The sequence below is a fragment of the Lissotriton vulgaris genome, chromosome 9 (genome assembly GCF_964263255.1).
Source record: "Lissotriton vulgaris chromosome 9, aLisVul1.2, whole genome shotgun sequence".
NCBI lineage: Eukaryota > Metazoa > Chordata > Amphibia > Caudata > Salamandridae > Lissotriton > Lissotriton vulgaris.
The window spans coordinates 731,735,803-732,889,235 of record NC_141697.1 but is presented as its reverse complement, the minus strand read 5'-3'; the positions used below and the strand labels follow the sequence as shown (position 1 = coordinate 732,889,235).

General features: G+C 45.3%; 1 protein-coding gene across 6 annotated transcripts; it reads left to right on the top strand.

The window, feature by feature from the left end:
* The first annotated feature begins 379,874 nt into the window (after positions 1–379,874).
* On the top strand, positions 379,875–895,341 carry CCDC9 (coiled-coil domain containing 9). 6 transcript variants are annotated; one of them, XM_086938474.1, is made up of 16 exons: positions 379,875–379,968; positions 444,227–444,275; positions 453,085–453,111; positions 453,619–453,723; positions 457,085–457,231; positions 476,061–477,035; positions 567,549–567,632; positions 568,670–568,840; positions 586,569–586,750; positions 590,188–590,240; positions 613,934–614,054; positions 638,302–638,386; positions 701,542–702,064; positions 750,593–750,760; positions 783,459–783,530; positions 894,278–895,341. In XM_086938474.1, the coding sequence occupies exons 3-16, from the start codon at positions 453,109–453,111 to the stop codon at positions 894,280–894,282; spliced, it is 2,694 nt and encodes an 897-aa protein (XP_086794600.1). In that variant the 5' UTR covers positions 379,875–379,968; positions 444,227–444,275; positions 453,085–453,108; the 3' UTR covers positions 894,283–895,341. The 6 variants fall into 6 exon arrangements, with proteins under 6 accessions (XP_086794600.1, XP_086794599.1, XP_086794604.1 ...); XM_086938473.1 differs by having other exon boundaries at positions 750,593–750,781; positions 894,278–894,413; XM_086938478.1 differs by lacking the exon at positions 783,459–783,530.
* The last annotated feature ends 258,092 nt before the right edge of the window (positions 895,342–1,153,433 follow it).

Below are 1,153,433 nucleotides of genomic sequence, written 5' to 3'. Positions count from 1 at the left end.
ATTGATTTTTGGCATAACTGACTAGGTGTGTGAGTAACTCCATGGATGAGTGACAGTCTGTGACTGTCTGTTTACACTGATTGTATCTAAGGTTATATTAGAGTCTGAAGAGGTTCATGGTATTATCACATGAATGATATCATCAGTGATGTTATCAGTCATGTCAAATGAGATGTTTTCAGTGATGTCATCAGTGATGTCATTTGAGATGTCATCAGTGATGTCATCAGTGATGTCACTGACCATGTCATGAATGATGTAATATGTGACATCATCAGCAGTGGATTGCGGGTGCGCGATATATAGTTAGTGCAACTAACTATATATGGAATTTCAATGGTTTTGTGCGAGTAAAATAAGGTTTTGTAAATGCGAATTCCTAACTATATATGGTCTATAACCTATGGTTTTTTCATTGAATTTCAATGGTTTTTTAAATGCAAATTTCTAACTATATATGGTCTATAACCTATGGTTTTTTCAGTGAATTTCATTGGTTTTTTAAAAGCTAACATCTGTAGCTGTAAAATGTATTATTCTTTAAATCCCAAAATATATTTAGATATTTATTGATAATTTTTTTTAAATATTTTTTTCTTCGCTTCTAGTTCGCGAACCGGGAAGCTTTCCGTTAGCTCATCTTGATGCCGCGATCTAGTCCGCGAACCGGTCAACGTTACGTTAGCGGAACAGTGACGCGTCGCGGAAGCGCGACGTATCACGTTATCGCGTAATGCGTCTAATGACGCGTCGCGTTAGCGCTCCCGGAAGTGTTCCGGACCGCGAACCGGAAGCGATCTGGGACGCGGCGCGCGCCGCGTAACGTAAGCGGAACAGGTCATGTGACTTGTTTATCAAACTTCTCATTGGTTCATTTCACTTTTGGTTTCCAAATGATGTATGACTAGGTCATGTGACCTAAAAATAACACTTTTCATTGGCTCAGAACTTTTGTTTTCCCCAAATCATGTAAACCCCTCCTTATTTCCTCACTCTGACTTTCATCTTGGTGAGAGAAAGACCATTTATCTGAAGTTCCACAATGGCTTCCATTCTTGCTGCAGCTGGTGCACCCCCACCACCACCTCCACCTCCTCATAAGAAGAGAGGACCACCTAGTCAAATTATGACTAACAGAGAGGAGGAAGAGGAGGAAGAAGAAGAAGAGGACAGAGAGGAACAACAATTTGTCGATGAGTTGCCCCGGGTTTCTAAACGAAAAACCAGCTTCATCTGGCAGTTTTTCACCATCCCTCCTGGATCAAAGAAAGTGAATGCAAAATATGCCACCTGCCTCATCTGTGATTACAGATTGTCGAGAGGCACAGAAAAGAAGTACAGTATGGGGAACTATACAATGCATCGTCACATGAGCAGGTGGCATCCCTTGAACTACAGCCGGGCTGAGTTAAGGGATCTTGAAGACAATCCGACGGCAACTCCTGTGGCAAGATCTACATCCACATTGTCTTTGACGGGAAGAGAGGCACAAGAGACTGTGCCAAACATCCAACCCAACTTCCAGCATATGAAGTTATCTTGTATTTACTGTGGTGCTATGCTGTCATATGGCAACATGAGTGTCAACCTGATGAACATTGCATATGAAAATCATAAATGCCCTAATGCACCCAAAAAGTAAATTTTTTTTTTTTGCTCCAGTTGAGCCGTTTTGAAAGCCTGTTTTTTGTTGTCTCCCCTCCATAAAAAACACAAAAAAAACATAAAACAGTTCTAAAAATACAAAAAAAACAAAAAATGTTCAAAAAATAAAAAAAAAATATAAAACAACAAAAACAAAAAAAAACAGTTCTTTTCAGAACTACCTCCCCTTTCAAACAAAATTGCTAGAATGTTTATCACTCTGGCAAGCTCTATTTCTTTTGGTTCGCTTCAAGTTCGCTGACCGGTTCGCGAACTTTAAGCGAACTAAAAAAATATTTTTTTTAAAAAAAGAAGAGTTAGTATAAGGGAAGTAAACAGAGAATAATGTAAAAAGAAAGACAGCTAGAGAGAGTAAATGAGAGATAGTGTCAATGACATCATCAGCAGTGCATTGCGGGTAAAAAGAGTGGAAAACATTTACCTTATAATTCTTGTTACCTTTTTTAAATATTTTTTCATACTTTCAATCTGTAAAACAAAGAACAAACATTTCAAAAAATATTAAAACTTGTATTTAAAAATTAGAAAAGACAAGGGAAAAGGTTCAAAAACAAACAGTTTTTCAACAACTTTGACATTTACAGAAGTCTCTGCTTCTCTACGTCCCCTACACAATCCTAAAGATATATATTCGAAAGAAACTGTATCTTGATATTGCTGAACTGAGGCCTATTTTGGAACATGATGTTTTTCTTGCACTGCTAATGTCTCACAATAGTGATGCAATAGCAGCGCAAAAAAGATGTAAAGCCATAATAAAATTGTGTCTAACATTGTAAATGATTGTTTTAGGATGCAAATAAGATGTGGAAATTAAGTGGTTGGGCCAAAGAGGATTAAAATGTCACCAATTGATACCATTGGTGAAAACCTTTATGCATTTGCCAAAACCTGACCTGTTAATAGTGCACTGTGGAGGTAATGATTTGGGCACTTTGACAGGGGTAGGTCTGGAAATGCTTTTAAAGGACACCTTGGAGCAATTAATGGCACTTTTTCCTCAAACTGCCTTGGTATATTCCAATATATGCCAAAGACAGAAATGGAGGTGGTCCAACCAATTTTGTCCACAAATTGAGAAAGCGAGGAAGCATGTAAACAAATCTGTTTCAGCTTACATGAGAGACCATGGAATGGGCTCTCTTTACAACAATAACTTGCGTTACTACATGCAAGATATCTACAGAGGAGATGGAGTTCACTTCTCAGATGAGGGCAACAGAATTTTCATTCTGAATTTAAGACTGTGCATTGGTACCTACTTATAAGTACCTAAATGTACCATAAACCCAAAAGCTCTTCTCAGAGCTACCCTACATCTGATCACTCACAATTATTATTTTTCTCTAACTTTTTTCACTAATTTTCCACAAAATTCGCTCCCCGGAGCGCTACCCGGTTCGCTAACCGAAAGCTAACCTCGCGGAATTTTTAAAAAAAAAGTTTTTTTTTCCGCACATATAAGCCTCCTCAGCCACGCTCAGAAAACCTAGGGGGTCAAGATAAGTCTACCATGACCCCTTCTACCCATTCTAAACATTATTTGCCCTCCATCTTGTATCTTAATGCGACCGATACACAAAATGGTGGACTCCCGTGACGCTTAAGGTTCGCTAACCGGGCCGCTTCCCGGAAAGCGGTCCAAAAAAAAGGTGGGAAAGTAATTTACAGAAAAACGACTAGAGACACTCTCACCAAATATACATTAGCTCATACTACATAACAATCCCTTCCATTCTCACAAATTTCATTGAAATTTCATTTAGCCATTTAGCCTGTAGACCTCTCCAAGTACCGTGAGGTAAATTACTTCACAAAACACATCTGAAGTGTTGGAATTGACAACCAATGAAAATGTTACTTTCATTTTCTACTTTTATTACCTGACATTTGATTGGTTATATACCTGTATATATATAAAGGGAGAGAAGGAAACACAGCCATTTTGACTACTACTTGTTGTTGTATATATCATTTAGAATATCAATAATAACATCAACTTGTTTCTAAAGGTAAGTTGTTATTTTTAAAACTGAAGTATATTGTGCACTATAAGTAAATATGATAAACATTTTCAGATAGTTATATACTATCCCTCTGTAAGAGTTAGACATTGAGAAAAGCTTCTTTATTATAATTATGGACTGATTTAGGTTTCTGTGGTATAATTATAAATTTACTTAGGCTTCTTCACAGGCACTTTTTAATAGTACTAATTCACGCCTGAAACCATACAGTGCCCATAGATTACTTCTCTGGTATAAACTCACAAGTGCCTGTCTGAACTTAAACCCAACAGTGCCCTATCTCTACTTATATATTTATTTTTTATGCAAATTACAGCAAAAAAATGGAAGGTGAGCAGAATGTTTCCTTCGAAATTGTTCTGGAGACCAACACACAAAAAGAAATTGAGGACAATGAAGACTCTGATTTCATGGATCAATCACGGGACCATGAATTAGTTCAATGTGTAGAATCAGTGGATCATTTACTTCATTATGATGACGGTCAAATGTTTGAACTTATGTTCACTGAACAAGAACACATATCAGACAGTGAAATGCTAGACGTTCTATTAAATTTCGAAAAACAATCCGAAAAATAAAATTATATGTAATATTAAAAAATTGTTTGAGTCTTTAATCATTTTTATATGTAATTCATAAAGTAGTTAAATGTAAGAAATGTTATTAAATTTTGAAACACAATCACAACAATAAAAAATTGCTGAAAAAATAATAATATTAAAAAAAAATCAACAAAACCAACAAATAATTAACATACAGTATTAGAAAAGTCTTTCATTCTTTTATCCATAAAGTTCGCTGCCCAGAACGCTTTCCGGTTCGCGAACTTGGCGCTTACCACGCAAAAAAAAAAATTTTAATTTTTTTTTTTTGGACCCTCCTAGGCCCTTTTAAAACCTCCACATAAAACCTAGGGGGTCAACGAGGATCTACTATGCCCCCTTATGGTAATTTCCCCCTTTGTTTTGGCCTCCTCTTGTCTCTCGATCCTACCGAGAGACAAGATGGCGGCCGCTCCGGACTGTTTAGAATGTTGACAGACACCGGAGGGCCAATCAGCTTCGCATCGCAAAGTTCCGATACGCGAAAGGTTCGCTAACCGGATCGCTGCCCGGAGCGCTGTTACAGATTTATATATCTTGATTTAAACGTTAATTTCTCAAAATCCACTGAAGCACATATATTGAGACCTAGCAAAGGCACATCGGGCTAACAGTCCCTACAATTTTGCCAAGTTTCGTGAAAATCCATTCAGCCGTTCGGGCTAAAAGTGAGTCCAACCGCCCTATGGAAATTAACATGGGAAAAAGGCGTTTTGGGACCCCCCTTTTATCTCGGCCCCCCCTCCACAAACCCCCCCCAAATTTTCAAGGGCTGCTCAGAAACAAAATGTGCCATTTTCCTGAAAATTTCAGCCAATTCCGTCCACAAACGCAAACGTTATTAGGCATAGAATTTTCAGAAATCCCATAGGGAAAAAATCCTATATATACCTACTGGCGACCGCCAGTAGGTAATATACGACCGCCAGTAGGTAACATATATATATATATATATATATATATATATATATATATTACCTACTGGCGGTCGCCAGTAGGTAGTTATAGTTAGGATAATTTTCAATGTTAAATCTCAACATTCTATTTTGAATAACTTTGGCGCCGGTTGACGAATCTGCCTGAAATTTTCAGGAAAATGGTCTCATGGCGGTCCGGTCCTTCCCTGAAAGTTTGGGGGGGATACGTCAAGCGGGGGCCGAGATAAAAGGGGGGTCCCAAAACGCGTTTTCCCCATGTTAATTTCCATAGGGCGGTCGATTTCACTTTTAGCCCGAACGGCTGAATGGATTTCCACCAAACTTGGCAAAATTGTAGGGACTGGTAGCCCGATGTGCCTTTGCTATGTCTCAAGATATGTGCTCCAGTGGATTTTGAGTAATTTAGGTTCAAAAAAATATATATATCTAGAGCAGCGCTCCTGTACGCGCACCGGTGAGCGCTCCAGGCGCGACACGCGACTTGCGCGCAGAAAGCTGATTGGCTCTCAGTTGTCTGTAAACATTCTAAACAGTCCGGAGCGGCCGCCATCTTGTCTATCGGTAAAATCTAGTCATAAGAGGTGGCAAAAACAAAGGGTGGAATTGACCATAAGGGGGCAGGGTAGACCCCCCCTGACCCCCTAGGTTTGATATGGGGGCCATTAAAGGGCCCCGCGGGGCCTCCAAAAAAAATTTTTTTTTTCGATTTTCGCGGGGGAAGCGCCTGGTGCGCGCACCGGGGAGCGTATCGGGGAGGGTACTATGGAAAAATAATCACTTCAAAAAAAAATAATCACTTCAAAAATTGTATGTTTATGAATTGTTTTTTTTTTAATTTTTTTATTTTATGTAAGTACCTACATGTAGGTACTAATGAAGAGACTTAAATTTAATGTTCACCATCTTCTTTGTAGACATCTTGCATGTTGTTATTGTATTTTTTGTGGTATATGGAATTCATAATATAGTCTGTCTGGAAAGGAGAAACAGATCTTTAAAGCACTCCCTGAGAATTTCTAGGGGATCATGAGTAGTCTGTCCTGTTCACTTATGAAAATGAGGTGTAAAATATTCATATGAGATAATATAGTGGGAGAAAGGTAGAAACTATGAGTAAACTTACTATGTAACAGAAAAATAGTTGAACAGTATACTATAAGTCTCACTTTATATTTTAAACATTTTTGGTAATACTTCATGAATTACATATAAAAAAGAATATTGTCTGAAACAATTGAAATTATTAAAGATAAATTTATTCCTCTGATTCTTTTTCATAATTTAATAAAATTTCTAACATAATATTGTCCGGAATTTCCTCATAATTAACTAAAAAACACATAGGTATGAGTCTGTATAAAAAGTTAGGAATTAGCATTAAAAAAACCTATGAAATTCACTGAAAAAACCAAAGGTTTCACACCAGTTATAGTTAGGAATTAGCATTTAAAAAACCTATGAAATTCACTGAAAAAACCATAGGTTTCACACCAGTTATAGTTAGGAATTAGCATTTAAAAAACCTATTAAATTCACTGAAAAAACCATAGGTTTCACACCAGTTATAGTTAGCTGGAAATTTTACTGATATAAAACCATTGAAATTCCCACGTTATAGTTAGTCGGACTCACTATAACTTGCGCGTGCAATGCACTGCTGATGACATCACATATTACATCACTCATGACATGGTCAGTGACATCACTCATGACACCATCCTTGTGACATAGTGACAGACCTCCTTTCACTATAATGTAACCCTTGAGACACATATTCAAAAATAGAAACTGAAATTTTTAAAAAAATGGAGATACCTATATCAGTTACAACAAGCAATTCAGTAATTCCACTATCTATATACACATCCACTCATTCACCAATAGTTTTATATAGTCACTCATACATATACTCACTCATCATATGAAGTGATACACCTATACATCCTGTTACACACCGACATTCATCCAAAAGTTACTCACACACATATTCACACGTGCAAATAAACTATTGGACATCCATTTATTTGAATATAGAGTTATACACACACTTCCACCTTACTTCTATTTAAAATTACACATATTTATTCTCTTAAACAATCACTTATAGAAACACATACTTATTTAAACAGGAACTCTTACAATCTCTTACTCTCACATATACTCACTTATATACATCAATATTCATATATACTAGATTAAAACATATGTAGTTACTGATAAAGACACTAGTGAGACAGTCATTCACTCACTAACAAACACATATAGACACTCATCCACCCATACAGTCCTGTACATATGCTGTCTTCAAAACATAGAAACAGAGAGTCAGTCACTCATGCATCTATGTGCTAAGTAATACCCCCACCAAACCATATAGACACTCATACTGATACTAAGAGAAACATCTAATAACCCATATACATACGCATGTAGCTACTTACCAACACATGTAGCCACTTATACACAAAGTAAAACACTAATATATATATTTAAATATTTAAACATTACTCACTAATATTTACTTTTTCAGAAAGGCACATATTCACTGGATGGTGTCATCAGTGATGTCATGAGTGATGTCACTGACCATGTCATGAGTGATGTAATATGTGATGTCATCAGCAGTGCATTGCACGCGCAAGTTATAGTGAGTCCGACTAACTATAACGTGGGAATTTCAATGGTTTTATATCAGTAAAATTTCCAGCTAACTATAACTGGTGTGAAACCTATGGTTTTTTCAGTGAATTTAATAGGTTTTTTAAATGCTAATTCCTAACTATAACTGGTGTGAAACCTATGGTTTTTTCAGTGAATATATATATATATATATATATATATATATATATATGTTGATGATATATATATATATATATATATATATATATATAATATATATATATACATATACGTTCCTGGCTGCCAGACACACAGGGCCTCCTCCCCCTCCTGCCTCCGCCCCCTCCTGTCTCTACTCCCCTTCTTGTATGGATTCCTCCCTCCGCTGCCCTCCCCTCTGGCTCATTCCCAACCTGCACTACCCCTCTTTTCTTCTGTCTCCATCTCTCACACCTACTCCTACTCATTCCTCTTCCTTGTCCCTGTCATCTTTCTGGCCTGTCTGCCTTTCCACCCTTACCCCCACCTTTCTTTCCTTCCATTTGGCTTCCATTCTTTCCCTCCACCCTCCACACCCCTGCCTTTTCTCCCTTCTTCTCCTACCTCTGACCTGCTGCACACCTTACCTCTCTCACCTCCTAGTACTATTCTTTCCCTCAGCCCTCCACCTCTCCTTATCTCTTGTCTGAACAAACCTTACATGCAGGCGGACCTGAGGCACTGGCTGACCTAGGACTGTTTTTTTATTTCATCCAATTCATTTACCCTCATGCATTTTTACGGTGTCCGGGCACCCATGGGTTCCCTGTGTAGTGACTATGGTCTAGTGTAGAAACGAGGCTGTGCAAGCATCTGTGGACCATTCTGTAAAGAAGGTTAAACTAAAGTGCAGAAATGGGCAAAGGAAAGTTTCTCTTCCACTTTCTTTACCCGGTCCGAGCCTCTAAAGCTGGGGACAAAGGGATTTCCACAATAACAAAGGGCGTAATGCAGAAAATGGTAATCACAAGGCTTTTGCTGTAGCAGGAATCAATTTAAATATAAACCATTTAGCATCTCTAACTAACACCAACGGGGTTGATCCCCACTCAGTTGTTTGTCTCTTACTTCTCTGTGACAGACCTTTGACGAAGTTTATGGAAAGATCAGTAGCTAAGCATCAAGAAAATCACAATACTATTTCTAAGTTCAGTCAATAATTAGAGTTAGGTGTAAGTTTTAAGGGTTTTATTTTCTATAAAAATTTAGTAAATTCTTCTTTATCACAGTTAGCTCGATTGTCAGTCCATTACAAGAACTGAACAATAGAATTATGGTTAGAACAAATCATATCAACAATGCATTAAGCATGTTCTGTAAAGGAAAGAATCCCTATTCTAAGAATGGGGCAAAAATTGTGTTATCAGTAACCCATAAAGAGTTCAAGATTTCACGAGGAAGAGTGAGATAGAGCATGAAGCTCAAATTCAATCAAACTATTTTTGTAGAACTTCCCAGAAAGTTCGGAAAGGGTGGCAAATCAGCCTATCAGCCTTCACCATCAACCCGCTGCCAAGCAGCATAAAGGAACTTGGAAGTGTATTGAGCAAGAGTCTGGAAAAAGGCATTGACCAACTCTAGCAACATGCATGAATATAAACAGTCTAAAAGAAATGTTGCAGTCCAACTTGTATCTTCTTCTCCTCTCGTTAAATCAGTGTTCAGTGTTCTTCTGAGAACAGACTCTTCTTTTGCTTTCTCACTATTCCACACAATGAACTTACAAAGAATCATCACGTAGTATGAAACATTATTATAACTATGTCTACATATGAGACCGTCTGATTGTTAGACTTCCTTTCCAATGGGTATGACCACATTTTTAAACTTCTAATCAAATAAACGACATGTTAGCTGAACTGTAGGATAAGCGAAATAGAAACATCTACTGCAACTAATATTATTCACCACCACATCTCTTCATTATAGAATGAGAAAAAATGTTGAAAGATCAACATTTTCTATTCATGTTTTGTATTTAGTGAGTGAAATAAGGATTCAATTTGTTAACAATTAAGTGTTTCTACCAAACAATTAATTATTATTAATCAGGAACAGTCTGAAATGTGTTGTGCTGCTTTTCTTAAGCATTTTGTGCATGTCTCATCACATTTGATGTATTTGCTTGTAAAAATGAAGCCTGCTTAGACATTTTAAGTCTAGCACTAATAGGTACAACTACATACTGCGTTTTGCACATTTTAATGTTGTGTCAGTTCAATATAATTTGCATGTTAGCGTTGCACATGTAAGTTTAACTCATTTTTTTTAATTGTTTTATATAGCGTGAACTCGAGCCGAAGACATTGGGTATCAGAGCGCCTTACATAGCACCAGTTTCGTTACCTGAGGACACATTCATGTTTGCTAGACACAGGAAGATTAAGTGATTTACCCAGAATCACAGTATGTTGAGCATAGTTGCCGAGACTCGAACCTGGTTCCCCAGGTTCAACGTCGGATTAATTAGCATTTTAATAAAAACTACCTTTCAATTCTCCCCTCTGATGGTTATCTTAACTATTACTCTTTTGCATGTTCCTTCTGTTGAAAGTGCAGTCTCATCATTAGTTGAGTCTTGTCTTTTTCTTTTCAAGCTTTTGAATTGTAATGATTTTCTATATTCATCTTTAAGACAATCATATAATGCTAATTATATTTTCTGTCTCATGCTCATTTCTCTACTTTTTCTTCTGTTGGTGCAATATTCACAACCTTTGAATAATTCACAAAGGAAAATTAAACAAAGCCCTGAATGTAATTCTTGGGTAAGAATAGCTTTCATCCTCCTCCCACAGTTGCAAACCTGTTTCCAATTATGTGTTTTTCCTTTCCAAAGTTTCTAAAATACAAGGTTTTTTATAATTCCTCTAACTCATGTTTTAGGTCTGAAATGTTCTTTGCAAATTCTTGAATTTTCTTGCTCTCTTCGGGTATGTAGGAGCAGCAATACTGAGTTTTCAGCATTCGGCAGACTCCTTCTTTCTCTGCAAATAAGATATCTAATGCTAAGCGATTTTTCACAATCATGGATCTAATTGCTACAAGCTCAGTGTTCACAGCTAATTATTCTCCAGCAGTACTAATTGTCAGCTTGTCGACAACTGTTAACAATTGTATAATCGTTTCATCATTCAATATGACTCCTACAGGTGGAAGGATTTAACCAAAAATGTCTCCCACTAACTGGGTTCCATCTTCTGTACTATGGGTGTGTCTGTGTGCTGGTGTCATTGTTAATGCATCCATACTACATATATGATACATCTTCGGAAACAATATAGTTAAATAACAAATACTCTCACAATCAGCATGTAACTGGAAGTAAGCATATTGTCCATAAACAACATAAGCTCCAGAAACTGTGGTTTATTGTAAAATTTGCCATGCACCTCCCATTAAATCAACGGCATCTTCACAACTACTAATTCCCACATGTTCTTCTTTCAAACATTTTTCAAAACATTATTTTCTCTATCCTTACTATGTGAAATGTATACTTGCACTAAGCTAGCATTTGTTGTGTAATCATCTCTCTTGTACCTCGCATGTATACTTGCACTAAGCTAGAATAACCATTAGTTGTGTAATCATCTCTCTAGTATCTTGCAAATAATGCTTTCAATTGCTCTTCATCTGTTGTGTATCCAAATGTAGTAGCTGTATTAGTTGACCGAATATCTCTATCAGGTGTTAAATAGAACCCTACTAACACTGTTAAAATCATTAGTACTGATATTACAACAATTTATCACACAATATTCTTGCATCTATTTCTAAGGCAACACTTTCGCCTAAAATCAGATAATTTCAAGCATTGTATATAGCTACAGCTCAAGAATTCAATGCATTGTTTTCTCCAAATATGCTCTTTGCAAAATTTTTCAAACAGTCACATTTTCACAAAAATCTCTATAAATTCAAAATGTTCATATGGGCAACCTTAGACCTAAAATTGTATCCCAACCAACTACAGCAATTTAGGTAAATCTTCTTAAAACAAAAATAATACCTATTTCATTTCAGTCTTTTAGCACATGTTAAGCAGTTTTAGTCTTCTGAATGTCTCTCAGTATTCTCCAGAAATTTTCGTCAGACAGCTTTATCCAAATGATATGAAGTGATGTCAAGGAGGTTTTAACTGTTCAGTTTTCACATCCCATGGTTCATCCAATGATACATTCAGTACCCTGTTAATGCAGTATGTCCATTCAGGTGCAGAATACCTTTGACAGGGCACTCTTGCTCTTTTTGATTGGCTCAGCCTTTGTTGATCTACCACTTTATCACTTCCACTGCTCAATTCTTCTCCTCAGTGATATTTGGTGGTATTTAATCAACTGCTACACTTAGGGGCTGATTACTAGTCTGGCGGACCACCGAACAACAGACTCGCGGGTCGCAGTGTTGGTGGTCTTCTGATTGCCCTATCATGACTCAGCCAGTGGTTGGACCATCGTGGGGGATTTGTAATCAGGGATCCCTGACAGTGAAGCCGTGGTTGTGAGGCCACAAAATGCTTGGTGGGACCACCGCGATCCCGCCAAGCATCTTATGAGTTTCCTTTGTGCTGCGGTTCCTCCTCTATGAAAACCACAGCAGAGAGGAAACAAAGGGAGCACTACAGGGTACCCTGTTACCTCAGAGCCATGGAGTACATGCAGAGGGGCACATGCTATGCCCCCCTGTGTGCTTGGACCCCAGTACCTGCACAGCATAGACTGTAGCAGTCCATGCAATGCAGGTACTGACTTTGACGTTCCCATTGCCGTACCTATTTTATATACACCGCCCTGTGAACGCCAGAGAACAACCCACCAGACATGAGAAAACTTGTCACCTTGTGGGCGGTTCACACACAGTTTGGTGGTGCAGCAGCGGGGCAGTCCGTAATCAGGCCCTTGTTCTTAATCTCTTTTGATTATAATTTCATGGCCATGCCTCATGTTCCTTCAACTGGATACTCTATTCATACTGATGCTGTCTCAGTGTTCTTCTCAAATGGAGGTTTAGTTCCTTCTTTTTGTCAGAGACCTCAATTCCACCCTGTGAAATGGCAGGCACTTGATTTGGTGTAACCGTTTGTAGTCCTTCACCCCTTTCCTTTCCTTGCTGTTGTTGTGATCTTGATATCATTGCTTTATGTTGAGGTTCAGCTTGAGGTGGTGCAATCACCAGTGCTCTTCGTTTACGCTCAAAGAACATAACTCCTCCATAAGGATTTCTCACTCTTCTGGTGTCTGATGCATGCACCCAGGATGGAACTCCGGCACACTTTAAGCAATGTTCGTGACGAAGATCATCTGGAAGTGGCCTATCCAGCTTGGTTCCAAAAAAGTCTTCTAAACGTGCTTTTGGATCACGACTCAAGCCCCCAGATTGAGGCAGCCGCACTGTTCTTGATGTGGATGTTGTGCAGCAGCTACGACCTGGTGAGAGACTGCACACACCACATCAGCTAATTCTTTGCAGTAATCAGGTTTCATATAATCTGTGATACTCACAAGTGCAGGTACAGCAGGAAATCTCATTGCATGTCCCAGACACCCTCATTTTATGAGCTGATAAATCAGTCTTTCTACCAAGGATGCTTTGAATACTAATAAGCACCAAAAGCAAAGCATCAGGCCATTTCAGTGATGTTGAGGCACAGACTTTGGCCAAACAAGACTTTATGGTTCTATTGAGCTGCTCGACAATATCAAAAGCTTCAGGTTTATAACTACAATGCAATCTCTGTTCAATTTCTAATGCTGCACAAATGATCCTCAGGACGTTGTTGATAATGTGTGTCCCTCCATCCATAGTGAGAAGAGGCACACTATGACCATGACATATCTCAATCTGTTGCAAACAGGCATCTCGATAAAGTCCATCTGCATTCTGCTGAAGGGACCACCTGATCTCTGTGTGTGACTCAGTATAACGGGAGTTCTCTTCCCTACATTCATTTGTTGGCATGTCACACAACAATGGCACAATTATTATGCAAGCATCCTAAATATGGGACAAAACCAGTTCTGCCTAACCTACATTGTCATTGCATCTCTCCCTAAATCTGTGTGTCCATAGTAAGTTATCTGTCATTGGAAATAACAAACTATCAGGTAACACTGGTAGTCCAGCAGACATCCAAAAGCTAATTGCATGTTTCTCACCTGCTGCTCTGATCAAACCTTGTGGTTCTGCACCTGAAACATTTTCTTGGACCTTTTTAATTCTTTCAATTGTCAGCTACTGGCATCAACATAGAAAAGACAGTGTGCTTCCCAGATTCACATGCAAAAGTTTAGTTAAATTTGAAGGCCACTGGAGCACAATACAGTGCAACTTTGTCTGCAAACCCGTTTCCAACTGTAATGTAACCAGTGCCACTCCAGTGTGCTGTACATTTTACCCGGCAACTTAATGGCGCAGGATTTGCCCAGACGTGCCCAGGCTCACCATGCCACTGGATTCAAGCTAGCCTGGCTGATGAGGGGTGATGCCCCGAAACTGGTCCCAGGATCCTTGTTTTCGGTCCAGGGAGGACCTAGCTTGGCAGTTCGGTCTGGACTGTTCCCATGAGGCACAGGGTCAAGACTGATTTGCATATGACTGGGTCTAAACTGGGGTAACATGGTGAGGAAAAGAATGATGGATTTAACCCAGATCTATTGACTGGGGAGAATGTTTGATTAGCTCTGCATTCCGTCCATCATCTGCGTGCTTTTTGCACATTTTGCCACAGCAATTTCAGAGGGTAACTGGAGTGCTTCAAGTAATTTGTTTACATATTACCCGTTTCTGATTGAAGTTCCAGAGGATGTCATGAAACTTCTTTGTGATCACAACTGTCCAAAGCACCAAAGCCATACTGACAGTCAGTGAATAGGGAATATAGTTACTTTTAATTGGGCTGTCAACATTCAAGGTCTTGTAAGGGCAATTTATTCCTCAACTTGTGGTAAGGTGATACCTTGAAGCCATAAAGCTTCAAAAATGTCATTAATTGTGCAGAAAGCATAAGCTGATCTCAGGAAACCTCCCCTGCTTCTAAGACATGAGCTGTCAACAAAGAATATATAATCATGCTCATTCATGGGTTCATCCTGTCGGGTCTTGGCTTTGTGCATAAATCTGTGACATCTAGGTTATCATGTTCAACTTCATCACAAAAAGTGTCAGTTAATGGCAACAAATTTGATGGTTTCAAAATCTGTCAATGCTTCAAAGTCATGCTGTGAGCAGCCAGGATCTGTTGTTTGTACTTTGTCATGCATTGGGTTTTTGTTGGGGTCAGCAACATCTCCAGAGAGTATGGGACCATTACAGTTAAAGGGTGTCCCATCACTATGCACTCACTCCTCTTGGTACTAACACCTAGTCCGGTGACCCCATTAAGGCAGCCGGGGAATCCTACGGCTACTGGGTCAAGGGTTGTTGAGAAGTAAGCCACAGGTTTTCAAGTATCTCCAGGCATCTGAGTAAGCACTGAGACAGCGCAGACCACCCTTTCACTACAAAATAAAGCAAACATATTACGTAATCAGGCATTCCTAGTGCCTGGGCATAACAGAGACTTTCTCTCAGCTCTAGGAACGTTTTCAAGCAATTGTCCCAAGCAATTGTCCCAAGTAAGCGGATCAGGCACAGCTTTGTATATCAGCTTCAGTAAAGGGGTAGCCACTAGGGAAAACTTTGGTATCCACTGTCTACAGTAGCCAAAAATTCCCTAAACATCTTTACTTCTTTCTGCATTTGTGGTGGATTCATCTGAAGAATTTATTCCACCCTCTCTGGTGACGCCTTTCTTGTGCCTTTCTCAAGGTTGTGTATTTTTGACAGTATTGTAACTTTCATGGAAATTACTTCTGTCCATTCTCAGCCAGGTGATTTAAGAGTGTAATCGTTTTCTGCCTATAGGCTTCACATGTCTCTGATGCCACAAATACCTTGTCTATATATTTTATGAATACTGATATGTAGGGCATTTGCAATAATTCCAGATTCTTTTTTGAGATCTAGTTTCTGATGGAAGGACTCTCTGTATACCCTAGTGGAACTTGACACCATGTCAAAACTGTCTGCTGAAACATGAAGGAAAAAAGGGACTGACTATCCTCCCGTAATGCCACTGAGAAGAATGCTTGAAAGAGATCAAGAACAATAAACCATTCTGTAGTGCATGGAACCTGAAAAAGTAAAGGGGCTGGATTCAGAACCACGGGACAACATGGGACAACACTGCTATTAATTTTGAGGAGATCCTGCACTATTCGATATTTAGGAGAGCTGCATGGACTCCCAACCAATTCCCTCAAAATCCATTTGCTAAGCATGCTTTCAATTCCAGCTGTTATTCCTGCAACTGTCTCTGGTGTCAAATTGTATGGCGGTGTTCTTGGATACACTGTGTTTGGTTTTAGTGTGTCATGGACTAGCTCTGGCCCTTTTATTAGTCCAATATCTTTTCCTATGAAGTTCCTTTCACAGTTTGTATTCTTGAAGACTTGTTAACCAATTTCACTGCAGTATCCACACAACAACTGACCTATCACAGCGCAGCACTCTGTGTCATCATCAACCAATCAAAGTGTGACAGTACACTAACCCAACCAATCCCAACGTGGTACACTATGACGTATGATTTCACTCCTTGCAGCAGTTCACCCTCCTTTACAATTTCTCTCATACACATAATTTGACACCTTTAGACACAAGGAAAATAAGCAATCGTTGTCTGCTCCTCTACGGAAATCAAAGGAAAACCACCCATTGGAAATGTAAGGTTTTTACATATTCCAACTTTTCACACAAAAGATTTTCACATTCGCAATTAAAATCTCGACCAGTGGGATATCACCCTAATCAATGTCGCTTCACCCTTTGCTCAATCAGATTCTACTAACATTAATCAGTATTAGTACAGTCATAACAATATATTTAATGTCTCTATCTTAATTTGTGTGGTCGACGGTACCTCCCACTCTACACCACAAACCTTTAGCAGACAGGTAAACCATAAAGTGGCTTCTATGCTTAACTCAATATCCCGGGATCTTAGGCTATGCCAACACTGATAACTCTTAAACTTCTTCACAATAAACAATGAACAGAAAAATTCATCAAATCATTCAACTTACGTACTCCAAATTAACTTTTCAATGAATACAACAAATAATCACAAATCACGACTCCCCACCCTATTAATTCTCACACCTCCAAAACAGCAATGCCCTTCGGAAATCGCACCTTGACAAGCTTCAAGGTCTGGGAATTGGACAGGGATTCGGGTATAACTCTAGCTTGGGCAAATGATTAATAGCTTTTCTTTTCAAGACATAACCTGTCTCTCTGCTACCAGATTCTGCAGGAGCGGGAATCAATTTAAATGTAATTAATTTAGCACCTCTATCTCACACAAACAGGGTTGATCCACAATCAATTGGTTGTCTCCTACTTCTCTGTGACAGATCTCTGCAGTCGTTTATGAGAAGATCAGGAGCTAAGCATCCCAAAAATCACAAGTACAGTCAATAATGAGAGTTAGGTGTAAGTTTTATGTTTTTTTAAAAAGTTAGTGAATTCTTTTTAATCCAGTTAGTTCAATTATCAGTCAATTTGCAGAATTGATAATAAAAATGATGTGGTTGGAACAAATCATAATCAATAAAGCATCAAGCATGTTCCTAGTCTAAGAAATGAGCAAAAAGGGTATTAGAGGGATCCCATTAAGAGTTCAAGATTTCGAGAGAAAATGTGAGGCAGAGCATGAATCTCAAATTCGATGAATCAATATTTACAGAACCTCGAATGAAGAGAGGATGTATGTCGTTACAATGCATACTTTTACAACGCATACCTTTACAACGCATTTTTTACACCGCAACATCCATTACAACGCATTCCATTACAACGCATGCATTACAACGAATTCTTTGAAACTACCTTTACAACGCATTCCACTACAACGCATACTACATTTACAATGCATACCATTACAACGCATACCATTACATTGCATGTATAGTAAGTATTGAATAGTGTAGGGGTAAAAATTACTATTCTAACTCCAGGGGGTGCAGCAGTAGGGTAAGTGTTGGATAGTGTAGGGGTAAAAATTACTATTCTAACTCCAGGGGGTGCAACAGTAGGGTAAGTATTGGATAGTGTAGGGGTAAAAATTACTATTCTAACTCCAGGGGGTGCAACAGTAGGGTAAGTGTTGGATAGTGTAGGTATGCGTTGTAATGGTATGCGTTGTAATGACTGCGTTGTAATGACATGCGTTGTAGTGGTATGCGTTGTAGTGACATGCGTTGTAATGGTTGCGTTGTAATGGTATGCGTTGTAATGGATGTTGCATTGTCAATGTTTCGTTGTAAAGTTAGTGCATTGTAAAAGTTGCGTTGTAAGTTTTGTTTCCCATGAAGAGAGGTTCATGAAACTCAGTAAAGTCTCGAACAACTAAAGCAAAATAATCATGCAGTAGCAGTATCAAACTGCATTGAACAACAAGTTTGGCCAGGGTGGTAAATCAGTGTTTCAGCCTTCAGCATTAAGCCTTTAGCATCTGGCATGGGAAGCATATGAAGCAAGAGTCTGGAAAAGGCAAAAACTTAGTCTCAGAACATGCACTTATGTAAACAGTTGAAAAGCAATGTTGCAATCCAAATTGTATCTTCTTTTCCTCTCATCCAATCAGCTTTCTGTGTTCTTCTAAGAACAGACTCTCCTCCTCCTTTCCCACGAATCTGCACAATGAACTTAGAAAGGATCATCAAGAAGTATGAAACATTATTGAAACAATGTCTACTTATGAGGCCTTTCAATTCTTAGACCTCTTTTCCCATGGGTATGACCACAATGTTTTTTATTTAACTCTTTTTAATGGAAAATCGCAAAGCAGGTACAGGAGTGACATGAAAGCTAGCACTCAGTGTACATTTTGGTTAAAGCAGCAAATTGTGAAAGTAAAGCATGATTATATATTTGAGATGAAACCTTTACAACCAATGATATTTTGGTATATACAGAGTTAGCGGCTTCCAAATGACAATGTCTAGCTTTCCCTCTATGACTCCACCCCCATACTCATACACCCTCCTAAGTTGCGCCAGTTATCCTACACTTTTCACACTTTTTTGGGCAGCCCCAGCTTTGATAGACCACTAGCTCAGCGCATTGGCACCAACTTAGTCAGATTTCCAGTCTTCTATCCGAGAGGGAGTTGCTGCACCCTAGGTCTGCGCAATATTGTGTTCAGCCACTTCCGCTGCAACCACCAGCCAGATCTTTTGGTATTTTGGCCAGGTCACCTCTCCTGTGAGCCATTTTGGGTCTAGGGGTACCTTCAAAGTTAATACCCGAGACATTCTCCACGTCACTGCTCCCCAGTAGAGCTGTTTGATCGGACACTCCATGACTACATTCTTAACATTCTAATGAAATAAATTGTATGTTAGCTAAACAGTAGGCTATGTGAAATAGCAACATCGTCTGCAACAAATATTATTCAGCACCATATCTCTTCATTATAAAATGAGAAAAGTATGTTAAAAGATCAACATTTTCTATTCCTGCATTGTATTCAGTGTGTGAAATAAGGGTTAATTTTATTTTACAATAAGGCGTTTCTAGCAAACATTTCAAAACGTTATTATTAATCAGGAAAATTCTGCAATGTAAATGTGGAGCTTTTATTAAAGGCATGTCAGGGTAAGTTCAACTTTTAAGCATTTTGTGCATGTCGCATGTCGCATCACATTTGGTTTAGTTGCTTAGAAAATGAAGCTTGCTTTGACATTTTGAGGCCTAGTACTAATATGTATAACTACATACTGTGTTTTGCACATTTTAATGTCATGTCCGATCAATATAAATTGCATGTTAACGTTGCACATGTGACTTTAACTAGATTATTTTGCGTTTTTAATACAAAACTTTTACTTTTATGCCCCATGTTATCATCGCATAACAACTGAAACATAAATAGAATTACTTGACTATATTATTACGATGTTTGCAGCACATATTTCGCTAGACAGCTCAGCAGTTAGCCAATCTTTTCAGACACAAGTGACACTCATTATTGATACTCAGGTCTCGCAATTACTACAAACAAGAACAACACGAATACAAAAATGATTTTTAGATTCTTCAACTGAGAGGTAATAACTTTTAAATGGTTTGAAATGAGGAAGCAGTGACAGCCAGTTCTATTTGTCAGAGAACCCTGTAGGAAGGGCACGTTAGCTATTTGTGTCAATGTTCAGATGTACTGGTAATGAAATGATAAGCTATTTACCAATCAATCAAGGGCACCATAAAATGAGCCTGAGTGGTTTGTTTTTTGCATGGTGGTAAGTTGGTGTGTGGGGCCTGCTTCAAAGACTAACATTAAAGGGGCGAGAAAAACATATAAATCCAGGGGCAGCTATTTTTGCTTTACAGAGTGGGCTAGGGCTATGCAAGGAGCAGGTGAAATGTCGTCTTAACCCCTTCAATGCGGATGACAGAGCCAGCTCGTCATGGGCGTTACCTGCGTTGCGCGCATGACGAGCTGGCTTTGTCACGTAACCCGCGATTTTTTAATTTCAGCGCGCAGCGGGAAAACCCGCTAGCGCGCATGCGGTTAAGACTTGTTGCTGCCCCAGGCAAGGCTTATTTAGTGGCCCATATACGGAACAACTTTGAATTTTATTACCTGTGTCTCATACATCAAATATGTATAATGTCAAACAATATTGAACTTAAACAATCACACAAAATAGTTGAAATATATGTCTTGTACAGGGATCCATAACCCTTAAAATGACACTGGATAGTAAGGGACAGATTCGGAGAGTATAGAAGAGAGAAGTTCTGATAGAGAAATAAATAAAATCTATAGAAACTGAGAATGATTACTTTACCTTGGGCCCCCTTAGAAGCTGGAGGTCCTGGGCCATTGACCACATTGCAAATGCCTTAGTACATCACTGTTCAAATGTAGCTTAAGGATTTAAGGACCCCAGGCCAAACATATTTTGGGATGGGTCCTCCTCGAACCAACTTTGAATGCAATAGCCACTCTCAGCTCCTGTACCACTCATGATACTAAGCAATATGAAATTATTTCTCACATTTTGGAAACTGTAACAAAACAGAAGACACATGACTGCAATAGCTCACATACATTTCTGCTGGGATTATACTTTTTTAATTCTGAGTCTGAGGCAAGAGAAGGTTAGAGGGTCCCTTCTGTAGACAGGTAGTGCCACGCCGCCATATCTGGTTTGGTATCTGAGTCAGGCGAGGTCATATTTAACATACATACATACATACATACATACATACATATTTACCAGGGCAGGGGTACTGCTACCCAATATTCTTGCATAGTTCTGCACTCTGCCTTGCTAGGCTTCAGTCAATGTGTTGTGGCAAGCTATTGTCTTTCATATATTCCTGAAGCTCTAAAAATCTGAAAGGGAGATTATATGGGTGGAGTCTGGCAACACCGGGACTCATGGTCAACGTAGTCCTGTGAAGTGAAACAATATAACGTGATGCCCGCAGCTTCCCTCCCATCCTACTTAAGGATTTTAATGACAGTAATGAAAGTGCAGACACGCCAACCTACTTAAGGTCATTATTTTCTTTCTCTTCACAGGACTACGTCAACCATGAGTCCCGGTGTTGCCAAACTCCACCCACTTAGGGAGGACGACGCCAGCTGTTCAAACAAAAACGCGTTTGACCAGCGTGAATAGAACATGGTGTTGAACTGCGCACAGTCCATGAGGAAAGGACGTTTGTGGCCCTGAAACGCGTCAGACCCAATTTTAATTCAGGGGAACCTGTGAACATTGCAGAGGAGCCAAATACAGACCGGACGGTCGGATGAAGCGGTGAGCCCTCCCGAGGCGCATGCGCAATTTGCTCTACTATATTTAGGCGGCCAGCCTCGGTCGCGGAAGGAGCTCCACTCTGATGGCGGAACATGTATCCTTTCCTAAGAGACTGAGGCGAGATCAAACACACTCGCCTGTCAGCGCAACATCCATTTGAATAAAACGTGATGCCCGCAGCTTCCCTCCCATTCTACTTAAGTATCTTAATGACAGTAATGAAAGTGCAGACACGCCAGCCTACTCAAGGTTACTATTTTGTTTCACTTCACAAGACTACGTTGACCATGAGTCCCAGTGTTGCCAGACTCCACCCACTCAAGGAGGACAACGCCAGCTGTTCAAACTAAAACGCGTTTGACCAGCGTGAAGAGAACATGGTGTTGAACTGCGCACAGTCCATGAGGAAGGGGTGTTTGAGGCCCCGAAACGTGTCGGACCCAATTTTAATTCAGGGGAACCAGTGAACATTGCAGAGGAGCCAAATACAGACCGGAGGGTCGGATGAAGCGGTGAGCCCTCCCGAAGCGCTTGCGCAATTTGCTCTACTATATTCAGGCAGCCAGCCACGGTCGCGGAAGGAGCTCTACTCTGATGGCGGAACATGTATCCTGTCCTAAGAGACTGGGGCGAGATCAAACACACTCGCCTGTCAGCGCAACATCCATTTGAATAAAACGTGATGCCCACAGCTTCCCTCCCATCCTACTTAAGGATATTAATGACAGTAATGAAAGTGCAGACACGACAGCCTACTCAAGGTTACTATTTTGTTTCACTTCACAGGACTACGTTGACCATGAGTCCCGGTGTTGCCAGACTCCACCCACTCAGGGAGGACGACGCCAGCTGTTCAAACTAAAACGCGTTTGACCAGCGTGAAGAGAACATGGTGTTGAACTGCGCACAGTCCATGAGGAAGGGGTGTTTAAGGCCCCGAAACACGTCGGACCCAATTTTAATTCAGGGGAACCTGTGAACATTGCAGAGGAGCCAAATACAGACCGGAGGGTCGGATGAAGCGGTGAGCCCTCCCGAAGCGCTTGCGCAATTTGCTCTACTATATTCAGGCGGCCAGCCTCGGTCGCCGAAGGAGCTCCACTCTGATGGCGGAACATGTATCCTGTCCTAAGAGACTGAGGCGAGATCAAACACACTCGCCTGTCAGCGCAACATCCATTTGAATAAAACGTGATGCCTGCAGCTTCCCTCCCATCCTACTTAAGGATCTTAATGACAGTAATGAAAGTGCAGACACGCCAGCCTACTCAAGGTTACTATTTTGTTTCACTTCACAGGACTACGTTGACCATGAGTCCCGGTGTTGCCACACTCCACCTACTCAGGGAGGACGACGCCAGCTGTTCAAACTAAAACGCGTTTGACCAGCCTGAAGAGAACATGGTGTTGAACTGCGCCAAGTCCATGAGGAAGGGGCGTTTGTGGCCCCCGAAACGCGTCGGACCGAATTTTAATTCAGGGGAACCTGTGAACATTGCAGAGGAGCCAAATACAGACCGGAGGGTCGGATGAAACGGTGAGCCCCCCCAAAGCGCTTGCGCAATTTGCTCTACTATATATATATATATATATATATATATATATATATATTCACTGAAAAAACCATAGGTTATAGACCATATATAGTTAGGAATTCGCATTTACAAAACCTTATTTTACTCACACAAAACCATTGAAATTCCATATATAGTTAGTTGCACTAACTATATATCGCGCACCCGCAATCCACTGCTGATGATGTCACATATTACATCATTCATGACATGGTCAGTGACATCACTGATGACATCACTGATGACATCTCAAATGACATCACTGATGACATCACTGATGACAACATCCAGTGACTGTATGTTTCTGTAAAGTTAAAATATGTCTTACATATTGAAGAATGAGTGGATGTATAAGTGTCTGGATGAAGGATTTAGTAGGTGCATGACTGACTGTATGAGTGAGTGATTAAATGTGTCTCACTGAGTGCATGGGTTAGTGACTAAACTGTCTTAATTTGTGCATCATTATGTCTGTTGTTCTGTAAACTGTTGCATGTGTTGATAAGTAGCTATATGAGTAACTATATGGGTTATTGATTGGTTGCCCAAGTATTTGTATGGGAGACTGAGTGTGTGTGTGGGTGGCTGGGAGGTGTATGACTCTGTGCATAGATGTGTGAGCAGTTGATTCACTAGATGTATGGTTTCAAAAGTGCATGTGGAAACAGCTGTATGGGCGGTTGACTGTGTGCATGAGTGTATTGGTGAGTGAATGGATATCTCAGTGCTACATGTCAAAGTAAGTACATATGTAAAACACAGTACATGTGAGAGTTGACATATATAAATAACTGTGCATAAGAGCCAGTGAATGTGTGAGTGGCTGTATGGATCATTGTGAACTTGTATCAGGGATTGTATAAGAGAGTAAATATGTGTTAGTATATGTTTGAATAAGTAAAGTTTGTATAACTGTATAGTTGAGGAAATGGAGGTGTGAACGATTCTTTGCATGACTGACTAGGTGTGTGAGTAACTCCATGGATGAGTGACAGTCTGTGAGTGTCTGTTTACACTGATTGTATCTAAGGTTATATTAGAGTCTGAAGAGGTTCATCGTATTATCACATGAATGATATCATCAGTGATGTGATCAGTAATGTCAAATGAGATGTCATCAGTGATGTCATCAGTGATGTCATTTGAGATGTCATCAGTGATGTCATTTGAGATGTCATCAGTGATGTCATCAGTGATGTCACTGACCATGTCATGAATGATGTAATATGTGACATCATCAGCAGTGGATTGCGGGTGCGCGATATATAGTTAGTGCAACTAACTATATATGGAATTTCAATGGTTTTGTGTGAGTAAAATAAGGTTTTGTAAATGCGAATTCCTAACTATATATGGTCTATAACCTATGGTTTTTTCAGTGAATTTTCAAGGTTTTGTAAATGCTAATTCCTAACTATATATGGTCTATAACCTATGGTTTTTTCAGTGAATTTTCAAGGTTTTGTAAATGCTAATTCCTAACTATATATGGTCTATAGCCTATGGTTTTTTCAGTGAATATATATATATACATACATATATAAACATATATCATCTGTATATCTATATAAATACAAACATAAATGCATGCATACATATACTTATATGCATACAGATGCATGTTATTTACATGATAGTTGAAAAAACACTAATAAAAGCAAAGCTAAAAAGCCACCTCATTACAAACAGAATGGCTTTAACTTAAACGAGGGCGAGATCTATTGCATTTTCAATGCTTGTTTACTTTGGTTCCATCAAGAAGGCATTCAGATGTGTCACACATTTGCCATAAATTCTGAATGTTAGCACTCTAGTTGCATATTAGATCACTGTAGTAAAGCTACTGCTCACCAGGGACGTCTGCTGCTGGTATTCAAAGTGCATGTTTCAGTCTGCATGTCAGAATTTTTTTAATGAAATAGAAGAGGATTTGAGAAGTCACTCAAAATGATCCCGAATTTTTCTTTCTGAAGCACTAATCATACTTTCTATGGCAAAATTAACCCCCTCATGTTGTTCCTTTTTAAATTGAGTGTTTTCAGACTTACCACTTCATTCCAATCAAGATGGCTTCTGGTGTGCCATACTTTTGTCATAAGTAAGACTGTTAGCGCTCTAGTTGTTCTTTAGAACACTCTGGGACATTCTGTCATTGGGCTATACTTGGGGTACATCTGGGTGATATTTGGGCTACATTTAGGCTCTTTTGTCTCTGGTGGCCATCTTGGGAGACTGTATGTCAGAATTTTTTAATGAAATTGAAGAGGGTTTGAGAAGTCACTCAAAATGTGCCCTAATTTTTCTTTCTGCAGCACTAATCATAATTCATATGGAAAAATATACCCCCTCATTTTGTTCCTTTTTAAATTAAATGTTTTAAGAGTTACCACTTTATTCCAATCAAGATGGCTTCAGGTGTGCCATACCTTTGTAATAAGTAGGACTGTTAGCGCTCTAGTTGTTCTTTAGAACACTCTGGGACATTCTGTCATTGGGCTATACTTGGGCTACATCTGGGTGATATTTGGGCTACATTTGGGCTCTTTTGTCTCTGGTGGCCATTTTGGGAGACTGCATGTCAGAATTTTTTAATGAAATAGAAGAGGATTTGAAAAGTCACTCAAAATGTGCCCTAATTTTTCTTTCTGCAGCACTAATAATACCTTCTATTGCATAATATACCCCCTCATTTTGTTCCTTTTTAAATTAAATGTTTTAAGAGTTACCACTTTATTCCCATCACGATGGCTCCAGGTGTGCTATACCTTTGTAATAAGTAGGACTGTTAGCGCTCTAGTTGTTCTTTAGAACACTCTGGGACATTCTGTCATTGGGCTATACTTGGGCTACATCTGGGTGATATTTGGGCTACATTTGGGCTCTTTTGTCTCTGGTGGCCATTTTGGGAGACTGCATGTCAGAATGTTTTAATGAAATAGAAAAGGATTTGAGAAGTCACTCAAAATGTGCCCTAATTTTTCATTCTGCAGCACTAATCATACTTTCTATGGCAAAATATACCCCCTCATGTTGTTTCTTTTTAAATTAAATGTTTTAAGAGTTACCACTTTATTCCAATCAAGATGGCTTCAGGTGTGCCATACCTTTGTAATAAGTAGGACTGTTAGCGCTCTAGTTGTTCTTTAGAACACTCTGGGACATTCTGTCATTGGGCTATACTTGGGCTACATCTGGGTGATATTTGGGCTACATTTGGGCTCTTTTGTATCTGGTGGCCATTTTGGGAGACTGCATGTCAGAATGTTTTAATGAAATAGAAAAGGATTTGAGAAGTCACTCAAAATGTGCCCTAATTTTTCATTCTGCAGCACTAATCATACTTTCTATGGCAAAATATACCCCCTCATGTTGTTTCTTTTTAAATTAAATGTTTTAAGAGTTACCACTTTATTCCAATCAAGATGGCTTCAGGTGTGCCATACCTTTGTAATAAGTAGGACTGTTAGCGCTCTAGTTGTTCTTTAGAACACTCTGGGACATTCTGTCATTGGGCTATACTTGGGCTACATCTGGGTGATATTTGGGCTATATTTGGGCTCTTTTGTCTCTGGTGGCCATTTTGGGAGACTGCATGTCAGAATGTTTTAATGAAATAGAAAAGGATTTGAGAAGTCACTCAAAATGTGCCCTAATTTTTCATTCTGCAGCACTAATCATACTTTCTATGGCAAAATATACCCCCTCATGTTGTTTCTTTTTAAATTAAATGTTTTAAGAGTTACCACTTTATTCCAATCAAGATGGCTTCAGGTGTGCCATACCTTTGTAATAAGTAGGACTGTTAGCGCTCTAGTTGTTCTTTAGAACACTCTGGGACATTCTGTCATTGGGCTATACTTGGGCTACATCTGGGTGATATTTGGGCTATATTTGGGCTCTTTTGTCTCTGGTGGCCATTTTGGGAGACTGCATGTCAGAATGTTTTAATGAAATAGAAAAGGATTTGAGAAGTCACTCAAAATGTGCCCTAATTTTTCATTCTGCAGCACTAATCATACTTTCTATGGCAAAATATACCCCCTCATGTTGTTTCTTTTTAAATTAAATGTTTTAAGAGTTACCACTTTATTCCAATCAAGATGGCTTCAGGTGTGCCATACCTTTGTAATAAGTAGGACTGTTAGCGCTCTAGTTGTTCTTTAGAACACTCTGGGACATTCTGTCATTGGGCTATACTTGGGCTACATCTGGGTGATATTTGGGCTATATTTGGGCTCTTTTGTCTCTGGTGGCCATTTTGGGAGACTGCATGTCAGAATGTTTTAATGAAATAGAAAAGGATTTGAGAAGTCACTCAAAATGTGCCCTAATTTTTCATTCTGCAGCACTAATCATACTTTCTATGGCAAAATATACCCCCTCATGTTGTTTCTTTTTAAATTAAATGTTTTAAGAGTTACCACTTTATTCCAATCAAGATGGCTTCAGGTGTGCCATACCTTTGTAATAAGTAGGACTGTTAGCGCTCTAGTTGTTCTTTAGAACACTCTGGGACATTCTGTCATTGGGCTATACTTGGGCTACATCTGGGTGATATTTGGGCTATATTTGGGCTCTTTTGTCTCTGGTGGCCATTTTGGGAGACTGCATGTCAGAATGTTTTAATGAAATAGAAAAGGATTTGAGAAGTCACTCAAAATGTGCCCTAATTTTTCATTCTGCAGCACTAATCATACTTTCTATGGCAAAATATACCCCCTCATGTTGTTTCTTTTTAAATTAAATGTTTTAAGAGTTACCACTTTATTCCAATCAAGATGGCTTCAGGTGTGCCATACCTTTGTAATAAGTAGGACTGTTAGCGCTCTAGTTGTTCTTTAAAAACACTCTAGGAGGCTGCAGTAGAACACAAAGGAATCAACTGACAGTCTCTGTCCTTGTTGGATGTACATGTTTTACTGAGAATGTCAGACTTCATTTTCACATGACTGAGAAAGATAATGTGAATTTACAGAAAATATGCTTTCAGTTTAGCTTATAGATCCCCTTCCAAACCACTGTGGGAAAATCATGAGATATTAGTTTTCTTTCAAACAATATTCATGATATCACAGCAGAAGGTTTTTTCACACGGTAAAATCACCTTAGAACCCACCACAATTCCTAAAACGAGTATGGTACCATCAACAAATGATTTATAATGTAACTAAAGTCCTAAAACCCTCTATTAACTACAATGCTTTTTAATGAGGTGCTATCATGTATATTGGTCCCAAGATGGCTGCCAACACTTCTTGGATGAAGTGCTGACAGCCAATCAGATCAGATGTGTAGTTAGGCTCCGCCCAGATATATATCTTTTTTTGAACCTAAATTACTCAAAATCCACTGGAGCACATATATTGAGACCTAGCAAAGGCACATCGGGCTAACAGTCCCTACAATTTTGCCAAGTTTCGTGCAAATCCATTCAGCCGTTCGAGCTAAAAGTGAGGCCAACCGCCCTATGGAAATTAACATGGGAAAAACGCGTTTTGGGACCCCCCTTTTTTCTCGGCCCCCCATTGATGAAACCCCCCCAAATTGTCAGGGGCTGCTCAGAAACAAAATGTGCCATTTTCCTGAAAATTTCAGCCAATTTCGTCCACAAACGCCAAAGTTATTAGACATAGAATTTTCAAAAATCCCATAGAGAAAAAATCCTAACTATATATACCTACTGGCGACCGCCAGTAGGTAATATATATATATATATATATATATATATATATATATATATATATATATATATATATATATATATATATATATATATTCACTGAAAAAACCATAGGTTATAGACCATATATAGTTAGGAATTCGCATTTACAAAACCATATTTTACTCACACAAAACCATTGAAATTCCATATATAGTTAGTTGCACTAACTATATATCGCGCACCCGCAATCCACTGCTGATGATGTCACATATTACATCATTCATGACATGGTCAGTGATATCACTGATGACATCACTGATGACATCTCAAATGACATCACTGATGACATCTCAAATGACATCACTGATGACATCACTGATGACATCTCATTTGACATTACTGATCACATCACTGATGATATCATTCATGTGATAATACGATGAACCTCTTCAGACTCTAATATAACCTTAGATACAATCAGTGTAAACAGAAACTCACAGACTGTCACTCATCCATGGAGTTACTCACACACCTAGTCAGTCATGCAAAGAATCAATCACACCTCCATTTCCTCAACTATACAGTTATACAAACTTTACTTATTCAAACATATACTAACACATATTTACTCTCTTATACAATCCCTGATACAAGTTCACAATGATCCATACAGCCACTCACACATTCACTGGCTCTTATGCACAGTTATTTATATATGTCAACTCTCACATGTACTGTGTTTTACATATGTACTTACTTTGACATGTAGCACTGAGATATCCATTCACTCACCAATACACTCATGCACACAGTCAACCACCCATACAGCTGTTTCCACATGCACTTTTGAAACCATACATCTAGTGAATCAACTGCTCACACATCTATGCACAGAGTCATACACCTCCCAGCCACCCACACACACACTCAGTCTCCCATACAAATACTTGGGCAACCAATCAATAACCCATATAGTTACTCATATAGCTACTTATCAACACATGCAACAGTTTACAGAACAACAGACATAATGATGCACAAATTAAGACAGTTTAGTCACTAACCCATGCACTCAGTGAGACACATTTAATCACTCACTCATACAGTCAGTCATGCACCTACTAAATCCTTCATCCAGACACTCATACATCCACTCATTCTTCAATATGTAAGACATATTTTAACTTTACAGAAACATACAGTCACTGGATGTTGTCATCAGTGATGTCATCAGTGATGTCATTTGAGATGTCATCAGTGATGTCATCAGTGATGTCATTTGAGATGTCATCAGTGATGTCATCAGTGATGTCACTGACCATGTCATGAATGATGTAATATGTGACATCATCAGCAGTGGATTGCGGGTGCGCGATATATAGTTAGTGCAACTAACTATATATGGAATTTCAATGGTTTTGTGTGAGTAAAATATGGTTTTGTAAATGCGAATTCCTAACTATATATGGTCTATAACCTATGGTTTTTTCAGTGAATTTTCAAGGTTTTGTAAATGCTAATTCCTAACTATATATGGTCTATAACCTATGGTTTTTTCAGTGAATTTTCAAGGTTTTGTTAATGCTAATTCCTAACTATATATGGTCTATAGCCTATGTTTTTTTCAGTGAATATATATATATATATATACATACATATATAAACATATATCATCTGTATATCTATATAAATACAGACATAAATGCATGCATACATATACTTATATGCATACAGATGCATGTTATTTACATGAAAGTTGAAAAAACACTAATAAAAGCAAAGCTAAAAAGCCACCTCATTACAAACAGAATGGCTTTAACTTAAACGAGGGCGAGATCTATTGCATTTTCAATGCTTGTTTACTTTGGTTCCATCAAGAAGGCATTCAGATGTGTCACACATTTGCCATAAATTCTGAATGTTAGCACTCTAGTTGCACATTAGATCACTGTAGTAAAGCTACTGCTCACCAGGGACGTCTGCTGCTGGTATTCAAAGTGCATGTTTCAGTCTGCATGTCAGAATTTTTATAATGAAATAGAAGAGGATTTGAGAAGTCACTCAAAATGATCCCTAATTTTTCTTTCTGAAGCACTAATCATACTTTCTATGGCAAAATTAACCCCCTCATGTTGTTCCTTTTTAAATTGAGTGTTTTCAGACTTACCACTTCATTCCAATCAAGATGGCTTCTGGTGTGCCATACTTTTGTCATAAGTAAGACTGTTAGCGCTCTAGTTGTTCTTTAGAACACTCTGGGACATTCTGTCATTGGGCTATACTTGGGGTACATCTGGGTGATATTTGGGCTACATTTAGGCTCTTTTGTCTCTGGTGGCCATCTTGGGAGACTGTATGTCAGAATGTTTTAATGAAATTGAAGAGGGTTTGAGAAGTCACTCAAAATGTGCCCTAATTTTTCTTTCTGCAGCACTAATCATAATTCATATGGCAAAATATACCCCCTCATTTTGTTCCTTTTTAAATTAAATGTTTTAAGAGTTACCACTTTATTCCAATCAAGATGGCTTCAGGTGTGCCATACCTTTGTAATAAGTAGGACTGTTAGCGCTCTAGTTGTTCTTTAGAACACTCTGGGACATTCTGTCATTGGGCTATACTTGGGCTACATCTGGGTGATATTTGGGCTACATTTGGGCTCTTTTGTCTCTGGTGGCCATTTTGGGAGACTGCATGTCAGAATTTTTTAATGAAATAGAAGAGGATTTGAAAAGTCACTCAAAATGTGCCCTAATTTTTCTTTCTGCAGCACTAATAATACCTTCTATTGCATAATATACCCCCTCATTTTGTTCCTTTTTAAATTAAATGTCTTAAGAGTTACCACTTTATTCCCATCACGATGGCTCCAGGTGTGCTATACCTTTGTAATAAGTAGGACTGTTAGCGCTCTAGTTGTTCTTTAGAACACTCTGGGACATTCTGTCATTGGGCTATACTTGGGCTACATCTGGGTGATATTTGGGCTACATTTGGGCTCTTTTGTCTCTGGTGGCCATTTTGGGAGACTGCATGTCAGAATGTTTTAATGAAATAGAAAAGGATTTGAGAAGTCACTCAAAATGTGCCCTAATTTTTCATTCTGCAGCACTAATCATACTTTCTATGGCAAAATATACCCCCTCATGTTGTTTCTTTTTAAATTAAATGTTTTAAGAGTTACCACTTTATTCCAATCAAGATGGCTTCAGGTGTGCCATACCTTTGTAATAAGTAGGACTGTTAGCGCTCTAGTTGTTCTTTAGAACACTCTGGGACATTCTGTCATTGGGCTGTACTTGGGCTACATCTGGGTGATATTTGAGCTACATTTGGGCTCTTTTGTCTCTGGTGGCCATTTTGGGAGACTGCATGTCAGAATGTTTTAATGAAATAGAAAAGGATTTGAGAAGTCACTCAAAATGTGCCCTAATTTTTCATTCTGCAGCACTAATCATACTTTCTATGGCAAAATATACCCCCTCATGTTGTTTCTTTTTAAATTAAATGTTTTAAGAGTTACCACTTTATTCCAATCAAGATGGCTTCAGGTGTGCCATACCTTTGTAATAAGTAGGACTGTTAGCGCTCTAGTTGTTCTTTAGAACACTCTAGGAGGCTGCTGTAGAACACAAAGGAATCAACTGACAGTCTCTGTCCTTGTTGGATGTACATGTTTTACTGAGAATGTCAGACTTCATTTTCACATGACTGAGAAAGATAATGTGAATTTACAGAAAATATGCTTTCAGTTTAGCTTATAGATCCCCTTCCAAACCACTGTGGGAAAATCATGAGATATTAGTTTTCTTTCAAACAATATTCATGATATCACAGCAGAAGGTTTTTTTACATGGTAAAATCACCTTAGAACCCACCACAATTCCTAAAACGAGTATGGTACCATCAACAAATGATTTATAATGTAACTAAAGTCCTAAAACCCTCTATTAACTACAATGCTTTTTAATGAGGTGCTATCATGTATATTGGTCCCAAGATGGCTGCCAACACTTCTTGGATGAAGTGCTGACAGCCAATCAGATCAGATGTGTGGTTAGGCTCCGCCCAGATATATATCTTTCTTTGAACCTAAATTACTCAAAATCCACTGGAGCACATATATTGAGACCTAGCAAAGGCACATCGGGCTAACAGTCCCTACAATTTTGCCAAGTTTCGTGCAAATCCATTCAGCCGTTCGAGCTAAAAGTGAGGCCAACCGCCCTATGGAAATTAACATGGGAAAAACGCGTTTTGGGACCCCCCTTTTTTCTCAGCCCCCCCTTGATGAAACCCCCCCAAATTGTCAGGGGCTGCTCAGAAACAAAATGTTCCATTTTCCTGAAAATTTCAGCCAATTCCGTCCACAAACGCCAAAGTTATTAGACATAGAATTTTCAAAAATCCCATAGAGAAAAAATCCTAACTATATATACCTACTGGCGACCGCCAGTAGGTAATATATATATATATATATATATATATATATATATATATATATATATATATATATATATATATATATATATATATATATATAACCAAGGTGTATTGGTGAATCAATGGGTGTATGAGTGCCTGTATGGATGATTCAGTTGGTACGTGACTGACTGTATAAGTGAGCAATTATGTGCCTCAGTGAATGTATGGGTGAGTGACTGATTGTGTGAATGCATGTATCAGTCTGTCAGTTGGTGTCTAAGTGGCTGTATGGGTGTGTGAGTGTATACGTGAGTGGATGTGTGCATGATTGAAAGTTTGAGTTCCTGTATGGGTGTCTATGTGGGTGTGTGAGGGTGTGCGTGAGTGTATGGATGAGTGAGTGGGAGAGTCAGTGGCTGTATGGGTTAGTGAGTGTGTGTGTGTGAGAGGTTCTATGGGTGAGTGAGTGTGTGTACGGCTGTGTGGGCGAGTGGATGTGTCAGTAGTTTATGGGTGAGCAACTGGGTATGTGAAAGAAGGCAGTATAGGTGAGTGATGGGCTATATGAATAACTGTATCGGTGAGTGAGTAAATGTGAAAGTGGCTCTATGGGTGAGTGCGTGCCTGTGTTAGCGACTGTATAGGTGAGTGAGTATGTGTTAGAATCTTTATGAGTAAGTGTCTGGTGATTGACTGTATGGGTGAGTGAGTATGTGTGTGAATAACTCTATGAATGGCCGTGTGGGTGTATGAGTGGATATGTCAGTGTCTGTATTAATGAGTGAGTGGGTGTATAAGAGGCTGAATGAGTCAATGAGTGGATGTGTGTGGAGATATATGAATCAGTGAGTGGGTGTGTAAATACTGGCATGGGTCTGTGAATGGTTGTGTGGGAGTGGGAATGGGTGTATGAAAGGTTATATGGGGGTGTGAGTGGATGACTTTGTAATTTTGTGGATAATGTCATCTGTGATGTCATGAGTGATGTCACTGCCCATCTCATGAGTGATGTAATATGTGAGGTTGTAAGCAGTGCAATGAGGGGGTGCGAGTTATAGTTAACTCAGCTAATTGAAACTACTGAATTTCACTAGTTTTGTACAAGTAAAACCTGAGCCTAACTTTAAAGTCCCTGTAAACTTTGTTTTTTTCAGTGAATTTCTATATTTTTGTAAGTAGTGATGGTGTTTGGAAAGTGGTGGAGAAAGGGGGCATGGCCTGCGAAAACCTCCTAGAAATCCCTCTGTGTGAGACTTACTAGAGGTAACAGGTGGGGTTGTTCGCCCCCAAGGAACCTCAGCAGCTAAGGGGACTTCATGCCCCCAACTAGTAGTGTGCCAGGAGGCATGTTTGCAGAGAGGTAGAGAAAGGGGGTGGGACAAAAAAACTCTCAGTAATCCAGCAGTGTGGGACTTACTGACAGTAACAGGAGGGGTAGTTGGCCCACAAGGACCAATATATATATATATAACCTTCTCTTCTGGTGGTGGCCAGTAGGTAGTTATAGTTAGTTTCCATGGGAAAAGCATTTTTTAACTTGCCTATAACTTTGGTGGCATTTGACCACCCTGCATGAAATATTCCCCAAAAAGTGTCAAAGTAGGCTCTGTATGTCATGGGAAGTTTGGGGGTGATCTGTGCAGTGGGGACAAAGAAATAAGGGCACAAAATATGGGTACGTTTGTAATGGTAATTCCCATAGGATCGTGTTGTCAAATCCGCAGCCCGGCCTGCTGGCCAGAATTACACCAAATTTGGCAGAAAGGTAGATGTTGTTACGCAGATTGGGCTTTTTGTTATTTATTGCAAATCTGTTCAGTATTTATTGAGAAATTTAAGCCAATATGTATACCTATATCTCTGGCCGTGGAAGTTTCACCACGATTTCGAAATTAATCACGACTGCATGCATTAAGAGGAATACTGTGATTGGCAGTACGCAACCTGAACAGAAAGTTGCGACCGCCATTTCATCTATCGGGAACGGTTCTCGGGTTCAAAAGTTTCTGTGAAAGCAAAAATACTGGGTCAGGGCGAGGTACTTTGACTCCATGTTTGAGAAATGTAAGTGTTAGTGACAGAAGTTGTGTGTTCAAAATTGTTTTTTTAATCACGCATGATATTCGTGATGATGCCGTGAAAACCAGCCAGCCCCCTGTGCACCATCGCGGGGACGTCGCAACCACCAATGTCGTCGCGAATATTGGGAAAAATATTTTTTAAATATACATATATTTATACACACTCGCTGGTCACTGTGACACACTCATGTATGCACTCACAAACTCACTCAGACACTTCTACACCCAATCACATACCCACTTGCACACTTATACATTCAGTCACATACCCACTCAGATACTCATGCACCCACTCACATACCCATTCAGGTACGTATGCACCCACTTACAGACTCACTTGGAGAGTGATGCACCCATTTACAAACCCATTCAGAGACTCATGGGCCACCTTAGAGACACACTCATAAACTCATGCGTGCAGTCTCATACCCACTTAGAGACTTTTACATCCACTCTGAGACCCATGTGTGCACTCATGCACTCATTCACAGACCCACTCAGATACTCATGCACCCACTTACAGACTCGCTCAGAGAGTCATGCACCAATATACAGACCGACTCAGAGACTCACGGACCTACGTACAGACCTATTCACACATTCATGTATGTATTCACAGACCCACTGAGACACTCATACACCCACTTACAGAACCACTCAGACACTCATACACCCACTCACACACCCATACAGTCACTCTCACACTCAGTCGCAGACCCTTGTGGACTTAGTCAGTACTCATATACTCAGAACCTCACACACCACTCACAAACTCACTCAGCTATGCATATACCTACTCAATCACCCACCCAAGGGCATGCAGCTACTCACAGACCCACCCACTCATTCTCCCAATCACAGAGTCACTCAGACACTCATGCATGCACCCATTAACTCAACCACTCAGAGTCTTATGCTCTCATTCACAGACCTATTGAGACACTCATACACTTGCTCACAGATCCACTCAGGCACTCGTACATCCACTCATGGACCTACTCAAATACTCATACAACCATATAGTCATTCACATACCCACCCATAGACCCACTGAGAGACGTATGCATGGAGTCAATTACACACTCAGAGACCCATGCACCCACTGAGAGAACCACTCAGACATTCATGCTGCCAGTGATAGACCCACTGAGAGACATATGCTCTCACTCACAGACCCACTCAGACACTCATGCAGCCACTCACTCACCCACTCAGACACCCACTTAAACACTCATTTATCCACTCACAGATCCAGTCAGACAGTAATATCCTTACTTACAAATGCACAAAGACCCTCATACAGCTACTCACAGATTGAGTGAGAGACGTATGCAACCAATCACAGACCCATTGTGACACTGATGCATCCACCCATAGATGTGCTGAGGCAGTCATGCAGTTTGCTACAGAAGCATTGATAGACTGATGCACTATCTTACAGATTCACTCAAATACTTATACAGTGATTGAGAGACTTCCTAATACAATGATGCATGCAGTTGTAGATTACACTAAAAAAGTTATGCACTATGTTATAAAGATATTATGGGAGTTGTAAATGCTATTATACAGTCGTTTAGATAATAATGTGTTTAGTCTGTTGGTTATAATGCATTTTGCAGTTATAATTTTTGAATGTGGTGGTAGCTCTTGAATGTTTGCATTTGTTTTGTAATTTCGCAACGTATTTGCAGCGATCGAGACTACCGATATCAGTGCGACGACTGGCGTCACCGCAAAAATGGAAAATTGGTTTAAATGATTGTTTCTATACAATAATAGGACTTTAAACATTGCAGTAATAAACCACTTGTGTCTAAAATATTGTAAAATGTGTGCATATGTGTGTTTTACACCTCTTAAAAAAGGCTTGATTATCGTGCTACCGATATCATCGCAACGCCTGGCATCACCGCAAAAAATTGAAAATCGGTTTATATGATTGTTTTTATACAAAATCACTACAAAAATATGACTTTAAACAGTGCAATAATATACCCCTAGTGTCTAAAATACAGTAAAATGACTGAATATATGTGTTTACACCTCTTAAAAAGGCACGATCATCGGGGCTACCGATATTATCACGACAACCGGCGTCACTGCGGAAATGGAAAATCAGTTTAGATGATCGATTTTATACAAACGTTCTGCAAAAACATGACCTAGTGTCTAAAATACCGCTATCGTTGCAGTTACAGAAGGCATTGTGACTCTGGGCATCATTATGAAAACAGGAAGTAGGGTTCAAACACAGTTTTTAAAAAAGTTACTAGAAATATATATGTACAAACATGTTCTTTAACTCCTTAAACGCGGCACGAATTCCGCAGCGGGATTTTTAATGAGTGGGCGGGGCAGAGTCGTCCAACTGACGTGCGCAGCACTAGCCAGGTAGTGCTCGTGACGGCCGTTGGCTGACGTGCGCACGGAAAGGGTTAAGTTAGTAATGTAAATATTGTAATAGATAGAATGACATTTTTAAGTTATAATTTTTGAATGTGTTGGTGGTCATTGCATTTGTTTTGCAGTTTCGCAAAGTGATCTCGATCATTGCATTGTTGCCGCATATATAAAAAAAATTTAAGAAAAAAATACTCTTATTAATCCAATGAAGAAAATACAAGCTTATAAAAATACACATTAGAGCCATTTTGGATAGAAAATACAATTTAAAAACCTTATAAATTTATTTAAAAAATCATAGGTTACATTGAGGTTATAGTTGGGAAATAGAATTTGAAAAACCTTGGAAATTCACAGAAAAAAACTGAAGGTTACAGGGGCATTATTATTTGGAAATAGAATTCTAAAAAACATAGACATTCACTGAAAGAAAACAATAGTTAGGAAATGGAATTAAAAAACCTTAGAAATTCACCGAAAAAATAAAGTTTACCGAGGCATTATAGTTAGGCTCAAGTTTCACTCATACAAAACCAGAGAAATTCAGCAGTTATAGTTAGCTGAGTTAACTATAACTAGTGCCCCTGCAATGCACTGCAATGCACTGCTTATGACCTCACATATTACATTACTCATGACATGGGCAGTGACATCACTGATGACATATCAAATGACATCACTGATGACATCATCCAGTGACTGTGACTGCTTTTAAAATGTTTATGAGTGTTAAATATATATACTAGGGTGTATTGATGAATCAGTGGGTGTGTGAGTGACTGTATGGATGATTCAGTGAGTGTGTGACTGCATGTATAATTGAGTGATTAGGTGTCTCAGTGAATATATGGGTGAGTGACTGGGGTTTGAAAATCTGTATCAGTCTATTGGATGGCGTCCAAGTGGCTGTATATTTTGGTGAGTGGGAACGTGAGTGGCTTGACAGGTGATTGGGTGTCTGAGTACCTGTATGGGTGTATGAGTGTCTTTGTGGCTGGGTGAGAGAGTTTGTGACTGCATGCACGGATGAGTGAGTGAGTGAGTCAGTTGCTGTATGGGTTAGTGAGTATGTAAGTGAGGAACTGTATAGGTGACTGAGTGTGTGTATGGCTGTGTCAGGGAGTAAACAGAAGTGTCAGTGGTATTTGGTTGAGTCTTTTTTATTAGTATACAAATGCATTTATATTTTTGGGGCACCTCCCTGAACCCTCCCTTTTTTTTAACCTTACCACCCTAAAACCCTAAAAACACTTTTACCACCCCATTCATTTATACACCCATAAACCCTAAAAGCACCCTTACAACCCAATTCCCTCGCCCATCTTTAACCCTAACAACACTCTTACCATCCTACTCCTTAACCCACGGTTAAACCCCAAAATTACCCTTACCACCCAATACCCCTACACTCTGAAAACAACGTTACCACCCAATTCCCCTACCCCCCCTTAAACCTTATTATCACCCTTTCTATATTAAGGGTAGGCGGATTCGCAGAGTTTCGCAAAAACTCTGTGGAATTCCGCGGAGGTCTGATCCACCCCTTCAAAATTTGCAACTACATTGGAAATGCTATTAGCCACCTGCCGGTATGTCAGTGTAGATAAACTAAACTGTGAAGCGATTGGATGCCGTGCTTCTGTACCCTCATGGCTGCTTGCAGCTGTTGTCACAGCAACCCACAACAGGCTCGGCAGAAGCACAAGCAATCCCTCCAACGCAAAGCTGCTTTGTAAACTTCCCTTTCGGAGCCAATGACAAACCCATTGCCCATACTAGAAACACAAAAAGTCTGTTGTGCAAACAGCGCAGTTACTTGGAAAATGATATCCAGGCAAGTGATTCATTTTAAACCATCGAATTGTGCCGGGGGCATCCATTCCAGACTTGTTAGAGGAAGAGCAGCTTTAATGGCTCTAGTCTACTGTTCCCCAGCATGAAAGCTAACGGGTTTCCTGCTAAGAACTTTGAGATTATTTACTTCCAGCTTCAGAGCATCAAAGCAGGGCGCTCAGCACCAAGAGCGGCTCATTCAGTCAGCAGCACAGAGCTCTCAGCGAACACAAAAGATGTAATGAAGATACGCAAGTGACATCACATCTGCTGACGGTGGGCTGCCAAAGTCAGTGGGGGCAAGAAATGCTGGTGCACGTTCAGGAGTATGGGGTAATCACAGCCCTTAAATGGCCCTAAATTGGGAGGGGGTTAACTGTCAAGCAGGTAGGTCCTGCCTTTCTAAATCTGAAGGACCCATGCAACCCTCCCACCGCTTTGCATGACATGTATCAACCCACCAAGTGCTGGCTGCAGCCTGTTTTCACAACCCAATTCTCAGGAGAAGGGCCCTGATGGTGCTAGGTGACTGCAGCTAAAGTTAGCGGGAGGGCCCGATGTGAGTACCTGCTGGGTCCACCTCCATCCCACTGACACCGTTAGCAGTCGCACCCGCAGCAGCATCCTCTTCACCCACCCAGCACAGCCGCCATCTTGCTGTATTATGTGACGCAAATGCGAGCAACAAAACTGCAGCAAGAGAGCGTCATAAGGTCACTACACAGACAGGCCTGGCATTCCTACTGCACATGGCAATAGGTGGAGGCCATTGGAGAGCCAGGCAGCAGTGGCATATTTGCACACAACTCCAGGGCCAGTGCTTTTATTTATTTTAGTTGATTACATGATGCAGAGTTGGGGTGGGCCAGCACCAGTAAACACCGCTACGCGGGACGGGGAGTTTTTTGCCGAACTCCGCGCTTCACAGAGCACGGAGTGAAACGTTTTTTTGCAAGACCACCAGCAGAGTTCCCTCAATCCATACCCACCACTAAACCCTAATATTTGAGGAATATTCCCCCAAAAAAATCAAAACTAGTTTACCACTCAGCCGCTGTTTGGAAAGTTTCGGGGTGATTCATCAAGGTGGTGGCCGAGAAAAAGGGTGTCTTTTCCCTTACAATTTTCCATGTAGATTTTGAACACGACTACAGCCCAAAACGCTGAATGGAATGACACCAATTTTGGCAGAAAGCTAGAAAAGAGTGCTTTTTGTAGGAAAAACAATTATGTATATCTATAGACACGGAGGGTCCCTAAATCCGACAGATCTGAAATTGAGATCTGATTGTCTGTAACCACTGGCAACCATCTTGAGACTCGGAAACAGCTAAGTCCCAAGAAAAAATATTTTTTAAAAATACAAGTGGACAGGGTAGGCACACCCTGACCCCCTAGGCCTGGTGGTAGGGCCCCACAGATTCCAGACCGTGGGGCAAAAACGGTTTATTTTTATTTTTCCACACATCCACTGAGGATTTACAAATCAGCAGGAAATGTTTTTTAAAAAGCAAGCGCGCTTGTTTTTATTAGCCCCATCCCAGGTTAGGCCTGGTCTCAGTGGCAATTACTAATTATATAATGAAGGTGCACACTGCCCCCCTCCTGGTCCACTTTCAGACCTGGGACCCTATTCCCCGTGGCCCAGCCATCAATCAGAAAGGAGGGGACAATGTGGCCAACCTCCTGGACCAATTTCAGCCCTGAGAACCCCATTCTAAAAAGGGGAAAGGGGGCAAAGTGGTCCCACTCCCTGGGCTACGTTAGACCCCAAGGACCCTTTTCCCTCGGGTCCTGGGTATGCATTTAATGGTGAAGGGAGCAGCACGGACCACCTCCTGAGCCACTATTGGCCTTGTGGACTCCATCCCCCAGGACTGGCTCCTGCTATGTCCTGCCGTGCCTACCCCAGGGACATAGTGGTTTCCCTGCCCACACTAGTGTGGGCAGGGAATCCTGTGTGGAGCAAATGTCTGATTCCTAAGGGCCCTAAAAAATCAACTGCAACTCTTTCCCAAGCCTGTGCAGGAAGGTCAGTCATTGTCAATCGAGGCTGCGTTGCTTTGGGGGAAAGGCAGTTGCACAGCTGACATTCAGCTCAGTTCAGTTTCAGTCTTTATTCGGTTTGAACCACATTATAAAAGCATAAATATAAAATACATTTAATTTTTTACAAAAAATCATATATAGTAAAATCACCATGCACAAAATTGCTCCAAATCCATGCATGAGTACAAAGAATTTTAAAATAAATCACATATTAAAATCAATAAAAATAAATTTCAGAGGTGGAACTTATCCTGGATCCTTGGCATACCTTGGTACACATAAAGTGACTAAGTGCGTAAAATGTTAAAAGCATACCATGGATAATGATTAAATATATAAGAAAATGGTCCCATAGCAATGATAAAGACTAGGCCAACAATCAACTCTCCTTCTAGTAACCAAGTACACATAGTGCTAAGGCCATAGTACCATTAATTTCCAGAGTAGTCTGTGCTGTTATCCTACAGAGGTAACAAATCATGTGATTTATAGACCATGTTGGTTTGAAGCAACTGAAGATATTCCAGTGCTGTCCTGCACTCTCTAATATTAAGATTATTTAAAAAGGGTCTTAAAATACATTCTCTTGAGTTTTTGTATATCTCACAGAAAAAGAACAGGCGTAGCTGGGATTGGGACGTTGTTGAGTTACATGGGCATGGTATCAAATCTCTATTGTTATAAACATCTGAGGGGTAAGATACCATAAAATGATCCGTACCGAGTCTGAGGGCCTAATTTAGATAGTGGCGGATGGAATACCCCTTCACAACGGTGACAGATATCCTGCTTGCCGAAATATAAATCCCATAGGATATAATGTGATTTAAATTTTGGCAGGCGGGATATCCATCACCGCTGTGACAGAGTAACCAGTCTGCCTAGATCTAAATTAGGCCCCAAATCTTGTCAAGTAAAACCCTTTGGTAACGTCGTACCTTAACTTGGGGAAACAACCTTTACAACGCAACTTTTACAACGCACTACTATTATAATGAAACTTTTACAACGCAACATCCATTACAATGCATACATGCCATTACAACGCAACCATTACAACGCATGACACTACAACACATACCACTACAACGCATGTCATTACAATGCAGTCATTACAACGCATAGCATTACGACGCATAGCATTACAACACATAGTACCCTTACACTATCCAACACTTACCCTACTGTTGCGCCCCCTGGAGTTAGAATAGTAATTTGTACCCCTACACTATCCAACACTTACCCTATTATTGCACCCCCTGGAGTTAGAATACAGATTTTTACCCCTACACTATCCAACACTTACCCTACTATTGCACCCCCCTGGAGTTAGAATAGTCATTTTTACCCCTACACTATCCAATACTTACCTTACAGGCAATATAATGTTATGCGTTGTAATGGTATGCGTTGTAAAGGTAGTATGCGATGTAATGGAATGCGTTGTAAAGTTAGTTTTTAAAAATTCGTTGTAATGGCATGCGTTGTAATGGAATGCGTTGTAATGGATGTTGCGTTGTAAAAAATGTGTTGTAAAGGTATGCGTTGTAAAAGTATGCGTTGTAACGTCATACATCCCTTAACTTGATATGGTTCTATACTGGGGGTTGTGCACAACTGGAGGTATGCTTAAACTGACTTCTTCTTCAGTTCCATTTTTAGTCTTTTCCCAACTATAAGGTTTACTATTTCGCTTTCCACTGACGTTTTGGTTGACAGGTTGGTTCTCTGCAGGTTTTTGCACAAATCCATCCTACCACTAGCCAGCAGATTGTCTTTGACGAACATCAACCATTTAATGTTGTGAGACTTTGACAATTTTAGGCAGTCAGCAATCGCCATTTGGCTAAGTAAGCTTTCAATATTGGACCAGAGCTAAAGCCACAACATAGTTGGCGCTAGTCTTATAATATTTCCTAGGTATTGAAGAGCTAGTTCCTTATTGCCTATTAGAACCAGCACACTATTGGGATGTGATAGCCCTGGGGGATGGAGTCCACAGGGCGAAAAACAGTTTTCGCTAATCTGAAGTCGTGCATAATCAGTATGCCCCCATACCCTTGCGCCACAGGAGGCAATCAATGTAGATCTAGCTTTATAGATTTTAATAAATTATCAAGAGGCTTAGACCCTAACTTGGCTGCGGATTTAAACAGCAAAGCTATGGTTTGTTCGAATTGCATTGTCCTCACACTCATCGAATAATTCCAAGAGATCATACTGTGAAAGGGGACCACCAGACAATTAAAAGTTGGTACACACTGGAGTGCAGAGCAGTGCCATCAATATGAAAGGGAGCAATCCTGCTCAAATGCGGCCACACACCATGGCAAAATATTTTGCTTTGTTGGTTGATAGACCCATATCAGACATAAAAACCACAAATCTGTCTAACAACCTCTGGAGTCCCTGCCCGGCTCTTTGCAAGAGAACGCAATCAACACATTCTATTAGTTCCTTCTCAACTTGCTTGTCTAGGCAAGGGAACCACACTTAGGGCTCTTTTGTTGGCTACAATACTAAAATGTGCTTCATGGCCTAGTTCAATGACTAGCTGTCTTGAGCTCTCAGGTATGACAATTCTCGAATCTCTCAATACAACACCTTCCCTAGTAATGGACAGTTCATCCTGTACATTTTTAGAATTTTTGAAATTTAACATCGTCAGCAAAAGGTTGAGTACTCTTCTTCCACGATTGAGTTGAAATACTTTCTTTGAGGATAAGCATGTTGTTGTCAGCATTAGTAGCAGCAAACATCTGTTCAATGGCTATTGCTGCGGGCATGCTGGACCTCACAATGAAGTTGATGCACTTCTAGGCTGTTTTGGATGTCGAACTGTGATATTGTAGGGGTACTTGTGAAAAGTAATCAGCAGGGTTCTGATCTTTACCAGCTTGTGTACAATTGCATAGTTATACTCTTGCAGTCTCAACTCCCACCTATCAATGCAAGGGGGCATCTTGGCTTTTGGATTTCCAAACATGGTGAGCAGTGCTTGGTGGTGTCTAATGAAAGTGAAACAAACGTTTCCCGTATAGAAACACATGAATATGCTTGTAGGCCCACACTACAGCCAGACTCTCCTTCTCTGTGTGAGAATAGTCATGTTCTGTGTCAGACAGGCTTCGACTGGCATAGGCCACAATGTGTCTCTGAGTATTCAGATGACAATTATGTTGAACAAGGATTGCCCTCAATCCCACCGGGCACGCATCTTGTGTGATCTCAGTATGAAACTCGGGGTCTAAATAGGCCGTCTCTGTTGCATTCTCAATTGAATGTTTAATCTTTTGATGCTTTGTTCACATTCAGCAGACCACTGGAAAGGAACATTTCATTTTGTCAAGTCTCTCAATGGGACAATCACAGTAGCAAAGTCACGAATGTATCTGGAGCAATAACTGGCCATGCGTAAGAAGGATTGCAGCATGGTGACATCTTATGGGCGGGAAGTAGCTGACAGTGCTTGCACTTTATCTGGGCCAGGAGTCATCCCCCCATCAGCGAATATGTGCCCAAAGAATTTAAGTTTGGCCTTATGAAACTCACTCTTAGCAGCATTCAACGTGAGATCCGCATCAGTAAGTAACTGGCACACTTGTGAAAGAACATTGTCATGCTCCTTTTGCATTGCTCAAAATACCAGTATGTTATCACTGTAATTAAAAGCATGCGTAACAGGTTGAATTATTTAACCTATAACATGCTGAAACATTTTTGCAGCTGACAATACTCCAAAACTCAACCTTTTGTATCTGAACAGACCAACATGAGTCAGAAAAAGTAGTGATGTACCTACAGTTTTCTACCAACTCTAGTTGATGGAATCCTTTGTTCAGGTCAAGACGGGAGAAGGCTTTGGCACCGTTCAGTTGCATGATCATGTATGCTATGTGGGGAACAGGATGTCTTTTCTCTCAATTGCTTTGTTCGCCTGGCGTATATCAACACAGATGTACACATCACCACCACCGTCCTTTTTTGGCACCACCGATATGGTCGAAACCCATGGAGTACAGCCAGTGGTGCGCTTGATTATGTCATTCTTCAACAGCATTCCTAATTCTTTCTCAGTGACGTGCACGGGAAAAGCAACTCTACAGTGCTGGTGGGCAACAGGGCAAATGTCCTCATTAATATGGAGTTGCACTTTCATTATCTTGAGCCTTCCTAGGGCAATGAAAGAATAATGGGAACTGAAATAATTTCAGGTTGAGTGCGGATGTTGTAGTTGACAGACATTAGTTCCATGCCAGCAGCAGTAGCAAAACTGAGTAGGCAGGCACTGGGTGAAGCTCCTTGATGAAATTGAATTGGTGCTTGCACTGATACTGCTTTATGACATATTGTCACTGTAAATGACCCTTGGCACTGCAGGGTTTTAACACCTTCCGAGCGTCGAACGTTCAGCGCCCAGTGCTGAACGTTCGAATAACGAATGCTGACCCGTCGGCCAACGGTCGTGCGCAGCACTGGTAAGGTAGTACTCGCGACGACCGTTGGCCGACGGCAGCACTCATGTGTATACCTTTGTGTTTGACAGGTTCAGGCGTGAAACAGAAGACAAGCTATTGAACATTTCTACTTGCATGATGTTAATCGATGCATCACTGTCTATGATAAAGGTTATGGGGCAACCATTGACCTTTATTGTAATCTTGAGGCAGTGTCCAAATGAATTCAGTTGTTTTGTTTGGTGGTTTGCCTTTGTCTTTTGTTATTTCTTGCAAGCAGCCAAACCTACATGTGCCTGTTGTTTCTCAGTTAATATCATCGTTGCACCTCAATCTTCTTCACTGGGGCTTGAGAATGACATTGAAGAGTCTTTATAGGCTGAATATGACGGCGATCGACTTTGTCTGGTTTCTATTTGTCGTAACTGATGCTGGTTTTTGACCTTGTGGATGTGGCGAGAATGATTCTAGAACTTTCTCTTCTGGCTCTCATTTTCACTTCTCGCTGTGACGCATTTGTTTTCTCTTTCGCTTTGCAGACTGTCACGAAGAGGTTTTCTTTCCAATAGCCTTTGCATGTCTGTCCCATGGCTAGACATTTACCTTCATGAGGAACTGAAAACCCACATTGGAAACTGTCACGGAAAAACAGAAGCTTCTTACGAGGACAGCAAGACTGAACTACAGGAAGAGGAATTCCCCCCTCACACTCTACCTTGTCTCTGTTTCCAGCCGTGCTGACAGATCGTGGCTTCTCCTTCTCATGGTGATTACTTCACCGATAACTTCCTGCTACGGAACGTGTTGAAACTTCACCCCGCCAATCAGAACACTGATGCTAGAAACATCAGACCAATTCAGGACCTAAAGGAGATCTCATCCGAAGTGAACCTGGAGGTAAGGATGGAATCGAGCCTCAAGGGCAACACGAAGGAAGAAGGCTGACTCCATAAGGGGATTTAAACCAGTGAGTGAGGGAGGGGAATCCTCTGTTACAGGCAAAGAGTCCAGGGAGTCAGCTGTTTCCGGAGAGCAGCCCAACTCAATGGAGTGGCCAACTTGGCCAAGAAGAGACCAAGCAGAGAACAAACAGTCCCACGCTGAAGCCAGCCACGTTCCAGGAGGAGCGTGGCTATTCCAGGTACGGCAGCGCATTAAGGGGCTAATTAGGAGAAGGGATCCTAAGATTCCTGAAGCGTTAAAGACGGGTAGGGGAGTGTATGAAAGAGGAATTGATGTGGTACTCTTCTTCTTGCACTTGGTGATGGTTACTTAAAGGTGAAATCTTCTCCCACAACCCCCCTCTTAAATGACTAAAGTAAAAGAATAAAGCACTTACTAAAGTATCTCTTCCCTCCAAGGCACTGCAAACACTGGGAATCCAGAGGACACATATGGCTACTATCCTGTTATGAAGAGAAAAAGACAGGCCCCAAAAGAAGCATTAAAACCTCAAGTGATGTTAAATGGTATGAAATAAAAATGCTGAGGAAGCAAATCAAAAGCAGTTGTCTGCTATTGTTTCACTAATTCCCTACATGTGGTGGAGAATGTGGGCAGACTTCCATTAGGCTACAATATGAAAAACCTAATCCAACAAGTAAAGGACAAGAAAAGCTGGAATGGGCGCTAGGAAGACACATGGCGTCCGCACAAGAGTAATAGAGACATAATTTAAGAACTCTATGGCGCAACAGGTTGAATGCATACACAAAGTAGCGGAAGGCCAAGTGCAACTGACGACCAGGCTACAAACACCTCACTTTGGGCCATATGTAGGTAGCTAAATACCGGTCAGTAACGGCCGAAATTCGGTAAATTTGCCGTTACCGACTTGTATTTAGGTATTTGAGATGTAGGAGGCCAAATTTAAGGATTCGGTAAATATGAATCGGTAAATACCGAATCTACATTACCGAATCGGTGGTTACCGGATCCTTATTTACCGAATCGGTAAATAAGAAACGGTAAAAATGAGAATAGAGATGTAGGTAACTTCTAAAATACCGAATTTCATGAAATTTGGTATTTAAGAGTCGGTAACTACCATGGATTAAAAGCAGGTGGTAACCAGGTGCAGGCCATAAAACAGGCCCCAAAATGCAACAGTGTGATCAGAATGGCGGCTTTCTATGTGATAGCAAGGCGGCTATGGCTACAGGCAGCAGGAGAGAGGCACTGGAGACGGGAGGAGCAAGTCTACAGACAATGGATCACACTCTTCCAACTTACTGAGACAGAGATCCATGAAAGATTCAGCCTACACCCCCACACCATCCTGGACTTGATAAGGGACCTGCACCCATTCCTGGAGCACCCAACACCAAGGGCGCACGCCATACCACCACATGTGCAGGTGCTCTGTAGCCTACACCTGCTTGCATCTGGCAGTTACCAGGGGGTGATAGCTGCAATAGGTGGTGTGTCCCAGAGCTGCCTGTCCCATTTCTTCAGGAAGTTCCTGGAAGCCATGATGCAGAGAATGCATCATTACATCAGCTTCCCTGACACACATGCAGAACTGCTGAAGACCAAGACTGACTTCCAAATGGCACAGTTCCCACATGTGATCGGCTGCATTGATGGCACACACATCCCTATCTGCCCACCTGCAGCCACTGAATACATCTACAGGAACAGAAAGTCCACACACTCAATAGATGTGCAAGTAATCTGTGATGCTGCCAACATAATCACAGACATCGTGGCCAAATTCCAAGGAAGTACCCACGAATCCTACATCTTCCAGAACAGTGGGATCTACACACGCCTGACAGCGGGGGAATTCAGAAAAGGATACCTGCTGGGTAAAATGCTGTGACACACCCTGATAAGTACTGCAGATGTAGGTGTTGTTGTGCATGTGATTAATGGCTCTCTCTTTTCCACATAGGCGATAGCGCATATGCCGTCCGTTCGTTCATCCTGACACCCTACCTGAGCCCATCAACCCCGAGTGAGAGACGGTACAACGTGGCACACAAATCTACTCGCAATGTTGTGGGGCGCACCTTTGGGCTGTTAAAAAGCAGGTTCCGCTGCCTCCACAAAAGCGGCGGGCACGTCAGTACTCACCCCATATCTGCTGTAAAATCATTGCAACTTGCGCAATGCTGCACAACCTTGCCACTAAGAAAGGAACAGCAGTAGAATTAAAAGACATTGAGGATGACGATGATCAATTTGAACACCCTGAGCCCAACACAGCAGGAGTGGTGCAAGCAACAGATGGGAGACAGAGACGGGCAGAGATCACACACAACTATTTCTAAGTAAGTAAGGAGACACAGCCAGTTGTAGTGTGTATACGACGTAGTTTTATGTTTTGGAACTACGCCAGTACGCAAAGGCCCTAATGTGCCAGTCCAATTGTAGCCATCCATTATGGAAGTCCTGGGTTACTTCACCTATTCCAGGTCAGGGAGTGTGGGCATCATCAGTGCTTGCGGGCACGCCTACCGGTGCTGGATGCCAATAGCTGGCTGTCCTCACTGGCTGTGTTTGTAGTGCCAGCCCCATGCAGCCTGCTGCTCCTCTGGGTGTCTTTAATAGGGGGGTTATGCTGCTCCTACTGGTGCTCCCCTCGCTCTCCCCCACATCCGGAGCAACAGTATTTGCCAACTGAGCAGTCAGCAGCACCTCCACTGCACTTATCACCCTCACAAGGCCCCTGGATACTTCACTGCTGCTGTGTGCCAGTCCCTCCTGCATGTTAACGCAGCGCCTGCAAAGCAGGGAAGTGGCAGTGGCTAGGCGGTTGACTGCCCTTGTGTGTTGTTCTGACCTCTACCTTTCCTTATGCCTTGTTGCCCTGTCCTCGTCCAGCTTACTGCACAAGAGCAGCACACTCTGGGACATGTCCCGCATGCATGCAGCAATCTCTCTCATTCCCTCCGCCATTGAGCTGATGCTCTTATTTATGCTTTCAACATTTACATTTAGGTGCCTCATCTGTCGTTGGACCGAGTGGATGGACTTCCCCTGCATGCGCTGCACCTTGACCATACTGGCCTCCTGTCCGCAGAAAACACCAGGACCCTCGCCATGTTGGTATTGACTGCTGTCTCTGGCCTTGCGGCGCCTGGCACCTGTGTTGGCCCCCTCGGCGGTGGACTGCTGATTGGCATTGCTGTCCTCAACTGCCACGGTTGACCTATCACTCCCCAACGTCTCTCCTGCAGAAGACTCCATTTCCCTGAGTGTTGCTGCAACATGCCTCTTGGTTTTTTGCACTGAAGGTGTTGTTGCAGCCTGTGACGCTACCAGTTCAGGTGAGGACAGGAGTAGTGGTGAGCCAAACCGCTCTTGGGAGGCCAGCAGCTGTGGTGACGCAGGAAGGTCTAGGGAGGCCTGCAGCTGTGGTGACGCTGGAAGGTCTTGGGAGGCTGGCTGTGCTGTTGATGCAGCAGTTTCCTGTGTGGTTTGCCCTGCACTGGTACTCACCTCCTGTGTGTCTTCCCTCCGTGGTGCACTCCCTTCCTTGTCCTTGGGACGCTTGCGAGATGTCTCGCCTGTGGACAGAAAATCGTGCATTAGCTTTGTGGTCATGCAGCCCTGCTTATACAATTAAATTCTCATCACTGAAACACTGTCGGTATTGCCTCAGCTTGCTTATCACTGATGTGTGTCGCATGGCTTGTTTTTTGGTGTGCTGTCTGACATGGTAGGTGTTTCAATGACTATATCTCCCATAATGCATTGCTGGTGTATACTAAAACCTGTACTGGAGTAGGGTTGACACTACCACATTGGAGAAGGGGAAAGGGAAGGGTAAGGGGTGGGGTGATTGCTGTGCATGCTTCTTACCTTTTTCTGGTGGCAGCTCGGGCTGAGCTGTCTGCATCCCCAATCCCACAGACGCTGTCTGGTTCAATGGTGGACTCCACCAGCTCCTCAAGCTAAGTCAGGGCAGGTGCCCTGTTCCTCCCTCCTCCTGTCAGGTTTACTTGTTTGTGGAGCTTAGCCATCTTTTGCTTTGTCATGCTCCGGACATCTTTCAGGTCGTCAATGTCCCGTGGGGTCACTCCAATTGCATTGACCGTTGTCTGTATTGCCAGCCAAATCTTTCTTTTGGCAGATTCTGCCACCTGTAGGGACTGCTTACCAAACAACTTGTGGTGTTCCTTGACTATGTCCTCCACAAGGACCTGCAGTTCCATGGTGCTGAATTTAACCTTCCTCTTTCTCTCTGCACCATCCCTGTCAGTGTCTTTGCTAGCCATTTTGCAGTTTTCCTGGAGTAAAAGTTTCTCAAGGGCTCAAGGACTCTGCTCTGCTCTCCCAGCCTCTCCAGCAGCCTCAGATTGAGTGCACCTGCATGGGTGTGGTCACTTCCTGGTTGGGAGGAGGGGTGGTTGCACCGGATTGGCTGATTCCTTAATTGTTTCTGTTTTTGAATTACCGATTTGGTATTTACCGATTCGGTATTTACCTATTTGGTATTGGGATTTCGGTATTTATTTACCGAAATATACAGATTCTGTCATTTTTACTGATTATTTTGCTACATCCCAAATACCGATTTCTAATTACCGATTCAGTAAAATTCGTTAAAAATCGGTATTTGGGATTTACCTACATATGGCCCTTTCTTCGCACTGGGTTCCCAAATATAAACTAACAGAAATACATTCCAGGGGAAGACCCCAAGAACTTCCTTTTAAATGTTGAAAGAGCCGCCAAGACTTGTGGTTGGCCCGTAGATAAATGACCTTTCTTTCTAGCAGCCCTCCGACAGGAGAAGCTCAAGTGGCCTATCAAGTGGCCAATGTATGGGGAAATACCCCGTACTCTGAGATCAAAACACTAATACTTGACCAGCTCAGAATGGACTCTGAAGCATATAAAGTAAAATTTAGGAAAGAGCGGGGAAAGCCCAGAATTAACTCCAAGACTCTTTTGTTTAAGTTAAAAACAGCAACCGACAAGTGCATTAGGCCACAGGAGAACACCAAGGAAGAGCAAATGGCCGTCATATACTTAGAACAGTATTTAGAGGCCTTACCTATCCCCACCCAATGCTGGCTCAGACAACACACTCATCTAACTGTTGAGCAGGCCGTCGAAATGGCCACCACTTTCGCCCGAGCTCAGTCCTGATCCTCTCCCTGGGAAAATGAAAAGAATCACTGAACAAATACCAGTATTTTGAAGCCCAAGAAGAAGACAGTCAAAACCGTTCAGGAGCCAATACGTCCACAAAGCCATTAGGCTGAATAACTACCCTCCCAGGAACTCAATGTTTTGACTGTGGGAATTGGGGACACATCGCCCAGTTTTGTCTACAAAACAAGAGTCCAGAAGACCCTATGTACATCAGCTATCTCCCTAAGTCAATTCTCTATTCACAAACACTGGGAACATCTTTTTACGGAAGTCTCTTGGCAAACAAAAAGAAAACCACATGCCTATTAGGTTCAGGCTGTCAACAGTCTGTCATTCAGTCCCATCTGGTAAAAATATCCCAACTCCTTCCTGGGACCAAAGTAGCTATAAAGTGTGTTCACAGGGACATAAAATCCTATCCCCTAACAGAAATCCCCATCAAGGATTATACTGGGTATACCTCCCTGGTTAAAGAGGGCATGAATGGAGTGGTGTGGCTCACCGGTTAGAGGCGGCAGACCCGGAAGCAGAGGACGGCCCGGGACCAGGGTTCAATTCCTGTTGCGGCAGGGTCATGGACCAGGGTCAGCGGACTCGATAATTCTCGCCTCGGTGCCTACTCTAGCCAGGGATCACACTCGGCAACTCTAGGCATTAGCTTGCCTCATTTCCACAACACGCCCCCACATACGCTGGGGATGCCTGGTTTCACCCTGGAGATACCCAGTAGGATCCATCTCACAGGGAAAGCCAGGACGGGTTCCCCAGCGGTCTACAGCGTGGAGATACCCCATGTGGGGTGATTCATGCGCTTTACAAGACATCATTACACTACATTACATTACATGATGCGTACTCTTCCCAAGAAGTCATTATAGGTTTTGACAACCCAAATTTTTATCAGGTTCGTTGGGGAAAATCTTAAAGGACTCTCATCGAATTGTCTTAAACAGACTCCCTGGTCTTCAAATTGGAGTTTTCGGTAAGCCCAAAACAATGATCCCTCCCTCCAGTTTGCCTGGCAACAAGCTAGAAGCATCCCATCCATATCAGATACCTACCCTTGTTTCAGATTTTATGACGATCTACTATACCGCCTAGAAAAAGCAAATGACTCTCCCAAGCTATTTGTTCCTTGCCGTTTTCACGACCAGGTCCATTTTTTGCCCATTCTCATATCCTTGCAGGCCATATTAGTACTGAGAAAACCAGACAGAATATTTTAAAACACTTCTACTGGCCAGTGATCTTCACCCATACCATCAAACATTATAGAGAATGTGAGATCTGTCAGAAACAGAACCCCTATAAACAGCCTGATGTGCCCCAGCAGCCTCTTCCTATAATGGGAAAGCCCTTTGAGAGGGCGGGGATGGATATCATAGGCCCCCTTACTAAATCAATAAAGGGAATCTGTATTCACTTGTTATCCTTGACAATGCAACTAGGCATTTTGATGCGTTTTCCCTAAGAGCTGTTACCACATCAAACATAACAGAGAAGCTTGTGGATTTCTTTTCTAGAGTGAGTTTTCCCAAATAAATCTTGACAGACCAAGGGCCTTCATTTGTTTCCGGTCTTATGAAACAGGTCTGTAAAATGCTAGATCTCTTGCACATAAAGACCTTCGTCTATCACCCACAAACCAACCGGTTGTGTGAGAGGTACAACGGAACCCTTGAACAAACGCTTAAAAATGCTAGCCAGTGTCGGCAAAGAATGGGACCTACTCCTATCCCTTGCTCTTTTTGTCATCAGGGACAAGTCCAGAGTCACTTAGGATGTTGGCCCTTCGAGTTCTTATATGGACGACAACCAAGGACCTTGTTGGGAATGACAAGGGAAGCATGGGAACCGGAGAAGGTTGAAGAAGCCCAAAACCAACTTGACTATACTCAGGGTGTTAGTCCTGCATAAGCTAACTACAAGACCTACCCTACTTCAATCTAGTCAGGGCCGAAAGAAAGTAAAATACTTTCGATGATAAGTGTACGAAATGGAGGCACTTTCAAACTGATGACTGGGTCTTGGTACTCCTCCCTTCTTCTCCAACGAAAATGAGGACAGAAGGGAAAGTTCCATATAAGATTGTAGGAAAAATAGGTCAAACCACCTATCAGGTCCAGATACATCCCAGGAGAATTCAGAGAATTTACATCAATCTCCTAAAAAATGGATCGGTCCCCTTCCTAAAACCATGAACCTAATCCAGACCACTGCCCAGAACAGCTCCTCTAACCTGAATCAATTTGTTATTAACAGAACCCTGACACCCGAACAAAAATCCAAAATTCCATGAATCCCTACTACCATTCTCTCATTCTTTTTATGATCTTCCTGGTAAAACCTGTTTGGTTGAAAATGCTATAATCACCCCTCCGGGTTAGATAGTGAAACAAAGACCCTACCGGATACCAGCCCTTAAAAGAGAAGCTATCGATGTTGAGGTGAACAATATGCTAAAGATGGGGGTTATCAAACCCTCTGAGAGCAGCTGGTCCTCTCCAATAGTACTGGTCCCAAAACCAGATGGTTCAATACATTTTGTGCATCAATTTCAGATCTGTCAAAGCCATTTCAAAATGTGATACTTACCCTCTTCCCCGAATAAACAAATTAATCAAGAAATATGGGGAAGTCCAATATATTTCAACCATACATCTCACAAAATGTATTGGCAGGTACCCCTTAGGGAGGAAGACCAAGAGAAAACTGCATTTCCACGTCTAGTAGTCTATATTAATTTACTGTAATCCTCTTTGGGTTACACGGAGCCCCCGCCACATTCCAGAGACTCATGAACAAAATCCTTCATAAACATCAAGCCTTTTCATCAGCTATCTAGATGACATTGTCATTTTCAGCCCCTCTAGGGAGAACCACCTCACACACTGTCAAACAGATCTTCAAGCTCTAGAAACTGCTGTTTTGCCCATCAACGCCATGAAGTCTTGAATGGGTTTCCAAAAGGTAAAATTCTTGGGATACTTCTTAGAGAACAGCCTTATAGAACTGCAAGAGGAAAAAGTCAAAGCCATCCTAAATGCTCTTTTTAATATCAATAAGAATGAAGTAAGAGCTTTACTAGGGTTACTCGGGTACTATCACAGGTTCATACCCAACTATTCTAATATCACAACACCGTTAACGAATCTCTTCTTATAAAAAATAAAAAAAATCTCCAGAAGCCATTTCCAGGACTAAAAAAGGCAATCACCTCTTGCCCTGTCCTGGTCTCCCCAAACTTTAATAAACCATTCATCTTATAAACAGATGCTTCTATTAAATAAAACAGAAAACAAAAACCAAACAGATGCTTCTGAGAACGGAGTGGGAGCTATTATTTCCCAGATCTCGGATGAAGGGGTTGATGACCTTGTTCTATTCATCAGACGTAAGCTCTGTCCCCGAGAACTGAAATATCCTATTATCGAAAAGGAATGCCTTGCGATCAAATGGGCTATTGAAAAGCTATGCTATTATCTGGAAGGTTCCTATTTTATCCTATACATGGACCATGCCCCCTTACAGTGTAAGTCCCGAAACAAGGCCAATAACCAGAAGGTTCTCTATTGGTTTGTCTCTCTCCAGCCATTTCACTTTGATGTCCGAAATCTTAACGGCTCTGCAAATGGAAATGCTGATTTCTCGTTTCCTGGGTGCCCCTTTTTACCGATCAGAAAAAGGCTGGTGGAGGGGTGTGTCACAGAATAACAGAACCTTTTTAAGGGAAAAGTGAGGTTGAACTACAGGAAGAGCAATTCCCCCCTCGCGCTCTACCTTTTCTCTTTTTCCAGTCGTATGGACAGATCACAGCTTTCCCTTCTCATGGTGATTGCTTCGCCGATAACTATCTGCTACGGCACGAGTCGGAACTTTACCTCACCCATCAGAACATTGACACTGGAAACATGAGACCAATCCAGGACTACGGTGTAGAGCGGGAATATCGACGGGAAAATATCGCCTTACCTTAATATCGCCGCAGAAATGTCTACAAGAAGAAATATCGATGTCAAAAATATAGTTTGACAAGAATATCGACAGACAGGTAAGAAATATCGATAACAATAATATAGTTGTAATAAATATCGTTTACAAAAACATAGTTTACAAAAATATCGTTAATTAAATATTTATAAGTAATTTAGTGTTTTTAATGAGTCGTGTTAGTTAAAACAGTATATTTTGTAGCATTTTATTAGTGAATAATGTATTTTATGTTGAATTTAGTGTTAAAAGTTCCGTAGCGGGTTGTGGGTTTATAGGGGAATAGGGTGGGAAGTAATTTAAATATAATAAAATAATTGATTAATTAAAGTTTTAAATTAATATAAATATTTTAATAATTATTAGTTATTTAATTTCAATTGGTTAATTGATAATTAATTATGTTAATTTTTTAATTATTTTTAGGTGTGTGTACTTGAATTTTAAATAGAAAATGTAGTGAAGTAATTACATTTTAATTGAATCATTAATTAATTAATGATCATTTAATTATAATTAAATATATTTTTATTTTTAAACCAGTAAATAATTTTTAGTTTGTGTAGTGGTGTTTATAAGTGTATAAGGGTGAAAGCTGAAAAATAATTATTTATGTAAATATTTTGAAAGTACAATACTAATCAATAATTAATTAGAAACTATTTAATGTAATTGATTAATTAATTTTAGGTGTGTAGGTGTTTGTTAATAATAATATATTTTAATGTATATATTAAATAAGTTTATAAACTACATTAAATGTAAAACTAAATTTGACAGATGGTGTATTTTATTTTTTGAGTTCTTGCGTTTTCCCTACTGTTGTACTCACTGGAGTGGGAATAGTAATTTTTACCCCTACGCTATCCAACGCTTTCCCTACTGTTGCACCCTTTGGAGTGGGAATAGTAATTTTTACCCCTACGCTATCCAACGCTTTCCCTACTGTTGCGCCCTTTGGAGTGGGAATAGTAATTATTACCCATACGCTATCCAACGCTTTCCCTACTGTTGCACCCTCTGGAGTGGGAATAGTAATTTTTACCCCTACGCTATCCAGCGCTTACCCTACTGTTGCACCCTCTGGAGTGGGAATAGTAATATTTACCCCTACGCTATCCAGCGCTTTCCCTACTGTTGCACCCTTTGGAGTGGGAATAGTAATTTTTACCCCTACGCTATCCAACGCTTTCCCTACTGTTGCACCCTTTGGAGTGAGAATAGTAATTTTTACCCCTACGCTATCACGCGCTTTCCCTACTGTAGCATCATTTGGAGTGGGAATAGTAATTTTTACCCCTTGGCTATCAAATGTTTTAACTAATAATATTTATATTATTTAAATTAAATGTATGTATTATTGTTGTTATATAATTTTATGTGTTAAATATATGTATATGTACACAATTATTAAGTTTATAATCAAAAAGTGTAGTTAATTTGTTAAAAATAGTTAACATATTAAAGTAATGTAATGTATTTTGTTAATAGTACTTATATTTATTAATTATTTAATTTAATTATAATTAATTTAAAAAGTCGATATTTTTAACATCTATATTTATTACATCGATATTTTTGAGTCGATATTTATGTACTTACCTGTTTAGGTATAGAGTGTCGATATTTATGTAAACGATATTTATACAACTATATTTTTTACAACGATATTTGTGTAATCGATATTTAAACACCCTACCCAGGACTACATCCGTAGTGAACCCAGAAGTAAGGACGGAATGGAGCCTAAAGGACGCAGACGAACGATGGAAGAAGACCGACTCCATAAGGGGATTTCTACCAGCTAGTAAGGGAGGTGAATCCTCCGTTCCAGGCAAGAAGTCCAGGGAGTCAGCCGACTCCGGAGGGTAGTCCGACTCGATGGAGTGGCCAGCTTTGCCAAGAAGAGACCAAGCAGAGAACCAACGTTCCCACGCTGGTGAAGGTTACTTAAAGGTGAAATTATCCCCCAACTCCCCGCCTCCCCTTAAACGGCTAAAGAAAAAGAATAAAGCACTTACAAAAGTCTCTTTTCCCTCCAAGGCAATGAAAACACTTGGAATGCAGAGGATGCAGATGGCTATTTTCCTGTTCAGAAGGGAAAAAGACAGGCCCCAAAAAAAGCATTAAAACCTCAAGTGATGTTAACTGGTATGAAATACAAATACTGAGGAAGCAATGCAAAAGCAGTTGTCAGCTATTGGTTTGCTAATTACCTACAGAAACACAACTCATTCTTCTCTGTAGATGTCAACTTGCATGTATCTACCTTTTGCTTGTGCTGCTTTTCATAATCAACCCTGATTCACCTTGTGCAATTCCATCTTCCGTAACAGTGACCAGTCGATCTGCATGTTCTTCTGCTCTTGCAGCCATTAGCACATTCTCTAATCTGAGTGTTTCTCTCAGCATGCGTCTTCTGAATGAGTCAGAAAGACAACCATCGCTGACTCTGAGGTACATGCTTTCTTCATCATTGAATTCACTGAACTTGCAGTCTTTGATAAGCACATCAAGACTCCCAACAAACGTATCCATCATTTCACTAGGTTACTGTCATGCTTGATTGAAAATGTACCTTTCACACAACACACGTATCCATCATTTCACCAGCTTACTGTCATGCTTGATTGAAAATGTACATTTCATAGATGTAACTTGGCTTCAAATGCTTCTTGGATCTGACAAATGATATTCCATCAATCTGCATGATTTTCTTCAGCACTTCGTGTACTCAGTCACCGGCAAGGTTCTTTAAATACTTATTATTTTCTTATTATCTATTTCTTCCAGGGAATCTATGAAGACATCAAATATCTAGATTCATGCAGTCCAGCTGGCGCCAAAATTCTGCTTTTTGGCGGTATCTAATGGCAGTGGTGATTTTATGAACACAGCTCTATTCTACTTCATGTTCCCTTCTGGAACCATTGAAACATTTTACTATTCTGATGGCTTTCGTTACCCTGGATGCCACTTTTCGCTGTACATGCATCAGCACCTCACCCTGGCCTGGGTCATCACATTTGAGTCAAGATCGTGTGGCACTTCCCTCACTCGTGCTGGCAGAGTGGGCTGACCCATTGCTCCATGCTGTACTAATATGTCAATTTCTCCTTGTTTTTCCTCTTTCCATGTGTGCTGCTTTATAGAGCAAACAGAGAAAAAGGAAAACATCTCTTAGGATTGTTTTTGTGCAGGAAGGTGCCCCTTCCTGCACAAATCCACTCCTGCTCACAACTGAAGAACCCTTGCACTATGGTTTAAGGGTGTCTATGCTAGCGCTAGGGTGCTAAAACGACGCCAGCAGAGGCAGAAAGGAGAGGAATGGACCGTGTTGCTTTAATATGGTACATTCCTGCCCTTTCACTTTTGTTTAGGACAGTGCAGCAAGGTGCTTTGCTGCGCTGCCCTATGCCAAAATGGCATAAATTAGGTCCTAAATCTGATGGATGCGTACAGCTTGCTTCGTTTTATAACACAGTTAACATTATTATTTTATTCGCAGAACACCATCCTCTTTGCAGACATTTTTAACATATTTATCAAAGTGTCCTTTCCTCCCATAGGAGTTAAACAACGCTTTAATGGGAGTACTTTTTTTTATAATTTGACATGTGTCAGGTACTACTACAGTGATAGCAAATCCCTTTAAATCATGAAGAATTAAAACTTTTCATTTGACCCTTGATTTTGGTACCAACTGTTTGAACAGTGGTAGAAAGCTTTTCATTTGTGCATAGCTCTTAAACAAAATCTAAGGTATGGTCTACTCTTTCGGTTACTTTAAGAAGCTCATTTACATTGGGATCGTCTTTAAACCATAATTCTTCTCTAATATTATGGCATTTGCATTTTAACATGAATTTATCTCATATTCTTTCTTCAGACTTCTTGACAAAATTGCTGCTAGAGCCCAATTTGCATAGAGCGGTTATATCGTCATTTACCAATTCCTCTTCCATTTGTTCTCTCATACCAAAATGGTATTGCATAACTATTGTGGCAATCTTGACTAAAAAGGAATATCAAATTTGCAATGTCAAAATAATTTAGACTTGACATAACATTGTCATCATCTGATAAATTTGGCACTTTTTCAGAAATCGTTTGCTCTTCAGTCCCTAACCAATTTAATAACATTGATATTTTCTTTTTAAGTGTTACATTGAAACCACATACTCTCAAATAATTAATAAAGCCCATTTTGAACAGGGTGTATTAGATTCTCCTGGAGAAAGAAGGACATGGGAGGCAGAGTAATGTTTTGTATTGTGGTACAGCTATGTAGATATAGGTATATATGTTATAGAAATCTGTCAACATAATTTTTGAAATAGAGACCAATGGCAAGAATAATAAAATAGGTTTAACCATTCATAGATCCGGTATTCGACATGATACCAGAAATACCACATGTTAAGGAAGAAAAAAACAGAAAGAAGAAAAAAGAAAGCAATATTGTTAGCAGTTGAATTCATCAATGTAAGGGATTAAGGGGCTGATTAGGATGTCGGCCGGTAAGCCTCGGACCGCTCGTCAGAGGTTTACCGACTGACATTCTTGATTTAAACTCCAACCCTCTTATTACAAATCAGGCAGTCTGAGTTTAAACCGGCTGGTCAATGTGACTGGCTTTTGATGGTCGTCTAGTCGGAAATTGATCATAATCCTTAAAAGACAATGTTTCCACTGTCGGGATTATGATGTCGGTTTACAACTGGATTCCCATGTAGGGCTTTCTGACATGGAAAGCCTGTTGGAAAAGCAACTTTGGGATCCCCTCGTTCTCTCTGCGGCCTATGGTTGGGGGCCGGGGAACACCTATTGTGCACCTCTCTAAATCCCTGAACTGTTTGGTGCCTGCCATACAGTGCAGAGATTTACAGCAACTCCCATTTCTCTATGGTAGCTTGTGCTGTGGCTGGTTTCTGACTGCTGCACAAGTTTCCATAGGGAAATGAGAATTGGCAACCACACCATGTGTGGTCGCATCCTAATTGCGGTTTTGAACCACCGACCGCGACCCGGGGTTGGATGGTTTTGAAACAACAGAGATGTTGGTCGAAGGCAACTCGGTCCCAATGTGATAATAATGGTGTTTTATGTGAAATTAGATCGAGGTGTTGAGAATGCTACTGGAAAGAATGCAGATGCTTTTTAATTGCATGTTGTTCTTTGCAGTCCGCTCTCCATTTTTGGGGAAGCAGTAATTTCCACCCCCAGGATGATGCATCGCTTTGCTTCCACTGGAGATGTGGAAAATACGCAGACTGCAGAGAAACAGGCAGCAGCCCATCGGGACAATGGTCCCCTAGACTTGCCATTGCTGGGTTTGCAGATAATCAGTTTGAGCGACAGGTGAAGGAAAGGGAAATTAAAACCTGCCAAACTGCATGAAGTGTCCCCTGACGTGCACAAGGGATGGCATGCACTAAGCAGAGAGAGAGCGTATGTATTGGGCGCGTATAGAGATGTCACGTGCAATAGAAGATTTCACGACATGCTTTTTTAGAGACAGAACATTGTTCTTTAAGTGGAATGTGTATAGTTTACATAGTATCTCTGCAAAAGCTTAAGCAAACAAGACTTCAAATGTAGATTATGTGATAAATCCTGACTTTAGTCATGGGCGACAAAGGTTAAATGCAATAAAGCAGGTTATGGTATTGAAGCAGGCAAGAACATAAAGATGTGAATAAATTAGGCATATTATTTAAATCTATGACAGTAGAATAGTTAATTGATCAATAAACAGTTGATAGATGAGGATAAGAAATCCACGTAAGAACATCAGACATGTAGAAGCTGAACGTCAAATGAATGAACATGCTCTGGTTTTTCTATGTGGGTAACGCCCTCGTCACCTTTGGAGAAGGTTTTCATAGGTAAGGATTGGGAATAAAGGTATTACTTAAGAATGATCAGAACACACAATTTACTACTGGTAAACATGTAATGGATACTAATTGAATCACAAGATACATGAACTTCATTCACTTATAATTCTTTTTTCAAATACACTTCTTTATTCAAATCTTCAGTTTTAAGAAGATTTGAATAAAGAAATTTGTTTGTAAGAAGAAATACATGTGAATGAAGTTTATGCATCCCATGATTCAACTGGTATACATTATATAATTACAAATGTTAAATTGTGTGTGCTAATCATCCTTAAGTAGTCTATAATATTGTATTATGAAGTAGTACTCCTGTGAGGAATATTAGAAGGCTGTTCTTCCAGATCTCAGGCAACACACAAGTGTGACCAAAATTCACTATATGTGGCAGGTGCGATTTCTTTTGCCTCAGACTCATTTTTTGCAAATCACTCATAGGAATAAAGGTATCCAAAAGTAAATTCCAGTTTATTTGATGTAGACAAACTCCTGCTACCACTCAATATATTGCCGGCTGTTCCTTCAACTGTCCTGCCCAACAGATTCAACCCACAATATTCTCTAGCAGGAGTTCAGACAATAAGAATAGAGGTAAACATTGTACAGATTGGACAGAACACAAGCTGCATCACAATGCCACAGAATTCTTAAGTCAACTTTTTTTCAAGAAAAACATTTTGTTAGTGCAAATGTCAATTCATAAAATTCTGTACTCGTCGCAAAAATACTGGTTGCAAATTGTGACCAGTTTTTTGCGACCTATAATTTGTACATATGGCCTAATATTTCATGTAACTGATATTTAGGCTAGATCAGTTCCCTCTAAAAGTAAAATCTGATAGAGCTTTAAAGTTTGTGTCCACGTTTTGGAAAGAATTGTTTAAATCCCTCCAAATTTAGATTTCTACCTAGCTTGGCACAAGATCAGAATGACTGTTTACAATTTTTAAGGCGAGCAGAATTTTGCAGTAATAACATTAAGTATTCCACTATCAAGAGTGTGCCATTCTTATTTGCTATGCAGTGCTTTCATCCATGTACGTCCTCTTATATTAACAAAGAAAGTGGTTTGGCACCAAATTCAGTTCCAAGCATTATGTAAACTACACTGACATGCATGTATCAAGTAAAGCTCCAATAGGAGAAACAGGATGATAAGAGATGAAGAACTTCTCCATCTTTTTCATCAGGACTGACATGTGGATAATATATCAAATACATCAGATTTCTAAAGAAAAACGAAGGCCATGATTTCTTGCGAATTTGTAAGTGATCACATAAACCCATTAGCTGTCAACTTGTGGAGAATTTAAAGACTCAGAATACATCCAGTATCCATACATCATTCTTCAACCCTGTTATCAAAGGGACTCAATTGCACTTAAGGTCAGTCCTCGTTCTTCATCATTCTGAATCAGAATATGCGCTTAAGGCCAGTTTGGACTCACAAGAAGTTTGACATTAATTGCACTATGTAATTGATTGGAAGTGTTATGACCTTGAGGGAAGAGCTTGGGAATCAGCTTCTCAGGTTCATGCACTACAGTTGGTAAGCCATTCTATAACAATGCAAAAGAGTGACTTGCAGATTTTATGCGCAATTGATTGAAATGAAAACGTTAAAGGTTTTTCGAGCAAGAAATATTACCTTTAAAGAGAGAATACAGCAATCATTACATATTAAATTAATGCAAGAGAAGACAGTGAGTATAGTTACAATTGTGAAAGGATGACAGATACCTACAGCCACTTCAGGCGTCTCGTGCGAAGCTGCCATGTTGGATTTAAATGCAAATGAAGACAAGCACTACCTTTTAGTGACATACTTGATATGAAGGGAGCCGAAGACACTTTCCAAATGCTTGCTGTGATTTCATAACTTATTTCAGTGCAGAATATGCCACCAGTCTTTTTTCTGAAGGAAGAAGTGAGGAGTATTTTTAAATGGGGAAGGTTTAATAAGCTACCAAAGTACTTAGGGTCCAGCGGCTCGCCTGAGCAGCCAGCAATGTTTTTTTGGAACTCTTATAGGTATCCTTTTCATGCCATCTGTTCTAACAACAATGGGACGCTCTGGCCTTAAATTTCCTGCTGTTGCTTGTTGCTTTGGTCCTTGTTTTTCTCTGGAGGGGGGTCCGCTGCTTGTTCGCGGATGTTGCTGCTCCTGTACTCGACACCGGGACCGCGCTAGAAGGGACTACATTACACAGCAGACGCTATCGGCGCACGAAGACCACGTCATCGCCCAGTGCCAGGAGGCGCATAAATTAACAGGAGGACCCAGGCAGCGCGGCACGCTCTGGCCTTAACTTTCCTGCTGTTGCCTGTTGCTTTGGTCCTTGTTTTTCTCTGGTGGGGGTCCGCTGCTTGTTCGCGGACTTTGCCGCTCCTGCACTCGACACCGGGACCGCGCTAGAAGGGACTACATTACACAGCAGACCCTATCGGTGCACGAAGACCGCGTCATCGCCCAGCGCCAGGAGGCGCATAAATTAACAGGAGGACCCATGCAGCGCGGCACGCTCTGGCCTTAACTTTTCTGCTGTTGCCGGTTGCTTTGGTCCTTGTTTTTCTCTGGTGGGGGTCCGCTGCCCAGGCGAAGCCCAGGCCAAGGGCGGGCCCATCCGCGCCCGTCAAAGCCAGGAGAAGACAGGGCTGGGCCATCCCCTTTTCAATCTCCAATTGGCAGCCTCAGTGAACTGGTTAGTGTCTGCACTGGACAACTTCATTGTTTCTTGTTTCTTGTTATATTTTAATGTGTGGACCCAAAGTAAATCATGTCTAAGTTCGTTCAAACGGGTGTTTTCGGGACTCTCGATGCGTTCCTTATACGAGCTGAATCTGTTCTTATGAAAGAAATTGAACTCACACAAAGAAGACTGTCCCTCGACCCAAGAAGAGCTTCAGCTGGGGGCACTGCATTGTGTATTATGGAGGAGGTCGGTGGTCCTGTTAATGCACCACAGCAATCGTCGCTGGGGTCCTCAATTCCAGTTTTAGCAGTTTCCCCAACTCCTGATAGCGTCCCTTCGCCTATCAATCCCTCCTCTGATATTGTACCAACACGCCAGCAGCGTCAAAATTTGACTAAGAAGGGAGAGGGTAGAGCTCCTGCCCTATCCAAGAAAAGAAAAGCGGGTGGGCTCCCCTGCATCAGGCCAGCAAAGTGTCCAAAACCGAAGGACCGGCCCACAGTAAGAAAGTCCAAGTACAAGTGGCTGTTACACCTAAGTCTCCCAGTCAATTACGTACTGCTTCGAACTCTCCTAGTCAGATTCAATGTGATATGGAGGACAGGTTATTAGCCAGGCGTGAGGAGAAATTCATGAAAATGTTGGAACCGATGGTGGTAAAATTGGATGCTATTAATCAAAGGTTATCAACAATAGAGGACCACCTACTAAGGCAAGAAGGAAACTCTGTGAGTTATTCGAATAAAACATTAGTTCCCGCTCCAACCATTCCACCTAGACCACACGCGACTAATAATGCCACGGTTAGCACCACTGCAGAGGTACCCCTGCCCCCAGTTTATGTCAACCCCCTGATAGTGGATGCGTCAGCATATAATCGAAGAGTAGTGTCTGGGAATAGTACACACAATAAGGCTCCACAGGGATGCACGATTAGGCATTACGCCAAAGAGTCCCTTAACCTTCCACCCGAGTCTACCCCCTACACTATTGTTCTGACCAATGTACCCCACTTGCAATTAGGTCCATCTAATTAATAGTAAAACTAGATTGGGGGCAAAGTTCCTACTGAATCACTTCAACTCAGAAGCTGCTGAATCCGCGGAAGCCTTAACGGAGCTCCAAAGGGACCAACAACAATCCAGATTTGAAGGACCGGTCCTTCCCATTGTCTTCACAACTAAGCAGCTCGGGGCAGAATCAAGAAAGGACGCAAAGACGGAGCCCCAGGCCTCAAGGGTCTTCCGCCAATCATATTTAAACAGGATTCGATCTACAGGGTTGAAGTACTCTTCCCTCTTTATAATAACATCCTAGAAAGTGAGAGAATTCCTGACTCCTGGAAAGGATCAATCATTTTTCCTATCCACAAAAAGGGCGCCACGTCAGACCCAAAAAACGATAGGCTCATCGCTTTAATCGACATTGAAGCCAAATTCTATGCAGGGCTCTTACTAAATGAACTTACAATTTGGGCTCAGGAAAAAAACCTAATTCCCATCAATCAAACTGGTTTTCAGGAAGGTCTGGGGACTTCAACAAATATTCTCGCCCTTTCTCTTCTGTCTGACGCCTCCAGAAAAATCAATAAACCGCTATTCGTCTGCTTTATCGATTACATGGCAGCTTTTGATAGCATCGACAGGGGGTAACTTTGGGCCAAACTAGCGAGGTGGGGAATTCCTACAAATCTTCTAAACCAGCTAATCCTGCTTCACTCTTAAACTTGGGTCCAGATTAAAATTGGAGCGGGAGACACCCTGTCTAGAAAAATTCCTACTACCAAAGGGTTGAAGCAGGGATGTGTCTTGGCCCAAACCATGTTCAACCTCTTTGTCTCTGACCTTTCCACCAAGCTTGACAACTGCAACCATCATGCCCCGAACCTGGGGGGCTTAACTCTATCGAACCTCTTGTACGCAGATGACCTCCTACTAATCAGCCGTACCCCAATCGGCCTCCAGCATCTGATAAACATCACAAGTACCTTCGCTTGAAAAAATGGGCTGACCATAAATCTGGAAAAATCTAAAGTAATGGTACTAAACCAAGGTCCCAACAAACCCTATCCACGATGGTCAATGAACAATCGGCAGCTGGTCCCTATAGAGGAGTACAAGTATTTGGGAATCATATTTGAGAGAAATGGCTCATTTTCCAAACAGAAAGCATCCATCAAAGGCAGAGGGACTGTATTGGCAGTTGCTTTAAAAAACATCCAGCAAAAAATAACCGGCTGTAGCCTTCTCCCATTGCTAGAAGTGCTTCGAGCGCAGCTCCTACCCCCCATCACTTACGGAAGTAAAGCAATGAGAGGAAGAGATGAGGTCACCCTGGACATAGTGGAGGCCCTAAGAATAATATTTAATCTTCCGCAATTTACCTCACCAGCGCAAATAAGATTAGAATTTGGACTGCTAAAGCAGGAAATCTCACGGAAAGGGGCCTATGCCAAATGCTGGTTCAAAATAAAGGGGGCCGAGCCGGGCACATTGAATTCATACCTGTGGTTGGAAATCTCAAAGAGAAATGATAGCTTAGCGATGAGTTACCTTCATTCAGCAATCAAGCTGCTAGCTTTACAGGACCTATAGGACTCTTATTTATCCCAGAAAAGCTTCAAGGTCCTGGTAAACAAATCAGTAAAGATGATATCTCTCGCAGAAGATAAAGCTGCCCTTAGCAGGAGTGTCCACGGCTGGTTCGTAATCCAGAGCTACATGTCAACAAAGCCCCAACTATACTTAGGAACAGGTTTTGCAAGAAAAACAAAAGAACGGTTCCTTCATCTGAGGCTGGGAATCTTACCAACAAAGCCCCACCTTCCTCTATGGAAACGTACAATCTCCTCTAATTGCTGCAGACTGTGTGGAGATTTAAACGAAGACATAATACATCTACTATGCATCTGCAATGGCTTGAGAGCGGAAAGGAGACAGTTTCTAAAACAGCTCCTGATTGCAAGTCAGGTTCGATCTTGTAGGGAGGCGGTAAAGGCCTGTTTCGAGGGCAGTAACATCCGCCTGTCTTGCAGCCTTGTTCGGTTTATGAGGGAAGCAAACGCAAAGTTAACTCTGGAAGACCCACAAGTTATCGGTCTTTATGCTATGCCAGCGGGCTTATGAGTCAAGTACAACAACCATCTCTATTAGGGATGTATGACGTTACGACGCATACTTTAACAACGCATACCATTACAACGCAATTTTTACAACGCAGGATCCTTTACAACGAATGCCTTTACAACGCATGACATTACATCGCAGATGCTATTACAAAGCATGCCATTACAACGTAAGTATAGGTAAGTATATAATTTTAAATAAAAATGTAATTAATAACTATTTAATTAATTTAATTTGTTTAATTAAAAAAAATGTTTTAAAAATTTGTAAATATATATATATATATTTTTTAAATAGTGTAGGTGTTTAAAAATAATATTCTGACTCCAGGGGGGTGTAATAGTAGGGTAAGTGCTGGATAATGTAGGGGTAAAAATTACTATTCTAACTCCAGGGGGGTGTAATAGTAGGGTAAGTGCTGGATAGTGTAGGGGTAACAATTACTATTCTAACTCCAGGGGGGTGTAATAGTAGGGTAAGTGCTGGATAGTGTAGGGGTAAAAATTACTATTCTAACTCCAGGGGGGTGTAATAGTAGGGTAAGTGCTGGATAGTGTAGGGGTAAAAATTACTATTCTAACTCCAGGGGGGTGTAATAGTATTACTTTTATTATTTTTTTTTATAATTTTTTTAAATTAATATTAAAATTACTTAAATTAATGTATTTAATTTATTTATAGTACATTTAAAAAAAATATTATTAATATTTAATAAATTATTAATATTTAATTAATGATTTTTTTTTTAATTAAATAAATGTTTCAATAAAATTATATACTTACCTATACTTACGTTGTAATGGCATGCGTTGTAATAGCATCTGCGATGTAATGTCTTGCGTTGTAAAGGCATTCGTTGTAAAGGATCCTGCGTTGTAGTAGTTGCGTTGTAAAAGTAGTCCGTTGTAATAGTTGCGTTGTAACGGTTGTTTCCCCTCTATTAGTGCTCTGATTAAGAACTATGAATACTTCCTTGGTTCCCAAGCTCCCAGCGGTCAGCACGGGCTTGCTCCGACCTCATCGACTTTGTATTCTCCACAAACATCATTTCATGGGGTGCATCCATCCATGAGAACAAGCCTTATGCTGATCTATCTTTTTAACCATGAAGAACTATCTTACCTACAAGTTTTTATTCCTTTGTAATTTTATTGAACTACAAAATATTTGTAATCTTTTAGCATCTTTTAAAGCTGAAGCTGTATCTTGTTAATTAGTGTTTTACTTGTTTGCGAAGGTTTTAATTAATCATGCAATAAAGTCATTACTTACTTAGATTGGGGGCTCTTTATTTGGGTGCTTTAAAATGGCACACAGAATAAGCTGGATAGGCCCAGCTAGTAAATCAAGCAGAGGTGATTGTGTGGTGGTCAATTTTGGGTCTCCCCATGTAGTTAAAACAATCCTTGACAGAACTGGCTCACGGTACTTCAGTGAAGATGGTATAAACATCGTCCCATTAGGATTTTTCTATCAAGATGCACGGCCACCTTTGACATCCAGAGGTGAACGCAACCTTGTTCCGCAAGTACAGGGACGTTATGAGTTCTCTGTCCAAACCTTCAATAGATTTGAATCCTTTACTAACTTGGAGGACATAGACTGACTGGGTGTGGAGACCCTGTTATGTCCACCTCATCGAGGTCAAACTAATGAAGGCAGGGGCAGAGGAAGTTCCTATCATAGTAGTGATAGGAACCAAGTGTTATACGAAAGAAGCTTGGGTCTTCCGGTCACACCAGGTCTTGGTGGCACTGCTGAGAATCCATCATTAACAACCATTGACCAACCACCAACTACCTCAACACTAAACTCAGACTGAGGTCCATCAATGATTGCACAAGAGGGGCCCCGTGCAGTACTTAAAAGTATCTTGTTGAACGTAGCGGTGCTTGCAACAAAACTTGCATCCACTGAACGGACCTCATTTATTGAGGAGCATGACATTCTAATTTTACAAGAAACTTGGGCAGTGGAGCAGGTATTCTATGAGGGCTTCATCCATTTTTCAAAAGCAGCGGTACAGGGAGATAGGGGCAGACCTAAGGGGGGCATATTGATCTGGGTTAGACAGCTTCTTTCCTACAAACTTCAGGAGATTGTCATTGATAGGCAGTATATCCTCATAGTGAAATTATCACATGGCAATCCAACAGATATCATACTTATCAATGTATATTCCAGGAGACTGCAAGTAGGAAGGGTATCAGCTACAATAGATCTTTTAGATAATTTTTTAACTCATCAAAGAGCCAATAGTACCATAATAATAGCAGGGGATTTTAACTGTACTTATGAACCGCTTGATTGTGAGGACATGAATGTTAGCTTAGAGGAAAATGGCCAGTGGTTGATTCCTCCACTGGCACTTCCTCCAATTAAAACGTGGACGAGAGCAGGCCTCCAATTAAAAGCTCTCTGCTTGGAACATAGGCTAAGAACGGCCAATGGGCGTACAAAGACGGACAAACAAGGGACACCAACATTTAGCAATGGTCTGTGATCTAGTCGTATAGACTATTTTATGTTAAATAAGGGAATGTGATCATAATCCTCTCTTAGTCTCAATGCGGGCATTTGGTCCCATTTGTGGCGAAAGTGTGGTAGATTGTCTGGACTTTGTAGAAGTCAACCTTACCAATGACATCAGACGCCTCAAATGGTGTAAGGTTGTAATTGATTCTGAGAAGCTGCTAGCTATGAAGATTTTAGTAACTAACGCTATTGACATTCTCCAGACAGAGGCCGAAAGGGGGGTTGCTTGGGAAAGGTTTACCCAGGTTCATGAGCATCTTTTAAACCAACTGAAAAGTTTTTTATTGTAAACAACAAAAAAGGGCCAGCGCCATCCACCTCTAAGGGGGCAGTGTGGTACAACTCTAATTGTCTCTCAGACTACAAATCTTTGGCAATGGCAATTCGGAGTAAGGATCAGACCACAATTATAGCCAAGAGGCAGGGTTACAAGGTGGCGAAATTGAAAGCCAAACGAGAATGGAACGAGGCTCATTGGGCGGGACTTCTTGAGGCTTGCTCAGGGAGGGACATGACCCGTTTCTGGCACCTGGTAAAATGGGGGACCGGTACTCCAAGTAATGTTCCAGTTAATTAGGTGGAAACGGATCAGTGGATTGGCCACTATAGTAGCCAATTTGCAAATACGTTGGGGGCCAAGAATGCCTTTGTCTTGCCAATACCTTCCGCTCCACTTAACATTACTAAAATGGAAGTAGAACAAGCTCTCAATCAAGTTCCTAAAGGGAGGGCCCCAGGCCTCGATTGTGTCCCTGCAGATCGTTTTATTCAAGATCTAACATCCTACGCAACATACATCCAAATAATGATGAATGCCATCGATGAGGGAGCAGCGATTCCTGGCTCGTGGGCTGGCGCGGTTATCCCCCAAATCACAAAAAGGGTGGATCCTTCCAAAACAGGAAACTACAGGTCCATAAGCCTGATTGACTGCATGCAGAAGGTGGTGGCAAGAGTGATTTTATCCAGAATGCAGGTATGGATGGACGGTTTTAACATCCTTTCAGACTTACAAGCTGGTTTTTGGCCATGGATTAGCACGGTGGACCAGTTTCTGAGGTTTATTCTCATCTACTGGTGCACTGTTACTTTGGGGAAAGGGTCAATATATGCAGCTTTTGTGGACCTTAGGTCTGCATTTGACCTAGTACAGTGCCCTAAACTGTGGCAAAATCTTATAAAGCTGGGTATGCCACTGGAAATCTTGGCATTTGTGGTTAAATTGTATACTGACAACTACGCCCAGGTCAGATGAAACAGTTTAGGACATACAACTGACACATTTTTTGTGGAAAAGGAGGTAAAGCAGGGCTGCGTTCTTGCTCCCACCCTTTTTTCTATCTATAATAATGGGGTACTTGAATACTTTGAAAATTGCCCTACGGGCACCCACACCTTAGGTGGCAAAAAGATTCCACTCCTAATGTTTGCCGACGATACTCTTATACTATCAAAGACACAGCAGGGGCTTCAACGTGCGCTCAATAGATTTGAAGAGTTCTGTGCAGACCATGACTTAGCAGTTAACGTAGATAAAACAAAATTAATGATCCTCCAGAACTCTAGTAAACCGACCGGTGAAGTTAGGATGCATGGTGGGGTCTTAGAGAGAACTGAGATTTTTTCCTACTTGGGCGTAACTTTAGATAAAAGGATGAGCTGGAAGCCGCAAATTGATTGCCTCCTGGTCAGACATGGCCAACCTTTGGGTGTGTTGCTCAGGCAGCATAGTCACTCACTCACCAAACCCGTAAGAACAGTATTGCATATTTACAACTCAAAAATGAGTGACTCTGTCCCATATGGCTTAGAGTTATGGGACCATGCGAACTATGAAGCTCTGGTGGTGGCACAAAAAACATTTTTTCGATCATTGTTGGGGTTGCCCCAATCCACCCCTTTGATTCCCCTGTAACTGGATTTGGGGTGCCACTCCATCAGAGATGTAGTCCGTTACAGGTTACTAATATACTGGAGAAGGCTTTGGGTGACTCCCGAAGTTGCCATCTATGTTTCTGCTGTTCTAGAACTCTGTGGCATGGACATGAGCAACAAAATTGGGTGGTTTAGGAGTATCAAAAATGTTCCCTGTGAACTGGGTAGGATCCAACTGTGGACGTCCCAGGCAGACAGCATATTCCCGAGCAAAATGGAGCTTAAGGGTGCTTATTGGCATTGGATATACTCCAGGCAATTTGCATCCTCTAGTAGTCTAACTCTGCATCTATCTTCAAACTAATCACGAACCCAAGTATGAACTTTATTGGGATCTCATTACATCGTCTCGTGATAGAAAACTTTTCCATCAATTCAGGGTAGGAACCCTACCTACAAAGACATTTACCCTCAAATGGTCTAATGTGTGTCCTAAGTTTAGTGATTGCCCCTTTTGCCCAGGTCAGCGCGACACTGTGAAACATATGTTATTTATTTGCCCAGCACTCTGCCATCCGAGAAGACGCTGGCTGAAACCAGTGTGTTTAAACACGGGTACAAGGGACCACAGTGATGCCTATAGATCATTGAAAACAGCAGTGAACAGCCCGCTTGTGGTTGCTCTAGCCAAGCTTTTGGGCTGGGCGTGGGTTATTCGTTGGTCCGCAGGGAGGCACAGTTAAACCTCCACTGTTTTTTAAATATTTTATAATGTAAAGATTGTGGATTTCTTTTATTTCTTTTATGATGATGCTCCTATGTAAAATATATAACGATCCTGGGTACCATTTGGTATGTTTTCATAGTTGTATCTAATTATTTATTGTTTTAACAATGTTATAATTGTTCGTGACACTCACATCATGGTTTCTGTGTCAGTTTAATGCTACCAATTAATTCAGTCCCTCAGTGGTTCCGCAACGACTTTTGTGATTTACTTTTAAAATCGAAATAAAGTTTATAAATTGACAAAAAAATGTGTTTATTTTTGGAAACCCCACTTCACAAAAAAGTAACTGAAAATTTGAAGAGGAACATTTATTTTCTCTCACGGGAACGTTCTTTTGGTGGAATTAAATTTTGATTTTTCACATTGGAAGAGACTATATTTTGATTGAAAGTAACATATTCTTGTATCTCACTTTGGCTACTAACCATAGTTTAAGTAATTAATTATTGGACAGAGCAGAGAGTCAAGAAGAGAATTTACCTTTGTGTGGGAACTCCAGTCTTCTCTGATCAGGAAAGGTCAGCCCCAGTTCTTCAGTAATCTGAATCAGATTAAGGCCATTGTTTTTAGATTTACTAGAAGTTTGAAATTAATTGTCGTATGTAATTGATTGGGACTTGTATGACCCGAGCTACCTAATGAAATGATACATTTTACTGGAGAGAATGGGAATGGGCAAAAAATACAAACACCGATGTATAACATCTAACAGAAACTGTGGAACCTGAGAAAAGTATCAAGATTAGAAATGACAAAATGGTGGGTGTGTACATTTCTCTGGAAATATCTTCATGTGTACCAATTAGTCTTCGGATTTTTACTGTACCTAGTTATGAGCAGTGCTTAATTTGTAAATAAATAAGTGGCAGGACCCTCTTCAGGAGGCCACAGCAGCTTGCAAAACCCATTGCACCTGCCAGAGCTGCAAATGACAGTACCAACACAACTACTAACCATCACAGTCCTCCAAACTGGACAAATCAGACTATTCCAGGCCCCTAAACCTGTAAAAATTCGTTTGGCCAGCAGGTATTAGCCATTTTAACATATATTAAATTAATAAATAACTGGTGTTGCACTTATTTATAAATTAGACAAACACCATAGCCTTCAATTCTGAAATTTCAGGTATTAAGTCATTCCCATTTAGGACTAGGTCAATGCTCCAACTTCAAGGGAAGAACTGGAATTAAAACTATGATATGTTTCTTTATAATTGGCACTCTACGTAGATCTTCATTTGCCAGCAGTTCAAACTTGTTTCTGCAGGTCACCATTATTTCTCGCATGAATGGCATGATAGCAATGGTGGCTCCTCCGCTAAGGCGGAGGAACGTCGCCCCAATGAGCAAAACAACAAGGAACAACTAAGATTATAAAAACTTTGTGGGGCCAATTCACAGAACTAACTTGAGACAAACTCCTAAATTTACTACTTTTGGTATTCACAGAAGGCATTTAGTAGTAGTAAAGTTAGGATTTTGTCTTAAGTCTGACTTAAGACAACCTTAAGATAGACTTAAGACAGTCTTAAGACAGACTTAAGACAAACTTAAACAAAATCCTAACTTTACTACAACTAAATGCCTTCTGTGAATACCAAAAGTAGTAAGTTTAGGATTTTGTCTTAAGTTAGTTCTGTGAATAGGGCCCATTGTTATTATCATTTTATTTACCGTCCTTGCTCTGATGGGTTGGGGCAGGACAGGGCTGCTCTGCTCACAGAACAGGGCAGGAGTGGTTTGCCCATTCCAAGTGCGCAAGACGCTTTGGCCAGTTGTCTTGGGCCGGCCAAACCGTCAGGATGATTCAGAAAAGGGGGTGGTGATGAACAGAGTGTCTGAATTAAGCAGACCACTCTTACCCAGTCCAAAGATCAGGGCTTGATCCATCACCGTTTTTTAGCTCACTGCACCATCCCAGCTCAGAACCTGGCTACATGCAAATTAGTCTGTTCCTGTCCCAGTGCATGATGGGAACAAACCGTCAGGAGCACTTTGCATGGGTGCAGAATATGCCCAGCCTCCCATTCCCTGGCTGAGCGTCCAACCACTGCACTCATTGCAGCGTTGTGACTGGCTCTGGGCAGCCTGGGAGCCGGGTGGTACCTGCCCTGGAAGTGGCCAAAGAGGAACAAGAGGCAGCGGCAACAGGTAAGTATTTAAAAAAAAAATTTCCTGTCTCTATAGTCCACTTACTGCTGGCGGATTGATGACATACCACTGCGGAAATGCAAGCTTGTTTTTGGAGCTTTACAGTGACTTTGCGTCACAGGTGGACCCGGCTCCAGAGATCTTCTGGACCATTCAGTCCACTGACTGCTGACTTCTCGATGGCAGGAATGTACGCTTGGTTTTGGCACTTTGCAACCCCACCTCCTCTTTATAGGTAGATCATGCTCCTGATATTTTCTATCCCTGCAGTACACTGACCGCTGGCCGACTGATGATGATAGTGACTGAAAGGATCTGTGATCGTGGCTATGGTCTTTTCAAAACCCATATTGGGCACTTGAGAGCATTTCGTTTTCTTTTGCCTGTTATATTTTATCGATTTTCGATGAATCTGGGCTTTTGAAACTATGAGCTTTTATTGGAGCATCTGGATTGTGATCACTTATACAGTTAGGGACTCATCTGCAAACCTTTGGTATAGGGCAGTGTCAAAGGTCTTCCTGCTGCACTGTCCTACATCAAAAGAAAAGGTCTGGAATACGCTGTATCTATGAGAAATAGTGCATTCCTGTCCTCTTATCCAGCGGTGGGGCACAATAGTCTGCCATGTGCCATTGCAGGCACTCTTGCACCATGGTTCAAGGGTGTCTGTACTGAGGAAATGATTGTTTTTGTGCAGGGAGGGACACCTTCCAGCACAAAAACAATCAACGGAGGCGATTTCCTCCAATGTTTGCTTCTGAATGCAGCGCACATAGAAAGAGATAAAAACAAGGAGAAATAAAGTTATTTTACTTGTTGCACACCCTATGCATAGGCTTAAGACACATTCTCAGGTTTACAGAACATTGTAAATCTGGGAATGTGTCAAATGCAATGGAGGTTACGTGGGAACACCCACCACGACATCCATGGCATGCCTCTCCATCGAAGTGTGAGGCAGCGCAGCGACTTTTATTGCTATTTGAGGTAAGAATGTAGTCGGTATTACTGCTGTAATCTAGCTCTATAAAAGTAGGTAAATGAGGGTAAGTACTATCACAGCAGTGTCTGACTAGTTTCAGGTTTAGTGTTATTTTCTAATTGTTAAGAGCTAAACCATAAGAACTTTTTAAAAAAGGTCCAAAGTATTTACACCAACATCATTATACCCATAAATTAGTTTGGACATATTAGGACATTCCGTGATATAGAAATCGCCAGCCCAGATTATATAGGAGTCCCGGTCAATAAATCAGTCCAGGTCTATTTCTAATGTTTTGACCACATCCACCTTTGTTGGATCAAAAACATTGTTATGAAGATTTATAACAGTTATGTCCAAATTGTTTCCTAGGGTAGTAAGGGGAAGTTGTGATGCTTTTCTTAATTCATGGAGCTATACTTGTAGATATAAAAGTTACCCCCCCCCCACTTTAGCCTCCTGCTGTTGGAGGGGATTACAGGAAAATAAAAAGCAGCTAAACCATCAAAGTTTATAGTGTTAGATGACCGTGTTTCTTGTATGTTTACAATGTTTGTTGTTTCAACATTTTTTACTCAAACCTCTGTGTCTGTTTTATTGGCAAAGCCATCAATGTTCCAGGTAGTAATGATTATCCCACTACTGTCTTTAACTGGTGCTTAACTGAAGGATTCCATGGCATTGCTACCTTCAACGTACAAGGATTGGCTGGAGGAGGCTAATCGGTCAGAAAGTTAGCCAGATAACCCAGGTACAAAAGTGCAGCAAAACTAGTAAAAGTTGGCACCTGTTAGGAGAAAGGTATGGGTGCAATTGGCTCTTGCCTTTGGGGTATATAAATGAAACCCAAAGGCCACCCAGAGAAGAGGATCCTGGACATAATATCCTTGGTAACTGCCGTAGCCTTGAAATTGATGACTATGCAGTAAGTCATTATTGTCTGGTGTCAGAGAGTGGCCGACCCATCCAAGCCTCCGAACAAGCTTTATCTGCTTGTGCAAAAGCTCTTGTCCCTCTATTTTGTCATTAATTCAATGTACTGCTTTATTTAGAAGCTGCTTGTGGTCTTCCCTCGCATCCTGCCTCAGGGGAGCGACACCTTTTAATATCATTACATATGGGGTGGCTTAGGGGGGATTTGCAGAATTGGTAGCTTTGGAGAGCTTAGGGAGTGGTTGACCATGGGAGTTCCTGTGTGTGGTCCTCAGGGCCATTAGAGTCATTTAATGGCAGTTGAGAATAGCTGTTATGAGCATTCTGACCTCTTGTTACGGGGTAAGTTGACCTCTATGCCCAGGGTGGGTGAGGTCCCCTTGGTAGAAGCTGATTTAATGCTTGTTTCCCCTTGGTGGGCTCTTTCGATAGTATGCACCCCTTGGAGGAGATGAGACCAGCGTATCCTTCTTGTCCATGTGCTGCTGGCAACACATATCTCCCCTTCCCGGGCAATGATTTCAGTGTTCAGAGGGCTTCATAAATTTTGGTTAGATGCGCTAATATAGGGCAATGAAAGCATGCCTTTAGAGATCTCATTGACAAAAAGGGCATATGGTTCCCTACCAGGCTACATGTTGTCCTTATCCCTAGTTTCTTCTTTGCTATACTTACCTATAGGTAAACCGGGCGAAGGTCTATTAGGTTTTGCCCCTCCCTCCACTCTTCCTATTCCCTCCTGGGGATTTTTTCTTGATCCTTTTGGCTGAGACTTGGCCTGGTATTGCATTCCTTTACCCGGTCTCCTAAAGCTGGTACCAAAGTGGTGCCTGGGTCTACTGGTATAGGCACAGAGCCTTGAAGCTCATTAGATGCACTAATAGTAAGCTTCACATCATCATTTGGTTTGGATTGCACGCAGGCAGTGGTAGGAAATGACAATGATTACCACCTTTCGGCCAGCTCAAGTTCTTTGTTGATCATCTTACTCCTGCTGTAAAAAACTGTCCATGGTTGTACTGGTTGTGGGATTTGGGGATTTGCTTTGTGCTATCGTATGTCAAAACTATTGATGTTGCATCGATAATCAATAAAGAAAACTGATTACCTTACAGCCAGGATGTTAGAGGGGTGGCTCAGCCCACAGCCTCTGCCAGCCGCTGATAGGCACAGACAGGCCTCTCGACGCAGACTGCAGCATCCATCGCTGCGGGATGGTCCGTGCAGCCTATAGGTGCTTTGGGAGTGGGCGGCCCCACCCCTTTGTTGATGTGTTGCATGCCCCTCCTGGTGCAAAGGATTGTGGTACTGGTGGTCCCTTGTGGCAACTACTAGGGTGATCTAATGTCCCTTGACACAGACTTCATCTTCCCAGCCAGTGTGTGCTATAAGTGCATTTGGAGTGGGCAGGTCAGCCCCCTTGTTTATGCATTGCAGGCATCTCTTGGTGCAAAGGATTGTGGCACTGGTGGCCCCTTGTGGCATCTACTGGGGTGATCTGATGCTCCTCGACACACACTACAGCGTTTTCATACCAAACTGTGTTAAATGTCTGCACAGTCTATCTAGACCTGTGTAAAGAGCACAGAGTGCTACTGCAGTGAATGGCAATAATTGTGGATGCAGTGTTTAGACAGTGCATCATTGACAATTATAAAAAGCACTCTTGTTCCTCCAGTGAAAAAGTCACTTCAGTTTAATCTTAAGATCCTTAGCCAACATGTGTTTTGCTATGGGTAAATGTTGTGCCAGCTACTTCTTCAGGGTTTTAATCTCTTTGTATGGATCCTGAGTTCCGGATGTATTTCCGACCCGGATGGGTTCTAGTACTCTAGTGATATTTGCACAGTAAAGGGCAACAGTGATTACTGTGTAAAGATTTAGTGTATTCAGAATTCTTTTCTTAAGTGTGGATGTTATGTTATGTTATGTTATGTTATGTTATGTTATTTTATTATATTTTTATAAAGCGCCTTATCACCCCGAGGTATCTAAGCGCTGACAGTGGACACACAACACCAGTAAGAACGCCACGCCACCCACTACAGTGACCCCCATGCGTCCAGAAAGAGCACCGTCTTCAGTTTCTATCTGAAGATAAGAAGATTAGTTTCTTTCCTCAGTGTGACTGGAAGAGAATTCCATGCTCAGGGGACCGTGCTTGAAATAGCTCTGCCACCCTTGGACACCAGGTTGAACCTAGGGCACATCAGATTGCATGCCTCAGTAGACCGAAGGGTCCTGTTTGGTGTATATTTGGTCAACCGATCCTTAATATAGGTAGGGGCTGAACCATGGACCGCTTTATGCGCAATACAAAGGCTCTTGAACTTAACTCTCTGAGCAATTGGCAGCCAGTGTAGGCCCTGAAGTAGAGGCGTTGCCCTAGTACGCCGAGGCTTATTAAAAATAAGCCTGGCCGCATCATTCATTCCTACCTGGAGTCTGACTAAAAGGTTGTTTGGTAAACCCAAATATAAGGAGTTACCGTAATCCAGCCGCGCCAAAATCAGAGCGGAGACAGCCAGCCTAAGAGTGGAGACGGACAGCAGTAGGGAAAGTTTTCGGAGCTGGCGTAGTAGAAAAACACAAGTGCCTACCACCGCCGACACCTGCTGTGTCATGGATAACAGGGCTTCAATTTTGATTCCCAGGTTTTTTACTGCTACCGCTGGTTCTGGACATGGCCCCAATTCGGCTGGCCAGAACAGGTAATTCCATGGGTTGGTTGCTGTGATAACTGCAAGGACTTCCATCTTGTCCGGGTTGATTTTCAAACAATTATCCAACATCCAGGTAATCGTAAATTTGAGAATGTCTTGCATTCTCAAATAGGCCGCCGATGAGTGTTCAATATGGATCAAGATCTGCGTGTCGTCTGCCTAATTATAGACCCTGCAGTCCAACTTGTTCAAGGCTGAAATCAAAGGCTGAAGATATATATTAAAAAGCAAGGGTGAAAGGGTTGAACCCTGCGGCACTCCACATGTCAATTTGGCTGGATTTGACATGAGGTCAGACAGTTGAACTCGCAGTGAGCTATCCTTCAGAAAGGAGGTCAACCAGGCCAGGGCTATACCCCAAATCCCTAAGTCCCCAACGCGCGACAGAAGTTGACAGTGGTTCACAGTATCAAATGCCGCAGATAGGTCCAGAAGGACCAGGGCACATGGATTTCTTTTGTCGGCCTTCAGTCTCAGGTCATCCAGCACGGAGAGCATCACTAATTCCGTGCTGTGATGAGCTCTGAAACCTGCCTGATTAGACTCAAGAAGATGGTTGTTTTCTACGAAACATGTAAGAGAGTGCAAAACATGTTGCTCCAAGATCTTAGAAAGAAAGGGTAGCTGGGAGATTGGCCTAAAGTTCTTTACGTTTTTAGGGTCGGCACCAGGTTTCTTTAGGAGGGGGATCACCCGTGCTTCCTTGAAGTTAGAGGGGACAAGTCCCTCTTCTAAGGAGAGGTACAACAGGGTGAGAACTTTGTCCTCCATACCAGACCAACCTAGCTTGAAGATCTTGGGCGGGCAGGGGTCTGCTGGGGATCCTGATTTCATCCGGTTCATTATAGCGAATAGTGACTCCATTGTGAGGGCTGGCAGCCCCGTCAGGGAGCCCAGTATTGGTCTCTGGGATATAAGAGGTGACTCAATAGAGCAGAGGAAATGCGGGGTCTGGCTGATCTCTACCATCAAATCCTTTATTTTATTTAAAAAGAAGGCCTGAAAGTCTTGACAGTCCTTCAAATTAAATGTCGGATTTGGTCCTTTCACTGTACGCAGATCATTTAGGACTTTGAATATTTCTTTCTGCCGGTTGACCGCCTCCGAAATAGCAGCTTCATAAAAAACACCTTTCCTCAGGCGGATGGCTTTTTTGTATACTGCAAATTGTGCAGTATAGGCATCCCGTGCAGTAGGCGTACAAGATTTACGCCAAGCTCTCTCGCATTTGCGAAGGACTTGATTTTTTTCTCTAAGAGCACTATTAAACCATAGTGCTCCTTTGCCCTTGTCCCTCAGTCAAATTTTATGGGCCGGAGCAACTACCTCAATAGCCTCCTTAAGTATAGACATCAAGGCAGTGCTTTCATTTTCCAAATTATCCACCCGCGACGGGGGATAGTCAGAGTGTGATAAAATGGGTGTCGCAGCTGTTTCCAGTCTGTTTTAACTTCTGGTCGTTTTATGGAAAGTGGGAAGTGACCTTCGATCAAATATTGATCTGACCAGGGACAGGGGGAGATCGCGAGCGGGGCTAAGAGTGGACAGGAGGACCAGATCCGATTCAGCGTGTGACCCCTCTCGTGTTTTGGTTTCTCCCACCAGCTGAGTAAGGCCCAGGGATACTAGGACCTCTTCCAATTGTTGAATCTGACTATCTTTCGGGGTCCTTTCCCAGTGAAAATTAAAATCACCAAGCACCACCAGTCCTTTATAGCGGGAGCGAAGGTCGTGCACCACCTTCAAGAAAGGCTCCATGAACTTAACTGATGTGCCAGGTGGGCGATATACTAACAGGAATACCACACAGTCTGTAGGGGAGCAGAACTTCACGCCTAGGACATCAGCACCTTCGATACACTCTGAGCAGTGGGTTTCAGTTTTCAGAGTTTCTCTAAACAGGAAGGCAACCCCCCCCCCCCTCTGATGTTCTCTGGGCGGTTAGCATAGATGGCGAAGAAATTGGGGGGCAGGGCTGCCACCAGCTCTGGCGTTGAGGAATCGTTACGCCAGGATTCTGTAACACAGAGAAGATCTATGTTATCCTCCTGTAGGAGGGAAAAGACCTCCAAACAGTGCTTCTGTAATGAGCGAGTGTTAAGTAATGAAAACCTACAACCCCTGCTTTGGCGGAAGCGCCAAGGAAGGTGCCCTGATTGCCAACTTAGAGCTTACAGGCGGTCTCAGGAGCCCTTCCCGCTTAAGTTTTGACAGTATTTTATCAGGCAGTGGTTGGGCCCTGGATTCCCAGCATAGTAGGGACTGTCTAGCATAGACTACCCGAGAAGCAGGGGTCCTGGCCCCTGGGCCCGGCCTGGCGCTGACGGGCGCAGACGGGCTCGCCTTTGGTAAGCCTTCGGCGCGCCCGCGGCGCGCCCGCTGGGCGCGTCCGCTGCGTGACGGCGCCACTATTCCTAAAGAAGTAGTCACCCAGGAAGGCCCGCCTCCAAGGGAAGCACAGCTATAGGTCGGTAAAGCCCTCCACTCAAGCAGTAGCAGCCGTGGTGGAACGGGGCGAGAGACCAGCGTTTTAAAACAGGGTGCAATATCAGACACAGCAACAGTGCATAAACGAATTAAAAAAAGGCTCTCCTGAGGTTCAAGCACTCTCAAGGTTTGTTAAAAGGTATCTCAAAATGTAATTAAAAGAATCAGCGATATGTGCAAATGGCAATGGCAAATCAGTGCAGTTTACAGTTTATCAAGATAAAAAATGAATAAATCAGAGGATGTGCAAATTAGCAAGCAGGGCGCTCCGTGAATAGCAGCTAGCGCCTTACCAAAGAAGCGTGTCCGCTGCACGATGGCGCCGCCATTCCTAAAGTAGTAGTCACCCAGGAAGGCCCGCCTCCAAGGGAAGCACAGCTATAGGTCGGTAAAGCCCTCCACTCAAGCGGCAGCAGCCGTGGTGGAACGGGGCGAGAGACCAGCGTTTTAAAACAGGATCTTGTGTGTATAAGTAATAAATCCATAAATCCATCCATAAAACAGGATCTTGTGTGTATAATTAATAAATCCATCATGAAGATTGATGCTGTGGTATGGTAAAACCACTCTTTGGGGGCTGGATCACTGAAATAATATCGAGGGACAAAATATCGACTTGCAAAAATATCGTGGACAAAATATCGACAGTCAAAATATCGAGTTTGTATCTACAAACAGGTAAGTACAAAAATATCGAGTACAAAATATCGTTTACAATAATATAGTTGTAAAAAATATCGACTTTATTAATAACAGGGTTAAATTAAATTAATATTAAAATTTAATTACTAAAATATACTTAAAAATACTTACATTAACTTATAATAATTAAATAATAAATGAAAATAATAAAAAAAATTACAATCCTATTTGTTAAAACATATATATATATAGTAACATACTATAATTAAATAAGATACTATTATATTACTGTACGATACCAGAAGTGTAAAAGATACTATTCCCACTCCAAAGAGTGCAAGCGTAGGGAAAGCGTTGGATAGCGTAGGGGTTAAAATTACTATTCCCACTCCAGTGGGTGCAACAGTAGGGAAAACTGACCCTGAACCCTAAAAATACCCCTTTACCCAAAAACCCAAAACTGACCCTGAACCCTAAAAATACCCCTTTACCCAAAAACTGAAAACTGACCCTGAACCCTAAAAATAACCCTTTACCCAAAAACTGAAAACTGACCCTGAACCCTAAAAATACCCCTTTACCCAAAAACTGAAAACTGACCCTGAACCCTAAAAATACCCCTTTACCCAAAAACTGAAAACTGATCCTGAACCCTAAAAATACCCCTTTACCCAAAAACTGAAAACTGACCCTGAACCCTAAAAATACTCCTTTACCCAAAAACTGAAAACTGACCCTGAACCCTAAAAATACCCCTTTACCCAAAAACCCAAAACTGACCCTGAACCCTAAAAATACCCCTTTACCCAAAAACTGAAAACTGACCCTGAACCCTAAAAATAACCCTTTACCCAAAAACTGAAAACTGACCCTGAACCCTAAAAATACCCCTTTACCCAAAAACTGAAAACTGACCCTGAACCCTAAAAATACCCCTTTACCCAAAAACTGAAAACTGACCCTGAACCCTAAAAATACCCCTTTACCCAAAAACTGAAAACTGACCCTGAACCCTAAAAATACTCCTTTACCCAAAAACTGAAAACTGACCCTGAACCCTAAAAATACCCCTTTACCCAAAAACTGAAAACTGACCCTGAACCCTAAAAATACCCCTTTACCCAAAAACTGAAAACTGACCCTGAACCCTAAAAATACCCCTTTACCCAAAAACTGAAAACTGACCCTGAACCCTAAAAATACTCCTTTACCCAAAATTAATTAATATTATTTAATTACCAATTAATTATTAATTAACAATAACAATAAAGTAAATATATTAGCACATTAGCTGTAATTAATTTAATTTAATAATTAATATTATTTTTTCCCAAATAATTAATTAACAATAACTAAAAATTATATATATAAATAAATTACTCTAATTAATGTAATTAACTAATTAATATTATTTAATTACCAATTAATTACTAATTAAAAATATGTCCAAATTATATTAATTAATTAACTAATTAATATTCATTAATTACCAATTAATTATTAATTAAAAATATTTACAAACATATATTAATTAATTAATTATTATTAAATTACTCCCCACCCTTATCCCCTATTAACCCAACATCCCGCTCCTAAACATTAACTACAATTTATATTACTATTAATACATTTTTTTTATTTTTTTAACCTTATTTCTACATATTATTGAAATTTTTTACTTTGACTATTTATATATATTTTGTCGATATTTTTGTACTCGATATTTTTTTATCATTATTTTAATCGATATTTTGACCAACAATATTTTTGTTATCGATATTTTATTATTATCGATATTTTTAACTCGATATTTTGTCCATTCGATATTTTGGAGTCGATATTTTGTCTGTGCACCTTGGGGGCTAAGTGAGTCCCTCTTGCCAGCAACCAAGTCAGGCAGGCCGCAGAAGTTTCTGCGGACACGCCGGAGGCAGCCCTGCTACTGAACAGAGGGTTTGCGTTTACACCAGAAAAAACTTGGTTGCTGGCAAGAGGGACTCACTTAGCCCCCAAAACAGCTAGGTAATTGAAGTGTGTCAACGGTGCAAGACAGCGTTTTAGTTAGACTGAAGCAGAAGAGTCATCTCTTTGTGGGCACAGAAAATGAAACAATGCCTCATTTTCTGATTGTGTGCAGTTTCATGAGAAATTGAGGCTAGTTTAACACGAGAACTAAAATGGAGGCTAAATGCAAGCCACATAGCAGCCCCTCATGCCCATCTGCAGCACCTGTGTGGCCTTGTGTGGTGGCCTACAGTATCCTGGTTGCCCTCTGTGTGCACCTCTGCCACCTAGCACCCATCCCTTTTCTCCCCTGCCTGCGCTGCGACCCCTCTGTGAGCCTACATGTTTCGACTCTATAGCCCTCTGTGTTCTCCATCCCCTGCTGGCCTTGTGGGCCTCTTCTCTCCCATCAATATCCCTCTTGCCCCGTCCTGCTTCTCTAAGCATCAGTAGCCCCCAACTCTTTATGCCTTTCTTCCCTGCTGCATGGGTATGCTCCCATATTACTTCTAAAGCTCCCTACCCCTTTCCGCTGAAGGGTTATATTAAACTCCCTCTTCCTCTATGTTTTTTTCAAACAATGTCTTAAACTTTGGGGAGTTTTATTTTCAAACAAAATATGACTAAGGATTAATGTGGTGTATTGTAAATATCTCTCAAACTCTGCTTATTTTTTTGATAAACAACTTTATTGTTTTTTTGGGAGTACAAGCACCAACAGCACAGCAGTGGAAAAGAACCAATATGTACATTGTACAGTAAAATAAACACAGGTATCACATGTCAACCCCGCCCTCCAGTTGTAGACATAAACCTCTTGTATATAGGACAGGCTATTCCATGGCTCCCAGCCACTTACCCCAAACCCTCTGATGTTTCTTAGGGTATCCTCGTGCCTCGTACATAGGTTTTTCTTGGACCGCACACCAATCCACCCCCCTTCGCCATGTCTCCAAACTCGGTGGTGTAGGACTTTTCCAGGAGGCAGGAATGTCCCTCTTGGCCACAACCATGGCTGTATTGTAAAATAACTTCTCATTCCTGGACCCGTCTAATCCATCAGTAATCCCAAGAAGGGAGTGACGTGGGTCATGGGGAACCTCCCACCCTAGGACCTTGGACAACTCGCTTTCGATCTCACCCCAGAACTGCGCCAATCAAGGGCATGCCCACACCATGTGATAGAAATCGGCCAGGTCCTCACCGTATCTTGTGCATGCAGCAGAAGAGGAAATGCCCGCTTGGTGTATGCGTTGCGGGGTCAAGTAGGCCGTGTGAATGTAGTATATTTGGATCAAGCGGAGTTTAGCTGATGTGTTAACTAGTTTGGGAGACATGAGGGCGTCACACAAGTCCTCCTTGTCCAGAGGGCCCACCCACTCCTCCCACTGGCCCCTGAGTCGGTCGAGTGAGGTTGTGGTGTTGTTGACCAGCGCCTTGTAGATGCAGGAGATGCCTCTCCCCAGGTCGCCCAGCATGATCTGCACCTTGGAGGGACTGTACTCGGGGACCCTGGTTATCCTCGTGTATATGTATGTGAAGGGCGTGTCGCAGTTGTAAATATTTTTAAAATTGTGACTGATGCAGGGAGCATCTGGACTGTAGATCCTTAAAGGAACGCATGTGGCCACTAGTCCACACATCGCCAAGCTGAGAGATCCCAATAAGATCCCATGTTCGGAATCCCTGTAGCCCACTGACCTCCCGGAGCCACATGCCCTGCCATAGAGGTGTGAGTTGAGTGAGATTCTGATTCCATTCGTTGTGTCGTAGGGCCACCATCCAGGCTAGAAGTGCGGAGCGTGTGACATCGGGCAGGGTAGAAGGGTTGGGTTACCCATATAGTAGAGATTGGATCTTGGGCAGGCCAAGCACAGTAAGTTCCAACCAGTATGCAGGGTCGGCCCAACCCCCGTTGAACCAGTCGTGTATATTCAATAGATGAGTCGCTAGGTAGTAGAGGTATAAATGTGTCATCACCATACCCCCCGTCGAATGATGGGATTTGACAGGTCCTTAATGTCAACCGGGTCCTCCCTCCCCCACAGAGGAACTTAGCAGCCATAGTGTCTAGCTCTTTAAACCATGCCAGTGGAAAACAGAAGAGGGTATTTTGGAGAACATACAAAAACCTGGGAAGGATCACTCTGCTTATTTTTTATCAGAATATTTCCAAATGTTTGTGAACGTAAGGAAATATTTTTTCGAAGCAATTGAAGGGAAGGGATTTAATATAAACTCCTAGGGAGGGGGTCTTTAAAATAACTCAGAAGAGCTAGTCAGCTTACACCAACTCCTCCACCCTTTTCCCAACAGTGAACGGGGTACAGGATTGTTTTTCTGACCTGCACTACGTGACACACAGCATTTTACAGGTCAGTGATATCTGCTATTCCCTTTCCTTAGGCCAAAGTTATGTTATGTTATGTTATGTTATGTTATGGTATGTTATGTTATGTTATGGTATGTTATGTTATGTTATGTTATGTTATGTTATGTTAATTTATGTTATGTTATGTTATGTTATGTTATGTTATGTTATGTTATGTTATGTTATGTGTTCTTTTGAAGCGCTAGAGTACTAAAAAAGATTTCTGGGTGCTAGTTGAAGTAGCAGAAACAGTGAGAAACATGTGAAGGGTATTTAGCAAGAAGAGAAAAGCCATGTCTTCAGTGTTTTCTAATGGCAAGAAGGTATTCTTTCTTCATGCCAGCAGAACCACAAGTAACAGGTGTGTGTAGAGGCAGGTTGCAAATGGTGCAAATTGCTCAATAACGTTTTGTGATCTGCCTCAAATTTTGCGATGCAACCCAAGAACTAATAGATATTACAAAATGGACATTCGTAGTGGGTTTTAGAACAACCTGACTATTGTTAATTAGGCCAGAAACTATTTGTTACCTCTTGTAACTGAGTGATGATGCTCTACAAGGCACTCATACCTCCACCCAAGCATTTGAATACCTCGGAGGAATTTTATTTTTTAAAACTACCCATGTTCCTTAAAGGAAGAAGTGCTGATTAAAAAAAATAATAATAGTTTGGAAAGACATGTAGGGGTGCTAGCAGTGGTCCACTTCTTGACTACTGCATGTCTCTGAGGCTGGCTGTCACAATTTCTAAAGGGATAGTGGACCAGTGGAGACAGCTTCCCTATTGGAAACGAGTTACCATCTCCTTTAAGGTGTTGGTAACTTTTCAACTATTTTCAACCAAAATTGAGGCCACAAACCATTGATACATATCACTGTGAATCGCAACTAGGAGGAGATGCCCATTTCATACACCTCCTCATTCTGATTCGGAATGAATCACCTCGCCTCACATTCTACACACCCACCCGCCAGCTCCGATCCACCAGCCTCGCCCTCGCCTCCGTCCCACGAATCCGCAAATCCACCGTCGGAGGAAGATCCTTCTCCTACCTGGCAGCCAAGACATGGAACTCCCTCCCCACGCACCTACGGCTGACCCTGGACCATCTCACCTTCAGGAAACAACTCAAGACCTGGCTGTTCGAGCAGTAGCAACCCCCCCCCCCCCCCCAGTGCCTTGAGACCCTTACGGGTGAGTGGCGCACTATACAAATTTTGATGACTGAATTTTTGATGGTTGAATGAGCTGCAAAACCCCTATTCTGAAAGGTTTTTCCGACTCGTAAAAGAGCTTAAGTAATTGTAAAAAGCTCACATTTTGCCCTTGCAAGCCCTGTAATTTGTGATTTTTAGGGATTGCAAATTCAACATGATTTCATACATCTGGCCTCATCTTTCCTAACTGAACAAATGGGGGAATGCAGAGGAAGAGACACTCAGGGAAGAGGAACTGAGGGGAATCTGTAAACACCACATCTCCTTAGAATGGGCGCAATTAATACATACATTTACACAGGAAACGAACCCGGTGGAGACGCCCACAGCTTCACAGTCTCAGACCCAGCTGGCCCCCACAACGCAGAGGTGCCACGAGAGATTCCACCACCCCGGACCCAATCTTGAGTAGACACCACACAGAAAACTCCCCCCTTGACAGCAAAGGGATCACCACAGAGGCTTGAGTCCCCGACCCCTCCTCCACGAGCACACTCCCACACCTACACATCCTACTGAAGAATAATACCAGGGATGCGAGAGATCCCATCAAATCTCAGTTGGAAAACTCCCCCCCCCCCCTCCCCCTTTCTCTCCCCATAGTTTATCTCAACAGTTGGTAAAGTTCGCAAGTTAGGACTGGCGGAGTTTCCCGCCAGCGAGTAATTGGGAACGCATATGGGTAAGATTGACAAGGCAATATTGAGGGGTACACACCACAGCGGCTCAGTCATGTATGCCCAGAGTGGCAGATTTCACCTCAATATGTCGTACTGTCGCTATTGAATGGAGAACGGTGTGTAGACTCCCCCGACAGTACTTTACCATAAGTTGTACAGTACTGACATTGCAGAAAAATATACTATATGTAGACTTAGACCAAACAGTTAGGAAGTGGTCTGACGGCACTATGTTCATGATTGAGTATGAGTACCTGTTTTTTTTTATTACTGTGTTTTACAACATTGCACTAATGTACTGAGTCAAAATGTCATAATTAATGCTAAAACCCAATAAACAAATTTAAACTAAAAAACTAAAAAAATCTTTCCTAACTGAACTGTATTTTAGTGAAATTGGTGCATTCTAGCATCTATTGCATTAAGTTGCTTCAGTTGAACCAATTTGGCTAGAGTACCATGTAACAATATTAAAATGGAAATTATAGTTTTGGAAAGATGGTTCCTTTAAACACGGAGCAATCTGGCAACCCTACTGGGCATAAGAGCGGCCATAAGCAGTGTGGAGTATGAAGCCGTTCCCTGGATCTGAAATGTGAGCTCTAGTCAGGAACGGACTGGGCGCTCCCACAACAAGCCTATGAAGGCCCTGGGGAGAGGGGGTGACCTTAGAACAAGGGCCAGGTGAGGTGAGGCATTTTGGACAAACCTAGTGTAATTCCATGATGGTTAGTTACCCAGTATGGACAAGTTCAAAGTCCTGCTGAACAAGACCAAGTCACCGGTGCACCTTGAACTTACTTTCCCACCACAAAGTTTGCACTGCTTTTAATATTAAGAGATGGGAAATTCCTCGAAATGATCAGGCGGTGGGAAAGTACAAGAGCGAAATAAGACACACTGTAACAACACAAATAATTCCAAGGAATTGGAACATGCACATTATTTTTTAACCAAATTTGTGCTAGAAAAAAAGTATCTATGTGTCTTAATCTTCCTGTCTAGGTATTCAAATCTGAAAAGAGTTTGGACTAGATGCACTACTCCAGGCTATATCGCATACATTTTAACTAGGAATGGGACTGTTAAACATTTGGAAACATTGACAATGCATATGTGTTGAGGCGTTGTACCACTGTCATTGTTATAGTTTTTGCAATGAAGCTTGAGGCAGTTTCCTGGTCATCCATTATCTTATATTGCTGATTGTACGTGTCTCCACCTCCATGAAGATCAAAATGACACATGCTCTCTTTACATAGAACTGTGTCTTGCATCTAGCATTGCATTTGGTGTGTGAGTTATGGTTTGCCTGACTTGTGTGCCGATTGTGGTGCATAGCTAAGGATAAATGGTGAATTTCAGTGGTTTTTCGGTTTTAATTTGTAACCAAAACGGTACTATTAGGCGGTGTGTGTATATATAAAGATCCTATGGAAACGTGCTGCTTGGAAGCAAAAACGTGAAATGTAAAAAGAAAACACATACTTCAGTCATTTATTAACATTTATTCATGCCTGCATATCAAACCATCAATCAAAAAGACACTGGACCTGATTACAAGGGCGGCGGTTTTCTAATCGTCGCACTCGCGGTGATGCAGCACTGGCGGTCCGCTATTAGCTGAATTATGACTTTCACCGCCGTACCGGTGGTAGACCGCTTCCTGCACCAGGGAACAACTGTTCCCTGTCAGTGGTGCAGTGGAGGGGCAATGCAATATGCTGAGCGGGACTGGCGCAGTCCTGTCGAGCATATTACGAGTTCCTCCACCACCAGCCTTTTCATGGCAATGAGCCTGCCACGAAAAGGCTGGCGGTGGTGGAACAAACAGGCCATAAAGGTCCCCCATGCCCCCTACCATGGGGATGCTTTCAGGGGGGCACAACATGTACCCCCTTGTCTGCTTGCAACCCCAGTTTCAGCACGGCATGGACTTCACAGTCCGTGCCGTGCTGAAACATTTTTGCTGTTCCGATTGCGGTGCCCTTTTTCAGGGCACTGCCTTGGAAAAGGGAACAAGTATTTACAATACAACGGTTTCGCTTTTATAAAAGTTAGAGCTTTTGTTATTGCTTATGACAAATTTTCTTGTATATGTTGTTGTAGAAATCTAGTGAGTAAAATGTCACACATTTCTGGCACTGTATTTACTTCCCACCGTCACCCAGCCCTTTATCAACACCCAACAAATAACACAGTTTCACAGCTCCCATACAACACCAACAAATAAGACAGTTTCACAGCTCCCATACAGCATTGTTCTGCTGGCCCACTCTGCCCATGCATAGGCATTTGACGTCACAACACCACACAAGAGCTACAGTACCATCACTGTCTCATGGCACACGTTCCAGGGGAATCAGATGGCACAGGTCACGGGGTAAAAGAGGCCACATCTCACACAGAAAATAAAGGAAGGAATGAACTTCCCAGGAACTAAAGAGGCCTGAATCTCAAACGAAATGTGAAGGCGAATAAACCTGGCCATGCAGGCGCGAACGGCCCAAGGAATACCGGGGTGCATAATTCTGGGGACGTGTGTCTCCGGAGAAAGGGAGGCACAGTTCTTGGGGGTACACTGAGGATCCCATGAAACGTGAGGGTCACCGGAGTTGAGGGACGCATCTGTCAGGAGACCAGAAGGGGGTGCACCTTACGAAACAGGAGGGAACCATGCAACAAAAGGGGTGCATACTAGAGAAGCCGGGGGGGGGCACAGTTCTCTGAAAACGGGCACGTTAAATCTGCGGGAAAACGAGGAACAAATATCTGGGTGTAAGGGAGGGGTGGGGGCCCTTCTTTGGACTGGAGGCCTCCAATATCGGAGAAGCAGGCAGTCAAATCTTAGGAACAAGGAAGGGTATACATCCCGAGGACGAATGGATAATCTATTTCAGGGTTAAATTAACATAAATGGACTAGAACACATCATCACAAGACGATCCGGACCTGCCACTGAAACCGAGGAATCGCAAGCTGAAGCCAGCACTACGAGCAGCACTATTTTACGACCGTGCTATACACATGCTGGCAACAGAACATAGCCTAGGGAGTAAGGACCCATCTGAGGAAGGAAGGGACTTATGAGTCTGACAGGGAAAAGTGGACACACCAAAAATCCTCAGGGAATAAGGGTGCAAATCACAGCAAGCGAATCTCACGGAATAGCGGGGCATTTCACAATGATTAGGCCACATCTCAAGTAAAAGGGGCTGCGCGTCTCATAGGATAAAGGGACACATTATCTCGCAAGACAGCGCGATCTCCAAACATAACGGGATACTTAGAGGAAAAAATGCGCACATCCAGTGAATGTCTCTCAGGCACTAAGGGAGCATCTTTCAAGGAGCAGTGGTATTTCAAGAAGTATGGGGCAACTCTCGAGCAACAGAGACGCACTCGCTATTAAGGGGCCACATTTTACAAAACTGGCACGGGTGCAGAGGACAAGCAGTCCAGGAAGAGGGTGCGCTGTGGTGGGAATGACTATTCAGCTGGCAGTGATTTAAAAAGAGAATAGGGGCTCACTCACCTTCAATAGCCGAGCCCAGAAGAACGACGCCGTGCAGGAGTCCCAGGCCCAGCAGCAGTACCAGGGCGGGAGGGACCATGTCTGGGTTGGGGGGCGAGGGGGTCGGCCCCCTCTTCTCGCTCACCCTCTCCCCTGCGGTCCTGCAATGGGTACACAAAATCCAATCCTTGTGAGCCCGTGAGGGTTGACGCAGCCAACTGAGGAGCCGAATACCTCAAGCCTCAGTGGGGGTTAACAAAAGCCCCCGAGAAATAAATATTTCCGAGGATAGATGCACGCGAAGAGCCTCCGTCTGTCCACAACGCCGATTGGGGAAGGTAGTCGATCCGCGCTGGAGGTGTTTCTCGGTAATGGAGTCCACTTTACTTCCACCACCAGTTCCAGCTGCAGCCTCAGGAGCGGGTGCTGGCGCCCGGCAGACTGAGGAGGGAGACTGCGTCTTCCGTGTGCTTCCAAGTGCGCACGAGGGACGAGAAGATGGAGGGGCCAATTCTCGCGTGAAGAGGTCACCGGCACTGAAGTCCGTGTACACAAATGAAAGCCTCCAGCATAGAGAGGCCGCAGCCAGTGAGGGAGGGATGCGTATCTTGGGGCAAAACAAAAAAAAAAACAACGGAAGACCTTGGAGAGGTTGTAAATAAACGCCTCTAAAACACGGGCTGCCTCTTGGACGGCTGACAATGCGGATGCGAGGCTCCGCTCGAGCCTGTGATGGCGACTGTTCATTTATCTGTGGAGCTTCGCAAGTAAGCTACTGCCCGGCCGCCATCTTCGGAGGAATAACAAAAACAAACCTTGGCAAAAAAAAAACAACGCCCACCGCCGCATGACGTTTTAAAAGGGACGGAGAGGGAAAAAATGGACGGAACGCCCACGAATCGCCTCGGACAATGACGGACATATCTCTCTTCCAATGGCTAGCCTCCATTTATGGAGCTAGCCAATGGAAGAGAGAGGCGGGATAAAGCCGCATGCTGTTCTCAAAAGATTTCACCTGCGCGAACGCTGCTGCGCAGCGGACGCCAGGCGAAAACTAAAAACGTCCGACTGCATGAGTTGAACTCCTAATCAGGCGAGCGGTCTTTGCGTGGCTTTAGTGCAGCCAAAGCAACTGCGCATAAGTCATAACCAGGCCCACTGTTCGTAGGTAAAAGCTCCTCTCCAATGTTTTTGCTGCTTTGAGCATCTTCTGTAAGAAATAGTTAGTAGTAAAATTAAAAAGCATCCATGGTGCATAAAAATCACACTGTACAGGCTTCAAGGAATATATTTATTTATATAATGACCTAGTATGTTGTCTTTCTTTTAGCATCTTTTCCAATTCATTATGATAGTTGTTGCCACCTTTCATTTTCCAAAGAAGAAAACGCCAGTTCACGTGTCAAGATTTTTTACACAATAAACCGGCTAATGTGGAGTTGCTTCAGAGACTTGAAGTAATGCTAGCACATTTCTTTCAGATTAGCCCAAAACAAACAAAAAATTCAAAAACTCTCAGACATGTTCTAGACTGCATAGTATTCGGTGCTTCCACTGGGATTGCCTGACACCGATGCCAAGGGTAAAATTAGATGAACGCTAAAGGGCCGCAAACTGTACTTTCAGGCATAGGTGGTAGGCTAGGTCATCGTGTTGCAGGGAAAAATACAAGCAGGCCAAAACTGTGGCAGGCTGTTTTTTTACAATAGCACTCCAAGTGCTAACTTTATGTGGTGCATAATTTTAACATCCATGCCTTTCTATAAAATGAAGATTTCCTATTATGGGAAAGATATTATGAGTTTATTAAAGACACATACTTTTCTCATTATTATTATTATTATTATTAATATTATTATTATTATTATTATTAATAATAATAATATTAATAATAATGTATTTGCTTAGTGACTCCGCTATTCGTGAGCTCATGTCTGCCATGCTACATTTGAGCTCAACAAAGTGGTACTTTTTAAATGTTTCTTATGTTGCGTGTTCCTATTTAAATTGTACTGAATCACTGAGCTCGAACAAGGCTACGATCTAGCTCCGAATACGGGCGGGCCATGCTTGTAACACCTCTAATGACCTAAGTTATTTAGTCAAGCAGGCTTTCCGTTTTAATCCAGTTAATCATGCTCCTCTCTCCTGTCTAATGTGGACACCTTTACATGAACACGGGCCCTGTTGCTGGGAGGTCCAGAAGGTTTAGGCATTTTTTAATCCTAATTGCGTCACTGCGTCAAAAGGTGGGGAACAGGGCACACATGGAAACAACCAGCGAGCAGCTTGATTGGATGGTTCCTGTCTAACCCGCCAATCATTTTGCTTTTTTAGTGTTCACCTCTGCCTAGCCTTCAAGTGACTCAGAGGGAAGTAAACGCATGTTTTTATTTATGTGTTAATTTTGTACTACTTAAATATGAGATGTTTATTTTTTCATCCTGGAATTTTATTCGGTGAGGGTGAACCAAGCAAGATTATTCTGCCCATAATTTTAGACAGACAAATCGCACGAGGTTGTGACTGTTAGTTAAGCTTCATTCCACAGTTTTTTCTTTTTGTCGTTTTATCTATGCTAGAGAAAAGCTTCCCCTTAACAACCACCAAGTCACACTCACTCCTTACCCCTCTCTCAGCTCCTGCCCTACACAGAGGCTCAGAGCGTGTGGCAAATACATCTGATAAAACTTTCAAGACTTGAAAAATCAGGCCCACACTATAACTAACTCCCCATTCCACTAGGACTTCACTCAATTTTAGTTGTACGGTACTGGGGCGATTTTACCAGGTGGTAAAGCAACCCCAATACTGTGCACTTGGAATGAGAGCCTAAGGTGCAGATTTGCTAACGTTTTCTGTCCTAGTTGCACCATTTTTGTGGTGCATCGATATCGCGAAATTCTAGTAGATATTTACAAAACCATGCAAGGTGCGATTTGCATGGCCTTGCATGGCTTTGAAATTTTTTTAATGCAATACAGCGGCATGGGCTGCATTTCGTTACATTTCATTCTGGGAGGCTTTCGAAGTTCCATTGCATCCACCCAATGATTTCACTCAGTCCTAGATTTACAAAGGCCTGTAAACCGAGGATTGTGTGAAAACGCCACGCCTCCCAGAGCGATGGTGTCACAAGGAGAAACATCTTTTTTTCTCCTAGTTATTTCCTCTTTCTTTCACACGTAGGAAGAGGAAAATGCTTTGAGAGACTGTTTTTGTGCAGGAAGGTATACCTTCCTGCACAAAAGCAATTTTCCTTGTAATAAAGGCACCCATGCACCAATGTGCAAGGATTTCTGCGTTGGCGCTAGGGTGCCTTAAGTGCACCAGCGCTATGAGAGAGAGCAGAAGTGCGCCAAAGATGGCATATTTCTGTTCTCTCCCTTTCACGCACTGCAGCACACCAAGTGGCTTTGCTAAGCTGCATTGCGTGAAAAGTTAGTAAATCTGGCCCTACATGTCCAAACTCTTCTCCTAACCTTTGTTGGCTATGAAAATTGAACTGCAAAGTAAATGCTAAAAGTACAGACCGATGTAATTTGCTTTTAATGGAACTTGTGAAAGTTTCCTGCTTTCAATGAAATCCCAAGACAAATTGCAAAAAAAATGTAATTACATATTTTTTTAAAGTTTTTTTGCAATTTACTTTTTTAATTCCCTGACATAAGTCTGAGGTGCCTTTATAGGGTAATATAGTGAGATTAACGCATTGTTGTTTCAGCATGAATATTACACAGAAATGTCTAATTTTCCATCATGTAGATGACCACCTCCAAAAAGTAGATCCCCAAAAACTATATCTAGGAAAAATTGCTTCTAAAGAATCCTCTTCTCTGCTGCAGCCATGGCCGCATTTCATTGTGAGTGAAACTTGTATGACGCAGCTATATAGAAACTCCACTCCGAGCTAATAAAGCCCTTTCAACGGCAACTTTATTAATCCCTCCAGATTTACGCCGGGGATTTAGCTAATACCATCTTCATCCCTTTTAAGCAAAGCTTTCCAGAGAAGGTGTGCTATTCTGGGACAGCATGACTAAAGTGATTATAGGAAACAGAGAATATTACTTTTAAAAATAACCCTATTTAGGCGGAAAATGGCGTCCAAAATATGTTTTGTATTATGAGACATTTTCCAGCATTGTAAATTCAAATTAAAAAGTTCTTTACTTTTTGGCAACAGGTGCTGGTCTTAGAGAGTTCACTGATAGCCTGCTGTGGGATGCATAGGGATTGTGGTACAGTATTAAAGGTGTATTTTTGTGGGGCTGTCTCAGAATGGCTGGGAGCACTCCTTATGACCTCGCCATGCTCTTCTCAGTGACTTGTAAGCGCATTTCCAACTGAGATGAAACAAAAATAACCCAGCATGCAATTGTATGTATTTATTTATTTGGGAGAGCAGCTTATTTGGCTGTCATGTCAAAATCAGAATTTCCAACAATGAATATTAAGGAAGTGGTTCACAAAGGTAAATTTACACTTTTGTGTAAGTTTGCGATTGTTTGCTATTCACAAAGGTATTTTACAAGTAGTATCTTTACCAGTGTGGAGTCTCCACACATAAATAGATAGGACAGTCCTATCTTTTTATGTGTGGAGACACAGTCGTGAAAATATTACTCATTTCATTCCAAGTTGCACAGTATTGGGGCTGTGTTACCGCACAGAACCCTGCAAAATTGTGCAATACATTGCTATTTGCATAAAGGTCATAAAACCACAAGGACTCTCTAGTTCCAGGGGGTTTTACCAAATATTTGTGCCACCTGCTCCGAGCCTCGGGTGTGGTGGGGTGGGGGTGGGAGTGAATGTGACGGGTGTGGTGGTTAAGGGATAGAGTTAAAAAGTGAACTGAAGTTTGGCAGCCAAAGCCTCATGTGATTTGTTTGTTTGGAATTATGGGCCAGAAAAACGTTTGTTTCTTCCACACCCTTTAAAATTCTGGGAGAAATCCAAACATCTCGTAACTATGTAGAACAAAATTAACATCTAAAAACATGGATTATTTTCCCTCCACATCACTTGCACACTAGGCAAAGGTGTACACTAGATAAGCAAAACGTTGGTGGATTAGACAGGAGCTATCCAATCAAACTGCTTACTGGTTGTTTACATGTGTGCACCGTTCCGCTCCTTTTTACGCAATTAGGATTAAAATGCCAATACCTTCTGGACATCCCAGCAACAGGGACCCAGTTCATCTAGAGATGTCCACATTAGACAGGAGAGAGGAGCATGATTAACTGGATTTAAATGGGAAAGCCTGCTTGACTAAATAACTTATTTCATTAGAGGTTTTACAAGCATGGCCCATATTCAGAGCTAGATCATAGCCTCGTCCAAGCACGAATCAGTACAATTTAAATTGAAACACCCAACATATAAAACACTTTAAAAGTATCATTAGTTTGTTGAGCTCAAAAGTAGCATGACATACACAAGCTCACAAATAGTGTTTTCCCTAAGCAAATACATTAAATATAATGATGATGATGATAATAATAATAATAATAATAATAATAATAATAATAGTAATAGTAATCGTAGTAATAATAATAAAAAACAAGCTAGCCATAGTGATATCCATTTCAGCAAGGAGAAACAGCGATTGCATTGTCATTAATGTAATTCAAACTACCAAACCCAACTAAGGTAGGTCCTCAACACTGATGATAGGAGGCATCTATCTACATCCTTCAAAAGTTATTAAAGAGTAAACACTAGCTCTATCACTCTCCACGACGAAAGCTAAAAATGTCTCCCATAGAGTCCATAAATCTATTTATGGGTGACTTTCATGCTAACTTAATGAGCACAGAGGCTACCAACATGTGGCAGCAACTTGATAGTGAAGCTAACCCTGAGCTCATTTCCCAATTCCAAAGATCAGATAAGCACAACAAGGAAATTAGCATGGCCCTTAATAACCATGCGCTACACCTCCCAAATGGTAGGTTCAAGGCAGATTCACCTGCGGCTTATATGCACTCATCCTCCAATAGGATGGCGACACTTGACCACATGTGAACATCAATTGCTCACTTTAAACCAAAAGCAAAGGTGCACCACACAACAACAAATAGATCAATAGGAACAATTATAAAGTCCATATCCAGTAGACAACGAGAGAGAGATTCCTCAGTTTTATCTCTTTATTCCATTTTCTTGTTACGTAGAAAAAAATACACAGTACAGCCGACTCATTTCGTCCTAAAGCAGGACTTCTTCAGGGCACTGGATAAAAGAATCAAATGCCTCCATAGGCTGAGGCGGATATAGAAAAATACTGCTCAAAGGCTGTGTTCCCGTCCGGCAAGATAATTAAGCACGGATTTTGAGGCCGTCCGTATACAGGCCACGGCTAGTCAAATGAATGCGAAACTCGACCCACAAATATGGAGTCCAGAACCACCACTGTCTAATTGCAGATGATGTTCAGATTCCAATCTTCAGAGTACCATATAATAGTCTAGAACTCGGAGGAGTCGTCAATTTAATAGGATGAACAATTGTTTGGTAAAAGATACTGCTGGACCTATAGTCTATTCAGGGGACGGGATCATCCAATCAACAAACGGTTTTTCACAAGAGGCCAAATAAGGCAGGGAAACCAGGGTCGCAATACGATGGTTGTGATTGGCGAAAAGCACCAGGAATCGTCGCAGCTATGAAACTCCCTCGAGCAGAAAGCCCGAGGGATGATCCCGTCCCCTGGATAGACTATAGGTCCAGCAGTATCTTTTACCAAACAATTGTTCGCCCCCCCCAGTGGTTCTTAGCACAGCATACTCTCCTGTAATTAATTCGCAGAGTAGAGTAGATGGCAGCCACACCTATGCCATTCACACAGGACAGCAGCGTGACTCACGCTGCCCTGTGTACTTACCTTAACAGCAGCATGCCTCACAGTATCAACGCATGCCGCAATCTGCATGAGTACATTTAAAAACAGTCACTCTAGTGGCCCCACTCAAGGACCACCACACAATTTAAATTTCTACCATTAAGATTGCATTTTATGTTGCGAACAGTCAAAAATGTTTTATGTTGTGTCTTGTCTTCTTGCTTCCCACATTAATTTTTTGCCTATTTAAAGTGTCAGTAAGTACGCCGACACTCTTTTCACAATTTTTTTACCACACACCTTAGCGAGTGTGTAGGTACAGCATTGTCTTTATCACGTGGCTCTAATCACTTTCGCCACTCACTAATCACCTTTCCGGTCCTGAAGAAAGCCCCATTTAACTACGCAGAAGGGCTGAACCATGTAGACCATCACACATAGCCAACTGATAGGTAATTAATCCTGAATAGTTGCATCACACAGATTTTAATTCATATCCTGAGCCGCTAATAATAAAGTTGAGGCAAGGACTCTAAGAGATATCTTTTAACAGTAGAACTTCACATCACATTAAGTCACCAACATCCACTCCGCTGTAATCAGGCGTCGCAGCACAACCGGGGGGGCATTCGGGCACCCAGTTGGGACCCCGATGATGAAGCATGACACCAACCAGGTTGGTGTGTGAGGGGTCTTTTCAACACCCAATGGGTCTCAACTCATGCCACAAACAGTGACAACAAGTATTCACACACACATAGAGGGCTCGTCGACATTGTTCATATATATAAAAAAAACCTTAACATATCATAAAGGTTAAGTATACATTTGATCTTTCCTTTACTCCAGAGTGATTGTACCGCAGAACAGTCCAGATTTGCTATAAATAACAAGTTGGGAAACCAGGGAAAGAAAACACCTCTAGACACCGGGACCATAAACAGAAGGCCGGGCAGAGGAAGTTTGATTAAATGGTGAGTGAAAAGGGTTAGCAGTATAAATGTAAGCAAAATGTCAATTTGGAACCATTGAGTGTTTAGACAAAATCTGACTGAGAAGTAAGTGATTCATATAAATGCCTGGGGTACCAAAAAGGAAAATCTGGAACTCTTGGTATCTTGATAAGAATGGGTGTTGAAGGTTGTAACTCCATTGTAGTAAGTGAGGGAACAGAATAGAACAGGGTGCTGTACAAATGTATTTGGACAGCTCCTCTGTGCGTGAGAACAGTGTGTAAGAATGATGCACAATGGGGTGATGTACAAGTGTGTATGGTGGCACTGAGCCAATAAGTATACCCCTTTCATAATGTATATGAAAGAAGGAAAAATTTATGAGTGTGATGTAAAGTATCATGTTGAGGTCTTTTGCGCTGAGATTTGATGTTTCGAAATAACAGTTTAGTAATTGCTATCTTACATTTCTCCACAAAGGTTTCCTAAAATTATTCTATGTTTTCTTGTGAAGTCGTGTGGGAGATTGTATTTTATGTTTTTGTCCTGAAGAAGGTGCAATATATCAAAAACTCCACCAAAACACATCACCGTATAATACCTTTTCATGCAAAATCTGTATGAGATTCTGATATAGTAGAGAAATACCTTTGTGAAAATACTAAGTACAATATGTATTACTTGATCAGAAGCTGACAAGTACCACTTGAATAGCTTCATGTGTTCATGTGTAGTGTATTGTGTTCTCCTTGTGTAATTTGTTTAATTTATTATACAATTTTATTTGTATTGAATTGCTATTAAACTGTTGCACTGTATTATGGGGACGGGATCAAGATCTGCATAGTGAGAATTCAATGCTTTGTGGCCCTTCCCTTTTGTAATTTTATCCTAGTTAGAATTATATGATGAATTGTGTAATTTGTATTGTATAACGATGTATATGAGTAGTCCTGAGCGGGATCTTATGAATAATTATATATCTGTGCAAACTTGAGATTGACTTTGTACATATTTATGTTTATAGATCTTTGTGGTGCGAGAGAAGCCTGTGGAGTGATTGTTTGAAGATTAATATGTGGATTTTCGAATTTGCTTCCCCAAGGGGAGAATTGAATTAACTTAGTTATTGATCCACGCAAGCCATAAAACTAGGAGGTTATGTAGGATTTGGCAGGTGAGATGCTCTGTCTCAACCATGGCTGATATCCCTTCCTCTGTCTTACAAGTGCATTATAGCCTATGTCACTTGTAATATGAAATACAAGACATACCCAAGTACCAAACTCTAAATAAGCCCCACAGTCAGGATTCATAAGAATAATCTTAGACTGCTTAAAACTGTATGACCCTGCAATCTACTATTCATTGAGCTCAATATTACGATAGCTGCATATGTCTTTGGATCAAATGTTTTTTCTTATTTAGGCTAGCCACACACACATTCAAGGCACCACAGAACTTAGGCCCTCCGACCTAAACAGTTGCACCTCCTTCCACCAAGCACCCAGACACCTCACTCCACAAGACTTCTACTCGCACACATCTCAACCACACACAGAACCAGATCAGGAGGACAGGCATACTATTACATCAGTCATCACGTGTGGAATGGCCCCCCACTCCACATCTGAACCAACCACCTCTCTTCTTGAAGCTGAAGATGAAGATCTAGCTTCTCAATTAAACAACCAACTATAGAAACGTCTAGGCACACGCACTCAGTGCCAGGATACACTTGCGGGCGATAGTGAGCTTTACAAATACACATAACATAATATAAAATAACAAAATGTTGATGACTGTGGAAGAGTCATAGGTTTGGAAGTTTCTTTCTGATTACTCATGGAGAAGACTTGGGTGGGAGTGTGTACAACACTCTCAATGTCCATGTCTCCTTAATAAAGGCTGTCAAACTCCAACTTTTCCAAATCTTGTTTCTACCACTAAGAGATACATCACTACCCAATTATTTTTCTCCTAGTTAGGGAAGATGGACTCGTTGGTGGCAACCTCAAAATGGGCACAAAACTTTTCTGGCTATTACTAACCCTTCATGGTTTTCGTAAGTCAGGTCCTAATTTTTGCTATCACAACTATGAAGACAGTAGGTTTGCTGAGAAAGGCACCCCAAAGGCTCATCGGTGCAATTATCCTTGAAAGAGTGTGAGACATATGAGGCACTAATTCCAGTTTAATTTCTTTTCTCTTCTTCTATCATTATATTATCAGTAAATAATCATTTAACGGAGGTGTGTACATTAAGTAGTAATCAATATTCAGTACTTTGAAGCATTGATTGCTTTGGAAACAGTACAATATGTTATTTGTTTGTTGGAATTGAATCATTGAATACTGAACTGTGAGTGCCAAATGGCTGACATAAAGCCTTCATACTTCCTGATGTTAAATGTTAAGGCGTATAATTCTCCAACAAATCTTTCTCTGGTGGTCAGAAGAATGTACTAGAATTTACTATGGGAATTCTTCAGGTTGAGTCCAAAGACTCCTCAAACAGACAATCAATAATTGTCGTAAGGTGTCATCATTAGTAAGTGCTTGGTTTTTTTTCAGGGAGAGTTCAGACCTCATTACTGGGCTGAGGTGGCTCTGGTTTCTGAGCTTAATGAAGATCATTGCTTGTTCAGGATCAGGGTGGCACGACAGCCCTGACTCTGCATCCATAGAATTTTTATCTGGTTTCCCATGCTGTACTTCTTGAGTGAATGGCATCAGTTTGGTGTTAAAGAAGAGGCCTCGGGGATGATAATATCTTTTTGGGGTAGAACGCCACCATACTGTGTCTCTTCCCCCTTTCTACTCCATTACTAGAACATTGAGATGTGGTATTCCACAGACTTCCTCTCTCAGCCTGAATATTTTTCACATCTATTTTTCTCTACTAGCTTGCCTAACTGGATACTTTGTCATTTCTATGATGCTGCATCATGTCAATCAAATTACGTTAGATGGCAATTTGGCATCCACTCCATCCAACTTTTGCAACTGCCTGAGTGAATCACTCAATATAAATTATAAATCACATTGAGATTATCCTGTTTTGGTACCTACGTAACCCTACCACCAATTACAACTATGGGAAAACTTACTATGCTACCACCAGTACACCCATTAACCACTAGTATTGACAGTGTGCTTGAGAGGCTGGTCAGTATTGTTCCAGGTGGAATAGAACTCACAGAGGGGCGCTTGTCCCTGGATATTGAGGGGCGTGCGGCAATTTCTAATCTTAGAGGTGCTCTAGCAGACTGCACTCCAGAATTATCTTTGTCCCAATTCCGCAGACCTGAAACTGGCAAATCCTCTACTGCAAGTGGGAGCACTAGCAGCTCATACACAATTGAGTCAGCCGAGTTGCACCCGGTCACTAACACTGCCACATCTGAAGGAATACCGGCGGTCAAAAGGAAGAGAAAGGCTGGGAAACCCACTAGCACTAAGAGGAAGCAGCTCATTCGCACCACCGCCGCACAAACCTGTCTCTCTGCTTGGATACAACCATCTTTAATTAATGACAATGATAACCCAGAAGTTTCTGACTCTCTTGTGATAACACTTATAACCAACTTTAGTTGTTCAATTAGCACTCAGACCGAGACAGCACCTTGTTTTGGGAGCTGCAGGGAAGCTGTTGCCGCACTAGTGTATAAACAAGTTAATGAACTTTTGGAGAAAAAACTTGCGCCACTTAAGGCCTGTATAGACACCTTGGCTTCAATCATAGGGGGAGCCTGTCACCCAGCAGGAAATTTACAAATGTCCACCACTGCCAAGGGAGGAGGTGGGGGCTCTAAGGGTGTAACACCGAGCATAATGAGCACATCGACTCACGTCCCACTTGGAACTCAACTCCCTACTGTTACAGCTATTGCTTCTGTAAGTAAGCCACGTGTGTCACTAGATCAAACTCTGCCCTGCCCCCAATCAAACTTAGGCAGGCATGGCATTGTACCTACCGGTAATCACCACGCCATCACATGCACCACATGGTCCCATCTTAGACAGGAGAATGCAAATGGCCTGAGTCGACCAAACGAAGCAGCTCAGAACCCTTTGACTGGCAGCCCTAGCAGCAATGTTTTATCGATTATAAATAGTAATCCTCAGGCAGCCAACCAAGATGTCCTGAGTCTGCCGCCTGCTGCATGTCCCTATGTGCTGGTCTTGGCAGAGGTACCAACGTTAAAAAAGGACCGTCAAGAGTCATGGGCTCAATTACGCAATTAATGTGTAGATTGGCTTTCAAGGAATAAGAGGTTTCAGGTATCTGATATAAAGGATATTAGCATGGTACGCAGAGTTGGGTGGGTTAGCGCATCTATAAAGAACATCAAAGGGCACTGCATTGTAACTATTTTTTGCACGCTAGCTCTGGTCAGATACCTATTAAGGCCATGCGAGTTTGAAACGTTTAAGAGGTCCAACATATGCTCACAACCTCTTGGTTATTTTTATAAGCCAAACCCCGGGCCCTGTCCCAACATGACCCTTTTGACTCATACTTCTAATAGGTTTCAGGCTCTATCTGGTTTGGACACGCAAGATTGACTACCCTCTCTTGCGGTAGCCTTTGTTCCCTGCAGACAGCCCTCCTCATTCTATGGCTGCGGATGCACCTGTATCTCACTTTAGTCCCTCCAATAGCATTGACTTTAGCCCCTCCAACTCCTCTGCACCCTGCCCCCAACACAATTGCGTGGGCTACCTTAGATAACTCCGGTCCACTCTGACTATTACTGGCAATGCTATGATGAAGGTCCTTTCTTGGAATATAGCTGGCCTAAGGTCGAAAAAGGGTGACATTTCCTGGGAACATTTCCTTGCCACACACCATATTATTGCTCTACAAGAAACATGGGAATCCACTGACCATTTCTATCTGGACAGATTTATATAATTCTCCAAACTTGGCACTTCATCAAACATGGGTAGAGCCAGGGAGGGTCTTCTTTTAATGTTTAGTCTTAAACTTTCCTTAAGTGCCAAGCTGATTGATTCTCGCTCGCCCCATGTTCTAGCTGTGGAACTGTCGGGGAAGAATTTACCAACCCTATTAGTAGTAAATCTTTATAATTCTTTCACTAGAACCCACGAGATTGAGCATATAAGGCACTAGATGGTTCTTGGCTAACTATGGGGAAGGAATAGAAGGCCACTATGATATACTAATACTGGGAGATTTTAACACCCACATCTGCCCCTAATTGTTTAGCAATGCTGGAGGAGGAAGACAGCCTGCAGGGGCAAAATCATTTTGAACATACTCCATCTGGCACCTTCCTAGAAGACCTCCTTTCAGCCCACAACCTGATTTGCTTACAACTGTCAGATAGGTCAGCATTGGTATCCAACTATGTGGGGCATGCCTGTGAAAGCATAATTGACCACATTCTGCTTTCCTCCCGGTTAACATTGGCCGTAGGCAGCCTAAGTGTCACTTGCAACTGCTTTAGTGACCATAATCCATTAATATTTATCTTCAAGCTGCCCTCAAGGAAATGGTCATGAGTCAAGTTAATAACAAAACATTAGCCTTAAAGACCATGCACGCAGAGTGAGGTGGGAAAGGATCTCCCCTGAAAGTTTTATTGATAACCTGTATACTACTTGTGCCTCGGAATTCAAAGTGTGTCTTGATCAGGAATCTCAAGCCAGATCCATTCTAGATGCCTTTGAATTAATCGTTAAACAGGTTGTTCTTAATCTATCCACTACGACTAGAGTAAGGTGTCCAAAACTAAAAAGGTGGTTTGATGATACCTGCGTGGCTACCCATAAGGAGCTGATGCAGGTCCTCAAGCAAAAACTGAGGGACACAATATTAGTCAAGAAGAGTAGGAAGGCCTACAAACTTGCAGTACAGAGTAGGAAAAAACAGTTAAGGGGGATGGCCTGGAAGGAGCTTAGCCAAGCCAGTGTGCTGGCTAATAGCTCTAAATTTTGGTCTGTTATTCCGACACACCAAATTCTAGTCGAGATTGCTTAGTTCCCACAGAGAAATGGGTCCAGCACTTTGGTAAAATTTACAGTGATGCCAACTTAGAGGACTCCGTGGGAAAAACTGTTCCTGAATTAGTAGGTTCCCCCCTTGTTTTTAATATGGACGAAGTCTATAAAGCCATCATTTCAACTTTGGATGGAGAGGCACCCGGCCCTGTTGGAGTACTGGCTGACCTTTGTAAGGCAGACCCAAAAGTCTGGGCTAAGATCTTAACACATGTCTTCAATGCAGCTTGTGTGTCCGGTTTTCCTTTATCATGGTCAAAGGCGGTCATCATCTCCATTTTTAAAAAGGGCGCCTGGGAGGACCCGGCATGTTATAGACCCATCTCGATTCTTGATTCTGTGGCAAAAATTATGGGAAAAGTAGTTTTGGAGTGCAGCTTGTTCATACTAACATCGTCTCTGGTCTCCAAAATGGCTTCAGACAGAGGAAAGGGACCCTGGATCAATGCCTTAACCTTCAGTTGGTGTTTGGGAAGTATACTGTTTCCAAGAGAGGGGACTTACACCTGGCTTTTATGGAATTAACCTCAGCCTTCGACCTTGTCAACAGGTCTAAGCTGTGGTTGATCTTTCGTGACATGGGGCTAGATGCTGATTTGATCTCCTTCCTGGCTACCGCCCATGATAACACAACGGCTGCGGTACGCTTTAATGAAGATGGGAGCCTGACTGACTCGTGGGCAGTAAGAAGAGGGGTTTGGCAGGGATGCATATTGGCTCCTTTGCTGTTCACCCTCTACATTATTAAACTGGGGGACTCCTTAACATCCTGTTGTAAAGATATACCAAGAGCTGGCACTAAAATGATTACTGCACTTCTGTACGTTGATGATGCGGTTTTAATGTCCAGAAACATCAAGGGGGCTGCAACTACTTTTAAACTGTTTTATAGATTTTATGGACTCTTTGGATATAATCACCAATTTTAAAGAAATGCACGCCATGACCATAGGCTCTCGGAAGGCGGCTAAGGCAAAATTCTACTGCAAGGGGGCTGAGCTAACTAAAGTGTCCACGTTCCCATACTTAGGGGTACTATTCGATGACCAATGCTCATGGTGCACTCAACGCGCACCAAAAAAGAATGTCTTAGCTAGAGCAGCGGGGCCACGTTAGATTTTGCAAAAAGAATATGGTTGAAGCTATTTCCTGCGCTTTTGAAGGTCTACAATGCAAAGTGTATCCCCATGGCCACCTGCAGCAGCAACATATTGGGCTATAAGGATCTGAAAGAAATCCAAGGGGGCGAGAATAATTTCATGCGCAAGCTCCTCTCAGTCTCTGTAGGAACCCCGATTTTTTATTTATATGAGGAACTGGGAGTGTGTTATATCTCAGACCAGATTGCGGCCACACCGCTCTTAGGTTAGTTGAGAATTTGGGCTCAGTCTACCTCAAATTCAAATCAACTCATCAACCCAGATTGTTTAGCCTTAGAGAAGGCATTACACATTCCCTGTTTTAAATATATTAAGGATCAGACTAAGAGTCTTGGCTGCGCCGGTCTGTTTTTGACCCCCACTCCTTCGGGCAAGACCACTGTCAGAGCTTTTAAACAGCAGTTTTTAGATAGCCGCCAAGATTTAATTGAGGAGAATGATTTAAACCCTCAGTGAGAAGGTTTGTTACACTGAGCCTGGGTCAGCAGATGCAACCATATCTATCATATGTAAACAAAGCTTACCATCTTTTCGTTCTGACAAGATTTCGATTGAATATGGTGCCCTGGTTACTGGCTTTTCCTAAAGGCTACTCCAAACCTTAAGCATCAAAACCCTGTGCTTGTGGCAATTTCTCTGAGCAAAATACTCTACATCTAATGTTTTTTTCTGTGCTTATTACGATTCTCTGCCCAGGAAGTTCATCCTTCCCTTACTCAGAGGCCGCAATTTAGTTCAAGTAAGGCCGGCTCAGATTTATTTACAAATGCTAGCGTCACCTATAGTCTGTGCTGGGGTGCCAAGTTTCTTAATTGGGGCTATTAGACACAGGAACAAGCTGCCATCGAGCTAGCTTTTTTTGTTTCGGATACTGTGGCAGCGTATATATGTTTTCTTGTTAAATAATGTAATATAATTTTGATGAGACAATATGTTTGCTTCCAAGATGCTGTTCTATTATTGTTATCATCTTATTTAACTCACGCCCCCCATGGAAAGTTAACGTAGGGCTACTTTACGATGGAATGTTGTAATCTTTCATTTTTATTACTAGGATGAACTGTTATAATGGGCTGTCTTTTTATCCACGTATATCCCTCTCATGATTTGTATGATGATGTCTGCAGTAAACTGAATGTTTCTATTCTTTTGTATGATGGTTGGTATCTTCATAGGTTGACATTGTAAAGAGGTGTGTCGTCTATGAAATCTGAGTTAACTTGAGTTTTAGATCGATTATCCCTTTGTGTCATGGAGAGACTCTTTATTCATATGCTTGCACATGACTGTCAAAAAGGCGGAAGACTGACTCCCTTGCTTAAACTTTTAAGGTTTCTAAGATTATTGAAATATGATCTTTATATAGGTTTTTATGCTGTTTTATAGAATGTTCTGCTGTGTACTTTTATGGCTTTAACCAGCCGAATTAAGTTGATTTTGACTTTGATATTCCATAATGGAAATGATTTCTGTCTTAAACTTCACAAACCTCTATGAGAGTACAACACCATCACAACAAAATCTACACATTCTTATCTGCCACCATGACACTTTCTGATGCACAGACATTTTTCTCCTCAAGATAGGATGGGAGTTTTCATGTAAGTTTGTGTAAGCAACCCATTAACTGATCATTTCTCCAGATGTTGTGCGATGACTTAGGGACATGATTCTCAATATATGACAATGCATTGATGGGAAACAGCCTTTACCACAAAGGCTGAAAACGATCAGCCTTAACAATGAAGGCTGAACTATGCAAGCCTTACCGCGCATATGCTGTAACCACGCATGTGCGTGGTTAAGGAATATGCCCGTTAGGGCTTGCAGACGGGCGAAAGGAGGAAGAGATTGAGGGGAGGTAAGTGTGGCTTGGGGTGTCAGGGTTATTTTAAGTGGGCTGAGGGTAAGTCGGGGTTGATTTAAGTGGGGCTGGGGGGTCAGTCTGGGTTAATTAAAGATGGCCATGGTCAGGGTAGTTTTGTGGACTGGGGTCAGGGGTTGTTTTGTGGGCTGGGGGTGGGTCAGGACTATTTTGTGGGTTGGGGTGGGGTGGGATAATTTTGTGGGCCGAGGGTGAGTTGGGGTAGACTTCTGGGCTGTGGGTGGGTCTGGAGTCGTTTTCTGCGCTGGGAGCAGGTCGAGGAAGTTTTCTGGGCTGGGGGAGTTTGGGGTAGTTTTCAGGGCTGGAGGTTCAGGATAGTTTTAAGGGCTGAGGGGGTTCGAGGTAGTATTCAGGGCTGGGGAGGGATTCAGGGTAGTTTTCAGAGCTTGGAGAGCAGTTTTAGGGCTCAGGGTGGGGGGACAGGAATGGTAATACTTCTTAGGAATTAGGGAGGCAGTGAAGATTTTAGGGCTTAGGAGTCGGTTTTAAGAGATATGCAGAGGGTGAGGGAGAAAAGGGGACTAGGGCTGGGGGGGTAGTGGTGTAGTTTAGGAACTCAAGCCGGACTGTTAAGACTTACCTGTAAAGTCTTAACCTCGGATATGTGTTTACCATATATGCCTTAACAACGTATGCTTCGTTGTTTAGGCATTTGTGGTAAAGGCATTTTGGGGGTAGGATTTTCGTTGTTCGGCAAGCGTTAAACCAGCAGGTGTGGTAAACGCATGTGTAGTTCCATCATACAACCTGCATTGATATCTCAATTCATGTCTCCATTAAGGCAAAAAGTATTGCAGAGCTTTTCATAGAAACTTTAAAATCAATTTATATTAAATTCACCCACTCCTGTCATACAAAGTCTTGAAATGCATTAAGGCGGTGGGTATGGGACTGCTCAATCTGGTAGAGCTGGTGTAAACATAAATTGTAAAGTAAGATACACTCTGTGATGCAGAAGCTGAAAAAAACAGATATCATTAGATGATTCATCAAACAAAGATACTGTGGTTAGTGAAGTTAGAGAAGAAGTTACCGACTCACTAATGGAAATTTCGAATTGTAGAACAATGCTTTAATGAGAAAGGGAGTAAAATTGATAAATTATTGACTCATAAACGGGGAAGGGTTTTTGATATATTTAATTATGGTGGTTTCAATTTGGAAGATTCGAGGAAACCCCATTACATTTCTGGGGATATTCACTTGTGTAATATGGTTAATGAGGACTAGATCTGGAGATAATTCAAGATATAGTTTCTAGTCAAAACAAGAGCATAAATATTCAGTGGAATCCCTTGAAGTAGCAAAGGCCATTGTGTTTTTGATGAGAAGTAAGACTCCGCTAGAGGACAGCTTTGTGATGCTTTATATTATGAAGAGGGTAAAGATACCAAAGTGTATTCATCCTATCAACCTAGAAATTGGAAGAATGTATGTTCTACAGCAGAGGATAAATCATATCCTCTCTAAATTAGTACACAGAGATTAATAGACAGGAAGACAGGGGTTTGACATAGGGGTTAGGAGGGAGGGATATAGCAATGTCAATACATGAGCAACCCTGAATTTGATGTATCAATCACAATAAAAGCAGGAGGCCATAGTCAGTCTATCCCATTAAAAAGTAATAGCCTTTTACAGGTCTTCCCATTAGCTTCCCTGCATAATTTTGTTTAAGATTGTCATATTCCATATAGGTACTACATATAGGCCTCGGTAAACTTGTTACCCTTCATCTATATTCTCTCCAAACATTACACTTGTCATGGTTTGCAGGGACTGACCTTTTAAGTAGATATTACACTGCATTCAGAATGCGGGTTTTCACTAGTTCGAAATCTCCTACATTATGCATGAGGTTTCTTAGAATTTGGAGGAAATCCACTCCAGACACTGCGATTGTGCAGCTGCTCCCCTCCTTCAGCCCGGCTATCACGCCGAAGGTAACCCGCCCTGAATCATTCCCGTCCTCATTGCCGGCCCCTGCCTCCCTTGATCTTATTAGGTCATCATCACCCCTTGACACATCGCTCTAGTTGTAGGGCTAACCAGACCTCAACTACGGGCCGCCCCCGGCACCTGAGGCCACAATTGTTAGGCATATTAATTATGTCCTGATGATGATCCTTGTATCAAGATAATGGATCGAAGCGCTGTTGACTTCTCATAACACCTTATACAAAGTTCAAAATCGTATATGTATTACTAATGTAAAGGTGTTGATCATGTTCTGATGTACCATGACATAGTGCAATTACTGGTACCTCAAACCTCTTCCCTTTTTGCCTGCACGCCCTTGTGTTCTTGTTTTGTCATTGAATGTTTGTTGCACATGTGTTAAGTAGGGTGCAGGCTTGTGCCCCACTTTGTGAATTGTTGTGTAACATTCCTCATATTCAGCTATAAGTAAATACTAGACCTCTGTCCGGCTGGACAAGTCCTAACCAATACGACTGTTTCTATATTCATTCACTGTATATATTTCTCCTTAAGGGAGAACTGCTGTTTGAATAGCAATTCTCCCAAGGTCCCTTTCGACTTAATTGGGTCCCCTTGTTGTTCTTAATATAATATATGAGGTTTCTTGGAAGCACAGCAGGACTACCATTTCCTGTATAAAATTTGTGTACAAAGTTCAGGCCCGACGTCATCCTTAGGCCGACACAGTAACATAGCAAGGTAGGACCCCTGGGTAGACCTATGGGTATATATACATCTCGGGGCGTGGCTTGGCACGCAATGGCGACGGAAGCAGCAGGGTAGAGCTCTGATCCGAGCTCCCCTACCCCGGGCCGGTTCTCCGTCCCTATTATCCTGAACGGGCCCAGACTGCAGGCGGAGTGGAAGTTAACCCTCCTCCGCCGCTTGGCCGAGTTTGAGGCTGATAGCTGCCTCGGAGCCGCTCCGGCGCGACCTTGCAAGCTACTGCCGGGTTGGACGCTGAAGATCCGGCAGAGGAGCCCACGTGAGGCCGTGGGCTGCACACAACCACTAGGCCCCAAAAAGCGGCATACACTGCGCAAAATGGGCCAGCCTGCTGATCGGCAACTGCAGCGGACCGATAGCCCCTGCACCTCCATGACCCTGGGACACAGCGACCCCGCAACTCAGAACGTCTGCCTGCGCCCGCCTCTGAGTGGGATCCGAGCGGAGGCTGGGAAATACCAGGACCCTGACTGCCTGTCGGCAAGAGTGGGAAGAGACGAAGAGACGCGCCCAGTTGGGAGACGTGAGTCACCAGGCCGCGCTGACGGCCGGAGACGGTGAGCAGACACGGGGCTTTCCCGACCGCGGACTGAGGTGGTGCGCCACGAGAGGCGCCATCGGCGGGGACCCGCTGCGGGGGGGCGCTGCCCACCGACACCGCACTACAACTGAGCACTAACACCCCAAACAGAGAAGCGGCGCCTAATTTACCTGGGGATCCTGCGCTGAATCTAGACCCAATGGCGGTCCACTGCGACACGAATAATTGGCACACCAGCCACTGGAAGACCGAGTCGCAAACTGGGCACGCCACTGTCCGACCGTCCCGGGAGCACCTCGCAGCGAGAGAGGGAGGGCCCCCAGAGCTGGCGGTCACGGAGACCCTACTGCGGCGGCGGCCGATTAGAAGATAACGAGAGAGATGGGAGAACACAGCCCCCCCCCCCTCGCCTGCACTGGTTTTGGATCCGCCACGACGGAGGAAGTGAGGGGGTGCCGGAGGGACGCGCCGAAGAACCACACCACCTCGTGGGAGCTCCACAACACCAGCCACACCCCCTAACTGGCTATCCCTACCTGCGAGCCCGTGGGACACTAGGGGAGAAGAGAGCGGACGACACCTGCAGCGGGCACACCGACTGTCCACACAGCAGTACACTGAACACAGATTCTGCATTCCCAACCACATAGCCTACCAGTTGAGGCATTCTCCGGTGGCTCAGACCGGTTAAGCTGCGACAACCGCCGCTGCCTGCCACCTTGCCGATGTCTGGGGGCGTGAAGACCCACACTGGCACTGGAGGTCCGCTGGCGAAAGGGAAATCGGCCAAAGCATCTGCTAAGATGAACACTGACCAAGTGACGACAAAACTGGACAATGTACTGGCTGTTATGGAACGCCTGGAAGAATCCCTCCAACAAACTCGCACCTCACTAGAGACCAAAATTGATAGTGTGGCAATTGATCTTACCCACCTCAGAGCCGACCACAAAAAATTGGCGGACCGCACCAAAACGTTGGAGGGAACAGTGGCAGACATGGGACCCCGGGTGCAACAGGCAGATAAGCACATCCAAGATCTCCTGAACAGAATTGAGTTTCTAGAGGATCGTGCTGAGGACGCGGAGAGACGGGCACGAAGGAACAACGTCAGACTTGTGGGTGTGCCGAGAAATGGGAAGGGACAGACCCCACGCAACGTGAGAAGAGTGGCTGAGGACTATTCTCCCGGAGGGTACGCTGTCAATGCATTTTGTAGTGGAACGAGCTCATCGAGTACCTACGAGACCACTTCCGTCGGGATCCAATCCCAGGCCACTGCTCCTCCGCGTCCTTAATTATAGAGACAGAGATGCAATATTACGGGAAACAAGGAAACTGGGAGAAATCCAAATTGAAAATGCCAAGATAATGTTTTTCCCTGACTACACAGTCCAAGTGCAACGTCAGAGACACTCCTTCCTTGATGTAAAAAGACGTCTGCGGCAGGCGGATCTCAAGTACTCCTTGCTCTTCCCCGCCAAATTGAGAGTGGTGGCGCAAGACAAGACACACTTCTTCACTGGCCCGGAGGAAGTCGAAGCTTGGCTGCATGGAGGAGTGAGTGAGAGGCCCAGGCGGACACAAGGAACAGTTACTATACCACGCTCCCGTGGATTGAGACAACGTCGCAGACGCAAATCACCTACACCCCATCAAAATCAGGAGGCGATGACTTATTCACCACCTACAGATATGGTCCTGCAGGAATAGCAGGATGCACTTCGCAAAGTCACGGGAATCAGTAGCTCCCCGACACCGTCCTTTGCCCTCAACGCCAGCCCACGAGCGTTTCCGAGCGATGATGAAGCCATATACGGAATACCAGACTCCCAGCTGTCCACGGACCCATCGGAAGTCACACCACAGACAGCGGATTTACTCAACTGAAGAAAACAACAAACTCCCCCCTATAGATGAGAGACGAATACTGTCTTCTCTACATCTTTGGAGCTTGCATCGGATTGTGGACGGGATAAACCGATAGAGGATGTGAGACTCCTTTGCTATGGGGAGGTGGCGACGAGAAGACGCAGTGAGTAGCATCCCCTGACATTGCACACTGTTGATGCATCTTACTCCAGCCACCCTCTCCCCATCCACACCTGCAGACTCTTGGCAGACGGAGGACTGGACCTGTCGGACGCGCGTGCCCCGACACGACCCTCCCTTTTGAGGTCCTACACTGGGTGGACACACTTTAATGAACCTAAATGGTGCTGCCCCAGGGACTGCCTCCAGACAGCGGCCTCTTCATTACAGCCCGGGGAGGACAACTGCCCTCTGAATACATGGTATCCTTGATTCGAAGACTTGCACTTAATGCCTAGCACCCCCTAGTATTTTGTGGTTTATTGTCTCTTTTGAGAATTTGGACGGCAGCATGTTCCGCAACCGACCTTTTGGTATTATTCACTGTTTAGGCCTATCTTGGTCAGTTGAGTTATTGTGTTTACACCCAAATTGCGTTGATGAGGACTACTTGCTAGTGACACAATATCTATGCTTGTGCGCGGGACGGGAAGAGGTGCGGGAGACCTGGGGGGGACTGCATGGGGGGGGACGAAGAGGGATGGGGAGAATAGGAATCGCTTAGACAACAGACATGGCAGAGATAACAATTTGTACCTGGAATATTAGAGGCATGCACACACCATCGCGTCGATATCAAATATATTCCTATCTAAAACAACACAAGATACATATTGCACTCTTACAAGAGACGAATCTGATTAAGGCCGAAGTACGCACACTACACCACAGGTGGCGTGGGCAGCTGTATGCCACGGAGTACTCATCATTTGCCCGAGGTACATTACTGTGGGTTCGACCTGGGACCCCTCTGATAGTAACGCAAACACAAATTGACCCTGATGGCAGGTTCGGGGTGATTCAGGGCAGACTGGATGGCCAACCAGTGGTGCTGGGCTCCTTATATCCTCCGAATACTGAACAAGGGGGTTTCCTAGCGCGACTCTCGCAGATATTAATGCCCTGGCATGGTATCCCATGGATTTTGGGGGGCGATTATAACTGCGTCCTAGATGCACAGCTGGACCGCTCTTACCCGCCTCAACACGGCACGCCAGCGCACGGGGCCATGAAAGAGCTAACTACCTGGGCCACACAATGGGAACTGCAAGACGCGTGGCGCACACACAATCCCACCACCAAGGTATATTCATACTACTCGGGAGCGCATAACCTGCACGTGAGGCTAGATAGATACATGGTGTCGACTGACTTGCTGCGCCTAGTCGTAGACACGCAATATATGGGACGCACTCACTCTGACCACGATGGCACTGATCAACGCTAATGAGGGTGGGATGGTCTATACACAGAAGAAAATACATGAAGCTTTCACAAGACACTACGAACTGCTCTATAGCTCCCGTCTGCGGGTCTCTCGTGAGGCTATAGTGGGCTACCTCTCTGACTTACAGCTACCACAGCTGACCGCTGCACAGCAGGACGACCTTGGAGCTCCGATCACAGCTGAGGAGCTTCGCACAACCATTTTCAACTTGTCCAATGGCAAATCCCCTGGCCCGGACGGGCTACCCGACGAGTATTATAAGGCCTGCGCAGATGTCCTTATTCCTGCGTTACTGAAAGTGTATGCAGCGGCCGTGGAGGACACCTCCCTCCCACCCACACAGAACGAAGCTAACCTTATCTCCATCCTCAAACCTGGCAAAGACGCTACACAAATGGGCTCCTGCCGCCCGTCGGCGCTCCTAAAAACGGACTACAAGGTATTCGTCTCGACCTTAGCCCAGAGACTGGCCCCGTTGGTTTCAGAGCTGGTACACCAAGACCAAAACGGTTTTGTGCCCACACGCAGCACCTCACACAATATTCGCAGACTGTTTCGTGTGCAGTAATATGCTACTCGCCTATGGCCGCGATCGGGGTGCCTAGTACTGGACCTCGAAAAGGCCTTTGACTCGGTGGAGTGGCCATATCTAGCAGCAATCATGGAAAAGTATGACTTTGGCGATGGTTACACAGATATGGTTAAATTGCTGTATCAAAGGCCGACTGTCTGTATCCGCACGGGCAGACTCCTCTCGAATGCCATAGGGGTGCAAAGAGGCACCAGGCAGGGTTGCCCACTGTCCCCATTGTTGTTTTCCATGGCTATGGAGCCTCTGGCTATGATGTTGAGAGCACAGGGGGAGGAGTGGGGAGTCCCGATGGCGAATGGTGTACATGCAGTCTCGCTCTATGCAGACGACCTGCTTCTATACGTCAAGGATCTGACCCGAATCCCGAGGTCTCTGGATACAATCTTCCAGGCCTTTGAGGAAATGTCGGGCTTACGAGTCAATTGGGCTAAGTCGGGCGCATATTCATTCAGTCAGGAGACACCAGAATGCAACGTCAGACTCGGGGGCGAACGACTAACTTGGTATCCCTCGACGTTCCGATATCTGGGAATCCGCATATATAGGAACCCAATGGACGTACTGGATGGGAACCTGATGAGAGCGATATCCTCATTACGCTCTCAGGTGACTTTCTGGAAAACCCTTCCCCTGACTGTGCCAAGCCGAGTAGCACTAACAAAAATGATAGTCCTACCACGACTATTGTATTACTACGCTAATATCCCGAACTTCGACCCTACCAGAGTGTTCCGAGACTTGGAAACATTGCTTTGCGACCTAATCTGGAACAAGGGCAGACCCTGTGTGGCGTTGACGAAGTTGTATATGACAATCGAGACAGGAGGCCTGGCGGTTCCTATCCTGGATTAGTATTATTTGGCAGCACAACTGCAATGGGTATCTGGATGGCTGAGTGGCAGAAATTTGGAAGATACAGCCACAGATACCACTCGCCGGACCCACACACAAATTTGCACGCTGTTCCACCCGCTGGCGAAAGCCCCACGCCCCACACAACTGCACACAGCGGTAGCACACAAATGCTTCCTACGCTGCTTGAAACTGACTCGAGTGGTGAAACCATACGCCCCAGTGCTCCCCTTACTGGGCACTCCCAGAGGAGATGGAGTAATGACGGAGGCTGTGCTAGAGAGATGGACGTAGGCAGGAGTTGAGACATTGGGGGACCTTTATGCTGACGGCGCCTTGCTCACCTTTGCTACACTTGCAGCGGACACAGGCTTACCAGCTGGTCAATTTCTAACCCATGCCTCCCTGGTGCGGACATTGGCGAACGCCTGGGGCGATATCTCTGAGGAACCGCCAATGCATCAATTCATGCAATATCTGCATGTAATGGGCAATGGCACTCACGTGGTACACTGGCTGGCACAAGCTCTCTTGGAGCACACACAACACTCTACCCGACAACTAAGAGACAAATGGGAAGTGGACAGAGGGCGGGCCTGGACGGACAAAGAGTGGGCAATGGTACTACTAAGCCCAGTCAATGTCCCACGCAACTCCCGTTTTAAAACCATACAGTTCTACATCTTGCACCGTGCATACCTGTCACCAGACAAGATTAACAGATTCTTCTCAGTCACCAACGCAGCATGCCAGCGATGTTCCTTGATTGGAGCAGACCTGTTACATATGCTCTGGCTGTGCCCCAGCATCCAGTCATACTGGAGCACGATCACAACATTGCTGACACAATTCACAGACGAAGAAATACCGCACACATGGGAGGCTTGCATCCTGGGCCTTTACTAAAGGACCAAATTGAATAAGGTGCCGGCACGATTTTGGGATCTGGGACTTGTCACAGCCAAGCATCTACTCACTAAGCATTGGAAACACAACAGACCCCCGCACACTGGTACACCTCTTTTACTAACTGGGCAGTGGTGGAGGGCACAGTGCTGCGCAGAGAGGAAACGATGGGACTGAGAAAACTCCCAATTGCGCACCTCTGGGATGCCATGCTGAAGTCCTTCCAACAAGCTAGCTTAGCACAAGGGATCACCTGAAATTAGACACACTTCCGGAACAGACGGAATATATGGGAATAGACAGATGCCTGGCGCCCCCTCCCAACCTGTGCCTACCTACACGACGCGACATGCATATCTAATTGACGGCAGAGCCGGAAGGGAATGCCGCACATAATGAACAGGAGCCCAGTGCGCATAGACGTGGACGCTTCCCAGAAGCATGAAACCGGCTACACTGTCTCTCCCCCCTCCCCTCCCCTCCCCCCTAGGTTGACATCCCGTCCCACGAGCCGGATGTGACCAACATCTCCGCCGCTGACCGCTGTCTTCCCCCACGCCCCCATACCAACACTCTCCACGCACAAATACAACCGAAACTAGCGCACGCACCTCATTTTAATGGTTTATGAACCCCTCCCTAGTTTGGACTTACCTCTTCCCCACTTACTATGCCTATAGGACGATAATTTTTCACCCTTCCCCCACCTTCTTCCCGGAATCCTCTCACCCCACTGTTTACATGATGGCTCTGTAATTAATAATAGGGTGCTATCGCTGTTGATAAGACTCCCTTTGCAAAACTTACATATGAGAAATTGGCATTTACACTTCAACTGGCACTCAGTACCTTATCACATGTCACAGTGGGGCATGATATAGCATACATAGACAACTAGATATACCCGGGGGAGCGTCACACTGAGCAACACAACCAGACCCACTCCTCAGCTCGCTATTATACCCCTCGCTCTGCGGACCCCGGACACAGATGTTGACACAGACATACAAAGACAGAAGACAGGCTGCATGCGGCCTTATTAGACTCTCTGCAACATCTATGTAAATGTAAATGTAAATGTATAGGCATTTATATAGCGCACTACTTACCCGGAGGGTCCCAAGGCGCTTCGACCGGTGCGAAACCCTTCCTGGCTTCCCTGAGAGATAGTCCCTTAATGGGTATCTCCAGGGTGAGACCAGGCATCCCCGGCGGTCTGGTGGGGCCGTTAGTGAAGATGAGGCAAGCTAATGCCCAGAGTTGCCGAGTGTGATCGCTGATCAGAGTGGGCCCTGGTCCAGAAACCTGCCGCGCCGGGAATCGAACCCTGGTCCCGGGCCGTCCTCTGCTCTCGGGTCTGCCGCCTCTAACCAGTGAGCCACACTACTTCACTGTGTGCGACACACACTTAAACTTCCGAAGGTTAAGAGCAACTCATTGCTAGATGGAGCACTCACAAACATGGTATGAAGTGGTAATGACTGATGCATAATTTACTTATTGATATTTCTCAACTGCTTTTTATCACTCTGTTACTAATTATAAATGTCATTGCTTAAGAAATGCTAATAAAAATATTAAACAAAAAAAAAATGGGTATATATACATCTCATCTTGCTAAGATAGCTAGAGGAATTCGAGATATCCCGGCCGACACACTGACCAGGGACGCTGAGGTACCTGCATGCAGACATTCCAGCTCGCAGTGGTCTAACATCCCTTGCAGGGTGACCAGCTGGAGACCATTACGGCGTCCCACAGTCTCACTTAAGGTAATGGGGTTGACTAGATCCTAGAGGGATTCTTGGCTTAACATCTACACCCATGCTAGGTACACCTAGGTACATCTAGTTAGGGAGGCATTGTAGGAGTACCCATCTTTTATCATGTGTTTACCTGAATGTATTCATGATTTTAGTAAGATGGCAGAACTCTACCATCTGTTTACTTTCGTAGTGCTGTTAATCATTTATATCCTATACTGTCTAACGATTGTTGCAGCACATCGTTTTAAACCAGAATAACAAATGTTCAATAAATGATTATTGAAAACGCCCAGCTTGTTTAATTCGGTGTATCTCTCTGAGAGACATTAAGTAAGCACCAGGGACTGAGCGAATTGTAGTACATTGTTTCCACGATCCGGAGGGATCAGGGTTGTCATGTTCTGAGGTTGCCAGAAGCTATTCTCTCCTCTGTAAGAGGAGATCATAGTGGCACTGTGAGCTAGCTGATACAGAAAGGCTAACATACCCGGTGGGGGTGAACAGAGTTCGTCTGACACCAATCCTACAGTATATGTTGTCTGAACGCGCAGATCCTGTATATTTCCTATAGGAACTAGAATGCAAAAACAGCAAATAGAACCCAATTTAATACACTGTAGAGCCTAAGGTGAGAAAAAATCTAAAGCAACGTCTGTCAGTTATGTTATTTGACAGAATACAATCACAAAATGTTGTACAGGCAGAGTGGAAATTAAATTCAAGGTGGTTTACGTACTTCATCCAGAACAGAGATATTAATCCCATTGGAAGAGGTACAAATAGATAAATATGTAGATAATGGGAGCCATAAAAGGTCCCTTTTAATTGCGAGGGAGATAGGAGTTATGTAATTTGTGTCTAATCTATGATGAAAAACAAATGGCATTCCACTAAGACCTAAAAGTGATATTATGGGCTTGTTTCCAACTTGATGTAATTAGGTGAAATGTGACAGCCAGTAATACATATATTAATTGAAAACCAGGACTTGAGTGAGGCCATTGAGGGGTTGGGCTGTTTTATCTGACCTTAAAGCTAATCTTCAAAAGCCAACAATCATGCCTATTGGATGATCAATCAAGTTGGAGCATGGTCTCCTTCTATTCTCGCTGAAGTAGACCAACGAACCCGTGAGTGCTTATTCCAGCAGAACATATGACAGGTTAGGATCTCAGTTACCCACAACTGTTCAACATAATCTAGGCAGATTTGGTGGGGCAGGTTCCGAGTTTCCTGATTTGTGAAGTTTCTAAAAATGAATGCACCCCAAGCATAGAGGGCCAGATGTACGATCCTAAATTGCATGCGCAAACGGGTTTGCGACCCGTTTGTGCAGGCAAAATACCACTGGGCCATGTACAAAATCTATTTAGCAAGTCACAATTTATTTGAGACTGAGACTCGCTTAATGGGAATTGCAACTCGCTATTCGGTTGGGGCATTCCAACGGCGTCCCTTCCTAATAGCGACTCGCTACCCTATGTATGAATGTTTTGCGACTGCAATTGCGGTCTCAAAACACTCGCAATTTACCGCCCTCTTCAAGGGGGTGGTAAAGCCCCAGGGGACCCCTTCCCCTTTGCAAATGCAGGGGGAATATTTTTTAAGGGCAGGGACCACTACCTGCCCTTAAAAACTGAAACGAAAACTTTTAAATGTTCTTTTTTTAAAGGCATCCCATTTTCCTTTAAGGAAAACGGGCTGCATTTTTTAAACTGCTTTATTTAAAAGCAGTCCCAGACATGGAGGTCTGCTGATCCCAGCAGGCCACCATACTTGGGATGTCCAGCCATTCCCAATGGGGTTACAAATTGCGAGGGCCTCATGAATATTGATGAGGTATGCAATTTGCGACCCCATTGGGAATCGCAAACACTGTCTCTGACACTGTTGTACATGGCATTTAGCGATTCGCAAATTGTGACTCGCAATGGAGCGCAATTTGCGAGTCGCTAAATGCACGGTCGTACATCTGGCCCAGAGTCTGATCTACTATGTTAACAGTTCTTTTATCAACTATGTTACAGGTTCTTATATTGGACCTTTTCACTGACCTAAATAGATCAATTGCAAAGAAACAAGAAAAGATGTAGGATTCTGTACATAACCTTGTGACATCGAAAAATTGGGGAAGCCGTGCATTACACGATTTTGCATTAAATCACATAATAACCGTAGGTCACTGCGTGTCAAGCAGAGAAACTGAGAATGCAGTAGTGAGCCTCTTTCAGATTGAATTAACATTTGTAACACTAATTCTAGCTGACAGAGTTCTGAGTTTTGCCAAATTCATGCAACTGTATGTTATGCAGTCCGAGATTTTTTCTTTGCATTCTAATACTTAAAGTTCTGTATATACTATCATAATAAGTGCAAAAATATAATATGTGCTAAACCTCGTTTCTTTGTTTTATTCTTAACACCTTAGCAGCTATGGAACGTCCAGCTCCAGTGCTGGAGGTTCCATTGCGCAGGTGTAGTTCGAACGTTCAATGGCCGACGGCAGCACTCCCGAGGTAGCGGTGCCGTCGGGCGCCAAACGTTCGAAGCACTTAAGGGGTTAAAGGTGCATTTTGATAACTGAACACGTTTCTAAAAAGAATATGACGTACCTAGTCGCTTGTAATAAGTCATAATAGATGAATAATAATGTCACCATGCTCCAACGTCCTGAACTCAGCTTGAGGGAATTCTGATGTTTACCTTTTCAACCCCTGTTGGTGCGCTGCCAGCAACCTGTAAATCAGTTACTTTACACAGAGTGCAGTCCTCGGAGATCCCCACTCCAGCTTCCCTCTTTGCATCTGCAATGCAGGCCATAGTGGTGCTGAAACAGTTTACCGAGTTGGGGGAGGGGGGGACCCATCAATGTTACATCAGTAATGTCATAGGCTGTGTTGAAAAATTCAATCGGCACACTACGAGCAAATGTGAGAAAAAAGCCACGCCCCATCACCCATTCAACAGGAGAGTGGGAAGGGTGTGATATATAGCTGTTCGTGTATTTTGCAGTACACTGTCACACAGACAGCACATTTCCCATTGAAATGGCCATGAAATGTGCACAGGCACGCAGTGGTACATTTACAATAATTGCCGCCAACTAGCGTTAGCGTTAGTTAGCAGCAGTTTTCTTAACGCGGCCTGTCGCCGAAAACGATTGCCCTGTTAGCAATGTATTTACAATGCTTCACTACATTGCAATAGTATCAGCTAGCCACTGTGAAAACTGCTGCTAACACTAGCGTCTAGACGATAAAAATGTTGGCGTTAGCGATAGTAAAGTGACGAATGGCCAATTTGCGGCTTAAAAACTCACGTTAGTCAACCCAACACCACTTTTGTTTGCCTCTAGAGGCAAAAATAGCCTATAAATCCACCTCCAATGAAAAAAAAAAAAACAATGGAATGCAGAATGGAGCAGCCAGGGCCAAGTGCAGTACAGCTCAACAGAGGAAGAGGAAAGGCAGATTCAGGACTACATTTATGAAAAGAGGCGCATCGCTGGGAAAAACGAATGATGAAGGATCGCTTTTCATAGTGCCCTCCCTGCAACACCATGGCAGCCAAAACCTTGAAAGCCTAGACAGTCCCCAGGCCCTAGAGGCCTCACTGGGCCTGCGTCTGTGACCCAGAGTGGGAGGCCGAGGTGCTATGGATTTGCGGGCCCGTGGGGGTGACATTGAGGCATCAGCGATCGCCCTTACCTGGTGGTGAAGTCTGGCAGGTCTGGCAGACCAGCTGGTGCCTCTTGGAGCTGCAAATGGTAGAGGTGCTCCTGCACACCAATGTAGGGAGATCTGCATCGCATACCACCCGCCACCACTACATCAGAGTGCATGGAGGAGATTACCAATGGTGGGCTACACCTCTCTGCATCACAGGCCGGAGGATGTTGTGCTAGCTGGATGCTGTGGAGGTTGAGGCCCTGAGCTGCACCAAAATTATGTGGCGGGAGCGCTGCAACTTCACGCCTAAGGGGGCCCTGTTGCATCACCTGCGTCTGGAAGTTACCCAGTGGACTTGGCGGGCAACTTCTGTACCCAGACTTGTGAACTCTCACCTGGCTGATGCTCCGGCTGGCTGAGTCACAGATTTGGAGAGAGTGCGGCGCATTGAGCCCCGGTGTCAATGTCCAGGCGAGGAGACAGTCAGACATGTAGCAGAGGACGTCCGGGGGTCAAGTTGGGCCGAGCCCTAGCACCTGTGAGTGACACATACCGTGCCCTGAGCAATCCCTTTGCTGTGGCTGACCTACATCATGAGGGCACAGCACAAGACTGGTGGGGGATTCCACTTAGGGCTCAAGTTACTGAGATCAGCCATTGGTGACACTGGATGCCAGGGGCTCTGGGGCCGGTTAAGGCCCAGGCACTTGGGTATGCAGCTTGAGCCGCTGTTACTCTCTGGAGAAGTGGGGAACACGGAATCTGGTCACCACTGTTAGATCAGAAGGGGCAACCAGGTGGTGCTGCCTTTCCTTGCCACCTGTTATTTTCGTTTTGGGTGAACGGTGGACTATCCCTTAATGGAATTCCGGAATTCCTCTTCCCACAGCGCTGCACCATCTGGGTGCTGCTGTTGCTGTCCCCCTCTGCGGCTGCTGGTTCCTCTGACCCGGAGGTCAGGTATTTGAGTCCCTCCTTTACCCTTGGGCTCCTGCATCTGCCTCATCCCTGGTGGTCCAGTGGTAGAACGTAACTGCTCTGCAGCTTGACAGCCTTCCTCTCCCTCTTTTCTGCTGTTCCTATCCATATTTCTTCTCTTCTCTGTTGCTTTTCTACCTTTGTGTTTTTTAAGTCTTTGCTTTGTTTGGCTTTGTTTTCCTGTGCTTGTTTTCAGTTCCTTTTTCCCTGTCCCCTCCCTGGTTGCTGCTGCGATCCCCTGTCCACACCCCCTCCAATGTCCTTTCCCACGTTTCGCACCTCCCACTGTCTGGACCCCCACAGCACTACTTAATGGCAGATGCTGTGCTGCCATGCGCAGGGGGTATGCCACTGGTGGGCCGAAGGCAAGCCTTCTGCCTCTATCAGCCCCTGTACCACGCCCAGCACCAGGGACCCTCCCTCTCAGACACTCCACTGCTACGATGCCAGCACCTTCCTCACCCTCAATCCTGAACGCCATGCCACCTGCCATCTAGCATCACTGAAGAATACCCTTGCACCCTGCACCTGCCGAAACTGAAAATGCACCTTCTGCCACATCAACACACCAGCGCACCTCTCTGCCCATCCGACCAACAGTGCACCTGACCATCTCAACTACATCATCCTCAACGTGTCGTCCCTCCACAAACACGCCACAGACATCTGGGACCTCCTTGATGTCCACTCTTCAGACATCACCTTCTTCACGTAAACCTGGACCAACCTCCGCCCGGACCGATCATCGCCATCTCCGACGGCTACAACATCTCCCAATAGGACCACCCAGGAGGAGGCATTGCCATCATCTACAAAAGCACACTCCGACTAACAATTCACTCAACAGAGACCATAGAACATCTTAACCTCCAGATCCTGACCAAGCCCAACACCACCCTCAGCACCACCACCACCCTTAGCAGGCACCCTCATCTACAGGGCCCCTGTCGCATGACAGCCCATTCATTGATGCATTCATAGACCTCATCGCTGAATCAAGGCCACAGAAGAACTTCTCATCAACTCCCTCAGCACCACCACTCCGCCAATGCTTACAGACATCAACACCGCAGCACACAACCTCCACCAATGGATCTGTAACTGCGCTGGCACCCTGGCACCCCTCAAGGATAAACCAGGCAAACCACTGCAAGAAGGCCAACTGGTTCACTCCCGCCCTCCACTAGCCCAGACGCACCAGCAGTCATCTTGAGTAGAGATGGAGCCAAAACATCAATCAACTCCGCAACATAGTCACTCTTGCACCATGACTCAAGGTTGCCTGCGTTGGTACATGTCAGCCTTTGTTCGCCATTGTAGGGGAAAAAGACAGGGTGCTTAATCCTGAGCCCCTTCCAGCAGAGAAACGCCGCAGGTGCATAATTTTCTTGACATACTTGCAGAGTGAATCTTGCACCACAATGAGCCGTATTTACAAAGTGACGCATCTCAGCACATGCGTGACGTTGTGAAGCCCTGTGCCACATTATACCTGGGTCAGGTATGTTGTATGCAGGGTGGGTGGCCCCACGCAACAAAGCCTCATTGGACTGGTGCAGTGAAGTCGCTCAGATTTCGAAGCTACAATTCTAGGATGGCACTGCGTCAAAACCTTATGCCTGCCTTATGGCAGGCGTAAGGGTGACACAGTGCCATAGGAATAGGCTGGCCCCAAGCATTGCTGGAGTCGCGTCATGCTTGTGACACAACTGTAGAAATGCGTGACTTTAGCGCTGCCAGATACGTCTGGATACCAGACGTATTTGTCATTGATTGCAACATGGAGCGCCGTACATTGAATATGACGTATCCATGGAGTTTCAAATAGGGCACAGTGAAATTTGTTGCAACACTCTTTTGTCGCAGCGATACAACACTTTTCATGAATGGGGCCCAGGGAATGCACCCTATCTTATTGATAGGGTGCATCCCTGACCTTTTGTTTTGGTACAGGTCAGTGCAGCAATGTGCCTTGCAGCACTGTCCAGCACCCAAACATCTTATATGTGGACCTAAATGTTTGCACCAATTTTAAGACCAGCTATTTTCTGGTGTTAAAAAACTGCATCAAACTGGACTTAACAGCAGTTTTGGGGAGTTATCGCCGTAAAGAAATGTCATTGTAAATATCGGGAAGTGGGGTTAGCAGCAGTTTTTGCACGGGAACGCCCACCTTGCATCTCGTTTTCATTAAGTCCAGCTAACAGAAGTGGCGATCTTAAAAATTCACATTTAAGCCGGAAAAGTGCCACTTACTGCAGTTAGCGGCACCGCAACTTCTAAATAAGGTGATAAGAAAAAACGTGTTGTAACGTCAAAGAATTGACACTTTGGCTGCGTTAAGTTCTTTTAAATATGCCTGCAGTTTTACAGATAAAACTATATTTCACACAAATAATAGTGTGAAAAACAGGTTTCGCAAATATTTATCATTTATGTGTGCATCCTAAACGAAAGTGCCTTGATCTGTTTTGATCATATTAAAATCTAAGTTTCAATCAAACTTCAAAGAGGGGAATCATTTGTGCTTTCATAACTGCTGATATATTTTCAATAATTTGTGCAATTTATTTACAGGTATTAATTAAAAATAGCATCCTAGGGCCTTTACTTTCACACTCCTTGTACCCCAGAAGGATAGTCACATAGTTCACTTTACAAAATGCTCACACTTTGCACTCAGAGAAAGAAAATACCATTCTCTTTCTTAAAAGAATAAGCAGCAATTTGACAGGAGACATAACCTAACATTTGACCTCTATCTGTGAACACACAAGATGAAAACAAAATGTTAAGGCGTCTTTTTTGATCATTTGCATTCTGAACTCCATCATGATTATTTTTGGGGTGCTACAGCACCCCGCAGCCCCTCTTCCAGCGCTTATGGTAGGTGGCCTACAAGAAGTAGCAGCAGTGCACTGGCATTCCGTAAAAAAAAGACTCACTTTTAGGTCTAGTTTGCAGGTGCAGCTGTCATCAGACCTTATGTGAACAAACCTCAAAAAAGGACTTTTGGGGTACCACAGAGAAGGGTTTGGGCTTCATCCAAGTGCTGATGGGCAGCAGTAAATGTTCTTATTGGACCGGAATTGTGTGCTTCTACCAAGAAAAGAAAAGTACTTTCCATCTATGCAGCTGTGATTATTTTGTTTGTTTATCCAGCTGCTTAAATCAACAGTGGTATGGCTGCCTTTAGAAGGCTCATGAACAAGCATTAAGTATCAAGCTGAAAATGGGATAGAACTTGACCTCTCTGGGGTACGTTCATGTCAATGTTCATCTATTAAGGTATCTTACGGCCTTATTACGAGTTCGGAGGTCTGTGGACTGCCGTACCCGCAGTCCGACCGCCGCAAGCTTTGGAGGTCCGACCACCGCATTACGAGAGGGTCAGAGTGCCTATGCAAAGACCAGAAGTAAACTGCATACACCGCCAGCCAACTCCAACCCTGGCAGCCGCAGAATAGGCCAATGAGGCTGTGGGAGGCTCTGAGTATTTATACTGGGATTCCCGGTTACTCAGAGCATGTCAGGGTGACCCAATGATGAAGCATGACACAACTAGGGTGTGTGCGGGTAACTAAAACAAAAGGGTTTTTTTCCTTCCCCACTCCCTGGTGGTTATAGGCTCAGGTCTTCACCTTTGTAACTTCCCTTTCTCATTCTTTGACCGTCCCATGGTCTCGTAGAGTATTTTTTGTGATTTGGCTTAACTGGGGCTCCACTGAGCACAGGGCTACTGAATGGGAAGCCATGAAGTTGGTGTTGTGAGAGAAGTGTTTGGGACTGATATGCAGAGTGAGGCACAAGCTCCCGGGGGACCTACTGGTGCCAGAGTCAGGCCTGGTTGTCCTTCAGGCTGGGGATCTGAATGATCCAGGCACAAGATAGACAAGTACTGATGCATAGCAGAAACGTGGGTTAAGCTGGACAAGTACACTCTGAAAAAGCACAGGCAGCAGTTACATATGGAGGGCAACAAGTCAGGCAGACTGCTGGGCTAGATTCTATGCAGGGGGACCTCTGTAGCCCCGTCGGCACAACTGACAACAGTGGAGGGCGGGATGGTGACCTCTTCAGCTGACTTTGTAACCACCTTTTCACGTCACCTAGAAGGGCTGTACAGGGCAGATCTGCGAGTCTCTGAAGACCGCACCGAGTGTTCCTGAAAGGCTTGTATGGCCTTAAGATTGGGGTGGAGGAGTTAGAGTCAGGCGACGTGAGTGAGCTGTGCCACGTAAATATAGAACAAAGTGGTACAGAAAGGGGTGGTGATGGACGGAGCATCTGAACCAATCAAACACTCACATCCAGTCAACAGATCTGGGTTTAATCCATCACCGTTTTTTAGCCCACTCTGCCACCCCAGTTCAGACATGGCCATATGCAAATCAGTCTGACCCTGTGCCTCATGGGAACAGTCCAGCCCGAACTGCCAAACCAGGCCTTCCTTGGACAGGAAACAAGTTTCCTAGGACCGGTTTCTGGCATTACAGCCGTCTTCAGCCAGGCTTGCTTGAATCTAGTGGCAAAGTGAGCAAGGGACTCACGTCTGAGCATACCCTGCCAACTTATGGCGAACAAAGCGGTACAAAAGGGGGTGGTGATGGGCGGAGCATCTGAACCAATCAAACACTCACACCTAGTCAACAGATTACGGTCCAGGTAAGACATGGCTTGGCAGTTCGGGCTGGACTGTTCCCATGAGGCACAGGGTCAAGGCTGATTTGCATATGGCCATGTCTGAACTGGAGTGGCTTGGTGAGCAAAATAACAATGGATTAAACCCAGATCTGTGACTAGGGGTGAATGTTTTGCTATTGTGCAACATTCCGTCCATCATCTTGTGTGTTTTGCTGTTCACCCTGTGTGGGAAGGGTATACCTAGACGTGGGTCCCGTGCTCATTACACCACTGGAGTCAAGCTATCCTGGCTGAAGGCGGCTGATAGCCAGAAACCGGTCCTAGGATGCTTGATTCCGGTCCAGGGAAGACATGGCTTGGCAGTTCGGGCTGGACTGTTCCCATGAGGCACAGGGTCAAGGCTGATTTTCATATGGCCATGTCTGAACTGGGGTGGCTTGGTGAGCAAAATAACAATGGATTAAACCCAGATCTGTGACTGGGGGTGAATGTTTTGCCATTGTGCAACATTCCGTCCATCATCTTGTGTGTTTTGCTGTTCACCCTGTGTGGGAAGGGTATACCTAGACGTGGGTCCCGTGCTCATTACACCACTGGAGTCAAGCTATCCTGGCTGAAGGCGGCTGATATCCAGAAACCGGTCCTAGGATGCTTGATTCCGGTCCAGGGAAGACATGGCTTGGCAGTTCGGGTTGGACTGTTCCCATGAGGCACAGGGTCAAGGCTGATTTGCATATGGCCATGTCTGAACTGGGGTGGCTTTGTGAGCAATATAATGTTGGATTAAACCCATATCTGTGACTGGGGGTGAATGTTTTGCCATTGTGCAACATTCAGTCCATCATCTTGTGTGTTTTGCTGTTCACCCTATGTGGGAAGGGTATACCTAGACGTGAGTCCTGTGCTCACTACGTCACTGGAGTCAAGTTATCCTGGCTGAAGACGGCTGATAGCCAGAAACCGGTCCTAGGATGCTTGATTCTGGTCCAGGGAATACATGGCTTGGCTGTTCGGGCTGGACTGTTCCCATGAGGCACAGGGTCAAGGCTGATTTGTATATGGCCATGTCCGAACTGGGGCGGCTTGGTGAGCAAAATAACGATGGATTAAACCCATATCTGTGACTGGGGGTGAATGTTTGCCATTGTGCAACATTCCGTCTATCATCTTGTGTGTTTTGATGTAAATGTTGAACAGCATTAGGCTGAGGGATGAGCCCTTGGGTACGCCGCAGATGATCTTGGTGCCTTCGGAGCGAAAGGGGGAGAGGTGGACGCTCTGTGTTCTGCCGAAGAGGAAGGAGGTGGTCCAATCCAGGGCCTTCTCTTGGATCCCGGCATCGTGGAGATGTGTGCTTAGTGAGCAGTTGCAGACCGTGTCGAAGGCAGCTGATAGGTCCAGGAGGATGATGGCAGCAGTTTCTCCATTGTCTAGCAGGGTCCTGATGTCATCGGTGGCAACGATGAGGGCAGTTTCGGTGCTGTGGTTGCTGTGGAACCCGGACTGGGACGGGTCCAGGATTTTGTTCTCCTCAAGGTAGTGGGTCAGTTGCTTGTTGACGGTCTTCTCGATGACCTTCGCCGGGAACGGGAGCAGGGAGATGGGCCGGAAGTTCTTGAGGTCTTTGGAATCTGCCTTGGGTTTCTTGAGTAAGGCGTTGATCTCGGCATGCTTCCAGCTCTCCGGAAAGGTAGCTGTCTTGATGGAAATGTTGATGGTTTTCCAGAGATGGGGTGAGATCGTGGTGCTGGCTTTGTTGAAGACGTGGTGAGGGCATGGGTCCGATGGAGATCCGGACTGGATGGTGTTCATGATCTTGATGGTGTCATCGTCGTTAATGTTGGTCCAGGAGAGCAGGCGGTTGGTGCGATGGTGGTCGTGGGGGCGGAGGTCTCAATGGTTGTCGGGGCGGTCGTGGTGTTGAAGCTGTCGTGGATGTCTACGATCTTGCAATGGAAGAAGGTGGCCAGTGAGTCGCACAGGTCCTGCGAAGGTGGGATGTCGTTGGTGTTGGAGCTGGGGTTGGAGAGTTCCTTCACAATGTTGAAGAGCTCTTTGCTGTTGTGTGCGTTGTTGTTTAGGCGGTCTTTGTAGGAGGCTCTTTTGGCGGCTCTGATGAGGTGATGGGATCTGTGGGTGGCGTTCTTGTCGGCTGGGTAGCTGTCCGGTGTTCGTTCCCGGAGCCATTTCTTCTCTAGGTTCCTGCAGGTTAGCTTGGAGGCCTGGAGGTCTTCGTGAACCCGCTGGATTTCTTGCTGGTGTGGCTGTTGTAGGGTTTCTTGACCGGGCGAGGGTGTTGGCGCAGTTGTCGATCCACTGTATGAGGATGCGGGAGGCAGTGTCGGGGTCGGTGGGGTCGTGGGTGGGCTTTCTGGGCGAGGGTGTTGGTGAGCTGGTCTTCGGTGACTTTGCTCCAGCAGCTCCAAGGCATCTGATGGGTGCTGTGGTGCGTGGTGGGTTTCTGGAAGGTGAAGTGGATGCAGCGATAGTTGGTCCAGTGAAGTTCAGTGGTGTGGTTGAAGGGACTTGCAGAAAAGATGGGGTCAAGTGTGTGGCCAGCGGAGTGGGTGGGTGCTGTGATGAGTTGTCTGAGTCCGAGGGTGGCTAGGTTGTTGATCAGGATGGTGGAGTTGGTGTCGTTGTTGTTCTCAGAGTAGGATTTAGTCTGTGGAGGCGAGGGCGTGTGTGCTGACAAAGTCAGCAATGGAGTTGCTGAACTGTGGTTGGGGTCCGGGGGGTCTGTAGATGAGGATTCCTCTGAGGATGGTGTTGGTGTCGGTGTGGATCTGGAAGTGCAGGTCTTCGGCAGGGCTGAGGGTGTCTTCGGTGTTGGTCGAGACTCTGAGGGTGTTCCTGTGGACGATGGTGATTCCTCCTCCTATTCCATTGGTGCGGTCTCTGCGGGTGATCTTGTAGCCTTCCGGGATGGCTGTGGCGATGTCGGGAGCCGAGGAGGGGTTCAGCCAGGTCTCCGTCAGGAAGGCGAAGTCTGGGGTCGTTGAGTCGAGTAGGTCCCAGATTTCAACTGCGTGTTTGCGGGCGGAGCGGGTGTTGAGAAGGATGCATCTGAGGTAGTTGAGTTCTTCTTTCCAGCTCTGTGGGTTGGTGGGCCGGATGCTGGTGAAGTTGCAGTTCCTGCAGGAGAAGGGTCCTTGGGTGCGCTTCGGGGCTGCCAGGAAGCAGGTGTGTGATCATCCGGCATTGAGAGCGTCGAGGGTGTTGGCTTCGTAGCAGGGTCGGGTGTTGCGGCGTTCGTGGTGGCCAGGGGGTCGGGCACGGTCCATGCATGGACGGGCGCAGACGGGTGCAGACAGGTGCAGACAGGCGCAGATGGGCGCTCATTAGGCTCGCCTTCGGCATGCCAGGGGCGCTGCTGCTGTGCGGCCTCCATATGAGGGTATGTGGGAGGAAGGAGCAGCAAAGAGACGGGAGTGGGGTGGCAAATGGGAGAGCAGGGACGCAGCAGCAGGAAAGAAGCAGGTGAGGGACGGCGGGGGGGGGGCTAAGGGAAACCGGGCACAAGAGATGCAGAGCTAATCCAGACAGTAGCCATGGGTGACTTAACCTCAGAATCATTTTTTCAGCTGTGTGGTGCACCACAGGCCTATTCGATTAGTCCAACTCTTTTTAATATCTATGTAACACCGCTGGCTGCCTTGGTGAAATCATTTGGGTTCTCTATGGTTTCATATGAAGACAACACTCAGATTGTCGTGACCCTTTCCAGAAATGGTCCGTACATGAGTGAGCCATTCCAGCTGTGTATGCAAGAGGTAAGTGCCTGGATGGATGTGAACTGCCTCAAGCTGAACTCTGCAAACATGAAGATTATGATCTTTGTTAATAATTCTTCCTTGTGGAATCCCTCCTGGTAGGTGGAGGAAGTTGATTATTTTCCGGTTCCTGCGAACAGGGTGAAAAATCAGAGTTTCTTGGTAGATGTCAAACTTACTTACAAAGAACAAGTTAATAAGGTCATTTCTACCTCCTTCCTCATGCTGCGCATGATTAGGAAAACAGCACCTTTTCCTCTGCCTAATTTACTGAATACAGTGGTCCTCTACCTTGTAATTTCTAGGATTGACTAGTGTAATAGTCTTTATGTCAACCTACCCAAGGACCATTTGAAAAAATTGCAGATTCTGCAAAACACAGCAGCAAGATTGCTGATGAAAATCCAGAGATTCCAGTTGATCTCAAAGGATTCTCTTTAAAGCACTTTTCAAAACCTATAAAGCAATCCAGGGATAAGGTCCCGCCTTCTTAAGAGAAAAACTTAGAAGGTATGTGCCGACAGGATCCTTAGGTCTAATTCAGCAATGAATTTACTGGTGGCTCCCTACAAGCTCTCTTCTTGGGGAGGTAGGAGCTTTCTGGTCTGTACAACTGGACAAGCTTCCTTTGGCAATTAAATCAACCCGTCTCTCTGGAGTTTCTGCAAGCTTTTAAAAACATGGCTTTTCACAAAAATCTAACTTTATTCTCTTTGTCCTTCCACCTTTAAGTGCCAAGACACCTCCAGGTAATTGCTTGCGCTATATAAACATCAAATCAAATCAAACAGACCACTCATATGTAGCAGAGGCTTGTGACAGTGTTTCTCCAGAGGGCTTTTTTTTCACCAGGAACTTCTGGTGTGGATTCTCAAGCTGATTCAACGCATAGCGGAAAATATATATTTTCAGGCATGAAAAGATGGGGGCTGTGAGTTGCTGGGAAACTTGTACCCTAATAAACACTTCATCACATTTGTGGGTGTCCAGGCTGCCTGTGCCTTGGCCCGGGACTTTTCTTACATTACGCTGGCCGAGCTGGCCTAGCAGGCCTGGACTACATTCCCTGCAGTGCCAGTAGCCTCTGGCACTCTGGTGACCTTGTAATCCTGTGGGTCAGGGTGCCATATGGCGTCTCTGCTAAATTGAGCTATGGCAAGGGATGCTGCGAGTCGCCCTTTACGTGTTTGGGCGACCTGGGAGACCCACCCGGCCGTTACCCTAGAGGATTCTGGCTGGACTCGTCTCTGCGCTCTTACCAAGAATGCATTTAGCAATGCCTGATTTAGGCTGATTCACTATAATTTTCTCCACCACACCTATATGACACCCCTGTTATTTCATCAGATGACTTGTACTCGGTCAGATGCATGCCTGTGCTGTGGGCTTTCTGGGGCTGACTTTCTGCACATGGCCTGGAGGTGTCCACAGGTGAAGGACTTCTGGGTTTGGGCAGTGGACAAACTCACACAAACCACGTCACTGCAGGGCACCCTCACCCCACAGTTCTCTCTAGGAGGCCTAAAGGTCGCAAGACAGAGTACAAATATCTGCAGCTGGCATTTGTGCTGGCCCACCACAGGGTGGCTATCACATGGATGGGTACCGCACCCCATCAGAAGAACACTGGCATAAAGATGTAGCAGAGAAAATTCCCATAAACAATAACAGAAGAGACGCTAAGTTAGGGGATGACTTAGCCACATGGAGTACTCTGGGAGAAAGATTTGTGGCTCCTGATGATGCATCCTCATGTGGGGTAGACAGTGATACCAAAAACCTAGTCTGTGTGTGTCCCCGGGGGGAAATTATAGCCATGGTCTGCATGGTGAGTATTGCTGTCTTCAGTCTCGATGACTGACCCCTGAATGCTTATGACTACTATATTAAATTTGGGATTGTACCCTTGGCTGCACACTGTTGTTACTTCATGCTGCACTGTTAATTCAAATGAAAATGATAACTAAAAGATTTTGAAAAATGAATAGCTGGACATCAAAAATATCAGTAATATTGTAGGTATAAACATCATTTTGGGTGCTGTTTTTAATATCGTCGTTAAAAATATTGATGTCAAAAAGATTGTTGTATGTAATATTGTTTGTAAGGGTTAATTAGTATGTCATTTATTGTAATGTGTTTTATTGTATTTTATTATATAGTTTTTGATGTGTGGTTTTATTTAGATAATGTTTTGTTAGGAAATTGTTATAATTTAAAGAATTAGTTGTATTAATCTATATAAATAAATGTTTGAAACTTTTTTTGTTATGTTAATAGCTTTGAAGATATGCAAATTAACAATCTAGAATTTCAAAATGTATTTTATTCTCTTTATATTGTTTTTAAATATATTTGAATCTTAATCAAAATATATATTTTGTAACATTTATTTTAAATTGTCTTTTTTAATTTGTCACTTTATTCTAAAAATATATTTTGAATTTATAAAAAATATAATAGTAATTTAATATTTTTTTATTTATGATTATTAATTTTAAAATAATAGTTTAGTTGACATTTAGTGGTTTATGGTTTAGGAACTGTATAAATGAAATTCACAAAAATGTTAACTATCAAAATTAATAAAAAATAAATCCTATGTTAATATTTTGCATATATAAGTTTGCCATTTAGGTTATTTTGCCTTTAAAATTAAAATTATTGAATGTTATAGTGAAAATAATCTGTATGAGTATGGAGTATAATTTTGATTGATATAATTGTATTATTTTGTTTGAAATGTTTTACACTGAGGTGGATGTTGTTAATTGTACCACTTTAGCATCCAACACCTTTTCCAAATCACCTTAGATTGAAGTGGGATTATTAAATGTCACTCTTTTAGGGCCCAATTATGAGTCCTCTGCTCCGAGGACCGCCAGACTTTTAGTGGCACGGCGGTGGCAGTCTAGCCACCAGCTGTCTGATTACCCTATTATGACTCAGGCAGTCAGACTGCCATGGGACCGCCTCCAGGGAACCACGTTGCCTGAATTTGGTGCAGCATTCCTGAGACCACAATATGCTTTCTGCGACTACCGTGGTACTGCCAAGCATATTACGAAATTCCTCTTCACCGCAGATTTTATGGCAGTGGAACCTACAGGATCCTCTGGTGCCTCACGCTATGTGTAGGCACTCAGGGGGGCACAACATGTGCCCCTTTGTGTGCATGCACACCAGTTCCTGCATGGCATGGATGTCACAGTCCATGCCATGCAAGAACCTTGTGTGACACTCCGACTGCAGTGACTTTTTCAAAGGCACCTACGCATTTGAAAGAGGCACTGCCAAGGGAACCGCCGCACTGCCCACTAGTCCACTTTTAAGTTGTAATCTGGCTGGCAGATGGCACTGACTCTTGATGATGCAGGGCGCTGCATTGGCGTGCCACCCACCCCCTCACTACCAAAAGTCGTAATCAGGTCCTTAGTGTCCAACACCTTGCCTAATATGGTTAGATAGGAGTGGGAATAGAAAATATCACCCTTTAGTGTCCAACAAGTTCCCCAAATTCGTTTAGATTGGAGTGGGAATGGCAAATGTCATTACTTAATGTTCAGCTCCTTCACCAATAAAGTTGGATTTGGAGTAGGAATAGTAAATGTCACCCTATTAGTCCCTTGCTCAATTTGCCACCAGATTCAAGCTAGCCTGGCAGATGAGGGCTGTTAGCCCGAAACCGGTCCCAGGATGCTTGTTTCCGTTTCATGGAAGACATGGATTGGCAGTTCGGGATGGACTGTTCCCATGAGGCACAGGGTCAGGACTGATTTGCATATAGCTGTGTCAGAACTGGGGTGGCGAAGTGAGCTAAAGAATGATGATAGATTCAACCCAGATCTGTGACCCAGGGTGAGTGTCCGAAAAATTTCAGCACTCCGTCCATCATCTCCTTGTGTTTGCTTTGTTCACCCTTTTAACCAAATTGGTTTAGATTGGAGTTGCGATAGTATATAGCACCGCTTTAGTGTCCAACACCTTCCCCAAATTGGTATGGATTAGAGTGGGAATAATAAATGTTACCCCTTTAGAATCCAATACTTTTCCCAATATTTTTGGATTGTAGTGGGGATAGTAAATCTCAGCCCTTTGATGTACAACACTTTCCCCAATATGCTTGGATAGGAGTGGGAACAGTAAATATCCTCCCTTTTAGTGTCCAACACCCTCCACAAATTGGTATAGTTTTGAGTGGAAATAGTAAATGCCATCCATTTAGTATCCAACTCTTTCCCCAGATTGGTATAGTTTGGAGTGGGAGTAGTAAATGATGTCACCCCTTTAGTGTCCAACACCTTCCCCCAATATGGTTAGATAGGAGTAGGTAAAGTAAATGTCACCCCTTTAGTGCCATTGCCTTCCCCAAATTATTTTAGATTGAAGTGGGAATAGTAAACATCACCCCTTTAGTGTCCAACACCTTCCCCAAATTGGTTTAGTTTGGAGTGGAAATAGTGAATCTTAGCCCTTTAGTGTCCAACGCTTTTCCCAATATGTTTGGATGGGAGTGGGAATAGAAAATGTCACCCCGTTAGTGTCCATCACCTTCCCCAAATTGGAATAGTTTGAAGTTGGAATAGTAAACATCACCTTTTAGTGTCTAATTTTTATTTTAATGTTTTATGTTGGAATGTGATTATTTAATTTTATATTGGTATTCTGAAATGTTTGACTTATTTTTAATTGTATGTAGTAAAAATACCTTTGTGTCAATTCTGATGTCATTCAGAAGGGCTCCAAATCGGATTTCAAGTCAAGTCAAGTCAAGATTAAATTTGTATAGCGCACTACTCACCCAGAGGGACTCAAGGCGCTTGAGGGAGGGGGGGAGCTTTACTTATCTTTACTTGATCCAGGGCCCTTGTTTCCGGATCGAATCTTACATACTTCCCAACGACGGAGTATGATGCCTGGAAACTGATAGGGCTGTCCGAATCAGTTCCAAAAGGCTTTCGGCCAGGTTGTGTCTTTCGGAGCCGAATCGTACTGCTCTATGTACTTGCTTTCCTAGCAAGCGAGTACACTGACCGATTCAGACAGCCGTCCCGATTTGGTTTCTCTGGAACTAATTGGCTGCTGGAATCTGTCTTTGGGGCCTGTAGCAGGCCCTCCCTTCACCCAGGACCCTCTGAATCGGGTCTTTGGGTGGTATCCAAGGCACCCCCTTTCCCAACCATACACAATGTGGCACACACCATAGGGTGCCCGCCACGGAGTGCACAATTTTCCCTAGCCACCCCTTTCTTCAAAGGAAGCCTGTGTTCTCATTCAGTCTAACTGAATCGTATCCGGAAGCATCCGGATGCATCCAAATCGCCTGATTTGAGTCGTCCGGAATGCATTCCAGAACCAATTTATTAGGAATGCTTTCCAAACGAGATTGGAATTGGGCCCTTTGTGTTATTTCATTAGAATTGTTGGTAATTTGAAATATAATACAAAGTAGTTTATGTCTGTAAACAATAATATTATTAATTACATTGTTTTGTATAATAAAGACATGGCACACACTTTTCACATTTTATTTATGTTTTCAAACTTTGTTTATTGTACAATTTAACATTTTTAATTTAATATATTTCATTTAAAAAAAAAACATTTCTATAAGGTTAAGCAAATAACACATGTATTATTATTTTTTAAGTTAAAAAATGTCATGTATATTTACATAGTATTGTATGTTGTACATTTTCAACATTTACTTTAAATTTTTTGACAATTTTTTAACATTTCTTACATTTTTATATACATGTTCTCAACATTATTTTAACATGTTTTTTCAGTATATATTAAATAATTGTATATATTTTATACTAATATTACATTTATACTTTATATATTTTTTACATTTTATTACAACATTTTTTGCTGTTTAATATTTGTTAACTTTTTTTATACATTTATTTTACATTTTGACAATATTTCCCATTCATTTTGAAGGGGAAATAGTCTTTTTTTTTAGTTTCGTTCAGCTGCCATTTTTGTTTCGAGCTACTTTCTATTTTGTAACCTATTTGTGTTTTTTGGTCTATTTTCCGGAACCTGGTCTCGGTAAGGTGCTGCTGTTCATTAGAACAGGTAAGTCCTTTTATAAAGATTCTTAAAGGTTTTTTAGGTGAGTCGGGTTTATGGAGAGGTCTAGAACAGTGTATCCCAAACTGTGGTCCGCGGACCCCCAGGGATCCGTGACACATTCCCAGGGGGTCCGTAGGCAAGAGTTTTAAAAGCACAGAAACGTTTCTTGTATAAGTAGCAGCTTTCCAGCAACAATACAAGTGTCAAGAGAATGCCAGTGATTAATGTACCTGATGGAGAGTGAAGAGAGTTTTGTTCGGTGGCAGCTTTGATTTAACTAATGTAGCACAAAGGGTTAATGTGCCTACTGCAAAGAACGTGTAACATGCATCTTAAAAAGCAGTATTTTATGTGCCTAGGTTCGTGGTTACTGCTTTTGTCACATAGATTCTTTTGTTACTGTGCACTTTATAAGTGACAATCGTAATCTAGCAGAGGGACCTATAAACTGTCATCAAAGTGCTGCTTGCAAACTGCATGGTACCAGTTAGTAACTTATATTTTGCCCCAGTTATTAATTATCCTGATGCTGCTAAAAAGATATATTTGGGTGGAAATACATTTTGTATGTTAAAGTCAATGCTAGAAATTGAGTTATGTTCTGAATCCTGAGTTTGTGCTTTTCCAGACCAAGCACTCTTTAAACATTTTATATACACACTGATTTACATGTATGATTCAATGTCTCTGTATGTGTGTTATGTAAAGTGCTCTGACATCCTACAATGGTATGAGAGATGCTATAAAACAAATACAATACATGTGACAGAGGGGCTATTACTTCAATATAAAATACTAAGGGCCAGATGTACGATCTGTTTTTATATGCGCTAACGGGTTCGCGACTCCGTTTGCGCATGCAAAAACCTATTGGGCCATGTACATAGCCCATTTCGCGAGTCGCAATTTGTTTGCAACTCTCTAAATAGGTTTTACAACTTGTCATTTGGAAGGGGCATTCCCTTCCAAATAGCGAGTCTCAAAGCCATGTACAAATGTTTGCGGTCGAAAACAGTCACAATTACCACCTACTTCAAGTAGATGGTAATGCATTCGCAAATGCATGTAAAATTATTTTTTAAGGGTAGGCAGTGGTCGCAGGGACCTCTGCCTGCCCTTAGAAATGAAAACAAAACGTTTCATTTTTTTTTTTAATGCATGGTAAACAGGCTGCATTTTTTTTTAAAACTGCTTTCTTTAAAAGCAGTCCGAGACATGGTGGCTTGCAGAGCCCAGCAGGCCACCATCCCTGGGAGGGCTGGCATTTCCCAATGGGCTTGCAAATTGCGAGAGGCTCATTAATATTAATGAACCTCGCAATTTGCGACCCCATTGGGAATCCCAAACGGTGTTAAACACACTGTTGTACATTTCTTTTAGCGACTCGCAATTTGCCACTCGCAATGTGTCGCCTATTGCGAGGCGCTAAATGAAATGGTCGTACATATGGCCCCAAAATCCTTACTACTTTGAGTACTTGTTTTGTGTGCACACGTGTGTATTTTTTTCAAATTACTGTTTTAATGTTTGAAATTTAACTCATACAAATTGCTTGGGGGTCCACGGCTTCCAGTGGTAACTCAATGGAGGTCCTCAGGAGTCAATAGTTTGGGAACCACTGGTCTAGAAGGTAGTTATAGGGTTGTTTGTGGGGTTTTTGCATATTTCGTTGTATTACTGTTATTGTTGTTCACTAGTTGTAGTTTAGTGTTTCTGTACATTATTTTAGTAATGTGTTGATATAGTATATTAAATTAGGTTTTCTTAATAATACCATGATGGTTAACTGTTATGTATATGTATTTTTGGGAGTGTCAGGTGTTTTGAGGGTGGGAATTTTAATTTAATTTACAGGTTTTTATCTACGAATGTATCTTATGGGCATTGGGAGTTTACATTTTTGGTTGATACAAATCAAAGGTTTTTACTGTTTTTTTGGTTTTCCAGGAGTGTTTATTTTTTTTAACACTTTTTCTGGGTTTTCATAGTTGTAACATTCTTTGGAAAGCTTTGAGGGGTTTCTATTCGATTTGTTTAATTTTTGCATTTTTGGGGGGTTATTTGGATACTTTTATTCCCATTTTTGGTGGATCCGTTTTTTTCTTTACATAGATACAGAAAAAGATCTGCAGCTACAGAGCAGTAAGTTTTATTTTTTCAATTTCCTTTTGGGTAGGAAATGTAATTTTATAATGTTTGTGTAAATATTATTTGATTGCTATGTAGAATTGTTTAGATTATGGGCCTGATTATGATGGCATTGGGACCGCCACCGTCAGCCTGTCGGTGGCGATCCCACCGCCATTCAGCCCATTGGATCAGACTGCTGCATTAGGATGCAGGTGGTCGGATCTCGGCTGGTGGGGGGAAACACCTCAGTGCCCAACAGGATCAATGATTCAGTTAATGGGGTGGTTGCGCTCCTATTGCCTACAATGGTGCGGTGCCTGCTCAGGCACCATCATACTGATTAGGATGTCTCTTTCCGACATCAGGTGGACAATGACTTTAGGGGCCCTCCGCTATAGGCCCTGGGGGCACCTCTATGCACCATGTGGCAGGCACTGCATGGTGCATGTCACATAGTGCAGAGATGTTTTAAATGTGTATATTTTGTTCTGGGGCATGTGTTGCAGCCCGCAGCACGCGCCACAATGCAAAGTATACACATTGCGATCCTCTTTCAGGACAGACTTGGATCCACTCACGGACGCATTTTATCAAGGATATTGGATGGTACACTCTCCACCCCTATTGTGGGGTTCTTCCCTAATGACAATGCATGCATAACAGATATTTTCTCATGCCTGTTAATTCAGGAATTTGTATGTGTTTTTATCAACTTCTATTGAGAGATCATTTACATTGAGCGCAGATATACTGCTCGTCTCATTACAATTTGAGCCCTGATAAAGTTCCTTCAGAGGAACGAAACACGTTGGCTGATTTCATACCTTTTACTATCTACAATAATAAAGAACATTTTGGACTAACTTGGAGAAAACTGACTCTACTCTTGGAGCACCTTCCCTTTCCTACAAACATTGTGATCGACGTGAATGCAGTTGCATTGTAATGCGGGCAGCAAGACCGCCAACTTCTTGTCGGGCGGTCCTGCTTCTGCCACGGTGCCGGTCGGACAGAAATCCGAGCGGCATCATAATCAGGTCCTATGTGTTGCAATTAATTTATAAGATAGATTGAGTTTGTTTTTACTTTCTTGGTTGGTAATGGTTTTATTCATCTTAAATAATTTATATATAGTTTTATTACATCAGTCTTCACTAACATTGAAATTGTAATTCCTTTTTGGACTGATATAATAAATTAATATATTTATTATTTAAAATGTAAATAATTTGTTGTGCTGGTTTAAAAATGTTCGTAGTTTTTGAGGAGTTTGTTAGGTTACTATTTATTTTATAATGTGCTTTCGGATATTATTTCTAAGTAATCTACTCCTTTGTTATTTATGAAGAGTTTGACTTTAAATTGTAGCATATCATACATTCTTTTGGTTTGTTTACTAAGTTTAGAGCCAATTTGGATCCTTCTAGACCTCTCCACAGCCTTCAACACCATTTCACACCGCAAGCACGCAGCCAGACTTCATGACGCGGGGATACAAGAGGCCGCCCTGGACTGGATCCTATCCTTTCTGTCCGGCAGAACCCAGAGGATCAGACTCCCTCCCTTACTCTCCGAACCCACTGATATCAACTGCGGAGTACTTCAAGGATCATCGCACATCTCCAAGCTGTTCATCAACACCTACATGGCCCCCCTCACCCCCATCGTCGACAGCATAGACTCAGCATTGTATCCTACCACGATGACACCCAGCTCATCCTCTCACTCACGAAGAATCCCGAAGACACCAGACTCTGTTTCCAGGAAGAAATGAGGAACATGGTAGCCTGAATGAAAGACAACTGTTTGAAGCTCAACTCAGAGAAGACAGATGTCCTCATCCTCGGACGCAGCACTTCCGCCTGGGACAACACCTGGTGGCCCTCCGCCCTCGGGAATCCACCCACCCCTACAGACCATGCACAAAATCTCTGCATCATCCTCGACTACTCCCTCTCCATGAAGGGCCAGATCAACGCCGTCGCTTCCACCAGCTTCAACAGCCTGCGCATCCTCCAGAAGACCTTCAAATGGATCCCCCCGACTGCAGACGTCATCCAAGCGCTCATAACCGGCAGACTGGACTACGGCAACGCCTTATATGCCGGAATCAACAGAACCCTTCTACACAAACTCCAAACCATCCAGAATGCCGCAGCCAGACTTTACCTCGGAACACCGCGTCACGAACACATGACCCAACACCAACAAGACCTCCACTGCCTCCCCGTCGAGAAGAGCGTCACCTTCAAACTCCTCACCCACGCCTACAAATCCCTCATCCACATTGCACCCAAATACCTCAACTAGAGAGTATCCTTCCACGCACCCAAAAGGAACCTCCGCTCCGCCGACCTCACAATGGCAGAGGTCCCCCGCATTCGCAGAAACAGAACAGGCGGGACAGCCTTCTCCTACATCTCAGCCAAGACCTGGAACGAGCTCCCGGTGAACATCAGACGCTCCCTGACCCTGTACACGTTCAGGAAGGACTTCAAGACCTGGCTTCTCAACTGATCTGGAGCTGCCCCACCGCCCAGGGCCTTGAGACCCTCACTGGTGAGTAGCGCGCTTTACAAACCACTGATTGATAGATTGATTGAACGTATTGTTCTATTTTTAGTTGTTGGTAGCTTTGATCTTTTAGTAATGCTTTATAAATTTGTATAGTGCAGATTGGTTTCTGCCTTATATGAATTGGAAGGCATTGTACCATTCTTCCACTGTGTTTTTTTTTAGCTTTCTGTGCAAAAGTGCTGTCATAGACATTCCACCAAGGTATTTGGAATTTGGGTTGGTGTTTGTGTGTTGAGCGACAAAGTTTGCCAACTCAAGTGTCTTTGAAATAGTCCATTAGGGGGCTAAGTTTGTTTTCATTTTGATGGTAGAAAGAGATTTCTATTAGTAAGTTGTAGTGGTTGGCTACCCCTGTGTCAGGGACATAGGCTAGTGCTATCATTTTCTTTCATTTCAAAAGCAAATTTGCTGTTTGTAAAATACTCTTCGCTCAGGCCCTGATTAACACCGTAGCAGTCGGACCAACAGGCTGCAGTGTCAGCGGTCAGGAGAATGCCGCCAAGCTGACAACACCTCGACCTCCACATTTGGAGTATAGCGCCAGGCTGGCAGTGGGTCAGTGGCAGTATTTAGGCGGTGGCGTACTTCGGCTCACAGATTGAGTCTAAAGGCAATGCTGCGGCACTACAGTGCCTGAACTGTTGTGTGTGCACTATTGCCATGTCCACGTTGAGCATGGCACACAGTGCACACACAATAGTGCAGGTATAGGGGGGCACCACATGTTCCTCCAGCCGCAATCCTCAATGGGCTAATCGCCTGTGAACCCTGTTTGGGGCACCTTGCCTGCCTTTTCGCCATGAAAAGGTTGGTGGAAAGGCAGGTCAGAATAGGCACTGAGATGCAGGCATGGGCACCACCTCCATTCCCTGCTGCTTTTCCCACCGCTGCCATGGCAGGATCCAGGATCCTGGGGGTAGCAGCGGTCTTCTGTCGGTCCGACCACCATTGTCAGAATCGAGTGGTCGGACTGCCCAACTACGCCAATGGAGGTCGGACCGGTGAGGAGTTAGTGGTTGGTCCGGTTGGTACGGTCTTTTGAATCAGACCCTTAATACAGATTTTTGATTGAAATGATAATAAAAATCTTGTATGGCTGTGTTAGGGTACATTTTAAGAATTGTTTGAATCATGGCTAGCTCAACTTCTACATTATTTTTGGTGGGTAGTGAATATTTGTTTTATGTTTGATGTGGTTTAAAAGGTTGTAGTAAGCACTGCTTTGTTTATATGGTAGCAGGACATATACAAAAGGGATATTTGTGTTTTCATACTCACCAAGTATGGTTTGGGACACATTTTGAACCTCCCATCCATCATCCATTCTTCACGTTTCACAGTGTCGGAGTTTTAGTAAGTTGTCTGCTGTAGAGAATATTAGGATTCATCTTTCGTTATTAAGGTTCCCATGTAAAAGGAAAGGTTCCTCATTATGTGTCATTGTTAAATTTTCAGGTATGTGTCTATGTCTTGGTATCTTCTAGGGGCAGGTGGGCAATCGCTGATAGCTTTTTTAGTGCATGCAATTAAATATTTCAAAGTGGGGAATAGGTGGTAGTGGTAAACATCCGTTACAACAAATGCATCAATTACAACGCATGCCATTACCCTGTATTTTTTCTCCGCAAAATCTTTTACAACGCAAGCCTTTACACTGCAAACCTTTACAATCGATTCCCCATTACTGTGCCCCGGTAGAGTTAGAATAGTAAATTGCGTTGTAATGGATAATGTGTTGTAATGGATTGCGTTGTAAAGCCCTGCGTTGTAAAAGATTTTGCAGAGTAAAAAATGCGGGGTAATGGCACGTGTTGTAAAAGTATGCGGAGTAAAGTGTCATATTCTGTGGTAGTTGGACTAGGATGTGTGTTCAGGGTCTTTAAGTAGTATATCTTGAAGGATATTGCTTGTGGGTTCCTGTGAGCTACTGTTTACCTTATATATCCTGCAATATCTCCCTTACTTTTATTTCTCTGATATTTGGGGGAAGGTTGTGCTCTCTCTTGCATGAATGACATCATCTTTTGCACTCCCATAGCATGCATTAGTATAATATTTAGTACATTTCCAGTTTATACTTTCTATCGATTTACATTCTTGGCTGTAGGTCTAGTCCATGTGACTTAGTAAGTGCTTTCCTTTCTGGCAAATGAAATTGTATCTGAAAGGGATGTAATCATATAAATATAGAGAATATTTTAACTCATTGGCCGCGGCGTGAATTCCGCTGCGGTGCTGTGGGGTGGGGGTGAGAGCTGTGCCGCTCTGCTTGTGACGGAACCATGCCATCCTGAGCCACGGGCGGCGTGTGCTGATGACGGCGTGGTTCTGTCACGGCCCCGCCCACTCATTAATTCGCCCGCACAGGCCGGAAATGACGGAACCACGCCATCATGGGCACACGCCTCCCGTGCCTCATGATGGCGTGGTTCCGTCATAAGCAGGCAAGGGGTTAAAGTTTGTATATTTATAATTGTACAAATATGCAACTATTTCTAATTTGTATATTTACATGTATGTTCTGTTTAGATGTTTCACATGGTTTTGCAGCTTTTCCGAAGGGGTTGTTGTGATGTGAAGCAGGTGCTTTTTTCTGTTGGATAAAAAAAAAAACATAGGTTTCTTTTTAATGGGCCTATTACGATTCTGTAGGAAACGGTTCCTCCTGCATCATTATCTCCTGAGCGGATTCATTTCCGACCTACCGATTTGGATGGAGTTGGTTGGAAAGGAATCCAATCTGGATTTCCGAATGGCTTCCGACGGGCTCGGAGAGCCCATCTGCCATTCCGATGGCAAATGTTTCCACCCAAGGGTTTACAAAGTCGGATTTCAACAGCCTTTCTATGCTGGCCTTTCTGACACAGAAAGACTGTCGGAAGTCAACTTTGGGGGCCCCCAGCCGGACCCCCATGGGTGCACGGCCTCCAAATGGTGGCCCTGTTGATCCCTGCACACCGTGACAGGCACCCGTGACAGGCACCTGAAGGTGCCTGCCACGGCGTGCAGAGATGAACTACAGCTCATCTATTTACACTGAGAGCATGCATTCTGGTCGGAATGCATGCTCCCATTGTAAAGAATAGGATTGCGATGGAACAGTGTTCTACTTGCTGGTTTCGGACCGCCGACAGGAGGTCGTTAGGTCCTACAACCGAATCGATGTCAGACTGACTCATGTCCATCGGACCCCAGGGGGCCGACACGTTTCGTGCTACCAAGCACTTCTTCCCAGGCCAAATGACTCACTGTGCGCCGAGCAAGAAACAAGCACCTGATTTCACTTTCGACCATCCCCAGTGGGCGTGGACAGAGCTGCTGCATGCCGGTCTATGTAGTGCTCTTCAGCCCCCTGAAGAGTGTAGTGAGGCCTCGAACTATTCTGCGGCAGCTTGCTCCAATAAGCCAGATATTTGTATTCACCTGTATTCACCTGTATTGCGGCTCTTTCGAGGGGACAGCCTGTGTTGTTGTGGATTGAAAAACGTCCCGTCCTGCCATGAAAGAGCCCCACCGCATGGAAGTGGATCAAGCTGACGCCAACCGGTATGCAGCAAGATTTGGACAGGGAGCCAAATTGTCCAGAGTACAAGAAGTGGAAAATAAATATGCAATAAGATGAGGAGCAGTAAGAAAGTATGAGAAATATTGGAGTGTGTTTGAAATATAAGATAACATCTTGTAGTGGAGATAAAAGGATAAAACAAATGTATACGTATCTGTTTGGATATAGCACTCTGCACTTTAGCTTAAGTTGATTTTTTTTCTATACACTTGTTACATTTGGTATAACAAGATGGGGCATATATGTAAGTATGTACCCTGATTTAGCACTTTGCACTTTAACTTACTAGGATCTTTTTCTGTATTATAGAAATATTGCGATTGCACTACTGAATATTTTGAAATGTACATTTACAATACTGTAATACTTTGTACTCTAGACTCAAATGACTCAAATCAATTCCTTCCTTTTTCAATATTTTGAAATATCTATACTACTATTATAAAGGAAGAACTTTGAACCTTTGAGGCGGGTAAACTCAGGAACCACAGCACCAATCCACACACCTGATACATCGTTGTAATTGTCAGGGTGTGCAGATGGACATAGGCTATATACATTTAAAAAATATAAGTTATTTAAAAAATGTACGAGAAAAAAAAAGTAGTCCCATGAAAGTAGCGCCGGCCGCGAAGTGTGTGCTGACATCAGGAGCGTGGGGAGGAGCGGCATCCAGGAGCACAAGGAGGAGCGGCAGACATGAGCGCGGGGGGAGCGGCGGACAGGCGGGGAGGAGCGGTGAGAAGCGGCGGACAGGCTGGGAGGAGCGGCGGACCGGTGAACTCAGGAGCGCGGGGAGGTGCGGCAGATGAGGTAAGGCTCCGGGGGACCCACGGACAATGTTGGGGGGGCGGGGGCCCTGAAGCCAAGGTCGGGACGGGCTGCTACTCCGGGGGACCCACGGTCAATGTAGGGGTGGGCGGGGGCCCTGAAGCCTGATTGCTCCCGGACAAGGTCGGGACGGGCTGCTAGTATATTTATATATGACTTTTTTATGTTGTTAAGTCTATGAACTCTCAATAAAAAAAAGACTAAAAAAAAGATTTGGACAGGTGAACGGGGTGAGGCAAGTCGTATAGTGCAGCAGTTTTGTCGAAGGACATTTCACTCACCCACTTGGGTTTTAAGACTGTCATTACACTGTGCAACAGCTACTTACTGGAGACAATTGCACAAGCACTAAATAGACCGGCATCTAGCAGCGCTGTCCACGCCCACTGGGGATGGTCTAAAGTGAAATCAGGTGCTCGATACTGACTGCCGGAGGCATATACACCATGTGGAATCATCAATCCAATACAGATCTTGTTTGGGACTGTTTTTAACTTGCACCCGTGGATTCGTCACGGACCGCATGTATGAGGATATTGAATACAGATTCTGTTCGGGACTGTTTTTAACTTTCATCCACGGATTTACTACGGACCGCGAGTATGAGGAAATTGAATTTTGAAAGATCGCACTCCACATTTAGGTTTGGAGGACTTTTCTGAAATATAGTGACGGCCTACTGTGTTCCTGTTACTGCAGGAGCTGATGTTGTGTACAAACATCTGCCTGAAGGTACTGATTGTCTAGAGTACCCATTGGCAATTCTTTTTTTTTTTTTTTTAAGTTCAGAATAAAGTTTATTGAACAAAAAGAGGTGTCAATACAATAAAACAGATGATATAAAAAAAGGAGCGAAATAAATTGGAGAATCGTTGCATAAATATACATACAAGAAGTACAATGAAACTGTCAATCAAGTGAAAATCAGGTGAGAGCATATGTTGAAAAAGAAAAAAGGAAAATAATATATCAGTTATATAGAAGGATAATTAGGAACGAGAAGGTCAGTCAAGGAGGTTTGGGAACTTCTTGCTGAGTTGGGAGCAAACGAAATGACTTTTTAGCCGAGGCATCAAGGTATATTGTTATAGGAAGCCATAGAATAGTACGTTTCGTTGCTAATTGAGGAGGAAAAACAAAAGCAGTATCCAATCTATGGTTATGACATACATTATACCACCATGCTTTAATCGATATCTTCGTAAAATCTTTCCAGTTAGCAGTGATTTGTTGGAATGCAACCGCTATTAACAAGTCAACAATTCGTATGTCTGAAGTAACTTGGTCCCAACATGGAGAGAGACTACCGAGAAAAATATGAATAAAGGCAAAAGGGATTTGGGTATGAAAGATATCATTAATTTGGGACCAGATTCGCTCCCAGAAGTCTTGAATGATAGTACAGGAGAAAAGCATGTGGAATAGAGTAGCAGTGGGAGCAGACCAAGACCAACAGAGGTCAGGAACAGAAGAAAATCTGTTGTGAAGCAGATGCGGTGTAAAGAGGAGTCTGTTATAGATGAAAAATAGAGTTTGAGTGAGAGTGGCAGACCTGGAGGACTTACAAAGTTTGACCCAGAGCTTGTCCCAAAGCGTAATAGGCCAGGAAGTTTTAAAGTCATTTTCCCATTGCTCCTCTACTTTAGATTTTGAGCGAGGAAGAGACTTGGAGCGCAGAAATGCATAGATAAGGGAAGCTTTGGAGTGAGTAGTAAGGAAAGAGTGTAGTAGTGAAGTGGGAGTGGGAGATGAAGAGTGATTGTGAGAATGTAGAATCTGGGTGAAAATAGGCAAGACTGCTTCTTTCAATAAAAGATAGTTACGAGCAAAGGATGCAGGTAAATCAAAAGAGAGGCGTAGCATGGGAAAGGATAAAAAGTTGGATTGAGAGAAAAGTTGAGATACCCAAATCAAACCTTTTTGTCGCCAGGATTTCCAATAAAAAGGCTTGCCCTTAATAAGGATATTGTTATTGTGCCAAATAGTAGAGGATAAAAAATCAGCAACAGAGGAGGGAATGGTTGGGGAGGAGGCTAGGAGTAGCTTGGTGGTGTGTTTATGTATGGGAATGGATGATATCTGTGGTTTGCGTGAGAAAGATAAAAATTCAGCAAAGTTAAATGGGGAAAGAGAAAGACGTTCTATAGTTACCCAAAGAGGACAGGAGTCTTCGGGATCGCGTAGCCAGAAAGAAGCTTGGCGTAAAAGAAAAGCTTTATGATAGGTCGGAAAGTCAGGGAAATTGACACCTCCTTCTGATTTAGGACGTGACAATCGGAAAAGAGACATCCGGGGTTTTTTGCCTGACCAGAGAAAGGAAGTGAGAGTGGAGTGAATCTTCCTAAAAATGGCATGGGAATAGAGACAGGGATATTGGAGATGGTATATAAAACAATAGGTGAAAGCATCATTTCAATAGTGTCAAGGCGTCCCCACCAGGAGAGATAGAGTGGGTGCCATTTGGTAGTAAGATCAGTTAATTTCTGGATACATTTATTAAGGCAAAGTGAGATCGTATCCGTGATGGAGGGAGTAACGTGTAATCCTAAATATTTGATATGAGAGGAGCTCCAGGTGAAATTGGATTCAGCAAAGTCTGGTTTGAAAGTTAAGTTAGTGAGGGGCAAAATTTCGTACTTGTCATTGTTTAGTTTATATCCAGAAATCAGTGAATATTCATGAACTTCAGAAAGAAAGGCAGGGATAGAAACAGTGGGATTAGAGATAAAGAGCAAGATGTCATCAGCATAAGCAGCAAGCTTAATATGAGATTGTGAGAAGTGAAAGCCGTGAATGTCAGGGTTTTGTCTAAGTTTGGAAAGGAAGGGTTCCAAAGCTAAGTTAAAGAGAAAGGGAGATAATGGGCAGCCTTGTCGAACACCCCTGCCCAGGTCAAAGAAGGGGGAAACCAGACCATTTGCACAAACCGCTGCTCTAGGATTGGAATAAAGAAAGGAAATTAAGGAAATGAATTTGGGACCAAAGCCAAACCACTTAAGGGCAGAAAAAAGATAGGTCCATTCTACTCTATCAAACGCTTTTTCTGCGTCCAAGGCAATAGCTGCTAAGGAGCCTGAAAAGCGAGAGGATTTGGACAAAACGTTAAACAAAAGCCTAGTATTATCTGTAATAAAACGGCCTTTAACAAAACCAGATTGCTCAGGCCCAAGTAAATCAGGTAAAAAGGAGTCTAATTGAGCTGCAAGAGATTTGGCATAAATCTTATAGTCAATGTTGACTAACGGTGGGCGGCCAGCTACGCTCCGTCTGCGGAGTGTGCGTAGTGCCGCCTACTCCGCATTTTGCGGAGCTGGCGGAGCCAGTCGGCACTACGCACGCTCCGCAGACGGAGCGTAGCTGGCCGCCACCCGCCTCCCTCCCGCCCTCCCTAAATACTTTGAAATCAAAGAATCAAATAATTTAAAAAGCACTTACCTTGCCGCCGCTGCCCGCCGCGTCCCCGGGGCTCACTATCTTCCGTCTTCCGTCATCTATACTAATGCGCATGCGCGGGCGGCCGCGCATGCGCATTTTCTCGTGAAAATGCGCATGCGCGGCCGCCCGCGCATGCGCATTAGTATAGATGACGGAAGATAGTGAGCCCCGGGGACGAGGCGGGCAGCGGCGGCAAGGTAAGTGCTTTATAAATTATTTGATTCTTTGATTTCAAAGTATTTAGGGAGGGCGGGAGGGAGGCGGGTGGCGGGGCTGGCGGCCAGTGGTGTTTGCGGAGTGGGGCTACGCGGAGTGCGGAGGTGGGCGTAGTTTCTCGCCCACTTCGCGTAGCTCCGCGAAGCCCCACTCCGCGAACTCCGCCCAGGGTTAATGTTGACGAGGGAAATTGGTCTATAATTTTTACAGTATCTAGAATCTTTACCCTCCTTAGGAATAATGCAAATGTGGGCATCAGCGAAGGTACCTGAAGAACCGCCTAAGGTAACAAAGGAGTCAATAAGAGAATGCAACTTGGGAATCAATAATGCGGAAAAATGAAGATAAAACTCGACAGTGAAACCATCAGATCCTGGAGCTTTATCCTTTTTAAGGGAATTGAGAGCAGAGAGTAACTCTTTCTGAGAAACATCTAAGTCCAGAGAGGTTAAGTCAATGGGAAAATGGTCTGGTTTGCGGATGGTAGAGAAAAAAGCAGAGAGAGATTGAGCAGTAGGATGAGTTTCAGAAGAGTAGAGGGTGGAGTAGAAATGAGAAAATTCATCGAGAATATCAGCATCTTTGTGTTTAGGGGTACCATTGTCATCAAATACAGATTCAATATTGAGCTTATTATGCTTAATGTTTAAGTAATTAGCTAGAATTTTCCCTGCCTTATTTTTCCCACCATAAAATTTAGAACTAGATTTCAACAAGTAAAGAGAAGCATCCTCTGTAGATTTCTTGTTAAATTTTAACTTAGCGTCAATAAGTGCTGTCAAGCTTTCCTTTGAGTGAGAGGTATAATAGGAGTGCTCCAAACTCTTAATCCTGCGGAGGAGGTCATTGGTATGTTTACGTGCAACCTTCCGCTTTGCGGACACAAAACGAATGATGAAGTCCCTAGCCGTGGCTTTGAAGGCATCCCAAATTGTATGGGTCGGAATAGAGGGAGTGTCATTGAAAGTAAACTATTCATTGAAAAAGTCAATGAAAGAGGTGGTAAATTTGGGATCTCTTTGGTCCAGTAACTTTGGGTAGGACATCAATGTTAATAAGAACAGGAGCATGATCAGATAAAAGAATAGGACCAATTTCAGCATGAGTAAGGGATTGTGCAAGGTGATGGGACATAAAAATATAATCAATACGCGATTGAGAATGATGGGAGGGAGAGTAGAAAGTGAATTCTCTAGTTGTTGGATTGCAAAGGCGCCAAGCATCAATGAGTTTATGCTGTGAAATAGCATGGGTGAAGAGTTTATGGGGCTTGTTTGGAATAAAAGAGGTCTTGGAGTTGAGGTCCAAGAAAGGATCGAGAGGTTGATTACAATCTCCCGCTAGGATAAAATGATCATCTATAAGATTAGTGATGCGAGTAGCCATCTCACGCCAAAAATTGGGATGACCACATGTAGGGGCATAGATGTTAAGGAGGGAGAGTGGAACACCCCTCAAGGAAAGCTTGACAAAAGACCATCTACCGTCAGAATCAAAATCAGTTTCTAAAACAGAATAAGTAAGAGATTTACGAATAAGGATAGCAACTCCATTCCGCTTACCATCTCCAGGCGCAAAGTGTACCTCTCCCACCCATCCTCTCTTAAGCTTAACAGATTCTATTTCAGTTAAATGAGTTTCTTGTACAAAAGCGAAATCTACATTCAGTTTAGCAAGGTGAGAAAGGATTCGTTGCCTCTTAATGGGAGAATTAAGACCTTTGACGTTCCATGAAACAATACGTACCGACATTAAAAAAGTAGAACAGATGGAAATTCACTACAATAAGAGCTGACAGTTAAAGTATGAAAGAGACATAAAAAGAAAAGGAGAAGAAGCAAAAAAGATGAAGAAGTAGAACATAACTGGATATGATGAGATCGAAGAAGGAAAAGAAAAAACGACATCTTGAAGAAAAAAAGAAGAAGAAAGGGTAAAAGGAATAAAGGAATAAGGGTATTTTCAAAGAGGGACATGTCCGTAAGGAAATATACTTACAGTTAGGGGAGGTGAGGGAACACGAACAGGAAGGGGAATCAAACGTGTAAGACGGGGAGGATAGAGCCAACTGGAGGAGACAGGACAATCCGGGCAAGCGAACCACCCGACTGGGAAAACATGAAGTTGTAGGGATTATCTGTAAAAACAGAAGAAAAGCTTTAAGGGAAGAAGCTAAACAGAACAATCAAATGAACAATGCGAAGGATGTATCAATAAAGGCAATATATATAAAAGCGGAGAAAAGAGAATGAACATGATGAACAACAAGAGTAACATGAAAAGAAGAAACAAGAACACAAAGCAGAAATAAGTATAATAAGAATAATACATCTATGCAAAAACCTATGCAGATAATACTGAATGGCGAGGGAGTAAATGTTACATTAGCCACATAAGTCAAGGAGGAAATGCCGAAGAGGGACCAGAAGTATCCATAGTCGGTGCTTGGCAGGAGTTTAGGAAGCTCTGGAGTCGAACAGGATCTTCGTAGGTCGTCGTCTTGTTGTTATATGTGACTCTAAAGAGACATGGATGGAAGAGCCCATAGCGAGCACCAATGGAGCGGAGTGTAGGTCTCATGTCCAAAAAGGCTTTGCGACGGTTGGCCGTAGCTTTAGCGTAATCCTGCGCAAAGAACAAGGAAGATCCAGACCAAGTGAGACGAGGAGCGGCTCTAGCTGCTGAGAGGACCTTCAGAAGGTCCGTGTATTGTAAGAAGTACATGATGACACCCCTGGGCTTTGCTGAAGGAGACGTAGATGAAGGGGCTCGACCAAGCCTGTGAGCCCTTTGTATGTTGAGAGCGGTGTCCTCTGGAAGATGCAGAACTTTGGGAAGGAAGGATTTAAAGAAAGCAATAGGATCACTCCCCTCGCAGCCCTCCACAAGGCCGTAGATTCGCAAATTGTTGCGTCTGTTCCTGTTTTCAAGGTCCTCAACCTGTTTTTGAAGAGAGGAGACCTGAGAGTGTATATGGGCGGTTTTAGCAGATGATTCCTTAAGCGTGGAAACACTGTGTTCCACGGATGTAACCCTTGCCTCCATTTGAGCCCAGTTATCGGTTAAGACCTGTAATTTGGCATTAGTTTCTTTCATGAAAGGGGGGAGTGCCCTTATCTCTTCTAACAATAAGTCAATAGAGGCAGATGGAGCTGAAGCGAAGGCTGATGGCGAGGGTGGGTCTTTTTTGAGTCTCTTAACTGTATTTTTCCCATTGGGTTGGGGAAGGGGTTCCATGGCCGACTTCGACATAGGAGCAGGAAGTTCTGGAGAAGATTCTAGTCGGGCCAACGCTGAGAAGACCTTGGAGTTTTTAATGATGTTGCGCTTTGAGGTTTTGGTGACGCAGTTTGTTGTAAGTTTGCCCATCAGGGTCGCAAAGTACAACCTAAACAGCAGCTAATAACAAAAAGTAGAGGAGATCACTGACCATCCGGTATAAAGAATCACTGATATGAGGAGAAGGTATATACCAAAAGCATTAGTGGCCAGAAAGTTGAATCGGCAAAATCATGGCATGCTTGGAAATCATAGGGAGCAGAAACAGGAGCCAAGCGCAAGGACTGCGAAAACCATGAAAAGAAGGAGTCGCCTGCACGAGGATGCACTCTTTCAGTCAAGAATAGCCAGTAAGTCCATGCATCTTATGCTGCTGATGTAAAGGGTGAAAGTTGCTTCCAATTGAAATGAGAAAGTTTTTAGTCACAAGAGAAAAAACTTTTATAATGCAATGGGTTTTGCTGCGCCGGCAGAATTGTGTCAGAAACCAATGAAGGCAGTGAATGGACAAAATGGCCGCTGGTGCGCAGAGGAGAAAAAACAAAGACAAATGCCTCTTAGAAATATCAGGGGCCGTTATAGGAGACGTAAGCAGTCATTTAGTAAACATATGGGGCCCACCATGAGGAACAGGAACGTTGCCAAACATAAAAAGAAGTGTTCCTGAAGCGCCGATATAGCAGCTGTGAAGAGCGCCGTGTAAAGTGATTACACAAAATGGCGGCCGCGGCCGTCAATAAAGCCGCGATGCAAACGGCGTCACCTGGTTCATGGTGAGTAGGAGCATAGAAGCTCAAGCGAGGGATCGCATTCTGCTCGGGATGGATTCCGACGTCTAAATCTTCTTTCGGCGATGGAAAATCCGACGCGGTTCAGTCAGAGAATCCCAGCCGTAGCAGAGCGCTCACGCCTGCACCGACCATTGGCAATTCTGATCTGGAGGCTTGTGTGTGCCAAGGATAACCAGATTTTTTCTGTGATTGGGACTTTATGTGACTTTCCTGAAGAAGGTGTTGGCCAAAAAAATAGGGCCCACTGAAACACGTTGATGCTGTTTGAAGAAAACTGCGTAAAATCTGTGGTGGCAATTGTATTGGATAAAAGCATTTGGATAAATATCTACATCTGCTACAATTGATCTATGCTTGATTTTGTGGTTTTCTCTGGTAATAGGAATCATTTTTTCCTTTTTTATGTACCCAATTTTGTGTACCATTATTAGTTTTGTGTACAAATGTTTTTTTTAAAGATTTTACTTTGCTCTTTTGCTGATGTTTTTAATATCATTGTATAGTCCTGGTTTGGGACTGTTATACATTTTACTGTGTATTGTGATATATATGGTACCTATTAACTATGAATACATTTGTATACATTTTTTGGGGGTCTGTATTTTTCAGATTTGTCTTCTTTAATTACATCCTTTATGTCCATCGTTATCCTACTGGTGTTAGGCTACCTGTGTATAAGTGGTGTGGTAAGTGTAAATAAATCCAAAGGTTTTTTTTATTTGACTAAGGGCTTGCTCCACTAAACCAGATATTTGTATTCACCTGTGTTGCGGATCTTTTGAGGGGACACCCTGTGTTGTGGATTGAAAAACGGCCCATCCTGCCCTGAAAGAACCCCGCCGCATGGAAGCGGACTAAGCTGATGCCAACTGGTATGCAGCAAGATTTGGACAGGTGAACGGGGTGAGGCAAGTCATATGGTGCATGTGAAATTGTCCCTCATGCAGTTCCATGCAAGCACTATACTTGAGTTGGAATACTACACCTACAGCCAAAGGCTTGACAGAAATACTCCTCTGGGCAGATCTGAGATTGGATTGACAATGTGGCAAACCAGTGGATGAAAGAGGCTGATCCAAATAAGCCAATAGTTGGAAGGGGTTGGCCCAAGGCTCACTCGATGTGGATTGTCAGCAGTAGGTCTTGTAGATAGTTGCACTTTTAGCTTAGACCTAAGATCGGAAGTTGAGATAGGTTGCTCCTAGTCCTCATTTTTCTGTGCTACATGGCTCAGTCTCCATCCCCAGCATAAAAATCTGGAAGCAAGCTTGGTGGTGGTACCTGTCTCACCTGAGGAGAAGCAGTTGAGAGCTAAAAGGAAGAGAATTAGGTTGGGAACAGCTGGATATCCGGGACCAAATGCAAAAATAACAGGAGGACTAGGACTAAGAGGACAAGCATGATGAAAAGCAGGACCAGAGGTCAGACTAAGAAGGGCCAAGAGGGTCAGGACAATGGAAGCAAAGCAGAAACAGAGCCTAGGAGAGCCAGGATCAAAATGATCAGGGTCAGGACGACCGAATGTAAGAAGACTAAAATAAAAAAAAAGGACTATTGGATGAAGACTGGGACAATGAAGACTAGGTGGACAAGGACCATGATGAACAGGATTAGAAGGACCAGGACACGGACCACAGGTACCAACATCAGGAGCAGCAGCATCGTGATGATTAGGACTTAGAAGACAAGGTGGAGTAAAAGGACAAGATCAGGGCCAGGATGTCTGTGAACAAGGTAAGGATCTGGAACAGGCCCATGACCAAGAAGATCAAAAGTAGGAGGACCAGGAACACAGGGAACAGGAGAATTAGGGACAGGGACAGGATCAGGAGAACCACGAGCCAAAAAGAGTAGCATGATCAGGACCAGGAGTACCATGAGGACAAATACCCAGGAAGATCTAAAACATCAGGTCTAAGATGGTCTTTATCAGTTAACTGGGGTAAGAAGGAGACGAAGACCATTAGGACCAGGACCATGATGACTGGGAAAAGGAATACTATGTGGATCCTGGCTTGGTGAACCTGGACCAGGAGGACCAGGTGAATAGGAGGAGTCGGACTGCTAGGGCCAGTATGACTAGGGGGACCAGGGTCAAGGAGGCCAGGATAAGAAGGACCATGAACTGGCCAAGACCTGAAGGAGGACCAAAAGCAGAAATGCCTAACTGTGAAGACCAGGTGGACAAGAACCAAGCAGAAGAGAAGGTTCAGAACTTGGAAAATCAGGGCTAGTTCAGGACCAGTAGGAAGAAAACCAGGTGGCTGAGGAGACGTACCAAGATAAGAAAGAGGAGGAGGAGGATCAGCGGCAAGTTAATGGGGATCTGGACCAGAATAGCGAGGATCAGAACCACGAGGAAGAGGACCAGAGCCAGGGGAGTACCAGTAGTATGAGGACAGCCAGAAGCACCAGGATCAGGGGGACCAGGAAGGAGCCAGAACCATGGGAAACCCAGGAAGAACACCAAAAGCTGGAGGATGAGAGCCTGAAGGTGGAGAAGAGCTCATAAGAGGGGGGCAAAGAGGAATCTGAAAAACAGCAGAAGGACCAGGATATGGAGGAGGACCAGGAGGAAGAGGTGTAGGACTGGGAGTATGAGGATGAGACCACTAGGTCTCGTTTATAAGGATGTGCTGTTAGTTACAGAGACCACATATCCTATTAACCACTCTTAGTTAATCGTCATAGACTAAAGACCCTTTAGCGATGGGCTTTAAATGCGATGAAAAAATTGAAGGTCTCTCAAAGGGGCGTGGTCGATGTAGTTAAGGGCATAGCTTATAAACACAAACAAAAAATCTGTGCTAGCATAATAGGCCGACTGGTATTTTGCTGTTTCTGTCATTGCTTCCAGATATTAAATACAACAAGTAATATTACACCTACTACAAGCAGGGTCGGCTTTAGCGCTGTTAGCATCCGGGTGCGACAATGACTTTTAGCGCCCCCTATATCCCATGACCGCCTCCTCGGATTCTCTCACTACCACAGGGCAAAAGTCCCCCTCATCTCTCCTAACATAATATATGGCTAAACACAGCGCCCTCCTCAGGTCAGCGCCCAGTGCGGTTGCACCGGTTGCACTGCCCTAAAACCGGCCCTGACTACAAGCCAGGACTATTGGCTTTGTCAATGGTGGCTTTTAGTTGCATAAGATAAATAAGCAATAACTATGGCGTCGTTGTATATAAAATTAAAAATGCTTCCGTTCTGAAATGATGAGGACGTGAAAGTAGTATAACCAGCCTCTTTGAAGTTACATCAAAGGCAGTGAAGGGTGGCACTGCTGCAGAGTTAAGATGTATTTTTCACCCTCAGGTTGAGGGTAAAAATGGAGAGCCCGAGAGAGACCCGTCTCAACACCTGCTTTTTAGAGCGGTCTGTCCTGAGCACCAGGCAGGACCCGGCCCACTTAAAGCTCTGCCTTTAGCAAACGCACTCGTTTTTCAGCCGACTGAAACCAGTGCATAAACGCCGTGAAATATCTTGAAATACGGCATGATCATGTGGTCAATTGAATAAACCAGAGCAGCTTTACTCTCACGTTTTGTCTTGTTGGCTATTTCTCTGCGGGGAGTTTATCAAATATAATGTGTAGGCCGCTCATCATGACATCACCCCTCGTATCATCACTCCTCGCGATTCCGCCCACCTTCAACCACACCCGAGTAAGGGATCCCAGTGTAAACTTTTTTCCATTTCTAGCTTAGCACTGCATTTTCCCCTGAATTTTTGACATTAATATTTTTCAAGTTATTTGCCACAGCATATTAAAGTGAAATTATGTCAGGGCTGCCAAATGAATGAGGGGGGTTGGTATTTTATGGCATGCTACGTACACGGTTTTCTTCTGGGCCGCCCAACGCTCCACAGCGAGATGCTTACTTTTGTCTAAGCGCAGATTTAGACTCAGATTGTACTGCAATGCACCACGGCTCTATAAAATAAAACGCAGAGGTGCCCTTGCGTGCTCCGCCGCATACACTGGCTACGCCCTATGGGTTCCTGCGGCACTTCTCAAAGGCGAGCAGCAGAAGCCGAGGGGGGGAGTGGGGGGGGGGGGGTTGGGCCCGGGGTGGGGGGCGCAGGTCTTCGTGGGCCCCTCTGCTGCAAAACTAAAATGCACTGAGTGCTCCTCAGCAACGGGTGTAAGAGTGTTGCCGATGCATCTGTTAATACGCGCTGATGCTTAGCAAAAGGGTACCTTTTTTTAGGTTGGTAAACAGGTGAACCGGAAATGGCAGCACCTATAATGAAGAGCACAGGCGGCATCGCATCAATCAAGATGCTCTTTGTGAAAGAGCACGGAGGTGCCAGGGGAGTAGCTGTGATTAGTGCAGCAGGTGCAGTGGCACCTGGTGGCATGGTAACAGGCGGTATGCCTGTATGTCAATGTACACTGGGGGGTTCGATAGAACCGTTTTTAGGTTTCGCTGGGGGGCGGAGCCGTTAGGCTCCTCCTCCAGAGAAATCTATTGAGTACAGTAAGCACTATGGAACACGACCCCCAGTCCCATTGGCTAGCTCCATAAATGGAGCCTAGCCATTGGACGAGGGGCCTGTCCATCAATGCCGGACCAGACACGGGGGCGTTCCCGAGATTCTTTGGCTTTTGCCGACGTCACGCGACGCCGGGAACGCCCCCGAGTCTGGTCCGGCCGGGCCGTGCTTGCTGCTGTCCTGGGCATCGTGAGTGTTTTTCCCCGGCACGTTTCCCGCCTCCCTCCCGCCGTTCGTGTTCTCTCCCGCCCCCCTCCCCCCTCACGCCCCCTGTGTCCTCTCACGCCCCCTCCCGCCGTCCGTTCCTCTCCCGCCCCCCCGTGTCCTCGTAGGTGCTGACCCGGGAGCCGCACTGCCATAGGCTGACTCCCGGGTGCTTTGGAGGCTCGCCCGTTCTGCCGAAATGTTGCAAATAGACATCAGAAACATTTTTTTTTAAACCCAATCTTTAATGGCGGGCGCGCAACCGCAATAACTACCTAAAACCCTTGGTGAGGGAGGAACAGAAAAGTGATCCCCTCCCAAGATGGTACCAGCATAGTGACTAAATAAATCGTAATTTCGATGGCCAAACCCTTCGTTCTGAAGTGCTGTTTGAGACCTTATAAGGGCCGAGGAGCTTGTCTGAGATCCCGCCTTCGCTAAAGGGTACGAATGGAAAAGGGACAAGCGTCGCTGTGATCTGGAAGCGGCCATCTTTGGTGGGAAGAACATGTTTTAGCATTTTGATAATAATTATTCAGTATTTTTCCAATATAGGCAGATTATTACAAAGCGCGAAATTCTAATCCTCTAATCAGACCCTGTCTCTCGGTCTACAATGCTAGATTCCGTAGTAACTTCAGGCAGTCCACACCACTCAGTTATTGATGCACAACACTTGCCCTCTTATTGAAAAAGTATCATATCCCGACCATAAAACCAACCAATGATATTTCAGTAACTCCTCCTCCTACACGCCCTCGCTTGTTCCACACCTCCTATTCCCCTCCGGCCCCACATTACCCTGCGCGCCTAGCCCACCCTCCTGTCACCCACCCCTCTTGCCCCACCCTCTAGTAAGCCACGCCGGGGATGCCGGGAGGGCGGTGGGTGCCGGAAGTGTTTGCAGTCTGAAGTAACAGCGACCGAGAAGGAGGTGAGGGGGAGAGCAGAGGAGGGAGTGGAGCCCCGTGGGTGCAGTCCAGGTGGAGGAGGGATACGTGGCCCGGGGGGGATTGTGGCCAGCACTGGCTGGAGGGGCAGCAGGGTGGGTGAACAACACTGGGGTCATAACTCTGTGCTGCACTTGGTTAGAGGGCTGCGGTGGAGGCATTTATGATCAGGATGAGGCGAAGGTGCAGGAGATGGCAGCGTCCAGGAAATGGGCATGTAAAGCGTTAGCACCGAGTTGATGACATAATGGGTGGGGGGACTCGTGAAGGCATTAGAATGAGGAGTGGAGAGGAAAGGCAAGAATGGAGCTGTAGTAGGAGAGGGCATGAGAAGTGAGCGGTATCTCGAGCAGTGTGGGTGGACTAGAAGGTAATGGGCGTTGTCACTGGAGCGGCGAGGTAGTGTTTAAAGAGAGGGGAAGTGAAATAGGTGTAGCGGTGTAGCACAGTGTGTAGACGAAAAGAGTACGGTGCCCCATAAAGTCTTCATGTTTCCTGCCTTCGCTTTATAAGTATACCATAAGTAGTTTACGACTTTATTCTTCCTTTCCTTGTTATGTTCCTCATCATCCTTCCTAGACCCTGTGACCATATCTTTATTGTCTGAATCGTGTTCGTGTCATAACTATGCAGACCTTTAGTGCTGTTACATCTGAACTTTGACTCTCATAGTGTCCTGTGTTATTCTCTGACGCCTTTGCCTGCCAGTTTTGTACCTTCCTGTCTTCTATATTTCCTTTTGGCGTATGAATGTCCCTTTTATGGCCTTATGGTTGTCTTGTTTTTGTTGTCTGTCTCCAGTCTCTCTTTATCGTCCTGGAGATGTATTTCACAGGACTGGTCATGATGCTCCATGTGTGCCATCTAGAACCGCACACAATTCTCCAGATGAGTACTATAAAATATGCTGTGACTCATGCCCAGATCTGGACCTGATGCTCAGGCTTGGTCTCTGTACTTGGATTGTGTAAGCCTGGAGCACTGCTTATATTGGTTTATAGAGGACTTGGGGCAGTGATCCATTTTGGTGAGGAAACATGTCTCCAGAGAAGCATATACTAGTGTGACTCACTGCATAGCACCAGTACAGTTGGGCGTGACTGTATAATGAGTTCTTGTGTATTTTGATTATAGGTATATCCCCAGAACGCCATGCTGCTTGCGCATATTCCACCTGTGCATGAAGGGGCAAGCCTGGGGAGTGCCAGCGCCACATTAATCTGATAGCCACACTAGATTACATGAAACGCTTTAAAGGGACATATGGAGCAGTTCCAAGGTACCAGCATGGTAAAAAACAAATAACTGCACGTCTGCCTCTTACGCTTCATCATCCAACACACTGCTACGCCTTGTGTCCCATACCATGATAACCGCACCTCAGTGGTCGTTACGCACAACATGGAAGCACTTCCCACATGGAATCAAAACCGAAAGAACAACCTTCTATCCACACTACCGACATGGTGTAGTATAGTGCTTATGAAGGCAAGCACTTCAGCGCCCCACATAAGGTGAAGTGTTTCAATTGGCAAAAGATTAGTTGGGGGATCAAGAGGCTTGGCATGAACTAAATCCACTGTTTCATTGTGCGAAAATCGAGTAATCCTAATTTCTGTTTGGCTTGGTATCTAACCCACAACGTGATGTAGGAAATATGAGCAATGGGGATAGGTTGTTGCCATTTAGACTGCGATGGGATAGGATAGTACTCGATATGGCAATACCAATAAGATTTCAAATCTGTAACTCTATTTAAATGTTTGATTTTTCGACACACTGCAAAAGCATGTTTGATACTGTTCTTGTAGTAGCTGTCAGCTGAGCAGAACACATTTTTGGTTTGTATTTTTATTTTTGTAGTTCATAGTATTTCTATTGGATTTTTTTTAGCATGGAGATAGTTTGTCGAGGTCTTGATGCTGTAACAGGAGCATGTATTATTTTACCATCATTTCTATTTATGTTGGGTGAAGTGCGTTGTTAAAGAGTGACAAGAGGGCTAAAGACGTGTTTGCCCGTGTTTGGTGAAAAAGGCTAGATGGATATCTCGACGGGATGCACCCATAATTCAAGGTATTCACGTATATTCTAGCCTGGCATTGTAAGTGTTTTTGGTGACTTAAGAAGACTACAGCGCTGCTTCGCAGTCTGAGGCGCTAACTCGACCTCACGGACTCCGCGGCCCCACCGCCCGCCCCTCCTTCGGGGAAGGCGCGAGTGGTTTTGCTGTGAGTCCCTAGAGCAGGAAGTCAGATTGTGGTTTTCTTGCAAGCTTGCAACACTTCCCTTTTTAGGTTTCGCTGGGGAACGGAGCAGTTAGGCTCCACCTCCAGAGAAATCTTATGTTTCTTAGTGTGTACTCTTAGTCCCTCCCTCTGTTTCATTGGCTAGCTCCATAAATGGAGGCTAGCCATTGGAACAGAGAGGCGTCCGTCATGGCCGGAGGATACACGGGGGCGTTCCCGAGATTCTTTGGCTTTTGCCGACGTCACGCGACGCCGGGAACGCCCCCGAATCCATCGACACGTGTTTGGTGCAGACTGAAGGTTTGTGAGCCTTCCCCGAGCAGAGCGCACTAAAATAACCTGTGTGCAGCTTCACCACCGCGAGCCGGGATCAGTAAACCCCCGACGAAGGGCCCCGTACCTTGCTGGTACCAACGCGACCGAAAACGAGCCCGCTGCTCTCCGATTGGACGGGAGAGCCGAGCCCCCTCACCAAACGCCGCCACATCTTTCCCTCTCAGCTTTCTTTCTTCCCTCTTACAGTTTCGGTTTCTCTCGTTCTCTCACTCTCTCTCCCCTCCTGCCGTCTCTTTTCCTCTCACCCCTCCTCTTTCCTCGCTCAATCTGTGCCCCTCGTGTCTGCTCTCTCTGGTCACCAGAAGAGACAGCGCCTCCCACCGCCGCAAAAGCGCCCGCCATAGAAAGAGCGCAAGGGACAGGAAACGAATAAACAAGGGAAGGAAAGACACACAACCAAGAGTGGAACACTTAAAGCTGCTCCAGAGAGGGGGAGCCGAGCAGGTCCGCCTGGAAATGTACATGTGTAGAGACACTTCCTCGGGAAGGTCCCCCCTCCCCCCGATCAGACCCTTTCAATTATTCAATAGCTAGAGCAGACCAAGTGACTGCCAGGTGCAATACATCAGGCTTAGGAAGGGCTTTCATTAGATTCGGAGAGATTCACGCTGCTCTCTCCCTCCCTCCCTCCGCCCTCACTCCTGTGTGGGTGGCTCTGTGTGTGTGTGGGTGGCTCTGTGTGTGTGTGCGTGTGGGTGCAAATGCAATAGGTCTCACATTTGCGAAAGATTAAGCTATTGGCATTGTAAATGACAATGCCATTTATTTATCTGTTTTCAAAACCAACACATAAATAAAAAAAATTGTCATTTACAATGACAATAGCTCTAACTTTTACAAAGGCGAAACCGTTGCATTGTAAATGCTTGTTTTTCTTGTCTGCATTAGGGCCAATAGAATCCTTGAACAACTAAGGGAGAGAGTTTGCTGATGCCCAGTCGCAGAACACACCAGGATAAGGTACCTGCCGCGGGCACCACCTGCTCTGCGCTTGGCACTGATGGATCAGAACAAAAAGATTTCATTCGTCTTTGCCCAGCGCGGGAGCCAATGGCGATTTGCTATTCACTCCTCCCTTTATTGCTAAGTGCAGCTGGGTACATTTTGCCGTTCTTGTGAGATCCGAAAATATTTCCGTGAAGTTCGGTCGCTTCGTTAAACAAAGTCCCCGAAATACATTTGTGGGACAAAGGCAACAAAAAAAAAAGTTCCTGAGTTCCACATTTAACAACAAACGGGTACAGGCTGACATTCCATTAAAAATACTCCACACTATAACTTCAAAGAAAGGCAGTAAAGTGGGAAGAATGTGAAGTATACGGGGATGAGGCTACAGAAGGGGGTGAGGCCGAAGGGAAGTTTAAGGGACAGAGGAAGCAACAGAGGATACTCGACACTGCAGCAAAATAGGACAGCGGGTTCATGTTCCTGCTGACAAGATTTAAAATAAATATTTTTATTGGCATTTAATTAGAATCATACAAACATGCATAGAAGAGCAGAGATCAATCCATGAGACACATATTGGAGTAAATCAGGCTACAGTTTCAACGTCTCTTCACTTCCACTGGCAGTAAGAAACGGGTAGTGACATATAGTAATGTCCAAGTAAACAAAGACCGTTTCATAATTCCAAAATCCCCAGGTCTCAGTGAATCCCGCGTTCTGCATAATGCCAACTATTAGTGTGGACAAGTAATAGTTACGACAGTTCTGTAAATTATGAACATTAAGTGCTCTTTGCATAAATTGACAATTGGGAGTTGTAGTTTTGGTCCCATCTGTGCCAAAGATGATAGGCACAAAATGAAAAGGAAATAACTAGGCAAAGGAAGGGAAAAAAAACAATGACAAAACTGTCCCGAGGGTCCGAGTATTGAAAGGGACCCATTGTAATTTGCATGTCTCTAAGGGTCCCAGATCATTAACATCCATACGCTAGAGGCGGGGAGGAAAGGCAGGCGCTACAACACCAGGCCCCCACAGTCAAATAGGTTTCAATTAGTCATCTAGACCATTTCAAGGGCATTCCTCAGTACCCTCACCCTGTTGAGGGTCCTCCTCAATGTCCCCATCTCCATTACCATCCTTCCGCCATCCCACGCTCCAAGCACCTGCGCCCAAAGGTCCGCCATAGGGTGAGGCCTGATCCCCGCACATCCTCTCTAACAAGTGCTCGCTCCTCTGCCCGGGTCCATATGTCAAAATCCCTCTCCCATGTCTCCATCACAGGACCCGTCTTGGCATTCCATCGCATTGCTCTGCGCCTTCTTGCCAAGACCAATGCTAGGCCCAGAAACCGAGTGCCAACTTAGCACGCCTTGGGTCTGGGAAACAATCCTAAGAGGCACCTGACAAGATTTTTGTAACCTGCAGATGACAGATACACTTTGACAAGAAACACCCCAGTTTCCCCCATTTGAATGTTGACAGAACGTGTACTATAGTGAGGGGATACATGTACAAATGGAAAACTTAATTAGAGGATAGTCTTTGTAAAAGGTCAATCTGATGTGGGCAAATTCAGTTGCATGTGGGGCGGTTCAGTGCATGACAACTGTCATCATTCTGAAACTACTACAATAAGTGACATCGAGGCGGACGACTTATTAATAAAACCTTGGAGACTACTTTACTTTGTAGTACCTCTGAAAAGGTGGACGTGGCCGGGGCAATACGTCAGTGACAAGCAAAGCAAGCCTGAGTCAGTCTTTCATATCTTCTAAAGAGTTAATTGACACATTTTGGCTTTGTGGTCTTTCATGAACAAATATAAATTGTACTATGATTAGTTAAAAATCTGAATATGGATATTCTTGTAAAAAGCTAAATCATGCACCCACAGCCCCATGAAAAAGATATAGCCACCTAGCCTGTGCTATGACCAGAACTCAATGGCGTTGCCCGACTACTTAACCCCTTGGGCGCGGCCGCGATTCTGCACCTGTGCGGCACATTCCAATCGCGGGTGCGGTCTTGACGGCCGGGAGCCGTCATCAGCACACGAGTACTGTGTGCCATGACGGCTCCTGGCCGTCATCAGCATGGAAAGGGTTAAGGCCTAGAAGCACCTCTTGCTGCGGCCAGAGTTCAGTTGACTTTGACCAGCTTGATCCAGTTAGCCCTTCCATAAAATTCAGCCTTATTAATAACCACTCTGCCTTGAAGCCCTCGCTGGACACCTATGTCCTTCCTTCTTATGAAGTACAACTTAGTTTGCCTCACTCAACCATAGGGCCTCATTTACAGCTTAACTGATGGTAGGTAATTCATCCGTCAAGGTGGTGGAGGACACTACAGCTGCCACCTTGACGGACCACCATCTGTTACATTTAAAGATGACTGCTGGCCCAGAGGCTCTCTCCAGAGATGTTGCTTAAGGGAGGTGTATGGAGCAGGACACCTCCTAATAAATTCTTAGTCTGTTCTTGGCCTAATAGGCAGATCAGCGAACTGCAGCAAAAGTGATATTAAGTCACTGCTGCTGCAGACTGGGTAGAGGTCGGTGAGACAACATATTGTAATTGTATTTAGATAGTGTTTACTATCTCTGAGGATTACGAGTTTGGCAGTGTGGGAGTCTGCCGCCATGCCACTGCCCCGCTTCCACACCGCCAAACAGGGCCACTGCCCGCCTGCCAGATTACGAATGAAAATGTGGTCTAGCGGGAGGGAGGCATGGCGGTACCATGGCGGTTCGGTAAAAAGGCGCAATGTGAGCCTTAATGCTGCATTACAGCGGGACCGCCACAGCACAATTGTGATCATTTTTGTGATTATTTACATGACTTGGCATAAAAATGCTGGCCAAAACAATGGTCAAAGTTTCAATCCTCCTAAAATAGCTTGGATGTTTAAAGTACCTGAAACCAGAGCATTGCATGTGTAATGTTAGACCTAAAATTTGTGATCAATTCAGATAGCTTAATGGGGGAAAGTTTTGTAATCTTTGGCCTCAGTTGCGCCTTCCTTTTGTGTCTACTTAAAGGCCAATCCTCATTTCTGCCCCGGAGTGGTATTAAGGGTGTTCATTTGGACTCATCGCCCATCCTCATGCTGCCTCCGCCTGGTGCATCTACTCTTTCGATAACAAGCTCCATTCAAGTCATTGCATTCTGGTGGCCTGTTAATGAGGAGATGGGTCAATGTATTGGGTACATGCCATTCAGATGGTTCAGTGTTTGCTAAATCAGAAATTAATCTAGCTCAAGCCCCAACTACATATCATCCCACAACAACAGTATACATCAGACACAATTCCTGTCATCATTTATACATAACAGCACAAAGTCATACATTTGGCCAGGTGTTTGATCCCTCAGTGATACATCATTTCAAGTTATACTGATACATTATATCCTACAATTATTATCCATTGTGACAAGGTTAGATTAAACCTACTACTTCCACAAACACTTACAATGCCAGAACTTAGCAACCCCTTGAAGCAGAGCAATGGACAATTGTACACCTGAACAGAAAAAACACAAACTACAGTGTTCTTCGGTGCACAAATGCACAACGCAATCTTCATATCTTTACATTTGTGATGTCATTTCTTAATTTCCCACAAAAAGGGGAAGAAAGAGGTATTATCGATTCCGTGATGTGTAGATCTCCACAGTGTACAAAAGTTTTAAAGTCCAGGCAGTTTCAAACTTTCTTCTCTTGAAGGATGAGGTGCCTAAGGTAATTACACACTGCTTGACATTCTGCAGCATCTTTAACTATTTGTTTAGCTTTCACCTAGACTGCATTCTATGACTCCTCTCTTCTTCCAAGCATGGTCTGCTGCTGGGCCTGGGCTGCTAACAGGCCTGCTACTAGATCTGGTATCCCCATGTTAGGTAAGGGCTTATGCTAGGCTGCTCTCCTGGGCCTTTCTGCCCTTCAGTGCTGTGAGGAGGAACTGGATAAGAGTGGGCAACTTAGCCGAGACCATCTCACAGAGGCACTACACTGACTGGTCTATCTTTTCCAAATAGTTAAAAATACATTTCCTTCACCTTGTCCTGCACCATCATCCAGTGGACCCAGCTCACCCCAATCCTTTTCAGTTGGGTACATCTTGTTGCTAGTTGGGAAATCTCAGTCTCATCCCTCCCCCCACCCCAGCATTATTGACCAAGTTACACTCCTGGTCATCTGTATATTGAAAAGAACCGCTGTCACAGCCATTCCTTTTAAATGTAAACAATGTTTAGGGTCAGCCACTGTAGGTTTAATAGCATTTTACCAAACTTAACAAACAATACTGTTTTTTTAAAACAAACTCCCAAAGTGTGAGCTTGTTTCATAAAAAACAAAAACTAATGACCACCATTCCTCGGAGCTTACTCCCGGAGTGTGGGTGCATTATTTCTTCTGTGCCTCACCACATGGTTTTTCTTGGCAGTGCCGGACAGGAAAAAAAAGATATTACACCATCCACCCTTATTAGGTCAGACAGTGTAGTGTCCTTCCTCCTTCAGCCTCCACTCCATTGAGCTGTCTGAGGGAGTTTTCTGTCAACTGAGCCAATTAGGGCTCCATCAACCGTAAAACTGAGGTCAACTCATCCCTAAGTGAGCAAGGCAAACCTAGGACTTTGCAGGCAGGATATTAATCACATTTGCGATGGAGTACCCTGTGCACCAAACTCTAAATCAGGGCCATAGTTTGGTGACAGCTCTAGGACTTCTCACAATGACCTCTTGCCCCAAGTCTCCAAATTATCATTGAGAACAGATATGGCAAGATATTGGGAAGTGTAGCTCTAATATACACTAACTACTTGACATGCGCTGGCTTTCTGTCAGTCCTTATAGGTCTCATTGCAGTGTAGTTTGCTAACCCTCACAACCCAAGCTTCCTGGAGGAGGTTTTTCACCAATAGGCTAAAACTAGCAAAACCCTCATGATGTTTGACTAGAGTGTATGGGACTATACACCAGAGTGCTTCACATAGGTGGTAGGTGGCTCGACACGTACTGTTGAAAATAAAAGATTATAGGGACGTTATAGTTAGGATCACATTTCACTCTTACAAAACCATAGAAATTCAGCAGTTATAGTTTCCTGAGCTAACTATAACCTTTGTCCCCCAATGCACTTTTTATGACCTCATATATTACATCACTCATGAATGACATAGTCAGTGACATCACTTATGACATCACTGATGGCATCTCAAATGACATCACTGATAACATCATCAGTGACTGTGTTTCCTAAAGGTTAATGAGACTTAAAGATACATACAAAGCTTCTGCATAAGTTAAAATACTAATCTTTATGTACTACTATTGAGTAATATTATGCTTTTTATATTCTAACATATATGATCTGAGTGGCTGTGTGACTGTGTGTATCAATGTGTGAGTGGGTCTCTAAGTAGCTGTATGGGACTGTCAGTAGCTGTGTGAGAGGCTGTATAGGTCTGTGAGTGGGTTTGTGGTTTTGTGGCTGTGTGGGTGGTTATATGGGTGTGTTTGCAACGAACAGTAGTTGCGATGTCCCCGCGATGGTACACGGGGGGTTGTGCTGGTGGTCGTGGTGTCATAGCGAATTTCGTGCACGGTTTAAAAAATCTATTTTGGACACATAACTTGTGTCACTAACACCCCCATTTCTCAACCATGAGGTCAGTGTATCTCCACCTTGACCTCCTATGAGGGGTTTCACAAACCTTTTCTGCCCCGGAAACCATTCCTGATAGATAAAATGGCAGCCACAACTTTCTGTTCAGGTTGCGTCCAGCCAATCAGAGCACTACTGTTGGCGTGTTTATTCGCGATTCATAGCGAAACCCCAGTGGCCAGAGATATTACTATAATTTTAAACTTACATTTCTCAACAACTACTGAACGGATTTACATCAGATAAAAAAGGGCTCTTCCTAGAACCTAAATCTACCTCCCTGCCAAATTTGGTGTAAGTCTGTTCAGCGGTTCAGGCTGTAGGTGTGGCTAAAGAGTCCTATGGGAATTAACAGTACAAACGCAACCTTATTTCGTGCCCCAAATTCTCGTTCCCCACTGCACGGATCCTACCCAAACTTTCCATAACAATAGAACGCACCTTGACACTTTTTGGGGAAAATTTTAGGAAGATTGGTATAACAATATTAAAATTATAGCCAAGATAAAAAAGGGGCGTTATCAAATTGCAGTGCTTTATTCAAATCACATTGATGTAGCAACCAGTCAGGGCTGGCCAGTGCCTCAGCATGGCGCGTTTCAACCGACACAAAACGGTCTTGTTCACATATATATATCCAAAATCTACTACCGTGTTTTTGACAGAAGAGCACGCACACGAAGACTGAAAGTGTTCATTATTCTTAAATGCATTGGGCCTTCCACGACCCGGCACGTTTAAAAGAACATTCAGAGACGCGTTTCAGTTGTCTTGCAGCCTTTGGCAATCTGAATACACATTGATAGGGAGGCGCCTTTTAAAATCTCACTGATTAGTAAACATAAAGGAAACACTAAACGTTAGCAGGAGCCAAAATGGAGTGCATCGATACAGTTAACATTGCAGCATGAAAATACATTGTGATTATCGAGACACATTACATGAAACATTTCATATTCATATAAGACAGCAAATTTATAACACTGCTTTGAGCATCAATACTTGATTTTGGTGAAATTTGGCGTTGCTGCTGCCAATCACAAAAAATCTTAAACATTGTACTAAATCCACATTGGAAATGTTTTTTCACAGACACTGACTTCGTTATACTGTAGCACTATTGTGCTATTAATGCGTACAACTTCACTCATAACTGACAATCAGAACTAAGGTGTAACATTTTCACTTTAAAATCAGCACAAATATAGATAACCAAACCATCTGTGCCACACATCAATCAAAGCTGATAGATATTGTTAACCAAAAAGCGGGATAACCAGGCAAATGCAATGTCTTTGATTGACGAACTCCAGCATAGTGCTGCTTATATTGAAAAAGTCACCGTGCAATTGGAGGCCTGATTTTGCTGCGATTAATGAGATGAAATCTCAAGGTCAGCACAGCGGTTGGAAACTAATGGGTCGGGGAAGGCCTTTCCATGAAAGCAATAGGAGCCCACAGTCCTCACCACGACGATATTTTGTCTGATGCCCCAAACTAGAAATACTTTATGACATCCTGAGTGCGGCCCCGTGCTTAACGTAGAGAACCCAGTCCCTGCGCTGATATATATATATATATATATATATATATATTTTGTCATGGCGGACTTGATGGCCGATTCTTAAATTTGCACAAATAATGCAATGAAATTGGCACCAGACATCAGACATCGGGTCTACTCTTCGTCATTACCTTGCAAGGTGGAGTACGTGTGGCGAGAAGTGTTTCATGTATATATATCCATACTAATATAATAAAGAGAGAGCCCAAACCTTTGAGGCGGGTAATCTCAGAAACCACAGCACCAATCACAACACCCAATACAGCGTTGGAAAGGGCAGTTGCAGCAGAGGGACATGGGCCATGCAGACGCTCACCATATAAATTTAAAAGGTAAAAGAACCGTGCCAGCAAAGTAGTCCCTTGTGGGCGTGTCTGCGTTGTGCTGTGGGCGTGCGCTGGGGGCGTGACAAATGCTGGGGGCGTGTGCTACGTTCCGCCCTTCATGCCATGTCTCATATTGTGTGCTAATCCCACCTTGCTCCCTTTAAATACCCCTGCACCCCATAATCATAACCCACCCTTACTCCTTAAAATACCCAACACCCTTAAACACTAACCCATCTTAAACCTATAAATATACCCTGTACCCCAAAACCCAAACCTATCCCTAAACCCTAAAAATACCCCTGTACCCCAAAACCCAAACATAGCCCTGAACCCTATAAATACCCCTGTACCTCAAAACCCAAACCTACCCCTGAACCCTAAAAATAGCCTTGTACCCCAAAACCCAAACCTAGCCCTGAACCCTAAAAATACCACTGTACCCCAAAACCCAAACCTACCCCTGAACCCTAAAAATACCACTGTACCCCAAACCCAAAACCTAGCCCTGAACCCTAAAAATACCACTGTACCCCAAAACCCAAACCTAGCCCTGAACCCTAAAAATACCACTGTACCCCAAAACCCAAACCTACCCCTGAACCCTAAAATACCCCTTGACCCCAAAACCCAAACCTACCCCTGAACCCTTAAAATACCCCAAAACCCAAACCTACCCCTGAACCCTAAAAATACCCCTGTATCCCAAAACCCAAACCTAGCCCTGAACCCTAAAAATAACCATGTACTCCAAAACCCAAACCTACCCCTTTACCCTAAATACCCCTGTACCCCAAAACCCAAACCTAGCATTGAACCTTAAAAAAAAACCTGCACCCCAAAACCCAAACCTAGCCCTGAACCCTGAAAATACCCCTGTACCCCAAAACCCTAACCTAGCCCTGAACCCTAAAAATACCCCTATACCCCAAACCCCAAACCTAGCCCTGAACCCTAAAATACCTCTGTACCCCACAACCTATACCTATCCCTAAACCCTAAAACTACCCCTGTACCCCATAACCCAAAACTATGTCTGAACCCTTAAAATACCCAAACACCCCAAAACATATACCTCAGTACCCCAAAACATAAACCCCTATACCCATACTTACCTTATCCAAACATTAAAAAAAACATGCTTTTACCGTTCATGCATTTATAACAAATTTTGTTGTAAATGTATGCGTGGTAAAAGCATATAAAATGTAATGCCATGCATTATAATGGCATTGCGGAGTCGTGGTACTTTCATAATGAAAGTATGCGGAGTGATGGTATGCAGAAAAAAAGTTGCGGAATAATAGTTGTTTACCCTCCCCCGGTAAGTACATTGGTGGCACGGCGGCCCACATCTCCAGCAACCTACTCATATTTTTTCACCACCCATTTGAAAAATGCAGAGGTCTCTCTCATTGATGGCCAGCACCGACATACACTTTAAGACACACCTCCCGCCACAAGTTCTAGAATTGCGAACTTTAGAGCTGGGGAGCTACGTTTGAATCTCGGCATCAGCTCAACATCCTGTCATTCCAGGCAAATCGCTTTGTCTCCCTGTGCCTACCACAAATGAATGTGTTCTTCTGTAATGTAAATTGTGCTCATGCCATGTTGTCGAGTTCGCGCTATATAATATTGCAAGGAAAAATAAAGTAGGGAAACTCAAGTTCACACACTACTGAACGCGCACTCTTAAGTGCATCAGCAGTGCACTGTGAATCGGAGCGTTTCACAGGCCTGTCTCAGATAAGAAATGCTATCTAAACGAAATCCTACAAAACATTATACTACTGGCTGGCAGCAATTCATACCCGGACAACGTCGGGACGGGCTGCTAGTATATATATATATCCATGCTAATATAATAAAGAGAGAGCCCAAACCTTTGAGGCGGGTAATCTCAGGAACCACAGCACCAATCACAACACCCAATACAGCGTTGGAAAGGGCAGTTGCAGCAGAAGGACATAGGCTATGCAGACGTCCACCATATACATTTAAAAGGTAAAAGAACTGTGCCAGCAAAGTAGTCCCTTGAGGGCGTGCCTGCGTTGTGCTGTGGGCGTGTGCTGGGGCGTGACAAACGCTGGGGGCGTGTGGTACGTTCCGCCCTTCATTTCATGTCTCATATCGTGTGCTAATCCCACCCTGCTCCCTTTAAATACCCCTGCACCTCATAATCATAACCCACCCTTACTCCTTAAAATACCCCAACACCCTTAAACATTAACCCATCTTAACCCTATAAATATACCCTGTTCCCCAAAACCCAAACCTATCCCTAAACCCTAAAAATACCCCTGTACCCCCAAACCCAAACCTAGCCCTGAACCCTAAAATACCCCTGTACCCCAAAACCGAAACCTAACCCTGAACCCTAAAAATACCCCTGTACCCCAAAACCCAAACCTAGCCCTGAACCCTTAAAATACCCCTGTACCCCAAAACACAAACCTACCCCTGAACCCTAAAAATAATCCTGTACCCAAAAATCCAAACCTACCCTGAACCCTAAAATACCCCTGTACCCCAAAACCCAAACCTAGCCCTGAACCCTAAAAATACCCCTGTACCCCAAAACCCAAACCTAGCCCTGAACCCTTAAAATACCCCTGTCCCCCAAAACACAAACCTAGACCTGAACCCTAAAAATACCCCTGTACCCCAAAACCCAAACCTAGCCCTGAATCCTTAAAATACCCCTGTACCCCAAAACCCAAACCTACCTCTGAACCCTAAAAAATTCCCTATACCCCAAAACCCAAACCTAGCCCTGAACCCTAAAAACACCCCTGTACCCCAAAACCCAAAACTATATCTGAACCCTTAAAATACCCAAACACCCCAAAACATATACCTCAGTACCCTAAAACATAAACCCCTATACCCATACTTACCTTATCCAAACATTTTAAAAAAACATGCTTTTACCATTCATGCATTTACAACAAATTTCGTTGTAAATGTATGCGTGGTAAAAGCATATAAAATGTAATGCCATGCGTTATAATGGCATTGCGGAGTCATGGTACTTTCGTAATGAAAGTATGCGGAATGATGGTATGCGGGAAGAAAGTTGCGGAATAATGGGTGTTTACCCTCCCCCAGTAAGTACATTGGTGGCACGGCGGCCCACATCTCCAGCAACATACTCATATTTTTTCACCACACATTTGAAAAAAGCACAGGTCTCTCTCATTGATGACCAGCACCGACATACACTTTTAGACACACCTTCCGCCACAAGTTCTAGAATTGCGAACTTTAGAGCTGGGGAGCTAGGTTCCAATCTCGGCATCAGCTCAACACCCTGTGATTCCAGCCAAATCGCTTTGTCTCCCCGTGCCTACCACAAATGAATGTGTTCTTCTGTAATGTAAATTGTGCTCATGCCATGTTGTCGAGTAAGCGCTATATAATATTGCAAGGAAAAATAAAGTAGGGAAACTCGAGTTCACACACTACTGAATGCGCACTCTTAAGTGCATCAGCAGTGCACTGTGAATCGGAGCGTTTCACAGGCCTGTCACAGATAAGAGATGCTATCAAAACGAAATCCTACAAAACAATATACTACTGGCCGGCAGCAATTCATACCCGGACAACGTCGGGACGGGCTGCTAGTACATATATATACACACCAACCTTCTACGTCCAAGCAAAAAGATTGCACCGAGCCCAGTCTTCTATTTAAGCGTGGTTTATTTTTCCAGTCTTTACAAATAAACGCCGATGCGTTTTGTAACAGCCTTTCCTTTATCACGGGTGAATATGACATTTACTTTTCACATTACATATAGTGCACCCAATTGTAAACATAAGTGTAGGACTACAAGATACCTCCTAACTTGATACAAAAACGGCATCCATTTTAAAGTGGTGTAATGTATAGCAAACCTTGTACATTTTAGTGTATTGACATTGCTCTTGACATTTAAATAAAACATCAAACAAATAAAGGCGAACATAATTCATTTTGCTTATAAATTAATGCATTGTCATCCAAACAGCATTATACCGAACACATATTACCATATACTGAAAATTTCAGCCAAGTATTTCGTCACAACTCATCCCTTACAGGCTTCAGTTCAAATCACCTAGGTCAAGATATTAACTGCATATTAACTTTGATTTTTACATACTGGGGTTTGAAACAATTCAGCTCCATTGGGCATATTTTTCACATACGTTTCATCTCCCGATTTTTCCAAGACAATTCAGACCAAGTGGGCATAATAGTTCACTAATATTGTATCTCCACAGTTAAAGCATTTTCAACAATTCCGCCCCAGTGGGCACACATTGTCTCCTTGACCTTACACACCATTATCCATTCAGCTTATATTTTCATAAGAATACAAGACTTGCATCACATTTATTTTCCTCCAAGAATGCTCTTACTACTTTTCTTCTACACATGAAGATATCATTGTCTCCTAAAAGATAAAATAAGGCACTGATCAATAATGATCCTACTATATATTTAAAAACAAATATCATAACTGAGATGCACATAATACAGATTTTGGGCAGCTACCAAATATATATACTCGAGCAAATTCCTTCAATTAAGAAGACGCCGCACACCACTTCAACGGTTCGCTTCAGTTATTTATTTCTTGTAGGTTTTCCCCACCTACGCGTTTCGGACATATACTGTCCCTGGTCACGGTTAACGAACATTTGTCTGTCCTTTATGTTCATTATTTATACTAGAGACTCCACATGGCATATTATGGTGCATTATGGGATCAGTAGTGAAATATGCATTGCTTGCTATCAAGCTTATCTTCGTATTAAGATGACCGGTGTCCGGCATCTCACGAGACTTAGGGGGAATTCTTCACCGCTTTTAGTTAGTCAGCATGTGAAAAGTGCATGATTGAGGCTGCCAAACATAATTAGTCTGCCTCGTAAATGACTTTTGCGTCTAGTTACATTCATGCATTTACAATTATCGACTGAGTGTCTGAATATTGATGATGGCTAAGTGCATGTATCTAACTTTGCCCTCATTGTTTCGTTAGTGCCGGTCTCACAGTCATCTCATACTAGGATAACAAAAAATAGGCATTAAAAACAGTGTCTCATTCACATGTCTCTCAATGTTACTTTTCTTTGAAATCAACTTTGTACTCTATAACGATTCATGTCCATGTTTTGAAAATGGGACTTTGTGAAAATATTCACTGAATTACTTATTGCAGGATCAAACACTACAAGTATCATAACAGTCATTTAGACAGTCTCATGTTTTCCCAGAGTTCAGAGGTGCACATGCATTTCCTCATCCCCGTTCAATCCCCACAGGCTTCTGGTTTTAAATGTAATTATTAATTTCGATTCAAGGCGTCTTAACTTGATCACACGGTCTCCACCTCTTTCATTTTCATTCACCATAGCAATTCCTGCATATCTTATATCTTACCATGTTTTTCCCGGATGAATATTTAAATGTTTCGCGATAGCATAGCTGTAATCACTGTTCTGGATTGACCTTATATGCTCCAGTATTCTCTTTTTGAGGGGGCAGATCGTTGAGCCAATGTATTTCATACCACAGAAGCATTGTAATTGATAAACAACAAACTGCAATTCACAGGTTATTTTCTCTCTAATTTCAAAGTTTCTTCCTTTTGAGTCTTTCAGGCTTTTCAAGTTTTGGCCAACTTTACAAGCTTTGCACAATTGACATTTGGTAAACCCATGCTGGCGTTTGTCTAACCATGTAGCTGTTTTGATTTTTTTGAAGTGACTGTTGACTAAAGTATCTTGAATTGACGGAGCTTTACGGAAATATATTAGTGGTCTGTCTCCTATCAGGGAGCCAATCTCTGTATCTTTTTTCAGTACACTCCAATACTTAGTCAGAATGTGCCGTATCTTGAAGCTCTCTTTTGAATATGTGAGAATTAGTCGCGGTTTGTCGTCATCTGGTTTGTTTTTTTGTTTTAGGGTATAAGCGTTTCTGCTCTTGTTTTTGTTCTTGCTCTCTGTTCTCCTCGTAGTATATCAGCATATTTGCATCCGCGGGTGATGAACCGATCTTTGGTTTCTTTGAATTTGTTTTTCATTTCTATATCTTCCGAGCAGTTCCGTTTCATACGCAAAAATTCGCCATATGGGATACTTTGCTTCAATGATGTAGGGTGAAAACTCGTGCCATATAATACGCTGTTTGTGGATGTCTTCTTTCTAAAGACTGTTGTCTCCAGTTTATTATTCTTTACATAGACCTTTGTATCTAAAAAGTCTATTTCTGTTTTCTGGATGTTATAAGTAAACTTTAGTCCCATTTGATTTTCATTTAAAATTTCAAGGTGCTTAATCAGTTTTTCTTTCGGACCTTTCCATAGGAGGAACAGGTCATCGATGAACCTGAGCCACAAAACCACATCCGTGGTATATTGTTCATTTTCTTCTCTCCAAGCTATGTTCTTCTCCCACCAACCCATGGTGACATTAGCATAGCTTGGAGAGAAGGACACACCCATGGCACAGCCGCATACCTGTGCATATATGTTTTTATTGAAGAGAAACAAATTGTTGGTTAGGCAAAAGGTTATGATGTCTAACAACATGTTTGTGTGTCTTAGATCAGATATGGGCCTTTGTTTCAGGAAGTCTTTAATTGCTGTTAGTCCCACGTCGTGTCGTATTGACGTGTACAGGGACACGACATCTATAGTGGCTAACCAATACTCAGGATGCCACTCCGTGTCCATGAGGTTTCTTAGAAAGTCCCCAGTATCTTTAATAAATGAGCTCAGTGTTGGGACAATGGGTGCTAGGAAGTGATCCACATATGATGCAATGGTTTCACACAAAGAGCCTCAGCTAGATATTATAGGCCGGGCAGGTGGATTATGAAGTGTCTTGTGAATTTTTGGCAGGGAATTGATTGTAGGGATTATAGGACGTAATACAGTGAGATAGTTCTTTTCTTCATTGCTGATCAATCCCTTTTCATGCCAAACACTGAATAATTTATGTACGCCATTTATCATTTCAACGGTTGGATTACGTTGTAACAGTTTATAATTTGTCATGTTGTTCAATTGACGATTGGCCTCTTCCACATAGTCTGTTTTCTTTTGAATAACTATGTTGCCCCCTTTGTCTGCTGGTTTTATTTCTATTAGAGGATTCGTCTGGAGGGCTTTTAGCGCTATTTGTTCCTTCTTGGTAACATTTTCTTTGCTATTTGTTGTGTTACTCATGACTTCTAGTTCTGCCACAACTAGGTCATGGTAGGTGTCTATGCGGTTGCCCGGGTGTAAGACAGGGCAGAATTTGGATTTTCTCTTAAGATTGGTTTTGGACTGTGAGCCAATTGGGATTCCCATTTCTGATATTATTTGTGTGTTCGTTTGTTCTGTATCTTCTAATTTGTGTGCCAATTCATAGGCAGTCTGTAGGCTTGTAGCATCCGCAACTGTAAACTGTTCTTGTTCTGTGCGTGGAGTGGACTGATTGGATGTTGTGTCCACCACTTCCTCACTTCTCTTTTTTGAAAAGAACTTTTTGAGCTTCAGTTTACGTATGTATTTATATACATCGATTTTTGTTTCTACCTCATCCTGGTGTTTATCCGGCCAAAATGTTAAACCTTTCCTTAACAGTGTGCCTTCAGGTTCTGTTACTTTGTAATCAGGTAAATTGAAAATCACATTGGGATCCGCTCTCACCGGTTTTGTAGTTGTTACTTCTTTAGTAATGCCTTGTTGCACAGGGGATATCTTTGATGTCCTCCTTCTCCTGGTTTTCCTCCTTGGTTTGAGTTCACTACTTGACCTCTTCCTCCTCCTGTCATTCTTGGGTTTCCCCTTCCTCTTCCCCTTGTTTTTGGAATTTGTTGGTCTTTGTATAGGATTTGCATTTCCTCTAAAAAAGAAAGCTTCTTTAATCCTGGTGTTATTTGTTCGCCATCACTTACTTCTAATTCCGTCTCACTTAGTGAGGTTTCATTTTGTGGAGCTTGTGGACGGATCTGTTGTTGTTGTTTCAGGATTTCGAAACGTTTGGCAAAAGTAAAAATTGTGCCATTTTTGAAATCAGACTCATCTCGTCCGAATTTCCGCTCTTTCCTTTCCTAGATTTCATTATCATGCTTATTTAAGTTCTTATCCATAATTTGGCGCATATTCTTAGTTGTATCTTCACTTTCTCCTAGAGCTTGTATTTGTTCTTCCAAATCCTTGATTTTGATATGTAGATCTTCAACATTTTTCTTGGCATACCTAATGATGATTAAAATAATTTTATGTGAGCAGTCCATATTGTTTTGTCCCCATATATATATATATATATACATACACACACACATATATATATTTAGATAGATAGATAGATAGATAGATAGATAGATAGATAGATAGATAGATAGATAGATAGATAGATAGATAGATAGATAGATAGATAGATAGATAGATAGATAGATAGATAGATAGATAGATAGATAGATAGATAGATAGATAGATAGATAGATAGATAGATATACTACCTACTGGCGGTCGCCAGTAGGTAGTTATAGTTATGACCTAGTTACCATAGGAAAATGGCAACATTCTATTCCCAATAACGTTGGCGCCGATTGACGGATCTTTGCGAAATTATCGAAACTAATTCTTCGTTGACATCAGCTCCTGTGTTGAAAGTGTGGGGGTGATTCGTTAATGGGGGCAGAGAAAAAAGGGGGGTCCCAAAACGTGTTTTCTCAAATTAATTTCCATAAGAAACTTTAGACAAATTTACAGGTCGAACGGGTGAACGGAATTAACCCCAAATTTGGTAGGGAGAAGGGTCTTGGTCTAGAAAGCACGCTTTTGTTTATTTGGTGTAAATTCATTCAGTAGTTTTTGAGAAATATCAAAATTTACAGATATCGATATTTGGGAATTCTGCCATCTGATTGGCTGAGGCGTTATGTGCACAAGCTTGCTGCTGATTGGCTGCAAGCGGTTGCAACTAGAAAGTGTTGCCCACCATTTTGTGATTCAGTTGAAGCAAGTAAGGGGAAAAAAGGGGGGAAAAGGGGGGGAGGGGGAAATAGGAGGGTAGGAACACTGTAACTTCTGTGGGGTGTTTAGGGTGTGCTATAGAGGGGGTGCGAAGCGAAGTATTTACCCCTACCAGTGTGTAAGTGGTGGGCTATGGAAATTAAGTGAGGTATTGCGTAGAGTCTGATGCAGGTAAGCTGAGCTGGTGCGGGACTCGGGGATTAAAGCGTGAGCCCAAATTGTGTGTCTTATGCTGTGAAGTCATGTGCCGTGGCGACTGCACTACAGTTGTGGAAGTAGTGTCCGCATGTGTTTATAACTACTAGGACGAACTTCTGACCCGTACTGGTATGAAAGTCCACGGGGTACGAAATATATGTGAGGTCTTGTCTAGAGTCTCAAGCTGCTAAGCTGAGCTGCTGCCTGAGTCAGGAATTAAAGTGTGAGCCCAGACAGTGTGTTATATGCTGTGAAGTCATGTGCTCTGGCCGCTGTGCCACATCTTTGCAAGTAGTGTCAGCTTGTAGTTATAGCTACTTGGATGAACTTTTGTTTAGAACATTGTAGCTGGTGTATGGTGCTTAGGTGGTGTTGTATAGGGAGTGCGAAGGTAAATCAATACAGTATTTGTACATCCCAAACTAGCCACCCCATATGGGTGAGTAGAGCTGGGGATGAAAGCTAGAGGTCTGTGCTGCAAAGTGAGATGGTCAGGCCGCTCCGCCACAGCTGTGTCAAGAATACATTTTGGCGAGGGTGCAGGAGTTGGCATTATATGGCCCCAAAATAGCGGGCCTATGTTGTAAGTATAGGGTGGCTCTAAAAAGAGCCCTTGTGTTCATTAGTTAAAGGTACATATAAGTGCGGATGGAGTTTCAAGTTGTTCAGGAAAACTCGGTTTCCCTGATCTGTGAAGTGTACTCCATTACTTCTGTATATATCTGCCATATCAAAATGTATATTGTTGTTGTAGATGGAGCCCATTTTGTGATCTCTGAGGTATGCTGATACAGCTTTGTTTACTTTTTTTCGAGATTTTTCAATTTGACGACAAAATTGTTTGGACCATTTCCATTTCTGTCTTTGGCATATATTGGAATATACAAAGACAGTTTGAGGCAAAAGTAACATCAATTGTCTAAAGGTGTCCATCATAAGAATTTCCAAACCTACCCCAGTCAATGTGCCTAGGTCGTTTCCCCCACAGTGCACAATCATGAGGTCAGGGTGTTTGAGATGCAAACAGGTTTTAACCAAAGGCAACAATTGGTGCCACTTCAATCCTCTCTGTCCAAACCATTTAATGTTCATATTTTGTAAACCTAGGTCTAAGTCAATATGTCTCTGTTCTGCATATGTCCTACGATCCACACTAGCATTTTGAAGGTATGGCTGGAAGGTATGGAAAGATGTCTGTAGCTCATGCAGTTCCTTCGTAGAATGAGAGATATGTTTAAAGATGGGGTAGTAGTTTCTTTTCGCATACAAAACGGTACCTGATTGGGAGATGAAAAGCATTGTTTTTTAAAAGTAGGGTGCCACTTCATTTTGTGGAAAAGTATCTTTGTGATTGGTTAAGAAAAAGCAATTTGCACGTGGAGTACATATTATAGGATAACATTTGCTCATCTCAACCACACCTGCTACTTGCACTTGGAAGGCACTGTTCAAACGTAAAACAATTGCAAACTTTTAACCTGCATGTGCTATTAAATGTTTGAGAAAATGTTGCAAAAAAATATGGTTAGGTTTAAAAATATTGATGAACTTTTAACCTCCACGTGTTGTAGAATGTTCTAGAAAGTGTGTGGATAGAATACATTTCTGACTTCGATGTGTACTTGAATATTAAAAAACTATTTATATGGAAAAGTAGAAAGACAGTAATAGAGAGAAGTTTTTTGAAAGCTAAAAGAATCAAGGAACTATTGTAATTTGTTCTTGATTACCTACTGGCGGTCGCCAGTAGGTAGTTATCAATGTTAACAGTCTGAAAGTGCAGTGTTGCTCAGAGTGGCATGGTGGTGATATAATATGGTGCTACACTCGGGTATGAAACCGAGAGTCTAAACTGTGAGGTCATTGCTGTAAAGTGATTTGGCCTGGTGTTTGTAGCATACGTGTGCAAGTAGTGTCAGTAGGCATTTATACCATACAGGGAGTGGGAAGCGAACTACTGACCACTAATGTGTATTGATAGTAACCAAGCTGATTGCTGTAAAGTGATGGGCTCTGGGCGCTGTAGGATACTAGCCGCTGCAGTATAAGTGTGTAAGTATTGTTAGTATGCGTTTATAGTATATAGTATATAGGGAGTGGGAAGCGAACTACTCACCCCTACTGATGTGAAGACTCAGGGATCTTCTGCTTCTTCACTACATTCTGGTCGCTGTACTACACGTTTGTAAGTAGTATTAGCATGCATTTATACTAACAAATGCATCATGGTCCGAGGGAGGGCAACCTCTCAGGTGCAGCTTATACAATGACCCTGGGTGTGCATTTGCGGTTCATTTGTGTTTGCTATTAGAGGGTGGTGCATGGCTTCCACCCTGTGATAGCAAATAATTGTTCGACTACTTGAAGCGAGAGGAGGAAAACCTCGTATCGCTGTAATAGAGGGGATGCGGATGGTAAAAATGGAGAGAAAAGAACAACAACAAAAAAGCGGGGTCTCACCCGTTCTTTTAAATGAGGCCCCTGGTGGGTAATGTTCCTTGGCCAATCAAATTATTATATTGCTGGGTCTCTGTAGGACTGGGAATCTTAATGTCACATGTAAATTAGGCGCGGAAGGGCACAGAGACGATTTGCAGCCTAGGGTAGCGCCACCTTCCCGGGTATTGTTTACTAATTGTTCGGGGGTTCGAGGCCAACTTAAGTCCGGGGTCGCCACACTTCGGGTCTTTATTTAAATATGCAGGGTGGGCCTCGGCAGTCCCTGAACCCTCGGTGGTCCTAGGCAGTGCCTTATTTGTTCTGTAATCACACAGGCAGTACTTATGGTGTTATAAAGTGATACACTCATACAACTCTTGCAGTTGTACAATTACCCAGGCTTCATTTGTCTAATAGTCGGTCAGATTATGTTTGGTAGGTGCACTCTAATATTAAATAATGTTGTCCTTAAAATCTCCTATAAACAGATGATTTTCACAATAAATAATAGACAAGTGTTGTCAGAAAAAGAAGACCTATACACTGCTATTTATTTGGAAAAAAGTAGCCTTTATTAAAACAGAAATAAATAGAAATGTAACTTTAATAGAACAGTATAATAAAAAAACTTGGGTTGGACTCCAGTGGACGCGGCTTAGGAAACCTGCAAGACAAAAATTAAACATAAGTATGTGTGCTGTGTGGAAGAGGTAAAGAAAGGTAGTCCGAATGAAAGGTCCATAGTGAGAATGGAAGGGAGGGGGAGTGGGTGGAAGGGAGAAGGGGAGGGAGAGTCAAAAGAAGAGAGGGAGGAGGAGACAGAGTGTCGGCCTATTGCACCCAGCCCTTACTGTCACCCGTTTATCTAGGACGCTGGGGTCCGCGAGAAAGAGTGTGGTTCAGCAAGTCCTTAAAATTAAATACATGAGGCCAGAGATTATGGGCCATATTATCAAGGAAGGGCAATACCATTATCGCTGTTTTAGCAGCAGGAAACTGCCGCTAAAGCAGTGATAAGGGGTTGATAATATGCCCTTGTGAATTCCATTAGAAGCCCAGGTTCTGGTGTGAACCTGGGCTTCTATGGGAATTCACAAGGGCATATTATCAACCCCTTATCGTCGCTTTAGAGGCAGTTTCCTACCGCTAAAGTGGTGATAATGTTATCGTCGTTCTTTGATTATATAGTCCTACATTATTAGCTACGGGAAAATCGCTTGCATGCACCTGTGCACCCAGGGTACTGCACCCCAACCCCTTCCCCTGCACTGTGCTCAATTGTAGGCCTTGCACACCAAGGCTTCACTGCTCACCTGCCACCACTGGTTTGTCCCACAACGTGTTGGTCAAAGTTCCTAGTCCGAGGTACGTTTGTACGGTAGACCAGGACTCCAGTCGGGGACGGTGTCTTGATACCACAATGGAAGGTGTCAGAATGCCAGGGCATCATTGCGGGGTCAGCTTCCGCTCCGCCCTTCTTGTGGCAATCAAAGGAATGTCTGAAAAGGGAGAAATAATTTACTGGTGGAAGCGTCTGGAGGTAAATGAAGGTTTATTTAAAGTTTGATAGAAAATAGGAGTTGAGTGCATCTTTTGTTTTTGAAGTACGATCTACCAACTGTTAGTGGTAATCGTGGTTCAAAGAGGAGTTGGAGTGCACAAGAATACACAAGGTTAAATATTAATATGCTATGCCAACGTTCACATACAAAGGAACAGAGCGCATGCTAGAAGCATAATGTGCGCATATAATGCAGTGGCGGGAGCCTGCTTGCATGTACACTTAGTAAGGAGCTCACTTCAGTGTCCTAAAAGCCAACACACGTGTCTGTAGGGCAGCACTGCTCGCTGGCTCAGGCCTACAGTACGGTCCAGCAGGTCCCTAAAATTAGACCGATGTGACTGAATGAGGTCAGAGATCACATCATTATGCATGGCAACATCGCTTTCTGGCACGTGCGCACTCAGGGTGATGCACCCCACTCATCCAGCAGCATTGCGCTCAACAGGTGTCTGTAGGGCAGCACTGCCCATAGGCTCAGGCCTACCTTATGGTACAGCAGGTCTTTAAATTGAGACAGAGATATGACTGAATGAGGTCAAAGATCACATTATAACACACAGCAATATCGCTTCTTCGCACGTGCGCAGTCTGGCTGATGCATCCCACCCCTCCCGCTGCACCGCGCTCAAGAGGTGTCTGTAGGGCAGCACTGCTCGCTGGCTCAGGCCTACAGTATGGTCCAGGAGAACTTTAAAACGAGACAGAGATGAGACTGAATGAGGTCAGAGGTCACATCATTACGCACGGCAACATCGCTTGTTCGCACCTGCGCACTCAGGCTAATGCATCCCAACCCTCCCACTGCATTGCGCACAATTGGAGCCCCTGTGCACCCAGGCCCCACTGCTTACCTGCTTTCTTTGTTGTGTGCGCAAACACTACGGACAGCAGTGCTCACAATTCAGATGGAGTGGTGATTGCAGGATAGTGTACACCTCATGGATCCCTTTCGTAGACGACAGTCAATATGGCTCACAATTTAGAGCCTGTGTTGATTGTCAGGATGTTGTACCCCTCATGGATCCATTTCTTTTTTTTATTCCGCATTGTGATTTTCGATGCGGATGCACCATATCACCTGAGGCAGTGTGGAAGAAGAGGGACGTGTGGCATCGTGGTTATCCTATTTATACATGCGCAAAGTGGGCTGGGCATGCGTATGCCAGGCCAGCGTAGGGGTGTGACTAATTATTCCGGGGACTAGGGCGTTGTTCAGTTCCTGTCTGGCCAGGAAGTGTACTTATGTGTGTTTCTTTTGTAGTTTTGACCTCGCAGAGTGTGCAATTTAGATTAGTGTAGCATGGGTCCGGAGGGCAGAAACTATTGTTAATGAGATGGCATGTGATCTAGAATATGCAGTCTGCTCGTGGCTGATGATACTCCTTAGAGCCACCAATATCCTGGCCAAAAGGCAGCACAATAATGTGCACACACACACCAAGGGCATTGTGTAACACATATTTGTTTTTTGATGGAACGTTTGAGATGCATGGCAATCACACGTGGAAGGCTAATATACAGAGCATGAATATTGATCAAGATGATCGTTGCATGTTGTGTGTAGTATAAGAAAAACACTTTCCAAAAAACATTTCTAAGCAGAAGAGGTGTCTCTCATCAAACGCTGTAGAGCAGTGGTTCCCAAACTTTTGACTCCTGTGGACCCCCATTGAGTCACCACAGGAAGCCGGGGACCCCCAAGCAATTTGTAGGATTTAAATTTCAAACATTAAAACAGTAATTCGAACAAAATAAACACAGGTGTACACAAAAGAAAATATATATTTACAAGCCCCTATCTCCATGGGAACGTCACTTTTTGCGATGTTCCCGTGGCGATAGGGGCTTCGCCTTATGTACAAGGCATCGTTGAGCCACTTACTGTGGCTTAATGCTGCTTTGCAAATAAGACCCCCTTTCATGCAATACTTAGCGTGAAAGAGGTGGGCAGTGGGTGTTGCGGTGGGCGTTCCACTGCAACACCCATTGATTTTTTAATGCTGCCTCCTATTTATAAGGGCAGTGTAAATAGGAGGCTGTGCCAAAATTAAAACCAGGAAGCACCTGAACTTAACTTGATGAAACGAGGAGAAATGCTTTATTTCTCCTCGATTTTGCTTTTTTCATGTGTGCTGCCTTATGCAGTACACATAGAAAAAGCAAAACGCCTTGGGTTTTTTATGTTCAGGAAGGAGGATCTTCCTGTACATATTCCCCTGCACGCAGTCACACTTGCACTATGGTGCAAGGGTGCCTGCATTGACTCTACACTTTTAAGTGTAGCGCCAGCACAGGGGGAAATGCAAGGCTGCAACATATTCCTGTAAATATGGTGCAGCCCTACGTTTCCGAAGTGTTGGAGCGTGTCATTAAGCCAAGGATGCTAACGACACGCTCCTCCACTTCTGTTGTAAATATCTCTCTTAAAATTTTACGTTGAAAGAATTTGAAAAAACTAAATAATGTAATGGGAAGATTGGTGCTGCATCCCAGTGACAATCTTTTACATGGCTGGTTTTATTTTGCAGCACAAGGCTCCTGCTCCTGCCAGGGCCAGACTGGAAACCAAAAGCAGCTCTAGAAAATGTTTTCAGACCAGTCCCCATACGGTGCATACCAAGTGCAATGGTGAGCCTGGCCCCTACAGAGGGGGCTTTGGAATGCTCTCCCCCCAAAAGATTTTGGGAAACAATGGTGCAGTCTACAACACTTATCATTACATATTGAATTTTATTAGCTTTTAAAGAATAGTAAATAAAGACCTTATTATGCACCAGGGTACAACAATCTGGGAAGAAAAATAAGTTACTGACAAAAGCAGTAAGTAACCGACTGACCTATGCATATAAAATTTTTAAAAAATTATCTGCATGGTACATGTTCTTTGCAGTAGGCATATTAACCCTCTGTGCTACATTAGATACGTTAAAGCTGCCACTGGACAAAACTCTTCTCTCTCTCTCTCTCTCTCCCCAGCAGGTACATTAATCACTGGTGTTATCTTGACACTTTTATTGTTGCCTGAAAACTGCTAATTCTAAAGGAACTTTGAAGTGCTTTTAAAACTGCTGCCTGCGGACCCCCTGTGAATGTGTCAAGGACCCCTGGGGGTCCGCGGACCACAGTTTGGGAAACACTGCTGTAGAGCAAATGAGTAAAATGGGTGGGGTCCTCCAACTGCTACAATGGGAAATGCTATGAACCAATCAAATGCTTTTTTTAAGGTCATATGGCAATCGCACACCGAGCGCGCAAGGAGGCCGCAGCAACGCGATTTTGACAAAATATATTTATCATAATTTAAGTTTATTACAGTTAGAAATATATAAATGTTTAAAATAATTTAGATTTTCGTGTGCTCGCATATACTGTTTAAAGTTATTTAGTTATACTTTTGAGACAAAAAAAGGGAATGGCGTACCCGGTGAGATACTATATGCCTGTGATGTAACACAGGGCCTGGCAGCGGGTACTCGTCGAATACTCAAGGTGCAGCGGGCGCAACCCCATACGTAAATGACGTAACATGTGGCTTGGTAATGCGTACCCGTCGGATACCACCTGGGGTGACTTTATGCGTATATGATGTTACGCGGGACACAGTGCCACAAACTCATCGGATACGAAATGCGCATCATTTACGAGTTTAGCAATATGGTGGATAGGATTCGTGTGGTGATGGTGCTTGGTATGCTACCGGTATGGGGGTGCAGTTTTCTCAGTAAACAATTGGAGGAGTACACCCTGGTGGCACCTCAGTGCCTCCAACAGAGAGATAGAGGTGCACAGAAGAAAGAAAAGGACAGATTCATCCTTTGTTAGAAGACCCCTCACTCACCAACCTAGTTGGTGACATGCTTCATCATCGGGGTCCCACTCGAATAGCTGAATGCCATCCGGGTGTGCTGCTGCACCTGACTACAGTGGAGCGGGTTGGTTTTAGGGCTTGCCAGACATCACAGGACATTACAAATGTGGCAATTGTAGTGTCTGTCACCTCACTGACAACACCAAAACACTAGCACTGGAGCCCGGCAAGGAGTGGACTTAACGAGCACACACCAATTGCAACAATATCAACGTGGTTTACAGGATTGTGTGCCCTTGTAATCTCCAGTATGTGGGAATGACCAGCAGAAGAGTGACACAGAGAATCTGTCAACACCGGAGCACCAGAGCCTCCAGGGTGTACTCCTCCAATTGTTTACTGATATTAATTAAGGGGACCAGGAGTATTCCCTTACAGAATACCCTTTCTCTCTCATTGTTTTTCCCAGTGTAGTTTTCTCCCCCTCAAAAAATAGACATTTTTTGGGGAAGATATAAAACATTACATAATTTTTAAAGTTAAACAAAAAAGTATAATAGAGTTCCAAAATATTAAAAAATATAATACACAAAAATATATGTTTTAGAAACATTAAAATATGAAATTAACATTTAAAAAACCTTTGAAATTCACTGAAAAAAACAGGTTTTACAGACGTTATAGTTAGGAATTAGCATTTAAAAATCCTTTGAAATTCACAAAAAAAACATAGGTTTTAGGGACGTTATAGCTAGTTGAACATTTGACTCATATAAAACCAGAGAAATTTGCCTGTTATAGTTAGATGAGTTAACTATAACTCGCTCGCCCGCAATGCACTGCTGATGATGTCACATATTACATCACTCATGACATAGTCAGTGACATCACTGATGACATCACTGATGACATCTCAAATGACATCACTCATGACATCACTCATGACATCATCCACGTGACAATCTGATGCACATACTGATGCTCTAATATAAACTTTGATACACCCATTCTAAAATGCTGACTACTATTTTTGAAACCATACACAGAAGAATGCCATATACTACAGAGCACTCACTATTTCCTAGGTCTACACACATCCAGTCAATTATACATGTAGTTATTCATCAATACATAACTATAATATGCACTCATACATCTATACATGCAGTCACACTCAGCCACTCATCCATAGAGTTACTCACACACCTAGTCAGTAATGCAAACAATCAATCACATACCCATTTAATCATGTATACAGTTATACACACCAACTTCGTTATTTTTAGACATACCACATCACTTATTTATACAGATACTAACACATATTTACTGTCTTATACAATCACTGATAGAAGCAGACACTTATTTATACACCCACTCTTGAAATAACTTAGACTCACGTATACTCATTTATATACTCCACCATAGTACAAGGGTGCCTGTGTTAAGGGGAAGAATGTTTATGTGCAGAAAGATGCCCCTTCCTGCACATAAACAATCTTTAAATGCTGTTTTGTAACTTCTATGTGTGCTGCTTAATGCGGCACACATAAAAGTTGCAAAAAAATGTTTTAAATGATTGCTTATGTGCAGGAAGGGGACTTTTCTGCACATAAACACTCATTGGCATTTTGCTGTTTCTATGTGTGCTCCCTAACGCAGAACACATGGAAACAGCAAAAACGAGGTGAAATAAAGCATTTCTCCTCATTTCACCTATTTAAGACCAGGTTTTCCCTTATTTTAATTTTAGAGCAGCCTCCTATTTACATTGCTCTTGTAAATAGGGGGCAGCGTCAAAACCAATAGGTGTTACCGTGGAACGTCCACCACAACACCCATTGCCCGCCCCCTTCACGCTAAAGGCGTCCTTATTTCCAAGACAGCGTTAAGCCACATTAAGTGGCTTAACCCTGCCTTGTAAATAAGGCAAAGGCTCCTATTGCCATCACAATGTCATTGAAAGTGACGCTGTGGTGGTGATAGGGGCTTGTAAATATGCCCCTAAGTATTTATTGAGTATTTCTTCCCTGGTCTTGAGCACTGTTAACTCTGTGTCCCTGATGGTATAAAACCTCTTTTAAAGTCACTGAAAAGGTAATTGGATTTCAGGTATGATGATAGTTGATCGACGACTACTGTTTCAAGTGCCTTTGTAACACAGGATGAGTCTGAGGTAGACTGGCAATTTGAAACAGCCTGCAGATTTCTTTACAAGGCAGATAATGATTGACTATTTGAAGTCACGAGGTATTGATTAGTCTGGTATTGAAATTAAAAAGTGCTGTGAGGCCTAGTCTAACTACGTTTGCAATGCTAGTGGCGGAATTAAGAACAGGTTTTTTTGCATACCTCGTCCTTTCATTGGAGACGTTATTTAAACTATGGTCTAAGCAGGATAACTAGTGGAAGCTGATAAGGAGGAGTTCAGGATCAGTAGAAAATTAGTTGAGCCAATATCCTTGTGAGCGAAGGGGGAGATTGGTGAATTGGAAGAAGCCAAGAGTGTCCATTTCTGCAAAGATGTTTTGACAGTACAATCCAGAAGGATCATTTAACCTGATTTTCAGCAATGGCCAGACTGTGACAGCTTACTGCTGTAAAGGCACACTGTACTGATAGTGAGATGCACAGTGGCACAGCAAGGGTGCCATTTGCTCTGGTGAAGGAAGCAATTAATCATTCCCAAGCTGATGATTGAGCACCATATTAGCTTGCAGCACTATATATGCAATGCAGCTGCCCAGTGCAAGACAGCCCTAGGTCACAGTATCACCCACTGCTGGTGCTTACCTTTATCTAGGGCCAATGACGTCTGAACATGCATCCTTCCCCCAATATGGAATCAAGTATTAGGAGGTGGGCGTCGTTCCACTAGTTCCAATCAAACCCTGCAGCTTGCACCATATGTGTTTTTTTGAAGATCATATCATCCCATCCATCCAGTCTGTAAATCAGACTGTTGCCTTGGACCCTCCACCAGAGATTAAGATTAAGCGTACAATTTATTAAGTGCCATCGCAATAGAGACAGCAATGACTTCTCCTGCTCTGCCTTGAATAGAGTGGTCAGCACCTGATCCATATGCAGTAAGTGCAAAGACATTTTTCACAAAACTACACCAGGTAAGAATGCTGCTGTTATTTCCCCACCCCCACTTGCTATAGTTGCATTTTTCTAATTAACTCAGGTAAGCAAAGGTTGCTGCTCCAATTCTAGGAGACATAGAAGAAGGCATGGCCTGTGCCATCCACCCATGTGCTCTTATTTTGGCACATGCATCATTGTCAATTGCATTCGCAAACGGTGTGAATCGCAATTTTCGGCCATTTGCGAATGCAATTGACAAAATTGGAATGCATCATGTTTTTCGCAATTTTAGAAATCGCAATCACGTTGCGATTTCTAAAATTGCGATTGCATTTAAGAAATCGCAATTTGAGATTTTTTAAATGCAATGCATGAACATTTTAAAATTGCGAATTCGCAAATAGGGAGAGGTAAATTACCATGAAGTTGACCTTCATGGTAATTTGCGAAAACTATCAAAAATGCACAAAAGTGCATTTTTGAAAGTTTCATTTTACACACACACATGCCCTTGGGGCATGTGTGTGTGAAAAATGCACCTAAAGTTATATTTCAGGGGTGCAGGGGGTGTCCTTTGGACCCCCCCTGCACCCTTGAAATTGCATTTTCAATTTGCGATTTGCAAATTGCTAATCGCAAATTAAAAATGACTTCCCATTCATTCCTATCGGCCTCTAGGCCCATAGGAATCAATGGGAAGGGATTACTTAATTATGATTCGCAAATTGTAAATCGCAATTAAGGAAATTTAAGAAATCGCAAAAAAATTGCGATTTCTTGGTGCATAGCCGTTTGCGATTTCTTAATTGCGATTCCTTAATTTTCGCAATTAAGAAATCGCAAACGGCAACAATGATGCATGTGGCCGATTGTGCTTTCTAGCTTCTAAAGACACCAGAGCCACTGTTACAGGAAATACAAACAAAGCACTTATCAGGACTGCAGGGTCATGTGGCAAACCTCTCAGTCATGGAAATATATTCAGGGTATTGTCTGGTTTCCCAGGAGCAGGTTTGTCAGTTTTGCTGCCATGCTGCCAGCGAATTCCAGAGTTTATGATCTGCCTACCTGAAAGTGAAATGCAGAATTCTTTATATTATTAAAGTGGGTGTGTATATAGGCGGACACATGCCTACCTTTACTTGTGTTTCTACTTATCACTTGTTATTACAGTTGTGCTGTTTAGTAGCGGTGGTCACAGGAGTTACAAATATCCTCAGTTGTGTTTATTTCCTTCAGCCTAGAAGAATGAAAAGCTGAGTTTGCAGAAACTGGATTCAAACAGGTCACCTCCTTATTGCCCTAAATTGACCACAATAGGATCATTTACCATTGAGGTAACTTACCAGCTATAGAATTTAAGTACGTGCATCTGCTGTTACGGTGATTTAGGGGGTTAAGCAGGGCCAAACTGGGAACCCAAAGCAGCCCTGTAAATTTTGAGCGACCAGTCCCCCTGCTTCTTCTGTTACTTGGGGCTGATATAGCAGCACCACTGCAAAAATGGCCCCTTCGCCCAGCAAAATCGGCCCCCGCCCTTCCAGCCTCCCCGGGAAATGCCCAATGGCCGCTACGGCCAGTCCGGCCCTGGCGTTAAGGTACCTGATGATATATGTGCACTCTGCATATCTTGGTATTAGGTGGCCAATATATCGCCCAGGTTGTTAATGGACTTCCTAATGGGACTTGTGTGCTACCTGGTGCTCTAAAGTTCGAATAATCTTAACCCCTTCGATGCTGATGACGAGCTCAGCTCGTCATCAGCCACGGGGGCGTGTGCGGATGACGAGCTGAACTCGTCATCTAACGCGGCTTTTGTAAAAAAGCTGCGCAGCGCAAAAATGACCGCAGCAGCGATGCAGTTAAAACATCTGCCGGAGCTGCCTGCTGCAAAGCGCTCTTTGTAAGAAGTCAATTTCATTTTCGAAACAAGAATAAGATGCATACTCGACTAATGCCCTGAGGGTAATATTAAGAAAGAAAGAAAGAAGGGAACAAGACCGAGGGAGAGTGAGGATAATTTACTGCTGATGCTACTATATCAAAAAAGGCTAAATTGATATACTAATGGCACTTTGTGGAAAAAGGAACAAGGGTGTATCAATGTTTTATCTCTTTGATCAGGAAAAACATAATGCATTTCACCGCTGTATTTCTTTAATATTACTATAAACAGCTAGCACAAATGCTTGCATTTCCCAATCCTACAGGGACCATCCACACAGCCTGCCATAAATACTTCAGAGCTGCTCGATTTACAAACACTTTCTTTACTACCCAATTTGTAAACTGGTGACACTTACATTTGGTGCAGTGGCCTATTTTCTGTCCCAGTTTAACCCCGGCTGTGGTGTATGCAGACCACGCTCCCACAGTCACCATCAGCTTCTGGATAGCTGCTATGGTGCATACAGGGACTGTACCCCTTCCAGTGGTAAGGACACTTCCTGTATCAGACTTGCACCTAAGGCTATGTCACCCTAGCGCCCTCCCCAATTCTGTGTCTTTTAGTCAAGGGTTCTAGTCAGTTGGTAGCATATCCTCACCCTTTGAGCAGTGGCGGCTGGCATGGATCGGGGTTGGGGAGCGTGGTGCAGTGGAGGTAAAGCAAAAAGAAAATTAAACTTACCTCCTCACCCCAACTCTCCTCCGTTGTCCCTCTGCTCCGGCAGGAACTGGAAGAACACCCAGGCTCCCCTAAGCCAATCACAATGCTGCAATGCACTTAAAAAAGGCACTTAAAAAGAAATCTATCTGTTACATGCAGATAGCAGGTTCTGAGCCCAGCTGATAGCTCAGTGAGGTAAGGCACTAGAACTAAAGAGGTGCAGCCAGCAGGCCATAGCTTCGAATGCCACTAAGATAGCTCAGCGTGTCAAGAGCATACTTCAGGGATGCATCCGTGGCCTGTGCGGCTAAGAGCGGTAGGGCCGTGTTGGGGGGATTCGACAGACGACCACGAGGGGAAATTAAATAAATAATGCATTTTCCCTCATGATCATCTGTCGAAACCCCCCCCACACCCGGCCCCATTGCCCTACCGCTCTTACCTACATGGGCTGCGGCTGCAGGGTTGTGTGTGCAACCAGCACACTACAAATAGCTAACCTAGTAAAACAGCACCTGGGTGTGACAGTGCTTGAAGTGTAAATGTGATTGCTTGTTCTCTTCGATCAAACGTATCACACCCCGGCTGAGAAGTGCTGGTACTCACTTTCAAACTAAAGAAGTACAAGTAATCTGTACCAGCCAGTTTAAAGCACAGGCGTGTGACTTACAGATCACGGAAGCGCATAGAGACATGGGTCAGGTCAGTGTTCAATTGTTCTGTTATCAATAACATGATGAACTATGGCTATCATTATCTTTTTTTCTATTTTTTCCTATTGTTGTATTTTATTTTTATTATCTATGAACTAATGCTATAATTTTATAAGCACCAAGAAGTAATTCAGTTGCTCATGTTCACTCTCCAAGTAATCACCATCCCTAAACTTGCCTACTTGTGAATGTCTTTTCAATATACAGCTCACTGGGTTATTGTGCCTAATAGGGAGAACCGTAATAACCTGCAGAGACTGTTCATTACCCCCTCATAATTCTTCCTCGCCACATGACTAACTTTGTGAGCTTTAGCCAGGATCCACAAGGGCTGAACCAGGCAACCCCCTGGTGATTGAGATAGCCCATCACAACCTGATTGTCCATCTGGACCAGAACATGATGCCCCCTGAGGGCTGTCGTAAATGCCAGACAAGTCAGCTGAACCGCCTTCAGTTCCAGGAAGTTGGAAGAACAATCAGCCTGCAGGCGATCCCAGAGACAGTGAACAGACCAGAATTCCAAAGTCGCCCTAACATGAAGTGGGGTGGTCGTTCTTCCTCGTGTACTAGATCAGGGGGGAAGGAGGCCGGCCATGTTAGGGAGGGATGGGAGGATTAGAGCGCTAATTTCCTTTGAGGGTTCTGTTGGGGAGCTGGAGCTCATTCAGGAATGAGATATGGCAGCTGGGCAAAAGAAACTAAGTCAAATAGTGAACCACTCGCACCATCTCAGAGCTCTGCTAGAACTGGTGTGCAAGGTACTTACTCTCACAGGCCTTAATTTCAAGTGGCCCATAATTATCCACAATAGTTTTTTGCCCTGCAGGGGTGGCTCCTCCACTAAGGTGGAGGAGCATTGCCCCACTCACTGCTCTCAGAGCAGGAGAAAGGAAAAATAAAATAATAATAACCTCATTATTATCGTTTTATTTTTCACTATGGGGCTGGGTTAGTATGTGGTGGGGCTGGTGGCACAGGTAAGGAGTGGTTTGCATACTACAAGTGGGCATGACTGCTTGGCCGGCCATCTTGGGCCAACCAAACAGTCATGCGCACTTTACATGTTCCCCATCAGGCTGCAATGCGCAGCCTTGTGAGGAACATGCACAGGCTCCCACTGCCTGTCTGAGCTCCTAACCATGGCTCTCAGACCAATCACAACGCTCAGCGTTGTGATTGGCTTAGGGCAGGGAGCCTGGGTGCTTCCTGTTTGCAACGGAAGCTGAGGAGAGATAGCGGCGTCAGAAGAGACCGGAGCTGCGGAGAGACAGCGGCTGGCAAAAGGTAAATGTCCCCCCCCAACCACCACCATTCCCTTCAAGCTGCCATTGCTCCCATGGAAATCACATTATAGGCAGCAGGTCTCAGTAATTCCAGGAGAGGGAAATAGCAGCAATTACAAGTTTTGGGGGAATAATATGGGAAATCGGATTTACCATATGTATTTCATGATATTTTCCCTGGCATTTACCCGGACATTTAGCCTGTTTGCAGCTGGTGAAATCTTCAGGTGAAACACCTAGGAGATGTGTGGTACATAAATGAGGATCCGTAGTCCAGGTGTAGTAGTAGATCCCTCTTTATTAGCAGGTAGATAGGTGGCAAGTTAGAAGGTAAGAAGATACAAAGGATAAACCCCACCAGGAGCGAGCTACCAGCTCCTCAGCCTGAGATGACCAACGGACAATCTAGACACTGTAAGGCACTCAAACATTCCATGATGCCACAGGACATTCTGATGAAGTGGTAGAGAGGGAAAAGATATAGAAATCATTTACCACACAACATTCTGATGAAGTGGTAGAGAGGGAAAAGATATAGAAATCATTTACCACACAACATTCTGATGAAGTGGTAGAGAGGGAAAAGATATAGAAATCATTTACCACAAGATGTGCTATTCACATAAAACGAATAAATCCGATGGGACCTACAACTGCTGTTACCAGTTCCCTGGAATTTTTCAGCCCACTCATAAAGAGGGTCTTTGTTTGGTGTCACGGTCCTGCGTAAATTAAATTTTTCACACTCCAAACCATGGGCCTCTTCTTTAAAGTTTTGCAGACGGGATGCTCTGTCAAAATGTGGCAGATGTCTCTTTTGCTACATTAAAAGTACATAGGCTATAATGCACTTGTATTATAGCAGACGTAGTAACTGCTACGTTTCAGCAGCGGTCGGCATGACTCAAGGGTAGGGGGACGGGAGCGGGGTTCACGGGGCGGGCTAGGTGAGTCGTGATTCCGGGAGGGAGGGAAAAAAATTAATTTAAAAAAATTACTTCGCTGCTCCTGCTCTCCTGCTTCCGATTTCAGGAACAGGAACCAGGCAGCCAGGCTCCCTCCCCTAAGTCAGTCACAACGCTGCAATTGCAGCATTGTAATTGGTCTGAGCGCCGTGACACAACGCTCAGTCAGGAGCTGGAGGGGTGGCCCTGCTCTCCATGCAGACTGTAATGCAGCCTGCAAGGAGAAGTGGAAAAGTGCGCATGACTGGTGTGGGCGGCCAGAGAGGGCCGACCAAACAGTTACGGCACACTTTTAGGAGTAGGCAAACCACTCTGCCCCTGCCCTGCTCGCAGAGCAGCCCCGCCCACTCACACGCCCTCAGAGCAGCCAAACATAAAATGATAATAACTTTCCGTTATTATCACTGTATGTCTTTGCTTCTGCACTGCTTGAAAGCAGTGGGGCGACGCTCCTCCACGCTGCCCCTGCTACATTTGTGACATAGTATCCTGTCCGCCAAACTCTAAACATACACAGATTTTCATCTGACTCTGAGTTTGCTTAGATTAAAAAAAAAATTACTTTTTTCCATTGATGCTTGGCAAGATTTCCTTGATCTTAGCTTTCAGCTCTCAAACAAATCTTTGAGTTCCATTAACTTTTCATTCCTTGAAAAATATGGATTAGAGTTAAGCCTCGCATCTGAGTTTTAGTACACAGCAAGGCAAAAGGTCCAAGCAGTTCCTATCTGGACTTACATGAACTAGCATTGTCTGTCACATATCTCAAAGTTCATTAAACTTGGTCTTTCAGATTATAAATAGACATAAAATGCAAAACATGAATACTTTATTAGCTTAGTTACCTAGGCACCTGCTGCAGAGATCTGTGAGCAATCTAATCTATAGGTTACCAGTATCAAATCTGGGACATTTAATGACACTTGTTGCTATAGTTGCACTCAACGGTGTTGATTTTATCGACTTGAAAAGGAGGAAAGGGTAAGCTTTCCCTGCCGCGTTTGAAACTTGAACTGTGTGCCCTGAGGAGTCCACAACGAGCAAGTTGCAGCCAGTGTATTTTTGGAGTACAGAAACCGGATGGTACAACATGGTATCGGGTGCCCTAGTTCTCAAAACCTGCCTGCTCCACTAGACTGCATTACGAGGGTGTGGCAGCAGAGCCTTTACACGTCGGTGGCATGGCCGGCCAGCACTCCGCACTTGTTTTCTACTCTCTCTAGACTACACCCCTTCATTCTCGAACGCCACTGGCTGCAGAAAATGTACAGAGCAAGCAGGAAATGCCTGGCTGGGAGAGCTGCCTAGATGCAGAGCCGTGTACAGTGCGGCTGTGATAGGATAAGCTCGTTACAGCATTAAGTGCCTTATCACTAAGGTTTCCTATGTGTGAGCAACATTCTGCAGCCAATCATCTCCCACTAGGATCTCAGAAGCGCGCGATTGGAAAGGAGAGCTTCAGTTGCTATGGCACCCAAGGCTGAATGAGCTCCCAAAGAAGACATGTAAATATTAGCTAGTGTCGTGATCCATTCGCCCCTTCCAGCCGGAGAGGAGGGAGGGGCCGGGTAATGAGGCTTTGAAGAGCATCGGTAATTAGGGTTTTGCAGGTTTCCTAAAATCAGCTGCATTGGCAATGTGCACGAGCAAACATTTGACAATACGCAATTAAAAAAAAAAAGTAATGAAAAAGTAGTGCGAGTGCTTTTAGTCCTGACAACACAGAAATAGACACCCCCGGGAGTTAACTAATGGCTATCAACGCCGGAAGCTTTTACATCTGAAGCTCTTACAAATCAGATCCTGCACAGTAACAGCATGTTTAGTTTGCTGAAAGTTTTTTTTTCTGGTGAGTCTCCGCAATTAAGTCGCGGTTTTAAGAGCTGAAGCAGCTTTCTGATGCCCTAAACGGCTGAGCAACACTGGTAGGGCACACATATATGTAACAGAAGTTGGAACCAAACAAGTAGTGCCCTGTGACGCAGATGTTATAACCTGTTCGCACAAAACAGACCAGAGCCACGTTATTATTTTGTGCTGTAACATTTCTGTAGCACGTCATACCTCATTGCAGGCTCAGAAGGGCATTGTCAATCCAGTAGACCTCAACCACGGGAGAGTAAGCATTTAGAACCTGTGAGGGAAACGTTTTTTTGTTCTCATCTATGATTGACTAGAGAGTTCATCTTGTCTTGTGACGCAGCGCCTAGCAGTATGATGGAGGAGGAAGTGTAGGGCACAGATGAGCTAAGCATCGGTCCTATTCACAAAAAAACTTAAGATTGACAACTCCACCTGACTACTTTTACACATTCTTTTGTCATCACAAAACATTCCTAGAAGTTACATAAGTGCAGGTTTCCATGTGTACTTCTGGGAATTTCTTATGCCATCTCCCAAGGGCGCCTTTTCCCTTGTGAAGTATTCACATAGCGTAAAATGTTGTGTAGGGTAATGGGACCCCTGTGCACATTCACATTCTTTACAGCCTAAAAAACTTTTGTGAATTGGACCTTGTAATTGTAGTTAGCTTGCAGATGTCATTTGCGCCACAGGTCCCTTTTAGGTTTATGACTTTCAGTTATATTTATCAATTCCTATACCATGCTGACTACAGCAGTTGGGTCAAAGAATCTGTAAAGCCTTGTGAACCTGGACAAGGGATAAATAAGAAGAGAGCTACCTGAATGGTCTGTGCTATAGTCATCATTTATTTAAGTATGGGATGTCCGAAATTGGTTGAGGCCCCTATGGTGGTAGAACCTAGGATACACTATTAGAGTTTTCCAATGTGACAGTGTGCCAATTTAAAAACTGGACCCCATCATCGTCACAACTCAACTTCCCATCAGGGCCGAAGAACAAACCCTGACCTTGTGGCCCTCTGTCACCGCCATTGAAATCGCTGGTCAGTGGCTTAGGAAGGGGAAGGGGGGAGGGGGGGCGGTGGGTGCGGGCCGCCCAGGGTGTCATCCCTGAGTGGGGTGACAAAATGTCACTGAGGGGGGTGACAAAAGGGCAAAATTCCGTTCCCCCAGCTCTCACCTGCCATCTTCAGTGTGGCACCGTCTCGGGAGGCAATCCGTGGATTCTCCAACCCCCCCCCCCCACGCAAACGCAGGTACCGCCCCAGGCTGTCTCAGGTCTAGCTACGCCACTGTCGCTGGTACCATAAAAACCATCCACCCTGTGCTGCATCTGAACGTTGTCCCAACCACGCTTTCACCAAAGAACTCCTACCGACCTATGAAGCACTAACACCCATTCTCAACACCTCCATTGGCTCAGCCACATTCCCAGAAACCTGGAAATATGCCACCGTAATGCCTCTGCTCAAGAAAGCATACACTCACCCAGCCACGCTTTTCATCTCCCTCCTACCATACCCATCAAAGATCTTATAGAACTAGTCAACAGGTGCCTCACTGACCACTTCATCAACCACCCAGCCGCTCAATGTCACGCAGTCTGGATTAAGGTCCAACCACAGCAGAGAAACAACGCTAATTGCAGCCACAGACGACATCCGCTTTATTCTTGACAGAGAAGACACAGCAGCCCTCATTCTCCTGGACCTGTCTGCAGCATTTGACATGATTTCATACCCCATATTCATCAGGAGCTTGCAAAAGATTGGTATCCTAGGACCCACGCTCCGCTGGATCTGGTGCTTCCTAATGGATGGAACACAAGTTATCACCCTGGCATCTTACTCCTCGGAAACCTGCAAACTCATCTTTGGAGTGCCTCAAGGTTCATCGCTCAGGCCCACCCTCTCCATTGCATACATGATCCCTCTAGCCAAAGTTGTCTGTGTACACAGCATCGACATCCTATCCTACACTGACAACATGCAATTCATACTCCCCCTCTCTGAAAAGACCCCTAACAGAAGAAATAAGTTCACCGCCTGCATGAACGAAGATGCTAACTAGATGTAAGCCAACTATCTCTAGCTCAACACCGACAAGACAGAAGTAGTGATCTTCGGTGAGAACACATTACCATTGGACTGAAACTGGTGGCTGGCTGAGCTTGAACCTACATCCATGCCAGGAACCTTTGAATAATCATTAACAGGCAAACTGGACATGATCGCAGAAATCAATGCTGTCACTGCAACCTGCTTCCACAACCTGAGGATTCTAAGCCAGATCTTTAAATGGCTCCCAAGCTACACTAGGAAAACTCAGTGGCAACTGGTATTTGAAGGTGGGGTGGGGCGGGTCGCGGGGAGGAGGAGGGAATGAAATTTAAAAAAATTACACACTTACCTGTCTGCCGCTGCCGCCTGACATTGCCACCACCTCCTCTCGGTCTTCTTCCCTGCTTCCAAGGTAAGAAGCAGGATACACCCAGCTCCTAGCCTCCCATAGTCAAGCACAACGTTGCAGTGCAGCATTGTGATTGGTCTGCGTGCTGTGGATCAGTGCTTTGCCAGAGAATGAGAGGCTGGGCATGTTCTCCGTGCAGGCTGTAAAGCAGCCTGCATGGAGAACATGCAAAGTGCGCTTGAATGTTTGGCCGGCCCCAGAGGGCTGACCAAACATTCATGCGCACTCCTCCCCTTCCCTTCCCTGCTCTGTCAGCAGAGCAGTCCGCCCCTCCCTCCCGCAAAGCTGCTGCAACAAGGAAAAAATAATAGGATGATAACTTAGAGTTATTATTATTTTCTTTTTCTTTTAGTGACTCTGCTTAAAAGCAGTGGGACGATGCTCCTCCGCCTTAGCGGAGGAGCCACACTGGAAAAACAGACACTCATACCTTAGTCACCACCAGATTGGACTATGGGAATACCCTCTAAGGTAGGATTACCAAGCAACTCACTAAAAGACTACAAACCATCTAGAACTCGGCAGCCAGACTCATTACCAACCTCCCACACAGAACTCTATCACACCACAGCTAAGGGAGCTCCACTGGCTCCCGATAGATAAAAATGCTCATTTCAAACTCCTCACACACATTCAAAGTATGACACTACTTAGGCCCCACCGACCTGAACAGTCACATCTCCATCACTCAACCGCTGAGAGACCTCTGCTCTACAGGGCTAGTACTTGCACACATCCCATGCATACACAGAACCAGAGCAGGAGAATGGGCATTCTATTAAATCATTCATTTAGAGTGGAACAGCCTCCCACTCTACATCAGAGCCTCCTCCTCTCTTCTTGAATTCCGCAAGAAGCTGAAGTCCTGGCTTTTTAATTAACCAACGTAGCATAGGTAGGGCTAGACCTGATCAGTGCCAGGATACATTCATGAGTGATACTACGCTGTACAAATTACCATAAGATAACTCTTTAAAAAAAAATCTTTTTATTGAGTCAAAGTTTACAAGCAGTAACAATTATACGCTCATATTGTAGTATCATTATACAACAATCACCTGTTATATAGCAATATTTTTGTTATATTGAACTCAAGCCACCCCCCCAACCCTTAACCCAACTCACACATGGCAAATAAGGAAAGAAGATGCAACACAATACATGAGCCATAGTTTACCGCAATACAGTGTTAGTTCAAATCATCACCTTTGAACTTAATAGACAATTTAAGTACATTCACTTATATCAGATCAGGTTGTTCTAACAAGTACATGGTGAGTGGTGCCCAAAAATCTAAGGCCTGGAGGCCTCAGGTAGCTCCTCGGCATAAGCATTTAGTTGTTCCTTACAGAGAACGAGATCTCTGATCCATTTAACCAGTGTTCCAATGCATAGCCACTGCTCGCTTTGCAAATAAAGTAGCTATAGCAACTATGCGCCGGTTACACAGCTTGAGTCCCTTTAGAGATCCCAATAGACATATCTCCGGCGTACATTTAATATTTTCTAATGTCATATCAGTCAGTGTCTTCACCACTCTCCGCCAGAAACTAGCTATAGCAGCACAGCCCGGTGCCAAGTGTATAAATTTGGCACCATCCTGCCAACATCTGGGACATCTAGCGTCCTCTCGCAACCCGAATATCATCAATTGTGTAATATATCTGATGTAGATATTTAAAATGGATAATATGAAGATTGCAATTAGCAGTCAGGCGTCCAGTCAACTTGAAACAGGCCCCCCAGTCTTCCCGGATCATAGGGAGCGCCAGTATCAAGTTCCATTTATCTAATGCAGAGGAATCCGACCACTCGTTCTCTCTTTAAGAGGCATTATATATTTTAGTGATGAGCCCCCTACTTTTACCGCCTATCAACACAGCCTGTAATGCTTTTAGTCCACTTGGTTCCTGTAGGAAGTCAATGTTTAGGGAACTCAACGCTGCACGAAGTCTGGCATATATAAAACACTACAAATATATGGCCCCATTGCAACAAGTCAAAAGCTTTTGTGGCATCTAACAAAACCGCCACTGCCGGGGTGTCAGGGTATAGTTGCTGCATCACTGCAAAAATTGAACGGAGATTATGAACTGTGGAGAGCTTTGGGGATGAACCCTGACTGGTCAGGAAGAACCAATTTGGGGATCACCGGTTGCAGCATGCATGCTACCATTTTTGCCAAGATTTTGGTATCTATATTTATAAGTTATAGTGCCTATTCGAATCGCATTTGTTAGCAGCTTTATCTGGTTTTAAAAGTGTAACCAGCAAAGCTTCTCTGAAGGAGGGTACAAATACGCCTGTCTCATAAGCCTCAGCAATTGCCTTTAAAAATTGTAGGGCAAGCTCCTCAATATAAGCCTTATAGAATTCACTGGGTAACTCGTGAATTCCCGCCGCCTTGCATGTGGGTGGGGATATTATAGACTCTTTAACAGCTTCTACATCAAATGGTTGGGTCATGTATTCTCTTTGCCGATTCGATAACCACCACAGTGCAATGTCTTCTAGATAGTTCTAAACCTCATCATCAGGAGCTGTCTGCCTAGTCCCATGCAGTTTAGAATATAAATCAATGAGAATGTTGCTGATCTCAGGGGTAGAGTGCTGGGCGACATAATTTTCATCCAGCAATTCTGTGATGTGCTCCTGTCCTTTGGGTAATGTTAGTTTATGTGCCAATGAGCGACTAGGCCTTCCTCCCTCACCATAATACCTTGCCCTGGATCTCCTGGATCCATGTAATATCTCCTGATCCACCATGTGATTGTGTTCTGAGACCAGCTCCCGTATTTGGGCCAAAGTGTCAGACGTGGGGTGCGACTCATATTCACGCTCTAGCTTACCAATCCTATCTGCTAGTACCCGTATCCTGTTCCTCAGATCTTTTAATACTCCAACCTGGGCACCCATGCACTCCCCCCTTATAGGGACCTTAAACGCTTCCCAAAGTGTGCTTATGTTGTCCACTGAGCCATCAATTTCTGAAAAATAGTTGCTGATTGCCTCCCTAATTTTGCCCCGAACACTGTATCTGTTAGGGAAGATGGCTACAGCCGGCACTGAAACAGAGGTCTATTATACACCGGCACCTTCAATACCAACAACACTGAGGAGGGATCCGAAAGCATCTTAGCCAGATGCTTAACTGAGATTGTCCAAGAAGCCGCCTCCTTACACACCAGCCAGTAATCCAGCCTGGACCACAAGTCATGGACCGTTGATACGAACGTGCCCTCTTTCACACCTGGGTCGTGAGCCCTCCGTATGCCCACTAGCCCCTCTGCTTCGATCAATTCCTCCAGTCCCGTTGCAGCCTGCTTGCCCTGCCGGTCCGCATTAATAAAGCGGTCCAATCGGGATCTAAGCACACATTCATGCCCCCGCCCCACATTACCACCGATGGTGAATAGGACGCAATACACTTCCATGCATCGTTAAAAAAGGCAGGGTCATCTATATTGGGCCCATTCGTATTAATGAACTGCATCAACATGTCCCCTAGCTTACCCAATGCTAAAGGAACCCTCCCCAGCTCATCCACCTCAGACTTGATGAAAGTATATGGAGTTCCTCTCTTAACCAGGAGAAGTATTCCCCTAGAGTATGAAGAAAATGATGATGCGATCCAAGCATAACATAACTCTAACATCTACATATGGCAGATCATTTCAGCAACTGCTTGCTTGTCTAGTTTAGTACTGGGTGGCTGGTTAAAGTCAATTTATATGCGGTAACATGTGATATAACTTGCTTAATCAGGAACCACAGTGGTGTTCTGTTTGTATGCCACTATTTTCTGGTCTGAATTGATTATATCTAGACAGGGGGGAATCATAATGTGGTTTTCCCAGTCTTTTGTTCACTCATGGGTACAGTGTGTTGTATCAATCATGACTAATTTCACTGTAAAGTACATTGGGCTTTCATTAGTCTTGGGCAAGATGAGGAGTGTTATCTGATATTGGCATGTAAGGATCCGGTTGTCTGAAATCTTACCTGAGGAATAGCAAGGTTTTCAGCTCCTTCCTGAATTTTAGATAATGTTGTGCATTTGCTTTTCATAGCTTGACTGACAAGGAGTTCCAGAATGTTGCTTCTTCGCTGAGAAAGAGCAACTTCCTATGTACTTTCTCCTGTAATCAGTGATGACCAGTCAAGATGGCAGTCTTGCGTTTAGTGGAGTGTTTTAGGACTGTTATACAGGAAAATTGCATTTAAGTGTTACTGTAACCATCAGCCATGTTTTCCTGCTCATGCTAATCGTGCCAAAGCATATGTGCCAGTCTATGGAACATCTTTCACATATTGATGCTCAAGATAAGTAAGCTGAAAATTAGCCTGCTCAGCCCCCAAAAAATCGGTCTTCATATGTTTGAAAATAGGTACGTGGGTGGCCAAGGTGGCGACCAGAATTGGTGCGAAGTGAAGAATCTCCGTGTTGCAGCTCCACTCGATATTATCCTGATGGCTGTCACCCTGCGCCGGGGGTGGCATCGACAGGAGCTGACTTTCCCAGACCTGCTCCGCCCACTTTGACACCTGCGGGGCATTTGCAGCAATGTGCAAGCAGATTGAGGACCATGGCCTGCACAGAGCTGCCGGGTTTGTGCTGAGGTGCCGCGGCAGCCTATTATTACTGAAACATTTCTGAGGACCAGTCATCTCCTGTCGCACCGCTTCTCTCCCCTTGTTCACAACAAAACGAAAGGAGGAAAGATGTACGTTTGGGGAGCAGGTGGGACACCTCTATGACCAGGGAGATGTGGCTTTCTCCTGCTGATGCAGTGGTCTGGTCTTCTGTGCTGCCTTGTCCCCCACCACAGTCGCCTCCTTCACTGCCGCACCTCAAAGGGTCGACACATAAGGACACTTAAGGGACAACTGCACGCACACAGACACACACACCACAAGAACCAAAGGGGGAGCACCAAAGTAACGGCGGGCCGCATAATAGGGTTCAACGCAGCCCTGCCCACCATCATTGGTTCTGCTCAGCCCATAAATGCTCCCCATTGGGGAGAGGAGTTGGCCTAATGGCAAGGGCGGTCGACCTCAAATCTGGGGAACTGGGTTCAAGTCTCGGCAATGACGCTGAACATCCTGTGATTCTGAGCAAATCACTTAATCTTCCCGTGCCAAACAAAAAAATGATGTGTGTCTGTAACTGGTGTTATGTAAAGCACTCTGATACCCGATTCGGGTCAAGTTCGCGCTATAGAAAACTCTGCCCCAAAAAATAAAAGGGTCTGCCCCTCAACACAGGTCTTACACCCTCACCACTGCAACTTGGAGCTCTGGATAAACCCACTAGGGTAGTGGGCCTTGTACCTCTCGCCCATTCCACAAACTGAGGATTGGAGCTCAGGGACTGAGCCAGGGCACAAGACCTATAAAAAGAAGCGAGGGGGCTGAGAATATGAAATTTACCTCATGACTTCACGTGCTGAACGTGCCCCAGTGTCTGAAAATGACACCAGGACAGGTTCAGCATATTTCAGTGGGGCCCAGCTTCTTGGCAGGGAAGGCGTCCACCCTCTGAAAAGAGTGGGGGGACGCCGTGTACCCCCGACTCGAGCCCTGGACTGAGCTACCCCCAGCACACATGGAGGCAGGGCTGCCCTAAGAATATAGCACAACTAGCCTTTATCATCACCACAGCATGTACCATGGACTCAACAATTAACTAGTGGGAGTTGATCACAGGGGAGTCCAGCTGGGGGTTCCCCCAGCCCCCTGACCTATAACACTGCACAGGTGAAAGCGCACACATGCGGCTGAGGTGGATGAGGACAACTCACTGGTGGAGACCTACTGTACTCTGAGCAGTAGGCCCTGCTCACTATAGTTGACATTGACTTTTCGGAGCTAATAGGTGCTGATTACCTTGCATGTGTTGACCTCACTAATGTCAGCTGTCCCAATCTGTTCGACAACCAGCAAAACTAAAATGAGTCCCCCCAAGCAGCAACAAAAAAGTCACCACCCATAAGCAAGGCCACTAGAATATGTTGTGTTTCCCCCATCCTTATGGGTTATACCACATTTGCCACATAATCTATTTCGTTTCAAGTTCAAACGAATCAAATGTATTAAAAACGCAGCAAAGTGTTGCACCACAGTGAAAGATCCTTTGCAAAGGTTGACTGTTCTCCTTTCAGTTGCTTCTTGCTGTATTTGGGAGTTAAATTGGTAATAATGAGGGGAAACCTTTGCCAGGGCAGTGTAAACGTGTGCAAGAAATTGAAAAATAATTAAGTAATACAATCACAAAATGTGCAGCATTATGCCCCAAAATGTACCTTTTGTTGCTGCATAATTTAGTACCCTGCAGCATAATTTGGTCCTCCCTTGCCGCATGATTCCAGAGGTCATGAGCATAAGCACCACTTTAGTCCCTGATATTAGGAAAATTATAAGGGACATATGAAGCCTTATGTTCTTCAGAACACCTCTCCACTGTCTAATGTCGCCTCTCCACACACGTGTTATAGCCCCTGCTCTTCAATTGGTGTAGCTCACCACCCTGCCCCAAATGCGCAGAGTGAGTCCTCCACTCTCCCACCATCTGCCAATACCATTAGCAAAATGGTAGTGGAGATTGCATTGAACAGATGAAAATGTGTAAAGCTACAAAGTAACAGTGTTGCAGACCATAATTCTGCATATTCCCCCAACGTCTCTAAAAGCAACAAAAATATTGCCCAGATTTGCTAACACTTTGTGATAGTTTACATCACTTTTGTGACACACACCTTACCCAAAGTGACGGGATGGGATTTACTATCTAATGAAAATCTGGATTTGTGTTGGAAAGTATCGCAAAGTAATGCAGTGTTGCTCTATGCGTTTCATTGCCCTACTTTGTGTCAAGAGACATTCCATGGGTGGTATATGGGCGTTTCCATGCACTCACTCATGGGTTTCTAGCATTTGTAGCCCGGAATTTGTGCTAAAACTAACACTTCCTTGAGCAAGCTTAATGTGGAAAAAAAATTCCAATTGTCCTTGTTTTTCCAACTGTGCTGTGTGCAAACCTGTACAATACATACACAAACTGGGAAACATTCTTGAGGCATATTTTTTGTATTGGAAAAGTCCCCTTCCAGTACAAAACCTGTGCTTTAGGGAGGAGTTTGGAGAGAAGGATAGATGAATAAAAAGAAGGATGCGAGATGACTGACGGGGAGATGTAGGTATAAAAGACAAACTTTGGTCCCATAGTTTTCAGAATTGCTTTACAGGAATGGCTGAACGAGTGCCGGGCTCACTCACTGCCTTTTGGAATATGGTTGAAAGTAGGGTGCAGTTTATTTTTTTGGCTATTTTTTTGGTTGGTAGTGTATATTCTTTATTATAAAGCAGGGGTTTAAGGAAAAAAAACAAGAAGTGTTGTTAAGTTATTAAGTGTTGTTAAGGCTGTCAACCCAGCCAATTTGTTTTTTCATACAGAGGGCCTAATGTGTTCATTTGTCAACTACTTAGCAGCCAAGGCCATTGATCTCATTTGCATAAGTGGCACCTAATTGCTTTCACCTTGATCTTAAGACACTGGAGCAGTGTAATTTTGATTTCATCCTAAAATACTGTAGGAATGTGTCATAATCGGGAGTCAAGATGGCGGATTGAGGACGCCACAGAGCAGTAGCTAGCCGGAGGCTCCCCACTTACCTTACCCGGTAGACTGCTGAGATGCTCCCTTTCTCCTACGCTTCGATGGATGGGTGATTTTGTGGTTCGTGGATCTGACAGTTGTACGGGAACTGTGAGAGATTCGATGGGGGAAAGCACTTGGAGTGGAATGGAGAAAGCGCTCTGGTTCGAACTTAGGGACCAGCAAACCTGGTACTGGTTGGTGGAAGCAGCAGCGGAGGGCTTCAGCCTGAGAGAGGGAGAGAGAGTAAACGTGGAGAGACGACGCGCTGGGCTTTGGATTTGGATACCTGGCTGAAACCTGGCGAAAAACCTGGTGAAAACTCACAGCTCACTGTTTGTTTGAAAGGTGCAGTCGCTGCAGTCTTCCGCCACACCGCATGTGTTTGAATTTTTTTTCTTTCTTCAAGACAACACCTAAAACTGCATCTTATCACCCATAGCCACAGTTGCTATTGATATTAACCTGATCTGCACAGTATATACCGCGGATGCAGCGGCTGCTTCGAGCTTCCTTTTTGACCACACGGCAAACTATACCGTGGCTGGTCAGTAGCTCGACTTTCGGTTGGTCCGGTCTGTGGTGTCGACCCACCTTGATTTTACCTTCAACAGCAGAGCGTACCGCACCGGTGCGGTGGGGGTTACAGGTATTAATGGCTCCTAAGAATCTGCCGAGATCCACCCGTGCCACTAATAAAAATGCCGCAGTGGAAGTGGTGACACAGACCACTACAATTTCAGCAACTACAATCTTAAAGAATACGGCCCCAATGAATGTAGCGAAACAAACCGTCGCTGCTCCCTCTCATCCAGCGGCTCCAGTGAACGCACCGGGAGGGTCCACCTTAACTCCATCAGGTAAGCAGATGCTTCGCCCACCCGTGCTTGTAGTGTCCGGGGTCTCCAGCATTCCAACAAGCGGGTCTACTAAGAATATCAAGAATAACAAGAGAGGGGTGGATATTGAGACTGGTGATAATATTGATGCAATGGCAGCGGCCGAGATAGATACTGGGATTTATACTACTGATCTGACATCGATCTCTGATGCGGATAGTTGTACCGTAACCTTTCGGTTAATTGAACCAGCGCCCTTTGTACCACATGTTTCTGAGACCCTTAAAAATAATAGTAGTCAGCCAGATGTAGCCCCTCAGTCGGAGGTCATCTCTGATGGGCTACTAAACCAGGAAACTGAGAACACTACGTGTTTGAATCTAGTTGTGGACGACGTAATCTCCGAGGTAGCAGAGGCAGCAGCGGCACCCGAATTTGTTGTCATACCTACTGACTGCCTATCAGCTATCGGGGAGGATGCCTCTAATGAGGAGTAGGAGGATTTGGTGGACACTGGATCTCCATCAGATACTGCTAAGTATCTGACCGACAGAAGAGATAAAGCCAAATTAAAATCCAAGACTAAAACTAAGAATAAAAGAGGGAACTCACTTGGCTTAGTAAATGCACCATCTTTAATTTCCGTTCCACCTCTTAGGAAATTACACCCTGTAGAGAAAAGTCCTCTTAGGAAATGGATACAGGCAAAGGGGTTGGTGAAAAATATGACTCTGAGACTGTCCGGTACGAGCCCATCAGACCACGACACCACCAAAGACTCTTCGGCTTCATTGGAGGATACTGCTCCTATATCTAGTATTTTATCGCTGCCTGTTTCCAACTCTCTACCTTCCACAGTATCTATTGAGACTGTTCCAGCCGCTTTACCCCCTACTAGCTTAACCATATCTACTTCTCCAACTTCATTTTCACCAACTCCTGTGATACCACACTGCTCCTGGATCAAGTATAGCAGGAGCACAAGAGGCTGTTAGCTCTTCTCTTGACATTATTCTGCAGACTTTAACCAACCACAGGCAGGAAGCACAAGAACATTTCCTACAGCTGCGAGATGATAATAATAAGCTGCAGAATTCATTGCAAGAGATTACACACAAGATGGGGGGGATATCACAGGAAATGGAAGATTTACAATGCAGAGTGGTTAATATTGAAGAAGGGTCTGCCGGTACTGAAGTTACGGTGGGTCAACATGAGGCCCAGATTACGTCTTTAAAATTAAAAATTGAAGATCTAGAAAATCGTCAAAGACGATCAAATCTGAGGCTTTTTGGTATTCCGGAGGGGGCAGAGGGAGCTGATCCCAGGGTTTATGTGGTTAATCTATTCCAGAAAGCATTCCCGCATTTAGCTGACTGGGACTGGGACTCCCAACTTCAGAGAGTTCATAGATTACCACTTGTTCTGCAGAACAAAGAGAGCAAATTTCCCCTCCCTTTTCTTATTTATTTCAGAATTTTTTTATTGAGACAGGCTGTTTCATTTAAGGCTAAGCCTAGTTTACCTCTTACTACTGAAAATGTCACTTTTTTTGTACGGTCTGACCTCAGCAAAGCCGCCATGGACAGGTGCTGGAAGCTGCGTTAGCTTATTGATCCGTTTAAGTCCCTCGGCGTGCAAGTGTTCCTGCAGGAGCCTGCACGCCTAAAAGTTATTAAGGGCGGTCGCACGTATTTTTTCACTGACGAAAGGGAGGCTGGGAGTGTATTATCCACATTTGCTTAAATCAGAGAGAGTGAGAATCTAGTTATTCAAACGTAATACTTAATTTTTCCCTATTTTGGGGGGATCCCCTTTTTTGGTCAGCTTTTTTTTGTGTTTACTTATCTCTCTGATGATATATTTCCGGGTAAGGTAGTGGGTTGAGCCCTTTGCTGCTCCCTAGGGTAGCTGTCAATACAGCTGCAGCAGTGTGTTGAGGGGTGTTCCCTCCTGAGGAAGGGGAGGGAGTCAGTGGAGGGGTGCGGGCCCTTTAGGGGGAGGGGGGGTGGGAAGGGTTTTTGTTTAAATAAGAAACCAACTCGGGTAGGAGTTTTGATGAAGGTACTAGGGAAGGTTCATTTGTTTTAATTTTGCAGCATGGAAAGATACGCGTGAATAAAATGTTGGAATGTTACGGCTATAATGTTTGGCATGGAATGTTGCAGGTTTAAATAATAAGAATAAAAGACTTTTGGTTCGTGAAGAGATAGCATTGTACGACCCACATTTTGTTTTTTATCTGAAACTCATATTGCTTATAAAGACAGGAAACCATTGGAACAGCTCGGCTATGAGGTTATCATTTGTTCTTCCTTTAATGCCTCAATCAGGGCGGTTGCCATTCTTAAAGAGCGGCGTCTCAGAGTTGAAATTCAAAAACTATATGTGATAAAATCGGACGATGGGCCATTGTGCAATTATCAATTGAAAAATATACATTTCTATTTTGTGTGGTTTATGGTTCTAATTGTGATGATTCTTATGTTTTTGACCAACTGAATATTGAACTTTTGGATTGGGAGGGAGAATTAATTATCATGGGTGATTTCAACTGTATTATGGATTACCAATTGGACACTACCAGACACGGTGCGTTCCAACGTATGCGCAGGTTCCGTGCTGCTATTTTAGAAATAGGACGAATTTATAACATTAAAGATGTCTGGCGTAGTATTCACCCCAACGATGCTGGCTACACCTATTATTCTGCCCCTCACAAACTTTGCTCTCGTATTGACATGGTCTGGGCATCTAATAATATATTGAATACCTGCTCTATTGCGTTATGCCCACAAATCACCTCTGATCATAATCCTATCTCTCTTTTATTTAATATCCCGCAAATCCAATCAAGCCCTAGGATGTTTTCTTTTCCCAGACATTTGCTCACAAACACAGTGTTTATTTCTCAACTTAAGGCTCATATCACAGATTTTATTCTAAATAATCTTAATTCTACTTCCAGTATTATCATGTGGGATGCTTGTAAAGCCAGCATCCGGGGGTTTACCCAGCAATTTCTCTTTAGACAAAACTCTGAGCGCCGCAAAACTAACAAAACTTTAATTAATGATATTCTCTCTGCAGAACTTTTATTGGCCGATGCGTTACTCACATCCTCCTCTCATGTGGTGGAATTGAGGCTTAAATTTGGACATTTAAAAGCTACTTTAAAATCACTACTTTGGGAAAAAAGCAGTATCAAATTACATAAATCTCAAATTGCCCAGTATGAAAGTGGAGACAAGGTAGGGAAACTTCTCGCTTATAAAGCAGCCGATGAGAGAGCTAACACTCTGATTAAAAACTTAAAAGGCCCCAATAACGTTATATTTGATCAACCCTTACAGATACTGGAACAGTTCGTGCAATTTTATAAGAAACTGTATACACCGGAAAGCTCTCCTACTCAGGCTAGTATCCAGGCTTACCTGGATTGTCATATTCCGGAACAACTTGACCATTCTGGATTTGATCAACTGTCCATACCTATCACTTTCTTAGAGATACTGCAGCTGGGGAAGATACTCTGCCCCTAGAGCTATGTAAGATCTGTATTGAAGAGCTATTGCCTCTCTTCCACCAAGTTATTAGTTATATCGGTGAAAATGGGAAAGCTCCGAACTCTTGGAGTACTGCTAAATTGATTTTTTTTTTTTAAAAGATGAGCCGGCTAATGAATGTGGCTCTTTTCGCCCCATCTCGCTTATAAACATGGATGCAAAGGTATTTGCAAAAGTGCTGGCCATGTGACTAGCCCCTTTGATACCTAAGATAGTTAATCCACAGCAACATGGCTTTGTAATTGGCAGAGATACCACAACTCATGTTAATACGGCCATTACTGCCTTCAACATAGCAGAGACAAATCTCTCCCCACTCGGTATGATTCTTTTGGATGCTGAGAAGGCGTTTGACTGAGTGGGGTGGGATTATCTCTGGTCGGTAATGATAACTATGGGCTTTAATGGTCAGTTTTTAATATGGATTCAGTCTTTATATGACAACCCTACTGCGAGAATCAGTTATGCAGGCTTGACCTCTGCCACTTTTCCCATATCTCGGGGCACCCGTCAAGGGTGTCCCTTGTCGCCTCTATTATTTGCTCTCTCAATAGAGCCATTTCTTCGTGCTCTGCAATTGCAATCTTGTATAATGCCTTTTTACTCTGGCCCTCATTTATTGAAAATTACGGCATACGCCGATGATATTGCTATTTATTCCACGGACATCGTAAAGGCTTTACATGGAATAACTATGGAGGCTAGCAGATTTGGCAATGTCTCCGGCTACAAATTAAACTTAAATAAAACCCAAATTATTGCTAACTATACACCAACAGCTACAGTACCGGGGCTATGTCATACGGCTACTTATCTAGGAGTTAAAATTTCAGCAAAAATTACAGAGATAGAATCAATTAATTACGATGCTTTAGTTAAAGCGACTATTGTACAATTAAAGAAATGGCATAAACTCCCCTTAAATATTATTGGTCGGATTAATTTAATTAAGATGAAAATACTTCCCAAATTTCTTTATTTATTTCGCTCCATTCCTCTTTCTCTTAGTAACTTTTTTTTCAAAAAATTAGATGGAATCTTTAGTAGCTTTATTTGGGGATACCATAAAGCCTGCCGCTCTATGTAGCTACTTAAAGGTTCCATAGATATTGGGGGACTTAATTTCCTGGATTTCAAACTTTATTTTTGGGCAACTTTCAATGGTCGTTTACAAGGCTTACTTAATACAGATAACCAACATTATTTTCAAATTTTTATGTTAAACTCGGATTCTAATATGTTCCTATTAAGAGTTAATGACCCCAACTATTTTAAAAGAGTTAAATTTAAGACTGCCAGGGAGATGGTTAAGATATGGTTTAACATATTGGCTTTTTGTAAAACCTCTTTCTTTCATCCCAGATTGGTATTGTGGGGTAATCCCGGACTTCCAGGGATATTTAGTGATAATTTGACAAACATTTGGTGCACCTTTGGCATAAAGAAATTGGGGGACCTATTCGGCACTCACGTTTTTTTGTGCTTTGAGACACTTAAAACTTGATATAAAGCTACAGAATCAATGAAGTTCAAATATACAAATCTATGATTTTCTCCTTCGTAAAATGAGAATACGAGAAATATTGGATTCTGACAGCTGGGACTGTTTTTATTCATTAAAGAGTGAATCTCTAATTAGCAGTGCCTATCAGTGCCTCACCTCTTACAAAACCAGTGATTGTTCAAAACTAGCAGGAAAATGGGGTGCTAAGCTCGGGTTTAATATCACCCCTACCATGATTACTTCATCTTTTCATAATATTAATTACTTAGTTCAGTCCTCAAGTTTAAGGCTACAGCAATTTAAAACCACCTGTATGCTCTATCATATACCCGAAAGGATATCCAAATGGACCACTAACGTCTCGTTTAGTGACAGGACTGAATGCCCAATGCGGACTAGTGGCCGCGGATCTAGAACACATGCTATTTTCCTGCCCAATTTTATCTGATTTCTAGTCTTCTTTGGATAAAATTTTGAAACTAAAATTATTTGTCCCCCCTCTCTCACCGCAGCTTCTGTACTACTCGACATTCATTTGCTACCCAACCCGCAGCAAGCCGTAGTTACTATTATATTATCATGTGCTAAATTAGCAATTGCACTTGCCTGGATTTCCCCTAAACCCCGCATATTATGGAATGGTGGTCATTGATAAATGACATTTACTTCATGGAAGTGGCCTTGGCCAAACTTAGAGGTACTCGTTCTTTAATGAAATGCGACAAAAGTTGGGGTTCTTTTATCAACTGAATGAATTCTGTGATTTACTTTGTCGAATTTACTTGCAACAATTATCTGCTTTTTATTTGCTTTTTAACTGTGCTCTGTAATTGTATTACTTGTCTTATTTTGCAAATTTTGTTATCCCTTTTCCTTGTTTGCTCTGTATTATTTAATTTGTATCTTTTTCTCTGAACCGAGTTGTGAAATAAAAAAACATATTTAAAAAAAAAAAAAAAAAGGAAAGTGTCATAATCATGAGTAATCAGAACTCGAAAAATGTTTGTGTGGTTAATATTACTAAAAGAAGATGGAGTGCTACACACCGCTGGTTCTCCTATTGAGGTTACGCTAATACAGCAAAAGGAAGCAGCAGCGCTGGAAGGGATTCGGTCAGGAGGACTTCCTGCACCGATCGTACCGGAGAAAGAACTTTGTCCAGAGATGTCAGAAGATCTTAGCATCATGCTGGTAAATAATATCTTCATGACTGGGCTCCATTTAGATGTTATTAACATGGTAGTGTATCAGAAAATGTGCAATGAGCAAAATAAGAACAATGCCATGTACATAAGAACTGTTCATAAAAATACCAGCACTTACTTGAGCCTTCTGATGCACTCTGGGAGATGTATGCCGCACCAGTCATGTGACCCAGGACGTTTTAAAAGAACACATAGATACATACAGAAAATTGATGAATTAGATCATTAAATTACATGAAGGCGAATAAGTACAATCACAAATGAACAGTCTGAAAGAAATTACATCGCACAATACAGTTGTCAATCAAAGGAGAAATAATAATATGAGAGAAGGAGGAAGGGAAGGGAAGGAAGGAAGGGAATGAGGGATGATACATTTCATAGCATAATAAACTAGATAAATAGAGTTACCAATAAGAAGCTAAAAAACATTATAAGAATCAGTGAATGAAATAGCAAAATTGAAAAAACAGGAATCATAACTGTACATATGAATCTATAGGGGACCAGAATGATTGAAAATGCATGGAATTATGATGAACACCTTTTAAAGATAGTTGTGCACCTCTTCTTGTGAAAATAATCCAAGACCACCAAGCATGAACTGACAGAGAAGTAGCATCTTTCCAACAAAAAGTAATGGACTTTAACTCAGCCGCAACCAAAACATTAAATAACTTAGCTTCAGCATCTTCTAGAGGATTAATAAGAACAACAGATTTACATATTAACAGTTGATAAGAAAGCGGATCAGAGATAGGCAAAATTTTCAATATCACATTCCAAACTTCAGACCAAAATTTCACAATAATAGGACAATCAAATAACATATGAGGTAAAGATCCAGGATGTAAATTACAGTGCCAACATAGATTGGATGGTAATAATTTAGCTTTAAATAAAAGTAATGGTGTCCATAAAGAATTAAATAAAATATAAGCGTTGGTTTGATAAAGTGAAACCGGTAACCATCCAGAAATACTATTGAGCCAAATTGATGACCATGAATCAATTGATAGAGAAATGCAGAGTTCATTGTTCCAAAAGGTGGAAATTATATCAACGTTAGAGCCTAATGAGCCTGTGAGTTTTTTGTAAAAAATAGAGACTACTTTAGAGGCTACAGAAACAGTATTTACATAAATTAAAAAATCAGCAGAGGATATAGATGGGATACCAGTAGGAAAGGAATCTAGAATGGAATTACACAAAAATGGATATTTTAACAAATCAGACATTGGTAAATTGAATCTTAATTGGAGTTGAGTAAATGGAATAAATGCACCATCTAAGAAAACATCTTTAAGATAAAAAATGCCCTTATCAATCCATGAAGACCAAAAAGAGACATTTCTATTTAATTTTATTAAAGCGCTATGCCATAAGGACAAATGCACCGTGGAAAGTAAAGGAGATGCAAAATTAGAGTCCAAATTATAACAAATTAATCTGGATGACTTGATTATGGACGAAGAATGGATAACCTTAGTGGTGGGAGACATAGTTAATAAGGATGGCAATGGAAAAGGTTTTGCAAGGGAATTTTCAATATGAAGCCAAATAGGAGGACTGACAATAGGTGAAATACTAAACCATAACAAGCTCTGTTTTAAAATGAATGCCTTATGATATAAATGAAAATCCGGTAGGGCAAAACCAACTTGGCATTTAGGAATCTTCCATTTTTTATAAGCAATACGAGGAGGTTTATTATTCCAAAGAAATTTAGATAATAGTGTATCAACATCCTTATAAAATTTGAGTGGGAATTAAGTTGGTATCATTGCAAGAGAGTAAAATATTTTCGGGGCAATATTCATTTTGATTGATTCCATTCTCCCCCACCATGAAAGATGAAGAGAGGACCATTTGGAAGTTTTTTGTTTGACATAATCAAGAATGAATTCACAATTCGATTTCAAGGTAGCACACAAAGATGATGAAAATAATATACCAAGATATTTCAACTTATTCTTTTGCCAAACAATATCAGGTGAAGGTAACATATCGGGAGTACAAAGCACATTTAAGGGAAAAAATTCAGTTTTAGTAACATTTAATTTGTATCCTGACACCACTGAATATTTGGAGATAATATCAAGCAACAACGGTACTGATGTAACAGGATTACTAATAAATAATAACACATCATCAGAATATGCTAAAGTTTTAACAGTTACATCTTTAATGGTGATACCCTGAATATCATCGCACTTACGGATGGAATTAAGAAAGGGTTCTATTCCTAGTAAAAATAGGAGAGGGGAGAGGGGACAACCTTGACGTGTGCCTCTGAAAAGGGATATATGAATAGAAATTTGGCCATTAATGAATAATCGGGCAGTGGGAGCATAATATAAAGCCGAAACCATACGAATAAAGGAGGGTCCAAAATTAAAGGATAATAAAGTTTTAAATAAAAACTGCCAATGGATTTTATCAAAGGCTTTCTCTGCATCTAAAGCCATAACACCAGCAGGTATAAGGAGTGAGGAACTTTGTTCAATGACATGTAATAATGTTCTAGTATTGTTAGCAGAATATCTGTTTTTCATAAAACCGGATTGGTCGGGGTGAATAATAGAGTGCAGGACAGGAGCTAATCTAGAGGCAAGGATTTTAGCATACAATTTACAATCTTGATTAATTAGGGAGATGGGACGGTAATTAGAGACAAGGGTATGGTCTTTATCAGGTTGGGAAGGACAACAATTAAAGCATCTGAAAAAGAACCTGAAATGGTACCGGAGGAACTAAAGTGAGAAAAAATTTGGTATAAATAAGGTAGTAAATGAGATTGAAATTCTTTATAAAATTCAGCAGGTATGCCGTCAGGACCAGGAGATTTATTTTTTGGGAGTGATTTGATAGCATTCAGGATCTCATCATTAGTGATAGGCGAATCCAACCCAATTCTGTCAGAGGGCGAAATATGAGGTAAATTGGAAGCATTTAAAAAAGCATCAATTATAGAATCATCACAAGGATCTGGTTTATTATACAAGGGGGAATAAAAGTGTAAAAATTCCTGAACAATATCATTATGAGAAAGTGCAATTTTACCTTGAGGGCCTTGAATGGAAGTAATCTGTGTTTTATCCCTTTTAATACGTAAGTAATTAGCGAGGAGTTTACCAGACCTATTGATATTAAAGCGGAATTTAGCATTGGATTTTGAGAGTTGAATCCCACCCCTAGTACTAAGGATAGCATTAAATTCATATCTAAGTTTTTGCAATTTAATTTTATATTGAGGGTCATTGGAAGTAATGAATAAGCGTTCAAAGTGGGCTATTTGCTTCTCGAGAGTCTTTATATTAGAATTAAATTTTTTGTTTTCATGTGCCATAATAGGAATTGTGGAACCTCTAACATAAGCTTTAAAGGCGTCCCAACGATTAATAACAGAAGTAGAGTCTTCCAGATTAAATATAAAATAGTCTTGGATCGCTTGCAACAATTTGGGTTTATGAGTATCGTTGAGAACAATGTCCGCATTCATACGCCATCTGGATTGTTTAACAAAAGAAGACGACACATTCAAAACAAAAGAAATCATAGCATGGTCTGAGATGTCAATGGTACCAATAGTAGGATTAGTGGCAGATGGGACAAGAAGGGGGGAAAGTAGAAAGTAATCAATTCTAGAGTGAGAATTATGAGGGTTGGAGAAAAAAGAAAAATCTTTATCAGTGGGATAGTGTAATCTCCAAATGTCAGCTAGCTTAGTGGTATGAAGAAAAGTCTTCAAAGCATGGAAAATCTTTGATGGACGAAATTTAGAGGTAGATAATCTATCTAATAAGGGCTCAACAATAATATTAAAATCCCCACCAACAATCAAAGGAACTTTTCCCAACTTCAAAACTTCGGTAGTAACTGTAGCCCAAAAACAGGATCATCTGCAGTAGGGCCATAAATATTAAGTAAAAAGAAAATAGAGTCATAAATTTTGATTTTAACTATAATATATCTCCCCTCAGTATCCGAAATCTTATGAAGGATTTGACAATGTAACCTTTTAGCAAAGAAAATAGCGACCCCATTTTTCTTACCTATAGCAGGTGAGGAAACAATAGAATCTACCCATTTTTTACTCATGTAATGCAAGACTTTATCATCAACATGCGTCTCTTGAACAAAACAAATATCAGCCTTGCAACTACCTAAATAATCTAGAATTTTCGTACGTTTAATTGGATTCCGTAAACCTTTTACATTGAGAGAGACAATTTTAATATTATGAATGTTAGCCATTGAGATATAGAAAAAAGGACAGAAAGGAATGAGAACAAGAAGAGGAAAGAAATAGCCAAGTTAAAGGAGTAACTCTATGTAGAAAATAGGAAGGGAGAAAACGAAAAAGAGAGAAGAAGGAACAAACAAGAAACATGCATAGAGAGAAGGAAACGCACACCCGTTCCTCAAGCATGGCCAATAACCGTTGGAGCCCATGAATAGAATTTATTGGAAGTTGTGACAACTAAAGTCAGACGAAACCATTTCAAGTGTTAGGATCTTGAGTATCCATGGATGGAGGAGCTTGTTGGTTGAGGAAAAGCCGAAGGTCTTCAGGACGTTGAAAAGACTTGGAGACATTGTCTTTCCAAACACGCATGGTAGACGGATCAAAAAGACCATACTTGAATCCAAGGCTCCTCAGCTGCGGACGAAGGGAAGAAAACTCTCTACGAATAGCCACAGTTTCCTTAGCAAAGTCCTGGTGAATAAAAATTTTGGTTCCATTCACTAATAATGATGGCATTTCTCTCAAAGCTTTACGAATGAGAACCAAATGATGATGACACAGTACTTTGAAAAACATTTGCCTGGGCTTTGTATGACGAGGATTTCGATGTGACGGGACTCGATGAGCTTTATCAATCTCACATTTTTCTGGAAATTTAATATTTAAAAGACCAGGTAGCAGAGATTCCAGATATAGTCGGCAATTTATCCCTTCAACATCTTCAGGCAAATTAAAAATACGAAGATTATATTGCCTGTTGCGATTTTCCAAGTCCAGCAGTTGGTTATGCATTGGAACAATTTTGGCTACCAATGGTGTGAAAGAGTCCAGCTTGTTTTTATTATATTGAATTTTGATGACACTGTCTGAAACTTTCATTGCAATAGAAGCCATATCTTTACGAACATTTTTGACTTCTGAGGCAATAGTGTCAGTATTCAGACGTAGTGCTTTAAGTTCCTCCAGAATTAATGCAAGAGAAGGTTCTGAGGATTCCACAACCTTTGATTTGGTAGGAGGAGGAGAAACCTGTTGCTTCCTCTTGTTAGTAGTTGGGTTTTTGGAATCCATTCTGAGGTGAAAAAATATTCCTTAATACGTATGAATAGGAAAGTGAAGAAAAACCACCTCAAGATGTGAGAAAAATGACAAAAAACACCAAAAATCTCTGTAAAAAGACAGGTGCAGCAGCTAAATTGGACTGTAGGTGTGGCTAGGCCCAAGCCAGGCTCTGTCATAAATATTACTCCGCCCCAAAGCAGTCAAAGCCGGCAGTACCTGCAAGGAGAGCTGGGAGCAGGAACCATGGAGCCAGAAGAAGCACTTCCACCGAAGGAATTCGCCCAAAATTCAGTCCACAGGTAAGAAATAGCATGTGGAGGCAAGCGCCGCTATTTTCGCCGACTTCTTGACACAAAAATCGTTGTCAAACAAAAATAGTATTCACGGAGCTCCGGTGGCAGCGGCCATCTTGGTTGACGCGCTCGCGCGTCTCGTGGTGCAGTGTTATTTCTGAATAAAGAAACTGACTCCGGTAACGGGCCTCTGTTTTGTGTACTCACTTGTTGTGAAATGACAGGCTTCTCCGTGCCTGTTGCTGAGAGGCCACACTGAAGGGTCGGGGCTCCCTGTATGGAGGCTTTTCTATGGACTTAATTTGGGAGCATGACCCACACACTGCTGGTTCTCCTATTGAGGTTACGCTAATATAGCAAAAGGAAGCAGCAGCGCTGGAAGGGATTTGGTCAGGAGGACTTCCTGTACCGATCGTACCGGAGAAAGAACTTTGTCCAGAGATGTCAGAAGATCTTAGCATCATGCCGGTAAATACTATCTTCATGACTGGGCTCCATTTGGATGTTATTAACATGGTAGTGCATCAGAAAATGTGCAATGAGCAAATTAAGAACAATGCCATGTAAATAGGAACTGTTCGTAAAAATACCAGCATTTACTTGAGCCATCCGATGCACTCTGGGAGATGTATGCCGCACCAGTCATGTGACCCAGGACCTTTTAAATGAACACACGCACGTAGGCACTTTGCTACTGCTTCCTCCCGTGACCAAGGCAGAAGCGCCGAAACATGTATGCTTTAAGGAAGCGCTTGGTGCAGTGTTATTTCTGAATAAAGAAACTGACACCGGTAAAGGACCTCTGTTTTGTGTACTCACTTGTTGTGAAATGACAGGCTTCTCCGTGCCTGTTGCTGAAAGGACACCCTGAAGGGTCGGGGCTCCCTGTATGGAGGATTTTCTGTAGCCTTAATTTGGGAGCATGACCCACACACTGCTGGTTCTCCTATTGAGGTTACGCTAATATAGCAAAAGGAAGCAGCAGCGCTGGAAGGGATTCAGTCAGGAGGACTTCCTGCACCGATCGTACCGGAGAAAGAACTTTGTCCAGATATGTCAGAAGATCTTAGCATCATGCCAGTAAATACTATCTTCATGACTGGGCTCCATTTGGATGTTCTTAACATGGTAGTGCATCAGAAAATGTGCAAAGAGCAAATTAAGAACAATGCCATGTAAATAAGAACTGTTCGTAAAAATACCAGCACTTACTTGAGCCATCTGATGCACTCTGGGAGATGTATGCCGCACCAGTCATGTGACCCAGGACGTTTTACATAAACACACGCACGTAGGCACTTTGCTACTGCTTCCTCCCGTGACCAAGGCAGAAGCGCCGAAACTTGTAGGGTTTAAGGAAGCGCTTGGTGTAGTGTTATTTCTGAATAAAGAAACTGACTCCGGTAATGGACCTGTTTTGTGTACTCACTTGTTGTGAAATGATAGGCATCTTCGTGCCTGTTCCTGAGAGGCCACCCTGAATAGTTGGGGCTCCCTGTACGGAGGATTTTCTGTGGATATATATATGCAGCGGTCATAACGCAGGGGACTTGAGGGGGCACTGGATTATTGATTTGCCCTACCTGCCATCTTACTTGGAGTCTGTGCCTGCCATCGATTCCCTCTCCGAGAGTGAAACCCCGCCGAGCATCTCCTTCCCTTTTTGGCACCATACCGTGGCTTTCGGGGATTTGCAGTCTTTGCCTACAGGACTGCACGTGAGAGCTTAATTCCATCAGGGGGCGGAGCAAGGTGGACTTATATAACATCGAGGCAGGTTTGCCTACGCTGCAGCAGAGCAAGCAGATGGGAAGGAGCGCAGACGAAGGCACACATGCTGAAATGTATTCGCTGAGGACATTTCTTTCAATAAAGTGCCCCTTTGAATCCTTTGCCTGGGTCAGTGTTTCTTTTCCTCGGAGGAGAATTTTGCTCATTAATAATGCGACTGCCAGTGCGCACTTCAGTGAATCCCCGCAGCACAAGAGGCCAGGGCCCTCTGGCTTGCTCGTCCGAGCATTTCTTCACACAGATTGTGTCTGCAATCTCGCCCAGAACCCACCACGATGCCAGGACCATGCAGCGGTTAGGAGGTATTCTACTTCCTTTTGGATGACCGGGATTCCTGTGCCTACCCCCGCGACGAACTCCCGGCCGAGAGGTTGCAGCGGTCATAACGCAGGGGACTTGAGGGGGCCCTGGATTATTGATTTGCCCTACCTGCCATCATACTTGGAGTCTGTACCTGCCATTGATTCCCTCTCCACGAGTGAAACCCCGCCGAGCATCTCCTTCTCTAGTTGGCACTATACCGTGGCATTCTGGGATTTGCAGTCTTTGCCTACAGGACTGCATTTGAGAGCTTAATTCCATCGGGGGCGGAGCAAGGTGGACTTATATAACATCGAGGCAGGTTTGCCTACGCCGCAGCAGAGTAAGCAGATGGGAAGGAGCGCAGACGAAGGCACACATGCCGAAATGAATTCGCTGAGGACATTTCTTTTAATAAAGTGCCCCTTTGAATCCTCTGCCTGGGTCACTGTTTCTTTTCCTCTGAGGAGAATTTTGCTCATATATATATATATATATATATATATATATATATATATATATATATTCACTGAAAAAACCATAGGTTATAGACCATATATAGTTAGGAATTAGCATTTACAAAACCTTGAAAATTCACTGAAAAAACCATAGGTTATAGACCATATATAGTTAGGAATTCGCATTTACAAAACCTTATTTTACTCACACAAAACCATTGAAATTCCATATATAGTTAGTTGCACTAACTATATATCGCGCACCCGCAATCCACTGCTGATGATGTCACATATTACATCATTCATGACATGGTCAGTGACATCACTGATGACATCACTGATGACATCTCAAATGACATCACTGATGACATCTCAAATGACATCACTGATGACATCACTGATGATATCATTCATGTGATAATACGATGAACCTCTTCAGACTCTAATATAACCTTAGATACAATCAGTGTAAACAGACACTCACAGACTGTCACTCATCCATGGAGTTACTCACACACCTAGTCAGTCATGCAAAGAATCAATCACACCTCCATTTCCTCAACTATACAGTTATACAAACTTTACTTATTCAAACATATACTAACACATATTTACTCTCTTATACAATCCCTGATACAAGTTCACAATGATCCATACAGCCACTCACACATTCACTGGCTCTTATGCACAGTTATTTATATATGTCAACTCTCACATGTACTGTGTTTTACATATGTACTTACTTTGACATGTAGCACTGAGATATCCATTCACTCACCAATACACTCATGCACACAGTCAACCGCCCATACAGCTGTTTCCACATGCACTTTTGAAACCATACATCTAGTGAATCAACTGCTCACACATCTATGCACAGAGTCATACACCTCCCAGCCACCCACACACACACTCAGTCTCCCATACAAATACTTGGGCAACCAATCAATAACCCATATAGTTACTCATATAGCTACTTATCAACACATGCAACAGTTTACAGAACAACAGACATAATGATGCACAGATTAAGACAGTTTAGTCACTAACCCATGCACTCAGTGAGACACATTTAATCACTCACTCATACAGTCAGTCATGCACCTACTAAATCCTTCATCCAGACACTTATACATCCACTCATTCTTCAATATGTAAGACATATTTTAACTTTACAGAAACATACAGTCACTGGATGTTGTCATCAGTGATGTCATCAGTGATGTCATTTGAGATGTCATCAGTGATGTCATCAGTGATGTCACTGACCATGTCATGAATGATGTAATATGTGACATCATCAGCAGTGGATTGCGGGTGCGCGATATATAGTTAGTGCAACTAACTATATATGGAATTTCAATGGTTTTGTGTGAGTAAAATAAGGTTTTGTAAATGCGAATTCCTAACTATATATGGTCTATAACCTATGGTTTTTTCAGTGAATTTCCAAAGTTTTGTAAATGCTAATTCCTAACTATATATGGTCTATAACCTATGTTTTTTTCAGTGAATATTTATATATATACATACATATATAAACATATATCATCTGTATATCTATATAAATACAAACATAAATGCATGCATATATACTTATATGCATACAGATGCATGTTATTTACATGAAAGTTGAAAAAACACTAATAAAAGCAAAGCTAAAAAGCCACCTCATTACAAACAGAATGGCTTTAACTTAAACGAGGGCGAGATCTATTGCATTTTCAATGCTTGTTTACTTTGGTTCCATCAAGAAGGCATTCAGATGTGTCACACATTTGCCATAAATTCTGAATGTTAGCACTCTAGTTGCACATTAGATCACTGTAGTAAAGCTACTGCTCACCAGGGACGTCTGCTGCTGGTATTCAAAGTGCATGTTTCAGTCTGCATGTCAGAATTTTTCTAATGAAATAGAAGAGGATTTGAGAAGTCACTCAAAATGATCCCTAATTTTTCTTTCTGAAGCACTAATCATACTTTCTATGGCAAAATTAACCCCCTCAAGTTGTTCCTTTTTAAATTGAGTGTTTTCAGACTTACCACTTCATTCCAATCAAGATGGCTTCTGCTGTGCCATACTTTTGTCATAAGTAAGACTGTTAGCGCTCTAGTTGTTCTTTAGAACACTCTGGGACATTCTGTCATTGGGCTATACTTGGGGTACATCTGGGTGATATTTGGGCTACATTTAGGCTCTTTTGTCTCTGGTGGCCATCTTGGGAGACTGTACGTCAGAATTTTTGTAATGAAATTGAAGAGGGTTTGAGAAGTCACTCAAAATGTGCCCTAATTTTTCTTTCTGCAGCACTAATCATAATTCATATGGCAAAATATACTCCCTCATTTTGTTCCTTTTTAAATTAAATGTTTTAAGAGTTACCACTTTATTCCAATCAAGATGGCTTCAGGTGTGCCATACCTTTGTAATAAGTAGGACTGTTAGCGCTCTAGTTGTTCTTTAGAACACTCTGGGACATTCTGTCATTGGGCTATACTTGGGCTACATCTGGGTGATATTTGGGCTACATTTGGGCTCTTTTGTCTCTGGTGGCCATTTTGGGAGACTGCATGTCAGAATTTTTTAATGAAATAGAAGAGGATTTGAAAAGTCACTCAAAATGTGCCCTAATTTTTCTTTCTGCAGCACTAATAATACCTTCTATTGCATAATATACCCCCTCATTTTGTTCCTTTTTAAATTAAATGTTTTATGAGTTACCACTTTATTCCCATCACGATGGCTCCAGGTGTGCTATACCTTTGTAATAAGTAGGACTGTTAGCGCTCTAGTTGTTCTTTAGAACACTCTGGGACATTCTGTCATTGGGCTATACTTGGGCTACATCTGGGTGATATTTGGGCTACATTTGGGCTCTTTTGTCTCTGGTGGCCATTTTGGGAGACTGCATGTCAGAATGTTTTAATGAAATAGAAAAGGATTTGAGAAGTCACTCAAAATGTGCCCTAATTTTTCATTCTGCAGCACTAATCATACTTTCTATGGCAAAATATACCCCCTCATGTTGTTTCTTTTTAAATTAAATGTTTTAAGAGTTACCACTTTATTCCAATCAAGATGGCTTCAGGTGTGCCATACCTTTGTAATAAGTAGGACTGTTAGCGCTCTAGTTGTTCTTTAGAACACTCTGGGACATTCTGTCATTGGGCTATACTTGGGCTACATCTGGGTGATATTTGGGCTACATTTGGGCTCTTTTGTCTCTGGTGGCCATTTTGGGAGACTGCATGTCAGAATGTTTTAATGAAATAGAAAAGGATTTGAGAAGTCACTCAAAATGTGCCCTAATTTTTCATTCTGCAGCACTAATCATACTTTCTATGGCAAAATATACCCCCTCATGTTGTTTCTTTTTAAATTAAATGTTTTAAGAGTTACCACTTTATTCCAATCAAGATGGCTTCAGGTGTGCCATACCTTTGTAATAAGTAGGACTGTTAGCGCTCTAGTTGTTCTTTAGAACACTCTAGGAGGCTGCAGTAGAACACAAAGGAATCAACTGACAGTCTCTGTCCTTGTTGGATGTACATGTTTTACTGAGAATGTCAGACTTCATTTTCACATGACTGAGAAAGATAATGTGAATTTACAGAAAATATGCTTTCAGTTTAGCTTATAGATCCCCTTCCAAACCACTGTGGGAAAATCATGAGATATTAGTTTTCTTTCAAACAATATTCATGATATCACAGCAGAAGGTTTTTTCACATGGTAAAATCACCTTAGAACCCACCACAATTCCTAAAACGAGTATGGTACCATCAACAAATGATTTATAATGTAACTAAAGTCCTAAAACCCTCTATTAACTACAATGCTTTTTAATGAGGTGCTATCATGTATATTGGTCCCAAGATGGCTGCCAACACTTCTTGGATGAAGTGCTGACAGCCAATCAGATCAGATGTGTGATTAGGCTGCGCCCAGATATATATCTTTTTTTGAACCTAAATTACTCAAAATCCACTGGAGCACATATATTGAGACCTAGCAAAGGCACATCGGGCTAACAGTCCCTACAATTTTGCCAAGTTTCGTGCAAATCCATTCAGCCGTTCGAGCTAAAAGTGAGGCCAACCGCCCTATGGAAATTAACATGGGAAAAAGGCGTTTTGGGACCCCCCTTTTTTCTCGGCCCCCCCCTTAATGAAACCCCCCCAAATTGTCAGGGGCTGCTCAGAAACAAAATGTTCCATTTTCCTGAAAATTTCAGCCAATTCCGTCCACAAACGCCAAAGTTATTAGACATAGAATTTTCAAAAATCCCATAGAGAAAAAATCCTAACTATATATACCTACTGGCGACCGCCAGTAGGTAATAAATACAAACATAAATGCATGCATACATATACTTATATGCATACAGATGCATGTTATTTACATGAAAGTTGAAAAAACACTAATAAAAGCAAAGCTAAAAAGCCACCTCATTACAAACATAATGGCTTTAACTTAAACGAGGGCGAGATCTATTGCATTTTCAATGCTTGTTTACTTTGGTTCCATCAAGAAGGTATTCAGATGTGTCACACATTTGCCATAAATTCTGAATGTTAGCACTCTAGTTGCACATTTGATCACTGTAGTAAAGCTACTGCTCACCAGGGACGTCTGCTGCTGGTATTCAAAGTGCATGTTTCAGTCTGCATGTCAGAATTTTTTTAATGAAATAGAAGAGGATTTGAGAAGTCACTCAAAATGATCCCTAATTTTTCTTTCTGAAGCACTAATCATACTTTCTATGGCAAAATTAACCCCCTCATGTTGTTCCTTTTTAAATTGAGTGTTTTCAGACTTACCACTTCATTCCAATCAAGATGGCTTCTGGTGTGCCATACTTTTGTCATAAGTAAGACTGTTAGCGCTCTAGTTGTTCTTTAGAACACTCTGGGACATTCTGTCATTGGGCTATACTTGGGGTACATCTGGGTGATATTTAGGCTACATTTAGGCTCTTTTGTCTCTGGTGGCCATCTTGGGAGACTGTATGTCAGAATGTTTTAATGAAATTGAAGAGGGTTTGAGAAGTCACTCAAAATGTGCCCTAATTTTTCTTTCTGCAGCACTAATCATAATTCATATAGCAAAATATACCCCCTCATTTTGTTCCTTTTTAAATTAAATGTTTTAAGAGTTACCACTTTATTCCAATCAAGATGGCTTCAGGTGTGCCATACCTTTGTAATAAGTAGGACTGTTAGCGCTCTAGTTGTTCTTTAGAACACTCTGGGACATTCTGTCATTGGGCTATACTTGGGCTACATCTGGGTGATATTTGGGCTACATGTGGGCTCTTTTGTCTCTGGTGGCCATTTTGGGAGACTGCATGTCAGAATTTTTTAATGAAATAGAAGAGGATTTGAAAAGTCACTCACAATGTGCCCTAATTTTTCTTTCTGCAGCACTAATAATACCTTCTATTGCATAATATACCCCCTCATTTTGTTCCTTTTTAAATTAAATGTTTTAAGAGTTACCACTTTATTCCCATCACGATGGCTCCAGGTGTGCTATACCTTTGTAATAAGTAGGACTGTTAGCGCTCTAGTTGTTCTTTAGAACACTCTAGGAGGCTGCAGTAGAACACAAAGGAATCAACTGACAGTCTCTGTCCTTGTTGGATGTACATGTTTTACTGAGAATGTCAGACTTCATTTTCACATGACTGAGAAAGATAATGTGAATTTACAGAAAATATGCTTTCAGTTTAGCTTATAGATCCCCTTCCAAACCACTGTGGGAAAATCATGAGATATTAGTTTTCTTTCAAACAATATTCATGATATCACAGCAGAAGGTTTTTTCACATGGTAAAATCACCTTAGAACCCACCACAATTCCTAAAACGAGTATGGTACCATCAACAAATGATTTATAATGTAACTAAAGTCCTAAAACCCTCTATTAACTACAATGCTTTTTAATGAGGTGCTATCATGTATATTGGTCCCAAGATGGCTGCCAACACTTCTTGGAGGAAGTGCTGACAGCCAATCAGATCAGATGTGTGGTTAGGCTCCGCCCAGATATATATCTTTTTTTGAACCTAAATTACTCAAAATCCACTGGAGCACATATATTGAGACCTAGCAAAGGCACATCGGGCTAACAGTCCCTACAATTTTGCCAAGTTTCGTGCAAATCCATTCAGCCGTTCGAGCTAAAAGTGAGGCCAACCGCCCTATGGAAATTAACATGGGAAAAAGGCGTTTTGGGACCCCCCTTTTTTCTCGGCCCCCCCTTAATGAAACCCCCCCATATTGTCAGGGGCTGCTCAGAAACAAAATGTTCCATTTTCCTGAAAATTTCAGCCAATTCCGTCCACAAACGCCAAAGTTATTAGACATAGAATTTTCAAAAATCCCATAGAGAAAAAATCCTAACTATATATACCTACTGGCGACCGCCAGTAGGTAATAAATACAAACATAAATGCATGCATACATATACTTATATGCATACAGATGCATGTTATTTACATGAAAGTTGAAAAAACACTAATAAAAGCAAAGCTAAAAAGCCACCTCATTACAAATAGAATGGCTTTAACTTAAACGAGGGCGAGATCTATTGCATTTTCAATGCTTGTTTACTTTGGTTCCATCAAGAAGGGATTCAGATGTGTCACACATTTGCCATAAATTCTGAATGTTAGCACTCTAGTTGCACATTAGATCACTGTAGTAAAGCTACTGCTCACCAGGGACGTCTGCTGCTGGTATTCAAAGTGCATGTTTCAGTCTGCATGTCAGAATTTTTTTAATGAAATAGAAGAGGATTTGAGAAGTCACTCAAAATGATCCCTAATTTTTCTTTCTGAAGCACTAATCATACTTTCTATGGCAAAATTAACCCCCTCATGTTGTTCCTTTTTAAATTAAGTGTTTTCAGACTTACCACTTCATTCCAATCAAGATGGCTTCTGCTGTGCCATACTTTTGTCCTAAGTAAGACTGTTAGCGCTCTAGTTGTTCTTTAGAACACTCTGGGACATTCTGTCATTGGGCTATACTTGGGGTACATCTGGGTGATATTTGGGCTACATTTAGGCTCTTTTGTCTCTGGTGGCCATCTTGGGAGACTGTATGTCAGAATTTCTTAATGAAATTGAAGAGGGTTTGAGAAGTCACTCAAAATGTTCCCTAATTTTTCTTTCTGCAGCACTAATCATAATTCATATGGCAAAATATACCCCCTCATTTTGTTCCTTTTTAAATTAAATGTTTTAAGAGTTACCACTTTATTCCAATCAAGATGGCTTCAGGTGTGCCATACCTTTGTAATAAGTAGGACTGTTAGCGCTCTAGTTGTTCTTTAGAACACTCTGGGACATTCTGTCATTGGGCTATACTTGGGCTACATCTGGGTGATATTTGGGCTACATTTGGGCTCTTTTGTCTCTGGTGGCCATTTTGGGAGACTGCATGTCAGAATTTTTTAATGAAATAGAAGAGGATTTGAAAAGTCACTCAAAATGTGCCTTAATTTTTCTTTCTGCAGCACTAATAATACCTTCTATTGCATAATATACCCCCTCATTTTGTTCCTTTTTAAATTAAATGTTTTAAGAGTTACCACTTTATTCCCATCACGATGGCTCCAGGTGTGCTATACCTTTGTAATAAGTAGGACTGTTAGCGCTCTAGTTGTTCTTTAGAACACTCTGAGACATTCTGTCATTAGGCTATACTTGGGCTACATCTGGGTGATATTTGGGCTACATTTGGGCTCTTTTGTCTCTGGTGGCCATTTTGGGAGACTGCATGTCAGAATGTTTTAATGAAATAGAAAAGGATTTGACAAGTCACTCAAAATGTGCCCTAATTTTTCATTCTGCAGCACTAATCATACTTTCTATGGCAAAATATACCCCCTCATGTTGTTTCTTTTTAAATTAAATGTTTTAAGAGTTACCACTTTATTCCAATCAAGATGGCTTCAGGTGTGCCATACCTTTGTAATAAGTAGGACTGTTAGCGCTCTAGTTGTTCTTTAGAACACTCTGGGACATTCTGTCATTGGGCTATACTTGGGCTACATTTGGGTGATATTTGGGCTACATTTGGGCTCTTTTGTCTCTGGTGGCCATTTTGGGAGACTGCATGTCAGAATGTTTTAATGAAATAGAAAAGGATTTGAGAAGTCACTCAAAATGTGCCCTAATTTTTCATTCTGCAGCACTAATCATACTTTCTATGGCAAAATATACCCCTCATGTTGTTTCTTTTTAAATTAAATGTTTTAAGAGTTACCACTTTATTCCAATCAAGATGGCTTCAGGTGTGCCATACCTTTGTAATAAGTAGGACTGTTAGCGCTCTAGTTGTTCTTTAGAACACTCTAGGAGGCTGCAGTAGAACACAAAGGAATCAACTGACAGTCTCTGTCCTTGTTGGATGTACATGTTTTACTGAGAACGTCAGACTTCATTTTCACATGACTGAGAAAGATAATGTGAATTTACAGAAAATATGCTTTCAGTTTAGCTTATAGATCCCCTTCCAAACCACTGTGGGAAAATCATGAGATATTAGTTTTCTTTCAAACAATATTCATGATATCACAGCAGAAGGTTTTTTCACATGGTAAAATCACCTTAGAACCCACCACAATTCCTAAAACGAGTATGGTACCATCAACAAATGATTTATAATGTAACTAAAGTCCTAAAACCCTCTATTAACTACAATGCTTTTTAATGAGGTGCTATCATGTATATTGGCCCCAAGATGGCTGCCAACACTTCTTGGATGAAGTGCTGACAGCCAATCAGATCAGATGTGTGGTTAGGCTCCGTCCAGATATATATCTTTTTTTGAACCTAAATTACTCAAAATCCACTGGAGCACATATATTGAGACCTAGCAAAGGCACATCGGGCTAACAGTCCCTACAATTTTGCTAAGTTTTGTGCAAATCCATTCAGCCGTTCGAGCTAAAAGTGAGGCCAACCGCCCTATGGAAATTAACATGGGAAAAAGGCGTTTTGGGACCCCCCTTTTTTCTCAGCCCCCCCTTAATGAAACCCCCCCAAATTGTCAGGGGCTGCTCAGAAACAAAATGTTCCATTTTCCTGAAAATTTCAGCCAATTCCGTCCACAAACAACAAAGTTATTAGACATAGAATTTTCAAAAATCCCATAGAGAAAAAATCCTAACTATATATACCTACTGGCGACCGCCAGTAGGTAATATATATATATATATATATATATATATATATATATATATACACTAGCAGCCCGTCCCGCGTTGTCCGGGTATGAATTGCTGCTGGCCAGTAGTATATTGTTTTGTAGGATTTCGTTTTTATAGCATTTCTTATCTGTGACAGGCCCGTGAAACGCTTAGATTCACAGTGCACTGCTGATGCACTTAAGAGTGCGCGTTCAGTAGTGTGTAAACTCGAGTTTCCCTACTTTATTTTTCCTTGCAAAATTATATAGCGCAAACTCGACAACATGGCATGGGCACAATTTACATTACAGAAGAACACATTCATTTGTGGTAGGCACGGGGAGACAAAGCGATTTGCCTGGAATCACAGGATGTTGAGCTGATACCGAGATTCGAACGTAGCTCCCCAGCTCTAAAGTTCGCAATTCTGGAACTTGTGGCGGGAGGTGTGTCTAAAAGTGAATGTCGGTGCTGGCCATCAATGAGAGAGATCTGTGCATTTTTCAAATGGGTGGTGAAAAAATATGAGTATGTTGCTGGAGATGTGGGCCGCTGTGCCACCAATGTACTTACCGGGGGAGGGTAAACACCCATTATTCCTCAACTTTCTTTCCGCAGACCAACACTCTGCATACTTTCATTACGAAAGTACCATGACTCCGCAATGCCATTATAACGCATGGCATTACATTTTATATGCTTTTACCACGCATACATTTGCAACGAAATTCGTTGTAAATACATGAATGGTAAAAGCATGTTTTAAAAAAAAAAAATTGGATAAGGTAAGTATGGGTATAGGGGTATATGTTTTGGAGTACTGAGGTATATGTTTTGGGGTGTTTAGGTATTTTAAGGGTTCAGATATAGTTTTGTGTTATGGGGTACAGGGATAGTTTTAGGGTTTAGGGATAGGTATGGGTTTTGGGGTAGAGGGGTATTTTTAGGGTTCAGGGCTAAGTTTGGGTTTTGGGGTATAGGGGTATTTTTAGGGTTCAGGGGTAGGTTTGGGTTTGGGGGTACAGGGGTATTTTAAGGGTTGAGGGCTAGGTTTGGGTTTTGGGGTACAGGGGTATTTTTAGGGCTCAGGGCTAGGTTTGGGTTTTGGGGTACAGGGGTATTTTAGGGTTCTGGGGTACAGGGTTATTTTTAGGGTTCATGGGTAGGTTTGGGTTTTGGGGTACAGGGGTATTTGAAGGGTTCAGGGCTAGGTTTGGGTTTTGGGGTACAGGAATATTTTAAGGGTTATGGGGTAGGTTTGGGTTTTGGGGTACAGGGGTATTTTTAGGGTTCAGGGCTAGGTTTGGGTTTTGGGGTACAGGGGTATTTTTAGGGTTTATGGATAGGTTTTGGTTTTGGGGTACAGGGTATATTTATAGGGTTACAATGGGTTAGTGTTTAAGGGTGTTGGGGTATTTTAAGGAGTAAGGGTGGGTTATGATTATGGGGTGCAGGGGTATTTAAAGGGAGCAGGGTGGGATCAGTTTTTAGGGTGTAAAGGGTAATAAAATAATAAATAAAAATAATATAAATAATGCAATTTAAAAGAATAAATGTTTTAATTAAATTAAAAAATGTGTATATGAGACATGGCATGAAGGGTGGAACGTACCAAACGCCCCCAGCATTTGTCACGCCCCAGGCATACGCCCACAGCACAACGCAGACCCGCCCACAAGGGACTACTTTGCTGGCACGGTTCTTTTACCTTTTAAATGTATATGGTAGGCGTCTGCATAGCCTATGTCCTTCTGCTGCAACTGCCCTTTCCAACGCTGTATTGGGTGTTGTGATTGGTGGTGTGGTTCCTGAGATTACCCGCCTCAAAGGTTTGGGCTCTCTCTTTATTATATTAGTATAGATATCTATACTACTATTATAAAGAGAGAACACAAACCTTTGAGCCAGGTAAACTCGGGAACCACAGCGCCAATCCACACACCCGATACATCGTAGAAATTGTCAGGGTGTGCAGATGGACATAGGCTATAAAAAATAAAAATTAAACATAAATTTAAAAATATAACTTTAAAAAAAAGTAGTCCCCTGAAAGAAGCGCCGGCCACGACGTTGTGTTTAGTCATCAATGGAGCGCACACCGCTAGCCCCTCCTCCGGATCGCCCCTCGGGACTCTGGTACTTGTTGGACTGATGAATCTCTTGACCCGATACATGTCCCGGGTTTTAGGATATCGCCCGAGACATGTCTCGGGTTTCGGGATAACTTCCCTCATCAGTAGAGAAAGATCATTAGGGGTGGAAGAGAAGGCCGCCACACAACAGTCAAAGGCCTCGATGCCAGAACCGGCACGCAGGTGCGTCGTCCAAGAGCCCGTCGGCCCAAAGCTCAAGGGAGCCATATTGTGTTTAGTCATCAATGGAGCGCACACCGCTAGCCCCTCCTCCGGATCGCCCCTCGGGACTCTGGTACTTGTAGTTCTTTAGTGGATCACCCAGGTGGGAGCAAGTCGGTACTTGTTGGACTGATCAATCTCTAGACCCGATACATGTCCCGCGACGTTGGGCTGGCCGTGACGTACCGCTGGCTGCGACGTGCTTGATGACGAGGAGGAGCGGCGGACATGGAGCGGCGGTGAAGTGAGGAGCACGGGGAGGAGCGGCGGCTCAGGTGCGTGATGACGAGGAGGAGCGGCGGACATGGAGCAGCGGTGAAGTGAGGAGTGCAGGGAGGGGCGGCGGCTCAGGTAAGGCAAATGTCGGGGCGGGAGGGGGTCGGGCGGGAGGGGGTTCGGGTGGGAGGGGAGGGGGTCGGGGTGGGAGGGGGCCGGGGTGGGAGGGGGAGGGAGGCAGGAGTTTGGCCCTGAAGAACGGCGGCTAAGGTAAGGTTCAGGCTCCGGGACAAAGAACAACAGAGTCCCTCTGCCAGAGGAAAAGCTATCACTCGCCACAGAATCAATGCCTTCGCTACAAACCTGCCCGCCCATTCTTCCTTCCTGGATCATGGCAGCACTGACTCACCTGTCTGCCCCCTCCACTTAATGCCCTGACGGTAGCCATTTAAAATTATGCTGGTGATTGCAGCTGGTGAACACTGGTGAACACCGGCACTCACTTGGAGACTGGAAGATATTTTTCGTTATCATGCTTTGTGCCAGAGAAAAACAGAAAGATAGGGAAACAATAAAGGAGGAAGGAAAAGATAAGAAGAGAGTGACAACAGGAGAATCATGGATGAAAAAAGAGCCTTATACAGTTTGCTAAAGAGACAAGAAATGGACGGATATGGAAGAAGGAGTCCTGAAATGGAAACAAGAATAAGCAGGCTCAGGCTCCGGGACACGGACAATGTTGGGGTGGGCGGGGGCTGGGGCGGGCGAGGACCTTGGCGGGCGTTTGGCCCTGAAGCCTCATTGCCCCCGGACAACGTCAGGGCGGGCTGCTAGTATATATATATATATAGTGCTTCATGTGTAACCGATAGAATTTATATATTGTGCATTTAAGAAACATGATTAATAGCGAAGTTTCAAGTACTTATTCACTAATCTTATGAAGGAAAATCAAAGTCCATGATGTGATTTTTTGTAGGCTAAGGAAACAAAATGTTTGTGCAACTAATGTTTAAAGGTTCACTTGTAATAAAACATTATAATCACTTGAGTGTATTTTAATTACTATTTCTTACTAGTCTTTTGCATTATTCATATGTTAAATGTCATTTGTTATACTTGAAAGTATTCACTTATCTGTAACCCAGTGCACTGTTAAGCTGACTTAATTTTGAGGCCTCGCATATAATTTCAGTGCTAGTTCACGTTGCAGTCCAATGTTTAATTTGTGTTTAACCTTCAATGTGGAATATTTTTCGTTCACATTTTGTTTCCATTGCAGGTGTGGACAAAGCCTCATTAGTTAGCATAGAAAGGTTTTGTTTTCATTAGCTAGCAAGGTATGAGAAGACGACATTTGGCAAGGAGGAACATGGCAACGATCAGGGAGACGAGTTCTCATGGAGGAGGAGAAGTATGACCACGGACGAATGAAGTTGCAACTTATCGGTGTGGGAAAGCTGATTCAAGTATCTAATTTGTGTTGGAATCATGTAAAAGTACTGGAGACCGTCATGTGAAATTGTCTACCTTCAATGCAACTAATATCTTATGCTGTAACCTAGTGAGGGTCAGGAGAAACATCGTAGGACTTCATAGGGTGCAGACCTATTATTCTGCTTTGCGTGACTTTATGCTACATGACCCATTGTAGGAGTGCGTTCTACTGAAGACTCTAACAGCTGTCACTTTTCTATTTTAATTCCAAATTCTAATGCTTCTTAGAGTCGGTGGTCCTGTTAAGGTAATTTAGGGAAAGATAGGGTAAAGCTTGCCTATGAAAATCGACTGATGCTATTAAATTGTCAATTCTTTTGCCTCACTTCTTATATATTTTGAATACAACTAAGAGGGGGGAGAGAGAGAGAACAAGTGGATTCAGTCTCCCTTGGCAAAATGAGGTTCAGAGACCCTGTAAAAAAGACATTTAAAAAGGACATACAGAAAAACACAGACATACATCTACAGTATAAATAGTTGTCTCCCAGGTATGGATGAGGAGAGGGAGAGAGTGGTTAAATGAAGGCTTACTTATTGTTCAAAGTATGATGACCTCTGGTAAGATCAGCAGAAGGTAAAAAGTGCAAGGTAACAAGTGCACAATGCTCCTCCTAGATCGTGTGACCCCACTCACGGTTACTGCATGGTCAGATCGCCTGCCTTGTGCACTTGTTACCTTGCACATTTTACCTTCTGCTGATCTTACCACAAATCAACCTAAAACTCACCCTTAAATATCCTTTAGGTTGCTTTACTGGGCAGTGAGGAAGGAGCCCCCAATACCACGCGTAGGCTCATGAGGTCATCATACTTTGAACAATAAGTAAGCCTTCATTTAACCACTCTCTCCCTCTCCTCATCCATACCTGGGAGACAACTATTTATGTCCTTTTTAAATGTCTTTTTTACAGGGTCTCTGAACCTCATTTTGGGTTCTGTTATTTACCCTTATTCACTAGGAAAGCATTTTCTTCCCTGAGTTCCTGGACATCCGACTATGATGTTTATTATGTCCTTTTTCCACAGGTTCTCTTCAACGCCAATTGGGCGCAACTGAGCTTACTAATACAAACAACATTGATTGGTACATTTCACCTTCAATTTTATTTTATTTTTGTATAATACACTTTAACATTTCATGTGAGTAAGGTGAAGATAACGTGCATATCCTTGTCCTGAAGAAGGAGTCCTTGCACTCCGAAACATGTTGACACTCTGAATAGTTGATATACCCTAGTACGTATATAATCAACCTCACTTTGCACCTTTTTAATAATACCAGCCGAGGACATAATAAATTATTTTTTCCTACGTGCCAGGTATTTTTAACTCACTTTTTCACCTCACCTCACTAACTCACATTCTCTCCCTAAACACACACCCTCACATAGTTCACTGCCAAGTGCTCCTACGCAGTCGTTAGTCGTAGCACGCCGCATCCCGTAGAGGGGTGCGAAGGCCCGATGATGAAGCATGACACCAAGGGGCCTGTTGGTGTGTGAGGGGCATTTAAACAACACTGTGTGCTCCCCATCACTTTAGGGACCACTACCACTTTGTAAGTGGATTCCTTTTTGTTTAATCACTTCTTATATAGTCATAATCAAAGTAGTTCGTATTTTTTCTTCTGTATAGGGTGAATCTCTTTAGGAGATTTCGAAAGATTTTTTTTGTTATGTATTTCTATACCATTATGCTAAAATTGGCTTTTGCAAACCTATTTTTAAACTTATAATTAAAACCAACTAATCTCACATTCAGTTGTTGACAGGATTATTGTGTGACCCAATTGGTTACACTGTACCGAAATTTGAATAGTGATTGTGTTCTCCCTCTTATCTCTCATGCAGCAAATAAAGACCATCTGACTGAGGTCAATTGTTTAAGTGGGCCCAAGCTCTCTCAGTTGGTAGCAGAGTCGGATGGTTTGCTTGTGAAGTAGAGGGAGATAGAACCTAACCTAAAATAGTCTAGACCAAATCTTAGTTGCCCTAATCAAGAGTACAGAATCAAGACGCGGAGGATAGACGGAGTTCCAGTGGCGTATGTCGTAGCAGCAGTGGAGAAGTGAGTACTAATGGGGTTTGAGAGGATCATGTATAGATTGCAGGGAAGGATCAATTGTATGGTGTCTGGCGGAGATGTTGTAAGAGTTGGGTAAATGTGGTGTTGAGTTTTGAAGCTGTTGAAGTTGTTATTGGGTCCGAAGTGACCTAAGATCCCGGAATATCTAAGAAGGCGCAGAACAGAATGTGTTGTATTTGTCTGCTAAGGTTTTGTGGGGTTTGTTGTGAGACGTCATCAATGGCCCAATTGAGATAGGGAACTTTGTGTGGAAGATAAAGTTGTAATTATTGTCATGGACCTTTTTGTGCATAAGGAAAACTGCACTGATTTCAATAATTACCCGCTAGTCAAGGTTTAAGTTGTGAATGTGTGTGTTCTTGGGGTGATTATATTCTATTGGTCTTTTAGTGGAGCGGACAATTGTTGATCTTTTTATATAATTAAAGTGAGCGAGAGACAGAGTGTGAGGAAAAAATTGTGAAGGAGGATCAGCTGCTGCTAGGAGTGAGACTGATGTCATAGTGGGCCGAGCTGGGATAGGTTAGTTGGTGTAATGCCGTGCTGGGATTAGTTGTGTGTGTAACTTGGTGCTGCACTGTTATTGAAGGTCTTGATTTAGAACTGAATTGCAATTCTTTTGATAAAACATTTGACCATGAGGTGCTTCCATTCGAATAAGAGATATGATACAAGGAGATGTAGATGTACCTCCTTGAGTTGGCAAGGAGGCGCCACCAGAAGATACACTGGCTCAATATATGGCGCCGAATGTAGGGTTCCAAAGAATTATTTGGCTTAAACATTGGCACAAGGTCATGGAGAAATAGGGTACATTAACATGTCCATGCTATGATACCTTTAATTTGAGAATAATTGACCATTTAATAGGAATATTCTTTGTAATGAAAACAATTCCTAGACCCACACAGTTTGAAGTGATTAACACATGGGAACGTGCAGCGCATTCAAAAGAAAGAGACAAATATCAAGGCAGGATGAAGAAGGCGATGCGTGCATATGCAGTTGCGAGATGGGATGATCAACAAAGGGGGTAGAGAGTAGACATGATTGAGGAAGCAAGATTATAACCAGCCAAGTCGAGAGAGGTAAATGATACTGGGAAAAGGAGAAAGAAAACGAAAAATGCAGTAGATGGGCAAGAGGACAGTGACAGTGATGCAAGTGACAGCCTTCTGGATGGACTGTGTGAACCGGATGTCCACCCTCATATATTCAGAATTACTTTGGGGGGGTGGGGGGGGGATACAAATGCTACTGGTAATTCTGGAAGTACTTCAGCACTGGTTGCTTCTAGCCCTGTTGTTGTAGGGGTCATATCAATTAGTACGACATAAACTATAGAAAATATGGGAATGTGTGTCCTAGGCTCTTCGGGAAATTGTAACCCTAATTTGGCTTCAAAACCTCTGGATGCTTTTACAGTGTTGGTTACAATTGGTCCTATAGTTCCTATGTACGATCCTAGTCCCGCTGGGAGTGAAAGTCAGAGAATCTCTGCTTGCACAGAGGCGGAGGTATCAGAAAGAGGAGCAAACAGCCAGCAATGCATTTTGTCCAGTTTATTCCAAAGAATGCTAGCTCACTCTGTGCAGCTAGGGCAGACAATAGTACTTAATGGATTTAGATCCATAAGGTCTTTTCCCGAATTGACAGGTATGGATTCATTTGCATGGGAAACTCTCCCAAATGTATGAAATGCCATGCCTCAATAAAGCACTACACAAAAGAAGGCTTCTGAGGGTCAACATCTTTTTAATATCCAAGATACAGAGCAATGGTTGAAGGAGCCTAATATTAAACATTGAATTGAAAATCAAAGCACAGCGACGAGTTGTGGAACTATAAAATCATCTATAAAGGGGGATTTGATTGATGTGGTCAAGTTAAACACTAAATTAGATTACATGATAAGTGGGAGTCTGGAGCTCCCTTGAATAGATACCTACCAACAAAGTGAACTGATATTTATGAGCAAGGTGGTCACTAGGAGGGCGAGACAGGCACGCAAGATATTTATCTGAATTGGCTCAGAGATATGATGCTGATATGGAACGAGCCAAGGCATTACAGAAGAATCATAGACTTGCATTTAGCGATCAGGATGTAGAGAATCTGAGATTACCAGAATTGAAGACTCAAATTCAAGACTTAATTCTAAATATTTGGATTGGGAGTACATTGGCCAAGTGGTAAGAAAGATGGGTGAAAAAGAAAGGGTTCTAAAAGAACAATGGGAGAACCTCCTCCTTTAGGGGAAAAAGGAATGGGTGTGAAGACATCCCCCATGTTCATGTACCTTGGAGTAGAGGTGACCTTGCAGCATTTACCAAAGACTTCCTGAGGTTGAGAAGCCTGTAGAGTGGTGCAAACAGGTCAATCGTTTTGTGAAAATTGCGAAGGTGTTGTGGATTGATCTGAATACCTTGTTCGAGATTGTAGTCCTCAGTGATTTGTGGTCAGCATGTAAAATAGCTATAGAAGGGCCTGAGTAGAGCCAGAGAGAAACCCTGTGACACATGGTCCATCACCTGTGGTAATAAAGAAATATGAACAGGTGATTACTTGCCTAAAGTCTAAGGTTACCCCACTGGATATTAATTGGGTGAAGATTGATTGGACGACCCAAGAACCTATGGAGATGATTCATGCTTTTTATGAAAGATAGTTGCATGCTTTTAAACAGTATAGTAGGAGGAATACCCTTGAGCCCAAATACATGGGTCAGTTTGCGTCCATGTTTGTGACTGGATTAAGACCTGAAATCAGTATGATGATATGACAAAATTTGATATGTTGGCAGAATAAGTCAGTTGGCAAGATTCTGCGTTATGCTACATATTGCTGTAATGAGATTGAAATGAAACACAAGAAGTTGAAGGAGAAAATAATGATGGTGCGATGAAGGATGCTCAAAGGGGTCAGGGACTGCCTTATGTAGAGAATACTGTCACTATGCAAGGAGTCTACCAGTCTGAGGCTCTGATGCAACAAGGTAGAGGATTTCAGGGACAAGGGAGAGATGTTCCCATGGCTCCTAAGACTGGAGTTGATGTTATCACCTTAAAGTAGTCCAACCCAAGTCACTATTGTTATAGGTTGGGGCATTGGAAGCATAAATGTCATGTAGATTCTGCAAATCAGGAACAGAATGGAGGAGTAGGTCAGTCTCAGGGGAATGTTGTGCAGGATCACTGAAATATTATTGACAGACATAATATTGACCTACCAAATTTTCGACACAAAAATATCGATAACACTAATATCGATAAACTATACTCATTTGAAAAAATACACAAATATTGACAATAAAATATCGGAAAACATTTACATCGATATCAGTATTATCGACACATTAAATATTGTAATAACTAATATAAAAAATGTTAAGAAAGCATACAAAATAACAATATTATTGATAACCAAGATATAGACAACACTATTATTGTTAAAAAAAATATCGACACAATAAAAGTATTTATAAAAAAATACAATACATATGCCCAAAAATATAAAAATGTCAATAACACACAGAGCATACAAAATAAATAGACGAACACATAATTTAATTACATTTAAAAATAATATCTTGAACATTATTAAATACACAAACTTATTTACGCTTTAAAGCATTATATATAAAATTAATAAATAATATTTAACATTTAAAAGAATATAAATAAATATAAACTCTAACTTAACCTTAATTAGTGTTTCTCATATATGGAAAACAACTGTCAAATTTATTAAAACAATAAGTAACAACCAATCAAATACACATACAATTAAAATAATCCAATAAGATTAAAACAACAATTAATTACACACTATATAAACACACGAAAATGTAACTTTATTTTACACTACAACAAAAAAAGCAAGAATAAGGAGAATCTCTGCCGGATTGCTTCCACAAAATTGGACTTCAATATAGAAAACTCTGATTCCAGCTACACAAATTAAGTAAACTAGCATTTTAAAAGTACACCTACTCTCAAAGCACTTTTTATAGTAACAAAATGATTGATATATATTTTTTTAAATTATACCTCCTCTACAGATAATTCTGAAGACACTCAACGAACCACAAAAAAGTTTGAAATATCAACTTGCAAATAAAGTAAGTATTAATCTCAACTAAATGAATATGTGTTAAAAATCCCAAACAGAAGCCCAAGCTAAGCACAACAACCCCCCAAACTAAAAACACAGTTAAACAAATTATTTAAAATTACTCTTTTTTCTGCAGGAAATATAAAGGAATACCAAAGGAAAACAGCAAAGAAAAACCACCAGCATTGAAATAATTTATCAAATTCAACATTGTAAGTATAATTTTGAAAATATAAATGTTTTAGACAATAAGACAACACAGGAATACTTTTAATAATTTTTATATACATTTCGCTTAGCATTTGAAACATTACCTTGACTGACGGGGCCCAATTCATTACTTCCCAGAAAGGAACATTTTTCTTATATTATATGGGATATGTTTACACCCAAGAAAAGCAAACAGGCATCAAAGTTAATTGGAAATGTAGCAAATATTATTCAAACAAATGTTATGGGAGGGCAACAACAAAGGAAACAACTGCATTATATGTTAGAGAACATAACCACTCCCCTAATGTAGCTGGAATTGCAGTTTGAGATGCTTTAGAAACTGTAAAAGAAGCTAGCACTAGCTTTCAAAAGCGTACAACTGAAATACTCAAAGATATACTCCCCAGAGTCCCACAACATGCAACTGGCCAAATGAAGAACAATTTCTTCTTTATGACAATAAATCAAATGACAAAAGAATAATATGTCAGATTACAAATCAAAATATCACTAACCTGGGATCCACTGCATAGCAGGGGCAATGTACGATGATATATAACCTTTTCCCCCCTCCTGGTATCTCCTGAGAGTACGCCATATACTACTCAAGCTAGAAACACCATTTAGGGGAAAGGGAAGAAAGGGACAAAAGAAACAAAACCAAAAGAAGAATCAGCAGTGTTGATTACACGTCAGGAATACTTTCCTGGTAGGATGTGCTTCAACTCTAGCCTCTCTACCCAGAATGCTTAGCCTCGTGAGACCTGCAGTGAAACAATAAAGGGAGAGAAAGTGATAACAACTTGCCAAATGAACAGAATGTAATTCTACTGAAGTGTGAATGTGCATGCACTTAGTTTCTACACTGCTGCATTCACTCCACATGTAAAGGCCATCCAGAATTGTGAGAAAACAAGACACTCCTGTGTCGAGCAAAGAAAAGAAACTGTCCTCTTACATACGGTTCTTAGTATAGTCTCTCAACTGGCAAGGAAACTGGGGAATCATTAAACTCATGTAAAAGTAAATATACGTAATGTACTTATCTGAGTGAACGGTCCTGCGCTAGTATGCGTAATAAATGAGGAATAGTTCCCAATGATCTATGCATCCAAAAAATATAAAGTACGTCACAAAGCACTCCTGCGCTGAAACACCCCATAAAAAACTAAAGAATTCAGGTAATGTGAGAAACCAAAAACTCTGTGAAGGTTTGTTTCACATGACGCGCTCCTGCGCGGAAATGAACAGCAGGAAAAAACACACGGGTTCTAAATAGCAACAATAGTATCCTTTCCAGTTCTCTCCGACATGCTCCTGCGCAGGAACTAGGAAAGCAGAATACGCTTGACCGAGCGTTACGCAGGATACCGCTCCACTCCCAATCGAAGTTGTAGCGCTGACAAAATAAGGCAGCTTCACTCTGTCCTCCGTCTTGAATTGTCAACCACTGGACAGTTTGAGTTCGGAGATATTTAAACCCTGGCAACTAGCTTCTAAATACGGGCCCTCCTCTACAGGTTTTCTGGGTGATGTAGACTGTGTTCTTCACAACCGAGACAAACCATGTAACCTCAGCCATACCTACCCTAAAAAAGGAGGTGTTTGCTCTTACAGCCTACCAGAGTCATGACATAATAATATGTGGAACTCCCACAAACTTACTTAAACTACAGAACTGTGAGACATGGAAGATGGATGATGGATGGGACTTTTAAAATATGTCCAAAAACCATTTTACCAGTTATATACAATTCATGGACTTTATCAAAATACAAACATCCCCTTTATATTTGCCCTGTTACCAAAAAAACAAACCACCACCTAAACTAAACTAACAATAACTATCCTCAAAAAATGATCATTGACTTTGAACGGTCAATGATACAAATATTTGGAAAAAGGGGACCCCTATATAGTACTGTTGCACTTGCTATACATAGGGAAGAAGCAGGGTTAGGAAAGGTCTATAGCCAAGTGACAAAAATAATTAAACTAATTGTTTTACAGTTTTCTAAAGTGAAAACAAGAAATATTGTAGACCAAATATGAATGATATATGAAGTCCAACTGTATACAAAACCAATGAACAATAGATATTTCTGATATGACTTTATTCTTCTTTTTGTATATATAGACTTTTGTTTTCTTTTTTTCTTCTATTTTGGTTTGTTTTTTGGTGATTATGTTTTGTTAAACAATATTCAGTTAAAATTACATTAGAAAAGATACAAAATCAATAGACATGAAACTGTGTAGAATGTTGAAGGCAAAGCAGTAGACACCACTACGCGCGTTCCGGATCTTGAGCCTTCTTCAGGGGACCGTCTATTGTTCTATAAGTAGTAAAAAGACATATATAAATAAGGTTACAAAAACAAACATACTATATACAGTGGACTAGAGATAAATATACAAAATATCTACAATTTTAGTATTTCATTTTGGGCAGCAAAGTTAGATCTTTATATTAATGAATATCCGTTTCACATACATATGTATTTCATCCAGTTTTTATGGATTGCAGGAACATGAAAATATAAAGGCAGAGTTTTTGCATAACAATTTTAACGTTCTCTTGATCATCGAACATATTTTTAGTAAACCAGCAAACCTCTAGCCTTCCATATCTGATATATTTATTAATAACAAAAGACAGACATTTTTCTGGTTTTCTACTTCTAATTGGCATTCATAAGACATAGCAATTTTGACATTTTCCGAACTTATTTTGTATGCTGGAAACAGAACAAACATTCTTTGATTGTTGCCGGACTTTGAAAAACAAACCACTTACATGATGCGGAGTATACCTCTATTGATATATAGTGAAAACCTTCAACATGGTTAGAGATCGAAAATGTGTTTATGATACTACGGTTGTATAATAGTACATATAATAAGTACCATTCATTTCTATTAAATATCTCCAAATTAGTACAATATAGCGACAGATCATGTAACATAACTAGTTGATGACAATCTGATTTAATAATTTCCAGATAGATACTCTAAGTAAGAAAAAGGATGACATAGACTTACTGGGATATACTTACAGAATATCATAGAGTCAGTGACTCAAATGTGGCGTGGATTTAATAAGTCAGTGGGTGAAGACAGCTTCTTGAAATCTATAAATATAACACGATTTGTGGTAACAGTTAGGGTAGCCTTTGTGAAAACCAGATGGTAATTGGAGTGACAGATATAAAATTCTGTATGAGTTAACCTAATCTACACAGATGGTACAGTGTATAATGAATGGTTATATTTCCTAGATAACTAATAAATGCAAACCATAAAGAGCACATAATAGTTACAACCGTAGCGAGATAAATTTGTGGTCTTAATAAGAATGAGCAAATCTTTCCAGTAGTTATAATCTTACAGGAAATGAAGATAACTAAAAATAAGCACCTCAGAATTGAAGAGATATAATCCTAAATGGTATCTTGTGATATTTGGGTCCCAAAGAGATGTTGGGAGTAATTCTAATTTAGATAGAAGTTAATGGTGATATCTGTTAAAGCATAAAAAGGAAAAGGAATAAAGAAAAACAATTAGAGAACAGATATGTTCCTAGTCTTTGGCATGTTCAGATTTCAAGTAGATGCAATCTTAGTATATAGTTACCTCTACAATTGTAATTCACTTCAAGCAGAGGAAAAGATGGCAATGGAAATGTAAGAGGAAATAGATAGTTCTCTGGAAATAGAAATAGAAAAAAGCACATTGAGTTTCAATGTTTGAGTATATTGCATCTGTTTTGAGAATAATCGCAATATATATTTTACCTCCACATTTAGAATTTCCATCCGGTAGTGGAAGTTGATGACGGGTGGTGAATACGAAAAAGTAGTTGACCGTCTGAGAACAGATTATAAATAAAAATGTATGATTCACACATTATAGGAATACAGATTTTTTTTATTTTTTTTTATTCGACTTGAGTAATAGTGGGAATTACCTAAGAGTAAGCTGAAAATAATTTCCTAGGAGCCAAAGTCTGTGTGGCTGAGGATATGCCCATATCTTTATCTGTAGATAAGATATAATATATCACAACACTATAGTGTGTTTTAGATGGTTAGAAAAGCACAAAAAGTTGACTTTAATGGCAAAGTTTGAATGTTTATGCTCATAGAGGAGATTAAGCATAACCACATTTAGTGCAAAAAGTATTTTAGGTTAATACACTCGAGGAGTGAACAATTATCCACATTACGTATTCAAAGCGGGTGAGCCAAATGTTGGTTTCATTTAGACAGGTAGTATGCTCATAGGTTAGTTTAAGTGCAAAGGTATTTTGGTATAATGCACTCGAAGGATAAATAATTATTTATATTACAAGTCTTTTATCCATATGGCCATAAACGGGTATGCCGTGTTTATCGCGTGCATAATAAAAACGTTCATGATAAGTAGCGCACAATAATTGTGTCTAATATTGTTGAATATAGACATGCAAATTCAAACGTAGGAGTAGGTCATTGGATGTGCATCTCGTTTACACTTACCCGTTGGCTTCGATTAAATTGTTTAAAGCTCCTGGTATCCCAAATTCACCGCGGGGACCGACCGCCGACACACCGGGACGTTGGATGCAAACAAACGAGTCAAAGAGCGTGACTGCTTTATATATTGCATTAGCCGGTAGTTAATCAGGGAATTAAAAATGGAAATAGAAGAAGGACTTATCGATGCCGAGTGAAGAAATGAAAATGGTGAAAACAACAGAAATAGAAAGGGGATCGGGGGTGTAGTTCCATAAAACAAAGTGAGGTTGTATGGTGAAATCGAAAAACAAAAAACAAACCTATATTAATAATATTCGAGCAAAACTTAAACGTCTTACTTATAAACATTTAAGTAATTATTTACCGGATGATGATATTGATTTAATGAAGGATCACAGACGCATACCAAATGGCATTGTCGAGAAGTTAGTAATTGAACTAAGCAGCCGGTATCGTTTAGATAAAATGAATAAATCAGCATATAAGGAACAGAGTAAGGAAAAAACCTTTAAGAGAGATAGGCAGAATAGTGTATCAAATCTGAACGGTAAGAGCGATTGAATTGTTTATGGTAAAGATAAAGAAAGGACAGTTCCATGACGTTCCGATATACGTAAAAGTTTGATCTAAAGCCGGTGTATACCAGGATGCTAAAGTAGTCTTTTCTTTCTCATGTTTTAAGACATAGGAATGATCAAAGCGTACATGAGATGGTATTGATGAAATAGTCAGTAACAAAGAACAGAACTAAAGAAAATATTCAGGATTACATGAGATGTCTCCATAATTGAATGGTGCCAGTTCCCATATTAAGGGATGGTTTTCTTACCGTCCACCTTATAACATGAGTGTTTAGCTAAATATATTTATATATGCACATTGAAATTGATAGGGAAAATTACAAAAACAAAAATAAAAAGATAGTCAGGCTTGAAACTGTTTATACATTGTAATGAAAAATGGAATGACTATTAAGTAAGACGGTTCCTCCTCATATATCAAAGTGGTTTCCTTTCCATAGGCCTTATTATTCATGGTATTGTAGCAATGTAATCATATTTCTACAAACGTGAATAATACATAGGCCAGAATTCCATATGTGTACCTCTATTTTGCCTGTTAGACGTGTATCTTAAATGATGGCTTGGTCCCAAGGGATCTCCGAATTTAGACCATTATTAACAGTGTCAAACATAAAGATATGATATACTTCTCGTTTCTTTCTTATTTTATCACAGCAGAGCCCTGCTGTCGGTAAAATTTTCTCCAGTATATACCAACGTATATCATCCGGTGAGTGTTGTTTTTCTAGATAGTGACATACCAGTGGTGCAGCCATTTTTTGTGTGCGGATTGCCGATCTATGTTCCGTTAATCTTGTATTTATAGATCAAGAGGTTTCACCCACATATGCTTTTTGACATGGGCATAGAAGTATATATACCAGATTTTTACTTTTGCAGTTTGTCATTCCTTTATTTTGAATAGTAATTCCATTATGGCAGAATGATTCGCTTTCTATGGCCAATGGACACGATTTACATGTTCCACATTTAAAATTTCCGTGAATAGGTTGTGAATCTCTAATGCTTAATTGGATAGATGGTTTAATTTTTGGCATGCGTGACCTCACTATTAGGTCCTTCAGATTTCTATTTTTTCGGTAGGCAAACATAGGTTTTTGTAATGTCTCAGTGGAAGGTTTGTTAATGTTTAATAAATGCCAATGCGAACAGACAATCTGTCTAATTCTTTCATTGAGAATGGAATGTCTGGTTACAAATACCAGATTTTGATCAGAAGTGTTTGGATTGCCAGACAGTAAATGTTGCCTATCGTAAAAATGAGCTTGTTTATATGCATGCCGGATAATACGGTGGGGATATCCACGGTTTTCAAATTTGGTCTTCATCTCTTCTGCTCTATGATCGTAATCAGTAAGTTTGGTGCAATTGCGACGCAGTCGCAAAAACTGCCCAAAGGGAATTGCATTTTTTTGATTTAAGGGGTGAAAACTGGAATGGTGCAAGATGGTATTACGTGCAGTGGGTTTTGTGTATAAATCCACATATAGCTGCTTGTCCTCATGTTTGATCATAATATCTAAGAATTCAATCTGAACGTTGCTGTAGTGAGATGTGAATCGAAGATTTTCATCACAGAGATTTAACCATTGTATGAATTCAGATAGTATTTGAGGGTCATCTTTCCATATAAAGACGATATTGTCTATATATCTTGACCAAAAATGAACCGTTTCAAAAAAGGGGGCCTCCTCTTTGAAGATATACTGATGTTCAAAGTAAGTTACATAGATGTTAGCAATAGTGGGAGCACAGGATGCTCCCATGCTAACACCTTTTGTTTGTTTGTATAGGTTACCCCTGAATTCAAAAATGTTTTCTCTGAGAACAATTGTTAAGCAGTCAGTAATGAATTTGCTGTCACACTCAACTTGGTAGGTTTCAATGAACCAGGTAACTGCATGAATAGCACCTTCATATGGTATATTAGAATACAGATTTTACACATCTAATGTTACCAACCATTGAGTCTCTGCATTGAAGGGAGTACCTTCTAAGAGGCTAATTACCTGACTTGTATCTTTAATGTATCCTGGTGTTAGTTGGATATAAGGACGTAAAATAATATACCATATGAAGGTGCTATTCATGCAGTTACCTGGTTCATTGAAACCTACCAAGTTGAGTGTGACAGCAAATTCATTACTGACTGCTTAACAATTGTTCTCAGAGAAAACATTTTTGAATTCAGGGGTAACCTATACAAACAAACAAAAGGTGTTAGCATGGGAGCATCCTGTGCTCCCACTATTGCTAACATCTATGTAACTTACTTTGAACATCAGTATATCTTCAAAGAGGAGGCCCCCTTTTTTGAAACGGTTCATTTTTGGTCAAGATATATAGATGACATCGTCTTTATATGAAAAGATGACCCTCAAATACTATCTGAATTCATACAATGGTTAAATCTCTGTGATGAAAATCTTCGATTCAAATCTCACTACAGCAACGTTCAGATTGAATTCTTAAATATTATGATCAAACATGAGGACAAGCAGCTATATGTGGATTTATACACAAAACCCACTGCACGTAATACCATCTTGCACCATTCCAGTTTTCACCCCTTAAATCAAAAAAATGCAATTCCCTTTGGGCAGTTTTTGCGACTGCGTCGCAATTGCACCAAACTTACTGATTACGATCACAGAGCAAAAGAGATGAAGACCAAATTTGAAAAACGTGGATATCCCCACCGCATTATCCGGCATGCATATAAACGAGCTCGTTTTTACGATAGGCAACATTTACTGTCTGGCAATCCAAACACTTCTGATCAAAATCTGGTATTTGTAACCAGACATTCCATTCTCAATGAAAGAATTAGACAGATTGTCTGTTCGCATTGGCATTTATTAAACATTAACAAACCTTCCACTGAGACATTACAAAAACCTATGTTTGCCTACCGAAAAAATTGAAATCTGAAGGACCTAATAGTGAGGTCACGCATGCCAAAAATTAAACCATCTATCCAATTAAGCATTAGAGATTCACAACCTATTCACAGAAATTTTAAATGTGGAACATGTAAATAGTGTCCATTGGCCATAGAAATATAATCATTCTGCCATAGTGGAATTACTATTCAAAATAAAGGAATGACAAACTGCAAAAGTAAAAATCTGGTATATATACTTCTATGCCCATGTCAAAAAGCATATGTGGGTGAAACCTCTCGATCTATGAATACAAGATTAACGGAACATAGATCGGCAATCCGCACACAAAAAATGGCTGCACCACTGGTATGTCACTATCTAGAAAAACAACACTCACCGGATGATATACGTTGGTATATACTGGAGAAAATTTTACCGACAGCAGGGCTCTGCTGTGATAAAATAAGAAAGAAACGAGAAGTATATCATATCTTTATGTTTGACACTGTTAATAATGGTCTAAATTCGGAGATCCCTTGGGACCAAGCCATCATTTAAGATACACGTCTAACAGGCAAAATAGAGGTACACATATGGAATTCTGGCCTATGTATTATTCACGTTTGTAGAAATATGATTACATTGCTACAATACCAAGAATAATAAGGCCTATGGAAAGGAAACCACTTTAATATATGAGGAGGAACCGTCTTACTTATTAGTCATTCCATTTTTCATTACAATGTATAAACAGTTTCAAGCCTGACTATCTTTTTATTTTTGTTTTTGTAATTTTCCCTATCAATTTCAATGTGCATATATAAATATATTTAGCTAAACACTCATGTTATAAGGTGGACGGTAAGAAAACCATCCCTTAATATGGGAACTGGCACCATTCAATTATGGAGACATCTCATGTAATCCTGAATATTTTCTTTAGTTCTGTTCTTTGTTACTGACTATTTCATCAATACCATCTCATGTACGCTTTGATCATTCCTATGTCTTAAAACATGAGAAAGAAAAGACTACTTTAGCATCCTGGTATACACCGGCTTTAGATCAAACTTTTACGTATATCGGAACGTCATGGAACTGTCCTTTCTTTATCTTTACCATAAACAATTCAATCAATCTTACCGTTCAGAGTTGATACACTATTCTGCCTATCTCTCTTAAAAGTTTGTTCCTTATATGCTGATTTATTCATTTTATCTAAACGATACCGGCTGCTTAGTTCAATTACTAACTTCTCGACAATGCCATTTGGTATGCGTCTGTGATCATTCATTAAATCAATATCATCATCCGGTAAATAATTACTTAAATGTTTATAAGTAAGACGTTTACGTTTTGCTCGAATATTATTAATATAGGTTTGTTTTTTGTTTTTCGATTTCGCCATACAACCTCACTTCGTTTTATGGAACTACACCCCCAATCCCCTTTCTATTTCTGTTGTTTTCACCGTATTCATTTCTTCACTCGGCATTGATAAGTCCTTCTTCTAATTCCATTTTTAAATCCCTGATTAACTACCGGCTAATGCAATATATAAAGCAGTCACGCTCTTTGACTCGTTTGTTTGCATCCAACGTCCCGGTGTGTCGGCGGTCGGTCCCCGCGGTGAATTTGGGATACCAGGAGCTTTAAACAATTTAATCGAAGCCAACGGGTAAGTGTAAGCGAGATGCACATCCAATGCCCTACTCCTACGTTTGAATTTGCATGTCTATATTCAACAATATTAGACACAATTATTGTGCGCTACTTATCATGAACGTTTTTATTATGCACGCGATGAACACGGCATACCCGTTTATGGCCATATGGATAAAAGACTTGTAATATAAATAATTATTTATCCTTCGAGTGCATTATACCAAAATACCTTTGCACTTAAACTAACCTATGAGCATACTACCTGTCTAAATGAAACCAACATTTGGCTCACCCGCTTTGAATCCGTAATGTGGATAATTGTTCACTCCTCGAGTGTACTAACCTAAAATACTTTTTGCACTAAATGTGGTTATGCTTAATCTCTTCTATCAGCATAAACATTCAAACTTTGCGATTAAAGTCAACTTTTTGTGCTTTTCTAACCATCTAAAACACACTATAGTGTTGTGATATATTATATCTTATCTACAGATAAAGATATGGGCATATCCTCATCCACACAGACTTTGGCTCCTGGGAAATTATTTTCAGCTTACTCTTAGGTAATTCCCACTATTACTCAAGTCGAATAAAAAAAAAAAAAAATATCTGTATTCCTATAATGTGTGAATCATACATTTTTATTTATAATCTGTTCTCAGACGGTCAACTACTTTTTCGTATTCACCACCCGTCATCAACTTCCACTACCGGATGGAAATTCTAAATGTGGAGGTAAAATATATATTGCGATTATTCTCAAAACAGATGCAATATACTCAAACATTGAAACTCAATGTGCTTTTTTCTATTTCTATTTCCAGAGAACTATCTATTTCCTCTTACATTTCCATTGCCATCTTTTCCTCTGCTTGAAGTAAATTACAATTGTAGCGGTAACTATATACTAAGATTGCATCTACTTGAAATCTGAACATGCCAAAGACTAGGAACATATCTGTTCTCTAATTGATTTTCTTTATTCCTTTTCCTTTTTATGCTTTAACAGATATCACCATTAACTTCTGTCTAAATTAGAATTACTCCCAACATCTCTTTGGGACCCAAATATCACAAGATACCATTTAGGATTATATCTCTTCAATTCTGAGGTAACTGAATGACTTTTCTTATTTTTAGTCATCTTCATTTCCTGTAAGATTATAACTACTGGAAAGATTTGCTCATTCTTATTAAGACCACAAATTTATCTCGCTACGGTTGTAACTATTATGTGCTCTTTATGGTTTGCATTTATTAGTTACCTAGGAAATATAACCATTCATTATACACTGTACCATCTGTGTAGATTAGGTTAACTCATATAGAATTTTATATCTGTCACTCCAATTACCATCTGGTTTTCACAAAGGCTACCCTAACTGTTACCACAAATCGTGTTATATTTATAGATTTCAAGAAGCTGTCTTCACCCACTGACTTATTAAATCCACGCCACATTTGAGTCACTGACTCTATGATATTCTGTAAGTATATCCCAGTAAGTCTATGTCATCCTTTTTCTTACTTAGAGTATCTATCTGGAAATTATTAAGTCAGATTGTCATCAACTAGTTATGTTACATGATCTGTCGCTATATTGTACTAATTTGGAGATATTTAATAGAAATGAATGGTACTTATTATATGTACTATTATACAACTGTAGTATCATAAACAAATTTTCGATCTCTAACCATGTTGAAGGTTTTCACTATATATCAATATAGGTATACTCCGCATCATGTAAGTGGTTTGTTTTTCAAAGTCCGGCAACAATCAAAGAATGGTTGTTCTGTTTCCAGCATACAAAATACGTTCGGAAAATGTCAAAATTGCTATGTCTTATGAATGCCAATTAGAAGTAGAAAACCAGAAAAATGTCTGTCTTTTGTTATTAATAAATATATCAGATATGGAAGGCTAGAGGTTTACTAAAAATATGTTCGATGATCAAGAGAACGTTAAAATTGTTATGAAAAACTCTGCCTTTATATTTTCATGTTCCTGCAATCCATAAAAACTGGATGAAATACATATGTATGTGAAACGGATATTCATTAATATAAAGATCTAACTTTGCTGCCCAAAATGAAATACTAAAATTGTAGATATTTTGTATATTTATGTCTAGTCCACTGTATATAGTATGTTTGTTTTTGTAATCTTATTTATATATGTCTTTTTACTACTCATAGAACAATAGACGGTCACCTGAAGAAGGCTCAAGAGCCGAAACGCGCGTAGTGGTGTCTACCGCTTTGCCTTCAACATTCTACACAGTTTCATGTCTATTGATTTTGGATCTTTTCTAATGTAATTTTAACTGAATATTGTATAACAAAAAATAATCACCAAAAAAACAAACCAAAATAGAAGAAAAAAAGAAAACAAAAGTCTTTATATATATATACAAAAAGAAGAATAAAGTCATATCAGAAATATCTAATGTTCATTGGTTTTGTATACAGTTGGACTTCATATATCATTCATATTTGGTCTACAATATTTCTTGTTTTCACTTTAGAAAACTGTAAAACAATTAGTTTAATTGTTTTTGTCACTTGGCTATAGACCTTTCCTAACCCAGTCAATGATACAAGCCATACTAAAAAACTACCCTCACAGAGCAATCTAAGGTTGCTATTATCCCTATAACCAATGCATATGGAGACACCTCCAAAAATATACAGTAAGTGTAGCGTATGCAACAAATAGCAATTTTGCATAATCAATTTAAAAGCTAATAGCACTAGCATACATCCCAATTTCTGACGTAGCCGAGCACTACAATTTATTAGTCAGTCAGTCAAAAAAGCTTTGTTATCGGTTTAAAACCATAAAAGCAACAGTACACAGTGGCGGCTGGTGACATTTGAAGGTGGTAGGGCGTAAAAGTTTTGTATGAGTGCCCCGGAGGCGAGAGCATGTAGAAAGTGAGTCCAGCCACCATTTGGTGGGGTTCGAGGAGATTCTCCTCAAACCCCTTCCCTCACCCCCGAAAAAAGAGCAGGCAAATGGTGCATTTAAGTAAATTTGAGGAAGCAAGAGAGTTGATAAAGCAATTGTGAAAGTGTAGTTATGGCATAAATAAAGAGACCCTGAGCCATAATCCCTATTAACAAGCCCTAATCTTTAGCCATAAACATCAACCATGAGCCCTAAACCATAAAATGACGCCTTAAACCCCATCGCCCAGCCTTAAGTCCTAATACCTAGCCATAAACCCCAACTCTAAGCCACAAACACTAGCCCAAAACCCTTATGCCTAGACCTAAACCCGAGCCCAGCTCTAAAGCCTATCCTCGAACCATAAACCCCATTCCTCACACCTAAAACCCCCTCCTGTGGCTCTCGTATGCAACATACCTCCCGACCCGCCAAACCGTGTTAGAAGTAGCTGGAACACCCCCAAATTCGACACCCAAATCACGTAAAAACGCATAACCGCGACTAGGCCTCAAAATCGCGTCCAACTCACAATCACAAAATAAGCACTTCCACTGCTTCAATCTTCATCACACTTGCAGGGAACATAGTTCCAGCGATTCCCAACAACCTCACCAAGCCACAACTTCCTCTATCTACCGGAACGGGTACGACTTTTCTCCCGAACTTACCCCACCCCCCACATTCAAAAACATCCAAAATTCAACCAAACTTGCCTCAAACCTTGCCAACTCCATATTACTCAGCCAAAAGGCGCCCGGCGTCCTTACCTGAGTTTCTGGGCTTCCTGTTCTTCATGACCGATATGATGACCAGGAGGCTGCCACTCCCGTGCCACTGCAGCCAGCTTGACTTCCGCCGGGCGCCATTTTCAAATTCATTTCTTGCAGGCAGGACTGCACGCACACAGGACTACAGTAGCCAATCCTGACGCTGCCCTCTTTAGAGGAGAGCATCAGGATTGGACTGAGCACAAAAAAAGCCACCCTTTTTTCAAGCACTGGGGAATGTGGCATAGGCATACCCCGTACTCTGCAGTGCTCGCTTTCTAAAAATCCATTTAGTTTGCTTGCTGCATAAAGGCAGTCGGGCAAACACCACATGCGCAGTGCGCACTGTGCCAGCACTCCAGCGCCACCCAGTGTCAGACAGTGCATGCTGTGACACATAAGTGAAGCGCTTGACACCGCAGCCGCAGCAGGGCAATAATTATTGGGTAATTTATTCGAGCAGCGCGTTAATTTATAAAACTTTTATTAACGCGCTGCTCGAATAAATTGCCTGATAATTATTAGTGGGGAAACGCCCCACCGCCCAAATGGAAAAACCGTCACTGACAGTACATAATTACATAAGACAACCAATTGATCACCAGTGAGCAGCAATACATAGTGTACATAAATAAGCAATAGGATTAAAACAATAAATAGAGTTTAAAATAGTAAAAACAGGTAAAAACAGCCCAGTCAGAATGGTATGAAATTCCCTAGTATATGCAATGGGGTACTACACAGTTAATTAATTGGAGCAGCTTGGTGCTTGAGTTTGGCTCTTCTAGAGCACCACATGGAAAACAGGTATCTGGAGGTCGCAAACACAGTTAACGGAAAAGGATTGTATTTCAACAATCTATACACATCCCTGTAATCCCTGAAGCCCCTGGACTTGCATAGCTGTAGGATCCATTTGGCTCTGGCTGTGGAGTATGAAGGGCAGAAGAGCAGAACGTGCAGATCTGTCTCTTCGGCATGTTCACACCCCGGACGTAGGCCAGATGCATAATGATCCATTGACCACTTGTTTGTTACTGCCCTTACTGGTAGAGATCCATGTCTAAATTGGACATACAATTTATTTGCCAGAGGGGGCTGAATATCGTCCAAGAGTTTCTCAAATTGGTACCTATCCTTGACTTCTAGGAAACTACTTGTCAACCTACCCAGAGATGGTCTTGATGCCATCTGTTCCAATCGGAAATGGTTAAGTGCTGTGACCAGCGCCCTCTTAGGTATCGTGACAGAAGAGGGTGCGGGGCGAGCCACAGATCGCCCTTCCCCATAGCCAGGCATAGATCTTTAACATGCTTTAACCAAGTGATTTTTCCCACACCCCTTAACGTCAGTAGGTAAGTAAGTTCCTCCCCATAGCTTGAGAGCTCAGGTGTGGACCAGAGTCTCCTCTAGTACAATAAAGGGCGGTTAGGGATAACTTCATGTATGGGGACCAGACCCAAGTCAAGGCGTAGAGGAATCAGCGGTGTGCTCTTTGGGAGTCTCAGCAGACGCCTAATGAAACTATTCTCAGAGGATGAAAGCGAGGAGGAATTGACGTGGCCCCCATAGCTCTACGCCCCACCTCTAGCTTGTGCTTTATAGATTTCTACTGGAGCTCCGACAATTTTAGATGTGCACTCATTATGTACCTTTAGGATGCCTCCCGCTGCTTGGGCCAGCTTCATATTTGCCTTGGCTATGTGGGTCCCCCATTCCATCTTATCATTCAGTGTTACCCCTAAATATTCAAAAGTGGAGACTCTTTCAAGGGCCGTACCATCCATATGGGGAAGGGGACAGTTCGGGAGTTTAGAGTTAAAGACCATAAATTCGGTTTTAGACAGGTTGATCTCTAGGTTCCTTAATCTGCAGAAGGAGCAGAAAGCCTCTAATGTTCGCTGAATACCTGTTGAAGATTTTGATAACAGAAGGGTATCGTCAGCAAACATCAGGGCTGGTCTCTTTCGGGCTGCCAAGCTTGAAGACTCTAGGTCCTGCCCGTCCCAAAGATGTTTAATTAACGCATTAAGAAAAAGCGAGAAGAGCGTGGGGGCCAACACGCACCCCTGTCTCACTCCCTTTTCCGCCGGGAATGCGGCCGAAAGCTCCCCATTTCTCCCGTACCTCACTCTTGCATAAGTACCCTGGTGTAATCGTTTGAATAAATGGCACAAGTAGGCTGGAACACCCATCTCCAACAAAATGGCCCATAGCTTCTCCCTCTGAACCAGGTCAAATTCAGATTGGAGATCTACAAAGATCAAATACAAACTGCCGGCCCCCAAAGTCACAGTCTTCCAGAATACCATCTGTAATCTAAACAGTTGGTCAATGGTGGAAACTTTGGCACGAAAGCCCGCTTGTAGGGAGGTCAGGATGTGGTGATCGTCCATCCAACACTGCAACCTTGTTAAAAGGATGCGGGCCAATAATTTCTGTAAGACGTCAATAAGACTAATGGGGCGGTAGATGACCGGGTCCAGAGGGGATGCCTTTTTATGAAAGGGAATAATCTCCACACCCAGCCAGGTTGGAGGAATTTCCATACCCAAGAGTATGGCATTAAAATATAGGCACATATTAAAATATAGGCACATATTTATTAGTAGAATGCTCTTACTACCAAACAAATGAACAAAAACTAAGTCCCCTACTCAACTATTTTGAGGATACCAGGGTGGGAAGGCTACATAGATCTGGACACAGAAGACATCCCAAATACCACATGCCATGGTGGAATGTATATAACAGTACCCTACAAAGTACAAAGAAGCTAAAACTAATAATGCTGTGGAAGGATGGCATAACGCCTTCAAAGCCACAACAGGCAGAACCCCACCCACTCTACATAAACTATTTCAATCTATCTAAAAAGAACAAAGCTACCAACAACTAAGAATGGAACAGTCTATAACCCAAACAAGGCCCAAATCTAACCAAACAAACTAAGCAAATGTTTGAGTACTTACAATACAAAGTAAGACTCTACCAAAACACTAAAGGGCTGGAATATCTAGAAACAATTGCAAAAAGCCTACTTTAAATAAGTATAACTCAAACGCACTCAAACTCAAAAGAATTTGTAATCAAAAAACAAGTAGTCAAATTAAAAAAAATTCTAACTTCAAAAATATAATTATAAATATACATTTAAAAAAATTTAAACTGAAATTTTAAAATGTTTTTACATTTTCTTATTCAGATATATTATCCACTATAACACCCAAAATGATGCTCAGGTTTTTTTCTTATAGTTACATGAATATTAAATTACTTTTTTTAATTTAAAATTTTTGAATTCGAAAAAGCTGCCCACCCTAATCCCCTATAAACACAACATCCCGTATGAGGAAAGCCAATTCTTATTTGCTTTCCATCTGGGGAATCATGTTTTAACATGGTGCTGTGTCCCACAAGGGTATACGAGAGTCCTTCCAATTTAAATCAAATCTTTAAGAATTTGGAGTCTTTGATCATGCCATGTAATTCTGTCCTGGTCCAGTATATCGATGACCTTTTGGTTGCATCGAATATTCAAGAACCTTAACAATTGCCCTGTTGAACCATTTGGCTGAGAATGGACATAAAGTGTCCCCTAATAAAATGCAGTTCTGTATGACAGAAGTTTTTTACCAAGGACACACATTTTGATGGGTTCGAGAAAGGTGTCACAAGAAAGAATATCAGCAATCATGCAAATATATCCACTTCGCATACAGAAGGAAGTCAGGATGTTTCCGGGAATGGTGTGTAGCAGGGATTCTGCTCCTACACAGAACTGTGCATAGAGACTCAGGACCTCAGTGAGTTAGGGTTTTCCAAAACTCACCTTAGTACCCAAAATCCCCTACCAGACTAGCATCAGTATCTCATTGGCTCATCCATAACACCAATGATTAGACAACCCAGAACATGGAACTTAGATTACCTCAGGCAATGTGGAACACATGAACACTCTTTCGTTATACTAACAAACCAGTCCAAAACAGGGAGTAAATGAAGACACAAGCAAGTTTGAAATATTTATTTCTAATGCCGTGTTCTCATGCGCAGTATCTTAGATTATACAAGCAGACATATTATAAGCAACAACATTATCAGCATAGTTACTATTCCATAAAATACAAAGGCAGAAAGCATGTTATAATGCTAAATGGAAACAGGTTTAAAATATACATATATTTCACCCTCCCTTGTTAGTAGGTTATTTTATATCTACAGAAGGTCTCTTTGGGATTACATAGGCGGCCCCATACCTCTGGTATTAGCAGAAGTGGATCGCATCAAATTCTGCACAAGCTCTCAGCATACGAATGTTCTCCAAGTGTGTCTTAGTATGCCTACGCAGTGCATTATTAAACGCGCCAAAATCAGAGGTGGCCACAGCTGCATATATGTTATGTCTAGAATGTGCACTGATCAGTCCGAACAACAACCACTGTGTTGAAATAACCTTGAAGGCCTCTGCACTCACTGTTAAGACTAAGCATACCAAGCAAGGCTGCTAGTACAGAAAAACATGTTATTCTCGTGTGAAGAAAAACACTCTGCTAAACTCTAAACATTTATTATAATGTGTGCCATGTGCAGAAGGCAGCAGAAAGGAAAAATGGCGTTTAAACTTCTAATAAGCTCATGTCAACTTAACACAGTGTGAATGCAAGGCTCAGCCCCACAACAGGTGTGCTACTGTTGTCAGTGGATACCCTTTTTTCCCTAGTGGCCAAAACTCTACAGAGGTTGACACACATGGAGGTGTCTGATCCGGTGCCCTGGGACAATGATTGTTTGAATGTATTTCGCGAACATGTCTCTCCGCATCTGTTAGACCTGGCATCATTGGCGTGAGTCTCCCTTCCATTTTTACGGATTGCCTCCTCTGTTTTGATATGTTTTTGCTGGTTTATGCTTTGGACATTGTGCCACTGCTAATCAGTGCCACAGTGCAAGTGCTCCCTATGTTAAATTGATGTACTAATTGGTTATTCCATGATTGGGTTATTTGATTTATCTGTCAGCCCCTAGGACAGTGCACCATGTGTGCCCAGGGCTTATAAATCAAATGCTGCTGGTGGGCTTGCAGCACTGGTTGTGCCACCCACAGAAGCAGCTTCTAAAGTGTGTCTTAGGCCTGCCATTGCAAGGCCTGTGTGCAGTCTAGCACTGCCATGTTGACTTGGCCAAGTGCACCCACTTGCCAGTACCTAAACCTTCCCTTTGCTTCATATTAGACAACTAACGGTAGGCCCAAGGGCAAGGTGCATTGTAAGTATAAGGTAGGACATGCCCTGATGTGTGTAGCATGTTCTAAAAGTGAATTACAGCCATTTTCGTTTTTCACTTTTGAAGGCTACCTGTTCTCATAGGCCAGAATGGGCAGTTAGATTATTACAGATATCCTAACTGACTCAGGGAACATGGTAGAAATTCGAATTTAGTATGCCTGAACTCAGAATAATATAATACATCTTTTAGTAACGTTGGTTTTCATATTCTGTGTTTGAAAAGACCACTTTTAGAAAGTAGGTATTTTCTTGCCTAACTATCCAGGTCTGCCTCTGTTGTGTATTCCTTGTCTGGGTTTGTGAGTGACAGGGCTGGGGAATTCCAGGAGACAGGCTGGGGCAGCCCAGTGGTGAATAGAAAGATCTGCTAGATGGGAAGGAGGAGTTGCACCTGGGACCTGAATAGGACTGGGCCTTCCCTTTACAATGCTGGCTCCACCCCCTGTGGCTAATCTGATGTCTCTGTCCTGCACTGTGAAAGGAGAGGAGGAATCATGTCAACAGAGTGCTCCAGAGCTGTATCTTTCCTTCTCTGAGCTGGCTCCACCTCCTGTGGGGCGGCTGATGTCTCTGCCCTGCACAGTGAAAGGAAGAAGAGAGTCATGTATGGAACAAGGAACCTTTCTGCCAAGGAGAAGAACCAAGGAAGCTGCAGGAGTTTGGACTGCCCCTCTGCCAGTGTGCTGTTTGCTGGATTGGCCTGCAGTGGTTGCTTCATTGCCAAGGGAAAGGAGAAGGAACTTTGTAAGGACTTTCATCTACAGAATATTCTCCAAGGGCTTGAACTGTGCTTGCCTTCTGCTGAAGTCTCAGGGACAAAAGACTTCACCTCCAGCTCTCTCCTGAATTTCCTTGCTGGGAATTCTGACTCCAGTCACTTGTGTGCCGCTGGGAGCTGGAAGCGCGATGCATCGAGAAGAAGCATGTCGCCGCCACAGCTGAAATCATCGCAACGCCGGAGAAGCGAGCCTTCGGCGCATCTCCGTGGAAGTGTGTGTTCATCGAAGCTGCCTGCTGTCGCATCACCGGAGAATGGTGATGCCATCGAGAGAGTCACCATCGGATCACCGGAGAAGCGTGTCGCAGGGCCTGTCACGGCTCCAAAGTACAGAGTTGTTGCAAGGCTGCCAGGGCGTCATCGCATCGTCCTCGCATCGCCGCATCAAGGGCGCCATCTTCTTGCATTTTAACCAGATCATCGCATTGCATCAAGGCGCCATCTTGCGCACTGCAACGGACCCGCAGGCCGAGAATCTACGCATCACCTCCCCACCGGTAAGGCTCACGACGAGTCCCCTACTCTGAGCAAGCATTGAGGCAGGACGCAACCATTCCCCCGGGTCACGGAACCGACGCACCTCCCCTTTTGCGAGCCTTTTGTTTACTTTGCGTTACGCATCCAGGTACTTTGTTGAGAACTTTGTCGCACTTAACAGCAACTTGAACTAAGAGACTTTAATCATCTTTTAAGTAATCTTAAGTGTAGTATTGTGGATTTTTGTCGTTTGTGGTCTTGTGTTTAAGCCTATATAAAGAATACTTATTTTTATAAAACCTGTGTTGTGTCCATCTGTAGTGTTTTCACTGTATTACTGTGTATATTCAAAAATGCTTAACACACTGCCTCTGAAATAAGCCTCTCTGCTCGTGCCAAGCTACCAAGAGCGTGAGCAGGGGTTATTAAGGAGTGTACTCCCCTTATCCTGACTTAGAAGTAAGGGTCCCTATTTGGACAAAGGTGAATAACATTCCCAACTAGAGGCCCCCAGATGGAACAGCATCTAAAAGCACTTCACTGGCTTCCAATAGGCAGGAGAACTGAATTCAAGGCCTTGACACTGGCATTCCGAGCTCTGCATGGAACATGCCCGAATTATCTAAAACAAAGATTATGTGGTTATAAGCAGGTTAGATCCCTGAGGTCCAACTCACAATTCTTACTGTATATTCCCCGCTTCAAGAGAGCACGCAGGGGTGGTAGGTCTTTCACTCTGGGAGCAGCAACACTGTGGAATTCTCTGCCCTATAACTTCTGCTCCATAGAAACTGAGACCCTTTTCAGGAAAATGGCTCAAACCTGGCTCTTTGAGGTGGACTAGGGTCCGGAGATCTGGTCTCTGTTTCCTTCTGCCGCTGCACTACTGATCTCTTCAGTGTCCGGACACTTCTGTTTGAGGTAGCTGTTGCGCTTTACAAGTGTCCGTATTAGTATTATTATTATTATTAGTATTCCTGGAATTGAGAGAAAGTCTTTGTTGTGGTCCTGCATTAGGAATGCCAGATTACAAGAAAGCATTTTCGCTATTTGTAGTGAAAGAGAAGGTTGGGGTCTCTCAGTATTGATACAGAATCATGGAGGTGCCTGTAGACCAGTTGCCTACTTCTCAGCTACTCTAGATCCTGTAGCATCAGAGTTGCCTGAATGTCTCAAATCCTTTGCTGCAACAGGTGTCAGCACAGAGAGATGCGAGATTATAGTAATAGGTCACCCTTTGACTGTAAATGTACCACATTCAGTTGAAATATTGTTGACTCAAACTTGTACTCAGCACCTAACCAATAGAAGGCTCACCAGTTATGAGCAGACTATTTTGGCTGCTGAAAACGTCACCATGAAGAGATGTTCAGTTCTGAACCCTGCTACTTTGCTCCCTTTACCTGATTGTGATGCAGATGAGATCGAAGTAGAGCATAACTGTCTCGATATTACTGAACTATGCACCAAACCCATTTCTGATATCACTGATGAGTCATTGTCTGAATCTGATTACACCCTGTTTGTTGATAGTTCTTGCCTCAGAGACAATGAGAGAAACACCAGGGCTGCTTATGCTCTCTGTCCCGTTCCGGGAGTAGTGGAAGCTGTCTGGCTTCAAGGAGTATTCACCATGCAGGTGGCAGAACTGATTGCTCTTACTAGAGCTTGCTGTATTTCAGACCAGCTGAGAGTGACAATATTTACCTATAGCCAGTATGTATTCAGTGTTGTTCATGACTTCGGACTGTTATGGTCTCAACAGGGATTTATTACTTCATCAGGCTCCCCGATCAGCAATAGAGAAAATGTGAGAAAATTGTTAGAGGCCCTACAAATGCCAGCCCAAGTTGCTGTTGTTAAATGTTCTGCCCATTGTAAAGCAAACGATTTTGTGACTGTTGGGAATCGTTATGGAGATGAAGTTGCATGCTATTGTGCATTAAGCGTTTGCACTTTCAATGGTTAATATACAAATGCGTCCATTAATCTCAGCGATAAAAATCTCACTGGCTATTAGCCGCTAGTATTAAAATTGCACCCCTTAGGAAATTAAATCTAGCCCGGCGCACCAAAGCACAGAGATGGTCCTCCACTGACCTAAAAGCTCAAAACCTAGCCCTTCACCAATCTGAAGGGAAGTGGAGACGTAGTTACTCACCTGAGGAAAAACGGATCTACTTAGCTGCTTTGAGAGATTTCAAAAAAGCTATTTTGACCTCCAAAGCCACTTATTTCTCTTAACAAATTCTGACCTCCAACAACAGATCTAAGGAAATTTTCTTAATTGTTAACAAACTGTCCAATCCTGACAGAGTCACAATAAAACCTACGCCCTCTCAAACACTATGCAATTACATGAATACCTTTTTCATTGATAAGATCACCACAATTAAAGCTAGCATTCCCATATGCTCCACCCCTGAGGTATTTCCTATAACGCCGAAAAACCCTTGCTCTCTTGATCAATTACCGGCAATAAGTAAACAGGTATTCCTGGACTTATTGTCCAAGGTAAAATCTGGATCACCCATGAACTGCTGTCTGCCTCACATTTTAGAGGAAGCTTTCACTGCTCCCCCTGGGCCAGCCCTCTCCCTCTTGAATGAGTCACTATCTCAGGGTTGTGTCCCCAGGGCCTTTAAAGAGACAATTGATGTCCCCCTCTTGAACAAACCAGGGGCTGAACCCCAGATTCTGACAAAATGTCGTCCGATCTCCTTGCTCCCATACTTGACCAAGGTATTGGAAGCTTTTGTGGCTAAGTGCCTCTCCGATTTCATTGAACAGTCTGAATATCTTGACCCTCATCAAGCAGGGTTCCACCCTGCACACTCAACAGAGGCTGTGATATTGACGGTACTAGACTCTGCGGGAGAAGGCCGACAGAGGCTCCCCGCAGGCCTTGGTACTGCTGGATCTCTCTGCCGCCCTTGACACGGTCGACCATGGCATCCTGGTCGACTGTGTCAGGGATGCAGGTATCCAGGAATCGGCTCTAGGCTGAATTAGTTTGTTCCTCGAAGACCGCTCCCAGTCGGTCCGCATAGCCCAGTTCACAGCACCAAACATAAGGACCACATGTGGAGTCCAGCAGGGCTCTTCGCTATCCCCTCATTTGTTTAACTTCTACCTCCTTCCACTGATCCGATCCCTGAAAGAGAGAAAGGTGTGCACCTTCAACTTTGCAGATGACCTCCAACTAATGTTAACCATTAGGAACTCTTCTGAATCAGTCCTCAAATTTCAGACCACTATGCGGTACATCCACCATTGGATGGACAGCAACCATTGAAAACTCAACCCACACAAGACGGAAATGATCCTAACGGGGCACCCATAATCCCTGGAGCCAACATTTTTTACCAACTGAACTGGAGTCCTCCCCCACCTCATCCCCCTCTGCTAAAAGTCTTGGGATAACAATTAATATTGAGCACACAATGAAAACGCAAATTAGTTCAGTAATCCGAACTTGCTTCTTCCAGTTAAGGAAGATAAGAAAGATCAGCAGATTACTCACTCAGGAAGCACTGATACAGGTTTTTCTGTTCTAGCCACGGTCATGTCTCATATAGACTATGCCAACGCTCTATGCCTTGGCTTCCCACTATATTTAACCAAACAATTACAACTGGTGCAGAACCAGGCGGCTAGACTGATCTTTCAGCAAGCTAGGTGGCAACATGTCACCCCTCTCATGAGGAAGCTGCACTGGCTCCCCATCCTACAGCGATACGCCTTTAAGGTAGGCTGTCTCATTTTTAAATCCTTGAACTGCAAGAGTCCAAAATTCATTGATAGCCTTATTCAAAAGCACACACCCTCGCGCAACTTGTGCTCTGCTCATATGTACCTCCTTACAATACCCTCCTTCAAATTGAAGCATCAGGGCAGCTGTAGGTTCGCAATACTGGCACCCAGATTCTAGAATTCCGTTCCCTCCAAAATCAGATCCTGCACCAATCTCCTGAGTTTCAGGAATCTCCTCAAGACTTGGCTGTTTAGACAAGCATACAAGTAATTCAGCAGTGCCATTAAACCAATTGGTGTACGTGCTTTTTAAAGAATTTTTTAACATAATATAACATAACAATGCAGGAGCTTAGGAAACCAATTTCAACATTTTTAAGACATTTATGTTAAAGAATTTTTTAACATAATATAACATAACATAACATAACATAACAATGCAGGAGCTTAGGAAACCAGTTTCAACATTTTTATGACATTTACTGATACCTGGGAAGAAGTAAAGGGATTGTAAGAGGAAGTTACTGAGGAGGAATAGCAAGGTTGGATCAGAGCAGGCTGTGTGAAGCAAGATGATAATATTTGGGTTTCAGGAGATGGAAGACCAACACTGCCTAATACGAGAGTGTAAGAGTACCTGTGTGGGTCTGTGAGTGTCTGTGTGGGTCTATAAGTGAGTGTGTGAGTGCCTGCATGGGCATGTGAGTGGGTCTGTGAGTATCTGCATGGGTCTGTGAGTGGGTGTGTCAATGCTTGCATAGTACTGTGAGTGGGTGTGTGAGTACCTGAGTGGGCCTGTGGATGGGTGTATAAGTGTCTGTGTGAGTCTGTGAGTGAGTGTGTAAGTGTCTGTTTGGGTCTGTGAGTGGATGTGTGAGTTACTGTGTGGGTCTGCAAGTGGGTGTGTGAGTTTGTGAGTGGATGTGTAAGTGCCTTGTGGATCTGTGAGTGGGAGTGTGAGTGTCAGTGTGGGTCTGCTAGTGTCTGTGTGGGTCTGTGAGTAGGTGTGTGAGTGTCAGAGTGGGTCTATGAGTGGGTGTGTGTCTGTGTGGGTCTGTGAGTGGATCTGTGAGTGTCTGTGTGGGTCTGTGAGTGGGTGTGTGTGTGCCTGTGTAGATTTGTGAGTGGGTGTGCAAGTGCCTTCCTGGGTATGTGAGTGGGTCTGTTGGTGCCGGCATGGGTGATTGTGTGGGTGTGTCCATGCCTGTGTAGTTCTGTGAGTGGGTGGGTGAGTGCCTATGTGGGTCTGTGAGTGGGTCTGAGAGTGCCTGCATGGCTCTGAGTTGGTGTGTGAATGCCTGCATAGGTATGTGAGTAGGTGTGTGACTGCCTGTGCAGGTCTGTAGATGGGTGTGGAAGTAACTGTGTGGGAGTCTGCATGTGTCTGAAAATTCAGGTTGTTTTTTTTCAAAATGCATCAAGATTTGTGGATCTGTTACAGATTTACATGGGAGCCACGCTGGGCCTCGCAAGGGATCTGCAAAAAAAATAACTCAATTTCGTTCCCAGCATAGGTCCCTCTGACACTCCTCTAACACAACCAGGGATCACCTCTACCCTGACCCCTTTAATAATTTTGCAGAATTTTTTTAGACCCCAGGACCATTTCACTATACATAAAATGTCAGCCGCAACCTCCCAGTCAGATTGTGGTCAGGCAATCATGGTGTGGCTGGTGACGTGTGACTTTGCGGGTCCACTGTGGGGGGTCCATGGAGGGTCTGCAGCCCTAGACATACAAGTTTGTTTTTCCTTTAATAACTCCGCAATACTGAATGGATTTACAACAAAATCTCTAAAATAGCTCTTTCTGGACCAAGAGCTACCTCTCTACCAATTGTGGTATAATTCTTTCCTGTAGTTCGTGTTGTAGTGGTGTTCAAAATCCATATGGGAAAAATTGCATGGGAAACGCATATTTTTTTACCCCCATACTTTTCTTTTGCCCTGCTTGACGGATCGCTCAAAAATTTGCATGCAGAAATAGATAAACTGAGCCACACTTTTGGGAAACTTTAGTGAAGATTCGTCAAACGGCACCTAAGTTATAAGCAAGTCAAGAAACGCTTTTCCTGTGGAAACTATGTCCTTACTATAACTACCTACTGGTGATCTATATGTATACCTCCCTCCCTTGGCTGACTTTTCCTATCCCCGGGGCCAGGCACATTTTGTGGGGAAGGGAGCAAGTGCCCCCCAGTCTGATTTTGGCCACGGCGACTCCATTCCCCGGGGCCCGGCAGATTCATTTAGGGTAGAAAACTGTGCATGGTGGGAGTGTGAATTATAGTTAACTTAAATCATGAGTTCAGGTTACTTGATATAACTATAACTGCTGAATTTATGAAGTTTTGTGTGTGTAAAATGTGAGCCTAAGTCTATATAGATTTGTGTATCACGCAATAAAACGCCTTTATTACACACTGTCGTGAGTATGTGCTTTTGTCTCCGAAACACCTGGGCTGAGAGAAGTGCCTTAAAAAAAATCTATAAATATAAGGCGTGAGTACTGTCAGAGGGCGGAACGCTGACAGTACTCCTATTTAAAAGCAAAATGTTTAGTGAGTCAGCGTGAAAGGAGGCGGCGGCTGATATGTTCAAGAAGAAAAGAAATGGTACAACTACTATGAATACTAGGACTCTGCGCTCCTCCTGTACAGGCCTCCTGAAAATTCCTAAAATCAGGAAAGCATGTATGGGGGGAAGGTCGTTCAGATTTTTGGCACCGAAGCATTGGAATGACCTTCCGTCTGAGATACGCCTGGAGGCATCAGAACCTCTGTTTAGAACTAAACTTAAGACCTACCTTTTCAGACGGTAGTCGGTTGCGCTAGCTGTCTAACTGCTTACCGCACTTTTATAGCGCGGGGACACGCCTGTAGGCGTACACCAGGCGCTCTACAAATGCCCCTAATAATAATAATAATGAATACAGTGGAGAGTGCGAGCACTCCAAATACCCTAACATTACAATTCAACAAACTGGAGAGACTATATGAGCGTGAGATGCGCAAATGGTGGGAGGCAACCTCTCTGCAAAATTATATTGAGGTTGAGACAGTACCACGAGGCTTACGCATCTACACTGTGCCCGCTTATGAAAATCCTGACACCCTCCTGTTGGAGGAATGGGCAAAACATACAGCGCTATATTGTAGAGGAAGCCTAGAAATATTGGTAAAATTTGCATGGAGCGACAGAACAAAAACTATGGCGGAAATAGAGATTTTAGAAAATGAAAACTCAAAAAAATTTAGATAAAACAAACAAGAGGATCTAAGAGAAAATATGAAGAAAAGTTTACAACAGTATGAGACGAAAATACGACAACGAAAGCAAGAAAAATTTGATCGCAACGAGAGGGACTATTCATGGGCAGAATATTAACTTTTGCCAAGAAGTTCGATGGGCCACGTAAGGAATTATCAAAAAAGAAAAATACAACTACATCTGCACCTGTAAGAATTGAAAACTCTGAATCAGAGGTTACTGAAAATTAACTTTCCGAAGAAGAGCAAGCTGGCCCCTCGGGTGATCAAAAGAGAACACGTTTTCACGAGGTGTTCAACCTAATACGGCAGACATTGTTGAGGGGGGGGGAAGAGCAAGCCCCCAGAAAAGGATGCCGACAAACCAGAAGGGGCGGCTGGAAGGGGAAGAGGAAGAGGAAATACCACAACCAGGGTCACCAGGAGCAAGAGAGGGGGCAGATGGTGAAAGAGAGCGACAATCTCACCATCGTAAATTTGACATCAAAACAGCTAACCGAAATGGAGGAATCGGTTTTGAAATTGTGCCTAACCTTTTGCCCACAGTCTGGTTTTGAATACACGCAAACCAGAATCGACCTCTTCAAATTCACTAGAAAGCTTAAATAACATAAATACTTCAAGATGAAACCGACAATCACGGAGGCAAGACAAATCAAAGGGAGAATCAAGGACACAGATTTACTGTCACTTGATGATCTCATGACAGTGGAAATCTGGCTAAGAACTAAGGCAAGAGAAAGAAACATCTATAGATGACAATGAAGCGACCATAACTCAAAGAACTAAGAATGTGGGGATTGACCAAGAAGCCCCACATAGTCAATTTAAACTGACCTCACAATTTTTGCCACAAATGCCCCACGATGCGGTAGATACTTTTACGGAGGCAGTAATAAAGGATTTGACACAACTTCACCTAAAGGACAGACATGGGAAATTCAAAGGAAAGCGAACCAACGCTCAAAGAAAAGCATTAAAAGATTAACTAAAAGATCAAGATATAATCTATAAACCCTCGGACAAAGGAGGAAATATTGTCCAGGGAACAATATGTAGGAGAAGCTCTACGTCAATTGCCTGACAATAGATATTACGAGCTAACTACAAGAAAGAGATACCAAGAGAGCATAACGGAATACCATCTACTAATCCAAAAATGACATAGTAACTGTATGCTGACCACCGAAGAACATTTTTTTTTGCAAACATTGAATCCTATCATTGCAACCTTTTATCACCTGCCCAAAATCCACAAGGATAATATACGACCGCCGGGCAGGCCCATAGTGTCCTCTGTGGGGAGTGTAACTGAGAACTTGTCAATCTTTGTGGATCACTTCCTATTTCAATCAGTAGTGAAATTAACCTCATACATAAGAGACACTAAAGATTTCATCACACGAATTCAAGATCTACAATGGGAACCATCTTTTACTTTAATGACGCTTGACATTACGAGCCTTTACACATGCATAGACCATGATGACGGCCTAAGAGCGGTGGAATACTTCTTAAACAAGAGACCTCTGAGATTTATCAAACATAACACCATGCTGATTGAACTCATACAATTTTGTCTATTGAACAATATCTTTATGTTTCAGGGGGATCTATATAGGCAGGTCTCTGGGACCGCGATGGGCACCTGCTTCGCCCCCAGCTACGTGAATTTATTTGTGGGCTGGTGGGAGGAGCAGGCGGCCTGGTCCCCAGAGAATGCATCCTGGACACAGAACATAGTGACCTGGTACAGGTACATTGACGACCTTTTTCTGGTCTGGAGAGGGTCGACTGAGAGTACCAAACAATATATTCAACAACTAAACAAAAAAAACATAAATCTATGTTTTTCTGGCGGGATCAGCGCAGTGGCAGTGAGCTATCTCGACCTGAAAATCGAGATCAGAGATAATAAGATCGTCACAGCCCTATACCGCAAACCGACTGCTGGTAATAGCACATTACACGCAAGTAGCAGTCATCCCATTAAACTCAAGAACAGTATCCCATACGAGGAGTTTTTACGTATTAAACATAACTGTTCTAGAGAATGTGATTTTAACAACACAGCAAGACAAAGTTTTGAAAGGTTTGTTACTAGAGGCTACAGTCCAGAGTTACTAGAAAATACCCTGAAAAAGTTAGTAAGATATCAAGAGCTGGCCTGTTAAATACAAAAAAGAAAGACAAAATCAATGAAGGAAAGTTTTGTCTAATTACAACCTATTCAGGAGACACCAATGTGATAGGCAACATTTTGAAAAAAAGCTGGCATGTATTAAAGACAGATGCCATTATTGGCATGGACATTCCAGCAGACCCCCAAATAACCATCAAAAAGGCAAAGTCACTTAGGGACGACTTGGTCCACAGCCAATTGGATAACCCTGTACCAAAACAGAGTACATTAACAGAAATGAAGGTTTTTTTTCCCTTGTGGAAAATGTAAAGCCTGTGCGTACAGTAGAAGAGTCCTTACATATGATGTCCCTGGATTAAAAGATAGAAAGAGCATCAATAAATGTATAACATGTCAGACATCTCATGTAGTATACTGTTTAATGTGTCCCTGCAAATTAAAATACATCAGCAGCACAATACATAATGTGAAGGTGAGAGTTTTGGAGCACATCCGTACCATCATGAATAAGGATATGAGTTATCCAGTGGCAAAACACTTTGCCTTAAAACATAACAGCAACAGGGATCTCCTCCAATATTTTGGATTGGACCATGTTCCGGTCCATATTAGAGGAGGCGATAGAGTGCTCAAACTAAGGAGGTTAGAATCCAGAGCAATAAACGACTTACAGACAAAGACCCCCAATGGCCTCAACAGTGGGGAGGAGTTAACAGTACACCTGGGGACCTAGGGCACTGTATGACATAGAACACTGTACCAATTTCGATACTTCTTAAACTACACTCAACAGGTGGTAGATATTAAGCCGATAGACGGCGTGATTATTCAGTAAGTAGAATTTGGCGGTTCCCTACAATAGGAATCGCCATTGCCCGATCCAAGGCAAGATCATAAAATGAAATGTGCGTTAAATCCATGCGAGATCAGTGAGAGGTTGTAAATATTGTAGATATTGTATATAAAAAATCACACAAATAATTGTGTAAAATGTATATTAATGTAAATATTTATATGTAATGCTTCACTGAATGCGGGATTTTGCACATTCCAAAATGGCGCTAGAAATGTCAAAGCCATGGTAGTCCTACTTCTTTTTCACTGCCTTTTGATTACTTTCTTTAAATATGGCACTTTGTTTTGTAAATATACACATACTGATGAAGGGAAGCCCCGAAACCTGTTTGTGTTAAAAGAGCTGAATAAAAACTGAGCATCAAAGAACACGCGAGTGCTGCTACTTTTTCCGGCGGGGAGAGAGGGTTTTGGAGTGATTGTTTAAAAACACAGAGCACCACCGTGTTTGAGTGGCATCCGCCGAACGAGTGATCCGTGAACTAAAGGTGCGGTGGTGCGAGAATATATGTGTGAACAAGAGCACTCGTTGCTCGAAACGCGTCGCCCGTTGAGAGGTCAACAATAAATCTACCTTGCCGACAGCCTGGGGTCCGTGTCTTCATTTCGCCGTTTGTTCGGAAGTGGTGAAGATTGCTGGTGTATATATATATATATATACATATTATCTACTGGCGGTCGCCAGTAGATAGTTATAGTTAGAACCTAGTTTCCATAGGAAAAGTGTTTTTTCTTTTCCCAATAACTATGGCACCGGTTGACGAATCTTCGCGAAATTTTCAAAACTAGTGGGGCATTCCGGTTAACTCCTATCCCAAAAGTTTCGGGGTGATTGGGTAAGCGGGGCTGAGAAAAAGGGGGGGTCTCAAAATGTGTTTTCTCCATGTTATTTTCCATAGGAAACTTTAGACATGGGTACAGCCGAACTGCTGAACCAAAATAAACCAAATTTGGCAAAAACGTAGCCCTTGTTTCAGAAATAACTCTATTTGTTAAATGGTGTAAATCCGTTCAGTAGTTCCTGAGAAATAAAAAAAAAGAGGTCAGAAAATGAATTTCCCATCGGAAATAGCTCGAACTGCTGAACGGAATTACACCAAATTTGGCAAAAAGGTAGTGCTTGGTTCAGAAAGCGTCCTTTTTTTTAAATGGTGTAAATCAGTTCAGTAGTTGCTGAGAAGATCAAAAAATAAAAGTTTTAATATCTAGATTTCTAGAGGCACGGTGGATATGCGGACCCTCATGACCACGAGCATTATTCTTATTGGCTGTCAACACTCCAAACCAGGGAGGGTTAGCAGCCATCTTGTGACTTGGTTGTACAAGAAAACAGAAAAACAAATGTGAAAAACAAAAATAGGGGGCAGGGTAAGAACACCCTGACCCCCTAGGCCTGCTTAGGGGGTCCCACAAGGACCCCCAGGGCCAAAAAAAGCATTTTTTTTCAAAGACGGCAAAAGTCGGAGAGGATCCGCAGATCCTGCCGTGTACATAAAAAAAACAAAGTGCGGGCTCCGCGCTTCATTATTATTTAGCCCCAAGTCCTTGGGGCATGCCGTATTGCAGGCGCCCATGGGCACACGGCCCAGTGCAGCCACGGGGACCGCCACCCCTGGGGCTTTCCTTAAATTTTTGTGAGGGCACATGGCCCCCGCAGCCCTGGGGACTGCCACCCCCGGGGCTTGCTTTGTTTTTAAAAAAAGAACCTGTGTGGGGGACTCAAGCCCCCCCACATGCCCCGGGGACTGCCACCTCACAGGGGCACAATGTATGTAATTGCAGGGTTCGTAAAGGACTGCCCCGGGGCTGTGCACACGTTGGGAAGGGTCCACATAGCCCCCCTCCTGGAGCCCTTGATGGCCCTGTGGACCACCATCTCCCAGGGCCGGCTCCTGCAGTGTCCTGGGGTGCCCACCTCCAGGACACTGCTGTTTGCATTGACCGCCCTGTCATTGCAAACTGCTTTGCTTCATAGAAGCGAGAGCAGAGAAATCTGCTCTCCCTTCAATGAAGCAAAGCATAATTGCTTTTCTACAAGGGAAGCTGCATGTCAGCAGCCCCCCATGTGGAAAAGCAATGCCGGCTCCTGCAGGACATGGGGAGCCGGCGGGACCGTGGGGGCATTTTGGCTCCACCCACGGTCTCCAACGGATAGGGCCTGCGCCGGGGGATGGGGCCCCGGGGGCTAGAAGTGACCCGGGAGGGGGGCTATACTACCCCCTCCCAAATTTAAAAAATAAATAAATAAATAATAAAGGCCGGCCCCCGGGGATGGGATTTCCAGGGCCAATAGAGGCCTCAGAAAGGTGCCACACAGCCACCTCCATAAAACAAAAATATATGTGTGGCCATGCCACCTAAAAAAAGAAAAAAGGAGGGCCACACAGCCCCCCTTCTAAAAAAAATAAAATAAAAAAGGACCTAATATCGTGCCGGAGGTCCTGCCCCCTCCCTCCCAGTTTTAAATTGGGGAATTAATTCCGCTTCAATACTGGGGTCCCTGGGGGCCAACTAGCCCACCAGGTAACTCCTGTAAGCGCCACAGTGCTGCATTGCAGATAGGTGGTCCAGGCCACGCCCTTTTTTACACCTCTCTGCAATGCTGCTCTGTGGCGCTTACTGGAGGTACCTAGTGGGCTAGTTAGACCCCAGGGACCCTCAGGATTCACAGGGACTTAATCCCCCAACTTAAAACACGCCACGGGCGCGTTTGCTCAGTGGTGAAGGGAGGGACGGGGCCTGAGGTGAAATGTGTGCAAACACGCCCTGTGGCGCGTTTTAAGTTGGGGAATTAATTCCTCTTCAATCCTGAGAGGCCCTGGGGGCCACCTAGCCCACCAGGTGCCTCCAGTAGGCGCCACTGTGTTGCTTTGCAGAGAGGTGGTCCAGGCCATGCCCCTTCTTACACCTCTCTGCAATGCAACTCTGTGGCACTTACTGAAGGTACCTAGTGGGCTAGTTGGACCCCAGGGACCCTCAGGATTTAAGGGGACTTAATCCCCCAACTTAAAATGCGCAAGGGGGCGTGTTTGCAGAGTGGTGGAGAAAGGGGGCATGGGCTTTGTTTATCTCTCACCAATCCCACTGTGTGCGGCTTACTATAGGTAAAAGGTAGGCTAATTGGCTCCTAAAGGACCCCCAGCAGTGAAGGGGACTTCAATCCCCATCCAAGAGTGTGCAAGGGAGCGCATTTGTAGAGTGGTGGGCAAAGTGGGCGTGGCCTGGTATGAGTACTTACCAATGCTGCTGTGACTGGAGGTTATAGTGTGGGAAGTTGGCCCCCAAGGATGTCCTTGGGGGTCAACTACCCCTCTTGTTACCTCCAGTAAGTCCCACACAGTGGGATTGCTAAGACGTCTTCGGAGGCCATGGCCCCCTTTCTCTACCACTTTGCAAATGTGCCTAGTGGCAGACTACGGGATAGGGGATTAAGTCCAATTTAGTCCTGAGGGAGTTTGGGGGCCAAGGATTCCTGCTGGTACTTCCTGTAAGTCCTACGCAGTGAAATTCCTGAGCATTGGTTGGACGCCCAGCACCCTTTCTCCACCACTCTGCAAACGTGACTACTAGTTAAAGTAGCATATTTCTGCACCTCTGACTTAGAGGAAGTTTTAATCCTCCTGCCCTATTATGTACTAGTACAAAAGGGGGTGGTGATGGACGGAGCATCTGAATAAATCAAACACTCTCACCCAGTCAAAAGATCTGGGTTTAATCCATCACCGTTCTTTAGCCCACTCTGCCACCCCAGTTCGGACATGGCTTTATGCAAATCAGTCTGACCCTGTGCCTGATGGGAACAGTCCAGCCCGAACTGCAAAGCCATGTCTTCCCTGGACCGGAAACAAGCTTCCGAGGACCGGTTTCTGGCATTCCAGCCGTCTTCAGCCCGGCTTGCTTGAATCCAGTGGCAAAGTGAGCAAGGGACTCACGTCTGAGTATACCCTGCCACACTTATGGCGGCCAAAAGCAGTAGAAAAGGGGGTGGTGGTGGACGGAGCATCTGAATAAATCAAACACTCTCACCCAGTCAAAAGATCTGGGTTTAATCCATCACCATTCTTTAGCCCACTCTGCCACCCCAGTTCGGACATGGCTTTATGCAAATCAGTCTGACCCTGTGCCTGATGGGAACAGTCCAGCCCGAACTGCCAAGCCATGTCTTCCCTGGACCGGAAACAAGCTTCGAGGACCGATTTCTGGCATTCCAGCCGTCTTCAGCCCGGCTTGCTTGAATCCAGTGGCAAAGTGAGCAAGGGACTCACGTCTGAGTATACCCTGCCACACGTATGGCGGCCAAAAGCAGTACAAACACACACCACCACACTTATTTATAGAGATACTAACACGCACTTACTCTTTTAAACAATCACTCATAAAAACACACACTCATCCATACAGATACTCTTGGAATCGCTCACTCTCGCATATAGTCATTTATATACTCCAACACTCACATATACTGCTTTAAAACATATGTAGTTACGCACACATGCACCACTGAGACATCCATTTACTCACCAACACACCCATACACACACTCACCCACCCATACAAGTGTTTCCATATGTACTCTTGAACCTATACACCCAGTGAAACAACCACTCACATATCTATGCACAGAGTCACATCCCCCACCCACCCACAAAGACACTCAGGCACCCATACAGACAACACTTATGTAGCTACTCACCAAGCCATGCAGCCACTTACACACTAACTAGCAGTCTAAAAAAGACAGTCACAGAGTTTAGTCTCTAACCCATGCATTCAGTAAGACACATTTAATCACTCACTCATACAGTCAGTCACACCCCTACTAAATCATCCATTCAGACACTCATACACCCACTCATACTTCAATACACCTTGGCATATACATATATATATATATATACACAACATATTTTTATACTTTATAGAAGCACACATTCACTGGATGATGTTATCAGTGTGTCACGAAGCCTAGCTCCCTGACTTGGATGAGCTTCCTGACTCGGACGGACGGGGTGTACCTGCTAATGTTTCTTCCTTTCCACCCCATCCGCAGGATCCTTTGGACGTTTCCTGGTTTTCTCCGGCTCTGTCTTCAGTACTTCCGTCACTGCATCTGCCTTCTGTGACGCTGGGGGCGTGTTCACCGGCATCACTAGCAGTCGACCAACCAGGTGAACGGACGTCATCTACAACTATCCAATCGGACGAGCTGGGGGCGTTTAAGGAAGCCCCGTCTTGGATTGTCGGCGCGGAACTTCTGGGACGCCAGCAGACGCACGAGGAGAACGCCAAGGACGAAGAAGGAGGAAGTACGGTGGAACCGCTTCTGGGACCCCTGGAGCAGAGACTCGACAAGCCAGGAGGCCAACGTTACCACGAGCCGCCCCGCCACACTTCCAGGAGAGAAGTGTGGCTCCATAAGGTATGACGGGGGTTTTCAGGGATTGTTTAAATCACGGGGTGGGACGGGGTAGCCTGAGGGTGGTCACTGTCGTCGTACCCTGCCGTCCGTCTACACTTACAGACTGCTATAGATGGTGGTAGCACCCTGGTGATCCCTCACTACCCTACCCTCCTCTCATCTGTTGTACATATCGACCCCAGCCCCTAACGTGGCTGCTTTTCTTTTTCCTTTACCCAAGCTTATCTCCGGACCAGCGACCATCTCTGGTTAAGTCAAGACGGGAACCGAAGACCCCGGAATTCCACCAACGGAGAGATTCCAAGCTTGTGTTGTGTACCCTACTGGACATTGTGTTATTGAACCCCCCCCCTTTGAGACTACCCCGACACTGTCAAACTGAATAAAAACGGTTAACCATAGACTCCAATTCGTGGCGACACTCATTCTCCCGACCCCACTCCCCACAAGGTGATGTAATCAGTGATGTCATTTGAGATATCATCAGTGATGTCACTGAGCATGTCATGAGTGATGTAATATATGACGTCATCAGCGGTGCATTGCGGGGCGCAAGTTATAGTTAGGTCTACTAACTATAACGGACAAATTTCTATAGTTTTATACAAGTGAAGTCTCCAACTAACTATAACGTCCCAGAAACCTATGTTTTTTTCAGTGAATATATATATATAGATAGGGTTTTGGCCATTAGTTTAGCCAACTAAGCTGAACCTCCAGTGATATCACTACTTTGGTAGCAGGCTTGTATGTAATCATAATTCATTTTTGCCGATTATAGGTTCTGGTTGCTGACCCATCAGTTAACCAGGCATAAGCTTGCTGCTCACTAGTCAGAACTTCATACTGCGGTGCTCCTTGTACCGACAACGGCTTTAGAATCCCAACATGTATGGTATCTTTGGTGTCTGCTTAAAAATCTATATAATTCCTGATATTTTTTATTTCATTTCTTGGGTTTTCCTGTAGGTATCTTTTTCCATTTCATCAGTGTCTCACACCGGGCTACTGCAGTCTGTGGTGGTAACCCTGCATCCCTTACCCACCCAGTAAGAGGTAGATTATTCTTACCATTTACTTGCCTGGTCCTGGTCTGTCTTTCTCTGTACTGGAGCGCCACCACTCCCAGTAGTGTTTTTTCCAGCTTGGAATATCTGTGCTCCTGTGAACTGCTTAGACCAGATCCAATAAGTATCATCCATTCTCCCCGCTTGGGTATTCAGACCCCAATTCATGTCACTTTCATTCACTATCACATCTAGAACAAAGGTCTGCGGGGGATCCACTGGCCCCAGTTGCTGATGGTACAAGCTTGCTTGTTTTGCTGCATGGAATTCTCTACCTTGCTCTAGACCCCATTTGAAGGGATTCTTCTTCTGAGTGACCTAATGGATTGGATTTAGAATAATTCCAAGATGGGGCATGAAGGTTCTCCAAAACCCCATTGCCATGATAAAGACATAGCTTCTTTCACTGTGCTGGGTTCGAAGATTTGTTAAATGCTGAGCACCACCTGTTTATGGATTTTGTTTTGAGTCCCGCTCCAAACTATACCAAAGAACAGTAGCTCTGGTGCAGGCCCTTGCACCTCTGTTCGGGTTCACAGCCACCCCCAATCTGTGAAATGTTTGATCAGCTGAGGCAACTTCTTGATAACCTCATCTTTGCTTTTAGTGATTATGATGTGATCGATATAGTGGAACATGGTTAATGGAATTGCAAATTTGGTCATATCCCTACCCACCAGACCATGACAGATACTCAAAGAGTGCATGTACCCTTGGGGCGACATTTGAAATGCAAACTACCTTCCTTCCCAAGTAAATACAAATTGGTCCTACGATTCCAAAGCAATGGGTATTGAAGAGAAAGCATTGGCCGGATCAGTCACTCCATGTTATATTCCTGTCCTTTACCTATCTGCTCAATTATAATCACAAGGTCGGGTACAGCTGCTGCCATTAGAGCTGAACATTTATTCACTGCCTGATAATGTACAGGCATCTTCCTGCTTCCTTCTGGTTTCCTCAGGGGCCACGTTGGGGAGATGAAATGATTTACTGGTGGTTAAATGACTTTATCTTTCAGTAGGCCCTCCACTGTTTCATCTTTCTCTTTGTGTCCACCTGGTAGGCAATATTGCTTTAATGGCGCAGGATGTGGGGGCTTGTTATCTTCAATGGTGTCCACTTTGCCTGCTAGTGACAATGAGGTTCACTGCTCTCACATAATAGGGGTTTTGATGAAATTTGAATGTAAACATTCTCCTTGGGGTCTGAATGCTCTGTCCCGCAGTACTTTAATCCCTAAAATGGTTTCTGGGAGTGGGACGCCACCAACAAACAGGGAAAGATCCGTTCTTTGTTCATGGACAGTCACATAGTGGTTTTGACTGGTCAGTAACCACCCCTCCTAGTCTCTCAAATTGTGAAGTCTGGGTATTTCAGGTTTTACAAGTGGTTGAATGGAAAATGGTAACTTCTTCTCTTTTGTCTACTAATGCTGTTGTTTGCTGCCCTTTCTCCCCTTTCTTCCACCAAATGGAGATTATCAAATAAGGGCACTGGTTTTCTGCTGACAATGTGTGCACCTTTATCAATACAGGGGACCCGTATTCATGTCATATTGGAGGTTAGATCCAGATATAATCTATTAGGGCCATATGTTTTTCAAGGTCTCTACCACTCGGAGTTCCTCACTCAAATCCCGGTCCTTGCTGGCTTATAAATCTTGGCAACTTCCCTCCCTCTGGTTAACTTTTCCTCTGCCTGTATTTGTCCAATGGACCATTGCCTAATCTTAAAAAATAAAAATTGCACTTTTTAGTTTTTGAATCACATTTTCCTTTCATGAAAATGGGCTGCTATCAAAAAAGATAGCTTTATTTAAAGGCAATTGCGGATGCGGCGTGTCCAAGATGGTGCCCGAGTAGCAGTGTTCTCTCAGAGCTCGTCCGCCTACATATATCAAAGACCCAGATGCAGCAAGCTACGGCTCCCACATTGACTGACCTCCATTGGGGCCCTGTCTGCGACTGGTAGGAAAGCAGTACCAATTCCTACTTACCACCGCCTCTGTACTAGCAACGAAGAGTGACTGTCAGGTGCCACTGATCGTGGTCCCAACATGGCGGCCGCCACAGACTCTTACCTTCGGAGAGTCGACCACGCTTCAAGCAGCACACAGGTGCACTTCTATTAAGTGGATGGTCTCCCCATACAAGCAAGACTAAACATTCTGTGAGTGCCCTCCATCCTGCAGCAAAAGTGGTGTCCAGGTCACATCAGCATTGCGGACGCATTTGTGAGGCAAAGCCTTGGGGACCATGTGGTGTTGCAAACATTGTGATCCTGCAGGCATAACTGCTAGGTGCAAGCAGAGGCTGGCCCGGCCCCCCCACCCCCTCCGGACAATACACACGCCATAGATTCCGAACGAGTGGTACTGTGCAGGGCAACAAAATCCGGAGGTTGCATCGAATATGCGGAGGTCAGGTGCCTACCGGCCTCCACGGGGGGTAGGCCTGGGGCCCAAACCTGCAAGCCGCTACTGGATGATTAAGAGAAGCCTCTAGTTTAAAGGCCCCAAGCAAATAAAACATACCACTATGAACTAAGTGTTCCCTCACAGAAAGGACCACCATATTCAACACAAACTTTCTGTGGAGCCTGAGGAGGCGCCGCCCATATCCCCTTGTTATATTCTATATAGGTACCTCATTATAGGCTCTGGTACTAATTGCACCTTTCACGTACATTGCCCTCATATTGCACTACATAACGGTTCTTAGGACTGACCTTTTACCTAGTTGAGGTAATGACTAGAGGACCTGGGGTTTTCTCTGAAAGGCCTAAGCCTCACTCATTATGCATGAGGATTCTTGGAATCACAGCTGGACAGCAGGCTGAACATCTCCTGCATAAAAACTATGTACAAGGTTCATTCCTTCCATCATCATAGTTCGAAATGACACAACGAGGTATATCCCCAGGGGGTTTCAATTTGGGAAAATATACACCATCTCTTGCTAAGGTAGAGAGAGGAGAAAAGGACTTCCATGCAAGACGCTGAGGCTTCTGCGTGCAGATACTCCAGCTCGCAGTGGTCCGACATCTCTTGCGGGGTGTCCACCTCGAGACCAGAATGGGGCCCCACAGTCTTTCAATTCAGGTAATGGGGTTGACTTTATCCTAGAGGGATTCTTGGCTTCCACACCTACATACATGCTAGGTACACTTAGGTGCATCTAGTTAGGGTCGCATCGTAGGAGTACGCTTTTATTACTGTCATGTATTTTAATACGTGCCTGTATTTATAGTTTTAGCACAATGCTAGAAATCTACCATCCTTTTACTCTGTTAGTGCTTATAATCATCTATTCTGTTACTATCTAATTGTCAGGGACTGTCCGGGACTATGTCAGGAACACAGTCAAGGACCGGGGCAAAGACTGGGAACTGGGTAGAAAACATACAGAGAGAGGAGTACAGCACGGCTCAGGATCACGAAGGAAGTCAGAGGAGGAAAAGGAATCCAAAGGGAAAGCCTGTACAAGTGAACAAGATGGCTAAGACTCAGAAAGGAAGGGCACTCACAAGGCAATTTAGCATTCAGACTAACTACACCCAGGACAGACGTGCAATACATATATATAATACAATATTAACAATAAAGGTGAGTGTGGGGTAAAGCACTCAGGAGCGTCACACGGTAAGACTGAATCTCAGTAAGTCTCTCAACCACAATTGCTGTTACAGAGACTGACTGCAAATACCCACATATAGGATTTGTATGCAAAGGCAGGGTCTGTGGAGCTTATACCTATGGTGATGTTATAAATGTAACTCAAAGACAATACTCACAGTGAACAAGAAACACCACCTAGGTAGTCAGCTGTGCCCACGGACCTTGGCGATCAAACAGGAACACGCAAGGCCATAACAGCAAGGGGGTAGAACTAAACACAAGCACAATAGACAAGGAGCTAGCAAGGAGGAGTGCTTAACAGGAAAGGAAGGAAATCACAGGGGACACTTGGCAGAAAGCAGGTAACAAACATACAAGATAACAGAAACAAGACAGCAGAAATAGAAAGACAGCAAACTAGGAACTGGAACCAAGGAAATGGGAAGAAAGGCAGGGACTGAAAAAGGATATATAGAAGGGGAGGCTGCAAGGGTATACTGGAATAGTGAAGGTTCAGAAATCAAGAAAACAAAGTAGCATAGAAGGCAGTGCTGGGGCAGGAACAATAATTGAGCTAAGGCTCAGGAGTCAAGGTAGCACTGCAGGCAGTGCTGGTTCAGGAACATGGAATTACTAAAGCTTCAGGAGTCAAGGTAGCACTGCAGGCTTTGCTAGTTCAGGAACAGGGAAATACTAAAGCTTCAGGAGTCAAGGTAGCACTGTACGCGGTGCTAGTTCAGGAACAGGGAATTACTAAAGCTTCAGGAGTCAAGGTAGCACTGCAGACGGTGCTAGTTCAGGAACATGGAATTACTAAAGCTTCAGGAGTCAAGGTAGCACTGCAGGCAGTACTGGGTCAAGGAAACAGGAAATAGCAACAGCTCAGGAAACAAGAAGTCAAGAGAGCACTGCAAGCAGTGCAAATCAGGAACAAGAAATAGCTGAAGCCAGCAAGCTTGAAGGACAAACACTTCCTATATTTGTGCATAAAACCTTATCTCAGTTTCCTTGAGACTCTTCCTTGAAAATGTTTTTCAACAATGACAGAGGACGCCACTGTGCAAGCACAATGTGTTGTAGTTCAGGAAGAAGAAGGGGAAATTAACATATCAGAAAATGTTAGAACTGCCCTTACCTTAAAACTAGCAGAATATGATTTCTCAGTAAGGGGTGGGACAGTAACGTTTGTGATTGATGCTCATGAATCATAAAGAACAGAGGTATTCTATTCTTGGGTTACATTCCCACAAGCAGATGCACTAACACATACATTTAATTCTTACACTGAAGAAGATCCTCCAGAGGAATACAGTCCGTATGAGGACATTGAAATTCTGCTCACCTACCAGGAGCACATAAACTGGTTTAAAGGTGCCCTTCCCCATACAAGAAATAAAGAAAGACTAGATCAGCTCGGAAGAGATTGAGCCACTAGGCCCGTACTTGCGGCTTACACACCTCATCCAGACATTGACACAATGCCAGTAGCAGTCTTATGTACACTTCACCAAGAAGTAATAAAACTTTACAGAAATTTAACACAATTCGGGTTGAGAACGCACACAGTTCAGCCGACAAGAGCTGCACAAGCAGGATCCATTCAGGGAAATGCAACTAAAATTACACCATAAACAGTAAACGCAGTTATGGGTAAAATACCCATTAAACGTGAACAAATACTATTTTGAATAGCTCAGAAAATTACACAACTGGAGGGAGTATTTCCGCATACAGACCCTCAAGAAAAACACAGAATGCTAACAATCTGTTTGCCAATGGGGATAGCTCCCCACATAGATGATTGTACCACTTGGGGTACAGTTTCTGTCAGGATTTTCCGGGTTGCGCCGCATTACGGAGCATATATGGGTGTACGCTCCAGGAGGAAGGACTTCAAAACCGGAATGGGAGTGAAGACTACAACTCCCAGACTACCCGGTGATGGGGAAGTGATATGAGCAATTCCAACACGCTTCCTGTTGCATGTTATTCGATTAGTTTCCGGCCCTTCCCCGGAGTAGTTTGAAGACGCTGCCGCCGCATTTGACTGCGGCTGTTGGGATTTGTGCGAAGTCAGGCTCTTTCGTGTCTCGAGACCCAGGTAGGATCGGGAATTGCGGGGGAGCGACTCGCTATTCAGGCGGGCTGTTTCTGCTACGTCGTGCTTGCTATTCTTTAACAGAGCGGAGCGCAGTGGTTAACAGCCACACGTTACCATTCTCTCTCGTAAGGAGTGAGACTAACTTCTTAGAGGGTTTGAGGGATCTCGGCCCTTCGTTTCTTTCTGGATTTAAAGACTTGTGTTTGGCTCACAGTTCGCGGAGCACGGTGGTGGTCGAATCTATGCGCTACCGTGTACTGTCCTTTTCCCATGATTACTTTCCTGGCTGCATTGTTGAGCGGAGAGATTACACGCTCATGGAACTAACAGTGATTACGTTAATGTGACAATTACATCTGGGAAGGAGTGCATTCTTGGTTTGCCCTTATGCCATACAGAGCGGAGTGTAGTGGTTCTTGTTTCCCACGCACTGCCGTTTCTGATAATAAGGACGTGGTGGTTCTTCTTCCAATCCCAGAGATTCATTATATCATTTGCCAATCCAGCAGGGTGTTGTATATTCTAGAATCCAATTATCAGCCTCTCTTACCTGTTGTCATGGTATGTTACATACAGGGGTGTGTTTTGTGGCTTCTGTATTGTTGAGGGTGTGCATTGTGCCTGACCTGTCTTTGTGTTTCACTAGGCTTCATGAGGCGACAGGAGGTGATTGAGGAGATGCATGCCAGGGCCGTTTACTTTCATACCATAAGGTACACAGGTGTTCTTTAGCAAGATCAAATGAGTGTAGCCTGTTTTCATTGCAGTGTTTCTAAGTATATGTTTTGTCGTTTCAGGTATATCCCTTCCTTGCTGGCCCTTCCCTTTTCCTTCCCTGTTCTTATATCCCTCACCTAATGGCTCAAATCCTCTGTGTATTTGTACTAGAGGGTTTGTGACGTTTGGAGGTGGACCCTTATAAGCATCAATCGGATTCCGTGGAGCAGAACCGGACAGTTTCAGCTGCAATATATTACCAGAACTCATGGTATCCCTTCATTAGCAGTAGTACCTGACATATTAAGACAAATACAAACTGAGTATGGAGCAGAACCTGCCCTAAACATAGGGGTGAAATTGCTAGGCAATTTTGCCCATGCATCCTCTATAATATTAGCAAAAATAAAAGGGGTGGCAATATGCTAACGCCTAGGTGATTTCACTCCTTTACAACAGGTACGTGAATTACCTAAAATTATCACAAGCACCTATGCTGAATTAGGTTGGGATAGTTTGGGAGCTAAAGCATTAAAACCTCAACTCATGAGTGGTCCCGAGAAGGATAACACAGAGCAAGCACCTGATTCTTCCAAGAAGAAATGGGATAATAATAATAATAAACATTTAAAAAAATCTCTCCGTCCAGGAGTGGGTCTCCTCAACAGCCCTCCAAAAGGAAATACAACCTTAGGAATAGGGAAAACATTAAAAAACTTGACAGGTATCAGGATACTGATACACGTTCCTCTTGTTCCTTTCAGGGTTCACCAAGAAACTCCGAGAGGGAAGGACGGTCAGAACACAGACAAGAAGAGCGTATGATGTCAAGAGGCACGCCACACACTCCAATCTACACTTCTAAAAAAGAAGACAAGCCACAATCTAAACCTCAATTTAAAAAGAAGAAAGTAGCAGGTCTCAAAGTTAGACATGCCTAGAATTCTGAGGACACAACTACTGAACGGGGAATGGGCTCTGACGATGCTAGACAGCGCAGCAGAAGTAACAATAGCTCGCCAGAACCTGATGCAATTTCTGGTGACAGCGGAGTTGAATGAGTTCATCACAGTGGAAACACCTGATACAAGGGTAAGTGTCCCACATAGGTTACATGACATAACACTCCAAATGGAGGGGGATACACCCAGAAAAGTTAAAGGGCTCTATTGGGAGAACTTGACTTTTGGCCATGACATACTTTTCGCTGAACTAGATTGACTGACTGCAATTGTTATGGATTGCCCAAAGGGAGAACAGTAATTTTACCATCTTTTTCCGACCACATTCCAATTTCCTTAAAACATACATATGCATGGGAGTGGGCGTTGCCCTTGCTCCAGCACTTTATCGCAACCATGTTGTGTGGGATACTGAGTCACCTCACCATATAATCCCGGTTAAAACTAATCCAGTTCCAAAGACATAAAACTAAAATGTTAAGCTTTGGGAAAATAGCCCCTAGGAGTAGTTAGTTTCTAGGTACTCTGAAGATTGAAACAGTGATGGAATACACATACCTAGGAGTCTGGTTCGATAGCTCTTCAAAGTGGCATACACACATAGAAGCCCAGAGAGCTAAGGCCCTTACATTGGTATATAGTCTGAAAAAATTCAATCGGAATTATGGGAAGATGTCCCACAGACTACTAATAAAGGCATATAGTGCGATGATAACCCCTACAAGTATTGTATGGTGTAGAAGTGCTTTACTTAAGTGGTAAACATGGGTGGAAACTGGAAGAAGGGAAGTGCCTAAAAACGTTACTGTCTCTTCCAGGATCAGCAATGATCCAGGCCATTAGAGCTGAGTTAGGTGTAATATCCTGGGGTATACAAGCTCAAGTGGCACTGTTAAGATTCTGGAAACGTCAGGACCGAGGGGATGTACAAAAGGTTTCATAATGGTGTAGAGAAGAAATTCAGCTTAGTCACCTAAAATGGGCCAGAAAGCAATTGCACAAGGTGTGTGAGAATTTGAACGTGAGAATCTGCCCACACTTACTCCAGGTAGAAACAAATAAAAGCATACTAAGGACCAAAGGGCAGGTAGCAGCTTGGAGGGTTGACGCCGAGTATCTGAGCAAGAAAAAATAAGTAGAATTTATGAGTACGACTTGGCAGAATGTTGCCTGGTATCCGTACCTTGATACGCTTCCTAGTTACTGGCTCAGGTGCAAAATCCTAAGAATAAGAATTGGAATTAACCCATGGAGAACAAATGATAAAATATGGTTAGCAACGACGCATGGCAATTTCAGCTGTATGCTTGAGAATAAATGTGATATCCCACATATACTGATTGATTGTAGAAATGTCTTAGCCCAGCGGAAACTTTGGCTGCGGCCTATGTTTTTAAAGTATGGTATCCAATCATGGGCCCAAGCTATAGAGCTGCCTACTGGCCTAATTTGGATATTGCTATTGCTTTTGGTAGATACATGAAGGCAGTGAAAAGTTGTTTGATGGAAAATTATACTGCAAATTAAGTTATGAACTGAACGTACCCTATAGCAAAGCTAAATTCTGGATAATATTTATGGAGGTTTCATTTATAGGCAGGAAACTTTTCATAATTGATTTTGTTCTTAGGAATGTACTGGAATATTTATACTATGGATAACGTTTGATGAAATTCAAATGTATGCGATAATTAGGCTCTTTTATGAAAAATAAGGGATCGCCCTATTGGAAACACTGATGGTATTTTAATGATTTTTAAACTATTTTATGGAAATATTTTTATATGTTTTTATGCTGTTTAAAAAACAATTGTCTAAATAAATGCTGCCTTTTGACTTGACTTGACAGTTCCAAAGAGACAGTACCTAATAAAACAGGAAGCGAAAAAACAGGTCATGGACATCTTAGATCTGCTTGAATACTAGGGTGTATAGAAACTTGCCCCTCCTCAATGAATAATCCTTTGTTTCCTGTGATGTTACCTGATAATTCATACTGTCTAGTTTAAGATTATAGAAATCTTAACTCATGTACAAAGAAATGTTCAGTACAGAATGTGCATAGTGTTGCATTAATGAATAACATTGTGCATAAAAAATTCAAAACAACACTAGATATCTCAAATGGATTCTTCTACCAAAACATAGCACCTGAACGCAGGTATGTGACCGCCATCTCCGTATTAGGTTCACAGCTGCAATTTTGTTGACTCCCCCTTAGGGTATAAGAATAGCCCCGGGTTGTTCAGCGCTAGGGTAACAGAATCACTTCAGAAATCGGATGGAGAGGCATTGGCCTATGTGGATGACGTTTATCGGACGGACGATGACTTAACGGAACACTTGACCAGGGTGAGCACCATAATTTTGGGGTTCGCCTTTGAGGGCTACAACTTTAACTTTAAAAAATCAAAAATAGCCCACTTCAATGTCCTACTTTTAGGATATGAGTTATCAAGTGAAGGTAAAAGCCTGCAGCTAACTTTTTAGAAAAGTGTGCAGTGCTCCAACCTCCCAAATCTTTGAAAGACTTTCAATCCATATTGAGATTTTAAAATTTTGGTAGAACATACATTTTGATTACGCAGAAAGAGTAAAACCTTCCTACAACTTAATAAGACCAGATTTCTCAGTTAGGCATTGGACCCAGGGACACACAGATATCCTTTGTTCCCTACAGCTGACATGATAGCTTCAAAACACTTACAGATGCTCGTAAACGTATGCAATCTGGGGATCCACGTTGTTGCGGGTCAATCCGGGTCCACTTATCTAACCTTTAATGAAGGTTAAACAGTACCCATAGCATACATATCACATTTGTACACAAACACTGAAATGCGTTTTACATCTACAGAAAAATTTCTGACAGCAGTACATACCGCTGTAGCGAGAGAAAGAGCATTGGCTCAGGGGAAACGCATAATTGTCACAACTCAAGTACCAGCTTTAGAGGCTGTTACAAAGGCTAGCATTCCTAATGCTAAAGCTTTACACCCAATATGGATACAATGGGCTAATTCTCTCACTGTACCAGATGTAGAATACAGATATGATCCAAGGCTAAAAACACAAGTATTTCTGCAATATGAACAAGAATATCCTCTCCCAAATTAAATCATGCCTCTAGATCAGTATGAATTTATAATTTACACTGACGGATCTGCTCACCTGGCCATAGGGAGTGAACAACAATACAGTGCCGCTTGTGCGATTTTAAAAGGTCGTATGCGGGAAGTTCCATCCCAGTGATACAAATACACAGTCTTTAGGAGACTGCACGGCTCAGCTATCAGATTTAAAAGCCTTATTACTGGCACTTGTAAATATGGATTGGGAATTCCCCACACTCATTGTGTGTGATTCCTTTTATTGTGTTCAGTCATACAACAAATATCTTCCTTACTGGAGTCAGAGTGGGGTTAAGGACTCAAAATGTGGCACAATTAGGCACAAAATGCTATGGGAACAGGTAGCTGAGTTGAAAAAGGAACTACCAAGAGCTCACGTGATATACACGCTGAGTCATCAACGTGATGGCGTTCAAGGTTGCAGGCAATTCATTGGCTGATGAAGCTGCAAAAGGGGCTGGGCGTACGGCTTCCATAGCTGAAATCACTCGTTCAAAATCAAGAATAGATGGAGACATTATGATTGCTGTCATTTCTACACACAATAACATGTCTGTACTGAGAAAATTTGCACTCGAGTACTCCTACAAGTTGGATGCGAACAACATTCTGTATGCTCATTTTCCTGAAATGGGGGATAGAGCAATACCAAACATGGATGGCAGATTAGGTTTGATTCTAGCTGCACAGGAGGGTCTAGGATCTGCACACACAGGTATTACCGCCACAGTTTCATTACTGAAACAATGCTATTGGTGGCCTGGTTTAAACAGGCGAAGAATTTTGTCTCAAATTGTGACATCAGCCAGCAGATGAAGGGTTCAACCGTAGCGCGTCCAGCGCATACTACTTTACTGATATCAGACAGACCACTCGCGTGTGTCTATCTTGAACACTGCGGCCCACTTCACTCAGATGGGGCTTATAAGTATATCCAGGTGGCAGTGGATTTATGCTCAAGATTCCTATGGGTATGGCCTCAGTGCTTGGCTGACGCTCAAACTGTTATAAAAGACTTGCGTGTCTTTATCTTTATAGGGACATACGCACTTGGCACATTACATTCTGACCGTGGCCCCGCATTTAGCTCTAGGGCTTACAAGGAAGCCATGGAAAACTTGGGTGTAGCACTGTGGTACTCATCTCTGTACCATCCTTAGTGAAATTTGGTTGTGAAGAGGAAAAAACATGACTTAAAGCAGGCTTTAACAGCTAGGGTATTATGTTCAGATGATAGTTGGGTCAATAACCTATATGAGGTACAGCGTGCCCTCAACAATTTTCCAAGAAGTTCTCTAGGAGGGGTCACTCCTTTTGAGGTCCTGTTTGGGACGAGAATGTGGGTACCTGATCTCGATTGTGAAGGCACAGTGGCGGAAGTTAAACCATTTGACATCAATAAACGTTTGGCTGTTTTACAGGATCTGATTGAATCCAGAGCCCTACAAAGCAACATGCAGGTCAAGCTGACCGCCACTGGGGAAGTCAAATCAGTCATGGCAAGACCTGACTGGATCCCAAAAGTCAGGGATCTGGTCAGAGAAAAGATCGAGGGCAAGAAAGAATTTGGGCCATCCTACAGAAAGCCTGTAGCTGTCCTGGCTGAACTAACAAGAACAGTACTTCTTCCGCCTCTTGCCGGCAAAAAAGAAAAGAAATTCATCTCCATTGATCTGATAAAACCACACTATGTGGCCGATACTGAATAGTAGGCCTTGTGGACTCCTGGGTAGCCGACGCTCTCCTCTTGCTACCAAACAGGAAGTTCAGACTGAAAGACTCATAACATTTGAAGAATCACCAATTCAAAGTGAAAGTGTTTCCAACAATGAAATGGAACCCGTTCCTGTTCAAATTGAACATCAAAACTTGAGTGAAACACAAATATCAATTTGACCGAATACTGATATCTACATCAATATGCCTCAACAAGAGACAACTGCAAGTTCAACAGCACTTGCTCAGCTACCAAAGATAGATCTAACTACTTCTGGCTATGTCATGGATTTTGATACATTCTCTCTTGATCCCAGCAAACCTGAGACACTGCCAGCTCCAGTTTCCTGTAAGCAACAACCTTGTGAGTTCCACACTTTTCTGAAAAAGACTTACTTAGTATCACCTTGGTTCCAGCTCTGGATAATATTTGCAATTTTGTTTTTTCTGTTCTGAATTGGCCTAGTGACTGTCTTCTGCTTAATTGTGAATGGTAAATATCTCCCAGAACGCTCTGCAGTATCCAATGTGAACTTGGTCTTGAAACAACATATCATCTCATCGTGAACAAAGAGGCTTGTTTCCCATGAACATTACAGCTGTTCCAATTCCTGATGGCATAGTATGGGATTGTATGGGACAAAGTTGCTTATGAAGTATTTGGCCCGACAGAACTTTTGAAAATACCACATTTATTTAAAATATCTCTAAATGATATCATTACCGCCAGTACATTTCCTGACGATTAGGATTTTGAAGCTGTCAATATTATGTTGTCTGATTTAGAGAAATGTGCTGCATTTACCAACAATGAACTATCTGATTTTGATAATATGTACTCTTATCATCATAAAGGTCATCACTTTTTACACAAATCTAGTATCCCTAGAAATGTATACACATACCATCAATGGGAACATTGTCCAACACTCCCAAAAGGTAGTTCGAAAACTTTTGCACAGAAATTTTCATAATTTTATAGGGTTCAACACTTCTGACCCAACCTCATTTTACTATAAATTTGCACCTACACCTGCACAGAAATTATGCTGATTAACACCAAAGTTTAAGGAAAACAAAGGTCCTAAGCTTAAGTACATACCTACAATAATATTATATAGACCACAATAGGCTGCTATATATTTCTCTCCCTTGTCTATCCGGACAGGGAATTTATTAATCAAGTGAATTATTAGAGGTTAAGATACATTTAGCAACAAAACATTTCATTGCAGTAAGGCACAGTCCAGTACCGTACTGAAAAAGAATAGGGGAAAAGGTAGTAGAGAAAAAAGTGTTTCAGGCAAAGAAAGTGAGCAATCAGGGTACTGTTTTGAGTCGAAATTAACAGTGTTTCCTGGAGTAACACATACACACATTAATATACATTGATTAAATGTATGTCTACTCAAAGGAGTCGACATTTCGATCCCGTGCTCAAGTTATAAAGGGATCATCTTCATGACTTAAAGAATTATTTTGCCTGGTTTGAAAATTACATACGCCGTGGGCTCAGCAAGATGGGAGCCTTTTGAGGAATCTTCGTGGAGTAGTAATTGCAAACTCGGGTGTCAGGACAACCAGACGTTGAGTGCCTGACGGTATGTCCGATGTATAATGGAGGATAGTTCGAGTCCTAGGCGCACCGGGTATGGAGCCGTAGATGCGTTGGTTCATAAGATTAGGGACGCTGTTGGCATATCCGTAGTTTACTGATTGTGGGCTTGGACGCCGGCTCGATGGCCGTTGTAGCACAGCGGTCGAGTGATTCAAGGATACGCGGGGAGTAGAGCGATGTCTCGATACGGGCGGGCAGCTGTGCTTGTCCGAGTGCCACTCGGACAAGCACAGCTGCCCGCCCGTATCGAGAACGTCTGGTTGTCCTGACACCCGAGTTTGCAATTACTGCAATGAAATGTTTTGTTGCTAAATGTATCTTAACCTCTAATAATTCAATTGATTAATAAATTCCCTGTTCGGCTAGACAAGGGAGAGAAATATATAGCAGCCTATTGTGGTCTATATAATATTATTGTAGGATTGTACTTAAGCTTAGGGCCTTTGTTTTCCTTAAACTTAGTTGATACCCATGGTCCATAGCTACCCACTGGGTTCCCCTTGTTTTTTCAAAAAGCTGACTAACACCAAACATATTTATTCTGCATCCTCTATTGCCCAACTGTCTGAACAGGGTTTCGACTTATGGAAAGGCATAATAGACGCAAAATCGGTCTGGGGTTTTAAGGACTGGCAAGTTCAGGGAACAGAATCACTTTTAGAGCATGCCTTATTTCGCAACAAATGATATTTCTGAATGAAACTGTGCAACAGACTTCCTGTCTTGGACTAGCCAAGAACATCGATTTGAATACACCATGGTTCCCAACACCTTCAGACATCAATTTTACATCACGTGAATTGGATACTGTAGATGACATCATGCAATACAATACATCAGACCCCAATTGGAAGGGATGGTTAGTTTGGCCCACAGACACAAATAGATGTCAGTCAAGATTCAGGGGTACAACCGAAGGTTTCAGTATCCATAGGCCAGACCCAAGCTATGTACAGAGATTACATCCGGGAATAGTGACATAATACAGTGTAAGGAAGTTGCGCCTTGATTGGCTAAAATCCTCAACACTGTCCCAGGTGAAATAGCACTTATCCTTACTCTCAGACGAGGTGGATTTAATGGACTTTTTATTAGGACCTCGAAAGCCACATCAGAACCGTTTCTATTATGCTGTCTAAAATTAAATCTAGAAAATCTCTCACCAAGAAGCTGCAGAGAGACTTCGAGAAATGGATAGAATTAACCTAGAGGAAGTGTTAGCTGTAGTTGACAATGGTATGTATACATTAACATCCAGGATTTATTCACTGGGCAACATTGTATCTTCTGCTATTGATATACTAGAACAGGACTTGTCCATTCTACTACTCGGACAATCACAACTGTGTTCTATTTTGTTATTAAGCTGGATGCTGCAATATTTGCCCGCTGGTTATATGCCTTGGCGATTTATCAACAGTACGTCTCTATTTTCAGCATGCAATCTGACTGAAAAACAGATTACAATGGCACAACAGGGAGCTAAATATACAATGCTGCGTATTAATAAACTTGATAAGTTACCTTTTATTGTGGCGGAGTCACCTTCCACAGAATGGTTAATTTATGGCCATATAAAACTACCGGTCCCAACTATCCAATTTCAATATTGCCTAGAACAATGCCAGGTAGGCAGATATGAAGTGATGGGTAGGGAATTCATCAAGGAATCTTGGGAATTGCCGTACAGATTTTGATGCCAGAATGGGGACACAGAAGTGTTTCTTAGTGGTACAAACTGTGAGAGCGCTTTAAGAGGCTCTCTTGTATGCCAGGATATTATGCTTCACGGGGCCGGTAATGGTTCAGTTGCAAACTTATCCTGTCACTTGAAAGGGACCCCAGCTGCCGTGATTAATCCGGTTTTCGAGTTAATTTCAAATTGGATTTACTTGATGCTGAATGATCAAGGTTGTTGTGGGATGCTTCTGGGCATCGCATATCTTGTCACTGTAAACTCTAGGGTTACTTGCTACATGCAAGTATTGTTTCCGCCGGCCCACACAATCAGGGAGGCCCGTAATGGCCTTTGTTGAATGTTTCCTTTATACGTTTGATACTCTGAGCTGAATGAAAGCCATGCTTTCACAGCAAACCCTGCCCTTAACCTCGGGCCGAGAAATTTATGACCGTCAGGTTGCTAGGTCTTCGGCCGAGATACAGGCACTGATACGAACAAACTGCCCTTTCCATGTCACAGAAATGGTAAAATATATCTTTAACATATCTGATACGACAGGTATTGTCCACCTATTTAAGACCATAGGTTCTGGACTGTTAAGTGCCTTTCAGACAATCCTCTGAGTTGTTCCCAACTTTATACACTCTGTATTCTGAAGCATTTTGGAGGGTTTCCGGGACCCTGTTTCTAATAGCAGGTACTATCTTCAACAAGGAGCTACAGGGGTTCAGGTGGTTATTTCTAATAGAAGGTACCCTGATTGTCCTTTTTCTGCTATGCAATGGACGTCCCAGTCACCAAGGAGATGGAACGCACGCTCTTGGAGCGCTGATACCGTGATCACATGATAATCCATCGGGGCACACCTCGACTTCAAGAACTAAACGAGTCTTGGTTCTTGTCATTTAGACCAGTCTGGATCGACTGTATTCTGCCAGTCCTCCGATTTCTGTTCTGCGGACAAGAATGCGTGTTGGATCTCTGTCTAACACTTCCAACAATTGCACCACCGGACGTTGATGCATTACTGGACCCAATAACAGCCCATGTTCTGCAGTGTCATCAGCGTATTCCAATGTTGATGACTTTATTCTTAGAGCCACCACGGGATGCTTCAGCTCCTGTTGGGAAGGATATCGGCTCCTCATCAAATACTCAGGCCTCAGATAACACTAGCGCCTCACCAACAATGGCTGTGGTGAATACAGAGGAACATCTGTGCTCAATTTAACTGATCTGTGAGGTGTTGCCAGGATTGTCGTCTGCGGATGCTGTCAACAGCGATGTTGCTTCTCCCAGCCAAGACACATAAACATTTGGCTCAGCGTGTGCTAGGAAAATTCAGCCTTTTTTCCTAAACAACCAAATTTGGAATTTAAACAATACATTTAAGTCTAAGCTGCATGGCTTTCAGTCACTCTATGTTCAAACTATATAGATGAACATATTCTAGATTTCTATTGCATGCTACACATGTTTTTGACATTTATTAGACTCTTTAAAAAATTTCTAGGACTATTTTTTATAGACTTATTTAACGTACTATATATAGCCGTATGTTAGAACTTGTAGTATGTCATCTAGTCGGACGAGGAGTGGTTGCTATATTCCATATAGGTACCCCATTAGGTACTTATTGCACCTTTCACCTACATTGCCCTCATATTGCACTACATAACGATTCTTAGGACTGACCTTTTACCTAGTTTAGGTAGTCTATGAAAGGCCTAAGCCTCATTCATTATGCATGAGAATTCTTGGAATCACAACTGGACCGCAGGCCGAACATCTTCTGTATAAAAACGATGTACAAGGGTCATTCCTTCCATCATCTTACTTTGACATGACACAGCGAAGTATATCCCCAGGGGGTATCAAGTTGGGTATATATACACCATCTCTTGCTAAGGTAGAGAGAGGAGAAAAGGACTTCCATGCCGACACACTGAGCGAGATGCTGAGGCTCCTGCATTCAGATACTCCAGCTCACAGTGGTCTGACATCCCTTGTAGGGTGTCCACCTCGAGATCAGAACAGGGTCCCACAGTCTCTCACTTCAGGTAATGGGGTTGACTTTATCCTAGAGGGAGTCTTGGCTTCCACACTTACATACATGCTAGGTAAACTTAGGTACATCCAGTTAGGGTTGCATCGTAGGAGTACGCTTGTATGTGAACAAGGCCTAATGAAAGTAACTGTGATAAGCTAACAAATCATGCCACCTAAAACCAGAGACTACAGACATTAATAAATTGTGCATACCAGATGAAAACAAGCAAAAAGGGTGGGATTCAGATTTTGGAGGATGGACGTCTGGCAGTCAGGAAGGTTGGAGGACATTATGTCCTCCACCATAACGGACTACCTTCTGCAAGCCGCTCTACCATAACCCAGTGTCTTAACCTGTTTCTTATTCTGAATAAATACACTGTTGTACAGAAAGGAGTAATTCACCTTGCCTTCATGGATCTGTCGTCAGCCTTCTACTCTGTTAACAGGGAGAGGCTGTGGCAGACCATGAGGGACAAAGGTGTTGATAGGGGGATTGTGGATTTCCTTGCGGACTTACATAATGACACAAGAGCCAATGTGAGGTTCTCAGCGAATGGGGAAACCACAGGCAATTTTAGTATTAATAAAGGAGTACGTCAGGGGTGTATCCTGGCCCCATTTCTTTTTAATTTCTATATAAACGATTTAGAGGCTGAATTGCAAGAGGTAAAATCAGACTGTCCTAGAGCTGGTGCGAGGGGTATTCCTTTACTTTTATACGCTGATGACGCAGTTTTAATTTCACGAACAGAAAAGGGTCTCCAAGCACTTTTGAATGCTTTTAATAACTTTATGTCTGATAGGGACCTTATGGTCAACAATTCTAAATCCTACATTATGCATGTTGGCCGTCAACCAAAAAAGAAGTTCGTTTTTAAATTAAATGATGTCTTGATCCCTGTCACTAATACGTTCTCATATTTGGGTGTCTTATTTGACACTAAGCTTAGTTGGGCTCCACATATGACTGTCCTTCTACACCCCCTCCCGCCAACTACGCTCTTCCGACCAAGCCCTAGCCACTGTACCTCGCATCAACAAGACCACCATGGGAGGCAGATCCTTTTCTTACCTGGCTGCTAAAACATGGAACTCACTCCCCGCTTACCTCCGCCTCACCCAGAACCACCTAGCGTTCAGAAAGCAGCTTAAAACGTGGATATTTGACAAATAATCCTCCTCCTCTTCCTAAGCGCCTTGAAACCCTATGGGTATGTAGTGCGCTATACAAATGTTATGACTTGACTTGACTTGACATATGGCCAGGAAGAAGGGTGAAATGACCAGAGTGAATGCCTCAATTTTCAATTTTGCCAGTAAACTGGGGAAAAAGCCGACTGTGGCCATGATGCAACTATGTAATGCTAGATCCATATCCACTACAGTTTACGGTAGCGAGATATGGGGGTATATAAATGGTGAACAACTACAAATATCTGAAAATAATTTCCTAAAGCGTTTGTTGTGTGTCCCAGGTAGTACACCGAATTTAGCTGTACATGAAGAGCTTGGCTGTCAGTATATAACCGACATTGTTGGACTGAAACCACTGTTATGCTGGATAAAACTATGGTTAAGTCAGGATATCCCCTTAACCCACCAGATACTGGAAGATCTTGTATCACTTGATTATGCCATGTGTGTACCCTGGCTCAAATATTTGAAGTCCCAATTTCTGAAGCTTGGTCGCCTAAATGTGTTTGAAAACCCGAGGGATATAGTTAAGGGTGATGTTGCAGCAATTAAGAGGGCCTTTTTTATGGATCGTAGTGCCCTAAGAGATGAAGTTGAGCTCTTGAAACCAAATGTTAGAAAGTATATCATGTTAAGAACCTGTGACACTATGGAAATGTACCTAACATGCTCCTTTACCTCTCATGATAAATTTTTGCTGACTCGGTTTAGGTTCAACATCTTTCATCATATTTTAATTAGACCAAAGTCGGACATTTTTAAGAAACCAGCAGCTCCCTGTGGCTGCGACGGGAAGTCTCCACAGGATATGCTGCATTTTATATTTTTATGTACATTTTATGAGTATCCCCGTAGGCGGTATCTTGTCACTCTCTTAAGGAAATTAAATTTTAAACAAATTAGACCCGCCCTTGTATATTTACAGCTGTTGCATTCTGATTGTGTCCTCCAGGTGTTAGAATTCTTAAAACTAACTGTGAGAATAAGAAAATGCCTAGATGAGTAATTGTGATTTTCTGCCCGAAGCACTTTTTGCACTTTTTCTGTACATGGGCCCAACTTGCACTTTTCCTGTACTGATCTTGTCTACTCACTCTGTTAAGAAATCTATATGTTCTATGTATTTAATATTGACCTTGTAATCTTGTGATGTTTTTAAAATGAAATGTATAATGTATTGTACTTTATGGATTGCAATATATCCGAAGTAAAGTCAATTTGATTTGATACCTTCTGCAAATTTCAGAGATCACCATCTGGTCAGTGGTGATCTGTACCTTCTGATTTTTCGGAAGGTGCAAACCGTTTGGTGGACAGCGGCTGTCAGTTTAGATGGCTGTTCAAGAAACTTTTTGTTTTTCAAGAACAAGATCACATAGTAGAAAAACAAATAATTAATGATCCCCACACTGAGGAGATTTTTTACTCGGTGCAGGGAGCATTGTTATTTTTTCTGTCTTTGACCACAAGATTTCTCCGAGAGGGTTCATGGACAGAAAAAAAACAACCATTAGAATGTCTGCTCTAAAGTCTGATGGCTTTACTCATTACTCTGCTGTTGGAGCAAGTTTTCTGATGGCAGAGTTTACAGAGGGGCACTGCCCTCTGAAAACTGGCAGTCTACCAACCCAGAAATGAGAGAGTAGATCAAGGGTTTGGTGGAGGGTACTCGCTACTTTTGAGGTGTAGTAGCCTGTATGTCAAACTCTAAATCGAACCATAAACAAACAACCAAGGCTGTAACGATGCAGTGTGGGCCAGCAGGTACCGGGCAATTCATAGAATGGTTGCCCCGTAAAGGCAACAGCATTGTGAAGCAAATGTCAAAGGATTTATTCAGTTTTCATATGTTCAATGAAACCGCTTTCGAAATTAGCCTGATGTAGGGAAAAATCATGAAGTGGTATGATTCCTTGTAATGTATGTGTTAGACCTGGCACCATTGGCGTGGGTCTCCCTTCCATTTTTTGCTGTTGCCTCATGTGTTTTTGCTGGTGTTAGATGCATTAGGCACTGGACCACTGCTGTCCAGTGCCACAGTGCGAGTGCTCCCTATTGTAAATTGATGTATGAATTGGTGATTCCATAATTGACTGGTTTGGTTTACTTGTCAGACCCTAGTACAGTGCACCAGGAGTGCCCAGGGCTTGTAAACCAAATGCTGCTAGTGGACTTGCAGCACTGGGTGTGCCACCCACAGAAGCGGCCTGTGAAAGTATGTCTAAGGTCTGCCATTGCAGAGCCTATGTGCAGTCTTCTACTGCCATGTTGACTGAGCACGTGCACCCACTTGCCAGTCCCTAAACCTTCCCTTTTCTTCATATCAGACACCCCTATGGTAGGCCAAAGGGCAGGGTGCATTGTAAGTATAAGTGTGTGGCATGTCCTAATAGTGAATTACAGACATTTTCGTTTTTCACTATTGCAAGGCTAACCGTTCTCCATAGGCCACAATGGGCAGTTAGATTATTACATCTTATAATCCTAACTGACTCAGGGAACATGGTAGGAATTCGAGTTTAGTATGCCTGTACTTGGAATGATAAAGTACATCTTTTAGTGAAGTTGATTTTAACATTTGGTGTTTAAAAATACCACTTTTAGAAAGTAGGTATTTTCTGGTCTAATTATCCAAGCCTGCCTCTGCTAGGTTGTGTATTCCTTGTCTGGTATTTTTGAGTGGCAGGGCTGGGGGATTCCAAGAGACAGAATGAATCAGCCCAGTGGTGAATAGAGAGATCTGCATCTAGATGGGTGGGAGGAGTTGTACCTGGGACCTGAATAGGGCTGTGCCTGAGTTCCAAAATGCCGGCTCCACCTCCTGGGGTGCGGCTGATGTCTCTGCCCTGCACAGTGAAAGAAGAGAAGGAATCATGTCAACAAAGTGCTCCAAGGCTGTGTTTTCCCTCCACAATGCGGGCTCCACCTCCTGCGGGGCATCTGATGTTTCTGCCCTGCACTGTGAAATGAAAGAATGAGTCATGTCAACAGAGTGCTGCAGAACTGGTTTGGACTGGGCAAAGACCACTCTGCCTTCAGATGACTAAGGATTTTGGGGTATAAATATTGGGACCCTGATCCCATAAAATTAGATCACTTTTGAACAACAACAACAAACCTTTGCTGAGGAGTGGAACCAGAAGAAACTGAGAAGAGACTATCCCTAAACTGAAGTGTTGCTTGGGGGATTGGCCTAGAGTGGTTGCCTGACTGCCAAAGAGAGGAGAAAGGGGTTTTGTGTACTTTCATCAACTTGTAAGGATCTCCAAGGGCTTGAAACAGAGCTTGCCTCCTGCTGAAGTCTCAGGGACAACAGACTTCAACCCCCAGCTCCCCAGATTTCCTTTGGAAGTTCCTGCTGCTGTTTTGGGCCTTCTGAGGGACTGCGTGCCGCAAGGAGCTGGAAGCGCGACTGAAGAGGAAAAAGCGTGTCGCCGTCGCTGCTGCTGCTGTCGCATCTTGGATGTCGCCGCTTTAGCTGTCGTATTGCACTGCATAGAGAGAAGAGTCTCGCAACGAGGAAGAAGCGTGTCGCCGTTGCTGCTGCTGTCGTCGCATCGTGGATGTCGCCGTAGTAGCTGTCGTATTGCACAACATCGAGAAAAGCGTCTTGCATCCACGGAGAAGCGTGCCACCTTCTGAGCTGCTGCTATCGCATCTTGGACGTCGCCGCTGTAGTTGTTGCATTGTGCGGAAGCATCTCACAACATCGGAGAAGAGTGCCGCAGCCGAAGCTATTGCTGTTGCATCGTTGAACAAGGGTGTCGCCGCTGCACCTGACGCATCGAATCGAGACTTCTCGCATCATCGGAGAAGTGTGCCACATCTGGAAGATCTTAACGTCTTTATTTCTTTGCACCAGAACTTTGCCACACTTCCATCGCTGCAATACTTTTGTTGAGGAAGTGTCGCGCATCGCAAGGTACATTGACTTAAAGTGTCGCATTTTAAGAACTTTACAGAACTAAGCTAAAACTACCATTTTAAGTGCAATATAGTGGATTTTTGTTGTTTATGGTCTTGTGTTAAATCTATATAAATAATACTTATTTTTAATATACAACTGTGTGGTGTCCATCTATAGTGTTGTCACTTGGTTACTGTATGTGGTTACAAATGCTTTACACAATGCCTCTGAGATAAACCTGTCTGCTCGTGCCAAGTTACCAAGGGGGTGAGCAGGGGTTATTTTAGGAGCTTACCCCCTTACCCTGACTAGAGGCAATGGTCCCTATTTGTCACAAGTCCCTACCTGTGCCAACTAGAGACCCCCAAATCTAACAGTATGCATTAGTGAAATGCATTTATTTGTCAACTTTTCTTACTTTTGATTTAATTTGATTTTAAGATTTCTAAAGTGCGAGAATGCCCTTAGGCGTCTTGGCACAGACACTCATCTGGTTCTAAACTGTTAAAAGTGGCTAGGGGAAGATAGAGAACAAAAGGGAACAGCCACGATTTCAATTCCCTCTAGAAAATCCCCAGATTAGCCTGGCTCTTGAGATGCATCAAACGCTGACACCACCAAGACCAACTTCCGTAACCACCTGGATGAAAGCCAACTGCGAAAACTCAACTCGGACAAAACAGAGGTCCTCATCTCCAGAAACAAGCCCTTCCCTTGGGGTGACACCTGGTGGTTTACTATCTCTGCCCCTCTCTCAACCCGACTGACCACGCACGCAACCCTGTAAACGTCCCTGATAGCTATATGACCATGAAGCAGCAGATCAATGCTGTCTCCTCCTATTGCTTCCACACTCTCCGCATGCTCCGCAATATCTTCCGATGGATCCCCATTTTGACCAGGAAGACAGTCACACACATCCTCATGTCCAGCCAACTCGACTACGGCAAAGCACTCTACGTCGGAACCACCAAACAGCTCCTGAGCCGCTTCCAGAGCCTTCAGACTCAGCAGATAGGCTCATTCTCGACATCCCGAGAAGAACCAGCACCTCCCCTCACCTCTGAGCCCTCCACTGACTCCCTGTCCAGGAAAGAAGCCTCTTCAAATCCCTCACTCGTGCCTACAAAGCCCTCCACAATTCCGTACCCGCCTACATCAATAACCACCTGACGTTCCACCAGGGAACTCTGCTCCTCCACCCTCACCCATATCCCCCGCCTGCATCGAAGCCAATGTGTTTTTCCTTCTTCAACTTACCCGCCAAGTCATGGAACAACCATACCCTCCAGGTGCTCACCTTCACTCTCTGGAGGTCTTCAGGAAGAAGCTAAAGACCTGGCTCTTCGACCACCAAAGCCACCCAACCGAGGCTCACAGAACCCCAGTGCCTAAAAAAGCGTAAAACACTTCTCATCCCTGTTCCTTTCTTTAGACCATCTGCACCCTTGACCCTTGGGGCTCTTCCATCACTTTAGTCCTTTGAAGTGGACCTAGGGTGTGATGAATAGCTTATAAGCAAATAATTACATCAGGTCAGCTCTAAGACTGGTACAGGAAGCATTACAATGGCATTGAGAAGCTGACACAGGGGCACTAACAATGACACTGGACCAACAAAGGGACACCAACACTGTCCCTGGTACACTGCTATAGGAGCACCAACACTGAAATGGGGAAATCGTCATGTTAGAGGGACAAAGGGATGCTAACAAAACACTATCAAGTGGACACACACAGGTGTACTGGCAAATGGATCCTGTCACTAGGCAAATATTGATTAGGCAAATCAATAATGACAATAGTACATTGGTAAAGGATAAATTCAAACTGAAGCATCAATACTGTCACGTGAACAAGGACACTGGAAGTCTGTCACGGGGTACAGACATGAACCCTGGGCCCTAGCACAGTGAGCTTTTACTGGGACACTGACACAGGGATGCTAGCACATAAGGATACTGAAAGTGAGATAATGACACTATGATAGTGAAACAACATAGAGACACTGATGCGGGGACACTGTCTGGGGAGACACAGCACTATTGTACTGACTGTGGTTGCTGGTGCCAAGACAATAAATAACAAGGAAACACTGCCACTGGGGACACTGCCACTGAGACAGGGACATTAGAACAATGACACAGGGGCAGCAAAGTTGACATGAGAATGTCAACTTAGGACAAACATTCTAGTATCTTTCAGCACCTTCTCTCTTGAGCTTTGTATAAACCCATTTCTTCAAGTGATTTAAAACTTAATTTATTGTTGACTCATAGCAGTCACACAACACATAGACCCAACCTTGTACAAATCTCACTAAGTACCACACATCCTCAAATTATACAATACACATTTCAACTCTTGCTCATTAACTTTTGTTCTGCAGTACACCACACTCTGGAAATAGTAAAGCTTATCAATTCATCGCCTATGCCAAGCTTGATACCCACTTCATCACAGAAATATGGTTTGACCCAAATCCTCGCACATTTCAGAGATTCTTCTTCCACAGGCTACAGAATCAATTGTGTGGACCATGCACATCAAAAGTCCTTCTTTTTGTGCACCCTCAGCAAGCAAGTAACACTCAGCTCCATGGAGCTGCTGACATGCCATTTGCCATCCTCTGCAACTCATGTCTCCACCTTTCATCTTATCTACAGGCCTACCATGTAGAACAAGGACTCCAATAATGAATTCTGAGACATCCTTGCTATCTCAACATTAGACATGCCCACACTACTTTCTTTGGCGATTTCAACCTCATACACAACTCAGGGTCAAAGAAGTCAAGGGATATCAACACACTCAAGGTGGTACAGGATGTCACACAACCAACACATTTTGAGATCCACATCCTTAACATTGCCTTCTCCCCAGTGCCAACAATCCAATGGAAACCACCCATACCCCATAACAAGACCGACCACGTCACCATCGCTATCACTTCTTAGCCAGCATCCTACCAAGAAACCAAATCAATTCAATAGAGAAGATCAAACCTTTGCATCCGTCAAAGACTTTTCCATAGAAAATTTAATGTTTGAGCTTGTCTCTTAGCTTAGCCTAGTCTCTTAGCCTACCAACTCTATAATTGATGCAAACACACTTCTAAACAACTTCAACTATTTTTTGGGAACTAAGTAACCATAGATTTCCCAGTTTAAACATACAAGTACAAATCAGAGTGTTGTAATGTGCTTATTACTAATGCGGTCTCTCTACTGTGGTTCTCTGCCTTTCTGCTCAGCCTGTGATATTTTTCGCGACACCTTTCGTCTACGTACGGAACCCCTAAAAATTAATACATGTGAAGCTTTGAACTTCACTTTTGTTACTCCTTATTCTACCTCCTTTCGAGGTATTTTGCTTTATCGCCCCCCTGGCCTCCGTTCTGCTTTTCTGTCCTCTTTGAGCCACATTTTAGAACCAATTCCTGGAGAAAACAATTTCACAATTCTGGGTGATTTTAATTTTCACTTGGAGAAGAAGGAAGATCCTGATACTCATTCCCTCCTTACGGAAATTAATGCAGCAGGTCTTACGCAACTGGTTCATTCACCTACACATCTAGCGGGACATACACTGGATGGAGTCTTTTCCAATCTTGACTCCTTAACCATAGAGCACATACTACCTCTCACATGGACAGACCATTCTGCTGTCTGTTTCAATATTCTTCCTCTGACACCGATTCTCACAAAATCCTGTAAACCAGGCATTTTTAAATCCTGGAAAAATATCAATGTTCCTGAATAGACCAACAACTTAGACGCCTTGAAAGAAATTGACACTGCTGATCCAGAAGCCGCAGCCATTTACTATACCAGATGTATTAAGACCGCAATTGATACCTCTGTTCCCATTACAAAACGCTCTTCTAACAGGTTGTCAAATTCTGCCCCATGGTTCACTGAAGCACTTAGGTTAGAAAAGCAAAGCTGTAGACGCCAGGAACGCAAGTGGCGTTCTAACTACGACCCTTACGAGAAAAGTTGTTATAAAGAGAAACTAAAAAATTACAAATTATCAATCATTAGTCAGAAAAGTATTTTCTTTAATAATCAAATCGAATCAGCTCAAGATTCAACTAAACACATTTTTCAGGTTGTTTCTCATCTCTCTGGCCATGATAAACCTTCCACTGCAGAAGCCTCCCAATCTATGTGCAACGCACTTTCCACCTACTTTCAAGAAAAAGTGTGCGATATCTATTCCAATTTTAACAAGTCCACTAACCATGCACATCAGACCGATTTCCACATCACGCTCAACTCGACTCCCCTTAATCCTTCTACAACTCCCAATCATTCCAATTTCTCATTTAGTCACATTTCGCCTGAGATGATCCTTAAACTAATGATGTCGACCAATTCTGGCTCACCTGATGATCCTTGCCCACCTTCAGTTTTTAAAATAGCTCCAGAGAAGATTTCTATTGCTCTCGCAAACATCTTTAATGCTATGATCTCATCTTGCATCTATCCTACTATATGGAAAAAAACAGTTACTAAGCCTCTTCTCAAGAAAACCATGAACATTCAATTATCCGAATATATAGACTCCAACAACTGTCTGGATGCCTCCCAATTTGGCTTCAGGAGGGGACACGGGACCGAGACAGCATTAATAAAAGCCTCAGACGAGATACGAATGATCCTTGACAAAGGAGACGCCGCGGTGCTCATACTACTTGATCTGTCCGCGGCTTTCGACACGGTCGATCACGCTATTTTGATCGACCATGTCGGAAAAGCTGGAATATCATCTGACGCTCTCTCGCTCCTGGCGTCCTTCCTGACAGACCGAGAGCAATCAGTCTCTATGGGCTCATTCTCTTCTGACTCCTTTACACTACATTGTGGAGTCCCCCAGGGATCCTCGCTAAGCCCAACGCTTTTTAACATTTATGTGACAGACTTAGCGAGGATCATCAAAGCTCATCGTCTAGCAGTTAAATCGTACGCAGATGATACACAACTTGTCCTGGCCATTAATAACAATGGAATGGAGGTTGCCAATAACTTCCAAAAAGGAATGAGTGCCATATGTAATTGGATGCACTCGAATTGTCTGAAACTCAACTCGGACAAAACCGAGGTGATGGTGTTTGGGAAACTCACTCCTGCATGGTCTTCTATATGGTGGCCACAAGATCTTGGCCCCCCGCCCAATCCGGTTACCAAGGTTAGAAATCTTGGTGTTATCTTTGATAACAAACTCTCATTTAATCAGCATGCCAACTCTATAGTTTCAGCTTCATTTTTCATACTTAAAATGATAAAAAAAATTCAGCCCTATCTTCCATTAAACACCATAAATACCTTGATCTCTACCTTATTAATGTCCCGAGTTGACTACTGCAATGCTCTCATGCTTAACGCCCAAGAACAAGTAGTCAACAAACTTCAACTAGTTCAAAATGCAGCCGCTCGACTTGTCACAGGTACACCAAAATTTAAGCCAATTTCCAATACCATCCGTAATCTCCACTGGTTGCCAATCAGACAACGTATTAAATTCAAAGCCCTCTGCATTGCCTTCAAGAGCATTCATGAAAAATCACCTGCCTTTCTTAAAGACGCTCTCCATCCCTACCGACCTTCACGCAATCTTAGATCTGCTGATGCTAATCTCCTGGAAGTAATCAAAACTAGGAAAGCTACTTGGGGAGATAGATCTTTTGCAGTAGCTACAGCTAAATTATGGAACTCCATGCCAAGACATCTAAAAAATGCTCCTACATTACTATCATTCAGGAAGCAACTGAAGACGTGGTTGTTCAATTATTAATCTCCCTGACTCCCGGGCCCAACCTTCGATTTCTGTCTATCAAAGCGCCAAGACACCCTTGGGTAATCGTGCGCTCAATAAATTGCATTAAAAAAAATAAAAAAAATGAGGTCACATGGAATGTTGGGTTGGTTTGTATGTAGGAGAGTGTCAGTTGGTGTGAGGGGCTGAGCAGAGAGGACCCTGCTCCTTGTGGGGCATTTCCCACAAAGCTTTCAGCACCCTGATGTTCTAAAGAACTTGCTAAAAATAAACAGTCAATGGACAGAGGAAAGAAAATTAAAGTAAAACAGAACTTCAGATGATTTTGTAATACTGAAGTTCCTCCACGCAACACACAGACAGCTCATCAGATCACCTCGAGCATAGGACTAAACCAACATGAATGAAGCTACTAACAGAAGCAAGACATTTTTCAATACAATTAAGCACTGCATCAACCCCCTCCCCGACCCACCTATTGATCACTCATCAGAAAAGTTCAATGCCATCAACCTCTTCTAAAAAATATATTAAATCCGACCACACATCGACAACACCAACCTTTCCTCATCTCTTATGCCCACTGCTTCCCTTAGAATCCTACACTGGTCATCCTTCTCAGCTCTATCTCTTGTAGATCTTGCCCACAGACTTGATACCCTCCAAGGCACTTAATATGAAGAAGATGTTTTACCTTCATCCTTCATCAAAGCCCTCTCAGGAAATAGTCTCTCAGCCCTACTTACAATTGTCAATTCCTCTTTCATTAAAGGCATTTTCCCAGAATCTCTCATGACAGGCTAGATCTTCCTATTGCTAAAAAAACACACATTTTCCCTGATGACCTTGCTAACTACCAGTCCATCACTCACCTAGCATTCATCTGCAAAATCATTGAAAAAGCAGTCTATGGTAATTTCCAGGATCACATTAATGCTCACCATTTGCTATACTACAAACAGTCTGGCTTCAAATCATGCTGCAGCTTGGAGACTGCTACACTGCACATCATAGATGATGCCCTTCTCACACAGATGAAGATGTGTTTTGCCTCCTGATGTTGCTGAATCTCTCAGCTCCTTTCCACAGTTGACCATCCCACCCTCATACGCACATAAGCAATAGGGTTCACCTGCAAGGTCCTTCACTGGTTATATTTCTACCTTTCCAACCAACATTAGTTTATTCAGATGGGAACCTGCGGGTTCCAAAAGATCCTCTTTCATCTTCAACCTCTTTACAGAGCCACTTGGTGCTCTACTCACAGATAACAGCATGAAGATTCACCAAAATCCTTATATGAAACTCAATTTGAAAGCCTCGGACATTGAATACTTCAAACACTGCCTGAACATCATCGAGACCTGAATGCCTAGCTCTTAGCTCAAGCTCAACCCAACCAAAACAGAATTCCTATTATTTGCCAAGAACAAGAAAAAGTATAAACCTAGCTGAATGATAATTGACCTTGACAGCTGCGAACCCCAACTTTCACTGAATAACAATTGACTTGAATTCTTCCTGGACTCCATTCTCACCCTCAAGGAATACATTACCCAAAAAGAAGCAAAAATGGCCTGGTACCAGATTTCTTTTCTAAAGAAAGTGAAGCTGTTGTTCTACTTCTGAACTGTTGTTGAAGCCGTCATACTCTCGCATCCAGATGGTGGTAACACCCTTCATAATGGCCTACCAGACACCACACTGTTGCCCTTTTAGGACATCCTACACAACACAGCACATCACATACAAGGTCTGAAGAAATCTAATCACATCACCGCCAATGTTCCCTCTGATTTTTCCCTTCTGTGTGCTGCTCTGTACAAAAAACGGGGAACATCCTTTACGACGCGGATGTTACCCCGCGCTACCATTACGACGCGTCTCTAACAATGCAAGTCATAACCACGACTTGCGCTGGAGGGCGCTCAAGGTCAAGGAATAGTTAATTTACTATTCCAACACCTTCCCTACTATCCACAGGGACTGGTGTTGGAATAGTAAATTAAACTTAGACTTGCGTTGTAAAACACGCGTTGTAACGGTACGCGTGGTAATAGCCCGCGTCGTACCGTCATACATCCACAAAAAACAGGTGCATTTCACACATACATCTACATTGAATAGGGACTTGTGACAGTTGTGCAATGTAAATACACTCAGTCATGACATGAATTGTTTACTGTAGTTGCACCTACACCCCTGGTTTAAAAAAGGCCAGGACTCAGAAGGTTGGACTATTATAGGATTTTACTGAAGTTAAAGTGGTGTCCTAGTGACAATGACCTGGAAGATATAGAGCTGGTTAATGCAGCCGGCATGGAATCGGAAGAGGGGGATGGGGTAGTGGTATTAGCTTCTACAGCATGCAATAAGAAACATACCTCAAAGCATTCCTATTGGCAAACAAGTCATAAGGCACTAACAAAAAGAGGGGAGTGGTCATCTAACCTAGAAGAGTGTGAGCCTCTTCTCCATGGAGTTGTGGATCATCAGGGTGATCATGGTCAGGTAGGAGTATGGGACCTTGGCATAACATCTGTTTTTTTCTTCTGCTTTACTTTCTGCTTCTGGCATTGCTGCCCACAAGTCTCATCCCCGTTTCACACCCGAGACCCTTTATTCCAGGCTCTCTTCCTTCATGGAATGGAGGACCTCCAAGGGTGCTAGGGCAGTTGATCTCGAACTCCACATTATCTACTTTCTTATTAAATCTGTCCATTAACACCATCAGTGTCCCCACACTCCTGAAAAGATCCACTAAACCCCTCTCCTCAGTGGCATTACTATCTGCTACCAGGAATCTGGGACCACAGGCGAAAGTATTTTTCTGATCACACTGGTGAGTCCCAAAGAGGGCAAAACATGTCCGATTGTTGAACAATTTGAAACTGCTTTACTTGGGCTGTCAAACTATAGTTTAAACAGGTACTGGTATCAAACTGCAACATTATCAAGTGCATTTGCATGCAATCATTGAAGCTAAAAATTGTGTGTCCCTAATTTACAATGTGCAGAAGACATAGCCTCTACTTGTAACTTGATTGTAGGGTTGAAATCTACACGAAGACGGGTAGCGGTAAAATGGGGAAAGCAGTACGTAGGTAGTTATAAGAAGTGTGTCGTTTTATACCCAACATTACAGTGAATGAATTTGTTGTGTTGTTACCGTCTTATTGATGACGGCTGGTGAATATGAATAGAAGGAAACTGGGATCTAGCACCCAACTACAAAAATGCAGTGTTAATTATGTCACTTTTGACTTACTTTATAGTATCATATAAACATGATTTGGTGTTGTACTTGTTACACACACACATATGTATTGCTCTCTAATGGAAAGTAGGGGGTGTAAGAAAATGTCATTAATACGAACTGGATTCGACATTGTATGTCAATTGTGACATGGCGAGCCAGCATTTTATATGTTGTGAATTTTTTCATATGCTTAGATTTTTGTACCCATGCAAGCTGAGGTTGTTGGTGGGTGTTTATATTGGGCCACAATGGAGATTTCTGGAGTTGAGGCCGATGGAGGTGTGAGATGTGCACAATGCTTGTCAATGGTTCCAAAAGCTGTTCAGAATACTATGCATCCAATTGTTAGCCCCTCTGCAGAGCGCACAGTGCAATGGTACCATTGTAACTGCGATTATATGCAAAAGTGTATGACGGAGATACAAAACACCTTACACAGTCAACAGGGTGAAAGTAAATTAATGCAGTTCTTACAGGTAAGGGGGTGATTGCACTATACCTTCAACAAAACCCAGCAACAGTTGCACTTCTGTTTGCCTTGCCCCTTAAAGAATCGCTATTTTTTCATCCCACTTAAAACCATGGTGACAAGTATGATTTCTTCTTTCATTGCCAGCACACTTAAGGTATTATAACATAGACAGATGAGCTGACATTGTATGCCATGGAAGGGGAGGGAACCCAAATTAACTACTGGCTGCAGCCCACAGCAGAGTGGGGAGTGAGTAGAATTGGGAGGTACAACAAATTAACAGGGAGAGGTGAGCCAAGTGCCGGCTCTGGCTCTAGCATCCCATTTACAAGCCGAGCTCTGAAAATATCATGGTAGAATATGATAAGTTGTCTTCAAGATAGTGTATATTTTTAACTCAGAGAACCATTTCACCATAGCACATCAGTTTATTTGAAAAGTATTTATTAAAAGTGGCAATTTTTAAACATGAACTGAGAAACATTCCTGCCCCGGCCCTGATAATCATACTTTCAGCGAACAAATAAGCATGTCAGTTGTCATGCATACAGAATACATGACCTAGATTCTTATTTTAAATGGAGCAACTCTATAAGCTATTTAATCAAACACAAATTATGTTTTTTGTGCAGTGTACATCCTGAACTCAAGTATTTGAAGGTGCTCTCATATGTTTTTTTTTCCATCTGTTTATAGAAGTGTAGTGTAGTTCCTATTTTCCCTATAGGCCCTGCGCATTGGAATAACATAAACAGCAGTGTAGACGTAGGACTGAGGTCTTCTAGGTCTCTACTGACTATGTTAGACTTAATTTAGGTTTGCGCCAGCTAGCTCAGAGGTCACTGGAAACTTTCTTGACTGAAATAGGAAGTTATCAGCTTCCCTGGCTCAGACAAGAAGGGATTCAGCTTCCGACAACTGCATAAACATGACAACTTTGCTCCCCAGAATAAGAGTCAATCTCTAGAGTCGTGTGAAACAATAGACAGCTATTTCACTCAGTCAGATGTGCGTTCTTAGTTTCACTAGAGTGCAGAGAATAGAGAGACGGGCATTTTCAATAAAGGGTATGATTTATTGAACAGTCTTCCTTCTCATGCAAGAGAAATGGATTGCCACAATTGCAATACTTATTATAAAGTAAATTACGTACAGTAAAAGGAGTATTATGAAATAATACTGTATAAGCATTGATATGGTTTCTTAGCCATAAGATAGTTAAAATGAATAAAATACATACAATATATACATTCATATATACATTGGCTAACGACCTCAACTGGTGCTTCTAACTACGCCTACCCCGGTGTACCTGACCTAAGCCTAATACGTGGGAGGGAGTAAGTAAGTAGCAGTTTAAGTTAAGTTGGTTTTGCCAAGAGTTTGATTCAAGAATTCTCTCTAAGGGTTTAGTCAGCACAGTACCTCTGGAATAGAATGTAGGAGGTCTGGTATCTCCCTCTCAGGACCCGATATCCCAGTCACCCGCAAGGGTAGGCTGGAAACGCCGGAGCTGGATTTTCTCGGCAGGAGAAAAGACAGCGTCTTTCTCAGCGTGTCAAAGAGGAGGGGCAGCGTCCGTGGGCTTCTCGCATCTGCTGGGCTCTCTGCAAGGGGACAGCTGTTCTGCTCCAGTATTCACCACCACCGCGTGTTTGCTTAAGGCAGCGTTGGTATATTTATACCTGAAAGGTGCCGAGTTTGACGTAAGTTTTTGGACATAAGACGTCAATAAAGATGTCACTAAGAACTGGTCGTTCTTACAGTGCTCGCAGGAGTTCTATTACTAATCAAAACAAAGCAAGCGGGGCTTTCCCAGGTTGCTGGGGGTTTGGTATGTCGAATGAACTCGGTGTGCTCTCTAGGAATCTAAGGAAGTAGCTTCTGCTGTGTCATGGACTGCAGAGGCGAGTTACTGAAATATGGCTCTGATTATTATGCCATTATAGGGATATGTATTGATTATAGTCGTATAGGGGCATAAGGTCACAATATTGATCGGGTTCCTAGATAAAACACATCACCCACTCCACGATTTTATGTCCATCAATTACTAAAAACTTAAGCAATAAAGATGCACGTGTGTTCCTACCCACCCCAAAATACATTTTGCATTTGAAATGGTGTATACGAAATACATGAAAATGATAATAGGTACTGTACGTTGTAAGCAGGGTAATCATTAAAAAAAATAATTTTGCATATATATTCAGTTGAACGATTTTGCGAAGAATTACACATGAAATGTCTCTCAATACAGAAAAGAAGGGCGAGACTATTTCATCACATATAAATACAATTGCTGTAAAATGTGCTAGAGGCTGAGGTAATATTTTGTCTCTAGATCTACTAAAAATAGAAGCTCTGTTCTTTATGAATAGTTCTACTTTAAGCAAAGTACGTGTGCCAGAAAAAAGGTAAATATTTTGGAATTTTGGGAAAAAATAATTTCATGGTGAGCGGGGCAAAAATAGTTTCAAACGTTTTTCAGTAGCTCTTGTTTATCAAAGCCGAAGGCCGAATTCAGAGTTCATGGGAACGCTGTGTGCCGGATTGTTTTCCAAAAAGTTATTGTTTCTGTTCAGGGGAGAACATCATTTCAGACAGGCTCGCAAAGAATTGGTCTACATATTCAGGTGACAGTTCGACCAAGTTTGATAATGCTGTAACTTGGCAGTTGTGAGAATGATTGCTATCATCGATTTCAGGATCAGCAATGCTCACAGAAGGTCGTACCTGGGTGATGTTGCTTTCATGTCTTGCTTCACTGCCACCACCTAGTCGTAGCGCAGGAGTCTCAACGAATGCCGTCATCAGGATCGGTAACCGCTGGGGACAACACGATGCATGAGCCGTTACTGGACTTAGCAAAGTATCGATATCCATTGGTACTGCTGATTGTAGTGCAAGGCAGGTGTCTAACACGCATTCCTCTCCGCATAGCATACATCGAAGCACAGGTAAGATGCAGGTCTGCCATATAGGTCTGAATGAAAGAAACCAGGTCATATTCAGATCTCTTAGCCGGGCTAGTCCAAGGACTTTAGTTATGCGGTCCCGGTAGCGTATTGCTGGGATCGTTTCTTCCATCCTTCCCGGAGTCATGTCTGCGTTTTGGCTTGCCATATCGGAGCAGGAGGGTCAACAATAAAATCCCTGCTACGAGTCCCAAAAGTAGTGGTAGGCCGCCAAAGACCAAATTGGGAAAGATGCGCAGGACTGCTTCGAAGGGTGTTAACAGTCCCGAAAAAATTGTCTTAAATACATACGAGATACCACTGGCATTCGACATATTTAGGATTTGGCTAAGCATTTCTGTGAAATGCACGGGGCAATTTGTTGATAAAAGTGTATGTATCTCTGCAGTTGTCCTTGCAACTTGGAGATCATACGTTTCTTTTGATGACGTGATGGGCACTGTTGTCTGTAAAAGCACAGACTTCATTCTGCTTAAAGTATCAATTCGTATAGAAGAGATATTCAACGGAGGCCAAATCGGAGCCACTGAGTCTCCAGGGCCATTTAGATACAATGCTTGCATACAGCAAGTGACCATGGAACTGACGCTTACGAGATATGCTTTCCCTAGCACCAAGCCACAACAGCTGTGATCCGTTATTAGAACGTAACTCCCGTTAGAAAGTTGTCTAAAGAATGGCTCTATCTGTGCTGCAGGTGTGCCGTGCTGGTGGCATGAAAGGTTATTTGAAGTCCCCTCACAGGCCCCATGCAAGTTAATACCTTGGCACAAAAGTATACCGCTTAGTGATTGTTTACACTCACTACCACTAAGAAATACATTTTTGTTGTTGTCACTATAACATGTATGTGTATAAGGTAATTTCCATGATGACTTAATGTATCCTTTACCCAACCTTTCATACTGGCCTGCTGGTATATACTTTAGGCAATTTTTTAATTGGAAAGTTGTTATCGGAATTGTGATAATTCCGTGAATTATCCATTCAATGACAGGTCTTTCTGACATTGTCAATGGTAATCTCTCAAGTTTTTCGATGCTCAGGATTGTATAGTCTGCTCCTTTCTGTGCCAAACTGATTTGTTTATCAATAAGGTTAAAGGTAGAAAACAATGACGTTGTGTTGATTAAACGCCATGGCACATAGCCTGAACGGAGGTTTTGCAACGTCCAGCCTAGCTGTACAATAGAACGTAATTGGGACTGGCCATGTTGTAACATTAGCAAGTCCTGGTCTATTATATCAATAGCAGATGATACAATACTGTCCAGTGAATATATTCTGGAGGGCAGAGTCATTAACCCATTGTCCACAACAGAAAGTGTTTTTTCCAAATTAATACGATCAATTTCTCGTATTTTCTCTGCTGTCTCAATTTGAGTCACTTTCCATGCCTCGTTGTAAGCAGCATATATACTGGCCGCTATGAAACGTTTTTGACGCTGTTTGCGTGGTCCCATTATGAAATCGCGCAAGTCAGCACCATCTTTAAGTAAAGATAAGTGTTGCTTAATTTGTGCCAGTGTGGATGTTTGTAGCCATTCAAGGCATAGTTTCCCTACACAGTATGTTGTTACTATCCCTGGATGTTGTCTCTGGGAGTATCTAGGGTCTGGTCTGGTCATTTTTAACCCCTGTATTTTGTTCAGGAATCTGTCTTGACGGGGGGGCGTGGCCAGCAGCATGGCCGACTAGACGTGCCTGAGAGGAGCTCCGGCCGAGCCACACATCAATCCGACTTCACATATCCCCCACACCTTTGAAACGACACCACACGGAGGTCCTGGCACCCAAGTACCTGTTGCGGGCTGCTGCAGCGGTGATCCGACGCTGAAATCGCCTGGGTGACGGGGAAGAAGACAACTCCGGTGATCGACCAGCGTCCATGATGGCGGCCGAGGCGCTTGGCGGTGAATTGCGCGCCCCCACACCCGGCGGCCCCCGGAGCAGGTGATCCCGGCAGACGGTGGCTCCGCGACCTGCCTGGCCGTTTGACCGGCCCGTACAGTCCCCCCGGTAAGCAGCAGCAGTCTGACCGCGGTGCCCGCCGGCCGCCTGACCTTAAGATGGCGGCCGGCATAATTTGCGGAGACTGGTGACGGCGAGGTGCCCCCGCGGCCCCCACCCGAGACGGGGTGCGACCGGGCCCTACAGCAGAGGCGGCGCGGCGGACGGGCAAAAGTGAGAAGGGGAAACAGGGATCGGTGCGGCGCCAGGAGCGGGACACACCACCTCACACGGCGGCCGCCTTCACCAACATGGCGGCCGCGAGGTAGGAGCACCGGGGGGACGGCGGCGCATTGGAGGGCCGCAGTGGAGCGCGGAAGCCTGTTCGGCCTAGTGGTGCTGGAAGCCCCTAAGTCTGCAGGGGGGCAGAGCGGGCTGAGTAGGGACTTGCTGCCCGCCACACGTGTGCCAGCACAGGGGGTCTGAGATCTCGGGGCTCTCAGTGAGGGCTGCCTGAAGTCACCGGCGGCGGTGCCCCCCCCCCTCCCGGGAAGTGAACGGACCCTGCCCAGTGGCGGTGGGGACACTGACATAACCCGCCTGAAAGACGCAGGAAGAAGGCGGCCCCCCACAAACTGCAACTGTCCCAGACGCACGACCGTCCCCGTCGCTACACGGTGGAAGAGGACAGTACGAGGAGACCCCTCCACTGGGCTGTGCAACCATGGGAAGGAGGGACGTGGTGCCCAAGAACACGAAACAGGGCCCGATGGACAACTTTGCGGCCCCGCGTCCGATGGTGGAACAGCAGTCCATACAGCCGGGCGCCCGCAATGACACGGCCATGGTGCTGGAAGCCATACAGGCGTCTAGAACGGACATCCAAGCAACGCGAGCAGCTTTGGAAACCAAGATTGGTGAGGTAGGGTCCGAGGTAACGCTACTGCGCCAGGACTTCAGAAACCTGGCAGAAAGGGTCACGACGGCCGAAGCGAAACTGACCGACAACGAGGAATCGATCACGTCTCTCAAGAAAGACATGGCGGAGCTGCAGGCCTCTCACCGTCAATTACTCTGGAAAGTTGATGACGCCGAAAATAGGTCAAGGCGGAACAACCTACGCTTTGTGGGCTTTAGGGAAGGAATTGAGGAAAAGAGTATGACCGTCTTCCTCCTCGACTGGCTGAAAACCACCTTTCCGACGGCACGGTTCTCCCCGTGCTTCATCATCGAGAGGGCGCATAGGGCACTCCTGGCCAGACCTCCGGAGGGTGCCCGACCGAGACCAGTGATAGCGCGGTTCCTAAACTTCGCGGATCGTGATCTGATCCTGCGTGAAGCCAGGAAGATGGGAGAGATCCGCTTTGAAAATGCTACCATAATGATCTTCCCGGACTACAGCCAGGAGGTCTCGAAACAGCGCCGCTCCTTCGACGCCGTGAAGGCAAAACTGAGGTCTCTAAAGATTCAATACATGCTCCTATTCCCGGCCAAACTCAAGGTCATCTATCAGGACAAATCCGTCTTCTTTGCCCACCCGGACGATGCGTGGCAGTGGCTCGAGGAGCGACCCATCCTAAATAGCAGAGAAGCAGCGGGCCGTGAGGCACAGGACAGGTTGCTGCGAGAACGACCGAGATGGGAGAGACCGAAGCCTCAGAGACGGAGAACGCAAAAGACTCAGCAGAAGACACCGGCGACACCCCACAGGCCGCGGGGCGGGCAGGACGGGGGAAGGAGCAGATCGACGTCCCCGGGCGGCGTCTCGGTGGCGGGCTCGAGATTCAGTAGCCTGAGAAATGGAATCCGCTCAGAAGAAGAAGACATGGAGGAATCGGAGGGCAGAGCGTCCGGTGCAGAGGAGGAGGACAGCAGAAGTGATTCGTTGCACCCGCTGGCTAAAGAAATACAGCAGCTGGAGCAAGGCTCTACAGGTCCAGGGACTCATGTGGGCACACAAGACTCATTTTCATGAACAATGGTGCACTGAGGTGGGGAAGAGATGGCGGCTCGGCGATGCAGAGCAAGCAAGTTGGCACACACCCCCCCCCCTATTGTCCTTTGTGTTTTTAGTGCTGGTTATTGGTTGATTCGGGAGGGATGTGTGGGAGGGCGACAGGCCTTCTCCCGTGGATAGTTCAATCCCGTATGGGGCTGCGACTGGAAGGGTAGGGAGGTGGGGAGGGGGAGGGGGGGGCAAGCGGGATTATCTTTTACCTCATGTTGGGGTTGTTGTGGGGTTCGGGGGGGAGGGGGGAGTTCAGCAGAGAACAGCAGGGCTGTGCCAGCCCATACCTGGGGTCTATCCTACTCGAAGGCCCCGCTTGGGGGGGACGATGCGAAGCAAGATGGCAAGTACATTAGATATTCCACACAGCACTGACTCAGGGGTCAAGGTGCTAACATGGAATGTGAACGGCTTAGGGTCCAAAATTAAGAGAGGTCTGGTTACAGCCTACCTCAAGAGACAGGCACCTGATATTATCCTCCTCCAGGAAACCCACCTAAAGGGGAATCACTGCGCATTCATAGCAAGGGGGCGATACACGGTCCTGGCGCATGCAGGCTACACAACGGACTCCAGGGGGTTGCGATTCTCATACATAAAGCTGTGCCATTTGCGATTACACGCACCTGGTTAGACCCGCAGGGCACGTACGTGGGGGTTCAGGGGATGTGGAAAAGGCGGAGATATACGCTATTGTCAGTATACGCCCCACCCAAGTTACAGACACGCACACTAAAGGCAGTCTCCGCCATCCTGCTGGACACGGCTGACACCACACAAGTAGTGGGAGGGGACTTCAATGATGTGATGTGCGCCATGCAAGATAGATCGGGGTCACCACGCACAGGGGGACACACGACAGCCTTAGCACGGTTCATGACCACCATAGGCCTCACTGACATGTGGAGATGGCTTCACCCCACACAAGAAACATATTCATTCTACTCCGGGGCACACAAGGTCTTCTCCAGGTTAGATTATGTTTTTGTGTCCCGGCAGGAGATTGCGGCGGGTGACCTAGCGGAATACAAGGCGAGAGGGATCTCCGATCACTCCCCGCTGTACGTCCACTTGGGGCGAATGAAGGGAGTCAGGAGGCCGCAATGGCGGTTAACGGCATGGGACATCCAAACGCCGGAAATACTCGGGGGTGTGCGGGCGGACATTAGGGTCTACATGGCTGAGAACGAGGGTTCTGTGGAATCCGGCGCTACCCTCTGGGAGGCGATGAAACCAGTGCTCCGTGACCGCATTCAGAGTAGGCTGGGAGAGGCCAGGCGTGCGCAACAGGGCAAGATAGCGAGTGAGGAGGCGAATGTCCTGGCCCTGGAAACGGAGTACCTCCAGCAGAAGGAGGAGGTGTGCCTTAGACGGCTGCTTGACGCGCAGAGGCACTATAGGGAGTTGGCCACAGACGAAGCACGCACCCAGGCTCTGGCGACTCTCCACAGGCTATACGACGTGGGCGACAAGTCGGGCAAACTTTTGGCTTGGTTGAGCAGGAAGGAGCGAACGTTGCGCTGGGTGGATCAAGTCCAGCTGACTGGGGACAGGAGGGTGACCACTGATGAGGGTATAGCGGAAGCCTTTGCATCCTATTATGAGGACTTCTACAGGGCCAGGGACCTGGGGGACAGTGCGGACGCCCAACAATACATGGGCGACATGGAGGTGCCTACCCTGTCCGCAGACGCTAGTGCCATCTTAGAGGCAGACTTAACCCTTGAGGAGTTATCGGAGGCCATAGCGGCAATGAAGCCGGGGAAGGCTCCGGGGCCGAATGGCTTCCCGGCGGAATTCTTTAAACGGACTGCGGACTTACTGCAGCGGCACATGAAGGACCTCTTTACCGAATCATACCGGGCGGGGAGCCTCCCTCCGGACCTGGACCTGGCTATCATTGTGCCAATCTACAAAGAGGGGAAACCTAGAGATAACTGCTCATCCTACCGCCCAATCTCATTGCTAAATATAGAGACAAAAATTCTGGCCACAGTCCTGGCTCGTCGCATGCGACAGGTCATAGCTGAGTTAGTGCATTTGGACCAGTCCGGCTTTCTTCCGGATAGGGCCACTAAACTGAACCTCCGTCGCACCCACAATTGGCTACAGGAGGTCTCCAAGAGAAGCGAACCCCATTGGTTCCTCTCCCTGGATGCGGAGAAGGCATTCGACGCAGTCCACTGGCCTTTCCTGATGGAGACCCTCCGACGGTTTGGGTTTGGACCCAAATACTTGAAATGGGTACAGCTCCTCTACTCGGCCCCGAGAGCGAGAGTACGAGTCAATGGGAGGCTATCTCGCGAGTTCCCTATCGGGCGAGGCACGCGGCAGGGCTGTCCACTGTCCCCCCTCCTATTCACACTCACCATCGAAATCCTCGCGATACGAATCAGACAGAACCAAACGGTCAAGGGGTTTACGTGGGGGGGATCAGTTGCCACACAGGAAAAAATATCCCTGTATGCCGACGACGTACTACTGTTCGTGACAGACCCAGATACGACTATCCCGGCACTATTCAGAGAGCTTGACGACTTTGGGGCGCGAGCAGGCCACAAAATAAACTGGCACAAATCAATCCTCTACGATCCACAATGCAGGGAGAGAGGGGCCTGCTTACCAGAGTCTCTTATACATACTAAGGACGGCTTCCGATACCTGGGAGTCTTTATAACATTAGATAGGACGCGCTCCTTCACTATCAATTTATCCCGCATTATGCTGGAGGCCACGGCTGAGATGGACAGGTGGAGACAACTCCCGCTCACCTTACTGGGGCGCGCTGCACTATATAAAATGATCATCCTCCCTAAGTTCCTATACGCGCTCCAGAATGAGTACTATCCATTGCCGAATAAGACCCTGGACACAATCCACGCTGACCTGCGAGCCTTCCTGTGGCTGGGGAAACAGCCGAGAGTGGCGCTCTCCACCCTGCAGCGACACCAATACAGTGGGGGGATCTCGCTCCCCAACCTGGAGGCCTACTACTGGGCGGAACATCTCGCCCCAATTAACGAATGGCTGCACGCTGCAGCCGACCACCCCACCTACGCCTTGGAAAGGTCTAAATGGTCAGGTAAGACTGTACTACACTATCTGTATGGGGAAGCGGTGGGAAAGCAGTTTCTCCCTGCCACCAGGATTACGTTAACTGCCTGGAATAGGGCATCCAAAAGAATGGGCTGGGAAAAACGGCCCACTAGACAGACACCCCTCTGGTGCTGCAAATGGTTGGGAGAGCTCCGCAAACTGAAAGGCTTTAGACGGTGGGACGACATTGGCATTTCCACAGTGGGGGACGTGATAGCAAGGGGAGACCTGAAAACGTTCCAAGCACTTAAAGACGACTTTGGCCTGCACAACACCCAGTACTACAAATATGCTCAACTGAAACACGCATGGAGGGCACAAAACATTGCACTTTTGGACCTTCCTGAATATGCTCCATTAGAGGGTAGGCTACTGCAGGAACAGATAGGGAGGGGGGCGGTATCCCTCACATATAAAACCTTGACCAACAACATGCTAGGGGATCTGCAGGTGCTGCGGGCTAAATGGGAGGCGGAGGTGGGAGACATGGAGGATCTTGACTGGGAGCTAGCCCTCATGCATCCCCGGGAGGTGGCCATTAAATCGAGGCTCCGTCTTATTCAATTTAAGGTGCTGCATAGATCATACTTTGACAGGGTGAGGCTATTTAGGATGGGCAGAGTACCTGACACAACATGCCTTAGGTGCCGCCAGCAGAGTGCGGATTTCTTCCACATAATCTGGGGTTGTGCAGTCATTCAGGACTATTGGGAGAGTGTGTTTCTGGAACTGGGGGAGGTACTGGGAGTGGATCTTCCACGGGACCCCAAATTGGCACTGCTGGGCATAACCACGGAAGTCGACCTACCCCGCCCCTTGATCATCTTTCTGGTATTAGCACTAGTGGTGGCAAAAAGGGACATCGCACGGCGCTGGGGGGCCCCTGAAAAACCAGACTTAGAGGAATGGAGGCGTGGATTGGATATGTACATGGCGGCGGAGAGAGTGACCTATAAAGCCAGGGGTTGTCCCAAAAAGTTCCGGAGGGTTTGGGCAAAGTGGAGGCACTATCACGGACTAGAATGAGACATTGTGAATTGGTACCCTGAAGACTATGAAACCCTAGCCTGAAATAGTCTAGACGCCGGGATTGCATGCTTGATAACTGTATACCATGTGGCCCGGTTCCTATGCAAGGGACGGGCAGGAACGCTTGAGTGGGGGGGAGAGGGGGGACCGGGTAGGGGGCGATGGGAGAGAGAGGGTAGAGACCTGCTGTTCGATGGGATGTTTCTAGTTTATTGTTCCTTTTTTTTCTTTCAATGGCTCTTTCCAAAGCAAAAGTACTGAAAAGGGGTGATATGTCTAACAACACCAGAAAAGTTGCGTGCTGTCGGCTAGAGCGGAATGTTGACGCTCTACCGAGTGCTGATCCTTTGCATGTGTGATCCTTCTAATGCAACAATAAAAAGAATTTAAAAAAAAAAAAAAAAGGAATCTGTCTTGACAGTTATTTGTGTCTGTAGGCCAGATTAACCACTTTTTCCAATCAGGATGTGTTCTGTTTTCATTTAAAATTTGGGATACGTCTACTTCAATATCTGTGGTTGCATTATCAGGTATTGGCTTTGGAATAGACGGTTTGTTAAGGTCTTTAATCTTGGCTAGTCCAAGACAGGTCGTTTGTTGAATTGTGTCATTCAAGAACATTATTTGTTCTGGAATCATGCAGGCTCGAAATAATGCTTCTAGGCCTTGTACCTGCCAATCTTTTGTACCCCCAGATGGTTTTTGTTTCAATGTTATTCCTCCAGAAATCAAAACCAAATGTAATCATTTTTTCATAAAATGCTTCTGAATATATCAATTTAGTATTTGTCAGCATGGTTTTTGTCCCTGTTTTATCTAACAGTTTATAATAAAATGTTTCTGCATCACTTGTGTTAAACCCTGAGAAGTATTGGAATTTCTCATAGAATGTTTTTGAACTGCTTTTAGGTGGAGTAGCACAATGTTGGCATTGGTTATATTTAAAAATATTTCTAGGTTGAGCAGATTTATGTAAATAGTGGTCTGCATAATGAGTAAAACAGTACATCTGTTTATAATTCGATGAACCTTGCAAATAATCATGTTCTGTAAATTTTGCTGACAAAACTAAATCCGACATCATATTATTTATACTTTCAAAGTCCCAATCATCAGAGAATGTACTTGGTTTTACGAAGTCACTTAATGAAACCTTAAACTGGTGAGGATATTTCAAGAGTTTGACCGGGCCATATATTTCGTAGTCTGTTTTGTCCCAAACTACCCCGCCGGGTATTGGAATGGCTGTGACATTCACTGATGATAGTTCTCTTTTCTCGATGTGAGATGATTTGTGAGGCTTCAGAACTAAGTTGATGTTCTGACTTGCTGTGTCCATTGTACTGTATTTTCCCTCAATGAATTTTCCCAAACAAAGTACCATGATGAGCCAAAGCAGGACGAAAAATACACCTAGCCCAATCCAAAATTCTAACCATGGAGAAATAAAATAGGTTTCTTTGAGTTGATGAAAGAGTTCTGTTGCTTTTTCTTTAAAAGTCTTTGTTGCTGGCGTCTCTTCAGTGTCGTTTACATCTTCAGAAAAGTTATCGAAATTTATGAAGTAGCCAGATGCAGTTCTGTCGATTCTTGGAATTGTTTTCTCCATTTGTCTTTTATTAGCACATTCTGATGCTACATCATTGTAGACTGGTGTTTCATGACGAAGTGTTTCAATTTGGGTTTCAAGAGGCACAAGTTCCATAGCATTTCTGCACAGTACTTTTTTATTCACTGCAGGTTTATCAAATGTGATTAATCTTTCAGTTTGAACCTCTTGGATACTAGCAAATTTGGGTATTCTGTTACTTCTTGGGAGTCCACTGGGTCTACTATTTATTATAGGCCACATGATTGTGGTTTTACCAGGTCGATGGATACAACTCTGTTCTCCTTTTTACCAGCAAGGGGCGGTAGTACCACTGATCTTGTTCCGTTGATTGCTAAGACAGGTACCGCTTTTCTGTAAGAAGGCCCAAATTCCTTCTTAACCACTATTTTCTCTCTGACCAGATCCCCAACCTTTGGAATACAGACAGGTCTTGCTGGGACAGGTGGTGTGTCTTCAGTGGTTGTTGGCTGCTTTTTTAACTTTATGTTGCTCAGGGCTTTTCTTGTTTCATTTAAGTCCTGTAAAACAGCCAAACGATCTTTGATGTCAAAGCCTTTTTTCTTATCTTCTACCACTGAAGCATGACTATCTAAGTCCTGAACATACATTCTAGTTCCGAACAATAGTTCGTACGGGCTAAAACCTTTTAGAGAATTTCTTGGCAAGTTATTAAGACTACGTTGGACACTTGTTAAATGCTGGACCCACCCATCACCCGAACCTAATACCTTTGCCGTTATAGATTGCTTTATGTCTCGGTTTTTTCTTTCCACTACCCCGTTTCCCTCAGGATGGAAGGGACAAGAGAACTGCAACCCAATGCCCATGCTGGTCATGGCCTCCTTATAAGCTCGAGAGCTAAAAGCAGGACCCTGGTCAGAATGAAGCATGGCAATTGCGAATGTGCCGATAAAGACTCGCAAATCTTTTATAACAGTTCTGGCGTCAGCCGAGCGCTGGGCCACATTTTTAAGTGACTATAGTCTTTAAAAAAAAAAATTATAGGACGCGGGATTTCATGTGTAGATAGCCCTATGCTACCTACAGAAATGGCCATGGCATTACTCCGGTTGTCTTTTTACTGCGGTCTCTGTTGCAGTCTGGACAGCTTTTCGCAAATTTATAATGTTGCAGGCTCATCCCCGGCCACCAGTATTCTGATTGTAATTCTGTCAGAGATTCCTTCATATGTTTGTGCCTTGGACCCAATCCCATGTGTGGGTCTGCTATTACATTTTTTCTCTGGTTCGTGTTTGGAATTACCCTATCCCCCACTCCAGGGATTCGAGCAAAAGGAACGGAGTTTGCATCAATTATGTATGTATAATTGAGTGGATAGTTCACGGGTAGTGCTGCACAGTTGCCTTTTGAAGACGTTTTTACCGCCAGCATGGTTTCCCCGTCTATGTATTTTTCTGAACGCTTTTTTGTGGCTACGGAGCCGGTTTAGTTGCTTCCGCTGTGGCTGTATCAGCCAATGAATTCCCTGCAACGTGAACGCCATCACATTGATGACTCAGCGTGTGTATCACATGAGTCTTTTGTAGTTCCTTCTGTAAAAGAACTACTTGTTTCCAAAGCATTTTATGCTTGATTGTGGCACCTGTGTCGTCTTTGTAATCATTTTGAACCCAGTTCTGCAAATCATTATTGTAAAAATTGACGCAAAAATGCGAATCGCACACGATTAGTGTCGGGAATTCACGTTCGGCATTTTCAAGCGCCATCTTTAAAGATCTGATTTCAGGTCGCTGAGCCGAACTTTTTCTCAGTGATTCAGTTTTTGTTATTTTCGGTCTGAATTTACCGCAGAGCCAGCGACCTTTAACAATCGCGCAGGCTGCATCGTAGGATTTATCATCTACATTGTAATGCTGTACAAATCTGTCTGTATAGATTATACAAGAGTACTGTTCCAGAGGGAGAATTTCGATTGGCAGAGGATATTCTTTTTCATATTTTAAATCATTCAGTTTTTTCATGTTCGGAACAAAATAGTATGTCACGTCTTCTGCAGCAAGAGAATTTTCCCACTGTATCCATTTCGGATCTAGTGCCACTGTTTTTAGATTTACTGGGCTGAATAGCGCCTCGAAGGCTGATTCTGCTGTGAAAACAGTTATTCTTTTGCCTTGGGCTAGGGCTTGTTCTCTTGCTACAGCAGTCTGAACTGCCTTTACAGTATTTTCTGTGAGACTGAATGTTTTTTCTGCTTGTGTGTACAAATGTGATTTGTAAGCTATTGGTACCGTTTCTCCCTCATTAGAGGTCAGGTACGTGAATCTGCATCTTCCTGGGATGACCCGGATTACAAGGTTGCGTGTATTGTCACGTGTTTCTAATTTTGTTTTAGCTAACATGTCTGTTTGCAGTGATCTCACAATTTCTGTGTGTTTTTGAGTTCAGTTGATTGGTTTAAAATCAGGTTTTATTAATTCATAGAGAGGTTTAACCCTTTCTGCATAGTTCAGAATGTAAGTTCTTCCGAAATTCAGGAAGCCTAGAATCGATTGTAAATTCTTCCGCGTTTTCGGTGCTTGGAGTACAGCGCAGTTCTCTAAGAAGTTGTCCGCTAGGCTTTTCCCTTCACTTGATAATTTGTATCCTAAAAATAAGACTGTTAGATGGGCAATTCTTGACTTTTTAAAGTTGAATTTGTAACCCTCTGCTGCGAACCCAATTATTATGGTGTTCACTCTTTTCAAGTGAGTATCCAAGTCGTCGTCTGTGAGATAGATGTCATCGACATAAGATAATGCCTCATCATCATATATTTGTAGTAACTCTGTTACTCTGGCTGAGAATAGTCCTGGGCTGTTCTTGAATCCCTGTAGGAGCCTACAGAGGTTTTTCTGTGACCCCATTATTGAGAAAGCGGTCAAGTACCTGCTTTCTGGTGCAATATTTTGACAAAAGAAACCATTAGATAAGTCTAATATTGTTTTGTATTTCTTGCGAACTATGTTATTCATTAGTGCCGCACTGTGCAAATTTTGTACCGAAAATGTTTTGCAACATGAGTTAAGGTGTCTGTAGTCCAAGACTAGACAATACGAATCGTCCGGTTTGGAGACAGGAAACAAAGGATTGTTCATTTGAGAGGTACATGTTTCAATCACCCATTGATATTCAAGTTGATCTAAAATCTCCCTGACTCGTTTTTTAGCTTCTTGCTTAATTGGGTACTGCCTTTGTGCAGTTGGTTCACATTTTAACTGGATTTTGTGAGGAGGAGAGTCCTCATCCCATCCTACATGATTTTTATATAATGCAGGTGCTTGAGCTACTGCCCATTTCCTTGCATATACATATTTAGTGTGAATTGGAATATGATTTGAGAAGGCAGGCATAATCATTTCTTCGCCATGAGGGCACTCCCTGATAAACTCTGGGGGCCAATCTTTCTCAGCTAACAGGATGTCATAGCCTTTTGAGAGGTTATCCCAAAATAGACCCCTTATTTTCCTAGTCTTATCTCCCTCTATATGCAGTGTTATTTCGTATATCTTATGAGGTTCGCTAACTCTAGTATCTGCAGTTTCTACTTGAATGTATTCATTCGTGTCCACTGTCTCCAGATGACTCATCAGGATCTTGCGAGCTATGCTGATTTCTGCTGCACTGTCTAGCATTGTCTGTGCCCACTCTCCGTTTTTCAGCTGTGTCCTCAGTATTCTCGGCATGTTCGTTTACTCTAATACTGGCTACCTTCTTTCTTGGAAATTGTAATTTTTTACTTTGAGCAGGTTCCTTGTCTTTGGACTTGGTGTGCTCTTCCCTTGGTTCTGACCGTCCTCTTCTTTCCGATTTCTGCGAAAAAGATCGAGAGGGACGTGTATCAATAATTTGATATCTATCAGGCTTTTTCAAGTTATCCCTATTTCTAAGGTTATATATTTTCTCATAGTGATCCCTCTGGGGAGACTGGTGTTCTCGGTTCGGAGTTCTTTCCCTCCGCCGAGGAGACCTTCCTCTGGACTGGAAAACTTTTTCTTTGGGAGTGGATTGTTTATTTCCATCCCAGCTCTTTTTAGGAGTGTTTAGATTATTTTTAATAAATAATTTTTCAGGATTTTCAAGTAGTTGGGGTTTTACTGGTTTCCCACCCAAACTATCTCTACCTAATTCTTCATAGCATTTTCTATGATTCTGGCAAGTTCAATTGGTTGTTCTGTTATATCTGTTTCTTTCAATTTCTGGCGGATCGCCACAGATGCTGCTTCTCCTTTTATGTTGGCTAGTAATATAGCCGAGACCTGCTTGAAGTCTTTCAGTAATTTCATACCAAGAGTTAAAGCAGGTTCTGGACCGTATTCATTCTGAATTTGTTTTAGCACATCTGGTATTACCGCCATGGACGGAACACCATGTGTTTTTGTGTAAATGGAAGCAAAGACTGTACCCCAAGTATCACAGTCCTCCACATGTGGTGCGACCCCCATTGGAAGGCAGATAGTCAGAATTCTGTGTTTCTCAATAGGGGTAGTATTCGGGAATACTGCCTCTATTTGAGTTATTTTTTGTGCTAGCCAGAATGGAATTTGTTCCCGTTTTGCGGGTGTTTTTTCAAGACATGATTGTATGTTCTGTGGTGTGATTTTATTTGTGTTCCCCTGATGAGGGGTTAGCTGTGGAATATTAACAGCTGTTTGGACTGTTGCAGTCCGCATTACATATTGGACTAACTGTCTGTGTATTTTAATTAATAATTTTAGCTGTGCTAAAAGTTCTTCTCTTGACATTTTATCAATGTCTGGATGTGGTGTGTAGCTGGCTAAAACCGGCCACGTTGCTCCTGGTCTACCTAGTGGACCGAGCCTGGTAATGTGATCATTATGTTTTAGGGCGCCTTTAAACCAGAGCAGGTGCTCTTGGTATTTTAATGGGATTTCAATTTCCTCGAAAGGAGCGTACTCTTCCGGTGGTTCCTCTATTTTGTAATAGTGGAACTCGTGTGTTGTAGCGTTTGCCGCTGGAAAGTTTATCCATGAATAGAATACCTCTGTCTGCCGATATTCGTGTGCCTCTATCACAAAAATGACTGTACCACCTTGTGCTGACAGTCCATTTTCTATAAGTTTTAAAGTTATAGTTTTTCTTATGTTTGCCGGGATGATAATTGCACCCGGTTCATTAATCCCTGTAACATCGAAACCCAGTTAATTTGTGTCTACTGCGACTTCATTGGTTCCGTTGTTATCGCCATTATTTGACATTGTTTTAATGAAAGTTTGCAGATCAGGTTTCAAGGAAACAAAGATTAGGTGCACAATATTTTGGAACACTGTATCCTTCAACGTTGACTAAACCAGAAACTCTACACAGGAATCTCTTCCTACTAAGTTCCGGCGGATTTTAACCTTTCACCCACTCCAGACGTCTATTGGAGTATTTACGGGAGAAAGGGTCTGTGTGAAAAAGCACGACTGAGTTACTCTAACGTCTTGCGTTAGTTTTATCGCCTTACCAAACTTTGGGCGCCATGTAGTGTAGTTCCTATTTTCCCTATAGGCCCTGCGCATTGGAATAACATAAACAGCAGTGTAGACGTAGGACTGAGGTCTTCTAGGTCTCTACTGACTATGTTAGACTTAATTTAGGTTTGCGCCAGCTAGCTCAAAGGTCACTGGAAGCTTTCTTGACTGAAATAGGAAGTGATCAGCTTCCCTGGCTCAGACAAGAAGGGATTCAGCTTCCGACAACCGCATAAACATGACAACTTTGCTCCCCAGAATAAGAGTCAATCTCTAGAGTCGTGTGAAACAATAGACAGCTATTTCACTCAGTCAGATGTGCGTTCTTAGTTTCACCAGAGTGCAGAGAATAGAGAGACAGGCGTTTTCAATAAAGGGTATGATTTATTGAACACTCTTCCTTCTCATGCAAGAGAAATGGATTGCCACAATTGCAATACTTATCATAAAGTAAATTACGTACAGTAAAAGGAGTATTATGAAATAATACTGTAAAAGCATTGATATGGTTTCCTAGCCATAAGATAGTTAAAAATGAATAAAATACATACAATGTATACATTCATATATACATTGGCTAACGACCTCAACTGGTGCTTCTAACTACGCCTACCCCGGTGTACCTGACCTAAGCCTAATACGTGGGAGTGAGTAAGTAAGTAGCAGTTTAAGTTAAGTTGGTTTTGCCAAGAGTTTGATTCAAGAATTCTCTCTAAGGGTTTAGTCAGCACCGTACCTCTGGAATAGAATGTAGGAGGTCTGGCATCTCCCTCTCAGGACCCGATATCCCAGTCACCCGCAAGGGTAGGCTGGAAACGCCGGAGCTGGATTTTCTCGGAAGGAGAAAAGACAGCGTCTTTCTCAGCACATCAAAGAGGAGGGGCAGCGTCCGTGGGCTTCTCGCATCTGCTGAGCTCTCTGCAAGGGGACAACTGTTCTGCTCCAGTATTCACCACCACCGCGTGTTTGCTTAAGGCAGCGTTGGTATATTTATACCTGAAAGGTGCCGAGTTTGACGTAAGTTTTTGGACATAAGACGTCAATAAAGATGTCACTAAGAACTGGTCGTTCTTACAGTGCTCGCAGGAGTTCTATTACTAATCAAAACAAAGCAAGCGGGCTTTCCCAGGTTGCTGGGGGTTTGGTATGTCGAAAGAACTCGGTGTGCTCTCTAGGAATCTAAGGAAGTAGCTTCTGCTGTGTCATGGACTGCAGAGGCGAGTTACTGAAATATGGCTCTGATTATTATGCCATTATGGGGATATGTATTGATTATAGCCGTATAGGGGCATAAGGTCACAATATTGATCGGGTTCCTAGATAAAACACATCAGAAGTGCTCTTATATGTGATAGTGAACAAAAAGGATGCTCAGAGAGTTAATGTATTTGCCTACGATCACACAATGTTTCCAAGCAGGGATTTTCTAGTCTCACGCTGTAAAAGGGTGGCTAGACAACCAGTGACCAAAGACCCTTTTGTGTTGCCCGGCGGTGTCGCCTCTATTACCCACAAAATATTAATTAATGAAGAAGCAGGCGCTGGAGACTGAAAGGCAGGAAACGAGGGTTTATTCTCTCCGGAGGAGAACACATCAATTCGGACAGCAAGTATCGTCACGAGGTGCTCTAACCGCATCTCTGAGGCCTGGCCTCTTATACACAGGTTTATTGCTTTATTACATGAAACATATACTTGTCAGTACTTTGATGTACGGGAAGGCATCCTAGGAATCCCTGCTTCAAGCCCGTTCCCACACATTTACAGTTGAAGTCCCCGCCCCGGTCACAACAGGTGATGATTATCGCGCAGCTGGGCATTCCGCCGATTCACGGAATGCGTGGAGTTTGATCGGATCTCATAGGGTGGGAGCTTTGATCAAATCGAGGGTCCTTTAATGGGGGGAAGCTTCCTACTGTACGGGGGTGTGATAAGCAGTATCCGCAAGGCCAGGTGGCGGCCTGGGAACAAGGGAGACAAACGGGCACACAGGAAAAGGGGGTTTGTATCAAAGGACTGGGGACCATGAAAGGGATGAAGGGAGGTGTCGCGCTGGGAACAGGATGGGATTCCGAGGCAGAGCTGCGCTGAAGAGGGGTTTATGACCCAAGGCATGTGAGAGCGGGAGGGGGTTGTCAGCGTGCGGGGGATGCCTGCGAGGTTAGGAGAGAGAGACGCGCTGGCTATCAGCGAGGGCAGGGAGGCCATGGTGCTTAAAATGGCTGCCGCTTACGCGCACGAATGGGCTCGAAAAGGAGCAAGATGGCGCCGATAATGTTGACGTTTGCAGCCTAACTTTTAACAGTCCTCCCTTTTCAACATATCTAGCCAACTTGCTTACTCAATGTCAATTTTCATCAAATTCCTAACCTCGGCATCATATAATGCTCTCATACGTTCGTTTCCAAAGTCCACAGTCTTAGGGCAAATACAATTTGCACATAATGAACACAGAGGTGGCAGACATTGAATTCCTAAGCATCGACCGCATATTACAACTACAGGAATCAGGATAATGGTGAACAGTCTCCAGCCCCAGTTCTTAACGGTGTTCCAGAACCAACCACCAAGCGACCATTCTTCTTGTTCCTGGTGGACTTCTGAAGAGAGTCTGTGAAGATGTTCGATGGCTTTGTACACTGAGGGTGAGTTGTCCGGTATGTATGTACAGCAGCTAGACCCAATGATGCGGCATGCTCCACCACGGTCCGCAAGAACCACATCTAGGACAAGGCGGTTCTGGAGGGCCACCAAGCGGACCGCTTGGAGTTCGGCGGTGTTGTTAGCAAAGATACCAGCTGTGATGTTCATTGTGGTCTCAACTGCCTGAGTCAGATGTCGGATGGCACGGCTGTTTGCCATCGGGCCCCAGAGGGGAACAAGTCCCTTCATAGCATCGAGGAACTGTGCTCCTGTTGAGTCGGCTTGTTCAATGTCCTTGGCTCGTTTTTGTCTATGATGATTTGCTGGAGCCACATAAGTTGGTGGAAGGACGAAGGAAATGAAACAAGTGCCCCCCCAGCCTTTGGGGAGCCAGGTGTAAGCCTTCGTGCCGCAGACGAAATACATGTTTGGGGATGACACAAAGGAAGGTGGATCGGTGGAGTCCAAAGTTCTGGTAAAACGGCAAGCACTGCGGCCTACCAGCTGTGTCCCAAGCCCTTCTATGCACATGTGGCCTGTGACGTTGATGACTGATAGGGCCACAGTCAGGGTGGCAGCCGTTCGTTTCCGTAGGTAGGAGAAGGTGGGTCTGGTTGGATTGTTGAACACCTGCATTTCAATTCGCTCTTTAGCAGGAATGTCCATGTGGATTGAGTCGTTGGAGGTCTGCGGGCAGAAGTGTGTCTTCGTTTTGTTTCGCCAGACCCCATGGTAGTAATGCGTTACAGTTTTGCTGGAGGTGGCATTGTCCTTAAAGCTTTCTTGCAGAAGGATCAGCCAAGCAAGGCAGGAGCCGTGAACTGAGAAAGGTGAAGGGATGAATGGTATTGAGTGTCCAGTGGCGTGGGGTAGCAACCCACAGATCCAACAGTTAGTGGCATTGGTGGCGAGGTTGTGCTGGTGAAGTAGCTGTACGAAAGAGTTATTCCAAAACTCCTTTCGCCTCTCTCTGAGTTGAGGAGAGAGCGAAATCAGATAATGTTCCTTCATGGTGGTAGGCTGAGCAATGGTCAGGAATGTCTCGTGAGCAGGTGCATTTTCTTCCACAATCCAGAGTGTGGTCATGAGGAGAAAGCAGAAAAGGATTGTGATGAAGAGTGCAATTGTCTTTGAGCTGTGGAGTCTGTCTGCTCTTGGGTTTCTGTAGTGGGTATTTCCTGTTGCTTCCATCATCTTCTTATTTGGCGCTTCCATCATCTTCTTATCTGGCGCTTCCATCATCTTCAAGGTGCTCGGTGGTGGGCAGAACCACAGATTTCGTTTAGCTTCTCTCCCGGTAACCCTTGGTTGTGTTTAGGTCATCGTTCTGAGATTCAACTTAGTCCGTGGTCTACTTAGCCGAAGCTCCCTCCCTTCGGCGCAGGAAATACCCTTCTCTGGATGGTACAGTGGGATCAGAGAATTTTGAAAGTTCAAGTGCTTCAGTATCAGGATAGCAGGTCAGTGACGGTCGGTCCTTGTTCAGGAGCTCTTCTTGGTTGTCGACGTTTTCTGTCGTGGCCAGGGTCGAGGAGATCTTCTTACAGTGGTGCGCATGCACCCAGTTGCGTTTTCCCTCCACTCGAAGTGCTGTTCGGGTGGTGATGAGGACTTGCCAGGGGCCCATCCACCTGGGTTCCAGACTCTTGGCACGCTGGAAGTTCCGGATCAGAACGAACTCCCCAGTTTGGATGGTGTGTCGGGGACCCCTGGAAGTGTCAGGGATGGCATGCAGCACCTGTTGATGGATAACAGACAGTGTTTTAGTCAACTGGCATAAGTAATCAGATATTAGGACGTCCGGGACGTCATGAATGGAAGTTGGTTTCGGTGCAGACCAGACATTCATAGGCCGGCCGAATACAACCTCGTATGGTGTCAAGTGGTGTTTGGTAGGGGTGGAACGCATTGAGAGCAATGCCAGTGGGAGTGCGTCTGGCCATTTTAGTCCTGTGGTAGCCACTATTTTGGCCAATTTTAGTTTCAGTGTGGCATTATGTCGTTCAACTAGTCCAGCGGATTGGGGGTGGAAGACCGCGTGGAACTTTTGTTTTACACCCAACCCCTTCAAAATGAGTTGGATAACTTCGGCTACGAAGTGGGGGCCATTGTCGCTCCACAAAATCCGACAAAGGCCGTAACGGGGGAAAAACTCCTTTAACAGAACTTTTGCTGTGGCCATAGCAGTGTTGTCACGGGTTGGGTATGCTTCCACCCATTTGCTAAATGCGCATACCAAAACAAGTACATATTTCAGGCCTTGACATCTGTCTAGTTGGATGTAGTCCATCTGCAGGACTTAAAACGGGTGATTTGGGACCCCAAACCCTCCCCGGGGTACTACAGTTCCTTTCCCGGGGTTGTGTTGCAGACATATCAAGCATTGCTGGACCAGACGTTTGGCAGAGTCTGTGATTTTATCATTGTGCCAAACTCTGGAGACAAGTTCAATCATGGGGGCTGATCCTATGTGGGCAGGGGAGTGTGCCATAGTCAGTATGGGAATCAGGTATGAGTCAGGTAGCAACCATTTGTTTGTGTCTTTTGTCCGCCAGCAGCCTTCGTCATCTTTTAATCCCACCCGTGTCCATTCAGTGAGTTCGTGTTGTGTGCTAGCCATTTGAATGTCTCTAATAGTGTCCCTAGCATCAGTCCATTTTTCTGCTTGTGACCTGGTCACGTACATATGTGTTGTCGTCCTACTTTCAGCTGTCGTTCGGGCAGTGATGTCAGCTAGTGCATTTCCCTGTCCTATAATGTCCGTCACCTTTTTGTGTGCCTGGCATTTGATGACTGCAAGCTTTTTGGGGAGAAGGACGGCTTCGATCAAGGCAGAGACTAGGTCCCCGTGCAAAATGGGGGTGCCGTGTGAGGTCAAGAATCCCCTCTCCCTCCAAAGGAGCCCGAAATGGTGAACCACCCCGAAGGCATACTGGCTGTCGGTGTAAATGTTCGTTGTGGTTCCTGCTGCTAGAATGCAGGCCCGTGTTAGGGCAATCAGTTCCGCTGCCTGGGCAGATCGTTGCGTGATGCGGGCTGTCTCGACTACAGTTCGAGCCGTGGTGACTGCATAGGCAGCTGAAGTGGTGCCATCGGGGAGTTTGATGCAGGAACCGTCCACCCACAGCTCTCCGTCAGGGTCAGGAAAAGCCGTGTCTCTGAGGTCAACCCTACTTCTAGTCTGTTCGTCCGTAAGGGTCACGCAGTCATGCACAGAGTGCACATTGGGATCGTCCTCTGGTAAGGGTAACAGAGTTGCCGGGTTCAGTGTGGTGCATCTTTTCAGGGTGATATGGGGTGCGAGCAAAGTCAGTTCGTATCCAGTCAGTCGTGCACTCGTCAGGTGTTGCGTCTTGGTTTGGTTAAGTAGGGTGTCAACTGCATGGGGTACCAGTACCGTGAGGGAATTGGAGAGTACGATCCCCTCACTCTGTCGGATAGAGATTGCGGCAGCAGCTACAGCTCGAAGGCAGGCAGGCAAGGCTCTGGCTACAGGGTCAAGAGTGGCAGAGAAGTAAGCGCACGGTCGTTGCTTTGGGCCGATGGACTGGGTCAGGACAGATAAAGCGCACCCCTCCCTTTCGTGAGTGTAAAGGGAGAAGGGCTTCGTGTAATCGGGGGTACCTAACACAGGGGCCGAACAAAGGGCGTCTCGTAGTTGCGTGAAGGAGGTCTGACACTCAGGGGTCCAAGGGAGTGGGAAAGGGACGTCTTTAGCTAGTAGTGAAAGCAGTGGTTTTACGATGAGGCTAAAGTTGGGTAACCACTGTCGACAGAAGGAGGTGAGGCCTAGTAGGGAGCGAACCTGTTTCTGAGTCTTAGGGATAGGAGTTTCGAGAATGGTTTGGATCCGGTCCGGAGTGAGTTTCCTTCCGTCTTTGGACAAAAGGTGGCCTAGGTAAGTGACCTGGGGTTGGCAGAATTGCAACTTCTTCTTGGAGACCTTGTGGCCATTTTTTGCAAGGGAGTGCAGGAGTTGAATGGTGGCTGTGACGGCTAACGGAGTGGTGTCGGCTGCCAAAAGGATGTCATCGACATATTGCACTAACACCACTCCATCGGGTAACTGGACTTGATCCAGTTGTCTCTTGAGGGCCTGGCTGTAGATGCTAGGGCTTTCTGTGTAGCCCTGGGGTGCTCGGCAGAACCTATATGAGCGGGCTTTGAGGGTGAAGCCGAAGAGATATCGGCTGTCTGGGTGGATGGGGATGGAAAAGAATGCGTTTTTAAGGTCAATGACAGTGAAGGTGGTGGCAGTAGAGGGAATCAAAGTCAGGATGGTGGTGATGTCTGAGACCACGGGGTACTGGGGTACCACCACTTTGTTGATCTCTCGAAGGTCAATGATAAAGCGGTATGCTTTCTCATCTCCCTCTCCCTGCTTCTTGATGATGGGCAAGATTGGGCTGTTGCAAACGTTGCTGACCACTTCCTCTACCACTCCTGCGTCTATCAGTGACTGAATAATCTTTACCAATGCTTTCTCGCCCTCGGGCGATATCCGATATTGTGGAAGTTTTGGGAGTGTTGCATCTGGTCGGACAGTAATGTGTACTGGGTCAATCATCATGCGCCGTACGTCCGAATCCGTTTTGGCCCACAGATACGGAGGCAGAGAGTCAAGCAGGGATGTGTCAGCGTCGGTGATGGAAAACATGTGTCTGGGAGGGCAATGCCTAAGCAGAACGGGGTTGTCGTAAAGAAAAACTCGAACTCCGTCCTGAGAACACCTAATTGTCGCTCGGAAGTGTTTCAATAAGTCAAAACCCATAATTGCGTCAGGGCTATTGGAGGAAAGCAAAAATGTGGTGTCAGTGGTGTTGTTTTCTAAGTCGAAGAGGATCGGGCGGACAAAGGGTTAGTGGAGGGCGTTCCATCGAAACCTGTCAACGTTATTAGTGAGCCAGACAAGGGTGCCCTTGGGATCAGTCGTTTAGATAACGCACTACGTGTTGCGCCAGTGTCTACCAGGAATGGAGACTTTGTACCCAGGACCTTAGCAGTGACGTAAGGGCCTTGCTGGTCAACATAGAGCTCGACTGGATCCCTCCCTTGCCCTAGGCAGTCCTATGCAAAGTCATGGACGTCATCGTAGTCAGATTGCTGGCATTGGTTCTGTCTGGGTCGGTCAAATGTGTTCGGCCTGCCTGACCTATCGTTAGTCGTGTCATTTGGGGGCCCTCGCTGCTGTCCCCTATTTCTCGGCCCACTGGCTATGTCCTTGGAGTCTTTATTTCTGATTATTTCCAAAAGAACTGGGCACTGAGATTTCCAATGGCCCGTTCCTTTACAGAAAGCACACTGGTCCTCTCTAATGTCTGTACGTCCAATGTGGGGAGTCAAAGTGCGGTCCCTGGGAGGTGCAGTTTTAGGGACGTTCGTCTGATAGTTTCCCCGGTATTGGTCTCGTCCTATAGTCACCCCTTGCAGTTGAGCAATCATCACCCTCTCTTTCAAGTCTTTCTTCTTTCTCTCTGTTGCTCTATCGTTTTCATTTTTCTGATGTTCATAATATTGGGCCATCTGGAGGATAGCCGTTGGTTTGGAGGCTGCCCAACTACTCTCGCTGGCCTGCAGTTTCTGGGAGACTTCTGGTGACAGACCCTTAACGTAATTTTGGACAAAAAGATGGTGTCCGGTTGCAGTGGTCAAGTCCTGGCTGCTGTAATCGGAGAACACCGTTTCAAACCGGGAGAAGTAGTCCGACACATCCTCCTGAGGTTTCTGGCGACAGGCCGTTACTATCGACCAGTCCACTTTCTTTTCTGGGATCAGGGTTTTTAATTTCTGTACGATTTTATCTGGGAGGTCTAAAATGGCTTTCAAAGGTTTTTGTCCGGGTTCTCGTTGTTTATCTATGCCATCGAGTTGTGACCAGTTATGTCCAAACAGCTCAAGGTGGTCGACTTTCCGGATTTGCTTCCACACATCAGCTGGTAGACATAACCCGAAAAACAAGTCGATGTCAGCCAGGGTCATAATCGTTGATCCTAGGGCTGTACCCAACTCAGTATAGAAGGCAGTGGGGTTTTTACGTAGGTCAGGCAGAGATTTCCGGAATGTCAGAATCTCTTGCCGGTCCCATGGCTGGTAGACCCAATTGTACACTACCCTTCCTTTTGCATCTTTGTGGTTTGCGTCATCGTGAGTCCCTTCACCTCGTGGAGGAACCCAGTAAGGGGCAGCCTCTCGTATCGGCATCATAGCGTTAGATTGTTCAGTTTGTGGTTCGGTCACTACGGATGTCGTGGGTTCAGTTGCCGGTTTTCGTTCAGTGAGGTGGCGGAAAACCTCAAGCGTACGCGTAAGGAGGTCCGTCACATCACACTCACCCTCATCCCCGATATCGACCTTCCGGTACAGAGTCATTAGGCTCTGGGGACCTTTGTCTCGATATCGGTCCTCGTATGCGTTCAAGACATGGTAACACAGTTGTACAGTAAAGTGTCGTCTGTGACTCCCTGTATACGAGTTAAACACATCCGTGATGTACTCTTCATCTTCCCTCCTTTCTACCAGTGTCCTTGCTATCTTGTCAACCCCTGCTCGCTCATCTTTGCTTAGTCTGCTTGTTCTTGTAGAACCAACCCTTCGGGCCTCGGGGTCGCCTAACGTTGTCGTTTGCGTAGTATCTAATGCAAGGGGTTCGGCCGGCACAGAGGCCATGGGGGCCGAAGCTGTGGCGCTACTCTCGCTTGTACCTGGGGGTGGTGGGTGCTGTGTTAAGGGTTGGGAAGGGGCATATGGAGGGGGCATGTAGATGATCGGAGGACCTAGCAGCAGATCATCGTTGGCTCGTTGTTTCGAGGGTAATTCAGGGTAGAGCGTGGAGGACGTTCTAACCGGACACTGGCTTGACGTTTCTATTTCTAGTTTCTGTTTGGCTTCCTCTCTTTCTTTTATCTCTTCTTCTAGTTTCTGAGCCGCTAGGTGGGCTGCTTTCCGCAGCTCTTTTCCCAACCTACTCTCAGTTCTCTTTTTACGTTGTTCAGTTTCTTTGCGCCACATGCCGAAACTATCAAGCATAGTGGACGTCGTCTTGTTTTTACCAAGGGCTGTTTCTAGTGCATTTATTTTATCATCATCGAAGGATCCTATCAGTGGCCACTGACTTTCTCGATCCTTTTTCGTATATTTATGCCACAGCTTGCTATAGGCTATAGCGATCAATCCATGCTTCATGAACATGTCCTTATTAGGGGTGCCTTCCAGTGGAGCCGGATGGTTCATCTCTAATAAGCGGTCCGGGCTAAACAGGCTACCAATCAGTGGGGAGAAGACAGGCATGACGGATCACAATGGGGATAATAGTCAGCACTACCTATCTTATCACTGCGTGCAAAGACTAGACAGAATATTTCTATTCTACGTTGTTTGCAGGCAGTGAATACCTCATGAACCAATATCGGGCAGTCAATGTTTGGTCAATAAAATGGTCAATGGGGAGAATAAGTAGGCCCGCAAAGGTCTGCGTCACCTACCCTTTCACTATCTGCAAAGAGGGAACCTATTCTTTCCTGTTTGTAGACAGAGAATCTCCAGAAAAATGGTCCGTAACAGTTAATCAATGGGGAGGGGCAATTGATCAGTGGGGTAGAAAGATAGGCACGACGGATGCGTTACCTATCCTTCACTGTTTGTAAAGGGAGAGCCTGTTGTTTCTCCGTTCACAGACAGCGAATCTCCAAATAAATTAACAAAGAGTAATACTAGTTTTTTTTTTCAATCAATCAAACAATTTCTTAATTCGTCGTGTCTACACGACCTTACCCGGACCGCATGGACAGTTTCTTGTCTTCCGAATCCAGCGCCCGATCGTCCTCTTTTCTTCGTAATCCTCGCGGCACTCCTGATGGTTCCCAGTCAGGACCGTAGATCACTTGAGAGAGGTCTGTTCGGAACCAGTGAAGTTCGGATGATCGGCTGTCAGACGAGGGTCTATCGGACAGGGTACCTCCCGATCGTTGCAGTCGTTCACTCTGTCGTCAGGACCTCTCCCACTGGATCCACGAGTCGCTGATGGGCCCCACGTTTGGGACGCCAATTTGTAAAAGGGTGGCTAGACAACCAGTGACCAAAGACCCTTTTGTGTTGCCCGGCGGTGTCGCCTCTATTACCCACAAAATATTAATTAATGAAGAAGCAGGCGCTGGAGACTGAAAGGCAGGAAACGAGGGTTTATTCTCTCCGGAGGAGAACACATCAATTCGGACAGCAAGTATCGTCACGAGGTGCTCTAACCGCATCTCTGAGGCCTGGCCTCTTATACACAGGTTTATTGCTTTATTACATGAAACATATACTTGTCAGTACTTTGATGTACGGAAAGGCATCCTAGGAATCCCCGCTTCAAGCCCGTTCCCACACATTTACAGTTGAAGTCCCCGCCCCGGTCACAACAGGTGATGATTATCGCGCAGCTGGGCATTCCGCCGATTCACGGAATGCGTGGAGTTTGATCGGATCTCATAGGGTGGGAGCTTTGATCAAATCGAGGGTCCTTTAATGGGGGGAAGCTTCCTACTGTACGGGGGTGTGATAAGCAGTATCCGCAGGGCCAGGTGGCGGCCTGGGAACAAGGGAGACAAACAGGCACACAGGAAAAGGGGGTTTGTATCAAAGGACTGGGGACCATGAAAGGGATGAAGGGAGGTGTCGCGCTGGGAACAGGATGGGATTCCGAGGCAGAGCTGCGCTGAAGAGGGGTTTATGACCCAAGGCATGTGAGAGCGGGAGGGGGTTGTCAGCGTGCGGGGGATGCCTGCGAGGTTAGGAGAGAGAGACGCGCTGGCTATCAGCGAGGGCAGGGAGGCCATGGTGCTTAAAATGGCTGCCGCTTACGCGCACGAATGGGCTCGAAAAGGAGCAAGATGGCGCCGATAATGTTGACGTTTGCAGCCTAACTTTTAACAACGCTATCTATACAATTCGGCAACTTGATTGGAATCTATTTCTGTCATCAAAGGTTAATGCTTTGTGCTTACTTAAAAGATGTGAAAAGATTTTTGTGACAGACAAAATCCTCATTTGAATTTGCGCTATTTTACACAGTGCAACCTGTAGGTCGTTTTATCCAGCGTGTTACAACAGACCCCATACATTGTTTTCTCAGTGTCTCTGCCAGCAGTACATCCGTTCCTGAATCCTACTCCTGCTGAATACTGGAAGGACCCCCCCCCCCAACACTAATATACCAAGCAGCATGTGTAACAGCTGACTGCTCCGAATTTTGTCATCCATGGCGAATCATGTGCAGACAAAAGGAAGAGTGTGCCTTCCACGCACATTTTGCTCCTCCGCCCGGCCTTGTAACCTCGCTGCTACTGCACTTTAGCTCCAATAAAATGACAATTTTTTCGCACTGCTCACGAATCTTCGTCTTGCACCGAGCGCTGAAGTGCGCGCTTTGTGAGAGGGTGTGCGCTCTTATGGAAGGCAGGGTCCACGCATGCTACAGGCAACTATGATCACCTCTATGCTTATGGAACTCCCCTCACTCTCTTTGCTGGCCCACACCATATTCAAAACCAGCAGAATCATATACAGAGACATCATGATCAGCACAAATGGTTATCTGGCAGACAAGTGTACCATTTCTGGTGATTCTCAGTCTCACGTAGCCAGGACAACATTGTACTGCAAACTAAGAAGTGTAAACGTTAAAAGCAAAGCAGCAAGCCTCTTCCAACTATGCACCCAGGATTTGGAACAACATCTCTGTAACCATCAGCACTGCCCCAATGCTGCTCCAATTTAGGATAGAGTTGAAGATGCATGTCTTTAAAAAACACTGCATTAATAGTTCATAAATCACAAATTAACTATTGCCTGTAGCCCACAGCAGAGTGAGGAGTGAGTATAACTGGGCGGACAAACACATTAACAGGGCGAGCTGAGTCAAGTGCCGGCGTTGGCTCTAGCATCCTGGGTCCAAGGCAAGCTTTGAAAATATTTGACATCTGAATCTTACAACAAACACCATGTAAGAATATGATTAGTTGTCTTCAAGATAGTGCATCAGTTTATTTGAAAAGTATTTATTAAAAGTGGGAATTTTTAAACATGAACTGATAAACATTCCTGCCCCGGTTCTGATGATGATACTTTAAGTGAAGAAAAAGGCACGTCAGTTGTCAGGCATCCAGAATACATGACCTAGATTCTTATTATAAATGGAGCAACTCTATAAGCTATTTAATCAAACACTAAAGATGTTTTTTGTGCATGTACATCATGAACTCAAGTATTTGAAGGTGCTCTCATGTTTTTTTTCCATCTGTTTATAGAGGTGCTCTTATATGTGATAACGAACAAAAAGGATTCTCAGTGAAATAATGTATTTGCCTAGGATCACACAATTTGTCCAATCAGTGATTTTCTAGTCCCACGCTATACAATTCGGTACTTGATTGGTATCTATTTTTGCCATCATAGGTTGGTGCTTTGCGCTTACTTAAAGGATGTAAATAGATTTTGGTGATAGACAAAATCCTCATTTGAATTTGCGCTACGTGTTACAACAGACCCCATACATTAAATGTTGTCAGTGTCTCTGTCAACAATACATCCGTTCCTGCATCCTGCTGCTGCTGAATCCTGGCAGGACCCCCACCCAACACTAATATAGCAAGGAGCATGTGTAACAGCTGACTGCTCCGAGTTTTGTCATCCAAGGCAAAACATGTGCAGACAAAAGAAAGACTCTGCCTTCCACACACACTTTGCTCCTCCACCCGGCCTTGTACACTTGCTGCTACTGCACTTCAGCTCCAATAAAGTGACCATTTTTTCGCACTGCTCACAAATGGTCTCTTCGTCTTGCACGGAGCACTGAAGTGCGCGCTTTGTGAAAGGGTGTGCGCTCTTAGGGAAGGCAGGGTCCGCGCCCCCGTATACTACAGGCAGCAATAATCACCACCATGCTTATGGGACTCCCCTCACTCTCTCTGCTGGCCCACACGATCTTCAAAACCAGCAGAAACATCTACAGAGACATCATGATCAGCACAACTGGTTATCTTGCAGACAAGTGTACCATTTCTGGTGCTTCTCAGTCTCACGTAGCCAGGACAACATCGTACTGCAGACTAAGAAGTGTAAAAAATTAAAAGCAAAGCAGCACGCTTCTTTCACCTATGCACCCAGGATTTGAAACAACATCCCTGTAACCATCAGCACTGCCCCAAAGCTGCTCCAATTTAGGAAAGAGTTGAAGATGCACCTCATTAACTATATTCTTGACTTTGGCAGTGTACAGTGCTCTGCTGTCTCTTGCAAGGTTTGCACTATAGAAGTGCCACACACTTACATACCTACATACATACTTTAGGGCACCTGTAGGACTTGGCCATCTCTGCAGGTCCACCCCTCAAGTTTTTGCCTTAACCCTCTACTTTTTGCTGAAATGTGTTTTTCTTGGCTCAGTGACACAGTGTACCTTTCCACTGCTAACCAGTGCATACGTGATTGTATGTGTCCTAAGACATTTGGGTTAGAGCAAGTGCAGGCCTCCAGAGCACCGTGGAGCGCGACTGAGGCGCTCCCTCCAATCAGGGTGCTGCTCTCACATCATGAGAACACTGCCCGATTGTTCTAGGGAGTTTCCTGGTTGGCGTGCTGCAGTCGTGAGAGGTCTAGAGCAGGAATGAGGTAAGTTTACTTTTATTTTATTTTTTAAGTTTATGGCTCCATTTATTTTTGTATTTTTTAATTTGATTCGGGCGTGTGCACCCGCCTCCCTCTCCGCTTTGAAGTCAGCTGCCACTGCACATGTATGCCGTATTTAATTTACTCATAAGTCCCTTGTAGAGTTCTGAACCATATAACCAGTACCTGTAATTTCAATGCTACTAGTGGGCCTGCAGCACTTATTGTGCAACCCACTTAAGTAGCCCCTTAAAACTTGTCTCAGGTCTGCCATTGCTGCCTGAATGCTGTTTTAAACTGTCAATTCGATTCAACAATATGACCACCTTGCCAAGCCTTAAATTCCACTTTAAGTGCACATAAGTCACCCCTAATGTAGGCCCTGGGTAGCCCATAGGGCTGGGTGCATCATAAATAAAAGGTTGGACAGGTACTTTTAAGTTTTACATGTCCTGGTAATGAACACTCCTAAATTTGTTTTTCACTAGTGTGAGCTCATCTTTCCCATAGGATAACAGGGGTTTGCCTTGTTAAATCTAAAAAGTGCTAACTTTTGTTTGGAACAGGTAAACATTTTGTGTTTGGTACAGTCAAAGGGATTTGGAGCACCCTGCTGACACGTCACAGCTGAATTACCTCATGCATCATGGTCGATGTGGTTCGATGTTGCTCGCTTCACACACAGTTCTCACAGTTTGTTGGCCAGTGCGAGTACCAGTATTCTTTTCAAGTGTATCCCCAGACACGTGTTTCTAGATTCCTCTTTCATCAGTGTGGAAAAATGTTCGTAGGTCGCTGGACATGCTGCCGCAGTTTCCTCAGGGTTATTGTCACTCTCAGCACGCAGGTGCTCACAGAGCTCGTCAGCTCACGGCCGACGGGAGCCATCTTAAACAGTCAAAGGGATTTGGAGCACCCTGCTGACATGTCACAGCTGAATTACCTCATGCATCATGGTCGATGTGGTTCAATGTTGCTCGCTTCACACACAGTTCTCACAGTTTGTTGGCCAGTGCCAGTACCAGTATTCTTTTCAAGTGTATCCCCAGACACGTGTTTCTAGATTCCGCTTTCATCAGTGGGGAAAAATGTTCGTAGGTCGCTGGACGTGCTGCCGCAGTTTCCTCAGGGTTAGTGCCACCTTCAGCACGCAGGTGCTCACAGAGCTCGTCAGCTCACGGCCCACGGAAGCCATCTTAAACAGTCAAAGGGATTTGGAGCACCCTGCTGACATGTCACAGCTGAATTACCTCATGCACCATGGTCGATGTGGTTCAATGTTGCTCGCTTCACACACAGTTCTCACAGTTTGTTGGCCAGTGCCAGTACCAGTATTCTTTTCAAGTGTATCCCCAGACACGTGTTTCTAGATTCCTCTTTCATCAGTGAGGAAAAATGTTCGTAGGTCGCTGGACGTGCTGCCGCAGTTTCCTCAGGGTTAGTGCCACTCTCAGCACGCAGGTGCTCACAGAGCTCGTCAGCTCACGGCCCACGGGAGCCATCTTAAACAGTCAAAGGGATTTGGAGCACCCTGCTGACACGTCACAGCTGAATTACCTCATGCATCATGGTCGATGTGGTTCAATGTTGCTCGCTTCACACACAGTTCTCACAGTTTGTTGGCCAGTGCCAGTACCAGTATTCTTTTCAAGTGTATCCCCAGACATGTGTTTCTAGATTCCTCTTTCATCAGTGGGGAAAAATGTTTGTAGGTCGCTGGACGTGCTGTCGCAGTTTCCTCAGGGTTAGTGCCACTCTCAGCACGCAGGTGCTCACAGAGCTCGTCAGCTCATGGCCCACGGGAGCCATCTTAAACAGGTAAAGGGATTTGGAGCACGCTGCTGACACGTCACAGCTGAATTACCTCATGCATCATGGTCGATGTGGTTCAATGTTGCTCGCTTCACAAACAGTTCTCACAGTTTGTTGGCCAGTGCCAGTACCAGTATTCTTTTCAAGTGTATCCCCAGACACGTGCTTCTAGATTCCTCTTTCATCAGTGGGGAAAAACGTTCGTAGGTCGCTGGACATGCTGCCGCAGTTTCCTCAGGGTTAGTGCCACTCTCAGCACGCAGGTGCTCACAGAGCTCGTCAGCTCACGGCCCACGGGAGCCATCTTAAACAGTCAAAGGGATTTGGAGCACCCTGCTGACATTTTGTGTTTGGTGTCTGAGTAATTGTAATTTAAAACCCTCTTAAGTGATAACATTGGATTCTAATTTACAATTTTAAAAATGCCACTTTTAGAAGGCACAGGGTCAAGGCTGATTTGCATATAGCCATTGTCTGACCTAGGGTGGTGTGGAGTGCAAAAAAAGATGGATTTAGGCCCAGTTCTTTGTACTGGGGTGAATGTACGACATTGTTCTGCATTCTGTCCATCAACTGTGTTTTTTGCAACTTTTAGAAGGTTGGCATTTTCTTGCCCTAACTTTTTGGTGCCAGCGGACAGTTTCTGGGTCACATGACTGGGTGTTCTTGGCAGTTGAAATTTGTTTGTTACTCCCAGACAGCCACACAATAGACAATAGACAATTTAGATGTTCCTGGATGAGCCATCACTGGCAGGAGGGAGGCGGAGCTGGGCACAGCCCCACGAGCAACTGAAAAGGCATGCTCTACCTTCACACAAAGGAATTGTCACCCCTGCATTGCTCATGCAACCAAGTTATCACCAGAGCAGGAGGAAGTAAAAAACTTTAAGTACTTCAAAAGATATTCTGCCGCAACATCTCATACTTCAAAGAAGGCACCAGGTATAAAAACAGGAGCTTCAGACCCACTTTTCAGTTCCCTTTCTGGACCTGTGAAAGGACTCTCAGAGGACTGCCTGCTGCTATTGCCTGCTGTACTCCACAAGCCACTTTGCTGCACTTGGAAATACTGCTTTGCTGCCTGGAGCCTACCTTGAACCCTTAGAGACCTGGCCTGCTAGTTGAGCCTACCCTGCTGTTGAACATAGAACTACCAAAGTGAATTCAAGGGCATGTTGGATGGCATCTTGATGAGAGCTTCGGGTACAGAAAATGATGTTCCAACCATCTTGTACTTACAGCAGGAACCCATCCTGAGTGAGTTATAACATCCCCAAGTGGTGTCCCCCCCAGTACTGAAGCTTTGGTTCTTGTTGCTAAAGGTGCCCCGATAGCCAAAATCTAAAACTTGGGACTCAGAAGGTTTTGGACTAAAACCTGCTCTGAGACCTGTGAGAAGATCAGGACTAACCTACTCGTCTAACCGCCCAAAGTGCATTGCCGGTCGGCCTGACTCGAAAGCAGCTCCCACTACAGTGTTCTCTGCAGTAGCAAATCCTGTTCAGCGGTCCTCTGGCAAAGGGGTATCTGGCCTACTGGAATTCTTGTTGACTATGGCCTACAGCTTCGTCCCACTGGAGATTTTCAACTTCCAAAAAGTGATTAAGTCCGAACAGAGAAATGTTCACAGCAACTTTGTTTAGCGGCACCCTGATGATGATGCTTCTTCATTGGACACTGCCTTTAGCCTTGCCCCACCAAACTTTACTTTCTCAGCACATTTTTCTTCCAAGGGAAGTGCTGACTGGGCCCAATCCACTCTTTCTATCTGACCCATGCTCCATCGCGGTTGGTCATATTTTTCGACTTTGACCTGGTCATGCTTGACTAGATGTCTGCTGTTGCGCTTTGATCTTTTGGGCACTAGTTTTTACCTTAAATTTTAAACATTCATAACTCCGGTTCCACTGATTGGATTTTTGTCACTCGAGTGTCAAATAATTTATTAAAATGTACTCTATTTTTCTAAATTGATGTGGGATTTTTCTTGTGTTGTGTTTTCACTCTATTACTTTTTTGTGCTGCATAAACACTTAACACATTCCCTCTAACTTAAGTGCTGCATTGTTCCAAGCTACCAGAGGGTTGAGTACAGGTTAATTTAGTAAGTTTTGTGGTTCACCCTTAGAGGGATTGTGGCTGTTGCTTGAGCAGGGTTAACACTCCGCTCAACCAACAACCTAATTTCTCACAGTACCCTTATTGGTTGCTTCCTATTTCACATATGTAAAACCTGAACTTCAAGCCCTTCTTCAAATGCCATTTTGCTGTGCAGTTTTGCATTTGTTTTATTGCAAATATGAAATTTCTATATCATCTCCCCTGTTGCCTGAATGCATTATGGCCTCAAATAGCCCTTCTTGAGGAGGTCAACTTCCTAAGCATATCTGGTATTACTGCTGATTTTCTATTTCTCCCCATTGTCTGTTAACTACCAGTCACTATCTGGGATAATGCCATTGGGACATGGATGTAGGAAACAAGTAAAGGGAAGCGTGGATGTGGGGACATCTAACTGTCCTGAAAACTGATTTGTCGAGGTCTCTGCAACAGAAGCCAGGTACAGTCAATGCAGTGTTGACTCACGGTTGGGCCTTGTCTTCTCTGGCATCATGCCTGAGTACTCACAACTCTGTGCCAGTGTATTTAGACATGCTTTGAAACCCCTTCACTTACTATCAAAGTTTGTTAGTATGATGTGTCCAGTATTCATTGCACATTTCCCCAAACGTGCCTTGTGAGAGAGCACACAACCACATTCATAGTTGCAAATAAGTTTTTTTATTTGTAACCAATCTTTCATCACTTTTACAGTCTGGAAGTGCTTCCAACCCACAATTTTGCATGTTCCTCATTATCCCTCAATCGCTGTGCTTTAAAAGGTATAATTTCCAACTGAGTATCACAATGGGTAAAGTTAGAAGACTACGGGTTTGATTCAGAAAAGTAACTTAACTTATGAGTAATTTACACTTTTGAGCAAGTTTACTACTTTTTGCCTATTCACAAAATCTGTGTAAGTTACTACTTAAAAAAAAGTAGTAAGTCGAGCACCACATATGGTCAACCACTGGTACTGCAACACTCTCTCATGGAAAATGAGGGAGTGAGGAAAATATAATAAGACCCCATAGGAAATAGGTAGCCATTAATAATATTAAGTTACAGTAGTAGAAAGTGCAGTGTTGATAATTGCTGTCTACTCTGAGACTGAAGATGGCCATTGGCTTGGGGAGTAATAGGAATTCCTCCTTGAGTGCAATAGTGGAGGCATTGGTATTGTAAGACACTCTGTCAAAGATGGCACCATCATGAGAAGAACATCAGGAGACCAATAGAAAAATAAAGAAAACCCAGCACCACACCAAGAGAAGGGGAAAAAAATTAAGATGTGAGATGCTAACAGCTGCACAACTGGTGCACAATCTATTGGCAGGGTGAAGCCTACAAAGAATAAAAGTTGAAATGCCTTGGCACTCACACTCTACACATTATTGAGAGAGCTACATTGGCCTCCAGTACAGGAGCGTTTTCAGTTTAAAGTATGTTGCACAGTGTTTAAATGCCTTTAAAAGAGCCAGCCCTAGCCTCCTGGCAGAAAGAATTATGATGCATAGACACCACACGAAATTTAATATTTAGCCAGGCACATCGGCTTGTCATTCCAAGATTCGGAAACAAAGTTGTGGGGGCCGCAGTACTGGCCCCTTCCACTTGGAATGCTTTACCTTTTTGTTCACTAATGAAGATCCCTCGGACCTGGACAGACCATCTTGTTTTACTTTTGTCACTCCCCTCTCCCCTCCTCTCCCACTACGGCGATCCTTAAAAGTTTACCCCCCTCCGCCTGGTCTGCCTTTACTACATCCTCTCCCTCCTGTCTTCCTCCTATCCCCTCTCCCACTTCAATAACATTACTGTTGACCCTTTCTTTCTCTCTCCCCCTTCCTAATTTCTCATCCACCATCACTATTAAGTTTTCGCTAGTCTCGCTCCCAATTACTATCCCCCGGAGTCATCCTTCACGTCGCTATGTTTTCTTTTCCCTTGAGGTAACGTCCTTTTCTTTCTGTCAGCTCTGCCTATACCCCCTCCCGCCCTGGGTCTCCCCCCCCTCTCCCTTCTATCCATCTAGCCTAACCCTGATTCCCCCTTCCCCCTCTCTGCAGACCATGGGCCATATTATCAAGAAAGGGCGATACATTATCGCCGCTTTTATCGGCAGGAAACGGATTCAGGTTAATACCAGAACCTGGGCTTTTATGGGAATTCACATGGGCATATTATCAAGCCCATTATCGCCCCTTTAGCAATAAAAGCGGCAATAATGTATCGCCCTTTCTTCATAATATGGCCCCATATTCTTTGAATTCACTTTGAAACATGCTTGTTAAATTATAAATGATGATTGTTGTAACTTGCCGTTTCTCACAATGTAGAGCGCTCTGATACCTTCGGGTCCAGCGAGTGCTATATAAAACTCAATAAATATAAATATAAAATACCTGATATCGATTTCAAACATGACCTTGGGGCTTTTCGTAGATCACTGAAAGCATGGCTATTCAAGCTGGCATATGGTATTAAGTAACCCTAATTAGTCTGATCATTCATTTCTTCTAGAGCCTAGAAAACTTTGGTGAATTTGCGCTTTATAAGTTGTAATAACATAACACAACATCTTTTGAAGTCGTCTGATTATATTCAATGTCTAAATGTGTGTCCTACAGCAGAGCAGTCCGTGTTGTGGAGGATTTTTGAGTCTCTTCTATGACACTCATGGCATTGGCAGTGTTGGACCTATAGTCATACTTGTTGCATCATATCATGTCCAGGGTCCCCCTGTTGGGGGAACAACAGGGAAAGCAGGGGCTTGGTGTGTCCTGTGCCTCTAATTAACCAGGGCCCATCCTACTATGACTTTGCAAGGACTTCTCAGGAAGGTAGTGTGGGGTGATTTTAATTCAGAATACTGCAACATCCAGCGGCTTGATAATGGATTGTCCAACCCAGTGATTGTCTTTGTTAATAGAAAGTACTTTAACCTTTTCTATGCTCATGACAAGCTCAGCTCGTCATGAGGCACAGTGCAGCTGCACTCATGACGAGCTGAGCTCGTCCCGGCCGTTGGAACGTTCGCACTCAGGGATAATTTCCCCGCTGTGCTGAACGTTCGAAAACGGGTGTGGCCGTGACGAGCTCAGCTCGTCATGAGTGCAGCTCCGCTGTGCCTCATGACGAGCTGAGCTCATCACCAGCACGGGGGCGCCGCGCGTGGCCCCCCTACGCACCGCACAGTGGGGGGGGGGGGGGGGGGAACACTCCGCAGCGAAGGGGTTAATACACACAGAAAATTCAATATTACACACTTCAGTCATAGATACAGATGTTTTGCTGTAGTGAGGCAACTGCACTTGGACCTGGTAATCTCCCTTACCCCTTCCCCTAGCACCCTTCTCTTTCCCGGGTTTGCACATTTTTATGACAGGTATTAGCACAGATGCAATGTTAAAGTTACCTCTCTTCTGAGTTTGTGCACGCAGTTACTCTTTTTAGTACCAATTTCCCTTATATCACCACTGTGGAGATTCATTTGCTCTTCAGCCTGGCAGAAACCCACAGCACACGTCTGGCGCTCTCTCCCTCTTCTGCTAGGCTGCAAGTGTGCCTGCAATTGAGTCAAGTCCACACAAGGCAGCACCAGAGGCTGACACCCAGTAGGCTCCAGTGTCATCACAGACCCACGGCTGGTCGCAAGCTAGCTTCTGGGCGTACATTGAGTTTGAGAGGGCCACAGGGTCAAGGGTCATGGGTCTCCTCAAAGCACCCTCCATAATCGTGGCAACATAACTCCACGACAGCTCATGTTGCTGGGTTAGTGACACAGTCCACAAAGGAGTAGTTCAATATCACAGTGGCCCAGACCCCTTGTGCAGAGCTTTGCAATTTCGCAGCAGCGTACTCCACTCAGAAACAACTTCATTACATTACAGCAGCACAGTCCACTTGGGCAAAACTTCATGATATCATAGTGGCACAGTTTGCTCAAGCACAGCTTCAGTAAATCAGACCAGCACAGTTCACTCAGGCACAACTTCACGATGTTACGGCACTGCCGGATGCTCATCGCATCGGGAGAGACTGTGTTATAGTCCGAGAAACATACAGATCACTCCCCTTTGTTTTCCTCATTGGATGGACCTTCAAACTCTGGGGTCAGCTCCTATTGACTTGCCCATGACAATCACATCTCGATCAAAGTTGGCAAGGTCCTTTCCTCGCTTGACATGCAGGGTGGCCTCCAGGCACTTCAGGGCAGGGGGATAGCTTGTCCCTTCAAGGTCAGACTACAGGTGATCTCTCCTTACCTCTGCAAAGCTGGCTAGCAGGTAGTCACCAGCTCTGGTTGAGCAATAGTCCTCTGAGTACTCTACGACCAATCCTTTCCTCAGTCAAGGAGAACTTGAAACTGGAACAACATGTGAATGATTGACTTCCACTTTTATAAAGTGAAAGCAGGCATGGATGTGGTAGGTGTGAGCTTTCTGTACCTGGCTATCAACAGCAACAGGGAGCAGCAAAGAGAAAAAAGGCTGGTCTCACCTATAGGACCAGTCTCACTGCAATTCCACACTTCACCCCCACAATCTACCAAATGTCAGTGCTGAGTAACACTAATCATCCACCCCTATTAACAAAAGGATCTTTAAATTTAAAGGGAGCCCTAGCTACTCTTTCGCCATTTCAGTGTCTAGTTTATGTTGCCTCCCTTCAAGTTCAGGAATGTCAGCATTACAACCTCAGTTTTATCTTGTGCACATTAACTAGCCAGGTACTTCCAAAATTGAACGTGCAGGCTTATATTGGTTTGGTTACTGACAGACACAATGTATGCCATCCCCACACACACACGACACAAGTGTGCCAGCATACCTGTACTCCACTGACACAGATAAAAAGGTCTGTCCGTAACTATTGATTCACAAGATATGGAATACTGCCCTCAGCACCCCTCTACCTGCTAAATCCATGACAGGGATGGTGGTCCACTGTCAGTCAAATCAGGGCACGCTTGGTGCACACCTTCAGGTTATAGGACACATCCAGGACCTCACTCATATCAAGGGACAGACTTAGACTTTCATGCACGCACTAGATGAACATGAGCCAGTGGCAAAAATCAAAAACAGGGATACCAGATGTGGCGTCCTCCCCTGCCTGGGTACGCCCAAATGAATATGCCACACACAGAGCTTGGTATTACATGTATTTATACCTCGACGTTTACCTGCAAACTCAACATTTGCAGGTAAACGCATTTATACTATTGAGTGATTTGGGGAGATAAGCAGTTGCAGATATGACAGGCCTTCACCTCTCTGTCAACTCTCTCGGCAAGACGAGGAAACCATACTCAGTCTTGGAGAGCTCTTTTAGTGGCAACAATTCCACAATGTCCTTCATGGTCTACTTCAATTTTTTGTTTTCACAGACTTTCCGGTATGACAATTCTGGAACCTCATAAGATAATACCTTCTTGAATAATAGACAGTTCATCTTTCACATTTTTGAACTTCTGATATTCGTTGTCACGTGTGCTGTTCACAAGATTGATGTGCAATAATATCTTTTAGTGAAGAAAACAGTCCCTGTTCCGTCAGTAATCGACGGAACACAGCAGGTTTGGACCTCCAATGGCCCCAATGAACTGCAGCGAAAATCAAGCCAAAGAAACAATCAAGCCTCGATTGAGTTGCAGAGTGGCGATTTATTCGATAAGGGATGACGAGTTTCACTCCACTAGGGAGCTTGTTCACAATAATATCTTTTAGTATCAACATGTCACTATCTTTACTTATTGCAGTAATAGATTGTACCAATAAAATAGCAGCAGGGGTACTGGACTTTGCACTGAAGTTAATGTAAGCGTCAGTCACTTTGGAAGGGGTCCCATGACACTGTACTGGCAATCGTGAAAAATAGTGAGCAGGTTTTTGATCTTTCCCAGGTCCAAGCACAATAGTATAGTCATATTCCTGTAGCCGCAAACCCCAACGTTCAATTCTAGGAGGCATTTTAGCTTTTCGGTTGCCAAAGAGGGTAAGCAGTGCTTGATGATCGGTTACATAAGAATATGTGGAATTGTTCACAACCCCACTCCCCTGCTAAACTTTCTTTGTCAGGTTCTGAGTAGGCACGTTCAGTTTGTGATAAGCTTCTAATTGGATATACCACAATATGCCTTTGGAAATTTGGGTGTCCACTGTGTTGGGAAAAGATTGTGCCCAACCTGACCTGGCTTGCGTCAACAACAACCTCTGTATGAAGCTTCGGATCAAGGTAGGCAATTTCAGTTGCATTCTCATTTGCATGCTTGATTTTTTTCAAACTTTGTTAACATTTGTGCGACTACTATAATAAAGCAGTTATTTTTGTTAAGTCTCTTAAGGGTGCACTACTTATGTTACAAAGTCAAAAATGTATCTGGAACAGTAACTGGACATGCCAAGGGATTAACGTAACAAGGTAACATCTTGTGGGGGATTGGAGTCTGATGAAGCTTGTACGTTAGCTGGATCCGGCGTCATACCCCCACCAGAAAAGATGTGGCCAAAGAATTTGATTTTTGTGTTGTGGAACTCAAATTTCTTAGCATTCAAAGTTAAACCTGTATCAGCAAGTAAAAAACACACTTGTGTAAGAGCTTTATCATTTTCCTTTTTGTGTAGCTCCGAAAACCAATATGTCATCACTGTAATTGAAAGTATACATGACAGGTTGTATGATACGTCAAATGACATCTTAAAAATGTTCTGCAGCTGATACACCGAATTGTAATCATTTATATCTGAACAAGGCAATATGGGTAGAAAAGGGGTAATGTACCTGCTAATTTCTTTGAGCTCCAATTGATGATATCCTTTGTTCAGATCAAGGCGAGAGAACACTTTGGCACCATTTAGCTGTGCGATCATGTTGGCAATGTGGACCAGGATATCATTCTCTTTCAATTGCTTTGTTAGCTTGTTAGCTTGACGCATATCAATTCAGATGCACACAGCTCCTTCACTGTCCTAACTGGGCTTCACCACTATGGGCAAAACCGAAGGAGTTGGACCAGAAGATCACTCAATTATATCATGCTTTAGTAATATCTCACGCTCTTTCTCAACAGCTTCTGGTAGATGAAATGCAGTTCTGCTCTATCTTTGAGCAACAGGATGAATGTCTTGATTGATATGTAGCTGCACTTTCATGGTCTTAAGTTTTTCTAATCCATGAAACAAGGACAGAAACTGAGTTACTATTTCACAAAGAGCATTCATGTTGTAGTTCACAGATATCAGTCCCATATCTGCAGCAGTATTGAAACTGAATAAACAGGCACTTGATGCAGTACCTTACAGTACATGAATGGGTGCTTGCACTTTTGTCTTTTGTGTCTCATGGTTGCTATGAATGAACCTTGACTCTTTAATGGCGTTGATGCAGCCCATGTATACACTTTAGTCTTTAAGATGGGGCAATGGCAATATGTCATTGTATTTCTCCTCAAGCATAATGTTTATTGACACACCACTGTCAATATTATAAGGTATGGAGCAACCGTTTAATTTTAGTGTAATTTTCGGACAATGTTCGAATTACTTTAGTGATTTTACGCATTGACTTTTCTTTGACTCGTATTCTTCTTGGTATGCGGCGAGTCCGACTTGCACATGTTTTTCTGAGATAAACATCGACATTCAGTGCTTAATTTGTAAAAAAAACTTAAGTGCCATGGCCCTTGTCACGAGGCAACTGCAGCTTGTGACACCCATTGTCCCTGCTAGCACTGCCAATGACTGTACCAACACAACTACTAACCATCACATTCATACAAGTGTGACAATTCAGGCTATTCCATGCCCCCACTGCTTGGGTGGCAGATATTAGTCATTTTTACTCTATATTGAATGAATAAACAATTGTTATTATCCTCATCTATGCATTAGACATAAAGCGCCACCATGTGGCAGTTTGTCATAAGTCCAACTGTTGACAATTAAGTGCAGGTGCCAAGCACCGGAAAAGATCAGCTAAATTAAGCTCTGTTGACATTGCACATCCATCATCCTCACCACCCCTTGACAGTGAAACTGTAGAACTCTTGAAAGAAGATTTAGAAGATGATTGACTTTGTTTAGTGTTGATTTACCTCAGCTGATGTTGCCACTTGGCCTCATAGGCGTGAGTCGAATGTCGCTTTGGAACGTTCAGGTGTCCATTATATTTTCTCGTCATACACACGTAGCTCTTCCCTTGCCTTGCAAACCATTACAAAATGGTTCTCCTTCCCACAACCTTTACAAACTTGCCCAATGGCAGGACATTTACCTTTGTGTGGTACGAAAATCCTCATTTAAAGTACAGCTTCTTTTCCCTTTGAGATATCACTTAGTGTCCTTCAGCTTTGTGTTTCTGTGTTCTTTTCATGTTCATGACTGGGATATATGACGTTACCACGTGCGCGTTACAACGACCTACCATTACAACGCGGTTGTAACAACGCAAGTCGTTACAACGACTTGCGTTGGGGGGGCGCAAACTTAAAACATTTAATTTTCTATTCCAACACCAGTCCCCGTGGATAGTAGGGAAGGTGTTGGGATAGTAAATTAAATGATTTACTATCCTCGAGCGCCCCCCAGCGCAATTCGTTGTAACAACTTTCGTTGTTACAACCGCGTGGTAATGGTAGGTCGTGGTAACGCGCGCGTTGTAAACGTTGCATACCTCATGACTGACTCACTTGGGGCACCTCCAGCCTTCATGTCAGCAGCTTGTCAATCAGCACGTTCCTCAGCTCTAGCAGCCATGAGAATCACTGCAGACTAAGGGTTTCTCTCAGCATTCGTCATCAGAATGAATCTGATAGATATCCATCAATAACTTGGAGATATATAGCTTCTTTATCATTGAATTAATTGAACTTACAATGTTTGATGAGTCTGTCAACAAATTCGATGATTGTTTCACCAGCTTTCTGTCGTTCCTGACTGCAAATATATTTCTCGTAATCGACATTCGGCATTGGATTGAACTTGAGAGTTATAGTCATACTCACACAGCTTTATTCGATCTTTTTAAAACTGATCATAAAAATACAAGTTATCTAAAAATTCCAACACAATAAATACACATACATACACATTTAAAATAAGAATTAAAAAGTTGCCGTAATCCAGGTAAATTCATATAAAAACCTTCAAGAAAAAAGCAGTTCGGAATTTAATACAAATTAATAAGTTGTTGCTACTAAAATTTCATCCCACCTTTTTCCTCTTCCTAAGACAAGCCACAGAAATGAGGCAACAGAACAGCATACAAATGGGTCCTGTAGAGTTCTTAAAAAGTACATGGCCACCCAACACTGCCTAAAGTTGTGGTACCTCAGGATTGGGAGTATGAACTTGAGAGTTAACACTTCTTTGATTTGATAGTATATTACTACTTTGTCAGTTTGCTGCAGTTTCTTTATGATCAGTTTGAGACATTACCACTATGTCTCTGTGTGGTAATTGGCACTATATGAGAGCCCAGGAACCTACTCATTACAAGCCCCAAACTTTTTTCTAATCTTCTTTCTAAACTGAAGATGGTTTTTTTAAGCTCTCAACATTGGTGGTAGAGGAGGGAGGAAATCCCAGACATTGGTCCCAAGTACCCTGAAAGCTCTTTCGTCCCATCTGCTTAAGCGGTATTTAGGGACAGGAAAACAATGAATAGCAGATGTGATGCAGCCATTCCACGTGCTGTGAATCTCATGTTATACAAGAAAGAGGGGTCCCAGAATGTAGAAACACAAAAGATTTTTAAAGACAATAAATTGGACATTAATACAAAATTAGCGACATCATTGTTATTTAATCACAATGTGTAGGCACATAATACCACTGATTAATGCAAGCAAAATTCAAAGCTATGAGTGCCCCAAAGGGAGATCAGGTGGGAGGGGAAGTGGTGTTGGGAAAAGTGTAGGGTATTTAGGATAGTGACATAACAATGGTCAAAGACCTCAGTAAGCAATAAGATTGATCTAATATACAAAAACACAAACTGAATTCGAAAATAAATCTTGTAAATCATGCTTCCAATAGAATTACAATCAATGATATTTGCGGAAGGAAGCTGATCTATGGACTGCTGGTCACATGAGAGGTGTGTTGCCGTTTCGACCCACGGAAAACGTAGGCAATTATGAGTGCCTTAAAGGGGGGTCTTCATCAGGACGGGGGTGGGGCGAATTACCTAAAAATAAGTTCAGAACAGACATTTTTAAAGAGTCACAGAGGATCAAAATCTGGCTAGCCATAAAATTACATCAATAATGGTTGAAAGAAGGGAACACAGTGTTTGCATATTTACCATGAAGCGGTCATTGGTATCATGGTAAATGTTGAATCATGGAAGGGAGAAACATCGCAATTGCTGCGTGCTAGAATAAAAATAAACAGAGGTAAGGCACGGGATCCGTGTCGAAACAGGACGTGAAGTGAGCATAACTGCAGCCCCAAACTAAATAAAGGAGCAAGACTTACAAAATACCGGCAAAATCAACTCCCAAAGTCATATGTTACAAATATGATACGATGACCAGGTAAAGAGTAGGCGCACAACAAGATTAAGGCACTCAGTATATACTCCCTGTAAAGAAAATATGCTACAAAGCAAAGAAAAGGAAGGTCACCACTCTTCCTTACAACCCCAGAAGAATTCTTCCGGTTAGAACATTCAAAGTAATTCTTTGCTGAGCAATTTCAATAACGTATGTACAATCGTGGGTAAAGTGTAATCAAAGGACCTTTGATAACATCCCTTAGGCACTCAAATGGGTGTAATCCTCCAAAAAGATTCACTGAAATTCGGTATTTTCAACTGAGTTTATTTCTCATTTTTCAAGTTATTGGTAATTTTCAATTCAAAAGATGTATCCACTGCCATAATGCATATTAATATTCACATTTCCATATTAATATTCTTGCTCCAATGCATTTCGGGCTACCAGCCCTTCATCGGGGAGCTTATGGCGAAGTTCACAGCGTTTCGAAAGAACGCCGACCGCAGATATTAATATGGAAATGTGAATATTAATATGCATTATGGCAGTGGATACATCTTTTGAATTGAAAATTACCAATAACTTGAAAAATGAGAAATAAACTCAGTTGAAAATACCGAATTTCAGTGAATCTTTTTGGAGGATTACACCCATTTGAGTGCCTAAGGGATGTTATCAAAGGTCCTTTGATTACACTTTACCCACGATTGTTCCAATATCGCCCTGGGTGTTGGGCGACACCTTAGAGCACCTATTACCAAAACAAACAACAGGAGAACTATATTAACAGCAGTGCACGGTTTTCCTTATACATAATTCTGTCTACAATAACGTATGTACAACACTCTTTCTTCAGTCCAAAACTATTTTAGCAATTGTCCACAGTACTTGAGTTTCAAAGTGTCCAAATCTATATCCAAAGTAGTAGATTCGCCTCTATGACAACACCAAGGTACGTTGTTACAGTATCATTTCTATTTCGACTTCTTCGGGGCTGCAAGCCAAGAAGACAGTAGTATTTACAATTCGAAGTATATCAAACTATTTATATTTAATAAGTAAAGTAAAAAGTACACCCACGTGTAGGGTCAAGTTCAGAGAGATCCATGTGACTTGTACTATGGCCAGATTGTAAATCGCCTGAATATAAGAGTGCATACCCTGGTGTAAAGGAAACACAAGGAAAGACCCAAATGTACCAAACTTGTCAGTGTTTGTTAAATAAAGAAAATATATTTTTTAATTGTTGACGCTGGAACCTTTCCCTGGTATATGGCAAGGGTCGGTCACACTGGTTTGGTCTGTGATAACCGGAATTCTTTTAAAAGGGCCCCTGCTAGTTGGTTGTGCCTTAAGACTAATATGTCTAACTGAGGCTTCCAGTTCATACTTTTGCCCATAGTTACACCCTATGCAAGACCATATACTTCGTCTTTTCAAAGGCTCATAAATACTTATAAAAACTTATAAGGTCCCAAAGGCGAGACCTATTGGCTATGCCAATGCTTGTTTCTATAGATGTGTTCAGGTGCTGCGCTGCCTTGCACAGAGCCCAGGTTCATGTTTTTTTTAGGGATGTGTTTGAGTGCTGCACTGCTTCACACAGCTCCCAGTTTACATTTTTTTTCTTTAATGATGTGTTCGGGTGCCACGCTGCCTTGCACTGCACCCGATTCAGGGGCGTAACACAGGCACCCGCAGCCCCCGCGGTGTGGGTGGCCCCTAGCTCCAAGAGGCCCCCTCTGCACTGCACTCTGGCCAGAGAGCTCCTGATTGAGCCCCTCTAAGTACCGTGCAGGGAGGCCCCCTCACTTTCCGTTACGCCAGTGACCCGATTTCATTATTTTTTAAGGATGTGTTCTGGCGTCGCGCTGCCTCGCATGGTGCCCAGTTTCATGTTTTTATTTCTATACCCGCAGCCACTGCTAGTCTTCTTTTGATGTCTACGCTTCGTTTACTCCTTTACATCAGCGCCTTCACATCTCATTCTGGACTGCCAATCGGTGATGTTAACTACAGCGGCCCGCTAGGTTCAGAAAGCAGTCTCCCTGGTTTTAACTTCATGGTTGCCGGGTGCTGCTTGGAACAGTGACCATGGTGGCGGTGATCGCGGCCCCTTCTCCGAAGGGTGGTGGGAGGAAGGTGCTCACCCCCACCGTTGCGCAGATCAATGCGGAGTTTGGTACCCAGGTACATGCTTCTTATCCAGACCACGTGTTATATCCTGTTCATCTCTTTCCCTGCTGCTCAGCCTGTGTGTGTGATGTCATTGGAATGTTCCTGTGTGCATGGTTTGAATGTGTGGTCAGTTTGATTGAGTGGGCTGAGCAGCTGGATGCTGCTCCCGGTGGGGCCTTTCCCTTACTCCTTCTTACCTTCCTTTTACCTATTTTAACTAATAAATACCAACTTAAGAATACCAACGTCTACTGGACCTACTTACATAAATAAGTACTTTTATGAATGCAACACCACGTTAAGAGAGTACTTATGTTACAATCTCACTGAGCATCAGTTGTAAGAAGGGACTCCCATAGAACATAGAAAGCTTGTATAAGATGATGTAGACCTTCAGTGAGGTGCAGGAACTCAAATGATGCACCTAAAGTAGCCTGATATAGCTCAGTGGTGGACATAGGTGTTAATACTGCACTAATGTGCTAGAGCTCCCTCCCCTCGATAACTCGCATGCAGCATGTAAATGCAGTCTGGCGCTGCTTGATTTGTGTTGGTACATTTGTCGACTTTCCACCCCTAAATTGATTAGGGATGGTCGGCGCCGCGCTGCCTCGCACGCCGCCTGGTTTCATGGTTTTCTTTTTATCAGATGTGACAAAACACTTTAAAGGTCCCAAAGGCAAGACCTATTGGCTATGCCATTGCTTGTTTATTTAACAACTAATAATGTTATATTTGTCGCCATTAGTATAATAAATGAATTGACAAAAAAAGGAGAGCGAAGCCCCCACCAACGCCCATATGGACAAGCTGCTTCTGTTCCTAGCACTGATTTTGAAACTGCTGACGCTAAGGGTCACAAAGGCAGTGCCAGGGGTCACATGGGGCATGCCAGGGATTGCAGTAGTGACCCCTGGCGGCCCCTAAATGACCCCCATGCATTTAATGTTAGAATGTGTTCCAGTCTAACAGAAGTGTGCTGCTGGCTGAATGCTTTCTCGCTCTGTGTTACTGTAACAGTTGTATTAGGACATATTTAGCTCACTTAAACAGCTGTGAAGTAAGAATCAATTTTTTTTTCATTATGTTACCATGCCTTGGCATTAGGTACTGGAATAGTGCTCTGACCAGGGTTTGGAGTACTCTCGTTATAGATTCGGAACTAACTCTTAGAAGGGAAATACTTAATGCGTGCTCATATTTTGTTTTAATTCTGAATTTTTAGAGCAGTCCCACATTAAAATATGCAGCAGGTGCCCCTCCTCTAATTTCTAATGGTATTTAAAGTACAGCTCAGGAATTGTTAAGCAGCATGAGAGAAAACTGTCATAAATGACCTCTTCAGCTTGCTTTGACTGTGTATTCAAGTATCATTTAAAAATAAAAACTCCACTCCCCAGACTGTAACATGTTGTGGGCTAAAAAAGAAAGCCACGAGTGGCTGGAAATGTCACACATGATGAGGGTAAAGTTAAAAAGTAGGCAAGATAGCAGTTCATATGACTGATTATGAACTGATAACATCATAGAACGTTCCACCTCTTAAGGATAAAATTAATTTGACAGAGTATGATACATTGAACTTTACAGGCCTAAATAATTGTCAAAAAAGAAATCAATAGAAAAAATGCACATTTAAAATCCAGTGGTGTGACTATGGGGAGCATCATTCATCTGACATACTTGTAAATAATATAGTTTGCTTTAGGGGGGAGAAGTCAGAGATGGTGTGAGGACATGAAATGGCTTCCAAGTGGTTGTTTGAAGTGTAAGTAACCTTTTTGGCCTAAATTGGCTTTTTAACCTAGAACAACTTGTATTCTGTCAGTTGCCGGTGCCATCGCAACCCACTCGCCATTTCCGGAATGCCAGAGGGAAGTCCATGATAGAAAAGGGACATAGACTATTTATCTGTCAAAGGGACAGAGGTTATCTACATCAGTACATGAGGCGCACTGCAACTGTTTTAATGTCATTTGTAGATCACAATACTGCACATGAGGCAGTAATAATTGAAATGTATCTCAAAAAATGGATATGAGTGTTTTGTTCAACCCATGATAAAGAGTTACACAAAGTGCATTGAAAATATCACACATAATCACATTGAACCCATGGAAATGTCACATATAACTAAACTAAAAAGTTGGCAGCTATTGATTTGCAGATTTTGCCTTGTAAAAACGGCATCTTCCGAGTGAGAAAATGCGTTTGGATAGGTAGTGTTGTAAATAACAAGATTGGATGGTTTCTTGAAGTAACTTTAATGTCAGGAGAAACACAGAACGATCCCTACCAGACGCAGCTGGTTAAACTGTCACTGTCCACTACATGATGACCTCAAAGATGGAATGCAGGTACATCATAAGTAAAGTGAGGAATGCAGGTAAATCATAAGTAATGTGACACAGGCCAGCATAATGCAAGCTGGTACAATATAACATATCTCCCCATCTTACACTAAAAAGAAAACACGTTAAAAGAAAAGAAAAGAAAAGAAAACAACAAAAGCAGAAAATAAATATTTCAGAGGAGAAACACAGAACGATCCCTACCAGATGCAGCTGGTTAAACTGTCACTGTCCACTGCATGATGACCTCAAAGATGAAATGCAGGTACATCATAAGTAAAGTGAGGAATGCAGGTACATCATAAGTAATGTGACACAGGCCAGCATAATGCAAGCTGGTACAGTATAACAGGTAGAAGATCTAATGCGTAATAAGGTTATAAAAAGAACCCTCTAACCTTATCCGAATCAAGTGTTTTTGTCAGATATGTGTGGACACTATATCAAATTCCCCAAGAGCAAACAGCCATCTGGTTGCAGATCCGAAGCAGTCGATCCCAGACTTTACTAGGCGATTCATAATAAACAGAATCGTAAAAGTCGATGCCCACAACGCAAAAAGGCATAATAGTAGGAATTTGAGTCTATTAAGACAAGCAAATTGTTCACAATTGTATGAGTGGAACTCGTTCTCTGAAACTGGCCCAAGGTTTCTGTCCTAAATGTTAGGGGAATTTTAAATCACCCAAATCTCTTACTTTGAACAGTTCAGCATAAGCCAATGTGTATTCATCTAACACATGACACTCCAGTTCGATCTACAGATGAGTTCCTAAACACTCAACTACTTTCCAATACATGCTGTAGTGATCCACTGGGCCACTATGACCCATCCCCATGATCTGGAACTATTGCACCACAACCCTAAAGGTTCGAGGGTATACATCGTAAAGCGTTACGACTCCTCCATCACAGCGCTGACCATCTGAAACAACTTTACCTGTGACAAAGTGTTACAGATCAATAAGACAAAAAAACAGCGACTTTAAAAATTAATATGGAGTAATGAGAATACAGCCTTGGTATCCAAAACACACTGCTGCATATATGCTAACATTTTAGAAGAGAGGAGCAGGAGATTTTAAAGAAATAATCGAGAGAATGTATTTCTCTCATTGACTTCTATTGAAGGAGAGACAATTTCAGGAGGGAGACACCCAAAATACAGCCATTAGTGGCTTAAAAAATTGGGTGCTTACAGTGTGAATCGGGTCTATTGGCATGTGTGCCACTGTCAGAAGCAATCTGACAGCCAGAGAATTTTACAAACAGGCGCACGTGATCTTACACACACTGACCATAGGCCTGTGTGCCGTGTGTTGATCTAGCTAGGCCCTCACCACCAGGGTCAGATTGGTAAGGTGGGCACTCCAGCAATGGATGATGCGCTGGTATCTAAGTTGCAGCTGTGGGCTGCTTTTTTGGCCAGTGTGGTTGCCGATTTGGGCTGCGTCTGTGCTGTTCAGGTGCCACCAGTGGGGGCCTGAGCGGCCATCCCGGAGGCTGATAGGTCTCTATTACCTCCCTTCTACCAATAGGGAGGTTATTTCTAGTCTACTGCTGGGCCTGCCTATTAATGTATGCAGATTAAGCAGGAGGAGGGGGGCTGAGCAGAAGTGGCCTCACTAACATTCAGGTGTGGTTCACCATTGTGAACTAATCTGTGCATAAAGAGTCCCGGCAACATTTCCATTTTTTTAATCTCAATGAAGTTAAGAAAACATGCCTCTTTTAGAGAACCCCTCCTCTATCTTTTCATAATACTTAAAACACCTAAGCAGAGTTTTGCGAAAAGGCGCAATTCGCAAATGTGGGCCACTTTTTTGCAAATGTGGGCCACTTTTCAGGTGTTGCCTACGCAGCGCGCATGCGCTGCATAGGCAAAAAGACCTCTTGAAATCGCTTTGGTTTTTCAGCCAAAAACGTGCACGCATTCCATTGCCATCAATGGCAACCCGTGCAGGTGAGGCGATCTACTTGCGGGAGCGCGCGCCATCACTCCCGCAAGTGAATCACGCAGGCCCCCTCCTCCTCCTGCTGCCGCGCTCGCGCCTCCTCCTGCTGCCCTGCGAGCTTGTCACTTCCTGCTTTGGCTAGCTCCAGGCCAAATTCTCGCGCTTCCCGAGCCATATTTACTCTCTCCTCGCTGAGGCGCACTGTGGCTGTTAACGGTGCTCGTCGGTAAAGAAGCTTCCTCCAATAAAAGTGGCGCTGCTCGTCCCCGGTGGGGAATGCTGGTAATAATTCATGGTCCCGTGGGTCGGATGCAGCTAAGTGACTGTAATTACCATCTGTTTGCACCAGTGTAATGGTATTCGTCTTTCTCTGCATTGTTACCAGCTAAACAATGTTATGAACAATAAATAGACTCACACTGGTATTACATTTATCTGTGCAAAAGTTGAAGTTGGGATCCGTATCTCCTTTCTGGTACATCAGCAAGATGTTTTCTCGTTATTTTTGCCCGTGTCTCCTCACTTTGCCTCTGTTTCTCTGACCTGTCCTACTCGCGTTTGTCTCATTTCAATTCTCTGTCACGCATTTGTTATTATTGTTGTCTGCTATTTGACCTTTTTCTCTGCCTTTGTGACCGTCTTTCTTGTTCAATATCTTTCCTTTGTTTGTCTCCATCTCTCGCTCTCACTCTGCTGCTCGCGTCTTTCTTTGTACATTGCCCCCCCTCATGAAGTTGGTATTAAAAACAGATTTGTAGACCTGCCAGAATGCTTTCAGTCACAGCCTTTGGTTTATGGTGTAATTAGACTGGAAATTGTCGTTTTCGTGTTTTAGACATTATCTGCCACGAAACAGCAATACTAAGGGGGTTAGAGTTTAACATATGCATGCACCAACGGTCTGCTCTCATTTAAATAACAAACTGAAAGCCCTGATGTATATTATGCAAATGAGCTCAGAGCAGGCAGACCTCCCTGCAGTGTTCGCGTTTAGACATTATGTGGAAATCGTTTGAATACAGTCCGTGACTTCAAGAACCATGCAGTTAAATTAACCCCTTCGCTGCGGGGGATATTCCCATGCTGTGCTGGGGGGGAGGGGGGGAGGGGGCGCGCACAGCTCTCACATGCTCATGACGAGCTGAGCTCGTCATGAGGCACGGCGCTTCTGTGCTCATGACGAGCTCAGCTCGTCACGGCCACACCCGTTCTCGTGGAACGCTCAGCACAGCAGGAGAATTATCCCTGCATGCAAGCGTTCCACAGCTCATGACGAGCTGAGCTCGTTATGAGCACCGGAGCGCCGTGGCTCATGACGAGCTCAGCTCGTCATGAGCATTCAAGGAGTTAAAAACAATACAATAGCTGTAGAGATGTCTCAGAGAGTGGGTGCAACACCCGAACTAGGAGAGGTGTCACCGCCGACCTTAACTCCATCCAAAGGAGTGACGAAGGCAGCAGAAGTCCTCCACCTTTCACAAAGGGAACCAGACTTCAGCAAGCACAACAAATGGGGATGACATCAGTGAGACACTGAGGAACTTGGTGATGGGCAATCCATTTACATAAAAAGGCCCATGGTATTTCACAAATGTCTACTGCAGTAGAAACCACCCGCAGCTGTGGCATTACTGCAAATGTTAGCGCCAGCATTGCCTACTGCCGACCTTACTCACAAAAGGGGGACATTTTAGACTATTGTAGGGCACCTCAACTTGTAGAGATGGCCTAGTTTTCTTTTTCGGCCCGCATTTGATTGGCCATTTGCGTAAGGCTTTCAAAAAAGAAAGCACGCAAATGGCCAAAGGCTCGTGCCTTATCCCTTATGGCCTATGGGTCTCAGGAGTGCGCAGGGTGCCATCTGTTCTGGCAGCTGCATTCCTTACAGCACACACTCCAGGGCTTGTCTAATGAGCTTTCACTTGTTGCTTTATGGCACTAGCACACAATGCCAAGGCATGCTCGCTTCATGGAAATAACCACCATTTGGCCGAGAACCTTTGGTTACAGGCGCATTACTTCCCGGTGTAGCTGGGAAGTACCGTCCCGTTTATCACGAGCAACGTCCAGCAAACTGTATTTTAAATTAATGTCTGTTGGGGATTAGTAAAGATTACGTACATCGTGTTCATGTTTGAACATTTCGGTATTTGCAATTTTCGGCACAGGGATTTGCCCACAATCACATGCTTTTAAATCCATTGCTGAAGCCGGGATTACAGCCCAGCCCCCATGTTCCAGAGTACAAGGCGTAGACTCTTTTGCAGTATAGAGGAGACCCCCCCTTTGACATCTGAAGCAGTCCAGGGCCTCCGAGGGAGGCATGGCAGGGCCGTGCCACGTCAATCATATGCAGAACTGTCTCGGTGATGATGAAATGCTACAGCTCTGTCTTCTAACCTTGACTGTAATATTGTGGCACTGCCTAAACGAGTGTACAGCCCCCGGATGCCTTTGGATTAGGTTAGCACTTAAAACTTACAAAAGTACATTAGACATTGATCGTGTTGAAAGGGAGACCAGGGTAACGCCAATAAAGTTTGACAAACTATGCGAAAACGTATTTTTGGGAAAGTGCAGAAATAACTTTAGACCAGAAAATGATTATTTCGGGGGAAAGGCAATTAGCAGTCTAAACTCTTGCAGCAAAGGGTTACTCCGCTTTTTTGGGGTCTTCGCGCACTCGCTTCGCCAATCGCATCTGGTCCCTCCGGCCTGCATATGTTGTTGGGCGTGGGGCCGAAGATGAAGAAAAATTGTTTGAAAAAGACTTTCTGCCTGTCCGCTTTTTATACCCAGCTTTGCGTTGACCTCTTGTGCGCGAAGTCCAGCAGTGGCTTGAGATGGGGGGAGCTTTTGTCTTATTAGGGGGTGGGAGTACGGGTACTGCACAACCCTCTTACTAGTCAATAGCTACACAGCTCACAGTCGAAAAGAAGAATGCCATCTGTGTGTTTAAGGACTGTCGCCTGTCCCACAAGTGTCAAAACCACGGATGCTCTTTCTGAGATGGATGTGGACTGCCTCCGTCATCTGCCAATACTATAGCGCCAAGAGGCGGTTTTAGTTGTAAAAGTGCTTTGTATGACCGGTGAGGTCCGCAGACGCCTCGGTGTGACTTGTAAGTTTAAAGGTTCCGCACTAAAGCGGGCTACCCTCAGCCTTTCATCCTTCCTGGCTGGACACGAGTGCAGTAACAGATGTGATTGACAGTGCTGAGAAGTCTCTGGTCCGGTGGAATATGCAACATAAAACTAGACATTATCACGGTAAGCAGGTTTGAGTAAGATAATGCCCATGGCTCAGTAACTGCCTACACAATACCAGCAGTGCCACATAATTATATGCTACATAATTACCCAGCACTCAATGCAACATACACTTCAAATACCACTCAGTGCCACATAATTACACACCACTTAATTACACTCTACTGAATGCAACATAAATACCACAAAGTGCCAAATAATTATATGCTACATAATGACACTGCACTCAATGCAACATACACTCCAAATAATACCACTCAGTGCCACATATTTACACGCCACATAATTACACTCTACTCAATGCAACACACATACACTCCATATAATACCACTCAGTGCCACATAATTACATGCCATATATTTACACTCTACTCAATGCAACATAAATATACTCCACATAATACCACTCAGTACCACATAATCACACGTCACAATTACACTTTATGCAATGCAGCATAAATACACTCCACATAATACCACTCCGCACCACATAATTACATGCCACATAATTGCACTCTACTCAATGCCACATAAATGCACTCTATACCACATACCACCAGTCAACATAAATGCACTCCACACCATGACACAATTTTACTATACATAATTTAATAAGGAGATGGTTTGATTCAGCATGCACAAAGGCACTCTCTGATCTTAAAAATGCCCTACATGGGAATCCTCGCAACCTTTTATTGGTTAGAGGGTTGAGGAAAACCTATAATGAGGCATTGAAAAAAACTGAAAGTTGCAATAAAAAGGGATGCCTGGGAATTCATTTGTGAGGCTTCGCTTTCTAGAGACCCAACCGCCTTCTGGAAAGCGGTAAATGCCCCCTTTCTTTATGATGATACAAAAGCACGCATACAAAAATAGCGATCACTGAGGACGAATGGGTAACTCATTTCTCCAAGTTGTATAGTCCTACACAAGGGGCATATCAATCGCTACCTGATATCTGGGGAAGAAAGGGTTAAGGACATGAAATTGTTTGTAACACTGAAAGAAGTTAAGGCGAGCCTTAGAACAACTAAAGGCGGAAACGCTGCAGGCCCGGATGGCATCCCAGCGGATTTGTTTAAACACAATATTGAGCTCTGGGGGCCTATGTTATTACAACTTTTTAACGCTGCCTTTGCGAGGGGTCTAAATGCCTCATGGTTCACTTCGGTAATTGTGCCAATATTTAAGAAGGGAGATAGGCAAAATTGTGTATGCTACCGACCCATTTCCCTTTTAGGATCATCCATAAAAATCCTTGGGAGAATCATTTTAGGGAGACTCCAAAGCTGGGCAGAGGATAATGGGATAATCAGTGACCCGCAATACGGCTTCCAGAATGGAGTTGGAACAGAAGAGCAGAGCCTAAATCAGAGGTCTTCAAACTTTTGGCGTCTAACCCTTTTTTCACATGTTAAGCCCCCCCAACCCCCCCTCCCCCCCCCCCCCCCCACCACCACCACCTGATGAAAACGTTCTGGAAGCTGGTACTCTGCATCATTGATGGCCATTCCCTCCTGCAGAGCCCAGGTTGTATAGGGCATATAATATTAAATAAAGTAAGAGTGTTTAGTAAACTGATGTTTTTGTAGTGCATGTGCTTATTATAAAGTGCCAATGAAAAGTCTCCAAGAAACAATTTGCACAAAAAATTACATTGGTGCTTTATTTTTCACATAAAACACAAAATTTAGGATAGATTAGTAAAAACACTCCCAACCCACAGGTCAGGGGTGTGCCTGTTTTTCTCCACAGAGACAGTCAAGAGTGGATGGATTCTTGCTTCAGCCACCCTTAGGTTGTGTTCCCCTTCCAATCTTGAGCAGTACCTGGAAATGTGAGTGCTCACAAAGTTATGTAATATATTTGTTGCAGTTTTATAAAGCGCAAACCTGACCCAAAGGTATTGGAGAGCTTTACATGAGCAGATTTTACACTATACAAGCACACATTCATTTTTGTAAGCACAGGGAGATTAGGTGATTTGCCCAGAATCACAAGATGTTGAGCAGGCACCAAGAATTGAACCTGGTTCCCCCATCTCCACAGTCATCAGCTCAAGGATAACCTTGAGGGGGAAGGGTTCAAGAGCGAGGCGAACAGCAGCAACCAGATGTTAAATTCAGCAACCATGAGGCAAAAGGCAACAGAAGAAGTGCTGTTTCATCAGCAAAGTTGAAGTATTTTGCAGCTTTATAGATACAAAATTTGTGGCACTCCCGGGCATCTTTCCTGCTGTCCCGTTCATTGGAGGAACATCAGAGTTGACGTCAAAGCAGTGCTCTGCTGCAGGAACTACATGCTGATTGGCGGTTCTGAATGACTACTCCAATCAGAGAGCCCTAACTCGAGATGGGGGTATGAAAAAAAGGCAGCAATCATACTAACGACGTGGGACGCAACCAGGGGCACAACTAGACCCGAACGTAAGCGGGGCTAAGACTCCCAGCTAGGGCTAGCCCTAACACTGGTCACGCACAGTGCAACAGTCATTTTGTGCGGCCCTCCCCATTTCCTCCTTCTCCATGAATTCCCTCACTACCACTCGCCAACAATGCACTTCATCTCTCTATAGCCCCTTTCTGACAAACATAAAAAATGTATAGGGCTTCCCGTAGTTTACTCACACTCAGTTCTGTGATCTGGATGGTACACGTTCTTTGTAGCAGGTACATTTATTTGAGGTTTTATAGAGCGCGAATATTTAGCCCTCTGCGCTGTGTGGGTTACAGGAGTGCCCATGTGAGTGCACAGTGAGCAATGCAACAGTGTGAGAGTAGGGTGAGAGGAGTTTGTGCAGGGTGAGTGAGGTGATCATATAAATTTGGGTGCGGATGTAAGTGCAGAGTGGGATGAATGAATGTATGGTTAGTGATGGGCTTGTTTGAGTGAGTTTGCAGAGTGAGCAGTGAGGGGGTCAGGTGGTTGAAGTGTCACATGAGCAGGGCGAGTAGTGTGCTTTTGTGACTGCAGGGTGAGATACAGGGTGAACAGCGCAAGAGCATTGTGAGTGCAAAGTGAACACTGTGTGCAGAGTGAGCGGTGTGCTCATGTGACCGCAGGGTAAGTGGAGGGAGAACGGTGTGAGTTCATGGCGAGTGGCATAAGTGCAGTGTGGTCACTGTGAGTGCAGGGTGAGCAGATGCTGTGAGTGCATGGTGATCGGTGTGAGTACATTGTGATCCCTGTGAGTGCAGGTTGAGCATGAAAGTGAAGGGCGAGAAGGAGGAGTGAGTTGGTTGAATGCAGGGTGCATTCCCATACACACTTGGTATTGAGGGCCGACATAGGGTTTCAGATATAAGTTAAACTATTGCTTTCATGGCATTATTCAGGGTCCAGGTATTACGGGTGGAGGAAATAAATATTGTGCTCATCCGGCAGCAAGCTTCCAGTCTTGTGATTTGGTTTGCCAGCTAATTATATTGATGTCCCAGATGGTACAAAACTAAGTAGAAGACCCAATAAGCCTATTTTCAGCAATATCTGTGCATACGTAAAACAGCAAAAATAAATAGAAAACATTTTTTAATGTGTTCTAGGGCTGCCTGAATCATCCACGACTGATAATTTAAAGTAAGATTGAAAAGTCACATTACAAATGAATACAGACTATTTTATTTATAACCCTATTTAGTGTAAAGACAAGGCCTTTGCAGGCTCTTTAAAAAACACATGGCTGTCACTTTTCTTTTGGTAACCCTACTTTATATTCTGTTTCACGAAATGCATTCTAACACTAACGCAGTTAAAAGTATAATCCAAATGAAATGAATAGGCAGCGTCGGGGCCCAGGGGGTACTGGAACCAGAAAACAAACGGCCTCTGTAACCAGTTTACAAAGGTATGTGAAAATGCACATGGTCGTTAAAGACCTGTGAAAAACTCGGGCGTGCTGGAGATAAGACTCCAGACACTGCCCAGCCGAGTCCACAGCAGATCGAGCTGCACCGCAGCCCGGGCTGAGACACACGCCAGCGGGGGCTGAAGCCCTTTCAGCCTGATGGGCGTTGTGCGCCTGGAAGAACAATGGAAGGTGAAGTGGTGGGATGCGCGCCCCCCCTGAGGGGATGCTGCGCCCCCCCTGGGGGGCGCACCCCACAGTTTGAATACCTATGGCCTAAACCTATTTATTATGCACCAGGGCAAAGGGGGAACGTATATACTTGACATTTATTGACCTAACGTCAGCATTCGATTGCATCTCCCACAGCAAACTTTGGGCAATATTAGAAAGTTTAGGGGTTGAAGAAACTATCATTTGTTTCCTAAGGGAACTATATTCTGGTGCCACAGCAGTTGTCCGTTATGGGAAGGATGGAGAATGCACTAGACCCTTTGGGATAGGCCGCGGGGTACGGCAGCGGTGCGTTCTGGCCCCCTTTTTATTCTTAGTCTACATTAATGGCCTTGAAAGAATTCTGCTTCAAGAGTGCAGGGATATGCCCATGGTAGGTAAAAGATCAATCCCTGCACTCTTGTATGCAGATGACGCGGTCATAATGGCACAGACGCCCCTTGCCCTACAGGGCATGATAACATCTTTTAATAACTTTATGCTAAATTTGGATCTAAAAATTAACTGTACAAATACGTTCTCCATGAACTGTGGCACAGGTAGCAGTAGACGGAGAAATAACATGTATATAAATGATAGTCCCTTGGATTCCACCCTTACCTTCCCTTATTTAGGTATCCTGTTCCACGAGTCTGGTACATGGGCAAGTGCTGTAAAAGTAAGAAGCCTTTTGTTCTCTAAATCAATAATGGCCTTAAAAAACTTCATTAAAAAAATGGGGGAAAAAACGATCAGGGAAATTTTAACAATTTTCAATGCGACCTGTATATCAATTGCTCTTTACGGCTCAGGACTCTGGGGATATGCCAACACAAAATCCATCCAAATAGTGTAAAACATGTTTCTGAGGCACATCATAGCTGTACCTGAGAGTGTCTCGACTTATATTTGCCACACGGAACTTGGCCAGCCACACATTGAAGATACAATCAAAATCCAGCCTATACCTCTCTGGCATAGGGTTTGGACAACCAATGAGTGTGTATTGAATCGCGCTATTTTGACTAAAGTTCTAAACTTAGAAAACGTGAGTATGATCAAAAGGCTTGTCTATGTTAAACGTTTCCTTGTTGAAATTGACTGCCGAAATTATTATGACGATCCTCTCACAATGGCTAATATCCCGAGGAAGATATTGAAAAAACAATGTATGGAGTATCTTGAAGAGAAGAGAGCTAATGAGGAAGTAAAGAAAAAGACTGTATGTTCACACCAATTGATATTAACTCAGGACAAACTACAGCCATATTTAACCTTATATATGACCAACTACGAGAGGCTTGTCCTGACACGTTTCAGGTTAAATATTCTTTTTAGACTTTTGAGTTTCCCTGTTATGAACACCTGGTCCCATGATTTAATTAAGTGTCCATGTGATGACTCTTCAGCCCAATGGGACATTCATATTTTATTTTTCTGTAAATTTTATATACTGCCTCGTAGGAATTTGATTATCCCAATTTTAAAGGAAATGAATTTAAATCGATGCCGCCCAGCATTCTTAGAATTGAAGAGAATGGACACAGTATTAACTGTTGCATCTATTTCTGAATTAAAAAAAAAAGTTTTTATACTGCGTAAATCAATCTGTATGGATGAATTGTAATAGCTTTTTAAGTACAAAAATGCTTTTTTATGTATTATGTATGATACTTCTTTGTAATGAATTCTTATGTTGTGTACTTTTATGGTTATTGCTGAATAACCGAATAAAGTAATAAAATTGAATTGATTTGAAATACTAAACATAATTTCACTCAACACCACAGTTCCAGGCCACACAATCCAACTCCACACATTTCCAATACACACCACATAATTACACACCAAACAACCTATTTCAACTCAACAATCCACAACGTACCTTCAATCCACACCATATAGTGTCACCACCTGAGCACCAAACATCATTCACCACCACTATTTTGCATCAGCGCACCACCTAAGCATCACGTCAGTTTGCCCTTGGAATCTGGCATCTGTTGATTCTTCCCTAGTATCCGTCCGCTGTTCGTGTTCTAATTAAATTACTGTTTCCAACCTCCGCTCCCCCATAACAAAAGAAATATAACAAACAAGCATGAGAACAGGGAAGAAGAAGTTGCCAGAAGTGCAAGTACAAACAAGCACTGGCGTTGCCAATAGGTTTCGCATTTAGAAAGTTGGAGCTATTGGTTTTGTAAATGACATTTTATATTTATATATTGTTATTGACAATGCCAATAACGATATATAAATATAAAATGTCATTTACAAAACCAATAGCTCCAACGTTCCAAATGCGAAACCTATTGGCAACGGCAGTGCTTGTTTTGCTTTAGGCCTTTTTGGATTCCCACAGAAATCTAAGTGGTCCAGAGACTGGCGAAGAAGTCAAGACTGCCTCTCGCCTGCACCACAGGCCAGGCAGGAGCTCCCGGGAGGGGGTGTGGTGCGTGTCAGAGCCTTCCTGTAGGGGAGGGGCCGAGGGGGGTGGTGGTTCTAGTGTGTAAAGCGTACTCCAAGGCCCCGCCCGTGAAATGTCAATAATATAATTATGTGCCTGCTTTCTGGGGCCGCCACGATGATGAAACCTGAGCCAGTGATGTTTGACTGGTTGTTGATTAGCATCTCAAACGGGAATGCGCTATAGCGCTTTGATCGAGAGTACATAATTCCCCTCTCTGGTGAGCTCATACGGGACTGCCTGTTATTTTTTGGTTGACCTTGACTGGATGAAGGGGTGGGATGGACGTGCCTGGATTTGAACGCAGGACTTTCATATCATCACAATGAACGATTTTGGTTCTAGCCTCAAGAGTCAATGCTTAGAATGTCAGCGTCATGCGTGTAGAGCGACCGCCCTCAATTAAGATTTTGTCACAAACCCACTCTTAATTTTGCCACGCACCTTGTCGCACATTTCACTACATAACAAGTATACAGATGAGGTGCTGCCCGCTGTGGTTAAAAGTTCCTGCGTTAAGCTCCGGCAGCATGTGGTGATACAGTCGGCCACTGCCGCATTGTTCAAATACTATTCCATTGGACTTGATAGCAAGGTAAACGTTCCTAGAGAACAGACTGCATTACAAGTCCTTTAGTAACCGTAATCAGGAGTCCCACAGTCCCGCATCTGCGAGAGGGTGGGGTTACACCCGAGGTGCCTGGGGGCTTCACTGGGCGGGCATGCGTAGAATCCAATATGTTAACGGAGTACGACTGTGCCAGGGGAAGCGTGTGCAACCCCTAGCTCTAGTGAGAAACAGATGCAAACATAGATAGAAATGAGGAAGTCGCAGTACTATTTCTGTGTGGGTGGGAGTGCATAGGCAGTTTGAGAGAGATTACTAACTGCAAACTGATACGTATTGTAGCGATAGGAGTTTACATTGTCAAGCTGCGGGCGGGGGAGAGCTCCTGGCACATGGCCTCGCAATGCTGGCAAATGTCCGGAGGGAAGCCGGATGGGGGCGGGAGAGCCTGGTGGGGGGCGGGAATGCGAGCGAGGGGAGGAGAAGTGTGGCAGGCGGATTAGGGAGATGCGTGGAGGGAAGCCGGATGGGGGCGGGAGAGCCTGGTGGGGGGGCGGGAATGCGAGCGAGGGGAGGAGAAGTGTGGCAGGCGGATTAGGGAGATGTGTGGAGGGAAGCCGGATGGGGGCGGGAGAGCCTGGTGGGGGTCGGGAATGCGAGCAAGGGGAGGAGAAGTGTGGCAGGCGGATTAGGGAGATGCGCGTGCTTGTGTGGCCACGTGACCCGCTTTTGTGGTCACGTGACTCACATGCACTGTGAAAAAACCACAGTGGTTTGACGAGTCGATGGAGCACTTGAATTCTCGCCTATTACATTCGCAAGCGAATGATAATAGGCGAAACCTAAAAAACTAGAAGACATTTTTTATGTTAAAATCATTTTATTCAGGTTTTTCAGTTGTAAATAATGTCGTCTTCGTTTGTATAAAGGTAACAAAAATGTTTAACACTTTTTATTATAACTTTTCAACATAACGCACAGCAGCCACAATGCTCTACAACACAGCCAAAAGTTCTGGCTATACACATAAGGTCCCAAAGGCGAGACCTATTGGCTATACCAATGCTTGTTTTCGACTGCCCTGGCCTATTGTGGATCCCAATCCAACCCAATTCACCACACATGCCAACACTCCATACTGAGATTTGCGATTTCTGTATATTAATCATGATGTTTCCAGCTAGTGCTCAGAAATATATAGATAAATAACGTTTTATAAAACCATTAAAAAGGGAAAATATCTTTCGCCCTCCAGTTTGAACTAGCAGTTTTCACAAGATATTAAACCAAACAGCGTGTTTTGTTTATATTCCCTATCACTGGTTCTTTGGGACTACTTTAAATATAAAAAAAATTGAACCCAAGGAGGCATACATTTTTTTCCGCCTGCTACATAAATATAAGCGCTCTAGTTCTTTCGTTTCAGAAACAGTGATTCCTTTAAAAGGCTTCAAATAAGACCCTTTTACCGAGTACTCGTCGTCATACAGCGTTGCCGATTTTCCATTACAAGATGGCCGATTTATTTCACTAACATGGGAACGATCTCCAGCAGTGTTGGTGGGGACTCCTAACTCAAGATGGTTACTTCGTCTTCTGCGAACGAGTTGGTTCTAGAAGTCCTCTTTTTTTGCCACTGATTTTTTGAAAGCTTTATGAGTAGTGACGCTTTTGCATCGCCGGAAGTAGGGCTCACATGTGTGCTGTCTTCCTGGGAGAATTGGAAGTATTAAAGAAAGGAATTTACAACTGAGTCAGGTAAGCTGAAGAGGGTAAAAGTCTGCAGACAACGCCAATCCCCAATCTGCTGGTGTTACAGCTGACTTGTTAGATACAGGGGTCATCATGTAGGCGCACTGGGCGGAGTTGAGGGATGTTTACCGAGGTGCACTTGTTATGTGAGCTGAAGTCTCCCTGGCACAAACGGCCGGTTGGCTTATGTAGGCTCCCTGACAGGGCGTCCCATGTTTGCCGGGACAGCCCCGCTTTTCCACCAGCTGTCCCGGCATATTTAAGGAAATTTAGCTCATGTCCCGGTTTTTAGAGAGGGTCGACTGAAAACGGTGGAAGGTATCTTTTTATGTTCTGCAAAGCAGGGATAGTTAGCAGCTGTTATAAGAAATGCATTTAATTAACAGGCATGCTACTGGCTTTAAAAATTGCATTTTCATTTATATTCTTTAGTGCCTCTCCTGTAATTTTCTGCCAAGGAGAACTGTCATTCTGTTCGCTGGGTTGAAGTAAAATTGTAGTCCTTCTATCTTTGATAAATGTCCCGGTTTTTGGCTTTAAAATTGTGTTCACCCACCCTGACACTTAAGGTACATACAAGAATTAAAAATAAAACCGCATGGTAGTAGGAGGGTGGCGCATATCCTTGTTTGGAGATGCAAATTGCCCTCTGGAAGGGTTACTCAAGCGGGTAGGCTGTCCCCTATACAGAGATGGTTGGGGAGATTGACCCTGCACAGGTGGTCAGTGATTATACACTTGCAACATGAGGCCATATTTTGTTATCCCTCATAGCAAAAGCGATACATTGTTTACTCCGATGTAACTCTCCTGCTTTCTACTTACTACGTCATTGCCATATAATTGTATTCAAACCACTTTTCCCTCTGGTAAAATTATTTGCCTCTTTATACTGTTTATCCCTTTTTTTCCTGAGTTTATTCCTTTGTCAGCTTTTGATTCATTTTCTGAGTGCAACGCTTTACATTCCAAGCGTATTCATCGTCTGGTGGGTTTTTAAGCTTCGTATTTAAAACGATTATCCTTTACTTCGATGAATATAGCATAGTGTGCCACATTTCAGTTGCCTGCTAAGAGAGCACCTGTACTGGCAGTGACTAATCAGTTTTATACATCTATGCTGTAGGTATTTTCGTTTTGACAAACAGCTGGATATTAAGCTTCACCAACGAAATAGCCTCATTGCTAAATGCTATTTATTTACTTATAAGTGGAAATGAGTTTCATGCCTGCTCTGGTATTCCGTGTCAAGACTTAGTTTAGGGCTTATGTAGCCATCTTCTCTACATTGGTAATGCTAGGCCCCAATCTGTTAATAGCACTGTCGTGGAAATTATATATAAAGTGTATTCGTACACTAGTTCCATCGGTTCGATGTAAGAATTTAAGACCACTTTTTTACTGGATATTTTTTTGTTTTTGAAAGTTTTCGAACTGCTTTTAGTTGATCATTGCTCTGAAGAAGATAGACAATGAAGCCATTGTTAGGTTGAAGCCTACCAAACGGTGCAGCTGTCTGGTTGCAAATACATATAGAGGACATGCTGAAAGCTTACCTGGGAATGCATTGCATACCATTGACTGCATGTTTTGCACTAACTTTTGCTGGCTTTATTTTAATTGTTTTGCTGCATCCAGCCAGCATGCCTGTGTCCCCACTGTGGAATATAACCTCCTTACCACCTGTCTGATTGTCTCCTCCTATGTTTCCAACGCTTTCTGCTTTTCAAAAACTCATATATTTTTTTTTCTTTTTCATGAAACGCTCCATGAAAGTGCTTGTGTTGCTCAGATGTCTCCCTTGTATGTTTAACCCCCCATTCTCCCCTGTGCTCTATGTTTCTTTCAAGCAGTGAGTGCTTTCTGGGCCCTGTCTGACTGTTGATCTCAATAGCATCAACACAAGCCTGTGCAATGTGATTGTAATCAGTTACGAAAATCGCTGCATTAGATGCCGATTAGGTTTGATATGTATTTGGAATAACTGAAGCATTTGAGAAAACACTATAGTCCTGAGCAGTTGACATACTTTTGGAGATTGCTCATTGATGCTTTGTCTGAAAAATTTCCCAATCAATCATTACATTTGTAAAGCGCTCTACATACCCGTGAGGGTCTCAAGGCGCTGGGGGGGGGGGCTGCTATTGACCGAAGAGCTAGTTCTTGAGGAGTCTTCTGAAAGCCAGTAGGTCCTGTGTCTGCTGTATGTCGGTGGGGAGGGTGTTCCAGGTCTTGGCGGCGAGGTAGGAGAAGGATCTGCTGCTGGCTGTGGTTTTTCGGATGCGTGGAACTGTGGCGAGGGCGAGGTTGGCAGAGCGGAGGCTGCGGGTGGGGGTGCAGAAGCTGAGTCGGCCGTTGAGGTAGGCTGGCCCGGCATTGTGTAGGGCTTTGTGTGCGTGGATGAGGAGTTTGAAGGTGAACCTCTTGTTGACAGGGAGCCAGTGCAGGCCTTTCAGGTGGGGTGTGATGTGGCTGTGTTGGGGGACGTCGAGGATCAGTCATGCTGAGGCGTTCTGGATGCGTTGCAGCAGTCTCAGGAGCTTAGTTGTTGTTCCTGCGTAGAGGGCGTTCCCAGTAGTCCAGTCTGCTGGTGACGAGGGCCTGGGTGATGGTTTTTCTCGTGTCGGAGGGGATCCATTTGAAGATCCTGCAGAGTATTCGGAGGGTGGTGAAGCAGGATGCGAAGACGGCGTTAACTTGCTTAGTCATGGATTGGGCGGAGTCGAGGATGACCCCCAGGTTGCGAGCGTGGTCAGTGGGTTCTGGGGCTGTTCCTAGCGATGTAGGCCACCAGGAGTCGTCCCAGGCTGATGGGGTGGGGCCGAGGATGAGGACCTCCGTCTTGTCTGAGTTCAGCTTCAGCCTGCTGTCCTTCATCCATCAATCAATCAATCAATCAATCAGTGACACTTATAGAGCGCGCTACATACCCGTAGGGTCTCAAGGCGCTGGGGGGGGGGGGGGGGGGGCGCTACTGCTCGAACAGCCAGGTCTTCAGCTTCTTCCTGAAGAAGAGGTGGTCTTGGGTCAGGCGCAGGTCGGTCGGGAGGGAGTTCCAGGTCTTGGCGGCCAGGTAGGAGAAGGACCTTCCTCCTGTAGTCGCTCTTCGGATGCGAGGGACGGCGGCGAGGGCGAGGCCATTCAGCGACGGCCTTCATTTCTCTGTGGAGGTTGGCTTTGGCGGTGTGGGGCTTTTCGGTGAGGGATATGATTAGCTGGGTGTCGTCGGCGTATGAGATGATGTTGAGGCTGTGTTGTCATGCGATGTGGGCGAGTGGTGCCATGTAGATATTGAACAGCGTCGGGCTGAGGGAGGATCCCTGTGGAACGCCGCAGAATATCTCGGTGGTCTTGGAGCAGAAGGGTGGGAGGTGGACGCTCTGGGTTTTGGTGGAGAGGAAGGATGTGGTCCAGGCCAGGGCCTACTCTTGGATTCCGGCATCATGGAGGCGTGCTGTTAGGGTGCGGTGGCAGACCGTGTAGAAGGCTGCTGATAGGTCAAGGAGGATGAGGGCGGCTGTTTCTCCTTTGTCCATCATGATCCTCATGTCGTCGATGGCGGCGATTAGGGCGGTCTCGGTACTGTGGTTGCTGCGGAATCCGGACTGGGATGTGTCCAGGATGTTGTTGTCTTCGAGGTAGCGGGTCAGCTGTCTGTTGACTATCTTCTCCGTGACTTTCGCCGGAAGGGGGAGCAAGGAGATGGGCCGGAAGTTCTTGAGATCTTTGGGGTCCACCTTGGGTTTTTTCAGTAGGGCGTTGAGCTCGGCGTGCTTCCAGCTCTTTGGAAATGTTGCTGTCTCCAAGGAGATGTTGATTGTTTTCCGGAGATGGGGTGCAATGGTAGTGCTTGCTTTGTTGAAAACGTGGTGAGGGCATGGGTCAGATGGGGATCCGGAGTGGATGGAGTTCATGGTCTTGATGGTGTCTTCGTCGCTGGACCAGGCGGTCAGGCGGCTGGTGCGGGTGGGGGTCGCAGGGGTTGTGGTCTCGGCGGCGGAATTAGGGGTGTCTGTGTTGAAGCTGTCGTGGATGTCGGCGATCTTGCAGTGAAAGGTGGCCAGTGAGTCGCACAGATCTTGTGATGGTGGAACGTCGTTGGTGTTGGAGCTGGGGATGGAGAGTTCTTTCCCAGGCTGGATTCATGGCTTGCAGACCGTACAGAATGTAAAATCTGATCTTATCAAGCCTACAAGGCTTTTCCTTTACTGTGCCTGCTTCATAATCCAATCTGTGCTTTCTGTACCATGTGAAGACACAATTTTAAGAGCCACTCATCATACAAGATTTTATTTGTATGGTAAGCTTTTAAGGCTGCTCAGCCCAAATTCACATTTATCTTAATGTGGTTATGGCGCTCTGCACTTGTGAAAATGTCACACCGATCACTGGTGTTGACTACCCTTCGTCATTCAGAATCGGCTGCAACTGACTTAAGTTTTCAAGTTATTCCTGTCTCTTCTTCAGAGTAATATACATTACAACAAGGCAAAATCTGGGGCTCCCTAAATTCCTTCGACACATTGGTGGGACAGGGCAGTAAATGTTAGGTCTTTTCCAAGTACACTTGGTTTTCAACTAGTTCCAACATAGATTCCGCTTTCGGGGATGTTATTTTTTTTAAATGTTGAAAACATAATATATATGGCGCTTCTTTTGTATGCAGCCGTCTACCCGCGAAGCGTAGTGTTGTGGCGGTCGTCTCCTGGATCACGTGTCTATTTCCCTGATGAAGGGCATGACCTCTGAATGCCCGAAATGCATTGGATATGACAAGTCAGAATGACATTGCCTGTATTATAAATTGTTGAAAAAAGTATAAATATCATGGAAAGCTAACAAAAACGCCAAAAATCAATAAATTTGCTGTTTAACATCAAACATAAACGGAATGGAAATCTTTTCTATTTAGAAAGATAACGGCAAGTGTGCCCAACAAGGGATGACCCTAGAGACCCTCTAGGTTCACATCTTTGCGCTTCTTTTGTAGCACACATGCCTTCAAAATGATTTGGCTGCCGCATCATTGCATTTTGAATTTTTTATTTTCGACAGCCATGGTGTTGAGCAGCTGCTGTGTTGTACAGCATAGCTAAAAAGGATTGGCAAAGACAATAGGTCTTATAGATGAGACCTTTTGGCTTTGTAAGTGCTTGCTTAGTAGCCGTATTAACCATTTATGTTTCTTCCTCTGTCCAAATTTGCTGCTGGCCCTTCTTTTACACTTGTCTGATTACGCTTGCAAGGGATGAATTATTTTCAGTTTGTTGCGTTTAAACAATCATACCTAGGTCTAGGGAGTTGGTGGGCAAATGTACCTACTGCTGGGATCTGTGTTTTGACCTCAAAATTACAGGTTCAAATCCAGGATGGTCCACTCAGTTTTTCACCTGCAAATGATTGATTATGGTTCCCATTGGCTGAATGGGTCACCTGATTACTAGGGCTATTTAAGGTCTAGGTTCAGGGCCTCTCAGCAGGGGCCTCAAAGCTAAGGGTGGAGAGGGCAAAGGCAATTGCCAGTTTGGGACTGGTTGGGCCTAGGGCCAGAGATGCTGCCCTTTTCCCCATTCCCCAGCTCCCACTGCAACCCATCCATATCCAGAAACATAATAACACAGTCACAGCAAATGCATTCTTCACATTTACTACAAACAAACCCTACACTCATTTCAGTATCTCAACCCATACTACAAAACCCCACAAAGCACACTTATACACCCTTCTACACCAACTACCACACAATGACACCTACACTCGCACACAAAACAGCACTCTATCCTATACCACTAACCGATCAACTCATTGCCGACACAACCCAAATGCACACCATACGTAACTGTAGCCCCTCCAGACATGCGCTCCCTGCTCTAGCATCTAATTACTCCTAACTGAACCATTTGTCACCACCAAACTTATACTCAACCTTCTTTTCATTCACCAACATCCTTCACTTTTTACAAACAAAAACACACAACCACCACACATTACCTCTTCCAGCAATCAAATCTAACGAAAAATCCAAACTCTCGTCCATCCCCTCTCGCTCACCACATACTCTTTTCCAAAACACCCTCACCAACCCTCTTTACCTTGCAGCTTCCACTCCTCAACAATACTTTACATACAAATACTTCTCAGAAAACAAATGCATCATCTCCTATCACTACTCCTCAAAAACAAAATATTACACACACACCAACACAATAAAATCCCACACACTCAGTACCTCATAATACTTTCCATCACAAACTAGAACCATACACCCATTTGCTCCCTCCTGACTACACAAATAATACACCCCTAATCCAACTCCACTGCCAAACTTTCTCTCCCACCCACACCTAACACAGCACTGAACAAAAATACTTAGTGTGCCGATATGCTCCTTGTGAGAGAGCAGAATGCTGTCACTCGCAGTGAAGCCAGATGATACAGAGAGAGTGAGACAGAATTTTAATAAACACAAAAGGTCCCGGTCAACGCCTAACCAAATTAGGGGCCCAATTATTTAAAAATGTCTCAAAAGGGCACCCATGGTTAATGTCCTTGCATTAAGTGCAGCTATACAGCTTTCGTGAACTCCCAAGAATCTACAGATGTAGTACAATAAATATTACTCCTAGAAAATATTTGTAAACTGCATTTTAGCTGGGCTGCTAAGGCTGGGACTGTGAGCTGCCTGGTTTCGCATTGCTCTTCCTGCCACCTCTCGCGGAACCCGCTTCGTTTGGGACTGTGCCACTGCCCTACTTTGAACATCGTTGCCAAGAGGATCCTATTGAGCGCCCAACTACCAACTTGGGGCGCTTGTTGGAGCAGGGCTGCGAGCGAGGGTGGGTGCAGGACTACAAGTCCCAGGAGCGCCCGCCCGTCTCGATTTCCAGCACCTGAGACGCTCTCCCTGCAGGCTCCTCCCCATTATCTCTGCTGTAAAACCTGCCTGGACCTGGGGCATCGTTGAATTCCTTCTCGCTGGGCTGCTAAGGCTGGGACTGCGAGCTGCCTGGTTTCGCATTGCTCTTCCCGCGGAACCCGCTTCGCGGGTCCCGCTTCGTTTGGGACTGTGCCACTGCCCTACTTTGGCGGTGCTCTTCATGGCCCTGTACGAGGAGCGTTACATTTACCGGAATAATCCCTTTCAACAAAATATCACTAAATGGTATCGTTTCATTGATGACATCTGGTGTCAATGGAAAGGGTCTGAAGAAATGCTTGCCCAATTCCATCAGTGGCTTAACACCAGACATCCAGATATAAAATTTACAGTAACATTCAGCAAAACATCCCTGACTTTTCTTGATGTGGTGGTTTTTCCCTATGAAAACAAATTGACAACCACCTTACATCGCACAGATACAGATAAGAACACGATCTTGCACTATGCAAGTTACCATCCCAAAAGCCTAAAATCCAACTTGCCGTACGGACAAATGTTGAGAATCCGACGGAATTGTTCTAGGAAGGAAGACTTCTTGATCCACTCTCAGATACTAAGTGACCAATTGCAACAGAGAGGCTATCCTCAAACTTTTGAAACACTCCACCACACGGGCATGGCACACCCCAAGGGAGGAATTATTGAATTCAAAGAAAGAAATCAAACCTCTTGAAAGGCCGGTATGTGTCACCACGTTTGGGCCATATACGAATAAGCTAAAATCCATTATTCGAAAGAATTGGCATCTAATCAAGAACTCAGAAGTTCCAATGGAGGAGCCATTGTTTGCCCTAAAAAAGAACAGAAGTATTGCACAGCACATAGTTAGAGCCGATCTGGGCATCAGCCAAGCTAAAGCTGATCTATGCACGCTATGGAGACTACCTCCCGTAACAGGCCACCATAAATGTGGCTCGTGTGTCTCTTGCCCCAACACAATAGAAGGTGAAGAATTCCTATTCAATAACACAAAATGGACACATAAAGGGTTCTCAAATTGTAAAACGACCAATGTCATATACGCAGTCATGTGCCCTTGTCCCAAGTTGTACATAGGGAAAACCACGCAAAGAGCTAATCAACGAATAGCTCAACACAGATCGAGAATCAAAAACAAAGTGCTGTCCGCGCCCATGGTCCAGCACTTTGTGGAACACAATCATAATGAGACAGATTTTAAGTGGACAATACTACAAGCCATGAAAGTCCCCCTAAGAGGAGGAAATATCGATGCCATGCTACTTCAAAAAGAAGCATATCTAATTTTAAAATTTAATTGTGTGATGGATGGCTTGAACGAAATGTCCGAACTACAAAGATCCAACTATTGAGCCCCCGGTGAACCCCACCTGTCCCAAAAACTATACACTGTGAGGAGACTAGAATTACAGCGCTGCACTTGTAGCCATGAGAACCACAACCTTCAGAAAATACCTTTCGGTAAACAAATGCGGAAAACCCGCAAAACTACATAGCCCACAATGCTGAGCAGCATATTTAAATAGGAAACCGCGTTTTGCTGAGCGTTGAAACTCGCCCTGAATACTGACAAACGGAGTGAGAGTCACGCGGCGCGTAGACCCCGAATTGCGTCGTCTGAAGACACGGACCAGGGTAAGATTCTCCCCGGTTACTGAACCGAAGCGTTAAGCAAAAAGAAATATGACCGCGTAGTAACGGCAACTATTGTTGTGCCCTTCTCCCCCACAGAAACCTGAATCATCGTAGAGTTGTCAATCGCGTAACCTGATACAAATATAGCAACGCTTGGGTCCCCCGCCGCAATGCGCACAAGTAAGCAGAACAGATAACAAACGCATACACAATTACAGCAGAAGTTTTGGACAAGAACTGATATTCAATTTCTGACCTTACAGAACATTAATCACCGCGGAACGCGCAGCGAAATTCCTAGACATGGTCACTGAGATGTAGTGAAGTATTAGACGAACAGACATACAAGTAAGTGTCAGTGCTCTAAAAATATACCGAACCAAAGACAATAAGTAGCGACAGAAGCCCAAAAACTTATAATCTTTACCTACCTTCACCCCCATTCAGGTAGTGGTGAAAACTTAAGTTTTACTTGATGCCCCGCCTAGAAAACAGCGCTCAACATTAATGCGAAACCAGGTAAAATCAATGCAAAGGCTCAGCCTGTTTATTAATTAGATGATATAATCCAGGGAAAAGGAGATACTAAATGTCCCTTAAATCTTACACCACAGGTACACAGCTCAGCCCTGATGAAGAACCCCATTGATTAAAGAGAAGGGTTTGGAAACGCGTCGGCTATCTGGCTGTTCAAAAGAGACGCATAAATAACATAAGGCAATGTATTCATAAGCAAATGTACCCGAATGAATTTAGGTGTACACGATTCACAGTTCCTTTTTTCACGTATCAAAAAGTTTGATTGTAACTGTTGATGAAAAATCTTTTCTATTTTGTTTTGTGTTTGAATATATTGAAAGTATTGTAATGAATGGAAAAAATGTGTTTAAACTGTTCCCACAGCTTAAGGAATGTTTTCTCACTCTGAAGATTGTAAAAAGATTAAATATATTTTGAAAAGTTGAAATATGATAAATACACACCCTCCTGAATCATTGAAAGGAAGGCTTACACCAGCTGAATAAATAAGCTTTGGTGTTTCAAACTCGAGCCCTGGCGCCCTTTTTTCTTCATTACTTCCCTACTTTGAACATCGTTGCCAAGAGGATCCTATTGAGCGCCCAACTACCAACTTGGGGCGCTTGTTGGAGCAGGGCTGCGAGCGAGGGTGGGCGCAGGAATACAAGTCCCAGGAGCGCCCGCCCGTCTCGATTTCCAGCAACTGAGACGCTCTCCCTGCAGGCTCCTCCCCTTTCCTATAAACTAAACAGACTGGCCCCGCTGCGCTGGAAAGCGCCGGGAGAAGCCCGGGACAAGGGCGGGAACGTCTGTGGCCGTCAGGGGCCTAAGGAGGCCAGGCTGGGCCACCCCCCTTACATTGTGAAAGCGGACCCGCGGTATAGTCACTACTCTTTGACATTGATTATAGCTCTATGCTACTAGTATCACACATGTATTAATGATTGTTGTGCCCTGTATGACTCTTTTTGTTTAGTTGGGTTTGTAATTGACTTCACCCTCAGGCTCCCTTTATATTGTTCTTTTGAACTCTTTTTATACGCCTAAAATGTCTTCACTTGAAACGAATCCCCTACAGGGCACGGCAGGGGCTCTCATTTTAGGCCCATTGGACAAGTTCTTTGCTAAGGTGAAGAGCGAAGTCGATAGGGAGATTACGCTTGCAGAGAAGCGAGCTGGGCGCCGTCTTTCCATCGAGTTGTTAAAACAAAGACCACTCCCCGCCCAGAAGGTGGACACAAGTACGGCAACAGATTTAATTAATTAAAAAGAACCTGATGCTGAGCCACTTAGTACAGATGGTATCCCGCTTATATTCCAGAACAACTACCCTGCCCAAAACGACATCATAGTCATTCCTGACCTTAATTCTTCTGAGTCAACCTAAAATTAGTTAATTGACCTAAGCACTCCCTTACCTAATGATGTAGCACCTCTCCACAATATAAATGTACCTTCCCCTATATTTACACCCCTAGGATCTGATTGTCATCCGATTACCACACTTGACAAAAAGTCTAAAAAATCTCCCATTAAGGGATCTAACAGTGCCTCTGGCTCACCACAGAGAAAGAGAAGAAGGAAGGGTGGAATCAAAAAGGGGAATAGACTTCCTATTAGTAATATGTACTCCTCGCACAAGATTACTAAAGAAGCGGGGGACGCGGACTCAATAGGGCATTTGACTGCCAAATCGATTTTTGTCCCAAGTTATGAAGGTCTATTAAATGATATTGACTGCCTTATCAAGGCTTTGATACTCCCACTCACTGAAAGGGTTATAAGGTTAGGACAGAAAATGGACCAGATCCTTCAAGGGCAAAAGGTAGCACCCTGTCACAAACCTGGCGACCAAAGTAATGTATACCCGCTAGTCAAACAGCCTCCTAACGACTTACCCAAGCAACAAACTGCCACTCCTACATTAATTAAAAAGCCCGCCGTAGTGAGACCTAACCCAGTGGCGCATACTAAACCCTCCACAGTTATTGATAATTCAAATAAGGAAAATCCCCATCCTCATTCGGGTACACAAAAAAGAGGCCATACCATAAAAGAACCCCCAAGCAGGCTTACCCAAACAACCAGAATAAGAACTAGAAACGTTGTCGATTTGCCCCCGGAATCCCTAAATTATGTAATCGTTCTCACAGGAGTCCCGACCACGCCAGATGGTAACCCAGAACACTATTCCAGTCTTAAAAATAAGGTCATTTACTGGCTGCAAAAAAAATAGACCACTCCCAACGCACCTAAATGGTTAGGCGATGTAAGTGGGTGGGATCTAGACCAAAGGACATCGAAGGGGATGTGATCATCGTCCATTTTAAAGACCATAGACTGGTCACATATATCAGTGACTGGTTCCCAGGGAGATGTGAGGGAGGAATCTCTACGCATAACTTGAGCTACTTCTATCCGGAAGCTCTTACGAAGCCCTCAATTAATAATAACCCATCAACGATGAATAGAAATCATCCTCCCCTAAATAAATGGAGATTTGAAGGCCCATATAGACCAAACCCAACTTTGAATCCAGCTCAAAGATTTTATAATGGAAATGACTCTTCTTTTTTCCAATCCATGCATACTCCCTATCCTCCTAAGATGTTTAGACCTCATGTACCCCACAGACCGGATTCATTTATGAACCCGGTTGGTGTAATGGCAGGGTTTTTGGCTCTATTTAGCAGTGATATAGACTTTAATCTTGCTCACATCTAGGATAGGTATTCTTAGCTTGTGTTGGCCCTTTTTAAGACCTTTTTTCCAGACCTAGAAGAGGATAGTTGCTTAATATGATGATAGATCCCTTATTCTTGACTCTAATCTGTCTATTGCCTATTGGCTTTGACATACTTGCTTATAGTAGACACATTGGTATGGTTTATGTAGGTATTCTGACAGAGCTAAGAGGTATTTCATCCCTTTCAGGCCTAGAACTAGAGGGACTCCATCTTGATGGAGCTGAGAGGCTTTTTAGAGTAAAGGTAAAGTTTATAGTTAAGGCTGTTGTTCGCCCTAAGCGAACCGGAGAGAACCGGCCAGAGCTGAATCTAATCAGGAATTGTTCCCGGGCTCAGGTCTCTAGACGAAACAAGCAGACCGGTCACTGTGGGAGCGTCTAGCGCAAGGAGCCTGGTGCATGGGATTGGTGGGAGGAAGCTGCTGGCTGGAACTTTCCATGAGGAAACAGCATTCTATATCAGTGAAGTGCAGAGGCGGAGTCAGGGAGTCGAGTGGAATTGGAGGAGCGGAGAGGAGTCAAGCTGGAGTGGTAGAAGAGTGAGGAGCTGTTGGAGTAGGAGAGAGAGAGAGGGTTCAAGCTAGAGAGAGCTGAGTTGAATTGGAGGAGCAGAGAGTGTTGGTAGAGTTGGAGGAGTGGAATTGCAAGAGGAGAAGAGACAGGACATGCTTGGGACAGAGAGAAGACAAGCAGACAGTCAGTGAGCTGGAACTGAAGGAAGCAGTTACTTATCAGGAGGAGGTGTGAATAGCTGGAGTCTGAAGTAATGCCTTTTAGAAGAGACGGAGGAGAGATCGTGGATTAACCTGTGGGAGCAGCTGGAGTCAATTGGACATTGGCACAGAGACATTTAAAACAGAGTGAACAAGCTAGTGGAATGAAGAGTATCAGAGCGGCAGAAACCATTAGGCTGAAGCTGGAAGGTGGAGAGAGTCCGTGGGGGAGAGAAGTCCAGTGCAAAGTGATCAGCGCAGAGGTGTATCCAAGAGTGCAGGAGAGAGAGAGTCTGAGATGAGCCAAGGCACAGACGAGAGAGGAACCCAGATGACAGCTAGAACAAGACTTCACACTAATCAGGTGATATCGGTCCTGTCATATTAGTTTACTTTACACTTACATCTTAATCTTGTCTTTATTCCCTAGGCTATTGTATTGCTAATCCTTTTCCTTGCAGCGGTGTGTTCTATCTATAGTCTTTGTCAGTTACATGTGGATGTGTCCATTACAATACAGATCTGTGTAGGTGTTTATATTGTTAATAAAAACAGCCCTAGTTCTTAGTGAACTGAAATGTGCCTTGTATTCTTGTTCAATTGGGGTAAATGGAGTTCCTAGTTGAGAGTTGTTTGCGTGAACGGATGTTCAATCCCGATCAGGTAAGTGGTGATCAAATAAATAGGGAGCGAGTGGACCTTTGATGCCAGGAGCAGAAGGCACATATTATTAATTGGCTAACTCCTAATATTGTAGTAGCAAGCCCTTAGTGAATAGGGAGAGAGAGACTTCCCAACATATAACTGAAGGTGTTCATAGGAATGTGGTCGTCGTTGATATACGATTCAGAAAAGGGGGTGGTGATGAACAGAGTGTCTGAATTAAGCAGACCACTCTTACCCAGTACAAAGATCAGGGCTTGATCCATCACCGTTATTTATCTCACTGCACCATCCCAGCTCAGAACCTGGCTATATGCAAATCAGTCTGTCCCTGGCCCAGTGCATCATGGGAACAGGGCAGACTAAACTACCAAGCCAATTCTTCACCAGAAAGGAGACCAGCTACCGGGGACCGGTTTCTGGCATTTCAGCCGTCTTCGGCCCGGCTTGCTTGAATCCTGATGGTGCAGTGAGAAAGGGACTCATGTCTGAGTATACCCTGCCACACCTATAGTGGCCAAAAACGATTCAGAAAAGGGGGTGGTGATGAACAGAGTGTCTGAATTAAGCAGACCACTCTTACCCAGTACAAAGATCAGGGCTTGATCCATCACCGTTATTTATCTCACTGCACCATCCCAGCTCAGAACCTGGCTATATGCAAATCAGTCTGTCCCTGGCCCAGTGCATCATGGGAACAGGGCAGACTAAACTACCAAGCCAATTCTTCACCAGAAAGGAGACAAGCTACCGGGGACCGGTTTCTGGCATTTCAGCCGTCTTCGGCGTTAATGAGAGCGTTGGGGAGGATTACCAGCGTGTAGATCTGCCGGATTGTAGATCGTTTGGAAAAGAGAGCATTGGGTTCTGCAGGCCCGTGTGTAGACACACCGGATTGTGTGTCATATCTGCCCTGGGGTAGATCAGTCTGGGTCTGAGTGGCCGCGAGACTAACTGATGTGAATAAGATATGGTAGAAAACCTATGTATGTTTATTGCTATTTCCCCACCCTTAGGTACGACTTATACATATATATATCTATATCCATTGTGAATACGTTCTAAGGAGGGAGGTGAGTACGTTCTGGCTGGGTTAGAGGGGCCCCCAGGGGCTGAGCAGAAAATCCGGCCATTACAGTTGTTCACAACTCTCACAGCTGGAATAATAATTTCTGTTTCCCACCAATGTACCCAAACCAACCATTGCCTAACTACAACAACTCCTATGTCAATAATTCCAGGGATTACTTCCACACCCATAATCCCAGGGATATTTGGGACATACCTCTGTCTAATTTATTCCATCCTTTCTCTGGACTGGATGAGAATGAATGACTTAATGTAACATGTACAAGGGAAAAACCGCCTGATAGGTACCTGACGCGTGGCTGCGCTACAGGTCAAGCTGATTCAGCCAGCACACTCGAGGAGCAATGGATAAGCAAGAAATCTGTGGAATATATAAAGAGCCCTACTTTGGATCCTAACCCTGTTCTTTACCAATCCCAGTTACCCATAAATGATTGTAGTTTTGCTATCTCCATGATAACAGTGGCCACACCACATGCACCCCTCCCGCATGCTCTTAATTCAAAGGAGAAACCTGAATGCAACCAAGTCGACCCTAGCAAGGTTTTTCACTCGCTGCTTTCGTGGAATGTGGCGGGTCTTGGAAGCAAAATTACCCATAAGCCCTGGTTAGATTTCATCCAAAATCATGGAATACTCTGCCTCCAAGAGACATGGCTTCTTGAGGAAGCACACCTGCTAGGATATCAGACCTTTCATTCCCCGGCTATTCCATCAGCACAGGGACACAACAAGGGAGGACTTTGTATTTATGTCTCAACTACTGTGGATGTTAAAGTATACAAATTATTCTCTAACCAGCACTTTCAAATATTAACATTCAAGTGGGGTCTTATTCAGAATATTGTATTAGTGAACTTTTATAATAACATGTCAAGCAGTGAGATGGAGCCCACTATGGCAAAAATGATGAGTTGTATTACTCGACTTGCTGAAGACCTTGTAGGGGAAAAAAGGATTGTGTGGGTGGGGGATTTTAATTGTACCATTTGTTCGTTTACCGAAACAGACTTGTGTGGTCTGTCAGATTACGGGGAGGATGGTCCCATACATTTTTCTCACACCAAGATGGGGTCCCTCCTTAATGGTATTGTTTTTAATTTTGATTTTTCATTTGTCAACCAGACTTGTTCACCACCTGTTCCATTTGAGCCAACTTTTAATGGCAGAGGCTGTAATTCGACAATTGATTTCGCCTTAATCACCCCTGTCAACTCAGGATTTATAACCTCCTGGGAAGTTGGGAAAGATCTATCGAGCGATCACTATCCATTGATTATTGGTGTAAATGTCACAGGGCTTCACCGTAAGAAAGGGACTGTATGCACCTATCCATATAAGATCAATTTAACTAAAACCAACGGATATGTTGTTAAATGGGAAAAAATTGACCCCCGAGTGTACCTGCAGAACGTGCTTACATCATGTGCTGCTGATGTTGTTGCTTGTCTGGAGGAACACAATGACCCAAAGAACGTAATGACTGCTTTCTCAAAAATACAGCATTACATTAAAAATCTGCTGGTTCGAGTGCCTAAAGGAAATATCAAAAGGCCCGAAGGGTGGTTCAATGGAAAGTGCACTAAGGCACTGAAAGATCTAAAAAGAGCCCTGTCCTTAAAACCGAAAAATCCAGCCTTAATACGTGAGACCAGGAGAGTATACAAATCATCTATTAAAGAAAGAAAGTTGACTTTGAAAAAGGAAGCATGGGAATCATTGATAGAGGCATCAAGGCAGAAGAACAGTTCTCTTTTCTGGAGGGCGGTAAAATCTTTATACCAGCCAATGGATAGTGTTAACACTATGGATTTAGCCATAACGGGTGAAAGGTGGTTAAGCCATTTTAGACAATTGTATAACCACACAATCTCTGGAGACAGTATAACACCATCAGGGGTGTGCCCATTTACAGAAAAGGGAGTATATAACAGTGGCTCAGAATATCCCCCAGTCCATCCATTCCCTATAGACTTATTATTTACCATTGAGGAAGTTTATGATGCCATTAGGGAAAGTGCAACAGGCAAAGCCGCAGGACCAGATTGTATGCCGGTAGATGTCTATAAAGCAGAGCCGGACTTCTGGGCTCCCTTGCTCACAAATGTTTTAAATAAGGGAAATCAGAGTGGGTTCATTGATACCTGGACTGATGCTATTGTGGTCCCTATATTTAAAAAAGGTAACGGGGATGACCCCACCTGCTATAGGCAGATATCCCTACTGGATGGACTAATGAAGGTGGCTGGAAGAATTATCTTAAAGAGAATACAGCTTTGGGAGGAAGACCATAATGTTGTTTCCCACTTACAGTACGGGTTCAGAAAAGGAATAGGGACAATTGAACAGTGCCTAAATTTATCCCTCCTTGTCTCCAAGTATACTCACGTCAAACGCAGAGCTCTTTTTATAACTTTTATCGATCTCAGCTCCGCGTTTGACTGTGTTGATCATATATTGCTGTGGGCAACACTGGGTGAACTGGGTATTGATAACCGCATCATTACTTTTATTAAAGAGCTCTATAAAGATGCAGGGGCAAGAGCTAGGTATGGTAAACAGGGGGAATGTATAGAGAAATTCCCGATTACTAGAGGGGTGAGACAAGGCTGTATTCTGGCCCCGCTGCTCTTCACATACTATATTAATTCAATCTGACAGCATCTTTTAACCCTACCTAATGATTATCCAACTGTTAAAGGCTCACCGGTCCCAATTTTATTATATGCCGACGATGCGGCTATAATGTCCCAGACCAAAGTTGGTCTACAAAGGGCGGTAACCAATTTCGCGTGCTATATGAGGGCTAGAGGCCTCAGAGTTAACATCTCGAAAACATTCACGATGCTTTTACCCGGAAGATTTATAGAGCTCCTTGTACCATATTCCTAGATGATCAAAAAATTGTAACTACAGATACATTTTGTTATCTAGGCGTTCTGTTTGATAGACGGTGCCGCTGGCAGGCAGCGATAGCCGCTAGGAAGCTGGCCTATAGCCGCACAATAGGCGTCTTGCGTGTTTTTTCCGATAGAACTGGCGGCAAGCCTAATAAGGAGCTGATCCAGATTTATCGGGCTAAATGCGTCTCTACGGCCACCTATGGCGCGGGCATATGGGGTATTGAGAAAGACCACTCCCTACAGAGCTGCGAAAACCAATTAATTTGCTACCTTTTGGGAGTGGCCAAAAGTACCGCCACGTACATGTCACATATCGAGGTAGGAGTTACATATCTCAATGACATCATTAAGATGTCCCCCATTTTGCTTTGGCATAAAGTGTGGGTTACACATGAAGCCAGTTTCAATAGAGATCTCATCAAAGACTGTCTGGCTTTAGACGGGGCAGCCAATGTTAAATGGTTATCTTATGTGAGATCCATGCTTACTGATCTGGGCCACCCAGAGTACTTTGATAATCCTAGAACCCTGGATGGACTATCAAGATCAGCCTTGAAAAAAATGATAACCATTCACCTAGAAACTGTTAGATGGAACAGCGAAAAATCAAGGCGCACAGTATTAAATTACCAGGAAATCACACCAACTGAGGGTTTACAAACTTACCTCGTTCTGGTACAGAGCCCATTCCTTTGAATGTTGTTGACTCGCTTGCGTCTGGGCATTTTTTTCCGCATGGTTACCCTACCTAATGTCAATGACTGGTCCTCTAACAAATTAATATGCCCTTGTGATACCATCTCGGTGCAATCTAACATTCATATCATGTTTTTTGCAAACTATATACGAACCCCAGAAAACAATTTTTGATGCCGTTATTAAAACAATGGGGGTTACGAAAATGTAGACCAGCATATCAAAAAATGTTAGTTAGAAGGAGATCATATTATTTACGCCGTCTCATGTTTTTTAAAAACGGTAATGATGTACAGAAAATCTTTGTGTTAAATTTTCTCCCTGTGGTTCATCGTTGCCTGCCACTAATGAAATGTTTGTATTCCACGGTTTTTTATTCTGTTTTACATGAAATATTCTCAATGATTAAGTAAGCGTCTATTTTGTATCGATTATGTATACGATACTTTTAATCGTTGTATGTATAAATGTTTTTGTAGTGCTTTTATGATTTTACTTGAAAAATCGAATAAAGCTTACTTTATTTACTTACTAGCATGAGCAAATATGCATGTGTTTGCAAGTTCACTTTACCACCAACCACTTTTTTTCCCAACTCTGAAAGGTTCACGTCTGCCATTGTCGGGAGTGAAATTCCAACATTTCTCAGTACAGCAAAAGATTAGAGAAGAGTTGTTTAAAACCTTAAAGCATGCACATTAGCAAGTTTGCAGACTCAAAAGGGCATTGTTACCCTGGAACCATTGCTTACCACTACCTTCATCCCCAGTATGTAGATCTGCGGAAATGTGGCAACATAAGGGGAATGCAAGTGTTCAAACACTACTATGGTAAGAGCGCTGGCATAATCAGAGAGGCTAAATCAGAGCTCCAATATAATGAGATTGCTGGCATATTTATCGCTGCACTACATAGCACCTAAGGGGCATGTGGATTTTGTTACAGGACAAGTAGATTTATGAAGCAACCTGCTCCATGGACAAGTAGTTATTTTATGAAATTCCACATCCCTGCATATACAGCAATTCTCCTTGTACTGCCTCTCATCCATTGGACAATGTAGAACCTTACAACATGACCCACATGTTGCATGCACCACCACCACCCCTAACTCATACACCATCCACCCTAAACAGACGCAAACAAAATAAACAACATACGCTCTTCACAACTTAAAATCACCATGTCTACGGCACAACAAGGCTACTCTACAAAAACAACACAGCACACCAACTCACTCTCAACCACCATATCCACCATCTACACACGCAGCCCTATCAAAATGCCTTTTTAGCCTGCTGGACGAGGAATACAATACAGAACAACTACACTAGTGCTATCCTTGTACAGCTAATACCAGCACTAAGGACACACCTGCTACAAGTCCACAAAACACTGCTCCCTGATTTCCAAAACAAACTCGCACCATCATCAAAACACAATCTCTAAACTGCCTACTAATAAATGCTTGATCACTCTAAAAAAAAAAAACCAAGCATCACATCTAGAACCTTCTCACTGACGCACAACCTGACTTACTCACAAGCATCACATCTAGAACCTTCTCACTGACGCACAACCTGACTTACTCTTCATATCTGAATCATGGTTGGGAGATGACATGGCTCCATTGTTACATGAAGCTATTCCTCTATGTTATCAAACTATCACACAAAATCGTACAGGGAGAAGAAGAGGTGGCCTAGCTGTTTTATTCAAGCAAACATTAAATATCACTAAAGCTGACGACTTCTCCTTAAAAGGTTGTGAGGACCTCTTCACCAGATACAACCCTACACCACCATCTTTCTCCTTTAACTTCCTACTCTATTACAGACCTCCACCTAGCAGTGCTACATTCGCAGATACATTTCTAGATGCAGTTTTAAACCTGATAACAGTACACTCTAACCTATGCATTCTTGATAACCTAAACATTTGGTTTGACATTAAACCGATAGTCCACAAACCCACACACATCACTGGACACATCCTAGATGCCATTTTTGCAAAACCAGAAATAGGTAGTGGTAAAGGGTACTATAGGGACATAAAAGCTTACACTGACATGTCCACACCTTTTAATATTGTGCACCCTGTGCCTGAGCTTAGGGGGGCCTTCCCTAGGGGTAACTGGCATACATTAAAATGTTGCATTACTTTGACACACATGGTAAAGGCAAAGTTGAGTTTGAGCAGTTTGCTCTGCTCCTGAAGTCTGAGGTGGTAGGCCTGCTGTCAGTAGGTTACTTGGGCCACTCCAGGTGGCACAGGCTGTGCTTCAGGCCCTGGGGACCCCTGTAGCACCTATGGCCTGGGTACCACTTGTACCATATACTAGGGACTTATAAGGTGTTAACCCCTTCGCTGCTAGGACTTTTCCCCTCCTGTGCTAAGCCTTTTTTTGGCGATTTGGAGTAGTGCGCGCTTAGGCCCCTGTAACGTTTTGACCACATAAGGTATCCACGCCAAATTTGCGTCCTTGTCTTCCACATTATGTGGATTCTAAAGGTGCCCAGGGTTTGTGGATTCCTTTGGAGGGGTCCCAGAAATTAAGCAAAATACAGTGAAAGTTTAGTTTTTTTCAGAAAAATGGGAAAAACGGGCTGCAAATGAAAGGCACTGGGTTTTTCCCTGCAAATGTTATCAAAAAAGGGTTTGTGGGGCTGAAATCTCAATTGTCTCAGCTTTTAGGGAAATACAGTCTTTTGTCAGAGAACCAACATTTTTCATACAGTTTTGGCATTTTTCTGGGACATAGATTATTTTTGCTATTTTTAGAGCTTTCAACCTCCTTCCAGTTAATGGTAGAAATGAGTTTGAAAGCAATAATGGATCCTGGACAGCTATACATTCTCAAAGTAGACCAAATTCTGAATTCAGAAAGGGGCCATTTGTCTAAATCCATGAAGGTTTCTTTATAGAAACGATCAGTTAAATATTGGAATAATTGAAAATCTGTTGAAAAAAACAGCCTTTTGTCTCAACGTTTTCACCTATAACTTCTTGTAATTTTGACAGCTCTTGGAAAGCAATATACCGTTACATCCGTTTGACCTTCCTGGTTGTGGGGATTTATAGGACTTGTAGTTTCACCAAGAACCCGACGAACCCAGAGCCAAAAACTGAGCAGCAACTTGCAATGGTATTTTTATTATTTACTGGGTATAGAGCAATTATTTTTGGAAAATGTATACATGGAAAAATCGGTATGAAAGACACCTATGTATTTCTGAATTGGGTACAAATTATAGAGTTTAGAAACCGTATATATTTGCACATTTTCAAATTTGGGAATACTCATACTAGCATGAGAATTATTGGTCATTTTTCAAAAATATTTTTTTTTACACAATGTCTTCCATTGGGAGGGAGAAATGCATGAAAACTCAATAGGTAATAACAGTTGATTTACAAATCTGAATTACCCTAAGTCTCCCGATAAAAACGGTACCTCACTTTTGTGGGTCGGCCTTGTGTCTGCGACAGGAAACGGCGCAAAATGCAACGTGGTCACACCTCAATTTTGCAGTTAAAAATTGACCCTTTTATGGCAAAGTGCCTAGCTGTAGTTTTTGCACCCTAGCTCTGCCGGCACCTAGGGAAACCTAGCAAACCTATACATTTTGGAAAACTACACACCCAGGGGAATTCAGAATGGGGCGACTCGACTGCCTACCACCAGGCTCTGTTACCCAGAATTCCTTGCAAAGCTAATAAATTGACAAACAAAAGCGCATTTTCCTCACATTTCTGTGGTGGAAAGTTCTGGAATCTGCCTGGATCAACAAATTTACACCCACCCTGCGTTCCCCCCGGTCTCACGATAAAAATGGTACCTCACTTGCGTGGGTAGGCATAGTGGCTGCAAGAGGAAAAGGCCCAAATCGTATGGTGGAGACTTAAATATTACCTTTAGCAAAACTACCTTGTTTTTTTGGGGGGGAGGCGGCCATCTTTAGAAACTACCAAACCCTAACAGTTTTGCAAACTAGACACCCGGGGGAGTCCATGGAGGTATGGCATGCGTGGGTCCCCAACGTTTTCCTACCCAGAATTCCCTGCAAACCTTAAAATTAGGTTAAAAGAAACACTTTTCCATATATTTTTTCGTGGGATCTCCGTGCCGACACAAATATCCTACCACCATGCGTTCCCTTTGTCCCCCAGAGTAAAATGATACCTCACTTGTGTGGGTGGACCAAAGCGGAACAGGCCCAAAATGTAGTTTTAAGAAATTGTAGTTTTTGGGGCTGTCAAATTAAGCACATAGAAGTCTACTGTTTTAGGGTCATCCTAGTCACAGGCCTTTGGCCCATCCACACAAGTGAGGTATCATTTTACTCGGGAGAACAAGGGGAACGCTGGGTGGTAGGTAATTTGTGCCGGCACGGAGATCCCACGAAAACATTTATGGAAAAGTGGTTTTTTAACATAATTTTAAGGTTCGCATGGAATTCTGGGTAGGAAAACGTTGGGGGACCTACGCATGCCATGCTTCCCTGGACTCCCCTGGGTGTCTAGTTTTCAGAACTGTTTGGGTTTGGTAGTTTCCAAAGATGGCCGCCGAGCCCTGGGCCAAAAACTCAGGTTCCCCCCAAATAAACGAAAATAGTTTTGCTAAAGGTATTTTTTAAGTCTCCACCGTACGATTTGGCCCTTTTCCTTTTGCAGCCACTGTGCCTACCCACATAAGTGAGGTACCATTTTTATCGGGAGACCAGGGGGAACGCTGGGTGGGAGGAAATTTGTGTGAGCCCAGTGATGCCACGCTTTCCCACACAAAGTGTGAAAAAACTGATTTTTTTCAGCTAAAATTGAGGTTTGCAAGGGATTCTGGGTAATGGAACGTTGGAGGATCCATGCAAGCTATACCTCCTTGTCAAAACCACCAGCTTTTGCAAGAGGGGTTACCTGGGTTTTTAGCCCCTTGCTAGACGGCCATCTAGGGAAACCTACCAAACCCACACATTTCTGAAAAGTAGACACCCGGGGGCATCCAAGGAGGTATAGCTTGCGTGGATCCTCCAACGTTCCTTTACCCAGAATCCCTTGCAAACCTCCATTTTAGCTGAAAAAATCATTTTTTTCACACTTTCTTGTGTGGGAAAGCGTGGCCCCGGGCCAAAAACTCAGGTGCCCCCCCCCCCCCCCCCCCAAAAAGAAGGTAGTTTTGCTATAGGTTATTTTACATTCTCCACCATATGATTTGGGCCTTTTCCTGTTGCAGCCACTATGCCTACCCACGCAAGTGAGGTACCATTTTTTCCGGGAGACCTGGGGGAACGCGGGGTGGGTGGAAATTTGTTGATCCACGCAGATTCCAGAACTCTCCACCACAGAAATGTGAGGAAAATGCGATTTTTTTTTTTTTTTTTTTTTTTTTTTTTATTTTGAATTTTTTTGGTCCATTTTTAAGGTTTGCAAGGGATTCTGGGTAACAGAACCTGGTGGTAGGCAGTCGTGTCACCCCATCCTGAATTCCCCTGGGTGTCTAGTTTTAAAAAATGTACAGGTTTGCTAGGTTTCCCTATGTGGCAGCTGCGCTAGGGCCCAAAATCCACAGGTAGGCATATTGCTAAAGACAAATCCGTGCCTAGTTGACTATCTGCTGCCCTGGGGGGAAGATTTCGGGGCTGGGGTTGCCCCGATATGCCCCCAAGGGGGGCAGAAACAGTGTGGCTATATTTTTTGGGGGATGGGGGCATTGGTATGCCCATTCTGGGCATCCCCCACCCCCACACATAAAAAAAGCCAGCGTAATCGTTGGCGTCAAGTGGGCTTTTTGCCCCCCCCCGGGGGGCAGATTTGGGGCTACTGCACCCATCCTCCCTCCAGGGGGGCAGAAAGTCTGTCATTGTTGCGGGTGGGGGGGTTGGGGTATTGGCATGCCTGTTTTGGGCAGCCCCCAACCTAGGTAAAATGTGCCCAAAAATCCAGTGTGTCTGGTGTTTTTTTTGCCCCCCCAGGGGGGGCAGATTGGGGCTACTGCCCCATCTGTCCCCGGAAGGGGCAGGAAGGCTGTAATTTTAGCGGGGTAGGGGGTGGGGCATGGGCATGCCAGTTTTGGGCAGCCCCACCCTATTTCAAATTTGCCTCCCCAAAAAATCCCTGGCGTCTAGTGGGCTTTTTGCCACCCCGCCAGGGCGGATTCCGGGGAAATGCCCCATCTACCCCCAGAGGGGTCAAAAAGTCCACTAGACGCCAGGGAGATTTTGGGGCAAATTTTGATTAGGGTGGGGGCATTGGCTTGCCCTTCTTGGGCAGACCCCACCCTAATAAAAATGTGCCTAACAAAATCCCTGGCGTCAAGTGGGCTTTTTGCCCCTCCCCGGGGGGGCAGATTCGGGGCTACTGCCCCCATCCTCCCTCCAGGGGGGCAGAAAGGCTGTCATTGTTGCGGGTGGGGGGTGGGGGCATTGGCATGCCTGTTTTGGGCAGCCCCAACCTAAGAAAAATGTGCCCAAAATCCCTGGTGTCTAGCGGGCTTATTGCCCCCCCAGGGGGGCAGATTGGAGGCTACTGCCCCATCTGCCTCCCAGGGGGGGGGGCAGGAAGGCTTTAATTGTTGCGGGGAGGGTGTAGGGGCATGGGCATGCCCGTTTTGGGCAGCCACACACTATATCATATTTGCCCCCTCAAAAAATCCCTGGCGTCTAGTGGGCTTTTTGCCCCCCCTGGCGGGGCAGATTCGGGGTTAATGCCCCCAACTGCCCCCCAGGGCGGGCAGAAAGTCCACTAGACGCCAGGGAGTTTTTGGGGCAAATTTTGATTAGGGTGGGGTCTGCCCAAGACAGGCATGCCAATGCCCCCTCTCTAATAAAAATTTGCCTAAAAAAATCCCTGGTGTCTAGTGGGCTTTTTGCCCCCCCCAGATGGGGCAGATTGGAGGCTACTGCCCCATCTGCCCCTCAGGGGGGGGCAGGAAGGCTTTAATTGTTGCGGGGAGGGTGTAGGGGCATGGGCATGCCCGTTTTGAGCAGCCACACACTATCATATTTGCCCCCTCAAAAAATCTCTGGCGTCTAGTGGGCTTTATGCCCCCCCTGGCGGGGCAGATTCGGGGTTAATGCCCCCAACTGCCCCCCAGGGCGGGCAGAAAGTCCACTAGACGCCAGGGAGTTTTTTGGGCACATTTTGATTAGGGTGGGGTCTGCCCAAGACAGGCATGCCAATGCCCCCTCTCTAATAAAAATTTGCCTAAAAAAATCCCTGGTGTCTAGTGGGCTTTTTGCCCCCCCAGATGGGGCAGATTGGAGGCTACTGCCCCATCAGCCCCCAGGGGGGGCAGGAAGGCTGTTATTTTTGTGGGGGATGGGGTGGGGGCATAGGCATGTCAGTTTTGGGCAGCCCATCCAAATTCAAATTTGCCCGCAAAAAAATCCCTGGTGTCTAGTCGGCTTTTTGTCCCCCCCGGCGGGGCAGATTGGGGGGTAATGCCCCCATATGCCCCCCAGGGGGGTCAAAGTCCACTAGACGCCAGGGAGTTTTTTGGGCAAATTTTAATTAGGATGGGGCTGCCCAAAACGGGCATGATAATTCCCCCACCCTAATTAACATTTGCCCAAAAAATCCCTGACCTCTACTGGCCTTCTTGCCCCCCCCCGTGGGCAGATTGGGTGCTAATGCCCCCATCTGCCCCCTCGGGGGGCAAAAAGGCTGTAATGTTTGTGGGGGAGGGGTAGGGGCATTGGCATGCCCATTTTGGGCAGCCCCCACCCTAATTCAGGTTTGCCCCACAATATCCCTGGCGTCTAGTGGGCTTTTTGCCCCTTGAGGGTGCAGATTGGGGGCTACTGCCTCCATCTGCCCCCCGGGGGTCAGAAAGTCTGTAATGGTGTTGGGGGGTGGGGGCATTAGCTTGCCTGTTTCGGGCAGGCCCCACCCTAAAAAAAGTGAAAAAAAAATCCCTGGTGCATAGTGGGCTTTCTGCCACCCGGGGGGGGGGGGCAAATTGGGGGCTACTGCTCCCATTTGCCCCCCAGGGGAGCAGAAAGGCTGTAATGGTGAAGGGGGGTGGGGGCATTGGCGCGCCCTTTTCGGGCAGCCCCGACCCTAAAAAAGTGCCCCCCAAAAAATTCCCTGGTGTATAGTGGGCTTTCTGCCCCCCCGGGGGGGCAGATTGGGGGGCTATTGCCCCATCTGCCCCCCAGGGGGGACAGAAAGACTAAATACCATAAATTTATTTATGGGGGGAGTGAAGGCCCTTGCCCAATGGGCCGCTCCCCCCTCCCTGGTGTCTAGTGGGTGGATCCCTGCTTGGGGATAGACCTCCTGGGGCGATCCCCAAGCAGGGATCCACTCGGGAGGGGTACCATTGGAAAGGGGAGATTCTCCCCTTTCCAATGATACCTCTCCCATCTTTCTACGTGCTCAGGGGGCTGAGATAGCCCACTGAGCATGTAGAAAGTGAAACTGAAATGAGCATAAAGACTCCATTTTAGTATCGGTTTGTGTTCAATGACGACAGCGCGACGTGCGCGCTGATCGTCACTGAACAGAAACCAGGGAGGGGGTCACGGGAGCTGGGGAAGCTCTTCCCCCAGCTCCCAAGGTCAGAGGGGTGAAAAGGAAATCCCTCTGCTGTCTGCAGCAGAGGGATTTCGTGCCCCTGGCCTCATGATGGAATGGTTCCGTCATCGGCACAGGAGCACCGATGCTCATGACGGAACCATTCCGTCATAAGCATGGAAGGGGTTAAAGTCCTTTCTAATTTGGGTAACCAATTCACACTTTTTATTTTTAGGTAGAGAGCACTGGCACTGGGCCCTGGTTAGCAGGCTCGAGTGAATTGCCAGTTGGAAATCAGCATCTAGTAGTCCAAATGGGGGCAAAAAGTGGGGGGACTTCTGCCAAAGATCCTTATTTTCTTACATTGACAAGTTGGTGAGATTCTTGAAATGGCTGGATAAAGCATCCTGAGTGGTACATGCAACCTTACAAAACAAGCCTTTACAATGCAACGGTTTCGCCTTTGCAAAAGTTAGAGCTATTGACATTGTAAATGACAAAATTGTCATTTATGTGTTGGTTTTGAAAACGGATAAAAAAATGGCATTTTCATTTACAATGCCAATAGCTTAATCTCTTGCAAATGCCACACACAGACCCACACCTACACACACACAGACCCACAACCCACACCTACACACACAGAGCCCCCCACACACACAGAGCCACACTTATGTCTACTATAGTCAACAAAAACGTGTCCCATCAAAACAAAGATAGAAGGGCTCATGTCAAAATAGAGGATGCTCTTCCAAAACGACTACTCAGTTTTCAAAATTTCAGCCATTATAGCTTTGAAACATGTTTGACATCTTAGTACACAGTACTTTGACTGACAGAACAAGTTCAGGTTGCCCAAAAAAGGGAGGCACCTCTTCGCTTCAGAAATGCGTCCAAAATGACAGCCTCTAGCACTCGTGACACGCTGAGGTCGCGGCCTCCGCAATTAGCATATAAACTGATAGAAAACTGCATGAATTAAAAAGCTTTCCAGAAATGCCGTATGATAGCGTGGAAAGCCGGGTCAAATGCGGTGTCAGCGGAAACAGGCCGCAGTGACAGCAGTGGGAAGAGCCCGGGGGAGGGAGGCTGACAGTGCCTGGAACGGCAGCTCAAGAAACGAAACCTAGTGCCACTGACAGCTACCCACGTGTGAGTGCCGGTGGGGGCGCAGTTATCAACCGGTAAGATCCACGGTCGGAGGCTACAGAGCTACCTTTAGGCACACACATCTGCTAGAGGTGCCGGGCCCACTCTCTCGCAGCATTAGCACATGTTTCACGTTTTGTCTGTGTTCCAGCACTGTGTCAAATGAAAATGTGATACCAGATCTTACGTAATCTTGTAAAGAAGCAGATAATATTTACAAGAGGCCTCTAATACTTCCCAAAGTTCTATCCAGATTTCTTAGTGGTATTTACCTCACGCACGGCTGCCTTTACTGTTTGAAGATGCCCTCCAGGTACCAGACGTTAGAAACAATTTCTATCCAAGTACTTGGTAAACAAGTGGGGCCGGAGACACGGACAGCTGGAGGGGGGGTGGGGGGCGGGAACGGGCATACGGACAGCGGGAGGGGGGGCGGGAACGGACACTTACCTGCATTAAGGTGAAAAATAGCAACTCGGAACACGGCCTGCAGTGCCACGGATATTAGATCAGAATGGGATAACTCTAAGATTGCGGGCAGTGGGAGAGAAGGACAAAAATAGTCGAATTTAAACTTTTATGAGCCAATGATGCTCAGCTGGCGAAGTGTCCTACATGCAGCGATGCCTGGCCTTGATAAATATGGGAACAACTGATGCACAAAGAAATCTGGCACGGCTGGTGGACACAGTGTTTTGCTCTCTTCTTTCGGAAACCATTCAAGCATTTTCCGGAACATTGGCAGATGTTTCACATTTTGTCCGTGTTCCCGCACTGTGCCAAATAAAAATGTGATACCAGATCTTACATAATCTTGTAAAGAAGCAGATATTTACAAGAGGCCTCTAATACTTCCCAAAGTTCTATCCAGATTTCTTAGTGATATTTACCGCACGCACGGCTGCCTTTACTGTTAGAAGATGCCCTCCAGGTACCAGAACTTGGTAAACCAGTGGGGCCGGAGACCCGGACAGCGGGAGGGGGGGCGGGAACGTGCACACGGACAGCGGGAGGGGGGGCGGGAACGGGCACACGGACAGCGGGAGAGGGGGGCGGGAACGGGATAAAAAAAAGTAGTAAAAGTAGTAAAAAATGCTGCTTACCTGCAAATCAAGGAAAGTGAAATCGCGCAGCCCACCCCTGCAAAGCACACTTTGGAAATGCAGCAAACATGCCGAGACAAAAAAAACAAGCATTTACAATGCAACGGTTTCGACTTTGTAAAAGTTAGAGCTATTGGCATTGTAAATGACACATTTTGTATTTATGTGTTGGTTTTGAAAACAGATAAATAAATGACATTGTCATTTACAATGCCAATAGCTTAATCTCTCACAAATGAGAGACCTATTGCATTTGCACACACACACAGAGCACAAACACACACACAGAGCCACACACACAGAGCCACACACTGACAGAGCCACAAACACACACACACAGAGCCACCCACAGAGTCATTCATATAGAGCCACCCGCATACACAGAGCCACCTACACAGAGCCACCCTCACACACAGCCACCTACACAGAGCCACCCTCACATGGAACTGCACTAATCTGTCATCATCACTCAGGTGACCTCGGAATTGGATTACTGCAATTCTCTATACCTCATCATTAATGCCTCCTGCATTAATCAGCTTCAAATAGCCCAGATTGCAGCAGCCCGATTGGCCCTTAACACTTCTCGGTCAAGGATGGGATTTGTTCCCTTCACTGGCTCACCATAATAACAAGGTATGAAGCGCTATAAGAAGGCACGTTGCTGATCTTATTAATATGTGCTGAGAGAGCTCCACGCACAATATGGGAGAGTTTGCTTCACCTCTCGGGGACCATGTGTCCGAGTCATTGTCTTGCGTGTGCTCCACACTCAGCTGGGGGAATCTGACACAGTTCTGCTGGACACCCTCATACACGAGTGAGATCTGACACCACAGAGAGGAGGGCTGGGCACTGACCTGGCAGAAGTGTGGGTGGCACAATGTGCATGGGCATGCTTCGGGTTCGAGGTGCTGCATGCAACACTTTATGTTATTTACATGCATCGATATAGCACAATGTGGCATTCACTGTGTTAGTAAGTAGGGGTGGGACACAGGTCTGACTCTCCCTTATAAATTAACCTCAGGTGTAAATTGGCGCTGCATTGACTCCTATGCCCCTCCCTCTGTGACCCCTTTTCACAGCTGACACCTCTTGAAGGTTCTCTGAAGCGCGGATTTCACACACCAGTGAATTCTGATTGCAGGGAGGACGGGTGCTTTGGTGATGCCCACAGCTGCAGCCCTGTGGCTGTTTTTTCAGTTTTATGTAACTCGAACTTGCACCGAAGGTCTTGGAGGCTTTACATGAAGCACCAGTTACATTACACAAGGACTTTTTTTGTTACATAAAAAATGTCAACGTTTGTCAGAGCTACGCTGAAATACATGCTCTAGTCTACTCTGTTTTCCTTCAATGTCACAGTGCGGTCGATCTTTTTTTCCCCATTTTATCCCATGAAAGTTCAACAGTATTTTAAAAGTACAAGATAGTCTCATCAAATTAGAAATAATGTTACTTACGTTTGTCTTAAAAACCAGTCTCAAACGCAACAAGATTGCAAACCCCTTTCTTTTGTATTCCCTCCAGGGAACTGTCAAGTAAACACAGGCTACTCAGGTGAATTAAGGAATATTCCAACCCACAAAATTGCTCACGCAATAATAGCACATTGTTATTTACATAATGCGAAGATAATAATTGCACTTGCACATTACGTGCTATGACCACAACCAATAATTGTGCAATTCCGACCCTTAATCAAACGAAAAAAATACCCTCTTGTGATTTCTCTCCCCGTATCCTCAATCGGAACCTGCAGCTGCTGCCCATCAAATTTATTTAGTGTCAAATTGGATCCGTCAAGCGACACTGAATACCTAACGCAAGAACAAACCTTCACTAGCATCAATACGTGAACAATTAATGATATGTATAGCAAAAATAGTCGCCCGGATCCCTCAGTTCAATTTCCAGCGCTGGAAGAACAACGTTTTGAGATAGTATATTGTTGTGTTCTTGCATTGTTGCCACGACGGTCTGTCCCTTGTCTTTTAATCAGAGGAAAACACGAGATGGCAGAAAAGGGGGAGGGGTGGGAGGGTGACTCATCAATGTCATCCCCAAGACCGCGCTCTGTCCAAAGTCATGGAGATCCGACCCTTACAGCAGTCCCAGCGAAATGAAGAGAGGAGAACCATTGTTTGCAGCCCCGGCTCAGGTGACGTCATAATACGCCTTCTGGCTGGGCGCAAGGATCTCTTTGCTCTTCTTTAGGAAACGCCGATCCACACACGTACACTTTCAATATAATATTCTCTCACCCAGTTTTAAAAAGAACCATCAAATAAGACTGTGTAAAGTCCCATACCTGAATTTCTGTCGTACAACTAAGCACCTGATCGTTTTTTTATTCCCAGCTTGTTCGCAGACAAATGGGACTACTTCACTCCCAAACCCGACGCTGCTACCGCAAAGTGGGCGGAAGTTTACAGTCAAGGCACGACGCACGCGTCACAGAAAATGGCGGCTGAAAAATTGATGGTAATAGAGCGGCGGTGGCTGCGTTGTTGAAAGCAGAGAGCCTGTGCAAGAAGAGGCTCGGAGAGAAAACTCAGCCCCCCCCCTCTCCAGTTGACGAAGTTACCCCCTCCTTACTCGGAGTGGCCATGGCTGACCCGGAGCCCCCAGACGGCCCGCGCCGCTCATAGAGTCAGGTAAAAAACAATAAAAGGACACAAACACGACATTAGCAAAAACAAACAAGCACCACGAGCACAGGGAGGGAGGGGGGCGGGAACTGGCACAGGACGGGAGGGGGGGGGGGCGGGAACGGCGCACGGACTGCGGGGCCATTCATGCCTAAATAAACAAGTCAGGTCCCGGGCCGCGCTGTGATTGGCTGACGTCACGGGGGTGTCCCGGGCCGGCAGCCAATCACAGCGCGGCCCGGGAATGACGTCACGGGGGTGTCCCGGGCCGGCAGCCAATCTCAGCGCGGCCCGGGACAAAGGGGCGGGGCTTAAAAAAAGCACCAGAAACGCCCCCGAATCGCGTTTTCTGGAGAAAGCGCGATTGACAGCCTCTGCCTCCCAATGGCTATCCTCCATTTATGGAGCTAGCCAATGAGAGGCAGAGGCGGGGCCGACATCCATACTGAAGACAATAGTTTTCAAACTGGGAGGGGCACTTCGTGCCCCTCGCCAGGTTCGAAACCTAAAAAACAACCGCCCACCACCGCATGACGTTGTTAAAGGGGCGGAGAGCGAAAAAATCGCTGGAATGCCCACTAATCTGCTCGGGCAATGACTGACAGATCTCTCTTCCAATGGCTAGCGTCCATTTATGGTTCTAGCCAATGGAAGAGAGAGGCGGGACAAAGCCCCGTACTGCTAAACAAAAGATTTCGCCTGCGAAGTGGACGCCAGGCGAAACCTATAAAACCAACTACATGGGGATAGTACCAGGGGCGTAGCTTCATTGGGTAGGTGTTTAGTGTGCCTCACCCCCCCCCCCCCCCCCCCCCCACCCAATAAATGCTATCTTGGCTTTGTAGTTGGTTCACGGGGTCTGCTATCTTTGTGTTGGTTTTTCTTGCTGTGAACCAAGAATGAACAACAAAACGGTGATATTTGATGTAAACAGAAGAGTGAGAAAGATAGAGATACCCATCTAGTGGCTGAATTTAAAAATGTTAAACAAGATAACCTGGAAAAAATACCGGCTCCCCTGCCTGTCCAAATTGTGTGATCCTAGGCAAATATTTGATCATAGGTCATTCCTATGATCCTGGTCATTCCTATGATCCTTGCTTGGCCCTGACCAACGTGACCCCAGAAGCTCATGCGGATCCTCTTGCCAGTATGCTTCTGTTCACACTTAAACATCCATAGGTGCTGCTTATTCTTATGCCTTCAGACCCTTGTTCACCATCAGTTGGTCTCTTAACTACCCACTTCTTAAAGGACCCTGAAGCTCATTTCCACTTTTCGGTCCTCGGAGACTCCTGCTTAGGCTCAGATCCTTAACTCCTTCCATGCTCATGACGAGCTGAGCTGAGCTCGTCAGGAGCATGGGGACACTGTGCGCGCCCCCGCCCCCCCAGCACAGCGGGGGAATTATCCCTGCTGCGAAGGGGTTAAGGTTCTAGCTCACTCTCAGGTGCATTTAGATTCCAGCTCATTTGGTCACCTGATTTTCCTGTTTGCCATCAGACCCTGGAGCTCTTATTCACTCTTACGTGGAAGCTCCAGGACATCCTCTGTTTACCATGAAATTGCGCATAACTTATATATCGATATAGCTTCCTTGCTGTTTTGCTCACCCTAAGGGCATGAGGTGTATTGTCCCCACCAGACGGCTGAAGCTCCTGCTTTCCCTCAATCCTCAGTGGGCATTGGGGGTGAACATTTGCTTCAGAGGCATAGCTGAGTTTAGGTCTATGAGCCTTAAGCTCACCCTCAGGATCCTGAGGTTTATGCTTACTTTAGTTGCCCAAAACCCTGCTCACACCAAAGTCTTCAAGGATTCTGCTTGTCCCAGTGGCTCTGGCCCACCTTGGGGTGCTAAAGTTCCTGCTGAGTGTCATTTACTTGTGGCTCCTGGCCACGCTCAAGTGCCCAGAGGTTCCTACTCGGGGACATTAATAATTGATGATCCGGTCCACCCTAGACCCCTGGAGCACATGGCATCCTCAGGTTGCTGAATCTTCTTCTCAATTTCACATACCAGAGGATCTTGTTTACCTTCAGATCACGGACTTTCCTGGTCACTCTAAGAATCTCTGATATCTCTGCCCACCCTTCATAAGTCAGAAAACTCACTGCTAAACTTCAGGCGTCAGTGGCTGTACACATCCAAGTCTTTCAAGGACCCTTTTGGTTGCCACACAGAAATCTCTATGTGTGTGATGTCTTAGGTGATATAACGCAGCTTGGTACTTTGGGACTTTTATACTAAGGAAAGAGACATGATCTGAATCCGCTTGACATATTGGAGGACATCACTTCAACTACATGCTTTCTTTTCATTTTCTATATGTTATCTGTGCCCTTGCTCCCTCTTTCATTCCCCCTTGCGAATCAACAACTTTTCTCTCCTCCTGCTAGCGTTTACCCCTCTCTCCCCTTTCTTTACTCTCTTATTGTACCTGTACTCTCACATTGTCCCCAACCACATGTCGGGTTCGGAACTCTTTCTTATAACCTTTAGGTGTGAAGATGTTTATCGGTTCTGGGTCTTGAGGGTTCTGGTCTGTCTGAGGTAGGGGCGACCATTTCTGGTAGCCACAGTGCTGCTGACAATTCAACGTCAAGGCAAACAGTGCCTTCCCGAAGGAGTCTCTGAGACTAAAAAAACCTGAAGGGAAAAACCTCTGATGGAAACGGGGACTACAGAATCTAGGCTACAGGACACCCCAAGGAGGATAGTCAGCAAGGTGACGACAGACCTTGCAAGAGGAGGAGCATTGCAGAAGAAGGAACCCACAGGAACAAAATACCAAACTGGAGCAAAGTGTCACCAACAGTAGCAAATAGATATCAACAGGAGAAAAGACAAACCAACAGGAGCGAAGAGACACCAACGTGAGCGACAAGTGTTGCAAAGCAAGAACAATGAGAATTCCATCCCCTTATATACACAAGGACAGTAAGGAAGTGACGCAACAGGAAAAGGTGAACCACCATCTTGGTTTAGGAAGAAAAAGGGGAAAGGTTAAAAAACCTTCATCTTGGAATGGTGAAGGAAAACAGTACTCAAGGCATTCTGGGAACCAGACAGAGGAATTTCGGGAGGAAGGAACACAAAAAATATCCCCTAACCATGATTGCAGCCAACTCTTAAAAAGGTCCCTCTAAGATTTAAGTAAGTCTACAGCACCTGGTATTCCCAGACAATCTCCCATCCCATCTAGTCTGCTTAACTTCAGACGAGATCGGGTGCTTTCAGGGTGGTAAGGCTGCAGGCAGGCCACTGCCTACAGTGGCGGCGTGCCCCAAGAGAAAAGAGAAGTGCCGCAGCGTGCATCTTTGCGGCCAGAAAAGAAATGGAGGGGCACCACACTGAGCTGCGACATGCCCAGTGTCCGGAAATAGGTGCTGCAGACAGTGTTACGGCCCGCAGGCGTGAGGTGCGTGAGTCATGACCCACGCCACGGCGTAACACCACATCTATTAGATTTTAAAAGTTTCTGAATGTCTGTCCATATATCATACCAACGTTCTGTCTCCCACCCTCTGTATTTCTCTTATTCTACAAACCCCTCCTTTATCATACTCTATCCCATTATTCCATCTCTTTTGTTATCCATCCTTCTTTTCCTGTCTCTCTGTAGTTACCCTGATTTTCCCTATTTCAATTGTCCCTGAGCTATTTCCCTCCCTCTCTCTTAGTGTATATAATGCACCCCTCTTTCTCACTCCTGTCTCCCACATACACTCTATACTTTGTTCTATTTCTACCTCCCATGTCCTTATTCCCCACTCTCTCAATTCCTATTGCCTCTTTGAGATTTTCGTCAGTTCTTTTCCCTGTCTTGAAAATTCTCCCTTTCTTCAGTTATATCTTCCTATGCCAGTAAGTCACCCTCATTTACCTCTAGCCCTTGAACTTGTTTGGCTCCAAATGTTATATTTCATTGGGTCTACTCCTGATTTGGCACTTCCTCAAGGTATCGTCAACCTCTAAATCAAGCTGTAGGCTTCTGAAAGTCGGAACTAAAAAGTGTCTGTGTAATGCCTTGATTTATCCTTCCCTTATTATTACTGACCAGGAAACTTCTAATCCTCTAGTGCATCCATCCTTCCCTTTGTCATTCACTGTTCTTTTTCTCCCTTTGCCATTGCCCTTCTCCACTTTTGTTTCATACCCTGCCTTTATCCGTTTCTTGCTCCAACCTTCTCTCCACTTAGTCTGTTCTCACTTCATCTTTTACTTGGCTATTTCCCTCTCTCATTCCCCCCCACTCTCACTCTCTCATTGTGCTTATCTATAATTATTTCTCTCCCCTCTCAGCTCTTTTTTTCTCTCGTCAATCATTACTCCCTCTTTCCTCTCCCAGTTTGTCTGAACTCCCCACTCCGTCTCTTTTTTAGGTCTTGTGGCGATTACCGTGCGAAAGCACGGTCTTGCCCGTGACCTATTGTCACCGGTACAGCTTCCCAGGAGACCAGGGATGGCCACGCGCATAATCGGATCGGATCGGAGCGGGCCGCGCGCGCGCGCGCGTGTACACATCTCCTGTCTCCTGAAAAGCTCTAACACACACAGCCACACCTCCCCCTGCTTACACATGCGCACACACAGAGACCCATACACGCACACATACAGAGACACCCCCGCTGCCGCACAGATATGCGCGCACACAAACACACACACACACACACGCACCGAGACCCCCCCCTCCCCCTACCCCCTAAATAACCCGCCACCCCCCCCCCCCCCCCTCCCCCTACAACTAAGCCCCACTCCGGACTTCTTAAGCCTCCTCTGCGGTGTGCGCTCCACGCGGGGCTCCCTCAGCTCACGGGAGACCCGGACTGCCGCGCACTCCATCCCCGCCCATGTCCCAGGCAAGGTGGCAGCACGCATGCTCAGTGCGTAAGCGTGTGTGCACAAGCAGCTATTGTGCCGCGCACTTTCAGTTTCCCTTCCTAGCCCGCTTGTTTTTGTCCTGGTGCCGCCTAAGGTAAGATGTTCGAGTTTTACCCCCTCCCTTCCCGGCCCATACTTTCTGGCTTATTAGACTGTAAAAAAGAATCATGCACTTTCTCCAGTAAGTTTCTCCTTGCCTTTGATGCGAGAGGACTGCACTCCGCCTTTGTTAAATACTGTCCCTTAGCATGTTGGTGCGCCCCACTCCAGGGAAACATGGGCGGCCTTTCTGTACTACCTGTTTGTTTGTTTCTCTCTTGTTATGGTGTCCTGCCCCTTCTTGGTTTGAGTGGCCCCGACAAAGCCTGCCTGCTCCAGGGAGTCCCAGGCCTTTTCTTTGTTTTCATGTGAACTGGTGGATGCAGGTGGGTCCTCCCAGCACTCCCTCTGGGGGCCCACGCTTACTTTACACCCCATGCTTGGATCTGAAAGAGTGGGGGAGGCGAGAGAGATCCTGCAGTGTTGAGGTTCAGACTGGGAGTGACTGGAGGTGGAGTGCAGACTACAGAGCCAACATTGGATAGCGCCCCCGAGGCTTCGGAGAGTCTGCAGGGGCAATTACTTCAGGCATGCACATAAACATACCGAATAAGCTTCGGTAATTACCTGATTCATCAAAGCATTGTATGGACTTGTATCAGGAACAACTGACATTTGCATTCAGATTAGAGAGATCAACCTCATTTGCAGCAGGAATGTTAACCCGCTGAGCTGTCCTATCTATTCAAGCGATCTCACTACACTAGTTTAAAATTAAAACATCATTAATTCTTTGAAGACCTCTACAGTTCTTTGCTCTGCTGTGACAGTGTGCCCTGAAACTGATGTCATAAATAACTGATTCCACAGGGAATATCCATTAAGCCACGATTATGAAACACACCTCGCCTGTGCGCATGGAAGTTTGTACAAAGCAGGCTATTTAAATAGGCATTTGCAATGCAATAGGTCTCACATTTGTTAAAAGTTAGAGCTGTTGACGTTGAAAATGACACTGTTTTTTACTTTTGCTTTTTTACACCAATGGCAATAGCGCTATGTAAATATAATTACTCCACTGCAAATAAAAGTAAAAAACATTGTCAATTACAAAGCCAACAGCTTTAACTTTAATAAATGCGAGACCTATTGCATTGCAAATGCTTGTTCCTTTTGGTTCTGTCTCTCTCTTTATCTCTCCTACGCTCTTACCTCTCTCTTTGTACCAACATGTAGGGTGAATTTCAAATTTTTATTTTTTCCATTTCTAGTCATAAATGTAGTTAGTGTTTTTTCCAAAGTTCCTTCACTCTTAGCTGTATACAGCACTCTCCCCATTGAACAAACGGATGGAATTTCATTGGAATGAAACCTCTAATTTCAATCTGGTCTGTCACTTCGTAGTTTTTAAACTAAGAATGTTGACAATAGCCCCTCTACCCAAACTATCACCCCATGCCCCCGCCCCGTAGCTTTCTATCCGATTGTTGTGCCCTGCTGCGAGGGACTAAAGCACAAGTCCCCTGCCTAAGACTTGGTAATTGTTCTGCTCTAAAGCATCAGCAGCTCCCCAAGGACTGTCATCTCCTGAGGCCTGGGATGGGTGGAGATGCTCCATGCTGTGCCTCCTCTGCCGGCCCATTGTCATTCTGCCCATGACAATGGACCGGCTGAGACTGTGGCTTGCAGAGAGTCACACTCGAGCTGTAGCAGCCTTTCAGGTTTTGCCCCAGCAGGAAAGTCGGCCTGCTTTTCCACTTCTGAAGAGCCTTGGGTGGGTCAGGTCCTTCCTTGGGTGGGCCTGGCCCATCCTCTAGAACTGGGCCTGCACTACATGCTAACAGATTCTTGTATAGCGCCGCATCGATATCCAGATGCCATCTCGCACAAACTTTTGTTGAAGGAGGAGAGTGTGATAATACCTATACGTGACTGGATCTTCTAACACTCTGTAAGATGGCGCAGTAATAATACACTGGTGCCACAATTCTACAGATTACCTCAACCAACCCCCATCCCCCCATCAGCACCTGTCAATGATAGGACCACACACAGATTACATTACCTTTTTGGGCACTTTTATCTCAGAACATCGCATTGCTAAATATTTGCTGATAGGATGCAATAATAGCAGTAAAATGCACAGGTACACATTCCATGTGATCCACGTCCATGCTAGTACAAGTAGTGTGTAGAAATAAATTTTACGCACATTGATTCATATTGAATGTTCCTCAAAGACTGTGCAAACACCAGTCCAGTGTAGAGGACCTCTGGCGTCTCACAGTTTTTAGGTCTCGCGACCTATCGATGTGCGCAAGCGCATCGAGCGGAGCGAGAATTCAAGTGGCGAAAACATCTTCAAACCAAAGGGCTTTCAGCCCCGCGGTTTTCATGCGGTTCACGTGAACCACGTGATAACATGCACGCGCATTCAGGGCCAGCCAGCCCAGCACATCAAAGGGCTTCTCCTCCCCTAATTATTCATGGCCGGCCGCACTTTCAGTTTCCCGAAACAGCTTCTCCTCACCTAATTAGGGGAGGAGAAGCCCTTTGATGTGCTTCACACCAATGCGCCTCACAGTCATTCCTCTTGTTTGTATTTGCTTCGGCTGCCATTCTCAGACTCCACGATCTGCTCATGTGCACAAGACGCTTTACACATTACACTCATCTGCCTGAAGTGGGAGTTTTAAACAAGCAAAGCTGGTCCTTCTGTACTTGCAGTTTCACTTCTAATGTGTGTTGTTATTTATCATGATTTTTAGCTGAGGTGTATCGCGCTCGTTCATGAGTTTGATCTTTTCATACTGTGAAATGTTTTCTAAGTTGTTTTTGATTGTCTTACCGCTGGAGGTCTCCCTGTGCTACATTTAGCCTCTAGGTATACATAGAGTGGTCCCAGACACAACACAACCAATTTAAGAAAATCACAATGTCATAGTTGAATTAATTCAAAAGAATATATCCTTCAAAGTGCAAGGTGTTTTTATTTTCACCGCACCAAAGTCAATCAATGATCAAAAAAGCTCAATGGAAAATATATACACAAATTCAATGTGCCCACGGGGAAAGGGGGAAGGTACTAGGGAAGGGGTACACATTTTATGATAGTTTAATATCACTAATCAAAGTTTTTCATGTGCATGAATCTACAGATCACCATCATAGAAATTAATAGATCCCCAAACGTGGGGTCAAAAAGCAATGTGCAAACATCAAAATAACATTTCAAGTAGAAACTCCTATTCAGCTGTAAACATCCGGCTTTTCTTAGGAGTTCTAGATTGTAGAAAGAAGTCTACGTTTCGACCCTGAGATTGTAGGACAATAGATCCTTACTACGCGGGTCTTCGTCAGGATGTGGAGGGAGGAAGGGGAGGTAGGTTGGGGCTGTTTCCTAGACAAAATAGAAGTATATTAAAACCGGTCTCAAGAAGAGTCCCAAAATAATAATAATTAACAGGAAGGCCTGTTACGTTCAAGGTATCTACATTTAATTTAAACAAAACTAAACTACAAAAGGAGGAAGAGGTTTATACTGAGGAATAGGACCCTGAATTTCATAAAATTACCTGGTGAGAAATCAAAGGTGGCCTGAAAAAACGTGTCCCTTGTCGTTGTCGTACCGTAATTATGCCAGTATAAGTCCGTATCTAAAGACCATGATAGAAATGACGAAAAGGACGCCAATTAATTACTATTATCGCCACGAAATTGGCACTCAAGAATACTCATCAACGTTGTTTGATGTAGAACCTACCCTTGCATTAAGTCATGATTTGCTCAAAGGAATCAATTGTAATATTCTTGGATTGCACCGTCATCGTTATGGTGTAGAATAGTGGATATCAAAAGTTGTAAAATTTCGTCTACCCCTGAAGGGACCACGACCTCGGTTGGTAAATCTTCCTTGGCTGTCTTGTCTATAGTACTCGTCCTGTAGGTAGGGATATGTTCTTTTTTTTGTCGTACAGTTTCACATCACGCGCTAATTTCTCAAGTTTATGCTTGATGGTAGTTGTTTCAAAATCTTGGAGAGTTGCTACAAGCTTAGTCAGGGCTTGTCCTGACGAAGACCCGCGTAGTAAGGATCTATTGTCCTACAATCTCAGGGTCGAAACGTAGACTTCTTTCTACAATCTAGAACTCCTAAGAAAAGCCGGATGTTTACAGCTGAATAGGAGTTTCTACTTGAAATGTTATTTTGATGTTTGCACATTGCTTTTTGACCCCACGTTTGGGGATCTATTAATTTCTATGATGGTGATCTGTAGATTCATGCACATGAAAAACTTTGATTAGTGATGTTAAACTATCATAAAATGTGTACCCCTTCCCTAGTACCTTCCCCCTTTTCCCGTGGGCACATTGAATTTGTGTATATTGTGTATATATTTTCCATTGAGCTTTTTTGATCATTGATTGACTTTGGTGCGGTGAAAATAAAAACACCTTGCACTTTGAAGGATTTATTCTTTTGAATTAATTCAACTATGACATTGTGATTTTCTTAAATTGGTTGTGTTGTGTCTGGGACCACTCTATGTATACCTACCAATCACCCAGGTCCCACTGACTATATGGGTCCAACCCTATTTTCTATAATATACATTTAGCCTCTGACACATGCAACGCCACTCAACCACGCAACGCCACTCAACCACGCAACGCCACTCAACCACGCAACGCCACTCAACCACGCAACGCCACTCAACCACGCAACGCCACTCAACCACGCAACGCCACTCACCCACGCAACGCCACTCACCCACGCAACGCCACTCACCCACGCAACGCCACTCACCCACGCAACGCCACTCACCCACGCAACGCCACTCACACACGCAACGCCACTCACACACGCAACGCCACTCACACACGCAATGTCACTTTCACACACACACTGTGCAGTGCACAATAGGTCTCGCAGTAGGAAAGTTGGAGATATTGGTTTTGTAAATGACAAAGCCCTTTATGTTTTTAACATGCAAAATAAAAGGCATTGTTATTTGCAATTGTAATAGCTCCAACTTTCCTACTGCGAGACCTATTGGCAACGCCAGTGCTTGTTTTTTTTTTAATCAAAGCATTGTAATAACAGCATACTACGGGCACATTATACACATTGCTCCGTTGTTAGGTTAAACTAGTACAATGCACAGGAGTGACGCTACACAGAGGCTGAGCGGCACAATACAGCCACTGACTCTAAAGCAACTCTGACTTACCTGCTCACTTTCCCTGGCCTACATCCATCAGAACACAAAGAACTGGCTGAGGCCCAGATGACATACCTTGAGTTTGTATCAGAGCACGCATCCTGCCTCACTTAGTGACAGGCCCTGGACTCCCGTGAGCAAGAGGCAAGCTGCCTCGAAATACGTAGGGGTGCTGGTTTGCTGAATAATGCCAGAATAAACGTGGAGTGAAAAGCAACCTTGGAGAGAAGCGTGATTTATGCTGCGAATGCGAGGAAATTCCTTCTTGCAAAAGGAGGGTGTTTGAAAATATGTGTGTATGTGTGTATATATATATATGTGTGACCAAGGCCTCTTTGAAGGTCGAAACGTTATGCTGAGGTGCGCCTTCAACACGACTGAATAAATCACTGCTCACCTGCACTTGGGTCTCCTCTCTTCTTCTGCGCCGCTGGTATCCGTCAATAGGGCTCCTGGCGAGAGAAAGCTGAGATTGTTCATATATATATGAACAATCTCAAATCTCACATCCAGTAAAGAACGAGAAGAGAGACAGCGGACTTTTTAATTTTTTTATATAGGGCGTGAATCTAGTACAAGTTCTTTGTATAATAAGTTAAATTGCAGGTTCTGGTCTTAATTCTGGAGAAATTGAGACATTACTGTTATCCTTTTATTGCAATGGTTCTATGTAATCGCGCAAATAAAGTTATCTATCTAAACATTAGGCAGTTATCAGGCTTTGCACAAAAGGCTGTTGTAACTCTGCACTGATGGGCGCAGAGAAGTAATAGAAGAAAGGAAGCGATTAAATAAAGTGCTGCTCGACTCGCTCTACCTTATTGTTCATGCCCTCAACTTTTAACAGCCAGAGCATCATCAAGTCTCATCTACAATAATACGTGCCGTTCCTCATTGCACATCTGTCATTTAATTATGTTTCACTAAAGTACTAACCGGATATTTGGTTCTCAATCCTGTGATACAGACCACAGAAATATGTTTTGTTTGCTGTGTTTTACACAGTGAATCAAAGGACTGCTGTTTTGAGGGGATTAAGTTGCGTTCATGAAGGCCCCAGTTACTTACCGGTAATCTTCATTTCTCCGAGTCCTGTCTTCCTCGCCACAGTAATTACTAATGAGCATCCTGCTCCCACAGAAACTCCAAGCAAAAGTTAACTTACTAGTCTCCCTATCCCTCCAATATGGCCCCCAGTGACCACCACCAATCGCATAAAAGGATACAAGATCCACACCACGACCTGTAAACCAAAGCCGTATACATGAAGCCACAACAAAGGGCCGGGAGGGAAGGAAAACTATACTGTGGTGATGAAGACTATGATTCGGAGTAATGAAGATTACTGGTAAGTAGCAGGGGCATTACCTCCTCTTCCGTCTTCCTCGCCACAGTAATTACTAATGAGCATATACCAAAGCAATATCAGTTTCATGGATAGGAAATACAGCCCACACACGGAAGGCAGCACAACAAAAAACGTCTGCGACAACAAAGGAGAGAGTTACACCTCAAGAAACCACGGAGTACAGAACCAAAGAGGCAATGGCAACAGAAGCACCAACCTCAAGCCGGTAATGAGAAAAGAAGGCACGAGGCGAAGACCAAGTGGTTGACCAGCCAAACACCCATGGAAACAACCGGAAAGGCGGACAAAGAAACCGCAGCAAACCAGAAGAATGCCCCCGAAACGAACGAGGGAACTACCGACTGAAACAGGCACCAAAAGGAGTGCCACCCAAATCCACCGGTTGAGAGCGGAAGAGATGGCAACAGACCCCTAGGGAGCAGCTAAAATGACAAACAAGAGGAGCGGAAGAGATGGCAACAGACCCCTAGGGAGCAGCTAAAATGACAAACAAGAGGAGCGGAAGAGATGGAAACAGACCCCTAGGGAGCAGCTAAAATGACAAACAAGAGACCACCACAGAAAAAGCAGCCGCGCGTGACCAAGTATTCATCAAGGCACGCTACACAACCAAAAATGTGCAAAGGAGTCAACAGGAAGCAACACCCCTGCCGACAGACTAAGAAGAGCACAAGCAGGCATAAAAGAAGGAAGAGTACGCAAGAGCACCGAAACCTTCCAAACCTCGAAAACCGCAAGTCCCTGTACTCCAACTGACCAATGTAACCCTGTGCAATGCACCAACACCAACGGAAGGTCCCACAGGGAGGAGATAACCCAGGACAAGGGGGTAGAAGGGCCAGAGACACGGAAGGTGAGCCTCCAAAAGGTCCCACAGACACAAAAAGGAGACCAAGAAAAAGCTCCAAAGGTAGCCCCCCCCCCCAAACATGGAGGGTAGAAAGGGCCAAGCGCAACCAACACCGACCCCCCCCCCCCCCCCCCCCCCCTCCCACCCAAAAAAATATCCAGGATCAGACCAGGAGCCAAATCACAGTGCAGAACCTAATAGCAAAGGAGACCCAAAGCGTTAGCGAAAGACAACAAAGCAGAGGGCGCCCCCACAGCGGAACAAGGTCCGCAACTCCAAATGAACAATCATCCAGAAACAGGGAACACTGCACAAGAGCCAACCCAGAAGGAAAACGGACCGGAACACCGGACGATGAACCGGATGGTCCAACAAATGGAAATGTAAGGAACGGCAATGCCCAACCCGGACGCAACGCCGCCACCAACAACAGAGGAAATCACGGGGGCGAAGCCAACCCAAACCACCAGAGGCACCAAAGCCCCCAACACACCCAAACCCCAGTACAAGTGCCGGAAGTAGGGGAACCAGAGGAAGGTGGACAATAGGCCCCTCGGCCACTGGAAGCACATCGTATCCACCTCCAAGCCCACGGAAAAGGCATAAAAGAGGAGAAACAACAGAACGTGCCAAGGACCGAACGGCAGGAATATCATCTGTAGCAGATAAAAAGACCCCACGGAGGGAAGATCCCACACAGACAGCCTGTCAACACACTCCCCGGGTTCAGGAGAGAAACCGCAGACAGTGAGGCCAACCATGACCCCGGCCTGGAAAAAGGAGTCAACTGAGGGAACGAACAACGTAACCCTCCCTACAGAGAGAACCAAAACATGACAACATGAGTCTGCCCGGACACCAACACGGCGAACCGCCAGCAAGGCTGGTAAACGTCCAGCGACCCAACTGAACAGCCTTCAGCCCCCTGCAACGGAGAACAAGAAAGCAGAGCCACCGACCACCAGTCTGCATCAAAGAGTCATCCATAAAAGCCCCCCAAGGCCTCAGACAGACACGCGCAGTGACCGTCCGAGAGGGAACAAACGGAAACAGATGACTTCGGAACAGATGACCGACATCCAGCCACCAACACAGAACCACCCTCACCACGGCAGGCACAGGATAACTCATCGTACGAGACAAAGGGAGAGGAGCCCAAGGCACTTTCACCAGCAAGCAGGCGGACAGAATACCCAGACCCCCAACCAAAGTCACACTGGAGTGGGATAGGTATGCTCAGACGTGAGTCCCATGCTCTCCACACCACTGGAGTCAAGCTATCCTGGCTGAAGATGGCTGATAGCCAGAAACCGGTCCTAGAATGCTTGATTCCGGTCCAGGAAAGACATGGCTGGGCAGTTCGGGCTGGACTGTTCCCATGAGGCACAGGATCAATGCTGATTTGCATATGGCCATGTCTGAACTGGGGTGGTGTGGAGTGCAAACAAATTATGGATTTAGGCCCAGATCTCTGTACTGGGGTGAATGTATGACATTGTTTTGCATTCTGTCCATCACTTGTTGTTATTGCAAGTCCCTGACACCAGGGACCGAAAACTGACTCCAGAGGCAAGTCAGTGTATGATGCCCGAACACCAAACCCAACAGCGTCCCAAGTGAGCCCCAATGTACATCCGATCCAGAGAAGGAATCCGGAAGCAAGAGAAACTGTGCCCCACGATGACCAGGCAACCCTCACGGACATGGAGTATTGCCTCAGAGAAAAAAGATCCAGATTCAATCAAACAACCAGGTAAGTAAGAACACAATCCCCCTCCCATGAAAAAGCCCAACCAGAGGAGCCAGAACCGCAGCAAAGACACAAGGGGAGGAACACAGGCCAAAAGGCAAACCAATACGAGAGGTGAAAAGGACAGGGACACTGAGAGAAGCATCCCGCAAACCGAAGGAATCCAGAAGCCCAATGAATGAGCAGAGGCAGGAACACCTCCAAGGACACCAACTGGCATGTGACGGAACCAAAACATCAATCCAACCAAGGCAAATCCAACACAGACTCGGGAAATAACAGGAAGGAACAGATGCGTCGAAGAATAACCCCAAGATCTGACCCCAGCATAAAAAGACCAAGCAGGTCCACAACATCCTCCCCTCACCGTGACACGGGAAGGACCTGGAACACAGCTGGCCCTCACGGGAGGAGGAAGCGATTCCCGAACATGCAAGGCAGCTGCCACCGCAGGACCAACAGCTGCTGAAACAACGCAAGGCAAGGGACTGAGTCCAGAGAACCAGAAGAACCATCCGCTGCCGTGGAAAAAGAATGACCAGCAACACCACCATGGCAAGTAGGAGCACCCCAAAAGTGTACCATCACCATGGAAATCAGTAAAAAGAGCCCCAGTCCGGGAGCAGCACGCTGCAGGCATGTCGCCGCATGATCCCAAGAAGCGCAGCAATTAAAAGATATGATAACGAAGAGCGTCAAAACGATTCGACATCAAACAGCTCTGCGACATACAAAGCAGAAGTCCAAACTGTGACGAAACCCGGGATAGAACCAGGGACCTACAAACCTACAGTCAAACCCCCTCCCATGTGAGCAAAACAGGGAGGCTCGAAAGCAGGGAACATCAAGTCCACTAAAGCAGGACACAGTAACATGCAAAATGAGAGGGGCAGTCAGGAGAAGAGAACACTGACGTGACCCACCATCGTGACCTGGAGGGAAGCCAACAACATACTGAGTATTCAGAAGCACAAGTGGAGGGAAGCACCAAACCCTACAAGCACCCGCGAGGCAAGCGCTACATAAATACATGCAGTATCAGAAGCGGACACAAACAGCGAACGAAAGTAGACCCCCCCCCCCCCTCCCCACTTGCCCGCCTTAAAAAATTACCAACAGCAGGAAACCAAACGCCGTGGCCACAAACAGTAAAGCGTGCAGGGAAACGCACACAGGACTTTAAAAAAAAAACACCTGGGGAAACCTTCACAGATTAGGCAGGAGTCAAACCCTGGTCCGTGAGGGCGGGCACCCCGGAAAACACGCCGGGACTGCCACAAGCACAATGGCGGCATCAATAAACATGCAGAGTCCGCTAGAGCAGGACTCTGCAACATGAGTAAACAATATCGGGCTCCTAGATAAGACGCAGAGTCTGCAAAGGCAAGACTCGGTAACAGTAGCAGAAACAGAACCGGCACTGAAAGCAAGACTCTGCTAAAGCAGGACGGGGGAATATGCATAAAGTGCTCAACAAGGGGGGATAAAAACAGAACAAATGACACTGCATCCCCCCAAAACGGAGCTCAAGAGTCCGCTAAAACAGGACCGCCGCCCCCCTACATCAAGGCACGTACCATAAGGAAAACGTCCCAGGCTGGCCATCGGCACGTCCATGAAAATCATGACGCAAGCCAGAGGCAGGACAACCCTCCGAATCGTTAGAGGGGAAATAGCCAGATACGAACAAGCGAGCCAAGAAGAGACCGCATACATCGCGCTAAACCACAGCAAGACGGTATGAAGCCAAGCCCCCTCCCTGGTCGGCAAACGAGCCCACGGGCCAGCCGCTGGAGACGTGGAAGCGGACCACCACAAGGAAGGAGGGAGCCCCCCTTGCAGCAGTAAGAAAAGAAGCAAGGCACGCAGAGTCCGTCAAAGCAGGACACAGCAGTACAGCCAAATTAAACCTGCATTTTGGAGGGAGGGAATCGGCGAGCGAACCACCAGCCATCATCCCCCTGCGTAGGCATGAAAACAGTGAAAAAACAGTCCGCTAAAGCAGGACTCAGTTGTACAGTAAAAAAAAAATACCAGCATGTGGGAGGAAGGGAACCCGCATGAGACACACCAGTCCCCCCCCATCCCCACCCCCGAGGCAGGGAAACTGGGAAGATACGCCGAGTCCGCAAAAGCAGGACCCGGTATCACAAACAAAAGAGACTGGCACAGCAATCCCCAGCGTCCGCTAGAGCTGGACCGTGGAAAACTCCCTAAGCTCCAACCAAGGGGGTAGTGAAACAGGCAATACAAGTGTGAAAACCAACTCTCTCTCTCTCTCTCCTCCCCCCCCCCCCCCCCCCCCATCAGAATGGGGCCCAAGAGTCCGCTAAAGCAGGACTGCCGCCCCCAACTCATGAACAGCATTTGGAGCAGTGCAGAAACAAAAAAAGAGGTCGTGGTGTGGATCTTGTATTCTTTTATGTGATTGGTGGTTGCCTCTGGGGGCCATATTGGAGGGTTAGGGTGACTAGTAAGTTAACTTTTGCTTGGAGTTTCTGTGGGAGCAGGATGCAGGATGCTCATTAGTAATTACTGTGGCGAGGAAGCCGGACGAGGAGGAAATGCAGGTGACCGCATCAACCATCAAACTAGGAAGTTGTGTTCTTGAAAAAACCGAGAAGAAGCCATGCAGCCCACTCTTTCATTTGTGTACTAGAAAAAAAAACTTTGTTTTCCAGCGATTGTCAGAGAAAAAACACCAAGCTCCCTCTGAAGACAGAGCCTGACATTTGACCTCTGGTTTTGAATGCGCAGCAATGTGACCATATAGGAACAAGATTTAAAGGCCTGTGTACAGAAATTCAATACTGGTGGAAGAATAAAATAAATAGGGTTTGGGCAACGGATTGATGAACTCGACCTGGGTCGGCTAAAACAAAGAGGGCCAACAAATAGAAAGCAAGTGAATGTGAGTTGCAAACCACAAAGCCAATGGTAAGCAACATGCAGAATGCATTCCAAGGGCAGCTTTCCGAATGTCCCCAAGATAGTTCACAAACCTGACCGCTGCACTGCCTGGTAGGCTTCAACCTAAAAAGCCTTCTCTTTATCGTTGTCTCTAAATCTGTGTTTCAAATGAGGCACACCATTGTCTATGATCCTCGTTACGAGTGGTCGGAAATTGGTGTAATATTTATTGTATTTGATTAAATCGGACTCCGCTGAGTTGAAATGTATTGGGTGTGAAATATACCACCTGATTGAGTTTTCGAGGAAAAACATGCATATTTTAGAGCTTGCCTCACCAAACCCCTCATTTTAAGGTCAATATAGGCCATTCTCCTACTGGTTAATATCAACCGGTTCGGCGTGCCGAAATTTGTCACAAAACCCTTAAGTGCGATATGTGCAGTAACAGCAGTTACCACACACATTGTAATTAAACGGGCTGCTCGTAATAATTACCTTTTTCAGCTAGATGGAGCAGGTAGGATTGAAATTGTTTAATCCAAATTATATTTTAATAGGGAAATGTATGGGCTAGTCTAGTAAATGGCAAGATGATTTATTTGTATGTACTTTCAGTGATTTAGTCAGCATTTTTGAATAGTAAGAGAGTGACCTCCGAGGAAAACCTATTCTGGCATTATTTGATGATATGTCTGCAAATATAGCAGTTTCTTGTGAGGTAGTTAATACCATTATTAAAGTAATTTTGTTGCTTTAAAGCGCTACCTGCTGATGTCTCCTTTTTATATATGCATCTCATAAGTAATTCTAAAACCCTCTTAATCGCATAGGAAAGTAAAGGCAACACTACCAGGTCATGATTAATAGCTCACGTGTTTCAAGGGGGTAAAGAAAAGATCCCCCTACATCCAGAGTATTGTTTCAGCCAGTAAAATCTTAGGGCATATTTAGGCCACAACAGCGATCCACTAGGTATTCGGAGCAGGTTATTGCCATAAGAATATTTAACCGCATCGCTGCGGCGGTCATTTTTGCGCTGCGCGGCTTTTTTACAAAAGCCGCGTTACATGACGAGCTCAGCTCGTCATCCGCACACGCCCCCTGTGGCTGATGACGAGCTGAGCTCGTCATCAGCATCGAAGGGGTTAAATGTAAATAAGCTGATTTTTTTTAAAATAACTTCTTGTTATTGATTTTATTCCCTCAGAGAAAAAAATTACCTGAGCATGTGCCTTAAGCCGGTGAATTCCATCCTCAAGTACTTTTCCAGCCTACATTGAAACGGATAGTAATACAGTTCTTCTGCTTATAAGGAACACTATAAAGGGATGCATGTCAGTACAACGCGATCTTTCAGATCGCAGTATTTGACAACGCTGCCATTACAACGCAAGTTGTTACAACGACTTGCGTTGGAGGGCACGTATTGTGGAATATTATAATTTTATATTCCAACACCAGTCCACGTAACAGTAGGGAAGGTGTTGGAATATAAAATTACAATATTCCTTAACCAACAGCGCCATCCAGCGCAAGTCGTAGTAACGACTTGTGTTGTAATGGCAGCGTTTTTAAGGTAGTGTGGTGTAAACGACTTTTCCCCCCTATAAAGCAATGATTTATGCTTATACCAGGGCTGCGTTGGCCTGAGGCCAGGGATTCCATATTTTAACATATTTCTTAATGCACTGCGCAAGCTTTATATACCACTCCCTCGAGTAAGGTGCAGGGATTTATTCAGCTAGGCCATTTGGTGTTTTAGGGGGCACGGTAATCTTGCCAATGGTGCGCTGCGTCTCTCTGCTATTAAATAACCTATAGCCACAGGGACTTGAGTGCTGCAAGGTCTCCCTAGGTTGTCTATAATTCCCAATAGAATAATTTTAGGATCCAGCGATAGATGCCTGTCCACAAAACTACCAAGGGCTTTGCTGATGGCATGCCAGTAACTATGGATTGTTGTGTAACGATTTTAGATTCCGTATAAATTTCCCGATTGAGGCCCTTATATAGGTACATTTCTCATTGCCCTTATATAGGCATAGAAATCCAGTCCTTATTTAGGCATAGTCCATGCTACCCAAATACAGGCATGGCTACCTGCATCTGTTCCTCTACGTCACGAGTTCCTGGAAAACCAGACTCTTAAGCCTTTAGGACTTCCCCTTGCTTGGATATTGATTTCTCCAAGAACTCATTATTATGCATGAACATCTATTCCTTAGGGGTTTATTCATGACGTTCATATTCCCGACTCTTACATCAATATTGGCATTCCTAAAGACCTTCAAGGTATAAATATACCTTCACTTGCTATGGCAAGGCACGGTGCGGTTCGGCTACGTACGTGCACGACACGGCTCGCAACAGCAAGTCCCGAAGGAAGTGATCTCCCCAACTGATGCAGGAAGTGATCTCTCCAACTGATGCACTGACCAGACGTTGTTATCCTCCCTGCCGAGAATCCAGCTCCAGTGTTTCTGACTCCCCTTGCGGGGTGTTAGAGAATAGAGTCCCGGGAAAGAGATACCAACCTCTCTCATTGTGAGGTATGGAGCTGATTAGAACCTAGAGAAACCTTTGGCAAATTTTGGCTAAACTAAACTTATTCTAAAACAGTACCTACTTCTTCCCTCGTACTAGACTTAGGGTAGGTACACTGGGGTAGGCTTATTTTAGAAGCATCAGGTGAGTATTTTAGCCTGTGTTATTTATGTATGTATTTTTATATATAATATTATGTGAAACAAACAAGGACCCCCTGAGAGTGGATCAGTTTCCTGAGTCAGGGCAAAACATTTTGTGTAAATATAGTACTCAGGCAAATCTCCAATGAACACTAGCACATAAACAGTGGCATTTGCCAAACAAAAAAGGTAATCAAAACAAGCTTACATGGAACCATCTTTTAATGTATTATAAATGTATCTGATGAATGTCTGAATTTATGCATATGCTATAATGCTGAAACACTCTATCATGTATATATATTAATGTACTGTATTTTTATAAGTGAATAATGTTTTTTTAAGAATTAAAATGCATCTGAAGTGCAAAAGCTTGTTTTGATTACCTTTTTTGTTTGGCAAATGCCACTGTTTATGTGCTAGTGTTCATTGGAGATTTGCCTGAGTACTATATTTACACAAAATGTATTTTTATATATGTCACAGCAACAGATCATGCTATCACAGTATTATCAGTATTATTTTATATTACGGTTTGCGTTGTACGCATTATACGTTGCATTCTGTTTAACGATTGTAGCAGTTCATATCTCTTGCATGAGAAATAAGACTGTTCAATAAACACCTTTTATTGAAACGCCCCGTCTATTTCTCTGCAACTCTGTAGAAACGAAGCATGCACGATTGACTGAGGGATATAGTTATCTATTGTTTCCACGACTCTGAATATATTGTTCCAGTTCTAAGGGAAACCAAGTTAGTTAAGCTTTATTTCGATATAAAAACATATCATAAAAGCAACACATTACATCTATTAAAAAACATATTTAACACAGGCAATGCAAAGACCGACATAATCGACATTAAGCATTAAAAAAGCAATCAAAGTAATTTTAAGGAAGGGCAAAAGAAGAGAAGGGCATACTACTGGATCAACAATTTTTTTGCAGTTCTTATACGCCAGGCCCAGCCTAAGAATTTTGCCATACAGCAGGCGAAAAAGGGTCTTGCATCAGTGCGCAGTATGCGCAGGGCTTCCAGATGAGATCTTGTTCCCAAGCTCCTGCATAGGGGTTTCAGCCACAACTTTCTAGGTGCTGCATAGGTGTTGCACTTGAACAACAAGTGCGCAACAGACTCAACCCTCATATCACAAAAGGGACAAAATGGCACAGTTTGTAAGGGCGGTTTCCAGGTCGAGGTAAATTGACCCAAAGGGAGTACACCCAACCTGAATTTGATGTACAATGATCTGTCGCCTGAATTGTGAATTTAATCCAAATAGGGTTCCCTAAAAGGGAGTTCTTTGGTTAGCAGAAACTGGGCAACAGATTTACAGTGATTTGAGTTGCACATTCTTTCGTTGTCCACCCAAGACCAGTATACCTTTTTTAGTAATTGTTTTGAGGGAGCTGATTTATTGTCCCAAGCATCTCCTAAACCCAGTTTGTAAAGGAGGCACTTGACTTCCCTAAGCCAGGTGATCTTATAGCAGCCGGGAAGTGACAAAAGATCTTCCAGAGCATCTGCGTAGCTGCGGAGTTCAGGGACATTCCATATTCTGGACCATAATAAAAGAGGGCGTAATTTTGCTTGGTCGCATATTGGGCGAGAGCCCGCATCTAGCAAAATGGGGATTGTGGGAGTACTGTGGGGTAGCCTCATGAGGTCTTTATGAAAATTATTATCGAGGGAGGCCAAGGTATCAATTCTCTGAAAGCCCCACAGTTCTGCGCCGTATAGTGCTGCGCTTACAACCCTTGCCCTATAAATATCTAGGACTGCCCCAATAGGTTTTAATGGCGAGGCACGCTGCTCTTTAAGCAGGGCTCCTGCTACCCTCTTGTGAGCAAGAAACACCTTCTGATGGTGTGCCTTCCAGCTCATAGAGTCGGAAAGTCGTATGCCCAGATAATCAAATTCCTTGACTCTCTCCAAATGGACGGAGTCTAGAACGGGGGGAACAATTGATTTCTTGGGGGGGTTGAGGACAAGAAACTTGGTCTTACCTATATTTATAGCCAGTCCTTTGTCATCACAAAAGGTCTTGAAGCTAGATAGCAATTTTTGGATGCCCACTGGTGACTTAGAAATTAGAAGGGTGTCATCCGCGAATAGGAGCGTCGGGATTTTCTTCCCCGCCAGGGAGGGTGCGTCAGATGGATGTTGTAGGAGATGCTCCACCACTCCGTTAACATAAAGGGAGAACAGAGTGGGGGCAAGCACACAACCCTGGCGGACGCCCCTATTCACCGGGATGCGAGGTGTTTTTTCGCCCTGGGAACCCCATCTAATTTGGGCAAAATTGCTATCGTGGAATTTGATGAGTAAGGCCAACAGATAAGGTGGTAAGCCTAACCCATTGAGGACATTCCACAGTAATGCTCGTGGGACCAGGTCGAACGCTGTACGTAGGTCTATAAAGACCAAGTACAAACTACCCCCTCCCAGCACCACTACTTTCCAATAGAGCATAAGGAGGCGAAATGTCTGCTCAACGGTGCCAGTCCCCGTTCTAAAGCCTGCTTGAAGGTTGGACAGGATCTGGTTTTCCTCTGCCCACTGCAGAATCCTGGTCAGGACAACTTTACCCGCCACCTTTTGGGTTGAATCCAGCAAGCTGATGGGGCGATAGTTTGCCGGATCGTCTCTGGAGCCTTTCTTAAAAATAGGGACCACTTCCGCACCCCTCCAAGAATCAGGAAAAGAGCCGCCCCGCAGGGCCTCATTTAGGAGGGAAGTAATCAGTCTGCTCCACCACGCCGGATAGGACTTTAGCAAATCGCCCGGAATCCCGTCTGGGCCAGCAGCCTTGTTGGGTACAATGCCCTTAATTGCATTTTCTACCTCCTGTCTAGAAAATAGTCCATCACTACTTGTAAGATCAGCTGTGGGACAAGGTAAGGGAGCCAGGATATGGTGACAAGCCCCCAGTGGAACAGAGTACAATTTGGAAAAATGTTCCAACCATACAGCACCGGGGATATTGCAGGTTAGCTGTTGATCGATAGGCTTATCCCTGGCTCTTAACAGATCCCAAAACTCCTTGGCATTTTTCCTTGTACTTGCTTCTGCTAAGTCCCGCCAGAAATTTAGATCGTAAGCCTCTTTTGCTTCTGCCACAACTTTTTTATAAATCTTCCTTGCAGCTCTTATTCTGGCTGGCTCTTGATTTTTTACTGCTGAAATTAGAGCCCCCTTCGCTGCTCGACATTTGGGGGAGTACCACTTGCCTCTGGCCCTAGAAACACCTTTCAGACCCACCTTAGTGCTGGATTGGGAGATAATAAACAGGTCACTCAAAGCCTCTATGGTCTCTATAAACAGTGGTAAGGTCATTTTACTAGTGGGGCTTAATGTATCAAGCCTGGAATCCGCTTCTAACAAAATGGACCCAGCTTGTGCCATCCTTGCTTCATCCGCTGAGACTCTTGCCCACTTCAAGCGCCTGCCGCAGTTTGATGGAGCGATTTCACGTGAAGTTTTCCACTTATGGTCTGAAGTGACATGGGTCCCATCTTGCCAAGGAAAAGTAATGGATAGGGAGAGTGGGTTATGATCACTGTCACAAGACACAATGACCTCCATGTCTTGGTGGAAAGACCAAAAATTATAATTAAGCATGACTAAATCGATTCTGGAAGTTCGCCCCGTCCTATTATATGTATGGGCTCCCATAGGGTCCGATTTAGAACGGCCGTTGGCTGGTCTCAAGTTGTGTTCAAGACAGAGGGCGTTAATGTCTATTGCGCTTTGTGTCCATTTGGGGATCGAGTCAAGGGTTAGAATGGGGATACCTCTCCTTGAGTCCTCTTCAAAGGTATCCAGTATGTCTTCCCTGGACAGTGGCTCAAAGCAGCAGTTAAAATCGCCAGCAAGAAGGACATAGGAGTCAATGTTACAGGATGCTAGATCACTGCTTAAGCCTGTTGAGGTTAGACGAGATGCCCCACCACTAGCGCCCCTCAAATAAATGTTGAACACTTCTAGGTTCCTCCCTCCTTTGCGATGTAATGTTATCCATTGAAGGTCAGGAGATTTGGTGGACCTTTGGGTAACACTTAACCTTAAAGCGATACTGATCCAAATCAAAAGACCGCCAGACGGGCGACCTTTGGAGCCAACTTGTTGAACGGCTGGGACAAAGTAGGTCGAAAACCCCACTCTGTGTCTTGGTTCTTGGCACCAGGTTTCCTGTAGAAGGCAGATGCTGTAGGGTTCTAGAAAGGCAATCCATTCAGGACTATCAAAGTTACGGGCAAGCCCAGCCACATTCCAGCTTAGAATCTTAATCAACGGCGCACCCGAAATGAGCTGTAAAGAGGGAAAAATAGTTGGGAGAGAATTAGATGCAGCCCCTCTAGGGATCTCTACACAAGGATCAGTATGCTGGAGTATAGGAGCCGTGGTTGTGTCAATCAGGTTCATCTCTATTGTGTCCCTTTGGATCAGTGGTCGGGGAGTCGTACTGGGTGGGAATGGCCGGACTTCCAAACCATGTAGGTCAGAAGTGTGGGGAGCCATCAGCCCTTCCTCTGTAGCTAGACTATTTGCAAATCCTACTGGGCCCAGTAGGGGATCAGAGGGTACGCGTTCAGTTAGCCCTGGCATATACAGAGATGTAGGTTTTCCTAGATGGTGTTGGGTATGCTGGCTAGAAAGTCAATCCACCTCTTCTAGGCCACCATATCTATTTGAAGTTGGGAAGCCATTCCAATGTGGAAGAATTTGGTTGTGGGTTTTGGTGTGGCTCTTCTATGGTTGGTGCTGCACTGAGGACCAATCATCCGCCGGGGTATGTTGGAAGCGTGGTGGATAGAAAAAAGACAGAGGCCTGGGTATGACTGGGGACCCTTCAGGACCAGGCCAGGAACAGATGAATTGTGCCGTATGTGGATCCTCGAAAGTCACCACTATACAGTCCCCAGGACTGGATTTCTTTGATGGGCCCACCCAGCGAGTTCTTCGGACCATCAGGACTCTGCTTCTCCGGCCATTAGGGATAGGTCTATTTACATTTAGCCAATACATTATCTTATTTTTCAGCGACCAATGGTTCTCGTATTGGCCTACGCCGATCTGGGGAACACCCGTTAATACCACCACATAGTCATTGGCTTCTGGGGGAAGGTCAATGTACCCCCCTCTAAAGTTGTCCTTTATGGGAGGATCCTGTACGTCACTCGGGATAGGTTTGGGGTGCGCGCCAGGTTTAGGCTTTCCTGATTGAGGGTTAGAAGCCCTTTGGGGAGCCTTAGGTTTGGTGGCAAGGGGAATTTGGTCCACGGCCACAGACCTCTGCTTAGGGATCGGCCGTAAAGTGGTTGGGACTGAGGGCGGGACATCCTGGGCTTGGGTGGTAGGGATTAGTGGAGTTGGGTCTGGTGCAGGGTGACCCTGATTTTCAAGAGTTCTCAAGCCGAGAGTGGCCAGAGCAATAATGCTCTTTTCCATCTCGAGCAGATTGTTTTCTATTCTTGAGAGTCTGAGGTCGAGAGGGGAAAGAAGTTTCTTTAAAGTTTCCCAGACCAGATCTATAAATTCCCTTTCATTATTACCCAACCCTTCAGTCAGTGAGCCCTCAACCTTTTGAGTGGTAGTAAGGGAAGTAGCATCTAATTCCGCAGTACCTCCCTCACTTGGGGGCTGAGACCCTATGCTTTTCTCTAAATGTACGGTAGGTGTCTTTGCTCCTGTTGAGGATAGGTGTTGCGGGATCGCAATTTTAGTAGTAGGCAGAACCTGTTCGGCGCTTTCTTTTAGGCAATTTGCCACTAATGGTAGTCAGGGATACCTGAGGGTTAGGGATTGGATTCTGAACGCAGGGAGCAACCGATAGGTTGGCTTCGTCTGCGTTAGGGTGATGCTCTAGCGATGGGGAGGGGATGGAACAGATCGAAGTACGGTGAACATCAGCCTGTGTAACTACACATTGGGGAATGGTAGGGCGCTCCGGAGTAACTGAAGTAGCTATGTGGCCTAGGGAAGATTTTTTTGAAAGCGCTATCACTTGTGACAGTCTTCTAGCGGCTACCAGTTCTAAGGAAACCCGGGTTTGGAGTTTAGATATTTCGTTATCAATGGCTATATTAGTGCGGGTAATAAAGTCATCCATGGGGCCACTGATTTGCGGGCCAACCTTGGAGGCCTTACTCCGTGTTACCCTGGTACTCATGACTTTATGGGACAAGGGGTATTCACCTATAAGATAGCCAAAGAGTGACCAATTATAAGAGCTGTTTTGCCGGTGTAATCTTAAGAGGTGATGCTTAACAAGAGGCGAAAGAGGGTGGGTCAGTCCAGTCCGCTCAGTCCTCGAACGGCCTCAAACGGCCCGCTCTTAGCCCGGTCTTCGCCCCGAGCTGCGTCCCACGCTGCGGGAGGCTAGTGGAGTGATATAGGTCAATTTGATGGGGGATACCAACCTATTGTGGGCGCCCCACCATAACTTTAGGGTACAAAATAATAATTATTAGCAAATTCAGAAGGTGCTTCTAGAGGAATGATGCGTATCCTACATCAATGGCTTCATGTGAAGCGGCAAAATATATAATGACCTCTGAGCACACTCCAGTTCACTCTTACAATTCAAACACATATATGGCAAGCAACTCCAATCCTCAGGAGTTGGATCAGTGAATATAGTATCCAAGGTCAATGCACAAAAAAGTCCACTTTCTGTATATGAGGTCCTTGTATTTTTATTTTTAATGTTGATTACACCTGCCAACACGTGTTTCGTCGTGCATTAAATAATACTTCGACTTCTTCAGGGCTGTAATCAAGCAAAACATTTCCCATGATCAGTATAAATAATCATCATATAACTAAATATAAATGTGGGATAGTACCAACCACCATCCAACAAGATGAAAGCCTGCAGAGTGAAGAGTTTGAAATGAGAAAATAAATAGTCGGAAACCATTCCAATCCTAATATCCACCCCGTGTGTGATAAGAAGAAAAAGAACCCTACCACCAAGATATATAAACAAGGTAGGGGTAAATTATCACCTCCGTATCTCAGTGTTCTCTCATTCTAATTTGGTCCTCACAACGTAAACAACTAATCAATCTGAAAAAACAGAGGCATATCAGAATAATGTATACCTTAAGTGCTGTCACTAATATCAAAAAGGAACTGTATATTCCACAACGGGATACAAACAGAAATTATTTGCCAGTTAAGAATTTTGCTTTCACCCCCTATGTTATTAGTAAATTGGGTTTACCTTCGTATTCTCATCACAATTCATCCAGCAATTAGCCAACAATGTTATCTCTCCATCCACCTATGATTGCCATTGGAGTCAAAAATAAGTATATTACAATCCGAGTTAACCGCTGGTTAGAATTGATACAAAACATGTGTCCTGTAACACTCACCCAGCAAATATCATCTGGTGTGTTCAATAAACAATCTCCTTAACTTCGCTTGTCATCTGTATTCTAAACAACAAAATTAGCACATGTCACTCCCCAATTTACGGTCTATGTACCATAACTAATGTCGTCAACCATCAAGTGAGTATATGCGTCTGAATCTATACATACTCCTAGTCAAACTCGAAAGTGCAAACGAAAATGTTTCACATAAATATATAAGTAAAGTTCCCCAAATCTTCTATACTGTTGTTATAAAATTCACCTCTATTGTAAGTGGAAGATGACCTCTTGTTTGTAAATAAACTAAAGTAGGAAGCCTTATCATATAAGCAATCCCGAAGTTAATCACGTAACACTGCATATACTCACCAACGGTAAGTATTCAAATATAATGTGCACAGGGTCGATATCTTTTCTTCGTTCAGTATACGGTTATCTGTGTCAAAATAATAGCTTCAATGAAATAGCCCATATAAATATTGTTGCTACTTCCAGTACATATCGTATTCCAACACTCACCAAATATCGGTACCTTCAAGTATCACGATCACCTAAAATATATATACATAAGGAAACGGCATTAATATCTTGTACCGTTCAACTAATCAAAGTCTCACTAAGACCCAAGCCAACGTTGCTACAAGTTTACCTGTGTTCAGCTCAATCGCTGCATATCTTCTATCGTCCGAAGTTCCTAAGCTTTGGCGTCTAGCATGGGCGCCATCTTGGAGTGTCCTTAAGTACCCTTGTAAACGCGCGCCATCTTGTAGTGTGTCCGTACTGTTTTTCGAATTATCAGCACGCTACTACCCATATGTCCGGGCAGAACAAGTACCCATAATCCGGTATTACGCATTTTTATGCGAGTGACGCATATAATATTGCAGCACGTTAACTATGCTAAAATCCAATAAAGTTACTTATTGTATCAACTCAGTCACCCGATTTTAATCGGGTTTTCAAGATCATTCCTAGTTCCGCATCTGAACCTGCGCACCATCATAAATCCTGGGAAAATGTACTAATCTGCTCATGTAGACTCATATCCACAAATCACATAATAAAACCAATGTGATTATCTATCTTATACCATAGGAATGGGTGAGTAGAGTTCATGAGGGGTAAATGTTAGTCGGGTAGCCAGAAGAGAGGCAACCGAGGGTGCAAAATTATCTTCACTGTTCAGTATTATATCAACATCCAACATATGATAATTAGATGGGAAGCGAAATCAAATTTCTAGGGAACATGTGTCCCTGTACAGTCTAGTACCAGAAAGCCGCTAGATGTCAACAACAGGCATGTGATGTGTATACAGTCAAAATTCATACAATAAACATAACATTGGTCAAAGATCAGCACATTATTACTCATTGCCCAAGAAGTACTGATACTCATTATCAATATTAAGTCCCTGTTGGACCGATTTCAGCTTCATAATCCACAGTACTTCCCTACGTCTGAGTTTCAGAGTTCTGTTACCTCCCCTGGGATCCTGAGGAACATGTTCTATTGCATGATAATATAATTGGTGATCCCCTTGATTATCAATGTTCTGTACAAAATGAGCAGCAATTGGGTATCTAGTATCCCCATTTTTCCATGCCCTTATATGCTCCATCATCCTGTCCCTAAGTCTTCTAATCGTGCTGCCCACATAAATCTGTCCGCATGTGCATGCTATGATATATACAACAAAGGAGGTTTCACAGTTCATGAAGGTATCTATTTCATACATTGCTGAGTTATTGTAGCTGAAACTCACAATCTTTTTACACGCCCATCTGCAACAATTACATCGCCCACATTTGTGGAATCCTTTAGTTAAGATCCTGGGCCAAATTTCTCTATTCCTGATAGGATAACTTGGGCTCAAGTCACTCGCCAAGGTTCTCCCTTTCCTAAAGGTCACAGCCGGTCTCTCCAATATATGCAGATAAATCCTTATCTACCGACAACAGGTGCCAGTGTCTATTCAAAATAGAGTATAACCTATTAGACTCTGTGTTATAGTTGGTCACTAGGCGAACCTGTCGTTCTTTCTTCTCTGTAGCCTCCTTATCTTTTAATGTGTGTGATCGTTCTAGTTTATATACACGTTTTTTCGCCTTCTCAACAACTGCTCGTTGGTAACCCCTAGCTAGAAATCTGGAAGACATATCCTGTACCGTATTCTCAAATTCATCATTTTCCGAACAATTTCTCCTAGCCCGGACCATCTCTCCATATGGGATGGATTTTATCTGAAAGTTAGGGTGGCAACTCTTAGCATGTAATAGTGAGTTACAACTAGTCTCCTTTCTGTACATCTTGGAACACAACTTATTTCCCTTAATATACAGCTCAACATCGAGAAAAAAGATTTTCTCCTTATCATATTGCGTTGTGAACCTCAGGTTAACATCATTGCTATTAAGGTATTCAAAAAAACACAGAAGGTCCTCAAGGCTGCCAGTCCAGATCATGAGACAGTCGTCTATGAAACGACCCCAATATTGAATATATTCAATCCACCTGACTCCACGACGGCCCCAGATCCACTCCGCCTCGAACCATCCCATGAACAGGTTGGCAAAAGACGGAGCAAACCTGGAGCCCATCGCGGTCCCAAGGCGCTGTCTGTACCAATTGCGATTAAATACAAATACGTTGTTATTCAGTACTATTTGTGTCATGTCAAGAATCATCTTCGTGTGCTCAAAATATTCAGCCGGTCTCCTGTTGAAAAAGGTCTCTACTGCATGAATTCCCAATGTGTGGTCAATATTCGAATACAATGAGACCACATCTAGTGTTACAAGATACATGTCACTCTGCCAGGTCACATCTGACATCATGTTTAAAACATGCTTAGTGTCGCGAATATAGGAGGGCAAGTTCTCAACAAACGGTCTCATAAATATATCAATGTACTCGGATATCTTTTCAGTTGGACCACCAATACCAGAGATAATTGGCCGTCCAGGTGGGTTCTCTCTATTCTTATGTACCTTAGGTAAGGTGTATAAACAGGGAGCTTTAGGTGTTGAAATTGTCATATAATTATACTCATCCAAGTCCAATAATGACAGGTCATACCAATTTTTGAGTTTCTCATTGATCAATATAGTTAGGGAAGTGATATAGGTAACTGTGCTGGGCAGGGGGCGGGCCAGCGGGGAGAGCGGACCGGATGCTGTCTCCGTGGTCTCGCAGGGACTCCTGGTTACTGGAGTCCCCGCACACTCGCAGCCCCGCCGAGCCTCACGCCCTTACCTCTGCCTTTCCTGCTCCTGTTGCCGGTAGATGGTAAACAGCGTCCTCCCTTGCGACGCGGCACCCGCGAAGCGGGTGCGGCGAGGCGGGTGCGGCGAGGAGTTGGATCCTGGAACTAGCCTCTGTGGTCAGTAAGTCTAACAGCAGCGCCTCTGCTCAGCGCAAAGATTGCCCCAACAGGTGATGGTGATTGACGCCTTTAATGACACAGGGAAGGCGGGGGCGGGCCAGCGGGGAGAGCGGACCGGATGCTGTCTCCGTGGTCTCGCAGGGACTCCTGGTTACTCGAGTCCCCGCACACTCGCAGCCCCGCCGAGCCTCACGCCCTTACCTCTGCCTTTCCTGCTCCTGTTGCCGGTAGATGGTAAACAGCGTCCTCCCTTGCGACGCGGCACCCGCGAAGCGGGTGCGGCGAGGAGTTGGATCCTGGAACTAGCCTCTGTGGTCAGTAAGTCTAACAGCAGCGCCTCTGCTCAGCGCAAAGATTGCCCCAACAGGTGATGGTGATTGACGCCTTTAATGACTCGGGGAAGGCGGGGGGCGGGCCAGCCGGGAGAGCGGACCGGATGCTGTCTCCGTGGTCTCGCAGGGACTCCTGGTTACTGGAGTCCCCGCACACTCGCAGCCCCGCCGAGCCTCACGCCCTTACCTCTGCCTTTCCTGCTCCTGTTGCCGGTAGATGGTAAACAGCGTCCTCCCTTGCGACGCGGCACCCGCGAAGCGGGTGCGGCGAGAAGTTGGATCCTGGAACTAGCCTCTGTGGTCAGTAAGTCTAACAGCAGCGCCTCTGCTCAGCGCAAAGTTTGCACTGAGTTGTCATGTCATGTTTATAGGGTTGTCGGAGACTAATCCCTTCTTGTTCATTCGAGATTGTTTCTAGTGATCTTTGAGTTAGCTGGCACACACACAGTTCAGTTTAATCTACTTGATAGAGACATACTGACCCCAGTCCTATATCAAAACTATAGTGTATGTTATTCCAATGTGCAGAGCCTATTAGGCTATAGGAACTACACTACAGCATAGCTGTGCATTCCCAGACCGTGTGATTGAAGGTGCCCTGCCATGAATTGCACTGAAGGCCCCATATACCAGAGTCTTAAAGGAGAGTAGTAACATTTATGGAAATATATTAATTGAATGAGGTGAAATTGTGTGGATCGTGCCATCAGCCTAGGTGCCATTTTAGCCTCCTTCCTCTCATCATAATCTAGGGCTACTGGGTCTGCTTCCCATTTTGCCCTGATGAGTAGTAGTTGTTCAGGGTAGTGGATTACAAGGGTATAGACATTAGTTTCTTATTCCACTATATTAATTCATAAAAGTACATACAAATATTAAAAATTCAGACCATGTGTGAGTAGTAAGAGGTATAAAATACACCAGCAATACATGCAGACCCCCTCAAAAATCCTGAAGTATAGGATACCATGACCAGGGTTCTGCAAATTTTAAAACATTAGCTATTTCCTTTGGTGCAAATTAAGTTTCAGGAAAATGCTAACACTAAAATACACCCACTAAAGCGGAGCTGAGGTTTTGATGAAACAACAATACAGGCTTGCACCTGGCCAGACCAGCACTCCTCAGGACAGAAATTAAGAATCTTAGTGTAGTTTGCTAATCACAAGAACATATGAGAATAGCCGAAGAGTCATACTGGCCTAAGTGAAAACGTAAAGGGCTTCCGGTAATTCCCAGCCTGAATCCAGTCCATAACATCTGGTTCGAGGCTTTAGACCATATCCAAATATTGCTCCGGACCCAAGTGTAGAATAGCATAGATGGAACAGCTGACTGGGAGGCCTAAAAGACCAAAACTCTGTTTTCCTTCGCCTGTAATTCTCTCACTCTTTATAACCCCAAACTCCACATCTATAGGTTAATACTGGTAAACGTTTGATGTTTTTCACTTCTAGGAAGGAGTGTGGTAATAGGTTTCCTTCCCATGGTAGATGCCAAATGAAACTAAAACCCAACAGCGTTAGAAAATCTCCGTATTCTCTTGGCCAGGTAAAGAGCCCAAGAGCCCTACAAGTGAAAGTTACTCCCAACTAAGGGAATTTATGGCCAGACAGCGTGACTTAAGATTTCTAGTACTACAGGCCATTACAAAGGTTTTAGTTAGATTGGTTTCTAAATTTTAACTTGCCCTTAAAGTCAACAAAAGTATTCCGCAAATGTTTGAGCCCATTCAAGGTTCTTGATAGTAGCACAGTGTCTTTAGCATATAATAATAAAACCGGCTTCACCTTAGTTTTCACCTTGAGCATGTCCCTGTCCTTTTAAATAAAATGCTGCCTCTAGCCCATTAATATACAATAGAAATCATACTAGGACAAGCACACTGCTCTGGCGGACACCCCAGGACAATACAAAAGACTGTGTATATTCACCACTGGCCCCAGAACTGCAAAATCTTACACCAGAGACCCCAACAGAACTAAATGGATGGTGCCAACTGTGGAGAAAGCAAAGACAGCCCAGATGTGGTTATTCGTGAGGCATATCAGGGGATAAGCCCTAGGAGAACCACTGCGGATATGGGGCATTGATATTTAGAGCTATGATGTATTTTGTCCTCTGACCGGTCTCTCCTTCTGTTTCTCCAGGTGCTGCCTTGAAGTTGCCAGCATGCATTGACTTTTTTCCCTCTGTTCGGTGAGTACAGGCTCTCTCGTGTGTTGGAAAAACAGATTTATCTGAGAATGTATTGTATTTGCATGCTCGTGATGTTCTCCTTCGCAGCCAGAAGTGAGTGCATTGTTGTTGTATTTTTAGTGTATAGTCTAGGTAGAGTATGATGGGGATGACTTGCAGTGGAGTTTACCTAGTTTTCGGGCTTCATGTAGGATAACTTTCTGCTTTTTATTAACCGCTTAACCGCACTGGCAATTGCGGTGCAGCGGCAATTGCGGTACGGTGGTTTAGCGGAGTGGGCGGGGCCGCGGCGTCACGCACCACTACGAATATAGTGGGCGCGACGGCCGTTGGCCAACAGAAGCACGCACGGGGTTAATATGCGTGATTTTAAGAGCACTTGGTTGCCTAAAAAGGTTTCCCTGTGATGGGCTCATCACGAAAACATAGGTCCAATCCAGATATTCCCAACAGTCACACCCAGTCATCAAGAGTTAGGGTGGTAGAAAAAGCCAGGTTTTAAGCAGTTTACGAAAAACTGTGTGCAAGTTACAGCTCTTAACATCTGAGGCATGATATTCCAGAGCTTAGGGCCCATATGTGCGAACAGTGACCTCCTTAAGCCTCTGGGAAACACTTCCAGCTCAAGATTGTTTGAGCGTAGCAAGCTCTTGGGTACATAACAAGCCACTAGAGATCACGGGTACCAAGGCCCAGTGTTGGAGAGGCATCTATGCATATAGCATTACGCTTTAAATTGGACACGATGTTCCACTTGTAACCAATGCAGTTTGTGAAGCAAGCTAGCTGAAGAAGTGAATTTTAGCTGAATTTAGGTGGGTGGCGCAGAAGGCGCACAGCAGCATTTTGTACTGTCTGGAGACGTTTGAACAGAGCTTTCAAGGCATCCAGGTAGAGAACATTGCCATAGTCCAAAAAGATGGCAGTGGATTTACGAGAAGAGTTAGCACCTAGTTAGTTTGCAACTTATACAGTGCAATATGTCCTTCGGCGTGCTCAATGTCAACACCGTGCCATCACAGTGTTGCTAAGTACATAGAGAAACTCTCCATATACAATGACCATAACAACAAAGACCGAGCACAGCACAAACAAGTATTATCTGACTAACAATATTAGGGGATCAATTTAATTCCAGACAAAACAAAAAATGAAAAGATCAATATACAGTCATCTTGATCTCCAATGAAGTTGACACGTAGGTATAAATGAAGAACAGCTGACACGTGTTTCATCGTGAGAGGACTTTCTCAAGGCTTTGGTCGATAAAATTGTATGTGCACGAAATCAGCGAGAGCATCCCATTCTTCTCTAGTATGAAGATGTCATAGGCGCAGGGCAGTACCAGTATACAATCATAAGTCTCAATAAAATGGTAGAATCATCAATTACGTGGTTTGGGAGCCCGGAATTTGTTATGGTAGACGAGTGGGAGACTACGAGTAGAGACCTCCCAGTATGAATAGTGTTCTTAAAGGCGTGATCTCCGGTAAAGCAAAGTCAAAGCTTCTCTGTCACGTCCACGAGAAGTAAAGTAAGACCGCCTATTGGAAACTGGGAGGTCTCTACTCGTAGACTCCACTAATCTACCATAACGAACTCCGGAGGTCCTGATGGAACAGTGATGGGTTGAGATTGAACTCGCCAATCTTACCAACAAAGGAGTTTCTTGAGTCCCAAATGACTTGCAGTATGTGGCTGTGGAGTCTGGCATGTCACGAACTTTGGGGGAGGGGGGGGTCCTGCCTCACGGGCCTCCTGCATGACAAAAGTGGAAGTGGGACTGTTGCACTTCTCTATCTTGCGCTGCACGGGTTGGTTGGAAGGCTTATCTCTACCCAACTAGGCATAAGGTGGTCACAGTGTCAATGAAGAGGCTGAAAATTGGGGGAGCGGGACCAGGGAGGGGAATAGGGTGCCGCCAACTAGATGTGGTGTGTGTCCAGCAAGAACGAGGCAGACCGCATCCTACCTAGATTGAGTCTTTCAAAGGCTCCAGAGGCTCCTGAACCAACTTTCAAGGAAGGCAAGCAGAGTCCCAGTTGTAGCACGCTGCAAAAGTAAGCCGCCTCCAGGCTTGTGGGTGTGGCCCCGGATCCACCACAATGGCCCCACTACACTGCCTAAGCACCAAGAGCGTACACCGATCTGCTGGGCGTGGGAACGAAGTAGACACCATGAGGGGTTGTACTGCAGCGTGCACAGCACCTTCAAACATATATTTGGTGTGGCGATTTAAAGGTTAGTCCACTCTGGCACAATACAACTGCAGATAGGACCTAAGCCTCCTATCCCTGCCCCGCCACCGGTCACAGTGGGAGAACAGCCCTCTGGTCCTCTAAGAACAAGCTTGCAGTATCCTACTGGCCACCAGGCAAGGGGTCTCCCAGTGCTTTCTCTCAGTGTCGCTGGTTCATTGTGTCTTCTCTGTAAATAGCCACCACGGAGCACAGTCGGCAGTCCCCTGGGCGTGGCATCACTTACATTCGGCAGCAACCCAGGCTCATATCTGGGCTCGACTGCTTTCCAGGCCCCAGGCTAGCTCGCCTCATCCTCCATCATTGCAACAATTGCCCAGCCACATAATCGCTTGGGCACTGGGTGAGGCACAGGCCGGGCACCCTCAGTGTTAGACCTCTTTCCACTCTAACGTGCGACTGCTCGTTGTGATGGCTGGGGCTAAGGGCCACCCCCAGCCAGTGATCGGGGCACTCCTAACAAATCGGAACATCAGAAATTTGCAGACTCTGTGGGAAGAGGCCAACAGGTCGTCCACTGAGATGGTCACCAAGTGTTGCGTTGTCACCGCAGCCTGGTACCAGGGCACCAGTGGCAGACCAGTCCACAGTGTTTACGCTCTGGGGGAACCACCTAGCATTCAGAAAGCAACTCAAAACATGGATTTTCGACAAATAACTCCCCACCCTTCTTCAAGAGCCTTGAGACCCTCTGGGTATGTAGCGCGCTATACAAATTTTTGACTTGACTTTTGACTTGACTTGACAGGACAAGCTTTGTTCAAAATATTTTATTGGCTTTTATAATAAAAGGCAGTAAATGCACGATCACACGAAATAGCGAAAAAACATGAATGTATGCCGGGTACATAGGAGCACAGCAGTCGTATAAAACACAACTTATAAGTAGTGAAAACATCACAGAATATCATGCAAGTCATGTTGGGATGGTGAGTAAGGATTAAGTAGGTGACAACAGGAAAATAAATCTTAGAAGGCTAATTTTAAGTTTGTCTTTTTATTGCAGAGGGATTCCGAGGCTATCTTATCAGTCTTAAGGAATTATTCATGAGATGGACAAAAAATTTATCGAAGGCGACATCGTCATTTTGATGGTTTCGAGTCTGCCTCACCATGAAATATTTTTGGGTGATCATACATACAGCAACTCTTTAATTTTACTCAACGTCTTGTTTTCTTTGTTGGCAACCGATTGTGAGAGTTTTCATTACAGAACCAGAGTCCTAGGTATTCAATATTAGATATAGATTGAAAATTGGAGGAGCCAGTAATCGAAGCGTAGCAATTGATGTTCAGGGGAAGTAACTATGTTTAAGTAAAAGCAGAAAAGTAGGAGAAATGGTCAATAATGTTTAGTATTGACGAATGGCTACGTTTGGGGATTCTGTGAATATCAGAATGTCGTCTGCATATGCAGCCGTTTTATATGGTATGCTGTGCCATTTCCATTGTAAAATGAGTGCGAAAAGTGCAGTGACGTACTCTTAAGTTTTGGATTACTTGCATATCACAGCTTTAATAATTAAATCATGTGCCTTCCATGATGTGACTGGTAAAATGGGTGTGTGTAATATAGCCTTCTAGCCCGCCGTAGCGGGCTATACCGGCTATTAAAGGCCCGCTGCAGCGTTAAAGGCCCGAGCCGAAGGCGAGGGACTCTACCAAAGCAGAGAGACTTTAAAAGTTGGTATAGCGCTGCTACGAAGGGCTATATGGCTATTATAACATTCTGCCACAAGAGGGCATAATGTTCTAACAAATAAAACAAAGCCTTCAGGGAGCACGAGGGGGATTGAAATCCCCTCAGGCTCCCTGAAGCCTTTGTTCACAGCCAGAGCTGTGAATAAAGAAGCATTGGAATGCTGGAGCTCCGGGCTTATACCAGCCATTATAAGCCCGGAGCACTCAATTGTTTTCAAAGGAGCTACCAACATTCTAATGTTATAATAGATCTTTCATGATGCAGAACATAGGAAAGTAGATGGAGTGGATGCATTCTGAATCCAGCTGGGTCCTGTCTTTTCCCGGTCTTTGAATTCCATCTTCACTATTGGAGTGGGAGATGGATCAGAGCTGATGTGAGAGTGCTTCTGATCTGGTTGTCCACCTCAATCCCCATCTCCTTGGATGGTGCAGGAGGAATGTTTATGTTTAGGTAATTTGTATTGCGCGCAAATACCCTGAGGTGTCTCGGCGCATAGGATTGTTAATCTGGCAGACAAAGGCTGAGGGGAAGTTATTGATTAAAGAGCCAAGTTTTCAGATGCTTTCGGAATATATTGAGGGTGGGACTCAATTTGATGGACAGAGGAAGTGTGTTCCAGAGCCTAGGAGTAGCCACTAGGAAATATTTGTCTCCCCAGGAAGAGGTTCTGGTGCGTGGGACTGGTAAGAGACAGGTGGAGGATGAGCGGAGGGATCTGTTGGGGCTATAGATCAAAAAAGCATTCCTCCGGAACCGTGGTCCTGAGTTGTGAATGGCCTTGGCGGCAATACAGAGTGCTTTGAATTTAATCCGACTTCTAACACGTAGCCAATTAAATTGACGTATGGCCACAGTGATGGAGTTATATTTGGGGATGGTGAGTAGGACTCTGGCTGCCGCATTTTGAATAGATTGAAGTTTATTTAAGACCTGTTCTTGCGCATTAAGAAAGAGGGCGTTACAGTAATCCAATTTGGAAAAAATGAGGGTGGTTATGAGGGTTTTTCCTGCAGATGCTGGTAGGTATGGGAGTAGCTTCTTTATTTTCCTTAACATATAAAAGGAGGAGGAGACCACTGTGTTCATGTGATGATGGAACAGCAGTTTGTCATTGAACATGACCCCAAGGTTTCTGACCTTAGCAACAGGTTCTGGGAGGGGGGGGGGGGGGCAATTTCGCTTGGCCACCAGATGGAAGACCATCCAGGGGAAAGGTTGCCAAAGGTCATGACCTCGGTTTTGTCAGAGTTTAATTTTAAACAGTTATAAGACATCCAGGAGCTTATGGCCAGCATACCCTCCTGGAATCTAGAAGCAACCGCTGTCCCATCCTTATGCACGGCCAACACCCACTGGGTATCGTCTGCATAGGTGGTTAAACTCAGCCCATGTGCTTTAATGACCCTCGCCAAGTCCGACACGTATATGTTGAATAGTGTCGGACTCAGCGATCCCTGAGGCACCCCGCATGGAAGAGTGAAGATGGGCGAGTAAAAAGTGCCCAATTTCACAGACTGGGTGCGGTTAGCCAGGAAGGAGGCAAGAAGGTCCTTAGCTGAGTGGTTAATCCCCAAGGTTGAGACACGGTCGATCAAGGTGGAATGATCGACCGTGTCAAAGGCGGCGGATAGCAGGCCATGGATGGTGTTGACAGGGCCCGACCATAAATGTGCTCCATTTCTTCCTGTGAAGAGGAAGTTGTACCGTGACCAGGGACAGCAAGGTTAACTTAGAATATAACATTTGGGACGATTTAAATATCCAGGTATGGGCAGTGTGATACGTTTCACGAAAATCTGCGTGTTGATATTTGTTTACTGTCAAACCTCATTCTGAAGCAGATCAAGAGAAAACTAGATATTGATGGTATAGAAACGTTCCTGATTGGATGTGAATGAGGAATAGACTAGAATCATTTTCAATGTGAAACCCCCGTATTGCAACCTTCTGCTGACAATTGGTAAATTGGTGACCGTTGAAGGCATGAGTTACCCCTTCTTGATTGCTCTGGACGTCAGAACCCTAAACTCGAATAATAAACGTTCTGACATTTTTGTCATAGTGGGGTTAGTAATTGCACATGCAACAGCATCTAGGAATATGTGTGCAACTTTGTAACTGCAGCCACCTGTTTCTTTTTAGGTCTTGCCTGGGATTGCAGGGGGCGAAGCCCCTGCTGTCGCAAAGCGAGTCTATTGCAATCGTTTCAGTCATTTCTGCTTTCAAGGACTACCCCTAGGAGACAAGAGACTGGCACGCGCACACAGCCTGCAGGAATCTGATCAGGTCACGCGCGTGAACACGCACTCCGATTCCGGCAGGCTGTTCACAACACATGCACACGCAGGCAGGCACACACAACACACAGACAGACAGACAGACGCACACACACTCACAGACGCACACACGCGCGCGCACACACACCCCCCCCACTCCCCCACTCCCCCACTCACCGGGCTCTTTCGGCGTGTTCCGTGTCCCCAGCGCTGGTCTTCACCCGGGCCCCCTCCTGGGACCCGGGACTTCAGATGCCGCACTCCGCTTTGGCGCCGGGGCTCGGAGCGCGCAAGCGCGGGCAGCCCCCGCCCTCTCACTGTAAGCCCGGGCTGCTTTTGGTTTCGCTGGTCATGTGCCCGTAGCCACGACAACACGCAGCGCGATATTCACGCTTCCAATGAAGTGACCTTTAATGCACAACCTGATACGCGGGAGCTAAAATCCGGTTCTTTTGGTGTTATGTACCCAGCCCTCCCCTCGCTGCTTTTCCCTTTGTCCGCGCTGTTGACATGCGTCCCGTGCTAATGAGCTGAGGCGTATGTGGCGTGTTTATCTAACTGTCGTGAATATTCACGTTTTTCCGCCTCACTTGTTGCACCCCCTCCACCCCGGCCCTCGCTGACTCTCACGTCAACTATCAACAGAACGAAGCGATAGACGCGCGCTCCTCAGTGAGGCGTGCTGTGGCGCCCAGAGGGTCCTGGGTAGCCTGCTGCCCTTCACCTCAGCACATGGAGGGCTATTGATACCCATGAAGAGAGGACAGACAGGCGGAAGTGCAAGTTACAGCTCCCCACGCCAGACTCCGGTCTGACCTGCAACCTTGAAACTAGGGCGAGAGGGAGACCCTGCAAGGCCCGACCAATGAATGTGCACAACATATCACTTTTATGGAAGTCTGGCAGCTGACTGGAGCCGAAGACTGGAGTTCACCTGAGCTGGAGTCTTCACACTGTACCCCAGTGTGGTCTAGTATGTGAATAACTTGTCATGCACAAGCCTTGGAGCTGCAGGGACGCGTTTCGTGCTAGTGCAAGCAACCTTTGGCCTCCGTTGCAAGAGATTGCAAAACATCCCCGGCGGCATCATCTAATGTCAACTTGTACACAATGGCACAAGCTTCCCTTGTTGAGTGACAACTGCATACAGGAACTGCACGAAATATGAGAGAAATTTCAGTTGCACATTCTTTCTGCGGAGCAGCTACATTTTTTTTTTTTTTGCATTGTTCTTGTCCCCTCATCATTGCACAATGTATTCCTCGCGGGAGGTTTTTCAACACGCTTCAAACAAAATGCTGTAGCTTTTAAAAACAAATCTCATAATTGTTTTGGGATATTTGCATCACATGTTAAGAACCAAACTATATATTTCTCCTTTCGGCATTCTCGTCATAGTTGTAATGGTCTGTTCTGGATACACATTGAGCAGCTACAAGATACCAACACTGTGGTGCCTGGTAGTCAGTGGGCGCTCTGTTTATCCACGATTATGAGTTTTGATCCTCAGACAGTCGGTCCATGTGCAAATCGCACAGTTTTCCCCTGTTACAACTACAAATCGGAAATGTACACAGTTAACTCACAGGCCCCTCCACATGTGTGCACGTGTGATAGCACCGCCCCCTGCGCGTCACACATGCTGAAGGAAGACTGCTCTCTTCCCAGCCTGACTCTCTGTTGATCTGTCTTCAGTGATCTCAGCTTAAATGTAGATCTTCAACCCCTCAGCTTTGTCAGTGTTATTTGTGGTAAGCAGGACAGTACGTTGTGCACATGGTGCTAATGAGGGAAAGGAGGTGAGTGGATAAGTGGATGAGTCACAAGTTAGGAGTGGTTGTCAGTTAGGAGTGCGTGTTTGTGACTAGCTTTGGATTCTTGACTGATAACAGCTGTAAGTGCAAGGAGTTGGGTCTGGGTGGTATGACTTATTGTCTGTGGGTGAGAGGTGTGGAGGACTCTGGGAGACATGTTTGTGGCTGCACTACGTTCATTCGTGGGTTGAAGTGAATGCCTGAGTGATTAAGGTAAGTAATGAGATGAAATTGTATTTATATAGCGCTTACTACCCCAGACCAGGCGTCAGAGATTTTCGGCGAGTGGCACGTTACTCGGACCCCAAAAAGAATTAGTGGTGGATTAGTGTTACTTGGATTGAAAGGGTAATAAGGGAAGAAAGAAGAATCTACAAATGTAGATGGATTTACCTGAAAGAGTTTGCAAACGGCTAGGGTTGTTTGGATTTTTAAGAGGAAATACAGATTTTATAGCAGTTAGCAACGATGTGTGAGTGGATCGGTAAATGGATGTAAGGAAATTTACTTTTAGGACACTTGGGCCCGATAGCGAGTGAAGAAGAGTAATATCTCCTTGTGGGATACTCCTCCACTATCAATGTTTATATACCAATTGCAAATTTAAAAAAATGAAAAAAGAATGCAAAGTATTGTCATTTACAATGCCAGTAACTCAAACTTTAATGCTGCAAGACCTATTGCGTTGTAAATGCTTGTCTATAATTACAATGTAATGCACACAGACATTAAAACTCTTAAATATTTATTTTACAGGGATTAAAAACTTGGGTAGAAAATATGGTAAGTCCTACTTGTTTACATACTTTTGTATATAAAATGTGTAACTGTTTGGAGGATTGTAGAAATGATAGACTCCAGAGGGCCTTTTTTGTTAATAATGTTTGCTCTTTTTGTCATCATATGTCCGTATTACATTTGAGGCTCCAATGGTCTATTAGATAGTTTGCGTTATCTTTACTACTCCCTTGAATAACTCTGATCATACCAACTTAATTTTTAGCCTCCAATTTAAAATTTCTTCTAGTTTACAGATTATTTTAAAATGTTCACTTTCGCTTTTTAAATATTTTTTTAGTCTGCTAAATTTATTTTTCGAAACGGTTGTGGGCCTCAGGTCAAGAACCTCTAGGTAAGGTTGGCTGCCAACTTCATACGAGAGCACAAGTTACTTTCTTCAATAGTTGACATGAATTGCAGCTGGCCATTTCTTTGATAGACTTTTAAATTGTTTATGTACCTATATTGCAAATTTCTCTTTCAAGAGATTTATGTTCGAGATGTTTTTAGTCTTCTGCAGTTGACCTGAAGTCCAAAGAGGAGAAAGATGCTGAATTGGATAAGAGGATCGAAGCATTACGGAAGAAAAATGAGGCCTTGATGAAGAGGTACCAGGTAAAAACAAATAGACGTTCTGGAAATGCATCTTTTCATTGGCTAAAACCGTTGAACTTTACAGAACCTAGACTGTTCTCCTCTGCATTTGGATATTAAACACATCTTTCAAACTATGACAATGTGTATTTGATAATCATATTTAGTCCCATATTCAGTGTCACAGTGAAACTTTTCTTTTTTTTTTTAATTGGAAGTTGATTTCCTTTGTTGTGAGTCATCAGCCTTTGCACCCTCTTCATGCCTGCGTTGAGAGACAAGCCTCCAACTTTTGTTGTTGTCTAGTTTTAAATGAAGGATTTTTTAAAATTATTTTCCATACTTAACGTTGTTAAGTCAAGTGGCAGCACTTCTGTTCAAACAGTTGCACAACTGGTCCTTCTTGTGCAGCATTTAACTATGAGGATTGGCCTTGACAAAGCATATTTCTCAGCCACAAATGCAGAGAAATCTGCAGCAATAAGTCCCATGCACGGGGTGGGAAGTAGGCTTGACTGGGTGTGGGTAGACTTGTTGGTTCGTGAATGCCCCCCAAACCCATATGTTGGAATTCCTATACTGAAATCCAGTATTCCCCAACCTGGCCATGCTATGGGATTTTACCCTTCTGGGATGGGGAGGGTAACTGAGTGCTACCTAGATTTGGTCGGAGTGTGGGGTGAGGGGCAGAGCTTTCTCCATTGAAAATGTATATTCCCTACAGAAAACAATGTGCATTTGTACAGTATGCTACTTTCCCCGTGTATAATGGTACTCTATGTACACTTGAGCACGGGGAAATGGAAGCCCATAGAATGTGTCACCTGATACTTGCAATAGCACGCTGAAAACATGCGCCTGGCTCAGCTTTTTAGGCATACTGCGGAGAAAGTTGGTGAATTCCAAAATCTAGTCAAATTTGCATCTGTGTATAGGCGTACATTTCCAGTTGCAAGTATACTTCTTTTTTTGTGAAATGCCCCCTAAGACTCTGGTAAAGGATACTGATCTCAGTCGATTTCACACCAGGATTTCTTATTTTTCCCCCCATATTTGAGCTGCCACAAGACTCTGAATACTAAAAAAAAAAAATAAACAAGCTGTACCAACTGGAAAATATCCCATGTCCGATTGGGTTGTTGGAGTTTGATCCACTGCAAAACACTTCAGTGCTGGTATTTGTTTATGGAGAACAAAAAATTTAATAGACGTGCATGAGCGAACATTTGGAAGTTGATTCATTGAGACTTCAATTTTCTAGGTTGTGTTTCTAGATTGTGTTAGAAGGGAACCAATTAACCTCGTGCATAATAGGAGGCGTTTATCCCTATCCAGTTGGTCTTAACACTCTGCCTCACCTTTACACCAGATTTCGCTCGACCCCCAAGAGGCATTGAACCTTTCTTGCTCTTGTTGCGGTATTGCTTGAGGCTAATCTAATCTACTCGCGGACATAACCACTTTACTTGGGCACAGGCATTAGTGACCAGTGAAAGAATGAAAACGCTTATGCTTAGTGGGCATGGGAGGAATCCCTGTGCGGTTAAGAGCTCTAGTAGAGTGCCCAACTTGCTGACCTCCGTGTGAGCCCTTCTAGCACTTAGCAAAAAATTGTGTGATTCGATTCTTGGCAAATCGGTTAATCCCCCCTGTATCTTAAAGTTTAACTATGTATCCGAACATGGAAATATGTGTAGTGTGCTGGTATAGGTTTTTTACTGTTAATATATTGTTCCATTCATCTCCATCGCTTTTCTATCTACCCAATCTTTTTCCAATTACCACTGTTGGATCTGCCACCTCACATTGTGACACAATATCGGGACTCTTCACACAGTCATTCGATATCACATCGTGAGCTAATAACTTTTACATAGAAATGTTTCCAGATTCCGTGTTGGAGGCGTTGTGCCATCAGTGTCCCATCAGGGTTTTCTATCCTTCCCAAGACATGAAGAAGAGTTTAGAAGCCTTTATTTGTGTCTCCTGAAGAGGCTAGAGAAGGTTTCTGACGAATTGATGGGCTCTAAGCCATGCACTTCTCTATTGCATCACACTTTTTTATTTTACACAAAACTTTTTTTTATATTCATTTTCAGTAGGACATAATTGACTGGTACAGTTGCCACCTTTTTCATCACAAAATGGTTCATATTTGGTCTTACATTCATAAGTTATTTCCTCGTTTAGATGGGAATAGCCGATTCAAAAACCCTCGGGTTGCTAGCAACTGAAAGTGATCCACTCATATTCCAATATTGTCGGACACTGTTCCGATCTATAGTTCAATTGCTTTATTTTTGAGGACCAAACCATGTCCCCTAGCCACACCTTGTGTGCAGGAGTGGTCGCTGACTCCATTATCCAGCGATGTTTGTCCCGGCTAGTAATGTAGCCAGCCCCACCAGGATCCATTCTCCTCTCCTGCCCCCAGTCTCACGTGTGACACCCCTTAATAGTCTCTTAGGAGAGACATTTGTAGCTTGTACAATGTATAATTAACATTCATCCTCTATCGTTCCCACATTGGGCATGTCAATGTCATATGTAGGGAGTCACCCATTCCTACCTGGGATCTGGTGCCGTTTGGAGATTCTTATGTCTTTTGGTGTGAAATAATCCCTGTGTAGACATTTCAGCAGTACCTGCCATAATCTAGTGGATATGGCTAAGTTACTGTGTGCAAACATTGCAACCCTCCTGTTAGCCCCATTTTAACGGGAATAGATCCTCCTCCATTTGTCCACTTAGTGCTGTCAAGTTGATGGGGGAAATGTAGAGAAGGGCAACTTTTAGCTTCAAGGTTCAACACAACCCAGGCTGTACATGGTTAACTGGGACTTGAGGAGTCTGTATTCCGAGAGCGGTAACCCTGCCGTGCACTCCTTCATTTAGAGTAGAAATCTGTGGAGATTATATTAATCCTTTTGTGTCTCATACGTCACCCAGTTGGGATATCCTAATTTGATCCCCTAGGTTGCCTCCCATCTTCAGTTGTCCCTGCAAGGCTGGTTTTGTACGAATTAATAGACTGAAAGCAATGCCCCGTCTTCAAGCCCCGCACTATCTCACACAATGTTTTTTTTTTTTTTTAGATTTGCAGATCTGTGCCATGTTACTAGTAGGTACAGTGTTTTTGGTCCAAATACGGCATTTATAAACTGTTCTTCATAAATAAATGTGGTGCATTTAAATTGGCTTCTGCTCGTACGTCATTATTGTGTGTGATAGCTACACCACCCTGCTTTAAAAAGAGGATATGCTCAGAAAAAGGCCCCCCACTGTAGGTTCTTGGCGAAAACGACAACCATTCCTGTTTTATTTAATTCACCCTTTCCACACACGCAGCGTTTATTATTAACAAACCTCTTCTTGCGCTCAGGAAATTGAGGAAGATCGGAAGAAAGCTGAACAGGAGGGCATTGCGGTGACGACCCCCAGAAAGGTGAAACAGCCAGACGCCGAGCCAGACAAGAGGCGGAAGGAAAAGGAGAATTTTTCAATCACTGTTGATCTCGTCAACTCCTCGGTAATTTGTTTCTTTTCATCTGTTTTAATTTAGAGTCTTTTAATATGTGCAAATATAATTTCAAAGACTGCTTGAAGCAGCAATCTGATGGAAATGTGTGTCCTACCTCTGTTTATCGCATTCAATTTGCCAGTCTTGTGGTTTGTCAAGTGATTTATATAAATTATAATCTCAACACTTGCATAAGGGCGTGTGTGTTTTTATTTATTCATTTTGTTCAGGCGTCCTTGTTGGAGCAATGCCTTTTATTCTACGCCCTTTGTTGGAATGGTTTTTAAAAAGGAGTTTAACTGAGGATCGGCTACTAAGCGTAACAGAATATAGCAGCAGAAACGTTTTAGTTGCTGCTGTTTAACCTAAAACTACTAGACTCCCGCATTGGTCCTTTCACCACAACCCCGCTTGCTTGACTGACAACGAGTCTAGAGTGGAGTCCCTCTCCATCCACCTCTATGTGCTTCTGCTTATGAAAATCACTTCAAACTCCACCTCCCGGCTCACCACGGATCGAGTGTACCTTGCTGCTATTAGTTGTTTTCCTGTGTAAAATTCTATAGTATCAATCAATCAATCAGAGAATTTGGAGATCGCGCTACTTACCTCTGAGGGTCTCGAGGCTTGGGGGGGGGGGGGGGGGGAAAGAGGTCTTGAGGAGCCTTCTGAAGGTGAGCAGGTCTTGGGTCTGCCGTTGATGGGTGGGGAGGGTGTTCCAGGTCTTGGCGGCGAGGAGGGAGAAGGATCTGCCGCCGGAAGTTGTTCGTTGGATCTGTGGGACGGCGACAAGGGCGAGGCTGGCGGAGCGGAGCTGGTGGGTGGGGTTGTAGAAGTTGAGTCTGTCGTTCAGGTAGGCTGGTCTGGTGTTGTGCTTTGTGTGCATGGGTGAGGAGCTTGAAGGTGATCCTCTTGTTGACGGGGAGCCAATGCAGGTCTCTTAGGTGGGAGGTGATGTGGCTGCGGCGAGGGATGTTGACGATTAGTCTGGCTGAGGCGTTCTGGATGTGTTGTAATCGTCGCAGCTGTTTGGCCGGGGTTCCTGCGTAGAGTGCGTTGCCGTAGTCCAGCCTGCTGCTGACGAGGGCTTGGGTCACAGTTCTTCTTGTTTCGGTCGGGATCCATTTGTAGATCCTGCGGAGCATGCAGAGGGTGTTGTAGCAGGAGGATGAGATGGCGTTGACCTGCTTTGACATGGAGAGGGAGGAGTCGAGGATGAATCCCAGGTTGCGTGCGTGGTCCGTGGGTGCTGGGGCTGCTCCCAGTGTGGTCGGCCACCAGGAGTCTTCCAATGCAGAGGGGGTGGGACCTAGGATGAGGACCTCCGTTTTGTCAGAGTTCTAGACGGCTGCTCCTCATCCCCTCAGCGACTGCCTTTATTCCCTTGTGGAGGTTGGTTTTGGCAGTGTGTGGGTCCTTGGTGAGGGAGAGGATGAGCTGGGTGTCGTCGGCATAGGAGATGTTCAGTTTGTGCTGGCGGGCCACTTGTGCTAGGGGGGCCATGTAGACCTTGAACAGGGTTGGGCTGAGGGATGAGCCCTGGGGTACGCTGCAGATTATGTCGGTGGATTCGGATCGAAAGGGCGGGAGGCGGACTCTGTGTTCTGCCGGAGAGGAAGGACGTGGTCCAGTCCAGGGCCTTCTTCTGGATTCCGACTTCTTGGAGGCGTGTTAGTGTGCGGTGGCAGACCGTGTCGAAAGCGGTTGACAGGTCCAGGAGGGTGAGGGCTGAGGTTTCGCCGTTGTCTAGCTGGCGCCTGATGTCATCTGTGGCGGCGATGAGGGCAGTCTCGGTGCTGTGGTTGCGCCTGAATCTGGACCGGGATTGGGTCTAGGATGTTGTTGTCCTCGAGGTGGCGGGTCAGGTGCATGTTGGCGATGTTCCCGGTGACCTTTGCCGGGAAGGGGAGCAGGGAGATGGGCCGGAAGTTCTTGAGGTCTTTGGGGTCCGCCTTTGGCTTCTTGAGGGGGGCATTGATTTCGGCGTGCTTCCAGCTTTCCGGGAATGTTGCTGAGTCAAGGAGGTGTTGATGATCTTTCGTCGCTGCGGTGTGATGTTTGCATCAGCTTTGTTAAAACGTAGTGTGAGCAGGGGTCTTATGGAGATCCTGAGTGGATGGAGTTCATAACCTTGCGAGTCTCGTCGTCGTTGACGTGATACCAGGAAGTCAGTTGATTGGTGCAGGTGGCGTTCAGGGGGTGGTCTGTTGGGTTCGGGGCGGGTGAGGAGTTGAAGCTGTCGTGAATTTCGGTGATCTTGCGATGGAAGAAGGTGGCCAGTGAGTCGCACAGTTCCTGCGAGGGTGGGATGTCGTTGGTGTTGGCGCTGGGTTTGGAGAGTTCTTCACTATGTTGAAAAGTTCTTTGCTGTCGTGTGCGTTGTTTTCCAGTCTGGCTTTGAAGGATGATCTCTTGGCTGTTCTGATGAGGTGGTGATGTCTGCGGATGGCGTCCTTGTGGGCTGCGTGGCTGTCTGGTGTGCGGTCGTGGAGCCATTTCTTCTCCTGCTTCCGGCATGTTCGTTTGGAGATCAGGAGATCTTCGGTGAACCAGGCAGCTTTCTTGCTGGGGTGGTTGATGGAGGGTTTCTTGATCGGGGCGAGGGTGTTGGCGCAGTCGTTGATCCACTGTCTGAAGTTGTGGGCGGCGGAGTCTGTGTCGGAGGGGTCGGTGTGTGGGTTCTGGGCGAGGGTGGTGGTAAGCTGGTCTTCGATGACTTTGCTCCAGGAGCGGCGGGGCAGCTGTTGGGTGTGATGGTGTGTGGTTGGTTTCTTAAAGGTGAAGTGGATTCATCGGTGGTCGGTCCTGTGGAGTTCGGTGGTGTGGTTGAAGGCGACGTGGGTGCTTGTGGAGAAGACTGGGTCGAGCGTGTGGCCGGCGGCATGGGTGGGTTCGGTGACGAGTTGTCAGAGGGCGAGATTGTCGATCAGGGCGTTGGAGTTAGCGTTGTTGTTGTTCTCGAGGTGGAAGTTCAGGTCCCCGAGGAGGATGTAGTCCGTGGAGGTGAGTGCGTGGGTACTGGCGTGGTCGGCGACTGAGTCGCTGAAGAGGGTCCGGGGGGTCTGTAGATGAGTGTTCCTCTGAGGGTGATCTTGGGGTCGGTGTGGATCCGTAAGTAAAGGTGTTCGGCGGAGTTGAGTGAGTCGTCTGCGAGGGTGTGGACCTGGAGGTTGGACTTGTAGATGATGGCTATTCCTCCTCCCATCCCCTTGGTGCGGTCTCTGCGGGAGATCTTGTAGCTATCCGGGATGGCTATGGCGATGTCGGGAGCCTAGGAGTCGTTCCACCAAGTCTCTGTCAGGAAGGCAACGTCTGGGCCGGAGGTGTCGAGCAGGCCCCAAGCTCGACGGCATGTTTGCGTGCAGAGCGGCTGTTGAGGAGTAGGCAGCGGAGGTGGTTGGGTCCAGTCATTAGAGGTTTGGTGGTTCTGTCGCATGTGAAGTTGCAGGTTTGGCAGGAGAAGGGTCAATGGGTGCGTTTCGGGGTGGCCTGGAAGCAGCGGTGGTCTTGGGCGGTGTTGAGTGCGAGGAAGGTGCTGTAGTCATATCGCCGTCTGGCTATGTGGAGTACGTGGGGTCCAGGGGTTCTGGCGCTGGCCGTGGTCCAGGCGCGGACGGGTGATGACGGGGGTGGGGAGATGGGGACAGAAAACGTACAACAACAAGAGCAAGCAATACAAATAGCAGTAGGCAGAAGAAAATAAGTCACAAAAAACACAGACTGGTCAGGGATCCTGCACACCGGAGGATCGAACTCACACAGGCGGCAGCAGCGGGGAGAGACCGCAGCAGGTGGTGCTATTCTGCGGTAGGGGAGTGACTCTGCCTTCGAGTATCTGTGTTTAAGTTGTATGTAGGGTACTCCACAACTCCTGTGGCTATGAATGCGCAGAATACATACCTGAAGAAATATGAATAAATACAAATAGTTCAGTAAACAGCCAAAGGGGGAAAATAAATAGATATATATTTATTTTTATTTATATAATGTGTGTGTTTTGGACTAACTAGTGATTTGAGGGCCTAATTCGCAAAAACCTTTGTTCACTAAAGTTTACCTAAAATGTTCATAGTGATAAATCACTGGTTAAAGATACAGGTGGCCGTAAGGCCCCCCGTCCAAAGGCTGAAAACCTGTGGTATTCAGAGGAATGTAGGGCTAAGGAGACAGGAGCTGTCAATGGCCCTAAGAGCAAAAGATCAGCCAAGTATAATTGTAGCGAGAAAGACCTACTCTAGGACAATTGACAAAGCTAAACGCCTGTGGGATGAAATGCATTGGCAAGAGCTAAAATCCGCGGCTCAGTTGAAAGACTCAACCAGATTCTGGGAGTTAATCAGCATTAGTACGAGGAAGGGAGCAGACCCTCTATCTAATCATATAGTACGGCGCCAATGGTTTGAGCATTTCTATGGCCTGTACTCTAGTGGGGTAGGGAACGTACCAACAGAGCAAGAGACTGGGTTGGCTTTTCCAGAGTCCCTTAATCAGGGGGAACAGTTTGGGCTAAGAGGTCTTATCGGCAATTGCAACAATCGCGCCGGGTAAGGCAGCCGGTCCGATGGACTCCCTGGAGATCTAATGCTTTATGATAAAAACCTCTGGGCGCATTTTATTCTCCGGATTCTCAACCTTATTGTGAGCGGTCACCCATTGCCAGACTCCTGGAAGGGTGCAGAGGTGGTGACCATCTATAAGCGGGGGGATGGGGAGGATCCTGCCAACTACAGACCGATTAGTTTAATCGACGTAGCTCAGAAAGTGGTTGGCAGGGTTTTCCTGATGAGACTGAGGACATGGATCGATGAGGATGGCATTTTGTCACACTTCCAGGCAGGGTTTAGACCGGGGGTTGGCACGATGGATCAGGTCTTCAGATTTTTCGCAATTTACTGGAAGTCTGTAACTATCGAGAAAGGCAGCCTTTATTTGGCGTTCATTGATCTAAGAACGGCCTTTGACCTGGTCCCTCGTGCCAAGCTGTGGCAGGTACTGTCTGATCTAGATACCCCCCCCCCCCCCCCCCCTCCCCTGATTCTGGACCTCATCAAACATCTCCATGAGTGGAACTATGACGGAGTGAGGTGGGGTAGCCAGGGCCAATTGACTGAGAGGATAGCGGTCAAGAGGGGGGTTCGCCAGGTTTGCGTTATGGCTCGACCTTGTTCTCTCTATTCGTCAATGGGGTGGTGGACCATTTGAGGGAGGACACGGCCGATGCCCTAACCCTGGCGGGGGAAAAAATGCCCATGTTGCTCTTCGCGGATGATACCCTCTTGATCTCAAAAAGCCCTATGGGGCTACAAAAAGTACTTGTCCTCTTCACCCAGTTCTGTGATGCCAGAGGCCTGACTATAAATACATCTAAAACAAAGCTAATGGCACTGGCACCATCAAAAAGTTTTAGAAATAACATCAGGTTGAATGATTCCCATCTGTAACTTGTCGAAGCCTTCGACTACCTGGGAGTGCGGGTCAACAACCGGATGAAGTGGTCCTCCCACCTGGCAAAAATGCTCCTTAATCATAAACGTGTGTTGGGGCCATTGCTAGACATCAGCGCCTCTCCCACAGTCGACCCGTGGCTCCTGCCGTTAAGGTCTACGAGGGAAAGGCCTTGCCCTCCTCTCTATACAGGGCAGAGCTGTGGGGTTACAAGAATGTTACGGACTTAGTAAGATCAGAGAACAAGTTTTTTAGAGATCTGGTCTTGCTCCCCCCATCGACCCCACTAGTCCCGCTCCGTTATGATCTTGGGAGACATCCAATAAATGAAGTGGCAAGGCTGCGCCCCTTATTGTTCTGGACACGCCTCAGAAAGACCCCGGAACTATGTCATTACGCCTCTGCCCTGACTGAACTAATCCAACTAGATATAGGCCATAAGATAGTTTGGCTATCCAAATTGAAACAGCTTGTGGGGGACATTGGATTGGGAGAGGCCTGGGTGAGCCAGAACCCGCCATCTAAACAAGTTGTAAAGGCCTATTGGGATTGGGTTTCTGTAGCTGCCACAAGAAATCTGAAACACGGTACCCTGACGGATTTTTTTTTAGATTTTAAGTCTTTCCCTAAATTAGAATCCCTCCTGGATCTTCTTGAGTCCCCGAGAGATAGGGCATTATATCTGAAGTTCAGGTTTGGTACCCTCCCACTGAACAATTTTAGAGCAGGTTGGAGGCAGTCGAAAGAGAGTGACACAGGGTGTCCGGGCTGTGACTCCCCTACGGAGTCTATTGCTGATTTTCTCTTCGCCTGCCCAGTGTATGGTCAGGCGAGGAGAAAATGGCTGAAACCCATTTGTTCGAACTTGGGATGCAAAAACTATAGGGAGGCATTGCATATTTTAACATCTGAGACCTCGATCCCCAGTGTGATTTGTGGGACAGCGAAGTACCTGGGCTGTTTCTGGCTGACAAGATCGAAGCTTTTTAGGGTGACCCAAGTCCAGGCCATGGAACTTTAGATTGCCACCTTCCATCGATTTTGTACTCTGTCCTTCATGACGAACTATTTTTAAATCTGTGTTTAGCTTTTATACGATAGATTGTATTTATTATATATTGAGTATTAAGCACGCTATATATATATTTTTATATATTGTGTGAATGAAATAATGAAGGGCTGTCTTTCTTCCCTTTTCTCTTTTCAAATTGTATTTATACTTTTATGATATTGTATATCGAATAAAGTTATATACAACAATAAATCACACACACACACCAATTCCTCTTTTACAGAATTAATATTTGGTGGAATTTTAAGTGTGCAATGTATAGTGGAATTTTCACCTTGTTATATTTGGTATAATCTGAGGCGCAACTGTAGGACAGGTGCCCCACAGTGCAGTACGTTTGTGATTATTCATATGCAACTTGCTGATTCTACCCCGGTCTGAAGACATGCTTGCTTTTACTACTGCCCAAGTATTAAGTGCATTTCCAGAGTGCATATGGAGAGGGAGCAACATGGTATTTGAGAGGTGTAAGTAAGGTGTTTCTGAGGAAAACACAACGGTCATGGCTAAAATGCTTACAAAAAGTGTCCGCTACTGGCCATTGCTCAGGGCTGCATTACTGTCCGTCATTTTCTGCCAACTATGCAACTGCAGACAGAGACCAGCCATTTGCAAATGGCTTGATCCTTCTTTAATGCAAATGCCTTGATCCTTCTTTAATGCAAACAGTGAATCCCAAATTGGTGGCCAAAGTCTCCTCTGAATGGGAACGATTGCAACACCAGGCCGATTTGGCCATCTTCAGCATCATAAGTGAGATACAGCTTTAGTCATGTCGCACAATGACAATGGGAAAAATCTCTAGGTCACTGTCACACTTAAGGTGACTATCTAGAGAAAAAACAAAGGTGATGAGTTGAATGCTTGCAAAACATTTCCGACACTAACATTCAATCGGGGTTGCATCCTAGTCCCTAGTTTTTTGCCCAACTATGCTGCTACAAACATGACCGCTATATGGAAACCAAACTTAGTTCTGCTCTAATCGGACCTCAATGTGCCCTTGAACTCCCCAGGTGTGCAGCACTGGTAAGGGTACAAAGGGGTGAAGGGGGAGTGACTGCTGAACAGGCAATTATGGGGAAATAAATGGCATCATGTAATTTATTGTGGAACATGCAGCGTCCCACAGATTCCAGCATTGAAAACTGTAAGAATTTAAGTCCGCACTCATTCCCTGCTATACAGGAGCCTCACAAAATCATGTCCATTTATGTGCTGGCAAGAACCCCGCTCTCCCTCCTCTATTCCAGATTATTGTGATTGTTCTATCCGCTGTAGACAGGTTTACCAGGATTGCAGCATTTCTTTTAACCCCTTCCATGCTGATGACGGCCCCCATCCGTCATGCATTACAGTGCTCGTGTGCTCATGACGGCTGGGGGCCGTCATAAAGCCATTGATTCTTCAATAAGCCTAGCACACGAGAAAAATCGGCCCAGCATGGAAGGGGTTAAACAATGTTTGGTTTCCCTTTGTGTCCCCTTGTGCAACTTGGGGTTGGAATTTGCTTATTGGCTAATTCATCTCTTGTCTGACTGGACCTTCAAAGCAATCCATGAGACTCAGAAGAAGCTGGGATCACCGTCTAAAAAGAGGCCCTGTTGACCCGCAAGCATTTTTTTGGGTAGTGCATGAAACCTGGCTAAGTAAAGAAAGATCTATGTACTTCTTGGTTTGTATAAGATGATAGAAGTCCTTATTTAGCCTGGTACAACTCGACTAGTACTTGAAAATGGCAGATGCAAGGAACTATGCGACTTTAGTCCACTGACTCCACTCTACGGTCTGTTGTTTGACTCCTGCAGTCTTTCACTATTTGTTGAGCATTATTGAACGGTTTGACGTCATCAGTGTCAATCAAGATTGTGAAATTATCTTCCTTTGTACAGCTTAGGACCTACTGTGAAATTAAGGATTTTGTTGATTAGGCCAGAGTTTTTTTTCCATCCTGTCATCATGAAGCTCCTATAAATATTAAAAGAGAATCGGGGACAAGAGAGTTCCCAAGTTTGCTTGCAGTGTCATTGCTCTTTTGGAGGACAGGTTACCAATGGGTCCAGGTTGGGCCAAAATATCTGCTTTGAGCTGAGCTCCTGTTTGTGATCCCTAGTGTTGCCTGTCAAGATTCGGTTAGACCGGTGATACTCCAAGTACGGCCCTGGTGCTTGCATGCAGACCTGACCTTTACCTGAGGCCCATTGGGCGGCGGCAGCAGCAGCACTGGGCTGCTGTTTACTCAATCGGCAATAACATTGAAACAAAAATATACAGTAAGCACTTATTTAAAGGTTAATTGTAGTTTGGGAACCTAAGTAACTAGGCCCTTAACTTAAGAAACACCTTCGATTTTAAAGGCCGCAAACATATAAAAATAGGATAGTCTTTTCAAAATCCAAAAAGTGTATTTCATTGACCTGTAGAACCATTTAACCTTGGCAGAGCAAATTATAGCAGTGCATTCAGAAAGTATTTTTTAAAGTGATGGGTTTCAAACATGAATTTAGATATGTTGATGCCCCACCGCGACAACAATGCGATTAGTGATTATGTCCAAGCACAAATATAATAATAATAAAGCCATTTTTAAAGCGCCTGGTTACACTAGAAATAGTGTGTCCCCGTTCTAGAATGCTACTACATCTCAAGAAACAGGAGTGAAGGAGAGTGAGAGCGGGGGTCAGAGGTGGGAGGGGTGGTTGATGCTTGGATAGAGATAAGTTTTGAGTTTGGTGCGGAATCTGGTTTCTGAAGGTTCCATGCGAAGATCCAGTGGGAGTTCATTCCAGTGCTTAGGGGCCAGGTGTCTAAAAGAGCGGCCACCCATCTTGGCTCTGCGGGTGCGAGGGAGTTTGAACAGCATGGCTCCTGCCGATCTCAGGTTTTTGATAGGACGATGGATTGTAAGGAGTTTTTGCAGATATTCTGGGCCTTTGCCCTGGGCAATGCGATGCGTAAAGCACAAGGCTTTAAATTTAATGCGATCTTTGACCGGGAGCCAGTGAAGTTTTGTTAGAGCATTCTTCCCAGAAGCTCTGTGAGGTAGGTTGAGTACCAAGCGGGCGGCAGCGTTTTGTACACATTGCAGTTGGTGTAAGCAGTTTTTTGCTTAGACCTAAGAGCAGGACATTGCCGTAGTCCAGATGGGGTGTAACTAGGGCATGTACTAGTGTCTTTCTGGCATTGATGGGGAGTAGGTCAAGGACTTTGCGGAGGGTTTTTAATGTGCTGAAGCACCTTCCCGTGACTTTATTGACTTGAGATCTGAAAGAAAGGTCGGAGTCGAGCATTACTCCTAGATTTCTAACGGAGTCCATTGGGTGAGGGAAGTTGCCTAGTTCTGCTGGCCACCACATGTGCGACCAAGCGGAGGGGGATTTGCCCACAATTAAGAGTTCCGTTTTTTCGCCGTTAAGCAGCGGTGCTCTGTGGCGGCAGGGTCCTCTCCTCGTCGTCCGCTCCGTCCCTGGAGGCGGCGGCTGTTGTGGTGGCGGCCAGTGGCAGTACGGTCCCCAAGTGCAGGACGTACCCAGCCAAGGGCCGGTTGCAGCTGTGCGCTCACAGCTGAGCTGTCGGGCAGGATACCGACCAGAGGGGGGGTTCTCACAGGGCGACTGTCCGTCTTTGCAGGTGGGCTGACGGCTCGAAGCACAGTCAGCTCGGGAGCTTGGACCGGACGGGTCCTCCTTTGCTTTGCTCTCGGTTCCCGGTGCAGGTGCGGTCACGGTGTTCAGGCCAGCGGCGGCTGGACCTCACTTTGCTCTCGCTGTTGCCTTGGGTCCCGGTCACGGTGTTCGGGAGGATGTCGATACCTTAGATTACGGGGAGCGTGGCAGGCTTGCCCGGCGCTCCCAGACCCCTCTGTCAGTACTGCAGCGATAAGCAGCACACACAGTCGCTTCCTTCAGGGTGTAGCGCCCACTGGTCCTGGGGCGCTGGTCAGGGGGCAAGTTCAGCAGCAAGCCCTTTGAGATCGTTTCAGCAGAGTTTGGCACAAAGTCTTGTCAAGTAAAAGTCTTCTCGCAGTCTTTCCTTTTTCCTCTCCTTCGGCAGCAAGGCACCAGACACAGGCAAGAGACAGCACTCTTCCTTGTCCTTCACGGTCCTTCTCGTCGGGCAGAGTTCCTTCTGTAGCCCAAACCGGATCTAACTTTCAAGGAGCAGGGCTCCTTCTTTTATACGGTATTTCTTTTGTTCTCGCAGGCCAGGGGGGCCTTTGCATAGCCACTTTCAGTCCCTGAGTACCCTGGTGGGTGTACTCCGGCTTCTGCTTTCAGTGTGAGGGGCAGGCGCATCAGACGCCCCACAAGAGGTGGAGCCAGCATTGTGCGGACAGGGGCAGCCAGAGTACCTTGTTGATGGGGCTTCGCCCTTCCTGGGCCAGGTGTCGGCTGAGTCATCAGTCGCTCCCCAGGAGGGTGGAGCCAGCATTGTGGTGGCAGAGCACAGCAAGATCCAGAGTCAAGAGCCACTCCTACCTCCCACTAAGGTGTAATCTGCGCATTCACCGCCTGTCATCCCCCAGCCCTGTCACTCACACATCCCAGACAGTCAGATACACATACCAGCAGAGGCGGGCTGAAATGGTTAGGCAAGCTAACGCTAACTTTCTAAAAGTAGCGTTTGCAAACACAGGATACTAAAATAAACTTGACTACAAGAAATATTTTATCATCCTGAGTTCAGGCATACTAAACACGACTCGCTACCATGCTCCTTGAGCCTGCTGGGATTATAGGGTGTAATAATTCCAGCAGCTCAGTCTGGCCTAATGGAAGCAGGTAGCCTTCAATAGTGAAATACGATTTTGGTTGTAAGTCACTACTAGGACATGCCACACACATCAGGGCCTGTCCTACCTTACACCTACAACGCACCCTGCCCGCAGGCCTACCATAGGGGTGACTAATATGTAGTCAAGGGAAGGTTCAGGGGCTGGCAAGTGGGTGCACTTGCCCAGCTAGCGTGACAGTACGAGACCGCACGCGGGTTCTGCGGTCGCAGTCCCCAGACACATCTTTACGGCTGCTTCGGTGGGTGGCGCAACCAGCGCTGCAGGCCCACCAGCAGTATTGGCATCTACAAGCCCCGGCACTCCTAGTGCACTTTACTAGGGACTAACAGTAAGTCCAATGAACCAATCATGGATACCAATCGCATGTACAATTTACAGTAGGGAGCACTTGCACTGCGGCACGGGTCAGCCGTGGCGCAGTGCCCTGAGTATCGGAAAACCAGCAAAACATCGGAGGCACATCAGCAAAAAGTGGAAGGGAAACTCACGCCAAGGTGCCAGGTCTAACAGCCGGTATATAAGTAGTCCGTTGATGTTGTTTTTGGTTCCTGCTTTTATTGTGAAGAAGCCGCTTTCACAGTTAGGTAGTGTTGCCTTCAGTAAGGTACAATCTAATTCAGTTTTGTAGATGAGGGCTAAACCTCCGCCTCTCTGTTTCGGTCTATCTAGTCTGAGTAGGCAATATCCGTGAGGAGTGGCTTCGAGGGCTTCAGGTGATGAAGCATCGTCTAGCCACGTCTCGGTTAGAAATAGTACATCTGGGCTGCTATCCGTCAGTAGGTCATAGATCTCTGTTTTATGCTTACTCATGGATCTGCAGTTAAGCAGCAACATTTTTTGTTTAGATGTCTCCCTTTTATTTATCTTGAAGAGAGGAGTAGTGTACTTACAGGTCTTGCAGTATACAGGTATGGAGTCAGCTGGTAAGGCGTGGTAGCATTTATTTTTAAGTTTTGGGCGTAGGGATAAGAGTTTATGTTTGGTATAGTGTACTCTGTGCCTGGGAGTTGCAGTTTCCGTCATGTCCAGGAAAGCAGGTTGGCGAAAGAGTCCTGCCCCGAGCCCCGTTCGGTCGCGGACGGGCGCAGACGGGCTTGCCTTAGGTGCGCCTTCGGCGCGCAGACTGCGCGCCCGCTGCACTCATCCGCTGCACGTCCGGTGGATGCACATGATTTATAGGGATTGTAAATGTCGATAGGGGGCGTGGCCTCAGGAAGGGGCGTGGCCTCTGGGATCGCCGGTAATGGCGTCAAGAAGTTGATTAGTGAAGTTATCGCGGCAGCGCTAAAATCCGCTGCGCGGGCTTGTGAGGAGCGAGCAAGTGCCCTGAGAAGATGTCAGGAGGAACTAGGTGAGTTAAAAACACAGATAAGTGACTCTCGAAGTTTTTAAAAACAAAGGTAGCGCTCCCGGCTTCCGCCTCAGGAGAATTGGAGATTCTTGTCTGGCGCTTGTAGTCAGCGTCTTTTTATATACTCTGCGGGGGCGTGGCCTCAGGAAGGGGCGTGGCCTCTGGGATCGCCGGTAATGGCGTCAAGAAGTTGATTAGTGAAGTTTCCGCTGCAGCGCTAAAATCCGCTGCGCGGGCTTCTGAGGAGCGAGCAAGTGCCCTGAGAAGATGTCAGGAGGAACTAGGTGAGTTAAAAACACAGATAAGTGACTCTCGAAGTTTTTAAAAACAAAGGTAGCGCTCCCGGCTTCCGCCTCAGGAGAATTGTAGATTCTAGGAGATGGTTTTCTACAGCACGCATCTTGAAGTCATGTATTTTGAGGTCCTCTTATATGTGATAATGAAGAAAAAGGAGGGCAATTTAAATGAAACAATTGCCCAGGATCACACAATTTGGTCAAACGGAAAAGCGGATTCATCCCAGGGTTTCTGGTTTCACATTGCAGTTCAGCCACTAGATGTACATGGTTAAATTCCACCACCCCCCCTTTACACTCCGACCCCCCCCCCCTTTGTACGGCTTACATGCGTGTGGCCCTCGATCACACCAAAGACCCAACTTTGCAGCCCCCATAAAAATGTTTGTGAGTACCCATGTGTAAGACCCATCGGCAACAGGCTGAAATAGTCGATCACCACATCCCACTCCACTGGCTTTGGGAGATTTGAATCAGTGATGATCCACTCTCTTCATTCTCCAGTTTTGTGTCTGGCAGATAGTTTCAGGTGTGTCTTTCGTGATTCAGTGCTTTAGTCAAAACCTAAATTGTGGTGTTCTTCAGAGATCTATTTAATCTCTTTTACTATTTAATCTCTACATCATCCCTTTAGCCGACCTGGTTCACTATAGTTGTATTGACCTATTTTTTATAAGGAGATGAAATCCAGATTGTGTTGAAGATAACCAGGGATATTTACATGCTAGCATTTGCATTCTACAGTTGGTTAATCAAGGATAAGTGATATTCATCTCATATTGAATGGCGTTCGGACGGAGATGCTTGTCCAGCTTGTCCTTCTCTTTTCTGCGACCTCTCTTTCTGGTCACCCTTCTTGGGTCCGAAACCAGTATTGTCCACATGCGTTAAAAAAACTTCGGCTTAAAAATTGCCTCTACCTTTCTCTGGTGGATCATGTAAATGGGGTACGAAGAGCTGCTACGTTATATTACTCTCTTTGAAACATATCTTACATCAGTTTCCATTTTTTCACAGGGTCCAGATTGTCAATGCCTATGTTTCGTCATGTCTTGATTATTTGAATTTGATCTACTTTGGTACTAGAGTACCTAATTCACCAGCTTCAACTCTCAAAATGATGCAACTAGATTGGCGCTGAGCTAGAAGATGAGACCATTTAACTCCAATGTTGGCCTCCTTACATTGATTGCTTTTCAATCTGTTTATCTGGTGCACAGTACCATGTTCTCTACACCAGGCTCCTTTCCGAGCACCCCGACTCAGTCTTCATCACATAGCTGTATCATTAATGTCTCACAACAAACTCTTCCTTGCTGTTGCTAAAGTCCTCTGTCAGACTACTCGGGGTCATGCTTTTTAGGTCAAGGCTTGGTAGCACTTGAGCTGCTCTGCGAGGCATACTGTATTGAGGTCGGGACTTGAAGCTCCACCCTCTCTCCGCCCACAGTTTTCGTTGGCTTGTCATTGGCCACTGTAAACTGCGGGTGTTCATTGTTCAAAAGGTTTAGTAGTCCATCCCCGTTACGTGTGTTGTTGCTCTGTAGGCTTTAACCACAGCCACAAAGCACTATTTTCTCAAATAGCTTTGTCCTGCCTTCTGTAGCAGGTAGGACAACAATCTCCTACCTCTTTTTAAATTTGTATAGCACGCATTTGCAATGCAATAGATCTTGCCTTTGCTAGAGTTTAAGCTATTAGCATTGTAAATGACTGCCTTTTTATTTATCTGTTTTAAAAAAAAAACACACACATAAATTGTCACTTACAGTGCCAATAGCTCACACTCTCATAAATGCGAGACCTATTGCATTGCAAATGCTTGTTCTGTTTTACTGGCTAAGAAGTGAAATTCCTTGCCCTTACATTCTAAGCAAATTGTGGACCTCCTTAAATTCAAGAAGGCGATGAAGTCATGGTTGCTTATGATGGTAATATTTTCCGAGGTCTGGGTTATTTTCTTAGCGCCTTGACACCCTTTAGATTGAACGCAGAACTTTACAAACACCTGCACTAAACAAGTCTGTGCTTTTTGTCTGCATGGCAAATAATGGATTACAATTCTGACATGCCAAATATGTAGAATGGGAGGCAAGGGAATTGCTGGCTTTTTGAGATAGTTGTCTGCTCACAATTCAAACATCCACATGGACAGTAGGAAGCTATTATTATCTTTATGTAGGATGTCATGAATGCATGCAAATCTACATTGTATGAATCTACATACTGTCTACAGTCCGTTCTGTACGCGAGCTGTTGGCAATAGGTTTATTACACAACAACACTACTTCTTTCTAAAGACTTTTTACATTTCGTACTTTGCTGCCACCTAGTGGTTGTAAAAAATATTACTTTAAATCAGCGACGGAGTCTTTTGTGGGAAGAGCTTTACCACTGTGCTTTAATTTACGAATTTGTGACATGGTGAACTTTCTTTCCCATGAAAGTATGATTTTCCGATTCTGTATGGAGCGGTTAGAGGTGGGCGAGCCAACAAATTAACAAGTAGTCGAGCCAAGGGCAAAATGTACATAGCTTTGTGTTTGCGATTACCTAATAGAGAATGTTTGCGATTCACTATAAGGTAATTGTAAGCAGATGTGTTATGTGCCAATGTGTGTTTCACTCATGTAGCGATTCCCAGTGGGTTGCAAATAGACCTAGTTCATTGATATTCATGAGGTAGGATTAAGTGTACGACCTGTTGGGCAGTGCAAAAAATCACAGGTATGGTGGCCTGTTGGGGCCAGCAGACTACTGTGTCTGTTTGCTTTTCAATAAAGCAGTCTTTTTTTTCATTTTAAAAAATTCATATGCAGCCTGTTTTTCTTAAAGGAAAACAGGGTGCATTAAAAAAAAAAAAGGAAACTTTTTCTTTTAATTTTGTAAGAGTAGGTGATGGTCCATGGGATCACTGCTTGCTCTTAAAAACCGTTTTTTGGCAAACAATCACAAAGAGGAAGGGGGATCACTTGAGTACGCTGCCCCGTTTGCGAATGGGTTACCACCTACTTGAAGTAGGCAGTAAAATGCCAATGTTTGACGACTGCATTTTGGTCGCAAAACATTCATAGATACCACTGCGAGCCACTTTTAAGAAGGGAAGCCCTTAACACGCCCCCTTCCTAATACCAAATTGCAAATTCCTTTTGTGATTCGGTAATAGGTTACTGAACAGCAAAATAGGGCTTTGTACGTAGAAAAAGTATTTTTTTCTGGCTGCAAATGGCCCGAATCTGCTAATCGGCCAATTTGTGACTTAATGAAATCATTGTAAATGTGGCCCATTGGTCTGGATTGGATCTTAAGAGCCCATGCATGAGCCTGTCCCTGAAAATATTTGATATGTAAATCATACAGCAAGCTTAACGTAAAACATGACAGTCTATTCAGAATTCAAATAAGTGTATTTCTTTAACACGTGGAAGCTTTGACATTAATAGGGGATATTAAAGCAGTGCAAAGTACTTACTAAAAGTTATTGTTTTGTACAACTGTTAATCTGAACTTCCATATTTGAAAGTGCTTTTATACATGATCATGAAGGAAAAGGAGTTTTTTGTGAAATAAAATGTGCCTAAGATCACACGTTTAAGCGCAGAAGCCACAATTTATACAGGTTTTCTGGTTTGTACAGTCAGTAAATTCTTGGTCTTTCTCCATGTTGAGGCTTAGTTTAGATCTTAGTGCATTTTTTCTGCATTTATTTAAAATATATTGCAAACTCGACCCGAAGGTATTAGAGCGCTTTAAATCAGCACCAGATATATTACACAAGGACACATGGTTTATAAGCACAGGCAAATTTGAGGATTTGCCCAGACTTGCAGGATATTGAGCCGACGTGGAGATTCAAACTGGTTTCCCCAGTTCCAAAGCTGGCAGTCAGGTGACCTGATCCTGAGTACAGGCATCAAGGTTCTAACACTACCTCGAGCTGAGCCAAACTTCATGCTCCAGCCTCCCTCCAACTTCTAGTGACTCGCCTACCCCTAGCAGTGGTTGCCTTTAATTTGCAAGGGAGTATTTGTAATCGCCTGAGTCTGGTGGTAGCATGCATCGCCATACACCACAGTGTAAAAAATAAATGGCATTTGTGCCATGCATTTACTAGCATTTTATTATTACGAGTTTCTATTTGTAAGCAAAGTCAGTTCATGCTGCTTTGCTAGCTAAGAGCTATAGCAAGACTACTTTAAAAAAAGGTATATGAAGGCGTTTCGTCCAAGCATCAGATCCTATAGGTATTTACTGACCTATATGTGCAGCCACCTACATCTTGGTCCATTACCTGCTGTGGCGCATGCTCCTAACCAGTAATTGTAATGTTAAATTTATGTTTTACATTTTTGACCTTCCTTTACGAGAGACTAGCTCTCTCGCACTCTCGCACTCTCGCTCTCTCGCACTCTCGCTCTCTTGCACTCTCGCTCTCTCGCACTAGTAATTCAGCCTGACCAAATGGATATAAGAGCATCAGAAGAATTTACACATTCACCAGACAGTGCATTGAGAGAAGCACAAGTCTTTGTTTTTACTCTCTTCTCAAAGTAATAGATTTTGAACCTTGTCTGTAAGAAGGAAAATTTAAAGGAAAAAACACTCTTAGAAAGACTGCCTACCTACAATTCATGTTAAGATTAACTCTTGCCAATGTGGTGGTTTGACTGAAAGATTTAGTTTATGTCAAAAAACTCACGAGAAGGTAACAATGTTTAATGAAAGCCATGGAGAATCAGTTCTGTCGGTGAAGCTGTTTAGCTGATTTTGCTGCCACTCCAACACAAAATGTAAAGTTTTAGGCAGATTGCAAAATTATTCACTTTACAAGAAGTTTACATATTTTATTGGCTTAACTTTGCGTAGAAATTTGCAATATTTCATTTGTTCAAGTCAGAGAACCTACAAACCTATCTCTGAGTCATATTGATCAGAAATAAACACAAAAATCCAGTGGCAAACAGTTCCAGGTTTAGGTTATCTTCCAGAGGGTTTGCTAACCGCCTTGTCTGGGCTAGTAAGCGATGTATAGAATGCAATTTCAATTACCATTCGCGAGCCACACGATTGTTTGAGATTCCCATGCAGTGGGGCATGTTGTCAGGAGGACATAACAATGCTTCAACCACAGACCTGTTCCAACGCCTGTATTATGTTACAAGTATAACAAGTGGGATTCTATCGAGGGACTTTAAATGCTTAGTTCACAACTTCAACTGGCATTGCTTATGTCTGTCGGGGTCGGTATTTCTGATTTCAGATATGCTGGTAATGATGGCTCATTTAGGCTGGCTTGACTGAACACAGATTCTTTGATACTTATTTGCTTTCGGCATTGGAAGAAGGTTTTTGATGTGTAAGTGTGCGTGTGTGTATACATATATATTTTATAAATACAGAACAGGGAGAAACCTTTGTTTTTTATTATATGTATCATTGCATAGTTTTATTTAATTAACTTCAACTCCGCTACATTTGCACATTGTCTGGAGTGAATATGGTCTGCTAAATTAGTTGTTGGTCTGATTGTTGGCAGAATTTTCAGAAATGTCACTCTCCCTCCTCTACTAAACAGTGTATTAAAGATACTTTCAAAGTAAATATCTGACATTCAGCCTATTTGGTGCTCTGTTTTAACCAACTATCACGAAGACGGGTCACATTTTATTATCTGAAAACGAGATCACCCCTGGAATCCTTTAAAAAAGAATGTATGTCTTGATTCCTCTGCATAAAACGTCTAGCTGTCACATTTTTCTATATAATGGATAACCTGATTTACCAATGAGTTTTAGTACTGTAGTGTATTTTGAATAACGAAAAAAAAGCTTTTTTCCTTGGGTTTCTTTTGAAGCTGACATGTTTTTTTCTCTTTACAGGAGAAACGTGCAATTACTGATAAGCGATCTCCAAATTCTCCTCGTGATGCACCAAGTCCATCTGACCCAGCGTTTCCTCGCAGTCCCCCTCACAGGACCCATGGCGGAGCAGGACCGCATCAGTATGGGCGCTCACCCAATTTAGAGAGAGCTGATTTTCCAATCTGGGAGGGCTCATTAGGTTCAGGGGATGGTTTCCATGCTGAGAGAGGACACAGGAGCAGAGGTGGGAGGAGCAGAGGTAGTGAGAGAGTTAGTCGATTAGGTGGTGGCGACGGAGGAGGCAGGTTCAGTGAGAGGCAGGAGAGGGGAGGCAGATTCAGTGAGAGAGAGGCGAGGGGAGACCAGTATGGCAAAAGTGAGGAGAAAGGTCACAGGTTTGACGAGAGGGGAAGCGGTGATTCCGAGGAGCGGGTGGGCAGGCTTACTGAGCGGGAAGAAAGGGAAAGCGTTAGTGAACGAGAGGAGCGAACCAGTAGATTCAGTGAAAGGGAACGTCCAGGAGGCAGGGTAGGTCAAAGGGGTGGTAGGTTCACCCCAAGGGAGGAGATGGGAAGCCGAGTTGGCATCCAAGGAGGTAGACACACTGAGCAAGAGGATTGGGAAGGCAGTGAGAGTGTTGTGAAAAGGGTTGGACGTCTTGGGAAACAACAGGGTGGTCAAAGAGACAGGGGAGGCGGGGGTGGGGGTGGTAGTGGTAGTGGAGTACCAGAGAGAGGCAGTGGAAGTGACGAGTGGGGTAGTGGTGGAGGTGACAGCAACGAGTGGGGTGTTTGTGGTGATATTGAGTGGCCAAGCGGAAAAGAGGGTAGAGGCGGAGGAGGGAGAGGTCGAGGGCTGGAGGGGAGGGTCGGTCCTGTGAGGGCAGGGAGAGGTGGCGATATTGCCACCGCAGATCAGAGAGGAGGTGAAGGTGTCGGCCTTGGATCTAGTGTTGAAGGTGGTGGAGTCGGTGGTCCAGAACGTAAAGTTAAGGTAAATCCTTCAAAGTGAAGAGTGCTTGTAAAACTATTTGAACTGTTTTATTTTTTATTTTCTGAAAAGAAAATGTATTTTAGGAATGGTTCAACATGGTGGAGTTTCTATCCGCTGAGGCAAAGGGTTATGTTAGAGCAGTTGCCATTTGGTTGAAGAACTCTCTTTTTAAATTTTTTAATGGAGTTTTATATAGCGCGAACTAGACCCTAGGTATCTGGTACCGGAGCACTTTACATGAGCACCAGTTTAGTTATATATAAACTGACCCATTCTTTTTTTTGTTAGGCAAGTGGAGATTAAGTGATTTGCCCAGAATCACAGGATGTTGAGCGTTGTTGCCAAGACTCGAACCTGGTTCCCCAGTTTCGAAGTCGACCACTCTAGCCATAAGGCTACATCCTCTGTGTGGCATTTTTCAGCTTTGCTTATCACGTGGGAAAGACTCCCTGCTGTTCGGGTCCTGGGTGTTCACTATGTTAGTATTAACAGAAGAAAAGGGGTTTTCATAACGACACCCTCCTATGGTGGTGGGCTGAAACCGTGTTCCACTTCGGTGTCCAAACAGGACATTCAGTTCTATTCGTTTTCTGTCCCTTATTCATCGGAGTCCTGTGCTCAGAGCAACAACATTCTTACACTTCCATTATTCTAGTTTGCTCGTTTTTTTAATGAAACTATAACAGGGCACTTATAACAAGTCAAAAGTATTTGCTCTTTTTTCTTATCTATGGCTTGTCTCAACACAGATGAAAATAGTCTGTTTAGATTGTGTTCCTCCACTGTATGCATGTATTTCTTTGTGTATGTTTGCATAGTGCAAACCTAAACTAAAGGCAACACAGACTGTACATGGTCCAAAGCAAACATACAGACAACATGTAATTGGAAGGGCACCTGAGGTCTGAGAGTAAAGGCGCATTGTTACTTGGTTGTATTGTAGTGTTCTTTAAAGATCTGTATTATCAGATCTTTCCTAAATTGAAGCAGGGTTGGGACAGCCTTGTTGGATACAGGGATATTGTTCCAAATCCTGGATGCATGAATTGAAGACCTGTCTTTCTTTTTTGCACATGCTTTGTTTCCATTATATTTTTGTCCACCCTAAGCGTGGAAGGGTATTCTCAGATGTGAGACCCTTGCTCATTGCACCATCAGGATTCAAGCAAACCGGGCCGAAGACGGCTGTAATGCCAGAAACCGGTCCCCGGGAGCTTGTTTCCTTCCCAGTGTAAGAATTGGCTTTTGTAGTTTGGTTTGCCCTGTTCCCATCATGCACTGGGACAGGAACAGACTAATTTGCATACAGCCAGGTTCTGAAACTGGGATGGTGCAGTGAGCTAAAAAACGGTGTTGGATCTAGCCCTGATCTCTTGACTGGGTGAGAGCTTTCTGCTTAATTCAGAGACTCTGTCCCTCACCACCCCTTGTTGTAAATATTTTTGTCCACCCTAAGCATGGAAGGGTATTCTCAGATGTGAGACCCTTGCTCATTGCACCATCAGGATTCAAGCAAACCGGGCCGAAGACGGCTGTAATGCCAGAAACCGGTCCCCGGGAGCTTGTTTCCTTCCCAGTGTAAGAATTGGCTTTTGTAGTTTGGTTTGCCCTGTTCCCATCATGCACTGGGACAGGAACAGACTAATTTGCATACAGCCAGGTTCTGAAACTGGGATGGTGCAGTGAGCTAAAAAACGGTGTTGGATCTAGCCCTGATCTCTTGACTGGGTGAGAGCTTTCTGCTTAATTCAGAGACTCTGTCCCTCACCACCCCTTGTTGCAAATATCCATTATAATTGTGTCCTGATTGCTGGTGCGCCAAGAGTGACTGGAGGTGGTGGTCTTGTCAACCAGATAAGCAGAGGTTTCCAGTAGCAGATGCAGCTGGTTTTGGTTTTGCTGGTTGCTGGCAGGTGGAGCCAGAGGCCTGCACAGGCTTTCAGAGAAGGAGGGTGTGAGAGGGGGACAGCCGGTTACTGGTGTATCAATGATGGAGGACCACTCTAATATGTCGGAATAGGTGTTTAGTTCTTAATATAGTAACACCACTCCAAAAGAAACAAGGAATGCGTGCTTCTAGAGGGAGTAAAGTCCTCTCCATTCCAATCAACAGTTCATATGGCGAAGATAATCAACCAAAGAAAATCGTCTGGGTCTTCGAGTCCTTCCTGACTCCAGTAATTCAGTGTTGCAGACAGTCGTGCAGCTTGGATTCTTCCAGCATCGCCATGTGAAAAAGAAAGAAGAAACAATCCCGAGATTACTATTACGTTCTGGGGTACTGATCTGGAGCAGGGGGTAACGGGAAGTGAAGGAGTCACCAGGGCCCTACACCAAGAAACATGTTGCGCCCAACACGAACTGTAGCGACTGGGGAGCGTGTTCGGGGGTGAGGATTTCACACATACACTCGTGGTCCCATGACCTCCCTCAAACCTCCCCTACCCCTTCCCACCCTGTGAGGAGAAGAGTCCCTTTAAACGACCCCGTACCTTGTCCAGCCACACTTCTCCAGAAGTGTGGCAGGGCGGCTCGTGGTGTCTGTGGCCTCCAGGCGTGTTCGTTCTCCTGGCCTGCCCGTCTGCTTCCTCTCCTGGGTTCTCCTCCCGAAGGTTGCTCATCTGTCGTTTTCTCTCTCGTTCTTCCTCCGGCTTTCGCGCTGTTTGGTTTCGGCCGGGCTTCCTTATCCACCTCCTCTGACTCTGGTTGGTCAGACACGTGCGACGTCAGGACTGTCGGCTCCGCCTCCGCTGGTGACGTTCATGCCGCATTAAAGGGGCCGTATGTATCCTGAGGACGGGGCAGAAAGGAACAGCTGTTGAAGTCCTCGCCCCGTGTCCACCGACCTCATCAGAGGCCCCGTGACAGAGGAAAAGAGCGAGAAATCCACGCATACATCTAAGCAAGTGTACCAGGAGGGTCGATTCGAGCCTCTGTGGATCGAAAGAACCAGCATGCGATCACCTTTTTCCTTTACTTACTTGACAGTTAATAAACTTTGTGTAGCCCACTGATGAGATTTCCTGTTCTCTGTAGTTAATTCTGATAAACTTTTCTAGGGTTTTCGATGCTTGCAGAAAGCAAGTGTTAGGCAGTGATTCACCTTTTTTAAACTGCAAAAAACAAATATAGGACATGATTTTTTTTCAGTGATTGCAGATAATTTACTTTTTGTTAATCTGCTGTAGTCTGTATGTGCGCTTTTTTTTTTTTTTTTTGTAAGTAGAATGGCGTGAGGTACACTGGTAGAGCAGCAACAAACACTTCCGTGAATTTTTTCGGTATTGTGTCGAGTAATGTCTCAGCCACATGTTACTATCCCCCACCTACCGCACGCTTTCTGATTTTCTTAATCTGCTTCAACCAGACCCTGTGCACACAATACTGTGGCATCTGCAGTAAGTTCAGTTTTTAAAGCTCTTGCCACATGAAACCGGTTAAACACTGATGTGTATTTGTAACATGTGCATGTCTCCCGGGGCTGGGGCCAATTGAAAGAGCCAGGTTTTCTGGGTTTTTTTTTTCCCTCCAGAATTGTAGGACTGAGCTGGTGGCTCTACTATAAAGGAGGAGGTTGTGCCAGGATTTAGGAGCTAGGTATGAGAAAGCACGGCCAGTGGCTTGGACAGTTCGGATACATGGGGCATGAACGAGCAGCAGGCTGGCGGAATGAAAGTGTCTGATAGGGTTGTTTAAGCTGATGCGAGTGTTTAGGTGTTCAGGTCTTTGGTTGTGCAGTGCTTTGGAAGTATGTTGGAGTAAATTAAAAAGAGCATGTTTGTTAATGGGAACTGGTGTAGGTTTTTGAGGTATGTGTATATGTGGATGCGGGGTGCGACTTTAATGTGCGTGTGGCTGCGACAGTCTGGATAACTTTGAGTCTCGTCGGGAGTCATGAGGTGATGCCGACAAAGTGCTTTTCCGTACTTCCGGTGATTATGGCTTGAGTGGAAGTTTGACCGTTGTTGGGCAGAAGCGGTATGAAGATTGAGACCATCTGTAGATTTTCCTGAGGAGTTTGAGGATGAAGAAACAAGAGGGGGCAGTAAAAGTAACATGGTTGAGATTTGATCACCTTTTTGGTCATCGGGATTCTATAGTTGATCATGATCTCTAGGTTTCTTGCTTGGCGCAACAGGGTGGGTGTGGGACTTAATTGTGGTGGCCACCAGGCTGAGGACCAGAGTGAGGTGTCAATGTATTTACTTTAAAAAAAAAAAAAATCTTTAACTTTTAGCATAGCGATCTCAAAATGTAATACAGACTAAGCATTGGCAAAGCCAATAGGCCTCATATACTAGAGATCTATTGGCTTTGTCAATGTATTTTAGCCATGTTGTTCAGCAGAGTGGCTGCTGTGCATCTTGGCTGAAAGTAAAAAAGTGCTACAATGCGGCCAGCACTAACTTCATCATAGCTTTTTTTTTTGTTTTGTTTGTTTTGCTGGTGTGACGGGAGGCAACATGGAGGGAGAGCGGGTGTGTGGGAGGGCATCATAGGCAATGGATGGTGTGGGGTAGAAACATGTTGTTATGCGGCCAATGCTGGCAATGTCCTTCTGCTTATTTGTCTATTGGTGGGTGGGAGGCAACACGCAGGGATGGGAAGTGGGAGGAAGCAGAGGTGGAATGCAACATAGAAGCGGGAGGTAACACTGACCGTTTGGTACTAAGCATATGGATACCAGAGGGTGAGGGTGCAAGCTGAGGGACAACAGAGGATGAGAGCGGCTGGGGCAGTCAACAATAGGGACAACCATGGAAGTACGGAGGCAGCTGGGGCAAGCAACAACATGGATAGCAACGGAAGAAGAGATGCAGATTGGTGCAAGCCACAACACAGACCTTTAGAAGATGGGATGGCTGATGGGGCAAGCAACAGGGATGAGGGAGGGTGGCGGATGGGATAAGAAACACGCAAGCGGACGCGTGACAAGCAATACAGATGAGAGAGAGAGAGAGGGGAAAGAGCACAGAGGGGGGAGAAGTACACGAGGGAGCCAGTTGAAAAATACACACCCTAGTAGAGTGCTTAAATACTTAGAAAAAAGTAGTGCCTAATTTAATGAGCAGCGGAAGAACACAAGTAATGCATCAATGCTCCAGGGTATTTAAGCGCTTTACATCTCAAACAAATAGTCAATAAGAGTGTATGGTTGAGAAAAACACAGTCTAGATTTTAAATGTAACCTTGTGATTGGGTTTGTTTGTACTAACAATACTTTTTAACTAGCCAAAAGAACCCATCTTTGCAAGCTTGGAATAACCGATTGAAGTGAAAAAAGCAATAAGGATGTAAACCCATGATTGGCAATTTTCATGCAGCGTAAAAATGAACGAGAGAGACCCCTTAGCACACCAGGGGAATAGGGTACTAATAAACAGTGAAATAGCAAGGTATCCCTTGGCGAGGAACAACTTCAATGTAAGCCCATATATTTGTACCAATACCTAACGCATATAATGCATAAACAAGAAGGTTTGATTTGAGAAAGGTTTTCACATTTTTTTTTTTTTAAAAAGGGGGGTGAGTTTCATTGACACTATAGTAAATCATCAATTTCCGGCAGACATATCTTGCACCAGAAGGATACCCGTTGTGGAGAGACGAGGTCGTAGGAATTAAACGGCAATGTGCTTTTTGTCTAGATTCTTATATAAAAGACCCACAGACAAGGACCACTATCCACACCTGAGACTCCCCAGTTAACCTAATTTGAGAGGAGAGCATGAGACTCGATAGGCAGTGACCAACTCAGGAGATCGTAGTGACCTAAGGAGGCACAAGGCGGTTGTAAAGGAAAAACAGACTCCAGTAGACTGTGAATTTTAAATAAGAGGATAATATACACGAGCAATTAATATGCTGATGTGCCGGCTACCAATAAGCAAGAATAGACTTTTAAGTCCTAATACACAATAGATGCCGATTGTTAGACCTGCCATCTTTGACGTGGTTTTCCCCTATCTTTTTGCCTCTACCTCCTGTATTTTTGATGCTGTGCTGGTCTTCGTTTTTGCTGGTTTAGATGCTTTAGACCAGGGGTCTCCAACCTTTTGTGTAGTCTGAGCTACTTCTGGCCAGTGAAAATCGTCGTGAGCTACTGAACCCGAATCAACTCGCGCATTTTATCGAGAGACCCCCCCCACGCCCAGTTTCATTGACTTTAAGCCTAATTTCATCAGAGCCCATACTGTGGTTTGAACAAAATACCCAAGACAGGCCTGACTTAAGAGTTCCCTAGAACACCAAAAGGAATGACTTTGGATTTGTGACGCTTCAAGTCATTTCAATTAATAGGTCCAAAATTAAGACCTTCCAGTAATAGTGGTCATTGAAATAATCATTGAAATAGTGAGTGCTTGTCCCAGCAAGTCGAGTGTCTTTTTGTGTTAAAAAATGACCACCTTCCTTTTTCTGCATCCCACTCATTTCTGTGTTTCGGTGTCTTTGTGTCTTACACCCTTCACCATCTCCACCACCCTCTCCTCAGCTGCCCTCTGCACTTCCCAATTCACCTTTTGGTCTCCCCATCACTCTTTCTACCTCCTGTTTCCCCCCATACAGCTCTGCCTGAATTGCACCCTTTTTCATGTTAATCCTTTCACTCTCTCCTTGCTGTCACTCTTTCCACTCCCTTTTGCCCTTCCCTCCTCTCTCTCTGACCTCCATCTCTGTCACTCTCCTCTCATTGCCATTCTTTCCACTCTTATTTGGCCCTTATGAACCTTATCACACGCTCTTTATCTCCATCCATGTGACTCTCCTTGCTGTACCTCTTTCCACTTCAAAGGCGAAGTGGTGGGTAAATGCTGATCACCCTCGTGAGGGGCAGCCCTTTGCTCAAATAGACAGACTGACGGCAGGGACAGAGAGGAGGGACCAGTGCCCAACCCGTTTTCCCGTGGGCAGGTAGCCAACACGTAGCCACACCTCTAGGGTGGGCTACCAAGCTCCTAGCATCTAAGAAAGGGTCCCAACATCTTGAGAGTGGGCATACATATAATTTTCAAAATACATATATGTAAAGTTAAGTACAGAAAATCTGTACTTACCTTTCGATATTTTGGATTTTATATTTTGTCCATGATATATGTATTTGTAAAGCACACGTTCACCCAGAAGGACATCTTGGTGCTGAATAGCAGATGTTTATTGTTACCCAACTCAATGGTACCAACTTTATCAACCTCAGAAGGATGAGAGGCTGAGTGGCCCGCTGCGATTTCAACCTGCAACTATGAGGTCAAACACAGGCCCCTACAATGATGAAGGCATTAGACCACTGAACCACCAGAACACGCCATATATATATATGGGAATAGTGTAGCTACGATATTCAAGGGACATACCTAATATTTATAAGTGCAAATATGGCATATGCCTGTCTTAATGTCATACAATATGTTGAGTCTCAGTTAACCTGAAGTAACATAATTTTTTAGCATGGGCTTTGGAAGGAGGGGTGCCGCAGGTGCTGCTGCACCCCCAGACCTGGAGACACTGTGAAAGTGGAGACCAATGAAGCCCTTCAGCTAGTTTTTTCTCACACGGCTTTAGCTGATTGTTCAAATTTAGTTTAAGGTCAGTGGAGGTTAAGGAGAGCCCACTGAACAAATTTGTACAAAGCACTTTACATTGCCTTGTTATGTATATTTAAGGTTACATTTTATGGTTTACAAGAGATTACAAACTTTTGTCAATCTTCCAATTCAGACCTGTGGGGTGAGCCAAGTGGCAGGCACCAAGGTAAAAAAAAAAATCCTTTTCAAAGTTTACATACATGTATATAAAAATTAGGCTCATTCAGTTGTTTTAACTGTGGAATGTAGGGCGTTTTAACTGTGGAATGTAGGGCAGGCAAGATTCAAAATAGGGTGAGAAAACAAACAAATACACATTAATTTTACACTTTAGGGCTCGTGTGGCTAAAACAACTTTAACGTACCAATGACCTATTTTCAACAACTCGTTTATTAAAAATAAAACTCCACACATTTAAGACTATTGCAACGTAATATACCTTTGAGCCACATTATTGCAAAAAATATCTCAGCCTACCTCCCACAAACACACGCGCCCCGTTTAAATATGTTTGCTCATTTGCTGCTCCCACTTTTCAGTAATACTTGGATTTTCGGATCCTCGGTCATATTAGTGAGCTGAAGCCTCTGGGTACCAAACCCACTGAGAACATTGTTCCAGCCTCATTGGATGTTGGGGTGGCTGTGCAGAGCCAGACCCAGGACCCCTGACCCGACTGTCATTTCTTTACAGGTCTGGGCAGCCGACCTCTTTCAAGAGAACCATGAAGCTTGCAAACCTTACTGCACATGCAGTCAGAACACTATAGGAACTGACGTACAGCAACCTTTAAACCAGATGAAAGGTCATTGTCAATTTAATTTAGAAGTCTTTATTGAAAATTCGGCTGAAACATGCTAACATACGGTGCTATATAACAGGCACAGACAACACGTTTCTACACCTAGGTTATCAGATGGCTACATCTCACCATGGATGCAGTACTCCTGTTCTGAATTCTTCTTTTAAAGGTGCTCGTTTGCAGCAATGTTAGTTCAAATAACGTGGACTTCAATCCCCGACAAGTAATAAACTGCAGCGTGTTAGAGTAGCTCCGTCGCAGGAAGGGGAAGAGGAGCGGAAGCAAGGAGGAGGCCAAAACAGCAGCCCGGGCTGGGGCAGAGGGAGGGGGCCCTGGCTACTGGGAAGGGAGGGAGCGGGGCAGCAGAGCAGCCCGAGCGGGGGTCAGCGGGAGGGGCCGTGGCTGCTGGAGCCCAGAGGGGCACCAGATGTGAGGTATCTGCATATTTTAACAATAAAGGCACGAAATACGGCACAATCAGGGGGGGGGGGGGGATATGAGGCACAAAAAAAACGAGCTTACCTGCAGTGGCTGAGTCTGGCGGCGGAAGTCACGTCTCCTACTGGCACCCGTTGCACAATGGCAGTCAGTGCGATGCCAGTGCGTTTTAAGGTAATGACGTCAGACTCTCACGAGAGACGTCGGAAGCTCCAGGAGAGGAGCGTCATTCTCTTCGCCCGCCCCATCCACACATTATGCCCAATCAGAGCGAAGGGCTTGACGAGCTACTCCCGGGGTCTCCGCGAGCTACCGGTAGCTCGCGATCGACCGGTTGGAGACCCCGGCTTTAGACACTCTGCCACTGCTGATCAGTGCCAGAGTGTAAGTGCTCCCTATGCTCCCTATGTAAATTGCTATTCTGATTGGATATACATGTTTGGCATATTTGTGTCACCATGAAGTCCCTAGTAAAGTGCACAGGGTGTGCCAGGGCTGGTGATGACAAATGCTACTAGTGGGCCTGCAGCACTGATTGATCCAACCACAGGAGTAGCTCTAAAATGGTGTCTCAGGCCTGCCACTGCAGTGCCTATGGCAGTTTAGAAACTGCCATGTCCTCCTGGTCAGTGTCCCCACTGACCAGGCCTAACCCATCCCTTTCCGTGCACATCAGTCCCCCCTATGGAAGGCCCAAGGTAACCCCCTGGGCTGGGTGCAGTTTATGTGAAAGGTAGAGCATGTACTAGTGTAGGTGACATGCTCTGGTAGTAAATTACAGCCATTTTCGTTTTTCACTATTGTAAGGCTATCTTGCTCTATTGGTTAACATGGGGGATGCTGGCTACAGTGGCTTCCAACATTTCTTCCCATAGGAACAAGATAGGACATAAGTATCTAGTATCCCTGAACTCAGAATTTAATAACACATCTTTTAGGAAAGGTTGTTTTTTAATCCTGTGTTTGAGAACAGCACTTTTAGAAAGTTGCTGTTCTCTTGTCTGACCCTTCTGTGTGCCTTGGCCTGTTTGTGTATTGACTGTCTGGTTTGTGAGTGACAGGGGCTGGGGATTCCCCGGGAGGCTGGCTGAGTCAGCCCTAGGCTGAATGACTGCATTTGCAACCTGAGTGGTGGGAGGAGTTAGCACCTGGGCCTGAATAAGGCTGTGCCTGCCTGCCACAATGCTGGCTCCACCTCCTGCTGGGCGGCTGACGACCCTGCCCCTCACTCTGAAAGGAAAGAAGAAGCCAGCAAAACCAAGTACTCTGGATCCACCCAGAACTGGTGCAGACCGGGCTCAGGGCCCACATGCACTAAGAGAACAAAGACTTTAGGGGTATAAGTACAGGACACCTGACAACAGAAAATTAGATCATCCTGAAATCAAGAAGGAACCTCTTCCAAGGAGAAAGCTGAAACTGAAGAAGGAAGACTGTCCTGCTGTTGCTCTGCTGGACTGACCTGCTGTTGCTTTGCTGCCAAGGAGAGGGGAAGGACTTTGCTGTGTGCTGTGTCCCCTGTCTTGAAGGAATCTCCAAGGGACTGAGAAGAGCTGGCTCCCTGTTCTGAAGTCCCAGGAACAAAAGGACTTCACCCCAGCTTCCCTGAACTCTGCTGAGAGAGTTCTGTCCTTCCTAGAGTGCTTGATCCAGTTGTGGGGCCTCGGGAAGTTGTACCTGTGCTGGGAAGCTTGAAACTAAGCTTGAGAGACTTTTGCAAGTGAAAAGTGTTGCATCGCTCGCTTGCGGAGCGCATCCCCGACAGTGCGAGAAGTTTCCCGCCGCTACGAAGGTCGAGATCGTCGCAGAGCCGTCGCATCCTTCGTTTGCGGGACGCACCAGACCGGTGCGGGAAAGTCTAACATCGCTGCGAGTGTCGTCGCAGAGTGTCGTCGCTGGGTGAGATCACCGCACCGCTTGCTTGCGGACCGCATCACGTCGCTGCGAGCATAGTCTCAGAACCATCGCATCAAGGAGCTGCAAGAGAGAGGATCACCGCTGGACCGCGCATCGCCGCCCCGGAGATCGTCGCAGCCCCTACGAGATCGTCACATCGTGCCTTTGCGAGAACAGGTCTCCGGAGCAACGCATCGCTTGTTTTCCACCGCACCAGCTTCTGCTTTTGGATCTTTGTTGCAACTAAAAGGTACTGTGGGTAAACATGACGCAACTGTGAACTTTTCACGCATCTGTGGAGAATTTTATCGCAAACCTTAAGAACTCTTTTGAAACCATATTCTTGAACTGTGTATGTTAGATTTTTGTTGTTTTGGTCTTGTGTAGTTTAGATTAAATACCTTTTTGTATTTTTCTAAACTGTTGTGGAGTCAGTTTGTGGTGTTTTCACTGTGTTACTGTGAGCGTTGGTACAAATACTTTACGCATTGCCTCTGGTTAGCCTAGACTGCTCGTGCCAAGCTACCTAGAGAGTGAGCAGGAGTTGTCTCAGAGGGTTATCTCCTTGCCCTTACTAGAAGCAAGGGTCCCAATTTTGGACAGTGGTACCTACCTCTGCCAACTATAGACCCCCAGTTCTAACACCGATACTCACAAAAGTCAAAGGGACGAAAACGAATGAATAGAATAACATGAAATAAGGATATTATTTAAGTGGTAACCATCCAGTGCCATTTAATACGAGAGACACATCGTACAGTCTTCAAAAAGATGGTATATATCTACTGAACCATCGAAACGCGTCGACGCCTATACCAGCACAATCACAAGACCAAACTTATTCCTGTAGTCAGGACTTTTTTAGCAAGTCCAGGTTTTAGTTAAAAATTGGTCGTTGTCTGATGTGCAACCTTGATGACAATAGTGTCTCTGTCTCTCTCATTGTCTTTTTGTTATCTTTAGTTGACGAGCACGATAACCAGTCTGTGTTTGAATATTAATGTGTTTTGTAGTTTTTAGATACACATAATTGTGATCTATATTGCTGATGTTTTTAAGGAAATTATAAACTGTTCTGCTGCGTTTTTTAACCAATTTACTGTATTGTCAATGAAACTCTCTTCTCCCCCCCCCCCCTTTTAAAAAAAAATATATAATGTGAAAACCTTTCTCAAAACAAACCTTGTTGTTTATGCATTATGTGTTCGGTATTGGTACAAATATATGGGCTTACAATGAAGTTGTTCCTCGCCAAGGGATACCTTGCTATTTCACAATTTTCATGCAGCTACTTGATGCTGGTTCATAGCTCTGTGTACTATCTTAGGTTCCCATCTTATGGACTTGATGTAACAAGAGGATATTTGTGTCAATAGCAGTTAACGATCTACATAAAATACAAATCCTTGGTGATGCAGGTTACACAATATGCTTTGAAACAGGCACTCTAACACTCTATGCTACTTTGAGTCAAAACTGGGACTGAAAAGAAACCTAGAAATCTTTCAGAACTGCATAAACACCAGCGTTCTCTTACCATTATTATAATCTGCTAAAAATTGCTAGGGACCAAGATCTCTGCAGCAACAGTGTTTAGATGGGCAGGTACTATCAGGTGCACAGTATCTGCACTTCTTTAATTGGGAAGGGTTAGCACTGGCACTTCTCAGCACTACACCATTGTTTTTAATGGGAATGTTGGACCTGACACTCATGCCATGGTTCCCCAATGTTTTGCCTTCCATCCTTCTGATTTTGCTGGGTTCGTTGTTTTTGGCTTTTTAAGTCTCTGTGCACTTTACCAGTTTCTAAAGTGCTTGTGCCCTCTCTCCCTTTAACATGGTCAAATTGGCTTACACCCAATTGAAACATTTCATTTACTTTATTAATCCCTAGTAAAGTGATATTACTTGTACCCAGGGCCTGTAAGTTAAAAGCTACTAGTGGGCCTGCAGCACTCAGTGTGCCACCTACTTAAGTGACCCTTTGATAATATCTCAGAGCCTGCCATTGCAGCTTGTGTGTGCTGTTGTAATCTGGCATTTCGGCCTGCGCGGTGCAATGCTCTGCAATCAGAATGTAAGGTACATTTCTCAGCAGGACTAATTTGGTCACTGCATCCTCTCCATGCTCCACCGCAGTCGGCCTGAATTTTGTGACTTTGCCCAGGTCCGGTGCAACCAGATAATCACAGCTAGAATGTTGTGCTTTTAAGCATGTTTTTACCTTTTACCTTTAAAATGATACCTCTCCAGTTCTACTGACTGGATTTTTGTTATTGTGGTGTCAAAATTATTATTATTATTACATTTTTATATATTTTTCAGATTGTTGTGGGATTTCTCTGTTATGTTTTCACTTTATTACTGATTGTGTGCTGCATAAATTCTTTACACATTGCCTCCAAGTGAAGCCTGACTGCTTTTTTACCAATCTACCAGGGGGTTCAGCAAAGGTTAATTTGGGGCCTACTTGTGTTTTACCCTAGCAAGAATTGTCATTACTGCTTGAGTAAGGTTTCACCCCTCTGAACCAGTAACCCTATTTCTTACGGAGAGACTATCTGCAATTTTCAGCAGACAAAATGTTCTCTGGGACAAGGAATACCTGCACTTCTTCTTTATTTCCATCTCAACTAAATTTCCAATTCAGGCACTAGATTGTACCCTCTGCACCAGCACTAGATTTTTCCCACAGCACCAAATTGTACCCACAGCACGAGATTGCACCCAAAACCCATGCAACAGCTATAAACACCCAGCATTTGCCTTGGCACTGGATGGCATCCTCACCCCCAGGTATAACCCCACAACACTAGGTATAACCCCACAACACTAGGTATAACCCCATGGTGCAAGGTATAAACCCACTGCATCAGATAAAAACCTGCGGCAGAAGACATAAACCCAAGGCACTAGATAAAGGTCCAGAGCACTAGACAAAACTCTACAGCAGCATACACAACACCATAACACAAGATATAAATCCACAGCAACTGATTGCACCCACACTTCTACATCCATGCCATCTATTTTCCCTCTCTTTTCTTCCTCCACCCCGCCATCTTTCCCCCTTTTATGTGCTCCATTCCTCCACCCCAGCCATCTCTTTTCCATTCCATTGTAAGCATTTTTCCAAAACCCTGTCATCTTGCCCATTGTATGCATTTTCTTCCCCATGTCAGTCTGTCCTCTCTTTTCCTTTTTATGTCTTTTCCTCCTCCATTTATTTTTGTTACATGATCCAGATCCACCATTTTCCAACCTTTTTTTTGGGGGGGGGGGGTAAGAAAGGGCAGCAGCTATCTTACACTCTCAAGCATAGATGGAAGGTTGAGGAGACACGTGAAGCTGACCTGCCACTTCTGCCGCGTGGCGCTGATGTCACGGTGTACGTGATGCCATCTCAGTTGGGACAGCATGATCTTGAATTTTTTTTTAAAAGGGAAAGTGAAAAATCCATGGGGTGGGGAAGCCCTCCCGCCCTCCCTCTGAAGGCACCCATGGTGTTAGTATCCCTCTGTGCGCTTTTACTTTTGACTTGCTGTTAGGGTCACCAACCATCCGTAAATTTCACGGACTGCCCGTAATTTGGGTTTCTTGTCCGTTGTCTGTAAGGGTTTCTTCCACGGACACCTTTTTGCTGCCCCCTGCAAGAAGCCTGTAACAACTCGCTGCAGGGGCCAGCTCACGCTCCTGCTGTGACCGCTGGCCCGCAACAGCCCCTCCCAGACCTGGCACAGACTGCTATCAGGCCCATTATCATTCTGTATGTTTGCCTAATTATCACATACAGAATGATAATGGGCCTCTCTGCCAGTGACAACATTTCTGATCGAGTTTTTTTTCAGTGGGGGAGAGGGGGCATGCAAGATCCGAGAAGCCTTCAGCTTTGATCATTTTCTTCACTTTTTTTTTTTTTGGACTATGCAAACGCAGGTGTTCGTGTTCAAGTTTCAATCTTTATTTCGATCAATTAGACCATCAAAGATATACAAAAATCACAGTCATTTTAAAACATTAGTTAAAAAAAGGGCTGGCAATATAAAAGTAGTCCGTGAGCAGTAAGCTGAGAAACATGAATGAGATAAAGATAAAATAAAATAAAATGAAATTGTTAAGGGCCCAGCTCCGCTTTCAAGATGCGGGTACGGATAAACCACATGGCTGTGAGGTATTTCGCCAGTGCAAAAACAGTTGGGGGTGAGACATTGGATTTTAAAATTCTGTACATGGGGGAGAACTGTCTGCAACCAAAGTTTTTGATAAGGGGGACAAGCCAGTATTTTCTGATGTCTTGATAGGCCTTGCAAAATAGGACCACATGTAAATCACTTTCCACAGCAAGAGCACTTGTCCGGGCATTGCTTAGTAGTTGGTGGCGATGTCCAGGAGCTGGTGAAAGACCTAAGGGGCAGCGTGCCGTATCTCCACTGGAGAAATAGCTTCCTGGTTAACACAGGGGTCATCCCATCCAGTACACTCTCCAGACAGTAGGAGTCTTTACTTTGAGTAAATAGTCGTCAGTGAACCCTCACGCTTGCTGTCTAAAGCAATGGTAAGTTTTAGATCATAATAAGCCTTTGACAGAACTTTACGTGGTACCCTGGCAGATGCGCTCGCTGGGTCAGTCCATAATTCTGAGAACCCTAGACTCTCACACAATGTTTTTATGTATTTTAGCCAAGGAATCTGGATAGCTTTTGGATGGATTAGAAACTCCTTGAGCTCTGACCTGTAGTTGATAAGTTCCTCGCTGCTCCATAGCTTTCGCCAAAATGTTAAAGGTTTAAGACCCAGTTCCTCTATAATTGGTCTGAGTCCCAGGTCTAGTCTCAAGGGGAGTAGCGGCGTGCTTGATGGAAGTGCAACCAATTGTCTGATGAATTTGTTTTCAGTTGTCATCAAATTTAGGGCTGAAGTGTGACCCCAAAGTTCAGCCCCGTAGGTTACAGCACCCCGTGCCTGGGCTTTATAGATCTGGATAACTGGGCCCAGTGGACGATGTGTTGATTTGGTCAACATCCTTGTGATACCTCCCGCGATCTGCACCAATTTCAAGTTTGCCTTGGTCTGGTGTGTCCCCCATGTCATGTTCTCGTTTAAGGTTACACCTAGATATTCAAATGTGGAAACCCTCTCTAAGCGTGATGAGCCAAGCCGTGGATTGGGACGTGTCTTCGAGGTGGGATTTAGGATCCTATATTTTGTTTTTAGAACATTGATCTCTAGGCCCCTCTCGGTACAGAATACCAGGAAAGAGTCAAGAATTCGCTGAATCCCCATTGGGGTTTTGGACAGCAGCAGGGTGTCGTCCGCGAACATGATTGCGGGCACCCTGCTGCCATTCAATTTGGGGGCATCAGTGTGTTCAATCCCATTCAGGTGGACGATTACCCCTTTGACAAAGAGGCAGAACAGGGTCGGTGCGAGCACACATCTCTGTCTCACCCCTCTGTCAACGGGGAATCTATCTGTTAGTTTGCCATTTCTTCCACACCTGACACGTGCAAAGTTGTTACGATGCAGTCTCTGTAGAATTTCAAGGATATCAGATGGAACCCCAATCTCAGCGAGCACACTCCACAATTTCATTCTAGGCACCAAGTCGAAGGCGGCTCGCAAGTCCACGAAAACCGTGTACAAGCTGCCCCCTCGAATAGCGCCGTCCTCCAATAGATGAGGTTTAGGCGGAAAATCTGATCTATTGTGGACACCCCCCTTCTAAATCCTGCCTGGTAAGGACTAAGAGTGTCAGTTTCTTCTAACCAAGCCTGAAGGCGATCTAACATAAGCCTGCCAAAAAGCTTCTGGGACACGTCTATTAAACTGATGGGCCTGTAGTTGGCTGGGAGCAGAGGCGAGCCCTTCTTGAATATAGGAACCACCTCTGCCCCCAGCCAAGTACTAGGGATCTCCATGCCCAACAGGACAGCATTTAATATTGTGACAAGATAGGGGGCCCATACGTCAGGCTCCTGTTTGAACAGGTCACCTGGGAGACCGTCCAATCCAGGTGCCTTACCAGATGCCAGATGGCTGCTCGCACCTCCTTTAATGTAAACAAGTCGCCCTTGCAGTGCATGGGCGTACTTGGGAGTGGATTACAAGTGTCCCCAACATCCGAGGTGTAGAGCGATTGGAAGTGCGCCTGCCACACCCCGGGTGCAATATTTGGTTCAATTGCTGAAAGTAAGTGCCCAGAGCCCCCATTGACAATTCGCCAAAACTTGCGATAATCCCTGGTAGCTACGGAACTAGAGCGTTCCTCCCACTGGCCCTCCTCTCATTCAATCTTGGCCTGGGCGAGCAGTTTCTTGTATGCCCATCTACTGGCCTGTATCTCCCCTCTGCCTTGTCCTCCTTAATACATAAGAGGAGTTCTCCCTTTGCCTTGCGGCATGCAGCATTATACCATGAGGACTTGCAATGTGGTCCCCCACTTTTGCATTGGGCTTCGGTAAAAAGATCATCCGCCATGGTCCTAATAAGATCCTTGTGAGCCAGATATATTAATTTGTGGGTGTCCTCATTGCGGCTTTCATCAATTAAGTTACCCACTTTTTCCAAGGTCTGAATTATTCCAGCATAAAGCTTTGGAAGCTTCTCTCGGCTAGCAGCTAGTTTTTCCCACCTAATTCTCCTTCTGTTGTTTTCAAGGAGGAGCTTAGGTTTGGCCACCCCCATGCTTTGATCACTGACCTCCATACCAGGGTGGGAAAAGTATAGTTCTAGGGCATTGTGGTCGCTGTCAGCTCTTTTTGCTACCCTAAAGTCAATGATATGCGACCATGCAGAAAGTTGTACAAGGACATAGTCCAAGCGCGACTCCCTTCCCACTCTGTTGTAGGTGTGTCTGCTCGGTATATCAGATTTGATACGCCCATTGCAGGCTCCAACTCCGTGCTTGAGAGTTATGGCAGTAATCTGTAAGGCTAGAGGTGTCCAAGCTCTGGGAGGGGGTGCCACTGCGGGGGGAACCGCCCACCTTGCATTCTCTTCCATCGAAAAACCATCCAAGAGGCCTGCTAGGGGCTCAAAATGTGAATTCAATACCCCACCAACCAAGAATGGGGTGCCCCTAGGGATTTCACTAAGGTAAGCTGATAGTTCCTCGATGGTGGGCGATTCGCGTGTTATGTTGACCGGCCTTGAATAAACATTATTACGGCAAGTCTGGCTGAGTTAGGCCATTCTAACAAGACCACTAGTATGTCCTCAGATGCCAGGGGAAGGCATGCTGCCTGGCAGCCCAATTGGGTCGCCACCCATGTTGTGAGTCCGCCAGAGGGACGGCCCCTTCCCGCCCACTTTGCGGGAATGGAAAATGCCAGGTAACCCCGTCGGGAATATTCTTCCCTCGCCCAGGTTTCCTGGAACATACATACATCCCCAGTATCCACAAAATCGGTCCATTCCTGTAGGTCTAGCTTATTGCCTAGGCCAGCCACATTCCACGAAATTAGCTTCATGGATGATGTTTTTGAAGTCAGGAACCAGTTTTGGTGACATAACATTGTTACTTGAATTGACCACGAATGTTACCACGGGAGTCCGATCACCACTAGGGGACTGAGCATCCCTAGGTACCCTTGTCTCCGAGTTTATAGGGGGGATGTCTGCATTAATTTGATTTTTGTCGACAAACTGGCCCAAGTCTAGCATTGGGTCAGATGTGTGTCCAGGGAGAATAAAATCTGCCTCCGCAACCACCCTTAGGTACAAGTTATCCCCGGTGACATTCTGCCTGGACTGTCAATCTATCATATCCAAGTGACTGAACCTGTTAGACAGGGGGATATATGTATGGTGTTGGAATCTGGGGTGGCGATAATCAGCTCTCTCTCTTCTCCTCCAACCGCCTCCCCCTCTTTGACAGATTTCCCATCCCTCTTCTTCGATGTTTGGAGGATAATACACTTGTTGGTGGCGACTTGGATAGTAGAAGTCCCCTCTCCCACCTGCCTCAGGGGGACTCCCCCATCCCTCCTCCTCGTAGGCATATGTCAGCCGGGGATAAAAAAAAGGAGAGGGGTAGGGACTGAATGTTGGTTCCCTGGTCCTCGTAATGCCAGCCACAGATGTGAGAAACGGTCATGGGGTCTCTGAAGCTGACCAGGACACAATCTCCTTTGATAGTTTTTCTAGTAGTGCCCACCCACGGGACCCTTCTTACCATAAGGACATCACTAGTTATACCCTGCGGTAGAGGTCTATACTTGGATAGCCAGTCCAACACCTTGTTCTTAAGAGAAGCGGTGGATTCTAGCAGTGTTGTTTTTAACTCTGGCACCCCTGCTAAGATTACTGTGTACTGGCTGGCCTCCGGCGGCAAGTGCACTGCTCTTGGCTTTTTTTTGTTCACTAGAGACTCATCTGTCAGTGTGACTGCTTTTTGGGGTAAGCTAGGGGCAGGAATGTTAGCCTTACGCTGGATAGAAATGGTTTTGGGAGGTGAGACCTGTGGATGGTTGGGAGTAGCTATGTTAGTACTAGGTTGCATGATCTTATTTGAGGGGGCAGTTGGTTCTGTACTAGAGGGCCTGTGCTTTTCCCTGTGTTGCTGTTGGCTAGGGCACCCCTCTTAATCTTAGTCACTGTCCCTGATCTGCCACCCTTTTCCTCTATTTTATTGTCTGTTTTGGGATTATCGGCTAATAGGGCCGTAAATTTCTCTATATTCACTAGCCTGGCTTCCATTTTAATTAGCCGTGCTTCTAAAGGGCACAATAAGGTTCTCGGGAGTGATCCTATGTCGGCCAAAGTAATATCTTCGCCCGAAATGTCATGAGGATTAATAGTGGTATGTTCTAAAGACACAGCAGTCTGAGACTCAAAGTCAAAAGTCAAATTTTTTTATTTTGTTTCGGTACTCTTTTGAGGACCACAAAATTGATTAAAATATACATTTAGTTTTTCATACAAATTAATACATTTTCAATGAAATTTTCAAAAACGTAAAAATTCTATAGCAAACATATTCGTTAGGTGGCTTTATACATAAAGATATAAAATCTTTTGCATTGACAATCCTACAGGACCTTGCATTTACTATTTTGTTGTCTGGGCATATAAAAAGCAGGTGCTCAAGATTCTGTTTACCCCCCTGACAAAGGTTACATAGCGAGGAACTGTCTTGTCTCCAGGAAGAGGTAAAGGTTAATACGGGAAGTATACCCAGACGCAACATCATGATTGTACGCCTTGCGCCGTGTGTAAGAGTATATTCCAAATACGGCTGTTTTTGCTTATATTCCTGGGAGTCAGCATAAGTCTTGTACACAGATAGTTTAGTACAATGTAAATGATCAAGCTCATAACTCAATTTGGGGGTAAAGTTTTTTAGGAAGAGTTTGAGTTGTGCAGGTGTCCATGATGACAAAATTTCTAAACTGACTTTTGCTAACTGAAAAGCCTCTCCCATATTTTTGGAAAAGATAAGATGGGTAGAATCTTTATTGAATGTCTCGATTTTTAACAGATATCGTAGAGTACCTTCTTTTGAGTGGAGAAGGTTATAGGCCCACCTGATGATATTTGCTACGGCTGTGGCATATGCGCTTGTGATAGTACATTCCAGTCTTAGCGCCTGTACTGGTGTAGAAGTAGAAACTTTCAGTAGTTTTTTTAGTATTTTGCCTTCGTTTAAGTCCATATAACTCCATTGTTTTAAGGGAATATATTCCGAGGCATATGACAGAACTGGGGGAATCTTAACTCTGTAGACTTTTATTAATGCAGAAAAATGCCTATTTCCAGTGGCCGTGTACAGACGTGACATGGCCCCAGCGTGTAAATCACTTTTCCTTTTTAAATGGTTGATTTGTTTGATGTTACTCATATTATGTGAGAAAATTCTACCAAGATAGGTATATTCCTTTGTCTGCTCTAGCCTCTCTCCTCCAAGCTTCCATTGGTACCTCACACCTTTTTTCTTTTTAGGTTTCGGCTACCGTCCCACTGCTTAAGCAGTGGGCGAAGCCGAAATCTTTTGTTAGTAGTAGGGGGGCCTGAACACGCCCCTCTTCTCTACTGGCTGGCCTCGTAAATGCTGGCCAGCCATTGGAGGAGAGGAGCGTCACTGAGTTCAGGGCCCGCCTTGACGCGATTCGGGGGCGTTTCTGGGTCTTTTTTTAAGTCCCGCCCTCTCCTCTTCCCATTGGCTGGAATTTTACCTTCCAACCAATGGGAAGGGGAGAGCACGCCCCCGAATCCCTACAGGACGCTGTGCTTTCGGAGCAGCGTCTACCGAGGCCATGAGGTAAGCCTCTGCCCCCGTTTGTGCCGTTGTTTTTTGTTGTAACATCACGGACTTCCTAGCACATTTGTTTTGAGTTTATTCGCCGAAACCTAAAAAGATGGAAAGGGCTCAACTGAAGTACTGATTGTTTTCAGAATCTATGTTGCAACATCCTGTCAGTTTCGTGAGGGGGTCTGATGATCAGTGTAACGATAAAGGCGCCGCTGCTGCGGGCAGGGGTTATCTTTCTTCAGAAGGCACCTTTGTCAGAGAGATTTATAGGACCAGCTCCAGGAAAGTACTTTATGTCCCTCCCACCCGCCTAGTTTTATTCTTGAAAATGCTACACAATAAATGCTGAGATGATCCGTGACAAACGCGGAAGTCTGCAACCTTAGCAGGCCCAGCGGCAGAGAGAGGCCGCCCTGCGCTGTGCAAGCTTCTTTGTGAACAGCGCCTCTCCCCCCCCCCCCCTGGGCGCCTGCCTGTGTGATCGTGGACACGAGCGGCGCAGTGCACCTCCGTTTCATCCTCGGCCTGGGTCCTTGATTTGAACCTGTCTGGATCCCGTGAGTGGCGCCGCGACCTAGGTCTTCAGGGAGCTTGCCAAGTGAACCACTAAAATACGGCTTTATTTGTATGACGTATTTGTTTTTAGGTATCTCTTAAAGAACATTTTCAGGTCGGCTTTGTAACTGATGTGTGTGTATATATAATGATTTGATGCACTTTTATGTTTTTTATCTGTAAAGCCGAATAAAGTTTATATTTATTGATTGGTGCGGGAAAGCATCTAACTATTGCAGAATGTGTGTGAAATCATCTATATAGTGCTTGACGCAGAACCATCTTCTTTGGTGAGCTGCATTCAGGGCTGCCACTGGTCCCCGATGAGCCTCTTCTCTCCAGCGGGTCCTCGGTTTACGTCAAAAGGGTAAAGGTTGAAATACCGTCCAGAGTGCACAGGGCTGTGTGCCTTTGAAGCTGGGCGAGGGGCGGGAGCTCCCGTATCCTGTAGCACCAGGGCCTCGGTCAGTGGCTGCGGCTAAACTTGTTCCACCGGGCTGACCCTGCGCTTGCAGCGCTGGGCTTTCCTTTGACATATTAGTTTCCTGGGGGGAGTTTTAGACCTTGTTTGTTTCCGTAGACACGGTTGTACGAACTCGCATTATAATAACTTTATAAAGAAAGCATTGAGTGTTGTGGCAGATCTACGCCGTGCACACCGTTTAAGTTTTTATGCTGCTCTGGCAAAAAAGAATCCGCTGATGCCTTGGTAATCTGGTGCCGTAAACAGCCCTCGAGGAAAAAAGTCGGCTTGGCACAAAATCAAAGAAGTGAAGCAAAACCAGGGCGCTATTTGTTTAGGGGTGTGGGAAGTTTTTACTCAATCCTGTGAAGCTTCCATAAAAATGACGCAACCTTTCTGAGGCTGGTAAGTGATAAATTGCTGAAAATAAGAATCTTAAATAGCAGGGTTTGTAGGATAAAAACAAACCGAAGCTAGCATTTAGTGGGAGAGATTTTTTGTAAAATGCATTTTGTTGCAAAATAATTCTTCTGCGAGCAAGGTTATGCAAACTTCGCACAACGTTGTAACTTTCACGATGTGCAAAGTTTGTAGACTGTGGGGCAACGTAAGTATCGCCCGCCCCTGGATTGTGACGAAGCGAAGGCAAAGTCCAGGACTGCAGGCTTGGTGGCAGCTGGGGATCTGAAGGCAGAAAGGCAAATCTCGGTGTGAGCTCTAGCGCCGAGGGCACCTTCAGTGAGCACGTGGCTGGTGAAAGGGAGAAACTAGCAACGTGAGGCAGGCAGTTGGTGCGGAAATGTGGGTCTGCTCGTAGGTCTAGACCCTAGAATCTACTCTAGACAGACCATGTGTTTATTAAAAATAAGGAACTTTGAATTGACCGTAGGCTAGACGCCTGAAACAGATCCCATGTTTAGTCAGTAACTAATCTACGCCTTTGACGAATGTGCTTCAGATGCCTGTGTAATCAGTATATTATATGTCATATTGTTACTGTGCACGCGAAGTTGCCACTTCATCTGATGCGAGCCATAACGTGCAGGTTGGAAGTTTTTGTTATGTCACTTGTTTTTCCATATTATTAATTCAATGCAATGGCTGCCATGGATACTGTCCTAAGCTAGCATAGCAGATTGTGTCAACGCATCGTGGGTTTCCTTGGGTGAGAGAGAGAGAGAGAGCCTTGTGAGCCGTGGGGTTTGCACCCGTTCGAGGCATGTGGGCTGCTGAATTCATATCTGTGCATAGTCCGCCACCTAGTGTTGGGTCCGGATGATTGCACATTGTTGTCCTGGAAGAGTCTTCGAAGTATCACGAGATAGGTGGCTCCTCCCCTGGACTACAGTGCGCATGGGCATCGCCTCCATCCCCAGATTGTTTTTTTTCCGCCATAGGGTTCGGATGTGTTTTCGGTTCCCTCCTTCGGAACCGATAGTTGTTCGATTTTACTTGAGACCAAAAGGTCTTTAGGCTGGGCGTCGGTATAGTTGCGTTCGGGTTCTCTTACTGACTCTCAGCTCCAATCTCCTACTGCCCCTCCACGTGCTTCGACGCGGACGGGCCTACACTACCGCATTTGCTATGGAGCGGACTCCATTCAAGAAGTGTCCGCTGTGTCACTCGAAATATTCGCACCTCGACGTGCACCCCGTGTGCAACACATGCTTGTCACCGGATCACCGTGAAGACACCTGCATGGCGTGTTCAAAGGTTAGGAGTAAGAAAACTTTGAAGATTCGCCGGGCTAATCGACTCCAGGCACAGTTGTCGGCTTCGGCACCCCCACCTGATGACATCTTTCAGGAATCGATCGAGGAGGAGGACGACGTACAAGAGTCGGACTCTGGCCCCGCGTCCGAGGAAGAGACCTACGACGCGGACGAGGAGGCCTGCGACGAAGTCTCCGGTGAGGTAGGGGACGACGAACTGATTTGTGCCACGATGGGAGATAGCTCAGAGGAAGAGCATCCCCAACCGGACTCCGGGGTTTCCCCCCGTCATACGGCCCAGGTCGAGGGATCGCCTTCGGGCCTTACCCGAGATCTTACCATAAGTCCTACGTCCCCGCCTCCGGGCCCGGTCACGGACATTTCTAGCAAGAAACCGAAAGTGAAGCCAACTGGTCCCGCACCCTCGGATGCGAAACCGAAACTGGCGTTGGTGAAGAAGGTTCTGGAGGCGTCAACTTCCACGAAACCCAAAATGGCCGACTCGAAGAGCCACGCCAAGATGGCCGACCACAAGAGCTGCGCCAAAATGGCCGACCCGAAGTCTTCTGGGTCGGCACCGAAGGTGAAGGCTTCCGACGCGGCTGCGTCGGCACCAAAAGGGGTCGCGGACCCGAAGACGGCTTCGAAGAAGCGTCACGCCGACGGTGCGACAGGCCATGGGGCGTCGGCACCGAAGAAGAGGCCTGCCGGCGACCGGTCTCTCGGAGACGAAGAGTCGCTCGAGACGGTTCAGCCCTCGGCATCCCTTACAAAGAAGGTGGGAGAATCCTTGAAGCGGATCCAACAGTCCACTGTGGTTCCCGGCCAGGACACTGTCGTGCCTAGGCCCACGCCAAAGCCTGCCAAGGAACAAACGCCCATCCGTTTTACCCTTCCTCCCAAGTCGGCGCCGAAGGCCTTCGCGCCTAAGCAGGGCGGACATTCTCAGGAAGTATTGACGCCGAAAGCTGCCTTGGTGGTGTCGAAGCTTCGGCTCCAACCGCTCGCGGTGGAGGAACGTCGGGAGGTGACCATCGACGCCAACACCGGAAAATTGTCGCTCCTCAAACGAAAGATTACATCGGAGCCGCCATTGGAACCTTTTAGGATTCCCCTTAAGAGCAAAAAGTACTCTGCGGACTCTTCGGCTCTGATGGAACCTCTGTCTCCACAAGCCATGGAACGCTCGCCGGCCCATTCCCCAGTGCCTGATGTGGACGAGGAGGACGACGAGTACAACTATCCTGCGTACTCGGATCCGGAAGAGGAGCAGGTGCCCTGGACGGCAGGAGGCGACACGGACGACCTGCAGTCAGGCCAGGACACTCAACTTTTCGCCGCGAAGACGTCCCCGACGGAGGACTCGGCGGCGTTTAATGCATTAATAGAGAGAGCTGCAGCGAACCATGACGTCGAACTGCACTCAGACCCTGTGGATGCGGACTTCTTAGTCGACACCTTCTCGGTAGCCGAAAAGCAAGTCAAGACGCTACCTATGCTCAAAGGGGTGCTGAAACATGCACAGGAGGTATTCAAGGAGCCCACCCGGGCGCGGGTGGTCAATCCTCGCATCGACAGGAAGTATAAGGCGGCGCCCACGGATCCCACGTATATTAAGGGACATTTGCCATTGGACTCCCTGGTGGTGTCCAACGCTCGAAAGAGGGCGAATTCGCAGACTACTGGTGATGCTCCTCCCCCAGACAAAGAGTCAAAAATCTTTGAGGCATCAGGCAAACGCATTGCTGCACAGGCAGCAAACATCTGGAGGATCTCTAACACCCAAGCCCTGCTTGCACGTTATGATAGGGCCCATTATGACACATTAGAGGCCATCCTACAACACTTGCCTGACCAATACAAGGAGGCGGGGGAGATGCTCATTCAAGAGGGTAAACTCATTACTAATGCATCCATCAAATGTGCCCTAGATGTAGCAGACACTGCCTCCAGGGCTATCAATACAAGCGTGTTACTTAGACGCCATGCCTGGCTTCGAATTTCTGGGTTCAAACCCGACATACAAACCACATTACTGGGTCAAACGGTGAATCCTGACCATCTGTTCGGCCCTGAGGTGGATGCCTCCCTAGAAAAAATGAAGAAAGATACCGAAACTGCCAAGTCTATGGGGGCTTTACAAAGTCAGCAGTTTCGGGGTGGTTCCTTTCGCCGCTCCAATTCAAGAGGCACCTCAAGAGGCCAGGCCTCCCAGGCCACGCAATACTACAAGGGTAACACCCAGTCCTCGTATAACAACAACAAGGGCAGGGGTGGCTACAGAGGCAATAATATCAAAGGCAGGGGACGTGGAAACAATGCCTCCAGGTCCACCGCCTCCAACAAGCAGTGACGTCTTGTCACTTCCCCCCGATCACACAACACCTGTCGGGGGGAGACTACAGCAGTTCCTGCCGGCGTGGAGGTCCATCACCACGGACAGGTGGGTGAGGTCTCTTATCCAGTACGGGTACTGTCTAGAACTTACGTCCATTCCACCGGACATACCGCCAAGAGGCCGTGCTATGTCCGACGAGCACTTGACCTTGTTGCAGCAAGAAGTACTGGTCATGCTGCAAAAAGGGGCGATAGAGCTCGTTCCATTGCAAGAACGGGGAACAGGGGTTTACTCCCTGTATTTTCTAATCCCCAAAAAGGACGGATCACTCAGGCCGATCCTGGACCTCAGGCCCCTGAACTGGTACATCAACTCAGAGCACTTCCATATGCTCACATTGCAGCAGGTGCTTCCCCTGCTTCAACGGGGGGACTTCCTAGCAACGCTGGATCTGAAGGATGCTTATTTCCATATTCCCCTGCATCCTTCACACAGAAAGGATCTCAGATTCAAGATCTTAGACCAGCATTACCAGTTCAGAGTCCTGCCGTTCGGGGTCACCACGGCACCAAGAGTTTTCACCAAATGCCTAGCGACTGTAGCAGCGCATCTCCGTCGCCAGCACGTCCATGTCTTTCCATACCTAGACGACTGGCTTATTCAGGCAAAAACGGAACAGCAGTGCGTAGACCACGTGTCACGCACCATTCACCTCCTGCACGATCTGGGATTCTCTCTGAACTACCCAAAGTCCCATCTCCAGCCCGCCCACGTGCGACAGTATCTGGGCGCGACGATCAACACTCTGGCGGCCACTGCGCAGCCGAGTTCAGTGAGAATCGCCGGTATCCAGGCGCTGATCCAACGATTCAGACCCCAGACCTCGCTTCCAGCGAGGGTGTTCATGCAGTTGATAGGCATGATGGCCTCCTGCATCTCCATTGTCCCGCACGCGAGACTACATATGCGTCCGCTTCAGGAGTGCCTGGCACGTCAGTGGACTCAGGCTCATGGGCAACTGACAGACCTAGTGTTGGTGAGCGGTCGGGCGTACAACTCTCTGCATTGGTGGAATCCACAAAACCTTTGCAAGGGCCGACCATTCCAAGAGCCTGTCCCACAGATCATCCTGACAACGGACGCCTCTCTCCAGGGATGGGGAGCGCATGTACTCCATTACACGGTGCAGGGACTATGGACACTTCAGCAAAGGAAGATGCACATCAATGTGTTGGAACTGATGGCAATCTTCATGGCCTTAAAGGCGTTCAAAGTACATCTGTGCAACAAGGTCGTGTTGATCCGGACGGACAACATGACGGCCATGTACTACATCCAGAAGCAAGGGGGAACACACTCTCCACAGCTGTCTCATCTGTCTCAGAGCATGTGGAAGTGGGCCATTCAGAGGAACATCTTCCTCCTGGCAGAACATCTCCCAGGCAAGGACAACCAGATGGCGGATCTGCTCAGCAGACACAGCCATCAGATGCACGAGTGGGAGTTACATCCATCAGTACTCCAACCGTACTTCCAAAGGTGGGGTCATCCAGAGATAGACCTGTTCGCCACAAAGGAGAACGCAAAATGCCAAAGCTTCGCCGCCAGGTTCCCACACCCCCAATCACAGGGCAATGCGATGTGGATGAACTGGTCAGGCAGATTTGCGTACGCTTTTCCCCCAGCACCTCTGATACCGCTGGTGGCACGCAAGCTCAGGCAACACTCGATGACGCTCATCCTGGTTGCTCCAACGTGGGCTCGCCAACCATGGTACACCACGTTTCTGGAACTCTCCGTGGTACCGCATCAAAGGCTCCATCTCACTCCCAGCCTTCTGACGCAGAGCCATGGCGACATTCAGCACCCAGATCCGCAACAGCTCAACCTGGCGATCTGGCTCCTGAAGTCCTAGAGTTTGGCTACCTCAATCTTCCTCCCGACTGCATGGACATCATTCGGGAGGCGAGAAAGCCCACTACTAGAGCTTGTTATGCGGCTAAATGGAAGAGGTTTGTCGTCTACTGCGTGGAGCACAGCATTGACCCGCTAGACGCTTCCATTCAAAACATCATAGGCTACCTCTTTCACCTGTATCGGTGTAATCTTGCATACTCTTCCATCCGCATTCACCTGTCGGCTATGGCAGCATACCTCCAAAATAGGCAACACCTGTCACTCTTTAAGGTCCCTGCTATCAAGGCTTTTCTGGAAGGACTCAAAAGAGTCATTCCACCAAGGACTCCACCAGCTCCGGAATGGAACCTCAATGTGGTTCTTACAAGGCTGATGGGTCCCCCCTTTGAGCCACTACACTCTTGCGAACTGCAGTTTCTGACCTGGAAGGTGGCGTTCTTAGTAGCAATCACATCGCTACGGAGGGTTAGCGAACTGCAGGCGCTCACCATCCAAGAACCTTTCTTCCAGGTACATGCCAACAGGGTGGTGCTCCGCACTAACCCTAAATTCTTGCCCAAAGTGGTCTCACAGTTTCACATTAACCAAACTATTGAATTGCCGGTGTTCTTCCAAAACCCAGAGACGCTGGCGGAGCGGATGCTCCACACTCTTGATGTGAAGAGGGCCTTGATGTATTATGTAGACAGGACAAAAGATTTCCGCAAAACCAAACAACTTTTTGTTGCTTTTGCCACTCAACACAAGGGAAATGCAATCTCCAAAGCAGGAATAGCTAGATGGATAGTAAAGTGCATTCAGATCTGCTACGCTAAAGCAAAGCGCACTCTCACTATACCACCGAGGGCCCACTCCACTAGGAAGTTGGGGGCCTCTATGGCATTCTTAGGTAACATTCCCTTAGAAGACATCTGTAGAGCAGCCACATGGTCTACCACCCATACTTTCACTAAGCACTACTGTGTAGACGTGCACTCAAAACAACAGGCAGCTGTTGGTCAGGCTGTTCTAAAAACGCTTTTTCAGACTGCTGCAGCTGGCACGGGCGGCCGCCGCTAATGGAGGGACTGCTATGTATTCTATGCACAGATATGAATTCAGCAGCCCACATGCCTCGAACTGCAAATGCTACTTACCAGTATGCATCTGTTCTTGGCATGTAGGGCTGCTGACATTCATATCGCCCACCCTCCTCCCCGGCGCCTGTAGCAGCTGCAGTATGTATTCATATACAAACATATGCTCATAGCATGGTCATCACTCACTTCTTCACTCCATCTCTGCCTATGGCTAAAAACAATCTGGGGATGGAGGCGATGCCCATGCGCACTGTAGTCCAGGGGAGGAGCCACCTATCTCGTGATACTTCGAAGACTCTTCCAGGACAACAATGTGCAATCATCCGGACCCAACACTAGGTGGCAGACTATGCACAGATATGAATGTCAGCAGCCCTACATGCCAAGAACAGATGCATACTGGTAAGTAGCATTTGCATTCCCCAGCACGCGCACCCTTCTTTAACTATATGCTAAACGTGAACTCTGAAACATGGTGGAGCACTGATCAAATGCATAATGGTCGATCACGTGCCGACAGTGCCACTATCCAACACAACACCCCTCTCCCCAGCACGCAGTGGCACACGACAATGACGGGCTGACTACCTGGCTACCAATGTACGGAGAAGCACTTGCTACCACCCTCTGCTACAATGCACAGGTCCGCAATAAATTGAACAAACATTCGCTTTGTGCCAGAACTGCAATGGAAAAGTTTGGAAACTTATAGCCCGGACTGCCTAAATGTGCTGTAAATACCATACTAATTGCAATGGTGCCCTATAAACAGTGATACCAGGGCCAGACTGGCCGTAGCGGGCATCAGGCGTTTTCTCGGGACTCGAGGCTGGAAGGGTGGGGACCGCTTTGGTGGGGGGTGGGGGCTGGTTTCGCAGCAGTGCTGCAATTATGGGCGCCCAGTAACAAAAGCAGAAGTGTTGGGTGACATTTTAGTTAAGCAGCAGTGCTTCATGACTGCCCCCCTCCCCACTAACCCCCCCCCCCCACCTCACGCCGGTCCCATATAATTGCCATGGCTGCTTTGTGTTCTCAGTTCGGCCCCGAGCAATACCCAGTGAACAGAAGTACAGTAAGAACCTCCAGGATTGTTGTCTGCCTTTGCAGGTGAAACAAGTTCGATATTTGAAGGACGTGAAAGAGGGGACCTATGATTCTTAATTTCTTAGCTCGGCTCTTTGAAAAAGGTGTGCCTTCAATTTCTTCCTGAGATGGTACTGTCTTCTTTATCTTTTGGTTGCCACCTTGCTTTGTGTCCTCATGGCCTCTTTTCTGCCTTTTTTTCTTATAAATCTTTTTATTGCAAAAGCATGCCTTGCATTTACAATTACTTATTTTACCCTCAATTTGCATCAAAGTGACAATCCGACAGTGGGTGATAAGTCAGTTGGTAAAACTGTACAAATCGCATCCCTCTTCTTCACCTCCTCCCTGCCCACCCGTTTCAGTCATCAGCACTCGTCAACCCTCCAATCCTGTCTCGCTCAAATAATTTGTCTGCATGTCATCCCCTGAAATTCGTTCTATTTCCCCCAGATTGTTGTCCTTTTGTGTGGGCAGCCTCTGCTCTCGTATACTGCTCTCTCTGTAAGCATGCACCGCTCCATATCTGCTCTGCTCTCCATTCTTTCAGCGTTGGCGTTGACACCGCCCTCCACCTCCTATCAATATTGCACTTAGCAACCATGAACCCCAGTGTCACGCAAAGGCGCTCCCCGCTGGTTAAATCAGACTCGCCCCATATGTTCAGGAGACGCCACTTTGGCGACTTAGACGTCTCTATAGTATACATTGCTCTCGTGCATGTCAGTACTGCATCCCAGTAACCTCCTTTCAGTCTTGACCTTTCATTTGACAACCTACTATGTTCTGGTTAAGGTTACCAGATGACTCCATGTCACCGAGTATGCGGCGCTCCAGTCCTTAGTTTTCTGTTACCAACCAAAAGATTTCTAGTAAAAACCAAACACATCTGAACAAGATGATTTGTAACGGGAAACCCAGGACTGGAGCATTGCAGTAACGAAGCAATCCGATAAACTTTCTTCATGAAGCTATGGTCTTTGGATACTTCCTCAGTATCAGTTGGTCTGATACGCCCGAAAATATTGATTTATACCAGAAAACCTCGGGCTGGTCTACTGGAACCATGGATCAAAGTGGCGCAGTCACAATATCAGACAGTGTACAGCCTGTCTTAGCCAACACTGAAACTTTCTCATGGACAACTAGAAAATGCCTCTTTGAGCTGTAATGGCATACAGATCAAAATGTTGAAACCCATTTAAATACCTGAAAAATCCAAACTTAAGAACATGGAACTATTTTGCAGTCCCAAATCTCCAAATAGTTTTGTGACAAAACCGACCCATCATGCTGTCTAAAACTCATAACCAATTAGTAGCTCCAAAACGAAACTATAAAACAAGGACTGACAAAGCCAGTTGGTTTGGCGTGCAATGTAAATACTTCTTAAAAGCTGCAGTGAAAAAAAAATCAATTAAACAATTTTTGTCTGTTTAAAATACATTTTGTATAAGTAAAGTAGTTTTATAGAGCGCACAGCTGCCCTAGCAAAGGGGCGTCCTGGCACTGATAGCAGCAGGAGGGTAGCAGACGGCAGAAATGGCCTGTAATAAAGTAGAGGGGGAATCTAATTGTGAGAAGTTGGCCTGGTATATGATGTTCACTATTCTAGTGAGCACCTTGCACCAGTCCAAGCAACCCTTATGGCGATGGTTGTAAAGTCAACCTTATAGACCAGCTATCCTATTGGTAGCATGGACAAAGCAGTCTTAGGCTAAAACCAGCTGTTTTACCATATGTAACCCCTTTAATACCAAATGAAAGGACACCACACAGGATATATATAAAATGTTATTTATTTCTAGACAAATCCTCTGAACTCTTTATGAGGTCAGAGCCACAAGCACAATACAAGATATTCAATTAAAATACAATAAGTTGCACAAAATACAGTAGGGCCCTAGGGGCACGCTAAACCATATACTAATATAGTGGTATAATGACTACACGGAAAGTGAATAAGCCTAGGGCCTAGGGAATCGCTGGGGCTACGTTGAGCTACCAAGAGTTAGGAAGCAGGAGGTGTGACTGACCTCGTTTGTTGTGTTCGTCAACATGCAGCTTTGCCTCCTTCTCCCTGAAGGCCTTCTTCGTTGCATTAGGGAGCATTTGTTGCGTGGCTTTGAGTCATGCTTGAATCTGAGACACTAATCTCGGATGTTGTGTGCGGCCATAATTGATAACTACTCCCTTTATGTGTGGCACGGGTTGAAGTCGGTAGGCTTCAGAGCGGACATAACCCTAACACACCGTCAAGAAAAGCATTTCGGAGGTTTGTGTTGGTGAAGAACTAACACATGTTTGGACATGTAACTCTGGATCGGAGTTGAAGGGCTTACAAAAAAAAGGAACTTACAGCTTGCAGGGGTAGCACCTATAGACTGCTCTGTGCCGTTACTTCTGGAGGTGGAACAGGCAGTCATGTAGTCAGGTGGTGAGACTTGTAGGCACATAAGAGTAATTGCGGAAATGTTTCTGGATCCATTCTGGCACCCTAGAGAATTCAAAATGTGAGGAAATCTTGCTTCCCTGCCCCCTCGCTGTGCTTGCTTCCCTGCCCCCTCGCTGTGCTTGCTTCCCTGCCCCCTCGCTGTGCTTGCTTCCCTGCCCCCTCGCTGTGCTTGCTTCCCTGCCACTCGCTGTGCTTGCTTCCCTGCCACTCGCTGTGCTTGCTTCCCTGCCCCCTCGCTGCGCTTGCTTCCCTGCCCCCTCGCTGCGCTTGCTTCCCTGCCCCCTCGCTGTGCTTGCTTCCCTGCCCCCTCGCTGTGCTTGCTCTCCTGGGTGTGTGTGTGTGGTTCTGGGTGGGTGTGTGTGTGGCTCTGGGTGGGTGTGTGTGTGTGGCTCTGGGTGGGTGTGTGTGTGTGGCTCTGGGTGGGTGTGTGTGTGTGGCTCTGGGTGGGTGTGTGTGTGTGGCTCTGGGTGGGTGTGTGTGTGTGGCTCTGGGTGGGTGTGTGTGTGTGGCTCTGGGTGGGTGTGTGTGTGGCTCTGGGTGGGTGTGTGTGTGGCTCTGGGTGGGTGTGTGTGTGGCTCTGGGTGGGTGGGTGTGTGTGTGGCTCTGGGTGGGTGTGTGTGTGGCTCTGGGTGGGTGTGTGTGTGGCTCTGGGTGGGTGTGTGTGTGTGGCTCTGGGTGGGTGTGTGTGTGTGGCTCTGGGTGTGTGTGTGTGTGTGGCTCTGGGTGGGTGTGTGTGGCTCTGGGTGTGTGTGTGTCTGGCTCTGGGTGTGTGTGTGTGTGTGTGTGTGTGTGGCTCTCGGTGTGTGTGTGTGGCTCTCGGTGTGTGTGGCTCTCGGTGTGTGTGGCTCTGGGGGTGTGTGTGTGTGGGTTTGTGTTACTATCCTTGTGGGGACTTGGGTGTGATAACACACTCACGCTGTGGGGACTTGATTGCACTGTGGGGACCTGAACCCAAGTCCCCACAAGGCAATGTCTTCTAAATGATATAAAATGACTTTAGAAACATCTGTGTCAATTTTTACAACTTTAAAAAAAAATGCCTTGTGGGGACCTGTGTTTCACCAAGTGTGTTTATATTTTTGCTCGCTCTGCCCCTGTAGACAGGAGCCGGTACTGCAGCCTTCAACACACTTTGCATTTAAACACACCTTGTTCACCAGAATAGCACAATAGCAGCAGAAAAAAACAGTCCTTTAAAAGGAAAAACGGCTGAATAATTCATGTATCCAAATATTTTTTATACACATTAACTTTTTCTCCATTTATAAAAAATGAAATTTTATTTACTATTGAATTAAGACTTGTGTTGGAACATTTGCTAGTGGTTTGATAAACATTGTTAAATGCAATTTGGGTCAGTTTCAAATCCAAGAATATTTCTCTATTGCTGTTCTTATCTGCATTTAAAGATTGGTAGTGCATTGCACTGCAATCAGATATCAACTGATTTGATTTGTTTGCAAATAATAGTTATCAATGCACATTGTTACACTTTATTACTTGTGCCAGGTATCCTGAATCTTTATGTTGGTTTGCCTTTGTTTAGATATTAAAATACATTATGGAATATGATCTTTTAGATGATGGCTGGGTGAATGAATGACCAGATTTGGGAAAACATTGCATCTGTTCCTGATCTTCTCAGTTATGTTCCAATTGAGTATGCCTGTGTATTTTCCATGTTCAAATTTTGTCAAGTACTGCCTACCAATATTTACATGGTGAAACTGCTAGCAAAGAGGAAGAAAGTGTGGAAATTTAGTGTGATGGCTCTGATTGCACATATTATCATCCCTCTTTTCTGAGCAGAAACACTTTGTGCAGCAATTTTGCCCCAAAGCAAAACCACAAGATTGGGGGGTATATTTACTTGGTTGTAGCGCCGTGTTTGCATCACAAAAGTCATCCAAATCAATGCACATTTTTTTTGTTGCTAGTTTACTTTCCAGCGCAAAACTTTTTTTGCACCGGAAAATCACTTGAAGATAGAGCAGAACAGCACATATTGCTGCTTTGCATAATTTAGCACCAAAGGGGACCTTCCATGGGTGGTGCATGGGCATACCCCTGAAACAACACAAGGTTTGTGATGCAAACCTGTATTTACAAAAGGTAAGTAGACAGGGTTTTGGGTCCTAAAAAAAGCTCCCACTTTAACCAGGCACTATCACGGATAAATGCTTTCATTTCTCCTTTCTTTTCCTACTTTGCATGTGTACTGCACTGCACAGCACACATACAAGGTGGGAAAAGTCTCAACGTTAGTCTAAGTATAGTAATTTGTACAGAAGTGTTTCCTTCCACTACAAAGCCTATGCTACACTCACAGAGGCACCCTTGCACTATGGTGTAAAGGTGTGTGTGGTGCACAGCAGCACTTTTCTGCGCCGTCACTAAGCAGAGGAGAGGAGTGCCATATTTCTGTAAATATGGCGCTCTCCTGCCCTCTCTTCCTCATGCAGTGCAGCATTTGCGGCTGCTCCACTGCGCTGCGTAATAAGTTAGTAAATCTGGGGTACAGTGTTTTTCCTAGAGCACAGTTCCCTCACAGCAATTTCTCTGAGGTCAGAATGAGATTACATGGAGATTACAAGTGACTAATCCATGCATTATTATGCCCTGCAAAGGTTTCAGCCAAAACTAAATTATGGCTCCTCTGCAAAATCGAAAGTGAGAAAATCTGTAATATGACACTGAAGGTATCATTTAGATCCTATTGTAAGTATGGGGTGCAAAAAATCCAGCAGCACAAATGTGGGTGATTTTTTATAATATATTTACCAATTTGTTTAAAAACATGGCAGTAATGCACACATTTAGTTTTTGCACTTCACCATTTCCATGTGCTGTTACAATCTGCAAAAAGCAGGTTGCAAAAGCATGTTAAAAATATGCGCTCCAATATTAAGAGTGGCATGGCCCATTTTTTTGTACTTGAGTCGAAATTACACTGCATAATTATGAATGCTGTTCACCCATAACCTATAGTAAAAGAAACAGCATATTAATACCATATGCTTTTTAACTCACTACTTTTAATTATAAAAATTGTAAAATAATAGTGGTTACTTTTGCCCAACTGACTGGAACTCAATTTACCAACCTCAGAAGAATCGACGTCCGAGTCAGCCCTGCTGGGATTCAACATCATGATCTGCACAGTGCAGCATTTGTCAGCAGCAAGTGTGTCATTCACTTGGGCATCTGAAATGCAACGTTTTTTCATAATTGGAAGACAATAAAGGCGGTAACTCTAGCTTCACTTCCAATTTGAAATTAAGTCTGACGTTGGAAGGATGTCCTTTATATGAAAAACTGTATACACACATTTTGCAATTGCTCCGTTTGTGCTTTTAGGAAGATAGAATATTAAAGGTATGCACCTATCATAGAATTTATTGATGAAGTGTTCCTAACCTTTCCTTAACTTCCTCCTAAGCACATTCTGTCAATAAACCTGCATTTGGAAATATGCCCTACTCGCTTATGTGACAAATGTGCCAGAAAGAAACATAGGTTTTCATTATTTTACGTTTCCACGTAGGTTCTGCGTGCAGCTAGAGCTTGCCGATTTTAAAATATTTGGTTTCTGTGGAAATAGTAATTGTTTTTAAAGTTACAGGAATAGCACTGATAGCCTGACTAGAAAGCAACTGCATATAACACCGTGCTAAATGCCACATACCAATCTTCACCTGACCTCGGCTGCATGGCACGGCCTGCTTTCAGCAGTAGCTCAAAACACCAGTTAATTGATCACATTAACATATGTACAGTTGCTGAGCAACGGCTTCCATCCCCCAGCCTCCTCTGAACCTCCAAGTGTTAACAATCTTTCAGGCGCAACAAGTCTTTTGCTTTGCCTTCCCACGAGCAGAGAAAAGTGAGCTTCAGGGACATGTCTGACAGGTGTATCTGGGAGGAAACGGAGAGCTGCAGTGAGAGCTCTGGTATACGGCTACCTTTGGAAATATAAAACAAAATATGTTCCCACTTTAATATCGTGTTATTCAAACTGTGAAATAATGGTGTAGTGAAAATGTAATTTCACAGCATAGTTACCCCAAGAGTAAGTAATACTGATAGAATATAGGCTTTAAACATGTGTGACTGCAGCAAAAAAGGTTATAAAGTTTTTGTAGTTGTATACATGTTTGTAATTAATAAAACTATCAAAAAGAAGTGAACAAACTACGTTGAAATACATACATTACAGTCCACAGCATTTGGAATTATAGTAATAGGCACTCAGGGTTGTTAGCCCTAATTTTTATAATCACGCACAAGCTCTTCTCTTTAAATCGTCGCAAACATTGGGAGGAAAACGAAACTTAACACCCAATTTCTGTATAATATAGCTCTTAAGCTTTTTTTCATTTAACCTAAGCCTTAACTGTACTCTTTGTGTAAGAGTATTTTTTGCGCTGTATATTTTTTCATGCGCAGCATATATTTTAATTTTGCCTGTCTGCAAACCCTATAAGCACTAGTTCTTCTGTCAAATAGTGAAACACAAACGATGTTTGTATAATTTCACATTACACCAGCACTAATACATTTTAAGCACACATTCATAATCTATTCTGTGTACATTAAACACACAACACAAAAATACAAGACCTAAATTCTGCAGCTAAGACATGTAACGTAGTTGTCTGCGCATCCATATTTGTAGATTTCCTAGATATAGATGCAGACATTAATATTACAAAGTTACTCTGATTAAAAATCGTTATAACAAAGGGTTATGTTAGGAACTGCATTTAGCCTCAGCAGCAGTTTAACTATGAAGTCTGGTATAGGGAAGATGGTATGGCATGATATGGGTATTTTTATAGCTTTTATTATTTCTGATGAGGGGCTGAAGGTCTTTACAGATTGGTTCCATGATAATCTGTAGGTGACCAAACAGAGATTCAGTCCTGAGTAAAATGTTACAGAATATCTTGCTAAGGGATTAGCAACAGTCAACAGTTGTTTGTGACAATCCATCATGCAGTTTTTCATGTGTCACTTATTGTTTATATAAATGTTACTGTTGTTATGCATATTGAATGAAAAGTATGTCCACAATTTTGGTAACTTTGGCATGCTTATGAAATTACAGCTGTCATGTTGTTTATCACATAGTTATGATGCTCCTTTCAAAACATTCCAATTAGAGATTTAGGGCCAGATGTACAATGCCATTTAGCGGTCACAAACCCTGCCTTTTCATAAATCACAAGGTTTGTGACAGCAAATCACTAGATGAGTTTAGTACATTTGTAAAAACTATTTAGCAAACTGGTTACTGAATTGCAAAATGTGTTTTAGAAATGCATAACTAATCACTATTTGGAAGGGGTGTGTTTATAGCGTCCCTTCAAAATTCCAATTCACAATCCTATATATCAATGATTTACCTTCAGTCATCTGCACAGGTAGTGAGATCACAGGATTTCCCATCATCCAACTGCAAGGAAGTGATATTACTGGATTTCCTATCATCTATCTGCACATGAAGGGACATCATTGGATTTCCCAGCATTATTCTGCAAAGGAAGTGACATCACTGCTTTCCCGCCAAAGCTGTCTTTAAAAGAAGAAGCCAAGCAAGGAAACTAATTTCCCATCATCCACCTGCACATGAAGTGACCTTAGTGGATTTCCCATCATCCATCTGCCCAGAAAGTGACATGACTGGCTTCCTGTCAAACTGTCTTCACCTAATGGAGGCTGTAACACAGACGTGCCGTCCTGAAAGCATGTCAAAGTCAAGCCTATTGGCAGGACCCATAACCTTCCTCCCACCCTCCTCCCCCCATCGCTACCCCACCATGACCCTTCACACCCCTACTGCACCACACCACTCCATATCCTTCATACCTTTCAACAATTTCTCCCTCAATAAACACACCACCAAAATTTGGGATCTGTTACACAACCACTCACCAGACCTTCTCTTCCTGGCGAAACCTGTTCGACTTCATCATCTACTCACGTTATTGTCACGGAGTCCCCCTGGATACAAGATCTCAAGACAAGACAAACAAACCGGTGGAATCTCTGTCATCTTCAAAGAATCCATACAATTCTCACCCACTTTGGAAAGCACCACCAACAATGTGGAACACTTGACCTTCAAACTCATCATTGTAAACTACATCTTGGGTGGCACTGTTATCTACCGCCTTCCCAACCAGCGCCAACTTCAGTGGCACCATTGCAAATGTTGCCACCTTCCTGTTTCTTGACTCAAGTGCCTTTATTTTACTTGGTGACATCAACCACCAATGCAAGGACCTCCAACATCTCAACACAGCAAAAAACCTCAAGGGCCTGTCCAACCTTGGACTCTCTCAGTCAGTGGACCCCCGCACATGCTGCCGGACAACTACTGGACCCCATCTTCACCAGCTTCAGCAAACTCCCATCAGACAAGCTGTTGGGATCGATAAGTCTCCCTGCATGGTAAAGGCGTGTACCCCTGCCCTGAGTACCCAAATGCATTATTGTCTTGATCCATAATGCTGACTTTTTCCACAGGCAAACATGATTAGTGCGTTTGCGCCATAACATAGGCCTGTCTCATGGAAAGCACTCATGTTGGACCAGGACGGGCTCTTAAAGCACTATCCTCAAAGTGGTGGGATAAGGGTTCTGCAGAACCCTTATCACTGGCTCACTACTGCGTCAACCATGGGTAAGAACCTCCTGGTGGAGGCTGCATAAACCGAAAATAGACCTAATGATTATGCACACACATGATCCATAAGCGGAGAACCAAGATATACCGCTTCAGATACCACCATACCCATCACGTGCATGAGGGTCTTTTTTCACTGGGACATCCTCATTCCTGCATACCTAATGGTTGAGCAGGACAAGTGATCCATTCCCCTTTGATGATTAAAGGCTATTGTCTTCACCAGTAGTTACCAGTAGTTAAACAGCACAAGTGCAGTAGTGGTAGCATACCATGTGATGATTATAAGTAGTGCCCAGATCTTTTTACCATCATAACTTTGCATGTGTAGAATTAAAATACTTCTTTAATAAAAAAACAAATATTTAACTGGACATTAATTTATTGTAGGCACTGCGTGCACATCGAGGTAATTGTCATGTGTACTAATCTGTATCTACAATTCCCTCCGAGGGAACCTTGACTGCTCAGGCTACGTTACCAATTGTCCAGTGAAGAAGGAGGCATATGGCTGAGCTGAGTGGGCTCCTTAGTAGGGTGGGCCCCAGGTCAGCAGGAGTAAATGGCCCAACCACCTTGGTTGGGCCCGCTAACCCCTGCTTGCCCCATGGCCCTCGGAGCGGGGTTCTGACACAAGTCCACACCGATCACCTGGTCTGAACACACCCTCATTAACGTCAGCGTATCCATGCCATTAGCCCGTAGAAACAGCATCACAAGATCTCTGAAACATCCTGCTCTATGAACTCCTACACCACTAGCCTCGACAAAAAAACATCTTCCCGAATCTATCTCCAACTTCAACACCTAGATCACCACCTGCGCAGATACCCTGGTGCCTCTCAAAGCTACAAGAACCGGACCACAAGCAAACTGGTAAACAGAAGAGCTCAGGCTCACCAAATGCCACTGCAAAAAATTTGAAGGCAGATGGGGATAAAGGCTGGATGACACCTACAAGAGCACCACAAATCCATCCTCAGATGCTACTATCAACAAATCAGAACCACCAAATGCTCCTTGGTCACCGACCTCATCGAAAGCAACTCCAACAAGTCCAAGGAAATCTTTCCCATAGGTAAATGCTTCAACACTTCGGCAGCAAGCTGCACCAATGTAACCTCCTCTCAAGACCTAGGCACCCCGCTGTCCTCATTCTTCAAAAACAAGATCACCAGCATCTATGAAAACCTTCAGACAGCAACAGGTTACCAAATGATCTACCTGCCAATGGATGCTAAGTCCCCTTATCCAGCAATGGATTGTGAAGCACCTTCACCTTGTAGCAGAGTGTCTTGCCAACCTTGGAATCGAGGCAAACACTATATTAACAATCTCAGCAAGTGAGCAAGAAGAAGAATATATTTGTGGTGTGACCCAAGAAGTGACAACAGGCTGAATGATGCTAGGACCTGGGGAGGGATTGCAATTCAGATAAATATTTTACTTCGTTGTAGGGTCCGGATGAAACCTTCTGTATTACTTACTTTTACAGGAAAGTTTAAACACACGACTTGGAAAAGTCCAGAGACTGAATAATTGCACAAAAAGATACAATATTCTCACTTAAGATGCATAAGAATGTTAAAATATTTTTTTCTGCGAGAAATGCACTTAAAGCCAGAAGCACCAGCAGTGGTGGATTCGCCAAGTTAATGGATGTTGTGAAACCTATACTTATTCGAGCAATTTGGGCAGGTTACTTCAACTGCATGACAGGAAAGGTTCAGGATCAGACCTCTCAAATGAAGAATGCTGAAACTTGGTTTATGAAACAATTATGAGACATGCCTGTGCAGGGAGATCTAGTCCATATTTATCGGCTGCAAAACCCAGGAGATGGTACATGATGTTTTTTCTCTGAACCACATAGATCATCTACAAGAATTGATTGGGTTTTTATTAGTAGGGAGAAACCTGATCAGTGTGTTGGACTTGAGAATTCGGGCAGGACTATGTCAGACCATTCCCAATTAGCCTTAATATATGAATTAGTGAGAGCTCATCCTAATGTACCAAGATGATGACTCTGAGTTGAGGCCCTGGGGGATTGAGCCTTACAAACAATTTTTCAAGAGGAGTTGAGTGTACTTTTTGAGATGAAAGGTAATAGGGTAGGATACTAAAATATTATGATTACATTTTGTCCTACCTTAATATTGAAGCATAAATATGGACAGAACATCAAAAGACAAGTATATATTGGTAATTATAGGTTTACTATACTTAACTCTAAAGTTCAACTAAATGTATGGTAATTAAGAAATTATAAGGTCAGTCACCTGCCCATAATCAGGGCTTTCAAGACTTTTCAGACACTGTATTTTCACCAATCACTCCAAAAACCATTAATTATTAAGATAATCTAGGCGAAATCAATCTTCCTTGCCTCATGGATGAACAGAGACAGGTTAGATTTCTGGGTCATGATGGAAGAGCTGAACCCCTCATTAAAGATGCCTACAAATAGTATTTCTCCGGGGTCCATCTAACCCTTCTGAGTAGTCTTCTATGTGGATAGATTTGAATTCCTTATGGAGGAAATGTGATGATATAAGATCCATCACCCATTCATAAACTATTAACTCAGTTTGCCACAATACTCGACTGCGACCAAAGACAGAGAATGCAAGCCCCCATTAGAAGGAGGTTTTAAGTCGAAGACAGGAAAATGGGTCCTAGGCATGGCCACAGATCGACCCACTAGATTGAACATTACTAAACATATCTAACTTTATTTTCTTAGACATGTTTATTTTAGAAAGATTTTGTCAGAGTCTGAACAGCCATCTCAAAATAATTTTGTAAATTTTTCCAGCTTCGCCATATATGTCCATGACCCACCCAGGCTTCTTCATAGCCTTCCTAGTTGTAGAATCCTGGAGCTGGGCCTTATGCAGCAGCAGAATTACCATGCCATACCATTCCTGTGGTGGACTTATTTCCGCTTGAAGATTCTCTACTGGCAGGAAATCCACAAAGTGCATATGAACTGGTCCAGAAGAAAATATAATCTATGGGGCAGATAAAAAAAAAAAAATACATGCAATGCAGAGCAACACCCAAAGATGCTGCACTACGTTGCGTTTCAGAAAAGGGGGTGGTGATGAACAGAGTGTCTGAATTAAGCAGACCACTCTTACCCAGTCCAAAGATCAGGGCTTGATCCATCACCGTTATTTAGCTCACTGCACCATCCCAGCTCAGAACCTGGCTATATGCAAATCAGTCTGTCCCTGGCCCAGTGCATCATGGGAACAGGGCAGACTAAACTACCAAGCCAATTCTTCACCAGAAAGGAGACAAGCTTCCGGGGACCGGTTTCTGGCATTTCAGCCGTCGTCGGCCCGGCTTGCTTGAATCCTGACGGTGCAGTGAGCAAGGGACTCATGTCTGAGTATACCCTGCCACACCTATAGTGGCCAAAAACGATTCAGTAAAGGGGGTGGTGATGAACAGAGTGTCTGAATTAAGCAGACCACTCTTACCCAGTCCAAAGATCAGGGCTTAATCCTTCACTGTTATTTAGCTCACTGCACCATCCCAGCTCAGAACCTGGCTATATGCAAATCAGTCTGTCCCTGGCCATCAGGATTCAAGCAAGCCGGGCCGACGACGGCTGAAATGCCAGAAACCGGTCCCTGGAAGCTTGTTTCCTTCCCAGTATAAGAATTGGCTTGGTAGTTTGGTTTGCCCTGTTCCCATCATGCACTGGGACAGGAACAGACTAATTTGCATGTAGCCAGGTTCTGAGCTGGGATGGTGCAGTGAGCTAAAAAACGGTGATGGATCAAGCCCTGATCTTTGGACTGGGTAAGAGTGGTCTGCTTAATTCAGACACTCTGTTCATCACCACCCCCTTTTCTGAATCATTTTGTCCACCATAAGCGTGGAAGGGTATACTCAGATGTGAGTCCCTTGCACATTGCACCATCAGGATTCAAGCAAGCCGGGCAGACGACGGCTGAAATGTCAGAAACCGGTCCCCGGAAGCTTGTTTCCTTCCCAGTATAAGAATTGGCTTGGTAGTTTGGTTTGCCCTGGTCCCATCCTGCACTGGGACAGGAACAGACTAATTTGCATGTAGCCAGGTTCTGAGCTGGGATGGTGCAGTGAGCTAAAAAACGGTGATGGATCAAGCCCTGATCTTTGGACTGGGTAAGAGTGGTCTGCTTAATTCAGACACTCTGTTCATCACCACCCCCTTTTCTGAATCAGCACTACGTTGCGTGGTAGGGAGGGAGCTCTTTCCTCCCCTCTCCTTAGCGCTGGCGCTGATTTTTGCTGCTGAGTGCGAAGCACACACCTTAGCAATATAGCGCTAGGCTGTGTGCATGAGTCTAGCATATGTTTTATACAGGAAAGGTCTCCTTCCTGTACAAAATACCATGCTTAGACAAGTTTAAACGTTTTTCCCACTTTGTATGTGTGCTGCACAATGCAGCACGTATGCAAAGTCAGAAAAGAAAGAAGAAATAAAAACATTTCTCCCATTAGCGCCTCCTTTGGGGTGATGTTAACATTTAGCCCAAAACCCTGTCTACAATTATTGGTAGATAGGGTTTTGCATCAAAAGGCATGGGTAGTAGTTGTATGGGAATGCCCATGTACCACCCATGTAACACCCCGTTGGCGCTAAATAAAGCAACTAGTGCTTCTCACTGATTTGCGCCACTTTTAGGGTACTTTCCAGCACATACCAAGTTGTTTGGCGGAAAGTAAATTCCCTCCCAAAAACTTTTGTGCTGGTTGGCCTCACTTTTGTGATGGTAATCCAGCCAAAAATGTTTGAACATGTAGCCCAATGGAGCAAATTAAAAAATATATATATGCAACGCAGAACCCAAAGAGGCTGTACTGCGTTGCGTGACAGGGAGTAAGCAGGAGAGCACCATATCTCCAGAGATATGGCTCTCTGCCCCTTCCACCTAGCACTGGTGCTGATTTCAGCTGCTGAGCACCGCACACATACCTTAGCATCATAACGCTAGGGTGTGCGCATGTGTCTAGCATAGGTTTTGTATAGGAAGGGTACCCTTCCTGTACAAAACAATGTGCATAGACAAGTTTAAAGGCTTTTCCCACTTTGAAGGTGTGCTGCCCAGAACAGCACGCATGGAAAGTCAGAAAGGAAAGGAGAAATACAATTAATTCTCCTGTTAGTGGCTCCTTTGAAGTGCTGTTAGTTTGGGCGCAAACCTCTGTCTACGATTCTTTGTAGATAGGGTTTTGCGTCAAAAGACATTGATGGTTGCACAGGAATGCCCATGTACCACCCATTTAACGCCCCCTTAGCGCTAAGTAACGTGCTTTACTTTTAGGGTATTTTCCAGCGCAAAACAACTTTTACACTAGAAAGCACATTTGAAAAAAAACATTTTGTGCAGGTTAGCGTCACTTTTGTGATGTTAGCCCAGCACAAAATGTTTGAAAATCCATCCATAAGTGCCCTTGCAACACAAAAGTTGAGCAAACCTCTTGTTAAAAGCGCAGACAAAATAACGAATGTAGTGATAGCAACAAAACACTGGCCTTTAACAGAGAAAAATCACCATTGAAACAGAGTTTTCGTTTATTTGAAGTGCTATCCTGCATCTGTGCACAGCACAGGGAAAAGCAGAAGATTGCTGCACAATGTTAAATACAGTGCATTGCTGCCTTTTCCCTATCACACAGCGCAGAAAAGTCACTTGCAGCGCTGCATGATATGATGATAAATATGTCCCCTGCTTAGGTGCTGGGCCTTTTAATGATATTTTTCTGGATAGGTGATGTAGTTTCAGACAGCACAGCTCAGAAACAGATATAGGCAACCTTTGACTACTGTTACGGGGCTATAATATCCAAAAATAATGCAGTAACTGAGAGAAATCCGGTGTAAAGGAGGTGTCTTTACTCAGTACAGGGCCACAGAAACAGGTGCTTGGCTCAGTGCACCAGAAAAGCTTGTGTAAGCCCTATGTGAAACTCAACAGCAAATAAAAACAGTATATCCACACTTGAGCTAACAAAACGTACGCCTGTTTATTCTGCGCATCCCAATTGTGTCTACATTATTGTGTATATTGGAGTAGCTCATTCCATTAGTAAGCAAGACTGACAAACCATATAGTGCAATATTTATTATTGATGTTTCTGATTAGGCAGCATTATGGCTTTTTGTTTTGCAGTTTAAATAAGTGAACCCGACACACATGTTTTTGGTGCGCTTTACATAAGCACCAGTTACATTAAACAAGTTTTAGGCCTGTGGAGATTAACCACTTAAACTCGTCAGATCTTAAAAGAGAGATGTGCGTGGCTAGCTTCACTCTAAACTCCGAGAGGCCTTTTCTGCTGTTTCTGTGAATCCTTCCTGCTCTGAGAGGAAACCCGAGGCAGGACTTCAGGATGCCGGGCCAGAGATGCAAATGCACCTCTACGCACAACAAAGGGGTGACATTAGCATCGCTAAAGACCCGTCCGCTCTTAACCCAGACTGGGGGATGGGTCCTGCTGCTAACGACACACCTTTCTACAGAGAAGCAACATGAAGGGGATGAGGTGCGCAAACCCAGGCTGTCTCTGCACAGCCACAATATGCCACCAGTTAAACAATTGTTACAGTTAAGCGATGTAGGATTTTAAAGGCTCAGAAAATGTTTATGTGTACACTGCATGTTAGATTTAATTATTAAAAAACGAAGGATACTGTTTTAGTTAAAGTGATTAAATAAGAGCACTGTGTACAAAAACACTTTTAGAATCCAATGCTACTTTTTCCCAACATGAAAGAGTGGTACTTTATTTCCTGCTCTCATATGTTTAACCCCAATAAAGAACGAACGCACATTCTCCCACCATTTAACAAAAAATGTGCACCTGTTCGAAAGCGGACTGCCATCGAGAGGAAGAGTAATCGCCCCTGTGTAGGAACAGATAGTTTATGGCTCTGAGTTGTGCCCATCCCCGACCCTTACCATACACTCAGTTTGGAAGACTTGGGGGGCTAAAAAACACCACTTGAGGCTCTGTTCAAGGCGTGTCAGCCGAAGCCGTAGCACTGAATGGAACACACTAACAGCTCCGTGGGGAGGTGCTGAAGGTGCAGCTCTAGGTCCTAGGCACTTCTCTCTCTTTCCTGTGATATGTTTTAATAAAAGATGAAAAAAACAACCAGCATCTTGATAAAGGGCAGGTTACGCATAAATCAATTCTGCATTTTTTTTTTGTCTGGCAACATCAAAATGTTAGTCTCTCAATACATTCAAAACGGGCGCTCTTTGGAGATTTACCCCGTGTGAGCCTACTGTCTTCTGGTCAAATTGAATAGTAAATCTATCGTACTGTCTCTGTAGAGGTGTGTTCCTTCCTTTTCTTTTTCATTGTTAAGGCATAGTGTGGCCTCTGACATTAACATTTGGGCTTTCATTTCCATAAGAGCACTGAGGCCTTTCAACAAATGTAGTTTGCTGCTATGTTTTTTATTTTTTGCTAACTTTTTTTATTCTCATTCACTGTTAAATTGTGTGTATTGCCATGCCATGGTAGTGAAAGTAAATATGGAACAGTGCAAGGGTAAAATCTAAGTTTATTAGCATAGTCGGAGCCAAATTCTGCAGCAGGGTTGAGTAAATTCTGAGGCAAGAAAAGGCAAGTTATGTGGCTAATACCTGCATTGGTTGTACTTCATTAGTAACAGTTTAACACCTATATTTAGCGATCAGCAACAGAAAGATAATCAGTCAGACTTTGCAAAGGACCTTTACTGCAAGGAAACGCATGTCGCTGTATTTGTAGCAACTTTTGAACCATTTAAGGTAGAATATTTTTTTGTTGAAATCCACAGGTTATGCAGCAGATGAAGGAATATATGGAAAATACAGTTAGTCTATAATTGTGTGAATTATGCAACGGCCGCACAATCACACAATTACAGTGACACTGAGTATAGGAAAAAAAACATGAAAAAAACTGTTTTACTGCCTTGTAATTAATAATCTGCTATCTACTTAACTCTAAACATGGACCCCTGGGTAGTGTGCTACTTGCCTCAAAATGCATCAACGCCTCATCAAGGGTAGTACGCATTATATAAATACAATTTACAATTACATGAAAAAATATGATGCCATAATTGAAATATGCAGATGGAAAAAGTAAATTATGCTATTTTATGTCATACTTAAGGGAAGGGCGTCCTGACTTAGGAGAACCAAAGGAAAATGTTGATAGGTTTGTACCCTGTCCAAGTAGGGACTTTTCCTTCTAGTCAGGGTAAGGGGGCTTACACTTCTAAAATAACCTTTGCTTACCCCCTTGGTAGCTTGGCATGAGCCGACAGGGTTATCTCAGGAGCAATGTGTAAAGCATTTGTACATAACACACATAGTAACACAGTGAAAACACTACAGATGGACACCACACCAGTTTAGAAAAATTAAATAACTTTGTCTAAACCAAATAATGACAAAAATCCAGCACACACATATAAAGATATCACTTTTAGAATGATTATTACAAAAATAACGCTTAATATGTTATGTTATGTTAGGGTCAATTATAAAGCACATGGCTGCCCCAGCAACAGGGCATCTCAGCGCTAGTGGACGTGTAATCAGAAGAAATGAGGCAAGACAGAGGAGGAAAGCCAAGTTTTAATCCGTTTCCTGAATGCCCTATGATCCTGAGTACAGTGGGCAGCCAATGGGATAGAATTCTGTAGCGCAGGGGCCTGAGCTTTGAAGAAGCCACCCCCTGCTCTACACCGGCGGACCCGTGGAACGCACTGGAGGTGGGGGTCAGCGGAGCACAATACTCGCATTGGAACATAAGGGGTGCATAGTCCCTGCAGGATTTGGGGACCCTGGCAATGTAAAATCCTATGTGAGGCGCAGAGGGTTTTAACCTGGACTCTGTTTAATTGGCAGCTAATGAAGACGATGGAGATTGGAGGTATGACACTGCCTTGGTAGGGCAAAAAGAGTATGTGCCACTGCATTCTGTACTCGGAGTCTTGCAGTAACTGTTTTATTTACGCCAAGCAGAAGACCATTGCAGTAATCTAGGTGGGATTAAACATCTGATTGCACTATCAGTTGGCGGATAGGAGCATCAAAGAACCCCAGAATGGGTTTTAGGCCGTGCAGGAGGCCAAAACAAGTACCGGCCACTTTTTTTGCATGAGGCTCAAAAGAGAGGGTGGTATCAATCAAGACCCCTAAATCTTTGACTGCATTTTTTGGTTGGGGAGGAGTGCCCAAGGTCGCTGCCACCATTGGTAGTCCCAACACTAATGTTGTAACAACATATAGCTCCAACTGGGGCTATTACGACATCGTGACAGGCATAAATCCCTAGCACGCCGCTGACTGCAAGGTGTACAGGCCGGCCATGGAGACATATTGATCCCTAAGTAACAGTACCTTGGAAATCAGAGTCAATAGACGGTGCACAGCATCATGCAGGTGAAGTGTTGATGGGCCAAGGCGAGGGCCAGCACCCTACTGCCTTACGGGAGGTGAGGGGTTGAGTCCGCAAGGCATAGAGTTTGGGCTGGCAGGGGAGGTGAGGTGAGGTGACGATGAGGCGTCGATTCCATTCAGCAGTCGGTGTCAATGAGTTCGGGAAGTCACCCTCATCGGTTATTGACTCCGCGATCACGAGATGCTGGCGACGTCAGGCGTCCGTGCGAGCTCTGGCGTCGGGAAGAAGGATAACTTGCAGGTGTCGGCAGGTGTCTGAGCTGGGGTGCAGTGAGGGCACTGGGTCATATACTTCACGAACAGGTGCCTACGGCCTCGGTGCATGTCGCGGCTTTACTGGCAGCAACGCTCACCCTGGAACTGGAATTGGCACCCTTTGGCAGGAATCCAGCAGAGAAAGCCAGGTGCTGGTAAAGTCTATGTATCCCTGAAACTTCAGAACAGGTGGCAAACTCTACTTCAAGCCCTTGGAGAATCTTCTTAAATAGGATACCACAGCAAGGCAAAAGTCTATCCTTTCCACTGCCAACAGACAGAAGCTGCAACTGCAGGCCAACTATGAGTTTGAGTTTAAAATTTCTTATAGAGCGCACGTCTACCAGCGGTTTCATGGCGCTATAGCTAACAAAGTCGAGGGCTAGAAGGCTGGAGGAGCTGCTGGCGTATTATTCAAAGGACTTCGTAAACAGGAAGCTCTTGAGGTGTTTGCGGAATTGAGGGTACAGGGGGATGGAACGAAGTTCAAAGGGAAGGGAGCTCCAGAGAATCGGGACAAGAGTGGCAAATTTTGAGCCTCCCCACTTCTTTCTCCGGTAGCGTGGGATGGTGAGGAGGGACTGGGAGGACGAGCGGAGTTCTCTGGTGGGGACGTAAGGAATGATCTCGGAAGAGATGAACGCTGGTGCCAGGCCAAGTCGGGCCAAGAAGGTGATGGAGGCGAGCTTGAATTGGACCCTGGCTCGCACAGGGAGCCAGTGTAAAGATTTCAGAAGAGGGGTAGAGTGGTGAAATTTTGGAAGTTTGAAGGCCAGGCGGGCCGCCTGGTTTTGTATCTGTTGAAGGTGCCGCAGGCTATATGCGGGGATACTGGCATATAGGGCGTTGCCGTAATCCAGGCGGGACACCACCATGGCCAGAATGATGAGCTTGAGGGCGGAGAAAGTGAAGAAACGGGACACCCTGCGTATAGTGCGCAATGAAAGGAAAGAAGAAGATACCACAGAGCTAACCTGGGAGTGAAGGGTGAGTTGAGAGTTGAGTTTTATGCCTAGGGTTTTGACAGAGGAAGAGGGTACAGGAGAGGGGCCAAGGGAGGGGGGCCAGAAAAGAGGAGACCAGGGGCTGGATGAACCACCCGTCAATACCAGCTCGGTCTTGTCGGGGTTAAGTTTGAGATGATTGTGGTTCATCCAGTCCCTGATATGGAGCATAACAGATTGAAAGTTTAGAACAGAGGAAGGGGAAGAGGATAGATTGAAAACAAGCTGGAGGTCATCCGCATAATTGAATACGGCGACCTCCATCTGTTGGAGAGAAAAGATAAGAGGGGCGACATATAAATTGAACAGGAGGGGGGAAAGGGAAGAGCCTTGGGGGACCCCGCACTGAACTTTCCGGACGTCCGCTGTGAAGTCGCCCAGGCGGACGGCCTGGGTGCGGTCCCTCAGGAAGGAGGAGAGCCAGACCAGGGCGGTCCCCCCGATCCCCGCCGCCTTGACACGGGATAGCAAGATGGTGTGATCCACCGTGTCAAAGGCGGCTGAGAGATCGAGGAGCACTAGGGCCTGGGGCTGATTGGTATCGATACCCTCCCTGAGGTTGTCTAGGACCAGGATGACAACGGACTCCGTAGAGTGTGCGGGGCGGAAGCCGGCCTGGCGGGGGGCAAGAGCTCCATGCATCTCCACAAAGGAGCTCAGAGCGCCGGTGACATGGCGCTCGAGCACCTTAGCCAAAAATGGCAAGAGGGAGATGGGGCGGAAATTGGCAGGGACAGAAGGGTCTGCCCCGGGTTTTTTCAGAATAGGCACAATAACCGCGGACTTCAAGGGGTTTGGAACTACGCCTTGAGCAAGAGAGCTGTTGAGGAGATGAAGGGGGGGGGTCTGGACAGGTAACAAAGATATGGCGGAGAATGTGGGCAGGACAGGGGTCAAGCGGAGAACCAGATTTAACCAGGGGAACTAAGGAGGTCAGAGATTCCCTAGTGATGGGGGGGGGAGGGTGGTGAATTCACCCTTGGGAGGGGGGCATTGGGGGTCAACAAAGGAGGGAGAAGGGGGAGGGATGTTGGCCTTGATGGTAACAATTTTGTGGATAAAATAATCGTTGAGGGAGTGGCAGAGTTCTTCGGACGGGGCGGGCTTAAGGGTTGTTCTGTCCGAGAACGCCAGGTTGTGAACGATCGTGAATATCTCCTTAGACTGGTTTTCCGCGGCTAGGATTTTGGAGGAGAAATACGATGTTTTGGCCTCCAAGATGTCTTTTTTATACTGGGTAAGAATGGTGGTATACTCCAGTTTTAGAGTGGGGCAATAGTTTCTCCTCCATGCCCGCTCATGCCCTCAACTGTGCCCCTTTAAGAATTGCCATCCCCAACCCAAATTGACCCAGACACCTATGGGCGACTCAGTTCACAGTATGCACTATACAAGAATTCTATGTTGCATGAAAAAACCTACAGAAAAATAACATCTGGCAAAACTAAATTACACCTGGAGTGTAGTGTTAGTGATGCAGTCCCTGTTTACATTTTACATGTTTTTTATGCTAAAAAACGTGAAATGTAAACAGGGACTGCATCACTAACATGGATTACTGTTGGTCCAGTGCCAAGGCTTAAATCTGGATACCCAGTTGCACAGTCAACGGCTCTGGCCATAACACCACATCCTGTGAAGAGGGAGGAAGGCAGGCAAAAGCCACATGGAAGATCAGCTTGTTTTTTGGATCACGGCTATAGCAGACCCTCAAGTTGAGCCAGAGCCAGGATTCAGGTTAAAGCCTGACTCAAAATGTCAGTGTCCTGACCGACCTCTAATTTGTTTGATTGGAGAATCAGGTCTTCAGCTTCTGGTAGAATTCAAGAAGAGAAGAAAGAAGGAAGCTCCGATGTGGAGTGGGAGGTAGTTCCTCACTTTAGGAGTGATGTAATGGGACGCCCATCATCCTAGTTCTGCATATGCGTGGAATGTATGCAGATTGGAGTCCTGCGGAACAGTGGTGTCTAGTCTGGTTGGTGGAAGGAGATGCAACTATTCAGATACGTAGTGTCTAAGTTGTCTAGTGCCTTCATTGAGTGTGTGAGGTGTTTGAAATGAGTGTGTTTGTGTATCAGGAGTCAGTGGAGCTCCCGGAGGTGTGGTGTGATGTGAGCACTATGTGGGATGTTGTGGATGAGTAAGACTGCTGAGTTCTGAATGGTTTCTAGTCTTCTAGTGGGTCGCTTTGTGATCACAGAGTAGAGGTTGTTCCGGTAGCCTAACTTGCTAGTGACCAGTTTTCTAATGTTGATTTGGAGCCATTTTGAAGATCCTCAGCATTTCCAGAGTGTGGTGATGGTGCTGACTTGTGCATTTATGTCCAGTTTGCTGTTGAAGATTTTGAGGTTCCTGGTATAGGTGCTGGGTGTGGTTGTGGGTCCGAGCTTGTCACCAGTTGGAGTCCTATGACGAAGTGTATGGAGAAGTGGGGGGAGAGGAGTTGCCTAACGGCTAGGGCGGTCGACATAGAATCTGGGGAACTGGGTTGGGGTCTCAGCAATGACGCTGAACATCCTGCGATTCTGGGCAAATCACTTAATCTCCCTGTGCCTAACCAAACGAAAATGAATGTGTGTCCTCATGTAACGTAACTGGTGTTATGCAAAGCCCTCTGATACCCGATTCGGGCCAAGTTTGCGCTATATAAAACTCTGCAAAAAAAAAAAGTGCTCTTGACGAAAAAAACACTAGTTCTATCTTATCAGTGTTAAGCTTGAGACAGTTTACTCTCATCCATTTAGCAACTTTGGTCATGCAGGCGGTGAACTTAACTCTTCTGTTGGGTCTCTTGTCTGAGAGGGAGAGTATGAGTTGTGTGTACTCGGCCAGTGGCGGTTGGTGACATTTAAAAGTAGCATTTTGTAAACGTTGGTTATGATTTTTATTGTGGTAGCGAAGTGAGCAAGCTTAATGGACAAACATGAAGTTTGGGAGATCCTCCTCCCGAGAATAAAAAAAAAAAAAAAGCAATAATTAGCAAATGGCGCTAAACAATTTAGTGAGAAAGCAAGGTTTATAAAGTAGTGGAAACGTATAGTCTTAAAATATTTAAAAAATGTAAAATTACCCCGTATCTTACTGCATTAACATGCTCAACAGTGCCTGTAATGTGAAAATTGTGCAGCGCTACAACTTTAGGCCAAGCGACTTGTATCACATGCAGTACCGACTTGGAAGAAAATGATCTAACCAGGTTTCGGGAAGCACCCACACCTGCTGGCTGCAATCAGTCATATGGAAATATGTGCAGACAGGTTTGAAAGTGGGTTGAAAAAAGTCTCTAAAAAGGCAAATGTAAAATAAATTTCTCTTTTCCATAGTGTGTCACTCGACCACCATTTTGGTTTCTTTATGAGATGTTACTGTATCCTTATATATATATAACACAACAACTGACATACACCTAAAACCGGCCAGTACTATTTTCTTTGTCAATGGTTGATAGTTGTTTAAGATAAATGAGTACCAGCAATAATTTGTAATAAATAATTAACATCGGAAATGTTTACATTCTGAAATTGTAAAACTGTGAATTAAATATTATCGAGGCTGTTGAAGGAGCATATGACACTTCTTATAAACGTGAGGGAAGAATAGTCCTGTTCAAAGCATCCCTGTGCTCAGATTCTAAATGGATCTCTTGGCTGCATTTTTTACTGTTGACCTTCAAGTGTTTCTTAAAACAATGTCAGAAAGAGCTGGTGCAGTTGAACTGTATTGTTCTGCTTTGCATCAGTTCTTCCGAATTATACTCATTTAATTAATCTCCCTCATTTGCTCTCAGATACTGCCAACATCACATGGAGAGTAACCTGTGCCTTAACTTTGTCTTCAGCACTTTTCTTTATCTGCATGGCACTTTTTACCAGCTTTATAGACTTAGACCAGGTTGGCTATTAAATTTATGCTAATTGCACCTTGTTCCATTTTATGCTAAAAGAAGATGTTTTAAATTTCAGAGTGCAGTTTTGTGTTTAAGAGGCAAAGGCTACACTAACCTAGATCGAATTTTAAGACTGGCTTGGCAGTGCACCCATTGCCTGACCTGATGTGATCAACAAAATAGAGCTTTCACAGTCCTACTGAGAGAGAGAGAGAGATTTAGGATACACTCACATGTAGCTTTCCCTTAGTACAGGACTTTACAGGGATGAATTTGCGTGCTACTGCTACAAACACTGTTTGAATTGCACTTTTTAGCTTGAGGCAAAATATGTGCTCATTACAGTAGTAATGAGTTGGTTATGGTGTCAAGCCAGTGATAACGATCATGGCTATGCACCTGATCTATTTGTTATTGAATGTTATGATAAAGCCACTAGACCTGACGTATTTTTGTAAAAAGCATATGAGAACAGCAATAGGCATTTAAGTGTGGATCTTGATTACTCTCTTAAAACCTTCAGCTAGGCATTTTGATAGATGGAATCTTACATATTACCATAGTGGGCAATATTTTTTATGTTGGCCACCCAGTGTGACAAACCATGGATATAGAAGGTATTCTCTGTCAGAATCCTTGTTAGGCTGTAGGTATTTTGATAAGCCAACTGTAATTTTGACCCCTGCCTAACTTTATGGCTTTTTCCGATAGTTGCCTTGCGGAAAAGCTGATGCTCAAAACTTTAGGACTGGGCTCGATATGGAAATATTATGTCTAATGCCATAGATCTAGTCTATTCGTACATTTACATCCATATAAATACATAGAGGGCTTTTGGGCCAGCTGTCTTCTGTCATTGCATTGGTCTGTCAGAGTGTCATTTGCACTCTGCTTCCATTCATGAAAGTGCATGGGGTAAAGGTTCAGTCGCCATCATTCATTGGCTCTCTTGTGAATGACCGCATTTACTGATCATGTGTGCACAGCCACCTGAAGATGAGTGTGCATTAGTGTCAGATTTAGTTGGTCAGGCCTTTAGATTGGAATGTATTCTTCTTTTTTTAAATTTCTTTTATTTTTTATTTTTATTCTAATGCTTCTTAAGAGGCTTCTACAGTCCTCCAGACTATCTTAAAGGGTCACTTGCTTGCTGCTCATTTCATCTGCTGTATACCGCATATCTCTTGGCCGCTTCCTCTACACCAGGAGACCATTATGAATATCGTATATTACGGGTTTACCATTCTAAGATGGGAAATACATTGGTTCTAAATGTGGTGGCTATGCGTGAACTTTGAAACAACCACATGTACTTGATTTAAACCTAGAACACTCAGGCATGATCTGAAATGCCTCCTTGAGTATACAACTGGTAACATAGAATTTAAAAACCGGACTAAGCCAATGAAACTTCATCCCATGGACACAGGACACAAATGTGTACTCTTTCTTAAAGGGGGCAGGTGAAGCAATCCCCAAGTGTCCATCAGATTGAAGTCCACAACTTTGAGTAGTGCCCTCTCATTATCGCTATCAAAATGTGTCATCCACCACTAATCTTTGTTTCTGTTTTCTGGATTTGTGCACTATTCACCAAAAAGTGCTTCAATACCTCGTCAAGAGTAGTAAGCACTATACAAATACAATCACCAACTTCCAATCACCTCTTACTACTAGACAATTCTAAAATCTAGATAACCTGAAGGCAAAGAAGGCTTTAGTACCATTACTTGTGGAGACCACAGTAATCCTTGAGTCCATGGTAATGATTTTAATAAAGATGTGTCTCACCTCAGAGAACATCCAAGAAGTAAGAGTGTTAATGGCTAAGGTGTTCATGAAAATAGTGGCTTAATTGTTCTAAGGGAGAAGAGTGTATGACAGTGGAGGAGGGAGAACGGCTTTTGCTGACTACTTGTCCAACTCAGGCCCTCATCAAAGCAGGTGGTCTGAGCCAAAATGCTCAGAATGTCTTTTTCCTTTGACATTATCAGTCTCACAAATATAGATGTTGTCCCATCTGTTACAATCTTCACATTCAACATCGCGCCAAACATCTCCAGCCAGAGATGGAATTCAGTTGGTTCCCAAAAATATTCAACCTCTTCTCTGTCATATCAAGCCTAGCATGACATGGTGTGATGTTAGAGCATTTTGTTGGGACTTCCTGTGACATTTTAGTGTGTCCTACACTGACAGATACTTTAATTGTCATGTGATCCTTCATGGTAGAGTCATGGTTTGCCTCCAGCATTTTGAAGCTAGGATTGAGACGTGATATGACCATCAGAAATCACCTCCAAAAGCAACTTAAATAGCAGGCATCAGGGGTTGTAGTAGCACAATACACCAGACGGTGCAAGTGGGATGACAGTGCAGCACAACGGACCCTGGAAAGCATTAGGGAGTGGAAAGGGCCATCCACATTGACAACAGAGAACAGAGAGGAAAGATGCAACGGCAGCAAGCTGACCATCACCAGACAGGAGGGACAGTTGCAGCCTAACAGACCATGAAGGGCAGGAGGGAGGGGGCAGGGGCATGACAAAGGACCAGGAAGGAGGGGCTAGAGGTCTGCACATGGAAAACAGAGTCCAGGGGAAAGGCAGGAGCAGCAATCTGATAATGGAGGGCAGAAGGGATGGGCACCAGACGCACAACACCCCATGGAGGGCAACAGTGAGACTATAATGCTATACACACAGACATTGGAGGAAAGATGGGGGCAGTCAAGGACAGCAAACTGACTACACAGGGCAGATGGGAGGGGATGTGGCAGCACAGAAGATTATGCATGGCAAGCAGGAGGGTTAGTGGCAGCACAACGGCCATGGTGGGCTAGAGGAAGGGGACAGGAGCATGCATAAAGGACCTTGGAGGACAGAAGGGAGGAGTATGGGCTGGACACACAAAAAAGAGGGCAGGGAAAGAACTTCACAACAGACCACGCAGGGCAGGCAGGAGAAACGGTTGCAGCAAACCAGAGCATGGAGGCAGAAGGGTGTAGCAACAAAATGGATCTTGGAGGACAGGAGAAAGGGGATGGGGCATGTAACTTGACAGGCAGGGTGGAGGTAGCAGGGACAGGCGGCAGATATCTAACGATGCCAGGAAGGTGGAAGGGGCAGTGGCAGCTCAACAGAATACTTCGAGTAGGTAGGAGTGTGGCAAATCCATGGAATATGGTGAGAATTGACAGAGGGGAGCAGGGGCATGCACACAGACATCGGAGGGCAAGTGCAAAGAGAGTAGGGGGAGCAAGCTAAGCACTAACGCTAAGCAGGAGGGCAATGATGAGGCAAAGAATTTGGCAACAGAGGGCAGGAGGAGTGGGCAGGGACATCAAGCTTGATGGAGAGCAGTGGCAGCACATCAGACCATGCAGGGCAGAAGTGAGGGGGCTCAAGCATGGACTCAGATGAAAGAGGGTAGGGAGGAGGAGATGGGGCAGGAAGGGAAGTGGCAGAACAATAGCCACAAATTGCAGTAATGAGGGAGCAGGGTCATGGACTTGGACAATGGATAGCAAAGAAGGGGTGGGCAGGAGCAGCAAGCTTCGGTGGGGGCAGCACAATGCCAGGCCAGACCCTGTGTTTAACCCCACAATGTGCATTCTGATGAGCATCTTACTTAACGGTAAAAAAAACATAAAAATTCACTAAAAAAAAGAAAGGTTATAGGGTCATTTTACTTAGGAAACAGAATTAAAAAAAAACCTTAAAAATTCCCTAAAAAAGCCAAAGGTTACAGGAAGTACTACAAAACCACAATGCACTGCTTATGACCTCACATATTAGATCATTTATGACATGGTCAGTGGCATTATTCAATGCACCGCTGATGACATCTTCAGTGCCATCATTGATGACATCATCCAGTGTTTTCTTAAAGTTTGTGTTTTGAACATAAAAACAAATACAAAAGCTCTACAAAAGTACCACATATACCTAGATTTACAAATGTGTTTTACTATAATATCTCAATAAATACTGAACAATTTACACCAAATAACAGTCATGATCTCCACGACAGAATCTACTTTTCTCCCGATTTTTTTATAATTTTGTCCGGTGGTTCAGCTGCAGGAGTGTATAAAGACTCTAGGTAATTAACATGGGAAATGCACTTTGTTTGGCCTGTGCCTTTTTCTATACTCCCAAAACATTCCATGCACAGCTCAAATCACCGGCACACTTTTTCGGGAACATTTTCTGAAGATATGTCAACCGGCGCAAAAGATATAGAACACTAAAAATTCTGTTGCCATCCAATAACCCATACCCACCTTAACTCCTAAAAATTCCCTTGCCAATCAACAAACAATACCCACCCTAAATCCTAAAAAAAGTCCCTTGTCACCCAAACACCCATACCCACACTAAACCCTAAAAAATTCCTTTGCCGCCCTAATCCCAAACAAATTCCTTACCACCTAAAACCCATTACCACCCTAAACTTAAAGAAATGCCTTGCCACCCAAAAACTAATACCCATGCTAACCACTGAATATTCACATGCCATCCAAAAACCCATACCCACTCTATACCCTTAAAAAAACATTTTCACCCAAAGACCGATCCCCACCCAAAACCCTAAACCAGGGTTCTCCAAACCGGTCCTAGAGGGCCGGATCCATGCCAGATTTTTAAAATAACTACATGTATCTCAATGGGGATATCCCAAAAATCTGGCATGGATCTGGCGCTCCAAAATCGGTTTGGAGACCCCTGCCCTAAACATTCCCTTGCCACTCAAAAAACGATACCCGTCCTAAACCCTTAAAATTCCTTGCCACCCTAAAAATAAAAAATCCCTTACTACCCAAAAACACATACCCACCAGAAACTTAAAAAATCCCTTGCCACCCAAAAAACCCATACCCACCCTGACCCCATAAAAACTTACAAGCCACCCAAAAACCCACACCCAGCCTCAACACAAAAAAAACCTTAGCACCCAAAAGCACGCACCCACCCTAATCCCAACAAATTCTCATACCACCACCCGAAACCATAAAACTTCCTTTGCCCCCCCAAAAATTCACACCCACTATAAACCTTCAAATTTTCCTTGCCTTCCAAAAACCCACATTCATGCTAAACCCTAAAAAAGCCCTTACCACCAAAAAAACTTGTACCCACCATAAACACAAAAAAATAACTTGCCACCTAAAAACCCATATCCACCCTAAATTTGCCCTTGCCACCCAAAAACTCATACCTACCCTAAACCCTAAAACATCCCCTCCCACCCAAATACCCACCTACACCGTAAACTCGAAATATTCCCTTGCCACCCAAAAACCCATACCCACCCTAAACCCTTAGAAATCCATTACCACATAAAAACCCAGCCCCACTCTAAACCCTAAAAATCCTTCACCACCCAAATACCCATAACCATACTAAATTAAAAAAAATCCATTGCCACCCAAAAACCCCTTCACGCCCCACCCAAAATACCTTACCCACCCTAAACCCCAAAAAATCCTTTGCCACCCTTAAACACATACAAATGCTAAACGCTAAAAAAATTAGTTACCACCCAAATACCAATACCCACCCTAAACCCTAAAGGTTCCCTTGCCACCCAAAGCCCATACCCACCCTAAATATAAACAATCCTCTTCCACACAAAAACCCATATGCACCCTAAAACCTAAAAAAAGCCCATATCACTTAAAACCCCATACCCAACCTAAAACCTAAAAAATCCCTTGCCTCCCAAAGACTCTTACACCCACCTTAAATGCAAACAATTCTCGTGCCACCCATAAAACCCTTAACTCTAAAAAATCCCTTACCACTCAAAAACATACACCTAGCTTAACCCCTAAAAATCCACTTACCACCCAAAAACCTATACCAACCCATGACCCTAAAAAATCCCTTGCCACGCAAAAACCCATATGCACCCTAAAACCTAAAAAAACCATAATACCTAAAACCCCATACCCAACCTAAAACCTACAAAATCCCTTGCCACTAAAAATCCTACACCCACTTTAACCCCTTTGATGCTCATGACGAGCTCAGCTCGTCATGAGGCACGGTTGAGCTGTGCTAATGACGAGCTGAGCTCGTCATGAACAATGGGAATGAAGAATCTGCAGCACAGGAGGGGAATTGCTGCAGCAGCGATGGTGTTAAATGCAAAAAATTCCCTTGCCACCCATACAACCCTTAACTCTAAAAAATCCCTTACCACTCAAAAACATACACCTAGCCTAACCCCTAAAAATCTACTTACCACCCAAAAACCTATACCAACCCATGACCATAAAAAATCCCTTGCCACGCAAAAACCCATAATCAACTATAAAAAATCCCCTTCCACGAAAAACACATACAAACACTAAACCCTAAAAGATTCATTACCACCCAAAAACCCATACCTACCATAAACACTTAAGGGTTAGGGGAGAGGAGTTGGCCTAACGGCTAGGGTGCTCGACCTCGGTCCTGGGTATCTGGGTTCGAGTCTCTGTAACAACGCCAAACATCCTGTGATTCTGGGCAAATCACTTAATCTCTCCGTGCCTAACAAAAATGAATGTGTGTCCTCATGTAATGTAACTGGTGCTATGTAAAGCGCTCTGATACCCGATTCGGCTCGGGTCAAGTTCGTGCCATATAAAACTCTGCAACAAAAAAAGTGCCCTTGCCACCCAAAACTCAGGCCCACCCTATACTCTAAAAAAAATCCCTTTCCACCTAAATACCCATACCCATACTAAATCCCAAAACGTCCGATGCCATCCAAAAGGCCATACCCACTCAAATTCCTAAGAGGTCCCTTGCCACCCAAAAACCCACGCCCACCCTAAACCCTAAAATCCTGAAAATTCTCTTGAATCCCAAAAACCCATATAAATGCTAAAGCCTAAAAAATTTCTTCCCACTCAAAAACCCATACAAATGCTAAACCCTGATAAAATTTTTATCGCCCAAAACTCCATACCCAACTTAAACCCTAAAAATTCCTTATCACCCAAAAACCCAAACCCACCCTAACCATAAAATTTCCCTTGCCACCCAAAACTCATATGCACCCTAAACCCTAAAAATCCTTCACACCCAAAAACCCATACAGACTCTAAACTATAAAATTTCCCTTGCCCCACAAATACCCTCACCCACCCAAATCCTTAAAAATTCCCATGCCACCCAAAAAAAACCCACACCCACCCTAAACCCTAAAAAATCTCTAACCACTCAAAAACATACACCCACCCTAAACCCTTAAAATTCACTCGCCACCCAAAAATTGTACCCACCCAAAACCCTAAAAAAAGCTCTTACCACCCAAATGCCCATAACCACCGTAAACTTAAAAAATGCAGTAGCCACCTAAAACCCCATTCCCACCCTAAACCCTAAAAAAATACCTTACCACCCAAAAATCCATACTAACCCGGAACCCTAAAAATTCTCCTGACACCCAAAAACCCAAACCCACCCTAAACCCTCAAAATTCCCTTTCCACCCAAAAACCCATACCCACTTTAAACGCTGAGAAATCCCATATAACCTACAGACCCATACCCACTCTAAAACATATAAAATCCCCTACCACACAAAACCCATACCCACCCTAAATCCTAAATATTCCCATGCCACCCAAAAACCCAGACCCACCTTTAGCCCTAAAAAAGCCCTTATCAACTAAAAAAACTATACCCACCCTAAACCCTAGAAGTACCATTGCCACCCATAAAACCCATAACAACCCTAAACCCTAAGACAAACCTCACAATCCAAAAACCCATAACCACCCTAAACCCAAAAAATCCTTATCATTGAAAAACCCATACTCAACCTAAACCATAACATTTCTCTTGCCTTCCAAAAACCCACACCCACTCTAAATCTGAAAAATGATCTTGCCACCTAAAAACTCATACCCACCCTAAAAGCTAAAAATTCCCTTGCCACCCAAAAACCCATACCCACCCTAGGCCCTAAAAAAAACCTTATCACCTAAAATCCTATATTCACCCTAAACTCTAAAAAAGACCATACCATCCAAAAACCCATACCCACCATAAACCCTAGAAAGTCCCTTGCCACCCAAAAACCCATATGCATCCTAAAATCAAAAAAAGCCCATATCACCTGAAAACCCATATCCTACCTAAAACCTAAAAAAATCCCTTACCACCCAAAAACTCATCCCCACCCTAAACCCTACAAATTCCTGTGCCGCCCAAAAAGCCATACCCACCCTAAACCCTATAAAAGCCCTTATCACCTAAAAACCTATACTCACCCTAAACGCTAAAATATTCCTTACCACCAAAAACCTATACCCACCCTAAACCCCAGAAATTCCATTGACACCCAAAAACACATATCCACCCTAAACCTCACAACCAAAAAACAATAACCACCGTGAACATTCCTTATCCCCCAAAAACCCATACCCACCCTAAACCATAAAATTTCCCTTGCCCCCTAAAAACCCACACCCAGCCTAAACCTTAAAAATTCTCTTGCCACCTAATATGCTATACACACTGTAAACCCTACAGAATTCGTTCCCACCAAAAATCCCACACCCATCCCAAACGATAAAAATACCATTGCCACCCAAAAAACCCATACCCACCCTAAACCCTAAAAATCCCTTTCTGCCCAAATACCCATAACCACCCTAAATCTAAAAAATACAGGTGCCACCTAAAAACCCCACCCTAAGAAATGTCTTACCCCCCAAAAATCCATACCCACCCTGAACCCGAAAGATTCTTATGCCGCCCAAAAACCCATACCCAACCTAAACCCCCAAATTCCTTTGCCACCCAAAAAACTATACCCATCGTAAACCCTAAGAAATTCCATATAACCTAAAAACCCACACCCACCCTAAAAGTAAAAACCCTACCACACTAAAACCCATACCCACCTTTAACTCTAAAAAAAGCCCTTATCACCTAAAAAACGATACTCGCCCTAAACCCTAAAAAATACCTTATCACCAAAAACCCATACCCACCGTAAACCCTAGAGGTTCAGATGCCACCCAAAAACCCATAACCACCCTAAACCCCAAGACAAACCTCACAACCCAAAAACCCATAACCACCCTAAACCCAAAAAAATCCTTATCATTGAAAAACCCATACTCAACCTAAACCATAACATTTCTCTTGCTCCCCAAAAACCCATACCCACTCTAAACACTGAAAAATTCTCTTGCCACCCAAAAACCCATACCTGCCCTAAATGCTAAAAATTCCCTCGCCGCCCAAAAACCCATACCCACCATGAACACTAGAAAATCCCTTACCACCCAAACACACATCCCCACCCTAAAACTTTCAAATTCATGTGCCGCCCAAAAAGGCTATACCCACTCTAAACCCTAAAAAAGCCCTTATCACCTAAAAACCTATACTTACCCTAAACACTAAAAAAATACCTTACCACCAACAACCCATACCCACCCTAATCCCCAGAAATTCCCTTGCCACCCAATACCACATACCCACCCTAAACCTCATAACCAAAAACCCATAACACTGTTTTTTTCACATCTCATGGTGTTCTTCTCTATCGTCAATGACATATAATTGTACATTAGTAGGAAGTAGTGCCGCCTTTAAAAAAAAAAAGGTGGATGGCTACTTCTCATAGTACCAACTCCCATCATTACCATTTGGCATAATATTGAGACCCTGTTGAAATTTAAATTAAGCTGCTTGAGTCATGCAATTTCTAGAATTTCATGCTACACTTGTTATAAAAATTCCAGTGCCACCTCACATAGCTATATGGCATTTGTGGCAAACGTTTATCGCAAATTCATGGGACTAATACAAATGTCCAGAACATGAGAGCTTTTTCATTATGCCACTTATGTTTTTTCTTGCTATGTTTTTACTGCAAAATTGCAAAACTCATTTTGTGCCCAAATATAGCACTACATAATGTATTTTGCATTTGTGTAATTTTATATGACTTTGCATAATTTTCCTGAAAGTTTGCATAATTAAACAAAAACAAACTAAGCAAATAGTGTACACGCTATCATTTACACACTTTTGTAAATAATTTTTTTATTGACATTTTCATAATAATAAACATACAAAACATTTTGGAAGTCTGTTGTTCCACATCACCCCATGAAGTATCATTGTGCAATTAACATGGTATAACTTTACAAGCTTATTATTCAGTTTGTCTGGAAACTTTCCCTGTAAATCCAGCCAAAGCACGTTACACATTGAATGCATTCTTCCCCTGGTATGTACAAAAACATTTGCTGCTTACAGTGCTAGCGGCAAACGCCCTGTTATAGTGTGCTGAAGGGTTGTGCTTCGGTGTGTATGGGTGGTCCAGTTCTGCCTTTTGTTATGTGCTGGCCCACTCCAGAAAGGGGCCCCATATGCCACGTGGCTGGGATGCTGATGGCATCAGCTTCCAGAAGGTTGATAACTGTTCCTGACTAAATGTTACATCACAAATCCAATCGTTTACAAGTCGGGGACCCTCTCCTCCCCAAGGTATAGTAACTCTATGCTTGGCCAGTATTAACAAAAGCGCGTGTCATTTCCGGAGTCCCTGTGGTGTCACCTTTACATATCCCAATAAGCCCAACAGGGGGTCTGGCCCAGTATGTCATGTATAATTTTAAAAACGGAGGTCCAAAAGTCATCTAGTTTGGGGCAGAGCCATGCCATGAGCAAAAATGTTGCTGGAGCAAATTCACATCTCCAGCAGCCGGCATCGTCCCTAAGTCCCATGCATTGAAGTTGAGCAGGAGTTCTATAGAATCTTTGTATACATTTGAAATTAATAAGGCATAGCTTATACATCGGGGACAGTGCCGTAAGATGATTGTAACAACATGACCATTGTTCCTCAGATAGCTCAGTGGGAAGGTCCGCATTCCATGCTTGCAGGCCTTTGGGCATTAAAAAAGGGGCCGTGTTTTGCATGTTATTGTAGAGTATGGTGATGAGTATATAAGGTGTGTCAACCTTAAGAACATTTTCAAGCACTAGCAGTGTGGGGGTGGACTTGGGAATGTGTTGTGTAATTCTCTGCACATGGCCTTAAGTTTGTGATAGAAGAATTGTTCCGAAAATCGGACCGGACGTCCCTCCTCTGGCTCAGGAGGAGCTCTAAATGTCTCCTCTGGGTATAGGTCCGCAAAAGTGCGCAGTCCCAATCGGAGAGCTAGTGCCCTACTTGTACCATGTCCCATGGTGGTAACTTCAGGTTGTGTGCTAGGGGGATAGATAGGGCATAGAGGAGTTTAAGGTGCTCTCTGACCCGTAGATTGTCTCATGCCCACCTCAATGTCTCCACCGTGTCTATTTCCCCATGAAGGCGTCTACCTGACTGATATAATGCCACCAAAAGTTGGATCGGCGCTGCCACGTCCAGCTGCACAGCAGTATGATGCTGGAAGGGGGTCGGGTGCACCCAGAAGTGTAGGAATTGTGCCTGAGCACAGAAGGCGTACAATTGGATATCCGGAGTGCCCATCCCTCCCTGAGACAGGGGCAGTGTTAGTAGTTCCCATGAGATACGCGCCTGTCTGCCAGCCCATATTATAGAGATCAGTAATTAGCAAACTGAATTAAAAAAAATTGTGTGAGCTGAATCAGGGTATTGACAAACAGGTAGAGCAGTTTTGGTAGGATCACCATTTTGGCAATTGCTATTCCCCCCGCTAGGGAGAGCGGAAGATTGGCCAGGCATCATTTTACACACTTGACAGGATGTCTGCCTTGCCAACATTGCCAAAAGGATTACTAGGCCTTCTTTGGTTATCCCTATAGTGTATTTGCACACATCACCCTGCTGTCCATCTGACTAGGTGAGTGCTGCCTATTTATTTTAGTTCTAACTATATTATAATTTGCATACCGATCTCTCACGGATCCTGCTCCGTTCATATGCACTATGCCTCAAGACAAGAAAAGGGCACCTTTCTGGTCACTCATCCATGAAATCAAAACACTTCCCATATTGAATGATAATAAATACATCCTCTGCCAGCCTCACACTCCCTCATGGGTTAGCATTCTACCTGACCAAAAATGTGCTTTAGCACCCCACATGAACCACTGTACAATACGATACAGTAGCAGCGCCCTAATTCCTAATGTCAAGATCAGGCTTTTGTTGGCTCTTCACCCATCCCAGTACCACTGTATCTGCTGCACTAATCATAGCTGCTTCCTTATGCTCGATTCTTGGACTTGGACTAGACTGCAGGAAGATTTTCACCTCCTTCATCTCTGTTGCCACTGTGGCGTAGAGTAGATTGGAGGAGGGTGTTATACAGTGGAGTGTTGTACAATGGAGTGTTCTAGAGTGGGGCGTTGTAGAGTGGAGTGGCATGCAGTGGAGTAGAGTGTTACAGAGTGGAGTGGCATAGAGTGGAGTGGCATACAGTGGTGTGGCATACAGTGGTGTTGCATAGAGTGGAATGGGGTAGAGTGGAGTGGCATAGAGTGGAATACCATACAGTGGAGTTGTGAACAGTGGAGTGGCGTAGAGTGGCGTATAACATAGGGGTTTAGAGTGCAGTGAAGTGGTGTAGAGTGTCATGCCGTAGAGAAGAGTGGAGTGGCATGTCGTACATTAGAGCGGAGTGTTGCGCCATAGAGTTACGTGTCGTACAGTGTTGTGGCGTAGAGTAGACCAGAGGAGAGTGTCATACAGTGGACTGTTGTAGAGTGCTGTGGAATGAGGTGTCGTACAGTGTGGTAGTGTGGACTAGAGTGGAGTGGCGTAGACTGGAATAGTGTACAGTGAGGTGGCATAGAGTGGAGTAAATTGAGTGGAGGGGTATGTTGTAGAGAGAAGGTGAATACAGTGCATTGGTGTGTCAGTGGAGCTGCGTAGAATAGAGTGGTATGCCATATAGTAGAGTTGAGTGGTATGGTATGGTATAGAGTGGCATAGCATACGGTGTGGGGGCATAAAGTGGAGTGGTGTAGAGTAGTGTTGTGTAGAGTGCAGGAGAGTGTCACAGTGGACTGTCATAGAGTGTACTGACAATGTGTGGTGCTGTAGAGTGGAGTGCTGTATAGTGTTGTTGTGTGGAGTAGAGTGAAGTAGCATACAATGGAGGAGAGTGTTGTAGAGTGGAGTGGCTACAGTGGAGTAGAGTGTTGTACATTGTGGTAGAGTAAAATGGCATAGAGTGTCGTCGAGTGGAGTGGCATATAGTGGTGAAGAGTAAAGTGGTGAAGTACAATGAAGCAGAGTGCAGTAGTGTTTCATTGAGTACAGTGAAGTAAAGTGGTGTGGAGTGGCCTAGCTGGAGTTGTACAGAGTGTTGTAGAGTGAAGTATAGTTTTGTATAGTGGCATAGAGTGTCGTAGAGTGGCATAGAGTGGAGTACAGTGTCGTAGAGTGGCATAGAGTGGAATAGAGTGTAGCAGTAGAGTAGAGTGTTGTTGACAAGGGTAAAATGTCATAGTGTAGAGAAGAGTGTTGTATTGTGGAGTGATGTGTTGCAGAGTATAATAGGGTGGTGTAGCATTTGTGAACCTTAAACCTGCACTTGAGCTAGTTCCACGAACAAAACTCTGGTCAGTTTTGGAGAGGATGGGGGTCCCTAGTAACATATCAACATTAATCTGCTTGCTCAATGACAGTTATGTCCAGGTGTGGAGGGCTAGTCGGGGTTAACTGGCAGACTGCATCACCATGAATAAAGGGGTGCGGCAGGGATACACGCTTACTCCATTATTTTCCTTTTAGTTATATGATCTAGTTGCATAGTTCATGCTAATGCATCTCCAATACATGCAGATAGCAAAGACTCTCTGTTATTGTTTGCGAAAGATATACTGCTTGCCTCAAAAACCAGCAGAGGGTTACAACTTTTAATTAAATACTTTTTGCTGATCTGCATAGAGAGTAGACTGGGGACAAACTCCTCCAAAACATATTATATAACCATCAATCTTAAAAAATCATACCAGGAGAATATCCATGAGTGGAGTAAATCTTAAAAGAGTAAAAATTGACTTTGAGTATTTGGGACAAAGATACTGGCACATTTGTCTTCGACAAAGCATTAATCTGAACCTGCCTCTATCTTAACTTCCTTGGCCCAACGTTACCCAATTCTTCCACCTAATTTGCAATGATTCAGCATGAATATGTATTTCTCAAAATGTCTATGATCACATACATTCTCTTTGTCAACCATGGTAATATTATAGTCACACACCATCTATGTGGGGACCTGGACATCTCTATAATAACACACTATCTCTGTGGGGACCTGGGCATGTCTATAATCACACACTATCTCTGTGGGGACCTCAACATCTCTATAATCACACACTATCCCTGTGGGGACCTGGGCATGTCTATAATCACACACTATCTCTGTGGGGACCTGGGCATGCCTATAATCACACACTATCTCTGTGGGGACCTGGGCATGCCTATAATCACACACTATCTCTGTGGGGACCTGGGCATGTCTGTAATCACACACCATCTCTGTGGGGACCTGGGCATGTCTATAATCACACACCATCTCTGTGGGGACCTGGGCATGTATGTAATCACACACTTTATCTGTGGGGACCTGGGCATGTGTATAATCACACACTATCTCTGTGGGGACCTGGATATCTCTATAATCACACACACTATCTCTGTGGGGACCTGGGCATGTCTATATAGCCCACTATCTCTGTGGGGACCTGGGCATGTCTATAATCACACACATTCTCTTTGGCGACTGTGGTAATATTATAGTCACACAACATCTCTGTGTGGACTTCAGCATTCCTGTAATTAAACGCAAGCTCTGTTTTGACTTGAGCATCACCAGCTTTGCATTCTCTGTATGGGGCTTTGAAATACTGAAAAGTAGTAAAGTTAGACTTTTGTCTAAGTTTACATTTGTGAAACTGAAAAGTAGAAAAGTTAGAATTTGTGTCTAATTTACCTTTGTGAATAAGGCCCTATTTTAATGAGGACTGAAACACAAAAAACTATAATAAAACACTATCTTTGTGGGGGCTTGAACATCACTATAAAAACATATCATCTCTGTGGGGACTCGAGCATTCCTGTAATTAAAATCAAGCTCTGTTTCGACAGGAAGCACCAGGGAGTGCCACGAGGCACAGGGTCAAGGCTGATTCGCATTTAGCTGGGTCTGAACTGGGGTGACGAAGTAAGCTAAAGAACGATGATGGTTTCAACCCAGATCTGTGACTGGGTAAGTGACTGAAAAGTTTCAGCACTCCGTCCATCATCTCCTTGTGTTTGCTTTGACTTGAACATCATCAGCTTCACATTCTCTGTATGGGGCATTGTGAATATTGAAATGTAGTAAAGTTAGACTTTTGGTCTAAATTTACCTTTTGTGAACACTGAAAAGTAGTAAAGTTAGACAGTTTGTCTAAGTTTACCTTTGTGAAATGGGCCCTCTTTTAATGAGGACTTAAACACAATCACCTGCAAGTACTATCTCTGGGGGGGACTTAATCGTATAAAGGCACACTATCTTTGTGGGGACTTACACAACACTGTAATAACACACCATCTCTGTGGGGACTTGAACCTCTCTATGATAACACACTATCTTTGTGGGGACTTAAACATCGCTATAATAACACACCATGTTTGTGGGGACTTGAACATCACTATAATAACACACCATCTCTGTGGGGACTTGAGCATTCCTATAATTACACCCAACCTCTGTGTGGACTTGAACATCATTAGCCTCGCACTCTTTATAATAGGATTTAAGCTTTCAATGTGCCCACTATTTCTATGGAGACTTAAACACAATGATCTTCACCCACTATCTCTGTGGGGACTTGAACATCTATTTTGGCAAAAATGTTAGCAACTAAGCACGTTATGGGTTCCACTTGACCATATTCCTTAGTTCCAAATGTTAATTTATTTATGTGTTTGTTCCCTTATCTCTTAAGATTTTAAGCACTAATAAATAGGTTAAATACAGCTTTAAGGGTCTTTCTTTAAGCGTGATATGATATTTTCTGGCACATTAACAGAATCTGCCTTTGATGTATACCCCTAGTATATAGTAGCAATTCATATATGAATAGATTATAATGTTGTTTGTGTATTTTGTTGATAAAATAAACATTTAGTCATGTACCTTTGACTGTATTCAATCACAAATAGTGTTACGGACTAGGTCCCCACAAGGATGGTAGCACGTGTTCAAGTCCCCACAAAGATGGTGCTGTGCGCACCATTAAATAACAACATATTTGCAAATTTGAAGCAGGATCCTGTATAATGAATTTTTTCTTAACCTTTTTCTGTTATTAGTGTATTTTAAAAACATTGGGAAAGGTTAGTCCCCACAAGGCTGGTGTTCACACATAGTCCCCACAAGGATGGTAACACGTGTATGCGTGGCTCTGGGGGTGTGTGTGTGTGGCTTTGGGCGTGTGTGTGTGGCTTTGGGCGTGTGTGTGTGGCTTTGGGCGTGTGTGTGTGGCTCTGGGCGTGTGTGTGTGGCTCTGGGCGTGTGTGTGTGGCTCTGGGTGTGTGTGTGTGTGGCTCTGGGCGTGTGTGTGTGGCTCTGGGTGTGTGTGTGTGTGGCTCTGGGTGTGTGTGTGTGGCTCTGGGTGTGTGTGGCTCTGGGTGTGTGTGGCTCTGGGTGTGTGTGGCTGGCTGTGTGTGTGTGGCTCTGGGTGTGTGTGGCTCTGGGTGTCTGTGGCTCTGGGTGTATGTGTGTGGTAGTAATTGCTGTCTGCTGAGCTCGTCCAGTAGGGTACAATAGGTCTCCCATTTGCGAGAGATTAAGCTATTGGCAATGTAAATGACAATGCATTTTATTTATCAGTTTTCAAAACCAACACATAAATAAAATTTTTGTCATTTACAATGCCAATAGCTCTAACTTTTGCAAAGGCGAAACCGTTGCATTGTAAATGCTTGTTTGAAAATGCAACTACTTTAGTTTTGTTTATATTCGGGATTAAAAATTTTTCCTTAGAGTAGTTGTATAAAATATCTAGAAGACTTTGAAGTCCAAAAGGCGTTAGGTCGAACATAACTATATCGTCCGCATACAGCAGGGCATGAATGCGCTGAGTGGCGATCTTCGGAGGTGTACATAACCCTTGTTGTAAATGGGATGGTAAGTCGCTTAAGTACAGAGAGAATAAAATCGGAGCCAAGAGACACCCTTGTTTTAAGCCGTTAGATGTCCGTATTATCTTTGACAAGCCCTTATCTCTCCCCATTTGAACTCGGCACCAGGTGTTACTATGTAGGTTCACTATTAGTTGTAGTAGTGGTTCCGGGATACCCATCTTTCTTAGTTTTGTCCACAGGGTCGGTCTATCCACTCGGTCAAAGGCGGTAGAGTAATCAATGAACGCTGCATATATTGATTGTGATTTTCCTGATACATATTTATCTAGGATTGTTTGAAAGGTTGCTATATTGTCTGTGACTGAATGATTCGGTCGGAATCCAGCCTGAAACATGGGAATTAAACCCAGCGTAAATGCCCAAGATTTCAACCTGTCCAATATTTCTGCAGCAAAAATCTTCCCGGCAGCATCCATAAGAGCTATTTGTCTGTAGTTTCCTGCTATACTTCTTTTTCCTTTTTTATATATCGGGATTATTATGCTTCCTTTCCAGGAGTTTGGTATTTTCCCAGAATCAAATATATAATTGAATAGTGGCGAGAGCATCAGGCCCCACGCTTTATGGTCAGCTTGGTAGACCTTGATAGGAATCTGATCAGGGCCGGATGCACCCCGTACTTCTTGCCTTTCTGATATTCATGGCAATAGACAGTGCCGAAGTCTTGGTGAGTTTAGTATCTTTAATTTCCAAATCTCGTTCAACAGCCTCTCTCACCATAGTATTCAGATTGGGTTTGTATAAGTCACTTAGATAGATGTCCCAGTCTTCTTCTGAAACGGGAGTTGCTTCTAACTTCTTTTTGGTTCCAGTCATTTTCGCTATCAAAGACCAATATTTGCGTTGGTTACATTGCTTGACTGCTAGTTGGATGTCAATCCAGTTAGAGTCCTGCTTCAATTTTTCCTGTTTAGTTTTTTCTCTTCGTATTTGGTTCTTTAATCTGTTAATTTCCGCTTTATTTACTGACGAGAAACTCAAATACTGGGCTCGAATCAACCTATTAAGTTTTTTTACAATTGGTTGATTCCAGTTTTTATTCCTACTGGAACATTTAATTTTTATTGGTTTATCCTGTTTTAATTTACTTTGTAAAGCATGCTTGAGTTCGTAAATTATATATTCGAAGTTCATTATGGGGTCGTCTGAATAAGTAGTAGTCAACAATTGAGTTTGAGGAATTAGAATATTCAAATAGTCCAAATTTTCTGCACCCCAGTAAATCCGACGCTGGACTATATTTACTTCCATTTTAGGTTTATTGAATATTGGCTCGTTCTGAAAGGTAGTCTGTACCGACCAGAGGGTTGTTAAATGTAAGCGTGCATGATAACTTTCCTCATTAAATTTAGTTGAGAGTTGAGTGATTTGTTCCTTTTCTTCATTCCCACATATGAAATAATCAAGAATAGAGGGAGTTTCATTTCCCTGCCTGGTATATGATGCCGGTTTATCTCCATTGGTATTACCGTTTAGTATTGTCCCGTTTATACTAGGACGGAATGATAGTAATGAGCTTCCTCTCTTATCTGATTTAGCTCCTTTTGGAAGTTGCGGGAGTGATATTTCCAAAGATTCCTCTTTAAATAATAGAGCCCATTTCTTAATTTCACTGTTTGAGATTTTAGCGTTTAAGTCACCCATTATGATATATGGCATGTGAAGTTGATCATCAAGGATGTGAGTAATGATCTCCAATAAGCGGTCGAATAATGAGTCATATTTTTTACTGGGCGGGGCATAGATGTTAAAAAGTAGTATTTTTTTATGAGTAGCTGATGATTGTGTTTTGAAGGACACCTTAATACATTGCAGGTTGTCTGAGTATGTGTCAATTATTTCTTGTGACCAAGAATATTCTTCTTTCAACAAGATTGCCAAGCCTCCCTTCGCATGACCCCTTTTGGATTTTTTTGCAGGAGTTTCATAGACGTAATATCCTTTTTGCGTAAAGGGAGCGGTTGACCATGTTTCCTGTAGAGCAAGAATATCTGGAAGATCTTTAGTTGCGTCTTTCATTTTTTTGGCAGTTTTCCCGGCCAGATTCCATGTCGATAACGTCAAGCCTTTGCTAAACCAGATGTTGTTGAGGTCTATCCATTTTTTTGCTGTTTAGAGCTTCTGATAGCCATGCCCAAGATTTTACAGAATTCTCAGTATTACTTAGTCCTGTGTCCCGGGACCATACTGACCTTTCACCATGCGTTACTTGTATTTTTAGTGTGTCTTTTCTCGTAGTGTTTGATGCAGAGTCTCCCCATTTTGAACTGAAATTATCATTTCTTCTGTGAGATTGTCTAATTGCAACGTTATTTTGTAAATTTGTTTTGGGTTCTGATATTGAAATTACATCATAGCCATTTTTGTGTAGAATTTCCTTCTCTCTTATGATTATTCCAGGAAGAACTGGGGAAAAGAATGACACTTGTACTAATTTGTCATTTTCTTTTTTCGGAAAGAGTACTAGGTCAATTTCTTTACTTGTAAGAGAGTTCAAGGATGGTATTTCTTGTAAGAGATTAATGATTCTGCCACGGTTGAACGGCATATTGTCTGTGGGAAAGAGTTCTTCAATTATTATGTGTTTTGATGGATTTCCATCCCACTGCTGTAATTTATTGTCTTGTAGTTCTTTTGTAACCATGATCTTTTGCCCTGTTGTTCTTTTTACTGTGGTCGGACAGTATTCTTCTGCTTTTGGGTTCAAAGATTTCACCAGCGGTGTTATTTGAATTGCTGGAGAGCTCACAGAGTTTGAGAAAGTATGTTTTTGAAATTTAAGCTTGTTCCCTTTTTTCTTCTGAATTCTTCTCAGAGGCTTTCTTCTCTTTTTCTTTCCCCTTGCTTCTTCCTGGTCGTTATTATTTTTGGTCTTTCCCGTTTGATTTGGTTCCTGTCCAACGATAACTCTTATTGAGTCTACTTTGTTGTCTCGAGCTATCGGACCTGGGTCAGTATCGGTTACTTTATTCGAAAACATGGGATAATGCTTAGTGTTATTTTCGGTGATAATTTCTATATCTTCTCTGAACAGTTTCTTGAGAGAGTAGGTAATGGGAGATTTTTTCTTTTTTCTTAATTCCTTAGTTTTAGTCTCAATTATTATCACGTCAGACGTTTGTGAACTTGCTTCTTGTTTTTTTGGAGACCTATTTCCTTTTTTTGGGCCATCTTCGGATTGTGATATATTGACTGTTTCATGTTTTTTTGATGTAACATTAGTAAGGTCTTTTTTCTTTTTTTCTTCCACCAAGAATTTAAGTATGCCTATTTGCACATCGAGGGTATCATCCGAATTAGCTAGGATTTGACCAAGGTGGGTAAGCACTGATTCCAGAATGTCCTGCAAGGAAAAAAGTGCTTTTGACGGGGGGGGTACGGTGATTGCGGAGGTTAAATTTGGAAAATAGGGGTCAGTGAGGTTAGTTTGATTAGAATAGAGATTGGGTGATTTTTCTGGGGAACTGGTAAGTGGCTGTTTTTGACTTAATGGAATTTTTAATTTTTCTTCTTCCATCTTCGTAATGTTACTTGCAGAGACCTCCAGACATAGTTCACTATCCCGATGTTTTATTGGTGTTATTTGTGATGTCTCTAAGATCGATTTATGGTGCTCTTCAGAGAAGGAGATCTTTGCCAAGTTGCTCTCTATATTAGTTGATCCTTGATTATGAAGGCTTTGTTCAGAAGATAGTAGCAACTGATGTTCAGTCTTGCTGAAAGAGAGATTTAACTTATTATCTTCTTCTGGTGTTAAAAGAAATGAATGTTTTTTCGTAGAAAGAGTAGAAAGATATTTAGTTATAGCCGGAGTACAGGATATTTGTCCAGGTTTCATCGATTTGTCTGTGGATTTTCTGACGGCTGCGTCAGTACCCATGCGCTTCATATAGATTGTTCGTGAGCGTAGTTTTTTTAATGCCATCATGAAGTGGCTAGAGATCAATTGATGGTATTAGTGATTACTACTGATTCTAAGTAAATTTAGTGTTTTTAGTTCAGTATCTGATTTAAGAGAAATTTAGTATTGTATAGATTATTCTTAGGTAAAATGTATGAGTTATGAATAGACGAGATCCTCAGCTTTAATCAACTCCTAGAGATATGCACAAATTGGTATACAGTCTCACCTAAACAGGGTTACGGCCGATTCTTTTTTCTCATGTAATCCAGTATTCCTAGCGGAGATGAAAGTGGGGTGGCCCGTCCCGTCCTCGGTCGTCCCCGGACGGCCACAGACGGCCCGCCCTTTGCCCGGGCTTCGGTCCGTGCGCCGACCCGCGCGCGTCCCGCGTCGCGGTTGGATTGATGTTATTGATATACGTTTCGCCGGTGGGTGTGTCCGTTTCGCCTGGGGGAAGAGGAACCAGCTGATCAGTGCAGGGATTGCTGGTCCTCGCAGTCCCCCGGGTTGCGCGTGTAGTTCGCCCTGGCCTCTGACCCTGGGGACTCCAGCTGGGAGCGTTAGACAGAGCCTGCCGACTGCAGCTCGCGCTCACACCAGCGAGTCCTCGGGGAGGCAGCACCTGGGCACACGTGAAAGGATTTGAAAGGATTTGGACCTTCCCTCGCAGTATCGGTGATAATCCAGCAGCAGCAACAACCAAATGAAGTGAGTGGCGCCCGCGAAGCGGGGGTCACGAATTATATCTCTCTTTCGCCGGTGGGTGTGTCCGTGGGGGCGTTGCGCCTGGGGGAAGAGGAACCAGCTGATCAGTGCAGGGATTGCTGGTCCTCGCAGTCCCCCGGGTTGCGCGTGTAGTTCACCCTGGCCTCTGACCCTGGGGACTCCAGCTGGGAGCGTTAGACAGAGCCTGCCGACTGCAGCTCGCGCTCACACCAGCGAGTCCTCGGGGAGGCAGCACCTGGGCACACGTGAAAGGATTTGAAAGGATTTGGACCTTCCCTCGCAGTATCGGCGATAATCCAGCAGCAGCAACAACCAAATGAAGTGAGTCAGCAGATTCCCCAACACAAGATGCGGTAAAGACTCCGTGTTGCAAAGCCCCAGCAAGTGTTTGAAAGGCCAAGACGACTTCGAGCTGCTCCCGTGGAGCGGGGGCCGCGAGTCGTGTTTTAAGGTCCAGGTAGGCGGGGGGGGGGGGCGGGAAGAGGCACCAGGTGCGCGCGATGTCAGGAGCGCTAAGAACCCTGGTCCTCGCAGTCCCGCTTCCCCACAGTCAGCAGCAGTTCGATCCAGCCAATGGAGGGACCCGCTATTCAGGTCAGCAGATTCCCCAGCACAAGATGCGGTAAAAACTCCGTGTTGCAAAGCCCCAGCAAGTGTTTGAAAGGCCAAGATGACTTCGAGCAGCACCTATTCAACTGTGAAGCTCTCCTCTAATGTTGAAAAGCGTGAGACTCTGATAGGGTTGCCTCAGCTCCCTCAATAGGCGTAATCCCCGTTATGCTTGGTCCATGACTATTTATCTTCGGGTTAGGGTTCTTCTTTGTGGTTTTTGTCTTCCTCCCGCCACTTTTCTGTGCCCTATTTTTCACTTTAGGTACCGCTCCTTCCCTTAACCCCTGCAGTATAACTCTGTCATTGGTAATTACCACGTCTAAATCGTGGTCGGGGTTGGAAATTTGGGCTGGCTGGAGTTGGATTGGTGGGAGGTTTATCGAACTCATGTCATCAAGATCACTTGCTTCCTTTAGACTAGTGTGGGAGCTAGAGATGGACAAGGCTAAGTTCATAGCGTGCTCGCTATTCCTAGTTGCCCCGTTGCTAGTGCTAGTGCCAGTTGGCTCAGTGCAATTGTGTCTGTTAGTTGGAGTCTTGGCTTGTGCAAGGGGGCCCATGGAGGACCTTCTCACCCAGTCAATTTCTTGGGAAATGCGCCTTTCGAGAATTGTAATTTCGTCGATCAATAATGACCCCGCTTTTACAAAGTAATTGTCCAGAGTACCTTTTGTGGCTCCTGTGGCCGCCTGCGTGCTTTTTGCTCCTTGTTTCCATCGTTGTCATCCTTAGTCACAATAAGAAGCAATGGATTCCTGGTAAATGGTTGAAAGGGAGGTGGCCCGGTCCGGTCTCTGCCGACCTCTAACGGCCTCAAACGGCCCGCCCTTTGCCCGGCCTTCGCCCTGTGCTCCGTCCCGCGCACGCGATCCGCGGGGGAGGACTTGTTAATATATTGGGAGGGTGCAGGGGCGGGAAGAGACACCAGCTGCGCTGAGTTGTGAAAGCGCTTGGTAAGCTGGATCTCGCAGTCCCGACCCCTGCTGATGCTGTTCTCAGTTTCCCCTCAGCGTTCCCCGCCTGCGTGGATTGTTCTCCTGACGATTTTCAACAAAGTCCGTGATGGGCAGAAGTTCCCAGCAGAAAGTACCAGCAAGGAAAAACTGCTGCGAACGCAGGTGTTCAAGTTTCACTCGCATACACAACAAATGCAGTGAGTGCAAGGTTCTCTCAACCTAATATATACTTACTTTGATCAGTGCTTGTGTTGGTTGTCTGTTTACTTATGCACTATTGCGCAATATGTATGCAAATTGTACCTTTTCTCCCGAATTTTTGCCCTGAATTCTAGAATTTTTGTCCTGAATACTTACCTTCTGTCCGGAATTTTGACCATTTGTCCTGAATTTTTGCACCCATGCCAGTTGGTCACCCTACTTGCTGTACTCTCAGTAGTTTGGATTCAGAAGCTAGACCGGAGACGGTCTAGCTTAGAAATAGAAAATGCGAAAATAATTACGTTTGCAACTATTACCTACAATCATGAGATGGCTACTTCACGTCGAGTCTTTTGAATGAACAACCTCATGCGGCAATTTGGAAAACAAGCATACATATATATATAAAATCCGTTTACGAGCCGGAGGGTGAAAAAAGAAAAGCTGCTCTTTCATGCACCATATTGGTCATACTGAGCTCCGAGCAGTTTAAATTCAGAAGCAGCGGTGATAGAACGCCTAAGATTTAAATAACCGTGTATTCTTTTGCCAACTTTTTAACCAGCGTTCGCTTACGAGAAATAGAATGAATACGGTTACTGGCAGTTGCTGTACTGCCTGCCTGTATCACGCCCGCTCAGACTCCAATGGTGTTTGTGGGCTGGGTATCCAGCATTCAGTCCCTATCGGAGAATGACTTGGCCGGAGCAAGTCTAACCACTAGCTGCAGTCACTTTCTGCGCTTTGGCTCCCTCAAGTGTCAAAGTGGAGTATTGTGCAGAAATGCATTGGGTTTCTTCAGTAATGAACGAAACCCGAAACCATACCTATATTAGCTTTGCACAGGATGTGTACAAATCCATAGGCGAGCGCCCCATCTGAATGAGGACAAGCATTTGCAATGCAATAGGTCTCGCATTTGCGAGAGTTTGAGCTGTTGGCATTGTTAATGACTGCCTAAAACCTAAATAAAAGGCATTGCCATTTACAATGCCAATAGCTTAAACTCTCGGAGATGCGAGACCTATAGCACTGCAATCACTGAAGAGCAGAAGGTTAATTATGCTCATGGCATACAAAGCTGGCAATGGTTTGTTTCTTCACAGGAGGGATACGTTCATTTAGCTATGCAAGGAGTAACTCCACTCTGATATGCAGAACAATGAGCACACGTTTTAAACCCATCGGCAGGCCCGGACTGGCCGTTGTGGGCACCGGACAATCCCCCGGTGCGCCTCAAGGGTGGGGCCGGTTTTGGGCCCCTGGGGGGCGTTTATGTTACAAGGCTGTTTTTGCAGCGTTGCTGCAAAAACGGCCCTGTAACAAAATCGGCCGAAAACCAGCCCTGGCAAAGAGCGCGGTCGCACCCTGACCAAGACGTGAAGATGTAGGCACATTCTAAATTGCTAAGGCACCAATACCTTTGATATGTAAAAAGGAAAGTGAGACCCTTGTAGTAGCCAAGTGAGTAGGGTACTCTTGACAAGTAAAACAAATATTCCCTTGGGTTATGAAATGAACAGGATACAAGGTTCACCTCACAACTAGGTCGTACCTCACAAGGCGCACAATAATGCAATTCATCAAGGAAAATCCCACCTAATATTTGAATCCATTGCTAAAAAGCACTGAAGTTATACAAAAATCATTTATTGTTAAACTGGTTACAATGTTAAAATGTCAGTACACTTCCTATCTATCCCAGTTTTATGCATAACAATTGATAAAAACAATTCATAAAAACAATAAATGTAAAATCCCCAATGACAATGTTTACACAATATACCGTGGCATAAAAAGAGAACAATAGTTAGACAGTATACTTTGTCTTTCAAAGGAGCATATCCTATGGGACAGTTTGGAAACCTAGCCTGGATACACTCATTTTCGTATCTGCAGGTCCAAATTTTCCCTTGGATTATGTACAATGATGCGTCAACGCGTTTCGATGGGTTTGATTATTATTCCATCTTTATCAAGACAATAGTTAGTTTGTTTCTCTCTGTATTCCTTATTGTATAGCTTGGTTTACATGCCCTGTATAAAGCAAGTATATATAGAGAAATGTTTGTTTAAATTACACAAAAATGATAATTACAATGGCAAACACAGCCTACAAAAAACCTTATATTTTGTTATGTTTTGCTTTATTATGCACATCTTTAAAAACCTGATTAAGCATCATTCAAAAACCACAATGATTCTACACGATTATTGTATACAGGCACTAAAACAAATCTAATTTTACCGTTTGTAAATACACTGTGCTTCTATCTATAACATTTTTAATTCATTGAAAAATCATGAGTCAAATCTCTATAGTCCTTGTCGAATGGATCGCGTATTAATCAAACTGAAATCCATGCTAAATCATTATATAGGTCAGACCAAAAATTACACATACAGTCGCCTATCTCCTTGCAAAAAGGTCAACTTGTCCCCCAAACTTGCAACATTTGGTTGATTACCTCTTAAGTCAAACTTTAGGAGTACGTTCAGTTCTTCTACTGATCAAAACTGTTTTCGATTTCACGCCAGTTAATGCAGATACTCTGAAAGAATTCAATAAGGCACAAACTAAGCAGAGTAATTCTAGAGTTTTGACTCTGTACGTTGCTCAAGGGCTAATTATTACTATCTCACCTGCTTAGTGCACTCGATGTACTTATACGTTCTAACTTCCTTTTGGCCAACCCAAGGGGTCTCTTCAATTGCCTGTTGAGGGTCTATTGCATTGAAATGCCTAGAAAGAGAAGGGGACTATTACTTTTGACCTTAAACTCGATTAGGTCCCTGCATTCCTGCTCATAACTGCGCAATACCCTCAGCCCATGTCGTACCTTAATTACGTATTCACTTTCTTGTACACTCTCTGTGTCTGTTCATTCACGAGGGTAGAGTTTTTTTTTTTATTCTACCCCTCCTCTAACTTGTTGTACTAGAGGGCAAAATAAGAAGGCCCATTATATTTAGTACTGTGAATAAGATTTCTACAGTCTTTTATGTTAGTAGAAGTTCCATATTAGCCTACCTTTGAAACAATGACACAGACTACTTCCAAATCTTTTATATAAAAAAAACCTTGTTGATGCCATTCACACAAGCGTTTTTTATGACGCTATCTGGAAAACACCGTCTTAGAAATGAGCTATCGACTACACTTGGCTTTGAAAAACATGAATACTTAATTAACAACCACTGGAGATCACAAACAATGCACCAGTATGCAATATAAAAACAAAGGGTCGTTTTTTTGGTATCCTTGCCCTTATTCTAATGGTACAGTCCTATTGTGCTAGAACTTCCCCTGCAGTCAGTCAACCTGTGCAAGCCATGCGAAAAAAGAGTATCGACCAGTGGAGCCGCACACAAGGACTTCCTGCCCCTCCAGAAGCATGTCCAGGTCACGACACCCTTTGAAGGGGGTTCTTCCTGTAAAATGTCCAGGACACGCCGTGCGTAACATGCGAATAGTCAGAAATACTAATACCTGAAGCAAGAAACTGTATACGCTATAACGGCAGCAAACGCCCTCAGTGACACAGCTTGAGTTTACAGAAACACATACTGTCATCCAGTTTTGCATTTATTGCGTCCTCACACTTCACCAGAACCTGGACTTAAAAAAATAAAACAAAAATCCTTTGTAGAAACCGGTTACCAAATCTCCGCCCAAAAATATGCAGCTTCTATTTCGCTGACGCAGTTAACTTCAAACTCCGCTCGGCTAACTTGCAACAATCAACCTCCCGCGAGAGGTAGCACCCCCGAGTGGCAGAGGAAATCAGAGGCAATGTCGACACCACAGCAGAACAGGGAAGCTGATCCCCGGACTCGTCGGATGCGGAAAACAAAAAAACAAAGTCCTGTAATCCAGCTCTCTCGCACAGATCAGTTGCAAACATATAATTAAATAAATAAACGATCGCGGCCGAGGCGGACTGCGCTGAAAATCAAAATAAAAGAAGTGAGCGCGGCGTCCCTAGCGAACGCTGCGCTCATTAAAGTAAGAAAAAACATACAATTTTGAACGCATAACTCTGCAGCCACCATTGTCCCCATCAGTTAATGTTAGTCATCATTTATTGAGCGCTCGTACGCCCAGAGGCTTCATGGCGCTATAGGAAGGAACAAGGCGCATCAGTCAATTAGTAGAGCAGAAGCAGCTCAGTGATGTGCCTGAGAGAAGAGCCAAGTCTTCAGGGAATGTCTGAAACTGAGGATATTATCACTCATTTTTAGGTGAAGGGGGAGAGAGTTCCAGAAGGCAGCTGCAAGGTGGTCAAAGCAGCTGCCTCCGAGACGCTTCCTCTTATACGGAGGAACAATCAGGAGGGATTTATGGATGGACCGGAGGTTGCGGCAAGGGCTGTATCTTTTGAATAAGTCTCTAATGAATAGGGGGCCAATGTCCTGTAAAGACTTGAATAGGATGCACCCGGCTTTGAAGGCCACGCGTTGCTCAACCGGCAACCAGTGTAGCTGTTTCAGGCCAAGTCTGACTGATTGCCTCCTAGGGATGTTCAAAAGAAGTCTGGCTGCTTGGTTCTGAACCAGCTGGAGGCGTCTAAGCTCTCCCGTTTGGAGCCCAAGGTAGAGACTGTTAGAGAAGTCCAATCTGGACAGGACCAGGGAAATGACTATCTGTGTGAGGGCAGCAGAGGAGAAGAAACAGGCGATTTTTTTTAATTTTCTTCAACTGGAAAAAACTGGAGGACACAACTGCTCCAACCTGTTTTTTTAAGGAAAGATCCTCGCTGATGAAGATGCCTAGGCTCTTGACCGAGGATGACTTGGATGGGGGGGCACCCATGCAGGAGGGCCAGAAGCTAGGGTTCCAACTATGTATACTCTGTCCAGGCAAGACCAGTTCGTTCTTGCCTGGGTTGAGTTTCAAATGATTGCAGCTCATCCAACTCAGAATGAGGGACAGGGTGTTTTGGAATTCAACCACAGAGTCCTTGGTGTTCAAAGGGAAGATGAGCTGCAAATCATCAGCATAGTTGAAGATGGTTACCTTTGCATTTCTGAGGGAGTACAAAAGGGGGCGTAGGTACAAATTAAAACGCAGGGGAGATAACGAGGAGCCTTGAGGTACTCCGCAGATGGTAGATATAGTGGGAGCCGTGAAGGAGCCCAGTCTGACCGATTGAGTTCGGTCAGTGATGAATGACCGGATCCAGCTCAGCGCAGGGCCCCTGAGGCCTGCCTGTTCGACACGGTCGACCAAGATGGTATAGTCGACCATGTCGAACGCAGCAGAGAGGTCCAATAGCACCAGAGCCTGATGGATCCCTTCGTCCGCGTTCCGCCTCAAAGTATTCTGCACTGAAAGAATGACTGCTTCAGTAGAATGGCAAGGGCGGAAGCCAGCCTGGTTAGGTGCAAGATACTCTGATTTTTCCAAAAATGTGGAAATACTGTCACAGACGTGAGACTCCAGAAGTTTGGCACAGTATGGCAGCAAAGATATAGGTCTGTAATTGAGTGGATCTAGCGGGTTGGCTCCTGGCTCTTTTTATAAGGGGAATGAGGAGGGCTTTTTTAAAGTTGTTTGGGACTTTCCCCTGTGTAAGCGATCCATTCAGCATGGAAAGTAAGCCCCCGGGGATGCTGGTACCCACTTCTTTCAGGATGTGAGGGGGGCAGATGTCGTCGGGGGAGCCGGATTTGACCTTTATAAGGAGTTTGGATAAGTTGGCACTTTCAATAGGGGGGTATGAGTCCAGGGTAGCAGGTTTATGAAAGGTGTCTGAAAAAAGAAAAGGAGGCTGAGTGGTAGAGATACTTTGTTTGATGGTGCAGATTTTATCGAAGAAGAAGGAGTTTAGTGAGTTGCAGAGCTCCTGGTTGGGGACTATCGGAAGAGAGGTTCTGTCGCTGGAACTGAGATTTTCCACGATATTAAACAGTTCTCTTGATTTATTATGAGCCTTGAGAATTTTTTCCGAAAAGTAGTCGGTTTTATGTTTCAGAATGAGCTTTTGGTAGTCCTTACGAGCCTTACGGTAGTTATCCCTGTCTTGTTCTGAATAGGCTGTTCGCCACTTTCGCTCCAGTTGACGAACTTCGAGTTTAAGGGTTTTCAAAAGAGGTGTAAACCACCTATGAGCGTCGTTGGGGCGAGAGCGGGGAAAGTTGGTACAGGGAGCATAAGCATCAGCCGCCTGAAGTAGCCACCCTGAGAAAGCTTCTTCCATTTTTTCAATGCCTTGGTCAAGTGAGGGAAGGGAAGAGGTTAAGGATCCAATAAAAGCGGGGATATCAACATTCTTCCAAAATCTAGTTTTTCCTCCTAGCTGGGGTAGGGTTTTTTTTTACTTCTTTCAATGGTCATGGTGAAGTTGATCAGAAAATGATCCGACCAAATGCAGGACGTGATGGACTTAATAGCCAGGGAGATGTTTTGAGACCAAATTTGATCTAGGCTATGCCCTTTATCATGGGTTGGAAGATGGATATGTTGGGTGAGGTTCATGTCCAGGAGGGTTTCTTTCAGCGTGGCTGCCTGAGGGTCAGACTCAGCAGAGTCCAACCAGAGGTTGAAATCTCCCAGTAGCACGATTTTATTGTGGGAAATTATCAAGGGGGCAAGTTGTTCTGCAAGGGATGCCGTAAATGTGGGCATATTTTGAGGGGGCGGTATAAGAGGATCAGAAGTAGTGATCCAGAGTTAGTGTCCAATTTAAAAATCAGGTTGTCTTATCCTGTTAGATCAAAGGATGGTAAGGAAGAGACTTTATGGGAGCTGCGAATGATCGCAGCGACCCCTCCGCCTCTTTTGCCGACTGGTCTGTCGACATGCAGAAAGTAGTAGTTTGAGGGGACTGCAGCTAAAATATCAGGCAGGGATCCCACATTAAGCCAGGTCTCTGAGAGAAATAAAAAGTCTGGTTGTTCGGCCTGGAGCAATCAGTGTCCATTGTAATAAAAAAATAGTGCTCACCCACCAGATAAAGCCCACCATGTTACGCCGCGAGTGCAGAATCCAATCCGGAGGGGCGAGCCGAAAAGGAGACCGGGAAGGAACAAACAAGCCTCACTTTAAATAGAAAGCGAGCGTTTAGCATAAAGTGTGACACGCGCCAATAAAAAGCATGGGCAGAGCTTCCACTCCACTTCCAAAATCGCCTCGATTTACAATAGAACTTGCAGAGCGAGCAGCACATGCGCTGCAACGCTAGGTGAGCCCTAAAAAACATTGTGAAATACAGCCCCCACCTGTGTTATCTTTATCCAGGACCATGCCGCCTTTGCTTTTCTAGCCATGTGCGCCCATTCCATCTTAGCAATAATACACCTTCCCTGCAGCAAGGTATTTTAAGTGACTTTACATAATGCGTACTAACCCTAAAGTGTTGTTGAAGTCCTTTACGAATTGTATCACTCTACACTGGAACCCATGGTTATCAATTATGGATTGTTACTGGAATACGTCTTGTGCTTTGAAGCAACCATCCTATGCATTTAATGCAGTTTCTTGTGGTAGCATAGATTAATAGGCGGTAGGTGCGATCAATAGGGTCGGGAAAGGTTGAGTTCATGCCAGTTGATGATTACTCTTTTAATCTAATACTGAGCCACATTGCACCACTCATTTGCATTTTTTGTTTGTTTTATATAGTGCGAAATTGACCCGAAGGTATCAGAGCACTTAACATGAGCAATAGTTACATTACAGACAGGCACATTCATTTTTTGTTAGGCATGGGGAGATTAAGTGATTTGCCCATAATCACAGGATGTTGAGCGTCCTTATCGAGACTCAAACCCTGTTCCCCAGCTTCAGGGTCGAACTCCCTAGCCATTAGACCACATCCTCTTTTTAAGACTGTGGCCCAATGTTGTGCCAGTGAATCATTGCCAAGTGGCTTTTCAGCTTTAAGTCCCAATGGTCGGTGTCCTCTGCTTTTTCACGTTCAGTTTGAAATCCCAGGGCCGATTCATATGCTGCAATTTTTCACAGATGCCTTGCTTGCAAAGGGAGCAAAACACAGTTATCCTATTCTATGTGAGGCTCTATCTATCCAAGGGTCTCAAACCTTTTCTGTAGTGAGAGGTACTTCAGAGCAATAAAAAACATAAGCTACTTGTGCATTATTACCATAAGCCCCCACACACAGCCTAACTGGCTTAAAGTCTATTGTCCATACAGCCAGATTCTATGGTCTGAATAAAATACTTCTCCTCTGGGCACTACGAGAGGGCTGCAATGTGTGTTGGAGAGAGTGTGGTGTTTGGGGATGTACAAACGTGGGCGTTTGAATGTTATTGTGTGTATGAGTGACTGAGAGACTGTGTTGTATGTACTTGATGTACAGGACATACCTTTCATTATATGTGGCACTGTTAAATGTATAACACAAATGGGAGAAATGTAAAGTGCAGATAAAATGTTCTCTAAAAATTTTCTTTTTGCACTTTAAATGTCTCCAACTTAAAGTAATGGCTGTTTGATTGTACTTATAAATATGACACTGTTTTGAGGGGAAAAAGAAGAGTTAACTTTGTTTACGTGGATGCCATAACATTCCTCATTTATATGTTTTCCTATTTCCAAATGTCACATTACAAACATCAAGATTCTTGCTCCTAGTGACCTGTAGACATGGTACCAAATTAATAACATAAAAATACATATGTTTGTATGGAAGTAATTTTAAGTGAATAAACTTACTTCATAAAACATTACAAGGTATTTGGCTTAATTGAAAGTGGAGAAAGACATCAATAATCAGTGTTTCATATAAAAAAGTTATCTTCACTTTAAATTTCTGCCATTTGGAAAAAAATGACTTTTTCAGTTATAAATATGGCTCAGTGTCTACTGACCACGGGGAGCAAAATGCCTGCTGCTTGTAAATGCAAAACCTTGAAATGGGAGAAAAATAAAAGTCATTAAGGTAACTTTTCATTTTTTTTAATCTCCTTTTAAAATAATGCAGAAACCTCATTTTGCTCTCATGCTCCAATATGGAGTTGACATGGACGATTATTGAAGAATTAAATACTTCACCTGTGTAACGCAGCCTGACCCATAAATCTGACTAAGCACCGCTCATCATCAGGCTTTGCTATCTGCAGTCAGATGATGATAATGTAAAGTAAACACAGCCTTCTCTTAATGTTAAAAGAAAAATGTGACCCTGTGCTTATTTAAAAACGAACTCAAGGCTGCGAGCTACTTTGAAGGTGTCTGGGAGCTACCAGTAGCTAGAGTTCGACAGGTCGGAGACACCTGTTTTTTAGCCTTAGCAAGCTATTGTAAATTTTACCACTCCTAAGACACACAGAATTAATGTGGGAGATTTCTTTTCTGACACTGAGTCCTAGTTGCACAGCAGAAGAACTTATTGCTGTATACTTTTTTATTGATTGCAAGGGAAAAGGGCATGCATTACGTAGACCATGAAGTAGTTATTAAAAGCAATGAAAACAGCTAAGCAATCAATATATTCTGACATGAAAGCCCATTTCAAATAAACGGGGGGTGTTTTTTACACATGAAGCAGTCCACATACCACCCTGTGTGCAAAACACAGACTTAATGAAGTGTTTTCTGCAGCTTTTTCGTTAATGGTGCAGGAAGGGAAGGGCTAGACTGGTACAGCCTGCAACAATGCACTTGTGGCCACCTTAGTTCTTTTAAAATTGAGTAAAACATTGGCATAGAAGTTTCCATGCATTTAATGAAATGGCTCCTAACTAATATTGACTACCACTTTTGCTGGAGATCTAAATTGCACCATAGAACCACTGTTTGATATGGGAGACACCTGGAGCATGGCTGAGGACTCTGTTTGGGGCATCCCGACTTAAAAGTGGCAAAGAGGGCAAAAGCAACAGAGGCGGCAGTGTCTTGGGTGGCATTCTGCCTAAATAGGGGATTTCGTGCATGTAACGGCCGCTCAACCTCGGACACTAAAGCAAATTGTACTTTCGACAATGGCCAGAGGCAGAGCCGCATTGACTATATCTTGTTGAATATGGAATATTGGCCGCTACTAATTGACATGGCAGTATTACAGTGCCCGGAAAGTGACCACAACCCGCTGTTACTGTCATTAAAAATACCAGGTCTAAAGAGACAGGAGGAGTCCACCGCCTCCTATACAGGGGATGCTCTACTAACTAACGATAGGAGGAGACTGAAATGGCCCGGGTCATGGAGGATAAGTTTCTATGGGACAATATTAATACTGTGGCATATAACGTGTATAATGAAATGTCGCAAATTGATTTGTTGGGGGCAGACTCTGGTTTGGCTAACAATGTGATGGGACTACATACTAGATGCTTTGACCAGCTAAAAACCCTTCTTTCCCTCCCGTGCCGAAATGCTTCTACTAAAATAAATCCCTTGCCCCAGAAATGGTACAATAGGAAATGCAGGGAGGCACATTCGGCTCTTATTTCAGTCATTAAATCACGGGACATGGTCGCAGTTAAGGTTGCCAGGCTCCATTACAGGAAAACCCTTAGGGAAGCTAAACGGGAGTGGGAAGATAGGTTCTGGTCTGATCTTCTGGAGGCATCTACCTCAAACAATCAAAAAAAGTTTTGGGATTTAGTTAAATGGGGGAAAAACTCGGACTCCTCTACCCCGGGAAACAATGTGCCCCTTGAGGATTGGGTATTATTTTACTCTGCCCAATTTAGAGCCGATGACCCCGAAGCTATGAATCCCTCGGGCAAGATACTCTCGTTGATCCCCCATGGGGAAAAATTAATCTTTACAGTTGCTGAGGCCGAGCTGGCCCTGGCCTTGACTCTCCGAGGGAAAGCCCCTGGTATGGATCTGATCCCGGCGGATTTATTTAAATCCAACCCCGCCTTGTGGCTCCCGTACATAACTATGATAGCCAACTCCCTAGCCCACGGAGCCACAGTCCCGAAATCGTGGAAGGGTGCTGAAATAGTCCCGATCTATAAAAAGGGCGATAAGTCCATCCCAGGAAATTACCGCCCTATCAGTTGGATCGATTCGATTCAAAAGATTATAGCACGCATGGTCTTGGGACGGGTCCAGGGATGGATTGAAACAGAGGGCATCCTATCTCCCATGCAGGCGGGCTTCAGATCGGGAATAAGCACCATAGATCAGGTGTTTAGACTCTGCCTGATCTATTGGAAGGTGGTTTGGCTCGGCGGCGGTACCATCTTTGCTGCATTCATTGATCTGAAGTCCGCCTTCGACCTGGTGCCAAGGGATAAACTGTGGGGTGTGCTGAAAAATTTGGGGTGCCCATTAGAACTACTAGACCTCATTGTTAGACTCCATGAGGACAACTATGCGAGGGTAAGGTGGGGTGGCCAGGGACAAGTGACGGAGACATTTCCCGTAACTCGAGGTGTCCGCCAGGGGTGTGTTCTGGCCCCAACACTCTTCCTCCTTTTTATTGATCAAGTTGTTAAATTCTTCATGGATACCCCCACTGACGCCCCAATGTTGGCTGGGATGAGATTCCCCCTCCTCATTTTCGCAGATGACACTTTACTCCTCTCAAGAACACGTAGCGGACTCCAGCGGGCTTTGGACCGCTTCGAGGAGTACTGTGCCATCAACAACCTGGTGGTAAATGTGGGGAAAACGAAGTTCATGGTTTTTACTAAAAATCACCCAGTCAGGAGCTCCGTGAGGTTGAATGGAGTAAACCTCGAGCAGGTTGATACCATGACCTACTTAGGGGTTACCCTTGACAGCCGTCTGAGATGGAAAGACCAAATTAACATTCAACATCTCAAACTTGCAAGGCTGACTGGTTGCCTCGTTAAAGAGCAAAAGGAATCGACCACAAAGCGGGTCCTACCGGCCCTCAAGATCTATGATGTTAAAATCTCCACCGCCATTTTATATGGCGCTGATCTTTGGGGCCATATGGACCTGCTTAACCTATTCAAAATCCAATGTAAGTTCCTTCGCAACTTAGTAGGTCTTCCACAGTCGACCCCTTCGATCCCCCTCTGCCTGGACCTAGGTTCCCCTCCGATCAACGAGATGGCTAGATTTAGGCTGGTGGCCCTGTGGAGACGTATATGGACGTCCCCAGATCTATCTCTTTTTGCAAGGGAACTGGCTGAAGTTAGGTCTATCACTGGATCTGGGAAAATCCCATGGTTTTCTGCTGTAAAAACCATTCTTACTGATATGGGCTTGGAACACCTTTGGTCATCCCCACAATCCAACGCTTTTCCCTCCAAAGATGAGTTCAAATCCCTGTATTGGGCCACGACCCGTCTAAAAAGAGTTCTACTCTCTAACAAAAACAGCCTCACAGGCAGGTTTCTAACATTCAAACTTGACCTATTGCGAGAGCCCTACTGGGACATAATAACTAGACCGCTAGACAAAAAGCTGTACCATCAGTTTAGAGTGGGTTCCTTGCCTCTGAACTCTTTCTCAAATAAATGGACCACAGGGTCATCATCCAACTGTAAATGTTGTCCAGGTCATAACGAATCTGAAGGACATTTTCTTTTTGCTTGTCCTAGATATGCTGCACCCCGAAAGAAATGGTTAAAACCTCTGTTTCAAAAATTACCATTCAAAACATCAACGGAAGCCATTTGGGCGCTTAAGACCAATACCTCCGAACTTTTTGTTGTATGTCTGGCAAAATATTTGGGCTGGGCTTGGCTTTTAAGGCTAAAAAAACATGCTATAGCTTCCTGGCCAACCACAATGGCTCGCAATCTGATAGAATCTGATAGAATATGTACCAGTTTAAACCATTTGTGATTAGAATTAGCATTTTCCATCTGCATTCCTTGTACACTTGCCAAGAAAGGGCTCACTGACCATGAATACGAACTGTAGCGTCTTTCTTTTAACATAATTCATCCTCTTATAAATTATGCAGGTTCTTCATTAATTGACATTTAATTCTTTTTTTATTCATTTTCTTCTTCTTTGGATTTGTTTTAAATGTTTTTTTGTGCTTGCCTTACGATGGTTGTTTATTTCTCTATTTCGCTATTTTTGAACAGTATTTTGTTTAAATTTATTGAATCAATTGCTTACCTTTGTATTTTAATGTGTCTTTTATGATTTGTCAAAAATCGAAATAAAGACTTGAAACCTGAGAACCTGACTACCACTTTTCCTTTTTCAGGACTGGGAAGAAAGGAGGAGGCAAAACATTGAGAAAATGAACGAAGAAATGGAAAAAATTGCAGAGTATGAGAGGAATCAAAGGGTAAGGTTGTGTGCTGATTAACATTGTTGGAGCCATGCGCTTTCGCTTGAACTGATCAAAATTAAACTTTTCTTTGCTGAGAAGGGTTGTTTAACGTAATTAAAATATTTTCCGATGCCTATATTTTTCTTGCAAATCCACGAGGTTGTAGGAATATAAAATATAGGTAGGCTTTGATGTCCAGGTTATTTCTTGGACTGCAGTATTTGAGAATCGCTCTGTAGTATGTGTCAGACTCTATCGTATTTGCTTTCATCAGTGTAATCCTTAATCTCAACTAAGCTTCAGTTGAGGGCTGATTATAGTACCAGACATGCATTTTGAATTAAAGCAGCCATCTTAAAAAGGTGATGGTGATACATAATTGGTTGACAGAAATCCACACCACTAACGCTCCCTTCATTGCCTAAAATCCTCCTAGACCATCCAGCCTGGCATCTCGAGAAAGGGGGAGACACTGGTGACTAAGTTTGTTTCTTCTTTGTATCTAAGCAAACCAAGGGCCTGAACACTGGCACAGTACAGTTAAACTTGGTGTGTCTCCTTACCCACTCACTGCACACCAAAACATTGACTTTCTCAGACGATGGATGTTCTCCACTGACACTTGCACACTCCTCCTCTCTCCAATGATTCTAGCAATATATACCCCTACTAAATATGTGAGGTGTATCGCCCTTGACCCTAGAAAATCCCTAAACTTTTCAAGCTGACTATTCATTTCTTTGAAGTTGCATAATTTTCCTGTGTTCTTATGCCTTTGTTTATCCTATTACTACCTTCTCTTTGTAGTACTTGTTTCATCTTGCTTTGTGATGTGCAGTGCTGGTTTAGCTTTGTGTCGGTTAGAAAACCATTCAAAATGTATTCTTAAAACAAAAAATGCAGTTTTAAAAAGATGTACAGTCCCTGTGCCTGTTTATGTATTTGAGTTCAAAGATCTTTTAGTGATTGCATAAATAATGCGCTTTCAAGGAATTTCCAAACTGTGAACATGTGGTATTGACACAGTTGTGCATGTTCTTATATTTTTTAAGGACGGTGTACGTGAAAAGAATCCTTTTAGAAACTTCTTGGATGACCCACGACGTTCTGGTCCCATTGTGGAGGTCGACAGAAAAGAGGGAAGCAGACGACATGTTCGCAACTGGGGTGGAGCAGACTTTGATCGAGTCAAAACGGACATTGAGCGTGAGAAAGGCTCACATGTATGTTGTACGCATAAAGCAGGTCCCCTCATTTAGTATTTGTAACATTTGTGAAATGTCTACACTAAGTTAAAGATATTTCGGATGTGTGTTTGCTATCCCTAGCATCCTTGTTATCCAGTGTTTATTCAGTAGCAGTAGAATATTTTTATGAACATATGGGATCTCTGGTACTCACGTTGTTTTCTGTATTTTAAGGCTTTTTAATGTTAAACATTTTGCAATAAGGCAACATTTTTTGGTAAAACACACATGCTTGCATCCACACCTACGTGTGACGAATGGGAACAGGTTTGCATCAAATTGTAAAGCGCTCTGATATCCTTCAGGATCAAGTTTGCACTATATAAAACTTTATAAATAAATAAAAATATAAATTATTTAAAAGTTCATTAACACGCCACTGGTTTACAACTTTTCCTTCTCCATTATGGGATTCTTCCCAATATCATAACTTGATGGAATTATCAATGCCATAGATGTGTTTACCTTCATAGATCCCCATTGTTGTTGAATGCATCCTTGCCAAGGTAGTCAACAATGAGATGTCTCTATGTTCTAACAAGTCGCCTGACGTTGACAACACACTCCACATCCGGAATACCTAATTATTACTTTTTCCGCTCCAGTTCTTCTGACAAATGTATTCACCCCACCTGAACAACGTGTCCTTCAGATAAAGATGACCTAGCCTTCCATCAGAGGCATCAAGTGGAGATTCTCCATTGGACTTAAGCAAGAAGTGACTCAGTTTACACCCCATACTAACCTTTCCTAGGTCAGGAAGGCCTTTCTTGATAACTGCTCAGTGCCTTGCAGGGAGAGGCTTGATTCCGCAGATTACAAAGATAAAGACTAAGGGCCTGATTTTGATCTTGTTGGATGGGATACGCTGTCACAAACGTGGTGGCTATCCTGTCTGCCGTATTACAAATGCCATAGGATATATTGTATTTGTTATACGGTGGACTGGAAATGCTTCACGTTTTTGACAGAGTATCCCCTCCACCACGATCTAAATCAGGCCCCAAGAACCTTTGTCACCACCAAATATGGAGCAGGGGAAATAGTCTGTAGGTTATAGTAAAACTTTATTCGGTTTCAATTTTCAGCAAACCATAAAAGTACATACAAAGTCATACATTGGTCAGAAACAGCAAAGAATTAATGTTCAAATATAAAATAGCAGTTTAGTAAAAGAAACGCACCAATACGAATTAAAAATGTACCAGGAATACAATTTAGAGATTCTTTCTATGTCTGATACAAAATGAAAAAACCTAACAATGGGGAAGGCTAAGGAATCAAGCTCTAAATGTTGAAGAGCCAAGAGGGCGGGCGACAAAGGCGTATGCCGATTTGTTTTTAAAATAGGTAGTAGATAGCATTTTCTCTGCTCTAGATAACATTTGCAGAAAAGAGTCGTGTAATGTGGATTGGGGGAAATACCAACGCATGGGCACGGGATGAGGAGCTGTGATCAATCATTTGTTTGAGGGAATGTGGTTAGCCTAAAGATTATATCTAACCTGAATCTGGTCAACAAGAATCTGTCATAATTTGTTAGGTACCAGGTTAGATCTGGTTGGATCAGCAGTGACATTTGGATCGATAAAGAGTGAGTTGAAGTTTTGCGGGCTACATCAGACAAGCGGAGCTCTGCTAGATGGGATAAACATTTTGTTTTCAACACTTTCCTGCTGATGTTGCCCATTTCTTGGGGGTTCAGGTAGAATTGCTCCAGGCCCATATCGATCAGAAGGTTTTTTTACATAATGCAGGCATCCAATCTTAGAAACATTTTCTAACTGAAGACAATCCCTCACTGTGCTTTGCGAAAAATGCAACTTTTCCGAGGCCCAAATGCGGTGCCACAGAAGAATGGTCTCTGCCTTAATAAGATCGGTAATATAAGGCAGGCCCAGTTCAAGGTGGGAACTAAACGTGGATGTTCCCGGAGGGACCGCAAGAAGGAACCTCAAAAAGCTGTTCTCCACTTTTTGTAGTGATTCAACCTTAGCATGTCCCCACACCCCGCCCCATAAGTGGCCGTGCTGATACATTTGGCCTGGTTTACTCGTATCAGTTTCTCGGGTGCTCTTTTTCCCAATCTCTGGGTAAACTTTACCAGAGCCATGGTAGATTTTTGGAACTAGTTTTCTGGCCTCAATGGTTTGCTTCCAGGTGCCTTTTTCATCAATCAGTATTCCCAAGTATGGATATGTGGGGGTGTTCTCTACTCTAGAGTTATTATTATAAATCTTCATCCCTTTGCCTCCTCTTTTACCACAGTTCATAATAAAAGTTTTTGTAACGTTGATTTTTAAATCCTGGTTTGCCATGAGCCAGTGGTAGTGGGATAAAGACTGCTGGAGTTCGATAGAAGTGCGGGCTATTATCACAGCATCGTCTGCATAAAGGAGGGCGGGGATCGGACATTGCTGAATTAGGGGTATATCCTTTGCCCCCTCCAGCATGGCTCTTTCTAGGCAGTTGGTGTATAAGATAAAAAGAAAGGGGTCCAGAACACAGCCCTGTCAAACCCACTCTTTTGATTCGGTCAATTCACCCCCAGTGCCGAGTCTCACTCTGGCTGTGGCGTTAGAGTACATTTCCCACAGGAATTTTACTAACAGGTCGTCAACTCCCAGGTCAGTTAGTATGGCCCATAATATTTCTCATTTTACCCATTCCCAAAGTGGGGCCTGTTTTAAACGAGTTGATTCTGAGCCTCCATTTAACTTTGGCTAACAAAACTGTCTCCCCTATGGTCCCCTTGAAACCTACCTTCCATGAAAATGGGGCATCTACTTGTATTGATTTCATATTATTAACAAGCACTGCTTCTTCCACTATTGTAAATTTTCAAACGCATAATTCTGATTTTAGTGATCATTTTCCGATTTCAATATCCCTCTCCCTTCTTATATCAGGAAAAAGGTATAAACGGAGGGATATCTATCGAGAAGAAGCTATAAGCCTGGGTAGAACAAATGGTTATACTGTAAAGTGGACAAAACTTGACCCACTACTAACAGAAAAAGTTGTAAAGAACTCCCAGACTGAAATTAATATTTGTTTGGCTGATTTATCTTCACCACAGGAGATCGTTGATAATTTTCTGTTAGTTACCACTTCTATCCAAAAAGCTATACCTATGGATGTCAAAAGAATAACAAACAAACAGCCCGGTTGGTTTAATTCTACTTGTACTAAAGCCCATTTCTCAGTGTATATCTTCCTCCTATAGGAGATGTCTGTGCAGAAATGGAATAGAGGGATGATTTCTCAAATGCTGCCTATCGGGTAATGAGGAAAAACCATGAATTCTAGACTTATTATTATGGGGATTCTAAAGCAAGAATTCTCGGCTATAAATGTGGTTGAGATGGAATAACTTCTAGGCAATAGAAGGGTAATTGGTGAGTGGGTGTTTTAAATTTAATGGTGTTGATAATGGAGGACGTTGTTTAACACCACTGTTGGGGAGTAACTGATTTATGACACATTTTATTTTTCGCCAAAGGTGTCCCAGCAAATGAAAAATGGATAAGCCTTTTTTTTTTTTTTGTATTGACAATACCCCCTTAAGACGTGAGCTGTGACCAATGTTTGCTGACTTTTTTATATTGATAGCCATGTAGACAGCCATCTTAGACTACAAATTCAGGTAATAACTGCAGTGAAATACAGCTATGTGGGACTGTGAAGCAAATTGTGCTCCAAGTATATCAGTGAGCACATAGACTTTAGTGCACTTGAAGAGAACAGTTGGCATTGAAATATAAACGATGGAAATGTACTTTTTGTTTATAACAATTTAGTATTGTTGATAATTGAAAATCAACATTCCCGCAAGATAAGGGTCAAAAGCCCTATGGGATTGCCTGTGTTCGAGGCATGTGGGCTGCTGAATTCATATCTGTGCATAGATCGCCGCCTAGTGTTGGGTCCGGATGATTGCACATTGTTGTCCTGGAAGAGTCTTCGAAGTATCACGAGATAGGTGGCTCCTCCCCTGGACTACAGTGCGCATGGGCATCGACTCCATCCCCAGATTGTTTTTTTCCGCCATTGGGTTCGGATGTGTTTCGGTTCCCTCTGTCTGAATCGATAGTTGTTTAACTTTCTTTACTTGAGACCAAAAGGTCTTTAGGACTCGCGTCGGTATTGTTTGTCGTTCGGGTTGGTTTATTCATCGGCTCCGATCACCTGCTGCCCTTCCGCGTGCTGTCGGCGTGGGCGGGCCTACACGATGCTCAAGACTACTTCAACATGGAACGAAGTCCATTTAAGAGGTGCCCAGTGTGTGCCTCAAAGTACCCGCACATCGACGTGCACCCAGTGTGCAACAAGTGCTTGTCGCCGGACCACGACGAGGCCAAGTGTATGGCCTGCTCCAAGTTCCGGTCGAAGAAGACTCTCAAGCTACGTCGGGCCGCAAGACTGCAGGCCCAGAGGTCGGCACCCCCACCAGCAAACATCTTTGAAGAAGATGTTGACGACGACACCATCCTGAATGTTTCGGACTCTAACCCGGCGTCGGAGGGCGAGGAAGACTACGACACGGGAGACGAAGAGTTCGAGGAAGTCGTCGAGGAGGTAGGGGACGACGACGGGGCCATTGCCACCGTAGAGGATAGCTCGGAAGAGGAGCATCCTCATACTGACTCCGGGGCCAAACCCCATCATAAGGCCCAGGTCGAGGGATCGCCTTCGGGCCTTACCCAAGACCTCAATACTCGTCCCACGGCCCCGCCTACGGGCCCAGCCACAGACATTGGCGATGCGCCACTCCCGGTACAGAAACCGAAAGTGAAGCCATCGGGGTCAACACCATCTGTATCGAAACCGAAAGTGCAAGTCGCACTGGTTGGATCAAAGGCTCCAGAGGCCTCGGCGCCGAAGAAATCCAAGATGGCCGCCGAGCTCAAAAGCCACGCCAAAATGGCCGATCCGAAGACCCCCGTGTCGAAGCCGAAGGCGAAAACGCCCGACGCGGCTGCGTCTGCGCCAAAGCTGGTCGACGCTCTGAAGAGTCGCGTCGACGCCAAGAAGGTCGATGACCATAAGAAGGCCTCAAAGAAGCGTCAGGACGACCCCAAGTCTCTGGCTGCACCAATCCCAGTCGACAAAGCAAAGGGAGGTGCTGTGTCGGCTCCGAAGACTGCGGCTTTGGTCGCCGACCCGAATCCGGACTCGGAGGACTCGCTCGAGCCGGTCCGGCCCTCCCCCTCACTCACCAAGAAGGTCAGGGAGTCCCTTCAGCGTATTCGGGAGGAGGCCGGGGCGCTCGAGCCGAAGGACACTGTGCCGCCTAAGCCTCCACAGAAACCGGCTAAGGCGCAGACGCCGATTCACTTCACGCTGCCGCCGAAAACGGCGCCAAGGCTTTTGCTCCGAAACATGGGGCCGGGGTGCCCTTAAAGCTGGTTTCTACGCCGAAAGCATCCTTGGTAGTGCCGAAGCCACGGCACCAGCCACTAGCGGATGAGGAGCGTCGAGAGGTTGTCATCGACGCCAACACAGGCAAGCTCTCTCTCCTTAAAAGGAAGATCACCCCGGAGCCTGTGTTGGAGCATTTCCACATTCCCCTTAAAAAGAAGTTGGACTCTGCGGGTGCATCTGCCCCTATCCACAAGGTCTGGAGCTCTCACCCACTCACTCTAACGCTGGGGAGGGTGATGGGGACGAGGAGGAGGAGTATACTTATCCAGCATACTCGGACCCAGAGGATGTCAATGAGCCATGGTCTGCTGGGGGCGACCCTGAGGACCCTCAGTCAGGACACGAGCCGCAGCTTTTTGCCGCAAAAACTTCCCCAACAGAGGACTCGGCAGCCTTCAACGCTCTAATTGAAAGAGCTGCAGCCAATCATGATATCGACCTCCACGCAGACCCAGTGGATGTCGATTTTTTTTCTTTTTGACACTTTCTCGGTGGCTGAAAAGACTGTCAAGACATTGCCAATGCTCAAAGGAGTGCTAAAGCATGCGCCAGAGGTTTTCAGGGAGCCCACCCGGGCAAGAGTCATCAATCCTCGTATTGACAAAAAATACAAGGCGGCGCCCACTGATCCAACGTACATCAAGGGACAGTTGCCACTGGACTCTTTGGTTGTCTCCAACGCACGTAAGCGGGCCAACTCCCAGACCACGGGTGATGCTCCTCCCCCAGACAAAGAATCGAAGGTCTTTGAAGCTTCAGGGAAACTTATTGCTGCGCAGGCAGCTAATATGTGGCGCATTTCCAACACGCAGGCGCTACTTGCACGCTACGATAGGGCACACTATGACACCCTAGAAACCCTTCTACAGCACTTACCTGATCAGTACAAGGAGGGAGCTGAGATGTTGATTCAGGAGGGGAAGCTTATCACCAATGCTTCAATTAAGTGCGCTCTGGACGTGGCCGATACCGCCTCGGGAGCTATAAACACTAGCGTGCTACTGCGTAGACATGCATGCCTTAGAATATCAGGCTTTAAACCAGACATTCAGACTACCATCTTAAACCAAACAGTTAATCCAGACCACCTGTTTGGGCCAGAAGTGGATGCCGCCCTTGAAAAAATGAAAAAAGACACAGACACTGCTAAATCTATGGGTGCCCTACAGTCCCAGCAGTTTCGGGGTGGTTCCTTTCGCCGCTCCAATAACAGAGGCACCTCAAGGGGTCAAGCGTCACAATCCACGCAATACTATAAAAGCAACACCCAATCCTCATACACCAACAAGGGTAGAGGTGGTTACCGGGGCAACAACGTCAAAGGCAGAGGACGTGGAAATAACAGCTCCAGGTCCTCCACCGCCAACAAACAGTGACGCCTTGTCACTGCCCCCCGACCACACAACACCAGTCGGGGGGAGACTCCAGCAGTTCCTGCCCGCGTGGAAGTCCATCACCACGGACAGGTGGGTCAAATCTCTTATCCAATACGGTTATTGTCTGGAACTCACTTCCACTCCACCAAACATACCTCCAAAAAACCGTCCTATGTCCGGCGAGCACTTGCACTTGTTGCAGCAGGAAGTCCAAGTCATGCTGCAAAAAGGGGCAATAGAGCTCGTTCCACTGCAAGAAAGGGGAACAGGGGTTTACTCTATGTACTTTCTCATTCCCAAAAAGGACGGATCCCTCAGGCCCATTCTGGACCTCAGGCCCCTCAACTGGTACATTCTGTCAGAACATTTCCATATGCTCACATTGCAGCAGGTTCTCCCGCTGCTCCGGCAAGGGGACTTCCTAGCTACTCTGGATCTCAAGGATACATACTTTCATATTCCCCTGCATCCTTCACACAGGAAGTATCTGAGGTTCACCATTCAAAACCAGCACTACCAGTTCAAGGTTCTGCCTTTTGGGGTCACCACAGCGCCCAGGGTCTTTACGAAGTGCCTGGCGACGGTGGCGGCGCATCTAAGACGTCAAAACATTCACGTCTACCCCTATCTGGACGACTGGCTCATTCAGGCAAAGTCGGAACAGCAGTGCGCCAACCACGTGTCCCACACCATTCACCTCCTGCACAATCTGGGGTTCTCACTGAATTACCCGAAATCCCATCTCCAGCCCGCCCACATACAGCAGTATCTGGGTGCGACGATAAACACTCTGGCGGCCACTGCGCAGCCAAATTCAGTGAGAATCGCCAGTATTCAGACGCTGATCCAAAGATTCAGACCTCAGCACTCGCTTCCACACTACAGCAAAGGAAGATGCACATCAATGTACTGGAACTGATGGCAATCTTCATGGCCTTAAAGGCATTCAAAGTACATCTGTGCAACAAGGTCGTGTTGATCCGGACGGACAACATGACGGCCATGTACTACATTCAGAAACCGGGAGGAACACACTCTCGGCAGCTGTCTCATCTGGCTCAGAGCATGTGGAAGTGGGCCATTCAGAGGAACATTTTCCTGATGGCAGAACATCTCCCAGGCAAAGACTATCAGATGGCGGACCTGCTCAGCAGGCACAGCCACCAAATGCACGAGTGGGAGATACATCCATCAGTACTCCAACCGTACTTCCAAAGGTGGGGTCATCCAGAGATAGACCTGTTCGCCACAAGGGAGAACGCAAAATGCCAAAGCTTCGCCGCCAGGTTCCCACACCCGCAATCACCGGGCAATGCGATGTGGATGAACTGGTCAGGCAGATTTGCGTACGCTTTTCCCCCAGCACCTCTGATACCGCTGGTGGCGCGCAAGCTCAGGCAGCACTCGATGACTCTCATCCTGGTTGCTCCAACGTGGGCTCGCCAACCATGGTACACCACGTTTCTGGAACTTTCCGTGGTACCGCATCAGAGGCTTCATCTCACACCCAGCCTTCTGACGCAGAGCCATGGCGACATTCAGCACCCAGATCCGCAACAGCTCAACCTGGCGATCTGGCTCCTGAAGTCCTAGAGTTTGGCTACCTCAATCTTCCCCCGGATTGCATGGACATCATTCGGGAGGCAAGAAAGCCCACTACTAGAGCATGTTATAAGGCTAAATGGAAGCGGTTTGTCATTTATTGTGCGAACCACAACATTAACCCGCTGGATGCTTCCATTCAGAATATCATCTGTTACCTGTTCCATCTGTACCAGTGCAATTTGGCGTAAACTTCCATCCGCATTCACCTGTCTGCGATGGCCGCATACCTCCAGAATAGACAGCACCTTTCACTTTTCAAAGTGCCTGCTATCAAAGCTTTTCTGGAAGGACTCAAAAGGGTCATTCCACCACGGACACCACCAGCTCCAGAATGGAACCTCAATGTGGTTCTTACAAGGCTGATGGGTCCTCCTTTTGAGCCACTACACTCTTGCGAGCTTCAGTTCCTGACTTGGAAAGTGGCTTTCTTAGTAGCATTTACATCGCTACGGAGGGTTAGTGAGTTGCAGGCCCTCACCATCCAAGAGCCTTTTTTCCAAGTTCATGCTAACAGGGTAGTGCTCCGCACTAACCCTAAATTTCTACCCGAAGTTGTGTCTCAGTTCCACATAAACCAAACAATCGAGTTGCCGGTGTTTTTTCAAAATCCTGAGTCGCTGGCAGAGCGGATGCTCCACACCCTTGACGTTAAAAGGGCCCTAATGTATTACATTGACAGGACCAAGGATTTTAGAAAGACTAAGCAACTTTTCGTTGCCTTTGCATCACACCACAAAGGTAACGCTATTTCCAAGGCTGGTATTGCTAGGTGGATCGTGAAATGCATTCAGATCTGTTACGCAAAAGCTAAACGCACTCTTACAATTCCACCAAGAGCCCACTCCACCAGAAAGTTGGGGGCCTCTATGGCCTTCCTTGGGAACATTCCCTTAGAGGATATATGTAGAGCAGCCACATGGCCTACCACACATACATTTAATAAACATTACTGTGTAGACGTGCACTCTAAGCAGCAGGCAGCTGTAGGTCAGGCTGTTCTCAAGACACTTTTCCAAACTGCTGCAGCTGGCACGGGCGGCCGCCGATAATGGAGGGACTGCTATGTATTCTATGCACAGATATGAATTCAGCAGCCCACATGCCTCGAACTGCAAATGCTACTTACCAGTATGCATCTGTTCTTGGCATGTAGGGCTGCTGACATTCATATCGCCCGCCCTCCTCCCCGGCGCCTGTAGCAGCTGCAGCATTCATATATATGCTCATAGCATGGTCATCACTCACGTAGTTCACTCCATCTCGGCCACAATGGCTAAAAACAATCTGGGGATGGAGTCGATGCCCATGCGCACTGTAGTCCAGGGGAGGAGCCACCTATCTCGTGATACTTCGAAGACTCTTCCAGGACAACAATGTGCAATCATCCGGACCCAACACTAGGCGGCGATCTATGCACAGATATGATTGTCAGCAGCCCTACATGCCAAGAACAGATGCATACTGGTAAGTAGCATTTGCATTCTCCATCGAAGACTGTTCCCAAATCAAGTGGGCTATGGACTAGAGCTAGATATTGTCCTCGATGAACCAAACTAATATTTGTGTTCATTTATTTAAAAAAAATAATTGTTAACACTTTATTTTCAGTTCTAGAATAAACGTCACATTGCATTACAAACACCCATCCGACATGTCAATCAAATCGTGCCTGACAGGTGTATACACAGTGATGTGCGTTAAATTACTCAAATTCATTGCAAAAAAAAAAAGTTTTTTAGATGAATTCCTCTTTTTGTTGTATTTATTATGAATTGTGTTTTAATTTTGTAAATGTGCTTTTATGATATCAAATATCGAAATAAAGCTTTGTTGATTGATTGAAATTACTCAATGTCATGATCCATACCAGCGCTGGGGAAATCCAGCCCCACCCTCCGCTTCCCACCCCATGTCACCCATTATGGAATATAGAACCCGACTAGCGGCATCTCCCACATGCAGCGATGGAACACGGCAGAAGTAAACCTTCCGATGCTGAAATGGAAGTCCTATCACAAATAAAGGAAAAACATCCCTATTAGCCCACCCCCTCCGGCACCACCCCAGCATTCACCTGTGTGGTAGAGGCCCGCCCTGCCCCGCGTTCTCAAAGTAGGGTCTCAGCGGCTCTCAAATGTCACACGGTCGCGACCTAGCTGGCATGAGACCAGCTTATATTTCAGTGTTGGTGTTGCAGTATGCCAGGCTTTCAAGCCAATCCTGCAGCTTAGGGGTAGACTTCCTACCCCAGTGTAAGCAAGATGCAAGCTTCCTGACTTTCTTAGGAATCTGTGTAGTGTACCCTAACAGGGCAATCTCAGGAATGGGAACATTTGGCAGTCCGATTATCTTCCCCAGGGTTGCATGTACCTCTGCCCAATAGGATTTCAAGCGGGGGCATGACCATGCTAAATGTATGAAGTCTGGTACTTGTGTGAACAATGGTCTTGGAAGAGGCACTGAGGGTCCTTCGGTAGCCTGGGCTAAAGTGATTTTTTTCAATAGATTGAATCAAGTGAACAGATTCATGAGGAGTCCTAGGAGGACTAGGTTATTTAGTGTACATGGACACAAGGCTTTGTTACATATGACAACACATTTATTGTCTCCATAAATTAACTATCATATCTTTTACGTAATGTTTTTGGTGCTCGCAAAGGGCTTTAGAAGTGCGTTAAGTGAAGGTGTGTAGGTGACGTTTTAAAAAAAAATATCGCATTGAACAACAAACATAAATTACAAAACTCCACAAATAAATGCAAACGCTAATGGAGTTTTTGTTGGAAAGGTCGACGGCTTTTCGATCTCAAGTTACTGAGATCATCATCAGGACGTGAGCATTGAGAATTAAGTATATAATGGCAGTGTGTGGGCGTCGGAAACGGTCGCAGGGGGATACAGGGTTCGCGTGGTTATCGCTTTAAGAGTTACACATAGCGGTGGCTATTATGTGTCCTGACAGCCTCCTGGTGCATTATTTGGGGCAGCCCGCATGGGTCATAGGGCCGGTGGTGAAATGCCTGGGCATACCGGTGCTTGGAGGTCTGTCCTTGCTAGGTGAGGACTTGAAATTGAAGAGACTGCTCGTTGGTGAGGATCGTAATGACCCGGTTCGATCTGCGGAAAATGTATGAAGTCGGCATGTGGCGCATTACATTTCACGCAAGTGTGTGGTCGTCCAGCGTCTATCCTGTGTGCTAAAGCTGGGGTAAAGTAAGCAAGGCGAAGGAATTTAAAATGTAACCGCTATTGCGACTACTAAGTGAGAGGTCTTTGGTAGCCCCGCAGCACTTGGCCCACTGCTCGTCCATGATGGTGCACCCCGTGTCCGGCACCCAGGCCTGTCTGAGGCCGTAATCGTCCGAAGGCAGCATTTCAGCGCAAGCCTTGTACATTTTAGAGATAAGGTGAGTACCGCCGGGGGACTCCAACACCATTGTAAGTGTGGGTAAAGAGTCTGGCTCAGCCGGGTGTGTGGGGAAGGCAGTGCCCAGCGAAGAATTAATACAGCATAATAGGAATCTCGTCATAAAGTTACAATCGGTGAACCGGGCGTCCTCGTCCAGCGAGAACACATGGGCCCCTGGGAACAGATCTCCTGCTTTTGTAACATCCAGTGTAGCCAATGTGTTCTGTACCAGCCTCTCCCCAATAATGGGGAACCATCTGGCGTTGGATAAGGGCAGGACAGAGGAGTAGAAGTGTGGGGCGCCCGTACACTTTCTCAGCTTACTCCATGCCCAAGCAGTTGAGGACACCGTCTGTATGTTGTGTTTGACTCGCGGAAAGCCAGTAGGAAGCACCTCATGTAATTTGTCAGGGAGCACCAGGTCCGCCTCTGGTCTCAGGAATGGTATGCGTGCATCAGGGTGAAACCGAGCGAACGCATAGTGACACTGTGCCACAAGGTAATAAAGCTGGAAATCTGGCACATTGAACCCTCCCCTCTAGTATGGCAGCGTCATTGTAGTCCAGCGAACTTGCGGTCTTCTCCCACCCCATACCAGCTTGGTCATGAGTGTCTGTAAGGTGCGGAAGAGGCAGTCAGATAGGGGAATCGGGACGTTATTAAAAGAGGTATAAAAATTTGAAAAGTACTACCATCTTCAGAATGGCCACCCGTCCAGCCAGTGACGTGGGCAATCGCAGCCAACGCTCGACCTGGTCCTCCAGCCTCTGGAAAGCCTTTCCATAATGCAAGCAAATGATTTGAGTGGTGTCTAAATGAATATGTATGCCAAGATACTTCACTGAATCCTGGCACAATTCCAGGGGAAATTCGTTCCCATTGGGTAGTGCTTGTTGTGAGTGGGAATATGATTGATTTATGCCAATTGATACCAAGTCCTGAAAACCGTCCAAAGTGGATGATCTCCCTGATAAGAGGGGACAGGTTGATGCGTGGCTCACAGACGTAAAGGAAAGTATCGTCGGCGAATAGAGAGGCGAGTAGGGGACCAGTTTTGAACTGTTGTCCCCTATGGAGATGACCTTCCTGAAGATGTCTGACCAGGGGTCCATGGCAAGGATAAACAAACGCGGGGGCAGCCCTGCCTAGTCCCGCGGTACAGCCGGAAAGGCCAGGGAAGGGTGCCGTTCAGCCGAAGGCGTGACGATTGCTGACTATATAATAAGGAAACCGTGGAGATGAAGCCATAAGGTAGACCCATGCATTGCATCACCTCCACAAGGAAATGCCACTCCAAAGAATCAAATGCCTTTTCGGCATTTATTAACACTGCAGCCGCAGGGACCTCAGGCTGTATTCTGTGCAGGACGGCAAACCACGTACGGAGGTTTAGGGATCTGGAGCGCCGGGGAACGAAACCAGACTGCATCTGAGAAATTTTGTATCCCATTAGTTGCAAGAGTTTATTGGCTAGTACTTTGGCTAGTAGGCGGAAGAATTTACTTCTCTAGTGCCTCCGTGTAGACCTTGATTAACTAAGGGGCCATAATGTCCTTTAAATTCTTTATAGAAATCCCAGTGAAGCCGTCAAGCCCTGGGGCAGATTAACTTCGCAGGGCATCTATGGCCAGTTCTACATCCGTGACTGATATGTGCTCAGCCATAAAGTCAAGCATGTACTTTTCCAGGAATACCAGGGCATTCTCATCTAAATAGGCAGTCTGGGCAGCACCACCGGAGTAAGCCCACGAGGTGTATTAAGTGGTGTAATAGTCTAGGAACTCATCCCTAATGGCCGATGGAGTGGACAGCGTGGCCCCGGAAGCGGAGTGTAGCTCAGTGATGTAGGAACGGCTGTAGGGTGGTTTCAGCATTTGTGCAAGTACTCTGCCAGGATGGTCGCCTTCACCATACCTACGCTCTGCCTGGTATTTCCCCATATATAGTATCTCCCTTTCTGCTGTATCCCTGTACTCAGTCAGTAGGGCGAGCCGTTCCGCCTGGACGTGTGGACTGGGAAGGGAGGCGAGATGCGCGTCCAGCCTAGAAATATCTTGTTCAATGCGGGTCAACGTGTTACGGAGATCACGGAGCACTCCGGTTTATTTGGAGATACATACGCCCCTAATGACTGCTTTGAAACCCTCCCACAGTACAGCTTCTGTGTCCACCGAGCCAGTGTTTATTTCGAAATAGTCCTCAATCGCCTCGCGCACCTCTTTCTTAAATACTTCGTCTAGGAGGGCCCTGCTGGGGAGACGCCATTGTCTTTCATACCCCTCTGGACGTGGGAGCAGGAAGTGCAGGGTCACTGGGGAGTGGTCAGAGTACGCGCTGAGGAGTGTGGAGAGGGAACTATACCAACCCACGACGTGGGGGGAGAGGAGCCAGTAATCTATCCTTGTCCAGGTGCCGTGCGAGCCAGAGAAATGGGTGTAGTTGGTGAGAGTGGGATTGCGCTGATGCCAAATGTCAGCCAATCAGTAATGTGTGCTGAGGGCCATATGGGCACGCCTTGCCCGTGGTTTAGTGTCCGATGCGTTAGATGAACTATCCAGAGTCGGTTCCATTAATAAATTTAGGTCCCCCCCCCCAAGAAGTAACGCCTGAGGATCATGTATCGCAATCCGGGCATCCAGGTCGTTAAAGAAATCTGGGTCGTCGATGTTGGGAGCATAGATGTTAACCAGGGTAACTTTATGGCCATACAGAGTCACAGAGACAATCACATATCTACCAACCGGGTCAAGGGTCAGGGCAATAAGAGTGAAGTATAGCAGTGCCTCTAGCATAAGAACTATAATTGGCAAAATATCTGTGTGTACCCCAGCTGGCACCAAATTGATCCGAATCTGTGGGGGGGAGGTGTGTCTCCTGCAAGTGTATTATGTCAACCCTGTGTCGAAGGATGTAGTGGATCACCTGACTTCTTTTATGGGTGTTATTAAGGCTCCGGACATTCCAGGACATAAGGGAAAGGGCGGCAGGCCCATGTACATTACCTAAATGAGACATTGAGAACTTGTGAGATCATAGTCCTGCCATGGCAGCAATGCGGTTGTAACACAGTAAGCAATGTGCAAAGGAAGTGCAAATTAGAACATTTGAATTTGTACAATCTTCCCTAAAGCCCCCCGCCCCCCACCCAGCCACCTACCCGCACTAAGGTGTCCCACCCCGAACAAAATAACGTACTCTGGAATCCTAACGATCACCGGGCAACTAGCTGAGGACCAATAAGTGGGCCTCAAGAGGTGAAAAACAATTGTACGGATACACCAGAGGGGGTAGCAGCCTAGGACCCAGCCGTCCTAATGCTGCAACAGTGAAAAATATCAAAGCAAACCATTTCCCCAGTTAGAACAATGCAAACCACATATGGAGATGCGAAGTACTCTCATTCAGCGCCAGTGTTTGAGAATAGGTCCGCACTGGCGTCCGAGCTACTGTGATGTGAGGAAGCAATGGCACTTCCCGCCGAGTTCTGCGAGGCTCGCGGCTTGTGTGTGCAGCAGAATTCCTGGGCCTCTGTAGGGGTATCAAATATTCGCGATCTGCCACCCACATCCACCTTCAGTCTCGCGGGGTATAGCATGCTGTATTTGACAAGATTCCGCAACGTAGCCTTTACCCCCAAGAATTTGCGTCGTGCCTCTTGCACCATTGGAGTGAAGTCTGGATTGAATGATAGTTTGGACCCTTGCCATTCAAACGTGACACGTTCTCTTGCCAGGCAGAGCGCTGTGTCCCGGTCTCTAAAGTTCAGCAGGCGTGCTATGATGGGTCTAGAGGGGAGGCCCGGATTTGGCCTGGAACCCAAAGATCCGTGAGCCCGCTCAACAACAAAGCTAGATGTAAAATGCCTCACTCCCAAACAAATCTGTAAGTAGCTTCTCCACAAAGAGGTCCATTCTGCCAGCTGACGTAGTCTCCGGAACCCCCATAATGCTGGAAGTTGTTGCGACGTCCACGAACCTTCAAATCCTCATTTTTTACAGCCACTTCTTTTAGTAGACGTTCTGCTCTCTCCAACCGCTTCAGTGACTGTGCTGTCCCATCTTCCAGATCGAAGACGCGAGCTTCTGCGACGTCTAGGCGTCTGTCGTGACCCTTTACTTTGGCGCCCAAGGATGCAATAGTTTGATCTAAGGAATCAAAACGGGAGTCAAGCGCCTTAAATCCTGCCTTCATTTCTTGCAGCAATGCAGCAACGGAGGCCTCTGGGGCCTCAGGAGGCGCAGTGGCGGGAACCCTCTCTGCCATGCCAGCACTGTGTGTCGCCATGTTTTCACTCACTGGTTTAAAGGGCAAGGTCCGCTGTTTAGGGTCCTTGCGTCCCATACCTTGGACGGGGATTAGTGAGACACAAGGGGGGGGGGGGTGGAACCAGGCAGTAGTGAGGAGCCCAAAGTTAGTGGTTAAACCCCAAGTGTGCAGGCAACAGGCATCCATAAGGCGTGAGGGAGCAGTGTGCAACAAAAGCAAAGGCCGGGTGAGCGCGCAGGCCCACAGTTCAGACAATAGAAAATGGTTCCGATCCTCTGTGATAGCGTGGAGAGGGCTACTCAGCGCTTGCGGGGGCTCAAATGGTGAAGTCTCAGGCATTTGAAATGGGGCCACACAGTGCCAAACTTCTCCGGTAATCATCCCAGGCAGAGGTGCTGCGGGTGAATCCATCATTGTTACATCCATGACAGCCATTTTGCTTCTCCCGGCGCCCCCGGGGTTAATGCAGGCTGATGAGGCCGTTGTCTTGCATCGGGCGGCAGCAACACGCACCTGCCCCCATCGCGGCCGCCGCAGCGGCAGGCCGGCGCCCAACCCCCGCGGCCAAGACCGGAGGGCCCTATCCCCTCCCGGGCTCCAAGGAATAGAACGACGGGGGCGGAGCGGCAAGTCCAGCCGCTGCGGCAGAAAGGGAGAGCAAGGGGGGACAATGCAGCGATCGCGTGCCCGTCTCACCAGTCCTGCTGAGTCGCGGCCCTGCGAAACTCTCCAGCGGCAGCAGTCGGGAATCCACACCGCGCCCAGGAACGCCGGTCACGGCAGAGCCGGCCGGACCCACACTGCCTGCAGCACGACGATACTCTGCATTTGATGGTCGCAGAAACACGGGAACCAGCCCGCCGCATGTCGCTCAGTTTCCGGCTTCAGGTACCCAGTATTGTGGTGCCGAATGAGAGTATAATGTGGGGGAAATTGCTCTTGAGGCCGGCTTTGCTCCTGAGCTTCACTCGCTGGCGGCCATCTTTGCCGCCGGCTCGGCCACACCCCAATATTTGTCTTCATTTATTCTGAGGAAAGCTAAAAGAAAACACAACAAGTACAACTAGTAGTTGGTGGCAAAAATATTTGGCAAATAAAATCTCGGCAGCAATGTAGAGTATCTATTGAGAATTGAAATAAAGTAGTTGCCCGTAAGAATGGGCATGTAATATTGGTAAATCTTCATCCACTCTTCTTGAGAATGAGGTGCCCTATTACTTTGTTCCTTTTCTTAAACCCTTCCTAATAATGGAATAAGGATACGGAGTACCCCTTACACATTTTCAATGTCATTTTCACCCAAACAGAATGATCTCCTCTAATGATGTGAAGAAGATGTCTTTTTTTTAACCGCTTTTTCTAAAATCCTGCCCTTAGAGTCTACTGGAGAACGTTTGTGTGAGCTGTATTTAAAAAAACTATGGCTTGTGTTATAGCAAATTCCCATACATTGTTGCTTCTTGCAAAGTTTGTGTGATGTTTTGTAATTATAATCATTAATCTTCGTATACAAAAGTAAAAAATGTGTATTTAATTTTTTATTTAAATTCACTCTAAGTGAAATAGCCCTTGATTAATATAATCTGCATTTGACATGAGTGTTTTGTCTTTGACTCCTCTTCAGGGTAGACGACCTAACCCTAGAAATGCTGGTGACATGACCCTGTCCATGACTGGCCGGGAGAGGGCAGAATACATGCGTTGGAAGACTGAGCGTGAACAAATAGACCAAGAGCGGCTGGCACGGCATCGGAAGCCAACTGGGCAGTGGCGAAGAGAATGGGATGCAGAGAAAAATGAAGCTATGTAAGTGTTGAATTCTTTAATAGCAAATAACCTATTTGTTAAGTTAGGTTAAAGTTCTTGAAGAGTGCTTGTTGGGTAGGCCTGCTTCTTGATGCTAGCATGGAACTTGCTAAATATTTCATTGATTTGCAATCTATTAGAGGAGTCTAAAGGAATGACGAAAGATATATCAAAAGATTAAAAAAAAACAATTATTGGACAACTGTACACATTCAAAGACCTATTCAAAAGCAACAGAACCAGATTTTTAAAATGCAATGCTTTCCAATACCTTAATGCTGACTTCAAGAAACTCCTCACAGCTTTACTCACAGTTGGTTAAGCTAACATCTTTAAGAAGAACAACGCTGGATTCCATTTAACAAAGTCGTTCCCTGTAAGCACAGGTATCCAAAATGGTCATTGTTTATCAAATCTGCAAAAGCGAATGAGAAAAGGAATTGTAACATGGACAAACTGCAGTGGCCCCCTGACAAGGGCCCTGGCAAACACACATGTGTGTGTGTGTGTGTGTGTGTGTGTGTATATATATATATATATATATATTTTTTTTTTTTTTTTTAATGAATCAAGCACTGGTCAGTGGCAAACTCCTCTCCCTTCCCCAACCAAAGCTGACAGTAGTGACAGATGCAGCTGGAATAGGGTGCCCATCTGGGAGAGTTGGAGATCACAGATCTCCTGCGGAGTCCCTGCTCCATTTAAATCTTTTAAACCTGAGGGCCACCCGCTTGATCTTCCTGGTGGTGAACCACCTGGCTTGATCATTGTATGTTCAGTCATTGGCACCTAGTGGATCACAAGTGACAGGTACATCTGGAGGTGGTGTGAGCTCTCTTCCATGAATGGGGAGAACCTTGGCTTCATCTGTTCTCCAGTACAGAGAACATGCAATGCCCGCATTTCTGCATGCTGGAGTTTCCAAGGCGTCTCTCCCTAGAAGTGCTACGCCTTGAGTAGAACTCTGGCTCCTGTATGCCTTTCCGCCAATTCCACTCATGCCCTGAATTCTCAAGATGGTCAGAACCGACAAGGCCTCAGTTATCCTAGTGGCTCCAAGTTGGGCATGGCAAGTATGGTATCCAGAACTCCTGGGCTTCAGCATCTGCCCTCCGATCAGGCTGGCCCTCTGGGAGGATTTCTTGTTGCAGCAGAAGAGGCTGGTTCTACACCTGAGCCATCGCCCTCTCCTCCTTCATGCCTGGAGATTGAGCTGCGACAGCTGAACACCTTTGACCTTCTTCCAGAGGTGATTGATGTTATCTTAGCAGCCAGGCATACTTTGACTAAAATTGTATGCGCCTGTCATTGGGACAGATTTGTGGCTTTGGACGACAGATTTGTGGCTGGTGTAGTTCTCAGCATACTGACCCCCTTCAGGCCTAGTTGTCTGACATTTTGTTTGTTTTGTCTCTGGCACAACAAGTGCTAGCCCAGGGCACAGTTGAAGAGTACCTTTCGGCTCTTTTGGCTTTTGTGCAGTTTCTGAATCAGCCTTTTTTGTTCAATTCTCCTGTTATGAGATTTTTTAAAGGATTTAAACATTTGTTTTTTCCATCTCCCTTTGTCATGCTACAGTGGGTCCTTCACTTGATGCTCACCTTTCTAATGTGCAACCCATTTGAGCTGCTTCACAGCTGTCCCTTGTGGCTCCTCACCCTCAAGACCGTGTTCCTCGATTCCGTAGCAGTAACGTCCGTGCTGTGTGCGAGTGACCTTCAAGCTCTCTGTGCCCACCTGACGTGCACCTTCTTCCCAGCCAAACTGGTTCTACAGACTCTGGTATTGTTTTTACAAGTGTTGTGATGCTGTTCCACGCTGGAAAAACCATCATTTTGCTGGCATTCTGTGCTCCGCTTCACGCTTAGAGACTCCATTGCTTGGACCCAAGTAGGTGCTGAGTTTCTACATACATCCTTACCAAAGACCAACGGGTAGAGGATCAGCTCTTGTTGAGTTCGCTGGAGCAACAAAATGGCAAGGCTGTGCAGAAAAAACTATCTCACACTGAATCATGCTCTGTATTGAGATCTGCTATGCACTGGCTGAAAAGCAGACTCTGGAAGGACTACATGCTCATTTTGTCAGGGCCAAGGCTGCTACCACAGCGTTAGTCTCTGTCCTAGACATCTGCCAGGTGATTGTGGGCTTCCCTCCATACGTTCCCGAAGCATTATTGTCTGGACAGTCGGACCTGTCGAGAGGGACATGGGGCATTTCACCCGCTCGGTTCTGCTGCACTTTCAGGTAAAGCGAACAGCAAGTTTGGTGTAGTCCCCTCTACATATAGTCTGAAACAAGAAGTCACATGGTTTGCCATATAACTAGGGGCTACATCCCAGAGCCTGAACTGTGGAACCATACAATGAGACCTGGTTGTGGTGACTGTGCCCACTCCTTGTCTCATTAGCTGGAAGAAACTTGGCCATTTTCTCCATCTTGTTTTAAGAACACAATCTCCCATTCAGATGATCAATAAAACGGATCTTCTACCAGTGCTTTGAAAGTTTATTTTATAAATGTATGGTAGATATACAATCCATCATGTACAGGCCTTTGTAGCTTCGTACTGGAGAAATATGAGGATACTCCATGAGTATTGCTTATCCTGTCCCTGTGCTTCAAACAGGGGAAGAGCACCCTATGCCCTGTATAATCTCAAAGATGGTCAATCCTCCAGGGATGTAGAAGAAATTCATTGATACATCCCTGGGATATGTGAGTTCACAAAAGAGGCTGTCCTGCTCTTTCCATGTTAGGATTGAACTGCAGGATGCCACAAGCATTGAGTATATGACTCGGTGTGTCAACACTAGCTTCCTGCTAATTCTAATGGGACTAACACCCACCCTTTTAATGACTGAGCACTGCCGGAGTACCCTAACCCACTTACAGGTTTGGCAGCTCTTTAAAGATGATGAACTAAGACCTACTATAGACTTGCTGTCCACCCTTTCAGACCCCTGTCCTCGTTTGTGTGCTCCGAGATCTTGCTCATCACTGAGGAAGGGGGAAATGCTTTGGAGAAACATTGTAGGGGGAAGTTTCAAAGGGATCAGACACTATAGTGTACATAAACAAACTCCCATATAGTTTCTGACTCCCTCTCCTAGAACACTTTAACACAAGGCAAACATTGGCCCGTCTACCATCCACTTGTCCAGTCTTATTCCTTGCCCTCAAATTCCTTCACTCCGACCGTCTCAGGTGGTTTGATGGTTGAAATATGATGCGTTTCAGCTATCCGGCCCCTCTGAGCGTGTCCTCCATCACATATGACTATGCGACTGATCAGGGACTTTCAGGCAAAAAGCTGTCTCTCAAAGAGCACACTCCTCTCTTTCTTGCCTAGCACAAAGTACTTGCAAACACGTGCGATACTGTAAAGAGTGGCATTAATGACTGTTCCATTGAATACCGTTTTGTCTCTTTGTTAGGTTCAAGGAAGGTTCTGCTCCAGTAGTTCCACATGAAGAAGGCAGCAGATATGGTATGTTAAGAAGTACAATTTGGATTTTAAATTTCACAGCATTCTGTATTGTTAACATTCACCAAAAGCAATCATGGCCATATGTGATCTGTTCCAAGATAAACTATATGTTCTGATCTTAAAACAGTTTGAATGCCTTTGGAAATGCCGCAGCGCTGCTAGCATTTTTGTCCTGTGTAAGATTGTGAGCAAGGCAAGGGATTTTGACGTCTCTCCCTTTCCTCTTTTTGTGTAAAGCTGGAGCTTACAACTTTGTACTTGTGACATTGAAAACACTTGGTCCGCACATGCCAGCTAATCTGCCCTGCCTTGAGCGCAAGGGGATGTAGCGATTTATGGATGTTACTTGATCAGTTATTTTGCTCTACTGCAGCTTTCCTATTAGAATCCAAAGACCTGTGCGTAGTGTTCCCTCCAGGATTAATCACCACTGCATGCAGAAGTGGTTCTGCAACCTCAGATCCAAACAAAACTTATTGTCATGGCCACTGTAAATATGCGTTTGTGCTGCCACTGCATTTTTTGCACAGTTATGAATTTACCGCATTTGCCACAATTCATCTACTGCATAATCTGCAGATTTAAAAAAAAAATAGTTTCTAGTTCAAACCATTCAAAACTTACTTAAAGCGCAGTGACACGTGTTGCTGTGCAGTGGAGGCCCTTTGCAAAAGTTGAGCTATTGCTGTATTTGGGTATTAAAGTGGTACGAATGAGGTGCAACCAAAGCCCAGAACATGATTAACAAGTGTAAAAAAAAAATATATATTATAATAATGAAATAATACCATTACAATATGTGCCGCATTATGCCACATAATTTGCTTTTCCTTGACGCATAATTTACTCAACCTTGCTGTATAATTTGGCTGTCCCCTCCTGCATAATTCCAGTGGCCCTGCCTTTTGTTTGTAATCTTCGTTCCAGCATTCAGTGTGATCATGTATTGGACGCCCTGATAGAATTGCTTCAGACGTTGTGATCCAAGGTTCTCTATTTAATATCTTCGTTCAAGTGTTTATGCTTCACACAAATCTCATTTTCTACTCTATTTGTGGTCCTGGGTTATGAATTTATCATCTTAGGATTTAGAAGCAGTAGTACTGACTTTGCCGTGTAAGGCAGTATGCTATAGCTCAATCATCCAAAGTCTCATGTATGTCCGTCTACTGAGTGATGCTTTGGCACTCTTGTGGACTACATCGTTTATTGTGACATGGAACCAGACTACTCAATATAATGAAAAGCATTTTGAACTAAAAATGACCTTTCCTGGGTAGATAGGACTGCAGCTGTTCTTCTGAATTTTTTTTGAAGTAAGCCTTGGTGGTAGTAAACGGCCAGTTTTGTGCTCTTGTGTGATATAAATCGTTTTTTCACTTTTTTTAACTTATTTTTTTTAAAAATTTGACAGGAAGGGGATTTTTTAGAAAGTCCCGGTCCAACTTCAAATTTCCAGGTCTGTTTTGTGGGCATGATTGTGTTTTTTAACGTGTGACAAGTGTTACCAACATTATGCAGTTGCTAAAAATGCTTTTAAAATGTGGTTGGTCTGTCATGATTGAAGTTCTGACCTTGCCTACTAATGTGGATTGTTCATTAAAATATTTACAAAGATCTGTAGCACACTAACCTCTTACACAAGATGTGTGCATGAATCTGAATACCACATTATCCTTGGTTAACGAACTAGCTATACAGTGGGTGCTGACATGAGCTTTGCATGCTGCAGCCATGGCCAGGTTGACTTTGACATTTATGCATTGTGCATAATGCTTGTTAATATGGAGCTTCTGCCTTGGATTAGATTGATACTAAATGTTCTTATGTCTCCATTACCCCTCTTTAACTTTAGCCTTGTGGTAGTGAATAAGGCTTTTCCCCTAGATTTATCCATAGACTAGATGCTTTCCCAAAGTCCTCCAATTCCAGATACAAAATCGGTATTGAGTTTCTGGAGCATCTAAGATACACTTATGTGTCATATGCATACATGGAGACAGAATGTTGCTGGTGCCCACCACAATACTCCAGTCTCATTGGGCCTTGCCTTAGTCCTATCGCCAAAGGCTTTATGGCAAAGGCAAACGAGGAGAGGCAATAGCTGGCAGCCTGCCTCATGCCAGACTCGCCTCCCATGTCTCTGATACCACTCCTCCTGATTTAACTCTGGTTATCAGGGTTGTGTTAATAAGATGCAGCCTCCCTCTGAAACTAGTTCCAAAGCCCTTATCTTGCAATGTAGTATCATGCACTGCCAATCCAGAGACGTTGATGCATTTTCTATGTCCAGTGTGACCAGCACACATTCTTCTTCCATTGGAGTGGGGGCATGTAATTTGTGATGAAGTCTCCGTAAATTTAGGAGTGTGCTTCATCCCGGTACACAGCCATTCTAGTCTTCACAATTGAGTGAGGAGATGACTCCAGTAAGCCTAGTTGCCGGTACTTTTAAAAGTATTTTAATGTCGGAGTTCCTCATCGTGTTGCAATGTGTTGCAGGATGTCAGATGCAAGTGGTCTTTTTCTGACTTAAGGATCGTTCTCATAATTATGGCATCTTTCATCGTGGCTGAGAACGTCCCCCCTATGCTCTTCATAAACATCTTTCAATTTCCCTGCAACCTGACATTTATATATCTGCTAGAATTCCACCAGGAGTTCATCTTCTCCTGGTGTCTTGTCTTTTGAAATATCTTCAATTGTTTAAGCTATTTTCTGTACTTGGAGTTCCTGCTCTCGATCATCTACTTCATCTGGTGTCAACCTGGGCAAAGTCAGTCTGCCCATGCAAGTACTAGCCTGATCCCCTATGGACCCCTCTGTGCTTCTATATAATTGATTGAGGTGATTGTGAGTAGTGTCTTATTATGGCTGAAGTGGGTTATGGTTCTCTCTAATGTACCAGTTGCCTTCCTCAACACCAGTAAGATCGTACTTGATCTTTTCCCTTTCAATATCCCAGCTAACAATTTCCCATGTTTATCTCCCTTTCTATGCAACTACTGCCTTTTACTCTTTACCAGTGAACTTGTCTAATGTATCCCAGATACTCTCGATTTCTCTTTTTACCTATATGCTTCTCACATGCTTTGGAGCACTGGCTCTTCACATTTTTGAAAATCTTCCATCTGCCTCTCCGCTTGTGACTGGGGACTGCTTATTCTGCTTGTGCACTCACAGTTCAGGACTACTTTTATTGCCTCCCATTCGCCTCCACTGTTATCTGTTGATTTCCAGTTTGTTTCAACATATGTATCTATAGTGGCAAGAAGATCCCCTCTAAAGACCACATTTTGTAACATCACCAGATTGGGCCTCAGGTTTGGGATTAGAGCATTAACTTGTTTGGGGTTCAATTTAATGAAATGGTAAAGGGTGGTTTTCAGGCTGCTAGAAAACTGCTTAGGTCAGGATGCGACACAGGGAATTTGTTGGCCAGGTTTGTTGGCTCTGTGGTTGCCCTTGGTAAGAGTGGTGCTTGGTTGGGCTCCTTGGGCCTCTGTGGAAATGTTCGGGCAAATATGCTGGATGCAGGCTTGGTGTCACTACGCTCGGGAGGCCTGTTCTCCAAAGCAATGAGACTCAAATAGGGCATGCAACAGTGCTTAAGCTTTGGGATTACCGTTTGCTGAGAGCATCCCCCTAGTATGCATGGGAGGTTTTGAAGCTTTAGAGGCTTTGGCATCTCGGGAATTGCCATCAGTCCAGCTTTATCAGTGATAGGTCCATGGCAACTACAGCCTCATCATCAATGAATGGATGTCCAAGTGGGTCTGCAGTCCTGGAAGTAGAAATATTATTAGCAGATGAAGTATTGCGTTGAATTTCTGTTTTAACATTTTTTCTTCTAATTCTTGATTGAGCATTTGTAAGTATGTCTGAAATTCAGGCAATGTAGTGTACTTTTTATAGACAATAAATGCATCTTCATAGCATTGAAAGGGACCTATAAGAAGTTTGTCTTTGCACTAGATTTCAAATAGTTGAAGTGCTAAATAGTTCAATTTTCTCATGTGGCACAACTTCATTTGCAGTGTTTAATATGTCAAAGGAAACCAACTCTTATTAAACAACCATTGGTACTTTATACATTTCGGGTAGGCTTTTCAGAAATCTTTGACGTGCTGCTAGTTTCCTATTCGTTTTCTTCTTATGTGACCACAAAAGTGTGTACCAAATGCCTACCTAATACTTGTTAAAGCCAATGCTGCAGACTAGTTTATTTTCTTACCTCGTTTTGCTTTTTGGTAGCATTGTGCCACATTAGTATCCCAAATTGTATTCATGCCAATAATTGTCCAAAATTAAGTTGTTACTATGATGAAGTTTCCTAATGGCCAATCATCTAACTCTTTAGATATTTGTTTTCTGCCTCTGCGCTCCTTATTCTTGCATGTCCGTGTATGTGCAAGATGATTAGGATTTGGTTTGTTGGGCACAGTTCTACTTTTTTAGCATGTTGTCTCGCCCAGAAATGGGTGTTGGAAATGATTTACACTTGAAAGGATTTGAATTAACATGGATTGGTGCAAGAGGTTTGAGATGGAATCAGTTAGTCCCTCTAGTTTCCTCAATTTGTTAATTTGCCCATCCCCACCTTCTGGTTATCCATTGTGGTGGCAGTGATTTGGGACATTTACCTGGAGTTTGAATGGATATTGAAATGAAGGAAACATTTTCCATCTTAATGTTTATTTTTCCTCCCACACATTTTGTGTTCTCAAATATTTGTCAGAGACCAAAGTGGAAGTGGTCTTCTATAAATGCTGCTAAGTTTGAAAAGGCTCGAAGACCTGTAAATAAGACAGTGTCATCATTCCTTGTGATCATCAAAATGTAAAATATTGCAATGAAGCACTGTATTATTAACCTGATGGTATACATTTTTACACCTATGGAAACCATATTATAATTTCAAACCAAACAACTTGCCTTGATAAACATATTTAATGTGTTTGTTGAGAGGAAATAAAGGCTCCATTAAGATCCACCCGGTTTTAACTCTAATTTTATTTTGTCGTATAATATTCTTTTTGTTTTTTTGTTTTTTTGTTTTTTGGATTTCAGTAAGTACCGCAGTACTTTCTAGATAATTTCGAGGAAGTACCACAGTACATAATAAACTTTTTTTAAAAAAAAAACATTTAAGTCTATTGAAATTATTTTCTCTAACCTTACAGACTTTGCTAAACTGCTTAATTTCTTCCTGTATATTACAAAAAGAGTGATAAGCTATATTTCACATTAAAACGCAGAAGAAAGAAAAAATATGGTCTTAAACCAGTGGTCTTCAACCTTTTTAATGCTGCACGCCCCCAGTAAAGAAATAAAATTCATCCGCCCCCCCCTCAGATTTTTCACAATTATTCCATTAAACTTCCAATGTTTAAATATGTCCTGACCTATTTAAACATGAGGCACATTTAAACATTACAGTTAAATTCTGTTAACCATTTTTCCCAGCTAGGATATATATGACTAAAGAAGCTAGTGATGTCCCTTTACTGAAAGGCTTACTGCCGCTCCTTTTTCCCCACTACTTAAAACAAAGCCCCACTATCAGCATAATGCTTAATTTGGCCAGAGCCTGACCCCCCCCCCCCCCCCCCCCTTCCCTCTTGGGGATTACTTGAGGCCCCCTAGTTTGAAGACCCCCTGCTCTAAACAATATGGGTGTCTTTTTATTTTTTATTTAGCAAACGCTTTTATAACCAATAGTATAGTTTCACCATCTTCATGTACCACAGTATGCTGCGAAGGTACTACGGTATACTGTGGCTGAATATATCACAAAGTTATTATCTGATAGAGACATCTAGCCGCAGATTCCTTAACTTAGAATATCCCCAAGCGTCAAACTGTATCCGGATGTTTTTTTTGCAGAACCTCTGCACGCCAGGGGACTGCGCCACACGATCCCGCAATGACGTCGTCCATGTACATGATGTCAGCGGGGTCATAGAAGTCCCTCCCGGCCCGCTGACGTCAGTTTCCTTCTTTTCCGCGTGCAACGGGGTTCCGGAGTAAGTGGTTTCTCTGGCCTGTTTACAGGCCCCCTTTCGACGCTTCACGTCTGGAACAGTGTGCGATGCCTTCGGGTTTTAAAATGTGTACTTCCTGTTCGCGGCAGATGTCCGCGACAGACCCGCATCTTATTTGTATGTGATGTCTAGGCGAGCACCATGACTCCCTGGACTACGACGCCTGTTAACATCCCAAGCCGAAGTCCCGGCGGGAGCGCCGGATGAAGCTTCTTTCGGCACGGCTGTCCCGGTCGGAGTCGTCTTGTCCGCAGACCTCTTCATCGCCGGCAAGTTCCTCTACTTTCCGGTTCCGCCGTCGATTGCTCTCTGGGGCCCGATGCCGTTGTTCGCCATCTGTAGGTAAGTCGAGGCGCATGTCGCCGAGGTCCTCCACCTCACTTTCTTCTGTTGTCGGGGCCACTTGTTCCCAGAACATTCCGGATGTGTGGCCCGACAGTCTCCCCGCCCCCTCTATCCACCCTATCCGGGTGCGAGGGCGACTCCGGCCCAAATGCAGGCCTCCTTTGGGTCCTCCCCCATTCCTGGGGTGTCTATGGGGCCTCTGCTTCTTGCAGGATCCCCAACGGACTCGCCGGTGGGTTACCCCCGGTGCCAATTGAGCCCTTGCCTCCCAGGGACGTATGATATGTGGTGTAGTCAGGGCGCGGCCCGGCTGGAAGCTTCTCTTTATGATGCTCTTTTGGGTTACTGGGTTCGGCCAGCCTCAGGTGATCCAGTAGCTCGTTCAGGTTTGCACCGCCACCGTCCTGCTCCATATGATCCGGTTTGCCTATTTGTGCACCCTGATGTGCAGGGGTTTGTTTTGCAAACTGCCTTCCCTTCCCTGCCCTGACTAAGGCTTCCTCCCGCCCGGGAGCCAGGTGGCTTGAGTCATGCAGTCGGAACATCTTTGCCTCCACTATTGCTTCACTACGGTCCTTAAATACAGTGTGTGTCTGGCACGGGTTAACTCTGCCCTGTGGGACTTTTCAGAGTCTTTGCTCTCCGCCGCCACTGAAGGCGGTCGTGTTGACCTCCTTCATCTTCTCAGGGATGGCCGAGACGTTGCTGAGTTTACGATCCGCTCCACCTTGGATACTGCTTATTCCTTAGGCGTGCTATGGCTGGTTCAGTTGCCTTGCGGCGCCATCCTTGGTTGCAGGATAGCGTCTTCCCGGAGAATATCCGGGAGAGACTTGATGATTTACCCTTTGAAGGGGTTTTGTTGTTTGATGCTCATGCCAAATCGGCTGTTAAGCGCCTCCTTGCGTGCTTTCGCCCTCCCCCTTAGTCCTGTATTCCTCAGGTGTTTGTTCTGGGGTGGTATCTTTTCCTTTAGCATCCTTTAGATATGCTGTGTGGTTTTAGGCTGGCGGTAAGCCTCAGGTCTTCTTTTCGCATGGTCGGGAGTAGTTAACATTTCATTTAGCATCCTTTGGGTGCATTATGCCTTTTGAGCTGACAGTTGGCCTACTGTGGCAGTGTTCCACATATTGTTGTGTCTGGTCCTCTGACTGTGGTTTGCCCTAAGAGGTTTTCCCTGTTGTTGGGGTGTGCATACTCCGTGTGGGGTACTTGTATGCTATTATATAGCTCTGCTTTATGTCAACTGGGCCTGCGCGATTCCTTGGACTCTGTGTCACCTGGTGCTCTTATCTGCCTTTGTATGGTACTCAGTGTTGTGCCTTGGCGTCATCTTCCACGCGTCATGGGTCATCTTGCTTATCTGAAAGAGACATGTTAGTGATAGTTTCCTTACCTTAGAATATCCCCAGGCGTCAAACTGGATACGGAAAGTTTTGCTTAGCAAGTACCCCTGTGCGTCAGTAGGTGGCGTCCTGCGTCACTGGCGTCAAAGTGCCTAGATGACGTCACGGAGACTACTTAGGCGCCACCCGTGCGCACTGACGTCAGTTCTTTCTTTTTCCGGGCCAGCAAGCGCAGATCCGCATTGAGCACGTACCTTTTCCTCCTGGTGCACGTAGGGATGCTGGCATGAAGTCCTGTGGGGCTTGCCCTCGTAATAGGTCTGTGGCGGACCCCCATGATGTTTGCCTCTAAATCAATCAATGCATTTTTAGAGCTCACTACTTACCCGTGAAGGTCTCCAGGCGCTTGGCGGGGGGGGGAGATGCTGCTGCTACTGATCGAAGAGCCAGGTCTTGAGTGGTCTTCTGAAGGCCAGTAGGTCTTGGGTCTGCCCGTAGTTTGGTGGGGAGGGTGTTCCAGGCTTTGGCGGCGAGGTGGGAGAAGGATCTGCCTCCGGCTGTCGTTCTTCGGATGTAGGGAACAGCGGTGAGGTCGGCCGGGCGGAGCTTGCGGGTGGGGGTGTAGAAGGTGAGTCTGTTGAGGTACGCTGGGCCGTTGTCGTGGAGGGCTTTGTGTGCATGGAAGAGGAGCTTGAAGGTTATCCTCTTGTTGACGGGGAGCCAGTGTAAGTCGCTCAGGTGGGGAGTGATGTGACTGCAGCGGGGGATGTTGAGGATCAGACGTGCTGAGGTGTTCTAGATGTGTTGCAGCGGTCTCAGGAGCTTGGCCAAAGCTCCTGCGTAGAGGGCGTTACCGTAGTCCAGCCTGCTGATGCCGAGGGCCTGGGTGACTGTTCTTCTTGTCTCAATGGGGATCCACTTGGAAGATCCTACATAGCATTCGGAGGATGTTAAAGCAGGAGGAGGAGACGTTGTTGACCTGCTTGGTCATGGTGGAGTCGAGGATGACCCCTAGGTTGCGTGCGTGGTCTGTGGGTGTCGGAGCAGTTCCCAATGTGGTCGGCCATCAGGAGTCGGCCCAGGCCGAAGGGGTGGACCCAAGAATGAGGACCTCAGTTTTGTCAGAGTTCAGTTTCTTTCGGCTGTTTCTCTTCCAGTCGGGGATGGCCTTCATTCCTTTGTGGAGGTTGATTTTGGCTGTGTGGGGGTCATTGGTGAGGGAGATGCCTGGAGACTGATCACGACTCCCGGGACTGTCGGGCCGTGGCCCGAAGGCCTTGAGGGAGCGGCGCTTGAAGTTGCTGGAGCTCCGGCGTTCTTCACATCGCCGCTCCGGGTCTCAGGCTGTTCCCGGGACCGCTAGCGGGACGGGAGCCGTCGCTCTTCGGGCTCCAAGTCTTCGCCATCGGATTCGGGTAAGCGATGTCATAAAGTCGAATAAGCACGTTCGCTCTCCGACGTCACCCCGTCGCTCCTCGGAGGCAGACGAGGGGGGCAGGGGCTCCGCCCCTGCGGCTCCTCAGGAGCCTGGGAGTCCCACGGTCTACCCGCCCTACCCGGGTCCGTCGGCGACTTCCGAACAGGTGGAAGAATTTCTTGTTGCCATTGACCACCTTTTTAGGCCTCGTGCCCCGCGCTCCCATGTCCAGATCCTGTAGGCCCGGCAGCTCCGCCAGCGGATCCAGCCCCGGTGCCACAGGATCCTACGCCGTTGGCTCCGGCGCCACAAGGTGCAGCATTGCCGGCTCCGGCCCGCCCTCAGCTCCACCCTCGGCGCCGCACTGGGTGCTGTTCATTCCGCCCTTTCCCCGGTTCCAGGACCATTTTGTTCCGGCCTGGGACCCGCCTTGATAGGTGGCGCCTGTCCGGCCCGGCCGAGGCCGTCTGCGCCGTTTCCGACACCGTTGGTCCCTTCTCCATCCCTGCGGCCACGACCGGCCCCTGCAGCATCTTAGGTGGGGCTGACTTCTCCAGGTGTTCTGCGCGGTCTAGTCTCGGAGGCTGGATGCACATTTAAGCGAGCCATGCTGATGCGCAGCGCCATCGCGCAGCGGGATCGCAGGATTTCCGCCGGAGTTACGCCTGAGTTCAGCCCGTCTGCGCCCGTCCGCGCTGAGGACGGGCTGCAGGACGGGCTGCCCTCTGCCAACATGTCCTCAGGTATGCTAACTCTGGATGACCACGTACATTATTCCTCCACGGCACTACACTGCGATCCCCAATCCTCACTACTTGCACTTTGTGCATTTTGCCCTTTCATTACTTTACATGTGCTGGTTGCGGTTTTTCCACCGGCAAAATGCAGCTTTCTAAGACTCAATTAAATATAAAGCATCACCGGGGAAAAGGAAGCCTACTAAGGGCCGTACCCCATCTTCTTTTTCTCCTCTCCATTTTTGGAGCTTAAACTGTAGATCGCTTCCTAAGAATAAATTAAACATCTTCGATTTCATAAGTGATGAACTTCCTGATGCAGTGTTCCTGACCGAGACCTGGCTACATGCTAGCTCGGGTCCGGATATTGCTGCAGCTATTCCTCCCAACTATGTTGTGTTGCATCAGGATAGACCCTCCGGCAAAGGTGGTGGAATTGCAATCATCTTTAAATCTATCTATCTATCAATGCAAACTGGAACAATTACATCTTCCAGGTAGCGAGGCAGCATTATTTAAACTAATGATTAACCCCCGACTGACGCTTTCCGGTCTGCTAATTTATCGGCCGCCCGGGAACGCAGCTTCGTGGATTCCCTCACTTGTTGATTGCCTTTCAGCAACACTATTGAAATCGAACAATTTCACTATTCTTGGTGATTTAAATATCCACTTAGAAGATGTTAATAACCCCCTGAATAAATCTTTTTTATCTGATCTTGAGGTTTTTAATCTCAAACTTTGTAATTCAGGGGCTACTCATCTCGCAGGCCACCTCTTGGACCCAATTATTTCTACTCTTTCGTTCGATTGTACTCAATCGGCGCGTCCGCTAAATTGGTCTGATCACTACGCGATACACTTTATGCTACCACCTGGTCTTTTTTCGGCCAGTGTTCATGTGGAGGAAATTAAATCGTCCTACCGATGGGACAGGCTCGACATGGCTGCCTTTAATCAGCGTCTGACTGAGACAATTCCGGCCTCTATCAATACAGAGCAGGACTTGAACATTCCCATTTCATGTTGGCTGACAGACGCAGTGACTGCTCTTACCCCTCGCTCTAGTAGCAAATATAGATCCCTGCGCTCCCCTGCACCTTGGTTCTCTGACGAGTTGAAAATCCAACGTGCTAAATGTAAAGCCCTGGAGAGGAAGTGGAGGATTTCATACTCTACTCCTTGCAAGGCGACTTACAAAGACGAGTTGAAGGTCTACCATGCAAATTGCAAACGTGCCAAGGCCACTTACATTGCCTCTACCATTACCCAAGCGCAAAATTGTCCTCTGACTCTTTTCGCCACTGTAAAGAAACTTACAGGATACCACTCCCTCCTTACCGACTTTGAATGGCACACAATGTAATGGCATTGCGGATTTCTTTATATCCAAGGTCGAGGGCATCTATCAATCTTTGGCCTCCCTTTCACAGCCAACTGATTCCCTCCAACCTGGCTCTTCATGCAGTGTTTTTTTCTCTCCCACTGTATTTATCCATAACTGGCTACCATTTGATGATTCCTCCTTCCTGTCTTGTCTAAATAGTATCAGGTCAGGTTCCCCTCGGGACCCAGTTCCTATGAAGATACTAAAACAACTAGACCTCGAACCACGGAGATTCTTAATGAGGCTACTGAACATCTCTCTTACCGAATCTCGGGTGGCACAGGAATGGAAACATGCCATTGTTGTCCCTTTGCTCAAAAAATCTGGTGCTGACATCACAAATCTTGCCAACTTTAGGCCTATATCCCTGCTGCCAGCCTGCTCCAAAATAGTGGAACGCCACGTTAACACCCAGCTCAATGAGTTTGTTGAAAACGTGGGATATCTCCATCCATCCCAATCAGGCTTTCGCGCTAATTACTCCACCGAATCCGCACTCCTTGGGGTGACTGAGCGACTGAGTGACTGAGCGACTCCGACACGGTATCGATAGCGGTGAGACCTTTGCGCTTATTCTTCTTGACTTAAGTGCTGCATTCGATACCGTGTCTCATTCCACTCTTTTGGAGTCCCTCCGCTCCCTTGGTGTTGATGGATCTGCGCTTGCCTGGGTGGCCTCATTTCTTAATGAGCGCACCTTTCAGGTTTTCTCAAACAAGGCTGAATCTGCGATTCATTCCTCAGCTTACGACGTCCCTCAAGGGTCTATATTAAGCCCATTGTTGTTTAATATTTACATCAGACCTCTTGCCTCCATCGTAGAGGACGCCGGTCTGTTTATATATTCATACGCAGACGATACGCAGATTGTGTTTTCTCTCTTTAGCAGCAGGCCTCAGGAAGTCTCTGCCCTTAAAGTTGGCCTATCTCGCGTTGCAGCTTGGATGCAAGACCATCTGCTAAAGCTAAACGGAGATAAGACGGAGGTTATTATATTAGGCAAGCATAAAGATCTGTGGGGCTCTAGACACTGGCCATGTGACATGGGTCCTCTGCCTACCCCTGTGCCTGTTGCTCGTAACCTCGGATTCTTGATTGACGACAAACTTTCGATGAGGCAGCAGGTGACCAAGGTCGCTGCAGTCTGTTTTAACACCTTACGCTGGCTGCAGAAGATCTTATGGATGCTGCCTGAGTCCACTCGAAGAACTGTCGTCCAGGCCCTTGTGATGTCTCGCATTGACTATGGCAATGTGCTTTATCTTGGAGAGGATAAAGCAACAATTAATAAACTCCAAGTGGTACAGAACTCAGCCGCTCGCCTCTTGCGCAATGTTCCACGGAGAACGTCCGCAATGCAAGCCTTGCGTGACCTGCACTGGCTGAGAATTTCAGATCGTGTCACCTTCAAAACACTGTTTTTTGTTCAAGATTCGTCAGGGTTCTGCCCCTTCCTACCTTCATAACCTTGCCCAGCCTTATATACCTGGCTGTTCCCTAAGGTCATCTAATAATGGCAATTTTCTGATTCCAAGAATCCGACTGGCAAAAATGGGAGGCCGTTCATTCGCATATCTCGGACCAAAGATGTGGAATGCTCTCCCGCTGGCGTTAAAAACAGAAACTAATCTTCTGGCTTTTCGTAAAAAGTTGAAGACTTTTCTGTTTTGATTTCCCCTTTTTTGTGATCTCTTTTTGCACCTGCTTGTTCTCTTTCTTCAGTCTGTCCCTGGCGCCGGGAAACCCATTGTGGGTAGCTGAGCGCAATACAAATTTAATAAAATAAAAATAAAATAAATAAATGAGGACTGGGACGGATCCGAGGACCCCCTTGCCCTGGAAGACGCTGGTGACCTCGACGTCTATTCTGACCCGGGGTTTGCCTCTACCCCGCTTGCGATGGAGGATGGCGCTTCCTACACAACGGTGCTCCGTCGGGCTGCGGAGGTCCTCAACCTCTACCTCCCCACGATGGCCCTTAAGACCAACCTCCTCACCGAGGTGCTCCAGACGGCGTCTACTTTGTCATAGCCATTGCTTCCCTTTAATGACTCCCTTACCGACGACCTTTTGGGCACTTGGTCGCGGCCGGCCACAGGGGCCCCGGTAGATAAAAACGTCTCCAGACGCCACCGGCTGTCGCCTGGCGCCCCTGCCTTTCTTACCACCCATCCCCGCCTGAGAGTCTGGTCATGCAGGCTTTTCCCACGGCTCCTCCAGATAAGGACTCTAAGAAACTGGAACAGTTTGGTAAGTGGTTGTTCTCTTCGGCCAGCTTGGGGCTGCGGTCGGTGAACACCGCCTGCTAATTGGCCGCTACTCCCACGCAGTATGGGATCTATTGCTCAGGTGTTGCCTCAATGTTCTGAGGAGGTCCAGGCTGTCCTATCTCAGGCGATTGCTGAGGGTAAGGTTGCGACTAAGTTTGCCATTTGGTGTGGTTTGGACACCGCCGACTCATTGGGCAGAGCGAGTTCTAAGACTGTGGCATTGCGACCCCACACCTGGTTGCATTCGCCTGGGTTCTCACCTGATATTCAGGACTCTCTCATGGGCATGCTCTTTGATGGTACCCGCCTGTTTGGCGATAAGGGCGACAACGCACCGGAGCGCTTTAAGGATTCGCGGGCCACTGCCAAGTCCTTGGGTCTCTTCAAAGAACCCGGCCATTCCTGGTTTTCGTTCCTTTTGCAACCAGGGCAGGGGCACCCAGGCACGTTCCTTCAACAAGCCTGTGCAGAACCAGCCTCAGCGCCGCCGTGGTCGTGGCTTTCGCAGGGGCTGGGAATCAACGTGTGGGTCGGTCCTCCTCCACCCCCGCTGCTCCTCCCTCCAAACCTTCCTAGTCCATCCTTTGAGCAGCCCCCCACGCCGGTGGGTGGCAGGATCCGCCACCACCTCCCCCACTGGCGCGATATTACATCGGACAAGTGGGTGCTGCAGATCATCCACAAGGGTTACCCCCCCTCCTCCAGCCATGCCGCCTCGCTGCCACCGCATGTCAGGGGATCATTTGCTTCTTCTCCAACAGGAAGTCATGGCCCTCTTGGCCAAAGGGGCCATCGAGTGCATTCCCGGGCAGGAAGTAGGGAGTGGTTGTTATTCCACTACTTTCTGGTCCCCAAAAAGGACAAGGGGGGCCTGCGCCCCATCTTGGACCTTCGGGACGTCAATCTCTTCCTCTGGAAGGAAAAATTCATAATGCTGAGACTTGCTCAGGTCTTGACTGCCCTCGACCCTGGAGACTGGATGGTAGCGTTGAACTTGCAGGACGCTTATTTTCACATCCCCGTACTGCCGGCCCACCGGCGTTACCTGCAGTTCACGGTAGGCCAGGAGCATTTTCAGTTTGCCATGCTCGCCTTCGGCCTTACCAGCACCCCTCGGGCGTTCACGAAAGTGATGGCAGTTGTCGCAGCTCATCTGAGAAGGTCATGGGTGTCGGTGTTCCCCTACCTCGTCGACTGGTTGTTGAAGGCGGGCTCACCCCAGGCAATAGTCCCCCACCTTCAGACTATGGCCGACCTCCTGCATTTGCTTGGGTTCTCCATCACCATGCCGAAGTCGCACCTAAATCCCTCTCAGAAGCTCCCCTTCATCGGAGCGGTTCTGGATTCGACGCAGTTTCAGGGTTATCCTCCCGAGCAGCGAGTCCGGGATATTCAGGCTATGATTCCGATCTTTCAGCCTCTGTCCCGGGTTTCAGTCAGGATGACCCTCTGGCTCCTGGGCCTGATGGCCTCCTGCATCCTGCTAGTGCAACATGCTAGATGGAATATGCAGGCTCTGCAGTGAGACCTGAAGTTCCAGTGGGCGCAGCATCAGGGCAACTTGCTGATCAGGTCTAGATCTCAAAGGGCACTGCACGTCAACTGCAGTGGTGGCTCACGGATCGCGATTGGGTCAATGGCAGATCCCTCTCCGTTCCCCACCCGGAGCACACAATGGTGACGGACGAGTCCCTCCTTGGATGGGGCGGCCACTTGGGGGAGGCGGAGATCAGAGGCCTCTGGTCTCCGCCAGAGTTCTGGCTCCATATCCGCCGCAAGTGTATTATGGATCACGAGTGGTGTCTGAACTCGGACGTGGTGCAAGGTCTCTTTCAACAGTGGGGAGAGCCTTGGTTAGATCTATTCGCCACCAAAGAGAATGCGCAATGTCATCAGTTCTGCGCGTTGAAATTTCCAAGGCGGCACTCGCTCTGAGACTCTTTTTGTCTCGATTAAAGCTGCGGTCTGTTGTACGCCTTTCCACCTATACCACTTCTGCCCAGAGTGCTGAAGAAGATCAGGCGCGACCGGGCCCAAGTCATTCTTGTGGCTCCGGACTGGGCTCGAAGGGTATGGTATCTCGAGCTACTCAGTATGTGCATCGATCCCCCGATCCGTCTGCCTCTTCTGGAGGATCTTCTGTCGCAGCAGCGGGGGATGGTCTTCCACCCGAACCTGTCCAGCCTCCACCTCCATGCATGGAGATTGAACAGCGACAGTTGGCGGCTTTCGACCTTCCTCCCGAAGTCTAATGTCATTCTGGCAGCCGGGCGCCACTAAAACGGTATACGCCTGCAGGTTGAACAAATTTGTGGCATGGTGTACAGCAAAGGCTGTGGATATCCTTTCTGCCCCTCTTTCTGAGGTTCTTCTGTTTCCTCTGTCTTTGGCCCAGCAGGTCTCTACTCTGGGCACTATCAAAGGTTATCTTTCTGCCATCTCCGCCTTTCTAAGGCTTCCTGATCAACCTTCTCTTTTTAAGACTCCGGTTGTTAACCGTTTCCTCAAAGGCATTACACACACGTCTCCTCCTGTGCCTTTTATAGTGCCTCAGTGGGACTTGAATCTTACTGTGCGCTCCCTTTGAGCCCCTTCATAACTGTCCCTAATGTTTTCTCACTTTAAAGACTGCTCTGCCAGAAGAGTGAGTGAGCTCCAGGCTCTTTCTTCAAAACCTCCTTTCCTTTCAGTTCATCCAGACAAGGTGGTTCTGAGGACCCGTCCTTCTTTATTGCCAAAGGTTGTCACGCCCTTCCACATCGGGCAGACCATCACTTTGCCCATCTTCTTTCCGCCTTCGCATCCCTCATGGGAAGAGGAGAGGCTCAACCGTTTGGACCCAAAACGTGCGCTTGCATTCTATCTACAGCGTACACAACAGTTCTGGGTGGATGACTAGCTCTTTGTTGGCTACGTGGGTGCCAACAAAGGTCTGGCTGTGCACAAACTGACCATTTCCCTGGGTCGTTCTGTGCATCAAAAGCATGTTACTCCTTGGCCGAGAAGGAGCTGCCTCTGGCGCTGCGTGCCCATTCCACCAGGGCAACAGCAGCCACTACTGCCTTGGGACGCGGCGTTCCCTTGCAGGACATATGTCAGGCAGCTACATGGGCCTCACTGCACACGTTTACCAAGCACTACTGCCTTGACAGTCCGGTCCAGAGAGACGGCTTCTTTGACCGTTCTGCGCTCCGTTACTTTCTGGTGTAATCGTTATCGCAGACCCACAGGGTTGGTATTGCCTGGGTATCTATTCTAAGGTAAGGAATCTATCACTAGCATGTCTCTATCAGATGCACAAGTTACTACATGTGAAACGATATATCTGTAAAAGACATTAGTTAGTGATAGATTCCTTACCGCCCCACCCATCCTCCCTGTTCTGCGAACTGATTACTAGGGTTAAGGTCATTCGGGTGTTCTCAATGATTTTTGGAACTTTCGGATGAACATAGAGACATTGCACACTGGCATTCGGGATACTTTACCCGCGAACTGCGCTATTTGTATTTGAATATAGTTCCAGATAAGAGTTTTGGATATGAACCCAAGTTCTCTCTCTTATGGTTTTGAGAACAGCATACCTTTCTACTTACACTACTATGGTTGCCTGATCTGAATTTGGATCTGACTAATAGGAGGACCCCCTTACCAGAAGGAGTTCTTGATTTACTTACAGTTCTACACAAGGCTACTGTCTTCAGGATTTTACCCTTGTGCCGGCTCCCGCGACTACTCAGGAGAACGTAAATGCTTGGGACGACCGAACCCTGGCAACGCGATTTATTGAAGATACCCGCATCCTTGTCCTATGTCACCAGCACTCAGGTGCCTTGTGTGTAAGCCCTGACGAAGTTCCCATGGCACTAGGGGAATGAAACGTGCTGGCTGTGCCCCTTTTTTATGGAAAGACAAATATGAATGAAGATAAGAATTTTCAAAAAAAAGTTTCCCTTCAACTGACTTTTCTTGGAGTGCACCTTCCTTTTCTCTGAACACATGTAAGGTTTGGTACAAAAAACTGTCAAAGGAGAGAAGCCTTGCACGGCGTATTGCGTACCATGTACTTGCACATGGATTTGTGCTGCTGGTTGATGTTCTTCTCTTTTTAACCAATCATTGCTGCACACGGTGTGATAACTAATTTTAATCTCCCACTAAAGGTTTTATTTTGTTACCACTTGCACATGCTGTGCTAGCAATATGTACAAGAGATCCACAATGCGCACTTTGTATAGGTTTCTTATCATTTTTGAAATATCGAACTTTCAGATTTTTTGACTATATGCGGGATAATGGAAAGTTAAATCATGATTGCATTATTTGAAGAGCTGCAATGACTTTGTTTAATCTTACAATAAACCTATTCATTCATAGTCGCAGTTCTGAATTCTGGTGGGTCCACTCAGCCTTTCATCCTTGAGGTTGATAAAAATTATTTAAACAATGACACAAACACACATGCCCCCCAACAGACGGCCCCCCAACCCACAGCCCCCCCAACCCACAGCCCCCCCCCCACCGCCCCCCCAACACACAGCCCCCAACACACAGCCCCCCAACACACACACCCAACCCACCCTTCCCCACCCCACCCCACCTAACACACAGCTTGTATTATATGACTTAATGGCACATGGATGGAGTAGACACTTAGCAATGTTCTTCTGCCATCAATTTGCTTGCCTGGATGGGGGCCATTTTTTCCCACTCCCCCATGCGTGATGCTCTCAAGAACATGCATTGACATTTTGTGTGAGACTCCAGCTTTGACTTGCAGGCGTCCATACATTAGTTGTTTCCTGTTTTTCGCCTTACAACTTCCTCCTGGGTTTACTATTTGCGCATTGTTTTGTGAAGGGAGGAATGTATTTATTTATTCATAAAGTTTTATATAGCGCGAACTTGATCCCGAACGATATCAGAACACTTTACAATTTGATGCAAACCTGTTCCCATTCGTCACACGTAGGAGTGGATGCAAGCATGTGTGTTTTACCCAAAAATGTTTCCTTGTATTTAACCCCTTGCATGCTTGTGACGGAACCATTTCGTCACAAGCCTCGGGTGAGCTGTGCTTGTGACGGAACGGTTCCGTCACGGCCCGCTCGCCGCGCCTGCGCGGCGCGAATTCCGCGCCTGCGCTGACGAAATAATGGGCGGGCGGGTTCGTGACTGAACTGTTCCGTCACAAGCACAGCTCACCCGCGAGCCGTGACGGAGCGGTTCAGTCACAAGCACGGAACCGCCACGCGGCCGCCCGCCCCCTTAGTGCTGCGGCAGAATAGCCGCCGCAGCGAAGGGGTTAACATCAACCCACTCACCTCCCCATCTGAGTTTTATTGTACATATTACAAGGTTAACAATTAGCTTTCTACACTACATTTTCTCATCAAGGGAGTGGGAAAAAAGGACAGGAACGTTTGTCAGAGTGGCTGGGGCACCATGTAAAACATTCTGACATCACATCCAGAGAGGAACCAACTTCTATTTGGAGCATTGGCACTACCTACCAGCACATGATGAAGTTGGGCTCTGGGGAGATTTGTGGGGCAAGGAATCTGTAGGCAGAAGGATAATCCACCACAAGCATTGTTACTATGCACTTCAGAGACTGCTGTGTAGGTGACAGTTTAACCACTTAGGTCTTCGTTTCAGTCATGATTTGTTGACCATTGTCTGTTTTTAGATTAACAGTGTGTGCAGTCATTTGTGGCCCTTATAGTGGTTTATCCATAACAGGCTCAGCTTATTAAGATCCCTTCAGTGTTTTTTTCATATTATCTATCTATGTATATAAAAATGAAAGTATGTCTGTTTGTCCTTTATGCATTACTACACAATTCATCCGATCGGTATGAAACTTTGGGAAGTTGTTGAGTACACTCCCGCAAAGGTTTCAGGCAAAAAGAAAATAAATAAATAAATAAAATAAAAAAATAAAAAATTGTTAAAAGTTGTTGAGTACACTCCCACGAAGGCAAAAAAAAAAGAAAGAAAAATGTGTTAAATATCGTCCCCGGCCCCCCAGAGCCCTCATAATCTTTCCAATAATGAACGTTTACAGTTTCCGGTGCGACTCGCTTTTGCAATGACCATCAACAAAGCACAAGGACAATCTATGCAAGTGTGTGGACTAGATTTGGAAAATCGTTGTTTCTCACATGAACAACTGTATGTGGCCAGCTCACGCGTCGGAAAACCTTCTGATTTATTCATGTACGCACCATACGGAAAAACAAAATATACTGTGTATCCACAAGCACTCGAATTAATAAACAGAATTAGAACAACACTTTAAAATGTTTTCCATATTAAAATGAATGTTTCAATAAAAATGACACAATGTAAATTGAATGTTATCATAACAAGTTTCCCTAAATTTCCTTTCTTCTGAGATCGCAGCAACGTGCGACGGGTAAACTATTTGCAAATATAAAATTGTGCATTCCTAGCCGTCCACAATGGGGTTATTTTTTGACCCATGGAATCCATGTATTTGAGGCATGTGGGCTGCTGAATTCATATCTGTGCACAGATCGCCGCCTAGTGTTGGGTCCGGATGATTTATCAGTTTGAATTTATCAGTCAGAATGTTGTTGATCAAGCTATTTGCAGGTGTTTTCTTTATGCAGGACCCACCTCCCGAGTTATCCGAATGGAGCAGCAGTGCAGGAACTGAGGATGACTTATCTCCTGGGACTGTCTTCCATTTTTTGTCACAGATGAAAACCTAGCTCTCTGTTGTCATTTCCAGAGAGGAGTTAGAGGCAGGAGTGTATACGTTTCAAACTCAGTCTGATTAAACTGTGATTGTCCAATCAGTCCTCTGTCTGGTACTGGAGAGGCAGAGAATGGAATTTTACAGCAGTTTGTACAAGGAAAAAATGTATGTCCTTTAACTCGCCCTTTATTTGCCAGCATCTCTGAAGATGTTTATTGGGGATTCATTGGTAGGAAAAAAGTGCTAAATTTGGCAAAACGTGTTTTAACAAAATTGCGCGTCCACAACTTTTCTAAAAAATACCTATGCATAGTCTGGCACACACTTTGCTATTGCCTCTTTCTTCCTACATCTACAACTTACTCACACTCGTAGGGAAGAGGAAAATAATGGAGGGCAAAAGGATCCTCTGGAATAAATACTGCTGTTCATGCAGCCAGACATCTCTGAAATATTTATTTCTGATTGCAGTAGAAAGACAAAGAATGCCCTAAAGATAGATTTCGCGTCAATCCACTTAACTCTGCTACATTTGAAGGAACAGCATGCCTTAAATCAGTTCCCATTGTCCGTTATGTTCTCCTCAGAAATGCATTGACTGATGTATCAAATAGTTGTATATTAAGGCACCCGCTCTACTCGTTCCATTGTCCTACTATTCACACTCAATCCCTCTGTTCACACTCAATCCCTCTGTTCACACTCAATCCCTCTGTTCACACTCAATCCCTCTGTTTCTCGCTGTCTGTTCCTCCTCACTGCCCGTCTTTCTCTGCTCGCTTTCCACCCATTCCTCACAGCAAATGCCTGATCCATACAGTGCAAATCACTGTTTTTAGGAATGTGAAAAGAGGTATTGTAACATGTTTGATAAATTAGAGAAACTGACTTGGAAGAGAAAACGTGTAATTAGGCGCTAACGGAGGTCTTGCCCACCGGATACAACAATCCTGTTTAGAAAGAGAAATGAGATCGATAACAAATAACTTCTTGAGGGACTTTTCACAGAAGTGTTGATCTTGGTATCTCTTTGGATTTGTTTGGGGTTGCTCCAAAAGGGCATTCTTATGTTTAAAGCCAGTAGTGGCTAAATTGTTTGCAGATTTCTCTGTATTGAGATTGAGATTTGGGAAACCCCCATTACTTTAGTTGCGGCTGGTAGTTATAGGAATGTTTTCTAGTCTACATCTTTGCTCCAAGGCATTTTTTGTTAGTCCGTTTGCTGTGTCCAGTATGTCCTGAGGTGTTCCCTTTTGAACACTACAACAGCACATGTCGGAGTGCACAGATTTTTTACTAAATCAACAGATGCTCTAAATTCCTTGGAGTGGTCTTCATCCCACACTCGATGACCCTAAATTCATATAGCCTGTCAAGTTCTTGGACAGTTTTAAGAGTAGTGGAATTTTTCGTCTTGGCTCTTAAGCCTCAATCCAATTTATGTCGGATGTGGCTTTTTCAGCCTGGCACAGCACTTAATGAAAAGGTGCATTTTTCTGTTGGTAGCCGGTTGGGGTAAAGCTTCTTTCGTTAGCTAAAAGGAAACCCACTGGCATAAGTTACGCAGCTAAAACTCAAAACTGAAAATATGAAGTCAGAGTTTCAGTTGAAGGTTGACCTTTCTTAGAATTGATGTATTCCTTGGGAAGAGGACAGTTCAGTAATGGAGACAGGGAAGGGTACCATTGGAAAATAACAGTACTCAGATCCTGCACAAACTGGAATGCAGTCAATCAATCAATTCAATAATCTTTATTTCGGTTGCAAAAAACCATAAAAGATATACATACAATAAAACCAGTCAAGTTACAAAATCCGCTCCCATCTCTTCCAACAGAGATTTTTAGTATACTATTTGGGGGCCCATTAAAGGCTATTTCAAGTATTTAAAAAAATAAATACAATTTTTGCCCATCTCTTCCAACCGAGATTTTTAGTATACTATTTTGGGGCCCAATAAAGGCTATTGCAAGTATTTAGAAAAATAAATACAATTTTGGGGTCTAAAATCATTAAAAAATCCAGAAATATCATGGTCATAACCTTACAATCTTATCAATTCATTTAAACCAACTATAATTACATCATGTTATTTCATTAAAAAAAAAGCTAAAAAAGAAATTTTTGCATTACTGGCATTACATTCATAGATCTGTATCCTACCTTTAAATACTTGTTTTAACTCATCTAGGGGTTATACTGCAAGACCCTATAACTTCGAGCCCCTTCTCCTCCTTACTAGATCCACAGAGAAGAGGTATCTGCTTATGCTAAAGACACTCTATTTCAGTAGTTTCGGTTTTAAATATTCTTTCTGCCTCACTGAAACGTCTAAATCCCAAAATACTTGCAGTCATAATGCGATTAAGAAACGACAAAGTGCCACTGTAGATGGAGTATGCCTCTTTCATAAGACTATACAAACACTGGTCTGATTTGACTGGAACTTCTCTTCTTCAAAGGGATTTTGATTTCTAGCTCCAGACCGGAGACAAAAAAAAAATATGTTCATAGTAAATGCATGTCATAAATCGTTGTAGCACCCAGCAGGTCTGCTTCTTCTCCACCCTGTACCATGAAAGGTTGAAGTGATATTTTCTTGAGTCCATATCTTTAAAAAAAAAAAAAAAAAAAAAAAAAAAGAAAGACATGTCTTTGCAGCCTCTTCCGCTCCATCACCTTACACTAACTTTTCACATTGGACAGTTGGGTTTCCCTCCAACTCTTGTCACTGAATACTAAGGTTGGACACGTTGTGGGCCTTTGCCCACCGCGGTCCGAGTGCAGACATGGAAATGGCCTTATCTGAGGCCAAGGCAGTTGGTTTTTGTTCTAACGATGCCTTCTTCCATGTCCCCAAGTATGTTTCTAGTTAATAACCTATGTACTCCCAGCAAGCCTAGCAGCTATTGTAGACCAATATGGCGGCCTTGTGTGAAATGTGCCTTCCCCTCCTTCTAATGTTCCCTTTCCCCCCTTGTTAAGAATTGCTGCGTACCAGTGATAAAACTCTGAATAAAAATAGTATACTTAAAGAAACCTTTTTAAGTAGTGTTTTCTTTAATTGTTTTTATAAATAGCTGTAGTTTATCATGTGATCACTAAAGTACTAGAAATATCTGTGTTACCAGCAATAGTCTGCTTTGCTAATGTCTGTGGCATTTGTGACCTTTAGTTGCAGGGGTATTGATTACATAAGCCTTGCTTAAATACTTGTTCAAGCTGGTTTTAATTTGTTTACATTGGTATAAAAAATACGTGCGGCATGGCTTTTTTTGAAAACAGCTGTAGAGGACAGTTTGCACAACATGTGCCTTAAAAATTAGGAGGTGGGACATATAACATGGTACCCATTTGGTGCCATAGTTAGATGTTTGTTACTTGAAAAATATATATATATTTTTTTTTTACCCTGACTTGCAGATGAAACTAAGCGTCCACCTAAGCCACCTACACTTGGAGACTTCTTTTCCGAAAGTAAAGAAACCAACACTGGCAGGAAGAGAATCCATCCCAGAGAGAGAGGACCACCGAAGGGCTATAGGTTTGTTTTCTGCTTCTTTTTGTTTTCAGTATCTCCTTGAACAAAAAGTTGTTTTTTCAGGGTCACAATCGCTAGTGTTTCTTATCCATGCTTCTGGTGATCAAGTATAAATCCAGGATTTCTTTTTTTTTTTTTTTTAAAGAAATGCAGCCTGAACTCGTAGACCCCATTAGCCTTTACACTAGGTCAACCCCTCCTCAAAAGCAGTGTTTTCAGTTTCTATTAAACCTTGTAACGAGGAGGCACTCAGAAATATTGCTTGAATCATTGAAAACAAAGGGCCCATTTCTTGTTCCTGCATTCCCAGAGACCTAATCTTGAGAAAGTACCCTTCATAGTTGTCTACAGATTGTCTTCAGGCTCTGTAATTTAAAACCCAGCCTCTCGTCTCTACCGGGAAACTTCCAACCTTTCTCCTGTGCTGGGACTACATTGTATTCAGCCATAATCCAGACTTTGGCACCCCTGTAGAAACCACCCTGTTTTATGAACCAATCCTTCCTTGACCTGGGTCATAATCAATATCATGCAGATTAGTTTTCTTTTGTTAGCATTATAATGCATCTAAACGCCTACGGGGTGTTGGAGCACTTTACAAAAATTATTCCAAGTGAATGGTATTATTTGTCACTAAGTACAACATAGATAATAGGTACAGGATATACTATGTACATAAGTCATAGCAGAACTGAAAATTTACTTTAGTTATCAAGCTACATAGGTGAGATGTGCAAGTCCTGTTACACGATGATAAGGCTAGGAAGAGGGTGGTTTGTGTTCTTTGAACTTAAAGGTCTGTAGTGATGGGGAAAGTTTTGTTCGGTTGAGGAGAGCATTCCAAATAGTTTGCGGTATTACCCAAAACCAGTGCTTAATTTGTTTTAAAGAAAAAAAGTGGTCCCTCATCCGGATACCACTGCAGCTTGCACCAGACATTGCTACTGCCAGTGACAGTACCAGCACAATTACTTACCATCAAACTCCTACAGGTGTAAGTTCGGACTATTCCAGGCCACCAAAAATATAAGAATGGCTAGGGCGGAAGGTAATAGCAATTTTTTATGTATGTTGAATTATCAACAGCAGTTATGCTAATCTCTAAATTAGACAGACATTGCCAACATGTGGCAGACTGTCAAACGCCGGTGTTGACAATTAAGTGCCAGTGGTGAGCACCGGAAACCACCAGTTCCAATTAAGTACTGCCCAAACCCAGTGTTTGATTGGGGATTGCTTTTGTGAAAACTAAGTGTTTTGAGAAGCTGTAGTGATTGGCCCTTCAGAACTCTGGCTTTATCCGACCATTCCAGTTTCTGTTGAGCGTTTTTGAGAGACATATGATGAAGGGCCTTGTACTTGATGCAGAGTTTTGAATATGGGCAGATATGTATTGCAAACCAATTTAAGGGCATCAAGAACAGGAGGGACTGTCAAATTTTCTAGTGTTACTAATGTTACGTTATTCATATTTTTAAAGCGCAAACTGCTACCCAAAGGTATCCTGGCGCTATCTACATCCTCCACCAAAGAGATCTGACCTATGAGCCTCGACTTAGATGCCAAAAAGCCACATTTTTAAGGCTTTCCTGAATGCCAATAGATCCCAACAGTTTCTAAGATGGAATGGGAGGGCATTCCATGCCCTGACTGCACATGCCAAGAAGCTCCTACCTCCCCAGCTAGCTTTTTTAGAGATGGGGACTGTTACTAATTTTGCTCCCGAGGAGCGAAGTGTTCTTTTGGGAACGTACCACTGAAACTGCTGCTTCAGATACTCTAGACCGGTGCCCTGAAGAGCTTTGAAAACTGTGCAGAGCGACTTAACCTGCACCTGTTTTTTAACGGGTAACCAGTGGAGTCTTCTGATATCCCCGGACACAGAAGCAAATTTAGCCGTTCCAGTAAGCAGTCTGGCGGCCGATTTTTGAGAAGTTGGAGTCTATGCAACAGTCGCTCCTGAATGTTAAGGTAGAGGCTGTTGCAATAGTCCAGCATCGACATGGTTAGTGCAGTCACTACAGTGCGTTGATTAACCTTAGGAAGAAACTGTAGGATTTTCTTGCAGGTTCTAAGAGCAAATGTAGTTGCCAAGACAACTGAATTAACTTGGTCCTCAAAGTTCAGTTTTCATCAATCAGCACTCCCAAATTTTTGACTTTCCTAGTAGGGATCGGAAGTACACCCAGCGAATCTGCCCACCAACTTGGGGTCCAGAATTTCAGATCCTTGTCAAACAGAATGACCTCTGTCTTACTGGAATTAAGTTTTAAACAGCGACATCCGTTTGCCCACTGCTTCCATGCAATCATGAAACCGTTTTGCTGTACCTGTCTCTTCCCCCGGGGACAGAGACACCACAATCTGCGTGTCATCTGCATCCGATGTCAATGCAAATCCAAAGGCTCCGATCAAGGGGGCCAACGAGGACACATACACATTAAAAAGCGTGGGCCTAAGAGAATAGCCCTGCGGAACTCCGCAAGGCAGTGAGAATGGTTTTGAACCGAATGTGCCAAGTGACACTTTTTGTTCTGTCCGTGAGAAAGGACTTCAGGAGTTCCAATGCTTTGTCTAGTACTCCACATTCCCATATCCGGTCCATCAGCAAGTCATGATGGACCGTATCAAAGGCTGCTGACCGGTCCAACATGATCATTGCAGCTTTACCTCCCTGGTCCAGTACGGTCCTAATTTCCTCTGTAGATTTTAGGAGGGCAGACTAAGTACTGTGACCCTCTCTGAAACCGTACTGCGTTGGATCCAACACTCGTGCTTCACGTAGGTATGTGCTCAATTGTACGTTCATACTTTTCTCTACCAATTTAGCTGGCAGAGAGATACGTGAGATAGGCCGAAAGTTATTAGGATCCTTCGGGTCCAGTTTAGGCTTCTTAAGTAGCGGTAGTATTGATGCGAATTTCCAGGCTTTTGGAAAATGTCCTTCCTTGAACATCGAGTTCATCATGGCTGTAAGCGTTATGACAATGGGTTCTGGGGCTAGTTTTAGTACCGTCACCGGACAAGGATCATAGGGAGAGCTTGATTTAGTTGACATCAATAACTTATGAATATCCCTGACTGCTAGCAGTGTGAACTGTTCAAAACTCTGTAGAAAATCCGATCAAGATTTGTATCTCTCCCTGGTATCCAGTGCTCCCTCTGTCGTTCGGCCTTTAAATGAGGTAAAAATGGCCTCCACTTTACTACAGAAAAATCTGGCTATTTCATCACAAAGCCCCTGATTCGGGGAAACTTGTAATTGTAAATTGTAATTGTAATTGTAAATAAATTTGTTAAGCGCGGTTGCTGCCCAACGGGCGTCCAAGCGCTGAATAGTAACAGAGATGGGGCGGAGCGGGAGAGTTAGAGCTCGGAGGATTTGGCAAACGGTAAGGTTTTCAGTTTTTTACGGAATGAAAGCCGATTTGGATTGGACCGGAGTGGAAGGGGAAGAGCGTTCCAAAGCTTAGCGGTGTTCAAGGAAAACAACCTACCACCGGTCCTGGCTCTCTTTACCCTGGGAATAACTGCCAGGAAGGCCTCCGTGGAGCGAAGGTTCCTATTTGGGTGGTAGGGGATGACTAGATTGTCATTGATTGCTGGGCCTGTCTTCCAGAAGGCCCGATGCGCAATACATAGGGCCTTGAATGCCATGCTCTGCCTCACTGGCAACCAATGCAGGCTTTTTAGTCCAGGTCTGGCTGACTGGGTTCGCAGAATCTGTAGCAGGGTACGGGCTGCACAGTTTTGTACCACCTGCAACTTCCGAAGAGTCATCTCAGGGGCCCCTACATATAGGGCATTGTTTGAGTCTAGGCGGGACTGGATGAGGCCTTGTACTGCCACCTGTTTGGCTTCCAGTGGTAAGAGCGGAAGGACCTTCCTCAGGGTTCTAAGTAGGCCGAAGCATGTGGCGGACAGCTTAGTGGCCTGGGTGGAGAAGGAGAGCTTTTTGTCCAGCCCTACTCCCAGGCTCTTTACATTTTCCTTCGGGGTAGGGGGAGAGCCCAAGCAGGGGGGCCATAAGGAAGTGAAAGGCACTGGCGAGGCTGGTCCTAGGTACATGAGCTCTGTTTTTTCTCCGTTTAATTTGAGGGAGGAGTTAGTCATCCACTCCATGACGTCCTCTAAGCATTTCAACAGACCTTCAGGAGATAGCCTGTTGTTCTCTTGTGCCAACGAGACCACTAGCTGAGTATCGTCTGCGTACGATACGATTTTGATACCGTACGGTTCGACGACCCCAGCCAGTGGTCTCATGTAAACATTGAATAGCGCAGGGCTCAAGGAGGAGCCCTGCGGTACTCCGCAGCTTAGTGGTTTGCTGGATGACACTGTGTCACCGTCAAAGATCTGAAAAGATCTATTAGACAGGAAGGAGTCGAACCACCTCAGTGCGTCGCCTGATACTCCGATGTTATAGAGACGGTTCAGCAAGGTGGCATAGCTGACCGTATCGAAGGCAGCACTTAGATCAAGGAGGATCACTGCCACTGATCCTCCCTGATCCAGTACCCTTCGAGATTCTTCGGTGACCGCTAGCAAGGCGGTTTCGGTACCGTGCTTCGGTCTGAAGCCAGTCTGGGACGTGTGTAATAGGGAGTTATTCTCTAGGAACTGGACCAGCTGAGCGTTTATATATTTCTCCAGAACCTTGCTTGCCCAAGGGAAGAGTGAGATGGGGCGGTAACTGGAGTGGTCGTCTGGATCCAGGTTGGGTTTTTTCAACAGCGCCCGCACCATGGCTTGCTTCCAAGCGGTGGGCACTGTGCCTGCGGAAATGGAGGAGTTTAGTAGCTCCAAGATTACAGGTAGGGTGGCTTGGCATGCCTGCATCAAGACTTCCGGTGGCGCTGGATCGCGAGGAGAGCCCGATTTAACTTGGCGTGCCACTTTGCCAAGGGTGTCAAGATCAAGAGGAGGGAAGTGCTCAAGAGTTGGCTGGTCTGGGGGGAGAGGGGGTCTTGGGGGAGGTGGGACAGTTGCGTCAGGGATTGAGGCTACTGTTGGAAAGGTGGAGTAGATTTTCGAGACTTTATTATGAAAGAATTCCGCAAGCTCGTCACACTGGTCCTGAGTTTTGGTCGGGGGGGGGGGGGCAGTGTTGACAGTGGTACATTGTTTTATTATGTGGAAAATTTCTTTGGGCTTGGATTTGGCTTCCAAAATTTTGTCCGAATAGTAGGTTACCTGGGCCGCCCTGACCCCTTCTCTGTAGGCCTTGATTGCCTCTTTGTAGTGTGCCTTTTTTTCCAGTTGGAAGTCTAATCGCCAAGCTCTCTCTCTTTGCCTACAAAGGCGTTTTTGCTCTCTTAGAGAATCAGAGAACCAAGGTGCTGATTTAAGCATTCTCTTTGAGGAGGATCTGCGAAGAGGGAGGATCGTGTCTAGAGAGTTCGTGATCCAGCCTACATAGTTTTCGTTTGCCACATCGGGGTCTAGGCAGGGGGTGGACGGGTGGAGTCCAGGATGTGTGTCCAGGATTCCATGGGGAGTTTTGTCCAGTTCCTCCTTTTTGTGGCTTGGGGGGGGATGACTGGGGGGTTTTGAGTGTAACCCAGGTGAACGGAATTAGGAAGTGGTCCGACCAAGGGAGGGGGGTGGGTTGGTCTACAGTCAGCTCGGTGCAATTACTAAAGATTGGGTCAAGTAGATTACCCTTTTCGTGAGTTGGGGCTGTGACCAGCTGTGATAGTTGAAGGGCTCCTAGGTCATCCATTAGTTCCTTAGCGATGTGATCTAAAGGGGAATTGAAATGGAAATTAAGGTCCCCTAAGACCGTGTGGTTGGCAGAGTTCAGAATTCTTTTTGCTATGATCTCTGGGAGAGACCTGTGGAACAGTTTTGCTGGCTCAGGGGGGCGGTAAATCAATGTGCCAGAGAATGAGCTATTAGCATTAAACTCTATGCTAAATTCTACACTCTCGCACTCGGGAATAGTTTCCACTGTAGTTCGGCAGCGATACTGGTCCTTTAGAATGATTGCCAGACCTCCGCCTCTCACTTCTGGCCTGTCCAGTCGAAAGATTTGATAGCCAGCGAACAGGGCTGAGACTATATCTGGCTCAGATTGAGCTGTGAGCCATGTCTCTGTTAAAAAGATAGCATCTGGCTTGTGCTCCTCGAGCAACAGTGCGATTTGTGTGCTATGCTTCGGCAGTGATCGACAATTTAACGCATACATATAGTATTTCTGTGACGCGGCCGTCGGAGAGGTATTGCGAAAGGAGTGTTTGCAGTCAGGGCAGCGAGGGGGAAACTCCGTTGGTGCATAGATGTGGGTGCACTGAGCAGCAGCTGCGCTTCCTATATTGTGGAGGGCTGCCGAGCTGTATGTCCTGCCCTGGATTGTGGGGGAACCAGGGTTTGTGGCCCCTGGTCCCGTCTGGGCGCGGACGGGCGCAGACGGGCTTGCCTTTGGCGCGCCTTCGGCGCACCACCGGCGCGCCCGCTGCGCCCGTCCGCTGCGCCTTCGAAACCAGCACATCCTTATATTGTGGAATAAGTGGGGGCGTGGCCTCAAAAGGGGGCGTGGCCTCGGTGCACGCCGGCAATGGCGTCCACGAGTGGTGGTTTGTTTGTGTCCTTGACAGCGCTAAGATCCGCTGTCCAAGGAGTAGGAATTGCTTTCCTGCCCTCAAGTTGCCAGGTGAAGGAATTCTTTTTAAAATAGCAGACAAAGTTTAAACGTGACACTCAATTTTTAAAAAAACCTGTGGGCACTTCCTTTCTAACAGTTTACACTTCGGTTTTTTTATCTTTCAATTCTTGAGAGTACCAGGGGGCGGAGTATGTGACCTTTTAGGGCGCTAGTTTATTATCGGCTGCTTCGAGCCAGTTGGAGTATTGCATAGTCGCCTCTTCTATATCTATAGGCAGGCGGAATGCAGTAGAGTTCAACAGATCTTCTAACTCTTTAGCCTCCATTTTATTCCATGCTCTGGAGAACCTTTCCTTCTTAGCTTCTTTACCCATCTCAAGGTGATTAGAAACGGCTAGCTCAAAGCATACTGCCACATGGTCTGACCAGACCAGGGGATGCAGGCCAGTAAAAGTAAGTTGCGGATTCTTAGAAAAGATCCCATCAAGTGTGTGCCCTGCCGTGTGAGTGGGCCCGCAACAAGTTGTTTGAGATCTACACTTTTCATGAAGTCCAGAAGAGTCATCGTATCTGGGTCTGCATGTGCCTCTAAATAAAATTACAATCTCCCAGTAAAGTGTAGGAGCTGGCATAGAGTTCCCTTTCCAGCAGATTTCCCATCGATATTAAAAAAAGGTATCCTGAATCCAGGTGGTCTATAAAGAAAGGTGCCTTTAAAAGTGGCCTGGTGGGGAGTAATATAAGCAAAACTCCTGTACCTCACAGTCTGTAATGGACGCTGTTTCAAAGGTTGCCTTAATGGAGGTGTGGTATATAACCGCAAGGCCCCCACCTTTCCTAATGGGCCTATTTAAGGTATGACAAGAAAAGCCTGGGGGCGTAGGTTTGACTATATCTGGTCCAGATGCCTCATCGGTCCAAGATTCTGTGATGAAAGCAACCATTATATCTTCTTCCTCAATTAATCTGGCACACTTCACACTGTGCTTTACCAAGGACCTAGCGTTCAACAAAATACACTTCAGCCCTTGCCCTTGTGAGAGGTCTGTCTTAATCCCTCTAGTGTGTTTTCTGGGGTTAGTTGGTTGGTGAAATACGGCTGGTAGCACGACGTTACAGCTAGGACACGTTGTAGGGCAGGAGGGTGACTCCTCATCGAGACTGATATTAAGACACCCAACCACTCTATCAATGCCATTAAAACTGTGTAAACAGTCACTAGTGTATTGTAAATAAATCGGCTTACCGGTTCCAAAACATGCAGGGGCGCTGGTAGAGCGCGGACGGGCGCAGACGGGCTTGCCTTTGGCGTGCCCGCTGTGCCCGCCCGGCGCCTGTCCCAGCATTTGTAGTTATGCCGTCAGGGGCAAAAACACTATCCCGCTGACCGTCCTTCCCCCAAAATGGCGGCCCAAACACGATAGTTCTTTTCCGTCAAGATCATTCTCACTCCACACTGCATCTGCCTGCCTGCCTGTTTGCGGGCTTTCATCACTCTGAAAGCAGTATGCAGATGTATAACTGTGGTGCATTTATTAAATACTACTGTCTTTCATACTTCCCTTGCAGGTACGCTTTGCAGTACTGTTGGAGCCTGCGTAAGCATGCGCTAGTGCACATGCTTTCGCTTGTGGGACCCTTGTATCTAATAATGGATTTGGATCCCATTCATTAGCATAATTATCGCTCTTTTTTGCGCCCTTCACAATGGCTCTTTCTTTAAAACGTACTCAACTTATCCCCAGCCAGCCTGTTCCTTCTCCACTTTCACGCTCCTTCCCGTCCCAGTTTCTTCTCCTTCCCCCTTCCACCGTCTGTGTATCTGTCTCGCCTGATGATGCTGTTAGAATGTTTTTTTATTGCTTTCTTTCCATGACAAACTCCAATGATTTCTTTACCCTTTAATTTTACTTTCTTCGATACACTTCTAATCTCTCTCTCTCCATTTCTTCCCTAACAGTATCACTCTCTCGTTCTTTCTCGCCTTTCTTGCTTTTTCCCTAATTCCCACTGTCTCACTTCACATTTTCCTTCTCTTGTACTCTCGTACTTCCTCCTTCCTTTCACCTTCCCCCTGTCTCTGCAATCTGGACCTAAAAAGCACAATGAAGCGGCCAGCACTGGCTTTATAGTGCTTTTTGAAAACATCCTGTTATTCACCCCTCCTTCCCCGATTTTCACCCCACACACAATTACCAAAGTCAAAAGCTCTCCCAGGGGCAAGACCTATTAGCGTTGCCAATGATTGTTGGTTTGATGTTGCACAGCAACTTTAGTGGGCATCTAATGCAGTCATGTCATGTTGAAATCTTGTGATTAGAGAAATGGGAAGCAGAGGGATTTAGCTGGAGATCTAATCTTGGGGAAAGCATTGGCAAAAAGGTCCTGTTGTTTTTCAGTCCATTGATCAGTCGAGATGTAATGCCTGTGAGCTGCTGGTAGAGAGAAATAACAACTATGTATTATGGTATTAAGAGCTTAATTTGTGACATCCATGAGCCAATATTTAGTGGGCACTAGGTGTGTCCAAACGTTCTTTGCTGTCAATCTTTTTTTTTTTTTTAATTTTTAAAACCTTTATTGCACATTATCAGCCAAACAAATACGGGCCCACAACCGTCCGGCCGGCCACGACATCATTTAAGCAATTTAGCAAGCTATACGGTGACTCGGTAGTACAGTAATACAATATAACAACAGCCTGAGTTACAAGGACATCTTCGCGCTACCGAGAAAAAGGAGAAGTTAAGGTTAATTTTTAAAGTTTTTTAAAGTATGTTGCAAAGTATAAGAACTAAGAAGGATCAGAGACCAAACATCCACCGAAGACAAGAGAGGGCAACGTCCACCAGAAGAGATCCAACAAGCAAGCATAAGCAAAGTAACGGCACAGGGATGATAAAACAGGATAAAAAAATAACAAAATATATTGCATGCCAGTCGCTGCCCCCCTCACTCAGAACCACCCTACTGACCCAAGGAAGAAACAGGGAAAGGAAAAGATTGTAAGAATAGAGAGAAAATAAGGCCCATAGAAACTGAAACGAACAAAATAAACCCCACCCCCCACCCTACACGCATGCAGAGGCTACGGCCTACCCCCCCCTAGCAGTGTGTCTGTCGCCCAAAAAAGAGTACCCGAAATACAGATATAGGAAGAAAAGGAAGGAAGAAAAGCATCATATAAAACCGGAGGAGGGCCATACGTATGATCTCCCAACAATCATCACGCACATTCTCGGCCGCCCATCCCCGGAACCCCGAACCAATGTGAAATAGCATTCAACTCCCCCGTATATCCTCCGGAGTCCCAGCAGTGCAAGCTACCGCAGTCCAAGAGAGGGGGAACATCCTCAACCCTGCCCCCTGCGATCTGATGTATCTACGTAGTCCAGCTGTACCGAAGCCATCTTGGATAAGATGGACGAACGGAAAGACCACAACAAGACAGGACGCTGTCCACCAAGGCCCTTCCATCTCAAAGCCATGTGTGCAACAGCAGTACAAAAGAGGGCAACGCAGTGCAGCAATCCTCCACGTTCGGTCGGCCAGAGCAGTAGCAGCAGCTGCAAGATAGAGTAGCAAATGTCTCCAATAGACCACAAAGGAGTTTCCAGACATGGCGTCCGAAGACGAGTCCCCATCCACTGCACAAGTCCACAGACACCGGACCACTGCATCACCATCACAGTCCGCATCTTGGGTGTATCGGGATCACATACCTCCAACGCCTCCGAGCACACCTGGGTAGGCAGTCCACAGAAGTCGGACACAAGGTGTGGCGCAGTGTCCCGCAATCGAGAACATGCTCGGTCAGTCGGGGGCACAACAGTGAAAACAGCATCCAGGCGGTTCCCTAGGTCCCGGGCGTTGTCGCGTAAAGCAGTCCGAAAATTACCCAGGGAGCTCAGAATGTCCCCAGTCCGCAATAGTGCCTCAGGAGGGAAGGATGCAGCAGGTCCCTGCACACGGGGCTCGGGAACTCGTATCAGCCCATGAGACTGGTCATCCACGTCTCCATCAAGGAGCTGATAACCTCGCCGGTGCTCCGTATAGCACTGCCGAGCCGGGGGCACAGAGGGAGCACAGTCCATTTTTACACTATGCAGGTGTAAATGTAGTGTTAGCAGCGGCCGTATCTCCAGTTGCAGCCCGGGACCGTGAAATACAAGTTTCGAATGCTCGATCTTTAAAATGGCACCCACTGCATCGCCGAGCGAGACAAGAAAGCAAACAAAGTCATCCACAAGCTGAGGCGATGATACAATGTTGCGATCGCAGCTGCGATAGTTTCCCAGCGTAGAGACGAACGGAGCGGGGCAGAGTAGAAAGCAACAGCGGAAAAACACAATGCAGCCGCTGCTCCCCGCCGGCCGGCTCTGCCCCGTCTATAATGGCCGCTGTTGTTGTGGTTGAGGCCGGCCGACCCCGAGGAACAAAGACTCGGTCAGCGCCAGTCAGTGTCCGGGAGAGGGCGAGGACGCCCCGCCGCTTCCACCGCAGGGAGCGCGCAGGGAAACACACCGTTGGAGTCGGAGTCACCTCCCGGACCCGAAAACTCGACTCAAAGACAGGATTACTGGCAGGATAGGTCACGGTACGGGAGGGAAGCGAAAGGATCGGCGGAGCCGAAGGATTAAGCGGCCATCATGGTTGCAGGCTAGGCTCCTCCTCTTTGCTGTCAATCTTGAAGTAAAGCGGAGTTTTGCCAATGTACTGCTGGAAGTGGATATGTGATTTTGAAAAAAATTCACAAAATGTTTTTACGTAAAGCATGAAGAGTAGATTGTCCTGAGGTGCTCGAAAAGGCACACCTGTGGAAGTGAATAAGGATTTAATGAATCTAATTGTTTGGGTGATGTTGTTAACATTCAAATTGATGCCGCTCGCATGTTACCAAGTTACCTCTTGTCTTATCAGTGTGAAACTCCAAGCAGCAGCGACCACACAGAGGCAACTTAACCACTTCAAGTTTCAAAGCTTTATTCAATTATTAAAAACAATCACAAAAGCAAACAATTTATAAGATACAGGTAACAGGCATTTCAATAAGAAAAAACAGCTCATCAGTAATTGGATTAAAACACCAGGCTTTTCCTATGAGAAACAGCTTTTAGTAAAAAGGTAGCAGTAAAAAAAACAGATATCCAGAGTATCAAGTGCAAGTAACAGTTTCATTGCTTGGGCAGTAGTACGCACAGAAAATTTCTTAAAAACAGGTCTGAGATAACGACGAAGGTGCATATAAAAAAGGCAAATCAGCATAAAGTGCAAGGATGCTTTGGCTAGTGAGTCCATCATAGGTGCAGGGAGATTGGCTATAAATTTTCATATTTGGAAAAGCCACTAGATTATGTACAATACCAAGCCTCAACCTAGTGAGAACAAACTGATGGGATTGCTTGGCAATTGTTTTAAGGTACATAGGCATGCCCCTATCTTCCAACCTATTAGAGTGGTAAAATACGTGGGTTGACAGGAGGCTACATTCAGCCCTGCGCAAGTTAGTTTTGGTCCCTAAAAAGACAATCTTAAGTTCCTTTTTTGGTACAGTAACAGCACTATGGGGGTCACTAACAATATCCAGGTTAAAGATTTCTCTATAAGAAGATGAAACGTAATTTAACCAGGGAATCTTACAGGCATTGTCCAGACAAAGACAATCTAGGATAATCCGCCTGGTAAAGTCAGTCTCATCCTTAACCCAGATTGACCTCCAGACCATTAGAGGTCTCATTCCCATTAGGTCTGTAAGATGATTCAAGCCCACCTCTCTATGGCTCAGTTCATTGGATGCCGAGGAAGGTAGGCAAAGGAGCCTTTTAACTCCTTGGCTGCTCGGCATTTTCCCCTGCTGTGCTGAGAAATCGAAAATCCCCCTTATGACGAGCTGGGCTCGGCATGAGCGTGTGAGCGCCCTGCTTCATGACGAGCCCAGCTCGTCATGATCCTGGAAGGGGTTAATGAACTGGTTCTCAGTAACTTGCAATTCCCTGTGGTTACAATAGCCCCATATGCCAGAACCATATAAAGCAATGGATACACATCTATGCCTATAGATATTCAACATGTCTGGAATGCGGCGGCTACCCAACTTTGAAGCAAAGCGAAATACTCCAGAGGAGCTTTTGCCCATCCTAGCATTTACATTTAAAATCTCAGGAGCCGAAGTTCCTCTGTTATAAAAAGTTACACCAAGATAACAGAATCTGTCCACAACCTCTATTCTGTGGTTATTAAAATGAAACGGCTTGGTAAGTTTCATACGTTTCCCACAGGCCATGATGTAAGTCTTAGAGTTGTTGATTTTCAGTTTTCTCCCCTTAATAAAGTCATAGAAATAGTTCATTAACTTTTGGAGCCAGTTTGGAGTACGAGAGAGTAGGACCGTATCATCGGCATATAGCAGGACCGGCACAGGATGATCACCAACCTGCGGGGAATCTGCCTGTACCCTCTTCAGTTCGGACTCGATGGAATTTATAAAAAGGGAGAAAAGTAGTGGGGCCAGCACACAGCCTTGCCTTATGCCGGATTTAACCCTAATTTTCTCAGTGCATTCCCCTGCATGACCATAGCGAATCTGGGCCAATAGTTTGCTGTAGAGTCTAGCCAGGAAATATATAATTGCAGGGGGGGCTCCCATTTCCAGTAGGGTGGACCATAACAGAGAATGGTCCACGAGATCAAATGCACTCGAGAGATCAGCGAAACAGAGAAATAAGGAACCCTGTTTCGCTTTACTGTACTTCCCGATGAGGAGGTCGAGATTAATACACTGCTCTGTTGTCCCAAGACCTTTACGGAAGCCGTATTGGGATTCCGCTAGAATTTTATTATCCTCTGCCCATTCCTCTAAACGCTTCAGTAGGACCCTACTCCTGATCTTAAGGGAGGAATCCAAAAGGGAGATAGGGCGGTAGTTCTTAGCCTCTCCTCTATCTCCCTTCTTATAGATGGGTAAGATTATGGATTCACTCCAGGTAGGTGGTGTATTCTCACTAACTGAAGCATTGAACACCTGAGTTAGAAGTGGATTCCATAGTACCGGGTTGGATTTATACAGGTCAACCGGGACCCCATCGGGTCCCGGTGCCTTTCCCCCCTTATTTATTTATTTATTTATTTATTTTATTAATGACATTTGTAGAGCGCGTACAATTACCCGTGGGCGTCTCGGAGCTTCTCTTCAAACATGGGAGAGGGGGAACAAGCGCAATCCTCCCTGGTCGGTTCGAAAATTTCAGAAAAGTAAGTAACCCAGTTTGCTTCGCTAACCTGGGCTGACAATACGGGGAAGTCTTCTTTGACCAGAAAAGGGCTGTTGACAATGTTCCAGAAGAGCTTGCTATCATGCAATATAGCTGCTTTATCAAGAGCATCCCAAGCTTGCTCCCTTAGCTCTTGTTTTCTGCGGGTTAAGTGCATTTTATAAGTCTGTCTAAGGGATATAATACCCACCCTGTCCCTGGGTTGTTTAGTGAGTGCCAGCTTAAGTTCCCAAAGGGATTTGGTACACATGCTATCAAACCAGCCAACTTTTTCCTTCTTAGTTAGGCCTTTGGTGATGGTAAGCGTTCTTTTTAGGTCGAGCTCTCGACCTATTGCTACCAAGTTCCTTTTCAAGCGACCTAGATCTGGCCACGAGCGCCGATTACACATCGTGAACGCGCCCCCTGGCCCCGCCCCCCCAGCCGTGCACATCTCCGATCTCAGCCAGCCATGCCTCTCTCAGTTCCGCGCACACACACACTCTGCATACACACACTCTGCATACACACACACTCTGCATACACACACACACTGCATACACACACGCAGGTACACACACTGCATACACACCCTCACCCCCCCACCCACCCACCCACCTACTCACGGGCTCACGCACACACACAGTCACACACGTGCATCCACACACTCGAAGTGCCCATCTCCTGTCTCGCTACCCTGATGCACAAAAAACACAGTATTTACACGTCCCCCCCCCTACTCACCGGGCTGACTCAGGAGTCCCCCGCTGCTCTCGAGGCCGGTCCTTCCCCCTAGGTGTGCAGGGTTAGCGGCTCAGGCTCGGCAACAGCAGGCGACGCAGAAGGTGATGACGAGCTCCCTAGACGTCCGATGTGCATGCTCACGGTGTGACTTGCTCCCGTACAGCTGAGGTGCATGCTCACGTACAGCTGAGGTGCATGCTCACGTCGTTATCCTTCGCTTGGTCTAGTAACGGGATCCGCTGGCGCAGGTCCGAATTGGGAGGATGGTTCGCTTCACGTTGGCCGTTCTAAGTAGCAGAGCTGTGGAAGGTAATACTTCATGTTGTGGGAGAGTCGATTCAGGCTTGTTTAATGTTGTAAAAGGGGTTCTCAAAAGTGCTACCCAGCTTTGCTGGTTGGCTACAAGCTTGCGTGCACGTGCGCGTGAACACTCGGCCATCTGCTTTGCTTTTCCTGCCTTTCCTGTGCTTTCTAGTTTGTACCTGTGGCTGCTGCGTTTTACAGCGCAAACAGAATGGAATATTTGTACATCATTCTTATCTCCGTAAGAAACTTGTTTAAACAGCACCTATATGTGAAAGTTAATCAAAGCAAGATTTAAACTTTCTCTCTATGATAACCATCTTTACAAGGGGGCAACATTTCACTTTATTGTGCCACTTCAGACTCCCATTCAAACACATCTACTAACTATTGGGACGTTTCACACCCAGACTTGGCGTTTCACACCACTACAGACTTGCGGGCGGCTTCAGTGGTTGTCTTTCAGAAGCAAGGTGTTGATGCATTTCAAACGCATTCGGCTGGGAAGCAACTTTGTCCTTTCAGCCAAGGCGGTGTCGGCAGCCTATGTCTGGAAATCAGTAGTTTAAATAAAAAATGTATATTTACATACCACTTTTTATAATCTGTTCAACCAGATGCCAACGTTTATGATTTTTTTTCAAACAGCATGGTGAAGCACCTTTATTTATTCTTTCGTTTCTCAACGTCTCCAGCTGCCTTCCCTTTCCCCCTCCTTCGCGGCCCTCTCTGTCTCCAGTCACCAAGGTGTCTCCCGTTTTCTCTGTAGTCTGTGTTCCTTCGTTTTCCCCTTCCCACACTAGTGCTTTTTTTCCATTTATCCGGTTTGCCCGGTTCCTTTATTATTATTCTTTGCAAGAGTAAAAAGTATTGTTTTAAGGTATGGAGATTTTACTCTATCGTAAAGCTTTGCGGAATACTTTTTTGATGCATTAATGTCTAAATCGGTTTATTAATTTTTCAGAAGTGCTATATTTTGGGTGTGGGCCAGAAAGGTCCATGTGGCAACCAATGTAGCGCTTTTTTTTTCTTCTTTTGTCTGAGGGCAGAGCGAGCTTTGTTGCATGGGAGCTGGAACTCCTGGATAATCGGAGTGTTGGCTCAGTAAAGTTAGCATAGCTATACATATTGCTCTCCCCAACATAACTTGTTTTTTACTTTCATGCAAGAAGGGTGTCCAACGAGGGTTGGGATCCATGACACCTTTTAAGGATAACCACTATGTAAATCAATAGCATTTATATCAATTAAATGCATATTTCTCATATGTGTATGGCTTGTTTAATTAGCGTGGCCGCGCTGGACTCCCACGCAGTTTCTCTCACCCCTCCTGCAGCATATCCCTCATTGACTCGAACCGCTTCGTCTTTCCCCTCATTAACAGCCTTGTTCTTTGACCGGCTGTGACGAATGGTTTGTCACACGTGCACAGCGCCCATGGGGTCGCTGCACCTTCCTGCAGGAGCTCACACTCTTATAAAACGGTCCATGCCGTCCCACGTAAACTTCAGTGCTCATTGCTTTTCACCGTAGAATGGCAGATTTAATTTTGTGAGTGTTTTTTTACGTGTCGTGTTTACTGCAGGCGCTTTCCAAGAGTTAGGCCATTTTTAGACCCCTCGGGGACTCGTATGCAAAATGTAGGGTGTCAGAGCTGCTCCCTCCACCCTGAGCAAACTGCGTCAACCATCTGCGAGATGAATGAGTGTTGCACCCTGCTAGTGTGAAAGCTTCCGAATGCCCTGGAAGTTGGTGACTGTTGCTGCTCCTGCACTGTCGCCGTGTACACTGTCACTGTCACAACAGACGATAACAGTTTATTTCAGGAAGTGCTCACGCATTCACCACCTTTGAACAGCTCAAACCACAACAGACTCACTTTAGATGATGATTGTGACAAAACATGGTAGAGTTCTATGCCAGGCTTCACCTCAGGGACAGTTTGTGTGCTCCTCTGCAGTTCTGGTTTTGGTCTTTCCTCGCCATCTGCTGCTTGCCCATTCACATCCCTGCCCCCCCTTCTCTATCTTACTCTTCCAACCAAATGCTTTTTTCCACCATTTGCTTACATCCCCAACACCCAGCTCCTCCATCGCTGCTTCCTCTGAGCCTCTTCCCACTGCAAACAAAACAAGCATTGGAATAGCCCACCAGGTCTCGCTTTTGGGACCTTCTAAGTATTTTCTGATGGAGAGTCATTTTTTAGACCCCCCCTCTATTCTTTCTCACCCTCTCTCTCTCTTGCTCCTTCTCCCACTCCCATTCCCTCTTCCCGCCCCTCCTTCCCTCACTCTCTCGCTCTCTTCCTTCTCTCTTTCTTTCTCCCCCTCTCTCCTCCCTCCCTCCCCTCTCTCTTTCTCTCCCTCCTTCTTACCTCCCCTCTCTCCACCCTCTCTTGCCCCTTCCTTCTCTCTCTCTTGCTCCCTCTCCCCTTCCCTCTCTCTTGCTCCCTCTCCCCTTCTCTCTTCTCTCCCTCCATCTCTCGGCCCTTCTTTCTCTCTCTCTCTCCCTCTTCCCTCCCTCTCCTCTCTCTCTCTCCCCTTCCTTCTCTCTCTCACCCTCTTGCATCCCATCCCTACCTCACTCTCCCTCCCCCTTCCTTCTCTTTCTCTCTCCCTCACCCTTCTCCCTTTCCTTCGCTCTGTCTCTCATATATTCAGTGCTTTTCAGGTACATTTGCAAAATATACTTTTGTGACCTCTGTCACATGAAACTAGGGTGATTCTTCTCTTGTAGTTGCATACTTGATCTAACACAGTTGTTTTCTGTAGTGAGAAGATATGAGCGCACGTTCCGCGAATGTCTGAGCTGGGTTCCGGGTCTTCCCGGCTGTGATTGGTTGTAAGGTGGAACACAAACAGAGGCAGAAGTTACACAGTGATGTTTCCCATATGCCGTTAAATGAGAAGGGGATGTTGATGAATAAACACGTTACAAATCTGCCCCACTCCACGCAAATATTCGACAAACACATCGTTTAAATACATAGGGTAAACTTGGGGAGATACTAAAAAAATACACTATTAGGTAGAACTGAGGCGCCCGCACGCTTCAGTGATCAATGCTCTTCACCTTACTCCTTCTAAGGATAAAGAGGTAAGGAGGACAGAAGAAAGGTTACTCAATAGGGGAGAAATTAAGACTGCAATTAACACTTTAGAAGCCAGCGGCATAACGAGAGAGCCTTGTTTTAAGGCATGCGTTGTGCCCTGGACTCTCCCTCCCAACAAATCGACTCCCAGCCTCACTTTCTCTATCTTCTCTGTCTCCCCTTGCCCTGACACACTCTGCACCCTCACACACTCTGCACCCTCACACTCTGCACCCTCACACTCTGCACCCTCACACTCTGCACCCTCACACACTCTGCAATGGAACATACACTCCAAATAATACCACTCAGTGCCACATAATTACACGGCACACAATTACATTCTACTGAATACAACATAACCTCCCCATAATACCACTCAGTGCCACATAATTATATGCAACATAATTACACTGCACTCAATGCTAACAAACACTCCAAATACCACTCAGTGCCAGATAATTACACGCCACAAAATTACACTCTACTGAATACAACATACACTCCCCATATTACCACTCAGTGCCACATAATTACACGCCACATAATTACACTCTTCTCATGCAACATAAATACACTTTATCTATCGCCCTCACTCTATCTATCTATCTATCTATCTATCTATCTATCTATCTATCTATCTATCTATCTATCTATCTATCTGTCGCCCTCACTCTATCTATCACCATAACTAGTGTATTGGACTGCCTGATAAGCTACTCACCATATCATTTCCCAGGAATCTTAATTTATTTAATAGGCTGCAGGCAGGACGGGATGTGCATGAATCAATTAATTACTTAAGAACATGGCAGCATTCATCTCTGGTTAAACTTTTGGCGGAGCAGGATATAATCTACTTCGCTGTTGTCACCTCTTTGCCACTTTGCCATTCTCTGAGAACTTGTAATCTTTGTGATTTACATAACTATCTGCAGGCAGGACGAACGTACATTAGGCATTTATTAATTGTACAAATAAACATGGCAGTCAATCGTATCTGGTAACACTTCTGGCCGAGCGGGTAATACTAACGGCTACTAAAGTAAGAGCAAAGGACTACGCGCCTTAGTCACCGATTACGACCCTGTCCTTCGGCGGCATCTAACGCGGCTTTCACTCGGAAAGTAAAACCAACGTTTTCGCCATGCTGTGCTGCTATCAGGAAAGCGTGCACACTTGGCAAGGAGCCAGGACTGGGACCAGGTAGGACTGTTTCTTTATACTATCACACCCAGCTTGTGCTGTTCTTTTTTTTTTTATTGGGGTGGGGGGTGGGCAATGGGCTTGTTTGTGGTTATTTAGACTTAAAAATGTATTCATAATGTCACAGTCGCGTTGTCATGCTGCGTGCATGCGAAGTCCGGCAAGCCGCATCCAGATCTGTCTGTCTGTCTGTCTATCTGTCTATCGCCCTCACTCTGTCTATCTGTCTATCTGTCTGTCTGTCTGTCTGTCTATCTATCTATCACCCTCACTCTATCTATCTATCGCACTCACTCTATCTATCTATCGCATCACCACAGCATCACTCAGCACCACCACAGCATCACTCGGGGGCACCACAACATCACTATACGCTACCAAAGCATCACTGAAAGCCACAGCATCACTTGTCGCCACCACATCATTCAGCGCCACCACAGCATCAATCTGTGCAACCATTCAACAACAACTGGTTCAAATATGTTCCCTCAATGTTTCAAGCTTTATTACAAATGTCACAAAAATTAGAAGCCATTGTTATGTGTAATATCACATCTAAGTCACGTAAATACAACACATATTGCATTACAAATGCTATAGGTGTCATATTTGCGAAAATTAAAACTATTGGCAAGATGCTCCCTCGGGAGCAAAAGCTGCGCTTTACAAAAAACCATAAATATCAAATATCAAATGACAACGCTATTAATTTCGGTATTTTCAAAACCAACACATAAATAAAAAAAATTGTCATTTACAATACCAATAGCTCAAACTTTCCTAAGGCGAGACCTATTGCATTGCAAATGCTTGTTATAATTGTACCTAGTTCCACAAAATCAGCTAAAATACACTCAGGTGATGCCTCTGGATCCAAACATTTCAAAATTGCCACAGACCCTGCTTCTAAGATTTTAAGCTGCAGCCTCTCGGAGTTATCCATACACCACTTGATACGTATACCATTCTGCCTACAAGGGGTTACATCTTCAACTGTTAGGCGTTGAGTGTTAGCTGGAGCCCCCCAAACAGAAATCAGCATTGTAACAGCATTATGATCGCTACTTCCAAGGTCGACAACATTAGGAACCGTACAAGGTGGGGCAAAATGTACAGAAATTAATAAATGATCGATAACAGAGGCCGAGTTCAATCCTACAAAGGTTGGTACGGGATTACCATCCGCATCTGTGGCCGGGGGATGTATCATAAGGTCCATGTTTAGCATCAAGGAATTGAGGGAATCACCATAGGGAGAATGAATAAAGTGTGCCCGGTTTTCCCCATTGTCCCCATCATACCCACAAGTCCTGGTGAATGAATGGGGACAGGTGCGAATGTTAAAATCCCCTCCCCAGATGATATCGTAGGGTTTATGAATGCCTTTACAAATATTACTCACGGCTAAGCCTAACTCATCCACCACAGTGGTATTAGAAGCATCAAACAAATTGTTGTAATGATTAATCAGCATAATTATGTGGCCCCTGTTATGTTCCAGAATTAAAATTTGTGAATGGAGACCCACTGTCAGATGTAACTTCTTGCGAACAGGGAGATTTACCGAAAGTAAAATTACTAACCCCCCTTTGGCCCTGCCCATATTAGACCTTTGTGCCGAGTTGTTATAAGACACAAATCCATCGAGGATGATATCAGTGGTTACCCATGTCTCTTGTAGACATAAGACATCAAAGTCAGAAAGGATGTCGCTCCATCCCAGGGACGACATTTGCCAACTCCAACCTGCAATATTCCAGCTGGCAAATTTGAGGTCAGGGATACAGGGGGCTGGTACACTGATCTCAGGTACAATAGAGATAGAGGGCTTATTGGCAGCTAGGGGAACCATCGGGACAGGAGAAAGGGCAGTGACAAGAGGGTTGACTCCCTTAGGGGGTATGTGCACCAGAGTAGAAATGGAAGATGTTCTGGGTGCTAGACATTGGCCCAAGGCTGCAACTAGAGTATTATCAGCTGTTACAGTTCCCTTGGGAGTTGTATATCTCGGGGCAGTGGTAAGGGGCATTGCTGGTGGAGAAGTGGATAATGAACCGATACCCGTTGTTACAACTAGATTGTTACCTATAGTGGGAGGAGTGGGAACTGGAGCTGGGGGCAGTCAATCAACACCATCCAACCCGTTGAGACAGTTGAATCGATTGAAATCATAGAAAGGGGTCTCAGGGGGCAAAAAAAACGGTCTTGCTTCATACCCACGAGGTCTACCCCTCCGCTCGACCCTCGTCCAATTACCACGAGCTTGGTCATGGCGCATGTGAATAGGGGGGGGGGAGGGGGGAAGGACACTGGCAGTGTCTGAATGGTGGAATCGAGAGATCTATTAAACCCAGCACATATGTGTAAAACTGTCCTAGTCTCAAACTCACCGTAATACAATCCCCTGTTATGGACTTTCTGGTTTTACCAAGCCAGGGTACCCTTCTCACCATGATAATTTCATTATTAAAGTGGGCCGGGAGGGGTCTATTCCAGTTCAGCTATTTAATGACTCTGCTTTTAAGTGAAAGAAAATTCTCACATTCTCCTGCCTCTAGGGGGGACACCAGCCATGACTTCCATGAAACGATTGGTCTCAGGGGGCATGTCAGGTCTACGTGGTCTAGGAACAAACTTTTCGGGGTTGGGGGAACTATATGGTCATTAGATATGGTCCCATTGGTAGCTGACGTAGGGTGACCTACTGGTAGCAGAGATGGAATAATAGAACTGCTACTTAGTATCGGGGCTGGGTTGCCCATAGGGGGTTGCAAAGAAGGGGCAGCAGCAGGAACCACTAAAGAGGGTCCAAAATTGGTTGGGGGAATTTGAGAATTAGAAGGGTTGGAAGGAGAGTTGGACTCAGATAGTCTAGCTAGAATAGCGGCCGAGGTTTTCTCGATATTGGATAAACTGAGTTCAATACGCTCCATTTTAGACTCTAGGGGTCCTGAAAATACAACTGGCGTCCCAACAGCAATGGCAGCAGCACCCCACAAAGCTGAGTCTTCAACAGCACACCCCTTATTTCCTTTCCAAAAAGTTTAATTAAAAGTGTAAGCAAATCTGTACAGTTTGATATCAGTTATTTAAATTACGTCTGGTCCTGTTGACTTTGTGTAACACTTTCCTGAAACGATAAATCACCTACATTTAGAAGTTTCTGTAAAACACCCAGCACTTAAGTTCTCTTACATGTTTTACCAGCCTCAAACCTTTGTCTTTGTTTTCTTCCCCGAAGTACTGTTGGCCATAAACCCTGGAACACCTTGCAGATTTTTCTTGTTTGCCCTTTTTTTGCCAGTGCCAGTTCTTCCATGAAAAGTAATACCTTTACTGCTAGGCGAGTGAATTTTAAAGCACTAAGAGTTATTTTGAATCTTAAATGATATTTTTTTCACTTGAAAGTGCTGCTTTGGCTTTATCCAAAAAACAAACATCTTTCTAAATCCACTGAAGTAACTCTACTCCATCCATTGGCCTCTTGCAGCTTTGTCTTTTTTTTTATGCCAAGTGAAAGACCTTCATCACGTGACTCAAAACGTTTAACAATTATTTGTGATGATTTTTCAATCTTTGCTCATGCCCATAGGGTTCATCTCTTGTTTTATAACTCAGAACGCCAATAAGGTCAGGATAAATCATGAGTTGGATGCAAAGTGGACCACTGGCTTACCCATCACAACCTAACTTTTTGGTATTTTCCTAATAGGTCAATATTCTACATAATCTTCCTCATGTTGTGCAGGAAACCGTACTGACAATAAGTGATGGTGTATTGACAAAGGGTCTAATATTTCATTCCACAAAAGAGTCTGTAAAAGGTCAGCTTTTTTAGTTTCATGTTCTACTTCTAAAAACACTATTTTGGGCTTAATATTCAGTTTGTCCTAACTTGAATGTGTATTCAAATTCCCAGGTTCTACTTACCGGAATGTTCTTGATGACTCTTTACAAAAGACAATAGCAAGAACACTCTTAGGTTCTACCTAAAATGCATTTCATTTTCTTTTTTATGTCGCTGTCTTTACAAATCTCAGTAAGATGAATACCTTTAGAAAAAAGGGACTAAAGCTGTTGTACTTCACCTTCTCCTTATCTTCCTTTTTTTCTTTAGGATACACCTTCGCCATGTTTTTCTAACCTTCCTTGGATCCTCCTGATCTTCAACTCTACCTGTGTCAAAACCCGAGAAAAACATAGCATCATCAATATTGTCTTGGGGTCATGCGATTCTTTTGTGCTGGGCCTGATAGCATAAGAGAAACTTTTCTAATGCAGCCTCCAAATTATCACAGATTCTTCCGCTTCTCTTTTTTTCACTGACGTTTTGAGTCTGTTGTCAGTACACATGTAAATTGTTTAGCCCATCACTGACTTATCTCGTCCTAACGTCTGTATTATCATCCATATCTATCTCCCTACTTTGCTTGTTAAATGTATCGGAAACCTTGTACAATAGCAACACCCATGTAACTCCACTGTCCATGCGCTTTGATACTAACTACCCATCTGAAATATTCACTACTACCCAAGCCTCTACATTGGCTGTCGACAATAAGCAATTTATAAAATCTAGCTGTTCCCCACTGACCAAGATTGCTGCAAAAGTCTTTCTAAAAAAAGCTCCCAGTCTTTAGATTGAGCTGTGCCACCAAGGTATTTATCTGTTCTTTGTGTAGCAAAAAAGAAGTAAGATTGAAGTACTTTCTATTTACTGGGAGATTTTTGAAAATCTTCTAAATGGCTTGGAATTTCTTCTGCGAGTTGCAGTTGTCACTCCTCCCTGGTATTCCAGTCTGACTAATTAGGTAGTTTTGTAAAGACTCCTCAAAGAAACCCCAGATTTATTTTAGCCAAACATTTGTGATTATGACAATTATAAAATACCATTTCTTAAAGCTAAAAAAAGCACCAAAGACATTTGTCCTTCTACATTTATAGTGTGTCTATTAACCATGCGGCTGAGTTGATGTTTTCAACAATGTGTTTTTTCGAAAAAGTGTTAATGAAAATGAACATTTTATAATTGTAATTTTAATTTGTCTTCAGCATGCATGACAATCGTTGGGAGGAGAAGGAGGCAGAAGTGGGATTGGTTTCCACGGTGGAGAAGGAATGTATTGTTGAGAAGCCGGTATGTTTAAATTAAGTTTATCTCTCATTGAAGAGAAGAAAAATGTGTTGTCAGCCTAGTTTTGCCTGGTCATGTGCTTTATTAATTAGTAGCTTATGTACAGGTATTTTTCTTATTACTCTCCTGCAATTTATTTAGAAAGCCATTAGCAATGACTTATGCTTTATGATACAGGTTTTCACCTCTACAATCTATGAATGAAAAGTTTTATAAAGCGCATGTATGCCTAGGCGTCTTAGCGCTAGCTGCAAGAGATCGAATACAAAGAGGTTTACATTTACCCAAAAGCAAAAGGAGGGACAAAAATAATAGTGACCACAGCAACCACTATTGTTGAAGTAATATTGTCTGGCTGTAGAAACCGTTAATGCTCTGAGTTTCTTTGTATACCTTTGTGAAGGTAAAGACATTAGTTTCTTTCTGCAGCTTCTCACAACATGCTCCCTTTTACCAGTTAACTGCCTTTTTGCAGCTTGTGCTTGTGTTCTCCCTGCTTGTATTCAACGCCGACCTCGCCTGTATCCACACGAGATGTGGGACCTAATATTGAATCCCTAAGTCAAAGGCTCTGTCAATAGTTGGAAACGTTTTTTAACCCTCCGAGATCAGTAGGATTTATACTTGGAAAAGAAATGTAATGGATGCTGAAAGTTAAAAACAAAAAAGCAAAAAAATCCCGTAAAGGACCGAAAATTACTAATCATTGGATTTTGCAGTTGATTTGATTATCCATTAGCTGTTGAGAATGATGTGCTGGCAGGAAAAGAAGAGTGAATTTTATGCTGCAGTGTAGCTTATTGTTCTGTTAGGGAGTTTAAACTTGGAAAGGCTGAGCTGCCTGATGTGGGCAAGTGAAGTTATAATGAGAGTGAAAGAGGAATCAGGTAGGCAAGATTATTTGTTTGCTTTAGACAAAGGAATGACAAAGACTCGTAGAGGGTCTTTCTTCCTTTATGGTCCCCAAATTGCAATTTCACCTCTTTTAGATAAAAGATCTTTTACCCTCTCTGCCATGAGGGCGTCAAATGAATCTTTGGTTATTTTATGTGTGGGTATTTTATAATGGAACATGGTTTGCTGTGGGTTTTGTGGTTCTGTCAGAATAGTTGGGTATTGTTGAATAGGTTCATTGAGAAAATGATCAAGTGTTCAGCTTTATTAAATGTGTTTTGATGGCTACTTCCTCACATTTACAATATTGCCAGGCACCAGACTGGAACCGAACATCTTTTTCAACAGTTTTCCCTGCATGTCGGTGGGTGGCGCTGTTTGGCTCCGTGATTACTTCGTACTGCCCCAGAACTACCAGAGCAGACCAACTTATAAGTACCACCTCTGCTCGTTAACGAAAGATCCTTTGTTTGTGTTCCATTTGATACGGAACTAGAGCTCCACTCCCAACTTTGTCTATTTTCCAATAAATCCACATTTGTTTCTAGACTGTTTGCTTGGGAAGATGTCCCCTACGCAGACAACTGGATTTAAACCATGCTGGAACTGCGGAAAGTAGATGGCTGTCACAAAGCCAAACATGAGCTTGGTTCTTGGGCCCTGGTTACCACTAAAAGTTGTGCGATAAGTGCCTCCTCAGGTACCATGGCTGTGCGGTGCAGTGGGATGGCGTTTTGTCACTGAGCATAACAAGAGGTAACTGTTGAAGCAGATATCTCGCTCCAAATCACCAGGCCATTATCCATCATGGTCATGAGGTCAATCCAGTGCAAAGTTGAGTTCCCACTCAAAGTTTTCCTATAAGTTAAAGCCATTAGTGCAAGAAAGCATAGCAAGACTCAACCCCATCCTGCTACTCAGTCCGATGAGACGTTGTTGGGGCGACACTCAAAGGGTCCAGCATCTTCTGACTCTAAGCCGGTTCAGCAGTTTGTCTGAGCATCTCGTGAATTTCACGGGCGTTATCGACACAGCAGCCTTCAAGGAGGCCGTAATAGACACTACCTGCTACCTCTGAAGCATCTTTGGGCCTCATGAACCTGCAAGGGCTTCCAGTTGGAAATTCACTGATGGGTCCTCCCCTAATGCAGACTATTCCCTTGACACCCATTACCTGACCCTCATGGACTCTGGTCAATACTGCCACTCCAGCCACGAGGTCCACACCAGTCCCCTGCTGGCACCCAAATGGACTCCACCAGTGCCAGTATCAGAAACCCATCTGAAATGGAGCTCTGTCCTGAACCGGCATGTTCCCGTGCCAGGACTATGTCACATGATAAAATCACCACGGTGCAACTAATAGTTATTCAATCAGACCTTCTTCTCCCTTTTCTTCCTCTACACCAGTGCTTTCAGAGGCCAGAGTCCTTATTCAATTCCCTAGGACTTATCTAAAGCCGATGAAGCGAGGATGAGGACAATTTCCACCCACCCCGCCCATATTACACTGATAAAGGGTTGTACTTAGACTTAGAAAATGCCAGTTGGCTAGCTACAGCCCCAAAGACAAAGCTGTAATCTCCACCTATCCACTACCATGTCTGTCAGTGGAAGAAAGGGCCTCTTTTGCTATAGTGGTGCGAAGGGCAGCAAAGATGCTGGATCAGCATTTGCGTACTATAGAACCCAAAACGCCTGATGTCTTAAGGCCTTGTGCTGCAGGTCCACAAGTGAAGTCAATACAAATGTTTTTCCTTGAAACCCCCACATAGGGAGTCAAAATGTATTGATGCCTTTGGCAAGAGAATTTTCTCCTCAGCAAGTCTGGCTTTACGTTCTTTGTACGCAGTTTGTCTTCTGGGCAGTTTTACCCACACAGAATGGGACATGGCCCATTATATCTTGCTGGCCATCCCTCTGAGCTTTTGGTCTTCGGCAGCCCACTATACACAGGATGGACAGGATGCAGCAAATTATGTCGGGATGCTGGACAGGACACCACCAACTGCATAGGCTGTGCTATTGGCAACAATGTGGTGTTTAGACACACCTGGATGCGATTAACCACATTTTCAATCACCCCTGATGGACATACCCTTTGGTGAAAAGGCAAATTCGCCATTCAATTGATCCTTTGTGTTATGATCCACAACTAGACAATTAAACCAGCAATACAGTAAGTTCAAGAGCTATACCTGAGGTTTTAGCCTACTGTATTCCGCTGAGACCACTTGCACCAGCAAGAGCAGCAATCCACCAGCTCTTCCTCCCCTGCTGAAGCTTCCCCCTTCTTTTAAATTTGCTCTTCCAGGCCCACAACCCGTTCGCAAGGCAGGATATGGCTTTTATGCCCCAGCCGAAAATAGATCACCTCAGACTTTGGTTTCACAAATTAATTCAAAGGACTATGTCCTGCCTTTGATGTTATCTCCTCCTTCTATTCCCGCCACACACGAACTATTTTCAGCAGACCATTCCTCTATTCTCATGCAAGAAGTCGTCACCCTCCTGCTGCCAAACATGCCATTGAGTGAGTGCCTGATTTGGAGAGGGGTAACAGGTGCTAGATGTGGTACATTCTCATACTAAATAAGGAAGGAGGCCTCAAGCCTTTACTGCACTGCCAGCTGTTGAATGCCTTCCTGAAAAATGACAAATTCAAATGCTTGGTCTGGCTCAAACCACCTCTACTCTGGATCGGGGGACTGGATGGTATTCCAGGACTTGCAGGAGACTTATTTATCCTGTACCTCTCCTGTAGTCCCACAGAAGTTACCTGCGATTTCACATTGGGGTTGTGTGACCGGGCAGACCTGCCCCAGGGGTCACATGAAGGACTGGTGGACTGTCTTACCTCCGTCACCCTCTCTCTCTCTCTCTCTCTCTCATCCCCAACAGGAGAACTGGTCCTGGGACATGGATCAGGATACATATGGAGAAAAAGAACAGGGTGCCTTTAATTGGGCTTTCTTCTGTGACGAGGCTCCGCCCCCTGAGAATGTCACCGGGCAACCACTGGATATAATCCAGGAAACACACCACAAGGCGTGCGACGTCACTGATGCGGAGGAGGAGAGCAGTGGAGCCGCGGCAGAGTCGAAAACCAGTGTGTTACTTCCTGAGGGCAGCGAGGAGCAGCAGAGGGCAGGAGAGCCATCGCCGGCTGAGGCAGAGCCAGGAGGCCAACAACTCCTCTCATCCAGAGCCACGCTCACGGGAGAGCGTGGCTACTACAGGTACAAGACCGTCTCTCGGGCTGGGTGGGGAGTCGGGAACGCCCGTAAAACTCTACTCGGAGCATGCCGCTCCTGGTCACTCGCGGAACCCCACCATTATTCCTCACTCCCTTTCCCGGTGTTCTGACACCCCACACCCTCACCGAATCGCCACTGTAAAGAAAGTAAATGTGCACAGACTACACAAGTGCAACAGGTGTCTCCTCACTCCCGGCCCTCTTAGAAGTGGTAATCAGACAAACAGCCTCATTGACAGCTTCCTCTCTCTATTTCATTCTTTTGGGGCTGCCGTTGACTGGACTGAAGAGTAAGTTCGAGGCCTGATCCATCATCTGCCTGGAAGACCTGAGTACCTGCCGCCATCACGGATCCTGCAACATTCGCAGCTGAAAGACTTGACTAGCAGACACAAGCGTGTTCTAAAGAAAATACCTACCTAGAGCCAGTTTCCGCCCTGTTCCTTCCACGCCGGCGCAACTGGTGTCAGAAGTGGGATCACCATCCATCAGTGATCCCATGATGGATACCCTCATACTGCATCTGATCAAATGCCAAGAAAAGCTGGAATGGGCTGTTGAAATGCAAATGGCCTCAGCCCAACAAGATCGTGAAGTGTTTAAAATCACTATTTCCGCTCAACTTGAAGGCCTAAAAAAAGTAGTACAAGAACCCAATACTGGGGCACAGGGAGAACGACGTCCCCACATTCCTCATCCTTCAGGGGTCTCCCTGCAGAAATATGACTGGGGAGGACCCGGATTAGTTTCTCACGAACTTTGATAGAGCTGCCAGAGCCTGTGCATGGCCTGAGGACAAGTGGCCATTTTTTTTAGCGCCGCTGCTAACCGGGGAAGCTCAGGCAGCGTACCAAGTAGCGACCGCTAGTGGTGTCACTCCCTATGCCGGAATCAAGGAAGTGATCTTGGATCATTTCGGACTAGATGCAGAGGCCTGCCGCGTTCGATTCCGAAAAGAGAGAGGGGTGTCAGGAGAAAATCCTAAGACCCTGTTGTTCAGGTTAACGATGGCCGCTGATAACGGGCTAAGGCCTGATAGCAGCACAAAGGAAGAAATAATGAATAGGATTTTCTTAGAGCAGTTTATGGAGGCTCTACCTTATGGAACACAGAGGTGGCTCAAACAACATTCCCACCTCACACCAGAACAAGCCATTGAGATGAATGCCAATTATGTAAGGGCTCAACCACTTGCTTGTCCATGGGAGATGGAAAAACAGTCCAAGACTGGTGCGCTGCAAAAAGGATAGAAGAAGCCAAAACCACCAGTGGATTTACCAAGAAGCAAACCGATAAGGATTGAACCCCCACCTACTAGAGGCCCACAATGTTTTGAATGTGAGGAATGGGGCCACATTGCCCGCTTATGCCCACGAACAAAACCAGCGGTGGAGCCCATGGAGGTGGGGTACATCCCTTAGGCTGTCCTGTTTTCAGCTGAAATGGGCCCCTCCTTTCATGTAAATGTAAGGGTTAACGGTAAGGTGGCGAGTGCCTGATTAGACTCAGGCTGCAAACAGTCGGTTATTCAAAAAGAGTGGGTGCCCCCGACCCAATATGCACCTGACTCCACAGTCCATATACACTGTGTACACGGCGACGTAAAACCTTACCCTGTAGCCATAGTCCCCTTAATCACTGACAGTCAATCTCCATGCACAGTAAGGGTGGGGGTGGTGGAGACTCTCCCTGAAGACCTGATCATAGAGGTGGATAATCCAAGGTTCCTAGCTATGTTTCAAAAGAATTTAGACAGTCAGGCAGTCGATCCCATTCAGCCATACCCAGCTATGACCACAAAAGAGCCATGGTTGTTAGATCGTAGTTTAAATTTGTAAAAGCTAATGATCCTACACTTCTTAACGCCTGGGAAAATGCACATCTGAACAAAGATGTTCCCTTCCCTCCCTATCCACGCTTTGTTATAAAAAACGATCTTCTGTATAGAGGTAGCTCAGGGAGAAGCTTTACAGTTGGTGGTGCCTGTCACTTTTCGTGACCAAATACTTTTTTACTCTCATACCCATCTTACGGCAGGGCACTCGGGAGCAGAAAAGACCACGCAAAATCTAGTACGACACTTCTATTGGCCAGGAATTTATAAAGACACACAGAAATACTGCCAATCTTGTGACGTGTGCCAAAAAAGAAGTCTACAGTGTCCACCAGCTGTCTCTCCAACCCTTACCTCTTATCGGAAAACCTTTTGAGAGGGTAGGAATGGACTTGATAGGACCACTCCCTAAAAGCGTTAAAGGAAACGCATACGCATTAGTCATTGTGTATTACACCACGCGCTTTCCTGAGGCCTTTCCACTTAGGGCCCCACGACCAAGAACATATCAGAAAAGCTGATTGAACTATTCTCAAGGGTTGGCTTTCCTAAGGAGATTTTAAGGGACCAAGGTACCCCCTTCGTCTCAAGGTTAATAAAGGAAGTATGTAAGACTCTAGACCTCCGGCATATTCGTACCTCTGTATACCATCCGCAGACGGATGGATTAGTCGAGAAGTACAATAGAACCCTCAAGACCACCTTGAAAAAATCCTTTCAGCTGAGGTAAAAGATTGGGACAGGCTGTTACCACGGGCTTTGTACGTTCTACGGGCTCAAGTACAAAGTAGTACCGGCTACTCAGCGTTTGAGCTACTATATGAGGGTCAACCCAGGTCCCTATTGGAGATTACACAAGATGCATGGGAAAAAGAGGAGGAAGACTAAAAAAAATCCCTGCTAGAATACACATAAGAGCTAAGTTCCAGAATTGGGAAACTCAGAGAATTAGCCGCCAGCAATTTAGAAATTAGTCAAGAAAAGCAAAAGAAGCAGTATGATGAGGGGAATAGTTGGAGAACACTATCAGTGGGTGACTGGGTGTTGGTACTCTTGCCCTCCTCCACAAAAAATTTCCAGAGCGAGTGTTTGGGCCCATATCCAGTAGTTGAGACCATTGGAAAGACCACGTATAGAGTACAGGTCTCGCCTTCCAGAAGACAATGTTATCTCATTAACATACTAAAAAAATGGTTGGGGCCTAAGCCCAAAGGCGCTCCAGTAATGGTGTTGGCAAAACAAGACGCAACAACACTGGGCCGGTTACCGATAAATGAAGATCTGACTCCAGAGCAGAAACATAGTCTGCAAAATACCCTAAAACCTTTTGCAGACATATTTTCTGACCAACCCAGGAGAACGCACCTATCCGAGCATCATATTGAAACCCCAGAAGGAAAACACGTGAAGCAGAAACCATATTGCATCCCAGCAGCTCGACGAGAAACAATAAGAAAGGAAATCAATGACATGCTGAAACCATGAGTAATTCGTCCCTCCGAAAGCAATTGGGCTTCGCTGATAGTCCTGGTCCCCAAGCCGGACGGGCCCACCCGTTTTTGTATGGACTTCAGAGCCTTTAATGCCATCTCCTCCTTCGATGCGTATCCAATCCCTAGGGTGGACGAATTAATCGAAAAGCTTCGAGAGTCCAAATTTATTACCACCTTCGATTTAACGAAGGGATATTGGCAGGTCCCTTTGAGGGAGGAGGACAAGAAAAAGACAGCCTTTTCCACAGAAGAAGGGTTTTACGAGTTTAATGTTTTACCGTTTGGACTAAATGGGGCCCCGGCAACATTTCAATGTCTGATGAAAACCATCCTGCAACCATACTCTTCGTGTTGCTCAGTATACCTTGATGACATCGTGGATTTCAGTCCAACATGCTCAGAACATCTGCAACACTTGCAAAAACTTCTCCAAGCCCGGAAAAAGGGCATGGCTGCATATAAATGCAAAAAAATCCCGAGCAGCATGTATCCACGTTAAATATCTGGGGTACATACTGGGAGAATGAGTGATAGCCCCACAGGCAGAAAAAGTCAAGGTCATCTCCAATATGCCTTTTCCTTCCAATAAACGGGAACTTAAAGCACTTCTCTGCCTCATCGGCTATTACCGATGATTCATACCACAATTTGCCGAAATAGCTGCCCCCCTAACCAATCTGCTGAGAAAGGAAGTCAAACTGCACTCATTAGGTCACCCCACAGCTGAAGTGATTCGAGCCTTCAAGAAACTTAAAGAGATTATAACAGACCCAGTACTAATCTCACCTAATTTTGACAAAACCTTCATGTTGTCCACACACACCTCAAATTCGGGGTTAGGGGCCATCCTTTCACAGGTAGGGGAAGATGGACTAGAACATCCCATCCTATACATTAGTAGGAAACTTTTTTCCCGGGAGTGTAAATACCCTACCATTGAACAGGAGTGCCTAGCAATAAAGTGGGTGGTGGATAAACTGAAGTACTATTTAGAGGGACGCCCTTTACTTTTATACACTGATCATGCTCCACTGCAGTGGATGTGCAGAAACAAGGCACAAAACCCTAGGGAACTCCGCTGGTTTTTGTCACTTCAACCCTTCTCGTTCGAAGTCAGACATAGGAAGGGTAATTACAATGGTAACGCTGACTACCTTTCTAGGGTCCCTCCTCTCCCCGATGCGGAGAGTCCAGGGGGGTGGTGTGTGACTGAGCAGACCTGCCCCAAGGGGCAAATGAAGACATGAAGGACTGGTGGACTGTCTTACTTCCGTCACCCTTTCTCTCTCATCCCCAACAGGAGAACAGGTCCTGGGACATGGATAAGGATACATATGGAGAAAAAGGACAGGGTGCCTTTAATTGGGCTTTCTACTGTGATGAGGCTCCGCCCCCTGAGAACGTCACCGGACAACCACTGGATATAATCCAGGAAACACACCACAAGGCGTGCGACGTCACTGACATGGAGGAGGAGAGCAGTGGAGCCGCAGCAGAGTCGAAAACCAGTGTGTTACTTACTGAGGGCAGCGAGGAGCAGCAGAGGGCAGGAGAGCCATCGCAGACGGTGGCAGAGCCAGGAGGCCAACGACTCCTCTCATCCCCGAGCCACGCTCACGGGAGAGCGTGGCTACTCCAGGTACGAGAACGTCTCTCGGGCTGGGTGGGGAGGCGGGGACGCCCGTAAAACGCTATTTGGAGGACGCCACTCCTTATCACTCGCGGAACCCCTCCCGTATTCCTCACTCCCTTTCCCTGTCTTCCGACACCTCACACCCTCACCAAACCGCCACTGTAAAGAATGTAAATGTGCACAGACTACACAAGTGCAACAGGTGTCTCCCCACTCCCGGCCCTCTTAGAAGTGGTAATCAGACAAACAGCCTCATTTACAGCTTCCTCTCTCTATTTCATTCTTTTGGGGCTGCCGTTCTTCACTGGACTGAAGAGGAAGTTCGAGTCCTGATCCATCATCTGCCTGGAAGACCTGAATACCTGCCGCCACCACGGATCCCGCAACATTCGCAGCTGAAAGACTGACTAGCAGACACAAGCGTGTTCTAAAGAAAATAAAGTACAAATATGTGTGCTCTGGACGTCAGAACACATCACCAAGCTAGCACTCGATTATCAAATTTCAAAAATTGTTCCAAAAAGTTATTCAAAGATGCTGTGCTTTTTCATCATCACTTGTTTATTATTAGTTCATTGACTATTTACGTCATAGTCCTTTCATTATTTTTCTTCATTCATTTGTAGTTCAGATTTGAGCCCAATGCATTTCGGGCACACTGCCCTTCATCTGGGGACTTTATAGCATCTGTGTTGGGCGCTGAGTGTGCTCGTTCGATGATATGAACAGGTCGCGGCTGTGATCGTGCGCGTCTTCCGTCTAAAGAAAATAAAGCCATACCTACCTAGAGCCAGTTTCCGCCCTGTTCCTTCCATGCTGCCACATGTTGAAACACTTCTAATTTACTGTGCTGTCCTTCAGCCTCTGTGTTTAAGAAAGTGATGGCAGTAGTTGTGACACATCTTTAGAAGTTGGGGATACACTTATTTCTGTAACTTGATGACTGTCTGCTCAAGCCAGACTCTCCGCAGTCAGTCACAGACAACCTTCTGATAAGGGTCAAGGTCTTAATTTCTCTGGGGCCTCTATCAACAAGCTGAAGTCCCACCTTAGCCCTGCAGAGAATTTCCTCCTTAAGGACTATTGCAAAACAGTGGCATTCGGGGTCTTTCCACCTCTACAACAAGACCAGGAAAATAACGATCAGATTATGGTGTTTCGGGTTTGGTCCTACGTCTTGATGATGATGAGGCTTCTTAGGCTTCTGGTCTCCTGTATCATCATGCCCTGCGTGCCAGATTGCAGATGCGGACTGTGCAATGGAACGGAAAGTTTCAATGGGCCAATCACCAGGGCTGCCTCTCCAGTTTCTGTTGAGCGCTCCAATGCCCCAGGACCTAATTTGGGAGTAGACATGCTTCAACCTGACAATCGGCAGATCACTCTCCCTTCCAAACCCAGATGTCACAGTGGTGACAGATGCAATGTTACTGGGTTGGCAAGGTTACTTAGGAAAAGTGAAGATCAGAGGCCTGGGTCTCCGGCAGAGAACCAGCTCTGCATCAACCTTTTTGATCTTTGGGCAATCCACCTCAACCTGAAAACCTTTCTACTGACCATCAATGTAAGGTTGGTACAAGTGGATAACGCAACCATGCGTAGTACTGCAGCAAGCAGTGTGGGGGCCTGGGTCTTGTGCCAGGAGAATTTACATCTCTGCAAGTCGCCGGACCAGAAGAGGTTCTTTCTGGTAGCTAACCACCTAGTTTGATCCATTAATTCCAAAGCAAATGAGCGGAGCAGACATTGACTGATGGACCACAAGTGATATTGCCTTCCCAAGGTTACTATCAACATCTCGAATAAATGGAGCACACCCAGGCTAAATCTGTTCACCACTGCTAAACATGCAGTGTTAACACTTCTCCATACTGGAGTTTTCTGTAGGAAAGTTATTAGGAGACACATTCTGTAACAATGGGACTTTACTCTTTTTCTTTTTTCTGTCTAGTAGCTCTGTACTTTTATTACAATAATGCAATTAAATACAAAAGAAAACGAGGACCCCACTAACACACTGGTCTTTGTCAGAGTCACATATATCACTCAGTGAGCACAGTAGTAGTCTATCGGTAGTTATTTGCAAAGGTGTATTATTGCACAGTATCAAAAAAGTGCCTGCAAGCTTGCTGTAACAAGACATTTAGCAGGACAACATTTTGAACACATCAATAATTTTGACAGACAGCTGTGCTATCAATGGCATCCGTATCCAGGGGGGAAGCAGACTTGTTTGGTCCCTGTGAGAGTCCAGTTGCAGTCCCAGAAAGGAGCTATATCAATCAATAGTAACTGGAAAAAGAGAAAATTGTCAATGCCTGCGAGACTGATGGCACCCTCATGAGGCACCAGGTACAAGTGTAACAGTTAATTAGGCGGTGAGGGAGGAAGGAAGGAGCTAACAATCTAATCATGCAGTGTAGTTTGTGTGTGTGTGGGGGGGAAAGCTACTGTGGTGGTATGGTACCACTTTTGCCCACCTTGTTGTACATAAAGTTGTGAGACAGCTGGGGTAGATAATTCAGTTCGGCACAAGGGCTGTGGTTTAGGAAAACTGTCTGGGCAGCCACCACACCCGCCACCCCACAGCAATCGCTGAAAGGTAAACCACTGTCACCTCATGGAGGTCTTTCATCTGTTTTGACCAGCAGGTCAACAATATTTGTATCCTAAGCATCCAGTGTTGGCCTATCTCCATGCATCAATGGCAATGTTTTCAATGTTACTATTTCAGCGGATGCCCCGTTAAGAAGATCCTTCAGCCAGAGTAGCAGCAACGGTCAGTTTCCAAGTCACAGCATTGCGGTGCATCATAAGGACAAATGTCCGGTCTAGAAGTCTAACCACATACTTATTCTTACCTGTTCAGGCAATCAATCCCAGCAAACAGTGAAGCAGGTCACACTGCAATGGGTGGCCCATAATCTCGTCCAAAGTCTGAAAGGGTTCATCCCAGAAGCAGGCATCACCAGGCAGTCCCAGACCATGTAGTAAAAATCTGCTTCTGGGCAGCAGCAGCGAGGGCCCTTTTGGGAAACACCCAGGAAGATACAAATTAGATTAGTGTATTTCAGATGGGAGTTCCTGGGTACACCCCTCACTTGCTTTAATACTTGTGTTCACTGCTTGTCCGTCAACTCCTGGCCTGTAGACTGAGCCCATCTGTCCCTTTAAGACTGCAGTGTGTATACCCGCAGCACCAGCAGTCCACTGTAAAGCAGTGTAAGTGCAGGGCTACCGGAGCCACGCCCTAACAGTGTCTGGAATGCCGAGGACATAAGTGGTTCAGCACGTTCTGGTCTCCACGCCGAACTAAGGCTTTGTAGGTCAGAAATTGACCCTCCTGGATCTCTTATCTCACCTGGAGATCTTGGACGGGCCTCAGGAGTTTGTGTTCATATAGGTCCCCCAACTTGACAATACCTCTGCCCGTCCACGCATCATGGTGTTTAGCAATTCTGCAGAACGCCAGGAGAGCCCATACTGGCAAGAAAGGGGCATACAGCTCCGGGCCACGGCGTGGGTACACATAGCGGCCCCAGAAGTACATAGCCACCTTGATCAGACTGCTCCACCTGTTTCATATCTCATCCAGGACCCATAAGCCCACACATGATAACTTGCCCACCCAGATCTCGGACAACGCAAGCCTGCTCAGGCGTAGGACCCGAGAATAACAATCTCGTAGGCCACTGCAATTGGTCAGCCGTGTAGTATAATTCATAGTGTGGTGTGCCTAAAGTCCCTTTCTCTACAGAGTCAAACAGCCTCTGCAATACCACTCTCTTCCGGAACACCAGATTAAGGCAATAAGTAACAAGTTTAACTCCTTACAGAAGTTCAGTGGCAGAAAGACCGATAGGCCGGAAAAATGGTAGAGCAACCTGGGCAGTACCAGCATCTTTGCAAAGTTCAAAAGGGCAGAGAGCGACCCTGACTGGCTAAAGCCTTACCCGGGTTGTTGTCCATCAGGTCGCAGTTTGCTTGATAGATGTTAACAAACAAGAGAACGGAATGTGTCAAACTGCCACACCAGTCCGAAATGGCGAGAAGACCCCCATTCTGCAAGTGGGATACCTCGGAGAGGAAACCAATAGGACTTAGACAAAGTTAGCCAATGGACTGAGGCCATACCAAAGCAGTCTAGCACCTCCATCACCTCAGGCAAGTCGCGATGACAGTCCAGTAGGAATATCAGTGCATCGTCCATGTATGCACCATTGCGACCCCACCGCATCAACAGTCCCACCGGCGGCTCCAATGTCGGACGCAGAGAAGAGTAGCTAATGGAAACCTCTGGCATGTGCCCCTACGAACCCGAAACAATGCCGATATATATCTGCCAGTTCGCACTATAGCGGTCGTAACCGTGTACAAGAGGTCTATCGATTGTCGGATCTCTGGACCCTGATCCTGAAATCTACCATATTGCAGCCAGTCCGCTAAGGTGTTTGGTACTTTGATCGCTTGCATGCTGTGGAGAGGAGGGGTGGATCTATCCATATGGATGTCAAATATGCTATTCAAATCTCCCCCCCCCCCCCGCCCCCCCCCCCCCCCACACCTCCTAGAGGCTGAGCTGAGGGCATTTAAATCCCAGAGTATTGTGTGTGGGAGTCTATAGAAAATGATATAGGGCAGAGTTAGATGCATAGAGGGTCACGAGCAATGGGTGCACCGTCTAGCTGTCCCTCCACGCCATTTATCATCCCTCTGGATCCCACCCTCTGACGCTTGATCCAGAAGGATACTGTAGTTGCCATTCACATCTGCACCCCACGGGCGAATGTGAAATAAACAGTACCCACCACCTGACCCCTCCAACTGCGTTGTACATGCAACAGCTCAACCAGTGTCATGTGGGATTCCTGGAAATGTGTAGTGTGGATGTGCCTACCGCGCATGTTTGAATACACCCGGTGTCGCCTGGGAGTCCCCATCACTCACACATTCCAGGAGAGGAAATTGTAAATGTGATGGGAATCGGTGGTTCATGACCCCATTTAAGCGTTGCCTAAGTGCTCTCTTTCACCCGGTCCGGTCACCTCCTGAAGAACAAATAGCTCTTCACCCCTGCTTTCTCTTGCAACTTGCACAGAATCGTTCACAGACCGAATATGATTTAAAACAAATATAACAACAAAAACAGTGATCCCGACTCGCCTCCCAGGTCGAAGCAAAAACGAGCCCCTGATCAATAACAAACCAGTAATGAACACCAGTCGGACATAGTCCACCAGGATTGAGGCGGCAGAGGCACCAGATGTGGAAAATGCATTGAGGATTTGACCCACCTGCCCTATTGAGGCATGCAGGAGATCTCCCCTTACAACGGGGATATTCATCTCACCAGTCACAGCAAAAGGATATAGAGTATCCACTCCAGTCACCAGACATTGGGGTAGGAGATGGTCTCGTTCGGAGCTCCGGAGATATGTCCACCAAAGTGCACATCTGATTCCCCCTCAAGTGAAGGCAGCAATTGGGTAGGGGAGCCTGTGGTGTGTATGGATTTTAGCACCACCAGGGCAGATTCTAGTGCTGCCTGTTCTTCAGACAGTTTGTTCCTTGGGGGGCTTTGGCTTCATTGCCGGCGGGGAGGACGCTGCTTCTGCCTGCCCGCCTCCCGCCCCGGCCATGTCCTGTGACGGTGGCAAAACCCACTTCGACTCCTGCCACTCTCAGGCCTCGGCTGGCGGCACAAAGAAATGGGTAGCATCAGTGTCCAGCGCCCACAATATGGCAGAAACATCAAGGAGTACTCTAGGCCCATTTGGCGAAGCTGATGCTTGACCTTCATGAAGGAGCCCCTCTGGGATTGCACTTCCACTGTGTAATCCGGGCATATGTTCACTGAGCTATTTTCTACTTGCCAGGGGCCTGTGCCCCGCCTGCAAGATATGGTCTCAGTTGTGATCATTGAAGAGCTGTGCCACCACTGGTCGTGAGGACTCCGGCGAAGGTGGCCTCCCGGGCACCCTGTTGGCACTTTCCACAGAGCAAAAAAGCAGATCTTTGCCCATCAAGAACAGTGGTGATCAAACAATCCTCCAGAAAAAGGTTCATGGTGGGATCTTCGGCCACCCCTGAAAATCCCTCAATTCGATGTTACTGTACGTCAATTTGCCCTTGGCATTGTTTGCTCGGTTACGCTATAAAGGCATCCCTGCCATATTGCTGAAGACCATGATAGATTAGGGAACCTTTCCCAGCATACTTTTGTTTTGACTACTTACATTCTAATTGCCTACCAACTTCTCTGAAATTAATTGCTTAAGTGATTCCATTGCATTATAAACTTGACACAGTCCTATATCCAAAGATGAAACCAGAGACATATCATTCCTGTTCCTTACAGACAACGTGTTTCTCTACTACTTTTCTTATGGATTTAGGTGGGAGAGAACCATGGGGTGTTTCTTTAATGGAGAGACTGCACAAGATGAAGCTAATACTTGATTCTTGGGCTGTTTGATTGAATTGATTATATCTTGTATAATGTTTTTATTTTTGTCTGTTTACAAACTTTCCCTGACCGTAAACGATTAGGAGGTGAAGCTTTTACTGAGGAACACATAACTACTTGGGGTGTCTAAAATTTGCTTATTTAGCTTTTTTGTAAAAATGTGACATTTATTACTATATTTTAGTGAAAAATACTTCCTTGTACCGTTATTTACATGAGGATGCATTTCATACTAAAAATAGAGCGAAAAATACAATTGCTGCGATCAACATTTGCTTGCATTCTGGATGTTTCCGTTCTTCCAGCCTTCAGACACCATCATTTTGGCACGAAGGATGGTGTAATTATGTGGCGTGGCTGAATGGCTTAAATTCATAACTTGTATTTCCTGAAATTGCACTAATTACGCCAGTGTAATTTATATTTTGCTCCAACCTAACTACAATTCTTATGAATTTTACTGCTAACAGATATGAAATACAGACACTGCAAAAATTTGCACCATTCCTGGTACTGTAGCTATTGATTCAGCTAATGTGCTTATTTTAACTTATGTAACACCTTGAATACTCTAGGCATTTTTGCTGAAACTGGATTACTATATTTTCCCTCGCAAAATAGTAACCACGGATAGCTACCCAATCATAAACATAATTTATATAAGACATTAAGACTCTTATTTGGTATCCAAGAGTCTAATACCATCAGAAATGGCCTACAAGGTAGTCCTTCTGCTTGATTTTTCAATCATGTTGCTGGAGGGTTCCAGTTCATCCAAAGGAGAAAAAAAAATTCACCACTTCATGTATGTATCCCTGCAGTATAGTGTGTGCTATCCTAAAATGAACAACTAGGGGGCAGTCTACACTAGAAAGCGAGTAATCTAAATTCAGAATGCCGAAATGGTGTACACTTATTTAAAATTATCTAAAGAAACATAAAAAAATTCCATAAACCTATTTCAAAATTAAAAATATGTAGGGGATCCAAGTTGACTTTTAAGAAACAAAAATGATACCTGCCTTGACTCCACACTTGCCAGTAAACACTGCAGACAAATTTCTGGACCCATGTGAGCAGCCGCCACGCCTCCTTCCAAACAGCTAAGTTCTGAAGGTGATCGTCACATTCTGTGGCGACCGCCCATGAAAGTGGGGGCGGGTAGATCAATCAATCAATCCTTTGTTGAGCGCGACTACTCACCGTGAAGGGTCTCAAGGCGCTGGGGTGGGGGGCAGGGGTGTGGGGGAGGGGGGATTGGCGGGGGGGGGGGGAAGGGGAAGAGTGCAGGTTCCAGTTCATGTTTGTTATGTTATGTTATAGTTATTTATTACGCGCACAGCTGCTCCAGCAAAGGAGCGTCCTGGCGCCTGACAAGGTACCGACATAACACAGCTAAAAGGGAAGACCAGAGGAAAAACAGATTAGGGAAATAAGAAAGTCTTAACGGCTCTACGGAACGAAAACAGATCACCAAGGGTGCGTATCTCTGCAGGAAGGGAATTCCACAAAGCCGCGGCACGTACTCGAAAGGAGCGGCCGCCAGCATGGCTGCGCTTAAACCGGGGGACAACTGCCAGTTCCAGATCTGAAGAGTGTAGACAGCGGACTGGGACATAAGGAGACAGAAGATTCAAAAGAATCTGAGCAGGGGAACCCTTGAGGATCTTATAAGACATGCAAAGTACTTTGAAATGGATCCTCTGCTTAATCGGCAGCCAATGGAGAGAACGCAAGGTGTTCGCGACAGGGCAAAACCTGGGCAGCTCCACAACTGCTCTGGCGGCCGCATTTTGCAATAGTTGAAGACTAGTGATTTCGGCCTGATTTAACCCTACCAAAAGGGAGCTGGCATAGTCAAGCCGAGAGATCACCGTCGCCTGCACAGTAAGCTGCCTGGTCGATGGATCGAAAAATTTTAACACAGGTCTTAAGCTACGCAGGACGCCAAAGCAGCAGGCAGCAGTGCGCTTAGTGTGGCAGACAAAGCTGAGAGTGGGATCTAACAACACCCCGAGATTTTTTAACTCCGAAACCGGAGTCGGGGTGGGACCAAGCTCTGAAGGCCACCACGAATCGCCCCAGAGTTCCGCTTGCTCACCGAAGATCATAACCTCCGTCTTTTTTGCGTTCAGCTGGAGACAGTTGGACGTCATCCAGCTGGCAACCGCCCGTAGTCCATTCTGCAATCTTGGGGCATCCAACGCTGAATCCCCGCTGAGCGTGACCGCCAGCTGGGTGTCGTCAGCGTATGACACCATGGTCATACCCCACCGCTTGACGACCTCAGCCAGCGGTCTCACGTAAAGATTAAAAAGCGTGGAGCTCGGCGAGGATCCCTGAGGCACCCCAAGATCCAGAGGATAGAATTTAGACTGATAGGGCGGGACAGCCACGCAAAAAGTTCGGTCCGCAAGAAAGGAGCGGAACCACTGAAGAGCAGGGCCGACGATACCAGCATCCTCCAGGCGCTGTAGAAGAATCCCGTGCGAGACGGTGTCAAAGGCGGCGCTGAGATCTAATAAAACAAGCGCCGCCGTTTGACCCGCATCGAGCACAGAGCGCAGATGTTCCACCATATAAAGGAGGGCGGTCTCTGTGCTATGACCCGCACGGAATCCATTCTGCGTCACGTCCAAGATGTTAGCACGCGAAAGATGGTCGTAGAGGGCAATATTAACATGCGCCTCCGCTACTTTTGCTGGCCAAGGGAGGAGTGATATCGGGCGATAATTCTCAGGCTTGCTGGCATCCAAGGACGGCTTCTTCAAAATGGGCATAACCACTGCCTGTTTCCACTTGATGGGAACCGACCCAGATGCAAGCGAGATGTTAATCAAGGAGCAGATCGATGAGTGCTCAGGAGAAGCACTAAACAAAGCTGGCCGTAACGGGTCAGCAGGGGATCCGGACTTGACTTGCTGGGCCAGATTTTTAAATCTTTCAGGTGTTAAACTAGGAAAGGAATGTAACACCTGGAGGTCTAAAAAGCCCATCGCCAGAGGGCATGATCGAGGGAAATGCTCGATAAATGGCTTGGACTTTTTCCAAGAAAAAGGCCGCTAAGGTTTCACAGTGCGAACTGGAACACAAGTCATTCGCAGAGGCCTTTTTTGCCACAAGATCCTTGAGGGCCTTAAAATGCTTTTAGATTGATTAGTGCTATTTCAGAATTCGAGAGCATAAAATGCCGCACGAGCTCTACAAACAGCAGGATGGTAGCACTTAACGGCAGCCATATACACGGCTTTTTTACTGATCTCATAGTTTTTCCGCCATTCTCTCTCAGTGCGCCTGCACGTGCTTTTTAGCGCACGTAGAGAGCCATCATACCATGGATTGGGGTCCCTTGGTCCACGTTTGCTCAAGGCCACCGGGATAAGGGAATCAAGGGCCCTAGTAACCCACTCACAGAAACGGTCATAACCTGTTTCCACAGTATCAAACGGGCCCAACGGGTCCTCAGACAGCAGACGATGGAGGTCCTCAAGTTTGAGTTTAGTCCAATGACGTCTGGGGACAGCACGAGTCATAGGTTTGAGAGGGGGCTCATTTAATGGACAACGGATCCTCACCAAAAAGTGATCTGTCCAGGCCATAGGAGACTGGATAAAAGTCTTTACGTCTGTCAGATTCGTAAAGAAGGGATCCAAGGTGTGTCCAGCTACATGAGTGGGCTATGTAATCCGTTGAGACAGCTGCAGGGCCTCAAGATCGGCCTGAAAGCTGCTCACAGTCGGCGCAGTCAAATTATCCAAGTGGAGATTCAAATCCCCAAGAATAGAGAAATTAGCACACCCAACTGCTAGCGTACTAATAGCATCTGGGAGAGCCTCCCTGAAAGCCACATCGCTGCCTGCCGGGCGGTAAATCAATAAGCCCGAGAAAGAGAAATGGGGAGTGATGTAGATCTTAAACGAGGCACTTTCGCAGCCTACAATTTTTTGACCTTTCCATTCACAGGGGTAGCTGGATTTGACGGCAAGTGCTATTCCCCCACCTCTAGAGGAGCGATTGAGTGTATAGACTGAATACTGAGAGGGGAAAGGCATATTGAGAATAGCCGAGTCGGCCTCCTGTAGCCAGCTCTGTCAAACAAAAGATATCAGGTGACTCCTTTTCAATCAGGTCATAAATGTCCTGATAGTGTTTCACCATCAACCTGACGTTCAGGTTTCAGACACTAAAATCGTGCCGGGAACTTTTCCTTCCTGTGATGGACTCCTCCTCGATACAGCGAGAAGGGGCGGTGGCCTCAAGCGACCATCTGCCGCAAGCACAGGAGTGCGTGCCAGATAACGGACTTACCCGAGACATCTCGCAGCCAGGGAGATTTTGTCTGAGGGCAACAAGCGTGTCCCTGGAGTAGCAGATCATCGTAGCCACCATCTAGCCGAAACAAGATTCCTGACCCGTCCTAAGCGTCCGGCCGCGGACGGGCGCAGACGGGAAGGACTCTGGCACGACTCAGGCTACGCGAAGGCGCACGCGCTGCGCGATCCCGCTGCACTAGGGGAGGAGCTTTAAATAGATGTCCCTCGCTGGCTCGTGCGCACTAAAGCGCACGCAGATAATGGCGCCTAAACCTTACACCCACACCACTCCAAGATGGCGGCGAAAATGGATCCCACCCCAGGAACCGGACCCGCTCAAGCGGCGGTGCAGAGCCAATAATAGTGCAAGTAAGGGGAGTGTTAAAACAAGGATTACTAACCCAAGACTAAATCAAAATAATAAAATCGGTTTTTAAAAAAGCAATTTCGGCAGTAAAAGCGCGAAGAGCTTCAGCAGCAATGCGCTACCTTGTCAGGACGAGCTACAATGGGACTCGCCTTAAATAGATGTCCCTCTCTGGCTCCTGCGCACTAAAGCGCACGCAGATAATGGCGCCTAAACCTACACCCACACCACTCCAAGATGGGGGCGAAAATGGATCCCACCCCAGGAACCGGACCCGCTCAAGCGGCGGTGCAGAGCCAATAATAGTGCAAGTAAGGGGAGAGTTAAAACAAGGAATACTAACCCAAGACTAAATCAAAATAAAATCGGTTTTTAAAAATGCAATTTCGGCAGTAAAAGCGCGAAGCGCTTCAGCAGCAATGCGCTACCTTGTCGGGACGAGCTACAATGGGACTCGTCTTAAATAGATGTCCCTGGCTGGCTCCTGCGCACTAAATCGCACGCAGATAATGGCGCCTAAACCTACACCCACACCACTCCAAGATGGCGGCGAAAATGGATCCCACCCCAGGAACCGGACCCGCTCAAGCGGCGGTGCAGAGCCAATAATAGTGCAAAGAAGGGGAGAGTTAAAACAAGGAATACTAACCCAAGACTAAATCTTGCGAAGATGGGGAGCGATGTTGTCTGTCTGAGGTGGAGCGGAAGGTCGTTCCAGGCTCTGGCCGCAATGAAGGAGGAGTGGCCTCCTGATTAGGTCTTTCTGCACGGACCACGGCATAGGAGAGCTTGGCTGATCATAGGGTCCTTTGGGGTGCGTGGAATTTGAGTCGGCTGTTCATGTATGCTGGTCCGGTGTTGTGGAGGGCCTTGTGTGCGTGAGTGAGCATCTTGAAGGTGACTCTAGCCTCGATGGGGGGCCTGTGGAGTGTGCCCAGGTGGCTGGTTTCAAACCTTTATGTACTCAAGGAGTGAATTGGGCTTCTCTATAGTGAAACGCTGTAGTAAAAGGCTGTCTATTGCTGAATTACCTGGACTGCTGGACTACCCAGGGAAAGGCACAAAAAGTCACAGGCAACCACTGTTTACCCAGTCACTGGCATCCATCAAAAAAACTACTTTAACCCGCACTTTATCTATGCACAGGCTTCCGTGGAGAGCCTGATGCTCGTTGTCCTTCTGGATATTTTGCAGTTGCTTACCGGCAGTTACTCAGATTACAGGCTCCCTCACTGGGCTCCTCTCAGCTGACAAAGTTGCAAGAGGAGACATATAGAGAGTGCCAGAGTTGAAGACTACTAATTGGGAGGGCATGAGGAGGCAGAAGTCAGAATCACTAGTGAAACGCAAGGTATTCACACACAGCATAAAGGGTTAGTGTGCACTAGAGTGGGTGTCAATTAACACATTTATGAAGCACTATAGGCACTATTGGATTGAATATTTGGTCTCATGGTAGAGTAATATTGCTTGCTCCGGCCTACAAGACTTACTAATCCAAGCCCTCTTCTCAGATGCTCCTCCTTGGGAGATACTGCTGTAATACCTATTCTTAAAGGTGAGGAATCTGAAGTTACAAATATTCATCAGAAGTACAAGTTCCTTACCTTCGGTAACACACACTCTTATTTATTTTTATTTTTTTTTATTTTTGGAAAACCTTTATTTTCAAATCAGTGCACACAGCTATTTAGCCTTACATCCCGGAGGCTAGGCAGCATATTATCGGTCAATCGACTGGTGTACAACGAGCATATTACCAAATCATATAGAGGTTTTTTTTAAATCTTTTTTGAAAAATAACTAAGATGAAAAAAGGGAAAGCACCAAACTAGTGCTAGGAAACAAGGCAATTAATCATTTGTATAACTGAGCCCGATCACTGGAAAGGCTAGGCCCAATAGCATAAAAACAATGTGATCAGTACCAATTGCAAGACCATGGAGGGGGGGGGGGAAACGGGAGACATCAGCTAATAGGACGTGTGTTGGAGCCATAGGCTACGGGGACATTCGTTCTTCCAGGGGGGCGGTGTCAGGAGGCAGGCAAATATCGCCCCTATACTCGTTCCAGGCCCCCCATATCTTTTGCCACTTTTTGGGTTTACCCCTGGCCATGTACACCGTCTTTTCTCGGAACATGCACCAATCCATGTTGGCCTTCCACTGTACCACCTTTGGGGCTGTAGCAGCACCCCACATCTGAGCAATATCTTGTTTCGCGTCCATGTTCCCCAAGGTGACCCATTGTGTTTGTGCACTATTATAATCAGTAGGACCCCACACATTCAGGAGGGCTTCTGCCATCATGTCTACCCCATTCACCTCACTCATGATCATATGTACACGCCTCCAGTAGGTAGCGACCACCTGGCACTCCCAGATAATATGCATGAAGGTGGCCAATGCACCACAGCCACGCCTGCAGAGGCCGTCCACTGAATGACCCATGTGTATCAGCCTGGGACCTGTCACGTACACTCTATGGAGAATTTTTAATTGAACCAGCCGCAACCTGGCCGGGATCGCCACCTCCTTGGGGGAGGACACTGCATATTGCCAGTCTTCATCATCCATCTCAATCCCATCCCGCTCCCACTGGTCTCTCACCCCAAGGAGGAGGTCTGTACGGACATTGATGAGTTTCTTGTATATTAAGGAAATGGCACTGTCCGGCATGTGGCCGTCCAGCACCCTGTCCTCCAACGGGGAAGACTCCGGGATCTTCTCGCCCTCCGGCATCACTGCCAGAATGGCATGACGCAATTGGGCGTACCGGAAATATTCTGTATCACCCAACTGGAACTCTGTCTGTAAAAGAGTAAAGGACTTTATCTCCCCTTTCACAATCATATCTTCCATCTTGGATATGCCCATCATGTCCCACCTGTCGAATCCTTTCGTGTGCCATAATTTGCCCAGTATTTCAGATTCAAAAAGAGGAGTTGCCATCGTGAGCCTACCCTTCCACCCCTGTGACTTTGTGATTGCCCGCCATATGTGTACAGCTGTCTTCGTCGGCCCCAACATCCTACCATCCAGAGATCTCGAGTATAGTGCTCTATGATACTTCCCGTCGTCCAGGAGCCACCGATCCATGGCATAACCTGGGCTTACTGCTGGACCGTAGAGGCCGTGATTAAGGGCCGCTAGCTGAGAAGCCCAGTAATATCTCCGGATGTCAGGCAACGCTATGCCTCTGTCATACCATGGGAGCGTAAGCTTCGTAATAGCGATGCTTGGCCTGCCATCCCAGAGAAGGGCCCGCTGTAAACCCTCGACCTCCCTAAAGTAACTGGATGGGACCGGATCCTGGGTATTTTGGAGAGCATACAGGAATCTGGGCAGGGACATCATTTTAAACAGCGCCGCACGCCCGGGCAGGGAAGGCGGGAGCTTCCGCCATTCCTCTACGTCACGTCGGAGACGTGCGAGAGGGGGGAGCAAGTTATTCGTGTAGCGTACCTTGGGATCCGTTGAAATATAGATCCCCAAGTATTTGAATCCCTGCCGCGCTACCTGTATGTTGCATTCCCTCGGAAGCGGAGGCGTCCCACCTCTCAGCACGTATAGGTGTGACTTTGACCAATTAATAACCAGGCCAGAGTGCCGACCAAAAAGACGTAGCACATCACACACCACGATGAGTGACTTACAAGGAGAGGTGAGATATAGCAGGATATCGTCTGCATACAGCGACACACGGTCCTCGAATCCAGGGGACCAGCGTATTCCGTTTATATCTGGGTGGAGTCGCAGCCACGCCGCCAGCGGTTCAAGCGCCAATGCAAACAGGGGCGACAGGGGGCAACCCTGCCTAGTGCCTCTGCGGAGAGCAAAGGACGCAGATACACGACCATTAACCGTTACGTTGGCAAGCGGGCTAGCGTAAAGGAGGTTAACCCATCCTATGAATTCCGGACCAAATCCGAACTTCGCCAACACTGCCCACAGATAGTTCCACTCGAGGGAGTCAAACGCCATCGTAGCATCCAAAGACGCCAAAACGGCAGGCTCCCTGAGCGGGTGAACCCTCACGAGGGCCCCATGTAGTCTCCTAAGGTTAAGGGCAGTGTTGCGGTGTGGAATAAAGCCCGACTGGTCCGGGTGAACCAAGTCGCTAATCGCACCAACCAGACGGTTGGCAAGCAGTTTAGCCAAAATCTTGGGTTCAGCATTCAGCAGAGAGATGGGACGATACGATCGACACAGGTTTATGGGTTTCCCTTCCTTATGAATGACCACAATGGTGGCCAGTCTCGGGTCCAAGGGAAGCATGCCCCTTTCTCGCACCTCCAAGAACATGTTCCGCAGGTGCGGGGAGATGGCATCAGGCTTAATCTTGTAAAGCTCCACTGGTATTCCATTGGGGCCGGGCGCTTTGCTGGACCTCAGTCAACATATTGCGAGGGCAATCTCATCGGCTGTAATATCCCTATCAATATCCACCCGCTCCGCTTCTGATAGGCACGGGAGCTCCGCTTCTGCCAGGAGCTCCCCAGAGTCCGTCTCGGACATGTTGGAGACCGAGGTGTAAACGGTCTCGAAATAGTCTGCAAATGCCATGACTATGGCACTCGGGTCGGTGACTGTCACGCCATCCTCCCCAAGCACCTCCGGGACCACACGGCTCGCTCTCTCTTTTTTATCCAGCCAGGCGATGAGTTTGCCCGCCTTGTCCCCGACATCATGGATCCTACCCTGTTGCTCTCTACCCATGACCTTGGCAGCATCGGTAACAGTAGCTCGGTACTCTGACTGTTTAAGTGAGAGAACATGGAGTAGGTCCGGTGTCGGGTCGATTTCCAATTGGGAGTCCAGATCTTCAATTTCAGATTCAATCCGCACCACATCCGCATCCCTGCGTCTACGAACCTCAGCTATAAGGGAGAACGCCTCACCCCTCAAGACCGTCTTAAAGGCCTCCCATTGGGAAATAGCCGATGTAACTGACCCCGAGTTTTAAGAGAAATAAAGCTCAATAGCCTTAGCCATGAGTCCACGAGTCTTAGGGTTGCGGAAGTACCACGGATTAACTGCTACCACCCTCTCGGTCGCCACGATGTCGAAGTCAAAGGACACCCAGACCGGAGAGTGGTCTGAGATGCCCCTCGCCAGTAATCGGGCCTCAGAGACTGCCGACGCGTGGGCCGCTGGAGCCAGAACATAATCAATTCTGGAGAGGCTTCCGTGTGCCCCTGAGTGGAATGAGTATTGACGCTGGGTAGGGTGCATGAGCCGCCAGCAGTCAATAAGTCCCATAGTGTCCAGAAAGTCGGGAAGCCAGGATTGCGAACCTCGGAGATCTCTGGAAGGATGTCTGTCTAGGGTCCCCGAACAAACTGCGTTGAAATCCCCTCCCACAAAATAACGTCGGGCATACATCTTTTAAACAGTTGCAAAACCACACCTCTCTTTATGCGATCCCCCAGCCCATTGACATTCCAACACAATACTTTTAGGTTCCTACCCCCCATCGTCGAATAGTGGACCTTCGCCAGTCCCGACCGGCATCATAGTTACAGAACCAGAAGAATTACAGTTTTTACATTGCCTTGGAGAAGAAAAAGGGGAAAAGAGAAAAAACATACAACCAACAACCAAACCACCCCCCCACCCTGCACCCCTGCATCAGACTAAGTAGCCCCCCCAACTAGCAGTGTGCCTGTCGCCCCAGAAAACTACGCTACAGAAAGACCCTAGAGGAGAATGGAGATCACGCAGGCCCCCCCGCCACCCTCCATAACCAAGTGAAGGATATTCATTATAAAGTGCAAGAATGTGATACCGGTTGTCACCAGCAGTCCCATTGTCCAACAATGTTCCAAAGATAGACTCAACTCCTGTTGCTCAGGGCCTCCCGAGGCGCCCTCCGAATGTTCCTCATGTCTCTGTGGCAGAGTGTCCAACCACTCGCTCACCACTTCAGGCAAATCGAAGAATATGGCACGGCCATCATGTTCAATTCGCAGTTTCGCGGGGAACATCATCGAGTACTTCATCCCCAGTTCTCTGAGTCGCCTCTTCACCCCCGAGAAGCTTTGCCGCCGTCGCTGTACCGACCGAGTAAAGTCCGGATAGAAGTTTATGTCCGCATTTTGGAACTTGAGCGGTCCGTCTCTTCTGGAGGCCTGCAGGATAGCATCCCGATCCCTGAAGTTAAACAGCCGTTCTATAATGGGCCTCGGCAGGGCACCCAGTTTCGGACATCCCCCCCGGCAGTCTATGAGCTCGTTCCACTGAGAAGAAACGGCTGAGGCCCACAGGGGCCAGATGAGTTTGTATCAGGTCTTCCACGAAAAGATCGGTGGCGAAGTCCTCTGCCCCTTCTGGCACGCCGATGATTCGGACGTTCTGTCGCCTGGCACGTCCTTCAAAATCATCCAGCCGTCTCGCGAAAAGATCGTTGGTCGATCTCAAGTCTCGGACCTCTGTTTGTAGGTCCGATACATTGGTTGTGAGGCTCGCGGTTTTAATATCCAACGATTTGACCCGATCGTTGGTCTTGCCCAGATCGGCTCTAATCAAGTTGACCTCAATCGCCAGGGTGTCGACTTTATGCGTCAGGACCTCATGTTGTTTATGCATCTCCGTTTTTATGCCCGCAATGGCGCCCATGACGTCCTGGAGTGTCGGGTCCGACGTGTCTGGCGACCCGTCCCGATTTGAGTCGATAGGCCGGGTGGCTGCACCTGGCGAGCTCTTCTGCTGGGCATAGCGATCCAAATTGTTCGATTGGGAATACTTAGTTTTCCTACTCCCATGGACCCTCGTCTTGTCCGACTCGCCTCTGGCCGCCATGATGGTTTTGGGGACAGCACAATGGATCACACACCAGGGTCGCTCCGGCTCTTCGATGCGACTATCGGGTGCCGCAAACACCAATTGCTGATCAGCACCGTCCCACTCCGCAACTCCGCGTGCTTCGTTGGGCCAGCGGAGTAGACACTCTCACACCACACCGCTTTCGTGCGGCAATGTCGCCGTAGTCACCCACCGCACGGGCAGCAGCACGTTCCTGGCACGAATCTTCTACACGGTGTAACTCCACCCAGGAGTGTCCGATTTTGAATCGGACAACGAGTCCTGCCTCAGCAACCGGTCACCCACAATATTCCACTGTGGTGGATCAGGATTCTCATCAGGATTTATGTGGAGGGTCGGAGGGTCTCCGGAGCTCCGAGCTTACGCAGCCATCTTGCTTGCCCGCGAAGCTCCTCCCCCTCACACTCTTATTTGTTGACTACTAGGATCTCTGTTTGTGTATGGATGAGCCACATTAAATTCACCAAAGTGCCAGCAGGCACTGAGTCAAGGAGGTGTGTTAGTGTAGGTTTTACCTATCGGGTTGGTCTATAATTACTTTATATAACCCTGATATGACAAAATGGTTTAGTTTAGCCAGGGACCTGTGATAAAGGTAGAAGAAATAGTAGTTCCTTTAGGATACTGCATCTCAACCTCCATTAACTGATTCAGCAAGGAGAGAGAAATCTTTCCAAGTGATTCATTAGGAAGATACCAATCCATGCCAAAAACAAATACCACACAGTCTGCTCAACTGCTCAAAACATTATGGGTGTTGGTTGTTGGATTCCAACACAATCATCCCCAGGGTTTCACACACACTTGTCAACACTAGCTTAATCTGGGGCGCTAGAGGGCGCGCTTGCGGAATGGCTGCCTAGACCTGCAGCTCCCGCTCCTTGGATATTGATCCTGCATCGATCTGCTGCCACGGGGACCGTGTGATCCCCAGAAGCCCGGTCCCCGCATCACGAGAGTGTTCCCTGCACTCGACCGAAGTTTGAAGCGGCTGGGAGACTCGGAGCCGGAGATACGGACTCCCAAAGATTGCCCGACGTCAGCCCTGGAGCGCACTGGGGAGAGACCCCGGCCACCGCAGCTACGCGACCTCGGGGACCGCCACGAGGCCGCCAGGCCGCGCGGACATCTTGCCTGCATTGCTCCTCCGAGCCGGACCCCGGTGTGGGCTGAAAGGGAAAGCGGCGCTTCTCACCCTGCACCCGACTTCATCCTGACCGCGGCGCTACCAGTACGCTACGCGACCTGCTCTCAACGTGGTGCTTGGTGCCCGGCCGGCGGCCGTGCCTGTCCCCGGAGCCGCGACGGACCCGGAACTCTGTGCGTTGCCTGCCGTTCCCACGGAGTGAAGCCCCAGTGCTGCGGATAGCGCTCCTTGCTCACGGATCGCCATGGATCCTTCAGCCACGAGCGGAGGGGACAACAGCGGAGGGGACAACAGCGATCAGGAGGCCTGAGTGCCCTTCCCCCAAAGGGCTACCTAGTGCACTGCATTGCGCGCTACAACGACTGGTGAAGGGGACTTGGCCCGGAGGCTTGGCGCAAAGACTGGCGCTTCGGCGCCCACGCTATCTGGCTGGGGCTGCTGCTGGATGAGCGGCGGACGTATGCTGCCATAGAACAACGACTGGACACGTGGCGCTGCCTGTGTCACTGCGCGCGCTTCGAACCGCTGCTGGGCCCCAACCTTTGAATCACCCCTGATACACAGCCGGTTGCTGACCGCCCGCTTGGCCACTGCCATCCTTGCTATTCTGTCTGGACCCTCACTAGTTTGGAGATATCAGCATGGGGCGCCCCGACGCTCGCCAGCCCAAGCTAAGCTTCGATAGTACTCGCAAGGGCCACACATCGACGCAGACACGCCAGAGTCCCGGTGAGCCACCCCAGCAGCCTGCCCAGCCTGATGCCCCTGCTGCGGACATCGCCAGCCTTCTACAGGAAATGCGGCAGGGCTTTGCCACCGTGGTAGAGAAAGTGGATGGAGTCACGGCTCGGCTGGACGCTTTGGTCCACAAAGTGGATTGCCATGAGGAGCGCCTTACGACTGCGGAGCAAAGGATTTCCGACAACACCGACGCCGCCGCGACCCACGCAACACAGTTAGCGAGAATGGATAACCTCCTCCGTGTCATTGCGGCCAAGAATGAGGACTTAGAAGCGCGAAGCCGCCGCAATAACATTCGCATTACCAATGTGCCGGAATCCACTGCCACAGGCAGGATGGAACTCTATGTGGAGAAATTGCTCAAGGGCTCAATCGGGGAGGACGCCTTCTCCTCACAATTCATAGTGGAGAGGGCTCACCGATCACTAGCACCTGTGCCCCAGCCTGGCCTACCACCGCGACCCATAATCGCTCGACTACTGAATTACCGAGACCGCGACACGGCCCTTCGAGCGGCCCGGACACAGAGATCGCTGAGGTATGAAGGCATCACCTTTTCCATTTATCCTGATTTTACACCAATGGTTCAGGATGAGAGGCGCAAATTCCTTCCAATAAAAAAGAAACTGCGTGAAGCCCAGATAGACTATGCACTTTTGTATCCGGCAAAGCTGAGGGTTACTCATCAGGGCACACAACGCTTCTTCACAAACCCGCAGAAAGCTGAAGATTACTTCAAATCCATCCGAAGGGCACGCAGGGGAGAACGGGCGCCTGAGGACGACCTGGAGGACGATGCCCTACCACCTGAACGCCAGGAGGATTAACTGCCTTCATGACCTTCGACACTTGGCAAGCACGTAATCATCTACTGGTTGGTGCTAACTCACCACTCGGTGGATAGGCAGCATCATATGGATCGGACTTAATGGACATCGCACCCCCTGTGGTAACGTATACCAAGGACCGCTCTCTTGGCCCTAGCCTCCACCGAGGGCGGTACAGACTGGAGCTATGGGCCGGATAGTGGCAGCGCGCACCTTTAGATGTTCCCTAATTGGGTGTTCCCCACTGAACAATTGTTTGTTTGGCTTTTTGCCACACTGAAGTTGGGGGGGAGGGGTATGAGGGGGGGGTGTTCTTGGGGATTTCATGGCTACTGGCATGTTTGGGATGCTGGGGTGGGCGGGGGGGGTTCAGACGATAAGAGGTTACTATTGCATAGAAGGTGTTTGCTTATGCTGATGTGGTGTGGGGCTTGGCGCTCCTGTTGCGGCTGTAACTCCATGCTTTGGCCCGCTTGGGCGCCTTCTTCTTTACTGTCAATGTGCTTATGGCTGCGGTGAACTTGCCTGTGCGATTAACATGTCTTTCATGGAATGTTCGGGGGTTGAACGATGCTCGGAAATGCAGGAATGTCCTCGCCTACTTGAAAAGGCACCATGTGCAAATAGCTCTGCTACAAGAGACACACTTGCCCGTGCGCAGGGACGCCCCGTTTGGACAGAAATGGGCGGGTACCCGTGCTTTTTCCTCCTATTCGTCTTATGCTAGAGGAGTGGCGATACTAGTTGCTCGAGGTGTACCTTTCTTTCACATGGGGGAAATGGCGGACAGGGAGGGGAGATATGTATTGTTGTGGGGGAGACTGGGGCATGACATTTATTTATTTGTCTCAATGTACGCACCGAATGTTGACTCACCTGGTTTTTTTTCCACACTGTGGGGCGAGATTGTGACCATCGGGGCACGACACGTCATCTGGGGAGGTGATTTTAATCTGGCCTTGGTACCTTCCCTGGATAGGGCGGATGGTGTTAATTCCTACAAGCCCCGAGCTAGGGAGGTTTTGGAGGGGGTAATGGAGGAGGGTGGACTATTTGACGCTTGGCGACAGCTACATCCCCACGGGCGGGAAGGCACGCACTTTACACATCACACCGGGACCTGGGCGCGCTTGGATTACTTTTTGGTAGACCGGGGCGTCACTAGGGAGCTGTTAGAGGCCGATCATTTGCCCCGGACCTATTCAGATCACAGCCCTGTTAGACTACGGTTCCGGACCCCTGGGTGGGATAGTCCAAGACCGCACTGGAGGCTAAGCCCCGATACGCTCCTTGATGAGCTCTTTCGCACGGAGTTGGGCGAGGAGATCAGGGACTTCTTTCCTAGAAACAAGGGCTCCGTAGAATCAGTGGAACACATATGGGAGGCCTTCAAAGTCACTATTCGAGGATTCTGCATCTCTAAGAGCCATGGGGTCCTGCGGGATATTCTGCGTACCATCACCACATTGGAAAAAGAGTTGCATGCACTAGAGCTCCAAATGGTGGCGAGCGATGACCCACTCCTGCGGGTGACCTTTAGGGACACACTATCCAAGTATGAGGAGGAGGCTGCAAGAGAGGCGAAATATCGGGGCAAACACTGGGTGGCCCGGAAATACTGCGAGGGGGATAGGCCTGGTAAAGTGCTCGCCTCACTCACGCGCGCGCCACGTGAACACACCACGATATTAGAACTAATTGATGAGGATGGCATTGTCACTAGAGACTCAGATGGGATACTGACTGCATTTACAACGCACTACTCGACACTATATACCTCAAAGGCAGAAACTGATGCTCCATACGCTGAATATATGAACGACGTGGCGCTATGCTGGCTTAGCGACGGAGACAGGAAGTTCCTAGCGGCTCCTTTTGAACTCGAGGAAGTACGCGAGGCCATTATGTCCCTACAGAATGGGAAGGCCCCAGGGCTCGATGGCATCCCAGCCGAATTTTACAAAACTTATATTGATATTATGGCACCAGTGCTTAACGAAGTATTCACTGAGTCGTTAGCTGATGGTAGACTACCTCGATCTATGCGTGAAGTGGTTATCACCTCCCTTCTGAAACCTGGCAAGGCCCCTACTTCCTGTGACTCTTACCGCCCACTCTCCCTTCTAAATTGTGATGTGAAGATCCTTGCTAAGGTTCTCGCCACGAGACTATCACTCCTGATGACTAGAATCGTCCGGCCCGACCAATCTGGCTTCGTAGCAGGCAGGTCCACCTCCCATAATCTGCGCACCCTGTTTTCTCTACTACGCTCTGTCCATCCTGATGTCCCAGTGGCGGCTGTGTTCCTTGACGCCACCAAGGCGTTCGACTCCGTCGAGTGGCCTTACCTCTTTTCGGTTCTGGGACGCATGGGGTTCCCTAAACTGTTCCTGGCCTGGGTACGCCTCCTATACACGGATCCCACGGCGAAGGTACTGATCAACGGGAAGCAATCGCCACCCATCAGTATTACTAGAGGCACTCGTCAGGGATGCCCGCTCTCACCCCTGCTGTTTGCAATCGCGGTCGAACCACTAGCGTGCCGCCTCCGCCAATTACACCGGGAGGGAGCGTTTCAATGCCTGCAGCGGCAAATTGATGTATCCCTCTATGCGGATGACATCACGCTGTATGTCAAATTCCCGGAACTACACCTCAACCCCCTGCTCCGCGAATTCGTCCTGTTCGGGGGGCTATCGGGCGTTCATATTAATTGGGCCAAGTCACAATTTTTTCCCCTAACCGATGCGGTGACTGACTTCCCATTAGATTATCCATTGGTGTGGTGCAAAGACGATCTTCGTTATTTGGGGATCCGCATCGCACGGGACAAAGATGAGACGCTTCGCTCCAATTATGGCGTGGCTATAACCAAACTGACCGCTTCTGTCGACAGGTGGATCACGATGCCACTCTCCATGGCTGGCAGAGCCTCCCTTATTAAAATGGTGATATTGCCCCGTTTTTTGTACTTTTTCCTAAACATCCCATATTATCCAGGGGCTTTCTTCTTCAGGACACTTCGCGCCGAGCTACGCAGACTTTTCTGGGGTGGCAAATCTCCCCGGCTAAAGTGGTCCACGTTGACCCTTCCCTACGACCAGGGTGGCTTCGACATCCCAGATTTCGAGGCATACTACCTATGCGCACAAGCGCATTTTGCTTACCATTGGATGGCTCCTACCCCCTTCATGCCTCACGTAGCGGTGGAGGATTGGATAGCACACCCACTTCCATTGAACGGTCTGATGCATTGTCCCGAGTCTTCCATCCCTACAGCAAACACCTCGGTCTCCTGCACCCTAGACGCGTGGCGACGCATCGCCCAGCGACTTCTCTGCGCGATGCCCTACTCTCCTAAGCTCCCTCTGACCCACCACCCAAACCTTACCTTGCTGTCGGAAATTGGGTTTCACCAGCTCTGCGCCAAACTGCATATCTCCACTTGGGGTGACCTGTTCCACAACGGAACGTTCAAGACGGCGGATTTTTTTTTCCAATCGCATGCCCACTCGCCCCTCGAATTGTTTTACTATATTCGATTGCGCGCGGGGATGCGGGACATCCTTCCGGATTACCCTACTGAACCTGTGCCTTTGCCTCCTCTACACCATCTCCTAGAATCTCCGGATGGGGCCCATCTAGTCTCTAGGCTCTACCGCCAATGTCGTGGAGCTGCCCCCCTATCGGTCTCTACTGCCAGATTGCGCTGGTCGGCGGAACTGGATACAGAGGTTTCGGACGATCAATGGCACTACTGCTGTGCATTGACTTCTCGCATCACTGCCAGTTGCAGATTGAAAATAATACATTATAAATACTTGCAGAGGATCTACTACACTCCGGCCCGAAAACACAGATTCGGGCTGGCCGACAATGACCGCTGTGAGCGCTGCCGCGCAGAACACGCTGACTTTCTCCACTTAGCATGGTCCTGCCCCCAGATTGCAGACTACTGGCGACAAGTCATCGAGGCCGTTGTGCAGATGGTGGATGAGGAGATCCCCGCGGACCCCTTGGTGGCCATCCTTGGATACACGAAGCACATATCCAAGGGAAGTAGGAAATTCGTCGATATGGCATTCCTCCTAGCCAAGCGACGTGTCGCCTGCCGCTGGAGCAGAGGCAGAGCGCCTAAGTTCAAGGATTGGCTCACTGATTTAACATATTGCCAGGATCAGCATAACACTTTTTCGGAATTATTACCTCTCACAAGCAGACCTAGGAATATCTGGGACCCACTGGTACACTACCTGCTCGGGCGCTCGGATGATGACACAGCGCCAGGTGATGGGCTCACTGCCTCCCAACCCCATTAGGACTATTGGTCGCCTTATTGCCATCTGGCGCTACATGACACACACTGCTTTCCTCCACCTATGGGGTCTCTATGCCCCTGCAGTCTCCTCGTGGAAGGTGTGGCACTGATCTTCACGGTACAGCCCCCCTCGCCTCCCCCCTCCTATGACCGACATCCCCTTCCGATGCGCCGCCGGACGCCCCCCCCCCCCACCGGAGGGAGCTGTCCTGCATACCACTAACAACTCTGCACCTTAGCCCCATGGACTACCACTACCCTAGGCCCTTGCATTCTGGACGTTCACTGCCCCACGCGCCAACACCTGGCGGCACCACCACACTGCACCACTGTCATATATCGTCATCGCATTGTCATACACCACTCCACGCGCGTAACCTCGTTAAAAAGTTGGGGTTTTCTCTTTTTTTCTTTTTCTTGTTCTACACGTTACAAAAAATTAGGAGCGAGATTCTCATCTTGCTCACACAAAACCTGTTCGGCTGCAGTACATCCTTCCTTGGCCTGCCCCGCTGGTCAGCGCTGTACGAAGCCTTCTCATAGTAACGTGCCGCCGGGCCCCCGGGATGCCGGCTGTAAGGCTGTGTATTGTTGCTCCAATATTGCTGCCGGCCTCCGGGTTGTAGGCACCTCAAGCTGTGTATCCTAATGTGCTCTTATCAATAAAGCAGTTTTGAACACCAAAAAAAAAAAAAAAAAAAAAAAAAAAAAAAAAAAAACACTAGCTTAATCTCACTATCAGAGACTGACTGGAGAATATCATGCTGAAGAATTCATTTGAGATAAGATTGAGTTGATGGTAGCATTGAAGGAAATGAATGGCATTATGATCATTTTGTGAGACTAATAGAGCTAAGATTGTTTTGTTTTCAAAAGTGGTATAAGAATTGCCCTCTTGTGACCGTACCTCCCCTCACACCTTTTGCCTGGTTTTGATGCAACTTTGAATAAGGTGTACTGGGTCCCTGTTAACTAGGTTCCCAGGACCAGCATTCTCAGTCACATTGTTCTTTCCTTAAAACTGTACCACAATTGGCACAACTTTAGCAACCCCTATAATTCCCTAGTAAATGGTACCCCTGGTACCTAGGGCATTGGGACTGAAGAGTGTCCACTAGGGCTGCAGCACACATTATGCCACCCAAGGGACCCCTAATCAAGATCATGCAAACGGCCATTGCAGGCTGCGTGTCCTGTGCAGACAAAACTGAAGAGTCGAAATGGCACACAGCCCCCTGTGTGCCCTTCCCAATACACTTCATGAAGTATAGGTAAGTCACCCTTAATACAGGCCTTACAGCCCTAAGGCAGGGTGCACGATATCTCATGTCCATTCTTGGATATTCTCCAGAACAGGTCTGCTGTTCACGAGAGGTATTGAGTCTTTTTAGAAGGCATGCAGTACTCCCAAGTTTATTGGAGTCAGCAGCTGCAGAGCGAGTTGACTTTGTTGCAGTTTTCAACGAGGACTGCAGACAGACCCTGGGGGTGGGAGCCAAACCAGGTGCTCTCTTCATTCTTCTCTGCTTGAGTGTAGGGTAGTAGCCAATGGGCTACTGACCCCTGGGGTCACTACGCCCTCTATATGACCACTTCATGTGGTAAGTGGGCATAACCCTGTCCTAGAGTTCCTAGGTATGCCATCACAAAAATGGCTACCTCTGAAAAATCGTTTTCACCTCGCAGTTAACCCACCGTAGGGCTGGTATTATCCTGGAGGTGCCACGCCTACATGACTGGTTAATTGTCCTGCCTGTCCAGGTGCCAAATAGGCTCTGGGCAGGGGCTAGTGGCGTTCTCACATGTGAGGGGAGCCAGATTCCCATTCCAAAGGCGGTGGCTCCTTTGAAGCTCTCCAGCCCAAGGAGGCTAATCAGCAGGTCATCCTTTGGGACACCTTCTTCCTGGACAAGCTTTTGTTCTTGGTTACCTGAGAGAAAAAGCTTTGACCCTTGTAGGTTAGAACAGTGGCTCGGGTAGCAGGCTGGCAGATTCCAATCAGCAGGCACATCAGAGGCTAATAGGTTTACAGGGGTCACCTCTAAAGTGGCCTCTGAGTGCTTGTATTGATAAATCCAACACTGTCATTAGTGTGGGTTTATCAAGACGAGATGTTTGGTACCAAATATCCCTATTTTCAGTGAACTCATCCTGAAGCTGAGCAACTCATTTTCACCAGTGTCCAGTACATTGTTTAAGATGGCTTCCCTGGTCACTTGAACTGGCAGCAATAGGGCTGACCAGCACAGGGGCATATCTGCTCAGGCAGATCTGCCCTCACATATAATGTTAAGCACCCTGCCTTAAGGCTATCAGCCCTGCGATAGGGGTGACTTACAAATATCATATGAAGTTGTAGGGGACATGGCACTTAGGGATGTATGACATGTCGTGTTTTCTCTTTTGTCTGCACCAAGATGCACAGCCTGCAGTGACACTCGTGCAAGTGTTCGGTGAGGTGTCCCTTGGGGTGGCACAACTTGTGCTGCAGCCCTTAAGGACCCTCTTTAGTACCTCAGGCCCTAGGAACCAGAGTACCATTTACTACAATTTACATAGGGTGCTAAGCGTTTTGCCAATTGGGGGAATAATTGTACAGTTTTGGGAAAGAGCTCTGACACTGGGGACCTGGTTGTCGGGGACCTGGTCGGCAGTAACCAGTGCACTTTCAGTCAAAATCACTTCATGTACCAGTCAAAAAGTGGGGGCATCCATGTAAAAAAGGGACACTTTCCTACCTTCTCGTCGGTGCCTGGAGTGCTGCATGCTGCTGGCTGTGCTGAAGACTGCTGCTTACAGAGAGGTAGAGTAGAAATGATTGCAGTGCATTGCAAGATTCCCCTTTAAATGTCCTCATAGGCCCAGTTCTGAGTCTTGTATCACTATTTTAAATTTTTTTTACCCGTCTTTGCAAGCCAAGCCAATAGGTTATGCTACTCCATCACACATGGCTAAAAGACCAGAACATTGACCACGCCAGTAGCTCTCGGATTAACGAGACATATTAGCTTTGACAATGCTTGTTGGCTTCTGCCATCAGACAACTCTGCTGCAGCACTCATGACATAATGATATAGAGCCATGACATTTCCCTGATTGTTGCACCTCTGATAGTGACTTCTTATTATGTTGTAGGTCAGCAGTTCTTAACATTTTGACTTATGTGAACTGCCACTGAATAATTACTGAAATCTGGGAGCCCCCACTGAGTCATCATACTGAAGTAACTTCTATTATTTGAACCTCAAAACCATACACAAAAAGTGCAAAACAAGGATACTCCAAACAAATGCTTAAATATTAAAATATTTGGTATATTTCACTATCCAATGTAGAAAAAGTTTGATTGTTTTAAAATGGTGCTTCTCTATTTGTAAATACTTCATTAGCTGTAATGTATTATTGTAATAGTATTTAATTTTGTAAAACAGTTGGGAAACACCTGGGTGGGCCTTGCGAAGCCCAAGGATCCATGGAGCACAGGTTAAGAGCCACAGTCGAGGGTTAATGGGATGGATAATAGTATTCCTTAAATGCATGGCGTAATGGTGCCACCCTGTGGCTGCTCTTATACATTGTAAACGTTAATGCTTATTTCAAAATGCAATTTGTGGCAGAAAGCTACTACCTTGTCTCCTACACTACTCTTGACTGACCCAAAAGAAAACCATATCTATGGTCAGCTCCTCTAGAGCAGTGCAGGCATGATCTTTAACCCGTTCGGCGCTTATGACCGTTCCGTCACGCGCCTCGGGTGAGCTGTGCTAGTGACGGAACGGTTCCGTCACGGCCCGCTCGACGAGCCTGCGCAGCGCTGATTTCGCGCCTGCGCGGCGCGTTCTATTGAGCGGGCACGTTCGTGACGGAACCGTTCCGTCACTAGCACAGCTCACCCGAGGCGCGTGACGGAGCGGTTCCGTCACAAGCGCAGGTGAGCTGTGCGACCACCCCCACCCCCTAGCACTGCGGCGGAATTGCCGCCGCAGTGAAGGGGTTAAGGGAAGTTGTATGTACATTTCTCCATGGCAGTGACCATCACTGCTGAGGGATACCTCTAACCACTAGTTTGTTAATCTCTACTCACTGCAAGACTGGATCCAGAAAGCTTTTTGTAATAGCTCCAGCGCCCTGGTAGGTGGCACTGTAGACCTGCTTCCTAGCTGTGTCCCACCTCTATACATGACAAAATCGAACCCCATATTGATGCCACACCTGTGCACTGAATTCCTTATCTATTTCTCAATGTCCTTTCACACTTATCTAGAGCTCGGCTTCCACAGATTTCATCTCGGCTTTTGACACTGTATGCTGGCATGTCTCTCCCCAACACAACAGGTTTTAAGGAGTATCACGAGCAGATGTTGGTCTAAATCCCTCACTCACACAAAGTGTCTTCTTTCTTTCTCATCTCCAAACGGGACTCCAGGTCCTGCAATACATGCTCTCTGATGCTGTGAGGGAGCGTCAAATCAGACTTAGTAATTGAACAAAAGAAACAAAGTTGTTCCTGGTCCCATTCCTGTTCACCATTTTTAGGAAAAGGCCAGTTCCGAGTTGAAGGACAAGTCCAAAAAAAAATCTAAAATCAAAGTGAGGCTAATTTCCTCCATGACACTCCTGCTCCCTCTTGAAGTCGCACAATCGGCTCTTGAATGGGCCAACTTTGATTTTGGTGTCTGATTCAGACACAATTCAAGTTCCGAAGTTTATGGTCCGCTAATTCCTTGGGCAATTGTCAACTTTGCTGCCTTAAAGGTACCTTTTCCCCAAAATGGTTCTGGTTTCCTCTGGTGTGCCTTTGGGCCCCACAAATCAATCTTCACCTTCAGTTGACTTCTGCCAGTGGGCCCTTCTCCAGTCCTGATCGAGCATGTTTGGCGTCGGTTCATTCTGCCTCCAGTGGCCAGCATTGCTTGACCTCCTTACTGCAGACCTCATTGTTTGCTCTCGGTTCAGGCTGAGGTGGCGCTGATTCTGGATTCTGTGCTGAATCCGCTGGGGGAACTCAGCGGACTTCAACTTGGACATTTTATGCGTTGCTCTGCATGATTTCTCTTGCACAACCTCAGGCTGAGGGTGACTCTCCTTCTGTCCCGTTGCCTCAACCGCCTTATTTCAGGAAGATTGAGACAATCCTCGGTTCTTACTCTGATGCTGTTCAAGGGTGGGAGCTGTTCCGCATAGTTAAGACTAAATGAGGAGGTGGACAAATTGCTCCACTCACCGCACTGATGCTGGCTGACCTGTTAACCTTCAGATAAAGGCTCAGGCAGTTTAACTAAGGCTAATTTTTTGGCCAATATTTTACAGCTTCTGCCATTAACAGAGAAAACCTTGCTGCCTTTAAATGAAGCTTTGACCGAGTCCCTCCTGGTTCCTTGTTCCAGACCTTGCCCGCTACTTTTCTCAGTTGCACATACTTGCTCCAGGTGGTCACACTGTCTAAAGGCTTCTGAGAGCTTTATAGTTGAGGCCTCAACAAGAAAAGTTCAACCAAATGGATTTCCCACTGTGCCCTAGAATAGGTAGTCCAAGAAACTGATGCTGTCTTCAAGACAGTCTCCTCTCTCTGCCTAGCTTGCCTCTTCAATCCTTGATCTCTGTGTTCCTCTTGGGTTACTACACAATGTCAAATTGGATATGGTGAGTTAGATTTTGTCTGCGCTGTCTAGCGAAATCTAGCACGCCTTTCTCATATCCTGGCCTTCCATCACAGTTTAAGCAAAGTATCCTGTGTTGCCTGGGATATGGGCGCCAGTGTTGTGATTCAACACTATGCTTGGATTTGTGTCACATGAGGACATTCTAGCTCCCTCATCAACGTGCTCTCTGATGGTTCCATGCTGTTAGGCAAAAAACAAGTTGTGTATGAGCTCTCCAAAGATAGCAGCGTTCCATCCCTTTTTTTCTGGGGATACTTTACCCTGCTTGCAATTTCTCCAGCAATCTCAGAAATGTAAAGGTAATTTGAAGGGTGTTTCTGACCAGCTGAGGTAACCGTCGCAGATTGTCGGGGAACCACCTCAGCCTTTTTGTTAGTCCCAAGGACAGTGATGGGTAGTAAGGGAAAGGCCACCAATAGGTTAAGTCTTCCTACTCCTCTTTGACTGCTTCTGCCACTAAATCACTTTATTTGCCCTATCTAACTGCCATCTGGTCAGTAGTATGGAGAATTTAAATTGGTCTGTCTAGCTTGTGAGCGATTACGTACGACCAGTGGATCTGGCCAATTGTTCAGTTAGGTTATGCTGTTCCTTTCTTGGCTACTGTTTTCGCTCTCTCGCTGCCATTGTTTGTTTGCCAAAAGATTGTGATCTTGGACCACAGACTCTTCAATGCTTCAACGACTGGCTTCTGAAGTCAGGCTCACCCAGAGGACCACATGCAGACGTTTGTTTTGTGGTCAACGAACTGAAATCCCACCTTTAGCTTTATCATAGGACTCCCTTGATAGGGACTGTCCTGTACACTGTAGCTCCAAAGACCTTTTCTCCCCTGCCACGAGTCCAGTACATTGAAGCTATGGGATAGCGCTGAGACTGACTTTGAGGGTTTTGAAGCTTCCTGGGCTCCTGGCTTTCTGCACCCTGCTGATGCCTCATGTGTCGCACTCCTTCAGTGGAATGTCTGCCTTAATTTGGGCCATCACTGGGGATGCCTTTTGGACAACCTCCACAATTCTGACGAATTAGTCCATGATCTGTGATGACTCATACTGACTTGGTGAGGGGCAGACTGCACTTAATGCCCCAGCCAAAGCTTATAGATGTGATAGAGGTCTCATCTCTGAGCTATGAGTCCACATGGACCATGTGGAGGTCAGGGTTCTGGTCATCAGTCTTTTGGAGTTATGCTTAGCCTGTTAGCCTTCGCAACTTATGCCTTTCATCAAGGGTAGGTCAGTCCAAGTCTTGACGGAAAAAATGACAATCATGTGCTATTGCAACAGGAAGCGTACAGAGCGGGGTACCATGGGCTTTGTATAGAGAATTTGAGGCTGTGGCTTGATACTTAAGGGATATGCAGGTCTGTCCACCTTCTGGCAGGCATCATCTTGCCATCTTGCATCTGCATCCAAAGATGTGGCAAAGGGCATTTTTGCCCAGTGGAGCCCACCTCAGCTATTCTGATTGCTGCTGTGATTTAGGCCCAGCCAATAATGCCTTGGAATTTTCCTTTTTGAGAATCCCTCGGGTATATGTTCCATCTTCATGCTTCTTTACGCTTTCTCTCCTCTGTTGCTGAACCTACTGCTCCTGAAGGTTATCTGGTGTCCCTGGCTCAACCTGTGTTGTCTGGTCTGGGCTTGGAGGGTCGGGTATTAAGAGCTTTTGGCATCTGCTTTGGCTGCCTCTTCAGGAGCGAATCTACCTTAACACTGCTGGCTCAGCCACACATACCATTTACCTGCAAGCCGAACCACAATTGCCATAACCATGCATATGCCTTAACCAAGCATATGCGTGGTTAAGGCAAGGCGCTGTCAAGGTGCTGAGCTGATGGGTGGAAGAGAAAGACAGAAAGAGTAAGGACGAACCGGAATCGGGAGAGGAAGACCGGAAGAGGACGATCAGGAACCTGATGAGGATGCATAGATATAAGTGGGGCGCGGCCTGGTCTGGGTCTGGGTCTGGAGGGGGTATGAGACCGTGCCATATTTCTTGTATGGTATGCCCCCAATTTGTGCTCAATTGCTGATGTGCTTTGACTGAGTGTGCCTTGGGCTCCTGCCAATCATGTGCCCAGGGCCTGTGTTCCTTCCCTAAACCTGTGTTGAAACTAAAACCCAATTGGCATCTCTGGCCACATGTCAGTCCCTGGTAAATGGTACCCTAGGTACCCAGGGCATTGTGGCCAGAGAAGACCCCTAAGGGCTGCAGCACTTACCGTGTCACCCGTTAGAGCCCTGTACCCTGACACACACACTGCATTTGCAGGCTGAGTGTCCTGGTGAAAAAATAAACCAAGAGTCGACATGGCACACATCCCTGTGTGCCATGCCCACAAAGACACTGCCCTGGCATAAATCAGTCACCCCTCTATCTGGGTGCCCTATGCCAGTGTTGTGGGGATCGGTGCACGAGTCCTGTGCCCCTACAGTACCCAGGGCCAGTGCAGTGATGCCATTAAGAGTATATGGTGCTGGGAGGTTGTCATTACGAACTTCACAGCACCATAATGGCTACACTGAAGACTGACAAGTTTGATATCAAACCTCTCAGCAAAGTAAACCCACACTGATGCCAGTGTGGGATTTAATGTAAAATGCACTACAGAGGGCATCTTAGAGATGCCCCCTGAAACCTAACCTACAATTCGCGTCTGGTCTGAGAGGCTGCCTAGGCTGCCACACCGCAGACATGTTGCTGGGCCCCTGGGTAGAGAGGCATCCGCTCTCCTGAAACTTCAACAATCCACGTCCTGGGCGCTGTGCTAGGTCTTCTCCCCCAGGATTGGCAGGGGAAGCTTCAAAGGCATGCCGCCTTTGTGAGCTTCTCCAGGCCACTTGCTGTGCTCAGCAACTGGCCCCCAACAGTTCTGACTCCCACTCTGGCTTGAAACCCTAAGTGAGGAAAGGGGATGTGCCCAGCTTGTGTCAACTCCACCCCTCAGGTGGGAGAGGCGAGGTGAAGCACGACTCCGGGATACCGCCATCTTGAAGATGGTGAGCCCTACCCAATCAGAGCTAGGCCCCTGCCCCCCTACCACAGGAGAGTAGCAGGATGGGGGTGTATTCACCCCTGGACAGGGACCTATTGGCCCCTGCCCTTGCCCTACTTGTAACACCCCTAAATGTAGTAATTAGGGGCACCCTGAACCTTCTTCCTCAGATCCCGATTCGAAAACAAGAAAGATCAAGAAGACTTGCAGCTGCTAACAAGAGGACGACACCAACTGACTTGGCCCCAGCCCTACAGGCCTGTAGATCCTTGAACCTGCTCCTGCTAATTCTGGCCGACTCCTGCTGTCAGCAGCCTTGAACACCCGGGGGACCTGCCTGCCTTGAACCTCTTAAAGACTCGGACTCCTGTGAGCAGTGGTTCTGCTCAAAGAGCAATACCCTGACCTTGACCTTCCAGGTAAGTCGCTCCCTCTCCGGTGCAGCACCACCTGCGCCAGTGTCTCCCTCCTGATAACGCCTCCTGTGCTCCTGGTGCCCCCTGCACCCTGGCTGCTGTCTCGCGCCACTGCCACTGCGTGACGGGTACCCCCGCTGCTGTGTGCCTGTGCCCCCTGACCCCTTCTTGATTTTCTGTACCCCCACTGCTGTGTGCTGTGCCTGTGCCCCCTGCCCATTTTTGCAATTTTGTTGTCTTCTTCGCTCTTGTGACCCCCCCCCGCGTGGTGCCTGTGCCCCCTGCCTGTCGTGTATTTCCTCCCGCTGCCTTCCCTGCGGCCCGCCCCCGTGCCCATTCGCTGCCCATCCTACCCTCCCGCCTCCCAGCCTAATCTCACCTCCCCCTAAATGCTGGCCACGTGCAGTGGGCGCGCCTGAGGCAAGCACGTCTGCGCCCGTCCGCACCTGGACCGCGCCTGGACCGCGCCCAGTTCCAGGACCCCTGGCCTCCACACCACCCAGGACTACCGCTACGACGCTAACACCCTCATCGCTCTCAACCATGAGAGCTGCTACAAAGCCAACCCCAAGCGCACTCATGGCCCCTTCTCCAGCCGGAACTGCAGCTTCTCCTGCATCAATGAGGCCGATGCACCCACAGCAACGGAACCCAACCGACTGCGTTGCATCCTGCTCAACACCCGCTCCGCACGCAAGCACGTCATCGAACTCTGGGACCTACTCACCACCACATCTCCAGACGTGGCCTTCTTGACCGAGACCTGGATGAACGAAGCCTCCGCCCCAGACATCGCAGTGGCCATCCCCGACAGATACAAGATCTCCCGCAGAGACCGCACCAACTGAGTCGGAGGAGGTATCGCCATAATCCACAAGAACAGCATCAAGGTCTCCACAAACTCAGACGACACCCTCACCACCACCAAACACATGCACTTCAAGATCCACACGGACCCCTACACCACCCTCAGAGGCTCCCTCGTCTACAGACCACCCAGCCCATGTCCCCAATTCTACAACTCCATCGCTGACTTAATCAGCACGCACGCACAGACGTCCACCGACATCCTGCTCTGCGATCTGAACTACCCTCTGGAAAACAACAGCAACTCCTCTACCTTGGTCAACAACCTCGCCACCCTCTGACTGAAACAGATTGTCTCAACCCCGACCCACATCGCCGGCCACACGCTCGATGCCATCTTCTCTTCCATCCTACACGTTGCCTTCAACCACTCTTCTGAGCTCACCTGGACCGACCACCCCTGTATCCACTTCACCTTCCAGAAACCAGTCCCAACCACCGCACCCCACAGATCCCCCGCCGAGGTTGGGGCAAAGTCACCAAGGACCTACTAGAAACACACCTCGCACTCAACCCACCGACCAGCCCCACCGACCCCGAGGATGGGGCCCGCACCCTCAGACTCTGGATGGAAGACTGCGCCAACACCTTAGAACCAGTGAAACAACCCACCGACCGAGACACCAGCCAGAGAGCAGCTGGTTCACCCCAGAGCTCCTGGCCTCCAAGCGCACCTGCCGGAAACTTGAAAACATCTGGCTCAGCGATAGAACGCCCGCCAACCGCACAGCCCACAAAGACACCATTCGCAACCATCACCACCTCATCAGGACCATCAAAGAGCCTCATTCAAAGACCGTCTCGACAACAACGCCCACAACAGCAAGGAGCTCTTCAACATCGTGAAAGAACTCTCCAATCCTAGCTCCTACACCGACATTCTGCCTTCACAAGCCCTGTGCGACACCCTTGCTGCCTTCTTCCACCGCTAGATCACCGACATCTACAACAACAGCTTCAACCCCCCCGGTTGAACCCTACGGACCCCCCCACGACGAACACTCCGAACCCCACCGACCACGACCTTCTGACCACATGGACCAACGTGAGCACCAAAGACATAATCAAGACCATAAGCACCATCCACTCGGGCTCCCCGTCTGATCCTCTTCCCCACCACATCGTCAACAAAGTTGACAGCCTCATCGCACCCCACCTGCGTAACATCATCAACCTCTCCTTCGAGACCGCTACCTTCCCTGAGACCTAAAGCACGCCGAGATCAACGCCCTACTAAAGAAACCCGAGGCGGACCGAGCGACCTCAAGAACTTCCGGCCCATCTCCCTGCTCCCATTCCCAGCAAAAGTCATCGAAAAGATCGTCAACAGCCAGCTCACCTGCTACCTAGAAGACATCAGCAACCTGGACCCCTTCCAGACCGGCTTCCGCAGCAACCAAAGCACCGAGACCGCCCTCATCGCCGCCACAGACGACATCAGAATCCTACTCGACAACGGTGAGACAGTAGCCCTCATCCTCCTGGACCTCTTCGCCTCCTTCGACACAGTCTGCCACCACAAACAACACACACGCTTTCACGACGCAGGGATCCGAGACGACCTTAGAATCCTACTCGACAACGGTGAGACAGGAGCCCTCATCCTCCTGGACCTCTTCGCCTCCTTCGACACCGTCTGCCACCACAAACTACGCACACGCCTCCGCGACGCAGGGATCCGAGACAAGGCCCTGGATTGGACCACCTCTTTCCTCTCAGACAGAACCCAGAAAATCTGCCTCCCCGTTCCAATCCGGAACCACCAAAACCATCTGAGTCTTCCCGCAGGGATCCTCCCTCAGCCTGACACTGTTCAACGTCTACATGGCTCCCCTCGCTCGCGTCGCCAGACTACACGACCTTAACATCTCCTACGCTGACGACACCCAGCTGATCCTCTCCCTCACCAAGGACCCCCTCTCCGCCAAATCCAACCTGCACCAGGGTATGAAGGCCGTCGCCGATTGGATGGAGGCTAGCCGGCTCAAGCTGAATATGGACAACACAGAGATCCTCATCATTGGGCCCAACCCCTCAGCGTAGGGCGATTCCTGGTGGCCAACATCACTGGGAACCCCCCCCGGCACAAACCAACCAACCACGCACGCAACGTAGGAGTCATCCTCGACTCAAAGCTCAGCATGACCAAACAAGTCAATGCAGTCTCCTCCTCCTGCTTCCATACCCTCCGTATGCTCCGCAAGATCTTCAGATGGATCCCGGCGGACACACGAAAAACCGTCACCCACGCCCTCGTCACCAGTCAACTCGACTACGGAAACGCCCTCTACGCAGGAGCCCCGTCCAAACTCATCAATAGACTCCAAAGAATCCAGAACGCCTGATCCTAGACGTCCCACGCCGAGACCACATCACCCCGCACCTGAGAGACCTGCACTGGCTCCCCGTTGACAAAAGAATCACATTCAAACTCATGATCCATGCACACAAGGCACTCCACAAGACCGGCCCAGCCTATCTCAACAGCCGACTCTCCTTCTACACCCCAACAGGAAACTCCGCTCCGCCGACTTGTCCCTGGCCGCCGTCCCGCGCATTCCACAGAACCACTTCCGAGGCAGATCCTTCTCCCACCGTGCCGCCAAGACCTGACACACCCTCCCCCTCCACCTACGACAGACAGCAGACCTCCCGGCCTTCAGAAGACTGCTCAAGACCTAGCTCTTCGACCACTAGCTGCAGCTCCTCCCCCCCCCCCCCCTCCCCCAGCACCTTGAGACCCTAGCGGGTAAGTAGTGCGCTTTACAAATCCCCTGATTGATTGATTGATGCCCCTGGTGCCAGCAAGGAACCGCAAATCCAGCACACTCCGCACCCGCCGAGCCCGGTCTGTGCCTGAGTAGACAAAGACCCTGAGGACGTCCCCCCGGTGATTCTGACCTGGAATCCAATTCCCAAGGACCCTCCTTGATGACCAAGACAACGCCTGCAGCCTCACAGCAAGGGACCCCTCCAACCGCGAACAGCAGAGGGTAAGATTTCCTGACGTCAAAAGACACTCCTGCACCTGGCGCCCCACAGACCCCTGTGCCCAACTCCTGGGTGTCTACCTATCCTCCAAGATCCCAACTTACCTCTCGAAGTATTGGTCGCTCCTGAAGAATCTCCGTCCCCGAGCCTGCAGCTTTTGTTCACTTTCCAAGATCTCCATTGAATAACATTTAGCGCCCGACTGCTCAAAAGCACCCTGCACCCAGCAGCACGAGTGCCCCTGGCAGTGCAACCTTGGTCCTAACCTACTTCCCCATTTGCCCTGAGCAAGTGACCAGGAGCCAAGCTCCCACAGTCGTGTGGCCTGCTTGCCAGCAGCCATCAACCGAAGGCCCCCTGCCTCTCATTGGATAACATTGGGCCTAACTATCTCTGCACCCAGCTGCCTCTGTGCCGCTGAGGGTGTACCAACTGTACCTACCTGACCCTGAGGGACCCCTGAGTCTATGCCCAGAACCTTAACTCTGCCAGTCAAGTAATTACCTAAAATCCGATAACTCACTTTTCTGCCATAGGGTAACGTTGACTGGTTTCTCTCAAAAATTCTTCTAAGTGTGGAGTTTAGAAACTTTAAAATATTCATCTAAAATCAGCCGAACAACGAATTCCGATGTACTCACCTGTTATCAGGAGAGACCTCAGTGCTGCATCTTTTAGCCCAGTACTGACCCTGAAACGTAATTTTAACCATACTTACCAGTAACTTGGATTTCCTTCCATAGGATCTCATTGCCTGCTTTTTACTGAAAAAGTTTGTAAGGTTCGATTTTTGAAACTTACAAATATTTTTTTTAAATCACGCCAACGATAAAAACGTAATTACTTGCCTGTTTTAGATAGAGGTCCCAGTGCTGAACCTAGGAGCCTAGCACTGGATTACAAAAGTAACGCAAACATACTTTACCTGCAAATTGAATTTCCTTTCATAGGATAACATTGGTAATTTGATCTGGAAAAGTTTCTAAGTGTCAACATACAATAATATTCCTTAAAAATCACTACTGTAACCAAAACGCTTCAACTCACAGGGGCAGTTTTAGACCTCAGGGCAGGGGGGGCTCTGTCGGGGTACCTTAGGTATGTAGGGGACTGTTTTTAGGGCTTGGGTTAGGAGGAAAAGGGACAGTTTACGGGGCAGGGGTATGATCTTTAGCACACAGGTCCCTTTACCCATCATGTCTTTACTACAAAATTGCACTGCAAAGGCATGTATGGTAAAGACGCGGTTGTTGTAGAGACCGCAAGGTACAGTCATGCGTTCAGGCATGCATTGTACCATCATACAACCACTTCAGGAAGGTCTGCTTTTCAGCAACAGGGCAGGCCCCTGTATCTGAACTTCCAAAATCTACACCTCCATGCTTGCAGATGACCGCAATCAACTGAGAAGTTTTGATATTAGGAGGTTGTGTTTGTCATTTTGGCTGCTCGCCGCTTCCACAAAGTACATTATTCCGCTTTTGATCTAAATTTGTCACCCAGTGTGATGAGAAGGTTCGGCCTCTACAGGCTAAGCTGTCTGATGTAATTTTGTTTGAGGTTCTTGACTCTGAAAATTGTTTATCATTGCTTTTACGTCTGTGCATCATGTAACTGAGTTATAGGCATTGTTGTTCCAGCCTATTAATACCACCTCTTTTCTGAAGGATTGATGTTTTGGACATGTTCATCTTTTCTTCAGAAAGTAGTGTCAGTCTTGAGACCTCCGACTCTCTCCGCGCCCAGGTATTTACTTACCGCCCCCCAATTCTCTTTTCCCACATTCTTTATTTCTTGGCCTCACCTCTCCTTACCTCCTCTCTTGTACAGCACCCTTCACTCAGTAACCTGGTCCAGATGATGATCCTAATCTACATGGATCGAAATGTCGTCGACATCCCGGCGCAATTTGTGACGCAATATACTCTGGTTCACTAAAATGCCTAACTCTATATAACTACTCACCTGTGAACCTCCAGTATTCTGTATTTGTCACATTTCCACTTGCGACGTCTACCGCTGTTTACTTGTCATCTTTGCCGTCCACCTAGAGTGTCACGAGCACTTGTGTGCACATAGTTCGTCAGGTTACTCACCTATTTATTGCTCACAGTGCTGTAATAACTGTCCCCAAATTGTCCAGTTCTTGTTCTTTCTTGCATTATTCAATATATGATGCCTTTGGCACGTTTAACTAAACCACGAGTCTCCCTACCTTCCTTTCTTGCAATGTTTTGTGCTTGCTTACCTACTAGTCTTGTAAATATTCCCAGTTGAGATATTGTTGTTCATATATTTTTTCATGTGGGGCAGTCGATCATACTCCCTGCATTCTTATCTTAGCCACATCTCTCTTACTAGGCTTGTCCTGCCCCCTGTCTTGAGGCTGCACCCTTAACCATGCTAGGGCTTCTGACCAGGCCCAGTTCCAGCACAGTAACGAGACTCCCTGCCTCTACTTCCTCTCTTTTTTTTCCTAATTTTTTTCAGATTTTTTTTCTCTTATTTTCCAGCTCTCTCTTCCACTTCACTATTTTCTCTGTTTCTTTCTCCATTGACTTTCTTTGACGCTTTGTTGGTATTTTCTCTTTGCTTTCTCTTATTCTCTGCAGCTTTTTCTCCTCACACTTTCCTTGCTGTTTTCTGTACATTTCTCATTCTTTCTTGTACATTCTGTGATACATTTGTTTGCATTTCTCAGTCTTTTTGTGATGCATATTGTTGTAATACAAAGTCCATTAGCCGAGGTGTATAATCTATAGATGGTTTATTTAAGCTTAGTTACAGGGTAAGTTCCAGGTAAGTAGGTAGATGATAACAGATAGCCCCACCAGGAGCAGCCTTCCTAATGCTCGGTGTGCACGCTCCAACTGACACTCAGCCCATAACCAGGCACCCATGCATTCTAAGACATCTCCAAGCATTCAGGATTCCATTCATCACCAAGCACTCCAGCACTCATCCTGGCTGAGCAGTAGGGAAGATGTAGCTAAGGAAAAGGAATGGCAACAGTTAAGTCACAACATATCTCTGTGCAATTATCATTTTTTCTCATTCATTCATTGCCTCTCTCCTGTTTGACCACTTCCTCTGCCTCTTTGCTTTTTCTCTTTTATTGTCTGCTACTTTCTTGAGCACTACTCACCCTTTTGTTGTTTTTTTCTGTGCATCTCGCATTCTTTTCTACTTTTATGTGCTTTTGCCTTAAAGTTCGTCTCTGCTTTTTTCCACTCAATCCTTGCTGCCTCTAGGCCTCTTTTAGTCTGTCCTTTTTTCAGTTCCACACACTCAAGTGCTTTCTCACTACCTTTTTTTCCGGCTCTTTTGCTCTCCTTCTTTCCCATCTCCCCAGTAGTGGCCTTTTTACCTTCACTCATTTACTGCTTTCCCTTCTGGCTTCCCGCTGCACTCTTAGGTCTGCCCGCCACCCAAAGCTCCTTCTCTCCCAGTCCCACTTCATTGCAGCAGTTGGCGCCACAAAGACTAGCTTATTTGTACCTGTCCACGTCTGCCTCATGTCCAGTGCCATGTCCGTGGCCCTGGCCCCCCTCCCATACCGCTACTGCTCTGCTTGCCATGAAACCCAGTCGCACCTCCTATCGCATCCGTAGAGCCTCACCAGCGGACATCGAACATACCTTCAACTAACACTTATCCTGCACCCTTCCACTTCAACACGCACAGCACACAACACACACTTTCCTCTCGCCCTTGCTCACCGGACCCTCACTCCTCTGTGTCCGGCCTCCTTTTCAACATCTACTCCCTCATGAAATATGCCACCAAAATCTGGGGCCTGCTGCACAGCCACACACCGAACATGCTCGTCCTGTCAAAAACTTGTCTGACTCTCACTTTGGCTCCCAACATTACTACTTTTGCCCCCTGACAGCCACCAACCCCACCTAGCCCCCTCCCCCCCCAACCACCTGGGTACAGTATCACAGTGCAGGACTAACAGACCTGGAAGAGTACTTGCTATCTTTTTTTAAAGAACACATCCAGTGGTCCACTACCTCGGCCAACACGAACAGAATATCTGACCTTCTAACTCCACATCACTGGCTACTACACCCTGAGCAGCATCCTCTTCTACCCCCACCCCCCTTTGACCCCAAGCCAACTTCGAAAGCACAGTAGTGGACTTCATAGCACCTCCCCATCATACTCTACTTCAGCACCTTCATCCTCCGCAGTGACCTCAACTGCCACCTGGAGAATCCCACCAACCCCAACACAGTCAACCTCATGGATGACCTGACTAACTTTGGACTCCCTCCGCGAACGGAAGAACTCACCCATACCATCAGACACATCCTAGACCCTATCTTCACTAGCTTCAGCGAAATCACAGTGGAGAAGCCCACACCCATCACCTGATCCGACCATGCCCTCCTCCATTTCAACATACCCATCCCTAATCCCCAAGGAAATGTCCTCACCAAACCCTCACGATTGGATTGGAACAACGTCGCTGAGGAATGCTGGACCTCAGAGCTCCTACACCACCGACTGCAACACCTCAGCGATGACCTCTCCAGATCCATCTCCATTTTCTATGCTTAGATTACCTCCTTCACAGATACCATGGCCCCACGCAGGACCACCAAGGCCACCAGAGCAATAGCATGCTGGTACAAAGAAGAGCTCAAACTCACCATGCACCACTGAAAGGAGCTAGACTAGTGACACTGACTAGAGCAACTACAGATCAGCCGTCAGACTATACCATCAACAAATTAGTGCCACAAAGCCCCCTCTCTCACAGAGAGCATCAATAGCAGCACCATGAATGATTCAATCCACACAGCCACTTTCCTGGATGCTTGGTAAGACACCACAGTTCTTCCTCTCCTAAAGAACCCCTCAGCAAACCCTGAAACACTAGCCAACTACTTGCCCATTTCCCTACTGTCTAAAGTCAAGGAGAAGATCATAAACTGACATCTAGCTGCCCACCTCAATTACAACAACCTCCTCAACACCACCCAATCAGACTTCAGACCCAACCACATCACTGAAACCATCCTCATTGTCACCACAGATGACATCCGACTGATCATGGACAGCGAAGACCATAGTGGCTTCATCCTTCTCAATCTATCTGATAGTCTCTTACCCCATCCTCATTCAGCACCTAAACGATGGTGGCTTTCAGGGACTGAAGTAAACAAAAAGGTGATGGGTACAGTGCTTGAATTATTCTCAGCCACTGGTAATTTCTCTGCCCGTATTCCAGTCCATCGTTATTTTGCACACTATGCTGCTTCAGTTTGGACCCAGCCACATGTAAATCATTTTGGCCCCTGCTCCAATAGGAGCAGTCCAGCCCAAACTGTCAGACCAGGTCCCCCTTGAACCAGAACACGAGCAGCCGAAGACTGGTTTTGCCCTCAATGAGGCTCTTCAGTCTGTCGCTAAATTCCAGTGAACAAGCGACATCAAACTCCAGACGTTTTAAGATTTTCAAGGATTTTTTTATTTTCATTTATTTATAATTTCAAGCTTAAAACCAATATAACAATAAGAAATAGCTGCATCTCCGTCCAAATTACATTCAGTGAATTTGAATCCACCAAGGCAGTTCAGACAAATTGGGCATATTTCATACTTAACACAATAAGCAATGGCAAGACATTAACAAAGAATTTTTGAATGGAAATGTAAAACTCATCAAAAACATTTCATACTAGGAGCAAGTTCATAATCGCAATAATGTGCTACAGGGGCAGTAGTAGTATCGGGAGAAGAGGACAGTGTCTTTGTCAACAAATTTGCCTAAAAGGGTTCCCTAATGTTTCTAGTGTTGTATAGCGTTTTAGGACTTGAGTGAAATTTTCCGATTCATGCCCTTATATAGGTACAATTCACATTGCCCTTATATAGGCCTAGAAATCATAACCATATTTAGACATAGCTCATGCAGTCTAAATACAGGCATGTCTACTTCCACCAGTTCCGAAAAGCTACACAAAGATTTCTTGGAAAACCAGCTTAAGCTGCTAAGGAACCTCCCCTTGCTTGAATATTGATTTGTCCAAGAACTCATGGAGTTTTCAAAGAAATACCATTCCCTTGGGCTTCTTTGATGACGTTATTATGTCCTACTTTACGTCAAACAAGGCACCTTCAAGGTATAAATATGCCCTCACTTGCTATGGCACACACACAGTGGTTTGGAGCAGTTCGACTATCTACTTGCCCGACGCAGCTCCCTCCAGTAAGTGCCAAAGGAAGCCGACACACTGATCAGAGACTGTCTTTCTCGCCGAGAATCCAGCTCCAGTGTTTCCAAGCTCCCCTTGCAGGGTGTTAGGAAATAGCGTCCAGTGAAAGAAATACCAGACCTCCTTCATTCTAAAACCAAGGTACGGAGCTGATTAGACCCTAAGAGAAATCTTGGATAGATTCTTGGCAAAGAAACTAAACCTAAGCTACACCATACTTACTTCTTCCTGCGTACTAGACCTAGGTTGGGTACGTTGGGTACATTGGAGTAGGTGTATTTTAGAAGCACAAGTTGAGTACTTTTAGTCTTTGTTATTTATGTATGTTATTTTATATGGCTTAGAAACCATACCATGCTTTTGTAGTATTTCATAATATTGTTCACGCTGTACTTTGCAGCCTGCTTAACAATTGTAGCAGTTCACTTCTCTTGTATGAGAAAGAAGACTGTTCAATAAACTTTTATTGAAAACGCCCGTCTCTCTATTTCTCTACAACTCTGTAGAAACGAAGCATGCACGATTGACTGGGTGAATTACTTATCTATTGTTTCCGCGACTCTGAAGATACGTTTATTCTTGGGAAACAAAGTTGTCATGTTTATGCGGTTGTCAGAAACTAACCCCTTCTTTTTTTTATTCGAGAACGTTTCTAGTGACCTCTGAGCTAGCTGGCACTCACAATTAAGTCTAATATATTCGATAGAGACCTAGTTGACCTAAGTCCTACGTCAATTCTATAGGATAAATTATTCCATTGCGCAGACCCCATTGGGATTATAGGAACTACACTACACTAGGCCTGCTAGAGGGAGGGGGCATACAATAGTACAGTGTTAATTGCGCCTGACATTAAGCGACGTTGAACAGTCATTCCCGGGTGGTGAGCACTCGCCCTCTGCCCCACACACAGGTAACTCTACGCTTGGCAAGCAGCAATGCCAAAACAAGAGGTTTCTTTGTTGCCATCTGGCATCTCTGTTGGGAGGCATAACAATGACAGCCCTGGTGAAGGGTGTTGCTGTAAGTGTAAAATATCACAGAGGGTGGAAAAAAAACACAGTACACTAGGCCGAGATTGAGGGAAGAACCAGGCTAGATGCATTAAGTCAGACCCACATACATGGCATCTGGCGAACTCTTTAGTAGCTCGCAATTTATATTTATAAAATTTAGATGTGGTGTGATATGCCTGATGTGGAAACCAAAAATATATGACGTAGTCTACCATTGGGAAACGGGATTGTGTCAGAATACACATGCCTGCCCATTCCTGATCAGAGATCGATGTGGCCAGGACCATCTACCACCGAGGCTTGACTTGCTGCGTCTCAGATTGCCCAAATGAATAGAGGCAAGACAGGAAGTGTTGGCAGGTGGACGATGTCAAGGGAAGGTTAAATGTTTTACATTCTGCCGGGAACTCTGGGTAGCACTCCCGGAGCTTTGCGTGGATACGTAAAAAGGTGAATAGATCTAGCGAGTCTAGTGGTTCACCCTCACTGGCAGTTAATCTTTCCCAGAAATGCCCATCAGGGAAGAGATCACTCATCTCCAACATGCCTGATCGCAACCATCTCTGTTAGGCCACCTTTTCTTGTAGGATACTATGCAACTGGGAGTGGACGGGCAACTGTTTCGGGAATACATAGTCTGGTGACCGAGTTAAGTCTGCAGGTGTGCCCAAGCTTGTGTACAAGCAACTGTATATTTTTCCCAACTGGACTTCCTTGAAGCTCGTCCGATCTGGGCCAGAAGAAGAGTGGGATGTTCCAGGTCATGCTTTAGGCACAAGATGGGTGAGATGGGGCGGGCTGAGCCAATAGTAAGCGAAGGAGTAATAAAGCTCAAATCAGATGCCTCATAGTCACCTCGGTCATAAGGCAGAGACAAGGTTTCCCAGCTAAATCGAGGTTGCCCTCCTGCCCAAGCAAGACTCGCCATAAGAGTGTGCAGGGTTTGGACAACATGACTGGGTAGGGGAATAGGTATGTTCATGAAGAGATAAAACAACCTCAGGAGGACTACCATTTTCATTACAGAGATGCGCCCCATTAAAGAAAGAGGCATCTTGATGTTCCAGTGTGGATATCTCTACACCATAATTCTCAAGTAACACTGTCTGCTTGCTAGCAGTAATGCAGATTCCCAAATATTTAAAAGAGTGATTTACTCCGTGAAAGGGCTGTGAGAATGGACACATTTTGGTAGCTGTGGTACAGGGAAAAATGCAGGACTTAGTCAAATTAATTGCTACCCCCGATATTACCCGAAATAATAAACTCTGGGATTAACGGGGTCCAGATTCTCCCCAGGGTTATTCAGATAAAGAGTCATAATCGCATAGAGGAATATAACAATATTTTGAAGGGAGAACATTAGACCCCTATGACTATAGAATTGTGGCTAGCCGCTCAGTCACCAACTCATATAACAAGGGTGACAGAGGGCAGCCTTGACGAATGCCTCTGCCAATGGGGATAGGATCTGATAACAATCCATTAACCCAAATCGGCGGGGACAGGATCGTATAGAGCAGTTGTACCAGACGCAAAAAAGGATCAAGGATCCCTGAGGTGGTGCAGAACCACAAACAAGAAGGGCCACTTGAGAGAATCATAAGCTTTAGTGGTATTTAGGAAGACAGCCACCACTTATTTATCTGGTCTCAGTTGGTGTAGGAGGGCAAACATTGCCCTGAGGTTGTGGGAGGTAGAGTGATTAGGAATAAATCTGGCCTGGTCGGGCAGGACAAAGTTAAGGAGTAGAAGAATTGGTCTGTTGGCCAATACTTTAGCGAGGATTTTAGCGTCAGTATTTATTAATGAGTGGGGGTGATATGAGTCTGGAAACCTAGGGGGCTTGACTGGTTTTAAAAGAGTTATTAGGACCCTTTCCTTTAAAGAGGGGGCCGGACGCCAGCGCGCAAGGTTTCTTCGTAGATCTGCACAAGACGGAGAGCGAGGAGGGCCAAAAAGTGTTGTCGAATTTAGAGGGGAGATCATCGCTCCCCTGGGATTTGCAAGTTGGTAATCCCCCCACTGCTGATGTGATATCTTTTAAGGTTATTGTCTCTGCTAGAAATGCCCTACAGTGTCCCTCTAACCAAGCCAGAGTTAGACACTCTAGATAAGCAGTGTAATCTGCTGGGTCATGTGACTGCCAAGAAGAATATAGATGAGTGTAATCTGTACATTCTTTCATAATATCTTCAGCATTGTTCTATCATCACGAGTAAGGCGAGTGACAACCGGGGTGCCCTCCTCCACTTAATCACGTGAATTAGTGTCCGGCCAGGCCTATCTCTCTCCCCATTGGCTTTTGCAGTATCATGTTCATGTGAATGCTTACGCTCATAATCTGCAAGGGCAGTACATTCTGCTAGGGTCGATTGAAGCTTCGCCACTAAATGTAGCTGGTAGGTAGCCTCCAGTTCTCTTCAAATTAATAACGCGGAGCTCCAAGCGCTCTACCGGTTGCCGTAGATCTTTCCAGATAGAAAAATGCTTAAATATACACCCCTCTTTGGTAAACTTTAAAGGTGTCCCACAAGGTCGTGTTTGATATCGGATCGAAACAGTGAGTCTAATAGCGCCTGGTGAGAAAGTGGCCATACGAAGACTGCATTTGTAGAGGCAGGGAGGGCAAGGGTGAGAACCACAGGGGAGTGGTAAGGTCCTATGTAAATGTTCGATTTTCGCGACCCAACCATAAGTATCTGGGGTGCCCAGTCAATACGCTACAGTCTAGCCTAGGATTTAAGTACCCTGGATATATGTGTGCCTTCTTTAAGCTCTGGGTAATGGGCCCTCCAAAGGACAAGCAGATCTTTGAAATGTATGAGTTTGCACAGGGCGCGTGCCGCAGCCTGGGGGGTTCGAGATGTGGAGTTAGAGCAGGCCATCTCTGTCTAGGGAAAGGTTAAAATCGCCACCCCAAGTAACACTACTGGGAGATAAAGTTAAACTGCGTCCCCAGACAGTTTAGACACATTCTGGATCAACATTGGGCCTGTAGTGGTTATGTATGATAAAGTGTTTCCCTTGAAAGACCAGTTGCAGTATTACATATCTTACCTGTGTATCATGAATTTCTGCCAGCAGGGGAACAAGGAGGACCCTCCATATCAATGAGACAACCCCTGTGGCATAGGCGGAGTAGTTTATATACACCCTATGATAGCTCTAACCCGCAAAAGGCACCTAAAGTGTGTTTACTGCATCAGTGCCATATGAATGTTATGACCTGTCAAATATGCCAGTACCCTTCACTTTTTCCGTGGATGTAGGAAAGTAGTTCTGTTGCAGTAACACCCCCCCCCCCCGTCCCCCCCAAACACACACACACAATTGTTGCCAGATTTTTGCTGCACTTTGACAGAGTATCCCCTGGGTCCCTGCCAATCAGGTTCCCAGGACCTGTGTTCTTTTCCTAACCTGTACCTTTGTTTCCACAATTGGCACAACTATGGCTTACTTGTAAGCCCCTTGTAAGGGTTACCTATGGTACCAAGGGCATGGTAGCCACGGAAAAGCCTCTCAGGGTTGCAGCGTGTATTATGCCACCGTCAGAGACCTCTTACCCCAAACATGCACCACTGCCATTGCAGCCTGTGTGTTGTGGTGCAGCTAAAAGTGAAAGTGTCGACATGGCACACAACCTTGTGTGCTATGCCTGCCCAGCATTGCATTAGGCCTAGGTAAGTCATCCTTAAGGCAGGGTGCCCTATACCTCATGTGAGGACCTATCTACATCAGCAGACAGGTCCCTATAATACCCAAGGCCATTCTTGAATATTATAAGTGCCCAGTAAAGCCATCCTGAGTATATGGTCTGGAAACGGGTCCTTGCGTGTTTCTTAGCACCACAATGGCTTTACTGAAACCTGGGATGTTTGGTATCGAGCATCACGGAATAATAAACCTACACTGGTTCCAGTGTCAGATTTATTATTTCCTGCACTCGCGGGTCCCCTCTAGAGGGGACCCCATAACCAATCCAACCACTGGTGGGGTTCTGACTGCTGAACACTAGCTTGTGCCCACGGGACAAGTTTCTAGATCCCTGGGGTGGGACCCTTCGCTCCTTGGGTAGAGAAATGAAGCCATTCCTGGACTGTGGTGTTCACATCCTTTTTAGGCAGGAAGACCGGTGGGAAAATAAGAACAGCCCAGAAGGTGTGCCCACCTCTGCCAACCCCACCCCTCGGGGGCGGAGGTAAGGTGAATCTCACTCTTCAGTGCCTGCCATCAGATGTCAGGCACCCTCCAAACCGGGTTAGGGATTGTGCCCACTAACCCACTTGGGGTGTGCACGCCAGCTGTGTAGTCACCCTATAGTCAGTAGTCGATTCGCTACTAACCTCAACACCCATAAAAACGCCCCCAAAATACAGTATTTGGTGGGCAGCCCTGAACACCGAGGCCAGTTCTAGGTGACCTAATCCCGAAGACGACGCAGCAGTGAAGTCTCCAGGCCCAACTGACTAGGCCCCAGCCCTACCGTCCTGCCTGCAGCTTTGAAGAAAACGACACCTCCAAAACGGTTCAGCGACCTGCAGATTTGGAGAGGACGGATTCCCCCACTTCAATAAAGACTTGAAACTCCTGAGGACAGCGGCCCTGTCTTCAGAAGAAGATCAAGCCTCTGTGGAACCAAGAAATCCCGCTCCAGTACTTAGCTCTGCACCTGTCGTCCACGACCCGTGACTTGAGGGTCCATCCATCCTGAAGTGGTCTCCAAGCGGTTCTGACCTCCCAAACCATCAAGGGGTGTCACCTACAAGGTTCCTTGTCGACGCCTGCAACCTCTTCATACCAACACCCTCCACCGTGACCGGAGTGGTAAGCAGATTCCCAAGGTCAAAAGGCACTCCTGCAGTCTCCGACCCTACGTCTTGGTGACAAGATCCCGAAGTGTCTTGACATTGAGGGACATTTCTACTTACCTGCCCAGCTGTTGATTTCTCCCAGAAGACTTCTTGGACCCAGCATGCAGCTGAAATCCAAAACCGGCAACCTCCATATGAAAGCATTGGGCTCCTGGCACCTCCTACACACACTCCACCCGGCTGCCCCTGCGCCACTGGTGGTGTGGTCTCGGTGCTAGCTTTGGACCCCCTTTGCTCTTACCTTAACTCCAGGAGCTTGCCTCCCAAGACAGTGGCCTGCCCATGAGCAGCCTCCAACTGAGGTGGCCCCTAGCCACATTGGCACCCTGCACCAGGCCGCCTTAATGCCGCTGGTGGTGCACGTTGAGTGCCAACCTGAACCTTGGGGAACCTCAGGAATGGAGTTTTGGGGGCTAGAACTAACACAGTTTAGTTACCTGCAAACTTAACACTTAGTTTTTCTAATAGGAGACTGTAGCATACATCCCAGTAAATAGGAACGTGCGCGAGGGCCTGCTACGTGGGATGAACCAGATGGCTCCAGGGAGCGCCTATCAATCCCACCCAGGCAAGCATCCATAGTTCCAGTAAGTTCTATAGGGTCGCCAGCCATTACCTAGAACCGTAAAGAAACCCCAAGCGTAAACATAAACCACTGATCATTCCTATCATCAATGCACACCCTAGAACCAGAAACTGTCATTTTAATGCAATAGCAAGAGGTGGCTTGCGATTAATCAGCAAAAATTAACTGATCAGATGTGCAATGCACCTGGAGGGGTAAATTCAAAGCAGACAACCACCCTGCCCACATAACGATCAAGTAGGGCCGATTACCCCATTAGAGAGCATCTTTATCAGTAGCCTCCATGGAGGGGGGAAACTATGGTGTCAGGTGATAGACATCTGGTGCCACTAAGCAGCAATTGCACAGGGTCAGAAGGAGTTTCAAGCATTTCAATTCAATAAAACTATTTATGAAGTCCATGCATAACTGAGAATCAATAAGCATAAAGATTCTAAGTTTGATGTGTCATTGTCCCCTCAGTCCAGGGGCGGTCAAGGTGGATAGGGCCTGCAATCTCAAGTGTCAGGGCCCATGATGTCCGAGATCCCAGCTTCACTGCAAGCAACTGAAGGGACCCCGTTGTCCAAATCCCACAGAGCCTCAGGCTTGTCCATTAGGCTGCTTCTGCTATTTGCAGTTGTTCTGGGGAGGGATTGAGTCTTGGGGCCCGCAGGGGCTGCTCGAGGCCACACACTTGCTCCGCAAGGCACCCAGCAGCACACTCCAGTGTGCCCAGCACAGTACAGGCCAGGGGGCAAGGGGTGAGGTGCCCCCTCAGCTCCCTGTGCTGAACAGCCACCCAAGGTGTGCCCTGGCCCCAGCTGAAGCTAGTTGTTGGGTCCCCGACCACTCCACATCTCTTCCCCCTAGGCTTCAGGTTGAGACGTGCATCCTCAGCTGGGCAGAGAGCCATCCGGAATACCCCCTACCGGCTTCCCACACCCTCCTGGTTTAGCGGGCTAAGTCGCCTCAGCTCTCCTGTCGCCCATGGGGCCCGTCCCTCAGCAACCCCGACCGCAACAGCTTCATCCTTGACAGCAGTGGGTAGGGTACCCCTCAATATAGGCTCCATTGGGCTCCCAAGGAACTGCTGCGACCTGGTCATGGCACCAGCATAATTTCCAGGCTGGTGGCCAACTTGTGAGCCGACTCGTAGGCCTCTGGTCATGAGGTGTCGGCTGCTGCTCCTGCTCCTCTAAAATGTGCGTCTCTGGGGGCAGGATGGTCGTGATTCTGGATCCAAGTGGCAGGCTGCGATTCGCTATGGGCTACAGTGTGAATGGGGCAGAAGTCAGCCCTGTAAAATAGCGGATGCTACCGGATTTTGTGGGCTGTGGAGTGGCGCTCCCAATTTAGGCAGCCATCTTGGTCGACAGTAGGACATGCCCCCGATTTCAAGATGCTTTCATTCAGCACCCGCAGAACTGTCACCCAACCATCATCGGCAAGTGATTAGGGCAACACACTCTAGATAGGAATCAAATGCACAACTGACCAGAAGACTCCACAACATACAAAAGTCTGCTGCCAGGCTCTACTTAGACTTCTCCCCAGCACCCACATCGCCCCACACTTAAAGACCTTTTCTGGCTACCCATCCTCTATTCAGACACATACACAGCCTGCACAATATCTTTCCCACCTACCTTAAAAATAGCATTACCTTCCACACACCTACCAAACACCTCCGTGTAGCAGGACTCCTACTCTCACATATCCGCTGCAATTCAGAATCCGATCCAGCAGCTGAGCCTTCTCATACTTCACACAAAGCCTGGAATGACCTACCCCTGCACATCGGAGCTGCCCCCTCAGTTCTTTAATTATGCAAGAAGACGAAGAACTGGCTCTTAAACTAATCTCAGCCCTGGCTCGACCCACACTGCTCCTGCTTTTCAATGCTGAATACTCTCCCCGGAGGGTTGTGTGATCTACAAACACCCATACCATAACAACAAGAAGAGGCTTCATTGAATAGTCACAGGCCAACCCCTAGTTTCCATATTGATAGAACAGTGTAGTATCAAATGGATGGTCAGCTCTTTTTTGGATTTGATAGTGCAAAGTAAGTAAAGTTGGTGCAAAAGCATACCTTCTTTCATCGTATTGTCCTTTGCGTAATGCGGTAATATGGCTTGGCCAAAAAGTATTCTCCTTAGGACCATTAGTTTCATCCCCCAAAGTTCAAGGCTGCTACTTTGGCCCTGGTTCAAGGTATTCCTGTTCTGGACATCTGCCAAGCTGTGGTATGGGCATGCAGCCATAATTTCACCAGGCGCTACTGTTATGACTCTTTGATCAGCAGGGTAGATCATTATATCGGCTCAGTCCTAGTCCTGCAGGACATTGTATAAATCCACTCCTCCTTATACCTTTCTACTTGAAAAGCATTTAGTACTGATTCACAACGTGAGAAATGTGTGGTTAAAAGTATCCAACAGAAGAAAAAGTTACTTGGGTGTGGTAACACTGTTTCTGGTAATTTGTCCGGACCTGATTTAGAGTTTGACGAATTCCATCACGAAAGTGACCGATATGTTGTCGGTCTGATTACCAGTGCATTACTTATGCACTTGGAATAAGGCGGATGAGATATCTGCCACGTTTGGGACTGAGTACCTGTCACCAAACATTAAGTCCGATACGGTGTCTAATTGCAGATTCTTACTGGCCTGTTCACTCTCCTCCATGTTCTTTGAAGTGGCCATTTCTAAAGTTGAAAGATTCCTGGTTGGGTCATAAACACTGTCAATCTTCTACTTTTGTTGGCCACACTTCACATCTGAGGGTATGGAAAATGTAATTGAGTAAACTGAAGTCGAAATTAAGGTGGGGTCTATATGCAGCTCTGTGTCATCCTGTCTGGAGGCGGGGTGAAGTCCTGCCGGAGACTGATGTATCCACCTACCGTCACAGCTGCTATTGGCAAGAGTTTATCTCTATCCAGTCTGGCACATGGAGTGATTCACACAGTGAGGAATCTGCATTTAGACAAAGTATACATGAGAAATAAAATTAAGAAAGTAAGTAACTCTTTAGTTTTAGTTTTTCCTGACCCGTTCCCCATCCTTTTACTACGCTTCCCCCCTTCCTCTTTAATACCTTACAATGGAAGCCAAACAATCACTTTTAAAACCTATTTGTGGCAATTACATTACATTACTACATTTTGTAATGTACTTTGGTCCCTTAAATTTACTGTGGCTCGTCTTTCCATTCCTGTAGCTGTTGGTGGCCTTACAGAATGCTGCACATTAGTCACTGTGCCTTATCTTGTTTTTTTTCCTCCTTATATCATTTGACAACTTTGCTAATGTTTAAAGGTCTTGCTTAATTATTTTTGGGCTTCAAATAATTCATGAGCATTGTAACTTGGCAGTGAAAGATAATTTCCATTTAAATTATTTTGTTCCCATCTAATACAGAGAGAAGCAAAAAGTGTGGAGACTCCTACAGAACTGGTTGCTGCTCCAGATGGCGATGATGATGCTCAGTGGGAGGATGTCAGTGAAGAGGAAGAAGAGCTTGTTGGTGAAGGAGAGTATGAGGAAGAGGAAGTAGAGGAGGAAGAAGTAGAGGAGGAGGAGGAGGAAGAAGAGGAGGAGGAAGGAGAAGACGAGGAGGAAGGAGAGGAAGAAGATAAAGAGAATGCGGACTCCAACCTAGATACTACAAGTGAGAAGTCCCAAGGCCACGTGGGAGATGCTGCTAAAAATGAAAGGACTCCTGCTCCAAAACTAACTATTACAATTCCTGAGAAGGGTATGGTGGAAAGGAGCCCTGAATGCAAACCTCTCAGTCCCTTCTCCCCAGAAGAGGGGTACTGCCCAGTGACAGACTGGGGGGAGCAAATGGACATGGAGCTGCGGACACCTCAGAGCAGCAGTGAAGACAGCCCTCCCCAAGCAGATAACAGAACCTCTAACCCAGCAAGCGGTAATGCATCTGGTAAGGAGACCTGAGGGTGGGCTTTTTTCATTTAGAGCTGATGCTTTGAGGGTAGATAAATGTCTCCTTGCTGCACATATTGACCCTGCAGCTGTCAATATAAATGTGCAAATTAAAATGCTCTGTCTTATTGGCAATTCTTTAGATATATGGAATGAATTATTGAAACAATTGATCTTATTTTTAAAGTCTTAAATCCACGGAAAGGATAATTACTGCTCCAGTCTAAGTTACATACAACTAATATCATTCTAATTTGTTTGAAGCAGATTTACTTATGAAACATGCATTAGAATTGTCCACAAAGAACTGATTCCCTGAATCAGTTCTTTGTGGACAAAATTGTTAAAATTAAAACCAGCATCTCTGCTCATGCCTCACCTGCCTCTTCCCCCGCCAGCACTCCCTCTCACCCCATCACCCACACCCTATCCCAGCTTCCCCTCATCTCAAAAGAGAACTTCCTCCCCCTCCTGCTCAAAGTCTCTTCTGGCTCCCCCAGCGATTGTTGCCCCCCCTCTGCCCTGCGAGAAGCTTTTACTTCCTGTCCGGACCCCCCTTTAGCTCTTTTAAACAACTCTTTAACTATGGGGGTGGTTCCGGCCTCCTTCAAACGGGCAGAGGTGGTCGCCATTTTGAAAAAACCTATGGCTAATCCGTCCACCATGAGCAACTATCGCCCTATTTCCCTCCTCCCTTTCCTCAGCAAAGTCCTGGAGTCCCACGTTACTCAAACCCTCACTTCTTTTATAGAGGACTCTGGTGTTTTGGACCCCCAGCAGGCTGGGTTTAGACCTGCGCATTCCACAGAAGCAGTCATCCTCTCTGTGATGGACGAACTACGCAGGGGCGCCGACTCTAACACCTATCAGGCCCTGGTTCTCTTGGACCTGTCGGCCGCTTTTGACACGGTCGACCATGACATTTTGGTCGACCGTGTCAGAGAGGCTGGCATCCAGGGCACAGCTCTGGACTGGGTGCGCTCTTTCCTGACCCATCGCCATCAAGCTGTCAGGCTGTCCCAGTTCTCTGCCTCCCAAGTCGAGTTGTCTTGTGGTGTCCCGCAAGGCTCCTCTTTATCTCCTCTCCTTTTTAATTTATACATGGCCCCGCTTATCCGCTCCCTCCGCCGATTCAATGTCTCCGCGTTTAATTACGCGGATGACATCCAACTGGTTTTCACCATTGACTCCAGCGATCAATCTATCTTCACTTTTCAAAACACCCTTTGCTCTATCAGTGATTGGATGGGCACAAACCACCTGAAACTCAACCCCGACAAGACTGAGCTGGTTCTTGTCGGGGGGCCCTCCAATCCCTGGAACTCTTCTTTCTGGCCTGCCAGTCTTGGCAGCCCCCCCTGTCCCGTCAACTCTGCAAAAAGTCTGGGAGTTGTCATAAGTAACGACCTATCTATGACACCCCAGATCAGCGCTGTAGTTTCCTCCAGCCATTTCCAGCTCAGGAAAATACGTAAAATCTCCCGCCTACTTACCATCGATGCCCTTACTTTGGCCCTGCTTGCGCTAGTCATGTCTAGGCTTGACTACGCAAACGCGCTATATGTAGGCATTCCTGCATACCAACTCAGGAGACTCCAGCTGATCCAAAATCAAGCTGCTCGCTTGATCTACCATCAACCTAGAGATCAGCATGTCCAACCTCTCCTAAAAAGTCTCCACTGGCTCCCGGTCTCTGCCCGCTGTAAATTTAAGCTCGGTTGCATCATTTTCAAATCTCTCACTGGTCTTGGCCCCTCCTTCATTTCTTCCTTGCTTCATCCTTATGTCCCTTCCCGTACCCTTCGGTCTTCCCAATTGGCTTTACTTTCTGTCCCCAGATTCAAGCGGAAGAAACACGGTGGTCTTAGGTTTTCTTTCTCAGCCCCGTCTTTTTGGAATTCCTTACCTCTTTCTCTTAGGTTGCTCTCCCCCTACTCCACGTTCAGATCCTCCCTCAAAACGCATCTGTTTACGGTAGCCTACCACTAGTCTCTTCCTCTGTTATGTTATTTTCTGTCTCTCCTCCCGACTCCCTCTGTACAGCGCCAAGAAACCTAATGGTGTTAGCGCGCTTAACAAACTGATTTAACAACATTTAACATAACATAACATTAGTGTGTTATCCACTTTTTTAGCTGGAAGTGCTTGTGCATTTCATGTCCATTTGTCATCATGGGTGCACACAAGTTGCATTCTAGTAAAATGGTGCGCCACCAATCTTGAAATTTTTTACTTTTCTCTCAAATCTGTTGTGGTTGTAGTTTTTTTTTCCTTCTGTTCCTTGACAAACTTTCCTATTTTCATTTTTTAAGAGGCCTGCGTGAAGTACTTCTGCTAGTGGAACTTAGGGAGCCTTTAAAGCTTAACGCAGGAATGCTAAATGTTCACGTTTTGGAAAAGTATTGTTTTTTTTTAATGCTGCCCAAAAACATGGTGTGAAATTGAGGCCCCCCCCAGTCAGGTCATCAAGCTTTTCATAAGTATGCAAAAGGGAAATTAGAAGGGAACGACAAAGGGGCAGCTTGGCGTTTACAAAAAGTTAGACAGGAACTCAAAATAATGAACCTAGAAATAGACAAGTATTCTATGCTAAGCTGTCCATTTTGAAAATTGCCACTTTAGTGGCAAGATTTCTGCTATATTAATTGTAAACTTCTATATTAATCCAACCCTGAAAAATATAAGAGGATCCATAAGGGAAATACAAACATTCTAGCAGCTAAAAAAAATGTATATCCGGATGATGGCTGGATATTTAAAGGAAATGTGAATGCAAACTTAATGACTCTTCCATATGAAGATGGAGTAACTCTAATACAGTTTGAATTATGGGTGATAATACAAGCAGGTTCAACACCACAAAAAAAAGATAAACAAGGGGAGATCCTGGTCGAGGATTTCAATTCCGTGGACGTGGGAATCCTAAATTGTAGATTTGACCATAGTCAACCTGTAGGACGCTATTTTGGACTAGACGTAAGTAAGTCTCCTTGATTTTCTCTTCAGTATAATGGGACCATCTTCCTCCGGTTTTCTGTATCATAAAGGTTAATACTCCTCCTGGGAAAATCGCTATTGGGGCAAGATAAGAAGTGAAAACCTGAAAAGACAAAAATGGGCCTGCAGTGTCCAGGAAATATTCTCCAAGTCTGAGCTACTACTTGAACAGTTCTCAACGAGAAAAGTGGTTAAGCAGAATTAATCATATGGAATATTATCCACGGTCAGCGTAAAAACTAAAATACCTAATAAGTCATGTCATGTTATGTTATGTTATGTTAGGCGTTTTTATAGAGCGCATGGCTGCCCCAGCAACAGGGTGTCCCAGCGCTAGCGGACAGGTGAGCAAAGGAAATGAGGCTAGATGGAGGAGAAAAGTCAAGTTTTAATCAGTTTCCTGAATGCCCATTGGTCTTGGGTGTTGCGGGCAGCCAGTGGGATAGAGTTCCATAGTGCAGGGGCCTGGGCTTGAAGGAACGACCCCCAGCTCTGCACCGGCGGACACGTGGGACACAAGGCAAATGGTGCTCAGCAGAGCGCAGTGCTCGCAATGGAACATAAAGTGTACATAGTCCCTGCAGGATTTGGGGGCCCTGGCCATGTACGATCTTGTGTGTAATGCAGAGGGTTTTAAACTAGACTCTGTGTGATTGACAGCCAGTGGAGACGGCGAAGGAGATTGGAGGTGTGGCAGTTCCTAGGCAGGGCAAACAGAGTACATGCTGCGGCATTCTGTACCCGTTGGAGTCTTGCAGTGACTGTTTTATTTACGTCAAGCAAAAGACCATTGTAGTAAGCAAGGCGCGATTGAACCACTGCTTGGACTATCAGTTGGCGGGTAGCTACATCAAAGAATCCCAACATGGATTTTAAGCCGCGCTGAAGGCCGAAACATCTCAAAGCGAAACCCCCATAGCAATTTGTGTTTCAGAAAATCACTCAAACAGGAGAAAAGATGTTTACTCAGATAAATCAGACAAATGCTAATAAACACATCAGACCTCAAATTAGCGCAACGAGTAAAACCCATTCAAAAAGCAATTTGGAACACTAAAAAACATGCAAGGGACAAGTTCCGAAATGCAGTCCTGCGTGCAGTATAGCCTTTTCTCGATCCTTTTGGGCCTCCATCAATAGATTGGCTTATATTATATTGTAACTTTACAGAGCAAAATGTAGTTGAAGATCAGTGGGCCATATTTTTAGAGGCATTGAATAATGACAGAAGGATAAGGTCCATACCTTTTGTGTTTGTATCAAATTATGACATTGAAAAAACCTAGCCTGCTTCAACTGGCAATCTTCAAAGTTCTTTGGCCGAAGTATTAAGGAACAATCTTACGGTTTCCATCATCAAAAAAAGACAACAAAACAGGGCTCGAGGTCCAAACTGCATACCAGCTGCCCTTTTTAATTTCAACTGTTATTTTGGGGCATCTGTTCTTACACCACTTTTTAATCCCAGTTTACTTACACAAGCTGTTCTAAAGTCATGGCACGGTTCCATGCTCCAGCCGTTATAGAAAAAGGGTAATGTCTCTAATCCAAAAAATTACCTGGTAATTGCCTTAATGGACATGGAAGATAAATGCTTTGCAAATTATATTCTGCATGACCTTGATCAGGGCTGTGGAGCATGAATCCCTTTTTCATAAACTTATTTTTGTCCTGGTAATGGCACAGATCTTAAGATCCTTGCCCTCTCAAGCTTAACCACTAAGGCAATGCTCTCATAATCATTACTTGACATGTGCTTTATTTGTTTGAGAGCTGATTTCGATAAAGTGTTGCAACATCTGCTTTTGTGAAACTGTAAAAATGGAATATCCTCTGCGTTTGCTGAAGCCTATTCAACTACATCATACACATGTGAGGACAGGTTAAAACTGAACATGAGGGAGAAATTTTTAGAAAAATGTTCACCATGAATAGCATCAAACGAGGATGAGTACTGACTCCCCATCCGGTTTAATCTCTTTTTAGCAGACCTCAACAATGCCTTTGGAAAAGTGACTGCAGACTCTCTGGGGGTAGGAGAGAGTCACCTACCTAGTTTACACCACACCAACAATACGGCCCTTCTGAGTACAATGCCCATAGGCCTGCAAAGACGTCTTAATGAGCTGCGCACATAATTGTATCAAAAATGAGCTGAAAGTAAGCTTTGATATAGCACAGAGTATGATAATCATCCGGAAAATCAAAACGCAATGTACATAAATAAGTAAAAGTTGAACTTTGTAAGATTTTACAATTGAAACTGTAAAATCTTACAAATATTTGGTTATCATCTTTGACCAAACTCTTTTTAAGTTCGAAAGTCATTATTAGAATCAAAGACTTATTCTGTGGATCATGCATTAAAATCATTGCATACCAAAATGCAGGGTCTTTCGCTTGAGCCTTTAATTGAAAGCAAACTGGAACCCTCATTGTCCTGTGGTTCAGCAGCGCTGCCTGAACTCCTTACCTCATCTTTGAACACAATCTCCTTTGAAGTTTACAAGTAAGTTTTTCTTCTCCTCCAAACACCTCCCAGTGCCAGGTCAGGTTAGAGTTCGTACTGTGCAGTTGGACAAATGACTTTCAATCCTCTAACTCTTTCATAAAATAAAATTCTTCAGTGTACCTGCGGTGATCAGCCAAATTTGCTTAGGCATAACAAACAAGAACACAACCACTGAAAAACCCTGACTCAACCTCCTCTCATATTCATTAAAAGTATTGAAACTAGAAGATTTGTGAGAAAAAGCCACAATCTCTTTAAAAAAAACAAAAAAAGAGGAAACAGAAGTGCAAGAATGATTGATTTAATAGAAAAGCAGTGCCTTTTAGGAACACGTTCATAGCAACGGTCTGAGATCATCTCTTGATCTAGATTAATTTACCAAGGATATCTAAGATAATCCTGCTTTGCAAAAATTACATCAAAATTAATCGAGTAACAATTTGGAATTTTTCTCTGCAAGGATCGTGTCCGACGATGGATGCATAAGGGCCCCAACACAAACTGCAACTTTTGTGCTTATCATGTGAAATCGATTTTGCACTTACTATGTGTTTGCCTTGGTCTATTGTCTGAAACAATGACTGTTTAAACACTTTTTTTTTCTTTTTGGTCATGAAAATTCATACAAGTTGTCATGCCCAAAAAGCAAGTCTAAATGGTGCCAATCCTCAGCTCAGCTGTAGATTCATGGCTGCAGTGGAGAAGAAACTTATTCTGTAGATATGTTTTTTATAAGTGGTACTTTCACTGTTTATATCCTGATGGGTTTTGGAATGTGTTTTTTTTTTTTTCATTCATTGAATTGTATAATTTTGTAAAACAGATTATTTGCTACGTACTTAGGGCCTGATTTGGATCTCGACGGACGGGTTACTCTATAACAACGGGCAGATGTAATGTCCACCAAAATATAAATCCCAAAGGATATAATGGGATTTATATTTCGGCAGACGGGATGTCCGTCACCATTGACTGAGTAACCCATCCACCAAGATCTAAATCAGGCCCTCGGTGACCGTTATTTGCACAGGAAGCATTTTCAAGGGGGCCGCTGTTTGAGTTTTAATGGTTAATTATCGACAAAACTTTAAGTGCACCAGTTTCCCTTGTTGGCACAATTCCAGCTTCACCACGATGTGCAGTCTGTGGCGCTATTCTTATAGAGGATCAGTGTGTATGTGTCTTTCTTGGAATTGCTTCACATTAGAAATCTACTTCTTCTATATCAAGCGTCATGCCTTCTTAAAAACAAATATGTATATTTTAATTTTACTCTATATGACTTTATGGTTGGCGCTTTAGTTAACTTACATAGACTGTATATAACTATTACTCTTACTTTAAAAATCCTTGATAGGCCTCCATCAACACAGCTTCAATGCTCACACTCTTAGCACCAACACACATAATGCACTCCTTCCCAACTTACAAGTGCTTTAAACAAGGTGCATCCACAATTTCACACTTAAGCTATTCATAGGTTTGTGGATTTTAGTTTTACTAGGCATGACATGACTTTTCTGATGCCTCATACTACCTCGACAGCATCCTAATGTGCAAACCTGTAGAGAAATTGTGCTCCTTACGCAACCATCTACCAAAAATCCACTGAGGTGGAGGATGTAAGCGTAGGTCATTGTAAACAGATCTTGACTACCTTTAAATTACCCTTCTGACTGTTTAAATGGTGCTCTCCCTTTTTTAAGTGCTTTGTCTGGTAAACCAATCCGTCCACCAAGATCTAAATCAGGCCCGAAGTGTTTGGTTTAAAGTGTTTGTACATTTCATGTCAATTTGTCGTCATAGAGTGCACCCATTTGCCTTCCAGTGAAAGGCATTCCACATTTGTTGACATTTTAGACTTTTCTTTCAAATGTGTTGAAGTTGTAAGTGTTGCTATTTGTGCATCTTGACAAACGTTCCTATGGCTGTTTTTCTCTTAAATGTTTTCTGAAATCTCTTCCATGAATCAGAGCTTATTCAAGTCTGATTGGCTGCACTGCCTTTTGGTACTCAGACTTGAATATGGTGAATTATATTATACTTGTCGATTCTGAGTTAGTACCTCAGCTATCTACAAAATTTAATTTGGCATGTTGGTAAGTTATTTAAAAATTCAAAGCATGGAAGCAGCTAATCTTGAAAACATGAGTGATTTAAAAAAAAAAAAAAAAAGGCTTGGAATTGTTACTTTTTTCTGCACATCCATGCCCATTTTAGTTCCATATTGAAGCTTCTTCCTAACTGCACTTTCTTCTAAATGACCGAAGAGATGCATTGTGACCCTGTAGAAGCTCCATATACTAGAAGTGTTATCACAGATGAATAGCTCTTATTTTCCTCTACCTTTTGTTATCATATATATCATATGTTATCATATATCTGATATAACCGAGATGAACAACTATCGGCCTATTGCCAGATTACCCCTCCCAGCTAAAATCATGGAGGGCATTCTAAACACGCAGCTGAGTGCTAAGGAAGGTACTCCATCTTCTACCGATGGAGGCAAAACAAGTAGCCATTCAGGGCCTTATCCAGTCACGACTGGATTATAACAACGCCCTCTACCTCGCCGCCCCTGAGTACACGATACGGAGATTACAGACGGTGCAGAACTGTGCCGCGCGCACTTTGCTTCAGATCCCTCGACGTCAATCAGTCAAAAATGGACTGAAAAAACTGCATTGGCTACCCATTCCCCAAAGAATACAATTCAAAGCCTTATGCATTGCGCACCAGGCGTTCTGGAAAACGGGTCCTCTCATCACTCGCAACCTAGCGTCACACTACCTCCCCACTAGGAATTTGCGATCCAACCAGACCTTCACGGCCACAATTCCCAAAATAAAAAAGTCCAGAACTGGCGGTAGGACTTTCACCTACAACGCTTCCAAGCTATGGAACACCCTACCCCTCCACCTAAGGAAAAATTCCAATCTCACCTCATTCAGGAAACAGCTAAAAACGTTCCTCTTCACTGCTGCCCAATAACACCGGGCCACCTCCTCTTGTTCTGTTGGTTTCTTAGCGCTTGGACGCCCCCGGGCAGCAATCGCGCTCTATAAATCGACATACAAATACAAGTACCTTCTTGAGGATAGAAGAACATCTAGGTCCATCTCAGCACGGATTCCGGGCAGAGCACAGCACGGAATCGGCTTTGATCAAGTCGGTGGAAGACATAAGAAGAGTGATGGATGCAGGAGGCAGATCCGCTCTGATCCTGCTGGATCTCTCCGCGGCCTTCGACACGGTCCATCATAAGTTATTGATGGACCGGTTGGGGGCTTGTGGAATTCAAGTAAAGGCACTGAAGATCCTGCAGGCCTTCCTTTCCAGCAGGACTCAGACGGTGGCCCTGGGGGACTTTGAATCATGTCCATGTGTGCTTCCTTGTGGAGTTCCCCAAGGGTCCTCCCTGAGTCCGACCCTTTTCAACGTGTATGTCTCCACCCTAGCACCGATGATTCGATCCTTTGGTTTTAATCTCACAGCATATGCAGACGACACGCAGATTGTGGTGTCGCTGCTTCCGGGTGAATCAGACAGTACGGCAGACAGGTTTAGAGGCTGTATGCGAGAGGTCGGCAACTGGATGGCACAAAACTGTCTTAAGCTCAATTCAGCAAAGACGGAAGTGCTTCTTTTTGGTTCCAAGGATAACTTCTGGTCCCCAAGGTGGTGGCCAGAAGAAATGGGAGCCCTCCCCTCCCCAGTGGCGAAGGTAAAAAACCTGGGCGTACTTATGGACGAATCGCTGTCCTTTAAACCACAAATCAATGCACTATCCTCAACAACGCATTACGTGCTAAAATCCATTCGTAAAGTTCTGCCATTTTTGGCGGAAGAACACAGGAAAACAGTGGTAACAGGATTGGTGCTCTCCCGTCTCGATTACTGCAACGGCCTCATGCTGAATGCCCAACAGGGTTTACTAAACAAACTCCGGATCCTGCAGAATGCAGCTGCTTGCCTGATTACGGGTACCCCTAAGTTTGCCTCGGCAGCTCAGGAACTGGTGAAGCTACACTGGTTGCCAGTTCGTAAAAGAATAGTCTTCAAAGCACTCTGTGTGGTCTTCAAGGCACTGCATGGCCTCGGCCCCATATGTATGAAGTTGCTTTTCCATTGGTACAAGCCTACAAGATCCTGAAGGTCAGCTGAGCAGGCGCTGGTAACAGTCCCAAGAGTCAATAAAGCGCGCTGGAAGGGCAGGAGCTTTTCCTTGGGCGCGGCATTAGCATGGAACAGATTGCCACTAAATCTCAGACAGTCGTCGGACCTCTTATCTTTCAGAAGAGCTTTAAAGACCTGGCTCTTTACGCACTAAGCTCTTAGCTCTCAAGCACTGTGGTCAAACAGTTAGCGCCAGGACACCTCCGGGTAACAGTGCGCTCTAAAAATGTGAAAAATTAATAAATAAATGTTTTAAGTGGATTAGGCAATTTAGCAGAAATAGAAGTATGAGCAGTGGGCCTTAATAGCAGATCAATGAGTGTTCAATTGAACGCACAAATGATAGATTGACTGTAGGACATAGGACAGAATGACTACCTTCATCCACATCACACATCACATGTAAGTCCAGATAAAATTCATGGTAAAGAATGACCTCCTTATGGGTACTCTCTGGATATTACCTGGAGAGGGCTACTAATGTTATCTCCCATTGGCACAGGTGAAAAGGCCCCTGAACCCTCATTAGAATTCCTTCTGCTTCTTGGTAGCCACTTTCTGCCAAGCTCCCATTTTCAGTGTCCTCTTAATACTGATTAAGATACAAATGAAAGTGTCCTTGGAAATCATTATTATGAGTTAAGTGGTAAAAACACATGCAGTATCACCAAATTGGTTGTCAAAGGACAAATGCCACAGGTGAAAGCTGAAGAATTCCTCTCCGTAATAAGGCCAGAAATAATGTTCTGCAGAGTTGTAGAGTGCACTATAACCCAAGAGGGTATCCTGGCGCTGAACAGGTGTAAGTCTAGCCACACCTAGGGCCTAGTAGGACTACTCGAAAAGCCAGGTCTCCAGCTTCTTGCAAAATTCTGAAAGTGAGGAAGAGGTTTTGGAAATACCACTGAAAGTGGTGACACTTTATTGTGATAATAACAAAATTACTCTTTGCATAATTCCTAGAGCAGGGTGCTTTGCGAGTCAATAGAAAGTTTGTGAATTGCATGACCACATTTTGTCTAAAAGTTTTCTTCAGTATTGAATCTGTTGATTTGCGCTGATATAGTGGGCCAAAGGGAGAATAAGTGCATCCATTGGCTCAATACGAACAGGCCACTTCCCACAATGGTGTCGGCTGAAATCCTATTTTCCAGGAGGGTGGATTGGGTGGGGACAAAGAAAAAGTCTGTTAAGGGTGATAGTGTTATCATCAATTTTAGGGACAGCAGAGCTGCTGAGCACATCTGTGGTTGGGCACAAGTATGCTCGGATAATCAAATTAAATCACTGCCTCTAACTTATTTCTACCCTGTAAACCATAGGCCCCTATAAAAGCACTGTCAGTAGGGGAGAGTACTGAATTAAGGAAGGTGGGGGGAATTAGCATGTGGAATAGGTAGGATGTGTTATCAGGCCTTGACAATTGCGATTGACGTCAGATTACCCGAAAACAGCCAGCTATCTTAGCAGAGCTGCCCTGTGATATCCCAGGCAGGGATATGATTCTAGTGGATGATCCGGTAAACACTCAGAACAGGCCAATAGACTTCCAGCCCAAAAGTATATCAGCGTACGTAGAGAAAATAGGCTCAGACCTCTTGGTTGTTTACTTAACCCCTATTGATGAATCAGGAGGAATAGAACCATTATTAGCTCCTGGGGGGGAATATGAGCATAGGGCAGCCACATATACAGGATAGGTGCCTAGTTGTAGTTGACCAAGCCTCAAAAAACTCTACAAGTATGTCATTATTATCTTGGAATGTTGCGGGACTGGGTTCCAAATTATCATTGCCCGACTGGTCAGATTTCATTGAAGAACATGATATATGTCTCTTTCAAGAGACTTGGGCAGTGGAACCAGTGTTCTGACTGGGATATCTTACCTTTCAGGTCCCAGCAGTAAAGAAAGCTAAAGGCCGCCCATTGGGGGATTGGTGATCTGGGTTCGGCAGGCATTAGCTTGTAAAGTATCACAAATTGCAATATCTAACAACAATATCCTTGCAGTAAGAATTAGTTTAGCCTCCTGGAGATGCATGAACATATATAACCTCTATGCAAGAGGGCAACCGGGAGGGCACAGATCGTAGGTAGTGTCAGCCCTAGAGGACCTACTGGAGGCGATGCCCTGCAATATTCGTCCAATTGTTGTGGGGGATTTTAATACCACTTTTGAGCCATAGGGCATGAGGATCAGTGCCTTATGGAAGAGGAAGACTCTAAGTGGGGTATACCTAACCTCGAGATATTACCCATCAAAAAATGGACAGACGGCCATCCAAATGAAGGGGATGTGTTTAGGTAACCAGTTGAGGGCTGCCAATGAATGTACACCATCTGATAGGATGGGGGCAAATACATACAATAATGGCCACAGGGCTAGTCGATAAGATTATATGCTAGTTAGCCTAAAACTGTGGCAATACCTTAAAGATATGGTTGTAATCGATCGTGTAGAAAGCGATCATAATCCCCTCATCTCTATAATGGACGGGCTGCTGGGTGAAGCCCTACCAGCAAGGGATGGTGTATTGGCACCAGATCTTACACCATCCAACGACATGCGCCACCTCAAATGGTGCCATATCATTAGCCATAAATAATGATGTTAACAATGCATTAGTAGTGTTGGGAACTAGTGTGGATAATCTGGTTTCGCAATCCCTTATAATAGAGACCCATATAACTCTCTTTGAACGATTAAAGTCATATTTCTGTAAATCGGCTAGTAACAGGAAAGTCAAAAACAAGAAACGCCAAGGGTGGTATAATGAGAAATGCCGCCATGCCCGGGCCGAGTTGGACTCCGCATTAGAAAATAGGGATCCAGGTAGAGTCAGAAAGGCGTGAGACCATTACAGGAAAGAACAGACGGAGGCCAAAAAACTATGGGACCAGGGCAGATGGCAGGTTTTAAAGCAAGCATGCGTGGCTAAAAACCCAAAATTATTTTGGGACAACTACAAATGGGACAGGGGGGATGTCCAGAGCCCCCGCAGAATAATGTAGCCCAGCATTTATGGGTGGAACATTTTAAACCACAGTATGCTAACCTTGCAGATGAGAGCAATATGGAGCCGTTTCTGCATACATTTTATACAGGGGTGGTTTTTACTGCAGAGGAGGTGGACAGGGCACTTGAAGCTGTCACTCCTGGAAGAGCGCCAGGTATAGATTGTGTCCCAGTCGAAGTCCTCCTAAACAACAAAACATCTTGGTCTCCATATATTGGTCATGAGGCAAATGCGATTGCATGTGGCGCACCTATCCCGCCCTCATGGAAGGGGGCAGAGATAATCCCAGTTTTTTAAACAGGGCGATAAATCTGCTGCAAGTTATTATAGGCCAATCGGCTTAATAGACTCCATGCAGAAGATAATGGGTAGGTTGGTTTTATGTAAAGTACAGTCCTGGATGGAGGAAAATCAAATTTTAACTCTATTGCAGGCTGGCCTTCGACCCCTTACAAGCACAATAGACCAGGTTTTTCGTTTCATCACCATTTACTCGAAAATAGTAGTTCTGGGCAAAGGAGCATTGTATGCTGTTTGTCGATTTGAAGGCAGCCTTCGACCTGGTACCACGTAGTAAGTTGTCGCGTGTCTTGGGGGAGATGGGGATGGCCCCGGAACTATTGTCACTGGTCGTCCGCTTACATGAGGACAACCATGCCCGGGTCCGGTGGGGGTCAAGGTGAGGTTACTGAGACCTTACCCGTTGATAGAGGAGTGCAACAGGGGTGCGTTCTGGCGCCTACCCTGTTGTCGCTCTTCGTCAACGGGGTGGTTGACTACCTCTCACTGGTCTCTACAGATTCCCCGGTGCTGGTAGGTAATCGCATCCCTATCCTCATGTTTGCGGATGACACTTTAATCATCTTCAAGACACCCAGTGGCCTTCAGAGGGCCCTACACCGGTTTGAAGAATTTTGCTCAATTTGGGGTTTAAAAATCAACACGGCGAAGACCAAATTTATGTCCTTTAACGAACATAGGTCATTTCGGGGCAAAGTGTATATGAATAAAGCTCCCTTGGAACAGGTTAACGCATTTACCTATTTGGGTGTAACTTTACAGAAGAACATGGGCTGGAAAAACCAACTTGATTTGGCTGTGTTAAAACATAAGCAACCGTCAGGGATACTCGTATACAAATTTAAATCCTCTTACACTAAACCAAGTAGTCCAGTGTTGGAAATATACAGCATGAAGGTATTGTGCTCAGACCTATATGGTGCCGAGCTTTGGGGGTTAGTAAATTTAAATCGATTAACTGTAGCAGAGAATTCCTTTTTACATAAGGTTACAGGAGTACCGCAAAGCACACCTACGTGTCCACTCTTCCTAGATTTAGGAAGAAAAGCAGTAGAAGACCTGGCGAAGCTTCGCCCTTTATTATTTTGGTGCAGATTGTGGTGTACTGAAGAATTATCGCATTATGCCCAAGGTCTAAAGGACAAAATGGATGCTGATTCCTTTCATAAGATAAACTGGCTGAAGGATATAAGATTGCTTTTAATGAAACTGGGCATGAGTGAGATGTGGAATGACCCATCCAATGCTGATTTTCCCGCAAAAAAGAACCTGAAGGAAAAATATTGGGAATCGGTTATGTCATCGGCATGTACCAAGGGATTCTCCAAGCATCTAACAGGACGTTTTTTGGAACACAAGTCAAAGCCTGTCCTAGAAAAATATTGGGATGCTATTGAGAAACCACACGACCGAAAACTGTATTTCCAGTTAAGGCTAGGAACTCCACCAACAAGGCTTTTTTCCAGTAAATGGATTGGAGCAAATAACAGTACCTGCCCAAGGTGTTTAGAACAGCAGGAATCGATAAGTCATCTATTGTTTTTCTGCCCATTATATGTCACACCTCGCCGTATGTGGGTTAAACCCATGTGCAATCTACTGGGTTTTAGAAGGCATGATGATGCGTTGAGAGTCTTATGCACTGACCCAGCCTTGCCCATAGCTATTGCCATGGCCAAGTACCTGGGCTGGGCTTGGTCTATTCAATCAAAGGTGCTGAAATCGGCTAGCCGATAACAGATCTTTGTACCATTTTGCTGGAAAACATGTGGAGTATTGGGAATATGAAATGATGAAAGGTGATCACAGGGGAATTTTAGAATCATTTTAAAATATCTAGTCGACCGCTATAAAGGTAATTTAATAATTTAATTATTTAAATATGTTTGGTTTATTGGAATTTTAAGTGTGATTATGCATTGATGTATAGATGTAATGATAATTGCTGTGCTTTTATGACTTAACTGTTGAATAAAGCTTATTTGAATGAAATACATACTATACCCCCTAAGATTGTGAATTGCAAGTTTAATCTTAGAGTAGTATTTGATAGGTTCTAAAGTTAGTGAAATTCTCTTACAATAGTATCTGTTCCTCCAAAACAAAACAAACACTTTGTTAGACTATAGATCACTACCTCTCCATTACCATTCTCCTCTTTCTGGGGCAAATACTTCAAAGAATCAATCAGACATCTGTCCTCTCAGCCTCCTGGCCGCATGGCTGATTGTTTTCTGGCCAGGGAGAGGCAAAGAGACCACGAAAGCCTCAGCAGGTAACCACCTCGGAAACAGCTGCTCAGTGGGTGTTTTAATATTAGACAATACCACTGTGTGTGATGCAGTTGGCCATGTCCTGCTTTATTACCAGGCTAGCAGTGGTGGGTATCTATGGAGCTGGATAGATGGCTAACTGGTTCCTGACTTACTAGCCTGGTCTTGTGGCTCAGTTAACGTATTTGTTCACTTCAGGGACCTGTGTTGAAAGCCATGGTCACAACTCCAAATCTTCCGAGTCCTCTCAGCCTTTGATCTGTCCAAGGTTCATAAAATGAGTACCATTGATTTGGGTTACAATAAACGTATGTTATTGAGCACCAAGATGCCATTCTGTGCGAAGATAATCTTTACAATTACGCATGAATTTCATGTTTAGGTCACACATAGACACACTTAGCTGTCACTTAGTAATAGACTTTTCTATCCAGTATACTTAGTGTTCTTTGGGGGGGTCTTTCCTTGTTCATGATCCAAAGACTTTCTTGTATTTCCCAGTTCCGTGCTCCCGATTTGATGGCCCTCCTCCCTAATCTTGCTTGTCCCATCCAGATGAACATTTATGTCTCAGCATGTTTTGGTTTGGGAATTGTATCCTTGCTTCGCATATCTGGGTTACCTTTCAGTGCATAAGAGACTATTTTCTCAGCCTTGCAAACTTAGAGTTCCTTTGCTCTAATATGATCTGTTATTATCATTAAGTGAATCTCAAAAATGAACTCACTCTTCATGAACATATGCTTCTCTCCTTCTTTATTTTCATCAATACAATCTGTCTGCTTCGCTGTGGTCTCCTTTCAGTCATTCTAAATATGTAAAAAGTAGCCAAGTCAACACTTTTCACTGGCGCACTCACAGAAAACCCTTAGGGTTGACTACCTAACCAAGAACTGCAGCCCATGTATTGGTTAGTTCACATTGTGATCTTGGCAATACCATTCTTGCAGAGTAGCCATTCTTGCAGAGGTAGCTTCTCAATGCCATTGTATCTTCTAGAGTCTGGCTCTCATCTACAACTAAAAAAATGCAACTCTCCTCCCCCTATCCGTTCCAGCTTACATTGGGTATTGTATGATGCTTGTAACTTTTTTCAAGACATTTTGTAAACAAAGCAGGATTTATTTTACCTAGAAGTAATCAACTTCATAACGGCACAAGCTCAACATCAATCTTTTTCCGAAATGGCTGCTTCTTTCTGGAACATTCTTCCAGCTGGTCTCAGGAGCAAGTGCTTTGTGTACAAAGGGTTTTAGCATTCACAAACCCTATGATTCAGTATTTCTGATAGAGACTAACCATGTACAATAGTGAATGGTCTAACCGCAGATTCCTCACCTTTTCAATATTCCCCAGGCATTAGATTGGGTCTGTAAACTTTTGAGCAGTACCTCTGCGCACTGATATATGGCACTGTGCATGGGCAAATAAGTGCAAGATCGTCATCCTCCTGTGGTGGCTACGTGGAGTCACAGCTCGAAGGCCTGGAGTGACTGTGCGTCTAAGAAACCCAAAGGCCATATGTGACCACAAGGCAAAGCTCGAAGTCGCAAAGCACTGGAAGACTCCGCTACGAGACCCGTCCAAGATGAAGGGTCGGTCCCAGGCTCATTCCTAGTGGCAGGAGTCTTTCAAAAAATCGGTTGGCATCGCAATCGAAGTCTTCGGGTAAGTCAAAGAAAAAACATTTAAATAATCCAAGCAGGACTCTGCCCCTTCCTGCCATTCACATTCTCCTGGGAAGACACAAGGGCGTTGCAATGCCTATTGATCCCACTCTCGAAGTCGGTTGACCTCTGAGCTTTCCCTCAATTTGTCCCTGCACAACCCTAGTTCACGAGGCTGATCAAAGAGTTCCACAGTCCATGCTCCGACTCTTAGTATCTCTAAGTAATCCCTCTGACACGCCTACAGACCCCAAGGAGCTAAGAGACCCCCACCTTTGGGATATTGGAATCCTGCTAAACTTCGGTGTCAATTGGACCCTCCAAATCCACCAGTTTACCTCATCTGGCTCCTGCACCGACTCCGTCTCTGGAACCACTCTCCAGGCCGGTTCCTAGAGCCTTGACCCCGATGCGTACTCAACCATTGCTAGAGAGCGAGCTGTCGAGTATGCTCTTCGATTCAGAGTCCGCACCATTTACAACATTGTCGAAGGTCATGCTCGACTTCTGTCGCAGTGCCGCCTCCCCCACTTGACTTGCCACCTCTAAAAGGGAGAACAGATACATTGCATTCCTTATTTAGTGCCAATTCAGACAAAGATTAAAATGTGAATGATTAGATAGGGCTTCCATACCTCGAAGAAAATTTGTATGATTACCTTCAAGAAGCCAGTGGACTTGACACTTCACCCATGTTAGTACTTCTCTTAACTTCTTGTCCTGCCACTGAGCAGAGATCTACTTGCATAGTGGTCACCCATTAGACAGCAAAAGTTCTTGACCTTCAGCTCCCTATCTAAACCATCTAATGTGCCCCTCTTGCCCTTCAATCAGACACTCCCTCCCAGGGGCATGGAGCAAAACTTGCCCTCCCCCCAATCAATCGCCTAATTGTGATGAGACGCTACTCTCCTACCCTGGGTGACCTTAAATTTTTGTCTCCACACCCCTTCCTTGAAAACTTAGTGCTGTAGGTGTCCACGAGTCGTACGAATCCACAAATTGGATGAACACAAATAAGTTTCTGATTACTCCCCCAACCCTCCCCCCCCCCATGATAGGGAATCCAAACGTGTGGAAAACTTTGGGAAGAGGGAATTTTCTTCCACTAGCGTGGCCCTCCGATGTGTGAATGACAGCTACTGCCTGTGCTATTTCAACACTCTTTGGGATTCAATGACTCAACTCCTCCCAGATATCCCAGAAGACCGCCAGCCTGTCCTATCTCAAGCAATACAGGATAGTTATGATGTGGCCAAGTTCACAATTTATTGTGGCTTGGACACCACTGATTCCATTGGGTAGGCCATTGACACAAGCGTTGCCATTCACCGCCACACTAGCCTGCCGCCCACCGGTTGTTTTTAAGGTGATGTCCAGTTGTCCCTTATAGATATGCCCCTTTGGCCTGACTCACCTGTTTGGGGATATAACTAATTCTTCTCTAGAGCGGTTAAAAAAGAGCAGGGCCACAGCACACTCCTTGGGCTTTTCTGCTCCGCCTTGCCAGCCGCATCACCCCATATGTTCCTTTTGTACAAAGGTACCCCATACCATCAGACAATTCAGCCCCAGCAAGGTGCCCAGCAGTTTCACGGCCATGGCACCAGTCACTCCTCGGACAGGGCCAGTGCCCTACTCAGTCTACTACCCCCTACAGCCCGACTTGCTAAACCCCTTTAGCATGCTGTTAGTGGAGCACAGCCACCCAGTTGGTGGCAGGACCCAACGTTTTTTGCCGGGTTGGCAGACTATCACATCAGACAGGTGGGGGCTACAGATTTTCCGGAACAGGTACAACTTGCCCTTCATTGCCACTTCGCCGCTACTTCCTCTGTTGCGAGAGCTACTGAAGGAGGATCATCTGTCCATCTTATAGCAGAAAATTCAAGCTCTTTTGGCCAAAGATCCTGTTGAGGGCACCTGCCCCACAAGTAGGTTGTGGTTGTTAATACCTGCACTTCTGATGCCAAAGAAGGATGGAGGCATTCTTTCTGTTTTAGACTGGGGCCGACTCGCCACCTTCCTCAAGAAGGAAATCTACAAGATGCTCACAGTGGCCTAGGTTTTGGCTGCCCTTGTCCCTGGAGACTGGATGATGGTGTCGGAGCTGCATTTCCATATACCTGTCCTGCAGGCCCATTGGTTCTACCTGCGGTTCGTGGTGGGATTAGGGCTTTTTCAGTTTGCTCTGCTCCCCTTGGTCCCATCAGCGCACCTCAAGTGTTCACGAAACTGATGGAGGTGGTAACCGCACATCTTGTGAGGTCAGGGTTCCCAGTCTTCCCCAGACTTGACTAGTGGCTGTTGAAGGCAAGCTCAACCCTGGCAGTCCTCAACCACTTCCAGACTACAGTCACCCTCCTTTCATCTTTGGGGTTCACTATCAATATGCTGAAGTGACACCTGCCTCCTTCTCAAATGCTCCCCTTCCTCAGAGCCATTCTGCACACAGTTTGGTTTCATGCCTTTCCTCTGTAGAGAAGTGTTCAGGCCATTTAGGTTATGGACCAGATCGTTCAGTCACTGTCCTGGATTTCAGTGAATTAAACTTTGAGGCTATTTGGACTGTTGGCTTGAGGTGTTCAAGGGGTGGTGAGGAGTCCACAGTCATTCGGCTAGTCTCAGGTTAGGACTTTCTGTATTGAGGCTACCATTGTACCATGGTTTAGAGTCTTTGGTGGACAATCTTTTTAGCTGTAATGGCGCGATCGAATCTAGAATATTCTTCGTAAAACTAATGTAGTCGTTTGTAAGATCGACATCTTACATTGCTGTAGGAGGAGGCAGGATGTTATCACTGAGGGATGTCAATTCATTGCGGTTAATGTTTCACATACTCCTTTACCAGAGTTTGGATTTCGTTAATTGAGCTGTGTTTGCTTTCACAGATTCAGTGATGAGGAATGTGATGCAGTGGTGGTTAGACCCGTCACAGGGGAGAATAGATTCACGTTGAATAGAGTTGCCCTCACAATGATAAGATCTAAGGTGCCTCCCCTGTTGTGTGCGAGGCTGTCACATATTTGGATCAGGTTAAGGTCCACAAGAAAGGTTTTAAGGCTGTTAAGTGCAGGGTCTTTCAAATCATTCCAATGGTGGTTGAAGTCTCTGAGGAACATTTGGGTACAATTAGGTCCAGTATTTGTTGCAATGAGTACCATTATTTGTTCTATGAAGGAAAGGTGATCTCCTGAAGGGTGGTAGATTGTGTGTAGTTTGCATAATTGCCTGTTACATGTGCTATTGATGCAGAAGTATTTGCATGAGGACAGAACAGGGTATTTTGACTGTTTAACTGATAGGCTGTTGCAGTGTATGCAGGCAATGCCTCCACCTGGTCTGCTGCGGATATCTAATCTAGTGATGCCTTGGTTAGAAGGGACTAGTATAGGCCTCGGTTCTTTGTAGGTTTGCTGGAATTGATTGGATTAGACTCTAATTGATTTATTATGTCATCAGAGTGTGATGAGTTTTATGATAGGAGGAGGGAGTGGAGATCTTTTTTGGATAGTGGATCTTTTCGTCTAATGGGCGACTGGGCGATTCGGTGTAAGGTTCTCCATTTCAGGTGCTGGGACCTCAAGAAGGTGAGATCAAGGTGGTTGGGAGGTGTGTTGGAGGCATGGTGAGGTGGTTGGTGAATTAGTCATGAATAAGACTGCAAACAAAAATGTGGGAAGACTGAGATAGTAGTTAGGATGGGATTTGGCCCCAAATTCGGAGGCTGGCTAAACCTGCTATATCAGGATCCGTTCGCACAGGTGAGAGCCAACTGGACAATCTGGTGTCACTTCTCGCTGGGTAGGGGGAATAGCCAGGGCTGTCACCACTACTGTTTGCTTTGGCAGTAGAGCCGTTGGCGTATTGGATCAGAGAAGAACCGATGGTATGGGGTATTAGGGCACCTGGAGGCTGAGAAGAATGCATCTCTCTCTATACTGACGATATACTTCTCTGTTCATCGAGGCCCTATTTTTGTATTGCACGAGTGCTCTATATCTCAGAGCTATTTGGTAGCTACTCTGGCTTCACTATGAATTGAATCACATCGATTGTGCTGCCCCTGTTGGGACCCACACTGAGACTGCCAGCAAGCTGCGCTGCCCCCTTGGTAGAGAGAGGCTTTAAGTATCGAAGCATATACATAACCCGATGCCCCCAGTCATTCCTACAGGAAAATCTCTTTCCCCCTACTACAAAGATTTCACACAGATACAGGCCACTGGCGTAGGCTCCCCCTGTCTTTGTTGGGAAGAGCAGCGCTGTGCAAAATTATGACTTTGCCGCACCTCCTCTATGTGCTACAAAACACGCCCTATCCGGTCCCGGCTTCCTTCTTTAGACAGATAGCTCAGAAACTCCGTAGCTTAATATGGCAAGGAGGGACACCTAGAATAGTGTTTAACAAGCTGCAAAGATGAGTATATGACGAGGGACTAGCGATCCCTGGCGCTAGACTGTACTATTGGGCCTCCCAGTTGATGGTAATAAATGAGTGAACTTCTAGGGGGAAAGAAGAGCCAGCCTATAAAATGGATAGAGAAGCAATGGCCAATGGGAATCATGAATCCCTTTTGTATGCCTGCAGACTTCATTGGAAGTTGCAGGTTCATACTGCAACTGTGATAGAATGCTGGATTGCTGCGCATAAATATTTGGGATGGCACGATCGCTTGACAGCAATGACTCCACTAGGGGTGGGAGGCCAACTGAGGTAAGCAACCACACTGGAGGGTTTCTCAGGAAGTCGAACCAAAGGTATTGAGCACCTGGGGGATGTGTGGAGGGGAGCAGCTCCTGTGCCCTTTGAAGACTTGAAAAGCGAATTTAAACTATCATCTACCCAGAACTTTCCCTACACGCAGTTCATGCATGCTCTAACTAGGCATATAAAGCGAGGGGAGACTATTCCTGACTATTCCCCCCTAGAAGACAGGATATTAGTGGACCCCATACTCGAACGAGCATTTGCAATGCAATAGGTCTCGCATTAGGAAAGTTTGAGCTATTGGTATTGTAAATGACAATTTTTTTATTTGTGTTCGTTTTGAAAATAGCGAAATTAATAGCTTTGTCATTTACAATGCCAATAGTTATACCTTTCGCAAATGTGACTCCTATAGAATTTGTAATGCAATATGTGTTGTATTTACATGACTTAGATGTATTGATATTACAAATAACAGTGGCTTTTAATTTTTTTAAATAATTAACACTTAAATAAAAGGTATTGTAATTTATAATGGCAATAGCTTAAACTTTTGTAAATAACTTTTGTGAAGATTATGTTCAGTGTATTTTATTGTGACGAAAATCCAAGAACAGAAGTGAAATATTAACATCTTTTTGTGACATTTGTAATAAAGCTTGAAACATTGAGAGAACATATTTGAACCAGTTGTTGTTGAATGGTTGCACAGATTGATGCTATGATAGCGCAGAGTGATGTTGTGTTGGCGACGAGTGATGCTGTGGCGTTCAGTGATGCTGTGGTAGCGCATAGTGATGTTGTGGTACCCCTGAGTGATGCTGTGGAGGTCCTGAGTGATGCTGCGGAGGTCCTGAGTGATGCTGTGGAGGTTCTGAGTGATGCTATGGAGGTCCTGAGTGATGCTGTGGAGGTCCTGAGTGATGCTGTGGAGGTCCTGAGTGATGCTGTGGAGGTCCTGAGTAATGCTGTGGAGGCCCTGAGTGATGCTGTAGAGGCCCTGAGTGATGCTGTGGAGGCCCTGAGTGATGCTGTGGAGTCCCTGAGTGATGCTGTGGAGTCCCTGAGTGATGCTGTGGAGTCCCTGAGTGATGCTGTGGAGTCCCTGAGTGATGCTGTGGAGTCCCTGAGTGATGCTGTGGAGTCCCTGAGTGATGCTGTGGAGTCCCTGAGTGATGCTGTGGAGTCCCTGAGTGATGCTGTGGAGTCCCTGAGTGATGCTGTGGAGTCCCTGAGTGATGCTGTGGAGTCCCGGAGTGATGCTGTGGAGTCCCTGAGTGATGCTGTGGAGTCCCTGAGTGATGCTGTGGAGGCCCTGAGTGATGCTGTGGAGGCCCTGAGTGATGCTGTGGGGGCCCTGAGTGATGCTGTGGGGGCCCTGAGTGATGCTGTGGAGGCCCTGAGTGATGCTGTGGAGGCCCTGAGTGATGCTGTGGAGGCCCTGAGTGATGCTGTGGAGGCCCTGAGTGATGCTGTGGGGGCCCTGAGTGATGCTGTGGGGGCCCTGAGTGATGCTGTGGGGGCCCTGAGTGATGCTGTGGGGGCCCTGAGTGATGCTGTGGGGGCCCTGAGTGATGCTGTGGAGGCCCTGAGTGATGCTGTGGAGGCCCTGAGTGATGCTGTGGAGGCCCTGAGTGATGCTGTGGAGGCCCTGAGTGATGCTGTGGAGGCCCTGAGTGATGCTGTGGAGGCCCTGAGTGATGCTGTGGAGGCCCTGAGTGATGCTGTGGAGGCCCATAATGATGCTGTGGTGGCGCATAATGATGCTGTGGTGGCGCATAATGATGCTGTGGTGGCGCATAATGATGCTGTGGTGGCGCTGAGTGATGCTGTGGTGGCGCTGAGTGATGCTGTGGTGGCGCTGAGTGATGCTGTGGTGGCGCTGAGTGATGCTGTGGTGGCGCTGAGTGATGCTGTGGTGGCGCTGAGTGATGCTGTGGTGGCGCTGAGTGATGCTGTGGTGGCGCTGAGTGATGCTGTGGTGGCGCTGAGTGATGCTGTGGTGGCGCTGAGTGATGCTGTGGTGGCGCTGAGTGATGCTGTGTTGGCGCTGGGGTGGCGCTGAGTGATGCTGGGGTGGCGCTGAGTGATGCTGGGGTGGCGCTGAGTGATGCTGGGGTGGCGCTGAGTGATGCTGTGGTGGTATTGGGTGGTGCTGTGGTGAGAATTGGGTAAAGGGTGGAGGAAATCAAGAGGTATCAGAGACCCAGGAGGAGGAGGGAGCAGGAGAGCCGCGGAAAAGAGGAGCATGGAGGGAAGGGAGAAGAAAAGTATGTTAAAGGGGAGGAGACATGAGAGACGCAAAGAAATAGAAGAGGGCAGTAAAGAACAAATAGAAGAGAAGAGAAAATAGAACAGGAGAGTGGAGACAGCATATAGGGGTAATGAGTGGAATGAGGAAGGAAGGAAATTGAAGCAATAAAAGGTTTGTGAAGGCAGGAAGGAGTGAAGATGGCAGAGGGGAAAGAGTTGAAATGGAAAGGAAAGTGAGAACAGGAGAAGGGTAATGTATGCGATGGACAGTGTAAAATATGAGAGGAGAGAGGGAAACGAGGAGGTGAAGAGAGAGAAAACTGTGAGTGGAGGTACCCCATAGAGGGAAGGGGAGGATGGGGCAGAGAAAGGGGGAGTAAAACGACCTATGGATGGAATAAGGAGAGGATGGGCATGGGGAGAGAAGGATGGAATACCTAGAGAGGGAACAGGTGGAGAGTGGGTCATCTAAAAAGGAGAGAGTGCAGAAAGAGAAGAGAAGAGAAGTAAAACATCAGAAAAGAGGATGTGCGATGTAGGGGAGATGATGATGTAATTATAGAAGGGTAGAATGAAAGCAAGGGCTGCCAAGGGAGAGAAGTAAATGCAAGGGTGGCTAGAACGTAAAGATCACCCATGCCATGTGTGACACTTTCAGCCAGTCCTATATTTTCAGGCGGCAGTGCATTGCATTCTGGGATTTGTAGTTTCGCTTTTCCCACCACATTATGGACCCACAAATGCTGTAAATGGGAAGCCGGAGTGGGTGGAGGCGTCACACATGGTGGAGGGGTGGGAGTGAAGGGGAGGGGGTGCACTTGCTAGCTCTTCTTGAAATGGGTGGAGGGATGAGCAAGAGGGCTAAGAGGATGAGAGGAACGTGAGGAAGTGAGCCAGGAAGGCCTGGGGCTGGGGAGCACAGACTGTGGGGGCGGGACAGAGGAGGATGCGTCAGGAAGCCTGAAGTGAGAAAGATAGAATGTTATTTTATGATATGTAGCTGCTCTCTAGGTTAAGTTATTTTGCTGTCTATTTGTTATATTGTTGTGCATGGTACATAGCTGCTGCGTGTCATGTCAAGCAAGCTATGTAATATGCAGGTCCTGTGATACAGTCGATTTCTATATTATGTTATGATATGTGATATCATATTTAGCTGCGGTCTAGGTTATATTACATTGCTGCTTTCTATTGGCTTCTGTCCAAGACATGTTGCCTGTTATGTTATGTTATGGCTGGTTATGTTAGTTTGCTGCTCTCTGTATTGCGCTAGGTAACTGACTATTTGGCTTGTTTGTACATCTTTTTAGCACACCTTGCTTTGTTTCTGTGACTTAAAAATAATCAGGATTCGTATGACATTTTATTTGTAGGCCTCGCTTTCGTTTGGGCTCTGCGTCGGTCGGCAGTCCAGTATTCATGAATGAGCGCTTGTAGCGCTCTTCTCTCGAGGTGTCCGTGTCAGAGACCATGTCCTTCCTTTATGTTTACACCATCTTTGCAAACGCTTCTTACATTTCAAGGAATGCATGCTGTTAGTGTCTATTGAAAGTATGAGAATGAAACCGATGAGCATTGACCCAAAACACCCAAGTACCAGCCAGCGCGTTTCCTTTATACAAAATAGTTTGCCTTGGACGGTAGAGAAGGGGGATGGCGTGTTTGCTCCCAAATAGGCAGAGTCGGAGCGGCGCTGAAGCCGGGGTTGAAAAGGTGGGCGCAATGTACGTAATGAAAAAGAAAAAAAGAGGCAAGCAACTAAACATTAAATATAATTAGCAGCGTTTCACGAGTTTAATGGGTCGTTTTTTTAACCATATTTACACATCGAACCGTTCTAAAAAGCGCAGGTCGTCACATCGTTTGATTTCTGGATGAGATAGTTCAACGATTAATGTAAAATCATAATACACTTAATTTTCGGAATTCTAATTTGCCTTTTTATGGTAAAAGAGCAATGGATGTTAAGGTTCAACAAATACCCAGCATTGGCAAGGAGCATCCAGGAGGGGGCTCTCTAGCTTCATGGAAATAAGTTGTCACCTGCTTTACATTGCGTGCAGCATGTGGTACAGAAAACAGTGCGCTAGAAGAACAAGACGTGCGCGTGACAAACTGCCATGGGGCGGGACTTCCGTTTCCTGCTGGAAGCTCGCGCCCACGGAGTGGCTGGCTAGGAGAGGAGCAGTGGTGATGCGGGGCTCCCATGCCCGAGGGAGAGCCCCGCGGGGCGGCTGAAGTCCGGAGTTGCGCCGATGCGGTAAGTGGGGCTTAATTGTAGTGGGGGTGGCGGCTAGGGAGGGGGGGTGTGCGCGTGTATGGGTGTAGCTGTGTGTTTGTATGTATATGTGTGACTGTGTGTCTGTTAGCTGTGCGTGTCTATATGTGGGTCTGGAGGGGTGCGTGCGTGGCTTTGTGCGCGTGAGCCCGTGGGGGGTTGCGTGTGTGCGTGCGCGTGTGTGCGTGTGTGTGTGTGTGTGTGTGTGTGTGTGTGTGTGTGTGTGTGCCTGCCTGCATGTGTTTATGTGTGTGTTTGCGCACTTAAGGGAATCTGAGGCAGGGGATGTGCATGGCGCCGGCCTGGACGTGCGCGTCCACAGACACCAATCGCCGCGCGTGCCCGACCCCTGTCTGATCCCGAGGAGACTGGCAACATTAGTTGTCGAGCTGGGCGCAATGTTTCGCATTGCTTTCTCCAGCTCGACCTAAAAAGGGACCTCCACAGTCTACAAAAAATCATAAACAATACACCAGACCCCCTGACCTCCCTCCGAGCGCCTGGAAAGCCGATTTGGGCAATATAGAAGATGAAGAGTGGATTGAGGAGACACAGAGCCCGAGAGAGATAGCGATCAGATCAAGATTCCGACTGATGCAGCTTAGGGTTCTACTCCATTCATACTACCCCTGCATGTTGCTACATAGGTGGGAAAAGGTACAGCCATCGCAGTGTGCAAGAGGCTGCCAAGCTGAGGGATCCTTTGTTCATGCTCTATAGGAGTGCCCAGTCATTAATCGATTTTGGCAAGGAGTGGCAACAATAATGTCAAGGGTTGTGGGGGACGAGGTGCCCGTGGATGCCAAGTGGCTTTTGTTGATGATCAGGAGGGAGGAAGATTGGCCCAGACACATAATAATATGGTTAGCTCTAGCTGCTGGAGTAGCAGAATACAACATTGCACGCAGATGGGGTTCACATATTTCCCCATCTGTGGCAGAGTGGGAGACCGACCTTGATTGGTGCCAACAAGCTGAGAAGGTTATAAACGACGGAAGGGGGTGCAAGAAAAAAATGATAAAATATGGTCCCCATGTGAGAAATAAAGAAATACAGGTGAGGAAGTAAGTCAGTGAATCAGTGGGACCACGAGTGTCTAGCGACTGAACAGAGACCGAGGTCAGACAGGCCGCACGATTTAAGTGAGACCTAAATGTATGATAATCTATCTGTTTTGGATTAAGATGATTGCAGCATATTGACCCTCATGCAATGTAATTTGTCACCATATATTTGAACATATGAATGGATGTGATTGTATTTTATTGTGTATCACTTCATGACCCTGTTTAATAAAAAGCGCTAAAAAAAAGAAAAAAATATTCATCCTCTGATTCCTATTCGGCCACCGATTATTGGTTGCCTCTATGGTGTTGCAAATAGGTCTTTGCAAGTCTGCTTTGAGTTGTTGTAGGTTTTGTGTGATCTCATCCAGTCTGGATTCTAGTGAGGTGTGGGAACACGTTGTCGGGTCTTGGAGCGGGGGCAACAAGACTGTTTGTTGTTGTCCGTAATTTTGGAGTACTGTTTGCCTGGGGGAGCCAGCAGAGGTGAAGATGAGTTGGAGGTGAAGGTAAGCTTTAAGTTAGGTGGTGGAGAGCTCAAGAGATGGGTGAGTTGGAGTGCTAGGAATATGTCGCTGGGTGTTGTTAAGGGATCAGACTTCAGGAGTGACATTGGTTGATGCTTGCTGTGGGGGGGTTTAGAGGTATAGGTGGGGTGAAGGCCTGAGTTCCATGGCTATGTGACTCTGAAGTAGCTGCTCTGGGTGTGAGTTGAGGCTTCTTTAGGGTATGGTGATTGATGGAGGGGGGCACCCACCCACCCGCCAGGTAATGGTAATAAATTAGTGTTGCACACAGTATTGGGAAGGCCTTGAGCGGACACAGATGCAGTACTCTTTGCAGCTTTTTTGATGAGAGAAAACAAATCCTCAATTATTTCGAGGTTGCTACCTGATGATTGGATGAGGATAATCCCATTGTTGTCAATGGAGATGGTTGCTTCTGCTCTGTAAGCCGAGGAGGGGGCTACCAAGACTGTTGTAAATATCCCGATTCATGCCCTTATATAGGTATACTTTATCATTCCTTTATATAGGCATAGAAATCATTACCATATTTGGCCTAAACCATACAGCCCAAATACGGCATGGATACTTCCACTAAGCTCCAAGAATTAACAATGTTTTTTTGGAAAAACCCGCCTTCAGCAGCCCGGGACTTCCCGCTGCTTGAATATTAAGTTCTCCTAGAACTCCTGGCGTTTTCCAAGAAATAACCCTTTGAGTGATGTTATTAAATCCAAACATGCGTCAAACTCTGTATCTTCAAAGTATAAATATGCCTTGATTTGCCTAAACAAACACACAGTGGTTTGGAGCAGATCGACTATCTACTTGCCAGACGCCCTGCAGCAGCAAGTCCTGAAGGTAGCCGACCCTCCAGCAGATGCACTGCAAGACTCTGTAATTTCTCCTACTGAGAAATCCAGCTCCAGTGTTTCCGGGCTACCCTTGCGGGTATCTGGGAAATCGAGTTCCGAGAACGAGATACAAGACCTCCTTCATTCTAGAACAAAGGTACGGAGCTGATTAGACCTCTTAGAGAATTATTGGAATCAGATTCCTGGCTGAGAACTCCTAGACTTAAAACTCCTCCTCTTACACTCCCTCCCTCTTACCAGACTTAGGTTAGGTACACCGGGGTAGGCGTATTCTAGAAGCACCAGTTGAGTATTTTAGTCATCCTTTTATCACTGTATGTATTTTATGTATTTTATACATTTTATGCACTTTATGGCTTAGAAACCATATCATGCTTTTGCAGTACTACTTTATAATACTGTTCGTATTATATGCATTGTACTTCATAGTAAGCTTTACTATTGTAGCAGTTCATTTTCAATGCTTGAGAAAGAAGACTGTTCAATAAATACCTTTTTATTAAAAACGCCCGTCTCTCTATTTCTCTTGCACCTCTGGTGAAACTAAGCATGCACGGTTGACTGAGTGAAATAGTTATCTAGTGTTTCCCCGACTCAAGAGATTTGATTTCTTATTCTTGTTTTATGCAGTTGTCAGAAACTAATCCCTTCTTGTTTATTCGAGAAAGTTTCTCGTGACCTCTGAGCTAGCTGGCACTCACAATTAAGTCTAATGTAGCCGGGAGAGACCTAGTAGACCTCAGTCCTACGTCTAAGCATACAAGATATATTATTCCAATGCGCATCGCCTATTGGGAATATAGGAACTATACTACATGGCGCCCAACATTTGGTAAGGCGATAATTTAACCCTAGATACATAGGGAAGGCCTGTAGTACATGTCCTAATGCTCTCTGTCCCTGCCAAGACTGAGCTGGGATCCGGTTGCTTCCCTTAGGGACAACATGGAAAAACCTACCAGGAAATGTCAAGAATCGGTGAAATGTCTCTTACTCAATGCCAGATCCCTGGTCAAACATAGTACGGAAATAGCGGATTTGATCCAGGACGCGGGTGTGATGATAGCCTTCATCACAGAGTCCTGGACCGATGCCGCCTCTGACCCTGACATAATCAATGCCACCCCACCAAACTATGTTTGTTTTGCCCAAAATAGAGAGAAAAAGAAAGGTGGTGGCTTAGCTATTATCTACCACCGCTCATTCAGAGGGCACTTTCATCAGGGGCCCGGAGGTCCAGACGAGTCTCTTCTCTTTAATTTTACCCTATCTGACCACCAAACCTGTAGAAGTGGCTTGGTCTATAGACCTCCTGGGTCGAAAGCACCTTTCTTTTTAGCTCTGGGCAAAATAATAGAAATTGTCGCCACTGCCCAAACTTTCACTTTATTAGGCGATTTTAACTTTCACCTTGAATGTGGTTCCGACCCGGACACATCTGATCTTACGGATATGCTCCAGGAGCTAGATTTGAGACAATTGGTTAATGGCCCCACCCATAAGGCTGGACATACCCTGGATGGTATTTTTTCAAATCACCCGACCCTTACTGTAGGGGCAATCCAGCCCATACCCTGGTCTGACCATTCAACAGTCTATTTTAACCTGGCTCTTGATCCACCAAGGAGACCTCCTAGATTTAGACCCACCCCACGACAGATTAGGAAATGGAAAGATATAAAACACGAAGAGCTGGAACAGGTGTTAAAGTCCTCTCAGGAGCCGCTCTTAGGAAATACGGAACAAGCAACCCAGGCCTACACGAAATGGCTTGAGGATGCATGTACACAACTTGCGCCTCCTAAAACCTTTCTCCCTACACAGGCAATTCCCTCCGCCCCCTGCTTCTCGAAAGAGATCAGGGATCTTAAAATTGCATGCAAAAAAAAAGAAAAAATCTGGCGGATAACATTTAGTGAGGCAGATAAAAAAATTCTAAATACTGAGCAACGAGCGTACGAAGAGAAGATCCAGCTAGCTAAGCGAGCCTTTTACACAAAGAAGGTTAAAGATGCCAGCAATGCCCCAAAAGAGCTCTTTCGAACGATATCCTCTCTGACAGTCCCAAATACCATAGAGGTTCCCCCCAGTCTCCTCCTCTGTGAAAAGCTAGCTACTTTTTTTCGGGAAAAGGTGGAAAATATTTTTCCCCCTTAGACAACCAAATAAAAGCTTTGCTGGAGCTCCCCACTAATATAGTGGAATCAGATAACGGCCAAGAAAAATTGCTATTATTCCCCCAATCACTGAAGAAGAGGTCATGAGCCGACTCCAGAAGATAAAATCTGGTTCACCCCATGACCCCTGCCCGGCCTCTATTATTAAACTAGCGCCAGGCACTGTGGCAGCCGGACTCACCCCCCTCCTTAATCTTATGCTGGACAGAGGGGAATTTCCAGCAAAATGGAAACATGCCTCCATTTTACCCCTCCTAAAAAAAAACAATCTGGACATAGCCGATTTAAACAACTATCGGCCCATTGCAAGATTGCCCCTTCCAGCTAAAGTTATTGAAGGGGTGCTAAACACCCAGCTAAGCACCTATCTGCGAACAGGAGAACATCTTGACCCTTGCCAACATGGGTTCCGTGCTGAACACAGCACGGAATCCGCGTTAATTAAATCACTGGAAGACATTAGAAGAGTGTTGGATGGAGGAGGCAGAGCCGCCCTGATCCTTTTGGACCTCTCGGCGGCCTTCGATACGGTCCATCACAAACTGTTGGTGGACCGGTTGAGGGCCTGCGGAGTACATGGTAAGGCGCTGAAGATCTTACAGGCCTTCCTCTCCAACAGGACTCAGGTGGTGGCACTGGGGGACTTTGAATCATGTCCCTTTTCACTCCCTTGTGGAGTGCCCCAGGGCTCTTCCCTGAGTCCTACTCTTTTTAATGTCTACGTTTCCACGCTAGCCCCGATAATTCGAACCTTTGGATTCAACCTTACAGCATATGCGGACGACACGCAGATTGTGGTGTCTCTGATGCCGGGGGATATAGATAGCACTGCGGACAGGTTTAAAGGCTGTATGCGCGAAGTGGGCGTTTGGATGGCCCAAAACTGTCTTAAGTTAAACTCATCAAAGACAGAGGTGCTACTCTTTGGCTCCAAAGACAACTTCTGGTCACCTAGATGGTGGCCCGAAGAAATGGGAGCCTTGCCCGCCCCTGTGTCCAAAGTGAAAAATCTCGGCATCCTGATGGATGATTTATTGTCCTTTAAACATCAGACTAATGCCCTGGTTTCATCCATCCACTTTGTTCTTAAAACTATTAGGAAAGTGCTACCATTCTTGGATCACGAACATAGGAAAACAGTAGTCACCGGTCTAGTTCTTTCTCGGTTAGACTACTGTAATAGCCTTATGCTGAACGCCCAAACCGGCTTACTAAATAAATTACAGACATTGCAGAATGCTGCCGCTCGCCTGATAACTGATACACCCAAGTTCGCATCGGTGGCTCAGGACCTGGCAAATCTTCATTGGTTACCGGTGCGGAAACGAATCACCTTTAAGTCACTCTGTGTGGTCTTCAAAGCACTACATGATCTGGGCCCTATTTGCATGAAGCAATTATTCTTCTGGTACAAACCGGCAAGATCTCTTAGATCTGGTCAGCAGGCACTGGTATCAGTCCCCAGAATCAGGAGAGCACAATGGGGTGGGAGGAGCTTTTCCTTAGGAGCTGCAGTAGCCTGGAATAAGCTTCCCCTTCACATTAGACAATTGCCCGATCTTTTATCCTTTAGGAGGGCATTGAAGACCTGGCTCTTCACTCATTAAATCTCTTACCCACACGCACCAGCTTTAATCCGTTAGCGCCAGGACACCTCCGGGTAACAGGGCGCTCTAGAAATGTAAAAAATAAAATAAATAAATAAATAAATACAAGAGTAACTCAGTCGTGCTTTTCACACAGACCCCTCTTTCCTGTAAAAACTCCAAATAGACGTCTGGAGTGGGTGAAAGGGCATAATATCCGCCAAAACTTAGTAGGACGAGAATCCTATGTATTCGTTTTTGGTTTAGTCAACGTTGAAGGATACAGTGTTCCAAAATATTGTGCACCTAACCTTGAAAATTGTTCTGCAGAACTTTTAGTAAATAAAAATGTCTGAGAGTGACGACGAAAGGGAGAAGCTAGAATAGCAGCTCAAGCAGTCTTAGATGACACAGCTCTCCAACAAAATTACCTGGATGCTATATTCATCCCGGCAAATATAAGGAAAACCATAACTATAAAACTTATAGAAAATGGGGTATCATCGAGAAGTGGTAAAGTTATATTTGTGATAGAGGCACATGAATATCGGCAGCCAGAGGTATTCTATTCATGGATTACTTTTCCACAAGCAAATCCATTAACAGAGGAGTTCCACTACTACAAAGCAGAGGAACCTCCAGCGGAATACGTTCCTTTCGAGGACGTTGAAATTCCACTATCTTACCAAGAGCATCAGCTCTGGTTTAATGGCGCCCTAAAACATCAAAATCACATTACCAGGCCCGGTCCACTAGGTAGACCTGGAGCTACATGGCTGGTTCTAGCCAGCTATACACCACATCCTGACATTGAAGAAATGTCAGACCGAGAACTTTTAGCTCAGCTAAAACAATTAATAAAAATACATAGACAATTGGTTCAATATGTCATGAGGACTTTAACAGTCCAACCAGCGATTAAAAAATCCCCAAAACACCCCGTACCAGGGGAACAAAAACAAAATTACACCTCAGACTATACAGTCAGTCATTGGCAAGTTACCTGCCAAAAGGGAACAAATTCCGTTTTGGCTAGCATACAAAAAATTACTCAAATAGAGGCAGTATTCCCCGACAGTACACCTCATGAAAAACACAGAATTCTGACAATCTGTTTACCAATGGGGATTGCACCGCATGTGGAGGACTGGGACACTTGGGGTACAGTCTTTGCTTCAATCTACACAAAAACACATGGTGTACTGTCCATGGCGGTAATACCAGACGTTCTGAGACAAATTCAGAATGAATATGGCCCAGAACCAGCCTTAAATCTAGGTATGAAATTACTGAAGGTTTCAAACAGGTCTCAGCTATATTAGCTAACATTAGAGGTGAAGCAGCATCCGTGGCAATCCGCCAGAAGTTAAAAGAAACCGATATAGCAGACCAACCTTATGAGTTTGCCAGAATTATTGAAAAATCTTTTAAAGAATTAGGTAGAGATAGTTTGGGTGGGAAACCATTGAAGCCCCAACTAACTGAAAATCCTGAAAAAACATTTATTAAGAATAATCTCACTACTCCAAAAAAGAAGTGGGATAGAGATAAACAAGCTCTTCCTAGAGAAAAATATTCTCAACCCAGAGGAAGATCTCCCCAACAGAGACAAGTCTCCCCAAAGGGAGCCCTCTGAAAAAAGATATAATCTTAGGAATAGTTATAATTTGAGAGAACTTGATGGATATCAAGATAATGATACACGTCCCTCTCGATCTTTTCAGACTTACTCGCAGAAATCGGAAAGAAGAGGACGGTCCGAACACAAGGAAGAACGCGTCCAGTCCAAAGACAAGGAACCCGTTCACCAAAGTAAAAAAGCTCAGTTTTCCAAAAAGAAGGTAGCAAGCATAAAAGTCAGACATGCCGAGGATCTTGAGGACACAACTCAAGAAAGGGGAGTGGGCTCAGACAATGCTAGACAGCGCAGCAGAAGTAACAATAGTTCGCAAGATCCTGAAGGATCATCGGGAGACAGTGGGCTTGAATGAGTGCATTCAGGTTGAAACTGCAGACACCAGGGTTAGAATACCCCATAAATTATATGAAGTAACACTCCGGATGGAGGGGGACATAACTAGTAAAATAAGAGCACTCTTTTGGGAGAAGCTTTCTAAGGGCTATGACATTTTTCTAGCTGAACAAGACTGGCCACCTGAATTTGTCAGAGAGTGCCCACATGGTGAAGAGATAATTATGCCAGCCTTCTCTAATCACATTCCAATTCATAAAAAATATACATATGCCAGAAAATGGGCAGTAGCCCAAGCTCCAGCATTATAATAAAATCACGCAGGATGGGATGAGGATTCTCCTCACCATAAAATCCAGTTAAAAAACCAGCCCACTGCACAAAGGCAGTACCCAGTTAAGCAAGAAGCTAAAAAACAGGTCAGGGAGATTTTAAATCAACTTGAATACCAAGGGGTGATTGAAACATGCACCTCATCTATGAACAATCCTTTGTTTCCTGTATCCAAACCAGACAATTCATATAGTCTAGTATTGGATTACAGACACTTAAACTCTTGTTGCAAAACATTTGCAGTACAAAACTCACACAGTGCAGCACTGATAAATAACATTGTGCGCAAAAAATATAAAACGACATTAGATATTTAAAATTGATTTTTCTGTCAAAATATTGCACCAGAAAGCAGGCATTTGACCGCTTTCTCAATATTGGGGACACAGCGACAATTTTGTCGTCTCCCCAAGGATTCAAGGATAGCCCAGGGTTATTTTCAGCAAGAGTAACGGAGTTACTCCAAACGTACGATAATGAGGCATTATCTTATGTTGATGACATCTACCTTATGGATGACGACTTGGACAAGCACTTGAAAAGAGTGAACGCCATCGTATGTGGGTTCGCTTCTGAAGGGTATGAATTCAATTTTAAAAAATCAAGAATTGCCCACCTCAATGTCATATTCTTGGGATATGAATTGTCAAGTGAAGGCAAAAGCCTAGCAGCACACTTTCTAGAGAAATGTGCGCTGCTCAAACCCCCAAAAACGCTGAAAAACTTACAATCCATTCTAGGTTTCCTGAATTTTGGAAGAACTTAAGTTTTGAATTACGCAGAGAGGGTTAAACCTCTACGAATTAATCAAACCTGATTTTAAACCAACACATTGGACTGAAACACACACAGAAATTTTGCGTTCGGTCCAAACAGACATGTTAGCGAAAACTAAACTAGACGCATGCGAAAACGTGCGCAACTTTGTAATCCGCATCATCCCAGGAAGATGCAGATTTACGTACCTAACCTTTAATGAAGGAGAAACTGTACCAATAGCTTACAAATCACACTTGTACACACAAGCAGAAATGAAGTTCACTTCCACAGAGAAAATTCTGACAGCGGTTCAAACTGCTGTAGCAAAAGAGAGGGCTCTTGCGCAGGGTAAACTCATAATGATCGTTACACCTGTACCTGCTCTAGAGGCAGTGACCAGAGCAAGCATTCCTAATTCAAAAGCTCTCCATCCGAGATGGATACAATGGGTTAACTCTTTTGCTGCAACAGACGTTCAATACTTTTTTGTCCCCCTGTCTAAAGACACAAGAATTTCTCCAATATAAACACGAATGTCCTCTGCTGACCGAAATTCTTCCTCTTGAACATTATAGCTGTATAATATATACAGATGGATCAGCACAGCCCGCAATCTGGGGTAAACAAGCCTATAGTGCTGTGTGCGCGATTGTTAAAGGTCGCTGGCGCGAAGGCAAATTTAGACCTATGGTCACAAAAACTCAATCACTCGGAGACTCTACAGCTCAGCGAGCTGAATTACAGGCTTTCAAGATGGCGCTTGAAAATACCGATCGCGAATTCCCCACACTTATAGTGTGCGATTTGTATTACTGCGTCCAATCTTACAATGAGTATCTGCATAACTGGGTTCAAAACCGATTCAAAGACGCTAAAGGTGGCACAATTAAAAGAGCATAAGTTGCTTTGGGAACAAGTAGTTCTTTTACAAAAAGAACTACAAAAGACTCACGTGATACATACACTGAGTCATCAGCGTGATGGCGTTCACGTTGCAGGGAATTCATTGGCTGATGAAGCCATGAAGTCAGCTGTGCCAGCGGCTTCCATAGCTACAATTAAACGCTCAAAAAGATCGATAGATGGTGAAACTCTGTTAGCAGTAAAAGCCTCAATGGATGGGAATCAAGCAGCGTTACCTCTAAACTATCCGCTCGCAAATACATACATAATTGATGCAAACTCCGTTCCTTTTGCTCAAATCCCTGGAGTGGGGGACAGAGTAATTCCAAACAGGAAGCGGAGAGTTTTCTTGATTCAAGAAGCACACATGGGAGAGGGTCTGAGACATCAAGGGATCTTGAAATCTTTAATAGAGTTAGAAAAAATGTACTGGTGGCCGAGACTGGGAGTTGATGTATACAATTTCGCAATTAATGGCCCAGACTGCAACAGAGATCGCAGTAATGAACCGCCCCAGACACCTGACGACCGAGTAACCAGCCAGATACGGACACCTCTGTTAGACAGCATTAGGCTATCTACCTGCAGGCGTCCCTACAGACAAATGCGGTCCCACAACTACTAGGACGAGATTTATTTGGTTATGGCCCCAGCACTCGTCTGACGCCAGAACTGTTATAAAGGATTTTTAAGATATTTTTTATGTCGAAATAAAGCCAAAAAAAAAAAAAAAGAAAAAAAAAAAAAGGATTTGCGAGTCTTTATCGGCACATACGCAATAGGCACGCTACATTCTGATCAGGGTCCTGCGTTTAGCTCTCGAGCTTACAAAGAGGCCATGGTTAGTTTGGGCGTTGCATTGCGGTGTTCTAGTCCCTTCCATCCTGAGGGTAATGCGGTAGTGGAAAGAAAAAACCGTGACATAAAGCAATCCATAACAGCAAAGGTATTAGGTTCAGGTGATGGGTGGGTCAAACATCTAATAAGTGTCCAACGTAGTCTTAACAATCTGCCAAGAAATTCTCTGGGGGGAATCACTCCTTATGAGCTACTATTTGGTACTAGAATGATAATCAAGGATCTCGATTGTCAGACTTCAGTGGTAAAACAGAAACTCTTTGATGTCAAAGATCGTTTGGCTGTCTTACAGGACCTAAATGAAACAAGAAGAAGTCTGAGTAACACAACACAAAAGCCAACGGCCACTGAAGATAAACCACCTGTCCCAGCAAGACCTGTCTGGATTCCAAAGATTGGGGATCTAGTCAGGGAAAAAATAGCGGTGAAGAAGGAATTTGGGCCTTCTTACAGAAAAGCAGTACCTGTATTAGCAATCCAAGGAACGAGATCAGTAGTACTACCGCCCCTTGCTGGTAAAAAGGAGAACAGAGTTGTGTCAATTGACCTGGTAAAACCACAACATGTGGCCAATAATAAGTAGTAGGCCAAGTGGACTCCCAAGATGTAGCAGACAGCCAAATTTTGCTATATTACAAGAGGTTCAAACTGAAAGACTTATCACCTTTGATTAACATGCAGTAAGAAAAGAAGGACTATGCAACAAAGCAAGGAACCCGTGCCTCTTGAGACCCAAATATCTGTTCGGCCAAAAACACCAGTCTACAATGATGTACAGGGGTGTGGAAATTTTTCAAAAATCTACTTGGCCAATGGACAAAATGTTACAGAAATCTACTTGTCCTGGGAAGATATCTGCTTGCCCCACCTATTCCATAAATCACCAAGGTGGGGTCTGCACGGCAATCAGTGCAACATACTGTGCCATATATACTGCAAATGCAAGTCCAATTATGCAGTGCATAGTCATACACCCTTAAATGCAACTGTTGTACTGGCTGGATATGCAGCATGTGTGCAGATGTGTCTGTGTGCACTGGACCCAATTATTAACCAGTATGCATGTGACATTTTCAAATTTAGAGAGAAAGTACATACAGGCCGATGGTAGACTGGTAATTGAGTACATTTCTTGAAGAGTATTTGGCATAGACTGTGTTGGAATATGAACCTACAGGACAGAAGGGTGTTCTCCATTCTAGGGCCAACTCATAGCTGTCCAGTTTAAAAAATACTCCCATGTGATCATGCTCTGATAGACATACGGATGAGGATAGCCACTTCTCGGCGGAGCTTCTGAACTGTTCATGGGGCAGCAAAAAATAACATAGCAGAGGTGTTTAGTTCACTGAAGCAGTATCCACAAGTACAAATACACAAGAGGCAGCAAAGGACAGTTAAATCAATCTCTCCTTTTACACTCCTTGGCAGGTAAGGTGTGATTATATTATTGTGCACTTACTGCTACAACTCCACATTATTCTACCACACAAGGAGCATATGCAGCTCTGGCAGTAGCAGTACAGGGTTCTCTTGTGCACAGTACTGGTTAGTAATGTCACCAGCAGAGTAAGCATCCCTAACATGAAGAGGTGCAGGTCAGCAATAGATGTGCGCGTTTTTCTCACTGAGATTTGTAAAGTACTCACTTTTTTCTTCAAAATCCAAGTTCTCTGCCACTTGTCTCTCTCCTTTCAAACTCCCCAGCACCCCAATGGCCACCCTTTTCTTCTGTGAAGTCCTTACAATTCTGTTGCTGAATGCTGACATACGAGTATTGGAAAGCCTGGTCAAAGATACGGTTTTAACATTGCAGCAACTTGTGCAATCAGTTTCTTTATTTCAGAAGCTGAGCATCCGGAGGGTCTGTGGGATGATGCTTGGATAGTCGAAAATAAGCACATGCATAAAGAAGGCACAAAGCCAGGCACCCATTGGCATATCATGTAGGGAAAGAAAAACAATCCTTTATGTCTAGATAGGATGAATACTCACACAGGTGGCAGAGTCACTTGTCCTTGGGTCTGGTATGGGCTTATTATTACTGCTGGCGTAACTGTGGAAAATAAATGCAACACTACAGGGATTGCATACAATTCTGAGGTGGCAACATTGTTTATTTTTACCCAGTTGTCAATAAAACGTGATTGTGAGACCTACAATTTTGTATTTTGATCATTTCTGCTTTATCCTGAGCTCCCTCCAGCAATTTCAGCCATTTTATATTGTTCCACATGAAAGATGGTCCCCCACTTATGGCAGGTCCTGTATATACATGATTTATATATAGAGCCACTCTAATTATGAGATTCTATAGCTGAGGCGTTTTCCCACATAATTTGCCATATAATCCAATACATGCTGCCTAAACTGCATATTTTAACAAAAAATGTAAATGCTAGCTCAAACAGATCAAACGTTACTAAAAAGGAGGTAACATGTCCTGCGTCACATCCAGAGGAAAAGCCCATCACAAGCAGTGACTGGTCTCTTTTACATTGATATTGGTGTATTTAGGTCTTAATCTGAAAGTAATGAGGCAAAACATTTATATAGGCAGTGTTAATGTGTACATATGTCAAAATAATAAAGTAATACTATCAACAAAAATGTGCTGCATTATGCTACATAATTCTCATGTTTGTGGCTATATAATTTAGTCAACCCTGCCGCATAATTCTCTACCGTTTCATTACAGTGGCTCTGCTTATTTAGCACAAACTGCCAGAGCATTATGAATGGTGGGGGCTGTTTACAGTAGGTACGGGAGACGAGAAATGCAACCAAATAAAAGTTAAAAAGTTACAGGCTAACAGGAATGGGCCCAAAATGTGGAGAATAATCAGTTTCTTGACAGGATTAAATAAAAATCAGCACGGACGTGAGGCTTTTCCTCTGCCGCAGTGGCAAGATTAAAAGAGAACTTGTGGACACTGATTAAGCGAGAAGCCATGAAGCGAAGGGGGAGGTAACGAAATAAGGAAAAGGCCATATGGACTGTAGCGGAGGGTATTGGTAAAGGAGACCTCATCTTGGGCACAAATGTGGACATTACGACGTTTCAGATGCCAAGAGTGGATCACATATCAGTGGGCAGGGTGAAATACGCTGCACTCACAGCTTTGCCTGGAATACAAGTGGCGTTTCCTTTATTCAACTTTAGCTTGATTTATTTTACACCAGGAAAACTATGCAATTTAAAACCTGTTTCTATTAACAGCGCCTGCATAATCTTAGAAGGCTGCATTTTCTGTAATCTTTACAGGTGTTTAGAGTAGTATTGTTTGCTCCGTGCCCCCAAATGCGACCTCATCCATAAAAGCAGAGACAAAGTAAAGGTCAATGTCTCTCTATGTTACACTTACTTTCATCGTGTTTTCACTCATCAACGCTGCACTGATTCCATTGTTACATTAAAATAGGAGAGGTTTCCGCCTTATTGTAAATTGTTAACATGCCACACACATTTAACCCTGCCCCCACGCTCTCTGAATCCAGACCATTGCACGCAGAATTACAATTAACATACTTTTCTTCAGACTCGGACGGCCGCAAAACCCATTACTTGACTGACTCGCCTGTTGGGGGATGCATACAGTGTGTCAGAGACGCCGATTTCCCGCTCCTGATTCCAGGAAGTGCGCAGGAGCGCACCAAAGATATGTGGCCTGCCTTCGACCGATCCCACTGGACAGGAAGATCGAGCATGCAGCAAACAGCAGCCGAGAGATCACCAGGCCACTCTGCGCACAGCGCAGGGACCTGGCAGCAGAAAGTGTTTCCTGCCTCGGGGCCTGCCCTTGAACGTTCGGCAGCTGCGTTCCAAGAGCAGGTGGCCTGCACCAGTGTTGAATCCGTCTTAGAACACTGAACCTTAGCTCAAGATTCCTGCAACCAATCACGTGCTAGTTAGAGCCCAGTCATGGGCTTCCAGCCAATCTAAGGCGTCCAAAGGCTTTCTGGCAGCATTTCTAATTGGCTGTGACCCCAGAGCACCCGCAGCTCATATTTTTTTTTGTGATTTCCTGTCTACTTGTCCGTCGGACAAAATAGACAATAAATCTTGTTGCCCATAATTAAAATCTACTTGGTTCGGGCGTCGGGCGATACGATTCCCCCACCCCTGGATGTAGCACCTGAATACATTAACATGACAAAGGAGAAATCAGTTCCAGCAATTTCAACAAACCCTGATGCCATTCAAACAATTGACAGAACTGCATCTGGATACTTCATCAACTTTGATAACTTTTCTGAGGATCCAAGTGAACCTGAAGATACAACAACAAAGAAATCTCTCAAAGAAAAAACGACAGAACTTTTTCATGAACTTGGAAAAAATATATCTGGTTTCACCATGGACTGAATTTTGGATTGGTTTAGGTGCATTTTTTCTCCTGCTCTGGCTAATATTGGTTTTAAGCTTGGGGCAAATGATAGATGGAAAATACAGTACAATGAACACAGCAAGTCCGAAAATCAACTTGGTCCTAAAACCGCACAAATCATCACATGTTGAAAAAAGAGAACTGTCATCAGTAAACATCACAGCCATCCCTATACAAGGAGGTATAGTATGGGATAGAACTGATTATGATATCTATGGCCCGGTAGAGATGCTGAGGATTCCACATCAGTTCAAGGTTTCTGTGAATGACTTTGTAACACCCAGCACATTCTCTGATGATTGGGACTTTGAGACAATTAATAATATGATGTCAGATTTAGAAATGTCTGTGAAATATACTGAACATGACTATTTAGAATGGTCACCAGACTAAGAACAAATGTATTGTTTTAATCATTTTGGTCATCACTATTTGCACAAATCTGCAAGCCCGAGAAATGTTTTTATGTATAATCAATGGGAACATTGTCCAACACCACAAAAAGGCTGCTCTAAAACATTTTTTGAAATGTTTCCTTACTTCTCAGGGTTTAATGTTACAGATCCAGAAACGTTTTATTTCAAAAATGTAAATAAGACCGGATTGAAAACAATGTTGACCAATACCAAACAAATTTATTCTGCAAAGTTTTATGCGAAGTTGTCCACATTGGGTTATGACTTCTGGAAAGACAACATCGAGACAAAAACTGTCTGGGGCACAAAAGAATGGCAGGTGCAAGGTCTGGAAGCTTTATTCAGAGCCTGCATTATACCTGAACAAATAATGTTCTTAAATGACACTGTGCAACAAACGTCTTGTCTTGGCATAGCAAAAATAAAATATTTAAATAAACCGTCTATACCAAAGCCCATACCTGAAAATAACAAAACTACAGAAGCGGAGATAGAGTAAATATGTTTTCAAATTGAACAGAGCTAGCCCTAATTGGAAAAAATGGTTAATCTGACCCCCAGACACCAATAACTGTCAAGATAGATTCCTGAACAAAACACAGGGTTTAATTCTTAACATACCAGATCCAAGATACTCCCAGAGACGACATCCAGGGATAGTAACAACATATAGTGTAGGGAAACTATGCCTCGAATGGCTGAAAACTTATACACTTCCAGAAATTAAACAACACTCGACTTTACTTAAAGAAAGCAATGATTTGCGAGATTTCTTATTGGAACCTCTCAAACCACGGCAAAAACGTTTCATATACACCGGTATATATGCTGCATACAACGAGGCTTGCAAAATAACACAATTAGAAACTGCAGAAAGAATACGAGAAATTGATCGTATTAACTTGGAGAAAGCTCTCTCTGTAGTGGACAATGGGTTAACTACTCTGTCCTCCAGAATATATTAATTGGACAGCATTTTATCCTCTGCAATTGACATAATGGACCAAGACTTGCTAATGTTACAACATGGCCAGTCCCAATTACGTTCTATAATGCAGCTAGGCTGGAAATGGCAAAATCTGCGTTCAGGCTATGTGCCATGGAGACTTATCAATACAATGTCATTGTTTACTGGGTTTAACCTTACAGATGAAAAAATCTCTTTGGCACAAAGAGGAGCAGACTATACGGTGCTGAGCATTGAAAAACTGGAAGGATTACCATTGACAGTTTCTGAGAAACCTGTAATAGAATGGATAATTCATGGCACCATCATGATTCCAGTGACGATTTTTCAGTTTCAGTATTGTCTACAGCATATACCAGAAGGCCTGTATGAAAGGTTGGGTAAAGAATACATTAAGTCAACATGGACTTTACCATATACACACAGTTGTTGGAATAAGGGGAAAGAAGTATTCCTTAGTGGGAAAAATTGTAAAAATTTACTAAGTGGTACACTTCTGAGCCAGGGTATTAATTTACACGGAGCCTGCGATGGTTCTGTGAATAACCTTTCATGCCATCTGCACGGTACTCCCTCCACACTGATAGAACCCGTTTTCAGGCAGCTATCCAATGGCAGTTACGTTATGTTAAATGATCACAGCTGCTGTGGAATGGTGCCAGGAAAAGGTTATCTGGTTAGTGTGTCGTCCATGGTCACTTGTTGTATCAAGTATTGTATCCAACTCGCAAGTCAGACAGTCAGACGGCAATATGGCCTTCATTGAATGTCTCTTCTATACGAATTGATACTTTAAGCAGACTAAAGTCAATTCTTTTGCAAAAATCTGTGCCACTGACAGGAAAATAAACGTATGATCTGCAAGTTGCAAGGACATCTGCAGAGATACATGCATTATTATCAACAAACTGCCCTGTACATTTCGCAGAAATGTTAAGTCAATCTTAAACATGTCTGATACCAATGGCATTGCACATGTATTTAGGACGATTTTTTCGGGACTGTTAGCACCATTTGAAGCATTCCTCCGCATTTTTCAAAATTTCGTACACTCTGTGTTCGGCGGCCTGCCCCTCATCTTGGGACTCATAGCAGGAATACTATTTTTTTTCTTCTGCTCCGATATGGCAAGTCCAGTAACCGGCAATACCCAGAACCTCATGGAACAGACCCAGAGGTATCGTGAGCGGAGAACACAGATTCTCGGCTTGGCTTGTTTAAGAGATCTGAATACGACATGGCTTCTATCGTTCAGACCAATCTGGCAAGATTGCATCTTACCTGTTCTACAATGCCTGCTTTGCGGAGAGGAATGCGTGTTAGACATTTGTCTTACACTTCCATCAGTCCTGCCATCGGATGTCGACTCCTTGCTAGGTCCTGTAACGGCTCATGCATTGTGTTGCCCCCAACGGCTACAGATTCTGATGACTGCATTCATTGAGATCTCACCAGTAAGTCTAACTGAGGGTGAGGTACGAGAAACACCAGGCACACAGGTATCATCTGAAATGACCATTTCTAATGCGGCAACAAGCGCTGACGGCAATGCTTCTCATTTATGGACATTTGATCTGCTGGATCAAGTGGTTCCACTTTCACCTACTGTGGTAGACAATTTCTTTGCCAGCCTAGACGACTTGATGTTTTCCCCTGACACCGAGAATAACTTTTGAGTCATGCACACAGTGTTCTCTGAAATTCGGCCTTCATTTTTTCAAAACAATGACTTCTAACATTTGGAACTCTATTTTCACAACAAAGTTGTAGTTTTTCTCTCTTTCCAAAACATTGAACTTTTGGCACATACTAATCTGCTTTAAGTAGAACTATTCCTAGAGAACAAATCATTTTTTGAAGACTGACGAAAAGAACTATTTAGGCCTCATCCCTATTAATAGAAAGATTGCTATGACATGTTATGTTATTAAATGATCTCGACTTTTTCTTCTGTATTTAAGAGACGTTTTTATAAATGTAATCTCATGTTTCTTTTCAAATTGCATAAATTAGATTAAAAGACTGTATGCTTAGAAATGTTTCCCTTAAGTATATTGTGTACTGTAGAAATGCTAAAAGTATTTTTCTGCTTACCCAGTTCAAATACATTCTTTGTATTGGGGTGGGATTGTAAACACTAGCTTTAGATATGGTCAGTGTTTGCTAGATTAACTTTATTGAGCTTAATATCCGTGGAGTGGGTGTTGTAAATAAATCTCGGACCCTAGTATAAATTTCCCGATTCATGCCCTTATATAGGTATACTTTATCATTACCATAGTTGGCCCAAACCATACAGCCCAAATATGGCATGGATACTACCTCTAAGCTCCAAGAATTAACGTTTTCTTGGAAAAACCCGCCGTCAGCAGCCCGGGACTTCCCCTTGCTTGAATATTAAGTTCTCCTAGAACTCCCGGCGTTTTCCAAGAAATAAGCCTTTGAGTGACGTTATTGAATCTAAACATGCGTCAAACTCTGCACCTTCAAAGTATAAATATGCCTTGATTTGCCTAAACAAACACACGGTGGTTTGGAGCAGATCGACTATTTACTTGCCCGACGCCCTGCAGCAGCAAGTGCCGAAGGAAGCCGACCCTCCAGCAGATGCACTGCGAGACTGTCATTTCTCCTGCCGAGAAATCCAGCTCCAGGGTTTCCAGGCTACCCGTGCGGGTATCTGGGAAATCGAGTCCGAGAACGAGATACAAGACCTCCTTCATTCTAGAACAAAGGTACGGAGCTGATTAGACCTCTTAGAGAATTATTGGAATCAGATTCCTGGCAGAGAACTCCTAGACTTAAAACTCCTCCTCTTATACTCCCTCCCTCTTACCAGACTTAGGTTAGGTACACTGGGGTAGGCGTATTCTAGCAGCACCAGATGAGTATTTTAGTCATCCTTTTATCACTGTATGTATTTTATACATTTTATGCACTTTATGGCTTAGAAACCATATCATGCTTTTACAGTACTACTTTATAATGCTTTTCGTATTATATGCATTGTACTTCATAGTAAGCTTTACTATTGTAGCAGTTCATTTTTAATGCTTGAGAAAGAAGACTGTTCAGTAAATACTTTTTTATTGAAAATTCCTGTCTCTCTATTTCTCTTGCACCTCTAGTGAAACTAAGCATGCACGATTGACTGAGTGAAATAGTTATTTATTGTTTCCGGGGCTCTAGAGATTTGATTTCTTATTCTTGGGAAACAAAAGTTGTCATGTTTTATGCGGTTGTCAGAAACTAATCCCTTGTTTATTCGAGAAAGTTTCTAGTGACCTCGGAGCTAGCTGGCACTCACAATTAACCTCTTGGCTGCTAGGCGTTTTCCCCCTCCTGTGCTGGGAATTACCATTTTGCTGTTTGCATGACGAGCTCAGCTCGTCATCAGCACACGACACCCGTGGGTGATGACGAGCTGAGCTCGTCATCAGCATCGAAAGGGTTAAGTCTAATATAGCTGGTAGAGACCTAGTAGACCTCAGTCCTAGGTCTAAGCTACAGGATATAGTATTCCAATGCGCAGAGCCTATTGGTAATATAGGAACTACACTGCAAGACCATGAGGAGTTTTCCTGGATGTAGAGGTCAAGAGCAGTGAGAATGGGGTTTTCCTCCATTGTGCTCATTGTTTCATATAAAGAATAAGGTCACTTATTATAACTCCTTTATTCATGCAGAGGGGGGTCAGATATAAGAGTTTTTGGGAGAGATTTGAGGAGTCTATATTTTAAGCTTTAAAGCATTTTTGGTTAGATTCTTGTGGTACCTAAAATATATATATGCATAGCAGCCCGATGGATCCAGTTTGGTGTCTGTTATTCTTAGTAGATCCATGTCAAAAACAAGCTGCAAGTAACCTGAGGAAGAGTGGAGGGTGCAGGCAGGAGGGGAGGGTGGATCAGGGCTTGATTGTGTAGCTGCCAGTGGTCTTTAGTTACGATTATAGAGTTTACTTACTGAGGACTGTAAGCTGGTTACAAACAAAGCTCTAGAGCATGTGGAGTTGGAGGCATAAGGAGTTGAAGTCCATTAAAGACGCTGCCAGAAAGGTCTGTGAGTGTGAGTTAGATATTTCCTTGAGGAAACCATAAGAATATTGCAGCTTAATAGAAGGTCTGAGGCGTAGTGAACTTATTACTAGTATAATGTAGGTGAGATGTCAAGAGACTTTCATTCATTTATTAGTGAATGAGGGAGATTGGTAGGCTAAGCTAAAAAAAAGATGCAGTTATGAATGGCAACGAGGATGTTTTCAACTTCGGATGAGTAGAGATTCAAAGAAGCTCATAGGAGAAATGCAATATCATAAAGGTGAGGAGGGTTTTGGCTTAAAGAGAGCAGAAGTTCATAGGAGACAGCAAGGACCAAAACCACTACAAGATGGCATGGTATGTGTGGTATGTTTTGCAGCCAAAATCCGGTAAGTCCTTGGCGCCAATGCCAATGACTGGCATATTGCTCCCCTGTGGGGGAAGGGATTCTTCTGTTAAAGGATTCGTGAATAAATGCAATATTTAACGTGTATAAGTTCATAGTCTGGCTGAGTGTATCTCCTAGTTAGGAAGGGGTCTACATTACATCTAACAAGATCATTGTTATCTTTGACTAAGGTAATTAATTTATTTATTTGCGGTTTTTGTAGAGCGCAACACTCATCCCAAGGGATAGCACGGCGCTTATACCAAGCAGAAACTACTGATGACTGATACTGAAAAAGTTTAAAAATTGGGGAAGTGGTGGGTTTTCAACTTTTTTCGGAACAGGAGATAATTTGTGGTATGTCTCAAGTCAATAGGAAGCTCATTCCACCTTTTTGCTGCCAAGTAAGAAAAGGAACGACCACCTGTTCTAACTTTATAAATACGTTTGGTCCTAACCAATGCCGATTTAAATGAAGGTAGGTTCCTAGTGTTGACATAAAATTCGATCTTCTCTTGAAAAATAGTGGGGCCAGTCTTATGCAGAGCCCTATGGGCATGGCTCAGCAATTTAAAGGCAGCCCTCTGACGCATCGGAAGCCAATGAAGTTTCTTTAAACATTCCGATGCCGAGTCTAGCTTGCCTTTGTTGCAAATAAGTTTGGCCGCCAAATTCTGCAGAACCTGTAGGCGAGAGAACAAGTGTTCATTCATCCCTACAAACAGAGCATTGCCATAGTCTAAACGACTAACCAATAGGGCCTGTGTAACTGAACGTCTGCAGTCCAGAGGTATCCAGGGAAATAACTTAGCAAGAAGTTTTAGGATGGCAAAACCCTTGCCACAGAAGGATCGCACATGATCCTTCATGGACAAGACATCATCCATGATGATCCCCAGGTTCCTGGCATGTTGTTTTGGAGTGGGGGCCAGAGCCAAGATCAAGAGATAATTCGCATTAAAATTGAGTGTGCTGTCAACAACCAAAGAATGTGTATAAAACATTTGACTGCTGCTCTGCATGCATGCTCTTTATATTCCAATGTTTCCTATAGGCACAGGACATGTTTCGGAATAACCACTGTTGTCCTCATATTGCTCCTTTTAGGTTCTCAGAAGAAGGGCCCAATTGAAAATTTGTCTGTTGCTCTTGAGACTGCACAGCTAGAATCATCTGACCAGACCATAAGAGCGATCTATCCACAAGAATCGAGAGCACATGCAAAGGAAGATAGAAGTTCTGCACAAACCCGGAGAACGAGACGATGTTCGAATGGTGAGAAAAAACGAAACCAAAGTCAGTGTTACTTTTTTTTTTTATATATAGTATTGTCATTGAGTTTAGAAACACAGACCTTTTTTTTTCTTTTTCAGTTTTATCCGAGACGATACCAAAACACTATTAGTGTTTCATGAAAAACGAAAACCTTGATCATATAGTAGCAGTCTCATAAATATTCAAGTTAGCAATTTCCTTATGACTTCAGTGTATTGATCATCCCGCTTATGCATCCAGATTATTCAGCCCTTGCACTCTGATGAACAGAGAATGCTGCTGGCAAATCCTGTTAATTTAAGGTACTTTCAGTGTTAAACTTGGTGACTACATTACAAGCATTATGTCCACACTCTCAAGTCAAGTTTCCCAGATTACTGTGCAAGCAGCTCACCTAACCCATTTTTTTCCATTGCAATCTCGGATCGGTAGATCTAATCATGCCATTTTAAAACCAGAACTAAGTCAACAAATGCGCAAAGAAAGGCCTGCACCGGGTGAGCTGCTCATGCACCTTGGAAATTTGATAGTTCTGTTGATGATCATTGCGACATATCCCAAAAACCAAGCCTACATACATTAGATGTAAAGTGTGCCCAAACCTATAAATAACTCGGGGAGAAATGGCAGCAATGCAAGCTTCTTTCATGCATATCAACTAGCCTGAGCACAGAGCAGGAGAAGTGCAAGCTTCCACATCTTCCCGCATGGGCTGCAAAAGTGTTCTCTTTCCATCATACACAGAACAGAGACAGCAGATTTGGAGAGGGGTGAGGTTCATCTTTGGGTGTGTGTTTGTGGAATGTATGCAGAAATAGTTATTTTTATTTCTACTATTTAATATGCTTCCAGAGATGTGGTGTAATACTATATCCACTGAAAATACAACTCTTAAGTGCTGAAGTAAATTGATTCTGGACGAATTGTGATTGTCTGTACCACAACTGATAGTATTTACACTTTTGTTACTTGTTAATTCTCTTGTGATTATTCTTTTTTTTGTGTGTGTTTTTTGCTCCTGACTGAATGAAAAGTGCTCCTGTGTAAGAAACCGTAATGAAATGGAGAAACCTGTGTAATTTGTATTGGCTACATGATACTGCCAGAATGTTGAAATTCCATTTAGTCACTGATGCGCTCCTTTGAGGATTGTATATTTTGTCAATATGGTAGGTACCACATTGACCCATTTAAAATGATTCCGTGTAATATTCTTGCCCTCTCCACTACCAGCTTTGTAATATGAAGTTCCATGCACCACGATTCTCCTTCTGCAAGCATTCTCTTTTTTTTTAATTCTTATATATTCGCCCATTTAAAATTATTACCTCAAAAATAAATCTTACAACGTCGGGACACAAAATGTCATCAGCTCCAGGTCTAAAATGAAACGATAACAAAAACAAATGGAAGGAAACACTGTGTCCATGTGAATGCATTTGAAAGAAAGCCATGAATATTTTATAATTGAGGTTGCCATTATTCTAAAATGGGACCAGTAATGAAGAGGACATTTTATATAAAGAGTGCAAGTGTAAAGCAATGAAAATTCATACCTTTCATACTTTGCTGCATCAAAGCCAGAATCTCATTTAAAAATATCCTCTTATGTCCTTCAGGCTTTTATACTAAAGTAATACTGCTCCTTGAATAGACAGTATTTTGTCCAACCTCTTTCATACCCACTTGGGATACCTTACATTGTAGGTGACTCATGTTAAACTTTTCCTGAAAGAATCTCCGAGCCTGCTCAAGTCCGGAGTGCTGGGGTACAATTTTGTGGGAGTAAGGAACCCACCCACACCCCAACGGACTACCAAAATTGTTTCATCTGAAAATAAATACATGTACTCCTACTTACTTTTTCACGTTCCAGGAAAAATATTAAAGTGTAAAACAATAAAGCGTGTTCATCTAGTTTTGTGCCCATGCTCTGATATATATATATACTGTAACAAAAGACTTGTCCCTGATACAGAATGGGCTCAGGCTGCTTGCTTGCTGGCTATAGTTCAATCAATCAATCAATCACCAATCTTATAGAGTGTGGCTAATCATCCATTGGGAGGGTTTGCAATTCAGTCGAAGAGCCATGTCTTGATGTCCTTCCTGAATTGAGGCAGTGAGGGTGATTGCCTGAGATGTAGTGAAAGAGGGTTCCAGATCATTTCAGCGAGGTATGAGAAGGATCTTTCTCCGGCTATGATCTTGTGGATCTGTGTAATAGTGGACAGGGCCAGGTTGGCGGAGCAGAGGTATCTGGTGGGAGTGTAGATGGGGAGGAGGTGGTTGAGGTATGCAGGCACACTATTGTGTAGGGCCTTGTAGGTGTTCTTGAGGAGCTTGAGGGGGACTCTTTTGTTGATCGGCAGCCAGTGGAGGTTTCTCAGGTGACCGTCGATATGGCTGCGACGGGCGATGACCAGTATAAGTCTTGCTGTGGCGTTCTGGATTCTTTTCAATTTCTTTTGGAGCTCCTGGGTTGTGCCGGCGTAGAGTGCTTTGATTTAGTAGTTTGTTGCTTGCGAGCACCTGGGTGACCTTACTTCTAGACTGAGTGGGGATCCACTTAAAGATCTTTTGAAAGAGGCAGAGCGTGTGGAAGCAGGAGGATGAGACGGCGTTGATTTGACAGTTCATTGAGAGTGAGGAGTCAAGAATGGTGCGGAGGTTATGCTCATGGTCTGTGGGTGTGGGGAGGGGCTACGAGTTCTGCGGGCCACCTTGAGATGTCTCAGGTGGTGGGGGTGGTTCCCAAGATGAGACTTCATTTTTGTCGGAGTTGAGTTTGAGGCAGCTGTTCATGCAGGTGGTGACTTCCTTCATCCCGTCGTGGCAGTTTGTCTTTGCGGCTGTCGGTTCGTAGGTGAGGGAGAGAATCCGATGGGTGTTTTTCCGCATAGGAGACTGTTTAGTCCATGGTTTCTGATGATGGCTGCCAGCAGGGCCATATAGATGTTGAAGAGGGTGGAGCTCAGGGGGACTACGCAGCTGAACTCTGTAGGTTCTGAGGAGAACGGTGGGAGCCTGACTCTGGATCTGCCCAGTGAGCAAGGAGAGGATCCACTCCAAGTCTTTGCAATGGTTGCCATTGTGGAGTTGTGCATTGAGGGTGTGCTTGAAGACTGTGTCGAAAACGGAGGATAAGGGCTGTGGTTTCGCCTCTGTCCAGGAGATTGCGGATGTCATCTGTTGCTGCAAGGAGTGCAGTCTCAGTGCTGTGGTTGCTTCTGATGCCTGATTTGGAGGTGCCCAAGATGTGGTATGTTTTGATGAATGAGCGTTGATGGCCTTCTCAATGGCTTTAGCTGGAATGGGTAGCAGTAGATGGGTCTTTAATTCTTGAAAACGTTGGGTCGGCAGAGGGTTCTTTCAGGAGGGTAATGATCTCTGTGTATTTCCAGTCTTCAGGGAAGGTGGTGGATTCAATGGAGCAGTTGATGGTGCGGCAGAGTTCGGAGGCGATTTTGGCACTGGCTCGGTTGAAAATGTGGTGGGGCTCCAGAGTGGATGGTTTTCATGATCCATAAGGTGTTGTCTGTGGTGAGGGTTGTCAAGTTGGGCATGAATGATTCATAGTAGCAAGTTTCAGAGGAGACACTCTGTAGTTTGGATAGCTGGGTCTAGCTAATGATTCAATTATACAGTAAAGTATTAGTCTGCCTTAACACATCTTAGTCTAGTTGCTCTTATTCCTGCTTTTTAAAGTAAAGCATAATTGTGATGCTGCTAATTATCCCACTTCAGTCTGGATTAAGTTTATGCTTCCGAGAAGTACATCGTTTTCGGGACAGTGAGCAGAAAGGCAGGCAATAGGTTGACGTGCCACAGTTGAGGGACTGGCAGTCTTTGGTGCTATGTCATCACAGTAATAATTGGGCTGTCAAGTCTCTGACTGACATGTCTGCACTGAACTACCTCCATGTACACCAGGTTTAAAGCAGGATCCTCTTGATGTACGTGGAGCAAAAACTTACATATGCCTCTCTTGCATACTGTTTTGAATGCCTAAAGAAGTCCTTAGCTTACTGCCTCTTAGGAGATCAGTGGGTCAGTGTTTTGCAAGATCAAATCAAGGGCCATCCAGCGATGTCTAGGCAGCCTGGATAAGGGTGACCCAGGGAAGTCTGCTTGCTCTCTACTAGCTTAATGATAAACCCTCAGAACCCCGTCTGTTTAGTCAGGATTGACTAAAATACATTTGTACTTTCTCACACATTCGCACACAAAGTCTCACCTCGACAGTAATTATTCCAATTAGATACTCACAAGCTACCACTTAGACGTGCCAGAAACCATACACTTTTTTAGGAGAACTACCCGATTACAGAAGAGGGACACCCGACTCTGCGATGTGCACTTTGCTCCAAGTCTGGTTTCCATTATAGGGTCCCTACAAACGGTTTTCTAAACCTTTATATCTTTAGCTGCTCCTCAGCTAAAGTAACAAACAGATAAAAATGGAGAAACTAACACCTCTCTGGCAGGATGTGTCCAAAGTGATATTGAAAACCTTTCACGTAACTATTCAACACAAACATACGGAATACATAGTAAAAATCACAACATTACTTGTCAAGTTTTTTTTATTGTGATCCAAGTGCCTTTAAGTCATGAATTGATAAATTTTTTAACGTTTTGTCTAAAGATAGCTAACATTTTACTATTGTACAATAATGTGAAAAAGACAGCGCACTTTTTGATTCTGTGGTTATTCATATTAACACTTCAAACCTTATGTGACGGATAAACATAACGTTCAAGGCATGTGAGCTGTAGATCCCATGCTTTGCATACTCCTGCTATCTTGTGTTGGGTCCGGATGTTTGCAAATTCTTTTTCTTCAAAGAAATCTTTCCAGTCACGAGGTAGGTGACTCCTCCTTTTGGTGATAGTGCGTATGGGCATCGACTCCATAATTATAGTTATTTTTCCGCCGTTGTGATGCGAATTGCTGCGCTCCAGTTCGACACAGTTTCTCGGGTTCCCCTCGGTGCGCAATACACTCGCCCTCAACTGTATTGTTTTCGATCACCTATTTCCATTCTCCGCGTATCGTATTTACTGAAAATCTCTTTCGATCGGGTAGCTCGTGGAACGCCTTTAGGCCTACCACTGTCGGTCCGCCACGCAGTAGATGGAATGGACTCCATTTAAACTCTGCCCTCGGTGCCACGCAAAATTCCAGCTAACCAACTTGCACGCTATGTGCAACTTGTGCATATCTCCGGAGCACAAATAACAGGACTACGATGCGTTTAAGGCTTTCCTATCGGTAAAGCCGCTTCGTGACCGTTGGGCTCGATGTTGCGACATGCAGAACCAACACACCGGTTCCATTCCGGACCTCTTCAGAGAAGATTCGGAGCAAGAAACCGGAGACGCCATGGGAGCTGAGGAAGGACAAGAGCCTATCTCTATCTCGATCTCAGAGTACAGCTCCGACTTTGACGAAGACATCCCGCAAGGGCAGTGTATTGTGAGCACCGATCCTCCCTTGCTCCAAAGTCTACCTCAGCCCAAGAAGCAGCCTCCGGTACAAACCCCCACCCACCTGCCGGCCCCAGTCTGAACCTAGAACATGTGTCTGACGGCCCGCCTTCCAGCACGGCACCAAGGCCTTCTGGCTCCGAACAGATTAATTTGAAATATGGCACTGATCCGAAACCTTCGGAGTCAAAGTCAGGCTCAACCCCACACCCTTCGATGCCAAAAACTTTTTTGTATCCAAAATCTTCTGTATCCAAAATTCCAGCACTGAAACCTTCGGCGCCGAAACAAACTGATGTGCCGATTACATCAAAAGAGCACCGTTTCGATTCCCCCCCCTCAAAACCAGATCCGAAACAGAGAGAACTCTACATCCATCCAACAACTGAACATGTTACCACCAAAGTGACATGAAAATGTAAACCTGAGACTGAAGAAGCTTACCACATTCCTTTAAAAAGGAAGAATGTGGCTACTATTACTTCTTCTCCTCTGCCTCCATCACCTCCTCCTGAGTCTCAACCATTGCTAATTTCACCTGCTGACTCACCACCATCATATACTACACCTGATGATCAGGATGAAGGAGACAGTGATCCAACATCTACAGACTCCTGGAGAGAACACTAATTCTCCCACAGGTCTGATCTGACCCTACTGAGCCTTCTCCACCAGACGACAGTGTAGGATATATACAGGTATTAGGTAGAGCTGCTAATTACCATGGGGTCGAGTTACATAAAGAATCCCTAGAACTAGATTTCCTTTTAGAACACTTAGTAGTTCCCAAACTTCCTCGTACACACTTCCCATGCTCAAGGGTATGCTTAGACACGTGGATGACCTTTCCAATGATCCTGTGTGGGCACGTATCATCAACCCTAGGGTAGACAAAAAATATAAATCTGCACCATCGGATCCAGCTTACATCAGGGGGCAGTTACCATTAGATTCTTTAGTCTTTTCTAATGCACGAAAAAGGCTAATTCCCAAATGTCAGGATATGCTACACCCCCAGACAAGGACTCTAAGTTGATAGACTCCTCTGGAGAAAGAGTAGCCTCAAAAGCCACAAACGTTTGGCACATTTCCGAATACCCCAGCACTTTTAGACCGGTACGATAGGGCACATTGGGATGAAATGGAGCAATTTCACAAATTTCTGCCTGATGAGCACCAGTCCAAAGCTCAAGACCTAGGGAGGGATAGCTCATCTCCAACAATTCCATCACGTGCGCCTTAGATGAGGCTAACACTGTAGCCAGAGCCATCAACACCAGCATTCTCTTAAGAAAGCATGCCTGGTTACGCATTTCAGGGTTTAAACCAAAGGTGCAAGCTTCTATCCCTAACACGCCATATAACAAACAGCACCTCTTTGGTCCTGTAGTAGACTCATAGTTTGAAAATATGAAAAAGGACACAGAGGTGGCGAAATCCACGGGAGCCCTTAAGTCCCCTTCAGGTGGAGGTTCCTTTCGGCACCCCTTCAATCGTGATGGGTCCAAGAACACCTCCTCAGACTCTGCCTCTACAACCTACAAAGGGCACAATCAGCCCTCTGATTCTAAGGGTTTCTTCAGAGGGGGCTACAGAGTCAACAATGGCAAGGGTAGAGGAAGAGGTTCCAATTCATGCAACTCCCCCTCTAATACCAAACGGTGACTTCACCACACCTCCTCCCGACCATTTTAACACCTGTCGGGGGGGGCTTCTTTCACAATTCCTACTCGTCTGGCATTCAATAACTACAGACAAATGGATGCCAGAAATTATCTGTCTCTTCTCCTGGTACACTCCTACTAGAAACCTTCGATCTACTGATGCAGGTTTTAATTGCATTTCCAGGATTTGTAAGGCTAGATGGGAGGCAGAAGTCTGTCAAACTGTGCAGCTATTTTATGGAATCAACTGCCTATCTCTGAGATTAATATCTTATAGGCTTCTTTTCAGGAAGGCATTAAAAACACAACTGTTTCCATCTTCGTAAAATCAGTTATAGTTGCTAGGATCCCCTGTCTCACCTTTTAGCGCCAAGACACCTCGGCATTCGAGCGCTCTATAAAACTATAACATATCATATATCAGAACAGTCTTCCAAACATTACTCCAAGTTGACAAACTGTCACCCGACCACTTACCCTCCTCAACCAAGAGGTTCAGTCTCTTTTTTTAAATTTTTTTTAAAGGAGCTATAGAGCCTGTACCACTACAATACCACACGTCGGGCATCTACTCCTTCCTTTTTCTCATACCTTAAAAGGACGGTTCTCTCAGACCTATCTTGTACCTTGGAGAATTGAATCTTTACATACAATCAGACCATTTTCACATGGTAACACTTCAACAAGTGCTCCCACTCCTACAACAGGGTGACTTTCTGTCTACTCTAGACTTAAAGGACGTGTAATTCCATATTACAATACATCCCGCTCATCGCAAATTTCTCAGCTTTGTGGTAGCGGGCCGTCATTACCAGTTCAAGGTACTCCTGTTCTGAGTCACCACTGCTCCCACAGTCTTTACAAAGTGTCTGACATTAGTCGCCTCTCACCTGAGAAGACAACACATTCCTGTCTGCCCCTACTTGGACGACTGGCTCATCAAAGCCAGTATGTATCCAAAGCGTCTCCAACACAATCACAGGACACTACAGTTACTGCACCAACTGGAGTTTACAGTCAATATGTTGAATTTACATCTTCAACCTTCCAACACTCAAAACTATCTAGGAGCCACTTAAGAAACTCAAAGGGCTTTAGCTTTTCCCAATTCAGCCAGAATTTGCAATTTTCAGGCTCTAGTTCTCCAGTTTCAGCCCACTCACTCGCTACCAGCTCGAGTGTATGCAGCTGCTCGGAATGATGGAGTTTTGTATCACGATTGTACCCCATGCCAGGCTTCACATGCGTACCCTCCAGGAATACTTAGCAAGTCAGTGGAACCAATCACAGGGTCTTTTAACCGATCTAGTGTTGGTGAGCGGCCATACTCATCGCTCTCTGCAATGGTAGAACCCACAAAATTGATCAAAGGGACGGCACTTCATAGATCCAGTTCCACAGACCATGCTAAAATCAAACTCAGCCCTCACTGGTTGCGAGTGCAAAAAAATCTCCACATAAACCATCTTGAGCTGCTAGCAGTGTTCCTAGCTCTCAAAGCATTTCAGACTCACCTGGTCGGCAAAGCTGTCCTAGTTTGTACTGACAACATGACAGCAATGTATTATATACACTCTCCAACTGTGGCATTTGGCTCAAGACATTTGCAAGTGGGCGATTCACCACATAATCTATCTCCTAGCAGAACACCTCCCAGGAGTGAACAATCAGATTGTCGATCTTCTCAGCAGACCGAGATAGCAAATCTACTAATGGAAACTTAACCCTCAAGTTCTCCTCCCATACTTTCAAAGTTGGGGAGTCCCTGAACTAGACCTTTTTGCCACACACCAAAATGCCCAAACTTCGCCTCCAGGTACTCACACCCGCTCTCCAAAGGCAATGCACTATGGATGAACTGGTCAGGGATATTTGCCTACGCTTTTGCGCCTCTCCCACTCATTCCATTAGTGGTTCAGAAACTCAGGCAAACATCCCTCACAGTGATCCTAGTAGCTCCCACATGGGCCCATCAACCTTGGTTCACAACCCTGTTGGAGCAGTCACTAGTTCCCCATCAAAAACTGCACCTCACATCCAGTCTCCTCACACAGAGCCATGGAGAAATCAGACACCCAGATCCTAAACAACTGAACCTCTCGATCTGGCTCCCGAAATCATAGAGTTTGGTTATTTAAATCTGCCACCAGACAGTATGAACATCATTACAGAGGCCAGAAGACCTACTACAAGAACCTGTTACGCAGCTAAATGGAAAGATTTTGTTATCTATTGCAATAATAACAACATCTATCCTCTTGATGCTTCAATACAAAATATAATTTGTTATCTCTTACACTTGCAGCACTCTGGGTCAGCTTACACTTCTATCCAACTATATCTCACTGCAATAGCTGCATATCTACAAAAAAGGCAACACTTATCTCTTTTTAGAGTGCCAGTAATCAAAGATTTCATAGAAGGACATAAGAGTTATCCCACCAAGACTTCCACTTGTCCCAGTGTGGAATCTTAACCTAGTCCTCACACGAATGGGCCCACTTTTTGAACCCATGCATAAATGTGAACTACAGTTTCTCTCCTGGAATACTGCTTTCATCATTGCAATCACTTCACTGAGGAGAGTGAGTAAACTACAGGCACTAACCATAGAGGAACCTTTTTTTCCAACTTCAGGGACAAAGTGGTTCTTCGTACCAACACCAAGTTTCTACGTAAGGTAGTTTCTGCCTTTCATGTCAATCAGTCGCATAAGTTACCTGTATTCTTTTCTCAACCTGATTCAGTGGCAGAACAAGCTCTATACACCTTAGTTGTTTGAAGAGCCCTTTTATATTACATCAAAAGGAAAAAAAAATGTAAAACTAAAAAACTTTTTGTTGATTTTGCTCCACCACACAAGGGCAATCCCATGTTCAAGTCGGGTATTGCCAGATGGATTGTTAAATGCATTCAAATTTGTTATGCAAAAGCAAAGCAAACTTTAACAATATCCCTAAGAGCACATTCCACTTGCAAAATAGGGGCTACTAAGGCTTTCTTAGGAAACCTTCTCATAGTTAACATTTGGAAAGCTGCATCTTGATATACACCAAATACTATTGTGTACATGTGTTAGTGAGACAACAAGCTAATGTGGGCCAGGCAGCACTTGGAACACTCTTTCAGACAACTCCAACAGCTACTGGTTAGCCACCACTTTCGGAGAATACTGCTGTATAATCAATGCAAAGCATGTGATGTACAGCTCACATGCCTCGAACGGATAATGTTACTTACCCAGTAAGCATCTGTTCATGGCATGTAGACCTTTATATTCACATGCGCCCACCCGCCTTCCCAGGTAGCTGTAGCAGTTCTCTCTCTTACTTTATATACATACGCATGGAAATCTCTATTCTTTACTTACTAACTCAATTCTCACCATTTCCGGTAAAACAATCGAACAATGGAGTTGATACCCACGCGCACTATCACCGAAAGCAGCAGTCACCTACCTCTTGACTGGAAAGACTTCTTCGAAGAAAAACAACTTGCGAACATCCAGACTCAACACAAGATGGCAGGAGTGTGCAAAGCATGTGAATCTACAGCTCTACATTAGGCCTGGGTGTTAAATTCTGTTCTGTTCGCAGAATTTGCGGAATTTGGGTCATTTTGCGTTCCGTGGAGAACGCGAAATTGCCCAAAATTCTGCGTTCCGCGACTTTGCAAAATGTTTTGCTTGTTAGCGTTCACAAAAGCGTGTTCGAGATATTTCCCCCTGAGCACGCAAACAGCGATTGCGAACAGTAAAAACGCATTGCGAACAAACAATTCCGCGTGCTCGCAGAATTTCTGCGTGTTCGCTGAGATTTTTTACCGTTTTGCGGAGACTTGTGTAACGCGATTCCGCAAATTCCTCCCATCCCTATTCTACATGCCAAGAACAGATGCTTACCGGGTAAGTAAAATCCTTTCAGTTTGTCACAATTTACTAAACAAATTAAATCAGCCAACATTCACTAGCTCTGGTCGAAAAACAAAAATCGCCTTGTGTGGTACCCAGGTTAGCAGCAGTAACTTGGAGTAAACCTTTTTTTGTAAGAGTTATCTGTCTCACATTGTCTTGGAGGAATTGGGAACCACTTCACCTTGCAACAAACTGCCTAAGTTCTCTGTATGCTCAGTTTGATGTAGTTTTCCCACAATATCTCAGCAGGGTTGAGGTCTTGACTGTGACTTGGCAATTCTAAAATCCTAATTCATTTATTTATCCGCCACTCAGTCCTAGATTTATTCGTGTTTTCAAATCCTGGTCCTGTTGCACAATCCACTTTCACCAAACCGTTAGTTGTTGGACAGATGATCGCTATCTTTCCTGTAGAATGCATTGTATAGGGAGGTATTCACAGGGGACTCTATGATTAAGATGTCCTGAAACTATGGTTAGCAGGCCCAACTCATCACCCCCTCCACCCATCCCTAACGTTAGGTAGTAGGTTCTTGTGGTGATACACGTTTGGTTATCTTAAAACATGTTATTGTGAATTACAGCCAAACAACTCCTCTTTGAAACAACGTTTTTTGGACAGATGAGGCATGACATCTTTTGATTCCTTCAATTTCTGTTTTGTAAACCTAAGCTATACAGCAATGTTCTTCTGGGAGAGTAAGGGTTTTCTCCTGGCTACCCTTCACAAAAGTTGCACACTCCCTCCTGGAGCTACCATGCAGTTTTGCAAGCTTGTTGCTGCCCATGAATAGTAGCACCAGGATGCACCACTGCGAGTGGCAGTGCACTTCATACATTTCAAATTAATTCATTCAGGAGTCCCATGCCATAGTGTATCCTGCAAAAAGTTAATTGCCGACCTAATCTATTTGATTGTCTGATCAGGGCTTTCTTATAACATTTTGCTGCATCTAACTTATCCTTTGTACTTCAGACCTTATTCAATATGATCTTAACCATAGACTTTATTTTCCTACACCATTTGAAGAATACATAATCCTTGTGCTAGCTTAGACTGCCCACTAGAGTGAGCTAGCCTCTGCAAGAGATCCATAATAAGAGACACTGGCTGTCTTCCTCCAAGATGAATTGTTAGTTTGCCTGTTGTCTATGCTGCCAAACCTCCTTGCATTATGCCTCTGAGTAGGGCATTGGGATGTTGGAACGCCTGTCCTAGTTTCTCCTTAATACTAGGGGTGTTGATCACATGCTCCCAACCTTTGTGTGCAAAACAACAACGTTTTGAATTGGTTTGTGGCCCGGGGCAATATAGGAACTACAAAAGCATTTTGTGACCTGAGCAATACATCTTTGTAAATATGTTTGAGTCTTCCTGCCCTCAAAAGCGTGATCACCAATATTAACCCTGCTAATTATTAACATTATTTAACCTACACCAGTTCTCCTGGTCTTCACTAGCTGGTAACAGATGCCTCCCATGGCATTTTCTTATGATGTCTCTTTTCGTGAATGTGTTTATCCTGAGGATAGACCACTTTGTGAGAAGCCCATGGACAAGAAGCTTTGTGTCCACTGTACATGGCATTGTTCTAATCCATTTCACAACTAAGTGCAAGAGATTTGGCAACCTGTATATGTAGGGAACCCAGACTCCTGTAGCTGGTTTCATAATCAAATGCCAGAAAGGTTTACCCACACCTTTAACACTTGTCTTCCACACCCCTTTCCCACACACTGATAGAGAGAAGCCGATGTTGCTTGATTATCCAACTTTCTCAAAACAGTCTTTGTTGTTTGATCTAGTTATTTCACCCTAAGTGGGAAACGTTCTATCCTCCCAAACCTGCCACCCCTTCCTCAAGTAGAAACTGTTGGCAGTTTGCAACTGGAGGATACTCCACCACTCCCTACAACTGCTCAATCTAAGCATATGGTTCCTAAAGTGTTGCCTAGAACACATCTGACCTTGCCACTGAAAATCAAGATATTCTTGTGACTGCCAGGAAGAAAGTGACTAGGCTCCAGTAGCTTAGCAAGTGGCTGAGTTTCTGCCATTGAGCTTTTCCATGATGCGCTGATGATAATCATTTGGTAGTGGGCATTCAAGTTGCTGCCTTGAAAATAAAGTTATGCTTCCATCCTCCTGCAGTACCCTTTCCATCTAGGAGCCCATCAAATACCACCCAATTGGGTTTTTATCTCTTTCATCTTTTCATGTTGTCTTCAAAGAGGTGTGATTCTGAACTTCATGCTGGCCTGCCATTTTGAACCACAAGCATTGTGTGACTCAAAATAAAATTCTATCTTAATTAACACTTTGTATTCTTTCCTCAACAAGATTCTTCATAATTTTGATAGGCATACATTTAATGTTTGTCTTGATAGGACCAACACTCACTTCAATCTGACCAGCTTCTTGTCAACAGTGGTGGTGTGGTAAGCAAGGTATCCTTAAATGACACCAATGACAGATGTGTATGTCTCAATGTAATTCCTTATAGCAGAGGTCTTCTTTTCCCATCGTTTGTTCTATTCTCAATCTGAGGTATCACAGCTTCAGTTATGTATTACAGGAATGTGTTTCTCTGAGATTAGTCATGGCTGCTATGTTGGAGGCACACTCCTACTCCCATGCCACGTACAGCCATCTCTTCTTTGTTTTCTGTGAAATCTACCCATTAGGTTAAGGGTATAAAAGAAGCAGAACGTGGTCTAAAGATATTGTATCTCTTTGAACACTTAGGGCCTGTTTACTATGCCGGTCAAGCCAACTTCTGCAGTCCCACTCGTCAGAAGTGGTTTGCCCGACCATTGAAAGACTGCTGACTCAGTCTTTCTCCGACCGGGTGGTCAGAGTAAAACAGCATCCACAGGGCAGTACAGGGATTTCCAACCGCTGTGCGGATCACGGTGTGTGTTTCTGACGATTCCGCTAGGCGTGCAGCAGCATTAACGTATAAAATAAAACCTGCTTCTCAGAAAATGCACAATGTGATGACTTGGGGTTGTGTATTCACTTCAGCTAATGCCTTCTATCTAATTTCTTGGAAGAAAGAACACCTTTTCGTCAGTGTATGCCATAGAGTTCAAACATCGAAACCGTAAATACAGAACCCAATTTCGAAAGTTACAATTGACCATTTAAAGTAAACAAAAAGGATAACCTTAAGCTTTGTCATATGATACAGCGTTCATCTTCAATCAGAGGGGTTACAGGAGAGGCTTCTTGTCTGCAGTGGCAGCTAGTGACATTTGAAAGTAGTGGGGTGTGAAAGTTTGGTATGGCTTTTATGTAGTGAGCAACACAAGCAAGCTTAATGGACCAACATAGGGTCCAGGCTGGGTCCTCCTCCAGAGAAAACATTTTTTAAAAAGATTAGCAAATGGTGCCTTTTAAAGTAAATTAATTTAGTAATAAAGCATGACTTATAAAGCAGTGGGAATGTATAGTCTTGAAAAATTAAACACATTAAAAACTGCCCTATATCTTACTGCATTAATATGTTACACAATTACTGTAATATCCAAATTGTACAATGTAACCGCTTCAGCCTTTTAAAGTGTGTGCTTGTCCAGTATCTTGCTCTGCATGAAGCATCAACTTTGGAAATAAAATGCTTTAACCATGCTTCGGGAAGGACCCATAGCTGCTGACTGCAATCAGTCCTATAGAAATATGTGAAGACGGGTCTTTAAGTGGGATGAAAAATGTGGGGGCAATATAAAAGGGAACATGTAAAATCAATTTCTGTGATTCCCATAGTGTGCTATCCAACCGGTATTTTGGGTTCTTTCTGAGATGTAAATGCATCCATATCTATAACACAACAGCTGACCTACAACTAAAACCTGTCCGTACAATTGGATTTGTCTGTGGGTGTTAGTTGTTTAAGATAAATGAGTAATAATAAGGATTTCTTATGAATAATTACCCTTGAACATGTTTCAGTTCTGAAATTTCAATAGTATTGAGGCCTGTGGAAGGAGTTTTGGCCACCCGTTATGTGCGCTTTTTTAGATATGTATGCACTTTTTCTCGGCACATCTCGCCAACCGCACGTCTTCAACCACTTCTCTTTCATCTTCAGCACCCTCTTTTCCTCCCATCTCCCTCACTTCACCACTTCCAAATATACACTGAACTCACTCACATTTAAGCAATGCATTTCCTTTTGCTTTTGGCCTGTAAATATTTTGCCCTCTGTGCACCCCCTTCACACACATTTCCACAGAATTGCAATACCATATGGAATACATGACCATTATTCTTTGTGCTCTGCAGAGAGGCCAACCGACTGACTGTTTTGGCTTCAGTGTCAGAGCTCTTAATCAAAGCCCCTCATAAGCACCTGGCACGTCTAAAAGTATGCACGGAAAAAAAATACAGAAACACAACATGATTAAATAGCTAACTCTTGAGGTATGAAAGATTAAGTAAAATGTGAAATAGGAGGGAATAAATGACATGCATTGCCTTAACGATTTTAACACTCCTTGTAAATCAATCCATGTTTTTGACATTAATCTTACCGGCATCAAGATAGGGCCAGTTTTAATGTCGTACAGCAGATAACGGTCTACTGTAAGCGCATATCTCTTGCATTGCGCTTACTCTTCTATTTGGATCAACTTCAAAAGGGAGCAAGACCCTGACATGTTCGTCTTTTGAATCAATTTAATTTTGCGGGTGAAGAAATGCAGCAGCTCCACTTCTAACGGGACTAATGATGTACAGCCAGGGCCTGGGGTGTCGGAGTGGGGAAGGTTAGCGTGACCATGGGTCTCAGCACAATATACATAACAGAAGATTAGCATTCTAACACTTGCCTTTACAGAGAACAATGCAGTGGCACCAAAACACACATGCTTGCATCCACTCCTATGTGACGAATGGGAACGGGTTTGCGTCAAATTGTGCTCTGATGTCCTTCGGGGTCACGTTCGCGCTGTATAAAACTTTATAAATAAATAAGAGCAAGATGGCGCAGGCAGCCAGGAACAGACAGCCCAGACTTAAATATATCTATTTGTTTAGGGAGACGGTTGTATCTCAAAATAAATCGATCTATTCAATATTTGTGCAGTAATGTGTAAGAATTTCAGGGGGTGGGGCGTGCAGCTCCAGAGCCCTAATTGATGAAACTGCACCTGCCCTGCTCGTCTGTCTGTCACACATAGACTCTGTTGCTAACCCAATTTGCATCCCCTTCAGTGGAAGAATGAAGCAGAATCACATATCTTTTACTTTTACTGGTGACTTCAGTCCCACCCACCTCCAATTCCAACCCCGGTTGTGCGAGGCACACATTTGTGTAACCACCAGTTCCCTATCTTCAGCATCTTGTTGCCATGAAATCACACAACCTTCTTGCATGCACATGGTGTGGGTTTTTGCCCATCTGGATGACTAGAGAAGTGCAGTGGGGCCCTAGAAATGTTTGGGTCTAGCCCTAGGTGGAAAGTAAGGAGGTGTACATCTCTGCATTATCACTGAATTGTACCGGCCCTTGATCTTTGGGCCTGTGCTTCTTCCCTTATCAGCCCCTCTCTCCTTTAGGCCAGCAGCAGTGCTTGGTACGTGCATTACTTTAAATGTCCATCATATAAAGCAACCGTACCACCGAGGGGAGCGGTTGTAGTTCTCATACTTTTTCATATTTCCGGTGTCATGCTGGTTAGCGCACTTCTGAACAGACTTCTATTCAATCAGAAAACCTACAGTCTTCTATGGGTACCAGGGCCGTAGTGCAGGCCCCTGCAGCGCAGGTGGTCCGTAACCCTCCAGGGGCCCCACCTTCAAAAGGTTCCCCATCCCCAGCCGAAGGTCCAAGAAATCCTGTGAGATATAGGAGGCTCAGGGGCTCCTTATCACATTCTGCAGCCCCCCCCCCATCAATTTATGTTACGCCACTGATGGATACATTCACTGTTTGATTATACAGTATTGCAATTGGGGAACAGTCCCTGCTTGATTTGTGCAAATATTTGAAGGGGCTCAGCACTAGCACCTATTTTTTTAACACAGCCATATTTTGAGGATATTCTGCCACATGCTATAGGTCAGTTTTGTACATAATATACATTGGCAGTGCAGCATATTTAACAATCCAATGTGCATTGCAAACATGACACCAGTGCACGCAGGCCATTTTTAATCCTATTGGTGACCTGGATAGTCCGAATTGTCACATTTGTAAAGTGTAATTGTTAGCGGGTAGAGTTGGTGCTGCCTGGAACAGTGGATGGGACAAGTTGCAGCGCCCTTCTAAGAAATATCTTGGGCCAAATACTTTTTTTTTTTTTTTTTCTTAACGAATTGAGCACTGGGGACAGTCCAAGGAATGGAGGAAAAGTTATCGGGTAGCTGTACTCCTGAATCTTCATGGTTTTTCCACCATGAGGAGCACGCCCTACTCTACTCTAGGTTGAATAAAGTCCATATTTAGTTATTGTAATCGTAACATTATGATCATGGCATTTGAAAGTGTACCAGGCTGGCCAGGGATGAACTGACAAAACATATAGCCATTTAACCAGGGCTTACATAGTGGCCCATTTCTGCCCTTTGCTGACTGGAAAAGATTGCCACATGTTGGATCAGCAAGACTGTCATGGAAGTGTTCTTTGTGACACGGGATAAAGCAACACACTGGAAGCTGCTGTATACCATTGGTGCTCACGGCTCACATGCTATTTCATTCTTATTCAGTAAATATGCTACCAACTTAATACTTGTGATTCTATGTCTGGACCGGAGGCTCCGATTATGCTTTTCTTTCTCCGCTTTATTCACAACATAGATTTCACAGCAGCCAGAAAAGCAGTATAAATGATTTTATCCCCACAACATAGGGAAAAAAGTTAATTTAATCCAAGAAAAAACAAATCCAGTCTGCGTTCAGACTGCAAAACTAGGTCCAAAGGGCATGAAGTATCACAGTGTCTATAACCAACAGAAGGCTCCTCCACTTTAGGTATCCTTCCTCTTTCTTTGCTGCTTCGCTGCCAGCTAAGTCACATTTTTCTCTCTAGTTGAATTGATGTTATAATGTCTTGTTAAGGGTATTTATGGCCCGGAGCACTGATACTCTGAAAGCGGACTGTGCCCCGGACATTTCTTTGCAAGCTATGTTGTTATTGCTGTGTTAGTTTTTCACTTTCAGCTCCCCTGCGGCCGCGGGTGCGTTCTCGGTCCTAACGCGGCCGCCTCCATTAGCGAGGTGCTTCCTAGGCCCACTAGAGGGAGCTTGCGCGTCTCCTTGCTCCTGCAGCGCTGTCTCCTCAGAAGAGGAGCCGCGCTGCAAGAGCTGGTTGACCGCGAGCCTTATCCCCTGCTGCCACACCATAACTACCTGAGGGGTCCGTATATCCAGCATTTTCACTACCATACGCCCCGGCGAGAGTCAGTATTGCGGTTCGGCCCGGTTGATAGCTTTAGGGCATTTTGCACATTTGTGCGCGTGCTGGGTGGCGATTAGACCCAGTCAGCTCGCTGAGGGTCAGCGCACATTTGGAGGCCCGTGCAATTTCTATAGCGGTTTTCTCCGCACTCTATCTCTGCAGTCCTCTGGTCTGCCCACATTTGTTCTGGTTTTTCAAGGCTGCATAATAGTGAAGCTAGCGCTTCAGCATCCACACTGTGAAGTGGTCTTTGCCCTGCTGGGTTCAATTTTTACTTTGGTGTTAATTGTGTGACCTGACACCATGGGCCAGAAAGGGTACTATAAGGAGGAGGAAGTGCAACAATACCTCCCATATGATGAGGGCTTTATGGACGCTGTGGACACCTCAATTTACAGGTATGTAAATGAGGTTGTGGGTCCTATGGATCAGCGCCTGTCCGATCGTATTGTTAAGGAGTGCGCAAAGTTGGCGCAAGCGCACTTGAGTTGAGAACCCCGGGCCCTGTTCTTGATCCCACCCCCAAGGGTCCGTCCCCCCTACCCCCAGAGGAGTTGTGCTGAGGGGGGTCTCAGGGGAGGCGCAAGAGGTGGACAAAGACGCTTTTGAGTGCCTCAGAAGTGCTTTTCTGGCTAAGGCGGTTGCGCCCCCCCCTTTGTCAGGTTAGCAAAGGATACAAGCTGAATTCCACGGAAGCGAAGATTAATCCTCCTAACTTCCAAAAAACAGTGACAGGAATGCACAGAGATAAACACTCCTGTCAGCTGTTCCCTAAAAGTATGGGGGAAAAACCCAAGGAGTGTCCACCACTTTCCCCATACGAAGGGGGGGGGGGAACAGGCAGGAGTACGATGGTGTGTCAGGCAGGATCGCGCTGCAATAAAACAGGGCATGTGATGTACTAATAAACAGTCTATGACTCAACTCTATAGTTTACATTGATATGTGTTTAAGTAAGTAGTCTCACTTACCCCAGTGAAGTCCAATGGTGCCTTAACGGAAGTCGTTAGCAGGCAAGATGCACCTGTGAATACTGGTGCTCGGTAACCTTGGGCAGGGTCTTAAAAGGACGCGCATTCACACCATACACTCAAAAAAAGAAAAAAGGGGGGGTTGGATTTGAGGTGTGCTGGCCGGCTCTCCAGGGGGGGGGGGAAGAAGAGCGGAGCAGCCACACACTCAAGAGGAGTGCCACCCGGTCCAGGAAGGGAGTCCCAGGCGGAGCGCGCACTCTCACAACAGGACGGAAAACAAAAACAATAAACAGCTATGACCATCCGGTCAACTCACGGGTTAAAAACAGCAAGGAACAAGATGAGCCGTGACAATAACCCGGCTGAATACCCACTAGGGCACTTGAGGGTTGATCACTAGAGCCTCCCAGCGAGGAGGAGGAAATATGAGACCCAAAACGCCGTCTATGTCGGGAACTCTGGCGAGGGGGTCTAAAGTGCAAGGGAACAAAAAAGGAGGTTGGGCAGGAGCGGTCGATGTATCCCAAAGCGTTTTCCGAGTGAAGGTTGAGCACCCTTCCTGCCTCAGGGCCTACTCCTTTTCCACTGACCACCCATCCTCTGACTGGCATACGCCAGCAGATACTGATGACTACGAGGGGACTTTGCGGTCTTGGCGCCAGGCCAGTTCTTCTACCTCATTGCCACAGGATAGTTCAGGGATGCTGGGCCCAGATGAAATAATCCATCCCCGGTCGCCAGCCTGGGCGCCTGGGGAAAAGATGGTCAAATTTGTGGAGGATCGCCTCCCCAAGCCCCTGGAAAAGGAGGCTGTAGTAAGTAGGTCGGAGACGGCGTAATTGAAGAGAGGATTTATTGTAACAGGTGCTGCGCAGCAGCTCACAGCCAAGCAGGTAACCAACTGTGTACAGTCATTTGAAATGCATTCCAAATGGAACAGAGGGGACAGAGGAAGGAACAGAGAGGACAGGGGTTCCAGAAAGACTAGAAAGAGAACATAGGCAAAAGCATAGGCAAAACACTACATTATCCTCTCCTCTTCAAAACAGAAAAGAAAGAAAGAAAGACAGAAAAGTTAAGGAAGAGGAAAGAAAACATCAGTGAAATCTTGCGGGAACAAAGCGAGAACGAACACTCCTACGAGGTTGAAAAGGAACAGCAGATGTTGAAGGCAAAACAGGAGTGTCTTGAGAAAAGGGGTGATTGACAATAGGTTCACCAGGTTGAAAAGGAACAGCAGATGTAGAAGGCAAAACAGAAGAAGGGTGATTAACAATAGGTTCACCCACTTTGACAATTCTGGCAGCATTCCACCAATTCTTCATATTGACTCTAACTGAATTACCACAAACTTTGTCAATAACAAAAGGTTCGGAAAACTTGGGACTACCTTTAGTTGAGTGAGTAGGTAACTTTACTCGAATTCTCTCACCCACCTTGAAAGGTTGAGAAGAAACTTTCTTCCTGGAGTCAAAATCATTTTTCTGCTTAGACTGAGCATACATCACATTGGACCTAGCAACTTCATCTACATTGTCAAGGGAATTAAGTTTAACCCAACGTGACATCCATCCAGGACAAACCTTTGAACAAGGTTTCCTCCCACGCAACAACTCAAAGGGGGATACTTTGGTGGAGGAGTGAGGAGTGGTACGATAGAACCACAACATGGATCTAACAGCGTTGGGAACATGACAGTGCTGAGCAATGGCCCACTGAATACAATTGTTGAGAACCCTGTTCATACGCTCAACAAGACCGTTTGTCTGGGGGTGATAGAGAGCACTCCTCAAATGATCAATACCACTTTGACAAATAAAAGAATTAAATTCCTGACTAATGAATTGAGTACCGTTGTCACTTACAATAGATGAAAGAAAGCCTTCCCGCAAAAACAAGTCCTTGAGAAAATCGATCACATTCTTGGAATTAGCCTCACTAACAAAACGGACCTCCGGCCATTTTGAGTAATAGTCAACAGCCACTATGACAAACCTTGAAGAGGAGGGAAGCAAATAGAAAGGACCTACCAAATCAATGCCTATTTTTTCCCACAGCCTATCAGGAAAAGAAATTGGTTGAAGGGGAGGAGAACGTATTTTCAAACATTTCTCAGCACTAGAACAGACAACACATTCCTCAACCACAGTATCAATCTCTTGATCCATCTTGGGCCACCAGTAATGCTCTCTAACTCTTCTTTTGGTTAAGGTCTTGCCTAGGTGCCCCTCATGTGCCCCTTTAATGATTCTGATTCTGAGATCACTGGGGGGAATGAGTCTATCGCCACGCATGAGAAGACCACCCTCAATGGAGAGTTCATCAGAAATTTTAACAAAGGTTTGAAGAGAAACATGAACATTACTCTCCCTTGGCCATCCATCTCTAACATACCTAGTAACCTCATTGAGAAGAACATCCTTGGACAAATGCTCCCTCCATTCTGCCTCACTAATGGAACGCATATCATCCATGCCAACAAAAGCAACAAAGCAATCCTCCTCATCATAATCCTCCTCCAAATCACCATCACAATCAGCGTCAACAGGATTCCTTGAGAAATAATCAGCTCTAATGTTACAGCTACCTGGTATGTAGCTAACCTCAAAGTCATATTGGAGTAATTTGGTAGAAAGTCTGGCGATCCTGGGAGAATGTTCCTTAATGCAGTCACCTGTAAGGATAGAGACTAAAGGACTGTGATCCGTCCTCAAACGGAAATGATTGCCCCAGATGTAAGGATTGAATTTTCTAATTGCCCACCAACAGTCTAGGAGTTCCTTTTCAATTACAGCAAAATTGGATTCAGCTCCACGTAGAACTCTCGAAGCGTAACCTAGGGTCTGCTCAACACCACCAATTTCCTGAGTGAGAACGGCCCCCAAACCAAACCCACTAGCATCCACAGTGATGGTGCACATAACATTGGGATTAAAGGGTTTCAAAACTTTAGAGCCAACCAACTCTTGTTTGATCCAGGCAAAAACTTTTTCGCAATTGGAATCCCGCAAAAAAGGAACTTCCTTCTTAAGCATGTTAGACAAAGGTTGAACCTTGGAGGCATAGTCGTGTATGAACCTGGCATAAAACTCGCAAAGTCCAATGAAAGACTTTAAAGCAGTTTTGTCTTTAGGTGAGGGACTATCAACAATGGCTTTAACTAGGCCAGGTCTAGGTTCCACACCATTCTCAGACAACACATGACCGAGCTACTCCACTTTCCGTACCCTAAAAACACATTTTTCTTTCTTCAAAACCACGCCAGCATTTCCCAAAGCTTTTAATACTTCCCTCAAGATTACATCATGGCTATCACAGGTTTTACCATGAATAAGTACATCGTCCTGGAAAACGACGACTCCACTGATACCTTTCAAGATGTTGGTCATGATCCTCTGGAAAACTGCCGCCGCAGAGGCTAACCCAAAGGGCATACGGCAGTACTGAAAAGAACCAATGGGGGATACAAAGGCAGTGAAATGTCTGGAGGCAGGATCAAGAACAACTTGGTGGTACGCAGAAGCCAAATCTAGCTTGCTGAACCACTTGGAACCATCAATAAGCGAAAGCATATCAGGAATTTTAGGGAGGGGAAAGGAGTCCACCCAGATGTTCTTATTTAAACTGCGCAAATCGACACAGACACGAAGTTCCCCATTTTTCTTTTTAGCGACCACCAAGGGAGAAAGCCATAAGGAGGACTCAATGGGTTCAATGATCCCCTTGCTGCAAAGGCCAAACAACTCTGACTCAAGTTGATCTCTCACACTGAACGGGACATTTCTGAGCTTATGTTTGATAGGAATGGTATTGTCCTTGACACGAATGTGTGCGTAAACCCTTTTACTTCCCCCAACTTATTACTAAAAACGGAAGGAAAATCTTTGACTAAGGTGTTGACGAAATCATCACTTAGGATGGAGAGATCATTACTTGGGGAGGACTGGTCATCAATTTGTACAACAGAAATGGAGACAGGATCTTTAGGACCAGGGCGGAGAACCATCTTAAACAGACCTTGATGGAACCAGCCGAGGATATTAAGGCCTTTGATTGAAACATACACTTTGCCAAACATTTTCCTTCCTCTGAATTCAATGGAATCCTCAAAATAACCTTTAAGTTTAATTCTTCTACCCTCATAGTTAAGAGGAGACCTGTCAGGAGGAAAAAGTTTGCGATCACCCCAAACTTCTCCAAAGAGTTCCTGAGTAAGCATTGTTATCCTAGCTCCTGAGTCTACAAGTAAGCAAACCATTTTATCACCAATACCAATGTCAATATATGGATCGACACATTCACACTCAGGATCATCAGCACTAACACCAACAACAGCAACCATATCTCTTAAATCATCCTGAATGTTGGTATCATCTAGGTTGCAGTCAGAAACCTAGGCAACAGAAGTAGGATTGTAGTTATTGTTCCACTGTTTGTTGGGCTGGGAAAGAGAAGACCCTCTTTTTACACTTTGGCAGACTTTGGCGAAATGGCCTAACTTACCACATAATCTACAATTGATATTTCTAGCCGGACAGGGACGTCCAGACTTAGAGTGAGGAAAATTTCCACATTTGAAACAGATATTCGTTTGCTTGAAGAATTTGTTGTCAGTGCGACCAGAAGCATTAGTCTTATTGTCAACAACTTTTACAGCACCCACAACAGTTTCTTCTTTACTAAAAGATGTGGCAAGTTTTACATCAAGCTCTTTTACAGAAAGCTTGGGAAACTCAATACTTTTAGCCACACATACAGTTTCTTCAAGAGAGGGATTACCTAAGGAGAGCAACTTTTGTTGAATACTCTTATCTAAACATTTACAAATGTACTGATCTCTAATCATTTGATCTCTGAAATTTTCAAATTCACACTCCGCACTAAGTATTCTAAGTGCAGAGATGAAATCTTCAACCTTTTCACCTTGTTTCTGTTTACGTTTGTAGAATTTATGTCTGACGACAACTATACTGGGTTTGATATCAAAACGTAACTCAAGGAGTTTAACAGTTTGATAATAGTCATCCAAATCCTCTTCACCTGGAGAAAGAACTAAAGGAGGTAAATGTTCAAAGATTGAGCGACCTTCAAATCCAAGGCTATTCAAAAGAAGATATTTTTTTCTTTCCCCCCTATACCTGGAGGCACCAATGGCACCTAAATAAGTAGTGAAAGCGTCGAACCACTTTTTCCAAGTAATAGGGGGATCACCAGGAAGATCGAGAAAAGGTGGTGGAGGAGAGACTGCTTGTAAACTCATCACTGTAACAGCAGTAACTCAAAAGGATTTAAGAAGATAAGACCAATGACCTTAAGATAACAATTAAACTTAACCTGTGGGAGAAAGAAATGTTAAAACAGTGAGATGATAACAATATTCAGAAACCGTGTTATAAATGAGGAAGAAAAATGAGTTCGTCGTTGAAGAAGATCAAGCAGGAGAAACACAGTACATAACAGCTGCTGTTTACCCAATGACTCCGTTGAAATACGATGCAGAAAACGAAATACGATGCAGAAAACAAACTCAGTACATAACAGATGCTGTTTACCCGATGACTCCGTTGAAGTACGGTGCAGTACACGAAGTTGGGAGATTATGATGGTTCTGTTGAAGGTTGGTGCAGTTCACACAATGCAGTACCACAGTTTGGAGAAACAATACAAAGTTGAACTGATCCACGCAGAGACTTCGTTGAAGTGCGAGATGGTACAAAGTTGGACTGGTCCACGCAGAGAATCCGTTGAAGTGCGTGATGGTTTACACACGTGAAAACAGATTTGCGTGTTCGCGTATGTTTTCAATAAAGCGAAGAAAAAAAATAAGATTCACAAAATGGCGATTGGCGATGCGTTTCACCAGAACAACGCTGCGTTCCAGTGACGTGTCCAATGGCGAAGACGTCACACACTGTACGCTATTCCCAAAATGGCTTTTTACGATGCGCTTCACCGGAACAACGTTGCGTTCCAGTGACGTGATTTGACGTGGATGAGTAGGTTGAATATACGTCAGGATAACAGTAAAGTAAGCAGAGCTGCCACCGCTGGAGGTAACGTAAATTAAAGTACAGTACCTTGTTAAAATTATACTGTGAGAGTATAATGTTCGAAGAGAAGTGCAAATGAGAATGCAACGATTCTCGGAGGGTACTTCAAGGGGTGTTTAAGGGCAGCATGTCCGCGACCCACCTTGGAAGGTAAAGTAGCTTTTACCTCTGAGCTTGACTCCAAGATGGCCACCTTCCTGGCCAAATAAAGATCCCCGTAAAGGCATTGATCGCTCCTGCAGAGTAAGGTTTTGGATGCAATTAGGCCCCTAACGAAAATCCTGGATATGGCGGAGGAGGCAAAGGTGACCGGTTCCACCATATCCCCCGAAGTTTTATCAAACTAGGCACAACGGGCGATTATCTTTTTGGGTAACGCTAATTGTGCCCTATCGACCAAACGACGGCGTTCGCTCCTGATCAAATTGGACCCAAAACGTTGGCCTCCTCAGAGTCAGGGGTGGTGGCTCAAGGGGGCCTCTTCGGTGACCCCTTTGTTAAAGAGCTGGGAAAATTTGTGGCGACTTTCACCTCGTTGGAAAAGACCCAGTCCAACATCAAAAGGGTCTTCCTGCCCCGTTTTTCCCAAGGGGGCGGTCGTGGTAGGGACCGCACGACTGGCCATGGCGGACAGCAGTTTCCGGTAAGGGACAAGTCTCCGGGCGGGGACCGTATGACTCAACCGCAAACTACACGAATTTCTACCTTACCACGGGACAATGCTTCCTAGACTGTGGTGGCTTCAAAAACAACACATGCAGCAGTGATACCAACTGTGCTATACCGGCATCTCAGGTCTGTATCTGGGGCCGGCTAGCGGCCTTCCAGGGTGCTTGGGCAGATATCACACAAGACGCTTGGGTTTTGCAAACCATCCGGAGGTTTCATATCAAATTTTACGATCTTCCCAGCCAGGAAAGCTTTCCGCGCCGGATCTCCTCCGCTGCCGATGCACAACTGGTCGACGAGGAGGTATCCGAGCAGCTCCGCAAAGGAGCCATTTGTCGTTCAGCTTTGCACCTCAACGGTTTCCTCAGTAACATTTCCTTGGTGGACCAGACCAACGGGGGTCATCGTCCAGTAATCAACCTCAAAGAGTTCAATGCGTGGTTGGTTTACCATCTTTTCAAAATGAAGGGGATTCACCTCCCCCAGGACGTCCTTCTATTGGGCAATTGGATGGTCCGGCTGGACCTCAAGGATACATACCTGGTGGTCCCCATCCACCCTCCGCACCGGCGGTTCCTTCAATTTTGCTGGAAGTTGCAGATTTACGAATTTACCACCCTTCCGTTCGGGCTTCCATCGGCCCATAGGTGCTTCACAAAGGTGCTCCATCCAGCGGTTAAATTCTTAAGAAGCCAAGGGATACGTATGATCGTCTATCTGGGCGACATCTTACTCATCGCACAATATCCCAGGCAACTCACTCTTCAGCTACAGTACACTGTTTCCCTTTTGCAGGGGTTGGGCTTCGTCATCAACGGAGACAAATCAGTCTTGTTAGATCTGGGGGTCTCTAGTTGGGAATGGTATTCACCTTTGTCCAAATAGGGACCCTTACTTGCTAACGCCTCTCGTTGGTAGGTAGGCGTCACCCAGAGCAACACTCTAGCCGCTCTCTCTGGTACCTGGCTCTATTTCAGTGGCCAGATGCAAGCGCGCAGCCTGTGAGGGTTACGCACATTTGCTCCTAACTGCTGATTTTTAATTGCTGTTCCTTGTTTTTAAATTGTATCTCTGTCCATGTGCACACTACAATTTTCGTTTTTTAAAACTGCATTTCTGCTTACTTGCACACAAACATTTTAACTCGTATAGAACTTTGTTCTATAAATACATCTTTGCTCAAACTACTTGTGGTGCTTACTTTGGTCTACTGTACCTGTGTTGGTCTTTTGCCCGGTTTCCTTCGATTCTGCTCTTTGTGGTAAGGCCGCTCCTAACTCCCAGCCACTCTAGCTGCACTAACGTCTCTCGTTGGTAGGTAGGCATCACCCAGAGCGACACTCTAGCCTCTCTCTCTGGTCCCTGGCTCTATTTCAGTGGCCAGATGCAAGCATGCCCGCACCAGAGGCAATCCCGTCTGTGCCCGTCCGTGTCCTGACATGCCCAGCTGCAAAAAACTATGGCCAAAACACAAATAAATTAAAGAAGAGAAATACATACACAGCTGCGCAACTTTATAAATATAGTAAATCCACCTTTTCTGAATGCACTGTACGTATTCCCCCACACCTTGGTTTTACTTGCTCCCAATGTAACTTTACATAGGGTCCCATGCGTTCTATAAAAACTATCACCAGAACTGGTCTTCAATCCTTCTCATAGAGACCAGTGAAATGTTTGACCCAGGTGGCTTCGTCTATTGCGATTTCAATACAGTCTGCTTTGCCGACGGTGAAAAAAGGGGCATTGACTGCCTTCCAAAAACTTATATTGTCTTTTTTCTGGGAGGCTGCATGTAAAGTTTCCCAGGCCTCCTGCTTTATGTCCTTTTTTCTACTTTTTACAGCTGCATAATATGCACTTCTAGCGTTTCTAATTTCTATAGTATATTTAGGTACTCTGTTAAGGGCTTTTTTTAAAAGCGGAGTGTGCTTTACTGCATTTTGAATCAAACCATCCCTCAGTTTCATCTTTTTGTCTTATCTGTTCTTGCCCTACCAGGAAATTAGTGATCTCCTCACAGATTTTTGTAAAGGCCAATATAATGGCATCCGGCTCGCTGGTTTCAGTGAGACAGGTCGTGAAATCTTCCTGTCTGCTTTCTATTAATTTTTGAAGGAACTGGGCAGGTTTGATTTCATTCCATTTAATTGTATAGCCATTTCTTTTTGCTAGATTTTCCTTGTGGGCATACAAATTGTTTACCACTCACTCCATGACGATCATTTTTAAATTTCGTGGGCAATAGGGAAAAAATGATTGGGTAGTGGTCACTGATTGCTATTACACCTGTTTTAAAATCAGTCAAGTTATTTGCAAAGCTACTCGAAGCCAGGACATAATCGATTAGGGAATTGCAACCCCTACCATTATATGTATGTTGAAAACTAACCTGCGGTACACATAATTAATTTCCATATCCTAAATCTAATTCAGACATCAAATTATTTAAAAGATTCCCTAAAGGTGTGTCAATAAAATGGGTACAGGGTTCACCATTGACATTCACCAAGCCACATATGTCGGTATTGGCGTATGGGCACAACAAACAGTTGAAGTCCCCCAACCATAAAATGCGATTACCAGTAGGACAATCCCTGTTTGCGTTCAACATAGCTTGTAGCAGGTCCTCGAAGACACTGGACATTTCGCTCTTGGGTATATTATTATAAAAGTTTATAACATTGAAAGTCTCAGACCCATCCCAATTAAGCTCCAACATCTGAAAAAACTTTGAGTCCACAGCAATATTTTTAACCCGAACTTTAGATGTGTTCGAAATATAACAACATAAGACCCCCTTGTTTCTCCCCCCTTAGTGATGGCTCAGCAGGAATTTGAAAAGTGCGATATCAGTGTATGTGCACAGCCTCCCTCTCCCAGGTCTTCTGGAGACAAATTACAGAATATTACGTAGCAAAACTCATGAATAGGGGGTTTTAACTTGATTGAAAGTCCCGCAATATTCCATGTGAGAAATGTTAAGAGCTGCCCCCTCTCCTCAACCTCTAGGACCGGGGGACACAACGGTATGTTGTAAACCCCTAATTGCTCTAGAGGAAGTGTAGCTTGAGGTATTTGGGGTTTCGGTGGAAATACATCCCGTATAGCCCCTATGCTTTTGAAATTAGTCTAACCATGTGGTCGTCAGGGTTGTTGGAATTAATTTTCTTCTGTGGATGAGGGTATTTCTCCGTATCCCTCGCCCCCTCTACGGGCTGGATAATGGTTGGAGATTCTCAACCATTTCCAGAGGGCTAAACCTGTTGTGTAAGGGTAGGAAATTCTCAGAAGATTGGTAGCCCCGGCTCTAGCCTCCCCCACTTCCAGTACCCTGACCCAAGGATGACCATACTGCTGGGGCATCCGGATAAATGGGAGAAAGGAAAAAGAAGGATAAGGGTTTAATTTCTATAATCATTCCTTGATTGAGGTTGTTATTATGCTGACTCCAGGAGCAAATATACTCCACCGTGCGAGGGTCTCTAAAATTAACCAAATCGCAGTCCCCCGGTTACCGTTTTAGGGGTATGTCCCACCCAGGGTAGCCTGCGCACCATCATAATCTCGCATCTCACGTAGGGGGGTAAGGGTCTATTTAGATTGAGCCAGTGCGCAACTTTATTTTTTAAGCACGCAAAGGACTCATGGCTTGGGTTTTTTAGTTCTGGTACACCCGTTAAAACTACCACGTACGGGCTCGATTGAGGGGGGAAAATTACAGGGCGAGCACGCTTGGTTTTTAATGCGGTATGTTCCCCTTCAGCATCTTTTGCTACCAACACAGATGACGTAGGGTCTTTACCCATCGCATTAGGTGTGAATTGTGACACAGGTGGACCACTCATAACACAGGAATTCGTAAGGCTCGGGTGGCTTGCACCACCCTTTAAGTTTGTAATTCGGTGGGTTCTACGTCTGAAGGACCTGCAACTTTATGTGTACTCATTATGTTGCTTTTGGATTTCCCACATGCATTGATACCCTTCACCTCTGATTCTAGCTTAACAAGCTGTTTTTCAATCCCCAATCCGCAATAATTAATCGGAGTTTATGAAGCACTCTTCACTTTTTCCCATAACCTTGACCTGTCTACGCATTCAAAAGCGGTAGAAAAATCAACAAAGACTGTGTAAGCAAATTGACCACATAGAGATCATATTTTTCTAGAACTAATTGAATCCTTGTGATGTTATCGAATTTCAAACTATTGGTCTTAAAACCTGCTTTCGCTATAGGCATTATCTCATTGTCAACCACCATGCTATGGAGATGCTCCAAGATACTTTTAGCGAACTCTTTCTCAACTCTGCCAAATAAGCTGATCTGTCTGGAATTGCTGAAAGGCTTTGAAAGCCCTTTTTATGCAGAGGATCGCCAACACTCCCGTCCGGGAATTCGGAATTACACCATGTTATTTAAATACAAGATACCAGAGAGATGCTTCACTTTTTATTACATTGGAATTTCAAGGGCCCCATAGTTCCTGATGTTCCAGCACCTAGAATAAAACCCTTAAGCTGTGGCAGTTGTGGGAGGGCCGTGAACGCGCCCGGTAATGGAGTGTGCGTAAAATCAACAAAACTAGACATGCATAATCTAGAAAAATATTTTACCCAGATTCGCTCAGTAATTAGATTTGGCATTGAAACAGCCCTATTACCACAAGATTTTGCTATTACCTTCCAGACTTTTTTCGATTTTTTTTTTTTATAGCAGTCACCATAAGTTCAGTCCATTTAAAAACAGACTGACGCATTTTAAGGGCAAGCTTCTGTCTAGTTCTTCTCCTTTTTAGGAGCTATATTATCTTTTCTCTCAGAAGGGAGAAATGTAAGAATTGCCTTCTGATTAATCAGTCAATTTCCCTAGTCTGAATAACTTAAATTGGGCAGTACCTATTATGCAACCTATTCTTGCGTTGTAGGGATTTCTCCCAAAAAGTTCTTCAGATGAGATTTGTATTGTTCAAGAAACTTTTGTTCAGACAGTCATACTGGTAGTTGCTGTTTGTAAACCAACCGGTACATGGCAAATCTCTCTTTTACACACCTGTGGTGACTCATCCCTTTCCTCTCCTCGAAAAATACCTTACCATCCCCCAATATGGTGTAGGATATTGCCAAACCTCCACTCACCAGGTTAATGGCACCTATAAAGCTCGGGTCCAACTGTCCTTCTCGACCAGCAGCTGCAGTAGGCACTCGCTCTCAGGGTCTGGGGTTGGATGAGCAGCTGGAGGCCCCTCAAATTGAGCTCCACTGAAACCCTTGAAGCCAGTGAGTCGAGAAGTTGAATTGAGCACTCTCCTTGGGGCTTCCGTAGTTGTAGCACGTGCTCAAAGAAGATAAATTGTGAGCCGGCCAGCAGGACTGTACAAGGTCACAGAAAGGAGCACTTTTGACAGGAGACTCCGAAAAAACTACAGGCCTCAGTGCCACGCCTAATATACATGAACCTTGAGGGGGGAGGGATAGGAAGGTCGGGAAAGTGAAGTTGCAGCCAATGGCCTCTACCCTGCCCCTTGCCCCACCCCATTAAAAAAAACGTGGCTAACAACTCCTCCACAACAGACTTGGCATAGAGAGTGAATTGTTGCTGCAGGCGTATATGGGCACACAAGTGCTTTTCCTGACATTCTGTGAGGAAGATCTAAAGGATTCTCACGCTGTAGCAAACAAAGACCATCAACATATGCCAGAGTACCAGAATGCGGACATCCAGTATGTGCAGGTACTGGGCACATAACTAGGCTCCAGTCCGCGCACTGTTGGGGCCTGTGCACTACAACCAGCGAAGTGCATGGAGTCAATGGAAGATGCTAGGCACCCATTTAAATGTCCATCCATCAAAAGTGAGCCATTTTGTACTCCATGGTCTCAGAGGGATTTGGAGTGACCACAGCCCTTGGCATGATGTGTTGGAGAGGCTAGTTAATAAAGAGAGGAGGATGTGGGGAGGAGATGGGGCTGGTTGAAGGGGGGGAAAAAGAAATGTATCACTTATATGCACTGCAGAGTCGGAGGTCATCAGTAGAAGGATACATCCTTGGTTCAAATTATTCAGATCGAAATACTCCTTGATGGAACAAACAAAAGTGAAGCTGGAAAGCTATTGAATCAGGATCAGGGAAATGAGAAAGAAAACTAAACTATACAACAATGAGCAAAGGGTTCTATATGTAATCCGTTTGAAGCAATAGGTCTCCAAGCCTGTTGCTGCGACCTAAAAGGAAACGCTGTAAGATAAGCAACTAAATATTGTACAAAATTGGCCCGCCTTTTCTCTTGAAATGAAGAAAATGGATTAAAGTAGGGACAAAATATTCCTTTTGACATAATTCGGAAGTGGTTGTTCATAGTGAATGAGAATTAATACAGAATAGTGTTCATTCCCAGTTGTGGTAATGTATCAGAAGCATATGGGGAGGGAGGGAAAGTGCTTTCTGTGTGTGTCTACTGTCTTCACAAACTCTGTGACGAAGCGTGTGTTTCTATCTTACCTGTCAATTAAAATCTTTCTTTCCTCTCTAAGAACCAGAGTGCACCACATCTCCACAAGCGGAGGAGACGGCAGCAACTGAAGGGGAGAGGCAGCCTGTCCCTGGTGCGGTTCAAATCACTAACTTTGAGACTGTGTGCTTCCGCAAAGACTCGCTCTGAACTGGGCACTAAACATTCTTGCAAGCTTCTGACTGCATGGAAGTTTTCTCTTTTGTGTTCTGTCTGCTCTCTGCTCGACTGAATTCCCAGGCTTTGAAAAGCACGTGCTTACACAAGTTTTCGGCCTACGTGCTATTCTAGAAATGTCCTTGCATCTTTCTGCTGCTTACAGAAGGAACAACGAAGACTGCATGGAGCTTTGCTTTTCTCTTTCATTTCTTGTTTATGTTCACGCTGTCTTTATTTTCTTTGCTAAAAATCAGTTTGTGCATGGGGCTGTAGTTTAATCTTTTCCTAGTAATGCACACGTGCCCTTTCTAACTCACGAATTGTTTATGCAGTAGTTTTCTTTGAAGTGGTACAGCTTCCATATTTCTGTGATGTAAAGGAAGAAACCGTGTGGCTGATTTGCAGCAGCGTTTGTGTGATTTTAATTGATTTTTTTCTTTATCAAGTTTTATTCACCACGAATTTGCCCCAACCACATTACAGCATCATATTACATTACACAAGGTCAGCTTTTTTTTAGGCACAAGAAGATTAAGTGATTTACCCAGAATCGCAGGATGTTGAGCTGATGCTGGGACTCTAATCTGGTTCCTCAGTTCCAAAATTGGCTGCTCTGGCCGTTAGGTCAGCCGTTTCTATACCTTAGAAACCCCCACCCATTGTCCAGCCCCTCTGCATGTTGTATCCAACCTGCCTCAGTATGCTGGTTAATCCTGTCTTCTTCCTGGCTAGTGCTGTTTCCTCCTAGGCTGCAGTGAGAGTTTTTAATTCTCCCTTCCTTGCCTCAGTCTCAGTGAATGGCACATCCTCTCCTGGTTCGCATAGATTTATGCAGATTTGTGGCTGAAATTGCTGGAAGGAGTGCCTTTTGCATTTGGAGAACCATTTGTAATTCTGTCTTTTTAATGCTTCAAGAAAAAAGTGAAAAACAGCCGAAAAAGAGGACAAATGAAAAGGTAAACAAAAAACAATAGACATGCAGTTTCCTATTGGGTTGTGACTTATTCAGAGGAAAAATACATTATACCACTTCAGAGATGCCGACTGTTACAAATGGGTTTTCTGGCTGGCTAGGGTATGTACCTAAGCCAGGCAGAACCCATCACTCTAGTCCGAGCAAGTAAGTTGCACACAAAAGATAACCCGTTCTCACCCTCTTGCTAGCTTGACAAGAGCAGTCAGGCTTATCCCAGAGGCAATGTGTAAAGTATTTGTGAACACAGTAACAGTGAAAATACCACAAAAGTACTCCACACCAGTTCAAAATTCTAGCCAATTTTGATTAAAACCTGACCAAAACAACAAAAATCCAACATACACACATAAAGATATCACTTTTTGGAGATTAAATAAAGTATAGCTTTTCAAAATCAAAATTGCTGTAACCGGGGCTATTTGGTTGCAGTCCATGACTCCACAAAATCAGTCTGGCCTCAATGAAGCGAGGGCAAGTTACAGAATCGGTCAGACCCCTTTACAATACCTTGGAGGCGTTGTGAGAAAGATCAAATCACAGGGGATGTAAGGTTTTGGGGAGCCAGTACAGCGTTGATTCCTTAGTGTTGGAGGGGAGGTGAGGCGTTGGTTCCTTACTGCCGGGCAGATGAGGCGATGCGTCGGTTCTTGACTGCTGCAGGGAATGTGATGCTACGGTACCTCAGTTCCTTGCTGCGGAGCGGCGTAGATGAGGTGTTGAAAGTCAATCCGCAAGGTTTCAATACCATGGTAGCTATTTCAAACTAGGCCACAGGCATAGGCGCCAGAAAGGTACGCCATGGACTTCGGTGGTGCGGTGCTCAGGACTCATGTAGTGGCAGAACTTCGGAGGCACTGTAATGTTATGTCGCGGTCGGTACGTTTGAGCGGGGCCACAGCTACGGTGCAGGCAGCGACATGGTGTCGCAGTTGCAAACAGGTGCTTATTCCGAAGTCAATCTGAGTCGATGCTTGGGTTTCTTCTTGGTAGCACCCCAAACTCACTTCCAAGGGCCCAGGAACTGGAATTGGCACCGCTTGGCAAATGGAGCTCTTCAGCAGAGGGAGCCCTGGGGTTGCAGGTGAAGTCATTGATGGCCCTGAAACTTTGTAACTGGAGGCAAACTCAACTCAAGCCCTTGGAAGCAGGATGTAAAAGCCCAGTCCTTTCACTCCCAGGACAGAAGCAGCAGCCACCACAGCAAAGCTAACAGCAAAGTGGCAGTCCCTCTTGACAGCTATATCCTTCCAGGCAAAATGTCCCCAACCCAGATGTGTTCTGAGTGTATGGGGTCGGAGGGCCTGTACTATATCCTTTTCAGTCTTTGAAGTAGGCAAACTTCAAAGAAAAGTCTTTGTAGTGCACTCGACCATGCCTTTCCCTGCCCTAGCTCCAGACACACTACAGGGGTTGGAGATTTCTTTGTGTGAGGAGAGGCACACCCCTATTCATCTGTCAGTGTCAGCTCCTCCCACCTCTCTAGCCCAGGAAGGCCCATCAGCCTGGTGATGGTCCATCAGGATGTGCAGGGTGACTGTCTAGAGTGAATGCGCAAACTGCCCAACTGTCATCCTTACCCAGATGTGTTTTCAGAGACCGGCAGAGGCACAGAAGGGTTAAAGTAAGAAAAGGGCCGCTTTCTAAAGGGGCATTTTCAGACCTGCAGTTTAAAAACCAACTTCACAAAATATGTATTTTTAAATTGTGAGTCCAGAGACCTCAAATTCCAATTTTTTACCTGCTCCCTATTGGAAGATACACTTGTAAGATATTACAAGGCAGCTCCAATGCTAACCTGTGGAAGAGATAGGCTTTGATGTGGTGAAAAACGAAATTAACAGCATTTCACTACCAGGGCATGTAAAACATAACAGTACATGCCCTCCCTTTTAAATACCCTGCACCCTACCCATGGGGCTACTTGGTCCTACCTAAGGGGTGTCGTACATGCAGTAAAAGGGAAGGATTGGGCCTGGCAAGGGGGTTTACTTGCCAGTTCCAAATGGCAGTTTAAAACTGAACACACAGGCTCTGCAGTGGCAGACCTGAGACCTATTTACAGGGCTACTCATGTGGGTGGCACAATCAGAGCTACAGGCCCACTAGTAGCATTTGACCCCCAACCCTGGGCACACCTGGGGCACTGTACTAGGGACTTAATAGTAAATCAAATAGGCCAATCATGGAGAAACCAAATACCATACATTTTAGAGAAAGCTCATGTGCACTTTAGCACTGGTTAGCAGTGGCATAGTGCCCAGAGTACTAAAGCCAATAAAAAGAAAGTCAGAAAATACAGAAGTATGGCAAAAAGTTTGGGGATAACCCTGCAAAAAGGGCCAGGTCCAACCCGACCATCAGTACATTTCTTGGGTCTTGATCTGTTTGCCTCGGTTTTCTGTGATCTCCTAATAATTTCTCCCTATCTAAAAATATTTGCAATATCATTTGTTGCTGGATAAATTAATCTGGCTTCAATGACTTCAAGGAAGTACCTTTCAATCATGTGAGTTTATCAGCCTCTCAAAGGATTTTTACTACCATTTCATTGTAAGCTTTAAACAGTGCTGGCACACATAAGACAGGGGGTACTTATGTTATTCACAGAATCGTTAACATCTTCTCCTACCCCATCCTACCATTACATATATGCTTTCTAGTTTTCATCATTTTTACATTATAGCTTTTTAATAGTGTCTTGCTTTTTATGTTCCTTGTGGTGGTTGGTCCGTTTACCCTGAAGTGTGTGCACCAGTGTACCCATACCTCCGTCAATTTCTAAAGGGAGCTTTTGCCTTCATACATCACTTGGTCCATGCCCTTGAGCCAGCACTTTACCTTTGCTCGCATAAGATCTTTTCTTGCCTCCAATAGAAATGATGTAAGCAACTAGAATGAATTTGTACCAGAAATCACTAAAAGCAAACAGTGGGGATTGTAATATTGGCCCTTGACAGTGTAAAATGTTCAATACAGATGCCCTTTTGTTCATTTTCCATCTACTAATCATTATCATCCACATCAAACGTTAAATAGGAGAACAGAAATGGTGGTTTGGCAACTATTATGATTTACAGTAACACCCATATGCAATGATTTTCTTATCCAGTCAGGCTTTTAAAAAAAGTCTTTTTGATTAACTGAACTTTTTCCTTCCTGTTGGACCATGTTCCTCTTTTTCATCCTTAATACTTTTTTTGCTTTCCTGATGGTTAGATTTCTAGCCAAGTTCTATTGCAAAAACATTTGTAAATTCTGGGTTCTTTGACTTTATGTATATTGCACGATATTTTTTCCATAAGATAATTTCATATATCCATATCAAGCAAGATAGTTCTCCATGTATTTGCTCTGCCCCTGGAGAGGCAGATCTACTGGCTTTAAATGGGAAGCAGTATCGGTGCAAGGGAATGCTGAATGTACAGTGGAGATCTCTAAGAGCAAAGGTTGCCACATTCTAAAACTAAAGGGGATACTTGATATTAATGGCATAGACTGTGGAACTAACTGCAGAACAGGGTAAATATTTTAAGGCCAATTGATGTGGTGATGATTGTTGCAACATTCAGTCTTTCTTTTTGATGATTTTATTTAATTATGTTTATTGATTGCTTATTACTACAGGTAATTACTTTTGAGGGTAATTCACTATGATTTTAATCGCATGATTTATATTGAATATTATTTGGTGTTATTTATCTTAAAGGCAATGTTTGAAGTCCATTTACTTTATATAATGTTTGAGGCAAAATGAGAGATCAGGGGCATTTTGAACTGATATGTTAGATATTTTATGGTTGGATGAGTGAACCATGCACTTTGTTGGGAACATTTAATGGCCTTGCACAGAGCTTTCATGAGTGTAGTGGGCATTTCCAGGGGACGTACACTGAAGTATGTTTTCAGCTTTGTTCCGCTGTGAGACTGAGATTACAGATGATCGCATTAAAAGTTAACGAACTCTCTGTGCAGTCTGTACTTTTCGATGTACTAAAATAAATTTCAGTTGATACCCCACCTAAGGCTTCACTGTACTGAAGCATTAATAGATAATTAAGCATAGCATATTTGTCTTTTGGACGAGTTTGACATTTTATCACCCAAGCAGTGAGTTAAGATTGGGGATTCCAGAAGCTGTTGTGGTTTGATTTCTTTCCCTTCTCCCAACACAAGCACTTAGTTTGTTACACTCCATTTCTAACTTTTCCTTCATTTGACAGAGTTATACATCATTCTTCACTCTCAGCATTACTGATTCAGCAGCAGATATGTTTTCACTCTTCCTATCTGATTGATGATTCTAGTTTACTGATGTTCTTCTAGCAACCAACCTGATATCACCCAAGGCACATCTCTGGGCCCACTCCATTCTCCCCCTGTAACCTCTGTGGGAGGTTTACTTCTATAACCTCTAGGATCAAGTTGTCAACTTTCTTTTGTTAGTAGAAATCTAGGTTGGCCTTCTTACGCTATTGTTTGGTTTCCTTAAATAAAAAACAAAAATTATGTTTACCCACTATCTACTAAATCTGAGCCTCCTATCCGTTTTCTCCATGTTTATGTCCCTCAAACTGAAACTTGGAGGTTTCTAATATTCAGTCATAGCTTTTTAGACAGCTTATGTGAAAGATGCATATTTTGCCCCATTTGGGGGCACATTGCCAGAATTCCCTCAATCTTGCTGCTCAGTACAATTTGTTGCAGGTACACTGCACCACTTTCAAAGTTAATCAACCATGTTTTGATGTGGTCCTAAGTCACCTTGGTCAGCAATTGATTTGTTATGTGGGTTGTTTCTGAATGGGACAACAAGGATTTTTCGAAAACCTTTTAGCAGTTGGGTGGCCGAGGGTAGCATAAGATGGATAACTGTGGAGTAGCTAGATAGTAACCAATTTGTGTATTCCATGCTATAACCACTTCCTGTTGATTTGAGAAGCGGTCTTATTTTTTCTACATCAGACTTTATAAATCAATAATGAAATTGTTTTGATGAATGCCCTTAACCACAGATTCCTCACCTTTACAGTATGCTCAAGTTGCCAGAGTGAATCTGGACATTTTCGCAGCAGTACTCCCTTATGCCAGTAGGTAGCTCTGCATTGGCCTCATTCCACCATGATAGTGATGGGGCTGAGTTACATATATAAACCACCCATACGCATCAATGTTAGTTCCTTTCTTTCCACACCATTGAATGCTCCCTTGTTTGTCATTTTATGATTTTGTCCAAATTCAACCCTGATAGAGTTCAAACCATGCTCTGACTGTCGTAAACAAATGTTTTTAACAGACCTCTCAAGGGTGACTTGGTAGTTTAGGCTTGACTCCATGCTGTGCGAAGGATGTGCCCATATGCACTCGAAAGTGATCCAGGACTGTATGTTGCTGCGCATTGAAAGAAGTACCCAAAATCACGTAAGTCCCGCTGGAGCTACTATTCCATTCTGCTCACTCATTTCCGCTCTCAAGGCCGCTCCTGCGTCAGGGGTTCTTTGTGGTAAAAGTTGTCCTGTAAGTTGAAATCTAAGTCAGTGGAACACGACCCTATCCCTCCACTGAGGTCTTTAAGGAGGCATGCTGCATGTTTTTGCCCTCTTCTGCTCCTTCCCGCATGCCTTCAGGCCACAAGAATTCACATGAGTATCCACTACTGATACAGCCAGCAAATCCGTCCTGCATTGTCTGAGCTTCTGGAATCCACTTCGTGTTTGGCACGACTCCAGTGCCAACTCCCATGCTGGCTCAAACTGACCCAGGCCTTCCTTCATCGACCACAGTCTTGACGTTGCAGAGGGTAATACGGTTCTGACCACGAGCTGAATTGTTCTCAACTCCGACCAAGGTTGCGCTCTGACTCCACTCCAGCACACCCTGTCTATCCTTGAGGTCAGACAGTGCCGTCTGCCTACTAGGCCATTTTGAAATGAGTGTGAAATAAGTCACTAAGGTCACTATAATTGTAAATGTGTTTTTATAGAGAAACATTACTATTTGACTTGAGCACCTAGACACTAAAATTGTTGATATTGCTAGGCCATTGTAGGCATGGCCTCTGGGATATAACCAGTGAATCATGCTGGCATTCCCGGAGGAGTTTAGGGCCTCCTTGGCTCAAAACATTCAGGATGGAAAGGCTGCTGCCAAATACGGGATTCGGGCTGGTGTGGGTACTACGTATTGTTTGGGGTGAGCAGTTGGCAGTAGTGTGGAAATGTGATCCACAGGCTTTTCTGGTGATGAGCTGGCACCCCTTATGGGTAAGCCTTTCCATGGATTCTGCTTTTTTGGCTATAAGGCGGATTCCGCTTGCAAATGCTTTAAGGGAAGTTAAGTCCTGGTGTGTTCCTTGGGTCTTTTCACTGCTACCATACAGTTTCCTCATCAGTTTAGACCCTTCTGAGCCGACTCCAGATAGTTTATGTATAGACAATATCTGAAAGAGACACGTTAGTGATAGATTCCTTACCTTAGAATATCCCCAGGCGTCAGACTGGATCCGGAAACTTTTGCGTAGCAATACCCCTGCGCGCTGGTAGGCGTTGTCTGCGGCTCCGCGTCCGTCGTCGGCGTCGTGAGCGCCGGGATGACGTCATCGGAGTACTTAGACGGCGCCCATGCGCGCTGACGTCAGTTCTTCTTTTTTCCGCGCCAGCTAGCGCAGATCCGGAAGAAGCTCTACCCCAGTCACTTTTTGACTGAAAAATTTTGATCCTTTTTGATCTTCTCTTTAGTCGACTGTCTCGACTATCGGTGCCAGGGATGCCCGGGTTCAAGCCTTGTTCGAAGTGCGGCCGACTCATGTCGGTCACGGACCCCCATCGCCGGTGCCTGAAGTGCTTAGGCCTCGACCACGACGATCGAACCTGCGCCGACTGCCGGGCCCTGACGTCAAAGGCTAGGCGGGAGCGGTCCCGCAAGCGTCTCGAGCTGAGGCACTCGGCCCCGCGCCGCTCCAGGTCCCGGTCCCGGTCCCACGGGAGGTCGAGGGACAGGTCGCGAGGTCGGAGTCATCGACGTTCCGGGAGTGACCACCGATCGTCTGGTTCCAAGTCCTCAGGTAAGAGGCATGAGAGGTCGGAGCGACACCATCGGTCCTCCGACCCGCCCCGACGCTCGCTCGATGCGGCCGGGGACTCGGGCGACACCGCCCACGCGGCTCCGCGGGAGTCGCAAGCGTCGCCTGCCCCACACCTTCGGGTCCCTGGGCACGGCGCGTCGCAGGAGGAGGTCGAGAGGTACCTCATGGCCATGAGGGCCCTCCCTCCTCAGTCGGTTCCCGTGGCGCCTTCGGGCCGATCGTCTCCGTCTGGAGGTCCTTCCGGGTCGGGCGCTTCGGCCCCGACGACGTCGGGTGCTTCGGCCCCGGCGCCGCTGGCGACTTCGGTCCCGGCGCCGCGCGACCTCGCTGGATCCGGCTCCGGATCCGGGACCTCGCCGGTCGACCTTAGGACCTCACCGGCGCCGTCCCTTCAGGTGTCGTCCCCGGCAGCCGATGTGGTTGCCGCCCCCAATGTTTCCTACGGTCCTACTCAGGAGTCGGAGGGGCGCCGCTGGGCGCCGATTCCGACGGCCTTTGGAGAATTTTATCTCCACGAGGAGGCCCTGGCTGTTGATCCTGGTCTCCAGGAGCCAGGTGACGAGGAGCAGTGGGAGGGGTCCGAGGACCCTCTGGCACGTGATTGCCAGTCACACCAGGACTGGACATATGAGCTTGGGGAGGCCAGTGGTATTGACACCTCGCCAGACACTGGATTTACGTCGCCCCCGACTGTGGCTTCGGAGGCGGGTTCTGCTTACAGCGTAGTGTTGACGAAGGCAGCTAAGGCCCTGAGCCTTCAGCTCCCCGTCGCGGCCGTGAGGACTAATCTCCTCACCGAGGTCCTCAAACCGCAGTCCGGCTCCGCGGAGCCCCTCCTGCCGTTCAATGAGGCCTTGTGTGACGTTCTTCTGGGCACTTGGTCCAAGCCCGCCACAGGCCCCCCTGTGGACAGGAACGTGGCCAGACGCTACTGCCCGGCACCGGGCGACCCATGCTTTTTGTCCACCCATCCCACCCCGAGAGTCTGGTCATCCAGGCCTCAAATTCCCAAACCGCATTCCCGTCGGCCCCGCCCGACAGGGAATCCAGGAGATATGAACAGTTCGGGAAGAAGGTCTTCTCGTCTGTGAGCCTAGGGCTACGGTCTGTGAACACCAACTGTCTCTTGGGCCGCTACACCCACACTCTGTGGGACACGGTTGCGGAGGTGCTGCCACAATGCCCAGAGGAGGTCAGGGCTAAACTCAGCCAAACCCTTGCGGACGGCCGAGATGCAGCACGCTTTTCTATCCGGTGTGGGCTGGATATAACGGACTCACTGGGCAGGGCGATGGCAACGACGGTGGCGGTTCGACGCCACGCCTGGTTGAGGTCCGCCAACTTCTCGGCCGATGTCCAGGCCACCCTCCTGGACATGCCGTTTGATGGCCGTCGCCTCTTCGGCGACAAGGCAGACCATGCGCTGGAACGTTTCAAGGACTCCAGGGCCACGGCCAAGTCCTTGGGCCTTACGGCCCCACGCCAGCAATCGGGTGCCTTTCGCTCCTTTCGTGGCCACGGAAGGGGCGCCCCACCACGTACCGTCAGCCACGCGCCGCAGAATGTACAACAACGCGGTGGCGGACGTGGGAACCGCCGTGGCGGTGGTCGGGGCCAACGGCGAGGCCAGTCCACACCTCCCTCAGCAGCCCCTGCCTCAAAACCTTCCTAGTCCGAGTTTCCAGGCCCATGTGACGCCTGTGGGAGGCAGGGTTCGCCATCACCTCTCCCACTGGCATACAGTCACTTCGGACAGGTGGGTGCTGCAAATTGTCCGAAGGGGCTTCTCCCTCCCCTTCGAGTCATCCCCTCCATCCATGCCACCACAATACCGCCGTGTGTCGGGGGATCACTTGCAACTTCTGCAAGAGGAGGTTTTGGCCCTCTTGGCCAAGAGGGCCATCGAGCGCGTTCCTGGGCCAGAGGTAGGACGTGGTTGCTACTCCCACTACTTCCTGGTACCCAAGAAGGGCAAAGGGGGCCTACGCCCTATCTTGGATCTGCGGAACGTCAACGGCTTCCTCCGGACGGAGAAGTTCAAGATGCTCACTTTGGCTCAGGTCCTGGCTGCCCTGGACCCAGGAGATTGGATGGTAGCATTGGACTTGCAGGACGCCTATTTCCACATTCCCGTCCTGCCGGCCCACCGGCGTTACCTGCGGTTCACGGTAGGCCAAGAGCACTTTCAGTTTACCGTGCTCCCCTTCAGCCTTACCAGCGCCCCACGGGTGTTCACGAAGGTGATGGCGGTGGTCGCAGCCCATCTGCGCAGGCAGGGGGTATCAGTCTTCCCCTACCTCGACGACTGATTGTTGAAGGCGGGCTCGCCCCAGACAGTCGTCAGCCACCTCCAGACTACGGCCGACCTCCTGCACTTGCTGGGGTTCTCCATCAATGTGCCGAAGTCACACCTGTGTCCCTCTCAAAAGCTCCTCTTCATCGGAGCGGTTCTCGACTCGGCGCAGTTTCGGGTTTACCCACCCGAACAGCGGGTCCGGGATATTCAGGCTCTGATTCCAATCTTCCAGCCGTTATCCCGGGTCTCGGTCAGGTTGACGCTGCGGCTTCTGGGACTGATGGCTTCCTGCATCCTTCTGGTGCGTCACGCCAGGTGGCGGATGCGGGCTCTGCAGTGGGACCTGAAGTTTCAGTGGGCCCAGCATCAGGGCAACCTATCCGATCATGTCCTGATCTCGGAGGGCACTGCGAGGCAACTGCAGTGGTGGCTCACGGACCGCGACTGGGTCAGTGGCAGACCCCTCTCCCTACCCCAGCCGGAGCACGTAGTTGTGACGGACGCGTCCCTCCTGGGCTGGGGGGGCCACATGGGAGAGGCGGAGATCAGAGGCCTCTGGTCTCCGGCGGAGTCCCGGCTCCATATCAACCTTCTGGAGCTGAGGGCGATTCGTCTTGCACTGAAGGCATTCCTCCCCTCTGTCAGGGGGAGCATAGTGCAAGTGTTCACCGACAACACCACCGCCATGTGGTACTGCAACAAACAGGGCGGAGTGGGGTCGTGGACCCTTTGCCAGGAGGCTCTGCGCCTATGGCAATGGCTGGAACATCAGGGCGTGACCCTGGTGGTTCAACACCTGGCAGGCTCTCTGAATGCCAGGGCGGACGAACTCAGCCGTCGGTGCATGATGGATCACGAATGGCGTCTGAACTCGGACGTGGCGCAAGGTCTCTTTCAGCAGTGGGGAGAGCCTTGGTTAGATCTATTCGCCACAGAAGAGAACGCGCAATGTCATCAGTTCTGCGCGTTGGAATTTCCAAGGCGGCACTCGCTCGGAGACGCTTTTCGTCGCGAGTGGAGCTGCGGTCTGTTGTACGCCTTTCCGCCTATACCACTTCTGCCCAGAGTGCTGAAGAAGATCAGGCGCGACCGGGCCCAGGTTATCCTTGTGGCTCCGGACTGGGCACGAAGATACTGGTATCCCGAGCTACTCAGCATGTCAGTCGATCCCCCGATTCGTCTGCCTCTTCGGGAGGACCTTCTGTCGCAGCAGCCGGGGACGGTCCTGCACCCGAACCTGTCCAGTCTCCACCTACAAGCTTGGAGATTGAGCGGCGGCAGTTGAGGCCATTTGACTTGCCTCCTGAAGTCTGTGATATCATTCTGGCAGCCAGGCGTCCCTCCACAAAGTCGGTATACGCCTGCCGGTGGAACAGATTTGTGGCATGGTGCACAGCAAAGGCTGTGGATCCTCTCTCTGCACCCCTTTCGGAAGTGCTGCTCTTTCTTCTTTCCCTTGCCCAGCAGGGCTCTGCTCTGGGCACTCTTAAAGGGTACCTTTCTGCTCTATCGGCCTTCCTGAGGCTACCAGATCAGCCTTCTTATTCAAGTCCCCTATTGTGAGTAGATTTCTGAAGGGCATCACGCACATGTTCCCTCCTGTTCCCTTCGTGATGCCCCAGTGGGACTTGAATCTGGTTCTCACCTATCTGATGTGTGCTCCCTTTGAGCCACTCCATAACTGCCCTCTTCGTCTCCTTACTCTAAAGACGGCGTTCCTGGTTGCCATCACCTCTGCCAGGAGGGTGAGTGAGCTCCAGGCTCTTTCTTCTTCTCCTCCTTTCCTGTCTGTTCATCCTGATAAGGTGGTGTTACGTACACGGCCTTCCTTTCTGCCCAAGGTTGTTACGGCCTTCCACATCGGGCAGTCCATCACTTTGCCCACCTTCTTTCCGCCTCCGCATCCCTCGAAAGAGGAGGAGAGGCTCCACCGTCTGGATCCAAAACGTGCGCTCTCCTACTACCTAGATCGCACACGCCAATTCCGGGTGGATGACCAACTCTTCGTTGGTTACGTGGGCGCGAAGAAGGGGAAGGCTGTGCACAAGAGGACCATCTCTAGGTGGATCATCTTGTGTATCCAAGCATGTTACTCCATGGCGAGGAAGGAGCCCCCAGCTGGATTGCGGGCTCACTCCACTCGGGCCACGGCGACGACAACCGCCCTGGGCCGCGGTCTCCCCCTGCAGGACATTTGCCAGGCAGCTACGTGGGCCTCGCTGCACACGTTCGCAAGGCACTACTGCCTGGACAGTCAAGTCCGGAGGGATGGCTTCTTTGGCCGTTCCGTCCTCAAGGACTTTCTGGTGTGATATTGGTTCGCAGACCCACCACCGGGGTTGGTATTGCTGGGGTATCTATTCTAAGGTAAGGAATCTATCACTAACGTGTCTCTTTCAGATGCACAAGTTACTACTTGTGTAACGATATATCTGTAAGAGACATTAGTTAGTGATAGATTCCTTACCGACCCACCCATCCTCCCCGTTCTGCGAACCGATATCTAGGGTAAGGTCATCCCCTTTCAGGGCCCTAGTTTCATGGCACCAGTGTTAGTTCTATCATGGCTCTGCGTATCTGGCGCGGAAAAGCTGTGTTATCAGAACTGACGTCAGCGCGCATGGGCGCCGTCTAAGTACTCCGATGACGTCATCCCGGCGCTCACGACGCCGACGACGGACGTGGAGCCGCAGACGACGCCTACCAGCGCGCAGGGGTATTGCTACGCAAAAGTTTCCGGATCCAGTCTGACGCCTGGGGATATTCTAAGGTAAGGAATCTATCACTAACTAATGTCTCTTACAGATATATCGTTACACAAGTAGTAACTTGTGCACCAGGCCACCCCAACCCACTTCAGCATATCACCCCAGTTGTTTTCTGGCCCGGACTGGGAATCTAGCAGACATCACGTAGGACACCAGAGACACAATTCTTCTCAGTCCCCCTCCCCTTCAACATCCTCTCCCAAGCCAATTTAGTTTTTTCTTAGCGGTGCACGACCACACACATTTTCTCCAAGGGTGGCAGTCCATCACATCCAACTGTTGAGTCTTCTGGATCGCCCAACTGGATAATGCCCTTGTGTTCCTTTAGAAACGGCTCCAGCTACTATCCATGTTGGACTGTCTTTTAGAGGAGCACCTATCCATATTATTTCAAGAGTTGCAACCTCTGTTGCCCAAAAGGGCCATCCAGAGGATTACTGACCGGGAAATAGGAATAGAATGTTGACTCCTGCATTTTTTCTTATGACTAAGAAGGGTGGAGACATCCCTCCTATTGAAGATCTTTACTTTCTAAATGACTCCCTGAGGAAAGGCAAATTCAAAATGCTCACTCTGGCCTAGGTTCTACCTGCTCTGAATCAGGTGACTAATCGGTAGTCTTGTACTTGCAGGATGCCCACTTTCATGTGCCCATCCTGCAGGCGTGCAGATGTTAACATGCTCCCCATTGACCTTACCAGTACCCCTTGGTTGTTCACAGAAGTGATGTTGGTTGCTGCACATCGAAGGTGATTGGAGATTCCAGTTTTCCATTGCCTCGATGACCCGCCATTGAAGGCGAGCTCAACACAATTTGTCATAGGCCTCCTCAAGACAATAGTGAAACCCCTGACATTATTGGGGTTCTCGATCAACAAGCCAAAGTCACACCAGACTCCTTTGCAAATGATTCCTTTTTATAGAATCTGTTTCAGACACAGTGCAGTTCACTACCTTTTCTCCACCGCAATGAGTCCAGGACATTCAGGCTATGGTTTGATGTTTCGACCACAGCATTGGATCTCAGTGAGAGCAGCTCTGATGCCTAGTGGTCTCATGCTTGGTGTGTCTACTTCTCTAGGTGGCATATGTGGGTTCTGCAGTGGCATCTGAAGTCTCAATGAGCCCAGCACCAAGGAACACTGATGTACATTATCTAGGTTTTGCAGGAGACTGCAAAAGATCTGCAGTTGGTGGCAGTTTGAGCACAAACTGACCAGCAGCAGACTTTTCTCCTTTCCCCACTCAGCTGATGATGGTGACTGATTCATAACTCTTGGGTTTGGGAGCTTATCTGGGAGAGGTGGAGATTAAAGGACTCTTGTATCCTGTGGAAACCCAGCTCCACATAAGTCTGCTGGAGTTGCAGGACATTTGCCTGGCATTGAAGGTTTGCCTACCATCCATCAAAGTAAGGCTTGTGATGTTCTCGTGGACAGCGCCACCACCATATGGTACTGCAACAAGCAGGGTGGAGAGGGATCCTGCGTCCTGTGCCAAGGCTGTATCTCTGGAGTTGGCTGGAGTGTCAGGGCATCTCCCTTATAGTGAACCACCTGAGGGTCCTTAATCACCAGAACCAGTGAGCTCAGCCGGTTGTGCAGAGCAGATAACAAATGATGGTTGAACCCCAGAGGTGGCGCAGGGCATTTTCAGACAGTAGGTAGAGTGCTAGCTTGATCTTTTCATCATTGTCGAACGCAAAGTATCAAAACATCCGTGCATTGGAGTTGACCTATTTCTGTAGCAGATGAGGAATGACTGGGCCCAAGTCATCCCAGTGGCTTCCGATTGGGTTAGGGGAGAGTGGTACCAGAACGTTCTGGGCATGAGCATTTGTCTTCCGATGACGTTACTGCTTCGGGAGGATCTTCTGTCTCACCAGCTGGTCAGGATTTTGCACCCGAATCGGCTCAATTTTCACCCCTATGCATGGAAATCTAACAGCAGTTGATTGCGGTTCATTGCCACGGCCAGGCATCCCTCTACAATGTCCATCTATGCCTGTCACTGGCATTACATTTTTGGCTTAGTGTGGAGTCCACAATAAAGATTCCTTACATGCCAAACTGCCATATTTTTTATTGTTTGTTTTGTATTTTGCCCAGCAAGGTATTGCACTGGGCACGCAATCGTTATTTGTCACCTTTTTTGCCTCTTTGTGTTTGCAGGACCAACCATCCTTGTTTAAACCACCTGTTGTGATGCACTTTCACAAGGTTGTAGCAAATGTTCACTCCCAAACCATTTGTTTCCACAGTGGGCTCTTAAATTGGTCCTGACATTTCTGGCATGCTCCCCCTTCAAGCTAATGAACAGCTACTTAGTGCACCTTACGACTCTCAAGATTGTCTTCCTCATTGCAATCACTTCGGCTTGTCGCATGAGTGAACTCCATGTTTTTTTGGTACATTAACTTGTCTGGGAGCCTAATGTATAGCGCATTGCTATAATCCAGTATCAACACAATCAGTGCTGCCACCACAGGTCACATAGTTGAGAAAGATAGAAGGGGTACCATTTTCCGAAGTTGCCTAAGAAGTCTCACGCAGCTTCCTACCCCTGTCGTCACCTGCCCGGTCAATGCCAACTTCTTATCCAGCTTAATACCCAAACAATTCACGATAGGCACAAGTTGTTAAGTTATGTTACATATTTTTGTAAAGCCCTTGACTCACCCGGGGGCATCTCGGCGCTGACTAGCAGTGTTCCTGAGACTGAAGAGAGAACAGGTGAATTAAAATAGGAAGGCTTTTAGCTGTTTTCTGAAAATGCTGTAAATATCAATTTTGCGAAGAGGATCTGGTAGCTCATTCCAGTACCTTGGAGCTAGGTATGAGAGATTTTCCTTCAGAGCGACTGAGCCTTATGTGCGGTACTTCTAAGAGACCCCGTGCCCCTGACCTTAGATTTCTGTGAGGAACATACTTGGTAAGTCTCTTTTGGAGATATTTGGGGTCTCTATCCTGGAGTGCATGTAGGTGAGGCAGATCTTTTAGCCAGTGGAGTTCACGCAATAAAGGCACCGATGTGGTGCCCACGGGGCGATTCAACACCATCCTGGCTGCGGTGTGTTGGTTCACCTGTAGTTTATTCAGCATGGTCTCTCCAACCCCTGCCAACAGGGCATTACCAAAGTCCAGGCGGCTGATGACCATAGCCTGGACCAAGGTTTTTCGATGGGTTGTCTGTGTGGCACCTAACTCAAGTGGCAAGAAACTATCTATCCAAGGGTTTCCATAGGTGGTAATTACTAGGACCTCTGTCTTATCTGGGTTCACTTTCAGCAAGTTAGTCGTCATCCAGTTCATTGTAAACCTAAGGATGTTTTGTGCGTTCGACTGCGCTTGCTTAGAATTATGAATCCGCAGGATCAACTAAGTGTCATCTGCGTAATTAAACAGTTGGCAGTCCATTTGCGCTAGTGCTGCCACCAAAGGGTGAAGATGGATATTAAATAGCAGTGAGGACAGAGCCGATTCCTGTTGAGCACACCAAAGTCCATCGGGTGGTGGATCAGCTTTTTGTTTGGTTTCCTGGGCATAGAAAGGAAATGCTGTGCAGAAAAGGACTTTGTCAACATGGATAGTCCTTTGCATTAAGAGCTGCTACACACTGGCCATAAAGCATCCTCCGGATGGGGTCTGAGAGCAGATTCCACCAGGGCTAAGGCTGGCTCCACTGCACTGGTGAGCACAGTGCCCATCCTGAACATCTCTCAGGCTGCGATGTGGGTTTCAGTACACACTTTATCGAGGCATTACTGCCTTCACAGCCGAGTCAGACGGTAAGGGCCTTTTGCCTGTTTGGTCCTGCAGGACAGTTTGGTCTGACCCATCTCTATAGACTAGCTCGGGCAGGTACTGCTTTGGTATCTCTTTTTAATGTGAGGAATCTGCTGTAAAAAAGCATCCATCAGAACAATGACTCCAGTAATGCTATTTCTGGTGAACGCTGTATTAAACCTCAGATTCCTCACTACCTTCCCGCATCCCCGTTCTGTGGAATGGTTTTTATTTATCATCTAAAAAAGGAGCCTAGTAAGAGATCTGCAGTGTGTTGTGTCTTGTGCATTATAGAGCGCTGGACCCCTTTGGTCCCTAACGGACTCCGTAGTCTAGTGACATATGTATCTGAAAGAGACACGTTAGTGATAGATTCCTTACCTTAGAATATCCCCAGGCGTCAGACTGGATCCGGAAACTTTTGCGTAGCAATACCCCTGCGCGCTGGTAGGCGTCGTCTGCGGCTCCGCGTCCGTCGTCGGCGTCGTGAGCGCCGGGATGACGTCGTCGGAGTACTTAGACGGCGCCCATGCGCGCTGACGTCAGTTCTTCTTTTTTCCGCGCCAGCTAGCGCAGATCCGGAAGAAGCTCTACCCCCAGTCACTTTTTGACTGAAAAGTTTTTTGATCCTTTTTGATCTCTCTTAGTCGACTGTCTTGACTATCGGTGCCAGGGATGCCCGGGTTCAAGCCTTGTTCGAAGTGCGGCCGACTCATGTCGGTCACGGACCCCCATCGCCGGTGCCTGAAGTGCTTAGGCCTCGACCACGACGATCGAACCTGCGTCGACTGCCGGGCCCTGACGTCGAAGGCTAGGCGGGAGCGGTCCCGCAAGCGTCTCGAGCTGAGGCACTCGGCCCGCGCCGCTCCAGGTCCCGGTCCCGGTCCCACGGGAGGTCGAGGGACAGGTCGCGAGGTCGGAGTCATCGACGTTCCGGAAGTGGACACCGATCGTCTGGTTCCAAGTCCTCAGGTAAGAGGCATGAGAGGTCGGAGCGACACCATCGGTCCTCCGACCCGCCCCGACGCTCGCTCGATGCGGCCGGGGACTCGGGCGACACCGCCCACGCGGCTCCGCGGGAGTCGCAAGCGTCGCCGCCTGCCCCACACCTTCGGGTCCCTGGGCACGGCGCGTCGCAGGAGGAGGTCGAGAGGTACCTCATGGCCATGAGGGCGCTCCCTCCTCAGTCGGTTCCCGTGGCGCCTTCGGGCCGATCGGCTCCGTCTGGAAGTCCTTCCGGGTCGGGCGCTTCGGCCCCGACGACGTCGGGTGCTTCGGGCCCGGCGCCGCTGGCGACTTCGGTCCCGGCGCCGCGCGACCTCGCTGGATCCGGCTCCGGATCCGGGACCTCGCCGGTCGACCTTACGACCTCGCCGGCGCCGTCCCTTCAGGTGTCGTCCCCGGCAGCCGATGTGGTTGCCGACCCCAATGTTTCCTACGGTCCTACTCAGGAGTCGGAGGGGCGCCGCTGGGCGCCGATTCCGTCGGCCTTTGGAGACTTCTATCTCCACGAGGAGGCCCTGGCTGTTAATCCTGGTCTCCAGGAGCCAGGTGACGAGGAGCAACGGGAGGGGTCCGAGGACCCTCTGGCACGTGATTGCCAGTCGCATCAGGACTGGACATATGAGCTTGGGGAGGCCAGTGGTATTGACACCTCGCCAGACACTGGATTTACGTCGCCCCCGACTGTGGCTTCGTAGGCGGGTTCTGCTTACAGCGTAGTGTTGACGAAGGCAGCTAAGGCCTTAAACCTTCAGCTCCCCGTCGCGGCCGTGAGGACTAATCTCCTCACTGAGGTCCTCAAACAGCAGTCCGGCTCTGCGGAGCCCCTCCTGCCGTTCAATGAGGCCTTGTGTGACGTTCTGCTGGGCACTTGGTCCAAGCCCGCCACAGGCCCCCCTGTGGACAGGAACGTGGCCAGACGCTACCACCCGGCACCGGGCGACCCATGCTTTTTGTCCACCCATCCCACCCCCGAGAGCCTGGTCATCCAGGCCTCTAACTCCCAAACCGCATTCCCGTCGGCCCCGCCCGACAGGGAATCCAAGAGATATGAGCAGTTCGGGAAGAAGGTCTTCTCGTCTGTGAGCCTAGGGCTACGGTCTGTGAACACCAACTGTCTCTTGGGCCGCTACACCCACACTCTGTGGGACACGGTTGCGGAGGTGCTGCCACAATGCCCTGAGGAGGTCAGGGCTAAACTCAGCCAAACCCTTGCGGACGGCCGAGATGCGGCACGCTTTTCTATCCGGTGTGGGCTGGATACCACGGACTCACTGGGCAGGGCGATGGCAACGACGGTGGCGGTTCGACGCCACGCCTGGTTGAGGTCCGCCAACTTCTCGGCCGATGTCCAGGCCACCCTCCTGGACATGCCGTTTGATGGCCGTCGCCTCTTCGGCGACAAGGCAGACCATGCGCTGGAACGTTTCAAGGACTCCAGGGCCACGGCCAAGTCCTTGGGCCTTACGGCCCCACGCCAGCATTCGGGTGCCTTTCGCTCCTTTCGTGGCCACGGAAGGGGCGCCCCACCACGGACCGTCAGCCACGCGCCGCAGAATGTTCAGCAACGCGGTGGCGGCCGTGGGAACCGCCGTGGCGGTGGTCGGGGCCAGCGGCGAGGCCAGTCCACACCTCCCTCAGCAGCCCCCGCCTCAAAACCTTCCTAGTCCGAGTTTTCAGGCCCATGTGACGCCTGTGGGAGGCAGGGTTCGCCATCACCTCTCCCACTGGCATACAGTCACTTCGGACAGGTGGGTGCTGCAAATTGTCCGAAGGGGTTTCTCCCTCCCCTTCGAGTCTTCCCCTCCATCCATGCCACCTCAATACCACCGTGTGTCGGGGGATCACTTGCAACTTCTGCAAGAGGAGGTTTCGGCCCTCTTGGCCAAGAGGGCCATCGAGCGCGTTCCTGGGCCAGAAGTAGGACGTGGTTGTTACTCCCACTACTTTCTGGTACCCAAGAAGGGCAAAGGGGGCCTACGCCCTATCTTGGATCTGCGGAACGTCAACGGTTTCCTCCGGACGGAGAAGTTCAAGATGCTCACTTTGGCTCAGGTCCTGGCTGCCCTGGACCCGGGAGACTGGATGGTAGCGTTGGACTTGCAGGACGCCTATTTCCACATCCCCGTCCTGCCGGCCCACCGGCGTTACCTACGGTTCATGGTAGGCCAAGAGCACTTTCAGTTTACCGTGCTCCCCTTCGGCCTTGCCAGCGCCCCACGGGTGTTCACGAAGGTGATGGCGGTGGTCGCAGCCCATCTACGCAGGCAGGGGATATCAGTCTTCCCCTACCTCGACAACTGGTTGTTGAAGGCGGGCTCGCCCCAGTCAGTCGTCAGCCACCTCCAGACTACGGCCGACCTCCTGCACTTGCTGGGGTTCTCCATCAATGTGCCGAAGTCACACCTGTGTCCCTCTCAAAAGCTCCTCTTCATCGGAGCGGTTCTCGACTCGGCGCAGTTTCGGGTTTACCCACCCGAACAGCGGGTTCGGGATATTCAGGCTCTGATTCCTGTCTTCAGGCCGTTATCCCGGGTCTCGGTCAGGTTGACGCTGTGGCTTCTGGGGCTGATGGCCTCCTGCATCCTTCTGGTGCGTCACGCCAGGTGGCGGATGCGGGCTCTGCAGTGGGACCTGAAGTTTCAGTGGGCCCAGCATCAGGGCAACCTGTCCGATCATGTCCTGATCTCAGAGGGCACTGCGAAGCAACTGCAGTGGTGGCTCACGGACCGCGACTGGGTCAGTGGCAGACCCCTCTCCCTACCCCAGCCGGAGCACGTAGTTGTGACGGACGCGTCCCTCCAGGGCTGGGGAGGCCACATGGGAGAGGCGGAGATCAGAGGCCTCTGGTCTCCGGCGGAGTCCGGCTCCACATCAACCTTCTGGAGCTGCGGGCGATTCGTCTTGCACTGAAGGCATTCCTCCCCTCTGTCAAGGGGAGCGTAGTGCAAGTGTTCACCGACAACACCACCGCCATGTGGTACTGCAACAAACAGGGCGGTGTGGGGTCGTGGACCCTCTGCCAGAAGGCTCTGCGCCTCTGGCAGTGGCTGGAACATCAGGGCGTGACCCTGGTGGTTCAACACCTGGCAGGCTCTCTGAATGCCAGGGCGGACGAACTCAGCCGCCGGTGCATGATGGATCACGAATGGCGTCTGAACTCGGACGTGGCGCAAGGTCTCTTTCGACAGTGGGGAGAGCCTTGGTTAGATCTATTCGCCACAGAAGAGAACGCGCAATGTCAGCAGTTCTGCGCGTTGGAGTTTCCAAGGCGGCACTCGCTCGGAGACGCTTTTCGTCGCGAGTGGAGCTGCGGTCTGTTGTACGCCTTTCCGCCTATACCACTTCTGCCCAGAGTGCTGAAGAAGATCAGGCGCGACCGGGCCCAGGTCGTCCTTGTGGCTCCGGACTGGGCACGAAGATACTGGTATCCCGAGCTACTCAGCATGTCAGTCGATCCCCCGATTCGTCTGCCTCTTCGGGAGGACCTTCTGTCGCAGCAGCAGGGGACGGTCCTGCACCCGAACCTTTCCAGTCTCCACCTACAAGCTTGGAGATTGAGCGGCGGCAGTTGAGGCCATTTGACTTGCCTCCACAAAGTCGGTATACGCCTGCCGGTGGAACAGATTTGTGGCATGGTGCACAGCAAAGGCTGTGGATCCTCTCTCTGCACCCCTTTCGGAAGTGCTGCTCTTTCTTCTTTCCCTTGCCCAGCAGGGCTCTGCTCTGGGCACTCTTAAAGGGTACCTTTCTGCTCTATCAGCCTTCTTGAGGCTACCAGATCAGCCTTCTTTATTCAAGTCCCCTATTGTGAGTAGATTTCTGAAGGGCATCACGCACATGTTCCCTCCTGTTCCCTTCGTGATGCCCCAGTGGGACTTGAATCTGGTTGTCACCTATCTGATGTGTGCTCCCTTTGAGCCGCTTCATAACTGCCCTCTTCGTCTCCTTACTCTAAAGACGGCCTTCCTGGTTGCCATCACCTCTGCCAGGAGGGTGAGTGAGCTCCAGGCTCTTTCTTCTTCTCCACCTTTCCTGTCTGTTCATCCTGATAAGGTGGTGTTACGTACACGACCTTCCTTTCTGCCCAAGGTTGTCACGGCCTTCCACATCGGGCAGTCCATCACTTTGCCCACCTTCTTTCCGCCTCCGCACCCCTCGAAAGAGGAGGAGAGGCTCCACCGTCTGGATCCAAAACGTGCGCTCTCCTACTACCTAGATCGCACACGCCAATTCCGGGTGGATGACCAACTCTTCGTTGGTTACGTGGGCGCGAAGAAGGGAAAGGCTGTGCACAAGAGGACCATCTCTAGGTGGATCATCTTGTGTATTCAAGCATGTTACTCCATGGCGAGGAAGGAGCCCCCGGCTGGATTGCGGGCTCACTCCACTCGGGCCACGGCAACGACAACTGCCCTGGGCCGCGGTGTCCCCCTGCAGGACATCTGTCAGGCAGCCACGTGGGCCTCGTGGCACACGTTCGCAAGACACTACTGCCTGGACAGTCAAGTCCGGAGGGATGGCTTCTTTGGCCGTTCCGTCCTCCAGGACTTTCTGGTGTGATATTGGTTCGCAGACCCACCACCGGGGTTGGTATTGCTGGGGTATCTATTCTAAGGTAAGGAATCTATCACTAACGTGTCTCTTTCAGATGCACAAGTTACTACTTGTGTAACGATATATCTGTAAGAGACATTAGTTAGTGATAGATTCCTTACCGCCCACCCATCCTCCCCGTTCTGCGAACCGATATCTAGGGTTAAGGTCATCCCCTTTCAGGGCCCTAGTTTCATGGCACCAGTGTTAGTTCTATCATGGCTCTGCGTATCTGGCGCGGAAAAGCTGTGTTATCAGAACTGACGTCAGCGCGCATGGGCGCCGTCTAAGTACTCCGACGTCATCCCGGCGCTCACGACGCCGACGACGGACGCGGAGCCGCAGACGACGCCTACCAGCGCGCAGGGGTATTGCTACGCAAAAGTTTCCGGATCCAGTCTGACGCCTGGGGATATTCTAAGGTAAGGAATCTATCACTAACTAATGTCTCTTACAGATATATCGTTACACAAGTAGTAACTTGTGCGATTGGGTGTGGTTAATAACATAACATAACATTAATAAAATTCTTGATGCAGTATGTCAATTAACGGTTACTTTCTAGAGAATAAAGATGGGTAATATCGAACTCTGTGTGAGGCGTGATGCATTTACATACTACCAGGCTGGGGAGGACGCTACACAGTGGGACCAACAATTTTTTTGTGCTCCGCGTTTGAGGGCATCGAAGGAGTCAAACAAGAAGCTGTTGATGGTTGGCTTATGTGGAGTCAAACCGCAACTCCAGCCACCAGAAGAAAGCGAAGGCCCTAGGGAAATTTCAAATCTTTGTTGTCAGAAAATTGCTAACAGACCAGAGATATTAATTGTGATTCCACAACTCAACACAGAACCATCATTCATACAGTACAGTAACACTAAAGGCAGTGACAACCAAGTACAGGAAGCGTAATAAGCTGTGAAAGCCAGGTGCAAGAGAATGCTGCGAGGAAGCAGAGAAACACAAAACATCGCTGAAGGTGGTAAAAACCAGGTACAATGCAGAAGGTTGAGTGGTGAAGAGCAAGAGATAAAACAGCCACTGACCGCCAAAGAAGAAGATGGTGCCTCGCCACCTCTGGTTGGGCACGATTGTTCGAGCACTAGTCAGCGGGCTGAAGCTGGCAACGGTGACACCGGACCAGAAGACGCTGAACGCCATGTGCAGCCTAAACAACATATAATCTGGGAAGCAGCTGCAGAAAACATCACAAAGTATGATACAGCAGTTTTCCTGAAATCGCTGTCTACATTTGATACTGCCAAGAAGGATGGTCTTGGCCCCGATGGACTGTTGGATCGAAACCTTTGATTTAATTGATGCCCTAGAAATAACCGAAGACAAAAGGATCGTCCAATATCTTAAGAACATAGCAGGAGAAGGAGTAAAAGAAGCCAGAAAGAAGGTACCACAGGTGGACAGAGTATCTTACCAGGATGTCAAGCTGGCCTTGAACATAAAGTTCAATCTGATGCCGAACGCGGACTATGAAAGATAAATCATAAACCAGGAGAGACCAAGATGGGGAAACAATGGATGAATTTGTTGAAAGACTTGAAATGCTCATCAAACACTGTAAATTCAACTATTTAAATGATGAAAAAGCAATTCGTTTCAGAGTCTTAGATTGGTGCCTGTCCGATTACTTCAGACGCCGAATGCTGAAGAAATGCTAAGTCTGGATTGTATGCTTATGCCGGCAAGTGCAGAAGAACGTGCCAGCAAACAAGTCTCTAACATGGAGGCTGAAGGAGACCAGAGTGAATCGCGTTGAGTATAAAAAGCATGAAAAAAGACTGGGTAGAAGGACACAAAGTGCTGTCTCCCGAGAAAAAGAAGTTGTATTAGCAATGTGGATTTTCCTTTCTGCATAAAGGTAAATATCCCACCATTGTACAGATATGTAAAGGCTGCGAGAAAGAACTATTTTGTAACAGTTGGCAAAGTGAGAGAAAAAGTGAACGTGTCACATCTTCAAGACAAAATGGCTGCCAGTGCGTCACCTCGTGAATATAAAATGGATGTCTGAAAGTTCCAGAAGTATTCCAGCCACGCCCACCGAAGTAACCAGCAAAATCAGTTGGGCAAAAGGAAACTGAAAGAGGGCAATTGTCATCTAATTCTTCGTGGAGAGGTTCTTAGAGGTCACTGTTGAGCGACAGTGAAGAAGATGGGTGTGCGATGTCAATTATCACTTGTAAAGTGCTCTGCTACCCATTGGGTTTCCCGGCGCTAAGCATAGAAAGGAGGAACTGGCTAGAAATGAAAAGGCCAGGTTTTAAGATTCTTGCGAAATAGCAGCAGACATTTGGGCCTGTATATGCAAAGACGCCACCTCCTGTGCGTGTCAGATGGACTCTGGGCACACTACATAAAGCCCAAGTCCCTGATCTCAGCCTGTGGCTGGGCTGATATAAAACGATCCTATCCTGAATGTAACATGGGCCCAGTCCAGCCCTAGCCTTAAAAATAAAGCATAGGTCTTTGAACAACTGGAAGCGAGTGTATTTCCTGCAGAGATGAGAGGTCGAGGCATGCTTCGGGAACCAAAAAAGAAACCTTATCGCTGAATTCTGCACAACCTGCTGTCGACTAACACATGCCTGATCACTTCCCAGTTAGGGAATGTTTCCATGGTCCACAAGTGAGCGTATCAGGGCTTGTATCAGTAGTGTTCTTTGTGCCGAGTGGGGATAGTCCAAATCTTCTTTACCCACTTAATTACGGCAAAACAAGTGGAGGCCATTTTAGACACTTGAGGATGCATCAACACATTTTCTTCCAGCCAAAATCCCAGACTTTTTACATTTGTGGGTTATATTGGAAGAGCCCCTAGAGACTCCGGCGAGTAATACGGACCCCAGAGTTGCAGGTTCCTACCTAACACCATAACCTTGGTTTTATCACTGTATAGTTTAAGCAAGTTGCTTCTAACCAGGGCACAACACGTCTAAGACCGAGGTTGAAGGCATCAGGCTTGCGGCACTGTGATGACGACAAAGAGAAAATAATCTGGGTGTTAGCGTAAGAAATTAGAGTCAAACCACAGCTCTCCACTAGATCTGCAAGAGGGTGAACATATAAGTTAAACAACATAGGGCTCAGATCGGAACACAGAGGAACTCCTGAGGTTAAGTCACAGGTTTCTGACCTCACATCTGATGAGAAAACTTGAAATGATATATCTTTCAAAAACAAGGACAGTTAGGCTATAGCTGTGGACAGCCAAGCTAGAGCTTTTCCTTCAAGACCCAAAGTAGTCAGTCAGTCCAGTAGGATGGAGTAGGACACAGTATTGAAGGCCGCGCTGAAATCTAATAAAATCAGCACTGCAGTCTACACTCATCCAGGAGTCGTTTTAGATGAGCAGTGACCCTTCAAAGAGCGGTTTCTGCGCTGTTTAGCCCTGAAACCCAATTGAGAAGGATGGAGCAGTTGCTGGGCTTCCCGAAAAACTGTGAACTTAGAGTTTGTGTTTTTCCAAAATTGTGGAAACTATGGGTAGCAGTGAGATGGGTTTAAAATTATCACAATTAGTTGGATTAAGATTGAGCTTTATTAAAAGTTGGAGAATCATAGCATGTTTCCAAGATTGTGGAACAGCGCCTTCATGTAATTATGAATTAAGCAAGTCCACCACCACTTGCAACAACTCAGGATTGAGAAGCCTCAGCTCAGCTGGAGGGAGTGGGTCAAGAGGAGAACCATATTTGATAGATTGAAGCATAGACCTAAACCCAGGAAGGTCTAGCTGAGGCCATAACTCATATTTATGGACCTGGTCCAACCTGTCCCGGGACAGCTTACGATCATTTGATGGAAAATGTCTGGTGACCCAGTCTGAATCCTCACTATTATTCTGCCCTACGGTTGACTACCAATTGACATTGATTAGTGGTCACCTAATCCACAACGCAGTTTGCCAGTTCTGTACATTGGGAGTGGGTCAGAAGAGACACAGGAGACAGTGACATAGTGTTGGATAATTCTTTGACCACATTAAAAGGCGTCTTAGGGCAGTTCTGGGCAGGAGCGATTTTTTTCCTGAATAATAAGATGCTCGTGCTGCTGTGCACAAAGCATGGTATTTATTAATAGACATTATATATTTGGCTTTGGACTTTGGTTTGTATGTCTTCCACTAGTGTCCCCCAAGAATCTTACAGCGTATTTTCTCAGAATTAAGCATGTCATTGAACTGTGGGCCTGCCGGATAAGATTTTACTGAGATCTTAGCTCAGTGGAAGATCAGCCTCTAAAGTATTTAAATCCAGTAGTCTGAGAGGCTAATATTTCGACCTTCAACTTTAGGTCCGGTTTGAACTACTGAGCAGAGATTTCAGTGCAGGGACATCAATTTAGACCAGTTCCTAAATTTGATAGTAGGTTTGGACGTATTAGCAGAATGTTGTGGCTGGATTTTAATAAAGAAAGGAACTGCCAAATGATCAGACCAAGAGAGTGGAGTAGGATCCAGGAGATGGTCAGCCTCATGAGGAGGAGTTAAGTTGCATAAAGCCAGATATAAAACATTCAGATCTTCTATAAAAGCAGTACCCAGGCTGCAAGTGCGGTCTTCTAAATGAATGTTGAGGTCGCCCAACAAAATAAAATTGGCATACGCAGGATTCAGAGGAGACGGGTGTCCTGAAATAGAGGTGCTCCCTTTCCCCGCAAATCCCGGTGGGCGATAGACCAAGGCCCCAGAAACTGAAACATTGCATGTAAGGCATAGTGAAAAATATCACCTCACAGCCGGTAACACAAAGATCTTCCGTTTTTCATTTAAATGTATCCTTTAAAATAATAGCAATTCCACCTCCCATTTGGTGCCGTCTGTCTCTTCTTACAATCGGAAAACTAAAGGGGGAGCATGAAAATAATATCAGGTGTAGAGGCCTCATTAAGCCATGTATCCGTGAGGAATATAGCATCCATGGACTTCCCCTCCAGAAAATCAAACAAGTGCTGCCGATGTCTCTGCAGGGACCAGCAATTAATGCTATAGAAACAAAATGTCACTAATATTATCCCTGCCTGAAATAACTGAGTGGCTAGAACCAGTCTATTTGCTAGTTTCTAAATAGAGTCCTCTAAATTAGCCGTGAAGGAATAGCGGGAACAACGAACTGGCACTACCATTAAATCTGAGGGAGTTTGGCATCCTCCCAAACGGGTAGGTCGAAGTGGGTTCATGTAATCGAAGCCATTCAAGAGTCTGTTCATCTCCAGACAACCTGGGCACGGTCTGAAGCAGGCATGCTTGCCTTCAGCGTGCCAGCCGTGCATCCGCTCCACGATCACACTAAATAATGCTGTGCCGGGCGTACAATAACTGGAACGCTGACTTCTGCTACATAATGGCACCAAAAAGTGGCCACCAAATTACTCGAAGTTGGCTCTTGAACATCTCGCTTGGAAAGAGCAAATGCAGCTCAAAAAGGCCTTCAACCCACAGATAAAATCAATTATTTTAAAAGATTTTAAAATGCACAGTTCGCTTTGCGAGTCAAAGGACCCCCCTACCTATGCGAAGGGTGTCCCCGCCATAGCTGCACTAAACCGTGCCGGGCGTACAATAACTGGAGCGCTATAGGTTTGGCTTGATTGAAAAAAAAAAAAAATAGAAGTCAGAAAAGGATCAGCAAGTGAAATCCCAAAATGAATTTGGACGTTTGTCCCAAAATAAAATTGAAAGGTAATGGATGCTATATTCCATTTGTCATAGACAGTGATGCGTGGATAAACATCATGACAGCCGAAAAATAATGTGTCTCATCTACTTGCTGATGCGGGTCTTTCGTTGAATGCTGAGAAGTGCGAGTTTCACAAAACATAATTTAAATTGTTTGGGCACATTTTCTCTGATGTGCAGATGACTCCAGATCCAGCCAAAGTTCAGGCTTTGTCATCTACCGCCCCTCCACAAGGTTTAACCATGCAGCATTCTTTTCTTGATATGGCCTGTTACTGTTCCAGATGCAACCTTGACTTGCCACTGTGAGTCCCTCATTGAAAAAGTTAACGAAGCAGAAAGTTTCATTTCAGTGGTCACAGGAGTGTAATCACAGTTTCAAAATGATTAAGCTTGCAATTGAAAATGCTCCTTAACTGGCTTACTTTGATCCGAAATTGTATGCAGATATTGTTGTGTATTTAACCCCATCGGTTTGGGCGCAATTCTTGTCCAACATAGTGGACATTCAAATGCACGAAGGCATATTGTGGCTGGTGTTAGCTGAAGTTTGTCACAGACTGAGCAAGCTTACTCTCAACCTGAGAAAGAAAGCCTAGCAGTTGTGTTTGCTTGCGAATGCTTTCATGTGTTTCTGTTTGGGAAACGTACGCTTGTTGCTGATCACCAAGTACTGCTCACTGTTTTTGGCAATCCAAAGGCCAAAATGCCCCCTTGCATTGAGAGGTGGGGGCTACGACTGCAAGAGTATGACTACACCATTGTGCACCGGCCAGGGAAATATCAAAACCCTGCCGACTACTTTTCTTAAGTGCCCATACAATGTCAGGGTACCCCTTCTAAAATAGCTGAGGCCTACGTTAACTCTTTCCATGCTGATGACGGAACCGCTCTGTCATCAGCTGCGGTTGGGCTGTGCTGATGACTGAGCGGTTCCGTCATGGCCTGGCCGCCGCGCCTGCGCGGCGCGTTCTATTGAGTGGGGCGGGCCATGACAGAACCGCTCCGTCACGAGCACTGCTCAACCGCGGCTGGTGACGGAGCGGTTCTGTCACCAGCATGCGGCGGCCGCCCCGCCCTGTTAGCGCTGCAGCGGAATAGCCGCCGCAGCGAAAGGGTTAACTTCCTCGTGAGATCCAGCACTCCTGCAGCAAAGCAGTGCTGCTATCATAGCAGATAGGAATGTGCTCATCTTCATAGACATTATTATTCATCAGTCCTGGAGAACACGTTCGACCTTGATTATGACCGTGAATATCAGAAATTCAAGAATGTGCGTGATGAAATGTCAGTTACACAAGAAGGTTTATTTTGTGAGGGTCGAGCATTGTCACTCCTGAAAGTCTACGATAGCAAGTCATTGAAGTGGCACATGTCGGAAATTGTGGAATTGTTGCCACAAAGCGAGCCCTTCAGGACACTGTTTGGTTCCCTTATCTTGATGAGCTCCTGACTTGTCATTTGTGTAACTATTTATCTCCTAAAAAAACACTGCCTTCTGTGTTCATGTTGGATCTTCCAATACAAGTTTGGGGAAAAATTGCAGTTTACTTCTCTGGACCACTTGAAAATGGCCATTACCTTATGGCAATCGTAGACTAGTACTCCCGGTTTTCTGTGGTGGAAGGTCTTTCGTCAACCACTCATGATTGAGTAAGTGAAAGACTGGAAGGCATATTTACAACCGGGGGTGTTACGTCCATTCCTAAATCTGACAATGCCCCACCATTCAATAGTCCGGAATTCAGAGTCTTTCTTACTCATTTGAATATCAAGCTTCTGAAAAACACGCTGTTGAACGTCTTATGAGCATTCTTAAGAAGACGATTCAGTGCGCTGTGCTAGAGGGACTTCAGCTGAAGCGAGTTCCTCATTCTACTCTTTGTGCCTACAGATCTGCTCCCATTCTACAACCTGCGAAAGCCTGACCACCCTGATGTTCATGAGAGCCATGGGTACCAAGCTGCCCCAGTGGACCACTGAAAGAACAATTGATTCCAAGAAAGTTCGACTCACTGAGTCTAGAATGCAGACCAGTGTTGATGTGCTCGGGACATCCCGTTTCAGAAAGGGAATTGTGCCCTTGTCAAGCATAGGCGAAAACGCAATTCTGATGCTCCATTCAATGCCGATCCATTGCAAGTTGTGACTTTTAAGTAACACATTGTGACCTCTCACTGTCCTGGAAAGTCCATTACAAGGGATTCTTCACATTTCAATTGCCTACCTTGGACTGTGTCAGTTTCAGTCATCTAGAGTGAGACTTTGTCATCTGAGGGCCAGGAGAGCCCTATGACTGCCCCAGTGGCTAACTCACCAGTGCCTGCTGTAATTGTTTCACCTGTGTCTCATCAGCCACACACCACGAGATCTGAAAGAGTGGTTTGAACACCTCGGTGACTCATTGAGGAACTATGATGTGTATATGTTTTGTTTGTATTTTTTTATTTAACAAAGGGGGAGATGTGTCTTGTGTACTATAGAGGACAGGACCCCTGTAGTCCCTAATGTAGTCTAGTGGTGTATGTGACTGGGTGTGGTTGATAAAATTCACGAGGCAGTATGTGTCAGTTAACGGTTACACTCTAGAGAATAAAGTAATATCGAGCTCCGTTTGTGGTGTGAATCATTTACATACTGCAAGACTGGGAAGGATGCTGCACAGTGGTACCAACCATTGTTTGTGTTCCACGTTTGAGGGCATGGAAAGAGTCAATCAAGAATCTGATGGCGCACAGGGATTGCACTTATATGTATAGCAGCATGTGGGACAACTGATGCGAAAACTTCCAGAACCAGCCTTTCACCTGTGGAATATTCTAAAGGTAAGGAACCTTTTTCCACAGAATATCAAGCAGAAATAGGGTTACCTAAGGCAAGTAACTTTAAGGCCATTATTAGTTTGGGTTATTCTAGTAATCGGAGGAAAGGCTGTGCTGTTAGTCTAGTGCACAGAACTGTCAGTTGTAGCAGTCGTTGAGCTGCTTCTGTGGTTGGGTGTCGTTTTATTTTTGAAGCCCATCTGTGGAGTTGTTAGGGTTATTTTGTTGGCCACAGACATTTCTGTTACTTGATGGTGTAATGCCTGTCTTTGTGAGCCTTTGGCTAGAACAGGTTAGTTAGAAAGATTTGTGCTGAAAGTTCCATTGGTACCCAAGGTTTGTCTTGGGTACATGTTCAGTAGGAGATAAAGCATATGTGTTGGGAACTCTGAGAAAACAAGAACAGCGAGGCGTCTTACCTAACAAATGCTGTTACCAGATTGCATGGATGTAGATAGATTAGAGGTTTATGTATAATGCAACGTGTTTCAGAGAGATGAGCGGACGAGACTAAAGACGTCAAATGGGAAAAGGGTTGGTGGGAACTCTGTCTAGTGAAACCGTTGATCGGATGGGGCTGTATACTAACTAGGTCATTCTGTGGTGACGCAGTTGGCATTGTAGTCGAGATGCAAAACTATGTCTGGCCCAGAACTATCTACGTGGAATCCCTCAACTTATCGCTAGTAGCTGGACACGATCAAAAACATCCCGATTCATGTATTTTTCCATCCTAAATATTAAGTGCAGTATTTTCTATCTCTGAAATGGTTGTGCCGTTTTCAAGCAATTAGGGCAGCAAAAGTGCTTTACCTGCTAATGTCTGAGGTTTAAATATTTAATAGAAGATTTATTTTAAGAGGAAATTGCACCAGTTGCTTAAAAGCATTACTTACACCCTGAATCACAGCCTGCTTGATGAATAACGATACTTAGTATTTAATTTGAAGACCTCTTGAAATTGGAGTACAAAACTTATGAATTTCATGGAGTGCCTAGCTTTTGTTCTTTTTTGATGTACTTTGTTGCCATACTAGGCACGAGACAGAAAGGATTTTGGCATAAATTATGCAAATAGCATTATGCCCACCTAGAGAAATGCTCATAGAGGTGCTTTAAAAACGAAATCGTCTAAAATAGCCTTCTCATCACTGCGCATCTGAAGCATGCAAGCTTTTACGATATATGTAACTGATGTTACATATTTGTGACGTAATTACCACAGCCCGTCACTTAAACATATTTCACGAGTACATAAGGTCATGTACCACACCTTTATTTTTAAATGGCCGGAGTGGGCCCTGACCTAGGGCCCCAGAATATCAGGGGGCCGGATAGAACCAACTCTCTCCTTGAATAATTCTTAAACAGGTTGTTTTAAATGCCGTTTTCCTTTGATTTTTTTTAAGTGTGATTGATGTGTTACAAACATTTTGCTCAGAAATGTTGCGTTTGTTTCATGCAACATTAATAAAAAATAAAAAAAATCCTTTTGGATCAAAACAGGGCCTCGCATATGAGAAACGGGAAGGGGTCAAAGAGATTATTTGCAAAAATATTAGTGAGCTGCTGCTGTGTTACATAATTGAAAATCTATGTCACTAAATATTAGATGTAAACACTTTTAGAATGTGGACCAGTGTGCCTGCGCACTGTCAGTGAACGGGCCAAAGAGGTCATGAAAGGGCTGAAGTAGGATCATACATTCAAAGCTGTTCCTAACAGGGGCCCCCAAAATGCATTAGCCCCAAGGGCTACTAAAATCCTTAAGATGTCCCTGTATGCAGCATTAACACTTCACAAACGGAGTATTTTTGACTCGCCGAGTTTGAGCTCCTCGCATCCAGGTTTTGAATTTAAATGAACGGTTTCACAATTGTCAGGAATTTTCATATAGATCAGTGCTCACCAATATCATGTCGTCTGAGACCTTTCGAAGCATCTTTGAACTTGTCCCTCTGCAAACGGTAGCCTTACTAAATCCATCATGCAGGTTATTTGTAGGGTCAGCTGCTTAGCAGCGTAGTGATGTGCTGGGTTTTGCAGGTATTCACTTAAGAAGAGTTCTGCAGGGAGAGCTGAGCTTTACAACTTTCCTCAAAACCCAGGTTTTCATCGTTTGGTTATGTGCCCGTGACCTGATTAGGAGTATGCTCGGTTGATAGTCTTGGTTGATGTTTTTTACAGTTGTGATCTATTGTCTAGTTATTGAAATTATTATTTTTTTAGACTAAACTAGGAGAGATTGGTGCGTTGTTGTGGGTGTGTTGGGCGAATGGATGTGTTGAAATGAAGGGTTTGTTGGAGTCTGCAATGTGGTGTGTGTTGGAGTAGGTTTATAATTGATGAATGTGTCCTGTAATTAGGTGTTATGCGTGATGTTTAATGTTATAGAATTTTTGTAACACAACATCCACAGTTACTTGAATCAAGCAAGTCATATGACGACTCAGATTTGTAATTGTGGAATGGTGTATTATGGTGGCGTGTAGTATATATGGTGTGCTGTGACTGAGTGTGTATGTGTGTTACACTATGTTGTTGTAGATAGTAAGATTGTAATGTTATGCTGAATGTAATGGTTATTTGGAATAGGGTTCAGTTTTATATTGAGGACTGTGTTGTATGATGCTAAATGTAGCAAAGAAAGTTTTGCGGTGACTTGGATTGACTGGATGGTGAAGTATGGTGACTGATGTAGGGTGTACTTGGAAGTAGCGTGTATTTCTGCAGGAGACCACAATATATGTTGGTATTTAAGGTGTGATACAGTATACTGTGATGTAGTTGCTGTGATACGTTTTATAGAAGTAGCTGTGAAGTTTCAGTTAATGGTGTTCATTTGTGTGGGGGAGTGTTAAGGTCTTAGAGAATGTGGACAAGTGGTTGACATGTTTGGTGGGGTGATGTGCTGAGTTTTGGTGAAGAGTTGCCTAGTTTTTGGTTGTTTTGTCATTGAGTTTCATTGTTAACGTCATGTTGTCCCAATCCTATTTGTTGTACAGTATTGGGCGTGGTTCTGTTTAGCTTTAAGGTTGTATAACTGTAGTTGATAGTGAAAGTAGGACTGATGCTGTTCTGTGAAGTGGGCATACAATGAGGGTGATAATAGGTTTGGAGTGAGGGATTTGGCTGCTACTGTGGTGAAGTATCATTTCATTAGTGTTAATCGTGTTGCTGTGGCCAGGTAGCAGTGAGCTGGTGAGGCAGGGGAGGAGATGAGGGTGGAGGTGTATAGGACTTGGGGGATGTGAGTTGAGAAAGGCCAGTGTTAACATTTGATGGAGAATGAGGGAAAAGTGAGCAGTACAGGTGAAGTGACTGAGGAAAAAGGAATGAGCAGGGCAAAGAGATGGTAATGACACAGGGAAATATGATATTGGAATAGAGAGCAAGCAGTGGAAAATGTAAAAGCGACATAAGGGATTTGTATTCTGTTTGATAATGTACCATGGATTATTTTGTGATCTGGATATAATGTTGTGACCTGTTGAAGTGGTATGGTGTTGTGAAATGCTGAGTGGCATTACGGCTTCCTGGCGTTTGTTAGTGTTGTGTTGAGGTGACATATGGTGGTTTGCAGTGTGATATAAGCCAGGCTTGATTTTGTAGAAAGGAGAGGGGAGAGAAATAATGGTGATATACAAATAGGGAGGGAGTGGGGAAGAAGGCAGAAGGTAGAGTGATAGGTGAAGTTGATGGAACTGAGTGACAGAATAGAGAAAATATGAGATAGAATATCATGGCGGAGCAACTGCACTGGAATCATAGACATCTACACTATTTTGAGCATTCAGCCACTCCATACACGTTTGGTTTGATCATGCAAATCGTTGTTCCTATAAATCCACGCACAGCCATAAAAATAGTTTTTCTGCAGTTTTTCCATGGGTGAATGCTATTATGTCCTGAATGTGAACTATGTAGAATCAAATTAATTTTGCCCTCAAATAGCACAGATTTGTCATCCCTGATCAATAATACTCCATCAGTGCACAATTCAGTTGACACCTAAGCATAAGAATGCACCACACCCATTAAACATTTTAGACCAAAAATCATACAGGTTTATGAACTTTCTTAATTTCTCACCAGCATACCATGTTTCTTCAGTGGCGGAGAGATTTTCCTCTGATGCTCATAGTGTATATTTTGAAAATGTTTAATTGCAGTTTGCCTGTTCCAGTCCCCCCGGATCTGGTCCAGAAACATTCATATTTTAATGACTACTGAAAGGTAGTGGTAAACTATTTGCGAACTGGAAGGGTGTTCCAAAGGGACCTATTCCCTTTTGTGAATGTTGACAAAAACATTTTTTAAGACTATACAGTGGTCCTATGGACAACTGCCTAGTCTTAAACAATGTATGTTAAACTTACATAGTTTTCTGCAGACCCCAGCAGTCTTTCATCCCTGTGATGGCAATGAATCCTAGTCGGATGGAATTTGCAAGAGGTAGGTCGAATTGCAACCCACTACAATTCGGTATTTCTGAACCAACCTATTCCTACGTAGGTTGTTGGTTTGCAAAATATCACACTGGTCGCAAAAATACTGGTTGCAAATTGCGACCAGTGTTTAGTGCATCTGGCCTAAAATTACCAAATCCGTGTTCTTTGCAGGTGTATACCTGCTCTGTACCAGACCTAATTCCCGCCAAGACAGAATTAGATATGGCTATTTAATTTCTCTTGCCTAAACCTGGTGACTATTATGCAAAGAAAAAGCAGCTCTAGCTGGATAAATAAGGAAAAGGATTATACCAACATCACTTATTTGTTATTCGTGGGGGGATTTTATTATGCTTCTTGTACACTTTCACACACAACAATATTTTTTATGTTGACCAAGACATCTGGTTATGCAGAGTGAGGCAACACACACAGATGCAACAGAGTTTTTTCTTTTATCTTTTTTAAACAAAAAGAGCCAAAAGGGTCCATAAAGATTTTCGTGCAAATGAAAACAATTTCACAGTGGCACAATGTAAAAAGAAATAGCGCACAATCCTTGCTAAATGCAATATGTAAGAAAGGTGACGACCATGACATTATGGAGGGCTTTGGTACCATGATCAGATATGCTGCCCAGATAGAAAAGAAGACCAGCTCAAAACCTTATATATCAAAATTCTCTGGTAGATTAGAGCAGTGATCTTCAATAAAAGTGTAGTTTTTTTGGGAGATCTTGTAAGCAAACGAATGTACCACACACATTAAACATTTGAGACCAAAAATCATACGTTTATTAACTTTCTTCATTTCTCACCAGCATACCATGTATCTTCAGCCACAGATGGATTCTCTTTTGGTACTCATATTGTATATTTTGAAAATGTATAATTGCAGTTTGCCAGTACATGTCCTGTTCTGTCCCTCCTGGATCTGGTCTCCAAACATTAATATTTTACTGACTACTGAAAAGATTGTGGTAAGCCATTTGCAAATGGTAAGAGTGTCCCAAAGGGACCTATTTCCCTTTGTTAATGTTTACCAAAATATTCCTTAAGATAATACATTGGTCCTATGGACTACTGTCTAGTCTTAGACAATGTTTGTTAAAATGACATGGTGGTCTGCGGACCCCAGCAGACTACCATCCCTGTGGTGTCAGTGAATCCTAGTGGGGTGCAATTGATTTTAATGAGGTAGTTGCGACCCACTATGATTCAGTATTTTCCAAACCGACCTATTAGTGCATAGATCGGTTTGCAAAATATCACACTGGTTGCAAAAATACTAGTTGCAGCCAGTGTTTAGTACATCTGCCTCCAAATTACCTAATCGAGATACTTCGCAGATCTATACCCACTCTGTACCAGACCTAATTCCTGCCAACACAGGGTTGGGTATGGCGATTTAGTTTCCTTTTCCCAGATATGGTGACCAAGACTTACTTTAACCTCACCCCAGATGAGCAGATAGATCTGTCAAAACATTGATTAATGACTAAACTGTCTGATTTTTTTCAAGTGGAGGATTATAAGTCAGCTCTCTGTCACTCATCCAGAATCGACACACTACTGGTGAAGAGACAATTCCAGTAAGGTAAAGCTTTGTGAGGGATGCATTAGCCCTCTATTGAGTTGATACATCATCAAATTAACTAAGCCGTTTTAACCTCTGCCCATATATGCTGAATGAGACCGTTTTTGTTTTGTCAAATACGTTTTTATTAATTTTTCAACACATACTCGAGGCACAATTCGCCCATTATCCCACACAGGTGAGAGATGGCTACTAGCCAAAAAGATGATACATAAAAAAGAAGAACCCTGTTGCGCGTGGCGACGTACCCCAATCACAACTGGTTGCTCGACTGAGGGATACAGCTGCTAAAGCATATGGGTACATAAGGCAAATATTTCGAGAAGGAACGTCAGTGTGAGCTTGCAGCAGCTCTGTCTTCTTCTCCACGAGAGACCGTGTTCTTAACAGTTCCATCGCCGAACAAAGTCCCAGTAGATGTGGGTATAGCGGGACTCTCCCCCTAGGGGCTCAAAGTTAAAAAACGAAACTAAGAATCATACAGAGAGTCAACCAACATAACAAATCCCCCTCACCCCCCCCTACCCTGGTGGTGGCCTCAATAATCCTGGAATGGGCCCACAGTAGTGGGGTCTACCAGAGTTGAAAGAGGTGTAGCGCCCTGACTGTAGCGGGACAGAGTGCTGATTGGAGACCCAGTGAAAGGAAGGATGTGAGAAGTTGGCCTGATATGTGATGTCCACTATTCTAGTGGGCACCCTGTATCAGTCCAAACAACCCTTATGGTGATGGTTGTAAAGTCAACCTTCTAGACCAGCTATCCTAGAGGTAGCATGGACAATGCAGTCTTAGGCTAAAACTTCAGAGGGCATGTAAAGCCAGCTGTTTTACCACATGTAACCCCTTGAATACCAAATGAAAGGACACCACACAGGATATATATATAATATATATGTATTTATTTCTAAACAACCCCTCTGAGCTCTTTATGAGATCAGAGGCACAAGCACATAACAAGTTACTCAATTACCATACAATAAGTTGCACAATATACAGTAGCACCCTAAGGGCACATCAAACCATATACTAAAATAGTGGTATAAGAACCACGTCACGAACAAAGGATAGGCCTAGGGCCTAGAGAATCGCTGGGGCTACACTGTACTACCCAAAGATAGGAAGTAGGAGGCCCACGGGAGGTGTGTGCAGTGTCTTTACACACACGCAAGTTACCATAGATTTTGAATGGGAACAAAAGAATTTGAAACTAGTTCTTTTAGGTCACTTCCGGATGGACTAGGAGAAAGCTACTTGGAAGTTAGACACTAGGATAGTTAATACCCACAGGAGCACCGGAGTACTCGCGTTACCTCACCCACAGGAAGCGGGTGCATAGGTGTCCAAGTGTGTCGGGGTTCGTCGCTGAATCCTATGGAGCCTTGGAAAAAGATGCTGCAGGCGTCCAGGAGAGAAGTGTCCGTTGGATCCAACCAAGGGCGGATCGAGGATGAAGGGTACCTGAAAGCAGAGCGGACAGAGTCTGAGTCATTAGCCAGTGACCAGGAAGGAACCAGGCGATGTCGCGAAGCAATCAGGTGATGTTGTGAAGCTTGTCTCTGCAGTCACGTGGACCAGGAGGTGTCGACGACGACCAGGAGTCAGGCACGGACTGTTCCACGAAGGCTCTCGCTGTCGGCGGTGTCTGCTTCTGGATTGGAGTCAACAAGCCTTGGCTAAGGCAACCCACGCAGGAATCGAAGACAGCTTCTTAATCAGACCAGCAAGGTCTGATGGGGCTGCTCCTTTTCAGGGGAGCAATGGCCAGTCTGGAGCAACCAGACCAGAGGTGTAGATTCAAGATTTCGTCGTCACAGAGGCCACTAGCCAACGGGCAAGTGACCGGACAGACGCGTCGAGCAGGAAAATGCAGAAGGGCCCCACGCAGAACTCGTGGAGGGCTGATCTTCGGTGCAGTTGGTGCTCTCGGCTTGGGCTTCTCAATCCCCAATGCACAACTTCGAGGGTGCCTCAGAAGTTGCACGGAAAGCAATTCGCTGCCTTTCCAAGATGGCCGGTCCCACGTCTCACGTCGCCTCCATGGGTCTCAGCTTTGCTGTGGCTGTGGATTGGGCTGAAGGAAGTCTGGAAGTCCGGGTCTTGTCAGGCTCTGTGTTCGGGCTCCGGCTCCGTTGATCGATTGATGGTGCCTGCTTGTGCAGGGTGGTCACTCCTTGACCACAAGGGGGATTCTTCAGTCTTCTATCTTAAAGTAGAACGTCGAAGGTCCAGAGTTTCGTTTCAAGTTTCAGTCAGGATTAATCTAAAGTCTTGGGACTCCGCTCCTACCTATATACCAAATCTAGGGGCTGGATTACCTGCTAGGTCCCTCCTATGGGTGGGACCAGGGAAGGGGGTGGTTACACCCCTTTCCCTTTGTCCAGTTGTGCGCCAGAGCTGGGGCTGGAGTGCCCAGGCACTGGTTTGAACTGGACTATGCATTGGACACCTTGTGTGCCCCAGACAGTGTCTCATTTCTTTCAGCCCTCCCTGCCCCAATTTACTAGAGCCTGTCTGGGGTGGTGCTAGCACCTCCCAAGACAGGAAACCTATTGTCCAAGCCTCCCTTGCTGGAAGGACTCCCAGCAGCAGGAGGTCAGACTTGTGTCTGTGGCAGCAGCATCCATTTTGTGATGCTGAGGCTCTGGTTAACTTTAACCAGGATGAGTAGGAACAACATGTCTTCATCTAGAAGGGTGGAATGCTACCCCCCGTCGCCAGAACTGGCGAGGGGGTAGTATTCCAAAGCGTATGACACCTTACACGACATGTTTTGATAAAGCCAAACCAGAGTTAGCATTTAACCTCGAGGTTCATAATGCACTTAAGAGTATATGGTATGGCTATATCCTAGAACAGCTATAAGGACATGGTTCCAAAAGCTGCAGACAGGCTCAGCTCATGCTAGAGCCTCATTTCACATAAAACCAAGCACTCTGCCTCCAGGATTGTTTAGGCCTGCCATAGGAGTGACTTAAAGGCGTATAGGTGTCTAGATATAAGGTTAGATATAGGAATACTATATCTAAGCAAGTGGTGATTACACAACCTTGCCCCATCTGAGTGATCAGCCAGTTGTGTCAGTTTGGATGGCCAGCCAGTGGTGGCATAATACATGCTGCAGCCCCTGGTAGGCCTTGGATGCACCTATGCCCTGGGTACCTAAGGTACACTATACAGGGGCTCATAAGGTGACCCAATATCCAATTGGAGATGTACCTAAAGTACATGGAGTCCATTTTACAGAGAGAGCAGATAGCCTGGGGCCCCGATTAGCAGGGTCCCAGGCCAACTAATTCGAAAACCAGCTAAACACTAGGCGAAAAAATCTGGGGGAACCATAGTCCGGTATCCACCTTCCTACAAAGGAGACCAGCGGGCCCCACCTAAACTAGAAGTTCTTGAAGTCATCCTTAAAGATTTCAGACATGCGCTCAAGGCTAAGCAGTTTCCAGAGGCGAGAGTGCCACAGGGATATCGCTGGCACTTCCTTCCTTTTCCATCCTGCCGCAATAGTAATCTTGGCCGCCCCAATACTCAGCCACATTATCCTTTTATCCGCCCTAGTCTGGTGTTCTAACATAGGGTCATGGATGCCCAGAAGTATTTCGGCCATGGATGTCGGTATGCGGTATCCAAGCATGTCTTTTACCTGAGCCAAGATCTCCTCCCAAAAAGGCCGGATGGTCGGGCAATCCCACCAAATGTGTTGGAAGTCCCCAAGTAATCCACACCCTCGCCAACACCTATCTGATGAGCCCGGGAAGATTTGAGGTAACTTGGAGGGATATAAGTACCAGTCCATCACTGTCTTTAAATGGGCCTCTTGTAAGTCTGTGGATTGGTTAAATTTAAAAATGTCAGACCACAAATGGGCCCACTCCTCGTCCGTTATGTCCCGTTGAGCCAGCCCCTCCCACATAGACCTGTACCTCAGTCGGGGGGAGAGCGTGGTGGATAGCAGGAGCTTGTACAGAAATGATATTACCCCCTTCATAGATGAAGATTTGACAAGGAAGGCTTCAAATTTAGTAAGGGGACGCGTAGCCCCTTCTCGGATCTGGGGGCCTAATGCCCAATGCATTAACTGAGTATAGTGATAACGCTCGGAGTCTCCTATTCCATAGTCTCTCTTACAGTTATCAAATGCAAGGGGATCATAGTTGTGGAACAGGTGGGTCAGGGCTAGGCATCCCCCCTCCCGCCAGGCGTCAAATGGTCCCTCCTGAAGAGCCGGGGGTAATGCTGCATTGAAGTGTAGTGGTGTAAAGGGCGAAGGGAATGTAGTCCAGCTGTCATCCTTCATCACAGAGTCCCAGACTCGTAAGATGGTACGTGTAGGGGTGCTAAGGTAGGCGTTTTTGGGTCTGTCTTGTTTCGCCCGCCAGATTAGGTCCCATATCTTCCTGCCAGCCACACTAGGGTCATATGAAGCCAGTGCTTCTCGGATTCTTTCTGTGACCATTCGACCAGTATCCTGAGTTGTGCAGCTTTATAGTAGAGATGAATATCAGGTAGGCCTACGCCCCCCTTCGGTTGAGAGCGGCGCAGCAGAAAAAACAAGAAGCGGGGCCGTCCTCCTTGCCAGATAAAGCGAAGGATCATTTCTTTTACATGCCTAAAGAATTCCCCGTCTAGTTCTATTGGAAGCGCCTGAAACAAATACAGCAATTTAGGGAGAAGAGTCATCTTAATCGCTTGGACGCGACCCAGCCAGGAGAGGGAGAGAGGTTTCCATCGTTTCCATCTCGTCAGTTCCGGAATACGAGTAAGACTGGGCGGGAAGTTGGCTGTGTATAATTTCTCTACGGTCGGCGTCCGGTGGATACCCAGATATTGGATAGAGGAGACAGCCCATGATAAGGGTGTAAGGGCTTGAAGTTGATGGACCTCCTGCTGTGAGAGGGTGAGATTAAGTATATAAGATTCATCCAAATTGATTTTGAAGCCTGCAGCCCTCTCAAAGCGTTCAAGCTCCCCTTGTAGGTGCGGGATAGACACCATCGGGTCTGAAAGGGACAAGAGGACATCGTCCGCAAAAATAGAGATCTTATGGGATTCCCCGGTGAAAGGGAGGCCTTTAATTCCAGGGTTTTCTCTGACAGCGATCGCTAGTGGCTCAATACTCAGAGCGAACAGCAGGGGGACAAGGGGCATCCCTGCCTAGTCCCTCTGGAGTGTGTAAAGGGGGAAGATTGCACCCCATTTACCGAGACTTTAGACCGGGGGTTTCGGTAGTTAGCCCGGATCATGTTTATAAATTGTACAGAGAAGCCGAATGCCGTAAGCGTAGAGAATAGGAACCTCCAGTCGACGCGGTCAAACGCCTTTTCGGCATCCAACCCAATCAGAATCGCTGGGATCTTAAATCTGTTAGCTTTTTCTATTAGATGGACGATGCGGCGGGTGTTGTCGTGAGTTTGACGTCCCGCAATGAATCCAGACTGGTCTGGGTGAATAAGGAGCGGCATGAGGTCATTCAGTCTCTTAGCCAGAATAGAAGAATATAGTTTCGCGTCTATATTCAGGAGGGCAATAGGCCTGTAAGAGGCGCAGCGGGAGGGGTCTTTCCCTGGCTTGGGAATTACCGAGATCACCGCCTCGGACATAGAGCCAGTCATGTCCCCTTCATTGCCCATTCTATTAAAAGCCTGACTAGGTGAGGGCTGATATCAGAGGAGAATGTCTTGTAGAAAATCGCTGTGTACCCGTCAGTGCCCAGCACCTTGTGGGATTTCAATGCCTTAATAGCTGAGGTGACCTCACCAAGAGTGATCGGAGCTATAAGCTCCTCATTCCAAGCGGGGGGACCTAAGGGATAGTAGCTCCCTAAGAAATTCTTGTTGCTGTCTGTCCACGTCCAGGGCGTCTGAAGAGTATAGAGTGTGGTAAAACGCTCCGAAAGGGAGGAGCGGCGCTAGCGACCAAGATGGCCGCTTGAGCCTCGGCTCTGCCGGCCGCCACATCCTGACCAGCCATCCGGCACATTATCCTGAACCCCGTCCCTACCGTCGGGTGGGGGACCAGCACCTGAGTCACTAGGTGAAGTTCTGGTTCGTTTGGGTGCTTCGGCGACAGATTATCGTCGTCCGAAACTTTGAGGGCCTATGGGCGTGGACGCCAGGAACCCGAGTAAGGCGCTGTCCGCAGTGGAGTGCGACAACATCGGCCTCCGGGACCGGAAGTGGCCGGTCGGAACCTGGTTTGTCACAGGAGAGCCGTGGCCGGGGCGTGCTGAGTCCACCTATCCTGGTCTGAGATCGCATTTCTGAGGAAGCTGCCTGGACCTGATTGGAAGTGGCAATGGCGTCGAGAGGAGGCTCTGAGAAGCCCCAGACGAAATTGATGAAGAATACTCGTCCGGTCCAGTCTAACAAAATGGACAAGTACGCCATCTCCAAGGGGTCCCCAGCTGATGCGAAATGTACCCCGATGGGGGTTAGGGATGGCGATTCAGCCTTGAAGGATCCTACTATGAAAGACTTGATGGCGGCGATCACCGGGGTCCAATCTTCCTTGGGTAAGATGGACACTAAGCTGGACTCGGTGTCGATCGAAGTGGGCCTCATAAGGGTTGACCTTATTAAAACGACGGAGAAAGTTAAGAACTTGGAAATTAAGACGACGAGTCTCATCGAGGATGTGTCTGAGCTACAGAAGGAGGTTCGAGACCTTAAGGTGGCTCGGACTCAATTTGACCGAAAGCTCGATGAATATGAAGGACGGGCGTGCCGCAATAACGTCCGCATTCTGGGAGTGCCAGAGAGGTCGGAGGGGTTGACTCCGGATCTCTTTGTCGAGGAACTCGTTCTGCAACATCTCAAGCCTAAGGGCCTCAGCAACTTTTTCACAGTGGAGAGGGCCCATAGAGTTCCCGGTGGTCGTCCGAAGACTGGCACGCCTCCTCGTCACATAATTGCCCGGGTCCTGAATTTTCGGGACCGAGATGCTATCCTGCAAACTGCAAGATCCTCGGGCCCGCTGGCCTATGAGAACGCTTCGCTGTTGTTCTTCCCGGACTTCACCCAAATGGTGCACAAACAGCGGCAGAACTTTATGTCCGTCAAACGGCGGCTGAGGGACCGGGATATGAAGTACTCGATGATGTTTCCAGCTCGTCTTCGGATTGAACATGATGGGAAGACTTGGTTTTTCGATAATCTTGCGGTAGCTGCGGACTGGCAGGATCGGATCGAAGGTCCGGACCCTGGGGCTCAGGCTCGGACAGACAGTGAAGAACAGTTACTTGTCGTCGAGCCTGTGTCGAATTAACATTATTGGTGGCTTAGTGAGACTCATTGGGGTTGTTCTTTCTTCCCCCTCCTGGACTATTTTTGTTGGGGCCCTTTTTTGTATTTTACTGTGCGGGGGGACTGTGGTTGGTTGGGGGTAGAGGGGGCGGGCGGCCTGTTGTAAGGTCCTCCTCTGTATTTCTACTTTTAGATACTTGTAGTTAGTCGGGGGTGACAGGCACACTGCGAGTTGGGGATCTGCGTATGCTACATGCAGGGGTGCAGGGAGGGGGATTGGGGGCTTGGGAATTGGGGGGTTTTGTTTGTTGATTTGTTTGTTTTGTGTGACCAGAATTCGCTATGGGTGCCCATGGATATCCTGTGCTTTTTCGGAGATATGAATGGCTTCCGCTAGGTTGGGGCTGGAGGTTTCCATCCTCAGCTGGAACATGAATGGCTTGGGTGATCGGATTAAGCGCACTATGGTGACTCAGCTGATTAGAAGACATTCGCCCGACGTGGTGTTGCTACAAGAAACCCACTTAATGGGTAAACGTTGTATGGCGCTTCACAGAGGGGGCTACAAATTAGTGGCCCATGCGGGCTTTACTTCTGGCTCTAGAGGAGTGGGGATCTTGGTGAAGAACTCCTTTCCTCTCACCATTCAGTCGACGTGGTCTGACAACAGAGACCGATATGTCGGAATATCGGGGCTCTGGGAGGGCAGGACTGTCACGTTTCTGTCTGTATATGTCCCTCCAGCGTTACAGGTGGATACTTTCCGTGATTTGGGCCGGGTGTTTCTGACTCTGCCCATTGGGATAATGGTACTGGGCGGGGACTTCAACGCAGTACTGGATGGTAAACTAGACAGGCACCCCTCCTGTGTGCTTTTGCCTTCTCCGTAGATGGTTGGCTGATTTTATCTCTGCGTCGGGCCTGGTGGATGGATGGCGACTTCGGCACCCTAGTGATGTGGGTTATACACACGCCTCTGCGGCGCACCACTCACTTTCTAGGATAGACTGTGTCTTATTACCAGCGACACGTGACAGAGCAAAGACACAACATGCCACCACGCAGAGTAGAATATATGAACATGGCGACAAGGCCGGGAAGTTGATAGCGTGGTTGGAAAAGGGTGATTGGGGGTCTCGGTTGGTGCCGGAACTGGGTATTGCGGATGCGGTGGCTTCGTCGGATCCTCAGTTGATTGTGGATGAATTTGCCTGATATTTTGAGGAGGTCTATACCTCGGCAGGGGACTTTACGGAGGGAGAAAATGCCGACATGATTCGGTACATTCCGATGCCGGTTCTGTCTGTTGAGAACAGGGAATTTCTGGACTCTGCTCTCACGAATGATGAGGTAGCGATGGCTGTTAGAGGGATCCACTCTGGCAGGGCTTCTGGCCGAACGGTCTCCTCATCGAATTGTATAAGCTTCATGCCAACCGCTTGGCCCTGCACCTGAAAGATATGTATCTTGAAAGTAGAGACCGTGGCGAGTTGCCTTATGATCAACGCCTAGCGAACATTGAGGTCATTTATAAGGACGGTAAGCCGCGTCTCGAGTGTTCGTCGTATTATCCGATTTCCCTTTTGAGTGTAGAGCCTAAAGTGCTAGCCAAACTGCTTGCCTCCCATCTAGTGAAGGTTATCACGACGCTGGTGCATCCGGACCAGTCCAGTTTTATGCCGCGTCGGAACACTGCCCTTAATCTCCGCCGGCTCCACGGAGTGGTGGCGGGTGCGTCCCCCATCCTTGAGCCGGCGGTGTTGTTGTCCCTGGATGCCTCTATGGCTTTTGATCGAGTGGAGTTACGCGGCCTGGTTACGATGGGACCGTTCGGTTAGAGGACTGCGTTGGACGTCGGAATGGGAGGATAATATTTCGCTATATGCTGATGACATCCTGTTGTATTTGACCTCCCCTCACAGTTCCCTGTTGGTTTTTATGGATATCCTTGCTATTTTCGGGAGACACTCGGGTTTCGCTATCAACTGGGCGAAGTTGGTCCTCTTTGTGTTAAGTGGCGAACCACCCAAAGTGCCAGTGAATTGCCCGGTGAAGCTGGAGTTGGTCATTTTTCGTTATTTGGGGATTCAGATATCGAAGGACCCCAAGATACGCTTTAGCTTGAATTTATTGCCCCCATTGGCCAGACTGCGTGGTGATGTCGCAAGGTGGAAAGCATTACCACTTTCCTTGGTGGGCCGCGCCGTCCTTTTTAAGATGTTGGCTCTCCCGCGCTTTTTATATGCTCTGCAGAATTCCTTCGACCCGGTACCTCCGTCGTATTTTAACAAGAATGAATCTTTGCAGCGCGGCCTTCTGTGGGAGGGGAGGCAGCGTATTGCATTGTCAAAACTGATGTTGCCCTAGTATGACCGGGGCATTGGTCTGCCTAATATCAGGAAATACTATTGGGCGTCCCAGTTGGCTCCTATTAATCATGCAATTTATGGCTCGACGGTGGACCCGGGCTTTGCGATGGACCGTGGCCAAGTGCCCGGGGGAGAGTATACTAGAGTGTTGTATGCGAAGAATGGTCGCTTCCCTTTGGTGGGTCCTCCATCGACGGCGACGAGGTTATGGCACTAGGCTAACAGGGCCCTTAAATGGGTGGGGCGAATAACGCTGGTTACGCCTTTGTGGAGCTCGGAGATTTTGGGTAATCTGTGGAAAACAAAAGGGTTTGACCGTTGGGATTTGATTGGAATTTCACAGGTGCGAGATGTGTGGGGTAAGGATAGGGTGTTAACATTTGAGGAGTTGCAGGCCAAGTACCAGCTGCATGATACTGAACGGTTTAGATACCTTCAGGTTAGTCCTGCTTTACGTGCTGTAATCCCTAGGGGCGAGACACTTCCGGTGGCCTCTCCGCTGGAGGACCGACTGTTGGATGGTTATTTGCCTACCAAAGCAATATCGTTGACCTACAGAAAACTCATTAATCATACTGAGGATCCCCTGGTGTGGCTTAGGGAACAGTGAGTGGCAGATGGATTAGTTCTGGATGAGGAAGATTGGAGGGAGGCGGTGTCATCCCCTAGAGTAGTGGCGGTCCCAATGAGACTTCGTTTGGTCCAACTCCGGATTCTGCACCGTTCCGTCACCACGGGTCCTGGATTGTTGAGGATGGAGTTGGCCGTGTCTGCAGATTGGTGGAGAGGGTGTGGAATGCCTGGAACGTTCCTTCATATTCTGTGGGAGTGTGAGAAGGTCCGTGATTTTTGGACGAGGATACATTTGAAGATGAGTGAAGTATGGGGTGTGCGGATTGAGTTGGAGGTGCGTCGTTGTCTGCTGAATGTTTGGTAGCCCTCCGACCTCTCGAGTCACGGCAAACTCTGGGTCACTCTTGCTTGCGCGATAGCCAAACGTAATATTGCACAACTCTGGGGTGCTGTTCGGGTGCCTCGGGTTGGGAAGTGGATGGAGGACCTTGACTGGCCTATGTTTCGGGAGAGGTCTGTGTATGTGTCGAGGGGGCGACCCCGCAAGTGGGGTAAGGTCTGGGGAGTGTGGAACGCTTATCGTGGGGACATTTGTACACCACCTGATGTGGACCCTGCCAGTGTGGAATCGGAAGATGCCTAAGCCCATTCTTTGTATTTTGCTTTATTGATCTTACACGGAAGTCTATGTTCTGTATATGTATATTTGCAGTCACTCATTGCGCTCTGGTCAGTTTTGAGTTGTGTAATATTCCTTCTTTTGTTCAATAAAAAGATATATATATTTTTTTTTGAACGCTCCGAAAAGTTCCGCCTTGTCCTCATCTCTATGGGCTATATCTCCCGAAGGACCTTGAATACCCCCTATGTACTCCCTCTCCCGTTTATCTTTTAATTGCCTAGCGAGGTGTTTCCCTATTTTATTGCCTTGAATGTAAGAAAGGTTACGCAACTTAAGAAGAGTGAATTCTGCCCTATTGTTGTAGATAGCCCGAAGTTTGCCTCTGATCGCTGTGAGTTTGCGCAGTATCTGCCTGGTGGGCGTGAGCTTATGGGATTGTTTAATGACCGATAGCTCCGCCCCAAGTAGTTCCCTATCCTTGGCCCATTGTCTATTCAGGGCTGCGTTGAGTGCGATGGATTTACCTCGCAGCGCGGCCTTAAAGGAATCCCACGTATCGTATTCCGATGTGTCCTCCGGCCGGTTAAGGGTAAAAAATTATTTGATAGTTTCGCGGAGTTGGGCACACGATTCCTTGTTCCTAGCTAAAGATGCCGGAAAGTACCACCGAGGGGCAGATGGGACATTGCCAAACCAGGTGAGACAGACAAAGTACAGACTGTGATCTGAGACGGACATGGGGAATATCTTGGCTTCACTGAGGCTACCCTGCAGGGACTGGCTGGCAAAGATGTAGTGCAGTCGGAATAGGAGTGGTGAATATGGGAGAAGAAAGTATAGTCCCGGGTTTGGGGGTAAAGAGCGCGCCAGGTATACAATAGGCCCAGGTCTTGTATATGCCTTTGAGTGTCAGTGGAAAAAGAGCCCAAATCGGAGCGGCGAGTGTGTGTACTATCAAGATCTGGTTGCCACACCAAGTTAAAGTCCCCCATAAGAACCAGAGGCCCCTCGACAAAATCTGTCACCTTACCCAGTAGGGTTTGCAGGAAGCCCTTTTGCCCAGTGTTAGGAGCGTAGAGTGCTACAAAGGTGCAAAGCTTCCCCTTCAGTCGCCCCTTGACCATAATCCAGCATCCGTCCCTGTCGCTCTGCACCCCAGTGGGCTGGAAGTGAGTAGTGGATCGAAATAAGATTGCCAACCCCCTATGCTTGGTAGAGGCTGACGACTTCTAAATAAGTGGGTATTGTTTATGTTTCAAACAGGGATCCTCAGACCTAACTAAGTGTGTTTCCTGAAGGGCCACTATGTCCAGGTGATGGTCAATTATATACTTCCATACCTTTGACGTTTCTGTGGGGAGTTAAGCCCCTTAACATTCCAGGTACCTACGGTAATCGGCATAGCAATATGAGAACAACGCAATACTCTGCTGACATGCCAACCATCTTGCCCCAGCCGGTCTGCACGCCAGCCCCCCACCCATGGGTACAAGAGGTGACTCGGGTTATGTAAAGGGCCTGAATCCTCCCAAAGGTTATCATTGCATAGGCCACCACCATAGCGTAGTGGTAAATACGGGTCTCATATGAGTCATCGAGGGGAGGAGTTTGTACGTGTAGGTTAAAAACAGTGAGATGTGGGAGAAACACAGTTTGTGAACCGGCTGGGAGGGAATGAGAAGGACGTTTTAAAGGTAAGGGAGCAGATGGAAGAGTGTTTTGCTTTAAAGATCTAGTGAAAGCCTGCGCATGCACAGGGATTGTCACATTCAGTTCAACTTCGACATTTAGGCAGTTTGGTGCACCTTGCTTATTCAGGATGAGCACATGGGTGGGAATGATTAAATTCACTGATAATTGATGAAATGTAGGGAGGGTTACCAAGACATTTATTAAGAAGGTAGTGGCGGCATACGGTCACAATTAGCGGGAAAACGTTAAAAGCGTGACGAAATAAGTGCTGAGAAATGTGTTTTACATAATTCAAATACATACTATTTTGGCATTGAAATTTTGTTTTTAATTGTAGAAATCCCCTGACGAAGGGCCTTGTAGGGCCCGAAATGCATTGGATTATCGTGATTAAATCTATGAAGACTACCGGCATATACTCCTAGCTACCGATTAAGGCTTCGGCATGTTTGTAGCGTATGAGGTTACAATTATGCCAGTTTAATGCCTCGCACGTGTCTTTGGAGGAATCCTGTATATCGTGAATAGTTTGGATGAACTTTTTGAATAAACTTTGGAACTAACTTGGTTCGAAATGTTGCGTAATTGACATGCTCTCATTGCCGCTGTGCGTCCAGTAATGGGGTAAGAGTTTGCCCTATTGTTCCAGGTGTACAACAACCGGAAAGTAACATGAGCGTCACGGACTCCCGTCTCCGACATTGTATTGAGGCGGGTGTGTTCCTACAGTGTGATTGTCCTGTTTAATGTTTATAGATCAATGATTAATGAAAGGACTTGTTGCTTTACTTTGTGACGTGGAATTTCTCAAATGTATCTACGCACGAATTGGATGTAAGTGTCCAGTTTTTCAGGAGTTGTATCGCCTAGAGTACGGTTCCATCCGGGTTTTTTTAGTTGAATTATTTACCCGCGGAAGGAAGACAGTGAAGCAGAACCCACTCACAACTCAAAAGGAGAAACAGGCGAGTCATGTGGGACCTGTCATGGCCCCTCACATCCCCTGATAATCAGGAACTTAATTGTGGTTCTCGAATATAAATACTTTAAGTTGAATTTTATAAAGTCGTGATTTATAGACCAGGTAACATTTTTAGAACAGGAGCTTGTAGGGATGATGTTCACTGAAATTGCGACTGAGTTTTTTTTATGGGTGGTTAATGTATCCACTGCAAAAACCTGTGTTTTACTGTATGGTCACAGGTTCGAGTCCTGGGTGCTTCTCATTCAGCCTTTCATTCTTCTGAGGTCGATAACAGCTCCTAATCAATAAACTTCTGTTATTTAGTCTGCCTCAAGATATTGCTACTGGGGTGAACGTGCATTTTACAAATACAATTGTTATGTTACAAACCTCAAAATGAGTTGCGGAAACACCTGCCCCAACTCTGTGTGTGGTGGGGGCCTCTGTGTGATAATAGCTACGCTGACGCATTTTTTTTTTATCATTACCATCGGGCTGGAGATAGCAGAGCCAGAGAATGAGAAGTGCTCCTCTCAGATTTATGACCTGTGTGGGTCAGAGAGGTCCAGAACTGAAGCACTGAGGTATTTTACTCTTAAATAAAAGTTGTGTTCTCAAATCAAATCAAATCTGTGTTCTCAACTCAATTTTGTAAGAGCATCAGAACAAAATATTTATGATTGCTTTTAAGGGAGACGAAATTAAAATGAAGAGTTAACTTAATAAAGTTAATTATTCATTTTCATTTTCCCCTTTTCTAAGTGTCACATTCACAAACAACCAGCATCTTGCTCCTAGTGGCTGTTCGACACTGCCATATCTCTAACTGTAAAATAGTAATTTTCTTTTAAATGGGAGACATTTAAAATGAAGAAAAAATTTTCTATGAAACATTGTCGTACTAAATCTTTAAAACCATAACAATTTTACAATAAAACAGTTATTCTAAAGTTTAAAGGGGCGCCTATGTGGGCACTGATGTTAGCTATGGCAAAGATAAGGTTATACAGTAAATGAGGAGGCCATGTTTACGGTCTGTGTTTAAGGGTCTAAAAGTCCAGTGACTTCCCAGGTCTTCTTTGGACGGTGAGTAAAACAGATAAAGTGCAGAGTGCCGATGTTGGCGGTTATATATCATAACTCCCTAAAGGCTATATTCCAGCATATTCAAATGGAGACCTGTGAAGCCCTTTCTTTTAATTTTACTCTCTGCAATCACCATTCGTTCAAAGGTTGCCTATTGTACAGACCCCCAGGGACAAAAAATGCTTTTTTAAACGCGGTGGGATCTGTTTTAGAGGTAGTTCTGTGTGAGGAGGCCTTTACCATGATAGGAGATTTTAATTTTCACTTGGAAAATGTAAATGACCCTGAGACTATGGCTCTGTTAGACTTGATGGCGGGAGTTGACCTAAAGCAATTGGTGGTGTTTCCCACTCATACCGCAGGACATCGGTTGGATCGCATATTTTCTAACCATCCATTATTAGAGTTTACTGGGTCATGGCCAGTTGCTTGGTCTGATCATGTGGCGGTGAGGTTTGAATTAACACACAGGAAACTCACTAATGTAGAACAGGGCCGCAAAAGAGTAAAGGTTGGTAGAACTTGGAATAAGCTGGTTGGGTCAAGCTTGGAGAAGATCTTACTGGCCTCCATGCAGGAGCTCCCTTCAGAGGTGGAAGAAGCCGCCTCTGCCTATACGGGATGGATAGAACAAGCCTGTGCTACTTTAGTGCCATTTAATAGATGTCAATCAATCAATCAGTGACACTTATAAAGCGCGCTACATACCCGTAGGGTCTCAAGGCGCTGGGGGGGGGGGGCGCTACTGCTCGAACAGCCAGGTCTTCAGCTTCTTCCTGAAGGAGAGGTGGTCTTGGGTCAGGCGCAGGTCGGGAGGGAGGGAGTTCCAGGTCTTGGCGGCCAGGTAGGAGAAGGACCTTCCTCCTGTAGTCGCTCTTCGGATGCGGGGGACGGCGGCGAGGGCGTGGTTGGCTGATCGGAGGTGGCGTTTGGGAGCGTAGAAGTTGACTCGGCTGTTGAGGTAGCTCGGGCCTTGGTCGTGTAGGGCTTTGTGTGCGTGGGTGAGGAGGCGGAAGGTGATTCTTTTGTTGACTGGGAGCCAGTGAAGGTCTCTCAGATGTCCGGAGATGTGGCTGGTTCGTGGGATGTCGAGGATGAGTCTGGCTGAGGCGTTCTGGATCCGCTGGAGTCTCTTCTGGAGCTTGGCGGTGGTACCGGCGTAGAGGGCGTTGCCGTAGTCCAGTCGGCTGGTGACGAGGGCCTGGGTGACGGTCTTCCTGGTCTCGGTGGGGATCCACCAGAAGATCTTCCGTAGCATGCGTAGGATGTTGAAGCACGCCGAGGAGACGTTGTTGACTTGCCTGGTCATGGAGAGGGAGGGGTCCAGGATGAAGCCCAGGTTGCGTGCATGGTCTGTCGGTTTGGGTGCGGTGCCCAGGGCGGGAGGCCACCAGGAGTCGTCCCAGGCGGTTTTATAGAGCCTCCACCTCGGCCCCTTGGTACACGGATGACCTTAGAAGGTTTAAATTAGGCTGTAAAAGGTTGACGAGGAATTGGCGCAAAAGCTGCAAAGAAACAGATAAGCGGAATTTAAATCCGAGCCTTCTTGAAGAAAAGGATCTTTCGTGCGAAACAAGAGTATTTTACAAGCCGGATTAATTTGGTCAGTAATTTGCCAAAGGAACTATTTAGAACAGTCTCCTGCCTTGCTTCCCCGAAAGTGCCGGGACCTCAACCTAGTCAAGAGTTGTGTGAGGCACTGGACAAGTTCTTTTTGGCCAAAGTAGAAACTATTTTTAAGGTCTTCGCGGAGGCAGACAGGAGCGACCCACTTAGCATCAGCCAGAATGTCGAAGTGGGAGAATTCCAGGGACCCAGGTTAGAGCAGTTTATGCCGGTGAGCATGGAAGAGACAAATAAACTGCTTCATGCAGTGAAATCTGGCTCCCCCTATGACCCGTGTCCGGCAACTCTGAGGTGTCTAACTCCAGCCAAGTTGATAGCCCTGAATCCATACTGAAGGTCCTAAGTTGGAATGTGGCAGGCCTAGCCCCTAAGTTAAAATTAGCAGAGTGGGTGGATATGATTAGAGCATTTGACGTTCTTTTGTTCCAAGAGACCTGGGCCTCCAAAGAACTATACCTCGAGGGATACGAATGCTTTAACTTCGTTCCCGCCAATCCCACCCATGGCAGACCGATAGGGGGTCTATCCATATGGATCAGAATTGCCTCAGGGGGTAGAACAAAACGAATCCCTACCGGGAGTACTAACTTTCAAGCCCTAATTTACACACGGGGTGCTTCTATTTGTTTTGTTAACTTCTATAATAATGATTTTTTTAACAACCCGAACCCTTATTTTGAAGAACTTTTTAATTTCATTCTGGATCGAGATAATCTTTTAGGGAAGTATAATTTGGCAGGGATCTGTCTGGGGGCGATTTTAATGCAAAGATTGGAAGAGGCGTCAACGGGCATCCCACTGACCCAAACAAACCTGACCCATGCAAAAGGGGATATGAGCTAATAGAACACCTAGTAAACTCAAGTCTCCTAAATGTGATGGATATTGCCCCAATCAATACCAACCGGAATCCAATGCCCACATACAGAGGACTGGGACGAGCCTCAGTCATTGACTATGTCTTCCTATCTCCCTCGTTATAAGGTCACCTCCTTGGGGCAGAGGTAAAATCATCCACCTTTGGAGATCACAACCCCATAATTGTCCTGTTAAAGGTAGCACGTCGCGCCAATTTCAGGAAAGAACTGGGAGCGAGTAACTTACTTCTCTCTACTGACACCCTAAGAGTTAAATGGAGAGGGCTAGACTATAAAGAGATTTTTGTGAAGATGGCAAAAGCATACCCCACTTTATGTGAGACGTGTCTGGTTTTGTCAGACCCTAATCCAGAGGCCATCATCGCATTTAACGAATTATGCACAGGCATAAAAAATTTGATCTCCAGACCAGTGGGCACACGTAACCCTGACCCTAAATGGTTTGATAACATCTGCTCCAGAGCTAATAGGGAGCTCAGATTGGCTTTGTCGGCACACCCCAGAGATCCCACCCTTATTCGTGCATTAAAGTCCAACTATAAAAGGGAGTTAAGACTCAGGCGCGACACCGTCCTGAAAGAACACTGGGATAATCTGGCCTGTGCCGCCAATACTAAAAGTAAAACTGTCTTTTGGTCTGCCACCAAATCCCCAAGAACTCTTGGGAACCCTTCCACCCCTCTCGACTGTAACATCTCCAGCGAAGCATGGGTCGCTCACTTTTCTAAGATATATGCTCCTCCATCATACTGCGATAACTCCTTGTCTAACATGTGTCCCACCAAAATTATAATAACTTTAGGGGAGGTTGAGGAGGCAATATTCCAGTGCGCGATCAACAAAGCCCCAGGCCTGGACGGCCTACCCATAGACCTTATAAAATCAGAACAGGAATTCTGGGCCCCCCTGCTATTAAACGTTTTTAATAATCTGGCTACAACTGATATCCCCAGTACATGGTCAACCTCTAATTATGCCAATTTTTAAAAAAGGATCAAGATCTGATCCTAGTTGTTATAGGCCCATCTCATTAATCGACAACAGCCTTAAAATATTAGAGTTTTATTTAATAAAATCAGGGCATGGGCAGAGGAGGAAAACATTCTAAATAATTGCCAGTTGGGATTCCGGAGTCACCTGGGTACAGTGGAACAGTGTCTGAACTTAAACCTAATAATAGGAAAATATACCATAGCTCGACACAGTCCACTGTACCTGGCTTTTATGGACCTCTCGTCCACTTTTGATTTTGTTAATAGATCAAGGCTCTGGCAACGTCTCCTGGACTATGGTCTGGATAATAACTTGGTATACTTTCTGGCCTACCTCCATAGAGATTTAAAAGCCAGAGTAAGGATTAGTATGGATGGAGCAGTGTCAGGAGACATAACGGTCGGTAGAGGTGTTAGACAAGGGTGCGTCCTTGCCCCTCTTTGATTCATTTTATACATTAATGAACTTCACAATGTCCTGTCTAACCTAACTCCCGGCGTCCCTATAATAAATGGCACTAAACTCCCCGCCCTACTCTATGCAGATGATGCGGTTTTAATGGGTCGCACACCAAATGCCCTTAGGATTTTAGTGAGAGGATTTGTGGATTTTATGCATAGTCTTGACCTTTGTACCAATTTTAAAAAATCGTTTTTAATGTGTTGTGGCCCAAAAAAACGTCACATTAATAGGATCGTTCTGGACCAGGAATCGCTGCTATGCACTCGCACTTTCCCCTACTTGGGCTTACAATTTTCAGACAATGGTTCTTGGACCCTCACCTGGCCTATGGTCGGTCTAAGTTTATTAAAGCCATAAACTCAGTACTGACCCTCCCCAAGCCTAAAAAGATTCGAGGTGGTACTGTCCTTATTAAAAATCTATAGGACACAATGTGTCCCAATCATGACGTATGGGGCCGAAATCTGGGGGTATTCAAACCTAAAAAATGCACAGGCTGAGGAGAACAGATTCTGCAGAAGACTATTGGGACTACCAATTTCATCATCTACTTTTATAAGCCACACTGAACTGAAACTGTCTTATTTGGAGGACTACACTAAGGCACGCCCTGTGTTCTGGATTAAGGTTTGGAAATACCCTGAAGCTTCTTTGACAAGGGAAATCCTGGCTGATTGCCTAAAATGTGATCAGGGTATTAAAATCCCTTGGCTGGCCCAAGTACGGGCGAGCCTGGCAGCAGTCAATCTTGAGCACATATTTGATAGTCCAAACGGACTAGATGGGACTAACAGGAAGACAATCCGCAACATTCTTTACAAGTATTATGGGGAGACCAGACATAATGTAGAATTGGCCAAAAAAACTGTGAAACGTTATACCCAAATAGAAGGCGACATTGAATACACCTTGCTAAAACCAGCTGGTTACCTCCTCAAAGAGATTACATGTTGGGAGCGTAGTCTTCTGTTTCAGTTAAGAGCAGGATCTATAAAGTACCTATTGTGTTTTCCCTTGGGCTACCACCCTAAAATTGAGAATTTGGTTTGCCCATGTCAGAACCCAGGAAAACAAACACTAATGCATTTTCTGTTCTTCTGCTCCTATTACCAAAAATATAGTAAGTACCTCCTGATACCATTTTTTAGGACCAAAGGTATAAAGGATTTTAATGTGGCATATAAGACCGTTCTTCAGCTTAAATATGACGGATAATTATATACCGTGCGTGTACCTTTTTAAAAATGGCTTTCCGATCCCGTTCCTCTATGAATTAATACCTACTTACCTGGACTAACGTGATCCATACACACTTGGAGGTAGCCTCTTTGCACTTTGCACAGTTGCACTTTAACCAATGCTGCTATCCGTAAATATATGAATCTTAATAATCTGAGAACTAATGCCTATCTGGCCAACATGTTTTGAACGGTACTCAGAGATGTTATATATATCAGCACCTGGCACAGCCGCACTTTTTTCCCTGCATTTTTACTTGTAAATACTGAGCCGCAGAAAAACGGTAAATTTTTAATTATTTTTGGTTGAGATTGCATTCTGCACTTTATTTAGATGGCCTATCAACTAGGAATTATGCTCTATGTACTTTAAAAACCTGCACCTTAAACAATACTGCTAAATCATGTTTTTTGTGTATATATTGCTGTTATTTTAAGGGTGATCCCTGTATATTTACATTTATTTGAAAATGTCAAGGAAAAATATATGAATTTGATGATCCGGACAGGAATGACACTTTGCACTTTTTGCTGTCTCAGTTCTTAATAAGGAAAATACAGCAATGCTACTCTATTTTAATGTGATTTTTATCTTGACCGTGTACGTAATTATGTGTATGTAATTATGTGTGTACTTTTATGGATAATGAACTATCCGAATAAAGGTTATTGACTTGACTATTGCCGCAGCATTAACAACGATCTTCAATAATATGTTTGCGACTGGACACTTTCCTTCATGTTGGAAACAAGCGTCCGGCCTTCCACTGCTTAAAAAAGCAAATTTGGATATAACGGACCCTAATAATTATCGCCCTATTTCGAGGTTTCCATTACCAGCCAAACAGATTGAAAAAACAATGAATTTTCAACTCAGTGCGTTTCTAGGGGCCACTCGGGCACTAGACCCCTCCCAACATGGTACTATGGCCGGCTCTGAACCCGAATCCGTTCTTATTAAGGCAACAGAGGAAATCAGAGAAGTGCTGGACCTCGGAGGTAGAGTGGTGTTGGTCCTATTGGATTTATCTGCTGCCTTCGATACGGTACATCATGGGATTCTGATGGACCGGCTGAAAAAATGTGGGGTACAAGGGAAAGCATGGGACATCTTCAAAGCTTTCTTAACCAACTGAGTTCAGTGTGTGGCAATGGGCGACCATGTATCAAAACCATTTGTGTTGCCCTGCGGTGTTCCGCAGGGCTCTTCCCTAAGCCCCACACTGTTTAACTTATACGTTACCTCATGGCCCCTATTGTCAGGTCATTTGGTTTTGATTTAACATCCTATGCAGATGACACACAGATTGTGGTGTTGGCAAGGAGGAAGGAGTAGCCATGCAATTTCAGGAATGTATGTTGGCAGTGGGGAGATGGATGGCTGATAATTGCCTCAAGTTAAATACAACAAAAACGGAACTCATCATATTTGGAGCAAAGGAGGACTTCTGGAGTCCAGGCTGGTGGCCTGAGGAGATGGGTATCCCGCCCCTACCTGTTGCTAAGGTGAAGAACCTGAGCGTCCTAATTGACGATCAATTGACCTTCAGGCCCCAGGTCAACTCCGTAGCATCGTCGGTATATTTTATAATTAAAATGATTCAGAAGATCCTCCCTTTCCGCCATGGGAGCTGTAAAAAAAAGGTTATAACTGCTTTAGTGCTGTCCTGTCTAGATTATTGCAACAGCCTGCTTCTGAATGCCCAACAGGGGCTTCTAAACAAAATGCAGGTGTTGCAAAATGCCGTAGCTAGACTTCTGACGGACATACTGAAGTATGCCTCCATCTCGTCCGAAATCACAAAGCTACACTGGTTGCCAGTGCGGAAGCGGATCGCTTTTAAGGCCTTGTGTCTGGTCTTTAAGGCCTTGCAAAGCCTTGGGCCTGCCTGCCTGAAGGAGTACTTTCAGTGGTACATTCCTGCCAGATATTTACGGTCCACTGGCTGCGGTTGGTTAAAGTCCCTCGTATAAAGAAAGCTCGTGGGGAGGTAGGAGCTTTGTGTTGGGGGCAACGAAGGCCTGGAATGCCCTGCCCCTCGCCTTGAGGAACATGTCAGATCTGATGGCGTTCAGGAGAGGCATTAAAAGCTGGCTGTTTTCACAATAATTCCCATTCTGGCTGAACCTTTAGGGGGATTCATCTAGCGCCAGAACACCTCCGGGTAACAGTGTGCTGTATAAATGCCATAAATAAATAAAATAAATAGTTGCACAATCTGTAGGGCCCTTCCTTTCCCGATGGATCCCATTGTTTAAAATCGGCCACTCGTAGACCTAGCAAGCGCATAAGTAATATGTCTCTGCGGACCAGTCTGTTTATACCATCTGAGAGGTATGTTTGGGACTTCCCCAGTAAGAAAGAATCTTTTAGGGGTGATAAGATAGTTGAGGACTGCGGGTGTCCATCAAATGTGAGGTTAGTTTCAGCTGCCTGTTAATGACCCTTTTCCAGGCTGTGTAAGGGATAATGTCTGAGTTTAGCGCAGTGCCTTCGATTCGTAGAGCGGTTATAGCGGTTTGGATTTGTCGGTGCCAGGGATTCCCAGGGCTGGGGAATTACTATGTAGGGTTGCAGCCTTGATCTTGCAGCAGTGTTTAATAAAGATTGAAAGACCACCTGATGTACGGCCAAAAAGATTGATGTGTTTTGCTGGTTTGAAGAACTCTTAGTAGCCATATAAAACAGCTGGAGTAAGAGCCCATGTCTCCTTTAGGTAGATATTGTTTTAGTTCAATTAGAGCAATGCGGGTTTGCATGTAAGGATTGACCTGAGCCCCTCCACTTTCCAGGAACTGATTGTGAGTTTGGGCCTTGGCTGTGAGAGCCAAGCTTGATGGCAGCCTTGGGAGTTGAAGCTAGGAGCAGGTCTCTGTGATCCCTCAATGGAGGTTACCTGACTGGCACCACACGTTCGAGTTCTAGTTGGTGATTGTCATGCATCTTACCAGTCGTTGGTTGTTGGCGCATGATACTTTGATAATGTTTTCTGCTTTTGAAGTACTAAGGAGACAGTCGTGGGTGGCTCCCCATGTCCCCCTCAGCAGACTTTTATGAGACCTTGCTGTGTTTTCCCGTAGAAGCACATGTGGATCTATATCTGCAGGTGAGGCTTCAAGAGCTTGATGCCCCAGTCCTCAAAGGTTCTTGCTTCCCCTAGGATGAGGTCCTTTTTGGGTTGCTTCTGACCATGCGGTGGTGGTGGACTCCAAGGTCTCTTTAGCAGAGATTCGAGCAAACTTTACGGGTGGTAAATTGGAGGAGGTTAGTCCCCTGAAAGCTGGGATATGTTTGAATAGGCGTAGGAGATTGTTCCTGTTGAGTATGTTGTGTGAGCCATTATGGGTATAGTGCAGAATAAAAGCCTGTTCTTGCTGTTCCAGGGTGCTTGTACTAGAAGGGCCGCCTGGTCCTAAGGGTAGAAATTGTGGAACCTGAGGAGGTTGGGATCTGAGAACTACAGAGAGGAGCCTCATTGAGTTCAATGAGGGCTTTTTTATGTCGCCAATCTGTCTGTGGCCATCATGCGACTGGGCATGGGGATGAGTTGAAGAGGATTGTTTAGAGCATATTGTTTGGATGCAAGTGGCGTGCCCCCTGGATGTGAATATTGAGCGATAGACGGTTGGACCAAGATGTGTTTTGAGTGCTGATGGCAAAAGTGGGAGTATCAAAACCAGGTGCGCTATTGATTGGTACGACAGGCGATGGCTCTGTGTTAGTACTTGTGTCTGTTGTTTGTTTTTCAAAGACCACTGTAGTGGTAAAGATATCCCCTGGTCCCTGTGGTTTGGTGTCAGGTTTGATGGGCCTGTTAAATCCTTTGTGTGATTGCTGTAGATTGGTTGTGCGGTTTTCTTGACCCAGTTTAATATATGACCTTCTGCAGCCCAAAGTTCCTGGGTGGATGCCTTGAGTGTCTCTTACACGTCTGTAGTTGCTTTTTCTTAGGAGAAATTTGTGTCTATGGTGACTGCCTTATGCTCGGTGTTCTCTGTTTTTGGTTTCAGGCTCGAATTAAAGATCAGGAAAGACTTTACAGACCCCCTGTTCCTGGTCCGTCTTGTTGGTATCCTCTAACCCTGAGATCCAGGATCTCCTTTTTTCGAGTCATTGCTTTTTTGACAGTTTTTTGTGTGTTTCTTTTTTGAAGGGTCCCTTTCTAGAGCTGGTTTGTCTTCCTTGGACAAGCTGGGGGGGGGAGGGGAGGAGGTGGGGTGTGGACCACATTGCTACAATTGTGGGTGGGTGTTCCTTCACCGGTCGTATCCAGGGAAGGTGTTTCTGCTGTGGGGCCGGCGAAATGCGTTAACTGTTTGGTAGCAGGGTCAACCCCCCCCTTTTTTAGGGTGAGGTTGGCTACCCTTGATGGTGTAGCACCGATGTTTTCGGTTGCTGTGGGAAAATAAGTTTTCCACTGTTGTAGGTTTTTTATGGGTTTTTGGGCGCAGCAGATATTGCACTTGACTCTATCTTCGAGCGAGCATAGTAAGAGAGGATAGTTTATAGAGCAGTAGGGAGCTTGGGCATGTTTTGTTGGCTTCCGATAGCCCAATGCATTGTTCGATAGAGGTAAGCCTGGAGCCCAGGTCTGCTAAGGTGGAGGCCATTGTTTGATATAGGTCTGTCTGAAGTTCCATCTTCTGCGTTTGCCATAGGAGTGTGCTGTTGATGTCTTGCATGATGTGTAAAGAGGTCAATGAAACTGTGGTGGGGCTCAGTGGACCAGTGGGGTGTTGGAGGTATGCTTCCATCCCAGCCTGTGTTGAACTGCTGGGGCTGATTTGGAGCTTTCGGCAGAGTGCCCGAGTTCGGGCCTGGGAGGCTTCAATGCGGGCTTCCAGTGTAGCTAGGAACCAGTTGGATAGAGTGCCTAGCTCCTACTCTGGTGTGCTTTCACTCCTTTTCCTCTTTGTGGGCATCTGGGTGTGGTTTGACTCTGGTGTGTTGCTGTCCAGCTTACGGGCCCTTCAATGTCTCCTTGGATGTTGGTGGAGAGAAGGATCTGTTTGTGTGTGTTTGCACCTGGACTGTTGTTGTGCGTATACTTAGGATAGTTGGTGAGACTTCAGTGTCACTGGACCCTCCAGAGCAGGGAGAGTGATTGCCTCCCTTTGTATCTAGGTTTGTGGATGCCTTGGCCTGGGACGATGTTAGTTTGTCTCGGAAGGGGTGGAGCAGATGAGAAGGCTCAAAGTTGCCAGATGCCACACGTTGTTGGTTTGGGTAGGGGCAAGGTGTGTAGGTGATGGCCCAATTGGAGGTCTGTTTATATAGCTCATGGATTTGTCTGGTGCCAGTAAGTTCTATTGTGCTGGAGGGGGTGAAAACGGGCACACCTGAGGTGGAACCTTGCTGAAATATTTGCTGATCAGCCCCTGTAACGATTGGGCTCCTTAATCTCCTGGAGTGGTAGAAGAGAGGGCTGTGGGTTCCTGCCTCAAAGACATGGCAGCTGGTTGAGCTGGAGAGATGTCTGTTCTGAGAGTGGTGCCTTTCCTCTGAGGTATTTTTTTCATTTGGCCATGACCCCTGGGCTTTGCTTGTATGCTAGCTTGCTTGGAGTAGGTCAGGCTGAGCAGGCGAGGTTGATGGGACGGGGCTGAAACAATTGTGGTGCTGCCTTATTATTTTGGCCCTGTCCTGTGGGGCTTAGTTCAGGTGGATAGGTAGGGCACAGGCACGCTACCTTGACAAGGTTCCCAGTACTATGCTGGACGTTGTGGTTGATGTTGCCTGTATTCCCCTGCCGCTATGCGGTGTGCCATGGCTGCGGTAGTTCTGGGGCGGTTCCAGGAGTTTATGGTTGTCGCTGGGGCTGGCAGCTTTTTGAGGTGAAACCCCACCCCGAATTCGGCTGACTGGCGGGTAGGGCGGGTGCAGGTCGGCCCCCGGGGGCTACAAGACCACTTCTGAGCTTAGCCAGGCTGTCTCTGCTTTCCCCCCCCCCCCCCCCCCGCTTTCATCTGCGATGCCAGCCTCTAATCCCTAGCTGCTGTGTTGTTGGGCAGCTAGGTGGAATTGTTGCTCCCCTAGGCTGCTCCCTTGGAGTCCAGATGTCCAGTAACATGGCCCTTTATTGCCATCTTTTGGAGGTAAGTGGGTGAGGTTACAGCACTGATGCCGTCGCCGCACTCACCTCAAAGGTTGGAGGCAGTGACACTGGGCATGAGCACACCAGCGCTGGACTCAGCTAGGCGAGCTGAGGGCTGAGGCACTTTGCGGGGCCCGGACTGGAGGAAACAGTGAGGCCGAGGCCTCAGGGGATCCGTTTATCTGTTGGCCACAGCCCATTGTCCGGGATTTGGGGCGGGGATTGCCCCTGGGATGAGGGAAGGGCAGCAGAGACCGGCCGCAGTGGTGAGGATCCCCAGAGCCCCCCAAGTGGGGCAGAGCTGTGCTGTAGTGTGGTTGGGCTTCCCGGGGGCTCAGCGAAGCAGGAGCCGCGCTTCCTGGGAAGCGGTCTGGTTCCACGGGCTCCAGCAGCAGCATTTCCGGATCAATTCGTAGCAATTCCGGAGCAGCCTACCAGAGCAGTTGAATCAGCCTTTCAGCCATCTTAATGTTTTTCTCTACTTTAAATTAAGCCAATTAAGTTCCAATGTTTTATAAAGCATGTTTCTTCACTTTAAATTCCTGTATTTTCATGTGATAAATATGGCACCATGTTTACAGGCCACAGGAAGTAATAGGCCTGCTGTCTGTAAAGACGCATTGGCGAAAATTAAAAGCGTGACATTTAGACACAGCAGGCATCTTGCTCCAAGTGGCTGGTAAACATGCTGCAATATTTATAACTGTAAAATAAGCCTTTTTTTTTTAAAAAAAAAAAAACCAGGAGAAGTTTAAAGTGCAGAAAAATGTTCCATTGAGTGCAGAACATTTTTGCTTGTTATGAATATTTTTGCAGAACATTTTTCTGCGCTTAAAATTTTTCCCATTTACAAAAACAAATGGTTGGAAGTTTGTGTTGTACACATACCTGTGAGACATGTGGCTAAATGCATGTCCTGTGCCACAAGTACATATGACAGAGGCTCTTAGTCACCCAAACACATATATCCCATGCATTTACTCACATGTTCGTGCATCCCCACAGACCATGCACTCACTGACGCAGATGGCAGCCCGATCATAGTACCCCTAGTCACAGTATTTTGGTCAAACCATGGTATTGGGCTCCATGGACATCTGGTTTAAAGCCAATGAAGCTGGGTGAGGGGGTGTCTGGTAACAATGCGCAAGTTACTTGGCCTTCAGTAACTCACGACAATTCACACTGATCAGAAGTAGCTCTCATTACAGAAAAGGCGGCCAACCCCTGTTGTAATGTAAGCAAAGTGATAGTGTTCATTTCCTCAACCCCCAGTATCTTTTCTTGCTCTCCCAGAACGTGCACGGTTTGTGGGACAACCCCTGCCTTTGTATATTGGAAGCTGAAGCATACAGCATCTATCCATGCCATATCTCCATCGAACCAGACTGGGGGTGTTGTCTTCCTCTTGTTCAGAGCTATGCCCCGTTTCCCCAGTGTCAGTCCAAATCTCAGTAGGGTCTTCTCATCCCTCGTACAAATCCTTGTTTTTTTTAGTATATTTAGTAAACTGAGCTTTGGACTCAAGGTCAGTGGTCATTTCAGTACCTTTGGAAGCATGTGTTAGACCTGTTGGCCATAGGGTGGTCTTTCCCCAAAATATTTTTGCCTTCCTCCCCTTATTTTTGCTTGTCCCTTTTTTGCTGGCCATAAGACTCTTGGCAGTTTATTACAACTAAACAGCACTAAAGTGCATGTGCTCAGTCTATAAAACATGGTAACATTCGCTTAAACTCAATAGGCATATTTAATTTACTGGCAACTCACTAATAAAGTGTCACTCCTTTGCCCAGAGCTGTAAATTAAATGTTACTAGTGGGCCTGAGGCTTGCCATTGCAGTCTGTGTGTGTAGTTTTATACTGCCATATTGACCTGGCAAAGTAAACCTTTTGCCACGCACAAACCTTCCTTTTGAATACAGTTAAGTCACCCCTATGGTAGGCTCTGGACAGCCCAGAGGACAGGGTTCAATGTAGTTAAAATGTAGGACATGTACCTTTTAACTTTTACTTGTCCTGGTAGTGAAAAACTCTTAAATTTGTTGTATACTACTGCAAGACACACTTCTCCCATAGGATAGCATTGGAGTTACATTATTACATTTAATACGCTGTAAGTTGCTACTGAAAGCAGGTAACCAGTTCATATTTCATATTGTTAGAATTGTAATGGAAAACCCTACCATATGGTGGTTGGATTTTAAATTACATTTTTGAAAATGCCACTTTTAGAAAGCGATATTAGGTGTGCCTAGATGGGGCTTCACTTGCAGGATGGGAGAGAGGAGATGGGTACAACCCCACTTACACTTGAATGGGCTGTGTCCTGCCTCCACACAAATGCCTGCATATCACCTGTAGTTAGTCTGGAGCCAGGGAAGGCTGAAAGTCTGTGCACTTCAACGAGAATTTCTAGAAGCTTCTACCACCTTCCAGAAGGAGAGCACCAGGTATAAATATTGGACCTCGGACCCCACCTCTTCAGTACACTTCTGGACCTGTGAATACTCTGCCAGGAAGAAGGACTGCTGTGCTGCTGAAAGGACTGCCACTCTGCTAGACTGCTGCTCTGAAGGACTGCCACCCTGCTGTGCGGACCTGCACCTGTTGACCCCAGGATGACTCAAAGGGCTAGTTGGCTGACCTCCTGACTTGAGACTAAAGGCTCCAACAACCTCGACCCCAGAACTCTGCCATTTGTGAGTCTACCCTGCCTAGTGGTGCTTCCCCCGTTCTGGACCCTTGGATTTGAACCTAAGGTGCTGTGGCACCCTTTGTGGGCCCAGCGAAAACTCTGCATCTCTCCTGATGAACAGCACAACCTCAAGCAGAACCGACGCATCACCGCTGCTGCATAGATAGGTACCGCCGCAAAGACCTGTAACTCAGCCCATTGCCCCATCAGAGCTGCCGCTGTACAACGCATGCACTGCACAGGCCCTCACATCCCTTATCGATGGCAGCCTGATCCACGATGCCGGACTCAGCATCACAGCCTCCCACCTCCTCAGAACCAACCCATCGACCTGACGGTGCGACGCATCCTCTAAGCTGTACTTCCCATTGCAAGCCCTCGTCGACCTGAACCTTTATGGTAACTCAGGACCTCGCATTGCAACCTCGCTGCAGCTCGGAACTGTGCATCACCTCAGCTACATAATGCATCTTTGACGCGGATGTGAGAAGTCGGCCTTGTATATGCTGTCCACTAGTTATTGTGGACACCTTGTACCAGTCCAATCGACCCTTATTGATGATTAGGTTAAAGACAACCTTTGTTGAAAGCTATCCTAGTGTTGGCTATGGAGAGCAGCCTTCAGGCTAAGTCTCGAAGGAATGTAAAGCAGCTTGGTTTACCAGATTATAACCTCCTGAATGACCAAATGAAAGGAGAACCACACAAGGTATATATACAAAATATGTATTTATTACTAAATACTCTCTACTAACCTCTTTATGAGATTAGAGAATAAGGCACACAATAATACAGTAATAGAACGACAGTAAATAGCACAATACACAACGGGCTCCAGGGGGAGACCGGCCCATATACTAAGAAAGTGGTATAACAACCACGACTTGACTAGACATAGTGCCTAGAGCACGTAGAATCGCTGGACACCCAAGGAACCACCCAAGGTAGTGACACAGGGGAACAACGGGGGACGCGTGCAGTGTGAGAACACAGCTACGAGCTCGTACAATCCTATGGGAAAGTCGCAGTTGGAATTTTAAAGAATAAGGACACTTAAAGGACTTTGAGCAAACCTTTTCAGACTTAGAAGGTTCTAAGGCCAGCACCCATGTGAGCACCGGAGTACTTGTGTTACCTAACCCAGGGAAGCCGGGTGCATAGGTGTTAGATGGTGTGAAGAGGAAAAGTGTCCGGTGTGTTCCAAGCCTGGATCAGAGCTGAGAAGAACCTGAAAGCAGAGGGGACTGAGTCTGGGTCACTTGCCAGTGACCAGGGGCACGATAGATGAATGCCCACCGATGGCGGGTGTTTCAGATGAGATGAGGTTAAGCTGGACTCTGTAGCCACGGGGACCAGGAGACGACGATGACGTCCAAAGTCCGCAGGCGAGCTGTTCCACGAAGGATCTCGAGTGCTGGGGGGCCAATGTCCGGATTGAACACCAACAAGCCTTGGCAACTGTAACCAACGCAGTGAGAGAAAAGATGCTTCGGTGAGGTCCAGCAAGGTCCTGGGGACTCCCCAAGTGATGGAGAGTCAGAGCACGTCTGGAGCAACCAGGAGCACGTCTGGAGCAACCAGGAAAGCCCTTTGGAAGTTGAAGTTGCCTTCACAGGGACCCCCCCCCACAGGCCAATGGACCAGGGATCGCGAAGGGACCTTGAGAGGAATCACAAAACACCAGTCCACGGAACACTCGTGGAGTGTAGGCCGGTAATCTTCGGTGGAATCACTGCTCGGGGTCTGTACTTCGAGTAGCCCAAAGCACATCTTCAGGGGTCACCTGGAAGCAGATGCTTCTGCAAATGGACACGGTGCCCAGGGGTTCGGGTTGCACGGGCCCCACGAGGGATACGGGTCTCATAATTGCTGACCACACTAGTCGACCTCACAAAAGCTTGGAAACCCACCTCCTGTGTTGCAAAAGTCTTTTTAGTCCGTAGGAGCTTTAGAGTTGCAAACCGGTCAGATGCATCTTTGATGCCTGCTTCCCAGTGGAGTAACTCCTTTACTCCAAGGGAGATTCTTCAGTCATCTAGTTGTGTATATCGTCAAAGTACTTTGTTTCTGTGGCAGTGTTTCGTCCAGGTAAAAATCTAAAGTACTGTAGTCAGGGGTTCCTACTTTATACCCAAAGAAGGGGTGGGATAAACTGTGGGGACCCACCTATGGGAGGGTCAGGACAGAGGGGTGGCAACACCCATGTCCTTTGTCCAGTTTCATGCCAGAGCAGGAGCTAAAGGCTCCTGCAACTGGTGTGAGCTAGACTATGCACAAGGACTCCAAATGTGCCCCCAGTGCAGATATCAAAGCACTCTTGGAGTGCACCCACCAAGGCCCAATACACTAAAGCCTGTCTGGGAGGTGGTCACACCTCCCTGTGACAGCAAACCTATTGTCAAGCCTTCCCCTGCGGGAGTTTCGTCCAGCAGTAGGAGGGCAGACTTGTATCTGTGGCTGGCAGCATCCTTCTTGTGTTGCCAGGGTCGAGGAAAGCTGGTACTGGGTAGCCCGGTGCCCCAAGTTAGTGGTTCTACCATGGAGGAATCGTACCTCCCACACCAGTTACTGGTGTGGATGTATGATTCCAAGGTGTTTGACACCAAACATGACATGGTTCTGTGCAGCCGTTTTAAAGTTAGCATTTACTGCAAGTTTATAATGCACTTAAGAGTATATGGTTTAGGCTGCATCACTAACAACCCAGAAGATTAGATTCCGAAGGCTGCAGAGGGGCTCTGCTCATGCATGGGCACCCTCTCACACAAAACTCAGTACCCTGCCTTCAGGATTGATAAGGCCTGCTATAGGGGTGACTGATAGGTTGATATGTGTAGTGATATGGTTAGATATAGTGAACCTATATCTAAGTAAGGGGCGCATGCACCACTGTACCCAGGCTGCAGTAGCAGACCTGTGGTGTTAGTTTGAGTGGTCTCTCAGTGGTGGCATAATACATGCTGCAGCCCCTGGAAGGCCTCTGGGGTACTTATGCCCTGGGTACATAGTATACCATATACTAGGGACTTATAAGGGTACCCCAGAGTCCAACCAGGAGTGTACTTTAAGTACATGAACAACCAATTTAGGGAGAAAGTAGATAGACTGGGGTCCTGATTAGCAGGATCCCAGTCATAGCAGGAGCCCAGTCAAACTAAGTCAAATACCAGCAAAACACCAGGAAAAAAATGGGGGTAGCCATGCAGTCAGATTCCACCTTCCTACAGAGCGGATCCGCGCAATGACCAGCAAACGAGGATTTAAGGTATATTGTTCAGCAGGCCTAACTGGGTCCCTGTTGCCAGCCCGCACTCATCGCAGTCGGCCTGTATTTTTTACTTTATCCCAGAACGATGCAACCAGATATGCACAGTTGGTGCTTTGTGCTTTTTGGCAATATCTTTACTGAAATCTTTAACCCTACATATCACCGGTTTTACTGATTGGATTTTTGGTCTTGTTTTATTTATTTAAAATGCCCCTATTTTTCTAACTTGGTTCGGGATTTGTTTTGTGTGGTTTTCACTTCATTACTGTTCGAAGTAGCCCTTAAGTTAAGCGTGACTGCGCTGTGCCAAGCTATCAGAGGGTTGAGCACAAGTTAATTTAGGGTTGGCTTATGCATCACCCTGACAAGGTTTGTGGTTGCTGTTTGACCAGGCCTCCCACCATAGTCAACCAACAACCCAATTTCGTACAACATAGCATATCCCCTTCTCAGAACTGCCTGAGTATTGGGCAAACCCAAATCTTGTGGATAAAATCTCCCTCCTCTGCCCAACATCTAATGCACTCCGTCTATGTGCCCCTCCAGAAGCACTGAAGTTTTTCGGGGATCAAATATATTCTGTGTAATAGTTTAAACTATATTATTCAATATCCATTCAAGATTGCAGCTGCACAGGTGGCTGTTAGTGCAAAGGTCTATCCCTTGGCATCTACGTGGCCAAAAAGCCTTTCCCCATTATTTCCAAGCTGTATAAATGTGCCTGGAGAAGTAATGACTACAGTTCTGTTCATTCAGGAAATGTTCCTGCGTGGAGGGAGCAGAGACACAGTCCGTTTTACCTCCAGGGGACTGAATTTAGGTATATGATCCAGACCCCCTTTTTTGGGTACAAGGGCATTTCTGAGTTGGAGATAACAGTAGAAATGTGTGTGGAACAATCCACATTCTATCTTGATACTAAAAATTATTTTTATGTGCCCCCTATCATTAAGTCTCCTAATAGTGAAATCCCCAGACTATCCCATTAACTGAAGCCCTCCAGTGCAGTTACCTCCAGCAAGATTGGGCCCATCCATAAAGAGGTTTGGGCGTTCACTCTACCAGTCCATCGATTTTAATTATTCAAGGCCCTCTTCGCAGGGGAGACCCTGGCTAGAGCCTTCTCAGTATATTAGTTGAATCCGAGAACCCTCCCCTCTTGCCTATAACTGTGCCACATATGCAGGATCAACCACCGTGCAAACCTGAGGAGAGTAGATCCAATATGTCTCAACTATTGGCTTTGTAATATGATATTGTCTATCACAGCTAGGCCCCAGTCAAATGCTGACTTGCAATAGTTTGAAAATCAGACTCTGGTGGGGCTGCCATTCCAAAACAAAGCTTGCAGTAGCAACATCTGAGTGTGCAGAAGCCCAAGTGGAAGGGTAAAAGTGTAGCTTGTAGAGCACCTTAGGAAGGATATCCTTTTCAGTAATGCAATTCTCCCTAACATTGACAGTGGCAAAACTCTTCCATTTTGTCTTTATGTACTCTATCCTGTAGCAAAGATATGTGAACAGTTTGTGTTCTCTGCTCTGTGAGCAAGTTGGCCACCAAGGTCTTTTTTAATAATTCACATGCTCACTCGGATCTCATTGGACTGTACCCAAGACCCTAGATATTCATATGACATAGGAGAAAAGGCCTAGTTTTGGACCAGTTGACTAAGTCCTAAGTGATGAGTTTTCCAGGATGTGCATCACAGCACAACAGGATTTCAGTGAGTTGATGTTCTCTCTTCTGGTTCAGTACTGCACTAAACACTTGTCCCTGTGTGACCCCCCTTGTTGGTCTCCCATAGTGCTATGGTTGACTCTTCTGTGTTTTTATTTATATCAAAGTATTGTGTCCCATTTACGAATGGGCAATCCTTGACCCTCTGCTCCTTGAGCCACCATGAGCTAATCCGCCAGCTATAATGGGTGGTGTGTGGTTTACCATGGACTGAAGTTCAGTAGGTGCAGGATCTGATAAGAACCAAGCATGGATGGCAGTGCTTTTAGGCTCCAGCAGCTCTGCATTTGGTATTCAGAAGTAATCTATATGGGAGAAGGATCTTTCTGTTCCCTGGATAAAAAAGTGTATCCCCCTGTCTAGGGTGGGAATGAAGCAAAAAAATCAATGAGTCCCATTCTTTCTAGGAAGTCTCCAAATGTGGTAGATTGGGGTCTCATTGCGAGGGGTGGCCCTGATCTGTTGCTTTCCTAATCCACTAGTCCACTGAATACGCCCCATATTATTGTCATTCCGGTTGGAGCCTCTAAGAGAATGAATCCAACAGTAGTGACAAAACTTCTCGAGAGTTGAGGTGGTGCATAGATGGAGCAAAGTGTGATCTGTTTGCTATATAGTGTGCCAATCATCATGATGGTGCATCCTCCGACATCCTTGAATGTATGGGTCACTTTTAGCAGAAGGTTATTTATTAAGATCGATAGCCCTTTTGATCCACACATGAGAAATTGTGAGGAATCTGTATCTGCTGAGTCATCGACAGAAATCGCCTCTTAGGTGTGTTAGTTACAGCATTATTATATCAGCCACACATTGCTTGGTGGCTTTGAGGACCACCCTCCTCTATACTTTGTTTAAGACACCATTAACATTCTGTGAGTCACATTCCACTATGGCCTGATGTTGCGTAAGTAAGGACTCCACTATCATAAAGTATTACGTTGTATGATTTTACCGCTGGCACCATATACCTGATTACTGTGTGCCTGCACAATTTAAACTGCGTACCATAAACTCCTGTTGCCATACCTCATAAAGCGGAGTATCTGTTGTGACTAAACGGTCAAAACACCATACGGAGGGACAAAGTTCACTTCCTAAAACATCTCGATGTAAGAAACAAGAACAAAGTGTTCAAAACCAGTACAGATATTCTAAAATGGAGGGTGTGGAGGTTTGTCTCCTCCGGAGCTCCCTTTATCAGTGATGTTAGTTGGAAAGCTCGTAGTATTCTCTGAATGAAATCCAGTCCTCCGTACTTCCCCTTTCCAGCACAGTATGTATTTAAGGGATTTGGTCTAGATTCATTGTGATCAAGTCTTCTTCTGGCATTAGGGGTCTATGTCCCTCCATTCACTGTTTCCTGAGGATTGTCTCCTCATTTCTGGGAGCCATCTCTCCTTGGTGTAGTGTCTGTCTCTGATTCCAAAATGTGTCCCTCTCTCTCACCTAGTGTTTGATTTCTGCCCCTCCGAGTCGGGTGCGTTTCCTTTCGGTCAGTGGTTGGTCTCCCTCCTCCACTCAACTGTCTCTTGTCTAGCATCCAGGGGACCCTCTTCTTTGGCCACTCCTTCATCTATTCCCAGGCCTCCTGGGTGGTGTTGGAAATTAAAGTATGGTTCAGAAAATTCATAGTTTTGTGGGGTAAATATGGCTCATTACATCGCGATGCATTACATCGTGTGCTTTTACAACTCGGTTGTTACAATGACCACGTTGTTAGTACGCAATGTATTTACATCGCAAGTCATTAAATGTACTAAATGTATTAAAACGACTTGCACTAGGGGGCACGCTGGACTTGGGAATAATATTAATTACTATTGCCCCAGTATTGGAACTTTCATAGATTCCCATGCTTTGTATCATTCCCCGTCGTCGGACTGGGAGTCTCGGTAATAAAAAATATCATAGTAGTAGGTACAAAAGAGAAAGGAAAGGCTTAGGCCTCATTCCCTTTTGTAACATATCAGCCTCTTTTTGTAAAAGAGACCAAACTCTAGGCGTCAGCCAATCAGAAGAGCCTCACCCTTAGAACCTTCCTGAAGGAACCTCAGAGCCTCAGATTTTCTACCGCACGTTGTGCTAGGGAGTCTCCATTGAGCTCTGCTCTATTTCTACTCTTTAAAACTCATTTCTATAGATATTTCTTCAGATTTTTCTTCAGATTCTTCAGGAAACACCTTTCTTCATCAAAATGGCTGAAGTTGAGAAGAAAAAAGCCATTTTTAAGCCCTGTTCCACCTGTGGTAAGAAGAGGCTGTTTGTGGAAGACAAACACAAGGATTGCATTTACTGCCTGTATCCTGATCACAAGGCAGAGGACTGTCGAATTTGCCGCACTCTCTCCACCAAGACCTTGAGAGATCGTGCTGGACGGCTTCTGACATGGTTGCAGAGGCAGAAGGAGAGGAAACATGGAGTTTCCAGTGATGAGGAGGAATCAGTGTCCTGCGCTTCTTCTAGAAGGTCAGTGAAAAGGGGTATAGGTTCCCCTTCTTCCTCTACTGGGCGCCCCTATAAGGCTTCAAGGAAGACCCCCAGTGAGTCTGATGGCCGGGGTTCAGGAGGTTCCCCCCACCACAGTGGGTTGGGCAAGGCAGAACTGGTTTCGCCTCCTAAGGGTGAGAAGACAGACCCAGCCTTCAAGAAACCCTCATCACACTCTTCTGAGAGGAGTTCCAAGTCCTCTACGACGAAGACATCGTCGACGGTGGCTCCGTCGACGACGAAAATGAAGCCCAACATCCAATTGACTCCCTCGACGGGCTCGTCGACGGGAGCGTCGACGGCGAAAGCAGCATCGTCGTCGTCGAAGAAGAGCTCGACGACTGCGGCGTCGACGGGCAGTATGCCGACGACATCGTCGACGAAGGTGAAGACATCGTCGACGAAGAAGCCGTCGTCGTCGACGGCGGTGGCGACGACGGCGGTACCGACGACGACGTCGACGACGGCCACATCGACGACGATGCCGACGACGATGGTGTCGACGACGGTGTCGACGACGGTCATGTCGTCTACGAGTGCTTCAACGACGACAACAATTTCGACATCGACGGCGGGCTCATCGTCGGTGTCGTCGACGGCGACTTCTACCATTCCTATCTCGTCGACGAGGATTTCACCGGCATCGACGGAGCAGCCTACAATACTGGCTGCGGAGAGGAGGGTGACGATTTCTCTTACGAGGATCACGCCTGAAATGACGTCCCCAAGGAGAGTGCCATCATTACCTCCCACAATGTTGCTAGACCAGGAGGATTCTGAGGGAGAGGGTCAGGATGGCTTTGATTATGCGAATAGCCCTTCGCAGCTTCTCATTAAAAGTCAAGAGACTGACTCGGAGGAGGCATATGAACAAGGTGGCAGTTACTACCCACAAACTGACGACCCAAGGGGATATGAATCACAAGACATGGTTTCAGTCCCGACGTCCTTCCTACACGACCTGCACAAGATGTTGCAAGACTATAAATCCAAGGCCGAGCGCCCAGCGCCGAAAAGATCTATGCCATCAACACCAGTTAAGGACCACTCTTCAGTTGTCCCACCTGTGCACCCAGTGCAGTCTCCTCCTCAACCACAGCGGCCTATGCCCCAGACTCCGTCTGAACCAGCAGATGATCCGGATAGGGATCAGGATAATGAAACGGATGTGTCTTCTGATAATCGTCCGGACTCGGATCAGGATGCAGATGAATACAATGAGTACGTCCATCCGGATCAGGCTTCGCCACACCAGGACCTAGGCGATTCTCCTCCTGCTGACATTGGTAGTTTCCACCAACTGATGGAACGTGCAGCCGGCCGATTTAAGTTGGTTTTGCCTGCGCAAACAACGGATTGTTTCTTGTATGACTTTAAAGACACACACCGTAAGTCTACGAGGTCCATTCCGATTGTTGACCATATATGGGAGGAGGGTTTAAAGACCATGAAAAACCCAGCCACGGTAATCCCTGTGCTACCGCGCCTTGACAAAAAGTATAAAGCGCCGGAGGATGGACCGGCTGCCCTGACAGGTCATCCCAGGCCGGACTCTGTAATCTCACAGGCAGCGCAAAGGAAGTCGCGGAACCCTTCTGCACCCTTAACGGCTCCTCCCGATAAGGATGGACGTCAGTTGGATAGCACAGGCAAGAGATTTTCATCCATCGCTAGCCTTCTGGTTCGCGCAGCCAATGCTTTGGCAATACTGGGGCGATATGATCGCCAGTTGTGGTGCGATATAGCTCCCTATTTGGATCAACTTCCTCCAGAATCAGGACTAGAAGCCAAGAAGACCTTGCAAGAAGGTGAAGCGGTCTCCATGGAGATCATTGACTGTGCCATGGACATTGCCACTACGTCCTTTAGAGCTTTGGCAGGAGCGGCAGTGTTGAGACGCCAGGGGTGGCTCAAAGCGACGTGGTTTAGGCCAGAAATCCAAAATAAAGTCCTGGATCTACCTTTTGACGGCGAGGCACTCTTCGGCAAATTAATCGACGACACACTTCAAGAAATAAAGAAGGACACGGAGACGGCTAGATCGTTGGGAACGCTCCAGTACCGCAAAACTCCTTTTAGGGGCACAAGAGGCAGAGGTGGCACTTACAGGGGCGCATATCAACAACAGCGCTATTCTTCGACCAGCTCTGGATACCAACCAAATCGCCAGTCCTACCAGCAGAGACAGGGCCAGTCCTCTGGTTATTCACGGCCATACAATAAGGGCAAGCAGGCTGCCCGTGGACGGGACTCGTCTAAACGCCAATAGCGGCCTCCTGGCTCTGCCTACTGCTCCCTCCTCCAAGAGATCATCAGTTGGAGGCAGGGTGTCAAAATTCCTTCTGAATTGGTCCCAAATTACATCGGACCGTTGGGTGCTCAACATATTCAAACGAGGACATACTTTAGAGTTTACGGAAGTCCCTCCACCCAGACCCCCATCAGCCATACCATCACGACATCTCCATCTCCTACGGCTAGAGGTTCAACAGATGCTCCGCAAGGGAGCGATAGAACCGGTCCCCTCCAATCAACGGGGCCAGGGTTTCTACTCCAGGTTCTTCCTGGTGAGAAAAACGCAGGAGAAATGGCGTCCCATCCTGGACCTCAGGGAGCTCAATGCCTATCTCATCTCCCTATCCTTCAGGATGGTGTCCCTACAGGATGTTTTGAAGATGGTCAACCCGGGGGATTATATGGCCACACTCGACCTGGAGGACGCATACTTCCATGTCCCAATTCACCCAGCTCACAGAAGGTTCCTACGCTTCACAGTAGCCAAGAGCCATTTTCAATTCAGAGTCTTGCCATTCGGCCTTCGCTCTGCTCCAAGAATTTTTACGAAGGTGCTGGCACCTGTCGCAGCATTCCTGAGAAAACACCACTTCCAGGTCTTCCCTTACCTGGACGATTGGTTACTGAAGGCCCCGACCAAAGCATTGGCGCAGGACGCGGTGCAGGCTTGCACCACTCTGTTCCACAATCTGGGTCTCACCTTGAACAGAGACAAATCCACGCTGCTGCCGTCACGGAGGGCGCGGTTCCTCGGAGCAATGCTGGATTCGCAGCATTCCAAGGCTTTTCCGACTCAAGAGAGGATTCAGAAACTGCAAACATTAGCAGGAAATCTTCAAAGAAAAAAGTGTCTTTCTGTACGCAGCTACAAGTCGTTGCTGGGGGTAATGTCATCCTGTATTCCCCTGATCCCGCACTGCAGGCTCCGGATGCGCCCCCTGCAGGAGCAACTGGACCTCCAGTGGCACCAAGTGCACGGATCGTTCGACGACAAAGTCCTGGTCACTCGAGACATGAAGGAGGCAGTGCGTTGGTGATCAAATCACCAAAACTTATGCCGAGGTCTATCCTTCGCAAGCGTTCCATCGCCTCACATACTGACGACGGATGCGTCATTGGAGGGGTGGGGAGCCGTGATGCAGGACCTGCAGGTCAGCGGCCATTGGTCCCCAAGCGACCAAAAGTTGCACATCAACCTGTTGGAGCTGAGAGCAATCAGGCTGGCCCTTCAAGCCTTTCTTCCGTGTCTCCGGGGTTCACAGGTGCTAGTCAGGACAGGCAGCACCACGGCTATGCATTATGTGAACAAGGAGGGAGGGATCAGGTCACTTCCCTTGTCACGAGAGTCTCAGCAGATTCTGGAATGGACGATTCTTCACGGAATTTCTCTGAGGGCGGAGCACTTACCAGGAGTGCTCAACGAAGGCGCAGACAGACTGAGCAGGCTCACCTCAGTCACTCACAAGTGGGAGCTGAAGCAACAATTTCTGGATCTACTCTTTCAAGAATGGGGCACACCAGAGGTGGACCTTTTTGCAACTCCAACCAACAGAAAGTGTCCAGCCTACGCCAGCAGGTTCCATCACCAAGACTCTTTGGGCAATGCCCTATCGATAGCCTGGACGGGGAGGTTCCTCTATGCATTTCCACCGATCCCCCTGCTTCCTCGACTCATCAGGAAGATGAAAACGGAACCATGCAAGCTCATCCTAATAGCCCCGGCATGGCCAAGACAATTCTGGTACACCGAACTACATCTGCTATCGCTAGTACCTCCGATAACGCTAGAGGACGTTCCGGATCTCCTGGCAATGTCCGGAGGACAAGTTTGGCATCCAGACCCAAGGTCGTTGCACCTGACCGCATGGCTCCTGACCAGCGAGAATACATGAATGTCCCACTTTCCACTGAGGTCAAAGACATCCTCTCTCAGGCGAGGGCTCCGTCCACAAACAAAACATACAGATTGAAGTGGAAAAGATTCTGTATTTGGTGCAAAAAAGAAAAGATTGATCCTTTCACGTCACAACCTCATCAGCTCCTGCCTTACCTACTCTCGCTAGCTAAGTCTAATCTGTCCCATTCTACTATCAAGGTTCATTTAGCGGCGATTTCGAGATTCAGATTTGTAAACTTTGCTATTTGCAGCTAGCGCCCCGCTCCCCTTACCGCATTTAAAAAGTGCACCTCTGTGCCTCAAAAGCACCACCACTTTGGTGGGTCCGGGTTCCTGGGCTCCATTTCACGCGCCATCTTGGATTGGGGATTGTTGTTCGGCGACGGCCGCCATTTTGGACCGGTCGCGCGCGCCAAGGGCTCACTGGAGAGCCTATTTAAAGTCGCTCTCCACGCGCAGCGGGACGCGCAGGTGGACGCCTTCGCTTAGCCTGAGTCGTGCCGGAGTCCTGCCCGTCTGCGCCCGTCAGCGTCCCGGAGGCGGCAGGGCGGCGTAGGACTCTGGTCAGACGTGGGCGAGGATGATCCATTATACTTCGGCGATGCTCCGCGCCTTGCGCACTTCATCTTGCCAGTGTCGCTCAGTTTTCCCTGGTCGGTACAAGGGTAAGCGACGCTGTCCGGCCTGCGGTTGGTCGCCCACGAGGACGCTGTGCAGCGCCCTTAGGGCTACCGAGGTGCATGCAAAGCATCTTTGTCTGCTGCTGAATACAAGGTCGGTAGGAAGACATGCTCTGCACATCTATGATCTTTTGGTCAGGGATAATCCTCTTTGTCTACTCCTGACCGAAACTTGGCTGGGAGAGGCGTCCAACCCGGACATTTTCACTGCGATCCCTCCAACCTATAACATCTTTCGCCAAGACAGAGCTAAGGGCAGGGGGGGCGGAGTCGCGGTGGTGGTGAGGAAGAACGTTTCTTGTTCAGTTCTTCCCGTGAACTCCATTGGGGGCTCTGAATCCCTTGCTTTCATGCTAAAATTGTCTCCTGGCCAAGCGCTCAAGGGTCTGTTGGTCTACAGGCCTCCTGGCCCGGTGGGCTCCTTTTGGGAGGACCTACAGACAGCCATCTCGCAGCTGGCGCTGTCTGCACAGCATTGTTTGCTGGCAGGCGATTTCAATTTTCATCTTGATGTCACGGACGATCCGGATGGGGCAAAATTGCTGGATATTACATCTCCGCTCGGCCTGGCACCGTTTGTGTCGAGGCCTACACATGAGAAAGGGCATACCCTTGATCAAGTGTTTTCCTCTGTCCCTATTGTCGACATTGATACGTGGCCTGTGCTCTGGTCGGATCATAGGCTGATTGGGTTCTCTGTGTTAGAGAAGGGGCGGTCTGACACCTGCGCCCCCTCGGTGCCCAGATCGGCCTCGAGAGCGTTACATAGAGTGACGCCGGCCATGCTAGAGCAGGCGCTCACGGAACATCCTTGTTCTCTCTCGGGAGATCCGGAAAGAGACACGGAGGCCCTGCAGCGATGGTTGACTGAGAGGTTAGATGACCTTGCTCCCAGGGTAACCCCCCGATCCTCGGCGAAACGGCAATCTGCGCCTTGGTTCACAGAGGCGCTGCGCATGACTCGCAGCCTATGTAAGGTTGCTGAGCGGGCCTGGCGCCATCAATATGATGGGGAGGCCAAACTTGTCTATAGGTCGGCGGTGAAGGCCTATCACCGTGATGTTCTTGGTGCCAAGCGGGAATACCTCGCCAGGAGGATTGAGGCATCGGCGAACTCCTGTAAGGAGATCTTCACGATTGTGAAGGAGTTCACGTCTCCCACCTCTTATTCACCTCCGCCTGTTTCACCTGATGCGTGGGCGCGTGATCTTGCCACCTTTTTCACCGACAAGATTAAGGCTATTCAGGCCTCCTTCTCGGAGAGCACGGCGGAGGGTTGCTGGGATCTTGGGGCAGGACTTGGAACATCGGCCATGCCCATGGCTATCCTGGAGGACTTTCCATCTGTCTCCAGTGACATGTCCCGGACTCTGTTAGCCAGTCTTAAATCTGGATCCCCACTTGACCCCTGCCCCGCCAAATTTTTGGCCGGGATGGCGGCAGTGGTGAATCCCCTGGTCAACCCGATCCTTAATGCCTCCTTGAGCGAGGGGAGTGTCCCACACACCTGGAAAAGGGCGATGGTGATCCCCCTCCTGAAAAAGCCTGGTCTTGATGCCGAGGTCTTGGTCAATTATAGGCCAATTTCACTTCTCCCGGCCATGGCCAAGATTACTGAGAAACATGTTCATGGCGTCTTGTCGAACTTCCTGGAGTCTAACAATCTGCTCCATCCATCCCAATCCGGTTTCCGCCCGAATTTCAGTACGGAAACAGCGTTGGTGGAGGTCTCTGAGATCATCAGGGAGACCTTGGATGGGGGTGGCAAGGCCATGCTAGTCATGTTGGACCTGTCGGCGGCTTTCGACACCGTCCCCCATAAGGCGCTGCTCGCCAGGCTTTACGACATCGGCCTTAGGGGGACGGTGCTCAGATGGTTTACATCTTTCCTGGAGGGCCGCCGCCAGACGGTCTGGGTTTCCCAGAGCTCTGCCGAGATGCCGCCATTGGGTGTTGGGGTTCCACAGGGCTCTGTGTTGAGCCCGACATTATTTAACATCTTTATGTCCCCCCTGGCGGCTGTGGTTGAGGCTTACGGAGCCCAGATCGTGTCCTACGCCGATGACACACAACTCCTCTTCACATGTGAAAAAGACCAGACATTTGATGGGGAGAGAATCCGGGACTGCTTGGACAGGGTCTTCAGCTGGTTCCAGCTAAACTGTCTGAAGGCCAACTCCAGCAAGTCGGAGGTTCTATTCTTCGGCTGTGCCTCCGATCCCGAGTGGCCGCCATGTGTCCTCCGGCACAATCATCCTTGGTTGCCAAGAACCTGGGTGTTAAGCTTGATAACAAACTTTCTCTGAGAGCGCACATCCTTGGCCTGTCCGGCACCTGCTTCGGCATCCTCAGAATGCTCCGCAAGTTTCTTCCCTTACTGTCTGCGGAGCACAGACGGATTACGGTGCAGGCGCTCATCGGATCTAGGCTTGACTATGCTAATGCCCTTTTCTTAGGCCTTCCGGACTATCTGGTTCAGCGTCTGCAGGTGGCACAGAACTCGGCAGCCCGGGCAATCTTTGGTCTGCACAGACGAGCACGGGCTTCTGTGTTGCTGCAGACGCTCCATTGGCTCCCAATCCGGAAGCGGATTGTTTTCAAATCTATGACGCTGATGCACAAGGCTTTGTTTGGCTCAGGCGCTGGATATCTGAAGAAAAGATTAGCTTTCTATCGCCCGGCTCGCTCACTGCGTTCAGAATCCCTTTTCACTGCTGTGGTTCCACGCGTGAGGAAGGCCCGCATTGGGGGGGGCGCTCTTTCAGCCTTAAGGCCTCCCAGCTGTGGAACTCGCTTCCATTGGCACTTCGTAGCACTCCCAACTTGCTTCAATTTAGGAAGAATTTGAAGACGTGGCTTTTTAATCACTCTGTTTAGGTGGGTTTCTTTCTCCTTCTCTTTTGGGTTCTGTTTTATTTGTTATGTTGATTATACACTGTAAGTTGCCTGTGGAAAGCGCCGGGACACTCTTTTAGAGTAGCCGAGCGCTATAAAAATGCACTTTAACATAACATAACATAACATAACAGAAGGTCGGATTCAGGTCCTTCTTTGTGGTCTGCAAGAATTGTCAAGCAATTCCTCAAAGGCCTGTTCAGGGTCTATCCACCAGTGCGATCTCCTCCTCCAACATGGCATCTAAACTTAGTCCTGACTCAGCTAATGAAAGGACCTTTTGAGCCGATTCACCGCTCAGACCTAAAGTTCTTACCGTGGAAGTTAGCTCTACTCTTGGCCCTCACGTCAGCGAGGCGAGTGGGGGAGATACAGGCCCTAACTATCCAAGAACCATTTTTGCAGTTCAAAAAGAACACTACCATCTTAAGGACGAACCCAAGGTTCATTCCCAAAGTACCCACTGACTTTCATCTAAATGAACCTGTCATACTTAAAACATTTTTTCCGAACCCAGTCACTCCAGCAGAGAAGACATTGCACACTCTGGATTTGCAACGCTGTCTAAAGTTCTACATAGACCGCACCAAAGACTAGAAAATCTTCGCAATTATTCATTGCCTTCGGCGGTCCAAACAAGGGTCTCCCTCTGTCCAAACAGGGGATCTCGAGATGGATTTCAAGTGCCATTCTGCATTGCCACAAGTTAGCAGGGAAACCTCTGGTGGGCAAGATCCGCGCTCACTCGACGAGGTCAGTGGCTTCTTCTACGGCCCTCTTTGCGGGGGTACATGTCAAGGACATCTGCAGGGCTGCTACCTGGAGCAGCGTGCACACGTTCATTAAGCATTATTGCTTAGAATCCTTGCAGCAGGATGATGCGGCTGTGGGCCAGGCTGTCATGAGAAACCTCTTCAAGTGATGGGTGAGCTTTCCTTTCTATCCCACCTTCCAGGGGTGACACATTTTGTACTTTCTTGCTAATGTTATAATGTACTGCTTTACAAAATGTGTTTATGGTGTTTACTGCTTGCTATTCTGATACAAAGCATGGGAATCTATGAAAGTTCCAATACTGGGGCAAGAAAACAAGTTACTTACCTGTAACTTTGGTTCCCCAGTATTGGTAACTTTCATAGATTCCCATGCGCCCACCCACCTCCCCGGGGAAAGCTCAGCCTTCAGCAGGTATGGTGTCTAGCACACTACGGCTACAAAAATCTGAGGCTCTGAGGTTCCTTCAGGAAGGTTCTAAGGGTGAGGCTCTTCTGAATGGCTGACGCCTAGAGTTTGGTCTCTTTTACAAAAAGAGGCTGATATGTTACAAAAGGGAATGAGGCCTAGGCCTTTCCTTTCTCTTTTGTACCTACTACTATGATATTTTTTATTACCGAGACTCCCAGTCCGACGACGGGGAATGATACAAAGCATGGGAATCTATGAAAGTTACCAATACTGGGGAACCAAAGTTACAGGTAAGTAACTTGTTTTCTTCCTACTCCAGTTTGCGCAACTGTAGGGAAGGTGTCGGAATTAATTTCCAGTACCTCAGCGCCCCCTAGTGCAAGTCGTTGTAATGACTTGCGATGTAAATGCATCTCGTACTACAACGACAGCGTTGTGACAGTGGCGCAATGTAATGACAGAGTTGTGAATGCTGTTTCCTGTTTGGACAGCCTTGGTGAAGTCTGCGAAAATTAAGATGTGTTGTGAATTGTATAGTCTCTTTCAGTCTGCCAGCCATCCGTATTTCATCCCTTTCATCATAGGTGAGGATCCACCCAAAAATCAGTCTCAGTTGTGCTTATCCTTTCCACCCCTGCTGCAAATTCTGACAGAATAGAGATACATCGAGACTCACTTCTCTTATCTTGTTTTCCACTAACTGTTTGGATAATCGTATTGCTTGAAGTTATATGTCTGTGAACTGCAGGTTCATATGTCACCTCTGTAGGTTCCATGTCATCCTGCTATGGTATTGGTCAAGACAGTGCGTGTGTTGGCGAATTTGTCCAGAGTATCTCACTTAATGAGAATTGTGTTTCTGGACACACTGTTGGTTTAACGCTTCCAATACTGATGCCTGCACTTCAGAGCAATGGACAAATTAAATTACCGGAAGGATGGTGAGACGAAAGGGTCTGTGGATAAAACAGGGAACACAATTGCACATCATTGTCCTGGAGTTAAGGGCCATTCAGGAATGCCTGCAACAATTCTTTCTAAGATTTTGGAATGTTTATGTTGGACGGACAACACTACTATCTGTTCTGTGTTAACAAACTCTGAGATGAGGCGTATTGTCAGAGAAGGCAGAGCTGTTTTGAGTCTTGACTGTTCATTATCCTTAGTGGTATGCTTGCAAGACATAAGGAAACGCTGGCTCATGCTGTTAGCAGGCTCTACAAAAGAGTGCCACAAATGGAAATTGAATAGGAGTCAGCTGAACAAGGTGTTCCATTTGGGGCATGTCACATATGGATCTTTTTAGCCCCGAGACCAAAAGAAAATGTGAGTTTCAAAATATTGGCGTATGCAGACGATCTGGCTATAACAACGCCAGACCCAGAGCAGCCTATGGCGGCCCTTATAGGGATCACCTCTGAATTTGGACAATATTCAGTATACCATCTCAATGAATCATAAACCCAGATAATATGTTCAAATAATATTCCAAAGAGGGATGATAGATATCAGGAATCGGCAGTATATTTGGGGTTTAGGATCAACTCCAAGGTAGACTCAATTGTTGAGGAAAATTTCGTGCCAGTACTTAAGACAATTATGGCGGAGTTAAAAAGAATTGATTGTATACATCTGTCTACATTAGGCAGAGTTAATGTTATTAAAATGACCATGTTCCCCAAGATACTGTACCTTTTTCGTACTAGCCCATTGGTGGTCGGGGAGGAAGTGCTAAAATCTATAGAGGCAGCGTTTGCGAATCTTATCTGACAATACGGTAAAATTAGACGGTCTATGAAGTATCTCTCACTTCCATTGGACAAGGAGGGGTTAGCGGCTCCTAATATAAGATTTTATATGCTGAGCTGTCTTTTTGGTCAGATGGCTATCTTATTAGATGGCATTTCAAACGGGCCTGACTCTTCTTTAGGGTTAAAATACCCCCCTTCCATTTTTGAGCTCCTGCTAGGCAAAAAAAATACCGGTGTCTTGCTCCATTAAACGAACAAACGTTATTATAATAAAAAACAATACAAGATATTGGAAAGTGCTTGGAAGGTCTGGAAATGTATCCAGAAGCATCTGGGAATTCCGAAAATTAATTATTATACCCTACTCTGGAATTCTAGTTTGTTTCCTTATCTTAGTATGGACAAACTTTGGAGATTGTGGGAGGGACAAGAAATCAGAAGATTGGGAGATCTGTTTGGTGGAAATATGATGTTGAGCTTTAATGAGATTCAGAGAAAATATTGAATCCCAGCTTCGCAAGGTTCTAAATTCTTGCAGATACATCAAACGCTATTAAGGATTAGACCACCCATCATTCCATGGGGGAAAAACAAGGAGGTGGATTATGTATTGTGTGGGGGTGTCAAAATTAACCCGATCTACAAAGTCCTAATTTCAACTCTCCAAGATGATATGAATTAAATAGAAACTGCCTGGATGGTGAAATTAGGGGATCCAGATGTTGATCTAGTTAAGGCTTTCGAATTAGCTGGGAAATGGTTCCGCTCTACGAATTTGAGAGCCCAGCATTATAAGATGGTATTCAACCTATATTTCACCCCGGCTAAGCTATTTGGGTGGGGCAAGAGGGAAGATGACAAGTGCCCTAGATGCTTTGAGGGGCCAGCTGATCTTGCTCATATGTTTTACTATTGTAAAAAACTATCAGAGATTTTTTATAAATATCCAGAAACTCTGGGAGGGGCTGCTAGGTATTAAGTTCATCCTATCCTCTACCCTAATTATACTTGGGCATGATAGTAAACTAAGTCTGAATAAGGAGGAAGAAGCGTTTGTGTTTGTCTATCTTGATCCTCTGGATTATGCTGGCAGCAGGCTGGAAGGATATCGCGGCTCCCTCCTTCCAGATGTAGCTCTCCCGCCTGTTAGGGGTCCATAATATAGAGACAGCCCTATATAGAGGAAGAGGTAGGAGAATGAGAGAGCTAGGGCAAAACCTATGGGCCTGTTAAAAACCTGGAGAGAATCTTGCCTACAACATGATTAGGAATTCTAGGATGTCTTACTCGATCTTATGGTTTTTACTCCTGACTTAGATGAACTGTTGTATTACGTATGTATTTGTGTCTAGTGGTTTATGAACTTATTTATATCCGTCTTGTTTTTAACTATGTGGTACGTGTATAGTGGTCTTATGGTTATTGTATAGTATTTTCAATGGTTTTTACCAGGTAATCAATAAAAATAAAATAATTTTTAAAAAAATAAGAAAATGTGAGTTTCATGCCAGCAAGCACTGGTGTCTGAAAACAAGTAAGATGCGGTTTCAAAATGTTGGCATGGCTCTTTAGGCTAGCGTTTCCTTTTTTCACCTTGTACTGCATACATCAGTAAGAGCAAGATGGAACAATAAAATATCCTTCTAATTGCCCCAACATGACCAAGAGGGTATTGGTTCACAGATCCCTACTCATGTTCAAAGCGCCAACATTCCTTTTTTAGGCACAACAGTACCTCCTAACCTTGCCCTTGATCAAACGCCAGCATTTCCAGGTTTGTCAGCCTGGCTCATGAACAAATCAAGTTCACATGCTTGGACATTCTGGCCTGTTGGCAAACCTTTTCTCAGACCCAGGCCTTTTGCAAACACAAATATATATCCAAGTGGAATGTTCCTATGTTTCTGGCCTGATATGCACCGTTTGTCTTCTCCGCGTACCAGACCTTACCCTACCTGAAGCAGCTTCCAGATCATGCGCTGAATCACTGTTCTGTGATTACCCCCCTTTTAGACAACTGCAAGTTTTAGCACCCTTCAGAAGCTCCATCTCTCTTTTTACACAGACATTTCTCAGGGGGACTGTTAAGGGTTTTTCCATGAGTACTTCTGAAGCAGGAGCTGAATGAACCTAGAGCCTATTGAAGCCCGCCCACCATGCTTACCTCCATTATATTTCCTGAAAAGTGATGCACTTGCTCACTTTCTGGCAGCGAAGTCACTGAAATACAAGCATTTTCCATCAAGATATTCTTCTTAAGACTTCACAAAGACTGTAGCCTTGAGGACAAATAAATCCCATGTTTGTTCCCAATTTTCTGTAGACTTCCACATTAATGAACCTCTAATCTTGAAAGGTTTCTTCCAGGATCCTACCTCTACACTTGAGTGCTTCAGTCACTGGATATTACCAGGTGATTTACATTCCAAATAGCTATGACGAAACACTTCAGACTTATAGCAGCACTCTTCTCCAAATTAAGTGAAAGCCGCAGCCATCATGTTTTGTCATACCAACCTATTCCTCTCATGGCAAAGTGACACCGCACTGATCGAATGGTGATACAGTGGCAGTAACCCTTTTGTACAGGAGTGCTTCTTGTGGACATTGTGGAGTGTCACATGGAAGAGTCCACATAGTCACAAGAGATACTACTGTCACTGAATGCCAAGTCACTTAGATTTACCTTGGACACCAATAGAACCATCAAGGAACATAATGCCAAAAAAAGCAAAAGATTGCATACCAGCTCGCTTTCCTAAATAAAGTGAAGCCGTTTCTTCCAGAATGAGACTCCCGAGCTTCTGTTCAAGCCCTCTTACTCTCTCATTTAGATGGTGGGAACACCCAGCTTCATGGCTTTCCAGATTTCACACTGGTATCCCTTAAGGGTATCCTATACTCTACTGCAGTGGTTCCCAAACGTTTGACTCCTGAGGACCCCCACTGAATCACTACTGGAAGCCGGGGACCCCCAAGCAATTTGTACAATTTAAATTTCTTTTTAAAAACACCTTTTGAAGCAGAGGCAATTTCAAGAAGGGGGCAGCCTGAATTGGGTCTATTGGCATGGACATGTATGCATTCAGCAGTGTATTATTTAGTGGTACAAGACTTCTGCTCTCAGCATTAGCACCACCTCTACGTTCTCATTCCAGAGCCTTGGAGTGGTGACCCTTTCCTTACAGCAACAGGTTGAATGATTGTGAATTATTAGCATTTTTACCTATTCACAGTTTAAGAAGGTCTCAAATATTATACAATTATGAAGCATTTTATAATAAAGACATGCCCCAAGGAACAACGAATATTGTGAAAATTCTAACAAGATAGTGCACAAAGCAATGAGTCCAGTGTACAGAGCAAATTCAAGGTCTATATTAGGAGTTCATCATGGAAGTGCAAGAGATGGCAGGAAGGTATCTGCACAGGAGGCATATTGTTTCAGCAAGATCATGGAACAATGGTATGCCAATTACCATAAACCCCTGTTAGACATAATCTTTAGTCACAGACAGCAGAACAACATTTTACCACCAAGGGGTGAGCAGTGCAGTTAAGGCATATTTCAGAGAGGCCTCGCGTGGCACCTGACATGACCCTCTCCTGTTAGGATGCCCACTCCCCCATCCCTTGCCAACAACAAACTGTAAAGGCTACACAGAATAAGAGCTTGATATGTCTGAATATGAAAGCTTGACAGCACAAATAATTCACCCAAGGGCTTGAGGAAAGTGAGAAAACAGACAGCAGCACGAAAATCCTGCTGCTGATCCTGGCTGCATCTATTTTTACCTGCCTGCCAAGTAATAGTAACCTATACATATGTGCCTTTCAACGCTTTATTGCTTTTATTGTATTGTATTGCCTGTAGTTTCATTGTTGTGTCTGTGACTGTTGTTGTCTGTCTTCCCTCATTGCCTGTCCGTGGTCTGTGCCCCTTTTTCTTCCCTCTGTTCCCCTCGCTGTCCCTGTGCTCGCTCTGCCCGGTCTTCCCTTCTGTACCCCTCACTGCCCCGTGTCTCTCTGCCCGTTCTGCCTTCTGTTCTTAGCTGCCTCTGTATTTCTGTATTCTGTATTTTGCCTCTGTGCCACTCGTTTTTCTCCGGTATTTCTGTGCCCTTTTTGCTTTCTGTGCCGCTCGTTTTATCCTCGTTTTTTGTGCCTTTCTGTCCTCTGTTCCACTCGTTTATTCCTCGTTTTTGTGCCTTTCTGCCCTCTGTTCCACCTGTTTTCCCTCATTTTTTGTGCCTTTCTTCCCTCTGTGCCACTTTTTTCCCTCGTTTTTTGTGCCTTTCTACCCTCTGTTCCACTCGTTTTTTCCTCTTTTTTTGTGCCCTTCTGCCCTCTGTTTCACTCGTTTTTTGTGCCCTTCTGCGCCACTCGTATTTTCCTTGTTTTTGTGCCCCTTTTGCCTTCTGTTCCACTCGTTTCCCCATCCGCTGTGCCCCCTGCGGCCCCCCCCCCTTGACTGCCCACTCGCTACCCCGCCTCCCGATTTGTATTGTTATTGTCTCGCCGCCCCTGCGCCAACATTCACAGCTCTTGTGTGCTGTAAGGACGCATGCGTTTTTCATTTTTCACTACGACGACAGGCACTCAAGTCCTGCGGACCCCCTGGGAATGTCTCACGGACCCCCTGGGGGTCCGCAGACCACAGTTTTGGAAATGCTGCTCTACAGCATGTCTAATCAAGGAACGGAAGAGAAATGATCAATTTACTCCCATCCTGAGAGAACTCTATTGACTCCCCTTACCGGCCTGCACCATCTTCAAAACTAATTGCATAATTTACAATGCCATCATGACCAGGACCCCTGCTTATCTTGAGGATAAGCTCACCATCTGTGGTGGCACACGCACAGCCAGGCCAAATTCAGACTAGAGAATAAAGTGTGAAAATATTTTTAAAAAGACCTTTTCCACTTATGTTCCCAGGACCTAGAACAATATCCATGTATCCATAAAGACTTCTCCAAAGCTTCTTAAAGTTAGCAAAGAGTTGAAGATACTCTACAGCACAGTAGTTGACCAATAACGAGCTACTTTTCTTATTACTCCACTGACCGTGCTCTTGCCTTTCTGCTAGGTTTGCACTTCATAAGTACCACAAACGTACATGCACAACTCTTTGAACACGGAAGTAGTAAGAGAATCTGAAGTGAAACTTGCTGTTCTCCACAGCGTTTTCCAGTAAAGTTAGTTTTGTGCTCCATTTAAAAAAAAATGAAACTAGCTTACCCGTCGCGCATTGCTGCGATCTCAGAAGAAAGGAAATTTAAGAAAACTTTTTCTGATAACATTCAATTTACATTGTGTCATTTTTATTGAAACTTATTATTTTAATATGGAAAACATTTTAAAGTGTTGTTTTAATTCTGTTTATTTATGCAAGTGCTTGTGGATACACAGTATTTTTTGTTTTTCCGTCTGGTGCGTACATAAATAAATCAGAAGGTTTTTCGACGCGTGAGCTGGCCACATACAGTTGTCCGTGTCAGAAGCACGGATTCTCCAAATCAAGTCCACACACTTGCAGCGATTGTCCTTGTGCTTTGTTGATGGTCATTGCAAAAGCGAGTCGCACCGTAAACTGTAAACGTTCAGTATTGGAAAGATTATGGGGCGCCGGGGGGCCGATATTTAACACATTTTTCTTTCTTTTTTTTTTTTTTTTTTTTGCCAGAAACCTTCGCGGGAGTGTACTCAACAACTTCCCAAAGTTTCATGGCGATCGGATGAATAGTGTAGTAATGCATAAAGGACAAACAGACATACTTTCGTTTTTATATATATAGATTGACTAAAACAAAAATGTGTAACTTGTTCTGCTAAAGCCTGTGAATCTGTGTAAGATCCATTGCTCGGGAAGTTACTTGTAACTACATTTTGCTAGTATTAGAATTCTTTTTTTATTGATTCTCATATATTCTCCCCGTTGTCAAGCTCACCTGCTTGTTAATTTTTCACACTCGTGTTTTCAAATCGGAGCTGTGGTGACTGCCCAGTGGAGGTGAAAGCACTTTCAACGCATTGGATCACGTTTGGGGGGTATTCTTTGAGGCGAACGTGCAGCATTTTTAAAATGCTTTCAGGCATGCTAAGAATCCCAACTTAAAGACTGGGAATGACTCAAGCATATATGATTTACTGAAGAATGCCACTGCTGACGTGCAACTTGTTTAGTCTGTTGCACTCACTGCAAAAAGAGGTTTACATGACTAGTGTTGTTTTTACCGAGGCGACATATTGCATTGAACTGGAAACACTGGAGTCCGCCGCATTTGATAAGATGGTCACAGAGATGAAAAGTGCCCTGGAATATTAGCTCATCGCGAAAAAACCCTAAAATTGCTAAAGTGAAATCACAATAGTTGAAGTAACCGAATTTTAGGCATTGAGCGGTTCTAGGAGGGATTCTGAATGTCCTAACCCTAAAGAGATGCAATTTAACTGGAACTGTTGCTTAGAGGTTGTGTATCAATCTTGATCTCGGTTACTAGGTACGATTGATTGTGGAGTGTGCGCTAATTGGCTTTGCCATTTACCAGAAATGTTTGTTATGTAGAATCGATTCTGTTACTAGTATGATATATTATATTTCAGGCCCCAAGGTTTCCTATCTGCGTATTTATGTACATAAACACAGGCAGAAACCATCTTCTTCCCTACCTGTATTTATTTTTAAATATGGGTAAAAACGGGGTTAAGTAGTTTCTGAATGGTGGCGCTGCCTGCCAAGGCTGTCAAAAGCAAAACGAACAAATGATGGATGCAATGCTGAACAATGCGAACATTCACCTCCAGTCACAAAGTTCTCGGTTTAATCCATCCTTCTTTTCTCACCACACCACCCCAGTTTGGACCCAGCCATATGCAAATCCGTCTTGGCCCTGTTCCTCATGGGAACAGTCCAGCCCAAACTGCCAAGTCCGGTCCTCCCTGGAACGGAAAAAAGGTATCCTGGGGCCGGTTTCGGGGCATCACCCCATATCAGCGAGGCCAGCTTTACTCCAGTGGCGCAGTGAGCACCGGACTCACGTCTGGGCATACCATTCCCACTTAGTGCGACAAAAGCAAAAGGAACAAATGATTGAGAATGCTGAACAATGCAAACATTCACCCCTGTCCCAAAGAACTGGGTTTAATTCATCGTTCTTTTGCACACCACACCACCCCAGTTTCGACCTAGCCACATGCAAATCAGTCTTGATCCTGTTCCTCTTCAACAGTCCAGCCCGAGCTGCTATGCCATGTTCTCCCTGGACTGGAAACAAGCCAATAGCTAGCTGTACTGACCGACTGCTAGTTGAGTTAAAAGAAGAAAGCTTCCTAATGAAGCTTAAACAGTTGCAGGTAGGATTGTGTGTGAGATACTGTGTTCATATTTTCTTTCATATGTGCATATTGAAGTATCTCATAGGGGGACCTGTAGCTCCAAACCCATTAGGCCCTCCAGTATTTTCGTTTAAATATATGCACAAATTAATTAGTTGCAGTTTAGTTTTGTTTTTTTCTTCACAAAGCTCACAGTAAACCTGGATAAAAGCTGATAAAATAAACAAAATTTAAATATGCTGAAGGCTGAAAGAGTCCCTCCTACTTCTGTGACACGGTTGGGAAGCTGAAGGTCCCCGGAGATGCCCATGCCTCTCTGCCTAACCCTTGCCCATATGGCCTGAGAGATCGGAAACTGAAGTGTTCCTTTCTCTCAATGTGTGTGTGAAGTTCTTAAGATAGTCATTGTATAGCCTCTGCGTCACTCCTCAGAAATGTAGCGCGTTGCCGTCGCTCCTCAGTGACTACCTAGGCCCCCCTCATTGCAGCTATATGTAAGATTTCTTTGTAGATGAGCGTTCTGCTCTACACTGATTATATTTGTCTAGACTCCGGGGTTTAAAACTTATAGAAAAGTTAAAGCTCGGATCCACATTTCCTGCAATTCCATGTCTATTTGGGACTAACTCATGTAATGCTCATGCTATGACTTCCATATTTAAGCCAGAAAGAATATGAAGGCGCATCATTTCCATGATTCACTGAATATGCGGTGGGAGGCGAAAAAAATGTAGTGATGTTTTAAGATGTTTTTTAAGTAATAGCGGTCTTTGGTTCTTTTCTGTGTGGGTTGTTGTTTTTTTATTTTTTTATTAAAATAACAGTGAATTCAGAGTGCCAGCTTAGAAGGCAATATGTTGTGTTACCCCTCTCGCCTCTTCCGCACCTAAAGAGTCTTGCATTTTCTGAAGTGGACTGGAGCGAGTCGTAGGCACTGGCGACTGATGGACATTCAGGGGCTGATTATAACGGGCTACTTGCGTCCGCCCGCCACCCTATCGGTAAACGGGACTGCCCGACAGGGTGTCGGTGGTCCCGAAATAGGCATTACAATGAGACCGCCACCACAGCTGTTGCAAATGCCTATATTTTGAAATGCGGTGGGTGCTGCTGGCTGCAGCACACGCCTCAAGTCAAAAAGGGGTCACTGAACATATCCCTGCACTACTTGGCAGGCACCATGCGGTGCCTGCCACATGGTGCAGGGATGTGTAGGGGGCACCTTAGGTGCCCCCTAGTTCCTACAGTTTAGGGCCCATAGTCCCTTTCTGCCAGCCTTTTCATGGCATGTTGCCCGCCATGAAACGGCCCTCGGAAAGGGACATTGTAATCCCTACGGCGGTGCCTGGCAGGCACTGCCACCAAGGTAGGGACTACAACCCCTCCGCCGCACCGGCGGGTTCAAGGAGCCTGTCGGATGCATGACAGTAGGTCTTTCTGTTTGCCATCCTAATGTGGCGGGTGGTGAAAATGGTCCAGATAGCGGTATGGCCGCCACCACATAATCATGCCCTCGGTTTCATGAATACATCAAATTGCACAAAGCACCCACAAGGAGGACTCTACCTGGGAACAAGAGGGAACTGTCTTTTTGCTCCCCGAAACATTTCTGTGTAGAAAGTGGAGCCCTTTGCTAATTTTTTGAGCTCGTTGTTAAAAGAAATGGACTAAAAGATATCCAGTAATACTTGACTTACTAAGCAAGCCAATACCCACCTAATGGCGTTTAGGCAAACCGTCCGGGCCCAGAAACACTTTTAACAAGCATTGGTAAAGCTAGTAGGTCTCATCAACAAATGCTGTTAAGATGTAGCATGCACAGATGCTGTTTTGTTTTCAAAGCCAGCCCTATTGGCTTTGTCAGAGTAGGGAAAACAGAACGAAAAAGGGTTACTTTCTGTATGGAATGGTTCTAGGAGCCTGGAATTAGAAATGACAAACAGCATTATGATTGAGTCTACTTTTCAGGTGTAAAATAGTCCCTCATGAATTCCAGTATAAGCACTTCCTACTAGTTGAAATGGTACCCAAAAAAGCTGATTACATTAGGTGAGAGAGTAATACTGCTCTGGGTGGATTCAAATCCCACTCTTTTATGTTGAGGAATCTGCAACAGAACCTATTGCATACCGCTGTGCTGTCAAGCCAGACCTAAGAAGTTGACCTAGGCTGCATTTTGCAGCACCATTTACCAAAGAACGCCAATCTTATCATAATTCCAGTAAGACTCTACTTGGCAATTGCAGTATCTGGAAAAATACACTCCTTGCATTACCTAAGGCATTAGAGAGCAGAGTAGCGCTGTAGGCAGAATCCTCGGGAGATTCAAAGACTACACATGCTGCTAAGTTGCATCAGTATCCTCCAACGGCAGAAATAGACCGTCACAGCCAGCATGACTCGAGGGTGGTGGGGCGGTCGCGCGGGGGGAGGGTAAAAAAAAACCTAAAAAAAAAAGCCTAACTTCCCAGGTCCTGCGCCGTCTGAGCTCCTGTCTGGGTGCTGCGGAACAGGAAGCAGGAAGCTTCACTCCCCTCCCCTAAGCCAATCACAATGCTGCAATGGTAGCATTGTGATTTGTTGTGACACCGACCACACAGGTGTCGATGGGGATGCCATTTTCTCCATGAAGGCTGCATGCAGCCTACATGGAGAAAAGGGAGCGTGCGCATAACTGGTTTGGTCAGCCCCAGAGGACCGACCAAACAGTCAGGGCCCGCAACATTGGGCTAGCCACTCCTCCCCTGCCCTCTAGCAGAACCGCCAGCCCCTAACGAAACCCTTCTGCTTTCTCGCAATGCGAGAAGCAAAAACATAAATTGGGGTGAGGCGGGCTTGCCAGAGCTCAAGATGGCTGCACTTTCAGCGAGCTTTCCGAGCAGTCGCCATAATCCATTAATTATCCTGCATCCATGCATACCTGTAAGCTCATATCAGCGGTATGCGGAATTCCGGGGCCGTGCCACCGATTGATGTGATTATTGCCAGAACCTGGGTGCTCGGGGGACCCGTGGCAGCTGCGGTCTATACTTGCGGCTTCCGCGCAGACCTGGATTGGCCGCGATCTTCGCTTAGGCCTACCTGCGAGAGGCCGGCTTAGTGGGGTGCTTGGGCCCCGGAGCGAACGTGCAGCCTGAACGCGGCTGTGAGAGCAATATCTTCCCCTAAACTTTGGTATCGACCCATGGGAGTGCATTTGTGAGCGAAGGGCGTACGTCGGGCAGGCTGACCACGAGATACGAGACCCAGCAGGGCAGCGACTGCTGGCTGCATTGCGGCTGCCGTCAGGAGATCCTACAGACGGCTGCTGAATGTCGGTGAGTGAGAGCAGTGCATACGCCTGGGATGGCGTGGGGGCCTGAAAGTGGACTGTGCCGCCCGGCCCCAACATTGGGACTGCGCCAAACTACACTGAGGCGTCTCGCGGTAATACGCAGGGATGGACTTAGACGCTGCGCAGCTGCCTCGTGAGAGATCGCCCGCACAGGGTACTGAGGAGGCCCAGCGGCTGGCATTCCTCTGCGCGCGGCGGCGCTGACCCTGACCTGAGAGGCCCCACTGTATGCATAGAGCTCCCCGCCTGGGAATCCTATTGCGACACACAGCAGGGCAGAGGGGCATGGAACGGGGTGCTGGGATCTCCCGTGGTGGAATCTGGGACCCCATCTGCTTGAAGCTCGTGAGAAGTTGCCCAACTTGAGAGAGCTCCAGAATGTGCATGGGCTCAATGTGTACTCAGACCAGGTTCTGATCGGTGCTGCTGCCCTGCGGAGCCCTGGCTGCGCCTCAAAGGGGTCCCTGCGCACTGCTTGCCTCTGTAGCACTTGAAGGTGGTCGACCCTGCGAAGATGAGGTGGGTACTGCGTTTTATGTGCGCTGGAGTGCTCTCCTGGATTGCAGTACCTACAGTGAGAACCAGGTGCGCCCTGCTGTGCTGTGTCCTCCACAACAACGTTGGGCCTCACCAATTACAGTGCAAAGTCTGTGTGCTTCCTTGATTCTGTGCCTGGCGCTCGAATGAAATTGTATTTGGAGGTGTTGGGGCCCTCCCATCCTTCGCCCCATCATGGGCAAGGTGGACAGAACTCAACCCAAGTTGCAATTCTAACAACTGAAATCGAGGACTAGAGATACAGAGGGGGCCCGTCCTCCTGAGTAGGCTGATATGTCCGAGGTGGCGACATGGGATCTCAAAAAGATTTGTGTGGCGATTCAGAAAAGCCTGCAGAAAAGCCACTCAACCATAGATGGGAAAATTTATACTCTTGCATACCGTATGGATAGAATGTCGGAGCGCCTTAACAAACACGGTGAACGTATCGACATGACCGAGAGGAGAGTGTCTGAAGTTGAGGAAGCTCAGTCGGAGGTCGACACAGCCCAAAACCAGTCAGCGAAAACACTGACTGCGCTGCAAGAGAAGGCAGAAGACTTGGAGGCTAGGTCCAGGAGAAGCAATATATGAATCACGGGGCTGCCGGAATCGAATATGGAAGTGTTCATTGAGAAGCTTCTGGTCACACTTCTAGATCGTTAAACTTACTCTGACATATTTGTGGTGGAGCGGGTACACCGCTTGCTTGGCCCTAGACCCCACCCCCTCCTCCTGGGGCTCAGTCTCGCCTAGTGATCAGGGATAGGGATGCCGCCCTGAGGCAAGCTAGAGTGAAAGGAGTCCTGCCGTATGAGGGTTCCACGATATCACTGTTCCCGGACTTTACTATAAAGGTGCTGGAAGCCAGACGTCATTTGCCCCACTGAAACAGCACCTACGTGATCAAAACATAGATTACACTATGCTCTACCCTGCCAGGATGATTAGGGTCAGTATGAACGGCCAATCCAAAATTTTCCTTGACCCAAAATCGTTACAGAAAGCCTTAAAGGACTTTTCCAAGACGACGGGGCAAAGCCAAGAAACTGAGGGGCTGGATGAGGCAGCTGGTGGTGCAGTGGGAAAGGAGGAATAGCACGGCCTCCACTGCACACCTTTTGCTAAGGACTCTCAGAGCTGTCTGGTGCAATTCTGCCCCTCCCCTACCCTTGATTTCAACAGGTTGCAAACTCAAGTCTGACTCTTTGAACTTGTACCTCCTGAGTCACGAAGTCAGCGTATCGCAAGTATTGTTCAATTAATATGTTGTTTGGTGGGGTGGGGATATGTTAAATCGCCTTGCCTGTGCGCCCAGATGGCAGGTACTTCATCATGTAAGCGTAGACGGTGGGAGCCGGACTACTATAGATGTAAGGACAGCTTTGTCATTTTTAAGCATGGATGTACCAGATGTGTTTTCAATGGCATTACTATGTCTCTGTTTTTGTGGTGTTCTCTGCGGTAGTAAGGTAACATCCGCCCGTGTGTTACTCACCATAGTGGTTTATGATCTTCATGTGGGAGGGTGGGAGGTTGTCGTCTATACTATATTGGGGTTTGCATGGCGTGGGTGGGTAATTCTAAGACTTGTTTATATTTGTATTGTCTTTTTTCCGTCACAGAGTGTACCTTACATTTTTCCACTTTAACAAGGGTGCCTTGGGCGGGGCGAGTACTGGCGGTTATCCCTATCCAGACATGGGAGAGACATTGCTGACGAAGCAATCCCCTGTTGACACTTGGGCGATAGACTCAAGCTCTTAACCTGGAATATTAGGTTCCGAAACGATTTTTGGAAAACCAGGAAAGTGATTGCCTATTTCAACACACAGTATAGACGTTGCACTTCTGCAGGAGACTCATTTACCCACTGACTCCCAGATGCTAACTCATGGACATTTACATGGTGCCGTTCATGCTGCAGGCTTCTCCACGCATGCTCAAGGGGTGCTCACATGGATCAACCCTAGAAGCGGCATTTTTCTCGAGGCTTTAGAGACGGACGGGGAGGGTAGATATGCAATCTCCAAGATTAAGGGGAAAGGGATGGAGTTCATTATTGTTAATGTATAGGGGCCCAATTTCGATAATCTGCAATTTTTTAGAGAGCTACTTGTGCGCTTGCGGCTAGGGGCATCGCTCCCGATAATTTTGGGAGGTGATTTTAATTGTACCCTGCTTTGGACCGCTCCGGGGGCCCGGTGCGGCGCCAATCGTTAACGACTAAAGCCTTAGAGGACTTAATCGCAGAACTAAACATGGTAGATGTCTGGCACTCCAGAAATGGTGGAGTGGGGGGTTCACGCACTACTCTGCCCCACACAACATATATACTAGGATTGATTACCGGTTCATTACTTATTCCCTGCTCTCTGCAACTTGCATGTTTGAGGTGCACCCACGCTCATACTCCGACCACTCTCCTGTCCAGTTAACTTTGATACCCCATCGAAAAAGCCAGCCCCCTTTACCTAGAGGTTTCCGCCCTATGCTCTATTAGATAACCTGTTAAAGACCGAAATGGCGGGACCTTCTTTGACACTAATATTGGATCTGTTCCTCTGTTCCCTATGACATGGGAGGCCTTTAAGATCTACGTTAGCGGGATTGATGTGACTAAACACTCTGGGGTGTTCCGCTCCATCAGGGAGTACTTGGTAGCTCTGGAAAAGAAACTAGCCGCTCTTGAGCGGGAGGCCCTAGAGGTCGTGCTGACCAGGTGGCGGAGGAATTCAAGATTACCCTGAATGAATATCATGAGACTGCCAACAGAGAAGTCAAGTTACTAGGGAAGTATGCTGTAGCTAAAACTATGGGGAAGGTGAGTGCCCGGGTGCAACACCGAGGCTGTCTTGAGGGGTAGACTGGAGGCAACTGGAGTCACAGAACTCCGAGCAGCTACCGGCGAGGTACTGCGTGATCCTGATGCCATTGCCGATATATTTAGAGACTACTACTCTGAACTATAGCAAACCAGACTAGTAAGAGGGAGCGGCGTAGTGCTGGACTACCTGGAACATATAAAACTCCAGTGGTTGGCTGATGAGCACAGAGAATACTTGATGAGGTCACTTGAGGCATGGTAAATTCACGACGTTTTGAAATCCATGAGAGCCGGGAGTGCTCCTGGGCAAGATGGCTCAACTGTTGCCTCCTACAAGGACTTTAGAGAGCTCCTTGTCCACCACTTGATTACTTTGTTTAAACAAATGGGAAAGTGTGGTGTGATGCCTTCGTCCATGCAGAAGGCCCTGCTAGTCACCCTCCCGAAGCCAGACAAGCCTCCTGACGAATGCTCATCGTATAGTCGCTCTCATTGTTGAATGTCGACATCAAATTATTTGCCAAAGTACTTGCCAACGGTTTATCCCCATTGGTGCCAACATTAGTCCATCCCGAACAGGCAGGATTTGTGCCGGGACACACCCTGACCCATAACTTGCATACAGTATTCAGAGCTATCCAATACACTAAACCTGAAGTAGAGGCTGCCGCAATATTTTTGGATGCTGAGAAGGCTTTCGATTCGGTAGAGTGGGAAATTGAGGCTGGTCTTAAGGCGGATGGGTGTTGCCGACCTCTTCTCCCAGCTAGTGACTGTCCTATACAACTCCCCGACTGCTAGGGTCCGAGTGGGTAACCTGGTCACATCCCCATTTAAAATTTCCATTGGTACTCGTCAGGGGTGCCCACTATTGCCTCTCCTCTACGCTATTGTAGCCGAGCCCTTGGCGTGTGCCCTTAGGGAGTATCATAGCCATAGAGGGATAAGTTTCCCTGGATATAACCTAATAATTTCCACCTACGCCGACGACACTCTCTTGTATATCGGAGACCCTGAAATCGACCTATCCCTGGTTTTGAGGGAAGTGGTGCGATACAGTGAATTCTCCAGTCTCCGGATCAACTGGACCAAGTCCACCATGTTCCCACTTACGGCGGCCATGGAACCCATCGGACTGGAATTCCCGTTGCATTGGACCACTGACTCTGTGCGCTATTTGTGCATTCAGGTGCACACAAATTCGGAAACTGCATTCAGCGAGAATTTCGGCAGGGTGGTCGCTAAACTTGAAGAGGATGTCAATAGAAAGGTGCGCCTCACATTATCCCTCCTTGGTCGCATCTCTTTAATCAAAATGGTGGTCCTCCCTCAGTTCCTGTTCTTGTTTTTAAACATACTGATGATCCCTCCCCGCCTTAGCCCCCTTTTTTAAAGGCATTAAGTCTCCCTTTTTTTTAAAGGCATTAAGTCTCTGCTGGTCCAATTAGCCTGGTCCGGTAAACAGCCTCAGATCAGGTGGGATATTCTTACACTCCCCTATTCTATGGGTGTGCTTGGTGTTCCGGACATAGAACTTTACTACCATGCGGCGCAGTGTTCGCATGCTTTTTATTGGCTGCATCAACAATCCCCCCCCCCCCCCACCCCCCTCCCCATCCACATATAGAGAAGGTAGCTGTGCGCCCTCCCCACTGGCTGCATCTCTGTACGGGGCGCCATATAGACTCCCAGGTACCCTAGACTTCATAAATGCCACCACACATGCATTGCACAATATCCTGAAACGGCAAGTGGCCTCTATTTTGTATTCCTCACTCACTCCTGTTGAATGGTGCCTATGGTTGCCGGTGATTACTGAGCCGGAAGTGCTTTGCGCCCTGTCGCGTCTTAATATCTCTCAAATTGGTGACCTCTTCAAGGATGTCCTGTCGCATCTTGATATCTCTCAAATTGGTGACCTCTTCAAGGATAGGGAGGGATGAGGATGGGATGAGATTGTCTCGGACAGGCAAGATGTCACCTCATTGACGTTGTTCCATTTTTGTAGGGTCAGACATGCGCTCCGCGACATTCTAGGAGATGAACTGACCGAACCGCCAGAAGTTGCCCCTTTTTCCCTGCTATTGCGTGCAGTCTCCCCAGAAGGTTCTCTCTAATATCTACAATGTAGCCCAAGACTATCGAATAATTACTTCATTAAAGCCAGGCTGGAATGGCAAATTGATTTAGAAGTCTCATTGGATGATGATACATGGCACTATTGTGAGGCTAAACGACATGGCTACCTAAATGGGCGACATCAACTTATACATTTCAAATTTCTGAATAGAGTATATTACACTCCGATCCACTTACATAAGTATGGCCTCCGGGACACAGCGAGATATGAAAGATGTGGTACAGATCCTGCAGGGTTTATTCTTTTGGCCTGGTTGTGTCCAGATATAGCCAACTATTGGATAGCCATTTTCTGGAAACATAGCGATATCACGGGGGAGCCTCTGAACCTGGACCCATTGCTGGCTCTGCTTGGCTTCTGTAAGCATATACGCAAAGACATAAGGCGCTTGGTAGAAATGGGACTATTGGTTGCTATGCGTTGCGCTAGAGAGCCACCTCCTACTACGGCTCAATGGTCCAAAGACATGTCATATTGCAACATGCAAACCCAACCATACAGTGAGCTGCCCCACCCCAAGAACTTCTGGAGCCTGTACCGGAGTTATTTAGTGGGTAAAGAGTAAACTAGGTATTTAGGGAACTTGTGACTTCCTCGCTGTGGGCATTTGTCTGCGGGCAGTGGTCGGGTGTTATTGGTTTCCCCTTTGGGTCTTGTCTCCATGTGCCGACTAGGTGTATAACATCTGCAAGCTGTTACAGGGATCTTGCCTTGGAATTGTCTCCATAAGTAACGCATTCGTATTGTCATTATGTAACACCAGTAATGATTGTATAGAAATGACTTGGGATACTTACGTCCCATTATTGTATAGCCCCGTGAACCTGTGCTCTGATATAAGGTATGTCTCCTGAATTATGTATTTGCACACTGTGACTGGCTTACTTTAATTTCATTTCTGTTTGACATGGCTTGCCATGTTTTCTTGTTTGCTAAATTCAATAAATAAATAAAAAAAGAAACATAACGTGGTATTTATAATACCATTTTATGTTTCTGCTTCTCACACTGTGAGAAAGCAGTGGGGCGATGCTCCTCTGCCCACATGGAGTAGCCGCCCCTGGAAATATTGTTTGATGATATTGCCAATAAAAAGTTGTCATAGATCAGAGAATGCTGCCATGTGAGTAATTAAATAGGTACCTTAGCATCGAGTAACCCTTGTCTTGCACAGAATAAATGCTGCCTTCAGATCAGTATGAATTATCTCACAAAAATCAGCATTTAATATATTGCAGAGACCACTGTCTTTTCTGTAACCCCAAATACTTCTGATTTTCTGAAAATCTACTTATTTCCCCTTGTTGAAATGTTAATGTTTCATGTTTAGCAAACACACTAATGTTATTTCTAAGTATGAACTTGTCATTTTCGTCAATTGTTTTCATAACTACTGCTCCCTCTGAACTGATGTTCCCTCTGAGTCCTAGGTTCCGGCACACATGTCTATGTAGAACTCATACGAATAGTATTCGCCATATAAATGTTGTGATACAGTACAATTCGCTGTAACGAATGAAACTTCATTTGATCATTTTGAAGATTTCATCCAAGCAAAGAAGTGTTTAAATGGCAGTTTTTGTTCCCTAAAAGATCAGCTTCCAATATGTCAGTGTTACACAATTCATGAAGACCTTTAGAAATAGCTGACCTAGCGCGATGATGTGTATGTTTTCACAGCCCTGGTTGGTTCCCAACACACTATCTCGCAACCGGCCAGTTTAGTCATCTTGTTTCACTTCATGACTCTATGAATAGATGCTTCTTTGCACTGTTGGCATTGTCCCTTCTTGTCATGTACCTCTCAATACGCGCTTGGAAAGAGGACAGTGAAGACTGTTGTCTGCACAGTGCTCTTCTCTACGAGCACTCCTGTTTTCCAACCACCATCCCCCCCCCCCCCCCCCCCCCCCGTAGCAAACCACAACAAGAAATGAATTATGTTACAGTTTTCTGTCAGTGTCTGTAGCAGGCCCGGTTCTAGCAGGTGGGCCAGGCTTACCCAAACATGACATTTGGCCCTCCCAGTCAGCAGAGGAGGCCAAGAGGTCGTCCACACATTGTGATGTTTTTTCACTTTGTTTACATTCATTATCAATCTGGGGTAACGTTGTCACCTTTCCAAAAGAAATACCGGCTATTTGTTGTAGTTTTAAGAGTGTGCACAGACATGGACATGATATTAAATAGAACTGTGAAAAAAATTGTGTGTATACATTTTTACCATGACTTTAACGAAAGTTTTTACTATATTTTATAGTCCGGAATCTTTACAGCTCTAGATTCCATTTAAAAGTGTTTTCCATTTATATTTGATGTTCGAATTAGGTACAGATAAGGGGTAAAAATTCTTACTTTAGGTGGTTTTGATAATTTTTGTATCAGCTGGAACATTAAAATACCAGTGGTGTCAGTAAAAAATCGATCAGGTGGGAACCCTAGACAGGTGTAATTAGGGAACCTCTAGAACACATTTTAAAGTGCATTGTTTTTATAAATACTGCTCTAAGTATGCACTGTATAGGGGAAAAATGCTGACTTTGGGTGATTCTCTCTATTTTTTACACTGGCTGGGACATTAAAATATTCAGGTCGGAAGAGAACGGCAATGTGGCAACCGTACCTCATCTCAGAGGCAAGCTGCAGTTAGGTGGTGTGTATGGGGGAGTGGAGACAGGGTGTTACCTGCCTCATTGCAGCAGGTGCAGTAGCGAGATTTTGCACCTCAATTATCAAACATAATATGTGTATTTGTAAAATTCACGTTCACCCATGGGTAACTTGGCACTGAATAACAGCTGTTTATTCTTACCCAACTCAATGGTACTCATTTTATTGACTTCAGAAGGATGAAAGTCTGAGTGGGCCCACCGGGACTTTTACCTGTGAGCATGAGTTTGAACACAGGCCCCTATAGTGGACGCATTAGTCCACCAGACCCAGCTGTTTCTGTGTGTGGATTCTGAAGGTGTTTATGTATTTTAGTCTGTTTATGATGCACACAGTAATATACTGTAAGATGTGGCATACATTATAATATTCCCATAGTGACAGTGCGTGCCTCATTGCATAAGCAGCCACAAGGGAATCATAAGTGTCCGACCATTATCTAAGAATATATGGGGAATTATCCTCTTCAGATGAAGACATAATTTTTCATGTACAACTAAGAAAAACGATTAATGATTCTTTTCATATGACATCAGGACCCTAATACAAGTGGTATCTAAAACAGACATTTTCCAGCCTTCTGTTATTGTATTAGTCAGGTTTTATTATGGCTTTTATTATAACTTCAGCAATGTTAATTATTGTAATGTTATAAGGTTTAAGGTCATGCGATGTCACTTCGTAGGAAGATTGAGGGTCAAAGGTTGTATGTTACTTCTTGTGATGTCATTAAGGTCAAGGATGTGTGATGTCATTTCCGCTACCCTTGGCATTTTGGTGAATCGATGTCCATATGTAACTCTAGGGCTTGTAGTCTACCTTCAGAATTGTTATAAATTTGGCCCACCCTACCACACCCTTGGCCCACACAGAGCGAAATTCCTGGAACCGGGCCTGGTCTGTAGAACCAAGTTATGCAACTTGTGGCCTTTATAAGCATGATTAAATGAATCACACATGCAACAGTGCTAGTTAACAAAAAAACAAACGAGTTTACATGAAGGAAAATCTCATGCAAAACAACATTAAAGCATCACATATCAATATTGTAAATAAAACCCAGTATTTCATCAGTTTACCACCCATTACCTCCAACCCCAACCCATTTGCTCCTCAACTCAACTCTTCTGGGTCCTCTGTGGACACATATTTTGACACACCACTGGCAAGATTTGTCCCACTGCAGACTGCTGATCGCAACTGGTGACCAGTATTCATTGCTACCTCCATTACTGCCTCTCTCCTTGAAGATGGGCCTTACAAACTCCTCTCAGCTGACACGGGTCATTTAGGGACCCTTCCGTGCACATCTTCATGGTCTTTTGGTGGCGTGTTCAGTAGTCACCCCACCACAACCGCCACCTTGAATCGCTCAAACCTAAACAGAGACCGGATTTCAACTTTTGGAGTGGGGGGATGGCCTATATAGGCATCTGAGTGCTCGCTCTTCCTTCATTTTCTCTTTACACACAGCATGTGTTGTTTAGAGCTGAATTGGCTGAAATAACCTTCTGCCCCATTAACCTCAGTTTATTGTATAGTAAGAATGAATGAATGAATTCATTAATTCATTTAGCTTTATTAGGTTTTAATTTTAGCACAAACCATAAAAGCGCAGTTTTACAATATCTCAGTTATCTATACAATAATCATAAGAGTTTAAATAAAATGTTAAACACAATTTTACGCTAACATTTCATATTTTTTTATACAATGGTCTTAACAAGTATTGGGTTAAAAATTTTAAGATAATTTTATGATTACATATCATCATTATTATTCAGTGCATATCATCATTATTATTCAATGCTCATAATAAGATTTATTATAGAAAGTTAAAACAACTTATAAAAATTAGAAGACTGGTACCTAAAACATACTATGTTATGGAACAAGTTTCATAGGAGTTTCCTACGAAAGAGAAGAAAAAAATAGGTCACAGTGCTGTAGAAGGAGGCAACACCACCACCCAGGAAGCCTCATCACCAGAGCGAGCCACAACACCTGTCCCACAATCACCGTTGTTGTTTGGATCTCCTGATTTGTTAAGCACACCGCCTACAACCATAGCAACGTCCAGGTTGGCCATGCAGGGAAGGGCAAGTAGGACTGATGAGCCCCCTCAGAGGATTCTGCAAACCTCTGATTCGGAGGATGAGGAAGTTGTACCTCAAACAATTGCACCTGTGGCTGACAAGGCCTAACCACAGATTACATCAGGCGCTGCGTGCACCAGTGTCCTTGGCAGGAGGGCACGTGAGGGTGGCGAGGGGCAGGAAGGTGAGTGTCTTCTGTGGCCTGGAGGCCACAATGGTCAAAGTACAGCGCGTGCAGGCCAAAGCACTGTTAGCCGTGCATAGGCAGGTTCGCTGCATGAATAACAAAATGACCAACATGGACAAAGGAATAGGCCACATAGCATGTAGTTTGGAGGCAATATCAAAGGGGATAACAGACATCTCCACATACATGGGTGTACTGTCGGATAAGTTGGACAGGGATCAACTACAGCGTGGCAGGGAGCGGCAGTACATTTGCTACTGCTACGTCACTAGTTTGCAGACGCTCTATATCCATGCAGGATGCAATTGTGCACTGCTGCACAGACTTGACACGGGGCATGGGAAGGGTGACCTCTGCAATGGAGCAAATGCTAACCACTAACACAGGCAATGCTGGTGACACGGGTGTGGAGGAGACAGAGGGGTCAACCAGCAGGAGTGGCTCCAACACACCTGTACCAGAGGTGCGCAGGAGCGGCAGGCGTAGCCATGCTGAGTCAGGCCCCAACCGAGATATTGATAGCCAGCCACATCAATCGCGCAATGTGGTGCGTGGACGTAAACACTGACCAATGCCGCAGTTCCACACGACTGCACACAGTGACGGCAACTGAGCAGATGCAGTCATGGACATATGCTTTGATGGACAATGGCTTTTCCTATGGGATGATGATGTAGTGACTATTAAACTACACTTGTCAAACACTATACCTGTCTATGAGTCATACATTACCTAGAAATATCGACGTGTAATTTCTGTCCGTCTCAATCTCCCATCTGTTGCTGCTGGTCCTGTTGCTTGGGGGTCTGCATGTTCTTAGTCATCATCAATGTCTTCATGATGTGTCACCTCCACCTCTGTGCCTTCTTTGGTGGCAAGATTGTGCAAAATGGCACAGGTCACTATTATCTTGCAACACAGGATGGGGTGTACTGTCGAGCACCTCCCTCTTGTGGAGGCAGCGAAACCTGCTCTTGACGACTCCAAATGTTCGCTCCACTACGTTGCGAGTAGACCTGTGTGCAGCATTGTATCGCCTTTCGCCTCTGTTAGTTGGGTTGAGGTACAGTGTGAGCACAAAGGAACGCAGGGCATATGCACTATCGCCTACGAGGGAAAAAGAGGTACATGAGTTACATTCGCATGTCACATTAATCTGCCATTCATTTTAGGGTGTGCTACACTTATTTACCTAGCAGATATACAGCACCAAAATCTCCAGCAACAAGCCTTGTGTATATTCCGCTGTTCTGGAAGATGTAGGAGTCGTGCGTGCTCCCAGGAAATTTGGCCACTATGTCTGTGATGATGTTTCCGGCATTGCATATCACCTGCACATTGAGGGAGTGCGTTGACTTACGGTTTCTGTAGATGTGTTCAGTGGCTGCAGGTGGGCATAGGGTAATGTGGGTGCCATCTATGCAGCCTATCACATGCGGGAAGTGTGCCAGTCCAGTCCTCCCAGCTGACCCTCCCACGCTCCGCCCCCTCCACTATCCATTTTTAGCAGATGCTCCAACGCGCAGCGTCCACGCGCTGCGGCCGCGCCGAAGGTGCGCCAAAGGTAAGCCCGTCTTCGCCCGTCCGCGCCTGGACCGCGCCCAGCGCCAGACCCCCTGGTTCCCGGACTGCCCAGCCCACTCGCATCACCTACGATGCTACCACTCTCCTAGCCCTTAACCCCGGTCGCTCCCCCAACTGCGTCCAAGCCGCTCCTGGACACACCCATGGACCCTTCACATGCAACTCCTGCAAGTTCGACGGCACCAAAACTAACTCCTCAACCACCAACCCCAATCAGAGACCTGACACCAACCACCTACAATGCATCCTGCTCAACACCCGCTCGGTCCACAGACACGCCATCGACCTCTGGAATCTACTAGACACCATCTCACCGGACGTCGCCTTCCTAACAGAAACATGGATGAATGCTACTTCAGCCCCAGACATCACCATTGCCATCCCGGAAGGATACAAGATCATCCGCAAGGACCGCATCAAGCATACAGGAGGAGGCATCGCTATCGTCCATAAGAACTCCATCCGCATCTCAACCAGCTCAGACGTCAACCTTGCCAGTGCCGAACACCTCCACTTCCAGATCCACACCGACCCCAAGACCACACTCAGAGGCACCCTCCTCTACCGGCCCCCGGGACCCCGTGCACAATTCAGTGATGACATCACTGACTTTATCACCCCACAAGCCCTCCCCTCCGAGGAATACATTCTATTGGGAGACCTCAATTTTCACCTGGAAAAGAGCAACGACAGTAGCGCCACCACCCTTCTGGACAATCTTGCCAACCTCGGACTCAAACAACTTGTCACTACCCCCACCCACATTGCAGGTCACACACTCGACCCCATCTTCACCTCCAGCAAACATGTCTCATTCAGTCACACCACAGCTCTCCATTGGACAGACCACAGCAGCGTTCACTTTACTTACAATAAGACCACAATCCACAACCATCCTCAATCCCCCCTGCGAAGAAACTGGAACAAAATCACCATCGACCAGATCTCCTCATCGCTTCTTCTAAACCCCCCCGCCCACTCCTCTAACCCCGACCAAGCAGCCATTAACCTCACCCAATGGCTATCCAACAGCGCCGACATCCTAGCACCGTTGAAAAAACGACAAAGCAAACTTAGCAGCAAAAACGCCTCCTGGTTCAACGATGATCTTAAGAAATCGAAGAAACTCTGTCGCTCCCTCGAGAAGGCCTGGAAAAAAGGCCCAAACACCAGCACCAGGGACGCCTTCAAAAATGCCACCCGCATACACCACCAACTAATCCGGTCTGCCAAGAAAACCGCATTCAAAGACCGACTAGATAACGCCCACAACAGCAAGGAACTATTCAACATCGTCAAAGAATTTACCAACCCATCAGCCAACTCCAACGACATCACCCCCTCCCAAGCCCTCTGCGACTCCCTATCTTCCTTCTTCTACAACAAAATCGCAGACATCCACAACAGCTTCGACAACCGACCCGGAGACCAACCCACCCAACCTTCTGCAGGACCTTCACCCCCCTTGAACATCCTTAACGACTGGAACCCAATCTCCACTGAGAACACCATCCTCCTGATGAACTCCATCCACTCAGGATCCCCAACTGACCCATGCCCTCACCACATCTTCAACAAAGCAGACTCCATCATAGCACCACACCTCCGAGACGTCATCAACTGCTCCCTCAACACCGCCACCTTCCCTGAAAGCTGGAAACACGTAGAACTCAGTGCCCTTCTGAAAAAACCCACTGCTGACCCCACCGAACTCAAAAACTACCGCCCCATCTCGCTTCTTCCATTTCCGGCCAAAGTCATCGAGAAAGCCGTCAACACCCAGCTCGCCGCCTTCCTCGAAACCAACAAATCCCTCGACTCCTCACAGTCCGGCTTCCGAGCCAAACACAGCACGGAGACAGCCCTCATCGCCGCAACAGACGACATTCGAACTCTTCTGGACAATGGAGACACAGTCGCCCTCATCCTCCTCGACCTCTCCGCAGCCTTCGACACAGTCTGCCACAACACCCTTCTACAGCGCCTCAGAAACATCGGTGTCCAAGGAAAAGCACTGGAATGGATCACCTCGTTCTTCACCGGAAGAACCCAGAGAGTCCGCCTCCCACCATTCAAGTCAGAGGCCACTGAAGTCATCTGCGGCGTGCCACAAGGATCGTCACTCAGCCCCACCCTCTTCAACGTATACATGAGCCCCCTTGCGACCATCGCTCGCCAACACAATCTCAACATCATCTCCTACGCTGACGACACTCAACTGATCCTCTCACTCACCAAAGACCCTAACACCGCCAAAACCAACTTACACGAAGGAATGAAAGAAGTAGCCGAGTGGATGAAGCACAGCCGCCTGAAACTGAACTCAGACAAAACAGAAGTCCTCATCTTAGGCACCTCCTCTTCCGCCTGGGATGACTCTTGGTGGCCAGAGGCCCTTGGAAAAGCACCCATCCCGACGGACCACGCACGGAACCTGGGCGTCATCCTGGACTCCTCACTCTCGATGACCAGACAAGTCAACGCCGTTTCATAATCTTGCTTCAACATTCTTCGCATGCTCAAAAAAACATTTAGCTGGATCCCCACCTATACTAGAAAAACGGTCACCCACGCACTGGTTACAAGCCGCCTGGACTACGGAAACACCCTATACGCCGGTACCACCGCTAAACTCCAGAAAAAACTCCAACGCATCCAGAACGCTTCAGCCAGGCTCATACTAGACATCCCGCGTAAAGAACACATCTCTGGTCACCTAAAAAACCTCCACTGGCTCCCCGTAAATAAGAGGATTACTTTCCGCCTCCTAACCCACGCACACAAAGCACTTTACGAACTTGGACCCGAATGCCTCAACACACGACTGTCCTTCTACACCCCCTCCCGTCAGCTACGATCCTCCAACCAAGCCCTTGCCACTGTACCTCGCATCAACAAAACCACCATGGGAGGTAGATCCTTCTCCTACCTGGCAGCTAAAACCTGGAACTCACTTCCCACTAACCTTCGCCTTACTCAGAAACACATAGCATTCAGAAAACAACTTAAAACTTGGATATTCGACAAGTAATTCTCCACCCTTCATCAAGCGCCTTGAGACCCTATGGGTATGTAGCGCGCTATACAAATCTCTTGACTTGACTATAGAAGTCAGTTTTTGTTTTGGCAAGTTCCGCAGGTGTGTCAGGGAACCGGATGTAATGTTCCATTCTCTGCGTCATGGCATCCAGAAACCTCCTGAAAAAACGGGACAGACAGCTCTGGGATACACCACCTACTGCAGCTATCACACTCTGGTAGCTCCCAGAGGCAAGCAGGTGTAAGCTACATAGCACCTGTACATGGGGTGGGATGGCGTGGGCCCTGGGTGTTGGTTGATCCAGGTATGGGTGGAGGTCCCTTATTAAGTCCTTGATGGTTCTGGGGTGCAGCCTGTACCTCTGAAGTATCTCAGGCTCAGTGAATTGGAACAGGGTGATCCTCTGCCTGTACACCTGCTCCTCCCTTCTCCATACCCTCTGACCTGCAGCCTGTAGCCTTTGCCTCCTCGCAATCACATAGAATGCCGCCATTCTTGCAACACTGTTGTATTTTGGGCCCATTTTTATAGCCTGCACCTGGTTACCACCTGCTTTCAGTCCGTTGTAAATACCGACTCTTAAATACCGAACTTCATTGAATTCGGTATTTTTAGCCTTTCCTACATCTCGATGGGCATTTTTTCCGATTTCTTATTTATCGATTCGGTGAATAAGGACTCAGTAAATAAGGTATCGGTAAATACCGATTCGGAAAATATGTAATCAGTAATTACAGATTTGGTATTTTACCGATTCATATTTTCCGATTTGGTACATTTTTGAAACCTACATCTCGTTTTCTAAATACCGGTCGGTAACGGCCGATTTTACCGATTTTGGGCCGTTTCTGACCGGTATTCGCCTAGCTACATCTGGCCCTGAATTTGCAATTTAGGCCACCTACATCCCAAATGCCCAATACCGGTCTGTAACGGCCGAAATTCGGTATTTTCGGCCGTTACCGACCGGTATTGGGCCACCTACATCTGGCCCTATATGCTGTCGTTCTTACAAGCGAGATGCGCTCTCGCAGATCAACTGAGCATGATGATTTGGGTCTGATGCGAATTTTGTGTTCATGATGAGTATTTTAAATGCACCTGTTTTTTTCTCTTTTGCAGAATGATGACCGTTCTTGAAGGATTTTTCCAAGTGAACATCCACCCCAAGGCCTTCCTCCGCCTCCTGTGCTCGTAATCCATCACACTGTGTCAGCTGCACTGTTTGGACAAAGCCTTTCATCCGTTTGTCAGACCCCCCTCCACCTCGGTGAACGTGAGCAATTTATTTCCAATGCTTTGGCCGTGAATAATGCATGGCACCTCTCCCACAAGTCTCCGGTGCGGAGGCCTTTTAAGCTTTTAGTGGTTTGCCTGATGGGATTGAAACGAAGTCATTAGAAGGTTGGCCAATCAACGAGCTGCAGTTATCCCGCGATGCTGTACCGTGCACATTGTGGCTGAGCACATCATCAGGAGAAGAATGGAAAAGTGCCAAGAATGTTATTTTCGACTCATTAGGGATTTTTTTTGTCTGAAAAGAATCATACTTCACTTTATCTATATCGCACGTTAAAGACTACTGTCTATCCCTGGTACTAAACATTTTCTGTTTGGGGGAGGGGGGGGTTCCATCTGCTTGAGTGATTTGTCGCACATATATCTGATTTATCTAGTGTTGTCTTGGGTGTCTGAGATTGGAATGGGTGTCCAGATTTAAAGGAAGTGCTAGTCCCACTGTGTTAGGGGGTGTATTTCGATCAGAAGCACTTACCAGAAACCCCCGCTGAGCAACATTTCCATTTAAACCATTGTGGGTCGTTCAATGGAAAACTAAGAAACTGAGTTCCACTGTCTGCACATTTAATAAATATATATATTATAATTAACTAAACTATAGTGCTTTGTGTCGTTGACTGCGCCAACTCTTGAAACCGACAGGAATGCCATAATGTTCAGATAGACGTGCCGTCATAATTGAGCATCCCACTCTGGTAATCACAGGACTGTGTAATATGAGGCACCCATGTCGGGGTGTGCTTCCATCGTGGGTGAAGCCTCCAGCCAGTTTCATCAGCAAATGCACTGCAGTGCCTGGAGGCCTTTGTGCTACTTTATAAAATGAACCAAAAATAAAATGTGTGGTTTTAAATTAAAGTCTTATTTGTTCAGCAAAAACTGGGATCAAAGCCAGTTGTGTCTGACTGTTCTGTTCAGAATTATAGCTGTGTGTAACCATAGTGTATTATGTTATTAGTATTGTGGTATAAGTGTGTAGTAGATACTGGAAATCACATTTGTTTGGGGGAGGAGGAGAGTAGTAAACTTTCACTTGGTTGATGTTTTTATTCAGATAGAAGTTCACTTATTGGATGTGATAATGATGCATTTATTTATTTTAATTATTTTTAGAATTTTATATAGCGCAAACTTGACCCGAAGATACACAATTGTGCCAAAACTAAACCCCCCCCACCCTCTCCTCTACATGCACACACATAAACACACACTCGCAACTGGTAACACATGGATATCGACAGTCTATACGTCTCTTGCCCTCCCAGAACCGATACCAGGGGTACCAAATGGACATCAGCAGTGCAAGTTTTGCTCCACAAAAAATAGTTGGTGCAGATCGGGGGGGGGGGGGGTTGAGTAGAAGATGCAAATGAAGGCGCAACAAGGAAGTGCAAGTTACAAAGGGGGGGCACATGGGACAAGGGAGAACCCAAGGTGCCAAGGGTGTGCAAGGTGCTAGCTTGCAACTACAAGGGTACTATCCCTACAATCTACCCTATCAATAACATAATAATAATTCAGTTTATAGAGCGCATAGCCATCACAAGAGGTGTCCCAGCGTTGGGTACAGGTATCAGCAGGCTCACATTCACGTTAAACCCACATAAATCCCGAGCTAAAATAACAAGTTTTGAGTTTTTTCCTGAAAAGACATTTCGACTGGACCTGACGAACTGCCATTGGAAGAGTATTCCGTAGTTTAAACGCTAGATAGCTGAAAGAGCTTCCATCTATGTGCACTTTCTTTACTTTGGGAAAACTGAGATTCCTCACAGTCCAGTGTCTTCGACTATCAGTAAGCGCAGCGTGAAAGTTATTATTATTTTGCTATGAGGCAGAAACCCAGGCTACAAGATTTTCCAGAGAACGGTGAAAAGACAAAATGTGTGGCCAATTCAGAGCAGGTCTACAGAATCTGGGTCCCTGCCTGTGGACTGCTGGTCCTGAAAAGGTATTACCACATAACACCATTTCAGTATCTAAAAGAGCCTCATTAAACGATGGTGAATCTCCCATTTTTCAGCAAATTGCTGTGTCCTTCATCTAACCTGCAAGGGATGTGCCCTACCCTTACTTTCCTCTACACCACCTGCTGTGATATTGGTAGTAGAAGTCCTTGTCTTGTACAGTAACAGTGTCACAGAAGAGGTGGCTGTGAAAGAAAGGTGCACAGGGTTCTACTCCCTTCACTCACCAAGAAGCACAGAGGTTTACAATTCATCCTGGCTGTCTGCCTTCTGACCTTGGACCTTGTTCATTCAGCAGGCCAAGTTCAAGATGCTGTCCCTGAGCCAGTTTATTTTGGTCCTGAATGCTGGCTATTGGTTGGCACCCTGGATCTCCAGGATTATGTCCAACCCCTACTTCTGTCAGGTGCTACATGAGGTGTCCTGTGGGACTGCATAGTTCTAGCAATTGGACCGACAATTGCTCCATGCATTTTTACAAGCATGCAACTTCTCTGTGATGGCCTTACTTAAACGACTGGGTACTCAAAGCATCCTCCCCAGCACTGGTCAAAGAACACCTTCAGCAGATGAAGGCTCGCCTCCATGACTTGGGCTTTAGCACCACTTTCCAAAAGTCCTACCTTTCTCCAGCTTGTAGATTGGCTGTCGTAAGGGCACATTCTGGATATGACTCTCATTAATTACGCCCCCCCCTCTCCAACACCCTTAACCCCCAGACCGCACCTCCTCAAAAGATTGCAGATAGTCTCAGTTCTGCAGGGCTTGTGTCCTGTTGGTGTCACGACAGCCTGTTGGTGCTGCATGCCAGATGATAGATGGGGACGCTTTGATAGTGCCCGAGGAGACGGTATTCCCGTTTTACGGGAGCCTCCCAGGAGGTGCAGATCCTACAATGTGTCTTCTAGATCTGCACTGGTGAATGATTCCTCCAACCTTTTGATGGGCCATCTCTTTAGCCCTGCACACATCGAGGTTCTCCATAGCTAGAGTTGCCTTTTTGCTTAATTGGAGTGCCCATCTGGGCAACATGACCATGTGGGGTCTTAGGTTCACATCAGAGCAGTGCATGCACATTATTATGCTGGAGCTGTGGTAGTTTGCTTTGCCATCAAGGCATTTATCTCCTCAATCGCAGGTAGCAATATTCCGATTTTTTCTGAGAATACCACCGTTCTCTATTACATGAACAGACAGAGAGGTATGGGAACCTTGTACATCTTGGGAAGCATTTTGTCTGTGGCAGTGGGCGCAGGAATATTCCTGGATGTGAATCATCTTGAAGGTTGCCTCAGCATAACAGCAGCCGCGCTCAGTCACCTCTTCGCTGAAGAACTACAATTTGGCACTACTTCCCGAAGTTACTGAGGTGGTATTCTCCCGATAAGGGGTTCCATACTTGGATCGCTTCACCATGGACCACAACAGGAAGTGTCCTCAGTTTTGTTGCATATTTTTCTTTCAGAAGGTTTCCCTCTGTGGTGCCTTCAAGTTCAGTTCGTTTAGAGGGCTGCTGTTTCCATCCATTTCACTTTTGTCAAAAAGTCCTGCAGAAGGCGTAAGAGAATCAAATACAACTGATCATTTCGCTCCCAAATGAGCGAGGACAATCTGGTGTGGCTTTCGGTTGGCACTCTGCTTTTGGCCACTTTTCGTCTCCCACACAAAAGGCATCAAACAGATATTGTCACAAGGAAAAAACATTAAAAATTACAGCGCACCTACAGATTGTGGAAAATTTGTCTTTTGTCTTATAACCCCTGGAATTATGGGATTCTGTGGCTTTTGTTCCTCACAATTATGAGTTTGCCACATAATCCATCATCTAATGCATAATCTGCAGATTTGACCCAAAAAATGTGTCTGCGCACAGTGGAAGTCCTTTCACAAAGGTTAACTGGTCGTCTTTCAGTTTCTGATTTCTGTATTTGGTTATTAAACTGACAGTGATGTTCTGAAACCTTTGCCCAGACAGTTCTACCATATGTTAAAATGACAAAATAATTAAGTAATACTTTCAAAATGCCACGTTAAGCCACATCACTTGCCTTTTCTTGCCGAATAATTCAGTCAAACCTGCTGCATAATTTAGTGCTCCCCGCCACAGAATTCCAGTGGCCCTGGTTATGAATGAGCAATTAAACAATCCTAGTTAACGTGCATTAAAAAGTGCACTGAATAAATCCATCTCGAATTTAAATAATGGTGCTCTTGGAGCAGTGTTTAACATGCAGTCTCTTTGAAAACCCTATGCACAACCCTAGGCAGCATAGGCATCTGTGTGGGTTGAATACTAACCTGACAGCCGCAGCGCAATTCTTCCGAGGATTGTTGGCATGTATGGACAGGCAGGAGTAAAGTAACAAGAGCATGCACATCACATCTAGTAGCCATGGCATTATCATTAAGGGGTGATTAGAGTCTGGCAGAGGGCAGTTGAATAGTGGTTGAGACACAAAATCACACTGATGTTTGCTATTGGACTAACTCCCGTCCATAGGGCCACCTGGCTTAGTAACAACGGCAAAAAATGCAGTCCACTAGAACTAGCCTGTGTTGATGGGCCTTCTGGGTTCAAGTCACATGTCAGTTTTAGCCTGCTTCTCCATCCCTTTCATTCCATCTTCCCCTGACTTTCCACCACAACCTAAGCCTAAACACTGGGACCCATCCAGAAAGAACCCCAGCCTCTGCTTCTTCTTTTCCAACCTGATCTTCTTTCGATCTCTGTACAGTCTATTTTCCCCATATATAGTCCCTGCACCCAGCTCTGCTAGGACTACACCTTCACTCGATCCTGCTCTTTTCTTTGCCTGACTCCACGTCTCTCCCCATCCTTTTAATTCCACCATAGTGTGGTTCTACAACTTCTTACTTGCCAGCTTCAAAACTTTCACTAGCTCTATTGTTAAAAGCCAGTCCCTTTCCCCCGATGCCACAATCTCTCCTAATTTCCTTGTTTCTTCATCTCTACATCTACCTCCTTTCCTTGACTCACAAGCGTATTACCATTTTCTGAATCTCGACGTTTCAATTCTTTATTGAGTTTTTTTCATTACTATAAAAAGAGAGGTGCATTGAAGAATACACAGTCAAATCACTACACAGGGTGAGAAAGGGCGAAGTGAAACGCCATAATCCATCAGCAGACCAAGCCTCCATGGAGGAGCCTCAAAAATAAAAGAAATACCAAGAACAGTTTAGTTTAAATCTCCAAGAACAGACATAGAAAATGGGCAAGTAGGCAACAAATACTACTTAACAACTCAAACAGGGAAAAAAAGATTACAACCGTCAAGAGGGGAAGGAAAAAGGAAACACGCTCCCGCACAGGGGCGGCCTTAGGCATGTGCAAGCTGTGCACCTGCACAGGGCCACCAAACCAATATATATCCTTAATATTATAATCCTCTGAGGATGGATACATATTTGCGTGGCGGCCCCTGGCAGGGATTTGGTGGCCTTCGGCTCTGTTCCACTTCCAAACACCATGACACCCCCCGAACCCCCCCCCCCCGCCCCCCCCCCCCTTCACTGGCCTCAGCGCTCTGCCCCGCTCGGACCCCCTCTTTCGGGGCCACCTTGAGCCTAGAGCCGCCCCTGTCCCGCAATTAAGGGAGGTGGGAGGTGGGGAGGAAAGACCCACACAGGGGGAAATAAAATAAGATGGCCTTCTGTCTCCAACGCCTTCCAGGTCAAGTCACAATGGCCCGTCCCTACAGGATTAAAACCAAAGGACCCTCATTAATGAAAGCCAACAACAATAGGGATCGAAGTCTGGGAAACCTCAGGAGGAAGTATCACGCAGGAGCACTTGCTGGGCCTCCAGTCGAACGATATAAGCCTTAATGCTACCTTTGTAAGGTTTTTACTAATAGCGAAAAGAAAACTAGAAGAGTAAACTTTTAAAATGTAATTTTTTATTTTTATGAAATCAAAATGTAAACTGTTTTTGTTAACTGTTTTTTAATTACTCCAGCAACATTTTAATGAATTTGTAACATTGTAAGATTTTAAATAATCAAACAATAAAAAGATTACTTACTTGCTGGGCAGTCAAAGGCCTGTCTGCCCTGGGATCTTTCCTCATGTGGTCCAAAACCTGCGAACAGAAGGTTCTCCGTTGCTCACATTCCCCTAAAGTATGGACTATATTTCTCAGTCCATTGAGCCACATCTCGAACACCAGGAATCTGCACTAAGACGGGCCTTGTGTAACCTTGCTAGTTTTAATTATAAAGAATACACTGTTCCAAAGTACTAAACCCTTCTCCTCCCCAAATTAGTAGTGAGGAGTTAGTACTTTGGAAGTGTACTCTGTGTATCATTAGTAATAGTGTGGGAGAACGTACACTGGAGGACCAAAATCTTCCTGTCCCCCTCTTTTAATGTTAACCTTGCTAGTAACCAATGCCGATGGTGGAGGATCTTCAAAAAAAGAATACTGCAGGTGTGCATCCTGTAATCCTTTATTTTAATCCGCCAGTAGAGTATCCCAGTTATCATCCAGGAACAGCGTGTTTAGACGATTTTCCAACTGGGCACTCAGTATGAATGATCAGGTTGAGAAGAGGGTCAAACAGGGGCCTCAAAGTTAATAAATGGCAAGGTCCCCAGACGCAATATGTGACTATCCAGCGACACCCATAAGGGTATGGACTTGGAAATAGGCAACCAGTGCACGGAATGGACTGTGCCAACTAGTATCCCTCCAGGTGAAGTAGAAGTCAGCCGCCCACCTCTGTTGAGGAGTGGAGCTTAGCACCTTTTATTCTCAGTCTATCCAGACCCCAAATGAATCAGGAGAAGGAGCACTAGAAGCTTCCCAGGCAGGAGACTGATATAACGAGGGGCAGCATTCCAAAGATGTAGTTGAATTTAGGGAGGAAATTCATATTGATAATCTGAACCCTACCCTACAAGGACAGGTTCGTAGCAGACCACCTTTTAAAATTGTGCTCCATAAAATACACAATGATTTGCACATTGTCCATAACCATGTCTTCCAGACCCCGATTAATGTGCATCGTGAGGTATTTTAAATGGAATGGAAGCCACTTGCATGGTATGCTAACCAGAGAGGCTCTTGTGGTGAATGGCATTAAGGGCAGGGCCTAACCTTTCAACCAGTTTATCTTATAGCCATAAAACTGGAGAAATGAGTCCATTTGAGAAACGAGAGCAGCTCCTGAGGCAGAGGGGTTTGATGATGTCATCCACGTAGTAAAAGGCCTTAACTTCACCTGCGGTCATGTGATTACCCTTAATGTTGTCATTAGATCTAATTGCAATCACCAGAGGCTCTAGAGCCAACAAGAGCAACAACAGGGACAAGGTACACTCCTGTGCCACAATAGTTGTAAAAATGTAGTGGGATCACAGTACATGCCTCTGGGTACTGTGAGAAAGTTGTGACCTATGCTCATGCTCTCCATGGTCGAAAGTGGTGACCATAATCTACACAGTTGAATATCTTTTCAGCATAAAAGAAAAGGAGGTCCTTCTCATCCACTTCGTCCCTCACCTGCCAAATAATATTGCGCAAATGATTGGTTGAGGAGCGACAAGGGACAAAGCCCACCCTAGAGGAGTGAATAGGAGTTGTGATTCAACCTCGACGCCAAAACCTTAGCCAAAATGTTAACATCTGCATTTATCAAAGAAATCCAATAATAGCTAGAGCATTCCAGGGGGTCCTTCCTCTGTTTTGAAAGCACTGAAATTCGAGTCCTGAAGAACTCCGCAGAAAGGTGCCCATTGTCCAGGGCCACCTAATAAACTGAGACTAAGATGGGGATGGTCTGGGGTTTGGTAGCTTTAAAAAATTCAGTCGGAAGGCTGTCCCCACCAGGAGCCTTCCCGGTGGGCAAGGCATCGATTACTGAGGTGATATTCTCTGCTGTGATCGCTCCCTCCAAGATGCGCAGATTGGGTGGGCGTATGCTTTGATAGGTGTAGGGAGTTAAAAAAGGTGGATTCTACGTCTGGAGCTGGGGGCATTTTAGCCGTGTATAGATGTTCATAATATTTCTGAAATTCTACCACTATTGCCATCAGATTGGTTACGAGGCGAGCCTCTGGGTCTTGGATGCCTGGGATCATCTTAGAAGAATCTTGTTGGCTGAGCTGGTAAGCCAACAGCCTATCGACCTTTTCACCTCTTTCGTAAGGTCTGTCGCATTTCTCTGCCTTTGTGGTACAGTGTATTTAACTGGTATGTAGCCAGTAGAAGGTCCCGGAGAAGAGACCGGTCCGGAGAGGAAGAGTAGGCAGTAGTCCGGGACCCAATCCATGCAGTCTAAAAATATCCGTTTGGTCATCGGCAAATCTCTCATCAGCATTCATCGAAGCACAGTCTTCCCTGCACCCTACCACATCATTTGTGCCAAGGTCACCAAACACCTGTTGTCCTTCAAATATATACATATTCTATGAACCAACATTTCCTCTTAAGTGCTTATAAGGGGAGGTATTAAGGCACCAATGTCCTTGCAGCGTTGTATGCAAGCCCAGGTCTAAGATCAGCTCTACAAGGTCATGATCAGAGATCCCGCAGGAGGTTATATTTGCGTCTGTTAAGTGTTGGTTTGCTAAAGGGGTATAAAGGAAGTAGTCAAGGTGAGTCCAAATGTTATGGGAGCAAGAGGTGAAGGTATAGTCTAATGCTCGTGGGAGCAAGAGACGACCAGGGTCATAGAGGACATGGTCCTGCGTCAGGTCTCATAGGGCAAGATGCAAGTTCGGCCTGACCGATATGTCCAAGAACAGGTCAAGTGTCACGTTACACTCTCCTTCAATGATAACTCTAGAGGTGCCAATTGATGTCAGTAACCTACCAATCTTAGATTGAAACCCAGACTTGAATGTCTGCTGGGTGTACACCTGCCCCACAATTATAGTTGTCCCCTATATTAGGAGCTTGAAAAATACAGCTATCATCGGTGTCTGACCAAATCTGAAGGATCTCTACAAGAGATGTTTGTGGAGAAGTATAGCAATGCCCCGTTTTCTAGGTGGACCCCCCGCCTCGTCCGACCCCACGATGTGGGTGAGATGCTAGCGTGGAGGACCCAGCCCACCAAGTCCCTACGTAGCTTTTCGCTCTCTTCTGGGGTCAAGCAGATTTCTTGAAGGAGGGCAATGGCAAGTTTGTGTAGGCCCAAAAAGGTGAGAATGTTATTCTGTTTGATTAAATGTGTCTATCCATATACCACAAGAGGAAAACACTTTCTAGGATTTTTGCAGCAGGGGAAATGCCATGAGTCTGATATATGCTGTAGTGCTGCGATGGGAAGTCACTATGGGGAAGTCGACCAACAGGCAAGAGGCTTCCCAAGAGCAGGATACTCAGGTAGATTGAGCTAGTGGGGTGCTCCTGAAGGACAGAGGCGGTTGGAGAGAAAGAACTACCAGAAACATCCATTAGAAGTGGAGAAGCCGGCGTCTAGGGCAGCAATCGGTCCCAGGACCGTAACGGGACCCTGGAGGGTCCAGAATTGAACCTGTAAACTGGATTCGAGAGGAGTCACCGGTACCAAGAGGATGGGGCCTCCTGCCGATGAGGGAAATCCATTATGTTCTGTATGTCTGGGCATAATGTGGTGAAAGGGGAAACCGCAAGGAGGGTAGATAGCCCCTGAAAGCAAGAATGAGAACGGATCACCACAGGACCCAGGGGCTGCAATTTAATTCACCACAATACTATCTCTGTTCCCCCCCCCTCCCCCACATCCCACCCCTGAAAAAGAACATCAGCAATACATTATGAACAATATACAATATGCCAGGTGATCTGCAACATCTACCCCCAGTGTATTATTCAATCATGAAGTAAGAAGATCAAAGGGGATAAAAAGTTGCCCAATTACACAAAGAAGACTCAAGGCTCTGATACACATTATAGAGAAAGCACCATTGGATGCCGTCACGGTCCAATCAAGTCTTGAGGGCCGACATCAATTTATCTCTTGGGTGGAAAGACTTGCCAGATCACACCCGGGCAATTGTGACCATTTCTGTCTGAGTCCCAATGTTTATATTCATCCAAAGAAGTGGAGGCATCCCCTTGTGTTGTGCCCTGTTGGGGAAGTAACGAAAAGGTCGAGGAGGCCACAGAGGGAGCAGCCTCCATGCTAGTGTGGTCTATGGCATCAAAAAAGGACTCGAGATCTTTTGGTTAGTGGTATTCGGATGCTTTTCCCTGAACAGTAATGAGCATGGTAGCAGGTTTCAGTAATCTACATTTAATGTACCTCTTAAGTCAAGGGCGGAGAGCCAAGATCTGTTTCCGTTTGGATGGAAAATTCTAATACGGACAGAATTTGAGTGTTCTCATGCTGATAGGGGCCATGTTTTTTGGGTTTGTGTCAGATCTGTCTAGCATTCTGATGCTGTGCACAACATGCCAAGACATGGTGTGGACTATGGTCATCGGGCACATGATTGGACTGAACCCTGTGAGCCATTGGAATTCCAGTGGTGGGTCGAAGGTAAGGTTCAGAAGATCAGGGCTCAAAACACCCAAGAAGAGGGGCATGTCATCATTCTCAATGCGAGGCGTGGGGTCAATTATCCTGTGGCCTTCCAAATTGATGGCTTTCTGCTGGAGATACCAGATATCCTTGCTTCAATCCGGAATTGCTTCTAGGTGTGATTCCACATCCATCTACCGCCCCATGACAGTTGTCAGTCTGGCCTGCAAAGAGCTGATGTCTCGTCGCAAGGACTGTACTTCTGAATTTTTGCGGAAACTGCAAAGGACATTTGTGCAATGGAACCTTTAATCTCAGCCAATTCATTTAGGAGAGTGGTGAGGGAGGACTCTTGAAAAGAAGTGGTTGTGTAGAAATTGGAGGATGGTTCCTTGGCCTCAGTGGCATTAGCCAAGACATCTGATAGACATCTAGCTGCAGGTTCCTTATCTTAGAATTCTCTCCAGGTGCCAGACTGGATCTTGAAATGTTTGTATAGCAGTACCTCTGCGTAATCAGTAGAGGTCTTCGAGCAACTCTGTAGCTACATTGTCCACCAGGTGTGATGTCGAGGCAGTCCATATAAGACCTCACCATGGCAATTTGATCTACGTTTCTTCTTTTCCGCTCTTACAATGTGGATCCGATCAGCGGTAACCCCGGGCATAGTGTGCGTAGCGGGGCTACGCGGAGTGCCACGGAGTCGGAAACAAACTCCGTGGCACTCCGTGTAGCTCCTCTAAGCCACCCGCCTCCCACCCCTAATAACGATTAATAAACAATGAAATAAAATTAATTTAAAGTAAATTTAAACCACGTACCGTGCCTGCAGCGTCCCCGGACTTCCCTCCTCCTCTCCATGGTTGTTTCTGGGAAAACTGCGCATGTGCGCCCGCGGATGCGCATAAGTCGCAAGAAATGAGCATGCACGGGCACGCATGCATGCAAAGGTTTCCCAGAAACAACCATGGAGAGGAGGAGGGAAGCCCTAGGATGCCGCAGCAGGCAAGGTAAGTGGTTTACATTTACTTTAAAGTAATTTTATTTCGTTGTTTACCAATTGTTAATGGGGGGGTGGGAAGAGGGGGCTGGCTACTCCGCTCCGCCGCGGAGTGTGTGGAGATTTGCCTACTCTGCGTTCTCCACGTAACGCTGAGTAGGAAAATCTCCGCACACTCCACAGGCGGAGCAGAGTTCTCCTTCCACGGATAGTCAGTGGTTCCTCAGGCTGCTTTAGGACTACCTCGATGATTTTCGTCAAACGGAACAGTGTGCCTTTAATATGCCCTCGGGGTTCAAACAATGTGGGACCTGTGGACGACAAATGTTGACCAAGGACCCCCACTCTATTTGCATGTGGTGCCTAGGTGAGCACCATGACTCTGAGGAGTGCGACTCATGTCAACGACTTTGACCGAAGGAGCTGAAGGAACTTCAGATGAAACTTCTAATGGCGCAGTTGTTGCCGTCTTCCAAGATGTCCCATTGTCCTCGGTCCCCTTCGTGCTCCAAGGACTGACCAAGGGTCTGATCAAGAAGCTATTCCCATGGGTGTCAATCTCCTTGAACGTTTAAAGGTAAGTCTCTATGCAGGCGGTTGATGTCACGGTGTCAACCGACTTCACCACATGAGGCCTGCCACCGGTCTTAAACTGAAGACTATGTGCATGAGTCTACACCACGCCTTCCAGCTACCCTGGAGCCGGAGTGACTCTGACCCAGATGAGAGAATATTACAGTTCTTTCCATAACTACTTAGGGTCCTCACCTTCCCCCGGAGTGACCTCTGGCCCCAAGGAGGTACACAAAGTTGTGACTGTGTACAAGACTGTGGGTTTGCCCTCAGCGTCAGTACGGTTGCAGAATTCTAAATCCATTTCGATGTCGGTCCTCAGTAATTTGTGGTTACCACCTTTGACTTCAGGGACTGGTCCACTGATTCCGACAATGGTGTCAAGGTCTGGCCTGCTGTCTTCGATGACGGCGCATCGGTGCTGCTCTACGCTCCATCTCTTCTCCACTCCGATGCAGAGACGTCACCTCCTAGACTCTGGTGGTTGTTGGATGCGGAGCCAGATGCAGCGTCGATGGAGCCATCCTTTTCTGACTCTCTCCCCCCCCCCCCCCCCCTGCCTGGCTTACATAGTGAGGGCCATGGGATTGAGGTAATAGAGAGGGTTTGGAGTTTTTTCATCCCATTTCTCAATTTCCCTATAGAGTCTAGCTGGTTGATTGACTTAGGAGAAGCTAGTGGCTTGAAATCTTCCCCAGCCTCGGACCGCCTATCACTCCTGGTTTGGCTACAGAAGCAAGTCCTTCCTAGCAGATATGCTCAAGCAAGTTTCATTCGATTTGGAGGTGAGTTTTCCCTCTGTGGAAAAGACTTTGGATCCATTAATTGGCGTTCTGTAGCCAGGCCAATCAGGGGTAGAGCCGGTGCTTCCTTATAGAGAGGCCCTTTTAAAAATTCTGTTGGGGGCTTGGACTAGGTCCAAAACAGGGTTCCCTGTGGATCGTTCTGTTTCTCACAGACATTGGACAGCCTTTGGTGATCCAAAATGTCTCCTTAGGCATCCGACTCATCATAGTTTTGTGGTTAAGGTTGCCTTGGCATCCCAAAATATTAATACGTTCTCTGTTGTCCCACCAGGCATATTTCACATCCACCAGTTCGGCACTACGATCCCTCACTACTTCTTGTGTCCTCGGACGCTTCTCTCATGCATTATGGGACTCTTAGACACGCCTGCTTCCTTACTTTCCTGAAGAGACCAGAAACATACTTGTCCCGCTGGTACAGGGTGGGACACAAGCAGCTATACTGATTATTTGCCTTGGTATGGGCACTATGGATTTTGTAGATCCGGCTATGGCCTCTTCAGTAGCACCTCAGGGTTTTCAGAGGCTGTTTAGGCCACCTTGATTTATTTATTTGAAAAGTTTTATATAGCGCTGGCTAGACCCGGAGATATCAGAGCACTTTACATGAGGATAATGGGTACAAAAGAAAAGTATTACATAGTTACAGTAGTTTCTAGAGCATTACATAACATAAAGAAAGACAGTGTTAAATAAATATCATCCGTTGGTAGCGCAAAAAATAACATAGATGACAAGTCCTGAGAAGCACAGATGGTAGAAGGGGAAAAGCCAGGGGGTAGGAATACGTATCAGGTCAAGGAAGACCGGTCATGGCGAAGAGAACATCCGTGGATACCAACAAAGTTAGAGTAAGTAAGTCGAACAAGACCGGAGGCTCAGAGGGGGTCAACAAAGGGCGAATGTTCAATCAGCGGTAAAGGGCACTGACCTGTGGCAAGAAACAATCAGGGGGACTTTTGGATCAGCAAAATGGAGGAACCACGACAAAGACCCCAAAAACTGCGTAAACAAAATGGCAGGATTGGGGGTAGACAAAAATCTGAATAAAAGGTCAGCATTAAAAAAAAACACCCAAAAACCGGAGCTGAATGGGGAAGTGAGAAGTTGTAGTAATCACGCAGGACCACAGGAAGCAATTAAAGTTAATGTCCAATTTTATTAGATGAGATACATGAAAGGTGACCTCAGCCACAGCTGTCCTCCATGCATACTGCCGCCCCGGGCGCTCGCCTCAGAACCTTCACCACCGTGGCATTCTAAATGCAGGTCACCGTGGTGAGATCTAATGCGGATACAGGTGTTGGGGTGAGAGGCAGTGCCAGGGTTCCCCCCGACATGGAAGATACCACATATCCCCCTCCTTTGCACGACCAAGAACATATAATTCAATGTACAACATGAACTCCTCAGTCTAGTCACTTTGTGACATACTGTTCTAAGTATTTCAGGCGACCAACCATCCTGTGACTAGCCCTGCGGAAAGAGTTAATTTTCCCTGAACATTCTCGCTCGGTGGGTCATCCCTTGTCTGAAAACCACCCCCACCCCTCAGGCTGTTGTCGTTGTCCCCTATGGGAGTGTGGTACCTTACCACCCTCCCCAAATTCCAAATCTTCCGCTTGTGTTTTAACAGCATTCTTGAATATCTTTACAATCTTGGTGGGCGTTGAGAACTCAGACCAATTTGCTCTGCCTGTGGGCGCTTTAATCTTGACCACGTCTCCCACGTTGAATCCCACATCTTTGACCGTGTGCAACCTATCAAACCTATCCTTCCTGTCCCTCATCGCTTTGTGTTCTCTGCTTTGCCACTGTGACTCTCTAGAGTTACCCGTCCACCCTTTGTGCCACTCCATCCACCCTGGTACTAGCCTCGTGTTGGGTTTTCTCGCCCTGAGTAGTTCAAATGGCGTGGCGCCTGTGTCTGGTGGGGGGTCAGCCTGTAGGCCTCCAGCCGATTCCCTATCTCCTCCTTCCAACACAACCCACTGGCCCTTGCTAGTTGAGTGCCCTCCTTTATGGTTTTGTTGAAACGCTCGACCATTCCATTGGTCTCAGGGTGGTATAGTGCACAGCGCTTGTGTTTAATCCCATTTTGCTCAAGGAAATCTCTCATCTCTTTGGAGCGGAGTTTCACACCATTGCCCGTCAATAGGCTGTTAGGCAGCCCTTCCCTGAGGAATATCTCTCGTAGGAATTCAATGACAACCCTCATAGTGATCTCGGACACTATTTTCACCTCTGGCCACCTTGAATACAGGTCCATTAGTACTAGAATGTAAGGAGTGCGATGCTCACCCGTCAATGGACCTACTATATCCAGTGCCACCTTTGCCCAAGGACCCACCGGGAGTGGCCTACACTGCATGGGGGGGGGGTGTAGTTTTAAAACCTTGTCGCTGGCAGAGCACGGTACACAGTCCCTTATTTTCCTCTCGATTTCAATATTCGTGTTGGGCCACCATAAGTCCGCCCACAGCCTCTGTTTGGTTTTGGTGATCCCGAAGTGCATTTTGTGAGCCAGGTTAACTAAGCAATCTCTTAGGGTCTTGGGTGGGACCAATCTGGTGCCCCTGAACAGACAATCCTCAGTGAATGACAGTTCGTTTCTAACCATCCAGAACGGTCTCAGTGCCTCATTCTGTTTTTCTTTGTCTTTCCAATCTTCTTTGGTCTTCTCACTCACTTCTCTCAAAAGCACATCAGCTCTCAGGGCTTCCTTCCAGCTTTCCTCCTCGATGGCCCCTTGGGTGATGATGCACACTTTTTCCGCCTGCATCTCCTTGTCATCCTCGTCATCTTCCTCACCTGCAACCACTTCTTCCTTCACCTCCCCTACAAGGCATGAGAGACAGTCAGCTGCCAGGTTCCTTGCTCCCGGTACGTATTCGACATTGAAGGTGTACTCCTGGAGATTCACAACCCATCGCCTAATCCTGCTCGAAATTGAGTCTAGCCCCTTCTTGTTGAACACTTCAACCAACGGCTTATGATCTGTCCTCAAGTTGAACTTCATTCCCCACACGAAGTCTCTGAATTTGTTTATTGCCCAATGGACCGCTAGCGCTTCTTTCTCGATCATCGAGTAGTTGACCTCCGCCTTTCGAAGAGATCGTGAAGCAAATGCTATTGTTTCCTCTCCTCTCTCGCCCACCTGCGTGAGGACCCCTCCCAATCCCTTTGAACTCGCGGCAGTGGTCAACACCGTCTTCCTCCTTGGTATGAAGGATTTGAGGCTTGGATATTCGGCTAGTTCGTTTCTGGCATCATCAAATTCTTTCTGGCACTCCTCATTCCACTCGAAGGTCACACCTTTCTTAAGTAACTGGCGTATGGCGTAGGTCCGTCTGTCAAAGTTCTGCATGAACTTACTATAGAACTCCAGCATCCCCATGAATGACTTTATCTCCTCCTTGTTCTTAGGTGGAGCAAGATTGATTATGGTGTTTTGAAGTTCTGCTTTGGGGCGAATTCCACCTGCCATTATTTTGTGACCCAGGAAATCTATTTCTTCACAGCCAATTCTACACTTCTCCTTTTTCACTGTGAGTCCCTGCTCTCTGAATCTTCCCAACACTTGCCTCAATCTGATCCCATGTTGTCTGCTATCTTCACCGAAAACCAGCACGTCATCCTGGTAGCACATGACTCCAAGAATGCCTTTTAGTAGGCTGCTCATGATCCTCTGAAATACCGCTGCGGCAGAGACTAGCCCGAACAGCATCCGCTTGAACTTGTACGCCCCCATTGGTGTGACGAACGCTGTGAGTTCTTGCGAGTCAGGATGGAGTCTGACCTGGTAGTAGGCTGAAGTCAAATCCAGCGTTGAAAATACTTTTGCTCCCTCCAACATGCTCATCATCTGTGAAATATGTGGAAGCGGGAACTTGTCGACTATGACTTCTTTGTTTAAAGCCCTGAGATCAATGCACAATCGAACAGATCCATCGCCTTTCCTGGCTGCAACGATCGGTGCAAGCCACTCTGTAGCCTCCCCCGGTTCAATGACCCCCAAACTACACAACTTCTCCAATTCTTCCTTCACAGCCTCCTGGATTGCAAAGGGGAGGTTTCTAACTTTTGCTACCGCAGACTCGGCATTATCCTTGAGTTTTATCTTGTGAGAATAACTTCTGAGACATCCTAATTTCTCTGCAAAAACGTCTTTGAATTCCTCCTCTATTCCCCCCAGAGTTTCGACTACCTCCTGAACCAGTATTTGGGGACTCATATTAGGGTTGAGATATATGCCTAGTTCTTTTTGAGCTTGCCAACCTAGAATGTTGTCCCCCTTTTTAGACACGTAAATCTTGTCAACCGTCAACCTGTCCTTGTACCCAACTGTACCCCAGAAGTAGCCCTTCATGCATATGGGTGGCCCCCCATAACCTCCTTGTCTTACACCCAATTTTGCAGCATCAGTCTACCTTTCGACACCTTCTCAATCTCTTCGGCAGATATGATTGTTATCTTTGAACATGAGTCAAACATTGCTTCTACTCCGGTCTCTTCCACAGTTATCACATCTTTAGGATTGCTAACTGGTTCACCTTGTACCTGTAACACAATTTCATCCCACACATGTGTGGTACTATCCCTACTCTGTCTCCTGTAATTGTAATTGATCCTGCAGCATCGTCTGAAAGGTCCCTTCTTTCCACACTTACTGCATGTTGATCTTATGGCAGGACAATCCTTGTCACTTGCCATGTGACCTTGCTTACCACACCTATAACACTTCCCTTTGAAACTCCAACCCCCTTTGGTCTCTCTTTGTTCCTTTTTCTGTTCTTTTACCGATAATGCACTGTCGCCATCCGCAGACTCTTTACTCACTTTAACTTTGCCCTCACTGTCTTGCTTTATCTCGCTAACACACTGCATCAAGTGTTCCACTTGTTTTGCCACAATGAGCACCTCCCCCAGGGGCGGGTTGTCTTTCAGCCACAACTTCTCTCGCACCCGCTCCATTTTACATGTTAACACAAACTGGTCTCTGATCCTCTCCTCACAAGCTCCCCCAAACTTGAATGTGGCTGCCAGCTTGCGTAACTCTGAGACAAATTCTTCTATGGTTCCCCTTCTTTCTGACCTCTCTTGCCAAAATGGTACCGCTCCATGATGGTGCTTGTCTTGGGTAAATAATGTAGGTCTAGTTTCTTTAGACTTATCTCATACTCATTTAACCCCCTCGCATCGCAGGCATTCAACTCTGGGAGATGCTATAACACCCCCTGTCGTTCTGCCCCCATATAGTGCATTAACAAAGCAACTTTTCTTTCTAGGCCGAGATTTGGTCCACACACCACTGCATAATTCTGGAATACTTTTTTCCATTTGTTCCATTTAAGGGCTGGCTCCTCTGGGTTGTGTAAAAAGAACGGTGGGGGCGTTACAATCTGCATTGTCAATATCTTGCTGGTAAGAATCTACCCTCCCAAAAGGGAATGAATTGTAAATTCCCCTTAAATGAGAGTTTCCCACGAATGTGCAACGCCCTAACCAAACAAACTTTATCTCCTGGGGAATCTAGCAAGAGTGGGAGGCAGTTAATCACGAAACATGCTGGGTTCCCTAAGAGGAAAAAAACAAACTAAGCAAAGGTTGTTGTTTATTTTATCTCTTCTCCCTGGAGCCCACTAGATGGCGTGTTGCTGTAAGACCAGTAATCCAAATGTCTGTGTCTCTATCCCACTGAGCTTGTAGCTTCCTCCTTTTCTCCTCTGCCGATTCAAAACCTGGGTGACAGACAGTACAAGCAGGCTCTGTCTGCGTCGTCAGCTCCCACGCGTTGCTCTCCCCAGAGTACCTGACCCACTACAGCCCTTCTCCTCAGGATACTTCACTCCAGAGCCGTGCGAGGCGGTCCCCACTCGCCGGTCTTGGAGTGAAACTTTGCTCGAATTTCTGTCAGGCACTCAAGAGGCCACCCTTCACTGATCTGCCTCAGTGTCTCCCGGAGCCGCGTTGTCTCTCTCCCACGTCATGCTGACGCCAGATCACCAGCGTCCACCCTTCACACAGTGCCACCTCACAATGTTTGGGACCTCGAAGCGCCAGATCACACGCCACCACTGCACTACTGCGTGGTCCTCGCCAACGCCGAAGGTGCTGCTGATGGCGCCAACCCCGACAGTCCTAGCCAAAATCACCTCAGGTTGGCACTCGGGCACGAACGTTCCACAACGAGGTTTCAAGAGGGGCTCCCCCGAAGACACAGTCCCGACCTGCTCTGCTGGACCAGTTCTCTCTCCCGAGTCAGCGGTCCGACACTCCGCCACCTGCCCCGAAGACCAGCACACCCAGGCGGGGAGAGTACCAACTTCCCTTACACCAATGGCGGGTGTTCAGTGCCTAGAGCGATGGCAGAACTACCCCCCCACCCCTTCAAGTAGGTGAGACTTTCCTTCTCTTATTTCGTTTTTCACCGTCTCTTAAGGTGTTGTCTCATGAAATGCTGTTAACCCCAGCGTCAAGCGGAGGGAGGGTTTTCCCTTGGGATACTTTTTCCAAAGGTTCTTACGGTGCCGCAAACTTCACAGTCTCTTGGACTACCTTCACAGCATGTTGAGGTCACTCCTCAGTCTCCTCCGGTCCTTCGTCCCGTCCTCGTCGCCAGTGAGAAGTTGTAGTAATCATGTAGGACCACAGGAAGCAATTAAAGTTAATATTCAAGTTTATTAAATGAGATACACGAAAGGTGACCTCAGCGGTCCTCCACGCATACTGCCGCCCCGGGCGCTCGCCTCAGAACCTTCACCACCGTGACATTCTAAATTCTTGTCACTATTCGTGGGACCCAATGCGGATACAGGTGTAGGGGTGAGAGGCAGTGCTAGGGTTCCCCCCGACATGGAAGATACCACAGGAAGGCAGCAGTCAGTTTGTGAGGGAGGAAAGATAAAGGGTTGCAGATCACTCTCAGGGGTCCTCCAGGTCAGGGGAAGTCAGCAAGGGTGTCAGGGCAGCCATCCCGTAAGAAGAAAGCAGTTGCTGAGCCAGGAGTGCGAGCAACTCAGAAAAAAATTGAAAGCGGGCTCAATGGTACAGAACAACAGCGTTGTTAAGTAACCTTTGCTGTGTTCACATCGATTCTCGTTCCTGCGCAGCGGGACGCCAGGAAACCACGTCTCAGGTCCTGAAAGTCAGGCGACGGTCAGAGGAGAGAGATCCTCCACCATATTCCCAGCAGCCACCCAGGAAGAAAGAAGATCCACTTTTCCCTGGTATCTCAACTGGGAGGCCAGGGAAGAAAGGGACACCACGGAGAAGACGAGGAGAGCTAGGCCCGAAGTCCGGCTGCATTCCAGAGCCAATCTCCCCTATAACAGATCTAGCAGCTCCACCAGACATCGGCCAAGATAGCTCGGTCTCTGGCGAACATGGCGGCAAGCGGCAGAAGCTAGTCGGGAGGCTCCGGGATCAAAGACGGCATTTTCTTCGTGTATCCCGTGAAAAACACTGATTTTTATGTCGGAAAGGAACGGAGAGGATGGAGCAAAAGATGCGGGCACTGTAAAGTGCAGTTGAGTGGTTTCTGCCGAGTTGATGTTGTGTTGATCAGCTAGGGCAGGCAAACACCGGGGAGACGCTGTGACGGCGGATGGCTGTGTGCGGTGTTTCGCAGGGCTCTGTGAGACACACTTTCGGGCACTGCATCCAAGAACCATGTTTAGCGGACTCGGCGGGTGTCCCTGGGCAAGTGCCTGGGGGGGTGAGAGGGCCTGGCGGAGACAGGGATTATCATTCGGGCTGACGCCGCCATTGCTGGTGGGAGCCCACTGGCACAATCGGATACACAGTCGCCAAGTAAAGTGAAGGAGGTGAGGAGACTACAAGATTGTAGTTCAGGGAAGGGGGCTGTCCAGTGGACTAGAGCTGCAGTAGAAGTGAGGAGGGGGTGCAGTGCTGTTGCTAGAATGCCGCATGTAGGTAGAGGCAGGGGGACAAATTACATTCACGGACTTCAACTCCCAGACTCCATTGGGGCGGGAAAGCAAAGTCAAAGGCAGGTGGAGAGCACTCCATTTATTGGGAGAGCAGAGGAAGCTCTGCTTGATTTAGAGGGCAATTCACAAGGTCCAAGGGGTTGGAAATACTGTCTGAGAAGCACGAAGCAAGACGGGGAGAGATCCAAGGGATCTAAGGGCCCAAGCACTTTGTCATTGGTGAAAAAGGATATAACTCTCCCGAAAAATAAAGTGCTGCTCTCTATAAATAAACCGCCCCTGCTTTCTAACTCCAAGGGGAAATCGAAGAAGAGGAGAGACGGGTTAAAAAATATACCCACTCAAGCTATAAAAAAAAAAAAGCCTGCTCCCTCACTCAAACAATATCTTAAGGTGGTACCCCCGACTCTGGAGCTAAGACCAATATGGGGTAGTCTTACTGGCGCAGATTTGAAATTTCCAGAAGACCTTTTAAGCCCGAACATGTTTCAGCCCTTGGTGGGTCAGGAGGATATAATAGATATGCAGAGCTCAGGGTTAAGTGATGATCTATCTTGCTCACAAAATAGGTTGGCAACATCTAGCAGCGAAGAGGTATACCTTCTAAGGAAACTAAAGGTCCCCAACTAACTACGGAGTGTCCGGATATAATGACAGGTAGCTTAAGGGCGGAAATATCGGAGGAAGACAATATGACCCCTAATGATCAGTCAGTTTTGCGAATGTTGCAGTCCTTAAGCCAGGAAATGAGGAACGGGTTCAAGGTCTCGCAGCAGAACCGACAAGAAATTAAAACGTACTGTGAAAAATTAGAGGAGAAATTTGAGGCACTGGCTGTTAGAACAACGGATTTCGAATCCACAGTCACAGATCTGAGAAGGCTAACTTTACAACATACAAAGAAAATCGACGATATAAGACAGCGTGAGCAGGGGTACCAGGATAAACTGGAATCAATTGAAAATGCTCAAAGAAGAAACAATCTTCGTCTGTTGAAAGTACCAGAAGGGACAGAGGGGGAGAACATTATTGAGTTTGTTGCTAAGCTAATCAAACAAGCCACGGAAATTGAAATCTCAGAATCGGACATAATCAAAGACATACAGAAAGTACATAGAGACCCATACAGGCTGAAGCCAAATAAGACAAGGCCAAGAAAGATTCTGGTTCACTTTTTAACATATACGTTAAAAGATGAGATTCTTAATAGGGCTCTGAAAAGCAATACTCTCTTAGCAGAGGGGATTACTTTTCAAATTAGATCGGACGTATCTTCAATCACAGCATCCAGGCAGTGGGAGCTTGGGAAATTATTAGATCCATTTAGACAGCAAGGGGCAACAGCACAGTTACAGTTCCCGGCATCTTTAAAGATCATGTTAAGATGAGAATATTTAAAAGAGTGGAGGAAGCTGAAGCCTATCTACAATTAATTATGGAATCTGCTCAGGAGGCAGGGATGGGATAATGCTCGGGTCTTTTTGGAGCTCTGGAATTTTCTAGCTTTTTCCCTTCCCTTTCCATAATCATTCTATCACTGTGCCCTTTCCTTTCTGGTCTGAGGGATATAAGACAGATAGATAGGTAACTAAGTGCAAAAACGAGAATAAGGGGCACATAAGGGAGACAATTCATTATGTAAATAAGCCATCTGGAGTCAGGGGAGGAGCCTCAAGGCCAGAGTAGGGCCAAGAAGAAGAAGGGGGGTTCTCCAGGGGAGCACTAGGGACGGGAAGGAGGGAGGAGTGGGCCCACTGGGTGGGGGAAAAAAAAAATTGCTCGGTCTCCGTGGTCGGGACATCCATCACGCCTTCATCCGAAGATCTCAAGCCAGAAAGGAGATTGGAGAGACGAGGACCGCAGTTGAAACATGGCCCCAGGGGAGTAAAGGTGGCCCGGTGAGAGGTAGAAATCAGGAGATAGAGGCCAAAAAGGCCATCACTCGCCGGGAGCTCCTGTCTGGAGCTCCTCACCTGTCGACCATCTTGGAAGAAGTGCCTTTTGATGGCACCTATCTATTAGACCCGTATTTGGACTCTGCTTTGGGAACGTTTAGAGATAGTTGAGGTGTAGCAAATTCTTAACTCTTCCTGATTCTACAGTACTCTTGTGGTAGGTTTCTTTGGGGAAAGCTCCCTTTTTTATTTATGCGAGCCATTTACAGGCTGGTGCCCTTTGGCCCTTTGGCAGATATATGCCATGAAGTTGGTGGACACGACAACCCGCGACAACAGTTGTCTTGGGTGCCATTGAGGTGGAGATGCTAGTTATACATTTGGCGTTATACTGAGGAACGTATGACATTGAGGCCATTAATAAATACGTACGACCAATAGATATAAAAATAAGCCATTGAGACGGAAGCTTGAATTTTGAATTTTTACTGATCTGGTGACGTGTTTAGTAGGTCACACCTCGACATTTGGGGTACACCTCCCTACATTCGATAGGCTTATAAACTGTACACTACAGCGGGATCAAATCACTGAACTGCATGTTTTTGAATAGAGATAGCTGCCTTTTACCTGAAGACCCCTGGGCAAGTGGGGTTGTGTAAATCTGGAAGAGGTCCTGAGGAAGGTGGCCTTATACCACCGAAACGCGCGTCGACCAAGTGCGGAATCTCATACTGTGGTCTGAGATTTGTCTCTGGGCTGAAATTTCTCTGCTAATTAGATCTAGTCCCTTCACAGATTTTTGTTTGAATGAATGCAGTGAGGGTATGACTGTGTGAGAATGACTGATGAAGAGTGTTGCTATCCAGAAGTTATAGTTGCTTCATGACCTGTTTTTTGCTTTGTATGTTGGCTTTTATTATGTGTATATTTGATTGTTAAAAATGACTTCTTTTGTATGAATTAGTAATGAAATGTCATGTTTCAAATTTATGAATTGTTTATTAACTTGGATATAAAGTAGTACAAACCTTTATGAAGGAAAAAAAGAAATACGTTTTATATGAAAATAAATAAAAGAGAATATCTTGTGAAAAAATAAAAAATACTTTCATAAAAAGGATGAAGGAATATTGTGTGTTTGTCACCCATGTTCCATTTGCATGTATGTTAAAAAGTATATTAGAATTATATCTTTATTAATTTACTATGGTCAATGAGGGAAATGTGTTTTTCTTGTGTCTCTTATATTTACTGAAGGTACCCATCTTCAGGTCATCGAAGTTGCTGCTCTCCTCCCTGGGTCAGAAGACTGTGATATATGCTCCCTGATGCGTGACCGCCTCCATCAGTCTTTAATAATATGGACTTGTCCACCCCCTCACACGGAGGAAAAACAGCAAACTTGCTCAGTCCATCAGCAAACTGGATTGTCGAAGAGATTGCTCCTCCACCGCTGCATCAATCCACTCATGTTGTGGCCTTCTTGAGCCTGCTCAACCGTCAGAGCGGACAGGCAGCCTCCACTTCCTCGCAAGAGCTAAGGTAGAGCTGCCATCTTCATCTCTGAAGTTAGAGCTCTAACTCTTTCACCTTTGGCTCATTCCTGTGTCCACATCTCACAACTTTTTCTGTAGATAAGTTTATTTTTGTTGGATATTGACCTCTTGGGAGAATAGACCAAAAAAAACTAATTTAAAATGCATACAATAAATCATGGAACTACAATTTACAAAAATGGTTTTTAAAATAGAGTCCAACAAATACCATAACTGTTTATTATATGGCCTATAACCAGAATGCGTAAGATTACTGCAAGGGTCAGTGTGTTCCCTTATCAGGGTATCACTTTTGACCAACAGAACAACTGGTTACTCTGTCTGACAAATTGCTGTCTGCGATTTAACCATGCATGTGGTACATTTTTTAGGTTTCCCTCAACAGTAGGTGTGAGAGGAATTGTTTTTACAGGAGATTGTTAGGCTTGGGTTCTGCCTGCTCCAGTTTTTTTTAATACACAATGAGCTAAATCTTGGTTACATTGAAGATTTTATTAAACTCGCCCCATTGCTCCTGTGTATAACTGCCTGGAGATGTGAACACACTGCTTTTAATAGGGATGTGAGCCTGGATTGTCTTGATTGTGCTTAAGGTCATAAAATTCCATGGTTAGACTATATCCGGAATACTGAATTGTATCATACTCCCCAGGTGAGAAATAAAGGAGACAGAGTGAAAGTTAGAGTTGTTCCTAAAGCATGCTACTAAGGCTAGAGAGAACATTCCTCTGGGTTGAAAACCAACTTTAAGAGCTTACCTATCTCTGAAAAGCAACAATAGCCCTGAGCTTTATCTTTCCCTTGGGAGAGATCTCTGCTCGCAAAATTTTGATTGTGGATAATTCGATCCAGTCTCTGTTTTCCTCCGGGGCAATATGACCTAAGCTCTATAATGATTTTTCCCTGTGATGGCAGTTCGCTCCAGACCTTGGGAGCATTTGGTTTTAATTTGTGGGTCTTCTGATTCCCCCCGTGCGCAGGTATCTTTTGCCTATTTTGAAATCTAGAGGTTCCCATCATTATAGACCAGCTTTGTGTTTTTTACAAAGCTGGTCTATAATGATGGGAACCTCTAGATTTCAAAATAGGCAAAAGATACCTGCGCACGGGGGGAATCAGAAGACCCACAAATTAAAACCATCCGAGTGCTATCTGAGTCTATTGTATCATATGCTGTTAGGTCTTTCCTAAAAATAACTAGTATTGGAACAAAATAATGAACTCCTAGTGATATTTTACTTTAACCTGAGGGTTACTGTGATTTTTTAGGTTTTATAAATGGAATTTTTAAGATCTATTTTTCTTAATTTTGTAGCTTTTTAGGCGTTTTTATATTTCTCTTTTATGTCATGAATATGTCATATATTCATATTAACTTAGCTGATTCTTACGATGTAGCACTTGTATAATTATTTTTGATAATCAAATAAAGGTTTTCAAGCAACCACTGTTTAAAATAATAGAACTAACATTAACTATCAGTGATAGAAGGCAGCAGTAATGCAAAATTAAATGTGTGTTTAGCATTGTGTCAAACGAACAAAATGTTTGTTTAGAATTGGGTCAGACATAATTCTGACGAATGTTAAGACATGCAGAGGCACATGGTTCAAATCACAATTGTTCCTCCCCAGCTTACTGAGAAATGGCTATAAAATGTAAGCAGAATAATTGGCATGATTGCAGTATAGCAGCCGAAATGCAACTTGATTTATATTCTATTCTACTCGAACTAATTGTTTATATGTAATGCCCATTGGAACGTGTGTGCTATATGTATCTATAAACGCTATTGGCCTGATAATATTACTATTAAGTGATGCTCTCTGGAAGCACTTACTGGACCCTCTGCTGATGTCTCAAATAGCCAAACATGCAGCTCTTCCAGCTGAAGAGTGGGTGGTGTTAATGAGGTAGGTATAAAGTCCAGGACAAAGTTGAGAGATGGCAACAGCCGCTGCTTTGAATCTAAAAACACGATTCAATTTGAGGCTGCTCGTTGAATGCAAGAACTGGCCCCATTCCACAGCAAAGAGTGGGGGGAAAAAGGAACTGGTGAGGGCTTGAATATGTGAAGAAATATGGGTGTTACCGTGTATGACGCAGGTGTGGGTGGCACCAAGCATACAAACCTATTATACTAACAAAAAAAATGTTTTTTGTCCCATCACCAGTGGCTGGTGACCTGAGGATGATGATGAGAACTAGCCTAAAGATCTGGAGAAGCAGTCACAATAAAAAAATACGTTATCCTTCTTGTCTAGAGGTTGCATTTGCATTTGGTGATGCTCCTGGTGACTCTTTCTCTTGAGAACCTCTGCCCTGGACCATCCTTGTTTATTCAGGTTGTATGGCCTTATCTGTTAACAATTCATTTATTCAATTCTCTACTCCAAGAAGGACCATGAAAGTGATGGTCATTCTATTTTCTGATGAATACTTTCTTTTTCAAGTAACAGTAAACAGTCATATTTCAGGTGACACTTTTGCCTGAACTCTTCACTAACACCTGAGTTTTCTCCAACACACAGTTTATGATCTCCTCCGAAGAGATGTCAGAGAGGTGGTGGTCTAGGGTGGAACAAAAATAACTGCTTTGTCATACAAGTCTGTTAGTGGAAAGGCCTCCGCAACATACGTTTTTTGACATCATTGTTTGTGCAAGGGTTGATTAAGCTTTCTCTGCGTAATTCCATGTGCAGCACAATAATAAGTTCCATACCGTGGTTTACAACTTTGAGCAAGCTCTAGAATGACAGTTACAGGACTGATCTTACAACCATTTTTTCCACTCTTGAAAGGCAACTGGTTGCGTGTTGTGATGGAAAGGCCGCCTGACTTTCATCACTGGAACTGCTTTCAAAGAAACGTCCGAGGGTTGCAGTGGAAAGGTCTGGTCAGTTCGTGCTCCTGCACCCCGCTTTGCTTTATTGATATTTAATGAGTTAGGGAGACTATGAATTGGGATTGCTCATGGGCACCAGCTTTTCCCCTCTGGTTCAAACTGCCAATCAGTGGAGAAGTGTGGCTCACTGGTTAGAGGAGGCAGATCCTGATGCAGAGGTCAGACCCGGGACCAGGGTTCAATTCCCGACACGGCAGGGTCTTGAGCTCAAAATGTCCACGGACTCGATAATTCTCGCCTCGGTGCCTACTCGAATCGTGGGTTCACACTCTGCAACTCTGGGCAATAGCTAGCTTAATCTCCACTACGGCCCCACCGCGATGGGATGCCTGGTCTTCACCTTGGGGATGCCCAGTAGGGGTTATCTCGCAGGGAAAGCCAGGACGGGTTCCCAAAGCAAGCGCTAAGTGACCTGTCGGTGATTTGGCGCTATATAAATCGAAATTAACATAACATAACATAACAAATCAAGTCCTAAAACAAGTGCATGCCTGGCTTCCATCTTTGAGCTCTGGGATCTACCTCCTTTTTTTCCTGTGCTCAGCAACCAGCGACTGGGAAAAGTCTATGAAGTGATGGCCTGGGCTCACCCTGGAGTCCAATCTGCATGGTGTGCTTGCGCATGCATTGATTGAGGCCTTAGAGATTTCTTTGGTACTTGAAGGGAGGATTCACGCAGGATTCTTCAAGGTAGACAGGGAATCTTTAGTTTGCACCATGAACTCACATTGCTATAACACGATGAGAAGACTTGAAGAGTGAGCAAGGTTCCAGAAGCCTTGTCTGCCAATAGAGGTTTGGGGATATAAGCCACTCAGCATTTATGACCACAAGGCGCAAGATGAGACCCAACCAGAAGGGGCAAGGACTTTTAGGCATTAGAATTTCAATCGGTCACTCCTGTTGCAAAGATACGGTAAACAAAGCACCTGAACAAGCCTAAAGCTGCAATGGTTAAGGTCATGAGAAGCCTGGAAACATCTGTCGGAAAACATACTGAGAGAAAGGCCTGGGTGAGAGTTTCTGCAGGCTTGTGGGAAGGACTACATAGAAAAAGGAGGGGGCGAGTGTCTCTGCTGGCTGGTGGGGTGTACTATAGAGAGAAAGGCGGGGGCGAGTGTCTCTACTGGCTGGTGGGGTGTACTACAGAGAGAAATGCACTGGCGAGTGTCTGCTGGCTGGTGGAGTGTACTACAGAGAGAAAGTCCTGGGCGAGCGTCTCTGCCAGCTGGTGGGGTGAACTACAGAGAGAAATGGGTAGGCGAGTGTCTCTGCTGACTGGTGGAGTGTACTACAGAGAGAAATGCACGGGTGAGCATCTCTGCCTGCTGGTGGGGAATACTACGGAGAGAAAGACCTGGGCGAGTGTCTCTACCGGCTGGTGAGGTGTACTACAGAGATAAGTCCCAGGCGAGCGTCTCTGCCAGCTGGTGGGGTGAACTACAGAGAGTAAGGCCTGGGTGAGTATCTTTGTTAGCTGGCGGAGTGTACTTTTATTTTTATTTTTATTTTGTCGGATTTGTAAAGCGCTTAGCTGCCCCAGCAAAGGGGCGTCGCAGCGCTACCACAGACTCCAAGACAAGAACCAGATAGAAAAGCAGGTTACACAGGGAAAAGCCAGGTCTTTATTGCTTTCGGGAAAACGAGATGGATGACTCTGATAGAAACAGGGAGTGCATTCCAAAGTTGCGCGGCCAGACTCCAAAAGGAGCGGCCACCCGCTCTGGCTCTCAAGACGCGCGGGGTACATACCAGCCCTGAGTCGGTAGATCTCAAAGGACGCCGTGGCACGTAGAACTCTAACAGACCAGCTAGCCCCCAGGGTGGCTGAAGCGCCAGAATCCTATGCGCCACACAGAGCGACTTGCATTAAATGCGCTTCTCGACAGGCAACCAATGAGGTTTGCGAAGCACATGAGAAACTAAGCAAGATTTCGGGACAGCAACCAGAATGCGGGCAGCTGCATTCTGTACTCTCTGTAGACGCTTAACACTGGCCTTGTTGGCACCCAAATAAAGGCAGTTGCCATAATCCAGTCTAGATAGAATTGTAGCCTGGACAATAGTTTGGCGTACTTTTGGAGGAAAGAACCTCAACAACGGCTTCAGGCCTCGCAAAAGCCCGAAACACGCCCCGGCCACTACCTTCGATTGGGTGTCAAATGTCAGGCCGCTGTCAAACCACGCGCCTAGGTTTTTCACTGTCTCCTTAGGGAGGGGGGCAGGTTTAAGGCGATCCGGCCAATATTGCTCAGACCACAACCCCTGATCCTTCCCGAACAGTAAGATCTCTACCTTACTGGCGTTCAGCGGCAAGCAGTTTAACGCCATCCAGTCTGCAATCGCTGAGAGATTCTATTTAAACTTGGCCAGATTGGTGCATCTATTTTTAGAGAATGCGATCACCAGCTGGGTGTCGTCAGCATACAACACCAGTGACAAGCCCCTTCCCTTCGCAAGCACGCCAAAGGCCGGACGTAGATGTTAAACAGTAAGGGGCTCAACAATGAGCCCTGCGGGACCCCCTGATGCAAAGCAAACTCCTGAGAGTGGAAAGGAGTCATGAGAACTTGAAATGACCTCCCCCCCAAAAAGACCGGAGCCAATTCAGGGCCGCATTCCGGATGCCTATTTCCTGAAGGCGTCTTAGAAGAGTCGCATGGGAGACGGTACCAAAAGCAGCACTTAGGTCCAGAAGGACTAAGGCCGCTAAGTCACCGTCATCCAAATTCGCCCGGATGGCCTCCGTAACTACCAACAGAGCAGACTCAGTGCTATGGTGAGCTCGGAAACTGTTCTGCGAAGTATCAAGGATGGCATTCTGTTCAATAAATTTAGAGAGAATGGAATTCACGTGCAACTCAGCTAGCTTCGCCAGGAAAGGCAATTGGGAAATGGGGCGATAGTTGCCTGACTCCATAGGGTCCAAGGAGGGTTTTTTGAACAATGGGATGACCTTAGCGTGTTTCCACGCCCTTGGTACAGAGGCTGATGCCAACGAAAGATTGACTAGGTCAATATTCAGCGGGGAAAGGCAAGTGTGAAGATGACGGAAATGAGCAGGTGTCAGAGGGTTGGCCGGCAAACCTGATTCGATATTCAAGCAGAGGGCCTGGAATTCCATCTTGACAATGGAGAAAAGGATGACAAAGTATTTTCCACAAAGGAACACGTAGCACCCAAGGCCGCAACCTCGGGGATGAAGTCAGAGTGGGTAGTCCAAGATAAATCTTTTCAACTTTATTCAAGAAGTACCAAGCCAGCTCATTGCACTGCAGATTGGAGGAGATCGATGAGGTTCCCGTAGTGGCACCGCTCTTCATGCCCTTCAGCACGGAGAAGATTGTCTTGGCGGGATTGGTACTTGCCAGGATTTTATCAGCCACATACTCTGCACGAGCTCACCGAATGAGCTTGTGGTACTGTTTAATGGCTGCTCGATATTCACTTTTTGCAGCCCCGTCATAAGAACGTCTCCAAGCATGTTCAAGTTGCTTGCAGGCCTTTTTGGCTGTGATTAACGAGTCATTAAACCAGGGGTTAGATGGCCTACGCATTTCCGCCCCCAGTTTAACCGGGATCCAACTGTACTTCTGAGAGAAAGGCGCAGGTAAGTGTTGGGCTGGCTGGTGGGGTGTACTACAGGAAGGAAAGGCCCGGGTGATCGTCTCTGCTGACTGGTGGGGTGCACTACAGAGGGAAAGGTGCAGATGAGCATCTCTGCTGGCTGGTGGGGTGTACTACAGAGAGAAAGGTCCAGGTGACCATCTCTGCTGGCAGGTGGGGTGTACATGGCCCAACGCACCACTGAGATTCCTGGTGAATAATTGAGGTCTGTACAGGAGAGCTCACAGGGCAAAAAAAGGCTCATAAGTAAGCAGGGCTAAGATAACCTCAGAGAATATACTTTGAGCACACCCTCACACACAGCCCTGAAGGCAGGGTGGGTAAGATAAAAACAATGAACACAAGCACAGAGTCCCTAATAAAGCAAAAAAATTTGAATGAGCAAGATCAGTATATGAATCATAAAGGGTACCTTTTCCCAGTTAAGCACTTAGGAGGAGGGGCCTTAATGCCACATTTCATTGGCACCTAAATAGAATAAAATCTTTGAACAATGCTATGGTAGGATGCCCTGGAGGGCAAGGTAGACCATGAACGAGGTGCAAACGACAAGGTCTGCGAGGCACCGGGGGCAAAGCCAGTATTAGATACTGAAGGGTGTTAGACTTGGCCCTTCTGGCAGGTTTACCCCTAAACTTTTTGCTTTTAATTGTGACTTGGTGTTAGTGATTTTTGTCTTCTGCGCACTTTACCACTGTGTCCCAGGGTAAAGTGCGTGCGTGTAGTGAGGTTGGCCTGCCCTCCCATAGGAATGCATGGGGAATGTATGTGTCCCTGGTAGTTCCTGATGCGTGGGGAGTGCAGGGTCGAGTTTGGTATCAGCGGACTCATGTGATCAAATGCTGTGCGATGGTGTGTGCGGCGTTATTGTGTCTAGTGTGGAAGTGCCACTTCTAGAAGTTGGCATGTCTGTGTAATTTATGTGAATTGGCTGTCTGGCTTGTGATTGGCTGGAGCTGGCTGGTGAGCCTGGCTCCAGGAGTCAGGATGGGTCTGCCCCGGTGATGAGTGGAGAGATCTGCATGATTGATGTGAGGGAGGAGTGCACCTGGGACCTGAATAGGGCTGGGCTTTCCCCACACAATGCTGACTCCGCCCCCTGTGGTGCGACTAATGTCCCTAGCCTGACTAGTGAATGGTGAGAGGGGCTGAGCACACCAGAGCGCTCCAAAACCAGCTGCAAATGGTTTTCCCCCCACCCTACAGACAAAGGAAATGTGTATATAAAAAGGGGCTGTGACCCCTTGAAAATTGTTCTCTTGCTGATCCTAACTTGGAGGGGGCCTGCTGCTGCTGGGAGCCAGGAGGACCGCCAATGGGGACTGCCTCCCTGCATGGAGGGCCCTGTGATCTGGTCCCTGGGCCCAGCCTTTGCCCCCCCACCTCCATTCCTTTCTAGACCTTGTCCCTGGACTTTTCGGGCTCCTTTGGCTGCCAGCGCCTGGGGGATTGCTTGCCTCCCCTCCCCAAAATATCGCGTGGCACCGCTAGTGAGGCGATCCCCTTTCCAGAGGGATTCCCTGCCGTGGGGATCCCCCTTGTTCTCCATTCCAGAGCAGGTGCCCACCCTGCAGAATTGCTGCATATTTACCCTTTTTATTTGACCCCCTGACGGGTGCCCACCCCACCAGGGACTCGTGCATTTTAACGGGGGCCCTCCCCATTTTAATATTTATTTTACGGGAGCCCACCCCGTATTAAGGAAAGAGAAATCACCGCCGGCCCGGGACACCCCCGTGACGTCATTCCCTGGGCCTAAGCATGGGCGGAAAATCCGTTTCGCTCGCGGATTTTGCGGATTTTCGGGAAATTCGCAATCCGCGAGATTCGCGAATCTCCCGCAAAATCCGCAAATCCGCGAGCAGCGGATTTTGCTCGCACTGCTCGCACTGTTCGCGTGAGTTCGCGGCTTCCCAGTACAACTTCGCGCCCCGCGAATAAGTGCTAAATTGCAGAAATACGATCTTAGCAAAACTGAAACTACTTACCAGGTTCAAAAGTTCAGGCTCATCATTAGTAGCCATTTCCTGTAGTGCTTCCTGAGGGGCCCCTCCAGAGTTCAGTTGCCAGTTGCAACTATTATGTGACCCTGCTCTGAACCTCAGAATAGTTACACATATGCCACAAAGGTCCTGAATTACAGCTAAGGGAGACAAGCAGGAGCCAGGCTGGAAGTTAAAATCCATTAATCAGCCCCTAATTCATTATTGTCAGTTGGGGCAGGGCAGGTGTTGTAACTAATTTTGCAACAATGAAAGCACTTAGCAAGTGCAAAAGATCACTAATCAGGGCGCACTAAGGAAGCAGGTGCCAGCTAAAAAAATATTCTGTGACACATTAATCAGCCCCAAATTAATTCACGTCACTTGAGGCAGGGAAGGTGTGCTTTGCTTTGCCGAAAATAATGTACACTGGACAACCAGAGGGTGTGGTGATGAAACAGAGGGTGGCATGGGTGGGCCAGAGGGTGGCATGAGTAGTCAGAGAGTGGCAGTGGTGACAGAGAGTGGCAGTGATGAAGAAGAGTGTCCCAAACAGGCTGGACACGTAGAAACAACAAGTTCGCAAAACTTGCGACCCGACAGGTAAGTTCGCAAATTGCGAAATTGTAAAAACCCTTGCGAACTGGCAGAAACACGGGCGAACACAAAAAAAAAAAATCCGCAAATTCGCGGGAATTCGCGGATTTTGCGGATTGCGAGTTCGCAAATCCGCAAAATTCGCGAACGCGAGATTCGCAAAATTCGCCCATGCTTACCTGGGCCGCCCTGTGACTGGCTGCTGGCCCGAGGCTAGAACCGGAAGCCAAAGGGAGCCCGCCCCGCGCTCCGGTGGACAAAGAAGGTGAGGAGAAGCGTCCTTGATACTGAGGGAGGACGGAAGCCCACCCCGCCTCCCAGGACATCCCCGCCCCAGGAGCAGCGCCGGCAGAAGAGAACCCCGCGCTGGGACGTGACCGGAGAGGTGCTGACGGCCGGGGAGCAGAGGCACCGCGGGAGCCCCGAGAAGCGGGAGCTCCCGTGCAGCGATCAGCGGGTGAAGGAGGCCCGAGCTTCTCCTGCATTCCTGGGCAGCCCGTGGGGCAGCGGGTCACCATAACACTCCAACATTGTTATTCCGAGTCCCCAGAGGGGGGACTTCAACGTTTGGGGGCATTCCGCATCGAGAGCCAGAGAGGCTCCACCAAAGGGGGCATTGTTCTTTCACGCCCACGAGGCTCCTGAGGCCTCAGTTGCTTGTCCAGAGCCCACGTTGTCCCGCAGTCATTTTCTTGGTATTTAGAGCCTGAGAGGCTCCAGGGAACACAGTTAGTCATTTCATTCGAGCCCACAAGGCTCCAACGCTGAAGGGGGCATTTGTTTATTGAGAGCCCCAAAGAAGAGCCAGGAGGCACGCTGGTGCCAGGCTCAATTTCCCCAGCTGCCCAGCACTTAATGGGCAGCTGCTACGTTTAGGCCCCTTGCACATCTCCTTTGGCTGCCTGCGCAGCCTGCCCTGACTTTGCTGGACACAGGGCGTTTCAGCCCATGAGTGGCCAGGTTGGCCTGGGGACAGTTTACATGTTTTTGCCTCATGTGATTTTTGCGCAAATATGATTACCTGCCTGATGTGATTTCTGCATCATGTGTAATGCTTTTTGCCTATACCCCTGAATGTATGTTTATGCTTAAGAGGTTGTTTTTCCTAGTATAGGTTATGCTAGTGAGTTCATGATTCCCTGCGTGATATTTGCCTAAGGTGTTTAGGATTGCGTAGGTGGTACTTACCTTTTACCGGTGGTTACTGGTTGCGTTCTACATTTGTTATTTGGTGCTACAGTTATTATATGTGCTATGTGCTAAGCGTTATTCCTACAAAGTGTTAATTCTACCAAGTGCTAGTTCTAAAAGTGTTTATTCCTGACAGTGGCCCACGTGGCCCTGTCCTGTGTACATAATCCCCTGTAAATTCTGCCCATGTCTGTGGCACATTGTAAAGTGTGTGTTTATTATCTAATGTGTTTGGTATAATACGAAGGCTATTTTTATATATAACCTTGTGTGGAGTTTCCTTTGTGGTGGGCCTTGGGTGTTGTTGCTGGATGCGCACGCAAACACTTTACACATCGCCCCTTAGGTAAGCCTGACTGCTCGTGCCAAGCTACCAAGAGGGTGAGCAGGGGTTGTCTTGGCGGGTGACTTCCTTGCCCTGACGTAGAATGGTGGTTTCTGTCTGGCTTTGGCGCAAGCCTCAGCCAACCGGAAATCGCCATTTCTAACAAAGGGCATCTAGAGGTGATCTGTGGAAAAACAGAATTAGGAAGAGAAACCCTCATGGAGGGAGGTCTGGCGAAAAGAGGCACAAGAGCACCAGAAAAATAACTTTTCACAGCAAAGAAGAATGTGCCCTGAGGCAATAATAATTTTAGCCAAATATCTGTTTTCTGATCACTGAAGGAAGTTGAAGTTGAAAGTTGAAAAAGGATTTATAAAGCGCACGTGCACCATGCGGTTTCTTGGCGCTGGAGACGGATTCGCACTGAAGAGGAGTGGGGAGTTATTGCAATGAAAATGCAAGGGAAAACAGGTGAGTCTTAAGAGCTTTGCGGAAGACTGTGTAAGTAGGAATGGTCCTGATGGCCAATGGAAGGGCATTCCAAAAGGGAGGGGCAAGGGTAGAAAACCTCATACCGCCGAACTTCTTCCTCCTAAACCAGGGGACGCTGAGGAGGCAAAGAGTGGAGGAACGTAAATTTCTATTAGGCACATAGGCACTGATCCTAGAGGTGGTAAAGTCAGGCGCTGTGCCAGCCAGGGCCATGAAAATCAGACAACCTAACTTAAATAGAGAGCGTTCTAAGACGGGCAGCCAGTGGAGGTCTTTTAACAGGGGAGTAACTTGGGTAGTCGATAGATGAGGCGGGCCGCCTGATTTTGGATAAGTTGTAGGCGTCGGCGTTGGTAGGCAGGAATGCCTACGTATAGACCGTTGCCATAATCAAGGCGGGAAAGAATCAGTGCGAGGAGAATAAGTTTGAGGGCAGTGACAGAAAAGAAGCGAGAGATCTTTCGAATGGTTCGGAGAGAAAGGAAACATGAGGAAACCACAGTGCTGATCTGGGAGTGCATGGTTAAGTCCTGACAGACTTTGATGCCCAGAGTTTTCACAGCTACTGAGGGTGTGGGGGGAAGGCCAAGGAGGGGGGCCAGTAGGTAGGTTTCCAGGGGCTGGAAGAGCCACTGATGAGCACCAGCTCGGTCTTGTCGGGGTTCAACTTTAGATGGTTACTGTTCATCCAATCATAGATGAACATCAGGGTAGATTGAAATTTGAGAATAGAATCAGGAGAGGAGGAAAGATCAAAGATAAGCTGGAGGTCATCAGCATAATTAAATACTATGACCTCCATTTTTTGCAAAGCAGAAATGAGAGGATAGATATAAAGGTTAAAAAGAAGAGGAGAAAGAGAAGAACCCTGAGGAACCCCGTAAGAAACCGAGCAGGTGGGAGCGGAAAAGCTACCTAACTGCACGGCCTGAGTACGGTTGCCTAAGAAGGAGGTGAGCCAGGCCAAGGCTGAACCCTGAATGCCGGCACCCCCGACACGGTCGAGAAGGATGGAATGATCGACCGTGTCGAAGGCGGCGGACAAATCGAGGAGGACCAGGGCCTGAGGGGAGTTAATGTCAGCACTCCTCCTGAGTTTGTCTAGAACGGAGAGGACAACAGACTCTGTAGAGTGGAATGGGCAAAAGCCAGCCTGGTGAGAGGCTAGGAGATGATTTTCCTCAATGAAAGCAGTAAGGCAGGTAGTAATGTGGCTTTCCAGCATTTTGCTTAGATAGGGGAGTAGAGAAATAGGGCGGAAATTGGAAAGGGAAGTGAAGTCAGCACCGGGTTTTTTAAGAATGGGAATAACTTTGGCCGATTTAAATGAATCTGGGACAATTCCCTGGGTGATGGAGGAGTTGAGAAGGGTTAACGGTGGGTCAGGGCAAATGGAAAAAATCTCTCCCAGGATATGGGCAGGGCAGCAATCGGATGGAGACCCCGTCTTTACCTTTTTTAGCAGGATACGAAAAACTTCCTCAGATATCAGGGGAAATTGGTTGAGAGTGAAAGGGTTAGGCGACAGTTGTTGGCATGAGAAGGAAGGGGAAGGCAGGGGTATATTGCGCTTAATATTTGCAACTTTCTCAACGGAATATTGGTTGAGGGAGTTGCAAAGAAGTTGTGACGGGTCGGGTTTAGAGGTGACCCTATCAGAGGTGGCTAACTCCTGAACGATGGTGAAAATGTCCTTGGTTTTGTTTGCTGCAAGGAGAACTTTAGAGGAGAAGTATTCCAATTTTGCTTGAAGGATAGCCTTTTTATACTCCTGAAGGAGAGTCATGTATTGCATTTTTAACGTGGGGCAGTATGCGCGTCTCCAGTGGCGCTCAGCCTGTCTAAGAGTGAGTTTTTGAGCCTTAAGTTTAGAGGTGAACCATCTGTTAGCCTCATGAGGGCGACATGATCTGACCAATTTAAGAGGAGCCACTCGATCACAGGAAACAGAAAGCCAGGTGTTAATGGCAGTCACCTGGGAGTGTATTGGGGTATCAAGGAGGCTAGGGGTTGATGCTGCAAGGGAAGAACAGAGTTTAGCCAGATCAACCCGGTTCCAGTTCCGGGCCCAAACATTTTTCGGCGGGGGGAGTTTATTGTCAACCCCAAGTTCAAGAGAGAGGAGGATCAGAGAATGGTCAGACCAGGGGCAAGGGGAGATCACTGAAGGAAGGTCGAAAACAGGACATGTATGTTCACACTGTGCTTCTGAAAACACCAAGGTTAACATTTTACACAAAGGTATCTAATTCAAATTCTTCAGGATCCTTCGAAGGTAACCATTACCCTTGGCTAGTCCTTCCACTTGGGCACATCTTCTTACCATAGCCCCCCTAATATCTCCTCCCTTCCTCCACAGCACTTCCTAAATCAGACAACCAGTCCTGATGATGATCCGAAATGCTCCGGATCGAAACGCCGTCGACCCAACAGCCTGACTAATAGGCGCACTTCTCCTTAGTGGCTTTAGACTTGAACCAAAATTAATTGTGCCCACTATGATATCACAATGTCACATGCGCCGTTCTAGCCACTCACTGTAAATAGTCTGCACCTTATGCACAGTGCACTGACTACACTGTTTTTCTTTCACTTGCGTCGCCACCTGCACTATTTATTAACGTTTGTTGCACCAAGTTCCATGTGGTTGTCAATACATTCTATGCAGTGCTGTTCCTAACTGTGTATATCCGATCTTGAAATGAATGTTACCACATAAAGATGAATAATTATCTTTTGACATAAAAAAAAATGAGTAATCTCCTTCTTGCCCACCCAAGTAATGCTATGTGCATGCTATGTATAATTGTCTATTGACTTTCACCTTTCAGGACATTGTCATCCATAGGCCCATCGCACTGTAACTGATTGCCTGTCCTGCCAATGGAAAGTGTCCTAGATATTGAAAAGGACATTTCAATTCTGTTTGGGGAGGGCATTTGTCACCTTTCTTCACTTTAATGCTCAGCAGCATTCACAAAGTAAACATATTAAATAACCATAAACGACATTACCTACTAACGTAGGGAGAAAGTGACAAAAAAGGTCTACATATCCTCGTACTCCACAGCCCATAAACTCCTGTGTTGTCAACTCCTCTTTATTGGAGCAAAACTTTTTGTCGTGCATCTACCTCCTTTCCTCATGTTTCTACTCCACAACTGTGATAATTCAAGGTAAACGCTGTTCCCCTATTCTTTTATTCTACCAGTATTGTAGTCTCAAATCACTATGAACTGTGTGTGTGTGATACCATAATTTCTATCAAATAATTAATAATTCATCATTGAAGTGCATCCAGTGTTGGATTAAATAATCTAGAACAGTAATCATTGCGTGGGATAATCCAAACTTCTCAATAGGGAAGGAATTTTACATTTATATCTAAACCAGTGGTGAGGATTATGCATGCTTAAAGCTTACTCTTCACCAGCAGAGCCACACTTGTAATCCATCAAATTAAAATTTCCTCGGATGGATACTTCTAACTGCAGATTCTCCAGTATTGGATCTTTCATAGATTCGCATGCTTGAATCTTCCCCATCGACAAGTTGGGAATCCCACAGTAATTATAATAAGTAGTGTATAGTAGAGAATTGTCAGCAAGGCTTAAGCAAGTGACATTGTTAATCAATTCACATCTTTTTAAAATGAACCATAGTTCAACTTCTATATAGCAGCTCCTTAAGCACTCTTTCCTTCCAGGGCCACCATACCTCAGATTTCTTACGGCACATTGTGTGATGGGGGTCTCCCTGAGCTCTGCTCAGTTCATCAGTGTTCCAGTTAGTTTACTTCAACTTGTGACCTCCAACTGTTCTGCACTACAAACAAGCTTATGGTAACACATCTTGTCTGCTTATTTCTGGCAGAATAAATGATGGTCAAAGGTTCTAAGAAGGGCCTGGTTAAGCCATTCAGGTCTTGGGGTACACTCTGATTATTTTCTGAGCATCCTCATACGGATTGCATTTATCGCCTTCAACCCCACAATAAGACTAAAGACTGCAAGCATTGTTTCCCTTTTTCAGCAAAACATTAAAAGATAGTGGACATGAGGAAAAAGTCTCCCCTAGAGAACCCTAAAAGAAAATTATCTAGACCAAACACCCCAAAAACTCCTTAGAGGCTGAGAAACCTCTGTAAAAGAAGGATTCCTCCTCTTCTTCTAACAAATGATCATATGAAAAACCATGTCCAAGCCTTCAGATTCTTCACTGAGGTAATCTTCTTCGAGAAAAAGAAAGTGTTGACAGACCCATCATCGACAAAATATGCATCAATGAATAAAACATCCATAAGATTGTCGACAGCGACAACAACAAGAACGATGCTTACCACTATCATGACAACGTCTTCATTGACGAATAATGATATCAGCATCCACGATATCATCAGCAACTGTACAGTCGAGGAGTTCAGTAACATTGACAATTGCAGTTTTGTTGACAGAAGACTCATCAAAAGAACCCACCCGGTTTAAACACAAAGGTTAATTGTCAACTATAGCACCATCTACAGACTCATCAATGGTGTAAACTGATATACATGTCACTGAAGAAGGGATTCTGATCTCTATCTGTCCGGGTCAGATCTCACAGAGTAAAGTTTCTCCTCTTCCACCAGCACATCTGCTAGAAGTGGAGGAATCGGACAAGGAAGGCCCTTTTGACCCGGCTTACAGTCCAATCCAACTCCATGTAAAGTGCTAAGAAGATGAGTAATTAGAGCGTGACTTCTCATTCCAGCACAGACCTCAGGTGAAGGCATAATTAATGAGGCTTTTGAAGCGTAATACTCATATGAAGAGAATTACGATGATCACACTTACCACCAGGAACTCTTGAGGCTGGTAACAAAAACATTAATGTTCATAGGAAGAGGGAAGTCAGAATGATCAGACTGATGACATTTTTGAAAAGAGTAACTTCATTTGGAGTCCAATAACTATTATCAATCCATGCACGGGTATCCTTGTACGGTCGAATTTGACCAAAAGTTCAAAACCTGTCAATACAGAATGATCCACCACAAGCAAATTAAAAAAAGGAGGAAGATCAAAAATCCACAAATTTTTATATCCCTTAATTCCAAAATTATTAGTGAACCATAATTGGTTCACACTAATGTCTCTAAATTCTCTTACTAATTCTTAATTTAAGTCAAACAACCAGGTTTGCTGAAAGAGTATAGAACAGCGATGGTCGAAAAGGTCCAAATCCGAATTGCAACTGTTAAAAGAAAATCATATGTTGAAAATAGGAGACCATATTTGTACCCTCCATACCAAGGAGTCCCAACATAGCACCCACTAGACTATCAATCAAAACATGTGGAGACCTAGTCACTTCTCACCTATAGTTAAGTACCATAGTCAGTGCAAAGTACCAGAAATCATAAGAAGTTGTCTCAATATTGACGGATTGTATCTAGAACATGCAAAAATGTAAAAAGCGACAGTGTAGTTATACATTTTAAGGAACGTGATCTAAAATCCCACAGCGCATATTTCATACCGGAATAAGGAATTGGGCAGATAAACAATGGACAGGGGAGAAAAAAAAAGGAAGGGGAGAAAAGGGGAAGGGGAAGAAAAGAGAGAGCGAAGAAAAAGGGAAGCGGTTAACCCACCCTAAAATTATCCAACCCATTTTGAGTATGGCCCTTGGATATAAGAGACATTTATAACATAGAGAACACTGTTGCACAAATAAAGGTTTAAGTTAATTGCAGTCTCCACAAATACGTACTATATATGTCGCAATTACCTCCAAAATAATTGGCCAATATATTCAATAGTCATCAGGATTCACTCCCAGTTTCAGCAAAAAAGGGAACAACCGAAACCCCAAAGAGAAGAACAAGGAGGGGTGGGAGGAGGTCCAAAGGCAGGTCCAGGCAAAGGGCCTGTGAGCAAACCAAACATGGAGGCGAAACCGAAGGAATAATTGCCAAATTGACTAACATTGAAATGAATGACCTTGAATGTGATTCTGATTTGAAAATTGTAAGCTTGTCAAATAAAATTCTTGATAAAGATGAATTGGCTGTATTGAGCAAGGGTCTGAACTTTTGTCCAACTCAGAGTGGGGACTTGACAGAAACCCATATTGACCTTTGCAAGTTTGTAAGATTACTGAAGTTGAAAGATTTTTTCTCACATCAAACTACCAAGACGCTCAACAACACAAGATAACACTACACACTACACACTGATGTACGTAATGTACAACTTTTACTTAATCTGGATGATGATGAGCATTATGATATGGATACCATACAAGATGAACTAAGTATCGAACAGGACTACAGCATGGAAAGATATTTAAAAACCGAAGTCCAAATTTGTTCCCACTTTCAATTATCATCCTGGTATTGATACATTTCATGACAGAGTGACCAATGATCTCTACTAAATGGGTTTGAAATTTGCTCCCTCATACGCCTGCCTCTTTAGGGGGTGGTTCAAGAGGGAGCACGCAAGGCATGGATGTGCCTCCCCCTAGACAGAACTTATTGTGTTCTAGGGGAGATACATAGACGATATTATCGTCTTATGGTCAGGATCTACTGGACAACTGTGTCAGTATACACCTACTTGAATGACAACAACTGTAATGTAAAACTTACAATGACACAGGGTAAGGATAACATCAATTTCTTGGATATAAATTTTTTTGTCAGCGCAGGGGTGGTGCAAAGTACCCTCTACAGAAAAGAGACAGCCTGTAATGCTATACTACATGAGGCAAGTGTGCACCCTCATACAGTAATCAACAACATCCCTTATGGAGAGATGACCAGGTTAAGAAGAAACCGTAGCGAGGAAGACACATATGCTAAGAACTTAGATGAAACTAGAAAAAGATTCCTGAAAAGGGGCTATAATAGAAACGTCATTAACAAGGCAGTCCAAAGGGCTAACAAACTGAAGAGGGAGGACACACTACTTACTAGACCGAAGATCAAAAAGTACGAAAAGAATGAAGAAGTTACTGTCAGGATTGTCACACAATACAACCTGAACAGAAATAGTGTCTACAAGATTTTGAAGAAAAATTGGGATATCCTGAGGGACATCCCTGGACCTGCAAACACCCTGTCAGACAGACCTTTGGTAACCTACCGAAAAGGTAGGTCACTACGGGACACATTATGTACTAGTCATGTAACAACTCCTCGTGACACCTGGCTACCACCTAAACCAAAGGGTTTCTTTACCTGTGGGTCTTGCAACATTTGTCCCTTCGGCATGAACAAAATCACTGACTTTGTGTACAATTCCCCCCAAAAATACAGGATCAACAATTATATCAATTGCAATACTACACATGTAATTTACGTGTTAGGTTGCAAATGTGGTATGATTTATGTGGGCAGTACGGTGCGTCCCCTAAAGGCTAGTATCCAAGAACATCGAAGAGCCATCCTTAATAAGGATGGCCGCTATCCTGTGAGCGTACACTATAATGGCACACACCCTGAAGATTTATCATTCTGGTTTCATGGGATTGACCATGTCCCACTGGACAGCAGGTGTGGTGATCGTGAACTGCTAGTCAGACAGAGAGAAGCTAAATGGATATGCCTCTTGAAAGCCACCCAGATAGGCCACAATACTGATAGGGAACTCCACAATTTTCTTGGCTAGCATGATCTTCCAACGTAGCTGCTGTGTGGTTCTATTGTTATCTATATGAAAATTCGGTGGATATTAGTAAGGACTTATTATTTTGGCTTTAGTTGTGTTGTTTCTTCTGACATTTACCATTTAAGAGATGACCCTTGTGAATATATGTGATTTGTCCGAGTGCTTACAATATAATGATTCTTATGTGTTATTGATTCATATTCTTTTCACTCATCTTGCTATTACTTTTTACTTTTTCTCTGTTCCCACCTTAAATAACGACTATTCTATAGTGATTTTAAAACGAGGGTGGCTCTTTTACATTTTGGTAGCACCCTTGGATGATATTAGTGTATGCATCGATAATATGGGCTATTCGATGTTCAAGACTCTATGCTTCGGCGTCATAATTTTGTGACTAATGGAGAGTCCTTTTTATTACTCCAACTGATGAATTTGTGGCGCGTGGGATGCGTTTATAACCTACTTTCAGAATATTCCTACTTTGATTGAAACAGATTGGTAAGAGCAATATTGACTACTGTATGTTTGCGATGTCGTCTCACTGTACTTTAATTAAGACGAGGACCACTTGGTAATAGCCGACTCATTACATATGGAACCAAGTTTTATGCTTTATCAATTTTTACTGAATAAACATATAACCGTGACTCCGGTCACTGGTATTTCTATATGGATTGTGACTGAATGGCTCCACTGTAAGATGGCCGCCCTTCTGAGCTAACCAATGCCTTGACCTTAACACTGGGAACGTTTGCGTTGTCACGTGATACACAACCCACAGTGAGGACGTATGCGCTTGATTACTCTTTTCCTTTAAAAATGGCGGAAGACCCCAGTGCTCGTTCTTGCTGTGTTCCGGAGGAACATAGTGAGTGCACCCCATTACAGGTACGATGACAACATCGAATAGTCTCTGGGGGCCTTGTCTCTCTGGGGGGCTCCACTTATCTTTAAGGGTTTGTTTACGAACACTTGATTTTTATTTAACTATAGGTGCTGAGTACTTTTCTCATCCTTACCACGGATGACATACCTGGTGGATTACAGGTACGATGACAACGTCGAACAGCTTCTGGGGGAACATAGACAAGTAATGATTCACGAACTAATTATCCATTATGTCGTATGTGTAAATTAATGTGTGTGTGTTAATACTGTCATATCAAGTCCTGTGTTGTTTTTCTGTGTGAATTCATGTCACAGACCACCACTTGTGTTTATCATTCTTCTAGGTACAATCACTGGAACTTGCGAGTTTACATGCACCAATATGGAGCAAACAACCACCCATATTTTGCGTGCAGCATGAAGGAAGAATTGTGTACCCCCACTCTGATGAGAGGGGGTTTTTATCTCTAATGTTTTTTCCTTATTATATTACAGATATACTGCGAGAACTAGGAATCGTATGTATTTTTACGCATGCTTTTATTAGTAGCGGCGTTCAATTTTTCTTTATCCTTAAAAATGTGTTTTCCTATTAGGGTTCAAACAAGAGGGGCAAACACACGGCTGGTCCCTGTGTGGTCCTGAAGAAAAGCTAGGGGAAGCTTGAAACATGTCGACCCAACACTGATCCCATTCTCATTACAGTCTGGTACACAGTGTTCTACCCCATTTTTAACCATACCAACCTAGGAGCAGGAATAAAATTGTTTAGGCCATCTAGCACGGTATTTTTAAATCATTAACATCCACTCCACCTCACACTGCACCACACATAGTCCTTCACAACATAGTGCTCCTACGTAACTTCGCAAGTCGTAGCACGCCCCTTTTCGTAGAGAACTGGGATGGCCCCAATGATGAAGCATGTCACCGTGGGGAAACCCTGGTGAGTGAGGGGTCTCAAGAAAGACATTTTTCTTTCTTTTAGACTTTTTCTGACCACAATGGTCGGTAGCCTAGTCATAAACTAGGTCTTAGAACCCAATACTTTGGGATCTGTATTTCTGTATTACTATTTAGATATATGACTTCAAATATGCAAAATAATGAATCTTGCGGTTGTGTGTTGTTTTAGCAATACATTTTTTGGTGGACAGAATAATGGTTCACATAGACTTACGCTCCCCTAAAACCATATAGACCACACATTAATCCATGTATACAGATGTGACTTTTTAGCACCATTTCCAATGCAAAGGAACACGACAAAACACATTGTAGTCTACAATAAACAATTCAGTTTTAAGCATGTAAATCTATGAAAGATTCAATACTGGAGAAAAAAACAAGTTACCTGTACACTTCGGTTCTCCAATATTTAAATCTTTCATGTATTCACATGTGACCCTCCCTCCTCCTTGATTGGAACTCATTTCATCGAATACCTGCACCCTCAAGCTGAGAAATCAGAGGTATAAGGGCATTGGAGGGGAAGACTGCTTCAGATGCTGCTCTCTGATTGGTCAAACTTTGGTCCTTTTTAAAACGATGTGAACTAGTTACCAATGTCACCTGTTTAAGCTTTGCTGACAATGCTTTACTATAAGTACTGTCAGATGTCCATCTTGACAACATGGAAGATTCAAGCTTGTGAATCTATGAAAGATTTCAATAACGGAGAACTGCAGTGTACAGACAACTTGCTTTTTACTCACCTTTAAAATATCCTCAGGGGTGTCACTGGATTGGAAACATTTAAACAAGCTGCTCCTGTGCACCTAGGTGGCATTGTGTGGCATGGTGCTAACTTTGTTTCACCCTTAAAGTTACAAACGAGGATGCATATAAGTGCCACCTCTGCCCGCTGAAGGCTGTTCATTTTTTCTACCTCTTTCTACGTCCATTCATAGCTTTTTCCTTGTCAGTTCACTGATATATTTTTTTTAATTCTTTTTTCAGCATTAAGGGACTGACCAAACCGATGTCTCTGGCCTGGCAGATACCCATGAATTCTGCCTGTGGTGTTTGGTATCTGATAGAGACTACTAGCCACAGATTCCTACACGTAGAATTATCCCCAGGCGTGAGACTGGATCCGGAAACATTTTGTCACAGCATCCCTGCGCACCAGGGGGGGGTGGCATCACGCCACTCTGCCCACGCGTCGTCCGCGTATGTGACATCAGCGAGGTCACATAAGCCCCACCCCGGCGCTCCTACTTCTGTTTTTTCCTTTTCCGCGTGCAACGCGGATCCGGTCTTTGCTACGGGCCTGTTTGGGGCCCTTTTTTCTCATCATTGTCTCTTCTTTTGGTGGAACAGTGTGCAAATGCCTTCGGGCTTCAAGACTTGCACGTCGTGTGGGCGTCTTATGTCGGCGACGGACCCTCACCTCATTTGTATGTGGTATTAAGGGAAGGATCACAGCACCACTGGTTGTGAGGCATGCCAACAGTTGAAGCCGAAATCGAGGCGGGAGCGCCGGATGAAACTAATCTCGGCGCGTCTCTCCAAGTTGGCTTCCTCCCTTCGTTCAGCCCCGGCAGACAGCTTCAGATACGGCCGTGGTTGTCGTCCTCGCCCTTCTCCGATGTCACATGAGCTTTGCTCCCCGGTGGGTAAATGTTGCAGCTTGTCCCCGGGGGCTGGTGTCAGGACTGCAGGGGGCGTGGGCTTTACGCGGATGATGCGTCCCCACATGTCATCCTATCCACCTTTTCCCGGTGATGGGGTGTCGAGAGTCCAGATGGAGACATAAGCGGCAGCTTTGCAGGCCTTGCTGGCGTCTCCTCCTCCTGGGGCATCAGCGGATCCCTGGCTTGGAGGATGTGGTGCTCTTGGGGTGTGGCCCCTCGGGGGTCCCTTCTTCAGACCACGGCACCTCTGCTTCGCCACAAACTCTCGCGGCAGTCCCTGTGGTGTCACGGAAGGTCGCCGGGGCTGGGGTTGCATCCAAGAGCCCTGCTCAGCCCTCTGGACAGGCGAGAGCCTTGTCCACTGCTGAGCTGATGCCGCCACTGTGCCAGCGCCTTCTGCTCCGGGCGGCACCACAGGGGTCGGTGACCTCTCCTCGTCTTGCTCTGGGTCGAGGCTGGGTGGAGACTCCTCGTCCCTCTCTGGACCCCTCTCATCCCTCCCCGCAGGCGGCTGCCTCGTCAGAGGTTGAATCATCCCTGGCGCCCAGCAGCATGGGTCATCGGGCCACCTCTGCCACATTCTGGGCCCAGGCTGGCGGAGGGCTTCGTGTCACTCCCCTGGTGCTTCTCGTTCCTCCACGAAGGCAGCTGCCTCGGTGGAGGATGAGTCGGCATTGTTCCGGCGCCACCCCTTGGCCAGTGCGGCTCCACTCTGGTCCCCTGCGCTGTGTGACTTGGAGGAGCCCTATCCGGTGTCTCCCTCGGCACCGGATGGTGTTGACATCCTGCCTCAGGCGGCGGACTCTACAACTCCACACAGAGGTCGTGCCGTGGATTCGTCATCGAACGCTCCCTCTTCTCCAGAGGCTGGCTGCATATTGGTGTCGTCCTCCCCGGAGACTGGCCGCCGTGTAGTTTCTTTTTTATCGCGTCATCGAAGGGTGGCTCTTCACCATTTCTGAGGCCGAGGTGTTTATCAGCGGAGTGGCAGGTCCCCCATTCTTTGGTTCCTGCTGACTTCCAGGTCTGGCCTTTGCCCGTCCCGCTTGGATTCGGGGACGGCCACCTTAGTTTGCAGCCGTCGCCCACGGAGGAGCTGCTTCCTCCACCGCGGGGCCCAACAGAGGCGGGTGCGGCCTTTGCTCATGCGGTGTCCACGGCTGTGGGCTTGCTGAGCATGCTTGACCCGATTGCTCATTTCCCGGCGAACTATCTCTTGGAGTTTCTCCACCAGGGCTTCGGTGGGAGGGAGATCTTACTTCCCTTCGAGGGTTTGCTCCTTTCTTCCCTGATGGAGGCTTGGAGGCGTCCCGCCTCAGGGGATCCAGTGCATTAACACCTTATGCACCGGCACCTTCCGGTGCCGCGTGACCCGGCGTGTCTTTCCCTCCACCTCTCTGCTGCTAGTCCACTTTTGCGGACGGCTTTTCCCTCCCTGACGCCACTGTTGACTCTGCCGTCCTGGGAGGCCTGCTGGCTGGACTCTTGGGGGTGCAACATCTTCGCCTCCCCCAGCGCTGCCCTGCGGGTCCTTAACACCTTATATGTATTGGCTAGGGCTTTCTCTTGTTTGTGGGACTTGGCTGAGTCTCTAGGATCCGCAGCTTTGCAAGAGACTGTTCAGGTGGGTTTACGGCATCATGCGTTGGATGGCCCAGAGCTGGCAGCGTTTATTCTCCGCTTCACTCTGGACATCTCGGAGGTGCCGGTCCGGGCCATGGCTTCCTCAGTCACCCTCCGTTGCCATGGTTGGCTTCGGGACAGCATGTTCCCTGAGAATATTCAGGAGCGGCTCATTGATCTTCCATTTGATGGCAGCCTGTTGTTCCATGCCCCGGCTCACTCCGCCATCCAACGGACCCTGGCAGTCTTTCGTCGTCCTCCTCCTCCTCCTCTGCCTTATCCCACTCCTCCTCCTTCCCCTCCTCAGTGACTACTGAGTAAAGCTGGTTCTGGGCTTCTTGGTCCGGTTGCCTTTGCTGTAGATTGTGTTTTCTGGCCATTGAGTTCAGCTTGCTGGGACTTTGGCATTGTTGGCTGCTGGACGGGCCCTTGTTGACTATGTGTGTTTTTGCTGGAGTTGTTACACAGACTTGGCCATGAGAATAGGCCTTCTGTTTTTCTTTGGGCTGCTTGTCAAGCCTTCCACTGGGATGTTTTTCCACGTGACTCTTTTGTTTTTTTCCTCTGCTGCGGAAGTTCTTCCAAAGAGGCTTCCCATGTCTTGGGACTTACCGTACCCAAGTGGGGTAGTGGTAGCTGTTATATAGCTAAGCTGTGCTGGGGAGTGCTGGTCGCCTTTGGGTGCCTGTTCTCCATGGTGTTTCGGTATATTGCTATTGCTTCTTGAAGTTGTGTGAGTGGCCCCTTGTGGTGGTGTGTCCCGGCATTTCCTCTCCTTCCTGTTCTTCTTCTGAGAGCTGGGATGCTTCTGTGTCTTCTTGCTTCTGGCGGCTTATGGCTTAGGTGCCGTACTGGCTGGCCTGCTGCCTTCCCTCTGGGTGGGCTTGCCCTCTTTCCCTTGGGCTCTCCAGGCTTCTTCTTTTTCTTCTTGTTCCTCTGCCTGTCCTGGCATTGGATGGAAGCTCTGTTTCCTTGGGGGTGGAGTGAGGTGCTTCGGCCTCTCCGGCCTTGCCCTTGGTTCCTCTGTTTTGAGTGTACGGGCCTCTTCAGTCTTCCTTCCTCCTCCTACATCCCTCTTGGGGTTGCTGGTGTTCGACTTGACTTGTGGCGGTCCTCTTGCCTGGAAGGGACGAGGTTACTTCCCTGGTCCGCAGGTCTGGTTCCCTGTGGGACCCTCTGTCCTGTCCAGACTGGTGGGGTCCTTTCGCAGACCCTCCTTCCCTGTGGGTATTGCTAGGGTATCTATTCTACGTGAAGGAATCTGCGGCTAGTAGTCTCTATCAGATGTACGAGTTACTTACCTTCGGTGGCAAGTGGTGAGTCTTTTGGAACGGGGCTCGGCCACCTGCTGCTAGACAGTATGGAGGAGGGAGAATATTTACTCACCTATCCTAGCTTGCATTTAACTGCCTTTCCTCATTAATTAAAAAAAAAACACCTTTTACTGTTTGTGTCCTTGCTGAATTACGAGCACTGTTCACCTGGTTTTAAATTGCTTACTTGCACAAATGAAGCTTTGAAGCGCCCAGCTACATTGAGACTTGTCTTCCGCCCCGGTCCACCACAGGGACGTGCTGTTTGAGTGGAAGGTGGGGCTGACAACACCTGACTCACGCATAGCATTTCTGACCAAAAAGGGGGCGGAGCTGCATTTCCCCTTGCCCTCTTAGATCGATGTGCCAGTGTGCGCGCAGTGGAGCGTGGTGAGTCTTTTGGAACGGGACTCGGCCACCTGCTGCTAGACAGTACGGAGGAGGGGGGAATATTTACTCACCTATCCAAGCCAGTTTTTAACTGTCTTTCCTCATTCTTTTTTTTAAAAACCCACCTTTTACTGTGTGTGTGCTTGCTGAATTACGAGCACTGTTCACCTGGTTTTAAATTGCGTACTTGCACAAATGAAGCGTTGAAGCGCCCAGCTACATTTAGACTTGTCTTCCGCCTCAGTCCACCGCAGCAATGTGCTGTTTGAGTGGAGGGTGGGGCTGACAACACCTGACTCTCGCATACCATTTCTGGCCAAAATGGGGGCGGATCTGTACTTCCGCTTGCCCTCTTAGATCGATGAGCCAGCGTGCGCACAGTGGACGTGCCTAAGGCAACCCATTGCGCTACTCAAGAGAAACACTTCTTGGGTTATCCACCGATACTGCATGTAAACCAATCTCTGATAGTATCGTAGGATTCTTCTCCTGTTTACAGTGCAAATGGAGCAGTCTAACCCCGCTCGAGCAACATCAAGGAGAAAAGGATAATCATAGTGAGCTTAACTGTATCTATTTCAATGCCAGGTCAGTGCCGAAACACGCACTGGAGATCTGGGAAACTGTTAAGGAGACACACCCAGACCTGGTCTTTATCACCGAGACATGGCTTAGTGAGAGGAACTTACCAGACATCCAAATACCCTGCCCCCGAGTATAAAATGCTCAGACTAGATAGAATCGGACGGAAGGGTGGGGGGCTAGCAATCTTATTCAAAGGTTATATCACCTGCTCCCTCACCACATTAGCCCAAACGGGAGAGTATGAATTACTGGCCATTCGAATTATCTATCAGGAACCACATAATACTTGGAGGAGCTTTGATCTACAATCCCCCTGGCTATCAGGCAGATTTTAGCACCAAACTGCTCACGGACCTATTGCTCGCATGTATAAATTACAAAAACTATTTGGTTATTGGAGACTTTAATGTTCATTATAAAATAACAGATAACGCAGCAACAAGTCACCTTGAAAATGATATGTTTATCCTTCACCTAAAACAATGGATTAAGGGACCTACACACATTGCAGGGCACACACTAGATCTTCTGTTCTCTAACATAGAAAACATTTTAGTTAAAGAGACTAAGGCAGTCACATGGACTGATCATTCATTGATTAGCTTTACTCTCTCCTCACAGGAGAAATCAGCAAGGGTCACCAAATGCCTGCACAAAACTATAGAGCTTGGAAACTGGTATTCCCTGTCTCATTCCACAAACATTTTTCTCTCAGTAACCTAGCAAGTGTGGAGAAACAATCCCCCACCAGAGGTGCACTGCTTCTTGAAACAGAGATTACTAAAACATTAGCCCAATTCACACCGAAAACCAAATTCAAACCCAAGAAAACAGTATCTGAAAAATGGTATACGGCAGATCTCAAGAAGCTTAAAAAAAGAGCGTAAAACATTGGAACACAAGTTGCGGTTGTCCAGGCTGGACTCGGACAAATCAGAGTACAAAACTCAACTCAGGGGCTATACACACACAATAAAGAAGACAAAAAAAGGCATATTTTACACAACGGATTAATGAGAACACAAATTCAGCAAAAGAACTCGATAAAATAGTACGCGAACTCTGCAAGCCAACATGTATGTCCCAAACTCTGCCCCCCTCAGCAGATTATGAAAAATTCGTAATTTCTACACAGATAAAATAGATATGATCTATTCATCATTTAACAGCATCACCCCAGAAAATCCCATCAAGTGGGAAAATACTGACCCTCACCCAGACAGCCCTGCACATCTAGATAGCTTTGCCCCTTTTACAGAAAACGAAATTGCCACAGCAATGGGGGAAGTCAAATCTGGATCTGCTCTTGACCCATGTCTGCACTTTATTTTTGCACAACTCACGCCTATTCTGTGCCCTTACATTACACAGCTACTTAACCAATCTCTGCAGACAGTGGCATTTCCAGAGGTCTGAAAGCAAGCCTTATTAACCCCATTACCTAAAAAGGTAGGATCTGATGTCAACAATCCAGCTAACTATAGGCCAATCTCACAACTTCCATACCTCTCCAAGGTCCTGGAGAAACTTGTCAATAGACAGATAGTCAACTATCTAGAATCAAACGAGCTGCGGGACCCCACTCAAACAGAATTCAGGGCCACCAACAGCACTGAAGCAACCCTCCTGGCTGTCCTAGACAATATAAAATCACTGTTGGACCAGGAAAAGGTGGTAGCCCTGATCCTGTTGGACTTGTCGGGAGCGTTCCACACGGTCTCTCAACCAACTTCTCCTGGAAATACTACACAAAAAAGGGATACATGCTAAAGCCCTGAAGTGGTTGAGCTCATTCCTATGTAACAGAACTCAAACTGTACAGCTAGGGACCTTTACATCCACCCCAAACATTTTTAAGTGTGGCATCCCGCAGGGAGCATCCCTAAACCTCACTTTATTTAATACCTATGTTTCATCCATGGCAAAGATTGGCACGAAATCGGGCTTTGGAATGTGCTCCTATGCGGACGATACCCAACTGACAATAGCCATTGGAAATCAGCATGATGACACCAGAACCAAACTCAATAATTGTCTTACAGAGATGGCAAACTGGATGTCAGAGCATTTTCTTAAGTTCAATGCTTAGAAATCAAAAATCCTGCTTCTCGGCGATGCCAATCACATCTGGGATTCCACCTGGTGGCCCCACTCTCTGGGCACAGCGCCAGTACCAAAACAGTGCGTCAAAAACCTGGGGATCACCATTGACAACACTTTGTCAATGAAAGACCACGTACGAATCCTGTGTGGTAGAAGTTTTACCACCTTGAAGCCCCTAAAAAGACTATTCCCATGGATCCATCTGGACAACAGGAGAACCATCACGCAGGCGCTGCTGGTCAGTAGGCTGGATTACGGAAATGCACTGTTTGTCGGCATGCCAGACTATCTTTTTAAACGCCTGCAGGTATTGCAGAATGCAGCAGCTAAACTGGTGTGCAAAGAGAGCAGATACAGTTCATCGACAAAATGTCTAAAACAGCTCCACTGACTACCTATGCGCCAAAGAGCGTGTTTTAAACTCCCAGGACACGCCCATCAGGCACTCCATCACACAGGCCCCAAGATTCTCCAGAATCAAATCAAATTCTATACGCCACCTAGATGCCTACGGTCACGCTCCTTAGCACTAGCGGAGACTAAAAGAATCAATAGGAGCAGGACAGGTGGACATTCTTTTTCACACCTTGCAGCATTACACTGGAACAAGCTTCCACTGGAGTTACGACTAACCAACGAATTTGCAGCATTCAGGAAGAAAGTCAAAACATATCTATTTCCCTAACCCCACTGTCGGGCGCTGCCCTATCAATCACAACATACTCCACCACTTCTCGGCTACTCCTAGCGTCGTGATATCCACATGGGATGAATGTCGCGCTTTATAAATAAATAAATAAATAAACAAATAAATAAATAAATAGATGTGTCTGGTAGAGATGATTCTAGCTGCAGATTCCTTCAGGGCCTGCCCTTCCTCCCCGTTTTGCGAGAACCCCTGGGCTGGTCTTTGGTACTCGCCTCCCGGTGGGGGGCTGTGTCTCCTGTGAGTACCTTCTTTTGCTCTTGACGATGGCTCCATCTTGTTGCTGTTCATTCCTCCTCTTTGGTTCTTTGGAAGATGGGGTTGCGGTGCTCCTGTGCCCGCTGCAATGGCTGCTCCAGGTTGGGGAGGTTTGCCTTCACTCTCTGCCCTTCCTTCCCTCCCTTCCTCTTGCTGCTAGGGTCCGGGCCCCTCTGCTTACCTCTGAGTTGGGGTCCTCTGGTCGTGCCTTACACTTGGGGGGTGGTTGCCCTCTATGCTGGGGTGGCTTGGAGGTTGGTGGTTCCTGCCTGTTGGGACTTGCTCCCCTTCCTTGTTTCGGGGTGAGGGTTGTAGACCTGCTACATGTGTCATGGCTTTTACGCAGGTTCCTCGTCTCCGGGGGAGAGGGGGGAGGTTGTCTATGTACTGGCAGGGCAGCTGCTGCGGGCTCTGCTCTGTTCTTCGTTATGTCCCTGCCCTTGGACACTACAGTCTTGCACTGTTCCTTAGGGTGTCTTCCTATTTTTTCATTTTTATATACTCTTAAGCACACTGTTCCCATGCTTCCATAGTTTTTTGTCTGGTGGCTCCGCGTTGTAGTGCAGAAAAGTTCTCTGAAGAAAACTGTCATAGGCGTGCCGGGGTGGGGCTTATGTGACCTCGCTGATGTCACGTACCTGGAGGGCGCTTGGGCGGAGTCGCGTGATGCTGCCCTGCCCTGGCGCGCAGGGATGCTGTGGCAAAAAGTTTGCGGATCTAGTCTCACACCTGGGGATAATTCTATGTGAAGGAATTTGCGGCTAGAATCGTCTCTACCAGATACATTGTTACAAAAAGGTAAGTAACTTGTACTTTTGGTGCATGACTTCAAGTTCCGGAAGGAGACCACCCATATGAATTTGAAGGCTATTCTGGAGCTAGAAGTAAAGCTCGATATTGCTGAATGCCGAGCAAAGCTGTGGAAATCCCGCAACTCCTTGAAGTCAAGGGCCTGGATGTGTTCCTGTTCTCAAGAATGTTCCCACGATAGGTAGTCATCAGTCTTTCTGTAAGGTGAATTTGAAGCAGAAGCACAATGACCAAGTGGGATTCACCTCAATCTTGCCACTCTCAACTTGTGAAGTCACAAGGTTGTCACGATGCTTAGTTGTGTTGCTCTCTGTCCCCCATTAAAGAGCTGATTCCGCAATTGATTCCAATACACCATGGGTTTTTGGGTCCATAAGTGACATCACAACAGATTGAGGCCATGTTGCTAATTTCAATCACCCATCCGGCTCTCTCACTGGTAAGCTTTCGTGTCCTATGGATCAAGAGAGGCTTACAGTGGAGATACTGTGGGCGAGTCTGCCCTCTACGCTCTCTGTGCTCCAGGACCTGCCTTGGGTTCCACTGTGACTGACTTTCAACATGGCACCAAAATCAACCGTGGCACTAACGGCACAGGAAGATGACTCTGTTCCTACATTCTTCTTTGAGATAAAACCATCTCTGCCAGGGTAATGAGACATGCAGTGGAATGTTTGGACTTAAAACTACCCACTATGGAATTCAAAACTAACATACTAAACAAGGTTTTGCTACTAGGATAATTTTTGTTGAAACTATTACTTCTATTTAATGAAGCCCTGACTGACACATTCATGGGTACCTGGTCTAAGCCCTGTCACTGGCCTACAGTGAACAGGAAGGTTGCCAAATGCCGATGGCAGGCGATCCTAATTTTTTGATGCAGACCCCTACACCAGGAGAGTTTTGGAGTCTGAAGCAGTCTTATCCCTCCAGTGCCCCAATACCCTAGATTTCTCAGCTTTCACCAGTAGGTTGAACCCCAATTATTTTCCCATAACTCCTCCTGGGATGTATGTCAGTACAACACGATCTTTTAGATCTCGGTACTTGACAACGCGGGCATTACAACGCAAGCCGTTACAACGACTTGCGTTGGAGGGCGCGGATTTTGGAATATTATAATTTTATATTCCAACACCAGTCCACGTAACAGTAGGGAAGGTGTTGGAATATAAAATTACAACATTCCTTGTCCAACAGCGCCATCCAGCGCAAGTCGTAGTAACGACTTGCGTTGTAATGGCATCGTTGTAAAGGCACTGCGGTGTAAACACCGCGTTGTAAACGATGTTTACCCTCCTCCTGACAGAGTCAAATTGTCTCAAGGCTTTCCTCAGCCACGTTAGCCCTCCAGTCAGTCAATGCCAGTCAATGCCAGCCGTTGCTGGAGAGATATAGTTTCTCCCCTTTCAAGGCTACTCCAGAGGATTTTCATAACACCCATACCATGGCCCACCACACCTATCTGATTCCATATAGGTTTTGGATGAGACTACAAAAGACCTGCAGTGGTGGCTCAATGACAAATAGACCAGTGGCATACCCCTCTCTCCACCCCATCCAAATCTGATGGTGGTGATAGATGCATTGCTGCTGGGATGGGGAGTTTATCTAGGAGAGGTGGAGATCATGGGGCTCTCATTTCCAGTGGGGACCTGCTTCCACATCATCCTGTTGGGGTTGCAGGAGGCTGGTTCGGGTGCTTACGGACAACACCACTGCCATGTGGAACTGCATCAAAGATGGCAGGCTGAGTTCCGGGTCCTGTGACGAGGGCACTTGGTCACTGGAGCAATTAGAGAATCGCAAAATGCAATGTATGTAGGATTTACAAAACATTTTGCGAATCCGACATATTCCTTATTTGCAAATCACAAGTTGAGATTAGTAATTAAGGAATACCTTCCCATTCATTCCTATGGGCTAGGAGGCCCATATGAATGAATGGGAAGACATTCTCAATTTGAGATTACCAATTAGGGAATCGCAAATTGAGAATGCAATTTCAAGATTGCCAAAAGGACACCCTTTGCACCCCTGAAATATGCATGTGTGCACATTTTGGGCATATAGATGCCCTAAGGGCATGTATGTGCGAATGTCTGACATAATATCGACAGACAGAATATCTACATACAAAAATATCGGCACAAAAATATCGAAATCAAAAATATCGGAGTCATATCTTCATAAAGGTAAGTACAAAAATATCGAAAAAATAATATCGTAGTACAAAAATATCAAAATTAAAAATATCGTTTTTTTAAATGTATTAATATTAATGTAAAAATAATTTTAAAATACATATAATTTTACAAATATTAAATAAAAATATTAAAACATAATTAAAAAATTAAAACGAATACATATACATTTAAAATAAATTAAACACTTAATAATTTAATGTAATTTGATTTTTTTTAATTTCATTTAATTGATTTAATTTAAATTTATTTTATTTTTACCCTGTACGCCTGTACCCCAAAAACCCAAAACTGACCCTGAACCCTAAAAATATCCCTGTACCCCAAAAACCCAAAACTGACCCTGAACCCTAAAAATACCCCTTTACCCAAAAACCCAAAACTGACCCTGAACCCTAAAAATACCCCTTTACCCAAAAACTGAAAACTGACCCTGAACCCAAAAAATACCCCTTTACCCAAGAACTGAAAACTGACCCTAAACCTAAAAAATACCCCTTTACCCAAGAACTGAAAACTGACCCTGAACCCTAAAAATACCCCTTTACCCAAAAACTGAAAACTGACCCTGAACCCTAAAAATACCCCTTTACCCAAAAACTGAAAACTGACCCTGAACCCTAAAAATACCCCTTTACCCAAGAACTGAAAACTGACCCTGAACCCTAAAAATACCCCTTTACCCAAAAACCCAAAACTGACCCTGAACCCTAAAAATACCCCTTTACCCAAAAACCAAAAACTGACCCTGAACCCTAAAAATACTCCTTTACCCAAAATTAATTAATATTATTTAATTACCAATTAATTATTAATTAACAATAACAATAAAGTAAATATATTAGCACATTAGCTGTAATTAATTTAATTTAATAATTAATATTCTTTTTTCACAATTAATTAATTAAGAATAACATAAAATTATATATATAAAAAAATTACTCTAATTAATGTAATTAACTAATTAATATTAATTAATTACCAACTAATTAATAATTAAAAATATGTACAAAATTATATTAATTAATTAACTAATTAATATTAATTAATAACCAATTATTATTAATTAAAAATATTTACAAACATATATTAAATAATTATTATTAAATTACGTCCCACCCTATTCCCCTATAAACCCATAACCCGCTACAGAACATATTTATCAATTAATCAATTAATTAAAATTAATTAAAAATTAATTCTCAATTAATTAATTAATAATTCCTACTAATTGATAATTAATTTAACATAATTAAATTACTTCCACCCTATTCCCCTATAAACCCACAACCCGCTACAGTACTAAAAGACAATATTTAATTAAATTACATTAAAAATAAATAATAAAACATAATAAATACAATATAATATACACAAAATTTATTTAAAAATTGATATTAGTAACATCGAAATTATTTATTTCGATATTATTGACATCGATATTTAAAACTTCGATATTACTAATATCATACTAATATCGATATTAAGACTGTCGATATTACTTACCTTCTATATTATGTCCCATCGATATTTAAACTTCGATATAATTGTATATCGAAATTTAAAACTCGATATTTTGTCTGTGTACCGCACATGCGACATATGGCACTTTAAAAAAAATCATAAAGTGCTTTTTTAAAGAAAATCGCAAATTACCACCAACTTGAAGTTGGTGGTAATTTGCAATTCCTTAAGGCCAAAAAGCAAATTACTGGTGCTGTTGTGATAATATCTAGGACCCTAATTAAATATTCCCGATGTATGCCATTATGTGGTTATAACAAAGCATACCCTTATAAAGGCATAAGAATCAAATCTATATTTAGTAATAGCCAATGCAAACCAAATCCGGCAAGGCTACTTCCTTAGACTCCTAGAAAGTACAACGAGTTCTTTCAACAAACCAAACTTCGAGCAACCTGGGAATTCCCTGTGCCTTTGTTTTGATTTGTCCTAGAACCTCTGCGAGCACTAAAAGAACGGCCAGTTCTTAGTGACATCTTTATTGACGTCTTATGTCCAACCTTGCGTCAAACATGGCACCTTCCAGGTATAAATATACCAGCGTTTGCCTTAAGCAACACACGGTGGTGTGGAGCAGAGCGGCTATCTACTTATCCGAAGCCCAGCTGATGCGAGTGCCCAAGGAAGCCGTCCCTCCCATTTGACGCACTGAGAAAGACGCTGTCTTTTTCTCCTGCCGAGAAAATCCAGCTCCAGTGTTTCCAGTCACCCTTGCGGGTTACTGAGAGATCGAGTCCTGAGAGCGAGATACAAGACCTCCTTCATTCTAAAACCAAGGTACGGAGCTGATTAGATCCTTAGAGAATTCTTGAGTCAGACTCTTGTCACAAACTAACTTAACTTAAAACTGCAGCTCATTTACTCCTTCCCACATACTAGGCTTAGGTTAGGTACACCGGGGTAGGCGTAATTTAGAAGCACCAGTTGAGTTTGTTTAGTCAACTTTTATCATTGTATGTAACTGTATATATATTTTATACCTTTTAAGTATCATATGGCTCAGAAACCATATCAATGCTTTTACAGTATTATTTCATAATACTCCTTTTACTGTACGTACTTTACTTTATAACAAGTATTGCAATTGTGGCAATTCACTTCTCTTGAATGAGAAAGAAGACTGCTCAATAAAATAACACCTTTTATAGAAAAACGCCTGTCTCTCTATTTCTCTGCACTCTGGTGAAACTAAGTATGCACAGTTGACTGAGTGAAATAACTATCTATTGTTTTCACACGACTCTGGAGATATACTCCTTATTCTGGGGGAGCAAAGTTGTCATGTTTATGCGGTTGTTAGAAGCTGAATCCCTTCTTGTCTAATCAGGGAAGTTCACTCCTCCCTGTTCATTTGAGAAAGTTTCTAGTGACCTCTGAGCTAGCTGGCAAACCTAATATTAAGTCTAACATATTCAATAGAGACCTAGTCGACCTCAGTCCTACGTCTAAACTATTGTTTATGTTATTCCAATGCGCAGAGCCTATTGGGAAAATAGGAACTACACTACAGTGCTTCCAGAATTGCATTTAAGGAATCACAATTTGTAATTCCTTAATTGCATTAGCAAAATAGAGAATCGCAAATTTTGCAATTGCCTGTTTTATGATGGCCTTTTGGGATGATACATTGTCAGGGGGTTCTTACCTGCCACGACTCTGCTACTGATGTTTGTCCTTCTTCGTTTCCGCCTCGGCGCTCACAGGATGTTCGTACACCTTCCACGGCCGCCTGGGCTTACCCGGAGGCGGGACCTTCATCAGTGACGTCATCCCCTGAGGTCCAATCATCGCCTACGGCGGCGCTGATAACGCGAGATTTCGAACAGAAGGGCACGAATGCCGGAGCAGCACAGGAAGCATCGGACGTCTTCGCCGCTGGACGGAAGGAACCCGGAACCGGATTGCTGAGGGAGACCGAAGCAGGAGACGAGGAGAAACCGCCAGCAGTACAGCCAGGAGGCCAACGGAACCACGCACCGCCCAGCCACACTTCACCTGGAGAAGTGTGGCACCGCAAGGTACGGGCTCGTATACGGGGGCTCTTTCAGTCAGAGGGAGGGAACGGGTAGAGGGCGGCTGGGTGGATAAGGGACGGGAGCGCTTAGAGAGCCGCCCCCATTTAAGGAAACACAACAACTGGTGATGGTCCCTGGTGATCCCCCTCACGTCCTTTCCCCGCCCCTCACTTGTGTCAGATAGATAGCGCAGTCCAGTAATGTGGCGTATTCTTTCTTTCTTTCCATTTCCGCACAACGCCCCTTGCGAGTGAGAAGACCTTTCGACTGATGTCCAACTCGGGAGTCCTGGTGGAACAGAAGAAAGACCTATACGTCGGCCTACAGTCCTTTTCTACCGTTGTTACTTTAATAAACCCCCAGTACCACTATACCTTACTTTGTGACTTTGCCTCTTTGCTCGCTACCCTAGCAACAGCAACCCTTACAAGTGGTGCCGTGACTCGGATCCCCCTCTGAACCGTCCTCTGATACAAGATGGAAGCCCTAATACAGCAAATGAAAGAGGCCCAGGACAAACTCGAGTGGGCAATAGGCCAAACCGCTACTCAGGCTGACACTGACCGCACAACATTTTCCAACGCCATACAGGCTCAAGTCGATAACCTTGTGAAATTGGCTGAGGGACAGAACCAACTCATGACTGTGTTGGGTCAAGGTAGAACGAATGCCCCCGGTACCGTTGTCCCTCTACAAAAGTTCACCCCGGGTGATGACCCTTTGGCTTTCTTCCTTAATTTTGAAAGGGCTGCCAGGGCCAATACTTGGCCGGGGGATAGGTGGCCATTCTATCTTGCACCCCTGCTAACAGGCGAAGCCCAATCCGCTTACCAAATGATCAATAGAGATGGCACCGCAGTGTATGCCGTTGTAAAGAAATATATCTCGGACCGGTTGGGTGTAGACGAAGAAACTCACAGACTTAAATTCCGACAGGAACGCGGAACCCCTGGGGATCTTCCTAAGACTCTGTTTTACAAACTAAAAGCAGCCGCAGACCTTTGGTTGAAACCACAGGAAGGGAACATAGACGATGTGATGAATAAAATATACCTTGAACAGTTTCTAGAGGCACTCCCCTACGGTACGCAACGGTGGTTGAAACAACACGCAGGACTAACTCTAGAACATGCCATTGAAAGGGCCACTTCTTATGCCCGTGCCCAGGGACGTCCCCCTGTGAAAGAACCAGAAAAACCTCTGAAACCATTACCAGGGAGGGTCGAGAAAAAGTATGCAAAGCCTCTGTTTGAACCTCCGCGCCCACGTTTTCCCAAACCGGAGGTACAACCTAATCCTGGTCCTCAATGTTATGATTGTGGAGAGTGGGGACATATAGCGAGGTTTTGCAGAAAAAAACTGAAAGAGAGTGATGAAGAACCCATGGACGTCAGTTACGCTCCATATTCCCTTCTGTTTGCAGAGGAAACTGGACCGGTGTTTTACGTGAGTGTAACCATACACGGGAAAGTAGTAAGGGCATTACTAGATTCCGGGTGCAGACACTCGGTCGTACGACAAGAACTGGTACCTCCCTCATGTTTAATGGGTGGAAAAACTGTACATATACAATGTGTTCATGGGGACGTTAGGGAGTATCCCCTGGCCACCCTTAGTCTATGTACCGCTGCAGGAACTGTAACGGAAGTAGTCGTGGGGGTTATGCCTACTCTACCGGAGCCCGTGATCATAGGCACCGATAACCTGGGGTTTTCTGCTCTGTTAAAGGATGCCTTGCAGACGGATCCACGTAATGCACTGCTTGTTCCTGAGCCCTGGGCTAGAGATACACACTTTAGAACAGCACAGTTGAATGACGCTACACTTGCCAACGCTTGGCAAATTCCCCGCTCCGGTCAGGATCCTTCGCTGAGGACATTCCCCACCTTTATTGAGAAAAACAAGTTATTGTACAGGTTAGCCAAGCCCGATGACACCCCACAACTCTTAGTTCCTGTCGACTTTAGAGACCAGATACTTTTTTTTGCACATGCCCATTTACTGGCAGGTCATTCAGGGGCAGAAAAGACAGGACAGGCCATCCTAAAGCATTTCTTTTGGCCTGGAGTGTACGCACAGATACAGCGTTATTGTCAGGAGTGTCAGATTTGCCAGCGTAGAAATCCTTATGTTCCCCCACCGGTTCCTCTGAACCCCCTACCCATCATCGGGAAGCCGTTTGACAGGGTAGGAATGGACCTTATTGGTCCATTGCCAAAATCAACAAGAGGACATTTGTATGCCCTGGTCTTAGTGGACTATGCCACTCGATACCCCAAAGCATTCCCTCTCAGAGCAGCCACTTCTACAGCCATTGCTCAGAAGTTGGTGGAAGTCTTTTCCCGAATGGGCTTTCCTCGCGAAATTATTACAGATCAAGGAACCCCATTCGTATCACGTTTAATGGTCCAAGTCTGTAAACAACTAGGAGTCAAGCACATTAAAACCTCTGTATACCATCCCCAGACAGATGGCCTAGTTGAGAGGTATAATGGTAGCCTAAAACTCACACTGAAAAAGCTTTTGTCCGAGGATGGTAAGAATTGGGACCAGTTGTTGCCTTTGGCCCTCTTTGTTCTCCGAAGTCAAAAACAAGCTAGTCTGGGTACATCTCCTTTCGAATTGCTCTTTGGTCGTGCTCCCAGGACATTATTAGAGATTACGAAGGACAGTTGGGAAAAGGAGGGAGCCCAAGAGGCAGAGGCCCTCTTGGACTATACACGACAACTTCAGACTAGGCTCCATAAACTAAGGACGCTGGCCCATGAGCATCTCGCTGTAGCCCAGAAGAAACAAAAGACATTTTACGACAAAGGGAAAAAATGGAGGGAATTGGATGTGGGCGACTGGGCTTTAGTGTTATTGCCATCCTCTACACACAAGCTCAGGAAAGAATGGCAAGGACCTTTTGAGGTTCTCCGAAAAATAGGAAAGACCACCTATGTATTACGTGTAAAAGGGAATAAGACTCAAATGTATCACATTAACCTGCTAAAAAAATGGTTGGGAAAACCTCCCCAATCGGTACAAACAGTCGAGACCTTACCTCATACGGTGCACAACACTCCTATCAACCCAGAAATAACGGAGGCTCAAAGAGAAGAGATTCTGACCCTACTTCTCCGTTATAAGGATGTTTTTTCTGACCAGCCCGGGAAAACCAACATAGCGGTTCACACCATTCCCACTCCACACGGTACTGTAGTAAAACAAAAACCGTATAGGATCCTTGAGGCCAGAAGACAAGCCTTTCAGGACGAAATCAACCAGATGTTACGTTCTGGAGTGATTGTGCTCTCTAAAAGCAACTGGTGTTCTCCGGTTGTACTTGTTCCCAAACCGGATGGCAGTATCCGTTTTTGCATTGACTTTAGAGCTGTCAATAGGGTCTCAAAACAGGATGCTTATCCACTGCCTCGCGTAGATGAACTACTGGAGCGTCTTGGTGAGGCACAATATATTACTACTATTGATCTCACCAAGGGGTATTGGCAGATTCCCCTACACCCAGCAGACCAAGAGAAGACAGCTTTCTCCACCCCCTCAGGCCATTTTCAATTTACTGTTCTTCCTTTTGGCCTACATGGAGCTCCGGCCACGTTCCAGCAAGCAATGGATACAGTCCTGTCCTCCCACCAGCAGTATTCTTCCGCTTACTTGGATGACATTGTCGTCTTTAGTTAAACGTGGGAAGATCACAAAGTGCATCTCGAGAAAATCCTCTGTAGTCTACGCACCACAGGCTTCCACATTAATGCCAAGAAAACCAGAGTGGCCTTCAAAAAGGTGAAGTACCTGGGGTACGTTTTGGGAAATGGACTGATCGAACCCCAGACAGAGAAAGTGAAGGCTATCCTAGAACTTCCCTATCCCAAAACCAAAAGGGAGTTGAGGGCTTTGTTAGGATTAGTGGGGTACTACAGACGGTTCATTCCACAGTTTGCAGAAATAGCCAGTCCTCTCACGGACTTGTTGAAGAAATCACAGTCGTCCCCAAGATTGCCAGCCCCTGGTCCTAAAGAAACCAAAGCTTTCCAGGCGTTGCAAACTATCCTTACCACTTCGCCTGTTCTGGTTTCACCGAACTATAGGAAACCTTTCATTCTTCAGACTGATGCCTCCGGGGTGGGTATTGGGGCGGTCCTTTCCCAGGAAGACTCTGATGGATTGGAAAGGCCGGTTCTTTTCATCAGTCGTAAACTCTTCCCCAGAGAACAGGCTTACTCCACCATTGAGAAAGAATGTTTGGCTGTCCGCTGGAGTGTGGACAAGCTCCGGTACTATCTGGAGGGTCGTCCTTTTGTCCTGTATACAGACCATGCCCCTTTGACATGGCTGCAGCGCAACCGTGGCCACAATGACCGCTTCCTTCGCTGGTTTCTTGCTCTCCAGCCCTTCCAGATTGAAGTTCGACATCGCAAGGGTCTTGACCAGGGCAATGCTGACTTCCTGTCCCGGTTTCCTCTTTCCCCCGATCGGGGAAATCCTGGGGGGGGGATGTGTCAGGGGGTTCCTACCTGCCACGACTCTGCTACTGATGTTTGTCCTTCTTCGTTTCCGCCTCGGCGCTCACAGGATGTTCGTACACCTTCCAGGGCCGCCTGGGCTTACCCGGAGACGGGACCTTCATCAGTGACGTCATCCCCTGAGGTCCAATCATTGCCTACGGCGGCGCTGATAACGCGAGATTTCGAACAGAAGGGCGCAAACGCCGGAGCAGCACAGGAAGCATCGGACGTCTTCGCCGCTGGACGGAAGGAAACCGGAACCGGATTGCTGAGGGAGACCGAAGCAGGAGACGAGGAGAAACCGCCAGCAGTACAGCCAGGAGGCCAACGGAACCACGCACCGCCCAGCCACACTTCACCTGGAGAAGTGTGGCACCGCAAGGTACGGGCTCGTATACGGGGGCTCTTTCAGTCAGAGGGAGGGAACGGGTAGAGGGCGGCTGGGTGGATAAGGGACGGGAGCGCTTAAAGTGCCGCCCCCATTTAAGGAAACACAACAACCGGTGATGGTCCCTGGTGATCCCCCTCACGTCCTTTCCCCGCCCCTCACTTGTGTCAGATAAATAGCGCAGTCCAGTAATGTGGCGTATTCTTTCTTTCTTTCCATTTCCGCACAACGCCCCTTGCGAGTGAGAAGACCTTTCGACTGATGTCCAACTCGGGAGTCCTGGTGGAACAGAAGAAAGACCTATACGTCGGCCTACAGTCCTTTTCTACTGTTGTTACTTTAATAAACCCCCAGTACCACTATACCTTACTTTGTGACTTTGCCTCTTTGCTCGCTACCCTTGCAACAGCAACCCTTACATACATCCCAAAAGGCTTTTTCCAATTCGCAAACGGGCTGATTCTGAGAATCTCCCCATTTGCAAAGGAAAAAAAGGCTTTATACACATGGCCCAATGTGATGCCACAGTGGGATATTAATTTGGTCCTTACTTCCCTCATGTGATTGTGCACCCATGCACAGTAGTCCTTTGCGTATTCTGACTGTGTTCCTAGTCTCAGTGACCTAGCTGGCAAACCTAAAATTAAGTCTAACATATTCAATAGAGACCTAGTCGACCTCAGTCCTACGTCTAAACTATTGTTTATGTTATTCCAATGCGCAGAGCCTATTGGGAAAATAGGAACTACACTACATGGCGCCCAACGTTTGGTAAGGCGATAATCTAACGCAAGATACTAGAGTAACTCAGTCGTGCTTTTTCACAGAGACCCCTTTTTCCCATAAAATACTCCAATAGACGTCTGGAGTGGGTAAAAGGTTAATATCCGCCGAAACTTAGTAGGATGAGAATCCTATGTATTAGTTTACGGTATAGTCAACGTTGAAGGATACAGTGTTCCAAAATATTGTGCACCTAATCTTTGTTTCCTTGAAACTTGATCTGCAAACTTTGGGTCAGTAAAATGGCGGAAAGTAAAGAGGAAAGAGACAGAGATGCTTTGGCAGCTAAACTCTTAGCAGATGACACACTTATCCAAAATGACGATCCGAATGCAATAATCATCCCGGTCAATATAAGAAAAACCATAACTATAAAACTTATAGAAAATGGAGTATCATCAAGAGGTGGTACAGTTGTATTTGTGGTAGAGGCCCATGAGTATCGACAGACAGAGGTATTCTATTCCTGGATAACTTTTCCAGCAGCACATGCTGTGACACAAGAGTTCCACTACTACAAAATACAGAATCTCCCGAGGAATACTCTCCTTTCGAGGAAATTGAAATTCCACTAACATACCAAGAGCACCTGCTCTTGTTTAATGGCTCCCTAAATCATCAAAATCACATTAACAGGCTCGGTCCACCAGGAAGACCAGGAGGCACATGGCCGGTTCTAGCCAGCTGCACACCAAATCCCAACATTGAAAAAATGTCAAGCGAAGAACTCCTAGTTAAAATAAAAGAATTAACAAGAGCATATAGGGATTTAGTTCAATTAACAATTGACGGTACAACCTACCGACTAAATACACTAAATACACTAAATAACAATCCTGAAAAACTTTTATTAAAAATAATCTTAATTCTCAAAAGAAAAAGTGGGAGGGTAATAAACAAACCACTCCCAGAGAAAAACAGTTTCAGTCCAGAGGAAGGTCTCCCCAAAGGAGAAATAGATCTCCAGAAGGGGGTGGCAAGTCTCCCCAAAGGGAGCCCTCTGAAAAAAGATACAACCTTAGAAATATGGAAAATTTGAGAAAACCTGAAAGATATCAAGATATTGATACACGTCCCTCTCAATCTTTTCAGACTTCATCAAAGAAATCGAAAAGAAGAGGACGGTCAGAACATAAAGAAGAGCACGTCAAGTCCAAAGACAAAGAACCTGCTCATCAAAGTAATAAATCACAATTTCCCAGAAAGAAACATGCTGAGAATCCTGAGGACACAACTGAATAACGGAGAGTGGGCCCAGACAATGCTAGACAGCGCAGCAGAAGTGAGCATAGCTCGCAAGATCCTGGTGAATCTTCTGGAGACAGTGGACATGAATGAATACATTCAAGTGGAAACTGCAGACACCCGAGTGAGCGTGCCCCATAAACTATATGAAATAGCATTACGTATAGAGGGAGATAAAACAAGGAAAATAAAAGGTCTCTTTTGGGAGAATCTATCTAAAGGTTATGATAACCTTCTAGCAGAAAAAGACTGGCCACCAGAGTTTGTCAGGGAGTGCCCACAAGGCAAAGAAATGATTATGCCTGCCTTCTCAAATCACATTCCAATACATAAAAATACACACTTACTAGAAAATGGGCAGTGGCCCAAGCCCCTGCATTATATAAAAATCATGTAGGATGGGATAAGGATTCTCCTCACCATAGAATCCAGTTAAAAAGTCAACCAACTGCACAGAGGCAGTATCCTGTTAAGCAAGAAGCTAAAAAACAAGTAAAAGAAATTTTAGATCAACTTGAATATCAGGGGCTGATTGAAACATGCACCTCACAAATGAATAGTCCTTTGTTTCCTGTCTCCAAGCCAGATGATTCATATCGTCTAGTTTTGGACTACAGACATCTAAACTCCTGCTGTAAAACTTTTGCAGTACAAAACTCACATAGTGCAGCACTAATGAATAATATTGTGCGCAAAAAATATAAAACGACATTAGATATTTCAAATGGTTTCTTCTGTAAAAACATAGCACCTGATGCAGATATTTGACCGCTTTCTCCAGCATGGGGACCCAAAAACAATTTTGTCGTCTCCCACAGGGATTCAAGAACAGCCCAGGATTATTTTCAGCCAGGGTAACAGAGTTACTACAAATGTATGATGATGAGGCATTATCCTATGTCGATGACATCTATCTTACAGAAGATGACCTGGAGACACACTTGAAAAGAGTGAACACCATAATACTTGGGTTCGCAGCTGAAGGGTACAAATTTAACTTCAAAAAATCACGAATTGCCCATCTAACTGTCCTATTTTTAGGATATGAATTATCAAGTGAAGGCAAAAGCCTGGCAGACAACTTCTTAGAGAAGTGTGCAGTACTCCAAGCTCCAAAAACGCTGAAAAACTTACTATCAATACTAGGTTTCCTGAATTTCAGAAGAACATACATCCTAAATTATGCAGAGAGGGTTAAACCTCTCTACGAACTAATAAAACCTGATTTTAAACCAATTAATTGGACTCAAACACACACAGAAATTTTAAGATCATTACAGACAGATATGTTAACTAAAACAAAACTGCAAACACGCGCAAATGAACGCAACCTTGTAATCCGAGTCATCCCAGGAAGATGCGGATTCACATACCTGACCTCTAATGAGGGAGACACGGTACCAATAGCTTACAAATCACATTTGTACACACAAGCTGAAATGAAATTCAGTTCAACTGAAAAAATTCTAACTGCGGTTCAAACTTCTGTAGCAAAAGAAAGAGCCCTATCCAGGGAAAAAGGATATCTGTTTTAACAGCTGTATCGGCCCTTGAGGCAGTAACAACACCAGGCAATCCTAATGCTAAAGCTCTAGATCCAAAATGCATAAAATGGGAAACTTCTCTTGCAACAGAAAACGTGACACACACATTTGATCCAAAAATGAAAAAATTAGAATATCTGGAATATGAAAATGAATGTCCTCTACCGATCGAAATTCTGCCTCTCGAACAGTACACCTGTGTAATCTACACGAACAGATTTGCACAACACTACGTTGTGGAAAAACAGATTTACAATGCAGCGTGCGCGATTGTTAAAGGTTGCTGGTGCCTAGGTAAATTCAGACCGATGGTCATTAAAACTGAATCACTCAGAAACTGTACAGCTCAGCGAGCTGAAATAAGATCTCTGAAAATGGCGCTTGAAAATGCCGATCGCGAATTCCCCACACTAATAGTGTGCGATTCACATTACTGCGTCCGATCTTACAATAATTCCATGCAGACCTGGATAAAAAATGGTTACAAAGATGAGACAGGTGCCACAATAAAGCATAAAAAACTATGGGAACAGGTAGTTCTTTTGCAGAAAGAACTACAAAAGACTCACGTGATACATACGCAGAGTCTTCAACGTGATGGCGTTCACGTTGCAGGGAATTCATTGGCTGACAAAGCCACAGCGGCAGCTGATAACTCGGCTTCCGTAGCTACAAAAAAGCGTACGAAAAAACAAATTGATGGCGAAACGCTGCTTGCTATAAAAGCCTTAACGGAAGGCAATTATGCGGCGTTACCTCTAAACTATCCACTCGGCAATACATACATAATTGATGCGAACGTCGTTCAGTTTGCTCAAATCCCTGGAGTGGGTGATAGAGTAATTCCAAACACGAACCAGAGAATCTTCTTGATACAAGAAGCACACATGGGATTGGGTCTGAGGCACCAAGAGATCCTGAAATCTCTAATAGAATTACAATCACAATACTGGTGGCCGGGGATGAGCATAGAAATGTATAACTTTGCAATAAATTGTGAGGACTGCAACAGAGATCGCAGTTGTGAGCCGGACCAGACACCAGCCCAGATACCACTATTAGAAAGCATCAGGCTATCTATGCGCAGACGTCCGACTGGACAAATGCGGTCCCATAAAAATGAAGACGAGATTCATTTGGATGTGGCCCCAGCGCTCGGCTGACGCCAGAACTTTTATAAAAGATTTGCGAGTCTTTATCGGCACATACGCAATTGGCATGCTACATTCTGACCAGGGTCCTGCGTTTAGCTCTCGGGCTTACAAGGAGGCAATGGCCAGCATGGGCATTGCATTGCGGTATTCTAGTCCATTCCATCCCGAGGGAAATGCGGTAGTGGAGAGAAAAAAACAGGACATAAAGCAATCTATAACAGCGAGGGTATTAGGTTCGGGTGATGGGTGGGTCAAACATCTAATAAGTGTCCAACGTAGTCTTAATAATTTGCCAAGAAATTCTCTAGGAGGTATCAGTCCGTATGAACTTTTATTTGGTACCAGAATGATCATTCAGGACTTGGATTGTCAAACTTCAGTGGTGCAACAAAAAGCCTTTGATATCAAAGTTCGTTTGGCTGTTTTACAGGACTTAAATGATACAACAAAAAGTCTGAGTAATGAAAAGTTAATGCTAACTACCACTGAAGAAAAACCACCTGTCCCAGCAAGACCTGTCTGGATTCCAAAGATTTGGGATCTGGTCAGAGAAAAGATCGCGGTGAAGAAGGAATTTGGGCCTTCTTACAGAAAAGCAGTACCTGTCTTAGCTGTCAGCGAAACATGATCAGTTGTGCTACCGCCCCATGCTGGTAAAAAGGAGAACCGAGTTGTATCAATCGACCTGGTAAAACCACAATCATGTGGCCAATAATAAGTTGTAGGCCCAGTGGACTCCCAAGAAATAGCAGAAGACAAAATCTTGCTACAATCCAAGAGGTGAAAACTGAGAGATTAATCACATTTGACAAACCTGCAGTGATTAAAAAAGGACTATGCAACAAAGCCATGGAACTTGTGCCTCTTGAAACCCAAATTGCAACAGTTGAAACCCAAATTGCAACAGTTAAACAAAGAAACACCAGTCTACAATGATGTAGCCTCGAACTATACAAATGTAACAAAAGAAAATGCAAAGATCAATGGAAATCCGGAGGCAATCCCACCAATTGACAGAACTGCCTCTGGCTACTTTATCAACTTTGATGACTTTTCCGATGATCCAAGTGAACATGGAGATAAGCCAGCAACAAACACATTCAAAGGAAAAATCACAGAACTCTATCATCAACTCAGAGAAACATATCTAACTTCAAAATGGATTAAATTATGGATTGTGTTAGGCGTACTTTTCCTCCTTCTATGGCTCATCTTGGTTTTAAGTTTGGGTAAATTTATTGATGGAAAATATAGTACAATGGACACAGCAAGCCAGAACATCAACTTGGTCCTGAAACCACACAGATCATCACACATCGAAAAAAGAGAACTGTCATCAGTGAACATCACAGCCATCCCTAAACCTGGTGGTATAGCATGGGAAAAAACTGACTATGAAATTTATGGCCCGGTTGAGCTATTGAAATATCCACACCAATTTAAGATTTCTTTAAGTGACTTTGTATCACCTAGTACTTTCTCTGATGATTGGGATTTCGAAAACATTAATAATATGATGTCAGATTTAGAAATGTCAGCAAAATTTGCAGCACGTGATTATTTACAGGGTTCGTCGAATTAGGAGGAAATGTACTGTTTCAACCACTTCGGGCATTATTATCTGCATAAGTCTGCAAATCCTAGAAATATTTTCAGTTATAATCAATGGGAACATTGTCCAACCCCGCCAAAAGGCAGCTCAAAAACATTTTATGAGAAATTCCCATACTTCTCGGGGTTTAATGTCACTGATCCTGAAACATTATACTTTAAAATGTTAAATAAGACAGGAGTGAAAAACATGTTGGCAAACACTAAACTGATTTATTCTGAAAAATGTTATGAAAAAATGTCTACATTTGGTTCTGAATTCTGGAAAAACAACATTGAGACAAAAACCATTTGGGGTACAAAAGAATGGCAGGTACAAGGTGTAGAAGCATTGTTTAGAGCCTGCATGATCCAAGAACAAATAATGTTCCTAAATGACACAATTCAGCAAACAACCTGTCTTGGTTGAGCCAAGATAAAAGATTTAAACAACCTGTCTATACCAAAGCCAATGCCTGATAGAAACACCACTACAGATGAGGGGTTAGATGTGGCCTATATTTTAAAACAAAACAGAACACTTCCTGATTGGAACAAATGGTTGATCTGGCCCACAGACACTAATAACTGTCATGATAGATTCCTGAACAAAATACAGGGGTTTAAACAGAACAGGCCAGACCCAAGATATTCCCAGAGACAACATCCAGGGACAGTTACAACATACAGTGTAGGAAAACTATGCCTCGACTGGCTACAGAGATCCACACTTCCCGAAATTAAGCAACACTTAACTTTACTTATAGAAGGTGCTGACTTGCGAGATTTCATACTGGGACCTCGCAAACAGCGTCAAAAACGTTTTATATATGCCGGTATATACGCAGCATACAATGAAGCTTGGAAATTAAATCAAATTGAAACTGCTGAAAAAATACGAGAAATTGATTGTATTAATTTGGAAAAAACACTTTCTGTAGTGGACAATGGGTCAACCACTCTCTCCTCCAGAATCTATTCACTGGACACAATTGTATCATCTGCTATTGATATAATAGAACAGGATATGATAATGTTACGACATGGTCAGTCCCAATTGCGTTCTATTGTACACCTAGGCTGGACGTTACAAAACCTCCGTTCAGATCACGTGCCATGGCGTCTAATCAACATAACATCATTATTTTCTATCTTTAACCTTACTGATAGACAAATCTCGTTGGCACAGAAAGGAGCAGACTATACGGTGCTAATCATTGAAAAACTTGAGAGATTACCATTGACAATGTCAGAAAGACCTGTCATTGAATGGATAATACATGGCACCATTACAATCCCGATAACAACTTTTCAGTTTCAATACTGCCAAGAGTATATACCAGCAGGCCTGTATGAAAGGTTGGGTAAAGGATACATCAAATCAGCCTGGAATTTACCTTTTACACATAGATGTTGGAGTGGGGGAAAGAAAGAGGTATTTCTTAGTGGTACAAATTGTAAAACATCACTGAGCGGTACACTCCTATGCGAAGGTATAAACTTGCATGGATCTTGCAAAGGTTCATCAAACAACCTTTCATGCCATCTGCACAGCACCCCAGCTACACAGATAGAGCCATTTTTCAGACATCTTTCCAACGGTAGCTACGTTATATTAAGTGACCACAGCTGTTGTGGAATGATGCCAGGAAAACCCTATCCCGTAAGCGTTACTTCCAGGGTCATTTGTTGTATGCAAGTATTGTATCCAAATAGCAATCCAGACATGGAGGCGGCATTATGACCTTCTGTGAATATTTCTTCTATTCGAATTGATACTTTGAGCATGATGAAGTCTATTCTTTTACAGACAACTGTGCCTTTAACCTCGTCCAAAGAGACGTATGACCTGTAAGCTGCAAGGACAGCGGCAGAGATACATACACTATTATCGACAAATTGCCCCGTGCATTTCCTAGAAATGTTAAGCCAAATTTTAAACATGTCAGATACCAGTGGCATCGCACATGTATTTAAGACAATTTTTTCGGGACTGTTAGCACCCTTTGAAACAGTCCTGGGCACCTTCCCGAATTTTGTGCACTCTCTTTTCGGTGGCCTGCCTCTTATTTTGGGACTCGTAGCAGGAATTTTATTTTGGTTCCTTCTGCTCCGATATGGCAAACCAAGTCACAGAAAAAACCCAGGCTATGATGGAAGAAACGATCCTAGCAATACGATACAGAGACCGTATCACTAAGGTCCTCGGATTGGTCCGGCTAAGAGATCTGAACACAACCTGGTTTCTTTCATTCAGACCGATCTGGCAAAATTGCATCTTACCTGTGCTTCGATGTCTGCTATGCGGAGAAGAATGCATGTTAGACGTCTGTCTTTCACTACCATCAACAGTACCAATGGACGTCGATGCTTCGCTTTGTCCCGTAACGACTCATGCAACGTGTTTTCCCCAGCGGCTACCGATTCTGATGACGGCATTCGTTGAGACTTCACCATTATGATTAGGTGACGGTGAAGTGCGAGATGAAAGCGGCACCACACAGGTACAACCCTCTGTGAACATTGCTGATTTTGACACCGCTGATGGCAATGCATCTCATATATGCACTATTTCTACTTTTTCTGAGTTGGCCCAACTTTCACCTACTGTGGTAGATGCGTTTTTTGCTGGTCAATCTGAGGTAATCTTCTCTCCTAACAACGAGAATAACAATTGAAATAGCAAGCACACAGCGTTCCCTGAACTCTGAATTCGGCCGTCAGCTTTTATAAACAACACTGCTGGAAATACTTGAAACTATTTTTTCCCCTGGGGGGCGCTAGAGGGCGCACGACCTAATGGCCGCACTTCTGTGAGGCTCTGGCTGCCTGGCCAGAATAATCCTTCATTTCTCCGTTTAATCTGCAGATCGACGCCTAAGAACCACGCCGGAGTTTGACCCACCTATGCTGCCGAGCCCGTCCAACTCTGGAGCGGATCTGAGGTCTGGCGCCTGAGATACGACGCCGTGAAATATCCCCGGAGGGCACCGGGGCGGAGAGCTGCTGCAGCGGACTGGACGCCGGCCTACGCGAGGCCGCGGCCTTCCATGAGGCGTCCAGGCCTCGAGGGCGCGGAGAACAGCCCACCGGGTGTGCGGACCACCGAAGGCTCACCGGACATAAACGGAGGTGAGTCACACCAATCTGGCTCCGCTGCGGGGTGAGGAGACGCTGGGAGCCGCATCTGTGCTTCGCTGGAGCAGCGGGCTGCAATCGGCGCCCGCCGCCTGGACCTTGCTCTCGCTGCCCTGCCTCACAGCGCACCTTCCCGCTGAAGACCCGTGGCCCATGCGGACCTCTGCTGCACCCGGGCGTGTCGGCTTGGGGACTGTCGGATGAGCACTAGAGGCCGTTGAGGTGTCTGCATTGCGGATCCTACCGGGGAGTGTTAACTCACCCCTCCCCCCCTCACGCCCATTTGCCGCCCGGGTGCTCCTGCTGCCGGGGCCTCCTTGACCATACCCCGGAGATCTGCTATCAACGCGGGCTTGCTTGCCTGACCCCGGCCCTTGGGGACGGACTACGGAGGGGTTGATCATCGCGCCGGCCCCCCTGCTTACTCCATTGACAAGACACTGTCACGGTTGCCTCTGGGGCACTATATTTGGAACGACCTGCGCGCGGGCTCTGCTCGTGGGGGCTGGCGGGCCGACCACTCTTTCCAACCACTGGGTGCCAACAGCTTGGGCACCATGGGCAAGAACGATGCCAAGCAGCCCAAACTGTCCTTCGAACCTGCAGCTTCGAAGAAGCCAACACGTGGCGCGACGGGCGCCGGGAGCTCCACGGGGCAGCCAAGCACCGAGCCCCCTCCTGCGGTCATAACACCTGAACTGCGCCTGATCATCGAGGAGATGCGTCAGGGCTTCGCAACAGTTGTGGACAAGGTTGATCGGCTTTCTTCCAGGATGGACGGCGTGGTACAAAAAGTGGAGTTACATGAGGAGCGGCTATCTGAGGCGGAGCGACGCATTTCCACGGCCGAAGACACTGCCGCGACGCACGACACACGCCTTACCCGCATGGACAATATCCTCAGAGTGATAGCGGCGAAGAATGAGGAATTGGAGGCGAGAAGTAGACGCAATAACATCCGCGTCACGGGGGTGCCGGAGTCCACCAACACTGGACGCATGGAGGACTATGTTGAACGCATACTGCAAACGGCTGTAGGCAAGGAGGCCTTCTCGAGTCAATTCATAGTTGAGAGAGCGCACCGCTCTCTGGGCCCGGTCCCCAAGCCAGGAGCACAACCTAGGCCTATCATCGCCCGGTTACTCAACTACCGCGACAGGGACGTTGCCCTCCGAGCTGCCCGCACGCATCGGAATTTATCCTGTGATGGTGTACAGTTTTCACTCTACCCGGACTTCACACCCATGGTGCAGGACCAGAGGAAAAAGTTCCTGGAAGTGAAAAAGAAATTGAGGGATATGCAGATCGACTACGCCCTTCTGTACCCGGCCCGGCTCCGGGTGACCCATCAGGGCAAACAGCACTTCTTTACGAACCCACAGCACGCTGAGGATTATGTCAAACGGCTTCGCACTGAAAGGAGAGACAGGCGTAACGAGGGTGAGGATGAAGCGGGAGGGAATCCTGCTGAACAGGATGAATGACCCCTAACGGCGCCATCGTGAAGTTTCTGCCACTCGCACCCTGTCGCTCTGCTGGAACAGGGGCTGGGGGCTGCTGGCGGTGACATCGGTGTCCCCGCCATGGCTGCTCCGAGGCGGCATGCTCCTTCATCATTTGATTTGGGCACCTACCTCACTGTGCCGTGGACCCCCAGCGGACTACTGGCCCAGCTGGAGCACACTGATCCTTAGATTGACTAGCGCCTGGGACGCACGCACTGATAATAAAGCAGGTGACTGTGCGGGTGGCAGCTGGGATTGGGACGGGGTCACTGAAGTTATTGTTGTTTTCTACACTTGGAGGGCTGTGGGTCCGGCACTGATGGCTTTTCGCTGAGGCTTACATCTGCAGAACTACTTTAGGCCAGGCACCACCCCTTCTTCTCTGTCTTCCCCATATGGCATATGCGGGAGGGGAGGGGAGTGTTGGGGTGAGTAGACGTGTACCTCTGATGCCCCCAGGAGGGGATTCCCCACATGGTTTTACTATGGTTCTTGCATACGGGGATTGGGAGGGGGGGAGGAATTGTAATACTGGCAAGTTTGGGTTGCTTCAGTGGGTTGGGGGAGGGCTCGGGTGTGGGGTTTCTGTTACTGTGAACGGAGTGAGGAGGACTGTTTACTTGTTGGGGGGGTCTTGTTGGGAGAATGAATGACTGTGCGGATGGTAGTCATGGCATGTGTGTTGGGTCTGGACGTGCGGGTTGTGGCAGTATGACTGATCGGGACACTCGACGATGCTATGCGCGTTGGTTTTTGGTACAGGATGCAGCACCACAGGGTGCTGGGACTCTTTGCACTCATTGGGTACAGGGATGTGATGATGAGCACGGGTGATCATACGTTGAATACTGTGTCTATAGTGTCCTGGAATGTCAGAGGCCTTAATAATCCGCGGAAATGTAGGAATGTGTTGGGATACTTAGATAAACACCAGGTGCAAATAGCTCTACTCCAGGAGACTCACCTTAATCCACGTTGCATCCCTCGCTTTGCAGACAGATGGGTGACCGTGCGGGAGTTCTCCTCCTATTCCACCTATTCCAGGGGTACTGCCATTTTGATTAATAAACGGCTAGCGTTCCAAAAACTGGGTGTTCGGACGGATAGTGAGGGGAGATACGTGATCCTCTGGGGGAGACTGGGCACTGATGTTGTTATGCTTATCAACTGTTACGCACCCAACATTGACACGCCTGGGTTCTTCTTGACACTATGGGGACATGCACTTGAGGTCGAGGCCACACATGTAGTCTGGGGAGGGGACTTTAATCTCTCCTTGTACCCGGGGGCGGACAGGTCAGACGGTAGCGGACAGTACAATGCGAAAGCCAGGGAGGCGTTACGGGGCATACTGGAGGAAGCGGGATTGTTGGACAGCTGGAGGCACTTGCATCCGGGGGCTAGGGAGGACACCCACTTCACCACACATGCACGCTCGTGGGCCAGGATTGATTACTGCTTCGTCTCACGTGGTCTTGCTGGTGGCGTCACCAAGGTGCGGCACCTACCCCGAACATATTCGGATCACTGCCCTGTGCTGACCGTCCTGGAATTGCCTGGATATGCGAGAATACGCCCTCCGTGGCGGCTATTCCCCTCGGCCCTCCTTGACCCAGTATTCAAACAAGAACTTGGTGAGGAAATCGAGGCCTTCTTCCCTAGGAACAAGGGTTCTGTTGCTAAGGTTGAGACGATCTGGGAGGCTTTTAAGGTCACAGTGCGCGGAGTCACAATCTCTAAAAGCTGTGGCGTGTTACGGGAAATAGTGCGCACGCTGACGGGTATTGAGTCGGAACTTAAAGCGTTAGAGGCGGAGATGGTTGGAAACCCTTGCCCTGAACTGGCGATAGCATTCAGAGCCAAGTTATCCAAATTTGAGGAGGAGGCGGCCAGGGAAGCCAAATTCCGTGGTAAGTACTGGACGGCTCGACGCTATTGCGAAGGAGATAGGCCGGGTAAAGTTTTAGCAGCGCTCACTAGGCACCAGCGATTTGCCACGCATATACTGGAAATCACTGATGGCGAAGGCAGAACTCATCAGGACACTAGGGGGGATACAGGACACCTTTCTGCAGCATTATAAACGGCTGTATACCACGCAGCAGACTGAAGAGGCTGACCTCGGTGGGTTCCTCGACGACATTGCACTGTGTTGGCTGAGTGATAGTGATAGGGCTTTCTTGGGGTGCCCTTTCGAGATTGATGAAATCCGAGATGCGATCATGTCACTCAGTAACGGAAAAGCCGCGGGACTGGACGGCCTACCGGCCGAATTTTATAAATGTTACATGGACATAATGGCACCAGTGCTGAAGGAGGTGTATGAGGAGTCGCTGGAGGAGGGGATACTACCGGGCTCTATGAGGGAGGTGGCAATCACTTCACTGCTTAAGCCGGGGAAAGACCCGAAGGATACCGATGCCTATGGGCCCTTATCGCTGCTAAACTGCGACGCAAAGATTCTAGCGAAGGTACTCGCGACTAGGTTATCCCTACTTATGACTACCCTGGTGCTGCCGGATCAGGCTGGATTTGTCCCGGGCAGGGCTACGTCCCATAACCTCCGCACCCTGTTCTCCCTCATACCTACAATCTCGCCGGACCTGCCGGTCGCTGCTGTATTTCTGGACGCCACCAAGGCGTTCGATTCGGTGGAGTGGGGCTATCTCCTGGCCATTTTAGGCAGGATGGGCTTCCCCCGGATCTTCATTGCCTGGGTGACATTGCTTTACACCTCTCCAGTTGCTAGGGTCATCGTCAACGGAGTGCTGTCGTCGCAGATGCCGATCACGAGAGGGACTCGGCAGGGTTGTCCTTTGTCGCCCCTGCTTTTTGCCCTGGCTATCGAACCCCTGGCTTGCAGGATCCGGCAGTTGCATAAGGACAGCGCCTTTAATTGCAACCAGAGACAGATAGGCATATTCCTCTATGCGGATGACGTTACCCTATATGTGCGGCGCCCGCAAGTACACCTCAACCCCCTATTGAGAGAATTTGTGTTATTTGGTGGAATCTCCGGCGTACACATCAACTGGAAGAAGTCGCAGTTCTTCCCCCTCACGCCCTCGGTGGCCCCTATCCCGCTTGATTACCCGCTGGAGTGGTGTAGTACGGATTTGAAGTATCTGGGAATTGTTGTGTCACTCGCTAAGGAGGACACGGTCCGACTGAACTACGGGGTGGCCATCTCCAAATTAGCCGATAATGTGACTCGCTGGCTGGCCCTCCCACTGTCGATGGCGGGAAGGGCATCCCTGATAAAAATGGTCATCCTCCCACGCTTCCTATACCTCTTTCAAAATATACCCTATTACCCGGGAGCCTACTTCTTCAAAAGACTTCGGTCCGAACTGCTTCGCCTATTTTGGGGCGGGAAACAACCGCGCCTCAGCTGGAAAGTATTGACACAACCGTATGACAGGGGTGGATTCGACGTGCCTGACTTGGAGGTGTATTACCTCAGCGCGCAGGCACAACATGCTTATTATTGGATCAACCCCACCCCCTTTATGCCTCAGGTGGCGGCTGAGGACTGGATAGTTCACCCGCTGCCGCTTAAGGGCATGCTGCTGGGCCAGATCGGGGATGTTGAGACGCCTGCCACTACTGTAACTTGTACCATGGACGCTTGGCGGAGGGTGACTAGATTACTGGAAGCCCCCATGCTCTACTCACCGGCGCTGCCCCTTTCGTATCATCCGAAGTTATCGCTCCTGACGGAAAATGGATTTCATTCCATGTGCAACCGCATCCAACTTCATACCTGGGGGGACTTATTTCATGAGAAGCAGTTCCGCACTAAGGAGCAGCTCTTTGGTGCTACTCCCCCGACGCCAATGGAGGTCTTTTATTACATCAGGCTCCGTCAGGGTATGAAGGAGATAATTCCTGGCTACCCGGGGGAACCGGGTACGGTCCTGCCGCTGCACATCATGCTTGTCTCGGACGGCAGACATTTGGTGTCGAAGCTATATTCGGCCATTCGAGAACAACGGCCCCCTGTTCCGTCCAAGGCACGTACTGCCTGGGACGCTGACCTACCCGCTGCTCTCACTGATGAACAGTGGAGATATTGCTGCTCGGTTACCGCAAGAGTCTCCTCTAGTTGTAGACTGAAAATTATCCACTATAAATTTGTACAACGGTATTACTATACCCCAGTTCGGAAACTGCGATTCCAACTGTCGGATGACGACAGATGTGCGCGGTGCCGTGCAGAGGGCGCAGGTTTCCTCCATCTGGCCTGGGAATGTGGAGCAATTCGGGAATACTGGGAGCAGGTTCATGCTGCATTGCAGGTGATGATCGACGGCCCTCTTGACCTGGAGCCGGTGGTGATGCTGCTGGGTTATACCAAAAACATTCCCAAATCGGATCGCAAGTTTGTCGATCTCGCGCTCCTTTTAGCTAAACGGAGGATTGCATGCAGATGGGGGAGAGGGAGGGCACCCAAGTTTAAGGAGTGGCTGGACGACCTCAAGTACTGCCAGGACCAACATGGCGTTTATGCGGACCTGATGCCTGCCCGCTGTAGACCCAGGGACTTTTGGTCCCCCTTGCAGGCTTACTGGCTGTCCCTGGCTGCCGGCAGCGACTCCTCTGGTGAGGACGAGCCGATGCCTGGCCCATGAGCGTGAAAATGCACATTACACTGCACTCACCGCAATGCATACCGCCCGATAGATTGGCCCTTGACCAGCAGAGCTCCACCTCATATATTCCTCCCATGGTTGGCTCCCTGGGGCGCGCAGCGGCTCCCTATCCAATGGGCACACTCATAACATATTGATACACTGGGCGCCGGGGTTGTCTCACTGGGCGACGACAGGGAGACTTCGGACCGATGACATTACGAACTCCTGGTTTTCCTTGTAGGGGGGATGCCTGACTACGAGGGTGGGGGGGGTCCCCCCCTTTGCTAAATTGCCCAGCTAAGATGGCGGGGGGAGGGATGCAGGCACAGTGGCTTCTGACTCCGGGACATTGCTGGAATTCATCCATATTGTACCTTGCCCGTTGTAGATGATGGTTGTCCGCTGAATGTACCATGATCGATACTGTACAGGATAATTGCTGCTGTTACTGTCATGACTATGTGCTGCACAATGTTAATAAAAAAAAAGGTTTAAAAAAAAAAGAAAAAAACTATTTTTTCCCCTGTAATTATTTTTACAACTTCCAAAATATTTACCTTTTTTTGGCACAAGGTACTCTGCTTAAAGTAGAACTATTCTTAGAGAACAGAGCTTCAACTCCTAGAGACTGTAGAGACTATATTTTGAATCAGCCTCTAGCACACTTACAATCTTGTATAAATATGTGATAAAATGGTCTCGACCTTCTCTTCTGTATTAAGAGCCATTTCATAAATCTAATTTTCGCAATTCATTCAGCTGATATTTACAATTGCATTATCTGAATGATACCACTGCTTGAATGCGTACAGTATAATACTCATTTTCGTGTATCTATACCATTTCAAATGTATTTAATGTATTTTGGGGTAGGTTGGAAAACACATGCATACCTATATGTTTATATATTGCTTAGTATTTAGTAATGATGGACATTATACGTGGAGTGGGTGTTGTGATCATATCAGGGACCCTAATTAAATATTCCAGATTTATGCCCTTATGTGGTTATAACAAATCATACCCTTATAAAGTCATAAGAATCAAATCCATATTTAGTAATAGCCAATGCAAACCAAATATGGCAAGGCTACTTCCTTAGACTCCTAGAAAGTACAACGAGTTCTTTCAACAAACCAAACCTCCAGCAACCTGGGAATTTCCTGTGCCTTTGTTTTGATTTGTCCTAGATCTCCTGCGAGCACTAAAAGAACGGCCAGTTCTTAGTGACATCTTTATTGACGTCTTATGTCCAACCTTAAGTCAAACACGGCACCTTCCAGGTATAAATATACCAGTGTTTGCCTTAAGCAACACATGGTGGTGTGGAGCAGAGCGGCTATCTACTTATCCGAAGCCCAGCTGATGCGAGTGCCGAAGGAAGCCGTCCCTCCCATTTGACGCACTGAGAAAGACATTGTCTTTTTCTCCTGCCGAGAAAATCCAGCTCCAGTGTTTCCAGTCACCCTTGCGGGTTACTGAGAGATCGAGTCCTGAGAGCGAGATACAAGACCTCCTTCATTCTAAAACCAAGGTACGGAGCTGATTAGATCCTTAGAGAATTCTTGAGTCAGACTCTTGGCACAAACTAACTTAACTTAAAACTGCAGCTCATTTACTCCTTCCCACATACTAGGCTTAGGTTAGGTACACCGGGGTAGGCGTAATTTAGAAGCACCAGTTGAGTTTGTTTAGTCAACTTTTATCAATGCATGTAACTGTATATATATTTTATACCTTTTAAGTATCATATGGCTCAGAAACCATATCAATGCTTTTACAGTATTATTTCATAATACTCCTTTTACTGTACGCACTTTACTTTATAACAAGTATTGCAATTGTGGCAATTCACTTCTCTTGCATGAGAAAGAAGACTGCTCAATAAAATAACACCTTTTTATTGAAAAACGCCTGTCTCTCTATTTCTCTGCACTCCGGTGAAACTAAGTATGCACAGTTGACTGAGTGAAATAACTATCTATTGTTTTCACATGACTCTGGAGATATACTCCTTATTCTGGGGGAGCAAAATTGTCATGTTTATGCGGTTGTCAGAAGCTGAATCCCTTCTTGTCTAATCAGGGAAGTTCACTCCTCCCTGTTAATTCGAGAATGTTTCTAGTGACCTCTGAGCTAGCTGGCAAACCTAAAATAAGTCTAACATATTCAATAGAGACCTAGTCGACCTCAGTCCTACATCTAAACTATTGTTTATGTTATTCCAATGCGCAGAGCCTATTGGGAAAATAGGAACTACACTACAGTGCTTCCAGAATTGCATTTAAGGAATCAAAATTTGTAATTCCTTAATTGCATTAGCAAAATAGAAAATCACACATTTTGCAATTGCCTGTTTTACGATGGCCTTTTGGTAAGATACATCCCAAAAGGCTTTTTCCAATTCGCAAACGGGCTGATTCTGAGAATCTCCCCATTTGCAAAGGAAAAAAAGGCTTTATACACATGGCCCAATGTGATGCCACAGTGGGATATTAATTTGGTCCTTACTTCCCTCATGTGATTGTGCACCCATGCACAGTAGTCCTTTGCGTATTCTGACTGTGTTCCTAGTCTCAGTGACCTCGGCTCGTCCAGTCGGTGAACTCCAGGCTCCGTACACCACATTTTTTTCCAGACAGTGTTAGTGCATACGAAGACAGCTTTTTTGCCCAGAGTTGGTACTGCTTTTCAGACTTGACAAACAATCACTCTTCCAAAATTATTTGCCCTGCCTTGAAAGAGGAGGAGCGACTTCATCGACTGGACCCCGAAAGAGCTTTGAGCATCTACATTGATCACACCAATTAGCACTGTATGGGTGATCAGCTCTTTATAAGGTTCCCTGGGGCAAAGAAAGGCGGGGCAGTGCAAAAAAAGGGCTTTGTCAAGTTCGATTGTTCTCTGCATCAGAATCTGCTACACATTGGCCAAGAAGTAACCTCTGGAGGGGTGAGGGCCCATTGCACCAGGGCCAAGGGTGTTACCACTGTGCTAACGCACAGAGCTCCTGTCATTGACATCTGTCAAGTTGTGATTTAGGTTCATGAAGCACTATTTTGACTTGAGAGCCTGGTCTGACAAGAAAAGCATTTCTCTCATTCTGTTTTGCAGGACTTTTTTAAATTTGAGCCATTCTACAGACTCACCACCTTTGCACGTACCTCTTTGTCATTTATGCTAAAAGTGATGAAACTGGTTAGATAGAATACCAACCAGAAAGAGTGTTACCAAAGGTAAGTAACTTGTTCTGGTAGGCGAGTCTAAAGACCAGTCAGCCACATTCATAATGTCTTTTAATTATCCTCATATAGAAAACACCTCGGATGCCATTGCCTCTCAGGCTGATTGCATCCCATAACTTGAGGCAATAATTCCTGCCTCTTGTATAATCCATTGCACCCACTTTGTGATAATCTTGAGAGGAAACTGCTCTGAAAGGCTCATCGTAATTAAGAGTTGTTTCCCCTCTGCTACGCTCAGCTCTTTCGTCAGACAATATAACAGGTACTATCTTTGTCTATAAGGTCACTCAAAGTTTACCCGAGGTGGAACATCCTGCCTGTAGTATCTGGTGCTCTACCATCCAACATCATTCTGCAAGATACCAAACAAAGGAGCAGTGCAGGCTTTGACAACCACTCCTTTCTCAACAGAACCTCATCTTGCCAGGACAGAAAATGGTTTATTGTCAGATTCACTTCCTAGAGGCAGGAGTAACCCAGTTCCTGTAGTCTAGATGATTAGATCAGTTTGCACCTTGAAGGCTGTTGCCCCACAAAAACTATAATTTTTGGAAAATTACATTAAGAAATTGTGAGAAATAGTTGGCCTGAAGGTATTAACTGTCCTATTTGCTAAACCTTCTTATGTCATTTCTGCGAGGAAATTCAGGATATGAACAAGTTCAGCCCCTATTTGATTCAGATTCCTTGCACACGCCAACATAATTCTCTCCTTCATACTGACTGAAACCGCTTGAGGCTACCCCCTGACCATGTCTATTGGCTAAGGTTGGATACCTTTCGATGGTACTGTCTGCCCATGCCAGTTATCTTCTCAGAGACATAACATGTAAAATGATCAGTGATGATCAGGATTATCTGTATTCTTTTCCTTCCAAGTCCAACTACAGGAAATCAATGTGCACCAACTCAAGGTAGCACAGCTCTCAAAATGTGCCACTGGCACAGATGTTCGGGGAATAAAAGTACCTTGTTTGCAGTTGTCCTCCAACTCTTGTCCCAAGTAACACCAGTGAAATATATTTGTCATCATCTCAAGGATCTTATCAATCCCCGATGTCACTTACAATCAAGTAGGGAATACAGCACTTTTTCTGTATTTCTCCAGGAATACAGACCTGTAGATTTCCTGATCCACTGCACTGAATGCTTCTCTGTGCTGAATTCCTCCATTCACAACCAGCTTATTCAAATTCCTTAGCAGGATTGGAGCTTCTGGATCCATCATATTAGATTTGGGCAGGTAGTCACTCATAGTTCCTGGTGTTCAACACACCACCTAGTCTGAGATTAGACATTTTTACATACCTTAATGTAATCAAGTCATTTCAAGATTTACCAAATCACAATATGTGTCAAGTATAGCTTTTGGAGGGCTGCCAATAGAGTCTATGGCTCTGAGATTATTTTGGAGTTCTTGTGCACGCTGTTCAATGAAACGTTTGCACACCACTTTCATTCCTGCTTATGTTATCTGTTTCCATGTCTATTCTGAAGTTTATGATTGTGTTCTTGTCTGAGCATCTTCATCAATGCTAGGCTTGACAGGGTGATACTGGATTTGAAAGTCACACAAGTGTGGTGGGCCATGTGTGCCCTGTTGCACCCGAAATATTTATTGTCTCAGGTTAATAAAAACCATTACAAAAGTACATTAAAACACATATCATCAGATAAAAGATTATAAGAGCAAAAAGTTGTTTGTAAAACCAGAAAGACATTAGTTATTAATGATAATAATGCTAAAAACGATATGATGTGGGAAGTGAGCGTTGGTCATTTCGTCTTGTCTTGGGCATAGTTCAATCGATCTTGTCAGGGCCAAGTTCATGAACTTGTTACTTTCCGCTCACGTAGTTTCAAAAATTTCACTAACTTCCCATTTAATGGTGGAAGGCCCGGATCGAAGCAGGCCAGGACTGCCTGTCTGCGTGTGCGGATATTATGTTCATTAAAAGCAGTTTTTAACATGGCGACCCTTTCCTCTTTCAGCATCGGGCATGTGCATAGCACGTGTTCAAAGTCTTCATTCTCTGCACCGCACAGCCTACATTTTGTTCCGCAAGCCCTTCTCAGCCACGGTTGTAGATGAGGTATAGATGGTAGAATTCCTAACATGTGCTTTAAAAAGGCTTCTTTCGTTTTCCTGCCGTACCCAAGACCAAAATATGCCTGCAGGCCCGGCAGTTTGTATGTACACAGAGTCATCCAGGCATGTCGCCTGCGGGAAAAGGTAGCTTTATCTTCCACATGCGATTGTCTTTTCATGCTCTTGTTTACTACCCGCTTAAATTGCGCATGTGGTAGTGGAGTTTCCCATAAATCTTTCAGACTTGTCGTAGTCAAAGACTCCTCCAAATATGATTTTGCCGGCGTTTTAGAGGAGGAGTTGGTTAAATCTTGCCAGAGCTGGTGATTCAGTGTAGTTTCCGGTGCGTTCTTCATTTTGTGCCAACACTTTATGTAAGACCCTCTTCTTGAATGAATGAAGAGATTCTTATTGTGCGCAAACTTTGCCCCATGGGCGTCAAGGCGCCTACATCAAAAATAACAGCTCGTCACCACATGTAGCATTCTATCATTGGTAGGCCCTCCTGAAGAACCAAGTTTTACGTTCCTTTTTAAACAGGTCAATTGAGGGTAGCGTTTTTATCTCAATTGGGATGGAGTTCCAAAGCTGCGGGGCAACAACTGAAAAGGCCCTGGCTCCCCATCTAGTCAGCCTAAAGCGGGGTACGACAAGTTGGAAAAGTCCAGCGGACCGAAGACCTCTTGTTGGAACGTAACGAGTGAGTAAAGAACTGATCACACTCGTTGATCCCTCCGCCAGTGCTCTATACGCCAAGCAGAGAATTTTAAAAGAAATTCTGTGCTGCACAGGAAGCCAATGAAGGTCTTTCCTGGCCTTGGTGGCAGATGATGTCTTAGGAAGAGCCAGAACAAAGCGTGCAGCAGCATTCTGCACAATTTGCAGCCGATGTATGAGGCTCTTATTAGACTCCATATACAAAGAGTTGCAATAGTCTAACCTGGAGCCAACAAGAGCGACTGCAACCTGTTTGCGCGCCTGGGGGGAGAGATAACCACGGATTCTGTTAAGTATCCTAATCACGCCCCAGCACGTGGCCATGGTCCTGTTAGCTTGTAGGGACAGAGAGAGTGAGGTGTCGAATATCACACCAAGATTTCTGGCTGATTGGGATGGAGTGGGGCAGGTGCCAGAGAAGAAGGCCACCACTCGCTCGACCAAACATGCTGGTCCTTCCTAAAGACCAGTACCTCTGTCTTTTTGCCGTTAAGCTTAAGGGAATTAATAGTCATCCAGTCTGCCACATACTGCATGCATTCCCTAAAGCTGGAGGCGGATGTCATGACAGAGGAGTGAGCCAGAGACACCATTATCTGGGTGTCATCGGCGTAGGACACCACATCCATCCCCTGCGATCTTACTAGTCTAGCAAGGGGGGCCACATAGATGTTAAACAGGGTCGGGCTCAATGCCGACCCCTGTGGCAGCCCACATTGCAAAGACTTGGCAGGGGAGAGGTAGTTCCCAAGCATTACTCTCTGCTCCCTTTCAAGAAGAAAGGAGTTCAAAAGACTCAGGGCCGGTCCAGTAACCCCTGCCTCCCTAAGCCGAGATGTTAAAATGGCGGGAGACAGGGTATCGAACGCGGCCGTGAGATCTGCGAGCAGTTTGCTGGTCAATCCAAATTCTAATCGGATCTGGGCTTGTGAGGTGTAAGTTGGCAGGTTAAAAAGAAGACGATAGGCCCAATGGTTTTATCCAGTAATTCTGCGTCTTTGCCTCTTAAAGCCTCACTGCCATAAGTCAAAGATGACTCTATTTTAACTTGCGCAACACGAAGCAGTGGCAATAATGTAGGGCCATTCAAGTTTGCCTTTAGCTGTTTAAGTGTGGTTGCTACCAGCATCCCTTTTTCCTCTTGATGGCCTCTAGTTGGTTTAAGAAGCAACCTCCTTTATCAACCAAGATTCCGAGATATTTATATTCCGAGCAATTTGCAAGAGCCTTTGTGCCGAGAAACCAAGTGTGTTGTTGTTTGTTCCTGGTTATAGACAGAACTTTGGTCTTGTTGGTGTTTACTTCTAGTAGGTTGGATTCAGCAAATCCATGTAGCGTGTTGATCAGATTTTGCAGACCTACTTTTGTATGGCTCACCAGGACCACGTCGTCAGCATAGGATATACTAGGCAGCGCCTTGCCCCCCAATCGTGGGGCGTGCGCATTACAGGCTTCTAGGACAGGTGGCAGGTCGGCTGTGAATAAGTTAAAAAGAGTCGGCGCTAGAACACAGCCTTGCTTTAGGCCTTTTGTGGTCGGAATTCGCCTAGAGCAATGTGTGCCATTACCGAGCTTTACCTGAACCCACGTGTTGGTGTGCAGTTCAATCAGAAGGTTTAACAACGGTCTCGGGATCCCCCAAGAGGTCAGTTTTCTCCAAAGGTTGGCCCGGTTAACATTGTCGAAGGCCGCCTTAAAATCCACAAAGCAAAGTTGTAAAGCTTGTTTAGACACCCTTGCCTTGTCAAAAGTTGTGAGATTGCGAGCAGGTTTGTTGTTGTTCCCGTGTCTTCACAGAATCCCGTTTGGCTTGATGGAATTAAGTTGCGGATTTTGGCCCATTCACGTAGCTCGGCCAGTAGGAGCCCCGCAAAGTATTTGGCCTCGATGTCGAGGAGTGCTATCAAGCGGTAATTTTTCGGCAAGGATCTGTCACCCGCCTTATAAATGGGTGAAATAATAGAGCCCATCCAAGAGGCAGGAAGGCGTCCAGATCGGCTGACTGACATATATAGAGGGGTCAGCGTTTCTGCCCAATATTCCGGCTCCAGTTTGAAGATGGCCGGGGGATTCCATTTGGCCCTGATGCGCCGTCTTTCCTTCCCTTAGAGATTAATTTCTTTAATGAACATGCCACGGTTCCGGCTTCAGCTTCTGTCCCTGGCGGACTTATTTGTGGCAGTTGGCCCACTAGAGCGACCTGGTTCGCACTTGTTAGAGGGGCCTGTTGGTTGAAATGAGTATCCAGGAAAGATTCCCAGGAGGTTTTAGCTATGTAAGATGTTATTCTGCTGTTGTTCGGGTTTAACATTTTATTTATTGTAGCCCAGAATTGGGCACTGTTGTTCTCAGTAGAATTGTGGTACAGTTTCGCCCAGAACTCCTCTTCGTTGGATCTTTTTACTGCCCAGTTCAGTTTTTTTAGGTCCGCCCGATGCTTATAAAGCTGTGCAAGGGATACCCCATCCCCCGGGCTTTTTCTCAGCAGTCTTAATGATTTGTTGATTGCTTTTTTGTGAATATTTTGGGCTGATTTCTTTGCCTCTACTTTCTTTTTTTTGGGGTTAATATAGGTGTTAATCAGCTGAATCTCTTTCTTTTTCTCCCCAAGGTTTAGGGCAATCTCAACTGAGTTTGTAGCAGGTGAGTTGGTAATGAGTCCCCGCACGTTGCCAACGGTTGCGATTTTAATGTATATTTCCAGACCGCCAGCCAGCCGTCCGAACTTGCTTTTCCTTGTTGCTGGAGAATGATGGCAGGTGTAGCCCTCTATATGTGCCGGTTCCTCTAGCCATGTTTCCTGGAGGAGAATGATGTCAAATACTTTCACATAGTTTAGGAAGTCGTTGTCAACTACTTTGTTATTAAGGCCATTTATGTTCCACGAACATAGTTGCAAATATGGGTCCGCCGAGCGCCTACATGACTCCATTGAATTTCCTTGTCATTGTTGGTTGCTTGATGTGTTACAGATTCTGAAGAGCCGATGTTCTAACGTGCTGTGAGCGTTTGTATTCATTAAGCTGTTTTTAGTTGTAATCGCCTGCGTAATTGAGGGGGATCGGCCTAGTGCGCCCCTCAGCACCGATCTTGTTCCCGAGGTTGTTATGGTTACTCCCTGCTTAGGTCTCTCAAGCAGGGGCAACGGATATCTTACGTTATGGTACACAGCAGATTGGATCCCCCATGTTTTAAGGCGATTTTGCTCTTCTAAAATTTTGTTTGTAATTACGGACGAAGCCCATGTTGCCTTTGTGGCTTCGTTGCCGTGCAGCCTTTCAGATTTTATAAATTCTATGGAGAGAAGGTCAGCTGAGGATATGTTGTTTAATGCTTTTGCACCCAATTTGACATTTTTTTTGTAAATCTTTTTATTAAGTAGACAAACAAAGAAAGAACCTGGCAGTGCGTCCATTAACAAATACATTTCATACATTTCCAAGGCTGTTCATCTTAACATCTATGAGCCTTATTTTATACAATGTAGAGATATATAAATAAAGCTAATCTTGGGTACATTACAATGCAGTACAATGAATGATGTCCCCCCACCCATCTTTCCCCCTACGCATTACTCCAACAGATATCTCAGAGCCCTCTGTATTGTGTGCATTTACCCCATATTTTGTCCCATTTCCTCAGGCATCCCCTGCCCTGGAACACCACTTTTTCAGCATTGCAACACCAGTCTAAGTCTTCCTTCCACTTTACAACACTCGGAGGCTAACTTGCACCCACTCCCTTGCTACATTCCGTTTAGCTACTATGCCAGCAGTCATGAGCCATATCTTGGAGTATTTCGGACATTTGTAGTCTCCGGTCAAGCATAGAATATGCCATTTAGCTCCATGTGTTACCTGCTGGTCTACCATTTCCGACATGACCTCTTTTATTTCCATCCAGAATTATTGAATTATTGGTCATGCTCACAGTGTATGGTAAAAGGTGCCTACTTCCCCACAGACCGTTGCACACTGATCTGAGTCGCTGCGACCTATACAAAGCAATAGTGCCCTTGAAGTGTACGATCTATGTAATATGCACAGTTGTATTAGGCAGAACCATGCTCTAATTGCTACTTCCCTGAGACTCTGTATCGCTTCTGTCCAGTCATCATCTTCAAGTGTCTCCAGGTCCCTTGTCCAAGCTTCTCGAGAGCCGTGAGGGGGTCTGGGGAGTTATTCATTATTTTGTTTTACACTAGAGAAACGGCTTTCTCCAACATTGGGTCCGTAAGTAATTACTTTTGAGTGGAGTGTATTCCTCCAATTGCTCCCCATCTGAGATATGTCCCCTTAAGGCATATTTTAGTTGTAAATATTGCAGAAATTCTTTATCAGACATTTGATACTCCTCTTTAAGGTCTTTGAAGCTTATTCGTGTTTGCCCCCTCAATAGATTCCCTAGATATTCGATCCCTATGATCTGCCATTTATGGAACCCCTTTAGCTGGCCTACTTCCTGCAGTAAGTCAATGTCCCTCAATGGCATCCAGTCAATTTCTTTTTCTAACCTATGAATGCAGTCGCCTCCCTCCACACGTTTACTGTTGTTTGTGTTTGTATAGATAATATGTTGCTTGTACGCCGACTGTATAACACAGCTAGGTATCCTCCCCATCCCATGTAGTGGCGGTCGACTCTATATGCTGGTTCCTCTCATTCCGCACACACCGACTCATTTTTAGGTATTATTTGTTATTAATTGTGCTGCCCAATAGCATTTTTTGATGTCGGGATTGCCAGTCCACTCTCAAACACACTTCATTGCAGCTTGTGCAGAGCTATTCTAGATTGTCCTCCCTCCCATAAGAGTTGTCTTAATTTGTTATGCATGTTCTTTAAAAAGCTATGCAGTATTTTACAAGGGGTGTGTGAGAAGGTGGCCTGATATGCAGTGCTCACTATTCTAGTGAACACTATGTATCAGTCCAGCAACCCTTATTGATGATTGGTTGTAAGTCAACCTTATAGACCAGCTATCCTAGTAGCGTGGATACGAGCAGTCTAAGGCTAAAGACTCAAGAGGGCGTGTTAAGCCAGCTGTTATACCACACATATACCCCTTGAATACCCAGTGAAAGGACACCACACAAGTGTTATGAAAATAAACAGTGTATTTATTAAAATCACAACAGCCCTGTACTCTTTATGAGGACAGGGTACTAAGCACAAAACAAAACTCTTACGAAAATACTTAAGTTAGCACAGTATATACAAATGCCCGAGGGGCACGGAAAACTATATACTCTGAAAGTGGAATGCGAAATTACTAGCAGGTAAGTACAGTACTAATAGGCTTGGAATCGTTAGGTCTTGACTATAGAATCTTCAGATTACTTCTAGGAGGCCTAGGGGACTCGGGTGCAGAGTGTGCACTCTCACGCGTGATGCGGGACAAAGTCTATGGTAGCTAGATTTCACAAAGTTAGTGTTCTCGGGCGAACCCGACCTGGTAGGAGGAAAACGAAAGTGGATTCTGACCCTTGGATAGTGAGGCTATGCTGGGGCACCGAAATGCCGAAGTTACCTAGCCCAGGGGCTGCAGCTGCATAGGTCTCAAAAGACGTCGGGAATCCTCGTAGACGGACCAGGAGCCTGGAAGAAAGATGCTGGCAGGCGACCAGTGAAGAGAGTTCGAAGTGATCCAAGCCTGGATCTTGAAGAGAGATGACACCTGAAAGCAGAGGGGACCAAGTTCGAGACTACTAGCCAGTAGTCAGGGGGCACCAGGAGGGCACCGGATGGTAGTCACCTCGACTAGGTGAGTGGGTGACGCTGTGCTCGCAGATCTCACGGACCAGGAGGCGTTGTCGGCGACCAGGATGGAGGAGCGAGCTGTCCCACGATGGATGAAGCTGTCGGCGTCGCTGGACCCAGGATTGGGCAACAAAGCCTTGGGAAATTCAAGCCCACGCGGTGGACTCAAAATGGCGTCTGGAGTGGACCAGGAGGGTCCGGGGTGCTTCTCTGTTACAAGGAAGCAAGGGCCAGTCTGGAGCAACCAGACCAGCAGCAGTGATGTCGTCGGGCGTCGAGAAGAAGGCCACAAGCCAGCCGGCTAGTAGCCACACAGCGCGGTGAGCAGGCAAAAGCAGAAGGGCCCCACGCAGATTGTGGAGATGCTGGAGGGCTGATCTTCGGTGCTGGAGCTGCTCAGGGTTGGGGCTTCTCAGACCCCAAAGCACTCACCAGTGGAGCACACGGTGGGCTTGTTGCAAAGAAGTCGTGCAGTCTTGGCGATCGTCGGTCCCTCGAGGTCTCGTCGCACTCACGGTTCTCAGCTTGGCTGTAGAGGTGAGTAGAGGTCAGAGGTGCCAGGGAAGCCGGGTCTCGTCGAGCTGGGCAGTCGGATTCCGGAGGAAGGACTTGCAGCAGATCGCAGTGTTCTTAGGATGGTGCCTGCGGATGCAGGGTGACTACTCCTTAGCCACAAGGGAGAATCTTGAAGAAGAAATCTTGATGTCCTTTCGCAGAAAGTCGTGTCTGATTCCAAAGATGATCTAATTTGAACAGGGGGCCCGCTCCTATCTTTATACTAAAAAAGGGGGCTGACCCGGTGACTAGGTCCTGCCTATGGGTGGGACTAGGAGGGGGGTGGTTACACCCCTCACCCAGGCCGGACTTCCCCCAGGCCAGGGGCTGGTGTGCCCCTGGAACTGGTTCTGACCGGCCTATGCGTAGTGAGCACCGGGGTGCCACTCAGCAGTCACCTTCCTGTAAAGCCCTGCCTACCCAGGATACACAAAACCCTGTCTGGGACGGTGCTAGCACCGCCCTCCACAGGAAACCCTTTGTCCAGGCTCCCCTCGCTGGAAGGACTCCCAGCTGCAGGGGGTCAGACTCGTGTCTGTGGTGGCAGCATCCATTTTGTGGAGCTGAGGCTTCGTTTAACTTTAACCGGGGTTCACAGTTACATACATGTCGTGTCCCTCTAGAAGGGTGGAATGCTAACCCCGTCGCCAGAACTGGCGAGGGGTTAGTATTCCAATTCGTATGACACCTTACTCGACATGTTTTGATAAAGCAATAACAAAGATAGCATTTAACCGCGAGGATTATAATGCACTTAAGAGTATATGGTATGTGATATCATGGAACAGCTATTAGGACTTGGTTCCGCAAGCTGCAGACAGGCTCAGCTCATGCCAGAGCACCATCTCACACGATTCCAAGCACTCTGCCTTCAGGATTGTTAAGGCCTGCCATAGGAGTGACTGATAGGAATCTGTGTGTCCATTTTAGGGTTAGATATAGGTATACTATATCTACAGCATAGGGTGATTACACGACTTTGCCCCAGCTGTCATGCAGCCAGTTGTGCCAAATTTAGGAGGCCAGCCAGGGGTGGCATAATACATGCTTCAGCCCCTGGTAGGCCCTGGGTACACCTATGCCCTGAGTTACAGGGTCTGATAAGGTGGCCCAGTACCAATTGGAAATGTACCTAAGGTACATGGAATCCATTTTAGAGAGAGAGCAGTAGGCCTGGGGTCCTGATTGGCAGGGCCCCAGGTCGACTATGTCAAAAACCAGCTAAAACACAGGGCAAAAAGTTGGGGGCAACCATAGTCAGGAGGTACCTTCCTACACAAAAACGAAAGGAGATAAGGCTATCCTTGTCCAGGTAAGCCTCTATTACCTAAATGGCCATATAAGGAAGGACCAGCTCTGGCTTGGTTTCCCCCTGTGTCATGGTCCACTAGGCAACCCCTCACCCTAAGGGTATCTGAGGGTCTCCACCATAGGGAATCTCTGCCTTTGGTGTGTCTTGGGAAAGAAGAAGGCTGATGCTGGGATGGAGTACTGAAGTGAGGCTCCTCTACCTTTGGGCTCAACTTCCTCCAATCACCATTCATCATGTGTGCCTTTCTTTCTTTAGCTGAGATGCACTGAGCTCTCAGGGTCAGCCTCTGGCTACCTAAAGCTGGAGGCTGAGTCCCTCTGTTTGGCTTACTGGAGGGACAGGTCAGGTCTGGGGTTTTTAGGCCCCATGTTTGGCTGTGCCCAATAGTGTCCAGCTGTGGGAGGTCCCTAACTACTTTTAAGGGGGATCCCGCAGGAGTCTGATTTATTTTCACTTGGCTAGGTTTACCAGCTTCAGTGATCCTAATCTGCTGATTAAGGAGTTCTTTTGGACAGGGGGCCCTTTGGGGTCCACCACTGGCCTCCCTGACCTCTACAGCCCTGGGCTGACTGAGGCAGGGTAGAGAGGGGCAGGTTACCTGCTCCAGACTGGGTCCCACCTTGGAAGGGTCCACTGACACCAGGGGCTCTGCCAGGCTAGGCCTGACTACCTCTGGGGCAGTTCCTTCACAAGGGGTCAGATCAGTTCCCTGAGGAGGCTGATCCTTTCCTAAAGTCTGGTGGGAGGGAGATTTCTCTTCCTCCTCAATGCTCTCTGTCTGAGTGGAGTGATCCATTGTTTCAGGCTTCACAACACTATCTGTTTGAGTAGAGGCTGAGACCATTACAGCCTTGCCAACCTTTTCAGGAGGGCACTCAGTTTGTGTTTGGGCTGTGACTGTCACAGCCCTCCTATCCTGTTCAGGAAAGTCTGTCTGAACCTGGGCAGTGGCTACCACTGCTCTTCCAACCTTTTCAGGGAGGAATGGTGCTTGGACTGGGGCTGTAGCTATTACTGCCCCACTAACCTTTCTGGGTAGGCCTATCATTCTGGAGTGAGTTTCTTGTTCCACCTCAGCCCATGCTGAGATTTCCAGGTCATTCCCCAGTAAGCAATCTACAGGTAGGGTGTCTGTCACTGCCACTCTCATGGGCCCTGTGACATTACCCCAACTGAGCTCGACTACTGCCATGGGAGGCCTTCTCTTCACTCCATGAACGTCTGTCACCTGGTAAAGGAAACCAGGGGTCAGTTGAGCAGAGGGGACCAGATGGTCAATCACCATGGTGATACTGGCCCCTGTGTCTCTGTATGCCTCAACTTTCTGACCACTGATAAAGGGCTCTTGTCTATACTTTCCCAAAATGTGGGAACCAGTAGTGAAGTTGGCAAACCCCAAGCCAGTCTCACAGACAAGAGTGTTGTTAGGGGACCTGGCTAGGCCATAGTCCTCCTGGTTTCCCAAAGTAATGCCCACCACATTCTTGGGGGCACTCCCACCACCTGGGGGATTACCACTAGTGGTAACAGGAGGTCTGGGAGTATTACTGGGGGGTATGTTTTCCTTATTGCAATTTTTAGGGCACTTGGCATCACTTTTGTAATGGCCCACCTGTTTACAGGTATGGCAATAAGGTTTCTTCTGTTCTGAAGGAGTGTTCTGGGACCCACCACCCTTGTTGGAGTTTTGGGGCCCTTGGGAAGTCTTCTCTGTGGATTTATCCCCACCCTTCTCTTGAGGCTTGGTTGATTCCTTCTTTTGGTCACCACCCTGGTTCTTAGGCCTGACCCTGGTTCTGACCCATTTGTCTGCCCTCTTACCCAATTCCTGTGGAGAGGTCAGATCAGAGTCTACCAGGTGCTGGTGTAATAACTGGTTCTGACAATTACTTAAGATTTGCTCCCTCATAATTAGATTGTACAATCCTTTAAAATCAGTAACCTTACTACCCAGTAGCCAGCCTTCAAAAGCCTTAGTGGCACAATCAACAAAGTCAGTCCAATCCTGAGACTGAGTTTTCTGGGTGTCTCTGAACAGCATCCTGCACTGTTCAGTGGTTAAACCAAACCCATCAACCAGTGTATTCTTCAGGACTTGGTAATTGTTAGCATCCTCCACTCTAGTAGTGAGGAGCTTATCTCTACCTTTACCTTCAAAGGAGAGCCACAAGATAGCTGCCCACTGACTCTGGGGAACACCCTGCACAGTGCAGGCCCTCTCCAAAGCAGTAATCCATTTGTGGATGTCATCCCCTTGTTTAAAGGGGGGCACTATCTTATTCAGGTGCTTTGTATCAAAACTCCTTTCCCTATTGCTAGGTATATTGCTGCCACCAGTGGGGACTACCCCACTTAACTGTTGCTCTCTAGCAAAGGCAAGCCTCTCTTTGGCCAGGGCAAGTTCTTCCCTTTCAATCCTCAGATTGGCTGCCCTTTCTTTAGCTTCATACACTCTCCTCTGAGGGGAGGTCATCCTCCTCAAAGCAGAGCTCTGAGAGCCATTGGTTTGAATGGATCTGCCAGAGCCTCTTGATAGAGATCTAACTCGTCCATTCCCCATGTTAAGCTGGCCTGAGAGGGGTCCCAGGGCTCTCCTAGTACCATTCTCACGCCTGCTTAAGTTGTCCCTAGTTAGCTGACTAACTACTTCTGGACCTTTGTCTGCCTCATCCCCAGATGTCTCCTGATCATCATCCTCCTCACCTGAGAGATGGATGAGATCTGGGTCACCCCTGGTTCCTTCTAGGGCTGGCATGTCCCCTTCTGGATGAGAAGAGCTAAGAGCTTTCTCAGCCTTTCTAGCATCATAAGTCTCTAAGAGACCAATCAGAAATGGAATTGTGGGGTTAGACCCCTGTTTTAGCTTCCTGGAGGTACACACTTGTCTCATCTCCTGGAAGCTAAGGGCTGCATATCTAGAAGAGGCCTGTGGAGGGTCCTCAACCACCAGAGGGGTCTCAGTAGACTCTCCGAGGTTAGACATGCTTCTAGTGTGGTGTAAGTGATGCACCTACCTACACTATGTGTTTGCCTACTGATCCCTTGCTAAGAGTTGCAGCCAAGGTGTGCTAAGCCTTGAGGAGCTGCAACAGCTGGTTCAGTAGAACTCAGAGTATGCTAAGCTAAGTTATATGTACCTGAAGTACTTATGTGATCTTTCAACACGATATTCTTAGGATACGTGTGGTAAAACAACAGCAAGCTCAAATCCCAACCGCTGCTCACCAATGTGAGAAGGTGGCCTGATATGCAGTGCTCACTATTCTAGTGAACACTATGTATCAGTCCAGCAACCCTTATTGATGATTGGTTGTAGGTCAACCTTATAGACCAGCTATCCTAGTAGCGTGGATACGAGCAGTCTAAGGCTAAAGACTCGAGAGGGCGTGTTAAGCCAGCTGTTATACCACACATATACCCCTTGAATACCCAGTGAAAGGACACCACACAAGTGTTATGAAAATAAACAGTGTATTTATTAAAATCACAACAGCCCTGTACTCTTTATGAGGACAGGGTACTAAGCACAAAACAAAACTCTTACGAAAATACTTAAGTTAGCACAGTATATACAAATGCCCGAGGGGCACAGAAAACCATATACTCTGAAAGTGGAATGCGAAATTACTAGCAGGTAAGTACAGTACTAATAGGCTTGGAATCGCTAGGTCTTGACTATAGAATCTTCAGATTACTTCTAGGAGGCCTAGGGGACTCTGGTGCAGAGTGTGCACTCTCACGCGTGATGCGGGACAAAGTCTATGGTAGCTAGATTTCACAAAGTTAGTGTTCTCGGGCGAACCCGACCTGGTAGGAGGAAAACGAAAGTGGATTCTGACCCTTGGATAGTGAGGCTATGCTGGGGCACCGAAATGCCGAAGATACCTAGCCCAGGGGCTGCAGCTGCATAGGTCTCAAAAGACGTCGGGAATCCTCGTAGACGGACCAGGAGCCTGGAAGAAAGATGCTGGCAGGCGACCAGTGAAGAGAGTTCGAAGTGATCCAAGCCTGGATCTTCAAGAGAGATGACACCTGAAAGCAGAGGGGACCAAGTTCGAGACTACTAGCCAGTAGTCAGGGGGCACCAGGAGGGCACCGGATGGTAGTCACCTCGACTAGGTGAGTGGGTGACGCTGTGCTCGCAGATCTCACGGACCAGGAGGCGTTGTCGGCGACCAGGATGGAGGAGCGAGCTGTCCCACGATGGATGAAGCTGTCGGCGTCGCTGGACCCAGGATTGGGCAACAAAGCCTTGGCAAATTCAAGCCCACGCGGTGGACTCAAAATGGCGTCTGGAGTGGACCAGGAGGGTCCGGGGTGCTTCTCTGTTACAAGGAAGCAAGGGCCAGTCTGGAGCAACCAGACCTGCAGCAGTGATGTCGTCGGGCATCGTGAAGAAGGCCACAAGCCAGCCGGCTAGTAGCCACACAGCGCGGTGAGCAGGCAAAAGCAGAAGGGCCCCACGCAGATCGTGGAGATGCTGGAGGGCTGATCTTCGGTGCTGGAGCTGCTCAGGGTTGGGGCTTCTCGGACCCCAAAGCACTCACCAGTGGAGCACACGGTGGGCTTGTTGCAAAGAAGTCGTGCAGTCTTGGCGATCGTCGGTCCCTCGAGGTCTCGTCGCACTCACGGTTCTCAGCTTGGCTGTAGAGGTGAGTAGAGGTCAGAGGTGCCAGGGAAGCCGGGTCTCGTCGAGCTGGGCAGTCGGATTCCGGAGGAAGGACTTGCAGCAGACCGCAGTGTTCTTAGGATGGTGCCTGCGGATGCAGGGTGACTACTCCTTAGCCACAAGGGAGAATCTTGAAGAAGAAATCTTGATGTCCTTTCGCAGAAAGTCGTGTCTTGATTCCAAAGATGATCTAATTTGAACAGGGGGCCCGCTCCTATCTTTATACTAAAAAAGGGTGCAGACCCGGTGACTAGGTCCTGCCTATGGGTGGGACTAGGAGGGGGGTGGTTACACCCCTCACCCAGGCCGGACTTCCCCCAGGCCAGGGGCTGGTGTGCCCCTGGAACTGGTTCTGACCGGCCTATGCGTAGTAAGCACCGGGGTGCCACTCAGCAGTCACCTTCCTGTAAAGCCCTGCCTACCCAGGATACACAAAACCTTGTCTGGGACGGTGCTAGCACCGCCCTCGACAGGAAACCCTTTGTCCAGGCTCCCCTCGCTGGAAGGACTCCCAGCTGCAGGGGGTCAGACTCGTGTCTGTGGTGGCAGCATCCATTTTGTGGAGCTGAGGCTCTGTTTAACTTTAACCGGGGTTCACAGTTACATACATGTCGTGTCCCTCTAGAAGGGTGGAATGCTAACCCCGTCGCCAGAACTGGCGAGGGGTTAGTATTCCAATTCGTATGACACCTTACTCGACATGTTTTGATAAAGCAATACCAAAGATAGCATTTAACCGCGAGGATTATAATGCACTTAAGAGTATATGTATGCGATATCATGGAACAGCTATTAGGACTTGGTTCCGCAAGCTGCAGACAGGCTCAGCTCATGCCAGAGCACCATCTCACACGATTCCAAGCACTCTGCCTTCAGGATTGTTAAGGCCTGCCATAGGAGTGACTGATAGGAATCTGTGTGTCCATTTTAGGGTTAGATATAGGTATACTATATCTACAGCAAAGGGTGATTACACGACTTTGCCCCAGCTGTCATGCAGCCAGTTGTGCCAAATTTAGGAGGCCAGCCAGGGGTGGCATAATACATGCTTCAGCCCCTGGTAGGCCCTGGGTACACCTATGCCCTGAGTTACAGGGTCTGATAAGGTGGCCCAGTACCAATTGGAAATGTACCTAAGGTACATGGAATCCATTTTAGAGAGAGAGCAGTAGGCCTGGGGTCCTGATTGGCAGGGCCCCAGGTCGACTATGTCAAAAACCAGCTAAAACACAGGGCAAAAAGTTGGGGGCAACCATAGTCAGGAGGTACCTTCCTACAGGGTGTTTTACAGAATGTATAAGAATCTTGGCAATGCCATCATTTTGAATAAGGTTGCTTGTCCCATTAGGAACAATCGGAGTTTCCTCCAATGTAGTGTGTCTCTACGCAGTCTATCTAGCTGGTGAAATAGGTTGTCCTCCAGAAATTTGTTATCGGCGTTTGAGATTATTATGCCAAGGTATTTGAATCTGTCTCTTATCGCTAGGTATTGTGCACTTGTTGGTAGACTCGGGGTCTCCTCGGCTAGTACTTAGAGAAGGGATTTGTTCCAGTTTATCCTATATCCAGAGTACCTCCCAAACAGATGGAATATATGAATTATTCGCCCAATTGAGGACTTAGGGTTGGTGGTATATAGTAATATGTCATTGGCATATAGTGATATTTTTTCCTCCCAATGATTTCCCCCATAAATTCCCTGCGTTATTGGGTGTACTCTGACCCATGCCGCCAGGGACTCAAGTGCCAGAGCGACCAGCATGGGGGAAAGCAGGCATCCCTGCCTAGTGTCTTTCTGCAGTTTAATCTTCCTTGAAGTCGCTCCATTCACTTGCACCCTGGCTATCGGGTCTGCATATAGGAGTCACATCCAGGCACATAATCTGGGCCCAAATCCAAATCTTTCGAATACTTCAAATAAGTATGGCCACTCAATATTATCAAATACCATGCAGGCGTCCAGCAATAGGGGCGCTGTGTCCTCTCCCGGGTTGACCTTGGTAGTTTGCATCACTCCATATAGTCCCCGCAGATTGAGCCTGGTGTTCCTATGGGGCATAAATCCCCGGATTGATCCGGGTGTACTATAAAGGCAATGACAGTACTAAGCCAACACCTTCGCTAATAGCTTAGCTTCTACATTAATTAAGGATATTGGACGATATGATCCGCAATTCTCCTGTTTTTTTTTTAAAACAGATTTTATTGATTGCATGAAAAATATGTCAAGTAATGCTCTGAACACCAGAGACAATCACCAGAAGCAAATTGTAAAGCACTATTACATGCAATTATTTCGGAAGAGGTCAAACAGTTGTAAACAGAAAACCAGGATCGCAGTGCCCACCGCCCCCCACCCACCCCCGTCCCCCGCCCCCAACACCCCCCCTCCCCCGCGCCCACCGCTGCTTGATCCGCCTGTATTGTACTGAAGACATGAAACTCCTGCCAAATGTGCCACAGTGTCCGCACGTAGCTCGAGCTTTCGGGCTGTCAGGGGAGCTGAAATGCATCTTCTTCCGGTGGTGGTTCCAATTCCAGACCCCGATTTTCTGCTCACCTTTTCCAGATCGTGTAGTGTTTTTGAGGGCAGCCCCTGGCCACATATATCGGCTGTTCCAGACCCATACAAAAGTCCACCCCATTCTTCCAAGCTATAAGTGAAGGGGCTCGGGCGCCTTCCAAGATTTCGCTATGTCCCGTTTAGCCAGGGTTAGTCCCAACAAGAGAAGATGCCACCTATAAAGATTGCCCCCCACATCAGCCTTTACATGGAGGAGGGCCAGCTTAGGATTTTTCCGAAGCCCCCAGGCCAGGGCCTCATTCAAGCACCTGAACACCCCATCCCAGAACCTCTGTATGACCCTACAGTCCCACACAATGTGTAGCAGTGTACCTATTTCTGATTCACATCTGAGGCAATCTGGGGAGGCTATTAAGCCCGCTCTCCACAAGCACTGCCTAATGTAATATGTACGATGGAGGTACCGGAACTGTATAAGTCGCAAGCGCATAGAAATGGCCGCTCCCCTGGGTCCCTCTAGTGCCTCTACCCAATCCTCCTTGTCAAGCTCCCCAACATCCTGTTCCCACGTTGTTTTAAGCTGCGCAAGATCTGTAGAGCAATGTCGCACTAAAGTTTGGTAAATACGGGATATCTTCTTGTCAGGCAGTTCCCCCATAAAGATCTTGGCTTCGATGGGACTAAATTCGGGTAACTCTTCCACCCCCTGGAGATATAGAGTAAGTGCATGCCGGAATTGGAGATATTTGTAGAATTGGGTACACGGCATCTCAAATTCCTCCCGCATGGTATCAAAGGACTTGAGGACACATCCTGACATGACATCGCCCAGAGCGGATATGCCAATTGCATCCCACCCCCGAAAGCCCACTAAGCCAGCGAGCTGAGGCAATCTACCATTCCGCCACAGCGGGGTTTCCAGCATTAGGACATTCCACCAACCCATTCTACGCAGGGCCTGCCGCCAGACCTGGAAGACCACCTGCATAATGGACGGCAGGGACCTCCTGAGGGGTGCCGAGTATAAGAGCATATGCAGAGAGGCAGTACCCATCAGGGCTCGCTCCACCATGTAGGCGGGATCTCTCCTATCTGCATACCACCAGTCGTTCAAGACCAGAAGGTGGGACGCCTGGTAGTATGACATGACGTCCGATGTGGCCAGCCCACCCGTGTACGTGGAGTGGAAGCAGGTCCGTAGGGCCACTCGCACAGCTCCCCCCTCCCACAGAAAGCCACTCAACGCTGTGTTAAGGTGCCGAAACCAATCCTGTGGGATCAGCACCGGGTGATTTTGCAATTGATAAAGCAGGCGAGGAAGCGCCACCATCTTAAAGATGGCAGATCTACCATATATGGAAAGTGGCATTCTGGCCCAAACCTTGAGGTCCTCCCGCACCCGGTCCCACACCGGTGTGATATTACGCTCCCGGGCCACGGAAGCGTCCTCTGTAAGGTACACTCCCACGTACTTTACTCCATCAGCGGTCACCTGGATCTTATTGGCCCATTCTCCTACAGGCTGCGGACCCCCCAAGCTCCAGAGGGTAGACTTGCCAGGGTTCATATAGAGGCCCGATGTTTCACCAAAGATTTGTAGTATACGCAAAATGCCAGGTCCCGAGCGCTCAAGGTCAGTGAGGAAAAACAGCATGTCATCCGCGTACATAGCTATCCTGTCAGCCACGTCGGACGACCACTGAAAACCTTTCAGTTGAGCGTTAATCCGTACCCATGCCGCAAGGGGTTCCATCGCCAGTGCGAATAAATATGGGGAGAGGGAGCAACCCTGTCTCGTCCCCCGACGGATATTGAAGGAGCGAGAGACCCCTCCGCCTACTCGCACCGCAGCCATGAGGTCTGTGTATAAGAGCCACACGTATGCTAAAAATCGGGGCCCAAGATTTGGACGCCCCAATAGGGCAAATAAATACGTCCAGCTCAGAGAGTCGAACGCCCTATCCATGTCTGCCAACAGCAGTGCAGCCCGTTCTCCCAACCCTCGCCAGGCCGAAATCGCAATCTGGGCTCACCTGATATTATGTCTAGTGGAGCGTTGTGGCATAAAGCCAGCTTGGTCCGGGTGTACCAAGTCAGTAATGTGGGGCCTGAGTCTATTGGCGAGGGCCTTAGCTAACACCTTGGTCTCGGTGTTAAGCAACGAAATCGGACGGTAGGGCTCATGTCTCTCCGGTGGCCGCCCCGGTTTCAGGAAAACAACTACCTCCGCATGCCTCCAATCCGGGGGGAGCGTACCACTCTCACGCGCCTCCTCAATGACCGTCCGGAAGTGGGGGGTCAGCTGCTTCGAATAGTGTTTAAAGAATTCGCTCGGGAACCCATTTGGGCCCGGGGCCTTACCCGGGTTCAGTTCGCCCAGAGCCGTGGTCAGCTCTTCATCCGACAAAAGCCGATCCAGCACCTCATGAACCTCATCTGTGACGGCCCTCGAAGGGAGGTCGTCTATGAACCGCTGCACCATCTCCGCCTCCAAGCACTCCCGAGGAGCATATAGGGTCTCATAGTACGAGGCAAAGCTACCAGCTATCGCATCAGGCTCTAAGAGCGGCTCCCCATCCGGGGCGACTATTTGGGGCAATGGCTGGGCATGCAGGATACCCTGACATAAGCGATTTTGTTTGGATGTAGCATCTTGCATGATTTATCGCCCCACTGATATATGCGGCTATGGGTAGCGAGTCAGGCTTGTCGGGCTTCATCCAGCAACACTGAGGTGTATTGTTGTTGTGCCAGCACTAATTGACACCGCGCCTGCCCGCAGTCCTCCCCCCGCCCTCTGCGCTCTAGATCCTCTAATTTCGCCTCTCGCCGCACAAGGTCCCTACGCTTTTCTTTTCGAGCCGCCGCACACCATGAGATATTGATTCCCCGCAGCGTGGGCTTAGTGGCCTCCCACAGCACCGCCGGGGACTCCACTGTGCCCTCATTCGTGGACAGATTGTATGCAAGTTCGCGAGTGATGTGAGCACGGTAAGGGCCCTGCTATAAGTGCCAGGGCGACATACGCCACCTGAACGGCTGTCTAGTACGGCCAGTGCCCAGCACAACATAGACCGGGGAGTGATCCGAAAGCGCCCTTGGTAGTATCTCCGCTGACAGAACCTTATTGGCCATTGCCCGTGGAACAAAAATATAGTCCAGCCGCGAAAAAGAGTCTCGGGCCTAGGAAAAGTACGTGAATTCCCTGCGCGCCACGTGCTTGTATCTCCAGGAGTCAACCCAGTCCAACCCCGTGGCCATTGCCCTCAACCGGGTTGCCTGCTCTCCTCTCACCTCTTCCCCACCAGCGCCAGCAGTGCTCCGCCACCTGTCACACGATACATCCATGATGTTGTAACAATCCCCCCCACCACAGACAGGGCAGTGGGCATGTCGACCCAAAGAGACATCAACTTCTCCACCAGCGCCTACTGCAGGGGGGGGCGGTGCATACACACTTCCAAGGACCACCACCTCACCCCAATCTCCCCTTGCACAAACACATTCCTGCCCTGTGCATCCACCCATGTGCGTCTAAGACTAAAAGGGACCCTACGGTGTATAAGAATGGCTACTCCCCATGACCCCCTCGTGGAAGGCATGTATGAAACCATTACGCTGCAAGCAAAGCGCCTTGATGCCTAGCAGGTGAGTTTCTTGCAACAATATATCGGTGCCCCTTTTCTTAGCCCAGGCGAACACAGCTCCCCTCTTCACCTTGTCTAGCATCCCTCTCACATTCCAACTCAACAGGCGTGTCCCGCAGGGACCTAGCCGTGATTCTCAACTATCTGACAACATTTGTAGAAAGAACTGGACAGGACGAAAGCAGCAAATTGCGCGCAAGCCCCCCCCCCCCAAACCAAAACATTCCCAAACCCTAGCAACTTCCACCCCCTCCTCCCCCACCCTGCACCTCCCAAACATGGAAGTACCTGTCGTGGTCGGAGCGTGATCTCGGCCCCAACAGCGAGCACGGGAACACCCCCTCCAATGGATCCCCAAGTCACAGCCCATGTAGAACTAGGCTGTCGTCCCCTCCCTCTCCCTGGGCAAGTGTGGCTTCCAGCCAAAGCCAGAAGCCCCGGTCAATCAAGCAAAGTTTAATGCAAATGTCAGTTCCTCCTACTTTCAGGACACATTCTCCTGAGCCTCCTGCGAGTCTTTGGCTGGACGTGTTCTGCATCTTGATTGCGAGTCGCGAATCGAGTGGGATCTGCCACAGCACTTTTGCTGCTTCTTGGGACCCCTACCAGAGGGGCCCCCGACTGAGGAGTCAGATTCTCCGCCCCCTGTTGTGTTGACGTGCACCTTGACAGTTTCATCCGTCCAGCGAAAAACATCCTCCGGTGTGTCAAAGAAGAAAGTGCGGGACTGAAAGACGACCTGCAACCATATGACAACTTTAAGCCCCGGAGGCGAGCCTTGGCAGCAGTAAACGACTGTCTCTGTTGTTGGACCAACTTCGTGTAATCCTGGAAAATAAGGAAGTTGGAGTTCTCAAATGTCAGTTTACCCTTTAGTCTCGCCTGTTTCAAAATGGCGTCCCTGTCAGCATAGTTCAGTAATTTTGCAATCATAGGGCAGCGGGACAGAGTGTCGGCAGGCATCCATCCCTCCAGCCATTGTGTCAGGAAACGCTCTGCATTGCCCTTTTCGCAGTCTTCTGGAAAGCCCAAGAGGCGAAGGTTGCTGCGCCTGGCACGTCCCTCCACATCCTCAGCTCTCAAAGCTACATCCTTCTGTGTTCTTTCCAGGGCAACGAGCCTGTTCTGTAGGGTTGTCACGTCATCCTCGACAGCAGAAATGCGCGTTTCAGCGCCTGTTATGCATTCCACGGCGTTGCGCAAGTCCTGCCGAAGGAGCATAACATCCGAGCCTACTGCCCCGATTTTAGCATCTAGGACATCTCTGGACTGTGTGATTGCAACTAGGAGCACAGCATTGTCGGGCACCTGAGCCTGCGCTCCCTTAGCGCCGGCGGCTTCGGTAAAGTTGTCAATGGAGCCCTGTTTGCCCTGTGTTCCCCGCGTCATGATGTCCTCGGGGAGGGAGGCCTCCCTCCGGGCCACGTCCCAGCTGATATCTCCACCAACACTGCCCAGCACAGTCGCTCACCGCTAGCTGCTCGTCGGTTGGGGGATGATAGAGGCCCGCGAGCCCGTATCTCCGACCTTAGATTGTAGCGCCGCTCCCCAGCCAGCTCCCGAGTACATCCGGCTGGTAGTCGCAGCCTCACAATGCCTCACCCTATAGGGAGGCCACTGCGCGGGTCGCTCCCTCAAGAGTGTTCGCCGGGGCCCGACTTGGCCCCCGATAGGCCGCGGAGCCTCACTGTCTCTTTGTGTCCACCACCTCTGGGCTATCTGGGCCCGCAACGGCCCCTCGCACCGTTAGTAGCTGCTCCCCTCCCTGCGGGCCGGGACCTTCAGGACAGGATGGGGTGGTGCCCCGAGTGAGTCGGAGCCCGGGGCCCGACCTGACCCCCGATGGGCAAAGCAGCCCGGCCACCGCCCCGCACGGCTCTCCGCTGGACCCCGCACTGACCTGGACCCGGGGCAGCAGCCTATGAGCTCGGGGCAGCCGCCCTCTCGGCAGACGCGGGTCTCCGACTCCCTCCCAATTAAACATGGCGGCCGCTCTCTCCGGCAGTCCTCGTCGCCGGAGTCTGCCAGGTATTCACCGCGGCCACGTCTCCGGCCGCATCGCCAACCGGGGACCACCGCCTCAGGGCCCCAGGATCCCCCAAGGTGCAGCGTGGCTGGAACCGCTCCAGCACTCGGTGCGCTTCTCCGTGCCAGTCAGCGTGCGCCGGAACGAGGTCCCAGAAATCGAGGTCTCGGCTTAGTAGGCCGCTTCGGACTGCTCGTCACACGGTCTCCCGCCGGATCTTCTCTCCGCACCAGGAACGGACTCAGAGCCCCCAGGCGCAGCCCCCTGATAGCTCCGGGACCAGGATATGCACAGCGTCACAGGGAATCGTACCAGATGACCAGGGCCAGGATATTTTGGTAGGATTGTTGAAGGCTGGTCGGAGCTCTGGCTCTACACGACCGCCATGTTCGCTGGCCAAGCCACGCCCAAGCAATACTCCTGTTTTGATATCACCACAATAGTGGCTAGTCTCTGATCTTCTGGGTTACCTTGATATATACTTAACCTATGCTGGACCATGCTCGATGCCACTCCTTTATAGAGTTCTATAGATATACTTTTGGGTCCGGCCGCTTTACCTGACTGTCGATCCCTAATGGCCAAAGGGATAATCTTGGGATACCAAGGTCCATAAGCAGCTCTACACAGTCCTCCCTTGTTCTAGTAGATGTAGACTTATACAGAGCCTCATAGTGGTCTGCAAATGCGGAGGCAATCTCCTCTCCTGTCTTTTTAATCCCTGCTCGCAGGGTATGTATCTTTAATACCCAGTTCCTTTCTTTGTATTTTTTTTTTCTGGCCACGCTAGTAGCTTATTAGCCTTGTTCCCGACTTCATATAGTCACCTCTGGGTTGCCCTGTCTTGTATTTTAGCTGCTTCAACCACTATATCTTTTATCTCTCTTTGTTTAATGTGGATCTGCTCTCTAATTTGTGTTTCAATTTCACTGTTCGCCACAGCACTCCTTTCCAATCAGAGGATATCTTTTTCCAGAGTGTCATATTGAATTTGTTGTTCTTTCTTTTTTCCCCCAGCAATCCCCTGCACAGGACCTCGCATTAGTGTCTTGTAGTCCTCCCACATTGTACAAGTTGAGTCCACCTTTCCTGTTTTGCCTGGAAGTATTGTTCTGTCCATTCCCCTAATTTATCTCTGATCTGTTTGTCTCAAAAGAGCAAGGGGTCTAATCTGGGGGATAAGGTATAGTCCCTCATGGGCCCTCGGAGGTGCGTTTCTATAGGTGAGTGATTAGAAATTCCTCTAGTCTTATTCACCGCTCCTCTAAACCAGTGTGCATCTGTTCCTTTTGTCATTAAAATGTCTAGGAGGGAATGTCCCCCATGTGGGGCTGAGTAGAATGTATACTGTCTGACCTCTGGGTTATGTTATCTCCACAGGGCTACAATTCCGAGCACTTCCACAAAGTCTTGTAGTGGTTTGGCCCCCCTGTCTCAATCAGAGACTGTTATCCTGTCCCGAACCGGGTCCATTGTTGCATTCATGTCCTATCCCATAATTAATATTCCCTCCGGGAGGTCTAGTAGTAGTGCACTTAGTTCCTTTAGAGGGTCCTCATGTAGCCTTTGTGGTACATAAACTGAACATATGTTTAGTACTTTGCCCTCCCGTTATGGCCACATATCTACCCATCTAGTTATACCATATCACTCCCGGTATGAAGGGAATAGTCGTTCAGATCAGAATCCCCACTCCTCTAGACCCGGTTGTAAATCTTGTGTGCGCTATTAGTTTATATCCGAATCTGCCTTACATGTGTTGCCCTTAAGGTGTGTTTCCTGTATCAGTACTATATCCGGGTTTTGCCTGCAGAGATATTGTAGTACCACTGTACATTTTATTTGTGTCCCAGACCATTGACATTCCAAGTCAAGACTCATATTTCTGGGCTACTATGGGGGGAGACTCACAAATTGTCTGTCTAGTCTCTTACCTAACGGGAGTGTGTGATTGATTACTCAGACTGCATCCAATCTGTATTGCATTGTTAGGGGTCTATACCGCCCTCCCATGTCCCTTTGGATTGCATCGTCTCTCTCCCTCCCCCTGCCAGGTTATCAACTGATATAACTTTGAAACTATGCCATCTCTCTGATGCCTACTCAAACATTTTAACCAGTCCGCCCCTCCCTGCTGTCCTACACTGTGGGTTAAAACCACCCCCCCCCAAATTCCAGCGTGCCTGTCGTCCCATATTAACAACCCTAAACTCTGGGAGGCAGGGAGCTGCAAAGTCTGCCAGCCCCCAACCCCCCCCCCCATTTCATACATTGTGTAGGGGCTATATGGACTTGTGTTGAGGCAGGTTCAATCACATAAAATTATAAGTATCGATACATAGAAAAGCATAATTCTTAGATGCATATGAGTTCCTGCCCCGTGGGCCAGTGGACTGTCTCACTCCTTCCTCTCCAGTCCATATTGGTCAGCGGGCAATCTCATATCCGCAGTCCCCACAGGATCTCTCTCAGAGTAGCCATTTCAGCATCTGTGTAGATTGTCCCTCTTCCAGTAGGTGTCCATTCACAAGCTCAGCGTTTGAGTCCACTTCTGCTTCATCTGGTGCTGATGTATTCTTCTCTCGATGTCTTGATTTCTTTGCTGTCCTCCAGCCATCCATCCAGCCTCGTGCCTCCTCAGGATATGTGAACCACCACTCTGAGGGTCTCCAGGAAGAGCATAGAGTACTTAGTGTCCTATGCACGTAGGGTCTTTTTTATTTCTAGGAAGCTTTTTCTTTTTTGTTGTACTTTCAATGTAAAGTCAGGGTAGAAGGTGACAAGAGCGTTTTTGTATTTCAATGGTGGAGCGCTTCTAGCCGCCTGAAAAACTCAGTAGTTAAACAGTCTCACTATTATGGGTCGCAGGCGGGGGCCCCGGCCTTGGCCGCATACCTGGGATTTGGTAGGCACGCTACACTGAAAAGAATTTTGACAGGCCTCTGGGCTGGAGCGATTTTTTTATATCTCCGACAAAGAGATCAACTACTTGCCCTTCCGCTCATTCTGGCACCCCAATTATGCGGATATTATTGTGGCGAGAGCGCTCTTCTTGATACTCTAACTTTTCTTCTAACTCCCTTGCTGTCTTTGTCTGCTCCCCGACCTGTTTCTGTAGGGTCTTCATGTGTATCACAAGTCCAGCTGTTGTTCCTTCTACCCCAGATACTCAATTCCTCATGTTTCGGACGTCTGCTCTGAGAAGGGATACCTCCGTAGTTACTGCATCTATTTTGCCAACCAGATCAGTTTTTGTCCCTTGGATAGCTGCCATAACATCTTGTAGCATAGATTCTAGAGCTGCTGTCTGGGGTGTTACTGTTTGTGGTCTACATGCATCAGCTCCTTCTGGACTGGTCATTTGGTCCTTCGGCAAGGTCAATTTGTCTAATTTTGTCAGCTGAGGGGCTCGGAGCGTCTGCCCCGTCATCTCCACAGTATTGTTAGTATGTGAGGGCACCGGGGCAGGCGGGGCCAGCCTGTTGATATTTTCTCCGTCCGTTTTACTCTCAGCCTAGAATTTGGGTGATGGTCTCGCGACCTAATCGACCTATCTGTATCGCCACCTGGTGTTGATGTTAGTTAGTTAGTAAGTTTTATTGTTTGATTAATTCAAATCATTACAAACCCCCCCCAATGTCCATAAAAGCATAGTAAAAATATCATTACATTTATAAATACACCTGATTTTAACATGGTTGCATAATTGTTTAAAAAAAGGTATTGTTGCTTTTCATTAAAAACTTGTAAGGGGCTACAATTTGAAACTTAGAATGGCATAATTAAAAATTTGGGGACCTTTTAGAAAAGATGATTATTGAGTAAGCCCCAGTGTTCCAAATTTTAATGTTCATGCACCACTATTTGCGGCCTGCTGCTAGATGCAGGTAAGCGTGCTGTCCGTTCATTAATGTTATTGGTCGGCTGTTGAAAGGTGACATTGATCCTGCTTATTTTGTTTGCTCTCCATCAGCTTGCCGTAGGAGGTTTTTGACCTTTGTCATGAATTGACCCCCCTGCAAACCCAGATGATGGAAGCGCCTTCCAGCCAACTTATCACTGCTTGTCTGCTTGAACGAATGTTCAAATCTTTGAAGATGAATTTTAAGTGCTGTCTCCTCTGTTCCAGGACTGCTGGACAAGCACATAATAAGTGGGTTACAGATTCTGATTTAAAACCACATAGTCGACAATTCGCGGATTGGTAAGACTTTTTCCAAGTTGGATGCAGGTCTTTTGAGTCATGCAAGCCCATGCGGAAGTTTGTAAAACTCTTTTTTAACTGCAAGCTGAAGTGAGGGGATAGATAAGTTTGGGGCCTTAGGGTTCTGTATGAGTTGATGACTGTCCACCCGTGCCGGCGCTTGGTGATTGCTTTTTTGTCAGCCAGCAAGGATTTCTTTTTAGCTGCGGCGTTTACGGCTTTGGCGAAGCTTACTCTATCTTCCAGGTTTTCCCACGCTGTTTGTAGTTCCAGCTCAGTCAAAGCTGTTCTCAGGAAGCTTCCCCATGAGCTGGGTGTTTCTAGGTTCATCTGGTACTTAATTTCGTCCCAGCATAATTTGTTCAGGGTGTCCGGGTTAGAACAGCGGAATTTATGACAAAGTTTAACGAAGCTGCTCATTACCCGGAATTTCTGGTGCTGTAAGCCAAATTCCAGTCGAACCTGAGAAGGAGAGGCAGATTTTGGCAGCTCAAAAACAGCCTTGTAAATCCTAGCCCGGAGCTCATTCAATAAGTTCGCATCTTTTCCGCACCAGGTGACTAAGCCGTACGATAGGCTGGGCTGGATTTGTGTGGCATGACTTTTAGCAGATGAGTGTAGTTCGGGCAGTCTATTTTTTTACGTAGTAGTCTATAAGCATAGATTAGTGATTGGGCTTTAGCTTTTAGAGACAATTTGTGTTCCTTGTGAGATGCGCCCTGCTCAATTATTATGCCAAGATATTTATATGAGCGCTGCTCTTCCACAGTTGCCCCTTTTGCCGACCATTTAAACTTTGTTTTTTTGGGATCCACTAAAGAACTATTTTTGTTTTTTCTTTGTTTAGCTCCAGTTGTTCCTGATTCAAATAGGATGTTAAATAGTTTATTGATCTCTGTAAGCCAATAGGAGTTTGGCTCGACAAGAGAATATTGTGTGCATATTGTAAGATGGCGACTGACTCGTTGGCCAAGTTTGGAGGGTGACAATCGGCTTTTTCAATATGCTGTGCTATATCTGAAAGAAACAAATTAAAGAGGCTGGGTGCTAGAACGCATCCTTGTTTCAATCCTCGATGCGTAAGAATGATCGGGGTTGTGCTGCACCCATCGCCCAGCTTTACTCTAGCCCAGGTTTCCGTGTATAAGGCAGTTATGGTGTTAAGCATTACTCCTGGCAAGCATCAGACCTTGAGTTTCTTCCAGAGATGACTCCTGCTTACTCGATCGAAAGCGGATTTGATGTCCACAAAACATGCAAAGAGTCGGGATTTCTTTCTTAACGCTTTTTCAATTAGGAGTGCTAGGGTGGGCAGGTTGGTTGAGGTGCCCATCCCTTGCCTGAAGCCCATCTGGAACTTGGGGATTATGTTCTTCTCCTCCATCCAATCTTGGAGCTGGGCTAACAGAAAAGAAGCATAAAGCTTGGCCTCCACATCTATCAATGAGATCAGTCTGTAATTACCCGGCTTACGGTGCTCACCCTTTTTATATATAGGGTGAATGATGTTCCCTTTCCAGGAAGCCGGGACATTGGACTGTATGTAGATCTCATTGAAGATGGGAGTAAGGTAAGAGGACCAGAAATCTAGGTCGTTCCTAAAGATAGCATTGGGGAGGCCATTTGGACCTGCCGCACCCTTGGACTTGAGTTTTAAAATATGACCTCTTAGTTTCTTTGCGTTGGTCAAATTGTTCAGCTCTTTACTAGCTGCCTCTGAACTTGTTACTCTCCCTCCCGCATAATCCTGGTTGGTAACTGATTGTATTTCCTCTTGATCAGGTTGCTGCCCACTAGGCCGTTCTGCAGCGCCTGATACTTTGTTGCTGTACAGAGTTTTCACATGGTGAACCCACGTTTCTTGACCGATTCCCGCTTCTTGCTGTAATGTTGGGCCAGTTGGCAATTTGTTTATTATGCCCCAGAAGTCGCTACTGTTGGGTTTTTTGCTTGCGGACAATAATTGTGTCCAGATAGCCCCCTTGTACGCTATTTTTACTCTCCTCAGGTTCCTCCTATAATTGATCCTTAATTGGCACAGCTTCCAATTTTTTATTTTTCTTCCCGTGTTTGCTGCTCGTGATTGTTGTCGCACCTCTCTTGCAAGCCCTCTTTTTTGATCTCGTAGCTCATGATTGAACCAGGGCTCTCTTTTAGTTGCCATCCTTGAAGTCCGACCTAATGTGGCTGGGAATATTTGGACTAATAACTGGGCCAGCTGTTCCCAAGTTTTGATGCAATCGGCTTCTGCTTGTGGGTCCTGTTTGCCCAAGTATTCCCTGGCTGTCTCCTGAATGGCTTGTGACGCTACTCCCTGCCATTTTAGTTTTCGAAGGCTGAACTTTTCCGTGTATTGTGCTATGGACTTAATTTTTTGGGCAAGCTTTACTTTGATGGTCATTCTTACAATTAGAGGCAGATGATCACTTTCGACTCATGGTGTATTTTTAAAAGTGTCGATTTGTGGAAGAAAATTGTTACTGATGATGGTAAAATCTATTGTTGAAGAAACTTTTCCGCTCAAAAATGTAGCAGCCGCTGGAATGTCACCCGTGATTTTCCCGTTCAGGATTGTCAGACCGAGAGGTTCTAGTTCGTCCACTAGTGTTCTGGCTCCCAGATTTTCTTGCCTTTTACTTTTGTGCAGGGAGTTCGCTCTGAGGTTGCAATTAAAGTCACCTGAAATAACCATTTGGCAGTGCTGATGACTTTTCTGCAATGATTTTATTAAATTCGTTAGAATTGTGTATTTTTTGTTCTGCTTTTTTCTTTCTGGATGGATATAGACGTTGGTTACTAATAGTTGCCACTTACTTTCATCAAACGAATGTTTGCCGCTTAATTTGGTCACTTGGACCCAGTTAGTCCCTGTGTCCAATTCTTCTGTTGACCAGTCCAGATTTTGTGTTACGTAAGTTGAAAGGCCCCCTCTTGGGTGCCCAAACCTTGAGAATTTTTCTGCCAAAATGTGGAATTCTATGAATCCAGGGATTGAAGTTGGAGTCAGATTCCAAGTTTCCTGGAGCAGGATTATGTCATGATGAATAAGGAACGCTAATGTTTCATGGTCCTGCCCCATATCTTTAAAGCCATGGACATTCCATGAGCAGAACGTGATGTAAGCTGGACGCACTTCTTCTATGTTGGGGACCCGCCTCCATTCTCCTGATACACTTTTCTTTTCTGCATTAGGTATACTTATTGTTTAGTGTTTTTGAGACCCAGGACCAATCCCTGTTTTCCTGAGAACTTACCTCCGTTTTTCCAGGGCTTCCCTTTTTGTTCGACCTGTTCTCATTAAAAGGGATGGGGGGCGAATTGGAGCGCGCGCCGCGCACGCATGTGTTAGAATTTTTCCCTGGTGAGTCCACATCTTTTAGATTTTTAAGGGGGGGGTGCGGATACCTGGGAAATTCATGAACCTTCAGCATAATTCCCCAGGCTAGAAACCTTGCGCTCTTTGAGTATATTTTATCCACCACGTCCTTTGAGGACCAGGTTGTCAGGGTCTCTACGACTCTCTCCTTGGGGATTGTTTGAATTCTACGGCTATTAGATCTTGAGAGCGGATTCCTTTTAGTTCCGGAATTTCATTAAATAGCCTCAACAGGTTCCCTCTATTTAAGATGTCTTGTTTTCCTTTGGTCGTATATTCGGGAACGAAGGACAGTTTCGATTCAAACCTCTCTGACTGGTTATGGTCACTATGACTGGGGAATAAAGTTTCCTTGCTTCCGGTTTCAGGGGTTATTGTTGATGGGGTGACTTTTTCGGGTCGTGGTTCGCGCTCCGTGGGGGATGCATTAACCTCCCTCGTGTTCCATTCCCTCATTCCTGATTTTTTTATTGCTTTTGTCCCTGTTTGCACAGTCTCTAAATCCTGATGTTGGAGTTTGCAATGACGAGCTGTACCAATTATTGTGATCTCAATTCGATTGATAAAGATTTCAGCCTGAGAGGTTGTTAATGCCTGAAGCTTCTTAGTTGGGGAGACTTTTCGGTTCACCGGTTCTAGCCCTTTTTTCCTTTCCTCTTGGAGGTGATCCTGTGCATCTATACTTGGATCTCTATTACACTTGGGTTCTCCTTTGCCTGACAAGTGAATTGTTTTTCCTCCCCCCTCTCCTTTTTCTTTTACTTCATTGCTTTCTAGTTGTGGCGCTTCCTGAGTAGTTTTCTGGCCTGCTTTGCCCTCCGGAGAGGATCCTGTGCCCATGTGGAAGATTTGATCCAACTTTTGGAGTATCGGGGGGGAGCGTAGTACTTTGTTGTGATGCACTGGAGGCCTGCGGGGATCCAGATGGTGATGCTCTCGCGACCTAATTGATCTATCTGCATCGCCACCTGGTGTTGATAGTTCCTTCGCTATACTCTCTTGCCGGTGCCTAATTATGCAGTTGCCTCCTCTTTCAGACTACGCTGATGTTTCACAATTGGGGAAGTATTTATCTCAATTTATGTAGGGTAGAATATGGGGGGACTGCAGCTGCCACTGTTACTGTTTGTTTGGGTTCCCTTTGTAAATGACGTCTTTATGCATGCCCCCACTCACTTTCTCCACTGGTGTGTCTCCTCCACACCCTTTTCCTACGCTTTTCCCCCGGTACAGCCTCAGTTTTAATGACCGCAGTCTCACGTGCGGCTGCTACCGGGCCCGTGGCACGCCCAATGCCCTCTTCCTGGTGAACTAATTCATTTTCTGCCTTTCATCACCGCGTTTCGTTGATGAGTTTTTGCCTCAATATCCCTCCTCTGCTCCCAGTGGCCCCGTCTCGGCCCTGGCACCGGTGCCCGCTGGCTCCAACGATCCGGGGGTCACTCGATGATCTGTATCTTGCGGATCCTAGGCACTTCTGTAGCTTGTGACTGCCGTCCGATGAGCTATGGGTTTGTGTGGGTTTCTGTTTTCCGCCACTTGGGTGACTCCGATCGCTGCTCTCTTCGCCACTGGGTCCCGCAGTGTGTTTCGAGCGGGGCTTACTGACGGTCCCTCCCTTTGTGCTCCGCAGTTGTTTCCCAACTCCAGCACTTGAGCCTGGGGATTCTGCAGCTGACAGGCAGCTCGTGGTCTTGCCTCTGTCTCAGGTCTCGGGGAGAGGAGTTGGCCTAACGTCTAGGGCGGCCGACCTTGAATCTGGGGAACTGGGTTCCAGTCTCGGCAATAACGCTGAGCATCTGTGATTCTGGGCAAATCACTTATTCTCCCTGTGCCTAGCAAAAATGAATGTGTCCTCATGTAATGCAACTGGTGCTATGTAAAGCGCTCAAATTCCCGATTCGGGTCAGGTTTGTGCTATATAAAACTCTGGTAAAAAAAAAAAAGGCCTGTTCCGCTCCTTCAGGGCTGACATCGCACCTGGGAACCGAGTGGATTATGGAGATATCACTCCCGCCCAATCCACGGCTATTTACACAGATTTATAGGGGTATAGGTGAGAAGGTCCGGCGGTCCCACTTGATCAAGTGGCCGTTTCTCTCCACAGCAAACCACGTCCCCCAACTTGACTTTTTAAGCACATCATTCAATGGATTGTATCACTTTGAACTGTAAACCTGAATTCATAGTAGTCATGGAACTTTTCGGTTACTGTCCATTTGAGTGTAAGGAACACAGGTTTCCGAGTTGGATGGTTGTAGGAAATCTGCCTTTTCTGCATTGTTACTACATTTTTTCACCCTTTGCTGGGTGACATATTTTTTCTGGTTTTGGAACTTTACTTTAACCCTGCTAACCAGAGCCTGCACATTAAATGCCCCAAGCGGACTGCAACACCTATAGTGCCATCCACTTAAGTGGCAGCGCAAACATGGCTTCAGGCCAACCAGTGTAGCTTGATGGTATCAGTGTAAAAACTGCATTTTGGCTTGTCAAAAGAAAACCTTATGACAGGTGAAAACCTCCCTTTTAAATAGTACTAAGTCCCCAGTGAAGACCTTGTAGTCAACACGGAAGGTGTATTGTATTTAAAAGGAGAAGATGTATAAATGTATTCCTAATATGCCCTTACAATGATTAGCACCAAAAGCCATTTTCCCTGTGGCATGCCTAGCTGTCCTATGTAGAAAACCGATTAAAACCCTAATACTGTATCCCTGGAATGGGACTACCTAGAACAAATACTTAAGCAACTATTTTGATGATTATTAAGCATCCAATTCAATGGGGAAGTCCGTTTTTTTAATTAAGGCTAAGGAAAAACAACTTTTAGAAAGTTTTTCCCTGCCTAAAGTTCCTGGAGGCTAATTTAGATTTACTCTCTAACTTCTCCCAGCCAGGAAATAACATTTGAACAGGTGTGAAAAGGCTGTGAAATGATTCCAAGGAGCAAATAATAGGCTGACCTGAATGGACAGAGATAACTACTGTGAACCTCACCGAATATGCAGGGTAGAAGCTGTGAGCATCCTTTCTGCCATTACATTCTCAAATCCTGCTTGGCAGGTCCGCTGGGATTATATATAACATGGTTTAATTGGAAGGCAGAGAACAGTATGGACAGACATTTCTTGCATGTCCACTGTCTGCTTGCTGATGAACCTTGCTTTCTCCTACCAGAACTTTGTCTCTGGGTGTTACATATAACACTGGTAGCGCATGTAAAACAAAAAGGGAAACAGGATGACAAAACAAATCTGGTGTATCTTCAGTCTGGTTGCAGGAAAATCTCACTTTTATTCAACCAGACTTCTGTCTCTGGGTTTATTGGGGGTACAGTGGCTGCCTCAAACTGGAGTTTGGTTTTAGATGTGGGAGGACCCTAGGATTACCATAGTACAATCCCCCCACACACACCTAGTCCTCAAAGGCCACGTTTAGTGTGGCCAAAGACTTTTGGCATCTCGAAAATGCTGAAAATGGGTAGGTAGGTTTGGAACTGGGAAATGTTACCTCATTCCCACTAGCTCATTCCAGGCTTAAATGTGGCATCTCTAGGCAACCACTTCAGAACACTTCCTGGTGCTGAGGAAGAACTGGAAATTAATGGATCTGAAATCTGTGATCTGAGAGGAGCCCTGAGGAGTTGGACCTCTTCCTCTTGTATTTAGGACAAATAATTGGACTCCAAAAGTGAAAAGGCTGACCTTCTGTTCAAACTTAAGGGATACAACAAGCTAAAAGAGGCCTTTTCTGCAGCTGCCCAGCTGACCAATGGCAATAAGACCTGGATTGGACTCTGCTGTTGGCCTCCGCGCCCTGTGAAGCTCTAAGAGCCTCATTTGAGGTCCTGGGGGGCTTTAGAAGTGTACTCCTGTGGTGGGTTGGGACTTAAAGGACTGAGGTCACAAGGTGAAATCTTTGATCAGGATTAATCTGCTTGGTGTATCCGACCCACGCTCCATCGCAGTCAGCATCACTCTGTGCCTCGATCCCAGTCTAGTGTGACCATTAACTATCATTGCTACTTTGTGCTTCTTGGTGCTTTTTCCTATTTAAAAGTTTCATAATGCATGTCTGTGTGCATGTCTGTGGATCCCCTTATCTGACTCTTTCTTTTTAAATTCTGTTTGGGATTTTTATTGTTTTGCCTTTGTATTTATTACTATTTTTGTACTTTATAAAAACCTTACAGATTGCTCTAAGTTAAGCCTGTCTATTCTGTTCCATTGATACCAGAGGTTGAGCTAATGTTAGTTTAGTGACTTTGAGGGCTCACCCTGACAAGGGTTGTGACCATTTCTTGAGGTACTCATCCAAATTAATCCAAATTTATACAATGCTTGTTCCAGAAACAGAAAATACTCTATTGGCAAAAAAAATGTTGGCTATTCTTTGTTCTAAACAGTCCCCAGACATTCTTACACAGAGTACCTGTGCTGTGACTTGGCAAAGACCGCTACGGGGCAGCCATGTGTCTCTTGATGAGTACATTAGATGCATGTTGTCATTTAAGAGGCCAGCTGAGCCAAGTGGGTTCTGAACTTTGTAGTATGGTGTCTCAAGCTACTTGACAGTTTTTATGTCTTTCTTCGTGTTTGGCTACCCAGTGGTCAATTCATTTAGAGCTTTATGGCAGATCTGGGAACAAAACCAAAAACCAAAAGGGAGGTACCCTCTGAACCAATATGGGACAGGGTGAACAAGATTAAAGGAAAAGAAGTCCCTGAGTTTAAGGATATCCCTTATGTCGTAATACAACCAACCAAAAGCTATTATGGATGGCCGTGCTCGACTCAAAGAATAACCATATAGTTCAGTTGTGGACTATATGGTTATTCTTTGAGTCGAGCATGGCCATCCATAATAGCTTTTGGTTGGTTGTATTACGATGTAAGGGATATCCTTAAACTCAGGGACTTCTTTTCCTTAGATCTGGGAACAAGTCTGTTTTCAATGGGTTGACAGCGATGCCTTGACCGGACCTATTGTACTAATATATTTCACACTGCTTGTATAAAATTGGCCCTGGTCTAGGTAAAGTTGCAGTCCTTGAGCTTTCAGTGTGTCCAGGACCTTACGGTATCTGTGATCATGTTATTCCAAATTTGTGGTCATGTTCTTCCATTGTTCTCCCAAAAACAATGATGTCATCAAGGTAAAACCTCTGTCAGCAACGTTTTTTTTCCCCATTAGTGACTAAAGGGGGCTGTGGCTCCTGATACGCATTAGGGCAACCGGTTGAATTTGTAGAATCTATGCGAAGATTTGAAGGCAGTTTTCTCTTTGTCTTGCAGGCTGATAATAGCCACTGTTCAATTCTAAAGCAGAAAGCTATCGACTATGTCATTGACTACTGTCAGTGCTGTGTTTTGGTCTGTGTTTTTCTCCTTTTAAACTGGCCATAATCGGCATAAGAGAGAATATCTTTGTCCTTTTTAGGTCTCGCCCTGGAATTCGCATCCGAAGGATGCGTCCAGGGTCGGAGACTTATAGTTATCGGACACGGGGGAATGAGGACATGAAACTGTCACGAGCTTTTGAAGGCAGATTTGGGTGCGCGAACGCGCACGTTCCGTCCTGCGCCGCGCCGTGCACTTCCCTCCCATACTCCCAGCAAGTCAGCCTAACGCGCATGCATGCACACACACGCGCACACGCACTTACACTTACACAGAGACGCAGGCACCCAGGCATCCCTCCCCCCCCACACAGTCACACACACACACGCATACACACAGACTCCAAGACACATACACACACACACGCACGCTCACACACATACACAGCCCGCCGCCGCACACGCGCGCGCGCACACACATGCCCCCCCCGCCCTCGCAGCCCAGCAACAAGGCGAAGCCCCACTCACCGGCTTCCTTGGTGCAGCGGCTCTCACCAGCAGCAGGACTCTTCCTCCCTTCTTCGGCACCGGGGCGCAGGGTAGGCTCCTGCCTGCTCCGGTGCTCCAAACAATCGCAGCTCTTCCGCGGGAGGCGGGGTAGGCTCCCGCCCTCCTACTTCCTGTTTCCGGTTGTCCCGCCCGGCGGACTGCAGCACGCGCTTAAGTTATGTCAACAATCACAGATCCTGCTGTCATGCTTGGCCCCGAGGTTAGTATCAGCCTCATATTTAAGGGCGTGTGGAGAAAATGTTGTGAATTATTAATAGAGGTTAAGAAATTTACATATTGATGCCCGCAGGTTGGTAGTTTAACCTATTGAAGCTTCTCTGGAGGCGCCCCAAAATGTGAGAGTTGGAAGAATCAATTGATCGTATGCATGGACAGCCGAGACTCAGTTTGAGGATGTTTCTAGATGACTGTGGTTTGTATCTTATTAATGCGCTACGATATACTTGTTTTAGAAGTCCACATGTTCTGCTTTTGAAGTACCTACTTTTTGCTGTCATGTTTGAGCTTGAGTTCTCATCCTGCTACAGAAACGAGAGCTTAGACACTTAAGCAGTGTAAACAGAATGTGGCTATGTTGTATATTATGTATAAACAAATGCAGTTGTAATAACCACTTGGAGGGAATCTCCAAGCTCTGACAAATGTGAGTGATGTTGCAACCCCAAGTTATGTCATTACTTTTATGTAAAAGGCTGGGGCACCCCAGAAGGGGTCCCAGTGAAGGGCTAGACTGTCAAAGCTTTAAAAAAGGACAAGACCTCCCAAATTCTTCTCAGCAAAAAGACTGAGGGTTGGCCCAGGCACAGTGAAAGAGCACCCCCGTTCCCTCCCTCAGATTAAATCTAAATGTAAGGTTTTTGTGGTAATAGGACATGGTGTGAGAGGCCGAATATCTGGTACTAGCCCAGTCTTGTTGCTGGTTGTCCTCAGCTGGTTAGAGCTCCCCACACTGAGACCCCCCTCACACATTTGTGGATGGAGTCACAGAGAGCCTGGGCGGAATCCATCTTGGCAGCAGGTGTGTTCAGGATCTCACACTGATCTCGTATTATTGCGCTCTCTGATACACTGAACATAATTTCACAAAAGTTCTTTAGAAAAGTTTAAGCTATTGCCATTATAAATTACAATAACTTTTATTTAAGTATTAGTTATTTAAAAAAATTAAACGCCATTGTTATTTGTAATATCAATACATCTAAGTCATGTAAATACAAAACATATTGCATTACAAATGCTATAGGTATCATATTTGCGAAAGTTATAACTATTGGCATTGTAAATGACAAAGCTATTAATTTAGGTATTTAAAAAAAAAGCATAAATAAAAACTTTGCCATTTACAATACCAATAGCTCAAACTTTCCTAATGCGAGACCTATTGCATTGCAAATGCTTGTTTCTTCTGTCAGAAACCAGGGAGGTATTTGGTGACAGCAATCGTGCTAGGTACTCTTGCAAATCTTTAACATTAGTGGACGCCTGCCATCTCAATAGCTAGAAGAGAAGACACCCGCTCTTTGCAGTTATGTGACTTTCGGCTTCTCTTTCTCTCACTCAGACAACAGTGCTTCACCACAGTTCAGGTTCCTACGATCCAACTTAAGAGGGTTTTGTTGTACACTGAAAACTTGAGCCACAGTGCAGTTTAGATGGAACTCAGCAATCTACGTGCCTGTAAGCAGGGTGTTCTTAAGGTCAGTGATCCTGGTCATTTGAAATTGAATGTTTCACCATAATCTTTCTTTGTAATGCGTTTCCATCTGGGTTTTTCCATAATCAGCAGCTGGGACTGATGTTGATCAGACAGAAATACCCTTCACCATTACAACTTCTGTATGTTGGTGGTATCTTCTCAGGTTTCATGATCGCTGTGCCTTGTAGGGCCTTGGTGTATATTTTCCTCTTTTCAGGCAGTCTCACTGACACTTTCAGATCTGATAGGACTTGGGTAACCATATTGAAACTGACTTACTCTGTGGGCTACCACAGCTAGACCAGTTTAGAGACGTTTTAAGGCATGGGCAAAGTAGGCTTTGTCCCAGGGCCCCAGACTTTCAAGGGGGCCCCTGATAGAACCAGCTTTGTTCTGCAGAGATTCTTGTACTGATGACCTTTAATAAGTCTCCAACCAATTGTTTTAAATACAGTTTTTCTTTGGTTTATTTTTAATGTCGGTGATGTGTGAAAGTCTATTACAGACAATAGGCGACTAAATGTTCATGTTTTGTGCAACATCCATATTTAAAAGTTTCTTTTAGATCAAAAGAGGACCTCACATATTAGAAATGGGCGGGTGTAACAGAGAATATTTGCAGTAATATTTTTGAGCTGCTGCTGCTGTGTTACAGTATTGAAAACTCAAGTCACTATTCCTGAATATTAGCCAGCGAATGTGCATTGTCAGTGACCTAGCCAAAGAGGGCATGAAAGAACTGAAATTGAATTATAAAATCAAAGATGTTCCTAACCAGGGACCTCAAAATAAATTTGGCCCAGGGCCCCCAAAATCCTTAAAATGTTCCTGGAGCAGTTCCCACAAAATGTTTGATAGCCGAAGGAGTGGAGACAACTGCTTGAGTGATGGAAAGGGAAGCTGTAAGCATAAGCATTCTCAGAGGATGTGCTCACTGGGGCATTGTCAAATATATTGTTTTATGCAGTAAATACAAAGGGTTTCCGTAAAACTCCTTTGTCGCTCTGTTTTTTGACAGAACATGGAGCTCTGGATACCTCTCTCCCGTCAGAAGCTCAGTCCCAAATGATTTCGAACAAACACAAGATGACCTTGAGGTGTGATATGTCATATCCTGTTCATAAGTTACCTGCTTTTTCAGACACAGTTAGCCCTTTCCTGGCTCTGCATCTGGTCACATTGCACTTCATTATGAAAATATATATTAAATAACCAAACACGTGTTCTTTTACATATTTTCCATTTGTTCTGGGAAATAACTGTTTATGAGCTACATAGCGTCCCGACACGGTTTGTCGCTTTGTTCCAACTAACTGCCATTTTTGCATCTGAGCCAAACTGGAGTCAGCTTCATGCCTCCCCAGCCTCAGTGAACTTTGCCTGTGCTAATGGAAGAGTGGGAGTAGGAACTGGTTGAAGAGTTTGTAGCATTGTCCTGGCATAACCATAAGTCCAATAGATTCTGTTTCAGGAGCAGAGGCTTTGGATTATGCTTCTCTGTCTTCGCTCTTTGTTATCATAATTTTTACTGCAGCTAACCAAACTAAACTATATCATAAACTACATTTCCTATCATTCCTTTAATGACCACATGTATCTTTACCAATCACAATGCTCTCTGACCTCATATAATGTTACCCATTATGTGAACAGAGCCCTCGCAGTGGCCCTTCAACCCCTTACATGCCAACTGCAAAAATACGCCCTCCACATGCCCCTGACGGTCGCCCTCCTCGACCCAGCACTCCCTCCAACCGACAGCCATCATACAGGCAACAGGGCCATTCAAAAGGCAGACGAGTGACCCCGCACAGCCACCATGGTGCGCATTTTACAAACCTAGCCCACTACCACGCTTACGCCAGGCTAGACCTTCCACTAGCGGTGCCGCTATCCCTTTGGTGCCACAATACGTCGTCACGGATTATACTCAAATAGATACATCTGACTCAGATGAGTCTGAGGCCCAACTCCCTAAGCTACAGAAAGGGAGCCAACAAGACCTCAAGTCCATCCTTCCCCTCTCACTATCCCCCATATCCCTCAAATCCCCTGGACTTTGACCCAGACGAGATTTTCCACCCCTGCTCTTCCGTCTGAGCCCTGCTCTGCCTTGTTCTGACAATGTCTACAACTGCATCAGAAAAAGCTAGGATAGAAATGTGCACAGCCATCTACGCTTTGAGTGCCCCCTGCACTGGTATCTGTAGTGCCTGACAGGGGCAGTGAGGGCCTATGCCACAAAGTGGGGCCTAACTGTATACTGCGCACCAATGATACACACAGACACTAGCTCTCAGTTAGGGGCCGAAGACCACGAGCGGTCTCGCGCCCATTTATTTATACCTGAGGGCTGACCCGCCCCCAGGCTGTGTGCGTGCCTGCGTGCGTGTCTGGACGGGCCGGGTGGCTCTGCCAGTACATCCCTCCAAACCTATGGATACTCAGTCCAGCCTCACTTAGGTCTCACAGTGTCTCGGAGCCTCCATGCATAGTCCTGGAGTCTCTGGCTGGGGGTTGGGTTTGGTCGTAGGTTGTACCTCCGGCTTCGTTGCCCGTTGGTCATATCTTCCCTCACTGGTTCTCCTGATTCTCGCTCTGTGCTTGCCTGGGTGGTGTTCGGCTCTTCTTCTCCTCTGGGCGGTGACGGTTCGACGCCTGGTTGGCTGGCGGGTGCTTTGTGGAAAGTCGGGTAGTCTTCGCCGCTTTCGACATCCTCCGATGCCTGTTCCGGCGCGGCCTTTTCTGCTGACACCGCTTGAACCCGGACACGTTCCGCGTCACCATTCTCGAGCCATGGGACGCAGACACCATGGTGCCATGAATGTTCACGATCTCCCACACCTCGGGTTCAAATGTCGTTTGATACTTCCAATTGGGGTGGCGAGTCTTGAGGACCACACGGTCCCCCACTGCCAGTGGCCTAACACCAGCTCTCCTCGCACGGCTGGCTCTTTCGTTAGTGCGTTCGTCCCGAGTTTCTTCGTGGTTTAGCTTTGGGGCCTCCCACGTTGGGCTTGCCGGTACACAGTCTCTTGGCGGTCTCCGGAACATGACGTCTGCCGGGGCGCACTTGGTGGTACAATGTGGTGTCTGTCGGTACGCATTCAGAAACTGCGATAAACACTCCTCCGGCGCTTCTCCTTTCTCCACACCTATCTGTAGTGCGCGATTCATTGTCCTCATGTACTTCTCGACCTCTCCATTGGCCTGAGGCCATTGCGGTGTGATTTTCCGGTGGTGTATGCCTCTTCTGTTTAGATATGTCTTGAACTCTGCCCCCTGGAACAGCGGTCCATTGTCAGACCTGATCTCATCTGGGAACCCTAGCATGGCGAATGTTCGATCCAATGCTGGTTTGACGTGGCTGAAGGCGGTGGAGGGTATCCCCTCTACTACCGGAAATCGGGAGCATGAGTCAATCAACATCAGAGCCTGTCGACCGTCCGGGAATGACCCAAAGTCAATGCTAATCTTGGACCAGGGAGTGTTGCATGCATCCTCCGTGATGACTGGGTGCGGTGCGGGTTCCTGACTCGTGATGACACAGGAGTGACAGTTCCGTATAGCCTCCTCCACCGCACTGTCCATGCCCGGGAACCATACTCTTCCCCGCAGGCGGGCTTTTGTCTTGGCTACGGCTTGATGTCCTTGATGGGCGAGGCGTACCACTTCTCGCTGCAGCTCGAGGGAATGACAATGGAGGTACCTCGCAGAACCACTCCGTGGGGGCCCTGTGCTGAGTTCGCTTTGAGCTCGCCACATTTGTTGGCGAAATGTCTGTTCCTCCATTGTGAGGGCGCCGGCTCCATCTAGAAAGTGCTTCCAACTGCGATTGTCTAAGGTTTGCTTCACTCGGCGTAGGCACTCATCTAGTTCTGTGGCCGCTCCGATCTCTTCTAGTGTGAGGGCTTTGGGGCAAGCGTCTTGTGACAGTATTTTGACGAATTCTTCGACCTCCTCCAGATCCTCTTGTTCCGACGTGCTGGACTCATGTCTCTGATGCCGCGAGAGGAAGTCCGCGGGATTGTCTGCGCCGGGGCGGAAGATAACCTCGAATCTGTATGTCTGGAGCTGGACGGCCCACCGTTCGATTTTGGGTGGCGCCAACCTGGCAGTTCCTGCGAACAGTGGGACCAGCGGCTTGTGATCCGTCACAACTGTGAATTTGTGGCCGAAAAGGTACAGATGGAAATGTTGACATGCCCACTTTATGGCGAGGGCTTACCTCTCAATCTGCGCGTAGCGCATTTCGGTCGCTGTCAATGCCCGGCTGGCGTATGCCGTGGGCACCCATTCGTGATCTTCCATTTTCTGCATCAGGACCGCCCCTAGCCCTACAGGGCTGGCATCCACGACTACCTCCGTTTGTCGATGTGGCCTGAAGTAAGCCATAACTTGATCGTCTATCAGAGCTTCCTTCACAGCGCGGAAAGCGTTGTCCTCTTTCGCGGACCATGCCCACGGTTGTCCTGAATCGGTGAGTGCGCGCAGTGGTTCCGATAGGGACGCCAGGTTGGGGATGAAGTGGCTACAATAAGTGGCCATCCCTAGGAAGCTGCGGACTTCGGTTGCTGACGCCGGCTTGGGTGCTGACCGGATGGCCTCCGCTTTCTTCGGGTCTACTCTGAGTCCTTCGCGAGAGAAGATGTAGCCAAAGAATTTAACTGACTCATTGTAGAATGAACATTTTTCTCGGTGTAGTGTTAGTCCGTGTTCCGCTAGGCGCTGGAGTGTTGCTCTCAAGTGTCCATGGCACTCCTCTAGGGTCATGGAGAAGACCAAAATGTAATCGCTCAGATTGAAAACACCAGGCAGCCCCGACAGTGTTTCCTTGATTGCATTCTGGAAAACCTCGGCGGCCGAGGATACACCAAAGCTCAGGCGCTTGTATCGGCGGAGGCCGACATGAGTCGAAAACATTGTGATGTTCCGGCTGTTGGGGCGGAGCTCCAGCTGGTGATAGCCTGCGTTTAGATCCAACTTGGAGAACCATTTAGCTCCATTTAAGTCGGCCACTATGTCGTCCATAGTGGGCGTGAGATAGCGCTCCCTTTTGATTGCCTTATTCGGGAGGCGCATGTCCACGCACAATCTTATTGCGCCCGGCTGTTTGGGTTTGGGCGCTACGACGAGGGGTGACACCCATTGGGTGGGGCCTGACACCTTTTCAATCACCCTGAGCTCTTCAAGCTTCTTCAGCTCCTACTCCACCTGCGGCCGCAGGCAAAATGGCACTCTCTGATGCCGCAGTGCTGTCGGCCGGACCGTGCGGTCAATATGTAGCTTGAACGTTTTCCCTCGTAGACGGCCCAGGCCTCGGAATAATGTTGGGAATTCCCTCAGCAGGGAGTCGGCGTGTCGTTCATGTACTTGGTTAGCGAAAAACACTAGCTGGAGGTCTTCAGCCGTGTGGCAGCTGAGCAGGGTGCCCCGCTTGCCACCGGTCACGTGGAATCTTGTGTTCACCTTCTGGTCGTTGCATGACACCATCACCTCGATGACGCCGCGTAAAGGCAGGGGGTCGTCACTGTCGTATGTGCATATCCTGGCTTTCGAGGGCATGCGCGGTGGGCGAGAGAATAGCAGCTCGTAATGTGTACTGTCCATAACATTCACTGATGCTCCAGTGTCGATCAATGCTTGAACTGGAGAGCCCCCAATCTGGACTTCGCACATCGGTGGCGGCCTCCTCCTAGATCCATCCCGGCCGACGAAGGAGACAAAGAAGACATCGTCGTCGTCGTCATCCTCTAGGTGGAACGCGGTTTGATGCTCGTCGCCCCCCGGTTCGGGCTCTTCAGGAGATATTTAACGTATTCCTTGGGTGGCATTCTTCCCGCCAGGGCCTGCGCGACAGCTGCCGCTGCTGTGACATACTTTCGCAAAATGGTTTAACTTGCCGCAGTTGGAGCACGACTTTCCACGGGCAAGGCATCGACCGTTGGGGGGGTGTTCCATCCCACAGGTGCGGCAGGCAGAGCGTGAAGTGGATGCCGAAGGCTGGTTTCTCTGCGTTGAGGGGGGCGGTCTCCTTCGGATTACGTCCACGTGTTCCTCTTTAATGGACAAGTGCTTGGCCGGCACAATAGGCCTGTCTAGCACGGCCTGCATCGCATCCGCTCTTGCATTAGATAGCTCATGCGACCTCGCCAGCACGAGGCTGATTCGTGGTTGTCTCAAGATGAGGTGTCGCAGCTGAACCGACCGACAACCTTGGATAAGCTGGGCTCTAATTTCTAGTGTTCTGTCCGGCAGCTCACACGCTGTCGCGAGCTTACGCAGCCTCGCGTAGAAGACGTCGATAGATTCGCCCTCCGCCTGTCGGGCCTGGCGCAGCTTGAACTACTCGTAGTCCGGGTTGACGTGGGGGTCAAAATGGCGGTTGAGAGCCGTGATGGCCGCCGTGTAGTCGCCGTCGCCGCCTCTGTCCGACAAGGTTTCGAACAGCTCATAGAGCTCGCCACCCCCATAGCACATGAGGAGCGAGCGTTTGACTTTGTTGTCGGTCTCTCTGACGCCCACGAAATAGTGCTCTAGCCGTCCGAGCCAAAGGCGCCACCGCGCGGCAGCTGTGGCAGGGTCGGAAAGTTTGCTGAATGGCGGGAGCGGCGCCGCCGGGTTATGACCAGTCGCGGTAGGCGCAACGTTGGTGGCGGGGACCGGAGCTGGTAGTCCTGCCTCCGCCTGACCGGCATTAGGTGGTGGTGGAGGTGGTGGAGTTGGAACTCGCGGGGTTGTGCCAGAGGCCGCAGCCCCACCTGTTGCCAGCTGGCTCATGTCTGGCAGTGCAGTGACACGTGGCTGGCGTGCTGACGCAGGTGTGTGGATGGGTCACGTGGTGACTGGCCGCAGCAATCGACTGGAGGGCCTTCTCTCCTTCCTTGGAGGCTAGAACCGTGTTGTCTGCGAGGCAGAGTATCCTATCTGGACTCTTCGGGGCCTGGACGGCCGGCGTGAGGGACACTGGGGGCGTCCCTCTCCTCAGAACGGTCCCGCTGGTTGCTCCGCGAGATGCGTGAGCTTCTGCCAGGTCTCTCCCCCACGTCCGTGAGAAGCGTGAGCTGTCGCGGGTGCAGCGGGGGCCAATTCACTCCCCCCGAGGGCTGCTACTTCACTGCTGCGGACCCCTCCCATGCGCAGATGTGTTCGAGTGCTGGGTCGCGGTGGGGGCAGCGCTAGGCCGTAGACGAGGTGACAGCGGTGCGGGCAGCAGTGCGGGCGAAGCGGCGGACACAGCGGCTCCACCTGGGGCTCACCTTAAGCGCCACGACAGGCGCGAAATCACCTCCCGGCAGCAGGGAGAAGCTGGGACCGAGCAGCACAGCGGGGCGATACCCGCGAAGGAACTCGGCACAGGCCGCGGCTCTATGTTTATGTTTATGTTTAACCAATTTATAAAGCGCACTTAGACCAAGGTTTCATGGCGCTGTTGAGGATGTACTGAGTAGCCAGTTCTGAATGGTAGCAGTGGGATAGGATTACTCGTGTGCCTGTGTAAACAGCCATGTCTTAAGCTGTTTTCTGAATTGGAGCAGGTGGGGACAAGAACGGATCTCCCATGGGAGTGAGTTCCAAAGTTGTGGCGCCAGGTGGCCAAAACGGCTTCCGCCGTGCCGTTTGCGTTTAAACTTTGTGCTGACCAGCAAGTTTTGATGTTTAGAGCGAAGGTCTAGCGCAGGAGGCGCGAGCGTGGCACTGACGGCGCCGCGGGACATGGCAGGCGCGTCCGCGGGGGCGAGGCGTGGGCAAAGTACCCACCTCGTCGCCAGTGTAGTGCCTGACAGGGGCAGTGAGGGCCTATGCCACAAAGTGGGGCCTAACTGTATACTGCGCACCAATGATACACACAGACACTAGCTCTCAGTTAGGGGCCGAAGACCATGAGCGGTCTCGCGCCCATTTATTTATACCTGAGGGCTGACCCGCCCCCAGGTTGTGTGCGTGCGTGCGTGCGTGTCTGGACGGGCTGGGTGGCTCCGTCAGTACAGTATCCCTGATAAAGTGGCACAAATTTCCAAACTGGGCCCTTATTTATAGGAATACAACATTAAGTAAAACATGTGAAACAAGAGAGGAACTAAATTGCTGACTTGCATTACCATAGCGTTTTTAACATTCATTGTTTGTAAATCAATCCATGTTTTTGGCATTAATATTAAGGGCATGAAAATAGACCATTTCCAACGCTATACAGCAGATACCTGTTTTTTCTATAAGAACATATTTCTCTCTTTGCACTTGACTCTGATATTTGGATCAACTTTGCAAGGGAACAAAAACCCTGCTCATCTTTTGGATCAATTTCCACAGGGACACAAATACAGCAGTTTCACTTCTGAAGGGGCCAGCGACCTGCAGCCAGGGGTATCACAGTGGAGGGAGTTAGCATGCCCAGGGGTCTCAGCGCAATATATATAACACAAGATTAGCCTTATAACACTTACCATTACCAAGGACAAGAAACCAAATCACACATGCTTGCATCCAGTCTTACATTATGACGGATGGGAAAGGTTGGGCTATGCCTGTGAATGACAGATGACTGGCCTCATTCAGGGATGCACACTATGATGCCCAAAAACGTGCTGCTGACACCATCCCTGGCCTACAGTGGATACCTCCATTGACTGAAGGGCTTTAGAAAGTTAAACCATGCTTTGTGCGTCTCAGTTCAGAAAGTTGATTTGCTGCCTGGCTTCCGTCTCCTGCTTCAGATCGAGGCCGGGCAGGCAGGCTGAGACAGGCAGCCCAAACTTAAATACATTGATTTGTTTAGAGATATGATCTTATTTCTACATAAATTGATCTATGTAATATTTTTCTAGATAAATGTGTAGGAATTTCCGAGGGGCGCAGCCCCAGAGTGCTAATGGAGAAACCACCCGTGGTAAAATGGCTGATAGAGGAAGGGTTATTGACACCAGTAAATTTGGCGCTCACTTAGTAAGGGGAGCGATGGCTTCAAATTCATTCCTGTTAAGTTCCCAGTTGCATGACATGATGAGAGTAGCGGATTGGTCTACAGACTCCACTTTTAAAAGGTTCTACAACAAACCAATATTAGATGTTGCCTCATTGGTTTTGGAACAGCTTTGAACATAGAATAAAAAATGTTGTAGCTATCGTGCCTAGACTGTTTAGTTCTATTATGGACTAGGAGCTAAGGATTATCCACCCTGAGGATGTATAAGTTCAAATGTCATTGTTTGAATGAATTTTATAACCTACCCTAAGACTGTACTTTATTGGTTAATTGCGATGCAATGAATTTCTGATTTGGGAACTAAGAATATTCTTGTCCTGTCACTGCGGTTCCTGAGAGCGTCTGGAGTGTTGTGTTCTAGGGTGTCTAATCACTTGTTCCTCTGATGAGTGAGTAGGAGGGCAAATGAGACACTATAGCTAGTCGGCCCTGGGTTCATGGGTACTAAGGTGGTAGGATGACTCAGTCCCTGCCTACTAAGGTTATATGGTCTCAAGCATAGTTCTTTGACTTCCTGCAACATGGCGCCACCAACGTTTGGTCTGGTACTTATTTGCGGAACCCCTAAGTAGCGCTTGTGACTGTCCACAATAGCCTCACACCTCATCCCAGAGACATCCGTGGTGTGGGGGCTTTGCCTCCTCAGTTTGTAGGGAGTTTCTCTTGCTGTAGGGTTTTCAAGCTTAAATTCTAGAATGTTTTTACCCATTTTTATGCTTTCATTTAAATCCCTTCCTTTTCGATATGGCCCAACCTGTTACGATTCCAGCTCATTGCCGCGCAGTGGTCACTCAACACTTGTTACAGAATGGAGTCCCCAATGCTGGGTCTGCTGTTGCGTTTGTGGTTGAAGCAGACCCTGCGTACCGTTCAGTTAGTTACCCGTGCCTTTCTGACAGCTCCACCTGCGGCTGCACTTCCTGAGCAGGCTCCTCAAGGTGGGGAGCTTGTTATTAGACCTGTGATTATCAATCTATTATGGGCAAACGTTCCCTTAACCGTGAAGACATTCTATTTTGGATTGCTCAAAAAAGGGATCAGGTTGATGCTGTTTTTCTCTTTACAAGTCCTCTGGAAAAGCATAGGATCTTTACCAAGTGTTTGCCTAGTGGTCTAGTTCCCCCCCTTGGCCGACTGCAATACCTGGGGGGCAGTGTTTGCTACAGTGTATACACTTTGTTATAGCAGCCCCTCGATAAGCGCTCTTCTGAACAATCTCAAGCATGTACAGAACGAACATGAGACAGGTCCTGCCCTAGATTTGGTGATCAAGCTACTAGGTAATTTTCCGGTAGTCTCCGAAATGATTCTTTCTAATGTTAAAGGTGAGACAGCATCCTTGATCATACGCCAGCAACTTTCCGCAGGTGCCGTTGTTGTGAGTTGCCAGTTATTATCTTTGATATTTATACATACTTGGGTTCTAATAGTCTGGGGTCCAGACCATCTGCGCAATATTTGGGAAAACCTCCTCCTGAAAAGGATGGTCGTTCGGTTTTTCCTAAGAAGTCTTGGGACAAATCTAAGCAAGAACAACAGAAGACTAGGTATTGTGGTTGGTCACTGCCGCCCAACACTTCTGAATGACAATATAATTTGTGTGATCACGCTAAAATTAAAACGTCAGAGCATTTTCAGGTTTCTGATCCTCGTTCTACTCGTTCCTTTCAGGAATCATCTGTTCAAGAGTACATCTGAGGCGGGCATCAAGATCGCAGACAATGTGAGTCTGTGCCTCCTAATCGAGACACGCAACGCTCTTTTGACGCAAAAGTCAAGCGGGAGGTACCATCTTCGTATAGAGCCCCCTTCCAAAAGAAGATGGTTGCCGCAAAATATGCCCCAGAAGGTGAGAACCCTTCTGCTGGACAGGAGATGGGCAGTGACTCTCGTTGACAGCGCAGCGGAAGTTACAGTAGTGCGCCACACACTCCCCCAGTTTCTGGAGGCGAGAGCAACTGACACCTTTGTTACAGGTGAGACTGCGGACACTCGCGTCGCACCCCCTGATCAGCTTTATAATTTAGACATTCAGATTGAAGGTGATATTGCACGCATGATTAATGCTATTTTCTAGGATAATTTGACATTTTCTTATGACATTTCATTGGCAGAGGTCGTTTGGCCTCCCGCATTTGTTCTCACTTGTCCTCTTGGCGAAGATGTAATCTCCCATCTTTTTCGCACCTCATCTTGATGAGACGAAGCATACTTATGCTTCTGTATTGGGCCCTAGTTTTGGCCCCTACCTTATACTGCAACCAGGCTGGTTGGGCTTAGGATTCTCCATTACATGTTATTCCAATACGTTCCAGCCCTCAACCACAGCCTCAATATCCAATTAAACGTGACACTAAAGCGTCCGTTAAAGGCATCTTTACTCAGCTTGAGTATCAGGGTGTAATTGATACCTGTGCTCTCCTATGAATAATCCTCTTTTTTCAGTTTTGAAACCTGACAGTTCTTAATGCATTGACATTTGAATAGTGATACATGCACTTTTGCGATGCACAATATGCACAGTATGGTCCTGATTAATAATATCGCCCGTAAAAAATTTAAAGCTACACTTGATATTTCTAACAGTTTGTCCTGTCACAACCTGGCTCCTGAGAGCCATGATTGGTCTGTGTTTGCCACCCTCGGTTCTCAGAGGTGATACACCCCTTTACCCATGGGGTATAAGAAGTGCCCCAGTGTCTTTGTGGCACGTATTGGGTCCCTTTTACTTGACATTGATCCTCAGACTTTGTCCTGTGTGGATGACATATATCATACCGATGATGTACTGAATCCTCATTTGACAAGAATGGATTGCATTATTATGCAATTTGCTGAACTTGGTTACTAGTTCAATTTTGCAAAGTCCCACATTGTGTTTCTTGCTGTGCTTTTTCTTGGTTATGAGTTGATCAATGAGGGTAGTGGTTTGGCTCCCCGTTTTTTGGAGAAGTGTGCACATTTAAAACTCTCTTCTATCCTCAAGAAATGGCAGTCTCTGCTTGATTTTTAAAAATTTGGGCAGAACTTACATTCCTGATTTGGGTAGAACTTACCTCTTAATGCCTTGATATACCTGACTTGTTCTGCTTCCTCCTGGCTTCCAGAACATACAGCTGTCTTACGTGATTTACAGTCTGATCTACTTGCTACGCAGTTCTTAAAGACCAGGCTTAATACCACAAATGTGGTCATCCGGATAGTACCGGGTGCAATTTGTTTTACTTATTTCAGATTCAGTGAGGGTGACACGTTCCCATTGGCTATAAATCACATCTGTACACTCCTGCTGAGATGCCTTTTTCTTCTACTGACATTTTTTTAACTGCAGTGCAGATAGCCATCATTAAAGAACAGCCTCTCGCTCAAGGTAAACGCATATTTGTCGTTTCACTTGTGCCTCCCTTGGAAGCGTAACAAAGGCATACCTAATTCTAAAGCCCGTCACCCAAGTTGGATTCAATGGGCTATGTCTTTAAGATCTGTTGATGTTTCCTTTGTTTTTAATCCTTCCTTGCAAACGCAAGAGTTTATTCAACATGAACATGTTCATCCTCTGCCTTCTTCGCTTCTTCGTCTTAATCAGTATAAATGTATCATTTACACTGATGGTTCGGCACAACCGGCCATTGGTTCGAAATATACTTATTCTGCAGCTTGCGCTATTGTTATAGGCACTATGATCGATGGAGATTTCCACTCCACTTTGATTCATACTAAGTCCCTTCGTGACTGTACTGCACTATTGGCCGAGCTAAAGGCTTTACTTTTGGAACCCCGAGCATTCTAATCCTTAGTCACTCACCCTCGTGGTGTGTGATTCCTTTTATTGTGTTCAATCCTTTAATGACAGTTTGCATTTTTGGAACTAAAATGACTTTCTAGATTCTAAAGGTAGCACAATAAACATAAAACACTTTGTGTTAAGGTGGCTGATCTTAAAGATCGCCTACTGCTTGCACATGTTGTGCATACATTGGGCCATCAATATGCGGGAGTGCACCCTGTTGGGAATTCAATGGCTGATGAAGCGGCAAATCTACAGTAGCCCCAATTAAGATAGCCATACATGTTCTGTGACTAAAATTGATGATGGTATTCTAGCTGCTATCACCGCATCTAAGCATGGTACTTCCTTTCCTCAAGGATATCCTTCTAGATATACTACCATTCTAGAAGTGATTGATCGTCTGATACCCAACCTTGACCGCAGACACTCTTTATTAGTGGCCGCTGATGAGGGCATCGCTTCTGCACATGCAGGAGTTGCTGCCACTGTTTTATTCTTACAGCAACATTATTGGTGGCAGGGTTTGTACCAGCAGAGTCGCAGGTATGTCCTATGTTATGATGTTTGTCGACAGATTAAGTGTTCAACTATGTCCCGTTCACCTCAGACACACCTATACATTTCAAATTAGCCATTTGGCTCCATTTATCATGATCATTGCGGTTCCCTTGTTTCAGATAATGCATTCAAATAAATTTTGGTTGCAGTGGATTCTTGCTCTAGATACTCTGAGTCTGGTCACAGTGCTCGTCTGACGCTTGAACTGTTATTTAGGATTTGCAGGTCTTTTTCAGGACTTATGCCTGTGGCGCTTTCCCTACAGACCAGTGTCCGGCTTTCTCCTCCAAAGCATACCGTGATTCAATGATGTCCATGGGGGTGCAGGTGCATTTCTCATCTTCATATAGGCCCATGGGCATTTCTGTTGAGGAGCAGATGAACTGTGACTTAAAGGACTTTTTAACAGCATGGGTATTATGTACATGACATGGCTGTTTAACTTGTCTTTATGGGGTTCAACGAGCGCTTAATAGCCTCCCTAAAAGATATCTGAGTGAGCGGACCCCGTACAAAATACTCTTTGGCATCAAGATGTATGTTCCAGACCCTGGTGGTCTAGACGTTGCGGTGACAGCCGAACCTTTGATGTAGATAAGCACTGTGCTATTTTACAGGATGTACAAAAATGTTGTGATGCGCTGGCTAACAGTCATTTGCCTACGACTCTCCCATCGGATGCAACTGCTCAGATTCCAGTTTCTGGCTGGCTTCCTAAAGTTGGTGATCTGGTTTGTAAAAAGCTGGTGATCAAGAAAGAATTAGGCCCCTTTTACTGTGCTCCTGTTCCAGTGCTTGGTCTTCAGGGTACCCTAACTGTGATTTTGCTTCCAGTTCCCGGATACAAAGAAAAATGCTTTGTTTCCATTGAACATGGCCAATCCTAAATAGAATGCCAAAAGGTGTCCCAATGCAGAATGTTGCTTTACAGCCAGTGAGCGCCATGCTTGCTGATTCTCTCCGGCTGCAGGAGGGGGGATATTGAGTCTTCAGTTAAACCTGGTACTAGTTACACTTTCTTCACACTCCATAATGGAAATTGTTTATTCTGATACTCCAATTGAAGCCCCTTCTGCGATACAAGAACCAAGTATCCATCCAGAATTAGAGCCTCCTTCATTCCAGCTGAATTCTTCTGGTTACTATATCGATCAAGATAACTTTTCTTTGGACAGTTCTTCATTGTCTTCTGTTTTGCATCCATCACCTGCACGGATGTGTTTTTATCTCTTGGTTAAAACGCACTTATCTGGTTCCACAGTGGATATATATCTGGATCGTGTTTTCAGTGGTATTTTCTTCATGTGGATTGGTTTTGTGACTGTTTTTTTTCCTTTTCATCAACGGCCATTACCTCCCAGAACGTTCTGCTGCAGAACTGGTCGACGGGGCGTTATCCCCGCATAAAATAAAAAGAGACCAGTCCCTTGTTAATATTTAAGCGGTCTCAATCACTGATGGAACTGTATGGCATAAAGTACCATTTAATATATATTCGGTTTTATGGATATCCTGCATATACCATATGTATTCCGAGTTTCCATAGGTGATGTAATAGTGCCTGGGTTGCATTTGGATTATTTGGATGTTGACACTGTGAATTCCATGTTTTCTGAATTGCAATATTACACTGTCTTTGAGTTATATATAAATTCCCCTAACAATGCAGAATTGTTCTGTTATCAACATTATGGACATCATTTTTTTCATAGAACTACTATACAGCGACCCCAATATAATTATACTCAATGGGAGCATTGCTCACCTCCACCACAGGGTAGCTCGGTAACACAAAATATGAAGTACTCATATTTCCCCAGTTATATTGCTTCAGACCTGAGTTCATACTATTTTAAATTGGTTCCTACTGCCTTGAAGACATATATACTTACTCAAACCAATCTATAGAACAGCGTCCTTCATTGAGGAACTAGCCCTAAAAGGCTATGATTATTGGAAAGACAACATTGACTTGGAGCACTAAATCCTGGCAAGTCCAAAGTACAGATTCTCTATTTCATGCATGTCTCATACCTACACAAATACGTTTTCTAAATGACACAACCCAACTGACTACTTGTCTGCGATTGGCTAAAATTAACTATTCCATCCTTTATCCTTTTTGATGATTGGCAATCTTATACAAATTATACTGAAGACCAACTAAATAGTATGAAACAAAATGGTACTTTTACTTCTTCAGTTATGGCTCAGAGTGGGTGGTCAGTATACCCGGTAGACACTAATGTTTGTCATGCTCGTTTTTTAAATGCCACATCTGGGTTCAAATCAAATAGACCTGATCCCGATATTCACAATCCATGCATCATAACACTGGTACTACTTACTGCATGGGTAAATTATGCCAACAATGTTTAGAATATTCCACATTGTCTGCATTGAAACAACATAATTCCCTCTTATCCGAAGAAATGAATCTGCCTGACTTCCTTTTGGGTCCAAAATCTCCCCTGTTCTAAATGATTTGTTTTTGCTGTTTATAATGACATTTGGAAATTGTAGCAAATGGAAGCTGCAGTACGTTTATGCCAAATCGATCAAGATGAAGTGCTTTCTGTAGTAGACAACAGTGATAATACTTTGTCATCTCGTACTTATAGTTATTGATTTTGTGCAAAGTGATGTATCTACATTGTATCAAGCTCAGACTCAACTCAGAACAATTATGCAATTTATTTCGACACTCCAAACACTTAAGAACAGGTGCGTTCCTTGGCATTACCTTAATTCTTCCGCTTTGTTCTTACCCTTTAATTTAACAAATAAACATCAATCAATGGTTATGAAAGACGCTAGTCACACCATGTTACATGTATAGAGAAACTTGAACAACTTCCCTGCACTATAGCGGAAACACCTTCAGCCGTCTAGTTAATACACAGTTATTTTGTTGTCCATATAGACCTTTCAGTTCACTGCCTGCGTGAAACACTTCCCAGTAGGTAGATACAAACCCCTTGGGAGCAGCTGCATACATGAATTGTGGTCCCTTCCATTTACGTATCGTTGTCAACAGCTGAGAGAGACGTTTTTCTCACATGGGAGGAATGTGTCTCCACTGCCGGTCATTCGCTTGTTTGTCAGCATGTAAAGATTCATGGCACCTGTAATGTGTCTGCCCCTAATTTGGCTTGTTATTTAAAACAAACTTCTGTTCAGCAGTTATTCCCACTCTCCCATTGCTTTCGAACTGCAACTATCTTGTCCGTAATAATCAGGACTGTTGGGGTCTGTGTATGTAGTGTCCGCTTCCCAGTTAGTCACTTGCTGCAACAACGCCCTGTATCCCTCTGCGCATGGGAGTGTAGATAGTTCATTGTGGCCTTCCATTCCAACTTTGAAAACAGATTTCATTAAGCCATGCAGACTCAGAGCATTGTTGTCTCAACAAGAAGCGCCTCTCACTTCAGCTCGCGAAACCTTCGAATTGCGGGTGGCGGGAACTTCAGTGAAATACAGCCATTGTTAAACACAAAACTGTGAACTGATACATTAAATATTTAAAGCTTCTGTTACCATGGGCCTGGCACATTTTTTAAACTTGCGGGCTCCAACCTCGTTAAATCGTTTCAAACTAATTTTGGAGTAATACAAGCTTTTGTAAATTCTATTTTTTCCAGTGTATTCAGTGGGTTCCAGCTGCTGGGTGTTATAGTGCTGTTCTTGCAATTCAGCAATGTATGCTTGCTTTGTCGTCCTTCCAGGGCAAGCTTTGCTGCAGCTGTACCGTGATTGAATGCTATGGCTCTTTGGAGTGGTGGGTCTGGAGTCTCTGGATGCTGAGTTTTTTTTAGCCGTTCGGAATGCTTACTTCACCTCTGTGCAACCTGTTGTAGTGTAGTTCCTATATTCCCAATAGGCACTGCGCATTGGAATAATATATACTACAGATTAGACGAAGGACTGAGGTCGACTAGGTCTCTATCGAATATATTAGACTTAATTGTGAGTACCAGCCAGCTCAGAGGTCTCTAGAAACTTTCTCAAATAAACAAGAAGGGATTAGTTTCTGAACAACCGCTTAAAACATGACAACTTTGTTTCCCGAGATAAAACTGTATCTTCAGAGTCACGGAAACGATAGATAGTTATTTCACTCAGTCAATCGTGCATGCTTCGTTTCACCAGAGGTGTAGAGAAATAGAGAGACGGGCGTTTTCAATAAAAGTATATATTGAACAGTCTTCTTTCTCATGCAGAGGAAATGAACTGCTACAATCGTAATACTGGTTGCAAAGTACAATGCGTACAGTACGAAGAGTATTATAAAATAACACTGTAAAAGCATGATATGGTTTTTAAGCCATATAAGACAACATAATACATACATTAATAAATAAAGACTAAAAGCACTCAACTGGTGTTTCTAAAATACGCCTACCCCGGTGTACCTAAACTAGGTTTAGTACAAGGGAAGAGGTAAGTGAGGTGTTGCTTAGTTTCAATCAATCAATCACAGACATTTATATAGCGCACTACTTACCCGGAGGGTCTCAAGGCGGTGGGGGGGGGGGGAGTGCTGCTACTGCTCGAATAGCCAGGTCTTCAGCTTCTTCCTGAAGGAGAGGTGGTCTTGGGTCAGGCGCAGGTCGGGAGGGAGGGAGTTCCAGGTCTTGGCGGCCAGGTAGGAGAAGGACCTTCCTCCTGTTGTTGTTCTTCGGATGCAGGGGACGGCGGCGAGGGCGTGGCTGGCTGATCGGAGATGTCGTTTAGGAGCGTAGAAGTTGATGCGGTTGTTGAGGTAGCTCGGGCCTTGATCGTGTAGGGCTTTGTGTGCGTGGGTGAGGAGGCGGAAGGTGATTCTTTTGTTGACAGGGAGCCAATGCAGGTCTCTCAGATGTCCGGAGATGTGGCTGTGTCGTGGGATGTCGAGGATGAGTCTGGCTGAGGCGTTCTGGATCCGCTGGAGTCTCTTCTGGAGCTTGGCGCTGGTTCCGGCGTAGAGGGCGTTGCCGTAGTCCAGTCGGCTGGTGACGAGGGCCTGGGTGACCGTCTTCCTGGTCTCAGTGGGGATCCACCGGAAGATCTTCCGTAGCATGCGCAGGATGTTGAAGCATGACGAGGAGACGGCGTTGACTTGTCTGGTCATGGTGAGGGAGGAGTCCAAGATGAAGCCCAGGTTGCGTGCGTGGTCTGTCGGTTTGGGTGCGCTGCCCAGGGCGGGGGGCCACCAGGAGTCGTCCCAGGCGGAGGGCGAGGAACCCAGGATGAGGACTTCCGTCTTGTCTGAGTTCAGTTTCAGGCGGCTGGTCGTCATCCACTCGGCTACGTCTTTCATCCCTTCGTGAAGGTTGGCTCTGGCGGCGGCGGGGTCGTTGGTCAGGGAGAGGATCAGCTGGGTGTCGTCAGCGTAGGAGATGATGTTGAGGTTGTGTTGGCGTGCGATGGCCGCGAGGGGGCTCATGTAGACGTTGAAGAGGGTGGGGCTCAGCGAGGATCCTTGAGGGACGCCGCAGATGACTTCGGTGGCCTCTGACTTGTACGGTGGTAGACGGACTCTCTGTGTTCTTCCATCGAGGAAGGAGATGATCCATTCCAGTGCCTTCTCCTGGATTCCGACGTTGCTGAGGCGCTGCACTAGGGTGCGGTGGCAGACAGTGTCGAATGCTGCGGAGAGGTCTAGGAGGATGAGGGCCGCTGTTTCTCCGTTGTCCATCAGGGCTCGGATGTCATCGGTGGCAGCGATGAGGGCGGTCTCGGTGCTGTGGTTGGCTCGGAAGCCAGACTGTGAGGGGTCGAGGGATCCATTCGTCTCGAGGAAGGCGGCCAGCTGCTTGTTGACGGTCTTCTCGATGACTTTGGCTGGGAACGGGAGGAGCGAGATGGGGCGGTAATTCTTGAGTTCGGTGGGGTCCGCTGTAGGTTTCTTTAGTAGGGCGCTGAGTTCGGCGTGCTTCCAGCTCTCCGGGAAGGTGGCGGTGTCGAAGGAGGTGTTGATGATGTCCCGCAGGTGGGGTGCGATGACCGCGTCGGCCTTGTTGAAGACGTGGTGAGGGCAGGGGTCGGTCGGAGATCCGGAGTGGATGGAGTTCATCATGCGGATGGTGTCTTCGGTGCTGATCGGAGTCCAGGCGCGGAGGATGGTGGTGGGGGGTGGTGGTTCGGTTGTGGCGTGCGTCGGTTGAGTGCTGAAGCTGTTGTGTATGTCCGCGATCTTGTTGTGGAAGTAGGAGGCGAGGGAATTGCAGAGGTCTTGTGATGGGGTGATGTCGTTGTTTCCGGCGTTGGGGTTGGAGAGCTCTTTGACGATGTTGAAGAGTTCCTTGCAATTGTGTGCGTTGTTTTCCAGCCGGTCCTTGAATGCAGTTTTCTTAGTGGCGCGGATCAGTTGGTGGTGCTTCCGGGTGGCAAGCTTGAGGGCGGTCATGTTGTCCGATGTTGGTTCCCTTCTCCAGGCTTTCTCGAGGGCTCGGCAGTTCTTCTTGGAGCTCTTGAGTTCGTCGGTGAACCATGGGGCCTTCTTGCTGCCGGGTCTGCTAGGCGGGGTCCTCAGTGGGGCGAGTTCGTCCGCGCAGTTGTTGATCCACTTCGTGAGGTTGTCGGCGGCCTGGCTGGGGTTCGCTGAGCTGGCGGGGGGGTGCTGGCTCAGGGAAGCGGCGAGCTGGTCGGCTGTGATCTTGTTCCAGCTTCTTCGAGCAACCGGTTGCTGGTGGTGGTGGATCGTCGTTCTTCTGAAGGTGAAGTGGACGCAGCTGTGGTCCGTTCAGTGGAGTCCAGTGGCGTGGCTGAAGGCGATGTCTTTGCTGGATGAGAAGACGGCGTCGAGTGTGTGTCCGGCGAGGTGGTTGGGGGTGGATACCAGCTGCTTGAGTCCGAGGTTGGCGAGGTTGTCGAGCAGGGTGATGGTGTTGCGGTCGTTGTTGTTCTCCAGGTGGAAGTTGAGGTCCCCCAGGAGGATGTAGTCAGCGGAGGGGAGGGCATGCGGGCTGACGAAGTCGGCGATGTCCTCGCTGAATTGTGTGCGTGGTCCCGGGGGTCGGTAGATCAGGGTGCCTCTGAGGGTGGTCTTCGGGTCGGTGCGGATCTGGAAGTGTAGGTGTTCGGCGGTTTTCAGGGTGTCGTCGGTATTCTTTTGCCAAGAACCTGTCCAAGATTTATCTAAGGTTCTAATCAGCTCCATACCTTGATTTTAGAATTAAGGAGGTCTGGTATCTCTCTCTCAGGACTCGATTTCCCAACAACCCGCATGGGTAGCTTGGAAACACTGGAGCTGGATTTCTCTGCAAGAGAAAAGACAGCATCTCTCTCAGTGCGTCTGCTGGAGGGTCGGCTTCCTTCGGCACATGCTGCGGCAAGCTGTGTCGTGTAGGTAGATAGTCGAACTGCTCCAAACCACTGTGTGTTTGTCTGGGCAAGTGTGGGCATATTTATACCTCGAAGTTGCCAAGTTTGACGTAAGGTTGGACATAATAACGTCATCAAAGACTCAGTTCTTTGAAAACTCCATGAGTTCTTGGATAAATCAATATTCAAGCAAGGGGAAGTCCCTGTCTGCTGAAGGCGGGTTTTTCCAAGAAATCGTTGTGGATTTTCGGAACTAGTGGAAGTAGCCATGCCGTATTTGGACTGCATAGGCTAAGTCTAAATATGGTTATGATTTCTATGCCTATAATAAGGATAGGATGATTTATACCTATATATGGGCATGAATCGGGAAAATTACACTAAGGTCCTAAATTCATATACAACACTGTGTTTCATTGCATCCAGAGCCCCTTCCAATGGCCTCTGGATGTCTGCCTGGCTACGCCAACACAAGCTGCCCTCGATTTCGAACTGCTGATGAGTCCTTTAGTGGCCCATTACCAGGACTATTCCTTGGGCAAGCATCTCATTCATAACCCAGCGGTATGGCTTTTGGACAGAAATTATCCCTGTGCAATGGCATAGCGTATTCTAGATCTCAGTTTCATTGAAATCAATACAGGGTGTCTCATGATGGTCTTATCGACAGCTGCCACTAAAGAATATATTTGTTCCTTTCTTCTGCTCAATTGGATAGGTGATATTTTTACCTCAGAAGGTTCAGATTTCTTATTGGAATCGGATGGCTTTTCACTTGACATCCCATATTGTGGGCCCCGGCAACTTGATTGGATTGAATATTGATTCCATTGTTACACAAAACTTTTTGTTTTTGTTTTTGATATAGCCTTTGTCTATGAGACATCGACTGCACTCTATTTCCAATGCTTTGGTTTTGCTTATCTCCTGATTCCTGTTGTCCCTTGTACGCTATCATCCTGACAAGGGGACTGTGTCATCTGTCCCATGCAGGTCCATTGTTGTTTTCTCTATGTTAGCATGAGCATGTTGCAGACTGCTCTCTGCTTTGGGCACGTTACTATACAAACGTATTTTGTTTCGTGCCACGCTGTACTTTCACACAGAACCTGCCGTTGTTTTTTTGCTCCATTCTTTCCTGAGATTTAGTCTGAACACCGTAGCAAGGTCAAACAACAATTTCCCTTGTAATTCTGTTTTGGTAAGGCTCTATCACCTAGACAAAACAAACTAATGCAGCTGTTGTTTGGGAACACATACTTTTTGTTATATAGGTATGCACAATCCTGCAGACACACTTGAAGAGAGATTTTTCAGAGAAGAGACCACAACTACACCTGAGATGTAGAACTTTCATCTGTGCATGCTAAGGTATGGGGTTCACTGCATACATGTGGAGATCTTCTGATATATGATATATGAAAGGCTGTCTGTCCCATAGGTTAACATGGGAGCTGCCTTGTAACATCCTACAAGTGTAGCTCTCCATTGGGACAAGAAAGAGAAATGGAGGTTAGACTCTACGAACTCAGAATTTAATAACACACCTTTTAGAAGAGGTGGTTTTTAAATCGTGAGTTTGAAAATGCCACCTTTAGAAAGTGGGCATTTGCTTGCTTTACCATTCTGTGTGCCTCTGTCTGTTTGTGTATTCAATATCTGGTTTGAGGTTATCAGGATCTGGAGATATGCATTCACTCTAGACAGTCACAAGGGGGTTGAGTTGTGTGCTGCCTTTCCTGTGTGACTCAGAGCCAGGCTGAATAGACCTTTACGTATCTAGAATGGTGGGTGGAGTTTTCACTAGCACCTGAATAGGCTGTGTCTGCTCTGCACAATACTGTCTCCACTTCCTGGACCAAAGCAGGTCCAAGGATGACAGAATTGTGATTTTACTGAGCTGAGATTCTTGAAACAAAGACTACATTGAGAAAATGGGGTATAAATATTAGACCTAAACCCCAGAACTTTGGATTATGTCTGGAATCAAGAGGAACCTCTGCCAAGGAAGAAGACCAGAAGAGCTGTGAGGAGGGGAGTACAGCCACTTTGCTGTGTGTTGCCTTGTTTGGCCGGCCTGCAGTTGCTGCTTCTGCTAAGGAGAACATAAAGACTGAACTTTGCTTTGAAGCCTACTTGCGAAGATTCTCCAAGGGCTTGTGTGTGCTTGCCTCCTATTCTGAAGTCTCAGGTCCTCACATACTTCACCCACAGCTTCCTGGAACTCTACTGTTGAGAGTTCTGACTGCCAGGAGGTGCTTATTCCAGTTATGGGCCTCTGGGGTTGTTCCTGCTACAGGAAGCTACCAAGAACTAATATTCTGAATGAAAAAGATGCTTCTCCCTCCTTGCTGCTGCATTTTCTGATGCACAGCCCGATGCGGCTGAAAATCCGACTCAGCGCCTGCCAGCAGACTGAAAACCACTGCACCGACTCCAACGCAGGCCCTGCTGGGTGCAAGAAGAATCGATGGATTCCTGGCTCGAGAAATCAACGCAGCACCTGGTTCGCCGTTGCCGCATCGCCTCCAGCGCATCTGGATTTTCCAAGCATTGCACCTGTGCGTCGTATCTACAATGCTGGGGCTACAGTAAGAAACTGACGCATCACCTTCTCTCCAGTAAAAACCTGAGGCATCACCTCCACTGCATGCAATAAGGAACCAATGCATCACATCCTTTGGAGCAAAGAACTGATGCATCACCTTCCCTGCGCGTAAAAAAACGAGGCATCACCTTTCCTGCGGCTGTTTTTGCTTGTGATTTTGATGCATCCCAGGTACTTTGTGCTGAAAGTGACGCATCCATAGTTCCCTATGGACACAACTGTCTTTACCTTTTAAAAGTCATAGTTTGGATATCTGTATGTTGTTTTTTTGTCATTGTGGTCTTGCTGGTGTGGTGTCCATTTGTGGTGGTTTCACTGTTACTGTGGGTTATATACAAATGCTTTATGCATTTCCTCCGTAGTGTAGCCTGACTGCTCTGTGCCAAGCTACCAGAAGGTGAACACAGGCAAACTTAGGTGTGTACTTTACTCCTCCTGACTAGAAGGAAGAGTCCCTACTTGAACAGGCTGTAGACCACTGCCAACTAGAGACCCCCCATTTCTAACATTTAGAATGATATGGAGTGTATCAGGATAGGACATTGTTATTGAACAGGTTTAGCAATAGATTGTATTTGTGTTACACAGGCCCACAGTGTCAGAGATGGGTTGAGAATCTGAAATCAGCTAAAGAATGCCCTCAAGTAGTGCAGGAAAAATTGGACATAGAAGTACAGGAAGGTAGAATGGCAGGCCCATTTGATGAATGGCCCATTGACAGTCTAATTGTGTCACCTATTGGTGTGGTTCCTAAAAAAAGAGAAGGTCCAGCATTTGTAGTGGCCGAAGGACAGTCAGTGAATAATTATATATTGGATGGCTTGTCAACAGTTCCGAACTCCTCAGTTGATGTGGCAATGGGCTTGGTGAACAAAGTGGGACCCAAGGCATACATGGCGAAGAGTGGCATCAAGTGGGCCTTTCGATTGCTTCCAGTACACATGGCTGATTTCGCACTGCTATGGATACAGTTTGGGGACAAAGGTATGTAGACAAAGTCCAGCCTACGGGTTGCTCCATCTCCTGTGCTTTATTTGAAAAAATAATGTTGTTTCTACAATGGCTTTTCACGTTTGTGAGAGAATTTTCGACAGTGACTCATTACCTAGACAGCTTTTTTTTGTAGGTCAACCTGGCTCTGTTGTATGCCATCGGATGTTGGACAGTTTTAAGGAGCTCATGGAGGATCTGGGAGTTCCCTTTGCAGAAGAAGAGACTATAGGACCACACACAGTGCTGACATTTTTGGGTATGGATATTGGCACAGTAAAGGTGGAGGCAAGGTTGCCAGAGGATAAGGAAATAGTGACTGTAGACTTGACTGAGATAATGCTGGCGAAGAAGAAAGTGATGGTGCGAGAAGTGCAAGTGTTGCTGGGGCATGTGAATTTTGCCTGTAGAGTAGTTCGGGCAGGCATAGCGTTTTGTAGAACGTAGGCCTTAGAGTTGTTGGGCCTGTCTGTATCACGCCAGAGAGTGAGGCTGAAGGCCAGGGTGAAAGAGGACTTGAGAATGTGGCTTTTCTTTTTGGAACATTTCAATTGCATATCCCTGACAAGTTTGGGCAAGTGAATGGAAATGAGGATCTAACTTATTTTGGATACGGCAGGAGGGTTGAGTTTTGGACTATAATGGCAAGAATATTGATGTGCAGAACAATTGCCAGAGGAGTGGCATCATGGGGGAGGAGTATTGCAAATTTTTGGAGTTCTTTCGAGTGGTGGTGGCAGTATTTGGGTGGGGCGAAACATTTGCCAACAAGAAGGTGCTGTTTCATGTAGATAACCTGGCTGCGGTACACATTGTGAACAAGCAATCAGCAGGATATACTCTGGTGCTGAAACTGTTGCGTGTTGAGGGTTTTTGTTTTTACCTGCCTGAGAAGTAACATAGTGTTTAGAGCCTGCCACGTACCAAGGATCAATAATGACTTAGCGGACGCTGTGTCTCGTTCTCAGTGGTCGAGGTTCCATGGTTGTGCTTTGGGAGTTGACAGAGACAAGGTGCCAATACCGGAAGAGCTGTGGAGGATCGGCGTATGAGGATGTTGCAGTTGGTAGCAGGTTCCTTGGCATAGTGGGCATACGATCAAGTTTGTAGGGAGTTCTTGGAGTCAGAAGTGGAGAGGAGAAACTGTGAAGAGGAACAGTTGTTTAGAAAAGAGGACATGATACATTTCATCATCTGTATGATTTAGAAAGGGTGGTCTAAGGTGACAATTGCAGGGAAATTATCAGGTATTGCATTTGTGGATATGTTTTTTGTAGTGTTATGCGCCCACTGCAGGTGAATTAGGGACGTGACTACTTGAAGGTTGGGCAACTGAGAAAGGGAACGGAGGAAGGATAAGGAAACCCTTACGGTGGTCAGTTTTTTGCCAGGTGATGAAAATGTTGCCCATAGTATGCAGCAATGAAGAGGACCATGTTTTTTCATGTTTTTTTTGTTTTGTATGTTTTTCAGGGCTTTTCTGGTGTCAGTATTGCTTGAAAAGAGGAAGGGAGGCGGTTTGCATTGGTCCGAGGTGGAGATAACCAGCAATGATTTGAAGTTATACCCGGGAAGGACAAAAACAGATCAAAGAAGACAGGGAAGTGAGGTGTGGATAGAGATGCACCCAGAAAGTAAGTGCTGTCCTCTGTACTGGTGCCGGAGGTGGCAGGGGCAAGGACAGGAAAGCGAAGCAGATGTTTTTAGTCATCAGAATGGATCCAAGGTGAGTTTGTTCCAGTTGTTGTCAGTGCTGCGCAAGGCTTTAAATGGTTTGAACCTGCCTGCACAGGATTACAGGACACACTAATTTGGGATAGTGTTGGCAACAGAGGTATGGTTGGAGCAAGTACAGGATAATGCCATTGGGGAAGTTGTAATCAGATTGCTACAAGAGATATGTGTGGTAGAAGAAAATGCAAAATGAATATTGCTTAATTGCTATGTTGTTTTATCTTGGGTTCTGTTCAGGGTCAAACGTTTAAGGAGATGAACATCTGGATTGTGAGACACTCATTTGTAAAATGGGCGCAGGAACAAGCGAGTTGGAGAAGACATGGGAGGGATTTGCATCTGTGGGAGAATGGGGTGCGAGTGCGTTGGTAAGGAAATGGGGGTATGTTATAGCACGCGTTGTTGCCTCAGTTGAACACGATGTTGTGGGTGAAGGTTGTCCTGACAATGTAGAAATTCACTTAGGGGAGAATGACCTTGTGCTAGAAAAAGGGCTGGCATAGATCAAAGCAATGAAAGCTGACTTGAAAGAGTGTAAGAGATCATGGGCCGTGACGCATTTGTTGTAGGCAGAGTTGATTCCCAGGAGAGAGTGGAGAGGGGCAGACCGACCGGCTGCATTGACAAGGCAAGAAGGAAATTGAATAGAGAGCAGCAAAATATTTGTAGGGATGAGGAAGTGGGTTGCATTGTCCACATAGAATTAAAGTTTGAGGTGTCACCATTTTTTCGGGGAGAAGAAGTACATATGTCAGTTTTAGGAATGGATCTTTATTTGATGCAGTTATGAGAGGCATTGTCAGTAGCCATAGGCATCAAGGTATGGTAGGCGGGTAGGCTAGACAGTGCTCAATTGTTAAGTTCCAGTGGATTGCTTCTGCAGGGGAGAGATGGACGCAGAAAAACTCAAGAGGGGAGCTTTTCTGTGTGGCGGTTTGCCGAGATGTTTTAATTGTTTGAATCGGTTTTATTGTTGTTGGGATGGGTCAAGCAATATGAAAGGGAAGGTGGGAGTAAGTTGACGCTTTCAGGAGGCAGGAAGTTAAAGGCTTACAGTTCCAGGAATTAAGGGGCTCATTTTGATGGTGGGCAGACATCAGTCCCCCCACCACCATAACAGTGATGGGACCGACCGGCCCAATTAGGATGCGTCCTCCATACTGGCGGGCGCATCCTGCCCTTTTACTATTGCGGATGGTGCTGCCAGCTGCAGCACTATCCGCAATTCTAAAAGGGCATGCACAGCATTTTCCTGCACCATGTGGCAGGCACCACGCAGTGCCTGCCACCTGGTGCAGGGAACTGCAGGGGGTGCCATGGGTCCCCCCAAGTGAGCCCCCACCCATCCGGGGGCCCACAACGGGCCCCCAAAGACATTCCCACCAGCCTTTCCATGGCTGAGGCTTGTTACCCACCCACATCATAATATGGCTGGTGGTGCCTGCTAGGCACCGCCACCATATTACTGGCCCAGCTCCGCCCGGCCGGCAATCGTAACGTTTGCCGCTTGGCAGTAAAGCGGTGAACGGCCTTTGCCTCCGCTGCGATACCCACCACCATCATAAGATGGCGGGGTATTTCTCGTTACGATGGCGTCGGCGGTAGTGATTGTTACGCCATCGTAATGAGCTCCATAGTTCTTTCAGGATGTAGAGTAGAATTACAATGATAAGCAGTTGATTTGGGGCTATTGGGGAGGGGTAATTAGGGGTAGGGGTAGGCCAATATGATTAGCAATGAGTGATGTATAGCGAGGTTCGTAGTTTTCTAAGGCACGTTGCCTAAAGATACATATGAATATGTAATTGTGCACCTGTTTCATTAAAGTGGTCTTTTCTACACTGGCGCACAACACCCATTGGGCTGACAGGGCTTCAGCCCCTCCCCCCCCCCCCCCCCCCCCCCCCCCCGGCGTGTGTGTCAGCCCGGGCTGACACGTCTTCGCGGGCTGGCGAGCATCTAATTGCAGCCGAAACCCGAGTACTTAACAGGTCTTTAACCCCTTCGATGCTCATGACGGACCGTTCCGTCATGAGCCCGTTGGCTCATTAGAACCTTCAGCACAGCGCGAAAATTTGCGCTGTGCTGAAGGTGTTAAAAGATCATTAATTGTAAATGAGGCTTTTGTTGTGTATCACCTCTTCTTACAGCCACTCTGTCTGTGGTTGGAAGAATTAGCCCCCCCCCCCGAAATATTTTTCAGCCCCCCCCCCGAAATTTGGCTCTAGTTGCCCGCCTGGTGTCAGTGATGTGTGCTGTCCAGTGCTTTAAGTGGGCCGGGTCCTGCTGGTGCTCAGCACCGGCAGTTCTAAAAAGCAGGTGCCAAGACTTGTCGCTATTGCACTCTTTATTTTTGCCCTCACTTTCAAGGTGAAAAATAATAATATTAACTCTGCAGTAGTACCAGCCTTCATTGCCTTTGAGGTAACTTCAAAGAGGCTCGTTTTAGTTCTTTCACAGTTTCATCATTTCAGAAAGGAAGCACTTTCAACACTGTATACAACGAAGCCATAGTTGATGTTAATTTTATTTTATGCAACTAACACCCATTGGTAAAGCCAATAGTCCTGCTTGTTGTATGTGTAATGTTACTTGTTGTATCTGGATACCTGGATGCGATGATAGAAATAACAAAATATCAGTCGGGCGGCACCCTATCCTAAGCACAGATTTTTAGCTTAGGTGTTTTTAAGCCACGCCCTTAATTACATCGGTCACGCCCCTTCGAGAGACCCTTTCCCCCTCTAATTTTTTCATCCCACGTAAAACCCTAGTGCTATCCCCTGTGGTCCAAACAAGTCATGTTACAGAACATTGTTTTCAACTGTATTGGCTAAAACGATTAAGTCTTAATGTTACACGCAGTATGATGAGAAATTTCTCAAAATTCTCCAACGATTCAAGATATAACACAGTAGCCAAAGGCATTATTTCTCTGCTGCAGCAAATCATGTATGTGCTAAGGGGCTGGCTGGCTGCCTATCTTGCCGAGATTGCATATCTGTCCCATTTCGCCGGACCAGTGGTTACAGAGGTAAATAAATACACAACACTTCGCAGCTTTTTGAACGGCAGCTTTATACATGCAATCTTGCAGTGGTGCTGACGGGTTATTTAATTTGCTCAGATGTTCTTCCAGTCAATCAAATTATTTTTGTAAACTCGAAATTGTTGCTGAGCGTGGAAGTTTAGTAGTGCAGCCCCGTAGCTGCTTGCAATCCACGGGCGGCAGAAGCCGGGCAGTCAGCTGGACTGTTCCACAGTTTTTGAGAAAAGGGGGGGGGGGGGGGGGGGGGGGGGGTTGTCTCTTCTCTGAACCGCATTGCCTTTTGGAGAAAACAGCAGAATGCACATCAAACCAACATGCGCCTTATATTTCGATGCACCGCTTAGCCCGCGTCTGCAGTGAGTTCGGTTGTGAACGGGGGTGTTTATTCTAGTCTATAATTTGTATTAGGTACCAAAGGGGAGCTCTGACATACCAGTTCTGTCACAGGGTCTAGGCTGGGAACCAATCTCATCAGTGAGGGTCAAAAGTAATGGTTTTCTCTGGGCCAATCAGAGGCCCGGGCTGTGTTGATCATGATGCGAGCGTTCGCAGAGAGATCATCAAGAGAAGCGTGTAAACCCAGCCTGGACGAGCATCATCTGAGCTGGAGCAACAAAGCCCCACTCAGTGAAATAACTGCAGCGATGCACGTCGCTAGGAAATGAAGGACGGCGGCCTTCTAGGGCCAGTTGCAACCGAGCAACAGAAAAGGGACTGTTACACTCTGCTTGCACATCATGCCAACCTCCGTAGCCAGTGGTGAGAGGAGCTAGCTTTCTGCCAGCACAGCACGCCTGCGACTGGAGCTGAAGGGTAAAAGAGCACCGCGTACCTTCCACTGGAGGTGAAGGGGAAAGGAGCACCGCGGAAGCGAGGGGGAAAGGATCGCCACTCTAGCACCTCCTTCCACTGGTGGTGAATGGGAAAGGGGCAACGCGCCTGCATGAGGGGAAAGGGGCACCGTGCTTGCACCTCATCCCTTCCCCCGGAACTGAAGGTGAGCGGAGGTCCCGTCTGTGCGCAGCATCCTTATCACTGGAGTTCAAGTTGAGGGGAGCGCTGTGCCTGCGCGTCATCGCTGCGACACGAACAAAAAGAGAAATGTAAACTGAACTTGCGCCGCAGCACTTTCACTGGAGCTGAAGCCGTGAGGAGCTCTGTGTCAGCCCAGCACCCTTGCGGCTGGGCTGAAGGTGAAAGACGCCTGTGCTCACAAGACACCCCCTTCCCTTGGCGCCGAGGGAGAGGACCACTTTCTTTGCGCCACATCACTTCCACTGGAGATGAAGGGGCGGGAGCTTTGTGCCAGCATCATGCCATCCATAGGAGCAAGTGACGAGAGGAGCGTTGTGGCAGCATTTCAACCTTTCCTCTAGAGCTGTAGGTGAGATGAGCTTTTTGCAGCACATCCTGCCCCTCGGCTGGAGCTTATGGTGAAACAAACTCAGGGCTCTGGTATAGCTCCTCTTAAACTAAGGTTGAAGTGAGAGGACCTTTATTCTAGCACATCCTCCCTCTCGACTGGAGCTGAAGGTGAGAAGAGCTCTGTGCCAACACCCCCCACCACCCTTGACTGGAGCTGATGGTGAGAGGAGCTTAGTGCAGTGCCGCATCCCTTTCAACAGCAATGAAGGTGAGCACAGAGATACCCACTGAGCCGACACAGCTCCCCTTCCACCATCCCTGGCGGTGAAATGAGCTTTGCACAAACTTCCCATTGCTTCTGTTGGACCTGGAAGGGACAATAGCGGTGACCCAGTCCTGCATCTGATCCATGGGGTTTGAAGGTGATCCAGGTTTATTCTTCTGCCAGTTCCACATGCATTCCCCTTTTACCCCACTCTTACCAGAGGGCATCTCTTCAAACCGAAGGATAGACATATACTCATGCTGTCATTTATATAATCAGCAGTAATTTCAAGGCATAAGCTCATCGATATTCTCGAGCAGCCCATAGAGGGCAGCAAACCAGCTCAGAATATCCAGGAAATGTTTCTCACACTGGACATTTGCAGCACTGATCTACCTCAGGAATTCAGAGCTGGTGGTGTTTCTTAGCTGCTCCATCAGCTTCACACAGTGCTGAGTAAGGAGGAGGATGGCACACTAAGGGCTCCGCCGCAGTCCACACTTGGAACTAACGGTAGGAAAGTGTTGCCAGTGCAGCACATCCCACCATCAACATGAATCGAATAGCCGAGCATCAATACAAGTTGGCCAGTACTGCAAAGTCTACAATTTCCGTTAAATAATGGACAGGTGGCTGAAACCTTAGAACAAAGGATCGTCCTTGCTTGGAAATCAATTCTCTACATCGTCTTGTTGGACTGAAGGGTTCCGGATCCTCCATTCTTGGCGAGCACATCGCCACTCTCTCTCCTTGAATTGAAAGACAGCAGAGCTGTTCAGCTTTGTCAGTGCATTTCCAAAGCACATCCCATGAAAATATCGGACAAATGAGAGTTCTCGCTTTGCAAGCTCTTCACCACTCCATCTTCTTGTACTGAAGGATGAAGGATCTTCCTAGCTTTATCAGCACCTAACCAGTCCATCTTCTTGGACTGAAGTACTCTGGGCCTCTAAAGCTTATCCTACACCACACTGCGACTCCTTTACCTGAAGGACCGAGGATCTTCCAAGTTTAAGCAGCACTTTACTAATCCCTCCTTCTAGACTGAAGGAGAGTAGACCTACGAAGATTGGCCCCCGTAATGAAATCCCTCATAAGGACAGAAGATCTTCCAAGCTGGGCTCCTTGAACTGAAAGACCCTGAAGCTAACAGGTTTGGCCCGTTTAACAGAATTAACAGAAGTGCTCCAGCCTGGTAGTCATTCACCCCCGCTGCAACTCTTTGAACTGAACTACATCCTGGTCATCACTTCACGTCCTTAAATCTTCTTGAGCTAAGAGAATGAGTACCTTCCGACTTTGCCCAATACCTCTCTGCAAAACTTCTCTATAAACTGCAAGCCAGAGGCACTTTTCAGCTTGACAAACACCTCTAGACATAGCATCTTCTTGAGATCAATACTATAGGTGTGTTTGTTCTGAACCATGAAACACAGAGAGGGAGATGGTGTCGGCAGACAAGCACAAGTCCCCAATTATGTGGGAGACAAGAAAGCCAAGATGTCTGGGAAAAACAAGCAGCAATGGGTGCGGCTGGCCACCGTGGTCGCCTACTTTCTTTGTGTTTCTCTAGCTGCAGTTGTCCTTGTCATTTACTATGGGCTCATCTGGCAGCCCTCGACTATCTCCAACAGCACATGCAACTTCACTGTTAAGGCCTGTCCTACGCGGAGTGTCGGCCACCATGGGCATCTCCAGCCATCTGTCCCCAAGCAATCTGGAAACTGCTCATCCAGGGGACCAGTAGGACTGGAGAAGAAGGCCCGCACGGGGTCTGCAAGGGCCAAGAGGGGTTTCAGCCACACAAACTGGCATCATGATCATAAGGCTGGCAAAGTACCACCAGGGGTTGGTGAAAGGATTCTACACCCATTGACTTCAGAGAAGGACCAGGTCATGGGTGTTCTCAGCAAGCCCAGTAGCAGATTTGTTGAAAGAGGAGGCAGCCGGGGCGCAGTCTCTGGAGAGTTTGCTGAGGAGGCCAGTGGTGCCAGGATGGAGCAAATCCTGGATCTGCACCCACAGGAATCCCCTCCCAGTGATAACAACATCCACGACAACCATTAATATGGGGACCTTCTTCAGGCCTTTAGCAAGGAAGCTAAGTGAACAGCAGCACATGATAGATGTGGGTAAGGGCATTCTTCTGTAAGGGTGTGGAAACTGAACACACCAGTACTGGTCTCCTCCACTTCACAGCACCCAAAAATTCGAAAGCAAAAACTTTTTGGATGTGAGAGTAGGGCAGTTTCCCAGGCCTTATTGAAATTGAGAGGAATGGATGTAAAGGACAGGTCTTGGTAGGGGTTGGTTCACACGAGCCTTGGTTATTGTTGGTTGCAGTTATTTACTGTTTATTTTAGTTAACTGCTGCTTTTTAGTCAGTCTGAGGGAAGTTAAAGGATCATGTGTCTTCACTGATGGACTGAAAGAGCACTTTTGGAATCGTCTATGCATAGTAGGGGATAGATGCGGTTTAGGCAGGGGTTACTTATTTAGTGACATGTTACCCTTTTTAAATCATAGCTTTCCCTTAGTATAAATACTGCGTGATACTGAGCGACTCAATTTATCTCTCCACAGCTCGCATAACTTATTTGACAGGTCTTCGACCATCAAGAAACAGGTTGACTGTTTAACACTAAGAAATATCCTGACAGAAATGTATATCTATCCCAAGGGAGCTCTGCTGATGTGATTGATGGGGCACAGCACACACAACTCCTCCAGCAGGGCGCTGCACTTCTTTACTGCCCTGGTTGGTACAACCCATGTTACCTCAACACCCTCGGTTCCGTTGGGTATTCCTAGAGCCGTCGCCATCCTTTGGATAAAAGAAGCCCCCCCTGCCTCTAATTGGTGGAACGCTACGTCACTTAACGTCAGCCCAGTTCGGCGCAGGACTGCGTACTTCTAAACCGGAGACTGGAGCATGGGACGCTAGTGCCCTGCAGTTATAACGAGCATGGCCACTATTCAGGGTGTGCGCGTGCGTATGTGTGTGTGTGGGGGGAGGGGGCGCGGCAATGGCCCGGTCCATCAGGCCGTCCCTACCATAGCCATAGAAGCCAGAGTCGTATTGTTTCCCATTCACAGCCTGTGTCCTCTGATTCATTAATATGAGTCCTCCAGGGACAAGCCACGTCTGACGTGACCCTGATGATATAACCTTCGGATGCCCAAAGTGGCTGAAAAAATGCAATAATTGAGGTTTATGCAAGTGTCCTGGTCTATGAAAAGACACGTTTTAATGTATTTATTCATGAAAGGAATCGATAAATTCAACATTTCTTGTTAATGTCTTTTTGTAATTGTAGCATCATTTTAAAGCTCAGTCACACGCACATCCTTAAAAGAAACTCCGACTGCTAATGTGCTTCCTTAGTCCATGCCCTTATATTTCGCTGTTGTCCTCGGTTAATGTTTACATTGTCACCCAAACGTATTCTGTTTTAAAACGTTTATATTTTAGTAGCGATATAATAGCTAGATTCCTTTGATTTTTTTTTATGCAACTGGAATATTACACAATTCCTACTGAGGGCAATTTCCCATCGCTTGTGATATAGTCAGGTTGCAAGTGCAATGTACATACACGAAATGCGCCATGTGTTTTATGTAGAGCATGACAAAACGATGTTATGAAGGGCTGCATTAGGCTTTTAATATATTACATCGTTGATTTTCCAAAGAAATTAAAGCCTGGTGCTTAGTTTGGTTTCACAAATAATATTTGCCTGACCATATATTTTGATGTCCACTTGTTCACGGCTGCCACGTCATTAATAGTCACATCGGTGATAAATTAAATGCGACAGCTGCCCAGTCCAGAAGTTATGAGGTGTTCACTCAATAGTGCAGCAGGCGTGGTAGCGCCGGGTCCTTTACGGGCCCTTAGAAACCTGGTTATGATTGGGTTTGCTACCCAATCAGCGGTTAGAGAGACTCCTATTTTTTTTGCTTGCTAAGTGACACTCCATGTGATCCTGTGCAATTGCTCTATGTGCCTGTACCTTATTTCATTGCATCTAAACTGTCAGCGCATACAGTTGGCCCCATTAATACGGATGTACTGAAATGCATTTGAACATTGCTGAAGTTCTGCAGACGAATCTGACGCACGCACAACATGCTGATTTCATTGCATGTTGCAGAATCTGCCATCAGTGCTTATGTTTTTGACAAATTATGCCCGCAATCCTTTCTTCTTTATCCAAAAATACACACCAACCGACAAAGCCGTGTATGCATTATAAAAAAAGTGCACTGCCTCTTGTATTTCTGCAAAGCACATTCAATTGCAATTTTCAATACATAATGCAGTCATTCCTGTTTTACAAAGCATTCACAAAATGCAGGAGCAATTGTTGAAAAAAGCAAGATACCCATGGAAAAATATAATCATTTAAAACAATATAAAAAGTACGTAATGGATAATTGTTAATATTACACATAATGATCCACAGTTAATTGTAAGCTCCTCATTGTCACCAAGGAACCCTGTGGTGGTCTCCTGTTTCATATAAGCATAGGTTCCTGAGCTCAGATACAATTCTTCAAATGTTCTTGATTGGGGTACTTTATTCCATATAATACCGAAACAAAATTGTGTTTTCTTATTGTGAAGCAGTCAAAAGGTGCCTTGAAGTTAGGACAATTGCTGCAATGTTAACTAATATTACTTTTGTTGTGGAAAGTGCAGCTCTTCATGTGTAAATGCACTCGGTATGCTTTTCCTTATAGTATAGTAATGGCATGTTAGTGTGTTTACTGGACTCTTTACAATCCAATTATAAGGTAATAGGCACGTTTTGTTATCACGACTAAAGGATTTTAAAAAAGATGAATGACTAGGAAATCTATATTGGATGCATTTCTTGCTCTAATAACCAAAACGCAAAATGCAAGGCCCTGAATAATTTTGTAATCATAAAGAGGAATTAGATAAAGTCCACATTCCTTTGTAAGGCCAATGAACTCAAACATCCACTTGCAATATTCTTCTTCCGTGTGGTGGGGATACCTTATTTCAAATAATACACCCCCTACATTTTTTGTTAGGAGGTACTTTTTCGCTAATGTTTCTTCTAACTCCGAAATAATGAATTTTAAGTTGTTATTAAGACAAACTTTTAGATTTATTGCATTTAAATAATTAAAAAGTTTGTTTTATCAACAATCTTGAGTTATTATTTAGAAATTTGAAGATAGATTAGTGAAAAAGCATGCTTCCGAAAAATAAATGGAGAAAATTCAATAGAGGTGGTGTCGCCAATGTTGATCACACTGGAGAAGGAAGCAACATAAGTGAGAGCGCCTAAACACTCACGATGATATAAAAATATACTTTAGGAAGTGTCCAAATAATCCATGTACATTCAGTAAAACCTCCTCCTCTACCAACTTTTAAGATTAGCTTTTTCTGACATGAGATCGTTCAGTCCAGATAGGTATAAAAAGTGTGTGCAAATAAATTAAACTGATATGCTGCCTGTATTTTGTAGCAAAAATGTTTAAGCTTTTCAGGGTAGACCACATCATAGTTTGCCATAAATTGTGTGTCAGAAAGCAAATATATATCTACTTTCGTTTAGCGAACTCAGTGTTACACGAACAGCGCATTATAAAGTGTTTCTAATGCAGTCTAATGACTTTGAATTGTCAGAGAAAAAAAGTTCTCTTCAACCGAATCTTAAGAAATTTGTCTATTTGTGTAATTGTTTATTCTTCAATTGCTTTGATCTCAGGGAGTTGTTTCTTTACCTATTTGTGATGGTTCTGTCAACAAGCATTGCACTGTCTGATCCCAACAGCAGGGCATTATCAATGTAGAGTACAGATGCCACTTTCATATAACAGGCAAGTGGTGATGTTACAACTAGACCATAAATTGTGTGCATCTTTCACATACATATTGCGGACTTCACATATAATACAGGACTATTATATAGGGTTAGTTGTAACATATACACTTTGTTTCTCATTTACCTTAATTATGACGTTCATTGCATTCCTTGTGACAAGTTCTTTACATACATTCATAAATATACACCAGGTGATAGGGAAATACAGAAGGCTTGAAAGGGGGTTAACGTTCTTGAGGCCAGATGTTTGTAGCACTTAAACTGTCCAACTAAAACCTGGGCTAGTGCCTTAAGAAATTATGTATTGAGATGGAACAAATGCCTGAATGCAAATGGCTACACTGCATTGCTATTTGGGTGCCATGTTAAAATTTGAGGCTTTCCACTTAAAAAATGTTGTAACTATATAGGACACATGAATAAAACTACGAAGAAAGAGATGTAATATGAAAACATTTACTCTTAATATTTTCCTCAAACCTCTTAGCACAAGGTGGGAAGCGCCAACATGTTTTATGTATTTACATCTACATTAGCATTAGGCTTTCAACTGGCATCTTGCGATTTACTTCTGCTGTACAAATACACAGTTTTTCTGCTTGAGGGCCTGATTTCAAAAGGTAATCTTAGACCTGAAATCTAAGTTTTGACCTAAAGTCTAACTTTACAGCTGAAGTATAACTTTAGACCTGAAGTCTAGCTTTAGATCTAAAGAGCTAAGTTTAGCCCTAAAGTCTAACTTTAGAGCTGCAGTCTAAGTTTAGACTTCAGGTCTAAAGTTAAAGTTCAGTTCTAAACTTATACTTCAGATCTAAAGTTAGACTTTAGGTCTAAACTTAAACTTCAGGTCGAAACTTAAACTTCAGGTCGAAAGTTAGAATTTAGGTCTAAACTTAGACTTCAGGTCTAAAGTTAAAGTTCAGTTCTAAACTTATACTTCAGATCTAAAGTTAGACTTTAGGTCTAAACTTAAACTTCAGGTCGAAACTTAAACTTCAGGTCGAAAGTTAGAATTTAGGTCTAAACTTAGACTTCAGGTCTAAGTTTACCTTTGTTAATCGGGCCCTGAGGCTTCCAACTGTAGCAAAGGACAGCTGAAGACCGGTTACTGTCAATTTCTGTAATTGATTCAGAAGAACATTTCTCATCTAAGGTCTATCTTTTTTTCTCTTGCTAAGTCTAAGCTCACCAGAGCAGCATTGTGTGCTCCCTGGGTCTATGCAAGAACCATATTTCCATTCTAAGATGGTTAACACATTTCTTGTGCTCAAGCTCTTTAACCCTTTCGATGCTGATGACGAGCTCAGCTCGTCATCACCCACGGGTGTCGTGTGCTGATGCCGAGCTGAGCTCGTCATGGAAACAGCAAAATGATCATTTGCAGCACAGCGCAAAAATCACCGCAGCAGCGATGCGGTTAATAGAGTAGCAAGCAAGACTAGTCTGGCAGCTCGGGGTTTCAGCTTCTATTGGTTTTGTCTGAGAGGAAGGGTCTTTTCCTCAAATATTTAAAAACCTACAAAATGTTTAGTGTCTCTCCGATATTTTGTTTACATGGCTAGTATGTTTAAATCAAGCCTGGTAAAAAGCTAGGAAAAACTGAAAAAGGAAGTAGGTGGTCTTCTGAACATAAACGTAGAACAGTATCTATAACAATACATCAATTCCGAAGTATTTACAAGAAATATAAAGCAACCATTTTACTAATTGGCTGTTAAAGTAAACCATGCCAGAACTATCATCTTAAAAATAAATAGAGGATTTCACACCAATTCCTGTTCAAGTTTTAGGCCACTGCACAATCATAAAACAAGTACCAATGTCCGATTTTTTTTCTCATAAAGATTGCATCCCTACTTAAAACTGAATTTGGAAGGAGTTAATGAGACTGCCGAGTGACAACAAAAAACAAATGTTTTATAAATACGAAATAAGTATTAATGTCTGCTTTTGGCATCTTCATCCTCTAGCAGCAGAGAGCAAACTTCACTGGGTGCCATATTAGTCCACACTATGTTTGTCTTGTCACATTGTTTGTTCCGTTACCAAAGCTTAATGCAAGACCACGTGCATGAACTTGTAGCAATTTATACTATCAATCATAAATATATTATTTTCCTGAAATAAAGGTTGTTTTCATAATGTAAATGCATTGGTCCGTTTTTGGTGGTATTGTAATATTTTATATGTGATGATGGTTATTGTTTTTTTTGGATAAAATAGTAACAGAATTGTGGGAAAAGGCGCACAACACTGTACTCTGGTTGATGTTAAAAGAGTCATCTGATGAATGATGTCACAATAGGCCTCAAAATTCAAGCAGACAACATCAAGCACAGGACCATTCTATAATGCCTATTGTCGGGGATTGTTAGGAATGCAGGAGTGGGTGTAGTTTTTTCCCCTACTGTAGATGACTCCTTTAAAGTAAGTGGACCACTTCATTACAGTCCTTACTTTTTGAGAAGCTGTTCTTAAACTGGAAATTGGCATTTCACCTGTTCCTATAAATTAAATGTAGTCTATTTTACCCAAAAGTAGGTCCCTTTCTTCCTTTGAGTATAAAGGCACCCTGACACATTAGGACTTTGGGATGGGACATATTCACGAAGACACATTTACATGTGAATCAATCTACACATTTACATTTATTCTTACATGTTGGAGTAAACTAACCATTTTTGAGAATACTTGTCTCCACCTCTTACAAACCAGATGGTGGGGCCACATTTTCAAGTGTAAAGTTACTAAAGTTTCAAATGTAGGAGGGGTTCTCTGCCACCACGGTGGAGCTGTTCCCAAAGGACAAAGTAGGAGAAATGATTTAAGTTTATTAATAAATATTTATTTATTTTTAAATCTTTTTATTCAAGCAACTTCAATGTGTACATATAAAAACAGATGGCAATTAATATCAGTACAATATATAAATGCATATATATAGTTAATAGAGAATAAACAAACAAAGGGCCAATTATGGAAAAGATAGAGAGCTTCATATAAGACCCTAAATGACCAAATTAGTAATTGTGTAGGTTTCTCACTGCCTTCTTACATTATTTGCCCAGGCAGCAATTGGTGCCCAGATCTTTTTGCCACAGACTCTAGAACTTATCCCTCTGGTGGCAAAGATGGCTTTCTCTTGAATATATACTCCCAGGAATCTAGCTAGCCACATCAGAAAGCTGGGGGGGGGGGGGGGCTGAGCATCCTTCCACTGTGCTGCCAATATTATTCTGTAGACAGCTGTCCCTATGAAAATACATGATTCCTCCTCAGGGCTTAGCCCCAGGGTATTGCCGTAGCCAAGGATAAAGAGTGTAGTTGATTCCCCCACCCTATGCCCAAATACCTCCTCCCAGAATCCTGCCAACATGCTTTTAAGTGATGTTAAAGTAGAGCAATCCGAAAACATGTGTGACAAAGTGACTGGCCCTGACCCACATCTAGAACAGGAGTTAACTGTTCTCTTTCCCCATGCAAACAGCTTAGCAGGGGTAAAGTACAAGTTGAAAATAGTCTTATAAAGCTGTGCTTTCAGGTTAGAGGATAGAAGCAATCGAGACGTTAAAGATAGACTCATGTCAATATCGACATTGGGGTTAGCCAGTTTTCTAGCTCAAGAGGATTCTATATGATATAGATCGTCTGGGATCTTCTTGAGAAGTACACCATATATTGTTCCGATCCGAGTTGAGTTTTTGAGTATGATATCTAAGAATGGAACACTTTCCAATGGAATCGAGGGGGTCTTGGAACCTAATATGGTATTAACCTGAATGAATTTAAAATAAGCATTGCTAGAGATTCCGAAAGTTCTCTGTAGGTTCAAAAAAGTATTGCTAGTTTCGCCCCCAGGAAATCCCATGTAGTTCTTACCCCCGCCCTTTCCCATTTTTTGGCGATAACATCGTTAACCTGCAGGGGTAGCACAGAGGATTGACAAAGACAGGTATATCTATTAACTTTCGGAATTGCCATGAATTTAGCTGCCTGCCTCCAGACTTTCCAGGCACTAATGATAAGCTTGAATATTACTTTTTTATAATAGCTTGATTCTGTTTGTATTAACAGTAGCCCTTGAGCCTTATTTCCCAGTGATAATTCATAAATAGAAGGTATTTCGAAATCCTGCCTATTATCGTTCCCCGTGCGACTGTCAAAAAGAGGTATCATTTGGTAAAGCAGGGCACCCCAGTGATGTAGCCTTATATTTGGAACAGCTACCCCCCCTATTTTGTGGTAGCGACAGATACTTCAACGATCTCCTAATCTTCCCTTACTGCCAGATGAAGTTAGACATTTGTGACTCAAGTGTTTTCATGATTTTATCCTCTAAAATTAGGGGAATGGCCCGAAACAGATACAGTATCTTAGGCAGTATGTTCATTTTTAGAAAGTTACTTCTGCCAATAATTGACAGATGTAAACTGTTAACTCTTGCAAGATATTTCCTGATGTTCTTAATTAACGATTCATAATTCAAATTAATAACAGTTTCAATCTTTGAACTGAGACAGACTCCCAGGTAGGTGGTGTTTTCTGTTTTCCTAGGATCAACGTAATCGATATTTTCAGTACATAGAATAACCGTCTTATCTTTGTTAAGGGAGTCTACGGAATATTGGCCAAATTGCTGGGCAATTATTTCTATTTCTAAAATAGCCTCAGTGGGATCAGATGTTAAAACTGCCACATCATCAGCATAGGCTAGTATTTTGGTCTCGTATATTCCTACAGTAATTGGTTTTATTGCCTGGGTTTGTAGTAGTCTGTTAATCAAGGGGTTAATATATAATGCGAACAGTATCAGGGAGCAGGGACAGGCCTGTCTAGTTCCTCTTTGTTAGACCTGGCATCTTTGGCGTGGTTTCCCCTGTCTTTTTGGCCTCTACCTCCTGTATTTTTGATGCTGTGCTGTATTTCATTTTTGCTGGTTTAGATGCTTTGGACACTCTGCCACGGCTGATCAGTGTCAGAGTGTAGGTGCTCCCTGTGTAAATTGTTATTATGATTGGCACATTTGTATCACCAAGAAGTCCCTAGTAAAGTGCTCTGGGTGTGCCAGGGCTGGTGATGACAAATGCTACTAGTGAGCCTGCAGCACTGATTGTGCCACCCACACGAGTAGCCCAAAATGGTGTCTCAGGCCTGCCACCGCAGTGCCTGTGTGCAGTCTGTGAACTGCCATGTCTTCCTGGTCAGTGTCCCCACTGACCAGGCCTAACCCTTTCCTTTTTGTGCACATTGATCACCTCTATGGAAGGCCCAAGGTACCCCTTGGGTTGGGTGCCGTGTATGTGAAAGGTAGAGCATGTACTGATGCAGGTGACATACTCTGGTAGTGAATTACAGCCATTTTAGTTTTTCACAATTGTAAGGCTATCTTGCTCCATAGGCTACCATGTGGGATGCTGGCTACAGTGGCTACCAGCATATCTTCCCATAGGAACAAGATAGGACATAAAAGTCTGGTATCCCTGAACTCAGAATTTAATAACACATCTTTTAGGAAAGGTTGTTTTTAAATCCTGTGTTTGAGAACAGCACTTTTGGAAAGTTGCTGTTCTCTTATCTGACCTTTCTGTGTGCCTTGGCCTGTTTGTGTATTGACTGTCTGATTTGAGAGTGACAGGGGCTGGGAATTCCCCAGGAGGCTGTCTGAGTCAGCCCTAGGCTGAATGACTACATTGCAACTTGAGTGGTGGGAGGAGATAGCACCTGGGCCTGAATAGGGCTGTGCCTGCCTTCCACAATGCTGGCTCCACCTCCTGCTGGGCGGCTGACGACACTGCCCCTCACTCTGAAAGGAAAGGAGAAGCCAGGAAAACAAAGTGCTCAAGGAACACCCAGAACTGGTTCAGACCGGGCTCAGGGCCCACATGCACAAAGAGAACAAAGCCTTTTAGGGGTATAAGTATAGGACCCCTGACAACAGAAAATTAGATCATCCTGGAATCAAGAAGGAACCTCTGTCAAGGAGAAAGCTAAAACTGAAGAAGGAAGATTGCCCAGCTGTTGCTCTGCTGGATTGCCCTGCTGTTGCTTTGCTGCCAAGGAGAGGGGAAGGCCTTTGCTTTGTCGCATCGCCTCCCCAAGGTCTCGGGAGCAATGCATCGCTTGTTTTCCACTGCATCAGCTTCTGCTTTTGGAACTTTGTCGCATCTAAAGGTACTGTTGGCTAAACGTGACGCAACTGTGAACTTTTCACGCAACTGTGGATTCATTTTATCACAAACTTAAGAACTCTTTTGCAACCATATTCTTGAACTGTGTATGTTGGATTTTTGTCATTTTGGTCTTGTGTAGTTTAGATTAAATACCTTTATTTTTCTAAACTGTTTTGGAGTCAGTTTGTGGTGTTTTCACTGTGTTACTGTGAGTGTTGGTACAAATACTTTACACATTGCCTTCTGACTAGCCTTGACTGCTCGTGCCAAGCTACCTAGAGAGTGAGCAGGGGTTATCTCAGAGGGTTTCCTCCTTGCCCTTACTAGAAGCAAGGGTCCCTATTTGTACAGTGGTACCTACCTCTGCCAACTGGAGACCCCCAGTTCTAACATTGGTGGCAGCGGTGGGATTTGAACTTGTATTTGTACTAGACCCACAGTGATTGGTGTACATCACTAGTGAGTGCAGTCCACTACGCCACCGCTTACTACTGTTTTTTGATTTTTGGTTCTATTTTTGATCAACTCTTTAAAGCATCATGTCTGTGAATGGAAAGGTACTGAGTGAGGGAGCAGTAGTGGAATTAGAGTTTGTCATTGAGGTTTTGTACTCCTACAAAGCTTCACAGCTTAAACAATTTTGCAAAGAGTTTGAGTGCTCCATAACGAGCGGCTACAGGAAGGATGAGCTGCAGAGAATATTGAAGGCCCATTGGGAGGCACAAGAAGGAAATGATGCAAATACAGGGAATGGTTTTCAAATCACAGATCTGCCTGTAAGCAGAACAGGCTCAAGGCCTGGCATCAACCATTCCAGTAGGGGTTTTACTCAAGAAGAGTTAGAGGAGAACCAAAGAGTGAGAGAATATGACTTGGAAGTCCTGAAGTTGAAAATGAAGCAATTGGAAATGGAAAAAGAAAGGGCGACAGAGGAAAATAAAAATGCCCGTGCCCTGGAGGAAAAGAAATTGCTTTTGACTCATGAGTTGAGCATGAGAGAACTGGATCTTAAAGCCAAGAAGGTGGATGCCAGTTCAAATGGTGGCAGGGCACAGCCAGTGCATAGGGGTAAAGTATATATTCCCAAGGATCTGGTACAGAATTACAATAGTAGTGAGGATATTTATGCCTGGTTTACTTCATATGAGATTGCATTGAGAATGAAAGGTGTGGCTGAACAGCATTGGGGGCGGGCCTGTGGAAACATTTTGAGGCTTCTGGGAGGAGTGCTCTAGAGCCCTTAGAATTAACAGGTGCCATGACCTACCCCAATATGAAGGAGGCCTTATGTCTTAGGTATGGACTTACTCCAGAGCAGTACAGACTGCAGTTTAGGAACTCTAAGAAGAAAGAGTCTGAGACTTGGATGGAGTGTGTGAATTTGTACTCGCGTGCATTGGAAGGTTGGATGAAGGGCAGCAAAGTAACTGATTACAAGGGGTTGTTGCATTTAATTAGTTGGGAGCACTTGAGTAGTCTTTGTGTTCCAGAGCTGCGCCAGCATCTTTTAGATAGCAAGCTGACAGACCCCATTGAGCTTGCTAAGGAGGTGGACCGCTGGACCAGTACCAGGGTCCACAGAGGAATTGTTTGTACCACAGACAAAGGTGTGCATGGTACCCAGCAGAAGAGTAGGGTAGACAAGGGTAACTAAAAGGAGTTCTCGCAAGGGCCCCAAAATAGTTCCTAGGAGAAAGAATCCCAACCCCCCAGATCTAGACAGCCATGGCCCCCTAGGGGCAGGCAGGACAACTGAGACCCCAGGGACACCAGAGGTACCCCTTCGTGCTTTCACTCCAATGAGGTGGGACATGTCATCAGCAGGTGTCCCAAGAAGAAACCAGCACACACTGGTGCTCCAGCCCCAGGGTTAGCAAGTGTAGCTTTGGGGGGGGGGGTTGATTTCTAGTGGGGAGGAGGGGCTAGCAGTTATGTCCCTTGTCTCTTTAGGAGACCAAGAGATGGTCCAGGAAACCTTACTGCCCCTGAACACTAAGAAATATGGGCAGAAGGTGACCGTCAATGGGAGGGAGATAGAGGCTCTGAGAGACACAGGAGCCAGCGTGACATCCGTGAGGTGTCAGTGGGTGTCTGAAGAGCAGTGTATCCCCAATGTACTCCGCCTGTAGTTGCAGCTGACAGTTCAGTGTGCCTCTGCAAAGTGGCACATGTTCCCTTTGAGTGGGGGGGAGTCTCTGGTCTTTTGGAAGTTGTAGTCAGTGATGCCTTGCCTGTAGACTGTCTGCTAGGTAATGACCTGGAGAGTTCTCCATGGAAGGATGTAGAACACAGAACTCATTTGGAAATGTTGGGGTTGCCTGCATGGATCTGTGTGACCACGCGTGCTATGGCAGCCAGTAGGGGTGATTCAGCAGAACTGGAGCCTGAAACAGTGGCTTAGAGACCTGCCTGGAGAGGAAGGGGCAGAGGGCGCTGGAAACCATCCCCAATCATTTCCATGGTCCAGGAGGAAGCTGACCCTGAGGGGGATGCCCTGGAACCTACAGGGGAACAGGTGGCCAAACTGGGCGACCTACCTGAGCTGACCCATTCGCAGCAAGAAGGTGGGCCCTCCAGGGATGAATTCTGCAAGGAGCAGAAAGAGTGCCCTTCTCTCATTGGTATGCGGCAACAGGTTGCAGACCAGGCAGCAGGTGGAGCGGCCAGAGATCACTTCATTTACTGGGAAGATGACTTGTTATATAGCGAGCCTACGTTTGCGGAGCCCGGTGCAGCCCGTGTGCTGGTGGTACCCACGCGCTTCAGGAACTTCCTAATGGGTTGGGCTCATGACGTGCCTCTCGCAGGACATCTGGGGCAAGACAAGACCCTAAACCAGCGTGTCACCCACTTCCACTGGCCCCAGACGAGGAAGCACTTTAGTTACTTTTGTAGGTCTTGCCAAACATGTCAGGCCAGTGGCAAGGCTGGAGAGAAATGCAAGGCACCCCTCCAACCCTTTCCTGCGAGGGGGGGCACCCCTTTCGAGCGGGTGGGCATCAACATCGTGGGGCCCGTAGACCCCAAGACAGCCTTAGGCAACAGGTTCATCCTGGTCTTGGTGGACCATGCCACCCGGAAGCAGCCCCTCTCAGGACAATCGCAGCACCCGTGGGGGGCCGTGCATTGATGGGGATCTTTGCCCGTGTGGGGTTTCCCAGAGAGGTGGTCTCCGACCGGGATACCAACTTCATCTCTAGTTACATGCTCGTGGGAGGAGTGTGGGGTAACTTATAAGTTCACCACTCCTTATCACCCTCAAGGAAATGGGTTGGTTGAAAGGTTCAACCGCACCCTGAAAGGTATGAATATGGGCCTAGCAGAGCCCATGAGACGGAAGTGGGACATCTTGTTACCATGCTTGTTGTTTGCCTACAGGGAGGTGCCTCAGAAGTCCTTAGGGTTCAGTACCTTTGAACTCCTGTATGGCCACCCTGTTAGAGGACCTCTCACACTGGTAAAGGAGGGGTGGGAGAAATCCAGTGGGATAACCCCCCAGGATGTGTTCAGCTATGTGCTGGCCATCCACAACCAGACACAATGCTTCAGGAAGCTCACTCAGGAGAACCTGGAAGCTAGCCAGGAAGAAATGAAAAGATGGTATGACCAGAATACCACTCTGGGCGAATTTCAACCTGGGCAGAAAGTGTGGGTGATGGCGCCAGTGGAGCCTTGTGCGCTCTAAGACAAGTGGACTGGGCCATATGAGGTGGTAGAGCGGAAGAGCGAAGTAACCTACCTGGTTAACTTGAAGACCCCCAGGCAACCCCTGAGAGTCTTGCATGTGAACCGCCTCAAACCCCACTTTGAGAGGGCTGAAGTGACAATGCTCATGGCTACAGATGCTGGAGGGGAGGAGAGTGATCCCCTCCTTGACCTTCTGGCAGCTAAGGAGCAAGACGGGTCAGTGGATGGTGTGGTCCTCGCACCCACCCTGACCCCAGAACAGCAGAGGGACTGTCACCAAGTGCTGGGTCAGTTTGCCTCCCTGTTCTCCCTGACCCCAGGTATCACCAATTGGTGCGTCCATGATGTGGACACTGGAGATAGTTTGCCTGTGAAACAGAAATTTTACAGGGTAGCTGACAAGGTCAGGGCCAGCATCAAGGAAGAGGTTTCCAAGATGTTGGCGCTAGGAGTGATTGAGCCCTCCAGCAGCCCCAGGGCTAGCCCAGTGGTCTTAGTTCCAAAAGCTGCTGCGCCCGGTGCCACTCCAGAACTCAGGTTTTGCGTGGACTACCATGGGCTCAATGCGGTCACGAAGACTGGCGCACACCCCATCCCCAGAGCTGATGAGCTTGTTGATCGGTTGGGAGCTGCCTAGTACCTCAGTACATTTGATTTAACATCTGGGTACTGCCAGATTGCCTTAACTGATGGGGCCAAGGAGAGGTCCGCATTCTCAACTCCAGAGGGGCAATTCCAGTTCCGAGTCATGCCCTTTGGGTTGAAGAATGACCCTGCCACCTTTCAGAGACTGGTTAACCAGGTACTGACCGGGCTGAAGGAATTCAGCGCGGCTTACCTGGATGACATTGCTGTGTTCAGCTCCAAGTGGGAGGAGCACTTGCAACACCTCTGTGAAGTGTTGAAGGCTCTGCAAAGGGCAGGCCTCACTATCAAGGCCAGCAAGTGCCAGATAGGGCAGGGATCTGTGGTGTATTTGGGACACCAGGTGGGGAGCGGCCAGGTGGCGCCCCTACAGGCAAAGATTGATACCATTCTGGCTTGGGAGCCCCCCAAGACCCAGACAGAGGTGAGGACCTTTTTAGGTCTCACAGAGTATTAAAGACGGTTTGTCAACGGATATAGCACCATCGTTGCCCCCTTGACAGAGCTGACTTCCAAGAAGCAGCCCAGAAAAGTGAACTGGACTGAAGCCTGCCAGACTGCTTTTGATACCCTAAAGACTGCCATGTGCGCAGCACCGGTGCTCAAGGCACCTGACTGCTCCAGTGAGTTCATAGAGCAGACAGACGCTTCAGAGCATGGTGTGGGAGCAGTACTCTCACAGATCACTAAGGAGGGCTGGTACCAGCCTGTAGCTTTCATTAGTAGGAGGCGACGCCCCAGGGAACAGAGGTGGAGTGCAATTGAAAGGGAAGCTTTTGCTGTGGTCTGGGCCCTGAAGAAGCTGAGGCCCTACCTGTTTGGGACTCACTTCCGTGTTCAGACAGACCACAGGCCCCTCAGATGGCTGATGTAGATGAGGGGTGAGAACCCAAAAAATGTTGAGGTGGTCCATTTCCCTACAGGGAATGGATTTTACGGTGGAACACCGCCCTGGTACAGAACAGGCCAACGCTGATGGTCTGTCCATATTTTTCCGCCTTAGTGAAGAGAACTCCCAAGAGGGTGGGCAGTTCTCCCCACTTTCAGCTGGAGGGGACACGTGTTAGACCTGGCATCTTTGGCGTGGTTTCCCCTGTCTTCTTGGCCTCTACCTCCTGTATTTTTGATGCTGTGCTGGATTTCGGTTTTGCTGGTTCAGATGCTTTGGACACTCTGCCAAGGCTGATCAGTGTCAGAGTGTAAGTGCTCCCTGTGTAAATTGTTATTATGATTGGATATACATGATTGGCACATTTGTATCACCAAGAAGTCCATAGTAAAGTGCACTGGGTGTGCCAGGGCTGGTGATGACAAATGCTACTAGTGGGCCTGCAGCACTGATTGTGCCACCCACACGAGTAGCCCCAAAATTGTGTCTCAGCCTGCCACCGCAGTGCCTGTGTGCAGTCTGAACTGCCATGTCTTCCTGGTCAGTGTCCCCACTGACCAGGCCTAACCCTTCCCTTTTTGTGCACATTGATCACCTCTATGGAAGGCCCAAGGTACCCCTTGGGGTGGGTGCAGTGTATGTGAAAGGTAGAGCATGTACTGGTGCAGGTGACATACTCTGGTAGTGAATTACAGCCATTTTAGTTTTTCACAATTGTAAGGCTATCTTGCTCCATAGGCTACCATGTGGGATGCTGGCTACAGTGGCTACCAGCATATCTTCCCATAGGAACAAGATAGGACATAAAAGTCTGGTATCCCTGAACTCAGAATTTAATAACACATCTTTTAGGAAAGGTTGGTCTTAAATCCTGTGTTTGAGAACAGCACTTTCAGAAAGTTGTAGTTCTCTTATCTGACCTTTCTGTGTGCCTTGACCTGTTTGTGTATTGACTGTCTGGTTTGAGAGTGACAGGGGCTGGGGATTCCCCAGGAGGCTGGCTGAGTCAGCCCTAGGTTGAATGACTGCATTGCAACTTGAGTGGTGGGAGGAGATAGCACCTGGGCCTGAATAGGGTTGTGCCTGTCTTCCACAATGCTGGCTTCACCTCCTGCTGGGCGGCTGACAACCCTGCCCCTAACTCTGAAAGGAAAGGAGGAGCCAGGAAAACAAAGTGCTCAAGGAACACCCAGAACTGGTTCAGACCGGGCCCAGGGCCCACATGCACAAAGAGAACAAAGACTTTTCGGGGTATAAGTATAGGACCCCTGACAACAGAAAATTAGATCATCCTGGAATCAAGAAGGAACTTCTGCCAAGGAGAAAGCTGAAACTGAAGAAGGAAGATTGTCCAGGTGCTGCTCTGCTGGATTGCCCTGCTGTTATTTTGCTGCCAAGGAGAGGGGAATGACTTTGCTTTGTGCTGTGTCCCCTTGCTTGAAGGCATCTCCAAGGGCCTGAGAAGAGCTGGCTCCCTGTTTTGAAGTCCCAGGAACAAAAGGACTTCAACCACAGCTTCCCCTGAGCTCTACTGAGAGAGTTCTGTCCTTCCTGGAGTGCGTGGCCCATGTGTGGTGCCTCTGGAAGTTGTACCTGTGCTGGGAAGCAGGAAATCACGCTTTAAAGACTTTGCTACAGAAAAGTTATTGCATTGCTCGCTGCGGAGTGCATCCCCGCAGTGCGAGGAAATTCCTGCCGCTACGAAGGCCGAGATCGTCGCAGCGCCTGTTGTCGCCGCCAGAGCCGTCGCACCCTTCGTTTGCAGGACGCACCAGACCGGTGCCGGAAGACTACCATCGCTGCGAGAGTCGTCGCAGAGACTGTTGTCGTGGGTGAGAACGCCGCACCGCTTGCTTGCGGACTGCATCACGTAGCGGCGAACATCGTCGCAGAGCCATCGCATCGGGGAGCTGCGAGAGAGAGATCGCCGCTGAATCGCGCATCGTCGGCCCGGAGATCGCCGCAGCCCCTACGAGATCGATGCATCGTACCTTTGCGAGAACAAACTTCCTACGGAACCTACGCACCGGAATCCAAACAAGTGGCCTTCCTCCCCATAAAGACCGGATTCGCCACAACACGCCCGCTGCTGCAGCGGGGTTGTCGTATCGCCTCCCCAAGATCTCAGGAGCAATGCATCGCTTGTTTTCCACCGCATAAGCTTCTGCTTTTGGAACTTTGTCGCATCTAAAGGTACTGTTGGCAAAACGTGGCGCAACTGTGAACTTTTCACACAACTGTGGATTAATTTTATCGCAACCTTAAGAACTCTTTTGCAACCATATTCTTGAACTGTGTATCTTGGATTTTTATCGTTTTGGTCTTGTGTAGTTTTAAATACCTTTATTTTTGTAAACTGTTTTGGAGTCAGTTTGTGGTGCTTTCTCTGTGTTACTGTGAGTGTTGGTACAAAAACTTAACACATTGCCTTCTGACTAGCCTTGACTGCTCGTGCCAAGCTACCTAGAGGGTGAGCAGGGGTTATCTCAGAGGGTTTCCTCCTTACCCTGACTAGAAGCAAGGGTCCCTATTTGGACAGTGGTACCTACCTCTGCCAACTGGAGACCCTCAGTTCTAACACTCCCGATATACTAATAGGTTGAGATTCTATACCCATTAGTTGGAGCTTAGCTTTTGGTTGTTGGTACATGGCTTTGATAGAATTGATAAGCCCGGGCCCAAAGTTTTTCATTTCTAAAACTCCCCAGAGAAACCCCCAGGACACCCGATCAAAAGCCTTCTCGGCACCGAGGAGGATCATCGACATCTGACCTCCTGTCTTAGACATGATATCATACAATTCGATGACTCTGCGAGTGTGATCCGTTGTACCCTTACCAGGGACAAAACCATGTTGCCAGGGGGAGACCAGATGCTCAACGACCCTCCCGAGCCGATTAGCCAGTATTTTAGCATAGAGCTTGGTCGATATGATGACAGAATATTGGCTGGTTTGCCTTTCTTGGCAAAGATAACTATGTTAGTTTATTTCCAGGACTCTGGAGAGTTACCGCTAATCTGTATACCAGTAAATAAATCTAACAAATAGGGTAGTATTTGTACTCCTAATATTTTATAGAGTTCAAGTGGAATTTTGTCAGGCCGGCCGCTTTCCCCGAGGCTAGGACTGACAAGGCTAAATGCAACTCTGTGATATTAATTTCTTTTTCAAGCTCTTCTCTAGTTATATTGTCTAGAGAGTTGCTTCCAGGGTTTGTCGTAAATTCCCTTAAAAATTTCCTTATGTCCTGGAAATCAGCCATGATATCGCATTGATATAGTTTTTGTTAATATTGTTGGAAAGCTTCAATAATATCCCTGGGACTTATATACTCGTGATTGTCTACTTTAATAGAGGTTATAGTATTATTTGAAGTTTCCTGCCGGGTACGCAAGGCCAAATGTTTACCCACCCTCTCTCCATTTTCATAGATGTTGCTTAAGTGTGATTGAAAAGTCTCTGCTGCTTTCTAGGTCAGCCAGCTATTTAAGTCTGTTTTTATAACCAACCAGCTTATCCGTTGCGTGTTGCTGCGATTTCAGAAGAAAGGAAATTTAAGGTAACTTGTTATGATAACATTCAATTTACATTGTGTCCTTTTTATTGAAACTTATTCATTTTAATTTGGAAAACATTTTAAAGTGTTGTTTTAATTCTGTTTATTTATTCGGGTGCTTGTGGCTACACTTTTTTTTGTGTTTCCGTCTGGTGCGTACACGAATAAATCAGGTTTTCCGATGCATCAGCTGGCCACATACAGTTGTCCATGTGAGAAGCACGGATTCTCCAAATCTAGTCCACACACTTGCAGCGATTGTCCTTGTGCTTTGTTGATGGTCATTTCAAAAGTGAGTCACACCTTAAACTGTAAACGTTCAGTATTGGAAAGATTATGAGGGCCCTGGGCGGCCGGGGCCGATATTTAACCAATTTTTTTTTTGGGCCAGAAACATTCGCTAGAGTGTAATCAACAACTTTAAAGAATTAAAAAAAAAAATGTGCATTTTTTTGCCAGAAACCTTTGCGGGAGTGTACTCAACAACTTCCCAAAGTTTCATGACGATCGGATGAATGGTGTAGTAATGCTTAAAGGACAAACAGACATACTTTTGTTTTTATATATATAGATATACGGCGCATAGTGTGCCCCCCATCTTCTCCCTGAGGTATTAGAGATATATGTTCCTCTTCGGCTCTAGTCAGCTCTTGCATCAGTAGATAGTTCTCCTTGTCATGTTTTTTTTTTGTTTATTCTCGCAACATAACTGATCGTTTCCCCTCTCAAAGAAGCTTTAAAACAGTCCCAGACAACCCCCCTGGATGCACTGTATCGATTCATGTCAAAGTCCCATTGTGCCCACTCTTCAATAAATTTAATATAATCCTGATTCACTAAAAGCTTCCTCTCAAATGTCCAGTTTGATCGTGGTCTGGTAAAATTAGTTAGGTGCATTGACATGATTAGGGAGTTGTCATCTGAGATTATTATGGGGCATTTAGTAATTTGTGCTTGGTTCGGTAGATCCCTTGTCACCAGTATACAATCTATCCTCACATATTTATTGTGGGGGTGTGAAAAATATGTATACCCGGGGTCTGATTGGTTCTTAGTATCCCAAACATCAACTAAGCCGTAACTATCCTTAAGTTGGCTAATACCTCTATATACCCTCGGTTTTCGGCCAGCGTATCTTTTGTGGTTTGGTTTCATATGAGAGGACCCCAGGGAGATCTTGAAATCTCCACAAAGGATTAGTGATCTTGGCCAAGAGGCAAGCTCTACTTCGAGGTCCTCAAATATTTGAGGGTCGTCCTGGTTCGAGCCATAGACTGAGCAGATAGTTATGCCTGATGTTAACTCTGTGATGGCCCATCTCCCCAGGGTAACGGCTGACTTACGCATCGCTAATCCTAAAGATGTTTTAGCTAGTATAGCTACTCCTCGAGTATTTGATGTTTGTGTTGTGGACACTAGGATATTATATCCTCTGATCTTTAATAGATCTCTCTTCCCCCAAGGTAAGTGCGTCTCCTGAAGACAGACTATATCTGAGGATTTATGTTTGATTATTTCTGCTAGCCGAACCCTTTTGCTCTTATCGTTTAAGCCAGCCACATTCCATGAGCAGATAGTTAATCTCCCCATTACAGTTTGCCGGTTAAGTTCCTAGGGCCTAATAGCCCAATCTCAAGACATTGAAAAATTTTAGAAGTAGTTTGAGTCTTTTGTTTCTCTTGTTTCTCATTCACCAATATAGGGAAAAGGCCATTTCAACTGCTAGATCAATATCATTATTGGAGTTGCTTTTTTTGTTATAACCCACTGCCCCCCCAGACCTCCTGAGGCGCCCCCCACCCGAAGCGAACCCCCCACCCTCCCAACACCCAATGTGAGGCGCACAGACTCCAGTGAGTCTGTTAGTGATGTGCATACACTGCCTGACCAGAGCTCAATAGCTACCTAAATAATACAGATGCTGAGCTCCTTTATAAACACTTTTATTTCCTTTTTTTGTCCCTTTCTCCCCCTTTTTTGTGTTTTCTCTATGCTTCAGCCCCCCTTCCCCACTTATTCTTTGTATTCTATAAGTTGTTTTTTTCCCCTTTCCAGACCACCAGAGAAGGCGATATACATTATTTGGGCTGAGAGAACACTCCAATGCGTGAGCCTAAGGCAGTCTACCATAGCCCATCGAGATATTCTTTCGCTTTAATTTCTGAGAGAAAGAATTTAATCTCATCCCCCCAGATCACTTTAAGCCGTGCTGGATTATTAAGATACGCCTAAGCCTTCTTGTCCTGAAACTGTTTGATTAGTTGGCGCAACGCAAAAACCTGGGCGGACAAAAAAGGAGATATCATTCTTGGTTCGTTTAGAATCAGGCCTGGCCTTCTCAAACACCGCCTGACGGAGCAAAAGTTTTCCGAAGAATAGCACGGGCATAGCCCCGGGTTTCAGTGGCTGTTTTAAAGTAAAGGGCATACGATGAGCCCGCTGGATTTCAGCGGCCCAGTCCCAACTTGCATGTTCCGACATAGAGTCTCAGAATAGGTCAATCACAGAAGAGCGAACATCTCCCCCCTCTGCCCCCTCCGGGATCCCCAAGAGTCGAAAATTGTTCCCTCGCTGGCAGTTTTCGAACTCTCGTAGCAACAAAAGAGAGAGTGAGGGATTCTTCACCATAGTGAGCGGAAGGTACTCCTTGTCCCCAGGACTGAGATTTTTTAACTCTTCTAGCTTCCATCTCACATCTGCCAGCTCCGCTTCATGCGAGTCAGTTCTTGAAGCATTTGCCGCGATCTCAGCCTCGTTGGAAACAATCCTTGATTCCAAGTCGGTCAGGCGTTCCCCGAAGGTACTGCAGGTTCTTGAGCCTTACGCCCATCCTGGGATGTATTTCCTCACGGTGTGCTGCAATAGCCTGAAGGACAGTGTCGAGGGTTGGGACAACTGGGTCTGAATAAACTGGTTGTTCAGCTAGTTGTTGCAGGCTAGGCACGCAGCAGGCATTAGATAATTGATTGGTAGGGGTGTAATCCCAGGCTAAATCCTTCGAGCCAGGGCATTTCTTTTTCTTTTCAAGAACCGTTTTTAAATTCGGGCCAGCATCTTTATTTCTTTCCTCAGTCCCACTTTCATCAGGGGTATAAGAAGCAGAGTTGTCAGACCACTCAGCTTCGTCTGAGAGGGAAAATAAATCACTAGGGTCTAGCTCTGTATCGGGGTCAGCACTGTTTTCAATATTCTTATTAGTGTGGTTTAAGTTTGGCACATTATTTGAATCGCTGATTGACCCCAGTGGTCATTGAGATGTATAGGTTGGATTATTAGATTTGCTTGGCTGACATGAGTGAGCAGCCTCCCCAGAGTACCCCGCATTGCCAATAAGAGCACCTGAGTAGGTTATCTCAGCTAACTTTCTTACTTCAGAGTCTATTAGAGGAGGGGGTTCTGAGGAGGCCATACCTTCATTGCTGCCGAGAGCTGCTCTCAACTGGATCCTCGGACTCTGGTCGGGGGTGCTTACCAGACCGCTTCTTTCTTCGCTGCTTTTTTCTTCGAGCCCCGCGGGCACTGCCATTGCCGATGTAGGTAGGGTTCAACCATTGCAGAGTTTCCATTTCCAGTGGGGGCAGGTTCAATGTACGTGTCCCTGACAGTCCGGGCTCCGCTCTTCCCCTCCTGCCCCGGAAGCGCTTTTGCCGGCGTCTTCCGAAGTAGCTCAACCACTGTGGGGCCGGTCTTGACCCCTTTCTGTTTGGCCGCGCTTCCGCATTTCGGCGTCTTGGAGGTCAGGGCAGCGGTCTCGCATATCCCTCAGCAGTCCTGCCTGTCCTGTCAGCTGGCTTCGCGAGTTCCCACTGCGCCTGCCTCGCTACCCTTGCCTTAGCCGCCGCTGCTGCTGCCACAGCTTTGGGTGCCATAAGGAAGCCCACTTCGGCTTCAACCTGAGTGCTGGTGCCGATCTTGAGGTGAGTGCCAGAATCTGCTTTTAAGTCGGGATATGCTCTCCAAAGGTAACGCACGACTGTTAGCCCAATTATAGTCCTGAGCGTAGATAGGTGATTACCAGCAAGCTTCTCCTCCGCGAGGTTTCTCTCCGTGACCATTTCTTGCCTTAGGATGACTCTTTGTTCGGCATAATTCCTAAGAGAGCTCTGGTCGGTGTGTACTGCGGTGTCACTCAACCGCCATCTTGCCTCATCCCCCCCCCCCCGAAATGATGAGATTTCTAAACGACATGTAATTAACATTTTTTTAAATGTTTTTTATTGGGAAATATAAATGTAAAATAATTTCACAAAACTATTTTGACCCTGTAACCAATAAAATAAAATGTTAGAGCATATTACCTCTTCAAAATAAATGTTAATTAATTTAAATACAATATTGTATTTTATAAATATTATTTGTAAACAAAATTTTAAAAAAAACATCCTATCAATTTTGTATTTTATTTTGACTTCATTCAATTTGGTAAATGTAATTAAAAGTTGTACTTAACCTAAATTACAATTTAATTTTTAATAAAAGTTTTTAAAGAGTAATCTATTTTTCATAAATGTATTATTAATGTATTAATTGTCTTTAACTAATAATGCATACTTTAAAAATATATCTAATTAAAAAAATCATTTAAATAATTTAACATTATTTCCTTATTTCCTATGAGAGGTTATAGTAAGCCCCTGCCTCCATTATTTTCTGTGAGAGTATGTTGCAGCACCTTTGAGTGGCTTTGTGTGGTACTAGACTTCCTCAAAGACTGGGGCTGGTGTACATTTACTTCTGTTTTGCCACCACCTTTAAGGTAGTCATTTGCTAATAGCAACTGTCTTAAGGGTTTTATTTTTTTGTGGGTGAGTGCTTGTATTCTCCTCCCTAAACTACTGCCCTCCCTCCCTAACCCTTCCTTATCTTCTCTAAGCCCCTCCCATTTAGAAGTGGATTTTCCTCATTTTCCAACACTCCCCCTAGTCCCTCCAACATTTACTACCAAATGGTAAACTTACATGTGCGGAGATCTCCCCATACTAAATATAGGAGAGGTGAAGATTTCTATCCATAGTTTTGTGAACTGCCTTTTGTAGTAAGGAAGTAGTACTATTTTAAGTACTACAAAACAGTTTGTGAATTAGGTCCTAGGGGTTATGTTGTCTTGGCTGAAGCAGGTTTCAGCTCAGTAGGAACTGATCTCTAATAGTTTAAATCATTTGTCTCTATTTATTTCTATTGGATTGGATACGTCTGACCCCTTCTTATCACTTAACTGCTGAGAGCCTCAGAAATCATCCTTCTAACCAACTCTTTTTTTTTTAATTACATTTTATTAAGAAAACAATCATGGCAGTGATACAGAGCAGCAAAATAGCATATGTTATGTGGATCACAAGAACAAAGTAGCGCAGTCCATAAATAGCATTACATAAAATGATTCTGGAAGTTGACATCTTGACTTAATAATATCCTTACATGACTGAAGTAGGTCACACTGAGGCACTATCATCGTTTTCGAGGTTTGGAGGTTCACAAATATTACAGCGAAACTGATTCCAGGCCCCCCATATTTTCTCCCATTTCTTAGGGCACCCTCGATGAATGAACACTGATTTTTCTGCCACCATTAGTTCGTTCATATCCCTGCACCATTTGCGGTAACCAACTCTTTTTGGTACATATATAATTCTTCTTCCTGCAAATCTCCACAGCTACACTTTTGACTACCATATCTATGGGAAAGGCACTAAAACATACTTCAGAATAATGAATGAACCAGTACACATGAGTGAATTTCATAATAAAGGATTCCAACAGGTTAAAAATTGATGACTCACTAATAGCGTGAAAAACAGGATACAACTTGTTGGTCATTATAAACGTGAGACACCGGCTAAAGTCTAGCCTCCTATTATCTGTACACACCTTCTAATCCAACTCTTTCAGAAGACAGGGATTTATTTTCGACTCAAAATATGCTCTTCTGCCTACGTCATTTCCAGGACGAAGAACTTATTTTTTAATGTGGGTCATGAGTTGACGTGATAATGTGAAAGGAGTGAGTAAAGATAAAGGCAACAAAGGTGTAGCTGTTAATGTCTTTCACTAGTGTGAAAGAGTTGATTGGGACGATGTGCAAAGGGTCTGAAGCAGACGACCTTGGAGTGGTTCATAGTGGTGTTGTCTGGTTGCCCAAGGTCAAGGTCATTCGGATTATGACTGTGCCTTTCAGTTAAATGGTTACATCATAGGTTAATTGGTTCTGGTAAGTGTTTCTGGTTGCATTGTTAATGACGTATGGGATGTGGGGAGTGTGTCTGTTCAACATAGTTTTGTGAATACTCAGTGTGAGATAATCATCCTTTTTGCCATGGTGGTATTGTTGAAGGTCGAGTTGTCTGGCTGTAATGGCTCCAGGAATGTGAATTTGCTAAGGATTAGGACTGTGCCTTCCTGCTAAATGGTTATATTTTAGGTTAATTGCCTCTGTTGAGTGTTGCTGGTTGCAATGTTAATGATATGTGGAATTTGGAGAATATGTGTGTACAAAGTAGTTTTATGAATACTCAGTGTGAGAAAGTCATACTTTTTGCCGAGATCACCCACATTTTTTGAATGATACTGTTGGTAACTGACTCTGAATGTGCCTTGGGCTCTGCTAACTAGACCCAGGGCCAGTGCTCTATGTAAAAGGTATATGGTAATTAGGTGTAATTACAACTAGTATGACAACCTACCTGTAAGCCCCTAGCATATGGTAGGGCATGTAGATTTAGAGGCCCAGCAGATTTAATGCCCTTAGATGTGCACTGCTCTGTTGCCTGTTGTCATTTTAAAGACAGCCCTGCTTTGCAGGCTGCTTTTAAAAGTAAATTATATGCAATTCGATTTTGAAATTAAAGATACTTCCAAAGTCTTAAACTACCTTATTTTTGCATATAATTCACTCCTAAATTCTTCCCTAGGTGCCCCAGGGGTAGGGTGCCTTCCAACTATAAGCAGGGATGCCGGTACAGGAGGAGATGGGGCAGGACCACAGGCCCCAGTACTGCTTGCGGCAACCGCCGTCCACACCACATTCTTATCCCGGATGTGCATCTTAAGGCTCACAGGGGCTTCCGCTGCACAGGATGCCCGTAATGGAGGAGGAGGTGCAGGACCACAGGCCCCAGTACTGCCTGGGGAAAACGCCGCCCACGCCACATTCCTGCGTCCGTATGCGAGTCATAAGGCTGACAAGGGTTCCAGCTGTGCGGGGTGCCCATACAGGAGGAGGGGCAGAACCACAGGACACAGTACTGCTTGTGGCAACCGCCGCTCCGGCTGGATTCCCACACCCAGAGGCCCATCTTAAGGCTGATAGGGGCTACCGCTGCGCGGGATGTGAGCGGGACAAGACCGGGCCAAGAGCGTGTCCATCTGCGCCTGTCAGCGCCTGGAGGGGCTGGGCTGGGTCCATTCTCTTGGCTTCCTTTTTGTTTGTTTTTTACAGATTTGGCACTTCAACATACTTTTAGCCTTAACTACAAATTGAATGGGGGCGCAGTGAACTTGGCCGTTTCTACGGTTCTCAGGGCTTAAAAGTGAGTAACTGACAGCGCTGTGTTCTGAAGTGTCTTGGCTCTGTGTTTTTGATGATTCTTATGTTTCTGGGGCTCTCTTAAAATTGGCAAAATGGGGAAGAGGAAGGCTGCATTAACTCCAACCAACAACAAATCAACTGAAGGCGATACATCTTCCTCAGATGGTTCTACTCGCACTCGACAATCAATACAGGAGACAAGACAACCTCCGCGCTCAACCCCACCACAACAAGGAGGCGGCCCCTCAAATCAACCGCCCCATAGTGAAGCATCAACCAGCCAACCTACAACCCAAAGTACTGGACCAGTGCCTTTTTTAGGGGTAGGCACAGATGCAACCGGAGATCCCGGAGAACACAGTTCAACAGAGCAACAGCGTCCCATTGCCCAGTCGACGAGGAGCCACAGAACCTAATTATAAACATCTCTAGTACCACTATCTCTTCCACCCAAAACAAGGTGTTGCAAAAAGGGACCTCATTCGTCCCCACTTACAATATGAATGATCTTGAAACACTAACAAGCTTGTACAAGTTCATGCGAAACCTACGTCTACGGCACTACTTTTCCAATGTTTGTCCAACCTTTACCACCACAGAAGAAAACACCATTTTGGATTTACGTCCCAAAAGTACATTCATGACCCTGGTGAGCCACAAAACTCTGGATATATTTGAAGCTTTGGTACAGAAAGATTTAGAAAAGATTCGTCAAACTCCTGCACGACATAAACAAAACTTGACTAGACACGAAAAAATTGCTTTGAACCAATTAGCCACCAACATCAAGATTTGCCCTGCTGACAAGGGCAGCTCCTTGGTTATCATGGACACCCAATTCTATCTTGACAGTGTGTACTAACATTTGACAGAGACCAACAACTACATGGAAATAAATTCTGACCCTACCAAAGAATATGCTGCCATCCTCCAGATCATCATTGATAAAGCTGTATCTACAGGAACCATCACTACCAAAGACCGCAGTTATCTCTTCAAATCTTACCCCAGTGTTCCTTACTTGTATATGATTCCTAAAATTCACAAACACCCGACAAAACCACCATTCAGACCCATCGTTAGCACAGTAAACTCCATTCATGAACCCATTGGCACCTACATTGACCGTCATCTACAACCCTCTGTGAAACAAATGGTCAGTTATCTCCAAGACACCACAGATTTCCTTGCTAAACTCAGTTCTGTTATCATTGATCCACAAACACCGGTTCTGCTGTGTACGATAGATGTGAACTCACTCTACACTTCCATTCCCCACAATTTAGGAATTCAGGCTGCAGAAGCAGCTCTTCTTAAAACTAACAAACCTCACAATCTCCAAATTTTTCTCATTGAACTTATTGAATTTACTCTCATGCACAGTTATTTCAGTTACTGCAACAAATTCTACAGTCAACTCTCCGGAGTAGCTATGGGCAATTGTGCTGCCCCAGCGTATGCCAACCTCTTTAGGCAGGATTTTGAAAATGAACATATTTTGTCCATACCACATTGGAGGAACTATCTTCAAATCTACTATCGTTACATAGACAATATCTTCCTAATATGGACAGGTACGGAAGATCAATTGATTTATGCCATCAGTCAACTAAACAGCGTCAATGAAAGACTTCAATTTACACATCACTTCAACAATACCAACATAGCTTTTCTGGATGTAAAGATTTCTGTGAAGGACCACAAACTGGAAACATCCATATACAGCAAACCCACTGATCGGAACAATTATCTACATTAGTCCAGTTTTCACCAACCCAGTCTTAAAGCACATTTACCGTACTCACAACTACTGAGAGCAAAAAGAATAGCCTCTACTGAAGATTCATTCAGACAGGATAGCACTAACATTATGAACAAATTTTCCAAAAGGGGCTATCCACAACGAATTATCACAACAGCTTACCAACGAGTGATATCCACTGATCGTTCTACACTATTGCAACTGAAACCAAAAACAAGGTCTGATACACAACCTAACGTGTTCGTTTCCAAATACTCGACAAAAAGCCACTTAATAAAAAAACCCATCAAAACTCATTGGCAAATATTGCAACTAGAACCAGACTTTAACAATTTATTCAACGACATGCCTATTTTCGCTTACCAACGATCCAAGAACATACGGTCACTCATAAAACCCGGCAATATCGAACCTACAATATACAAAGGCACTATTCCATGTCACAATTGCCAAAACTGTCATAACATCATTCCAGGGACAAATATCAACCATCCCATTTCTGGCAAACAGATTTCACTCAAAACCAACGCAACCTGCGATACCACAAACGTGGTATATCTCTTAAAGTGTCCCTGTGGATGGCCCTATGTTGGGAAAACGGAGCGCAAGATAAAGATAGGCTTAAATGAACATAGAAGCAACATCAGAAACAAAAATCTTAAATCTTGTGTGTCCGCTCACTTCACTCAGCAAAACCACACCAACAGCCAAATCCGTTTCTTGGTTCTTGAAACAGTTGCCAAACCAGAGGGCATTGACCCCAAGAAATACTTACTACAACGTGAACTATTTTGGATTTTCAAACTGGGTACGACCGTTCCAAAAGGACTCAACGAACGTCTGGAATTTAGCAGCTTTCTTTGATAAACTTTCTACTCAGGACTTATACTTCGCTTGCTGGTTGTTCAACATTTTGTGTATGCATATTGATATGTACTGTTTATCTCATTATTTGAACTTTGAATTCTCTTTTTGATCTTTTTGATCTTCCTCTCACCAGACACACTTAACTATACTGTCCCTTTTGATTGTACCTTTTCTAGCACCATATTTATTTTCTGTCTTCACCATTTTTTATCATTTATGAATTTCTCTTTATTTTCATTCATTTTCTGTTGGATTCTGATCCACATTTGTTTCCGCTCGGTTTCTTTATACCTTTTCTTTAACACAGCTCCATACCTTCTCTTTGTTTACTTGGGCACTCGCAAACCACTCCTTCGTTTATTTTCATTTACCGGACTGTTTGGGAACGAGTCCGTTCTTTATTACTACGCAGCTCACACGTTAAAGCGCATGCGCTAAATCACCTATTGCTAACGCGTTTACCCGATGGCGTCTTGCGGCTATCGCTGCACCCTTTAACTACGAGAACTCCGGTAAGCACTATTGGGCACCATTTGTTTTTTAGTGTTATGTACAGTCCGCATTTCCTTGATGTGAACTTAACTGGTAGTTGTTTACTTGCACACCTTGTGACTCCATCGCAAGGCGTTTCCGCCACTTTCCCGGTTTTGTTTAAGAAGCATGTCACAGGATCTTTTCACCAACGTTTGTTTGCACATGCATTTTCCTCTAAATACCACCATTTACCCTAATTTTCTTTATAGTAGTTTCACGCATTAGTTAGATGAAGGTTGCACTTTAACTTTTATTATCTCTTCACTGAACACACCTGAATTCTTGATATCACCCATTTTTTAACCCGCATGTGGATATACCCTTCTGGTTTTCTTTCGACTATCACTTTTTTCAGTAACTAGTTTTTTTAAACACGCTCGGCCCCTGACTGATGTACCCTCTATTTTACTTGTCCACAGCATATACCCCCTGACGAAGAGCCACCGGCTCGAAATGCATTGGGGATTGGAATTATGCAAATGATGCCACTCATTGAAATCTTGGCCACTTTGATGTGACAAAACACTTGCTTCAGTTGTTTCTACATGAGGAGCACCTTGATTATTTGGATTACAATGTGCAAACTTATATTCCGCGAATTGAATATGAAAAAGTGAATAAAACTTTGGATTATTATACTTTTTGACTACCTTTTTGCTCATTCAGCACATAGGAGTGTTCAGGCTAACCACCTTGTGCTCACAATGTCTTGCATGCACTTTTGTTGTCTACCCTTTTCGGACATTTGGGGCAGTATCCTGAACACCCTAAAAGACTTAAACTTTCTTGGTATACCCTACTGAACATTTCGTTTACCCCAGGAGTGCAGCGGATCTTCACAATTAACTCCAACCTCAACTGGCCCAAAGCGAGCAACCATTGAGTCATTTTTAGTGAAAGTGGTGGGGGCCATATCAAAGGAGATAGACCAGCCAGAGAGGAGGCTCTCTTCAGGTCCAGGAAGTTCACCTCCTTTCCCACTAATGAAAGTTCCACATTCAGCTGGCCCAACCTCACAGGGGCATAATATAGGGGCCACATTGACAGTTTTAGATGGCCCCAGTCCCAATGTTTCCTCCCCGGGTCCTAACAACAGCAAGGAAACTTCCGGCTCACCAGGAGGCTTGGACTTGGAAGCCCCCCCAGCCCCCAAGCGGAAACGTAAGGCCAAAAAGATGGACGAAATGGAAAACAAAGGGAAGGAGGCAGGGGGGGACACACAGGAAGAGAATTGGTGGACATATAGGAGTTTGGGACAATTTCCGCAAAAAAGTATTTATATACTGTCCGGATTAATGGCCCAACTTTGGGACAAATTTGCCAAGTTGATGTTAGACTATAGTGAGTTACTGGATATAGCAGAAAATGATTTGTCAACTACTAATAAAGTCTCCTGTTCTCTAGGCCCACAATTTCAGGCTAACAGTGCTGACATTTCTCCCCAGGAACACCCAAACAGTGGACTGCCCCATACTAACAAATCTCTGACAACTGGGCATATGAGCCATGAACATAAGCACACGCATGCACCCTCTTGGCACATTAACTCACAAGCACATTGTACGCAGGCAGACGTTATTAGCCAGTGTCCTCTATTACAGATCCCCGAAGAAGTAATGGAACCATCAGCCTTTATTAACAATCCCGGCCTACCATTCAGAAATCTCCCACCTGCTCTGCCAGCCAGGAAACCATGGATCAATTAATTAACAAAGTTTCTCACTGGCTAGGAAGACACTAATTTTAATGTGGCAGATCATAGAAACATTTTGATGTCCATGAGAGTTTCCTGAATAGGATCTTCATGGGAGACTGTGTGATTATTCATTTTAGACACCCAGAGATGGTATGAAACATCCTGAGGCGTTCTTTTCTTCACCAATCTGATAGCAAACCATTATCACTGGGTTTCTAGACTCATGACGATTACCATCACACACTGACCGTTTGATTGTGGGGAAAAGCATCTTTATAACGCTGCTAGTTTTTTTGCACTGCTATATTGGGAACTGTTTTGTTGATAAAACTGACTTTTAAATACCTTTTATACTATTAAAACAGAAACAGAAAACTGTATTTAGTCCGCTTACCCGCACTTAAAACTGTTACTTCACATCCCGCTGCTTATCGGGAATCAGGGCTCACCGTACTTTCCTTAGCGCCATCTTGGGTGCGGGGACCAGGGGCTTTCTGGCACTTCTCTCAGCGCCATCTTTGGTCGTGTTTGGCTGCTAGCGTGCCTGCCTATTTAGGACAGGCAGTGCAAGAGCGCATTGCGCCCGCTCAGCGGGTGCACCAATGGCGCGCCTCCCCAGAGGCAAGCCCATCAGCGCCCGACTGCGCTCCGGCCGCGGTTAGCGCCAACCATGCTGTCCGCTTTAGGAGAGATCAAGACAGGATAAAATACTCTAGGGAACAGCTGCTTAATATCGGTAAGAGGGGCAATGGGGTGGAAACATCAACATCTACCTGCTACGGGTTATGACGAAAACATCTTAAAATACGGGCTGGTTAACAGTAGGTCCCTGATAAAGCACCATCAAGAGGTGTCTAACTTGTTAGAGGACATGGATCTGGACGTCCTCTTTTTAACAGAGGCCTGGACTACCACTGACTCCTCAGTAGAAATGGGCTTTACCTGCCCAGAAGGTTATAAAATATTCTACAAACCGAGGGCTGTTGGAAGAGGAGGGGGGGTTGGGGTGATTTTTAAGGAAAAGTTGAACTTTGCACCTCTCCAGGTAGATGACGTTACAGGGATCGAACTTCTAGGGTTTTCACTGCAAGAGGCCAAAGGCAGGCTACTCACAGGAATGGTCTGTGTTAGACCCCCAGGATTAGATACCCAATATCAAGCACTATTTGGTACCATTACTGATCTGACCCTAACCCACCCTAGAACTATTTTTTTAAGGGATTTCAATTTATGGGATAATGGGAACCTAGGTAACCATTTGAGAGATGTAAGGCAAACATATGAGAATCTTAGCTTACACCAATTGGTACAACTACCAACCCATCAAGGAGGGCACGTCCTAGATCTCTTGTTCGCAAATCAGTCCGAGACTGAGGTGGTAGATATACTGCCTCAAAGTTGGACTGATTACTCTCTAATCCATTTCAGTATCACAACACCCAGATTAGAGGATAACTATAACCTGCTGGTAACATATCGAAAGGGAAGAGAGTGGGCCAAACTAGTAAAAAACAGGACTTACCCGACCATACCGAACCAGAATCGTTTTGCCCCTTCTGTCTCCGTAGGGGAAATTGATCAAACTTACAGTAATCACATAGCTGGAACCCTGGACTTATTAGTTTCAGTCACAAGACTCAAGAATAGAAATAAAGCCTCAGCCCCCTGGTATAATGAGCAGCTGAAATCACTGTGAGTAACATGCAAAAAGAGAGAAAATTGAAAATGGCCTACTCAGAGCTGAATAAGAAAGAATTGAAACTAGTACAGGCCAGATATAAGGAGTCTATCTCTAAGTCAAAAGCAGACTTCTATGCCAAATACATTTTGCAAGCACCAAATAGCACAAAAGCACTTTTTAATATCTTTAGGGATATTTCCAGCCCAGCCTGTACGAGTAACAAGGTGGTTGCATCACAGAAACATTGCGATGAGATTGCTTCCCACTTTGAAGAAAAAATTACTAAGATCTTCATCCCAATAACACTAGTGGCCAGGATGACTCACCCTGGAAGTTAGGTGAAGAACCCTTGGGTAGATACTTCCCTGGAATACCTTCAAGTTCTTACGGAGGATTCTTTTAATAACCTTGCCCAAAGTGTTTCCTCTGGCTCTCCTCTTGACTTCTCTCCCACACAGAATTTGGAAAGAATTTGTGCAAGAAACCTTGCCCTGGCTGCGGTAGATTTGTTGTCAGTCATTGGAAGAAGGAGTGGTGCCAGAGATATGGAAGCAGGCAGTAGTGACACCGCTGCTTAAGAAATTCACTCTGGACCCTACAATCCCAGCAAACTTCAGACCTATTTCCCTCCTGCCTCTTGTAGGAAGGTAGATCCTGACTATGGTTGCCCCCAACTTTTTGCCCTGTGTTTTAGCTGGTTTTTGACATAGTTGGCCTGGGACCCTGCCAATCAGGACCCCAGGCCTACTGCTCTCTCTGTAAAATGGATTCCATGTACCTTAGGTACATACTCAATTGGTACTGGGCCACCTTATCAGACCCTGTAACTCAGGGCATAGGTGTACCCAGGGCCTACCAGGGGCTGCAGCATGTATTATGCCACCCCTGGCTGGCCATCTAAATCTGACACAACTTGGTGCACGACAGCTGGGGCAAGGTGGTGTACTCACCCTTTGCTTTAGATATAGTATACCTATATCTAACCCTAAAAATGGACACATAGATTCCTATCAGTCACTCCTATGGCAGGCCTTGACAATCCTGAAGGCAGAGTGCTTGGAATCATGTGAGATGGTGCTCTGGCATGAGCTGAGCCCGTTTGCAGCTTCCGGAACCAAGTCCTAATAGCTGTTCCATGATAACGCGTACCAGATACTCTTAAGTGCCTTATAATCCTCGCGGTTATATGCCAACTCTGGTATCGCTTTATCAAAACATGTCGAGTAAGGTGTCATACGAATTGGAATACTAACCCCTCGCCAATTCTGGCGACGGGGTTAGCATTCCACCCTTCTAGAGGGACACGACATGTATGTAACTGTGAACCCCGGTTAAAGTTAACTCAAGCCTCAGCATCACAAAATGGATGCTGCCACCACTGACACAAGTCTGACCTCCTGCTGCTGGGAGTTCTTCCAGTGAGGGAGGCTTGGACAAAGGGTTTCCTGTCAGGGGCGGTGCTAGCACCATCCCAGACAGGGTTTTGTGTATCCTGGGTAGGCAGGGCTTTAGAGGAAGGTGACTGCAAGTGGCACCCCGGTGCTCACTATGCATAGGTCGGCTAGAACCAGTTCCAGGGGCACACCAGCCCCTGATCTGGGGAAAGTCCGGCATGGGAGAGGGGTGTAACCACCCCCCTTCCTGGTCCCACCCATGGGCAGGACCTAGTCGCGTGCCAGCCCCTTTTACTAGTATAAAGATAGGAGCGGGCCCCCTTCCAAATTAGATCATCTTTGAATCCTGAAACTACTTTCTACGAAAGGAACTCAAGACTTCTTCTCAAGATTTCTCCCTTGTGACTAAGGAGTAGTCACCCTGCACCCGCAGGCACCATCTAAGAACACTGCGGTTTGCTGCACGTCCTTCCTCCGGAATCTGACCGACCAGCACAACGAGACCCGGCTTCCCTGGCACCTCTGACCTCTACCTACATTATCAGCCCAGCTGAGATCCGTGGGTGTGACGAGACCTCGAGGGACCGGCCATCTTCAGAACTGCACGATGCTTATCCAGCACGACCGCCGAGGGATCCTTGAGTGAGTGCTTTGGGGTTCGAGAAGCCCTGACCCTGAGCAGCTCCAGCACCGAAGTCCAGCTCCCCAGCATCCACCAGATCTGCATAGGGCCCTTCTGTTCTTTGCTGCTCACCGCGTTGTCCGGCTACTTGCCTGCTGGCTTGTGGCCCTCTTGATGACGCACCACGACGACAACACCGCTGATCTGGTTGCTCCAGACTGGCCCTTGCTCCCCTCCACCAGAGGAGCACCCCGGACCCTCCTGGTCCACTCCAGACACCATTTTAAGTCCACCGCGTGCGCTTGCATTTGCCAAGACTTGTTGCCCCAATCCTGGGTCCAGCGACGTCGACAGCAGATACCATCGTGGGACAGCTCGCACCTCCATTCTGGCTGCCGACAACGCCTCCTGGTCCGTGAGACTGCAGAGCCCAGCGTCGCCCACTCACTTGGTCGAGGTGACTTCGTCCGGTGCCATCCTGGTGCCCATCTAATCACTGGTTAGTGATTCAGAACTTGGTCCCCTCTGCTTACAGGTGTCTTCCATCTTCGATCCAGGCTTGGATCACTTCTAACTTCAACACTGGTCGCCTGCCAGCAACGTCTTCTTTCAGGCTCCATAGACTGCAACGAGGATTCCCGACGTCTTTCCAGACCTATGCATCCGCAGCCCCTGGGCTAGGTAACCTCAGCATTTTGGTGCTCCAGCATAGCCTCACTATCCAAGGGTCCAGATCCTTTTTCGTTTCAGCTCTACCTAGTCGGATTCGTCCGATAACACTAACTTTGTAAATTCTAGCAACCATAGACTTTGTCCCGCATCCCGCGTGAGAGTGCACACTCTGCACCCGATCCCCCTAGGCCTCCTGCTAGTAATCTGAAGGTTCAGTAGTCCAGTCCTAGCGATCCTAAAGTCTATTAGAGTAGTACTTACCTGCTAGTAATTTTGCATTCCACTTTTGAAGTATATGGTTTTCCGTGCCCCTCGGGCATTTGTGTAAATTGTGCAACTTTGCGTATTTTCTTAAGAGCTTTGTATTGTGCTTAGCACCCTGTCCTCATAAAGAGTCCTGGGTTGTTGTGTTCTAAATAAATATCCTTTATTTTCATAACAACTTGTGTGGTGTCCTTTCACTTGGTGTTCAAGGGGTATATGTGATGGTATAACAGCTGGCTTAACACGCCCTCTAGAGTTCAGCCTAAAGACTGCTCTTGTCCATGCTACTAGGATAGCTGGTCTACGGTTGACTTACAACCAATCATCAATAAGGGTTGTTTGGACTGATACAAAGTGCTCACTAGAATAGTGAACATTATATATCAGGCCAACTTCTCACACCTCTTATCTTAGAAAAAGCAGTTAGTAAAATCTTGTCATGCTATCTTGAGGATAACCATCTGCTGGATAGGCACTAATTTAGTTTTCGTCTAGGCCACGGCACTGAGACAGCCTTGGCAACCGTTATGGACAACCTGCGATTGCGTGCCGACAATGGGAATTCTACTGTCCTAGTGTTATTAGACATGCTGGCCGCATTCGATACGGTGAGCCACACAGTGCTGGTGGGAAGACTCGAAAAGATAGGGGTGAAAGGAAAGGCTTTACAGTGGTTACAGTCCTATTTGTCAGGGAGACAACAGGTTGTGAGCATGACGCCGTTTACTTCCAGCAAGTCTCCCGTACACCACGGGGTACTGCAAGGCTCTGCGATTAGCCCTATTGTTTTTAATATCTATTTGCGCCCTCTGTTCCCCATTATTAAATTCTTCGGAATTGACCTGGTCAACTATGCTGACGACACCCAATTGGTGTTCTCCCTGGAAGGGAAACAAGCGTTGTCCATGGACACGTTCCAGGAATGTATGCGACAGACTGTTGGATGGCTCAGGAAAACGTTCTTGCAATTCAATGGGGGAAACACAGAGGTGGTATACTGCTCCAATACTAGAATGTCTCAACATCTACCGCTAGAGTTCAGGCTTACCCCCGAGGATAAACCCCTGGCTCCAGTCAAAACGGTGCGCAATTTAGGGGTCTTGGTGAATTATAATCTCCAAATGGAGTCACGGGCTAACAAAACTGTTAGCGTGTGCTTCTCCCTGTTGCGCATGCTACGGCAGAATCTTCCATTACTACCTAAGGAACCTAGATCTCTTGTAGTAAGGAGTATAATTCTGAGCAGACTAGACCACTGCAACTCCCTATATTTGGGAGCACCACAATATATCTTTCAGGGGTTGCAGAGAGTCCAGTCCATGACAGCAAAGCTGGTTTTAAATAGGCAGCGCAGGTCTTCTATAACTTTGGCCTTGAGAGATCTTCACTGGTTGCCTCTTCCCAAAAGAGTCTATTACAAATCTCTCTGTATTGTGTACAGAGCAGTGCATGACCTGGACCCAGTTCCACTGCAGGAGAAGTTAACCTGGTATAATCCCAAGAGGCAGCTTCGCTCCTCTAGTGCAAATCTGTTAAAAACTACCAGATTTAAGCGATCCAAGATGGGGACAGAGCTTTCATTGTGGCTGCCGCATGCCTATGGAACGAGTTGCCCCAGAACAATAGACATGCCAATTCCCTGACCTGCTTTAGGAAGAGTCTGAAATCCTGGCTATTCCCAAGGGCTGAACTTTAGACCTTCCCGTCAATAATCCAGTCTGCTCTTGTGGTGGCTGTCTTCCAGTCTAAGCGCCAGGGTACCCGTAGGGTGACAGTTTCACGCTATATAAGAACTCAATACAATACAATACAATTCATTTATGGATCTTTTTATAACACTATGAGAAGTGATTGTTCCTTAATCCGTTGTGGGAGAGATTAAGCTTTGGGTGGCTTGCAGGCAATCCCAAACCCTTTTGCCCTGTGGCGGATCTTAATGATTTAGATTGACTAATAGAGAATGCCAGCAGAAGCACAATGACAGGCCTCCCTTCACAGCCACTCTCACAGGATGGGGTGGTCTCAGAGGTTTTGCTTCACACAAACAAAGAACCTCACCTGGGCAGGAAATCCAATACTGTAACCACTGACCAGCCTTCAGGCTCCACACATACACAGACAAGCCACAATCAGGGCGCTGGGGGACATTTGTGGCTGGCATAGCGGCAACATTTACAGAGGAGAGGTGGATTATATTTATTATATCATTTAATATCATCTGTCTGCAGGAAACCTGGGAAGTTGAAAATAAAAATGTTTTCCTCCCGGTAGTGAGTTCTAGCACAGGCAGAGCGAGGGGAGGTTTAATTATTTTTGTAGCCCTTGAACATTGTGGCCTAGCGAAAGCACTGAAGTGGGATTCAAAAGTACTCCATGGCCTCAATCTGGTAGTGGGTATATCATTACGCATAACGCTAATACATTTTTACAATCCAAAACAGAGGCAGCAGGGGTCCTCATGCCTCTCAGTTTTAAGCTGCATCCTTGACTCATTAGGGGTGAAGGTTTCTCCCAGGAGAATTTTATTGTGGCAGGTGATTTTAATTGTCAGACTCATTACAACACCTGCATAGTAAGCAAACATGCACGATAAGAGAGGGATTGCACACGAAGCACTCCCCAGATGGTTCTGATTTGAATGGTCTTTTACATACTCACTGTTTAATATTTACTTTAGGTAAAATACCTACCTTTTCTAAATCCCACACTCCCCCAACCTATAAAGGCAGAGGATATTCAATCATTATTGATTATATTTTTGTCTTGGTCACTCTGGGCTGGTTTCCATCTTTTGTTAACATCCTACACAGCCCATTTAGTGACCATAATCCTCTGACCTTAGTGCTTGAAGAGGTGGGTACCCTGTCAATGCACTCTGTCTGGCACCACCATGGGTTTATTATCCCTGATTGACCAGGAGAGGCGTCTACGTTGGTCGCAGGTAGATACCAAGGCCTTTAATCAATCCCTTTTTAAAACGTGACATCTAGAGATCTTAACCTGTTTAGATCAGATGAAGAGACCATAGGCTCATTTAATCTTATTGCCCAATCAGTCAGTAGTTTGCTAACAGTACCGGTAGTTGACCCCCAATTAGAACATCCGAAGTGCTTTTGAAGGAGGTCCTGAAACAGACCCAGCGAGACAGAATCTGGGTGGCAAAATATTGTAACAATTACAAGAATTCCCTCAAAGAACGAAGGCGCTTGCTACAAAGACAATCATGGGGGAGCTAACCGTGCCAAGCGAACAGAGGGACAGCACTCTTTTTTGGCAAGTTATAAATAGACCCTGTTTCTTAGAGCCAGCTAGAACAGTACTATGCCATCATATCACCCCGTAACAATGGATCGCCCCCTATGAAGGTGTTTACAACTTCGGACATAGTGAGGAATCTAATAACGAGATAGCATACTGCCGGACAGACACTATTGTCTCCTTTTCTTTGGACGAAGTGAGGTTGGGCATTGATGGATTGTCCCGGAATAAGGCTCCGGGCCTGGATGGGATCCCACCGGACCTCTTGCAGGACAATATAGATGTATGAGATCCGGCTCTGACCAGGGTGCTAAATGCCACAGCTAGGAAAGGGATGCCACCCTCATGATGTACCGCTACTATTATCCCAATTTTTAAGAAGGGGCACAGGGAAAATCCCTCCTGTTACCATCCCATATCTTTTATTGATTCTACAGTTAAGGTTTTGGACCGGGTCTTATTAAATAAGCTTTCCTCTTGGCCTGATATAAACCAAATTATCTCAGAGGTGCAATATGGTTTCCGATGTGGTAAATCAACCATAGATGAGTGCTTAAACTTTTCTCTATCAATTTCAAAATACACGGTTGCCCAACCTGGAGCCCTTTTTTTGGGGCTTCATGGATCTTAGTTCAGCTTTTGATCGGGTGAACCCCTAGAAATTGTGGGCTTTACTTGGCTCTCTGGGGGTCGAGCTGGCTATTCTAAACTTACTAATGACCATCCATGCCCACACCACAGCCACCGTCAGATACTCTCATGGTGCGGGCCTTACAGATCATTTTAAATGTACTAGGGGGTTCACCAATGGTTTATTTTAGCCCCTTTTTTATTTACAATATATATATATCAACGGTCTACAATCCGCACGGACAACACTTCAGACTGACAGTCCTAGAGTGGGCAGGAAATCAGTATCAGTTTTATTATATGCGGATGACGTGGTACTGATGGTATTCATCCCGATGGGCCTACAGGCCTTGATCAATGGCTTTGTTTCTTTCATGAATGAGCTGGACTTGTCGGCCAGCTTTACAAAATCGTATGTCATGGAAGGTGGCACCCGGGTGACTCGATCTAAAACTTTTAAGGCCGGACCCCTTATTTTATCTAAGGTCCCGGCCTTCTCCTATCTTAGAATTCTTTTTGATGAAAAACTAAATTGGAAATACCTGATGGAGGGAAAGTTAGGAGACATGAACAAATCTATGGTAGCTATTGCGAATTATTCTCACAGACTAGGAATTCGGTCCTTGGGGGTGATCTTAAAGCTTTGCCAGTCCTTCTGCACCTCTAAGGTTTGCATGGAAGCGAGGCTTGTGGGTGCATGGCAGTTAACAAACTACATACCACACAGAATAATTATTTCGGATGAATTCTGTGGGTCCCCCAAGGTACCCCCCGTCATTATCCATACATGAAGAACTAGGAGTTAAGCACATAACTGATCTGGTGGCATTAATACCTCTGATGTGGTCGGTAAAGATTTGGTTAATTGATGAGGCGGAAATAAATTGTTGAGTCATCTCAGACTGTTTAATACTGGACCATGTGTAGGAAGGTGGAATCTGAGTGTATGGTTACCCCCACTTTTTCCTGGTGTTTTGCTGGTTTTCGACTTAGTTGGACTGGGATCCTGCTATTCAGGGCCCCAGTCAATCTGCTTTATCCATAAAAGTGGATTCCCTGTACATTAGGTATACTCCAGATTTGTTACTGGATTACCTTTGTGAGTCCCTAGTATATGGTACCTTAGGTACCAAGGGCATAGATACCCCTGATGCCTACCTGGGCTGAAGCATGTATTATGCCACCCCTGGGGAGCCTTCTAAAATGACACCACAGGTCCGCACTTGCAGCCTGGGAAGGTGCTGTAACCACCCCTTACTGGGATATTGTATACCTATATCCACCATTTAAAACAGACACATGTTAACCTATAAGTCACTCCTATGGCAGGTCTTGACAATCCTGAAGACAGAGTGCTTGGTTTTGTGTGAGAGGGTGACCTAGTATGAGCTGAGCCCCTCTGCAGCTTTCGGAATCCCTTCCTTATAGCTGTTCTGTGATATGGCCATACCATATACTCTTAAGTGCATTATAATCCTCGCGGTTAATGCTAACTTTGGTTTGGCGTTATCAAAACATGTTGTGTTTGGTGTCAAACACTTTGGAATACTACCCCCCGCCAGTTCTGGCGGTGGGGGTAGCATTCCTCCCTTCTAGAGGGAGAAGACATGTACAAACTTTCCTGCTAAATGTTTAAAAGAGCCTCAGCATCACAAAATTAATGCTGCTGCCACAGACACGAGTCTGACCTGCTGCTGCTGGACGAAACTCCGGCAGGGGAGGCCTGGACAATAGGTTTCCTGCCCAGGGAGGTGCTAGCACCTCCCCAGACAGACTTTAGTGTATTGGGTCAGGGTGGGTTGCATTCAGTGAATGCTTTTCAGACACTGCCTGTGGCACACAAGGTAATCCATGTATTTCCCAGTTCAAACCGGTTGCTAAAACTGAACAAAGGGTAAGGGGTGCAACCACTCCCTTCCCAGGTCCTCCCATAGGGGGGACCCTAGAACCCTAGAGTTAGTCCAACCCCTGAACTTAGTATATGTATAGGAACCCAGTCCCTGAGACTTTAGATTACCCTGGACGAAACTCTGAAGACGAAATATTGGACCTTCAACATTCCATATCGACTGGAAGACAGACGAAATCTCCCTTGGGGTCAAGGAGTGGCCTCCCTGCTCAAACAGGCACCAAAGAAGCATCTGAAAGAGACACGTTAGTGATAGATTCCTTACCTTAGAATATCCCCAGGCGTCAGACTGGATCCGGAAACTTTTGCGTAGCAATACCCCTGTGCGCCGGTAGGCGTCGTCTGCGGCTCCGCGTCCGTCGTCGGCGTCGTGAGCGCCGGGATGACGTCGTCGGAGTACTTAGACGGCGCCCATGCGCGCTGACGTCAGTTCTTCTTTTTTCCGCGCCAGCTAGCGCAGATCCGGAAGAAGCTCTACCCCCAGTCAATTTTTGACTGAAAATTTTGATCCTTTTTGATCTCTCTTTCCTTGTCGATTTCTCGACTATCGGTGCCAGGGATGCCCGGGTTCAAGCCTTGTTCGAAGTGCGGCCGACTCATGTCGGTCACGGACCCCCATCGCCGGTGCCTGAAGTGCTTAGGCCTCGACCACGACGATCGGTCCTGCTCCGACTGCCGGGCCCTGACGTCGAAGGCTAGGCGGGAGCGGTCCCGCAAGCGTCTCGAGCTGAGGCAGTCGGCCCCGCGCCGCTCCAGGTCCCGGTCCCACGGGAGGTCGAGGGACAGGTCGCGAGGTCGGAGTCATCGACGCTCTGGAAGTGGACACCGATCGTCTGGTTCCAAGTCCTCAGGTAAGAGGCATGAGAGGTCGGAGCGACGTCATCGATCCTCCGACCCGCCCCGACGTTCGCACGATGCGGCCGGGGACTCGGGCGACACCGCCCACGCGGCTCCGCGGGAGTCGCAAGCGTCGCCGCCTGCCCCACACCTTCGGGTCCCTGGGCACGGCGCGACGCCAGAGGAGGTCGAGAGGTACCTCATGGCCATGAGGGCCCTCCCTCCTCAGTCGGTTCCCGTGGCGCCTTCGGGCCGATCGGTTCCGTCTGGAGGTCTTTCTGAGTCGGGCGCTTCGGCCTCGACGACGCCGGGTGCTTCGGGCCCGGCGCCGCTGGCGACTTCGGTCTCGGCGCCGCAAGACATCGCTGGATCCGGCTCCGGATCCGGGACCTCGCCGGTCGACCTTACGACCTCACCGGCGCCGTCCCTTCAGGTGTCGTCCCCGGTAGCCGATGTGGTTGCCGCCCCCAATGCCTCCTGCGGTTCTGCTCAGGCGTCGGGAGGGCGCCGCTGGGCGCCGATTCCGTCGGCCTTTGGAGAATTTTATCTCCACGAGGAGGCCCTGGCTGTTAATCCTGGTCTCCAGGACACAGGTGACGAGGAGCATTGGGAGGGGTCCGAGGACCCTCTGGCACATGATTGCCAGTCACAACAGGACTGGACATATGAGCTTGGGGAGGCCAGTGGTATTGACACCTCGCCAGACACTGGATTTACATCGCCCCGACTGTGGTTTCGGAGGCGGGTTCTGCTTACAGCGTAGTGTTGACGAAGGCAGCTAAGGCCTTAAACCTTCAGCTCCCCGTCGCGGCCGTGAGGACTAATCTCCTCACTGAGGTCCTCAAACCGCAGTCCGTCTCCGCGGAGCTCCTTCTGCCGTTCAATGAGGCCTTGTGTGACGTTCTTCTGGGCACTTGGTCCAAGCCCGCCACAGGCCCGCCTGTGGACAGGAACGTGGCCAGACGCTACCGCCCGGCACCGGGCGACCCATGCTTTTTGTCCACCCATCCCAACCCCGAGAGTCTGGTCATCCAGGCCTCAAACTCCCAAACCGCATTCCCGTCGGCCCCGCCCGACAGGGAATCCAAGAGATATGAACAGTTCGGGAAGAAGGTTTTCTCGTCTGTAAGCCTAGGGCTGCGGTCTGTGAACACCGCCTGTCTCTTGGGCCGCTACACCCACACCCTGTGGGACACGGTTGCGGAGGTGCTGCCTAGATGCCCGGAGGAGGTCCAGGCTAAACTCAGCCAAGCCCTTGCGGACGGCCGAGATGCAGCACGCTTTTCTATCCGGTGTGGGCTGGATACAACGGACTCACTGGGCAGGGCGATGGCAACGACGGTGGCGGTTCGACGCCACGCCTGGTTGAGGTCCGCCAACTTCTCGGCCGATGTCCAGGCCACTCTCCTGGACATGCCGTTTGATGGCCGTCGCCTCTTCGGCGACAAGGCAGACCATGCGCTGGAACGTTTCAAGGACTCCAGGGCTACGGCCAAGTCCTTGGGCCTTACGGCCCCACGCCAGCAATCGGGTGCCTTTCGCTCCTTTCGTGGCCACGGAAGGGGCGCCCCACCATGTACCGCCAGCCACACGCCGCAAAATGTCCAGCAGCGCGGTGGCGGACGTGGGAACCGCCGTGGCGGTGGTCGGGGAACACGGCGAGGCCAGTCCACACCTCCCTCAGCAGCACCGGCCTCTAAACCTTCCTAGTCCGAGTTTTCAGGCCCATGTGACGCCTGTGGGGGGCAGGGTTCGCCATCACCTCTCCCACTGGCATACAGTCACTTCGGACAGGTGGGTGCTGCAGATTGTCGGAAGGGGCTACTCCCTCCCCTTCGAGGCATCCCCTCCATCCATGCCACCACAGTACCACCGTGTGTCGGGGGATCACTTGCAACTTCTGCAAGAGGAGGTCTCGGCCCTCTTGGCCAAGAGGGCCATCGAGCGCGTTCCTGGGCCAGAAGTAGGGTGTGGTTGTTACTCCCACTACTTTCTGGTGCCCAAGAAGGGCAAAGGGGGCCTACGCCCTATCTTGGACTTGCGGAACGTCAACGGCTTCCTCCGTACGGAGAAGTTCAAGATGCTCACTTTGGCTCAGGTCTTGACTGCCCTGGACCCAGGAGACTGGATGGTAGCGTTGGACTTGCAGGACGCTTATTTCCACATCCCCGTCCTGCCGGCCCACCAGCGTTACCTGCGGTTCACGGTAGGCCAAGAGCACTTTCAGTTCACCGTGCTCCCCTTCGGCCTTACCAGCGCCCCACGGGTGTTCACGAAGGTGATGGCGGTGGTCGCAGCTCATCTGTGCAGGCAGGGTGTATCAGTCTTCCCCTACCTCGACGACTGGTTGTTGAAGGCGGGCTCGCCCCAGACAGTCGTCAGCCACCTCCAGACTACGGCCGACCTCCTGCACCTGCTGGGGTTCTCCATCAATGTGCCAAAGTCACACCTGTGTCCCTCTCAAAAGCTCCTCTTCATCGGAGCGGTTCTCGACTCGGCGCAGTTTCGGGTTTTTCCACCCGAGCAGCGGGTTCGGGATATTCAGGCTCTGGTTCCCATCTTCCAGCCGTTATCCCGAGTCTCGGTCAGGTTGACGCTGAGGCTTCTGGGACTGATGGCCTCCTGCATCCTTCTGGTGCGTCACGCCAGGTGGCGGATGCGGGCTCTGCAGTGGGACCTGAAGTTTCAGTGGACCCAGCATCAGGGCAACCTGTCCGATCATGTCCTGATCTCGGAGGGCACTGCGAGACAACTGCAGTGGTGGCTCACGGACCGCGAATGGGTCAGTGGCAGGTCCCTCTCCCTACCCCACCCGGAGCACGTAGTTGTGACGGACGCGTCCCTCCAGGGCTGGGGGGGCCACATGGGAGAGGCGGAGATCAGAGGCCTCTGGTCTCCGGCGGAGTCCCGGCTCCATATCAACTTGCTGGAGCTTTGGGCGATTCGTCTAGCACTGAAAGCGTTCCTCCCCTCTGTCCGGGGACGGGTAGTGCAGGTGTTCACCGACAACACCACCGCCATGTGGTACTGCAACAAACAGGGCGGGGCGGGGTGGGGTCGTGGACCCTTTGCCAGGAGGCTCTGCGCCTATTGCAATGGCTGGAACATCAGGGCGTGACCCTGGTGGTTCAACACCTGGCAGGCTCTCTGAATGCCAGGGCGGACGAACTCAGCCGTCGGTGCATGATGGATCACGAATGGCGTCTGAACTCGGACGTGGCGCAAGGTCTCTTTCAGCAGTGGGGAGAGCCTTGGTTAGATCTATTCGCCACAGAAGAGAACGCGCAATGTCATCGGTTCTGCGCGTTGGAATTTCCAAGGCGGCACTCGCTCGGAGACGCTTTTCGTCGCGAGTGGAGCTGCGGTCTGTTGTACGCCTTTCCGCCTATACCACTTCTGCCCAGAGTGCTGAAGAAGATCAGGCGCGACCGGGCCCAGGTTATCCTTGTGGCTCCGGACTGGGCACGAAGATACTGGTATCCCGAGCTACTCAGCATGTCAGTCGATCCCCCGATTCGTCTGCCTCTTCGGGAGGACCTTCTGTCGCAGCAGCAGGGGACGGTCCTGCACCCGAACCTGTCCAGTCTCCACCTACAAGCTTGGAGATTGAGCGGCGACAGTTGAGGCCATTTGACTTGCCTCCTGAAGTCTGTGATATCATTCTGGCAGCCAGGCGTCCCTTCACAAAGTCGGTATACGCCTGCCGGTGGAACAGATTTGTGGCATGGTGCACAGCAAAGGCTGTGGATCCTCTCTCTGCACCCCTTTCGGAAGTGCTGCTCTTTCTTCTTTCCCTTGCCCAGCAGGGCTCTGCTCTGGGCACTCTTAAAGGGTACCTCTCTGCTCTTTCAGCCTTCTTGAGGCTACCAGATCAGCCTTCTTTATTCAAGTCCCCTATTGTAAGTAGATTCCTGAAGGGCATCACACACATGTTCCCTCCTGTTCCCTTCGTGATGCCCCAGTGGGACTTGAATCTTGTTCTCACTTATCTGATGTGTGCTCCCTTTGAGCCACTTCATAACTGTCCTCTTCGTCTCCTTACTCTGAAGACTGCATTCCTGGTTGCCATTACCTCTGCCAGGAGGGTGAGTGAGCTCCAGGCTCTTTCTTCTTCTCCACCTTTCCTGTCTGTTCATCCTGACAAGGTGGTGTTACGTACACGACCTTCCTTTCTGCCCAAGGTTGTCACGGCCTTCTACATCGGGCAGTCCATTACCTTGCCCACTTTCTTTCCGCCTCCGCATCCCTCGAAAGAGGAAGAGAGGCTCCACCATCTGGATCCAAAACGTGCACTCTCCTACTACCTAGACCGCACACGCCAATTCCGGGTGGATGACCAACTCTTTGTCGGTTACGTGGGCGCGAAGAAGGGTAAGGCTGTGCACAAGAGGACCATCTCTAGGTGGATCATCTTGTGTATCCAAGCATGTTACTCCATGGCGAGGAAGGAGCCCCCGGCTGGATTGCGGGCTCACTCCACTCGGGGCACGGCAGCGACAACTGCCCTGGGCCGCGGTGTCCCCCTGCAGGACATTTGCCAGGCAGCTACGTGGGCCTCGCTGCACACGTTCGCAAGACACTACTGCCTGGACAGTCAAGTCCGGAGGGATGGCTTCTTTGGCCGTTCCGTCCTCCAGGACTTTCTGGTGTGATATTGGTTCGCAGACCCACCACCGGGGTTGGTATTGCTGGGGTATCTATTCTAAGGTAAGGAATCTATCACTAACGTGTCTCTTTCAGATGCACAAGTTACTACTTGTGTAACGATATATCTGTAAGAGACATTAGTTAGTGATAGATTCCTTACCGACCCACCCATCCTCCCCGTTCTGCGAACCGATATCTAGGGTTAAGGTCATCCCCTTTCAGGGCCCTAGTTTCATGGCACCAGTGTTAGTTCTATCATGGCTCTGCGTATCTGGCGCGGAAAAGCTGTGTGTCAGAACTGACGTCAGCGCGCATGGGGGCCGTCTAAGTACTCCGACGACGTCATCCCGGCGCTCACGACGCCGACGACGGACGCGGAGCCGCAGACGACGCCTACCGGCGCGCAGGGGTATTGCTACGCAAAAGTTTCCGGATCCAGTCTGATGCCTGGGGATATTCTAAGGTAAGGAATCTATCACTAACTAATGTCTCTTACAGATATATCGTTACACAAGTAGTAACTTGTGCATCTTGCCGGTCTGCATTTTTGAGGCTCCCACCGGACCCCGAAGAATCTGTGACACAGGACATGGACTTCCAGACATCTCCGAGGCTGACACGAGTCCCCAGCAAAGCTGAGACCTGTAGCTATCACGAGAGACGTGGGATCAGAACTCCTGAACAACTTGCAAGTTTGCAAGTGCACCTACTTCCCGAAGTTTCCCGAAGTTGTGCATTGAGCTATTTGTTGCCCTTGCCCCGAGCACCTTCTGCACTGAAGCTGAGAGGCCTACACTCCACGAGTGTTCAGTGGGCCCGTTTTCTTCACCACAGCTTCAGGCTCCTTGGCGATCTCTAGTCCATTGGCTAGTGCGTCCCCATGAAGGACAATCCTTTGTTTCTTGAGCTTTCCTGGTTCCTCCAGACGTGCTCTGACTCCCCTCCAAAGGGTGAGTCCCTCAGACCTTGCTGGTCTGCACCGAAGCCAATCTTTGCATCTTAGGTGGGTTGCTGTTGCCAAGGCCTGTTAGGTCCAATCCGGATTCCAACGCTGCAGCACTCGATATCCTTTGTGGGACAGCTCGAATCCAGCTCCTGGTTATCGTTGACACCTCCTGGTCCTCGTGGCTGAAGAGTCAAGCTTCACCTACTTCACTTGAAAGTACCCGACAACGGCTGGCATCTTCTTGTCGCCATCCTGGTCACTGGCTAGTGACCCAGACTCTGTCCTCTCTGCTTTCAGGTGCTTCAGATCTCCGATCCACCCTTGGATCCACCTAGCCACTTTCCCTCTGGTCGCCTGCAGCACTTCTTCGCAGCTCTCCATTGGAATCGCCGAAGAAACCCGACACGAAAAGATACCTATGCACCCGGCTTCCCTGGGTGAGGTAACACGAGTACTCCAGTGCTCCCATGGGTCTTGACTCTCGAAGTGTCCTAGTCTAAAGGGGTTTCACCGCAGTCCACTCCTAAGTGTCCTCAAACTGTAAAATTGTACCTTAAACTTTCCCCATAGAAGTCTATGGTGATTCGCTGTTGTGTTTAGACAATGCACGCGTCCCCCGTGGGTCTCCTGCTTCCCTACCTTGGGTGGTTCCTGGTTGTCCCAGCAGTTCTACAGGCCCTAGGCCTAATTTTTATCCCTCACATGGTTCTTATACCACTTTCTTAGTATATGGTTTTTAAGGCCCCTAGGGCAAAACGTATACTGTGCTATTTACTGTGTGCTATTTAAAGTTCTTGTATTGTACTTTTGCCTCTAGCCTCATTAAGAGATTAGAGGGGTTGTGTTTAGAATAAATACATATACATTTGATATATACCTGGTGTGGTGCCCTTTCATTTGATCATTCAAGAAATTATAGATTGGTAAAACACGCTGCTTTACATTCCTTCAATACCTAGTCTGAAGGCTGCTCTCCAGAGCTACCACTAGGATAGCTTTCTATAAGGTTGTCTTAAACCTACCATCAATAAGGGTCGTTTGGACTGGTGCAAGGTGACCACTAGAATAGTGGACATCATATGCCAGGCCAACTTCTCACATTGGTGTGCAGTGTGTGGGATTCCAGCTTGCATTGTTTTATCAGATAATCTTGAGAATATCATTTGAAAAACCACTAAAGGTACCAGTAGGTACATATAAATCAAGCTTAGAATATATTAAGTTCTACTGAACTTAGAGTTGTGAGTGGTGAGGGCCTAGCAGACCCTCACTACAACTAAAGAGAGGTAGTAGGAAACCAAGTAGAGTAGGTAGTACATACACCACACCTCACTAGTTATGATTTCAGATGCAGGACCTAGTGTGTCCTTGCCAGATGTCAGTAATTTACAGACATCTAAGTATGACACATTCCCTTTCTCTGTGTACAGCTAGGCAACTGAAGACTGGCAAAGGTGCCAACACCCAATGACTCAGAGAGGTATTACTGTTAGATGACCTGAAGAAGGCTTCAGAGCCTGGAAGGGTAGGCAGTGAGTTGGGAGCAGCAGATGAGGAAGATCCTAGTGGTCCAATCCCACAGGATTCAGACTCTGATGCAGACCAGGAAGTTGACCATGAACTAGACCTGGAGAATCCAGGTGTACCTGGAGATAAGGAAGGCCTAAATGGCACTCTCTTTATCCTCTCAGGAAGAGTTGGTGGTGGACCCAGAAGCGATAGACCCCCCTCAGTGGAATCCAATCATTCTGGGATATCTGTAGGGTCCTCTGCCTCTGCTCATAGGAGGGCAACCTCCAAGGAGAAGAGGGAGCATCAGGTATGGATGGAAGAAGCCCAGCTGAGTAGCCTCAGAAAAGGAAACCATAGCTCTGGAAAGAGCAAGACAAAAGATGGGGCTAGAGACCCACGGTGGCAGCAATTTGCCTAGTGTTAGGGATAGGTCTTATGACCATAGAAACCTAAGCAAGATTGTCCCTCCTTATCAGAATTGGGATGACATCCACAAATGGATATCTGCACTGGAAAGGGCCTGCAAAGTGCAGAGGGTTCCCCAGGAGCAGTGGACAGCAATCTTGTTGCTCTCCTTGATAGACAAAGGCAGAGTTAAGCTCCTCACTGTTAGAGAAGAGGATGCTGACAATTACAAAGTCTTGAAGAGTGCTCCTATTGATGGTATTGGCCTAACCACTGAACAGTATAGGTTGAAGTTCAGAGACACCCATAACGCTCAGACTCAAGACTGGGTGGACTTTGTTGATTGTGCTACTAAGGCTCTGGAAGGATGGTTACTGGGCAGCTAAGTGCAAGACTTTACAGGATTGTATAATTTGATTATGAGGGAGCAGATCTTCAATAATAGTCAGAACCAGCTTTTACACCAGTACCTGGTGCACTCTGATCTGACCTCTCCCAAAGAATTGGGAAAGAAGGCAGACAAATGGGTCAGAACCAGATTGAGGCCTAAACATCAGGGTGGTGACCAGAAGAAAGATTCTACCAAGCCACAAGACAAAAGTGGGGATAAATCTAAAGATAAATCCACAACAGGGCCCCAAAAATCCTCTGAAGGGTGTAGGTCCCAAACTCCTTCCTCTCATACCAAGAAACCTTATTGCCATATTTGTAAGAAACCTGGCCACTGGAAAACTGACAGCAGTTGCCCAAAAGCAAGCAATAAGTAAAATATTCATCCACATAATACTCCAACACCTCATGTTACTACTAGTAGTAATCCCCCAGGTGGTGGGAGTGCCCCAAAAAATTTTGTTGGGGTTTCTTTGGGAACTCAGGTGGACACTGGCCTAGCCAGGTCCCCTACTGCAGCAACTCTAGTCTGTGATGGTGGCATGGGGTTTGCAATTTCACTGCTTGTCCCAATACCTTGGGCAAGTGCAGACAGGAGCCCCACATCAATGGCCAGACAGCTGTGGCCTATAGGGACACAGGGGCTAGTATCACCATGGTGACAGAGAGACTAGTACCCCCAGAACAGCTTTTACCTGGGTTTACATACCAGGTGACCAATATTGATGGAGTCAAGTCAGATCATGCCATGGCAGTAATAAATCTTAGCTGGGGAGGAGTCACTGGCCCAAAGAGAGTGGCAGTGTCCCCAAACTTGCCTGTAGATTGTTTACTAGGCAATAATCTAGAGATCTCAGCCTGGGTTGAGGTAGAAAAAGAGGCCCATTCCAAGATGGTAGGACGTCCTGAAAAGGTTAGTGGGGCTGTGAGGGCCACAGCCCAAACCCAGACAGATTTTAGTGTTGTGAAGCCTGAAACTATGGATCACGCCACTCAGTCAGACAGCATTGGGGAGGAAGAAGAGTCTCCCTCCCACCAGACTTTAGGTGAGGGTCAGCCTCCTCAGGGAACTGACCCTACCCCCTTGTGAAGGAACTGACCCGGAGGTAGTCAGGCCTGGGCTGACAGAATGCCTGATGACAGTGGACCCTTCCAAGGTGGTACCCAGTCTGGAGCAGGTAACCTGCCCTTCTCTACCCTACCTCAGTCAGCCCAGGGCTGCAGAGGTCAGGGAATTCAGTGGACCCCACAGGGCCCCCGTCCAGAGGAACCCCCCATTAGCAGATTAGGGGCACCCTGTCTAGTATCCCTAGCCAGGTGAAAATTCCTCAATCCTCTGAGGGATTCTCCTTACCCTTGTGTAGGGACCTCCCCCAGATGGACTCAGTTGGGCCAAGGCAAACCTGGGACCCAGTTGTTCCAAACCTGCCCAATCTCTCCAGTGTTCCAGCCAAAGGGATCCAACCCCCAGCTCTAGGCAGCCAGGGGTTGGCCCTAAGAGCACAGTGCAACTCAGTCATGGAAAAAAGGCATTTATGGTGGACAGTGATGTGAGGAAGCTGAGCCCAACATTAGTGGGGCCTCACTTCAATACTCAATCCTAGCACCAGCCTTTTACTTTGCCAAAACACCCCACAGGTAGTGATTCCCTATGGTGGAAACCCTCTGATACCCTTAGAGTGAGGGATTGCTTAGTGGACCATAAGATAGGGGGTAACCATGCTAGTGCAGGTACTTCCTTATATGGCCACTTAGTCAATAGGCTCACCTGTACAAGGTTAGCCTTATCTCCTTTCGTTTGGGGAGGTTGTGTAGGAAGATGGAATCTGACTGTATGGTTACCCCCACTTTTCTCCTGGTGTTTTGCTGGTTTTCAACTTAGTTCGACTGGGATCCTGCTGTTCAGGGCCCCAGTCTATCAGATTTCTCTATAAAACGGATTCCCTGTACATTAGGTACACTCCAGATTGGTTACTGGGTTACCCTTGTGAGTCCCTAGTATATGGTCCCTTAGGTACCAAGGGCATAGGTACCCCAGAGGCCTACCAGGGGCTGAAGCATGTAATATGCCTCCCCTCGGGAGCCTTCTAAAATGACACCACAGGTCGGCACTTGCAGCCTGGGTAAGCTGGTGTAAGCACCCCTTACAGGTATATAGTATACCTATATTTACCATTTAAAATAGACACATGTTAACCTATAAGTCACTCGTATGGCAGGCCTTGACAATCCTGAAGGCAGAGTGCTTGGTTTTGTGTGAGAGAGTGCCCTAGCATGAGCTGAGCCCCTCTGCAGCTTTCGGAATCCCTTCCTTGTAGCTGTTCTGTGATATGGCCATACCATTTACTCAAGTGCATTATAATCCTCACGGTTAATGCTAACTTTGGTTTGGCTTTATCAAAACATTTTGTGTTTGGTGTCAAACACTTTGGAATACTACCCCCCCTACATGTCCTGGCGGGTGGGGTAGCATTCCACCCTTCTAGAGGGAGAAGACATGTACACACTTACTTTCCCGATAAATGTTTAAAAGAGCCTCAGCATCACAAAATGGATGATGCTGCCACATACACGAGTCTGACCTCGTGCTGCTGGACGAAGCTCTGGCAGGGGAGGTCTGGACAATAAGTTTCCTGCCCAGGGAGGTGCTAGCACCTCCCCAGACAGGCTTTAGTGTATTGGGGCAGGGTGGGTTGCATTCAGTGAATACTTTTCAGACACTGCCTGGGGCACACAAGGTGCTCCATGCACTGTAACCACCCCCTCCCCAGGTCCTCCCATAGGTGGGACCCTAGAGTTAGTCCAACCCCTAAACTTAGTATAAGTATAAGAACTCAATCACTGAGACTTTAGATTACCCTGGATGAAACTGTGAAGATGAAATCTTGGACCTTCGACATTCCATATCGTCAGGAAGACGCAAGAAATCTCCCTTGGGGTCAGGAGTGACCTCCCAGTTCAATCAGGCACCAAAGAAGCATCTTGCCAGTCTGCATTTTCGAGGCTTCCGCCGGATCCAGAAGAATCTGCAACACAGGACATGGACTTCCAGACATCTCCAAGGCTGATACGAGTCCCCAGCAAAGCTGAGACCTGTAGCTATCACAAGAGACGTGGTGCCGGAACTCCTGGACATTCTGCAAGTTTGCAAGTGCACCTACTTCCTGAGGTTGTGCATTGGGATATTTGTTGCCGTTGCCCCGAGAACCTTTTGCACTGAAGCTGAGAGGCCTACACTCCATGAGTTTTCCGTGGGCCCGTTTTCTTTAACGCAGCTCGAGGCTCCTTTGTGATCTCTAGTCCGTTGGCTAGTGGGTCCCCACGAAGGACAATTCTTTGTTTCTTGATCTTTCCTGGTTGCTCCAGATGTGCTCTGACTCCCCTCCAAAGGATGAGTTCCTCAGACCTTGCTGGTCTGCACCGAAGCCAATCTTTGCATCTTCCATGGGTTGCCGTTGCCAAGGCTTGTTGGGTCCAATCTAGATTCCAACACTACAGCACTTGACATCCTCCATGGGACAGCTCGAATCCAGCTCCTGGTTGTCTTTGACACCTCCTGGTCCTCGTGGCTGAAGAGTCAAGCTTCACCTACTTCACTTAAAAGCACCCAACATCGGCTGGCATCTTCTTGTCGCCATCCTGGTCACTGGCTAGTAACCCAGACTCTGTCCCCTCTACTTTCAGGTTCTTCAGATCTCCGATCCACCCTTGGATCCACCTGGCCACTTTTCCTCTGGTCGCCTGCAGCACTTCTTCGCAGCTTTCCATTCCATTGGGATCGACGACGAAACCCAACACGAAAAGACACCTATGCGCCAGGCTTCCCTGGGTGAGGTAACACGAGTACTCCGGTGCTCCCGTGTAAGCATGAGCGAATTTTGCGGATCTCGCGTTCGTGAATTTTGCGGATTTGCGGATTCGCAATCCGCAAAATCCGCGAATTCCCGCGAATTTGCGGATTTTTTTTTTTTTTTGTTCGCCCGTGTTTCTGCCAGTTCGCGAGGGTTTTTACAATTTCGCAATTTGCGAACTTACCTGTCGGGTCGCAAGTTTTGCGAACTTGTTGTTTCTACGTGTCCAGCCTGTTTGGGACACTCTTCTTCATCACTGCCACTCTCTGTCACCACTGCCACTCTCTGACTACTCATGCCACCCTCTGGCCCACCCATGACACCCTCTGTTTCATCACCACACCCTCTGGTTGTCCAGTGTACATTATTTTCGGCAAAGCAAAGCACACCTTCCCTGCCTCAAGTGACCTGAATTAATTTGGGGCTGATTAATGTGTCACAGAATATTTTTTTAGCTGGCACCTGCTTCCTTAGTGCGCCCTGATTAGTGATCTTTTGCACTTGCTAAGTGCTTTCATTGTTGCAAAATTAGTTACAACACCTGCCCTGCCCCAACTGACAATAATGAATTAGGGGCTGATTAATGGATTTTAACTTCCAGCCTGGCTCCTGCTTGTCTCCCTTAGCTGTAATTCAGGACCTTTGTGGCATATGTGTAACTATTCTGAGGTTCAGAGCAGGGTCACATAATAGTTTCAACTGGCAACTGAACTCTGGAGGGGCCCCTCAGGAAGCACTACAGGAAATGGCTACTAATGATGAGCCTGAACTTTTGAACCTGGTAAGTAGTTACTTTCAGTTTTGCTAAGATCGTATTTCTGCAATTTTGCACTTATTTGCGGGGCGCGAACTCACGCGAACAGTGCGAGCAGTGCGAGCAAAATCCGCTGCTCGCGGATTTGCGGATTTTGCGGGAGATTCGCGAATCTCGCGGATTGCGAATTTCCCGAAAATCCGCAAAATCCGCGAGCGGAACGGATTTTCCGCCCATGCCTACTCCCGTGGGTCTTGACTCTCCAAGTGTCCTAGTCTAAAGGGGTTTCACCGCAGTCCACTCCTAAGTGTCCTTAAACTGTAAAATTGTAATTTAAACTTTCCTCATAGAAGTCTATGGTGATTCGCGGCTGTGTATAGGCACTGCACTCGTCACCCGTGGGTCTCCTGCGTCCCCACCTTAGGTGGTTTCTGGTTACCCCAGCGGTTCTACAGGCCCTAGGCCTCACTTCTATCCCTCACTTGGTTCTTATACCGCTTTCTTTGTATATGGTTTTTGAGGCCCCTAGGGGAAAACGTTTACTGTGCTATTTCCTGAGTGCTATTTAAAGTTCTTGTATTGTACTTTTGCCTCTAGCCTCATAAAGAGACTAGAGGGGTTGTGTTTGGAATAAATACATATGTATTTGATATATACCTGGTGTGGTCCCTTTCATTTGATCGTTCAAGAGATTATAGACTGGTAAAACAAGCTGCTTTACATTCCTTCAAGACTTAACCTGAAGGCTGCTCTCCACAGCTACCACTAGGATAGCTTTCTATAAGGTTGTCTTAAACCTACCATTAATAAGGGTTGTTTGGACTGATGCAAGGTGCCCACTAGAATAGTGGACATTACATGCCAGGCCAACTTCTCACACCATGCACTCAAAATCCCCTGATTACAGTATTTTAAAAAATCCCTTATGGCTCTAGGAAGAGCTGTTGCGGGGATTCACAAGTGTCTACCGGAAACAGAAGTGAAGGTGTTGTGGACTAAGAGAAGCACTAACTATGGAAGAGTCCCGAAAATAAGACCAAACGTTAGGTGCGCCATGTTGCGGGGAATCTGTGTATGCACAGAACTGTGCGCAGGAAACCAGGACCTCAGTGACTTGTGGTGTACCAGAAACTCACCTCAGTACCCAGAATCCCTATCCGACTAGCATCAGTGTCTCATTCGTTCTCCGTCCTACCGGGTAGCTTCCAATTATTAGACAAACCAGAACAAGTAGCACTTCGAATACTCTCAGGAATGGTGGGAATCAAGAACACTCTTTCATTTGTATTTCTCATATAAGTCCACAACGTGAGTAATCACAGATATGGTAAAGTTTAAAATATTTATTTCAACTACGTGCTCTAAGATGCAGTATTTTGGCTAACATAAGCAGGCATACAATTAGAAATAATACAATCAGCATTGTTACAATTCCATAAAACACAAAGGGAGAAATCCTATTATACTGATAGTGGAAACCGGTCATATAGCGCCTTTTGTACCACCCTCCCCTTGCTCGAAGCTAGGTCTTATAATAATAGAAGGTCTCTAGGTTTCAACAGGGAACCCCATACCTCAAAGATCAGCTTTGGTGACTCACATCAAAGGATCAACCAGCTCTCTTGTAGAAGGAAATGTTTTTCTCCCAGTGCCTGCTAACATGGCTGCAGCGTAATATTAAAGGCACTCGATTTTCAGCTTCTTGCAGCTGGATGCATGTTATGTCTAGAGCGTGGGCAAATCACATTGAATGAACAGCATACATTGTTATTTGACTTTGACGCCGTGACCACAAGCTGTACAGACAGAGGCTGCTGTGTAAGTCTAGGGATGTGGAACACAGACCGTTCTCATGTGAAGAAAATCAAGCAAGTTAACTTACAACAACAGATACATATAGTGTTGTGTGCAAAAATCAACAAAGTAGCAAAATAGCGTTTAAACAACTAATGCGGTTATGCTAACATAGCAATGTGTGCAGGCAGACATCGGTCTTCACTACAGAGCAGACATCTTTCTTAACCGTAACATTGTGAAGGCCTGGGACTTGACACTAGTAAATGAATTGTTTTTTCAACAAGCCTCGGCTCTCTCCGAAGGCAATAAGATCAGTAAACCAGAGGTGAGAGGGCACGCTCTTTCAAAATCAGTCCAGGGCATGGAACATTATCTCTCAGTTATAACAAGCGCCTCTGATAGATTTTTAATAACCCGCTGTATATTTAACCAGCTTCATCACCTCTTGGCATCCCCAGCTGGCTTTGTTTTGTATGCTGGTGAGAGAGGTCTCTGTGGTTGCGACGATAGGTCTCCACAGGATACCTACATTTTGTTCTCTTATGTAAATATTTTACCCGCCCAATGAGATTGTTTCTTGAACCCCTTTTAAAAGACCTGAGATTTAGACACGCCCATGTTGCACTAATGTATCTGCAGCTCTTGCCTAATTTTTACACACTTTTTGCAGTATTTAATTTTCTGAGAGCGGCATTCAGATCTAGAAATTCTAGATGTGATTGAGGACGGTTTTGCAACTTTGTACTAAATCAGCAAATATATTTTAATTGTATTGTTGCTGTGTTTTACACTTTGATTCTTTTCTTTCATGGTTGTGATTACTTCAGAATAAAGATTATTATTATAAGCAGGGACATTATAAAATATGTTTTATATGCCCTGGTGAGCGAAAAACAGCCAATTTAATTTTTCTCTATTGTAGCACATTGGCTAACATGGCAATACTTAAGATATTGACCGGAGCAATATACAAATATACTTCAAAGTATTACAATGATGGAATAATCCAAAAACTTGCCAACATTAGATTTATTATGACTATCATGGAAAATAAGTTATAGAACTTTATTTTCTGCTGAACTAAAATCCAGCCTTCCAGCAGCCTCAACTGATTGGCCAGCCTTTGACAGGCTGAGCCAAACTCTTGGAGTAAGGTGTGAAGTGGCCTGCATAGAGACAAAGGACATCTGGGTGGAGGAGATCAGCAAGCTGCGGTTCACAATGCAGGAAGGGAGCTGAGTAGTCATAGATGTTTTCAAAGAGGGAGTGACAGTTAGGACAGGACACGGGCTCTCTCCCCACTTCCTGCACCCCAGCCAGACAGGAGGCCCAGTAATTCAATCAGAGGAGGGGCTGGAAGAGGAGTGTTAGAGAAACTTAGCCATGCCAGTGGGTTGACTTAGCCAGATCTTAACCTCCAGAAGAAAGTTTCTCCATTTTGGATTTTAAAGTACAGTGCTTTCTGGGCCAAGAATATGCCACACTTTGGAGGAAGCTTTCATACTTTTGTGGTGGTACCTATTCTGTATTGGTCAGAGGGTCCCCCCTGCTTGTCACCCAAGAACACTGTATGAATATGAGTGAGCTGCTCAACAGCACAGATCCCTGCCTGAAACTACAAGACAAAGGACTGACCTGCTAGACCCCTGGACTACACAAGAGAATACTACACTTATAAGGACTGCACCTGCTGCACATTTTGGTCTTCAGCCCAAAAGAACTTTGCCTGGCTTTGAAAGTTGAAGAAGCGGACTCCTTAAAAGCAATCGGTTAAAAGTGCTCCACCCGCATTATCTCAACTAATAAGAATTCAGCGGGACAGTGTCCAGGGGACTTAAAAGTATTTGGTCAGGTGCATTGTGGGAGACTTAGTCCCAACATCCTGTCGTCGAGAGTCAAGGTGCCGTCTTTGAACCAAGACATTGCTTGGCTTTCAGGTTTGTCCAGCTAAAAGCTCCGGGGCTCAAGACATACAGGATTTTACAGAGGCCTCGTGCTAAATCAAGCCACCGTCGTTAAATCGAAACCCGGCCTGACGAGTTGCCTCGCACGGTGTAGAGACAAAAAGCTCCAGAAAAATGACTACGTCCGAAGGGAAAAACTTGACTGGCGCCTACGGCTCAGTGTATCCAACCCACGCTCCATTGTGGTGGGCCTCAAACTTTTACATTGCCCCAGTTAAGTGCAACCAGATGTCCCAAGTTGCCGCTTTTTGTTTTTAGGCACTAGAAAGTATTTAATTTTTCAAACTTCAGATTTCCGTATCCCTATATTGCATTTTTGTCGTTTTGGTGTCATGTTAATCATAAAAATATTTCCTATTGTTATAAATTAGTGTTGGATTTTTATTGTGTCTTATTTAATCTATTGGTGTTTTTCAAATGCTTTACACACCTCTCTTCTTAGTTAAGCCTGCCTGCTCACAGCCCCAAGTGTTGAGCAAGGGAATCATTTATTGAGATCTTTACTGGGACTTACACTGTGATTGTGTCCTTATTACTAATAGTAGGATGCTACTTACCCCTACTATAGACAATATTCCAACAATCAGTTATTGTTTATAAGATTGTGTGCTTGTTTGTGTGCCAGCCTGGTTTAGGATTTAGAATGTGTTTAAAGGGGGAAGGATTGTGGTAACTGGAAGGTTAGTGGAATAATGGCAGAGTGGAAGGTTGAGGAGTGTAAGGGTGATGATTTTGGTGTGTGTATATGTTCATGGGTTCTAGGTTCTAAAGCAGTTTTGCATTAGGGATAGTAGTTTGTTGTTTGTACTGCACTTCTCTGGTCCTCATATGTATTACCTAATACCTACGAAGTCGATTTATAGTTCTGTCCTTTTATTGAATTGCACCCGTACAGTAAATCATGCGTCAGCATTCTAAATAGCTCTGTATGTTGACAAGAAATTTGCCAATAAGGAAGGTAATAGTGTATAAAATATTTAATGGCTGTACTCATTGAACAAATGCAATGTATATGAAGTGACACCTTATATCTGGTCAGATGCAATCATGGAAACATTCATATTTTAAAAATCCTTCCTATAATATTGTTGGTAGCAAACTAATAGCTAACCTTCTTTGTGATTCGTTTCCCTGGAGCCACACATATTAAAAAACAGAAAGAAATAATGCGAAAATAATTCACAAATGCAAAAACGTTCTTTAATGTTTGGAATATTAGCCTAATAACCACAAACCATCCATGTGGACAAAATGGATTAGTGATATGGTAACATTACATACAATAAATATGATTGCACTTAATTAGTGATTATGTTTTTGATTCAAGATCATAAGTCGTAACCCTCCTACAATGATAAGGCATTCATTTTTAATTCAAATGTATATCTACCTGTACATTGTTAGCTTGCGATGGTGACAAAGTATATCCTTACTAAAGTCAAACATCCTGGGTTTGCTCAAAAGTCTCTAAACTATCATGTGTGATCGGTTATTTCTCCAATCCCACTCCTTCCCTGAGTACAATCTGAGTATCAGATTAATATTAAACAAGCAAGTTCAAAATTAGTTGATTAGAATGGTACATTGACACATATGTATAAAGCAAACGAGTCCAGTACTATAAAAATAAGTTTGACCACTTTTCTATTTTCAGAAGGTGATGACCCAATTACTTACTGGCAATCTTCATTGCTCTTAGTCCTACTTGTCTTTGCCCGCTTATAAGGAACAGGAAGCAAAACAGCAAATTACACCTATAACGAGGGCTGGCTATGGCACTGCAACCTGGGCCCAAGGCACCTTGCTTCAAAGGGGACACGGAGCCTACTTACATACTGCATTAAAAAAAAAGAGTCTGCCAGTGACTCCAGACCCCATTCCCCTCCTGTAGTTTGCCTTTTTGCCCTCCCTCTTTCTTCTCTTTCTCTCCACACTGGGGTCTCACACCCAATTGTGTGCCAGTGGAAAAGATCTGTGGCATAAGTGATCCAGGTGGGGGAGGGATAGGATAATGTTTTTCCAGGACGGTCACTCCTCTTAGGTAATCAGTATGACCTGGTCCATGAATACAAAAGGGCTCCCACAGAGATCACAGCAGGAGCAAGGTGAAAAAGGGGGACAGAGATAAGGTAAGTGGTAGTAAAGGTTGAAGAAAGTAGACCATACCTAGTTCTCCGTCACGCACAGCGGCATCACCCCTTATATATTTGCAGGTACACTCTACTGGTGGCCAGCTTCTAGCTCTGCATTATAGCAAGAGAAAAGGTGTATATTCTTAAACCTCTGATAAACATGATGGCATCAACAGTCAGGATGGCGACAGTTAATATTTAAGTCATGCTCATTTAACAGCATAACAGGCACACCAGTGTCGGTTAGAAAGAGAATAGTGCAGCAGCTCTACTAATTTCTATTAAGTAGTAGCTCCTATTGATGGAGCAGATTTCATCTGCAGTCAGGCATGGTTTTATTTTTTGTGCTTCAGACAGACTGCATTTAAATTGCCACGCACCTTTTGGTGCAAGTTAAAACATGGCACATGAAAGTGAGGCCTATTCAGTCTGACATGCTTTTGCTGAATTAACATGTTTTTGCAATGTAGAGAAAAGTGGCCTTTTTAGCTTTGAAGATTAATAGAATATGTTTCTCTCTTCCCAGCTCATCCCATGCAATCTACATTCACTATTTCTGTCTTAAGAGACTTTAACTTGTTGAAAATGTACACTACAGCATGAAAATGCTATTTTGCACATTGTACATTTTTGCATGTTGTCATAAATAATAGAAAAGCTGCTTTACACTAGTAGCTTGGCTAGGTAAACATTTATAAAGAGTATTAGTATGGAGTTGGAAAACATAATGGGCTGATTTACATGAAATTAATAATATCTTTGTGTTTCTTTTATTTTGGGCCTACCATTAAATGGCTGCCTGAGAAACCAGCAAGGAAATGGCTTGCTTTGAAAGAGAAGAGAGCATGCGCAGACTGTGTCAGCTTGACTCAAACCACAAAGGAGTCAAGGACAGCTTGAACTGTACATTCTTGTGATTGTGCCAATGTACCAGCTAACTAAAGTATCCGTCCTGCTGCTCTGTGACAGGAAGGAACTATAGAAACATTTTTCCTAGTAAATGTTGCAATAGTTTATAAATGTATTATTCATGTATGCTACTTTTGTTAAAACTGATAAGGTCAGGGTTTTAGAATGCGTCAGGGTGGTGAGAAGTCATGCCATCATGACGGACCAATCAGTACAGGTTTTCCTGAAATGCAACATTTTGTGTAGTCTGCCAAAATTTTGTGTATAAATACTACCTCTCCCGAGGAGGGGCTGGCTTGTTTTGCTCAGCTGGCTTCTAGGCTCATTAGGGGGTGTGTGAGCTCTTGAGAGAAGGAACAGATAAGGCCAGACATCCTATGGGTTAGGTACAAGATCGTCACGGGTGCATGGGCGTCTGAGGAGAGTCAGGGGGAGGGTTCTTGCTTCCACGTCATATCTTGGCACTGCAGGCGCATTCCTTTGAGGTCTGGTGAAGGAGGGGCTATCTCACTCCCTGCTTGCTTTTTAGACACAGACAGATGCAGAAGAACAGCTGATTAAATAGAATTAGATGCTAAACTTTAAGTTATGCTTTGACTAATTAATTAGGTCTGAAAAGATTTATTTGTTTTATGCATTTATTTCTCTTTATTGGAGATTTTTGCAAACTATTTGATTTTTGATTAGCCTTGCAAGACTATTTTTCTTAGAAACTCTTTAAGAATTTTGAATGACATTTTGCGCCACATTTTTCTATCCTATATGTAATGCTTTTATGCAGACTGTAAAATGTTCTGTATTAATGCTATTTTTCCTGTTTTCCAAATTCTGTAACCTGATTGATATTTTACTAATGAATAAAGGGTCAGAGAAAAATTTACTTTTGACTAGAAAATAAAACCCTTTAAATACTCAACAACTCTCTTTATTGGCTTAAATTAATAATTGCATTTTTGACTGTTCATGATTATTAAAGTCTCCTGAAGGTAATACATGGTGTGAAGGGCCCAACACCTTTTGAGCGGTAAATTAGAGGTAGCATGAGGGTTTTGCATTGAGAAATTACCAGAAGAAATTACCGCTCCATCAGTTTTTGGTAATCAGAGGATGGTCATTATTGATTAGTTTGGTGATTAATGATTATTGATTTCACCATCAACTACTCAACTAATGGATCATTGACCTTAGAAGGGAAATAAAATAATTGCCCAAGTTAGATAAATGTCCAAGTCCTGATTCCTGACTCCAATGCTCGGAACCTGAAGATTGGCAAAGCAGTACTGGAAGGTGATGCAAGAAGTGGTGTGAGTATGAATAGGGTTGTGAAATGTTGTTAATATGCTAGCATGTATTTTTGAAGTGTTGAAAATAGTAAGGATTTTTACTGTTGGTGACATTTTGCTCATTTTGAATTGATGGTGTTATTGATTATATTGGTAATTTCATAGGACATCATTTTTTGGTTATTGATTACATGTTTTAACTCTTCATGTTAAGTAAGTGCCTTGTTCTATGTTGTCTGGAACACGCAGGTATGCACACCTGTGGAATCCCGGGAAGGAATAGCGGGTGGTAAATGGAAGCCGCACTGCACTGAGGTTACTCGTCTGTTGGAATAACACTGAGAAGCTGGGTAGGGCTGGCAGTGTTAAATTAGGGACTATTTTCTGTGTGAGTGATTGATAGCAAAGCGTTCGCTGGTGAAACTTTGGTCTGATATCACCTAGAAAGGGTCACACCGAAGGAGTAGCAGGTTCTTCTGAGCTTGAGTGAAAGGTAAGCGGAAGGGATTTACCTGTAGTGTTTGAAGAGTAAACGGAAGGTCTTACTTTGTGAAGGGTAAGCGGAATGTGTTACTCGCAGTGAATATAAATCTATCCTTTATTTAGCACAATAGACAGAGTAGCAAATGTATTTATGTTGTTAATAACAGAGTTATTGATTGACAAATATTTGCAGTAAGATTTTGTGGAGGGTCAGTAGTAGGAGTAAAACTGACTAAAATTGAGACTGACAGCTTTGGAAAAAAGAAATTGCATTGAACTATTGCAAAAATGAAATTGTTTGAAGGCTTAAAGAAGCCGTTAGGAGGTAAAGTGAAAAATTCGTTTTTTATTGGTGATGCTCCTGAAGGAACACCGGTGCATTTTATGTCTACCAATTTGGGACAAAATACATGTATGTGGGTTCACCAATGGTGCAAGATTACTGAAAAAGAGGGTGTTTTGAGGTTTCCAAAAGATGGTACTTTTGAATTGCAAATTATTGACAAATTAAGGGAAGTGTTATGTGAAATAAAGACACCATCTAAAGCTGCACAATTTGAGGCCTTAAGCATGTGGGAAAAAGCAGCAAGGGAGAAAGCAAGTGAGGATAAAAAGGTAAATCACCAGATACAGGAGAAGAGAATTAATGATGATAAAGAGCTTCAAATAAATAATGATTCAGGGGATACAATAATGGATGCATTGTTAACTGAGTGTCCACCACTTTATGTGGTTCCCATGACAAATACTGAAAATAGTGTACTAGTAAGCACTACAGTGGCTACTGCTTCTGTTGAACAGAGAAAAACACAGATTGAGAAAACTGTGCAAACATTTCAGATTGACCCATTACCTGTTGATTCAGCACTGACAGTGATAGCTCCAGATGTTACTGCTTCAAATGTGCCTGATTCAGTCCAAGAATTGCTAACTGCAGATGCACAGATGATGCATAGAAAAATTATGACTGTCCCAATTAATATGGTCCCTACTGAAAAGGTTCAAAGAGCTGCAGAAGGAGTGATTATGGCAGGGTTTATTTCAGAACCTCAGAATACACCGATTATTGAACAGAAATTACCCCAAGCACTGAAAGGTGAGGGAAAAATGCCCTTTACAACATCTACAGCTCAGAATAAAATAAATGTAATTGAAAATGTGATTTTTCAAACCTGCTTAGAGGAAGCAGCAGTGATTAAAAAGATAGAAAACATGGGAGAACATATTAACACAGGCCCTGAAAAAGAGAGACAGCGTAGTGTTTTAAATTCAGCACTTGAACATGGAGAAAATAACAGTCCATGCTGTTTAAATAATGAAAATGTGAACCAGTGTCACGAAAAAGAATTAATTTCCCTGAGTAAGGAAACAGTTGCATGTGCATTAACTACACATAATGGCCTGACAGATTTGGCTCAAAAATATGAAACTGATGTTTCAGGAAGTTTTCCATCTCAGAAAAGTTTTAGGGTACATATGGATGATGAAGCAAATGAGAAAATATGTTCTTCAGGAATGCAATTGCATATTGCAGAAATAAAGTATATTTTTAAATGCAATGGGTTTGAGAAATTAGGAGACAAATGGGCAAGAAAACATGAGAAGAAAAAGAAACCACCAGACCTAGCAAGGAAACTGGATAAGGAAAAGAAGCCACCAGATTTATTTGAGAAAAATAATAAGCAGAATGAGGGAGAAGCTTTTGCTTACTCATTGAGAGAAAAGGTGGGAGAAGTGCATGTTCCTATGCCACAGAATAAAAGTGAACTTGCAGCATTTCTGAACACATTCCCAAAATTGAGAGACAGACATATGCTGTGGTACCCACAAGTTGATGGATTTGTTGAGATTTTAAAAGAGTTGTGCATTAATTTGGAAATGTTCTTTTACATTGTCATGCAGACTGAATTGTGGTTTGAATCTAAAGTTTTGCAAAGGCCAGGTGAGGAGACAATGAAAAGGGTTTGCATGAAGGCACCATCATTTTCTGTTGTTATGGAGGAAAATATAGCAGTGATTATTTTCCTGAAGGGTGGAGTGCTAGCAAAGGATGTTGATTGGGTACAGATTAAAAGAACACAGGATGAAAGTAAAGGTGTTTTGGTTTGTGAAAATTCAGGTATGGATGTTGTACTGCTGGAAAATGTGTCCTTTTGCCATCTTTATAGCAGATTTGAGCATTGGAAGAAGAAAAATAAATGTAAACATGATGCACAAAAACATGGAGAAATGCAGATGCTAAATATGCCAGCTAAGCAAATGCAAATGTCAAATCAGGAACAGGTACCTATGGCAGGAATTTTCCAAGCAAAGATGGTCCCACAAAATATGGAAAAAGCTCAAATTAATTTAAATAAGGTGTCCAGAGCAAGAGTGAATTATTTCCAGAGACAAAATCAGAACCCAGTCCAACAGGTTGCTGTGTTTGAAAATGAGCGTTTTAACCCTCATAATTCTGAATTTACCAAGTGCATTGTGAAAGCAGAGGAAAGTCCAGATTTAGTTGCAGGAGTTTTAAACAAAGAAATTACAAACCCAGTTTTAGAAAAATTTGCACCAAAATTAGGCCCATTTGAGGAAGATTGCAAAACTGTTGTCTGTGATTCAGGCCTAGCAGGAAAACAATTATGTTGCAAATTAAACAGCACAGAATACTGTACACCAGATAATGTTCATTTTCAGATTCCTGAGGAGGATGTACATTTTAAAATGGCCCAACAAGAAACAGCTGTAGCATTATTTTCAGAAAAAAAAGTTGAAAAATTACCTTCTGCTTTGAAAAAAATAATAAACCCAGAAATAAGAGAGTTCACAGAGAAGGATGCCAAATTAATAAAATATGCAAAACATGTCTTATTAAAAATAGAACCAGATGACATGTATTCAGGAACACCATCAGTTGCAGGAATTTTACCAATAAAAGGATTTTTGATGGAATTGATTGGAAGTTTGTTTAACTTTCTGATCACAGGCTCACAGAAAATAAATGAAAAGAACAGAGTAGTGCAGGAGATTAAATGCATATTTTTTCATGTTGTCCTGTGGTACCGAATCCAGCCAATATATTTTTTCACATTCCATGTGCTGAAGAATGGCTTACTTTTATTGATTTTTGCAAAGTCCATGTCACAGTGCCAATGCATGACAATAGTCATGAGTACTGTCAAAAAGAAGATGAATACCTGGGACACAAAATTGGAAAGGGAGGTAGAAAGGTGTCACCAGAGAGGGTGGAAATAATTTCCAAGATAAATCCACCTCAAATTCAGAAAGAAGTCAGGACATTTTTGGGAATGGTTAGCTGCTGTAGAGAGTGGTTACTAAACCTTTCCCTAGTGGCTAAGCCTTTACTGAGGCTGACACACACAGGTGTGTCTGATCCGCTTCCATTGGACAACAATTGCACAAAAGCATTCCTAGAGTTGAAAGAGAAAGAATGTTGCGCCCCAGCACTAGGAATGAAAGTTTATTTAAAAGAAAATACACCAATTTGCAGTGAGAGGGAGGGCTGCACTCTCTCATTGCCTATTCAAAAAGATGACTGTGTTCAAAGGTCTGTGATGTATTGCCCAATGACCTTTGACCCTAACTTCACAGAAATGTCAGCAAATGATTTGGTTTGTGATAAGAATGAATATGAGTGTCTAAATATCATGAAAATATGCATAAAGCCAAAATCGGACTTTAATGATGAATGTCTGAGTCAGCCCAACAATGTCCATTTTGTAGATGGCCCATGTTTGAAAGGTGACCCATTAAAAGCAGCACATGCTGTGCTCCTTATACATTATGTTGTGAAAGCTTCATGGCTTTTAGTAATTACCCCAGCCCAAAATTCGAAATCGATTGCCCTTACCATAACATGCAGTATATCTGCTCAATTGGGAGTCACTGTTGTCATGGGAGAGAGAAATGCTTATTCAGTTGCACAAATTTGTGTTCTGTTAGCATGTACATTCTATGGTATCTTCACAGATGAATTAAAAGAGGCTCAAGAAAATGTATTTGAAGCAGCACAACAGGGTTGTATCAGAACTGTTTTTGGGAAAAGTGACAACTGCATAGTGGCAAAAGTGTTATTGCAAAGACTGATGCCCAGGTATAGATTGCCAGTTTCTCTGAAATCAGATCATAATGTGGTCTCAAAGATAATGAGTGCAGAACAACAGATTGGACAAGGAATGGATTGCAGCTATCTGCCTGAAGTGTCAAGCATAATAAAGCAACACAATGGCAGCACTGAGTTACCTTTTGCAAAAGACGGTGTCTCACCAACACCAAAGTGGCTTGAAAATGCATATGCAAATGCACTTGTGGAAAACAATGATTTGAACACTAGCCATGGCTGTGTAGGTCTGGTTGATGTACAGTGTGCAGTTTCTCACCAGATTGCAGCTGCTACACAAGATCTGCATAATGGATGGTGCAACGGCTTTGATCTGAGAGATGCTGTGGTGAAACATCTGAATCTGATCAAAGTGAAGATAAGAGTGAAAGGCATTGGTTGAAAAAGTGCAAAGGATTGATGGTGCTCTGTCCGAGTTTCTCAGCACCTAAGTAGTCTAATTTGCATTGAAAAGGTAGAGAATGCCACACTGTATGAGCAATTCTGATGGCAAGCTGATGACAAAGAGCAAAGAAATGCTGAAACTGTCCTGTTGAATTCCTTTTTTATTATTTTAGTTACTTATTTTAAAGAAGACTAACTGTTCCAAGAAGCTACTTACAGAACTCCGCACTAAAACATTTGAGCTTGGCTATATATGATCTGATTACAGATAGACTTGTGTTTGCCTTAAAAATAGAAGTAAAATTGTTATATGCTCAGCTTTTGCAATTAAAAAAAAAAAGTCACTTTTGAAAATGAAATGTGTGATGAATTATAAATCATTTTATTATGATTTGAATTATCAGAAGGGTGGATTGATGGAGCAGATTTCATCTGCAGTCAGGCATGGTTTTATTTTTTGTGCTTCAGACAGACTGCATTTAAATTGCCACGCACCTTTTGGTGCAAGTTAAAACATGGCACATGAAAGTGAGGCCTATTCAGTCTGACATGCTTTTGCTGAATTAACATGTGTTTTTGCAATGTAGAGAAAAGTGGCCTTTTTAGCTTTGAAGATTAATAGAATATGTTTCTCTCTTCCCAGCTCATCCCATGCAATCTACATTCACTATTTCTGTCTTAAGAGACTTTGACTTGTTGAAAATGTACACTACAGCATGAAAATGCTATTTTGCACATTGTACATTTTTGCATGTTGTCATAAATAATAGAAAAGCTGCTTTACACTAGTAGCTTGGCTAGGTAAACATTTATAAAGAGTATTAGTATGGAGTTGGAAAACATAATGGGCTGATTTACATGAAATTAATAATATCTTTGTGTTTCTTTTATTTTGGGCCTACCAACCTGAGAAACCTGCCTGAGAAACCAGCAAGGAAATGGCTTGCTTTGAAAGAGAAGAGAGCATGCGCAGACTGTGTCAGCTTGACTCAAACCACAAAGGAGTCAAGGACAGCTTGAACAGTACATTCTTGTGATTGTGCCAATGTACCAGCTAACTAAAGTATCCGTCCTGCTGCTCTGTGACAGGAAGGAACTATAGAAACATTTTTCCTAGTAAATGTTGCAAATGTTTATAAATGTATTATTCATGTATGCTACTTTTGTTAAAACTGATAAGGTCAGGGTTTTAGAATGCGCCAGGGTGGTGAGAACTCATGCCATCATGACGGACCAATCAGTACAGGTTTTCCTGAAATGCAACATTTTGTGTAGTCTGCCAAAATTTTGTGTATAAATACTACCTCTCCGGAGGAGGGGCTGGCTTGTTTTGCTCAGCTGGCTTCTAGGCTCATTAGGGGGTGTGTGAGCTCTTGAGAGAAGGAACAGATAAGGCCAGACATCCTATGGGTTAGGTACGAGATCGTCACGGGTGCATGGGCGTCCGAGGAGAGTCAGGGGGAGGGTTCTTGCTTCCACGTTATATCTTGGCACTGCAGGCGCATTCCTTTGAGGTCTGGTGAAGGAGGGGCTATCTCACTCCCTGCTTGCTCTTTAGACACAGACAGATGCAGAAGAACAGCTGATTAAATAGAATTAGATGCTAAACTTTAAGTTATGCTTTGACTAATAATTAGGTCTGAAAAGATTTATTTGTTTTATGCATTTATTTCTCTTTATTGGAGATTTTTGCAAACTATTTGATTTTTGATTAGCCTTGCAAGACTATTTTTCTTAGAAACTCTTTAAGAATTTTGAATGACATTTTGCGCCACATTTTTCTATCCTATATGTAATGCTTATATGCAGACTGTAAAATGTTCTGTATTAATGCTATTTTTCCTGTTTTCCAAATTCTGTAACCTGATTGATATTTTACTAATGAATAAAGGGTCAGAGAAAAATTTACTTTTGACTAGAAAATAAAACCCTTTAAATACTCAACAACTCTCTTTATTGGCTTAAATTAATAATTGCATTTTTGACTGTTCATGATTATTAAAGTCTCCTGAAGGTAATACATGGTGTGAAGGGCCCAACACCTTTTGAGTGGTAAATTAGAGGTAGCATGAGGGTTTTGCATTGAGAAATTACCAGAAGAAATTACCGCTCCATCACTATTATACACAGCACTTGGAAAGGGCTAGGTGGAAGCAGAGGAGAAGAGGATCACGAAGGGCGCCAAGTTTGGTTTTGCCCAGGACGTTTTCCAAACAAAGGCTGTCTCAGCCTATAGCGCCACCCACCATCTGATGAATACTATATAAAGAAAATAACCTACTCGAGCACCCTGTTTTGTTTTCTGCTTAAATGGGAAGGAAGTTGAGGTGGAGGCAGAGCTGCTATCTCTAACCATTTGTATATAAGTATTTAAACTATTTCTGCCTGCCAGGGTTTTGGAGTATCTATTTACCTATGTGGGAGCAGTGGGTTTGGGGAAGCTACTGCATGGAACCCGAAACCCTAGAGTGTGCTGAGAGTAATGCTGCTGGTCATGGGTAACCACGTTTTGTTAAAGGAAAGATGTGGTGGCTAATGTCATGTTTATATGGACTACTAAAAAATATCAAGTATCTAGACGCGAGTGGCTTATTCGGTAGTTCGACGGGTCAGTGGCATTTCTTAAATGCTTGTTCATCATCCGTATACATGTGCATCGTTGTGTATGTATTGCTTTGAGAATACACGAGCCCAAGGCGGTCTCCACATGCATGTAGTTTCAATTAAAGTGCGTGCTAATAGGGGTTTGGGGGAAAGATGACCCACAGATGCAGTCTAGATGACTGAGTGGCTTTGGGCTACATCGTTAAATGGTGTAGCTCAAGGGTTTTTATATGGGGCTATTTGGTGCTGCCATCCACCACATTGTGGTGGGTACACCCGGTGGAAGCCCTAGAACAGAGCTAGGAATTGCAAGCTTTTGATGTTTTCTATTAGTAATAAGCGAAAGGCAATGGCAGAATAAATGGTGCAACAGGCCATTTTGGAAGAAGCTGGCCCCTTGATCTATTGGTGTCAGGTGGGGCGCCTGCCTCAGCGGCTTGGCCCGGTGAGACTTGCAGTGTGCAGCGGGCAGGTTCACCGCCATCAGCCTAGCATGCTCCCTGCCCTGTGCGATTCTGTTGGGCATTGGAAAAGCCAAGGTAGGTCCCTGGGGCCGCCTGTGAGTGCATGGGGTGGGCAAAAATCCAGGAAAGGCTGGTGTAGTGCGCAAGAGGTGCCGTGGGGTATGAGCAGTGTGGATGGCGCATGGTTGGATTTTCCTTGCATGCCACAGTAACGTAGCCAGAGGTCAGGGAAAGAAAGGAGGCCTCACTCCCATCTTGTGAGGGCAGGAGGAGGAGGACTCACACTCCTCCTCAAGTGAGGCCTCTTTTCTGTCCCCGACCTCTGGCTACGCTACTGTGGGCATGCAAGGAAAATACAGCCAGACCCAAGGCTCGAGTCAGGGTACCACACGGGTGGACGGCGTCCCCCCACTTATTTTAACTTATTTTACCGGGTGGACGCCGTCCCCCCTGCAAAGATGCCCTTGCTAAGGAATAAAGTGTATTCTTGCCATTAACTGCATGCAAAAACATACTCAATATAAAGACACTAACCTCCCATAAGCCTTTTTAAAAGCAGACTACCCCCAGCAGACGGTGTACAGAAGATGAGTGCATGCTGCTGCTACCTCTGCAACAGAGGGCAGACTTAGGGCCAGTACACAAGACTCTTAAGAAGGATGTGTCACAGCTGCCTTGGACAGGAACTACCAGCCCCAATGCACCACCATTAATAGAAGTCTATGTTTTTACCTTTCATGACGTCACTTCCGGTCGTGACGTCACTCCATGTCTTTGAGCGACCCCCTACTTCTATGTTTTACCTTTCGTGACATCACTTCCTGTTGTGACATCACTTCCAGTCTTTGAGCGTCCCCCCACTTCTTTATTTAGGACTTGTTCCCTGGCCAGACCCTACCTACTCTGCTCATACTGCGTGGCCCCTCCTGCACACTACCCTAGCCTCTCGTGGCTTTTTTTCTACCCCACACTCATGGGCTGCCCTGGGAACCTACCTGGGCTATCCCACTGCCCACCAGCTTCACACCGAGTGGGGAGCAGGCCAGGCCACAGCGGGGACCCCATCTGCCTCAGACTGCATGCCTCACCGGCCGACCACCTGGGGCAGGCACCCCCCTGACACCACTGATTCGGTACTTCCTTTGGCACGTTCCTGTCTGGAATCTTCAACGCTGGTCGGAAGTTCAGCTGATCTACAGTGACGTGGAGAAGTCACTATTCCCTGACCTTTACGTTTCTAAGGAAAATGCTTTGCTCCTACAACCCCACCAGACCTTAATGCTCATCAACAGCAAACGTACTGATTGTTCCCCGAACAAAAAAAGCCTCCTGGGGTGACAGAACATTTACGGTCGCCACCACCAAACTATGGAACAAGCTCCCTCTCCATATCAAGACTAGTCCCACGCTGTTCAATTTTCGAAAACATCTAAAGACCTGGCTCTTTCATCAATAGTCATCCGTGCCAGCCTTCTTCTGACCAGTCCACAGCGCCGAGACACCTAAGGGGTATTTGGGCGCTTTATAAGTTGCATAAATAAAAAAATATTTAAAAAATGCGTACCTGACTGGAGATGTCGAGGGAGTTTCCATGGAAACAATGCTTGCTGTTAATAAATTGGATTAGTTACTGGCATCTTCGGCTGGACACAGAGAAGTGGTTGTTTAAGTGACATTACCTTTTTGGAATATTTAATTCGCCCTCTACTTTGTAGCATTTTGAAAATTAGCAGTGTTAGTCTGGAGTTTTAGTGTACATCGAGATGAAGAGTGAAACACGCTTGTGTACACATCATCAAGACTAGGGTACTTTGATTGTTGCGCATTGGTTCACTGAAGCGCTGTTGTATTAAGCAGTTTTTAAACATCTGTTGCTGAATGTAATTTTTTTTCTCCTTTTCTAGTGGAAAATATAATGTTTTTTGTTCTTCTCTTTTCTGTTATTTTCTTCTATTTTTCTTATTGGTCCATTCATGGTCATGGTTTATTGGGCACTCTATTAATTATAATTTTTGGGGCATATTCTTTACTTTTGTGTTAACAATAAAAATAGGCAGCCAAAACTATTCCTTGATCCTCCCCAAGCCATGTATGAGATGGTCTGAATGGAAGTCGTACTTCATGAACTATATTGATACTATTGATGTTGATGGTAAGATGAAATCTGAACAGAAAAAGCGTATATTTTCACACTCTGTTGGTGCAGTGGGTATAAAGGTATTTGACAACTACCTCATACTTCTGCGGCATGTGATGCTAATGTCTTTGACGTAGCTTTAGCTGCGTATGACAACTATTTGGCACCAAATGTTTGCATTGGCATCACACAGTATACACTCATTGGATTGCAAGTTTGAGGGTCTACAGGAGAAATTCATTTGTGACCAAGTAGGTATGCACACTAAAGATCCTGCAATTCAGGAGAGGTTATGGATTAATGGGGATGCTGATTTTCAAGATATATTAGCTATAGTGAGAAAGGCAGAGATGTCTAGCCGTAGTATGAGAAAAGTTAAAGGAGATGCTCCGGGAAACCATAATGATGTGGTAAGCAATATTAAGAGTAGGGATAAAAGTAACCCATATGGCAGGAACGCAAATAAGAACAAACGTTTTACACATGATAAAACGGCTAAAGGAGATTAGAACAAGAGAACAGAAGTCTGGCAATGTAACCGTTGTGACAGTGAGTCGCACCTTGCTCACAGCAAGTCTTGATCTTAGTGTAAAATGTTCTAACTGTGGCAAAGTTGCCCATTATGCTAAAGTATGTAAAACAAAGAAAAACTCCAGGGTAAAATGTTTGGAGAAGAGTGAGGATTCAGATGTAGAAGAGAAAGCCAACAAGATATTTATTATGAAAGAATCTTTTGTTTTAAATATAAAGGAAGATGACAAATAAAATAAAAAACTATTTGTCTTATGAAGATTGGGGGAGTTGACATTACTATGTATGCAGATTCAGGCTCTCCTTACACCATTATTAAAGTGGATATATGGAGAAGGAGATCTGTAAAACACATTAGAATGAAATTATTTCAAACTAACATTAAACCAGAAGGATTTTCTGGTGAAAAGACTGAAATGTCAGTATGTAGGACATTACTATTTAGATTCAAGAATAGGGAAAGCTCAGGGAAGCTATACATTGTGAGGAAAGAAACATCTGTGTTGGGATGGTATGATCAAAAAATGTGGGTATGATGTTCAACCTGAACAGTTCTGAACCTGTAATATGTCAGACCCCTGGCCTCCTACGTGATAAATTGGCATAGGGCTTAGTTTGGGAAGTGCATTTTTGTTTGGGCATCTGCGCCTGCCTCTTATAGTTCCCCATGTATTACCTCCTTTCCTTTAAGTTCCTTAAGGAACAAATGTCTTTACGTTTGCTGACAGGAGTCAGCCTTTATTCCTGCTCCCTTGTGAGGCATTTAAATGACGATTCACGCCAGTGAGCCGTTGCTTGGCTTACTGGCCCAGACCTTGACCACGCCCCGCCTGCATACCGGATCTGCATCTTCTGAATTCCCTTCCTGCTCCTGGCTTCAACTGATGTACCATGGTTCCAGGAACTCATACTTCAAGTCATATTCGCTGGCCGCATTTCTCTGCCTTGACATAGCAACCGGCCTATTCAGTATTTCTAGGCTGGTTATATTTCTTTTTTTTTTGTCCTCATTTGCCTGACCCTTGCTTCCAAGAAAAGAACGCAAACCACCGTATATGTCAAAAAGCCAAAGGTAAGATAATAATCCTTGGCCACCCCCAGACATGAAAGTCAGGCTGGCGGGAGATGCTTTCTGGAATAACCGAGGAGGGAAAGATGTTAAGCGGCCTGCCAATCCCCTCAAAAAACTCCATCAAGGCATATTTCGGCCTGTAGGACCAAATTCTTTCAAACGGAACCACCACATTGGACCCTGGAGTCTATAGGCATAATCATCGGACCAGGGGAAAAAAAACCCGGGAATGATGACAAAAGATCTACCTCCACTGAACCAGCAAGTTCCAAAAGGTGAGGTTACGTTTACTGCAGGATCTGGCCAGGTCCACCTTTGATGTATCATATAGGGACATTAGCCAGCCTGCGTGCGATGGTGCCTTAGAGTCAACCCAAAATTTACAAATCTGCCATCTCGCGAGAAGAATTGCATAGAACAGGAAGGTCTTTGCCGGCCCAGTAACATTGTCGTCCAGCCCAAAAATTATCTATGGTAGTGTAAGAGATAGTGATGCTTTGAGGATCGAGTCCAGAGTGACCTTTACCTCGACCCAGAATAGATTGATGGGGGGGCACTCCATAAACATATGGACGTCAGAGGCACCGGGGAGGTTGAATTTTTTACAGCATTTTCCAGCTTGAAATTTGGATAACCTTTGCGGGGATAGGTATGTACGATGTACCGTGAACAGGTGATTCCGCCTTAACCAGGCGGGCTTAACGGTTTTATACAGGAGAGTGAAAGATCTTATCCACAAATCCTCACACTTATATTTCGTTTTAATGACGAGAGAGCATTCGGCGAGACGCGAACGTACTCGCAGTTAAAAGCAGTCGAAATGGCAAACACCAAACCTCTTGCCTCTTGAACACGGGAGTAGTGCCTCCTTGCTTCCAACAGCAAAACGGAATTCGAGACAACTACATATCTCAGGAATTGCTTCTTCAGCGCTGGAGCGCTAAGAGGTCTGTACTCTGATCTTCCTCGCTGTTTGTTTATTTTGGATCGTATTCATGGCAAGACTAAATTGTGGTACCCTCTTACAAACCATTTGTTAAAGGACATTAAGAATCTTGGAGGAATGATTGGAATTGCTCCTATCCAATAGAGCGAGATTGGAAATATTTTATGGCAAGTCCTTCCTTGATTGCCCTGGCATAAAATGCACTAGCCAAAGCGTGTTGTTAGAAATCAGGGGTTAGATAGAATACTAGGTATTAACAGAGTATTTTTGTTGTTCTGGTACAGTTGAAGACAGAGAAGAATTGCTGCATTATTCAGGGTATCCATTCCTGTTCCGGTGATGTGGTGTGGTCTCTCAAAGAAACCCCCCCAACTTTTTTTCCCTGTCTTTCGGATGAGAGTAGTCTAAGAGTGAGTGGTTTACTGAACTCCTCTTGGGGTGCTACCGTCTGTACGAGCAGGAGGCTTCTCTTTGCTCTTGTGGATTTTGGCAAATCAGGTTAGTGGTTATTCTGCAAGTGACATAATGATCATAGATAAACGTGAGGAAGTAGGTAAGATTATGCAAGAGAAGTTTAGGAATGTTTTTTCAAGAAGAATCGGCAAATTAACTAATTTTGAACATGTTATCATTCTTAAGGATAATGCTCAACCTAAGATACACAGGGTAAGGAATATCCCTTTGTTATTGAGGGACGAGGTACAAGAGGAACTAGATAAACTACTGAGTGCTGACATCATAGAAGAGATCGAAACATCTGATTTGTTGTCCCCAGTAGTTATCACCAGACGTATTAATGGTAAAGTCAGATTATGCATTGACTTGTGCTACCTCGATAACTACATTGTAATAAATAAGTTTCCGTTACCTAAAATCTCAGAAATATTAGCTTGTGTGGATGGTGCTGGGTGGTTTACTTCCTTGGACTTATCGGCTGCATATCATCAGATTTTGTTACAAGAAGAAAGTTGAAAGTACACCACTTTCAACACACCTATGGGGTGTTTCCAGTACAATAGGTTGCCCTATGAAAGATTAATGCACCAACTGTTTGGCAAAATAAAGGTGGTAAAGTGTTTTCAGGATGATATCTTGGTATATGGAAAAACTAAGGAGGAACATGATGTGAATTTGAGTAGGGTGTTTGAAATCGTCCTGTAGAGTTTTCTAAATGCAATTTGCAAAGAATTCTGTCTTCTATTCAGGCCATGTGTTGAGTGGAAAGGGAATATCTCCCAACCCCGAATTGATCAATACCATTAGCAAGGAACCCTTGCCTTCTAACAAAGAAGAGTTAAGATCATTTTTGGGTTTGGCAGAGTTTTCCAGCAAGATTTATAATGTTAGACAACTGTTAAAAAACAAAAGTAAATTTTGTTGATCTACTGACTGCCAACAAGAGTTTGAAGAAAAAATGAAATATCTAAAGCTCATGCCCTGAAAAGTTTTGACCCTAACTTAGAGAATTATGTTACTGTGGACACAAGCAACAAAGGTCTTGGTGGAGTCTTAACACAGAGGGATACAATTTGATCTTGGCTGTACAGCAATCGGAAGGTTTAGAGACACCAACGGCTTGTACTGAAAGTAAATTAAGAAATAATCGCTTCACTCTGCCTCCTGTATAAATAATCATTGCAGAGGTATGAGGAAGATCTACGCTGTCTGAGTCGGCTGACCGGCAGTAGTTTTGAGAAACAGACCAGGACTCCAAGTGGAGCAAGGTCCACAGGAGGATGTCCTACATGTATACAGTCCTGATGAAGACCCGCTCTTGATGCGCTAAATCATTGCATCTTTCCCCAGGGTCGAAACGTCGACGCAATCCTTCCTTATATGAACCAACTACTCAAAATCTCCTAGGAACCAAGATCAAATTGTTGCGCCTATCAGATTATTGTATATGTAGTTGTCTTCGTCAAAGAGTATATGAATTTACAAGTTTACTTGTTGTTTTAATTATGTATCAAGTTTTGCACAAAGCTTATGTGTCAATTAGGTTTTTAGTGTATTTTAGGGACAGCATCTGTAGTTTTTTGTGTTTCAAATTCAAAATATAAAAGTGTTTGAGTAAAAATGTGCTTTCCTTTTTATCTTGTGGTCAGTGTACTTAATTGTTTTGATAAAAATACTGCTATCTTTGTATCCTGACTAGGGACAGAGTACTGTATCACCGACAGAACCATTATTATTCAATTTACTACCCGCCCAGGTTCTGAGGGTTATAGGGTCACCCCATTACATGTAAGTGTTCTCAATTGTCAGCCTGCTGTGAGATTCTGCCCTTAATGTTGTTCCAATACCCATAAGGGAAAAGCGTTGATCACACTCACACCTGTAGCAGCTACTGCTTTCAAACATCCTGGCAATGCTGCTGCTACCGCATCCAATGTAGCAGGAAAACATGCCACTGGACGTCGCATTGTTCTCTGTGTTTGCGTTAAGACTGAGAGTGCACAACCATCTCTTTCATAGCAGAATAATGCAAAATACTTGCTGTAGTTAGGCATTTCTGAAGCAGGTGCTTGACAAAGACTATCTCGCAACTCCAATTCAATCGGATCGATCACATCCTTATGTGTCAATCTTTGCAAGGGATTGGCAATCAATGAAAATCCACTGATCCATTGTCAGGAGTATCCAACCATTCCCAGAAACATTCGTATTTCTTTCTGTGTCCTTGGAGGATTCATTTGTAAGATCACATTTATTCGATCTTATGATACCTTCCTGACTTCTTTTTCAATTTTGTGTCCCAAATACAAGACTTCTTTTTTACAGAATTATAATTTAGCTGGTGACACTTTATGCCTTTCTTCTGCCAAATGGTTCAGCAGAGCAATAGTATCTGTCACACAAGCTTCCTTTGTTTTTGATGCAACAAGTAAATAAACAATGTGTTGCACCAATACCAAATTCTCTGGCATTATTAATGGCTCCAGACACTTTTTCAATATCTGATAAAAAATGTATGGACTCTCAGTATACCCTTGAGGAACTAGGCACCATGCCAAGACACAATCGCCAAACCGTAAAGCAAACAAATATTGGCTATCTGGATGTAAAGGTATCGTGAAAAATGCTTGTCACAAATCAATCACAGTGAACCATTCTGCATCACATGGGATTTGATATAGTATTACTGCTGGGTTTGGTACAATTAGATAACAGGTTTTTCCTATATTGTTCACTTGTCTCAAATATTAAACAATCCTATATTTTCCACTTGGTTTCTTAATTCCCAGAATAGGTGAATTATAAGGACTCCCCAATATTTGAATTGGGTCAACTCCTTTCATAAGCCCAATGTCCTGTCCTGTAAAATCCCACACATCCACATCCACTCTGTCTCTTAATTCAATCGGCAAATCATCCATAGTAAATAAAGGAAATGACAGGACAAGACAGGAGTCACTTCTGACTCCTGTCTTGCCAACATTAACTTAAACACAAAATCCTCATCAGGTGTTTGATATGCTATTCCATCTGGCATACAATAAATGGTAAAACCAAAGAGGATGTTTGGTACAATTCATTTTACACAACAAGTCCCTTCCTAGCAAATTCACTGGACTTGAATCACACACCACAAAGCATTGTGAATCCCGAAAATCTCCAATTGGAATTTTCATTGGTTTTGTCATTGGAGTTGTAATCAATTTATTCGACACACCAACAACCTGGATTATTTCTCCCGGGAGGGGTAGGTTTGGAATTTCCGCAGTTCTCACTGTGGAACGGGTAGCACCAGTGTCTACAAGGAATGTCACTACATTACCTTTGACTTCTCCAGCCACAAAAGGACCACACTGATCTAACTCAAAATATGCTTTCACTTGTGCCCACATCATATTCTCTTTTAATTTCCTGTGCCTTGACTCAATATCATCACTACACTATTTTACATAACGTAATATTTCATCAATGGTCCTACTTTTCCAATATAATAAATGCTGCTTAATCGTATTGCTAATTTCTGGTTTCAATCCATACACAAACCTATACACAAAATGTCCCATTTCCTTGTCAGTGATATTCTTCATTCCACTGTATTGCGAGAAAACTTGCAAAAGCCTCTCATAGTATACATGCACTGTTTCCTTTGACTCTTGCGTTGTCCTATCTATTTTAACACAATCTGTCTCTTTTGGTGACATTTTTCCATTCAAGTAAGTAATAACCTGAATATTGTTCTTCATTACTTCATCTGATGGTCCCCCTGTTTTTGGATCTCTCGGGTAATCTTCTTTTGGCCAGTCTACTGCAATCTTGCACTCAACCCACAAATCTGCTGGAACCACAGTATCAAACAAACCATCCAAATCTTTTAACAACACCTTTGACAACTTTACAAACCTTTCTACTTCCCTATACCATTCAATTGGTTTCTCTCTCAGTTTCAGGAAATCATTTGTAACTGACAAAATATCCTGCCTATTCCATGGCGCATGAACATATATATATACCACCTGGTATTTCTCTCATTGGATATATCATCTCAGTCGTCACTATCTCTCTATTTGTTTCCTTCAGTGGGTACATTGATGATGTTGCTCCTGCATTACCAAGCATCGCTTCTTTCTTCTTAGCCCATCTGCCTTTCCATCGTTCCAATTCACTCCAACGCTTCAAGGTAATAATTAACTCTTTAATTTGCAATCGTTTTCCAGAAGCATTCAAACACTCTAAAACCTTATCACTAACAACCAATTGGTAAGTGTATTGTAAAGCCTTTGACTTCTCAATGCCCACTCCATATGTCTGTGCTACCTAAGCAAATTTCTCATCAAGGACTTTTGCTCTCATCGTAATATTTGTACACAAAAACAATAACTCCTCTTCCTGATATTTACTTAACCTCTCCGGACTTATTGTACCTAAGATCATCTCTTCCAAATCCGCTTTTAAACTGCCTACATCCATATTAGCATTCACTTTATTTGTCACAATTCCTCTGATCCACTCATCCAACTCTTCCGGGGATGGTACTATCGAACCTCCTGACATTGGAGTCACCTCACTTAGATTTTGTAGTAATCTCCTTGGCTCTATCTGCGTACCACGTTTTGGTGTCTCTGCAGATCTCTCTGAAATATCAATCAATGGTTCCACAATACTTGCTCCGTTGTTCTTGCAAACTCTATTATCTTTAACGGGTACCATTAAAGCATACACCTGAGAAATATTCTGGCCCTCACTATACAATGGAACTATTGGACCAATTGTCACTGGTATCGACAAAGCTTCTGCATTTAGATTTAATTGAGTAATCTTTTTGTCAAATCATCTTTTATTTGTTTTTGGCCATTATCGTTTCTTATTTGAGTAGTCTGAGGCTGAAGACCCTCTATTTCAATCAATGGGGTACTAGGAGTTGGAACACTAGGAGTAATTAGGGCTAACATACGTAGTTGAAGGAAAGTTTGAAATTCGACAAGGAATTTTAAATGTCAGCTCAACTTAGCTGTAAAAGTCCAGAAGCAGGCCCAACACATATTTCTAGGGCTAAGTGACTGGAAAGGTTATTAGGAGTATCACTACTTCTTTACATGTCTAAATAAGTGTATCAATCTCTCTCTGGTTGTGTCACTGGATGTGTAAATGACTTAGGGCCATATGTAGGTAAATGGCATTTACCGAATCGTAAATACCGAATTTTACCGATTCGGTATTTACAATTCGGTAAATGCCATGTAGGTAATTATTCTTTAAATATTACCGAATCGGTAATATTCGGTAATTACCGAATCGGTATTTACCGATTCGGTAATTACCATTGATTCCTATGGGCCAGGCCCAAGGAATCAAAGGCAATTACCGAATCGGTAAATACCGATTCGGTAATTTTACTGATTTGTCAAGGGGGACAGGGTGTCACTTTGACACCCTGTTACACCCCTGATTCTGGCTTGTGTGCCATGCGACACACATACATGCCCTTAGGGCATATATGTGTGCCACATGGCACAGGTGTACAAGCACAGATGTGCATGTACACAGAAATTCGTTATTTACCATGCCATTGTATTTCATGGTAAATAACGAATTTCTCAGGGCCTGTGGCACTGTTTCTAGTGCTACCTACATCCCAAAGTAGCGATTCTGCACATTTACCGAATCGGTAATTTACCGATTCAGTAAACTTTCCGATTCGGTAAATATACAGAATCGCTAAATTTCAGGCTCCCTACATCTGGAAATACAAATACCGGTCGGTAACGGCCGAAATCGGCCGTTACCGACCGGTATTTGTCCACCTACATATGGCCCTATGTAGCTATATGACAAGTTGTCTTACTATCTCTATGGGTCTATATATGTGTATGTAACTGCATGTATGGATTGCTTACTGGCTGCATATTGTGCACTGGAGCATATAACTGTGTGTACAACTGGCTCTGTTACTGTTCAATATACAAGTGCTGGAGGGCATGTGACTGAATGGGTAACTGCCTCTGACTCTCTCTGACTGGCTGTATGAGTACCTCTATGTTTTCCTTAACGGGTATGTGAGTTGCAATATGGGTGGGATACTGCATGTATAACTGCACATGTAGGTCTATAAGTACACATATAGGTTACTAATGTAAAAACTACATTTAACAAGATGGCCCTCTGCCCTATAGCCTACCTACCTAAGTTAGATGTAATTACTGCTGCATACATAAATTCTGTATAGGTATGTCACTGAATACGTACATCCTTCAGACTCAGTCTGACAAACTACATGAATACTAATTGATTCCTACATATGTATAAAACATGTTCACTTGACACACTGCATATTTAGCTATGCCTAGGACTCTCAAACTACAAATGTGACTCAGTATTATTTTAAACAGTGTGTATTACTATGTAAACACATACAAACCTGCCCTGTAATTTATGAACAGCTACCCTAAATGGTTTCTTATAAATAGCTAGCAAAGGAACCTTACAGGGGTAAGGTGGCACTCTTGAGCACGCCAAATGCTCGTACGTTTTCTTTGATTATGCTCATTCATTTTTCACAGTTCTTTGATTTTGACTCGTTTCACCATGTTTGTTCCTTATATTGACATACTCTTATATCCTTCGACTTTGTATTCTTTTAATTAGAGTGTTTACATTCTTTACTTCTTGGTTTGTCCCCTGTCGGTTCACGCTGTCGCCAGCTTGCTTTAGTTCATTTTCGATTTCCACTCATTAAGTCCTATTTCTATGCGCATGAACTTGTCTGTTCCATTTGTTTGGTTAGCGGATTTGAATGCTCTCCATGGCGTCTTGCACGAACTAGTACCTGTTTGAACTTGAACACATCGGTGAGTTCCTATATAGTTTTCTTGGGACACAGCATGCTTTTGATTCACCGCGCCGTCACGGGAACTTGTTAAGAACCAGGAACGCAGGTTACATAGCTCTTCCACCCATTATGCTCTCCTGACCATTCTTCCACATTTAGCAGCATTCACTAACGGTTTCGCCACTTTGTTTTATCAACTTTCTTAGTCTTGTGCACAGCGCTATCTTAATACACCCTTTACTCTTTTCATTTTGCTATTAGGCACCATTGTTACTTTTACTCTTACTTTGCTACTAGGCAACATCACAAACTTATAACATTCCTCACTTATGTTTGTCTAGGCATGTCACTCGCTCTCTTGTTAGCCCAGCATGTCCACACCACATTGGCTTTCGATAAACTTGTTTAGCCTCGGGCTCCTGATACATTTAGTCCTTTATTTGCTTTTTCCTTAGACATCGTACCCCCTGAAGAAGAGCCAAGCCTGGCTCGAAATGCATCGGGGTTATTCAGTACTGCTATGAAAAATGATGACCATGTTTTTGATATCTCCATGGCTTACAAGAATTACATTGGAATTACGCAATTTCTACAGTTGAAAAATCGATATTTTGAATAAATTGATGAACAAAAAGCTTTTGGATTACAATTTTGGATATCTTATTCTACACAAAGTGGCGTGCTCAAGAGTGCCACCTTACCCCTGTAAGGTTCCTTTGCTAGTTTATCTTCAGCGCCTCTGGGACAGGAGGCGAACCTCCTGAGCACCCACACCTCATTTACGTGTTCTACCTTCTAGTTTATCCTTATTACCCAGTGAGTGCAGCGGAATCCTATCATTGTTTCTTATAAATAGCTGCCATGTTTCACAGGCTCATAGGTAATGTACTGCTCCAGTGCATCTTTTCCTTTCAATATTGTTACTTGTAGTCCTCTTATATAATAGAATAAATTAGACTACAAGTCCCAGAGTTCAAAGAAAAACATTACTTTTGAGCAGCACATCGTGTATGGACATCTAAAACTTTGCAGAGTTCCTACTACTTTGTTAAGTATAAATCTAAAGCTTAGCAAGCAGTTTTTTTAATGCCAACTACAGCATGCACCAAAACAACACATGCACAATATACAATTCCAGGGAAACACATTGTTAGGCAACCTCTCACACACCTAGCCTCAATCTCAGACAAACAGTCACATGCTCACACTCCCAGAAAGAGACTTACTCACCCATTAATAAATATATAAAAACACTCACATAACCACTCATAGAAAGCCTCATACACTTACAATATTGCTGTGTATATCATACTCACTATTGTCAACCTCATATAAAAATCTACCTTTTTAAACTTTTTTTCTGAAAGTTCAATCTAATTCACATACCGGAAAATTGAGTTCATTGAACAAATACTTGTTTTTGCTCTTATTAGATAGAGCCAATACTCTCAGAAAATGTGAAAACTACGCATAAGAATGACACACCATTCTCATACAAAACAATCATTAATGGCAACCTTTTCAACTGTGCACTCTCTGATACTATGAAAGGCCGCAAATAAAAACATGCCTTCCATATTTTAGTTTTTGCACACCACTTTTTAATGGTTAGTATGTGTTAAACATTTCATGCACTCTTACAAAGAAGCCTAAAATGGAAGACTATTTGTGCATATTTGCAAATTATTTGTGGCAGTAGTGACGTATTTGAGAATAATTATGGGAGTCCAAAACCATATTTATCTAGGTTATTTTATAACTTTAAAACTACACTACACTTTATAAGAAAGCCCTCACTAGGAAAACAAACTCTTATTCTTCAATGAGTCTGAACACTTTAAATATAAAAAATACAACTCTCTCTTTAACTCCCTTCACCCAACACTCTCCTAGCAGAGTCTCCATAGCAACCCACTAAAACCAGTAGGTCACAAGTTTGCAGCACATTCTAGAAGGACCATACTAGTTACAAAATCAACTGCAGCAGGTGTAGTTGACTATGTACAATTAATAGCATATCCAAGTTTGCATTATTTTTTTATTTTTACCAGAGCCAATCATAGATCTATTTACTTATCCTTTGAGGACACTACCGAGTTTTATTTACCTGCATATTAACAGCAACAAATCAAATATCTTTTGTTTTAAACCAGGACCTCGCCTCCATTTTAACTGCCTTTCATTTTGAAAACTGTCTCATTCAGCTCCAGTATTCTCCTCTCTGCTACTGCTGCTTATCATCAAAATGGCTAGAGTGTGGATTGTGGGCCACAGCTATATGTTTTGGGCTAGAGAGTATGCTAGAAAGAATGGCATTGACAAGGATTGGGTTTGCCTAATGTTGACATTACTTGGATTGGCGACAGAGGGTTAAAGTGGCATCAATTGCTGCCTTTGGTTGAAACCATTGTGGATTGCCAGCCCCCTGACAATTGTGCACTGTGGTGGCAATGACCTAGGCATACTGACTGGGGTAGGACTGGATCTCATAATGAAGAGTACTGAGTTTGAGTGTGTCTGTCAGTGGGTGCATGAGTGTTTCAGTAGAGTGAGTCTATGAGTGAGTGCATAATTGTCTTAGTGGGTCCGTGAGTGGGTGCATGAGTGTCTGAGTGGATGTCTGAATGGGTGCATAAGTGTTTGAGTAGATCAGTTAATTGGTGTATAAGTGTCTGATTGGGTCTTTGAGTCGGTGCATGAGTGTCCAAGTGAGTCTGTGCGTGGCTACATGACTGTCTGAGTGGGTCTGTGAGTGGGTGCATAAGTTTATGAGTGCATCTGTCAGTCCCTCAGTAGGTCTCTACTAAATGCCCCTTAGCCTCCTTTAATTTGCCATAAAGTTCCACTCCTACACTGCAGTGAACATTGCTTGCCAGTTCTATCTGTATCTCATCTATTCTCAAATTCATAGTCTCTGAGAAAGTTTTTTTCTTCTGTACACTAAATAGCTGATTATCCTCCCTCAAATAAAAGCTTTGTAAACATCCTATGCTATATATAAGGAAGTAGAGACCTCATTTAATAAAAAAAACGAGTTTTGTCTTTCTTCGGGGCATTTATAATTTCCTGCTCTCCTAATGACATTCTATCTGGGCGAGAACTGGGAACTCGCAAAAGAGATTGACATTTTTACTGCAACATGATCAGACTGATGTTCTGGCTGATGTACTTATCTACTGATGTTTTTCCCCAGCTGTATGTCTGTTAAAAAGAAATCTATCCAGAAAGCATGCGAATATTTTTTGTTCTGATAAGAAAACTATTTCTTCTAGCCTCCCCTTTGCCTCCTACCAACCTCAGATTCCTCATCAACTGATACGTATACTCAGGAATTTCTTTTTGTGAATTTACCATTAGTTTGACTGTAGATTTATGTGACACTGGGTCCAACAATGTATTACATTCCCTCCCTATAATTAGATAATTCCAAATGTCTAATAAATGTTTATGTAATTCCCCCAACGGAGAAGAGTCATCCACATTTGACCCATAGTAACCAACAAATGTATATCTGATTTCATGCATCCTCACATTTTCAATTAACCATCTGCCCCCTGGGTCTGAAATAAACCTCTCTAATTTTGCTTGTGAAGAGCTTTTAATCAGGATCGCGACTCCTTTTACATTACAAGATTGACTAGTACAGGCAAATTGGTTAATCCACTTTTGCCTTTTTACAAGCTCACTCTATTCCTCAGAATGTAGGTGCATTTCCTACAATATTATAATTTCATTATCTGATAATTGAAGCAATTCCAAGATCTTCCTACTTCTAGAATTAACCCTCAAGACAAAACATTCCAGGTTAGTAACCTTAATCTATGTCTTTTTTCTGTCATTGTCACAATTTTACACACAACTGACCTAGCCACCCCTGGTCGGCACTTGAATTTTTGTTATACAAAAGGACAATCACTTTTTTCATTTTTTCCCCTATGCTCCCCACTGTGTGCTAAAAGAAAATGGCCATTATGTTGACCATATGTGCCCCTTCCCCATCCCACCCTCTCTTTACCCACCCTGGAAAAACCTCCCAATAACCAAGCAGGGTAGTTCAAACATACCCCTTGAGCTCCTCCTACACAGTTTACTTTCTATCAGTTTTCTGCACTTTTATCTGACTTATTAGACCCTCAACCTCGGACCCCTTCCTCATATTATACCACTTATTGTTCCACATAACCCCAAGTTGGGTTTCCATGGAGGATAGTCTCTCTGTAATATCCACTATTTTGGCCTCAAGGTTACCACAGGACTCCTGATTTTTCTCCTGATTGATCTCAAATATTGCAAATTTACCTTTAATCTCTCTCGACGATGAGAATAGTAAAGAATCTCACAGGGGGTCAATGATAACCCACCTCTACTAGTGGGTTCTCTATCCAGAGAGAGCGCCTGAAACCAATGTGAAAGAACGTGATCCACCACCCCATTAACCCCTGATTGAAAGGCTTGAGAAGCCTTGGATAAGTCCATGTCCTGTTGTGGGTCAGAGTCAAGACTGATTTGAATATGGCTGGGTCTGAACTGGGGTGGCAAAGTGAACACAAGAAAAGTTACAGTGCACCACCCATCATCTCCTTATGTTTGCAGGGGTCAGAGTTATCCTGACATTCAGTCTCCCTCACTTTGAAATACGATCTTAGTGATGGAGTGATTTTAACTTTTAGTCTTGTATTATTAGAAAAACCTTGTGTACTCTTGGCGGCTCTCTGGTTCCCTTTTTGAGGGGGGTGTATGTAAAATGAGGTTAGGTACAATATTTACCCTCTTCAAATCTGGTCTTTATGCTTTAGTAGATATGACACCCCAAACCCAGCATTCCTTAGGGAGTATCAACTTTTACCTGTGGCAGTACTTCCATTGGAAGTTTGTGCTTTTGGGCTGACCACTGCAGGCCAGATTTCCCCGTAGTTATAATGTGGTAGATAAAACCAATAAAACGAGTAGATAGGTAGTCGAGTAGAACAGAGTGGGTTTATTACAACCTCAGCCAAGCACATCCACAAGTAACTGCCTCAAGCAGAATCCTACAGGTAAATACATTCTCAGAACTTGGAACGAAGGGAAGAATGACATAGTTTAAAGGGGAAGGAGGGAACTACAGGAGAGAACATCACACATCTCCCTTCCTTTACAAAAAATGAAAAAGAACATCACACATCTCCCTTCTATTATAAAACAAGTAAAGAGAAATAAACAAAAGAAAAACAAGTTAAACGTAATCCTTCAAGTAGTAGGGTGCACTACGAATCCTTTGACTTCTTATAGAAGGAGACGACAACCTGTCAAATGAAGAGTTGGAAGGAAAGCACGAATTATTGCACAAGCCAATACCATCATGAGTTGTGTCAACAGACAAATTAGGATTAACAACCACAACACGACTCTTGTTCCAGATTCTCCCATCATCAGTCTTAACAGCATTTTTGAACACCTTAATAACAGATCTAACATTGGTATATTTAGACCATGGTTTACATCCAACAGGAGTCTTTATTTTTACTAAATCACCGATTTTGACATCTTGAAAGTTTACGCTCTTTCTTTTGTCAAAGTAAGATTTGCGAGCGTCCTGCTTAGATAACTCTCTTTCCCTCCAATCACCTATGTCATTATTCACCAGCCCTTTGTTTAAGCACATCCACCCTGGACACAACAACGTATTAGGAATCCTCCCTTTGAACAGTTCAAAAGGAGACCTCCCAGTAGTGGAATGAGGGACAAAACGATATGTATTTATCCTGTCCTGGAGAGTGGTTTTCCAATTTAGACCTGAAGCACGAGCAAGTTGGATCGACTCTTTTAGCGTTTTATTGACCCTCTCTACTGCACCATTAGTCTCTGGGTGATAGAGTGAACACCTCTTATGGGTAACACCGCACCTTTTTAGAAAATCAACAAAAATAGAGGAACAGAACTGAGGACCATTGTCAGACAGAATAATATTCGGGAAACCTTCCTTATAAAACAGAGGTTCCAAGAACTTAATGATGGAATCAGAAGTGATATCTCTGACAGCAGAAACCTCAATCCACCTAGAGTATAGATCAATAAGTACGATGAGGTAAGGAGTATCGGAAACGCCAGATAAAGGACCCAGGATGTCAATGGCAACCTCATCCCAAGGGTGACCAGGCAAGGCCCTTTTTACCATGGGCGTTTGTTTGGTTTTAAGTATCTTATCGCTAGAACAACACTCAGAACATTCTCTAACCATTCTTTCAATATCAAGATCCATACCCGGCCACCAAAACTGCATACGCAGAAACTCTTTGGTTTTCACAATCCCCAAGTGACCACAATGAGCAAGAGACAACAACTTTCCCCTAAGAGAAGATGGAGGAACAAGTTTAGTGCCTCGAGTCAACAAACCATTATTTACGGAGAGCTCATCTGAAACCAAAGACCATGGTTTAGATAGACGAGATTTACTCATCAAAGAAAGAATTACATGAGAAATCTCATCATCTTTTCCCAACTCCAACCTCCATTCAGTTTCATCAATTGCACCATCAGTAATTTCACAGACATTAGTACACTCATCCGGTTCACAAAAGTCATCCTGGTCATCATTCTCACAGTCAACCAATCTAGACAAACAATCAGCCGACCTGTTGGCAATACCAGGAATATAATCAACTTCAAACTCAAATTCCTGTAGAGAAACAATCCATTTCCTGATTCTGGAGGAAATGGCATCAAGACCTTTCTTTGAAAAAACTTCTTTCAAAGGCTTGTGATCAGATAGTACACACACTTTTGTTCCCCAAACAAGATTCTTGAACTTTCTCAAGGCCCAGAAAATAGCAAGAGATTCCTTCTCTATTACGGAGTAATTAGACTCCGACCCTCTAAGGCAACGGGAAGAACAACAAATGAGGTAATCCTTACCATCTCTCTTCCGGACCAAAACGGCACCTAGGCCTTTATCACTAGCATCGGTGAACATCACTGTGGGTAGTCCCGGAACAAACGCATGAAGAGAAGGGGCCTTGCTCAACTCTTTCTTAATACACTCAAATTCACTCTTACATTCAGGAGACCAGTTATATACAACATTCTTTGCAGTTAACTTCCTCAAATTGTGTGTTTTGTCAGCAAAATTGGGAATGAACTTCCCATAAAATTCTACCATGCCTAAGAATGAGAGAAGTTCTTCCTTACAAGTTGGTTCTTTAACTTTGCCTATAGACTCAACAAGTTCTTTCTTTGGGAAGACACCAACTCCAGTGATACAATGACCTAGGTAGTTAACTTCTTGAACCCTAAATTTGCATTTGGTTCTTTTCAAAGTCATACCAGCACCATCTAACCGTTTCAAAACATCAGACACACGACCATCATGTTCAAGAACACTACTTCCATAGATTAACAAATCATCTTGATCGCACTTAACACCTGACAACCCTCTTAAGATCTTGGCCATGATTCGTTGGAAGACCGAGGCAGCTGAGACGAGGCCAAAGGGCATTCTCTTAAATTTAAACGTGCCCATCGGTGTAATAAAGGCAGTAAGGTCTTGCGAACAAGTATCTAGCTCAACCTGATGGTAAGCGGAAGCTAAATAGAGAGTGGTGAAATACTTTGCACCTTCTAAAGTGCTGACTATCTCATCTATGTTGGGAAGGGGAAACCTATCAACGACTACTTCCCTATTTAGAGCCCTTAGATCAATGCAAAGACGAATTTCACCAGTAGGTTTCTTTGCAATAACTACGGGGGCAAGCCACTCAGTTGCCTCCACGGGTTCAATAATATTATTTTTCACAAGTTTGTCAAGTTCCTCTTGTACTTTTGCTTGTTCTACCAGAGGAATCCTTCTTACTTTAGCCACCACAGGAAGAGCATTGGCTTTTAATTTAATATGGTGTTTGTAACCACGCAGACACCCTAACTCTTCTTTAAAAACGCCTGGAAATTGTTTAGCCAAAGACAAAGACATCTCTTCATCACTCTTGTTTTCTCGTACAGGGTTAGATATTTCTTGAATTCTGACTTGGGGAGTGGCATTTGGATCAAGTGTCACACCTAAATAGCGTTGATGCAACCAACCTAAAAGTGCATCACCTTTCTTTGACACGTAGACTTTACCAACAGTGATTCTTGTACCAAGTTCTATCTCTGCCATGAAATAACCCACCATCCCAATGGGTTTCTCGCTATACCCCAATGGTAAAATATCACATTTAAACAGTTTAACTTTGTCTTTAAATAGCTCATTATACAACTTTTCATCAATTATAGTTATTTTTGAGCAGGAATCAAATTTTAAATTTATCATTGAGCCTTCCACACTAACTAAATGAGAGGGATGATCAGATTTGTCATCCTTAACTTCAAAACAAATTGACCTTACTTGAGGTTGAGGCCACCTCCTTCTTGAGTTGTCACCATTATACGTTTTGCTCCTGCACAATTTTGCAAAATGACCCTTCTTATTACATACATCACATTTTACTTTCAATGCAGGACACATAGGTGAGTTAGCCAAATGATTAATTTGACCACATCTAAAACAAGAAAATTTGTTTCCGGAGGAAGAGGAAGAAAGATTAGTTGGCCTAATGTGTTTTTCATCATTAATTACATTTTCTACTTTCTTTAATTGATAAACAGTCTCATCAACTTTTACTTCATCCTTAGATTCAACAGTGGATGGCTTTTCTTTCTCTTTCTTTAGTTCACCAACACATCTCGTCATGTGTTCTACTTGTTTTGCGATAGTTAAAACTTCATCTAAGGGAGGTTCATCCTTCAGCCAGAGTTCCTTTCTTATATCATCATGCGCACATCTTAAAACAAACTGATCACGTATACGTTCATCCAGAGTCTGTCCAAAGTTGCATGATGAAGCAAGTTTTCTCAAAGAAGATACGTATTCCTCTACTGTTTCATCCCTTTTTTGTTCACGCAAGCCAAAATGGTACCTTTCCATGATGGTGCTAAGTCTTGGTAAATAATGTCTGTCAAGTTGAAGAATGGCAATTTCGTATTCGTTAAGATTTCTTTGCTCAGCAGCCGACAGATCTGGTAAATGCTCGAGAACATCTTGTCCTTCACCACCAAGACAATGCAGTAGAAGTGAGTGTTTTCTTTCAGCACTTAAGTTGGTTCCACAAACTCTGGCATAATTTGCGAATATTTTTTTCCATTTTTTCCATTTTACATTAGGCTCGCCTGGACTCGTCAGAAAAAATGCAGGTTGAGTTACATTTTGCATTTTGAATTAAGGAAGGTAAAATGATAAAAAATTTAAAAAAATATTTTAATATATATATATATTTTTTTGAAATAAATATATGTGTCCTTCTCTCCCTTTTTTTTTTAATATATATATATATCCTTAAGTTTTAATCCTTTTTATCTTTGGATTGTTTATTCTTGTTTATTCTTGTTCATTTTTTTTCATTAGTTATACTTTGCAGTGTAGGAGTAGAACAAATGAATCAAGAAAAAAAAACAATTGAAAGATTCTATTACTTCTTCTTCCTTTTTTTTTTAAGTCTCTGTACAGAACAATTGAACAAAGGCAATTATATCAGGTAAAAAAAATGAAAGATCCATTCAGAGAACGATGAAGGAAAGAATCGTTCTATTTGCTCATAGTGCAGGTTTAATTAACGTTCTGTTTACACAGAACACTGAATTCCTGAAGCGCAGAGTCACCGGACGTTCTGTTGACACGCAGCGCAGAACTCCTGAAACGCAGCGTTGATGAAATAATGCGTCAATGCTCTTTTCTGCTAGCGCATTCCTTCCGTTGTGTGGAACGCACACGTAAGAGACGCAGATTGACGTCACTAAATCTAAGTGCGGAGCGCGAGCATAAACAGAGCGCGCGCTTAAAACGGACTTTCGTTTCCCTGCGCAAAGCCTTTTTTTTTTATATTAATCCCTTGTCAAACACCACCCGCTCTCCTCACCAACATGTTAGTTTGTAATCCGCCGCTGGGAAGTCTTCGCTTCACTTCTTTTAAATTCGAACAGCCGCTGGAGGAGAAGGTAGGACGGGAAAAACTTCTGTGTTGTCCTGTTGAGGTCGTTTCGTTTCTTTTCCAATCGTCGCCAGTATAATGTGGTAGATAAAACCAATAAAACGAGTAGATAGGTAGTCGAGTAGAACAGAGTGGGTTTATTACAACCTCAGCCAAGCACATCCACAAGTAACTGCCTCAAGCAGAATCCTACAGGTAAATACATTCTCAGAACTTGGAACGAAGGGAAGAATGACATAGTTTAAAGGGGAAGGAGGGAACTACAGGAGAGAACATCACAGTAGTAGAGGGGGATTTCAGCGTGGTTTGCTGGGCTCAGCCCCAACACTCTTCTTGGGGCTCATAGGCTCAATCCATGCAGCTCCACCAACCCCATCAACCGGGTAACGCGGACTCATCCCGCCTGTGCTGACACCGCCAACCTTCAACGTCAAGCAAATGCGAGCAATTGCTCGCTGATCCAGAAGCAATTGGGGAATAGCAACCAACCATGGAGAGTCCGAAGCAGCCACAACATTGTGCCTGTATTCAATGGACGAGACACAAGAATAGCCCATATGCTCCCCTGTGAGCCGCTACTGAAAGAGGTGTACGAGGCAGGAAAAAAAAGCAATCCTAAATCGGCATGCTACCAATCCTCTCAACGGAGAAAGAAGGCGCTCCCGGCCAATGCGCTAGCTTCATGGCAAATTAAAGGAGGCTAAGGGGCATTTAGTAGTGTATTTGTAAGGAAGGGTGCGGACCAAGTGGTTGGCACAATATGAGTATTGGGAAGGGTGTGGGAAACTTTTAGCTTGGAAAACAGGGCAAGATACCATTGGAACATGATTAAGGAAGTAGAAATTAGTGCTACCAAACAACATTGCCGAGAAGCTCAGGATATTGGGAGGGCATTCCTGGAATTTTATACACCGATGACTCAGAAGTGACACTAGCACAAGTTAGGGCCTGGATACAGTAAGGCACATTTCCAAGCCTAGATCAGCACAAAAAACGATTTCTTAACCATGAATTGGCCACTCTAGAAACAGAAAAATCAATTAGAAGGTTAAAGAAAGGGAAAGTTCCAGGCCCCAATGGATTACCTAATTAATTATATAAACTCCTGCAGGAGGAAATTACCCGTGTTTCAACCAAATTATTGAATGTCATTTACATAGGTCATTCAACCCTCCCAGCCTTGTGGAGTGAGGCAGCAATAACATTGATTTTAAAACCCAATAAAGATCCTAAGAAATGTTAATCTTATAGACCAATATCCTTGCTTAATAATGATTACAAGATATATACACAAGTTCTTGCCAATAGATTGGACAGTGTGATAGGGGACATTGTACATGAAAATCAAAAGGGTATTATGAAACAAAGGCAGCTCTACAATTTGAACATGATCTGGTAAGCGTGATTGACGTAGCTTCGGTAACAACAACTCCTCTAGCCATTATAATGGTAGATGCTGCGATGGCCTTTGACATAGTTAGCTGGCTTTTTTTGTATGAAGTAATCAAACAAAACGGCCTAGGAGTAGATTTCCTAGAAGCAAAAAATCTGTATCTAGTTCCCCTACAGCAAGGATATTGGTCAACAGTTCACTTACATCACAGTTCTAAATAGATAGAGGTAGCTGGCAGGGCTGCCCATTGTCTCTGCTGCTCTTTAAACTCTATAATGAGACTTTGGCTAGACGGATTAAGTCTGAACAGAAAATTCTGCCCTTTTTTAAATCTATATTGGATTTAAAAAGGAGTGTTATATGCAAATCACCTCATAATTTACACGTGCAATTTCAAAGCCTATTTCCCCATAATAATGGAAACCATGGGAGATTTTGGGAGGGTCTCTGGCTACCTAGTTACTGAGGATAAAACTGAGATTATGGCCTGGAATGGGCAAATGAATAGCCCTTTAGAAAAGTCTAAAAGTAGGTATATGTATGGTTAAACATTTTAGAAAAATGGCTTATCTAAATATTAGCCGGCTCATGTCAGAAACTTAAAAGCTACTGCTTTCATAAGCACATCTTCCTCTTTCCATTATAGGGAGAACAAATGTAGTTAAAATGATGATACTTCCAAAATGTACCTTAATTTTTAATGCAATACCGTTACATTTCAAAGCCAAATGGTTCAATTAACTACATGGTGAGTTAAATAGGTTTATATAGAGGAATAAGAGTGGAAGCATTGCGTGAAAAAAAAGCGGAAAAAGAAAATTGATGGGGGGATAGCTTTTCCGGATTTCAAACCTTACCATTGGGCTTTTAGCCTGAAAAATACAAGATTGCTATTAACAGATGGATATCAACACTTATCTTTATGGTTCAGGACATTAACACAAAATCTCCCTGAAGAAGGTAACTATTTCCTGTTTAAATTTGGACACTCCAAATACTTGAAGAAGATTCAATTTAAAGTAATCATTGCAGCATGTGAAGTGCGGATCCAAGCTATAAGAGTCTTTGGAATTCCATACTACAGTAGTATGGCCCCGATATGGAAATCTCCAGGGACCCCTCTGTGTTTACAAGATGCTTTAGCTATGCTTCTATTGGCTGCAGGGCAGGTATAGAGCATTGGGATGAGCCATTTGAAGAAGGAACTCTGGTTTCAAGGGTTTCTCTAGCAGACTGCACAAATCACAGACTTTCTAGATTCAAGTATTACCAGCTGGTAAACTGGTCTCGAGAAAAAAAGAATATAGGGGGCAGAACAGAAGAGGAGGAAGAACTACAGAGGAACCTGAGGTATGGGCATTGGTACAAAGTGAAGATTGCCCTCCCATGCTGCCAGATAAGATGTGGAGGGCAGAACTGCCGGGATCAGAAATTCTCAATGTATGGCAAATATCTATGACTACACTTTGGGTAAAGTCGAGATCTGCACCTCTAAGGAGAAATTATTTATTCACTTTATACAGGGCTTATTGGTCTCTCAAGAAGCTTGCGAAGATGGGAGGAAGTAGAATGAGGTATTGCCCAAAATATGCCCTGGAGAATGAAGATGATGTTTATCTTTTAGGGCAGTGCCAAGGTACCCTGCTCATCTGGCAAGAAGTAGGGTAAGGTGCTAACTGGAATCTTGGGGAAAGACATAGAGGTAAGCCTTCCCTGGATATTTTTTTTAATTTTAGAAGATGGAGATTATGTGCAGAAATTGGGGAGGCTGCAGACCCAGTTGCTTTTCATTCTGATAATAATAGCCCTAAGGGAAATATGTATAAAATGGGTCTCTGATATACTCCCCTCATGTTCGGATTGGGTGACCTCCGCTAAGTATATTGGTATGCTGGATTGTTCAAACTGTCAGTGAACAGAAAGAAAATGGGGAAACCCTTTCTCTCCCCCTTGGTTTAATAATGTTTTTGGTTGGGATGGGGTGATGGTGGTTGGGAGGGCAAGATGCTACCTCCGAACAGTCCAAGGATTAAAGACAAACATCAACAGAGGAGGAGAATAGCGATGGTTTCCGCAAAACCCCTCTATTTTTTGATTGAAGGAGTCTGGATGAAGGTGGTTAGACCCTCAGTGGTTTCTGTTGCACTCTTAGGTTGTTCCCGGTTTATACCTTCCGCCTTTGTCATATATGAGGGCTTACAAAAAAAAAACGCTAAGTCAGTCTCTGAGTGGATGCATGAGTCTCTGAGTGAGTGACTCGGTGTGAGAATGCCTGTGTGGTTCTGTGAGTGGATGTATGAGTGTCTGAGTGGGTCTGTCGCTATCGCCAGTAGGTAATCCCCTACTGGCGATAGCCAGTAGGTATATATAGTTAGGACTTAGCTACCATAGGAAATCCGCATCATTCTATTGGGAATAACTTTGGCGCCGGTTGAGGAATTTGCGTGTAATTTTCAAAAATTTAGGCCAGCTCTGCTACGCTCCTTTCCTTGAAGTTTCGGGGAGATTCATCATGCGGGGGCCGAAAAAAAAGGGGGGTCCCAAAACATGTTTTCCTCATGTTAATTTCCATAGGACGATTAGACACGGCTACAGCCCGAACGGCTGAGCGGAATTACACCAAACTTGGCAAAATTGTAGGGACTGGTACGCAGAAGTGCCTTTTCTATATTTGGTGAAAATTGCTCCAGTGGTTTTTATGAAAATTAACTTCAAAAACACATATATATCTGGGCGGAGCCTAACCACACATCTCATCATGAGATCTGATTGGCTGTCAGCACTTCAGCCAAGAAGTGTTGGCAGCCATCTTGGGACCAATATACATGATAGCACCTCATTAAAAAGCATTGTAGTTAATAGTTACATTATAAATCATTTGTTGATGGTACCATACTCATTTTAAGAATTGTGGTGTGTTCTAAGGTGATTTTACCATGTGAAAAAGCCTTCTGCTGGGATATCATGAATCATGTTTGAAAGAAAACTATTACCTCATGCTTTTCCCACAGTGGTTTGGAAGGGGATCTATAAGCTGAACAAAAAGCATATTTTCTGTAAATTCACATTATCTTTCTCAGTCATGTGAGAATGACGTCTGGCATTCTCAGTAAAACATGTACATACAACAAGGACAGAGACTGTCAGTTGATTCCTTTGTGTTCTACTGCAGCCTCTTAGAGTGTTCTAAAGAACAACTAGACCGCTAACAGTCCTACTTATTACAAAGGTATGGCACACCTGAAACCATCTTGATTGAAATAAAGTGGTAACTCTTAAAACATTTAATTTAAAAAGGAACAAAATGAGGGGGTATATTTTGCCATAGAAAGTATGATTAGTGCTTCAGAAAGAAAAATTAGGGCACATTTTGAGTGACTTCTCAAATCCTCTTTTATTTCATTAAAACAATTCTGACATGCAGTCTCCCAAGATGGCCACCAGAGACAAAAGAGCCCAAATGTAGCCCAAATATCACCCAGATGTAGCCCAAGTATAGCCCAATGACAGAATGTCCAAGAGTGTTCTAAAGAACAACTAGAGCGCTAACAGTCTTTCTTATGACAAAAGTATGGCACACCAGAAGCCATCTTGATTGGAATGAAGTGGTAAGTCTGAAATCGTTTAATTTAAAATGGAACAAAATGAGGGGGTTCATAGTGCCATAGAAAGTATGATTAGTGCTGCAGAAAGAAAAATTAGGGCACATTTTGAGTGACTTCTCAAATCCTCTTCTATTTCATTAAAAAATTCTGAGATGCAGTCTCCCAAGATGGGTACCAGAGACAAAAGAGCCCAAATGTAGCCCAAATATCACCCAGATGTAGCCCAAGTAAAGCCCAATGACAGAATGTCCCAGAGTGTTCTAAAGAACAACTAGAGCGCTAACAGTCCTACTTATTACAAAGGGATGGCACACCTGAAGCCATCTTGATTGGAATAAAGTGATAACTCTTAAAACATTTAATTTAAAAAGGAACAAAATGAGGGGGTATATTTTGCCATAGAAAGTATGATTAGTGCTGCAGAAAGAAAAATTAGGGCACATTTTGAGTGACTTCTCAAATCATCTTCTATTTCATAAAAAAATTCTGACATGCAGTCTCCCAAGATGGCCACCAGAGACAAAAGAGCCCGAATGTAGCCCAAATATCACCCAAATGTAGCCCAAGTATAGCCCAATGACAGAATGTCCCAGAGTGTTCTAAAGAACAACTAGAGCACTAACAGTCTTACTTATGACAAAAGTATGGCACCCCAGAAGCCATCTTGATTGGAATGAAGTGGTAAGTCTGAAAACATTCAATTTAAAAAGGAACAAAAAGAGTGGGCTCATTTTGCCATAGAAAGTATGATTAGTGCTTCAGAAAGAAAAATTAGGGCACATTTTGAGTGACTTCTCAAATCCTCTTCTATTTCATTAAAATAATTCTGACATGCAGACTGAAACATGCACTTTGAACACCAGCAGCAGACTTCCCTGGTGAGCAGTAGCTTTACTACAGTGATCTAATGAGCAACTAGAGTGCTAACATTCAGAATTCATGGCAAATGTGTGACACATCTGAATGCCTTCTTGATGGAACCAAAGTAAACAAGCATTGAAAATGCAATAGATCTCGCCCTTGTTTAAGTTAAAGCCATTCTGTTTGTAATGAGGTGGCTTTTTAGCTTTGCTTTTATTAGCGTTTTTAAAACTTTCATGTAAATAACATGCATATGTATGCATATATGTATATGTAGGCATGCATTTATATTTGTATGTATATAGATATGCAGATTATATATGTTTATATATGTATGTATATATATATATATATATATATATATATATATATACACATACATATATATAAATGCATATGCCTATATATGCATATATATATATATATGTATATGTGTGCGTGTAGAGAGAGGTAGAGGTGTAGAGGTAGAGAGGTAGAGGTAGAGAGGTAGATGTAGAGAGGTAGAGACTAGTAGAGAGAGGTAGAAAGTAGAGAGTGAGTAATAGAGAGGAGTGAGTGAATAGTAGAGAGTAATAGAGAGCAGTAGAGAAAGTAGCAGAGAGTGAGTAGTAGAGAGTAGTAGAGTGAATAGTAGAGTGAGTAGTAGAGAGTAGTAGAGAGTGAGTAGTAGAGAGTGAGTAGTAGAGAGTAGTAGAGAGTAAGTAGTAAAGTGAGTAGTAGAGAGCAGTAGAGAGTGAGTAGTAGAGAGTAGTAAAGACTGAGTAGTAGAGAGTGAGTAGTAGAGAGTGAGTAGTAGAGAGTAGTAGAGAGTGAGTAGCGGAGTGAGAGAATAGTAGAGAGTAGTAGAGAGTGAGTAGTAGAGTGAGCAGTAGAGAGTAGTAGAGAGAGAGTAGTAGATAGTGAGTAGTAGAGAGTAGTAGAGAGTGAGTAGTAGAGTGAGTAGTAGAGAGTGAGTAGTAGAGAGTAGTAGAGAGAGAGTAGTAGAGAGTAAGTAGTAGAGAGTAGTAGAGAGTGAGAAGTAGAGAGTGAGTAGTAGAGAGTGAGTAGTAAAGAGTGAGTAGTAGAGAGAGAGTGAGTAGTAGAGAGTAGTAGAGAGTGAGTAGTAGAGAGTAGTAGATAGTGAGTAGTAGGGAGTGAGTAGTAGAGAGAGAGTAGTAGAGAGTAGTAGAGTAGTAGAGAATGAGTAGTAGAGAGTGAGTATTAGAGAGTAGTGGAGTAGTAGAGAGTAAGTAGTAGAGAGTAGTGGGGAATATTCCAAAGTTTGGCACAGCACCACTTGCACAATAAGTTCAATCAAATCATATCACTTAGAGTCCTTATTGACGAGCTGAATCTTGGTGTATATTCAAATGCTTTTATTTTCCTTAAGTTTATGTACCATAGCCAGCTGACGCGTTTCGTTCTGTACAACAGAACTTCTTCAGGGCGTTCTTATTTCCTTCAAGTTATGTCGGTATCCTGTTGTCATATAACTAGATATTTCTTCCAAATGTTAGACGAGACGTAAGTACATTCTTATTCAAAGTGACTAGGTATCAATTTTACCCACACAATTCGGGCAGACTTGAGTAATTTATAGCATCTTCAAAGTCAGTCTTTCAAAAATTCCAAAGTATAGGACATGATAATCCAAATCCAAATGTTTCTCAAGAAAAGTCAAGTCAAGTCAAGTCAGGAGATTTATATAGCGCGCTACATACCCAGAGGGTCTCAAGGCGCTTGAAGAAGGGTGGGGGAATTACTTCTCGAATATCCATGTTTTAAGTTGCTTTCTGAATGCTAGGTGGTTCTGAGTAAGGCGAAGGTGAGTGGGAAGTGAGTTCCAGGTTTTAGCTGCCAGGTAGGAGAAGGATCTCCCTCCCATGGTGGTTTTGTTGATGCGAGGTACAGTGGCAAGGGCTTGGTTTGAGGATCGTAGCTGGCGGGAGGGGGTGTAGAAGGACAGTCGTGTGTTGAGGCATTCGGGTCCAATTTCGTAAAGTGCTTTGTGTGCGTGGGTTAGGAGACGGAAAGTAATCCTCTTATTGATGGGGAGCCAGTGGAGGTTTTTCAGGTGCCCAGAGATGTGTTCTTTACGCGGGATGTCTAATATGAGCCTGGCTGAAGCGTTCTGGATGCGTTGGAGTTTTTTCTGGAGTTTTGCGGTGATACCGGCGTATAGGGTGTTTCCGTAGTCCAGGCGGCTCGTGACCAGTGCGTGGGTGACTGTTTTTCTAGTTTCGGTGGGGATCCAATGAAATGTTTTTTTGAGCAAACGAAGAATGTTGAAGCAAGATGAAGAAACGGCGTTGACTTGTCTGTTCATCGAGAGTGAGGAATCTAGGATGACTCCCAGGTTCCGTGCGTGGTCCGTCGGGATGGGTGCTTTTCCAAGGGCCTCCGGCCACCAAGAGTCATCCCAGGCGGAGGGGGAGGTGCCTAGGATGAGGACTTCTGTTTTGTCTGAGTTCAGTTTCAGACGGCTGTGCTTCATCCATTCTGCTACTTCTTTCATTCCTTCATGCAGGTTGGTTTTGGCAGTGTTAGGGTCGCTGGTGAGAGATAGGATCAGTTGAGTGTCATCGGCGTAGGAGATGATGTTGAGGTTGTGTTGGCGTGCGATGGTCGCGAGGGGGCTCATGTATACGTTGAAGAGGGTGGGGCTGAGTGAAGATCCTTGTGGTACGCCGCAGATGACTTCAGAGGCCTCTGACTTGAATGGTGGAAGGCGGACTCTCTGGGTTCTTCCGGTGAGGAACGAGGTGATCCATTCCAGTGCTTTTCCTTTGATTCCGATGTTTCTGAGGCGCTGTAGAAGGGTGCTATGACAGACTGTGTCGAAGGCTGCGGAGAGGTCGAGGAGGATGAGGGCGACTGTGTCTCCATTGTCCAGTAGAGTTCGAATGTCGTCTGTTGCTGCGATGAGGGCGGTTTCAGTGCTGTGTTTGGCTCGGAAGCCGGATTGTGAGGAGTCGAGGGATTTGTTGGTTTCGAGGAAGGCGGCGAGCTGGTTGTTGACCGCTTTCTCGATGACTTTGGCCGGGAATGGAAGGAGCGAGATAGGGCGGTAGTTTTTGAGTTCGGTGGGGTCAGCTGTGGGTTTTTTCAGAAGGGCGCTGAGTTCTGCGTGTTTCCAACTTTCCGGGAAGGTTGCGGAGTTGAGGGAGCAATTGATGACGTCTCGGAGGTGTGGTGCTATAATGGAGTCTGCTTTGTTAAAGATGTGGTGAGGGCATGGGTCTGTGGGGGATCCTGAGTGGATAGAGTTCATCAGACGGATGGTGTCTTCAGTGGAGATAGGGTTCCAGTCATTGAGGGTGTTCAAGGGGGGTGGGGGTCCTGCAGAGGGTTGGGTGGGTTGGTCTTCGGGTCGGTTGTCGAAGCTGTTGTGGATGTCTGCAATTTTGTTGTGGAAGAATGAGGCTAGGGAGTCGCAGAGGGCTTGAGAGGGGGTGATGTCGTTAGAGTTGGCTGAGGGGTTGGTAAATTCCTTGACGATGTTTAATAATTCCTTGCTGTTGTAGGCGTTGCTATCTAGTCGGTCCTTGAAAGCGGCTTTCTTGGCATTCCGGATCAGTTGGTGGTGTATGCGGGTGGCGTTTTTGAAGGCGTCTTTGGTGCTGGTGTTTGGGTCTTTTTTCCAGGCCTTCTCAAGGGAGCGACAAAGTTTCTTGGATTTCTTAAGATCATCGTTGAACCAGGAGGCCTTCTTGCTGCCTAGTTTGATTTGTCGTTTTTTCAGTGGTGCTAGGATGTCGGCACTGTTGGATAACCATTGGGGGAAGTTAGTGGCTGCTTGGTCGGGGTTTGAGGAGTGGGCGGGGGCGTATTGAAGAAGCGATGAGGAGATCTGGTCGATGGTGACTTTGTTCCAGTTTCTTCGCAGAGTGGGTTGGGGATGGTTGTTGAATGTGGACTTGTTGTAGGTAAAGTGAACGCAGCTGTGGTCAGTCCAGAGGAGAGCTGTGGTGTGGCTGAAGGAGACATGTTTGCTGGAGGTGAAGATAGGGTCGAGTGTGTGACCTGCGATGTGGGTGGGGGTAGTGACAAGTTGTTTAAGTCCGAGGTTGGCGAGGTTGTCCAAGAGGGAGGTGGTGTTGCGGTCGTTGTTCTTTTCAAGGTGAAAGTTGAGGTCTCCCAAAAGGATGTAATCCTCGGAGGGGAGCGCGTGTGGAGTGATGAAGTCTGTGATGTCTTCACTAAATTGTGCGCGGGGTCCAGGTGGCCTGTAAAGGAGGGTGCCTCTGAGTGTGGTCTTGGGGTTGATGTGGATCTGGAAGTGAAGGTGTTCAGTGTTGGCGAGATTGACGTCTGAGCTGGTTGAGAAGCGGATGGATTTCTTATGGACGATAGCGATGCCTCCTCCTGTTTGGTCGGTCCGGTCCTTACGGATGATTTTATATCCTTCCGGGATGGCAATGGTGATGTCTGGGGCTGAGGAGGCGTTCATCCATGTTTCTGTTAGGAAGGCGACGTCCGGAGAGATGGTGTCTAGTAGATTCCAGAGGTCGATGGCGTGCCTGTGGACTGAGCGGGTGTTGAGCAGGATGCATTTTAGGTGGTTGGGATCGGACATCTGTTGTGTGTTCGTAGATGAGGAGTTGTTCTTGGTGCCGTCGAACTTGCAGGAGTTGCAAGAGAAGGGTCCATGGGTGTGTCCAGGAGCGGCTTGGACGCAGTTGGGGGAACGGCCGGGGTTAAGGGCTAGGAGGGTGGTGGCATCATAAGTAATGCGGGAGGGGTGGGTGGTACGAGGGCCAGGGGGTCTGGCGCTGGGCGCGGTCCGGGCACGGACGGGCGTAGACGGGCTTACCTTTGGCGCACCTTCGGCGCGCAAGGAGCGCGATCGCTGCGCGTTATCGCTGCGCGAGAATGCATATGTCATATATGGAGGAGAGGGAGGGGGCGAGGGAGGGTCAGCAGGGAGGCGGGGCGGGCTGTGGGGGCCAGGCTCTGAGGCACCAACAACAACAAGCGTAATATGGCGTCAGCGTAGGGAAAAACGAAACTGGAGGTAGGCTGGGGCTCAGGAAATTGACTAGGCTAGTTGCACAATCGCGCTCCTCGAATCAGGGTTCCAGATCAAAGCGCCGTGACTACAATGCCCCCAGAGCGTTGCAATGCCCAGATCTAGAAG

Bases quoted from the DNA above. Each gene is read 5' to 3' on its own strand.
- CCDC9 (XM_086938473.1), top strand. The intron at 453,724-457,084 runs GTAAAAACAAAT...TCTTGCGCTCAG, and splicing joins CCTTGATGAAGAGGTACCAG to GAAATTGAGGAAGATCGGAA. The intron at 586,751-590,187 runs GTAAGTGTTGAA...TCTCTTTGTTAG, and splicing joins GCAGAGAAAAATGAAGCTAT to GTTCAAGGAAGGTTCTGCTC.